This window comes from Peromyscus maniculatus, chromosome 15 (assembly GCF_049852395.1).
Source record: "Peromyscus maniculatus bairdii isolate BWxNUB_F1_BW_parent chromosome 15, HU_Pman_BW_mat_3.1, whole genome shotgun sequence".
NCBI classification, from domain to species: Eukaryota; Metazoa; Chordata; class Mammalia; order Rodentia; family Cricetidae; genus Peromyscus; species Peromyscus maniculatus.
Window position 1 is genome coordinate 80,105,169 of NC_134866.1, and position 1,153,433 is coordinate 81,258,601.

The following is a 1,153,433-nucleotide window of genomic DNA, read 5'->3' on the forward strand; positions in this document are numbered from 1 at the left end:
ATATAATTAAAGATAAGGCTTAACAATTTAAATCAGCCTTGGGGAGATAGCATTTCATTCACACTAATGAGTAAATTGCTGGTATTAGTTATTTCCCCAGGAACAGGTTTTACTAGGAGGAACAGCCAGTGGGAAGCACTTTTCTTCTGTTTGAGAGAAGAAAGTGATGGGTGATGGGTTTGAGACACCTAAAATAGGTATATTAGAATTTTGCCTAGGGCCAGCCTTGTACTTTTAAAACCTGGGCTGTTAATGCTATAACTAACCACAGACTTAGAACTTGTAAGACAGACGCACAGAATCTGTATTTTAAAATGTATGGAATGCTTTTGTAGCCTGCTGTGGTTTCTGACTAGTCTATTTAATGTGGGCTGAGGCTACCAATTCACAGAACTCAGCTCTGATGTTGTTGCTACTGAGGGATCGATTTTTGAACTCCCATCCCCATAGATAGAAGATGGTGTGAGATCTGTATATAACCCTTACACATCCTCCTGAATATTTCAAATTGTCTCTGAATTACTTATAATACCTAATACAGTGTAAATATTGTATAATTAGTTGTTGTGCTGTGTTGTTTGGGGGAATAACATAAATATCTGTACACATTTAGTACAGATACATTTTTTCCCCAAATGTTTTTGGCCTAGGATTAGTTGAACCCACAAAGGTGGAACTGAGAAATATGAAAGGCTTACTGAGTACTGAGTTCTATTACTCCTTGTTAGTAGGGAGCCAGGGTACATGTATTCTTTCCCAGAATTCTTCACTAAGTCAGAGCCTGACATACGGAGAAAGGAATGTGGGGGGTAACTGATTCTCTAAGTTTGCCTGGGGTTCTTCTAGTTACATACAGGGATTTCTGTGTTATGAGAATACCCCAGTCCCGTGCAGCCAGGGTAGAGGCAATTGGTTACCCATTCCAGGAACTGAAAGTAGTCCTGCTATAGACTTTGTGAATTAGGCAATGCAGCTCCAGTGGCCAGGACCTCTCCCAGTGTTCCAACCAGGGTGCTCTGTGGAGGTAAAGTGAGATTTTTTTTCCTCCCTGCTTCCTCTCCTGGAAATATCAACACTGTATGGTGTGATCCAGAAGAGTCTGTGCCAGAGAATTCTGTACAGAGACTTCTTTTATGAGCTTTCAACATGGGCAAGAAACTTTGAGAACGGAAATAATTATTTCAAGAAAATTGTCTTTAAATACCAGTGCCACGGTAGATGGACTCATTAATATTCTATTCCTATTTGCTTGACTATGTTTACCAAGCTGACACTGAGAGCTGTGTTCTTGGATAAGCGGACAGCAGAGCAAGGTGCTGATATGGGCCAGAGCAGTAAGTCTGTGTCTGGGAGTGGGGGGTCCACAGGCACCCCTGTGGCACATCTGTCCTGCCATGGCAGTCAGAGGGGCTGGGTGTTTCGATAGAGAGTGGAGAATGCCAATTCTCTATATTAATTCATCCATTTTTAAATGTATATATTTACATAAAAATCATATTTTTTTAATCCACTGAGGCCAATTAGAGTCAAAGTCATGGATTGATTCATTTCCCCTTGGGTTCCAGCACAGATGCTCTCACCCTACTACTGGCTTTCTCTGAACATCCACACTATACAAGCACAGAACATCTGCTCGTCACTAACCATGGATCTACCACAGCATCTGACTGTTAGACTACCACCAAGCTGAACTGCTGAAAACATCTCCTGGTAAGGATGGTATGGCTTCTCCTTGTCTTTTTTTGTTATGGATGTTCCCTCCCAAGTGTTTTTACTATCTACGGTCAGAAATCTTTCATTCACCTGATTACCATCCTTCTCTCACTGGGTTGTAAGCACATACACTCCTCCAACCTCATCAACTTATATAACACCCGCTTGGAGTCAGATGGAGGGGCAGAGATCGAAAGTGAAAAGTAAAGGCTCAGGACCTCCAATTTCTAGAGCACTTGAAAGTACTCGGGTTTTCCTTCACATGTTTTAGAAAAGTCTCCATCTGTCCTTGACCAGACTTTTCTCAGGCACAAATATTTAAAATAAATGGAAGAAAAGAATTTATTGCTTGGGCTTTCTTTTCATTTTCCTTTAAAAAAAAATTGATAGCTAACATTTTCTTAGCATCTTTTCTCATACTTTTTCCTTATAAATTTAAGGAATGTGTAATACTGTGCGCTAAATAAATCTACTTTTTTTTATTGAAGATGATTAAAAATCAGGGCTTGGAGGATGAGATTATTGTTTGGGGCAATAAAAGACACAAGCGTACCAGAATTTTGAGCAGAGGCCCTTTATTTATTAGGGGAAGGGCTCAGAAATAAAATAGAAAATATGGGTTGAAATGAAACAGAGGGTCCCAATATGTTCTGGCAAGTTCTATGCTAGCCTGGCAAGTTCTGGCCTGAGACCTATACTGAGGCTGAGGCTCAGAAGACAAAAACCCAGTGTGAGTGAGCGGGAGGGCTGTGATGTGTCCATGCAAGGGCTAAGTGCAGACAGGGAATGAGGGTGTGTTTATGCAGCTCTTCTAGACGATGGACTTCCTGTGCCTGAGCCCTGAGCCAGAGGAGCAAGCTCTGGGCCTTCTCACCTCATAAACAGGACTTAACTTGCTTTCATATCCCAGAGACAATTAACCTAGAGAACACAGCTATTATCACTGGTTCACAGATGCTAGATCATTTCCCAAAGATAATAGTCGATTTGACTCATTGCTTTCCCTCAGCTCCAAAGAATCAAAGCCCTGTTGATTTTTTTCATCCACAGTCACCCACCCAGTTCCAGGTCTGATCATTTCCTGCCTCCTTCTCTGCAGTGGGTTCTGTCTTCAGCCTGTCCCTGCTTCAGTGTGCCTGTATACACATGTGGTTGGTAGGATTCAATGTAGATGCATTGTCAAAAACAAGCATTATTAGTTAGCTTCTTCTTGGTGATGATTGACATCCTCCCAACCCCTAAAAGGTCGATGTGCTAAAGACTTGCTTCCCAGGGTGGTGCTATTGAGAAAAAAAAAATGGGACTTATAGTCCTTGGGTTGCTGGGGGCCATGTCCTTGAAGGAGATTATGTGATTATGAGGTTATTTCTTTATCTCCGTGCTTCCTTGCCACAAGACAAGCAGTTTGCTCTCATACACACAACTCACCTTTGGATCTGACCCCTCAATAGAGGCTTGAAGCAACAACTGGTCCACCTGATCTTAAACTGGAAGCTTCTACAACCATGAGCTAACTGTGGGAGCCTGTTCTGGGGTTCCTTGTGGCTTTACCCAGCAGGTCCGAATAGAGGATGATCAGGACCACGGGCCTGAGTGCAGGTGTCTGAGATGGCCTGCACTTGGCTGTGCTGGGGGAGGAGGTCTTTTGCTCCACCCCTTGGCATCTCTATAAAAACCCTGGACCAGAGACAGTCCGGGCCCATTGGAATAGGTTCCAGGCCCTCTCGAGGCTATCCTTTATTTTCTATCTGTTTATCTCCACTATAAATCCTTCTATCTAATATTTCCTGCTGCTCGCACTCAAGAAAACTCTGGGAAGCTGTGGGGGTGGTGGGTAAATGCCCCACAGCTAACATAACCTTTTCTCTTTATAATCACCTCAGGCATTTTGTTATAGTCACGGGAAGCTGATTTAAATACTTAGTCAAATAATGCAACCATATCTTCTCCCCCCCCCCCCGCCCTTCTTTGCCCCTACAGTGTAGTAAATGTTTCCTTTTGATGGTCAAAGTCTTCCCTGATATTTCTTCAGCCTTATATCTGATCCTCACCAGCCTCTTTGCACTGTAAACAGCACTTATACTTCACCTGCATGCTTGGCCCTATCTTTCCCTGCTTGAGCCCCTCCCCCTTTTCTCTGCTTTATGTCCATTTCGGTGTACACATGTTGCTCAGTCATCATCTTTCTGGGAGAAGCCACACAGGGGTCCCCAGAGGCCCTTGCCTACTCATTATGTGGAGCCAGGTGATTCTTCCCTTTCTGCTTATGTGAATGCTTCACTCTAACTTTTCATAAAGTTTCCTGTTTTTCACTTTTGCCCATTTTTGTGGTCAGCTGAGAGGCAAAACCATGTTTTCCCCTATCTGAGGCAGCAGAATAATATCTTGAAATATTAATCTTTATGCTTTTGTTTTCTTCTTGCCCTTGAAAATGACTTTTCCTCTGCCAGAGGCATCCACATTGCCTTAAGCAGAAAAATGGGAATGAGAGACATACCAGAAATTGTCAATATTTCAGATTTATTTTAACCTATAAAACAGTTCTTAAAAACCCAAAGGGGGCTGGCAAGATGGCTTAGTGGGTTCAGGCACTTGCTGCCAAGCCCAGTGACTTAGGTTTGATCCTCAGGATCCACAAGACAGAAGGAGAGAACCAGTTCCACCAAGTTGTCTTATTATTTCCAAATATGGCACACAAGAACTACCCAAAATATCTACACATGAATTCAATTAAAAAAGAATCTATAAAAAACAACAAAATAAAAATCAAAGGAAGGTTGTGGCATGAATCCTAATTGGTCTTAATAAAGACCTGGAGCCAGATATTGGGGTAAATGCTGAAAGATCAGAGAAGCAGAGCAGCCAGCCACTAGTTCTTACCGCTACTGAATCCTCAGCGGAAAGGGACCTGTGTGGTGGTATTGTGTTCCCCAAAATATTGTGCATGCTAATAAACTTATCTGGGGTCAGAGAACAGAACAGTCACAAAATTAAACATAGAGGATAGGCAGTGGTAGCACATGCCTTTAATCCTAGCATTCTAGAGGCAGAAATCTACCTGGATCTCTGTGTGTTCAAGGATACAGCCAAGCATGGTGACTCACACCTTTAATCCCAGAAAGTGAGCCTTTAATCCAAGGGAGTGATGGCAGAAAGCAGAAAGGTATATAAGGCATGAGGACCAGAAACTAGAAGCAGTTGGCTGGTTAAGCATTCAGGCTTTTGAGAAGCAGTTCAGCTGAGATTCATTTGGATAAGACTCAGAGGCTTCCAGTCTGAGGAAACAGAATCAGCGGAGGAACTGGCAAGGTGAGGTAGCTGTGGCTTGTTCTGCTTCTCTGACCTTCCAGCATTCACCCCAATAACTGGCCTCAGGTTTGATTTTATTAATAAGACATTTTAAGATTCCTGCTACAGACCTGAGCTCCTGTCTCCTCCTGCCTTATATTCCTCTCTCTGCCCAGCCATATCACTTCCTGTCTCTACCTTTCTAGTGCTGGGATTAAAGACATGAGATCCCAAATTCTGGGATCAAAGGTGTGTGCCACCACTGCCTGGCTCTCTTTCTCTTTTAGACTGGATCAATCTTGTGTAGCCCAGGCTGGCCTTGAACTCACAGAGATCCTTTTGCCTCTGCCTCCCAAGTGCTGGGATTAAAGGCATGCACCACAACTGCCCCGCCTCTGTGGCTAACTAGTGGCTTAGCTCCACACTCTGATCTTCAGGCAAGCTTTATGTGTTAGATCACAAACAAAATATCACCACAGAAGGTCTAAGAGTTTTGTGACACTGTATACAATATAATGATGGAAGTGGAAAGAGAATGTGGCCTTGCTGAGTTTTGCCTGTTGTCTGAGGTCTAATCTCCAGAGGAGATGGTGTCTGCCTCTAGATCCTCCCCAAATCTATCAAAACCTGAACATATAGATACAACCTGTGAACACCATAGCCAGAATGCTTCGAAAACCTACTCAAAACCATCCATATAGACATCTCCTGTGATTGGGCCATGATCCCTAATCAAAACAATCCACATAGACAGGGTCTGTGATTACTGTGGACCAGGACACACAGGACAGCACCCATCCTCAAGGAGGAAGAGACTTCACTACCCACAGAAGTAGAAAAGGCCCAGACCGAAGACTTGGGAAGATCTTTTCCCTTGCATTTTTTTTGCTGTTCCATAAGGTAGCCATCAGCCTCATGTGGATCTTGAGCATTCAACTTGGGGGGAGTGTGATAAGAAACTGAATGTCAATAGCCACATGTGGCTGGTGGCTCCTGTCGTGGACAGGCCAGGTCTTGTGTGACTGTGATGTTCAGCACAGTTGCTGACACACAGTGAGCACTCATAAACGTTTGATGACTGGAGGTACAGAAGCAATGACTCCATGCTGACTACTGTTTCAAGATACACCCAAAGCCTTTGCTCGTATTCTCTAGTCTGCTGAGTGGAAGATCCTGTAGTGGCCACCATGTAAAACAGCTGTAGAAGAACTGATTTTTTTCCTAGTGTGAGTAATTTTCAAGTCATCCACACCACTAAATACCTATCGGTTGGGCGTGACAACCACTATACTACCTGAATCTGATACCTACACCAGTTGCCAGCACTTATTATTCTCTCTAATAACACTTGGAACAGAACTTGAGTAACATACTTTTTCACTGCTGTTTAGCTTGGTGTTGTTTCATATGATGGGAACTGGATTGGCCCGGATGCCACTAACCTGTAGATAAGGAGCACAGGCCATATTGATAGAAGCTCTTTGTGATGTTCTACCCAGTATTTCTACTGCTGCTTCCTCTAGGAGCTGCCCCAACCCTCTGAGAGCTCCAAACCTGGGTTTTCATGAATCTAGGAATGGCCAGCCAGACCCCAGGGCTGAGAGACCAGGTAGGGCTCAGTCCTGCAGCAGATGCTATGTGCCAGGTCTCATTATAGAACATTTGTTTGGTTCATTCCATTTAATTTTGTTTTAATGAACCACTTTGCTTCTGGCCCACCTCTTCCTTTGGGGATCGAAACTGTTCATTAAGTCAAAAGACTAGAGTGAATCAAATTATCAACAAATCCTTGTAGATTCCATTAGGTGTAACTTTCATTTCTTTTTACATCAGCAGATTTAGAATCCACTCCATCACGATTAATATCTAGACATCTCACCGTGCCCCCATCTTCCATGTCCCTCCCCTTCACCTTGGCAGCTTGACACCCTCTACATTCCAGCTCATGGAGGAAGAGACCAGTAAGGACCCCCAGTTACAGACCAGCCAGAACTGAGGCCAAGGTCTGGCACAGTTGGGGATAATTACAAATTCCTTTCCTCCAGAGGCTGTCTAGCCCTAGGACCGATGAGAATCACCTGGGCTGGTTATAACACAGTCTGCTGGCCCATCCCCAGAGTTGTTGATGATCCACAGATCTTGGGAAGGACCCAAGATTCTGCAGTTCCAGCAAGTTCCCAGGTGATGGTGATTCTGGCCTGGGAAACATGTGGAAAACCATTGCCTTAATCATTCTGTGATGAGCCTTCAGGGAGAGTAGCTTTGGATGTGTGTCAGCCCCTTTCACGTCACTACATCTTCGCGTTCACATGCCCCCAAACACTAGTCAGCAAAGCTCTTTCTTGCTTGGATCCAAGAAAGCAACAAGTTTGAAATAGGAAAATTCTCAAAGTGTTCATTTTCAGTTCCAAACACTGGAATGAGTTTATTTGGGGTTTCTGTGAGAATTTGGGTAACCTGGTTTATACATGGTAGAAATCAGTGAGTCATGGGGAGTCAGGACATTGAGCAATTTAAGCAAATCTCACTACAGCCTTGCTGTAAAGATGGCTAATTAGGCGGAGCCCTGAGGAATGAACGAGCCCACTGTCATGGAGATTGTTGTTTTAGTTATATAATATAAATCATTCCAAAACATGTGTGGCAAAGTAGACTCCTTTGCTTTTCATTATTTAGATAAAAAATTTCCCCAAAGCCACAAAACATTTACTCAGTTCAATTAATCTATTTAAAAGCCCCACTTATCATCCAGATGTTTCAAACACAGGTCTCTGAACCGTCAGCTGGATGAAGTGTTTGCCATCACCAGATGTTTAGCTGTCAGGAGTGCACAGCTCTGCTTAAAATGTTCTGGGAACCTGGATTTTTCTCTGTGCTTAATCAGTCTTCTGGTCAATAAATCCCACTCTCAGTGTAACTAAATGTCACAGTTGCAATTTCAACTCCTTTCCTCTTGTTTCTGTCCCCTGTGTAGGGAATGAGCAATACTGTTCATTATCTGTTGGTAATTATTCTTAATTTATTCGAAGACAGCTAGTCACTCTTTATCTTATTCTTTCTTCATGCAAAATTACCTCCAACTCTTTTTTAAAACTCCGCTCTCCCAGATCCGAATTCCAGCCCCTCTAATTTGTTTTTAACTGTGCTCTTGCTATGTAGTCCAAGCTTGCCTCTAAACCTTGATCCTCCTGCCTCAGCCTCCTGAGTGTTGGGGCTGCAGGCATGTCCCGGTAACCCTGGGCTTGCAGGCCCATCTTTGAAAGCTCAGGCCTAGATCATGGCTCCTGCCTTAGCTGCTCTTTCAATGTGGGTCCTGAGTCGGAGCTCCTTCCTCGGACTCCCCAAGACCAAGCTCGGAATCTTGGGTCCTCGGTCCTCCTTCTGCTAATTCTCCATGTTATGAAGTCACCAGACATCATCTCCACTTCTCATTAAGGATTTGGTGATGTGGCATGGGTTTGTTACTCTTAATCACATTTAAAATTTTTTTTATTACATTTATTTGTTGGAGATGGGCGCAAGAATAGCATGGCATGTGTCTGGAGATCAGGCAGCAACTTGGGGTACCAGTTCTCTCCTTCTACCAGATGATCCCAGGTCATCAGGTTTGGCAGCAAGTGCCCTAACCTACCGAACCTCCTTGCTGGCCCCTTCTTAATTAAATTTTCAAAATATATCAATTCCAAGATCCTATCAGATGCATGCAAATGGATTCAGTTATAGTTAAATAAAATAATGTTGGGTTCAATGAGTGAATGCAAATTTGTTTATCTTTACTTGTGGTTCACTTTTTTTTTTTAAAGATATGCTATATAAAAAACAGAAGATGCAACAGTTATGGGATTTGTGATGGAAGTAAAAGTTACTTTTTAATTGTGAGAAGCTGCTGCTGCCCTAGACTATTCCTAGGGGAAACTCAGGATATCGCTAACAACCAAGTGGAGTCCTTCACCCCAATCTTTACCCACTCCACAGACCCTGATGTCGGGCTGTCTAGTCTCTTTCTTCTGATGATAGCAGTTATCCTTTTCTTTTTATTGATTTATTAGAGAGGGTCTTGTGCAGCACAGGCTGTCCGTGAACTTGGTATGCAGCCAAGGATGTCCTTTCACAGCTCTGATTATCCTGCTTCACATTCTGGGATTACAGACATGTAGCACCGTGCTTGGGGTATGTAGTGCTGGGGATCGAACCCAGGGCTTAATGCATATTAGGTAAGTGCTGTGCCAGCTGAATCTCATCCCCAGCATTTTAAAATATTTATTTCTTCTTGGAAATTTTCGTACATGTATACAGTGTATCTTGATCATATCCAAGCCCCCCCCCTCTCTCCAGCTCCCTCTGGGTCATCCTAACACACCTCCCTCCCACCTCTTGCCCCCCCTTTTTCTTTTTGTTTTTTAAAGAATAACCCACTGAGTCCAGTTAGTGCAGCCCATAAGCACGTGGGTCTGAGGTCATTCACTGAGTCCTTGGCAACCTCGCAAGCAGTGGCCACCCCCCAAAAAAACAAGTGATTCTCTTTCCCTAGTACCTCTCAGCTGCTCTCAGCTCTTCAGCTAGGGTTGGAGCCTTGGGACCTTTCTCCCGGTTGTGGGAGAACAAGATCTTCACCAGCTGCCCTTAGATCAGCAGTTATCGATCCTGACTGGTGTCTTTTTCAGCAATTGCTGTGTAACACATTTTCCCCAAACACAAGGGCATGTAAACATGTCCTACCTCACAGGTTTTGAGGGCTAAGAAGGGAGTCTGTCTTGGTGGGGGCCCCCCTAGCTTGGAGTCTTACGCAAGGCTTCAATTGCTTTAGCTTCTCATTGGAAAGATCCACATCCAAGCTCACGACTGCTGGCAGGATTTCGTTTTTCCAGGGTCACTGCTCTGAGGTCTCAGCTCCTCTGTACCGGCTGGCTGGAGGTCCCACTTGGTTCCTCCCACAGGACCTCTCCATGAGTATCTTGCCACATGCTCATGTAGTGAGCCAGCAAGAGGCAAGGGGGCATGTCAGTGAGACATCGTTGTAGCCATCAGGAGGCAGCCAACTTCGATTAAGTGGCAGAAATGCTGTCCCATTATGTGTTTGTTTCTACTTGTTAGAGGCAAGTCAGTAGGTCCCGCCCTCATTCAGAGGCAGGATTACACAAGAGCCAGAGTGACTCTTGGGGATCAGTGGGTCCTCCCCCACTGCTTCATGCTGGAATCCTCTGGGGAGCTCTTAAAACCACACTGCCCTGCACTAACCCCAGGGCATTTAATTTTAATCAACCAATGAGGTACACATTACAGACAATAATGAAGGTAGACAATTGCTTACCATCACAATCATACTTCAGGTATTTTCAGTAGCCCAGGAGGTTCCTAGGAAGACTCTTCTGTAATCAGCTCCCTTCCTCTATTGCAGTCCATGGACCATTGGCCAACTTCCCTTCTTTCCTTCTTAATTTTTGGCGTGTATTTGTGCGTGTTTATGTATGTACATGTGTGTGCAGGTGCATGTGTCTGTGTGTGTACACGTGGAGACCAGAGGTTGACACTGAGTGTCTTCTATCACCTTCTGCCTTATTTTGGCAGACAGGATTTCTAGTGACATCCTTTTTGTTATAATTTTGTCTTTTCTAGAGTTTCATGTAAAGAGAACCATATCATCTATAGTCCATATAGTTTATAGTCCCCATCATCTCTCTTCCCTATTGTCTATCATCCACCATCCATATTGTCCATAGTTCATATCATCTATAGTACATATGGTCAATAGTCCATATAATCTATGATGCATATTGTCTATGTCTACATCGTCTGTTGTCTGAGTCCAGCTCCGACCTGTTGAAGAAGTGGGAGAAGAGAGGAATGAGGAAGCATTAGATAGAAATATAGGTGGAGACGACAAGAAAGCCAGACACAGGATAGCTTTGGAAGGGCCCTGGGTCAATACCCAGCTGCCCAGAATTGAATCATGATGGGCTTTTCATACATCAGCAAGGAAAGGGGCAAAAGACCTCCCTCTTCCAAGGTCAAGGTATAAAGTACCAACAAGTGTAGACCCTTCAAAACACCTAGTAACCATGCCCTTGGCCAAATCATTCCATTACGCAGCCCTGCTGGGTAAAACGAGCTCAGACTTTCTGACCTTGAATAAGGCTTACTAGGGAGCCTCTGTGGGCCCCCACAGTCTGTAGCCCATATAGTCCATAATCCATGTCATTTTCAGTTCATATCATCTATAGTACACACTGTCCATAGTTTATATAATCTATAGTCCATATGGTCTATAGTCCATATAGTTTATACTCCATAGCATCCATAGTCCATACAACTATAGTGCACATCATCTATAGTACTCACTGTCTACAGTCTATAGTCATTTTTGCTTGTTCTTTATTTAACAGAACACTTTTGAGATTAATTTGTGGTACATGTCTGTGGTGGTAATCTAATTGTACTGAATTATTATTTTGATTGTATGTTAATAAATAAAGTTGTCTGGGAGTCAGAGCTATTAGAGCCATAGCAAGAGTGTGGCGGTGGTGGCACACGCCTTTAATCCCATAGATATCTGTGTGTTCAGGGTCAGAGCTATTAGAGCCATAGCAAGAGTGTGGCGGTGGTGGCACACGCCTTTAATCCCATAAGATCTCTGTGTGTTCAGGGATACAGTCAGCATTGGAGACATATGCCTTTAAGACCTAGGGGGCTGTACATTCAGACAGTGACGAGGCAGTCATGTGTTTGGGTTTACAACCAATGAGAAGGCAGAACAACATACTATAAAAAAACGAACCGACAGGAAGTAGGTCTCTTTTCGCGAAGCTGGGACAGCAGGAGGAAGGGTGAGATTTTAGCTCTGAGCTCTGACTTCTCGGCTCTCTCTTTTACATTGTTTCTGTGTTTCTTATTTAATAAGACGGTTGGTTACATCTACACATGTCTCACTGTGTTCCTTTTTATTGTTGAATAATATTCCATTTTATGAGTATGTGATAATTTACCTGCTTGTAAGTCTACTGATGGATATTTGGCTAACATGAATAGTGCCTATGAACACATAAGTACAAGTCTTTAAGGCACCAGACGTTTTCTTTATCTTGAACAAATACATAAGGGACCAGATGGTAAGTGTATGTTTAATTTTAAACAAAATCACCAAGCTGTTTCCAAAGTAGCGACAGACAATATCTTGCATTTTGGCAGTGATGCACTGGAGTTCCTTTGGACCATATCTTGCCATCACTCATAGGTCTTTTTAAATTTAGCCATTCACACAAATGTGCAATGGCCCATCATTTGCATTTCTGTGACCATATTGGGCATTTTCATGTCCTTTTTGTCATTTGAGCCTCTTGGTTGGTGGTATAGCATTTATCCAGATATTAGCTCTTTCTTTAGACTGTTCTATTGCATTGTGAGAATTCTCTCCATCATCCAGGTGCAGTGCATCCCTCAAAGGTCTGTTTTATAGCCACATTTCCAAGTATAGGCCTGCTTTCACTTGACTAACAGTCTTTCAAAGGTTAGTTTTAATTTTGATGAAGTTGCATTTACTATTTTTTTTAATACTTTGTGCTTTCTGAGTTCTAAGACATTACAGTCTAACCCGAGGTCATAAATATTTAAGATTTCTTTGAGAAATATTATTGCTTAATGCTTATATTAAGGTCTGTGGTCTATTTTTAGCTAATTTTTATGGGTGCTGGGGTAAGGGTAAAGGTCCATTTCTTTGTTATGAATGTTCATCTATTACACTTTTCCCCCCACAGATTGCTTGGATACTTTATTGAACATCAGCTGACCACATAGTTGTGAGTGTGTATTGACTATTTTCTGCTCCATTGACTTAATTGCCTGTTATTGCTTAAATAACACACCTGCTTGATTACCAGAGCTTTACAGTATGTCTGAAAATAAGCAATATGAACTCTCCAACTTGGGTCAATTATTTAATATTTTACAAATTGGGGAGTGTCTGCATTTCCTCACAAATTTTAGGGAAAGCCCGTAGATTACAGAATCACTGCTGAGATTTTGTTTGGACTTGGGTACAACCTATAGAGCAATTTGAGAATAACTGATGTGTTAATTGGCTATTCCAATGTGCAGGCATGGTATCTCTTCATTTTGCATGTCCTTGGAGTTCTTAATATTAAGTTATTGCTGTTGTTGTGTGTATGTGATGTGTATGTTGGAAGGACACTTCAGGGAGTTGGTTCAATTGTTGCACCTTTATGGAGGCTCCAGGATGTGAATTCAGGTTATTATGCTTATGTAGCAAGTGCCTTTACCCACTGAGCCATCTTGCCTCTCCTATCTCCTTAGTTTCCTTCCTGTGGCATTTTCCAGTTTTCAGTGTTCAATATTATACATATTTCATCAAATCCATCCCTACACCTTTCTGATTTCACTGCTATTATAAATGGAATTAGTTGACTTTTTAAGTTAATTTCTGATTATTACTTGATAGTGTGTAGAATTACAATTGATTTTTTTACATTTTTTTGTATTTCTTTACTTTTTTGTGTGTTTTTACATCCTGACTTCAATTTCCTCCCCCTCCTCTCTTCCCAGCTCCCCCTCCCCACAATGTCCTCTCCACCATCCACTCATTCTCCTCCATTTCTCTTCAGAAAAGGTCAGGTCTCCCATGGATGTCAACCAACCATGGTATATCAAGTTGCAGTGACACTAGGCCCTCCTGCCTCTCCTGTTAAGGCTGGAAGAGGCCATCCAGTAGGCTAAGATAAAAAAACACAAGTGACAGTTCATGCTGCCGAGGATGTGGAGCAAGGGGAACACTCCTCCATGGCTGGTGGGAGTGCAAACTTGTACAGCCACTTTGGAAATCAGTATGTGGGTTTCTCAGAAAATTGGGAATCAGTACAATTGATTTTTACATGTTGGTTTTTATATTCTAGGCTTTCAATACTTAAGTGTTATGTTTGGCCTCTTTTGGATTCTTTTGAAATTTCCACGTAGGCTTTTGCTCTTCCCTGTGTCTGAAGTACAGACTTTGCTTTCTTTCTGTCTCCTATAGCAGTTTGAGACTTCTTTCTTGCAATCATTGTGCCCTTGAAATGTTCCCTTGATTTTTGCCATGATTTTAATTTCAGCACATGCTCTTTATGCAGGCTGAGGAGGTTCCTTCTGCTCCTGACTGGCTGAGAACTGCCTTTGGACAGATTTGGAGGTTTGTCAATTCTCTCCCGAATTGAGATCATCATTTTTTTTTTACCTTCTTCGTGGAATGCTAAAATTGCCAATTACATTGATTTTCAAATATTCAACCAACCCTGCATTCCTGGAATGGTATCCAAGTATAATAGAGCATAGTTGGTTTTAGTTTTATTGAAATCTTAGGATTTTTGCATCTTGGAAGGGTTAAGACTACGGTTTTTCTTTTGAGGTTTGTTCTGATGTTAAAACAGGAAGATGCTGACTCTTTAAAGAATCGGTATCTTTTAAAGGAAATTTTTGAAGGAGAGAAAAGGGAGCATTTTCCTGTCTACCCACATATTTCCTGTTTCTGGCCACCACCATCCTTTGTGGGCTTCTGATGTCTCTGGGCTTCCTTCCTCTTTGCTGATATTGCCATGTTGGCTGGTGGTAGATGATGTTTGGCTAAAGTATTGGTTTCACTTCCAGCATGGGAAGGGTTCCTTTGTTCCTGTCATAGTTCAGGCACAGCTCTCCAACACCCACTAAGTGAAATCTCTTTTCTAAGTTAGAGTTGTATCCTTCTTGTGACTATTCCTCTGCCTGCTTTAAAATGTCATCACTTGTCATTGGCTTTCAATAATTCAGTTTTAATTGTGCCTTGATGTTTCTTTATGTTTATTCTACTCAAATTCATTGAGATATTGAATCTCCAAATTTATGGATTCCATCAAATATGAGCATTTAAAAATTATCTTTGTTCCTTATTCTCTGTCTCTGTCTCTCTCTGTCTCTCTGTCTCTGTCTCTCTCTGTCTCTCTGTCTCTCTGTCTCTCTCTCTCTCTCTCTCTCTCTCTCTCTCTCTCTCTCTCTCTCTCTCGATCATTTACTATTCTCTGGATGAGCTGTAGAATTGTTCTGCCCAAATGTCCTCTGGGTAATTCCTTGATCTGGAGGAGTTTCTCCTCCAACATGCACAGCTCAGTAACAGCCAGAGATCCAGGGGTGCCCTCTGGATTACCTGAACTTTCTCTGTGAAGCTAGTTTGTCAATGAAGAGATCTTCCTACCGGGGCCCCGTGAATACCCCCCTCTGCAGCCTCACTGTGTAGAGGTGTAGAGCCATGGGACTTTGACTTCCCTCTTTCTGCACTGAAGCCCAGACAGTGTGCTAGCTATGAGGTAGTGCAGTTGTTCAATTGAAATTCTAGTCTTCCTTCTGTCAGGAATCATGCTGCGACATCTGTTACACAGTATCTGTGATAAGAAGTTTCTTGATGGTTCCCAAAGATTTACAGTGTAATAGACCTTTTTGTTTTTGTTGTTACTATAAGCAAATACTGGAGGAGATTAATTTTATAAAGAAATTAGGTTTCTTTTGCTCATAGTTCTAGAGACTCAAGGGCATGGTGATGGTGTTGGGTCAACTCTGGTAAAAACCCTTTTGCTGTGTCATATGGAGAGAACCTGAAGCCAGAGAGGTATCCCATAATCCCTTCCTCAGGCACCCCCAATGGTTTAACCCTCCTGCTAGGTCCTATATTTGTAAGCTTACATTGCAATGCTTAAGGACCAATCTCCCAGTACATGAGCTTTGTGGGGCAAACAATACCTAAACCACAATACCTGCCTTCTGCTATTCATATTTTGTGTGATGTCCTCTTCTGGAATTGATCTCATGACTAAACGAACAGAGTATGGTAAAGTATAGGTTAGCATTTCTGTAACTGGGGTGCCAAAGATGAAACAAGCAGCCATGTTGTAATTCTCTATTTGGGGGAAATAGAGGGTAGCCTCTGGACAGCAGCCAACAAGTAACTCGGGTCCTCAGTTCAACTCTCTACAAACACTTATCTTGCCAGCAACCACGTGAGCGAGCTGAGAAGTGCTCTTCTCCAAGTTTAGCATCAGGTGGGCCAGCCCCTTCCCTGCAGCTATGGGAGAGCCCGAGTCAGAGGATGCACCTGAACTGGAACTACAGAACACTGCAGAGAACTGGGTTGTCTTTTTGTGTTGCTAAGCTTCGCAGTTGAAGCAATTTGAATGTGGTTGTTTTCTGTGCTCTGCCCGGCTTTGTTTCTGTTGTTTAAGGCAGGCTGCTCACTAGCTTCTTGCCACTCCATCTTGGCCCTAGAGAGGTCCTGGACATTCAGATGAAAATCTCCAAGGGTAGAACCCAAATATCAGTATCTTCTAAAAACCTCCCAGGTGATTCCAGCCTGCAGTCGTACACGAGCGCTGCCCACTTAGATCAGCTCTTCTTTACTTTCAATGGATATGGAAATAACATGGGAATCTTAGAACATGAGGACTCTGACCCATGGGGTCTGGAACTTTGAGTTCTTAACCTTCTCCCAGTCCTTCTCAGCTTGCTGCCTCGCTCACCACACTTTGAACAGCAAGGACTCAGTGCTCAGTACCCTCTGTTTATCCCATCTCTTGAGAAACACGAGAGAAGTGCCTATGCATTTCATGGAGGATGTTTGAGTGGCTCTATCTCTAGCCTAAAAAAAATTATTTTTATTCTTTGACAACTCCATACCTGTGCCTAATATATTTTGATCATATCTAGACCCCCTTACTCTCTTGTCTTCCCACTTGCTCTGGACTCTTCCCACTAAATTCCTGTACTGTTTTCATGTCCTTTTAAAATATTTGTTTCTCTCTCTCTCTCTCTCTCTCTCTCTCTCTCTCTCTCTCTCTCTCTCTCTCTCTCTCTCTCTCTCTCTGTGTGTGTGTGTGTGTGTGTGGCCACAGAGGCCAGAAGAGGGTATTGGATCTCCTAGAGCTGGAGTTACAGGTAGACATGTGAGTGTCTAAGTTGGGTGCTGGGAAATGAACTTGGGTCCTCTGGAAGAGCAGCAAGTGCTCTTACCTGCTGAGTTCTCTCTCCAGCCCCCTGTCTCTTTTATTTCTTCTTCTTCTTTTTAATGGCACACCTAGTTTAATTAGTGTTGCCTTCATGAGCATGGGTGTGGAATTACTTACTGGAAAATGGGAAAGTTACCAGTGGCTACATCACTCAAGAAAAATGACTCTGCCCACCCTACCAGCTGTTAACTGCCAATAGCTTCTCATGAGCCCCTCCCCTATCCATCTCATGCAGGTTGTATGCAGGCAACCTCAGCGGCTGTGATTTCTTGGATATAATGGTCACACCATGTTTGGAAGACTGTGTCTCTCAGCACTCCTTCCCCTCCTCCAGCTCTTGCAGTCCCTTCTGTCTTACCTTCTTGGACATCTCTATGTTCCCTTGAAGGCCAGCACTCAACTGCCACTTTTTATTACGTTGATGAGCTTTTCCACTCTACCTTATTAAAAAGCATCACTCTTCATTACTTAGAATTTTGTGTACTAATTTATTGATTCAACAACTGTTTTTTTTTTTAAAATCTATTGCTTGAGAGGGGAAGGTGATGCACCTCCACCACCCCCATCCCTTGCCACCTTAAGCCATTTTCAGTCTCTTGGATGAACAGATGGGTAAGGAAATATGCAATAATGCAGGCTGACTGATGCAGAACACGAAAGTAATTATGAGCTCATTTATATGGTGCAATAGTTAGGATGTCTTTTAGAAGAGGTGAGGGTTAAGTTCAGGATATGAATGGTCTTCCCAGAGTATGAATTAAAGAGCTGGGTTCCAAGAGAGTGAATCTTGGCTTCTGCCTTTGTGTCTGCTCTTTGGTGGGGGCCTTGCTCAGTCTTCACCTGTAGACCCCAACTTTGACAATGGGGATCACACTATTGTTTCTGTCCTGTAGCCATCCCTGAAGCCTCTGAACTCTGAGATCTGTCTACTACAGGTTAGGATGCTCCTCTAGCCCACTGTCTACACTGTCTGGGTTTAAGCAAAAAAAAAAAAAAAAAAAAAAAAAATTTAAGGAATGTATCTTACTTTTTAAACTTGTTAGTTTTATTATACAAGTTTTACCGGCCAAAAATGAACAAGTCTCATTTTTTATCTCTGCTCATTTCTCAGAAGTGGGGCAGAGGGAGTGGAGAAGGGACAAGGACAGGCCTCACATTTATTTTTTCCATAGCTTCACTCCAGACTCTCCCCAACCCCGCAGAGATTGCACACTGCGAAAACCCTTTCAACATCCTTCCCACATTTTTCAGATTAGCTAATGACAGGAACAGATGGATTCAGCAGTGTGGAAACAAGGCGGAAAAGCTCAGACTTTCCTCAGTTGGCATCACTGTGGACAAAGGGCTCACATCTTTTGTAGAATAATGATTGCAGTACAGGTATGCGGACTGCCTATAAGCCAGGGTGGTGGCTGGAGAGATGGCTCAGAGGTTATGGGCCATTGCTGCTCTTGCAAAAGACCCACATGGCAGCCCAACACTGTCTGTAACTTCAGCTCCAGGAGATCCAATGCTCTCATTGACCTCCATAGTTATTACACTCATCTGGTGCACATACATACATGCAGGCAAAACACTCATACATATAAAAAAATTAAAAATAATAAATAACCCAGGTTGTTTCTCCTTAAAGTAGAAAAAAAATCAGCCCCCCACTGTCTCTCTACAATTCCTCTATAAGACAGAAAGGAAGAAAAAGATAACAGGATGGACAGAATGAGATGGGACCCTCCCCACAGTCAGAACGGGAGGCTTCTTCGCTGTTATTACATCTGAGCCTAACTGTGGCCTCAGCAAAGGTATGTTAGAATCACAGAGCTTAGAAGTAGCTCTGCAGAGTCCCAATACTGCTCACAAGTACTAAGGGCACTGGAGTCCTTCGGCCTGCCACCATTGCTTGGGGGATTAATTTCTTCTATTTACTCCCCTGCCCCTCACCAAACTCCAGGGAAACAACCAAAATGAGTAAGCACTCCTGAATATGCATAACCCTGTTTATAATATGGTGAAGTGAGTAAACAGGGCCATGTATCAGTTAGTTTTTGCTGCATAACAAACCAACACAAACTTCAGTGCTTAAAGCAATAACCGTTATTTTCACCTCTCTGCTGGGCCGTTTTTTAAATGGACATTTTAAGAATTTTAGGCCACATTATTTGAAGCCAAGTGATTTGAATTACTCATCTCTTATCTGGATGATTTAGAAATGACTTGGATGAGGCCTCTGTCTTTAATCTCCAGGGGATAAAAGGCCTATTTCACAGTGGTGGAAGAGGTTCCAGATTGCTGTGGAAATGGGTGACCTCAGTGAATGCTATTGGTTTTCAAGCCTCTGCTTGTCTCTTGTTTGTTCATGACCCATGTGCTAAAGCTCATTCATGGCCAAAGACAGATTCAAGAGATGAAGAAAGAGAAGGCAAGACACATGGGATGGGCGTGCGTCCAAGGAATCACAGAATGCCTTACGTAGCCCATTTCAGGTTAAACATCAGTTTTTCCAAACCAGCCGAGTAAGTATGGGGTGGTGGCTAATAGAAACTTTCAGAGTCATTTGTTATTCATGGCCAGCCACATCCCACTAGGTGGCTGGTGTGTTTAATCTTAGCTCATCCTATTTACTCTTCCTCTCATGTTTATCAGAAACACCTGTAAGCATCTGTGGCCTCTGTGTGTGTAGTTTCTTCAGAAGGGAGCTGTCTATGAGCTCCTATTCACGTGCCCATCTCCAGCTGAAGGATGGCTACTTCCACAATCAGCTCTCACCCCGTGACCCAGGTCACAACAGTAAGAACACCAAGGCTGTCCTTCGCTGTCACACCCAATCCCTTTGTTACTCCCACTGACTGTGACAACTCTCAGGTCAAGTAACTGATTTAATGTTTTTCTTTCTATTCCTGTTGCCCGGTTCACAGCCTGGTTCACGGTAGATACTCAGCAAATGCTGCTTCATTGTATGGCCTCTGATCCACCCGAAATTCTTCATCTTTCTTCATCCATCAAACATCATTTTGTTTTTCTATTTTGTTTCTCTACCCCCGAGTCTAATCTCTCATCATTTTCCCATAGCACACCATTTGAGTTTAGGCGGCTGTCACTCACCTTGTACGAGGTGTGTATAATGTCTAGAAGTCCCCATTTCCCTTCCTGCTTTCTGGGGGTCTGTGAGGATGAAATAACTGAAGACTCCTAAAACATTTGGCAGCACAGCACTTGGCTTGTGGGCAGACTCCATTAGTGCTGGTTTTTATTGTTGTTCATGTTGTTGTTATGCTATTACTACCACAGGACAAGCCTGCATTTTCTAGGCAACCTCAGGGGTCATCCTCAGGGTCTCCTCCTGGCCTGGAGCTCATCAATTAGGCTATGTTACCAGGTTACGAAGCCCTAGAGATCCCCCTATATCACCTCAGCTTTGAGGCTACAATAAGCACCATACCCAGCATTTCACATGGGTTCTCGGGGAGTGAGCTCAGGTCCTCACACTTGTGAGGCCCGCACTTCACAGACTACAGTCTCTTCCCACCCCCAGCCTACTGTTTTTGTGGCTTTGGTCATTTCTATAATCACTTTCTCAGACCTAACTCATCCAACAGCTTTCACTCAGTTGTCTTCTTTTTTCATTCTTTCTTTCCTTTTCTTTTTTCTTTTCCTTTCTTTCCTCCCTCCCTCCTTCCCTCCCTCCCTCCCTCCCTTCCTTCCTTCTTTTTTCTTCTTCCTTCTTCTTTCTTCCTTCTTCTTCTTCTTCTTCTTCTTCTTCTTCTTCTTCTTCTTCTTCTTCTTCTTCTTCTTCTTCTTCTTCTTCTTCTTCTCTTCCTCCTCCTCCTATGCTGTTTTGAGCCCATTACATTACAAACACTGAGCAAGTGTTCTACTACGAAGCTCTACTTCAGTCCTTCCCACTTGCCCTTGTTAATGTACTAACCCTTTCTAAGTATGACGCCCTTTCTTACATGCTCCAACAGCCTCCCTTGGCTTCCCATTGCTTGTTCAAACCTCTCAGCACTCACTGAGCAATGCCAGGCAACCTGCCCTTGTCCTGAATACGCCTGGCCACTTTAACCCGGCTTACTTTGCACACACCAGATTTACAATGATGCTGTGAGGTTTGTAGTCAAGGGCCCTGCATCTTCAGAGGTCCCCACAAGGCTGAGCATGTGCTTCAGGACTCCAGAGGAAGTGGAAGATGGGTGAGAAGCCCAGGAGCACTGTTGTAACCTACCATATAGTGTTCAACCTGGAGCTGCAGGAGAGGCTGGCTGGCTGCCACCACCATCTCCCCAACTGTCTGAACCTCGGTGACAGTCTGTTCCTGGTCATGATTATAAGCAGCTGGACTCAACCTCCAGGAAAAGGGAAGAAACAGTAACAATTCTATCCTCTTGAAGCTACTATAACTCAGACTGCAGGGCCACCTCAAAGTCATGACCCCTCCTTCCAGACCCCAATTCGCAGGATTTCCTCTGGACAGGAAACATTGTCTGAGTGAGAAACTGCAGAGGAAGTTAAAAAGCAAGAACTGCTGTAGACGGTGTGAAATAGGAAGGAACTTCCAGCACAGCAGCAGGCCACAGATTTCTCTCACACGGGCCAGAGGAGAGACTTCAGTGAGTGCTCAGCAGAAAATCACATTATAGAATCATAGAGTCAGAAGCCAGGAGCTGGGGAGATGGCTCGGTTGCTAACGTGTTCTCTATGCAAGCCTGAGGACTTGAGTTTGGATCCCCTGCACCCACGTAAAGTCTGGATACAGCAGCACACATCTGTAATCCCAGTACTGGGAGAATGGAGGTTGGGAACAGATAGGTCCCAGGGGCTGGCTTGCTGGCCAGCCAGGCTAGCCAGTCAGTGAGCTCCAGGTACAGCGAGAGACCCTGTCTCAAAACACAGTGAAGAAAGAGCAACTGAAGAAGGCACCTGACATTGACAGACAGACAAACAGACAGACAGACAGACAGACACACACACACACACACACACACACACACACACACACACACACACACACACACACACACACAGAGGTAGGTATCAAAGAGGAGGTAGTGCCCTTGACAGCATCACTCACAACATCATATGCTATCCTAGAATTCATAATGCTGATGATATTTATCAGCTTTTGATCATTTATAACTCTACCTACTTTTTAAATTGCTATATTTCATTCTTTCTAATAAGGATCCTAAAAGGGGGCACATCAGTCAGCCATCATGGCCCTGTTCTGGTTAGACAACGGCCCTCCAGAGAGCCCCCATTGAAGGGCTCACTGTGTTGGAGGCACCAGCCAAGACTGGTCCTGTTTTGTCTGTCCTCCTGTCTTCTCAGTAATCCTGTGACGTCAATGTTATTGCTACACTCATTTTTTTTTTTTTTTTTGAGACAGGGTTTCTCTGTGTAGCTTTGTGCCTTTCCTGGGACTCACTTGGTAGTCCAGGCTGGCCTCGAACTCACAGAGATCCGCCTGGCTCTGCCTCCCGAGTGCTGGGATTAAAGGTGTGCGCCACCACCGCCCGGCACTACACTCATTTTATAAAAAAGAAAGCTGAGACTTCCAGGGGATAAGTACTTTGTTTGAGGCCATAGTGTTAGAAATCTCCAGCTGGGGCCTCAGTCCAAACCCCACCCAGATGTTCATCTGGGAACCCGCCCTCAGAAAGTGCATCAAGCAGAGGCTCCTCCCCTGGAGCTCCTCAGGACAGTGCCTACAGGGCATTTAAGGTCCAGTCCATAGACCTTCCACATGATTTCTCCTTTTCCCCTGAGACCACTGGGAGATGCTTGGCTCATTAAGTCTGGACTTTTAATTCAGTTTGATTTGCTTATTGTAGCAGCAAAGAAACCCACTACTAGGGATTTTTCAAAATACTTATCAGTTAGGTAAAGGAGAGTCTAGGGCTCCACCCACTCCCTTTTAACAGAGTTTCACTGTACAGCCCTGAATGGCGTGGAACTCAGTTTGTAAACCAAGCTGGCTTTGAACTCACAAATATCCACCTGCCTCAGTCAGAACATTCTATCACCTCTTCAAAGCATTTTAGAGGCTATTTACCTTAAGATGTGATTGACAAAAATTGCTTGAAATAATATTCCATGTGTAAGCAATCAGTTTTCACCAAGATGGCCAAGGGTTTCATTCTGTTACTTCATTTGGTAGATGTAATAGGCTGTTGTGCTGTTTTTTCAGGCTGGTTCTTTGTGTTCGGTAGAGGCTTTCCCCAAAGCACCAAGTTAACTTTACAACTTTACAAGGAGGGAGGATGCCCTTACACAGGAGTGTCCTGTGACTGCTCTGGGGATGGGTAGGATTACACAGGCTTCTTCCCAGTCATGCTATGCTTGCCCATAGTTACGTTCTGTCTGGCTTCACTGCTGTCTGGGGCTCACTGTCCTCCCCTAAGCGAGGGACGAGTGGAGCAGTGAGTCACAGGTAGATCATCACTGTCTTTTCAACACTTGACAGCGGGACCCACAGATGCTTACCAGTTTCCCCCATTTTAATTGGTCTGTCTTACATAATAGATCAGAGTAAGGGCTGTGAATCACTTGGAAATGATGAACCACTGCCTCAGGCAGGGAAAGGGCTATGCCAGGTGTGTGGTTTTTCCAAACCTGAAGGATTTGCTTCAACTACACTCCCAGGGGTATAATCACAGGGTGTTACACTTTCCAAAGTGCCATGCCTACCCAGCACTTCACTTGGTGATCATTTAAAAAAAATACAGCTTTATTAAAATGTGATTTACATATTTGCATATCATTTACATTTTAACAGGTTAGTGCTACCATCAGCACTCACTTATTTCAGAACATATCACATCCCTGTGTGAAGATCTCTACTCAGCACCTGTCTTTCCATCCTCTTCCACCAGTGCCAGTAACCATCACTCTACCTTCTGTCTCTATGAATTGGCTTATTCTGAACATTTCCCATTAATGGAATCATAAAACATATGGCGTATTCTTTCATGTTTTCAAAAATCACAGCATGTACTATGTACTATAACGTATTATTTTTCATTACAAATGAATAGTCCATTTTGTGGACATATTACATGGCTAATGATGTTGGGTATTTTATTCATATACTGTTGACCATTTGAATATCTTCTCTGGAGAGATATCTATTCTTTGTCTCTTACAAATAGGGTTACTTGGCCCTTTACAACTAATATATAAGATCTCTGTACATTCTGGATAATGTTTGTACTATCTTGTTTGATTGCATGGATTTGCCTTTTCTGGTGAAGAAGGAACAAGTTTGTAATATCACTGAAGTCCCATTTATATTTTTCTTTTGTTGTTTGTGGTTTTTATTTGCACATCTGTGACATTATTGCTTAATTCAAGATCAAAGATTTACTTTTTTTAAAAAAAGTTTTATAATTTTGCCTCTTCCATTTAGGTCTTTGGATTATTTTTTGTGTGTGATATGATATAAAGACTCCACTTATTCTTGCATGTGAATATCTACTTATTCCAACACCCTTTATTGAAATTACCATTCTTTCCTCCATCAAATTATCAGGCATCAGCCTTTAAGGCTATAAATGAACTTTCACACCATTCTACAGGCCCATATATCTGTAAATACCATAGCACCACATTGTTTTGATTACTGTGGCTTTGTAATATGTTTTAACAGAGGGAAATGGGAGCCCCCAACAGGGTTGGTGTGTGTATTTCTGTGAAAAAATGAAGCTATTTGTAACTTTATAGGTCAATGGATACATAGCTTAGTCTGGGTAGCACCTATCATCTCAATAATTCAATGACATATCCATGAATATGGTACACCTGACATTTATTCAGGTCTCCTTCAGTTTCCTCTGCGTTGCTTTATAGTTTTCAGTATAAGTCTTGTATTTTGTGTGTGTGTGTGTGTGTGTGTGTGTGTGTGTGTGTGTGTGTGAAATTTATTTCTAAATGTTCTTCTGATGCTCTCACAACTATTTCTTCAACTTCATTTTGAGTTGTTGACTCCTGACATGTGAAAATATAGCTGATATCTATCATTGCTCTTGTATACTGATGTCCTTGATGTCCTGAGGTCTCACTTAGTTTTTTTTTTTCCACTCCAATTATGGTTTGCAGCCAAAGTTTTCAGAATTTTTTTAATTCAAGGTCATGCCATCTGCAACAGCCTATTTTTACTTCTTTGATAGACTGAATGCTTTTTTATTTCCTTTTCTTACCCAGTTGTCCTGGCTTGATAAGAATTTTCAGTGTATCTTATTGGAGCAAAATGAATTTGGAGTTTCTTTTCTCACAAGAGAAAAAGTCAAGGCTACCTCATTCATGGTGGAAGGAAAGAACCAGTTCCTGAAAGCTGTCTTTTGAGCACCACACATGCCCCATGAGACATCCCCCATGACATATGCCCCATGACACATACCCTTATGCACAGAAGGCCAAGAATGTCAGGGTCCTCAACATCTTGCAAATAAATCTGTTTGTTGATATTCTCATTTCCTCATCCCCAGTGAAGGCATATGTGTCCTAAAGGAAGAGGCTTTAAAAAAGAGGAATCCATTCTTAGGTGTTTCCTAGGGTCCTGTCAACCAGACATCATATAGTATTCTCTCGCCCCCATCACCCTTAACAATATAGTGGATATAAAGGTCAGGGAAACATGGAAGTTAAATAATTGAAACAAATGATCTTGGGTTGCTTTTCATTTATATTCTCCATCTGCTGGTGTCCTGGTTAGTTTTATGTCAACTTGACACATGCTAGAATACTTTGGGAAGAGATAATCTCAATAGAGGAAATAATCCCCTAAGATCTGTCTGTAGGCAAGTCTGTTGTGTGTTTTCTTGACTAGTCGTTGATATGGGAGGGCTCAGCTCACTGGGGTGGTGCCACCCTTGGACAGGTGGCCCTGGATGGTATGAAAAAGCAGGCTGAACAAGGCATGGACAGCAATCCAGTAAGTAGAACGCCTCCATGGCCTCTGCCTCAGTCCTGACCTTTAGGTTCTTGCCTTGACTTCCTCCAGTGATGGACTGTGATCTGGAAATGTAACCCAAACAATCCCTGTCCTCCTCTGGTTGATTTTGGTCATGATGTTTTATCACAGCAATAGGAATGCCAACTAAGACAGCTGGGCTATAACTATGAGATTTTTTTTCCTCTTCATCCTCTTCACTCTGGTTTGGAATATCTGATAACTTTTCCTCTTGTGTCTTCATCGGTGTCACTTTGGGAAATAAATGTCCCAAGTTTGAAGGCCTCATTTGCTGTCAGATCTTGGCTGCATCTGGGTTTGCCTCGTCTCTTTATTACCTGCCCAGGGTAGAGAATTTCAAGTGTCAACATAAATCTAATTTTAATTTTTCTCTCAAAAAGAACGGAAAGATATGTCTAATTATAAATGATGCTGCAGACTACATTAGGAGACTGTTCTATTCCTGATAAAAACCACAACAAGTCTGGAACGGTGTGTTATTTTTGGAATTCCTCTACCATAGGGACACAGCTGTATAACAATGGGAAGAAAAGAAGCATGCTGAAAAGCACAACCCTAGGTTCTGGTTCTTCTTCTACAGTTTGCTGATTGTGTGGCCTTGACAAGTGGTCCCTTGAGCTCTCTGGTCCTGAAAGGCCGGGAACCACATCATCATGAGCTTTGATGTTCTGTAACGCAATAAATGGAAACTGCTGCATTGGGACAGGCAAAGTGGTCCACACCTTTAATTCCAGCAGCACTCAGGAGGCAGAGGCAGGCATACACTTGGGAGGTCAAGGATAGCCTGGTCTACATAGCATCTTCCAGGCCATCCAGAGAGATATAGTGGGGTCCTGTCCATAAAATGGATGGAGGAGAAAAGAAAGAAAAATGCAGTATGCAAGCCAACGAATGTGGAAGCTGTCAGGAAGCAGGCTGCAAGGGCAACATCAGCAACGAGGGCAGCAGCAGCTCTTCAAGGAAGATATGCATTGCAGTGTTGATGTCCCAGCTGCCAGCTGGTGTAGGCTTTCCTTCAAGGAACACAGCAGAAGGGGATTTATATGAAGAAGTTAATATTATGGTGTGTGTTCTGGACAAGGATTGGTTTTCCTAGATAATTCTCAAAATCTTCTTTTGTCAATTTATTTTATTTTGAATAATGTGTATATGGAGTACATGTGTGAGTATGTGCATGTGAGTACAGGTGCCCTTGGACACCAGAAGAAGTCATGAGATGCTCTGGAGCTAGAGTTACAGGTAGTTTGAGCCACCCCAACATGGGTGCTGGGAACCGAACTTATGTCCTCTGGAAGGGCAGCAAGCACTTTTAACTGTGGAGCCATCTCTCCAGTATCCCCTCCCCAGAAAATTCTTAAGAGTTATAATGCCCCTGAACAGAAGACGGCACAAATGTACAATCTCCTGAAGACTGTAACTACATTGACTAACGTATTTGCCCATTTTGTTTTGCTTTCCTTGCAGTGCAAGGGATCAAAGCCGCCTTTTCTCATGCAAGGCAAAGCCCTTTCCTACTGAGTTACCCTCCTCCGGTCCATGTATTTGCTTTTCATTGCTTTGAGAGTCATACATGGAATGGACTAAGACCTGTCCAGTGAAGGTCTAGAAAGGGTCTCCTAGCTGTGGGCACCCAACCACTGTTAATGTGTGGCAGCTTGTGCTCACTTGCCTAGTTCAGTCCTTTTCTGTCCGTCTGTCATGTCAGCATGATCATTTGAGGACTTTTTCTTTTCTGGAATCTTCTAGACGGTCACTCCCACAATCATGAAAGCATACTTGTTTCCAGGTCTGCTCAATCTAAGTGTGTTCTAAAGTAGTGAAATCATTTTAACCCTTCTTCAGGCCAATCTCTTGGTTCATCTTCTTGCCTTAGAAAATATATCTGCTCTCACTCATGCCAAGGCCACTTTCATGATGCTCTGGGTGATGGTGAATGTGTGGAGTCTGATTCTCGGTGCCTTGGCAGTGGCTCCTTAGGCTTCTTCACAGATGTGGAAACTGATGTGGCAAGAGAAAAGCAACAAAAAGTCAGGGTTAGAACCTAGGTCTGTTGTCATCTGCAGGCTGCTGCCATTATGCCAGGTGCGTGCGTGCGTGCGTGCGTGCGTGCGTGCGTGCGTGCGTGTGTGTGTGTGTGTGTGTGTGTGTGTGTGTGTAATATGTGTTTAATCTACAAGAGAGGCAATCTGTCTGGTTTGCATTTGAGATTGAAAATGTTGCTGATAATAAAATAAACGAAGCACTTTGAATCTTGGCATTGGCATGGCATAGTCTCTCCATTCTTTGACCTTTTCTTCAGGAAAACAGTTCAAAGGGGAGTTCACGTCCATGGGGGCACAGTGAGGGTTAGGAGTGGTGCCTCTTGCACATTGTCCTCTTCAGGGTTAGTGTCATGGTCATCATCATTGACCTCATCACACACCACCAACACCCACAGAGAAGTGCCTCATGGAGCTTCTGGCCTCTACCATCTCAGTACCTCTCAGTGGCCACAACTTGTCCTGCCTTCCAGCTTCCACTTATCTTGTGGTCTAGGTCTCCAAAACATATTTTTGCTTTATAATTTCAATAAGCACAATATCTGTGTGGTGATATTGTGTCCCCAATATATTGTGCACCCTAATAAACTTATTTGGGGTCAGAAAACAGAACAGCCACTAGACAGACATAGAGGCCAGAAAATGGTGGCACATACGCCTTTAATCCTATCACTTGGGAGGCAGAGATCCATCCAGAGCTCTGTGAGTTTAAGGCCACACTGGAAGCCACCAGGCATGGTGACACACACCTGTAATCTGAGGAAGTGATGGCAGAAAGTGGAAAAGTATATAAGGCGTGAGTACCAGGAACTAAGTTTGTTAAGCTTTTAGGCTTTTAGCAGCAGTTTAGCTGAGATCCATTTGGATGAAGACTCAGAAGATTTCAGTCCCAATACCTGGCTCCAGGCTTGTTTTTATTAATAAGACTCTTTAAGATTCATGTTTGATATCTGCAAGAATTTTGTTTTGGCTGTGGACATGTGTCATTTTTCTTTTATCTACCAATGGACGCACTCAGCTTTGGAAGACCGAAGAGCTGTGTGGTCACATTTGAAACACGTCAACGTGGAAAAGGAAGCCATGGGAGGAATCGGTGACTGGGTCTTGGTTTTGCAGAAATTTACAGAATGCAGTCTCCTCTCAGCCCTTTTACCTCTAAAGTGGATGGAACGATAAGATTTTGAGAGTCTTATGCAGAAGTTAGACATGTTTAAACACTTGCTAACCAACTATGACTTGGCTTATATGTCATAATAGTTGGAAACCCTGATATATTGAGAATTGTGTAGAAAACAAAAAAGATAATATTCTGTCTTTCCCCAGCTCTTTTGGCAGCAGAACAAATTTTCTAAGAAGAACCAGGTCACATATAACCTATAAACATATAACATATAACCTATAACATATAAACATATAACCTATAAACATATAACATATAACCTATAGCATATAACATTGAAGCTGAGGTTAAGACAGGCATGTAGAAGCCCGGCATACCCCAAGTTCCCATCCCTCTGGCCCCTCTATTTCCCTTTTTCCCACTCCACACACAGTGATTGCTGAGATATAAGATCATAAAACACCATGTCATAATATGTTTTAGAGCAGTCCCTTGTCATTTAGATCATTCCTAAAATTTTCTTCTTTTAAATGGCTCTGCTACAAACACCTTGTGGCTGATTTTTTTGGCTCTGTATAAATATGTACTTATTTCCTTAGAACAACTCCAAAGAAATAGAATTTCAACATTAGATATATGTCTCTTTAAGGCTTTTAAGTATCAAGTTTGTGAAAACAAAAACAATTTCTTTTAGAAAGTCTGTACAAATGGACCTAATTCTGAGCATTTTCATTACAAATAAAATCTTAGACAAAAGTCTTGGTAAATGGCAAAAGTAGAAAATTTAAAATAAACACCAGGAATCATCAGTAGAGGAAGAGAGATAAGGCTGCCAGGCAACTTCTCCTTTTGTCTTCGCCTCCTCTAACCCCTCCTCTCTCTCTCCTTCTCTTCCCCCATCTCCATTCTTCCCTCCCCAAAGCATTTGATTCTTTAATGCTCGCACAGAACTTGAAAACAAAGGCCCCACCCTCGAAGCGCTTATATTTGAGATCAACAACGTGGTGAAATGTGGAGAAAGTCGTGATAATTTCTGGGTACCAGGTTCCGGCTGCAGTCTAACATAGCAAACACTCTGGAAACAGGCCCGGGTCAAGGATGAAGCTTGCTCGGAGGATAGCACCACTTCTCAGAGCCCTGAGTACAGATACAATGTATCCCAGAAGCAGTAAAGGCTACATTAAGGAAAACGACTTCCCTGTAGTCAAGAAGACGAAATCTGTGGCCTGGGTAGAGATCTAACCTTCCAGTTGGGCAAAGTCAATGATGTGGCAAAGGAACCAAGTCCCTTCTCCACAAGAAGGCAGGGCCATCCCTAGGAAGGTGGACCCACTGTAAGTCATGCTTAAGAGACAGGCAGAGTAATTATCCTGTCAATGATATACTGTTCTTTTCCTCCCCAGAATTCTCACTCCCTAGTGCAGTCTCTTAAGAACGTGACTATGATGCTTTTGAAGTCTGCCCAGTTATTCAGAAAAGTGTAACTTCATTTTCTTCTATCCTTTTCCTAAGCATGTCTTTCTTAACTCTTTGGGCTTCATTCTTTCTCTCCACCCAACTGACGTCATGTGGCAACCTCCACGCCAGCTTAGCAAGTGTCGTCGTCCCCCCCCCCCCCCCCCCCCCGCCCTTCTCCATTCTCTTCTTAGAGCAGCTGCTGCGATGTACAGCTTATTTTCTCTGGGATGTTTCTTTTGAACACTGATAAAATTGTCCTTAAACTTCTGTCCATTCTTTTTTTTTTTTTTTTTTTGGTTTTTTGAGGCAGGGTTGCTCTGTGTTGCTTTGCGCCTTGTGCCTTTCCTGGAACTCACTCTGTAGCCCAGGCTGGCCTCAAACTCATAGAGATCCACCTGCCTCTGCCTCCCGAGTACTGGGATTAAAGGTGTGCGCCACCACTGCCCGGCTTCTTCTGTCCATTCTTAAATTATTTTATGGTTGAGACTGAGAACCTGAAGAAGGGACCCAAATTTCCCCAATGTCATCTGGCAACCATGAAGGGACTCTCCAAAGTTTCTGGTAACAATCTGACCACAGAATATAGGCGTACCTGCCACCCTGACCTACAAACGTGTGTCTACTAGGTACATGGCCCACTGCTGTGCCACATCAGTGAAACAGGAAGTCCCTGAGGGCATCATCCAGGAGACCGGTCTCCATGTCACCTCTGCTGTCCTGCTCCTGGTCATTTGCACCATCACTAGTCCTTGAACTCTGAGGTTCTACAGTGTCAGTCATGTCACATGGGTAGAGTAGCCATGAGTGATATGGCTGCGGAATCAGTGTCGCCTTCAATTTGTGTAGAATATAGTTTTAAATCAGTGAGATCTCTCTCTACAGAAAGCAACTAATGAGGAGAGTAGGTAGTGGAAATTGTGAGTACATAGCAATACTGTCATTTTTATTTGATCTGCCCCTCTTTAGTAGGTCTCTGAGGGCCTTTAAGTTAGCATTGTGGATAAATCTGAAAGGTCTTTTAAATGAAATTAAATTTTTTTCTGTAGATAATTTCCTCAAATGTAAGTCATCCTTCAGAGTCTTTTTTTACCACAGGTCAGAGCCACTTAAATTCCTGAGGAATATTTACATGACCCTGGGTATGTCAGTATGTAAAACAGATATAAATCATCTACTGATAATAAATCATAAAGAAATTTGTTTTTTAAATAATTATTTTATACCCAAGTTTGCCATTTATGAAAGATGACAACAAAGTCATGTGGTAATGAGCTGGCTACCCTTTCTTATCTCTTCATAAAGAATTAAATCTTGGCTGAATATTTTATACTGCAGGACACAGAGCTTCTTCACTGGTTTTCAGAGTTGGTTGATATTTTGGTTTTATAATTATCAATTCTGAAGGTGCCAATTTGCATAATTATGATGAGAGAAGTTTGTTGAGGTCATTTCAGAAATGGTTGGAATCTCTGTCATAAATCAAGCCAAAATTTACTTAGTGATCTTTTAAAAATTGAAACTCAAGCCATCAACTTAAACAGCAATTTTTAAGAGAGAGAGAGAGTGTGTGTGTGTGTGTGTATTTACTGAGGCCAAATAGTACTGCTCATATATGCATGAGTGAAGGGCCACCCATCTGAAACCATGATCAATCAGCAAAGGACCACATGACTCAAGAGGGCTGACTCTTCCCTAGCTCAGCAGTCATCAACTGTTATTAGTGCCCCAGCTATGAGTTGGGACTCCTCTGTCTACCCCCTTCACATTGGCCAGTCAAGCAGTAACTTCTGAAATGAAACATTCTGGGACTGGGGAGGTGACTCCAGCACAGTGAAGGTTGGAACAAAATGCAAATTCTTTATGTGTTTGATTCTGAATTGCATTTTAGTTGCTATACATTCAAAAACCTTTTACCATTGCCCAATTTCTCACAACATTCATATTCAGTTAGGTGACCCCATTGGATTGTGACTCACAGTTGAAGAAGCTGTTCATAGTTGACCAGGGACTCCCATCCACAGCCCAGTGCTGAACTTGGCAAGGCTACAGATTTTTTTTTTTAATCTACAGAGTTTTGAAATCTTGAACCATAGTCCCCAACTTAAATCTACTCTCCTAAGATTCTGAGTGCTGTGTGCATCCTTAGGGACAGATGCTCCATCCTCCCGGGTCTCTGACATGGGATGGGAGCTAGATATTGGGAGGTTTCTAGCATTTAATAGTGTGCAGATAAGACTGAAAAAATTGTAGTCTGAAACCAGTGCCTCTCTGGGGTCAGATTTTTGCCCAAGAATTGGGCCAAATGTAAAATAATCACGAAAAAGGAAGTTAGGAAAAATAGAGATTGGAGTAGAAATATTTTCTCTATTGTAAGCATGAATAAGCAAGGTGTTGTGGCTCATACCTGAAATTCCAGCACTCAGGAGGATTGCCAGGAGTACTAGGCCAGCCTGAGCTCCGTAGAGTTCCAGGTTAGCCTAGACAGCAGAATGGGAACCTATTAAAATAAACACACAAGCTAACAAACAAATGGATTCTTGTTTCACTCTTGTAAAACAAAGTCTAAATAGTGGGGCAACATCAGGCCTTTTAATATTAACTTACCTGAAAGAAATATGAACACCAGGGCAAGGTGGTGGGCGGTGGGGGGAAGAGATGCTCTGAAGTTCAGATCAGTCCATCTCAAGCAACACTCCCTTACCACTCCATTGCTAAGTAGCAGGAATGCTTAAGAGCAATCATGCCAAGCTAAGTTGTTGATGCTATAGAAAGAGGTCACTCTTTTTTCCTGTGGATCAAACACTTAATTACTTCATTTGTCTGGGATCTCATTGTAGAACTCATTACTAAATCTATCAGGACCTAGAGGGTGTCGGGATGATTTAGCTGCCTTATAAATGTCTCTACATTCTCTAGTAATTTCCATTGTACGTTAAATGCTTCAGTATGACAGAAAGATGTAACTTATCAACGTGACTGAGAATGACTTTGAAAACATCTTTTTCTCCCCTTCTTCTTTTAAGAGGAGAAAAGAGCTGCGGAGGGAGCCTTAAACCCCACAATTAATATTTTACTCTGTGAGCACTAAACCTGCTCTCATTCAAGCCGTTGATTGCTTTATTAGAAGTAATTGCTTATCTCAGTTTAAGAAAATTGGCTGAGACAGGCTACCTGCTTGTGTGTCTCACTCATCGAAACCTTGTATAAAGTATTTTCAATGCATTTTTAACTCTTAAGGTTGAGCAGGCTAGATGGGAGTCTATAGAAGGAAGAGGTATGCTCTTTTAACGTCAATCCATTACTCCTATTAAAAATATCATTCCGTCCAATGTCAAATGGTCTTTTGGTACCTAATGATCTTGACAAGAACAAATATAACCATGCGGATTTGAAATCAGGAGAGAATAGGGTCATTTGTCTGTGGTGCTGTGGGAGAGACATTTTCCTTTTCAATTTTCTTCCTCGGTTTTCTTATTACAATTACTGTTTGGTTCATTATGACAGCCCTCATCATTATGACTTTTCAGGCTCACAAGCTGGGAAAAGATTAATGGTAGAAGAAAATACAGTGTTTGGCATTAGAGCTACATCTGGCTGTTAATATAACTGAGTGGAAATACATGAAATCCATTTATAAGATTTATGCTTGTTCTGGAGAGGGTGGTATAGGCATAAAATGTTAAGATGTACAACCTGAGGTGTTGGCAGGTACCATGTGCATGTCAATTACTCATTCATTCTTTCAGTCAACAAGCCTTGAGCATCAGTTATGTGTGCATGTTGTGTACGAAGTTTGAACTAAACCCTAATAATAAGATCCAGCCTGCTAAGGACATGGGGTGAGAAGGATATAAGGGGTGGCCTTTGTGGGTGGAGAACTAGTTACCAGGTTTTGTCTACCCAGAAAACTAGAATGTAGTTGGAGTTTTCTCCAGTCCTGCCTGGCCTGTGGTCAAGACAAATCTCTCTCACCTGCTGGTCCTGCAGCTGCTCAGACCCAAATAAACACACACAGGCTAATATTATTTAAATCTTCTTGGCCATTAGCTCAGGCCTATCACTGACTAGCTCTTACACTTAAACTCAGCCCATTTCTGTTAATCTATATGTTGCCACGTGTTCCGAGGCTTTACCTGTGTGCCCGTTACATGCTGCTCCCTGGATGGCAGGCTGGCATCTCCTCACTCAGCCTTCCTGTTCCCAGAATTCTCCTCTCTCTTTGTCCCACCTATACTTCCTGCCTGGCTACTGGCCAACTGGCACTTTATTAACCAATAAGAGCAACACATTCACAGCATACAGATATTCACAGCACTAGAATTTTAATTCTTGTCACCTAGAAGAACCTATGTCCATGAGAATGATGAACAGAGGTTCTTTTTCTCTGTCTCTGTCCCTATGTCTTTGTCCTTCTCCCTTATCTTGTGTGGTGGTGGTGGTGGTGGTGGTGGTGGTGGTGTGTGTGTGTATCAACTTCTGGCATGCCCGTGCACACACACACACACACACACACACACACACACACACACACACACACACACACACGCACATGCCAGAAGTTGACATTGGATGTCTTTCTCAACACCTTGTCCATTTCAGGGTATATCACTGAATCTAGAGCTGGCTGATTTGGCTAGACTTTCTGTCCTGTAAGTCCCAGGGATCCTTCTGCCTCTGTCTCCCAGGACTGAGATTGTAGGCATGTACAACTGTCATGCCCAGCTTTTCATATGGGTGCTGGCCATCTAAAGTGAGGGCCTCATCCTTGCACAGCAAACACTTTGCTTGCTGAGCTGTCTCCCCAGCCCCTTCCTAATCAGAGGTTCCTTTTTAAAAATTTATTTATTTTATTTCATGTGCATTGGCGTTTTGCCTGCATGTATGTCTGTATGAGGATATCAGGCCCCTTGGAACTGGAGTTACAGGCAGCTATGAGCTGCCATGTGGGTGCTGGGAATTGAATCCGGGTCCTTTGGAAGAGCAGTCAGTACTCTTAACTGCTGAGCCATCTCTTCAGTCCCCAGAGGTTCCTTTACACAGGGCTTTGCTGAGGATAACTGAATCAACATAGGTGAGAAATGCAGATTCTTTGACCCATTCTGTAGTAAACAAATGATGAAGACTCCACATTATGCCTTTATTTCTTCTTATGAGAGAATGGTTTGTTGTAACTAAGAGCAAAGTTCTGGTCACTCTGCCTCTTTTCTTCCATGCTACTGAGCATCCATGTAGTGGCTGCTCCTATGGCGTGTTTGGGGATTTCCCCTTGCTGCTGTGGGGGCCCTGCTCCAGAACTCTAGAGAGTGAAGCTTTGTTCCTGTACCCTGGAGGACTGCTCCACGTCTTGTGTATGAGAGTTCTCCAAGTGTTCTTTCTGTGAAATTTTCTTCTTAGCCCCGCGGCTTTGGGCGGGGTCTTTTACAAGACCTTTGACACCCAAGAGTCATTTCCTGCTCAGATGTCTAAGAGTTTTGTCATTGCTCAGAATGAGGAGTCCACTGCAGTTTTGCAGCACTACTTAACACATGGATGGGGAGGGACTCAGAGGCGTGGTTCTTTAGTCACCCATTGTCCACTAGGTTACAGTCAGTAGAGGATGCAGAAGATGCCAAGGCAGAGGATGCAAAGACTTATGACAGAATCCCAGTCTCCAAGGAATCTGCAGTCTGATGAAGAAAGTCAGAGAGTTATGGAAGCATGTGATCACAGCTTTGCTAGCAGTATGCGGGCTGAAGATGAAGGCACTATGGGATCAGAGAAAGGCTACTTAATCCAGGAAGGTTGAAAGCATACGACATTTTGCTAGATAGTATAATTCTTCAGAAAGTTGATTATACCCTAAGATGTTCACGTCTCTGTATTAAGAAACTGGGAAATACTGTACTATGTTTGCCAAGGGAGCATCCTGTTGTTCTATTTCATTAGCCTTTAAAGTATGAAATATCCTAGGGGATGTTTAGGGAATATTCCCTACAAAGATCTTAACAGAGCTGATGCTGGCTGCAAGCCAGAGAAGTGGGAAAAAGAGCCAAAACAGTATGTACCAAGGCAGGGAGACAAAAGGCAGAGGTGCAGGGCATTGTGCATATGAAAGGGGTGGAGCTGGAAGGGAAAGGGGTGAAGCAGGAGGAGGGGGTGGCTGGGGGCGACCATGGAGAACCTCATGTCCTGAGTGAGCAGCCTAGATATTGTCTGGAAGGCATGAAAGAAGATGAGATAATATTGGTCTTTGAACGGGAACAAGACAAGATTAGATTTCCAGGGGAAGACAAGGCTGGAGGCAGGAAGAGCAGGGGAAGACTGATGGAACCAGGGCTGTGAACATGGTCGCACAGGCTTAGACGAGAGTGATGGAGGGTTGGGAAAGGAAGGAATGGTTCATTAGACAGATAGTTGATTAGATGGGATTTGGTGACTGGACAACAGAGGGATGAGGAAGAGGTAAAAACCCCCTTTCCTTGGCCATCAGCCATGCATGAATCTAAGTTGACTTTTATGAGAAAATGGGTTTTTTGGTATATATGATACTGGATATTGATTGAACTCAGGGCCTCACAAAGAATAGGTCAAAGTTCTATTGCCATGATATATCCTTAACCCAATAATTACTTTTAGGTAAATATGATTGTGACGTTTAGTTTTGATTGTCATATTGACACACTATAAAACCACCTGGGAAAGGCATCTCAGTGAGGGACTGTCTAGATTAGATTGGCCTGTGAGCTTGTTCGTGGGGGATTTCCTTAATTTGGGCTAACTGAGGAGGGAGGACCCACCTTGCATGTGAGCAATACTGTTTTTATGGCTGGACCCTGAGCTGAATGAAAATGAGAGGATGAACTGATGACTGGCATGATGTATTATTAACTCATTGAGCACTAACATCACACAACAGTTCATTGCTCTCTGCTCTCGACTGTGAATGGAATATGACTGTTTGCTCAGGCTCCTGCCGCTGCGACCCTCCTGCTATGACAGTCTGCAACCTGGAACTGTGAACAAACATAAACCTTTTCTCACATAAGTTGTTTTTGTCAGGGTATCTTATCATAGCAACAGGAAAGAAAACTATGAAAAAGTCCAAATACAAAATGATGTAGGGACAAGATAGACTTTCCCTTCAAATCCCCACAGTGTGGAATAACTTCTAACTTAGAAGTCTCATGGGGCAAATTCTTTGAGACTTTCTATTCCAAGGAGATACACGGACTTGTCTATCAACTGATGTGGGGCTCGGGCCCTGTCATCCTTTAGAACAGGTCCCTTGCCAGCTGGGAGCAGCCCACACCTAGGATTGGCAGTATTGGAGTCAAGGAGCTCTGTCTATTCCCACCCCACTCTGCAGTGAGAGACCCGAGCTGTCTAGGCACTATTGGCTTTTGCTGTCTCATTCGTAGGAAATCTGAGTGCATGCTGAACCTCAGTAAATTCTCAGAAGCAGGATGTGTGGACTATGACCTCCTCCAACAAGAGAAGACAATGTGCTGCTGTGGCTGGAGGATGGGAGCTGTTTCCAGTTCTTCCCTGGGTCTAGCTTGTTGGTTTTTGTTTTGTTTTCTTCTTCTTCTTCTTCCTCCTCTTCTTCTTCTTCTTCTTCTTCTTCTTCTTCTTCTTCTTCTTCTTCTTCTTCTTCTTCTTCTTCTTCTTCTTCATAGAACAACTCGGCCAAAATAAAATTCTAGTTTATTATTGGACATTGTTTCATAATACATCAATCAGGCTAATAAGTAAATACACAGCAACCTTGTGGACAGAAAGAAAGAACCCTGTTATCTTTGGCCTTTTAAACCGTCTCTCTCTCTCTCTCTCTCTCTCTCTCTCTCTCTCTCTCTCTCTCTCTCTCTCTCTCACACACACACACACACACACACACACTGCCTGAAATAAGATTGTTTTGTTTTTGTTATTGAGTTTTTTTTGGGGGGGGGGCAAGGTCTTTTTCTCCTATGAGATTGTAATAAACATGGTCACACCATAAGCAAAGTCAGAGTAGGACAGAGAAATCCTTGAAGTATGGTTTGGCTACCCATCATCGTTAAAAATGACCAAGACCAGCCGGGCGGTGGTGGCGCACGCCTTTAATCCCAGCACTCGGGAGGCAGAGCCAGGCGGATCTCTGTGAGTTCGAGGCCAGCCTGGGCTACCAAGTGAGTTCCAGGAAAGGCGCAAAGCTACACAGAGAAACCCTGTCTCGAAAAACTAAAAAAAAAAAAAAAAATGACCAAGACCGAACAATATGTACAAAACTATAAGATATAGATTAAAAAGTACAAGTTTTCCTTTTGAAGTACTTTTAAGACAAATAAAGTAGGGCCTTGGAAGTCTGGCTTCTCCTCTCCTCCCTGTGTCAAATTCACATCGTGGTTTTAGTGGCATGGTGTAGAGTGCACGTCATCTGTGGTGGCACTGCCCGTTCTGGCCTTGTGGGCTGCTTCTCTACTTGAAGGTGACCACGTTTAGATTCTGCAACAAGAAGTAGAGTGACAGGTCATGGCAGCGTTGACTTTAGCCTTTCCTCTGCTGCTGTGGACTCACCCTCATGGGGCCTCTGCTTCTCTGTGTCCACACCATCATGCTCATCATCTCCAGCTGTCTCCGTCTCATCTTCACCTCCATCTTCTTCCTCGCCATCCCCTTCCTCCTCCTCTTCCTCACCATCCCCTTCCTCCTCCTCTTCCCCTCCAACTTCTCCCTCTTGTTCACCTGCCTCACTGTCTGCCCCCTGCTCCCCTTTTTCCTCATCATCCTTCCCATTGGCAGGTGCGTCTCCTCCACAACTTCCTCCTTCTTCAAGTCCTGGGTAGTGATCTCCCACAGCTGAGTATGACACGGTGGGACACACCAGTCACCAGTTACATTGAGTGGGAAGAAAGTGAGAGTCTGAGACTCTGGTCAGCAAGCTACTGGAATCTACAAGGCCACGAAGGAGGCAGCAGCAGACAGCCAGACCTGGGAATAATGCAAAGATGGATTTTTGGAGCAGGCCAGTCAGTAGACTCCGGCCTGTTTTTACCATTGGCTTCCTTCTACACATAATGCAAACTAACTCATCATCTGGTATCACACCCAAGCCATCTTACCCATCCTCTTCTGCAGAATTTCAGATTTTCCTCTCAACGTTGAGCTGCGTCTATCTCTCCCTTGAGGCACTTCTGCACTGTTATATTCCATTCTCCAGACAAGGATGCCACCTACTCTACTTCTAAACCTTACTGAGCCTCAGTATCCTTGGAGCTGCTGGTTAAGTTCCTGGCTCACCCATCCTGTATTTCTGAGTCAAGAGAACAGAGCCACAACCTAGGAATCAGCATTTTAACAGCAGCCCCCTCCTTCAGAACCCCAGTGGCTCTGGCTTGTTGAGGAGACCATGCTTTGAGCAGCCCCATATTCGGCTACTGCAGAATAGTACTGTTCTCCAACCATAAGACCTGGGCTGAGTTGATTCACACACACACACACACACACACACACACACACACACACACACACACCACTCTACCAGGTCTGTGCTGTAGAATAATCCTATGAATATGTATTACTCTCATTGGTTAATAAAGAACTGATTGGCCTGTAGCTGGGCAGGAAGAGATTGTGCAGGAGAGCCAGAGTAGGAGGATGCTGGGAAGAAGGGCAGAGTCAGGAGTCTTGAGCAGATGCAGAGAGGAGCAAGATGGGCATGCTGTACTGAGAAAAGGTACCAAGCCACATGGCAAAACACAGATAAGAAATATGTGTTAATTTAAATGTAAGAGTTAGCTAGTAACAAGCCTTAGCTATTGGTCAATCATCTATAATTAATATTGAGTCTTTGTGTCGGTTATTTGGGAACTGGTGGGTGGAAAAGAAAAGTCCGCCTATAGGTCTGTGCCTTGGGACAAGTCTCTTCAACTCCCTGGATTTGGCTTAACTTTTCCCTTTTTTCTCTTCTCTTCTCTCTTCTCTTCAGAGGGAGTCTCATTATATACCCCACATCCGGCCTACCTTGAACACATTTGTGACTTCCTGTTTCAGCTTACACTGGAATTGCAGGCATATACAACCAAGTCTGTCTTTTTTTTTTGTCTGAGAATTTTATACATGCATATAATGCACTGTGATCAAATCCCCTCTTTTATCCTCCCCTCCAGTTTCTCACCATCCACCCACTACCGTTCCCTTTCAACTTCATATATGCCCTTATTTTTCAAACCCACTGAATCCACTTAGTGAATATGGCTGTAGAATAACCTATTGAAGCATGGATTACCTTTCAGAAACTGCAACTCAGGGTCTTATATATGCTACCACTAATACCCTGACCCCTGTTTCTTCCTTCCAAGTGTGGAGGAACAGGGAACAAACCTGGAGAGATACTGCCCTTGACTTCCTAAACTTCCTTGCACAAAAACCTCTCTCTCTTACCTTCTGCATGCCCGAATACTAACTGCCCTCTCTCTTTCTCGGGTACCCAAGCTCTTGAAGATACTTAGTAAGGACAGCAGGCGCAGGCAGATGGCTGCTGCCCCCTCTCATCCCCCTGAGCTGCGTCTTACCAGTAAGTCTCCCCCACCTCTCCAGCTCTCACCCATTCTTTGTAAGGAGTGTCCCTAGGGCTCTTCTGTCTCCCCAGTTGTCAGGCCTAGCCAATTCTCCCACATTTGAACATGTGAACTCATTTCCAGCTCACAGAGAAACCTAAATCCACAAAAAAGTAATTATCTGTCTCTACCTCCAAGCCTCCAGGCTCAGCTGCGGCCATGCACTGCCTTTTCTGTTCTTTCTGCTCCATCGTCTTGTCTCCTGGCTGGCTGAGTTATCTCTTTTTGGATGCTCCGAATTCTCTCTTTCATGACTTACTCCTTAAAGGCCCCATCTTTTCTGTTCCTTTACCTCTTCCTCTCTACGATGCATTTCTGTGGCCGAGCGGTTAGTACTAATAGCAGACTGATACAAGACTTTCAGTGCTTTGCACATGTATCAACATAATTTGATATATCACTGATATGTATGCGTTTGAAAAGAAATGTGGAAGTTGTCAGGATCAAAATGGAGTCACTCGTATCAATGCCAGCAAGCAAACAAAAACAAACAACAACGATAAAAACCCCATCAGTAAATAAGCTGAGTAGTTATAAAACAGGACCACACACATGGACACCTAATGGAAACCGTCCCAAAGACTCTTCTCAAACCTCAACCTTGCTCAAAGGGCACCGTAACCTTATCAGAAAGTATGTTGACAAGGATATCTGCCCACATCTGTCTTACCTCAGACTGACACTACTCATGGCTTCAAGATAGCTGATGTCATCCTCCTCAGCTTTATCTGTAAATCTTGCTCTTGCTTCACCCCTTTGGAGGCACTCACAGATTTTGTGGGTGTGTATTCCCACTGCAACCCTCTGCTACTTCCAAATAAGCACCAATATTGGGGGAAATCTGTCAGCTTGTATATGTGTGTGTGTGTATGTATATATGTATATATATATATGTGTGTGTGTGTGTATGTATGTATATATATGTATGTATGTATATATATGTGTGTGTGTGTGTGTGTGTGTGTGTGTGTGTGTGTATGAAGGGGGCAGAGTTGCTATTTTATTTGATTTATTCTAGGAACTGGGCATTAGGTGATGGTAGGAGAAAAGTCAAGGCCGGCTGTGTGGGCGGCATGGGGAAGGGAGGAATCAACTGAGAAGGTGGCTATACCACCTGGCTTACTCACATGGGCCAAGGTGATCACAAGTGTCCTTTCAAAGAGAGACAGGGGGAGACATAACTATGGTAGCAGGCAATGTGGTGATGATTAGAATGACATGAAGAAAGGGTCATGGGCCAAAGCATGCAGGGTGGCCTCCAGATGTTAGACAAAAGACAAGGAAATGAATTCCACCCCCAGAGCCTCCAGGAGATAGGAGCCTTGCAGATGGTGTTTTGTCGATTGGCAAAGATGATCTTGGGCATCTGGCCTCGAACTGTAAGAGGGTAAGTGCATCCTATTTGCAGCCTCTGTAATTTGTCACAGGAGCAAGAAGGAACACATACAGTCATCCAGCCACAAAGTGAGGATGTGGCGCTGTATCCCTGGAGAAGTCTGGGAGCACTGCTGTCCCTGAAAGGTGGTCTTTGTAGAGCTCTAGCTAAGCATCAATGCTGGGCTGAGGTCTGAGCTGCTGGGTCAGCAGGCCAGAAGCAAGAAGTGCCAGAGTGTGTGGAAGGCAGCTGCGGCTCACTACCTGCCTCTCCAGATGAACTTACTCTTCCTGTCACGGAGACTAGCAGATATTAAGAAATGGCATTGTTGATTTTCACTTTCTGAATCTCATTCAGAGAATTAGACCAGTGTGGGGAAGAGTACCCCTGGAACCCACTGTTTCCAGCTTAACTGACTTGGCCAGCACATTCCAACCAGGGGTCCCCTGGGCTTTTATGTGGTCTTGCTGGCTTCTTCTCACTTAACATTGCTACAAAGCATTCACCTATATCACCAGACATTCTTCCCAACTAATTTACAACCCCTGGTAAGCCGTTACCTATTTAACCTTCGTCCATTATGTTTTCTAGTTTTCTGTATCACTGAGAGTGCTGAAGTAGCTCTGTGAATACGAATTCTTGTCAGTGCCTGTGACACTTCCTGGGAATGGATTCCTAGAAAGGGGATTACTCGGTTAAAGGAAATGATCTTGATACTTCCTGCCAAACTGCTTTCCTGGCTGGCTGTATCCACTTTCATTCTTAATAACTCTGGGTGCAGCCAGCCAGAGTTAGGCATTATGTTTTCGGTCTTTCAAAGGAGCACTTCTTGATAGTTTCTGGTTTTCTTTGCTACCGTGGAATTGGGGATGAGGTGAGCTTGCACACTGGTCTCCAGCTGGATGTCTCCTCTGGAAGCACTCTTGTCCCTCCCTGGACTTTCCTGAGGCACCTTCAGAAGCCACATTTTAGAGGAGGGTGTTCTGATGGGGAATATAGCTTTCATTCAGTTGGTATTATGGAGAACAGTGTTGCTTGACAATTAAATACATTCTCAATGAATATTTTGCATACAAGTTAGACTTCTGTTTTAGGTCAGATATTGACAAGAGAGAGAGAGAGAGAGCAAGCAAATGACTATTTTCAGATATAGCTAGCAGGTCTCTGGCAGAATTACAATTAGCATTCACTCTGCTAGAACTTTCTGCCATGGTTAAGACATTTCAAAGTGCCAGATTCAGCAACTTAAGCATGGGGAGTGTGCAATCTTGGCTTATTGCTGAAACACATTAAGTGGCTGCTCACCATCATGGATATCTTAATTAATAAGAATCATTTTTATCACTTGGAACTTTAAAAATCATCTTTTTGATTCTCAGTTTTACTGCAACAGAGATAAAAATAAAACACAGTTCTGCAAAGCTGATGCAACCTAAGGGGGATACCTCTCATGTCTCAGAGGTCCATGCAGGGAGTGATTAAGCAGTCTGTGCTGCATGTATTCCCAAATTTATATTTCTGTTGAAACGGAATGGTTAGATGGATAAGCAGTAATTGCTACACTGAGAACAGAAATTAATACTGACTTATCTCCTCTCCAAACGGCAAGGTGTATTTTTATGTATAATCTCAGAATGCTAATAAAACAATCTAGTTTCCATTTCTCAAAATTAGAGAAGCCTGCATTTCTGATGACTATTCTGCTTTTTTTAAAAAAAAAAACATTTTAGAGTTATCAGGCTGTCTGAGCTCTTTAGTGAACTTCTGCATTAGATAAGCCAGCATGCAAACAAATATCCATGTAGCACATAGAAGGAGTAGTAAGGGGGGTGGGGTGACAGAAATAACCAGAGGGGCTCCAAAATCAGTTGCATCAGCATCATCTTGCAACTGATCAGAAATTCAAATTTCTTTTAAGACCTAAGGGTTAGGAACTCAGGGGACAGGGCAGGGCAGTGTGTGTTTTAATAAATCCTCTGATGCACCTTCAGTGTATTTAAGGACTGCATGCCTTCTTTCACAAATGGGGAGGTGAAGCCCAGAGAGGTTAATTATCATCACCCAAAGCAACGGAGAAGTCTGTGGCACTACAGAACCAGAATGCCTGGTTGCTAGACAACTTCAGTAGTCTTGCTACAACAAGCTGCCTCCCTGAGATGCCAAACAAGGATGGCAGTATGTTTAGCATGCTCTGGCCTCAGAGAGGCAAGACATCAGGTAACATATTGTTGAAAGGAATGCTTAATGCTTCAAGAAGCCACTTAGGCGACGCTTATCCACCAGCTCCTCCATGATCTGGATGAACTAAATCCCTGGACTCTATAGTTTAATCTGAAGCATTTGGGAGAGTTCTTGATTGTGATTATAAAAACATGCAGGAAGGTCTGTGCAAACGCCACCTGGATAGCTGTTATGGAAAACCTAAGGCTGTAACTTTATACCTTTGAGAGGATTGTCATGTTCAAATGGCTGTAATCCCTGACAGCAGGGACAAATGTCAGGAAACATTACCTAATTGGACCTGCACAGTCTACCTCTATGATCTATAAAGAGAAACTTCTTCAGTTCAAATGGGAAACTTATCATAACTGCAATTGGAAAATAATTTTTTGAAACTCGTTTTTATGTCATGTGAAGAATCTCAAGGATGATAAAGAAAAAACTGAAGTAGTTTCTAGCTCATGATGACCTTATTAAGCAATTAAGTATCTCTGTATTTAATCAAGTTATATTGAACAGGATGGAAGGAGGCATTTGGACATTTATTTGACTGAATCCTTTTCAAAGTCAGCAAGGACACCAAATCTTGTCAAGATCAAGGCAGTGATATCCCACTTTTCACAGTAGTTCCTGGTCCAGCAAGGAACAAATGAGCCGTATGGCACTGTCTTTGCTAAAATAGAGGTCTATGTGCACAATGTAAACATACATCAAAAGTGTGCAAGGCACCGGGACTCCTCAGCCATAGAGGAGTCATTTCTGTCTGCTTGCATCTCTCATAGCAGCATTGGTCATGATAGAGACACTCTATACCTGTTCATTAGCGTATTAGTTGATAAGTAAATCGTGGTGCATCCACACAACGGGACACTGATTAGTGCTGGAAAGGAATGACAGATGTGTGCCACAGGACCCCAGACATGCCAAGTGAAAGAAGCCAGAGGCCAGAGGCCCCATGCTTTTTGCTTCCATTTATAGAAAACTTATAGAAAGTGTAGATTATAGTTGAATGGGGAAAGAAGACATTGGCTTGTAGCAAATAATCACAGAATTCTCATAGATTCAAGTGCCCATCTTGGAGACCCCAGTATGCCACTGGAAGATCAGGATGAGATTGAGAGAACATTGTACCAGCTTGTACCAGCACTGGTTAAAGGACATACAGTGTGAGCCTCTCATTCAATGTCAGATTTTCTAATGATTACATTTGAAAAATGTGGTGGCCCTCAGAGGCTTCCTAGTAAGACCTTACTCAGGATCAGAGAATCTCAGCTTGTTTTACCCAGCAGGGCTGCCATAAGGAGATGATTTGGCCATGGGCATGTTTACCAGGTGTTTGGAAGGGTCTACACTTGGCTGTACGGTGTGCTTTGATCTTGCAAGGGGGAGGTCTTTTGCCTCTCCCCTTAGCATATTATAAAAAGCCCTTTTAAATAATACTCTTGGAGGCTAGGTATTGAGCCAGGACCCTCCCAAAGCTATCATGTGTCTCTGTTTTCTTATTATCTCTTTCTTTCTACCTAGTATTTCCTAATTCCTCTTTCCTCCACCCAAGAACACTTCAAAAGGTAGGAGCAGGTCAGAGCTGGACTCCAACAGACTCCCACAGAAAAGTAAAATGAGACCAGTGAATTTTAATTTTACTGTTAGTTTTGTTTAATCTGGTATATATACAAAATGTTATTTCAACAAGTAACCAATATTTTTTAAAACTGAGATTTTATATTTTTTATACTGTCTTCAACAGCCAAGCATATATTTTATATGTAGATACTCATCTTGACAATACACTTTTCAGCATTCCCTTAGCTACATGTGGCTAGTGACTTCAGCATCACATACTGCAGGGATGGATTCACCTTCTCCTGGATGTGATTTTAGATGTCTGCCTTGTCTACCTCCACTCCAATCCCACTTCCTAGTTATCACACTTCCCCTCTGATCTCCACAAACAACTCTTACAGAATGCCATGCTGTTTTGTGTTGCTCCACTCCCATCCCCCCTCCTTTCTCTCCCTGGAGCCCAGGGCCTTAAATGCCAGCTGACGATGATGACTCTTAGATTCCCACTTCCACTGAGACTGCTCTTCTGAGTCTTTATATCCAATTACACAATCAGCTTCTGTCTTGTCTATCTAATAGGTGCTGAAAGTGTATACTACCATTGAAATGAGCACTGATTGTGAAACCTAATGACACTATCCTATTTTCCTTTAATAAGCCCTACTCATGGCAGCAAGTGGCAATAGCACTTACCTGGATATTCAGCTAAATGTCTCTCTTCTCCCCAGTCCACATCTAATCCACCAGCTGACTTTGTGACCCAATGTATGGATAGTCTTCTCCACCACCACAGTTATAACCCACCCACAAGACCATCACCTCCCTGGTGCTTCACAATGATAGTCTAACCAGTTCCTTTTGCCTGTCATGTATCTGCCCTCTAGAAAGAGATGAGATTTGAAATCATAAATCACATCTTTCTTCTGCTCATGGCTCCTCCATTAGTGAAAAGGACAAGAAGAGTGTGTTCATTATCATTAGTTATGAGGAAATGCAGACTAAGTCCACAGATATGCAGTTGGATGGCTGTCAGCAATAAGACAGACAACAGCCAATGTTGTGACTGTAACATAGCACAGTTGCCTTCAGAAATAACTTGGCAGTTTCTGAATTGTTAGACATAAAACTACCTTACAATTCAGCAATTCCACTTCTTGATATCCATCTGAGAGAAAAGGTGGAAAACATGTCTACATAAAGACTTGCCCACAGCTCTCATAGCAGCATTGGTCAGGATAGAGACACTCTACGTGTTCATTAGCATACTAGCTGATAATTAAATCACGGTGTATCCACCTGGCGGGATACTACTTAGTGCTGGAAAGGAATGACAGATGCGTGCCCCTAGACCTCAGACATGCCAAGTGAAAGAAGCCAGAGGCCAGAGGCCCCATGCTTTTTGCTGCCATTTATAGACATTTCCAGAAAGGGAAAACTTACAGAGACAAGTGTAGATTACAGTTGAATGGGGAAAGAAAACATGATATTGGGAGGAGAGGAATGTTCTCACGTGGGCTTATGGTAATAGTTGCACTCTTCATATTATACAAACCATTGAGCTGCACACTTGAAGTGGTTGCATTGTTGGATTGTACATGCATAATATATCCCAATAAAGTCTTAAACACCCTAAACTTCATTACACACAGTAAAACTCAAATTTCTTAGCATGACCCATCACATGATTTATGATTGACCCTCTTTCCTACTAACCTGTTTTTCATTCCAAATGCAGCGACCTTCCAACACACCAGGGTCTGTTCCTGAGGTGAGAGACTTCCTCCTTAGCTGAGGTCTCTCCTCTCCTACATCCTCAGATGCCCGCCTTCTTCTTAGCATTCAGGTTGTAGTTAACCAACTTGGTCCAAATCCCTCCCAGCCAAGACCAAGTCATCCTCTGCAACTTCCTAGCTTTTGTCCTCTTCATTAACCACTTTCTGAAGATCATTCAAAGCTGCTTCTCTGCTTACATGTTCACCATTGATCCCCCTAGCCTGCCCCATGTTCCCAGTTGAGGGTCTTGCCAGAGTTTGAAACATCATGTTCTGAACAGTGAGTCTTATAACCCAGGAAGATCTTAGGAACCAGGCTGACTGACTAACTTGTTGAATGTTCTTGGACGTTTTATTTAATTTTTCAAATCTTAAATCATTCTTCTGTTAGAAAAATGGATTAAATTATGTCTCTCATCCCATAGGACTGTTTGTGAGGCTGGGATCATCCTTGTGTGAGAGCTCTTTGTATACCAAGCTGACTGTGACTATTTTATGAGGTGACCCTGGGATTCCCGCAGAAGACCCTTCTTTTTACATATTTCAGGGTCAAGAGAATACTGCAAGTGAATGATTGAGCTGTACACTATGTACCAAGGTGAGGGAGGCCAAGTGTGCATCAGCAGCTGCTATTACATGGCGATGTGAAGAAGCCAGTGTTCTGCCCACAGGTTGGATGAGCAACATCTGGTCCCATCCCCTAATTCCTCAAGTAATGAAAGCCTCATAAAACCTCACAGGAGCCTGGACTCTGCTTCCAGATCCATGTTCTCCATTTCAGTTTGTTGGATTCTGTGGACTTTACTTCTCTAGAGACAGGATGTGCAGGAATGAGTTTCTCTGCCCTTGGTCTTTCCTGGTGAGAGGGAGAAAGGATGGAACACTTACTTGATTTGCTGAGAGCATGAAACCCCAAATTCCAAGCAGAGGAAACTATTTCACTTCATAGAAGGTATTAATGGATAGTAATTTTACTACATGGCATCCCTCCAGTTGCTAAATCCAAACACATGCCCAACTTTCCACTTTTCTCTTTCTTCTTTCCTTCCTGTTTGTCTTTTTCTCTCCTCTCTCCTTTAAATCTAAGTCTTGAGAAACTTCATCAAATATTCTGCTAAGAATTCTTTCAAGAGCAACCAAAACTCTCATTCAAACTAAAATGATTTCCCAAGTGGCTCAGTCTTTTAAACTGTAGTTCCTTGTAAATTCTCTAAAAGTAATGTATTTTCCCCCCTGGCTCTTAAAATTGACCTGCAAATTGAATATTGGCACTTCTAGGAATGCAATATACTATTCAATATATTTTTCCCCTTAAAAATGTGAAGAAGGAACAAGAAGATGGTTCAGAAGGTAAAGTGATTGCTGCGGACCTGAGTGTGAATCTCCAGAATTTCCCATAAGGCCAGGCGTGGTAGCATCTGCCTGCTGTCCCAGTGTTCTCCTAGCAAGATAGGAGGTGTAGACAGGAGACGCCCATGAAGCTGATAGCACAGCTGGCCTGTCATACACAGCAGCCAACAACCAAGAGACCCTGTCTCAAACAAGGAAGGAGGCGAAGACCAGTACCCGAGGCTGCCCTTTGGCCGCCACACACTCACTGTGGCAAGCCTACACCCAGAGTCACACTGCAAACGGGCACACATGTGCGTGTACATCACACACACAGTACATTTTTTCCCCCAATTTATTTGTGAAGAGGTTCCTAAGTATTTGTTATCATCTCGGTATTTCTAAGGCTAGGCCCAAATCAATTCTCATTCTCTTTTATGTTCTCTCTCCTTCACTCTCTTGGTTCTTGGTGTCTAAAATTGTACTAAGATGTGTCGATTCCAAGCTGCCTAGCAGTTTACGGGTCCTCACCACCTGAAAAACACACATCTGGGAGCTTTCTTATATTGTTGCTGTTGTTTTAACGTTTGGCTTTTGCATTTTAGTGTTCTCCCACTCACTGTAGAATTCTCCCTATGCCATTCTTTCTTCCTTAGTAATAAGTAACAAGGAGTTTCTTTCTTTCTTTCTTTTTTTCTTCAGAGTTATGGGTGGAAGGGGAAGGAAAGAGGATCAAGAGAACAGGTGTGAGGTTCTTCCTCTGGATTTGATTCCTAACTGTCACGCACGTGTAGCACAGCCCCTGTTTGGGATTTCAAAGTATTTTCCTTAGACGAATGTTGAAATGAACCATGTTTAGTTCTGGATGTGGAACTCAAACATCGTTCCTCTACCACTCTGCCTCCAGCTCCGAGTTCTCCATTTCAGTTTGCTGTATTCCATTAGGACTTTACTTTCTGTGAATATTTATGACTGTACTTTCAATTCCATTATTCTATCCTAATATCCTATTATTTTGCAGTAGGAAAGTAAGTGCAGTTATCAAAAGCAGGATGAGGTCTAAATTTCTGTCTCATGGGTTTTTGAAAATGTTGGTTCCCTTATTTAGTTCAGGACTGCAGGTAGGGAACATTTTTCTTATTTATTTATTGATTAATTTTTTCAATAATTAATTCAATTTAAATTTTATATAATTTAAATTTGATTAAATGCACCCTCTTCATTATCCACCCTTGTGTCTCTTTCCCTCCCACAGACCCTCATCCTTCAAATAGGCCTGTTTTATATATATTATATGTAATATATAAAAACAGGGCTATAGATACATATATGTGTATATAGAGATATTTATACTTAAAGATGAGGAAACATGCTGTATGTCCCTTCTCCCAGTGCCTTCTATCATTGCCTCCTTATTTTCTCTCTAGAGGTAGGTAACCTTCAAAACATGGTGTTAGGCTCCTAAAATTTAGCTTCATGTGAGGGACGCTTATATACACTAAACGTTTAAATGGAAAGAGAGACTTTGAAAGAAAGTGGTTGCATTCCTTGACTTCATAGTTGTGGGAACCAGTCAAAGAAATAATAATGTCCCAGCCAGTGTAATCAGAGCAGATATGGCTAATAGATTCAACTTGAAACAAATGATTGATAGGGGCTGCCTGAGACAGCTGTGTTGGAAAGGATTTTAAGGCCACATCTGGGTTCACTGGACAAAATGTGATTAATGATGTCTGCCCTGGTTGTGAGAGGAGCTGGTGGTGGCAGTCCTGCCACACATTTCTAATCCCTGAATAAGATCCTCCGATGAATAGAACCATTCATCCATGAGGTTTCCAGATTGTAGTAAAAAAGATTACAGCATAGCCCAACAGCATGGAGATAGGATGCTAATGTTGTTGGGCCCGATTTTATTCTGCTTCAAGCCAGAATAATTTTCAGACTTGCCAGAGCCAATAAGTTGGAAAATAAAGTATGCCATATCTGCACTCCCACTGCTTGGTTTAAACTTAAACACATGACTGTAATACATCCCAGTGCAGACACAAATAGGATGTTACATAGAAGACGGTATGTCAGCTGTCCGAATTATCATTCCAAGATAAATCTACTTCTGTCCTAGAAGGTAAAGATAGGTTCTTTTTCACTTGCTTTTTTTTTATGCATTGTTCAGTCAACAGAGAAGGATATAAAGATGAGAGCGATGTTTACTAATATTACCTCTACCAAAGATAAATAATTGAGAAAACCCCCTCCATAAAACCAAGCTGCAGACAAGCCTGTAGGGCATTTTCCTAATGAGTGAACGAAGCGGGAGGGCTCATTATGTCCATTATGGCTGGGGCCACCCCTAGGCTGGTGGTCCTGCATTCTATTAGAAAGCAAGCTGAGTAAGCTGTGGAGAGCAAGCCGGTAAGCAGTATCCCTCCATTGGGATACGATGCATCGGCTGCTTCCTCCAGGTTCCTGCGTTATTTGAGTTTCTGTCCCGACTTTCTTCAATAATGAGCAGTGGTAAGGAAATAAAAGTAAAAATAAACCCTTTCCTCCCCAAGGTGCTTTGGTCATGGTATTTCATCATAACAGTGGTAACTCTAATCAAGACAATATTGCTAGTACTTTAGTGTGGAACTTTCTAGAATGTTTTCTGTGTATACATGGGAACTAAGGCATACTGTTCGCCATTGGTTTTAGCTACATTTATTTCATGTGATGATATTTAGACACTAATAAATATAATTCCACAATAACATTACATGGATAATATTCCATTGTGTGCATTTACCAGCATTGATATAATCAAGTCTCATAAGCTTTTATGCTTTGGGATTATAAATAACATTTTTAAGGATATGTTTTTATTGTTTATTATTATTTTAAATTTTTGCACGTATTGTCTGGGTCTCTGTGTGGATTTTCAAATGTGAATGCAGTGCCTATGAAGACCTCCAAACAGTATCAGATCCCCATTGGCTGGACTTACACACAGTTGTAACTGGGTGTAAAGAGGTGTAAGCCACCTGTCAGATGACTACTGGGAAAGGAACTAGTTCTCTGGAAGAGCAATGTGCACTTTTAACTGCTGAGCCATCTGTCCAGTCCCTACTTTTATCATTTTTTATTATGTATTTGTGTGTCCATCTGTGTGAGTTACAAGCAGTTGTGAGCCACCTGATGTGGGTGCTGGGTACTGAACTCTGGCCCTCTAAAAGAGCAAAACATGCCTTTAACTTCTGAACCGTCTATCCAGCATCCTAGAAACATTTCCACGAATCCTTATTAAAATCTGTGTGTGTGGTGTGGGTGTGTGTGTGTGTGTGTGTGTGTGTGTGTGTGAGAGAGAGAGAGAGAGAGAGAGAGAGAGAGAGAGAGAGAGAGAAAGAGAGAGAGAGAGAAAGAGAGAGAGAGAGAAAGAGAGAGAGAGAATGCGTGTTTGTGTATGTGTACATGTACATGCTAGGGTCCATGCACATGGATGTGAGCAAATGTGGAGGCCAGAGTCTGATGTTGGGTGTCATTTTCGATTGTTTCCTTATCTTTCAGAACAGGCTCTTCCTGGGGTAGCAAGCTCTGCACATCCATTTGTCCCCTTTCCAGCCCCTAAGCTCCGCACTAGGGTTATGGATGCTTGCCACCATGCCTGGCTTTTACCTGATGCTAGAGATCCAAACCTCGGTCCTTATGCTTTTGTGCAGGCACTTTACTGGGTGAGCCATTTTCACAGTCCCTAGTGAATATCTTTGTACCAGCGTACTTGTGCACTGATTACTTCCTTAGAACACTGTTCTTAAAATACATTTGATGGGTCAAATATATGATTAAAAATTTTTTTTTTTTTTTTTTTTTTTTAAAGATTTATTTATTTATTATGTATACAGAAGAGGGCGCCAGATCTCATTACAGATGGTTGTGAGCCACCATGTGGTTGCTGGGAATTGAACTCAGGACCTTTGGAAGAGCAGTCGGTGCTCTTAACCTCTGAGCCATCTCTCCAGCCCATGATTAAAAATTTTATCTTAAGTTTTTTTTTGTTGTTTGTTTGTTTGTTTGTTTTGCTTCCATGTTTGAAAAAAACTACTACTAATATGCCCAATGGCTCATCAGGAGAGTAATAGGGGCCACTTTTCTGAGTGAAGAGGCTGGACTGTACCCAATCACCACCCACACAAGCTCTCCCCTACTTCCTAATATCATAGATTTTGATTGTTGTGACCACTGTTAGAAACTGCAGGAGCCAGTTCAGAAGCAGGCGTTTCACGTGGAGCTTCTGGAGCAGAGCTAAAGGATAATCCTGGGACTTGCTTGACTCTGAGGACCTCACAGGATTCCAGCTCTCCCAGGGGACCAACCACTCTGCTTTGTACCTTCTAGGACCTGGTCTCATGTTGGCAGATCATGCAGACCCTGCAGTTAATTTGACCGACTTGTCTGTGCGTTCACTTGCAGGCCTATAGGGTTTGGGGGGTGGACAGGAAGGCTGAAGGAGTTTGGAGGAAGACTGGGTTGTTATTCCCTTCCTGAGTGAAAGTTATCAGGAGCTCTGAGTCAGTGACCTCTTTGTAGGGGTAGCTCAAGCTGTTGATGGATCAGAGCCGTGGTATTTTGTCTAAACACCGTTCCTCTATTTCTCCTTGGACATATTCATTTTTATTCCAGCCAATCTTTTTCTTTTTTCATTGGATTTTGCCTGAAAACAAAAAATCCTCTTTGTCATTTCTGACACGTGTGCAAGTGTTCAGTGTAGGGTGAAAATAGCAAAATAAATGACTCATAAATTATAATTAACAGCAGCTATCCAAAGTAGAAGCTTAAACCATAAAGTAATCTATACCTATACATTTATGAGTGAAAAGTTGACTCTACATTTTATTTGGTGATTCCACTCTTAAAGATTTCATTTTCTTCATATGCAGCTATAAAGGCCTCTGTACTACAATAGAGGGAAAGTTGGTTCAAATAATCTATAGGTGAGTTTCCAAATAAGCACTGCCTGGGAGGAATGGTCATCATCAGTGGGGACTGAGCTTAGTTTCATACCTAGAAAATGCTGTGAGGCAAACACACACACACACACACACACACACACACACACAAATACACAAATGTATACACACACACTCACCAACATATACACATACACTCACCAACATATATACATACACGTAGATACATATACACACCTAAACATACACACACACACACACATACCCAAATATACATACACACATAAATACACACACCACCACCACCACCACCACCACCACTTACAGGAGAATGGAGAAAATGTAATTTTTCAAATTTTGTTTTCGAAAAACAACAATGGTAGGATCTTCTCCTTAAAATGGCCAAACCATTTAAAAGAGAAAACAAAACAACACCAAACACCAATTGGGGAATTAGACTTGGGAATTTATTCCTGGGACTGTCCCGCCTGTAGTTCTGCATTTGATGGATGTGATTTAGAGAAAGGTGTGCCTATTAAGGAAAAAAACACTCCTCACTTAATGAGCATTCACACTGAGAACGCTGGTGTGGCCTCAGGAATCAGGCTCTAACTTAGTGGTAGAGTCTGCTGTTCATGGCGACTGAGTTTTGGGCGTCTTCGAAGTAGAATGCCAAAGGTCCCACACTAGACAAATACAAAGACAGGGTGGAATTTATGGCAAGGGTGGCCCTCCAGCCACTGAACATGTGGATCTCTTTCCTTCATTCCACATAGCCAGGGGAAGAACAGGTCCACACGAGAACATCCCCCAGTTCTGCGCAGAGGAGGACTTGAGTGTGTTGAGTCCCATGGTCCTGTGACTCTTCTGTCAGTGTTGGAGATAAAGTGGGGCAGTCATCTGATATGACTGGAACAATCACAGAATGCAGTGAGCATCTGAAGCATTTAGAATTGGTCACCAAAGCAAAAACCAAGAGACTTTCACCAAGGACCACTGAAAGGGCGTAAGGAGTGTGGCTGGAAGATTTTGTCTGCCATAGTGACCAGGAAAGATTTTTGTTTCACAGCCTGGATCAGAAAGGAGAATTTGGTTGGTCTTACATGATTTAAAACATAACTTTGAATCAGTGGGAAGGAAGGAAGTTTTCATATGTGATTTAATCATCCCCCGAGGATAGTTACATCCTAGGCAATTACCAGCAACTTCAATTATTGGCCCCTGCACTTAAAAATTGAAAATTCCATATAAATATATCTGAGTCCTTTCCAATAAGCATGGGCTATGCTATATAGAGTTTGGAATCATGACCCAGGCACCACTTCATAGCCATTTTCTAGTTTAATTAAATGCTCTTCAAAAGTGCAAATTTAAATGGCTATTGTCCACTAGCTAGATATGCCATATTTGTTTGACCAATTTCTAAACTATTTCTGATTTTTATTATACCAAACTCTATAATGAGCATGTGTATATATCATTTTAATGATAAATTTTTGGTTATTTTTAGGATAAAAATTGTACTGTAGCCAACCTGGAGAATTTTATCCCAATCATTTATATTTTAATTCATTTTACAAATTGATATTATACTGTACATATGGATTGCCACTGAGATTTTATACTTAGTAAATTGTAGGCATTATTTCAGGGCATTAAATATTCATTGAAAAATATGATGAGTTTTTTTTTAGGGGCTACAAGATAACTTACCTTTGAATATGCCATCATTTCTTCTCCCTCCCTCCCTCCCTCCCTCCCTCCCTCCCTCCCTCCCTCCCTTCCCCCTCCCTCCCTCCCTCCCTCCCTCCCTCCCTATCATTCTTCTCTTATTGACTGTTGCAGTTCCTACTCTTTTTACTGTTACAAATATCCTCTGCCACCATGAATATCCTCATGCATATATTTCATTTAATTAAGATCACAGAACAGAGCAATGAACTTCCACATTCATCACTCAGCCCCAGCAATTAACACCAGCACATGGGCAATCGTGTTTGCCTATAACCTGCAAGTCTTAGAGGGTTGTGAGGCACAATGTCCAGGATGTTTTCTGTTTCAGGAGACGCACGAGGAAAATGGCCACTTGAAGCAGATAGCATTATGACCTCTTTATGTCAGACACATCTGATACTCAGTGATTTATTAGGAAAGTGTTCGAAGATTCACAGGAAGTAGAAAATACTGTTAGGAAAGGCGGTTTTCAAGGGAACATGATGCTTACTTTCATCTTAGTAAATTTAGATTATTCCTGATTGAGAGGAAAAGCGTCATTCCTGATGCCATAGCCAATGAAAGGCATTTGAGAAGGACGAACCGCTCTGCTTTGAGAAAAGTCTTTCCTGAATCTCCAAAAATCATTCAAGAAAGTGCCAAAAATCACTAGAAGATGTATTTGCTTAACGCACAGTCTCCCGTTCCCTGTGGTTGTGTGTTGTGATTTTAGTGTCAGGAGCAGGTAGAGAGGGAAGGGGTAGTTGGGAGAAGGGAAAATATTCATTATGATTCTCTAGAAATGCAGTAACAAGTTGGGTTTCCGTGTGGTATATACCACATACCTACCCAGTTGGAGCCATGTGAGGGACATCAAAACTATCAACACATCCCTTAGAGAGCTGAGTAGGTCATAGAGGGGGTATCAGCACAGCCACTCGCCTTTCATATAGTCTAGCTCAATTATGTCTGCATAGGCTACTGGGCTGGTGAGATGGCATTGTGGGTAAAAACACTTGTCACTCACCAAGATTGACCAGAGTTCAATCCCCAGGACTCAAGATAGAAGGCGAGAACAAACTCCTGCAAATTGTACTCTTATCCCCATACATGTGTCATGGTATGCTACACCTGTACACACACACACACACACACACACACACACAGACTTAAGAACACACCCACATATATGTTTTTGTTTATTATATATATAATAAAAAATTGCCAGTTTTTTCTTCATCCACACAGTCCAGTTTCTTTATAGAGTCCCAGCTGTAGCTTTGGTTACTCAGTGACTAGTGATTCTTCAGGATGATCTTCTGAGATATTGGGCAATTGATGTTTAATCCTTTCACTCATCCTAACAGTACAACAAAAGTCATGTTTCCAATCACAACACAAATCTTTCCTTACTTCTCTGGTTTTGAGGTGTGTGTGTGTGTGTGTGTGTGTGTGTGTGTGTGTGTGTGTGTGTTTGTGTTTGTGTGTAATAAGAATATATATGTGTGTGTGTTTGTGAGTATGTGTGTATGTTTGTGTGTGTGTGTATGGGTTTGTGTGTGTGTGTGTGTGTGTGTGTGTGTGTGTGTGCTTTGCTTTCTCCTTGCAGTGCTAGGGATCAACACATTCATCATGTGCTCTACTCCTGGGCTACTGGCTCTACTCAGTCCTGTTGCTGAGTCCATGTGTGTGCTTCCTCTTTTCTTCCCCATTAATTGAGCCCATTGGCCTCTTTGGAACAGCCAGATTTAGCTCTCTTTTTGTGTGTGCATGTGTGTGTGTGTGTGTGCGTGTGTTTAAGTAGATTTTGTTTCTCGTTTATGTCTCAAGCTTTGCTTTCATTTTCAGCACTCTTTTCCCAACCTTGCTGTACCGCCAGGCCGGTTCTCTCATCAGCCTCCCCACCTCCTGTTCTTTGCAGAAAGTCCAAGCAAAAGATGATGGTGAGTGGGGGGGGGGGGCGACGGGACGGGGGACGGGGGACGGGGATGGGGGGGGGACGACACACGCATCTCACCCTTAAACGACTGTCTTCTTCTGAAAATGGACTGTTAGCCGAAGTACGGTGACAATACTCTCCCTTCTCAGAAAGTCACCAGCTCTAACCTGGGTGGGTAACTTTCCATAAGCTTTGCTCTGTTGACCCAGCCCATTTTGGATGTCATTTTACATGTGAAAATCAGAGTTCAGGATTGACTGCTTCAAGATCAGGGGGGAGTGAGATCTTCCCAAAACAGAAGAAGATATGAAGTGAGGCCGATGGAGGATAGCTGTCCTCTAATTTGGGGGGAGAGATCATCCCCAGAGTACTTAGTCTACAGTTGCAGAGTGGCCTGCTTTTCTCTCATTTTTTTGCTAAGGCTTTTCAGGGGAGATGAAAAGGGAATAAGAATGAACTCCAAAGAGAAGGGAGCTTGTGGAGAACCAACAGTAACAAAGAAGGAGCAATAGGAATTTTCCTTAATGAGAAATAGCCAACGATGTGTCAAGGGGAGAGTGACCTAGAAACTTGAGCTTTGATCTTGGGACGATAAAGGGCATATCCATTCAATTTAAACTCAGGATGAAGACAGGATTGAATTAAACAGTGTTTAACAACAAAGAGAACTAGAAAGGAGGACATGGAATTATCAACTGACTTCTCTTTCATTCATACACAACCACATCTTTTCTTCAAAACCGCAGTTTGTGGTTCAATGAGCATCTGTATTTGGCTATTTTAATGAAGAGCTTTAGTTTCACATAGAGTAGCATTAATATGGGCAAAACATACAAATGTTTTGTTTCTCATTTAATGATCCTTGTGGAGCATCATTTTTTGGACAGCAAAGCTATAACCAACAATGACAGCATGACAGCTAATGCAATTTATAATTTAAATACTTACAGCCCAAGTTTCTGCTGTGGAATATTCCTTTATACTGTGTGACTATATGTTGCTGTGATTGGTCTAATAAAGAAACGGATTGGCCAATAGCTGTACAGGATAAGGTTAGGTGGAAAAACTAAACTAAGGACAGGGAAGAAGAAGGGTGGAGTCTGGGGAGATGCCAGCCAGCCTCCAAGGGAGCAAGAGATGCTAGAGGACAGGTAAAGTCATGAGCCATGTGATGATACATAGATGAACAGAAATGGGTTCGTTTAAATGTAAGATTTAGCTAGTAACAAGCCTGAGGTATTGGCTGAGCATTTACAATTAATATAAGCCTCTGTGTGGTGATTTGGAAGTGGCTCCTGGGATGGGAAAACTCCACCTACAGTTTCAATAAGGGCACAAAGAGTCCTTTAAGGATCTACCTTCAAAAATACAAATTCCTTAAACGATAGCAAATCTCAAGTCAGCCAAGACAGACTTCCAAAAGTGTCTTTGTCCTAACAAAACATCAGCAGCAGACAGTTTTAAAGCCATGACTTGCTCACTTCCAGTTGCATGAGAAGCACATGATATGTTTGAAACATCATTTTTGTTCTCCCAAAGTTTTTGTTGTTCTGTTTTCTCTCCATTGTATCAATGGTGTTTATTAGCCAAGAATTGGTGAATACAGTCTAGAAAAAGGCAAATCTCACATTTAAAGACATCTTCAAAGTTCAGTGCAGAGAAAATAGTCTTCAAGCCAAAACCACTTTGGTTAAGAGCCAGGCCTTTAAGGGATGAGTTTGGGGAGAGTTCCTGAAAACTTGACTTTGTGTATCAGGATCCAAGGCTGGAATTGACGTAATTTTAGAGAATTTATGTCATAAACACTAAAGGCGGCCCATGTTGAATATGGACTCCAAGAGGAGATGTCCAGATCCCCGGGATTCTGTCCACCATGTTAGAAGATAAGGAAAGCATCTAATAAAACAAGAGAGGGTTAATAGGCAGGTATGAGAAAAAGAACAGCAACAACTCAGCCTATTCCTATCAACAACTAGGGATTGTGATAGGACCTTTAATGTGTATAGTAGATTTGGTGATAACAGATGCTGTCACTCAAGGCCTGGAGGAATGAGCTATAGCTAGCAGAGTTCAGCCAGAACATTAATCTCATGTCACAACAATACATCAGTATCAGGAGAGCCCAGAACATTCACATTGAAGGTGAGACAGTATGGGATGAGTAGATTTTGAATTTGGATAGTCCTCCCCCAACTAGAAATGTGTGTGCTTTGAAGCAGAGGAACTGAATTCCATGCACAATGGCAAGTTTTGATCTGTTATAAAAAGTAGGACCAGGTTTTTATTTTCAGTAAAGAAAAACATTTTCAATTTGTACATCTGAGGTCCAGTGAAATTCAAATTTGTAACATAAACAATCTGTTGCTATGACAAACATAACTTTAGTGAGCACATACTCACTTTTAAATTTATTTTAAAAATAAAAGCCCAAGACTCCAATAAGAAGATGTTAGAAACACTTGTCAACATGCAGTTCAGGCTTGACTTTCCTTCAAGTACTTGGCATAGCTTATCTCCCCAGTTCCTGGAAACGTTGAGATTTTGATTTCCTCTTTCTTCCTGGCTCTTCTTCACATTTGAAGGGCATTCTTACTTTCATGTGCCTTAGCATTCTTGTCTAGGATCCCTGCCTTCCCTAATCTAGTCCCTGGGAAATTCAGGCAGATCACAAGTTTCATTATCACTGAAGTTCTGCTGACTTCAGATCTAACCCTCTAATCCACTTCCATCCAGAGCTCCAGACTCACAGAGTCAGCTCTCTCTAGGAGGGTTCTACATTGATGTCCTACAGTCTATCAACCAGGATTTTCAGTTCATTTTGCTAGGGTGCAGTGCCTGTCACAAAATGGGTACTCAGCTATGTATTATGAATGCAATTAATCATGTGCCACAATGGCCTGAGCTTGGTTGTTGTTCACCTATAGCAGGACTATAAAGATTTTGACAACAAGGTGCTATGGTTTGAATACCATTTGTTTCCATTAGAACTCCTGTGGAGGTATTGGTCCTTAAGGTCACAGTATTTTTTTTATCTGTTTGATTGTTTGTTTATTTCTCTCTCACACAATACATCCCCACCACAACCTCCCCTCCCCCAACTCCTCCTGGGTCCTCCCCTACCTCCCCTCTCCCCTGGATTCATTTCTCCTTGGTTTCCCTTTGGGAAGAACAGGCCTCCCAGTGATATCAACTGAACACGGCTTAACTAGATGCAGTAAGACTAGATGCAAACCCTCATATCAAAGCTGGACAAGGCAACCCAGGAGGAGGAAAAAAGGGCCCAGGTGCAGGCAAAAGAGTTACCAACATAAGGTGACAGTCTTGAGAAGTGGGGTTTCATGAGGCAGAGCCCTTGGGGGTGACTGCTTTTCCTGTGAGAATGGTTGAGCTGTTCACAAGTGAGGCCCCCATGTCTCTCTCCCTCAGGTGCCAGCTTGCCTTTCTGTGTTTTGTCACAAGACCCTTAGTGGATGTGGCTAGCCACTCTTGAACTTGGCTCCTTCACTGAAGTGTAACCCACACAAACTCCTTCACAGATTACTCAGTTCCAGTGTTCTGCTATGCCAGTAGAAAACCCACCAAGACACAGGATTAGTGTTCTTAAAACCTGCTGTTCTCCCAGCATCCGGCACAGTGTCTGTTACTGACGGTAATACCTGTTTCAGGTGATGTCCTTTGAAGGAGTGGGGCTAGAGAAGAACGGCTTTGGAATTTAGAGGCGTGAGAGACAGTCTCCAACTCAGAAGCCAAGGAGAGAATTTGTGGGGTGCACCTAATAACAAATGGCTTTAGGACCTAGTAGCTTACAACAGTCCTGTCTTTTGCCTGTTTTCCGGAGTCAGGAACTGAGGAAGGGCTTGGTGCCAGGGTCCTGTGTAACTGATGGGGTGTTGCTGCCATCTCTCAAATGTCTCCCTCCTTTCCTGGGAGTTACGTAGGAGCTGGACTTTCTACCATATTGCGTCTCTGTGGTCTCTCCTGCAGGGTTGTCTCAGAGTATATGTACTTCAATGGTGCTTACCTTTCCCTAGCACAAGCCTCCAAGAAAAGCAGATGGAAGCTACATGGCCATTTCTGGCAGATCTTTAGAATTTACATAACAGCCCTTCTGCTGCATTCTGCTGGTAGAAAGGGAATCCTCACAGCCCACCCAGACTTAAGAAGAGACCTTTCAGTGTGAGGCATGTCAAAGAATTGGATAACACGGACTTGGGTTAAGTTCCTTCAGATTTGTGGGCTTTGGATAGCTGTTGAATTTTAATGGGTAGAGAGATTGACTAAACAGGATTCTGGTTGAATAAACATTTATGGTATATGGGGCTGGAGCAGAATCTGAGTCACAAACAATGAATAATCCAGTTGGCAAGAACATACACTTTGCAGCGGGTGGGCTGGGAAACCATGCTGGGAAAACAGCAGGGTCTTGCATGCTAGGCTAATAAGTCAGGACTTTCTTCTCCTTGTCATTAGGGATGGAACTCATCCTGGGCTATAGTAGAGAAGTGCTCTACTGCTGGCATCCCAGCTTAGGGTCTTTCATGGCAGCAGTGGGTAACTCTTGACATGTAGAAGAGGAGCACAGTCAAAGGACTATTTTTAGATTAATCTAGCCCGGGGGTTCAGCAGAAACTGAACAGGTTAGACTATATGCAATGAACTCATTGATAAGACTGTCACAGTGATCTTGGAGAAATTGGGGCCCTGCCTGAGTCAAAAGGGTGGAATTGATTATGAAAAAAAAGGAATGGGATAATGCTGTGAAGACAAAACAGCAAGACTGGGGGGCTCTTGCAAGCTGGAGGGAGCACATGTTGGCTGGAGGGATCTCTTGCCAGCTAGAGGGGACTCTTGCTGGCTGGAGGCGTGGCTCTTGACAGCTGGAGAGTCATCTGCTTTCTCAGGGCAGCACCAAGCAGCTCAGTGTTCCCATGGGGATCTGAACAATCCTTCATCTGGGGAGGGAGCTCCTGTTCCTACTTTAGGCATCTGATGGAATAGTGACAATTACTCTTCATTTAAGCAATATACTCTGTAAGGTTGTGCTTGAAAATTCAGAATCCAACAGTTGAGATATGACATCAAGGGAAACCTGTTTCCAGTTTTTGGAAAAAAAAACTTGGAAAATCTGTTTTCCAAATTCTCCTTTGTCTCTCCTTCCTTCCTACCACCTGCTTAATATACATCATATGTTGGACCCATCTATTTGCTATCACCGTAATGTAAATTTCTTTATATAAAATAACACATAAGAAAACAGACTATAATGATAACATGAAGAATATTTCCTATTCTCTCTTTTACCTTGTTCAAGATGCTTTGGTTCGGCCTCTTGGTAATCCACATCCTGTGGGTCTGAGCTGGCGGAGCCCTGGAAATCACTCACTGTTTTTATTTATGGTCCATTCCACTGCTTTGAAATTAAGTTGACATCCAGTGTTAGTAGATATTCATTACCTTTCTAAAATGCCATTTAGAAAACTGATTGCTTGGGGACTAGATGGCAAAGAAGGGGACATTTTACACTCAGAGGATCGACTCTGTTCATGAAATGGTACACTGAGAAGTTCTCCTAGGTAGGCTTTTATGGTGTAGCTTTCAACCAATGAGTGGGACTCTCCTGGGCTTTTTTGCATCTTTCTATTTTAAAATAATCTTAACCTTGTTTTAGAGTAAAGCTTTTGTGTTCTATAAAGTATTATGCATATTGACATCTAGACATAAATAATGAACCCCATCTAAAGCAACATTTCAGCAAAGTAAAACAATTTGAGAGGTTTATTTATGCTAGAATTAAAAAAAAAAACATGACAAATGAGAAGAGAAGAAACGATCCAGAAGGAGGGGAGAAAAGAGAAACACGCCTTGCTTCATAAAGAATATCCCACACATGGATGCCTGTGAGGCTCCGAAATCACTCAGTCCTGGAAGTTGTGAACCAAGACTTCTCCAAAGTGCTTTTCTTTCCCCCAAAGAAGTCATAACAGGAATATATATAGATCTATAATGCCTTTCTGTTGGGGAAATGAAAGTACTTTCAAAACAATCTCATAACACTCTGATGGAGGAAATGATGGCGGGTTTTATATTACCCCTATCACACAGGTGATGGAGGCCCTGATAAATGGAGTTGGTGGCAAAGTCACAAATAGATGCCAGGCTTTCTGATGTACAGCCAGGACTTCAGTAGTTAAATGAAAAATATGTTCCCTGGTTGCTCAGCCGTTCCTCATCTGTCAGAAAGAACCTTTCACATCAGGATTAACCCCTGCTCATTCCTGCACAAGAAATGGAGATCCTACCCTAAAATTTAAATTTGCAAAACAATGTCACCAGAATAAATGCTCAGATAAAAAAAACAAAAAAAATTTACTTGGATAGCTAAACTCAGAGCTGCTCAAAGTAATCTGTTGGTTGCCGGTGTCTGGGAGGAAAGGGAGGCAGAGTTGCTGTTCAGTGAACATAAAGTTTGAGTCCTAGAAAATGAGGAAAGTCGAGAGAGCTGTTGTATGGCACTATGCCCTTAGTAGCAGAAATATACCAAACCCTTAATTTTTGGTTAATAGGACTCGTGTTATATGATTGCTTTTTTGGCAGAATGAAAGAATTTGATTTGGAGTGTACCCATGCCCCAGAGACTGCCGTGTGAACATCAACCGACCTCCTATAAGTTTGGGGGGCACAATGGTTCATCAAAATGGGGGACCATATGTCTCTTTTGAGACCTGATAGCTATAAATGACCTCCTCCAAGCACCCATAATTTCATGCTCTCTAAAGTCATTACCACCTCAACATTTCCATTTTTTTTCTTAAAAACTCAATCTATTAGGAAGACTATGGACACAAAACTTGGATTAAATCCTAACCCTACCATACCATGTGACTTTGAGAAGAATGGCATGATTTCTCAGCTCAGGTTTATCTGTAAAATGAGAACTATACCCTTGAATTGGGGTTATCAAGGAGTTTGAATACATAATATATACAGAACATTTTAGCTCAGAATCTGGGATGGAGATTATGTTCGATACATGACCACTCTTTTCCTGTATGAGACATTTAGTGAGTTGTTGGGAGCAGCCCTCCTGAAGCTGATGCTCAGGCCCACATCTACCTGCCGGCTAAAGACACACTGCTGGGAGCTGGCCCGCACCATGAATCCAGGACTGGAGCTCTATAAAACCTAAATTCTTCTGGTTCTTCCTGTTAGCCAAATCTTTTGACACTCTCGCATCGTGATGGTCCCCCATGGTGTGAATCTGTCTTCCCAAGATAGAATGTGAAACCCCCACATTTCTCAGCTTCCTTTGCCTCTGGGATATAGTCATCTGACTTAGTTCTGCTAATCAGATGCACATGCAGAGACGGAGCTGGAGAGGCGATTACATGCAGAGGCAGAAGGGGTGCAGGGCCTCCATGCTGCAGGCACAGATGGCGGAGGGGCAGCATGGTTCTGGAGTCATCAGAAGCAGCATCTCCCTGTTTTGCCAGCTCTGCAGTGAGGTTCTGAGGCCTGTTTCTGCAAACTCACTCCAGAGCCTCTATCTTTGGTTCTTCCGGAGACCCCAACTTTCATGATGCTAAGTATCCTACCATTTCATTTTTCTTCTTACCTGCCACAGGCCCTTGCATGGATTTTATGACACAGCTAAATGTAAACAAACAAACAAACAACTACTATAATATTCCCATACATGAGTGGACTCTAATATGAATCAGACTTTCTATATAAAAAGGGCATAACCCCATTGCAGCCCAATGTTAGTGGTTTCTTGGTGCCCAGCAGGGAGTTCTTATAGCCTTGTCTCAAGAGCTCCTCAAGGATTCCATCCTATTCTTAACCACCTGCAAGCCACACTCAGAAGGCTGTTTAAAGAGGCAAACAGTGAAAGGAAACTTCCACACTAGCGGGTTGGGCTTACTGAATAAACAGAAGTTTTCCCTTCCAAAAAAAAACTGTGGGTTCTTTGCACCAACCTAGACTTGTAGGCAAGTTTTATATTGATTGATCTAACAGTTTCAATAAACACACATTTTCAGTAAAGCTGTTAAATGTCATATGGCAGCAATAATATCAATTCATTCACAAGTATTTCTTATGAACTATCGTGTGCCAGGCATTGCTTTATGGCTTAGCACACATGTGATGCTAGATAAGTAAGAGCCACTATCGATTATCCTTCAAGACTCTCACCACTGAGTAGGAACACAGACAGACAGTTCCAACATCATGTTGTACTAGGATCTGCTTCTCCCAGGACTTTTCTTTTGCCAGTAGATGATCTTAATATTTCCACCAGGAAAAAGGATTCTGTCTCATATCTGACATACTGTTCCCTAACATTTATATAGAATCAGCACCTGAATTTAGGCCAACGATGCATCTGTAACTTTAGTATCATAATACACACTGCATTGTTTATACAGGGTCTATTCACAGCTGGAGGGGTAACCAGTGGATTTGGGTCAGTATAGCCATATTTCTTAGGATCCCTTGCTTATTAGTGGCAGTACTTTAGCTAGTAGGAGTGTTTCCATTGGTGTCTGACAAGATTAGAAACAAAACTGGAGAAAAGGTCTCAGCAAAGAATTGAGGGTGAGCCATCTCTAGAGGGAGATAGCAAAAGTACTGTCACCGAGTTATACTTGTCAAGATTCAAAATCCAAGAATAGCTCACTCCCGGATTAACAAAGCCATGACTGTCCAAGTAGATGTAGGTAATTGCTTAAGAATAGATTGGGATGCTGTTATGGTTTCGCTATGGTACCGCCTCCCCACCAAATGCTCTTATGTGTGAAGGTTTGGTCTCCAAGGCAGTGTTCAGAGGTAGGGCTTTAAGGAGGTGATGGGGTCACAGTGCCTTTCTTAATGCTTTAATCTACTGGTGGATTTAAAATTTGAATACACAGGAGGTAGTGAAATTATGGAAGGCAGGACATCACTGGGGAAAGTGGGCTCTTCTGGTTGCTCTGTCTATCTATCTATCTATCTATCTATCTATCTATCTATCTATCTATCTATCTATCATCTATCTATCTATCTCTATGCTTTCCAATTTCTCTGAGCTGCAAATATTGCTTTGCAAAATTCTCTTGCATCCATGCTATTCTGCCTTACCACAGGAGCACAGCAGCAATGCTAGCCAATCATGAACCAAGTCCTCTGAGACCTTGAACCAAAACAAACCCGCTTGTTTATATTTGGTTTTGCCCAGATGTTTGTCACAGCAGCAAAACATCATAGTAACACAGATACTCTTACAAAGAAAGCAGAATGGCCATGGCCCAGTTCCAAAGACATCTGCTATTATGTTGATGCTCCAGTGGTGTTCCCACAGCACCTGTACAGATGTTGGCCAGTATAATTGATACTGCTTCTTATATAATTATTCCTGCCCCCCCCCCAAAAGGCCTCTTGATGAAAACAAGACAGGAAAATGTACAGAGTTCCTGATATCCCTAACCCTGCTTCCTCTAAGGACATAATTACAACCATAAGTATCAAGAATAAGAAACTAAATCTCCCCAATATCATTTACTCAAACTTGTATTTGATTAAAATGTCACCACTGATGTCATTTTCTACTGTTCCAGGATCTCCCATTTCTTTGTAGCTTCTGAGTTTGTGTGACAGCACCTCACACATTTCTTCTCTTCCATGACCTGGATACTTTTGAAGTAGTTCTCTCTAATGCCCTCATTTTGGTTCGCCATGTGTTCTCATGATGAAGTGAGGCTGTGCATATTTGTTACGTGCATGAGAGAGATGATGTTGTCTATCCTAGCAATGGGGTTGGGTGTTTGCATGTCTTATGATTAGTGATGCTCATTTACATGGTTAAATTGGTGTCTGCTGGCTTCCCCTGCTGTGAAGTCACTATCCTTCATTTTGTATTGATGACTATCTTGCTGCAGAACACTGGGTCTATGCGAATCCTATTGTCCTCAAACTTCGGCCTGAACAGCCTAGCAGATTATTTATTTATTTATTTATTTATTTATTTATTTATTTATTTATTTATTTATTTATTTGAGTCTTGCCATCCCTGCACCCTTACACATCATTGCTGTATTATCTCTATTTCTCTCATTGCTCATTTCCCAGTAAAATTTATTAGAATTCTGTTTTAAGAAGTTTCGGTTTCTCTCAATACATTAAAAAAAAAATACAGGTATTGTGCATCTTAGGCTGACCTTAAACTTGTTACATAGCTAAATACATTTTTGAAGTATGAATTCTCCTGCCTCTACTTCTCAAGTACTGAGATTACAGGCATATACCACAGACCTGAGATCAAATGTAGGTCTCATACACCCTAGGTAAGAACAGTTCTCACTGAACAATATCCTATGCAGTTACTTTGGGGTTCATTCATTATTTAGACTTGAGACTCATAGATATTTATTTTATCCTGTGATTTAAAACACAGCAGCAGGCCGGGCGGTGGTGGCGCACGCCTTTAATCCCAGCACTCGGGAGGCAGAGCCAGGCGGATCTCTGTGAGTTCGAGGCCAGCCTGGGCTACCAAGTGAGTTCCAGGAAAGGCGCAAAGCTACACAGAGGAACCCTGTCTCGAAAAACCAAAAAAAAAAATAAATAAAAATAAAACACAGCAGCATCATTGTTTGGAGTTCAAATTCTCCCAGACTTAAAACCAAAAAAAAAAAAAACACAGCAGCATCATTGTTTGGAGTTCAAATTCTCCCAGACTTGGCCACAAAGATTTCCTTTAGGCTGGTACCTCCACCTTCTGATGCCATCTTTCTTTGGGCAGCTCTTGAACTTGGACACCATGAATTGTTCCAGGCTCACCTTTTATTTCCATGACCTCAGCCCTAAAAACCAATCAGTTCCCATTTAGGGAACTTGTTAAACCCTGAGGTCACATCCCAAGCCAACTAAACATCTCTGGGGTGGCACTCAGTATCAGGATTTGGTAAAGGTCCCAAGTGAATCTAATGTGCAGTTTCGATGAGAACCAGTGGACCCGATCAGTGTTTGCTAACTTTCCTATGTCTTTAAAACCTCTGGGAATCTTGTCTGCTTCTGCAGATTTGGACGAGAGACTGGATTCTGCTTCTTCTGTCATGGTTATTTGGCAGACTACGCTCCCTGAAAGAAAAGAGGGCAAGATCTCATATCCTCCAGGAGCAAACACCTTAAAAATCACTCGTGGGTTTGCACATGCCTTGTGGCTTTGAGGAAGCAAATGTTTGCCATGTTACTGCTCCCAACATTTCTTTTCCAATTAGCTGGAGTTCGTGGCAAAAGGGTCTTCTTGCTACATACACAGTGTGGACAAAGTCAAGGAGATTGATCGAAGAAGCGAAAATGGAAAATGGAAGCGTTTGACTCTGAAAGCAAACCGCCACAATGAACCAAACGGAGTGGCTACGTTTTGTTTTTTCCCTTGTCTTCTATTACCCAACAGGTAAAGGGTCTTGGATACATCCTTTTGAAACATGGAGAGTGATAATAAAAGAGCGTTTTCATGCTGAAAGCATAACAAAAATCGCAGATGTGACTATTCATCTTAGGAAAGACTGATACAAAAGGTGGGAGTCTTCTGTGGGAAGTAGGTCATTATGCTGGACTTTGTTTGAACAGAATCCTCTGGGGATGCTGTCTCCTTTTTAATTTTTTTTTAGCTCAGTTTTCCCAGCTGTTTTTCAGCTTGTGCATAGTCTAGTCCAGCCGCTAAGTTGCTCCAAGGTGGCTCTTCTCCAGGAGAGTAACACAAGGTCCAGAGAGACCCGATTGCAGTTAGTCACATTTATCTGGGTTCTGTGGAGCCATGCCGTTTGCCGCTTACAAAGTCTCTTTGATTTTCCAAAAGAAGGTCATCTGTAGCACTCCCTCAGCTTCCAGATACCCAAAGTATCTGGGGGGGGGGGGGCTCTTATAAAAATGCAGAATCCCACATCTTTGGTGGGAATGAGCATCCTTGCCTCCTTAGTATCTCTGGCACACACTCTACCTATAACAGACAATTTAAATGCAATAGATAAGATTATGCACAATTGGTTCAGCAAAGGCGTGTTTTCATTTGCTAACAGAGCTGGGTTTCCCACCCTTCTCGCCTTCTAGGTGAGAGACCCTGATGGCTGTCATACATGTCACCCTTCCTCCCAGGCCGTTTCCACCGAGATTTAGAAATTCTTCGACTTGCCTTCTGGGACTTTGTACTGTAACCCTTGCTTCCACAAAATAAAGGAGAAGAGGAGTTGAGGACTCCCTCACCGGCACCCACACCCACAGATGGTTGCGCAGAAACTGTCCTATCTGTGCCATGCTGTAGTCAGGTATCTGTCAGAGAAGCCTCAGCAGCCACCTTCTGGTCAGTGCTTACTCTGTCTCAGGACTGCACATTCTTGGTCCTGACGGAGGAGGCAAAGCCCAGCACTAACAGCACGTATAAAACTAACCCAGCGAAGGCAGATAATCCATCACCTTTCATAAGACAAGCTGATAGTTAACGGTTTCAGTGCATTAAGTAGTTAGGAACATATTAACTGTGATTTTGGAAAAAAAAAAGGTTCATTCTGAGTTTATGATGATCTCATTTTATAGAAGGAAGAAAAAGGACGGATTTCTGTTTTATTGAGCCCTAAACCTAATGCTTGGAAGAAAGGCCACACAGTTCTGGGAATTGATGAAGCGGGTGAAGCCTTGTACTAGAACATCATTCATCTGCCAGTCAGAGTTGACATTGTCATCCAAACCTGCCCACACAGCAGAGACAGGCAGAGACCATATATACAGGTCCAGAGGTCATGGTTTCATCACTTAGGAGCACAGCACAGAAATCTGAGGCAAGTGCTCAACCACAAACAAAGGACACATCTGGTGTGCTGGCTGCTCCGACCCTCTTCTCTAGTGCCTGCTCTGGTTCTTCACCTGAAGATGTGTTATCGCCTCACAGGAGTCAGAGCTATGTCTTTAACCCACCCACCCTCATACCTGCAACGTAAATGCAGAGCTGGGGGTTGGGGATACTCCTTTCCCTCTCATCTCAGGCCTCAAAGTCTCCAAGGTTTCGGACATTTTTGAAACTTCGTCTCAGAGGAGACACTCGTGGGGACCCCGGGAAAGGGATTTATTTGTACTTTTAATAAGACAGGAACGTTGAATTGCAGGAGTTTGATGTGTAAACGGACTTGGACCTAGTGGTTTAGGCATATCCCAGGATATGCCCATGTGTCTACTTGGGATAACTTCAGGGGACTATCCCGACTTTCTGACCACCTTCTATTTCTAGCCATGCTTTGAGTTGGCCCTGTGCTGGACTGGAAACTCTTAGCCTTGACTCTGGTCACTCTTTTCAGGCGGGTGCTGTCAAGGGCGATGGCCAAGCAGGCTTTGAAACTTAACTGCAAGTTTTAAAGCAGAGTGTGAAACCCACTTAAGAAATCACAACTAGCACGCTTATTTTCAGAAAAAAAAATTAATAAAAGTTTCAGGCTGCATTGTTTACAGAAAAAGCATTAAATGGTGGACTATTATTTACATCTCTGTGTATACATGTGTGCCATGATTTGCAATGTAAAATGTATTTTTTTATTTGGGATCAGTGTCTGAAATGTTTAATACTTACTATTTAGTTCTTGACTTTGAATAGCACAGGTTAAGAGCATGGATACTGTTGGATTTTGAATCTTGGCTCTAACCCTTGCTAGCTGTGTGACATTAGGTAAACTGCTTAACTTCTCTGTTTTATATTTCAGTATTTCACATATGTGAAAGAAGATTTAAAAAAAAATGTAGCTACCTGACTGGATCAACATGAGGATTAAGTATAACAGCTTTGTACAGTGCTTAAAACCTTGCCTGGCAGTGTCTTATGAATGTTTGTGGGTTAAAAAATTGTGACCAAAGGGAAATTTTTTTTTTGCATAATGAACCAAGGCAACAGTATTCCTTTTCTATGGCTATTTATAGTCTAGTATGCACATATGTGTATCCTCGATTAAAAAACTGCCTGTTCTGAGTGGCATTCTCCCAAGCAGACCTCAGGATACCAACCACAGCGCCATTGCTCACTTGTTGTATGACCTTTGACCAGTTCTTTGGCTTGACAGACACGGTGTCTTCATCCCTAAACAGTTACCAACAGAATGTGTCCCACCCGGTGCCCGCCGGGACTTGGTGAGGCCATTCCCAGAAGGAGCTCCGGCTCTGGCTCTAGGAACTGCTGCTGTTTCTGCTGTTAGGATTCAGACCATGTCCTTCCGGCACCCTTCCCGAACCGAGAGCCAATCCCTCCTCTTTGATGTGAATGGCTTGCTTAAATCTTTATTTCAGTCCCCTGTGCTGAATCAACCACATAGGGGCTCAGATAAAGGCCAGGACTCTATGAAGGGAAGTCATTGTGAGGCCCAGGGGGTGGATTCAGACCGCCCCACTGCGCGCTCTTCAGCCTCTCCATCACCACTTAGCTAAGTCTCTTGAATGTCCTTTTACCTCAGCGGGTTTTCCCATCCCCTTGGATCATTCTCAAGTGTCACAATGCAGCTCTGACAGCTGTCTGCAGCCAGAGGGTCACATCCTACTGCTTTTCCCTTCAGAGGCAGTACAAAAAGTGTTCAGGACAAAGCCGCCTGTCCAGACTAGATAGGTACCCCCCCACGCCACTCCCCCCCCCCCGTTATCACTTGTAAATACTTGGGTAGCATAAAAGGGCTCATTAGCCAATGGGGCTTTCAACTCCAGTCCTTTTCTTAAGGACCCTTGGCAAACCTGTTGTGACAGAAATGTAAAATTCTGGAGGACTCCTGGGCTTGAAGATCTGCAATGGCTTCGCTGTAATTGGCCCCCTCTTCTCCCACGGCACACAGTATAGCACTTACCAGAGCTTTTAAACGTGAATAATGGGGCGATATTATGCAGTATCAATCTTTCCCCCGACCACAAGCTCCTCAAGGGCAGGGGACCTGCCGTATTCATCTTTGTATCCCCTGCAACCAACTGGCACACATCTCAATCAACGTCTACAGAATGGAAGCTGGCTGAATTTATACCCCGGGTCACAGTGTGGAGCTCAGATGACTCGGGAGCTGAAGGCAAATAGAAATCATTTATTTCTCACTGCCTAACTCCGCCCTGGCTTCCCAGGGATTCAAGACACTACAAAGGTTAAGGTGATGGTGTTGGTGCCTTTGGTGGAAGATCTCCTTGTTCTTAGAAGGGAGGAAAATGAAGCCAGGTCCAGCGTGCTGCGGTTTTGCTATCTAGGGCTAGAGAAAGCGGGTCAGAAGGAATGTGTCTTTACCCAGCCAGCAGAACCGCAGACAGCTGCTAGGGCCGTTCTTAACAAGCTTGGTCCTAAACACAAGGCATCAGCTGTTTTCTTCCTTTGCTACAGGCGCGTGTCTTTGACTTAACTTGAGTTTCTCAGCAGAAATACATAAAATCATCTTTGGAGACCTTGGCTTGTGTTCAAGCTAAGCACTCTGCTGACTATTTTGCTCTAGTCTTATTGCCAGACAACATTGTCATTAATGTTTCCCTTTACAATCCAGGAAACTGAGGTCCCAAGAAGTTTAACCAGAAAGCCGGTTGGAGATCAGCTCCGTTCGGACGCCCTCGCTCCATCACCGACTTCACTCTGCACACTGGTGGGAGCGTGAGCGCGCGCGTGAGTGGCCGTGCGCTTCTGTTTCTCCGCGAAGCCCCCTCCGGCTCAGTTTCCCCCGATTTCACTTTTTGGAGACCAAGTCCGGTTCTCCAAGGTTTGACCTCACTCGGCCATCTCCCTCCCGCGTCCCAAGGACGGACGGCCACTCCCTCGACCACTTCGGAGTCCTAGCCCGGGCTGAGCCTGCGTGCTCCACGCCCGCCCCACCGAGTCCCGCGCCGTGGGGCTGCCCCGCGCACCCAGAGCTCCCGTGGGATCGGGTGGCCCCGCGCCTGGCCCCACCTCCCCTACCTGACGCCCGCGCGGCCAGCGGCTCCGTAGCCTCCGCCCACCGGCGCGCCTGCGCTGCCATTGGTTCCGCGGGCTGCCCGTCTCCTCCGCTCCGTCCCGGAGGCAGGTTTAGCCAGAGAAGCCGCAGTCCCGGCGGCTCGGGCGCAGCGCCGAGCGCGGATCGCGGCGGGCATGGCCCTGCGCGCGCGAGTCCCTGTCAGCAGCCGAGCCACGGCGGCCGTGAACTTGGGGACGCGTTCCTGCGGCCCGGCCTCGGTCATGTAGTCGCCGGCGGCGCTCCCCGCAGCCCGGGAGCCGCAGCGTGATCCAGACGCAGCCCAGCAGCCCGGGCTTCCCCGGGAGGCGCCGAGCGCCCCGCCACCCATCGGGTGGCACTTCGGGCCGGAGAGGGACATGGGGGAGAAAGTTTCCGAGGCGCCCGAGCCGGTGCCCCGCGGCTGCAGCAGCCACGGCGCCCGGACTCTCGTCCCTCCGGCGGCAGCCGTGTCCTCCGAGGGAGCTTCCTCGGCGGAGTCGTCCTCGGGCTCGGAAACTCTGTCGGAGGAAGGGGAACCCGGCCGCTTCTCCTGCAGGTCTCAGCCGCCGCGGCCGCCGGGCGGCGCCCTGGGAACCCGGCTGCCCGCCGCGTGGGCTCCCGCGCGCGTGGCGCTGGAGCGTGGAGTTCCTGCCCTGCCGCTGCCGCCCCCCGGAGGAGCGGTACTGCCGGTACCTCGGGTCAGCAGCGCATCCCAGGAGGAGCAGGACGAGGAGGTGGGCACCGCCTATCCCATCTCGAACCCTCCAGGTCTCCTTTGCAGGGGCACCTCAGATTCCATTGCGTGCGCGCCGGTGTTTTGGAGAGGGGAAGGGGAACTAAAGGCGTTCTGTCACCAGCCCGGGATAGTCACGGTCAGGAGATTCTTTGGGTCCTTGACTTCTTGTGGTTGGCCCCGCGCGCTTTTCTACAGGGGCTACCCGACGGCGTGCTTTGGAAATGTCGCGGAGCCAGTCCCTTCCTATCTGTATCTGCTTGGGTTGTCAGCGTCAGGACGTGATCTGAAAGCTTGGCTCGTCCCCACAAACTCAGATCCGATTTCTAGAAGTGGGAGTGCTAACTCCTGAAGTCTTGGGTGGAGCAGGAGACCTGGAACGTAGGACGCGGGTGGGAGTGGCGGCTGTGGAATTGCACTATTGGGATGTCGGAGAGGAGGGTTCCCTGGGGCTGCCGGTGGATGGTTTTGGTGGTCGCTTTACCTTCCATCCTCGGGCAGAGGGAGATTCCCCACGCTAAGCCTTTCGTCGCGAAGGCATGAGCGCCTACTGCTCCCACTTGGACTCAGTGTCCAGAGGAACGCTGTAGGACACTGTGTAGAATGCATCTTTCCTTCTTCAGAGGACTTTGTCCAACCTCATTTCCTGGAAGGCTGTGCATCCAAAACTTGTGGTTCTCTTCCTGACACACCGAGTTTCGTGATCCCCTAGGTTGCTATATCTGGCTTGCTTTTTCTCTCTTCCTTCCTGCTTTGGAAGACAGGGAAGGAACATTCTCCACGTCTTTTAAGATTGTTTGCTTTGAATGTTTCTTGTGGGAGAAATCATCTTGATCAGACAAGGCCATAAATAAAACATAACCCTAGCATAGTCTCCTTTGTGAAATTAATTCCGCAGTGCCAGACTGGTATTTTTCCGTCTCTGCTGGGGTTAGCGCTGGGAAACAATTGCCTTTGTCCCTAGAAGGAAACAGAGCCTAGGGTCCTGGTACTAGCCCCCTGAGTACCCTGCTTGGAAGCAGGGGCCAGGTCTGGCTACAGCTAGCAGAGGCAAGTCCCAGCCTGGCGAAGATGGAAGGAACCTTGGCTGGTGGTTGGCCAAGGCTCTGGTGGTAACCATGACCCATTCCTGGATGCCTGTGGGATTGCAGGGATCTCAGACAGGTGTCTGGAGATCTGCTTTCTAGAACTCTTTTGCTTCTCAATTGTGAGATCTGGGTGCATTTCATTCCTTAGAAGCTCAGTTCTGCAGGCAGAAGTGGAGACTTTCAAGGTAAAGTTCACTCTGGCAAGAATGCTGTTTCTGACCTGGAATTTTGGATAGCTCTAAATTCCAGACTGAGCTTAGTCATTCCAGGGGTTTGTTGAGTGACACACCCACCCTAGATGCTGCCAGAGAACAGTGCAGATGGGTACATCTCTCTTTGATGTAGCGTGTTGCCTCTGGGTAACTGGCTATAAATGATTCTGTTTAGCTAATGTGGTATGCACAAGGTCTTGAAGATGTGGGGCTTGGGGGCTGGTAAGGTCTCATTTTTGATCCTGATCGTACAGTTGGTTCATCGTCTCCACTCCGAGTGACAGTGGTTTTCTTTCTCTGAAGTGGATATAACGATATCTTATTTCCTTGGCAAGGCACTGGAGATTGGTTGAGTGAAACATATTTTGTGCTTCCGAGTAGGATGGCCCAACGATTTTGGTCGCTGTTTGTGAAAGTTCTGAATCGGATGGAAAGAGAAAGCGCTGTGACAGTCTGTGGCATGCCTTAGCCTACCAGGGGATGGTGGGGGTGAAATCTTGATTTGCCCTGAGAATTTTGAAACAAAACCAAAGTCATGTGGCTCCCCTACTGCAGCAGCAGAGAAGTCATAAAACTTGGGGAGGGGCGTGAAAGCTTGTATATACACACTGGTGCTGGTGTGGTACACTGGGTGGAACTGTGGAATTGGGCCTTTTGTGGAATGGTGACTTTGGGAAATTAACAAAAACCCTTTGGCCTTTCCTTAGGAAAAGCACACATTTTAAATTACTGTTCTAGAAGGTTCAGGAATGGCAACTAAAAATGCCACCTTTCCCCATTTCCTGGGCACACCTGTGTTTGACTTCTTGATTCTGTCAGCTTGAGGAAGCATGTGTTTATGGACCATTGGACTCTGTCAGCCTCAGTTTTCTCACCTCTTAAATGGGAGCAATAGCAATAGCACTCTTGAGACATTTTATACACACCCATACGCATCATCTGATTTAGTCTCTGCAGAGTAGTTGATATTTAGCACCAAGTAAATATCAGTGAGCATTGACTTTTGAGTTTATTGCTTATAAAATTTTGTGAAATCAAACTTCAAAGTTGGGCTGACTTGTTATTTCGTTATTGCATAATTTATGTACTATCTACTTTGAGAGATTTTATTCCCGTTTTAAACAGATTTATTATTTTCAAATGATGTGCATGCTGTGTGTGTACATGGGTGCAAGTGTTAAAGTTGGAGTTACAAGTAGTTGTAAGCCCCCAACCCCCATGAGCTAGGAAGTGACCCCTGACCCTCTACAAGAGCAGAACTTGCTCTTGATTGCTGAGCGGTTTCTCCAGCTCCCAGCTTATCCCCCTTTACTGTTACAAGTGGGCAGCAGGACTCTTTCTGTTTATTTCAGGCTGCTGTTTTGACAAGCACCTGGGGCTGGTAGTGTTGTGCTATACTGTAGCAAGGCCCAGGCTAGAAAACGTTAAGAGGCTTAAGAGCAATTCCTAGAATGGAAAGGCATTCATTTCGGTTTAAAAACTGCTGTGTAGCTTGGGAGATTCATTTTTTCCCCCAGATAATTTTTAAAAATACTCACTCACTGTATTTGTTTTTAAAATACAAGGAAATTCTGGTTCCTAGCATGTTCCTACAATGCTGCTTTTTTTTTTTTTTTTTTTGACAGGCTTGTTAAAGCTGTTTTGAATATCTCTAGTAAGGGTCACAGTGTCTCACGGTCTAACTCACAACTAATACATGTGTACATGTACCAAGTCTCATACCTGTACATGTACCAGGTCTCATATGCTTCAGTCAGACCTGCCGGCTTTGGTGTCTTAAAAACTAGTTGAATGTTGGCATTGATAGACTCCTAAAATTTTAATTTGCTTCTATTATACTGTGCTGTTGGGATAAAATCTACAGTCTTACATGCGCTGGGCAAGCACTTAACACTGAGCTACAAACACAACCATTTTTATACTTAATATTAAACACATGAGAGTCAGAGCAGATGGGTGACTTAGTTTTGTTGAAAACAAAAAACACACAAACCGATGTGGCATCTGCCTTATGTCCTGGCTGCAAACCTGTGGATGTGGGGTTCTGTATGTTGATGGGCTATATGCTGCATTTCTGATCAACAATCTAGGTTGGAGGACTGACCCTTTCGCAGGGGTTGCCTAAGACCATCTGTGTATCAGATATTTACATTATGATTCATAACAGTAGAAAGATTACAGTTATGAAGTAGCAATGAAAATAATTTTATGGTTGGGGGTCACCACAACATGAGGAGCTGTATCAAAGGGTCACAGCATTAGGAAGGTTAAGAACCATGGTTCAAAAAAAAAAAAAAAAAAAAAAGACCAAAGGGGTTGGGATTTAGCTCACTGGTAGAGTGCTTACCCAGGTACAAGGCCCTGGGGGCCTTAGTTGAGGCTGGTGGTGGGGGGGTTTGGAGGACCACATGACTCTAAGACATTGTACCTTATATTTTTCCCACAGTACCTTATGGTCCCAATAAGGTATCATTTGGTAGCTGTTGATGGCAAACTCACTGAGGGCAGGAATTTTACCTGGATGCCTAGCACCTGCCTCTAATAAATGATCGGGAACTTAGTAAACATATGTTGAATGACGTCTCTGAAACTAGCGGTCTGTTTGATTGAAGGGTGACTGTGTGTATCCATTTATTTTGTCTGTTGTGAATTCAGATGCATCAACCTCGTGGCTCCTCCTTACTCACTAAAATAAACAAGCAAACACCTTGTAGCTCACAGGAGAGGTATTGGGTATCAGGAATCAGGACTTTGTGTTTTTCAATAAATGGGAACAAAGTCAAGTCAGGCACACCTGCTTTTCAGTCTGTGTATTAGAATTTGAAGCGTCCAGAGCCACCCAGAATGGCTCGAGGGGTCTGTGTAGTTGAAGGACTAGCCAACTTACTATGTGTCAGCTGGTCATAGTCTGCTGTACCAAGGGACGTATTTAGTGACAAAAAGTTGGGAAAGTGTCCCTTATTAACCATAGGCACTATTGGGGAGTGTCTCTAATATGTTCAATTAAATGGTGTCTAAATGGGAGGACTGCCTTTAACATCATTTGGGGGATGATTGTGTTTTGGAGTTCCCCGAATGACAGTAATATAATCTGAATTGGGCTTCAGATTTTTATGGGTTATGAGAATAACTAGCAAAAAGAAACCATGAATTCAGACATGCTTTTTCATAGACTTTATATTTTATTAACCACAGAAGCTACATAATTTGAAAAGAGAAGTGCATGAATCTTGGCATATTTATTATTTAGTCTACTTTCTGACTCGATTCCTCAGTGCGAGCCATGAGATTAAAACAGCAGTCAGCCTACAAATGTATATGTAATCCCGCCCTGAGGTGTCGTCCCGGGCAGGGCTGGGTTTGACATCATGCAGCTTCTCATGCACTGAGGGAGTGAGACGTAAACACCCGGTGGTTATTTATTAACCAGTGACAGAGGTGACATCTGAGGCAGCAGGCTCTGAGGGAGTGTGTGACCAAATTGCACAAATCCATGAGCTGAAACCTGGAAGACGAGCAGAAGTTAGATGGAGGAGAAGAACGGAATGAGCCGGAGTGAGGCAGGTCACCGATGGCCGCCGAGTTAGACAGCTCAGCTCCTGCGGAGACTGTGGGCCTCCTGCTTGGCATGGAGGAAAGGAGAGCATGGAGCCGGTGACTGAGAGCTGAGACACAGCCGAGGAGTATGGTAGCCCCCGGGAGACTTCATGCTATCAGGGCACTGGGAGCCACGGGAAGAATTGAAGCAAGGAAGTGTGGCCTGGCGAGATTTGTATTTGAAGGAAATCAGGCATCTCAAAGCCCATGTGTTGAGAACTGAAGGTCCAGCCTGTTTACGTGCTCCTGAGTTGGAAGTGATAATGTGAGAGAGTGGCCTGGTAATGATTAGTGTGTGGATGAAATGGGGAAGGGAGGAGGGAGGAGGTAGTTCAGGGACTCCAGGTAAATTCACATGAAAGTTGGCCAGCAAAGAATTTAGATCGATTCCAGAGAACATCATGCTGCTGTTCTCTGTATTATGTCTTAGAGGGTTTTGAGAAGAAAAGTTTCAGAGGAGGGTCTTACCTTACAAGTGCTCATTTCCATAGTAAGTGTAGAGACAGATTTACTGGAAGATAACCTGGGGGAGGGTGCTCCGAGATTGTGTCCCTGTGGGCAGGAATCATGGTGCTAGCATGCCAACATATACTTGTAGACAGAAGGTTTCTCCGGTCCCACCCAGCCCTGGGGTCCTGCAGCCTCTTATAAAATAATCACTCAGAGGCTTAATATTATTTACAGACTATATGGCCTATGGCAGGCCTCTTGTTAGCTAGCTCTTATATCTTAAATTAATCCATTTCTATTAATCTATGTTTTGCCACGTGTTCCATGGCTTTCCTGGTCAGCTGGCATGTTGCTCCTTGTACGGCAAATGGTGTCTGTCTAGACTCCACCTTTCTCTTTCCTGTCTCTCTCCTTGGATTTCCCTCCTGCCTCTAAGCTGCCTTGCCATAGGCCAAAGCAGCTTATTTATTAACCAGTTGGGAACAACATATATTCACAGCATACAGAAAGACATCCCCCAGCATATACTACCAGAGTCTGGCTTGTTGGAGTGGATTTTTCTATTGGAGTGGAGTTTTCCTTTGCCACATCTGGTATTCCAGGACATGGCAAATATTTACACCTTGCTAATATTTTTGAGCAGGGGGAGAATCTATCTGATGACTCAGATTTAGTGGGTACAGTGTGTAAGTTCAATGGGTTTTGTTTTGATCCATTTGTTCTTGTTATTTAGTTTGGCCTTCTGGGGGAGGGTATGGACGTGGGGATACAGATATGAAAAACTGGAGAGCTAATAGGAAGGGTCCATAGTCATGTGGCCCGGACTAGGAGAGAGCTTAGCAGAGGTGACAGTATGTTCTCAGAAAAGAAGATTGTGTTTTCAGATAAAAGACAGCCCTGTCACTTCTCATCATGCTCATGGACTCTGTGGCTTTGCCTGGAAAGGGCTTGTGCTCACTTCTTTCATCCCTTTAGAGCAAGCCGCTAGTGTTTCCCTGCTCTGGAGTCATGGTCCCATCCTAATCCAGTCACTTAGAAAAGACAACTTCATCTAGGTTTATTAATACTGAGTCCATTTACCTCTTGCAGAGGTTCACTGAAAGAATGTGATGCTGCGTGTTCATCTCCAGCATGATGTATGGCATCTATTAAGCATTCCAGAGGATGTTTGCTCTATTCCTGAGCATGGGGATAGCTGGTTTATGAAGAATGTCGGTGTCATCGCTACCATAGAAAGGGATAAGCAGAGACCCAAAGTTGCTCCCTGGGTGGACTGTGCTGTTAGGACATCTTGATGGTAGCCTGGAAGGCTCTTTCCTTTCCATGTAGGTAGATATGTAACACGTATCACCATTAATTTCATGGGTGGAACATTTTTATGAGATAGTACCAGCAAACTTTATGGTGCATGATTCATTAGCCCTTCTGTGAAGACGCTAACTCTCTTTTCCATGTGGAACCTGTTCTTAGTGATCAGTTATCAATTAGTATCCAGGTTGTTAGACAGAGGGGTGATGTCAGCTGTGCGGTGAGGCAGGAAAGATGACTCGAACTTCATCCGATTTTCCAACTGAAGGTGCGTGAGCTGAGAAGGGAGTAAGATGGAGGTCGGGCGACGCTTTGGAAGTCAAATCCAGTTCATATAAGTATTAGGGTGAAGAGGTGAGAACTGTAGTCCAGAAGCCACCCCAACTTCCCAGAAGGGAAATCTGGACATTCAGTGGAACTTTAGAAAATTCAAGAACTCATCTATGCCAAGTCCCTCCCTGTGCGACAGTATACACATTGGAGCTTACAGTAACCCAGGAGCCCTTGGCTCTATGTGAAGACGGCTGGATCGGCTGGCAGTGCTCTGCTCTCGCCTAGTGACTGGGCTCCTGCCCTTGCACTGGTTCAGGCTGACACCTGCACAGCTTTGCATCTTTGGCTTCAAAGGTTTCTGCAGTCTTCTGTGTGCCCCTGCTTCTCCGTGACGCAGTATGCTAGTGTTAGTTACTATAGGCTAAAGCGTAGTGTGAAACACAAGATTAAGCAAGGGGCCGCTGTTCCTGTAGCTCTGGACACTTGTTTCTCTGCCCATATTTGGGCTCCTTCACCTGTCTCAGAATTCCTGGGAAGGACTGCACAGTAGTGACATGTCTCCAGGCTCATTAGAAATCATCCTTTAAATGTAGCAAATATGTAGGTTCAGGACTGAGGTCAGCATTTTCTACACAGTGTTGCCTCCTGGTGATGGAAGGTGTAGAACCTGTCTGAAGTCCCCTGCCCAACCCCCGGGGATTTGTGTAGCTTCTCTCACGGTGGAGTTTTCCTGCTTATTTAATGAGTTATATTCCTAACTAGACATGTGTCTAAGACAGCTTAGACATTTGTATCCCAGGCCCATAGTCTTTTGCTCGCCCATCAATTCTCTGCCCAGACACAGTCAATATAATTTTGATTATGGTACTTACTTCCATTGAACCTTTCAGCCCAAATGCTTTGTGATGATATTAGAGGTTGCAGGGAGAAGGTGGGCGTGCCAGAAGGAAGACAGAGACACCGGCACATTTGGCTCCTTTTCCTTACTGATTTCATAGGCTGTCATGTGGAAAATGAAATTTTAATTCTAACATTTGGAACTTGGTCACTTAACACTTTTTGGCACAGAGCAACTTCCCAAGTGAGCCCAATTTGATTTGGGTGGATGAGCATGAATTAACTAGCTCTGTCAGATGTGGATCTTTGGGCTTTGGCCTTAGAACTCAGTTTCCTCTTTAACCTGGTGGGAAGTCACGGGTGGCATTCTTTCCTGGGTGGTGATTTTGTGTGTTTCTGTGTGGGTGGGAAACTACCATTACATCTTGGCCTTCTGATTGATCCCTTGCCACTGCAGGCATTTCTGTACCCAGGGCTAGCCAGGCCGTGCAGGGAGGGCCTCTGTGCGGCAGCAACAGCAGGACAGGAACTCAAGTTGGGGTTCGTGTTGCCAATCTCGCGTCGCTCTATTATTGAGACTTAACATTCTGAGAAGCCATCCTTCCAAAATTGTCCCACAACGATGGCAGCAGGACTCCCACTCATGGTTGAAGTGGTGTGCAGATGTAGTGAACGCCATTCTGAGCATAAAGATTGGATGTTACATGTCACGAGTTCTTGTGGATCTGGTGGTTTGGTTCCATAGAGACACACAGAGCAGTAACTCAGGGAATCCACCTTTCCACTCACACAGTGTTAACTCGACTGGCTTCATTGAAACAATCTGAGCCCTCACCCAGGTTTTGGGTTTTAGGAAGCCCCTCTGGGGCTCCTCACAGGAGTTTCTGCAGAGAGCTCAACAGTCCCAGACACTAGTCTTGAGAAAGATGTGCAGAAGGTCCACTTTTAGGAAGAGGAACATGGCATGCCTCAGAAGAGTCCAGTTACATGGTTAAGGAACCCAAGGAGACATGGACCTTCATGTCCTTATGGCCCCTATCAGACCAATAAGTTGAAGCACCTCATTAAGTTAGAGAAGAAAAAAATATACTGTATGCTGGTGAATGAGAGTCACTTACTATGTATCGGGAGCCTGTCCTCTCATTGTACTAAATTACAGTACCTTGAATTATTTATCTACTGTTTGAAAAATAGCCTCGATAATGGCATTTAAGGTAACATTGTGTTTCTTGGAAAATCTTTTTTTTTTCTTTCTTTTTTTTTTTTCAGCAGTAACTTGCCCTCAGAAACTATCCCCTTTCTTTATTGACTAGTAAGGAGATCATCCCCAAGGTGCCTGTAAGACCTTTCAGGATGAGCTTGAATTCATGGTGATGCATAGGTCTTTGCTATAACACAAATTCTGTGTGTAGAGGACAAGAGAGTCACCGGAAATGACAGCTCTGGGAGCTCCTGATTTTCTTTATCAAAACGTTCTTAACACCTCGGTTTTACACATTACCACTTCTGAAATCGAAAATAGTCCTGTTGGGAGGAACTTGGCTTAGATATGTGAGCTGCCTGAAGGTAAGACAATCAGAGTGAGCTGGCTGTGGGGAGTCATTCCAGTAGGGGACTGGAACCAGTTATGGGTCGCTCCGCTGGGAGAGCAGAGCTGGCTATGGGGTGTTAGACCACGAGTAATGCTTCTGCACTTCTGGAACCTGCAAAATTCTTGCTGTCTTGTATTCTATTTAAATTATTTCTGGTGTCTTATGGATTTGCAGCCGCTGTAGTGACATGCACAAGACCTACATGGGATGCACTCAGTACAAATCCCCCAAACTGCAGCAGGAATAAGACAGGGTCCCAGGAAGGCCTACTCCTGCCTGAGGAGCAATGGGTAGTTGAGAGCTGCTGGGGTGTGAAAGTCTTTTTTCTTGGGAGTGGGGTCACTGGTGTGTCGCCATGCTCCATGGATGGCCCCACTCACGTATGCATTATGGGCAGCACTGATCGTAATCTGTGGGATTTTTAAAAAAGCATGGTGTTGGGAGGAGGAATATTTTGGGGGTGGGGACTCTGAAGGACCCGGAAGCAGAACATGTGTGGGTCCAGGGAGAGTTGGAAGTGGAAAATGGGGCATGAATATGATCAAAATACACTGTATACGTGTATGAAATTCTCAAGGAATGAGTGTAAAATTTCTTAGTCATCATTTTCTGTGAATTAGGTTACCTGTCACTCATCTGATTCTTCCCTTTCTTTCACATCTCTGGCTTGATCATAAGAATTCTCTCTAGAACATGGTCTCCTCCGTGACAAGGAACTTGACTGTAAGACACTAGTACAACCCTTGTCAAACAGAATATTCTGGCAGGAAAGCCCTTTTTGGTTGCTGACTCCAGTGAGTCATTACAGATGAGTTTGAGGGCTCTGTTTGCGCTTCCCTTTTTCCTTCTCTGTGGTGGCGCTGTGCATTTTCCTGCCTTATCATTCTGTGCTGAACAAGCCTTTTTGTTGTTGTGGTTGTTGTTTGTTTGTTTAATGATTGGACATCTTATGGTGCTTTGGAGCATTTGCTCTGGGTGTCAATCATCTCCGAGAACTGTCGAAGATGTGAGCACAGAATAAAATTATACATGCCATTCATAAAACTAGAGCTCTTCCTTTCTTCCTTTCTGACGTTCTGTGTCTCCGTTCTGCTTTCTGAAGGTTGTTCCCGCGTTATCTGGGTATTGGATGATACAGAGTACTTACAGTTTGCACAGATCCTCTTTGCATTGTTTCTACCGCGATCTCTCTCCTGCTATGTACAGATTCTGCCACATAGGTTAAGAGTTGACCTCTCTTCCCTCCTGTAAATCCTGAGATCTTCAGGATGGGAACAATATCATATCAACTCACATTCCTGTAGTGAGGAGAGCCCATGGCGTCTAATGGATAATGATAATAACACATTGTACAAATTGCAGTCAGTACCATTCTGAACTAATTGATTGGTTGATTAATTTAAGGCAGGGTTTCTCAGCCTGGGTTTGAACTTGTGATCCTCCTACCTCAGTCTCTCGAGCTCTGGGATTATTTATATGCACCACCAAATTGGACCTATTCTGACAGTTTCTCACGTATTTCCCCATTTAGTTTTGGCAGAAGTCTTTGAAATTCAATGTATAATGAAACTGGTTCACTTTCTACCCTGTAGCCAAGTGACCTCCTGGATGTCATACAAGTGAGGAGGACATGGATAGTGGAGGGCAGAGGTGGGAGAGGAGCAGGTACGAGGAGACCATAGAGGAATACTACAGTCCCTGAGGTCTCACCATCATGGCTAGCTCTGTGGCCTGGATGTATGAGGAGGTACATGAACGATGGCTGAATGGTCCAATGGCAGCTGTAGTTGGCTGGTGTGAGTGAATGCTTATTGAGGAAAATGAATGCTTGTGTTAATGAACTATTAAGCCGGTGTAGGTCCCTGCGAAGTGACAGAAGAGTGTGCAGTGTGAAGAATCTTCCTTAGATGCCAGGAATAAAAGCTGCATTCCTGGCGGTTAGGTCATCCGTGAATGGCCTGAGTGTGTATCTACAAATGAAGGAAGTTGACTAGAAACCAGTTCTCCTCTGGTTGGCTTTGGGAGGCTGTCTTTTGGGAGGCTAATTCTTGGCTATTATTTGAAATTACATGTAGTTAAAAAAAAACACATTTTCAGCCATAATCTTAAACACTTTAACTTCGGATGGCATTTCTAGCTAGCAGGGATCCTCAGCTGTGCTCACTAGTCTGGGGATAAGTGGACATGTTTGCAGGAATTCTGGGTGTTCTGTCCACACTGTATGGGTGCCTTTTGCCTTGGCTCCTTGCTGGGCAGGTGGTTGGGCTCTTCATCCTCACCTACGAGGAAACCAGCATCCTTTTTAGCTCTGTTCCTTTCTTTGGGTGCGTGTGTAAATTTCACAGTTTCATCTGCATGTGATTAGTTTTAGAACTGATTGGTAACGTTTTTCTTTTGATAATCAGTTCTTGCATTTCCTGGTCTGTGAATGCCAGCATATGATCTTTCACCACAAACGTTGTCAGGATGTAATGGGTAAGTTGAGAACATGTTTTTATGGTGTGCTGCATGATGTTCTGACCCCTGCATACATTGTGACACGATTTACACTAATTAGCTGTAGTGTGTGTGTGTGTGTGTGTGTGTGTGTGTGTGTGTGTAGACATTGAAGATTTGTGCATCTATTGTAGCAGAAATTCTAGTCAGCATATGTATTCATGAGTCCTTCAGGTTAAGTTGATTTAAACCCAGAGAAGCATGGTTTGTAAAGCTTCCCATTGATTCATCATATCTAATAAATGGGAGGGGTCTGCCTCTTCCTTCCCAATGCCTGCCAGTTTTCGCTGTCTGAGGCAGGACTGTCCTTAGACATGTGATGTTGAGACACCTTTAACATAGAGGACATATGTCTTGTCATACTATTGTATGACATATTGAGGACATACTATTGTCAGTGGGATTGCCAAGGGTAGTTTTTGGTGATAGCTCCAAGAACTTGGAATTGAAGAGTTGCCTCTTTCTATGGCATTTTTTCTGCAGATTCTTGGATCAATGGCAGGATCTTCAGGTCCAACCCAAAAAAACCCAATGTGGACTTTGCCTTCTTCCTACAGCTCTTCTTCTCAGGCTCCATGTCACAAGGCCATCAGGCCTAAATCCTATAGTTAATAGCTCCTGATCACTCATGTTTAAAAGATTTGTGTGTCCTCCATCTCCTAGGTAACTAGGGCCTCTCTGTACTTTGCAGGACCTCAGCACTTTCCTACCCTCAACATGGACACATTTGTTTGCCAAGATACATGAGAAGACACGGGTCTTGGCCTTTTACTGAAATGCAAGCCAGAGGCTGGCTGTTCGTGCCTACACTATCAATGGGCTCTTTTTTATAATTCACTTGTGGGGAACCTGGGCAGTGCATTTCCACAGTCTGGCTTTTGTTCTTAACATGAGTGGTGAGTTCTTTTTGGGGCGCTGCAGTGTGGGGCTCTTTCAGTGACTTCAAGGGTCAGTCTGTGTCACAGGTAGATCTCAACCTTTGCACCCCTCTGGGAGAACAGCCCTGTGTTCCAGGTGCTCTGAGATGAGGAACCAGTGAGCTGGGACCAAGAGTCCACACAGTCAACCTCCACTCTCAGTATGTGGTGACCCTGTCTGTGCTGGATAGTGTTATGTCGACTTGACACAAGCTAAAGTCATCTGAGAGGATGGATCCTCAATTAGAAAAGGACTCCATAAGATTGGACTTTATGCAAGCCTGTAATGCATTTTCTTAATTAGTGATTGATGGGGAAGGCCCAGCCCATTGTGGGTGGTGCCATCCATGGTGGTCCTGGGTTCTATAAGAAAGCAGGCTGAGCAAAGCCATGAGGAGCAAGCCAGTAAGCATCATCCTTCGTAGCCTCTCCTCCAGGTTCGGGCCCTGTTTGAGTTCCTGTCCTGACTTCCTTGAGTGATGGACCATAGTGGAAGTGTAAGCCAAACTAACCCTTTCTTTCCCGGCTTGCTTTTGGTGTTTCATCATAGCAATAGTGACCCCAACGAAGACAGGCCCTAAGGAGCCTTCTGGAGATGTGGCAATGACTTCCCTCTGTCCTTGGGTCATCTTTATGAATGCTTAAGAACTGGCAGCATATATGGAAGAGGCATAATTTTAACACAAAGCAAAATATTTTCTGCCACAGAGGCACTTCTAAGAAGGCAAGCCAACAGAGGCTGCATGTCGGAGGGATGGGGTTGTCCCTTTAGGAACCCCTTCTGAATTCCTTTTTAATAAGCCAGCTACCGTTACTAGAAATAAAACTAAGGGATATTAGTAGCCAACATTTTCTTTGTGAATGAAATGACTTTATACAACCAATATTCCAATTTGTATGCCTGACTCTCCAGCACCAGCAACCATTAAATTCTCCCAGGCCCTTACCTCTAGTTGAACCTAGATAGCAGGATGTAGTTCCCACAGAGGATGCTTAAAATAACTGCCCAAGAGCTTCATTCCAGAGGGGACCAAGCATTTAAATGCGTTTAGGGGCCTTTTTGTGCTTAGAACCATACTCAGTTTTCCAAGTATGGCTGGCTAGTCTCTGTCCTTCTCTCATGAGAAGGTTACAAATGGGTTGTGGAATTAGTACATTTGTTCTCTTGAAAGTAATGGCAAGACTGTCAAAATTGCTTTAGTCAGGCTGTAGTGAGTGATCCTGTAACCTCTCCCTTGTGTCCCTTGGAGATCTTTGGTAGTAATTAAGAGCAAAGTGAAACACAGATTTTTTAAATGATGAATACAGGTTTACCAAATGAAGCATAATGATAGGTATGAGCCCTGCTGGGAAGTTGGATGTTCACCGTGTCCTGAAAAACCTATAATCAGATGGAGACTGTTGCAGATGGCTAAGATACCACTATCTATGGTTTTGAGACACTTATTTGAATATTTAAGGACATCTGATGATGTACATTTAGTGACTGCTGCATTTTTGTTGGCTTGGGCATGAACTAGGAGATTATATAAGGAAATAGCCAGTTAAATTTTGTTCCACTTTTAAGTTACACAGGTGTTCAGACTTTTGTTCGAGCCCTGCTGTATGGGTGAGTGACTCTTCAAGTATTGCTCACTGGTCTCAGTCAAAAGAATCTGAATTTTTTTTTTCATGTAACTCTAAGTTTGGTATGGTTCAAATAGTTGCTTAAGAGCCGAGAAAATGGTGTCTTGATTGGAGTGGGATTTTGAGCATAGGGTTCATTTTAACCCTGACTCAATGGTGGCAGTTCCTGCTGCTGTGTTCAGTGTTGGCTTGGTGAGTCGGCTGGGGCCAGGCAACTGCTTGGGCTCAAGTCTAGTTTGGGGAACTCCTTTTCCTCTCTTTGCCTGTTGATTTTCCCTTGTTACACCCCCCCATGTGCACGTGTTTGTGTGTCTGTTTATGTATATGCCATGTTTGCAGGTGGGTGACTGAGGAGGCCAGAAGAGGGCACTGGATGCTCCAAATTTGGAGTTCTAGGCAGTTGTGAGTTGCCTGACATGGGTCTTGGGACCTGCACTCAGGTCCTGCATAAGAGCAACAGGAACTGTTAACAGACAAGCCATTTCTTAGCCCAGTGGTTCTCAACCTTCTTAATGCTGAGACCTTTTAGTCTCTCATGTTGGGGTGACCTCTCACCATAGAATTTTGTTGCTACTTCCTAACTGTAATGTTGGTACTGTCACGAATTGTAATGTAAATATCTGGTATGCAAAATATCTGATATGTCACCCCCAAAGGGGTCAAGATCCACAGGTTGAGAACAACTGCTCCAGCTCCTGGCTTACACCTTTGAGGGCAGAAAGGGAGGAAGCATTGGCGTTATGGCTGGACTCTCACAGAGAATCTTGCAGAACAAGGATGCTCTCACTCACAGTGTTTCACATAACAGATGCTGGTGAAGAGCCCATTGATTAGAGGGCACGAAGTTTGGTATTCCCCCCAATACCTCCTTGGCTGTGAACTGTTCTTGGGGGTAGAGTTGGTGTGAAAAGTCTCTCTCTCTCTCTCTCTCTCTCTCTCTCTCTCTCTCTCTCTCTCTCTCTCTCTCTCTCTCTGTGTGTGTGTGTGTGTGTGTGTGTGTGTGTGTGTGTGTATGTGTATGTGTGTGTGTCTCAGGTCAGAAAGGCTTTATTGGATTGCACTGCTTGCATAGCACTGTAGAAGTCAGGGGCTGGGGAAGGAAGGAAGGGAGCAAGAAGCGCAGGAATAAAGGGATCTGTTGTGGGCCTGAAGCACACAGAGGCAGGTTAGGAAACAGTGCCTGTGGAGTGACTTGGTCCCAGTGTGCATAGGGCATGATCTGGTCTGCAGGTAACAATGTGGTACACATCCAGGATAGCTATGGGGAAGAGGGCCAGGAGTGGGAGAGGACCATGAGGAGGAAGAGGAGGACATAGGGAAGGGGAGGATGAGAAGAGTAGGTTGAGGAAGAGGGCTGGGGGTAGAGGGTGATTGGGGGACCTGGAGGACTATGGGAGGAGGACTAGAAGGGGGAGCAGGAGGACTGGGAAGAGGACTGGGAGGAAGAGGAAGAGGTGAGGAATGGGAAGGAGGGCTAAGGAGAAGTAGGGCTGTAGAGGGAAGGATGGGGGGAGGAAGATGAGGAAGAGCATGGGATGGGGTGGGTAAGGGGAGGAGAGGTAGCTGTAGGAGGAAGGCCAGAGGTAGGAGGAAGGCCAGGGGGAAGAGGTGGACCATAATGGGGAGAGAGTCAGGAGGAGGAGGCGAGCCAGGGTGAGGAGCCTCTGGGCAGGAGGCAGACACAGAATAACAGCTTCATCTAGAAGCGACTGTCCACGGTGATTGGCCATTTTAAGCATTAGAAAGATGAAAGGAGGTTGTATGTAGCTAAATCATTTGGTCTATGAGATGTGCTTCTGAGAAAAGCCCATCAAAAGAGCTCATAGATGAGTTCTAGTAAAAGAAAGACTCCCTGAAGCCTCCCCAAGTGTTCCTTCAGGGTCTTGAGGTTATTTTCCAGTTTTCTCTATAAGCCTAGTCATTGGCAGTTTGGTTTGCCCATGTTTCTGGGTGATTCTTTGTGCCTGTGCAATTTAAAATTCCTGATATAAAATTAACCAGCTGCTTATTTATGGCTTCATAATTTCCTAATCAAACGTACTATGTGTGTTTTCGGCAAGGATCTACATGTCCTAAGGTAATTAAGCAGTCTTTGCACCAATACTTTTTAAATCATTATCTTAAGGGACTTTTTGTTTTTGTTTATTATAGGGCCAGAGTTGAGTTGGTATGAATTTATCGGATGATCTATCTTTTGAAGTATTTATTGGGATTCATTTTCTACTCTTGCTTTGAAGAGAAATTTTCTCAGGGTTTCCAGTTCCTCTCAGTTTAGAGTAATGCTTTTTTTTTCCAAGTTGGAATTCCAGAGACCACCTTATTCCCCCAATACCCCCACTCCCACCACAGCTCCTTAAGGAGCCTCTCACCGACACCCCCCATTAGTCTTTGGTAGGAATAAGCCCTGACAGGTGGAGACCCCACATGGATTCTGTCTTGATGTAGTTGTGGCTGTGGTAGTCTGTGGCCCTAAACTAACCGAGGTTCCTGAGACTACAGATTCTTATGACTTTATATCCAGTCCTCCAGCCTCAGACCTCTCATGATGCAAACTCCTTGCATTTGCAGATGGGGAGGGAGATGAGCCTTTTGGGGGGAGCACTGAGGAGAAGTCTAATCCCCAAGAAACTCTCCCTAATCTGTCTGCAGTTATAGTTTACTGTGTGGTGGTCACATGTGACCTGGTGACTGCTGTGCTCATGGTTGAAACTTGGGTTCCAGAGATGCCTAGATGACTTGGAATCTGGTCTGGCTCCCCTGTGGGGTTTTATTACTAATTAAATTATTGAAATCCAGGCATTGGAGAGAGTGCCCAGAGCTCGATGTGTCTTATCTGAAAGGTCAGCTGTTTGCTTCCCCTTTGCCTACCCCAGCACAGGAGCGGCTCCTTACACTGGGCATAACCATGGACACTTGGACCCACAAACACTTATATCAGTGGGTTGAGATGTGTACTCCCCTGTCCACACTGGGCCGAGAGAGAGCAGAGCCCTCTTATTCATCTTCATACACACATCAGTGACTTCTCACTGTGCCACACATGTCTGTTGAGAGTATACTTTGTAGGGACATAGTAGTCCAAAAGGAGCACCGGCCACCAAAAGACAATAGGAGACTTAACGAGGACAGTGTCCCCTCATTGGGCCTTGTGGAATGTGAATAGGTATGGAGAACAAGTTTTTTCACAGTTTAGTCAATGTCTCCAGGTCAACATGAGCACCTCAGAGTCAGATACGAAAGAGAGATTATTTTATACCCCCAGAGGTCTGGAATTATCGTTGCCCAATGGTCACCTATTAGGGACGACTTCCTGGAATTGGATCAGCTGGACTGGGCTCTTCTCAATACAGTCTGGGGGCGGGGTCAAACAGATGTCTGAAGGATTTGGGTTGTCCTGGTAGAGAGGATGAAAGCCGCATGATGGCCCCCCATCATGATGGAGGGGAGATGTTTCTTCTCTGTATTCTAGAAAGCCCACTGCATCAGGGCTTTACCTTCTCAAGCTCCCAGTGACCTCTGTGTGTAGGGGAAGTTCTGCAGAGGGCGTGGACACTGGGCACGCAAACCTCTAAACAGATAGGCATTTCGACATGTTTGCAAAATCCTGGGCAAGAAGACGGACTCTGTCTTGAATACATAGTTAAGAACTGCCCTCTCTTCCCCCAGACTAATTAATTTCCCTGACAGCAATGCTTACTGGCAGCGCCTTTCCACAACTGGCTGCTGAATTGCAGTGCTCAATAATCTGTGTAATAACATACTATAAAAACATATAAAGCCAGGAGAAAAAAAAAAAAAAAAGAAAAGGTTCTTTTACCAAAGTGGCTGAGCCTTTGGAAATGCTCACTCACATATGGATGGAAAGGAGGACCTTAAATCTGTCAGCCAAGGACCAGTGAGGTGGCTCAGCAGCTCAAAGTGATTGCCTCCCAGATCTGGGAAAGCCTGACCCACCGGGAGCGGTGGCTCTCAGCTTGGCTCTTCCTGCTTCTCCCGGGAGCTTGTTCACGCTCCTGCCTCAGTCTGTCCCTTCCCACGGTGTGCCTGGTTTGAGCTCCCCTGTAACACAGACACAATAAGGTCAATGGCCATTCATGGACCAAAACTCCAAGGCAAACCAATCAAGACAGGTTTAGAACACAATGAGCCACACATGGAGCTTGTGTTTTTGGTGGTGAGAGTTGGACAGGTGCTGGGGGGGGGGTGGCTCTGGGCCCTTTGGCTACATTGATGTTGCCCGTGGCCTTGGGTTGTGTCAGGATTTAGGTGAGTGACCCCGATGCTGCATGTCTGCACATATTCAAGGCATGCTGGAGTTGTTTGAAGGGCCAGGTTGTGGACATCGCAGACTTGCTCTCTGTTGTGTGGAGGGAGATGTTCACCCCCCCAGTGCCATGGACTAGGGCCCCCGAGAGGCGCAGGTGCTGTGCTAGGTGCTGATGTGCATCTATCATTTTCTTCCTCATAGGAGGTGTGTGTGAGGGTGGGGTTGTTCTGCTTCACAGATGAGGATTTGGGAGCTTCCAGAGAACTCAAGTCACTGTTACTGCATCTCTTGGTTAGAGAGGGGATGGGCTTTGAACTTGAGTGTTTGGCTTTCCAACATTTGGCTTTGTTTCCCAGTTACCCTTACCTTCAGCCAACGACACTTCCCTAAGTGCAACCACAGATTCTGGTTCCGTGGTTCTGCTTACATTGTTTTTCCTGTTTCTGTATGTTGTAGCACACACTAAGTTCTCTTGCGTGTGAAAGCATACTTCCTTGCATATTTATACTCTCACCCCAGCCTAGCTTTTAGAGGAGTAAGCCCATCTCATCATAGAGGGAAGCACCTTTTCCTGTGGTGATGGGTGACCGACACTGCTTTAAAAGGTCACCGATTAACGGGAGACCGTTTTTTGGATGTCGACCCTGATCATTTGTGAGTGAATTGTCAGAAGGCAAGATGACCATCAAGAAGTATCATTCTTATCAGGAGTACAGTGCTTTTTATTTCCTTGAGCATCCTAAGAATTCCAAGTTCACATTTTGTAAAAGGAGGGTTTTGTTACTCAGGTTTAATTTCGCTGAACCCGTGGTTGTTTGCTGATGTGAGGAGAGAAAAAACCAGAAACCTGTCAAGGTGTCCTTGTCTAAACCAGCAGAAGGGGACCTTGGGCTGGGCACAAATGCAATGTTTTTTTTCAGAGCTAACTCTCATGCCGGCCTGTCACCCCAGGGCAGAGGGTGTACCCCTTGTGGAGGACGATAGGGGAATGAAAACTAAGCAAGAAGCGTGCTGTTGAAGAGACAGTCGCTCCCACAATTCTTTGCATATTGTTAGCATGTTGATTTGCAGAAGGTCTGAGCTTTATCATCTACAGTTTAGTATCTGGGCTTGATAGGCTTCCCACTCCCAAGCCTCTGGGTCCTAAACACAACAAAGAGCAGCTAGGCATCGGATTACACCTGTGCCAGCCATGAGGCAGGGCCATGGTGAGTACGAGCCCCAGGGTGTATGTTCCATTTGCTGGAAGCTGTCAGGTCTTATTAGCCTTTCGTTAGGGCATGTGTTTTTTTCCTCCTTGAAAACTCATAAAAATTCATGTTGTGGTATTAATGCCCGCAGGGTCCTGTAGAATTCTGCTGGTTGCTTCTACCCTTCCCTCATCATGGATACATTGTCCTCAGACATGTGGGCACAGATGTGTGCTGTGACTCTCTACTGGAGGCTCATGTATCTGCCTAAGTGAGTTTGCCAAGAGGAATGAAATAAACTAATTTCCCTCCCAGTGGTTCAGTGTAACCAAGATATTCCTGTGCATATTCTCAGAAGGCTTCATTCTGGGGGAATATTTTATATTTCAATAAGCTTGTGCATGTGTTCCTAGGTGACTGCTTTGCATACCTGTTTATTACCACAGCGATAGCCTGCTTATCTGTATATTTTGAAAGAAAATATCTAGTGGATCTGTTTGCTGTGTGTGTGTGTAGGCACACATGTATGTGTGAGTGTAGTTGTATGGGTGGGGTGTGCCTGTAGAGGCCTGGGATGTCATCTTATCTACCTGTTAGAGACATGGTCCCTCAGCGGTCTAGCAGTCACAAATCATGAGAGACTGTTTTGCCAGTGAGCCTCCAGTATTCTCCCATCCCTGTCCCCCCCCTCCCCAAGAGTGTGGCTACAAGTCTGTGCTACCACATCTGGCTGTCTACCTAGGTGCTAGGGATTGAACTTGGGCCCACATGCATTCAATGAAAGCATTTTACTGACTGAGCTGACTCCTAGATTCATTAGTTAAAAACAACAACAACAAAAACAAACTAGTGATGTTACTCTTTGTGTTGTTAGAGACAACAAATGTATGGACTCTTTATGTGTTGTGTATGTAGTATATGTGTATTTTATGTGTATACGTGTAGTGTGTGGGGTGCACATGTCTTTGCGTGCATGAGTGTAGAGGACAGAGGCTAATGTCAGGTGTCTTTCTAGGTCTCTGTCCACCTTTTATTTTTGAGACAAGGTTTGTCCTTGAACCTGGCAATCAATGATTGGTTAGATTGATGACTGACCAGCAAGCTCTGGGGGATCCACATGTCTCTCTCGCTCACCAAATTCAGGGGTTCCAGACACCTGTAGCCAGGCTAGGTTTGTTTCTATGTGTACTGCTTATGTCCTTATCTGAACTCAGGCAGCCATCACTTTGCCATGGAGCCATTTTCCCAGGCCGCGCCCCCCCCCCCCCCCCCCGCCCTGTAAATCTACCCCTGTAGCATATGCTCTTATGCCTTTAAAAATAATAATAAAAAAGTGTATGAGGTCAGCATGAGGTCAGGCAACTGTGTTACAGTAGACTTCAAGGTGTTGACTTGAGTGAAAGGTTTAAGGTTTTTTTTCTTCTTTCTGATAAACTGAACACAGGAGTAATATTTAAAAATGATTATGATCCAGTAATTATAGTACAGTGTTATCAAAATGTTCCGTAGGACAAATCATGCCCCATTATCCTTAGATGAAACCTCATGCAGTAGGAGAGGGGGGCCTTTGGCCCTCTGTAGCATTTTTATAGTAAAGCCATTACACCGTGTTGCGGTGCGTCTTTGTGAGCCAGCGGAATACATGGAACTCAGCGATGCTAGCTGCTGAGCCTCCACATTGAAACCATTTGGAATCGTGCCTGCAAATTAATATATCATAAAAGCTCAGCACAGTGATGAATTCTGAACAAAGTTCTGTAGTGTTTGCCTCTTATTATGAATGGGGAAATTACGACTGTGTGAAATTGGTGTGAGCCGATCGCCTGTAACACTGGGTGTTGTGGCAGCCAACCTTAACTGATGGCCTTGAGTGAAACAACTCCCAGGGAGCATTTCTGAGGGAGCAGACTTGAGCTCCATGGGCACTAGCCTCCTGGATGGAGTGCTAATTGTCTGTGGCTTGCATCTTCACATGCCTGTGAATTTCTATAGGGAATATTGGCTGGAAGTTGTTGTCTGGTCTCCTATCCCTGCCTCTTGTCTGCCCCCATCTTTTCCATCCTGTATCCAGGCAGTTCTGTTCTTCACACTTCCTGATTTTTTTTTTCAGGTCTCACAGAAGTGATAACTCATTTCGTTAGAATGGTGGCGATTTTAAAAGTGGAGGATTATGACTTCAGTTGGAGCTTAATCAGCTTGAGCAGGTGCATTCTGAGTAAGAGAGATACTGTTTTAATGCAGATGTCTCCCCTAATTCAGAGCAGGGGAGACATGGATGGGAGATGGCACTGCAGTTAGGTTAGAATTGTCTCTAAATAGATTGTTTCCCCCCCCCCCACCTTGAATTCTCTGGTACTGCCTACAGTGTCCTGTTAATAAAATCGGAGAGATGTAAAGGAGGAGCTGAGGGTGACTGTCTTAATTTTGTGCTCCAAGAGTTCAGGAATGCTTAAGGAAAATGAGATCAGGTGTACACAGAACTTTGAGGGGTGGAGTTCGGTCTGGGGGATCTCAAGTGATAGGAGATGGTTATGCAGTTGTAAGACAATTTCATTTAAATGGCATTCATCTCCACATAGTGGCTTCATGGTGAGGTTCTGGAGTTGAGCTTTGGCTTTGAAATACTTTAGTATATGAGAAAAAGAGAAAAGATGGCCAAGTGTTATGTCCAGAAAACCAGGGCCTTTTTAAGGTACATAACATCTTTCTGCAGATATAACTCCGTTTTGCATTTTGGATCATTTCCCCAGTGAGAGCAACACAATAAATAACCTGACCAGAAAGACATCGGCCATATACTAGGTAGTTATGCAGCAGTTAATGTTTATATTTATTTCTTTCCCTTACTTTTTATAGTTGAGCATTTTTATATGTTTCATGATAAAAGGTCAATAGCCCATGTCTTCAAATTCATTATTCATTTATTTCTCCACTAAAACAATTTTTTAAACACCTATTATGCACAAGGCACTGAGGATAATGGTACGAAAAAACAAAGAAAAAAAAACCCCAACAACAAAAAGAAAAAACAAGAAAAAGAACAACAAAAGAACTCCAAGATGCTCAGATTATGACCTCCAGGGAGCATACATGCAGAAATTCTCATCTAAACACCATCAATCTGGATTTATAGCACATCAAAAGGATTATGTAATATGGCCAACTTGGGTTTATCCCTGGAATGAAAAGATGAGACCACACATGTAAATCAATCAATTTATATACCCCATGAACAGAATAGACAAAATGGCATGTTTATTTCAACAGACGGAGAGAAAACATTCAAAAAATATTCAGCATTCTTCATGAATAAAAGGCAACAAAGTAAGTATAGAAGGCACTTACTTCAAATCAGTAAAGACCATATATGAAGAAACCAAAAACTAAGATTATATTTACTGGGATTAACGTTAAAAAAAAAAAAAGAACTGAGATGTTGTCTTCTTAAGATGTGGAATAAGGCAAGGATGCTCCTTCTTAGAGTTCTATTAAGCAGAGCAATCAGGCAAGGAAAAAAAAAAGCAATGTAGATGTAACCAACCCTCTTATTAAATAAGAAACACAGAACCAATGTAAAGAAGAAAGCCAAGAGGTCAGAGCTCAGAGCTAAAACCTTACCCTTCCTCCTGCGGTGGTCCTACCTCTCCGAAAGAGACCTGCTTCCTGTGTTTGTCTTTATATAGTCTTTCTGTTTTGCCTTCTCATTGGTTGTAAACCCAAACACATGACTGCCTCGTCACTGCCTGTATGTACAGCCCTCCAGGTCTTCTATGGTATTGAGATTAAAGGCGTATGTCTCCAATGCTGGCTGTATCCTTGACCACACAGAGATCTACCTAGCTCTTCTACCAAGTGCTGGGATTAAAGGCGTGCGCCACGAACACCCAGCTCTGCTATGGCTTGCTATTAGCTCTGACCTCCAAGCAACTTTATTCATTAACATACAATTAAAATCACATTTCAGTACAAATAAAATACCACCATAAAGCAAAATTTTCATTACTTGCTGATACTATATCATGATCATGTGGAAAGTCCTAAAGACTATACAAAAACTATTGTAACCCAACTGATGTTATTTTTTAAGAGAATTCATTGTATTTTTGTATGGTAATATTGTATTTATACATCAACAACGAACAGTATGAAAGGGAAGTTAAGAAAATTGAGTTGTATTAGCAACAAAAAGAATGAACACTTAGGAATTTAAGAGGTAAAGATGTACACATTAAACATTTATAAGATATGGGAGGAAATGTACAATGCAAGGAAAAGATGTCTCAGGTTCCTGGATTACACAGTAATCCCAACTCTCAGGAGGCAGAGGCAAGAGAATCTCTGTGAGTTTGAGGCCAGTCTGGACGACAAAATGAGTTCTAGGACAGCCAGGCCTCTACAGAGAAACCGTGTCTCAAAAACAAACAAACAAACAAAAAAACAAAACAAGCTGGATTAAAAACATGCAAGATTGGAAACTCTGAGACCTATTGGAAAGCCATTATTGAAATCTAAAAAAGAGACAGAGATGGTAATGGCTTGGAAAATGACAGGATGAATATCGTTAAAATGTCCATACTGCTCAAAGCAAACCAAATTCTGTTGCCATACTATTTAGTTCTTATCAAAGTAATGTTTTCTTTACATAAATATAAAAATCCTAAAATTCAGATTGAACCACAAAAGGCCCCAAATAGCCAAAGCATTTGGTCCACACTGGAGACCTCATGCTTTCTGACTTTAAATTACGTTATTGTTACAACTGTTTGGTAATGCCATAAAGCATTCAGACTGGTTTGTCAGAATAGAGGACCTGGAATAAATCTCTACATTTGTCATGAACTCATCCTGAACATAGGTCCTGAGAACATGAAGGGAAAGAGAAGTCTCCAGCAAATGGTGCTTGGAATGCCATCTATGTGCAAAACAATGTAATCGGTCCAGGTTTGGTGGACCGATTTGTGGGTGGTGTGTGACAGGTGTCCAGAATCTTAAATGTGAGACTCAAAATTGTAAAACTCCAGAAGAAAATATAAGGAAAAGCTTCTCAACTTTGGTCACATGTGTTTTGAAAATGACACCAGAAGCACAGGCAGGAAAAAGCACAGAGAGATAGTCAAGGGAGATTATATCGGACTAAATATTTCCTGTGCAGTTGAGGAAACATGAAAATGAAAGTATCACTGGGGCTTATCGTACAAGCATGGCAACCAGAACACTCCCTTCACACAGAAACCATGCCACGAATCTTTGTATTTTCTCCAGTAATTCTGGACTCTCAGAGTACACTGTGACGTTTGGTCTTACTGTGGCTTCTGTTCATGGGTGTATAGTTGGTTTTTACCTCCTTTACGAAACCACATCCTGTAATACTTGATTGATTGTGACAAGTGGGAAGGATCCAGACTATGGAATGATCTGGCTCTTGAGTTTCCACTTTACCCTTTAAAGCGTCTGTGTTTCTGTGTTTAAGTCAGCAAAAATACATTTACAACAAGTGCTCCATTTGTAAATATAGGGTGTTGTCATAGGAACACTCTTAGGTACTAGCTTGTTACCCTCAAGGCAGGATTATAACCTTTCTAGAATACAGTATGGCCAGTGAGAATACTGGTGAATATCAGTTTTACAAAGGGCAAAGGATCTGAAAAGACCCTGTGAAAGAAATCCAAACAGTTAACAAGTAGAGAAGAAGGTGGCCAGGATCACCAGTCATCAGGCAAAATCAAATGAAATTCCTGAAACAATGAAAGATAACAGGTATGGGCAAAGATGTGGAGAAAGGGAGCATCATATGTTACTAATGGGAATAGAAGTCAGTGCAAATTACAAGGAGACCTATCCTATGATCAATAATCCTGCCTCTGGAGGGAGAGAGAGAGAGAGAGAGAGAGAGAGAGAGAGAGAGAGAGAGAGAGAGTGTGTGTGTGTGTGTGTGTGTGTGTGTGTGTGTGTGTGCGCGCGCGCGCTCGCATGTGTGCTCGTCCACAAACCCACAGACACATACAGATATATACATCTACATACAAAGGAAGCAAAATTAGAATGGTGAAGAGATAACTGCCTCCCATGTTCGTTGTGTAACAACATCATGCACACGGGCTAAGATATGGAAACAATCTAAATGTTGTTCAGCGGGTGATTGGGTAGAGAGAGTGTGTATGTGGATAATGGGATACTGCTTTCAGGATTAACAAAGGAAGTCCTATTTGTAGCAACAGCTAGAGCTAGAGGACAGTTTGTTCAGTGAAATGAGGCACAGAAAAACTGTCATCTCATGGGTGTGTGGAATCCAACACAGAGTTTGATTACCAGGGTTTGGGGGAGAGGGATGTTGGTTAAAGGGTCTAAATTTTGACTCATGCATAATGGCTAAGTTCTGAAGATTTGACAACAGCTTGCTGAGAATTTCCAGTAATGTACTGTATGCTTGAAATCTGCTAATTTAGCTCATCACACACACATGATAACACTATGTGAATGATAATAATAGACATATTGATTGGCTAAACTTGGTAATCATTTTACTGTGTGTGTGTATGTATGTATATAAATTCCAAGTGGTACAGCTCCTAAATATATATAATATTTAGGTTGTCGGTGATATTTAGGTTGAGATTAGTGTGTGAGAATGTTCAAAAACAGTTCTATGTGCTTGTTTGAAGAGGGCCCACACTTGGTTCTGAATTTCAGAGCATTTGAATAGCCTGGGCAGTTTTTTTTTAGTGCTACAACACAGCACCTACTGTAAAGAGAAAGGTATTTTTTTTGGGGGGGGGGATTCATAGTTAGAGATTTCAGTCCAAGGTCCGTTGGCTCTATTACTTCTTGGGTTCATGGTTTGGCAGACCATCATGGCAGGAAGCAGGTGATGGGAGCAGAGCTGTTCACCTATTGGCGGGCAGAGGCGGAGACAGACAGGATGCTTGAGCCAGCTGCTCCCTCCTCCAACCTTTATCGTGCCTGGGCCTGCAGCCTACAGAATCATGCTGCACATACGCAGGATATAGTTTATGTCCTTCGTTCATCCTCTCTGGAAACATCCTCACAGACACAGCCAGAGGTGTGCTGGACCAATCTCCCAGTTACTTCTCAGTGCCATCCAGTTGACAAGATGAATCATCATAGTAAGCCAGAGAAGAAAATAGGATTTTTATATGATTCAGTGTTTTGAAGGCAGAGTGAAGCAATTGCTTGGGAGAAGCTTTTCTTGTTATTGAGGACTGAGAGATTTTCCACAATGACCAATGGGAATGCTTTGAGATTCCATCTCATCCCAGCATGACTATCATCAAGAATGGAAATAACAAATGCAGATGAGGACATAGAGATGGAAGAGCCCCTACTCACTGCTGGTGGGAATGTAAACTTGGGCGGCCATTATCGGAGTCAGTGGGACGGTTCCTCAAAAAGGTAAAAATAGCCAGGCGGCGGCGGCGGCGGTGGTGGTGGTGGTGGTGGTGGTGGTGGTGGTGGTGGTGGTGGTGGTTGTGGTGGTGGCGGCGGCTGCTGCTGCTGCGGCACACAGGCCTTTAATCTCAGCACTTGGGAGTCAGAGGCAGGCAGATCTCTGTGAGTTCGAGGACAGCTAGGGCAACACAGAGAAATCCTATCTTGAAAAGCCAAAAACTAAAACAAAAGCCCAAAGAACTCAAAACAAAAAAAACAACTTGCAAGAAGCAAGGATGGAGTAGTGGACTTTAGGGTGGGGTGGGGCCTTCAACAGTCATTTAAAGCCTATTAGGCTTCACCTTTCGTAATGAGAAAGGACCACATCAGAGTCATAGTTTTCAGCCCTGGTTACATATTAAAGTCATTTGAGAATTTTAGGAAAAACAAAATATCACTACCACCATTACCAAAAATAGGGCCTAACTCCAGACTAAATAAATGTGACGTGACTTCTGTGTGGCTTTGCACTCCTTGGAGACATGCTGATTTCAACAGCATTGGGAACAGCTGCTCAAGAATGTTGGAAAAAAAAAAAAAAAGCCTGCAGGATGCAGGGAGACCAAACTCAATCCATAGTTCTTCCTGTAAAGAGTTGCAAAGTCCTTCAAACTCGACCACTTATGTTGTCCAGCAGCATCCTGGTAAGTCTGAGTCTTGGCTTCAGAGTGCCTAGAGACAGAGAAGCCACGCAGGCAGACAGATGGGCAGAGCTGTGATGGGGATCTCATTGTGGGGAGTGGCTTCTCCACCGAAGTTGGTCCCTGCTCTTGCTTTCAAGCTGTCTTGTAACCATTGGCATAAACAAAGCCAGGGCAACTCCATAAAGTGATAAAACAAATTGAGAAGCTTTTTAGAGCAAATGTTGAAAATTTTCATGTATTAATTAGGGCATTGTCTCCAAAGGTTCTTTAAGATTCGGTCTTCACTGGTTTTGGTAATCACAGTGTGTGTAGTTAAACTTGGACTATCTGGAGCTATTTGAGGAAAGATTATCTTAGTACCAGTTTTCTCGTAAGCCAGGGTTTATCCCGGTAGAGAATACCGGAACTTTGAAGTATTTACATGGTGTGTCTCAGTCTGTGCTGCCATACGGGTTTCTGGGTAACTGAGCTGGTTCATACTAGTACTCCGCTGGCACTGGAGAAGCTGGTCGCCTGGCCCTTCAGATGCTGCACTTGGGAGCATTATACATGGATGCTTTGTCCCATGGCTGTCCTCTGACTTGGATGCCTTCAATCTTGTAGCTTTAAAAATAGCTTTCCCACGGTAGTTTATTCTTTTTTTTTTTTTGTCTCAGTCTGTCAATGGAGTTAAAAAGTAGGTAATCAAATTAGTTGGATTATGGGTCTAATAGTAAAAATGTTCTTGCTAAACTTTAAGTCTTAGGAATGAGGTCAGGGAATTGCAGTAAATGGACTTGAGAATTTCATTTATGTTCTAGAAAGGTGGGCTGGGTGGAGATGTCTAAACTGAGGTCAGGAATTGCATGTGAAGCTGTGATGCAGGGCCTTACGTAAAAAGCATCCTGGGATTTGGAGTTTTCGTGTCGAGTATGTCCACTTTGATCTCTCAACTTGAATATTACATTTTACTTACTAAGTTTGCCTGAGATAATGTAAGACACCTGTGTAAAAGAGAGGAATCCCAGTAGGTTCATTGTGGCAGTGAGCTGTGAGTGAGAAGGGGGTGATTTATTTAGGACCTTTTGTGTGCTAGGTAATGCTGTAGGGGCTTTGTCTAGTAACACACCTACAAATTATGTAAATTTGAATGCAAAGCCATTATTGACCTTTGGGCATTGTGGAGCTGATAACAGAAGTTTGCTCCCATGTAACTTGACAATAGCAAGATCTATATTTTGCGTAACTTAATGCTTGGGCCCCTTGTATAATTATCGTAGTGAGATTCTGTTTAATCCTTGATATAACCCCATGAGGAAAGGGTTTTACCTCCCTAGGTTACAGATAAGGAAACTCAACCAAGAGCATTTAAGTAGTTTGGCAAGGGCTGTTTAGCTAACCAGGGCAGATCCAGGTTTGAACTACATGCAGGAAGTAAGACTTGAGACCCTCAATTCTCACAGGCTGTGTGTGCTCTGTTGTCTAGAGGGATGTTCCAGAAGCTTTACTGGCTACTGGCTTCTGGGTGGTCATTATCAAAAATGGCTTACTAAACCTTTCCATTTGTAAAATGTTCTTCTTTGGATTATTTTCCTGTCAAAATATCCATAAGAAGAATGTGGGCATCATGGGTTGTAATTGCTTAGAATTTACAGTTTAAAGTCCTAACCGCCAGGATCTCAGCATGTAACCTTATTTGGAGAGAGACATTGCTGATAGAATTAAGATGTGCTCATGCTGGTGTAGGGCACGACTCTGATCTGATGGGCAAGTGTCTCTGCAAGAAGCAGAGAGTTGAATGCACACAGCCCACGTGACTTCCTGACTGGCAGACAAGGGCTCTAAAGCTGCTGGTACCTTGTTGTGTCAGCGCTCAGATAGATGCCTGGAGAATGCTCTCATAAGCAGAATCCTAGGTCAAAGAGTCGGAAAGACGGCACTGCTATGTTATTCAGTGTTTACCAGGAACTGAGGTTAGCTAGCAGATTCTTCCTGTGGCTTTTGCAAGGGCTCAGGAGCCTTACTTTTGCACATTGCCTCGAAGCTCAGGCTGAGGAGCAGCACTCAGAGTTCACATGTTCCCCTGGAGCAGCATGGCTCAGCCACCCAGAGCACTGCAGGGTCCATTCTTTCCCTTCCTAATTATGGTTTGTCTTCCCTGCTGCTATCCAGAGGTAGAGGGGAGGACTGGCTGGCTCACATATCATTAGCCCGGGACAAGAGTCCAAATCAGAGTGTGGCTTCTGACAACCGTCTTGCTGTGGTGCTTTGAAACGCTGAAACCAAACTGTCGGCAAGGACTCTATTTGGAATTGGAATTGTGGGGGGTTGGGGGGAGAGCTTGGTTGAGAGGTCATAGTCACTTGGTATTAAGGCCACCTTTTGGGGCCAGCCTCAGAGGGTCACTTTCAAGCAGTTGAGTGAGCAGAGTTGGCTAGATTGGGGAGCCAAGGAGACTCTGAAGAGGGGGAAGTCTAGATGGGCTCTTGAGTGTGCGGGAGGAACCACAGAGCTGATGTCATGATTCTTCCAGCGTACTGTTTGTGGTTTGAATTCCTCCCAGGGCCCACTTGTGCTTCCTGTGTTTGGACATCGAGATGCCTCTATTTATGAGTTGCTCCCCACGGAGGCCTGTGTGGTTACAGTTCTCATATCCAAATGAACTCAAATGGGAGGGAAGTGCTGTATGGAGCCTTGCCTGAATGACAAGTACAGATGTCTCTCCAAAATCGTGAACGTTGGTTTCACAGGCTCAGTCTCCACAAGCTGTACCTGAACCACATCATACGAGACCATTGAGAACTTTATCCTTGGCTTGGTCTTGTTGCTTGTGCCACCAGTATACAAGAATCCCACTCTTTTGGTACACACACACACACACACACACACACACACACACACACACACACACACACAGAGCCAAGCGGATTTTCAAAAAAAGATTCTACCCGTCCATTCTAGAAAAGTTCAACAGTGAACTCTATTATGGTAACTTACCAGCAATGTGTTACACCACTTTTAAAAGCTGTTGACAGTTTTAAGGGTAGCATGGAGTTCATTTTCAATATATATATATATTAGTACAGGCACTTCCTTTTCCTTTCTGTTTAGTCACCAGTAATTTGTATTAATTTTTCTTTGTAGTCCACTAACCACTTCTTATTGTTTGGTATTTATCTTCCCCGAATTGTGGGGTTGACTTCGTACAGCTACAGAATCGTTCCCCCAATGCTATGATCTCATCTGTTGAGAGGACACAGAACTTTTGTCTATCTCGTATGACAGATTGTTCTAAGAAGGTGTGGCCTCTCTCACCATCACTGTAGGCTAAGGGAGCTGCAGCTTGGGGCTCGCATTCATCTTGCATGGGACTCTTCCTCCACATCACCAGGTGGTCTCGGAGATGATGGGGTGGGGTGGAGAAATCCCCTGGTCTAGGCTTTTAGAGAATTTCACTTCTCTTTTCCTGCTCAGGGGAGTCTTTGGTCGGCATGGTGACCTTCTCCTGCGTCTGAGCTTTCTTCAGCCTGGCCTTATGGAAGCTGGAGATTTCCTTCATGTCCAGCTTGTCTGCCATCTTACCGGACCTTTCCCCTCTGGTTAGAGTTCCTTTTGTTCACCTCTGGCTGTGTGTGACAGCTGGGGAGCCAGGGCTTGGCTCCTTTATTTGTAGAATTCAGGTGCTCTTCTGAATTGTTTTCTAAGGCTGTTGGGCGGATTTTCCAAACAGGTCGCCTGCCTTGAGTTCATTTGTTTCTGGTAGATGCCCATCATCTAGTTGTGTAGGTATCCTAAATCTGCAGGATTGCTTCCGCCCCTGGCCACTGAGCTCTGACCCCTACTCTTAGCCCTTTGCTCAGGGTTCTTTTAGAAGATGATTTGGTGCCCAGAAGCTAGCAGCTCCTGGGGAGGTGCACACTGAAGGAAAACCCCTGTGAGACCCTAATTCACAGGAGGCTCATGTTACAGGGCCCCTTGGGTGCGCCCAGGCTCCTGGGGAGCCTCTGGGCTGGCTCAGTGAGGAGTGAAGTCTGTTCTGGAGTTATTTGCTTTCTGTTACTGGCTCTTTGTTTCTTTATGAACCTTGTTTTCCATATAATGGATCTTGTTTCTTCCTCATGCTATCTACAATCATGCTTAAAAGCCCTGTTTGTGGCTTAACTGTTGTGTGTGGAACCTCAAACCATGTGATTGGCTTTTTGCTGCTGCTGTTTGATTTTTTTTTTTAAGAATTAAATTCAGTCTTGATTCCATCATTTTTTAAATTTTGAAAAATTCAGGTTGGTTTTCTCCCTGATTTTTTTTACTCACGAGGGGAAGAAGTGGTCACATTTTCATGTGCTGCTGCTCTCTGTGACACTTGAGGGAAAGATAATCTCCATAGTACCCGAGGAAGCAAAGCACTGGTGACCTTCTCCAAGACAAACCATGGTGGGTTTAGGGCAAGAATGGGGCTTATGATCCAAGTAGGTTATATACGTGCATGAAGATGCCAGAGTGAAATCCATCATTTTGTACAATTAATATATGCTAACAAAAACGAATGAAGACAAAACAAAACAAAACAGAAACCATGAAGCCCAAATTGCTCCTCCACTGGCCTAATTAGACTACAGAAGGAAAGTGTGTGTGGGGGGTTTCATGTCCTATCAGCCACAGTTTCTCAACCCAGATTGGTGAGCCATTAGTGAGGGGACACTGGGCTTGTCTGCCTGTACACAAACAAAAGGACACCCCATGTGCGTGCGTGGCACACACGGTCAAGTTGAGTCCTGAAGAGAAGGCCGTGCTGCTTCTGCTTTCCTGAGGTGAGGAGCTGAGTAGGCCTGTGGGAAGCACTCTTTGCCCTTGGGTTCTCTTCTGTTATTCTCCTTGTCCTAGAATATTCTGAACATGGAAATTATATCTTTTTAAATATTATAAAATATACATTATTAATATTCCAGATGATTCAGACACACCCCTGACCAAGAGGTAACACTGCTGTGAACACGTTGCTACCTACTTTATGTGCATACATGTACCTTTTATAAAGCCAAGATATGATTCATGAAAAGCATATGATTTTGTAATCTAGTTTTTTTCTCACTTTAGATATAAGTGTTTTTCCATATGAGAAAAAAACCAGACTGTTAAAAAGTGATTTCATGTTGTATAGATACATCAAAATTTCATTTCCTATTGGACATAAGATTATTTCTGTTCACTCTTTCAGGCTGCTATTGCAGAGCACACTTCGATTTTACTTTCAAATCAACTCTTTGCATACTTGTTGGAGTTTCCTCCTGGGGTAAATTCCTAGAAATCCAATTGATGGGACAAAGAATGGGTACCTCTGTAAGATGTTGGATCTGTATTTCCATATTGTCCTCCAGAAAACAAATGTCATACGTATTACTACTTTTCTCATACTGTTCAATTCAGAGGTTTTGTTTTTTGTTTTTTTGTTTTTTTTTAAACACACTGTTAATCTGAAATATGGTTGCGTGACAAATCAAAGTATTTACCCATTTAATTGTGGATAGAAAGGAAATATCGTATTATTTCCGGTGGATGACTGGTTGAGTTGGAAAGTATGTTTGTGGCACTTTCTCCTTGCCCGACTTGCCGTGGCTTTGCACATTTTTCTGCTGGGCAACCAGTTCTTCTCTCACGGACTGGCAAGAGCTCCGGGTATTTTTAGAATATTGATCCCTTCCTAGCAAACTTAGCAATATACTGTGGAAGAAATTTTCCATTTTATTGTAGCTTAAAAAGTTTTGTTTGTTTTTCTTTCTTATTTTAAAACATTATCTTTTAGAAATAACACGTTAGTCATATTTCTTTGTTTTCTTTTAGTTTTGATGGTTTGTTTCTGTATCTCTCTCCCTCTCTCCCTCTCCCTCCCCCCCCCCCTCTCTCTCACACACACACACACATACACACACACACACACTGTTAGAAGATGTTCAGTGCTCCCTGCTCTTAAATTTGCTATAAGCTCAGGCGCTCCCCAGCTTCCCCAGGCTGTCACGACCTCTGGCAGTGTGGGTGCAGTGTGTTCCCAGGAAAGAGCTGTGGGGTTCTTCATTTCAGTGAAGGCAGAACAAGGTGTTTGGCTGGGAGAAAATAGAAGGCCAACATTAAAATTAGCGAAAAGGTGGTTTCCTTTTCTGCGTGGCCATATTCTGGTGAGTTGCAGCAAGTCAAAGCTAGGATTCTTCTCCCTGCCGTGGGTCTCTTCTGCTGCTCATGTTCCACTTTACCATTAGCATGTGGTACTAGGCAAAATTTGGAATGCAGAAAATAAACAAAGGTTCTGAAGGGAGCTAATTAGGACTGGCAGTGTGGCTCAGTGGTGGAGTGTATGTCTAGCATGTGTGAGGTACTTGGTTGGATACCCAGCCCTGCAGAAACCAAAATGCTTGTTGTGGAATATTATTTTAAGATGTGTTACCTTTGTTTATGCTGTGGATCATTTATTTAATGATGCAAAGATGTGTTGTGTGCTTTTATGTTGCATTTGTATAACTCTATGAAGCTGTGTTACTTCGCCTGTCTAAAACATCTGATTGGTCTAATAAAGAGCTGAACAGCCAATAGTAAGGCAGGAGAAAGGATTGGCGGGGTTGGCAGGCAGAGAGAATAAATAGGAGGAGAAATCTGGGAAGAAAGGATCAAGGAGAGAGAAAAGGAGGAGGGGAGGACTCTGGGGGCCAGCTACACAGCAAAGCCACAGAGTAAGAAGAAAGGTGTACAAAAATAGAGAAAGGTAAAAGCCCAGAGGCATAAGGTAGACAGGATAATTTAAGTTAGGAAAATCTGGCTAGAAATAAGCCAAGCTAAGGCTGGGCATTTATAAGTAAGAATAAGCCTCTGCGTGATTTATTTGGGAGCTGGGTGGCGGGCCCCCCAGAGAGTAAGGAGTAGAACAACCAACAACAAATGCCCCCGACACAAAAATTATGCCCCAAAGAAACCGATTATATTGAAATACAGTTATCATCAAAATGCTGAAAATCTACTAGAAATGTAAAGATCTAATGCCTATCCTTTTCACATTCTTCCCAAGAAAAAACTATCAAAGAAGAAATACTTTGAAACTCAGTCTGTGAAATACAGTTATCAAAATATTTAAAAAAAAAACTCTGTCTAGAAAAAGATCTGCTCTTAGATTAAAGCACTGGCTGACAAGCACTGGCAGCAGTTCTAATAATTACTGTCGTTTCTGAGTTGTCATCGGGTCTCAGATAGCCAAACTATAGTGGGACGTGGAAGCATCAGGTTTGCGTGCACTTGTCGCCTGCCCTTGGGAGTGGAGACGCTAGACGTCAGGTCGTGGAGAACAAAGGTGCCATTGCTGTCCCAGCTCACGCCCCCTGAATTCACTCTTGCTCTTGCTTGGTCTTCCCTCTGCTAATTCATCTCTTTCTACTAGTAAATAGAATAGTCATGTGGCCTTCATTTAGGGACTGCAAAGTAAAATCAGGTCTTTGGATGGATATTTCTTTTCTTCTAGAGGAAATAAAAAGAGTCAGTTACCATTATAAACTGGAAAGAGAGTGCCAATGAATCTGGACAGCGGCTGGGATTGATATTTTGTGAGTAATTTCTGTGAGATTGATTACTAGTGAGTAACATACTGTGTCTGGTTTATTTTCCAGGAAGCAGGAGAGGACACAGGACCCTTTCTATAAAACAAGGTAGTATGGTAGATGGGTTATAACTACACGAAAGTCAAAATAATGGAGGTGAATTCAGTTAGCAGAGTCTTTGGGGAAAGATTCTTGGTGGAGGTGTTGCTGATGCACACAGACCTGAAAGGATGAGGGGCCGGGAGGGGTCAGGATGGGAGCAGAGATCTGTAAAGCAGTCAGTCACAGGTCAAGGCGAGCCATGTGAATTGAGGTTGGGAGAAAAAGAGTTGGGGCATATTTGATGGCCGAGTGGCAGCCACTAAGAATTAGTTTAGAGAGCAGGGAATTTAGTGGCCTCATAAAAGAGCCAGAGAAGAGGCAGGAAAGAAAACTGTGCATATTGGCAAGGGTTTGGAACTCATTCAGTGTGCAAGAGAAAGGCTTTAGGCTTGAGGATGATAGGATCCAATTAGTGCCTACAAGGACCACATAAAAGGATGCTGAGTGAGGAGTCAGGCAGAATGAGGCATGTGAGGAGGCCATTGAAGCTGCTAGAGTGCTTGGTACAAGAAATGGAGATGAGAGGTCTGAAGGTAAGGGACAACCAGGACTTACTTCTCTCTCTCTCTCTCTCTCTCTCTCTCTCTCTCTCTCTCTCTCTCTCTCTCTCTCTCTCTCTCTCTCTCTCTCTCTCCCTCTCTCTCCCTCCCTCCCTCCCTCCCTCCCTTCCTTTCTTTCTTTTTTTTTGAAACAGGTTTTCTCTGTGTAGCTTTGCGCCTTTCCTGGAACTCACTTTGTAGCCCAGGCTGGCCTCGAATTCACAGAGATCTGCCTGCCTCTGCCTCCCAAGTGCTGGGATTAAAGGCGTGCGCCACCACCGCCCGGCCAACCAGGACTTTGTGACAACAGAACTGCAGGATTGAGTAGAGGCAGAGGCCAAGAACAACACTTAGCTTTTGTTTTGAGTAACAGTGACATTTACCAACATGGGGTGGAGGCAAAGAGGGAAGATTTGTATCATCATTTCACACGTAAGGATTCTTTGACTATGTTAAGTTTGGGATGCCTATTAGACTCTCAAATATCAAAATTGTATATTTCATTGGGTAGCTGAGTCAAGAGCTTGGAAACTTTTGCACTGGACATCCAATTGTGGCCACCCACATGAAGATAATTAGTGGTATAGTCATTGATGGGTTGCTTAGAAGCACCTCCAAACAAACAAAAAGAATTCAAATCAAAAGCAGATTAAAACAAATATACAATATACCATCAAGGAAATGGAATAACCTTGCAAATGGAGCTGTGTTCAGGGACTTTAAGCACAGCATTGTGAATTCCTAGGGACCCAAACTATTCCCTCTTATCCTCAAAGTTTCAAACGATCTTAATAACAATATTGTTAATACTGATAGTACCCTGGTTCTGAAACTGTGAACTTGAGGCAAAGCAAGTTAATAACTATTTTGGGTGCCATTCTGAACTGGGACTTTTGGGATGCCTATGAAAAGGAATATAGATGTAATATTTTACATTGATGAAGAACCCAGGAGTCTTAAATTTCAGTCCGTATTAGTAGGAATTCATGATAAAAAAAAAACCTACGTATTGAAGGTATACAATGTGATTTGATAGAATGTGCGCCTGGAAAGACCAGTGCGGTACAGCTGATCAGCATAGCAACCATCTCAAGCGCTCTTTGTCATTAGACACGTGAAATCCACTCTCGGCAAAGCTCCGTTCCCAGTGCGAACTGCTGTCCTCCTCTTGTGCCTTTGCTCTCGATCTATTTATAAGTCCATAGCTACAGGTTTGCATTCTTTGACCTACATCTTCCCATCAACTCTCCTTTCGTTTCCTATGTCTTCTTTTTTAGATTCTACACGTAAGAGAAATTATGCAGTTTTTTTTTAAATTCTGTGCCTGTCTTATTTCGCTTTAATGTATAATGTCTTCCCGTTTTAGTCATATTGTCAAAAATGGTCACACAACAATCTCCTTTTTTAATTATTTTTTTTTTCAGATGGGATCTTGTGTAGTCTGTACTGGCCTCAGTCTCACCGTGTAGCCAAGCAGCATCTTAACTATGGGGATTATGGGTATGAAGCCATCACATCTGGCTCATGTAGTAATGGAGATTGAATACAGGTCTCCATCTGTCCTTGGCAAGTGTTCTACTTTCTGAGTCACATCTCCAGCCTAGGGTTTCCTATTTAAAGGCTTAATAGTATTAACATTGTTTGTATCTTTGTATTTCTTTATAAATACATATATAGAAATATAACATATAGCTATATAACAATTGTATATAAAATAATTATATTTATAAATTATATGTAATTTATAAATAAAGAAAATATATGTTATGTAATACACACACACACACACACACACACACACACAACTTTGCCATTTGGTAATTCAGTAGTGGTCTTTTAGGTTTCTTGGCTATGATGGGTAAACTGAGTAAACATGATGTGCACATATCTCTATGGTTGGTTTGTTGGTTTGGCTGTTGGTTTCATGTCTTTACATACTCAGTACCTGGGTTTCTAGATTGTAGAACAATTTCATTGTCGGTGTTTTGAGGAATCTCCACACTGTTTTCCATTGTAACTGTACTAATTTACATTCCTGCCAGCAGTACGCTGAAGTTCCCTTTTCTCTCCACACTCACTCACACTAGGTCCTTGTTGTTCTGATAAGAGACATCTTGACAGATGGGAGATGATATCACATAAAGGGTTGGATTTGCATGTCCCTGATGGCTAGAGACACTGAGCACCTTTCATGTGTTCTTGCTATTTGAATTTCTTCCATATATATACGATTTTCAAGACAAGGTCTTTGTGTGTAGCTTTGGCTGTCCTTGAACTCACTTTGTAGACCAGATTGGCCTCGAAAACACAGAGATCCACCTGCCTCTGCCTCCAGAGTGCTGGGATTAAAGGTGTGCGCCACCACCACACAGGTATTTTAAGTGTTGCTCTTTTTTTTTTTTTTTTTGGTGTTGAGTTTGACGAGCTGACTATATGTTTTAAATAATAGCCCTTTATGAGATATAGAGTGTAGTTTACCCATTAGGTATTTTAAAGATATGTTTGTTTGCTCACCCACTAAAAATGCTTGGAAATGCCAATCTAGTTTCAATGAGCATTTCTGTAGCCAGATTGCCTCTAATTACTACTTCCTACTAAAGGAGTTAGGGCTGCTGGGAAGCACAGCAGACTCCAAGTCGGGGGAGGGGGGGTTGAAAATGGGAATCATGAATGAGAAACAACTTGTTAGCTCTGGAAAGCAAGGAGGCAATCCCAGGCTACAAGGAGCTGTCAGAAGGACTCAGGAGTCTTGCACTGCTGCCCATGTGCAAGTTTGAGGGTCGATAAGAATAATCCCACCAAACTGAAATACGTCAAATGTGTTTAAATCTGTGACTTCATAATGATATAAAAAGAACTATTAGTCAACCTTTGAAGGAGGAAATTAACTCGTTACTTTGAAAGTGATAAATAGGGGCATAAGGGAATCATTTATCCCGCCTTTCCAATTGGATTTGCCCCTCAATATGATGACATAATTGATCAGAAGTTTCTGTGTGCAGGACTGTTTGGTTAACAAATGAAGAACTGATGGATAGAATATTACAGTTTTATAAATGCTAATGAAATAATGGACCTTTAATAGCCACTAACACCACACACAAACAACATGTAGGCATAATATGCCTATTAATGGAAATATACAACACCAATTGGGATCTGTTATCTTTGTTTTCTTTGACATTGTGTGCATGTGTGTACATGTATACATGCACTACTGTGTAAAGGTCAGAGGACAACTTGCTGGAGTCAGTTCTCTCCTTCCATCATGCAGGTTCTGGAGAGCAAACTCAAGCTGTCTGGTTTGATGGCAAGTGCCCTTACCCACTGATCCATCTCACTGGCCTGATTTATTCTATTTTACAAATGAGAAAGAGCCAGATGCTGTTCAAATCTTGGATCTAACTACCGTGTAGTCATGGAGGTTCTGTCAGCAAAATCTGAACCAAGGATAAGTAAATAAATTACAGGGAATAAGAACATGGAAGAGGAACCTCAGAATTAAAAAAAAAAAGACTTAGAAATATTCCCATCAGCTGTAGCATGTAGGCATTATTTTTGTCTTAGTCCAAGTAGACCAAAACTGTTTTGAAGCAACTGGGAAAATTTCGTGGTTGGATACTTGCTCTGAAGGAATTACTTTTCAAATTTTAGATGTGATAACCATATTGCAGTTACATTTGAAAAGACTTGTCATCTTGGAGAGACATATCCTGGAATTTATTGGTGTAGTGAAATGATGTCTGTGAAGGTGGGCAAGTGGGCGGGGCAGAGAAGGAACAAGAATGATAACAAATGATGAGCAGAAGCAGCTCCGCTTCTCTGCTTGTCTAGATATGACATCTTTCACATCTTGTCAACTTATTCCTATTCTTCTTTCCACTGAGGATTACTAGAGACAATTATGTTACTATCCATAATTATACATCCTGAGAATTCTCGATTCTGGGAACATTCAAACAAAATCGGGCACTCAGCACTTTGTTACTTACTGGTCCTGAGTTGGGCTACATTGCCTATACTGTCGGGTGGTATTCTTCCTGGGGGTGGAGGTTGGGCACAGCATGGATTGCGCCTTCCAGTGTGGCATGCTGTGGTTGGTGTCATGCTCCTGGGCAGCGAGCTGGAATGCTGGCAAGAAGACACACCAGGCACTTACTCCATGTTGCAGTCATAACCTTTGCTACAAAAATCATTCAGTGTGAATGTCAGAATATGGAGCATTTGAGTTTTCTTTCAGCGGCCTGAATGATTCTTTAAACAGATAGATGGCTGACGTGTGTTCAAATCTGAATCCCAGGACAGAAATGGTTTGTTCTCCTTTCTTTTCTTTTCTTTTCTTTTCTTTTCTTTTCTTTTCTTTTCTTTTCTTTTCTTTTCTTTTCTTTTCTTTTCTTTTCTTTTCTTTTCTTCTCTTCTCTTCTCTTCTCTTCTCTTCTCTTCTCTTCTCTTCTCTTTTCTTCTTCCTTCCTTCCTTCCTTCCTTCCTTCCTTCTCTCTCCCTCCCTTCCTTCCTTTCTCCCTCCCTCTTTTCCTCCCTTCCCCTCTCCTCCTTCTCCTCCTCCTCCTCCTCCTCCTCCTCCTCCTCCTCCTCCTCCTTCTCTCTCTCTCTCTCTCTCTCTCTCTCTCTCTCTCTCTCTCTCTCTCCCTCCCCCCCCCTTGTGGTTGAGTGATTATCTAATGTTATAGAATTAAATATAAAGTCATGCAGAGTAGACTTGGAAGATACTCAGTTAACCTGTTTCTGTTGTTTCTGAAGCATAGTTCTGAGGAAGGATTTGCGGGAGTGCTGACAGAGGGGGAAGCCTGTGTGGAGCTTCCCTTTTTATGGGGATCATCTTGAAGCTGCTACTGTGTGCTGTGATCTCTGGCATTATGATGCCTGCACAGATCCATACTTCCAGTACCACAGCCCCACGTGTGGAGTTCAAGGAAGCGATTGAAACTACATGGCGTGAGACTCTAAAGCAAGCTGATGATGAATCAGTAGGGAAGGGCACTTGCCGTTAACCTTGGCAGTTGGAGTGTGATCCTGGAACCTGCATGATGGAAGGAGAAAACCCACCGCTGTAAGCTTTCTTCTGACCCTCACATATACATATGTAACATGATATGCATGCATGTGAATGTTCACATACCCATGTATGCATACACACACACACACACACACACACACACACACACACACACACACACACAGGCATGCACACACACCTAAATAAGTGTAAAACAAACCAAACACAGTGAACAGTTAAGGTGATCTTCGTAGGAATTGTGGTGCTGAGTATAACATACCCATGTCTCATCACCTTCACACCAGGGCTTAGGCTGCACTTTTAAATTTTCTTTCGGCTTCAGCTGCTTTTTCTATGCCAAATTTTCCCCCATTGACATCTTTTTCTTTTGCTAGTCAAAAATTAATATTTTTTTGAGCAACATAATTCCTGTGAGTTCAGTCTACCTCCATATATTAAATTGTTTTCTTTCAGTTTAAGCCATGATTAAGTTTAAATACAAATGGAAAATTCATTTGCTCTCTCATTGTTGCTGATGGTCCTGATTGTAAGGGACTTATTTGGAAAGAGGATCCTGACATGATTTTTATCACTTCCAAGTGACCCAGAAAGCTTTCAGAGGAGAAGATGAGAAAATGAGTTTTGATCAAAAGCTGTAGTAGTGACTATTGGCTCCTTGAATTACTGAGTCCTCTAATCCTGAGTCTTCAGTTTTAAGTAAATGTTCATTTTTTAAGTAGAATTTTTTTTCAAACCATGCCTTTGGATGTTGACTACAGCATTTAAGCAGTGGAGGGGAAGTTCAGCTTGACTGGGTTTTTCTTCTTTTCTTCAGACTGAATGGAAACTTTAGATTCTTTTAGGTGGATGTATGAATAATACCCGTAGCTTGCCAAATCTCCAGTTCTTGGAATCTAGCAACCAGCTTTATGTAAAAGAGATTACTGATCAGACCTTCATTTCCCCAGAGTTTGGATCTGAGGACTATCTAGCACATTGCTGGCGTTGGGGCCAGTTTGCAGCAGACAGGGCAAAGGGTGAAAGGATGTATTACAAACTCACTGAATGAACCAGAGCCTTCTCTCAGGGCAGCACTCTAAGCTCTTACATTCCCACCGTCTTAACGGAGTTACTTTGTTGATTCAAATTATTGAGAGAGAAGTCCTTTTGGTTCACCTCAGCTTATATGGAGGTCTAGGAGAGAAGCAACCCCAGCTTTAGGAATTCTACTCCATGGGGGTAGAATTCTACTCCATGTGCTGGCTCGTTTTATGTCAACTTGACACAAGCTAGAGTCATTGGAGAGTAGTGAGCCTCAGTTGAGAAAATTCCTCCATAAGATGGGGCTTTGGCAAGCCTGTAGGGCATTTTCTTAGGACCCGGTCCATTGTGGGTGGGGCCACTCTAGGGCTAGTGTTCCTGGTTCTATAAGAAAGCAAGTTGAGCAAGCCCATGTGGAACATGCCAGTAAACAATGCTCCTCCATGGCCTTATGTCAGCTCTTGCCTCCAGGATCCTGCCCCAAGTTGCTTTGATCATAGTGTTTCATCTCAGCAACAGTCACCCTGACCAGGACACCATTCCTTTACACTGGCTCCCAAGGGCTACAGAGAGGAATGGCCAGGCCCAAAGGAGCAGGAGTTCACAATGATGCTGCCATTTCACAGACAGTGCTATGGAGGCCACAAGCGCAGGCCACCTTTCTAACGAATAGCATTCTTTGTTTCAAACAGCTGTGTTACAAGTAGTAGATTTCCCCTGGTGTGGTGGTCCACACCTGCACATACCTGCAGTCCTAGCAGCTGGAAAGCTGGAGCAGGAACATAATGAGCTCATGGCCAGCTAGGGCTACCCAGTGAGACCCTGTTTCAAAAAGAAAGAAAGAAAGAAAGAGAGAGAGAGAGAGAGAGAGAGAGAGAGAGAGAGAGAGAGAGAGAGAAAGAAAGAAAGAAAGAAAAGTCAAAAAACAAAAATAACCCCCCAAAAAACCATAATCAAGACTGAAATAGCTGATTTTTAAAATTGAAATTGGACATGATGTTGTCTGAAGTGTATTTGACCATAATTGTAGCCATGTTGTGACCTTGGTGGGGATGGCAGTCTTCTAATTTTGGGAAGGAGTGTGGAGGTGACAGTGCATGATATTAGACTTGGGTGGGATCTTAGAAACCTCTCAGTACAGAATTAGAAGTGAGGTTGGTAAAGGCTTCAGGGAGTGAGTGGTATCTGCCTCCCTAGAGCCACAGAGAAAGCATTGGGCAAACTTCTGTTTTGAGGATTTATGGTAGGACAGGAATCATAAGACCTTGTACCAAGTGTCCCAGAGCATGTGAGCAGGAGGGATTTGAACCACCATCACTCCAGCTCTGTTACCTTACATCCGATGAATCTAAGACACAAAGACTCAGGGCTATGGAGAACTGTACTTTGAGTCATTTCTTAGAAGTTATCATGGGAAAATGTGTTAGGATTAAGCTATATTTTCCATTTTTGGAATTTTTGCCTATTATTTTGTATTTGCAATGCTTTTATAGACAGCTATTTAAAATACAGCATCCTAAATTTAGTTTCTCCCCCCCCCCAGACTGAAGGGGATAGAGAATTTTATCCTAGTTAATTTGTTAAAATGATGAGGCAGATAGATGGTGGCCAGGTTTAGTAGTATAAGAACTCTGTTGTGGTGGTGGATTTGATGATTCAGTCACAGAATACTTAGTTTCAGTTTGGTTTTAAGCACATGCTGCTGACCCCTGAGTGGATCGAGGTTAGTGTTTTCCACTGTGGTTAATGGAGCAGATGTCTGCACGTAGAGAAACTTTTGAGTGTGTATGTGTGCACACGTGGCGTGGTGTCTTTGTGTATTACTTAGGCAGGTGTGTGTGTGTACATGTATACATGCACGTGGAGGCCACAAGTTCAATGTCACGCGTCTTCCAGTCTCTCTGCCTTATTCTTTTGAGGCAGAGTCTCTCCCTGGTATGGAGCTCACTTATTTGACTAGACTGGCTGGCCAGCAAGCTCCAGGCACCTGCCTGCCTCCATCACCTCCGCAGTGGGCTGACCTTCACATGGGCCTCCTGGCTATTCAGACTGAAGGACTTATGTTTGGGTAGCAGATACTTTAACAGTTAAGCCATTCCCCCAGCCCTGAGAAAAACTTTTTTACACATTTTCTCCAAACAGAATAGTGTTTGAAATCTCTCAAGGTTGTTCCACTGTCCTTGCTGGCTCACCCTCATAAAGCCAGAAGGTTCAATGGAGGTTACTTGAGGAGAATCTGCATCAGTAATCTTACTCAGCTGGGGACCCTGACCACTCCTAGCTAGTCAGCGGAGACAAGAGCCTGAGCACCTTACCAGTGGCTACAGCACTGAAGAAAACGTCTCTCCTTCCCTCATCCAGCATTGATTTCAAATAAATTCTCAGGGAAAGATGGGGCCTTGTGAGCACCCCTCCCTCCATGATGGGATTGTGTGTATCTGTTGGGCAGGTGGTCATGGGTGCTGTGTATCCGTGCACAGTGGCAAGTCTGCTGTTGGGGTGACCAACAGATTTCTGACTGGATTTAAAATGTGTTTCACAGAGGGAACTGATGTCGGACACTATAAACCCAGCCCAACAGCTGTGGCTGGGGAAGCAATGGATAATGTCTTGCTAAATGGACATGGTGTGCCAGTCAAATCGATTCTAAATAACTGTTCATGTTCACAGATTAGCACTGCTCTCTGCTTTGGGCGCAGATGCCTCTTACTTTTGGACAGTGCTAACTACAGAGAATCCTAGATGGTTAAAGGGGTGAGAATAAATGATGGCCTCATGCTGAGCTATGAACGGAACATCTGTATCACCCTCTCCAAGGCTCAGGGAGGTGTTTTTTTTTTTTTTTTTTAGAAGGGTAGAAAGAATGCAGGAGCTAGAGTGAGTGGGAGAGTGGTGTGTGGAAAGCTGGCTTCTGGGCATGACAGGGCTGTTGCTCTCCTGAAATCACGGCTCCTGCACAATCCCACCAGGGAGGGAGGAGGTGCTACTGTACACAACCCCTCACACATGATTCTGTAGCAGTTGTGATTCAACTCATTGGCTCACTAAAAGATGGCATAAGGGAAGACTAGTGGGGAAGAGGAAGAGAGTCCGTGAGCGTGGAGAAGGGGACGAGAGTAGGCAATGGGGACAGTGACCATGAACAAACTGCATCATAAGCATGGGTGAGCACGTCATAATGAAGCCCAAACCCAACGGGCGCAATAATAAAAAGCATTTGAGACCAAAGAGATGTTAAATATAAAGCTATATGCTTTTATAACGAGCTGCTTTGGATTGCCTGGGTTCTCTTGCACCATTTAGAATTGCACTTTGAGTTTTGACTCTTCACATGTTAAAACTTTGGGGAGGCGGCTCGTTGGCACTTGCTGCACAAGTTTGATGATCTGAGTTTGGACCCTCAGATCTCACAGTAAAGCCTGGAACAGTAATGTTTTCAATCCCAGTGTCCCCCTAAAGACAGATAGAAGGAAAGACAAACCCCAGAAGCCCGGAGCCAGCTGACAGAAGACCATGTCTCAATCAAGGTGGAAAGGCGAGGACCGACCCCTGAAGGTTGTCCCTCTGTCTCTATGCCTGCATCACGGTGTGGTATGTATGTGCTTGCGCTCGCATGTGCTAACACAGACCCCACACCCACATTTTTTGTTTTTTCCTTCAAAATTTAGTCCCTTCCACCTTTCTCTCCTTTCACAAGCTGTTTCTCTCAGTTCATCCCCCTCCTCCACCCCTTGGCTCATAAAGCATTTCAGAGGGAAAAAAAAACATTTTCTTTATTCACATATGATTTAGGTGGTCATCTCTACATTGCGTGTGTCCTGACTTTACTATAACATATTGACATGCTCTGGAATGGAGGTTGATAGCACAGGAAACGGCAGAATTGAGATGGCAGTTGAGACGATGTCCTGGGTTAAGTTTCCCCTTCCCTTCCTGCTTGCTCCACTGCCCATCTGTCCTGGCTTGAACTACCACCCTCTCTTCCTGCCATTCAGCCAGCCGCATGGAAGAGAGAGACGCTTCTGATCGTTAATCACTATTCAGGGTTATGCTTTAGAAATCGTTTGTGCTAAATTGTTTTGATTGGCTTTAGGGAAGGGATGCCACTGGTTACAGGCAGACATCAGCCACTGAATTGTGACAGCAACGTGGATCTTGAATGCCAGTTATAGACTCTGATTTGAATGCTTCTTGCGGAAGCCTTGCACTTCTTCAAGTGCTAAAAATGATCTTCAATTGCTAGCTTTAAAAAGTGACATTCTGTCACTTCTTAACTTGTCATTTTAGCTTATGTAGGAATAACAAAAACATGGTCTAAGGTAGAAGTCTAATGTAATTTTCCCAGAAAGCTAGTGTTATTATGGTGGGCAAGAAGAGAACCCTCGTCATCTACGTTCCTAGGGACGTTATTAATTTTCTAGTGTCTTAACACCAAGCGTTTGAAGATCCATGCGCCCTTTATTTTCTGTTTAGCTCCAGTTTGTGCCTCTCTTATTCTTCAGCTCTATGGATGATGTCAGACGTGTCACAAGTACTTTATGAAACCATTTATCACAATTGTAAGAGTAGGTCTAGTAAGTCAGGAGACTAGAGCCCTAAGTGGCGGCTCTAGTGATGAAGGAGACCATACCATGCTTCTTAGGAATGCCTAGGCTCAAAGGCTATAATCTGTAAAAGCTTATTGTCAGTGTGATTGAGAACTCAAGAGACCTTTAAAAATGATTATTTTAACATTTTATGTGTATGGATATTTTGCCTGTGTGTATGTCTGTGTACTACATGTGTGCCTGATACCCAAGGGAGCCAGAAGAGGGCATCTGATCCCGTGGAACTGGAGTTACAGATGGCTGTGTGGGTGCTGGGAATCAAACTCAAGATCTTTGGAATAACAGCCAGTGCTCTGGACTGACTTTTAAAGCCACTTTAAACTAAGCTATTGCTGTGTTTTCAAGCCGTTCATGTTGGTTTCCAACTGGAGATCTTCTCTCTGCTTCTAAATATAATGTATCGAAGATTGGTTTTCCCAGTCTACTTAACTGCTGAAGTTAAGGGATTAGGAATGTCCCTGCCTTAGAAGCAAGCTCTAGTGACCTTAACCTCCTGAGTCTTGAGCCAAGTGAATAGCCTTTTCATAAACAGTGTCCTCGTCCTCTTTGGAGAAACTTGGCATGCTTTTCAACAGCTTGGCTCTGGGACCATCAACTGGGACATCACTTAAATGTTCTGTACTAACCCAGCAACTCTTCAGATGTCTAAAGAAATGCCTAGTTGGAAAAGCCCTTTCCAGGAGAATGTTACTTCAACCTCTGAGACCCCCTCTCTCATGCTCCCCTGTGGCTGCCCTGTGTCCTTAAGCACAGCATCTAAATATGTCTTCTCTGTAGTTTTAAAATATCCAGGAAGCTGTTTTTAGCAAGTGACATTGGTGTTGAATACAATCAGAGGAAAGGTATACGTGTTTGCTGGATATGGGAAGTGGAAAGGTAACTTACGTAATGCTTTATATAGCAAAACAAAGAATTCTCTAGGATGAATGTATTTCCGTGAATGATTAAATAATTGCATCTAACTGTGGCCCAAGTGCTTGTATCGTAACCTAAGATGATCTTTAGAACCAAGGTTCCTTTGACAGGGGAGTGATGTGCACGCAGCCTGGGGAAAAAAGCCTTGATTACCCTCTGGCTGGCTCCGCCCTCTCTTGGCCTGTGTTGCCATAATTGCTTTGTGAGAGTCACTGCCCCATTCTGCTGTATGCCTTCACCTTTTCTGTCTTTCACAAGTAAGACAAAGTGTGTGTTTTTTTTTTTTAGCTGAACTTTAGAATGGGAGCAACATGGGAATTAGATCTAGCCCTAATAACCTGTACTTTAATTACATCTGATAAGTAATTTATATTATTGATATTCTATAAGTTGAGGGAAATGACTTCATTTGCATGGTTAAAGAGAGAGGGAGAGGAAGGAGAGGGAGAGAGAGGAGAGGGAGAGGGAGAGAGAGAGAGAGGGAGGGAGAGAGAGAGGGAGAGAGAGAGGGAGTTTTGTCTTCAGTATTTCCATGCTATTTCAGGTTCTGTGGCAATGTGGTAAACTGTGGACATAACATGAAAAAAAAAAACTTAGTTCTGAACTTCTTTTTTGCTATAGTCATTTTGGGGAAGCTTTACTCGGTTATTTTTACTGGATTCTCTGTGCTATGATTAGAACAAGAAGACTTAGAGTTTAACTTGGCATAGAAGAGAGGCGACTGAGCAGAAAAATGTTTGCTGGGAAAAGAATCAAATATTCAGGGTACTCAAGATGGATATCCAGTAGAAGCAGGGAAATAAAGCTGGACACTGAGTTATGTTACCGTCACAGTTTGCATTTTGGGTTCCATATCGAAAATGCCTTAGGTGTATATTTAATGGTAGCAGAGAAAGACAGTAATGACTTGATAATGTAACTTACTTTTCTCTTTGTTAAATTAAACTCTTCTGTCTTCTCTGTGGCATCTCTATTGAGTTTTTACCCATGTCTCCTAAGAAAATGGCCTTATTAATTTTAATATTTCATTGCAGGCTAACAATCTCAGAAGAATAGATTTGCGCCTGATTGAACTGGATCCTGAGATGTTTCTAAATGAAAGCCTTGTCAAATATTCTATTTTCCTTGCGTGTTTCAATATTTGAATTGTCATCTAGCAGAATGGCTTTGCTTGGCCTGGTTTACCCATGTGGCTAAAATGAAGGTGGTTTTTTATTTTTTTTTTTACATTATTTGCAGAGTAGTCATACTTGCTAAATTAATTTTTGAAGCAAAATTCTTACTGTAGGAGTTGCTGCTTTGGGATGACTGCCATCCGATATGAATTGAAGCTGTTTAAATAAGGTGAAGTTTAAGAGAAAGCTTCAGGTTGAGTTTTTTTTTTTTCTATTTAAAATTACTCATTTTCGCTTAGTGGTTTGGACATTGTGCTTATAGGATAAGTAAAAGGTTTGTGCTTTCGAAACTTAAAAAGACCTATAAAAAGTGGATGATGTTTCCCATGTCTACCTTCTCCCTGTGGCTGGAGCACAGCGCCCGCCTCCTTTTGTGGTGTAGCATTTCCTACAATCCATGGGCAAATGCTGGATCTATTAGTGTGGAGGTCTTGCCACTTACAAGCAGGGCTGGTGTCTAGCTGTTCATACGAAATGCTGATCCAATTCGAACTGCTGAGTCTTGTTCCGAGGATGTGTTTAGGGTTGTGTGGCAGGAAAATGGATAAAACTTCAAGTATGCTGAGCAAGAGTGGACTATGATGAACAAGAGTGGCCGTCCATGCCTGAGGGTGTGTACACCTCTGAGGTTATGTGGACGAATGGGACCTCTTCCAGCCGCTAACCCTGGCAGCGGTCCAAAGCCATCTGTGCGCCATTTCCACCAAATCTCTTGTCACATCTTGCCTAATTTCCTCGAGGAATCTCTACCCCTTTCCACTCCAGGGACGTTCTGCACATTTAGCCTCTATTTCTGACCATGCTGCTAGCACATGCTCAGCACAGGGATCTCTTCCACGGGAGAAGTCTTTCCTGGGCCCATGAAGCTTCTCCAGGAATACAGGAGTGTACATCCATGTTCACCTGCCTTTGCCCTGTCACCTGCCTCTGCCTCCTGGGTTATCATTGCCTTCACACGTACTTCCTCTCCGTTCTCAGTAAGCCTTTCATTGACTCCTGCAACCCCTTCCCAGCCTAAGGCAGGCTTCACACTCTTTCTCCTGCTACAGCAGGCCAAGTACAGGGACAACAGGCATGCATCACAACGCTCAGCCTGCTTCACTCTTGGAATGCACAGTACCTAGTATTGAGTGTAGCAGCATATGGTGGGGCTGAATCGGTCCTTTTAAAATTCCCATCGTAGGTCATGTTTCTTAAACACCCAGTTCTATCCTTCATGCTGTGTATCCACTTATCTGTTTATAATACTTGTGAAAGTATATAGCTGGGTCTGGGATGTAGTTCACTGGTGTAGAGCTGTGTGGGTACCCACATGGCCCTTGGTTCAAGCCCCAGCATGATGAACAGAAGAGTAGTCACATATCGGTTATGCTATTTCGGCTTTTTATTGCTCTTTCAGTGTGTGTGGGGTGGGGCATCAGGTTCTCACTTTTAGGGCCTGTGTCGGATCCTCTTTTGGTTTCTTCTTGAAATGGGACTCTCTTTACCTTTTCAGAGAGCCCAACTGACTAAGACTAGTTTGTCATGGCTTTCAAATGTTGCCGTGATTGTTTTTGTTGTTGTTGTTGCTGCTGCTGCTGTTTTATTTTAAGTGATGAGGATGGAATTCAGGACCATGTGCATGCTAGCCAAGTCCTCTACCACTGAGGTAACCACTGTGTCTACCATATTGAATAACACACTTGCTTCCAATCCAGCATACTAAGCAGGCCGTTCTTCTTAGACGGAAGGTTCTGCTGGCTGATCCAGACCGGGGTCCCCTGGTGATGCTGTTTCAAGCTTTTGCCGGTCTTGACTTTTGTTGCTATGCATTATGCATATGCGATGCTATGCATCCCATGTGATCCTTCTGGGGTCCCAGGAGAAAGAGCAGAGATGATGAAGAAGCATTTCTTATGCAAATGAGTCCCCTTGATTCTGTGGGAGAAAGGAGAGCTTTATTTGTAGGATATGCCTCTGTGTGGCATGAGTACTCCCTTCAAGGGTGACTTCGGGCTAACCTACATGGCATCAGTATAAGAGTTGACAGTTACACGGCATTGTTTTGTATATTTTATTTTACAAATGAATAGGCCATCTCAGAAGCATGAGTAATAGTAAAATGTAGATGAACTAAAAGTTATATATTTTGAGCACTTTCTTATATTTAATTAGAGACTTATATAATTTAAGTCTTACTCATTGTTTGTCATGTTTAACTGTTGATTATAAATTCTTGAAATTTTATCAGTAAGCTCCTATGAGCTGGTACAAGTTGGCTCCAGTATGAACTAGCCAACCCAATTACACCTTGGACAAAAAGGCCTGGGCTCAGAACATTGTCATTTCTGTTCACATCCTTTTGGTCAAAGGAAGTCTTCCAGCAGAGCTGAAATGAAGGAATGGGCAAGCCCACTCAGCCAGCAGAGGGAGGAGCTGCAGAGTCACATGGGAAGGGGGTGGCCATACAGAGAGGAGAACATGGGCAGTGGCTTACTCTGTTGTGTGTGTGTGTGTGTGTGTGTGTGTGTGTGTGTGTGTGTGTGTGTCTGCTAAGTTACATATTGGACTCATGTCTGAGTTATGTTTGAAATGCCCATTCATACAGCTTATGAGGAAACCCATGATTATACATCTGTGAGCGGATTTGATGAAGGTGATCTTTCCTTAAGACCTGTAGCTGTTGTTTAGGACAGATGGAGTGAGTTTGGGTCTTGTATGTGTGTGGACGTTGCTTCGTAGAGAATTGCTCTTTTGCTATCCATTTTTTCCTGTTTATCATCATTTTTTTTTTCTCTCTTGAACACCTTTGCATGCCACTCCTCAGCTTTTCTCTCATATTATGTCTTAGATCTGAGTGGTCTGCATACCATGGATCCTTTCATAGAATTTGTCAAAATTCCCTCTGTTTTTAATATGGTTGATGATTAGCTCCTGACTATCGTTATCACCATTGGGAAGTTCATTTTTAGATATACTGGATGACAGTGGTCTAAAAGATTGTTCTTGGTTTTCTCTAGTAAAAGTGTAGCTCTGGTGAGTGGGTGACACACCAGTCGAAGGCCACACGTCCAAGAATATTTGGGCAGTACAACTTGGCCTTGATGGGGAACTGGGCAAAGGACACAGAATTGGGTGGGTAGGGAAGAGGGGATTAATCTGGGAAAATTTGGAGGAAAGTGAATATGACCAAAACACATATGAAAGTCTTAAAGAAATACTAAAAACTAGATGAAAGTAGATTGCTTTGGTTCAAGGAAAGGAAGGCCCTAAAAGCACTGTTATTGTTTTTTAATAATACAGGCCAGCTTGATTCTACAGAGCAAATTCTAGAATAGCCAAGCTCAGGCAGTGAAGGAAATAATCTAAAACGGAAAGCTGGTGAAGATGTAATTGAAAAATATCTGAGTTCAGGACCAGCCTGGTCTACAGATCAAGTTTCAGGACAGCCAGGCATAGGCAGTGAAGGAAACCATCAAAAACAGAAAGCTGGTGAATATGTAATTGAAAGATCTCTGAATTCATGAAGGGCTAGCCTGGTCTACAGATCAAGTTTCAGGACAGCCAAGCATAGGCAGTGAAGGAAACAAAGCTGGTGAAGATGTATTGAACCAGGAGGACATGTTCTAAGCAGTAGAAATTGGCAGCTTCGGCCATGTGGTTCTGGATTCAAGGTTAGAAGAAAGGCATTACGGAACCTTCCTCTGTGACTAAGAAAAGCCACTGAGGCCAGGCTTGTGTCTGGGGTGTCTATGAATGGAAAGGCCATTGTGTGAAGCTGAGAAGTTGAAACTTGGATTATCTTGGAGATCCCAAGATGTTGGAGATGCCTGAGTCATGAAATACTTGCTGAGGAAAGCTGCTATCGGAGTGGAACCAGCCAGAGAGAGAGAGAAGTGTGTTGCAGTCAATAAAGCTGAAAGGTGTTGGAGATTTGAAGAGTGCTTTGACATCAGACATGGAGACACAGCGTTTTGAGTTTGCCTGACTGCTTTTCTGTCTTGCTTTGGTCCAATATTTCTCACTATGCTCCCTTTCCTGTGTTTTGGAACAGTAGTGTATATCCTGTGCCATTGTATGTTGGAAGTATGTGATCTGTTTTTTGATTTTGATTTTACAAGGGATTACAGTTAAGAGATTGCATAAATCTCAGAAGAGACTTTGAACTTTAGATTTTTAAATAAGTTTAAGACTATTATAGACTATGGGGGCTTTTGAAGTTAGATTGGGTGCATTTTTTTATTTTTATATGGCTTCAAGCCTTTGGGGGCCAGGGTGTGGAATGTGGCAATTTGAAAGAAAATGGCCTCCAAAGGGAGTGGCACTGTTAGGAGGGGTGACCTTGTTGGAGTAGGTGTAGTCATGTTGGAGGAAGTGTGTCACTGTGGGGGCGGCCTTTGAGGTCTCATATTTGCTCAAGATACTGCCCATTGTCTCAGTTCACTTCTTGTTGCCTGCAAGATGTAGGACTCTCAGCTACTTCTCCAGCACCATGTCTGCCTGCATGCTGCCATGTCCCACCATGATGAAAATCTACTAAATCACTGAAAATGTAAACTACCTCATTAACCTCATTAAATGTTTTCCTTTATAAGAAAAAAATCTTAGTTATACTATTTCTCTAGATACAAGTTTTTTAAATGTATTTTTTAAATACAGGTTTTCACATAGCCTAAGACGACCTCAAACTTACTGTGTGTCTGAGGATGTCCTTCAGATATTCCTCCTGTCTTTATCTCCCAAGGGCTTGGATGAATTACAGGGCACTTGGGTTTATGTGGTGCTGGGGCTCATACCCTGGGATTTGTGAATCAAGGCAAGTATTCTATCCATGGAGCTACATCCTTAGCTTCTGAGTTTAAAAAAATACATATAGTGCATTATATTTCACAGGATGCATTTACATCATTGCATTAATTACCCATTGCTGTGTCTGATACCTTTAAAAGCTGACTGCTTAAAATAGCAATATCCACTAGTTTCTGGTGGTAGGGAATGTAATGAGTCTTTTTCTGTCCCACCAGCCAGCTTCAAAATAATGACACAGAGACTTTTATTAATTATGAAATCTTTACCTATAGCTTAGGCTTGTTCCTAACTAGCTCTTATAACTTAAATTAACCCATTTATATTAATCTGCATTCTATCATGTGGCTCATTACCTCTCTCCCATCTTGCACCTCATTTCCTCTCTATGCCTCCTCCCATCTCCTCAATTCCTCCTCTTCCTTCCTCTGCCCAGAAATCCCACCTATACCTTCTATCTAGCTATTGACTGTTCAACTTTTTATTACACCAGTCCCAGCAATATATCTTCACACAGTGTATAAATATCCCACAACAAAGGAATGTGAGCATGGCTTGGCTGAGTGATTCTGCTTTGATCTTTCTTAAGTCTGTTCTCTGAACCAGGCCTGTAATCTTATTGGAAGTCTCACCTGGGGAGTGCTGTGGTGGTTTCAATGATAATGACCCCCCATAGGCTCATAAATTTGAATACTTGATCATGGGGGAGTGGCATTATTTGAAAGGATTAGGAGGTGTGGCCTTGTTGGAGGAAGTGTGTCACTGGGGTTGGGCTTTGAGGTTTCCCTGTCATTGATGACAATGGACTAAACCACTGAAACTGTGAGCCAGCCCCAATGAAATGTTTTCTTTTATAAGAGTTGTGTGATCATGGTATCTCTGCACAGCGATAGAAGACTGACCAAAGCGAGAACCTACTACCCCGCTCACTGATGTTCCATCGGCAGTTGGAGCTGCCATATGCAATCCGATGCTGCACAGCTTGCAGTTCTTTGCAGATATTGTGCGGAGGGCCTCGGTTCTTTATTGTCTGGGAGCCTGAGAACTCCCTCAGCTGCCTGTGCCCTCACCACAGGGTGATCAAGATGAGAGTCACATTTTCTTAGTAACTTAACCTTGAAAGGGATGATCCCATAGACTTCACTCTGTTTTTGTTATTGGTAGCACATCACTAAGCTCAGTGTGTGTTTAAGGGGAGGCGATTACATAAGGATCTGAAAACAAGGAGGATGTAATTACTGGGCTCTCTTAGTGATTGCCCAGCACAGTTACATGGTTATGTGCTAGCACCCTGTACAGTTATTATTGCTATTGTTATTATTATCTTGTAGATTAGAAAATGAAGACCTGGAGAGACTAACTTGTTTCAAGGCCAGTGTGCTAGAATACAATGTAGTGCGTTCTTCAACTGGAATCTGCTTCATCAGAATTGGAAATGTTGGGGATCTGAGAGAGAGCCAAAGGTCAAGCTATTCCAGAGGGGTTCACTGTGACTCCACCAGCTCATGCTGGCAAGGATGGCCCTTGGCATCTGCAAGTTCTGCATCAGCAGATTTGACCAGTTGCAGGCAGAGAAATATTGTTAAAAAAGAAAATCGCGTCTGTGCTGAACATGTACAGTTGTTTATCTTGTTATCACCCCCTAAACAGTACAGTGTAACTATGTTTATGTAGCATTTACACTTTATTCATTATTGTAAGTAATCTCGAGGTGATTTAAAGTATACAGGAGGGGGGATGTAGCCCAGTGGTACTTGGATAGTATGTGTGAAGTTCTAGGTTGGATCCTCAGCACTGCCACAACGAATAAACCGTGTAAGAGGCCATGTGGAGGCTAGATAAACTTCTTCATTTTATCAAAGAACAGGTGCACATTTTGGGATCTAAGTGAGATCCTGGAACCAATCCCCTATTGATAACCCTGCAGGATTAATTGCATTCCATATGTGCTTGTAGAGAATAAATAACTAAATGCCAATGGTAGTATGCCTTTGTTGGTTATACCTACCCCTCTGGCTTTCTTTGTGTTTATTTCCTTGGCAACAAAGAGGTAGCCAAGCACAATATAACAAACATGTAAATGCTTTTTAAGCTGAAAAAAGATCATCAACTCGGATTATTTATATTATTCCAACCTGTTTAAAATGATTGCTTTCTATTGCCTACATCTTAAGACTGCAGTAATATAGTTTGTCAACAAAGCAGCCATAATTAGAATCTTTCTTTTACTTCAGGAAACATTGGAAAGAGCAGTATGATAACATCCATTTATCTCCCTAAATGGTGTGGTGCCTAACAATCAGACTTCAACCCTTAATGCAAGCTGAGAGATAACCAACACAGTTTTCCTTCATTATTATTATTTTTAACGATAGTGATATTAGCCATGTTGCTTGCTTTTCTTTTAACAATATGCTTGGCTTTGGGAATTACCGTTGGAAATTTGGGCATGAAGAAATACTCTCTTGAACTTTTTTTTTTTTTGTGGGGTGTGTGGGGATGGATGTTTATTCTTCTGAGGCAAACACTGCCATTGCTTCTCCCTGCTAAATCTTCCCTAGATCATTTAAATTAGTGGGATTTTCGGCTTTGTTACCTAATGTGGATCCTGTTGCCTCTGAAGAATTATGCAACTTCGTTCTGCTGACTTCCTGGAGTGGTTCACATAGTAACCTGTGATGTCCTGGCTTGTCCAAGGGCACTGGATTGTGCCAGATCCCCCCATAGGTGTGGATAGTATATGCTTGTCGTCTGTTTCACTTTTTTCTTTTTTAAAGACAAAGTGTCTCCGTCTGTAGGCCAAGCTGGCCTCGAAGTCATCATGGTAATCCTCCTGCCTTAGCCTCCTGAAGTGCTGGGATTACAGCCACAGACCACTGTGCCGGTATAGTTACTACTCACTGTGTTATTACTATTATCACTCACTTGTTCTGATAGTGCTGTGCGGTAGTGTAGTAATACACATTGACGTGACATCAGGAATACACGTTGATTCTCATTGCCACTGAAATCATGCCATTTCCTTTCTGCTTTTCCTCGTTTTACCTAATCAAGAGGTGCAAGTTGAAGGAACTTCGAGCTGTGAGTTCTCATTACTTCTCCATGTCTATTACTGTTACCTGAGTGACTGCCGCACTCCTATGAATCTGCCTGTTTCCAGGTGTTTGTTTGTTTGTTTGTTACCTGGTTGTACTTGTCACCACTTAGGTGGGTTCTCTCAAGTGTGAACCCAATTTTCTCTGCCAAACTTGCAGAAGCCTTAGACAGTGGTGCCAGGTCTAAATACTTTCTTTGCAAGTTCTCAGCCTTGATCCCAAGGCTCTCCCTAATTTGCCCTTTATCATGTGTTATCCAGGAAGCTCTCTGTCCTGTACCATGAATTGGGCTCATATTCCTTCTGTTTTGGCCAGAGTATTCACATGTCTATCCTTAACATATGCTCTGGCCAGCTTCCTGGCATTGTGAAAGGCCATCCCGAGTCCTTTCCAGCGGTGATTTAATTCATCTCCCACAGTGCACTTTGCCGCATCTGTCTTCAGATGGCTACAGAGCCCTTCCTCAAATTCGTTCTGGGTGCCTAGAACCTAGAATATAACCTTCTGTATTGTATATTTTTCTAATAGTGTGCCTTACTTGTGTGTGTGTGTGTGCGCGTGCGTGCGTGCGTGCACACACGTGCATAGATGCATGTATATGTGGGGACCAGAGGACAACTTTGATTGTCATCCTCAAAAAGTGCTATTTATCTTTTTAGGGACAGTATCTCTTATCAGCCTGAAAGCCCACCAGTTAGTCCAGGCTAGCTGGCCACTGAGCTCCAAGGAGCTACCTGTCTTTGTTTCCCCAGTGTTGGGGTTATAAGCACACAATCCCACACCAAGCTCTTTTCTGGGAGTTAAGAGGACTGAACTCAGGTCCCCATCCTTGCAAAGCTTATAGATTGAGCCATCCCTCCTGCACTAGTATGGCTTATTGACCTCAACCTTTTAAGCTCCATACAGAAGCTTTCCCCACCCCCATACTGCGAGGAACACCAATAAGATTTCTTTGACTTAGCCAATTGTGTTGCCTGTTTGCTTTGTGTTTTTGAGACACTAGATGTGATATTTGGTTTCTCCTGTTGAAGGAATCCAGATCCCTGCCTGCATGAATCTTACACATTGGTTAAAGAAACAAATCTGAAATACTGGCCATGAAGGAAACCGGGATGGAATAAACTGGGTTTTAGATGAGATGGTGCTGTCTTAGAATTTTTATTGTTGTGAAGAGACACCATGACCATGGCAACTCTTTTAAAAGGGAAGCGTTATTTGGGGCTGGCTTACAGTTCAGAGGTTTAGTCTGTTATTGTCACGGCAGGAAGCATGGCAACATGCAGGCAGACATGGTGCTGGAGAGGTAGCTGAGAGTTCTACATCTGGATCCTCAGGTAACAGGAAGAGAGAGTGACACTGGGCCTGGCTTGAGCTTCTGAAACCTCAAAGCCCTCCCCTAGTGACATACTTCATCCAACAAGGCTACATCTCCTAATAGAGCCACTCCTTATGGGCCTACCACCACAGATGGGTTTCAGGGCCCATGTGAGAAGTCATGTTTAAGAAAGTCCTATACTGGAAGTTTGGATGTAGAAAATGGAAGTAGTACTGGGTGATTCTCTCTGCTGGGCATGTAGAGGGTAGAGTCATGCCTGTCAAACAGCTCATACCCTTGATCTTTCTCAAGAGCTTAGCCAAGGATTTGAAGGGCTATGGTTGTTGTGGAGTAGAGAGGAATTTGTCTTCCAGCTTTATGAAAGGAAATTTAGAGGCTGAGGAGATGGCTTAGTTGACATGTTAACATGAGTACCTGAGTTCAAATCCCCAGAACTCAAGTAAGATAGATGGGCATGGTGGTGCACATCTGTATCAAAGAGATGGGAAAACCACTTAGGCTTACTAGCCAGCAGTTCTAGGTGAGTATTAAGCTATGTGAGAGACTATGTCTTAAGAAATAAGATGGAGGGCTGGAGAGATGGTACAGCGGTTAAGAGTACTGGCTGCTCTTCCAGAGGTCCTGAGTTCAATTCCCAGCAACCACATAGTGGCTCACAACCATCTATGATGGGATCTGAAGGCATATGTGCAGACAGAGCACTCATACATTAAAAAAAAAAGAAAAAAGAGAAAGAAAGAAAGAAAGAAAGAAAGAAAGAAAGAAAGAAAGAAAGAAAGAAAGAAAGAAAGAAAGAAAGAAAGAAAGGAGAAAGAAAGAAAGAAGATGGAAAATGATTGAGGGAGACATCTGATGTAAGCCTCTGGCCTCTACAGTGCACTTGCACACAATGCACACACATATCCACAAACATGTGCACACACCTACACACAAAATTAAAATTTAGGTACATAGAATTTTCACAGAATAGGTTAAGCATTTTGTAACTGACTATTTCTGAAAACAGGAAAATAAAGTAAATCTACTCCTTAGGTGGGTGCTGCCAGAGCCACAAGCAGAATCTGGGTGTTTGGTTCCCAGACAGTAATAAAAGGAGGCAAAGGTCGATTGTAAAACATGGGAGTTATCAGCATGATATTCGGGAAGTTACGATATAGTCCAGTTTGGGGAGTGAATTTGCCAGAGTTTGGTGGTCTTGATGCAAGGCAGTCTTTTGTCCGAGGTTGTCTTTCCTTTCTCTCCCCTGCCTATCTCTCCCTCTTCCTTCCTCCCTCCCTCTCTCCCTCCCTCCTTCCTTCCTTCCTTCTTCCTCCCTTCCTTCCTTTCTTCTTTTCCTCCTTCCCATCTTCCTTCCCTTCTTCCCCTCCCCTCTCTCCAACTCCCCTCCCCTCCCTCTCAATCCCCTCCCCTCCTTTTTTTTTTCTTTCCAAAAACCAATCATTGAGCCAGCTTGCCCTGTAACATCAATACCTGAGAGAGACTAGAAAAGGTAACGTTCTGCCAGGAGGAACACTCAGATTAGCTTCTCTCTGAAGGGGTTTGCAGTCTAATTTGGGAAGCAAGAAACATCACTCCAGAGTTATTTTGCACTTTCTCATACATTGCGAGGTGCATCTGTGCTAACATTCATGCTGAGAGAATTGGCTCATTAATAAACAGGCCAATCCAGCTGAAAGTGTGGTAGGCAGTACCTGTTCTGAGTGTGAAGAATGACACAATGCAGAGCTTTTAATGTGTTAATGTGAAAATGAAACCCACAAGCCATTAACAATGAGCCCCCTCTTGATTCATCCTTCCTTCCTTCCTTCCTTCCTTCCTTCCTTCCTTCCTTCCTTCCTTCCTTCCTTCCTTCCTTCCTTCCTTCCTTCCTTCCTCCTCCCTCCCTCCCTCCCTCCCTCCCTCCCTTCCTTCCTTCCTTTTATAACTTGGAAAGTATTAAATGTTTAATGACTTCAAAAATCCAACAGCGGTGTCTAAAAGTTAGGGATGGATTCTCAAAGGAGAAGAACCAAGATGCTAGTAATGAAGAAAGTGAGGCATGTGACATCACAGAGGACGGGCAATTGCACTGGGGCTTAAGGCATTGCTGGGGTTTCTGCAGAGGGGCTATGTACCCAAAAGACCCTTTGGGTGTGTGCTTCTCTGGGTACTGGACTGACCACTGCCTATCAAATTTCACTTTAGATTTCTGCTTTAAATAACTCTGAGCTAATGTGAATGTGTTCTCTGCCTCAGATCTGCCTCCTCTAGCATATTTTCCTTAGAAATTGCCTGTTTGCCTGCTGATGAAGTTGGGGATGTTATTCAATTCGGTCCCATTAAACTCCACATTTAACCCTTTTCCATTTATTCAGTAATTGCAACAGCTTCCCTGGGTATGTTAACTCCGCTTAGCAGTGAAAATAAGTTGCGGTGCATCACCCATCTGTCTCAGGGTTATCTTTGTGTGTGTGTGTGTGTGTGTGTGTGTGTGTGTGTGTGTGTGTGTGTGTGTGTGTGTGTGTGTAACTGCGAAAGAAGCAGCAGCACTGAGCATATTGATCAGAAGACAGTGTGGGTGGGACTCTAGATTCAATTAAAGAAACTCTGATAACCCCATTTGATTAGGTTCGCTGGCTTTTCTCTTCAATCAGAGAGACCATTCTAAGGCCGTTCTTTGCATGGCAAACACACCTCCCTCATCTTACCTGACCTTCTGGAAAAAGAAAACCCTCCTGTTTTAAAGTACACTAAATGTTGGGTTCACATATATTTTATGAATTACAAAATGAAATATTTTCCTTCTCATGTGCCTTGGGAAAGAAAAAAATGCCTTTGTTTTTATCTGTGAGACAAAATTCTTGGGTATATAATGCATGTAAGTTCAAATATTGAGTATATTGGTTTCATTTTTCCCAAGCAAAATTGTATTTTGAGAGCCCATATGTCTTACTTTGCCTTGTAGTATCAAATCTCTATTTCATCTATTTATTTATTTTTGCAGTTATAGAGCAAATATTATTCACTGCATTTCTGAGAAGATTCAATAAAAATATAAGAAACACAAAAGAAATGTTTAGAGGTTGTGTAAATTATTTTTACTTCATAGACTGAGTGTTGATCAGGTGAATGAAAAATCTGTCTTGGCCTTCTAGTAATGACCAAATGCAGGCAGCATCTATCGTTGTTTGGGTATTTGGATGTCTAACCTAAATCAATAGCCCATCTAGTTCACTGGGTGACAAGTATAGATAAAAATTATCATTGTTTTAACAGAGGACACTGCCTTATCATCAAAGAGAATATCTCCAGAGCCTTGCATCTTTTAGCCATCTGCAAACCGATCACAATTGGACAATGCCCAGGGACCCTTTAACATTCTAATTGTACCCTCATAGAATAAACATCACACTGCCTCATCTCACTGGGAGAAGAAATTGCATATTCCTCATTAATATGCTGATATCCCATTTCCTCCTGATCGAGTAGCAATATTTTTCTTCAGCCTTTTACGATGGAAAGTGAAATCAGTATTTGCGGTATAATTCCCTGTATGCATTTTCAGTTAATCGGATTTTGCTTCCATAACTGTGTGGTCCTGAGTGGAAGATGTGTGTGCAGGCACCGTCATCGAGGGCAGTGGAATTCCCATGCAGTGGTGGGGCCTGCTGCTTTCTCTAGGCCTTTCCTTTCTGCTTGGCTGCCTGTCTTTTCTTTTTAACCATTGGGATGGCTGGGAATCGCACCCTGGTTACTGATAGCATCTGGGTTCTTCAGTTCGAATCCAGAGTGATATCACTTAAAAAATGATTTAGAAAATGGAACGCGCTTACAAAGCATGGGAGGGGGGTGGCAAAGCAGAAATTAAAAGAATGTACAGTGCTGAGAGTCCCTTAAAGTCCCCATGGTGCTTTTCTAGGGGGACATGTGTTTATGTTGGACACGAGGATGGCTGTCCACAGAGTTTGTTCGGTAGCCAGGTGACTTGCTAATGCCTCTTCAGCAGGAGCTGGTGATCGCCATAGAGAACGTGGCATGAGATGTCTTTCTAGGGCACCAAATAGTAGCAGAGGATTTGGTGCTTCGTGACTCTGCTTTTTGAAGTTTCCGTCCCAAAGCTATATACATAGGCTATATGCTATGTGTGATTTCAGGCACTGTTGTGAACATACCCTCAGTTGTCAAGCTGAGCCCTTCTGATTAGCCTGTCTAGACTAAAAGGGACTGCAGCTCTCACTTGGGAAAAACAGTGTCACAAAGACCAGCCTATTTCCAACCAAGTTTTATGTAAGCCCAACTGTTAATTATAGAACCGCTATGGGGTTCCCCTCCCATTCGTTCCTTTCAAATCAATATCAAATTAAAGCTAAGCAAGTGGAATTGCCAAGGCAACAGCTGGCATATAGTCTTTCAAGTGAAACGCCGTACCGAGAGGAGAGTGAGTTACCTGGATTGTTGAACTGAGTGCCTATTTTCTAAGCTGCATTTTGTAAGATAGGCATCCTGAATCCACAGGGTGTGGTGGGAAAGGCCCTGCCTTTCAGTGTGGTCCCTTCGAAGGTGTATTCACTCCATGCCTTTGAAATGCCCGACAAGTGCTGGGCACTGTGCCCTGGTGTTGGGATGCTGCAGAATAAGGAAGTTGGTCTTCACCACAGCAGGAAGATGCTTCTGAATGACAGCTGGCAAGTCAACAGTATCAAGACCCAAAGTTGCAGTTTGGAATCTGTCAGCTGTGAGTTGCTGTAGGTACCCACCCATCTATCTAACGAGACAGGAGTATGCAACCACAAGTTCTGAAGTGGTCTGCAATATGGAAAGTCGTGTGGGTGTTCAAGGTTAGATGATTTTTTAGGCCAAAAGGCAAGCTGAGCAACTTTTTCTTTAAGGATTCTGTGTTAAGGCACCTGGGATTTAAGTATCCTCAATAAGTGGTAACTTAGAATTCAATGCATTTTTTCTGATGTTGGCAGTAGGGAATATCATAATTAAAATCATTCGGTCATTTGGAAAACATCATTTGAGGGTTTTCTTTTCATAGAATCTAGAGATGCAAAGAAGACATGCTCATGAGGAGTGTCTAGCCCAACAAGAGGACAAGAGCTATATTAACACAGTCGCTGCTGTCCAACACACTCCACTAAAGGTGTCAGGTACTGAGCCAATGAATGTCCGAGAGCACAAGGCATTTCTTCTGGGTCTTCTAGGATAAGTCACTTTCTGGTGGGAGTGTTGGTGGGGACCCCCTTGGCATGTAGAAGAGTGTCTATGTGTATCACAGAGGTGGGGTACATTCTCCACATGACTCATGTATAGTAGTCACCAAGAGATGGGCTGTCCTGGGCATGAGCCTCTTTACCCTACACGTGGGATTGCAGAGAGACGTTTCACCTTGCCTCCAGGCTGGCCACGACTCACTCAAAGAACATGTGTAACTACTTAGTAAGTGGCACTGTCCTGTCTGCGGTGGTTCCTTTATGTTAATGATAAATATGGGAAGGCTAGAAGAACTCCTGATTGCGCACTAGAAACACTTTCTATTGCAAAGTCAAATGTTTTTGTGGCTTTTGGGTGAGATTTTAATTTTTGTAATTAAACTTTTTGGGAGTGGTAGCACATATTTTAGAAGCATTACTTATGCACATATAATTACCTTGCTAATGTGAAAATAAAGGTAGAACAATTAAATACTATAATTCAGACTTTTCATTAATGGGGGTTGGATTTCCCAACCCCCATGTGATTTTTCTTTTCTAGTTAATTTTATTTAATTAAAGACTGCGTCTTCTTAAATGCTTAATTTCCCTTAGCACCAGAGAAGTATAGCCAGGCTCCCAATACATTTGCCCTGCTTAAATGAGAAAAATCCTATACTACCACCCAGTGCATCTTTATTTTTGAAAATACGGTGAGTTATAAACTTTAGGGAGAGTGCTATCAAAGGGGATCATTTCCTCTAGTCCATCGGTTATCAGTAATATGCAGGTTGAGGAGGATCAGATTCAGTGGTGATCTGAACACCGTGGGAAGAGAAAGGATGTCGCAGTTCTTGGCTGGTATGGCACCTGCCCGTGCCGTGTGGTGTCTGGGTCTGCCAGGCATTCTCAGTGTGTTGTCTCCTCATCACGTTATGATGGCTATTACCTTTCTGGTGTTGCCTCTGCATTCTAGGAGCCACCGGTGAAGCCAGAAAGTCAAAGACGTGTATGTGTCTCTGCTCTGTGCTTGCCCTAAATCTTTTTAACCCACATCACTGGCCCAAGAATATTTTGTAGACACAATGTGGAGATGTTGTCTTTTTTTTTTTTTTTTTTTTTTTTGGCCTGGGCATGTTATTTTACGATATATCTGGACTCTGCTAGTGAGATAAGAAAAAGACATTTGGTAGTCAGCTCCAGGGTCTGCTGTAACGTTTGGGCTGAGGACTTTCCAGGAAGCCTGTGAGAGGGTTTGCCACATCAGCTTTGAGATGATGCAATGAACTTTCCATCCAGTGAGAAGACGACTCCAAAGTAAAATAAAACCAAAGCAGACACTTGGATTTGCCCTTAATAACTAAGAAAAAATAGCCTACAGAAGAAATTTCTTAATATTTCTAAATGTAGGGTGCATTCCGACATAGTTAGCAATGATTTAGTTGTAGGAGATGAGGTGAATTTGTGACCTAAATTTTTATTTTGAAAGAAAGAGAAGAAAATGAAGTAGCACTTTGTTATATGCTTGCTTTTTTTTTTGTATGTACCTAACATACACATTATAGATGCTCATAAAGCCAGAGAGAACCATGGATTCTAGGTGATTGCTTTTCTAGTGGTGATGGTAGTTAAGACATATAGGTCTGCAGTATGTCCCTGTTCCCAGTATCTAGTGCACTAGTTAGCACACGCCTGCTTTTGTTTGCTTTTGCTTTTGTTTCTGAGTCAGGGTCTCACTTCATAGGACACACTGATCTCAAGCTTGAGCGCATCCTGCCTCAGCCTCCTGAGTATTGGGATTATATATACACATGAGGTTAACACTTACTATGTTTTAGTGGTATTTTTACTTTGTTGTATTTAAAAATACTCATTATCTTTTATTCTGCTTCACGGAGTTATCTGATTTATACTTTTCCTTAAACAATTTTTTATTTTTGAGATTAATATAATTGTGTCATTTCCCCCTCCCTTTCCTCCCTCCAAACACTCCACATACCCACCCCTTGCTCTCTTTCAAATGTATAGTCTCTTTTTCCTTGATTGTTGATCTATTTCTCTCTATATATATCTATATATCTCAACATTCCTAAATGCATAAATACAGCCTGCTCAGTCTGTATCATGTTACTTATACATATGTGCTTTCAAGGCAGACCATTTGGTATTGAATAACTAGTTGGTGTGCCCTTCCTGGGGAAGGCTATTTCTCCTGTTGTCAGCATTCTTTAAGGTCGAGGTCTCCTGACCTTTTCCCTTTCCACATTAGCATGTCTAGTGGCGTCATCACAGGCTGTGAATAGGCAGCCATTTGGTGAGATTTCATGGGTGTCTCTTCTGATATTTCCTGGAGATGCAGTCTCAGAACAAATCCCCTGTTCCTCTGGCTCTTGCAATCGTTCTCTCTTCTAAAATCACCCCTGAGCCTTAGGTATGGGAATTGTGTTATAGATGTATGTATCCATTGGGACTGGGCCCTATAACTCTGTGTTTTGATCAGTTGTGGCTTTTTGGTTTTGTTTTGTTTTGTTTTGTTTTGTTTTGTTTTGTAAGTCTTTGTCTATCACAAAGAGAAGCTTCCTTGATGAAGGTGTGAAAACAACACTTAGCTGTGGACATCAGGACACATTTAGAATGTAGTTGAGGATGATGTTGTTTAGTAAAGTGGTGGTTGTAGGTTCTCCTCCAAGATCCATGACTTGGATAGCCCTGAGTGTTGGCTAGGTTTCTGCACTAGGCATGGCTTCCCTCCTGTTGAGAAGAGCTTAAGTTCAATCAGACATTATGAGCATGTATTATGGAACAAACATTCCTCTAGATTCTGGATATAAAGTAGTGAAAACGAGAACTCTACACTCAGAATATCCACTCTAGAGCACTATCTATGCTCTATGCTCTGATCACTGGGATTATTTACATAAAAATACAGTTTTCATTATTCTTACTCCCTTTCCAATTTACGTTTCTGTCTTAGAGAGTTCTGTGATCTGTACATTGGACATAATAATTAAGCAGTAGTCTTCAATTTCTCATGCAAAACATAGACAATCAAAATGTTAGGAGAGCAAAGACTTCTCTTCAAGAGTCTGTCACATCATTTGATTTTAAGCTCTTTATTTCACATTTCCATCATGTAAAGTCCCATAATTACAGAGTCCCTTTCTTTTCTAATTAAATATTATAATACAGTGAAGGATTTTCGTTTACTTAGGTGCTTCTTAATATGCTCAAGAGCTCTTAATATGCTACACTTAGGGCATGTAAGGAGCTTAGTGTAAAGTCAAAGGGGTGGTGTCATTTTAAAAGAGCTATAGCCTAGTAATTAGAACGCTGAGCATGCTGGATGCTTTTTATTACTTCCATCTGTTTAAAGATAATGAAAAGAAGAAATTAAGAACAAGTCTATGTGGCGACCATAGATGATTTAGCTACAGAATGTGCTTTAAAAAGAAAAAAATGGGGTGCTTCAATAGAGATATTTATTTAGTTGTGGAGTATTTGGTGATTTGGATGTTTCTTTGCCGAATTCTGTCTATTGTATTCTCATGTGTGTACTGTGTGCTCCTGTGTATGCTCTGTGCACATGTTTTAGTACCTCAAGAGTAAGTCATAATAGAAACAGTCCTGTCAAAGTATTCTGTTCATGGAAGTCAGACAGGTTCAGGTTAATTAGTATTTCTTTTTTTTTCCCCTCAGGACTTAATCTTATGCCTCCTTGATTTCTCTGTAACTGAACAGGACAGATTAGAATTTCTGCCGCCAAAAAGCTTGAAATCTAGAATTTGATTTTGAGGTAGGCTCTTAATTCATAGGACACACTGATCTCAAACTTGAGATTATCTTGCTTCTGTAGCTGAAGTTTTCCTGTGTCTCTCCTGGCCCGTGGTCAGGACAAATCTCTCTCACCCGCCATTCCTGCAGCTGCTTGGACCCAAGTAAACACACAGAGGCTTATATTAATTAAAACTGCTTGGCTGTTAGCTAAGGCCTACCACTGACTAGCTCTTACATTTAAACTAACCCATAATTCTTATTTATGTTTAGCCACATGGCTTGGTACCTTTTCTCAGTTCTGCCTTCACATCTTGCTTCCTTTGTGTCTGGCTGGTGATTCCTGACTCAGCCTTCCTCTGCCCACAATTCTCCTCTCTGCTTATCCCATACTTTCTGCCTGGCTTCTGGCCAATCAGCATTTTATTTATCAACCAAATCAGAGCAACACACATTCACAGCATCCAGAAAGACATCCCCAGCATGTCTCAGCATCCTGAGTGTTGGAATTACAGACCTGCACCAGCACATAAGGTTAGCATGTTATAATTTTTTATCGTCACCTAATTAATATGTATCAGGCACTTCTCTAGACTCTGACTATAAAATAGTGACAATAGGAACTCTGCACTCAGAATATGCACTCTAGAACATCAACTGTGTTCTTCATAATATGATCACTGGGATTATTTACAGAAAAATAGTTTGGATATACAGTCCATCATGGCAGCAAAGGTGTGACATCCATAGCATGATACCTACTCATAGAGAGTCAAGAAGCAGAGAGAGGTGTATGTTGGTGCTCAGCTTGCTTTCTCTGTTTTTCTTTTTAAAGGACGTTATGAATACATATGTGTCTGTGTATGTGAAGGCACACATGTGTGCACATGCTCATGGAGGCCAGAAGAGGGCATCAGATCACCTGGAACTGAAGTTCTAGGTGGTTGTGAGCTGCCAGATATGGTTGCTGGTAATCAAGCTCTGTTTTTCTGCAAGAGCAGCAAGTACTTGTAAATGCTGACTTGCCACTCCAGCTCCCATTTCTTCTTCTTCTCCTCTTCCTCCTCTTCCTCCTTCTTTCATTCTTGGTTGTTCATTCATGGGATGGTGCTGTCCATAGTCAGGTTGGGTCTTCTCTGCTCATTTAGTGTCCTCTGGAATCACCCTCACAGAAACACCCCAAAATGGGTGACCTAGGTGATGATGAATCCAGTCAAATTGATAGTAAGAATGAACCACCGTAGGAGACATCTAAACCCATGAGAGTGGATGAGTTTATGAAGGTAGTGTGATTGTACATGGAGAAGAACAAGGTGGAAGATGAGGCTTGTTCAAAATTACAGAATCCAAAGTAAAAACAGATGAACATGGAATTCAGAAAATGAATACAAACTTTATCAGTATGTATAAAAAATGAAAAGATGCAGTTGAGAATTTTGTTAGAGAGCTAGAAACTATAAAAACAAATGACATTGTTACAGTCAGAAATGGAAATAACAAAAATACAGTCCTGAAAGGATAGTTTGGAAAATAAGTCACTTGAAAATAGAGTAACTTAGCTGGAAGATAAGTCAGTCACTTTTTTCCTGAAGTGTAGAACAGAGCTGAAGATCTCTGTCTGTCCGTCCATCCATCCATCCATCCATCCATCCATCCATCCATCCATCCATCCATCAGATAAGGTAGGAGGGCTTAACAATCATGTTGGAGTCCAAAGCAAGAGAAAGGGGGAAATAGAACAGGAGCAATGTTTGAAGAGACAGTAGCTGAGAAAATTTTCAAAACTCAGAAAATAAGAGTAGAATGAATATATATATGTGTGTGTGTGTGTGTGTGTGTGTGTGTGTGTATGGAGAGAGGGGAGAGAGAGAGAGAGAGAGAGAGAGAGAGAGAGCGCTTTTAAAGAATTTTTGTGGAAAAGGGAAGAAATGAGATAATAGCTTGTGAGACCCGTGGAAAAACAAGTTTTTTCTTCTCTTGCCAATGCTAGACATGTTATACACTGTAGGAAAAGTGCTGGAGCCGTCTGGAATAGAAGTGGTGAGGACATTTGCTTGTCCTGCTTCATATTATTTTTCTTGCCTGCTCAATATCTTCATTTGTCTCTTAGAAGCATGCTGTCATGGTTGGCATGGCCTTTCCTAGGCAACATTAGCTGGTATCTAGTGGCCAGGATGATGGTAACATTCTGCTAAGTGCCCTGGGATCTCTATTTAGCTCTAAATTATGTAATTAATTAATGAGGAAATTAGACCTACTAGTAAGAAAGTGATTCCTTAGAAGGGTACTATTATTTAGATAGAGCCTCAAATATGTACCCCAGACTGGCCTATGGAACTCACTCTATACTGCCCTCAAACTTGAGGCAATCCCTATGCCTCTGTGTTTCAGGTTCCGGGCTTATAGTCACATGCTACCAGGCTCAGGAAGAGTACTATTTTAAGTTGTACTTCTCACCTTCACTGATTTATTCTGTTACTTGTACCTTCAAGCAACATTTCTCTCCTATACTTTCTTTAATAATCCTTCTGACTCCACTCCACACTCAGTCCACCCCACCCCACCCCCAGAGAGTTATTAAATATGGATAAACCTGCTTGGTGCTTACAGAGATGTTTCTAGTGCCAGCATTTAGCTACACAGTCATTGCTAAGAGAGCCACCTTGGGAGACAAAGTATGGGAGGTTTAAATCACATTTTTGTCACTGATTGGATATGGAATTTATTTAGCCTCTCGGAGTGGCAGTTCCCTTACTGGTGAAATGTGGCAGGGGCTCTTAGTACCTACAGGCTAGTGCATTTAGGTGCATTCGTTTTTTCCATTGCTGTAAGAAGATGCCTGGGAAAAATGACTTGAAGGAGGTCTTAGTCTATGGTTGCTTAGCTGTGTTGTTTCTAGTTCATAGTGCAGAGCATCGTCACAAGGAACATGAGTTAGAGCAAAGCTGACACTCCGAGGTGGCCTGGAGTGAGGGAGAGGGAAGAAGGGAGGAAGAAGGGTTAGATAAACTTTCAAAGGCACTCCTCTAGTGATCTCTTTCCTCCAACTAGGCCTAATAATCCGCTTAGCTGTGGGCTTATCAGTTGATTAATGCACTGATAAAGTTAGCTGCCTAATGCGTCATTCACCTCTTAGCGGAGCCACCAGCTATGGACCAAGTCTTCCATATATGAGGCTTTTAGAGGAACCTTTCTATTCTTAAAAAAAATGTGTGTGTGCGTGTGTGTGTCTGCGTCTGTCTGTCTGTGTATGTCTGTGTGTCTGTGTGTGGATATGTGCATGTAAGTGTAGTACCCATGGAGACCAGATGAGGGCATCAGGTCTCCTGTAGCTGGAGTTACAGGCAGTTGTGAGCTGCTGGATGTGGATGCTGGAAACAGCACTTGGTCCCTCCAAGAGCAGTACCTGCTCCAAACTGCTGACCTATTTCTACATAGTGGTGGGTAAATGGGGTCCTTTCGTATCTGAACCATAAGAAATACTGGAACTAGAAAATAGGCTCAATGTTGAGAGCCCTTGTGCTCTTGCAGAGGACCCCTGTTGTAGTCCCAGAACCCACCTGTCCACTCTCAACCTTTTGTAACTCCAGGCGCGGGGGAGTTTTTCCTGACCTCTGCAGGCACCAGGCAAATATGTAGCACGTAAACATGCAGGCAGGTAAAACACACACACATAAAACACACAAATCAAGTCTTTAAAAACATTTAAAAGAAGTAGGGAGTCAACACATGTTCCTAGCGTAGCATTTTGCACCAAGAAAATATTCCATAAAAGTTTCTTCCCACTCTCTCTGGTAGAAGAGTAATTTTTACATTGTGTGTTCGATTCCCATTAGGGATTTAAATACTAGTCCTGGGCTTCTGCTGCATGAAATTTTCTTTTAATTTTTCTAGGGTCAGGTCCCTAGACTATTAGCGACATGGCAGGTCTAGTTTGTCATTGAGGTTACAGTGGTCCAAGAAGGTGATTAACTCAATCATCTAACATCCTGCCCTCCTGCATCTCTGAGCTTTTTTTAAAGTTGCCAAGTCTATGTTTACAAATGTCCTTTGGAGCCTTCCAAACTTGACCACACTTTTATTGTGGATGACTCTGAAGTGTGTGTGTGTGTGTGTGTGTGTGTGTGATGGTGCTGATGTTTACACAGCCCTGGACAGCTGGAAAAAAAAGTGTATCACTCTTTTTAAAATGTCATATCTGATCATCTGTGTTTGCTGTATGATTCCCTCCTATATGGAATCTCCAGTGTGGGAAAGATTGCACAAATCACACCAAATGAATTGTGTGGTGTGCCAAAACCAAAATGGAATGTTCATTCCCGCGCATTTGATTTTCACGTGACTTAAAATGCATAGCCTTTGGGACCGCTGTCATCCACTGGCTGCAGTATGGCAAGGAAAGCTAATTTAGTAGAGAAATTGGCTCGAGTGTCTCATCTAATAGAAATAAACATGAAACCACTTTAGTGACTCTTCTTTTCAAGGGCTGCTGTTTTTCCATAAAATTTACAAGCTCCTAGATTGATGCAGAAGTCCCTATAACTCATATGGCTGTGACTTTATAATTTTCAATAGTATTTCCCCCATAAATTAACAGCACGGAGAAATGTGAGGCCATGTGAAAACCACAGCTTGGGAATGAAATTTCAGAATCCACCTTTGGCAGAGCTGGTAACAGGGCCAGGGCTAAATTTTGAACATTCATAAAGACATGCAGCAAAAGCTAGTGTGAGCTAAGCATTGGGTTGTATGAACACACCTAGCAGGATAGCTCATCGGGACTTGTGGGAAGGAGGCCGTATGTAGGGTGAGAGCAGCAAACACAGATGTGTATATCCAGATGTCAGGCAGCAGAGTCAGAGGGCAAGGGCCAGAACTTTGTTTTGGGCTTCAGGGAAGGGTATAATCTGGGCTTGTGAAAACACGAGGACCCAGGAGGTCTGTTTGGCGCGCCTGTTTTTGCTTATCTTGTATTCAGAGCACCCATTTTGCTCCGAAAACATGAGCTAGTTTGGGAGCAGGTTTTGTATGCTGGGTTCTATCCCATGGTTGGGGCATGACAAAAGGCTAAGGGGTGATATAAGAAGGTCTTTGATTTATTCCTTGTTCTCTCTTCAGATGACTTAGCCTCCATCCCCAGTTCACTGCTTCGTTGGGAAAGACATTTGGCCCTCCACAGCAATGGGCTCCATGTGTTTAGACTAAACTGATTATGCATTGAAAAATGCCTGAAAGCCTCATGTCTATACTGAATAGCCTCAACTCTTCCCTTATCATTCCCTAAATAATCCAGTATAAACACTGTTTAGACAGCATGTACTACACTGTATTCAGTGTTATAAGAAATCCAGAGTTGAGCATGGAAAACATTTTTGGCATAGCTGGTAAAAGGGGGGCCAGATGAGTGAACATTTATAATGAAGTACCATGGAGTCTAGAGTGAGAACCAGTGTTGGGCTGTGTGCATGTGTCTCAGGATAACTAGCAGGGAAGGTGGTGTGGATGTTCTATGCAAATACCACATCGATTTATATAAAGGACTTCAGTGCATCTGCTTGCCCTGTGGGGGGTCCCGGAACCGACCCCCCCACAGACCTAGAAGGACTATAAGGGTTTACAAGGTATCTGGCTCCCTGAGGGGAACAGCTTTTGCTTTTGTTTTGAATTCTTTTTCATGAGATCCAGTCTGATTTGAGCTGTGCGATGATCTCTGATTCTCCCATTTCTGTTGGCCCTTGTCCTCTCCTCGTCTCGCATCTTTTGTGACCTCTACGAAACCCTCAAATGCTTCATGGTGGCAGTATCTAAGTGACTCCTTGACACCCAACTATAAGTTCTGAGCTGTGATTTAACTACCTGTTTCTTCCTTGATGCTCTCAGTTCATACCTCACTGCTGACCACTGCTCGTGACATCATCGATCACTTTGCTCCATACCTCAGTCCTTGGAATGGACCCGCTGTGACTAATAGTAGTGCCAAAAAGAATCTATCGATCAATTGATCTGTCTGTCTGTCTGTCCATCTGTCTGTCTATCCATCCATCTTTCTCTCTCCTTCCTTCTTTCTCTCCCTCCTTCCATCACCCTCCCTCTCTCCCTCCCTCCCTCCCTCCCTCCCTTCCTTCCTTCCTTTCTATGACAATTGTATTTGCTATTGATGCTCTGAAAATGGAACTACTTTTCACTTACTTGTCACAGATTAAAAGCCTTAAGGGCAAGCTCCATCCTTTGTCAAACAGTGGGATGAGTTTGAAAAGAACCACATCACAACTGGTGGTTTACTTTTTAACTCATGCTTTGAATCTTGCATTGCATATTTTATTAAATCCTTTCCTGATTGCCAAATATTAAGGGAACTCTTCCCCTGGAGTGCCACGGAGGAAGTGACCCCATGGGACCAGAGACTTGGCCCGTGGCTCTAGACCACAAGCCAGACCACAGGTTGCAATCAAGTTTGTGATTTAAGGAATTGCAAACAAGGAATTAGAATTATAAATTCTACACTTGGCATGCATTCTTCACTTAGGCAAAAATATCCATGGTCAGAAAACTTCATGTAATAGTTATCTCTAATTTTTAGTGGAGTTTTGTACAGAATTTTTCGTTGAGAAAGTCTTGCTTGCAAACTTCTTGGGTGCTAGTATTTCTTCTGCTTAATTATCAGTGGACACGTTTTGGTCTCCTTGCTTGAAGCAAGTCTGCAAGCTGTGTGCAACCTCATCTCCCAGCTTATCTCTCTGCCTTCTGAGAACGTGTTAGGAGTGGGGCTTTTGTGCCTGGGTTGGTAACTTGTGCCCAGTCAGTGGTCAGCAGGAAGCAAAACACACACACACACACACACACACACACACACACACACACACACACACACACTCCAGGACTCGAGGAAGGAGGAGTTTAGTAACAGTGAAAACACAGCATCCACAATGCGTGTTCCTCGTTCTAACCCCCAGGCTAGTGTGTGAGTAACAATTCCGCTGGAGACAGACCATTGAACAGCCCGAGATGCACTGCATCTGTGATGTCTTAGACTTTGATTTCAGAGAAGCCAGTCTTCGAGAGACACAGGTTACCCTTCCGCCTTCTCAGAATATCTGGCTGGGAGGCTACCTGACAACTTGCTAGGGGAGGGCTTTAGGTCATTGGGGGATTATGGAACCCTGGCCCCTCCCTGTTTTTTGCTTCCTGCTGACCACTGACTGGGTGGTTTTATTCTGCCAGATGCTCCTTTACAGGATATGTTGCCTATTACCAGCCCCAAGCCAGTGGAGCCGATTGATCCCGGACTGTTCTCTAGAAAACTGAGGCAAAATGATTGTCACAGATGTTTTCTCACGTGATGGGAAAAGGCGGATAGCACAAGCTTCTTGGTTAAAGCATGCCTAGGACTGTTTGGAGATGATCAGAGTTGGGATGGTGGCTGTGGGAGGGGGTCGTGTGGGGGCGACCTACAAGGAATGGAACATTGTTGCAGCCGTGTGTGTGTGTGTGTGTGTGTGTGTGTGTGTGTGTGTGTGTGTGTGTGTGTGTGTGTGTAAGCTCCCCTGGACTCAGCAGATGAAGGGCGAGGCAAGCAGAACAGAGTGGAAGCTGGCTAGCATCTGGGAAGGGTGAGATGACCACAAATCGGAGCCTCAGCTGGAGTGGATATTTGCAGTGCAGCTCTTTGGTCCCTTCCCCAGGGAAGAGGAAACTTCTGGGGACCTGTGAACAAGGGGAACTATTTCTAGGATGAGAGAGTTAACAGTGGAAGGCACAGAAGGAGAAACTTGGCTTTCGACTTGGGTCACTTGATTCGGCATTTGAAAGGTGACATTTGATTCGAGCCTTGAATGAAGAAAGGGATTATGCCAGGAGAAACTGGGCCGGAGTTGATCTTCCAGATGCCAGCCTGGATGTCAGTTCAGCGTTGAGGGTAAGGGAATGAGTGCTGGGTCCGGGAAGCCAGGTTGCTGAGGGGCTGGCCAGGGATTCCTGATGCCGTTGCTCAAGGTTTGGTGGCTTACGCTATAGAACTGGGGGTGAATCCCAGGGAAGGTGTGATAATTAAGCTCTTGTACTACGTGAGTCTGTTATAGAGCGTGGCAGTCTCATGTGTCCTCATCTTATTTAACAGGAAATAACGTTCCAAGGTTGAATAGAAATGACTTCTAGTTGCTGATCTTCTGGGTTAGTCGTAGCTCTTTTTCCCTTTGGTCATGCATGGGTCTGAGTTTTAAGGAACATAATTCAAATGCTATTTATCATATTCAGGATAATTTTCTGCAATTTTTTTTTTACATCTAATCCTTGATTTACTTCTCTCATGGGGAGATCATTTGGTCCAAGTTTCTTATAACTCAGGATTTTGAAAGCCATTTAATTATGTTACCTGATAAGCATGAACTATATTCTCATGTTTCAGATAAAAATATGTTAGTCTACATGACAATTTTGTCTGGAGAATTTCTCTGAATAGATAGTTTTAATTGATGGCAGATAGGCGACTATTTGGAAGAGATCTTCATTTCATTGAGGGTTCCAGCCTCACGTCTCATGGCTGATTTGCACTAACTCCCTTATAAAGACTAGGGCAGTGCATACTCTAAAGACAGCGAAGAGCTGATGTTACATGGTTAATGAGAGGAAGGGAATAGTTTTATAATTAAGTAGTGAGATAAAGATGGTGCTTGAGAGCTTTTTAGGAAATTAAAATACTATTCTTACACTGTAGTTTGCCTGGGATGTTCTCCATTTGTTCTTGAAGCATTGATTAATAGTGTTCCCTTCCACTGAAAAGTGTGTTGATTTGCAAAGAAATTATTTTTTTTTCACTTTACCCATTCACAGGTCTACACCCTTGATGCAACTTCTTTTACTTCCCGTGTTGCTGTTTAATCTTGGAGCAGATGTATTTTTATAAATTTGTGATCATAGTAGTCTCTCTTGCTTGGTGCTTAAAATGTTTTTTTTTTACATCATTTACATAGTTTTTGTATTTTCAATTGCTGCTGTATTCATTAGCAATGCATTCAGCTAAAACCCAACAATAATGGCTTCAACTGTAAGGAATTTACCTGTTGCTCTGAACAAGAAATCTTGAGCCAGCTGTCTTGGGCTGGTGGACTGTTTCTCACGGGAGACCTTGGGTGCCCTTTCCACCACCCTTGCTCACCTTTTTATCTCCCTGGTGGACTTCTGGGCCTTTCCTCTGTGTTTCAATAGGAAGGCAAAGGAGGGGTGAAGGCAACGGGTCCCTTGGCAGCTCAATCTGCCCTTTTGTACAAAAATGTCCCCAAGGCTCAAGTAGTAACTTTCCTGAGCATTCCATCGGTCAGAACCGGGTCCCACGTTTACTCCTCTCTGCCAGAAAGGCGGTGTTAGTGTGTTGAAGGAACAAGGTGTGTAAATGGGTTTTTGGTAGGTGTTCATTGTGTCTATAAAATACTGGTTTTTTTTTTTTTGTTTTTTTGTTTTTTGTTTTTTTGCTATAGATGTAAGGTTTTAGCCTCTTTCTTTGAAGGATTAACCTCTGGCATACCACAGAAGTACAACGCTTTAACATCGAAATATTCTAACAGTTCTTCTAGCATTCATAGCTGAGAGGGAACTATGAGAAGTTAAACTGAGCTCCATCCAGCAGCAAGCAGTGACCTCACACACGTCCAAGTTAATTTTTCCCTTAATTTAATCCTGAAAATGAAGCTAATTGATTCACCAACTGTTTCAAGAATGTGTGTTCCATTAACCTAGATTGTGTTAAGAACATCCAACTCTTTTAAGGTATTTATGTAATTAAAATTTGGAAAAAGTGCTGTTTGGTTTATACAAACACCTTGTCAGACATCTTACATCGGCAAGCTTTAATCTCTCCCATTCTAGCACAATTACATACTGACCAAAACATGCACAGATATTCTAATTCTTTCACATAGTGCATGATATGTAATATCGGGGCTGCTCTGAGTCCAAATCATGTTCAACAAATGAGAACATGAAATAAAAAGCAACTGACTTTCACACATGTACATAAGTTTTGGTGTGTGAGGCTTGCCCTAATCAAATTGCATCCATGCACAGCCTCCCTCACTCCCAAGGAAAATCTTCCCCAAAGTACTGACTGAGAGCAGGGAGTAGTGCCATTGCTTTGCGAGTTGAAAGGTTTGTTAAATGTTGTTCCCTTCCTTCCCCCTCTTAGGCCTTAGCCAATTTTTATTCTCTCTCCATTTCCCATGGGCAGTTACTTTAACGTGCATCTTTTTATTTGAACGAGCTGCATGGACAGTGTTGTTTGAACGTTATTTATATATCACATTCTATATTTCATATTGCTTTTTTGCATTATTGCATGGCTTTTGTATTCGTTGTTTATTAGCACAAACAAGTGGTCATCTGTAGAATATCTTGAGTTTTTATGAGCAAACACTTAAAAATTATGTTTCCAACATTGCACAGTACATGCAATGTTTGAAACTTGAAGTCGAGTCTATCTGTTTAACTTTGTCTCTGCAGAGAAGGCTTTTGAATTATAATGTGAAAGTTAAAACTTGCCAGTGTGGTTATTCCTTGAGTCATAGACGCTGATGTTTTCCATAAAAATAAGACGCTGATGTTTTCCTTAAAAATAAGAATAAAAACATTGTATGGGAATTCTGAGAATCTAATCTTGGGCAGGATGGCGTGGGAATTAAAAACGTCGTATTGACTTATAATAGACCAAAGTCTAGTGACTAAGTTTTTTCGGGGAGAGGAGGCAGAAAGTCTTGAGAAGGGCACTGTTTTCCTTTGTACCTACTTGGGTTGTTGTGAGAGTGTCTGGGATCCCACGAACAAAACCTGCTTACTCATTGAAAGGAACAAGCCTGGGAATATAAGGCTCCTTCTTGGAGTATCTACAGTTTGTAGAGAAGAAAAAATTCTGTTTGTGATTTGCCTTTTCTGTTTTGTTAAAGAGAATGGGTGATAAGCTGGGTGGGGATTTGGGGGAAACCTTGGAAAGATGGATTAGAAACGTAAGACTAGTGAAAAGATTCAGTAAATGCACCTTTGGTCTCGGTGAGTTCAGATTCTTTGTTTTAGATGGATTGTGTCCCAGTGTCCTGAGAAAACCTGTAGATGGAATTGCTAAACTTACAGCCGGCAGTCCTTGAGGACTGGAGAGTGAGCATTAGTCATGTCTCGTTTTCAAAAAGGCTGAGATATGGGTTCTGCTATGTTGATAAGGACTCTGGGCAGACTTCTAAACCAAGTCAGTTGTGAGACTGTTATCAGAGTCCTTGGTTGTCAAAAACAGAAACTCTGTGGGTGTTATTAGGTGGATACTGGATATTTTGACTAGAAATCCACAGAGCCGGTCACAGGCTCTCAGAGAGACTGTGCAGCTTAGAAGAAGCCATCCCATGCCCAGGGAATGGACTGAGCACTCGCTGCTGCGTGCTGTTTTTGACTCTGCATGTCAATAGCATGGATGCATGCCAAATTACCTATGCTCTTCCCTCTAAACCCAGAGGTCTTGATAGACATGACTGTTTGCTGAGCCTCTCCATGCTCAAGCTGCCTGGCCTTGGAAAGGCCATGTGTATATTTAGTTTCCTTATTTCTTCCCTAATAGAAGGTGAAGAGCTCCCATCCTCATGAGATCAATCCCATGGGTAGAAGCTCAGGTGTAGGAAGGACATGCAAACACTGGACAGTTGTTAAGGAATGATAGATAGTCATTGCAGTGGATATAAGGAAGGCAGACTTTTCCACTGGGAGCCGTTGTAGTTAACTATAGGTATTCATTCATACCAGATGAAACTCTTTTTTTTTTTTAACTTTCTTCTCCCCCCACCCCCCCAGACAGGGTTTCTCTGTGTAGTTTTGCGCCTTTCCTAGAACTCACTTTGTAGCCCAGGCTGGCCTTGAACTCAGAGAGATCCGCCTGGCTCCGCCTCCTGAGTGCTGGGATTAAAGGTGTGTGCCACCATCACCCGGCTCAGATGAAACTCATACTTTGTTACAAGATGATATAAAATGATTATTTTTAGTAGTAGAAACACGTACAAATCTCACGTACAAGTCATAACTGATTGAAGCTGGATACTGGTACTGTGTGTGATACCTTTAGGCATTTTAAGGGAGGAAAACTGGCTCCTTAATGAACTGGCCAGAAACATCAGGGGGAGGGTTCATCAAATCGACTTTTGAAGAGTTAGGGAGTATCCTGATGAACAGAATTAGGATCCAACAAGATTCCTGGGAGATGAAACAAAGATCTAAATTTAACAGGGTGGAACTTAATAGGATATAAATATTACATTTTGTTCTAATGTTCAAACATCTAGATGCTTCTATAAAATGAATAAAGAGATGCTCACTTAGAGATATGATAGCGTATGTGAAAATCCCTTTAACATTTCAATCATTTCGGTTGAATGAGAGCATGGTGTAAGAGCCAATAGCCTGAAATGCTAATGGTCATCATATATGCTAGTGGAAATAAAGTGACCATCACAAGAAAAGCACCTGCCCTACTCTACTTTGGATAGCTCAGATGACATGCAAAATGTTCATGAATTTGAACACACTCAGGAATTCGAGTTGGGACAGAGTGACCTAGGTACAAGTGCGTCTAAAAGCTTGATGTGCAAGGGCTGTTAAAACAAAGAGTTATTGCCCTTGAAAACTGGGAGATGTGGCAGCTGTCTGTAAAGATAGGTGGGGATCTAGAGGAAGAAGTGTGGGTAGTGGTATAACCATGGAGTGAACGAATAGCTAGAAGCAGTGGATGGATGTGAGAAGCAAAGAAAGGGCATTATAGTACCAAGAGCTGACTGCACATGAAGGGAAGTAGAAACCTATATGTCACTTGTGACCACTAACTAGTGCGACCAACTAGTCCATCAGGGAGACTTAAACATTTCACAAGCATTTTTGCTCCTATTAATTTCACGGGTCTTCAGAGTCCCTGATAGGCAGACGATGTTCCCCAAGGCTCTTTTTCCTCAGCAGGCTATTGAAAATTTTAATATGTGCACGATGCTTGTGGAACACTCAGAAGGGTTTTCAGACCTGGGAATATTAATTCATCATAAAGCTGCACTGGAATGCCTTAATAAAGAGCAACATGAGACAATAAATATTTGATTTGAAGAGATGGGATCGTAAACCCATCATCCAGGCACTTGCTGCAGAGAAAGACTTTTCCTAATTGGCTCTAGGCTCTAGGTGGCTACTCACCTCCTAAGGAGCCATCACACAAGAGGTGTCTCCTTAGGAGGTGAGTAGCCACCCCCCCCCCAACACACACACTGAAAGTATTTTATTTTAAGCTTATATTTAACCTTAAGGTGTTAAAATTTCCTGGCTTATCAAATAAATTATAAAGGTAATTGTTAGGGGAATTTAGCTTGCCAGAGCTCTAGAGAAGTCTCTTTCACACTTTAGAAAATATAAAGAAGTTGTAAAATAATGGTTCTGTCAAGAAAATTACATATTGATTTGTCATTCCATGCTGGGATTTGGGCTACCAGGTCCAATGTTGGGTTTTGTTTGTTCATAAAACATATCCCTTTGGAAGGTCATCTAGGAGAGGGCTTTGTACACTTCCAGCATGCATCATCACAACCCTGGGTATTGGACGTTTATAGAGTGCCTTCTGTGGCCGTTATTCCAACCGAGGCAAGTACTGACCAAACACCCAGGATGGAAATTAAAAGTTTAGGAAGTGGTGCTTTCAAGGTTTTTGGCCTTTACGATTACAAACAAGCGTGTGTGTCTTCCCCAGCAATCACATTTATTGAGAGAAATTAGCATAAAAGTAGTTAGCTGGCAGCATGATTTGAAAATTACAGCCTTGTAAAGGATCCCCAAGTTACAACTGGAGGCACGCAGTCACCAGAAACTGCATTGTAAAAGTCCATGCTGGTCTCGGGACTAATTTCATTCCTTTGGCATTTCTCTTCCTCACTCTCTGGTGTGCCTTTGAGCTTATTGTTCTGGGATAATGAAAGACCATCTGAGGGTAAACACTGCCGTTCAGCCATTTTGGTTTTGCTCAAAGTTTACTCACTCATTCATTCATTTATTTTTTTTTTCAAAAGCAGCTGATCAGGTACATTTGTTGAGTGCCCTACTCATTTGTAGGGTAGCAGTGATGATTTAAAAAAAAAAAAAGGGGGATATCATGCTCACAGTCCTGGGACTGGTTGGAGAGACGGAGAATACAATAAGGTATGTCATACTAGCCATGCAAAGCTTGGGGTGTCCAGAGCAAAAGTGTTTGAGGAGATGCTCTCATAGAATTGATACTTGAGCCCAGTCTGGACAGTGTCTAGAAAATAGCGAGACGCATGGCGGAGAGAATCCTGCAGAGACTGTGGGTGGGAGGGGGTGTTGGCCATGCACTTGGGAAACCTGTGTTTGAAACCCGAGGGAAGGATTCTTGTCGTGCTCTGTCGGAGGTAGCTGAAGAATCATTAACAATGCAGATTGTGGGAGCCAACTGTGCAATATCCCCTGATAGGATTTTTCTGGTGGTGTGTATTAGCCAGCGTTTGTTGCTTTAATAAGTAAAACACCTCAGGCAGGGTATTTCATAAATGAAAAGGTTAACTATCTTCTCCTGAGGTCCAAAGAACAAGGTGGAGGTTCTGGGTAAGGGTCCCTGACGTCTGCATCCTATCATAGCAGGAATACTAGTCGCCTGTCTGTCCTGCTCTCCCTTTCCTTATAAAACTTTGTGAGTTCAGTCACAGGGGGCTCTCTCCTACTGTTCTGATCATCATTTCCCAGAGATTCCACCTCTAAACACCAAGTTTCCACTGACATGAGACTTGGGAGATGAAACTTTTGCTTGAGTTAAGGGAATATCTGAGCCAGACAGAGCAAGGTGGGTCCAGATGTACCTGATTGTGAAGCCTGGCGCTTTCAGAATCTGCTTCCATCGGAACTGGGGATTAGGAGGTGAGATTTTTAGAGTGTGCTTTCTGTCCCATCATGGAAAGGCTTGGAGTATATTTTTCTGAGTGAATGAACTGGGCTGTAGAAAAGACAGACACTAATGTGTGGGACCTAGAAAGCAGTGCTGAGAAGCAGAGAGCAGAGTGATGGTTGTCAAGGACCAGGTCTGAGAGGGATGAGTCACGCAGTTCTGTGGGCTGTGGTAGAGCAAAGTGACTACAGTTAATTATGTAAAAAATGGAAATTAATAAATAGGTCCTGAGTGGATGTTTTCACCACAAAACATAACAAGTATGTGAGGTGACAGGCTCATTTGCATGATTAAATCATTGTAAAATAGATAACGCCTACAGAATGTTTGAGCTATAAATGCAGTTTTGTGTTTTGCCAGCACATACTCATGATGGGTTTCATCATAACTTCCTTTTGATCCTGAGTATTGAGCCCAGGGCCTCATTACGACAATATATGCCAACTATGCTTTGGCTCATATTCATCCAATGTCTCCATCTTGTCCAACTCTTCTGCTGGTCCTGTTCCTCTTTCCAAATCCTGCCCCTTCTATTTCATGTCTGTTGTGTTTGCTTTTAGAAAGTCTAGATCACAAATATGAGTATTTGTCTACTAATCCTGGGGTGGTGCGAACAAACTTGTATTTACTCCAGATAAGTCACTGACAACAGGTGAAAGTAATCATGCCACCCAGGTTTAGCTTGGTGAATCAGGTAGTTAAATTGGGGTTACATAGAACAGCCTTGGTGAAGGACTAGATTACTTACCACAACATGGGTGACCTATGGGGATAGACATCACCTAAGGAGAGTCTCCTTTCCCCAGGATTATGAACTGATACTTACATGTCACTGGCGAAGGCCTATCACACCTGCCCTGGGCATGTATTACCCATCTTTTTCATGGGGGATTATTAGTGGCCCCAATCTTGGCAGATTGATGCAGGTTATCACAGTTGCTCCCATTTCAAGCCATACTGAGCTTGGAGGAAAGTGTTCTGCAACAGAGAGAATGTATTTGCCTCTTTGTATCTGGCTTCTTTCTCTTAATATGATCTCTAGTTTTACCCATTTTTTCTGTAAAAGGCATTATGATATAATTTTATTCTCTGTGGCTGAATAAAACATTGTATACATGTACTGTGTTTTGTTTTCTTATTACCTTTTTCTGTCTTTTTTGAGACTCACTATGTAGCCCTGCCTGGCCTGGGAGTCCCTATGGAGACCAGGCTGGCTCTGAACTTAGAGACGTGCATCACTTATGCCTAGCATATGGCACTTTCCTTACCCATTAATTTGTTGATGAGCATCCAGGTGGTTATGACTAGCATTGCAACAACCCAGATGTACAGGCATCTCTGTTCGTAGCTGACCTAGGTTCCCTGGTGGCCAGGAGTCAGTCATTCTGATTTCTATGGTGGCTCTACTGAATTCTGGTCTCACCAGCAGAGTAAAGGATCCCATCCCCACCCTTTCTCCCCAGCAGTTACAGTTTTTCTTGACAAAAAAAAAATATGTGATAGAATCTCACTAGAGTTTTGGTTTGCACTTCCCTGCAAAGAACATGGGAACACTTTTTAAAATACACTCATTGGCTATCGTACTGTCTCTGAAAGTTCTCTCCATTCACATTTACTGATTGATGATTGGTGGATTTTTTGTTTTTGCTTTAGTTTTTGATGTATTCCAGAAATTAATTTCTGTGTCTGATATGTAGTGGGCAGAGATTCAGTTATACCATAATAAAGCCTGGGAGAAGAAAGGCTTACCTTGACCTTGAAGTGAGGGGAAAATGCTGTGGGACTAGAGTCGGGGATCTTGTGATAGTTCAGGGGAGAGATAAAGACAAATTAAAGCTGTAGTGGGGGTTGGCAAGGAGGGAGCAGAGCTATAAGCCGTGTTTTAAAGACAGCATCGATCAAATGGAGCAATCAATTGGATAACTCCTTGCTTCTGGTAGGCATCGAGGGCGCCTTGTGTTTAGGGAGATGTTTCGGAGTTGTTGTTGTGGAGGTGGCCCTGGAGGCAGGTGTGGGTTCCCAGAGGATTCTCTGCATGTTTTGCCTTCTCTGGTTTTGTTCCTTAGCAGAGGACTGGAAGTTGCGACCTGCCTGTTGCAGATTTTGGTGGGTCTGCTCTTCTTAGTTGCCAACCCCTCATTCCTTTACCACTATTTACATCCTGTAGATGAGGCATCCCTGCAGCAGCCTGATGCAGAGAACTGCCTGGTTTTCTATCCCCTCCTAAGATGCTGAGAGGAAGACAGGCTTCTCTGTGGGATACAGGCTGAGGCCCTCCAGTGTAAGGATGGGGATTAACTGTGCTTCTGAGCTCACTGACTTCCTGCGTGTCCTCTGCAGCAGGCACGGATGTGGAGGCCTGGCATCTTCCCTAACTTTGACCCAGACCATGAGATTGACAGAATTCATCATCGTCCATAGCACATCACACTCCTAAGCTCAGCATAGAAATATTCTTCATTCTAAATTTAACATCAATACTACTTAACATATTACTTATCCATTATACCGGAATTCACCAACTCTCATATAAATTGGCTTCTTACCTCTCCTTCCAATAAATATGGACCATGTGCACCTTAAGGAAGAAAGGAGAACTCGCATCCTAGCTTTAATGGAATGAGGCTTCTGTTACAAGCCTAGCTAGCATGCCTAAGGTGGAGGGTGAGCTGGGGAGAGTCTGGGAACGTCCTTGTTCTGAACCCATGTTCCTGGCAGTTTATGAGCCCCCAGCTCCTCTCCTGCTGGAAGTACCTACTTAATCGAGGTCGCGTTCTGTTGACTGTTGTTTTCTTAGAGGACTCACTGGTTTGCAGTCTAGTTTATTTGGTTGTCTTGGAAGAAACTCAGGGAAGAGGGAGGCAGCACTTGGCAAACCTCCGTCTGTGCTGTCAATCATCATCTCCCTGACTCCCTTTGTCCTCCAGGGTCCCCCCTAACTCATTGACAGTGCCCTCCATTCCTTCCGCTGGTGCTCCCTCCCCCAGTAATTAGAGAGGGAATGAGGATGTCAATTTAACTTCTCCCTGAGACCGGGAGCTAACCACAGATCTTCTTTGAGGGCTTGGCCTTTCCCCTCCAGCTCCTTTAAATCCCCTATTAATTCAGATGCTGTATTTCCTGAACCAATGGACCCCGATTTCAGAGAGAGCAGTGAACAGCACCACACTTCCATGGGGGAGGGAAAAGGCCCTTTGCATGGTACTTCTCCATCTGAAGCATTCGCTCATTTTTTTTGAGGGGGGGAGGGGTGTCACCTGCCCCCCCCCCCAAAGGGCAAGCCTGGTGTAGAGAAAAGGCAGGACCACTGTAGCAATGTGCTGGTGGTTTTGCCAAAAGTTCTTTTCACCAGGCTCCTTCTCTTGACTCAGAGTAAAGACACGGGAAGGCCGGCCACCCTATCTGCAGAGCCCAAAGGAACAGGCCTCCTGCCGTGGAGGGAGGGTAGTGGGGTTTGGTTGGGGACACCCTTCTGGGCAGCCTCGTGCAGCTCTGGTCCCCCAACCATGGTGGTTTGTGCCTTTGGCTCCCATGTCACTGAGGTATAGAATGTATATGATGCCATGAGGTACTGAGTCTCCAACTCTGTCTTACCTTGCCCTTTGTATCTGGCCCATAAATGTGCAGATTAAAGGTGCTTATTCCGTGGGTCTCTGAAATGGAACTAAATCTTCTGAGGGGTTCATTCGAAAAAGCCTGCTTCCCAGGGCAGTGTTTCTTAGTGGCCCTTCATGATTTCTACTCTCCTCGTTTGGTAGGAATAGACCTAGAAAGACGAAATGACCCACCCCAGGCCCTGTAATTTCTGAGCAGCTGAATTACCACTTAAATTCAGGCCTCTCAGCCAGTGCAGACCCGCTGTCCTAGATGCTGGGAAAGGTGACTTAGTCAGTTTGACCTGGGATGGCCACCTGCCTCAGATCACCTGGGGCCTACCCCAGAACAGAGGGTAGGTGGGGGTGATCAGTGGCCTGCATTTCCAGCCAGCTCCTCGGGTGTCCTGTCACCACACTGATGTTTGAGATCTGCTAACGGAAATCCACGGGATTAACGCATGTTCTGCCCTTGTTCCATTACAGACATCCTCAGTGTGCTTCCTCGGCCCTAATTGCTCCCTGTTTGTGCTTCTCATACTAAAAGGAGGCACAACCTGGCTGAAAAGTCAGGGCTGGAGGCTCTGTGACAGTGACGGTAGAGACGGTTAGTGACAAACACGGACGGACGTCTTCTCTCTCATCCCACACTGCCTCTTCATGGAAGGAGAGCATCAAAAACGTGTTTTCAACTGTCACCGCTTTCTCAAGTGGCGTTCTTCCCACTGCCATTTATTCTTCCCAATTGCTTTACTTGTTGTTAGCGCAACTTGGAGATAGTTGGGGTAACTGAGTGGCATTGATGATTAGTTACTAGTGACTCAGAAGTAACAGGAAAACTGGATGGCTGGACAGTATGTCGTGAGAGTGTGAGTGTGTGTGTGTGTGTGTGTGTGTGTGTGTGTGTGTGTGTGTGTGACCTACTTGTGTTAACAGGTGTCCAGGCTTCAGATAATAAACATACTTCACATTTGTCCTCTGACCCATTTCCTATTGAAAGGTGTCTGATTCACAGGTCAGCCACCACTCCCTGTGGGATGGAGGAGGAGTGGGTCTTGGGGAGAGGTGAGGCTTGTGGGCAGGGGACTGGGAAGAGAGGAGGGAGAGGAACCTGTGGTCAGGATGTAATATATGAGAGAAGAACAAACAAACAAATAAGGCCAACCTTTCCTTAGGTCAGGATTCCCAGAAATGGGTTAGAGTGTGTCAGGACTTCCACGTCTTCCTGCTGGGCCCCTCAGCTCTGGGGACACTGAGGTTGGTTTCATCTGTGTTTCTCCAAGTCCAAGCTGCAGTTTAAGTGGCTTCTCTGGTTGTGTGTTCTTGAAGGACAGTGCAAGGAATGGTGTAGATTGTGAACGCGTTCACGAGTGAGATGTGGTCCTGGTGCTGATCTCAGCGGTCTTAGCTTGTGATCAAAGACAAGCTAAAAATAAAGGTAGGTTCAGATTTGTGAGGGTTGTGGCGGCAGACCTGCTTTGAACTAGACTTTCATGTGACCCGTGTTGTAACTGGAATAGGAACACAATGGTGGACTATCTTCAAGGATTGTTGAATTAGATAATAATGCCGGAACACTTTTTAGGCTAGGTAGTACTGATAGTTAGGGGGTAATGAGTGGGATGAATTACTATTGTTCAAGAGAAGGTGCCACTACCAGCCACCTGGTTACCTGAAGGGGTAGGACGGGGTGGGGACAAATCACTGTGTGAGCCAGATAAGGCCATCTGCTTCTAATTCCACAAAGGCCAATCTTTGAAGAGGTTGCTCGGTATAGTCTAGATTGTCCTTTGGCTATTCTTTTGGCAGGTAATAATAGGGAATCCTAGGTAGAGCAGAGTGTGGAAGAGGGGATAGTGGAGTCTGGGAGGAATGGGAACTAGGAGAAGAGGTGAGGCCCCTTCCTTCTCAGGGTTTACCTTGACCAGTAAACAAGACCGTGAGCTCAGAAAGCAGGGGCAGGCTCAGTTCTGACCCATCTGCAGCTCCCCCACTGGCTCTAAACACAAGATACTCTTTTGCTACGGCCTTCTCAGTATCATTTTGGCTACTACTTAAAGAGTGAATTATTTCATCTACTCCTACTCCTAGATATGAAAGTGAACCTACTGATTTGGCTAATGGTTAAGCAAGAATGCTGGTGAGAACATTTGAAGTCCTCTTTACAGAGGCCATCATGGCTTTGACAACTGCTCTGGTCTTTCAGATGATTGAATGTTTCTGTTGGCAATGGCCACTTATATTTATAAGGTACCCATTGTTATATGCATTTCCCAGGCTAGCCCAGCATCTGCTGCCTGTTGTCATAAACATCTGTCTCCAAACTGCTGTCCCTAAGTGAACTACCCCATAAACTATCACTTGACTACCTTCAGTGCCTTTAACTGGGAGGGTGGCTAATGGATCACCGTGAGTTATGTTAGATGAGCGTCTTAGAGGTGACTTACCAGGTACCCTGAAACGTTTGGAGCAGCTCTCTATGAGCAGCTGTGTACAACTAAAAAAAAATCACATTCCAGGCATCCTTAATGGTTTTGTGTCCTGGCATGAGATTCGGTTTTCGCCCCCGTAAGCTAGACCTTGGAGGCTCTTCTTTTCAGCACTCCTTTCTAGCTCTCGAGGCCACCAGTAGACCAGGGCTAAATATGTGTTCCCCTTGGCACGGTGAAATGGTCTGAGATATTCTGCAGAGCTTCACGTTGGCTTGACACACAGGTAATAGCTTCAGGATGAAAGAAGAACCGTGGTGGACGATGGGGGATGGAGCTGAGAAGGAGGACACCGTGCCTCCGGAGTGGCACACAGTGTCAGCTCCTGGGTCTTAGAGAGACTTTACCCTCATCTCTTAGACGTTTGCTTTTGTTGCTATAACAAACACCAGTGGCTGAGTAATTGATAAAGAATAGGAGGTCTGGAGGCTGGAAAGTTCAAGAGCGTGGTGTGACATGTGGTTGAAACCTGTTGACGGCCTCCTTGCTGTGCCCTAATGTGGCAAAGGACATCATATGATGTGGCAGACCAGGTGTGCTGCCCTGGGCCTCTTTTCCTCTATATAAAGCCATCCATGCCATCCTGGGGCCACCACCCCGATGACCTCAGCTAAATCCTAATAGCTTCCCAAGGCTCCACTTTCAAACTATTAAGATACAAATTTGGGGGTTAATTTACCAACACATGGATTGGGGCACACATATCAACACCTCAGCAGTGCTGGAGTAGAGGTGTTCTGATGAATGTTACGTGTTTTGTTTTCAGTGTTAGGAACCCATCCTACTTTATTAATGTAGCAGCCTGTTTGAAAAGACACGGAGGGCGAAGACATGTTTCAGCAATGTCGGGGGGTTATTCATCATATTCTGGCAGAAGGTGGGGTAGCGCTGGTTCTGCGGAGACGTTGCGCGTCTTTCCATCAGAAGAGGATGCAGATCCAAAGTGGTCCTCCTGCTTCAAGGCTATTCAGACCACCTCTCCAGAGCACATGGAGCCTGACTACAAAACTGGAAGACAGGGAAAGGATCTGTTGTACAACCATGGGGGTGGGGAGATGTCACTTGTCTTCCAACTGTACCAGGAGCTTTTCTATCACTCTTTTTTCATGTTCTAAGTCTCAAGGAGCACTAGTTAATAATTCACACCCAGTAACCAATTAAGTAGAAATTTCATTGACGCAACAGTGGGTTCAATTAAATGTGTTTGGAAATCAGGTGCATACATTGCCTTGGAAGGAATTTAAATATTTACATATATGCATTGTGAATGCAGTTGTAGGTGTGTATATATGTTTTATACATACATATTTGCCTGCGAATCAGGCTTTAAAAATGCCTAAAGAACTATGTGCCAGTCACATGTCTAATTAGTCACGCATAGAAAATGTAGCAGTTACTTTGTCAGTGAGAAGCAAGGGGATTTTTAATGGCATCCCAGGGTTCCTGGGAAGAGTAAGGCTAATAACTCTTAGGGTTTACAGTAGAAGAATTGGGGGAAAGAGTTTAAAGGAAAAGTTACTTTCTTGGTTTAGAAATATTACAGTCTGGCAGAATGGCACATGCCTCTAATCAGCGTTTGAAGGAATGCTTCATCCAGGACCAGCCTGGGTTACACAGAAAGACCATCTCCAGAAATAAACTGCCGATGATAAATAAGAAGAAATGTAGCAAGAATTGACTTAGCATGTGCTTCTCGATAGCTCCCGTGAACTCTTGCAGGAGGTGAAAAGGTGTGAGGCTGCCCACTAAGGTTCTAGTGAGGATGAGAATAAGAAAGAGCGGGTGTCGGCTCTTACCAGAGGAATAGCTGCCTGCAGGGTCAGAAGAGTCTACAAAGATGGTGGGGGGAACGGCAAGGATCAGAGGACTTGGAAGAGCACTGGAAGGAGGCCGCCAGTATTAAGAAGTAAAACATTTGAATTGTTGCTTTCATGGAGACAAATATAACTGCTGGCTTTACTTTCTAGGGTTTTTTTTTTTTACCTCCCTAAAAGAAAAAAGTCTGTAAAAGAAGAAAGTACACCTGAGAGAGTGTTCCTCTACGGTGACTCCAAATGGGTCATGACCCGAGGTTGAGAACCACTGCTCTGCAGAGTAGTGGTGGTGGGCCAGGGTCATAGAAGGAACTAGAGGAGCTGTACCTTTGCCCTTTGATTTGTCCTGGGGAGCTATGGTTGGGAGAGAGAGCTTACCTGGTGTCCTGTGCTCAAAAGAGAGATACATTTTCTAATGAAGTTCACTTCTAAGGAAAGAGTCTTACTGGTTCCATCACATGGCAGAGGTTAAAATGAAAGACTCAGGGGTCAGGTCGTCGCCCAGCTGAAACTCCTGTGTGTAATAATCAATTGGTGCCCTTCATAGGGCTAACCTCTCTGAGCCTCAGTTTCTCTATCTGTAAAATGAGCATAGTATCATTATTTGCCTCATGGTTATAAGACGTATACCGGTTGCCGATTACCACCTGGCGTAGTCATCTGTGTTCCGTCAGTGTTAACAGTTAGCGGTTAATATTGTCGTTACTGTTGTGGCTCTGTATGCTTTGGGTACTGAAGATGCTCACAGGCATGGGCAAGACTTTCCGAGTAAACAAATCAGAGCTCTAACATTTACTAATTTGGAGATTTAAATCTTGAGTAAACACCATCACGGAACTGAAGGTATTTTAATAAGACTTAAAGGAGGACCCCTTGTTTATGTTTCTCAGCTAGCCCCATGCCAAGGAGGGCGGCTTGTCCTAGGTAGCTCTCTGGCGCTTTTGTGCTTTTAGAAGAAGCACATATCACAGTTGTAAAAATCCCACTTGGATTGCTTCCATAAGCAACTCTTCCCCTTTGCTTCTCTCCTGACCTCAACTCCACTTTGCATACTTTTTATACTGTTTTTTTTTTCTTTCTTTTTCATTCTGTTCCTGTCTGCCTTACCCCTCTCCATGACATGTTCATGAGCTCTGTGGGTAGGCATTAGAGTTTGTTTATACATGTTTGATATCACCACATATCTGATTTGTTGAATTATGTATTTAAAGAAAATTAAAAAAAAATAAAGTATAGACATTACATTTTGGCCTTACCTGGTTAAGTTTTTCCCTTTATTTCTAAAGATTTTGCATTGTTTGCTATTTGTAAAACCAAATACCAGGAATGCAAAGTTTTAAAGATTCAATTTTGAATGCTGAAGTAGAAACCCTATTTCAGTGAGTTCTTGGGCTTCATAACCTTTCTGTTGACAGTAGCTATCTTTTTCAAAGGACAGACCAGGTTTGTAAAAAGATGCTCTTTCTTTTCTCTGGCCTTCCTTGGCCTCTGGCTCTCACTGTCTTCCACCCTTCTTCCTCAAGGGTCGCTGAGAGTCCTGGGGAGAGTATGACATAGACGTCCACTTGTGGCTCAACACTCCCCGTGACACTCACTCTCTGCGCTTTGGCCAGTTGTGAGTTTCTGGGTTAACTGCCATCTATGTCACGAGAAACTTCTCCGATGAGGTCTGACAGCTGCCGCGATCTCTGGATACAGAGATATGAATTTAGAGGGCAGCTTGAAACTATGTGCATTTAGCAAAATAATAGTAGTAGGTTCACCCCGGGGAGCTCTGAGCTCCCCAATTATGAGTTCTTGGCCAGATTTACAGTACCAGGCACGCATTTCCTCCTGTGGAACAGACCTTAAAGCCAGTCAGAAGGTAGTTTGTTGCCTCCCCAACGTTCACACCACTATTGCCCCCAACGGCATGTCTTGCTATATCTGTCACTATTGTAGCGCATCTGGTTCACGGCTGGGCGAGACTGTTGTGGACTTTCTTCCAGCAGCCTGCATAGCACTTTCTGGTACTCTGATAGCGTGCCGGCAGAGAAGACGCGTCCTGTTTAGTACTCACTTTGTTTTTCTATGTCCTGTGGCCAAAATATGTGGTGACCTCAGCAGTAGGGTCTTCCCATCAAGTTCTGGTGGGTAAGCAAGAGCAACAACAATAGCCTGTATTGTTTTGGAGGTGTCTGGGACACCTGTAACCAACAACATGAGGGGAGGTATCCGACATCTGGCACTTGGCTTTTTCTTGGTTTTCACTTGTGTAGGGTAACTCCAGTTAAGGAGTGTAGGGTACCATTGTCTTGTGGGCTTGACAGGACAACTGGACTCATGAACTTGCTGCAGCAGCTTTGGTTGCGTGCACAGTATCAAGCCATCAACATGCCAGCATGGAATGGGGAGAGGCTCACAAGTCCCACCCCTAGCTCAGAAGCTATTGACAGTTGGTGGCTTCTGAGGGAGGACAGTCGGTTTTCTTTAAGGGTGGCACCTGGTAGATCAGCCATGGTTCATTGGGTAAGCCCTGCACTTATAAATATATTGGCAATGCAGATTGAAATGGGTGGGTTACTAAAGAAAAGGGGAGGACATGAAGTTGGGAGGGTGTGGCAAAGTAGGGGGTCAGTCTAGGAGGAGTTGGGGTGAATTTGATCCAAATGCATTGTATATATGTATGAAGTTCTTAAGTTTTAAGATATCGTATTTAAAGAACTGTACAGCGGAGGCCAGCAAGATGACTCGGTGGGCAAATGTACTTTTCACCAGGTCTGATAACCTGAGTTCAGTCCCTGCAAACTATGTTGTGGAAGGAGAGAACTGATTCCCACAAGCTGTTCTCTGACCTTCACAGAGGTACCATGGAGTGAGTGTGTGTGTGTGTGTGTGTGTGTGTGTGTGTATACAAAATTTTAAAAAGTAAAAAGCAAGTAACCCAGACATTGATCCTAAGTTTAGCTGACGTTCTGCTTGAAGATGCTGTGTCAGTTTTCTGGGTGCATAGGAGCAGCACAGAGTGTCACCTTGTGGTTATGTGGTTGTATGAGTAGCTGGAGTATCTCTATACCAATATAGTGCATATATCTCATAATATATGCATCATAAATATTCAACAACAACATATTCTCTGTTGAGTAAACCTTTTGCTTGTTGTGTACACAAATGCAACATGACTCAGAGTTCAGGTAAGGTCATACAAGCTTTCAGATTCTTCTTAGCTCTTTTCCACTGTGTTCAGATACTTGTTGCCTTGACATCTGGGCCTTTTGACCGAAGGGGATGATGTCCTTTCCAAGATGGCTGTCTGATGCTGGTGGCTTGGCAGTGGTTAAACATGTCTACACATATGGGTTGATACCAGTCCTAGAAATGTTCTGGAAGCCATGCCTCTACCAGTCCTGTCTCGTTTGAGTTATGTTCAAGGAATCAGGTTGAGTTCTGGTGATCTGAGCCTTACTTTAGCGAGCTAGCTTCCGCCACTTCCAATGTGGAGCTTTGACTTGTGTGGAGACTGAACAAGTGAGACTGCCTGGGAGCCTAGGCTGTCGGAGAGGGAAGAATGGTTGCGTGGTACCCCTTGCTCTGTCTTCTTGGATTACAAAGCTTCCCAGAAGCTTTCTGGTTGTAGGTAGAACATATCTTTTGTAATTCTAGAATAAGAGGAGGTACACAGTGCACATGACTGCTGTGTTGGGGAGGACTCACTTGTAGGGAACAGTCGTCAGGTAAGTTGTAATTCTGGAATACTAGGAGGAAATGCACATGACTGCTGTGTTGGGGAGGACTCACTCATAGGAATGGTTGTCAGGAAAGTTAGGTGGTTTCAGGACAGAGAATGGGGGTGATACCTGGATACTTACCCTAGGCTGTGGGAGAGTACAGAAGGCTGCTGCTTGGACTATGACTGACCACTAGGTGAGATCATCTCATGATGACTTTTACAGTATGACAAAGTCAGGGAATGAATTCATGAGTTAATTCCCCAAGATCATCTGATGGAGGAAAGCCCTCGAGGCCTCAACCACACATAGTAAACTAAAGACAACCGAGGAAAGCTGGGAGCAGGAGAGGTGGCCTTCCCCGGGGAAGAGTATGGCAATTGGTTGTCCCGTGCCAAATAGTCAGCCCTGATAACATACATACAAGTAACAGTATATGGACTGAGTAGGTTTTATTTAGGGATATATATGTGTATTAGGAACATACATGTGAATATACATATGTGCATATATATAATATATGTGTATACAATAACAACTAGGTTTTTTAAAGAGCCCATGAATTTGAAGAGGAGCAGGGAGGAGGTATATGGGAGAATTTGGAGGGAGGAAAGGGAAGGAGAAAATGTAATTGGTAGGTAGGTAGGTAGGTGGATGGATGGATGGATGGATGGATGGATGGATGGATGGATGGATGGATGGATGGTAGATGACTAGAACTACAAAATGACCTTTCCCTAAGCATTTCAGTGTGTACTGTGTCCTTGGAAAAAGCTTGAAAAGCTGCATCTTCAGGTCCTGTAGTAACTGTCTTATACACTGGGAACTGTTCTGCTTACACAGTTGCTTGTTTTGTGTTTTAAGCTTTAGTGAAAGTGAAAACATTTGGTTACTTTGGCCTCTGTGAAAATCCATTATAATTGTGAAAACTACTAACTGTCACTCGGCACTCTTTCCTTCATGATATCTGACCTCACATTGCATTATCATCCTGACTTTGGTCTCTTGGGAAATATCTCTCGAGTCTTTAAGAGGGCAAGTGATCACCCTAGGCAGGCTCCATTCCTTGAGGAGCTGGGAGGGGTCTGACTTCTGTGGCATCCTCTCTGGAACTGAGCCCTGTGGACAACTCCATGTTTTCATCTCCTCTTGCTACCTGGGGTCCCTGGCTCTTTATCTCTTGTTAGTTGAACCTTTTCTTTCCAGATGGTCAATTTCTCTCATTTTGTTTCCTTTCCTAAACCAACACCAGCTCTGTGTTCCCTGCTCAATTCAGTGCAGCACCTGTCTGTTGTCCGACTCACCTTGATCTCTACACATCCAGTGTCTCCTGAGCTATTTGAACTTCTGAGCCTGCCCTTGCCCAGGGAATGTTGGGTAACCTTGGGGTGGTAGTCTGCTCCTGAGGTTGATGAATAACATTTTCAGTGACCCCATAACTTTAGTTCTTCATTTCTGACTGCATTCAACAAGCATGAATGTGTACTAAGCTGTATGGAACTATGCATATGGAAAATGTATGTACTGCAAGGCGGTAATGGGCTTCTCTGACCATGTTTTCTAAAGCCCTCTGAGGAGAACCATAGATCCTTTGGACTTTAGCTCTCTCGCAGGAGATTTGGTTTACCTGGAATTGACTTCCTCTACGGGAAAGCAGCGTGTGCATTACAGGCATGTGATGTGGATAGCTAGGAGCTTTTCCAATGCATTAACCACCATTAGTAATAATTAATCTGGTGAGGTGAGAAAATACTCTGGCTGATGGAAACTCCAGTTTTGATGTCCCCAACTTGCTGGACATGTGACCTTGTAGAAATCATTTTGCTTTTTTTATGTTTTCTGACTCGTTTTTTTTTTTTTTTTTTTTCCCTCACAGAATCTCCAGTTTAAGTAAGGGTCAGTTAATGACCGTAGAAATATTTGGATACTGGAAAATTTAGTGCTACTGTGTCTTAAGTATTTATACAACTCTGAGATCTTGGAAGGAGACTCATTTTTGTGTTTATCTTACAGAAAACTTTGTAACCCTTACTGAGGAATTTTATGTTTCCTTTTTTTTTTCAACTTGTTAATTTCTAGCGTTGAGCAATAACCACCTTTTTCTTTCCTTTCTTCCCTTCTCTTTGTGGACAGGGTCTGTATGGCCTGAGCCGGCCCCTGGCCTTGGACTATCCAGCCTCCTGCCTAAGTCTCCCACGACCCCTGGCTGATCATCAACTTACGAAACCATTAGCTATCGATTTTCAGATGATTGCAACTCCCTTTTCTTTCCTCCAGCTAATAAAATGCTCCGAATGAAACTTACGCTATCTTCTCTTTGCCTAGTTATGGTCACTTCGTCCAAGCCATTGACAGTTTTGTGGGCTCTGTGTGGTTTTTCTGTGTTCTGAAAGAAGATATAACAACTTAAAGCAGTTATCTGAGGACCTTAGTCTCTAACTGTCTGGAAGTTCTAGGATGTGACCAGGAGAGCCAGAGCAGTGAGATCTTGGGTGGAGGTACTATCCCTGCTTCAGTACTTTCTCCTGTAGGTCAAGAAGTATGAACGTGGTTCTTTTGGTGGTACCCTGTGAGGAACTAGGCTTGTCTCAGCACTGGGGAGCCTGTAGGACATCTTGGAGTGGATTCTGATTGCCGCTTTCGGTCAAGCCTGACAAACAGGAACTGGGCACTTTCATGTCAGTATGGTTATTCTGTGACTGTTGAGTGCATTTTGCTAACACCATATCACGGTGTCCCACAGAACTTTAGTTCACCCTCCTAATAACGTCCTTAGATCGACAACACCTTAAAGCACCTGGCCCAGGGTTCCAAACCCAAGTAAGTGGTGGAACAGACATTCCTAAGGATCCTCATTAGTACTGATTAAGTTTCTTTCTGAAAATTTGGTACAGCAAAAACTTTGAATACAGGAAAGGAATTCTCTCATGAAAAATAGGAAATTCTGGATGCCTTGGAGATGATTTGTTAAGGATACAGTGCCTTTCTGTATGATTGGCTATGATATAATTTTAAGTTCCTAGTTTCCCAAGTGCCTTAACTTTTGTATTCTTGCTAAGTCCACAGAAGTATCTCTTATGGCCCTGCTGACTGCCCAAGGGAAACCTTGTCTTGGAGGAGGTAGGAATGGGGGAAGGGTTGGGGGGAGCAGAGGAGGATCTGTGGTTGGGTATGTAAAATGAATAGAAAATTTCTTAATAATAAAAATACAGAGAAGAAAATGGCATAAACATGGAATCAGAATAATTCTGTTGGAGACCCAATGAAGTAGACACTATACTTTGAGGGACCTCAGCCTGGAGTTGGTGTATTGCTCAGAGTAGCAAGCAGTTGGATTGGGTTAAATAGACTGAATTATTGCAAAGTACAACTTGTAGGTCTTTGACTAGGAGCTCTTATAGATAGTTCTTACATTATTGCTTGGGCTTTTTGTTTGTTTGCAAAATTTGAAATAAAAATGAGGAACATAAAAGAAATATCTCTTATGATATTAAGGCCATGTTTAGTATGCACAGATGTAATTGAGTTAAACAAATTCAGAACAGGTGTTTAAAAATAAAGGTTTCATTTTACAGTCTTATCAGAGTTCTGTAACCAAACACACAGTTGAGGGGAAATCCAAAATCAAATCAAACTGTGAGCAACTTGATGTCTTGGCAGGGCCTACTTTCTGATTCATAGATGGTTGAGTTCTTGTTGTCCTCATCTGCCAGAAAAGGAGAGGAAATTCTTTGGAGTCTCTTTTAGAAGAACATTATTCTACCTGTCATGTAACAAAATACCTGAGATAATCAACTATCAAAGAGAAAAGTTTGTTTTAACTTAAATTACAACAATTCATACATGGTTACTGTATTTACATTACTTCTACCTCTCCCACCTGCAGATCCTCCCATACCACTCACTCCTTCTCAAATTTATGACCTCTTCTTTTGAAATTGTGTGTGTGTGTGTGTGTGTGCGCGTGCGCGCGCGCACGCGCGCGCACACACACACACACACTTTATTGAGTCTATTAGCACTGCTCATATGTATCTCATTTGTATCTCATATGTATATGTATTTAGGCTGACCCTTGGGATTGGATGGCCTCTTAGGGGACTAGACCCTGAATAAAACTGATTCTCCCTTTCACAACAGCCATTGATTACAATATTGGCTTGTTGTGCCGGGCGGTGGTGGCGCACACCTTTAATCCCAGCACTCGGGAGGCAGAGGCAGGCGGATCTTTGTGAGTTCGAGGCCAGCCTGGTCTACAGCGCAAGATCCAGGAAAGGCGCAAGGCTACACAGAGAAACCCTGTCTCGAAAAACCAAAAAAAAAAAAAAAAAAAAAAATTGGCTTGTCAACGGATATCATTTTTTATATTTGGTCAGGCAACCATATTATGAGATTTCATGGGTGTAGCTTCCACATTATGTAGAGAGGACACTATCTTGGAGCAGACATCTTGGTCCTCTGGCTCTTAGAATTTTTTTGACTCATCCTTTAGATTTTTTTCCTGAGTTTTAGGAAAAGGGGTTACATTAAAGGTTTATTTTGATTCCTAGATTTGGAGATTGTGGTCTGTGACTGGTTGACTACCTTGTTTTGGGGACTGGATCAAGGAATCACATCATGGTACAAATGATGTGGCACTTCAACCCCACTGATCTCATTACAATCCAGGGAGTACAGAGGAAGAAGAGGCAGGACCTCACTGTCTCCTTCAGGAATGCATCTCCCAGGTTCTAAACATCTCTCTCTCTTTGAGGTTCCTCTTGCCAACAGTGCAGTCCCAGAGACCGAGGCTTTAGTACACAGGTCTTCGTGGGACATTCAAGATCTAAATTATAGCACATACCAGTCCCACTCATGAAAGCTGTATTCTCACAACCCAATGCCTGACATAGCCTTGCTTGTTCACACCCTTGAATTGGAGTCAGGGTTCATCCCAGTAAGTTTTAGAGACAGCGTGTTTATTCTATTGCACTAATAGTGGCTATCTCACATTTGTTTGAACTCATTTGCCCTTATTTATGGTAATAATCATGAATGTCTAAGCAGATAATTTTAATTTTATTGATTTATATAGTTTGGTAAATGATGCCCTTTGACTCACAGCCCTGAAAGCATTGTGTGTATGTATAAACTAAAGGCATCTAAAGCCACACATAGGATTTATTTTGTGAAAAGCTGACCTGTGCACACTTATGCGTCTCATTACCATTCCTACCCCTGGACTCCCTGTGTCATCTCTGTTGGGCTCACATCTGTTCAAACTCTTTTGATAGGTCTGTTTCTAATAGCTTTATTTTATACCTCTTTTGAGCCATGAAGGTTAGACCTGTTTTGCAGAACAACCCATCCCCTGCTGCCATCCCTGCTGTTTCTTTGTGTAGTAGAGGTGCATCATGGGACACACAGGTGGATCTTTGCTCTCAGGCAGTGGTCTGGTTAAGCTCTTTGCATAGACATTCTAATGTAACAGTGAGCTTGCTTGTATTCCACTCATCGCCCATTGACTCTCCCGTCCTTCTGTGGTAAGTACTCCAGTCTGCTTTGTAGGTAGTTTGGTGGCAGCAGTCCAGCAGCTAAGAAGAGAAGTGGTGTTGTTAGACAGCCATGTGTATAAAAGGAGGAATGGAAGACCAGTACACAAAACCACATGAATGAATGTAAAGCTTTCTTCTGGGTGTTACTTCATCAGAAACTTTCAGATGAACTCCAACAATGAATGACCATATAGTATAGAGATTACTGTAAGACTTCTTAAGATTTTTTTGTTCTACATTGTTTTTTGGAAACGTGAGTTTGAAGGACTCTGTTTTGAGTTGAGGAGCTCCCAGGCCAAGCCCATCAGTTATCTTTGCCATCTTTAGTCACTGTTCTATTGCTATGAAGAGACACTGTGACCAAGGCAAGTCTTGTAGAAGAAAGCATTTGACTAGGGGCTTGCTCATGGTTTCACACAGTCTATTGTCATCATGGTGTGAAGCAGGCAGGCATGGTGCTGGAGCAGTAGCCTAGAGTTACATCCTGATCCACAGGCAGCAGAGAGAGAGAGAGAGAGAGAGAGAGAGAGAGAGAGAGAGAGAGAGAGAGAGAGAGAGAGAGGGAGGGAGGGAGGGAGGGAGGGAGGGAGGGAGGGAGGGAAGAGGAGGAGGAGGAGAAGGAGAAGGAGAAGGAGAAGGAGAAGGAGAAGGAGAAGGAGAAGGAGAAGGAGAAGGAGAAGGAGAAGGAGAAGGAGAAGGAGAAGGAGAAGGAGAAGAGAGAGACTGAGAGACTGAGCCTGGGCCTGTCATGGGCTTTTGAAACCTCCATGCCCACCCCAGTTGACACACTTCCTCCAACAAGGACACACCTACTCTATCAAGGTGGCCACACTTCCTAATTCTTCCCAAACAGTTTATCAGCTGGGGACTTAGCATGCAAATATATGAGCCTTTTGGGTCCATTCTCATTCAAACCCTCACACTTGCCAGTCATTTTTACTTACATTGTAGCTTGCTTTCAATAAGCAATTAAGGATTGATTGTAATCATCAGAATCATAAAGGCTTTATAAACATTGACAGCATATAATCCTTCAATTGTAGGGCAAATAAACACCACAAGTCAAAAATAGCTTTGTATGTGTGAAAATTTTATGTGTAATGAAAGTTACAAAATAAAGGCTTTATTGTCCACATTCTTTTTCATAAATTTAGTCCTTTCAAGAAAGCCTAGATTTGAAAATGAAAATATTGAACAAGCAAGTGGGTTTGATTTTTCACTCTACTAGAAAAATGTGAGAGAAATATGCTTGCCATAATCAGTAATAAGATGTTCACACTGTGATTTTCGGGAGTTATTTAATGCTATCTCTTATAAAACCTCTGTGCTGGCCCTGGTTCTAGAGTTCTCAATCAAGATGACATTAGAAGGAGCTGTGAGCAAAGCAACAGTCTGGAAAGTTCTTCAGGAGCTAGAGCATCCTTACCCTAGGCTGTGGTGGTCACCAAAAAGCAAACAACACAATTTGAAGCCAAACAATGCCAAGAAATACAACATGGGGAATTTGCCTGTATTCTGAAGTGTGGATGGCTAAGGGTTATAAGGAGAATAAGGTATTTTAGGTAAGGGAGATTATATGTGCACATATATGGAGGTGGTGGGTCAAGGTTTATTTAAGTTGACTTAGAGGGGAAACCTTATAGAGATTTCACCAAGTTCAACTTGAAAGGTGTTTAGGAGTTTGACCTTTTTAACTACCTGCTGGTGCTTATTTTTTTTTTCTTGGTACTGGAGATTGACCCGAACCGAGAATCACCTGCATACTAGCCATGTGCTCCATCACTGATCTACCCCTCTGCCCCTGCTGTTGGTTTTTGATATAGGCCAAACAGCAGAGACCTCAGGAGTTGAGGCCCAGGGCTCACTTGGGCATCTTGAACGTAAAGTTCTGGGACTGGAGCAGTGTGCTTGGCTGTGCTGAGGAAGTTTTCAGGTGATTTCAGGTCATCACTGTGATCGGCTTGAGAGCCGGCCATGTGCTAGGAAGTGTGCTGGGAGCCCCTCCCTCCCTGGTTCCTGTAGGCAGCAATCCCTTTCTCTTCCCTCTTCTATGTCAGGGCCTGGGGGGCGCTCTTCCCTGCTCTTCTTGTCAGTCATCATGCTCTTCCTTCCGTCCTTTCTAAGACCCCATTGGTCTTGGAAGCACCGACCATCAGGCCATAACACCCCTGTGGGCATCAGGGAGCTTCAGACTCCTGTCACACCCAGCATTCACTAACACATTGTCTCTAAGCCGCCTTTCTTTATCTCAAGGTTCCTGTGCGTCCACAGAAGTTGAGCCTCCCCGTGAGAATCAAATCAGCAGTCTTGCCTCGGACTTCCTCCATCCAGCTGTGCTCTTTCCCTGACCTCAACCCTACCCCCATACTTGGTCACACCTCAGGCTAGTACAGTTCCGAGTGTGTTCCTTTGGTATCTTGGCATCTACTAGTTTTTTTTTTTTTTTTTAAATGAGTGTTCAAGCTCAATCACAACAATACAATGACATTGTTTTCCTTCTCATGCCATTTGGGCATTTGCACTGATGGGCCACAGCGCTGGTGAGGGTCACTGCTGGGACCTCAGCACCTCTTAGTGTGGCTATGACTGTCCTCATCCCTGTCACTCACATGCACTGAGTCATGCCAGTTTCACCTGGTGAAGTTGTAGGAAAGACATCATTACTTCTATTGCATCTCCACCCTCTAGAGCACATCTCTTTCATATTTGTCATGGTTAAATGAGAACTATTTGTAATATTTCTGCCTAGTGAAAAACGGTAGCCAACTCAAGGAAAAGTGGGCATGTGATTATGCTAATTGTGAGCCACCTAGCCATGTTCTTCTCATTGAGGAACACAGTTCTTAAAGGCAGGCATAATTAGGTTAGCCAACCGAAGCATTTGGTGCACACACTTTCTTAAAAGTAAAAGAGCAAGCTTCTCACTTCAAGGAAAAACAATCATTATATTTTCGGTTGCCTATAATGGATTTTAAGCCTCACATGAAAATTAAAAGTTTAGGAACCTTCTGTCTATTGTCCAGAGCTTCCAAACTTCTCTGCTTGGAATGTTTTCTTCTGAGATATGAGCTTCTGGAAGGTCTGAATAACTCCAAATGGTATCACATGATGTCACCGAGTCCTGGATAGACAGAAGAGCCATTCAAGTGTAGTACCAACCAACAGATTCAAGGGCATAGAAATTTCGTCCACGTGGTTTCAAATTCCAGCTGTGACCAAATTTTAAGAAACTCTCACTTGTTGAGTTTTAGTGTAGTATTGAAACGTATCTGTAAGTATCATAGGGTTACTGTGAATTTCCTCATCAACTCAACAAACTAGTGTAAAATGACTTGTTTTCATTATACGTCAGCCTACTACACTGGACAAAGTCAGAAGTATATTTGAGAATATAAATGCCTTCTTCTAAGCCAGATATCAAAGAGATTTGAAAAAAACATGAAACCATGCCTTTTTTAAAAAAATTTAAACATAGAATTTTTGTTTATTATTGTATTATAATATTATGATATTATGGTCACAGGTGATGAATTTGGTGCTATTTTAAAATGTCTGTCTTAATTTCTAATATGGCAAATACTGAACATATTACTACAAGCTTTATGATAGACAGTGTCAGTTGATAACCTTTAAGGTGCCCAAAGCACAGGAAGCTAAAATGTCCAAGATCTGCTGTTCCAAAGCAACGCCACCAAGAGGACACACACACCTCCCCCATCTGAGCATCACAATCTCCATGGTCTGGACACCTCTTCGTAGTCCTTTACTCATGTGTTCTGTAAAACATCCAGTCCCCTGGTTCTCCCTCTCTTTTTCTGTCCATTACTCTTCTGATGGCCTGGCTTGCCTCCTGACCCAGCAAATTTAAAAAAGAATATATGTCTTTGTTAATTAAATAGAAGAAAAAAATAACTTCCATTTCTTACTCTCCCAGTGGGTTAGGTTTAGCCCCACCTTGCCTTGGTACAATCCACACAGCCTTGTTTTCAGTACCCAGAGCTGAGTGTCCTGCAGATAGGAGCACACTCAGGATCACTGGTTCAAACTCAGCACTGCCGCGCCATTTCAGCCATTCACTGACATGACTGTCCACCTCCACTCTCTCTTCTTGATGCTTCTCTGCTGTCTCGTCCACCCCTGTCCACCCCACTTCCCTGCTTAGGATACATACAGTCTGTGGCTCTGCATCCTTGCTTGCCTTTTCCTTCACTGGCTGATATAACCGTTTCATAGGTACCTCTCATTCTGGCCATCTGGCCAGGGCTGGAATAGTATATGGATTGTCTTTAATTCTCTTCTTCATCTAGACACTTTCTTTAAGAAATCTAGATACGTGGCCCCATTTTCTTCATGAAATTTAGCTATCCAGCTCTTGGCCTTATGCTTCATTTGGGAGTCAATGCTCTATCCCCTCTCGTCTTTCATTCCAGCCTGGACTTTTCCTGTGTGTTCAGGTTTGAGGCCCACTTTGGGTAGACATCTTAATAAGTAAACTAGAGTTCACAGTTGGCCACAAGTACCACTGCCACGAACCCTCAGATCCCAAACTCCAAGTCATCTGTTTCTTTTCTGTTCTTCCTTCCTACCTCAGTTCTGCAGTTAATTCTGTGGTCTCTGCCTTTGAAACCTTCCTTCACTGCTAACCCCCAATCTAGGACACCCTCTTTGAACTTCTGTACTTTTGTGGTTGGTCTGTCTTTCAGATCCCCTTCCTTCCGGTCTGATCTCCATCAGTTATCTCCTGTCTTGCTTACTGCACAACCCAGGCTGTTGTCTCCTTTACTCAAAGTCTGCAGGACATCTTAGTACAGTTAGGATCAGGTCATCTTTTCACCACATCCTGACTCTGGGTGACCGAGCGCTTCCACCTTGTACTTGGAACTGCCTCTGCCATAGTCTCCACAGCCACACCGCTCTGCTGCTTCCCTCATGAACACCCACTTCCAGTATCAGAGCCATTGTGTTGCTGGCTCTTCTGCTCCGGGCCTTGGATCTTGCAGTTGGACCTCCTCATTGTTTCTCAGTCAAGTGTTCACTCTTCCAAAAATGTCCTGGCTGGCTTGGCTAAAGCAACACCCTCACTGTAACTGGTTGCCTTGCTTCCTGATCCTCAAGGACCTTGCGCCCTGAGCTGTAGCAGCCCTTGTCTAAGTCACCATTCCATGAAAGCAGTGGTTTCAGCGTAGGTACACATACTTCTTTTTCATGAGTGAATGATCAGTATAGCTTGGATCGCGAACCTACAGCTATGATGGAGGCTTCAGTGGCTCGGGCAGTCATTTACAGTGTCCCTTTCATAGCCTGGCTCCTTTGGCCCCTCTGGCCTGAGAGGTATTTCCTTCCTTGCGGTTGACAGGCATTAGGACCACAGTGGAGGCTCCTAATTGTATTTTCTCCTTGAGCATCAAAGAGAATAAATAATGGCAGTTTGAGAGTAGAATAATAACAGCTTTGAGTTTCTTAGATTCCATATCTACTTATAGAGATGTGTGCTGTATATTATGAAGAAACATTCTGGTACTTTACCCCTCTCAATGGGAACCCCATATGAATGTTTGTTCTCTTTTTAGTATTCAAATTGTCTATAATCTTGAAAAATCCTTAAAGTCTTAAATTTTGATATGATCTGAGTGAATGTTTTGAATTGAAATTGTTAGAATTTGTTAAGCTTGAGTAGCCTATTGGAATTTTATAAGGTAGAATGTCACAGAAGCAGAAAGAACATGCTCAGTGAAGGCTTCATTCATCATTAAGGAACATAACTTTTTCTTTGCCAATGTGTCCATACAATGCTTGTAGGCAGGTTTAGCCTTTGGGAGTGTCAGCTTTTCCCAGAGTAGAGGTGCTGCGAGACACATTTCTCCTCATGGCCCTTTAACTCTCTGAGCAAATGAAACCGAGGAATAAAACAGAAAAAAATAAAGCATGTATCACTTCATTCAAATTTCTAGATACATTTCAAAACATTTGTCCACTTGTTAAATAGGATCTTACACTGTAGTTCAGGCTAGTCTGGAACTTGCTATAAAGTCCAGGTTGGCCTCAAACTTGTGGCAATTCTCAGCCTCCAAAGTTCTAGGATTACAAGTATGAGACTTCATATCTTGCTTTAAATATTCTTTGACTTGTATAAGATAAATTGCTCAATATATAGTCCAATATATCTTTAAATATTAATAGACTGAGAAGTAGAATGTGGGCATGATTTATGATGTGATGATCAAGTGTTTTAAATATTTGTGTTATAAATGTGGTTTATAGTTATTGATAATATAATTTATATCCTATTAATCATGAATAAAGTCATTACTATAATTTAACAATGACTAAAACAGATATTGATTATCATTACTCATGACTAACATTGAAGTCACCACTAGTATATATTCTGAACGTATTTCAGCAAATGGTAAGTAACTTAATTCAGAATTTTATTAACTGACCAAGCTGAGCCTGAGTAGGTTGGGTGTGTGTATGGTGATTCTCATGACCTTGGAGGTAAATTATGCAACTTGTTGTTCTAAAATTTATTCTAGGTATATTCCAAGAGGTTTTGGCACTGATGTGTGACCTCTGGCAGCATCTGGCAATTTTTTTTTCTGATGGTATCCTGCCTCTGGCCCTTCATCATTAGTGAGGCACACACTAGAATCTGTCTCTTGGAGAAATTTGTGCATGCTATGTCCAGCTCACTGTGTGGCTTTCCCGCTGTTCTGGATCTCATACTAGACAGCACTAGGTGGGTTGGCCTCTTTACTGTCTGCAGCATGTGAAGCTTTGATTTTGTGATCTAGCACCAGGGAGTTTTGCAAGAGTTCAAGTACACCACTAAAGTTTAGGCTTATGCTTTTGTATCTAAGGCTGTATTTACAAGCTGATTTTTCCCATTTTTAAAAACTTCGATTACTATGAATACAACATGAATAATGGAAAATGTCATGATGAATCTAAAAAAGAAGGAATGAAGGTCAAGTCTTGACCTTTAACCTCTGTCTGCCGTTTTTCCAAATGGAAGTAGTGATTACAATAACCAACCTTGTAAGCTTATTGTTTCTTTCTTTTTTTAAATGAAAATGCCCACAAACATGAATTTTCACCTGTCGAGGACCTGAAACATCATGGACTTTTCAGGTTAAAACTTTAAAAAGTGAAATTCTAGTATAGATCATCAGTGTAATACCCATGTACATGACATCTGAAAGAAATATGATCATTCTTATAAAATTGCTTTATGCCTTAAGCAGTATCTGAGATTAAAAGTTGAATCAGTGGTGGGAATGAGACTGGAGGGTTAAGGCGTTGGGACCAGCAAGACCAGAATTTTTTTCACTAGACTGTAGCTCCGCGGTGGCAGGGTGAACTCTGTGCTTGTCTGTGCTCCAGTGTGAACTCTTTAGGCAATCAGAAAATGTGAGGTGCCTTGGGACTCATAGATCATACCACTTTGAGTTAAAACTCTTATGAGAACCTTAAATATTAGCACATGCAGATACCTTCAGCTTGTTGGCATTTTATGCAAAATGTTTGGGAGTTGCAGGCAGATCCGGTTGTCGGTATGTTGCTAGTGATTAGTAGGGAGAGAGGAGGCCAAATAGCTGTGTTTTTATCAGCATTATAGTTTTGTTCCTGGGCTTGAATTGCTCCAGTGCTGGATGAGAACAGGGGCTTTCTGGGTTTATCCTTCTTTCCTATACTCGTTTCTGTCTCCGAGTTTGACCGGGATGCTCAGTTGGTTGACTCGCTCATCAGAACTGCAGCCCATCGCAGATCACACTTCCTCCTGCTCCTCTTTTTTCTCTCCTGTCTTCTCATGAGAAGAAGCCTCCGCTCACTCTCTTCCAGGGCAGTAGAGAAATCGTGTGTATCACAGTGTGCTGTGAGCTCTGGAGGACCTGTCAGTCAGTCCAGCATGACGGCTTTGGACTCTGCTGGCCTGGATCAGCCTAGGGATGTTGGTATCTACTAAGCCACAGGACTTGCTAGCTGCCCCTTAGTCATCTCGGGTTCATGTAGTGACCTAGTTCCTGGAGGAGAGTCTAGAAAAGCCTCAGAAGCCGTCAGAGGTCAGAGGGGGCAGGTTTCCTGCTTTATTTATGTGTAGTTAATTTAGAATTCTGCTTGCACAAATTCGTTTGAGATCATGTAAAGATTAAACTTACTGTGCGCTGTCTGCATTTCCCTATAGCTTCCTTTTTATTTTTTTCCTTCCTGTTTTTAATGGGGAGAGCGTGAGCATGTTCAGAATGATAATGGCGGAAACCTCACCGTAATTAAATCCATGTGCAGCTTCAGGCTTCCAGGGGTCTCAGGTGTGTTTCTCATCTCTGCTTTACTAGTACATCGGGATTTTTTTTTTAAAAAAAGAAAAAAAAAGATGAAAACAAAAGATATAAATGATTATTTAAGAAAAAAAAAAACGAGACAAATACATAATTATCCAAACGAATGCTGTGATGTTACACTGGGCAGTAAAGCCAAATCATGTTTCACAGGCATGACTGCAAGGTCCCCGGAGCCAGCAGTGACACCTCCATTTAAGAGGCAGCGAGAGGCAACCCTAGTTGACTGCAAAACTGGATTTGTGTGTTCCTGCAGCCATGCGCCTGCATCTGCGGTTAAATTTTAGTTAAAGACTGAGCGTCCAGAGATTCGTGAGCTGTCGCCAGCCAACATGTTCCCCTGGCTTCCTTCATGTTCCTGTAATAAAGGGCTAATCACTCAGCTAACATTAATACATTGAAAGTCCCTCTGCATATCATAACAATCGCTCACAGTATGTCTGAATGCTTTGTCCTAGGCAGTGTGTTGAAGGCATTATGTGGGCTATTTTTCTTTTTTTTTCTTTTTTTGTCATCTTTCAGTACTTCTCTAGAGGAAATTCCATTGCTTTTTCTCACGAAGAGGGAGATCAAGGCTTGGAGAGCAGTAGCTTGTCCTTGGTCACAATATGGTCAATACTGTCAGATCCTGAAGCTGATCTTACCAGTTCCTCCCTGCTGTTGTCAGAGTCAGTTAGGGAGTTGGATTAATAGGAAGTTTCTGGAGTCTTAACCTGAAGTTGAAGTCTAGGTGCAGCCCGGGAATCTGCATGTTAATAAGCCTAGTGAGTAACCCGATCCAGGAAGTTACCTTCGAGAAATACTAATGTACTAGTCTCCAGAGTCTAGTTCATCCTCGGCAGTACAAAGGACTCGGGAACACATAGAACTGAGGTGAGCTAATCCATGCACTTGATAATGACTATAATCTACACCTGGGAGGAGAGGCCTGATGACTCTTCCAAGGTGAATTGGAGGACAGAGCCAAGCGCCAGATGTTCCCCATTCATAATAGCATGTGAAATGGAATGTAACTCAGTATTGACATTGAAATTCATGGGAAGAAGCAAGCAGAGTATGAGCTTAATAAGTATTATTCCTTATGTTTCTGTTTTTGAGATAGGGTCTCATTGTGTATGCCACCACCATGTATTCTTTGAAGGAATATTTACTGCTTCTTACAATGAATATTGTTCAGAACTTTTTTGTTGGAAGATGTGTTATGTAGGTGTAAGCCTAGAAGAGAAAAATAGTGATTTGGGTATTTTCTTAAAATAATCAGTCAAAAATCAGAGTAGCAGCAATTCATAGGAGTTTTTCATCATCAGTTAGCTCACTTCATTCTTTGGCGCTTGTGGTTTTGAATCACTGCCATTATGTGCGGGGGGAGGGGGGGATGATTTACCTCTCTAGTGACAATCAAGAGGGTTCAATTTAGGCTTTTAAATAGTGATACTGAATTACTCATTGTTTATTAAATTTTTTGATTGAGTATAAAAACTTTGTCCTTAAGGGACATATGAATGTTTATTAGTAAATTTAGTAAAAATAAAATCCCTTCATACCATTCATATTGATAGGAAACTGTAGTGCTGTGGTGCTTAACTGTATAAACTCTGGTGTTCTTGGCTTTCAGATGATGAGGCCACAACTTTTGTGTGTTAATTTGCTTCTAAAAAAAAATACCTGAGGACTGCCCCCACCCTGTCTTTTTTCAGAAGATGTCAGCCTGAGACCAGCAGCCCCTTCCTGTTCCTGGTTTCCAGGGCTTCTTTGTGGAGGCCTGTGAACTACGTAGTCTCATTGCAAATGCTGGGAGATGCTGGTCCTTGACTGTTGGCCCAGCCAGTCTTTGAGTACCAGGTTCAGTGATGTGGAGCCCTAGCTATGAGTTGAGTTCCCAGCCTGCAAGTGGGAGGAGAGGCGTCTCTGGTAGATGTAGGCAGCTTTCTGGGGACTATCAGAGCAAAGTTCTACAAACTGTAGCTTAAACACCGGAAACTTGATTGCCTTATTCCTTGTGGAGGCTGCAAGTCCAAAATCGAGGTCCGAACAGGATTGACTTTATTCTGGAGTCTTATTCCTAGCTTATAGTTGGCTATTTCTTGTTGATGGCTTTTCTTGGTCTTTCCTTTGTGTTTGTCTCCTAATCGCCTCTTATCAGGACAGTGAGTCATGTGGTAGTTTAGGACCCAACCCAATGAATTCATTTAACCTCAATCACTTCTTTAAAGCTCCTGTCTCCAATTACAGCCCGTCTGAGGTCCTGGGGATTAGAACTTCAGCATGCAAAGTTTTAAGTATTTGGAGGACACATTTCAGTGCACAGTGAGGGAATATATTAGAGAGAGAGAGACACTGTGGTAGAGTGGTGGTGTTCACACTCTGGGTCCCTTTTATGCTGATTTCCTATGTATACATATAAACTTCATTGATAAAATGAAATACTCGACAAATCAAGGTGTAGGGATTTCTGAATTCATGGTTCGAGTATGGTCCATCAGGACAGGAAAGGCATGATGGAGTTCATGGTGATAGAGCGTGTGGCTGGGACTCCTCATGCCATAGTGGGCCAGAAACACTAAGCAGCAGAAAACCTGGGCTAGAAGCTAGATCTGGCTAATAACTCCCACAACTTTCCTGGTGATCTACTTGTTCCATTAAAGGTCCACCTCCTGAAGGTCCCATAACCTCCCCCAAATTTCCACGAGCTGGGGACAAAGTGTTCAAACACATGCAGAGACATTTCACATTGAAATGATGATACCACATAAGGTTGGTTTCCTGTGGGAGTGTACACTCGATCACGTTTTGTTAGAAGGTTCTTATGAGAACAGAGACTGTGCTATCATCACTAATAACAACAGCTCCCATTTGAGGCTCCACACATGTCAGATCTTTTACACGTGCACTCCGATCTTCACAAGAATGAGGATGGTAGTAGTAGATCCATATTATACATAAGCAATGGGTATGGGTGTGGTATGGCACAGTGGCAAAGTACTTGCCTAGCACATACAGGGTTCTAGGTTCAGTCCCCAACACTGAAAGAAAATAATAGGAAAAGACATTGTGGAAAGGAAGAGTACAGGGCTTGATGTCAGACGATAAGGTTATGTCTTGGCTTACTCACCAAGTCTGGCTACCTCGATGTAAACATTGACTGCCCAAACTTGAGTTTCTTAATCAGTTGCATGGCATTGCTGTTCAGTCTCCATCACTAGGTGGTGGAACAATTAAATGAGGGTGTGGATAGACCCTGTTGGATTTTGTTGTTAAAAGTGGCATCCCATGATGACCAAGACAACCCAGTCACACATCCGACTCTAGACAAACCACAAAAACGTCCAGTGCCTGGCATGGAGTAACCATTGTAGAATGCTCTGACCCCTTTCCTCAGGATGGAGTTTATAGTTGGAGTTCTGTGGTAGTTTGGCCTTCCAATTTCTGGTATTAGGTCATCTCCCTGGGGACAGTGTGCAGCAGCACATTTGGCTGGCACTGAGGTTTGAGAGGGATGTGCTGCTGTGAACCCATTTAGTAGCTATTGTCTTTTTTTTTTTTCTCCTAAAAAAGTCTAATGTGGCCCAGGATCCCGTTGAACTCATTGTGTAGCAAAGGCTAGTCTTGAGCTCCTCACCCTCCTGCCTCTGTCTTGGGATTTTAAGTATGCACCCGAATACTTAAATATCCGAATACCCAGCTAGCCATTGACCTTTTAAAACAACAAGAAGACCATTGAAACTGTGGTTTTGGGTTTCCATGTACTACTCTGGACCATAAATAGGTTAATTTCCTAGAGTGGTTGGCAGTATTTTCAAAGATATGTGATAAGGGGAAACATCACACTAGAGAATACTAAAATTCCAAAATAATGAGAAAACGTGTTTAGTATCAACAGGAATTTTACATTGGAAGGTAATGTTGATCTGTGCAGATAGAAAGTATATGACTTTTTTATTTGTTGTTTGTTTTTTGGAGACAGGGTTTCTCTGTGGAGTTTTGGAGCCTGTCCTGGATCTTGCTTTGTAGACCAGGCTGGCCTTGACCTCCCAGAGATCCACCTGGCTCTCTGCTGGGATTAAAGGTGTGTGCCACCACTGCCTGGTTGTCCATGGGTTTTGATTAGGCCTTCAAGTGGTTTCAAGCTTGGGGTTCTTTTTCCACATTTGCTACTTCTTTATTCAATGGTGTCCAGAATGTTTGTTGTTGTTTTTAAACCAGGAGCATCTCCAACACTCCCTACACTTTACTCATATTGCAGTTTTCTTCATTTCCATTGATACATTTTTTTTGGTCTTTGAAGCTTGAGGTCTTCAGTATTGTACCTTCTAAGGCATCAGAGAAAGTATGTTGGGGCTTTTGATTGTTACATTTAGGAATATTGAAACATCAAAATAATTTTATGGCCAAACTGATATTCTAGCTAAGTAGCTTTCTTTCTTTCTTTTTTTTTTTTTTAATAATTATAATAATACTTATCTTATATTTGGTTACACAGTTACAATTGAATTTGGTTACATATAGTAGTCTTTTTACATCCACATATTTTGTTTGTAAGCATGAGGTCAAGTTCCAGATCTACCTGTTAATCCTGACACTGCTTCACCAGTGGCAAGGTGATGCTCCCAGATGCATGGTCAGACTTAAGCCGCACCTCGAGGTTCAGTAGCTTTGTGACTCCTGGTCTCTCTGAGTTTCATACAGCAGTGTGGATTTTGAAGAAAGATTTCTGTGTTTCAGAAAATGAAGGGTCCTGTCAGAATTTGTTGCCCTATATGCAAGTGTATTATGTACCCTTCTAACTTCAGGATAGACTGCCTCACAAACCTGCATGTACTAGCTGACAACCGTGATCACTGGCCTCTTGTAATGAAGGGAAAGAACGCATCGCTGGCCTTCGATACCTCCTGCCACTCTGCTGAAGTGTTTCCTGTGTGGGTTGGTGTGACCCGGCCTTGTTTTGAGCTCCTTCGGCTTGCTACGGATTAGTAATGCGTGGCTATCAAAGTAGCAAGCGTGGTCACATGATGATTCAGTCTCTTGTGATTCGCCAAGAGAAGCCAAGTTTGTTGTTTTTAGAGGGAGAACTAGACTTTGTCTTGAGCTCTGCTGGTGATTTGTGCTGTGTGTCTCATCTCTCACACACACGCACACGCACCATGTCAAGGTGAAAGTATAGAGGCTTTTACTCAGTTATTGACAAGATTTCTAAAGAGGAACTCATAGTAGCAACACTCTGACCCTCGAGGACTGATGTTTACCCTCTTCCCCATCATCCGGTTCCTTAGATACGGGTCTGCACACATGCCTGCTTCTTCCTTAGCCCAAATTTCACTGCCTTTTTCCTACTATGTTCTTAGCTCATTTTTATTCGTATAAAATTTGATTTTTTTTTGAAAAATAGAATTCTGGATTAAATTTTTTTTTCCTTTTTAGTTGTGAAGGGTTTTTTTTTTTTTTTTTTTGTTTTTGTTTTTTTTTTTTTTTTGTCTTCCTTATGTTAAAATCATTGGCTGATTTTGGCTTGCCAGAGATCTCATTATCCCCTTTCCTGTTGGAAAGGCGCTTTGGGATGTCAGAGGACAGAACAACTTTGTTTCTTTCCCTCGGTGTGTGAGAACGGTCCAACTTGGGATTGCTTCCAGGCATGACTTTCCCAAGAGGAACTTATTTTATGAATTACTCAGATGTAATGATTAAAACACCAAAGTCAACAAAGTGTGGGAAAAGACAAGACAACTTTTACTAGGATATATATTAATATAGATAATATACATGTATACATACACACATATATATATATGTAATGTATGTATATAATCTGAATGTTTGTGGAATCCATGTAAAGAGAACCTGTGTTAAACAGAAGCTCCTGTTCTAGTGTCCCCTGGACCTCTTTCAAGTCAGCACATCTTCCAAGAGGTAACCACTGTGGTCTCTGGTTCTGTGAATTAATTTGGCTTGCCACAGAACTTGATATGAATTGCCTTCATTTAGTTTGCTCAACTGTCTGGTTTCCTTGGGAGAATTCTTGTGGCATGGAGCAGTAGTCTGTCTTTCTTGTGTCTATATTGTTATCACCCCTTTCCATTGTAACAAATGCTCCTGAATCCAGTGGTTTAAAACAATACATATTTTTTTTCCAAGCTCTTGAGTTCAGAAGTACAAAGTAAGCTGCACTGAGCTTCAATCCAGATGTTTCTCGGGCTTACTCCCTTGAGACCTGCTAGGGGAGGAGAATCTGTTTTCTTCCTTTCTCTGGCTTCTAGTGGCCAGAGAAAGTATTCATCCACTTGTGGCCCTCTGTTCTCAAGGTACAGCAGTCCACTACCCGCTAATGTTTCTCATCCCCTCGGTGGTCATTGGATCTTGTTGCTTCACTGTGGGAACACTTGTGATCACACTGAGGGGCTACATGGGTGATCCAGGTTATTCTCACCAGCAAAGAATAGATGTTAATATTCACAGGTTGAGGAGATAGGGTTGTGGATATTTTGGTGGGGTGGGAATGGGGTGGGGTACCAGTTTCCATGCCCCTATATTCACCATGTGACTAGACTATACTTTACCTGTTTTGACAATGGACTTTGTGCTGTCCACCAAGCATTATCACAAACAGTGCTGTTCTTCTTTGTGATTGTTTATCCATGTTGCCCTGGTGCTGACTGCTGCTGCTGAAGCTCAGCATAGAGAGAGAAAATGGGGCTGTCTGTCAACATTTAGAATATAGCTTTTCCTGGATGCACACCACATTTGACTATCAATAAGCTGAAAACCTGGATTGGATCACTGAAATGACTCATGTGGTCAGGAACCATTAGTATATAAAGAGATAGGTGGTAAGTTTAAGCTCAACCCTTGAACACAGGGGGGAAATAGTTTTCCAAAGTGGTCCTACCAACTAGAACCTTTCCTGACAGTGTGAATGCCAGATTCTTATAAAAATTAAGAACATAGCATATTTGGACCTGGAAGTTTTTTCACACAATTGAACTCACTGATAGCCCCCATTTTAGACATTTTGCCTCCAGTCTAGGATTTTCACTATGTGTTTATATGGAGTCCTGAGAAGTATGGCGGGAGAAAGGGCTTCTTTTATCAAGTGAGTTAGGGGATTGGAGTCTTGCTGGGAGACTCACACTAAGGAAATGTTAACAGTTCTGAGTCCCTTTGGCTTTTCCCATGCTTGAGTTCAGGCTTCCAAATAGATTTAACTTTGACTTGATTTCAGTCCTTTGTGGTCTCCAATAAATAAATAAATAATAAAGTTCCAAGGAACAGCTTTGAGACCCCTAGCATACATCATCACTCCAAATAATTGCCGCTAAAAAGGTATTGAGAGTTGTGGTTTTCTTTTAAGAGGAAAATCATTAGCCTGCCTTTGAATGCTCTTTCCATAATGTACCCCTGAGATGTAAAGACTGTGATTAAATGAGTCAATTCTGCTTGTCTCTAGTCTTTCTTTACTGAAGCCTGTACTTTGGGGGATATTAATTTGCATCATTGTATTCTTAAATTTTGCACCCTGGAACACAATATAAAGATACTTCCTATTAACTTGGAACAACATTAGTGATCCATCCAAAAATGTTCACCCTTGATGTAGTCTTTTTTTTTCTATATCTTTACCCATTCCCTCACTCCTATGCCTTTTATTTCTCCAAACAAACATGTAATGGTTAGAGCATTTCACTTCTTACCTCTTCTTTCTCTTAGTCTATTGTCTTTATGTATGTGTATAAAGCCAGGACTCCTGGTGGAAGCAGCCCACCTGGGAGCTACCCTGATCTCCTACTTAACAGACTCATATCTTGTCAGGCTACCTATTGATCTGCCGCTATTGGTCTAGCAGGGAGATGCTGGGATGATGAGAGACCTCTGGTAGTGGCTAGAGTTGTTTGGAAGGAAACCAGTGTGTGTGTGCTCCTGAGTACTCTTCACATGATTGCTTCATCATCCTGCCTTGATATTGAGCATTTATCTAGACATGACATAGAATACATTCCTCAGTGGTATTTTCACTGAGGTTTGCAGTAAATTGCTTACCCCCTTCTATTTCCTTTGCATTTCTTCTTTTTCGGTTGCATCAGGATCTTCACTAGGAGGAGAAAGGAGGTTTTTGCATGCTTATGGGCACATATCTATGAGTGTGCATGCACATGGATGTTTGTTCATTTGGGGGCCTAAGGTTGATTTCAGAAATCATCCTAGATGCTCTTCCACATTATTCACCGAGGCAGCGTCTCTCAATCAAGTCCAAGGCTTGCTGGTAGAGCTAGTCTTAACTAGCCAAATTGCTGTCCTGGAATTACAGAGGGGCCTCCATGCCCATCTAGAATTGACATGGTTTTCCAGAGTTCTGAACTCTGGTCTTTATACTTGCACAGAAAGTGGTTTAACTACTTGGCCCTCTCCCCAGCTCCATTGCTCTTTTATTGATGTCCTAATTCTCTCTTGTAGTGTTTGATAATCCCGGTACGGAAACACGTTTCCATGTGCTTGAAGCTCTTAGAAATCCCCAGTTTACCTATCAGCACATCAGTACTCACAGTAATCTCCTAAGGAAGGTACTCTTGGATCCTCATTCTGTAGACAGAATAGTTAGAAACTGCAAAGCTGGTTCTGAGGAGGAGTCAGCGTCCACACTCAACCCATCTAGAGAAAGCCATTTTCTTAATCCTTTTGCTAGACGGCCTCTCTAGCTACATAGCTGATTCTCCTTATTCTTCACTGTGGTCTCCTTTCTAAGCTCTCTGTTTCTGTCTCCCCTTTATTTTATCACTCCCCTTTCCCTTCCTTTCTCGCCCACTCACTCACTTCTCCCCTTCTGTCCTTCCCTCCCTCTGTTCATGTGACTGGTGTCATGATCTCTCTGACTCAGCCTCATAAATATTAGGATTATAGGTACCTAATTATAGGGAGCAGCTGGCTTTTCTTATGCAACAACTTAATGTAGAAGGAACACATCCTGGTTACCCTAATATGTGCAAATCGTATTGTTTGTCTTCGATGCCTGAATCACTCTCTGAACATCCAGGCCCTGCCTGTGCATAATATTGGCTGTGTGATTGGAACCAATCTACCAGGTTTGGGTGTTTTTCCTGGAAAACCCAAGAATGGAGTTTTTTGGCTCTAGAAACCCCAGAACTGAGAAGGATATTATGCTGGAAGAAGAAGCTAGCAGGAAGGAACCCTGTGTGTGTGTTAGCACCTGGCTCAGGCCTCGGGTCACCCTACAACATGACTTATAGACTCGCTCTTCTTTCTCCTGGTTCTGCATCGTGCCTCACCCTGTGCTCATCTTCCAGGTGGCGTTTATCTGATCTGCTGGCAGTCCCTACTGGTGTGACTTCTCGGTACTTTCTTAACTCCCAAACCCAAAGATGATGAAATGGAACTTCTCTCCATCACCCTCCTTGTTGCTCTTAGCCTCTTCTCTGAAGTCTCACCCGAGACTATGCAGTCTTGTCCCCTGGCACACCTGCCCTGATTGTCACTAGGGGGTCATTGCTTTGTGGTTGGGATCCTACCTGTGTCTACTGGGCTTGTTCTGTATTCTGCTCCAGTACAGGCGGGTTGACTTCTCTGTCATCATTCTGTCTCTGTCTGTCTGTCTCTGTCTCTGTCTCTCTGTCTCTGTCTCTCTGTCTCTGTCTCTGTCTCTGTCTCTGTCTCTCTCTCTCTCTCTCTCTCTCTCTCTCTCTCTGTCTCTCTCTCTCTCTCTGTCTCTCTCTCTGTTTTATTTTTTGAGACAGGGTTTTTTTGTGTAAGTGCCCTGTCTATCCTGGAACTCGCTCTATAGACCAGGCTGGTCTCCTATTTTGTCTTGTTGCTGATTATGCAAATCTGTGTCTTTCATCTAGAGACAGGCCTCTGGCATCCTGGTCCCTGAAGTCAACAAATATGACTGTGTGTTAACCCCTGGAGTGCATGATGACTTTCCAAGTAGTACTGGGCCCTTGAGTAGTGCTGTGGAAATATTTTGAGTCCTGTAACTTCTCTGTGCATTCTTCCTTTTTAGTTATAATTTTGAGCATTTCATGAATATGTACATTGTGTTTCGATCATATCTGCTTGTTCTTCCCCCAATTTCTCCTCAACACCCACAAGTCCCCTTCCCAACTTCATGTTTCCTTTTTTAAAAAAAATAAAATCACCTCCTTGTAAGGAATTTAAAACCAAAAGAGTTGTATAGTGAGATTAACAAAGCCACTCAGACAAGCACATGGTCAGATCCAAAGTGTGTATATGTTACTCAACTTCTATACAGTGAGAAGAACCATTCTAAAGCAGTGGTGCTCTAATATGGAGCTTACATTTTCACTATTAATTATATTTTTATGTGCTTATCTACATTTCAAAAAATTAGGTCCAGTTAGTACTGCTCCTATGTATATGGATGTGAGGCCATCCACTCAACCTCCTAGGAGCCCAACTCTTGAAAACAATAACTCCTCCCTCCCCTGGCAGCCATCAGTTACTAGTAACTCCTTAGGTAGAGGTGGGGGGTCCTGTGTACTCCTCTCCCATCCATGCACATTATTCCTTAATATAGGTCTGCCTAGGAACAGACACTTCTGTGTCACTACTGTAGTAATATGTTGTGTGCCTTTACCTTGCCCAAATCAAAGTATGTGTGTGTGTGTGTGTGTGTGTGTGTGTGTGTGTGTGTGTGTGTGTGTGTAGTGGATTGAACCTACAACTAAAGTGGCAATTAACGAGGCAATTCCACGTAGTTTATCTGGTAGTTAAAAGAGGTTTGTTTTGGGGTGACTTACAACCAGTAGGAGTCGGTTACAGGATGCGGGAGAGGTGAGGTGCAGTCCAACATGGTTCTCTGGAGAGCTCTGACTTGGTCTGCACTCCAGCATCCAGGATCATGAGGAGCCAAGAGAGGGCCAGCATATACGCATCCTAGGTCTTAAGGGTCCAAAGAGGCCACACCCAAGGGCAGGTCATAGGCAGGTATAGCAGTCACCTGCTGCCTCACTAGGGGCAGTGCTTCAAGGTCAAAGCTGGAACAGCTGCCCACTACATAGGACATCTCAAATACTAAGAAACAGTCTACTCCAGAACTGTAATCTGGAGCTCTCAATCATCCCCACATCACTTTCTCTCTTTGTTGTTGCTGACATTTTTTTTTTTGAGACAGGGTTTCTCTGTTTAATGGTCCTAGAACTCACTCTGTAGACCAGGGTAGCCTCGAACTCACTGATATCTACCTGCCTCTGCCTCCCAAGTGCTTAGATTAAAGGTGTGTGCCACCACCACCTGGCTGACATTGTATTTTGTAAGAGGACCTCACTAAGTTGCTCTGTAGCCCAGGCAGGCTTTGAACCTTTGAACCTTATTCCTTTCTGTTCCAGTCTCCCAAGTAGCTGGGATTACAGACCTATGCTGCCATGCCCAGCTCTACTCTGCTCAAACTGTATGGCAGATTGCTACTGGAAGTCGAGCCTTTTTCCTGGAGGGAGGCTAGAAGATGCAAGGACAATCAGAATATCCTTGCAGTGTTGAGGAAGGGGATGAATATATTAATGTGGAAATCAATCTTTTTGCAAATCAAGTGACTTTTAAAAATAAAGTTAAAGGTGACTCTGACAAGTTTGTCAACAAATACTAATGAAAATGTAAGATTTTACTTAATCATGGTAATTGGAGGGGCAGAAACGGAAGGAGCACAAAGCATTAAATACTAGTCATACAATAAGTTTTTTGCCTGTCAATTTATTTATATGAGTAAGGTTTTTTAATACCAAAAAAAAAAAAACCAAAAAGAATAGGATTACTGTGGGAACATTCCTCATTCTAGTAGTAAAAACACTATCAAGTAAAAAACACTATCATGGATAGTTGAGCCAATTAGAGAAAAAAATAACATCCTTATTTAGCACATTGAAAAAAAATATAGATTGCCAGAAAATTATGTTCATACTTGAAGTTTTGATTATTCCAAGGTCTGCTAAGTTGCGCTGTATAAGAGTTGTAGTGATACAACTCCTGGTTTGCAACACTTAGATCCATTTGACCAGAGGAAATAAAATTAATTTCTCTAACTTTTTTGTCACAGAGAAACCTGATAGCAGCATGATCAACAAAACAAAGCATAAAATTATTGCATCAGGGTAAAAGTCTGTAGTAGAAATCATTTGAGAGGAAACTAAAAGTATGAGAGCGAAAGAAAAGGTTTTTTTCATGTATTTTTAAATATGGATCATAGATATGAAGTCACCAGTGATATTTAAATAACAATGGGCATGTTTAAAGACTCAAGTAGAAGCAGTTTCCTCTTAAAATGTCAGTATGTACACGATGACTGAAACCACATTCCACACCACTGTTGACGCCTAAGATGAGCAGTACTGGATATTAGACCAGAATTTCATTAGGGCACAGCTGGCATTCATAATTCTTTGCGTGAGGGTGAGGCACACACTTCCATAGACCAGCCTTTGGGGCTTTCTCATGTCATCTCTTTTTCTGTTTTGGGCCATCACCTTGATGTCATTAATGAGTGCAGGAGAGTAGCATGATCAGAACTCAGGTCACCTTTATTGGTTGTATTGTATTTTGAGGCAATGCAAAATGGTCCAGTTCTCAGTCAGTGAACAGTTGGTTCTTAGTGTAGTAAAGGGATGTCACAAATGAAGAGGACAGCATTGTCCCTCTGGGAAAGCTACCTGCAGGCCGTTCCCTGACAGGAGCGCTAACTCTGAGCCAAGCAGAGGTTTCCAGAGCTCACTGGGCCCCTGAAGAGAAGGGATCTTCCTGGATGAGCTTGGACTGGACTTGGAAGGCTTATGCTGTTGTGGGCAATACAGCCAGGCACTAGACATCTTCCCTGTGTCCTGGGTTTAGAAGCTTGAGAGAAAGAATTCACGTCTGTACAGATGACTGACACTTGGATGGAAATCTGCTTCCTATACTATGGGAGGGTGTGTGTGTGTGTGTGTGTGTGTGTGTGTGTGTGTGTGTGTGTGTGTGTTGCTTCCTTCTATAGTTGTTCAAATGTTTCTCTAAATGATTTTCTTACTCAGCCAAGGACAAAGTGGATATTTTAATATCTCATAGAAAGGAAAGGCTCCTTTGGTTGTTTTTATTCTTTTCTAGCGAGTTGGGAGTGAGTAGCATATCTGATGTATTAATTTTGACACATGCTTACACCCGCTGCAGCCTCAGCCGGATAGTCTCCTGGGAAGACAGAAGCATAGAGCTAAATTTCCCAAGTTGGAAAGCAGCCTTCAGAAACGAATTTCTCTCTCCACTCTGAGTGACTGCGCTGTGCTCTCCCTGGGGAGGTTGTGAGGCACTTAATAGATCTCCCCAGAGCTCCAGTCTGACGTGTCCCCCTGCCTGGGCCTCCGTGTAATACTGTGGAGGCTGATACCTCTGTCGTGTTCGTGTTTATGAAATGTTCCTAGATGCTTCCCTCCTTCTGCTACGATTTGAATCATCCTCACGTTTTCCTTTGTCAGTCACTTCCTGTTGAGCAGGGTGCTGCTTCCTTGCCCGAGGGAAGCCAGGAAGCCATGAGACTGTGTGTGTATAGGCTCGGTTCCCACCACCTCCCCACAGCTGTTCACCTCCCCTGTCCCGAGCCCTTCCTGGGACACAAGGAACCACATTTCAGCTGGGGCAGTGTTTTGTTGCTCTTGGCCATTGCACAGTAAGTAGCTCACATCCTGGATGGCTTTTCAAAGTCCTTTCGGAGACTCGTGTCCGAAGGGTTTATGTGGGTTTATGTGGTGTGAGAAACACACAGGGTGCGTGCATTTAAAAAATCAGAGCACCTGGGGAGGAAGCTGTAGAAGGAAAGGGGGCACAATTTGAGGGATCAGTTTTTAAAAACCCTGCCTGGAGCTTGCCTCTAAGTTCCCATTATTATATTCCTGTGTTCACATAGTTTTCGAGGTCACTACCAAGGTCATTAAAACTGGTTCCTGTTCTCTCATCCATCCGCTGCATTTTGCTAGTTGATTGTTCTTCCTTCCAATTATATTTTCCTTATAAAAACAAGGTCTCACTAGATCACCCAGCCTGGCCTTTAACTTGGTATCCCTCTTCCTCAGCCTTAGCATGCTGGCTTAACAGACATGTGCCACCATGTCTGGCCTCATAGTAGTGGCCTTTTTAGTTAAGGTTCTTTTAGTGTTTACTGAGTCTGAGCCCCCATTAGGGCCTGAGACCAGTTCAGGTGCATAGTTAATGCTGAGGCAAAAGAGTTAGATTGACTTAGTGTGAGGAGGGGGGCTCCGTCGTGACTGCTCACTCTGGCATGCCTATATGACACTATCATGGCTACTCTGTCTTCTAGTGAATGCTCCTCCAAGAAAGGACCTAAGGACTTGACAGACTACATGCAAGCTATCTCTTCCAGAGTTGTTCAGTGTTTGGAAATAATAGCATGAATTGTTTTGCAAAATATTTGATTGTGGGATTTTAGCTAGTTCTAAATCTTGTCAAATTTGTCTGGATATGCCATCCCTGGTGTTTCAGTTTCATTTATGTGGCTGTTACAACATACCCTGGCAGAATGTGTCTTAGGGAGGAAAGAAGTCATCTGACTTACAATTCCAGGTTGTAGTCCATCATAGGAAGGATGTCACAGTGCCAGGAGCTGAAGAAACCAATCACATTCATAGTCAAAAGCAGAAGGAAATGAATATGTTTATGCTTGCTTGCTTGTGCTCAGGTGGGTTTTTCCACTCTCACATAGTTCAAGACCCTCTGCCTAAGTAATGGCAGCACCCACAGTGGCCTGAGTCTTCCCACTTCAACCAACTGCATTAAGACAATCGTCCACAGACATGTCCCTAGGCCAAGCCAGTGTAGATAATTCTTCATTCAGACCGCCTTCCCAGGTGGTTCTAGGTTGTGTGGAGTTGACAGTGCTCACCATCACAATTGGTCTTCCTCAACGGTACCCCGTATCTGAGATCTTGTTTCTTCTTTGTTACACTCTGTGCTTTATAGTGTCTCTTCTGTGCTTCTTGCTTGACTTCCAGTCCTGTTTTTTTTTTTCAGTGCTTCTTTGGATTTCAAAATAATAACCTGGTGTGATTCTCAATAATGTCTGCATGTGCTTATCTGCCTTTTGCTGGGTATCACCAGTGGAGTTACAGTAGCCAGTGCTGGAGGGGAAGCAAGAGGCTTTTCAAATGTAGAATAGTAGGGTGGGTAATGGAAGTGAGCTGCTGCTGGTGACAGTATTCTTGGGAGATATAAACAGATGGACTCACTCCAAATAGGGAACCAACGACAGACCAAAGGACAGATACAAGTCCCAACAAAAGTCCAACTTGGTGAACAATAATTTTTATTAGGATTACTTGCAGCTATATGGGTGAGTAGTTCTGTACAAGGGCAGAAAGGACTTAGACACCTGCACCCCCAAAGATCACCCCAGCATGGGTGACAGCTCATAAAAGCTGGGAACCTGGAGCTCACATCACAGTCTTCGGGCACATGGCTGGTTGGAGAGTGTCCCTTTCTGGAGGCTCAGCTTGTCTGAGAGTCTTCTTCAAGGCAGCTCTGCTGCTCTCTCCTCCTAGGCAACTGGGCTTGTCTGCAAGTCTTCTTTGCAGGTTGGCTGGTCTGAGAGTGATTCTCAGCAGTTACTAATGAGACATTCTTGGGGAAGGAGGTGCCTAGAGAATCTGGTCAGTTTCAGGAACTTCCTGAAGCTATTCTGAGTTGTTGATTTCCTTTCTTAATGAGCCTCTTCCCTGTAGGATTTCAGCCTGTGCAATAGCTGCATTTATTGGGGAATTACTTCCCTTTAGAAAGCTATGGTTTACAGTGTGGGCTTGCCTTGTATAGGAATAACCATCTCCAGAAAGTTACTGCCTTGGACATTTCCTTCTGCTTGGCATTTCTCAAACCTGAAGAGTCCTAAAGAACTGAAAGTTAATCTTGGTTGCCTATTTGTTTGTATTGGGAAGCACCAAGCAGATTATTAAAGGTTATTAAAGTGAGAGTGTTTCCACAGAAAATTAACTAATGGGAAAGACCCACCCTGAAGTAGATGGTGCCATCCATTAGACTAGGGACTGAGGTGAAATCAAAAGGGAAGAAGAAAGAAGCCTTAGGGCACAGGACTTCTCTTCCTGCTTTCTAATTATGTCTTGCTCCTTATACCTTTCCCACATAAGCTGAAACCTCTGAGACCATAGGACAGAATAATTCTTTATTCTGTTAAGCCATTTTGCCTAGGCATTTTTCCAAGAAAACAAAACCAAAACCAAAAAAAAAACAAAAAACAAAAAACAAACAAACAAAAAAAAAAAACCAAAACCATTTACACACCAGGGATTTAGCTAACACTTTTTGGAGACCACTAATTTATTTCCAATGAGGCCTCAGTGAATAGGAAAGCATGGGAAAATAAAGCTGGGTTGTAGGAAAGCTTTAAAAGTTGCCATTTCTTTTCTGAGCTGAAGATTTCCTAATTTTTAAACTGTCAGCTAATGTGGACGCTAAGAACAAATGTTCAATATTCCCCCCAAAAAACTGTTTACAAAATGAAATGAAATATTATTGCCTCACTGTTCAGTCGTTGTATGGGTATTATTTTCTTGACCCTATTGAAATTGGAGCAAACACCAACATATGCAATATAGTTAAAATTCAGTCAGACTAGAATTTTCTTCTTAAAGCTTTTGGTGCTATATTTCAGAAAGATTTATAATCGACTTGCCTTGAATTAACACTCCAGAATTTTCATGAGTAGTCATGATCATTGTGCCATCATCTGCCTTGAGAACTGAAGTCACTATTTCTAGAGGGCTAAATATCCATAGTAGGAGCAAATAATCTTGTTTGAATATAACCATAGTTATAAGGCAACAGCTAACATTAATGGGCACTTGGAAATTATCTTTTACACTTCTTTGCTTACATCATGCATGTTTGTGTGTGGAGGGGCTGGGCATATGTCACAGGACAGCATGCAGGTATCAGGTATCAGTTCTTTTCCTTCACCCTATGAGCTGCACGGACTGAACTCAGTTGTCAGGCTTGGTGGGAAGGGCCTTTACTCGCCTGCCCCAGTGAGCTCCTTCTCTGTGTTTCTGCAGTGTGGGTCTTGGAGAAATAGGATCTCAGATGTTGTTAAGTAATCAACATGGATTAGTGTGAATTTGTCAAATTTTTTTTATCAATAATGATTAACTTTTTTTTCAAATGCAACTTTGACATCTCTGTGATCCCATTTTACTGCATATGATTTGGCAGTTCTAGTATTTTTTTATTTCTACTTATAAATATGATTGATTCTTATTTCTTGTACTCTTTTTTCAAGTTGTGATATCACGATTATCCTGAGTTATACCAAGTGAAATGACAAATTCCTTGAGTTTTCTATACTTTGTAAAATTTTAAAAATATTTATTGTTTGAGAATTTCATATATACATGTAATGTTTTGATCAGTCTACCCCCAGCCCCTCTCTTCCAAACTCTATTAACCCCTCCTATCCACTCTCAACTTCATGGACCCTTTTTTACGGCTGCCAAGTTCACTTAGTGCTACCAATGTATGCATGCAGTAGGGTTACCTGCTGGAATGTGGGCAGCCTATCAGGGGCTACACTGCTTAAGAAAAACCTGACTCCTCCTCTCAAATTTTCAATAACATAATAATTGTTCATTTCGAAATATCAGGACTTGTTTAGGCAGCCGTAATACTGAGATTTCGTGGGTGGCTTCACTGTCCTAAAGAATGTCATTGACAGCATTGCATTTATTGTTAACATTATAGTTACTTAAATATTCAGAGCCTACCTGAGTCACTTTTGATAATTTATATTTCCTCATGACTCATCTCTCTTCTGAGACTTTCTGTGACTTTTTGATGACTGTGTGACTTTGTATGTATCCCTTCGTCCACATGTTAAGTCTCTTTTGTTTCACTGACTCTGTTCATTTTCTTATTTCTGGCATTGTGAAATTCTTTTTTCTCTCTTTAATGAGCTTTGCAAGAGATTTGCGTAGTTTATTGATCTTTCCCAGGAACAGCTGTTCTCCTGTTTATAGTCTAAGCCTTAAATTTCTTTTATCTTTTTTAATGATTCTTTCACTTCTCTTAAGTTTATTTGGCAGTGGTTCTTTTCTTCAGTCTGTTAAGGAGAATAATTTAACTTTTTCTTATTTAGTAAGTTTAAGGTGACTAAAAAATACTTTATTTACCTTTGTGTATGTGTATGCATCCTTGTGTGTGTGTGTGTGTGTGTATGTATGTATGTGTGCATCTGTGTATGTGTGTGTGTGCATCTGTGTATGTGTAGGGGGGAATATGTGGAGGTCAGAGGTCAAACTCAGGTGTGGTTTCTAAGGAGCAGTATGCAAGCTCACGAAGTAGGTGAGGCTGGCTGGCCAGCAAACCCCAGGGTCCAGCTAGTTTCATCTTCATAGCATTGAGATTATAAGCCTACACCACTATGGTTTCTTTATGTAGCTTCTGGGGATCACACTGAAACCCTCATGCTCATGGAGCACACAGTTACTGACTGAGGCATCTCCTCTCTGCTCCTATTTACCCCTTTTCATTTTATTATCATTTATTGATTATACAAACTAATGGGTTGCATTATGACACCTCAAACATGTCTACAATATGCTTTGATCATCTACATCCTCTATTATCAATTTCTGCCCCCTCATTCTCCTTCCTCTACCTTCAAAACCTACTTACATTTTCATATATTATCTCCATTGTTTTCTTTTTTCTTTAATTGTTATTGTTTTATATATATAATGTATATACAATGCATATATATACACACACAACCTGCTAACCCCATTTAATGTTGCTCCTATGTCTCTGATTTTAGGACTCACCATTTGGTATTGGATAACTAAATATGGGGCTCATCCCCGGGGAAGATCAATTCTTCCTCCCTCAGCAATCATTAATTTCCAAAAGCTCTTCATCTGGGAGTGGGGCCTTGTGAGATCCACCCCTGACTCGCACCAGCATCTCAACTGGTATTGTCATTGTTCAGGGTCTTGTTTAGGCAGCCATTTTGTTTGTATCTCATAGCCACAGCTTCCCTGTCCTGTATAGAAGACAGCATCTCACAGCAGAGCCTGTGATCTTCTAGCCCTTCTTTCTGTGATGGTCCAGCCACCTTTCTGTGATGGTCCCTAAGACTCAGCTGCAGGGATTGTATTGTAGATGTATCCACCGGGGCTGGCCACTCCCCTGGCAGTTATTCTCTGCATTGTGACCAGATTTGACTTCCTATTATGACAGTGCTTCTCAACCTTCCTAATGGGACTCTCTAATTCAGTCCCTCCTGTTGTGGTGACCCCCAACCATACAATTACTTTCCTTGCTACTTCATAACTGTAATTTTGCTACTGTTATGAATCATAAATATCTGTATTTTTTGATGGTCCTTGTTGACCCCAGTGAAAGGGTTGTGCCCCCACCTCAAGGGGTCATTCAAGTCCAGACTTTGTCTTCCATCCTCCTTCTCTATAGAGACTATTTTATCAGACCTGTGCCAACCTGCCTCCAGTGCCAAGAAAGACAGTTAGTTCTCAGATAAAATTTTACATGGCATAGTTGGTGTTGGCCCTTTTTTCCTGTGTGGCTTTCCCTCAGTCTCCGGAAATCTCAGACTCCTGGTGTCTTATTCCCACCTTCCTTTCCTCCTTGATCTCAAAATGCTGGAGAGGTCTGGCGTATAGTGTTGTATATCTCCACCCCATCCTTGTGATCTCATCTAGTACAATGGTCATACCTACTTACTCCTGCACTTCAAGTTTGTATCTTTAGCCTTGACCTGTCCAAGACTCCAGACAACTCTATACAACTATTTACACAATAGTTTTTGCTTGAATGCCTCAGACTTGGAGTATCCCGATCTGAACTTCCTACTCACCGCCCAGTGCTGTCCCACTGGTCTCTTCTAGCCCAGTGGCAGCTGCTTCCTTTGTCCAGTTTCTCAGACAATGTTGAAATACTCGCTGGCTGTTCTTTTATATTTCAGATCCAAGCCATTACACAATTCTCTTGTTTCTTTACCCCCAAATACAGCCAGAATCTGGTGACTACTACTGCTGTGGTTTAAATCACAACTACCTTTTGGGGAAAGTATAGATTGAGTATTAACATATGAGAGAAATAATGCAGAAAGGCTCCAGCCTATTGGATGGTGCTCCCTATCAAGGTGAGTCTATTGGATGGTGCTCCCTATCAAGGTGAGTCTTTCTTTATTGGCTCTCCATATGTTAACACTCTCTGAAAAAGCCACACATCCAGAAGGACACATCTGAACGTGTACTTTAGTAATCCCCTAAGTGTCTCTCCATCCAGTAAAGGTCACAATCAAAACCAGAAGTATGTTGCTTTTAGATTTTGGAAAGCTTACATACATAACGAGATATTTGCATAAGGAAACACGATTGTCTTAGGGGAGTCATAGCCTTCAGGTAAAGTCAAACAATGTTTTTAGTGTACTTGGGTTTGACTGTGATCTGTCACATAGGCCAAGGGTGGGATTTTCCGCATGTGCTATGTCGGTGACTAAGAAGACAAGGCTTTTGCAGCATTTTATGGATTGGGGGTTTTCTAATTAGTCATCCTCTACTCTTGCAGTCTCTTCCCAATCCCATCGCTCTCCCTCATGTTCCCACCATGGTCTGTGCTAAACAGACCTGCCTCAAGGAGCTTTTCAAAATGGCAGCCAGGTGGACTTGGTAAGCACCAATGACCTCACACAAAACTGTCATTTCTCAGACATGACGCATTTCACTCCTTCACTCCACTACAGCCAGGCTTTTCCTGCTTTTTTGCTCTGCTGAGGATGGGGTGCCTTATGGATGTTTGAAGTCTTTCTTGGAAGCTCTTCCTCAGATATCCAAGAGGTTCACTCCCCCAGCCACTCTGAGACGTCATTGGATGTTGTCTTCTCCTGGGCCTTACATGGACCATCTGACACACTAGCCCCCCTTCAGTACCCAGCCCCATTTGCCTCTGTCTAGGTGGCTTTTGGTTTGTGAGTTTGTATCTTCATCTTAATTGTCTATGAAATTATAAGATTTATTAATTTGTTTATTATCTGCCTCCTTCATTAGAATGTAAATCCCAGGGATCCCTGACTCTGTTTTGTTTTATTTTGAAGCCAATATTTCCTAAGCATGAAGACTGGTTCCAGTAGAGGGGACTCAATGAGTACGTGTCAAATAAATGAGTGAATTAAGGCCCTGGCTTTGTTGTGAGAAATACTGGCTGCAGCTCATAAAATTTGATGTTCAGCATCCTCATTGTGCTCTGCTTCTAACTAGCTTTCTGGGATTAGTAGAGTCTTAGGGTGGATAGAGACGGCCATTTAGGGAGGCACTCATCATTGCTCAGGGAGGGGGCTGCATTGTGGGAAGCAGTACCCAGGTCAGCATCTTAGGCAGAGAATGGGACAGCTGCCAAATATGTAGTTGGAAAGGGTTGTGTCTGAATCAGGGCAGTGGTGGAATTATGAAACAGCTTTCCACCGCCTTCAACGAAACCCACTAAGAAGATAGAGCAGGGGTGCATTGTGAGTAGGTCGTGGCGATTTTTCTTTTCCTTTCCCTTCCTCCTTTTTTCCCCCTTCTCCCACTGGGGAGACATCACACACTATATACCACACCATACCACACTTCACACACACACACACACACACACACACACACACACACACACACACACACACGAGTGTGCATCTCACCCCAGAAAGGGAACACACAGCAGACAAAAGTTACAACTGCACCAAAGACCAACTTGGTGAGCCATGATGTTTTAGGGGGGAGGGGTCCCTGGCAGGAATGTGGGTGTGGTGTTACTTTCCAGAACAGGAATGACTTAAAAGCAGATGTGGTACTGAAAGACCCACCCCAGCATGGTGACTCCTTACAAAGGCTGCAGAAGCGTGGGACTCTCTGCACAGGTTGAAGACAGCTCTCCAGTCTGATGAGAAATCTCTTCTCTCTGCATCTCTCGGGATTGGTCTTCCAAGCTTTCACTTTTCCGGGCCCCTTGTGGGAACCTCCTGTGTCTCTTGATCCTCCTCCCTCTGGGAGCAAATGTTTCAGTTCCACGGAAACGGCTATACAACGGGCTAAAACGTGAGGTAGTCAAGGATGACCTTCACCTTCTGATTTCCTCTGCCTTCACCTTGCAGGTGCTAGGCTTGCAGGCATGCGCTACCATGCCTGGTTGGCAGTGCTGGAAATCAAACTCGGGGCTTTGTGCATGCGAGAGAAGCACCCTAGCAATGGAGTTGCCTTCCCGGCTCCTGTGGGTACATTTTTGCCTTTTCATCCCATTAGACGTTTTTGAGAATGTAGCAAGAACTTGTGTTTGCAGCAGCCTTGGCTCTGGGATGTATAATAATTTGAAGATGCTCACCTTCCTAAATATTTTGTGATAAATTGGGAAAAAGAGCACCAAGAACATAATTAAGTAGATAGCATTAAAAATATCAGAACTTTTCATTTGTATAGTGCCGGGGATCAGACCTAGGCCTTACTTCATGACAAGGAAGCACTTTCTCACTGAGCTATGACCTCTAACCCAAGAGACACTGTTTATGATGTGAGTTCTTGAAAGTTCTGTCCAAAATAATGGTTGGCTCTTTGTTTGTGTATATGTATGTATGTGCTCACATTTGTGTGGGGGTGCATGTACCTATAAACTCCTGCAGAGGCCAGAAAAGAGTGCCCTTTGTCATCCTGTGCCTTATTCCTTTGAGGTAGGGTCTCTTCCTGAACTTGGAGTTTGCATTTTTAGGCGCAGGGAAGCCCTAGACATCTTCCTGTGTCTGCTGCCCTCCTCAGTGCTGTGGTTATGAGCCTTGCAAAACCATCCTTGTCTTGTTATGCTGGATCCTGGCTTCTAGGCCCCAGTGGTTACAGTGCATCATGACAAATGTTCTTACTCACTAAACTCCCCCCCCCAATCCCCCACCTTTATGCCGCCTCCCCCAAACCTCTGAAAAACTCAGTACATTTTCGTCTTTTCGCATTGTTTTTTTTTCCCCATTTAACCAGTGCATTTAAGAGGAAGTAATACAATTTACTGTGCCTCTTGAAGCTGACTTCTTTAGACGAAGTCCTCACCTCTTTCCTTTTAATGGAACTATTTTAGACAGAACATTTGGTAATGGTGAAACTTACAGCATGCAGATTCTCCCCAAAGCAGTTGCATCCCCACAACCTACCTCTGTTGCCAATACGTGGCTTGGTTATTTCTGGGCATGGTGGGATGAAAGGAAACAGGAGAGCGATTATGGAAGTTTGACTCAAAGATATAAAATTAAAAAAAAAAAGTCATTTCTGGGCAGTTATTTTATTTTTCAGCAAATACAGAGCTTATGTATTTCCCAGGTTGGTAAGTAACACGTTAACAGTAACCTTCTATACTGGTAGAGGAAATACCCCTGTTTTCTTCATTCTTCCTGCTTTGCAAGGTATACCAGTGTTAGATTGTTGATACTTTAGGTACAGTTATTGATTTTAAAATATACCTACAAGGCGTGGTGCCCAGAAGCAAGGTTTTGTGTATTGCCCTATCAGTACTGGTTAACCGACATGTTACTGTGAGGTCAAGTTTTAATTCAAAGCACACTCAGGAAATTGCCCAGGAGCAATGTGGTTGCCAGTGGGGGCACTCCAGAGCTGGTTTGGGTTTCCCTTGCTTTACCTAGGTAGTGGGAGAGTGTGTTTGGGCATTATGAAATGTACACCCCTTCACCCAGTGTATGGATGGTGACATAGAGAGGTCATTTACCTGGGGTGTCTTTTCAAGTTTTTCTGAATAAAGAGGCATGCTAGTCGATGTATTTTAAGTGTAAAGTCCTATTGTAGACCATCTCTGTCTATCTCTTCAGAGGTTTCATTCTTTTCTGTTTGAAGTTAGTACAAATTCGTGTCCTCAGTTGCTCACCCAACAATGCCTTTTTCTTGCTGAAATATTGTGTTGTTTTAAAGAAATGCCAATTTCTTTTTATAATAGTTTCCTGATTGTGTGATTTCTCTGGTTTTATAGTTTTCTTTCCTGCCAGTTTTGTTTGAAGGACAAAGGGGTGTACTTTTTATTATAATGTCTATATAAGTCTTTTGTTTGCTCATAGGAAACTTTAAAAAGGGTGTGACATTTATTTTTCAGTTGCAAGTAGGATTCACAAATTTGCGTTTTGGGAGAAATTACTTAAATACATGTGTGAGATTTAGTTTTAAACTTCAAGAGCATATGCATATTTTATCATTCTCCTTACAGTCTTAATTTGATTTTTTAAATGGTTATACATATTTGATGTGCTCATGGCTTATTGTTAAGCAAGACCTTTCTTCCCCCTCAGAATTAAGATGCTCGAGCGCTCATATGCTTGAGCCATCTTTGGTTTATGGCCCTGGAATCAACAACAAACAATGAATGTTGAAAAATGGAGATATTAACAGCTCTTGCCTTTTACACCTTCATGCCAAGAAGGAATTTTTCAAAAGAATAGTATTTAATTTAGAATTTTCTTCGGGGGGGGAGGGCTAGAGAGGAGAATAGCAGGATCCAGGCCATATGAAGGGGAAAGTAGGAAAGGTGGGGGGGGGGACTCTAATGAGGGAGGAGGGAGGGAGCCCAGTACAGGGGAGGAAGGGGGCGGGGACAAATTACACCAAGGATGTTTGATAAAGACTCAAGGAATCATATTGTTTTATATCTACCTGAAATTATACACTGTGTGTGTATGTGTGTGTGTGTGTGTGTGTGTGTGTGTGTGTGTGTGTAGGTTTTATGCCACTTGGGCTGACATTGCTCCCCCCCGCAAGAGCCATAAACTATCTAACAAAACCTTGGTACCAGGCATGAGGATCGGCTGTTCGAGTCACTGGTCAGGGTTGTCCATGTGATTTCCCTACTGTTGCCCTTGGTTGCTCTCAGAGGGTGAAGGTGAGTCTCTATTGGTACCTCACACTTAAGACACAGGACCCAGACGATTCTAGCTGAATCTGATCTGAAGGTCTAGTCTCCTTCCTGCAGTCTAGCTTTGATAGTACCGCATAAGCTGCCCAGGTAGAAAAGCAATCGATAGTCTTATTTAGGTATGATGCTTATGAACTATAACAATGACCAGCATGGCAAGATATCTCTAAAAGTGAAATAGTGACACTCATATCTTGGCAGTAGCCGACAGCTGGCTAACTGGACTCAAGGCCCACGCAACAGCAGGGAAATCACGCCTGGTACTAGAAACCTAGCCGATTTCCTGGAGCTAGTGAGGTCATGGATCTTTTAGAAGAGAACCTACTATCACCACTTCACTGAAAACCATCCTTGTACCCCCAGGTAAGTGCACCTCTCACCCTTCATCAAAGACTGTTAACTTTACAGTAAGTGGAGGGCGTTTCAGAAAACCACAGCTAGTCATGAAAGAGATCAGTGGATTGTGGGAAGCTCAACCCCAATAGATACAACTACAGCATGACTCCTTCGCCCAAGACTCTGCAAACATCGAGGAAGAGGGGGCAGAAGAATTTCAAGAGCCAGAGGACTGGAAAGGCTGCTGTGATATCATGTCTTCTGAAATGACAGTGAGGCTGAGCCCATGATATTTCAATTATATGACTGCCTCAACAAGAACTGAGCAAAGGCAACAGCAGTCGACATGCTAATGTGGACCAGGGGAAGTCTCACAGGATCTCACCCCTAGGTGAAGAACCCACAGGCAACTAATGACTGCTGAGGGAGGGAAACAGCCTCGCCCAGGGATGGAACCCCTAATTGGTTATGCATTTCCAAGTGGTCAGTCCAGAAATCATATGCAGATACACCTAAGCCACACTAAACGGGCTCACTTTATTTATATTTATATCATATTTACATATTTATGCATATCTATATAACAATAATCAAAGAAAAGTATTGATTTGAGAGGGAATGGGGGTAGGGGAGGGGTTGGAGGGAGAAAAGGGAAGGGGTGAAGTGAAATATTATTTGTTGAAAATCTGAAAAATTTTCAACAAATAATAAAAAAAAAGTTAGATGGTTAATCCACATCATAGATAAGGTGATTTCTAAAATTTCTGCTTTATTTTTCAGCTACATGACTGAACTATTTATAGCACTCTATTATTCTACCCAAAGGACAAGAGTATGAGATGAAAACTTCCATTTATCACATTGTTTCTATTTTCACTTTTTAAGAAATGCAAACATTTATTACATACTAACTAAACAGCAGGCACTAAGATAAGTGCTACAGACTTAGAGTTGAATTAATACTGACCTCTGATCTTGATAGTACCTAATCATTTATTCATTAAGGAAATATTTTTTTTTACTTTCTCTCATGTGCTAGTCATTGAGATATGGCTGTAATAAAACTGACAGAAATTAAGCTAACATTCTTGATTGTGGAGATAGAAAGTAAGCAGGAAAGTTAAACACACACACACACACACACACACACACACACACACACAAAAAAAAAAATATACCCCTAAATATAAATACAACCTGCATTTAGTGTAAGTTGTATGGATATGATTTTAGGGATGACCACTTGGTATTGGATTACCAATCAGTAGGCGTATCCTAGGGGAAGACTGTTTCTCTCACTCTTAGCACTAGTTGCCTGTAGTTCTTTGTCTATGGTTGGGGTATCCATGAGATTTCCCTTATCATATTATCATGTCTATCGGTATTGTCTTTGTTTTGATCTTGTTTAAACAGGGAAGCTTCATCCAGAAACTGGAAGTCTGAGATGAAATCTAAGTGAAGACCTGGAATGTCATTTCATTTGGGCAGTGACGGGGTCAGGTCTACATTTAGAATGTATCATTCCGGCCATGGGAAGTATGCACTATAACAGGGTGACTCGAGGCTGTTCTGATGGGTCTGTGAGAGATCGTGATATTCCTAGCATTTGGTGTGCATCGGGGAGGGACAGAGAGGTCAGGAGAGACCTGTAAAGCACACCCAGGAGAACCCCCTTGCATAAGAGACTGGGAGGTAAGAGGAGTCAAGTAGCTTTTAGCCTGTAGTTAAAAAAAAAATGTATATATAGGCTCCACTGCATTTCACACTTGCTGTGAAACCATTTACTATATCAGTATTTTACAGCTAGGTGTTGCCCACTCATACTTCTACTCCATTCTGTTTCAAGTTTCTTCTAAGTGCTGACACTGACTCACCAAGTTCCCTTCCACGCGGTGGAAAACACCTGGTAGTCTCCTCTCTGGTGGGTGAGCTGTCTCCTCCCCATGGAGTGTCTCTGTGGTCAGTCACAAGGCACAAGCCAGTGGAGAGGAGAGGAGGAGGACGGGACACAATCCTGTCATATCCAGATTCAGTGCATGATAGAAATACCTAGCTGAGGACATACTGTGCTGACTGTTTGAGCCAACCTATGTCTACATAAAATGGTGGAAACAGTAGCGTGAAAGAGGTGCACAGGGCATGTGTCCCAGCTAGCTGTCTAGAGACTGTCTCTGCTGAGAGGTGGTTAGTTGTGCTGGGAATAGGTTGCCTTGGCTAGTTGCAAGGGGCAGGAAGAGAGTTCTGTTTTTTCTTTTTTGTATTCCTTTGTTTACTAAAACACCCCCCACCCCACCCCACCAAATACAGAATGGTGGGTTTCAGGTGCTAGGAAGGTCTCAGTGTCGCGAGTCCACAGCAAATTATCCAGACTAGTGACTTTGTACTGTTGACTCTGCTGTCACCAATTGCTGTTGAGTTTCTGTTTCTCATGGAGTGGGATTGGGGGTGGTGGGTGGGATGCTCTTTTTAGAGTTGTTTGTGGAAAGCTGCATGACAAAACATTGCCTAAAGCTCTGGTGTTTGCCTGCAGGCCCTAGTTGGGGCCATGGTGGGAACGAACCATTGTTGGTTTCCTCCAAGTAAATGACTTAGTTTTTTCACCTCTGAAACAGGAGCTGATGCCATCTCCTTGGTCTGGCTGTTTAACGGGGGATTAAATGGTACTTTGTGCACAAAGTACAATGTCTAAGTGCTGTCTACCATGACTTGCCTTGTATTGCTAAATTACCGACATCAAGTCTCTTTGTTTCTTCTTATTTAGCAGTAGGAGAGATGTGGAAACTTTCTGAGTCTCAGATATAGAAGGAACTAAAATTAAAGTTCCTTTCTTGGTGTGTGCTGGAATTTTTAACAGTATAAATTTCCATGAAAAATAAAGCTGCATTTGAGGTAAAGAAAAAAGATGTTCAAGTACATCCAAGTTGAGAGAGTTCCGTGGGTGGCTTCCAAGGGACATCGGTTCCCTGCAATAACACATGAATCTGCTCACAGTGAACGGAACTGCTCAGCAATGCTGGCTTCCTGCCCCTTCCACGATAGTTAAGTATAAAAATCTTGACTCATTGAGCTTATCTTCACTATTGTTGTTTTCATGGTGGGTTTCTAGTGCATTTCAGATGACTAAGTTTGGTGTTATGAACATGAATTTTTTTTTGAATGATGGAGAAATCATGATTGTACAGGGCTGGCTCCTTTAGAATAGTGAGCACTAGAAGGTGGCTCAAAAAAAAAAAAAAACAAACCAAAAAAAAAAAAAAAAACAATGTCTGGAATCACACACAAACAAAGGCTATTTCCATCAGGAAATTTTTTATTTAGACACATTTTCCCATTCACTCTCATGTAAAATGTAGGAGACAAGATGACGTGGCATTATTTTTCCTTTGAGAGAACATGCCAAATGCTCCCCAGTGAAACTGGTGATGCCTTCCGTTTTCTCTCTCCAGTAACTTCCAGTAAGCAGTAAATACAACTTTAGGAAGAAATAACATTCAAAGATCAGTCCCTTCTAGAAGGATCCAGTGGAAGGAGAATATTTGTTCCCCTCCCACCCTAGAGAACATCATCCATTGGAAGTTTCTACTCTTTTGTAAACATGATCCTCTGGTTTCAAGGAAGTGAATTGGATAAAAAACTCACATATTTAGCTCTTTTGGTGGGGGTGAGCGAGAGGGAGAGAGATGGCACAGCATTTAATTTGATCCACTTAAAAGGAAAGGCTAGGGTAAGTGTGTGTTTTATTCCAGTGAGTGCAATGATTGTACAATTAGGGGTATTTAGATATGGATTTTGCGCTATAGTCAGTAGGAATCCTATGGCTTTTATTGATGCTGGGCTTTGAAGTGGGCCTCTCTGATAAATGGTGGACTGTCAGAAATCAGGTGCTTTGGGTGTGTGCGGGAGCTTGTGTGTGTGTGATGTGGACATTTGAATAGCAAATGAGTATGTGAAGGGACTTTACTGAGCCAAATGAAAGACGTGATGGGCTTGATTAGCTCCATCCCTTAAAATCCTATGTATTCCAACAGTTTGGGACAGGCTTTTCTTCCATTGCTCTGCATGCCCAAGCATGTGGTGTGACTGCCACATTCTTTTTTCATAATGGGATGTATATTAACTATGCACCCCTTTCAGAGAGCAGTGTTTTAATCATTCTCTATTGATTTATACATCACTTCAGTGTTGCATATTGAAGGCCTCTTATTCTAAGTCTGCTTTAGCCACATTCTCATTCTGTCTACCTGACTTGCATAATGTTCTGGGACTCCCTTAGTTCCCCTCACCCCCACGGGAAGCAGTGAGGATTAGGAAACCACCAAAGGTCAGACACACTGTTACCTTCTCTCTGCTTTCTGAGGTGCAAAGATGAAATTAATGAGCTTAGAGAAATATTGTCGTTGTCCATAACTGATAATAGGTATCAGAAGTAAGTTAAAGTTAATAAATGCTGAGCTTGAGCTTTGGCGTGAATCTGAATGATTTATTGCAAGCTGGGGATGCCAAGAGAATGTTTTGCATTAGCTGAAGGAGTAGGGTAATGATGAGAGGAATCTGTCAATCAGGGCCCGGATTTCCTGCAAGAGGAATATTGTAGGCAGGGCTCTGAGCAGCCTCATGAACAGTGGTTGTTCCTTGAACCCAGGGTTGTTGCTCCAAGGTGGCCAATACAAATGGGACTATATATGTATTTTCTTCTTTTGTCTTAATGTTAATTTGAGTGAGAGGAAGTGAAGATATGGTTATGAGCATGAAGGGTGCTTCCATGGACTGGAATAAATAAGCTGGGTCCCCCCCCCCCATCCCGGCCCCACAACTTAGAATCTCATTTGTGTTGAAAGGCCAGAGCTAGGATTTACATAGGAAGAAAGTCTGCTTACTTCATTATTATTCATGGTCGAATCCCCAAATCACCTCCCTGAAGAGATGTATTCTTCCCAGCAAATTAAAACATCTTTTTTTTTAGAGGACCAAATGATGATGGCGTCAACTATTGATGAAGATGAATAGGTAATTCTTTTCTCAATTTCTATATTCCTTCTCCCCCTACTGTTCAGGGTAGGGCTTGTTCATTTAAACCAAGATCCAATATTTCATTTACTCTCCTCTCTGCAGGGTGTGTGCATTGTGCAAACCTCTTGGTTAGGTACTGGAAGAAAATGTTTGAAAATGTGATAGCTTATTATAAGGACATTTGACAACAGAGAATTTGCTGGTGACGGATTGCCGATAGCTGGTAATTTAAAGGGATTCTGAGCAGTAGTTAAGGTCCAGAGTTTTCTTCACATTAATCAGCTCAGATCACGAAAGCCTACACTCCAAATTTCTTTCAAAACCTTTGTAAAATATAGGCTTTGGGAGGCCACCATGCAATACATAAGGTGACTGTGCATACACCTTATCCTTACTCTAGTTTTATCTCTACTTAATTCAACTATCATAAGTGGAGATGCAGACTGATACCATGCCATTTTACTTTATGGACTTACTTATAAGTACCAAAAAGAGAAAAGAGCATTATAAAGCAAATCGTGGGAATAAAGCAAATACATTGGAATGAAACAGGATTATTGACTAAAAATTATAGATAACAGAAACAGTTGTAAAAATTTAATCTAAGTAGGGTTTGGAATTGGTACTCTCTTCTGTCATCAGCTACACTATCGTTTAATCTCTTATGCGTGTGTGTGTGTGTGTGTGTGTGTGTGTGTGTGTGTGTGTGTGTGTAGGCGATGCCATGATGTGCTCCCAGAGATGAGAGATCAACTTACAGGAGTCAGTTTTGTCCACCGTGTGGGTTCCAGGGTGACAAGAACCCTTACCCACTGAACCATCCTCCTAGCCCCATTATCATTTCAGATAAGCACTCACTGTGTGTGTGTTGGGGGTGGGTGGTGGGTGGCACATGTCCGTAATCTGAGTACTTGCGAGACTGAGGCAGGAGGATCATGCCTTCAAGGCCAGTGTGAACAAATTAGCAGGAACTCTGCTTCAACAAAACAAAACAAAGCAAACACTAAACTGCGTCTTGAAAATATTGGAGCTGTGGTTTATAGAAGCCATCCTGGATGGACCACAGATGAGTGATAGATGAGAGAGGGATTTTTGACCTCTAAGGAGAGCCACAATTACATGCAAACGCCTGCGTTTCATCATGGCATGTATTATGACAAAGTGGCATTGGGTACAACTTAGCAATATCCAACCTTCAGAACAGCTGTTACCCTGGGGTCACTGGGGTATATCTGTCAGACATGAGCACAGAGAATAAGGTATGCTGTGAACAAGTCATGATAGCTTAATCGAGTCATCTTCACGGGGATGCTGCTTGATTCTTCTTTGAAGAGCATCTAACACCACGGCAGCCTATCAACTTTTCTTGCCTTAACAGTCTTCACTTGCTACTTAGGTTACATCTGTTCATTTCTAAAATGTAGCAGCGGAAGAAAACAAAACCAAAAAACCCTGTGTGGTCCCCATTCAGCTCTGGCTTCCCTTGGGTGTTTAATCTTTAAACTTCCTCTTTAAAAAGCTCTTTAAAACCTGCGTGTCTTCACTCGCGGCTCTCCTACAGAAGAAAAGTCTGCCTTCCTGCAGCTAAACTCTGGTGCCTGTTCCTCCTCTTCCCTAAAGCTGGTGGCCTCTCTTGGCTTGCAGGCTTCTTTCATTGACCATTCTCTTATTTACAGGCAGGCTGCTTCTGCCCTGGTTTCTCTTCTGTGCCTCTTCCCAGCTAGAGGAGCTACCTTTGCTGAATCTGCTGATGCAACTTAGCTCACTTGTTTACCAACACCTTTTCCAGCATGGATCAGATCTGTAATCCCAACAACGTGGGACCGGGAATTCAAGGCTTGCTTAGGCCACATAATGAGATACAAGCAAAGAAACAAACACTACTGCCAACAAAAACCCCCAAATATTCAAGATCTAAAACTAACAACAAACCAGGTTGTATCTTTGCTCCTCAAATCCAAGTCACCCCTGCTCTCCCAGTTAATGACCTCCTAGGGAACTTGGCTTTATTCTGTTCTTCTGTGGGCCCTCTCCAGTCAGGCACAAAGACAGCTTTCTTCCACCTTCTCTGGTAGCTACTGTCCCACCTCCTGACCCTGCAGGGACCAACTTCCTTTAGTAGCTTCTCTCCACTGTCCAGTTCACTCTAGACCTTGACTTAAGTGGCCTTGCTAGAGTATACGTCTAACTTGCCTGTCAGTCTTTCAGACGTTGACACCTGATTTGTTCGATGTCTTGGATGAACACTGTGTGTTTTGAGATGCAACTTGCCCTTGGAACACTGTTTGCAGTATCCTTTATAAATTGGTCTCGTCCTCCTCTTCACACATTGTCTCTCTTCTTTCTTTCTCCTATGGCTCAATCTCTCCACAAATGCCCTTTCCTGGATCCACTGTAAGTTCCCTACATACCATGCTCATTTAGGCTTCATTGGTCTGTGTAGGCCTTAGCTCTGATAGAAAGGCTGTCTTACAACGCCACATCTTTCTGGAAGCCTTTGCTGCCCCAGGCAGGGCATCTCAGGTCCTTCTCCATTCCAGGACACTGCACTTTCCTATTCTAATGCTGATCACTTGGTGCTATGGTTGTTATTTACTTAGCAGGCTAGGTTTTTTTTTTTTTTAGAACCAAGATTTCTTAAGGGTAGAGGCACCCTTGGTGGTATTTGTACATCTGCCACTTGGTAGGAAGTCAACACAGGGTTCATTGGATGGAAGATGAGTGACTACATCATCCGTCTGCAGATGGCTTGGCATCTGTATGTATTGGGATCTAGACACAGGGATTTTCCCTTTGTGCATGGGATGGCCAGGCAGTCTGTTCCAGCTGTGCAGAAAAAGGAATGGATCTGATGAGACAAGGGTAGTTTGTGGAGTTGATCAGCTTTCTTCTGTCCTTTACCCAGCTAACTTGTTCCTTTCATTATCTGCCTTTGGGATGATACTGTTCCATTTCTATACCTTTTCTTGTCTCTGACCCCCATCCCCAACCACCATGCTCATGCATACACGTAGTTTCCTAATTGTACCTCTACAATTATGTTTCAGGTAGACCATTTAACAATTCCTAATATAGCAAAAATTATCCTTAATCAGTAGTTGGCTAGAACCTATAATTTGGTCATATACTTAGTTTAATGGGTCATAACTTATATTTGCCTGATGAAATTATCATAGGGACTGTCAAAAGAGTTGCATTAGAATAACATTATAGTTAAATTTTTGGAAATGTTTGCTTCAGTGGGATGCATACCAGACAATAAAATATTTTTCTTGTTTTTTTTTTTGTTATTGTTGTTGTTAAATAAGTTTTAAAGTTACGTGAGACCACGTTTCTTTAAGTTGCCTGCGATTTACCTCCTTCATGATCCCTTCTGTGACAAGATAATAAGTGATACCTAACCTTGTCATCAGGCTTTCCTAACACCTTCCTCTTTTTCAGAAATGTAAAAAAAACAACAGTTCAGACTTTGCTTGGCCTGTCTTTTGTGCTGCCACCTTTTCATTTTTGCTTTTTATACACAGTTGTTGCCCTGTTAACCTCATGTTTAGATGCATTCAACTTACCGGTTGGTTCCTGGGTGGGGCATTTTTGAAGTTCCCAACTGGATTGCAGTCTCTTGAGGCTACAGAGCAGTCTGGGGATGGGCGTCAACGAGCACACAGTACAGAACCAAAGTGACAGGCAGACTTGGGTGATTTGTCTAGTTCCTTAATTTTTCAGGTGAAAAAGTGAGGATTTCCAGAAAGATCCTGTTTTTTTTTCTTCCTCCCTTCCCTTTCTTTCCTGACCAACATTTGTTCATTCGTTCGTTTGTTCATTCATTGATTCATTTGTTTAGAGGTGGGGGGAATCTTGCATGGTCCAGGCTAGCCTCAAACTATGCACAGTGGAGGCTGACCCTGAACATTTGCCTTCACCTCCCTCTCCTCAGTGCTAGGATTATAAAAAAGATCCTATTTTCAAGCAGACTTTATCCTCAGAAGCAACAGAGGAATGAAGAGACATGTTAGAAAATTATTCTCTGGAGAAGATCATCTGTGAATGAAAATCCAAGTTCAATGGGTTAGGGACACTGTCAGGCATTTCTGTGTAACAGTTACCTCTTACATTAAAACGTTGTATCCTGTGGGAAGCACCTTAAGCCGGAAGGTAAACAACTCAAAATAGCTTGAGGAAGTCCCTGAAACTGATCAGATTCACTAGGCCCCTCCCAGCTAGAGTAAGCAAGGAAAGTTGAGAGCTCCCGCTCTCACAGGAGCAAAGCCAAGCTGCAAAAAAGACTCTGGAAGAAGCAGAAACCAGCCTGAGGCATCTGGAAAGGACACTCTCCAACCTGTTGAGCTACCTGAAGGCTGTGCAGCGTGCTCCAGGTTCACAGCTTTTACCCATGCTGGGGTGGCTTTGCTGATGCAGCTGTCTTTGAGTCATTTCTGCTCCTGTAAATGACCCCTCACCCATATTTCTATAAGTAACCCCAATAAAACTCACTGGGTCACCAAGTTGAGCTTTGATGGGATCTGTACTTTGTTCTGTCCTGGGTTCTCTATCTGAGGTGAGTAGACGTCCATATTGCATCTCCCCAGGAAAAATTGTGTCATACAATGCCCTCCGGTGCTTATGTAAACACATCATGACTTTAGTATGTGGCCATGGAAAACAGGAGGACTTATTTAGAAATAAAGTAAGTCTCGTGTCTATATTTTCTTCCTCTCTCCATCCTTCTTTCCTCTCATCCCTTTTCACTCCTTCCCTGCTTGCTTCTTGAATATTGAAACATGTCTTCTTATTTTGAAACTTCCTTTCTCTGCAGGGTGTGCTATTAGACACCCAGAAAAGATTGTTACTGTCTGGCAGGGAAGAATAATCCTCAAATGGGAAATACTGCCTCTCGGATGAGACGCAGGGCATCATGGGCAGCACCATGGGCCATTTCTTCATTGCACTCAGAAGTTTTACTCTGAACTATTCCCTATTGCCTTTGTCTTAATTCAGCTTTCTCTATGAATAGTAGAACTTAAACAAAGGTGATTTATCTCTAAATCTCTGGACTTTCTGATCGAGACTGAGTGGGTTCCAAATTTCTAGGTTCCCCTTATTTGGAGGAGAACTGCAATAGAGCTTCTTGAGATGGTGGGGATATTGTATTTTGTAGCAGGCTCCAGACAACAGCCACTGGCTATATGTGGCTTTGTGTCCTTGAAATGAGATTGGCACAACTGAGAACTGATATTTGAATTTCGAGGTAACCAGTCACACATGGCTCAGGCTCCTGCACTGGATAGAGAGTTTGGAGAGCTTGAAGATGTGTTGATTTGTGTCTTCATCCATTCCTATTTTCTGTGGGTCCTGGCTCTGCCCACCAGCGTCACTGCCATCCTTTGCCCCTTTGTTTGGGCCATTCCATGGGTGGTCATTTCAGACCTGTCAACCTTCCCTGCCTCACCCTTAGGACAGCCTTTACACTGCACCTGAGAATTGTTTCATGGAAGAAGACAGTTCGGAACCGTGAGAAAGGATTTGTTGTTAAATCCCTGATGCCCAATTCACTTGTCATTCATGTTTTCTTTCTGACAGCATAAATACAGTTTATCTAGAGCAATTGAGCCTTTTAAAAAATGAAAAATTGAAGTGATTTTTTTCCCCTATTGATATTATAACTCAAAATTACTGATGCCATTGAAACTACTGAGAGGTCTCAACTTGCTGTCTTGAGACTGCAGAATTTTTTATATTCAGAAAGAATCAGACAAAGTAATGTGTATAAGCAGCGATGCCAGAAAAATTGGTAGATATAACTTTTACTTGATACTAGTGTTGTACAAATGTATAATTTGTCCCCATGATTTTTAGTTTTGGATGAAGCTGAAGACAGTGTTTGCATGTGCTCTCAAGAGAGGCTAGCCTACTGTCTAATATTTCACATTAAATGATGTACTTATTAAATACAATTCTCCATTTTTTCTCTTTCTGTATAACCAAGGAATTATTTGTCCTAAGAGCCATGGACCTTGGCCACTTACCGATGATATGTAAAGTTTTGTATCTCTATGTGCATGTGTCTGTTTGAGTAGCGGGACTATGACTGTATAGGGTTTACTGGAGTCCCCGAGACCTGCCCACAGTTAAGTCACTTACTAGATTGAGACCGTGCTGACTGTGGCCATTTTTGTTTGTCACACTTGGCTAGTTTAGTGTCTTCCTACTGAACAAGGACTCGATACATGAGTTTAGAATGGAATTGGAAACAGTTCTTCTGCAGGTGGCACACATCACCTTTCTTTTTGTCTAAACAAAAAGGATCTCTGATGACCTTTCTCTCCTTTCAAGCTTCTGATGTTCGGTTTCCATTATTGCTTCAAGACAGGGTGAAGGGGAATGCTTCATCTTAGAACAGACAGCTGGAGACAGAGGGTCTGGAGAAGTTACTTTTGCTTGCTCATTTTCACGTGTCCTGTTCTCTACTGAAACATACTTTCCTATAGGCCTTGACATTGCTTGAAAGGATGTCACTGTCTCCTAGTTTTGTTTTCCCGCCCAGAACAGGCTGGTGACTCCACCACCAATGTCACAGAAGTTAAACCTTGGACCAGTTGCTAATCATCTCCCTTCTATTCCACATACCCCACTTGGGAAAGCCGGAGATGGCACACAACACTGGGAGAAGTGTGGTACCCAGTACAGTGGCTTTTGTTCCCCTGTGTATGCCTTGGCTTATGTGCAGCTCCCTATCTGCTCACGTACAATTGAAGATACAGTTTTGCTCTTGACAGGCACCAAAATACTGTTGGTGAATAGCAAATTACATAGAGACTGACGTACAGATTCTGATGAATTGAAACAAACTGATAACAACCAGTTTGCCAGTGATGGAGAAAGTGGTCCCTGCTAGGGCTATTACAAACCTTTTTGGGAAAAGGAATAGAAATGAATAAAGATTAAAGTAGTATTCTTTATTCTTTCATCAGGTATAAATAATGCTTGTTATTTTCTTTGCTATCATTTTGGTTCTTTGAGCTTTTTTTTTTTTGTGTGTGTGTGTGTGTGTGTGTGTGTGTGTGTGTGTGTGTGTGAGTCATGACGATCTACAGGCTCACTTAGAGGGTGTGATAAAAGAAATGAAACTGGTTTCCATGTGTGGTACGTGGAAAGCAGACTTCAAAAGATGGAGGCTGACAGGGGCTGTGTTGTGGTAACGCCCGCGTTACCGATACCCGTTCACCATGTCTGAGCGAGGGGCTGCGGATTAAAAATAGAGACAAGAGACAGCAAGTCATTTGCCATGGCTGAAATGCCGAATGCCGTTTATTGAAAGAGGGAAGAAACCTTAAATACAGGCTTACAGCACAATAGAGGATCCCCGGAGGGCAGAAGTTTGCTACCCAATGTTCTACATTTTTGTATCTAAGTTGTTTACACCAAATGCAGGATACAGGAACAGAGAACCTTCGGTGATCTCTCAGGTGATGTTAGGTGAGAAGGAAACCGGCAGGGAATCTGAATAGGGAGGACATCTGGTCAAGGTGGGCAAGCAAGGTGGCGGCCATTCACAGTGGGGGGCCGGGGCCCACAGGGCTGCTCTTCTGCCCGTAAACACGATGAATGAGAAACCGTGATAAGAAGCAGGGGATGCTCTAGTTGGTGGGACATGTTGGCAGAGCTGGTGTGTGGTTGGTCACACGACGTCACCATGAACACGTGACGTATGTGACATGTATATACTTAGACCAGAGGGCTCTTGACATATTAGTTACCCTTTGCTGTATAGGGAAATTATCTTCCAAATTTAAGCGGCTTCAGAAACCAAAACCAAAATGTTAGAATCCAAAGTTTTCTGAGGTAGTAACTCTGGAGTAGATTAGATTAGCTGAGCTGTCCTGCTCCAGGTCAGTTCTTGAGGTTGTGGCCAGGAATGCAGCCAACTGATGGCGTGACAGGGGCTGGAGAGGGTACTTTCAAGATGGCTTCCTCACAGTGCAGACACATTGCTGCACGCTTCTGTCCAGAAGCCTTGATTCCTGAGTCGTCCCAGGTAGACCTCTCGACAGGGCTGATTGGCTGCATGAATTACGATAGCAGTTTCTTCTGTGTGAACATGAGGCAGGAGGAGCTCAAGTGTGAGTCCACAGATCTGAGTGGAAATATAGGCAGGGAAGGAGTTCACCTTTTGTAGCCAGGCCTCAGAAGTCACACATCCTTTGTGTGGTGCTCTGTTCCTTAGAAGCAAGCCCCAGACTCCGGTCTGCACTCAAGAAGAGGCTGTTCATGTCGTTCATGAAGGGAGAAGTGCCACAGAGAGGGATGATGTTATTGGAGCACTACCCCTGACCAGCAGAGAATCTCCGCTTAGTGTGGCATCCCTTTGGGCACCTTGATCCCTTCATCGTTGGCTTCTGGGCCCTTTCTGTGTCTAGATCATCCTGATTGGGTTTTGTCCTTGGGAGACTGTGCTTCTGTGGGAGGACTTTTAAGCCTGTTCGAGGATTCTGAGCGAAACATCTGCACGGGCAGCCTTTCTTTGGCTGGTATTGATTACTTCTCACAGCCTAACTTCTAAGTCACTCTCTTGGCTTTGATCAGTCAAACACGTCTTCAGAAAGGCTTGAGGCAGGGGGCAGTGTAGCTGATAGAAACTCTGTCCTGCTGTAGACTCTACCCTGTCATTTGCATTCTGTAAGAACGTAGATTTGGCTTAGTTAATACCTGGAAAGAAAGAGCTGCCTCTCCTGTAAGCAGATGCCCCCAGAGCACATGTTGCAGGAGCCCCGGCAGCTCGGAGTAGACTCACCTAGCCACAGATTGTGTCATGTGGCCGCTCCATAAACCAAGAGGGGCAGTTAACAGCCTTGGATTCTGGGTGGCTTCATGTGTATATATTTCAGTTATTTCTGGTTCATGTTTCATAACTAGGGCTCTGCTTGGTTTTGGCCTCAGTCTGGGACGTGCTGATGGAGCTGCCCCTGTCCAGAGCAAGCAGTCAATGAAACGGGAGTGAGGAAGGGCTTGTGAGCATGTGGTTGTGCACCTTAGCCCGGGCATGGTGCACATCCACTTTTCTCATGCTTACTGGGCAGAGTCCATGAGAATTTTTTATCTTCAAGGTGGAACACTCAAAATGGTCTCTTCCACACTCAATGGCTTCAGCATCTACTATGTGAAAGCATCTTCCAACCTTTGAAGATTTACCAGAGAATGACACACACTCAAGTTTCTGACTTTGGGAATAAAACAGGAATGGGGAGAGTGGGAGTCGGGGAGGGGGGAGTGGAAGAAATCCCTATTCTGAGCATATTTTCCTGTAGATCAGATTAGGTGATCTTAACATGTTCTCTTCCACAGTGAAAGTGTTGTGACTCAGGTCTGTCTTCTGAAGTGTGTGTGTGTGTGTGTGTGTGTGTGTGTGTGTGTGTGTGTGTGTGTTCAGGTGTTTGGGGTGCACTGTGTATACAAGAACATGGAGGTAAGACATCAAACTCAGGTATAGTTCCTTAGGCGCATCCATTTCAATTTTGAGACAGGGCCACTTCATTGCCCTGGAGTTTGTTGATTAGCCTGAGCTCCTGTCCAGCAAGCCTCAGAGATCCCCCTGTGGCTGTTCCCGCCCCCAGTGCCATGTTTACGAGCATTCTCCCACACTCCAGAGTTATACTGTGCGTTCTGGGGGTTGAACATGGATCCCCCTGCTTGTGTGGCAGGCATTTTTCTGAAGGAGCCGTCTCCGCAGCCTGACTTCTGGGGTTTGGTTGTACTGAATACTTGGACTGCTCGTATTCCTTTCCGCTAACATCTTTGACCTTTTATTTTCAAACTTGATTAAGTACCATTGTTGTTGATTAAATTTTGAGCATGAGGTATTATGACTGCCTAAGATTTTGAATTACACAAATCTCTAAAAGGTTTCAGGTGGCTTCCCTCTTGGAGAGCGGTTATTGAAGTCTTGAATTATTGACGCCTGCCTCCATTGTCATCTTCCTATAGATCTTCCCTTTTCTTTAATTAGCTACAGTGCCTTATTAACTCATGAAAAATGCCGCCACTTAATGGTGTTTCTGTGATTTGTGTACTAACCGTTTCCAAGTTTTCAGAAATGATTCTCAAGGTTGACTTTCTCACTTTTTCCTCTTCTCCTCACTGGAGAAGAAAGGACCCATATTTACATATGGTACATTTATTTCACATCTTAGTGAAATGTCATTTATGTAACGCAGATGTAAAATGATCTCATACTCTCAGATAGATAATCCTGCTGTTCCCTCCTTGAGGACACTGGGATATTTAGCTCCAGCCTGCTTGAGCTCTGGGTGGGGTGGGGAACAGTCAGCTTGGCTTGACCTCCGGGGGCAGGGGTTCTTGTGGGAGGGGAAGGAGATGAGTGTCAGTGTGGCTCTTCAAAGGTGATGGGGACTGGGCTCTACACGAAGGAAGTCCGACATAGCCAGCGGTATCATTTCCTGTGGGGAAGGGCATCTCAACTTAATTTCAGTCTTTTCTTTCTGCCTCCGGGGTGCATCTCTTTGCCGCGTGGAGAATCTGCTGTCTTGAGAGGCTCATATCCCAAGCTGACTGTACCTACCATTTTGCTGAGTGTTGGGGCTGTAGATGAGAGATGAGGCCGAAGACTTGGTAGTGATGCATTGACCAAGGGACAGTATTGTGCTTTTCTGCACCAAGTGCCTGGACCCAGTCATCAGTGTAGTAGTTCGTGATTTTTCCTGCCACACAGGCTGAGTCTTTTTCCTCAGTACGCCCACTTTTTGACACTTCTGGTTTTTGTAGGTGACATCCTTGGCGCTCTCTGTCCCCTGGTACCTGCGGCTGTGTAACTTGACTGTGAAGGATTTGGGGGTTTCTTGGTATTATGAAGTTGGGGGTTGTGCTGTGACTTCATCCTCTGGTCCTTCTGGGTAGGCAAAGGAAATTGTGAAGAACCATCGGTAGGAGTCTCAGCAGGTTGCTGGGTGTGTCTCTGGGTAGGTCTTCCTTTTGGTTTAAGCTTCAGGGCTCTGGTCACGTGTGAACACTTTGGGAAGAAAGCATCAGAGCTGCGGTTCTCAACATGGGGGTCATGACCTGATTGTGGGTCACATATCAGACATCTGCATCATGATTCATAACTGTATTCAAAAATTACAGTTATGAAGTAGCAACTAAATCATCTTGTGGTTGGAGGTCGCCACAACATGAAGAGCTATATTAAAGGGTCGCAGCGTTAAGAAGCTTGAGAACCACTGCATCAGGCTATTGTAAACTCTAAAGAGAGACCAGGAGGAGAGGGCAGTGGAACACCGGCGAACACATTCTAGACCAGGAAGACTGGGAATCTGCCGTGTTTCTCGGCTCAGCCCCTTGGGGGGTGGCTGATCTGGAGTTCCACAGTGCAGGACTATGTGCAGTCTCGTCCGTCTAAATCCTGCCCACCGTGGGGTTGCGTCAGCACGTTCTGCACTGTGCCCTGCAGAGAGGCGCATGGTAGATCATTTCTCTACTTCGGTATTTTCTCTGGACATCATCTCCCTATGTCAGTCTTTGCTCACAGGCGTGCTGCAGATACACGTTCCTCCCTCCCTTTTGTGTGTGGTTTGCTTGGGGTGAGTTTTTAGTTCTGCTAGTTTGTTTCTTTTGGAGGTAGTCTTAGGGGCTTGGAGAACGGTGGAGTGGAAATGGTCCAGAAGTACAGTAAGAGCCTCATTAAAAAAAAAAAAAAAAAAAAAAAAAAAAAAAAGCACACAATAAGAATTGAAAAGAAAGTGGGCCCAGGGGACCCTCTTTCGTGTCTTAATTGGCCTGTGTTAGTGTGGACCACACTCAGCAGTAACTTGGAGCTCTGAGTCTGTGACAGTAACCCACAGGTACTGGGCTGTGTGTACGAATGGGAGAGAGGCAGGAAAGGCAGGAGTCAGCAGCTTTGATACCTTTGTTAAGTTACTTAAATTCCCTGATGAAAACACCCGTCAGAGGGTTTTCCTGCTTAAGTGAGATGACCTGCAGAGAGCAGTTGGGATGGTATTTGGTCTGGATTGGGGAGGCTCAGGCATTGAGACCACAGATAAAGGACTCTTCCTAGTCACCTTGCTTGCTTTTCCCCCCCAGACATGTCAAACTCATTCTCATGTCTGGGCCTGGTACTCCACATTCCCTTGGTCTGGAAACCTCCCCTTCCCCTTCCTGAACAGCGTCCTTCCATCTCACACGTCTCTAGCAGGTGTCTCTACCCACCCCAACCTCATCAGAGCCATCACCGCTAACTACCAGTATTCAAATGTCCTCACTCAAAGCCATATTCTCCTTTCTTCTGGATAGCCAGGGTTACCATGTGAAGAAAGAAATGGTGTTAGTCATCACCTTATCCAACAATGTTTGGAGCACAGCCAATGCTTGGTGAATTTGTTAAATGAACCAGGCACCTGCAAACTTGTTGTATAAACATCTGGACAGTTAGTATTTTAAGTTTCTTGGGCTATATTCCTGTCATACTACTCAACTCCACTTTTATACACTGCATATGTAAGACATAAGTGTACCAGTGGTCCATCAGCGTTTTATTTGGTGCATGTCTGTGCTTTGCCAATGCCTGGAATTGCATTAATGATGAAGGTCGGAGATAGAGGTTAGTGGTTGTCATGGCTTATATAGCTAGGTTGTACCTAGGCTCCTTAGTGATAGGAAGGATGGTTTAGCTTTTTTTTTTTAAATTTTTTTATTCATTTTTATATACCAACCACAGATCCCCCTCTCATCCCTCCTCCCACTCCCCACCCCATCTCCCCCTGCCCCTAACCCGTTCCTCATCCCCCCTCCAAAAGGGTAAATTCTCACATGGGGGGACAGCTAAGCCTGGTACATTTAGTTGAGGCAGGACCAAGCCCCTCCCTCCTGCATCAAGGGTGAGCAAAGTGTCGACCATAGGTAATGGGATCCAGAAAGCCAGCTCATGCACCAGGGATAGATCCTGATCCTACTGCCAGGGGGCCACTCAAACAGACCAAGCTACACAACTGTCTCCCATATGCAGAGGGACTAGTCTGGTCCCATGCAGGTGCCACAGCTGTCGGTCTAAAGTTCATGAGTTCCTCTGAGCTTGGTTCAGCTGTCTCTGTGGATTTTCCCATCATGATCTTGATGTCCTTGCTCATAGGATCCCTCTTCCTTCTCTTTGACTGTGCTTTTGGAGCTCGACCTGGTGCTTGGCTGTGGATCTCTGCATCTGCTTCCATCGGTTACTGGATGAAGGCTCTATGATGACAGTTAGGGTATTCACCAATCTGATTACAGGGTAGGCCACTTCGGGTACCTTCTCCACTGATGCTCGTCGTCTAAGCTGGGGTCGCCCTTGTGGATCCCTGGGGATTTCCCTAGCACCAGGTTTCTCCCTGTCCCCATGATGTCTCCCTCTATCAAGGTATCTCTTTCATTGCTCTCCCACTCCATCCCTCCCCCAGCTCGACTGTCCCGGTCCCTCATGTTCTCATCTCCTATCCCCTCCCCTCTGTTGCCCTGTTTAGCTTTTAGAGAAATGTGGAATTGGAGGCCAAAGACCATGGTGCTGGTGAGGCAGCAGCCTGGCTTCTGACATCCACGATGCTATGCATGTATAGCGAGGGACAGGCTTCCCCAGCTGGACCAGCCACATAGGTGTGGCTTCATCAGTCAAAGCTGTGCATCCCGTGGTATGCGCTGGGTTTTGTTCATCTTTAAACAGACACATGACAGAGAAAAGGATCACTTAAAATCCTCATATAAGAAAAAAAAAATAGCGATCCATTGTAAATTTGGGTTCTTAAAATTACATTTAGTTAGCTCATCATAATTGTACATCTATTTACATTGTGATATTGTTGAAATACATGTATACAGTGTATAAAGATCGGGTTACAGCAAAGTGGCAGAACGATCGCCTCCAACTATCATCATTCCTCTGTGTGGAAAGCATTCAGATTCCTCTACTGGCTAATTAAAAATGTAAAGTTAAATATATTGATTATAAATAAAGTAAATGAACATTAGAAATCATTCCACCCATCAACTGCATCCGTTTGCCACCCTCCGTCCGTTCTCCCGACATCCCCACCCGCTCCCACCCCCAGGAAGCGTATTGAGGAGCACACTCCCCTGTCTGCAGAGCGGAGTTCTGTGCTCCCGGGCAGACTGGAAGTTCAGACCTGCAACTTTCTCTTAGTGTGTCTTTGGATTTCGGCCTTCGGATGCACACGGGTTCAGCACAGAAATCCTCTCCCCAGTGAGATGTGAGCAAGAGGGAAAAGGATGGACCCCAGGGCATGGAAGACCGAGTCAGGTCAGAGGCTGAGCGTAAGGTGGCTTTGTGGCTCATCTGCCTGAGTCTGTTTTCAGCCCTCTGTCAGGAGACAGCATGTTCACACTTTCTGAGGTAGAACTGGTTGACACAGCAGCTGGCCAGGTTTCCTCTTGGAGGTTCTTGTGCCATCATGCATTTTTTGTTTTGTTCTTTGGGAGGAAGGGAAATAAAGAATTCTCACTCTTATTGGCTAAAATTGGGTATGATTTTATTTTTTTCTTTTCCTTTTAAAAAATTTTTGATTTTTGTGTGCATTGATGTTTTTGCCATAGATGTTGGGTCCCCTGGAGCTGGAGTTACAGATAGTGGTGAGCTACCATGTGGGTACTGGGAATCGAACCCAGGTCCTCTGGAAGAGCAGCCAGTGCTCTTAACTACTGAGCCATCTCTCCAGTCCTGGGGGTGGTTTTAAATAATAGTTCCAGACTTACTGTTTGTGTACATGTGAGGGGGAGAAAGCCCTTGATAAAGCTCTTTAGCCCTTCCCCAGAAACCCTGTTGGACTTATTTATACAGGTCTACCTGGTCTTGAGGGGACACTCGGAGGACTCAGGAGACTCTCGTCAGTGAACCGTTTTCTCTTTTTACCACCCTGTAGCTCTGGTGAATGCTTCTTTTTTGTGGAGTTAAGAGCTTGTACCAAAGGCAAAAAAAAAAAAAAATCTTTTCCTGGCCTGATTGTATGTGGATGCTGACGACATTTCAATCCACCCTGTGCTCTTGTAGCCTGGAGCAGAGTGTTCTTTCTGGCAGAGAGAGAATTAGTCCTGCACAGAGCTCTACCTTCCATGGAGAAGACACATGTGTGAGGAAGTTGGCTTCATGGTTGACCAACAAAGCGGGTATTTGGGGTGCAGTCAAATCTCCCCCCATACTCATAACCCAAATGAAGAGTAGAATATGAAGATACAGTTGGATGATTTCGTCTTCTCCAGTGTCAACCAAGCTATTTCCCCTTATCTATTTCCCCATTTTCTTATCCATGTCCTCTTTTCTTTCTTTTGTGTGCCTTTCTGTCACTTGCTTCTCTCTGATTCTCCAGTTCATGTCGGTCTGACTCTTAGGGACTGGGAGTCCAGATGGGGGAGGGTGACTTGGAGTTCAGCTCTAAGGTGCTGTGAACTACACACAGGAAAGCTAGACATCAGCATTATTAAGCAGAGTTCCACTGCAAGCCTTAAGTCCAGAGTGCAGCTTTCGTAGAGGCAGGGCAGACACTTGACACTACCTAGGCCAGGATGCCAGGATGGCAATTTTCCATCCTGGTGAGGCGGGTCCCCAGCTGTGACTGCATTTTAGAGGCAAGAGAAGTCAGTCGGGACCCCTGTAACCTGCAGACCTCAAGTTCTGAGAACAAAGGACATGAAGAGCATTAATTGTGAAGCAGAGAATGAACTCCAGGAAACAAAGTATTCAGCAGCAGGGTGGGAGCCTGGTCTGCTGGAAATTAGGCGTCAGACCATACCAGGTTCTAAGCTCTGAGGAGCTGCCGATGCAAGGCTGTGGAATTCAAAACATTATTATCTGAAAATTTAAAAATTATTTTAAAACTTACTGTGAAATATATTTATAATTGTTTATTTCATAATTAGCATTTCCTGTCTTAGTTTCTTTTCCTGCTGCTGTTATAACATACTGTGACAAAAGCGCTTAAGGGCTTATTTCAGTTTGTAGTGAAAGGTTACCGTTCACTTTCTGCAGGAGAACTCACAGTGACTGGTCCTCAAGGGTGCAGGCCACCGTGCACCTGCAGTCAAGAAGCAGAACAGAGTGAGGCTTGTGCTCCGCTGGCTCTCCTTTTCATGCAGTCCAGGACTCAGCCTTGAAATGATGCCACCCACAGTGGGAGGGGCATCTCACCTCAACTGAAGTAGTCAAGACAGTCTACTGTGGACATGCCTGGAAGGCTCACTCTCCAGATAATTGTCGATTGTATCATGCTGACAAAATTATCCGTCACAATAATACATTTGTTAAACCAGATAATAAAAGTGTATTAACATTACTTTATTATTTTCACTAAGAGAGAAGCTGGGTCTTCTTTGCTTCTATCACAGACAGCCAAGAGAGGAAGGTGAGGGTGTCTGGGGGACTCGCAGGCTGGGAGCACACAGGACATTTGCTGTGTTTTCCGAATTCCTCTTACTGATCTCTTTTTCTCTTCCTCATCCCCCAGTCCTTTCTCTTGCTTCTACTCTCCTGTCAGATTCTCTGGTTATTTTCCTCCCCTTACGGAGAAAGTGAGCTGATAAAGGCAGCCCTCATTGTCTCGTCCCTGGCGCCATTCCTTCACCATTCCCGTCTGCCGTAGTTTTAGTCGTCTCCATTTGTCTCTCTTAACTATGTCTGTTTTAACCTGATGATGCCCCTGGGTGCCTAAACACTTGTGACAGGTGATTCTTTTTTTTTTTTTTTTTTTTTGTTTTGTTTTGTTTTGTTTTTTCGAGACCAGGTTTCGCTGCGTAGCTTTGCGCCTTTCTTGGAGCTCACTTGGTAGCCCAGGCTGGCCTCGAACTCACAGAGATCCACCTGGCTCTGCCTCCCGAGTGCTGGGATTAAAGGAGTGCGCCACCACCGCCCGGCGTGACAGGTGATTCTTAAGAACATTCATTCTGCCTTTTGGGTCAGAGTTCAATCTTCAACTCTGTCCACTGCAGACTTACCCCAAAAGCCTGTTTCCTCTTAATGGAAAATCAGAAAATGAATATTTATTTATAGGTTTGTTTAAAAAGCATTTACAAGAGGAGCTATCTTTGCCCCCTACCAAAAATAGAAATAAACAAAACTCCATGGTTTTTACTTTTAGTTTTGCAAATGTAGTGGAAGAAGAATCCCAAATCTCTCTCTCTCTCTCTCTCTCTCTCTCTCTCTCTCTCTCTCTCACACACACACACACACACACACACACACACACACACACACACGATAGATAGATAGATAGATAGATAGATAGATAGATAGATAGATAGATAGATAGATAGATAGATAAATAGATAAAAAGATGAGCCTGAGAAGGGGTAGGAAGAATGGGAAAGGAAGAGCCAACACTTCATTGTCTTACTGTATTACACTCAGGGTTGAATATTGATCCACAAGAATCCTGTGAGGAAGATACTGTTACCTTTATTTTATCGATGAAATTAAAAATGGTTTGCTTTTGGACTGGAGAGATGGTGCAGTGGGTAGGAGTCCTCTTCCGGAGGACCTGAGTTCAGTTCTCCTACCCACACGGGTGACCTGTCACTCCAGCTCCAAGGAGATTCAGCGCCCTCTGCTGGCCTCCGTGGGTACCTGCACATACGTACACACAGGCCGCATTTACCCACATACATGAAAATAAGATAGCTCTTGAAAATTGTTTCACGCTTAGATACTTGCTTCGGAGTGCTGACCTTTTCTTTGCCACATTTCTGGTTCCTTCAGGAAATAGGATGTGGCATGTTGGCAGCTCCTGAGAACCAGCCCCCCCCCCCCCCCCGGTGGACCAATTGATGGCTAAAAAATGATAGGAAAACCCCAAAGAAGAATTAAAACGTACATGTCTAGATACTCCATGTCCCTTCCTGGTCTAGCTTCCAAGTTGCTGACCATAATCTATTTGAGCAATTGTGAGCGAAGGCTATGTGTGAGTAATGCAATATTGCTCTGACAACACAGTAAGGAACATGAATTCATGAGCTGCCAGACCACCGCTGTACTTAAAGCTCCACAGTCCCGAAAACCTCTCAGAGTCTACTGTGTTGTTTTTGTGGTAGCGGTTTTGTTTGTAGACGTGATCCCTTTGTTTTATATCTTTATTTCTTAGCCATTGTCTATCTATAGTGAGCATTTGGATCATCTTTTAGTACAACTTTGGATTGATGGAATGCGTATGATGTGTATGATTAGAAAACTACCAGGAATCATTTAAGCTGGTTACAATAGCAGCAGCATGCTGGGTGTGTTGGGGCTTCTGGAGGCAAAGTACCCAAGGACGCACAGTGAGATCTACAGTGGCTCAGGTCTGGACATTTGGGTTCTGGACTGGATTTGTGCACCAACTATCTTTGTATCTTGTGTGGGCCCCAGTCTTCCAGTAATATCAAGAAATGTTGGATTGTATACATTTTTTGGCTGCTCTACACTGCTAATGTATTGTGATTCTTGAACACTGAGCTAAGGGAACCACCTGCTAGGCCACCACATAGGATTTAGTTTGATCATTTGGACTTGTTGACACCAGAATTTCAGCATAAGATTTTTGACTCCCCAGAGTCTTCTGCTTTGCCATGGCCTGTCAGGGAGATGGATGGGAACAATGGGAGGAACGGGACTTTGAAGTCAGGGAAAGGGGCTTGATCCACAAGGTTATCTTCTATGGTTCTGAAGATGTTGAATCCTTGCGTATCTGTTCCCTCATTTGGTAAGTTAGCCATAGTAATACAACCCAATGCTGAGAAAAGGGGAAGTGGGCATATGATGCCAGCTTCTGTGGTAGCATGTGAGACTTTTCCATTCTGGCTTATACTGAAGGGAAATAACCCGGGGGAAGTGTTTTCTCTTCCTGCTTATTAACCAGGGTCAGACTCTTTAGTTATATTGCTGGTGGGGACAGGAGCGTATCGAGGGAGTTTAATGACTTCAGATATGTAAACAACTGCAGGCATAGATTAGATCCCCAAATAAAGGTCAGGGAGACATCTGGAATATTAAAGCGACAGGAAAACAGCTGATCCATATATGCAAAGTCAAGTTGTACGCTTCCATGTGTTTCCCCAGTGTCCTATTTCTAAACCAAACATTGAGTGCCAATTAATATTCTGAGAAGTGTATGGGAAAATGCCATTTTTTTTAAGGCTGTCAAATAATGTTAGCTCTGTTTTTCCTATCTTTCAGCGGTTGAACTTGCTGCTTAACGTACATGTAATAAATACTCAGTTGCAATTAAGTGCCTGTGTATAGCACCTTTCCTTGGATGGTAACCATGTTCTCTTACTGGTGGTTGATGTGTGTGTGTGTGTGTGTGTGTGTGTGTGTGTGTGTGTGTGTGTGTAGATGTTCATGAGCAAAGGGATTGACCTTCTTGATGTTGAGTTGACAGGCAAGTGAGATAATGTTATCCAAGTGCTAATGTACATGTTTCACTCAGAAGGGCGGAAAGAAGATCAGTGGTCTGAAAGCAGCGAACCTGTCATGGCTCTGTTTAGGCTATTGTAGTTTGGTCTAACAATGCATGTTAGGATGTTTCTGAAACTTACTTCCATATTGCTAATTAAAGTTTGTGATGCCAGGAATTCATTATGAAATAAAAGATGGAAGCCGGGCATGGAGGCACATGCTTGTAATCCCGGGATTTGGAAGACGAGGCAGGTGAATCTCAAATGTCTGAACTTTGTCTCCCTGCCAGATATCGAAGAGAGAAAAGGATATTACTGTCCAGTACACTTTCCAGTTTAAATATGTTCTATTGAAGAGTTTTGTTCTGTTTTTTTAAATATGGCCATTCAATGAGAAGGTGATCGCAGTAAGCAATTAAATCATTTGAGTGAGTTAGTATTGGGGGAATTGTTGACTTATCAGACCTTGTAAACACAAACATTCTTTTCTACCATTCTCATTTTGTTCTCAAAAGCTTTTTTTTAAGACAAGTTGTAGCCCAGGATGGCTTCAAATACTGTGTAGCAGTGACTGACTGGCCTTGCACTCTGATTCTTCTGTTTCCACCTACTGAGTGCTGGGATCACAGGCATGTGTCACTACCTTCAGTGTCTTAGGGTTTTTATTGCTATGAAGAGACACCTTGACCACAGCAACTCTTATAAAGGAAGACATTTAACTGGGGTGGCTTACAGTTTCAGAGGTTCAGTCCATTGTCATCATGGAGAGGAGCATGGCAGCGTGCAGGCAGACATGGTGCTGGCTATGTCTTGATTAGAAGGCAACAGGAAGTGGACTGTGTAACACTGGGTGGTATCTTGAGCATAGAAACCTCAAAGCTCACCCCCACAGTGACACACTTCCTCCAAAAGGCCATACCTACTCCAACAAAGCCACACCTCCTAACAGTGCCACTTCTTATGAGTTTATGGGAGCCAATTACATCCAAACTACCACATCCAGCTTGTTCTCAAAGGCTTTAAGGTGACCTACTATAACACATAACTTAGTAGGGGAATAATTTAAAAATAGATGAAGACAGACAAGAAGAAAGCAAGCACGGAACAAGAGAACTCAACAGTGGCATCTTGACATATGGCTCCAATAAGTCTTTGTTGTTGGGGCTGCCCTGTGCTTTGTAAGATAAATTTAGTAGCATCTCTAGACTCAGCTACTACACTTATCCCAAGTCCAAGGATGACTCCAAGCACTGCCAATGATCGTGTGTGTGTGTGTGTGTGTGTGTGTGTGTGTGTGTAGAGAGAGAGAGAGAGAGAGAGAGAGAGAGAGAGAGAGAAACTGTGGTTATATGTATGTTTGCCTATGTGTATTCATGTGTGTGTGTGTGGTTATATGTATGTTCATGTATGTATGTGTGACAGTGTATCTGTGTGTGTATATGTCTGTGAGAGTGTGTATGTGTGTGTTTGTGCATGTCTCCACAAACTGACCATCCTACTTCGTAGCATAAAGTGAGGTGTGTCTGCATAAAGTTTTGATTGGAGATGGGGCACATTCCACTTCCTGGTGAGGAGTCAGAGACTGCCAAAGGTGTCTGGAAACTGTGTTAGGTATGTAGTTCCCAGGAGAAAGCCCACCCGCTGCCCAGCAGCGACAACACCGGTTCTGGAGCTGAGACCTGAGACATCTTTGCGGTGTCTCTATCCTGGTCTTGAATGCAGCTCCTAGTGAGTCTGTATCATTTACTGTTTGTTTGCCTCCTTGGGTGCCTCACACTAAGCCTGGCATAATGCTGCTGGGTAAACTGGGGCGAGTGGTGCACACCTGTATTAACTCCAGTACTCAGGAAGCTGAGGCAGGTGGATCTTGAATTGAGGCCACCCTGGAATAGAGATTGTTTCATACAAGAGAACAATGTAAATGGAGATGAGTGTTGACCGGGGTCCAGTGGTATGCACCTCTTCCTTGCCCGTTATGGATTTGAGCAGCTAGATTGGCAGGGCTGTTGCTTACAGCATCACTAAGTGGAAGCCTGTGTTCTGGGGGATGTAATCCAGAATGACTGTCAGCAAAATCAATTAACAGACCCAATACAGTATGGTCAGGATTGCCACTCTCTTGGTGGTCTGACAGGTCAATACTTAGACATTAGGATGCAGTGAGGGGACATAGCATATTCTTTAGGCAGTGCCAAGAATAAGAAGTATTTTTTTTAATGTACTCTTGAGTAGTGCAGAGCAGAGGTAAGGGGCCGTGAGAGGTGTGCCTCTGAAGGGCAGGTGAATAAGGAGCCAGGTCTTGTCAGCTGTCTAGGAGAAGGATCAAATGAACTGAGCCTGGGAAGACACAGAGAGTGAGCACCAATATTTTAGGTTATGGATTGCTTGATGTGCTCACCCCTTTCATCCACCATCTTTGTGTCCTCAGCACTGCTGAGATCCATTCTTCAGACAGAAATAGCTTACCTGGGATGTGCCTTAAGAACTCTGTCACTGAGCATTTGGAGGGATTCAGGACCCCTCCTAAATGTGATAACACGGCTGATGATACATACAAGGACAAGAAAATGTGACTTTTCATTCTGTGTTCCAGCATGGAAGCATTTGGCCTGGGATAACTGTACAGGAATTTCAACCAAATTTTCACTTAAGCTATACAAACAAACAAACAAACAAACAAACACAGAGTCCTGGGTAAAGTTATAGCAGATTTAATTTCCATGTAGAAACATTCACCTAGGCAATGGAAGAGGAAAAACAGAAAGTAACTCCAGCCAACACAAATGGTGCGCCTTCTGTTTACAGGTGTTCAGGTACTTACGCGTGTGAGACCTGTTGGTCCGCCCAGCCAGCTCAGAAGATAAGTATGATAGTTAGTCATGTTCTGAGGTGAGGAAATGGTGCATTAAGGGGTAACCAGCTTAATGGGGTCACGTAAGTGCCAGCTCTGATCATCTAGCCACCGTGGAATTAGTGTGAATCCTGCAATGACTAACTTAGCTATAGAAGGCTATTCTATCAGGTTTAAAATACTGATTGTAGGCTTTGCCTTACAAGTCAAATCTAATTCTGAAATACAGTAAAGTCATGCCAGGTTGCCTTTTTGAGTCTTTATTGGATGGTAAAGAAAAGAAAAAGAGTAAGTACTTAATTAGAGTTATAAGCAAGTAGCTTCATAATTCAGGTATTTTTGTATCTTTGGTTTTGATTTTTTTTAGACTATTCAATATCAAGAAACAGAACAACTGAGCAATGTTTTCATAAACTACATTACTAGTCAATCCCTTTCTCTGTTTTAAACACAAAAAGGACTTCAGCAGTGAGGTTCCATTATGAATGCAGATGACATTGGTGATCCCTTTGAACTCATGAACTTTGGCCTTAGGGCACATGCATTCTGGATGGGTCTTTAAAATGCATGTGCCACATCTTGGGAAAGAATGCAGAATTACAGAAAAGAGGAATGAAGCTGATAGACATTGGATTGATGGACACAAGTGCATATGCCAGTAGGGATACAGTTAAAAGGTCGAATAATTCATTATTTAGGAATCACCTTCAGAGATAGCCCTGTTCAAAAATTAGCATTCTAGTTTAGTATAGATAAAAGGCTCTTTTAAAGGATGCCATTTGATATAACCCAAGGCTCTTCCTATTCATGAAGAGCTCAATTTGTGAAAGTATGTAGCATTTCACCTTGATTACATTTGGTGTAATTTTCATATTTTTTCAACAATAAGGGCTCTTTATGGCATGTGTTCTCTATTTTTACTATTGTTATATTTTGACTAAATGCCTCTCTATGTACCAGGCATTAGCAACTCATTTATTCATACTAAAAATATCTGTCTGTCTGTCTTTCTCTCTCTTTCTTTTTCATCTTTTTTTTTTTTTTTTTTGGTTTTTTGAGACAGGGTTTCTCTGTGTACCTTTGTGCCTTTCCTGGAACTTGCTTTGGAGACCAGGATGGCCTCGAACTCACAGAGATCCATCTGGCTCTGCCTCCCGAGTGCTGTGATTAAAGGCGTGCTATTTTAGGGACAAAGCGGCAGGAGAAACAGACGTGTAACATTTCTTGTTACTCACACCATAGCAGAGGAAGAATGACAAAAATCAAGCATGAAAGGTCTCATCTGTGACCCAGCAGTAAATGCTAGGAAGAAAAGGAAGGGAGAAGACTCAAGTGAGGAGGAGGGTGTTCCACATCGTCAGCACCGAAGCCTCCCAGGGAGACTGTCATTCCAGTGGAGCCCTGGAAAATGGGGGAGGCAGACCCCCTAAGATGCCCAGGGAGGTGTTTGGGGTCATTGCAGTTCTGCAGAAGAACGAGGGGTGCTGAGAGCAGTGGAGAGTGTTGGCTGGGGTCAGGCAGATGCGAGGACCTACCAGGCCAGTGTGTCGACACTGAGTTGGCTCTGGTTAAAGGAGAAACCGAGGAAGGACGCCAGCAGACCAGGCGGGGGCATCTGGCATATGCTTGCAAAGGGTCACGGGTGACTGTCCTGAGATTAGGGAGGAGGCAGAAGGAACCTTTGGGAGGTTGTTAGAAGGGAGGTCACCGTGGCAGGGACAAGGTGGCTAGTAGGAGAAATGAAGTGATTTGGGTTGGGAGATGTGTTTTGCAGGGTGAGTTAGCAGACATGCTGTTGGAGTGTGGGATGAGGAAGAGAAGTTAGGAATATCCGTAAGCTTTGTGTCCTGAGCAGTGAGAAGAAATGAGTTTGGTTCCTTGGTGTCTGAAATGTCTCCTCCTCTTCATAAGATCCCTGTAAATACTTAGCGACCGTGAGGGGGGGATTGGTGTGCATGGCAGTGCAAGGTCTGAAGTTCAAGTGGAAGAGAGTAGTTAAGCTGGAAGCACGATGTTTGTGCACAGTTGTAGTGTACACTATAGAAGCAGGTAGGTGGCACCGTGGTGGGGGTGTTCAGCAGAGGAAGATGTACCCATGGTCCATAGCTGCAGATAGTGAGTGATGGGAAAGGCAGAGGAACTGAAGATTAGATGCTCTCATAAATGCCCTGACTGACTTGCATCCATCTTCATTGGAGACAGAAGCCACAGGTAATCATGATAGATTCTATTTTTCTCAGGTTTTTATCAGACAGCAAGCCATGAGGGAGACAATTACAGAAAACATAGATAGGAGTCTGTTCTACGAATGAATTGTGTGTCACCAGCAGTCACAGGACCAATCATTTTGTGAACTTTTCTTCACATCTGGACGAGAGTTCTCTTTGTCATGCACCTTTGGTTCCCTAAGATGCTTCTGTGGTTCCTGGAACAGGCTTCTAGGAAGAGCAGTTGTCTGTCTTTGGCATGTAGTGACCTGCTACACCTCTGTCTGAATTCTAAATTTAGTCATGGGTAAATGGACCTTTTCCTAGTATGCTTTGTCTCTTCCTTGAAGTAAATGACTTTGTGAAAACCAACATAGGGATTTTTGAGGAAGTCCGGACGTGAGAAATCTCGATTTGCTGTTACGTCCGGTCATGGGAAATCACGATTTGCTATTGGTGGATAAAAGAAAGGCATCTCATCAGAGATCTCTTTCAGTACAGTGTGTTGATGGGTGGTAGCATGCTAGGTGACAAAGGACTGGGCTGGGCTCTGTAGCAGCCTGCGGCCTGCTGAAGGAGGGAGACTGGAAATGTTTGAGTGAGTAGAACAAGGCCATGCATGCTTCAGTGCCCATGCGCCTCAGTGAGAGTTTCAGGACATCCTCTGCTTAAACTGGTAGAGTGCGACTTTGGGGTATGGAAAAGTTGGAAGACATTAAATGGAAATCAGTTAAATGGCAATGTTCAAAGTGACAAGTTCGATATGTATGGTCAGCTCTAGGGTGTGATGAAGTGGTTTTTAAGGGATCGTGAGTGTTGGAATCCCAGCCAAAATAAATAAATAAATAAATAAATAAATGGGAAATGAAGTGCCAGGCTGCAGTGGGCCATTTTGAGGAGCTTTGATTAATTGTCATAGAAAGACTAAAGCCACTGACAGTGCAGAAAATTTGGAAAAATGATATGTTTAGAGGGAGCCCTATTGGGAGTGTGGATTGATAGAGGAGGGAAATGGGATCTTGGAGCGTGGTTCTGCTCATAGGTTTTCCTCCTGTTTTTGAGGCATTTTCAGGCCTCACTGTTCGCTGCCTCCATTTTCCCCTGGTTTAAAATAGTAGTCTCCTCTTGAGGCTATGATTCTGATGAAAAACCCCGGGCCTGTGGACTTCATTTCTGTGATGGAAAAGGGAGCTGTTTCTCTCTCTCTCTCTCTCTCTCTCTCTCTCTCTCTCTCTCTCTCTCTCTCTCTCTCTCTCTCTCTCTCTCTCTCTCTCGCACACGCACACGCACATTCTCTTTAATTTCCTTCTCTTCCCTCCACATGCCTGTGTCCTTTGTGACTGTTGAAAATATGTAAAGAGGTCACATAATTCCTACTTGGGAGAGGCCTCCTTTTCTTTTTCTTCTTCTACTTCTTTTCAACCCTCTGTTGTTTTGTGATACAGCACTCTTCCCCAGAGTAATTAAGTGTAATTCTGCAAGCGAATGAAAAACGGGTAGCAGAAGCTGACGGACCTTAAACAATAAATATTTGTGTTTTACGCAGCTGCCACTAGTAATTAAGAAAAAATAACTAAGTAGAGTGGACCTGAACCCGCTCAATGGCTTTGAGGGGGGTGGCCACTCATTCTCCGCGCACTGACTAGGAGGAGCCAGCATGGACCATTTTGCTGAATGTCTGTGGTACATTGCCACCTTGTGGCCGCAATTTTCCTAGACATGGAAAAGAGCAACTTGATAATATTAAGTTATCCCTGGCTTTCCCTTTTGACCTTAATTCAAAAGATTGGAGATATTGTATAAGAATCTATAGATTATAGAGTGGATGAGTTTAAGAGATTATCTGTGCTTTTAGAAGAGGCATGATAAAGTGTTAATGAGGAAGAACCATGTCTGCAGCTGATACTATAAGGGGATCAGGGGGTGCACTCTGCATGTGTCTAGGGGAGGGGTGAAAGCTGATTGGGGGAAAGGATAGCATTTCCTCCCTGGCACATAGACAGAGTATGTTCATTCTCTCACTTAATTCCATCCCATGCTTACTCTGAAAAATTTCAATGAAAAGTAATAATAATAACAATTATTATATAAAAATAATAATAATAAGCAGTTTTTAAAAAGAAAAATGGGTAAGGATATACAGTGGTACCAACAATACAGCACTAATAACCTCTGTGTTGCTTGATAGAGTGACCGCAATCAGACAGACTACAGATGGAGAACTGCATTTTTCTAGTCGCTCATGAGTAACTGTTCAGGCACTTCATTGTCTATAAGATTTAAGGGCAAACCGTCTAAGGCTAGACAGGAATCTCTCCTTGGAGGCCCCCTTAAGTGGACACTTACGTCATGAACAGCAGTCTGGGCTGACACCTTCAGATGAATACAGCTCCTCCTTCAGAAGGGCTGTTTCTTTGAGAAGCGCCCTCTGGGGTCCCTTCTCCTCCTGATTTGGCTTTGATCCTGGAGTGGATGGAGTGCTCATTCTTCAGGGTCCTCTCACCTACATACCAGCTGGCAATGAAATACAGTAAGGGCCCAAATATCTGGGAGTTGTAGGTGGTTCTTATTAAGAAGTGCTCAAAATCCATTGCATGCTGCCAGCAGACACAGGCGAGGCTGGGAGAAAGTTCACAGCTTGTGGAGCTTGTGAGGCCAACGAAGGCTCAGTCTCAGCTCTGTAGGGAGGGGAGACCCACTAGCAGGCACTGTTTTCTTTATGCAGTGATTTTGCATGTGCTGTAGCACATGGACAGACAAATGGATGGCTTAATCTTTGACCTTCTTCCTCCTATAAGAACATCTATGATAGTCTTAAAAACAAACCAGATAATTACACCCAAGTGCCCGTCTTTTCCCATGAAAACAAAACAGACTTTGGTGAAACCTCCCTTAAAATGGCATTAAGCTGTGCTGTCCAAGTTTTTCCTGCTTTTAAAATTGTCTGAAGTTGGCCCTTTTCTGGGACAACTGGAACTTCTGTGACTCGCTGTACATATTTTGGGGGCCCTTAATTGTGATAAGGACACATGTATATGCACAGGAATATTTTCGTCCTTAATAACTGTCTCAGAGCACACAGAGGTATTCTGACTTGCAGTGAACATTTAGACAGTACCGCTCTCCTCAGGTCTGGAAGGTGTTCTCATGAAAGTGGAACGGATCTTGACATGAGTGCTTTAACCCAGGGGATCCTTTTGTAGAAAGCCATCTATTGAAGTGACTTTGGTTTCTCTGATTCTTGTGACAGGCTTTCTTTTTAAGAGCCAGCAAGTGATAGAAAGATGTATTGATTTCCATTAAGGGCTGTGGTGCTTAGAAATTCCTCTCCTGTGTGTGTATGTGTGTGAGCAATATATGAGATTTGATCTGTTTTTATATAGCAATGTTTCATATGGGGGGTCCACAGAAGGACATATTTTCTATAAGGGTTCAGGATACACATGTTTACATGTGGAATTCATTCATGAAATGGTACCTTCCTGTTTGCAGTGTGTGTGTGTGGTGGGGGAGTATTTGTAGGGGGTTGGGTGCACCTGTGTGTGCATGTGGGTGCCAGAGGTCAACCTCAGGTAACATTCTTCAGGTACTGTCCACCTTGATGGAGGGGTTCTTCACTGGCTCAGAACTCTCCAGTTAGGCTAGGCTAGCTTGCCAGCAAGCCCAGGAACCAATCTCACCAATACAGGGCCGCAATAAGAAGCATGTGCCACCATGCCAGGCTTTTTTTGGGGGGGGGGTATGGATTCTGGGGGAGGGGCAAACTTGGATATTCATGCTCTCATGGTAAACACTTTGCTGACAGAGCCATCTTTCCAGTCCTCGTGGAATTTGATGATAACCATTAGCCTGCGTTAAAAATTGTGGTCATAATCTATTAAACTTAATCTCATGACCTTCTCATGTGTTGTGACCTGCCTTCAAAACCTGGTGCTGTGATTTTGCAATGAGCAACACTGACTCTCAGAAAGAAGGCACAAGAATGAAACCTAGAACTTTCCGAACTAGGAAAATTAAAAACAAGGTTGGACGGAATGTGTTTAGAAAAGGAGGTGCAAAGATGAGAGCCTGAGAATCCATTGTGTTGAGTGTCCCCAAGAATGATGCCACTGTCCTTCTCTTCACAGCTCGACCACATACTATCTCCACCACCCATGCCGTTTCGGAAATGCAGCAACCCAGATGTGGCTTGTGGCCTTGGAAAGTCGCTGAAGTATAAGAGACAGCTGAGTGGGGACGGGAAGCAGCTGCGGCGAGGGAGCCTGGGAGGAGCCCTCACTGGTGAGTCGGGGCAAGTGGGTCAGAGAAGGAATTGTACGTTTCTTACAGGATCCTGAACAGCCTTGGAGTTCTGCGTGTGAAAGCCTGCCTGCAGACCCTTCTGTGGAGTCTCGTTTAGTCCAGAAAGCAGTTTAAATTAAGGACTTGAGCAGTAAACGTTTGTGGAATATAGTTTATATACAATGACCTGGTCATATTTTCTATATACACAAGTGCATTTAGTGAAATTTATATTTTGGTGTAACTACCAGCATGATCAAAATATAAAATAATATAAAATGTTTCTGTCCCCAGTATATGTACACACACACACACACACACACACACACACACACACACACACGCACGCACACACACATGCACAATTCCTTATCCCAAGGTTACTGTGGATCTGTTGCCTGTTCCTGCAGATGAGATTCATCCTACCTAAGTGTTTTGTGTTAACTGGGCCACACAGTCTGTGTGTTGGGTCTGCCTTCTGTTGCCCAGCATACCATTTTACAGATATGTATGCATTATTGTATCAGTCATCACTGTTCATAACAAACTGTCAAGATGCCCAAATCCAACCACTTTGCACTCTCACCAACAATAGGTGAGCAAAGTAATTGGTGTGCCTGCTCACCAACCTGTCAATTTTTTTTGTGGTCCTATGATATTGTGGTTTTTCTTTTGTATTTTCTGTCAGCTTCCTGTTACTCTAACTGGAGCCTGCGATAATTGAATTATAAAAAGACCGGGTCTCTTTGGGCTTTGTTGCTTTGGGGCTGTGCAGATCAACACGTCATGACAGGAAGCACACAGTGGGATAAGACTGATCATCTTATGGTGGGGAGTAGAGAGAGAAAGAGGGGGAGCTGGCTCCCACAAGACACTTCAAGAGCATGGCCCCAATGACCCGAAGACCTCCTGCTGGACCCCAGCTCTTCAAGCTTCACCATCTTCCAGTAGCAACATATAGGGTCCAGCCTTAGCTCTTTCAACATTTTGATGTTCAGAAATCACTTATGACACAAGCGGTAGCCTGTAGGTGATGCAGAGCATGTTCTGTTGGATGCTTGTGTATCTTCATTTGTGAGATAGCTATCAGATCTTCCCCTGTGTTTAACCACAGAGTTACAGGTAAGTCACGTAAATGTTTCCGTCAACACAGAAGCAGATATTGCCTGTTATTTATGAGTGAGCTATGAAAGCTACTGTCTATGAGAAGAGAGTGAGTGTGAGAGCCTCGGAAAGGGAGTTTGCAGAGAGAACAGTTGGCGGGCTAGACAGAAAAAAATAATATTGTTCTCTAACACAGTTGGGTAACTGATTGGCAGCAATTCTATTTTTAAGAATCCCATTTTTAAACTGCAGGTAGGGAGGGATCTAGAATGTCCTCAGCATGAATGCTGTGTGCTGGAGGTGAGAAATTTGCCAGTCACCCTGATCTAGTCATTCTGCATGCGTTGAAAACAACTCCAGGGCTGGAGTGTGGCTCAGTGATAGACACTTGCCTAAGCATTCATGGGCCCTAGATTTGAATCCGGTACCACAAAAATAGAAAATGAGAGAAAGATAAGAATGAAACAGAAAAGAATATTGTAGTCTGTGAGTCTGTATAATTGTATCCATCGAAAATAAAAATATATATTAAAGACAGAAAGGGGAGATGAAAATGTTCCATCTAAAACTGAAGTTTTCTCAAATCTAAGAAGCTCCGTGAATAACTTCTATTTATATTTATACCTTATATAAATATTTACATAAATATATCTATTTATATTTAAATACTTTTATTTTTACTTGTAACTTTTATTCTAGTTTGAACAAAAGCAAAAGTTAAAGCATAACTTACAAAAGACTTATATTTAATCTCTCATGATGAACTCAACTTTAACACATTACAGATTAGATTTTTTTCTATTTCTTCTTTGTGATCTTTTCCTCTAAACATAAATATTTTGAAGGAACACCATTAGTTTTAAGCCCTGAAGGAAGTTTTGTCTACATACAACAGTCTTGCCTGCCAGTTCATAAATGGTCTGGAAAATATTTTGAATTATTTTTTTTTCATTTAGAATTATGGGCTTTGACTTTCTGGAAATGGAATTTCTGAGGAATGGAAATACTCCTGCCACATGGTCAGTAGAGGTGGAGCAGTTGGCCCAGAGAGTCACACTGCTGGAGTGGAGGAAGGGTGACCAGGCCCAGGGAAGAACAGAAGAAAAAAAAAAAGCCTGCAGAGCTGGGGCCATGTCAGTCAGTCCAGCGCTGCTATGCAAGCATGAGGTACTGGGTCTGAATTCCACCGATGTGGAAGCATTCATCCGTATTCCCAGCACCGAGGGAGCGGAGATAGCACAGTCCCGGGGCTTTCTCCCCAACTTGTCTAGCAGAATTGGTGAACTTCTGGTTCACTGAGAGTCCTTATCTCAAAAGAAGGTAGAGAGCAAAACAGAAGACATTACTGTCAACCCCTAACCCCTTACATGTACATGTGTGAGCATATGCATGCACGTGCACACACACATATACCACACATGTATATGTGTTTACACTCACATACGTTTGCATACATCCACATGACACATATCACACACACACACACACACACACACACACACCCCCACACACACACACAAAAGCAAAACAAAACAAGACAAGACAAAAAACTATACTCTGCATGCATGGTGGTGCATGCACAGGCTGGCCTTGAACTCAAAACCTTCTTGCCTCTATCTCCCAGAACTTTTATGACATTCATGCACCACCATGCATGCAGAGTATAGTTGTGTGTGTGTGTGTGTGTGTGTGTGTGTGTGTGTGTGTGTGTGATATGCATGTGTCATGTGGATGTGTGCAAATGTATATGTGAGTATAAACACATACACGCATATGTATGCATGTGTTTGTGTGTGTGTGTGTGTACATAAACACACACACATAAGGCTGTTCTTCCTTGAGTACATGGTGCTTTCACTAGAGTTCTGCTGATTCTTTTCGGCTGCTTGTTAGGACCATTCTTGCTTCCCCCTCATAGATGCAGATCGCCTTTGTAAGCGGTCCAGCCTCAGTCTAACCTCCGTCTAACCCTGAACTGATTGGAAGAGCAATGAAATTCTGATGGTTCCGATTCACCCATTTATTCATTTTAATTAGAAAGTTTATTTTAATTGCACAGCCTTTGACAGCTGGGTAGTAATTATTCTCACCTTTTTTTTCACAAGTAGTTTATTAAAAGCTTTGGAACAATTCAAAATCTTGCAGCAATATGACTTGGAGCTTGGAATTTGGCCTTTAGCTTTATGAGAATGAATACTTGCACCTGGTTCCCATTTCTTATTCTTAGCAGCTCTATCAAGTCTAGCCTCATACAGTTTGGATGCTGTACAGCTATTTTTGGGTGCTTAAATCTTAGGTGAGATAATTAAAAAAAAAGTTTCACCATCCTTAGAAGAGCTTTAAAGAGCCATTGAACATAAGTCTATTGTGGAAAATAGGACCTTGAAAGTTGGGATATTGGGGCAGGAGAGAGCATTGGTAACTGGTCCTCCAGGTAGCTTAGCTGAGGTTTGAATAAAGAAACCTGTGAGAAGCACTTAGCCCAGCCACTGGCAGCTGTTTCTGTGAGTAATTTAATTGGGGGCTTTGGAGTTGGTGGAGAAGGTAAACTCACCAAGGGCAGCTTGATATCCTGATTGATTCAATTTTTGCTTTTGAAAATCTGCTTGCTTGGTTTTGAGGCAGAGTCTCACATTGTAGCCTGGGCTGGCCTGGAACATATTGAATAGCCCAAATTAGCCTGGAAGTCATGGAAGTCTTCTCGCCTCAGTCTCCCTAGTGCTGGGATTGTAGGGCTTGTCATAAGATTGTGGGATTACAAGACTAGATCAGCTCGATGTCCTACCTGCCCAGGTAGAAGGTATGGGGCTCAGGGAAGAGGGCATGAGCTTTGATTCTCAAAATCAACGTGTCTACTAGTTTTAGGCATCAATAATCATGGGACCTCACCTTGGACCATACCCCGTTGTTCAGCATACAATAAGAAAGCTGGTTTTGCCACCAGAACCCTGTGCCTGATCTGGCATCTTACTTCCAAGACCAGCCACATTCCCATTACTTGGTCTTGTTTCAGCTCCTTTGGTTTGGTAGTACTGTACTTACAACGGTGAGTTGCCAGGTGTGAGGTGAGACAGGAGGACCCAAACTTCAGGGTCTCTTAGGGGCATAGCAAGTTTGAGGCCAGCCTGGACTCTTTCTTGCTAAAAACTAAACTATTCTGTGAAGGCTCAGCTTCTGGTTTGAAGATGTTTACTGCCTAATTATAACTGAAAAAATTCACTGAGCTTTTAGCTTTTCAAGAGGAAAATGTGTGACCTAGTCATTTATTTGTCCATAATGATACCACGTATTGAAATCTTCTTGTAGGGCAGGGTTACTTTTAGTGAATTACAGTTATTGTCTAACTTAACCCACGAGACAGGGAAGCACTCAGCCCTGTTCCACAGGTGGGGACACTGAGGCACAGGCATGGTGCTTGTAAACAAGAGTCAGGAATTAGGTCCAGGCAGGCACACAGTCACTCTGAAGCTCTTTAGCAGAGCAGGTACCCAGTAGATTTTAAATAAACTTTAAATTCCAGCAGGATTAATTAGAGTGAATTTTAGATAGGGGAATCTTTGCTTAGTTGGAATCTGGGACTGTGACTCAATCTGTAGGGCTCCCAGTTCTTTAATTAAAGTAAATTAAAACTAAGCAATTAATGCATATTAAAAAAAAACCTTTAAATTTATACATTCGTTAGCCCAGCAATTCTATTTCTGGGAATTCATTGCAAGCAAACAGTCATGAATATGTGTGGAAAATTAGCACTACTGATGTTGTAGTGGTACTATTTATAATAATTAAAATTACATGTCATCTAAATATATGCCAAGAGGATATTGATTAAACATATTATAGACTATATACAGAGTGGAAAACAATTGTAAACATTGAAAGTCATGTTGTAAAAAATAAATTTGAACACTGAAAAGAGGTTCATAATTTTTAATGTGAAATCCTGTTGCTGAATGTTCTCAAACTATTACATGCTTCGTAAGACTTTCTATAATTAAAATTAAACAATTGAATATTTGATAAGGGAGAAGAAAACTACTATGCTAGGGTTTTTTTTTTTCAAACTGGCTTGATGATTAAGCAGGCTCCCTTTTTATATAGGGGTGTGAAGGGGGTGCTAATCTTTTTTATACCCTGCAATTCAATCCACAGGGAAATTTTTTTCTCTCCAAGGTTTTTATTATTGTTATTGTTCATTTGCATCATTCAGTGGCCTATGTCAGCAATATTAATGCTATATACTCTCAGAATGCTCATTGGCAGACAACTCTAAGTTTTTAGTTACATGGCTGAGGTTCATCTGCAATGTGGAACACTATTTTAGCTCTAATAGGCTTGGTCACAGGATTCACTTTGAGTCCAATCTGCTCTTGGTCCACTGTTTCTCAGATCAGCTGCTACACAAAGTGAAAGAGTCAGGGTGAAGTCCATCCGTACAGACAGGTTCTAAACATTTGTAAGCATTGTGCTGCTAGTTTTCCATTGGCCAGAATGAGTCACGTTGTGGCAGCATACTCTACCACAGTTGTTGGGCAAGGATGCAGAATATTATGCTAAGAACTTAGACAGTCAGGACCAGTGATTCAGTCCACCATAATTAGCTCCTGTCTTTTAAAGCGTTCCCTTATGATAAACATATATATTTCTGAATTATAAAAGTATGTGTTCAATGTAGATAATTCAGAAAACACAAAGCCTCACAAAGAGTAAATCAGAAGGCCCATAGTTGTATACCATGTTTTGAATTAATGATATCCATGTTTGAAATTGTGAAATTCTTCTTCCTGAACTAAAGATCTGAATCACCAAGAGTATTAGGTTAAAAAGAGGGAAACAAACATTGCTTGCTTGCTGATTTTATTTTTTTTTCAGGGTTGACATTTAAACAATAGACCCAGAGCTTACTATGCCCATCATGTTCTGATTTTTTTTAAGCTAATGTTTTCTGTCTTCATGGCCCGCTGCTTGCTAAATAGATAGAAGCAGCGTGCAAACAGTGACTGAGCTTTGGAGCCCCTGATGAGGAAGGGAAGCGCTATTCTAATCATTAGACAGACCCTTTAGTCTGGGCAGAGACACACAGTGTTGTGCCTGACAGTTCACAGCCAGGAGGCTGCAGACGTGAGGGTCTTTGAATCCTGCTTTCTGAGTACCCAAATGAGTGCCCTCCCCCACTCCATAGCCTGTATTCCCTGGTGGTCATGTGTGTTGTAGCTTCAACAGTTAGAACAAAAGCTCCTTTTCCTGAGAGGGTCACTTCTGTTTTCTAAAGGATATTTGGGTTATTTAGAACATAAAGAAAAGCAGAATCACTATCTTCCCATAGATTGCATAGGAATGCAATGTGGACATGGCACTAACGGATTAACCTGTAGACGGTATTGGCTGGGATTTCTAAAACTTGTTACGATGTTCTTTTTTCACCAAGGAAAATGGACAAGTTTTGCTTTTCTGGGAAATGAAACCTGTCTGTCTTTCTGTCTGTCTTATTTTTGTAGTGCTTCAAGCATACTATGCAAGTGCTGTCCCCCCAAGTTAAACTTCCAGCCTAGCTCTACAACATTTTAAGCATCTTAACCTGAAGAGAGAAGAGAAAAACAGCACAATTTCTAAGAAACCTTCTTTCCTTTTAGGGTTAGCTTGGAGGCCATCATGTTGGAGTGAGTGAGTCTTTCTTTGCTCACTTAATGGGTTGCTTAGCTTAGTTGATAAATCTGAGAATACTCAAATTAAAGCTCCCATAGTATTTAGTAACTCTTCACTGGGACACAATGTCTCTGTCCTAAGCTAAGGCAAAAGTAACAGTATCTCAAGACAATAGCAGTTTATTTCTTACATGTGTAATTGTTGAGGGGAGATATTTGGGGGTAGGTTGCTCTCCTCATGGCCATTTACATGTCCACACTCCACCTTCTGGATAGGCTCTGACAGGCCTTTAGCAACTGTTTCCAATTGGTCAAGGTGGAAAGAGAGGAAAAACCCAGGCTGGCAGACTCATTTCTCTCTACATACTTTTGTCAGGATCCATCATATAATCACAGGTCACCCTAAGGTGGGTGCTGGTGTTGTAGCATGCTGGGAAATGAGTTCCTGTTGTCCTATAGCTTAGAGTCCAGATCCATGTAGGCAATGGAGGGTGGCACTTACCAAGTAGAAGAGTCTGTGGAGTAGATTTCAGTAAGGCCATAGGACATGAATTTGCTTTGAAGTACCCGTGAAACATAAGCCCAGCAGGATTGTGAAGTCACAGAAACAAGGGAATCATCATTTTGAGGAAAGCATATCAGACTGTGTCATGTAAGCAAATAAAGATGAAGATATGAAGAGGCTGATGGAATTAACAGTATGGTCACTGGGTAACCTTGGGGAGAGCAGTGTAGGGCAGGCATACACTAGGGTGGGGTAGGGGAAGGGGAAACAAAGAACTAGAGACCGCAAATATTTGGGTAAAAAGTAGTATTCATTGATCTTTGAGAACTTGAGCTGGGATGGTATTGGGTAAGAAAGAGGAGCCTGTTGGGAAGCAGAGAAGATGACTTTTTTTTCTTGATTTCTTTTTTGTCCCATTCATCATTCAGTAATGAATTGTTTAATCTCTGTGAGTTTATGTGCTTGCTCGAGATTTGTTTGCTGACTATCTTAAGTTTGGTTGCATTATGGTCAGAAAGAATGCATAGAGTTACTTCTGTCTTTCTGATTTTGTTAAGGTTCGTTTTGTGTCCCAGAATATAATATGGTCTATGTATGGTGACGCTTCAATGGGCTGCTGAGTAGAATGTGTATTCTTTGGTGTTTGTGTAGAACATACTGTAGATAACTGTGAAGGCCATTTTATGTGGGATGCCATTGAGTTCTGATGTTTCTCTACTTATTTTTTGTCCAGATGATCGATCTGTTGAAGAAAGTGGGGTATGGAAATCACCTGTCATTACTGGATTGTTGTTAGTCTGTGTCTGTCATACCAGTGGTACACTTTTTATGAAGTTGAGCACATCAGGGATTGGTACACATATGTTTCGGATCATAATGCCTTCTTGGTTAATTTTTCCTTTCATTAGAATGAAGTGTCCTTTTAAATCTTCTCTGATTAGTTTTAGTTTGAAGTCTGTTTTGTCAGATGTAGAATAACAACGCCTGCTTGCTTCCTGATCCCATTTGACCAGTTACTTTTGTCCTTTTAAGGTAGTGCCTATCTTTAAAAGCTGAGTTTCTTGTGGACAACAGATAATGGATTTTGTTTCTTGATCCATTCAGGCAACCTGTACCATTTGATTGGAGAATTGAGGCCATTAATATTTATAGTTATTTTTTGAAAGGTGTGTGTTGATTGAAGTCACTGTGTTGTTGTCTTGTTGTTTATGTTGTTGGAGGTACTTTGTGTTTTAGTAATTAAAGCTTCATTTGTTTATTTTCTACAGTCTCTTGGCCATGTTTGTTCTTGTCAACCTGAAGTATCCCTTCCTGTATTTTGTTAAAGGTTGGTCTGCTGGATATACATTTTTTAATGTTCAGATCAGGGAAAGTTTTTTTTTTCCTTCTTCTTTGGAAGATAGTTTTTCTGGGTACGTTAGTCTAGGTTGTTATTCATGGTCTTTCTGGGCTTTAATATATTGCTCCAATCTTGTTTTCAAAGTATCTGTTAAGAAATCAGTTTTGATTCTGGTTGATTTTTCTTTATATGTGACCTGTGTTTTTTTTCTCATGTAGCTTTCATACTCTTTGTTTGTTCTGTATACTTAGTGTTTTAACCTTGTTGTGGGGAGTTTTTGTTTATTTATTTGTTTTTTATTGTTTTCTCTATTTGGTGTTCTGTGTGCATCTTGTATCTGTATGGGCATGTCTATCCTTAGTTTGGGGAAGTTTTTTTTCTATGATCTTGTTGAAGATTTGGTCTATGCCATTGACCTGGGAATCTTCTCCTTCACTTATTCCTATAATTTGAAGTTTGATCTTTTCACAGTGTCCACATTTCTTGCATATTATTTTACTGTGTTCTTAAAGTTCTCATATGTTTTGTGTATTTTGTCTAGTTCCTCTATTTTATTTTTGTGTCTTGATAGTCTATCTTCTGCTTGATCCATTCTACTTGTAAAGCTTTCCCTTGAGTTTTCTGTTGAGTTATTGAGTTTTTCAGTTTCATCTAAAGTTCTTATCGGTGTTTCTATCTTTATTAAATTCTGTCTTCAAATCCTGGATCGTCTTTGTCATTTTCATCATTTGTTTCCTCGAACATCGCTCAGGCCTTTATTCTTTTTAAGTTTATTCTCTTTCTGTTCATTGAGCTGGTGTGTGTGTGTGTGTGTGTGTGTGTGTATGTATGTTTACTAAACTCCTTGAATTCTTTGAAGTTTATGATTGTTCTTTTAAAATTCTGTGTTCTGGAGTTTATCTAGGTTATTCTCATCGGCAAGCATTTCTGTAGGACCAATAGATTTCAGGGGAATGCTGCCTTGATCTTTCATATTGTTTGTATTTTTATTTTGATATCTGGATCTGTGGACTTCTTTTGTTCTGTGTCTGATGTAATCACAACAGGCTATGACAGAGCACAGATATTTGGCCATGTTCAGCCTAAGATTGGGTGTGGCTTAGGTAGAATGAAGTCAGGTAGATTCGGGAGATGGGTTAGCATGCAACATATGTGTCTTGGTACTATCCTTCAGTTTGGGCATAGATCTGGAAGTTGAGAAAGGTGCATGGAGGGGAGGATTGGTTAGTTTTCTACAGCTAGACCCTGGTGCAAGAAATGCAGTACTTGGATGGGGAAATGTTGGACATGGAGCCTGAGGGGGCTTTAGGTTGTTTATGTTTGAGTCCATGCAAGCAGGCAGAGCTATAGTAAGACAAGGAACTGGTTGTGGGACCCAGGTAGACCTGGAAATAGGGAAGGGTATGAGAATGGAAAGATCAGGTAGGATCATCCAGCTAGACCAGTGGTTCTCAACCTTCTTAATGCTGTGACCCTTTAATGCAGTTCCTCATGTTGTGGTGACCCCCAACCATAAAATTATTTCATCATAACTGTAATTTTGTTATAGTTTTGAATCGTAATATAAATATCTGATAGACACGGTATCTGATATGAGGCCCCTGTGAAAGGTTCGTTTGACCTAAAGGGGTTGTGACCCATAGGTTGAGAACCACTGAGCTAGACTCTGGCATAAGATGTTCCAGACCAGCTGGACAGAGAAGTGGGATGTGGTGCTCAAGGGGCCTGTAGGTTGTCAGAAAGTTTAATTTTTAATGTCTATTTCCTTATTGTTGATTTTAATAAGTTTACTTTTTAATAGCAGGAATATTAAAGAGTCTTATTAATAAAATCAAATCTGTGGCCAGTTATTTGGGGTGAACACTGGAAGATCAGAGAGACAGAACAAGCCACAGCTAACCTCACCTGGCCAACTTCTCAGCTGATCTTGTTTCCTCAGACTGGAAGCCTCTGTGTCCTCATATCCGAATGACTCTCAGCTGAATTGTGCTGCTCAAAACCTAAAAGCTTAACTAGCCAAATGCTTAACCAGCCAAATGCTGCTAGTTCCTGGTCCTCACACCTTATATACCTTTCTGCTTTCAGTCACCACTCCCTGGGATTAAAGGCTGGCTTTCTGGGATTAAAGGCGTGAGTCACCATGCCTGGCTCTTTCCAATGTGGTCTTGAACTCCCAGAGATCCCAGATGGATTTCTGCCTCTGGAATGCTAGGATTAAAGGTGTGTGTGCCACCATTTTCTAGCCTTTGTATCTAATGGCTGTTCTGTCTCTGACCCCAGATAACTTTATAAGTTTATTAGGGTACACAATATTTTGGGGAACACAATACCACCACAACTTACTATTTTTTAAAAAAAAAAAATAATCAAGGAAGTTTAAAAAGTTTCATGGTTCATTGTATTGAGACCTGAGAGGATGTTAGAAGGGTTCTCTGGGAGTTGGGGAGGGAGGATTATGAAATGGTTGGTAGGAAATAGGAAGGAATTCTGAATTTAGGATTTCTTGGAGCATTGAGAACTCTCTTACAGTCTAAGGCATGATGGAAAGTGAATCCTGACTTTGTGCTGGACAAGGGTCCAGACTCCAGGGGGATGAGTCTCTTGGGAGCATTAGTCTCACTGAAGGTAGTTAAAAGCCCTGGACAAGGGTTATTCAAGAGCATGCTAGGAAGGGTAAAGCTGAGCTATATAGAAATGGGAAGACGTTTTGGCATCAATGGTGATATTCTGCAGTGATTGACCCACAGCTGGTGGAATCTTGGAAAGTAGCCTGAAACATGGGACTTTGGCATTGTTGGGCAATGGGTAGGTAATAGGTAGGCGGAGTTGCACTTAAGCAGTCTTTGGAATGTGATTATTTTGAAGTTTGGTATATCTTAAAACTTTTAAGGGGCAAAGAAATCTTTGTGGTGCTCTTTAGATACTCTCAATTTGGGCTCTTTCCCTTTTGGCCAGTGGTGATTGTGGGAGAGATAGACAAAGCCAGATCTACACATGATTCACATTTACAATCCTACTGACTTAATGCACTTGCTTCTATTTGCTTTTCTGTTTCTCAGTACTTCCAGAGTCTCTGCTGAAGGCGCATGGCCAAGGGTGGGAATTTTTCTAAGTTGGTCTGTTTCTCCTTTGTAGAGATAACAAGATTCTGTAGCCCATCAGCAAGAGATTAGGAAGCTGGGGAATGTCTGTGGTCATTTGGGAAATCACTGGGTAACCTAGAGGTGATTGTATTGGCGTCTTTGTCTTGGCAAGAGCACACAGTTTTAAGAAGCCTATGGAACCATTCATAGTCTTTACAGAGTGGGTGTCACTTTCTGTCCTGGGTGTTTTCTATGCTATCCAGGCATTTACCATCTAGGGTAAATATTTTTGATGCATTTGTGGAAGTGTCTGTAGTTTTTCCTTGTCAGAGTGAAGCTCTCCTGAGACCTAGACTTAATGGGACACACAGCTGTCAGCTGGTTCTTCTGACAGATGCTGCCTCCCAGCGACACTGTCAGAGAGACTTCTGCTACCGTTCATCGCCTTTGCAGATGGCCTAGTGTGGAGTAATTGCTTCTCTAACTTGCATGCCCACACCACAATTCCCAGCCCTTAGCTGCCAAGTGGCTGCACCGTGTTCCCAAACAGGTGACACAGTTCTCATGGAAGCTCACATCTCTCATTCAGATGTGTTGCACCAGTGATGTAGAAGGTGAGAAATCAGGCATGATGGGATGGGAGGATTAATTTAGAAAAGAGATTGATGAGGGCTTGAAGAACTGCATGCATTTCCCTTATACCAAGAGATAGACAAAAGCCAGAGCTATTTCCTTTGATATGTGAAGGAACTCCAAAGACCAGTTCAGCTCCCTCAGAAATCAGTTTTACAGTTCTGTACCTGATAAACCTTGAAAGATGTAAAACTTACGATGTAGTCCTGAGGCTGATTCAGATGATGTTTTACGTAGAAAGCCTGATATCTCAGCAGGTCCTTGAAGTGCTCTTTGTAGAGGAAATGGTTAGATTGGGCCCCAGGTTGTGGTTAGTGTGGCATTTAAGTTCCACTGGGACAGAAATGCTTTCTGGGGCAGCTAAACCATGTTCCTGGACAAGTTTGCTCCCTTGGCCTTCGACTGGATATATTGGATAAGGCTGAGTAAATCTAGTAGCTGAGAATCTTCAAAGGCCACCAAACAAGAAAATGTCTACTGGCTGTTTAAGCTGGGCGGTGGTGGCACACGCCTTTAATCTCAGTACTTGGGAGGCAGAGGCAGGTGGATCTCTGTGAGTTCAAGGCCAGCCTGGTCTACAGAGCAAGTTCCAGGAAAGGCTCCAAAGCTACACAGAGAAATCCTGTCTCAAAAGGAAGGAAGGAAGGAAGGAAGGAAGGAAGGAAGGAAGGAAGGAAGGAAGGAAGGAAGGAAGGAAGGAAGGAAGGAGGGAAGGAAGGAGAGAAAGGAAGGAAGGAAGAAAGGAAGGAAGGAAGGAAGGAGAGAAAGGAAGGAAGGAAGAAAGGAAGGAAGGAAGAAGAAAGAAAGAGAAAGGAAGGAAGGAAGGAAGAAAGGAAATGTCGACTGGCTGTTTAAAGTTTGTTCTGGTGTGATTTTCCAGATGGTAAAGCATCTAAATATTTCTATAAGGGCCTGCCTACACCAGTTAGGTTAATAAGTCTAACAGAAAGAAACTAAAAATCTGTAGAATGTTAAGTCTAGGCACTTGAGATTCCTATATTTCACCCTCTTGCTATTTTTTGTGTTCTAGGTGTTTCTCGTGTTCTAGGTGATTCTGCACATGATAGACTTTGGTTCTTTCCAAGGAGAGAAAGCAATCTGCTGAATCCATTCATCAAAAAGTCAAGTTATTTGTTCATGAAATTTCTTTTAGGATAAGACACCAATTGCAGTTGAACACTTTAGAAAGGTGTTTTTATGAGACAAGGTCTTAGTGTAGCATACATTGGCCTTGAACTGACTGGAATTACAGGTATAAAAGTGTGCATTACCCAGCCTGGCTAAAGGCATTGATAGTTTCTGGAGAAGCACAATTATGTTCCATTGGTTGTTGTTTACTATCCATTGTTTTGCACCTCCCTCCCATATTCTCATGAAAATATGTTTCTGGGACAAGGGACTCGAGTGGTATTGGACAATGAATAGTAATGGGATGAGTCGCACATAAGCCGACTCTGAAATGTTGATATTTTGAAGTTTGGTTTATTTAGAAACTCAGAAGGGGCAAAGAAATCCTTGTGGTGTTCTTTTGATATTTTCAATTTGGGCTCGTTCCCTTTTGGTCAGCGGTGGTGGCAGGGAAAATGGACAAAGCCAGATTACAGGTAATTCACATCCACAGCTTTACTGACTCCATGCATCTGCTTCCATTTTCTTGTCTGTTTCTTAGTACTTACAAAGTGTCTATGCTGAAGAACTTGACTATGGCCTGGCTGGGATGGCAGAGCCCTTTTTTTGACCCTTCATAAATTATTCACTTTCAGCTTTGAAAAGCAAGCCAATGACATCATCTTCCCTATCAGAGATACAGCTGTGAGCTCCTTTTGATAGTATAAAATGGGGGGAATTGGGAAAGTTAAGTTGATAATATCATGGCTAAGGGTGTGACGCCTGGGGCTGGTCAGGTGGCTGAGCAGGTAAAGGCATTTGTCACGAAACCTGACCCACCCCAGTTCCATCCCCGTATCCCACGTGGTAGAAGAAGAGAACTTATCCCATCTGTTGTCCTCTGACCTCCACATGTGTGCCATATCATGTTTGTTCATATGCATACATGTACACAAACACACAAAACATACGAATATTTTTAAAAATTGTTTTATAAAGCCTTCCTCAACAGGTGAATATCCCAGTCTGGAGGGAGTTGGCTTCCATAATACCCAACTGTTGCTAAACTTCCCTCTTAAGGCCCCACCCCTTGAGAACGTTACATTGGCTTTGAGCTTCAGCAAATGTCTTGTGGGGTGAAGCCATCTAGGCCCTATTTTTGTCAAGCTCCTTTTGTGCTTAAGAAGTGAATTTCATCTCCCATGGAGAGACAGTAAGGAAACCCCATGCTAAGAATGGTGTCCCTTCATTTTCTCTCCCTCTCTACACCCCTCCCTCCTCTCTTCTGTCTCCTTCACAGCACACTTACCCCATGGCTGTGGAAAGACCGCGGCTGTCATCTCCTCTAGCAGAACATGCCCTGACACTGAACTTGCTAGGCCATCCATCTCTCTCATAAAACTTGTTTTCATGGGCCGGTCAAAGCCCTTGGGGGTGTCCCAGTGATTTTGACTTCATGGAAACGATGCCAACTCGCAGTCAGCTCCCCAGGAGAAGGGGAAGGCTAAGAGATGCAAATGCCACCAGTGGGAACGTTTAAAGATTTATAAAAATTAGTGCTTCTGATGCATTAAGGACTCCGGTGGTGGCTGCCTGCATCTGTCATTGTCGTGTTCCGTTGTCTCCTCTCGGGTACTTAATCAGTACACATTGCCGGGGCTAAATTTGTTTTCGTGTGTCTGCCTAGACAGATAATCTCTCTCTTCTCTGATGGTTCCGTCTCAGGTACCTGTCTTGGACCCGAGTCTGAAGGGAGGAGGGGAGGGGTCAGGCCCCTCCTCGCTTTCCCCTCATTCTTCGTTTGCTCACAGGAAGAGGGTTGTATGAGAGAGAACAGTAGTATTTCAGTATCTGTTTTCTTCTTCCTGGTAGGGACACAGGGAAAGTCATACTTAGCTTGACAATTTCCACCCAAAATTCTAGAATTGCCCATCTGATAGCAGCTTTCGGGATGACTATGTCTTGGGGACTATTGTCTCACCAGTGGGCTTAAGACCCTTGTAAGTGGGTTGTTAGTTGTGCCAGGGGAGACAATAACAAGTAGGCCCTTAACAGACCACACACCAGCTAACCCTTCACGGGCTTCCTGGCCCCTGAAATTAGGAGAAAGAAACATTTTATTTTTATAAATTACCTAGTTTTAGGTTCTGAGTAAGAGCTCCTGACCAGTGTAAATTTTCAGTACTGCATCATGTTGAGCTTTGAGAAGGATTCCATGTAAGGGCAGGCAACTTCTCTGTCTGCTAAGGAGAGCCATGTACAAATGTTAAGTCTGGATGTGGATGTGTTGCATGTGTGTATACAAACACTCCATTAATACTTGGTTTTTATTTGGTCCTCTTTAAGGGAAGGAATCCCCCAATTTTTGCTCTAAGTTATTCTGAAGGACGGGGACCCTTTTATTAAAGTATCTAAAGCATTTCTCTGAAGTCAGCTTAAGGAAAAGGTTTAGACTGGTCTGATATTAAATAATGAGAGCTAGGTAGCCCACTGGGTTCCTCTCTGTGCTCTGGTTGCTGGGAATCTTAATGCATAGGTGTTTGGTTGGTTGGTTTTGATCCTTGGCTTGTTCTTTACTATACTGGTATATAGAAATAGCATTTTGTAAAAGAAAAGTAATAAGTTATGCGTGTGCCCAGAGTGGTAAGTGTTGCCTCTCTACCCCATGGTGTATAAAAGGGAAATGAAGTGATCTTTCCTTGATTCACATTCCGTTCCAAGACTGGAGTGTAGCTCAGTGGTCAGTGTAGATCAGTCCTGATGCTCATGTGCATGACCGGAGGTTGAATCTGGCCAACACTAACCAAACAAAAAAGAGTTCTGTTCCAAACAGCTCCTTATTGCCTCTGCTGATTTTGCCACTTGGCTCTGGCTCCCCTGGTGCCCATCTTCTTATATTGTCCCTGTTTTTGTTGGATAAATTGCTTCTCCACATCATCAAGCTTTTGTGCCTATCAGGTCTCTTTTTTTTAAGTTCCTTGAAGACTTTTCTTTGTAGCCTCCAAGCAAAGCCTCACATATTTCAAGTACTAAGTCTCAGTAACAGAGATTCTGGGTAGCTTAAAGGGTACCCAGTACATCTTCACTCAGATAAGAAATGATGATTTAGTATATGTACATTCAATGCAGTGTTTGGGACATACATATAGAAGTGTATTTGAATTCAGATTTCCTTTGGCTTTCTATCTTTGTATTTAAATTTGGCCATGTTTTCATTAAACATTGGAATGATTCTGTATTTAGGCATTGTCAGACATGTTGTCTCATGGGTCTTAGTGGACTGTGAGTGACAGTGGACTGTGAGGCATGACACACAGACATTAATATAGTGTCCTTTTCACATTTCGTTTCCCCCGCCAGCTACTTTATTACATGGGAATCAGGACCATCTTTGTGAATGACAGATGACAGACTCCGGGCAGATCTGATGTGTGACACACTTCTCAGTGTGAACGTTGGTGTGCATATGCCCTGTTACGATGCAATTCAGAACCCTCAGGGCTCTCTGTGGATTCAAATAACTGAAGAATAAATGCATTTAAAGGAATGGCTAGCAGGAGATAATCAAGCTTTCAAGCTTGAGAGATGACCATTCGGAGGCTGATTGGAATGGCCAAATGGCAACCTTCCCCTGTCTCAGCCCACTGATTTCCCCATAAGCATGGCTGAATTCTCTCTAAAATAAGGGGTGGGGGATGTCAAAGAGTCTGGTGGTGCTGTTACTGTAAAATACAAGGCAGTGACCTTGGAGTTCACAGCTACTTAATGTCCTGTGAGATTTCCGAAGTAGTCAGTCGCTAAGTAATAGCTCAGAAATGGAAAGGCTGGATTCCTGCACCACACCTGCCATTCATTTTCAGACAGTGCTGGGATAATCATGATGCTAATCTGGGCTTTGAGTTGTCTTTCCTTAAATATAAGGGCATACTCATGATGTGCTTCAGAAAGCACTTAGGAATTTGTGAAGATTTAATTCAAGACACAGGATTGCAGCTTGGATATCAACCACCCCCCACCCCCACCCCTCAGATCCTGTTGTTTTTAACCAGGTGGAATTTGGCAGTTACTAACTTTGGAGAACAGTTTCTAGAGCTCTGACAGAGACCTCTCGAAGCAGACACAGGGACCTCGGAGAGAGGAGATCTGTGTGGTATTTTGAAACAATGTTAACTTTATAACCATAAAACATAAACCATATAACAATCGCTCTAGATTTCTTGCTTAATCCACTAATCAACGTTAGCAAGTATTTCTTAAAACAAAAATATAACGGCAGTTAGGGGTTATACATAGGCATCATTATTGAGAAGAAAGAACTTGAAATATGTTTAGAGTAGAACCAGCATGGAATTGTTAACTGTTCCAAGAAAATACACATAGTAACACATGATTATGTGAACAGAACTATGTATAGAATTTTCCTTTAACTAGGAAGCCTGTTAAGGAATTCCTGACCTGCCTGGAAATTTCTGCATATTTGGTGTTACAGAGTTTATTTTATCCTCTCTAAGGCTGAATTTGTCCTTTTTTGTTTATCTTGTAAGGCTCCTCGTCCCCGAATTCTCCTTGGCTTTTATAATAACTGTTGAGATGTAGGGCAACTGTCAGCAGTGTTTAGTGTCACAGGGCTCTGTGGGTGACATTTGGCGACATCAATCAAAGCGTCTGGTCATAGAGAGGAGTGTTATTGAGTAGGCTTCATAACTTCTTTGAAAAGTAAGATAGTAAGCCAACTCGTTTTCTAGTCTATTGAGGGTAGGCAGCTCCCACTGGAATCTACGGTATATGGTGGAGGTGGTGGACTCTCAGGCATACTTCTTAAGAGATAAAAATCAAAGCCAAAGAAGTGGCGCGGCACCTTCCCTATCACGTTTAAGGCCTTTGAGGGTTTTTGTTGTTGTCGTGAAACAAAGAAAGTAACCAAATTTTAGTATTCTAGATGGTGTGGAGCCGTAAAACGATGAGAGCCATCCTGCAGAGAGACATGAGTGACAGAGAGGAGGTGTAAGCGCAGTTCTGCAAAAGTCCACCTGGTTCTCGGTATGGGCTGTGGAGTTCGACTAAGTGTGATGTGGGCTGCAATCTTAGAGGACACTGCGTTCGCGGGGTGTCTGGTACCTAGCATAAGCATCATTCTACTTGTGTGCCCACATGGAGAACACGGTGTGATGGGGGAGACTGAGAAGCATCTCTGGTTTACAAGTACCGCTGCTTTCCTAAGGATGCCCCCAAAGGGTGAGGTGTCCAGAGAGGACCTCAGCCGCTCCTGAGCACAGTTTGTGTGTTCACCAAGTATTTATGCATTTTGTATGTGTCGCCTACTTTCATCGTTATTAGATGTAAGGAAAAGCGAGCTCAGAGGGGAAAGCCGTTTACCCAAGGCTCCCTAGCTAGTGATGGCGAGCCAGGATGCAAGCCCATGCCTGACCGCTTGCCCACCTGCACTCCTGAGCCCACCTGGCAACTGGAATGAGAACCAGTGATCCCGAAGTGTCCAGTTCTAGGGAGGGCTTATTCTCTCCTGGGCATGATGTGGGAGGATCCTTACAAGAGCAGTTACTTAAGAGAGCGGAGGGGATGATAAGCTATGGTTTATTGTGGGCTTTGGGTTTGCCACACAGAGCGATGGTTCCTCTCTGTTTACATCTCCAGGTAGTTCTTGCCATCACCGTGTGAAATTACCATCTCCATTCTGTAGAACATTTGCAGAAAATTGAAGCTTAAAAGTCAAAAAGCCTGGGCAAGGTCAAACAGCTATTTGCAGGGTTAGGGTTTAAATTTAGCACGTGAAGCTCATCACTGGGGACACATCAACAGTTGGGAACTGGGATCCACAATTTGACTCCAGGAGTTAAAAAACTGGGTGTGTCTCCAGGGTCTGGAGGAGCCAAGGCACACATTCAGATGGGAGGAAATCATGTCAGGAATGCCAGGCACTAGGCTGAGAACAAGCCTGGTGGGTAGCAAAGAGATGGCTCTTGGGCATTTAGTGTTCATCTTGGGGAGGGGCAGATACTGGTCCTTGGGGATTTCAGACAGGGGGGACGTGACGGCAGCAGACATGGAGGAGGAGGAGGATGGGAGAAGCAGGCTGACGAGTGCTTTCACAGCTGTTCCACACATCCACAAAATGACTCCGAGGGGAAAAAAATTGTTCTATTTATTTGCCTTTCCCCCTTCCATATATCTTGCCAGCAGCATTCATCAATATCTGTCATTTCCCAGGGGGCTTAGACATGTCTAGCAATTCATTCTAGTGAATTATATTTCAATGCCCGGACGGAGGGAGGCCAGATTGCAGGCGTTAACTCTGACCTCTGCCCACTGTCACTTAGCTGCCGCCATCGCAGCTCCACCGCCCGCCCACCTCCTCCAGGCCCTTGCTCACACCATCATCCCCGGCGACACTGCCTGGTGTCTGTGGCCTGTTAGAATGTTCTCACTAAAGAGGGCTCTATTCAGCACGCTTTAAAAATCCATTTCCAGTTGCCCCTTGACCTTTGATCTATGCAAGCAGAGCTCAGGGCAAAACTAGTATTTATTTATTTATTTTTTTTAAATAAGAATTTTAAATTCAGACAAGCACCACCCCAAGGGGAGACTGCCCTGGTGATCTAGGTCCAGTTGGGGAGTTGCTGGCCACGGTTGGGTGCTTTTACAGAGTGGAAGAATTTGCTGGGTGTTACTACAGCCAAGGGCTGTAATGGAGTTGAATCGGAGGGACGTAGCTTACCTTGCTCTGCTGTACGCATTAACTGATTTGATCCTAAAGTCTGCACTTAGTAGAATTAGATTGAGTGGTAATCGTGGTAGATTACACAGCTTTAAGTACAAGTTAAGGGAGAACAAGCAGAAGGCCAAAAAGATTTCCATGTAAGTACCATTTTGTGTTGTTCCCTTTAAAACTGTACTGTGTGTTGACATTTTTGCTCTTTCATCATAAAATGGCACGAGTCACAGGCTGGGTATATTAGATTGAGTGTGCAGGACCGCTGTATCTTTGAACTGCCTTACCAAAGCACCTGTACCAAAAGTGAGTTTTGATTTAGAGCTAAAGCTGTGATTGACAGTGGCAGTGGCAGCCGCAGACTGACCTCCAGAGCCTCATGGTTTATCCAAAGGCTTTGATTTTCATGTTGTAGGTCCATGTGTTCTGCTGTTTTCCCATAGTTCCTAGCACTCGGCCAGCATGGTCCTGGGCTTTCGTTGACACTGACCCAGTCTCTCTAGGTATGTGAAATTGTTAACTTCCAAAGAAATGGCTGGCCTCCGATGCCTGCCTCCTGCGCTCTAAGCTTCCTTCAAAGCACTTCTCTTAATTTGGTCATTGGATCCTTGTATTTATTAGTGTTGCCTATCCATCCCATGTTAAAGACAGTAGGCTGTGGATAGTATGCCAGAAAGTGAAAGGAGGTGCTTCTGGTGAATCGGAGTCACAAGCTAATGAGGAGAGAACCTCAGTGCCCTATTAGGCCCAAGTCAGCTGTAACACCATCATCCAAAGCTGCGTGTGTGCACTCTTGTATTCAGCTTCCAATTTCTGTGTCAGCTGGAGTTTGCTGGTGAGTGGGCCGTGATATCAAGGACTGAGGGTCAAGGCTGTGCTCCGGACTCCTCTCGTGTCAAAGAACACACTGCATGCTTTTTAAAAGGCTTGAAAAGCCGCCCGATATAGAAGTCAACGAAATTTAGCATGTGTGGTCAGTTGTCCGCTGGCCTCTCAACTTGTTTTTATTTACGCCGCTAAGAAGAATGACTGATCAGACTTGTCGATGCTCTCTAGTCATTCCTCTGCACTGGGGACCAGAAATTGGAAGGCAGTCACCCGTGTGAGTGGGAAGATGGAGGGAACCATGTCTCCATGTTGTTGTCGCACTGCTGGAGATGAATAAAGGGAGCTGTAATTGCTGTGGGGACGAGAGTCATGATGGCAAGGGAGCAAATGTTTAGGAGTGAGCAATGGGGCATAGAAGAAGGATCTCTGGGTGATGATGGAAGATTCCCAGGGCATTGGCTGCTGAGTCATCGATTCTGCCCAGAACCAGCCAGTGACTTAGCGTGGGCCTTGATCTTCCCATGTCTGGAGTTTGGAGGGCACTTAAAAGATTCACTCCCCTGCTTATGACAGGAAGGGTGTGGGTTATTAAGTATAATTTGCGATAGGAGGAGTTCATGTGGATTGTGTAGCTATATGCTTTGAGAAAATCTGAGTATTCCATTGTGATTTTCTTCTTCTTCTTTTTTTTTTTTTTAACTAAAAGATGCAGGGATTTTAGTTAAGCAAAGGAGACTTTTTTATGTGTAGTGAAAGATACATAATACACTTTAACATTTTAAACGTTTTAAGTGCATAATTTCATCACATTAAATGCATTTCTGTCATTGTACAACCACTGTCACTATCCATCTCTGGCACAATTTCATCATCCCACACTGAGACTATATAATGCATTAAGCAGGGGCTTCTCTCTCTTCCTTCAAACTCAAAAGCCATAGTTACACTGTCTCTGTGAACTGACTATTGGAGGTACTTTATGGAAAGGGAATCATATAACATCTGACCCCGTGTGGCTAGCTTATTTCATTTAGCATGATATCTTCATGGTTCATTCATGTCTGTGGTCCTCAACCTGTGGGTCACAACCTCTTTGGCAGGGGTCGAACAACCCTTTCTCAGGGGGCACCTAAGGCCATCAGAAAGCATAGATATTGGCATTACAGGTCATAACAGTAGCAAGATTACAGTTATGAAGTAGCAGCGAAAATAGTTTTATGGTTGGGGGGGGGTCACCACAACACAAGGAACTGTATTAAAGGGTCGCAGAATTGGAAGGTCAAGAACCACTGGCCAGTATCAGAATTTCATTCCGTTTATAGGTTAGTATTCCGTTGCATTGCTAAGTGATGCTCATCTATTAGTGGGCGTGTGGCTTCCCCCTTTTAGCTCCTGTGAAGAGAGCTGCTGGAGAGATGGGTGTGCAAACATTCGCTCTCACGGCCTTTGTATATGTGCCTAAAGAGCCGCGAAGCAAGGGCTATTTTACTAGGCCATGTGAGGGGTTGAGTGGCGGGACTCCAGCTTCTTCCAGTGTGGCGGTGAGTGTGAGGTTTTAGGGGACCGCGGTGAGAGCTCCAGGAGATGGTAAGGGGAGCCACAGGCTGCTCTCCGAAACCTAGAAACCTATATACGTCTTAAGGTACTGGCTGAGAGACTCTTCTCCCCAGAGAACATGGCCCTGTTTACCTACGCATAGCCAATGCCATCTTGTCCTTCATGTTTGTTTTCTTCTTGCCCCTTAGTCTCTGTCACGGCCCCTCCATTCTCACTGTACCCCAATATGGTCCTCCCGCCTCCTCAAAACCACCAAGAGCAAGGCATTGGCCATCCTGCCCAGCTTCTGACTGTTCTTGGTAGGTGCCTTAGAGAGAGATAAACACACTTTTCAGAGCTCTTAGCTCTGAATCACGGAAGCCAGACTGGAGCAGTACTTTTTCAATGTAGTTGTTCAGCCTTCTCTTTCCTTTTATATCCTGGTTATAATCCAAAAGAAATAACCCCAAATGTAAGGCTGTGGACTGATGGCTAAATCTATGAGGCCCTTCAGGTGATAAGGAACATTTTTAATGGAAGCTCTCACATCTAGTCAGGTACCATGATTCCCTGATGATAAAGGAGATCTCTAGAGGCTATATTTAATTCTTTATATGGCCATTCTGCTAAAATTATTGCTGACTTGGTGTTTTCCTGTTTCCGGGGGATAGTCCCACCTGTGGGACAGTTTGAAAGCGCGTATCTCATGTCTGAAAGCATGCATCTATAAAGTTGCTGCCTCTCTATTGTCTTGGAATTCAGGGTAGAAACAAAGAAAAGCACATTCCCAGAGAGGCTAATAGGCAGTTTACCTAGAACCAAGATGTGGTTGGCATCTCTGCTCAGTAATGTTTATTTTAGTGTGTAACAATAGATGAATGCAAGGCTCTGGCTTTCTCAGTTAAGTGGAGTCCCCATGGCCAATACAGCCACAGTAGCCCCTGTGAGTAGTCTAAAGGGCATAGATAGATCTCAATGCTTGAAACCTGTCAGTTTCTGGGATTGATCGGAGTCAACTGATTCCAGCTTTAAAATGGACCTCTGTTTCATGCCTCTGTATCTAGTTCTATCAGTAGAGAATATTTAAGGAGAGTTTTAATGAACACGGTGAGATTTTTAGAAGCATGCTTTCAAAGAGCCTGATGCTAATCAATGTTCCAGTTGTGACAGCAAGCTCCATTTGGTATTAAAATGAGCAGCCAGATTGCTAAGCAAGCTCACCTCTCATACAACACATTGGAAGTGGTATTATCCATTAATTTCCACCCTGTGCAGCTGAACAATGCTGTTGACAGATGCTGATTTTCTTAAATCGTAGGCAGCAAATGATGCATGAATGTAACAGCAACACACTTTTTAGAAGCCCTTGGTAGTCATCAGAAAGTACATTTCTATGAAGTTGGATGTGGTCGCTACCAGATACAGCACTGTTAGTACCCTCTAATGATCGCCTTAGATCCATCTGTTACTCTTTTCTCGATTCACACTAAGGGGGGTGGCAGGCAGGAAGGATGCGTCCCATGTGTTGTATTAACAGACCGTCTAATTTGTAGCGTTTGTATGATTTTGTAGGATAAGACCATTGCAAAAATAATGACGTCTGAGATCCAACCTATTGCATGATTTATAAACATTTCATCGTGTACATGTCTGTGCACTTACTAATTAATTTTCCTAGTGTCATAACTTGTTCCTCTTGCTCACTAGAGTGTATATTGTATTCCTTGGATGTTCAGCTGATTGGATTGAGTGTTGAACTCTGTAATGTATTTTCTGTTGTAGATTTACAACAGCGCTTTTAGTTTTCCTTCACTCTACAAATGAGGAGCCTGAGGTTTGGAGAAGGTTATGAAATAAGTAGAAGAATCAGTTTGAGGGTTTTAGCCATGAGACTCAGAGGTCTGACCTTAGAGTCCCCCACAGCTAAAGTAGTTATTATTTACCCCGGATGCCAGTGGCCTTTATATCCTGTTAGGTTTAAAGACAGTCTAAGATGCATGCACAGGCCATGGCTAGTTAGTTATTAAATCTAAGTGTCATTTTCTGGGTTAGGCTCTGTTGAGGTAACAAAGAAATTGAAGGCATACCTTTGTTCTTCATAATGAGATAGAATCGATGTATGGGAGCAGCGAATAAGATATGGAATTAGCTTTAAAAGTGATGTCAGTGAAAGGTGAGGTAGCACTCAGGTCTTATTACCAGAGGCCGCTCCCTATTTTTAAAACTCCTGGGAGCTTTAACAAGAGGCAGATTTTCAAAAGGAAGGTCAGCATTGTAAAAAAGAAAGAGGGCCCTGGCTTTGATCCCGTCTGCTGGTGCTGGCTTCTGCCCAGAGTCTGGCTTTGCCTCAGCCCAGTGATCTGGGATCTTCACAGATTAGCATCCTGTACAGAGGGTTAGCCAGGAGTGTTGGCTCTGATGAGGAGGCTCCTCGTGGTTCCCCTTTGCTCTCATTGGCCATCAAACCTCTTCCTGACTCTAGACGTCCTCATCTGTAACCATTGAAAGTATCTACTTTCACTTAGGAACTATCATTTGGAGGGGTGGAAGGAATGTGTTTGGGGCTAGTTTTCTGGGTTAGAATATGGAACACATTTTTGATAAAACATCCAAAGCAAAATTATAAAATTTTATGTACAGAAACAGAGGATCATTCACTCCAACCCCATACCCCTCCCAGTCAGTGTAACCTAAGCTTAATATTTGGCCTGCTTTCCAGGTTCACTTCTAAAGTGGAAATATTTACAGCCACAAGTCAAACTCTTATTTCTTTGTTTAGACTCTTGAGTTGAACTAGCAAAACTTACTGCCTGGCAGAAAAGTTTCAAGTTCTACATTCTTCTTAAAACTATTATTATTGCTGTTATTGTTATTGTGTGTGTGCACGCACACATGCCACAGCATACATGTAGAGATCAGAGAATAACTTTGTGGAATAAGTTCTCTCCTCCCACCTTTATGTGGGTGCAGGGGACCAAACTCATGTTTTCCAGCTTCCGAGGCAACCATTTCCTCCTCCGGAGAGAATGCTGATTTTGTTATTTCCATGAAGTCATATTACTTATTTTAATATTACTCAGTATTGTACCTCTGTCTTAAGTGACACAGCCAATAGAGGGTATTTTATCACTACTGTGGTGGAGGAGGACCAGGCTTTGTGACGTGTGAGGCTCAACAATTTGATTGACACACAACTGGTAAGAACTGGACTTGAAACCGAGTGTGCGTGCGTGATCGCAAGCCTTTTGTTTGAACAACTTTGTTCCCATTTTTCCAAGTGATGCATCCTTACACACACACACACACACACACACACACACACACTCACTCACTCACGCACACATGCACATACACAGACACGCACACTTTCTTACAAGTAGAACTCATTTCCTCAATTTATAGCGTGTTCCCACCTAAGCATGTGTGATAACTATTTTCTTGCTTGAGAATTGGGGCTCGGGGGCCGGAACAGTGGGTTTGGCAGCTTGCTTCATTGGCTGTGAGTCCTTTCCTGGCTACAGAACCTGTCTGCATTGACAGTGACAATGACAGTCTCTGCCCACAAGGCTGTCTACAATGTTGTGGGGCCTGGTGTGCGCCAAAGCCTTGTTGGATTGTAGATGTTCCACTGTGCTTACAGATAAAAGTGAAGGAAATGATCTGCTCACTGATACTCTTCCTGTTTAGACCAGATCAGCTGTTGCTTAGCCAGTATAGTTAGGTTGCGTTCAGTCAATCAGCAGTTATTAAATTTGTACCAAGGGCCATCCCCTTTCCCAGGAACTGTAGGGACACAAATGTATAACCCTGTTTCCTATATCTGAGATCTTAACAACATACTTTAATAATTCCTTCCTACTAAATGAAAAAGAAAAACTAATTTGTAGATTTTTTTAAGTGAACTAAAATATCTTTCTGTTGTTAACAGTTGGGTTTTCTAAGTGTCTTGTAGTCTTAGATTTAAATACAAAGTGTATCTTTGGAGAATGGCACAGTAAGGATTCCCTGCATCACAGGAGCCTTGCTGTCTAGTACTCCTTGGCTTCAGTAGCTCCTCTCTCCAAACATAAAGGAAATGGTGATAAGGTACAGGAAAAGACTTGCTAGTACCCGTCCCCAAGCCCCATTCAGATTGCTCAGTTAGCTGGTTTGTTTTTAGAGGGTTATATCTTTCAGAGTTGTGTCTGGGTTATAAAGAAACTGTGTTTTCATACTGTATGAATGCCGTTTTCCTAAGTGTAGCCTGTGGCCTTCCTGTCGTTTCTCAGTGGCATCCTGCTTCTGGACCTACAGCGGTAGGTCCTAAAGCCCGTCCTAGTCCAGGTTCTAGCTTGTGTTTCAAGATAAGGCAAGAGAAAAAATTCAAGTTCCATGCTTCTGACTTTAAATGTAACATTCCTCCACAAAACTGATCCGGTTCACAGAGGTAATTAATTATGTGTGAGTTTTCACTGGCAGCCTTCATCGTCTAGTTGATAGTGCTATGTGTGTGTGGTTGAGAAAAGTCAAATTCTAGTGCCAGCAAAATGGCGCCATGGATAAAGTGCTTTTTGTGCAAGCTCAATGACCAGAGTCCACATAAACTTGGGAAGAGAGAATGACCCCAGAGTAGTTGTCCTCTGACTCCCACACATGTGCCATGGCAGGCATGTACCTGTTCTCACACACACACACACACACACACACACACACACACACACACACACACACACACAAATAAGTACTTTAAAAAAGTTATATTCTATTGTGTGGAGCTGATGGGGAGCAACTGACAAAAATCAGTGTGATTCCTCATTTTCAAGAAAATGTATTTCCTAGAAAGAGAATGTGGAAGGAAAGATATGCATGTGTCCAGGATGGTTTATTCTGCTGTGGTCCCAGTGTTTTTTCCCCACATATGTACATTTTCTAGTTCTGAGTGATAAGAAGTAAAAACAAACCTGAAATTGTCTTTTCCCATTGTACTACTTAATGCCATAGCCAAACAGGCAATATATATTGAATACTTTACTCAAAACTCCCTCAGTAACTCTATGTGGTTGATTCGAGCAGGTCCATTTTAGAGATAGAGAAACCAATGTCAAGAGAGGGTGACTAAATTCCTTTCCCCAGTATCTTTTAGATCCAGAGCAAGGTCATGGCAGCAAGTCTAGTTCATCCTTAGCTTCCGTACTTACACCAGGCAATGAATAAATGATCAGTTTTGCAAAATAAGAAGCCATTTTCCCTTCTGTAATTATTAATATACAAAATTCTGAAAGCACTTTAGTTAAATACAGCATTACATCTTCTAATCTGATGGTTGATGGACGATACCCATAATGCTTAGTGTCTGTGGTGCCAGGGACCAGCGTGCATCATGGTGATGAACTACATAATATGGCGCAGCCGTAATTAACTAGTCAGATATGCTTGTCAGGTGCATGCTTGAGGGAGGCTCTAGCCTGTGTCCCTTCGGAGACAGGGCGAGCAGATGTGTGCACTGCAGATCCTGCCGGAGTGTCCACACATGAGAGTCTCTCTTTCTATTCTCCTGTGTTGCTGGCAAGGAAATGCCCACCCCTCTTTGCACCATTCAGTAATAGTCCCGCACTAGGAGTGAGGCGAAACAGATAAAATCAGACATTGTGTTTATTAAGCCTCGTTACCGTGTGAATAGTTATAGGCATTCTCACTTTGCCGATGCAAAGAATCAAACTCCCTTGTGTGGAGAGCATGCTAGTCCTGAGGAACTACAGTGTGGATCTATCAGATGGCAGACTTCTAGAAGCCTGTGTGTGTGTGTGTGTGTGTGTGTGTGTGTGTGTGTGTGTGTGTGTGTGTGTTGGAGTTCAAGGTTGAGGGGCATTGCGGAGTGAACTTGACTGACACTGATGTCTTGATTTATGCAAACGGATACCATTATGTATTCTATGGATATGGTTGGACAGCCGCCTGGGCTTCACCGAGAGAAGCTGGGGAAAGGGACTCCAGCCCATTTCACCTCGAGAGAACAAACGCCACCTCTTCTTTTGTTGGTCACGACCTTCACTTTGTAGCCCCTTCTTGCTCATTTCTAGACTGTTTCCCATATTAGATTTGCATCAAATAGCATCACAGACACACCACATTTATTTTTGTGATGATGAGAGAGCACATTGTGTGTTTACATATATTCTCAAAACATTCTCTTTAGGATAGGCAGGAAGATTAAAACGAACAAAAAAAAAAAAAAAACTTCATCCTAACCCAATGAAGCCCCCCGCCATCCCAACATATGAAGTGATTTGCTTGGGTTGCAGTGGGAAGTCAGGGTCAGAACCCACCACTGTATCTCCTGATTTAATTAAAACATTTTTCTCTGCTTGCTAGTAATCAGCATAACTACTGAGCATGGCCGGAGGGATGAAGAAAGACGACTTGGAATTGCCCACTCTTTCTACAGAACTCCGTCATTGACCTGCTGCTCACTCCTTTTTTTTTTTTTTTTTCTACTCCAACAGGGAGGTACCTCCTTCCAAACCCGGTGGCAGGACAGGCGTGGCCTGCCTCGGCTGAGACGTCCAACCTCGTGCGCATGCGCAGCCAGGCACTGGGACAGTCGGCTCCCTCGCTCACGGCCAGTTTGGTGAGTGTCTTATACATGGTCGGAGTTGCCCTGGCCATTATGTCTGTGGGAATCTGTCTAGCTGCTTCAGCTGTAACTGGGTTTGCACTTCTATCCATGTAGCATTGACCATAGGATGGGCAGTGGGCATGTCTGTCTCTCTCTATGCCAATTTCTTCCTGCCCACCCCCAAGTGTGGAGTATTTCTATTTGGTTCTATGTCGGTTCCTTTTCTAGCCTTTAAAAAACTCCAAACAAACAACAAAAGCATTTCTAAATAAAATAGAAGGCTATACTAAAGTCCAATGGTAAGAAAAACACAGATGGCACCTGTCTGTTCCTTATCGGAGCCTCCTGCCCAGATGGCTTATCATGGTTTTTTGTGTATACATGTGTGCGTGGTGCGAGTGCATATTTATGTAGACATGCGTTGAGTCATCTGAGAGTAAGATGTGTGCCCATCACAGCCCTTGCTTTGATAATTGTCGTCTTGAGTAATGTTCTCACTGATACAACCCCGTGTCTGCGTAGCAGTCTGGCTCGGTTTTACCACCACCCGGCCTGTGTCCTTTCTAACGTGTGGCCGCCACGGTGGCAGGGTAGCACCAGGTCTGTGGAGGTCTGGTCTCTAGCATTTCTTTCTCTGCTCTGTTTGGATCTGGTGTGCTCCCACAGCCTGGCTTTGTCTTTTCTGACACCAGTGTTGTTGAATAAAAATTTCTAGATAGCGGGGCGGTGGTGGCGCACGCCTTTAATCCCAGCCCTCAGGAGGCAGAGTCAGGCGGATCTCTGTGGGTTCGAGGCCAGCCTGGGTTACCAAGTGAGTTCCAGGAAAGGCGCAAGGCTACACAGAGAAACCCTGTCTCGAAAAAAGAAAAAAGAAAAAAAAAAAAAAAAAAGAGAAAAAAAAATTCTAGATAATTTTTCATATGGTGCTTGCCTCCTGTTTTCCCATGGGGAGAGTCTGGCTTGTGCATTCCTGTTCCAAACTGAGAAGTCTGGATGTGTCCTCGGGACATGCTCTAGACAGGTGCACGATGCCTCTCTGCCCCGCACTGTGGTGTTAATTTGGATAACCCAGGCAAGGTGCTGCCTGGTTGCTCTGTGGTAGTCACCACCAACTTTCTCTCTTGCCATGTAGGAGCTGTCTGGATAGACAGCCTAGGCTCTGCAAACAAGCTGCTCGCCAAAACCTTCCCCTGAATTCAGCATCTGTTGGCAATTCTTGGAAGGATCATTCTTTTTTTCATGTTAATTAAAAATGTTGGAGGTTAGGAATGTAGCTCTGTGTTAGAGTACTAGCCTAGCATGGAGGAAATCTTGGATTTGATCCCCTGCCCAGAAAAAAAAAAAATGACCTTCCATTATTAGTACTCTCATATTTATCACCTGGAACATATTTATGTGTCTGTTGCTAGCATAGATTTGGACTTTTTTTCTTTCTTTCCCAGTATAACCTTGATTTTTAGCCATTATGCTTACTAGATTTTTTTGTTGTTGTTTTTTTTTTTTTTTTGGTTTTTTTGTTTGTTTGTTTGTTTTTGTTTTTCGAGACAGGGTTTCTCTTGTGTAGCTTTGCGCCTTTCCTGGAACTCACTTGATAGCCCAGGCTGGCCTTGAACTCACAGAGATCCGCCTGCCTCTACCTCCCGAGTGCTGGGATTAAAGGCGTGTGCCACCACCGCCCGGCTGCTGGACACCTTTTTAAAATGTATGTGTGTGTAGGCATGTGTGTGTGGTTTCACAGGTATGTGGGTGTAGATGTGTATGCACATGTTTGGAGGCCCAGACTTGACATCATTATCTTTCTTGGTCACTCTCCACTTTATTTATTATTCAAAGTCTCTTGATGAACATGGAGCTTCACAGGTTCCAGCTATCATAGCTAGCCGACTTACCCAGGAACCCCTGTCTCTGCCTGCCAACTGCTGGGATGACAGGCAACTGCCATGCTGGCTTCTGGACGTTTGAACTTCAGTTCTCATGTTTGAGTGACAACCAGTGTATCTACCGAGCCCATCCCCCCGCTCCGTAGCAGAATACTGATCTGTTCCACCTCTTGTTAAAATCTTTACAACTTGGTCTGGGGATCTTGCTCGATGGTAGAGTGCCCCCTTCGCATGTGTGAGGCACTGGGTTTATTTCTCGGCACCCAAACAAACCGAAACAAAACCAAGAAACTGAACAACAAAACAAAAAGTCTATACAAGTTAGTTTGGGGTCAGTGGTAAAGTTGCGTGGCATGCTAGTTGGTTTTTAAATATTTCTTATTGACAAAAATGTAAATTATATATGTATATATAAATCAGTGTGTTATGGTGTTTTGTAATTTTATACACTGGTGGGAACTTATGTTGGCTATTTGCGCATGATACAGTGCACGGAGATTTGGTTTTCATCTAGCCTCAGTTCCTGCTTTGGCATTAAAGAGACAAATAAACTTGGGCAAGTCTTAATTCCTCCAATGTCTTCAGCCTGCTCTGAGCTGCAGAATGCAAAGACATTTAGTGAAAACAGTCCAGGAAGCCCATTTTGGCTCTGAAACTTTCTGACCCTTCTTTCCGAAAAATGAACAATCTGCATGTGTGGAATGCTGATCTCCAGAGGGGATATTGAAGCCGTAGTGGGGAGTCTTGCCCTCCCCTGGCACCCTCTTCCACCCTCTCCTAACTGAATTGTTTTCCTTGAGGAATTTTTTAAAGCATTGTCTCCCTGTAAGCATTTACTTTTTAAGACAAAAATACTTCACAATTTATGATTTTTGACAGTGTAATTCAAACACTGCCATCCTAACATTCAAATAGTAATATTATATATATGCTTGTTAGAAAGTAAATCATTCTGATAAAAGCAGCTCTGCCCCAAATACTCTTATTACCTAATACCGGGATCATGTACCCTGACACAAACTGATGTTTTCATTGTTCAAAAGCATACCAAACAACCTATTTGGGAATAGGATACAAAAGAAATATTAAAAGATAACATCAGAAGAATACTCCATAAAGTGTGCCAGATAACATTCTTAGCAAGGAATCATTTACATTATCAGCTGGTCTACCCACAAACTTGATGAAGCTTCAAGTTGTGGTGACTGAACTGTGGCTAAATTTGGACACAGAGACCAGAGTATGTTTAAGCCGTTTACTTCGGGGTTGTCAAGGTGTCCCCCTAGGCAGAGCCCCATCTTGACCTCCTGGGTCTGTTGGAGTATGTCCAGACTCTTACCTCAGCATGTCGCTGGGACACACTCTCATGTCTGTTTCATGGCCGGTACCATTTGTGTGACTACACAGCTAACTGGACCTTCAAGATCAGCCCGTTCCATGTTCCCGTCGTATTCGGAGTATTTTCATTGAGTAAAAATAACCCGTTGACTAGAGAATGATGCTGAGGAGGTGGGAGTGGACAGCTGATAGAGCCCCTTGTTTTCTTTACTTTTTTCCTTTTTCTGTCACTTAATCCTTTTCCAAACAAGCTGAATTTGTGGGGTTGCTCTGTGCAGTAGAACATGCCTCCCCACTCACTGATCCCCCCTTATTTCTGGGGTCCCCTTGGAGCTGTGAGCTAATTTCCCAACCCATTTAGTGTCAATCGTGGTATACCTGTGAACGCTTAATCTCGCCGTGTGAGCGTCTTGAGGGCAGACTTATTAGATGACTTCATTGTCTGCTCCCTCCTGCCCTTAGCACAGTGCCTTCCATGTAGGAGGCACTCAATAAATAGTAATGAAGTAATGGATAATTATTCATGAAAAAAATGACAGCTTTCTCTAGCCTCAAGGTAAAGTGATGGCATGACTGTGTGCTCTGATTGGTGGCCTAATGATATCATCCGTCTAAAACCTCTGGTTTGGTTGTTCTGTGTACAGCTTACAATTGTGACTATCTTTAAAATCCACTTCACAAGCCAAATCCCAATTAGTGTATGTCAGCCACTCAAAAAATATGATGACAAAATTGTAACGTGATTATCATTGTCCACAATCAAGGAATGTTCATGAATCGGCTTTCATGTAGCTTTGTAGTCATGGTGGTTTAACTTGTGTATTGATTTTTTTTTCCTAATCACTAAGTTGAAGAGATATTTGTCCAGGTGTAGGAGAATCAGAAAAAAAAAATATCCAAAGTGGTTGTGTCCAAGTGACAGCATCACATTTGATGCAACAAAATTCAGTTCCATCAAAACAACTCACATTTCAGTATGGACTTCTTACCTGAGGATTGAGAATATGCTGGCAGGATATTAATGAAGACCGTGTGACTTGGTGGGTATGAATTTTAGGAAGCGCATGACCTGCAGTGTTCTGAAAGGCCATTGGCACATTTGAAGGTTCTGCCGACTACCTTCTCAGGGAGGAGATTAATTCCTAGCCTCAAGTATCTAGTTTTCCTTGGCAATGCTAAATGTAGCTGTGGTACCTCTCCCAGACACTTTGGGCATTTCAGATCAATGGCACGTTGCCAGTTCCTCCTAAGTAGCCTGGTGGCTGCAGAATGCATGCTCAGCCAGCGTCCGCCCGCTGGGACACCAGCCGGGAGCACTGATGAAGTGTCAGATGTACACTTCATATACATTCATCTGAAAGGGGAAAACTCATTTCCCCATTTGATGTCTCCATCTTCCTGTCCCTCCCCCCACACTCGGGTAGTTTATCAAAGGAGTCGTCATCGTCGTCAGGAGCTGAGGAGGGATTTGTGCAGATGCCGCTCTCCGCTCTCCGGCAGGAGAGATGGGAATTCCAGGAGGCAGAAGCAAGACCGGTGGTGACTTATTTCTTGGTGGGGGAATTATGGTTGTAGGCCACGATGACTGACGTTTAGAAATGGTGGATGTGGCCAATCATGAGAAATGTTTATTGCTTTTGTACTTTGCTGTAACAGATGGAGGAGGGACTCTGAAAATCAGGCACCCATATATCTCTCTAGTTGTATTTGACCTGAATTTCCTGCCTTATCTGTTGTGTTCATCTAAAGATTCTACTCCCCGTCTTTCTCGCCAAGGTCTTCCTTGACCATCTGTCTGCAGGTGGGCCCTGTTTTGCAAGATATACACCCCACGGCCTCCATTTTACTCTCTAGCTTCACCACCTTCAAATATCTGTGTTGTTTATTACTTTATTTGCAGCCATGTGTCCGTGTGTGTGTGTGTGTGTGTGTGTGTGTGTGTGTGTGTGTGTGTGTGTGTGTGTCTGGGGATACTTGTGTTACTTATTGAAAATGGCCTACTATTTATATGGATTCTGTGAATATCCCCCATATGCTTTAGCTCAGCTCACTTACAGCAGTTAATACTTTGTAAGTGCCCTGTAGATACACTGCACAGCTTCAGGAATGACGGCAAGAAAATAGTCTGTTCATGCGCGGTGTGGACATGTTTTCGTCTGTCGTTGGTTGAATGCATGCAGGACCCCTGGATGAGGAAGGCTCACCCTGTAATTCCTGCTACTCTGATGCAGCTTTCCTGAAGGCAAAAATAGTTTTTCCTATGTCCCCAGGGCCAAGGGTAGTACAGGACTCGTCCTGGGAACTCAGTGAACTTGCCAAACTCCACAAAGTGTGGTGATACTGTGTTCCCCAAAATATTGTGCACCCTAATAAACTTACCTGGGGTCAGAGAACAGAACCGCCACTAGATATAGAGGCCAGACAATGGTGGCACACACACCTTTAATCCTAGCATTCCAAAGGCAGAGATCCATTTGGATCTCTATGAGTTCAAAGCCACACTGGAAACAGCCAGGCATGGTGATTTGCGCCTTTAATCCCAGGAAGTGATGGCAGGGAGCAGAAAGGTATATAAGGCGTGAGGACCAGGAACTACCTGGTTAAGCTTTTAGGCTTTGAGCAGCAGTTCATCTGAGACCCATTCGGATAAGGACACAGAGGCTTCCAGTCTGAGGAAACAGGATCAGCAGAAGAATTGGCAAGGTGAGGTTAGCTGTGGGTTGTTCTGTTTCTCTGATCATCCAGCATTCACCCCAATACCCAGCTCCAGGTTTGTTTTTATTAATAAGACCATTTAAGACTCATGCTACAACAAAGAAATCCCCTTCCTGTGCATTTTGGTGCCCCAGACCTGACTCTCCCATATACTTACTGTTTTTGGTTTGTGTTTGTGTCGGCTAGCCAAGCCTTTGCCCTTCGAGCCAGAGAGAAGCCCCTCGTGAACGTGCATTCAGGAACTAAGCTGTAACTGTTCACTTGGAAATGACATGAGAGGGAGAACAGAGCAGTTATGAGCATGTACTGTCCTAAACTCACTCCATATCCTACCTTTTATTAGCTCCATGTAGATTTGTGTGTGTGGGCCTCAGGTTTTCCATCTGTGGAATGGGCCTCAGAGTTGTCCTAACTTTATACAGTTACCGTAAGAGTTAAATGAGTACTCTTGGGCAGAACTCTGTACTGTGCCTGTCACTCAAGAAGTCTTCCCTCTTCCATGCTCCTGGGGCTGCTGGGAAGAACGGGTGGGTCTTGGAGATGGGAACTAGGCTTAGCTGGAGTGACATGATTAGAAAGGACAAACACAAACTCCTCAAGATGATTAGGTATATTCCTTCTGTCTGTGCTGCTGGGTTATCTTATTGTTTATGTGTTTTTCACCTGTGCTCAAAACCAAATTAACAAACAGAGTTTTCCAGGTTACAAGACATTTTTAAACAAGGAAGGTGTTTCCAAGTGCTGTTTTTCAACTTTGAGCTTTTGGTTAAGTGGTGAAATTCTGTTTCTTTGGTGATTATCTTTTTATATCATATCCATTTCCCTTAATGGAAAAATTATATTTCATGATGTACTATAAATATTAAAACCAAACTATTTAAACGGTAATATATTCCAAGAGCCTTAATGAATATTCATCTTTTACATTTGCAAAAATGTATTGTGAGAAGTCTGGGAAAATTCACTAACGTATGCAGAAATGTATTTTTCCTTTTTTATTCATTCACAATGTAGAGACATGATGCCAGCATCTATTTAGGGTGCAGTCTTTATTTACAGCCATTTAATATTATATCAATACTTCATTAGCCTTATAGCTCAAAAACAAAACCCTGATCTGAAGTCTAATTAGTTAACTCTAAGAGAGTGCCTATTAAATATTGATGCAGGCACGGTTTGAATGCCCTTGGATAAATTGCTTAACAAAAGTTGTGGAATACATCTCTGAATTAGCATTTCTCCTTAGCCATTATGACTCAATTTAAAGGCTGCATAATATTCCAGTGCTTGGGTTTATCACAGTAAATCTTATTTAGATTATTTCCAAGTTTTTCCTGCTGTTAATAATGGTGATATATCCACTACATGTCTTTGTTCACCCCAAAGCATCTCTTGGGGGTAGATTCTTGCAGTGGGATTATTAGGGCAAACCAGATAAGATTGTGAGGGTCTAAGTTCTGTCACATTGTTTATATATTAAGACAGTGTATTGCATATACTCCTACCAGCAGTTACTATGTTCTTCTGAAAATTAAAACAAAATAAACTTTTCTGCCTTGTTTAGCAAAGAATAATGATTCTTTTAAATCTATGCATTTGCAAAGTAAATGAAACTGTTAGGCACACCGAGTTCTTACACGAAGCCAGCAGAAGTAGCAAGTGTGAAATAAGCATTGTTAGTACTTCCTTCCTTACCATTTCCCTTGCATTCCCTAAATCAGCTTACCAGACCCACTGTGGGGGACCTGGATCGCTCCTGGGATCCAGGAATTGCTGAGTGTGATTACAGTATGTGTAGCTAAAGGCATTATATTCCACAGTTCAAATTTTTTTTTTTCATCTGGAAAGTAGTAATCTCAATTGTGAAATAGTGCCTTCAGCTGTGGACATTATAATCAGAGTCTCAGGAGTGCCTGTATTCCAAGAGTAATACATCTCATAGTCATTACCCTCTGAGCTAGATTCTGTTTATAGTGAAGGGATGAATTTTCATAACTCAGTGCTGAAGTAGCAATAGGGGGCCCTGAGCAGATTATTATAGGTCAGGCCTAATCCACAAAGATAAATCTCATTATGGGCTCACCTGGGCCCATCCACAGAGGAGCCAGTTTAACATGAGTCTGTAAATCAAAATTCAGCTTAAACGTGGACTATCAAATCCTTACAATGCCTCATAGTGATCCACCTCCTGCCTCTGTGAAGCGATACTCTAGTGTGCTCAGATGCCCACAGGATAATCATCACCCTCCATGGGAAAGAGCATTGTAATTCTGCCTGTGAAAGAAGAAAGAATGCCATGTGTTGAGAAGACATTATTTTTTAGGCTGAAATTGAACCTGGAGTAGTCACTTAAAACTTCCCACGTCTCAAGTCTCTCCTCCTGTTCATTCTGAAAAAGATTCGAAAGCGTTTCCTACTTGGTACAGGCGCTGTCCTTCCCTGCTAGGACAGGGCACCTGCTGGAGCAGCTGGCTGGCTGTGTGGGTGTACCTGAAGAGGCCAACCAGCTGTGGACTTCTGCTGTCAAGGGCAGCGGAGAATTCTGAGGGGGTGGTGCCCATGTGCACACCATCATTGTCGGCTAAGGACAAGAAGGGCATGCCCTCTTTGAATTGCCTGCCTTTGTGGAGGGAAGCAAAAAAGCATCTAGAACAGCAACGATACAAATGTGGGTGGGTGTGGGGAACTGAGCTAGTGTCCTCTGGAGGAACAGAAAATGCTCTCCAGTCTCTCCAGTCCCATTCATTCATTCATTCATTCATTCAGTCAGTCAGTCAGTCAGTCTGTCTGTCTGTCTGTCTGTCTCTCTCTCTCTCTCTCTGTTTTGTTTGTTTTTGTTTTGGTTGCTTGTGTTTATTTGGTTTTTGTTTGTTTTTAGTATTTTCAATTCAGGGTTTCTCTGTGTAGCCCTGGCTGTCTTGGAACTCACTCTGTAGACCAGGCTGACCTCTACCTCAGAGATCTGCCTTCCCCTGCCTCCCGAGTGCTGGAGTTAAGGGCATGCGCCGCTGTGTCCAGCCTTTGTTATTTTTCTACAAACACTTCTATGGCCCGTGTAACGAGAAAAGTCAATAACTATGTTTGTCCTTGGTTAGTTGGCACCTGAAGTGTCCATCTGGTTCTGGATTCTGAATGGGTGTATTTCTTGTCATGTTCATTTCTCACTAAATTGACTATTATTGGAGGCCCTACTAGTCAACTGCTGTTAAAGTCTTTATAGAAATGAAGTAGCATTGTTCATGTTTCTGAAGAACTATAAGGCCAGTTGAAAGAAGAATTCTGGGAAATTGGAGCTGTGGCAGCATCAGTTCCAGCTGTGAGAATTCGTGGAAGGAGAGAATGACTCAGGCTGCAGGTTCAGGAAATGCTTTGTAACCTCAACTGAGTTCAAAGTCTGTATGAGTTTTAGGCAGGCAAGCCTCAGATCATAGTGGACCCATGGATACCACAGGATGGGATAGGTAGAAAGGCTGGAAGGGGTCAAGGGCAATGGTGTTTCTTCTTATATCATGGTTGCAGTCAGGAGACAGAGGGCTGTGTGAAATCTCCAAGGCTCCTTGGGTCATGGCAATGGGATGGCCTTCCCTGGAAGGCTAGAACACCATCCACTTCCCTCCTCCCAGTGTGAAGGATGCTCCTGTGAGGGGGCTCAAGCATCTTTAACCATCCAATGGAGTGAGTTCTTTCTTATTTAGAAAACCTCCAAGGTGGAGAGAGTGCTTTGTCTATGATTCAGATACCCTTCAGGGATTTTTGTCCAAAGGAAATTAAGTCTGTTTTGTTAGCAATGGCCTCTTAGATCTGCTGAGGTCTCTCCTTTGTAATCAGATACTATGTTAATTTGCTTTCATGTGAAGAACAGCAGTGTGGTCCAGTCCAGCTTAGTTGTTTGTGGTCCTTTATTGGTCAGGGCACATCAGCCTCTATCTTTCACAACAATCCCAAATTAAACCTCAGGTGTGAGGCTGTGGAGGTCGCTTTTATAAATGCTGTGCAGAAGCATAAAGCCCTGTCTCGAGTTGGGGGAACTCTGACCTCATGCTGGGGATGATCTTTGCTCCAAGCCCTATTGCTTCTCCTGTCTGTATCCTCAGAACTCTGGCTTTTGTTCCTTCTATCGTTTGTCTATGTTACTTTGGATACCTTCCTTTCTTTCTATCTGACCTACCATTAAAATTTGAATGGCTGTCTTGCTGGCATATCCTAAAGAGACTGAGAATTGAAGATGCTTACACTGTTCTCACTGTATAATTCAATATTCAGTAAATAATGCCTAGACTCTACAGTGTAAAGTGCTATGGATAAATATCAAGACACACACACACACACACACACACACACACACACACACACACGTATAAATGTCCTGCAAGTCACTCTTTTTGCAGGAATTAGTGGAAATGGAAGCATTATCCTGGCCATTCCATCCTTTAATTGGCTTCTGAGGACCGCCTATGGTTTGAATGTGAAATGTCCCCCAGAGTCTCTTGTGTTTGAACTCATGGTCCTCAGTTGGTGATTCTGTTTGGGGAAATTGAAGAACCTAGGAGGTGGCGCTTAGCTGGGAGATGTGGGTCACTGGGCAGGCATTGAGAAGTGTAGCCTGGTTCCGTTTCCACTTGAATTCTGTCAGTTTTCTAATCTCCCATAGTGTAAGGAGTAAGCCATGTCATAGGCTCCCACAGCCAGGGATGCAGCCACCTGCAGGCAGCCATGCCTTCTTCGTGATCAACTGTATCCCCTGACCTGCGATCAAACAAACAAATGAAAACCAAATGATAGAAGCGCCCCCTCTCCTCACTTCAGTCGCTTTTGTCAGGTCATGAGAACAGTAGCTAACACAAAGACCTGGCTTTCAAGAATAAGTCCTGAGCCGGGTGGTGGTGGCGCACGCCTTTAATCCCAGCACTCAAGAGGCAGAGGCAGGTGGATCTCTGTGAGTTCGAGGCCAGCCTGGTCTACAGAGCGAGATCCAGGAAAGGCGCAAAGCTACACAGAGAAACCCTGTCTTGAAAAAACAAAACAGAAAGAAAGAAAGAAAGAAAGAAAGAAAGAAAGAAAGAAAGAAAGAAAGAAAGAAAGAAAGAAAGAGTAAGTCCTGAAGTTGGAGAGTGTCATGGCTGGATCAGACAATGGGTATCCCTCTTGTCGTCCTCAGAGAGACCATGATTGGCAGCGACCTTATCTCAGTTGTGATGTTTTCAAGGCACCCAACTTAGAATTTAATTATTAAATGCTGAGTGGAGTGGTACAGGTCTCTAGGTAACCCTAGCCCTTGGAGAGGTGGGCAGTGGAGGCAGGTTTATTCCAGGGGCTAACCAACCAGCCAGCCTAACTGAGAGGGCAAGTTCCAGGCTCAATGATAGGTCCTGTTTCAGAAATATAAGGCAGAGAGCAATAGAGAACAGCACCAACATGTACACACAGGTACACAAGGGGAAAATAAATGAGAAGGATACCTGGGAGCTTGGGCTCCGAGGCCTGGCTCCCTGTGTTGGAAGCTTATTGCCCCATGTGCCAAATGCATGACCTTAACCAAGGAGTTAACTCCATGCCTCTCAACAACAGGAATATTAATGGCTCTTTTTTTGTGCTTTTCTGGCATCAAGTATTGCCGTACATGTAAAAGCATCCACTTGGAACACATAAAAGCACAGTCTTAGGGGTGGACAGGTGGTTCAGTGGTTAAGAGCATTAGCTGCTCTTTCAGAGGACCTGGATTCAGTTCCCAGTACCCAGAGGGTAGTTCCAGCTGTCAGTAACTCCATTCTCAGGAGATCTGATGCCCTTTTCTGGCTTCCATGTATATGGCACACACGTGGTACACAGTCATACATGCAGGCAAAACACCCATACACATAAAATAAATAAAGGAAAAAAATAAAACATAATCACCGTTGACTATTACTATCTTCTTGGACAAAATGAGTTATTAATTTATTAAATCAGAATTTTGTTTTATTTTATTAAGTGCGTGCTTCGGGTTTACACTTAAATATATTTACATGCTGACATGGAATGGTTTGCCCCTCTACAATCTGTTTCGGAGAGCTCTGTGTCTTCCATGTTTTCTGCAGGGGAATTTGCAAAGCTTAAAGCTTGCTTGAGATCAGAAGTCCTGGAGAAGGGAGAGTGTGACATTTTCAACATTAAGTAAACCTCAAGGGATGGTACCATTAAACAATAAAAAGTTGGCTAGGAGTTAAATACAAAAAAGAAAAGAAAAGAAACCCTTTTTATTCTTTTCATTCTTTTTAATGGGTGGCAGAAAAGAGTTACCCAGAAACCCAGAACCACTTTTAATTTGTTTAAATAAAAGAATATGACTTCTGCAGAATCCTGCTGTCTTGGGAACTGACATCTTGCATAGCACTGCGTGGTGCCTGTGGACTTGGGTCTTTGAAATAGTAGCATCTCTCTTACCAAAGATACTGCTAATATTTCTGTCTTTCCTTGTCCCTTGCCACACTTTGCTGGTACTTGCCAGATATAGCATAACGAGAGGGTATTTATGGGGCCTCCAGTATTTTTTCTGGCCCACCCCATTGATGAAACATTCTTGAGTATGAATTCCTAATATATGAATGTATTTTTTAAATGATTTTCATGGAGCCGGCAAGATGGCCCAGCATAATAGAAGGCAAAAACTGACTCCTGTAAGTTGTCCTTTGACCTCCACATATGTGGTATGGCATGTACACATGTACACATATGTGTACACACACAATAAATGAAAAATGTGAGCCAATGATTTTCGTGCACTTACAGATGGAATTCAAAATAATTTGCCACACCTGAGACTCCCCACTAGCAACTTATCAGGGAAGACATTGACTGGAGGCTTTCGGAAGTGATGTGAGGGCAGGAGTTTGCCAGGTGGTAACCATGTTGTTGCCAGGTCAAGGAGAGGGCTGAGTGTCCTGGGCAAGGAGGGAGCTAGGATATCTGTGGTTGGCTTTTTACGTGCCTGGAAGGAACTATATTAGCCCTCATCTCTGATGCATGTCAGCCAAGTTTCAACCTGAATACCAATAAGAAATGTCTAAAATCAGTAACAAGAAATGAAGAGATTAAAAGTTAGGAACTGGGGCCAGAGAGATGGGTTGGTGGGTGAAGCCCCTTCCCAGTAACCCGACAGCCTGAGTTCTTACCCTCTTCATGTCTGGCTTAGTTGTTGAAAAGAGGTTTGAGCCGGGCGGTGGTGGTGCACGCCTTTAATCCCAGCACTCGGGAGGCAGAGGCAGGCGGATCTCTGTGAGTTCGAGGCCAGCCTGGGCTACCAAGTGAGTTCCAGGAAAGGCGCAAAGCTACACAGAGAAACCATGTCTCGAAAAACCAAAAAAAGAAAAAAAAGAAAAGAGGTTTGAATAGTGTGAGGCCGAACCTATCTATTCTTTTGAAGAGGTGAATTTAATTTCATATTTAAGTAGAAAGGAAAACATTTTTGTTACACATGTCATTAAGCTGCCACAAGTGTCAACTGTTATTGTGAGAACTGCTTCATAGCATAATTATGCTAATTAGAATGTAACACACCCACAATCGAGTGTATTCAAACATCATGCCATCGCTTTTTCGTTTTTCTTCTCCAGATGTAAGACAGTCATTTGTTGTTTGAAAAGCCGCAGAATTATAGCTAAGATAACAAATAATTGCCAGCAAATAAAACTGGTTCTTCGGAAATACGCTTGTAATTGGTTAGCCGTGTAAAAGTAAGTAAAAAAAATATTGGCGTTAGGCATGGAAGTCAGGACCATTGCTTATGAAAAGCCTCAGTTTTGGCCTTTTCATTTAAATAAATTTTCTTATTGCAATTAATATTATTGTTTGGTTTATGGCCCTCTAAAGTATATCCCCCTTCAGCATTTCCTGGCATTCCAACTTTGCTTTCTTATACATGTTACACAATTTGCAATTTAGATTTTAATTTGATTTCCATTCTTTAAAACGCCATTTTTCTTGTATTTCATTTTTATTTAAAGCATGTTTCTTTTGGTATTCATGGATGCTAGGCATAAACAAACTACCAGAAAAAAAATCAAGCTATTAACTGAGCTCAGAACATAAAGCATTTTAATAGGAATTTCACATAACTAAACTAAGTATTTGAGAGCCCAGCCACAGAATTACAGCTCTGTGGAAACAGACTTTATGGGACAAGGTGTACCTGATTTACCTTCTGCTCGAGTGATTTTAAAATATAGCATTTGTGTGGTCGACTTTAAATCCTCACCCTGTCTTGTATGCATGAAGTGTTAACTATGGCTCTGAAGATTTAGGGTTAACAGCTGTACAAATGCAGAGTTTGGTCTCTTTGGTGTTTTAGAGTTCTGGGTATTCCCCCCCCCCCATGGAAGATGTCAGTGTGAGTGTCTGTCTTCTAATTTGAGTGTATGTCAGGGGGTGGGGGTGGGGTTCTTTGGATCTCCAGCTGCGACCCACATACATCAGCCCAGCACCTTGTCTGTCATGGTCAGACTCTATGACTCACAGTTTCCCTTCCTCAGTTACATGGACTCGTGGCCTGGCTTGAGTAGGGTCTTCTCTGAAGAGAAGACCATTTCTTCTTATCTTTATTCTGTACATTTCAGAGGATGATCTACAATAGCCCTCCTTTTTGTTTTGAACGAGGGGGTTTATTAATACATATAACAAGCCAAGGAAAAGAAGAAATAGAAAATGATCAACAGCTGTAAAAACATCCAGTCAGGCACAGCATCCAGCAGAAACCAACTTGGGAAGTTGAGGCAGCCAGCTGTTGCTCCCAACTGAGCTTTCTCGCCATGGATGGGCTTCCTACAACCCAGCTTCCTACTGCAGATAACTTTATATCCCAGGCTGGAAACAGGAACTCCTGTTGGAACTGGTTCACCTTTGGGCAGTTCTCAGGGGCACGGTGTTTTTACTAGTGAATGTTCTGCTGTTCTCTTTCCTCCCTGTTGCAGGATTGGTGGTGGAGGTTGGTGGGGGGGATCAGCCTGTCCCCAGAAAATGAGCCTTAGGGGACACATTGGCTTAATGCTTGGGTCTGAAATAAGTGGAGCAATCCCACTTCCAGAGCCAGATCCTCTGTGAGCTGAAAGCACACATGGCAGTTTATCAGGATAGCCCATGTTACACCCTCCTTTGCACTTCAGATGATTGCCTAGAACATCACCACTAGCTAATTTTCATGCATTTGCTAGGTTCTACCGAATTTCCTGCTAAGGTCTTTTTCAGGACCTACTGTCATCCTAAATATACAGGCTCTTTGTCTTGCTTTATTTGGTAGCTGTACTTTGAAACAATGCAACTGTTGAAGGTTGGCCTGTTTGGGGTTGGGGAGTTTCACCCAAGATGCTGGTAATGACATTTCTTGGCTATGTAAATTTGGAGAATTACCACTTAACCTCATGGAGTCCTGGTATCGATTGTGGATAATCTTGGTACCATCCTTGTCCATTGCAGAATAAATCATCAAAACACACTGCCAAGTACTGGTGTTCCTTGCGTAGTTCCCAGTACACAGGACTATTTTCTGGTCTCTCTGTCTCTGTGTCACACTTTTTTAATTACCTGGATCTTATGATGTCTTTTTTTAAATTTATTTTATGTGCATTGGTGTTTTTGTCTGCATGTCTGTCTGTGTGAGGGTGTCAGATCTTGGAGTTACAGACAGTTGTGAGCTGCCATGTGGGTGCTGGGAATTGAACCTGGAATTCCTCTGAAGAGCAGTCAGTGCTCTTAACTGCTGAGCCATCTCTCCAGCCTCTCATGACAAGTCTTAGTTACTGTTTAAGCAAGTTCCCCTAGGTCACAGTAGCTCCCTGTCGTGTAGGACCTTATGGCACTTTTATTTTCTGTATAAATTTACTCGTGAAATTTTGCACGCTGATTGAGATTTTGATTAAAATTACATTAAATCTGTAGATCAATTTGGGGAAATTGACATTTTTATGTTGTTGGTTTTACTATTCTAGAACATGGTATATTGCTCTATTAACTTAGGACTTCTTTAGTGTTTTTCAATAAGGTTTTTTTTTTTCCCTAGAATTTGTATAGTCTTTGTTAGGCTTGCCTTTGGGGACTTTAAATAATATCCTTTACAAATAAATATTTTCACCTGTTTGCTAAAGTATGAGGGTTATTTAATCATCTTAGAGATGCTGCTTTTGAAGTTAATTAAGCCTCATAACTCTTAGTCTTACATGTGGGTTTGCCTTGGAGTCATAGACAATTATAACCCACAAAAGGTTACATGTTTTCTTTTGTACTTTCCAGTCTTTATATAGATACTTCTTTTCTTAATTAGGACCCGCTGGACTCAGTTGAACAGGAGATGTGGTAGAACATGTCCTTGTCTTTGTCATAAACCGAATACCTTCATCCTTTCGTGCCAGCAATGGTAAACGCTGTGGTCTGTGGGAGAGCTCTTTACCATGTGGAGAATACCCCTTTCCCTGTTTACTTTGGTTTTTAAAAATATACCAAGTTCTAGACTGAGGATGCAGCTCAGTTGTGGACACTTGTTTAGTATGCTTAGGACCCTAGGTTTGGTGCCCTATATGATAATAAAATTCTTTGAAGCCACCAAATGCTTCATTTAAAAAAATGTTAAAAGTTATTAATTTCACATTCTTGAGGAAAAATATTACATTATCATGACAAAATACTTTAAAACAAGCCTTTTGTTTAGGATTTTTTCCATCTGTTTGCAGATGATATTACCTTTCACTCTTTTTGGTTTTAATATTAAGGCAAACTGGCTACACAGAGAACATTAGGAGTGTCGATCATCCAGCTGTCTCAGCCAAAATGCTGTGTAACAAATCAGTTTCTCAGAGGCAGGCTGTGGCTGGGCATAATGGCTGTAGTGGCTGTGTTTTGAGCTCCCTGCCTATGGCCTGTGGTGGCTGGTGTCCATATTTGAGGTTAGTCCTGGCTGTGTGTGCATCTCACTCTGGGATCCTGGTTGAAGGATAGTACTGACCTATCTATATATGCTCATCATATGCAGGAGACAGACACTCTTACCTGGCTACTAGGAGTTGACACAATGCCACTTTGCCTAATGACCAAAGCAGGGCCTATAGTCAGGGATATGGAGGGAGGGGGCATGAATATTTATGAACAATAATTTTATCTTTTATAGCGTAAGTCCCCTCATTTTTATGTTTGGTAGAGTTTATATTATGAATGGAACCACCTTATTCTTGTCTTCCGAATGTTGTCTAGAGTTGTCAGATTTGGTATTTTATTTGTGGAGGAACTTTGACAAATCCACATTTTAAATAATAAGACTGTTTGGATTTTAACATTTTTTGATTAAGTTTACTGTGTGATTCTGTGGATATTTAATAGCTTATCTTATTTTCGTATGTATATTCTGGGTAGTATCTGATAATTTGAGGCCTTTTTCATTCTTTTGTTTTGTTTAAGACAGGGTCTTACTGTGTAGACCTGGAACTTGATGTGTAGATCAGGCTGGCCTCAAAGTCACAGAGCTCTGTCTGTCTGCCTCTTCCTCCAGAGTACTGGAGTTAACAGCATGCGCCACAGGAGGCCAGGCTCTTTTTCCATTCCTGATGTTCTTAACATCATCTTTTTCGTTGTGTTTTTGCTAGTTCTACTAGAGGTTTTTCTTTTCATTTCCAATGGTTGATGTGATACTTAAAATGGAATTCTTCTTCCTTCATTTTAAGAATTTTCTTATTTTTCTGATATCCTTACATGTTGGTTTTTAGTATCTAGGGACTTCTTTAATTATTTGGGGGTGGGGTGGGGATAAAGAGCATTTCCACTTCTCATTCTTCCTCCAGGTGGCCAGCCAATTATTCCAGCCTAATTATTCCACAGTTCTTTGTCTTTGTAGTCTCTCACACCACTTTTAGCCTATACTAAATTCCCAACTATATGTTTTTCCTTTGATTTGGATGTCTTCCTGTATTTGGACCACATCATCCAATGCCTCTTGGCTCCTGTTACATGCACCATCTAGTATATTTGGTAGGGGAGCCTCAGAAGTTTTGGAGTTGAATTTATTTTGGGCCTTCAGTTTAAACCGTTTCTATCCCTATAAAAAACATCGTCATCTTCTTTAAAAGCCAGTGAGGGTTGGGGGGAGAAAAAGAATCCCTTATGAAACTATTGAGCAGCAGCTTCTTTCATGGATCCAGAGTCCTCTGGATTGTTGAGAGGGGACCGGTATCTTCTGTTCACCTCCTAAGCTCTGCATCGTGCTGGGCCAGGGTGCTTGTGTAACTGGTTCTCATGGAGTTTGTGACTCCTGGGGTGGTACCCACTGATGCCTGCTGATACCAGGCTGTGGCCTTGGGTTCTAAAGGGGCAGATCTCCAAAGGCTGAGACTTCTGGGAATCAGAGTTGGGCCTGTGAGGCCAGGCTGCCCTCCAGGTGCAGAGACTCTTGTCTTTTGCCGGTTGCAGAGGCTTCTCTGGGCTCTGATGAAGGGAGAGTTCAGACTTCTTTGTAGTTAGTAGTTATGAACTCGCTCACTTGGTTTCCTCTATGGAAACTTATATGGCTGCAGTGTCTCAAGAGCCAACCAATGCGGAAGTATGAAGGGTAGGATTGTACTACTTTGCTGTGACTAAACTGCCTCCATCCTGAGTTGTCCACAACGTCTCTGGGCTGTAGTGCCCATGAGAAGGCTGCCTCAGAGGGGGATGGGCACCGACAGCTCACCAGGAGTAATTCCCCTCATCCATCATATTGACAGCCCTTGGATTTCTCATCCCATGAGAACAGGGAGGGGCTTGGCCATCACCGAATGGTCCCCACTTATCTGGCATTTTAAAGCAATCTGCATTTGATGCGGAATGAAGTAGATGCCGCCAAAGTTGCTCTGGGCTCATGTTCTCACTGCAGCGGGTAGCTGATCACCTGTCCCACAAGGCTGACGGGTGGCACAGACTGGCACTGGGCTTACGACCATGGTTTGAGCACCATCAACACAGCAAGCTTTTCATTAAGAGTGACAGATTGGGAACCTGTTTATCAGAGCAAATAAAAGCATGGTCTTTGATCAGGTAGAACTCTTTTTTAGTTTCCTGTCTCAGGGTCTTAGATCAAGTTTGTCAGCTGGGAAACTCAGGGTTAGATCATTGTATCATTTTTCATCTTTAAAAAATTACAGTTTAGCTATTTCCTATTATAATACAATCAGTTCCAACAGGAGATTGTGAGAATTTTCTTTAAAAAGAAGGCTGAAAATCATGTAGATATATAGTCATTTGGGGCCTCTTTTCCTTAAGTACAGGATTTCCCTTATCATTTTGTGGGCTTTGTTACCCTGTGATAGCAAATACATACTTTCTCATTACTCACATCCCTTGTTTTCCCCCAAGATGCCAGTCACGGGCTGGGTTTCATATTGCCTTATTTTCTTGCCTGTGTGATTTTAATTCTTCCCCGTGGCTTCCACTCTAACCTCATTTTCCTTTTCTGTAGTTCATAACTCTGGAAGTCCAGTGGTTTCCTGAGGTGCTAACCCTCGCTCCCTGGTGACACGTCTCACCACGGCTGCCCATCTTCCTCTGTTCTTCATTAAAACAAAACAAAATCTCATCCATTTGACTTCTTTCTCATTCTCCGTTCCCCACTTTCCTCTTCCAGGCCAATTTGCATTCATGCACTCATGGGAGTCGTGGGCTTCTTGCTGTTTCTTCAAGCAGGGCAAAAATCATCTTGAAAGAATGCCATCCTCAGGCTGAGGTCTGCCACTTCCACCCCCCAGCTTCCCTGTTAGCTACACTGCTATCAAAGCTACATCCTTAGGTATCTCTAGATGGCAGCATCTACCTCATTCTGCCTAGAGGCAACATAAGGAAGACAGAGCTGACTGTCGCCTTGGGTCTCTACCACGAACATCCCCCTGGCCCTTTCTTTTGTTTCCAGGTGCATTTTACACTACGCAGACCATCTCCAAGGGGGCTATCCATCCCTTCCCCGGTGTCCCTGCCCGTGTCTTTAGTTTGCCAAGCCAGAGCTGGGAATCTTTTTCAGTTTTCTTCGGTCCAGAGGAGCTTTATTGTGAAAAGCAGTGCTTTAAAGTGTAGTCTGAGGGCTTGGGCTGGTGATTTTCAAAGGACTGCTTGCTACAGCTTGTGCAGAGTGCTTCTGGAGCGACACAGTGGTTGAGATGGTAGCATGGTCTGTCCCTGAGCCACATCCAGTGCTGGCTACTTAGGCCCTGTGGGGTATGCAGCTGTTTATTATTTCTTGAGCATCTCCACTTAAAATTGATGGGGGCTATGCATTTGCACATTGTGTGTGTGTGTGTGTGTGTAAAATGTTATACAAATGTATGAAAATGCCACAATGAAATCCACTATTAAGTCTAATTAATACATACTAATAAAAACATAAAATGATATCAAATATCTCTAGCCACAAATAAAATAATCAAATATATATTTGGGCTCAGAAAGATGTGGGGATACTTGCCTGGAATCCTAGCACTTGGAAGGTGGAGGCAGGAGAATCCAAAGTTTAAGGTCATTCTTCACTACATAGGAAATCTGAAACCAGCCTGAGATACTTAAGACCCTATCTCAAAATAAAATAAAATATAAGTAAGTAAATCAAGTGTATAAGAATGTTCAGCTCTTTAAGTACTGTTTATTTTGTTGCAATATTTGTACTAGATAACTCATTTCTTTATTTGCTCATTCATTAATTTATTCATTCATTGGGTGTAGAAGATTAAACCCAGGGTCTTGAGCTTGTCTGTCAAGCTTTAACACTGGACTGTATCTCGAGTCCTTTCATTTGTTTAGCATGCCTGTTCCCCAATGAAACATCACACTCCTTGAAGCCTGACTTTATCTTTCTTTGCTGTGAGATCCAGGCTATGCATGGGAAAGTGCTGGTACCCTCACTCACATCACAGATGACTGGTCTTCACTTGGTGTCTCATACTGTCTCACAAACACACATCTCATAGTATTTAAGCAAATGCCTTTTGTGCCTTAAAATGTGTGAGCCAGTGGAATAGTGTTCTCTTGATTTAAACACGGAGTGGCTCTATGGGTACCACTATTCTAGGTATGTGGCCATGCCCTGGATCAGCCTTTGCTCTTCTTCTATAGAATTGAAACCCAAGCAAAAGAGGTGAGCCAGACTCCTAATTCTAAGAAGCACTTTGTGAGTGAGTGTGTGTGTGTGTGTGTGTGTGTGTGTGTGTGTGTAGATATAGATAGATAAAGATATATGTTTTTAATTGAAATAGAATTACATCACTCCCCCCCCTTTCTTCCCTTTGGCCCCTTCCAGTTACCCTCTCTTGAACCTCTTCCATGCCCTGCCCCCACTCTCAAGTTGATAGCCTCTTTTTTTTTATTATATTTGTTACTCACTCACATTTATGTGTGTATGCATAAATATATAAAAATAGAACCTTCTGAGTCTATTTTGAATGTCTGGGTGTATATGGTATCAAGGCTAACCATTCTACATTGGACCACAAATAAATGCAGGGCTCATCCCTGGCAGAGGCTAATTCTGCCTCTCCTAGCACTCAGTTCTTTGGCTGGGGTGGATTCCCAGGAAACTTTCCCCTTTCCACATTAACATGTCCATTGATATTACTATTGTTCCAGTCTTGTTTGTACAGCTATTTCTAAGTAAGACTGTTTCACAGTAGACTTCCTGGCATTCTGGCTCTTATAACCCACCTCCCCTTTCTGTGATGCTCCCTGAGCCATAGATGCAAGAGCTGTGATACCGATCTGTTCGGACTGAGGTCCCCCCAATCCTCTGATCTCTGCATTGTGTCCATTTGTGGTTTTCTGTGACAGTCCCCATTTGCTATGAAGAGAAGGTTCTCCATTGAGGTCTGGTAGCTGCATTCATCTGTGGGTATAAGGTTAAATTTTAGATGCAGTAGAGAATTCTTCTGGTCTAGCAAGGTGGCAGTGGTGGATTCTTTTCTAAGGCTCAGGACCTCACTAGCCCTGGGAAGCTGACTAGGTTTCTACTAGCAGGCATGATTTCCCTCCTGTGGAGTCCAATTAGACAGCCGCTGGTTGCCACTAACCCACTAATGCGGGTGACGCTTGTTGAACCTTTATGCATATAGTAATAGTTATTGTCATCTTTCATAGGTGTCATAGCTGGGTAGGACTGTCTATTTGCTTCCCTCCCTTGGCAGCGTGCATATTTTCTGGAACCAAGAAGGCTAGATCACAGTATAAAGAGGCTCTCAGGTCAAATCCAACTTGAGCCTGAGCCATTCAGGCTGTGTGGCCTAAGTGTGTGCTGTCTTTAAGAATGGGAGAAGGGGACATCCTTCACCCCTGAGAGGCAACCAGGGGCCACATCTATAATCTATGTTGTTTGAGGGGTCACTTGGATGACCCTGCCCAACCCTTTGTAAGGGAGTTTCTTGTGTCTGGTACTGTGGTTTTTGTTAATCTGTGGTTCTTGTGGGAAACATTGTCAGCTGAACTTCTTTCTTTTAAGATGCACATACATACACACACACACACACACACACACACACACACACACACACACGATACACATACATGCATGCATACATATGTGTGTATATGTGTACACATATACTTATGTGTATACACGTACACATCTATGTGATGTGTGTAATATTAGGGAAATATAAGATGGCATAATTCCCGTGGCTTTATCAAACATCCTTGGTGTCACTTGTCCCTTGTCCCCCCTTCTGCTGTATTGACCACTCTTCCCATCTGCAGTGGCAGCTCTCGCCCTGCTATTCTGTTTCCCACCACACATCACCCGTGCCCTGTGTCCTCTCTCCAAGTCTCCCCGCCACACCTATCATCTCTTTGTACTTTCCTTATTTCTGCGGTTACTCTGTCCACTCACATCTGAGGGTGAGGACCGAGGAGCCGCAGATGGGAGAGAGCACGCAGCGTTTGCCTTTCTTGGCCTGGGCTACCTCACTCAGTACCGTATTTTCTAGGTCTGTCCACTTACCTGCAAATGTAGTGACTTCATTTTCTAAGAAGCACTTGGGTGCATTGTTAGGAGCTGTGCAGGTTGAGAAGTTATATATCTGTGTTGAAGGATGTTTTTTAATGAGACCCTGAATTTTCCCCAAATTGAGGTTTTTTTTCACTCACTACAAACTCACTAAATTGCTTCTGTGCCAGCATCTCAAAGTCCCCATTCGCTCCACATTTCTTTTATCGATTCCTTTTTCATCGTTTGAAACTGAAGTGCCGCCCACAAAGTATATGTATAGACTAAGTGATGCCTTTGAACTTGGAGGTGAGACTTGCAGTTGATCTTAAAGAGAGCACCCTGAGTCGGCTTTAAGACATTTCCCCAGACCACAGTCAGCAGACACGCCCTCGCCTCCGGTCACCTTTCTCCCAAACAGCGGGGGAAGAGGGGGCGGGGCGCGGGGCGGGGCGAGCCTTTGTTCCTATGGAAATACCATCCCCTGGATTGGTGGACCAGTCCCCAGGGGCTGGATTCCCAAGCTACAGCTTTGAAGCCTTGTGATTGTGGCTTGTGTGGTGTAAGCCTGTGTGGGAGCCAGGACTTTTAGTTGAAGTTGTCAGGGGTGACCCTGATACCAGACAGACTCGGGCTTGTAGTTTTGATTGGCAGTTGATCTGCAGCCTCCTCGGGTCCTCATTTGAGTCAGTCTCTTTGGGAGAAGACCGGGAAGTACCACCGTTTTGTTGCTATGACTCCTCCTTGCTGCTGATTTATATTTGGACAGTAATTTGTTTTTAATATGGAGATGTATGAACAAGAGACTGCAGTGCTCCTATTCCTGATGACCTTTTGATAAAAAGTAATATAAATACAATACGGGAAATCCCAAGAATACTGAAGGGTCGAAAAGAAAAAGCAATTGACTTATCCCCCTCAACCTTCTCCTCACAGGTATCATTGCTGTTCGTTTCTCGTTGTTTGGTCCAGAAAAACAACAACAATGAAAACAAAAACCATCCATGACTGATAAGGTTCATTCATTCATTCACTCATTCATTCATTCATTCATTCATTCTGTGGGCAGGTATGTGCCAGTGAGTATAGGTGCCCTTGGGGGAAGCCAGCGGAGTTAGATCTCCTGGAGCTGGATTACAGCAGTTGTAGGCAATCCACTGTGGCTGCTGGGAACAGAACTTGGGTCCTCTGCAAGAACTCTCCTCCCCTCCTCGGAACCACCTCTGCAACCCCTAATTCTAATGTTTCAGTGCAGCGTTTCCTCTTTTCCTTTCTGTCTCAATGGGAAGTGCATTCAGAGTAGCAGGTACAGTTCTACAGTGTCCTTTTGAATACCAGCATGATAGGCCTTCAAATCGCCAGCCAGCTGCCAGCAGTTTGGACTCGAAAACCATAGCTTTGAAGCCTTGTGGTTATGACTTCTCTTGTGTCTGATGTCAGACTGTGTGGGAAATACTTCTTTTTAGTTGGAGTGTGAGTGTGGCTGCTGGTGAGGTAAATCTTCTCCCAGGTTTTAGTCGGAATACCTTAGCATGCTCTGGGTTGTATTGACTCAGACTGGAAAACATGCAGGGTTCTCTCTGGTCTCATACAAGGGTTTGTTCCTCACTTGCCTCCAGTTTTGGTTGGCCATGCTCTGCTCCACTCAATCATTCAGACACTCAGGCTGACAGAAGAGCTATCAACTTTATGTCACTGTGTGGGTCATGATGGGCTTTGTGTTGGGGTATCCAGAGGATGAATGGGGAATATAAAAGTCAGGTCTATGGGTCAGATCATAAGGATTGGCACATGTTGATCAGATCTTATTGTCTCAGCACATCCGAGGGCACAGGGGTCTAAGAAATGTGTCCTACCCAGAAATAACAGGAAATGAGTTTGATGAATATATAAGTGGCCGGTTGCCGTGGTCAAAGACATGAATCTGAGTGACATCCAAACAAGAGATATCAGCAGACTTGGTGCCCCGGGGCTGCTTGCCTTCTCCTTTAGGGTTGCTAATGTTGTGTCTGGAAGGGGTGCTCTCCTCTGAATGACATTTCCTTCTGTACTTTTCCTCTCCAAATGCAGAGTTCTGTGGTGATGGTGGTAGGAGACCAGCCGCATGCAGAGGTCTTCATAGAAACGTGTGGCTGAGCCTGAGGAGGGAAGGGAGGCCGCTGACTGGGTGGAGAGACTTTCTGCTGATGACCCTGCTGTACAAACATTGGTTATGGCAATTTTACTCTTACTCCGTAGAAGGTCCAAGGGCCCGTTCCCTCTGCTGCTCTGTCTATCACTGTTTTCAGGAAGAACATTCCTGGGGCCTTTCCAGGTGGTGACTTTCTGGACTTGTGGAGGGCCAAGTCTGTGCAAGTCCTGGCCAGAGGCCCAGAGAATCTGCCAGGCTTTGGGACTTGTGTTGGCCTCTCTGAGCCACCACCTGGGCTCCTGCATGGTTGGTCCCTGAGCTTTAGAGAGAGATGTCAGTAACGCTCTGCTGCCCTTGGCTCTGCTGCAGAGGAATCCCAGCCTGGCTGTGGCACCGGATAAATGGCTTATGGACACATGCAGCTTATTCGTTTAAGAATTAGTGAAGATTATATATCACCTTGCATCAGTACTCTGACTTTTGTTTTTCAATAACACCATTGGGAGTGCAAAACTTTGAAACTAGCTGTATTCTTGATCCATGGATGTGTTTTCAACTGGAGAAATAAATGCCTAAGAGACAAGCTAAACTAAAACATAAAATTTTGCAGAAATAATCCTGAAAACTTTGGAAAATAGGTCCTTTGTCTTTTGCTTACACACACACACACACACACACACACACACACACACACACATACACACACACACATACACTCACCCCTCTGTGCCACTCCCTGGGTTTAGTCAGATAAATCGGATGTGTTTCAGAGCTGGGGAAAGGCATAGAGTGTTCCTACTGTCTTGATAGAAAATCTAATGCATCCAGATAGGTTAACATCTGTTATCTTAAGCATTTTAGTGACTGGTCATGTCAGAAAGTGTAATCTGGTGAGCATCATGATGTAGCCATCTGTTGGGGCTCATTGTTGTCAGTTTGTGCACAGGGGCAAGTGAGTGCAGACTAAAAGGAGCCTCACAGACTCGAGACTCCTGAGTGACGGAGGGAGTCGCTGCCCGTTCTTTAAGTAATGGTACCTGCCAGGTTTTTGGACACTTCCCTCAGGAAGGAGACAAGATATTGAGAAGATAGCCGCAAACGCGGCGGGGACTGACAGAGGGACCTGGTGGCTTTAGGAATCAATACTGCAGTGTGTATCTCAGCCATAATTTATCGGAGCATCTCAATGTGCTGGACAGAGGAGTTCATGGCTACCGTGATTTACAAAGCAAGCAGTTGGTGGCTGGCTGTACACTCGGCCTTTTATCCACTATCCGGGGCCTTGGTTGGGCCAGGAAGCATAGAACAGCGCCCTGCATCATGAAAGACTGGCAGGAGAGCAGTGGGTACGGTGTGTAAGATGGCACGATGCATAAAGCACGTGTTACCAAGCCTGAGGACATGAGTTCAATATCTGGGACTCAGGTGGGGGGAGGAGAGATTGACTGCAAGTTCTCCTTTGACCAGACATGCATGAGAACACACTCACAATTAACATAATAATAATAATAATAATAACAACAGCAACAACTTTTTTTAAAGTCTGATATGGCCGAATGGAAACTGTGTGGTCTTACGTATTAGAATACCATGGCTTAGGTGTTCTTACAACAGAGCCAGTGGATACTGAGCTGATTGCTGGGCACTCTGGGTCAGGGACACAGTTGGTGCATGATGTGTTACTAAACAATGATATTCTACTGCTCTTTGTAAGGAGATTGGAAATGTCTGTTTCCTGCTGTATTGAGGTTGAACCTAAGACAATTCCTGTAGGTTAGGTAAGTCTCTTTCTCTGAGCTGCCTCCACATCCCTCTTTTTATGTAGGTATTTATTTTTTTCTGAGACAGGGTCTCAGTGAGTTCCTAGACTAAAACTGTAATCTTTCTCCTTAGCATCCTGTATCATTGGGATTGTAGAGCTTGCCACCAGGCCAATTTTTTTTTTTTTTTTTTGTAAAAGCCATTCCATTACTGGAATGGGACCAAACTAACAGAAGATGAGACCTAAGTAGGCATGGTAGCTCATGTCTATAATGCTAACCGTTGGGTGATAGGAGCAGGGAGATCAGGAGTTTGAGTCCATCATCAGCCACACAGCAAGCAGGCTGGTGGCCAGCCTGGGCCACTGTGACCCTGTCACAACAGTAAATACCTTAAGAGATGGTTTGTGAAATGCAGAACTTGCATATATATTCTCAGCAGCGCCTGCTTGAGTTTGCTAAAGAGTTACCTTGCAAAGCCTTACACCACCATAGGTAAGAAGTCTTTGGTCAGATCTTTGCAAGTCCTCAGAAGATGAAGAGCATAAGTTATAAAGAGGAATACAGAAATGCTTGCAACACAGGAGTCAAGTCATGCCTTTGAAGGAGGGGGGTGAGGGAGGGTAGGAGGGGGATTCTGAGATCTTGCCTTGGATGGTTTGCTATGGAGGGCAGCTTTTCTGTGTTACCCTCAAGTGGAGCTCAGAAGGCCGTCGGCTGTGGAATTTATTGACCACGCTTGGCTGCTTCCTGGTCCTCCCTCCAGGCCCTGCCTTTGCTGTTCTCTCGTCTTTCTCTCATGGTAAAGAAGTAAGTGCATCATCTGGACAGAGTTAGGGCCGGTGAGGCATGGCGAGGGCTAAACTGAAGCATCTCTGGATGAAGGGCTGGAAGTGCCTGACTCAAAGCTCGGAAATGGAAGGATGCTGGAGTTCAGCTGGGACAGGCATGATCGAAGAAGCATTTTCTGGAGATTTTACATATTTATTTATTTATTTATTTTTGATTTTTGAAGTTTTTTGGATTTTTTTTTGTTTGGTTTTTTTTTTTTTTTGAAGTGTGATTCCTAAAGGATTATAGGAAAAATTCTAGGATATCTCTCAGTATGTATTTATTGAGCTTTTAGCACCTTGTGGGGGAACTTTTTAATCTCAATATGTTTTATAAAGTTAAAAAACTATTTCTGTTTAGAATGTATTTTCTCAAGTATCTATAGTGTTACAGAGAAACGTACACAATTGGTGGATATCTGGGGGGGGTGGAATTCTATTCTTACACTCTGTAGATTTGGAAAAAACATAGGCACTAAAATGTTGGACGTGAAAACAGGCAAATGTGTTTCCCTTAAGGAAACTAAGAGAAATCAAAGGAAGCAATTAATTAGTGTGTCTTCCCAAGGGCACAGAGGGGTGTGGGGAAGAACTGGCGACAGATTTCATTTGCTCAAGTGCCCTTCTCATGTGCTGTGTGTGCTTGCTCCCCCGCCCCCCCCCATCTCCTTCTCATTGATTGTGTGCATGCACCAACACTCACAGAGGCCAGAGGTGGACATCTGTGTCTTTCTTAGTCACTGTCTGCCCTAGTGTTTGAGACGGGGCCTCTCTCTGAACCTGGAGTTAGCTGGCCCGCAAGGTCCTGGGATTGCAGATGTGAGTTATGTGCCTGGGGATGTGAACTCAGGTTCTTAGGCCTACACAGTAAGCCCTTTACAGACTAAACTGCCCCCAGACTCCATCTTGTACTGTTTATGCCATTTTCCCCACTAAAGGAACGGCAGGGAAAGAAGGGAGTTCCTTTCAGTCCTGCTGCTGACTAAATTTCCAAAGTAAAAGACATAGGAGATCAGTGCTTAAGTATGCCTTGTATGACACTGTTAATTTGAGCAGTGTGGCTCAGGGTTAGAATTCCTTCCTTGCCTGTACCAAGTCCTGACACACACACACACACACACACACACACACCTTAAATCCATCCAGCCAACTGAACAAACAACCTCTGCTAATTGAGTAGAACTGGGGATGGGGGTGGGGTGTAAATATTTCACCCATTGGTAAGAAATGAGTAGTCGGGGGTCTGAACATTGCTTTCTCTTAGCTCGAAACAAAACTGAGTTCATGATATACAGTGTTTAGAAGGAATGCCAGGCACACACACACACACACACACACACACACACACACACACACCTGATGATCTGATGGGCAGATAAATAAGCACTGAATACCCTACTCTTGCATGGCTTCTGGAATCAAGTGTTTTGTTAGAAGGTGAGCACTAGAAGATTCTGAGAGGGTCTTCATTTGCCCTCGTGGCCTGTTACCACTGTAAATAAATCTCTACATCTGGTCCCAGACCCGTGGGTTAAGATGGGTATACAGGGGCAATTTTACAGTGACAGACAGTGGTGTTTCCCTGCCACACTTTACCATCTCTCTCTCTCCTGGAACCTCAGACAAGATCATTCCCAGAGAGATAACCTGATCTACAAACAAATTATGCAGTCATAGAACCTGTTCCTGACAGTCTGGCACCTCACTGATGGTATAGCCCTTGGGAAAAGCAAAGAAGTGATTACTATGTCACAATGTTATGAGGTTTGTGCGCCATAAGTAGGTAAAGAGGTGAGTTAAGTCACTTCTGTCCTGACTTCAAGATCTGTGCCCTCTTGAGGGTCTTTCAGGACCTGGAAGATATTTTCACCTCTCCTCATCTCCGTTAACTCATTTAGCCAAGAGTTTTTAAAAGCTGGGGGGAGAAGAGCCACAGTGAAGTCAACCGATGCAGTTACTCCTCTTGTCCACGAGGTGGCACATCGGCAAATGGTCTCTGCCGTGGATACAGCCAAACTGTTGATTTCTCTTTCAAAGGATGCATCCATAATGGATGTGAAAGAAAGGTGTACCCTGTCCGCAGGGTGACTCACCAAGGCCCTGTGACTCACACACCCTCTGAGGAGAAACAGAGCGCATGAAACTATTCATTTGAAAGTGAATGGATAATCCGAGATTAAAACGCTTTATGACGTCACATGGAGATTTTCCCCACAGGCGTTGGCTTCAGAGCTTTGCTGCAAAGAAGAGATTTTGTTCCTCTTGATCGTATTTGGAGCTTTAGGGAATAATGTGTGGACAATGCTTTTGTACCCTCAGTGTCCATATTTGAATTGTGGCTGGAAGACGGTATACACTTGAGCTGGAGAAATTCCTTCCAGTAACTTAAAAGGAATTAGTAGAACATGTGAGGCATACATTTTGTTTTTGTTTTTGTGAAGGAGTAGACTTCATGTTGCAGGATGCATCATCAATAACTCATTGCATGTATAACTAAATACCACAGCTAAATGAATAACTCCATGCCGAGAGTGTGTTAGTTGTGGTTTTTATATAAAAATGGCCAAAGGTGCTTCTTCGTTAGAAGTAAGCAAAGGCAGTAGATATTTACATTTCTTCATGCAGATATCCCTTCTGCAATGAAATAGTAAAATTAGTGACATGCACTGTGAAACTTGTGCTTCAGACCGAATAAGGATTTTTTCCCCTTCTAGTGTCTCTTCTAGTCAAATTTTATATTTCATTATATTTTCCCCAGAAAGAAACCTGTATTTTTCTTGACGATACAGGGTAAAGAATCTACCGTAGAGGCCGATTTAATCTGTTAGTTTTATCTGCAGGTAAAACAGCCAAGATAGCTACATCCTGTTGTGTCCTGTTTTCTGCAGAGGACAGTTAAAGAATACAATTAACAGGCGGCTCACAGACGTCCTTACCCGCCGTCTCAAGAGGAGAGCCGTGACAGGTTTTCAAGGTTGTCAGGTGAGGTATGAAATTGTCACCAGAGTTTGGTGGCACTGGAGGGACCCGGAGAAAGGAAAGATGAAGGATCCTGTTTACTTTTAATAATCGAGCTATGTAGTGTGGGTAGGAAGGTCACAGAGGGCGGGGCGGCCCCACTCCGATGACCTTGGGTCTTAGAGGAAGAGCATTCAGAGAGAACCTTGCCTTCCTGTGGCAATGCTAGTCTTTCATAAAAGGAGATTAAAGCCACGTTCTTCTGTGGCCGCAGGACCCCAGACTTCTCTTCCTTTCTGCTTCCCTCAGTCACCCCGCCTCTTCCTGCCCTTCTTTCAACTTTTCTCTTCATTCCTGGAGAAGGGGATTGAGAGAGAAAGTAGTGAACTAAATCTGTAGGAGTATAAAAAGTAGAAGAAAGTTACCCTTTCCAAATTTAGATAGGAGGAAAAGGGCAGAGTGTGTGAGATTTCGTTCTGTGGCCCTTATAAATATCCAAGTTCATGGTGACCTGTAGTTAGAGAGAATGACCCATTGTGTCTCAGCTGCTGTCACGTTTTATACCTACGCTCCACTGGTCCACTGTTCTCCTGGCCTGACATGCTTCCAGAACCTCCTTCCTGCCCACATCCTCTCTGCCTCAGCAAGAATTTTCCACTTCTTTTTCCTATGGTTCCTGACATATCTACACTCTATACTCTCCTGGGGTCTGTCAGAAACTCCAAATGCCTGGTCCTGCCCTAGAAGATGGTGATTCCTTTGTCCTAGGTATGGCCTCAACTTTTCAGATTTATGAAAGGTGTTTCAGTGGTTCTAATATACAGATAAGTCTGGGAATCACGGATGTTGACTGTATTGACCTCCAATGCCAAAACCATCCTTGCTCTCCCAACAACCTAACCTCTTCAGACATCAGCAGCACACTGCCACACTGTATCGTCCTGTCTCTCTCTGTTCATTTCCTCTCTTCTGTTTATTTATTCATGTGTCTTAGAACCAGAGTCCGAGTCTTTTCCCTTCCCTGTTCTCAAAATCCAATATGCTATCTGATGTTTAGTGATTGGTTTCTGAATTGAGGGGATAAAAAATACTAATACTGCGATTTCAACAAATCGATTCATTCACTTCTGACTTAGGAATAGATAGATACTTCTCCTTTACTTGAAGAGCACAGATTCCCTAATCTCCCGTCTTTCCTTAAAGCAATGATAAGTACATAAAATTAAAGAGGAATATGGTGTTGAGCCGGGTGGTATTAGTTTGAGTCACAAAAGCCAGCTTTAGATAAGGGGTCCAGAAGGGCTAAGCTTGGACTCAATAAAGATCAAGGAATTGAGTGGAAAATGCTGTAGATCTCTAGCAGTCATTCCTCAATGCTTTACCTGGAGAATATTAATTTACCTAATTGATGATAATCTGGCCAATTTATTGTAGCATTAAAAATGCAAATCAGTTACCATATCAAGATATTCACTGGTGTGCCTGAGACATTTTACATTTTATTTTATTTTATTAGGTGATAATGGGAGGCATAATTGTTAATGTTTGATTCTGGCAAAATACGATTAGTTTCTGTGAAACACATTGTGCATTAATGATATCATTAAGATTAATGAATATAAATGAATGAGCTGGGGATTTCAAATAGAACATAGTGACTTTGCATCAGTGAGTAAAACCAGAGAGATAGATTCCTTGATCTTTAAGGACAGCGTGTTAGCACTCCGCCCAAATTCATGGATACACTAGAGAGAAAATAAATGTAAGAAATTGAAGTGCCCACCCCAGTGATTAAATTTTTTTAAACGTTTGTTGTCATTATTTGAGAAGATCTTTGTGAATTGACTAGAGAAAGCCACCCTTTAGTTAAATTTTAAGAACACTTTCTAGAAGGACTTTTAATATGAATTTCTAGGTCCTGTGTATCAAAAAGTACATCCATATTTTAGTATATTAAAAATAAAGGTCATAAATCATTGCTCTTTCAAAGTAGATATGGCTTAATTGCATCCTTATATACTGTAGATGTTTACAATAGACATCTTAACTTTAAAATTTTTAAAACATTTAAAAAATCTACACAAGTGTTTGTTTTCCTTGAGCTAAAAAGAGTGAGACCCCTCATCAGGGTCTCCGGCAGAGCCAAGGATGAAATGGACAGCACCACCCCACAGGGTATTTCCCATTGCGACGACTGTGTGTTTACAGTGTAGAGACACACTAACAATGAAAACCAGAGCCGAGACTTAGCTGTGTTCTGCTCACTTAGGATTTAAACACTGTGTTTTCTCCATCTTCTCCCTGACAAGACGGATTTACATGTTGTGTCCTTGGGTGGTCTTACTGTGACTTCTTCCTGTCTGGTTGTCACCTGAGGCCAGCTGGCTTCTTCCTCTCTCCGCACCAGTGTGTGTGGGGGTGGGGTGGGGGGGGGCTTGCATACATTTGGTTTTCCATTTGTTTGTATGACTGCTTGAGAGTTTTACAGGGCTGTTTTTGCCCTTGAGTGGCCTTTGTTATCCTAGTGGGTGAAAGGGAAAAGTGGAGGAGGACAAGGGCATCATTTCGGAGCCAGTTTGCTGCATGGACCCTGGTCATGGCTAGAAGAACCTGGATATTCCCTGTTAACTGTCCTTTTTTTTTTTTTTTAAAAAAAACTATTTTCATGACCTTGGCTTTTCTTCGACCCCCTTTGTCTCACTTTCCACATTGAACCAGCTTCTTCTCTTTCCAGCAGCATGCAGGAAGCCGCCAATGAGGATTGATGAGGTAGATTCCGGAGCCCATTGTGTCTCTTCAAAGAGTTCATTTAGGTGATGCTGGGAGACAGAGCTAACGTGGTGGAGAAGTGGGGTACACAGTACTCACTGGGCAACAGGAGACGGTCCCAAAGAGGACTTGTCTTCCGGCCGCAAACTGGTTGGCAGGGGGAAGCCCTGTTCCTCCTAGCATCTGAATTGTATGACATGTTCTTGCAGGTTGAAAGGAAGTCCAAGAAAGTGTGAGATACGGTGGAATGAGGACGAATATCCGCGGGGAGCTTCTAAACTTTTGTATTCTTGCCTGAAAAAAAAATCCTAGATTAAATGTGTGTCCGTCTGTGTGCATCTGTGTGTGTGTGTGTGTGTGTGTGTGTGTGTGTGTACTTATGAATGAAGTACGTGTGTGAGTGTATTGCCACACCACATGGATGGATGGATGTCAGAGAACAACTTTGTGGGATTGCTTCTCTTTCTACCCTTTGGCGGATGGCAGAGAGTCAACACAGGTTACCTGGTTTGTATGGTAAGCACCTTTACCCACTGGACCATCCTACTAACCCACTTGGCTTTTAAATTCCAAGGTAAAAAAACAAAACAAAACAAAACTTTTGAATTTTTTTTCTGTATATTTTATTTTTTCACACTTAGATATTTTCCAAGAAGTTCAGCTAGGTAGCAGTTCATTGAACTTATAATTTAGCATCTTGTCACTATAGCATTAAAAAAATAAAACAGATATGGGGCTGGAGAGATTGCTCAGTGGTTGAGTGCTCTTCCAGAGGCCCCAGGTTCAGTTCCCAGCACCCATATCTGGTGGCTCAAATTACCTCTAACTTCAAATCCAGAGGATCTGATGCCTCTGGCCTCTGCAGGTACCAGCACTTCTACACATTCCCATCTATACACAGACATACACACATATACATAATAAGTTGAATATATATACCCTGACAGGGCTTTTATAATCTCTACTTTTATAATATCTACTATGATAGATATACTGTTCAGAAGTTTAGAAACAACGCAGCCTTTATATTTTATCTCTTGGTCTGTCTTATTCATGGTGGTCATTTTAGGAATATCTGTTTTTATCAGCTTGGTAAACTACTTAGTTGATTCAGGGACCTTTAGAATCAGTATCGTATCAACATCGGAGGGTGTAAAGTTTGTGTGGTTGATAGGTATTTCATAGTGACACCACACCCCCATTCCCATTATGTGTTAATATGAAACATGGAGTTTTGATGAGTGCCAGTTCATAGTCCCACAGTTGGCTGTGCATCATTTAGAGATGTAGGGGCATAATTGAAAAAATATATTGGTGCTCTTTCCAATTGTCAGATCTCCATAAATGTCGTATGAAAAAAAATGAAGTTGTATTACCCAGTTTTATTAGAAATGCTGCATTTTGTTGGATTCGTGTGTTCGCAAAGTAGAGAATATTTTCTTGCTGTGATTGATGTTAGGGCATTTATGAGGATAGTCTGCTATATTTCATATGTATATGAGGGTGTCATTGTTAAAATGTTCAAAAGAAAATTATGTATGTGATTTATATTTTATTATTTCCTCCTAGGATGTAATTTTTTCAATCCCGTGATTCCTATCATGTTGTCAGTAGTGATTTGATGGCTAATATGCCAGAAATAATTAGATAAAAAACGATGATGCAGACGTCAAGACAATGTAGCTTTCTTGTGAAAAGCCTTAAGCGAAATCATGCATGCTTCCTAGTAGGAATCACAGGTTGCATACATTGGAGCAGTCTTCAGATTGCAGGCGGGATAGAAAGGGAGCTCAGTGCTGAAGTGTGGGCTGTAGCATGTGTCATAGACATGCTTGCGCCTGACCCCACCTGCGGTGTGAGCTAAATTCAATGTATTTAGACTCCAGGAGTAAATGCGACTCTGGGAGTTTTGTCAGTGGGAAGGTGTTAGGTCCTTACATCCTGTTTGAGTGAGACAGATTATGCCTAACTCTAGAAGGCATCCTACCCTTTGTTTGAGTCTTCTTGATGGATTCCAAATCATTTTGGAGAGCAGGTTCACATGCTATGCTTGGTGTGTGTGTGTGTGTGTGTGTGTGTGTGTGTGTGTGTGTATTGTGTGTGTAAACAACCTAATCTTACCCAAGAGATTAGAATTGTACCATTTCACATGACTAGTCTCAAATATAAAAGATCACATGTGACTCCCCTGCTTGTCCCTGAGTGGAATCTGCTGGAACTTGAGATAGAGTGGATCCATTTGTAGGGCTCTGTTCACTTCTGAGTATCAATGACACTGGCAGTTAATGCCTGGTTCATTTGACTGTTCTTTTAATAAGTGGCGAATATTCCCAGGGATTCAACACTGGTAGCATTCATATCACCATAACTCAGTATGCATTTTGGGCAGTAATAAGTGTGAGTGTTCAACTTTGTTAAGAGAGCAATCTGCTCTCCTCACAGAGTAACATCAGAGTGTGCCTCAAGGCATGCACACTCCAGTCCCAACCCCTAGTGTTTCCTACCCTTAACTTTCCCACAGGTGAGCTCGAGGCCATGGGCATGTGCTAATGGGATGCCTTGGTGGCCCTCTCTTATCCTCAAGTGGATTCCTAGACAGAATTGAAGAGCCTGGGAGCCAGGACTGTGGCTCAAGAAGAGCCTTGAGAAGCAGATGCTCTGTGAGCTGATCATGAGTGGAAGGAAGAAGTGTGAATCCTGCTTGTATGCCACTTGGGAAGGCTGAGACTTCCCACACAGGGCTGGGTTGGGCTTCCCCTGAGGACAAGGGTTGCTAGCGTCCACATTTCCCATCAGGTCACTTCTCTTCCTTTTCCCCTTGCCCAAGACCATGATACCTTGACAGCTGAGAAAGGGAAGCTCCAGGGAGTGGGTATTTGCCACAGGGCCTGTAGGCTTGTTCAAGCAGAGCCTGGATCGGGCTGGCCGGCTGGCGATGCAGGGCAGCTTCTGGAAAACCAAGTGACGTCACAACTGGGATTTCCCCTCTTCTTCCCAGCACTGCTCAGAGTAGAACAGCCTTACTCTGAGTCATTTGCTGAAAAGGAAAGGGAGATTTAAGGAGCGTTCTCCTGGTGGTAGATTCCAAAAAAAGTGACTGGACTAGGAAATAAAGAGCTGCCGGTGCTGTCCCACCCCCGGGACATATGCTGAGCCGGGCACAGCCGCTGAGGGAATGCCCTTGGCTGTGTGTAGGTAGTGTGATTGTGACTAAGTGCTGGTGGTGTTGAGAGGTACGCAATTGAGAAGTCGGAGACCCAAGGCTCGTCCAGACTAAGAAGAGACCCAGAGCCACTCCTCCAGGCTTGTCTCTAGATGCTCTCTCTCTTCCTCTGCCAGTCCTGCTCAAGGGCTTTCGTTCCTCCTCCAGCGCTCCTGCTCCTTTTCTCTTAGACGCCCAGGCCACCTAGGGATCACTTGGGATTCCGTGCCCTTGCTGGTATGTTCTGATCACCGATCTCCTCTGGGGTAAAGGACCCAGGGCCTTTCACAGCTCTGTCTTACTTGGAAAGCTCTTTCCCTCCCTGGCTTAAACACTGTGGAGGAGGAAAGGATGGAGGTGGGGATGCGAACTCCAGCCTCATCTGAGTTGGTGGCTCGATTCTGCCTTTCCTTGGCTGTATAATCTAAGGAGGTTACAAAACCTCTGTGAGTACCACTTTCCTCATCTCTTGTGTGTGTGTGTGTGTGTGTGTGTGTGTATGTGTGTGTGTGTGTGTATGTGTGTGTGTGATGTGTGTGTATGTGTGTGCGTGTGTGCGTGCGTGCGTGCGTGCGTGTGTGTGTGTGTGTGTGTGTGTGTGTGTGTGTGTTGAGTGGGGACTTGCCTGATTTGTAGGGCCCTGGTGAGGATTCGCTGAAGTAACTGATTGGCACATAGTAGCTCATCAATAAATGCCAATCGTTATTATTTATAAGTAAAAGAGGTGCAAATAAAATATAAAAATTAAGAAGGAATTGAAGTACAAGCACAGAAATATGCATTTGAAAGAAGCTCTTGAAGGAAGTTCATGGCCATGTTCCTACTACTGTTCAAGGTTCTCTGTCCCATTCAGATTGACACAGGAGCATGATTGTTACCACAGTAGATCTTCGTATGCCTTCTCATGAATGATCTTCTCCTTTGTGTCCCATATTACCCATAGCTTTTTAATTAAAAAGGCAGCAAACACATTCATTGGCTACCAGTAGGATTTTTATGAATGGAAAACACGATTACTGGTTTAATGGGGAATGGATTCATTTGGCAATATTGACTTCCCTGAGGAATGAACAGATAAGACATTGAAGCCTCCTCTCTCTTTTAAGTGCCTCACAGGATGTGACGCTTGGGATATTTTTGGTTATCTGTATCCCTAGTTGAGAAGTAGCTGGTCACCACCACACTTAGGCATGAACACATTTGGGAGCATCCCCTTGAAGCTGTGATGAATACTTGAAAGCTTACAGAGCACTCTTTAAGTTCTGGGGTGCAGGGTGGGGCTGGAGGGCAGCCAACACACTGGCACTCCAATATCTTTGTGCTCCTGGCTCAGGTAGAAAGTAGGAGGGAGAACCAGCATCCTTTTGGTGGGGTGGGGTGGGGGGGTGAGACCCTCCCCCTCCCCCAACACTGGGCCTCTAGGTATACAGATATTCAGAAGCCAAGGCTCAGTTTGCATGGAGGGGTGGATGGAGCCAGTGGAGTATAGAGAGTGGGTCTGGAAGCCTCGCACATCTTTGTTTTAAAGATGCATTCAAACAAACTCAGGGAGCATCTGACCGCCAGAGGATAGATACATTCCAAAGAAACCTTGACTCAGGGTAACCGACATAGATCTACTGAAGACAGATTTGCAAATGCGTCGTAGACAGACACTTCACAGGAGACAGATCTGAATCCTTAGGCCACATGTCAACACTGTGCCCGTGGCTAAGAATCTCCATTGCCCTCTTTGTGAAGAGCATCCTTTTCCTGGTTGGAATTTTGAGACGTTGAGCTGCAATAATTATTGAAATACGATTTTGACCTTTGTCGTGGTGACCAAGGATTCTGAGTATCTCATGAGGTAAACGATGCCAATAATAGCTTGTGATGCATCCATATAGATACTTTTAAATCAAGTATTACAAAGACTCTTGGTTTTGCATGACAAAGCCCACTGGGTTTTCTTATTTGAACACAATGGTAAAGGTGGTGCAGACTGAGGTTGGTGCTTTGTGAAGTAACTCTCAGTATTGTGAACGTGTTCTGCAAAGGTATAAAATCAAAGGGAAAAAATGAGTTTATTAATGGAAATTAGTCTGGATCCCAATTATTACCTGTGAATGGTGTCCTCATTTGAGGTTTTTATTACGTTTTAACACATGGCTTATCTTGATGAGAAAATATATAGGAAAGGGTAAATGTAGCAATTTCCCTTCACTATTCCCTCCACCAAGCCATTATTGCCTGATGTTATTTTTCAGCAGCCTTTCATTTTTGTCCCAAATGTTTTTGCCTCTGGCTTGTTTTGTTTCTTTAAAATGTATGTGTATCACTTCTCAAAGTGATTCATTTTGACAGGTAATCGATATTTTTTCATACTAGATTTGATGGTTATAATCTTCATCTTAGGCTTAGTTAAGGGTGGAATGCTAACCTAGATTTTTATCTCAAAATATCCCGTTGTTAAGAGACAGACTTTTTGTCCTCAGCCACAGTCCTTTTAATCCTGTGCATCAGGCGGATCTACCTTCAAGGTGCCTGCTGCCTGGGCTCCGCTTATCAGGGACACACATCAGCTGACATCATGACAGGGTGCCCTCGGAGCATCTTCTGGTAGTACTTCCAACTACCCTCCACCACTGGCTACAGAAAAGACACTTCTGGCCACCACCACCCTCAGAAATTGTGATCTTTAATTACAGAGCAAAAGTGTTTTCCATTTTTTTTCTTTTTGGTGGGAGCTTTGTTCCTTCCCTCAGACTTTACTTTTTCTAGAAGCACCAGCACGCTGAAGATCATAGTCTTCAAAGCCAAAGTGTATATAAGAGGCATGATTTGTGTGTGGTGGGGGTCTTGTGAGGAGGCTCAGCGGGTAGAGATGCTTGCGTCCAAGCCTGTGGACCTGAGTTCAATCCCCAGAACCGACACAGTAGAAGGAGAGAAGCCATCAAAAGTCTTCTGCTCTCCATGCTTGCACTGTGGCATGCACAAATAAATGCAATAGTTTGTTAAGTGAAAGAACCTTGATGGGCTTTTGCTTTTGAAAGTTGAGCTTTTTTTTTTTTTTTTTTTTTTTTTTTTTTTTTTTTTTTTTTAAGTGTTTTTCCCCTCGAACCTGTATGCCTTCCTTCTTAGTCTATGGGCAGAGAGCAAGGACTTTCAAAGGCATAGACAGCAGCTGTCCTGCTGCCCAGGCTTTGTCTGAGAGGGCTCTTGTCATTCAGGGAGATTTGGGGGCTTCTCTGAGGTCTGCTTGAAAGTGAATGGGCCACTGGTACTGCTTCTGTGGTTGCCATTGAAAAGGCCTCCTGGTCTTCATTTTCCAGGAAGAGTTCAGAGTGCTGGTGGGGAGGAGGCAGGGGGAACAGGAGCTGTTTCCCTGGGCACCTTCCCAAGCCTGTTTGGCTGTCTTTAACTTGGGCTTTTCTCTCTCTACTGGAAAGAAAGAAAGGACAGACTATTTTTACACCTTCAATTTTAAACATGTATTTACAGCTTTAAATGAATCTTTTTCAAACCGTGGCTTATGCTCAAGTTTATTGGTGTGATTTTGATTTGCGAGATGACTGGTTTTGTGTGCCCCCACCCCCCATACTTCTTGTATCGGTGGTATCATTTCTCTACATATAAGCGAGAGCTAAAAACCCCCCGGGGCTTTCCGCCTTAAGTGGTATTAGATGAACACCTCTAAGTGGAGAACACTCTGACACCCTTGTAGGCTGAGCCCCCGCGAGGGGACACCCGCCTGGACTTCTTTTGTATGTCTGAAGATATATGCAAGGGCTGGCCATGTAAGATGCAATCAATTTTGCTCAGTGCTTAGATTCATAAATCCCAGAGCTATTTTTAATGACATAATCTAATCAATTGATAGCAAGGCTACCAGCATGCTGACAGCCAGAAAGTAAGCAAAAAGTGAAGCAGGGGCATCGGTAAGAACCCACCAGATATTGCTCCCCCCCCCCAACATTTAGAAATCTCTAGATCTCTGGATTGGGTAGAAATGCAAGAATTGCCGATATTTTAAATAATTGTATGGCTGCTTTCCTGTGGTTTTCCAGAAGACAAATCTGTAAATGCACAGAGCAAATGAGGAGGTGGGTCTCAGACATCCCGCTGAGTGCCTGTCTCCCCCGAGGACCAAACAATTCCCCCAATTTAAATATCTTTAGAGTAGACACAGGAGGAATCATTTATTATAAATTGATAGTATCGTATATTGTTACTCCTGTGCCACGCCAGTAATGAAAACCTAATATCCATCTCGTAGTTGCTCTGAATTGCAATAAGATGGGGATGATGGGGAGTAAACAGGCCGAAACAAACTGTGAAATTGCACATGATGGAAATCCCCCCCCCTCAACCCCCCCCCCCCAGCAGCTATAAGACTCTGAATAGGTTAATATCCCGGCTAATGACAGGTCTTAGAATTTCTTCCTCCTTTTTTACATGTTGGTCAGGTATCATCAGAACTAAGTTCTGGATGAAGGAAATTAAAACCTGCTCTCTGTGTGTCTTAGGGCTGGGGACTGACCTGGAGAGATGTTTGTGTAAAGGAATGGAGATCCGGGTAGGTGGGGTGGGGGTGTTCCTTAGAGACTGGCTGGGGAGCAGCCGCGCCCTGAGCTCTCCGGTTTGGTTTCAGGCAGCAGCATATATATATATATATATATATATATATATATATATATATATATATATATATTTTTTTTTTTTTTCTGCTACATTTTATTTTCTGTAATACCGGTTGAAAAGACGAGCGCCAGGTGTGGTGGTGCCGCTGGACTGACCAGCTGTGCTGTCTTGGTTTTTTTGTTCGTTCGTTTGGTGTTTTTTTTTTTCCCCCCTGCACCTTCCCAATCAGCGGCTGCTGTGACAGAGGTCTAAGTCAGCGTTGATTGACTTGGCCACTTTGGCCTCGGAAGGGGGCTTGACCCAAAGCGGCTCTGAAAGCCATTTACCTGCTTGCCTGGAATAATACCCCCAGTCAGCGTTTGGAAGAACAAAACAGGGATCCCGCGATGATTTCCCGTCTGATAGCGAGAGCTCCTCTGCCTGCTGGGGAAACGCATTAGGTGCCTGTCGGAGCCCACTTGCTGCGCTCTCCCTGCGAACTGCGAGCATCCGTGATCGCCCGAAGTTGGTGGAGTGAATAACTGAGCGCGGACCAGCTGACTTCAGGCTCCAATCAGCTAGAGCGTGATGTAAGTGTTTAGCAGCTGCAAGGCTCTGAATTAGCGTGGCCAAGTCGAGGTAGTACAGCATGGCCAGACTCAGACTGTGGCGACAGGCTCAGAGAAAGCAAAGAGGGAGATGGATGAGTCCAGCATTCTGAGACGGAGAGGGCTCCAGGTAGGCGAACCTTCCATTCTTGACGTGCAGCCTTGTCAGTGGCCAGCCATTGAGGATTTCAAAGTTCCTCTGTCATTCCTGTACTGGGCATGGCTGTGTGCTCAGTTCTTAAGATCTACTTGGTACAGAGGTCTGCAGGGGCTCTAGTTCCAGGACTGACACATGACGGGGTCCAGTGAGGGAGGGTCTTTTTGTCAGAGACAATAGACCGGACTTTTAGTTCGGCACTTTGGTATGGATGTTCAGGAATAGTTCAGTCTTGGCTGCTGGTGACAGCTGATAAGCAGCCCGGGCGTTTGTTTTATCAAGTGTCAGAGAAGTCTGTGGCAGAAGCAACTCCGTCTAGTTCTGGGAACACAGGACTCAGTGTTGCACCAGGGTCACCTCCTCCTGGTGGCCTCTGTGTGGCTGCTGGGCCGTGGTCTGCAGCTGTTAAGCGTCTACCTGTCAGTGAAATGAAAGTTTCTGCTGGCAACTGGGTCAAAGTTGTCTGCGATTCAGAGGCTGGGAAAGATGTGTGTTTCCTGCCTTGCTTTTCCGTGTCCAAGTTTGTCTCAATTACCCTGTCTCTTAGCGTGCAAGGGTATGCCAAGTGAAAACTTAGCAAATATAAAAACTTAAAAGGAAAAAAAAAAATAACACGTCTGCTTGGCAGTTGTTGAGTTTAAGGGAAGCCACAGCTTAAATGTGTTCAAAATTCGTATGTTTACCTCCTGATGGCTCTCTTTCCTGTGTAAAAGTTTTATTTTTTTCCTCCTTTAGGGAAGGATCTAACCGTCATAGAACTCTTATTCATTATTTTTGAAATTAAGAAAATATGCCTGCTTGAGGGTCCGGATTAGACAACATGTTTAGAAAGGCTCCCTCGCTGACCTTTTGAGCCTCCGGATGCCGTCAGTTACTAATACTGACATTCTTTACGTTGAGTTAACATTATAGTGTTGTGGGCAAGCCAAAGGATTATTTGTGGGTAAACAAAGGAGGGATTGAAGACATTTGGGGTTCAATGCTGTCTATTGTTCCGGACCTAAGTAAACAGATGACCTCCTTGGAGAGTCCTGTGGTCATTGTTTGTGAATGTACAGTGTGGTTAGTCACTGCTGGGGTTTCCTTCCCTTTGTTTTCTTCATCCCCATAAAGTTCTGGGAAGGCCCAGCTGTTTGTCTCTCTTCCGGCCCTCTTCAGAGTCACTGGTTAAATATGGAAAGGCTCTTTGTTAAAACAGTGATATGCTACTGAACTTCCAGCAGTGCCGATTATTATTAATTGATAGCAATTTGCGGGTGTTTTCTTTCCTGGAGTTCACTTGGTTTTAAGATATACTTCAGAGAAGTAATTTTTTTTTTGGTAGTTTTTTTATTTTTTTCCTGTTGCATTATAACATTGTCCTAAGAGATGGTTGGAAGCTGGGGTGCTTTGCAGGGCTGTGGGTTTCATTGACTTTTAATGTTAGACACAGAGGAGTCATTTTTTGGAATTTAAAGTACTAGAGCTGTGCCTTTCTAAAAAGATGTGTAACAAAACAAAGGAACTTTACTTGCTAATGGGGTATTAGAATGCTAGATCTTGGTTGTAGTGAGCCTGCTCTTGGGATACCTGATGTCCTCTAGTGTACCCTGGCTCCAGAGCCTCTACTTTTCTATTATGAGTGAGAAGCTGAGTCTTCACATTATGAGAAATAACACCGTGGAAGTGTCTAAAAGTTCTCCCGTTCCCACTCTCCACCCGCTTAAACAGAGCTTGTTTGCTTCACTGGCCTTGTATACAAGGGCAATTAGTGTTTTAAAAAGCCGTCTCACACACACACAGAGCAGCTGTTTCAAGAAATTCCAGCGTAAGTAAGGAACACAATAAGAAAGTCCACATTTGCATCACAACAGATGTTACTGTAGAACTTGTAAGAGCAACGCCACCTAGTGAGATTAACCTTCAGTTCATTTACAAATGGAGCTGTGTGGAGCCTTCAGGTTGCTGGGGAGATATGTCTGAAGGAGTAGAGGCAAGAGCAAACCTGCCTGGCTTTACCCCGCCTCTGACCCTCCGTGTATAGGAAATCCTGAGCAAGCCACGTCTCTTGTGGGCTCTACTTACCATTCTGTAATATGGCATACCATCACACACGACTCTTGAGGTTTTTTTTTTAATCTATATATAAATATGTGGGTATATTTGAGGTTTTAAAATTAAAGGCCACCTAATACAATAAATATTAGATAATATATTATCTTTAAGTTAGAACAATTATCAGGAAGCCAGTAAACATTGATTAGAGAGATTATGATGATTATAAATACTTAGGGTTTTATGCAGTATGGAGAATAAGACTTTAATGCATTGCATAAATGAACAGTGTGTGGAACCAGCCAGCTCTTTAAATAACTTAAAGCTTAGTGTCAGAAATCTGAAGTACACAATATTCTAATTTCCTAAAATCTAATTTTATAATAATGCAATATGTGTTCAGTGCAGAATCCTGCAGTGTGTGTTTGAAACTTATTTTAAGATCTCAATACCTCTAGCTCTTCAGAACAGGCATCCTGGTAATGTCTCTCAAGTTTGGGTTTTGAAAAACTATTTTGGTCAGAACACAGACTTTCTCCCAGCACGGCAGCTTCGTCAGTGGCGGCCTCACTGAGTGGCTCATCTTAAGTGGCTGCACCTTTCCATCCCGTGTGGGGACCGTTAGTGTTGCCAGTGCCACGTGTGGGACTTCAGTCCCTGCTTTTGAAATGAGAGCACAAGAGGGAGGCCCCAGTGGTTTTCACTAATAGATTCTGGAAACTTCTCAGATAGCATCTCAAAACAGGAGGAAAAACTGGCAGATGGATGGACTTGGGCAGACCTTGGACTTTGGGCAATTTGAATTTCTAGACAGGTCTAATTCGTCAAAGGGTAACTGGCTCCTTTCAGGCCTAATATCCCTCATCTGTGGGTCATATTTTTTAACTGTCAGGGAAATTAATTGTTTTAGTGGTTTCCGTTATATGTTTCCCTCTTACTTGTTTTAATGAGAGTGTCCGCACCTCCGGTGTGATGGACTCCAAGGCTGGAGAGCAGTGAGTACCCAGCATCATTAAGGCAGGCGCAAGTCTCTGAGAGCACTCAGGTGTCTAAGGAAGGCTTCCCACAGTTCCCTTCCTGCCCTGTCGAGCTGTGCCCTGCAAGAAGGGCATGATCTTCTCATGCCCTTCTTGCCTCCATTAGATATTCCCATTGGAAGTCTACTTCACCGGCAGCAGGTGCGGTTAGGATGTGGAAACAGTGTTGCCGCGGTTCGTGATGCAGATCAAGATAACTAGATGTTCATACTTCAGACTCCTAGTATGCTTGAGTTTTGTTTGATTTTCTTTCTTTATTTCCTCTCGCTGCCACACCCTCCCCCAACACACACCTCATGAAAAAAATAATCAGGAGCTCATTTGTGCCTCGTGTCTTATTTTCCTCTGATGTTCGTCTGGAATTCAAGTTTAGCAAGCAGGGAGGCAGACAGAATCTTTCTGTTTTCACCGAGTATCGGCTCCCCTCTGCTTTGTGCTTGAGCGGAGGTCATTCCAGTCATAACGTCTCAATGACCCTTCCGTGGCAACTTCAATGTAATTAAAGGTGTGTTTACACCTTCCCTGAGATCCAACAGCACTCTCATTATGTGGGAGTGCCAGTCTGTCCCGATTCATTTGAGGACTCTGGGTGGCTGTTTGGAGTCATCTAGTTAGAAGGGCACAGTAGACACACTCAGGGTAACATTAGGCCCTCATCGGGATGAGGTACTTTTCTTCTCTAGAAATTCTATACAAGGAATCTATAGGTTTCATTGGGACCGGAAGAATGAAGGTCATAAATGAACTTTCGATATGAATGGCCACCTAATTCGTTAGACAGATTAGAAGCACACATGAGTAGTACTTTTCACGCATTGGAGCAGTTCACTTTCTGCTTGGAGATAGACGTGGTTCTGTAGCTTCTTGATCCATAGAGGGTGATGCTGATGTATCCTTGAATTCAGGAAAAAGTTAGCTTCTTCTCTAAGGATCATTAATCTTAGTAATCAAAATATTAATGATGTAATAGTAAATAGATTTGTAGCCAGGCCTTGTAGCACGTGCCTTTAATGCCAGCACTCGAGGCAGAGACAGGTGGATCTCTGAGTTTGAGGCCAGACTGCTCTTCAGAGCAAGTTTTGGGACAACTGGGGCTATACAGAGAAAAATCCATCAATTTGGATACTAGATCCTGGTTTTTCATAGGTAAGGACTTAGCACATTGTCATCTTTGTTAGTCTGTGAATGATAGAATAATTCTCTGTGTTACCCTGGTTCCCAAGTTTGATTTCTCCATCACTTGCATCCTCTTACCAAGCCATGTTGATTTCTATGAACATATGTAGAGTCTAGGCCCACTATTCTTCACACTTTGATTGCCAAGGTGTCTGGTACCCTCAGTGTTCAGGGCCCTGTCCTGTCCAGCCTGCTTCCCAACCCTGTTCCCAAAATCCCTCCCAGACTTCCCTTCTTCTGCTCTAGGATAGAATAAAAATGAGTATGCCTTCTTTCGTCTGGTCTCTGTCTACTTTTCTAGTGTTATCTCTTGCCTGCCAAGACTCTGTTCCCACCTCTCCCATCATGCTTTAGGATATCTAATGCACATGCATCCTGTTTTTACTACAATTACTTTTTCCTTCTTTTTTCCTTCTTTCCTTCCTTTTTTCTTCCTTTCCTTCTTTCCTTCTTTCCTTCCTTCCTTCCTTCCTTCCTTCCTTCCTTCCTTCCTTCCTTCCTTCCTTCCTTCCTTCCTTCCTTTTTCTTGGATACAGGGTCTCTCTATATAACCTAGGCTGTCCTGAAACTCACTATGTAGACCAGGTTGTCCTTAAACTCACAGAGATCTGCAGGACCCTGCCTCTTGAGTGACAGGATCAAAGGTGTACACAATCATGCCTTGCTCACCTTTGTTTTACTCAAATTCTTCCTGCTCATTAGAGACAAAGGTAATTCTCATGCTTTCATAGAATAATTTTTCATAATTAATGCATTCTGTCTTAATGTTTTCATTATCTCATTGTTTTATTTACATACATAGCCCTGTATCATATTGATTTTATTATATATGTAAATGATTACATTGCTTTTATTTCATTTGTGAGTAGCATATGCTAAAACCGTAGTCTTACTGAGGGTTAAAGGCTTTCGAATCAGGTTTTTGTGCAGTGACGTGGAATATCTCTGCACCCAGGGTGCATTCATCATTCTGAATCTTGGTGCTTGCATCTACAAAGCAGAGATGGAAGTTTGAAGGGGATGGCCAGTCTCTTAGCACAGTGTTAGGACATGGGACCTTCCCTGTTAACTTCAGCTCTCTTCCTTATTACCACAAAGACTTGTAGAGTGCAATTTTAAGTAATTAGATAAGGGTGTCATCAGCATCCAGGCAATAGCATCATGGCATGCATACATTAGTTTAAGATGTTTAATGAAGTGATGTGGGAAGCATGAGAAAGCTTAGGTGATTGTGCAGGAACAAGAAACAGCAAGGGGTACTCGATCTCGTGAACAAAAGGGGACAGCAGTTACTAGAACCCAGCGGTTGAGAAGACATAGTCAGCCATGTGACTCCTCGGGTGCTTCATTCTTATTTCCTCTGTCCTTTTGCAGTGGAGCCTATGAATAAAGCATGGGCAGAAGCTAGCAGGGCAAAGGGACTCAGGGACCCAGCACTGTGTGAGGCAATGAGCCCAGGAGAACTCTTCTGGTACGTCTGCCGGATTGCCTTCCAGCAGGTCCCAGCACAGAATCTCCAACACCTACCTCATCCATTTGGTTGCCCATAGAAGCCTTTTTACAGAATTACTGTCTAACACTAAGTCCTTTTCTTGAGGGCTGATGAAGAAAATGACTGAGAAATACCTCTCACTTCTTATAACCCACACTCCCATCCATTAGGCTGGGCATTGTCCCTGTGTTAGGCCCATATGATAAACTGGCCCATGAGTAGGCCTGCCCTCCTTCCTTAGGAGAGCCAGTTTGTATCTTTTAATCCAGATGAAAGCCCAGTTTGTATCTTTTAATCCAGACGAAAACCCTGTGACCACCATCCAGTCTTCTCATTCTTACCTTAGCCGCTCAGAACTGACCACATGTGTAGCAGACAGAACTTTATTCTTTAGCTCTTGCTTGCTTCTTTGAAGTGTCTTGTGGTTTTATTTATTATTCCTTTTAAAAATTGTGAAAAATGCCTTAGAATAGATAGGTCCTAAAACTTTGATAATGCACTCAAAACAATGAAATTACTTAAAAGAATATGAGAAGACTATAGGAGATAATAGACAAATGGATCAATAAACTATAAAAATTGAGAATCACATGAACTTAGAAGGATCGATATGCATGAAGCAACCAATCATTTTATTGTTGGCACTAGAATCTAAGAAAAGCAAATAGGCTGTTTGAATTTACTGGGAGCATATTTCAAATAAATTATGAAATACAAGGAGAGATTACTAACGTATCTTCGAATTATGTTTTTCTTGGCATCAACCATAAGCCGGGAGATTGGCAGATAACATGAGGGACACATGTTAGAGGGCAGGACTGTCATTAAAATCGTGTTTTTGAAATGTGTTTGGTGACATGGGGAGGCTGACAATGCATCCAGTGATTGAGAGAGCAGGTTATTAGCTATGTAATACATGTAAGCTTCTTTAAAATGTGGACCACCCACACGTGCAGACACACACATGTTTACAAGGCAGGGGTAAGTGTGTGTGTATATGCTTACTCAAGTGTGCATGCGTGCATGTGTGTGTGTGTGTGTGTGTGTGTGTGTGTGTGTGTGTGTGTGTGTGTGTGTGAATGGGTGTGCTGCCTAATGGGACAGAAAGCAAGAGCCTGCCTGTGTTTTGGAGTGTTAAAGTCATGTCATTTTCACCACGTATTAACTGTGTGATCTCAGCAGCACACTTATTTGCAGAGTTCTTAATGGTGGATCACAATCAGGTATCGAAAGGATGCAAACCACCCATCATAACTAACATCTAAAATTTGTTTTGTTTTCCTTCACCATTATCATCCAAGTAAGAAGAAAATGCATTGACCGATTAACTCATTCGTGTCTGGGTGGTATGAGAAAAGTGTGTTTGTGTTCATACCCTTTATAGGAAGCATATGGCATGTTTTGTTATGATCAATATGAAGGGGGTTTCTAAGGATTGTTTTTATTTCTTCATTGTTTAAGAGAAACTTTGGTAGTCCCCATTGCTGTCAGGGAGCTTCCTGTTGCCTGTGCTCTGGACATGGTACATAGGGATTTGGTTACCATCAGGCAGGAGTGGACAGCTTTGGTTGAGATGCACTGTTACTAGGGCATTAGGTATCCATGTAACCCTCAAGTCACCAACTTCTGTATCCCTGGAAGTACCTTGTTTGACCTCCTTTCTTTCAGGGATGTAGGATGTGTTTTCTTAATGGACAGGTAGTGGGGAGGACATACAAACTTGTGTGTTTCTTGAGTTCCCAGATAACATCAGTAATAGTAAGGAGAGAGCACAAACCATTCAGTGACCCACTGGGGGGGGGCATGCTTATTATGGTGGGGGTGCTAGAGGCAGCACAGGATCATTACCCCCAAGTGTGCAGATGCACTTTCACATTTTTACAATTGTTGCCCCATGCTCCATGGTGTACATCAGCAAACCACCTCAAGGGCACACGGGGACAATTGCCTTGCTTCTGGAAGTATCCTCCAAATGCCAGAGATAACAAATGCCCATAATTTTGAATGAGACCCTTCTCATGGATGCTCCTGAGGAGCATACCTATTTTAGTTCTCATATTTATAATTTTACATGGATTGTGACTGTGTCTGCTTTCCCTTCAGGCAGCGAGTAACAGCCCCTATCATTTGCCTCCCTTTCCAGAGACGTTTAACAACAAAAACAACAATAATGACGGTGATGATAGTTCTGTTGAGCAGGTCTGTTTCAGAGAACTGTGTTTTATCTTCAGTATATACTTTTGTGTTTTCCTGGTAGACTCTAGCAGTGCAAAATGAGTTTAATGTGGAACTGACACAGGAGAAACTTACAGAACGGTGGGGGTGGCAGCAATTTTCAGGCAACATGACTTCCGGCCAAATGGCAGTCATGACTTTAAGGGTGGTTGAATCTCTCTGTCACGTAGCAGAAGCCAGACAAGTATTGAGTAGGCAAAAAGGGCACCAAAGGCAGTTGCATGCAGTGTGTGCACGGCATGGCTGATAGACAGGAACACCATTACGAGGAGCTTCCATCAGTGTACAGAAAAAAGTGAAGAGCCGGGTTCCGATCACAATGTCACACCGAGGGACTAGACTCTATATTAGGAGGCCGTGGCAGGATTTTGAGTGGAGCACAAAGATATCTTAGCAGCTATCAACCGTTCGTGGAAAATGCTTGGAAGAGCCCAGTACTGCAAGGATGGTGAGCAGCTGTCGGCTTGGAAGTGTGGAGGTGAGTAGCACTGCCAGACTGAGGTGCTAGCAGAGGACGCGCAAAAAGGCAGTTTAGGGTGATGTCGACAGGATGCAGTAACCTGTCACTGGTCAGCAAAGAAAGGATGGAGGAGACTGAAGGTGACTCCTGGGCCTTCGGGGTTAGTGAGCAGAGACAAATAAAAACAATAAGAAGTGGTTTGGATGTTGAGAAGATGCATGGCACCCGTGGAAGCCACCTGGAGGCCGTGTGCAGGGACCAGTTCTGTGTGTCATTGTAGTTTTCTTAGAGAGCAGTCTAGATGAGAGTCTGACATCATCAGCCCTAATAAATAATTGACCTGGAGTACTCGTAAGGAGGGAACACAGACTCTCCTGGATTAGCAGATTTATGTTAGAATAGTTTTGAGAATTACACCACAATGAGTATCTTCAGGCTTATTTTGCAGGAATGGTTAAAATTAGAGTGCACAGAGTAGGTTGATGGTTTTAGTGTCACACCTTGAAAATAATATATCTGGTTTTGAAGATGTATGTTTTTTTTTCTTTTTCTTTCTTTTTGAAAATTGCTTCCAACTTTGACAACTTGCCTACAAGTCTCATTCCAATACAATTTTGAAAAGCAGAATGAAGCATCTCAGATGAGAGAGGCTGTAATGGAAAAAAGCAATTCGTTCTTAAATGAAGATGATGAGGTTGGTACCATATTGCTTGAAACAGTGAGTGAATTTAAAACCTAAGTGAGATTACATCAAATTCCGCTGAAATTTTTGTTCCATTTGAATGGAATATCTGTAATTGAAGATAAAGGGTTCAACTTAGAAAGGCATGTGATGAAAGGGACCATTTTATCAGTTTTCTGACACTCTTTCCAATTTCTTTTTGCACCTGTGAATGTGTACACAAAGCCATTAAGTCATATTGATAATAAAAATACTAAACTTTTTTTTGAGAGGCTAATCCATGAGAATACTGGCTTTATTTTATTAGTAGTACTTCCTGAGTTTCATATGTTGAGAACATGCAAATCCTTAGGGAAGCTGTGGGAACTCAGCTAGATTATGCCACCAGTTCAAAATGATTGTAGGAAGCACTAGTGACTAGTAGACTTTTAAAACTTGATGCTCAAAGTTAGAAGTCGGAAAGGGCTGGGTAGCTCAGCACTAGAGTGCTTGCCTAGCATGCAAAATGTTGTGGGTTCAAATCCTCAGCATTTGAGAACAATAACAACAAAAAAGATAGATGCATCAAATTTGAAGTAGGCCGGGAGAGTTGACTAGTGCTAAAGAGAGCCTGCTGTTCTTGAACAGGGCCCCGGTTTGGTTCCCAGCACCTACATTGGGTGGCTTACAACCACCGGCTCCAGGAAATCTGGCGCCCTCTTCTGACCTCCACAAGCACCTGCATTCATGTGCACAGACCCTCACAGAGACACGTAATTAAAAATAAAATATTTTTAAAAAGAAATGGGCCTTGATCTCTTCCATTTTGTGATTATTACCATATATTGTTAGTGATGAGACAATAATTCATACTTTTGTATGTCATATCCTCTCAGTTTTAGCATTACTGTGAAGATAAACTAAATAATATTGTTGATGACACTGTTCACAAGTTCTTTTGTTTGTTGTTTGTTTGTTTTGAGATGGTGTTTGCAGTTTTCTATTAAAACTTTGTTCCTTATATTAGTGGTGACGTTCGCTGATTGATTTTCCATGATGTATAGTAATCCAACTATGAGGCATTGATGTAAGATGAGTCAAATTTGATGATGTGCAAGAATCCCTAATCCCCTGTATTAGAACTCTATCCCTTCACATGGCCTCACGGTCAGCAAAGGTCCCCTTTCCTGGCTGGGTGCTCAGCTCACCTGTGTTACTTCCAGCCATCTATGTGTCACAGCTGAAGTCTTGAAACATGCTTGCTTGTGCAGCCTCACAGAGTTTCCTCTGGTGACCCATCCTGAGAGCAGCGTGGTCAGAGCATCCCCCACCCCTTAAGTCTGGGCCCAAGAGCCTGGCGTCCAAGACTCGCGTTCTCCTTGCAGCCCTGAAAACATAAGTACTGACTTCTGCAGTCTGGTATGTGGTGTATGATAACAGTCGAGACCAACACACAGGGCAGGCTTCTGTGTGGCTGAGAGCAGTGGCTGCAAGCTCTACCAGGCTTGGCTGAGGGTTGACCTGCCGTGTATTGGCTCTGTTTCCTTAGGCATGGCGCTCCTTTTAAGCTTTGCTCTTGTTATCAGCAAGATATAATCCTTAACTCAGAGGAGCGTTGTAAAAATAAGTATGACGTGTGCATGTAAATTACCTTGGCCGACATCAAGGAGATAGAGAGGACATCCCAGGTTCTTGAGCAGCAGCTGTGGCTCCTGTTGTGGGTGCAGGCTTCCTTGTCTGCTTCCAGCGCTTGCCTCGCAGGGCTCTGCCACAGGTGACTCTGGAACTCTGCTCTCATTTGTTTGAGGTTCTGTTTCCGCTGCTGGATGGAAACACTGCCATTTACTCGGCGGCGGGATTATCATGAGGATTTAAAGCGGGCAACTTTCCGGGCTAACACTCGGGGCTGCTGTAACAAAAGGATGCTTGAGGGCCTCCACCAGGACAGTCGTTTCTCACAGGCGGCTGAAGAGTCCAGGATGAAGGTGCCTGCAGATTTTGTGCCTGCCCTCTCTTTCTAATGACCTGGCTGAATGCTTAAGAAAAGAAGTGTTATGTCTTTCATTTCAGTAAAGGCGCTGGTCTCATCCTGAACACCCCACCCCTTTATCTATGACAACCTTAATTACCGCTCAAAGGCCCACCTGTAAACACCACCCTAGGAGTAAGGGATTTGACATGTGAATGTCTGGAAGGGGACACGTACATTTAGACCACAGCACTAACCATGGCATATGAGTGGACACTTAGCAAATGTGGGTTTGTCATACATTTCCTTGTTCCTTATGTAGTCTCATTTCTTTCAACTCTTTTTTTTAGTTCCTAGGTACCAGCTTTGAGCCTTACCTCATCCTTTGGGCTTCCCAGTACCTGACAACCCCGTTTTTATTAAAAGGAAGTAAAAAGACCTGGTGAAGGCAGGCAGGAGAGAACAACAGTGCGAACTTGGAAGGGCCCGGCACTGAGAAGGTTATTCAGATACCTAGTACTGTGCTCTCTGGGCTTTCAAAGGTTAGCGCTTTGGAATAAGGGACGGTCCAGGAAGACCAAAGGGGCGGGGCGCTAGGATTGCAGAATTTATATCAGGATCCGCTCAACCTCACCACATGCCACAAGGTAACTTGGGCAGGGTTGAGGGCTGAGTCCCAAGGTACTCCTGTGTGCAACGCACCTGTATTAACCTGCTATATGTCATGGAGATGGCCTTGGAATTGGTTTAGTTTTAAATAGACAACAATGGACAAGCTTACCTTTCTGCCGGAAGACTGGCCCTCAGTCTTCTTATTTTAATGTTTTGCCCATTTTTGTATGTATTGCTGTTTCTTCCTTGTCTGTCCCTTTTGTGTGTGTGTGTGTGTGTGTGTGTGTGTGTGTGTGTGTGTGTGTGTGTGTGTGGTGTGTTTGTGTGTTGATTTCCTGGCCAGGCCAGCTGTGCCTACACTTTGTGCCTCCATTCTGGAGTTGGTTCTATTGAAAACCTGTGTTCTCGGCACACTTTCTTTGAGATGACTTTGGTGCATCTGTGGGGACTGGGTTTTGAGCTCCTGGATATTACCTCCACTATGCCATGTCTCGAGAAACTAATTGGCTGATTTGGATTGGAGGCGAGATGCGAGCCTATACATTTGGCCAATTTCACAGAGCTTACCTTGAAGCTATTGAAATGCAAATCCAGGCTATGCTTAGAGACTCCAAGAAGTCAGACGTTTGGTTCTTTGTTTTCTTCTGAAAAATAAGCATTCAAAATTCATGCACATTCTTTATTCATGTGCTTTATAGTTAAGTTCTGCTTGTGTGTCTAGATGAATCCTATTACTATTATTTAAAATTTCATGAATGAAACTTTACATCTCTAACACCGCACTAGCCAAGGCAAGTTTAACCAGTCAAAACAACTTGAGATGGAGGAGTTTAAACGTGCTCTTACGTGTGTCTGCGTGTGGTATTTGCATACCCACCCAGGTCTGTGCCTAACCAAGGCTACTGTTGAACCCTCTCCATGTGAAATGGGTGAAGAATCAGAACAACTTGTGCTCTTTCACCCTTTTGTGTGTGTAACTTAAAAGGCTTTTGTGAGATGAGGCCTCCATGTCAAAGCTCCTTTTCTGTGTATAAGAGTTGTTACATCAGTGGACCTGAAAGGGAATATTCTTTCCGGCACTGTCCATTCACCTGTGTGTTCAAGTCATCTGTGACTTCATTTGTCAAGTTCTTTGGAGAGAATATTGTATGTCGGTAACATAGCTCCTCTGTCATTTGATCTGCTTTACAATTACACTGTCACCCCCAAACAGTCGCTGTCCCCCCCCAGGGGGGGGACCTTTTCCCCTAAGCTATGATCACTTCATTCACTCACGAGAAGGGAGGATGGTTTTCTTACCTGATCCAAGACTACTCCCTCACACCTGGTTTGGTAGAGGGAACACAGACTTAAGTGGAGTTCTTGGTTAAGCTTTGCGTCCCTGGGGAGGAATGTTTGCAGTCCTTTGAATTAAGCGGCCTGTCACTGGGTGAGAGCCATGTCAAAAAGGACTTGATCAGCTCTTTGTGTACCCTGAGAGATTCTGTCATTTCTAGGGAAGGGCTGATTGCTTAGAGAAAATAGCAAATGTTCGTGGGAATTTTGATGTGTGGGCCAGGATGTGCAAGTGTCCCGGTCTAGAGCACAGGGGATTTTAGAAATTACAGGGATTGGACTCTCTTACTAACTTTCCCGAGTTCCCTCTGTTCGTCTCCTTCCCCTCGGGTTTGTTCAGTAGACTGAATAGCAGCAGCCACACCGTGAACAGCGGCTGCATAGCATCATTTCCTGCCCCCTCACTAGGAGGGTGTCTTTCATTATATTAGTCCTTCCTGCCATTGTGAGACACCTTCCTTAGGTTGTTCTGAACTGGAAGCTGGTGTGAAGTCTGGCATTCATCTCCAACAGCTGGTCTCAGCCAGTCCAGACTGTGTGCGTGCACATGTGTGCATGTTGGCACTCGGGTTGTGGATGGTTGGTTTCTGACTTCTGCACATCTCCCGCCCACACTGGGCTCCCTCACTCCTGGACTCTCGTTACCGCTTAAACTTTCAGACACAGACATATACTGACTTATTGTTACCTCCATCTGTATTAAGAAACAATGTCCTTCCTTTAGGGACACATCGCGTTGATTTGAGGAAGTATGTTTGGATTTTGGAGCTTTGCCAAAAATGAATGAATGAACAAAATGGATCAGTTACGTTCTTCTTGGCATCTCATTTCTTCCTGGAATTAACCTGTGATCTGTGGGGACTGCTTTAGTTCTGTGGCATCATTCTTGGGTCAGTCTTACAGGAACATCCAGTCATTCACCTAACAGGCATTTTGGGCTTTGCTAGGCTTGGGGATACGAGGTCATGCAAGACTGTATTCCCGTTGCCTGCTGGGAGCTTATGGCCAGAAATGGATAAGAAAGAGTAATTAAACACACAGTGGTTAGTAGGATGATTTGTCAACCACACAATAGATGGATGGACATGCCAGGATGCTGGGACAGCACTAAAGAAGATGCTTGTCCAGTGTTGGGGTTATGAGAAGCAGGACCACAAAGGTAGAGATTAGCATTGATTTCTAGCCTGTTCTTGTTAAACTTTGGATCTCAATGAAAAATTTGAGAGGAGATGTGTGGTAGGCAAGAAGGATACGTCTAAGTCTGGAGAGATGAGTCTAAGACCAGCCTGGAGGCAGAGATACAGGTGGCATAATCACACAGGTACTAATTAAAACTACATCAGAAGTGACCTTATCTGCTCTTTTTACATTTTGGGAGATTTTGTTATTTCCAGGAAGGGATGGTTGCTCAGAGGAAAAAAACAAACAACCAACCAAACCATAAAACAAGTATTCATGGGAATTTTGATATGTAGATGAGAATACACTAGTGCCCATGTTTAGAGCACAGAATGTGTATAAATTCTTGTGGTTGGACTCACTTCCTAATGTCATTGGAATGGATGAAGTCCCCCAGTAGACATGAGAGGCAGGAGAAGTAAGGTGGGGAACCTCCCTGCGTTCCTGCCCCCTGATCTCTACGATGTGCTCAGTGGAGACACAAGACTGAAGAAGGTATTTCTTTGGAAGCTTATGGCCACAAGCCGAGACTAGCTCCACTGTCCAGTGACACTTCATGAAGGGATAGATAAGTTAGCAAATAGAGAGTTATGCACTGGATAGTGTATATTTGGTCTTCCTCTTCCTGGGACCTCAGAGATACTCTGGAAAAATGAACATCCTGTGTAATCATCTTAAATGTTACATTTATTGAGCTACTAAGTGCATGGTAACATCTCAATGTTTCGTGAGTGTCATGTCATTTCATTTTTACAGCAGCCCCTCAGGGCAATGCTTTTCTCTGTCTTCAGAGGAGGAGGTAGCAGAGTTATCTAGCCTTTCATTAACTCATGGAATTAGTAAGTGACAGCAACTAGCTACAGACCAAGATGTCTGGATTCAAACTACAGTGGGCTGGCCTATTCTCGAGGACCTTGTACTTCCTGCCTCTCTGAGGTCAGAATAGCCCACTGTGACAAGCTCACTAGAAGTTGCATGCAGAATAATGTGTGCTATGATTCAAATGTATCCAAGGGTCCATGTGCCTGGGGCTTTGGTCTCAGTTACGGAGATGTGGGGGCTGATGGGATCTTCTAGAGCTAGAGCCCCATGGGAAGTCCTTGGGATCATATCATTGAGGGATGCCCTGGAAGGGATTAAGGCATTTCTATGTTCGTTTTGAGTTACCTGACTCTGGTCCTTCCTCTTCCTCTTGGAGTTTCCCACCTTGCCTAAAGCTCCTCATTGTCGCAAAAGGGCTCTCACCGGAGCCTGTCTGATGCCAACACCCTGCCCTTAAAGTCCCTAGAGCCTCTAGCTAAATAAACCCCCTTTGCCATAACTCACCTGCCTCAAGTATTCCATTATAGTGACAAAACCGACTAGTGCAACATGGAAAGCCAGAGAGAAAAGTGGCACAGTATGGCACAGTGTCCGTGTGTAGCAGTTTGAGAAACAGTGGTGAGTTCACTCACCTTTACTTTTCCCAATGGCCTTGAAAAATCTAAGTCACTTCACAACTTTCCAGGTGTGGGCTTACAGGGAGAGTGTGGACTGTGGACATTTATTCATGAGGGGGATGAAGTGGACCTCAGTCAGTTGAACGGAGCAAGCTCTTTTAGTCTTTTAGTGGGAGGGAAGTCAGTTTTCCTCTAGGACTGTGAATAACTTGGGGCCTGGAGAAAAGAGGCCTAATTCACAATTTAAATAACTCATGTGATGATAACGGAAAAAAAGTATACTGTGGTGTAAAATTCCTAGAACGTTTTCTTGGAGTCTGGAATATTTTCAGCAGCAGTTGGTAGATGGGAGCCATCCGGGTAAAGGGAAATGACTAAGGCAAAAAGGATAAGACTTAAAATTGTCACTGCTGTTTGAACTAACTTCAGCGCCTGTAAACCAACCGCCATCTGAGGGGCTCGCGCAAGGCAGTCGATTAATTCCATTATGGAAAATTATGGAATTAGAGTTATGCCTTTGCATGGCTCTACCTACCACATCAAGAGAATGCATTAACAGATGTGTTCCCCTGGTGCTAAAAACCCCCTGGGCACCCAGTCTCCTAGGCATCCCCTTACACCCCGGCTTCTAGCTGGGAAAGATACGTTTTCTAGCTGGATTTCGACAAGGAAATCCCGAGCTGCGCGGTAACACAGAGCTGCTCATAGGAAGAAAGTTTGCTCGAGGAAGCTGACAAGTGCAGAGGAAAAGAAGCAGGCCTCAGAGTCAGCCCAAGGCTGCTGTGTGTTACACGGGCCTAATGCACACACTCACTGGGCTCTTTAGTTACACCAGTGTGTAAGTCTTTTCCAGTCTAGGAAAGCAAGTCCATGGTCAGCCTTTCTTCAATGCCACTCAAGACATTTTGTCACTTGAGCAGGATGCACTCTCAACGTTTGATGTTTTTATTTCCCTTCTATTCGCTTACAATAGAAAATTTCCCCTTTCAGTATTCAGTCCTTATTTATGGTTACGTATTTAGTGTGGCCACCATGGCCGCCTGAACATGAAACGTCTTGCATTTTTCTTGGTTAACCTGTCTACTTCTATTGGTGATTGCACAATGTACATATGTCTTTACACAAGATGCTTGCTCTCCGAATGGGTTAGAAGAGATCAGAAAAAGGGCGCCATGTAGGATATAGGAAGCGGATCAATTACGTTTGTCTCGAGACTTTTTCCCTGGAAGAATCAGTGTACTTGTGTTGTTAACTCGGCTTGCCTTTTAAATGCCAGCAGGTTTCTGTTTGCCTGGCAAGTAAAGGTTTACCAGGCCTGGCATCATCGGTGTTCAGCCAGCCCAAGTTACTATAATGTTTAACTTAAGTTATTCGTCAGTGATAAATGGTAGAAGTCATGAGGCAGCCTGCAGCATTATTTCTTTATTACCACTTAACCTGGACTATTCTGCATGATCATGTTCATCCCGCAGCTATCATACTTCCGCATGAGGATTAGAACAAGTGGCGAAGGAAATCCTGCCTGGATGGTTTGTTGCCGTTTTTTGTGTGTGTTTCCATGTTTGTTTGTTTTTCTCATTTTACTTCTCTCCCCCCCCCCCCCGCCCCCGGGTTTCCTCTCCTGTCCAGCACATTCACTTTATGAGATGTTCTCAGAATTATGGTCTGTCACTCACTTTCTATAACCACACTTGCAGACCACATGCATGTCTGAGGCTGGGCCTTTACATGTGGCCACTGTGCCTCTGTGAGTGTCCAATGCGCAGGACTTGCTTTTCATGAGGCATGCCCAGCAGCGTCCTGTTCTCATGCCCTCACGGATGAGATGGAACTTAACATTAAGAGCCTTGCCGGGCTCAGTAAGAACTAATTACATGCATAATCCCAATGATGGTTAATTGAGGGTGCCCTTGTTATAGGCTTTCTCGGTTCTTTGGGGGCATCTTTGATTTATGACGAGGGCATCACCAGCTGAATAGGCTCAATGACCTAGAGGCCGAATCTGAGATGGGTGTTGCAGAGCTGGTGGAGGTCTGAGGCTTCTGCCTAGTTTCACACACTTTGTTTCCTTCTGCTTTGTATCCTGGCAGGAGAAGAAGGGACTGGCAATAACCTGAATCTATCAACACTGTGCCCAGGAACATCTCTGCTCTCCTCCTGGGACAGCCTCCTTCTCCCTCCTCAGCCATCCTCTCTCCTTTCTCCTCTCTTTCTCTTCCCTCTTTTCTGCCCTCATCTCTGTGCTCTTACTTTTCTCTCTCTCTCTTGCATTAGCCCCTCCCTGCTGTCTCATCTCCCTTTTCTATATCTCAATTCTTTATCTCCCCCCCACACCTGTCCTTTTTCTCCCAGAATTCACTCCCAGAGTGCATTTTGCCCAAAGGAACACTGCCCCATCTGACACCCTCACCCCAAGCTGGGGGCAGCGCTCTCCCTGATGGTCCAGCCCCTTGCCTGTCCTCATCAGATTCTATTGTAACGTCTTAGTCTCCCTTTCTCCCTTCTGCCTGTCTGCTTCTGGAGATGAGAAAACTGGCCTTTCCTGTAGTGTGACCACAGTGTGTGAGAAATGATCAGATAATGTTCGTTATTTCCAAGGGCTAGGATTTGAGGGGATCTATATTCTCTCTGTGTTGTTGGGCCATTCTGTTGTGATACTATATCATAGGTTATTTTATAACCAGTGCAGAAAGTTCCAGAAGAATTTTAATTTGATAAAAGGTGTGTATGAAACAGAGGAGAGTCTCAAGGACTGCTCACAGGGTAATGGGGTCCTTGGCCAAGTACATTACCTCACAGGCATGAGGCAATCGTTTGTGGTGGTTACATCAGCCAGAATAAAGATGATAAATTCTGGAGTCTTGTCTCAGCACATCCTGGCTCCCTAAAGAATCCCAGCTGAAGAATTTGCCGCATCTGTCTTCCATTGCTTCTGTTGTCCTTCCAGGGTGCAGTTTACGATCTTTACTATAAAAACCAACAAAAATCCACATACAGAAGGGAAAAAAGTATTTTTCCTCACCAGAGGAGTTAGAGAATCATAGAATTTTAAGGCTCAGAGCAAATCTCAGTCTAGTTTAATTACTTCGTCTTTTGGCGAAGAATACTGACTTTCAGAGAAGTGGTGTGATGGAGCCCAGGTTGTGGAGATAGTGAAGGCCAGGACTGATGCTGTCATTCAGGTTCCTTGTGTGGTCCTGCAGCTGGCTACCTGGGCTTCCTGCGCAGGGCTGGTCCTTGTCCTTTATGGTCACACTAAGAAATTACTTTTTTATTTGATCGTATTTGTTTTGAGGCAGGACCTTGGTCTGTAGTTCTGGTTGGCCTGGAATTCCCACTGTGTAGCCCAGGCTGGTCTCAGACTCGTGGCAATACTCCTGTCTCAGCTTCCCAGGGGCTGTGTTGACAAGCATGAGCCATGTTGCCTGGTTGTGATTACGTTTTGAAAAGGAGACTAGTCCTTAACAGACATTATCCTGTTTCAGAAAGTTCATTCATATCCTGAGTTTTCATATTTAGCAAACTTGTCATGAGTCCAGCTCCGACTTGTCAAAGGGTTCTTGGGGGGAGGAGAGAGGAATGAAGAAGTATTAGATAGAAATATAGGCGGAGATGATAAGAAAGACAGACACAGGATAGCTTCGGGAGGGCCCTGGGTCAATACCTAGTCACCCCCAAGGTTTAGTCCAAAGGGCTTTTTATACAATGCCTAGGGCAAAGCAAAAGGCCTCCCCCTTTCAGATCAAAGCATAATGTATAGCCAAGTGTAGACCCTTCAGAACACCTGATAACCAGGCTTGTGGCCAAATCATCTCATTATGCAGCCCTGCTGGGTAAAGCAAACCCAGATTCTCGACCCCAAGTCAAGTCTCACTAGAGAGCCTCTATGGGCTCTCACACAAATTCTAGAAGCCTGTCCCAAGTTATTGCTTCTATTCATTTTCTAGAATTTGAATTCATCTGTATTTCTAAACTGTTCCACTTTATATTATAGAGACTGATGGTAACCCAAAATACCCCCAGGACTAGGCCTAAAACAGACATGGGGGTAAAGCAGAAGGGGATAGGGTTTGTGGGCAAACTGGAGAGCTTATACTCTGCCTGAAGGCATTCAGATTCCATTTCTATCTGGAAAACTCACGCCATAATAAAACAGTGTGTGTGTGTGTGTGTGTGTGTGTGTGTGTGTGTGTGTCTGTCTGTCTGTCTGTCTATGTGTGTGTCATTGTGTTTGCAATTCTTGTCAGCAATTTTGTGGGGTCCTGGGATTTAGCTGAGGGTCTATGCAAACTAAACATTTGTACCTTAGCTCTCTTAATTTTTTTTTAAATGTTGAAGCAACTTTAAGGTTTAAAAAAAAAAGCAATTGTACATGAGTGGGAGTGATCTTTTGGAGCAGAGAATGGGGTTTTCCACTGATGCTGATGCTCAGTGTTTATTGCATTGGTACATGGACACTGCCATTCCCCATAAATGGTAATCTCATTCTTCATGTTTAAGGCAGCTTTACATCATCCCACAAACAAATGGAACTTTAGCACACTATTTCAACTTGGTATTGAGTTTTTGTGTGTAAGAACTATTATCCAATCCTGTCTGTCTTTCTGCCTGGCTATGTATGTATGTATGTATGTAACTATCTATATCTATCTACCTACCCCTCTGATATTTATGTCCTTCAAGCAAAGACACAGTATGGCCACTCCTTAAGGAGGTTTAATAGGAAAGTGGGCAGGAGCGGCCTTCTAATTGATGAGGCCACCAGGCAATTTGAGTCAACCTGTTAGTTACCAGTTTTTGTTACGGAAAATTTAACACCCATAGCAAGAGCCACGAGGATGCAAGTAGCCTCGGATGCATTCTTTGCACGCTGGCCATTGCTCTTACAGGACAGTTTAATTTGTGTGAGCTACTGTTGCTGCTTATTGTCTTTTTCATTCCTTAGGAAATGACTCTTCAGAGTTACCATTTCCTTAATGTTTTAAAAACCTGTGCTACATATCTAAAGCGGTTTTCGTTTTAATAGCGGTTACATATCACTGGGTTATTACAGTGTATGTGGTTTCTTCGTTGAGTCTCCCATTTGTAGCAGTGTTTCCTGGGTGCAGTTTTGCTTCTGAAGATGAGCAGGAGCTAATTGTGGAGTAATTCTTTTTGAGAGCAGTTTCTATCTATACCCTTCCTCCTGACTGCTCTCAGACTTGCTAAGTGGTGACTGGTTTCATTGTGGTATTTATTTTAGAGCCAGAAAGGCTCTGGAAGTTTGTTTAGTTGGAATCTTCTTCTATAACCCAAGGAAGCTAACTCCCTGGTATTTTTAATGAATAGTAATTTCCCTTGAGTTATAGTATTGGGATAAGGGTGATAAAGTATTTTGAAAATAGACAATAGCTTTATATATTGATGGACGGCTTTGAAATATTAGGATCTTTGCTAGGAACTGTGTGCATTGGCCCTAACATTCAAAATGATCTTGTTAGACATTATTAATCCCGTTTTCAAGAATGGAGAGCTGAGAATCAGAGACAGCAAATTCCCTGGGCATCATGGGTTACAGCTGTTTGAATACATACCTGTTAGTGTGTTATGGTTGTCCTTACTGCTCATACCCAGGTCTGGTCCCAGTGATTCTGAGAGAGGGGTTGATATGAAAGACATTTATTTCATACAACTAAGATCCATGTAGATTATGTTTTGAACTAGATCTGCCCCCTCCATATCAGAAACAAAAATAGGTCTTATACATAGAAGTTATAACTGCAGTACAAACTGAAAGCTCAGTGTGTATATTGAGAAGAAAATCTGCAGCGATCTCTGTCAGTCACTTCAAAGGGCACCCCAATAAAGTATAAACACTTTCCTCTCTAAGGAGAGTTCTCATTATCTGTATTTTTCATGAGTGAAGATAGGGGGCATGCAGAAGATGTGAGATGAGTTGGAAGAATGTAACTCTACATAGTGACAATGCAGATGTTGTGCTATTTTAAGAGCGGCTGGAGTCCTTTGCTTGAAACTTGACATGAGACCGAGAGGTTAAAGGTTAAGCAGGTTAGGCTCAATGCAGTGGTGTGCACATGTATCCTCAGTTCTCACAAGGGTAGAGCAGAAGCATTCAAGGCCAGCCTGGGAAGTGAAGTACAACTTCACAAATAAGTAAACAGACAAATAAATAGGTAATGTAAAGATTACTCTCAAGGCTTTTTATGATTCAGCACTCCACTCATTTTGGTGTCTGTATTCCCGGATTTGTGGCTTTGTGTCACGAGTGAGAGAGTCAAGGTGTTGCTTCCTATGCGTGTGCCCTTTTGCTCATGGCATGTTAGTTAAAGTGGATTTTTCTAGGGGAAGACTAAGAGAGAGGGATTTTCAGAGAGCCTGCTTGCCGAGCTTGTAGCATATATATCATATGCCTTGGTTACACTTACCTATTCTAGTCTTAATGGTATGTGTGGTGTGTGTGTGTGTGTGGGTGTGTGTGTGTGTGTGTGTGTGTGTGGTGTGTGGTGGTGTGTGTGTGATGTTTAAATTCCTCACTGAAGAGCTGTTTCTCATTACTCCTTACCTGTCTTTGTTCATTTATTTTAAATGGCCATGGTTATTTTTTTTTAATTCTTTGAGAATTTGGTACAGTGAACTTTCATCACATTCAACACCACCCCAAACTCTTCTCAGATCTGCCCCTTCCTTCCTTGCTCAGCTTTTGTCTTTTTTCTTCCCCCATCAAAATGGCCATGGTTCTCTGCATTGTCCAAAGGCTACTGATGGTGCTGTAGGATATTTTAAAATTGACTGGTGTTTGAATATGGCTCATTTTGTCGTGGAATTTTTTTTCTTTTGGAATTTTTATATAGTAAAGTTTTCAAAATAAAATGGGTAAGAACCAAAGAGTATTTGCTGAAGAAGAGAAAAGAGCTCTCTCCTGTCCACAGTGTGTCCTTCCTACTCTGTACCCTGGGGACACCACAAAGGGCAGAAGTAATCTCACTCAGCCACATCTAGGTGCTTGTCCTAGATCTTATCGAGTTTGGACAGAGGAAAATGTAAACTTCCATGTAGATGATTTGGAAACTATGACAGAATGTTTGGAGATGACGTCCTCCAGTTCACTGCTGCATGCATTTTCTGCCTGTGGGAATAGTTCACTGAATGAATAAAAGGAAAGGCCTGATTCCTGTGAGACATTTCGTGGAGAAGAAAATCAGAATTCTTTTCTAAATATACACTTGTGTCCTGAGCAGATGGAATAAACCTTAAAATATCTTACATTGAGCATAAAGTGTGTGTATCAGTAAAGTGATTTTAATTGTACTTTTAATAATTACTTACAGGGTCAGTATAAATTAAGCATCTATAATTAGTCATAATTTAAAAATTACTGTGAAGTTATGTAAATGTGTTTGCTACCAAACTTACATTTTCCACAAAAGCTAGAACCATGCATATTTTATTTATTATTTATTACTTGTTTGTTCGTTTTTTGAGACAGGTCTTACTATGTACTTCTGGCTATCCTAGAACTCACTCTGTAGACCAGGCTGGCCTCAAACCCAGAGATCCACCTGCCTCCGCCTCCCGAGTGCTGGAATTAAAGGTTTGTGCACCTCTATACCCAGTCTATTTTATTTTTTTTTCTTTTATGTGTATGTGTGTGTTCCATGGGTGTGGAGGTGCCTGTGAAGACCAGCAGAGGGCATTGGCATTGACATCGATGCTTTGGAACAAGTTACAAACAGGTGTAAGCTGCTTTTCAGGCATGCTGGAAAAGGACCAGGTCCTCTGCAAGAGCAGCAAGTGCTTTGAACCACTGAACCCGCTCTTCAGCCCAACTGTGCCTTTTTTTTTAAGGTGGTTTTTTTTTTTGGTTTGTGTGTGTGTGTGTGTGTGTGTTTGTGTGTTTTAGGTAAGAGCATGATAGAACAAGACCAGACTTCTGACACACTCCATATAGTCTCTATTCATATTGTTGTTGATTTTTTTTTTTTTTTGAGCTAAGTGGTGTAGCCCAGAGCCTCTCATCTAGCTAACATGAGATACTGGCTGGGGATGCCATCATCCTGGCTAGATGGAAGACCCAGTTCAAGCAAGCACCTTTGAGTGCTGTTGCTGGACTAAGGACCTCAGTTCCAGTCAAGGGGTTGACTAACAGCCTCCTACTTCTTATATTACTGGCTTCTCCCAAAAGAGGTTCATGTAAGACAACTTTGTGAGAGAACCAGTGGTACAAGGGTCCCAGGCTTTTCTAAACTAACCCCAGACAGGACACCTCGTCAGTTTCGATTCTTAGAAGTTGTCTTAGTCAGGATTTCTATTGCTGTGAAGCGACACGATGACCATGGAAACTCTTATAAAGGAAAGCATTTAACTGGGCTTGCTTACAGTTCAGAGGTTTAGTCCATTATCATCACAGCCAATGGGAAGCATGGTGGCATGCAGGCAGGCATGGATGGCGCTGGAGCGGTAGCTGAGAGTTCTACATGTGGAAAGTGGCAACAGGAAGAGGGGGGACACTGGGCCTGGCTTGATCATCTGAGACCTCCAAGCCCACCCCCTGTGACACACTTCCTCCAACAAGGCCTTACCTCCAATAATGCCACTCCCTATGAGTCTGTGGGGGCCATTTTTATCCAAACCACTACAGAAGTGAATCACTAAATCCCACACTCAAGGAGAGGTTTACAAAAGAGGTCGATACCAGGTTTTTGAACAGGCTTCTACCACAGTGGCACTGGAATCAAACAGCTTACAACCTGGGAGATCTCCACAGGCAGAAGCCATTGTCTCTCCCTCATGGCATTTCTGTTTCATCTGCATGTGCTGGTACTAGCTGGCACCACAGAATCTGTGTGTGTGCATGTTTGTGTTTGCATGGATGTGTGTGTTTGTTTGTGTGTACATGCACATGTGAGTGTGTGTGTGTGTGTGTGTGTGTGTGTGTGTGTGTGTGTGTGTGTGACTTCTTGGGCTGTAAGGTCAGACTTGACTCTCTGTGTTTATCTGTCCAAGTTGCACATGCCAGATTGTGTTTTCTTCATTTTTTATGTCTAAAGTCCACTTGCTCTTTGGTAATGAAATATGTAGAGAAATTTTAATTTGATGAATTAAAAAAAGGTAACTTTGAGACCTAAACTAGGTGAAATTCATTCTCCTCAATAGAATTCTGAAAGCAGATCTGAGTTGAGGATTTGAGGGTCTGTGTTATGGAGGGGTTCCCACATAGTAGGTTCAGGGAGAGAGACAAGGAAGAAGAGGAGGATGAAGGAGACAATATAAGGTCACTACTGTGAACAGTGACGGATGCCTTTGCTCTAGGGCCTCCTGAAACATTGAAGGAACCTTCCCAGATGGTCCATCAAAAGACTTCTCAGAAAGCTGAAATGTTAATCCCACCTCTGGCTCCTGTACCCCGCTTGATGGCTGTCCCATAGGAATACGCGTCTCACTGTGGGCCTAGCAGGCTCCCATGATTTTGGAGAACCTCCAGCAGACCAGGTTAATCTGGGTCTCTGTTGAGGCCCACACATCTCAGGGAGGCAAAAGGGAGACCCCAGGATGACATGGAGGCTGCCTGCTGTCTATTGCAGGTTCAGGGAGGGACAAGAAGGCTGAGTCTCAGGTAGAACCATCGTCTGTGATAGCATGGGAGAGGGAGGTACATAGAAGACCTAGAGTGGAAACAACTCCTTTACATAGGAGTGCCCGGAAGTTTTCTGTTGTTTTATTTTACTATTTGCACTTGAACAAGAAGAAAAGTGAGATATGGATCTCGGCTTGGAGGAATTATTAATTGCCCTCACACATGCCAGTCAATGTCAGTACTGTTTGGAGGAAAAGATTAGAGAGCCCGTGTGTTGTCTGGATCAGGAAGAAACAGGCTGACTGATGGCCTTCCTGATTTTGATTCTGATTTTGTTGTTATCTGACTGGAGTCAAATGCTGTGCGTTTGCACAAAGACAGCTCCAGTGTGTTACGGTGAGGCAATCTTTTGATCGTGCTGTTTATTAACCTGGAATGTCCTGTTTAAAATATCGACCTAGATAAAAGAGTTATAGCTGCCCCGAGTTACCTGACTAGTTACAAAGGTGGCCTTATAAAACAATTTTTGAAAAGTTCACAAAAGGCTGGCAACTTGAGAATGACGTAACAACGACGTCTACAACTGATACCTAAATGTAAGGAATGTTGATAGTTGGTCGTTTTTCTTTGGCTGGCATTTTACATGAATGCAGTTAGATGCACACAACAGGGATGAAGATGACCGAGAACCTGCCCCTGTATTTTATTCTTTTCTCTGCCCTTCTGTTGAGAACCAACCACCGTTGTGTACATCATTTGATCTGTATGTATATGTCTCGTCTGTAGTCTGATTTTTTTTCACACATATTGTGCAGCTTGTTCACATATGTGTACATATACAGATCTACACATATGTGTGCATATATGTGTATATATTCATGTTCATATAGACCTAGTACATTCATTTTTAAGTACTGCTTTGTTTTCCTTCATATGAATATACCCTGATTTCTTCTTACCCTTTCTCACAACAAAAACTGTCAAGTGTTTCTTGGGTTCCTTATTTGTTGCTGACCATTGCAAGTATTGCTTCAGAGGGAATTCCTGAGGGGGGCTTCTTGCTGTCCATCTTTCAAGTCTTGATAACAGAATGTCTAACAGGACCAGCCTGCAGAAGGAAAGGTTTCTTTTGGCATATAGCTTAGAAGGTAGAGGCCCAGGAGCATCTAGCCTGTGGCCCATTTGGATTTCTATGAAGGTAGTTCAGCACGAAATCTAAAACTTACCTAAAACCTGGTGAGGTTTTGTTGTGATGTCTTGTGGGGAGGGGGTAGTAGTAATTCAGTTACACGGTTCCATCCATGGGCTTTGTGGATGACAGAGTAGTGTTGTGGTATCGAAGGGTTGGACATGCCTGGTAGTCCATTATGGTTGGAAAAGCATGGAGACTGGAGGAGCTTGTTCCATGGTGGAAGGAGCAAGTGACCACAGGAAGTAGAAAGCTTGAGCCCAAAGTGGGCCAGGCTGTGACTCCTAAAGCCTGCTCCCCACTGACCCACTTCCTGAAGCCAAGCCCTACCTAGAGACTCTACAGTCTCCCCAAACAGTGGCTCCAGCTGGGGCTTATGGGAGATGGGTCAAAATATAGCAAGACACAGGGAGTATGGCCAGGATATGGGCCAAGAAGCAAGGTTACTGAATTCTCTGGCTTGTACGTTTTGTTTGGTTGGTTTTGTTTGCTTTCTTTTGTTTCTGAACAGTCTTGCTGTGTAACCTTGACTGGCCATGAAGACCAGGCTGGCCTTGGACTCAGAGATCCACCTAACAGTGCCTCCCGAGTACTGGCATGGAAGTCCTTTACCACCACTTCTGGCCCTGGCATATACATTTTCCACCCTAATCAATATGGCCAATAAACTTAGCAAAGTTCCTGAGCCAGTGTATTCTGCCAGCAAATCACAGTTTTCTTTTAGAGTTGCTAGTCTACGGTATTTCGATTCTCCTTCATTTTCACTCTTGTACTAGGCATGAAATTATTTTGTTGTTCACCTTGGCCTATATACATTTTATTTCGTGTTGGGGATTCACCCTAGGACCTTGTGTCTGCTAAGCACCTGTAGTACCATTAAGCTGTATACCCAACTCAAGATTTTGTTTGGAAATTCGTTTTTATTTATCTGATTTTTTTTTTTTGGTAGTGGAACATGTTAAGAAATGTGAATCAAAATTATCTTTCCAGGATCGAAGTGAATTTCTTGCTGTATCATTCCCCGGCTAAACATGTCTATTCTTCACGTATGATGTCCTGCCTCTGTGCCATGCTGCATTCCCACAAATGTGGAGGGCCGGTTTGGGTTCCCCCAGCTTCCCAGTCTGTTTTTCATGAGTGAGTTCCTTTTTGTTCCTTCCTTGTCTCCCAGCTCCCTCAACCTCCTGGTACTCTTCCCATTTGAAAATCTCTTCATGCATGTGTTATTTTTTCCTCTGAAATGAGCTTAACAATAGTGCCCATGTCATAGGGTTGTTACAAATATTAGTTAATATGTAGATGGTACTTCCGATCCTAGCACATGGTAATGGTGCATATGTGTTGTCTGTTTGTGTGTCTGTTTCTGTGTATGTGTGTGTGTGTGGATGTCTGTGTTTGTGTGTCTATGTTCCTATGTGTTTGTGTGTATTTGTGTGTGTGTGTTCCTTTGTATGTGTTTGTGTGTGTCTGTGTGTTCCTATGTGTGTGTCTGTGTTCCTTATATATGTGTGTGTGTTTGTGTATTCGTGTGTGTCTGTGTTCCTTTGTATATGTGTGTTTGTGTGTGTGTTAGTTCCTAGGTGTATGTGTATGTGTGTTCACATATCTGCAAGAACCTTTACTTTCTCTCAAGGAACTTGCAATTTGACTGAAGCAACAAAATACATCATCCTGATCTTTTTTGACTGTTCCCTAAATACGAGGTTCGCGTTGAGCCAAGTGATGCTCAGAGCACTGAGTCGTGGGTTACATTTTATTGCTCTAGGGATGTTTCAGGATTAAGTGTGCCTTCGGGATTAAGAATTAAGGAGTTAAAGACAAAAGTCCTACAATGTTTCTTTAAATATCTCATTCAGCTGCATAAGATTAGCACGTTTTTCTTGGCAAGGACCACCTTTTCCTTTTTAGCTGGAGTCTTGTTCGTCAGCAGCCTTTCTTGTTTTTCTTTCCAAACACTTCCTGTGCCTCTCTCTCTGTCATCTGCCCTCACTTGATTCCCAGGCGGCCGCGTTTCCCTCCTACCGCCTCCCACCCTCTGACTTCTAAAAAGAACAACAAGGTTGTGTTCGTGGTTGTATAGCATGTTTCCTTCCTATTCTGCAGGCCGGGGGGTGTCTGGGACAATCAGAGTGGGAAGGCTCTGGCAGCCTGAGAAAGATGCTGTGGTCTTTCACGCTGTGGCCAGGATACAAGGCTGGAAGAGAACAGAACACCTTGCTTTCTGTCAGGTGTTCGCAGGTAGCTCTGGGCCATCTGCTTCCTGCAGTCTGCTCATCTGTTTGCAAAGGCCGGCCTAGTTTTTTTCTGCAGTGAGTGATGGGGAATACTTGTTGAATGCTTCTGCCTTAAGTGGTTCCTTAGGTGAAGACAGGGCATCTGAGATGTTGGTGGTCCCCACAAGGCCTGGAACTGAAGCCCCGTGTAGGATCTGCTGCTGTTTATATAGTAATGTAGGAAGTGTTCAAAACTTCATAGAACAGTTATGTGGCATTTATAAAGGGAAGTGAACTGATCCAGTGTGAGAGTAACATAAATCAGAAGTTATCGACTGCTCGCTGCCTCTATACCACTAACAACCAGCACGAGCCACAGGTTGAGTCAAGCCAGGTATGTGCTGAACAGGATGCGTGTTGTATTTCTGCCTCATAACCCTTTAGAGGTAGCTGTCCTAGCCCCAGTTTACACATAGAGAAACTGGGACTCTGCTAGGCACACACAGTCAGTATGGAACTCACCATGGATCTCCCAGACATTCTCGACTCTGCCTTGGTACCTCCCGCATGTACTGAGTCTGCTCCTAAAGAACTCTTTCAAGGAAGCTGAAATACTTTTTTTTTCCCATTCTAAAGACTAAAGAATGAAATGATAACAGTGTGATCTGAACCTGAGTCTAATTCTCTTTGTATTTGTTTAAAGTGTGTGATGTTTGCATCTTCTAAATACTGGGGCCTTGTTTGTAAGTGGGAGAGGCAGATTGACACTTCATGTACCCCGTGTAAGTGCAAACACTGCTCACACTCATGGTAGAGGATCTGATGGCCAGGACGTTATACCTCAGCATCAGTATGTCAGGTACTCAGTGCTGTAATTCTGATGGGTGTATGCGTGGTGGGGGTGTGGGGGTGTGGGAGTGTGGGGGTGGGCAATCTCTTTTATAAATAAACCCATGTGATGAGCACCTGCCAGATGGGAGGCCATTTAAACAGCAGCATCTTCTAGTCTGCCAGGCTGGGCTGCTACTCTTCCCTGGGACCCTGGTCATTCACCTCATGCCTGCTAAACTGATGAACTCCATCAAAACAGCCCTGAAGAGTCTGCTGTATCTCCTGCTTAATTTCAACCCTAATCAGGTCTCATTATCAGAGCCTTATTGCTTGCTGGCAGTAATTTGCTTTGGGTACAACTCAGAGCGGTGTTGAAATTTTTATTTTGCCTTCAGAAAATTGGTTTACCTAAAACATTTTCCCCCCAGATTTCCCTGTGGAAGATTGGTTCTTTTAATTTGGGTATCTTGTAATTTTTCTCATTAAAAATGTGTGGCATGTGATTTCATTAGATTTTTTTTTTCTTCCTAAATTGAAGTGACTTAAGTGGGTTGACATATGTGCTGCAGTGTAATTGTGCTGGTTGTGGAGCCCCAGTCAGTAATTACATCCATAAACTTATTGTCTATGGTAAAATATGTTAACCGGCCTTTGACATCAGATTCATTAATTTGAATCAATATATAATGTTCCGAAATGCTCTAACAGAGGATCATTGACTGATGGGTAGAATGTGGTGCAAGCCATGCTTCTCTATGGACAACTAACTGTAAGCAGTAATATTTTCTAAATGGTCGTCAATACCACGAATCCCCAAACACACGTATTTTGAAGCTGGTAAGAAAATTGAACTATGACGTGAACTCAATAATTGAATTTGCTCATTTAGAAACTTTGCATGATTGTGCTGGCTTTTAGACGAGGTCTTGGAATTCCAGACCTCCTCATCCTCAAGCCTGGATGTGCAGCCCAGGTCGAATGGCCAGGGAGACTCTCCATCACCAGCTGGTGGTCAGGCGAAACTGTTGACAGTGGGCTTGCTCTTCTTCTCCTTCAGAGGAGACCAGGGCTCCTGGCTTCCTCAGACATGAGTGGATTCCGTGGCTTTTCTCTTTTCTTAACGTGGAATAACTTGAAAAGGCAAATTGAAGTACGGCAGCACTGCGAAGCAACTTTGCATTCAAAGTAAGGGTTTCATCAGGAATCCAATCCCGGGGTTTTCTTTGGGCTCGAGACTGCAGACCCTATGAGAATCACGTTATCGTGAAACCTTGACAAAAGAGAAATCCCGTGATTAGATGTGGGCTTCATGCATAATCTCTAGTTTGCATCCTCAGCATTTTTTTTTTGGAACGTGAAAGCCATGGGAGAAGAAAGCACTAGGTGGCTCTTCTACTCAAATTGTTTCCCTCTCCTCTCAGCAGATGCACAGTCTACAGCTTTTCTGAGACAGCAGGACAGTTTGAACTCGAAGCCAGCTCTGAGGGTTAAGAAGCAGTGACCGGGCAGAGGGGGGAAGCAGCCGAGCCTGTGTTGGTGCCAACTGTGACTCAGAGATGCAGGACGCCCCTGTCTTCCCTCTGGCTCCCGCTCCACCGTCCCTTTTCTCTTCTCTCCCTCCTCTGAGCCAGTTTCACTCCCCATTTCCCCCATTTCTCATCCTTCCGTCTCTTCCTGTCTCTTCTCTCTTCCTACCTCAGCGACTGTCTACTAAGGCGTCCTCATCCTGGCCTTTGGCGCCTGGTTGGGTTTGGCCCGGTATGGAGATGCCAGCAGGAGCCTGGAGGGAAGAAAAGAGAGGAAGTCATTGTCCCTTTCCCTCCTTGAGGCTCTGACACAGACCAACTGAATGCTGCCCTACAAAAATCCCTCCTTCCTGGCTCTTTGCTTCAGGTTTGGAAGCGACGCTGTCTCTCTTTTTTTTTTCCCCCTCACGCCTAAGAGCAGACAGGTTCTCAGTATTCCTGTGTAAGCACTTTGTAAACTGTTGTTCAGACCACCCCACCCCCACCCCCAACCCAACAGTGCCTTCTATATCCTGCAAAATCCTGACTGGAACCCTGAGTATGGGTTAGTTCATAGCATGTAACTCTGTACTGTATATATAAAATTTTGCTTCACTCACTGATTTAAAAAGTATTTATGGGCATCAACTGGACCAGGTAGAGAAGAAATGGGACATACATTCTGGTCTTGTGATGCAGAGAGAGAGAGAGAGAGAGAGACAGACAGACAGACAGACAGACAGACAGACAGACAGACAGACACTGACTGACTATATTGCAGGGCTTCCCAATCTTCCTAAAGCTACGACCCTTTAATACCCTTCCTCATGTTGTGGTGACACCCAACCATAAAATTATTTTTGTTGCTACTTCATAACTGTAATTTTGCTACGGTTTTGAATTGTAGTGTAAATATCTGTGTCTTCTGCTGGTCTTAGGAGACCCCTGTGAAAGAGTCATTTGACCCTCAAAGGGGGTGTGACCCAGGGGTGGAGAACTGCTACTATATTGTGTCGTGTATGTTACGAAGTAAAGAGAGCAGGAAAGATGGGCTGCTCTTCTTTTAGGAGCTGTACATACGAGTCTCCCTGACTTAAACAAAACACGGAAGGGGAGACTTTTCCAGTGAGTACCACCCTATACAAATCCTGAGCTAGAAGCAGCGGGAGAGCCCTGGGAACAACACATAGGGCCAAGATGGCCAGGACAAAGTATGTAATTTTCAAGACAAGGTGGGAAAACCTGCCCTTTAAATGTGGGCTGGGATCCTGCACTAAAGAAGTAGGAGAATTCAAGGTGACCTCCAACATTCATTATTCACTATGAATGTGATGAGACCAGCTGCCTCACATTCCTGCCACCACGCCTTTGGTGGCTTGTACTGGCCAACTCTGAGCTAGCTATAAACCATTTCTTCCTTAAATTGTTTTTTTCTCCCAGATACTTTGTCACAGAATAAGAAAAGTAACTAATATATTTAATAAACACAAAGTACAGTGAACCGATTTCAATAGATACTATTAAAGTGACTTTATTTAGCACACAGGGGATGCACCAGTCAGTGCACAGATGTTTTTAATTTTGTACTTATTATACATCCTTAATATGCATTAGGAGCTAAATGTGACTAGTATAACAAAGCCATGATTTCAAGATGTTACCATGAAGCTCCTTGTCACAGTTTAGAATGTTGGTTTATTTGTGTGTGAATTTGGTTTTGGTTTAGTTTTTGTTTTTTGAGACAGGTTTCTCTGTGTAGCCCTGGCCGTCCTGGAACTTACTCTGTAGACCAGGCTGGCCTCGAACTCAGAGATCCAATTGCTTCTGCCTTCCAGTGCTGGGATTAAAGGAGTATGTTACCACCACCGGGCACAATGTTGGTAGAAATGGTTTATTGATAATGCTTTAGGTTATGTCTAAGTCTCTGGTCATTTATTGTTTTTTTCCTTCCCCAGGTTCCTATACTTCTTATGCTATTAAATCCTCTACATACACTCTTATTTTGAAAATAGTGTTATTTCAGAAAAATGATTCTTTTTGAAATAAACCAATGTGACCCCTGTTTCACAATACCATATGAACCACTGCTTTTGTGAGGGTTTTTATGGTCTTTGGTTTTGTGCTTTTATGCTGGGGACTGACCCAGGGCATCTGTGTTCAGTAGGCATTCTCCCAGGAAGCTGATTTCAACTGGCCATCACTTCATCAATTTAGCTGATAGAGGCCCACATTTGTTTTAAAAAGAATAAGAGTAGGCAAGGAAAAATAGCGCTTGCACTGGAAAATTAATTCATAATCCACAGAATGAGGATAGTGGTGGGAAGACCCCAGATGGCCTCAGTCCTATGTTCTTGTGATGTGTGTAGCCTTTTCCTTGGCCTGGTTTTTTGTCTTGCCTCTTGACCTAATTTGGAAACTTGACTTTGAAAGAATGTGAAAGAATTGATCTCTTCTTCATAGTATTACTAATGTGTTAGGAGTTTTAATAAATTATTATGTGATAAGTCCCATGTGGCTTAGAAAACTATGATGCCACGACAGAAAACGTGCTCTGTCTTTTAAGTGACGCATTCCTTCCGTGTTCTGGCTTCCTGATCCCTGTTTGATATGCTTAATAATTGTTCAGTCTCCCTGGCTTATGAGTTTTATCAATCAATTTATTTTCATGGAGTATTTTTACTTTGTGAGGTCCTATCTAGATTGCTTTACTGATGTTCAAGAGTCTCTTTAGTGGTGTCTATGAAATAAGCTGTGTTGTACTTAAGCATAGTGTTTAATAAGAACTTTGTTTGGGGATAGAGTGTTTCTATGACAGACAAAGACCATCTCCGACGTGGGTGGAGAAGTGTACCTCCCTCTGAGAATGCACATGATTAGTTTTAGAATGAAAACTACTTTGAATAGACTTCTAAGTAGTGGTCTAGGAGTCCTTGAACAATTTATGATCCATTATGTGTTTTTCTGCCCCCTCCCTTCCTTGTTTTAAAATCTGGAGACTGGAAATATTTAAGGATAGATTTTTGATTTTTTTTTTTTGAAAAATGAGACTCACACCAGAAATTATAGGTACACTTAATTTTAAATTTTCCTTGAGGCTCTTATTTTGAGCAAGAGTAACTTACATGTGATTTAAAGAATTAGACTTTTATAAATAGTTGGCTGTAAGCAACTAAATTCACTAGGCACCCATTTTTCTACACCTGATGTATTATTTTCCACAAAGCGTTCTTGTAAATATGTTTATGTGTTGCACATTAGGCTAAAGTACTAAGCTATCAGACCTGCGATGTCAAGGGAACAATAATTTCTTTAAAAAGTATGATCTGTAGTGTTAAGGGATGTTCATAATTTCTAAGACAATTTATCGAATGGGTGAAGGCTTGGTGGGAGCATTTACCATCAAGTGAAATATGTCTCATTAAATTTCTGCATTATGCACATACCAACTCTCTTTCTTTTGTCGTTTTAATGGTTTATTTACATAATTGAGGATTGCTACTTTTGTTACTAGTGGTTATCATAGCAGAATTATTTTGGTTGAGCCTACCTAAGCAAATTTGGAATGTGCTTGTTTCTTGAAACTAATGGCGAAGCATTCTACTCCCCAAGCCCCCCTCCTTCCCAGCTCTTTGCAGGGAAGACCTTTGATTTGCATATGTAAATAAGCCATTTAATTCGGAACCCTGTGGGACCCACCCAGGTCCAATCTGTTATTTTGCTGATGTTGATGTCATTAGGCAGGAGGTAAATGGTATCAGGAGATTGATGTCTCAGTCTGGAGTGACAGATACCAGGACTCTGAGGGCTGCTGTTTAGGAGGAGAAGCCAGTTCTTGGGATGTGGCAAATGAGGGAAAAAATGAAGACGCAGATTTTGCCTTTAGTCTTGGCATGAGTGAAAGAGTTTAATGTTTTTCTTGAATAGAGGAAACCATTCAAGCAAATACGTTTGTTTGCTATTGCTATAAGAAAATGGCTGAGATGAGATAATTTATAGAGAATACACAGGTTTTGCTTGTCTGTCTATGTATCTGTCTATCTATCTATCTACCTACCTATCTGTCTGTCTGTCTACCTATCACCTATCATCTATTCATCTGTCTGTCTGCCTATCATCTATCTATTATCTATCCATCATCTATCTATCTACTATCTATCTATCTGTTTGTCTATCATCTATCCATCTGTCTATTATCTATCTATCTATCTATCTATCTATCTATCTATCTATCTATCTATCTAGTCTGCTCATCATCGGGAAGCTGGGAAGTCAGAGCATGGCCCTGCCCTTTGCTCCTTAGCTTCTGAGGTCTTTGTTGCTGTCCCATTGCTTGGTGAACCCATCCATGGTGAGACAGGCAAACACGCCAGCTGGGATCTCTCTTCCTCTTATATAAAGTCGCCAGTGCTGTCATGGGGGCTCAGCCCAGATAACTCCATCTGATCATAAGTCCTTCCTGAGGGCTGCACTCTGAAATAATCATGGGTATATGAATTCAAGGATGAGGTTTCCAACTCCCAAACTTCTTGGTATTTAAGCCATAGTATATAGGAAGTTGATTTTCTGAGAAACTGTTTAAGCTTTATTTGTTTTTAAAAAACGATGTGTGGCATACAGGCTGGTGATGTAGTTTAGTGATAAAATGCTTGGCTTACATAGTGCAACCCTTAGTTTCATCCTCAGCAACACACACACACATACACACACACACACACACACACACACACACACACACACACACGTGCGTGTTAATGCATAACTGAAGTGATACTATCATGTTTACGTGACTAAGTAAGTTAGGCAGTACATTGTTTAAGCCCACCCCACCCCTGAAAATGAAGAAGTAGGCCCTACCCCTTCCTGTTGAACAAAGTCCTTCTCAAGGATTTCCACCTAGATCCTAGGGTCTAATGTCTGCAGATCCTATGGGATCTCAAGATCACCAGGCTAACTCTGCAGCCTAGGGGCACCTTAGCTCCCCACCGCCAAAGAAAGCACGGTGTGACTCTTGATGGGAAATTAACAGTAAAGTTTAAGAAGCATGTGGAGGAAAACTCGCTGTGAGCAGTTCACGACTCCTTTATTTTCACTCTATATGCAATTCATTAAAATGTCATTAATCCTGCAGGCTCTTCCTCGGCTTCCATTAAGATGTATGACTGAGATCTCTGTGTAACTACATTGATTATTTCATACATCTATTTGTTCATCGCAAGCTGTCCGTTGTTACAGATTCATTGTCTTGATGATAAATGGAGGAGCGAAGCCACAAACCCTCACCTCCCAAAGGATGTGTGCGCTCATCCTACGCCAGGCTTCTACCAAGCTGGAGTTTAAGGATTCAGATCTCAGGTTTAATATCAATGCCTGCCTCCTGCTGAGTTCATGGTACAATTAGCTAATTAAAAAAAGATAACATTTTCACCTCAGAGTCAGAACAAGAGCAATAAACTACAGGCTCAGGATTTAGTTAATTTGCACATTGACTGTAATTGTATATTTAAGGCTGAGATTAATTTTTCCCCCTGATGTCAGGGAGCCAGACACTGTGCATTGGAATCTTAAATCAGCTATAATCACTCCTTGGGGAGGTCAGTCAGGGTGGGGGTTCTCTAGATGTATTAGTACAAACAACTATTTATTTGATAACGTCTTCTGTTGAGAGAGAAGAGAAAAAGCATTGAAACTCCATTCTGATAAACTGCTAAATATCATTCTAAATAATCTACTATTCTTTTTAAAAAAAACAAACAAACTTTTTTTTCTCTAAAAACAGTACTAATACTGTTGCGAGGAGAAGCCATTTTTAGCTTCTTGTGCCAAATGGTGAGTATTTGTGAGTATCAGTTCTGCTTTGGAAGCTTTGGGAGGCATTCTGGGCCATCTGGGTCCAAGACTAGTTCATCACTTTTTTTTTTTTTTTTTTTTTTAAGAAAAGGATAAAGAAAGGATATATTTTGGTAGGCTCTAGAAATCAAAAATAATAATCCTGACCTGTATGCCTCCTTTTTGAATGGTAAGTGCTATGCTTTGGACATGATGGCAAGGATTGCTGGCAATTCAAGAGGGTGTGACTGATGCATGCCTGCAAAGTAATAGAAGGAAATTATTGCTAGAAGGAAAAAACGTTTAAAAAGGAATTCTTGAAAAACCAAAAAAAAAAAAAAAAAAAAAAAAGGAATTGTAAGTGCTACACAACCGATTACATCTTCACATCCATAGGTCTTTAACCTTCCTTTAAAGAAAAAATTTTTGAGACAGTCCTGCTCTGTGGTCCTGGTTGGCCTGGGGCTCACTGTGTAAACCTGGTTAGCCTTTAACTCACAGAGCTCTACCTGCCTCTTCCTCCTGAGTGCTGGACTAAAGGCTTGTGCCAGTACACCCAGCTTCTTTCTCTTCCTCCATCTCTCTTTTTAAAATAGAGTTGAGTAAATATTATTTTTCATCTCAGAGTCATTTTGCTGCCTGTTTGTTGTGTCCTACAAACTGGGTCTTTGAAGCCCAGAGCTATTTTCTTTGTTTTTGATTGGCAGTACTGGGGATTGAACCGAGGGTTTTAGCATATGGCAGGCAAGCACCTTTACCATGGTGCCACTTCCCAGCCCAGAGGATTTGTGAAGCCATCTCTCTCTTTCCATCTTGCCATCTTTGGAGTTGATCCTCATGTGTGGGTAGCATTCCCTTTTTAAATTGTTATTCACTATTTATTGTACAGCTTTGAAAGATGTAAGTGGGCTCTATATCATTTTGGGGGATCTCTGTTCCCAATTTTGTCTTTTAAATATAGAACCGTGGGTTGTTTGTTTGTGTGTTTGTTATATAACGAGGGGTGGTAAGTGTTAAGCTTTCTGTGTGTTCCATCTGTACTTCCTTTCTTTCTTTCTCTTTCTAAATGGCCATTAACAGAGTTGGTTCACAGAGAGACCACACTTCAATGTACATAGTAAACTTAATGTAAGTCCCTCTTTAAACCAGTAATGTATGGTACACATTTAGGGGAAGTTTTTGATGGCTGTCAGAAAAGATGAATCTACTGGGATGATGGAGAGAGATGTTTCTCAGACAGATTGGAAGACTGTGATCTCTACGACATTTAGGTGATATCCACTAGGTATGAAGTCTGACTGTAAGCAAGCTTTATAATGCTGTTTTCTTAGGAAGGTGGACTTTGGGTTCAGGAATATAGTATTCCAGTTTTCCTTAGTATAATTACCTAAGAGAATAACAAAGTTTTGCCGTGAAATGTCTGAATCCTGGGCTGGGCCTGTGGCGTTATTACACAAATGTATATATTGGCTATTTTTAACGTAATGACTTGCATGGGTTTTGTGGGGGTGAACATGGTGTGTGTGTGTGTGTGTGTGTGTGTGTGTGTGTGTGTTGTGTATGTGTGTGCACACGTGCATGCTTATTGGATATTCAGCTTAAACAAAGTACAGTACGGTTAAACACTGTCCCTCTCCTTTTCTGGCCATTCTCCCATCATCCCATGCTCACTTTCCCCCTTCCCACCTCTCGTTCATTTCCCATCTTCCATTCACTGTCAGGAAGGGCAGCCTCCGAAGAGCCATTTCAACTCAGCTCGACATCGCCAGAGACTAGTGGACCCAGCTGCTCCAAAAGTGAGTGTGTCCTGTCGCCTTGGGCGGCCAATGTGCATGACAGTGTGGTCCCTCTGGGGTGGTGGGGTTGTCAAGTGTTACGTGTAGAGGAGGCAAAGTCTTCTCTATTCAAGATCATACACACCAGTGTCGTTCTAATGAACACTTAACAGCCTGCCCTGAACTCAAACAAACCATGGCTTGTAGCGTGAGCTGTTTTTACCTGCCATGTGTCCTCCCAACCATGACCAGTGTCAAGGACTTGTGTGATGTCACTGAACTCAGAGCTGGGAAGAGATGCCCAGTTAAGAGTACCACCATGTGGCCAGTCATGTTAGTTTCCCCACATCAGACAGAACTGCCCAAAGCTTAGGAAGTGAGTGACTTCTGAGTGTCAGCTGCCCCTGTTTCCTACTTGTTGTCTTAGCCACTTTCCCCCACCTTTAATAAAACATACTCAGCTTATGCCATTCATGGGGAGAAAGATTTGTTTTGCCTTATGACTCCAGGGCATGGACTTTGTCTAAGTTTCTATTCTTGTTGCTGTGATGAAACCACTTAATGGAAAAGGATTTATTTTAGCTGAGACTCCAAAGTACAGTCCAATACAGCAGGGATGCAATGGCAGCTGGAACTCCAAGCAGCCTGTCTTAGTTGGGGTTTCTTTTGCTGTGAAGAGACACCATGACCGCAGCAGCTCTTAAGAAGGAACACATTTCATTGGGGGCTGGCTTACAGTTTCAGAGGTTCAGTCCATTATTTTCATGGTGACACGTGGGCAGATACGTGTTGCAGAATATCCCTTTACACTGTGTGACGATGTGTCACTGTGATTGGTTTAATAAAGGGCTAAATGACCAATAACCAGGCAGAAAGAGGCTAGGCGGTACTTCTGGGGACAGAGAGGACTCGGAGAGGAAGAAAGGTGGGGTTGCCAGTGAGACACAGAGAGGAAGCAGGAGGTGTGGGATGGAAGAGAGGTAACGCCACGTGGCAGAACATAGATGAATATAAATGGGTTCATTGAAGTTATAAGAGCTAGTTGAGAATAAGCCTGCACTAAGGCTGAGCTATCATAATTAATAATAAGTTTCAGTGTCATTATTTGTGAGCTGGTGGTCCTGATAAAAAAAAAAGTTCTACTGCAGATATGGTGCTGGAGAAGGAGCTGAGAGTCCTCCATAGTGATCTGCAGGCAGCAGAAGCAACTGTGTCCCACACTGGGCAGGGCTTGAGCATCTGAGACCTCAAAGCCCACCTCCACAGTGACACACTTCCTCCGACAAGGCCACACCTACTCCAACAAGGCCACACTTCCGAATACTGCCACTCCCTATGGGCCATGCATTCAAACACATGAATGTATGGGGCCATACCTGTTCACACCACCACACAGCCTATCACACTGCTCCGCAGACCATACTGCCTCGAAGAAAACAATGAATTTCTATATGATAGTGCTCAACTTGCCTTCTCTACTCCTCTACAGGCCAGGATACCCAGCCTAGGGAGTTATGTCACCCATAGTGGCCCAGACATGCTCATAGGTCCATTTCTCTGGTGATGCTTATTGCTGTCAAGTTGGCCATTAATGCCAATCACAATCCATGGTAGCAGGAGCATCTCAGAGCTGTGTTTGTGAGAGCTGCTAACATCTGGGCAGGTCAGAAAACAGACAGCGATGAACCTCCCTCCCGGTTCCCTTTCTCCTTTCCACTTTGTGTTCAGTCTGCTGTCAACCCATGGAATGGGGCTGGACACATTCAACATTGGCTGCCTTCCCTCGGTGAAAACTATCTGGAAATGCCGTCACAGACACACCCGCAAGTGCGCCTCACTAACATCCTCCATGTTTATTAACCCAGCCAAGATGACAGCCCAAATTAATTGTCACAAGTGTGCTTTCTTGTAAGTTTGGACATCTTAAATTTGTAAGTGTCTGTCAGAACTTGTTTGCAGGAGGCTAAGGTTGTGGGTCACCAGTGGAGGCCTTGCCCGGCATTGACATGGACCTAGGCTTGATCTCCATCGCTGCAGACAAACACACGGACAGACAAAAGCAGCTGACTTGTGAAAACCCTGAACGTTTACTGAGAGTGGGTGGGGTGGCTTCAGCACTGTAGTTATAATGTGTATAGTGAGATCTGAAGCCCATCTGTTAGCACAAACTGGATGTGAGGTCCTCCACTCCTCACCATTCCAAAAGAAAAGTAGGAGATGGGTATTGGAAAATGGAGATGGGTTTATTTACAAGTCTGTCCAGAGCTGGGGAGAGAAAAAAAACGTTAGCATTTCTTTTTTTCTTGTCGGTTGGTCTTACAAAGTTATAGAAAAGTGGGAACAAAAGCCAGGGGCTGGGCATATTGAGGTCTCTGATGTGAGCTAAGTTGTCAGAACTCTGTGAATTCTCCACCTGGTAGGTGGATTTCCCTTTGGGGGGCCACCAGGGCTTCAGCCCGCCCTGGCTCTCAGCATGGCTCTCTTGGGGTTTTACAATTCTCTAGACACCATTGCTTCAGGTCCCTGCTGTTTCTGCTCATCCTGAGCTCTCTGACAGATAGCAGGGACCACAGAAAGTAGCTGAGGTTTGGGGTGAGGATTTGCTAAAGTCAGCAGTTTAAAGGGCCCAAGTTCTTCTGCACATAGCCTCTTATTAAACTCACATTCACTGGCCAGTAGGAGAAGGCATTCTCAGACTGCCTCCGTGACCCATTGAAATTTCAGCTGGCCTTTTAAAGCACTCCACTCACATCTATTTTTGTAAAGTTTTGCTCGGGTCAACATGACAACTTTCTAGGACCAGATTCCCTTACCTGTGTAGTGGAGTCACACCCAGGGCTCTGTAGTGATGTCACACACAGGGCTCTGTAGTGGAGTCACACCCAGGACTCTGTAGTGGATGTCACACCCAGGTCTCTGTAGTGGATGTCACACCCAGGACTCTGTAGTGGAGTCACACCCAGGACTCTGTAGTGGAGTCACACCCAGGACTCTGTAGTGATGTCACACCCAGGACTCTGTAGTGGAGTCACACCCAGGACTCTGTAGTGATGTCACACCCAGGGCTCTGTAGTGATGTCACACACAGGGCTCTGTAGTGGAGTCACACCCAGGACTCTGTAGTGGATGTCACACCCAGGACTCTGTAGTGGAGTCACACCCAGGACTCTGTAGTGAAGTCACACCCAGGGCTCTGTAGTGATGTCACACACAGGACTCTGTAGTGGAGTCACACCCAAGACTCTGTAGTAATGTCACACCCAGGACTCTGTAGTGGATGTCACACCCAGGACTCTGTAGTGGAGTCACACCCAGGGCTCTGTAGTGGTGTCATACCCAGGTCTCTGTAGTGATGTCACACCCAGGTCTCTGTAGTGATGTCACACCCAGGACTCTGTAGTGGATGTCACACCCAGGTCTCTGTAGTGATGTCACACCCAGGGCTCTGTAGTGGAGTCACACCCAGGACTCTGTAGTGATGTCACAACCAGGTCTCTGTAGTGGAGTCACACCCAGGTCTCTGTAGTGGAGTCACACCCAGGTCTCTGTAGTGGATGTCACACCCAGGACTCTGTAGTGGAGTCACACCCAGGACTCTGTAGTGGAGTCACACCCAGGACTCTGTAGTGGATGTCACACCCAGGACTCTGTAGTGGAGTCACACCCAGAACTCTGTAGTGATGTCACACCCAGGACTCTGTAGTGGATGTCACACACAGGACTCTGTAGTGGATGTCACACCCAGGACTCTAGTGGAGTCACACCCAGGACTCTGTAGTGGATGTCACACCCAGGACTCTGTAGTGATGTCACACCCAGGGCTCTGTAGTGGAGTCACACCCAGGACTCTGTAGTGATGTCACAACCAGGTCTCTGTAGTGGAGTCACACCCAGGTCTCTGTAGTGGAGTCACACCCAGGTCTCTGTAGTGGATGTCACACCCAGGACTCTGTAGTGGAGTCACACCCAGGACTCTGTAGTGGAGTCACACCCAGGACTCTGTAGTGGATGTCACACCCAGGACTCTGTAGTGGAGTCACACCCAGAACTCTGTAGTGATGTCACACCCAGGACTCTGTAGTGGATGTCACACACAGGACTCTGTAGTGGATGTCACACCCAGGACTCTAGTGGAGTCACACCCAGGACTCTGTAGTGGATGTCACACCCAGGACTCTGTAGTGGAGTCACACCCAGGACTCTGTAGTGGATGTCACACCCAGGACTCTGTAGTGGATGTCACACACAGGACTCTGTAGTGGAGTCACACCCAGGTCTCTGTAGTGATGTCACACCCAGGTCTCTGTAGTGATGTCACACCCAGGACTCTGTAGTGGATGTCACACCCAGGACTCTGTAGTGGATGTCACACCCAGGACTCTGTAGTGGATGTCACACTCAGGACTCTGTAGTGGATGTCACACACAGGGCTCTGTAGTGGATGTCACACCCAGGACTCTGTAGTGGAGTCACACCCAGGACTCTGTAGTGGAGTCACACCCAGGACTCTGTAGTGGATGTCACACCCAGAACTCTGTAGTGATGTCACACCCAGGTCTCTGTAGTGATGTCACACCCAGGACTCTGTAGTGGATGTCACACCCAGGACTCTGTAGTGGATGTCACACCCAGGACTCTGTAGTGGATGTCACACACAGGACTCTGTAGTGGATGTCACACACAGGTCTCTGTAGTGGATGTCACACACAGGACTCTGTAGTGGATGTCATACTCAGAGCTCCATAGTGGTGTCACACACAGGGCTATCTGTAGGGAGTGTCAGTTTCAGGGCTCTGTAGTGAGTGTCACATGGGCTCTTCTCCCTCACTTGCTGGACTGAAGGCCATTTACAACAGAACCTCAGGTGTCTCCTCTGAGGGGAAAAGTTACACAGAGTTCCTGGAGTCTTATGCCTTCTATAATAAATCTGCCAGTCGCGCGGTGGTGGCGCACGCCTTTAATCCCAGCACTTGGGAGGCAGAGCCAGGCGAGTCTTTGTGAGTTCGAGTCCAGCCTGGTCTACAAAGTGAGATCCAGGACAGGCTCCAAAAGCTACACAGAGAAACCCTGTCTCGACAAAAAACAAAAAACAAACAAACAAACAAACAAAAAAAGCATCCACCTTTTTTACTTTTATTTTACCAGTGAAACCCCTTTCAGTATGCCAGACTTTGTGGTATTGACTAAGACGCGGGCATCTTCCACATAATGCTGGCCAACCACGCTGAGCAAGAAAACTCTGATTAGAGCTACTGACTTTGTATAAGTTATCATTTTAGTCCATCAGTAACACTACATTGCTTATGCTAAAATTTCTTCAAAGTGGACACAGATGCCATGGCCCTTTGCCATATTATTAAGGGTCTAGAATGTCCCGCAAGTCCCACACAACTCACCAGCCTGTTGATATGTATAAGAAAAACTAAAGTAGCTTTAAGGAAGAAGTGTATTATCATGGCTGGATAGATGGCTCAGCGATGAAAAGCCTTTGATGCTCTTCCAAAGGACGGTTCCTAGGACCCACATCCAAGACCCCAAACAGCCTGTCACTCCAGCTCCAGCACCAGGGATCTGACACCATCAGGGCCTCCCAGGACACCAGCACACACATGCATGTGAACACACACATGCACACACACACTAAAATAATTTAAAAAAAAAAAAACCCAATAGTGTTTTGTCCTAATGTAGATGACAGGTTAGAATACAGCAGCCTCTTCTTTTACCCACTTTTGAGCTATAATTAATGTAGCTAAAATACTGTGTGAATTAAGCACATCCTGTTACACACACTTCTTGGTCCTTGGTGTTTTAAGTACACAACTTGGTATGTGCCTTTGTTTTTTGTTTTTTGATTTTTGTTTTTGTTTTTTTTTGTTTTTTGGTCTGGTATCCATTTCTGTCTCTTAGCATTTTGAGAGATACCATGTCTCACATGCCGTGTGTGTTATGAACTCAACTAGGAATCAGCTAATTTTCTATTTGTGGCAAAAAAAAAAAAAGGGCTTTTTGTTATTCCATTGAGAGTAAGAATCATGGCTTCTTATCTACAGAAACTTTCAGAGGACCTCATTAAACTGTAGTGAAGATGTCTGGTGCCTCAATGTGCTGTGTGAATTGGTTCGTCCATGTTACCAACTAGATTTGAAAGGTCAAGTCCTTCCCTTTCCAAAACACTGCAGAAACGGAAACCTGAGAAGCGCCTGCATTTCCCCCCTGATTATTAAGGAGATTTGGGGAAAGCTACTGTTTGCTCGGTGGCTGAATTACTTGGACAATAAAAGGGAAACAGAAATGTGCATCCATGTAACCAGTGACCTTTCATAGTAAGCCTACTCGATTCTAATCTGCACTGTGTCATTTTAACTGGGTGACCTGAGTTGTTACAAAGAATTCTTAGAAATTGTGGACTTCCATGTTCTATGGGTCAGGAACAATGTGTGGTAAGCCCACTGCCAGAGAATACCGATTCTCTTTTGAGAATACTGATTTTATTGTGAGTGTCTGCTTGCACAGTTTGGGAAGAAATGTAGCCAGGTTGAACAGTTTCCCATTCACAGAGAGGCGTGGTACAAAAAACCACACTAGACTTGGTTCTGCTGTAAGCTTTACCATGAGCCAGCTCTGTGGCCTTGGATAGTCATTGAACTCTGAGCTCCTTTGTCCTAAGTGTTCTCTTTGACACAATGAGAGCATGTAAAATGTTCTCTTAATCAGTGTAGGAGATTGCTTTTCTTCTCCATCAAGCTCTCTCCATTTTACCATTTGCTGGGATTTTTTGAATGGCAGGTCTCAATTCTAAAATATCCCTCTTCTCGAATCACTTCATTCTTTGCTCCTCCCAGCATCTTGCAGTCTTATTGTTAGGTGGACTTCTATCAGAGTCTCCAGTGGAAGCTAATTCTTTTAAAAAAAAAAAAAGAAAAAAGAAAGAAATGACTTCCGTATTATTGGGGGAAATACAGACTAGAAATTAGGAAGCTCGCTTTCTGCTCAAAGAGCCCCCCCCCCCACCATCACTACTACCCAGCCTAGATTTTTACATTGCCTGAGAAACTTAGAAAGCCCTTTGTGCTTTGGGCATAGGAAAACAAGCTTTCAAATCTGTTTTTATTTGAATAAAAATAAAGAATGCAAGGGAGATCAAAGACAAGCGAAGCTCCTCATATTGGCTAAGGCTGTCCACCGGGACCACAAGATGTATCTCCCACTTTGAGAATGTGCTTACCTGTCCGTCCCCCAGTTGGAAGGCTGTTAACACAGCAAATGAGCAAAGAATACAGCAAAAACGGCCAGTAGGAATAATAGTTCAAAGACTACAGAGCTGTTATTTGTGGGAGCTGCTAAAGGCTTCTGTTAAATAAAAATCAATTTGATACGGGAGCATCGGGGACACGATCCGGTGGGCACAAGAGGACGGGAGGCCCGCAGGGGATTAGCTTTCAAATCTCCTGGCATTTCAGCACAAAAGGATGATGAAGATTTATTCTCCATGCGCTGTCATTTTACATCGGAGGCTTTGCTGATCCAGAATAAATAGGTTCATAAAGACTGTATTGAAAATTTGAGCAGGTGAGAGCAAATGGTGGGAGGCAGAGAGCATTGAATACATTTCAAGACCAGAAAGTGTTGAAACTTCCTATCCTTCCCTATAAAACAAACACCAAACTACCCCAGGACACAGATAATCCAGCAACCAAAACCTGCCCGTAAAGATTCATCATTTGAACCTGCTGTAGGGCTTGGAAATCTTTTATATGAATTCTTAGCAATTTCTCTCCTTTTCTCTAATGAGAATGAGGTTTATAAAACTTGGGCTCCCCTGCTGGGAAAATGAGCCCCGAGCGATCTCAGAGCAGATGGTCTTCTCTTCTTACTTAGTGTAAACCTTTTAGGATTGATCCTTTTTCATCCCTACCTACCTGAAGAGTAAACATCTCTGAGACCTTACGAACGCGCTGTTCAGAAGGAACCGGAATTCAGAGTTACAGAGATGGTGTAAATAGCTGGTAGGAAATGGTAGGATTGCATTTCTTTCTGTCATATCAAAAGAAAATAGGTTGCTTTTTTTTTTTTTTTTTTTTTTTTACACGCATCGAGGGGATAGGCTTTAAATTATCTACATTTTGGAGCCTTATTATGCATGGAGCTTCTAGATGGTAATTAACACCTTCCTAGTCCCAGGAATTTCAAGTGTTAAAGAATATTTTTTTTCTTTTTTGGAGGATGTAATTCTTATTACTATATTTAAGGACATAGAGAGATGGGGAGAGGATAGGAAATTGGTTTCCATAATTATTCTGAGAAGATTCTTTAAAAAAAAAAAACATAAAATGTTGCACTATGGGAACTTTTTTTTTTTAAATAAAGGACTTTAGGGCTCATAAATTTCTAATAGAAATCTTTGAGGGAGTTTATAGTTTCTGTTTGTGTGCTTCTATATCAGCCATCTATCAGTGATCTTTGGTACCCACTAAAATGAGCATGAATCTCATGTCTGAGACTTATTAACTGTGACCTGGAGCCAATTACCTAATCGCTCCGAGTTAGCTTTAGTTTTCTCATTCACAAAATAGAGACCAAAACAGTGTCCATCTCATCTCGTCAGAGTTTGGTCAAACTCATTGAGAGTTTGGTGAGATAATGGCCATGTGGTCAAAGCAGTGAATCAATACTGAATTGTAATAATCCCTTAAACTAGGATCACTATTATCATAGTTATGAGGTGTATTAGTTATGAAGTATTCTTATTGCTGTGACAGAATACAGACAGAAGGGACTTAAGGAGGGAAGGACTTTATTCTGGCTCATAGTTTGAGGGGACATAGTCCCTCACGGTGGAGAAGTGGTGTTGGGCCTGTAAGGTGGTTGATCATTCTGCATCTGCAATCAGGGAGCAGAAAGCAATGAATGCTCACTTTCTCATTCTAATGCAGTTTAAGACTCCAGCCCATAAAGTGCATCTCTCCACATCTAGGGTGGGTCATCTCACTTCAATTAGTGAAATGTAGACAGTGATATGCTTGGAGGCTCATCTCATTATAATTTTAGATCCTGGCAAGTTGATAAACAGTATTAACCATCGCATGAGGTAAACATTGTTTGTTTTCTTCGACTTTTGTCCCTATTCTGTAAAATAGGGGTTTAAGATATTACGATCTTTGAGGACTAATATATAGTACAGTAGACTTTTAATAGTCTATTTTTGTATGCCCACCCATATGTTAGGCATGAAATGATATGTTTGCAGGATTTAACTCTACACCTTCAGTTAGTTTAATTGGCAGATAAGTAAATGAAGCAGAGACAATAATAAACTGTGTGGTCGTCAGTACCACCATGACTCTGATCCTGAGCAGGGACAGATCCATGAGTTCCGGTCGGAAAGACTTTGCAGGCTAGGAAATTTTAAACAGCATCAGAGTGAGGCGTGCGTGTTCTGTGTGTACCTTCAGTAGTTTTCAGTCACAGTGTAGGGGGCAAAGTCAACCTGTGAGCCCCACCTGCCCAAGGACCAGGTAACTTCCTGGCATGCTGGGAGTTGTAGTTCTTGGGAAAACAACAAAGCCACATGAGAAACACAGTGGCTGTATGGTTTTGTTCTTAAAAAGCACCCGTGGACCTGGGTCCTCTGCAAATGCGTTTAACCACTGAGCCATCTCCGCAGCCCCGAGTCCCTGTTCTTACCCACCGTGGTGCCTTCTAATGGCCACTGCTAGCCAGTGAAGAGAGGCTCTGAGAATTTGCATACAAGGTGTCCTCTTGGAATGTCTGGCAGTAACAACTATAAACCCCCCCCCCCTTTTTGTAAAGACTGACCTTTTTCTTCTCCAGAGCATATATATGTATACAGAACTCCTGACTAAAATATAATGCAGTTTCCTAAGGATACAGCTTGAGGAATTTTGACAAACTGAACCATCGTAGGCTAACAGCATCCAGGTCATGAGACAAGGTGGCAGACTCCCCCTGGAAAGCACAGGAACCCACACCCCTGGTCTTTTCTCTGGACAGTAGCTTATTATGCTGAGAAGCAGCACCCTGTGAAAGACGGGGCTTTAAAAGTGAAAACAAAACAACTGGAGACTGCGCCATGATTGCCTTTTCTTTCCTTTTACCTCGGTCTGCCGCTTCCCTTCTGAGAGCTGAGAACCCAGGAGGGAAACCAGAGCATCTTGGTGAGCTGAGAGGCCCCTGTTATCAGAGGGCCAGTTGGTGCTGCCAGCATTAGTTAGATACAAACAACCCAGATCAAAAAATGCCCACCATGGTTTAGATCGTCAGGAAGACCTCCCAGTGGCCAACTAGATAGAACTTTCCTCTCTCCTCTGGCCGTTCTTCAAATTTATGGGACAGCTGTCTCTGACGTTCCCTTTCAACTCATGGGACATCTTTGGCAGTTTACATAACAAAGCCACACTACTAGGAGAATGTTTCCCTACTTCCCAGGCGATTACATCCCTCTGTGTCCAAGTATTATGTTCCACTTTGAATGTCTCCTGTCTGCCTCAGAAACCTGTAATGTAACCAATGATTCAGCAAAGATTCACTGCATAAATTCAGTAACCTGCCCTGGATACCCAAGAGGTCCAGGTATTCAAGGAGAGGGAACAGAGGCCAGGCTCAGAGTGGGTGCTTTCTGTCTTCAGCCATCATGCCATGTCTGGACACTTTCCCGGGCATGCCATATACAGAGAGAAGCAGACTGCTCAGCATTCAAAGGCAAGCACTTGCTGCTCCTCCCTTTCATTTCATGTGCCACAGAAATCCTTTGGCATAGATAGAGCTCTTCTGATGCAGACCTAGGTAAAGCTACAAGGCTTCCAGAAAAATCTTTATTGCTCTTACAGTTCCCATGTACGTCTGTCCCAGCTTATAAAATTTGTCTCTGATGGCTTTAAAAGGAACTTCATACTTCATAACAGTTGTGCTGTTGAAGGGACAGTTAGCATAGGTAGATGACTCCCAGAAAAGCAAATATGGAGTTTGGCGATAAACAAGCATGAAGATTGAATTTGATCCCCAGCACCAATGTCAGAAGCCAGATGTGGGGTTGGGGAGATGGCTGTACAGGTAAGGGTACCTGCTAGACCAGCATGAGGATCTGAGTTGAAGCCACATGAATGAAAATCTGGCATGGATGTATGCCCCTGTGATCCCAGCTCTATGTGGGGCAGAGACAGGAGAATCACTGGTATTGATTGTAGTATTAAGGCAACTAACTCCACGTAGTTAAAAGGGAGGTTTATTTTGTGGGATAACTTACAAGTGAAGGGATAGGAAACAGGGTCCGGGAAAGGTGTAGCACAGTCCAGCAGTGTTCTCTGGAGAACTCTGCTCAATCTACCTCCAGCATCCAGGATCCAGGAACTAAGAGAGCAGGCACATCTGGATCTCAGGTCTTAAGGACTCCTGTCTTGGCCCTGCCTTGTAGGCGTGACAGTTACCGAAGCCTCAGTGGGGGTGGTAATTTCAGGTCAAAGCTGGAACAGCTACCCACTACACACTGGGGCTTGCCAGAACCATCCTAACCAGGGCCAGTGAGAGACACTGTCTCAACGGAATGAAGTCAAGAGTAATAGAACAAGACACTGGCTACCTTCTGCAGGCCTCTGTGTACAGACACAGACATGTGTACCCATGCACGAGTATGAATACACCATATACACATGTCACACACAAACTTGCACACACTAGAAACAACAACAGCATCTAATTAAAAAAAAAAAAAGCCAAGCATGGTGACACACATTTGTAATCTCAGTGTTGGGGAGAGGGAGACACTTGCCAATCAGCCTAGACTAATCAATAGGCCCCAGGTCCCAATAAGAGACCTTAGTCACATACACACACACACACACACACACACACACACACACACACACACACACACACACGGTGGGCAGCTCCTGAGGAACACCTGATCTTTGGCTGCTACACATACAATCCCCCTTCACAGATACATATGTGTACCTGCATATACACATGTTCACATATACACATACAAAATAAGGAAAAGCCAAGATCAAAAACTGACTTTATGCATAAGAAGTAAGTCTCAACTGAAGTAAATTAAAATATGTTCTAAGATTTTCTAAGAATTCTAAAAGTTGAATGTTTCCCAGGGAAATTGCTTCCCCCCCCCACACACACTAACATTGCTGATGGAAGTAAGTTAGTACAAGCTCTTCAGAAAGATATTTAGCAGAACTAACCAGTACCACTGGACACACAGGTATTTTGAAGAAGGAGGGTAGCCATCAGATTACACCCGCATACCTGTGAAATAAGCCTCCCCCAAAAGATTATTAATTACAGTATAAATCTTAATATAAAAATATTAGGCCGGGCGGTGGTGGTGCACGCCTTTAATCCCAGCACTCGGGAGGCAGAGGCAGGCGGATCTCTGTGAGTTCGAGGCCAGCCTGGGCTACCAAGTGAGTTCCAGGAAAGGCGCAAAGCTACACAGAGAAACCCTGTCTCGAAAAACCAAAAAAAAAAAAAAAAAAACCAAAAAAAAAAAAAAAAAAAAAAAAAAAAACCCAAAAAAAAAAAAACCAAAAATATTAGAAACAGGGCCTGGAGAGATGGCTCAGAGGTTAAAAGCACTGACTACTGTTCCAGAGGACCTCAGTTCAATTCCCAGCATGTGATTCACAACTACCTATAATGGGATCTGGTGCCCTCTTCTGGCAAGCAGGCACACATGCAGGCAGAACACTGTATACATAACTAAATTAATTTAAAAAATATTAGAAATAACCCAAATGACTTTCAGAAGTTAACAAGTGGACAAACTGTAGTTCACTTGGGCCATGGAAGCCACGGAGCTATGAAAGAAAGCAGATGCTCTTTCCATGAGGAAAATCTGATCAAAGAAGAATCAGAGGGGAGAGGTTTAATATGTCTCCTTTAACATTAGTTTTGTCTGGGAGAGGAACACAGAAAATGGATCAAATGGATTTAAAAAATCAAGCATCTCTTTATACATGTGAACATATTACATATTCAAAGCAGAGTTTAAGTTTACAGTGTATGGTTAAGGTATACAACATGACACACACACACACACACACACACACACACACACACACACGTGTGGTTTACATCTGTGATGCTATAGGTGTATGTACCTATCTCCATGGAGAAAAATGTGTTACTATTGTGTCACAAAGGGACATACCCATTATCTGTGTTTTTTTAAATGTAACATTAAGAAGTCCAAATCCGTGCCTGGTGTCACATGTCTCTATAATTCCAGAACTCAAAAGGTAGAGACAAGAGAATTAAAAGATGGAGGTCAGCCTGTGCTACATAGCAAGATGCTGTCCAAGGGGAAAAAATGGAAGAGAGAGAAGAGAAAAACCCTAGGGCTGCAGAGATGGCTCAATGATTAAGAGTACTTGAGACTCGAAGAAGACCTGGGTTTGGTTCCCAGAATCCTTTTTTTTTTTTTTTTTTTTGGTTTTTCGAGACAGGGTTTCTCTGTGTAGCTTTGCGCCTCTCCTGGAACTCACTTGGTAGCCCAGGCTGGCCTCGAACTCACAGAGATCCACCTGTCTCTGCCTCCCAAGTGCTGGGATTAAAGGCGTGCGCCACCACCGCCCAGCTGGTTCCCAGAATCCTTATCCATAGACTCAGTCACCTGTAACTCCAGTTCCAGGGGATCTGATGCCCTCTTCTGGCCTCCATGGGCACATACATAGTATACATACAAAAAGAAGCATGTGTGCATGTGCTTGTGTACACACACACACACACACACACACACACACACACACACAAATGGGTAATTTATTTTAAGAGGAAAAAAAAATGCAGAATCTTCTAACCCAGCATTTCTTCTTTTCCTAAGTTATTTCTAAATACCCCATAGACACCTGGTAACTTCTGACTCCTAACTGGATCCTTCTAACAATGGACTATTAAAGCTCATCCACTTTAAATTTTAATTCCTTCCTTTATTATTGTTGTGAGAGGGCATAACCAGCGTGGTGCGTGTGTGAGGTCAGAGGACAGTTTCTCAGGAGTCAGTTCTCACTTCCACCTTGTAAAAAGGTGTCTCTTGAGTCTGCTGTGTTTCATGCTGTGCGCTAACTAGCCCAGGAGCTCCCAGGCCATTTCCCTCACTCTACCTCTTATCTCAGCTTGGGAGTCCTGGGATTACAGATATGTGCCATGGCATCTGGCTTTTTTATGTACATTCTGGCAATCAAACTCAGGTCATCAGGCTTATATGACAACCAGTTTTACCCATTGAAACATCTTGCTGGCCCACATTCACCAAGTTATTATAACAAAGGGCAGGATACGCTAGAAGATCGGGAAGGGAAGGGCCGTGAATTTATCCCAGTGTTTGCTAACTTCATGTCCCCCTTAACTCATTCGGATAATTCTCTGGGAAGTAGATTCCACTTGCTTGCCAGGAGATACATATAAACACAGTACTAGAGCCCTTCAAAATGACAACCTGAGAAGTATCTTTGGAATTCAGTTCCGCTCATGTGTGCTAAGCATCCTTTTTGTAGCTGGGTCTGGGGACTTAGTAGCTGCACTTGAAGGTGAGTATGGTCAGCTTTCTCTTAAGTCACCTCCTAGTCATTGTCATTGTCTTCTTTCTCTTCCTCTTCCTCCTCCTACTGTTCTCTCTCCCTCTCCCCCTTCCCCCTTCCCTTTCTTTCCCCTTCCTTTCTCCTTCTCATACACACACACATACACAGATATTTCAAGTCAGATATTATCCTGTAGGTGTGAGACGCTGCTATTTCAAGTCAGATATTATCCTATAGGTACTTACGCTGCCGAGTAAGATGCACCCAGAAGAACACAAAGGTCAGGGAACCTTCATGGACCAATGATAACTCTGTAACCAACACCCAGAGAAAAGGAGTAGAATTTCCAGTCCCCAGAGCTTCCCCTTGGGATATCCTTAGCGGGTTTTCAGGATGCTTTGAATTTCTCCTGTCTTTCTCAAAGTCTTTGTGTTTCATGCTGGGGCTTGTAGATAATGGCTACCATAATGATGTTAGATAGGAGGCATAAGTTCTAATGTTCAACAACACAGTAAGTTAGCCGGAGTTTATGAGAATTTATTACTTGTTTCACAAAGAAATCAGAAAAAGGCCTCTCAACATAAGCAGAATGAGAAATGTTTAAGGGGGAGATGCTAATTACCCGGGTTTGACCACCACACATTATATATGTGCATGAGATCATCACACAGTGTCCAATAAATACATATAATTAGGAATGTAAGTAGCCTCATCCCAATTTATTATCTAATAAAATGGCAGGGTTTTCCCCCCCTTTGTGTTTAAGGAAAGGCTGTAATTGGGTTACAAGTTACATTAAAGAACAAGTATAAAGATGATAATTGTGGCTTTCAATATTTCAATCACTGGAATTTCTGCATTGAATTCACTGGAATGCTGTGATTAAAATCAGAGAGGAAAGATTTCCTTCACTGGGGGTGTTTCATTCCTAATGCAAGACTGCTGTGTGTTCTCTCTTGTTGACACTCATTCTCTCTCACACTCCTTCTTGCAGCATCCAGTGTTCCCAAACCAGTTGCCACCTAGTCACTAACTCACCCTGCCATGCTCGTCATCGTTGGGTATCTATTGAGGTTGGGTACTTTCAAGAGCTATAGCTGTACTGAGTCCTTTCTTTATTTATGTGGCTGATAAAGGTCTAGTATACATGGGTAAACTGTTACTGCCCAACTGTTCTTAGGGGAATTTTTTTTCTAGGTCTTAAAAAAAAACAATGGTGACTTGCAGATGTTGACTTTTCTCAGGGTCGTCAGAATTAGATTCACCAAAGACCTGTGTTCCAGGAAAATCGCCAAGATGAGAGTAAGAAAAATCTTATCTCAGAGGTGAAAATATCATAGACTAGGTTAAGTACAGTGGTTACTCATTATGGCTTCTGGATGTATGAAAAAATGACTCCAAGGATCCCCTTGCCTTCAAGGGCTTCTGGGTCCTGTGTGTCTCTGTGTCCACCCATCCTACAGGCAAAAGGGCTCTTCAGAACATGACAGACAGCTTTGAAAAGGAACTCAGATGTGTGACCAGGCGAGTCTGGTCGGGTTTTGTCTTGCTTCTGTGGATTCTGATGGAGTCCTGGAAGGAGCATTTCCCAGCAGTGCTCTGGGAGAGGAGCTGGTCAGCTCAGAGGCATTTGCTTGGCCACTGCTCAGAGGCCAGCCTGCTGATCTTTCTCTAATTGATGCAGTGTCTTGACACATCCTCTGCCAGATCATTCATTTAGTATTGTTGACACCAGATCTCATCGTGTATGTCAGTGGACCTGGCACTACATGTAACCCAGGTTACCCAGGTTAGTCTCAAACTCAAAGTCCTCCTGCCTCTGCTTCCCAAGGACTGAGATGATAGGTACACAACAGCCTACTCCACATTTTTTTCAAGTGTGTGTGTGTATGTGTGTGTGTATTCGCATGCACGCATGTTGGGGATGTGTGTGCAAATGCATGTGTGTAACCTTGATAAACACCCAGTCCCCATTACCTCCCACATTTTGACACACCTCCTACCTGAAAAAGCAATTTGACTAAAATGGCTGAATATGGTTTTCTTCGGGTTCTGCCCGGGCTTCCCTGTGCCTCTTGAGTGTGGACTGGTCACCTTTACTGAGTTTTAGAACACGTTGGCCATGGTCTACTGGCTTGTTTTTCTTTTGGGGATTCCACCTAGGCATAGAATGCACAATATGACTTGTCCTACAGACCCTCGAAACTCCTGTCTCGGTTTTTCTTTTTTCTCTTGTCAATTAGTTTGCGTGATTTCGACTGTTTTAATTTCAGCATCAACCCTTCATTTTGCTCTTCCAATGAATAAGCCCATTTCCTTCTGATGTATTTTGAATTATAGCTTTCCCCTTTTTGTTCATATGTTTAGTTCTATCTGCAGAAATTGTCTGTCTTCATTCATGTTGTCATGTGTTTGCCCCTGTATCTTGGAGCATAATTGTTTTTCAGACTCATAAGATAATACCAAGACCCTGGGCATCGCAGTGAGACCCCATGTTAAAACAAAACAACAGCATTGAAGCTAGGGGCATAAAAGCTTTTGAGTAGTAATAAACCTCTTTAAAGGACAGAAAAGGCCCAGGGCCACTCTCGACCCTGGTAGAGTGACAAGAGGGAGAATTGGCCATGGGTGGAGCCGGGAGGAACCAGGCAAGCATGTATGTTTCCTTTTGAACTTTGCTTCTGATCTTTGGACATATTGCTATGAGTAATGGCCGGCTGTAATTGTCCACATTACAATAGAAGTCTTAGAAAGAGGAAATGGGCTGGTAGAGAAAGGGGAACAAAGACAAGCCTTGGCCATTGATAACTAGAACACAGTTCTGTTTCCTGTCACTGGTAGAGCACACTGGAGTGGTAGTAGTCCGTGTTCACATTCAGTGAGTTTTTTTTCAAATGAACTGTGGACCCATCATGGTGGTCATGGATTTGTGTGTCTGAGTTGATTTCTTTAGAGACTTGATCACTGTGGTTGCACAAGCCTTTGTTTCTGTGGCCCTTGTTTTCCGTCTTTGTTTGCATTTGTGGCTGCAGTCTTGTGAGTTGTATATAAACACCTTGTTGAATTCAGCATAGGCCACCTCCCTCTTTCCTCATTGTGAAATTCAAGACAGATTTCAAGTTACTACACACCGGGGAGTACATAGTGTGGCATTAATCTGGCTTGTCTTCTTTTTTTAAAAAAATTTTATTAATTAATTTTTTCTTTTATTTTACATCCTGACCAAAGTTTTCCCCTCTCTTGTTCCCTCCCCCTGCCTCCCTTCTGCCCGGATTCCCCTCCTTCATCCACTCCTCTGTTTCCGTTAAAGAAGGGGCAGGCCTCCCATGGGTATCAACGAAGCATGGCATATCAAGTTGAGGCAGGACTAAGCTCCTCCCTTTGTATGAAGGCTGAGTGAGGCAACCCAGTATGGGGGAGAGGCTCCCAAAAGCCAGCTCAAGCATTAGGGACAGGCCCTGATCCCACTGCTAGGAGCCCCATAAATTCTGACTAAGTTACACATTGTCACACACATGTGGAGAGCCTAGGTCTGTCCCATGCAGGCTCCCTATCTGTCAGTCCAGAGTCTGTGAGCTCCTGTGAGCCTAGATTAGTTGTTTCTGTGCTGCGTCCCTCCCCCCGCCCCAGGCTCATACAGTCCTTCTTCCCTCTCTTCAGAGCTCGGCCCAGTGCTTGGCTGTGGATCTCTGCATTTGCTTCCATCAGTTACTGTTTGAAGGCTCTCTGATGGCAATTCGGGTAGTCACCAATCTGATTACAGGAGATGTTCAGGCGCCCTCTCCACTATTGCTAGGAGTCTTAGCTGAGGTCATCCTCGTGGACTCCTGGGAGTTTCTCCGGCACCAGTTTACTCCTAACCCTGAAATGCATCCCCCCATCAAGACATCTCTTTCATTGCTCTCCCCCTCTGTTCTACCCCCAACCTGCCCAACCTGATCCCCATTCCCCTAGCCCTAGTTTACCCAGGAGATCTCCTTCTATTTCCCCTTCCCAGGGAAATCCATGTATCCCTCCTTGGGCCCTCTTGTTACCTAGCTTCTCTGGCTGTGGATTGTAGTCTGGTTCTCCTTTACTTTACAGCTAATATCCACTTAGGAATGAGTACATACCATGTGTGTCTTTCTGGGACTGGTTTACTTTACTCAGGATGATCTTTTCTAGTTCCATCCATTTGCCTGAAAATTTCATGATATCACTGGGTGTGTGTTTGTTTGTTTGTTTGTTTTGAGACAGGGTTTCTCTGTGTAGCTTTGGAGCCTGTCCTGGAACTCATTCTATAGCCCAGGCTGGCCTTGGACCCACAGAGATCTACCTGCCTCTGCTTCCCGAGTGCTGGGATTAAAGGCATGCGCCACCACCGCCCGGCGATATCATTGTTTTTTACAGCTGAGTAGTACTCCATTGTGTATATGTACCACATTTTCTTTATCCATTCTAGGGGCATCTAGGTTGTTTCCAGGTTCTGGCTATAACAAATAATGCTGCTATGAACATAGTTGAGCTTGTGTCCTTGTGGTGTATAATTGAGCATACTTTGGATATATGCCCAAGAGTGGTATAGATGGGTCTGGAGGTAGGTTGATTCCCAATTTTCTGAGAAACGCCATATCAACTTCCAAAGTGGCTGTACAAGTTTGCACTCTCACCAGCAGTGGAGGAGTGTGCCCCTTGCTCCACATCCTCTTCAACATAAGCTGTCATCAGTGTTTTTGCTCTTACTGGCTTGTCTTCTCTGTGGTTATTCTAGCGTTATAGTAAAAGTAGGACTCAGTTAAACCTGTGTGTCAGAGAGAGAGAGAGAGAGAGAGAGAGAGAGAGAGAGAGAGAGAGAGAGAGAGAAGGAGGAGGAGGAGGAGGAGGAGGAGGAGGAGGAGGAGGAGGAGGAGGAGAAGGAGAAGGAAAAGAAGCAGAAGCATTTGTCCCCAGCCTGATGTTTCATGGTTCCAGTTAATGGAGAGCCTTGCAGATTATGTCCTTGCTCCTAAAAGGTCAAGACTGATGATAATAGTCTTGGGGAGATCTTACTTGGACACAATGTTTTCACAAGAGACGTTAAATGTTTCTCATCGGACAATAATAACAATGGGAGTTCCAAACATGGTTTGTAGAAATGTGAAATCCAATGCATTCTGTGCCTCTTTGTTTGGGGGAACATGAAGAATTCCCAGTTAGGTGGCCATTCCATGAACCTGAAATGCATCTTTCTCACTGCATCCAGGGAAGACCAGGAAGCGTGGGCATGGGGGAAGTGCTCGAACCTGGAAGCCTCTCTGGTTACAACAGCATTACTTAGGTATTCCTGCTTGATGAGTTCATACTCTTTGTTGTAGCCTACTGTTCTCAGCTGCTTAACCTATTCAAGGACTGTCCTAGTTTAGTAGTCCAGGAAATAAGCTGATCAGCTATCATATCCCCCCAATAAAAAAAGACAGCAAACTGCCTAGACCACAGAGCAAAGGAAAATTCAAGCAGCATGTTACCTTCCTTCCTGTGTGTACTGAGGCTGTAGTACCGTGTACTGTGTCTCATCACTATCCGTGATGATCTCGTCTACATTCTGTCTTAACCTTGAGTTAAAGAAGGGCACAGTTACCAATGTCTTCTGTTATCACCGCTGGGTGTATCACTGGGGCTGAGTCTTCCTCTCCCTCCCCTCTCTCACTGCAAGCCTTGGGTAGTCTGGCTTCGGCTCTGTGTTCTGCAAGTACACAGCTGCTTTTATTTATTTATCTTAGAGCTCTGTCATGCTTTCACACAGACAGAATGCAACCATGTTTGTGATTTTTGACAGTAGCTGGGATCTATGTGGAGTAGGGGATTTTTTAAAATATTCTGCAGCCAATATGTTTACTGTCCTTTGGCAGCCTTGCGGGGCGACACGGTGTATCACTGCTCCTCGAAATGGGCTGCAACGGGAGGTCAGCATGGAGCATAGATTTTCTAACACAGCATGTTAGATGAAATGATTTTGTGTACTTTGAAGTGGAAAATTCAATCAGAATTTTCCACACTTTTTAGTTAAAGCAACACTGTTACTTATTGATGAAAGGTGGACTCGGAAAAATGCAGCATCAAACACAAAGAATCTAGCATATAGTTCCTGGTCATAGTAAGCAGTAACCTTTTCCTCTTATAATTTAATGAAAGCTACACAAGATTTTTAAAAAACATAAGGGCTGCTTGAAATATATGGCTATAGAATGCTTGGGATATATGCTGGTATATGTAGTGTTTGTTTGGATACTATTGGAGCCCTTTAAGAAGTTTGCTTTTCATTAAGAGTTGGTCTTCATGCTTGATAAATGGCAATTTCAAGTGCCTAGATAATCCATTTGGGCTTAAATAGAGCTATTTGGAAAGCACCTGAGAGTCCTATCGATAACACAAGAATAGAATAGATTCTCTAAGCTTTCATTCAAGTGGGCTTAGCGTGTATTTAAATTTGTTACTAGTTTTTAATCTGTCTTTTGGTGCGCTGAACATATATATCAGCATAATAACTTATTATGTGGCATTCTGCAAAGGCAAAACCCTGGGGTTGCAGTGTCAGGTGTGTGCATACATATTTAAGATAGAATAATAACAATGGGAGAGGGCTCACTGTGTGCTAGATCCATTACTCGGTGTTTTATGTGAATTCTTTTATCGAATCCTCCTAACAACAGAGAACTGTAATTTCCATTGATGAAAGAAAGTCACAGACAGGACACAGAAGTTGCCCAAAGCCATCAGCAAAAAGAGGCTGGCATTCACCTTGCAGTGTAGACTCCTGAGTCTTCTGGTCCACGGTGCCTTGCTGCTGCTTTGAGGTTCTACCCCTTCAACACATTCATCTTGATGACCCTAAGGATGCATGGATTGACATAAAGGACTTAACATTTAGGATATATATATATATTTCTCAAGGCCATGTGAGTCTCTTGCAGTTCAATTTAGCCACAATTCTTGGTTTTTGATTGATACACAATTAAACTTAATGTAATTTAGCTTGCTTTTTCTTTTTCTATTCTAAAGCTAGTATTAAAATGACAAGAACTTTTTAAAAAAAAATGGGTACAAATTCATCAACTTATCTAAATAATGAGATGTTTTGTGTGACCTTGTAGGATCCCCAGCCTCAGCATGGCTCAGTGTGGTGGTATTGTGTTCACCAAAATATTGTGTACCTTAATAAACTTACCTGGGGTCAGAGAACAGACAAGCCACTAGTTAGTCAGTGATAGCACACGCCTTTAATCCTAGTATTCCAGAGACAGAAATCCCTCTGGATCTCTGTGAGTTCAAGGCCACATTGGAAACAGCCAAGCACGGTGACACACCTTTAATCCCAAAAAGCCAGCCTTTAATCCCAGGGAGTGGTGGTAGAAAGTAGAAAGATATATAAGGCGTGAGGACCAGAAACTAGAGGCATTTGGCTTGTTAGGCATTTGGCTGGTTAGGCATTTGGCTGGTTAGGCATTTGGCTGGTTAAGCATGTGGCCTGGTTAAGCTTTCAGGCTATGGAGCAACACAGTACAGCTGAGATTCATTCAGGATGAGGACACAGAAGCTTCCAGTCTGAGGAAACAGGACCAGCTGAGGGTCCGGCGAGGTGAGATAGCTGTGGTTTGTTCTGTCTCTCTGATCTACCAGCATGGACCCCAATAACTCGCCTCAGGTTTGATTTTATTAATAAGAACTTTTAAGATTCCTGCTACAGCTCAGAGTTGTCTTGCTCCTAAGTTTGCCCCCCAACCCCCCACATTATTTACATTTTTATACAGTTTCATTGTGTTTTCAGCTGTGTTCTGTAGGGGAAAGATCTATACTCAGTGATCCATTTCATACTTCCGAGGCAGTCCAGAGAATTCAGCGCAAGGACACACACCTTTTCTTCAGGGCAATGCACATATCAGTCCAGTGTTGTCAAGTGTGCTTGTTCATTTTTTGAAAGAACCTCATAGGTGTAGTTCTGTGGGAAGCAGAGCAAACACCTCCATTCACCAGTGTTGCAGGTGGCTGGCTGCGTTTGTGTGTCGTAAGCATAAGGATCTAGTGCTTTGAATTCTTTAAAGTTTGGAGAACAACAATAATCTATGTTACGAAAATCTTCTTAGAGCTCAAATTTAAATGTCCACCCCAGTCAGGGTCCTTGTGATCAAAGAAGTCACAAGGGACCATTTTGACTTTGAAGGGAGGATTGTGTCTTTGCAGGGAGAGGACCAGAAGTCAGTCTTTGGGAAGAAGCAATTAAAACCCCAGAGCCTTTTATTGCTTTTGATGCTTAAAAAAAAAAGCCCAAACCTCCCTGCACTGAAATATTTTCTGCTAATTAACTGTCACAAATGCAATGCCATTAAGCTTAGAGTCTCTTTGGTTAACTTCAAAGTCATTAGTACACACTGTGAAGCTCCCCCAAATTTATTTTAGGAAAGGGAAACAAATTGACAGGTCTGTAATCAATGTTTCCACGACTTGTTTCTGATAGAACCTAGACCCAGTTTACAGATTCCTTGGTAATATTTTCTGGGAAACATGGAGCCGCCCTCACTCGAGGCATCTGGGTTATCTTGACACATGCTGTGTGTTAGGATCCACAGTTTCGAAGCTGACTTGTGGAAGTCGGTGGGAAGGACTTTTGGAAGATGTCCAACCGGGAATGTACTTATCTGCAAAGAACAGAAAATGTTTGTGACCGAATGTGCAGAGTGAGTGTGTTGCATTCAAACAGCATCTTCAAGGACAGAGGCTACTTGTGTCTCCTCTCTACCGTCCTTGATGTAATGTTGTGGGCACTGGGCACATCATCATATAGTTTGCTAGACTCAGCCTCCCTATTTGGAAAATACTGGTAATCTTACCATAGTCCAGGGTAGTGGTAAGGCTTCCAGCAAGCCAGTGAGAACGCACAGCACAGCCTGGCCTTGCAGCAGCGGCCATGATAGCACCGTTTTTGCTAGTGCTGTTGGGATAAAGGTGTGAAGTAGGAGACAGGGCGTCCATCTTTCTCACAGGTCCCAGTTCCAGCATGCTTCCAGCTGTACATGGAGAAAATACTAAAAATAAAGAAAAGGAAAGGGGGGAAAAAAGTCAAATTCTGAATGCTGGTGAGAAGGCTCAGCAGTTAAGGGTACATACTGCTTTTCTATAGGATCTGAGTTCACTTTTCAGCACCCACATGAAGGGCGGGGTGGAGGGCAGAGGGCTTGCAGCTGCCTGAAATCCAAGAGGATCTGTTACTTCTGGCTTCTGAGTGCATCTGCACTCACATGTACATAACCACACACATACACACTTCACACACGCACACACACACACACACACATACATCACACACATACCCCACATACATATATCACATACACACACACACACACACACACACACACACACACACACACTTAAAAATAAAATAAACCTTTAAAAAATATTTTTGAAAATGTCAGATTCTGTCCTCTATCACAAGTAGGATCTATTACTTCCTAAGTGAAATACATCCAAATCAATTGTTTATGTTACTGGGCCATCTCTTTACAATAAATTTCAGCACTGTTAGAGGCTTACGTTCACATTATCGATTATTTGAATATGTGAGCCATTAATCTCCATGGCCTGCATCCATTTTGCATGTATATTTTGTGTCGTCTTTTGCATTTAGATAGAGAGGAATAGCCTGAAGAAAGTAGGCTTGTGGATATTAGCTTCATATAGTTTTTCAAGCGCTCCCTTGAGCTCATCTACCAATAAATTTCTACACTAAAACAGGCCTTCAGAACTGTGACTGCTGGGTAAACCGAGAGGTCCCCTTAGTAAATAAAAATGATTCATCTCACCAGAGTAAACCCTCTGTCCCTGGTCTGGTCAGACAGTCTCATCCTGCCTTGCTTCCGAGTTCCATAAAAAGCCTTTTTCTCTTTGTATTACGGTTGTCTGTAATTTTAATGGAATCTCTGAATTACTATCTGATTTTTAAAAATCAGTTCATAAAAGGATATTGATTCTTTATATTAGGAGCAGTTGAAGTGTTGTTTATTAAAAACACTACCGGCAAGCTGGTCTTCCCCGATGGGGCTTGGAATCCAGTGTCAGCAAAACTGGTCTGAAGTCTCACTTGAGATATAGCCGTTTAAAAAGTGACCCCGGCGATGAGTACTCCACTGTGGGTGGGGCCGTGATTTGGGTGTGGATAAATGAGAGAGACCCGAAGGTGAAAGGGAGGTTCTGCCTGGCAGGGTTCTTTCTAATTGCTTCTATTTTCATTCCCTGGCATTGATATTCACTTCTTTCCCAGGGCATTTTCCTGGGTAATGAGAAGACTTTGAAATCAAATAAGGCTTTTGAACGCTGAAGATGCTTGCCACAGTGCTGATGTAGAATCCTATAGATTTATAATGATTCTAAAAGGTGTCTCATATCCACTATATTAACTCTCTTTTTAGAAGCTTATGAACATTGTAGCTTTTATTGATTCCAGAGAATTGGACCCAACAGTAAGCAATAAAAGTCGATGGTAACTTTCTTCCCATATAGGGGTTTGCAGATCAATATTTTGACTTGACTGTAATTTGCTGGTAATGGATGGAAGACCTGAAAGCATTGTGGGACCTTGTGGAGCACAGCTGTGTAGTGTGGCCTTTTTATCTCCGCTCACTGTGGGTCAGAGGCTTGCCCCAGGAGCAAGAAACACAGTTAAGTGGCAGGGTTGATACGCTTGTTTATCAGAAAGGCTTCATAAGTCTGTTGTAACGACAGAAAGAAGGCAGACCTTGTTCACAGTGACCTTAATTTTATACAGATGCTGAAGGAACTTCCAATATGCATTGTCTTTAAAGCAATTACGTTCAGCATCTTGCATTGGTGTTTTGATGTCCAGGCAGAGGGGTGTCCCTCTTAATGGAATAACTGGGTGTGTCTTTGCTGGAGCCTTCACTAAATCCTGGCCAGGTTCAAGTCTCCGGACCAACTGTTGCTCATGACCTTGACCCATGTTATCTAGGCCCTTTGTGCCCTGCCTGCCTCCCTCAGCGAGTCCGAGCATATATTTAGGTGGGATGGGCTGGGGTCTAGGGTGTTGGAAGCATGAGAACACTGCTGTGGTTCTGAATGTGCCCTGGGATAAGTTGTACGAACCTTGTTTTGTAGTTCAGGAAACTGGGCTGTAAAGGAGGCAGAGGAGGTTGAGGTTCTTCAGGGCCCTGTGTAGCATTGCCTTGGGTTGGACTAAAGCTGTTTCTTTAAGTTTGTCTTTTTATATATGATCAGTTTCCTTTGCTTGTGTGATGTGGGCATGTCTCTCTCTCCTCCCCCACCTCTCTCTCTCTCTCTCTCTCTCTCTCTCTCTCTCTCTCTCTGTGTGTGTGTGTGTGTGTGTGTGTGTGTGTGTGTGTGTGTGTGTAAGCCAGAGATATCCTCAGATGATGTCCCTTAGATACCATCCACTTTTTCTTTTTAAGAAAGGACCTCACAGTTCCAATGGGCCAGTCTGGTTGGTCAGTAAGCCCTGTCTACCTCCTCAGGGATTATAAGTATATCAATCACATCTGGGGCTTTTTTACATGAGTTCTGAGGACTGAACTCAGGTCCTTGTGCTCCAGTGGGCCATCACCCCAACAGGATCAATACGTCTTTAAAGCATTAACTTCGATGGGTCTAATTTTTTTCTATTGTAGCTTCTTTTATTTCAAAAGCTGGATTTTCCAAAATGACCCAAACTAGTTTTCGTAACTTTTAAAGTTGATGTGAACATTTTCCCCAGAAAGAGTTCTTTTGTTCTTGGGGAAATTGAGCACACCATGTAGGCAATGAGTGCGGGTTCGAAGCTGTTAACTGAGAGGTGGTGTGTGCACATTGCCTGGCACATGGTAAACACTCAGTGAAGTGCAGCTGCTAATCACATATGTGTCCGTTATTGTCAGCCAAGCCCCGCAGAGACGCCTGTGAACTGAACCCTCCAGTGGACGTCTCTTTGGTAATACTGAGAGCACACGTGCCTGATTCCCAAGCTTGATGTTTTGACATCAAGGCCATAATCCGCTAGGAAGTATCCCAAACCACAGTAAGTGATTGGAAAGGAAGCTTGTTTCGCTTGCTCATTTACTTAGGGTTAGCTGATGATTTGGTGTGTTACGTACGCCTTTTCTGCTGGAGAAAAGTCAGCGTTAAAAGTAACATGCTTGCAGGACTGTGCTTCAGATAAAATCAGAGTCTGTAAAAGCAATTTAAGTGTGAAATTTGCTTAGAAGAAGAAGCTGCCCAAGTCAGTTGTGCCTCTCATTTCAGACAGATACTGGCAGGGTGCTAGCCACTCTGAAGCCCCTTAGAAGGTGACATGAGGGGAGACTGGTACAAATACACCCAGCTGTGCCCTAGTTAAAGAAGGACACTTTCTGTTCCCTGGACTAGGCAGGTGTGGATTTAAGGACACACTGAGACATTTGCCACCATCCCTTCATTGGTGAAGCAGGAATTATGGCGATGATTAAACGGGCCAGTGTTTGTCCACTTGCAGTAAGTCAGAGGCCACCGTTACATTTGTGATGTAGCTGAGTTTAGTATAGACACACAGTACCTACCGTTTACATGAAACTGTAGAGTGGAAAAGGAATTTGTCATGATGGATGCTAACTTTTCATCCAAGCCCGGGATACTGGCTTTGCTGGTTTCCTCCTTTGCAGCTCTATCCCTGTTCCTGTGCTCTGGAACCCTGTTGATAATTTACATGTTTTACTGTTCCCTCATCCATTTCAGATTTCCAGTTTTTCTCTTCTGAAAGCCCTCTGTGCTTTTACATCAGAAGCCCCGTCTCCTCTTCTCTGGGTAGCACCCCGTCCTTATCCATCATGGCTCTTCTGACTTTCCCCGAAGCCAAGCATGTCTTCTCACATCCCTGCGATGCTGTGTGCTCAGTCCTGTCTTTAACCTGCCTCCCTACTGCCTGCCTTTCTCTTCCTCATCCTTGGTCCTGGTGCTCAGCCTTGCTCCCAGGATCCTAGAACAAGCCTCTAGGATGTCCCCGCTCGTTTGCCATCTGTGAGCCATGCAACACCCTAATGCTGGAGTGGAGCTGTCTTGGTTTTTTGAGACAGGGTTTCTCTGTGTAGTTTGGTGCCTTTCCTGGAACTCACTCTGTATCCCAGGTTGGCCTTGAACTCACAGAGATCCGCCTGGCTCTGCCTCCAGGGTATTGGGATTAAAGGCGTGTGCCACCACCGCTCAGCCGGAGTGGAGCTTTTTTAACATGTCACCTGGCCATCTTTTCCTGTTGAAGTGCTCCATGGAGTCCTCCTTGCATACAGGATAAATGCAAGCCCTTTGAACACAGTCCCCAATGTGGCTACACCCCTGCCTTTGCACTCTGTCCTATTGAGTTTTCTTTCCTCTCTACTTCCCAAGCATTCTAAGGGTTCACCCCTACCCATCCTGCACTGGACCTTGCCTCCCTGCAGTACTTCATCAGCCAGTCCTGGCCCTGCCTAGCCAGTGCCCAGACCTTACAGTAGAAGGAGCAGGTGAAGCAGACACAAGCAGAGTATTGTGTCACTTGGAAATTTTTGAATCATCAAAACAAAACACAACTGGTTTAAGCAACAATAGACTTCTTTGGTTCATGTATCCAGAAAATATGCAAGACTAGATGTTTCACAAGGGTCACCTGGTGCCTTATTTCTCCCCATCTTCCCCATGCACCTTTGATGCCCATCACGAGCTCCCTACCTCTCCTGCTCACTCTCTTGGATAAGGCTCGTGAACTTCTTTCCGGGCTCCCTGAGCAAACATCGTTTTATATCTACTTTACCCAGGTTGGGCCACATGTTACCTCTCAACTCATTACTTTGGTCAAGGAAAATGAGCTTTGCTACTTATTTAATTTAGTCAGAGCTTCTAAAGCAGTGGTTCTCAACCTTCCAAATGCTGCGACCCTTTAAATAAAGTTCCTCAAGCTACGGTGACCCCCAACCATAAAAGTATTTTCATTGCTACTTCATAACTGTAATTTTGCTACTGTTGTGAATCGTAATGTAAATGTCTGTGTTTTCCAATGGTCTTAGGCGACCCCTGTGAAAGGTCGTTCAACCCCCAGATTGAGAACCATTTAGAGGCTAAGGGCTGTGTTGGTTCCATCAGAAGTTGCCGTCATTTATAACAGGGGAGCCGTGCTGACCCTCCTCAGAGGAAACCCAGCATCCCACCCTTTGCTGTTGCATACATTGAAGAGCCCTCCTGTATCCCACGCCTTTTCACACTGCATTTTACACCGAGTGAAGTCCTTTATCCCCAGAGCTGGCATGGCCTCTGCCATGTCAACCTTTACTAAAGTGTGTGTGATTGAATAAAAGAAACCCATTTCGTGTGCTTTAATCCCCAAATGTGCCCTTGTCTTCACCCTTGGCAGAAGATTTTTTGCCTTCACAGTAACCGAATTTATAGAGCCACAGTGAATAACTTCAGTTATACTTTTTAAAAATGTCCCTTTCACTTGTACTAGGGGCAGGTCTTCCTCCTCCTTCTCTTCCTTCTCCTCCTCACCATCATTGCAACATCCCCTTGCTTGTATTTTCATTCGTCACCCTTCTCTCAACCTCTCACGTCACCTCTCTGGCATACTTACTGTGGTTTGAGATATGGTTTCTTGGTGTGTTCCCCAAAGGTTCATGTCTTGAAAGCTAGGTCCTTGGCATGTCAGTATGTAGAGAAGAGGAGACCTTTAAAAGGTAGAACCGCCTGGGAAGTCATTAGGTCATCATCAGGGATGCTGTGCTCACAGAGATAACGTGTGTTCAGGGTGGTGTGGTCATACGCAGGATGCCATCTGCAAGAGGGGTTACTTCCCCTCTTATGGGATCTTGGGTCCTACATGAGCGGGTTATTATAAAGAGTTATCCTGGCCCCGAGTCCCTCTGGCTTTCTGTCTCACCATGCATTCTATTCTGCACATGCTCTAGCCACTGTTAGCATCCATGAGGCCAGAGGTGTTCTCACTTGGATCCCCAGCCTCCCAAACTGTGAGCTACACAAACCCCTATGGTTAAGAATTACTCCACCAAACGTATTTTGTTGTACCAATGGAAAGTGTTCTAACATCCTCTTTTTTTTTTTTGTCACAATGGATATAGGTGGAGAAATGGTACTGGATGGTGTGTGTGTGTGTGTGTGTGTGTGTGTGTGTGTGTGTGTGTGTGTGTGTGTGTGTGTTAGTTATGTGTGTTATGTGGAGGTGTGTGTGTAAGCCTGTGCATGTGAGTTGAGGCCAGAGAGGACATTGGGTATCCTGCTCTATCACCACGTTTACCCCTTGAAACAGGGTCTCTCATTGAGCCTGGAGCTGGGTTGGCAGCTAGCAAGTCCTAGTGATTCTGCTGTCTCCACCCCCAACTGTGTTGGGGTTAGGGGGTGTGTGCCTACACCTGGCTCCTTAGGTGAATACTGGGAATCCACACTCAGGTTCTTGTGCTTACGTAGCAAGTACTGATACCCCAGTGCACAGGCCCTCAGTTTAGTTTTTCAGCTGTTATCTGATGGCCTTACTCCTCTGGCCAGTTGCTGGTCTCCTGTGGACTTTTTTGACAGCAATGTTTGGCATCCTGTCCAGACAGCCAGTTGGCTTTATAACTGTAGACAGAAAAAGAGAAATAGATCCTTCAAGAAGTGAGGGGCTGCTTTGGGACCCTGTGCTTGCCTCCGTTCCCTTTGGATTTCACAGGTGTGCTCTAGGTCAACGTGTGTACGCGTTTAAACTTCTACGAAGATCTCCTACTTTTTCCAGCTTTACTTTCTTCAAGCAGAAAACTGTTGGCTTCCGGGGCAGTTTCCTGAAGCTTTCAAGGGTCAGGAACCAATTTTGCCTTCTGCTCAGGTTCAGAAGGAAGTACTGTGTGAGATGCAGTTAGTTCTATGACACAAGCCTTTCTGTCCTCTGCCTTCAAGACCTTGGTGACAGAGTCAAGAAAGTGACCCAAGCATTCCTTTAGGAGAGCTGACCTCTGGGTGACCCCACCCCGGCCTGCTGTGCCACTGTGTTTGGCAGTGAGCATCCTGCTGGAGAATGGTGCCACAGTGACCATTAGAGTGACAGAGGTCTTTCTCCTGTGCCACTTCCTGCCCACACAGGAAACAACATCACAGCTTAGTTCTCACTACCGCAACGACAGCCTAGGAGATTAATGTTCCCTAAAGGAAAAGAAAATCTCCTAAGGTAAAAGGCTTATGTAAACTAGTAGTCTTTAAAGGGATTTAAAATAACTAACCTCTAATAAACAATTGCTACAAACAGTTTTTCCCCTCTCTCTGGCTCTCCAGGGGTGGTGCTTAGGCACCGGCAGTTTTAAAAGCTCCCCGGGTGACATTAATGTGTAGTCAGGTTTCAGAATCCCTGCTTCAGCCAAGTCAACCAGTGCTCAGAACTTCCCCTTGAGCAGAATGACTTCATCCCTGTCACTTTCTCTCCCCGTTAGCATGCGCACATCCAGGTTAGACTGCGCAATCCTGCACCTGCTGAGACCTCTTTGTTCATTGTGAGTCTGGGTCTGTTTCCCTGAGTAGCTTTTAAATAGATTGTATTTTGTTTTGTCCTCCACCTCATATGGCCCCATGTATGGCCTGGCATGGTCGCTGCTGTGCACATCCTGGCTTTTGGGACTCTCCCTAAATGCACAGGGAGAGAGAGAGAGAGAGGGAGAGAGAGAAGAGAGAGAGAGAGAGAGAGAGAGAGAGAGAGAGAGAGAGAGAGAGAGAGAGAGAGAGAGGAGCCAGCACAGGTCATAACCCTCAGTGACAAGATGAAAATGCTAGGACCAAGGGAAGAGAGTAGCAGGGACCACAGGGACATGGGACCTCCTCCTTTCTGGAAGGTTCTGGGAGGTAGTTTGTTCCGGTCATTGCCGTTTTGTTTGTTTTCAGGGTTTGGGAGAAGCAAGCTGCACAGTCTTCAATTCCCCACCTCCGTCTTGGAGGAGTTCCCTGGACATGAATTTGTTGGCTTTGGCCCTGCTTCTCTTTGTGATGGTGACAGAAGCTCATATTCCTCTTTACTGCCCACTTGCCCGCTGGAGCAAGAGGCCCCGAGGCAGCCTTACAACGTAGGAAGCTGCCACAAGCTGTGAGATAAAGGTGTGGGACAGTTAAAGGTGCAACCTGCAGGAGGCGCTGTCTGACACGTTTCCCTTCCAGGTGCATTACCCATCGTCTTCTCGGACTTGAACTTCCAGGTTCTGACACTGTCTGCTCGGTCATCTTGTTGCGATAGAAAGTGTTGTCTGTGACCCACCGAATCCTTACATGTCAGCTCCCTTCAGTTTCTGTTGCTTTGAAGAGACCCAGCTTCTGCTAGTGTGGGACCTCCTTCATGCTTCTCCATGGGACTGTGTCCTGTCCATCTCACCTGCTTCTTCCGACTCTTCTCTCTTACCGGCCCTCTCCACCCCAGGCTTATTGCTCTCTGTACCATCGTATGTGCTGAGGATTCCGCAGCCTGTCTCTAGTTCCAGCCCCTTTCTTGAACCCAGATTCATCCATCCATCTTCCTCTGCAGACACTTCAGTGTGATAGCCCCACATGGACAGTCTTGATCACACATTGATGCCGAGCTTCTCTTCCATCAAACACTGTGTACCTAGGGCTCCTAATTTTGACTCCTCTGTATGTTTCCTTTTATGGCCCACATCCAGCTCTTTCGTACAGTGTAGACACCTTCTTCATATGTAAGTACCTCATGCCTCTTCATTGCCAGTTCTACACAGTCTTCTCTCACTTAGACCATGTCTGTAGCTTTATAAATCATAGGATTAAATAAAGCCTTCAAACAAGCTTGAGCATTTTAATAATTACTTGTTCATCCTTTCCTCTACCATCCCCATTATCCCCCATCTAATTTACGTGTATATGGGGGGCGGATAATTTTAGAATTATAGAAGATGACAGTTCAGAGAATTCCTGTCTGTCCTTTTTCCAGCTCTCTCAAATGCCAACATAGCATGGTACATAACCTTAATATAGTTGTCAGGACTAGGAAAGTTACACTGGTGCTTTGCTAAAAACTCAACCACGAGCCGGGAGGTGGTGGCACATGGCCTTTAATCCCAGCACTTGGGAGGCGGATCTCTGTGGGTTTGAGGCCAGCCTGGTCTACAGAGCAAGATCCAAGACAGACACCAAAACTACACAGAGAAACTCTGTCTCAAAAAACCAAACCAAACCAAAAAAAAAAGTCAACTACAGACGTAAGTTTGTTGGTTGGTTTTTGAAGTCAGGGTCTCACTGCATAGCTCTGACTGGCCTGGAACTCATATTCACCTGCCTCTGGCTCCTAAGTGCTGGGATTAAATCCTTGGTGACTTCATCCTGCACCCTGCTCAACTGTGTTTTTATCACTGGGCTGTGAACTAACATTCTTGATCCAGGATCCAAGCCAAGAGTCTACAATACATGTAGCCATCCTGCTTCATTAGTGTTCTCTGATCTCTGGGGGTTTCTTTTCCATTCCCTTACATTTTTCTGAGCTTTGTTTTACAGGCATTGGGATAGCTCTCTTTATGAGTGCATGATGCTTTTTCAAAAGGACAATGGAGTTGAGTTATGGAATTTTAGGAAGACAACCAAAGTGTGAAGTGATCTTATCCTCAATCAGAGGGTATTTGATGTCAGCAAGGCCTGCCCCTGTGATGCTGAATGATTGTTTGGTCAAGGAGGTGTCTGCCAGATGCTCCTGGGAGGGAGTCACTAGAGTCATTAAATCTAGCCCCCCCACCAAGAGAAGGTGAATTGAGTGCTGACACTTGGTGGAGGGGGTAGTCTACAATACCACTTGGATCCCTGCATATCTCCATTTACTAGCATGGCATCAATTTACTGATCTCTTAAAAGAATAGTTCAGAAATTTTCTAAATACATGTGGGGTGTTTAGTGGTGTTACTTTGTGTATAGATAGCTGCCCAAAACTTTAACGCTATAAATGTTTTTTTTTTAAATTACACCTATGAGAACTTCTTAGACATATATAACATTGCAGTTTGCTGTCTTCATGAGCATAGCAAGCCATTCCCCTCCCCCCCTCCCCCATTAGAGGCCACAGTTGGCTGGTACGGGCTTTACACTCACTCACTGGACTTCTCCTGTCATCCTGAATTCTGCATGGCTTCTCTTCTTAAATTTGAGGACATTTTGGTATACTCAGTCTGTCAGCCTTTTCTCTGTCTCTGCCTCTGTCTCTCTCTGTCCTCTCTCTCTCTTTGAAGTAGGGGTTTTGCTGTAGCCCAGTGTGGATCAAGACATCCTCATTCCCCATCCTCCCATCCTTCTTAGTCCTGGGGTTATGTGTATGCACATTGTGCATTCCCACTCTCCATCTTATCAAGAGATCTCAAGACAAGTCAAGTCTCAGAAAAGATTATTTGTACTTCATACTCATTTTCACCATATCTATTTAACATTCTTAGAAAGGGAATAAGGAACGGATGAAAAAAATAGTGATAACTAGCATTCTAAAATATGCTAAGCCCCCGAGAACAAGTGTGGTGGCTCATGGCCTATAATCCCAGCGCTTGAGAGGCTGAGCAGGAGGATTGCCAGCCTGGGCTACAACCCCAGACCCTATCTCAAAACAAACCAACCAAATAAACAAACAAAAACAAGCCTAAACAAAGTCACTGAGTAATCGGTATCCACAAAAATAATTTTTTAGAACTTTAATCTTTTAAAATATGTTCTTAATCTGGAATAATTAATAAACATATTTAGTTGAGATAGATGCTTCTTGCCCCTTCATTTCCTTTATATCCCACTTTCTCCCACTTCCAGTTCTTACTTAATACAGCTTTTAACACATATTCCCTATATACCAAATTCTAGCTTTGGTTTATGGCCTGGGCCAATACCACGCATCTTATCTAATTTTCTAAGTATGTGTTAGTGACCTTATGCTGACATTAAGGAAATCAAATGAAGACACATACATGGAGGACCATGGGGGCTTAGGCAGTAAAATGCCTTGATGCTGTTCGTTTATGTCCGACCTGTGCTGATTTATTAGCACGTAGGCTCCGTACATTAGGGCAGTAGCTGCTCCCTGCTCAGCCTGCAATTGCTGACCCCCCTGGTATTTGCAGACTCGGGCAGCCACTGTTCACAAGGTCTTGGCCAAGGCACATCCATTTCTCTCACTTTATTACCATCACATCTGATTCCAATTTGCTACCAAATTGAGTTTCCCATCCCGAGCCTGACATTCAAGCCGACAGGTGGATTAGCTCCTTCAGTTCAGTTAGCATGGTGGCTTCAGGTCAGCTGACAGTGGCCTGTGTGAAATGTCCCCCGTTCCTCATGTTGGAAGCTCAGGCTCCATCCTGTGGGGCAGGGGAGCTGTGTGGGCCACTATAACCTTTCTGCTTATTTAGAACTCGTAATTCCAGGCCCATTGGCAAGGCTTCTGATTAAAAACAGGGTCGGCTTTTATCCCCTTATCTTGCTATTTCAGCAGCTTTTTCCAAGAGCCAAAACAGCCAGTTTATGATCGGGTCATTTCAGGGAATATGGTTGATTGAACCATGGTTACCCACTTGGCCCTTTTCCTCTTCCGTCTTCCAGGTCTTCTATTGCATATGTAGTTGATGTACCATCTGATTTATTACTTGCTTGCTCTTACTAATAACGCCTCTGGTATCATCTATGCCCTCTAAGTTTCTGCCACAACAATGGTGACTTGCTGCACTCTAGGCCTTTTGCTGTGTGAGGAATCTCAGTTCTTTCCTAAGAGACACAATCTGATGAAGTATGACTTTTAGAGAGTCCTGTGAGGCAGGGGGAGCCCAAATACAAAACTCATTTCTAGTGTTTGCTTAATCAACGATTCATATACAGAAAGTTGCTCATTGGTTTTCTGTGTGCATTTCAGCCCCTGAGGAGACTATCCTGGTTAAAGACACTTGTGGTCATCGGTTAATGAAGGGGCATTTCCCTTTCAGAAACAAGAAGTCAGCGTTAGCAAACACTATAATTTCTTGGGGGGACAATCAAGGATTTAATGGGGGAAAATGTAAAAACAAACAGAAATTGTTGGTTGTGTGGGAGGAGGGTGCTTCCTTTCTCAAAATACCAGAGATATGGATGGTAATTCCATAGGGACACACCTTCATGTCTAAAGCCCATGTCACACATCTTCCCTGGCCTCTCCTCTGCCCTCAAGGCCGTTTTCTGTAGGCTGTGCTACAGTAAATTGCACTATTTAGAAGTGATGTCTGAGGCCCTTGTCCTGGACAAACATCCAGGAGCCAATAGAAATAGAGGACAGACAAGGTGGGTGTGAAGCCGGAGGAAATACCTTTGCAAAGAGAATGCTGAGCTTCTGGAGGACGCCAAATAAATGAGAATTCTGAGGATGAATGACCAAATTTAGACTCTTCTAAATTTGTAGTGTAGTGAATTTTGAGTTTAAGTCAGTTGCTGACTCACGGCTTCCTATTCTTTAATTATTGCTATCAAGTAATCCTCCTTCAAAAGTGGGGCCTCTAGACCTCCTGTAGTGGGTGGAAGTACTTCTGAGTCAGGATTTTGTGTGTGGTTGTGTGGTTTCCTTGCTTACTTGCCTGGTTCTTTTTTTTTTTTTTTTTTCTTTGCCTCTCTATGATTCTGTAGATAATGATCTTAATTTGAGATAAATGTGAGAGCATACTTTAGAAGTATCAACACTCTGGTAATTGTGGCTGTCTGGCTACCTTTTAGAGGTTCATTAACCTACTTTTCAATACCTAAGTAATAAATGCCATTTGTTTTGAGAAGTAATTCCGGAAGAAAACCCTTTGCAGGCTCCCTTTAAAATAACAAAGTGTAATATTTGGTATGCATAGTATTTTGCCGGAATTTGTTTCCTTGGAGGGTAAGTTGGCCTGATTTAATAATCTGATTTAATTGCCCTTTTCACTTCACCTTTCATTTAATTATAATCCTCTGAACTTTCTCCTGCTTCTATATATTTCTTGTCTTGGTAGGTCCCCCGGTTCTTCCGACTTTGCTCAGTTACAGGACAATAGTACTCACCTCAGTATTTTACTCAAGTTGCTTTTTGAAGGTCCAATGGTTTTATGCTTCAAAATCAGATAAACTGTTTATAGTCTAAACTGCCCCTTCAGACCTCTTTTCTTGTGTAACAAGAGCAGTGTTGGGAGGGATCTGACATAAAATTATGTCATCAAAGTCTTTAGTGTCTTAACAGAGCCAAGTCAAGTCTGATAAAGAATGTCCAAACGTGTGACTTGGTGTCCTGATGATTTCAGCTGGTGCGGCATCTCCCATGTGTGTTTTCTCTTTTCTTTTGCAGAAGGAGCTGAGCCTCCCCCGAAGAGGAAGCCTGTAAGTAGAAGGACTCACTTTCCTCACTCTCTTTTTCCCTGGTTTGTAATGTGATCACTATCTGAATTGTTGGGCTTTGATGGCGATTAAAAAATTAATGATGAGCTACCCAATCAACAAAACAAAACAACATGAATTTATTTATAAAAGTTAAAGAGTAATGTAATGATCTCATTATAATTTGCTGGATCTGTTTGTGGGCATTATAAATTCAAATGCTTACTAAATCCTAGGAGAATCTTAAGTTTTAAAAATGCCATTATATAGCCAAGGAAAAAAAAAAGTGATTTAATCTGCAGATAATGCAAGGTAACCTTAACCAGGAGTTAATAATTGTCAATCTATGGTTGTTCTTTATATTATGGAATTTTTGCACTTGAATGGATGAAGTCTTTGAGTCAGTTACACTTCCTGCTGTTAGAGCCAGGTCTTATTGAAAGGGTACATGTAACCGGGCAGTGGTGGAGCACGCCTTTAATCCCAGCACTCGGGAGGCAGAGGCTGACGGATCTCTGTGAGTTCGAGGCCAGCCTGGTCTACAGAGCGAGATCCAGGAAAGGCACAAAGCTACACAAAGAAACCCTGTCTTGAAAAACCAAAGGGAAAAAAAAAAAAAAAAAAAAAGAAAGAAAGGGTACATGTAATATTCTTGTATTCGGGCTGGAGAGATGGCTCAGAGGTTAAGAGCACTGACTGCTCTTCCAGAGGTCCTGAGTTCAATTCCCAGCACCCACATGGTGGCTCACAACCATCTGTAATGAGATCTGGCACCCTCTTCCATATACATAATAAATAAATAAACCTTTAAAAAAATATTCTTGTATTCAAATAATAGATGTGCAGACCTTGACTTGATTTCTTGGTAGTGTGTCTCCACTTTAAGTCAATTATATACTTGCACAAAAAAAAATAATTGTATTCACTTGCCATTTCTGGAGTGAAATTGTCCTATAATACTCCATTCACTACCTCTAGCGTAGCTCTCGTACCGTGAGCAGCACTATGTAAGGGCTGAATTTGAACTCTTTGGATTTTTCTGGTTGGTGTGTGTTGAAGAAGTCTATGGTACAGTTCCTCTTAAATTTTTTTTAATTTTTAAGATATTTAGTAATATAAGATACAAGGAATATTTAAAATAAGATTCGCTAATTCCACTATGGAGTAATAAAAAATTATAGGGGGACTACTGTCACCTTCTGGGTGAAAATTTTTTTTTTATGTGCCAGTCTTTGTATCTAGGAACCTAAACAGCATCATGTGCAAACATTTTATTTGCTTTTTAATGAAATCAATTTCACTAATTTGTTTATCTATTTTGAGCCAGGGTTTCTCTGTGTAGCCCTGGCTGTCTTAGAACTCGCTCTGTAGCCCTGGCTGTCCTAGAACTTGCTCTGTAGACCAGGCTGTCCTAGAACTTGCTCTGTAGACCAGGCTGACCTAGAACTTGCTCTGTAGACCAGGCTGGCCTAGAACTCGCTCTGTAGCCCTGGCTGTCCCACAACTCGCTCTGTAGACCAGACTGTCCTAGAACTCGCTCTGTAGCCCTGGCTGTCCTAGAACTCGCTCTGTAGACCAGGCTGTCCTAGAACTCACTCTGGAGACCAGTCTGGCCTAGAACTCGCTCTGGAGACCAGGCTGTCCTAGACCTCACTCTGGAGACCAGGCTGTCCTAGAACTCGCTCTGGAGACCACTTTGTTTCCATTTTTTTCTTTTCCTTTTTCTTTTTGAAACAAGTTTAGACTGCCAGGTGGACAACCAGTCATTTTTCCTGCAAACTTTTCCTCAGCTGTCTCTGCTCCTCGCCTCACTTCCTGGCTGGAGGTTAATGGCTTGGGTCCTTCCTTAGGAAGTGCCCTTGGGATTAAATGCTTTCTTTTTCTGTGTCATGGTCACATGCCTGTTCCCCAAACTCCAACTTTCGCTATTTCTCTTCATAATGAGAAACCAGAGGTAAGAAAAGTAGAAAAACTATGTGAGATCTCTTCGTAGGCAAACCATCTTATTTTCTCTATAATTTTTTTTTTTTTAGTTCTTAAACACCCTGGATTTTTCTCCTGTACTTTATTTGAAAATCCTTAGAACTTTGGTCAGATTTCCTTTGGGGCTTTGTAGTAATTCTCCTTAGATTTGTTAGTCTATATTCCCAGTGACTACCAGAAGCCCATACAAATTATGAAATTAAATCCATTCTGTCTATGTAAGATTCATATATTACTTTCACAGTGAAGTCTCAGTTCTGTTAATGTTTAGCTCATGGCCCTGAATGATGTGAAAACACATGATAGAGAAAGAAAATATGTTTTTCTTCACTTGAGAAAACGGAATCATTAATAATAAAAAAGAGATAGTGAAATAAGTGTATTTGGAGCCTGTTCTGGGAATTATCTAGAAGTCCCCTCTGTAATAAAAATCGGTTGATTTATTGGTGGTAGAATGAAGCACAGCAGACCAGTCAACACAAAGCGACCTATTTCAGTGAATTTTGTGAAAATCAATATTTCCAAATGAATCAACCCCCCAAATAAACATAATTTTATATTTGCTACAGTTACCCTCAAAGAATTAACAATGCCTGATGTGGCTGTTCAGAAGCCCATGGCCCTCAGTGTCCTCGGTGGATGCCACACCGAAGGCCAGTAATTAATGCCTCTGTGCGTGCATGGTCCTTCATGACACCGAGAAAAAGAGATGCTTTTAAAAAAAAATAGTGCCAGGTTCATTTTCGGAGGAAGCTCATGAAGGAGGACAGCGTAGCCTTGTTAGGTGCTGGCCTCAGTCTTGTCACAGGCCGTGACTGTTCTACCAGCGCCTGTCACCCTGTTTACTGCAGAAATGCCTCCTAGGGATGCTTTCAACTCCTTTGCTCTTCTGCAGGAAGACTGGGTCTCCCCAGCCCCCGCCCCTCCTGCTGCTGGGGTGAGTCCCTCACTTTCCATGTTAGCAAACTGCTCAGGCCTCAGCATAGGCCTTAGGGTCCCTGCTCCCAAAGCCACTGACTGAACCTGTCAGAGGGGCTGTGCCCTCAGAAGAGGTCACTTTAGTCTGAAGTGTCTGCTGCTTCTAATTTGTGTTATCTTGAAGGTGTTTGTTACTTTAAAATTGCATTACCATCACTTTGAAACTGATAGGATTTGTTAGCTTTGTTTGTAATTTTTGAGTGTTGTTGTGAATAAGCTAAAAAATAACTTTTATCTATGCAGTCCTAGAAGCACACATATGCTACATTTAAAAATAAAATTTTCATAAATAAAAGATAATATGCTTCCTCATGATTGGGAGATCATAAAAGCAAATGGTATTTTCTAGAAAATATAATTCCCATCTCCTCTAATATTTTGCTTGCAATCATTTCGATGAGAGCCAACATGAAGACTATGTGGCCTTATATAAAGTTTTAAAGGTGGAAGAGATGATTAAGACCTTTATTCTCTAGTGCAAAGAGCAAGAGGCAGGAAAAGCAGGGAGCTACCTTCTAGGCAAGATGTTACTAGATAAAAAGTGACCTCTGCTAAGTTTCCCCTGAGGCTTTCCAGTACTCTAATCTTCTTTAAGGCCTCAAATCTTATCTCTGCTCCAGACTGCTGTATTAGGTGGATTTGAGTTTCTCTTTTCAATTCAATGGAGGCTTTGGTTCCCTGATTCTCAGAGCCATTCTTTCCTCCCATTTCCTTGGAACTTAAGTTACCACACTCTATTTCCTTCTCACCCAGCAGTCTATCAAAATCATGCTGTTGGAAGAACTATGCAGAGGAGTACTATATAACAGGTTAGATATTGAGACTAATACTGTGATGGACAAGTCCCAGAGAGAAGGCAGCATTTACATTATAAAATGTAAAAGTATACAACAGATTTCTGCTCTTTTTGTTAACCCTGAAATTTGCCAGAGACAAACCAGTTCCACCATTTTGGCCAAATTAAAGCAGGCTTTTATTAAAATGTGAAATATTGACCAAGATGGACTTTGGTCAGGACTATCACTTGGAAACTTTCCAGCTGAATGGCTTTGAGGCATGTGTTTTGTGTGTGTGTGTGTGTGTGTGTGTGTGTGTGTGTGTGTGTGTGTGTGTAGGTAGGTGGGGCGGGGGAACTTATATTGATAAAACCCATAGGCCATGGTACTTTCTCATGAGGCTTTGTTGTTATTTTCCAAGAACTCCCAGCATTTCAGAAAGTTACCTGGTCTTTGGGCAGATGGGGCTTATAGGTTACATAAGGTCTAACATTGAACTACAACTCCTAGCATTCCAGAAAGTTACCTGGTCTTTGGGCAGGTGGGGCTTATAGGTTACATAAGGTCTAATATTGAACTATAACTCCTAGCATTCCAGGAAGTTAGCTGGTCTTTGGGCAGGTGGGGCTTATAGGTTACATAAGGTCTAATATTGAACTACAACTCCTAGCATTCCAGGAAGTTAGCTGGTCTTTGGGCAGGTGGGGCTTATAGGTTACATAGGGTCTAACATTGAACTACAACTCATAGCATTCCAGGAAGTTAGCTGGTCTTTGGGCAGGTGGGGCTTATAGGTTACATAGGGTCTAGCATTTCTAAATACACTTAACCATAGAAGTGTAAGGCATGCATGGGAAGCAGCTCTGTATGAAAATTTGCTACTATAGGAAATGACAGAGATGGAGTTCATGTGGCTCTCAGAGGGAGCTTCATGCACCACTAATGTGGCTGTGCTGGTGAGTGTGTAGGTGCTTATATTACATCTTCTATGACAACAGTCTTGATTGGGTGAAAGTACACTTCAAACATTTAATCAAGCCTTTCCCCAGGGTTAGAAATAACTTATGTAGATATTATATTTAAAAAATCTTTTTCAAATATGAGAATGTGGCATAACTGTTTTTTTTGTTTCTTGGTGGTATTTTGATCTCTTGCTGAAGATCACCCCAAATGAGTCCAGTTTCATAATACTTGTAAGTTCCCTATGTTGGACACTATTGGCTAATGCCAGCACATACACTGAATTGTGTGGATAGGTTTCAGGGCTCTTAAAATCGCTTTTGATACGCTGCCTGAAGGCAGGCAGGGAGAAAAATGAGATCATTGCATTTATGGTGATGGATTATAACTCTGAGCTTCAGAACTTGACTCTGGCTGTTCTTCCTGCCCAGAGAATGCCTGATTCAGTAATGTTTCCAATATTGCTGTTTGTGGAATAGACACACGCCTACCTCCCACTAGTCAGGCAGCCTTCTGCTGGGGGTCTGTAGACCCTGTCACCAAACCTGTCTGCTAGGACAGAGATCCTCTGGCTGAATGGCAGATTCCCTGTCCTTTGTGTCATAAATTCAGCCTGGGACACACAGACTCTCTTGACGTGATTTTTATTTGGCTGGTCACCATCTCTGCATTAGTATTGCTGGTCTCCTATTGAGGCCTTGCCTGACATTTTTAAATAGGACGCTGTCCCAGAGGAGTTTGTTTCCAGACAAAGAAAGTGGAAAAAGTGAAAAAGGCAAAGATGTGAACTGATGGGTAGTTAGGAACAAAAGCCAGGCATCCCTGGCAGTTGCTGCTGATTTTTAAAGGCTCCCTTTGTGTTTTGTTAATTGCCTAAATAAAGCTCCCTAGGATAGAGGCTTTTTTTTTTTTTTCCTCTCTCTCTCTTGGAGTTCCCTAGAGTGCCTCTGTAGTGTTTAAGCCCTGGAGAGAGGAGCAGGAAATTGGCTGGAGCCAGTTCTTCCTACCTCCTCCCCTCCAGCTTTTTTTTTAAACAGGCTTTCAGAATTCTCCACAAAGCCAAAGAAATTGTGCTCTCTATTCCTCGCCGTAGAGTCTCCCTGCTATTTGCCATGGCCTTCTCCACCTTGTCTAATTATGAGCTCTGCCATGTTCATGCATGGAACCCTGTGGGCCTGGGAATCTGTGAAGTCATGGCAGTTGCCAGTTTATTTTTGTAGAAACAATGAATGATACTTGGATGGTTTCTCAGCTTCATAGTCTTTGGCCACAAAAGCGTTAGCGATGCCTTTTAGGGGTACCCAGCAGTAGGATCCTGAAGTAGGAGCAGCTCCTAATGTGCGTGGCAGCTCTAGAAAGGTTGTGTACATGCTGAGGAATGGCTCCTGGGAGTCGGTTGTGGGGCCTTGTCCCGTTTTCATCACTGGGTCTAGCGGCAACACTGGCGTCTTCATCGACTTCCGTTTCTTCTCCGTTCACCTTGTCCTTTCCCTTTCCTGAAAGTAGCTGTGGCCCGCTAATGCTGGCCATGCTAGACGTACATATATCAGGATCTAAATGGTCCTGTAGGAAGCCCAGCTCCTAACCTATATGTAAATCAGTGCCCATCTCCCTCACAGCTACTGTGATGCTATACTTCCTAGAACCAGAAATTCATTCATGTGAACCTTGAAGATATTTTCCCTGTGATACTTTACTTACATGTACCTGCCTTTGACTGTAGCAGAAGTCTCATTAATGGGAGCCTTCTGGTGAGCTGGCCATGTGACTGATGTTTTAGATTAAAAACTTGGGACTCTGGCTGCCTCAACATGCTAGGTTTGGCCACCCATCCCCATCTGCCAGTTGAAGAGGCAAGTAATTGTAAGAAGTAGAAAGGATGTTTTCAAGGTAGCCATATTGGAAACATAAGCAAAAAAGGGACCCATTGACCCCCACCCCCAGTGAAGCACGATCCTAATTAGTCTTAACAATAAAAACCCAGAGTCAGATATCTAAGGTGAAGGCTGAAAGATCAGAGAAGCAGAGCAGCCAGCCACCAGTAACTTCTTACCTCTAAAGAAATCTCAGACCAAATGGCATGGGGTGATCCTGTCTCTAGGAATTCTCAGACTGAATGGGCATTGAGATCCTGTCTCCACCTCCGTGGTGCTGGGACTAAAGGTTCTGTTTCTCTTTTAGACTGGTTCAATCTAGTGTAGCCCAGGGTGGCTTTGAACTCCTGATCTTCCAGCTTCCTCCTCCCAAGTGCTGGGATTAAAGTTGTGTGCCACCACTGCCTGGCCCCTATGGTTAACTAGTGGTTAACTCTGGCCTCTGATCTTCAGGCAAGCTTTATTTGTCAAAACACAAACAAAATATCATACAACTCCCAAGTTATTCCTAGAAGTCAAGTTCATTGTTCTTTTCGTGTAAATCTATCTGAACATGCTACACATCATGGCATCCTACACCTCTGATACCTCTATTAAGGTCCTAGTCACCTAGAAACACCCAGAGTGGGCCAAAGGGAGCCTCTTTCTCTTGAGAGTCCAGAAATCCCTCCTGTTAGTAAACCTCTAAGGGAGTGTTGCTACATCAGATTTTTCAGCCTTCATCACTTCAGCCTTGATAGACAAATATGCTAATGCATAATATGGCATATGAGAACACACTGATTTAAGATGTATCCTCAGATAGTCAACATACATTTACAGAGGAAGAGTCAGCTAGAATTCTCACTAGTGAGCCCCAAGACAGTACAAACTTAGTATTCCCATGATTATATAATTTATAGTATAGATCGTATAGACACACTTGTTTTTCTGTGAACCTAAGCATCCCTTGGTAATTTCTAACACACAAATTACACAATTCAAGGTCTCTTGTCACATCAAGAGATTCCTACATAAGTCAGAAGAGCTCTTGATTTGCTCAACTGACCTAAAGACAAGGAACCCAGCTTGCAGTCAGATAACTAGCAAATTCAGATGGTTGAAAAAGAGTCCCAACAGCTCCAAAGAACCCCTAAACGGACTAAGAAAGGGAAGGGCAAGAATGGGGATCCACAGGCTGGAGAGAGCAGCTCCTGGTCTACCTCTCAAAGCGTGGTCAGCTTGGACATAGTCTCACTTCCCCTCTGCCAGGCGGCCTCACAACCTCCAACTCTTGAGGGAAGCAGTCTTCCTCCTACAAGATGAGCGCTTCTTCCCCAGTGTGTGCCCTCACCTGTGGGTGAGGTATTGCCCTGTGCCCTCAGCCGTAGTGAAGGAGACAGACACAAAACGAAGCACACCTGTCAGACTTTTCCTACACACTTAGTTACCCTATCACTTACCTTTTAGCAAAAGTGGCCAGAGGCCAGTCTACCAGAGGTCTGAGGTGTTGAAAAAACAGTTGCTATATGAACAAATGAATAAAAGGCAATGCACTTATTCCATTTCTTCCTGGCTGTTTGCCGTCCGTAGGCAGAGCCAAGGGTATCCAGGGATGGAGTGGGAAATGAGAGTGATCCCCAGAGAGATTGCTGTCAAAGATGCTTAGGACCTTCACAGCAGAGAGAAGCCAGGGCGGAGCTGAGATGTTGGACTTGAGACTACAGTGTGTCTTACAGCAGTTGCATTTGGGTTGCCTGCACTGGATCAGGACGTTTCTGAGCTTGGAATTCCTCACCCTGAGACAAGTGAGGCAGTGACCTTCTAAGTCATTGAATAGGTCTGGGTGAATGCAATTGGTATGTATAGGTCTGTGTACTTTTTAAAAAGGACTTAAACTCAGAACATAATGCCTTGCCTGGCTGTTTCGCAAAGTAGTTTAGGTAAAAATGAGGTTATTTCCAGGATGGAGGGAGAAGGAATCTCCTTGGTTTTGTAATAGATTTGAAACAGATTTGTGAGATTTTCAGCAAGATGAAGGTAACATTTCCGGAAAGAGAAGAAAGGGGCTTAATTCAAGCAAAATAAGGGACATATAAACCATATTTGGCTATGTGTTAAAACACATTTATTTTCTCCGTTGCACTCTCTAGCCCTCCCTCCCCAACAAATATTGAATTCAGAGTATCTACTGTCAGAGCCAAATAGAAGTCCAATGTCATGTTGAATGTTAGAAATCCAAAAACAAAACGAAGAAAAAATTGAGTGTTGCATCTGAATTAGCATTTAAAGTGGCATGTTTATATAAAAAGGGAGCGGGTGGTGTAATATATCCTAGAGTAAAGAGAGGAATTCGGGCTGTGGAGAATGTCAGTTGCGTTTATATATTCATCGAGCAGCCAGCGTGGCATTTGGCATGCATCTGCAGCCTTCCTTCTCAGGCTTGAGCTTGACTGCAGTGGTGGGGGAGGAGGCTGGGAGAACAGAGCGGTGGGGGGGGGGCAGGGATGGGAGGGTGCTTCCCAGTGGGTGGGTGCTTCCCTGTGGAAATTTGAGGAAGACCTTCCTTCTGCTCCAGGGGAGAGGATTGGGTTATCCTGGGAAGGTTTAGGATCCCCCAAAATCTACGTGTACTTCTAAACATGGAGATTAGAATGTGTGTGTGTGTGTGTGTGTGTGTGTGTGTGTGTGTGTGTGTGTGTGTGTGTGTGTGTTGTGGGGGAGCGGGAGACCAGTGCTTACAGGGGATTCAGAACACCCATTTCCAGCTGAGAACTACCTTTTAGCATGAAAGCGGAGTTAGAAATGTCATACTTACTAGAATAACTTCAGCAAATTGGAGTCCAACAATTGTTTTCCATAGGTGATTCATATCAGCTCATACAGTGTGGCCACAGGGGCTGGGAACCGACAGATACCTCCTCTGGCCTGCTGATCTGTAGGAAATCTCGGGATAAGGCTTTGGAGCACTGCCTGGATTTGAATTCCGTCTCTGCCATTAACCAGCTCCGGGATCTCCAAACGTTACTTAACTTCTGCGCATCTTAGTTTCTCATCCATAAGATGGAAATATTACTCTATCCTGGAATTGTCCAGAGGGTTAAATTAATAATTGTAAACTGTTTGTGATTGTGCCTGGCACACGTACGTACTGTGTATCTGTTAAGTATTAGGAAATAGGACATACCTGGTGCCATTTGTTTGTAGCCTGATGGATTAGCCAAAAATCCACCAAACAGGCAACAGAAGTAATCTTTTTTCCTTCTTTTAAAAGATTTACTTATTTTATTTTGTTAATGGACGTGAGTGTTTTGCCTGCATGCATGTGTGACATCATGTACATGTCTGGTGTCCATGGAGGACAGAAGAGGGCATCAGATATCAGATCCCCTGGCACAGGAGTTACAGATGGTTGTGAACATCTGTGTGAGTGCTGGGAACTGAGCCCAGGGCCTCTCTAAGAGCACTGAGTGCTCTTAACCAACTCTCCAGCCCTGAGGAAGTACTCCTAAAGCCAAATGATTTTAGTAGCATTTTCTAGTGTTATTTTGTTGCATTTTCTGAGGGGTGTTGAAGGGGCAGGTGGCCTTGTGGCTCTGGGTAGGACTTAACACTGTGCACTGAGCACAGCAATGGCCAACCCTGATAACTGGAGGGTTCTGCCTCTACAGTGGAGACAGACACAGATAGTCATTATATCACCATGACTTGCGTGTACGAGATCCCCATGCCCCTTTCCCAGAAAAATCCATTCTCCTTCAGCATAGTGGAAGGTCAGTTTTTGGAATGGTGATTTGGGACAAGTAAGTGTTGAGGAACATGGGAAAATGTAGTCAAAGTAGGGGGAATCGTTAAAGAAAGCTTTATTTAAACTTGCTTTCTTTGATCAGTGAGGAACTGGCAACTAAGAAGGGATGAGACCTATTGGGCTCAACTAGTACATTGTGAAACAGGAGCAGAATTTGGGGTTGCCAACCACTCGGGGCTGGAGTGTGATCTTTCCATCTTGAGGCCATTATGCTCGAGTGTTAGCAAGCCCATGGATCTTTGTTCCGTAGATGTAAAGCTTCTTCTCGTGGACCTCCGTAGTGTGGAGCGAGGCGTAGGCTTCACGGAGTACGCCTTCCTTCACCGTGTTCATCAAAGCTTCTTTTAATATTCTGCAAAGTCGGGCGAGTTCTTAAAAGTTTCCACTGGCCATTGCAGCTGAGGGCAGACAAACTATTCCAAACCCAAGCACCACCAGGAACACAGTGTACCCCAGGATGATAAAGGGACCAGTGAGAGCTGCCCAAGTCAGGGGGCTATCGTGCCCAGCTGTGCTAACTAGCCACTCCTGTATATATTCATCATCCAACGGGACATGTGAGCCAGCCTCTGAATTCAGTATTGTTCTCTCTGTACCCCATTGTGTAGAAGCCAGTCGGGCCCTCCGATGCGCAGACAGGAGCCAGGCAGAAATGGGATTCACTTGTGTCTGTGAGTGTCTCCTTAGGAGGCTTCAAGTCCCTTTTCCTTGCTCTCTGGAGCGGCGACAGTCAGACTTAAGGAACTGGGAAAATCAAAAGTGCTTTGGGGGTTTCTCTCTCTCCTCTCCTTAAAGGGGACCTCACCCTCTATGACTTGGCTGGGACATTTTTTTCCCCTAAGACTAGACCTGCTTTGTCTTTTAACCTATTGTTATGTAAAGGAGGCACCTCTTCCAGGTGGAACTGAGGATGCCCTGTACTAACACATTAGAAGGTGAGGCATGCCCTGGAGCCTTTTAGTTATTCCACACTCCTTCCCAAGGGCATCTGAGCCCTGCTTCTTCTCATAGACTACCCAGAAGACAATGCTTTCCTCTCTGTCATTAGGAAATTCTACACAGATAGTCCACTTGACACAAATGATTGAGCAGAAACAGTTTGATCGACTATATAAATTTGATTGTCATGTAGCTATAAATAGCGTCTCTCATAGGAAGCTATATTTTAATATTTTAGATGGAAAAGTCTGTGTGTATGTGTATATATGTGCATGCATGCCTTTGTGTATGGGGGTTGCTCACTCATTTTGAGGGGTATATGTAAATGTTGAGAGTCTTCTATCATTCTTTTCCTTATTTTTTTGGAGAGAAGGTCTCACTGGGAACCTGGTGCTCACAGTGCTTGTGCTGTGGGCTGGCTAGGCAGGAAAGCTCTGGGATCCAATAACTAGTCCCAGGGTTCAGACATGCGGTGCTGCTTTAGGCTTTTATGTGGATGCTGGTGACCTAAACTCAGGTTTTCATGCTTACATAGCAAACACTTAACCTGCTGAGTAATCTCTCCAGTCCCTAGAAAGCAAATCCTACTAATACATTTAAATGTGTAATAGAATTTCAGGAAATGTTTGAAATGCCTATAATATAATCTCTTAAGAAGCATTTGGGAATTTTGTACTTGTTTTCATGAAAGTGCTCTTGCTTTATTAAAACACGCATGTACACACTTGTGCACTTTCACACATACACACACACACACAGAAAAACAAAGCAAAAAACCCTGTTGTGTTGGGCTCTGGAGATTGCCCATTTGGTAGAGTACTTGGCCAACAGCATTGGCTATGTTCAGTCTCCAGCACTGTATAATTTCAACCCTTAGAAAGGTGGAGCCAAGAGGATCAGAAGTTCAGGGCCTCCTCTGCTGAGTTCAAGGACATCCTGGGCTATGTGAGACCCTATCTAAGAAAAGAAGAAGAAAAAATAATGTAGGATGGCCTTTGTACCCTTTTTGCACAAGAAGAACTGGTTTTTAACTTTTGTTATGTCATCGAGATCCATAGGATTAACCTTGCTGAGACACAGGTGCTATGCCCCAGCTCCCCCTACACATGGATTTTCCATGGTGGTAGCCTTCAGTGTGGTGGTAGTGGATAAGTTTTTAATGAGACAAGTCAGCTTAGAGGCAGGGGTTAGCGTTGAGGTATATTTTTTTAAGCAGCTGAAGAGGGCATTTTCTTCAAGCACTATGTGACTTTCACAAGTGTAGCTGCTGTAAAGAAATGATAATGTTTATGTTCAGGGAATGGTGACTTACCCTCTGGGTAGGTACAGGTTGGTGGGGGATGGATTCCTCTTTTCTCTGCCTCCCTTGGTCTCCTTGCTGAAGCTACAAGTACTTGTCTGTGTTTAGCAGGGGCACACGAACGTGTTCACCAGGGGTTTGTAGTTTAGGATACAAAGCACAGTGTTTAGTATGTTAAATCAAGAGTCAATCATCTGAAAGAAGCAAAGGCTTTTTTATTTTATTTTTTCCTGTGTCTAGGGTACATTAGTTTAAATGTTAAAAGCAATCCTTGTGGGCTACAGAAGCACTTGGAAGAGCTGAAGGGTGTTTGAAAACTGCACTTGACCTCACGTGCTGAGATGAATGAATTAGCTCGGTGTGCAGGTTTCACATCTTAGGGGAGCAGTGTTGGTTTTTAAGGTGGCATGCTAAGGTATTGATTTGTATGTTAATGTAAGGTGGCTCTGGTAAAATCGTGGACACATATTGTCATAAACATTGGGTAAAGCATATAACGGAATTATTATCTTTGAGATGTCAGGCTCCTTAGTTTTAAACCAGCTCTGTTTTGGTTTGGCCTGTTCCCATCTTTCCCTCTTCTTCTCCTGTGTGATTTGCTCCAGGTGGTTGCATTTATACATCACGAGGAACATAGAATAGTGATGGCAGTGGTTGTCCTGCAGATTTTAAGAGGCGAATCACAGCAAAGATCTTCTGCTCACCACTTCCTAGACTCCGCCTAGTCACTCCTCAGGCTAATGTACACCACATCTCCTACCACACTACCTAGGTGCCTAGGCTACACTGCATTAACGTACCAAAGCATCAGGAATTCTGTTGCTCTGAAGCCATGGCAGAATTTTAAAACAGCAGAATCACACACAGCCATTCCTCCAGCTGCTTCCGCCCCTGGAACCCCATGTAGCATGAACTCACTTCAGCTGTCCCCAAGAACATGGGGACCTCACGTGCTCTGCCAGTTGAGATCACATTTCTATTCCCACTGAGAAGACAGATTTATTGAAGCCTCTTCGGCATTGAGGAAAGTGCACACAGTCTCCAGTCCACAGTTGGGATTTGTGCATGCTCGGTGATAGAGTTCATGAGATTCCATATCTGTCCTTGGTGCTGCAGAATAAAAATGAAGGAAATGAAGTGTGCACATGCAGTCACCAGCAACAGCAGCAGTGTGTACTGCCTATCTCCCCTGCGAGGTCCCTTCTGTCCCTTGGAGTACTCACTCCACCCTGTACCCAGCCAGGCAACTGTCAATGCTTTCCACCCCCCACCCACCACCCAGAAATTAGATTGCACTTTTAAAATGTTCTGAAATGCTACTGGAAATAACATCCCCCCACCCCCCTTTCGTTCTGGCTTGTTTCACTGAATATACCTATTTTGAAGTCTATCCACGTTCTAACCGATATTGCATATGTTACTACTAATTCTTTCCATTGCTAGGTAATATTCTGTTGCATGGCAATGTCACTGTCTGATTATACATTCACTTCTTGATGACACTTTGGGAAATTGATAATTTTTGGCCTTTATAAATAAATCTGCTACAGACTGAGCATCCCTAATCCAGAAACCCCAAATCTAAAATATTCAGCAATCTGGAACATCTCAAGTTGCAAACATTTTGGATAAGAGATGTTGAATCTGTAAATGAGGACTCCTAGCCTGTGAGTTTTTAATTCTCTTTATAATCAGAAGAGCAAATGTTTTGAATTCTGATGGCCTTTTAATTTGTTCTTTAAGGCTTTGGTGCTAAATCTAAGAAATGTACACAATTACAAATTTTCCTCCTCTGTTTTCCAGAAGTTTCATATGTTTAGGTCTGTGCTTAATTTTGAGTTAATTTTTACCCATCAAGAGAGATGTGAATGAAAGTTCCTGTTTTTCTATATAAATATCGAATACTGGTATCTTTTGTTGAACAGAGTATCCTTTGGCTTGAAATTCTGTGTGTGTTTGTCAAAGCTCACTTGTTCCCACATGTGAGTGTCTGTTGAAGGCTTTCTCTTTTGTTTCATTGATCTGTCTTTATGCCAATGCCACGACATCTTGATCATGGCTTGAGAGTGAATCCTATTGATGCTGTTGATCATCCTTCAACTTCATACATTTCCAAGCTGTTTTTTTAGCTGCTTGGGATTTTTAAACTCTAGAGGAAGTTTGTGCACTTGTACAAGAAAATCCAAGAGGTTTTTTTTTTTTTTTCTTTTCTCCTGCCATTGCATGGCGTCTATAGGTCAATTTGTGGAGCTGTGATAGATCTGCAGTAATTACAATTAAGTATAGTCCTAGAGATGGATTAGAGGGGATGACGGGCCAGTATGGAGAGGCTGGGATGGAAATGCCTTCAGATGGTGCATAAAGATGAACCCAGTGGCCCAGGATCCAGGACCTCAACTGGGGAGTGAGTGACAGAAATGAACACATACTTCCTCAGGAAATCCCTTTCAGAGAAGTCCAAGAGGAAGGCCTGGGAGGGCAGTTCTTGGAACAGCTCAGGCAATGATTGGAATCTACGATTGGAAGGAAGAAGCAGTAATTTTTTTTTCCAGAAAGAAGGACAGCAGTTGAGAGCTCAGGCTCCATGCTAAGGGACAGTGAGAAAGGAAAATTGGCTAGAGTGAATTCAGTGGCCTAGGAGAGGCCCAGAAAGGTTGTGCTCCAGGGCACACCTGAGGGATGTTCACACTCCAAGAATTGTTCCTATAGCACAGCAAGGTCTATTGTACAATTAAATTGATCATTGGTCTAGGACAGGAGGAAATCCAAAGTAATTTTGCTGTCTTCCCTTCCCCAGAGACATTTGACCATGTCTAGAGATATCTTTGGTTGTCCTAATTCCTGAGGGTAGACAAGGCTTTCCCTTTCTAGTAAAAAGAGGCCGAGAATAATGTTGAATGTCCTGCAGTGTACATGGAAACCGCTATCTCCAGCTCCCAGCAGTTACCTCCCCAACATGTCGAAAACATGATCCAGAGAGGAAGGATGAGAAGTAGAGGTAGATGAGAGGTGACAGCTGAGAATCCATGGATCCGATGCATTTAGGAGAATCACTCTTGTGTGGTCACTAGAAACTTGTCCTGGGTCATCAAGTATTAGCCTGAGGATCTCCACTGAGGATTTTTTAGAAAATTCTCCCAAATGTTACCAAATCAAGGTAATTGAACACAAGGATACCTTGAGTAAATAGTAGAAATTTGAAAGAACTCAGTAAGTTCCTTTCAGAAAACAATTCTGCATGGACATGGCAATATCCATTGAGAAATTTATTGATTGGTCAGGTTAAAATTGCAGCTAGTAGAAAACCTAACCCAAAGTGTCTGAATAACATAAAGAAAGCTACCTGGCACAGAAGACTGAAAAGCCTAGGCTTTATACCAAAATAGCCAGGGTGTGTTGTTCATACAGACCTGGGTTGATACAACTGCTGTGTGCCAACTGTTCCCAGGACACTTTCTTTCCTTTTTCATTTTCACCCAATGGATAACCTTTATTTTCCTGTCATGATAGTTTCCCTTTGATTGGTCCACTTTAAATTTTGAACCTAACTATGGATATGTTGAGCTCTTGCCATTAGGCTAGTTGAGTTGAAGTATGAAAGAATGTGGGTTTTCTTATTCATAGTTCTTAAATGCCATATTGAAATAAAAGAATTTGGGGGCATCTATCTGATTAGAACAAGGATATTAAAATTGAATTGACTAAGCTATGAGGATGTCTCAAGTCTGTAAAGTGCTGACTACACAAGATGTGGGCCTGAATTCAAATGCCTAGCGTCCATGTAGAAAGGAGGGTACCTAGAATGATAGTCATGGAGGGATAAAGATAGGAGAATTCTTAGGGCTCAAATGCCTGTCAGTCTAGCCAATCATTGAACACAAGATTCAGTGAGAGATTTCTTCTCAAAAATATAGATAGTGTCTTAGAGATTCTATTACTGTGATGAAACATTGTGACCAACAAACAAGCTGAGGAGGAAAAGGTTTATTCAGCTTACACTTTCAAAGCACGGTTTATCATTGAAGGAAGTCAAGACAGGAACTCAAACAGGGCAGGAACCTGGAGGCAGGAGCTGATGGAGGGTGTGCTGCTTAATGGCTTGCTCCTCATGGCTTGCTCAGTCTGCTTTCCTATAGAACCTAGGACCACCAGCCCAGGCATGGCACCACCCACAGTGGTCTGGGCCCCCCCCCCCTTTATTCACTAATTAAGAAAATGCCTTACAGATGGGTCTTATGGAGGAAGTTTCTCAAATGAGACTCCTTCCTATCTTAAGACTCTAGCTTGTGTCAAGTTGACCCAAAACCAGCCAGTACAGGTGGAGAGCCATTGAAGAAGACACCCAAAATTGCCTGTGGCCTCCACATGCTGTGTACACATTTGTTCCTTCCTATCCACATGAGAAATACACAGAAAGCCAATGCCTTTAGAATGCAGTTTGGGACCTGCCATATATATATATACACACACACATAATCTTAAGAATTATTAAGAAATCACATTCACATTTTATTTTTTTAAAAATTTGAAAAACATGACAACTAGAAGATCTACAACTGTGTAAGTGACAATGGAAAAGTTAGAAACAGGTTAGGAGTCCCTGGAAATGGAGTGTAGTCTGCGTTGCCCAAACTATATGGTAAACACACATAGAGGAAACAGACAAAAATGTACATGTGGGCAAGCCACCAAGAATGAACACGGGGTAGATGAGCGTGAACCAACAAAAAGCCGTTTGTCCCTTCGGTGCTAGTTCATGAAGCACGAATGTCCTGGGGTGCTTCTACTAACGGAGGCTGACATTCATCGTCAAACATAACTGTGAAAGTTATAGAGGTCACAACTGTGCTCATCCTAACTAGAGGGCCAGCCCGAACATAAACGCTGTCTCCATTTATCACTCATGTGGCACTTGTTGGGTTATTCTGCGCTTGCATTCTTGGCTTTATACCCAAGTGTGTTCACGTACATTGCTACCCCACCTTAGCAGAAATGCTAGGCGTTTATTCTTCTAGGCAATATGCTAGGCATATTGTCTCTAATGATTGAGTTTCTCACCTCACCAGTCTTCCAACTTGATGGAGACAACTCTGTCCCAGTCATTTGAACGATGACGTAATATTTGGCATGAGAGATGATTGGCAGTTTCGTTTCTTATGGGTGGACATTCATGTATTCAGTACCACCCTTGCCGCCCTAATGCCCAACAGCAGTGGTGCTGCAGATGTCGCTGTGCTTACATACTTACATACTGGTCCTTTTTCCCCTATAGGGTAGATTCCCAGAAGTGGAATTGCTTGGTCAAACGGTATGTGTGTTTTTAATTTTCATAGACATTGCTACATTACCCGAAGGAATAGCAAGCCACCTCCCATTTCCTGCATTTTCTCCAGCCCTGGGATGCCCCTTTTAAGTTCTTGCCAGCCTTATTGTCTCTAATGATTGATTTTTCATTTTCTCTCCTGCCGCTAAGGCCAAGTCTGCTTTTGTGTGTCAAATGTCTGGGTTCCTTTTTTCTTCATCTCATTTTCATAGCCCATCTTTCCATTTTCAAGTTCTAGGAGCCCAGTTTTTAACGGTGTTAATCGTTTGTTATATGTGTGAAAACATCTCTGTGGTATTTTTTCCCTCTCTGTATAATGTCTCCTGTCAAGTGGAAATTGTTAATTGTTTAATCAAAAATATCTTTCCATTTATGACTTCTGAGATGTCTTCTGTGCTTCACATGGTTTGATTACCTCCAGATCATGAGAAATTGTCTTAAATATTTTTGCCTCATTTAAAAAAAAATGCAAAACATTTGAATGTTAATCCAATTTTCAATGTAGGATGTGATATGAGGCACGGTCCTGTTTCTTTTTGTTTCTCAGATGCATAAGCTGTAACCCAAGTTCTAGCTATTACAAGACCCTTGATTTGCCCTGGGCAGTGGTGGCACATGCTTTTAATCCCAGCACTTGTGAGGCAGAGGAAGGCAGATGTCAGTGAGTTCAAGGCCAGCTTAATCTACAGAGCAAGTTTCAGGACAGCCAGGACTATATAGAGAAACCGTGTCTCAAAAAAGAAACAAAAAACAAAACAAACAACAACAACAACAACAAAAAACCCAAAACCCAAACCAAAACAAAACAAAATCCAAAAAAACCAAGACCCTTGGTTTTTCATGGGGCTGAAATGTTAACACTTGTCATATGGAAAAATGGCATGTGTATGTTTGGGTTTACCTCTGACCTGCCTTTTCTAATTACTCTGTGTCTGTCTGTACCAACCTAATTCTATTCTGTGACTCTCCAGGGACTTGAAATATATGGTAAGTTATCTCTAGCCTTGTTTTTCTGTGTATCACAGCTGTTTTTAGTTTTCTATATTCTGATTTACAGTTTAATGTTGGAGACATTTTATCATAAATGTTTGTTTTTGTTTCTCTTATTTATTTTTTATTTTTTAAGTTGTATTTATTTGTTTACTTACTTAGTTATCTTTTTGAGACATGTTCTCACTCTGTTACCCTGGCCCTCCTGGAACTCACTATGTAGACCAGGTTGTCCTGAACCTACAGAGACTCAAGAGTGCTGGGATTAGAGGAGTGTGCCACCATGCCCAGCTTACAAATGTTCTAAATCCAAAAGATAATAAAACAGTAGATAGAACCAAAAAGGAGTATTTCTCAGTGTGGAGGGTCCTTTTACCTGATGCTAATAATTAGAATAATACCTTCCAATAAACTGCAAGTTATTTCTTCTGTCCATTCTAATTCTTTCAGTGTGATTTTGTTTTCTCAATCCTTCCAAATTGCAGAAACTAGGGAAACAGACAGGACATTGTAATGCATCAGAGAATTACGCCATTGCATTAATCTTCATGTGCTTTAAGCTTTGGGTGACTGTGGTGTTATAAATGATTGGCATTTCTGTTTCTGTACAAACCATGAAGCCCCCTGGACCTGACCTGGTTGCAGAGTGTAGATTCAATGATGAGGATTATGAGCTACCTCTGAAGTGCCTCATAAAACAGTTTGCTTAGAATATTTTATGATTTTGTTCTTTTTAAGCTTAATATGAAACATTTCATGGATTTTGAACTGTTTTGGGGAAAATTATCTAATATTTGAGTTGGTTAAGACAATTATTGACTTTTAATTTATATTTACAGGGCATTGGCTTAACTCCATTCACTAACATTCTTAAATGCTTTTTGAAAACTTTTATTGTCATAGTGTTAAAGTAATAACTTCTTGTTTTTAAGAAGTTGAGGAGCAGAAGAGATAGCTCAGTGGTTAAGTGGTGGCGTACGCCTTTAATCCTAGCACTTGGGAGGCAGAGGCAGGGGGATCTCTAAGTTCAAGGCCAGCCTGGTCTACAGAATAAGTTCGAGGACAGCCAGGGCTACACAAAGAAACCCTGTCTCAAAAAAAACCAAAACAAAACAAAACAAAAAAGAACATTTGCTGCTTCAAGCTGAGGACTGGATTCAGATCCCAGCACCTAAGTCAGGTGACTTCAGACACACGTAACTCAGGTTTCAAAAGCCTGATGTTCTCTTCTTACCTCTCTGTGCACCCACATATATATATACACATTTATACACACATGCACATAAAAATATAAAATTAAATCTTAGAAGTATTTCAGATACTAAGGTTAAACATTAATATTACCTGTTGTTTCTAAGTATGATGGCATGTACTTTTTAATCTTGGCATTTGGGAGGCAGAGGCAGATAAATATCTGTGAGTTTGATGCCAGTGTGATCTACACAGTGAGTTCTAGGTCAAAAAGGACTTTATAGTGAGACCTTGTCTAAGGAGAACACACACACACACACACTTGCCTGTTATTAAAATAATGCTAATATTAGCTCACACATTAATACATATGCAAATAAAGCTGAGGTCTGTATTGTTCTTATGAAAATAGAGGGACATCCCCAGGTAGGTTCTACGTGGGCTTATTTGATTAAAGGAAAAACATCATTAGCTTTGCTATAGCCATTATTAAAATGATGAAAGAATTCGTGTATTGTGAGCACTGAGTTTTATACTTGGATATAAGTATGAATGAAAAGGAAGAGCCCTCCTAATTTTAATGGTAGTTTAGTTTTAAGAAATGGATTGGGAAGGCACTTCTGTGTGTACATATAATAAAGATGGTAATTTAGAAAAAAGAGGAGCATTAAGTTATGCAGAAGACCCAAATGGATGGTAACAGTTGAAGTTTTCTCTATATGATCTTTGATTGTAACCATTTATTCTAAAGAAGGTGATCAAGTTATTTCCTCCCTTCTGTGAATTCCTATGTGCCCATTCATATCATGGTTCTTTTCTCCAATTCATTCCTCTAATTTGACTCTCCACTAATGAGCAATAAGCAGTGGACTTCCTTTCTTAAACATAGCTGTGTGTCGTGGTTGAGATAAGCAGAATGTTGTTGTTTTCAGAACAGTTTTGTTGTTGTTTGTTTTGTTCTGTTCTGTTTTTGCTAAAGAACAAGAACGCTTTCAGTGATATGTGGCAGTTGAGATTTTAAGGACAGATGGAGTGAAATGAACGATTTTCTGCTGGCCAGTGTCGAAATCAGAACCAGCATCGAGGAAGTGGTAATTAGAAGACAAGAAAGTGAGGCGAGCTGAAAGCCAAGAGTTAGTCATGAAATATGCAACAATTGACAAATGATGTTAAATAAAAGGCTTATCACGTTTCCTGGTTTCCAAATAAGCTGTTTTCTCCAACCTAAAAGTGTTTCCTGCACCCAAGTTCTAATCATCATTACAACTGACACAGACGATAATCATAAATATAAAAAGATATAATTAGAGGAGATGTCAGATGTAATTACGTGTATCTGAGGAAACACACATTGTTATCTTAAAGTAAAATCCTGCTTAGAATGTAGACAAAACCTCAGAAATTGAAAAGCTTAATTTAAAACAAAAAAGAGACACTAAAGGACACATCATAAGATTAACCATAATGAAGGAACCAAAATTCCTAACAATTTAAGTATGTAAGTCTTCGGTTTGTTCCAGGGGTACCCCGTCACTGAGAGAGAGGAATGTTTAAACTAGGGCAGAATATGTATATATATATATATATATATATATATATATATATATATATAATTTTTTTTTCTGAGACAGGGTTTCTCTGTGTAGTTTTGGTGCCTGTCTTGGATCTGTCTCTGTAGACCAGGCTGACCTTGAACTCACAGAGATCCGCCTGGCTTTGCCTCCCAAGTGCTGGGATTAAAGGCGTGTGCCACCACAGCCCGGCTGAAAATGCCGTTTTTAAACAGATAAGCCTGGAAAACCACCTGTGACCACAGCTTGGCAGGACTGTGAGAGGCTATGGGCATTGCTATGGCCATGGCACGATGCTGTATTCCTGAAGGGACAAAACTGTAGTTGTTGTGATGGCACGAAGTGTCCCAAGTTACTTATGATGGCCACATATGAACTGATTGATCGGAAAAAGGAAAACAACAGTCATAGAAATAAATAATGCTCATGGGAATTAAGAAAAAATTCAGTGATCTGAAACTGCAGCATGGAGTTAAAAAAAATCATGCACGCTGATCTGTTTCTTTTATTTGACTTCACTTTAAAATGTTTTTTATCAGTATGTGTGTGCACGTGCAAATGCCCCATTTTGCCCACGCGTGTGTGTGTGTGTGTGTGTGTGTGTGTGTGTGTGTGTGTGTGTGTGTGTGCAGGCATGTAAGTGGGTTTGCAAATGCCATTGTGTGTATGCATGTCTGTGTGCAAATACCATTTTGTGAGTGTGTGTGTGTGTGTGTGTCTCAGAGGACATCTTCATGGAGTCCATTCTAGCTCTCCATTTTTATATAGGTTCTCAGATTGGCTTGAGGTGGCTAGGCTGAATCAGCAAACATGTTTATCTGCTGCACCATCTGGCTGGCTGGCCCTTTGCTTTTGACAAGGTCTCATGTAGTACACGTTGACCCCAGACTTGCTATTATGTAACTGAGGATGACCCTGAACTTTTGATCCCTCTGCCTCCATCATCTGAGTGCAGGGATTACAGGCAACAGCGTCCTTGCCCTTTGTCTTCGTACACAGGCTTTGTGTATGCTAGGCAAGCGCTCTGCCCATTGAGTTACGCCCCAGCCCTACATGTTTATTTAAGTAAGTCAGCTACAGTTCTATTACAGCCCCAGAAGTTAGGATACAGATACTAAACAAACGCAAGTGTTGACCAGAAAATGATACTGTCCTTCCAGAGCCTCTTAGGTGTTGTGTTCAAAGCAATACCCTAAGGTCAGGGCGATCTTTCTGAATTGAAGAGTGAAGAGCCTTCATTCATAGTCTTTTTTTTTTTTTTTTTTTTTTTTGGTTTTTCGAGACAGGGTTTCTCTGTGTAGCTTTGCGCCTTTCCTGGAGCTCACTTGGTAGCCCAGGCTGGCCTCGAACTCACAGAGATCCACCTGGCTCTGCCTCACGAGTGCTGGGATTAAAGGCGTGGGCCATTGTATGTGCAGTGGTGTCTTGCTTGCACGTGTACCTGTGTACCACCATGTGTGTGCAGTGTTTGCAGAGGACAGAAGGAGAAACTGACTTATAGACTGCAGGAGCTGCTGTGTGGTTTGCTGGCACTTGAACCCTCGAGCCTTCTCTCCTGCCCCCATTCATAAGCGTTTTTTAACCCAGCTCTGACTGAATGGAAACAACCCTTGTGGCTTGTTGTACTTTCAATATAAATAAAATAAAAATGAATGAAAACTAAGAAGGCGGCTTACATGCATTAGTTATCCATTTATGATTTGCAAAGGTTGCCTATAACTGTGACTTCACTCAGCGTGGTTTTAATCAAATCCAGCTGCCCTGTTCTTGTTCTAAAATGCTTCTCTTGTTAAGTATTGCTTTCTTGTGTTTGGCATCATCCTAAATTGCTTAGCAATGAAATGCCACCGCCCTCCTATTTTCTTTTGTCTTAGTCCACTACAAGAAAATGCTAAGCCTCCTCCACACAGGAGGTCACAAAATACTGATGCAACAGTGTTGACTTCCGTACTGCCTAGAGTTTAAACGTCTGTGTTTCGGCTGATGTGTGATGGCATTCCCCCAGAGGGATCAGTTCTTTCAGAGCAGGGACCTACCCTGTCCCTTGGCTCAATGGAGAAATTGTAAATCAGTTATCATTGTCATCTGAGTGCTTGGCTTGCCTGCTGCCTGGTCTTCTGGCCACTAAAAATACGAGTCCAGACTGCTCCGTTTATTCGGAGAAAGCTACTGGGTCAGTAGTTGCTGACCCTTCTTCTCTGTGCCTTAAAGCAGAATAGCTACCTCCATCATCTGGGAAACCTATTGTGAGCTGGTGACATGTGTCTCCAGCTGCATTCAGCTTCTAGGTTAAGCCATGTCAAAGGACCACCTTTTAAAATGACACTTCAAATTTGATCCCTCACTATTAATTGTCACAGTCTCTTTATCCATATGAATGTTTAAATGTCAGTCCCCTCTGTTTTCTCCTGTCCTTTCTGCTAGCATTCAAATTCTAATGAGTGAAAGAACTACTCGCAAAGAAAAAAATAGAGCCAGAGAGAGAGAGAGAGAGAGAGCTCCCATCTCAGTGATGCATTTGTTAAAGGCCAATATACTATCACCAAGAAAGAGATAGGGCTATTGAAATGTATGAATAGGAAACTTCAAAAGTGGATGTGTCAAAGAGATAGAAAGTAAAGATATTTTAAATATAATTGCAGTTGTATTCAGTGGCGAACAAAAAAAAAGTCAAAGTATTTCTGTTTAATGCCATCCTGAAGTGTGGAAAAATGTGTAAGAATGAGTGGAATATTCACAGGAAGGCGGGTACCTCAGCATCCTCCAATTTAGGATGGCACATGTCCCCAACCTCCCATTTATCTGACCAGGTCCTCACCACATCTGTTAAGGCCCCACATTTTCATCTTCCCAGGCTTCCAGCTGTGGAGCGTAAGATCCCATTTGTAGGGATACTCTGAGTGAACAAATATTTTCTTTCACAAGGAGCTTTCAGAAGTGTCCTTTTATCTCCTAGATGGCCAGGTCTCCTGGAAGCCTGAACAATGAAGACTCTGAGCAAGCTATTCTGGGCACCAGAACCATGGGAGCTGAACACACTTTGAAGTGCACTGCTCCCCATTGAGGGCCACAGTAAAAAAAAAAAAATGGGGTTTTCATAGTCTTTGCATTGATGTCTGCAAAGCCAGATGGCTGTGTAAAATGATCCCCAAAGCAGGATGGCTGATTAAAAGAAATGCCAGGTAGCTGAAGGCTCCCATACTCAACATGAGCCTGGCACAAAAAAAAAAAAAAAAAAAAATGTTCTCTTGGGGTGCGTTAATGTTAGGGAATCTCACTCTTGCCTCTTTGGGGGTCAGTCAGAGACAATATGGCCAGGTACTGGCAGCAGGAGCCTTAGAAATGCAGGCTGTCACTCTGTAGCAGTCATTGGAGGAAGGGGGGTTCCTAGAGGAAAAGAATGATCTGGGGGCGTTGCTCGGGGGGGGGGGGGGCAGTAGGTTCTTTCTGAAGTATCGAGTTACATCAACCTGCTGGCCCTTTAGCTTCTTATTGAGGTCCTGGATCAGTGTCACCCTGGAACCCCAAAAGTTCCATGCGATACCCCTAAGGGTACCTGATGCTCGTGCATTCCTTTGTGGTGTGAATGATGAGAGTGGGCACAGGTGCTGTTACATGTGTGTGGCTGCTGTAGAAATCACTCTGTCTGGATGTGTGACCTTGCACACTGGCCTACGCCTAAGGACAGTCATATATTTCAAGTGGTTCAGTGGGGGCTAGTGAAACGTGGCCTTGGAGACAGAGGAGTTCATAGGTGCGACAAATTATTCTTTGGCTCCCCAACCCACCAGCAGCCAAAGGAAGAAAAAGCCTATCATAAAAAGAGTTAGCTGTTTTTCCATCAAGAAGCCCTTTAATCCTGAGATGAACAGCGTGTGACAGGGGTTTAAAAACCAAGCCACCTGGTCCTCCTGCTGTCTCCCTGTGGCCACCTCTCCCCTTGCCTCATCAGATGTGAGGCTGATGAACAGACACAGCAGAAGTGGCTGAGGACCTGGCACCAGGCTATTTTGTTGAAATAGCTAATTTCAGAAGAGTTTGTATGTTTTGACCTCTTTGAACTTTTATGATCCTTTCAAAGAGGAAAGTAATTTCAACATGGAAGCATTTCTAAGAATCGAATTGGAGAATGAATTGATGTGTATATACTTGTTATTGTGGCCCATCTTTGGAGTGGAAATAGAGCATCAGTGCTATTTTAATGGGGGCAAATTGTTCTTGTAGAAATATTTAATTTAAATAATATTAATTTAAACAAAATTCTATCAGTCTTACAGGTGATTGTGTAGGGAATCTACAGAAAACAGGCAGACAGAAATGCATTCAGAATCCTCTGATATTATCACGGGTGGGGGTGGAGAGCAGTAAAGCAGACCACTGGCTGCTCTTTCAGAGGACCGGGGTTCAATGTCCAGCACCCACATGGCAGTGCACAACTGTCTGTGACTTTTGGCCTCTGTGGGCACCGGGCATATACATGGTATGCAGACAAAACTCATACATATAAAATAATAAATTAATAAAAATTAAAGCAAAGGTGTTAACTTTCACTGCTGTATTTTGTACATTAAGTGAGGTTTTCTTTAGGTTCTTTGAATGCTAATAGTCTTAAATTTGAGAAATAAGGTAGCAATTTATTTTACAGTACATATTTTTCATGGTAAATTCTCACAGATAAGAAGGCATTGATGAATTTTCTCTGATTGCTTCCATCATAGAAAAAGATAGTAATATATGGAGTCAAATGGTTCTTCCACACTCATTTTAAGACATTTTCCAGGTGTTTGTGTTCTCTATGCTCCTTTATTGACAATTGTTGATTCTTGCTATGCATTTTCTTTCCAGCTGGCAGGTACTTTCTGGGTTGACCAGTTGTCAATGAGTCAAATGCTCCATTTGGCCATGAATTTGCTAACTTCAGACAGAAATAGACAACAGAGCTATGTGTTGGATGCTTCTAAAAATCATGTCCACCTGTTGAGGGCACTGTGGACAGTACTTATGTTTAGTGTTGCATTTCATCAAATATCAAGTGATGATGTTTCCCCTAAGCCATTGATACGTGCTTAGGTTCCAAAAAGGATTTCCATCTTATGCACTGGAAATCACTCTGAGCAACACATTTTACTAGATTCTAGGAGTCAACAGAGACTCTGTGTTCTTTCAGAGAATAGAACCAATTGTCTGTGACACTTTGGCTCCATGAGAGCTCCCAGGAACAGCACAGAAGCCCTTCTTAAACAAATCGTGATTTGTGGTGTGACTTATTGATCATGGAAGGAGCCTCAGAGTTGTTCACTTGGTATTACTCATGTTAGAGTGTGTATATACTGTCCTGCTAGAGTGGAGGGTCCCCAAGAGCAGGGTCTTTGCAGTGTTGTTCATGCAATAATGGTGCCTACGAGCTAACAGGTGTCCCACAAAACCTGTAGAATATAGTTGTGTGCGATTTGAAGTCATATATTTCCTTTACCTCTTGGTGGTTTCATGGCGAAAGCCCATCCCTCACTTAATTCATAACTGGAATTCCTACTTGTTTCATGGAAAATGTGTGGTGTTCCAAATGCACTGCTGGACTTTGGGTTTTCTAGTTAATGCATTTCCAGGCCGGTATACTTTAGTTTTTTTTTTTTTTTTATCTCAAATCTTTTCTGAGAACAGAGAAGCTTGGTGGATTTTCTTTGAAAGATTTTAAAGTGAGGACTGAAGTGACAGCTTAGTGGTTAAGAGCACTGACTGCTCCTCAGAAGGAGCCGGGTTCAATTCCCAGCACCCACATGACAGTTCACAACGGTCTATACCCCTAGTTCTAGGGGCTCCTACACCTTCTTCTGGCATTTCTAGGTACTGGGCACATACATGATGCATAGATAGACATACATGCAGGCAAAACACCCATACATATAAAATACAATTTTAACTAAAAAGTAGGGAAGGCATACAATGAGATGCTTCAGTGTGTAAAAGAGCTTGCTTTCAGGCCTCACTGATGACTTGTTTGACACCCTGATACTACATAATAGAATGAGAGAACTCACTCCAGCAAAGTGCTCTCTGTCTTCCACATGCTCACTTGCGCATGCACGCGCGCGCGTGCGTGCGCGCGCAGACACACACACACACACACACACTAAATCAATCCACCAACCAATCAATCAATCTATAAAGGTTTAGAAAAATAGTGATGTATTCATTATTGATTATTCTTCTAGGCATCTATATAAAAGAGACTAATTTCCTTGTCATCTTACATTCAATTTATACATGCTGAGGTTTGTGGTCAACATTCTCAGCATAGGAAATATAGGTACAAATTGAATAGTGTAGAACTAAATGCCATGCAAAACTTATTTCCTGTTCAACAGCCTTGAACTTCCTGCATCACCACTTTATTGGCGGTGAGGATCATACAGCTGAAAATAGCTATTAGCTGATGCAATCTGATTTGATTTTCTAAATAAGAGAAAGAAACAGGATTGAAGGGGTGGAGGAGTAGCTGATGGGGTTGTGGCATCTCAGCACCATCATTTGAGGTGGATTGTTTTTCTAGGGAAAGTATAAAAACATACTTGTGAACAGGAAGCACCAAATTCTCTGGGGTAAGAGAGGGGAGCTGAGGAGAGGGAAGCTTTCAACTCTTTGGGTATTTGATTTGTTAAGCTGGGTTATTGATGTACAGGAAGGCTTTCGTCATGCTAGTCTCTTCTTAGGGTTTTTATTAAGCAAACAATAAAAGAGAATGGATATACATGGAAGTGGTATGTCCCCAGTCAACTGATAAGGATCATTAAAGAATACTGATTGCATCTCCAGATCCTTCAGCTTCTGCCAGGCATCTCACAGGACAGTGAGCAGAAGGAATGAATGGGGTGTTATAGAAGCAGAAAATTACCTTCAGGAAACATTGCTGCATAGAATGCTTGTGCATATATGAGCTTGTTCAATCATCATAAGTGAGCAGTTACTGTATGCCTAATGCGTAATCATTTGCATTTAATTTTTCCTTCATCCATATAGTTTGTTTCTATATATGCTGTTGATACCTATATATCTGGCCAGGCAATGATAGTGCATGCCTTCAATCTCAGCACTTGGGAGGCAGAGCCAAGTGGCTATCTGAGTTCAAGGCCAGCCTGGTCTACAGAACGAGATCCAGAACAGGCATCAAAGCTACATAGAGAAACCCTGTCTCTAAAAACCAAAATACATATATACGTGTGTGTGTGTGTGTGTGTGTGTGTGTGTGTGTGTGTGTGAGAGAGAGAGAGAGAGAGAGAGAGAGAGAGAGAGAGAGAGAGAGAGAGAGAGAGAGGAGAGAGAGCATGTGTATAGTCTTTGAAACATGGGTTAACATTAGCATCTGGCTTATCATCTTGATTATAGAAAAGGAACATCGTTGTCAGGGTAGAAAGCTCCATACCTTCCTCTTACTATTGGCCTTCCAATCAGTGATTTTCTTGGGAGACACCCCTGACACTATATAGTCCTATGTATATAATGGTGGGCAAGAATTATATAATCCAAGGAGTAGATTGAGAATGAGATAGAGATGCGCAGGGAGATACATGGAAAGATTTGGTGAAAAAGAAGCATTGTGCTGGACCTAGAGAGAGGATGAAGATGCCCCATCCACACCCTTTGTTGTTTACTTGGGTCCTGGAACAATGCAGTGCACACCAGGTGACTTAAGCAGCAGAAGTTTATTGTCTTTATTCGGACAGGTAGACATCTGAACTCATGGGCGCCCCGGGGCAATTGCCTCTGAGGATAGTGACAGAAAATCTCTTCCACATCTCTCGGACCATCACTGTGGAACTCATCGCAAAGAATGTATTAATAATAGGAGGGATATCATATAACTTGGCCTCTGTTGGCTTGCTGGCAGCCTCTGGCTCTCCTTGGCTCTACCTGTGCATAGCTTTTCTCGTGGTGCATCCCACTCAGTGATACTGACTTAGAGTCGCCCTAATGACTCCATTCTAAGTCCATCTGTAAAGCCTAGCTTCAGATAAAGTCTCAACCAGAGTTCTCGAGTGTTATAAATTTTCCAGTTTTTAAGGAATGCAGTTTAACGGTGACACCCTCCTTTCTCCTTTCTCCGCTTGAGTCTGGAAGGCAGATTCCACCTGCCAGTACACATTCCCAATGTGAGTCTGTCCTTGCCGTTAGAGTGTCCTTGCTTCTTCTTACTGAGTGCTCCAGGATGGTCTCCACTGTCCCACGGCTAGTCAGTCCAAAGGATGTGAAGTACATGAATAACCAAGCTGCCTGGGGAGACAAGACAGTTGGAAGGGCATTTGCCAGGTAACAAAACAAACATGAGTTGGTCCTCCATGCACTTTCGTTTTCCTTCTCTTCAGGCCCTCTCTACACCTCATTAGAGCAAAGACTAATCTATGGAAATCCAGTCAGTCCCACTTTAAATGATGGCAAATGAATATTATTTCTACTACATTACCTGTGCAGTAGTGCTGTGTGGAGATGCCTGAAGTCTCCATGTTTATGCTTGGAGAATGGGATCTAAGTCTTCAGCTTAGACCTGCCCTTTGAGAGCACAGCTGTGTGGGTTGCTGAGAAGAGATGGGGAGTTGGAGTGGATCAGTGGAGCGGTTTTAACAGTCTGAACATTCCTCCCATGTTGGGGTACACTGGGAAAGCAATATTGGAACCCTCTAAGCATGTGTTCTTTTCCCTGCTAGGATGTAGTCACCTTAATCACCTGTCACATCTCCTTGGTGAATGAGTCAAGATGCTCTCCTGTTTCAAATTTTTCCAAGGCAGAGGGGACTGCTCACTGGTAGATACACCCAATTATATACTGAGGTTTAGTCTTCCCTTCAGTCTTACTGATAAACTCTGAGGTTTCATATATACCACAGCACTTAGCCAAGGAGCTGTACCCATCAGGCTCCAGTCTCAGCCATACAAGTGTATTCAGTAGTCAGAATGTATATCCTATATTCTGGCCCTTGACATCCAGGCAGAAGCTGTTGGAGGGAGAACCAGCTAGCAAGACCCTTTACTTCCCCGCCCCCACTCCTTCCTGTCAGGGAATACGTTTGTGTTGGCCGAGCCCCAGCAGCCAGGTTGACCCATGAAGTGCACATGATTGGACTGTTAAGGATGGTTGACTGAAAAGTGGAAGTCTTTTCAGTGGGATGATTTGATAGCCACCAATGTGTCCCTGGACTGGCTAGCTGCTCCTGAATCTCTCTTACATTAGAAAGCAATAAGCTATTTTAAATCATTTATTATGGTTATCAATTAATTCCATATAGTTAAACCTACTCCATAGGGAGATCCACACCACAGGGTCTCCAGTCACTACCTTGCAGAGGATGGGTACAGAAGAAGTCCAAGAAAAACGGAAAGAAAACTTCTTCGTAGGACTGAAAGAAGGCCTGGGTGGCTGGGCCACTTGGCATCTCTTCCCCAAGGCATCTTTTGTGTGAGCTGGAGGAGAGCACTCTGAAGCGCTGTCCTTCTTAGCTGCTCATGTTTTTATATTCTAACTCTGTTTCTTGCCACCATAAATGGTGTTGGCATGGCCACTTCCTGCCAGAAAACATCGAGTTGTGACAGTGGCAGCCCGTTGGCAGGGAAAGCCGTGCTGAGAACACGCCACTGTTTTCTGTCATCATCTCACAGAGCTGAGAGGAAGATGGAGACTCTGACTGGATGATAATCAGCCAAGAAGGGCAGTTGTCATGAGCTCCGTGCAGCTGACCCCATGGGGAAGTTATTTTGCTTAGCAAAAAACACTGGCCTTTATCTTCAGTCACACATTCATAGTATTGAGGTCAGTATAGTGTGTGTGTGTGTGTGTGTGTGTGTGTGTGTGTGTGTGTGTGTGTGTGGTGTGTGTGTGTGTGTGTGTGTGTGTGTGTGTGTGTGTGAGAGAGAGAGAGAGAGAGAGAGAGAGAGAGAGAGAGAGAGAGAGAGAGAGAGAGAGAGAGAGAATAAGAGGAGAGAGACTAAGATAGACTCTGAATAGAAAAACAAAGGCCGCACCAGATTGGACATGTATCAGTCCAGAGTAAATGAGGAATAATTGGGAAGCTTGAAATAATTCAAAGAACAAAAACTCTTCTGATAATAAACATTTGCCTCTTTTTTTTTTTTTTTTTTTTTTTTTTAGTGTGTTTAGAATGTCTAAGGCAGGGAAGCCCTGCCTCTGTGTAGCTGCATCTGGGCCTGGGCCCCTTCCCTTTTATTGCCAGAGTGATATTCTCTAAGGCAGTAGGACCCCGAGAGGAAAGCAGGAGAGGCAGGCCTGTTATGCAGTTGTGCTGTGGAGGTCTGTAAGGGGGGTGTTGTGTCAGGACCAATGTCACATTCTGGGTCCTGTGGAGGGGACCCACTCCATACAGCTGCATAGGGTAAATAAAGGTTCCTCGAAAACATCCTTATCCATCTTGAATTATTCATGCTTTTCTGTGTCTTTGGATTTGCAGCTAGTCCCTAGAGATGAACAATTTCATGAGTACAAGATTTAGGGGAAATGGAGCTTCATAGAACCTATTTTATCTGTAACAAGGCAGTCAGTTCCTAAGTGCGTCAATGAGAGTCACAATTATGTGATCCCCTAACCAGTATCTCCTGCTTAGGTAACTGATGTAGCAATTAATGTCTGCTATTCATACTCACCTGTGTTATAAAGAGTATCATATTCCTTACTGTGTTTGACCTTATATGCACAAAGACTTTTCAAAATTTATCCCAACCGCCATTCCTCTTCCCTAGTTTTTCTCCCAGACTGTCAACTTTGGCAATGGTAAGTTAACTAACTTTCTTGTTACCTACTGGGAAGCTAGATTCTCTGTGCTGAGGGCAGAGTCTTTGTGCTGGTTTGCTAGAAGTGTTTTATTTTCTCTGTACTGTATTTCTTGGTGGCGAGGACACAGATATGAGCAAGAGATTCCTAGCCAGCTTGGTTTCAAACAGTCTGCTTAACACATTGCTGACAAAGCTATTTGTGTTGTCACTTGTCAGTAAGACGGGACTGAGCTCACCATTACATTGGCTTTCGTTTATTAATTACTGCTTCCGATTTTGAACCAGTCTAGACAACCCCAAAGGTCGTTTGGGTTTTATTGCCCATGTTCATCACCTGCATCACTCTTTATTTACAGAGCATATCGGAAAAAGGGGCTGCCTCCAGGAAGCCAGGGTGTTTATTACACAGGCTGTAGAAGATAAAAAGTCAAGTGCAGGGCCGTGAGCTCTTCCCAATGAAGTCACAATCAGAATGGGAATATTGTGCCCTGATGATCCCTTTGGACTGTCCCACTGAAGTTTTTAAAGTGTGTAGAGGGGGCTCTGAAGCCATGTTATCTGCAGGAAATTGTGGAAGTGCTTTAAAACAGGGATCATGTCCATCGTTTTATTTCCAGGGGAACAGTGGAGTGGTACAAGGACATCTTTAATACCCTTGTGTGTAAGATATGTAACATGTGAATCCTTCAATTAAACTGTCCCTATGACATCTTAACCAAGGAAGGCTTCTCAGAGATGAGCCTCTGTCACCCTGCGAGGTGAATTACTTGAGGTGGGAGGTCTCCATCAAGAGGAAAAACTCTTCCACATTCATCAGAAAGATCCAGAAACTTCATCAGTTTCTATGATGTCAGCCTTTTCATTGGGAAAATTGGAGCACGGAGAGGAGCGTTCAGCTCTAGAAATAAATGTCTCAATTTTTTCCCCTTATTTGCTTAATCAGGTAGCAATTTTCATAAGGTCTCTTTTCTGTAAAGGACTTCCGGAGCACTCTCTGCTTCCAGGTAAGGGGTGAAAACTCAGGTGGCCACCCTACAGGCCATGGCTGTCAGTGAAGAACACTGTTTTCTCTTGAACATTAAGAAGGTTAAAGTAGAGAAAGGCAGAGTGTAATGAACTTGTTTCAGGACTACACTTGGAGCTAAATGCTCTGCATGGCAGGTTCTTGTTTACAATAGAAATAATGAAGCCCTGATCAGCATGCTGCTCCGGTGGTTTTCTCCACCTTGGGCTGGCTAATTAGCTATGCATGGGTCACAGGCTGGTGATTAGTTCTGTTTCTCAGAGCATGTCTGTAATCTTTGATATCTACTTAGGCTATGTAAATAATTTGCCCAGGTTTTTTTTTTTCTGATTTTTCTATTAATCTTGGATAGAGTGAAATTTGCTATTTTCTCTGTGACAAACCATGAAATTTAGCAATTAAATCCTTACACTTATTCAGGGTCTGCATTTGGTTTAAGTAAGTCTCAACAAAACATTGTGTTGAGGGATTCAAAATATTACTCCATGGTTCTTCATCAGCCAGTAAACACAGCGCATAACACTTATTTCCAGTCTCCTGGTAGTTGTTGTCTTTAATTCTCCTCCAAACAAGAATCATATTTTATAACCAATAGATCCTGGGAAGCCAGGGGGTTTCTGGCTCTTTCAAATGTAATATGACTGGCCTTTTATATATCTCATTCATCATTTATTGCTATAACCAGCTATGCACACATTCTGTCTATGTCTCTTTAGTGGGAATAAACTAAATGCTTACATCTCTCATAACTACCTGAGTCTATATTGTACTGCTTTGGGCCTATTACATAAAACATTTTATATAAATAAAAATATTCGCTGGTGGCTAGGGATGTAACCTAGCCGGTAGAGTGCTCCTCTAGCATGCATGAGGTTTGATCCTGAGCCTCATGTGAACTGTTTGTACTGCAGACCTGCAATCATAACATTTGGGAGGTGGAAGCAGGAAGGTCACCCGTTCAAGGCTGGCATCTTCTATATAGAGAGTTCAAAGACAGCCCAGGGTTTGTGAGACCCTGTCTTAAAAAGAAAATATTCCTTGATAACAAGGAATTGGTTTAATTTGACTCAATGGGATCCAGAGATTTAGAGTCATGTGTATAAGTTTTCATCAGCCCTATCGTTCTTCAGTCCCTTCCTGATGCAGCACGCTATTTCCGGTTGTTTGACCCAGCTGCTGTCTGTCCTGGTCACATGTCGTCATCTCTTCTCTATTTATTAATTGAATAAAATCATCCACTTCATCATATCACTGTTCTGATTCTCTCATTGCTTAGGTATTTTCTTCCCAGACTTGGTGGGCCACATTCTAGTATCTGGATATTTTGTCTTTCAATAGCTGTCACATAAATCTGTGTCCTTGGCTGTAGGCAGTTAAGGATCATTGAGTTCCCCTTTTGTGGATCTTTTTCTTTGCCTGGATTTTAAGTCCCTTGGGGTTCAACACTGGCTCAGACTTGCACTTTTTTAATTAGCATAAAATATTAATTGTACAAAGGGTGGCTTTATTATGACAGCCTCGTACATGCATGGTCTTTGCTCATATTCACCTTCCTCCATTACCTTCTCAGCACTGGTCCCTGGTCTCCTTCCTCATCCCCAGGATCCCCCTTTCTCTTCTCATGTCTTACTTAGACACTTTAAACCGAGATTCCACATATCAGTGTGGCATTTGTCTTTCTATGTCTGGATTATTTTGCTTAGCTTGGTGGTCCCCGGAATATCCACTTTCCAAAAAATGACGTGGTTTCTTTTCATTATGACTGAATAATGCTGTTGTTTATAGGTAACATTTTCTGTATCCATTCATCAGTTGTAGAATATCTAGACTGACATGTGGGTTTCTTCCCTTTTCAGTTTGGTTTTGTTTTAAGGATTTTTGTTGTTGTTTTGGTTTGTGGCTTTTTGTTGTTGTTTATTTTGCTTGCTGTCGGGCTTTGTCTCTTGCACTTCTGCATTCTAAACCCGAAACAGCTGGTGGAGACATCTGCCGACTGCTGGCTGGATTCAGTACTTGCCAAACCAAGCGACTAGTCATACTTGCTCTCTAAACCCTAAGACTTGGAGGTTGTTCCTCAAGTTTGAATAATATATGATTTTTAAAAACTTTGAAAAAAGATTTCTTCATTTATTTTAGTACTGTCTTACATACAAAAAAGGTCAGGCATAAACTTCTGTGTCTAACTGTGCACTGTGGAAACAGATTAAAACAAGTGTAACACAACTTTTAAAAGAGCAGAATTTAAAGCAATGCCAACTTAGTATTCCTTATTACTGCTACTCTGCAGAAGCGGTCACAGCATGGGTTTTGCTGTTGGCTGCTTGTTGCTTTTAGTCGGTGTTTTTCTCCTACTCAATGTGGGGCTCATTCTTCTTATAGCATTGCCGATGGAAAGCCCTGGGTGACGACTCTACCGTGCCCCATGATATTGTTCAGTCTTCGTGATGTATCGGGCCTCTGGTCTCTTCTCATTAGCTCAGGGCAATTGAAGTCGTCACCCTTGGCCAGCTTGCCCGTTAGTATGTATGCAAGTGCAGCAATGAGATTATGTGGCTGTCTGAAATTAAAGGGTAGTCATCACATGGTTCCTATTTGTTGAGACTTGCAGAGAAATGGCAACAAAATTTGTTAAGCCCATGCTCTTCATATTCCTGTAAAAATTCCCTTCAGACTCTGGTTTGAAGAAAACTGGTATGGAATAAACTAAGGGTCAGAATCAATATAAATTTACTTTTAATGGGTTTTACAAAAATGGATATAATGTGACTTATACACAGGCTGTTTAATATTTATACTTTAGGTTAGCCTGTGTTTGGTTAATATTTGTCTTCTCGCTCTCCATTGAAACAATTATTTGAATCAAAGCTGTACATCTTTTTTAATGGTATTCAGCTTTTTCGGTTTTCTGTTAGGAAACGAGCCTAGCTTAGACCTGTATCATCTGCTTCAAGTGAGCTAACCTGGAAGCAGAGGTAGAACCCAAAGGCTGCACTGAGGAGTCCAGAACCGCCCCACCCCAGGAAAAGTAAACTGGGGGAGAGTCTCCAGGCAGCCGACACATAGCACTCTTTGACTCATACATTCCATTCTGTCTGGAAGATATTTCCAGGAGACTCCATATTTGTGAGATCACATCCTTTTTTTTTTCCTCAAAAGGTAAGGCCAGCTTTCATTCCGGTTCTGCCGCTTGTCTGCTGTGTGACTTCCTGTCTGCTGAAATGAGAATGACCTAAGTCACTGTGAGTCATGAGCGGTGGTGTGGTCGCTGTGCATGGCGCAGGGCACATGCTAGGTGCCAGTGAGTGTGGGTTGCGAGGATTGCAAGAAAAACGTTCACAATCATTAGCCTCTCCATTCGTTTCGTGTGCAGAGAGGCCACTCAAGTGTCTGACACAGCCAACTCCGTTTCTCAACCTGTCGTTAGTCATTAGATTGTGATGCTATGTGGCATGATGTCTGTAACATACACCTTGGTACACTCCTGTTACTGGATTTTTCATGAAGCCGATTACAGTCTTCCAAGGAGCTGATGGAGGTCAATTGTATTGTAATCTTGTAAGTCATTGCTACCCACTGAATCTGTACTTTTGCCCTTTTCTGTCCTACCTGTCCTCCATCCCCTTCAACCTCTCTGAGCCACCTTCTAGGTTTGCCTTTCTTCTGTTTCTGTCATGGAGTTCCTAGGTCAAGCTTCGCCAGCTAGTGAGCCGATGATGCTAATGTCCTAGCTCCTCATTCTGCAGACGCCAGGTGCTTCTCCTCCTGCACACTTTTCTCTGATTCTGAGGTTAGGGCCCATTATCTCTGCAGAGTGGAAACCAAGGCCCAGGAGTGTCATTAAACTTCTCCGTGTGTCTCACAGCTAGTCACCGAAAGAAGATGATTCCAGCTCCAGTCTTCATCACTCCTGGGTTCCCTTGTTGTCTTATCCTTCCGCTAGTCTGGTTTCAAAGTTGAAAGTGTTTATTTGGGGAGGGGAATGATGCTGAGGATGAAGGGAGTCAAGCAGAAGGCATTGGCACCAACATGGGTTTAAAGCCACCTGTTTGCAACCTGAAGATGCATGAAACCCGGCTGTAAAGGTTTTCTCGAGCACTTCCTGGTATGTGTTAAGCATTGTGTAGGTTCATTAAACACATAAAACAAGCTGACTCTAAGCTGTAAGGCAATGGTAAAGTCTCTATTTCTTTTCTTGGAAATACGGTTTTTGTTAGGATATTTTCCACTCCGAGATCCAAGCTGCCAATCCTTGCTTTCAGAAAGTCACAAAACTTCTGAAATGTGTTTGGGTTCTTAGTTTTATGCCCCCAGTCCTGGCTACTTAGAAGCCGTACTCATCCCATTTCCTAACTACTCCATTGTGGGTCTGCAGTGTCCTCTCCTCTGCCCATTACTGATTACCCAGGCATTGTGCCTGCACCCTCCCTTTTCTCCTCCTCGGTTCTTCTTGAATGAAAAGGCCCTCATGCTTACCCTCCAGTCCAGCAAATGACAGATCACAGGGAATTTCCACTCACTGGAGGTGGAAAGACAAGAACCCAGCCTATTTGTACAGGAAACACAGCAATCATGTTATTTCTAAATTCTTACTGTAATTTGTTATAAATAGCTGAGATTCTTCTAGCTAGCAGGTGCTTTACATTTTGGTGTGAAGGCATTAAAGAGGCGCAGTGAACTGGACCCACATGGCCCTTTCTAAATTGCCTATCAGCTCCTTCATTCATACTGGACCATAGCATCACTTACCAGCAGGGGTTGAGTGGGTGCCTCGGTTACTCTCCCATGTACTACTTGATTTATTACTACTGGATTGATCTTCATAGTTGAATCTGTGGTACTTCATGGAGTCTGGTACCCAATAAGCACAAAATAAATATCTGTTGTCTGATGCATTTGTAATTTATGTCAGTGCATAATTGGATAAAGTTTTATTTCCTTTTTGTTAACCAGTGGCTTTCTTTTCCCAGTTCCAGACAATCCTCCTTTACCTGCTGATTGATTTTGTCTCATTATATTTAAAGTGTGGCCCGTTTTGTGATCTGTATTTCCCTTAGCAAATGCTACCCTGCTTGGTATGATTGTAGACTTCTGTTTTTATAATTGCTCCTGATTTTCAGATTCACCTCTTTTGAAAGCTGTTTTCCTTGGATAAATGCAGCAGTCATAGTTGAGGTTCTCCCACCATGCTGCATTTCCCTAAGTGACATATTAACGCATGTGTCTGTGGACGTAGCTCGGTGGTAGCGTGCTTGCTTAGTTGATGTAAGTCCCTTGTTTAGTCCCCACACTTCTAAACAAGCAAACCTGCTTGTTGCATTAGGAAGAAGAGTTCCATCCTCTGGCAGCCAGTGCTTCTGTCTAGGGATTTTGTTTTTGTTTTTTTTTTTTGGTTTTCTGAGACAGGGTTTTTCTATGTAGCTCCTGGCTGTCCTGGCTCTCGCTCTGTAGACCAGGCTGGCCTCGAACTCACAGAGATCTGCCTGCCTCTGCCTCCTGAGTGCTGGGGTTAAAGGCGTGCGCCACCACTGCCTGGCTTGTCTATGGATATTTTACGTTTACTTTAATGATACTGATTTTAGATTTTCTTCGATAAATGATTTTGTTCTCATCTCTTGTAGGTAACACACACTCCTTGTTAAGGTTTTACCATAGTACATCAAGCAAAATAAGCCAGACCCCCCCTCCAGAAATATAATTTTCCTTTCATATGTGGAACCTACATTGTATTGTGTGTGTGCACACATGCACACATAATGATCATACATATGACATGAAAATAGAATGGCGCCTGCTTGGAAGGACAGGGGAGAGGTGAAGAGAGGACAGAAGAGGGTGACAGGAGCAGACATGGTAAAAGTGTGTGATAGACTCGTAGAAAACTGTCACTGTGAAAACTTCCACTTTGTTCAGTAAGTGCACGCTGCTAAAATTTTACTTACAATTATTTTCCACATTATGTTTTATTCTTGTTTTCACATAGGGATGGGCTTATGGCTGCCACATCTTTTGTTACTGGTAGCAAATCTCTTGAGGTTTACATATATAGTGGGTAATTAACACATCAATTCCAGGGACCAAGTTTTGGTTGACTCCAATTGACTTTCCAGATATAAAATTGCATAATGTACAAATGAGGATTTTTTTTTATTTTCTCCTGTTTCTTCCCACTGAACTTCCCAATATGTCATGTCATACTGAAGGCCATTCTCAAATCACCACTCAGAACAAAGATGGTAGGTGACATGTTCCTAAACACTTCTGGTGCCCAGGTAAGATGAGTGTAGTCTGTTGGTATAAAATGTACTCAGTGTAAGAAATATATATATATTTTGGTTTTTCGAGACAGGGTTTCTCTGTGTAGCTTTGTGCCTTTCCTGGAACTCACTTGGCAGTCCAGGCTGGCCTCGAACTCACAGAGATCCGCCTGGCTCTGCCTCCCAAGTGCTGGGATTAAAGGCGTGCGCCACCACTGCCCGGCAAGAAATATTTTAAAAGCCCATATAACTGAACAGATTTTTTTAAATTATGTAATAATTTTGTCACATAGTTCCTCATTCATATTTAAATGAAAGTTGTTTGCTGTGTAGAAAAAGAAAAATGCATTCAAAATTGCCTGAATTGAAAGAGCCTGTCTCTGCCAGGCAGTGGTGGCGCACGCCTTTAATCCCAGCACTTGGGAGGCAGAGGCAGGTGGATCTCTGTGAGTTTGAGGTTAGCCTGGTCTACAAAGCGAGTTTCCGGACAGCCAAGGCTACACAGAAAAACTCTGTCTCAAAAAACAAAAAACAAAAAAAAAAGAAAGAAAGAAAAGAAAAGAAAGAACAGAAGAAAGAGAAAGAGCGAGCTTGTCTCTTTCCATCATTACACTATTGTCCTGGTTGGTTATTCAGTGAGAAAATAAGTGACCATGTTCTAGTCCTAAACTTAGGAGACTGAGTAAAGTCTCATCAAAGAGAATGTCACTGTGAGTAAGAACAGTGTTTCAAAACAATAACATGGAGGTCACTGAGGAAGACATCTGCCATTGTCCTTTGAGCTCCATATGCATTTACACACACACACACACACACACACACAGATGATTAAGCATGCATGCTCAGAGACAGGATCATATTACCAGATCATAGGAGAGGTGGCTTATAGTTTGCTTCAGAGGTAGGAGGACATGCAGCTTAAAAATCATGTACTTGATACATTAAAGACAAATAGATGAAAAATTAGAAAAATCTCATCATGAGTTGGGTCTTATGAAACAAAGAAGCAAATATAAACATTTATACATGAAGAACTCTGTATTCATGTGTGTAACAGCTAGTTACATGATGAACTCTGTGGATATATGTGACAGTTGGGTAGATGAAGAACTCTGTGGACATGGGTAACAGTGGTTATGTATAACACTTATAGATGTGGCAGAAAACAGGACTAGTAAGCTAGAGTATGGACTGGGAGAAAGTGGGCAAGTGAACAGGTAGAATAAAGGACACATAGCTACATTGCACTAACGACTTCTTGAGAAGTGCCCTTGTCTACATCCCTGCCAACAACAAGTATTTTAGAAATTCTTGTGATGTGCCAGTTTTCAGTGTAGAATGATGGCTCATTATTAACATAAAGTTTATATCATTCTACCAAAACATGGTAGAAGCTCTTCATCTTGCTCTTTAGATGTTATTTTCTGAGAATTATATAATCATATTTACACACACACACATACACACATTTATCACAATATTCTCTGGGGTCATTTGTATTTTTCCATATCCAGTTGTAGAAATTATGTGTATGCATAGTCATAGATATCACAATAACATTTTATCATATCTATTATAAGTGTATTTTCTAGATCTATATATAAAACATTGATGATAATTTTTATTTTATAGTGAAAAATGTCTGGATCTATTTATATGCTGAAAATTGTGCTGAAGGAATATATAAAGAAAAGGGCTGGCTTTCGTATCACATTCTAAACCACATTCATAAATATGTAGTTGTTCTTTTCTTTTTAAAAAAAGATTTTGTGTTGTAAGGGTCTTGGCTGCATGAATAGATGTATGCCACATGCATGCAGTGTCCATGGAGACCAGAAGAGAGTGTTGGTTCTCCATGAAACTGTAGTTATAGTTGGTTGTGAGATACCATGTAGGTACTGGGGATCGCACTTAAGTCTTCAAGAAGAGCAGCCAGTGCTTTTAACTTCAAGCCATCTCTCCATAGTCATTTTCAGTACTCCAGTCACGTGGATGTACATATACTATTAACCATTGGTAATGGTAAAAGCTTGGGTTAGGGATTTGTCATAAGGTTAGACCATGGTACTGACCATCCCACTTCTGTCCCCTTCCTTATGTCCTCACTTAACTTTAGACAAGTTAAATAAGCTCTCTAGATTCTAATTTCATTGCCAGTGAGATGAGGTGGAGGATAGCATCCACTCACAGAATTAAATGTGAGTATGTGAAGTGCTAGTTAGAGCAAGGGGAAGTGAGAGGTAGCGTCTCTGGAAAGGCAGCCTGCTCACGCTGGAGACTGCTGAATACCAGATACCAATAGCAGACTCTGACGTGAGAAGATAGTTAAAGGTTCTTGCTTATTTCTGTTTTTTAGAAACAAACATTGACTGAGGGGAAGTTCCAAGTGCCAAGTAGTACTTGTTGTTATGTATCTTATTATCTGTAGCAAGACAGATGAAATGTCTCTATCAAATTATGATCATTCCAAGAGCTTCATTTGTTTCATGGAATTACATGGCCAATACATTTCCTCCAGTCTTGTCTTTAAGCAGAAAGTATTATAACAGTACTTAAAACTTTGTAGTACTTATTTGAATATGTTCATTCTATCTCCAAGAGCATCAGGCTGTCCATTGCAGTGCTAAGAAGCAGGTACTTATGGAAAGTAGGGGTTGATTTGCCCTGTGGTGGCATTCTGAAATGTTTGGAGGAAATGACGGGTGCATGTGGCTGCCTTTAAAGAACCAGAGTTAGAACAGAACATGATAAATGGTGGAAATTACAGGGTAACTGAAGTGGCCAATGTGTGTTTTACAGTCATTGGTCTTCTCTGAAAAGTCAAGGCCAGCTTTTAGGGACCCCCCCTGGGGTTGCTATAATGTTAGTGGGTCTTGAGGTGAGGTCAGGAGCTTTTAGATTCTAGGGAGACCCCTCACTTTTTGCTTTTGTTGGTTTTTTTTTTGGGGGGAGGCAGGTTTCGAGGCAGAGTTTCTCTATTTAGCTTTGGAGCTTGTCCTAGATCTCACTCTGTAAACCAGGCTGGCCTTGAACACCTGCCTCTGCCTCCTGAGCGCTGGGATTAAAGGCGTGCACCACCACCACTGCCTGGCTATGCTTTATTGGTTTTTTTCTTTTTAAATGTACAACTGCTTTTTTTTTTAAGTTCCTAATTTTGCTTTTTTTTTTCTTCAGCTAGCTCACTATTCACATTTCTTCTGAGTATCTTTGGTGTTGCTAATAGCTTCCTTTGATGTGACATGAATTATGTGGTATGTGTTTCTAAAATAATGCATATGTTTTCTCTCCAGTAGAGAAAATTGGTCCTGAATGCCCTGTGCGACAAACCAACACGCTTGAATAGTTCTTCGAAATCACAGTTCCTTACCCTTGGCTGTTTGTGCTTTGAAAATTCAAATCTTCCAGGCCGGCTTTGGATGCTATTCTTTGGCTCACTACAAGGCTCCTGTCATGATAAGGGGGTTAAAGTTCCATTGAAAGAGTGCAAAACCTGTAAATTGGTTATTTTAATCAATTGAAATTCTGCGTTAGCGCCATTGAGGGCGCTTCCACCTCTTGCAGACAAAGTTCCCTTCATGACAGATAATATTTGGCAAGCTGCTGCCCGAGTGTCTCATGCGGTAAACACCTCACCTCTGGCCCGCCCTCTTCTTTCTCTTGCTAGTGTGTATATTCCGAATTTCTTCTGAGATCGCGCACCCCTGAGGCCGTGTGAGCACATCAGTATATGCTGCAGTCTGTTTCAGTATTTCATTTCACTGTACCAAATTACCATATATTCCAAGGCTTAAAAATAGCAGCCGCATCTAGTCTCCCAGCTAGGCCCGTCAGAAGTCTGGACAGGGCTCTCCGCAGGAACGTCTCTCAAGCCCGCCCAGTAGCTAGCAGGATTCAGTCTCTTGCAAGTGTGGAACTTGTGGTAGCTTGCCTGGTCTTTGAAGCTGGCAGAAGTAGGTTCCTGATGCTTCATATTGATTAAAAGGACCCATCCAAGATAAGCTGCTTTTGGGTTAAGTGGGTGTTTATAGACTCATAACTTCTTCCTGGAAGCCATAACTTACTTTTTTGTCTCATAGTTTCTGTCCACGGAACTCAGGATCAGCAGCCTGATCCCAGAATGCTGGACATTAGAAGTCTTCTGAGAATTCCACCTACTATACCCTTGACTTTCAAAATAAAATAAATACATCGTCTGTTGGTTATTTGCTGTTGATGATGTTATAAACATTTACTGTGTGGATGAATAAAGGTAGGGCTGGAGAGATGGCTCAGTGGTAAAGAGCGTTGGTTACTTTTCTAGAAGACCTGAGTTTGGTTCCCAGCACTCAGCAGTTCACAACTGTTTGTAACTCCAGTTCCCGTGGATCTGACCCCCTCTTCTGGCTTCTACGGGCACTGCCGGCACACGGTACACAGACATACATGCAGGGAAAATACCCATACACATTAAACTTAAAAATAAATAAGGTATTTTTGAAATATAATGAAGGAATAAAAGTTAGACGTAGAAAAAGTCAGAGATTTTGTCTCAAAGACTAAATGTCCTAAAGTCTCAACAACATAAAAGGCCAAGCAAAAAAATAAGAGGGACAAAAAAAAACGTCAATTAAGCTGGGTGGTGGTGGTGCACACCTTTCATCCCAGCACTTGGGAGGCAGAGCCAGGTGGATCTCTGTGAGTTTGAGGCCACCCTGGTCTACAGAACGATATCCAGGACAGGCACCAATACTACACAAAGACACCCTGTCTCCAAAAACCACAAGAAAAAAAAAGTCAATTAAATAAAGTTCTCATTTTTAGTTTAGGGTTTGTTTTTAGTTTAGTTTAATTTGTTTGTTTTTCATGGGCAGTTACAGATTTCAAATGAGTTCTTTTGAAGCAGTTTCCAATTCAAGTGGTTATGGAAAAACTATGAATTCATTTCCTCCAGAGAAGCTAGGTAACACAAGATGGGCAAGTTCTCATTCTCTTCAACAAATCTAACTTTGGGCACTTAGTGAAGATAAAGGCTGGATCTGGCTGCCTTCTGCAGGACAGCTCCTAGAAGGTGGAAATCACAAGCCTTTGCTTAGCCAGGGAGCGGTCAGAGCAGATGCCGCCCACACCCTTCAGCTCCCTGTTTCAGTAGCAGAGCATTTCTGCACTGAGCATGGGAATCAGGTTCATTCCTTACTTGGTAACAATAGTCCACTGAGCATACTGTTAGCTGCTTGGAGAATGCTTTCAAGTCATACTTGTTGTACTTGGGCATAGGTTATGTGTTGCTCTACTAGACTAGCTCTTCCCTCTTCGGGTCTCTTTAAATACTTCCTCCAGAACATCACTTATCGGCTCACACAAAACCACCATCTACATTTTAGGCAGAAGGGTGTCGAGGTAGCCCACTCTCTTCTCTGCTTGTTGTCGTGAGTTCTGCCACATTCTTCCCATCTTTAAAATGGTCCCGGGAAAAGGGCAATCAACTCAGGGAGTCCCCACAGAAAGTGTACCCCTCAACCAGAAATGAGAGAGTCCCCCATCCCATCCCTAACCAGGAAGCTATTTGCAACTGATACCTACCAGGAAAGGGAAAATCTGTTTGTCTGTTTTTATTTTTATTTTTGTGGATTTTCCCCCTGTGTTTGATTATTTATTTGAGAGAAGGACCATAAAGTTTGATGGGTATGGAGGTGAGGAGACCCTAGGAGGGGCCGGAGGAGGGGGAAATGTATTATCACAATATAGTGTACCAAAAAAAAAAGTAGGATTAAAAAAGAAAGAGAGAAATGAGAGAATCCTTCTTCTGTGTCTGCCCTGCATACAGGAGGAGCTGTAAGGAAGGGCAGGTGACGGGTGACCTTGAAGGCAGACAGCCAAGGGAAAGGATACCCGCCTTTTTTACCCTTTACCTACCACCATTGCTTCGGCCTGCTTTGTGATCTCACTGTTGGATTTCTTTATGGACCCTATGGATAAGGTGTCGATGTTTGTTTTCTTAAATTTAGACCCCCTCTCTCCTTTTTTTTTTCTCTTCAATCCTCAATTTTACTTTCTTCTCATCCGCCGCCTCGGGTAAAATAAATAAATAAATAAATTCACTTCCCTTTTGATCTTCATTTCAGGTTATTCAAAATGTATAGCTAGCTGGCAGCCTTCAAAGGAATCATGTAGGCCGCCGGATGTTTTATTCAGTGTCTCTCTCTGGGCTGTCCTTTCTGTGTAGCTATTCAGATGGCTGTGGAGGAGCCTGAAAGGTTGTCATGGATTTTGCCAGCGGTAAATGACAAGTGGTAATATATGGTGAAGGCTATAGGTGTCCTGGAAATATCTGTTGCAGCCTCTATTTCATGCGCGTTTGTTTCTCATGTAACGCTGGAAGTTCAGCGTAAATTCTTTAGTCAGAGATGCAGGTCTTACCTCACGTGTAATGTGGAGGGGGAAAATTATTTAGAATGCAATTACTAGTCAGGGATGTATTTGGGGGAAAAAAGGCACGTAGTAACGTTTAAAACAGATTGTTTTTAATAATTCTGTGCCTTTGGGACAAAACGACATTCTCTTTTTATGCCCATCCCTTTGGAGGTCCACTTCGTTTTTCATTGGCTGCAGTGAAATCTTTTGGAGATCATTACCTTAGTGCCCCCTAATGAAATGTAAATAAAATGAATGATTACAGCTTGATTATGGGTCCAGTATTTATGAGGCTTCTGGTAACTCGCTGCATAAATTTAAGTGTGTGAGTAAATTCTCTTAGGGGCAGTCAATGCAGAGTGTTGTTTTTTTTTTTTCTTTTCTATTTTTTATGATGCACTAATTCTTTTCACCTCTACATTGTTTATTGTTGCTTCTGCCCCAGAAGAAGTAGGACTCTGGAAAAGGAATATATATATATATATATATATATATATATATATATATATATATATATGTATTATATTTCTAGATGATGTTTATGGTCCCTATAGAGTTCAAATCAGACCCGAGTAGCTGCCAGAGTTTGACCTTGGAAACGTGGACCATGGAAAGAAAGGAGTCCTGCTTTCCTGTTTTCTTTGTACATCTTTGTACAAGGAAAACATGTCAGCATCTCTCCCTTTCTCTTCTAAAGCCAGCTGGATTCTGAGTCCATACTCTGATGACATCAACCACAATGCAGTGGGTTACTCATATTTCTTTGACTAGTTAGAGTTCAAGAGATTTGTTTTTGATTTGTCTTCTACTCAAAGAAAGTTAGGCTCCATCTCAGTTGAACTACTCAGCCCTGTGTGCCCCTGCTGACTCTTCCTTCTAGGATTGTTGCTATTGTGAATTGTCAGAGTTCAGATCCTAATCCTTGCTCAGCCTGCAAAGCATTTCCAGTATCAAGATGTAGACTAACCCATGAAGCGGGATAGGCATGACAAATCCTAGTTGGACAGTGCCATAGCTGATCTTGACTGTCAACTTAACATGGGGAAAAGGGAACCTCACGTGAAGAATTGCCTCCATGAGATTGCCCTTTGGATATATTTAGGAGCATGTTTTTCGTTGCTAACTGCTGTAGGAGGGCCCAGTCCACCACGGGCAATACCACCCCTCTGTAGGGGTGAAGAGCCCCGAAGGAATTGATAGCAGAGGGTAAGTGCTAGAGCAAGCCAGTAAGCAGTATTTCTCCATGGTTTCTGCTTGAAATTTCTGCCCTAACTTCCTTCAGCTACAGATTGTAACTTACGAGATGAAATAAACCACTTCTTCCCCAAATTGCTTTTGGCCATGCTGTTTCTTACAGCAAATAAAAGCAAATGAACAATTAGTATGCCCAGACTCCATCTGAAAGAATGTCCAGTTGTAATTTAGATATTTTAGATCATGGATAGGTTTCAGTTCTTAATGTTAGATCTCCAGAATGCATGTCTATAATCCCTGCACTTGAGAGATTAAAGCAGTAGAATCAAGAATTCAAGACTCGCCTCGACTGCCTAGAAAACTCCAATACAGCTTCAGGATTCTTAGAGCTAGTAGTGTGTGATGTGTGACGTGAGGATACAACATGTAAATTTGGTAAAAATATATTTTAATATTCATTCAACTCTCTCATGTAATCTAGAAACTTTTAAAACTCTAGTGTACTTCCCATCTGAAAATACAAAGAAAATAAAACGTCAAAATGACAAAGTTCTCTTGTAGAGAAGGCCATTCCTCTATGCAATAGCCAAGTGCCACAGGCCTGTTCCATCCCTACTCTGTTGGTAAAGAAGGCACTGGGTAATAAAAGAGTCTGATGGCTCATACGATGTAAGTCGAAGCAAGCTTAGGAATGACTTCCCAAACTTCCTGGGCAGTTGGAGAGGAAAGCAGAAAGCGAGAATGAGGATGAGAACCTGTGGCTGATGCTGAATTGGGTTCCCTGTATGGGACCAAAGTCTGAGTAGTATTGGATCACATAAAGATATATGACCTGATTTCAAGTTTGAGGTGAACTGAGGATGAGTAGAGTATTAATTACTATTGACATACACAAATTCTGGATGATGAGGCCAGGTCATTTTGAGTCGATGGCTGCTATTTGTTTATAGGAGCATCAAAATCTGTCTTATAATTCTGCCTCTGCCTTTTCTTCACCCCCACAGTAACAACAAAGCATCCCATCCCTTCTCAACACAGTGCATCCTTTTCCTCCAGAGTAGTTTATAAGCTGGACTGCTATTGTTGGTGCTCACAGAGGATGCCCACTGGACTTTAGAGTGCCACCCGTCACTAGCCTGCATGGCAAGCTGGACTTCACAAGATAGTCAAGAGTAATTCTGGGCTCTGCTTTCTATAGCCAAAAGGAGTAACTAAGCTTTCTTAAAATAATCTCCCAAACTGACTAAACGTTTTTGCAAGCTTTAATAATTAGTTAACTGTTGACTTTGCCAAGTTATTATTATTTTTTTGTCTACTGTATGTGTCTACTGTATGTATAAAATGGTGATGGAAGTATGTGGCCGCCAACCTCATGGAAATTTTGTGATCATATATTTATTACCTTAAATTACTCCTAAGTTTGATGGATATTCCAAAGGGAAAATTGAAGGCTGCTGCATTGAAAGACTATGTGGGTCTCTGGCTTAGATTAGGTCAAGGAAAATGTGTTTAAGCAAGTGGTAATATCATACTGAAGTAATATGATGAAGGAGAAGGCATTTTTTTTCTAAGATAAAATTTAGGGAGTATTTTTCATCACAAAGTATTTCAAATCATAGGTATTTAACATGTATATGTTATATGTGGTATTTACGCTATTTAACATATATGCTGTATATTATGTTATATACTCTGTGATATAACACACACACACACACACACACACACACATATATATATATGATTAAACAACAAATATTAATGAGTGAAATGTGTAAAAATTTTGTATATCATAATCCCCCACAAAGGGAAGGACATTGAGGATTCTCAGTAAGTCTGATGGTCGAATAGTTGAAAAAGGAAATGTAAGGCTTGGAAAGAACTGCACCCATAAAGAGTGAAGGTATTCCTGAACTAGAATAATAATATCTGAATTCAGATTCTCAGTGTTAGAGAACATGAGTCGGTGTAGTGTCAGATCTCCACATGTATGCTGTTTACTCTCAGAACAGAAGTAGCAAAGCCATGAATGGGAGTGGATCTGTCCTTGGTGTGCTAGACTGCGGATATGGCCTATATATTCCTACCACACCTTCTATACTTAAGGCGATTCATCAAATTGGTCCTCGCTTAGACTACAGAAAGCAATTTCAATAATCTGTCCAAGGCATACCTTTTCCAGTCTGTTGCTGATTGTAAGGAATATTATAGAGGCATAGATTTAAGTGAGTGAGGAGGGTTCGATCCCTAAAAGTGTCATTCCCCAAGAATAATGGCACTCACGCATGCTTTTAAAAGTTCTCATCTAGAAACCATGTGTGGTGCTATGCACCTGTAATCCAACATTCAGGAGGTGGAGACAAGAGAATCAGAAGTTTAGGGTCATCTTATACAGCATAGAAAGTGTGAGACCAGCCTGGGATCCAGGAGACCATGACGCAAAACAAAACAAAACAAAAACTCTTCCTGGTTGATTGAGCCTATCATTTCTTCATCTTTAAAACAGAGATAATGCTGTTGAGTTGAAGTAGCTGAAGTTGAGGTATAAAAACTAAAGGGAAGACTTATTCTAGAACATTCTTAGAAATTATAGATATTAGGATAGCATCCACAAAACACAGATTTTACAAGTAACATTTTCCTGAATAAATGTTGGCTAAAAATATTTTAAAATGTAATTAGAAGTTAATCAACCTCCCAAACACTATAAAAATATTTGGTATTCTACTTGGAGAAACTGATAAACTGACATGTAGTTTTCAGCATCCCTGTACAGAGTTAAATTTAATTTTCCGTTCCTATGTCTGTCCGTGATGGCTTGATGACTGACTGACGACATCTACTTCCTGTAGGTTTGGCAAGATGGTTATATCAGTGCTTCCTGCTGTTCCCAAGAAGGTGGTACACTTGCGTGGGAAGTTTATAATTACATTTTGCTGTTCCTGGAGAAATGGGCATTGAGTGTCCACTCATGAGAAAGTGATCTTTGTGGCTATGTTTTCTTAGGAACCTTCTTTCTTTGAGTTTGTGGTACCAAACAGGCCCAGCCTGTCTCTGTACTTGCAAAGCAGCTGTTGCAGGCTGTTTGACTAATCAGGAAAATGGAGGAATAAATGGCACATTCTTCTCAAAAACTTTAAATTGTGTGCAGACGAAGATGGGAAAATAGCACATTTAGAATCCATGTCATTGTGTTGTATCGCCTGGCCGTTGTCTGAATACAGCATTATTTGCTCGTTGCTATCATAGAGTACACAAAGTCTAAGCATCAATCTTTCCTATCTTCTGGTTAATCTGTTCAGTAGAACTCGGAAGAAAAGGATAAAAGCCTCACCAAAAATTGTTCTTATAGCAAATGAGTGTGGGCCAACTTTCCCTTGACTTTTTGACTTTTTTTTCCCCTTTCCTTTCCTTTCCTTTCCCCAGAATGTAGCAAGTAAAACCTTTTTTTGGGGGGGGGGGGGTTGAGACAAGGTTTCTCCATGTAGCTTTGTACTTTTCCTGGAACTCACTCTGTAGCCCAGGCTGGCCTCGAACTCACAGAGATCCGCCTGTCTCTGCCTCCCGAGTGCTGGGATTAAATGCGTATGCCACCACCACCCGGCATAAAACCTTTTTAAACTAGGAAATGCTACACTGTATCATTTTAGTAGTTGGCGTGGAGGGGTACCCACAGTCTTTGCTAAAGGAATAATGGTTAGCCAGCATGCAATATAAAACAGTAACATTTGGGTTTTTCCATTACTCTACTAGTCTCTGTGGCACGGATGGCATCTAGTCAGAGAAACCTTGCATTTTTATTCCCATGGCTTCAAACAAAAACACACAAGGGTATGTTACTTAATATAGGTTGTCAGGTCACTGTGGTATTTATAATTGACAAGCTGTGGTTGGTTTGGAATTATGTGGAATATTAAGGGGAAGAATTGCAGGAAGATGACTTTTAGAGTGACACTCTTCGGGAGTGATGTCCCTTCTTACATGCTATTCGTCCCCAGCTTTCAAAATCCAGGGTCCATAAATGCTACAGATGACATTTCCTTCTCATTGCTAAATCAATGCCATGCATGTCTCTAAAGTGAAACGTTCACAATGTGCCTTGACCATGAAGAACAGTCATGGCGCACTTGGAGAACAGGGTGGGGTAGGGAGAAAGGAATGCCTTTGGCACTCAACCAGAGCCCTAGAGGCTAAGCAGTTATTTCTGACAAATTCTCACTGATTATCAGACTTTAAAAAATGCCCTTATATGATTCTAAACCTGAAAACATAAAATAATCAACAGATGTTATGAGAATAACCTGTTCCAGGGACCCCCTTTCCCAACGAAGGTTGCTCTGCTAATATCAGCTGGGTTCTTTAACAGTCACTCAGTGGTTCATAATGGATGGAACTGTGTGTAGCAAGACATTCAACAAAAATAGAAAATAGCCACCATGGCTCTGCTAACCTGTGAGAACAAGAGTTGACCATCATGTTACAAAGTATGGAGAAGAAACACTTCTTTATTGGCTCTAACCTCTAAACGGTGGTTGGCATTTTTTTTTGAAGACTTTCAAAAGTCTCATGTCTTTTATGTGACATTCCGAGTTCTTCAACACATGCACTGTTTACCCCCTGGATCATATATCTAATCCATACTGAACTCCATACAATTCTAAGTGTTACTAAAAATAAATTATCTTGGCTTAGATTCAATATATGACATGTATTACCAAGAAGAATTCTCCTGGAGTCATTTTGTCAAATGTGACCTGTCCATACTGTGATCTGGAAAACTATAGCTTTTAGCAGGAAGACTGCAGCATTTAATGTGATAAAATCTCATTTCAAGTTCATGCACTCACTATGTGATGTTGGGCAAGTATACCTATGTTGACCACAGACAGCTCATTCAATGTACCGCTTTGGGCATCTATGTTTTCTGTATATCTAATTTTGTGTTTTTTTCCTATGTTGTATTTCTGTTTTAGTGTTGTTGGTAGTAATTTACTTCCCCGTTCTATGTTGCTTCTTAAGTTGATTCAACAAGTAGTTCCTCAGTAGCTATGTATATGTTCCTATATCATACCTGGTTCGGGACAGGATGATGTTGAATACAAATATTATAAGGAGAGAAGCATGTAAGGGGAGCCTAGAGGCTTGGAAAGCTCACAAGTAGATTATCTGCTCTTAGGAGAGAAGTAGCTTGAGACTTTAGAAATCCCCAAATTCACAAGCTTGGGGGATTTTCGCAAATGGGGCATGCCCATACAACTAGCACTTAGAAGGAAAAAAAATTAAGATACAGTGTAGATTCGTGGCTTCCGTTATTATCTCTCCCTCTCCACCCCCGCCTTACTGTCAATCCTAACTTACAAGAGCAGTAGGATGATAGACAAGTACACTTTCTTTTTCCTTGAGTATTTTTTTTTTAATTTGGGGCAAAATACGTGTACCATGAAATTTCCACTTGATCCATTTCTTTATAAGAATATAAACCTGTGATATTTATATTCACCTTGTTGTACAACCATCAACACCATCCATTCCCAGAATATTCTCATGTTCTCTAACTATTAAACACTAACTTACCATTCTTGCTGCTGGCCTTTAAAAGTGGCCATTTATTTTATTTTATTTTTCTATCAGTCTGATGACTCTGTATCCCTCAGATAAATGGTAGGAGTCTTTTCATATCAGACAGCAATACTTGTGGTCTTATTTTCATTTCTTTTGGGTGTATACCCACCCAGCGGTTGGACAGTTTGCTCATAGGTATTTCTGTGTTTGTTTTTGAGGAATCATTTAGCCTTTTCATAGTGGAAGTACCATTTTATTTCCCCATGGGATAGTATTTCTATTAGTTATTTTTCTTACTGACGTGATAAACTATCTAAAAGAAGTGAATTACGGGAGGATAGATTTATTTTGTTTCAGTATTTTGAAATGTACAGTTCACTATGGTGGGGAAGGCATGGTGTAGCTAATGGGGGTTTTCAGCTCAGTCTCAGCAGGTCATGCAACAGAGAGACAAGAGCTAGCGCTGGGCTGCAGAATAACCATCAAGGTCTGCCTCCTGGCGACCCACTTTTTCAAGCTAACCCTACCTCCTAAAGATCATCCAGCCTCTTAACTCAGTGCCACACACTGGGGTTCCTGTGGGGGACATTTCACATCCAACAGTAATTGTGTTTACAGCGTTACATATAACTATAGCTCATTCTGTTCTGTAACCATGTCTCCATGTACCCTTTTACTATTGATGGGTATATGTGTGAATTCTAGTTTGGGGCTATTTTAAACCGGACTGCTATTGTATTAAATCTTTATCATTAGATATTATCTTTCTGTAGCTTTTTGTTTTTTTAATATCTTAAAATGGAGATAGTTATGTGCTCACAAAGCTTCCTGATTACTTCATTTGATAATCTTCATGTGACAGGTAACAATATAGCCAGTCAACATTGGCCTAAGAGAAGTTGTATCACAGAATCAGAAAGTTTGGGTATACGAACTTCAGACATGACTTAATTCATGACTAATTAACACCTAATGCTGTTCTTTTCTCTGTTCATTCTGCCTAGCTGTTATGGATACCAGATTCATGATTGCAAGACAGACAACGGCATTTAACACCCCCCCCCATCTTGAGATGTAGCAGGAAAATAATCTCTTATCTCTTGTCCCTAACCTAACTTGAATCATATACATATCCCTGAAGCAATCATTGTGTTCAGAGAATGGATGTTGCTGCCTGGTTTAGCCTACAATTTGCACATAGAGTGTTTACCAAAGCCAAAGCTAGGAGGATGGAGAGAGCCAGGGAGAATCTACCAAATTTAGAATACAGTTGCCACAAAAATGAAGAGAAAGCATTACACATTTTAGTTGAGAGTGTGGGAGCATGGGTCAGCATGATGTGTGCATTTGATACTGTTAGTCTGCAGCTGGCAAGAAAAAAGAGAAATTGTAGCTACAGTAGACTATGTAAAGTTTTACTGGAGAATAAAAGTTGAAATCAAAGTGCATCCTAATGGTAGGTGGGAACTTCAGGTTTAAAAAAAATCATACTTGCTTGCTCTGGGAAGCTATCATTTCCCACTTTGTAATATCATGTCTTAGCGTGTTCCTTTTTGTTTTGAAATAGGATCTCATAGTGTAGCCGGGCTGTCATGGAACTCACTATTAGACCACACTATCTTAGAACTCATCCACCTTGCCGGGCGGTGGTGGCGCACGCCTTTAATCCCAGCACTCGGGAGGCAGAGCCAGGTGGATCTCTGTGAGTTCGAGGCCAGCCTGGGCTACCAAGTGAGTTCCAGGAAAGGCGCAAAGCTACACAGAGAAACCCTGTCTCGAAAAACCAAAAAAAAAAAAAAAAAAAAAAAAAAGAACTCATCCACCTACCTCTCCTTCCCGAGTTCTGGGATTAAAGACCTGTGCCACGATATCAGGCATCTTGGTGGTTTTATCACATGAAGAAGGGCATGGGATTTTATTTTGTTTGGAGTTTTGGTGGGGACTTGAACATGTGAGACAGGTGTTCAACAACTCCATCTCTTGATATTACAAGACCAAATCTTACTCTACTCCTTGCTGGCCTTGAACTTACGGTCTTCCTGCATCAGCCTTCCAAATGTTGGGATTATGCATGTGAACCACTATTATCAGTGCTGAGTATGGAGAGTATTAATTTCTCTTCATTTCTGAGTACTGCTTTGCATTTTATTTGCTTGCTTTCATTCTCTTTCTGTTTACAAAGGCTTTATTCACATCGATTAGGAAAGAGATACCATTGTGAGGGAGAAGAATTACTAAGTCTTAGGGATGGAAAGGTTTGCTTTTCTCCCATTCAAAAAAATACCATTGTGTCTGGCTGAATATGGTAGATAAAAAGTGTAAGGAAATTAGATGATATTTCAATAAAAGCTAATACAGTAGAGTGCAGAGATACGGCAGGGAATTACTATCATCTCTGGCGGCTAATCTTTCTTCTTAACATTAATTTTATTCTTATCAAAATACAATATATAGAGAGAATTTTAAAAATTAAATAATGGTACTAGCTTTATGAAAAACAGAGTCCGCGCCTCACCCGTCCCCACCCTCCTGTCCTCCCTCCCTTGGAGTTCCCTAATAATATTCTCCACATTCCTCAGTAATGTATTTAGGATGCTCCTAGTATCAGTTAGTTTCAGTCTTTACATATTGACTTCACTTAGGATACAGCAAAGTGCCTCATCCCCCATCACCTTGGTGTTGTTTGTTTGTTTGTTTGTTTTCTTCTCCAGCTTCCCAGTCTAAAGACATCACGGTTAGGGTAAAATTTTGTTGTTGTTAAATCACTTTTCAGTATTTCTATTATTCCAGGTATGCCCATGTTGGTTTCTTATTGCTATAGTGACAAATTAGTTTAAATTCAGTGTCTTAAAATAGCACAAAGTTATCATCTTACAATTCTAGGGACCAGAACTCTGAAATGGGCTTTATTGGGCAGAGTCAAGGGCTCTCTTCCTTCCAGAAGCAGTCCCTCCCATTTAGAAGCTTCTAGAATTGCTTAGCCTTGGCTGTATTACTTGAATGTCTGCATCTACCATGTCTCTAACTCTGGCACCTCCCTCTTCTGCATTATAAGGACTCTGGGGTTTATGCTGAATGCATGTCAAAAGTGCAAGATCATCTTCCTGCCTCAGGACCCTGAATCTGAAGAACAAAACATCCCATTTGCAGTATAAGATGATTTATTCACAGGTTGATGTAGTAATATATTTAGAGGGCCAGTATTCTGTACATAATGTGTTATATATCACCCCACTAATCACATTTCTATTTTCCTGTGTGTTTTTCATGGAGCCATTCATTGGGCTGTTTTTGCTCTGCCTGGATTTTATTTGGCTATCATGAATCCTTTCCATATTCTCCTACGGAGCAATGAAGCCTTCCTTTGTGCTTTCTGCAGTGTGAATGGCGTCAGATAACCTGTCACCATGTTTTGTATTGAAGCTGTTTCCTCAGCCCTCTGCTCTCTGGCCCAAGTCACCTTCTATGTCCTTGTGACAGCAGCAACTTCCTGTAGGGATTTCCTTTTGGTGGTCATTGCCAACATCCTGGTAATCCCCTTTGTCTTTCTCTGTGTTCTGCCTTTTCCTTGCTCTGATGCATTTCTCCTGAATGGTTTATGTCAGTATATCCTTAGTAGCTTCTCGAGAAGAGATACATTGATAGTAAATCTCTGATGCCTTAGACTCCTTAATATCTCTTTAATCAGCAGTGTAGATGGCAAGGACAAGCTTTGTCTGACTTGGAGAAAGGCCTTAAGAGCAAGGGCTGAATGCTCTGTTCTGAGCTGTCTGGCTCCTGCACGGATCTTAGGGATGGTGTTTCTCTAAAGTCTTAGCACACATGAAACATTTCATCAGTGTCCTGCACAGAGATCACACATACTCAACCTCACATTAGTTGCCCAATGAAGTTGTAAAGAGTCCTGTAAAGAATCTGTTTGAAGAGTTAACTCCAGCTATTACAAGGTACCTGGTCCCTAATAAAACCTGTTTCTGATAGCCTAGCTATGGAGAATGTGAAGCATGAATTTTCCCTGTATACTTCCTCCTCCTTCTCCAACTGATAATAATCCTCAGGACCTGCAGGTATGCACTATTTATTTTTGCATCCCCCCCCCCCAGGAAGCTCTGTCCCTCTTATGTATGATCTTTTTGAAAATCATCAAATGAGCCAGTCTTGGTCCAGTGTCAGAACACCTGCGGTGGGTGCCTCCACCCTGCTGTACCATTCTTTCCCAATGTTTGGGAGTTGACAACTTTTACCTGCCAGTGACCTTTACACATCACTGAGTCCTCTAGTCTCTGAGCCAAAGGCACCATCTAACCCTTGACTCTGTGTCATCCAAGATGTCAATAACTCATAGCTATCAGAAATCATCTTGTGTATATCATTATTAAGCTTCCCCGGTTAATGACCCTAGAGACGGGCCTTTTGATCTCATCCATTGCTGCATCTCTTGCATCTGAACAGATATAGCAGAATAGAAGCTTATTAAATTGTGGGGCGTTTACCCACCAACCCCACAGCTCCCCAGAGTTTTCTTGAGTGTGAGCAGCAGGAAATATTAGATAGAAGGATGTATTGCGGAGATAAACAGATAGAAAATAAAGGATAGCCTCGAGAGGGCCTGGAACCTATTCCAACGGGTCCCGACTCTCTCTGGCCCAGGGTATTTATAGAGACGCCAAGGAGTGGAGCAAAAGACCTCCTCCCCCAGTACAGCCAAGTGCAGACCATCTCAGACACCTGCACTCAGGCCTGTTGTCCTAATCATCCTCTATTCGGACCTGCTGAGTAAAGCCACGAGGAACCCGAAAACGGGCTCCCACATTAAGTGAATGATGATACTGGCTATTGAGAGTTCATGTTAAGACCTTTATCCAACCCTTACTGTATTATGTGGATATAAAGGGGAAAGAACCTATCGTATATGCCTTTGAAAGTTTTCTTCGCCTGTGCTCTCCTTGGAGGAGTCTGCAGATGGTTGAGCATTCATCAGGAGTGGTGGTCCCTTTCAGTCTTGACTTTTGCATCTTGTGTGTTCCTGTAGAATCCTGAACCTCAGGAAGAAAGAAAAAACATATTTGATTTTGGAGATCTGTCTCAGGAATTTCACTGAAGAAGTCACACTGCTTAGATTGAGCTCCTCTTGGCCATGTACCTCAGATGCATGTATCTGGAATCACTGCTGGGTGGGCCTCTTCAGCTTTGCCCTCTGAGCAGCTGTGGAGCCTCTTTTTACACAGCCTAGGGTCAGTCTCCTTGCTCAGCCGAGTTTCTTATCTGGGTTGCTGTTTGGGAATGGCATGGATTCCTTGGTAATTAGGTTTCTGTGACTCAGAAGTACTCTGGGGCTCTGGCTATAAAAAGCCGTTCCCCTTGAACAGGACTAAAGTCTCAGACCATCCACTTTCAGGTTAGTGAGATTGCTGAGAATCAGAAATGTGAAATGAGTATGAAACAAGACGGTCACCCCCAACTCCACCTATGCTGAGTGATGGGTACCCAGCATCTAAATGCTCACAACGGGTCTTTGATGCTAAGCGTTTTGAAGACGCCCCTTGTCTCTTCTTCAGGATTTCCAGAACTACACTGTTGTTTGGTTGTTGGGGGCTGGCTAGTTCCTTGCTGTGGGAGTGATGTCATCTCTGTTTTGTAGGATGCTTAGCAGCATCCTGGCCTCCATCTACCAGATGCCAGTGACTGCAGTCCTCCTTCATATCCCGGGACGTCAAACCAGAATTGTCCCCAGACATGGCAAAACTTGGTTGACGGCTATTATTCCGGACATTATTTAGAAAAATCTAAATGTAAGCCATGGCACTGGATTTGTTTAAAATGTATAATGCCAGGGCACACCATTCCTATAACAAAAGAAGACTCCTATTTTACGCCTCCTGAGTCCCTCCCCCACAGTGTAAACCAGTGTCCTCTCCACTTAGCCCATCACAATCATGTCACACTGCTCTAGGGTGAACTTTAATCTATGGCTTCTGCCACACAGAGAGAGTCATTCTTTTTTTGGTAGCTTGTTCTGGGGGAATACTTGGGTGGCTGCCCTTGGCACTGGAGGTCTACACAGCCATAACACACATCATGCCTATGTTCTAGGCATCTCCAATCATTCAGGTAGACAGTCAAATACAGGAAAGATCGAGAGGCTGCAAGTGCTAAGGAGAAAAAGATGTCCAGATAAGGAACAGGAAGCACTAGGCACGGGAGTATGGCATATCCAAATAGGATGGCTAGGCAGGATGTGAAGGAAGCTCAGAGAGTCCAGAGAGCAAGGGACCTGTTCATCATCCTGCCATGAGGAAATAACCTTCACGTGAGGAAGGATCTGTTTTCTTCATCATTTCAGAGACTTCAATCCAGAGCGTAGTAATCTAGATCTGATGTTCTGTGACCTTGGTGGTGCTCTTATTATGGCGGAGCAAGGTCAGTATCTCATGGCATCCAGGAAGCAAAGGAGGAAAAAGAGCCAGGGTATCACTGTTCTGGTCAAGACCATACAGCCTATGCCCTAACTTCTTTCCACTAGGCTTAACCTCAAAGGTTCCACTCCACCTCAAGTAGTACCACAGGCTGGGGACTGACAGGCCATCGGGTAGCTTTAAGATCCAAACAGTGGTGCAGGAAGGAGGGAGGGGCTTGGGCCTGCCTCAACTGAATGTACCAGGCTCTGCTGACTCCCCATGGGAGGAGACCTTGCCTTGGAGGAGGTGGGAATGGGGGATGGGTTGGTGGGGAAGGCTGGGGAGCGGGAGGAGGGAGGGCAGGGGATTCTGTGGTTGGTATGTAAAATGAATAGAAAATCTCTTAATAAAAAAAAATTATTAAAAAAAGATCCAAACAGTAGCAGAAGAGTAAATACAAAGGGAGTGAGGTAGATGTGAGCCAGGCATTAGCAAGAAATAGTGAAGTGTTGGGGGAGGAGCAGGCGGGGGTGGAGCTTTGGATACCAGCTAGAATTATGGGAGTCCTGATCTACTCCATCGCCCAGGCTTAAACAACAGCAGGAAACCACAGCTGATTTTATGTCCTCTATTATTTCGTTTTTTTTTCCCCCAGTTTATTTTGAACTGAACCCTTGTGTATGTTATTTCATCTGTGGATATTTTTATATGCATCTCTGAAAGATAAGGACTTAAAGGTGATCGTGTAATATTATACTGAAAAGTAATTGCCTTTCTCCAGGTGTCCAGGCTGCGTGTATTTGTTTTCGTATATACACATTTACAAACTCTGATGGTGATTGTTAATTGGCAAACTTGATAGATCCTCAAATCACTTAGGAGCTGAGCTTCGGGGCAGGCCTGGGCAGGGGGCATTATCTTGGTTGTGTTCATTGAGGTGGACGGACCTGTCCACTGTGGGTGGCTCCATTCCCTGGCTGGAATCCTGGATTGTATAAGTAGAGAAAGGAAGCTGAACAGCAGCATCTACTCCTAGGTCTCTGCGTTCTGATTGTGGGTGTGGTATAACCAGCTGATTCAAGCCCTTTCCACCTGAATGTCTCTGCCAAGATCCTTGAAGTGTGCATCTGAATAAAGCCTTTCTGCCTTAAGAAGTTGCTTTTGTCAAGGTGTTCTACCACGGAAGCAGAAAAGTAACTAAAATGCAAATGTACATTTATGCATATGTTTCATGTGTGTATATAAGATCTATATCATATCGATTATTCTTGAAATGTCTGATTAATTGCTTATAGTCTGTGACATCAGGGCCCACAAAAGGTTCATGGGTTATAGTTAGTCACTATGTATCTTAAGGATTTTTTTTAGTCTTATAAATTCAACTTTCAATTTCTTTCCCCATTATTAAAAATAATTGTAAAAATAATTACATACAATATTTGTGTAGAACATATTTTTATTGTTTTAGGAAATCTTGGATATGTTTTGACTTTTACCTCTAGCTTTTGCTGGTCACGTCTCTGACACTATTTAATATTATTTACTTCCTACACATTGATATTTTGATAGAGAAGCTTCTGTGACATTTTTGGTCAGAATGCATCTCATTGTTGCCTCAGGAGACATATAATGTCCAGTGTAAATCTCTCCGTGGTGTCAACAGTCATCCGTGCCCACAGCCTAGATCCACTGATTCATGAGGCCTTGGAAAACGGTGTTGTTCTGGGCCTGCCATCTCTTCTTTGTCAGTATAAAAGAGTCATTTTCCTATCTGTGAGGTACAGTACATAGGAAAAGCAAGGTGTTTGATTCTTCCCCTCTTTTCTAAACTCTGAGGGGTCATTCTCTGGCATCCCCCAAGGTGGCCCTGGCTGCCTGCCTTCCATCCTCCTCTTCTGTCTCCTTCCTTATGCTCCTGACTTCAGACATTTGTTATGTAGTTGTTTCTACTGATGCTTGACTATCTCATCTGGACCCAAGTGTGCTTGCTGTTGGGCTCCTCATGAGAATGACAGGGAAGTTATTGGAGGTTTTGCGCAGAAAGGTGACCTATTCCAGAAAGGACCACTTTGGATTTGTCTGTGCTCCCTACGACAAAGAGGTGCTAGGAAGAACACTGGAGAGGTCAGTTGAAGAAATTAATCCAGCTAAGGAACCATGTGCCTTGGATCTGGGTCGCTTCAGAAGAAAGAACAGTGAGAGGCTACACATTGGACATTGAAAGGACATTGAAAGGAGGGCTTCCTTAGGGGCTGGGAGGCATGAGAGTGAGTTCAGTTTTGAATATATTAAATTAGAAGTATTAAAAGGAAATGCAGGTGAAAATGTCCTCTGGCCCATTGGCATATGGAACTAAAAGTCACTTGAAAAGATCTGTGTATTGAATTAGATTAGAATGTATTTTATAAAGAGGAAATCTCCCATAAGAAATAAAGAATTCCAGACTTACATATTTTTGCTATAGGTAACTGATTTTTAAAAATCTTTTTGAAACCTCATAACACTGATAATTTCAAATCAGCATGTGTAAGTAAAATTGGTCTCTTTGTGGTCTGTAATTCTTTATTATTTCTTCTTACTCTTTTCTCTTACTAAATTGTAACTATTTATGCCCTTCCATTGCTCTCCCCGTGGAGACAACGATGATCGGAGAAGGTACTTCCAAGAGGGATTTGGTACTTCTAAAAGGTGAGGGGGTTGGCTACAGACACTGAAGGAAGAGATGGCAACTAGTTAAAAAATCAACCATTTTCACAGAGGAAATTGGCAAGTAAGGGATTCCGTGTGGTTCTGGGACTGTATATAGATCTCTATTCACCTGGACAAAGCAATGGAGAGTGACGAACAGTTGCTGCCAAAAGGTAATGCTAGGAGACGTGTGAAAAATGGGTAGAAGCCAAATGCAGTCAGATGTACTGGGGACCATTCAGCCCCTGCCTCCCTTCTTGGCCCTTGGTATGGGACACAGTCTGAAGCACAGGACCATGGCAAGAGTAAAGACACCCGCGCATGGCATGGCCACGACCACTGTCTGCGCGTCTTAGCTGCTGCTCCAGCGAAAAGATGGAGTATAGTCTCAAACACGCCACATCACCTAGGGTGGCGTGTGTGTGTGTGTGTGTGTGTGTGTGTGTGTGTGTGTGTGTGTGTGTGTGTCTCTGTGTGTGCATGTATGGGGCCTTGTAGTACTTAAAAAAATTGATAAAAGAAAGTTATGGATTTTTTTTCTAATGTTTCTTTTCAACCAACCAGTAGTTGCCAAACTTGAAAACGTTTTAAAATTCAGCAAAGGAAGTGACTCAGATGAGTTCTTCAAGCCACGACAATGGGAGTACAGTTAGTTCCAAGTTTTGAACACTGTGAAAAAAATAAAACCGTGTTCCTTGAATAACTACGGGATGAAACTTTCTGGCTTGTACAATATATGCTGTCTCTTTCCTTCCTAACTCCTATCAGATTGCTGTTGTAAAGTCCGGATATATTGAGATGTTCTTAAAAGCCCAGCTTCTCAAAACCAAGAATTCGGGCTCCTGCCTCTCACATTGCTAGTTGGTACTTCCCAACCACCGCGCTGTGCCTGGTCACAGAAGTCTCTACTTTAAAACGGCATTCGGCTTCCCCCAGATTGGCACAGCTAGTTTATCCCTCTTTCTGGTGATTGCCATATATAGAAGAAAGGTCGAATTATTTTCACCAGGCACCATCCCTCATCTCTTGTGGACTCTGGAGGGATGCTGCTAACTCCAAGGGGAGGGTAGGCACAGCTTCCCCAGGGAGGCAAATTCAGGGTTGCTGTGGGGGGTGGGGGGCGGTGAGGGGGTAGTTGACATCTTGCTTAGATGAACCCTTTTACGCATGATACTGTTTCTTTATATTTTTCCCCCAGTCTGCACTGTGAAAGGGACTTTTCATTTCACTGAGGTAAAAAGTGGGTCTGTGAGTGGAGCGACTTTCTTTAAAAAAAAAAAAAAAATCAGAAACCAATTACTTGATATGCAGAGCTGCGAGCCTCGTTCCTTTAACGAAATCAGTGCAGAGCGCACCACAGTTAACCTGAGGGAAGCCGCTGACGGCTCTTGATTCTGCTGGAGGTGGAAGGACCCAAACTTACCGGATCCCCCTCCCCCTTGAGAGGTTGTTAGTCCAGTCCTTCAGAGAGGTTCCTTTTGGCTCTCTGTCATCACCGGGATGCTGGCAGAGTGTGTGTGTCATGGTTACAATAGAGCGTGGTAACATATAACAACCATGAAAGCCCAGCGGGAAAGGCTACAGATTCCGGGGCTGACCTTGGAGTAAGTATTGTCTGTCTTTAATATTTTAATGCTTTCTGCATGGCACTCGCTGTTCCCTTTCCGGGGACCAATAGCTATTTAGCATCTGTTTGTACTGACGGCCTCAGAGCACTGCAGCAGTGTGAGGTAGAGGAACATGTTTTAAATGCATGGCATTTGGTTCCAGCTGATGTGCAAACCCAGACCCAGCGTTTTGCATTGCAGTCGGAGGGAAGGTGCCGCTGCATATTTAAAGTTGCTGAGCCTCAGTTCTGGAAACATCTTAACAGCTCATTGTGAAAGAATGCATCAGTAGGCCATGGTATATCTGTCTTTTTCTCTCCTCTTACTGTTTGTTTATGCTCATGACGCCTGCCTCTGAAGAAAGGCCCCTGTCTGCAGTGAATAATAGAAAACATCAGGATGGATGAGCTTGCAGGAGAAGGGTTATTTGTGACAGTCATTAGATGTGATCCATGTTTCATCAGTGCAGCAGAATATTAATGAACTGAAGAACATTTAGAATCCTCTCTGCATCCTCCAGCCCCGGCATGCAATGTGTTTACCTAGTTGGGGTCTGTGTTTGCTTAGCTAGTTTTTTTTTCTTTCTCCTTTTCTTCTTCTTCATTTTTTTTTAACCCATTAACACATCTTACTGTCTTCTGATTTGATGCAGCTACGTGAACATGTCCACATCAGATTTGTGGCGCAGAAGTTAGACATCTGTGATGCAGGACGTGTCAGCAAATTTTTATTTTAAATCTGTTAGTCAAAAATGCAGAAGCTGTGAGTGAGTCTGCGCTGACACACTTCAAAGAATAAACAGTGAAATAGGAATCTGGTAGGCAAATATAAATATCTCTGTCATTTACAGCACAGATAGGGGATTATATTTTTATGAAATCTGTGTATAACCTATAATATCGTACTGGACTAGGTCCGCCTCTTAAGTGTCCATCATTCCCCTTGAGTTCTGTAGGTGCACCATGCAGGAGAAATTATCTTCTGAATTAATACATAATGAATGTACAGCATCCTAGTGAGTGCTTTTTTAAATCAGCCCTCCCTTTAAATCCTATGCTTATTTTATTCAAATGAAATGATGCTCACTTATAAAAAGTTGGGATGCTCTCCCAACCTTCTTGCTAGATGTAGCATTTGTCAGAATGGACACAGGAATACTACTTGCCCATTGCCATGGTTATTTTCCCACCTGACGCCACAGCAGCATTAAGCTTCATGATCTTGTTGGAATGTTTTAGTAATAAGCATGCATCCTTCTACCTTTCCATCCATTCCCTGTCTACAGCTGTGGGCATAGGACCCAGGAGCACTACCCTTCTGTGAGAGATGCACTTCTGGTTTTGAGTCATGCACCCTTATGCCCTTTGGATTTCAAAGAAATATCATTTCACATTAAGCATTTTCTTTTCTTCTTTCATTTTTGAACAACTTGTCCATTACACAAGGAGACATTTAAAGTAACTTTAAAAATTGCAATTGTTTGTTGTATTTGTTTCATTTTATACTTGAAAGGCTGAGAGGTTGTCATAGTTCTTATGAAGTTGCTTACAATGACAGGATACAGGAGTCAGCTGAGTATGGGGTTCCCTGGATTTTGATTGGGTATCAGATGGCCCCTCTTTGGTCTGGCCTCTGGGAGGTAAATGTTACTGTACATCTAGATTACTGTTGTCACCCAAGGAACATGGATAGCAGAATACAGGATTGTGCTTACATGTCATTGAAGTATTCTCATGTCGTTCACTTTTATTATTTTGTGTGCCTGGGAATATAAAATTATAATGTACATAGCTAGTTTTGCATTCATTCATAGGGAAAACCATCCTTTGAGTAAATTCAGCTTCTAAGCACTGTAGAGAAATATTAGAAATGTTAGAATGAAGTCTTAACTGCTACTATTAACACACACACACACACACACACACACACACACACACACACACACACGATGTAATTATTTGGAGACCACATGACATGATCTCAACTTACAAACCAAATAAGCTTTGGAATGCTGTCTCCTGAGATAATGTGATTTCCTTTCAGGAGAGTTTGTTCCCTAGGCACTGCAGCTCTGGAACAGTACATGAGCATCCTTCATACCTTGTAGATCCAGTCCAGAATCTTCCAACGACACAGGGCCAGTTTCTGATTCCTAGTTCTTAAATGTAAGTTCTAGACATGAGATATTAAATAAACAAATATTTTAGAAATTAACAAGTTGTCAGTTTATTCAGAATTTGTGGCAACTTTCTACTTCCTATGACATCATTTTGTTTTTATGAATGTAACATCTGCTTCATAACATTTCACAGCGCACATCATCCGTGTTTCTGTCTGGAGACAGCATGGCATGAGGGCCCATGCATGGCTATTTTAGGACAGGAAAGGATAGATAAGACTCCATGGGACATAGATAAAATGAGTGATGTATGTGAGCGTTCCCAAGAGGTTTCCAATGAGCTGCTAAGTTCAAGTATAGCACATTTCGAAAACAGCAGCTTCTGAAGTGCTCTGAAGGCAGAAGGGGTCCAACGCCTTAGTTTGCTGGGCACTGGCACCAACCTGGACAGTGGTTTTAGGAGCTATCAAACTTCACTGGAATGCCTTAGTAAATAAATGGAAGTGTTTTGAGTGTGCAATAGCACACTTCAGTGTGTGACACATGGAGCCAACTCTCAATTATACACACAGTGGGAGACAAAGATGGTATTAGAAATTTCCTAATAATAATGAACTTATATTTTATTTTGGCCACTGTTTCCAGTTCTCTGTGCCACCCAAATGAAGGGTACAGCAGACTTGAAACATGCACTATGTCTCTTCATGCCCAGACCCTTTTCTCTAAGGTAAGAACATATTAGGTGATATAGAACCATGATCTAACAGTTAGGAGGTTGTCAGTGTGTTCTTTAAGAGACACATGATACTAAAACAGGAATCACTGTTGCTCTCTTCCACCTAAGAATTAGTAGCAGCATAACTAATGTTCTGTCTGATTTTTGCCATGTAAAAATAATTGGGAATTGATAAGGATCAGCTACCTTTTTTTTTTTTTATAAGATCTATTGGTAAAATCATTAACGTATAGTATCCAGGGCTAGCTAGGAACATGGTCCAGGAGGCAAAGTATTTGCTGTATAAGCGTGGGGACCTGAATTCTGATCCCTAGCATCCATATAAATGTCAAGCCTGGAGATATATGCCTAGAACCCCAAAATTGTGGGGGTGCAAGCAAGTGATCCAACTCCAGGGCCTGAAATGGCCAGCCCTAGGTTCAGTAGGAGAGACCAACTCAGAGAAATACAACGGAGAGCTGTGGAGGAATACATCCTGAGGACAACCTCTAGCTTCCCCATGTGCAACCACACAGGCAAGCAAACCTGCATACTCATGTGCACACATGCATATGACACACACACACACACATGCACACATATGCATGCACACAAGAAAAAAAATAACACAGTATATGTTTTACAGGCTTGGGGCCCAAATCACAAAGGGTAAATGCATCTATTGGACCACTGTGACAACTATTTGAGACTTGGCTGCTGAAAATGTTTGGTGGTTTTGGATGATTTTGGGGAGCAAGTACTACAATGGCCCAGTGATTGCTGAATTGGAAAAAGGGAAAGGAAAACATCTCCAATGTATAAAATAGTCTAAAGATACATGTGAGATTTTTTTAAAAAGTTTTTCACAGTTATAAATATAAGCACGAGAAGCCTTGGTATCATTGCCCTTGAGGCTTAGAAAAAAAACCAATCCTGGGTCATTGCCATGAGGAAGATTTGCTTTCCCCTGAGTACTTAAGAAGACATCTGTCTTACATGAAAATGTGAATGTCTGCTTGTTAAAAACTTCGGATTGTCTGATCGCTGCTTCCCTCCAGTTCTGCTCTAGATTTGCCAGTGAGTTCAATCTAGAAAAGCCTTCTCCTCAATGTTCATTCCGTATAAAACAACATTAGATTATCTTCGATGCAAAATTCGCTATGGCAATAACCAAGTTGCTTTGTGACAAAGAAAAGGCTCGAATACAAATGGCAGCTGCAGTTTTTAAAATGTAATTTTCCACCGAAAGTCGCCTTCTTGTTCTGTATTCTAGAGCGGAAAAGGGCAAGTGATTTGATGATTACTTGGCGCTATTGGTAATCAGGCCCTGGTGATTCGGGCCCAAGGGGAGCATGGTCCCTCCAGTGCGCTACTGCTATTTGTACTGCAATCATTTCTCCCACTCGGAATGATGTTATTTTAACTTTCAGTCTCACTCCGAGGAGCCTGAGTCCAACCCCATCCAGCCCGGGCAGCCCTTCTAGCCCTCTGTCAGCCTTTCGCTTCTGGAGGTAAGCAAGCGTACCTAGGGCCTGCCAGGACTGCTTTCTCTGTGATTCCCCAGGACCCACCCAGTCCTGGTACCAGATGCAGTGAGGGAACTGGTGGACTTTGCCCACTTTGTAGTGCGTCTCAGGAACATCCCGTGGTCTTGGGTTCCTGTCACTTGGCTTGTGTATGTCTTATAGGTTTTCATGGGAGATAACTTGGGCCAGGAGTCAGGGAGAAGAGTGGGCCACAGATATGATCAAAGTACATTGTATGAAATTCTCACAGAATTGGTTTTTTAAAGAAAGGAAATGGTTATAAGTTAATTTTTTAAGTTTTGATCTATCTCTTAGGATGATACAGCTTATTACAGTTTCTACAAAATTTCCTAATATATGTTATAATATCATACTGTCTGTTCCCACAGACTATTTGATACACTATGATTTATGGGATAAAGTATTTATTTAAAGGGTTTGGTTGTTTTTTAATCTTCTTTTCAGACTCTGACTTAAATACCCCCCCAGCCCATAGACTGATTTCAGCTCATTCTCCTCTGTTCATCAGAGACAACATCTAAAGAAACCCATGTTTGTGAGCTCTGTCACTGTGACAGATCCCTGAGCTAAAAGAACTGAGAGGAAAGACGTGCTCTGGCTCCTGGTTTCAGGCCATTCCCGTGGAATCTGAGAGAAAGAATTAATTAACTCTGGAGGTGAATGGATGACTTTGAACTTTGGTGCATCTTCAGCTGATAGGATTAGACTTATTATTATGAAAGTGACATTCAGCAAGAGAGATGAGGCCGAATACGGTGGGGGAAGCGATGCTGTTCATGCCCCGACAGCAAAGAAGCAGAGACAGTAAGAGGTGGGGGGCCCAGCAGGCCCTCTGTTCCCATCAATTGGTCCCCACCTCCTACTTCCCTGTAGTGCCATCAGCAGTTGACCAAACTCAACGTATACACTTTGGGGGGATGTCTTGACTGCTCGTTATGAGGCTGCAGATAGAAGATACTAACGTTGCTGTATTATGATATATGATATATATTCTAATGGACTTTCTTGAATTTAGTATCTTTGAATCTCCATGTGTCTAATCAGAATATTTACCCCAAGAACTCAATATAGCTATTCGTTTTTAATCTTAAGGAAAAATGTAGAATCAATCTTTCGGTGAAAGTTGACTTTCAGTTAGGAAAGGCAGCTTAACTTACACTGATAAGTATTCTATTTTGTATAAGCAAATGAATACAAATTTTGCCGTTCATGACTAGTGCCTTGAAAATACTAACTTATAATCTTTGGATGGTATTTATTTAGTTTCACGCATTTGTTTCTGTCATATTTATAAGGTAAGATTGAATGGAAATATATGAGAAAGTTGATTAGGGAGATGAATTAATGATGCTGAACTTTGGTTCTAGTCTTCTGCTGATAGGATTATATTAATATAAAAGTAAATTTTAACTTGAAAGTTGTCTGTAATCATTTTTACAAAGCCTCATCTAGATGTAATAGATCCTATAACATAGGAAAACATTCTTCTTTCCCTGGAGAATTCCATTGCTCTTGTAATTTGTGCATATGTGGTGATTTTAGCATGAGATATTGGAGTTTCTTCTAAGTACCCATACTTCCCTGTGTCTTTCCTAAGCCAGTATTCCTAAGCTGCTATTCAAAGTGCAAGCAGACAGAATGCTATGGTAGCCGAGGAAGGTGAAGGTCTTAAGTGTTGTGGAGAAAAGGTGTATAGAACTAGCTGGACCACAAGATATCCTGGGGGTTCAGCGTTGTAGGAGTGGGATAGGAAGAAAACAAAACAGAAAAGAGCCAATCTAGGAGACAAGGAAGTGTATTAGAAAAATATTGTGTCTGCACTGGGCTGAGGAGAAAAGTCTGCAGATAAAGGAGCTTGTTGTCAAGCCCAGTGACCTGAATTTGATCCCCAGGACCCATATGATAGAAAGAGAGAATCGAGTCTTATGAATTGTCCTTTGACTTCCGAATGTGTGCTATGACTTGCGTGCACACACACACACACACACACACACACACACACACACACACTTGCATGTACATGCACTCTTACACAGACACACGCACACACATACCAGCATACATACACTCAAGCAAACGTAATAACAAATTTTTTGAAAATCATGAGCTGATAGGACTATTAGGAGGGCGGAATGGAAGAGAAACGTAGAGTTGTTACTAGAGAAATTGTTAGGATTTGCTGAGGAAGTACCTCAGTTGGTAGCATGCTTAATTAATTAGAGCATGTGTGAAGCCCTGGATCTGACTCCCAGCACCAGTTAATGTGAGCATGATGATGCAGCATGGAATCCCTGTACTCTGGTAGTGGAGACAGGGGGATCAGAAATTCAACATTGTTCTCAGCTCCATAGCAAGCTTGAGGACAGCCTGGGATACACGAGACCATCTCAAAAAATAAGAATATAATCAGTTTGATTTCGGGCCACGTTATGTAGAACCTTGACTACTCAAACTAACATTTCTGCCTGCTGTCAGCCACAAAGGAGGATTGCATCTGTTTACAGAGAGCAGTGCTAACTCAGAGAGGGGATGCATAGCTTCAAGTCAAACTGAAGTCTCCACATCTCTCGATGGTGAGTGACTTGTGACTTCAGACGTCCACACTGCTATGAAATCATCTAAATAGAATTTTAATTGTCTGGTTTAGGTAGACCTTGTGACCTCCATTTAGATTCTTTTATTTCCTAGGAGCCTTGCTCAGCAAATGGAATGCAGTAAACATTTGAGAAATGTTTATTAAAGGATAGATGAATGGGTGAGAACTAGGGATGTATTAACTTGTATGCTGCTAACAAATCAACCACCCAATTAAAGTGCAGCAGCTTAAATATAAAAAATTGTGTTTATCACTCACCAACCTAAGATTTTGGAAAGGATCTGCTCCATCCAGGGACCAACAGTGTCTGTAACACATGCCTTCAAGGCTGTCTTAGGCACAGAAACATAACTGGTGGATTGGAAGTTCATAGAGAACAGAGCACAGTCATGCTGTTGCATAGTCCATTACTAGGAACATGGTGTTCTGGTCACACCTAACGAAATAGGGCTTACTTGGATTTAGAGAAAGGAACAACTGGGTTTGGTAAATGTCAGTCTCTGTCACAGAAGTTCATGAAAGAGAGGTGTATATTGTAGGTATTCAGTAGGTAATTTTCAATGATTGATAGAAGCTGAGGTTTCCAGCATGGATGCCTGGACTGGAGTCCAAGAGAGCAGAGTTTGGAGGAGGGACCATGTAATAGTGATGAGTCTATCCTAGAACACATAAAGACTCCTCTAGAAAGGGTTATAGGATTGGCAGCTTGGACATATGCTTTTCTGATAGCGTGCTCTAAAATGTGTGCTCTAAGGTGATGGTCTGATATTATAAATTGTAGGAATATAAGTATGTTTATGACATTGAAAAAGATATGTTTTACCACCGATGCCTTTCTTCTCTCTTGGGCTGCAGCAGGGTCACCTTTCTTCTTCCCTGTGCCTTTCTTGTGAGTGGGTGTGAAGGTGTAGGGAGAGTGACAGCCTTGCCCTTTGAGCTGCTGACATAGGCTTTCTAAATATGGTGGTGGAAGCGTCTGCTCCTTTCATGGTAAAGCCCTGGAGGCAGGCTGTGCTGACGGCTGAGTCAGCTCTCCATCTCCTGCAGGCCCCTATGGGCTTCTCCAGGTCAGCTTTCCAGGCGGCTGGCCAGAAATGAGGGCTGGAAGCTCCGAGACAGCTCTCTTGCCCAGTCAACTTTCTGTCTGGGAAATGAGGCCTGGGAGTGTGGGCCCAGAGGCCAGCAAAGCAACTTTGGGCCCCATGTGAGAGGAAGACTTTCTTAGGAAGCTTTCTGAAGATGTGATAACACACACACACACACACACACACACACACACACACACACACACACACACACACACCAGAATGTCAGTTTCCGGGAGAGGGGGTGGGGAGCCGTAGTACACGGAGCATGAGGCTATATTTCAGAGGCCCTCTGTCTTCAAATTCTGAACTGTTTTGAAGTCCTCCAGCCATCCTGAGAAAAGAGGTAATACCAACACATATCTTAGTTCACAAACAAATCAGGTGTGAATTTAATTCTGAACATCAAATTATCAGCCACCATGCCTGCCCTCTCCACTTCTGAGACAGCCATGACAATCCAGAATTTCTCATGCTCCCAGTGCTTATGGTGTTCACTTCCTTCTCCTTGCTCCTCCCAGGTCCCTCGTCTCTCTCAGCTGTGGTTAAAAACACACGTGCTGCATTTCCTGTTTAATGCAATGCTCGTTCCAGAGAAGCGCAGTATCATTGTGCTGTGGCTCTACCAGGAGAACATACTTTGTCTACTTTTTCACACACACACACACACACATTCATCAGTCCTCAATAGTTTTGATACATTTCGAGAGAGGCTCCATGAACAGGTGTTGGTTGAATGGGTGGCTGGGGTGAGTGTTGTGGCCTAGGACTTGAGCCTGGCCCAATTTTTTTTTTTTTTTTTTAACCTGTGCTCAAGGCATAACATACAGTTCTGTGCCAGAACTGTGTGTCTGAAACTGGTCCTGACATCTTGAGATAGCTCAACTTGCGATTCTTCCATCAATTGTAAGTGCCAGCTGTCAAAATGTGGACACTGACCAGGGAGCAGCAATCATTAATACAGAGAGGACAATTTAAAGAGGTCTGACTGATGAAAGGTATACTCCAGAATATGTTAGAGGTTATGAGAGGCTAGGGTGAAGGGCAGAAAAGGTGGTCTAGAAATCAAGGTATGACACACGGAGGAAGAGAATGAGCTTATACACTCTGGAGGGAAGGACCAGTCTGCCTCACGTTTTACCATCTCTCTAGTCCCCAGGACAGTGCCTAGCAGGTACTGAGAGTCCCCGACTTACAATGGCTTAGGGGGATATTGACTTTTCCATGGCACAAAAGTGGATGTGTTCAGTAAAAGCCATACTTCAAGTTTAGAATGTTGTTCTCTTCCCAGGCTTGTGGTGTGAAGTAGGATCTTGTCTTTAGGGCTGGCCAGCAGTCGTGAGCTCTAGCTCCCAGCCAGCCTGGTGACCAAGAAGGAGAAAAGTCAAACTGATGCCTTTTACTAGGCCATGAGGATAGTTGATTCTGGCCATTAAGTGTGGTTTTACTGAGACAGAGCCTTATCATAAGCTGAGGGGCATCAATACTAGATACTAAATAAAGACCTTGTTGTTGATTGTGGTTTGAAGAAAGTAGAGAAGGGCCCAAGAGATGGGTCAGTGGGTAAAAGTGTATGCCATGGAAGTGTGAGGCCTGGACTTGAATGCTCTAAACCCATATAAGAACTGGGCATGGTGTGTACACGTCTATAATCCCAGCCTCCTTGTAAGGGGATGGAAGAGGGCAGAAGCCCCGGAAGCTTACCAGCCGGATAGAGTGGTGGAAGATGTAGGAAAGCTGCACAGAGACCCTGTCCCAGACAAGGTGGGAGGCAAGGATTGACACCTGAGGTGTCCTGTGACCTCTATGCACGCACCACACACCTCTGACCTCTACACAAGTGCACCCATATTCACACACACACAATTGCCTGCATATGCAAATACACACAAAAAGAAAAAAAAGAGAGAGAGCTGTGAGTGGAGGGTCTGGAGCTCCTTGTAAGAAATGGAAGCCCTTCCGTGAGTTTGTCTCTGGGTGGGTCACTACTGCCCTTGGTCTGTGGGCTCCTTTTCTTTAGTCCTTTGCAGATGTTCACTTCATGCATTCGAGTCTAATGTGTCTGAGTTTTTGACTGGAGAGACTAGGACAGGGCTCGAGTCTTGGTCAGTATCTCAAAGCCTACAAGCTTTGTGACCTTGAGTCCATTGTGAACTTCTTGGACCTGTTTGTAGAGTCTCCACCTACAAATCACTGACCTCAGCGGCAACTTAAGAACAGTAGCGTCTCCCTTTTGAGTGTAATTCATGGTAGCAAGAATGTGACACGTGCTGTTTCTGGGAGTGGTGGGCAACAAAGGCAGACGGTGCCTTAGCAGGGAGGGCGTTAAGAACAATGTCAGCTAATGCAATCCTTCCGAGAGCATTTGTCTTGCTGCTGGAAATGTTACTGGGTATCCATGGCTGCCTGGATTCCCTTCCCTTCACTTGTTGCCATGGTGAGGGGCAGACATAGTGTTTACCAAGCGTGTAGCAATATGTTCTGATTCTGTGTCTCCTTCTCTCTGGGAACTTCACTGTGTCCCTTTCTTACTAGAATGTCACCTGACTGCAGAACCACTGCACCCTTTTAGTTCCATTCGCCGTTAGGATGAAGGCAGCCACTTGTCTTTTTAGCGTCCCCTCCCCTTTCCCTTTGGAGAGCACATTGTAAAAATCTGGGAAAGCTGGCAGCAGATGGTAGGTTTCTCTGAACTCTAAGATACAAGTTCCTGTGCTTTTGTGAATGTGATGGTTTAATGAATTGCCTTATATGTTCCTGGGATTTATTTCTGAATTATTCTGTGGCACTAAATCTGTGTCATGCATTCACTCTGCGTAGAGTGGCCCTGCCAGCCAGAGATGATCCCTGTGGTATACACTGTGCCGACCTTGTGGGTGTGGCTCAAGCCCAGGTGGGAAGGTTGGCGGTCTCAGATGTCGCTGAAGAGGTGGCAGAGGCAGTGTGGACAAGCCTGTTAGCATTTCTGCTGCTCCCCTCCCCCCGGCTGCCACATTTCTACAGATGTAACCATTGGGAGACAGCTGTTGTAAGAATGCAAAGGAGGACTGAGATGCTCTCTGTGGTTCCCTGGGAGGGATAATGCAGGCTAGTAGATTTCACATGGCATATACAATGCCTGAGGATGCATAAAACACACTTGGTTTCCTTTGGTTTTACTGGAACATAGTCATGCCATGGAGACAAGTTCTTGCTATGGAGTCCAGGTTGTCCTTGAACTTGAAGTCTTAAGCTTTAGAGTCCTGAGTGGTGGGATTAAAGATGTGTGCCACCACACCTAGCTTAACTATGTATATATATATGCACATACTTATATATTATATATTGATGGACATCGTAACTTCATAAGCTCATTTGCTACACAGAAATACAATCTAATTAGGGGACAAAGTCTTATAAGATTAGGTGGGAAGCAAGGCTTTTGAGGGCCATGGAGTCTCCGGAATATGTCAGACTTTGCAGACCCTCTCTGTATGCATACATCACTGTAGGCACGTACCTGACCCGTGGGACAGCAACCGGTCCTTTGTCCCGGTGATTACGTTTACCTGTCACTTGCTTACGTCTTCACATTCATGTTTCTGTTTACTGACATGGCTTAAACACCAACACCAGTAATCTAGGTGTCTGCGTGTGCAGGGGCTTAATCTCCAGCGTTGTAGAGAGAGCTTACCCCATGTCCTGTGCTACTCTTGGCGTTTCACACATGGGCACTGTGTCGAGGAGGTGGGGACTGTCTTGGTTTGACAATTGTGGCACTGGAGGCCCAGAGAGAACTTGTCTGTAGACAGCATTTCCCACTTTGCCCAGGTCCAGACCTTGTTTGCCTTTGTAGCAGCTGGATTGTAGTGTTCTTCTTACACTTTGACTCCCTCCAAATTCAGACTACAGACTGTTCCTCTTTCCCGGTGTGTAGAGTCACTTCTGCTGTGGTCCTCGCTTCAGCAGCTGGCTGCAGAGCCTGCTTGTTCTTCTGTGGCCTATGCATGGTCTGCCGCCCCTCCCCCCAGCAGCCACCTGCAGTCACTGCAATTATGTTTTCAGAATAGACTATTCCATTTAGAGAGAGGGAGTTTGTCAGAACCAACCCCTGCTTGGTTCTGTACGCATGATTCCATCTTCTGCCCCCTTTACCCTTTTAAGATTATTTTTAGAGAGTCTAGATGTTGTAGTGTGGGTCAAATTGGGTTCATTTGGCAGCCAGGCCATGGGTCCTGGTCCCAGAAGCTCCCAAGATCTGTGCCGTTGCCAGCTGAGCGGGATGAACCAGCTCCTTCAGCTGGGCTGACCTGCTGCCTGAGGTACCAGTGTCCTCACCACTGCCATGACCTTTGGAGGATCCTCTGAGCCCTATTAGGAGGGTGTCCTCTTCGTGACTGAAGAGAGAGTGCCATTCCATTTGCAAGGGGCCAGACCCCTCCCCTGTGCCAGGCCCTCCTAGCCTTTCCTTTGGCCATAGCAGCTCTCAGTGTCCATCATTGAGCTGTTTGATGGCCCAAATATTCGGACGACTCCACTGAACTCACTTTTTGAATTTGGATTTTATGTTGAAATTAACTGTGTGGAGTTTTCACCATTGTCTCTTACTAGTTGCTCTTATGGTAAGTGGAAAAAAAATAAAAGAAGAAGAAAAATAAACCAATATCCACTCTGTCAAATGTGTGTATGTGTATGTCTTCCATCCAAGTGTGTGTGCGTGTGTGTGTGTGTGTGTGTGTGTGTGTGTGTGTGTGTGTGTGTTTCAGTGTGTGTTTGACTCGAGGCTCTGTCTCGTGTTCCATTTTTTTGACTAGAAAACAAAATGGCATTCTACATCTTAAAAAAAAAAAAAGCAACCCTCTTTCTTACATTAAAAAATGTGGATCCAGCCATTACCACCCACCGTGCTGATGAGAGGATGAAGTTGTGATATTCTTTGGAAGCATAGGTTGGTGATACCATCGAGCACAGAGGTTTCTCAGCTAGAGGAATCCTCCAAATGCAAAACCGAAGGCCTCTCAGGGTTCCCTTGCAGCAGCATGGATAATAATACCTCGTGGGGGTGTGGTGAGAATTAATGAGGGAACATTTGTGAACTCTCCCCAGATGAGTGCTCTGTGTTTCTCAGCTATGTATTGTTCTTGGAAACCCAGCATTCAAAATGAACTACCAAGTCCAGCCTTGCTGCCGAAGACACTCCATATTCTAATTGCATGTGACAGAGGATGATGAGGGCTGATGAGGTTGGTGTAGTTGTGCTGATGACCCCACGTAGAAAGGGAGATGAGCTGCATTCCATGGAGTCTTCTGCTTTTCCACATTCTTTTCCGTGACATTCACTCAGCAGAACCGTTACTGTTTATAGGCAAGAAGACATTATAGAGATACCTCAAAAAGGAGAGGAGCATTTATTTTCTCACTGTGGTATTGAAATTTATTTTATGTAAAATACAGATTTGCCTATACCCCCCTTAGACCAGACTCTGAGTCCTAAACTCATTACTTTTATCAGTTTTGTTTTATTTATTTATTTACTTACTTGTTTGTTTGATTTGAGACAGGGTCTTACTGTATAGCTTTGGCTGGCCCACTACTCACTATATAGACCAGGCTAGCCTTGAACTCACAGTAATTCTCTTGCCCCTGTGCTTGACTCAAAAGTTATCTTTTGATAATTTCTAAAGTTAATTTCTTGCCTTTGGAATGTCCTCTTAGTGTGCACATGCATGTCAGTGAGGGTCTGTATGTGTGACCGGTTGGGAAGTCCTGTTAACAGTATGTAGTTAGCTTTGACAACATTGCACAGCCTAGAATCACCACCTGGGGTTTGTGTAGTGAAACTGAACTTACATGTGACTGTGGGAGAATCATCTTGATTAGTGGGAAGCTTACCCACTATGGATAGCACCTTTTCCCTGGGCAGGGGTCCTGAACAGTATAAGAATGGAGAATGGGACCAGTATGCATTAGTTCATTGTCCTTTGTTCCTTCTTGACTGTGGATATGATATGACCAGCTTCTTCGGGTTCCTAACTGCCCTGACTTCCCTGCAGTGATGGACTCTAAGAGGAATTGGGAGCCTAACAAGCCCTTTCCCCCATAGGCCACTTTTTGTCAGGGTAGCTTAGCACCTAACAGGAAACGACGACAGTCCACCCTGCTTCTGTGATGGACTTCACTCCCCTTCTCTTCTGGTTAGGAAGGCAAAGACACTTGCTCATAGGAAATACATGTTAAAGTATTCGCAGGTTCTGTGTCTGGATGCTTGAAAATTCCACTCAGATACACAGAAGACTTGGAAGGGGCAGGAAGGGTGGAGTCGACAAGCTTAGCCTAAGCTACGGTCACTCCTGCATAGATGTTTGCAGGAGCCTCAGCCAGCTCGCTGCCTAGTCAGCCTTGGTCCTCTGTCTGTGTCTCCCTCCCGTCCTCTGCTCAGAACCTCCCAGTGACTCCCACCCTGGCTCGTGTCCTGTTTCCCACCACGCCTCATTCATCTTCTTGGGCCACTTTGGTTGTTCTTGACTATTCTAAGCAGGGTTCAGTGTTGGAGCTTAATGGGTTTCTACTTCTGGAATGTTCTCTTATTTCTTCAATTAAAAAAAAAATCCAAACCTCCAAAAATTTTGGAAGCGTAGTAAAGTCCACAGCCTTGATCACCTTGCTTCGCTGGCTAGCACTCACCATGCTGTCTACTACCCCCTTCCTTCCCGCTCGACTCCTGTGTGTATTTGGGAGTAATTTTCAGACATCCAAAGTATAGCCTTTGAGTTTTTAGCATGTATTTCCTATGAACAAGTGTTTTCCTTCCTGACCGCAGTGTGATTGTGTTACCCCCAAACAATGGTGGCATCAAAGGCCTTTATCTGTGCCTTTTGGTGGGGGAAGAGGGCACAGCTGTGCAGTGGTAAGATAGAAATCCCTGTTACCCATTAAATAGATTCACGTGGATTGATCATAATACAACTGTCTGTAAAAGTCTTACTTGTGTTTGTTTTTATTTCTAGTGGTCCTAGGCACCAAATCTGGAGTGTTACGCATACTAGACAAATGCTCTGTCCCTGAGGCCTGAAAATTGCTTTTGTTTGTTTGTTTGGTTGGTTGGTTTTTTTTTTTTTTTTTGCTTTTCTATTTGTATCATTTTGCCTTAATTCAGGACCCAATTAAAACCCAAAATTTCCCTTTAATTGTCACACACCTTTACCTCTTTTAGCTGATAAACTTATCCATTTTCCATTTCCCTTCTTTTCTGAACATTGACGGTTTTGTAGGGGGCCCCCACTCGGTAGTGGGGCACTAAACTAGCCACAATCTACACTGTGCCACAGTTCCCTCCTGCTCAGCACCAGGTTCAAGACACTTGGCGAGGGTGGGTGGAGATATCCTTACTAGGGAGCCTGAAGTCCAGTCCCTGGCAAGAACAGATGGGGATGTTCTTACATGGCCTCATCAGGAGGCCTAAAGCTCGGTGCCTAAAGTTCCCTCCACTCCTGTCCCTCTTGCTTCCCTCAACACCCCCTAGGGAGATATTTGGAGTTTATGTGAATATTTTTCAAAACAAAATTAGCTACACTGGATTTGACATTCATTGATGACCTTGTTTGGATGAGTTATTGTACTGAAATTTGTCACAGTTTTTTCCAATTCTGCCTCTAATTCATCAGCTGAGGAACTTTCTCTCCTTCCTTTCCCCTCAACTTAGGGCATGTTCCTCTTAACTCATATATTTTCTAAACAAGAAAATAGAAAACAAAACTCTATTTGGAATATAATACTTCACAATCTCTGTTGGGCCTCCATGCTGTCCTAAGATTCATCAGTGGGAAGCCTTTTAAGCTGCCTCTGGATCCTTTTGACATGACCCCATTAGTCTTTGAGTGTGTCCTCATTTTCTAGCACAACAAGATGTTCTAGCTGTCCAGAACAGCGAAGGGAACACCCACACAATGCCCACGTGGTTCTCTCCCCTGCTGTCGGTACTAAATGTTACTGCGACAGAACAGCATTCCCCTGCCGCAGCCTGAACACAGTCTTTGTCCCCTTTCATTGCCTCATGACACTTCCTCCAGTGCGTGTTCTCACCTGACATAGATCATTGGCTGCTCTTGGCGTTGATTGTTTCTGACCACAATAAGACCTCCAGGTTAGCCGGAACTTGCCCATTTTGTTTACTATCTGGTCCCCAGTATGGGATGCATACTACACTCTTAACAAAGGCCCGCTGGAGAGATGAGTGAGTTGATCCATATTGCCAGCCCACATCAAGCTCGTCTGGATTATCTGTTGATGAGATGAATCAGACAGCCTGCAAGAGGCTCCCAGCCATTTGGGAGGCGTCCATTGCAAATTTTGAGCAGTTCCCTGACTTTGTCTTGGGGGTTACTCGGAACTGTTACCGACCACACATTACAAATGCTGCTCACTGAAGCACTTGGCAGTTGACAGTGGAGCATTAATGATGCAATTCTCCCTCTCCAGCTTCTCTGAACAGAAGGTCTGGCTATTTTAATGTAACACTTGACAATGTTAGGGTTTTTTTTTTCTTTTTTTGCATGAGATCTAACGTTGGTAACTAAAAATTGAATACAATGAGGGTTTTCTAAACTGGGGTGGTGGTGTTCTGTCTATATCTAATGCAATAAAGCCTTCATGAGACTTTTCCAGTCTGAGCTGTGCGTTGACTTGAGAGAGTTTCTGTGGTGGTATTATGTTCCCCAAAATATTGTGTACCTTAATAAACTTACCTGGGGTCAGAGAACAGACAAGCCACTAGTTAGTCAGTGATAGCACACGCCTTTAATCCTAGCATTCCAGAGATAGAAATCCCTCTGGATCTCTGTGAGTTCAAGGCCACATTGGAAATAGCCAAGCATGGTGACACACACCTTTAATCCCAGAAAGCCAGCCTTTAATCCCAGGGAGTGGTGGTAGAAAGTAGAAAGATATATAAGGCGTGAGGACCAGAAATTAGAGGATTTGGCTGGTTAAGCATTTGACCTGGTTAAGCATTCAGGCTATGGAGCAACATAGTTCAGCTGAGATTCATTCCGGATGAGGACTCAGAGGCCTCCAGTCTGAGGAGACAAGACCAGCTGAGGATCTGGCGAGGTGAGATAGCTGTGGTTTGTTCTGTCTCTCTGATCTACCAGCATGGACCCCAATAACTGGCCTCGGGTTTGCTTTTATTAATAAGAACTTTTAAGATTCATGCTACAAGTTTCTGTCCTCCTGAGATGGTAGGAATGAAGAGAAGGATGAGGAGCAGGAATCACATGGTCCATTTAATGTAGGCAATTTCATGTCACAGTTGACTGGGGACCCCAAAGATACCAGATCCTAACTGACTGAACTATAAATATTACCTTACATAAAAAAAAAAAAAAAAAGAGCCTTGGCAGATGTGGTTAGTGAAGGACTCTGGGAGGAAGAGATTTCTCCTACAGTATCCTGTAGGCCTTCAATCCAGTCCCAGAGTTCTGATGGGAGGACAAAGCGGGGGGTGAGGAGACAGCACCGTGGGTAAAGCGTTTGGTGGACAAGCATGAGGACCTGGGATCGAATGCCTCACAATTAGGTAAAAAGCTGAATGTGGTAGCATATTGAATCCCAGGGTTGGAGGGACTGAGGAGAATCCCAAGGGCTTGTCTAGTGCAATCAGTGTGCTCCAGATTCAGTGAGACACCTGCCTATAAATAAATGAATAAAGTGGAGTTCAATTGAAGGGACACCCAGCATTGACGTGCACACGTACACACATTTGTGCACGCATGCATACGCACCTGCAGTACGAGAAGCAGAGAGATTTAACACATAGAGAAACTAGTAGAGGCAAGGAATAGGTTCTGTCTTAGGGCCTCCAGTGACCATGGCCTGCTGTGACCTTGATTTGGGCTTTCTTGATACTACTTTCTGGCCTCCAGAATGTCCAAATTTTTTTTATGTTTTTTTTTTTTCTTTCTTCAGTCTCCTGAGTTGTCAGGATTGTGTTAGAGAAGCCTCGGGGGTGCAGGGGTGCTGGTGCCGGGACCTTTCCTCAAGGGGACCCATTGAAGGCGGCAGAGTGAATTGTGGGGAAAAGAGCAAGGGCTGAGGGAGTCCTGCGACCATGTGACGTGCACCAGCTTCTCTATTCTTAGCCTGGAATTCCTTTCACTAGAATACCCAGCCTTTTTCTAGAAACATGAACCAGCAGAGAATGACCATAGTGATGTTTCACAGATGTTCCACAGACCACTGTGGCGCAGGGACAGACGTGGTAGGAACTGTGGATTCTTTGGAGGAAAAAAAAAACAACAGCACATAAATATTGAAAGAATGAGAACATGACCAGTGTGGCAGGGGCTTATACCCTGTTTTCCCATTGGCCTTTTATAAACTTTCAGAGTTTAGATGCTGTTCATCCTGAATATCTGAGTGGAGAGATGCAACCCTTCTTATCTCAAGGACAGTACAGTGGTGCTTCTCTCAAGGAGTCACGGTTTCCATGTGTAAGGTAGGGCCGCCTGACTTGTTACATGCAAAAGGATACATGGATGAGGTAAACACAGCCTCCCAGCCCTCTTCTGCTGCAGGCCTATGCTGTAGGCATCATGGTCCATGCCATATGGGCTGCTACCACCTTCTCACCCCACTGATGGGCCCTTGGTGTGCCCTAATTAACTCAGCAGTCCCTCTGCTTCTGAGAGCTAGGCACAGTACTAGCTGGGTGAATATTGGAAGGGTCCCATCGATCTCTCGGGGATCTCTCAGATGTATCTGAAATATAGCCAGAGAGTCAGCATGGCTGGAATGTGATGGCCAGCTATGGCAATGACAGTCACATGCTGTGCCTTGTGTCTGCACAGTGGAAGAAGAGAACGTAGTGTTTAATACATAGGACAGATTTCTCCCTTCCGGTGGCATCTTGAGGAACAGACTGCATTTGAACTCAGAACCCTCTGATGTTCCTGTCTCCAAGGGCAGTTTGTTTCTATTTCCTGCCTTTTGGAAACTTCACAGTAGCTTTAGTTTGTGTTTTCTGAATATGCTCAGTTAATGCAATGTGACTCTAAAAATCATACATCTATAAATTTTTACATTGCTTCCTTATTTTTGAGGCACTGTTTTACTCTACCACTTTGTAAATTTGATCATGAATGAAAATGAGCATTATATCTTGATGTTGTTGTGATCTGTTTAATGTAGTGCTAGAATCAGAAACAATCCTTCCAGTTAAATAAAATGAACCCCTCTATTCTCTTCCTCTCTCTAGAAGTCACACAGTTGCTTAAACAGAAGCCCTCATGTGAGTTGTAGAAGGGAGTCTCATGTCGACTAAAAGAAGTTAGCCCCTAAAATGTGCCTTTCTAGTGGCCCAGAACTGTGCCTTGGAACGTTTTGTAAAACTTTATAAGCTGAAGCGTATTAGTCTGTGGGCCAGAAAATATGTTGAAGAATGTTCTTAGTGAGGAAAAAGTTCAGCCACTGAGTTGTGTTGTGAATGTCACATGGGTGGCGTCACCAAAGGACACCCTATTCAGGAGCAGGACTTGAACCTGACTATGAAGGATGTCTGGGGAATAAGTTAAAGGGTAGAGAGAACATCCTTGGGGACGGACAGAAGAACAGACAGGAAAGGACTGCCGGTGGCATGTTCAGGGCTGAGAACAAGCTACGTCCTGAGGAGTTGGTGTAATGCTACAAGGAAATAGAGGTGGCCTTCGTGGAAAAGGGAGATTAGGACTGGACTGCAGACTGTCTCTTTTATTAAGCATTTTTTAATTCATTTTAAATACCAACCACGATCCCCCTGTCATCCCTCCTCTCACCCCCTCCCCAGCCTTCATCCCCAGCCCAGCCCTATCCCCTCCTTTGAAAAGGGAAGGCCTCCCATGGGGAGTCAGCAAAGCCTGGTGCATTCAGTTGAGGTAGGACCAAGCTCCTCCCCACTGCATCAAGGGTGCTTAAGGCATCCCGCCACAGGGAATGGGCTCCAAAAAGCCTGATCGTGCACCAGGAATAGATCCTATTCCCACTGCCAGGGGCCCCTCAAACAGACCAAGCTCCACAACTGTCTCCTGTATGCAGAGGGCCTAGTCCAGTCCCATGCAGATATGCCCGTCTTAGTGGTGTTTGTTTGTTTGTTTGTTTGTAGCTTAGGAAGGGTCTGGAGGTTTTCTATCTGGGTAGTAGAGTGGTGAGCATGATAGCTCAACAGGACTTTCACACTGGAGAAGCTAGGTATGGATGGAGTGGAAGAAGGGATACCCTACTTAAAAAAAAAAAAAAAAAAAAAAAAAAAAAAAAACCCAAAGAACAGAAAAGGCAAGGTGGCATGAGAATAGGAAGGAGGGCCATGAAGAGGATTAGGAAGAGTTAATGGGACCCCCCTGGAAGATGGCATTACAGCCCAGAAGAACTGGGACATCCAGACAGAAGAGAGCAGAATCAGTTTTGAAGATGGATGACTGTTTTCTGTTGAGTGATGTCAGCCCTACTCCTGGTAGCCAGGCCAAGTAGAAATGTTGCAGCCTGAGCTGGGGATGGTGTTCTAAGATGAATAAAGGGCGGGAGGCCTCAACAGAGATCTGTTGGCCCATTCCAAATGGTGAGTCAAGAGGCAGATGCTCTGCAAAACCTGTGCCGCTCCATTCTTCCATGGTTTAGATTTGGAGTCAGGAGAGACAGGTGCTTGGGCCAGGTATTAGCTGCAGGATCAGCACAAGTATGTTCAGTTGCGGCTTGCATTAAGAATGCATGGGTCCAGTTACAAGGAAGTAAATGCAGAGCCCTGACCGAAAGGAGCATGCAGATGGCCAGAGCTCTGACTGGGTCCTCTACCATCTAGATCCCCCTGGACACATCCCAGAGCTAGAGAGGGGTCCCTGGTTGTGGGTGCAGGGACCTAGTTATTTTTATTTTCTACTACTAAGATAGAGCTGTTGAACTACTACTATGGATATTGTGGGTTTGAGGGTCGTTAACCACATCAGTTTGACTTGCTTTCAAAAGATCCTTTCCATATCTAAGATATTGGATTTCCTGGCAATAACTTTATCACTTAGTTGATGCTCTGTAGACAGTGCTAAAGAGTGTCTTTGGGCTTTGTGAGAAACAGTTGTTAAAACTCAGCTAACTCGGCAGCATGCGAAGCCATTAAGAGTGTGAGGATGTGTATATTTAGACTGCTTTCAGTTCAGGACAGCCTGCAGATTATGAACATAGGCAGTTGTTATGCATTGTACAGCATACTTTGGAGTGTTGTCCTCTTTAATTTGTTAATAGTAAGTCATTGTCATGCACTGTGATGGTAGATTTTTTTGTGTGTGTATAGAAGTCATTTGAGGAGAAAAATGCCTCCCTGACTTCAAGATACTTGGCTGGGTATGAACTTCTATTTAGATACAAAAAAAAAAAAAAAAAACAAAAAAAAAACCAAAAAAAAACGTTTCATCCCTTCTGAATCACATCTGGACCCAGATGTAAATGACTAGCTTTGGCAGCACTTTGGATAGACACATCTGGCAGAGGTCAGTGCCCTTTGTGCCAAGGCTGGCCTGGTAGCTATAACCAGCTGCAGCAAAACAATAGATGATTGAGTTATAGTTAAAACTTAGACTCACAGAGTTTATAACAAAAAAAAAAATACACATATCATATCAACTTGGTTAAAATGAAGTTGAGCAAGAACTTGAATTTTTATCCAGGATATTTTTACATTTGACCCTTGAGTATGATTCCTATTGTCAGTTTTTCACTGAGAGTCTGTGATGTTCAGGGCCACAGTGGCACATAATTGATCTCTCTTGATGAAAGAAAAGAAAAATCTGTTTTGGAGCCCTGTTATTTTCTCCGTTTTAAAGATAAGGTCTCAGTATGTAGCTCTAAATGGACTAGAACTCACTATGTAGGCCAGGCGGGCCTTGGACTTCTCCCTGCCTCTGTTCCCCCAAGTACTGGAATTAAAGGCATGTACCACCACACCAGACTGTCTGTGTCTTTTCCTAACATGGAATTTATAAGAAATGCTTAAGTTTGATTGACCTTAGCCAGTCATCAGAAAACACGACAGTGTCATAACATAGCCCTTGTTATGGTAGCACATTAAAGAGTGTAAGTTCTATATTCATGTCTGAAATCATTGCTTTTATCGGTGAACTGATAGAGGGCTAGAACATAGAGAATGCCTCGTCTTCCATGTTTCACTCTTCTCAGCATGCCTTTTCAAAGCTTGAAGTAGTCCACAGTTCCAGAACAAAGGCGCTGGCAGTCCTCCACTGATCTGTTCAGGTGAGTTGAGGAGAAACCTCTGCTGTTGATATTATGAGCAACCCAAGGAATTCCAGCAGATAAGAGTGTTTCTCATACAAGGAGGTGGATTGCAAGGTGTCCTTTGACCAGGCTGTTGGTTGGTTGTTAACTGTTTTGTAGTTTCTCAAGAAATGAGAGACTGCAGCAGAGAGCACTGAGATGATACTCCAAAGGCAGTGCACATGAGTGTGAGGAAGCTTATTTGGTTATGAGATTCTTTAAGGCAAATGTTGGAATCCATCGCTGTTCCCATACACCTTATAGAATGTGTGGCTTGGGTAAAGACTGCTTATTTTTAAGCTTCTTAATTTGAGTTACTAATAAAATGTAAGAGAATAGTGGGATAGATTGATTTGGGAGGTAAAATTATGTGATAGTGTTGCGTTTATCTTCTGAAAGTAGAAGAAAAGGTTGAGAACGACACTTGAATAATGCATAAGGAATACAAATGAATAAATAAGTTGCTCATTATCCTAAGGACTGCTAATGCTAGATGTTTACTTTTGATTGCCATTTTGATGGATCCACTGAGAACTCTGTTGAGAAGGGTTTTGTGTAAATGGACACTTCCTGCTCCAATCGCCTGGTCCCAAATAACCGACTCAGAGGCTGAATATGAATTATAAATGCTTGCCAATAGCTCAGGCTTATTACTGGCTAGCTCTTACATTTAAATCAACCAATTTCTGTTAATCTATGTATTGCCACATGGCTCATGGCTCATTACCTCATTTCTACACATCCTGCTCACTCAGCAGCTGGCTGGTGTCTCTCACGACTGCCCTAACTCTGCCCTTCTCTCCCAGGATCCTCCCTGTGTCAGGCTTTCCTGCCCAATCTCTTTTTGCTCTGCTATCAGCCAAGCAGTTTTATTAACAATCAGCATCATCCCCAGCAGTTCTGAGGCCTCTATAAAGGACTCTGTAGCTAAAATCTAGGATTTTCACTCAGCGGTACTTACTGTGGTAATGGCAGGGAGAGGGCGACTCTTCACACCCTTTGTGCGGCACCTGCTCAGTACATTGTCTTCCCAAATCAGGACCAAATCGGGACCCAGGGAATTATATCAGTGACAAAATTCCCATTGTATTTCCACAGACGTCCAGAGCATGGCCTAGAAATCATTCCCACTTCACTGTGCATAAAGGACATATGTCCATCATTCCATGAATTAATTTCTGTGGTTAAGAGGACATGCGGAGTAGGACCAGGCTCATTTCCCCCCATTGAAACCCGAGGTTTCAGTTCTCTAGAGAGACTCTCTGACCCACTTAGATTCTGAGGACTGCTGAATGGCGCAGCTCCCAGAGACACATGAAGCACTCCAAGGCTCTGCCAGAATCAATTTGGCTCCATAATTGTGAAGTACTCTCCAGCGCAGAGACTCTTCCCAGATACTCCTCTGCTGCAAACCCCAGGAAAGCCCAATAAGGTTGTTCTTCACTCTGTTTACTTGAACTCTGCCCCATCATTTGGTTATCGAGTTTGAGGCAGCTCTAAAGTGACTTGAGGTCTCAACTTGGAGAGGATAGCCTAGGTAGAGTGATGGTGGTGGTGGCATCCCCATCATCAAGATGAGGAAGCTGCTTTTTCAAGGGGGAAATAACATGCGAAAAGAGCTTCATAGACTGGTAGGTGGCAAGGCCAGGGTCTGATCTCTTCTTCTATGACCCTGCGTGTCTTAGCTTCTGGTTGGTGAGACAATCTTTCTCCATCAGCCATATCCCATTCTGAACTATGGGTGCACATTTGTGAAAGCATGTGCTGGCCTTTATCGTCTCCATCGTCTCTTCTGTCAGGAGGCCTGAAACTGATTCTACTGAGGACTTGGTGAAGGATCTCCCTTGCCTGATGAAAGGTTGCTTAGCAATGCACTTGAGTGATATGAATTGGTCCGGACACGGTTACCTGTATTATGTGGTCATGAAAGAGTAGTTGAGGGTGACAGGAAATTTCTATTATTTATCAAGGAGAGTGCATCTGAAGCCATCACGACAAGCAAGTGGAATCTCCTGTTGGTAGTCGGGGATAACTAGTGAGTCCTAAAGAAAAAAAAATGACATCAATAAAAATCACTTAAAGAGCTGACATTTAGGAAGAAAACCTGCGCTCCCCTTGAGAATGTCGTGTTGCAGTGAAGCCTGTCCCCAGGCTGCCTTGGCACAGAAGCGGCGTCTGTCTTTGACAGCCTCTTGTGCTCCCTGGCTGGTATTTGGGTGGCTGATATCATCACATCAGTTAATGCGCTTTGCCTCCTGTAGGAACTGATTTAACTGCAGTTATGTTAGCTCGTATTTTCTCCCTCATTAAAGCGCCTATCTGCAATTTGTTCAAAGGAGGTGGCTTGTCTGCAACCACTGCTGGGACCCTGTGCCCTTTCACTGGCGATTAATTTGCCCAAACTGCGCCGAGCTCACGGTCGAGTTGGATTTCATTTTAATGTCAATCCAAAGTACAGTAAAATATGAGTTGTTGAGGAATGCTATCCCATTCACCAGACACTTAGGGCTTTTATTTAGCACACAACATTTCTATAGCATCTTTCTTTAATGTGCTCAGTGGTGAGTTTTGCTTTGATCATGAGATCATTGCAGGGGGAAGGATACACAGTCCAGTAGTAGTCCAGTTCTTTGGCTACCAGTGGATTTTCATGTGCTCTGCATAGCTGTATGCAGCTGCTTCCGTAAAAGGCTTTGGAAGATGTCTGTGGTTAATGTCTTGTGGATAAGATCCCTGGTTAAAAGAAAGAAAGAGAAAGAGAGAGAGAGAGGGAAAGGAAGGAAGGAAGGAAGGAAGGAAGGAAGGAAGGAAGGAAGGAAGGAAGGAAGGAAGAAAGAAAGAAAGAAAGAAAGAAAGAAAGAAAGAAAGAAAGAAAGAAAGAAAGAAAGAAAGAAAGAAAGAAAGAAAGAAAGAAAGAGGAAACAAAAAACCAAGCAAACAAACAAACAAACAAACAAGGTGTAGATTTTGCTTAGGAGTCATTACTCAATGTCAGTTACCTCTGAAGTCTTTTTTCTCCATGTTTACAGATGGTCATATGTGACGGGATCTTGCTGTCCTGGTTTTGACAGCAGCTAGAATTTAATGGCCTGTGATTTGAAGGTTATTCAGCAATCCATGTATCTATGCCTCCTCATTTAGACCTTTTGAATAACCTTCCCTTTGCAAGAAACTTTTTTTTTTTTGAGACAGGCTATATGCAGGTTTCTTAAAGGTGCTTTTTATCATAATCGTTGTTCTTCAGACAGACATGGGCAGTCAGTCATTAACTTTCACGCTCCCTATTTGTATGGCCTATGAAAATCAAAAAGCTTCTATAAAACCCAGTGACATATATGTGTGATGCTTTGAACAGGCGATGTTTAGAGCGAGGGCCGATATGTCATGTTGAGGATGTTGTTTAACAGCTTTCCACAAGCCGACCCTGCCTTTCAGGAAGTGAAATAAAAATGGCAGAATGATCAGTTTGAAGAGCCATGGTCTTTTAGAAAAGGGAGCCCTGCTCTTGTGAGGGATGCCATCTCAAGAGATGTCACTGTAAAGACCAGGTCACCTGACACCCCAGCAGGATTGGTTTCAGAGGAGTGAGTTCCAGCAGGTAATGACATGAAAGTGAAGCTTGCCTTTTCTCACATACAAGGCATTTTGTGCCACGGTGGCCTTGTGTGTCGGCGTCAGGGAGTCCTTCCCTGGGAGTAAGGAAGAGTCTCCAAACTAGCAGAGAAAGATGTTTTTCCTGCATCCATCCAGTTCGGGCGATAGTCTGTTAGTGAGATGTGTTCCTTCACTTAGGAACACTGAAGTATTCTACATACTAACAATGTAGCATTAAAGAAAGTGAAAGCAAATGCTACATTTTTGATAAAACCTGATTAAAATTGGGATCTCAAACTCTACATATCCCAGACATCAACGGTCATCAAAAAACACAAATGTTCCCGTTGTTCCCTTCAGTTCCTTCGGTTCTCTGTGACTGGTCTGTTCGGCCTGGCTGTTTACCTTTTTAATTTCATTTTTATTTTATGTGTATGGCTGTTTTGCCTGCGTGTCTATCTGTGTACCACAAAGTGCCCGTGGATCTCCCAGAACCAGAATTACAGACCACCATGTGAGTCACCAGACTGGTGCCGGGAATCGAACCTGGGTCCTCTGGAAGAGCAGCCAGAGCTCCTAACTGGTGAGCCGTTGCCCCAGCCCAAGCATCACTGTTTCTACAGGGTTGTTCCCCTCCTTGACAGCATCAGTTTTCCCCTTTCCCTTTGGGGGCCTTCTCTCCCGTCTTAACCTGGGCTTTAGCTTTGGGGGAGCACGATTATCGGACAACCCTGCAGATTTTTCTATGTAGTTTCTCCTGTACCTTGGCGTTATTCGCTTTAGCATCACCTTCAGTCTTTTTTTTTTTTTTGCCACAGTAGTAGCATTGGAGGACTGTAGCTAGAGTTTTCCTGCCTTGCCCACAGTCAGGACAAATCTTTATCACCTGCCAGTCCCACAGCCGCTCAGACCCAACCAAGTAAACACAGAGACTTATATTGCTTACAAACTGTATGGCCGTGGCAGGCTTCTTGCTAACTGTTCTTTTATCTTAAATTAATCCATTTCCATAAATCTATACCTTGCCACGTGGCTGGTGGCTTACTGGCGTCTTCACATGCTGCTGGTCATGGCGGCGGCTGCAGTGTCTCTCCCCTCAGCCTTCCACTTCCCAGAATTCTCCTCTCTCCTTGTCCCACCTACTTCTTGCCTGGCCACCTACTTCCTGCCTGGTCACTGGCCATCAGTGTTTTATTTATATAGAATGATATCCACAGCAGAGGACCATAAACACAAGGCACAAGGATGCAGCCCCACCTGGCTTCAGCCCATCAGCAGCATCTTCGTTTCTTCTGCATGTGTGGTTTGGTCACTTGCTGCTTTATTATTTATTTTGAAGAAACTTGTGGGGCCATTTACATAGTCCCTCTGAGTCCTGGCTTTTTCAGTGTGTGTGTGTGTGTGTGTGTGTGTGTGTGTGTGTGTGTGAGAGAGAGAGAGAGAGCGAGAGCGAGAGCGAGAGCGAGAGAGAGAGAGAGAGAGAAAGAGAGAGAGAGAGAGAGAGAGAGAGAGAGAGAGAGAGAGAGAGAGAGAGAGAACAACTTGCAGAAGTCAGCTCTCTTCACCTTGTGTGACCCTGGGATTGAACAGACTTTGTGGCAGTTACCCTCACCTTGTGAGCTATCTTGCCAGCCCATGAGCCCCAATTTTTGTATCAACTTAATAGAGAAGTGTCAGGGACAGAGAAGATAATGAGTAAATAGTTGCTATGACGCCTTGAAAAGGGCAGGAAAGGCTTCTAATATTTCTCTTATAACATATTGTGATTTCTTGGCAGAGGGATATTTGTATTGCATGCCTACTGTGAAATATTGTGCAAGATGGGAATCTCAGGGAAATACAAGGTAGGCTAAGCTATCTCCTATAATATAAGCTAATGGAGGTTTTAATATAAAATATCCTGTGTTTATGTGCATGCATGCATTCATGCATGCGTGTGTGTGTGTGTGTGTGTGTGTGTGTGTGTGTGTGTGTGTGCATGCGAACAGAGAAGCCAGAGAGGAGCCCTGGGCTATAACACGAAGAAGCAGTAGCATGTACCCTGACAGTCATACAACCTTCATTTCCAGAAGTGATTTCGATTATCTACTATCAAGGGTCCAGTAACAGATGGAATAGAGAAGGTCTCTGCTCTCACGGACCTTACATCTTAGTAGTACAGAGACTGAGGTTCATTATGTACCATAAATATGTTCGTGACAAGTCATCTGAGGAAAAATACAGAGAGAAGCTGGAGAGGTGATTTCCCTTTCTGAGAATGAGAGAGATGTGTGAGCTAGAACTGGATGATGGGAAGACTAACAGAGAGCTGCATGGTATAAACAACCCGGAGATGGATGTGGCGGGTGCAGCTTGCTAGGAGGGTGGAGCAGACAGTCCTGTATGGCCAGTTTGAGGAAGCCAGTTGAGTTTTCCTTTATGTTTGGTAGGAAGCGCCTGACTTCATTAAGTAGGGAATAACAGCTTTGCCTTGACTTTGGAAAGTTTCCTCTGCCTGCTGTGCGGAGGGCAGGTGGGTGAGGGAAGTGCTCCAGGAGGGAGTTCACACTCCTTAGATGAAGTGGGAGATGCAGATGGACCCAGGCTGTGTTCTGAAGAGAATGGGAAGGACTCACCTACTTGTATGTTGGAAGAGGCCATTGAGGAAACTAGCGAAATGAAGGCTAATTCCCAGCTTGTCTGATAGAGGTCTTGCAGAGGTCAGAAAATCTGGTGGGGAAGGAAACTGGGGCGTGGCTTTGTTGGTGTTAAATGTGAGCTTTAGTAAGGGACACCTTCACAGGCTTGGGTTCTTGGGAAAGGTTAGGGCCAGAGAAGTAGAGTTGCGACTTGTAGCCCAGGGGACTGAATGAAGTGGCTTCCAGGACAGAGTTCTGCAGATGGATAAATCCTACAAAAGAGCTGGAAAATGCGTAGCCAGGGGGGCAAGGAAGACCGGAATGGAGATGGGGTTTTGAACATGAGTGTGGTGCCAGAGAACTCAAAGGTACAGTACCCCTGAAGGCTGATGGATGCCAGTCTGCACGTAGGCATTTTGCATTTGAGGACCTTTTAGAGGGCAGAGAGGGGAATGATTAAAAAATGTGCAGAGAAAGGCTTCTATCAGAAGGGCAGTGGGGCTTATGATATCAGCATCCTGGGGGGAGGTTAATTTGCCCCCTCCCCGGGGAAAATTGAAGTGCTCTTGTCCATCGAAGATCCCTGAGGCCTGTGTTTCCTTTCCCTTCCAAGTTACCTAACCCCTAGGCTTCTGTGCCAGCCTTAGGTGAGCGGTAGGTCGGGAATGGTTTTGCAGTTGATTTCTTGGCCTTTATAATCGCCCTGTATATAATGTCTGTGTAGTTAAAAGGGGCCTTTAGAATAGACCAGAGAGCTGGCCCAACTTGGTGAAGACGTGGACAGATGAAATAAGACAGTAATGTGTGAAATAAGAGACTGGGGGATGTTGGAACTAAGGCAGAACAGGTTTCTAAGTGTGGAGCTACTTTTTCTATATTATTGAGGTGGAGGTGGAGGTGGAAAAAATATCAGCCACAAGTTCAAACAGACTCTAAGTAGTAAGTAATTACAATAAGTAATATAGCAGCTGTGAAAGCCTTTGATCCCTTTATTTTTTGCATCCTTCCTGCTTCTGAAAAAGATCTGAAGTCACCTATCTGTAGACCTGCAATGCAGAACTGTTTCTTCATTCTACCAACACATTGCTTGCCAATAATGTCCCAACAGAAGATCCTGGGCTGCCCAGGACCTTCTCTCGGGGAAGACACACAGGAAAGCAGTTAGCTCTAATATAATAACAGCCCCAGAGAGGAGAATGAATTCCATCTGATTCCATTTCCACAGGAGGGATAAGGGTGAAAGTTGCTGATGAGGAAGAGGAGAGGTACTAGAGGGAAAGCAGAGGGCAGAGCAAGGACAGATGTGAGCACAGCTGTGGACACAGCCTAGAAAGCCAGTGCTCTTGGGAGCACGCAGTGGGGTGAGGACATGCTTCTAGCTTAGGCTAGGGAGGGAGACAGACTGGGCAGGGCTTTATGTTGCAGGCTTTAGATAAGTACATAATTGATCTTTATTGTTGAAGGAAAAGTATAACCTTGCTGATCAGTCTGACTTTCCCATTTAATTTTTCTACTGTGTGTCCAAATACTGAAGTTCATTGTCCCTGACATGAATTGTCGCCACTTCAAATAAATTGCTTCTAGAACTCATGTTCTTCACTCTCTAATACTGTCAACATTTTGTTCCCCAAAAATATGTCTGTGAAGATGTGTACTCTCTTATGCATTTTACAGTGTCTTAAAGGAATATGAAATGCTTTGGAGTTACTGTATTTTTCATGGCACTGTGTGAGAGCAAATTTTGTTAAATAGTGTAAGAAAATAAAATATTCTCTTTAATGGGCATATTTTAGCTCAGAAAATTTGGGGGTTGCCCTTTTTAAAAGGAAAAGGTGCACATGTGTTTATGAGAAATTTATGTGAAAGAAACCAGAGAGCCTTGTTTAGGGAGATCTTCTTTGCCCTGAAGGTGGCATGAATTGCCTCTGTGTGATTTTGTGAGTGGGCAGTGAGTTGTACTTTTACAGTGGAACTGGTGGCCCCTCCTTCCTCCTTGGGTAGCAAATGATGCTCCCTGATGAGTCACGTACAATGTGCTTTTTCTTTTTTTTTCTTTCTTTTTTTTTTTTTCCGGTTTTTCGAGACAGGGTTTCTCTGTGTAGCTTTGCGCCTTTCCTGGAACTCACTTGGTAGCCCAGGCTGGCCTCAAACTCACAGAGATCCGCCTGGCTCTGCCTCCCGAGTGCTGGGATTAAAGGTGTGCGCCACCACCGCCCAGCCAATGTGCTTTTTCGATCAGGACCTTCTAGAGTAGTCAGACGCTGGTTTGGCTGGAATGGCTTAGGACATAAACTGTTAACAAATAATTTCAGTAACTCTTAAAGAAAACCCAACTCCCTTTGTAATATCCTCCTTACGTAACAAAACTGTAGTGAAAAATGCGAGCTGACTTTATTCTTCTTTGTTCGCCACCGCATACCTCGAGAAAGTTAATGGTTGAAGGAAAATGCTCAGGCCCGGCAGAGGATGTCAAATATTTGGCTTGGTAGGATTAATATTTTACTGCAGAGTGGCAGTAGGAGATCTGTCCTAGTTTTAGGGATGATTATGTAAACTAATGAGCCTCATCCATTACAAAAACTTAGGGAAGCAAAAAGCTATTTATCATGTGGATTGCTGTGCCTGTGCTTGGAGGACACTGAAGTCAGTATTAAGCACTTGCAATGAGGTTGCATTTAATTAAGGTTTGCTCTCCCGGTGACGCTGAGGTTCATAAAACGTGACACTGTGGAAATGCTTAATACTGCTTTATTTTTCAAAAACTCGGTGCTTTGTTTTTCTTTGCCTTCCTCCCACTGGCTTGATGTTGACTTTCATTTAAGTTTACCATCCTCTCTGAGTTTTTCCATGACTACAAATCTGAAGAAGCAGGATGATGGCGATGTAATTGCATGCCTCTGCCACTAGAGGGAAGTGACTCTAGTATTTCTTCTGGGGAAGGATAAGATGCTAAGTAGCTCTGACCCTGCCTCTCCTCATTGTAGACCTTGTTCGAAGCCTTTGTGGGCACCTCATTATCTCTCCTGAGGAGAATCAAGAGGGGAAGGTGTAGAATTAAAGATGTTGCTCTAGGATGTGAAATTGTAGGTCCATCTATTTCCTTCAAGACAGCTCCTAATGGGCTCCTTTCTTCCTTTCTTCTTTTCTTTCCTATGATAAGACCATGACCAAGGTAACATACAGAAGGAAGAGTTTATTGGGGCTTATGCTTCCAGAGGGTTAGAGTCCGTAACCATTACAGTGGGGTGCATGACAGCAGACAGGCAGGCATAGTGCTGTAGTAATAGCTAAGCACTTACATCGTTATTTGAAAATAGGACTCAGGAATCAGAAGCAGGAGGAGGTGATAGCTAACTGGGAATGGGAAATGGGGAATGGGGAATGGGGAAAGGGGAGGGCATTTGAGTCTGCCAGTGACACACCTCTTCCAACAAGGCCACACCTCCCAGTCCTTCCCAAAGGGTTCTACCAACTGTAGACCAAGCATTCAAATATATGAGTCAGTGGGGGCCATTCTTATTCATACCACCACAGTGACCTTTGCTGGCAATCCTCTGTCTGCTAGGCATGTTATGACTCCCACTTCTAGAGTGTTAAGCACTAGTCTAAATGCGTAAACTTTTAACATAACCCTAGTTGCAGCCTGTGAGGTAAATACTGTTACTCCTATTTTATGAACTAGGAAAGTAGAGTACTTAGGGGTGAAGCAATTTCCCCAAGGTCACTGAGCTCCTGAGTTCTGCTACTATCAGTCTGTTGTTATGAACCCAAGCAAGGGCTCCCACGTCTATGTCCTTCACTAGGATAAGATTCAACACTGCCTCTCCTCACACCAGTTCCTCAAGCATGAAGAGACATTAACATCCTCAGAAGTGTTACATTTGCAAACAGTTTTCATCTTACATCTTTGCAGTCTTCCAAGTATGTGTGAGGATTGCTGAGATATAAAGCAAAAATATTAAATAGAACATGTTTTATGGGGTTAACCAAAACTGTTTGATGTAGGATGCTGGTGGTCATGATATGTTTGACAGGATGTCAGATGAAGCTGCCTGGGGGTCAGAATTGTAGGAAGTCGGTCTTTTTAAATGGCTCCATGCTCTTATCTTCTCTCAGGGTCTCTGGAACATTCTACTGAACCTGCCTCTCCTTACAGCTGCCTGCTCCTTATTGTCCTTGTAGGAAGTCAGTTCTCATCTTCACACCTGTAGATAGTATTGAGCATGAGGGAGACCCTCGGGTCACCGATCGGTTGGAAGTCTCACTGTTTCATGGATGTATAAGGCGACCCAGAATGTATGTCAGCAGTTGGGTAGCTTGTGCTCTGTGGGACCAGATACACAACCTCAGCACTGGTGTCACAGCCTGTGGTATCTGGGAATGCATGTGTAGCCTCCGTGCAGGAGTGGGATTTGATCAAAGTCTCCATCAGCACAGAGGTCCAGTCCCGAGAACATCTTATTTCATATGGTGAAGCACTATTTGCTTTCCTTACCAGTCTTCTAAGACCAGTTTCCTTAATAAAAGAAATCCAGTTTTTGATAAGCTTTTTCAGGGACTTCCCAAATATATACTAAAAAACACTAAACCAATTTTTTTTCAACCAAGGGGGCAAACGTATTTTTTATAAATAAATTGACGTGGTAGTTTTATTTTAGTTAAGACAAAAGTATTTCTAGGCTCTCTTAAATCTCTATTTTAAATATTTTTTTATGTCTTACTTTTATCGATTAAAAACAATCTTTGCTCTGTGCCAGGATATTTGGACAGCACATACATGTGAAACCAGCTAAGAATTTTGCCTTTGGAGTTTGAATCTCACTACCGTCAGCCCTGCTGAGAAACACAGAAAGTAAAATTGAGACCCATGGTTTGCTGATTGTTGACAACCCTTGGGGGATTCCATGTGGCCAGGGTTAAGATTGTTTAATTTTTGAACTGAAATTTATGGATGGTAGGTAGATTTTTATTCAAACTTTACTTTTTCACTTTGAGCAAAGAAATAACATAATGATCTCATTTAAAACAATCATATATGCCCTTAGAAACTATCAAGGTTTTTGGAAGTCTGTTTATTTCTGTTTATTATGTCAGTTTCATATTTAGATTTCAGGAGCCATATGGCCATTCTATATCACTTCATCTCAGTTGATGATAAATGTGACTGGCCATACTTATGTTATTTTTTAAAAATATCTATTTTATGTGTGTGTTTTGTCTGCCTGTATTTTATGTGTACCACATGCATGCCTAAGGATGGTTGTAGCCACCGTGTGGGTGCTAGAAACTGAACCTGGATCCTCTGAAGAACAAATGCTCCTCACTGCGAAGCCACCTCTCCAGCACCCTGGCTGCATATCTTTGTGAGACTGTCTCACAAGTCACTAAGCTAGAATCGGAGACTTTTAAATATATTCGACAACTTTTTTTTTTTAAATCTAATAAATGGATTACATGTCATATGGGAACGAGAATAGCATTTTATGAATTTAGTTCCATCCTGAAGTGTTGATCCTTTGGATAAAAAAGGAAGATAAGAAAGGTTGAGATTTGTTTCAGTGACAGCACAATGTGGCTGTCAGATGCAGGGACTGAGTTTGCCTCCTTACTCAAGCAACTGTGGCCTTGTTTGTCCCAAGGTACCTGTGGTTTGGGAGAAGGGGTGTTACCAAGACCTGAGGACTGACACACTTTTCTGGTGCACATTGTACAGTTGTTAACATCTGTGGGGACTGTAGAAATGGTTCAGTGATGAAGAGCCCATCCATGCTGCTCTTGTAGAGGATACTGGTTTGGTTTCCAGCCTCCAGACATCCCACAGCCAACTCTAACACATGCCAGGCAGCTCACAACCACTCCAGCTTCAGGGGCTCTGACACTGCCTTCTGGCCTCCAAGGGCATCTGCACTCACTTGCACAAACCTACATATAGACCCCTGTACACACGCAATTGCAATTAATTTTTTTAAGGAGAAAAAGACAAAATTAGCTGTCTTTTTTTTTTTTTTTTTTTTTTTGCCTTGTGTCCTCTTTTTTGTTCATGTGTTCATTGTTTCTACATTTTTTGTTCTTTGTATCCCATGTTGAAAAGAGTCAGGGATTTATACCGCAAAACCTGCTTTGACCCTTCTCAAAATTGTCCTTATTTGCATATTGACATATGAAGCGATGGGTGCAACCCCTTGGTGACATGCAGATGGGGTGGTAATCAGATCCGTCAGAAATTCTTGTCATTCTCTTTGAAGCCCATCTGAGAGATTTTGTGATTTGAGGGCGGGGCCAGGCCTCTGTTACACATAGCTTGCCTTGCTCTCTAGTATAACTACAGGTAACCAATAGTCCCTCCTTTTAGGTTTGCAGTGGTTTGGTTTGAGTTTGTCCCCAAAGATTCACATGTGGGGAGCTTGGGCCTCATGGTGGTGATGCTGAGAGATGGTGGGACTCGTCAGAGTACAGCAGAAAGTGTTAATATGGTTCTCACATTGGTGTGTGTGAGAATGTGTTGTTACGACAAGAGCAAGCTCAGCCTGCCTTTCTGTTCCATCTTATAGTCTCTCTCTTGCTCATATTAATACTACGATACCTTGAGCTGGTATGATGCAACAAGATTACATCAGCAGAACTGAGCAGAAGCTAATGCCCATGCTCTGCAGCCTCCAGACCTGTGGGCCAACCAAACTTCTTTTCTTCATAAAGTGTCTACTTGTCAGTGTTTTGTTATAGCAACAGAAAATGGACTAATACAGTACTTTGCAGGTTCCTGGCAGCTCACTGAAGTAGCTCAAGGCTGTTTCTGTGACAACCACCAGATAGATCTTTGGAAGCCAGGTGTTCTAAAAGCTGTACTACTAGACACTCACTAGCGTAAACAAATCAAAGGATTCTTTGGAAATGGACAGAAGGGACTTTGACAGTCATATCTAATACCATTCAAGATGGTAAATGATGATTATCCTTTAGTTTCTAGCAAATTAAAGCTTAGCTCCTGGAATAGGTGAATATTGCCCACACACACCTGGAGAGAGCCTGGACCTGCTTGGTTTTCTGTCAAGCAGTATTATTTGAAAGCAGTTGTAATGGCTTCCAGAAAGATGAGTTGGTATTTAGGATAACTGATGCCATTACTTGCTAAACACCAGAAAACAACTTTTTTTTTCCTTTTGAAATAGTCTAACGATGTAGCCCTGGCTATCCTAGAACTTACTATTTTCAGACCAGGTTGGTCTTAAACTCACAGAGATCCACCTGCCTCTGCCTCCAGAGTGCCAAGATTAAAGGAGTGTGCCACCACACCCAGCTAGGAAACAACTTCTTAAAAATGGTTTAAGATCCATGAAAACCGTGTCAAGAATAAAATAATTAAATTTCCTAGTTTTTTTTTTTTTTTTTTTTTTTTTTTTGTGAATCCCACAGATCTTTTCCTGTGTGTACATAGGATTATGACTGCAAGCAAACCACAGTCCTTTTCCATTGGGTTTTTCATGGAGCAGATTGCCATGCTGCAGTATTACTTCACAGGAGCTCTTTATTTTGGAGGCTGCATAGTTAGCATACAGGTAATCTACCCTTGATGACTGAGAAAAATAAAAAGTAGTCACCTCAGTGACAAGCAACCTCTCTGTGTGCTGCATCTTTCTGTCTTTGCTCCAGAGAAGAGGGCTGGGAAGATGGGGTGAAGGCCAACACCTGTTGGGAAGCTTGCCTGCAGATGCCAAAGCATTTCTCACCGAATTCAGACTCTGCAGTAGTGAATGGGCTTTCCACATCACCAACACCTCGTACTTGTCTCCCAAACTCCCAACTCTAAAATGTAACCCCAGGGAATGGTTCACATCTTCAGCATGATCAACTCAAACATTACTTGTTAGTTAAAACTTTAGGTAAAGATAGCTAATTTTAGAGTAAGAACAAGAAGATGGAGGAATGGCCATTCTCAGGAGGAGGTGGTGTGACAGAAGAGGATGCCTGCAAAAGTGTCTGAGGGTCAGATTGCACTCAGGCCAGGCGACTAGACGGCTTCCCCTTGCAGCTTCTCCTAAATGGGATGGAAGAATTTTTAATGGAAATTGACCTATGTGAGCCAGAAGGCCTGGGCTGTGATGTAGCAGCCAGCAGGTTGTAACCTTGAGCACTATTGATATACCACCTTGAATTCTCATCTGTTCTCTTTTGGAGTTGTGGGTGTTGATTGTGTTCCCAGCAAGATTGAGTTTCCAACCTTGGAAAAAGGTCACCCTGCCCGAGCTCCTGTTTTTAGCCATCCTTTCAGGAGACAAAAGAAAACTATACTTCAGCCATTCTTATTGCAGAGGAGAGTTAAAAAGCTAACAGAAGTTTGGAGTTCTTATTTTTAATAAGCCATTAATATCTACCTAAGTGTCATGGGCTTAACTTTGTATTGCTATTTTTGTTGCTCGTTATGAAGATTGTATATAATGACAGTACTTAAAAGAAGATTATCCATGAGGACTGGAGAGATAGCTTAGTGGTTAAGAGCACTTGCTGCCCTTGCAGAAGACCTGGGTTTGATTCCCAGCACCCACATAGTATCTCACACCATCTCTAACTCCAGTTCTAGGGGATCCAGTGCCCTCTTCTTGCTTCCCTAGGTACTGCATGCACATGATGCATGAACATACATTCAGGCACTCAATACACATAAAAAAATTAAAATAGGGGTATCTCAAAATGGTTAAGAGTACTGACTATTCTCTTGAATTGAACCCAGGTTCAATTTCTACCACCCATGTTGGTGACTCACAACCATCCAGTTCCAGTTATCAGGCACCCTCTTCTGGCCTTCTCAGACACTAGGCATACATGTGGTGTATAGACATATATTATAGGCACCCAGACACTTGGAAAATACTTTTTTTCAAAGTGCTATTTTAAAAAATGTAAACACAAATCCAGCCCTGGTGGTGCATGCCTTTAATCCCAGCCCTCAGGAGGGAGAGATAGGCAGATCTCTATGAGTTCGTGGTCAGCCTGGTCTACATAGTGATTTCCAGGACAAGCTGGGCTACACAGAGAAAACCTGTCTCAACAACCCAAAATAAATTATTTATTTATTTAAAACTTATTTATTTATTTATTTATTTATTTAAGAAAGACAAACCATCCAGCCAGCTGACAAAAGGCACCATGGGTTTGGAAGTGTCTCCTTATGGCTTGTATGGCAGTTGGAGAATTAGAAAGCTAACAGGTTTGGGTTTTTTCTCTCCCAGAACCTTAGAAAATAATCTATGTGTATCCATTCATCCTGAGTATTCACTTTGTACTTGAGGCATACCCTGGCGAATAGAATCTGTCCTTGTACTTGGAAAGCACAAAGCCTAGTGGGGAATTAGACCTGTAAACACATCTTGCTGCAGAAGAATGATTGCTATACAAGAGGCATGCGATGCATAAATTCATCGGGGAGCCTGCAGGAGAACTACTTATGTGTACAGGAGAAAGTCAAACAAACTTTGCTGGAGGGTGACCTTCCAGCTCTCCCTTGAAAGATGAGCAGAACGTTCCCAAACAGAGGAGATGGGAATTCTAGAAACAGGGAACAGGATGTGTAAAATGTGTGGCAGGGTTTACTGTGTCTGGGAGCTGAAAGTAATATGGTAGTTCGGACAAGTGCATATTTTTATTATTGAAATGTAAACCACAAGAAGACCCATGTCCAGGAACTACACAGGAGAGTTAACGACAGAGGACATAATAAAATAGCCCACCAGAAGAGATCTTAATCTTCATGAGATGTGCTTCCCAAACTGTACAGAAGTCACCTATATTTCAGTGTGATACAGATTCCTGAGCTCCATTCTCAAAATCCATGAATCATTTGGTGCAAAGAAGAGCCCCAAATCTGCATTTCTTACTTAGTCTGGAGTGAGTCAGTGTTGGGAGATAGAAACCACCCTGGAGAAATGTTACGGGAAGCTGTTGAATGTTGTTTCTGGGGTAAGTGACAGGACCACAGGCAGATGTGAGGGCTGGACGTGTTGGGAGGAACGGTGGCCTCACACTGGTAATAGGAAGGGGACTGAGTTCAGCCAGGCCAAAAACGATGACCATTACCAGATGAGAGCAAAGACGCAATGTCCTGTTTTACTTGAGAGGCAGAGGCAGGCAGCTCTCTTGAGTTTGAGGCCAGCCTTGTCTACAGAGTAAGTGCCAGGACAGCCAGGACTACACAGAGAAAGCCTGTCTCAAATAAATAAATAAATAAATAAATAAATAAATAAATAAATAAATAAATAAATAAATAAATAAATAATCTTGTTTTATTCTTTTATCATTTTATATACTGTGAAAACTTTTTACTCTCCCACCCCCACCCCCACCCCTATTTTCCTGTTACTTTTAAGTAGCATTTTCTCTTCAACTTTCTAGTGTCTTTCATGTACATGTCAACTGGCTTTTCTACATTTTCCCCCCATGCTGTATTAGCATTCTTTATAATTTTGGATGTTCCTGATCTCCTAAGGGTCATTAATTGGGACAGTCCTTACTTCACAGTAATTAAATACCCACCCTTCATCCACTTGCTCTCTTATTAGTTGCTTTTTAGTGTCTCTTGCTACAGTTCTTATTAACTAAAATATCTCTTTGAAAACCATTTTGTGATCATATTGGTACTTATTATGAGTGTCTTTTATAAAATCTAGGACAATATATTAGATATTATATTGCCAACATATCAGATGTAGGACAATATATCTACTCAAGGGACATTTATATTCTTGGTACCCAACGTTTGTGCTGTTTCTTTCGTCACAGCTTAACTAATGAAAGACAGTGAAGTCTGAAATGTTTAGGCTCATAGAAGGTAACAAACTTATGTGTGCTGGATTATAGCCACTCAGTAATTCCAGTGAGGACCATCAGATTTTGCTTATACTTTCCTGGATGATTTTCAAAGCGGCTTCCTTTCATTTATGAGCAGTGAAAGAAGAAAGTGTGTAGGGTGATATGGAGAAGTAGGCTTAGAATTCAAAACAGTTTGCATAAATGCGCGGCTCCAGTCTGCAGATACCCAATGCATATATCCAATGTAAAACAAAGCATCAGATAGATTTATAACCCTTTTGGCTTCAAAAAATACCCATTTGCCCAGTTGCCACAGACAGGTAAGGATTTATGCCTGGAAGACAGCAAGATTTTTCATTTTTTATATTACTAAATTCCTGGGAGTGGGAATGGCTTCTTTTTAAAAGCAATTTTAGTATGTATTTTCAAGGCTCATAGAGCTTTTACACGTTCATCTTATGTCATGTGTCCAAAACATCAATCACATTTTATGGAAAACGTCACTGAATGTGTGTTGTTTCTTAATCTGGTAAATTCTTTAGAGTTGCCTCGTATTCTGGGCAGCTTGAGCCTTCACAGTCATGAGAACAAAACTGTCCAATGTGTGTTTGGGAAATTAAAATTTGACTTTTTTTTTTTAATTAAAAATAATTAACTTGTGGACTGGAGCCATTTAGTGGGTAGTGTGCTTAATTATCATATAGGAACTTCTGGGTTTGATCTCCTGAACCTCATAAACCAAGTCTGATGACTCATGCCTGTGATTGCGGCACTTGGGTGGTAGAGGCAGGAGGATTAGAAGTTCTGGTCACTTGCATGAAACCAGATAATAATATTGATGAAAATGTAAACCATTTAGATAATAAAAATGTCATCTCATACAGATGTTTACAGAAATGCTTTATTTTTATTTTTGATATAACATTTTAAACAATCATAGAGTTCCTGTCTTGCATTATTTCAGGAGATATTCTCATTTTAACCGTATTGTAAAAACATTGTTTTAGCTTCCTCTGGCTACTGTAACCACCTATGACCAGGTAGGTAAATGCTTGGGGCTTTATACCTTCACAGTTTTAGAGGTCAGAAGCCCGAAGTCACTTTCCCTGGACTGAGCTGAAAGTGCTGGGCTGGAATCATAACCCTCCCTCCCCCCACCCCTTCCCCACTCCCTCCTAGCTGCATTCTTCGCATTCCTGGGCTTTTGTCCCCATCCCCTTTCTGACTGCATCAGCCTCTGACATACACCTCTCTTCCACTCTCCCTCAGCCCCTTTTTTAGAGAGATTGCTGGGATTGCACCTAAGGGCCCCTGTGAATAACCCTGGAACCCCTTACATTAATCAAATCCCCAGAATGTCTTTTGCCATGCAGGTACCATATTCACAGGTTCTCCAGAGTTTAGCCTGGACAACTCTGGAATCCATTATCCAGGCTATTGTCCTGGTATGTTTCTTAAGTTCCAGTTTCTGATCATTTTAGGACTGAAGAAGAATTGCCCTTCTTTTGAATCTTCAGAACCTGCCCCCCCAAACACACGCACACACTAATATTATGCAATTATAAGCAGTTCTGAATTGATTACCATACCTGAAAATCTTGTACATATGATGTAATATATAGTATAGCATTCGGAGATATATTTATCATATGTAAGTATTGTTAATCCCAAAGGTGTGAGGAGAAAGACCACCAACCCAGATCATCATGGCTAAATTAAAGCAAGAATTTTTTTATTTGTGTATACGGGCTGCCACCCCCTAAGGCAGGGTTCAAGAGGTCAGCATTGGACTTGAGCAAGATGAGACTTTTTATAGCTCAGGGGTAGGGGATTTCCAAATGGGGCATTTGGCAGGCAAACAGGCAGGGTTAGAGAAGCAGAAAATAACAAGCTGGTCATAACAACCTCTTGTGAAACAAAGACATGTTTGCAAGGCGGTCGTAACAAGGTAGTCTTAATAAGGTGGGCAAAGCAAGGTAGTCATAACAGCATCTTTGAAACAAGGGCATGGTTGGCATTTCCTGGAACAAGCAGTACAGAACCATTTATAGTTAGTTAAGTTATAGGTGGGGCATAGCCCAATCCTAGTTTGTCTTAACTATAAGATGGCTTTCAAGCCTAGGATGGGGGGGTGGGGGAGCTGGTTGATCAATATATGTTTGTGTTTATGTATACATATGTGTGTGTTCATCCTCCAAATTGCTTTTAAAAATATTGGTACAGAGTACTTGTCTCCCTCTGCCTTCACTGACATTGAATATTATCATTTTTTTAAATCTCTGCCAGTTAGGTAAAAATGATATCTGATATTTTCAATCACATTTCTCTCATAGCTATTCATGGCTGACATTCTGTTTACCCCCCTGTGAATTAATATTTCTTCAGAAACTTCTATCAGTATAAAAATGATGTGACTTAATAGAAACTCCGCTGAACCTTGCTTGCAAACTGCTTGGCTAACATCCCTGTCCTTGGTGACATGTCTTCCTGCTTGGTGACAGTTTGAATCAGCTTTAACAATAGAGTAACATTCTTGTCATTGCAGAAACGCTGTCTCTACCTCTGTCTGCATGCTTCTCTGGGGGACATTCATCTCAACTCCTCCCTCTCATTTAATAGGATAATTCTCTATAACCATGGTTATCTGACCTGGAAAAATACTGAAGGAAAGATGAACTGATAAATTAACCATAGTCTTACATTACAGAAAGGTCTTGGTGTCAGCTCTAAAGGGCTAAATATAACCACACTGACCCACTTCAACCCAATTGTCACTTCTTATAATTGCACTGTAATTCATGCTCCGGAGCTGAATGAGAAATGATGTACCTTGGACCCAGGCTTCTGGATCAAGTAGCACCATGTCCTTGAAGTTAACTCCATCCTGAGATGTACTCCTTGCTGACTGGGATTCAAAGCGACCACCAAAAAAGCACTTAGCATTTCATCTGTAACCAATCATATAACTACACCTTCTCACAATTAAGTGCATGTCCATAGGTCCCTAATTCGTGGCATTTCAGAGTCTGAGATAATAAATGTTCTTAGTGGATACAGCACATATAAATAATGGAATGGACTTAGGGATCTGTGACACTCAAACAGGAATAGTCAGGAAAAGCTTTTTAAAACATGAACAGGGTTGGTCTTCAGAGTATCAGGCTTCTGGCAGTAACTGTGCTGTTATTGCCCCCCCTCTTTAAACCTGTGAGCAAGCTCACCCTCACTCTCTTCTTACCCTCACTGACCCCCACCCCTCTCATTGTTCAATCCCTTGGTCATTTCTCTGTCTCGGCTTCTCCTTCTCCTTTGTTTTAGCATTCAGCTCACTGATGGTCTTAAGGATTTAAAGATGAAGGAAAGACAGCCCTAGCCTGGAAGGAGCTCTTCTCTAAGGAGAACTGATCCGAAGCAACTCTGGGTGTTGATAGTGACTGAACTCTTTTTTGCAGGCACTGTCTGGCATAGAGCCCAGTAGAGAGATGTATCTCACCCACTGGGGGGGGGGGGGGCGGGGGCAGGCTTACCCAAAGACTACCTGGAACAAATGGCCACAGAGTTCAGACTCAAGGAAAGGAAGACCTAGTCTTGCTCTGTATGTGAGGCTTTCCTATATGTGAGAAGAGGGCTTTGACCTCTAAGAGTTGCCCTCCCTCTGTTCCATGATTATCTTGGTATCCCATTAGAGGCCCATGCTCTGTGTAATTGCAATTTACTGATATGTAGTGTTTAATCTAATGCTTTTTATTAATAAAAAATAGGGAGTCAGATATCTGGGTAAGAACATGAATGATCAGAAAAGAGATGGAGAAGCAACCAATGACCTCCTGTCTCATTCATTCTGCCAATCAAAAGGACTGAGATCCTCTCTAAACCCCACCTTACTACTTCCTGTCTCTCTATCTGTCCTCAGTCCTTCAAAACCTCTGTGGTTAATTTTGGTCAGCTAATATCTGGCTCTGCCCTCTGACTCAAAGCAAACTTTATTGTCAGAATGTGATCAAAATATCAAAATATCACACAACACTGATATATATATATATATATATATATATATATATATATATATATATATATATACACACATTCCAGACAGCTGTTTTAGAATCAAGAATCCCACTTATCTTACTGTTCTGTTGCTGTGAAGAGACATCATGGCCAAGGCAACTTATAAAAGGAAGCATTTAATTTGGGTGCTCATGGTTATAGAGGGTTAGAGAGTCCGTGGCCATCATGGTGGGGAGCATGACAGCAGACAGACAGGCAAATTGTGTTGGAGCGCTAGAGAGAACTTATATCTTATCCACAAGCAAGAGACAGGGAGAAGAGAGAGCTAAATGGGAATAGGTGGGCTCTTGGAACCTCAAAGCCTGCTGCCAGTGACACATCTCCTCCAATAAAGGCCACACCTCCTAATCCTTCCCAAACAGTTTTACCAATTAGGTACCAAGCATTCAAATATGTGAGCCTATGGAAGCCATTCTCATTCAATCAGCACACTACTTAGCTGGGATCTCCCCGGAACCTCCTTCCTGTGGCCTCTTCTGGAAGCATGCCTTGTTCTCCTCTGGGGGTGTGGGTGCTCTGTCCAACCCACTTCTCACGGGGCCTTCCCCTGCTTGACAGAGTAGAGAATCACAGGGGTGTCCTTCCTAGACATGCTTCCCTGCCTGCTTCTCAGGCATATCCCACCTAGACAGAGCGTTAGAGAGTCCATGGCCATCCATGACCATCCCATCATGCTTAGCCATCATACGTCTCAAGGAGCTACTTTGGGTAGAAAAGTCCTCATTTCCCACATCTGCCCACTCTGTTCTCTTAGATTTACTGACGTTATTGGCTTCCTGATACCTTTGTGAACCTCTGCTTCTCCTGGGATCAGAATGCCTGAGGAACACACTGCATTCTCTTCCCATTTTGTCCTCCTTTTATTCTGTCCTGTTACTATTTACAACGTATCTTTCATGAAAACAATGAGGATTATGTAGTTCTCTGATAGACTATTAGGAAAGAGAAATCAACTGTTCTTATTAAATGTTTTACTCAACAACTTTAAGTCTGAATCTTACCTTATGATGCTACTTTTTAAAAATCTTTTCTTAGAATGATACAACATGATTATTATTTGTCATGGGTTTTAGCATTCAGTTGTATCCCTGCCAGTTCATTATCATTTATCTTTTTTATATATACATTTGAGTATCGTAGGTGCCCAGAAGTTTAATAACACTAGGAGAGTCTTCCTTGACCTGCTGTTCTTCAGTGTATTCTATGTTCTTTCTCCCCGGCTACAGCATCCTTTCTGTGTACCATATTTTATACACTTACTTCAGTTCTATTTCTTGTAGGCTTTCCTCATTTAGAGAAATTAGTGTGCTCCTCAGACCTCCATCTTGATGTTCAGGAGAGCATCTAGAAGCTGATCTGGTGGACGTGTAAATGTGGACAGCCATGGGAGATGGTCATTTCTAGGTCCTGAGCATATGGCTGGGGATCAAGTCAAGAGAGTTTCCCACAGACTCGCTGTTAGGCCAGGCTCAGGTGGAACCTTCCTGGACACTCGGCATCAATCCCACTATTCCTAGGGTCCTCCCATTGGATGTAGACCCACAGACGCAGGGGCTTGCACAGGAAGTTGAAAGCTCCCCGGTCCTAACACCTTGTCCCAGAAAACTTAGTCCCCTCATAGTATGCAAAAAAGAGTCTGTAAATGTAAGCTTTTTAACACCATTCTGTGTGGCATTCTTCTGCAGGCAGTCAAAAGTCTGTAAAGAGGACATTTATCTTTAACATTGGAGGGGACTTAATCGTGAAGGAGTAGACCCTTTATTTTATACCCATTTCTTCCAGAGCTAGCTTCCCAGTAGGATGACAAGCTTATTTTCCCATCTCATTTCCTCTTCTTGGAAAAGCAGTGGCTGATAGTGCCATTCTGATAAATGAATGAGCTGTCTGGATCCCAAACGCTATCACCCAATGCTGTCTTGGTTTAGTGGTTGTCCAATGAGTGGAAAGTCTTTCTGAGTGTCTCTGTGTTGGCTTAGTCCAGCTGTGTGCTTAAGAACTTTCTTCTTGGTTCAGCAGCCACGGCTTTATTGCAATCGCAACTCAACTCTGCTTCCTTTTCTGTGTATGTGATTATTTCGTCTGTAGCAAAACGTCAGTAGTTCTGACAAATTTAATCCTGTGTTTTCCGACTGCCTTGTCTTCTGAATCATAGGTTCCTAAATCAAGTCAAACAGGTTAGAAGACAGGTTACACTTGAGTGTCACGCCTACTCTTATCATCAGCGAGTGTGGGAATCTATCAAGTACTTGCTCTGTATTAGGAAATTCATCACTAGCTGTGTGTGTACTTTACCTAGTGTGGATAAATCCAAATCTTCCCAGGCCTTTTCATTAAAAATATTATACTGTATATCATTAAAACGACTAGGGTCGGAGCTGGAGAGATGGCCCAGCACTTAAAAGCATAGACCACTGGTGCAGAGGACCAGAATTTGGTTCCCAGCACCCATGTTGTGTTGCTCACAACCACCTGTGACTTTAGATTAGGAAGGTCCAGTGCCCTCTTCTGGACTCTTTGGGCACCTGCGCATATATATGCACATCCCATACTTAAACTCATCATAAGAAAAAAAATCTTAACAGTAGCTACTAGTATCTGAGAGTTTCAGCTATTCCTCAAAATGGAGAGCAGAGGAAAAATAAAGGTTTGATTTTATCTGTGCACTCACTTGAGTTGCCGCCACCTTCATAGGCAATGCCAAATGCATGTATGTTTCCAGAAGGACTATGAAGAATATGAGAGTTGGGAAGTACAGACATCAGGTCTTAAATCCATCCAGAGCTGAATTCTCACCCTACCTATATCCTCCAAGTTGTGACTGACTAAACACTGCTCTAGGAAACTTGACTCCCCCACCCCCCCTTTTTTCCTGTCAATGCAAACCTAGCTCCATGCAGTCCTTTATTATTCATGGTCAGCTGGCCTAATATTTCTTAGCCCTCAAATGTTGTCTCTCTCAGCAGAGATCCTTGGATTCGCGATTTTTGTAGCACAGTTTCAGATCCTCTCTCGCCCTCTTGATTGCTTTCCTGTGGCAGCCCGTGATATGCCATTACCCCTTTTCATCAAAAGAATCTTTGCTTTCTCTGTAGAATGTGGAGATGCTACCCAAAGGGGAGTTTTCCTTGTGTTTGGCTGTGATATTTCCCGAAGCCACGCTAGGAGCTGAGGAATGTTAACACTAATATCCTTCCATCTCTTGGTAGCAAGGAGTCAATAAGAACGTAACAACATTCTTGTAGAGTCACTGAGAATTTGGGATGCTGTGAGAGCATCAGTGAACCTATTCATACTGGTCATTTTTTGTGTATCAGAGGAGAAATAATAGACACTTGGAATCTGGAACTGTCTATTCAAAAAGTATCTTTGAAAATGTCTGTGTGAGTTAGGGGCTGTCCGGTGTCGGGAAATACAGAGATCAGGGAAACATGGCCTTAGCCTTGAGAAACTCACATGTTACAAGGAAGGCAGCAGCGAGCAGTCAGTTCAAGTACAGTGTGACTACTGTCTGGGGAGACCCACTTTCAGGGCACTGAAGAGGACAGAGCATGCTGTAGTGCCCGTAGCTCCAGGTTACAATGAAGGAAGCATTTTTTTCCGTTCTTTCTCCTGTCAGCACTGACTCAGACATTACATGGAGGGGGTTATATGTGTCATCTTATTTTCATTTATGCCAACTCCCAGAGGTTGGTCCTGTTAGGGATCTATATTATAATTAGGGGAAATAGGCAGTGATTGAGTAACATGCTTAAGGTTACATTAAGCATTGAGTCCAGAATCAAAGACGACATGACATCTTACTCATAGGGAGACATTATCTAGAACACTGGCTCCCAACAAAAAGGAATTGGCGGTGTCTGCAGAGACTTTTGATGGGCATTTCTGCTATCTAGCGGAAAGAGTTCAGGATGCTGCCCAACATTTTCCAAAGTACAAGAAAGCCTCCAAAGCAAAGAATGGTCCTGGCTACAGTGTCACCAGTGAGAAACCCTACTGGAGTTTGGGAACTACTTTATATTTACCTCTGAACAATCATGTAGAGCGGTCAGTCACCTCTAGGTATCCATGAGGTCTAAGTTCTAGAGATCTCGAAGGAGACCAGAGACCAGTGATGGCCAAGCCTCCTACACATGGGACCACAGAGATGGCTCAGCAGTTTGTAACACTTGCTGCTCTTGCAGATTGAGTTCCCAGCATCCACATGTAGTGGCTCACAACTGTCTGCAATCCCAGTTCCAGGGGATGCGATGCCCTTCTTTGACCACTGTAGGGTACCTGTATGCACATGGAGCACATATAAACCAACAGGCATACACATACATACACACAACATGTAAACATTTTAACACAATTTTCATAAGACTGAATATTTGCGTGTGAACACCACATCCTCCCTCATATAGTAAATCAACTCTAGATAACGGTCAATATAAAATGAAATATGTGTGCTCAGTAAATAGATGCTGGAACATATTGTTTTGGGAATAAAAGAACAAGAAAAGAGCCCACACGTGTTCACTAGTCACATAGTTTTATTTGCAAGGTTTGTAAGGTTTGTTGTTGTTACTGCTGTTTCTTTGTTTGTTTGTTTTTGGGGTTTTATTTTATTTATTTATTTATTTATTTATTTATTTATTTATTTATTTATTTATTGGTTTTTTGAGACAGGGTTTCTCCATGTAGTTTTGGTGCCTGTCCTGGATCTCGCTGGCTCAGCGGTTGAGAGCGCTGACTGATGTTTCAGAGGTTTTCTATTCTTGAGACAGGGTCTTGCTACGTCGAGCAGACTGCCCTAGAACCCAGACAGTGGTTTGTGTCAGCCTCCACTGAGTGCCAAGGATCCACATGTGCACCACCACTCCTGGCTATTTTTTTAAAAATTATTTTTAGTGTGAGTGTGCTTGAACCTCTCAGTGCAGAAGGGTGGCTGTACTTCACAACATTAAAAAACCAACAAGGGATGGCCTTGGAGAGGGCAAAGACACCGAACCAAAGCTCTTAGGAATTTGGAAAATAGGTCTATGTCATTACTGTTCACAGCCTGTTTCTCCTGTGTACAACTGAACAGATTTGGTGATTTTTCTTTCATTTTTAAGAGTCTCAAAGATCTGTGGGGACTCTAGAAGAAGGTAGTTTTGTGGGTATGAATGTGCTTCATAAAAGTTATCAGCAGGGCAGTGGTGGCGCACGCTTTTAATCTTAGCACATGGGAGGCAGAGGCAGGCAGATCTCTGAGTTCCAGGCCAGCCTGGTCTACAGAGTGAGTTCCAGGACAGCCAGAGCTACACAGAGAAACCCTATCTCCAAAAAAAAAAACCAAAAACAAATAAACAAAAATAATCATCAAACCGTTTTGGCGTCTTTGGGTGAGAAAATATTTCTATGTACCACAAGACTTAATAATACATAATATTAAATTAAAAGTAAATGATTTAAATTGTATTTTTTCTTTATATACTTTTGAACATTTGTGGTTTGGGGAGTTATTTAAATAGTGTCTTTTTCCTCAAAATGAGTAACAACCATATTCATCCCTTCCCTGTGGTGTTTTCCATCAGACTCTAACTTCCTGGGAGGGAAAAGAATTCAGGTTGTTAAATCAGTTCCAGGTAGTATATTTACATGCGATAAAATGGTCACCAGCCAGATCCATCTTTAGAGTCCGTGAGGCCGAACAGGTGTGCACTGTAGTCATCCATCAAAAGGATGTGAACTCGTGAATTTCGTGTCACTGAGGTTTTTGGTTGAGTGGGGTGGCTTGGCGTGTGCGTGCGTGCTTCTCCCAGACAACAGGTAGCGTCACCTCCGGCGTCATCAGGGACTTCCCTCCCCGAGTGCCACAATTGTGCCAGGTCCTGTGGTGAATCACCCAAGCCGTCAGGTGTGCAGAGCACACACACTCGTGTTCCGGCGCCGCCGCTGGAATTATTTATTTATTTTGAGGGATGATCCATTTCAGACCCTGGGATAGGGGAGCTGCGAGGATGCTCCCTGAGCCTGCTCCCGGGCAGAGTACACCCGGGGGGGGGGGGGGGGGGGCTCGCTTTCCTCGGGAGGCCCAGCTGGGGACTGAGCCAGGGCCGGGCCACCCTCCTTCCAGCTGGACCCTACATAAAGGTGTCAGATTCAAGTCCTCCCATAGGCCAATTTTCTAAAAGTGCTTTCAAGTTTCCATGGTGTTGGTTTTTTTTTTTTTTTTTTTTTTTTTTTTTTTTCTTCCCCAGAAGGGGAGGGCAAGAGAAGCTTTTGCTGTTCAAATTCTTTTCCTTGTATGTAGACGCTAAAAGGAAGCTTCGCACTGGGCATGTTCGGATGTGAATGGGTTTGCTGATAAGCAACAGTCTCCCGGAACCATAGACTTAAAATAGTCCTCCTCCTACGGCCTCCCCCCAACGGGAGCTGCAAATGGTATCTGCCAAACAGATGACAAAGTACCTTGGACTGAATCACACCGAGACAGCATTTTGAGCAGAACGCAGGGCTAAACTCTTGTAATTACTGTTTATAGCTGGCCGAGGCTTCCTAGGAGAGGGCAAACACAAGAGGAAATAAGTTTCCTGAACCTTTCAGATGGCTGTGCATTAATTAAGGCCAGCACGGGACGGGGACTTCTCAGACAGGCTCAGAGTGGCTCCTGAGACCACAGTTCACCGCACGTTTTCTCTGGAGGGAGTTGATAATTGGGATTCTCCCCCACGCCCCCGCCTTTATTTTTTTCCCCCCATCTCCGTTTTGAACCCATGGCCTCGGACTCACAGTGAATTGAAGAAAGAAGGAAATGGATATGTCTGACCCCAATTTCTGGACTGTGCTCTCAAACTTTACTTTGCCTCATTTGAGGAGTGGGAACAGACTTCGGCGCACACAAAGGTAAAAAAGGCGGGATCTTCCCCTTGGCGTAGGGAATGCTTTCTTGTCCAGAGGCTGGGGGCTGCCGCAGCCCCATTGCGTCTGGCATTTTGTTTGTTGGTGACAGTTTGAAAAGTTTGTGCCTTGCTAGTGGGGGGTCTCTGTTTCAGTGGTTCCCCTCTTCTGTGGGGCTTCCTGGGGGTTCCGTGAGTGCGCTGCTCAGAATTCTTTCGCAGTGTGGGCAACCAGACATTGCCTTGCTGTGGGGTGCTTTGTCTCTGTCCATTTATCTACTTGTGTTTTTATCATTTCATTCACTCAGACCTGGGCCTACTGGCATTCCTTATAGAGCCTTCCATCACCCCACCTTCCCAACATGCACACCATGTTAGATATTCCATTTATCAGATATTCCATTTATCATTTGTAAGATGTGAATCTGTGTTGCAAAGATAACCCAGTGAGCCTATTTCACACTGACTGCTTTTAAAGAAGGTCTGTACAACTTTAGCATTTTGACTTTTTATTGTTTGCTGTCATTTATTACTTATAGAGGGCTGGCCTTCCAGTTGTAGTATAGATTTGACAGAGTGGATGTGGGTAGGGTAGAGCTTGTTGAGAATCAAATGGGACTGAAGTAAAAGGGAGGTCAGAGCATGTTTGCAGACAGCTGGAGTGAGATTATGATTTAAAGGAGGCAATGTCTCATCCCCATGTCTGTCCAGAACAAAAAGTAGCACGAATGTTGTTTTAGAGGGCTACACCCCCTGCACGGTACACATACAGGTTCTTTTGTAAAATCAAACTTTGGCTTGGCATGTACATGCGATCATGCTTGAAACAGTCCGGGCAAATAAACAGGATGCGGACGATCAGATTTGGAACCTGGTACTCTCTGTGCTTAGCTGTTTAGAGAACACACGAAAAATGGTTCTTTTGCTGGAGTGATACCTGTAGCTATATATAGTATAAATGCAAATGTGAAGTACTTTCAAAAAGTTAGTCGTTTTTCCTTTGGAGTTTCTATGATATTTGTTGCAGCTTAGAGTATTCCTACATAGATGTACATCCACAAATCACATGCTAATCCCCCCCCCCCGGGTGTGTGTGTGTGTGTGTGTGTGTGTGTGTGTGTGTGTGTGTGTGAGAGAGAGAGAGAGAGAGAGAGAGAGAGAGAGAGAGAGAGAGAGAGAAAGAGAGAGAGAGATATCTGGAAGGCTTTGAAATCATATTAATGCAACTTGAACAATGCTGATACCCCTAAATCACATAGGATTCCTCGACTGTTATTTCTTGTTTTGTGATATACTTGTGTTCGGATAATCTCTTAGGATTGGCCATCCCCCACCCCTTACACTGTGTCCTCCACGCTCCCAAGTTTTCAACATAACAAGTAAAGTTGAGGAGAAATACAGACTCTCCATGAACGGGTCATTGTGTCTTGCCATGCTAAATGCCAATGTCCTCACCTGTTTAGTCTGATTAGAGCATTGTTTCCCAGCGGGGCAGTCCTGACTGTGGCACAACCTTACCCTTACCTGGAGCCAGTTCTTGAAGAGATAAGGAGGCCCTGGCATTATACCTGGGTGTCTGGTCCTGAAAAGCAGGCAGAACCTTTCTACTCATCCCTGCCCACCTGTTGATGGTCCTATTCCAAGAGTCTGCTGTGTGAGGAATTCTCAGGCTGGACAGACCTGAGTCTTAGGGTAGTACCTGGTCCAGCCTGATCACTCCAATTAAGTCTGATGTAACTTGGGTCAGGAGAGCTGGGGAGAACTGTTTCCACTCTCTAAGTCATGGACCTATGTCTTCAGTTCAGAAAAACAGAAAGATGGATTTTCTTTTTCCTTTCTAGGAGTCTGGAGTTTGGAAGTATGACCCTCAGACCATCTCAGCGGCCATCCATCTACTTATTGTCTGTCTAGCAAGCTAGTCTCGCTTTGTACTTACTGATCTAGTAGCCCTGATCCAGAGTGCTTAGGAGCAATGTATTTTTGATTTCAGGTATTTTTGGAGTTTGGGATATGAGCATAGATATCACTGACAGAACATCCCTAATTAGAAACTGCTCTAAAGCCCAAAACTTGTGAACATACTCAGTTTATGATTTTCTGGCAGTTTGGATTTGGAGTTCTCCGATGAGGGAGCTCAATTTAGATGTAGATTTGGAAGATTAAAGGACAGAGACCCTCCTCTGGTGTGTGGGGCTGTACATTTTAGCTGTGTCTTTCCCTAAGGATGTGAGAAGTGTGCCTTTACACTGTGGTCTTCCCTTCCTGGGATGTCTCTTAAGTGATCTAAATCCTGATTTTTCCAAGTCTAGCTTTACCTGGAAAGGCTATCCTTTCCAAAGGATCTCTTTATTCCTAAGCTGCGCTGTCCTTTCTGCCGGGCTAATGTCTGTCCTGACCGCACACGTGCTGACGTGTATCGTAGGTCGCTTGCTGTGACTGTTGGATCCCAGCTTCACATTGAACGTAATGGTAACCTGTTAGTAAATATCAACTCCTAGCAGTACAGTTTAGCTCTAAGCCTGTGGATGAGCATCCTAGAGCTCCCTGGGATAGGCAGGATGTACCACTTAAGCCAAAGATGAGATGCTTCTTTGTTCCACCTTAAAACCCTGAACTATGACAGATGCTGTCACCAAGCAAGTCCTTGGCTTGCTTCATCACAGTTGCCCTACTGGTCCAGCGTGGCACTGTCTTATTAATTTCTCCTCTCACACCAACTCAGTGTCCTGCCTGGCCTGTAACTCCTGGAGTTCTTGGGGAACGGGGCTCACAGATTTACTTTTGCACGTAGAGATTTAGGGTTGCACCGTAACCCATGTCCACCAAACGTGGTGCAGCCGTGGGAGGCGTGAGTTGTCTGGATATATGCTGACTAGTTGCTGCTTTGCCTGGAAGACCAGAGAGTCCCTTGGAAATGGTTCCTTGTGTAGCCAACTAGCTGCCCGCCCGTACCCTTCTTTCTTCCCCCACTTCCTCCAGGGGATCTCAGTACCACGGTTCTGCCTCACTGAGGGACACAGGTCTGACACGGGCTCTTCCCAGCTTCTCTGGTCATAATGGAGAAAGCCCCAAGCTGCGCAAGCAACTTTAACTTCATATACGTGCAGATACGCCGTCCAGTGAGACTTCCCTTAAGATGGAGAGGAGCTGGCTGCGTCCCTGTCCGTTCTAGTGCATTTTCTTTCCCCATTGGATTAAGAACTGGGATGGGGAGTGGGGGGCGGTGCTGAGGCCTCCTGCAGGTATGTCTCCTCTGGGTCACATGTGCTGAGTTTCCGGGTTGGCCTTTGCTTATCCTGACATGCTTTAGAGCTTCTGGAGGTGCTTGATTTTTAACTTCCTTCCTTCCTTCCTTCCTTCTTTCCTTCCTTCCTTCTTTCCTTCCTTCCTTCCTTCCTTCCTCCCTCCCTCCCTCCCTCCCTCCCTCCCTCCCTCCCTCCCTCCCTCCCTCCCTCCCTCCCTCCCTCCCTCTCTCTCTCTCTCTCTCTCTCTCTCTCTCTCTCTCTCTCGTTTGCTTTTGCTTTTGCTTTTTTCAAGGCAGAGTTTTTCTGTGTAACAGCCCTGGGGTCCTGGAACTCACTTTGTCGACCAGGCCAGTCTCAAATTCACAGAGATTTGCCTGCCTCTGCCTCCCAAGTGCTGAGATTAAAGGTGTGTGCCGCCACTGCCCAGCAATTTGTAACTTTCATGTTCCAAAATCTGGCATGTTGTCATTGGCTTAGGTGCTAATCTCCAAACCCTAATGATAGCCCCTCCCTAGCTAAAAACAAAACAACAAAAAAATCTTTATCCATGCCAACACACAGTCTGGTTCACTTGATCACTTCAAGCAATTTTTCCGATTATATTTTCTGAAGACTCCAATTTGTTAAGAACCAAGGAATAAAAGAAGTTTTATTGCTATTGTTTTGTTTTCCTTAATTTGTTTTCTGAGTTTGTATTACTTAAGATAGTTCTGTGCAGCAGGTATGTGCAAAGATTTTTAACTGTCATAATTGTCAAAATATATTGAGTCTTTATGAACACCACACTTTCCCATCAGGAACATCTGTAGGATTTGGTGAGTTCTTCTGTTTGGTTCGGTCATGCATAGGTGAGAACAATGAAAAATGGACTTTTGTTCTGCCCTGACATCCAGGGTGTTGGTAAATTTACACTTACCCTTTTTATTGATAATCCAGTTGAGTCGCCATCTCCTGAGCCCCTCCTGTGTATCTGGTTATGTGACTCAGAGCTGAAATCCTGATGCATGCCTTCTGTGAAACATGCAAGGAAATCCTTGTACACCAGAGCTGTGGAGTATTTCCAAGGCACGATAAGCCACAGACACACTCAGTACAAATGAGAGACTTGGATCCAGGGAGCCGGGAGAGGAGGGTCTGAAAGAGAAGTTGACAGTTTGCAGACAGGATAGTGCCCTCTCCACGTGGGTAGAAATGGTGTGAACAGAGGCTCGGTGACTGTGGCGGCACAGAGATCAGAGAAGACCACAGAGCTGAGGATTGTGGGAGCAGGAAGAGCCAGAGCATCGATGGCTGTGGCTAGAGCTCCAGCGAGAAAAGGCAGTGATGAGGAGGATGGATCTGAATTTAGTATGCTCGAGTTTGACTCTGGACCCTGGGATGTTGGGCAAGTTCGCTTTCTTGAACTTCAGTTACTCCGTCTTTGAAAGAGGGACAAGTAACTTGCTTATTGAGTTATTATGTGTGTAAGCTTCATTACTGTCTCCTTTCATCCTTAACAGGGCTTGGCCTGCTGCTCTCTCATCTCTCATCAGCTTCAGCTTGGCTAATGTGCCTTTTATTTTCCTAATGCAATTACTGGTGAATAAAAACTCCGAATAAATCTTAGCTGTTGACATCACCGCTGTCATTACCGCATGGGGATGAGTAGTCAGGAATGGGGCTGAGGAGAGCTGGGGAGTGGTGTATCTTCAATCCGGTGAAGAAAAGGGGGCATGTCGAGTGGTTCTGGGGAGCTCTGGTCTGAGAGTAGGGTAAGATCTACCCACCAGTCAGCCGGTAAGCCAGTTGCGTTAGCCTCGCTGACATGTTTTTCTAAGTTTAAAACCCAGGATCTGCTGCTGCCTTTAAGAGAAGTTATGGATGTGAAGTGGATGGGAGTCAGTGAGCCATTGGCTCTGAGGGACAAAGAAGGATTCCATGATGCCTCTGGAAAGTGTTTTTGGCTTGAGGGCCATCTGGGTAATAGTCTGGAACCACCAAACCTGTGACGGTGGGAGATGGCATAAGAGTTGCTCCTTATATCCCCCCAGACAGTGAAAAGCATATTTATAAAGTTTTGATCATGTTTTAAGGACCATAGAGAATTTGTTCCTGCATTCAGTTCATGCTAAGGCAAGGGATGCAGTATTGGATAAGACAGGCACTGTGCATCAACCTCACCAGTAAACAGATATCTAAAAAAAGCCCATTGCCAAATTGGTCAGTGTTCCAACAGCTGTAAGCAAGAACTCAGAAGAGGGAGTAAACTTGTGGGCGTGGAGTGGGGGCTGCTTTAGTGTGGCCAGGGAAGGTCTTTAAAAAGGTGATGTTTAAAAGGGAGACCGAAGGCTGTGGGAAACATCTGGGGGCAACTGTCTGGGGACATCAAAGACTCTGAGGTAGAGGCAGGACAAAAAGAAAGTCCCCAGGCAGGAAGTTGAAATTTAGATAATAGGGCATTGACCTGGAAGTCATCATTTACACCATGGGAGGTGTAAATTAGCTTAATCTGAGAGAGGACCGGAGCCTCATTGAAGGAATGGGCAGAAATGAGACTGGGGACAGCAAAGGGCACAGCGAAGACGACTTTTGAGGGGGACAGTCCCCTACGAATGAAGGGTGCCTGCATGGGAGTGTACCATCCCTGGCACATGGGAGGGCATCAGTGCCCACAGCATCAACAGTTGTCCAGTGATGCGCTGAGTAGACGCTGGACAAGCAGGAACGGGGCGAAGGAAGGAAATCCAGATTGGGCGGTGACCACTTTCTATGGGCAGCTAAATCCAGTAGTCATCCATCACGATACCGAGCCTTATACGTTCAGGCAGCCCAGCAGCCTTCTTGAATCACATCCCTTTACTCACTGTTGCTCACTCTGTGGCTGCCTCATCCCCAGAATTGGCAGTGACGGAAGTTTCCTTTTGCCCTCCTCCCTGGAAGCTCCAGTTCCTCCCACAGCCTGTGAGTCTCTCCTTCCCTCCCTGCCTGCAGTTGGGGCTTCTCTTTAAAGCCTTGACTCAGCTGGGTGTGGTGGCCTACTCAGGAGGAAGAGGCAGGAGGATTGCTGCAAGTTCAGGGCTAGTTTGGTCTATATGGTGAGTTTCAGGCCAGCCAGGGATAAAGAGTGAGGTTCTGTCCCCAGACAGACATGCATACATACCCACATAAAGCTCCAGATCTCCGTGTCCCTAATTCCCCTCACCGCCTGTTAGTCTGAGCCCTGGCACCAGGCCTTTCCCCTGCAGCTGGTTCCACAGGTGGCTGAAACCTGGCCCCACGTGTTGCTCCTCCTTGCCTCTCCACGCCTGACCTGCAGGCTAGGCCCCTCCCTGAGTCCCTGTGCCCATTTCCTCCCACTCCTTGCCTTGCCCAGGCCTGTTTCGTAACAGCTGCCTTTCATCCTCTGTCTTCATGATCTCCATTCTACCTTGTCTGTTGCTGCAGGACTCACCCTGCCATTCTCTCATCCACCGTCAGCGCCAACTTGGCTAATGTGCCCTGAAGCTGTCTTGGAGTCAATCCCTTGCCCATGCCACACCCTGCCCAACCATTTCATGCATACTATATCCAGGGAAGCGAGGGCTCTCCTCCGAGACCTTGGCGTTTATGTTTATGGTTTTTAATGCTACCAGCTGAGGGCCTGGGCTTCCTAATGGGACAGAGAGTTCTTCCAGACTCTGCAGTTCCCCTTCAGGTTGACCAGGTCTCCAGCCACCAGGAGACAGAGGCAGGTGGATCTCTGTGGGTTCAAGGGCAGCCCGGCTTATAACAGGAGCTCTCAGATTGTCTGTGCTGCCCTGGAATGCTCAGGTGTATTGTGATGGGAGAAGGGGAGAGAGAGGAAGAAGAGCATCTTAGAGAAGGATGTGGGAAAGTGGAGAGAGTAGGTTTCAAAAGAAACTGCTCGAAAATAAACCATGAGGATGTGAAGGTGTGCTTTGAGGGAGGTGTAATTGGGTAGCACTGGGTACTGTGTGTGTGCTTCTCTGTCTGGCTGTTTTAACTCTCAGGGTACTGGGATAGGGAGGTAGTATATTAGAAGGTCAAAGGCAGGGGACTAGAATGTGTTCATCTTTTATGGTTTTGCTTTGTTTTCTTTACAAATACATCTTGGCGTCAGGAGCTTATTGGTTTCTTTAAAGCGAGGGAGCCATAACCTTTGAGATAGAGACTAAAAAGCAGATAGATACTGGTATCAAGAAATCCCGAGTCCTGTGTGGAGATACCCACAGAGAAAGAAGCCTGGAATTACACTGGTACTACATAACTCTGTGGATAGTCTCCTTTGTAGTGGTTAGACTAAAAGTAACTCATCTCTTAGGAAGATTCACATTGGAGGCCCTGAACCCCCTCAGCATAGTCCTGTGCACACCCAGCTCTAGTGTGAGCATGCACAAGGCTATTTTAACCTGACCTGTCTTCACTAGTTGTCATCCAGTCATTTGAATATGACATCATGGTAACCGAATAATCTCTTTGAAAGTTAAGTAGGAGAGCCAAGATATTTAAAAAAGGGCCTGGGGCTACCAGGACGAAAGCAGATGAGTGGTGTGTATAACCCCATCTATTAAAACCAGTCACTCTCTGTCAGTAGAAACCGGCTATATATCAGTAGTCACAAATGTGTTTTTCATGACACGTGGGTACATTTTGTAACTAGAGAAATCTCTAAATAAAAGCTCACATGGGCTGTTAATATTTGTAGTTCGGGTACTTTCTGTTTTCTTTCTCCTCTGTCTGCCTGGAAAGTGAGGACGTTCCATCAAGAACTTGGCTGTAGATTCTAAAAATGTTGACCTTAATCCTTCTTATAGAATAGGACGACCTGAGGGAGTTTTAGCTAGACTTAATGGCTATTGGGCATGCTTATTAGAGAAGGTAATTACACTGATATCAAACTGAACAGTCATATTGTTTTGCCTTAAAGAAAAAAGAACTTAGCGCAAACTTTAGGCTTTGATCAGCCCTTGAAGGTAAAATGGATTGCTAGGAATAGGCAGCATTAATGTTTATCTCCTTTCTTAAGCACCCTGCTGTTTGCTTTATTATAGAACCCTGGGGATTTCTCCATTCTCTTCCTGTTTTGGTCTTCAATTTATCAGTGACTCTGGTTTTATTAGCGTAGTATCTTTTATCCACTATAATTGCAGGCAAAAAGCACATTTCAACATAACATCTCAACCCCTTCAGAGCTGAGAACCAGCTCCCCATGACTCTGGAAAGTTTCTAACCCGACACGGAAGTTCACAGTGCAAGCATCTTTTGAAATAATGAATTAGATTCCAGGCAAATCACCAGGGTGGAGAAAGCCACCTGATGGATCACATTGCTGAACCTCCTGTGGTCATGGGATTCGAGGGAAGAAAACTGAACTCAGCAGGCCCATTCTTCACTCTGAGTATTGTAGACGCTTGTTTGGCCATGCTTCATTCTGCCTAATTTTAAATGTTACAGCATATGTGTATGGCTCAGAATTGACTGTGTCACCTCCTCAAGAGTCACTCTTAGGGGATTACCCACCCACTGCCGAGTTTCTTGGCTGTTAAATCTGAAGGAAGTCACTGTACCCATAGCTTACATAAAAGTATCTATGCCCCATTCACATTCAACATGTGTGTCTTGTAGAATGCACTACGCTAGATGTCTCTACATTGAGAATTACAGTTCTTAAATGTTTGATTTTACCGATTCATGGAGAGCGAGGGTAGGGAGAGTATGTTTGTCGTGGGAAAAGCTACCAACTGAGTAAAACTCTCTAGGAAATGCCAAATGAACCCTTTGTACTGTAAAACAATAGCCATGAAGTGGTTATTATGTAATGTTTCCTAAGTCTGAGTTTGATGGCTTGTTGATCTTGGACCTTGAGAAAGAATTCCTGTAAAAGTATTACTTTTACTTGGCAAAATTCTAGACTTTTGGTGCAAAAATCAAAAGCATCTTCCAAATAGGTTACCTAGACAAAACACTGGGCACCAGAGTTAATGATAGACAGAGTCGACTTGATTTGCATGTGAGGATCAGTTATCCACTTATTTCCCTCACCCTGATGCCCATCCACATAAACAGATAACCCATTCACCCCAGACTAGTTTTGCTGTACTGCTCTAGAGGGCAGGCCAGGTGGCCAGTCACCTGGATGTCACCTACCTTGGCAAATTGAACAACAAATGGTTGTTGCGAATTTACATTTCCCGTATACGGTAGTTCCCTGAATGGGGAGTGAGCTCATTGTCTCAGGTGGCCAGAGTGGCAGATGGGCATACGGGAAGTTCAGACTGCTCTGGGTGGAAGTTCGTATGACAGAGTCTGTGAAAGAAGCTGTTGTGCTTGTGAATCATCATTCTCTGTGTGTTTGGGGGAGGGGGGTTCTGTGTCTGGGGTTAGATGTTTAGGCCACACCTTTAGTAAGCACCGGTTGCCATATTTTCACTGTGTAGCATTACTTCTCAGTAGATGTATCTTGGGTAAATTAGCCTCAGAAGTCAAGACATTTTAAGCTGAGAAAACAGTGTCGCTTCCCTTTTTTAAAAATTTTAATTAATTAATTGGTTTAGTATGTGCACATGCATGTGTATGTGGTGTGTGTGTGTGTGTGTGTGAGTGGACATGGCAGAGGACAACTTTCTCTCCTTCCAACATGTGGGTCCCAGGAATTGAACTCAGATCTACAGTGTGTTTACCCGCTAAGCTGTCTCACCAGCCGGGTGGCACCTTCTTCAGAATATAGGCTCAGACTGGAGACGTGCTCCCTTTAGCCCATTTCTTAGATCTGATGGCTTTGATGCCAACTCCTATCAGGCAGGCTTTCTGTTTTTTTTTTTTTTTTTTTTTTTTTTTTTTAAGATTGCTTATCACTTTATGCCTTCTTACAGGAGCTCTCTATGAGCAGTCTGAGCAGTTCTTCCCTCTTGAGAAGTTACCTGAAATACTAGTCTACCATCCTACATCACACTTGGGGTAAACTGGGGGTTACCATACAGGTACTTAACTTATTACACATTAGCGTGACACCACGTTTTCAAGACATTCCTAGGCTCTGTGCACATCTGTGGAATGGAACCCAGGTTGGGAGTCCATGAGGGAAAAGGGTTCTGACTCTTGGCACCGAGAGACATTCAGAAGTATTGAATCGGAGCCAGAGTAAATATATGTGCCCTTTACACTCTCTTTCAGTTAGCAGAAATCACTTCTAAACACTTACTCTGGCATTAAGGAAGCTCGTCATGACCTATTGTTCCAGAGAGATTGGAGCCCTGTTGTAAGCCAGTTCTTTAGTTCCCGTGTGAGTGACATACTCAGCCAGGAGCTGAAGAAAGAGCCTTCGCTTTGCAAACCTTCCATTCTTATAGGTGTGCCCAGCAGGCAGTGGCTTGTAGCTGTTCCTTCAGCCACTTAACAGGTTTGATTTCAAATCTATTTCATAGAGAAACTAATATGGTTGGAGGGTATTCATGGCCCAGCATGTATGGACTTCGTTGGGAAGTCCCAGGTGTGTATGCGTCTTAAATGCTACGTTAAAGTCATTAGACCTAAGTGCTTTTGGATTTGCTGTTGCTTTGTTGTTCGTCTTCTAGCCACAGATGAGGTTTTCAAGATGTAATAGGAATTAGATCAAGGAGGGTGGGAACTCCAATCCCGAGGCTAGGTAACTCCTTTTGCTGCCTTACAAGCTCTAAAGAGAAGCCAAGTGTTTGTAAACTGGGCCAGAAGACAGGGAAGCCAAGCTCAGGAGGAGTTACTCGGAAACATGGGAAGTTAATTACAGTTAAAAATACTTAGAGGGGGTGACTTATGAGTCACGCATCTCTGTGTGACCCTTTTCCTGCTCTGGGAGGTTGCAGATGAGCTTGAATCACCCTCTGAAACCTGATAACCTAATAACCTAATTGCACTGTTTGACTTCTGCAGATGAGGTCCAGGGCTTGCTATATTGCCACAGCTTTTTGTTTCTGTCCTAGTACTCATCCAGTACCTTTTTATATGACAAGGGTTATGATAACCGTCTGGGAAGTAAAGATAGTATATGACATGATCCTTTTAATTAAGTAGCCCAGTTCAGTGGGGTTATAAAGAAATGTAGACAAATAATTATAGCAGGGTACAATAATCAGCAGCCTCAGCTAAGGGGGAGGGATAGGGAGAGTATCTGCTGAGGGAATCTGATATGAATTGTGCTAAATCCTCAAAATGGTGCTGTAAAGGTGACAGTATTATAGTGATGACCCAGATGACGAGTGGAGACTCAGAGAAAAGATGCCCTGGTCCCCACATCTCACCAGTATCAAGTGGTGAATACTGATGGGTGCTTTGCCATCCTGAGTCCTATGGAAGTAGGCTGCAGCAGTAGTCTAATTAGTGAAAGTAATGTTTGTAAAGCAAGGCTATAGTGTGTTAATTTTACAGAACAAGCAATCCCCTCTTGGCGACTGGGGAGATATTTGTGGCACAGAGAGCTCTGATAATTTTGAACTTGGCTATAGAAATGCCACCTGCTGTCTGAGGGGAGGGAGTGAAAAGCAGAAGTAGGGTGTACTTTGTTTTAAAATTGCCACCTGCTGCTTCTCCTTCCCCATTAGGGGAAATTGTATATGTATGCTCCAGCAATTTCCCCGTCTTCAGGCATCACAGCTTATAATGGTGTTTGAGTGGGCTTGTGCATTTCAAGAGAAGTGTTGCTTGGGATGTGGTTCTGAACAGCTGCTATTGTACAGCCTTTGAGGAACTCCCCACTGCAGTCAGGCTGGTTTTTCTGAGATTCCCCTCTAGTACAAAGGCCTGTGCATTCCCTTGAGCGAGGGTGTTCTGAACCTATCTAAAACCTCCGCTGATGGGATGGTGCGTGTAGTTAGTTCATGGCCTAAACAGACAAAAGTTATTGCATCTTATTTGGAAGCACCAGGAGAATACCAGGAAAAAAAAACCTTCTAGGGGGGTTTTAGAAATGAATTCTTTATAGACTTCTTTAAAAAAAAAAATACAGTAATTTCATTTGATTATACTAAGGTAATTTCTTAAAGGGCCATGGTTGATGGCACTTATTTAAATACACCTTTTCCTCTGAGAAAATTACTATATTGAGAGATTGAAGAAGTAACTGCTTAGAAATGTATAAAATAACTCTATCAGAATAAACTATAAATAGTCTACAACATACAGAAGACACAGATACTGTGTCCAGAATTCTCTAAAGCAGCGGAACCCCTTCTCTCGGATTCCTGTGTTATGATATTTGAGACCTTTCTAAGGAATTACTGTCCTTTTCTGAAGACAGTAGAAGACAAATCTTCCTTAGGGGTACTTTTTTAACTGCTAAAGGTGTTAGTTAAAGTAGTCCATGACTACTGACCCAAGTCCAAGACTGCTTCGGATCACTTTACATAAGGAGGTAACAGTAGAACTCACTCACCGTAGAAAGTCCAGACAAGAAAAGGTGTTTCGTTTTCTTCTGAAATCATGTTAATTAATGTAGATAGTTTATAGATGGCCAAGTTTGCTTTTTAGATATGGTGTTAACTAAATTTTAACAATTGACTGTCATATCACTAATTCCAAAAGGAATATATAGAATGTTTCTGTTACTTCAGTAAGTTTTAAAGTTTTCATGGTGTGATCATGTTAATATGAGATTAGAATGAGATTTTTACTTTTCCCTTGTACCCTTGTTTCAACGAAGATCTGCTTTATTAAACTTTTAGTGCCTAGTGCTGTGGCTCATGCCTATAATGCTAGCACTCAAGGGCTAAAGCAGAAGGATTGAAAAACTGGCCAGCCTGGGCTACATAGTGAGTACCAGGACATCTTGGGCTACAAACTGGAACCCTGTCTCTGAAACAGTAACAACAACAACAGTAATAGTTTCTCCACAAGGTCCTTTCCTCCTGTCTCCAGATCTCATCCAGAGTACCCTGCTCTATTGATCATCCATTTTAAACTTAATTGTTATGGGGAAATAATAATATATGGCTGTTATCACATGGTTGGTAATGTCAAGTCAAGTAGCAGGAAATTGCATAAACAATATTTGAAAGAAAAGGCTAGACATGGGTTTGTGTGGTTCATATTAATATGTAATAGCCCCTTTGATACTGCATAGATGAAATTATTAGAAACCTAAAGATAACCAATTTGACAAGTGAGAAATGGTTAAAAATAATTTAAGATTGTTGTTTGGGATGGAAACAGGACCAGGAAGGAGAAATTTTACTAACAGTGTGTGCAGGTGTAGGGCCCGAGGTTTGAAGTGTAGACTGTGGGTATTGGTAAGTTCTTAAAGCCTGGAATTTTTGTAGTAAAAGAAGAATGAACAAAACATGCATCTTACAAAGGATGAACTTTGGGTGGCTTATTTGCTTTGCAAACAACCAAGTCTTTCCAAATATTTTAGTGTGTTTCAAGTTCAGGGAAGTTTGTGTAGCATTTAAGTGTTAATTCGACACCTGCAATGGGTGAAGAATGGGGAAGATAAAAATGACCCTACGGAGGAAAATTACCCCCAAAGCCAATGCTCAGACCAAACCATGGTTTAAGACCATGCAGGTTCTGTTTTTTCTCTGACTATTTGCATAAATGAATACACAAACCATAAGATGAGTATCTTTTTCTACCTCCTGTTTTATTATCTGCTTCCCTTCTTTGAGATTCTTTTTAAATACTCAGATTTACAGTGGTTAGATTTATAGAAAATTTGAAAAATATCTGGAGTATACAAGAAAGACTGTTAGAACCGGGCCTGGTTGTCACGGCTGTAATCCCAGCTCCCTGGGAGGCCTAGGTAGGAGGATCACAAGTTCATTGCCTGCATGGGCTGTATTCAAAACCAGTGAGTTCAAAACCACTGATTGACTCAGTGAGGCCTTATGTCAAACTAAAACGTCAAAATATGGCGAGGGTTAGAGCTTGTTGGTAGATAATTGTCTGGCATGTGCAAAATCTGGGTTCAATCAGAAGGACTTGGAAACCAAACCAAACCAAAACAGGGGATCTAGGAAAGGGAGGGAGGGAGGGAGGGAGGGTGTTGAGAAAAGAAGGGAGGGAAAGAGAGAGGGAGGGAGATACTATACTGAGTCCCTGCACATCTGCAGCCCCTGTCTTGGTATCCAGCTGTGGTGAGGCTGGCCATCCTGTCACTGTAGAAGGTCTCATATCTTAGGTCCTGCTCTTCTTTCTTGCACTTGGGTCTCATGAAACGCTTTCTTAAGATTACTAATGCTGACTCCAGTCTCAGCTGCCACCTCCCCACAGGCTTAAATGCTAAGTTTCAGGAGCTCCACCCTCTCCCTTGTGCATGTGAGCAGGCTAACCAGGTGGCAGGCCGGTTAATACAGTTTTGTAAGGTGCAGAAGTGTTTCTTCTTCCTAGGGAACAATGAATCCATCTGCTCCCTGTCTTTCTTTCCCTCCTGTCCTTGATGGAAAAAAAAAATCATCATTTAATTTTCAGAAATAAATTATGCAACTGTAAATGATATTTTCTGTTGTTTTTTTTTAAAGGAAAGTAGTTTTAATCATGGAAATTTCTTTTGAATTATTACTCCCATGCTATATTTTAAAATTTATGGACATCTAAGTTCATACAGGGCATTACTTTTTTTTTTTTTGAAAGTTGAGCAGATTGCATGTTATGTTAAAAATGAGCCTGCCAAGAACATAGAGCTGATGCCTCTCCTACTGTAAGATGAGAAAATTAATGTTTAACTACCAAAACAAGTGACAGAGATGGACTTGAACCTTGTCTTCGGGTTTCAGATAGCACAAGCATGGTGAAAACAGAATCTTGAACCTCTCAAGGAGTACGGGAAAAGGGGGAGGACTAGGTTCAGGTGCATGAGGGCTGTCATCTGCTACCGTCGGTCTCCCTTGAGTTCCAGGCACTAACCTGTGTGCATGGAGTTCACGGTTTCTTTTTGCTCTGCCGTGGAAGTTCAGAGCAGTGGCCAGTGCTGGTTTCTTCTCTTGTCTGCCCTTCCTCCAGTCCGTCACAGAGTCCAAAGACCAAGCACCACATCCCTTTCTCACACATTCATGTGGTTCAATCCACTGGACATGTGAAGCTCAGTGGAGTTATTTTGCAACATTTTGGAGTGTTAAAGCTCCCAAGAAGCTGACCACATTTTGGGGTTGTCATAATCTGCCACAGGATGGCAAAGAAATTGATGCCTTTCCCCTATAATGTAAGAATTTAGTACTGAATATTCCAGAAACTTGGAAGGAAGTTTTGCTTGTCACCCTACCCCCGTTCACTTTTTTTTAATTTCTGTATTTCTTTTCTTCCTTCCTTCCTTTTTTCCTTCCTTCCGTTTTTCCTTCCTTCCTTTTTTCCTTCCTTCTTTCTTTCTTAGTTTCTTTCTTTCTTTCTTAGTTTCTTGGTTTCTCCCTTCCTTCCTTCCTTCCTTCCTTCCTTCCTTCCTTCCTTCCTTCCTTCCTTCCTTCCTTCCTTCCTTCCTTTCTTTCTTTCCATTTACTTAGAGTGTGTGCCTGCCCACATGTGCTTGCATGCTCACAGGCACACGTGGCATGAGGCACACGTGGAGATCGGGGTTTGCTCCTCCGACCACGTGGACTCTAATGACTGAAGTCAGGTTGTCAGGCGTGGCTGCATGCTCCTCTCCCTGCTGAGCCATCTCACTAACACATATTAGCATTTTTTTGTGTCCTCTCTTTTTCATGATAGGTGGGCTTTGCTCAAGTGATGTTACCTGGAACAGATTTTGAATTGAGGTCCTTTTCATCACACGACAGACCTCTCTTCATCTGGAGTCAGCCAAAGATGCCCTGCTCTTTGGGTAGAAAGACTTAAGACCTTGGGTTTGGACAGACCTCTGTTGGAACCTGACTCCTCATCATCTTAGGCACATGACCTTGGCAGGTCACCTCACCTCTGAGGAAAACAACATTTTCTGGACCTTAGACAAAACAGATTGTGAAGCCTCTAGGCAAGAGTGGGCAAGCTCCAGCTTGCATGCCTGGTGTGGTTTGTAGGTTGTGTTTATTAGAATGCAGCTTCAGCCATTCACTTAGAGATACCTGTGGCTACTTGGGCAAAAGAGCAGAACTGAACTGCTCCAGTGCAGATCCGGCCTGTGGTGCCAGAAACACTTAGTGTGAGCCTTTCCTGAAAGCTTAGCACACTGCTTGCCTAGGAGAGTTATGCACTCAGTAGATGACTGTTACCCCCTCTTCCCATCGCCCATCATGTGTTCTATTCTCTGCAGCAAGTTCTATTTTCTTTAGCCGCTGAGTTCAGAAGAAAGAAAGCTGAGGCAGGGCCTTCCCTGGGGATCCTCCTAGAACACCATCACCTTCCTGGAACAGGGCTGGAGCCTGAGCCATTGCACAGGACAGAGCTTGTCAAAGGACACATCTCCACGTCTCCCCTACACTACGAGTGGCATGTGATGGCTTGAACTGGATGCCACGCTGGCTAAAGGAATGGAGTCTTTGCTAATCCAACTGTCAGTGCAGGCAGGTAGTGTAGATTGCAACATGCCCAAATTAGTTGAGATTATTTCTCTTTATAGATGACTGGGTGTGTCTAATCCCTCTTTCTTCAAAGGCTTTTAAGCGCCCCCCCCCCAAAAAAAAAGAACTGAAATTGTCTCATCTCCGAACACACTATAGTCTTTAGAAATTACAAAGACCATATTTCACAAAAGACTTTCAGCACAACAGCGCTCCGAAAGCGACATTGAAAAGAGTTCTCAAAGGAACAATGAGGGCTTTTCCTGTGCTTATTTTGTTTTGCCTTTTAAGCAAAGTGAACTCAGAATTCCTCAGCAGATTTAATTAGGGATACCCTCGTGGCTAGTAGAAAACTCAGGCTGGGAAGTGAGTGTGGTGGAATGTGCTGGGAGAGAGTGTGTGATTGATCGCTATCTCCTCCATGAAGCAAAGGAAAGATGGGGGCTTTGGAGCTGCTTAGGTCCTTGTGATCGCAATATGCTCTCTCTCTCTCTCTCTCTCTCTCTCTCTCTCTCTCTCTCTCTCTCTCTCTTTCTCTCTCTCTCTTCTTTTGGCTTTGGAGTAATTGGCGAGATGGCTCAGTGCTTGGCACAAAAGCCCAGCGACCTGGGTTCAATCCCCAGAACCCACACAAAGGTGGTAAAAGGACATTGTCTTCACCGAGTTCTTCTCCAGTCTCCACATGCATGCCATGGCACATGCGCCCTATACATGTATCACACACACACACACACACACACACACACACACACACACACACACACACGCTAATAATAGTTTTGCTTTTAAGGATTTGGAAGACATTGAGGAGGTATAGCTCCCTAGACAGCCAGTATAGACGACTTATTGAGATCCAGGCCAGTAAGAGACCCTGTCTCAAACTACAGAAAACGTAGACTGCGCCTTGGTAGTGACACCTGAGGTCCTCTGGCCTTCATACGCATGTGTACCCTCACATGTGAGCACAAACACACACACACACACACACACACACACACACACACACACACACCATGGGATAATGAGTTTTCAGAAACAAAACATGTAGTTTGCCCTGGGGCGTGTACCACAGAGCACTTGTGGAGGTCAAAGGACAATTTATAGCCAGGCATTATGGTTTACAACTTTAATCCCAGTACTCAAGAGACAGAGGTAGGTGGATATCTCTGAGTTTAAGACAACCCTGATCTACATAGTGAGTTCCCGGCCAGCCAGAGTCACACAATGAGACCTCTATCAAAACAAAACAAAAACAAACAAGAAAAAGAAACAAAGAAAGAAGAAAAATGAGAATGATTCGTGGGAGTTGGTTCTTTTTTCCACCGTGTCAGCCCCAGGGATCTAACAGGTCATCCTGCTTGGAAGTAAGTGCCTTTACGCACTGAGCCGTCTCACTGATCTTTGTTCAGTATTTGAACATGAACTTGTGCCTTAAAATACTGTGAAGATGGGATAAGACCAAGACCTCAAATTTTGCCAAGACTCTGCCACCCACCATGTCCCTGCCTCCCTCCAGCCTATCACAGCGTTTCTGTGCTCCTGGGAGATCAGTTCCCTGTTCGCCTTAGTCCCAGCACATTTCAATGCCGCATATGTTTATCTGAATTCTCGTCTGATCTTGAGTGTCTTGAGATGCTGTCTTCATGCCAGCCAAGTGCCTGGCACATAATAGACACTTAATAAAGCTTTATTGACTGAAAGCACTCCTCAGTGAACATACTCAGGCATATCGCTTTTTCTGTCTTTTTGGGCTGTTTCCTTAGGATAAATTCCCAGAATAGAGATTTCTAGGCCAAAGTGACGTGAACATGTTTATGAATCTTAATACATAACGCCACGGAGTTTTTATGTCTCCTTGAGGTGCTTCCAAGTTTGTGATTCTATCTTGCAGTGATACACTATTGCTAGGTTGGCAGTCTGGTGCCCCATATTTTCTCAAGTCAGAAGTGACAGTGGGTCTGTCGTCGCCAAATTCGAGTCTGGAATGAACATTGCATCTGCTTTAAGATGCAGCCCTTCTATAAAATGCAAATTCCTCATGAAGAACTTGAGACGTAGAGGGAGGTGCTTAGCAAAGGCAAGGTATTGGAGAAAAGATATTGTCTTAGCGACTAACCCCCCACCCCCACCCCTGGAGTTTCATGGCTGCTCTGAACTTTTCTCGAACTGCTGTCAATATTTCAATAAAGCAATTGCATGTGTGGTTTTTTTAAATTTGCTTTTCTCTCCCAACACATTTCATGTTCAAATATGAAACATTACTAAATGCAAATTGCTGCTAATGCCCATTCCAAGGTCTGCTTTTGTCAAAGTTTGGAACTGTTTGTCTAATGTATAATGTATTTCTATCTTCAATTGATCTGATTTGTGTGTGTGAAATAAGATTGAGCCTCCATGCTGAGACCTTGGGAAACACTTAGCTTTTTTTTTCCCCTGTGTTGTTTTCTGGTTTGATAGTTCTGCTTCCCTCATCTCTTAGTATTTGGCAGCCTCATAAATTACTCATGATAAATAGCCATAGCCATCTTTTGGTGCAAGTGTGTTACTGAGAACCACAGTTACTCACATGACATAAGACACCATGCAGTGTTGGTGGGGTCTCATTAGAACAGAGTGGAGCACTATTGTGTTCAAACTATGTACTGGAGGTTTAAGATCCTGGTGGATAAAGAGGTTGAACACATATTCTGAAGAGTTATGACCTATGATTGCCCTAAGTTATATATTCCATTGTGTGTATATTCTCTGCCAGCTGCTTCAGTCCAGTTTCAAGGTTAAAATTTAAATTTCTGGAGAGAGGGCCAGATAAAGGAGTTAGCAAATGCTTGTACATGCTAGACTTGGCTGTAGCTTTCAGATAATTTTGTTTTTCTTTTGGAAAACTCAACCCTGTGGGCCATAACCTGGTTAAGTATATCTAGGAGACTCTCTAAGAAATCAGACAGTAACATACTAACACATGCCCACACATGTTGGACATCCCAAGCTGTCAGCTATTAGGATTCTGTGAGCTATGAAATCAGTGTTTGTGTCTCTGTCCCTTGAAAGCCTTAAAGACCTAAGTGGCTGCTGGAGAATCAAAATGAGGATGCTTCGCCATGAGTCCTGCATTCTGTTACCTAGGCACGGCCAAGTGCTTCTCCTAGGTGGGTGCTGTGAGGGAAGGATCATGGGGACAGGAACAGATCCGCCCAACAACCCAGCCTACTTAGAACTCATCTGAGAGGGAGAGTTATTTACAGATGGATGGGAGTGGGGGAGGTGCTGGGAAATGGGGTTGTGCTATCTATCGGGGTGTTTGGAAGACACTTCGGGATGAGGCTGTGTCCCAGGCTGTGTCCCAGGCTGTGGTGTCCCAGGCTGCACTCATCCCGTTTTACTTTTCTCGTCACTGCTCACCTTGGTGTTGAGCACATTCACTTTGTCCTACCGCAAAACAGAAACCCCAAACTTATTGAATAACACCTTCTTATACTACCTCTCAGCAACTACCTTTTCTGCATCTGTGGCTTTGACTCCTCTGGGTGCTTCATGTGAGTGAAATTATTCAATATTTGTCTTTTGGTGGCTGGCGTTTTGTTTTGTTTTATTTTTCTTACAATGTCATCAAGGTTCATTTATGTTGGTGCATATGTCAAGAGCTCCTTTTCAAGGTTGCATAATATTCCGTTGCATGTGTATATGCCACAGTTCCCTTCTTTGTAAGTACCCCTGCATGGGCAGTTGGCTTTGTTCCACCTTTGACTGTGATGAAAATTGTACTGCTGTGAACACGAGTGTGCAAATACCTCTACAGGATTCTGTTTTCGGTGTTTTAGGCTGTGTAGCCCAGAGATGAATTGCTGGAGCACATGAAGGTTCTCTTTGTGACTTTTGAAGAATCTCTGTGCCGTTTTCCACCTCAGCTTTTTTACATTTCCGCCAATGGTACCTCACAGTTCCTGTTCCTCCAAATCACCACCAACATACATTGTTCATTTTTTCTTTTCTTTTTTATGGTAGCCACTGTTGAATGCATAATTCATTCGAAGTTTTAAATTTTTGTATGAACATGTTGTCTTTCTTAGCTCCTTGTGGCAAAATGAAAAAGACTTTTGAGTACATTTTCTAGAAAGGATTGTAGAACCTTAAAATATTACTCAGTGTCGTTCCATTACTATTTTGAGATCGTCGGGAGTATTTCTCTTTGATGGAGAATAAGTGGACTGGGTTATTGTTTCTCAGATTTTTCACTCTGTGGTGCGTGTGTCAGGACCAAAACTTGTTTGGGAAACCTGGAAAGGAGGGGGTTCCTGTTGCACGTGTTTGAGAGGGGAGAGAGAAGGGGGGATATGAAAAAAGAACAGGCAGCGGCTGTGGCAGGGAGGGCGGCTGCGGCAGGCAGGGCTGGAGAGCCCAGTGCCTCTCATGGTGCCGGAGTACACTTCTGTGTGGTCTTTTTCTGCAACTCCTGGTTGAGTTTGCTGCCTCGCTGGGGTTCACTGGTGGAAAAGACATGAAGTGTGACTTAAAGAAGCTTGTTTTTAGCAGTATTTCTGTAGTTCGCTGGCTGTATGATACTGGTTCTTAATGTGCCCTCTAGAGCTTACTTTATACGTTGGTTTTCTGTTTTGTTGTTGTTGTTGTTTATTTTGTTGTTGTTTAGATTGTGACATCTACTGGCTGGCTGTACGGGCGTCTTTTCGGAATAGTACTTTTTGGAAGATTTATCTCTTCTCATTTTCCATGTCTGTGTGAGTGTCTGCATGTATGTATGGGCAGCAACTGTGGGTCTCCTGCCCACGGAGGCCAAAGGAAGTTGTTGGGGCCCCTGGAATCTGGGGTTTCAGGTGGTTGTGAGATATTGGATGTGGCTAACAGGAACTGACTTCAGGTCCTCTACAAGAGCAGCAGGTGGTCTTAACCATTGAGCCATTTCTCCAGCCCCCTAGCGTAATATTTTTAATGCACAAAATAAAATAACACTGTACTATGAAGAAAATGAGACAGTTTTAAAACCATCACAGCCACACCAAAATACTGTGGTATGTGTGGTTTTTTGATTATTTGGTTGGTTGGTTTGGCTCTGGTTTTTCAAAACAGAGTTTCTCTGTGTAACAGTCTTGCCTGTCCTGGATCTCACTCTGTAGACCAGGCTGGCCTCGAACTCAGAGGTCCTCCTGCCTCTGCCTCCCAAGTGATGGGATTAAAGGTGTGTGCCACCCCCGTCCGGCTGTGAGATTCTTGAGGAGCATCCAAATGAGGATCTGGAGGCAGGTCTGGGAGTGACTATACCTTTGAAGTGATGGTAAGTGGATGTGATTTTCCATGTATCAGCAGCAGCTGTAGCATATGAAAACATGCATGATTTATCTTGGTGATGAGAGCATACTACTTCCAACACAGGGGATTTATAGGCATTTGTAAGTGGAAAAAGTGTCAGGATTCTAAGTTAGTTACAGTTTGGCTAGTAACAATATAGTTTTTAATTTGTTTGATTTTTTTTTTTTCATTTGTTTTTATTGTCGCAGTCCCAAGTTCGTGGGCTCAATGAATTCTACTAGTATGTGTCTTTCCGAGGCTCTAGATTAGGAATAGCTGGATTCAAAGCTTCTTGATGGCACTGGGTATTTTGAGGCTATAACAGGAAAGGCTTGGTGTAGATGGCCTCTGGGGTGTCCCGACACTAGCCCTGGGAGCTGGCAGAGCGGAGGGACGCTATGCCAGCCAAGTAACCCGAGACTCATCTGACCTGGAAGTGAGCAGTCAGAAGCACACAGCCTTGCACCTATCACATGGCTAGGAAAGTTTGGAACAAACACAACACAAGAGCAGTAGAGACAACAGTAACCCTCTTCGTTTGACTTTGGAGAGACCCAAAGGCCAGGGCATGTGGGGATACATGTGCAGTAACTCATGTCTTTGAATCCTTTCATCAAAGGAGCCTGTGTCTCTCAATAGCTTCCGATGTGTTTGTTATAACTCCACAGTTGCGTGGAGCTGTATAAATACCATGTACTGTACTTACCTCTTTTCTAAGATACACAGCAAACTTTAAAGCAAGGACTAATGACAAAGCACTTTTTGTTGTTGTTTGAAACAAGGTGTAGCTTGGTAGCTCAGGCTAGACTCCAACTCCAGCTCCCCCTACATCGCTTTGCCAGTGCTGGGATTATAGGTATGCATCACCAAACCCAGTGCTTCTGTTAGTCTTAAAGTAGATGGCTTTCCCAGAATTTATGAGTATTTGAATGATCAAGGTCCCAATTTGAATAAAGCAAGTAGCATGTACCATGCAGCCTAACCCTTTCAGACAGGAAAGGCATGTCTTCCCATTTTCCACTCACCAGCTTTGCACTTGGGAGATGGAAAAATACGAGAAATGGGCAAGTTATAAATTCTTCTGAATATCATGCCACATACTTACTACAGGAACATCTCACGTGCCTTTCTTCCAGAGTGGGGTGTGCATTTGGACTGTGCGTTTAACCGCCTGGGTTAGCCTGGATACATGCTCCCCGATAGGCAGGGCAGTAGAGTGTTGACATGCTATTTGTTCCTGTGCATTACAAGGAATGCTTTGTAAGCACAGAATTATTTCAGGTTCAAAGGCCCTCTATGAAATTAGATGGGCGGCTTGAAGCATGGAGTACAAGCAGTTTCTCCCTCTCAGCTCCTCCCGTGGATCCATGTCTTCTATTGGCACGTCCCTTGCTTGCCTACAGTTTTCCCTCATGGTCGTTTACGTTACTCGTCATGAAACAGAATAATTGCACATCATATTCCCTTAGGCAAAATTTGCCCCCCGTAATACTTGAGACTACAAAATTCTACTCATAGGAGATAGAAAAAAAATCCATTATTTTTAGTGACCTGAGGGTGACACAGAGGTGGAGGGCAAAGATCCCAACCCTCCTTATCTCTGTGTCACCGTCTGTTTTAATCATGATGCAAATGCATGTGACATTCTCTGGGGGGAAAAAAAAAGACTTACAAAGACCAGTTATTTGTAATCTTTATTTGTGGAAATCTAAATATGTCATGATAACTATAGTGTATCTTACTTTCAATGTTTTTTTTTAAACAGAAGATTATTAAAAGTTACCTTAATCAGAAAGGCATGTCTATAGAATTACTGTAAATTAGCAGAATGGTTGCTAAAAGTTGTATACGGATATTTGCTATGTATATTTTTAATGATACAGTTTAGATAATTAGCATAGAAAACAGCAATTTTTCGCCTTAATGTGCTAAAATAGATGATTTGACCGCCACTTACATTTATTTGTATTGTAGAACTTGGTGAAATATACAGTTATTAAGTATACAAAGTAAACTATATCCATGTTGACCAGTAGTTCCTTCAGATGTGCTTTGCCATCTTCAGAGTCCCAACTATGCTATGGAAGCCAGGTGGACTTTATCTGTACATAAATCCCCGTTTATGCCCACAGGTGCATGTAAACTTGAGGTATATATACAGCCTAGGAAGGGATAATGGTACCCTACTATACAAATGCAGAAAGAAGCATCATTTAGTGATGAGGTCTAAGACATGACCCCTGGTCCTTGAAAATATATCACAGATGTTAAGAGCATCCTTTGAGCTTTATTCCAATAATCGTAAGTAGAAACTTTCCTTGTGTAATGAAAAGTTGGCCTGCGTTTCATAAGAGTGACAAGCCTTTTTGCTCAGAGGATTTTTAGTCTATAAACAGGTTATAGGTTGCCAATAAAAAGGAAGCTGCGGGGAAGAGTTGTTGGGCATCTTGTTTCCTTTAAGCGATTCAGAAGAAAATATCTTACCTCTAAGTTTAAGAAAATATGTCTGTAGCAGGAGAGATCTCTCTGGGAAAAAAAGAGATTCAGGGTGTGGGACTGTGTGTTTGGCTCTCTGTCTCCTGAGTTTACTTGTCACTAATTGACTAATCTCACGTGGGCACCTTCTGGGTGCTGGGCATTTTGCTATGGAGATTGTGAGGGGACAGATGGCTCCTAAGTCCATGAAAGCAGAGAGCTTTGAGGTGAATATATTGAGGGTGGCAGAGGTCACAAGAGTTGACAGCATTGACACACACACACACACACACACACACACACACACACACACAGACGACAGAGACACACACAGAGAAAGGCGCACACACATGCACACACACACACACACACACACACACACAGACAGAGACACACACAGAGAAAGGCGCACACACATGCACACACACACACACAGAGACAGACAGAGACACACACAGAGAAAGGCGCACACACATGCACACACATACACTATGCTTCCTCTTGCCAGCTCTGTTGTGATGGGGTGATATAGAGGGCTCTGAGAACACCCGACAGACACATAAGCCCGAAGTAGGCTCTCTACTATGATGACATCAGCAAAGTCAGCAAAACTGGTAGAGAATATTGCAGGCCGAGAGAACACAGAGCTGTGCAAGGATGCTTTGGCTTATAACTTGCGATTCTAGTAAAACTATAAAGGGTGGCCTGCAGTATGCTCCGAAAGCAAGGGAACCACCTGAGAGTTTATACTGGGCCCACAGACAGATTCTTGGCAGGAGGGATGGCTAGGGTTGGGCAATGGAGAGGCCCAGTTAAAGCACACAGCACACCCTTCTGAGCAGACAATGGATGAGGTCATGGGCAGAATGGTGGCCTTAGAAGTAAAGGCAGATGTTCAGGAAGTCCAATCCATAGCACTAGGTGACTAACTGGTTGAGTTAAATGGGGAGGAAACACAGTGGCATTTCAAGCAACAGGCTATTGCGAATGCAGCATCTGAACTTGGGAAGCAGGACAGGTTGGGTGGAGGTGGTAACTTCAGTTTGAGTGTCATTGAGCTGAAGGTTTTGCTGACATCTGAGTGGAGGTGCTGGCTGTGTGGGTCCAGGTGGAGCACAGCAGAGAGTTCCAGGTTGGGGCTTGAGTCATCCTCATAAAGATGAGTGAGGCACTCTGCAGGTAATTAGTGTGACTGTTCCTTTTCCAGGAGCTGCTGAGACCTAGAACGGAATCTAATCTTTCTAGCCCTCTTTGATTCCAGAAGTGGAGATGGGCATGAGAGTCAACTTTTCCTGGGTCTAAATAGTCTGTTCTAGAGGGACAGCCACAGACATAGAGCTGTATAGTCATGCTCCCATAGGCATGTGTGTTTGTGTTTTGTTTTGTTTTGTTTATTTTGTTTGGCATACTATTTGATATTTAAACAGCTTTGATCATAGGAAGATATGATAGGAACTGCTACATTGTTTGTTTGCCCTGGCTGTCTTAGACGAATTCTCTATGTAGGCCAGGCTGGCCTTGAACACTCACAGTAATCCATCAAGTGCTAGAATTAAAGGCATGCACCACCACCACATCTGGCTCCCATCTCAAATTTAATTTAACACTCACATTTTCCTTGGTTAGAAGCATATGAGGAAACTCTTCATCCTACACATTCAGTCTCTAAGAAACATGAGGTGAAGGTAGAGATGATAGGAATTGAAGGCACACACTTCTATGGCAAAGTGATAAATGCTTGTTGTTGGCTGGGTCTTGTTGATGCTTATGGGCTTTTTGTTTGTTTGAATTGATATGAGTTTTTTTGTTTTGGGTCAGACTCTCACACTGTATAGCCCAAGGATTCCATGGTACCCCAGGTTGGGCTTGAAGTCCCATAATTTCTTCTGCTTCAAGCTTCCAAGTGCAGGGATTATGGACATTAGCAACCTTATATTTATTTTGTTTTTCTACTTTTCTTGACAAGGACAAAAGGCATTTCCTGTTTAAAAGCCTCAGTTGGCTATATGTTTTCTGTGTCCTTGTAAAGGGAAAATGAAGTGGGTAGAATGGTGGGATTTGACAAGGTAGTCCTGTTTCCTCATGGGAAACAAGAGAAGGGGCAAGACGAAGAGTGATCGCTCATTCCCATTGAGCATTTAATCTACTAACATCACTGAAGTGGCTGTCGGTAGACTCGAAGGTTGTGCTGCATACAGCCTGTGCTAATTAATAAAAAAAAAGATTCATTCATTATTCTTATACAGTCTAATCCGCTCTGAATTTACCTACTGCAGACTTTCATGTGATGAACTATTTTCATTTACATTAAAACCCATACATATTTGAGAACATCTCTAGAACCATAAAACTCAATTCCAAGTCAAATAACTATTTGATTAGATTACATGGGAACCTCTAGTTCATGCTCTTGCTGGTGTAGACTTGGTTTCTGTTTAAACTTTGGCTTGAACCAGGTTAGCCGTGGCAAGAGTTCCAAGATGAGCGTTTGGTGGTTATTAGATAGCTTCTGGAAAATGACACAGTCATCATTTTGGTTTCTGAGGAGGTAACCATAGCACTGGAGGCTAAAATAGATCATCTGGTGACATTTTAGCTAGGAAAACAAACACTTACTCATTTCTGTAAAATGTTATTCCAGAGCATTCTTTAGGCAAATCACAGCTCCGGGGATGGTGCTTTCAATAAGATCTGTTTTGTATCAGAAATGAGAGCAAGATCGGAAGTTGTTTGCTTTTCTGTCGCAGTGATTAAACACTCAGACCAGAAACAGCTCGGGGAGGAGAGGGCTTCCACTTTGAGGTCACCATCCATCACTGGAGGAAGGCAGGGCAGGAACTCAAGCAGAACCCATAGAGAGGTGCTGCCTGCCAGCTCACTCGCTGGTTCAGGCCTAGCTAGCTTCCTTATGCACCTTGGCTACCTGCCCAGAGATCGGGCTGCCGACAGTGGATCCTTCAGTGGGCTCATGTCATTGCCAGTCAAAAAGTCTCTCCCAGATATGAGCACAGGTCAGCCTGATAGAGGCAGCTCCTCAATTGTGGTTCCCTCGTCCCAAGTGACTCTAGGCTGTGTCAAGTTGACATTTCTCTCTCTCTCTCTCTCTCTCTCTCTCTCTCTCTCTCTCTCTCTCTCTCTCTCTCTCTCTCTCTCGCACACACACACACACACACACACACACACACACACACACACGAAGTTTTATTTTAAAGGAAGTTTAGTCTGAAGCCTAACACTGTGTGAGCAACATATATTGGGGTGTCTACTGCCTTCTAAATGTTTTGTACCCCACTTTTCCTGTCTTGGATATTTATGTCACTCTTCATAACAATGTCTCATTTTTATAAAGCCTGAGGTATCTCAAAAACTATATTTTTATTTAGAATCTTAGTTCAATAGAGCATTGTGCTAAAGAGGCCAGGGCCATGGGTGTTGGTCTTGTGCCAGTCAACTATGACAATGAAAAGAAATTTCCCTCTTTTCTATAGCTTCAGGGATTGTTTTAGAACTTGCTGATAATACTTGGCGTCCCCTTTCAAAGTATGAACGGTACTTCATAGCTCATTACCTGTGCTGGCAAAAGCAAAGTGGTGTCAGTTGGGTACAGTGGTGCCACGTAAGGTCTGTGTTTTCTCTCACGTGAAGGAAGGGCACTGTAAGGACTTCTGTGTGGGGTGGTTCTACCCGAGCTAAGCACATGTTTCTACAACAGAACCATGTCATACAAGTTCCTGGTGGGCCATAGCCATTCCTCTGCATATAACCTAGGCCTGTGTCCTCAACAGACAGACATTGTCAGCATTCTGGCCACTCCAGCACGAGACACCAGGAATTGCCCAGGGTTTATGACATCTCTTGTCATTTCTTTGATCTGATTTATTGCCCTTCGAAGTTTTAATAAGGACATCTTGTGGGTTCTGTCTGGTGACTGGGGGCTCTGATCATTCATGCGCTGAACTTTTAAGTAGGAAAGGTTGGCATGGCCTTATTTTCATAATGGATAGTGAGTACTTGACATTTACAGTGGTATGTTCTATTTGTGCTAAAATAAACACATTTGTGTTTAGAAATAGCATGACAGGTTTTTCTCCCTATCAAACTAAAAGTAGAGGGTTGTTTGTTTGCTTGTTTGTTTGTCTTGCATTCAAAATGAGATGCTGAAAAATTGCTTACCCAGATTCCTCAGATGAGTGTGAACTGGTCCACCTGATCCAGCCTGACCCTGGCAGTGATCTGCCTGCTGAAGAAAGCAAGAGTCACTTCCCCTCTCTGTCCCTCCTGTTGGTCACACCTGTTGATTTGCTAAACCAAGAGGTTCCTGTTGGGCTGTTGTTTGTCACAGTTTGCAGTCTGGTTGCTTTCCTTGGAGACCCGATTTGCATAGCTCTTCCAGGTGAGGAGCTAGATCCCCAGTGTCCCTGGCTGCACTTAACATGTGGGAATGAGTCAGTGGAAAGTCACTTACTCATCCTGACCTACTTCTGTCTCTTGCGCTGAAGGTGTGCTTATTTCTCAAAAGCAATCTGTCCCCCTTCCAAAACCCCGAGCTCTGTGGTTGGGTCAACACTTGAGCCCACAGATTGTTTGTAGAAGACATGGTTGTCTACATTGTTCTAGAAATAATACTGCTTTACCTGTAATCCATTTTAAAGTGAGCCCCTGGGAGTCGGGAGAATCTGGTTAATTCTCAGAACTCTTCCTAAGGAAGAGTCTATGGGAACTTTGATCAATTTAAGCAGGGAGGGACCAGGAAGGGTCAAAGTCCATTATATCAAACACTATCATCCCCACATTCAGGAAACAAAACAAAACCCTCTTCCCACCCTTATTTTTATTTGCTTAATTCTTCAAACTTTTAAGTGTGCAGTTAAATCCATGTATTGCCTCAGGTGGTATTCAAGCACCAAAAGGGTGCTACCTAACGGGGGCCTTACAGTCTCTCCTGGGACAGCAAGGAGGATACATTCTATAGCAAGAGTGTCTTGAAACGCCATTTTGAGTTTGTGGGAGGGCAGAGGACTCCACAGCAAGGCCAACATGGACTGGTCACTGCTTTGCTAGCTTGTTTTTTTTGTTGTTGTTTTTTTAAGATCAAAGTTCTGTCCATCTCAGAGTTTAGTCCATGTGATCACGTGAGTCGTGACATGGGAATAGTGATTTGCCTTCTTTGGGAAGAACAGAGTTTGAATCCAGAAAAAAAGAAAATGATGTGTATGACACATTTCAAGCAGAAACACACGGCCATGTTCAGAGTAACGCCAGACAGCTGGATTTATAGCCCTTTATGTCGCGTGTAGCATTACACAGACAGCAGCGTATTGGGAGTAATAGTTTCCTTCGTATACATCTCCAAGATCATTTGCTAGCTTGGAATAATCAGTAAATATTTTTGCACTAGTCTAATTATCCTTACAAAGACTCTCAGCTTAAGGATGAGTAGTCTTGCTAGAAGGAAATATATGGGAGTGAATGAAACCCCCATCTGAAAAGTGGAATAGTATTCTTTTGAAACACCAGCTCACTCTTGGCAGCTAATTAGTTCTTACTGTGCACAACTCACCCTTAAAAAGAAGCACCAGCCCCTGCTGACTTGATAGTGCTGTTTAAAAGGTGGCAGCCACCAATATTAAAGTGACAGAGAAGAATTCCCGTATCAGCGACTGCTAGCCTTGTAAGTGTTCCTTCATCTGGATCCCGATGTCTCTGGGTCTGTCTGCCACCCCTCCCAGGATTGTTACAGATACATCTCCTTTCTGAGGAGGCTGTCAATGAAAACTCAGGGTCAGGCTGAGCCACCTCCAAGGAGGTAGTACATTGCAACAGGGACATGGTTTATGGGTTTGGAAATGGTCTGTGCTTTCCCACCAAGAGGCAGAGGCCTCTCTGGTCAAAGTCAGAAGTGGAGGGGTGGCCTTCGTTGAGGCAGGGTGGTGCTGTGGAAGTAGTGAGGTGTAGAACTATGATGATCTAGTTTTTGCAACAAAAAGAAACGGGTGAACCTGGGCTCTGCTGTGGGGAGACAGCATTTGATAAAATAAATTGATTTCAGAGAAAAGCAACCAGTTTATTGACACACACACGGTACTGTGTTATGAGCTCATATCTGCATTCGATGTCCATATGGAGATGCATGTATGTTCCACAGTGACATTTCCCTCTAAGTATGTAGCCCTGCTCATCTATTTGGTCTTCATTGAGGGAGGCCCTTGACGGCAGCTTTCCCTTCATAGCAGATCTCATTTCAAGCATGAGATTAGAATATAAGCCAGTTGGCTAGTGACTTAAATATGAAATGCCTTATCTGGCTTCGTACAATCTCTTCTATTGAAAGAACCCTCCTAAATAGGCTTAGGGCTTTTGTTGTGGTGGCCTCAGAAGCCAGACCCAGAGAATTCAGAGCTGTGCCTTAGATTTTATGCAGATGTAGGTGCTGAAAGCCAGCATGCCATTTCCGGGCCTTGAACTCCAAACATGATTCAAGCACATGCTCTCTGTCACCACAGAAGCATGGCATTTCAGCAGCCCTTGGAAAAGGCTCAGGCGGGAAGTGGATGGGGCCCATGCCAAGGACACTGCATGGGGCGCATGCCAGGATACTGCAGGCCCTGGGGTGGGTGGAAGTTGCAGGGCCGGGATTCCAAAGCCTCAAGGTTTTGCCATTCCTTTTCTGGTGCTAGATTCCTAATTTATGGCTTTTGCCACGAAATCTCTAGCCCTGAGTTTTTCAGTGAGAGCTGGGTGGCCTTCTGCAATGCAGATGCTGCAGGGGCAGACAATGCACAGTCCACATTCCAGCCCCAGGCCTGGGAGCTTTGTCTCTCCTTACCACGGGAGAATGTGAGTTTCGTTACATCCCATATTGTAGCTTCGACTCTGTTCGTTTTCTGTAAATTGAATGTGAGACACTTTTTATTCTAGTGCAGTATGGTAATCACAACCCAAATATAAATTCAGTAATTAAGGCTCCAAACGGATGAATATATTTAACAATAAAACTGGGAAAAGATGACGTCTATAGAGTTCTTCATTTTACAGGAGCAGGTTAACTGGAGCACCAGAGCAATCGCATATGAGGTGTGAACATTCTAAAGGGATAGTGTTTTCATTGTGAATGCCCTCATATAAGATGCATTAATTTGTAAAGCACAAACAAAAAATCCATCGGAAGGTCTGTTGGCTCTGAGTGAAGCCTAAAAGTCACCCACATTCAAACTCTGTAACCCACCTCTGTGTGTGTGTGTGTGTGTGTGTGTGTGTGTGTGTGTGTGTGTGTGTGTATGCATGTGTATGTGTTTGGGGGGTGGGGTGGCAGGAGCTGTTGTCTTCTTTGGCTTTGGGAGTTTTTTTGTCTTTAACTTTGAATAATGGAGACATTTTTTCCTTTTGGCTTCATTCTCTCTGGAGTCCAGTCTGGCTGTTTCTCTCCGTATATCATTAATAACGGTTAGAATGGGCCTGTCTCAGCTCCGATTCCCACCTCTGTCGCTGTGCAGGCGCATCTATTGGACGGTAACTAAAGGGTGCAAACAGCTCCCTCCAGGAGCACACTGCAGGCTCACCTCCCTGTGTCGTTTCTGTCTTCAGATTTTAGGTCAGGTCCTCCAGGAGGACCAGCTTTGTCAAAATAAAATGACAGATATGGAGGGTTTCTTGGGCCGGGCCGTTAGTTCCCTCATATTTCCAGTAGCTGTTGAGTAAGTTAGGACTCACTACTCAGCTAAAAAGAGATTGAGCCATTTTTTCTTCTGTAGCTACTTGATGTAGCCTTTTTGGCGTGGTCAGGTGATGTGGACCCCAGGAATTGCCACCTACTCAAAGACCCCTACAGTCATCCGTAGCCCAAGCCTTCACGCAGTGACGTGTCCTGTCTAAACTGGGATGTGGAGCTCCATGGTAACGGTCATGGGCAGGCTCAGCGATAACTGGCTCTTTCACAATGAGTGTGACTCCTGTTCTTAGTCTGTGCCCTGCTCTACGCTCTCCAAGCCACACACTCGTGACCACAGGGCCTGCCATCTTCTGCGTCTTGGGACTCAGCATTAGAAAGTCTTGGTCACTCACACAGTCAACTGCACAGGCAGACCTCACTGCCTCCCCCTGTAGCTCCCACACCCTAGGGAAGCTGCTGCTGTCTTCTGGCTTGGCTGCTCTGCCCATTAGCTTTCCTACAGCTGTAGCTCTGGGCAGGTCGCTCTCCCCTTAGGGAAGGACCCGGGGCTTTGCCTTTGGGCTGCTTCCCAGTTGCTGTGTCTGTTCCTGAAAGTGAAACCCTCTGAGGATTTTCCAAGGCCTAGGAACCTGGACATGAAGCACAAAGGCTTCTTGGAATATGAGAAGGAAAAAAAAAATTACTCTCATTCTCCTCCAGTGTATGGATGACCACAAATGAACAGCTTAGTAAATGAGCTAGTTACAGAACACATCACTGTCTGTCTCTGTCTCTCTCCCTTTCTTCAGAGGAATTACAGCCAGTAATCTTCAAAACGATGTCTTTCTTCTCTTATTAGACACACATTTTCCAGATTAAGAGGTTGTAATAATCATCAGACTTTTTGAAAACTAAAGCACATGTGTACATGTCTCCCTATTCCCATGTTCTCCGTGTGTTTTAAACCGGCATGAGGTGATGCTTTGTAGTCTCCGCTTTCAGCCATGTTTTTCTGTGTGTTGTGATTCATTACCCTTGTTGTTGTAGCTTCTTCTCACAGTATTTGGAAGACTCATTTTTTTTTCTACCTGATCCTTTGCTCTGTGTCATCTCAGAAAAAAGGGGTTAAAGGGGCGGGGGTATATATAAAAGGAGGTAGATGGGAAGCTGGTTTGGCTAGAAACAAAACCTGGAGGTGACCATTATTTCTAGGGAGGGAGCTGAGTGTTCAGAGGAATACTGGTCTGGGGAAAAGCAGACATGGGCTCTGCCTCTCAATCCTCGGGGTTCTCAGGACACCAGCCTGAACACCTCTAACTGGTCTTCTCTCCACAATTCTTGGTACTGTCATCACTTAATTTTGGATAGTGAATAATTCAGAGACAACTAGGTCTTTAGTATGGGGTAGTTTCTAGTTTTTATAACCACGTAGTCCATTTTGCATGCAAAGCCTTTGGTGGCCAGACTAACTCAATCATGCACTATGCCAAAGAAGAGTCATCAGCCTCCCTTTCATTCCTGGGTCTTCCCATTACGAAACAATATATAAAGATTACAGAAGCAGCTTTCCTCATTTCTGTAGGAGCAGGCTAACCCTTCCTCTTTGATGAGGTCAGCTTTAGGGTTTTCTGAGATAAAAATCATATCTTAGAAGAGGGAGGGGGCATGAATCTAAGTTGTTTCTCTAAGAGGAAGTTCTGACAGTTGAAAAATGACTAATTTGTGAAGTAAGGCGGTGACCTCGAGGGCCAGGAGGATTGCAGGTGAAGTTAGCTTTTATAATTAATTATTAACACACAAACATTAATTTTTGGTTCTTCTGAGGTTTAATGGAATCATCAAGTTTTAAAGGTTACATTAAAGAAAGATTGTATATTGTGTTTAACAATATATTTAAGGCACAATCTTCCTGGGAACGTCTGCAACACCCCTACCCTACCCTTTTTCATCTCTCAGTGTTAAAAACTTTCTCTTTAGCCAGGCTGTGGTGGGGCACACCTTTAATCCCAGCACTTAGGAGGCAGAGACACGTGGATCTCTGTGAGTTCCAGAACAGGCTCCAAAGCTACACAGAGAAACCCTGTTTTGAAAAACAACAACAAAAAAAAGTTCTTCGTTAATCATCTCTCCTTTCTGTACTACTTCAAAAGGTGTATTACCCTAAAACAGGAACACGGTTTAGCCTACTACCTACATAGTGAAATCTCTCTCTACTTTAGATGACTTTCCTGGATTTATTTTCTTTTTGTCTTTGGTCACTTTTTAAAACAGTGACTACCTAGTATCTATGAAAACTGGGGTAGACCAATTTTTGTTTTATTCATCTATTTTTTCCCCCTCCTATTACACAAAGTCTCCTAACCAAACAATAGAGCCCTTTTTAAAATGCAGGGAAATGTCTCCCTCCCCAGATTTCCGGAGTTGGTTTCTCAAATCCTGGTACCAGCCCTCCTCAGCCTCAGGCAAGACACCCTTCAAAAAAATGGTCGGGGATTTCTGGTGAAGTAACAAAAGCTACGCACATGACTGAAAAACAAGTTGAGCTAAAACAACAGCACTCGATTGGTGGCTGTGTTGTGGAGGTGGACGGGAGTCAGCTCTGCCTACAGGGCTGCTGATCGCCGTTGTTACTGTCTGAAAGTCAGAATTGCCTATTGCTGGCTACTCATCGGTTCCCCTTTCCTGCATTTAAAAATTACTATTTCTTTCTCTTTTTCAGTATTGCTAAAGATTGAATCCAGGCCCTTGCCCATTCCAAGGCAAGTGTCCTATTACTGAGCTATATCCTCTAGCCCAAATATTGAATCTTTTACATGCAAAAAAAAATAACTGCTAAGGTGCTTGTAATTCACTTTTCAGTACAGTTGGATTTCTTTAATGGTTTCTACTAGGGTTGAATGTGTGGCCACATGCTTGCTGGGTAAACACCTGACCTTTGACTGCATAGTCAGTCCTCTTTTTAACCTTTTATTTTGAGACATTATCTCACTAGACTGCCCAGGCTAACCCTGAACTTAGAGCTCAGTCAGGCCTTGAAACTTTCATGGTATAGTAGAGTAACTGAGATTACAGGCCTGTGCCATCAGGCCTGGCTAAGAAACAATGTATGTCATTTGATACATATAGCATCAAGTGTTTGTTGTACTGTTCACGAGGCAGAATTATACTTATGTATGTTCTTGCCCCATACTGTAAGAAACAAGACCTTTACTCAGTAATAATAAATTCAAGAGATGGGCAGAAGTAAAACAGTTTTGAATGTACAATTCCACAGAATGGGACACCAGCATGAAGGAAAAGCAGAAATGGCTGGTGTGGCATGTTGGTTTGTGGGATTGATTAAGGCAGTGGTCTCTAAAGCTGCCGGTAGTGAGAAATTCCAGCCTCTTTTTCCCATAGGGTGGTGTTCCCCAGAATTACAGGCTTTGCACTATTGGTTCGTGTTGCAAACCTTTATCTGATCGTTGGGCTGGAGCTTGCCTCTCTTTCCTTGGGCTCAGTCATGGAGCAGACTGACCACAACTTTCCACCTCTCAGAGTTGTGAGCAGGGCAAGCACCAGCTGCCAGCTGGTGAGAAGGGTCCTGAGTCGCCTGCTTATCTGACTCTTCGATGAGTTCCAAACACGCTGGAACAACTTACTGCTTGCCTTAACAAGTCATTTTCCATGTTCATAAACGTGGCTTCTTAGTGTAACTGGCAATCATGGTCACTGCTTCTGAAAACCAGGCATGTGAAGAGAGACCCTCAATTTAAGGACACAGAAAATGTTTTTTGTTACATGAATGTGCCCTACCATTTTATGATTATACTATGAATGAAAATACGGTGTTACCACAAAGTCTAAGGAACGGCTTACCTGGTAGATCTTGAGAGGTTTAAATTTCAAGATGGCTTTAACAATGTTTTCATTGTTTCTTGTTTCAATGTTTCAATGTTTTCTTGTTTTCATATGCATTTTGATCTTCCGGTAGGATTTAAGGTTGATTTAGGAAAATAATGGGCAAAAATAGGCAGGGGCAGATTTCACATTCATTTTCTTAATGGGATCAAGGGCTTGTTCTCATTCTGTTGGGGAATCATAATTCCAGGCTTGGCATCGTGGCACCCAGTTTAATTTCACTTCAGGGGTTATTCAAGAGCCCTTTCATTATGGAAACCGTACATGGTAGGACACCACCACTCTGCACCATACACTTTCAACGTAGACTGTTTCCATGGCGAGGTCAGGATTCCATAACTTTTCATAAACAGGAATCCAGGGACACAATGAACAGGAACTCCTGAGTCACTGCAGGGAATACAGAGTGAGTTTAGGTTGGGTGTCTGCTGAAAACAGTGAAGAGGGGGAGTCAGCCTGGTTTTCTGGCACTCAAGGTACTTACTAATAAGGACCAAAGCTGAAAGTAGGGATGAATGAGGTCAGCTCATTACACCCAAGGCTGGGCCCTGGAGAACAGGTGGCCATGCCTGTAAGAGGCCAGGCAGATATCTGAAGGAGACTGCACCAGAGGTTAACTTTTCCTTAGTAACCCAAGCACACTGTCTCATGTGAATTCCTCCCAACCTTTATCCGAATCACAGGATTTTCTTATACAGATTCTTCACATTCATGCTCTCTTAGAGTAGAGGCAAGAATTGGGGAAGATAAGAGATAGAAGGAATTACATCTTGTATGTATGTTTGTAGGATTGGTTTATATGTATTTATGTGTTGAATTTGAGACATATTAAGCTGAAGCTCACAGTCCCCCATGCTTCTGCCTCCAAGTACTGGGACCCCAGGTGTATGCCACCATTCCTAACCAGAGTGCCACCTTGAAAGAATGTACAAGAAAGGTTGGAGAATTTGGGTAAGGCTGTAAGAGTTGTAGAGACATTTATTTTATATTGTTTACTTATTTCATTTTGACCTACCTTATGTATGAATACTTCACCACTACAAAACCTCACCACATTTAGCATAGTTAGTGTAAGTTACGCTCTGCTTCTGGTCTCTATTGCAAATTTATTTATGAATGTGGCCTTTAATCTTTTCTCCAAAGCCACTGCATAGATGGATACTTTGTGTAGTTCGGCACATTGGATTCACCTGTAACCCCAACAACACTCAAGAGGCCAAGGCAGGATGATCTTTAGTTTATGGCCAGCCTGGGCTACATAGCAAGGTCCTGTATCAAAAAGAGAAGGGGTTAGCAATCACAAACTGGATTTCTGTGTTCTCTTGAATATCCAGAGTTAGTTATTTGGAAATGAAGAAGCAAACAAGCCCTTCTAAAGAGAATGAGATCCAGAAGTGTAGATTGGGTAACTCCCTCAGAAGCAGTGGGACAAGGTGTCTGGCACACACTGTATAAACACAGTTGTCTCCCTGGTTGTGTCTAGACCAGCTGGTTTGGGCAGGGAAAAGGATGACCCATGTGTTGAGTCATCTACCTGTGGACCTGTGGAAATGTACTGTGGAGGAATGAGTACCCAATGGTGCACAGTCCTGTTGTGTGTCCACCACAGGCCTGAAAACATGTGCAACATGGGACAACAAGCACCCTGCTTAGTGACAGTGGAGTGTCTGTCTCATGCTGATGGTCAGGCTTACTACCTCTTAGAAAGCATGGACTGATGGGCTATGGACCGATGTGATCCTCGGTAGCTTGGCCCACCTCCTGCAACTGATCTTCACGCTTTAGGCTCAAGACTGATTGATTTGATGTTTTCTGGATTCAGAGTTACTGAGGACACATGATTTATGGCCCAGCAGAATGCTGGCATATTCATTTATAAGAGCAGACATCATTGGTATTAACCTTAGGCTCATCAAAGTATTCCTTCTCCTATAGAGACAAGGAGCAAAGACAACTCAAAACACAGGCTCAAGAGACAAATGTGGAGCATAGATGCCCATTTGCTGTGTGGTCTTGGACAGGTTTTGGACGTTCTTAGTTCTTCAGTTTTTGTATTCATAAAGTTGTGAATGAAAATAAGTCCGATTTATAAGACGCTCCAGAAAATGAAGTCTTTGGAGTATACTGAGCACTCGGTCAGTGTAAAGTTGTTTTTATTATTGTTTTTGCTGTCCATCTGCAGGGAGAGGGTCTCTGTGGGCTTGCTCAAGGTTGTTTGGAGGTGTATGGTAACAGAAGATGTTAGGTGCCTTGAACGGGCCAAGGCTTTGGGCTAAGCTGGGCTGATACTCATGGTTTGGACAGTTGGTCTGAAACATGGGTGCAAATGCTCGCCCTACCTACATTCTGACAGTTGGAAGCCTTTGGCCGGTGCTTGGGTGGATTCTCCATACTACTGCTTCCGAACCTTTGGTTTTCCTGTTTCTTTAGGCAGCCTCTTTGTACTTATATTCCGCCTATGACCGAGTTAATATTTACATTTACTAAAGCATTGCTGCCCTGGAGTTGACCTTTTTCCTTCTTACATAATCCATTGTTTTGATTCAGAAAGGTAATTCTGTGGGCCAAGGTACACTTCGTGTTCCAAGATCCTTGAAGGAAAAACTTGAGTGTAAAATTCAAAGTAGGAAAGCATGGATGTACGAGAGAATATGTACAAGAGAGAAAGGCCAAATGCTTAATTTATTTACTCTCCCCCCCCCTGTGTGTGTGTGTGTGTGTGTGTGTGTGTGTGTGTGTTGAGATAGGCTCACTATGTAGCCCAGGCTGGCATGGCTTATAAATACCTTATTTTTTTTATAGCTAATATTTGTAAGGCACTTGATATAATTTCTTTATATGTATTATTTTTATTTAATCTCTGTGTTAGCTGATACTATTTCTTCTTCCTCCTCCTCTTCTTCTTCTGCTTTGAGATAGAATCTTATCCTGTAGCCCAGGCTGACCTCAGACCAATAGTAATCTTGCCTCAGCCTTTGTGAGCTACCATACCCAGCTGAGAGTTGATAACCATATCACCATTCTACAGATCCATAGGGGATGAGGTTGTAAAGGGCTTAGAATTAGCAAATATCTGCTGGTTGTAAACCTTGTTTTGTGAATTTCTTCTTCTAAGAACTCTATTATGTCAAAAATAGAGCTCTGTCTTGGGCCCCTGTGAAAAGAGAATTACACATTTACATGTGAAGGCACCAAATGTGCCCCTGTGTCTGAGGCCCCCCAGTTAGAGGAGCCATGTGGCTTCTTTCTTGGGCTGTGTTTCACACTAATGGGTAGCACTATCTTCATCCATCACTGGTCCTCTTTTAGACCCCCGATTCTTTCACTGGGCTTGCAGTTGACAGCCCAGAGGAGCATCCATCACCCCGGCGGGATAAGGAGCAGTTTGCAGGCCAGCCTCTTCTGCTATCTCACCAGCCCTCCTGTCTCCAGCAACAGACTGGCTTCCTCATGGCCAATCCCTTCTTGGCCAAGGAAAAGAATGACTAAGAAAACACCATTGGATTCAAATGAGAAAAAGAAAAGACAGCTGTCAAGTTAATTAAGAGAAAACATTCCCTTGACCCCTTGTTTTTACTGTTGTTTGTTTGTTTTCTGTACGCTCACCAAGGTGAGGCGTTCCTCTCCCCTTAGGGTGCCGCTTCCCTTTCATGTTGCAAACAAGTGGGAAGGGACGGGGTGCAGAAGCGTGGGGCAAGCACACAACTCATTTTAATACCCACTTGGCAGTTTTCCCACTGCCTCTCCATTTAGGAAACGTTTTTCTTTTACTTCTGCCCATTATCACAGCTTTGACATCCATGTCATTAACAGAATGTCATTTTGCAAGATACTGAATTAGGAGCAGCCAGCAACAAAACCCACCGAACAGAAGCAACCCAGCGGCGGCGGCATGCTGCCACGTGACTTGGCCTGGCAGAAGGCACCAAGTGGAGCTCTGATAGGGCCTTTGCATGTTTGTGTTTGTGTTCCAATGGCAGCAGCACATGGGATCAGGGGCAGTTCACTGGTGGGCAGAGCATTATGCCAAACTGCTAGAGAAAAGCAAAATGCCTTTGAGCTAGCTGGGGCGTGTTAAGCCTCCAGGCTGTTCATTCTGGATGGTAGTAAACTTCTGCTGAGTGCCATGCAAAAGCCCTTCGGTGATTCCAGAACTAAAGTCCTCTCCCTTCAGTGGTTAGTCCCAGGAACTAAACACAGAGAGTGCTTTTTATCTGGAGAAGTGGTATTTAGTTGTTCGTCTAAAGAATATTAACGGGCTAAGAATTGAATAGCTTTAGTGACAACAGATGAACTAGGTATTTGTTTATAGTACAGGAAATGAACCTAAGGCCTCACACATCCTGGACATGTGCTCTGCTTGGACATGAGCTATAGTCTCAGCCTGAAATTTAATTTCCATGTGAAGAAGGCTAGGATGGATTAAATCAGTATTATGCTCCTTGATCTGTGACACACACATATGAATTACATGTATTATATTTATGAATTACATATATATGAAATATACCTATGTTTACTTGAATAGAGACTATATATAATATAATAAAAAATTGAATATGAGAACACCTTCCAAGGTAGCTCTCTAATGTTAATGACCATTTCTTAAAACCAGTGTAAGTAAAGCTAAGGAGTAGTGCACGCTTTTAATCCCAGCACTGGTGGATCTCCGAGTTCCAGGTCAGCCTCATCTACAGAGCCAGTTCCGGGACAGCCAGGGCTACCCAGAGAAACCCTGTCTCAAAGAAACAAAAACATAGATGACATACAGCAGGAGAAGATTAATGAAGGAAGATTGGAACATTAAATTATTGGAGCTATTATGTTTTTTTTTTTTTACCTACTACTTTCTAAAGATTAATTTTTCAAAGATTTATTTCTTATCATGTCTATTTTACTAATTGGGATAATTCAGTGCCACTAAACTGACTACAGTCATTTTTATATTAAGATTTGGATGGGCTTTTCGGCTACTTAGGAAAAGATACATTACATTTTAGACTGATATTCCCATATTGTGTACAAAACATGGAGTTAAAAAACAAAACAAAACTGGGTCTGGTGCATGGACCTGGAATCCCAGTACCTGGGAGGGTGAGGCAGAAGGATTGGGACTCTGAGGCCAGCTCTTCTCCCTGCCACACACACAGGCTGGGGAACGGTGAGAAGTGGTCATTAATGATGCCTCTAGTTTTTCTCAATTCCCAGTGTGTCCCCTAGCAATTGAATCCTGACCTTTCCTCCAGTTAGGAAACTGGCTCCTCTAGGTGTGCCTCTCCCTCAAATCTTACTCCTTGTCACTTCGATGGCCCTGAGGCCAGTAGGCCTAGCCAGGTGATAACATCTCTTTGCCTTGGCAGAAAGGATTAGACCTTCGGAGTCAGGAATGAGCCCTTGCAACCTTTGGGCAACAGTCGGCCCTCTGAGCAGTTTCCCAAGATGCAGGACCAGTCCTCCATCTCTTGTCCCCGAGACACTAATTATCTGCCTTTGTAGTCCCCTCTTCCCACCCTCCACCAACACTCCTGATTTGAGGTCTTTCATCTCTACATTACATCATAACCTTAATCCAAAAGTCTTGTCAATCATTGACTCTCCTAGCCTTTAAAGACCCCTATGGAAATAGATGCCTGACCTAATGATATGAGTCCTCCCCCTGGAGAGGGCATGCAGACTAGATAGGTACCTCTTATGATGCCTGTTACAAATACACTGTACTAAACATCTGAAGGGTGTTGAGACTTAGGCCTGCTTACTTTAATGCATGACTCTTAACACCCACCATTGAATCTGCCCAGCTCTAAATCCATCCTATCATTCACATTCCTCCTTGATATTGGTACTGTGCTGACCCTCTCTCAATTCATCTGCGGACTCCATTGTAATGCTTCTTAGAATGATGGGTGTTCCAGTAAGAAGCCTCCAGATTTGTGTGTTTTTAGTGCATGCTTAGCCTGGCTCTATCCAGTAGGAATGTACATTATTACATCAGTTTGGTATTATACATTCAACTGGTACTTGAAGTTAAATTAAAAACTTCTTCAAGGCAGGAACTGTATTTAACGACTCCCTCAAAATACCTCATAGCCAGGCATGGTAGCTCATGTGTTTAATGAGGCAGACATCTACCCAGGAGGGAGAGGCAGGCAGATCTCTGAGAGTTTTAGACTTGGTCTAAATAGCAAGTTCCAGGCCAGCTCATCATGTCAGCCATATCTCAGTAGCTGTACTGGTCTGTCCATCTTTGAAGTAGCTACAAAATGGAAAGTAATTTAGAGGATATAAACCTTTATTAATTTTTACTTTTATTATTATTATTATGAGAGGCTACACATATGGAAGTCAGGGGACAACTTTGTGAAACTGCTCTTCTCTGTTTACCTTTATGTGAGTTCCAGAAACCGAACTCAGGGTAGGAGGCTTGCATTGTTGGGCAGCAGGGGTCTTTACCCACTGAGCATCTCACTGGTCCTAGAAGACATAAACTTTAAAAAGTACATTTCTGTCAAGTAAATCATTAAGAGATTATGAAGGAAATCTTATTAACCATTGGATATCTTACAATGCATAATATACTATATGCTACAAAGGATTCTAGTGTTTGTTATGAAAATATGTTTAAGAGCTGATTGGTAGGTAATTCATATTACTTCAGATTGCCACACCTACCTGTTTATACTTCTTTTCTGTGTTCTGCCCTAGAACACCAGTATCAGTGGGACAGTCGTATGCTTGAGGCCATAGGAAGGATTTTTCTTTTCTTCCTTGCAGTATTTTATACACAGGAAAGACACATTCCACAGATACTTGTTTCATTGGATAGTGCCTTCCTAATATCTGTATGTTCATCTTTCTCTCTTTTCCTTGGTGAAGACAGAGAATTGGGCCCAACCTCAGTATGGGCTTATCTTAATGGATTAGTTTTTCCAAGAAGCACTGAATATGGTCATATATATATATGACCATAAATATATATATATATATATGTGTGTGTGTATCTATCTATATATATCTATCTATAGATATACATATATATACATACACATATATGTATGATTTTTTCCTCAGAACTTTTGAAAGCTTAAACACTCATACTTTCTTATAGCTGTTGGACTCTGTTTACACATTTTGCTCATAAATGAAGACTGTGATTTGTGCCTCTAGGAAGAATGTCTCTGATAATGGAGAAGCTTAGTTCATGTTTCAAGCTGGTCAGTAGGGACATCTTCCTCATAACTTTTCATGGTGCTAGTGTTAAAAAAAAAAAAAAGTCTAAAGCCCCCAGGTTGGTCTTGTCACAGCATCCACACTGGCCATCTCTCCAGCATCCTGGAGGTAGGGGCTCATATATAGTGCCCTCATTGAATCTGGGGAGGTCTTGCTCAGTTTTTTTTTTTTTAAGATTTATTTGTTTATTTTATGTGTATAAGTACTCTACACTGTATGTATGCTTGCAAGCAGACCAGAAGAGGGTATCAGATCCCACTACAGATGATTGTGAGCCACCATGTGATTGCTAGGAATTGAACTTAGGACCTCTGGAAGAACAGCCAGTGCTCTTAACCACTGAGCCATCTCTCCGGCCCCATCTTGCTCAGTTTTAAAAAGGGAAATGTTGTATTTTAAACCAGAGTCATGAGACATGGCGTGTATCCAGGATGCACATCAACCTTGCTTCCTAAATGCTCACCCTGCTTCCTTTTTCTACTGCTTCAGCTTGGCATCCAGAATGATTTTCTTCAAACATCAGATTATGGTCAGAAACTTCAACAGTTTCCCTTTCTCTGACTGAATTCAGACTCCCTATGCTCCTGTGGTGTGCAACCTGGTCTCCACATGGTTTTCCTTCTACTGTCCAGCGGTCTAGGCCACTCCTCTGCTCACCCCCATCTTGGCATACTGGCACGCTTTGCTTCTGTTCCTGGAACCCACTTGCCCCAGGGCCTTTGCTCATTCTGAGGGCTTACTCTCTCACTTCCTGGTCTTAGCAATCCCCGCCCCCCCCCCCCCCCCCCCCCCCCCCCCCCGTGAGGCCTTTCCCGAACAGCTGTTTAAAATCACTGCTTCCCAAACCTGCTCCCTTCTCCCCAGCTCCTGCCTTGTTTCTCCTCCATCATCGGTCCACATGTGATGAATGTTACTGTACATTTATTGTCTGCCTTCTTTACTTCCAGTCTAGAAGGAAGCCATGGATTTGTTCAGAACAGTGTCCACCTAAATATATCCACACACTCGGCAAATAGTTTCTTGAGTGAATGAACAAAAGCCTAAGAAGAGGCTTGTTTTGACCTCAGCAGGTAGATTATCTCGAAATGAGTGACAGCCTGAGGAAGAGATCACGGAAGCTTGCTTTCTGCTTCCTTTAGGCAGGAATCACGCTTACTCGGCCAGCTACTCCATGTGACTTTGTTCTATTGAATTAAAGTGCTGGCGATGTCAACTGGGGATGCCCAGAAAGGGGATTGCTTGGTCCTCAGGAGACAGACAAAGTGTTTGGGAGAGAAGTCAGCAGGAAGAAGGGAGAGATAGGGTGGGGGTTGGGAGGGGGGCAGGAGGGAGAGCAATACCAGGACGTGGGGAAAGTGTCCAGAGGTTTTAAGGTACACTGTCTTGGTTTTGCACAATATTTTTTCTTCAAATACATTCTTGAGAATTTTGCAATCAGATTTTCAAAAGCACGGAGTCCTACATACTCAGTGTTGTAAGGAGAAGAAAGAAATGTCCACAGTCTGTAATTTTAGTGCATTTAAGAATCCTAAAATTTTCTTCAAATGGATAATCTCAAAAATAAATGAATTAGACCCATATTTATGTTGCCATGGTTAAAGCCCAAAATTACAATGTTGAGTAGAAAAAAACTATGTTACAAAATATATAGAGTGCATATTGCATGCTAAGCTATAGCTTATCCCAAAGTTAAAAACAAGACTGTCACATGAAGTGAACATATTCAGAGATGTTTATTTAACTTATCAATTAATTAGAGCAATGGTGACATACCGAGACACACACAAATGAGTTTTTAAATGGGCATGTGTGTGTGTATGCATCCAGAAACTATGAATGAACTTTCTTATAGATGTGAAACCAACCGCTTTCTGTCTTATAGGACATTGAATGTCTGAGGTCACCTTTCTATGGAGGGGCTCAGTTGGACTTCAGCAGACTCATTCAGGGACAGGAACAATTGTATTGCTTGAACTGCAATGGCATTTTACTCTAGCACAGCCAGCAGAAAGACTGAGATGTGGAGGTCTTTAAAGGAACCTGTTCATTCCCTTCGTGTGCAATTCCAAATCTTTATCAGTGCTTTTTCCCTCGATATAGGAAAGCAATAGTCAAAATGTAAAAATGTAAGTTAATTATGTTAATGATACATATATTTATTTATATTTATACATATATGTTGCACTATTCAAAATGAATGGCAGCTGGGGATGTAAGTCAGTTTATAGAGTACTGACACATTGCACAGGAAGCCCTCCCTGGGTTTGGTTCCCAGCAACACGTTAAACCGGAAGTGGTGTTTCAAGCCTGTCCTCTCAGCAATTCATACTTGAGAGGTAGAGGGTCAGAAATTCAAGGCCAGCTTGGGGACATGAGGCCAAAGATGTTTAGGAAGAGGAAAATTCTCCTTTTAAAAATGATTTGAAACAGATACAACAAATACTACCATTTTTCATCCCAGAGTGGTTGGAACTACTGGATTCTTTTTTCTCTTATAAAAAACACTTCTTGGATCTAGAAACTAGTTTCTTACAGTTTCTCTCACGTGGGCAAACCCCTTGATTTTGAAACTATGGAGGCGGAAGCCTCTCTTGTGTATACAGCAGCATTTACCTGGCAGTTCATTAGACCGTGTTCGCCTCCTGGTGATGGCCGGTCTGCACCCCCTCAGCCTTCCTCTGTGTCGAAGGAAGATTCAGATGCTCAGATTCAACGGTTGTGTGAGGAAATAGCTAACAGATGTTCTGGAATAGTTCAGCTTTGGTCTGTAATTGGTCTCCTGTGTGAATTTATCAAAATCTTCATCAAGGTAAAGCAATAAGCTGGAGCCAACTCCTCTGCTCTCTTCCTGGTGGTCATTAACAGGTTGTACTCAATGTTGACCTTTCCAGTCAGCTGCAGATGAAAAAATTACAGCCAGTGGGGCTTTGTCTGCTCAGTTTCTTACCATGATCAGACATGTTAAGAACTCGTGTCTCAATGTAATTGTAATTTAAAATTAAACTATATTTTTAGCTACTTGGAATAATTGAAAAAAGCCAAGGCCTTCCAGAGACCTGGTAGGTGATGAGTAATAGGTTCTTCTACCAGGAGACAAGTGACCCCATCCAGGTGCCAAACCTTCACTGAGCCCCCAAGCCTTTCTGAGGGAAAACTGAGCTTCGAGACAATTTAGGCAGAAATGGGGTGTGGGTGCCCTGGACCAAAATTGTCTTCCTTTCCCAACATGAGCCAGATACCCAGATGTCCATGTCCTCACAGAGTCTGGTCTGACTTAGATAATGAAACCTGTGCGCATTTTCTTTGTCATCCAAACAAGTGGAAGGCCTCCGAGCAGCCATTAGGATGCAGAAAAGCTTTGTGACCGGTCTTGGTGATGGCAGTGAGCAGAGGTGGTACCCTGTTCAGTCTTCATGTCATATACCAGCACCAAAATCATGCAGCCCATCACAGGGCTCCCTTGTATTTATTGGCGTCACATCAGTCCAAAGTTTGCCCTCCACTACTATCCAAAAGAGTAATGTCCTTTCTTAGACACGGGTTTCTGTCTTGCTTGTGTGCCTCCCAGTCTTCAGTGGATCTTTTCAGGGAGGAGCCAGGGGGTGAGTAATCCGAGTGCTGACTGTGGGTGATCTGCCCCAGTCCTAATCCAGTTTAGCTCTGCCTTTGTCTCAAGTTGTATGCAGCTGTCTTCTTGCTAAATCCTGGCTTTACAAGGAAGGAATACTGGTTGCTATTGTGTGCCTAGAACAAGGACAGTCACCACCTAAAACCTGTTGGGTAAACAGAGCATACTGTGTATGGATGAGTAAGTTTCCTTTTGGGTTACTTCCACTGGAGATCTGCGATGGAGGTACTTTTGGCGGGGTGAACACTGGTTAGACTATTAGGAACTTGAATAGGGTAGGAAGAGGGAGTTATCTTAGAATCAGATAGGAAGAATGCATTTCAGGGTAGAGTATGAGTGTGTAAGTCTCTTCAGGGTTTTTTGTTTTGTTTTGTTTTTTGTTTTTGTTTTGTTTTTGACCTGTGCCCATGAGGATCCAAACTAGAGAAAACATTTGACAAGGTCCAGTTTTGGGATCAGGATGAATTATGAGAGATTTGTGTGAGGTGGCATTACTGTTCGACTTGGTTGGGCATCCCTGTTCTTCCCATGGATGACTGCCTGGGGAGAAGTGAGAGGAACTTAAGTCACTCTGATGAAAGGGAAGGAGCTCTGTGTGTGTGTGTGTGTGTGTGTGTGTGTGTGTGTGTGTGTGTGTGTGTGTGCTGGAAAGGGGCAAACACATATGTTCCAGATATTTCACTATTCAATGTACAATAAAATGCCCCTTTGCCTTTAAGAATCTTAGCAATAAATTCACTGTGAGGCCAAAATCCTATGTCCTAAATATAGAGATTTGTCTCATGTACCTGAGGGGCTCTGTTGTGGCCTGTATTTCCTCACTCTGGTTTTACCACATCGAAGCAGCTTACGTTTGAAGGCTTCCTCTTGGATTGTTGAGAGAGTTTAGAAAGTTCCCAGTGCGTTACAATTTTAATAATATCTCCAGCTTCCTGTGGAATGTGTCAAAGGTTATAGACACTTAAATTATGTTGTGTGCCATGAGATAGGCCTCTCATGATTTCAATAAAACCCACGTTCAGGATTTACTTATGTGTTGCTTTTTAAAGATTATTTAAATCACCCTTTTAGTGCTTGCTAATAGACTTTAAATAACTGATGTAATCATGAGGGTTTTTTTATTTTACTTTTCCATTTTGCTTTCTGTAATAGTAATATACAGATCAGTCTACATTGATTCTTAGGAAAACTCATTTTTTAAGTTTTCTTTACAAATGGCCCTTCTTAATTTTAGTTTTAGGGCAGTCATATTAATGAGTGACACTAATATTAGTTAATATTGATATCCATAAGTAACATATTTACTAGGTTACTGTTTGTGTTGACACACATTCCTCATTCATTTTATTTACATATAGGAACACTAATAATTAAATATGCTGAGAAAGTATTTATAAATTACAGATTAAATATTAAATGTAAAAATGCAAATGCCTATTTTTGTAATAACTAATCTGAATTTTAGCTAATTTGCTCAAGTAAGTGTGCTGAAATTTCCAGGATATGAATTTATCATTTCTAATTCCTTTGATGAACATTGACAAACTAGTATATTTAATGGTCCCTTCCTGAAGTGAAAGGAGGCATTAATTTGAATTAACACTAAATGTATTCTGCAGTAGCTTTTAAAAACAATCATACTATCTGACTTAATGATTATGAATTTAATAGCTTGAGAATACAGTTCTTGATAGATGAGTTGATAATATCGTAGTCTACCTTCCTAATTAACTATCAGGGGTTTATCATTATTCAACAGCTTCTTTAAGGCTAAGTAAACATGATGTTAATTAAACTCACAGATAATGCTAGGGGATGTTGATTGCTGCACAAGGAAAAGAAAACCATGCAGCCTGACCTTAAGAAATGCTAAGTATGGGAAGGTTGGCAATGATAACACCCAGCAGACATCAAGTGAACCAGCTCCCCAGTCAGTGTTCCTGAGAGAGATTGGTACAGGTTTGAAATGTGTTTTTTTGAAGATTAGGAAATAACCCTTTCAAATAGTCTATTTTATTTTTCTATTGCTGAAGATTTGAATCTAAGGTTCTCTTACAGGCTAGACAAGCACCTGATTACTGAACTATTTCCCAAGCCCTTTTTGTATTTTTTTTTTTCTCTTTATTTGAGAAAGAGTCTCACTGCATTGCACATGCCGGTCTTGAACTTGCTCTGGGCTCCAGGTCAGCCTCCCGTTTGTGATCTTTTGGCTTTAGTCTTCTGCATAGTTGTGATGTCACCAGCATCCACAGACCTGGTTGAAGACACTTTATATGAACCCTGAGGTGTCAATTCCTGCATCTCTTTTAGAGGCTTTCAGGAGGCTGGCCTCATTGGGGCCTCCTGTGAATTAAGACTCTGCTAGTTTACGAAGGGGCAAGGTGGTGCCTGTGTAGACTCAGGGTGCCCTGCACACTTCTGCCAAGTACAGTCAAGGCTTACGAAGGGGAACGGTGTGCCCGTGTGGACTCGGAGTGCCCTGAGCACTTTTTGGTGAAGTTGAGGAGGTGTCGCTTTGGATTCATTACTCTTTCTGGATACTTCCCTGGTCAAGGAGAACAAGTGGGCTAGTGTACATGGAAAGAAAGCAAACAAATGCAAGAAAATATCCACTTCACTATCACCATCACCAGGGTTTGTTTTCGCTATAGTCTTTGATGTTGTGCATGTTACCCTGAAATCCAACTATTCATCTGATAACTCTCTTCTGATAGAAATGGGAAAAGTAGGTGCCTTGTATCCATATATATTAATCCATTTACTGGATGTTCAAGTTCCAGCCAGTAGTTAAGTGTGCTAATGAGAAGATGCCATCACTGTGGTTTTAAAACACTGGAGGGCATTTTTCTGTTTTCAAACATGTACCTTATAAGGAATTTGAATGTATTATACAAGATGAAAAATGAGTGAGGGGTGAGCTACATTTATGGTAGGTATCACCTGTTTTATTGACAGAAGATGCAAATATGAAATTTGTCTAAATAATTAGATTGTTAATTAGTGCATCATTGTAAGATGAGTGGCATTCCACTTCATTGCACAGGGTTTCATATTAGAAATTTCGTGTCAACAAAGATGCTACCTGCGGTTTGCTAATCCGAATCCTTAATTTATCACTTGTGTGTGTGCCCTGGCACATACTTGTAGATGCAGACATGAGCTGAGAGAAGACATTTGATTATGGCTCTGTGCTGTGGTGAGGAATATTGATGGTGCTATGCTGTATGAATACATTACAGTTTTTCACATTCAGGGGACAGGTTTCAATCACGTGTTAGAGAGCAGACGATCACTGTCCATGCTGTTAGCAACGGCATGAGGAGGTCCTGGAGGGTGTGCATTGTCGGTGTCAGCTTTGAATGAACATGCTCAAATTTGATTGGTGTTTTTCTTCACCTGGTTTTCCTTTTCCTTGACAGTTGCCGAACAAGCAACCGGAAAAGTCTGATAGGCAATGGACAGTCACCAGCATTGCCTCGGCCACACTCGCCTCTCTCTGCTCATGCAGGTAACTGATGGCTCGGTCTGGAGTCTTGTCTTGTTTCTTTTGTTACCTTTAAAAAAGCAACCCAGGGCTTTTGAGACCTGCACGTGTCTTTTATATCTCCCCAGGTTTTCTCCTTATTTTACTACTCAGTTGTTCCTTCTGAGATAGCAGGTTGGAATTCCTTTGTATATCAAGCACTTTGTAATTAAGTTTTCTCTGTTGCTAAGATGTGTAACACTGTCGGACCTGTACATCCATTTAGCAATATCATTAGAGGTTGCAAACGTGACAGTTTGAGGAAGAAAAGTGTGCAGAAAGGTTCAGCCTGGTCCCCCTAAAACTGAGCTTCATGTGTGGATTGAAATGGCTAGTTATTGTCAGTCCAGTGGTCCTCTACCTCCCTAATGCTGCTACCCTTGAGGACAGTTCCTCATACTGTGGTGACCCCCGGCCATAGAATTATTTTCATTGCTACAGCATGACTGTAATTTTGCTACTGTTAAGAATCATCATGTAGCCGGGTGTGGGGGTGGGTGGGGGGATGGCGTATGCCTTTAATCCCAGCACTCGGGAGGCAGAAGCAGGTGGATCTCTGTGAGTTCGAGGCCAGCCTGGTCTACAAAGCTAGTTCCAGGAAAGGCGCAAAGCTACACAGAGAAACCCTGTCTCAAAAAAGAAAGAAAGAAGGAAAGAAGGAAAGAAGGAAAGAAGGAAAGAAAGAAAGAAAGAAAGAAAGAAAGAAAGAAAGAAAGAAAGAAAGAAAGAAAGAAAGAAAGAAAGAAAGAAAGAAAGAAAGGAAGAAAGAAAGAATTAATCATCATGTAAATATCTGATATGCAGGATATCTGATATGCTACCCCCAAAAGGGTCTCCACCCACTGCTTGAGAACCGATGCTCTAGACCACGAAGATGTGGGAGAGGCCGGAGGTCTCAAGTCCTTATAGAATTGTAAGGAAGGTGGAAGTGTACCTCTAAAACCATTCAGTGAAAACTTCTTTCTGTGCTTTTTATTTCAAACCTGTCTGACGTGGTGCCAGGAGGAGAAGGCTAATTCTAATCGAGAAGTCAGGACGAGTTTGAAGAAACCACTGGCGAAGATGTTAAAGATGGCTAGGATTTTGGCAGGGCGGATAGGGAAGGGATGAAAGAAAGGATTCTCAGGAGGTAGCTGGCATTTGGAATGGTCATGCTTGATATATACTAAAGAAACAGGAAAAGTGGGCACCTTGTGCCCACACCTAGTAATTGGTTTGTACTTATAATGCACTTTTAAGATTTATAGAAATGGCTCGGTATGCTTGTGAGAAGATGCCATTAGCTGTTATTTTAATACACCGACACCTTTCTATTAATCTGGTGCATATACTTAATGAGGAATGAAATTAGTATGCAAGATGAGAAATGAATGCTTGGTGAGTCACAGAAGGATGGAAAAGCAGGCAAGAATGTTGAGGAGTGCAAAGGCTTTGGGCTTTGACTGTGTTTTTAGGATGTAGGTCTGGGCTGTAGGAGTATGTTCCAATGGGTTCCTGAATGAGGTAGTAGCCCTGTTTCCACAGCACCCGCTGGAAATTCTAATTTGATGTGGATGGGGCCTCAGGCGATCTTGGTTTCAAGACTAAATGTCTGGCTGGCCGGCAGGCAGTCTTTGGCCACAGAGATCTTTGCAATGCAAGATGAAGCTGCCTCTATGGGTAGAAGAAGAGAAAGACAGGCAGGTACTCCTTTGGAATGACATTTTTTTCCTTAATCATTACTAGAACTAGAAGGTGTCAAAGGGTCTGTAGGCAGTAATGGTGCTTGCCACCAAGCCTGATGACCTGGGCTTGAACCCTAGAACACACATGGCAGAAGGAGAGAGCCACTCGTCACTGTTTGCCCTCTGACCTCCCAAAATGCTTGGTTGCACCCATGTGCTTGTGCACATGCATGCATGAACACACTAAATAAATAAATGTGAAAACTGAAAACAACTTTAAAGGTGACGAGGTGAAAAGAAAAAGAAAATTGTTAACATTATGATGTAGTAAAATGACTAGTGTCCAGAAAGGTCTCGTCCAGACAGAACTCTAGAGAAGGAGCTTGTACTCAGGGAGGCCGCTAAACCCCAGCAGTGGCATCCTTCATCATTGCCCAACATCTCAAGCAGCCGCAGCCTAAAGTTTAATCAGTTGGGAAATGGGTAAATGAACTATGATCCAGTCACACGGAGAAAACAAATTAACCAGCCCTGCACATGTCTACATGGATGAAACTCAAATATAGTATTGGGCAACAAAAGCAAATTGCAAAAGAATATTGCTTAACCATTCAACCATTCACATGAAATTAATGTGATGCTATGGGTATTGTTTTGTTTAGGAATATATAACACATGCATATACATACATATATATGATGTTTAATATGTAACAGTTGTAGTCTATATATAGTATATATATACATATACGTATATAAGCTTATACATATGTAAGCTTATAGTGACAGATGAGAGAAGTAAGATATATATTTTTAGTTGAAAAATACATTTTTTTTCTGTACAATAATTACGGTTTCCCTTCCCCCATCTCCTCCTAGATCCTCCCCACTCTTTCAACTCCTAGCTTTCATTCTCTCTCTCTCTCTTTAGAAAATAAGCAGGCAAATAAAGAAATAAACAAACCAGAATAAACAAACAAAAAGGAAGGAAGGAAGAAAAAAAATGAGAAGTGAATATACACATACGCATGTACACACACCCCATAAAGTCACAAAATGAGAAACCATAGTATACAAACAAAACACTAGTAAAGTTAAAAAAATAATGACCAAACAAAGCAAAATGAGACGAAAAAATTTCCAAAAATACTATTGAATTTATTTTGTGTACTGCCGAGCATAGAGCATACATATACAAACCCTTGCGTGCGGTTTGTATACCCAGTGAGACTTCACTGGAGAAACGAATTGTTCCTGTGTCGGTAGATGTCAGTTTGAGATAGCCTGTTGGTTATGAGTGGGAGAAAGTGTCCACTTCTCCCTCTCAGGGCTGGGACTCGAGCTGGCGAGGACGTGTCTCGCAGGCCCTGTGCATACAGCCAGTCAGTATTTGTGTCAGTCCTGTGGAGTCTGGAAGACACTGTCTCCTGGTGCAGGCCTCCATCCCTTCTGACTTCCACCGTCTTTCCGCCTCCTCTTCCACATAGTTCTCTGAGCTCTGAGGGGAGGGGTCTGATGAAGACCTCCCATTTAGTACTGAAAGTTTTACTTGGTGGTGAGGTGTCTAGTCGGAGGTTGGTCTCTGCCATTATTTGGTGACTCCCTTTAGAGGAAAAGAGACCATTTTAAGGACCAGTTTTACGATAGTTACTTTAGAGAGCTGTGAGGGAGACATGTAAAGAAAGAGGGTGAGGCAGTGGGCAGTTTTACATATTTCCAAAGCTATGTAGTGAGTAAGTATGCAGCTATTTAAATTATGACTGTTCATAATTGTGACGCTTTTCCTTTTGTGAGACAGGATCTCACTAGGAGGTACTGGCTGGCCTGAAACCTGCTTTGCAGACCAGGCTGGCCTTAAACTCTCAGAGATCTACCTGCTTCTCTCTCCAGAGTGCTGGAATTAAAAGCGTGTGCCACAAAACCAGCTGGCTTTTAATGTTTTTGTTACATGATTGGCGTTAATAGTTGAAGCCTCCAGAGAGTCAGACAAGGACAGATCCCTGGGGCCTGGAATTGTGTGCAGTAACCATTCTTTTCCTCTAGCATCCACCCTAGGACCTGGTAGTCTCACTAGGCGCAAAGTGAAGGATAGCTCCTGTTTCTTAAGTATAACTCAACAGTGATTGTGAGTGTGTGATCTTCCTCCTCTTTGTGGTGTTTGGGTCTCATTTCCCCACCTTCCGGTGTCTGCTCATTAGTCTTTTATTGCTTTGATTTTCTTTAGCTCTAGTAGTGAGAAGGGAGAATACATGGTTAAGACCTTAATGGTCCTTTGTTTTGTTTTCCTATATTGCCTTAGCTTGAATTTTTTTTTTTTGACTCAGCATTGGTTTTAGAGTATGATCTGAGGGGTTTGAGCAGGGAGAGGTGTGCTGCTCAGGGTCTGAGTGTTTTTCTTTGTTATAGAGCCAACAGGTTGCTACTCAGAGGCAGAAGACATCTGTCAGATGTTTTGCGAGAAGTGGCATTTATTGCAATCTGCCAGATCCCTATTTCTGTGTAGTAAAAAGGAAGAAGATGTAAATGAATAGAAGGCCAGTCCTGGCATCTTGCTAGTGTGTGCCTTGCTACCTCCCATGGCTTACCTCTTCTCTCCTGGTACCTGTGTTGGTCCAGGGTGCTTGGTGAGGGGGGCTGGCTAGAAGCCCCCATGAAAACAACAGAAAGAAAACCTGCCATCTCTCAGGTGACATTAGCCTGTCATCCAGACCCCCACCCCCCCACTTGTTTTTCTAAGGGAGGGAAATGTGGGCTGACCACTGGCGCCTGCATCTTACGTACACATCCTGTGCGATTATCTGCATTAATGATTTGTGTCAGGAGTGTTCAGCAAGAGAGAGGCATTCGTATGATGTTCCAAGGAACCAGAGGACAGTCATTTAAAAAAGAAGAAAAGTAGAAAAATGCCAGGCTCCCAGTTCTAGGAAGACTCTTAAGCATTCAGTATCATTCAGAACACCCAATGGAAGACACTCATGTATGTTTCCTGAAATGGAAGATTATGTGTAATAAGAAAAGTGAAAAGAAAAACAAGTGTGGAATGTATGTTCGTCTGTAAGTAATTGCCCTCCTGATGGCTTTAATGTACAAAGAGCTGGTATAGATGGGTAGTGAGTGGTGCACGGGCTAATAGAAAATGGTGTAAATTGCCTCTCATGGGAGAGGAGGAGACCAAAAAAAAAATTTTTTTTGACAGGTAATGTCACTGCTATCCTGAAACAAACTTGAGCCAAGAGAGTGAGATGGTGATATTTCCCTAAGTAGGCTACAGTTTTTCATTTGTTAAATCCAATAACAACAGTAAAGATGGGAAGAAAACAATCCAGCTTTCCTGCTGCGAGTGTTGATGTGAATCAGTACAGTTGTTATGTTAGTTGTCTGTAGTTTTGTTTAAAATGTGACATGTGTTCACCCTTTGACCCAATAAATCTATAGATGGGACTATTTCTTACCTATATCCCCCTAGGACAGTAAGAAATTATACATGTTAACATTGCTTATGACTAATAAGCAGAAAGGCAAGTTATTAGTTTTCTGTTTAACCTATCATCCGGTGATGAGATGGTATATAATCAGGTCTATAAGCCAGCAGATATTGTAATAAAGGAAAAAAGATACCCAAATAAGTGGGAAAAAATTGCATGTTGTAATTTCATCTGTATATGCATTTTAGTGTACACGTGCCCATGTATCCACTCTTGTATATCCATGCATATTCATAAGGAATCTGCTAAAAGAGAGAAATTGTGAGCAGTGTTTATTTGCAGGGAATAAGGAGGTTGGGAAATTAGCATATATTAATTTATGATTAAAAAAACAAAGCTTTAAAACTAAACCAAAAAGGAAATCAAAAACCTGCACTCATTTTTCTGTTGCCATGTAACAGATCACCAAAAAATTCACTTGCTCCAAACAGGATGCATTTCTTAATCTTGTGGTTTTGTGGAGACAGCTGTCTGGGCAGGCTTGCCTATGCTCAGGGTATTATAAAACCAAAATCAGGTGTTGGCTGGGCAGGGCTGTGACCTGAAGTCTGGGAAAGTGCCCACTTCAAGCTCATACAGGTTGCAGTGAGATTTAGATCGCGGTTGTCCCCAAGGTGGCTTTCCGCTAGAGCCTGCCCTTCTCAGCTGTGGGGCCAGCCACGGCCCATCCAGTCAAATCTGACTTCTTTTTCTATCAACCACAGAAAATTCTTTCCTTGTAGAGGGCCCATCCAGATAATCTCTGTATTTTAGGATCAGCTGATTTGGGGCTTCAATTACAACTGCAAAATCCCTTAGGAGTGGTACCAGCCTGTGTTCACATCTGATTGGATAAGGAAGGGATAGAAATCTTGAGGAGACCGTCTTGAAAATTCGGCCTATTACAACATCTCTCCCATTTACATTTTAATTCAAATGTGTAACACATGGACCCAGAGAGTGACTCTTAACCCTCAGACTAGATGGAAGCAAATAGGAGAGACCCAGGACCCTGGCTTTTAACATACCGGGGTGATAGATCTACCCCTGTTGGCCAAAATACTTATTCCTTTGTCTCTTCTGTTTGTTTTAGTGAATTTGCCAGTGGCTGTAATTCACTTACACGAGAGTTTCTGGAGTTTCTAGAGTTTCTGGGCACGTGTACACTAAAACGAGAGTTTCTAATTGGGCAGCTCGAAGAATTGTTAGTACTATAACTGCCATTATGGTTCTGAGAATGGAACCTTGAGCCTCACAGGTACTAGACTGGTACCTTCCCACTGTATTCCATCTCTAGCCCTCCAAGCATTCCTAAGGCCAGGGAAATCCTAAAGTCTCAATTAAATTATAAATATGTCATGACATGTTTTATATATGTACTTTTATGTGTGGAATATGTACATATATGTTGTTTATGAAGGGATATCATTTCTCAAAGATCAGTCACCACTGTGTCAGTCAGCTCTGCTTGCCAGACACCACTTCAGAGTTGTAACTGAGATAAAAGAGGGGAAGTCAGAGAAAGTGTGCCCTCAGCACGCAGGGGTAGACGTGAAACCTCCTGACTCCATGTATTCCATTCGGATCACTCTGGACATTGTGACGTACGTACCTTGGACACTGTCATTTCCATGTTCACGAAATCGGGGTGAGAAAACCTCTTAAGACATTATGTAAATACCTCAAGTTAAGATTTTCATTGTTGCAGAAAAACCACGAAGGCTTTCCTCGTTTGGACTTGTTTTTATATCTCCTTTTGATCCATACATGAAAATCGGCCTCAGCCTTCCGTGGTTCAGCTCTGATTCCGGCTTTATCGCTTCTCACTTTGACCACACAAGTCATTCATCAGATGTTACACTAAATGGCTAGAGGTGAGGCCGTGGTTACGGAGACAGCTGTGTAAGAGATGGAAACTCACTCCTCTGACACAGAGGTTAAGGATGGGATGCATGACTTCCAGGATAGGCCAGGACAGAAGAGGATAAAGGAAGAATTCGGTGTGCCAGAGCCGTCTCTGAGACCATCACTGTGTTATAATCACTGCTGCCCTCGATGGCCGCAACCAACTTCGTATTAATCTGCTGCCCCCAAACCTGGAAGATGGGTAGTTAGAGACTTAGTAGAATATTAAATCTAGGCCTTCAATGGCAACCAAGTACTTGGCAGCCATCCCCTTTTCCTTATATGTATTTTTTTCCTTCTGGTCTTTTGAGACAGGGTTTCTCTGTGTAGTTTTGCTGTCTGTCCTAGAACTCGCTCTGCAGACCAGGCTGGCCTCTAACTCAGAGATCCACCTGCCTCTGCCTCCTGAGTGCTCGGATTAAAGGCGTGAGGCACCACTGTCTGGCTTTTATGTGTATTTTTTTTTTTTATCTGTGGTCTCTATTTTTAACTTTTTTCATAGTTTGATTAACTGTTACTCTGTGAGAAGACCCCCAGAATGATCCCTTGAAATCTTTTTTATTCATCTGGTGCAATGACTCAGAGGGCAAGGGGTCCTGCCGCCGAGCCTGACCCCCACGTGGTGGAAGGAGGGACCCAGGTCCTAAAAACGGTCTTCTCACTTCTGTGTCCATGCACATACGACAAATAAATAAAATAAATGTAAATATTGAAAAATAAAATTTCTTCTTACTGATTTGTAAGAAACGAGACAGCAGTACTGATCTTTTGTAGTCTCATCGATGTTTTCTTCAATTTGCCATTTGTCTTCTTCCACAGTGCTTTTGACTACTAGAAATTGTCTCATTCCCTAATTTCAGTTTTTAATTGCCCAATCTGTTAGGTTTTTACATTTTTTTCTTGACTTCTTCCATTTCTGTTATTACGTACATTTTTTTTTTTTTAAACAAAGTCTCATGTATTCATGTAGCACAGGCTGGCTTGAAACTCACTATGTAGCTGAGGCTGGCCCTGAGCTCCTGATCCCCCTGCCTTCACTTTCTACTTGCTATTACAGCCATGTGCCCACACACCCACTGCTTATTCACACTCAATGCTTATTCACACCCACTGCTTATTCACACTCACTGCCTCCCTCCCTCTGTGTGCTAGACACAGTCTCAGGCTGTCAGTCTTACGGAACAAGGTGATAGTCTTCCCAAGTGATGGGCAGGTTTTTTGTTCACAAGAGAGTTTTTCTGACTCTCTGCTGGGCTTGGTGGATTAGCCCAGGAAGAAGGGAAGATTGAATTAGACATTGAAGCAATTCCTTTCTCTCTCTCTCTCTCTCTCTCTCTCTCTCTCTCTCTCTCTCTCTCTCTCTCTCTCTCTCTCTCTCTCTCTTCCCCAGCCTTCTGGGGGTGCCTGAGGGCTTCCATGCAGTCCACAGAGGGGAGGCTAGCACTTGTAAATGATAGTCCGCTGGTGGGAAAGACTTGGTCGGTAATGGTGGGTGCGCATCGCGTACCTGTGGAGAGACGATGCTATCAGGGTTATAGCCTTGAAGCCGCGGTACCTGCCTGCCCTCTATTTTGTGACTCTCTCGAAGGCCCGCAGCAGGTTTCCCGGGCATGAAATATTATTTACCAAACTTTTTGAACCTATTTTCTAGATCCTTATTAAAGTGTTCACTCAGCAAGGCAGTGACCTCCTTTGGCTGCGTAGAAGTGCTTTGCCGTGACAAAATGCTGAGGTGCCTGTACCCCTGTGCATTTGGGGAAAAGGCAGTGTGAGATCCCGTGCCCTCAGAGGCAAATTGATTATCACTCGTGATAAGAAGACGGTTCTTGGTGCCCTATATAACCGCTTTTAAAAAAATAGTCTGTATTTAATTCTTGGGCTCCAGAGGGGTATTTATGTATGTATTTATGCCATCTGTGTATGAGTGTGGGCACATTCATTCCATGGTGCACTTGTGGAAATCAGAGGACTGTTAGAGAGTTGGTGTTCTACTTCACCTTTGTGTGGGTCCTTGGGATCAAATTCAAGTAGTCAGGCTCACACTGCAAATGTTTTTATCCACTGAGCCATCTCCGAAACCCTCCAGAGACATTTGTAATATGTTCATCCATTGTTAGTAAATTGTAAAACTCCAGTCCAGGGTACCTTGAAGTCCTTCTTATACCATTTCCCTAAATGTTGGTTAAAATAGGCAGATTGTATGATTTTTGCCAGTTGGTTCTGCTTTTTTAATTTATTTTTTATTTTGTAAGTGTTTGCCTTCATACATGTATGTGCACTGTGAGTGTATGCCTAGTTCCCTAAGAGGCCAGAAGAGGGCGTCAGATTCCCAAGATCAAGAGGTACCAATGTTTGTGAGTCTCATGAGTGTGGGGGAACTTAACCCAGGTCCCCTAAGAGCAGCAAGTGCTCTCAGTCCCTAAAGCTCTCCAGTGGATTCTCTTAATTAAGGTATTAGGGACCGACTTTGGACTTGTCTGATATTATTAAACATTCAGCAGGCCCCCAAACAAGACTCCTTAATTTGGTTCTTATCTGAAGGTTGTATTGCTTTACAATGAAACCCTTCTTCAAAGATTTCATAAATCCATTTCCCTGACTTATGGAAAATGCCACCTTTCTAGTCCAGGCTGCCCTCGTAGCTTTTTGGTTTGTTTTGTTAATCTTAGCCTTTGTGCAGTGGCATTCGTTGGCTTGAGCCATGACACATCTTGCCCTTCCTGCTTAAGGAAAAAAAAATGATAAAATCAGATGGACTGACGTCAGTCAGGCTGTTCTCCCTGTTTTACACATATATATTTCTTTGTGTTGAATCACTACTTGGGCGTACAAACCAATACCAGTATTCTTTGCTAATTCCTGTAAGCAGGTCCATCTGCCCCGTGACCTGCATTTGTCATTTTGGTCCTTGGAGCAAACTGCAATGTTTACTTGGAATCTACCCCTGATAATAATTTAATGGGTAACGTTTTTCAGATTCCCTTAATCTGAGTACAGGAATAAAATGTGACTGTGATGGCCTTTGTTTTGGCTTTTTCTTCTCTCCTAAATTATAAATTAAAGCTATGTGAAGGTGACTGCTACTGTTTGTTTGCAGCTTTCCTATGCCAGCAGAAGTGGTTTGTTGGTTTGTGTTAAGAGCCGAGCCTAAGACTCTGGGCAGCCACTTGAGGAGACTTTTTTCTCTCATCTGTCAGCTCGTCTTTCTGTTTGGTGGTAGTCGTTGTCGGGTGTTTTTTTTGTTTTTAATCAGAATTTCAGTCTCTGTCTCTCCCTCCCTCCCTGCCCTCCCCCGGCCCGTGTGTGTGTGTGTGTGTGTGTGTGTGTGTGTGTGTGTGTGTGTGTGTATAGTCTTACATGCAGGGATGTGTTTATCAGCTGTGACCCGTCTTTAAGTTTGCTTGCTGAAGCCCCAGTTGGGTCTTAATTACATACTTTTCAAGTCAGAATTGACAGTCCTCCATGAAAGAGGGGGAGAGGGAGCTGATCAGAGAGGTGGCTGCCAGATGTCTTGCTGAGTGCATGAAGGGGTCTAAAAGTGGTTCCCATGATGAAGGAAGCAAGGAAACAGACTGGAGGTAATAAGTAAGCATTTGGTTTGCTCATACTGAGTTGAAAGGCCCGCGAGACATCTGAGTGTTGTGTAGATCTGTGCCTGAGAGTCTGAGTCTTTGCCATGGGCATCGGCTTGGAAGTTATTTTCTTAGATGCTAGGGAAAACCTTGAGAGGCCAGGAAATCACTGAAAGGAGAGAGTTGGAAATGAGAAAACAGAACCTGGCTGGGCCTCCAGGGCAGAGGTCCTGAGAGACAACCAGTCATGGGGAGGCTGAAAGACGGGGAACAAAAGGAAAATGTAGTGATTCCGAATCTAAGAGAAGGCAGGGAAAGGAGGTGAAGAAAATTGGACCAGGTCAGGCGCTTCGCAGATGTTTGCTGAACAAACATCTGTATGTATAAAAATGCTTTTAAAGTCTTTTAAAGTCTTAAGACCAAAACATGTCGCACTTGCCCTGATATAAGGTGAAGTCTGACTTCCTCCCAAACAGGATGTGCTCCTAGAAGTTGACTTCCATACCAAGCCCCACATAACACCCTATCTTAAATATTTAGTTTTTTTTTAATTTGATTTTTTGAGACAGGGTTTGTCTGTGTTGCTCTGGTTGTCCTGGAACTCATTTTGAAAGAGGTTTTAGCAAGCTTTCCCTTTGCTCAGAATGTTAACGCCTTACCCTTGTTAACAGGCTATTGCCTTTCAAAGGCTTTAATAATTGAGTTGCTAAGGTGATACCCAGCTCCTCCCTCCCAAACCCAAAGAGAGAGGTCAGGCAGGGCAAGGCAGCACTTCCCCTAATGATATCTCAAACTGTGTTTTTGTAAATTTTATAAATTTTCGTGGGGAAGGGTTCTTTTTTCTTTTTTTGAGACAGAGTCTTACTATATAGATGTATAGTGCAAGCTAACTTGGAGCTCACTCTGTAACACAGGCTGACTTTGAACTCATGATGATCCTCCTGCTTCAGCCTCTAGGTACTAAGTTTAGGCATGCATCAGTAGGCCAAGCTTAGGGAAGAATTCTTCAAAATGCCCAGTTTGGGCAAGGGAGATGGCTTAGCAGGTCAAAGCCCTTGCTTGCCTCACAAGCCTGGGAAATGCCACTGTGGTGTGCCTTTGTAACCCCAGAAGTCCTCCTGCAAGTAGAAGGCCCAAACAAAAGAAAGCTCCTGAGCAAGTGAGCTGGAGTGTGCAGTGCAGGGACAGATGAGAAACCCTCCCTGCCTCACCAAAGTGGAAGGCAAAAACGGACTCACCGAAAGTGGTCCTCTGACCTCCATACAAACACTGTGGCATGCACTTACACACACACACACACACACACACACACACACACACACACACACCACATGGGTGGGGTAGGGATGGAGGAAGGGAGGGGGAGAGACAAGAGAAAAAGTTTTTTTTTTAAAAAAAGGTCAATTTGCTTGAAAGAAAAGAATGTTTTCAAATTTTGTAGAATATTATTATAATTGGAAATTAAAATGATCTAGTAAGTGACCGTAATGGATTCAATTCAGCACATTTAGTAGTATAACAGACAGACATGTTTATATCTTCTAAATCCCTGCAAGTTGAGATAGTCAAATTGGGGGAAATAAGCTCTTCTGATCTACCAGTGTGTCACGAGACGCTGGTCGGGCTGCGTCTCTTCTACATGATAAACGATACACTTGCAATCCCTGCTGGACGGTCTTTCTCCTCACTCCCACAGTTTTCAGACATAACGGCTGTGGAGCAGAGAGCTTTGCAGCTGTCGCAGTGACCCTCTGTGGCTTTGGCGCTGGGGTTCCTACCTCACCCTTATCTGAACCTCAAGTCCTCCCAGAAGTTGAGTGAGGAATCTGCAGCTGTATGCAAATGCAGACTGCCTTCAGTAAGGCCATTAGTCGGGTGAGAATCTGTGGACATGTGTCAACACCCAACTAACTGTTCCATAGAGATCAAGTTCATAGAGATCAAAGAACTTGGAGACCCCAATTATTGAGGGCCATGGCCAGCTGTCTTTACTGTTTCCAGAAAGCTACATGCTCAGGCTAACCAAAGTGCCCACACCTGTACTTGCCGGACCCTCTGTGAAAACGTGTGAAAATCTGTACTTTAAATTCAAGCGCATGTGTTAACAAACCCTTTTCGTTTTCTGGCATATTAAAGTATCATATACAGCAATGTCATCTCTGACTTTGAACTCCCTCACTCTGGCATAATTACAATTCCAGCTTTAAAGATGCTTTAAGGCAGGTTTTTGCGTTTACCACAGCGGCATGTGAATACCACTCTACAAAAGCCATGTAAATTGCAGGCTTTTCAAGGTCTCAGCTTTTATGTTTAGAGTAACACTGGGTAATTACAGAGCTGGTGATGAAACGCTCAAGTATCTAAGCTCAGAGGTGGGAACCATGTGCAGTTTAGAGGTCAAGTGTGGACAGGAGGAGCCAGACACACCCCTCCATGGGAGTTGGGAGCAGGCTTTGGCTTCCCCCACTAGAGAGGAAACAGGTGAAGACAGGTGTACAGTTTCAGAAGGAAGAGTTAGCCTTTGCTTGAAAAATACCTAAAATATTTAGGTATTTTTCAATGAACTTTAAAAAAAACCAACCCTTTTTTTGTTTCTAAAAGCTGTCCATGCTCATTGTAGAAAATTAACAAAATTTGTGAAAATATACAGAGTATAAAACTCAGCAAAGCCGGGCGGTGGTGGCGCATGCCTTTAATCCCAGCACTCGGGAGGCAGAGCCAGGCGGATCTCTGTGAGTTCGAGGCCAGCCTGGGCTACCAAGTGAGTTCCAGGAAAGGCGCACAGCTACACAGAGAAACCCTGTCTCGAAAAACCAAAAAAAAAAAAAAAAAAAAAAATAATAATAATAAAATAAAACTCAGCAAAAGACTTAATTACCACTCAAATCAACTACTTAACATTTGGGGCATATACTGAAATACATATATTTTTGTATATATACCTATTATTTATAACATGTATGTATATATACATATATCAATATATAAATATTTACATATAACATATGTATAATACATATATTATACATATAAGTGTGAGATCATAGATATAATTTTGTATCTATATTGTTATTTTTGGAATATTTTTCCATATCATTAAATCTCCTTAAGACTCCATTATATGAATGTGCCATAACAGTTCAACTCTTTCCAGAAATTTTGTTCCTATAGATAGCGTAATACATAAATGTTTATGATCAACAGCTAACTAGTTTGTTGCCTTGATCTGGGAAGCTGTCGTTGGAAGTGCAGGCCTTGGCCATGCTACCAGTGGGTAAATACACTTGCTGCCAAGTTTTACAACCTGAATTTGATCCTTAGGACCTGCAAGTTCTCCTCTGACATCCACAGTATGCCCTGGCTTGTGGTCCCCTCTGCCCCCAAATAAATACAAATGTAATAAAAGAGTAAAAACCATACACTTATAACCTTATATTATCTTGTACTTGTGACGTTGGGTCTGTCGTTATTGTCCTGAATTTTTGAGGCTCTAGAAGCTAGAGATTGTCTTCACAGGAAGTGTTCCTTGAGCCTTGCTGCAAATAACGTTTAAGAAATGTCAGGAATGTGTTATAGGAACACCAAAATAACTTGCCACCCATATGAGCACCCCCTAAGTGTGTTCTCTGTAACTAAAGCAGTAGCTGCTTGTACTAAACTTCCAGGAATCAGGTGCCTAGTGACATCAGAGTGTCCTGGCGTCGTTGGAGGGATGAATTAGTGTTTCATGAGGCCACAGAGCTGTCTTCCTCCCAGGCACTGAGGACTGCACCAACCTGTAGAAACCTCCAGTTTACAGAAACCTCCATGTAACTAAAGTAGGTACTACCAGCTGTCCTCTCACTCGAGGGTCACTGGTCACTGCCAGTGGACTAAGGATGGAGGTGACAGGTGGTGGACCTGGGGTAAGGACCCTGCATCTTTCTCCATCCCTTCATGTATCAGCAGGACTACACTGGGTCTGTCATACAGGCTGTTCTGAAGGCCTCTTCATCTACTCGTTGGGAATGGGGAAGCTCGCCCTTGCACCTCACTGTGTAAAGGCGACTGCTCTAAAAGTATTATGAAGCACAGCAGAATGAGGGTGGAAGGCACTTCTGAAGTATTACCATGATCCACTTGGACTTGTGAGCCAGAAACATACGTAAGCCTGAGGCAAATCAGAGCAGGTTTGTTGGAGTCTGCATTGCCGGGGGGATGTGGTCCCTATGTGCTGGTTTCTGGAGGGACACTGACGCAGTCATCTGTCATAGGTTCACGTTTTCATGCTACCTTTGGTGGTGCTTTGGCCAGTGTACGTGCTCTGGCCTGGAGCGGATTGGGAATTGGTGGTATTAAAAGGTTTAGCTCCACTGGGCACAACCTCTCTAGTTTCTCATGGGCTGCCTTTGTGTTAGAGTCTGGCCTCACTGCCCCTTACCCCAGACTTGTTTTCTCTCAGAGAGGCTCAATCTGTCAGATTTTATACTTGAAATTTTCTTTTTCCTGAATGGCCGCGCACGTGCGCGCGTGCGTACGTGAAGACACACACACACACACACACACACACACACACACACACACACACACACACACACACACACACACGTTTGAAAACCAGGTTCTAGAAAAACAAGATCTACTGCATCCAAGTATTCTGGTCTGCTTAGAGTTGGAGCCAGGACTGAACCATGTTCCCCAAGTCTCTGCCTTTTGCAGTGGAAGGCCCTGGAGGTGCCCTGAAGATGCTTTCCTGAGGAGGCAGGGGAGAGCTCAGGAGATCGCCACAGAAGCTTTCGTTCACTCGCCATCTCCTTTTGTGGCGTCTGTCCTCCTCTCAAAGAATTGCAAGTGAGGTGGGGATAGCAGACTTCACTTTTCCAGAAAGAAACACACAAGATTATATTTGATGCTATCCATGACTTTATAATAGTTATAAGGACAGCATCATTTTTATTAAATGAGCTCTCTTTTTATGACATGTAAAAGATGAGTCAAGGGATGAACAGGGTAAAGCTGTCATGTCCCTGAATGACTAACCAACTCCAGGATGGTCTTAGGGTATGGCGTCTACCTAGGAAACCCTGGGTTGAAAGGAGAAAATTCCGGGCCTGGAGAGATGGCTCAGTGGTTAAGAGCACCGACTGCTCTTCCAGAGGTCCTGAGTTCAATTCCCAGCAACCACATGGTGGCTTACAACCATCTGTAATGAGATCTGGTGCCCTCTTCTGTATATATAATAAATAAATAAATCTTTAAAAAAAAAGAAAAGAAAAGAAAAGAGAAAATTCCTGTTCTAAGGAAAACCATGAATCCTCTCCTGGCAACATCCTCCCAACTGGTGGACAACCTCCCATACAGATGCACCTAAGGATGTCTCTAGAGGACTGACATTTTGAAGTGCTTCAACTGTTCAGAGCTGTGAACATACAGCCTCACTCACATTTATGGTCTAGGCTTACTTTCCCCCTTGGCTATAAAAATGATATATTAACATTGTTAGAGTCTTTATCATGGTCTTTCCACAATCAAATATGATTTTGAAGTCTCTCTTGTCTTCAGATTTAGCCTTAATTTGTTTTTCTATTAAATGAGAATTATTTACATTTTTCTAATATTGTTTAAAATATTCTAATCTGCATTTTCACTTTCAATAGTTTTTATCAGCTTTATTATTTAAAAAAAAACCTTGAGAATAAATAAAAAAAATCACACACCAAAATGAACCAGGCCAAAATTCTATACAATTTCATGAATTTATGTACAGTTAGAATTGGCATTTGAAACGGAAGCTGGGAAGCTTCACATTGAATTTTACCCTTTCAGAAAAAAATTTACATTTTCAATATCAAATGTGTTTTATACACTTATTCACCACCAATAACTTTTTAAAACTCTGTGTTCTCAGCATTGATTTATGTTAGCTTTGTGTTCTTTACTGAAGACATGATTTTTGCATTTTAGGGTCTGCTGACAAATGACACTCTCAACTTCTAAAATAAAAAGCAAGTTGGGCATGGTGCTGCACACCTTCATGGCCAGCACTCAGGAGGCAGAGGCAGGCAGTTCTCCTAGTTTGAGGCCAGCCTCCTCTACAGAGTGAGTTCCAGGACAGCCAGTTCCAAAGAACTCATAGTGTGTTGTTCTCATTCAACTCATGATTTCAGTAAAATAAGTGACCAGATGGACTTTGTAAACATTTTAAGGTAGTAATTTTCCAGGATGAAAAGCAGCAGTAATTTCCTCATATGTCATAAATGAAAATTAAAAAAAAATACTTGCACAGGACAGAGTAGGAAAATTACAGACTTACTACATTTTGAAAGATAAATGTTAAAATTTAGTGGAACAGTATAAGAATAACTAGGCTCTATTTCAAGAATGTTGGTTAATTATGAACAATATTAAAACAAAGCAATGGGCCAAATGCTTGTCTAAGTAGACGTTGCAAAAGCATCTGATAAAATTCTACATTTATTTATACAAAAAATCCTTAGAAAATGAGAAGGAATGGAGAATATCATAATCCAATAAGCCATCTCATTTAGACTAATGGTCATTATCTTATTCTAGTGAAATACTAGAAATGTTTCATTAAAATCTCTCATTAATGGCTAACTTTATTCTAGAAGCTCTTCACAGTCAAGTGATACATAAAATTGAAATGAAATGTTTAAGTCCAAAACTGTTAAATTTTATTATGTTTATGTGGTATGAATAATCTAGATAATCTAAGAGAACTAAGTGAATGTCTTAAACTTGGAAGTGGATGAGGTCAACTATTATAAGACAGATAATCTATAACCAGTTCAAAATAATTATAGAAGAAATGAATGAATTTGACAACACTTCCTGTTCTTTCCCATACCTTCTACCACCCCCCACCAAGAGCGGGAAGTATGCATCATAAAACTTTGAAGGAGCCTTGAAAGGGATTGTTATGAATACAAAAAACAGAAGTGTGTTTGAAAACCGAATTATCTTAGATAATGGAAAGATATGTTGTTCTCATAGAAGAAAAGGCTAAATGTTGTGAGACTTCCCATCAGAGTTGCATGAGTGTGTGTGTGTGTGTCTAATTCTATTTCCACCACTGAAAACATAAAATGGACTCTTCAGTTGAAGAAGAGGCAGAGTGTGATAGAGCTTAGAATATACAGGAATATCAGAGTGATCACTGGAGACCATGCAACCAGGGAAAACACCCAGACCGTGAGATAGCAGTGTGCAGAGGGAGTCACAGATATTGCTGCTCAGGGTTCTGGGTTTTAAAAACTCTGACACTGAAGTTCTGCAAGAGGGAAACTTCTATCACCCTTCTGCCACCAAAGCAGATTCCTTTGGTAGACCCTCATACTGGTTTCTTTGAATCCAAAGTCAAGTTTAGACTTAGCCGGACACAGCTGTGCCTATCTTCTAGCCACAAGAACATCTGGAAGAGTGGGTGGTGGCGTCAACCGCAGAAAAGACAGGCCACAAGCAAGCTGGGGGAACTCCTCCAACAGAAGGAAGCTGCTAGAATATAATAATAGGTATCCATGATGACAGTGCTTACTGAGATGCCTTGACAACGCTCACTCCAGGGTACACTTCGGAAACTTGAGTAGAGAGAGTTAGCCAAATAAACTCAATGAGTCTGACCTGACTTGCCTGAAATGCACAGATATCACAAAGTGACAATAGCCAAGGGATCGTTCAGATGTAACATGAACAGTGACAGGAATGGATGATGATGGGGGAACAGAAACCTCAGAACCATGAGAAAGAAGTAGCAGTGTCCCCAAGATCATTTGCTGATTAAGGGGAGGAGGAATGTTTAAAGGGAGCTGCCTACACACACTGCGTACCAAAACAACTTTCATGTAACTTGAATTTACCCCCAGAATATAAAAATTAATATATAAACATTTAACAACAATAATCCTTTACTATGGAATATAAATTATAAAGTTGCATACTTTCTCTTATATGAGAGAAATAATTCCAGAGCACGATAAAGTAGAGAAGAAAAAAAATCCCTGGAAGGAAAGATTGACTATGTTAATATATTAAGAATTTAGGGGCTAGAGCAGTGGTTCTCAACCTTCCTAATGCTGTGACCCCTTAATACAGTTCCTCATGTTGTGGTGCCCCCCCAAACCACCATAAAATTATTTTCATTGCTACTTCACAACTGTAATTTTGCTACTGTTATGAATCATAATGTAGATATCTTTGTTTTCCAATGGTCTTAGGAGATACTGTGAAAGGGTTGTTCTGACCCCCATGGCGTTACAAACCCACAGGTTGAGAACCACTGGCCTAGAGAGATGACTCAGCCTTTAAGAATGCATACTGCTATTGCAGAGGACCCGAGTTCAATTCCCAGAACCCAAGGTAGTGCCTTGCAGCTGCAGGGGATCTGGAGCTTCTGGTCTCCATGGTTACTGGCACTCATGTTCCCAGTGACCCATCACACATATCTGCTCATGTATAATTTATAAAGAATAAAACATACATCTTAACTAAGAATTAGAATGCTGTAAGTTTAAGAACACCACAAATCAATTCAGAGCATTAACCCGAGGGTGGGAAGACATTACTGGTAACTTCTAAGAAGACTCTTTAAAACGAAGGTAGGACAAACTCCCGTGCCCCACGAAGTAAATGCACAGAGGGCCTGCGCAGGGAGACCAGCGAAGAGCAAAGAGAAACAGGACATGGAAACAACAGGTGAGCAAATGAACAGTTTAGTGTCACTAAACAAATAAATGCAAGTCCAAATGATGAGATAGCATCCTCACTCACAAATATGAAAAGATAAACGTGGTAATACTCACTTTTAATGACAGTAGAGTGAAATGGATTTTTTTTTCATGCACTGATATAAATTGGGTCATTCCACAGAGAACCATGACCTAATCCTAAAATGAGTTCATATCACTTAAACTATTATTTGCATTTTAGGAAGTATGATAGAAGGAAATGATACTGAAGTACTAAAAAATGCACATTTCAGGATCTTGGTTACAGCATTATTTATAATAGTACAAAGCTAAACCTAACCTAAGCATCGAACAGTAAGAGGAGGATTAATTTGTTGCCCTGTACAGTAGGACAGTATGTACCTGTGTAATTCATCACTTGGGCCTGAGGATGTAGCTCAGGGGTAGAAAGTACCCTTAGCATGTGTTAAGTCCTGAACTAAATCCATACCACCAAGAAAAAAATTTGAGAAATAGCTTATGGCGTGTAGGAGAATTGCAATTGTATCCTAGTCATAAAAAGCAGAACACAAAAAATATGGCTTATAACCTAATTTAAATATGTTTGTCTATGCATATTTACACTATCAAAAATAGGTTAATGAAAAATATCACAAAAATACGTTAAAAGGATAAGGTTTTTCACTGTTGTTAGCTAATGCATTTTCCAAGTCTCCCACCATGATTGTGTGTTACCTTTCGTATCACATTTTAAAAGGTTCTTTTAGAAGTGAGCAGTTCCTTCATACCGGTTTTAAATGTTTTAGCAGAAAAGTCCCATGTGAGCTCGCTCGTCCTCTCACCATCTGCCTCCTGTTTAACAGTTAAACAGTTTTATGGGCGGCATTTCCCAGGACCAGTAACAGTGCGGAGCTTCCTCCTCAGTTCCATTTCACTTTAGTCAGCCCCATGGTGGTGATGGACAGATGCCAGGGGCTTCCTCCTAACGTCCACTCTTAGCACGCATCTGCTACAGCATAGTGCAGTGTCTTACCCAGGCCTGGAATGGTGTCGATGACATCCAGGGCTGAGTAAAATCGTCTTTTTGTTTTATGCGAGTTACTCGCTCTTGAGAGCATTATGAAAGGAATGAAACCATTTCCTTCTTTATTTTTACTTTTATAGTCACAAAGGTTCTAAAAATTTCCTTCAATTCATGCTGTATGCATGTATTGGAATATCACATAGAACCACATTAATATATACATACACACACACACATATAAAATTTTAATCTGAAGGCAGTAGCCCCAGCACTTGAGAAGTGGGGGCAGGAAGATTTCTAGTGTAAGGTAGTGAAGGTACATAGAAAAATCATGTCATTAAGTACATGCACACATGTATTCAGGTATTTATATATGTTACTCAAAAATAAAATGCTTGAACATTCCTGATTAAGCTTGTCCTTTGTGAAGATTACGAGCTTGTAAATCCTTTGAACTACAGGAGCAAGGTTGAGATTTCATTTTTCAGAAGGTGGGTATCATAAAATGTAAAAGCTAACCCTTCACTTAGGAATTATCCAGTTTACAGCTGATAGCACATTTTTAATACAGGGTTTTAAAGTCATGCCATGATATTATTAACTAATGGAACATTTGAAGTGTCTTATTTTGAAATTGCAGCTTAATTAATAGCCAAATGCAGATGTGGTTATTCATTATCTTTATTATCTGTCTTTGAAAAACAGTCATCAAGTCCTTTTCGAACACCCTGGGAAGCTCGTTCAGATTGAACATTGCTCTAGATTAACTGGTGGTGGCTGTCACTGGGGCTTCACACCTGGTGTCTTAGTGTTCTCCTGGAGGAGATCTACCATCACCTCCCAGGGGACAAGTCCATTGACTACACACACACACACACACACACACACACACACACACACACACACACACACCTGGTGTTCTACTGTATGAGATCCACCATTACCCCATTACCTCCCTGTGGACAAGTCTACTGACTACACACACACACACACACACACACACACACACACACACACACACACACACCTGGTGTTCTCCTGTAGGAGATCTACCATCACCTCCCAGGGGACAAGTCCACTGACTACACACACACACACACACACACACACACACACACACACACACCTGGTGTTCTCCTGTAGGAGATCTACCATCACCTCCCAGGGGACAAGTCCACTGACTACACACACACACACACACACACACACACACACACACACACACACACACACCTGGTGTTCTCCTATAGGAGATCTACCATCACCTCCCTGTGGACAAGTCCACTGACTACACACACACACACACACACACACACACACACACACACACACACCTGGTGTCCTACTGTATGAGATCCACCATTACATCCCTGTGGACAAGTCCACTGACTACACACACACACACACACACACACACACACACCTGGTGTTCTCCTGTAGGAGATCTACCATCACCTCCATTGACTACACACACACACACATACACACACACACACACATACACACACCCCTGGTGTCCTACCATATGAGATCCACCATTACATCCCTGTGGACAAGTCCACTAACTACACACCCACCCACCCACACACACACCCATCTCAGCCTGCACAGTCAACCGTGGGAACTTATCTTTCCCCACACTGTATCTCCATGCTGCCACCCTTCTGTCCTCTCCCTGGAGTCACGTGCTCTGTCAGTACACGTTCTCACACGTGGGTGGGCACCCATCTTCCCCATAGCTTAGTCTTTTGCCGAGACCTTTCTCCTCAACACAGATGCTTGTTTCTGTTTCGTGGCACTCTCCAGCATCCGTGTCCCACCAGCATCTCAGTCCCAGGGGTTGCCCAGTACCAAATTTGTCACCAAGCCTGCCTAGTCTGTTTCTCTCACTTTTTCAACAGCGTCTCAGGTAGCCCAGGCTGACCTTGAACTCCCGATTCCTCTGCCTCCATCTACCAAGCGCTAGGATTACTCATATGTGCCACCATACCTACCTCTTATTACATCCGTCCTACCTCTAAAGTATGTTTTAGACCTAGACTCCCTGTCCCGAGCCAAAGCCACTGTTGCAGGACTTCTGGAAGAAATAAACTGGGATTCCTCTTCTGCGTGTTCTCATTCCCTAAGCTCCACCTACATTGACCCTCTCTCCTACACTGAAGCCATTTTAGGACCCAAACCAAACCTAATGAGGAACTTTATTACGTCTTTTTTTTTTAAAAAAGATATATTTATTTATTATGTACACAGAAGAGGGTGCCAGATCTCATTACAAATGGTTGTGAGCCACCATGTGGGTGCTGGGAATTGAACTCAGGACCTCTGGAAGAGCAGTCAGTGCTCTTAACCTCTGAGCCATCTCTCCAGTCCACTTTATTATGTCTTAACTAAAGCAGAGCACTCATGAGTATGACACACAGCAGAATGGTCCCCATAGGGGTCCTCAGGACAGCGGCTGCAGCAGGGGCTGGCTACTTAAAAATCTAGATTGCCTAGGTTCCACCCCAGAAGCTAGGACAGGGGTCCGAGGGTGCCCGTCTATCTGGGTGGCTGTGCTGCGTTGACAGTGAGAGAATTCCTGCGTTTGTGGGGCCTAAAACCTGGCGTACATCAGAATCAGCAGTGGAGCTTAAAGACCCAGGCCCCAGACCAATTAAATGAGAAACTTCAGGTGTCTGACCTGGCATCGGTGTGTATCTTTTAAAAAGCTCCCTGGAGATTTATTGTAAGGCTGGAGGACAACTTAAGCTGTAAAATTTACCTTTTTCTTAAAGCAGAATCTGAAGCAGCTATCTGAAACTTGAATGCACACCGAGGTCACCTGGGAAGCCTTAAAAAATGACTGATGGTCACGCTCACCTCCTCCCCATTCTCACTTAATTGGTTTGCAGTACGGCTTTGGGCTTTGGGGTATCCCAATTTCCCCAGGCTATTTTAATGCGAAGCCAAGGTTAAGATCACCGTTCAAAGGCTAAGATTCCGGAGGTCTAGTGTACCTAAGAACCACCTGGAGTACTTGATGAAATAGCTTCAGCCAGGTGAAGAATCACCTGGAATTTGGCCCCGAGGACCTATCCAGCTGGCCCCAGTCTTCATCCATCATCTTCTTCTCACCCTCCCTTGCCTTAATGTTCTACAACTGTGACATCCAACCACTTCACATTCCCCAGTTCATCCTGTTGGAATCTGAGGGAAAGCTGGAGATTCCACAGTCACTATGTCCCTTCATTAACCATTTGGGAACAGGTAACTTGGGCTACTACCCTAGTCCTTATACCGGGTAACCTTCATATAGATTTTTAAGTGGTTTTCTTGAGTGTTTGTGACAGGGTCTTACTATGTAGCCCTGGCCAGCCTGGAACTCACTATGTAGACCAGGCTTCCAGCTGCCTTTCTCCCAGGTGCTGGGAATAACAGCATGTGCCACCATGCCTGGCTTTTTTTTTTTTCTTAATGTGTTTTTATAGGAACCATAAAAATATAAGGAGACAGTATGGGTGCATTTAGGAAGTAATTTTCAAATAAGGAAAGTCTTTCCAAGTGATGTTCAAAACCTAATAGTCATAAAGGAAGAATGCATAAGCCTGGAAAGGTTTTCTCCAGGGAAGTTATCATGAACACCCAAAAGGACAAGAGAAATGAGAAATACAGCTTCAGTGATGGACAGAATTGCTTCAGTGTGGGAAACCATGAGAAGAGGTAAGAGCTCCAGCAGAATAAAGAATGGACCAGGTACTTTGTACTACAAGGAAAAAGGAAAAAAAAAAAAACCACAGAAGGAGGCTGGAGAGATGGCTCAGCAGTTAGGAGCACTGGCTGCTCCTCCAGAGGACCCGGGTTCAATCCCCAGCCACCACATGCAGTTTACAACCATCTGTGACTACAGTTCCAGACCCTCTGATACCCACTTCTAACCTTTGTAGACACGAGACATATGAGTAGTGCATAAACATGCAGACAAAATATCCATATACATAAAGTAAAATAATAAAAAGAAATAGAAAAGGTCAGCATATTAAAAGGTGATTAACCTCACTCAGAATCACTTAAACAATGCTAAAGATATGATGCACATGCTAGTAACTTTAATGGTGGCAATCACATGATAGATTTGTACAGCAAAACATATATATCATAAATATAATTTTATTACTCTGTCTTAGCAAATCTGAAAAAAAATATAGAGATGCTTGTCAAATAGTGTGAGTCCCCTCTACTGTCTGACAAAATCTGAAAATGTAGTAATTGGCTAGCTCAGGGGAAGACTGTCCTTGTGTCAAGTAAGACTGAAAATCAGTATGCTGTTCTTGAAGAGGAATGGGCTATAGAGACCAAAGTGGATGGCACACCTACCAGTGACCCAGTATTTCTGCTTCTAAGAACTTAGCTCTAGGATATAGTCACATAAACATTCAGCAGATACTCAATCATCAAAACATCAAAAACAGTGCAGATATCCACTAATAGACTGTGGTATGTATCTATTATAATTTTATTTGCTACTAAAAAATGATAGGCTAAAGATTTAGTAGTGTTAACACAAAAAACTATTGCTAGATTACTGAAATCAGCCATTAGTATAGACCCTTCAAGTTATAAATACATAAAGCATTATATATGACACTATACTCTTTTTTCATGGGGATATTTCATGACAGCACATACATATGTCTTTCTAGTCAGTGCATATTCTCTGGAAAGAGGCTGTATCTGAATAATAGAGGAATGGCTAGGCCCAAAGCCTAGAAAAGAGCCTGAGGTGTCTGAATGAGCAGTTGGGCTGGGAGACTGGTTTAGGGGATTCTGGGTTCCATTCCTAGAACCATAATTTTTTTTAAAAAAAGATATTTGTGTGAATCAAAGAATAAATGTCAGAGGTTGTGAGACGTTTTATAGAAAAACAATCTTTTTGTTTAACTACTTGAATTATTTGCATTTTCTTTGCTGTGTGCATGCAATTGCTTTCATAGTATAATTCAGACCTATAGAAATGTTCCTTTTGTGACTGTCCTTTTGCTTGCTCAGTTCCCCCTCACCCCTGTGGCCCTTACCTTTCAACTTCTTTTCTTACCACTCTCCTTCAGGGCCCAGAAGGAAGGCCATACCTGTGAGGTGGCCCAAGAGCCTCCCTTTAGAATTCAGGGCTTTGCACTGCTTGCCATGAACAGTCTATCATGTTCTCTTGGGTTGTCTTTCCTGGCCAGTGTGGGAAAGTCCTGGGGTCAGTGTTTGCCACATTACAGCCCCAAAGGTAAAAATGTGGCAGTATTTCCATTGGCTTATCCTACAGCCATAAATATGGGTCGTTTCTTTTTAATTTAAAAATCATTTTATTAACATTAATTCTTTATATGGTAAGTTTTATAATGACATTTTCACTCAGCTATATCATGCATTGTGACCTCATTGACTCTCCGTAGTCCTCTCATCCCCATGTCAGGCCCCTTCCCCTTTCCAGAGTGTCCCCTCCCACCTTTATGTCTCCTTACACATGTAATATATGTCCTACATATGATATAAAACATGCAATATTTATTTCTTGAAGTCTTACATATTTTGCTGATCAGAACAATTTCTATTTCTCTCCATTTTCTGTCGAGATTATATAATTTTTCCTCTTTATGACTGAATAGAACTTCACTGTATGTATAACCATATTTTTATTTGTGTGTGTGTGTGTGTGCATGTGTGTGCATCACATGTGTGCAAGTGTTCACAGAGTACAGGGGTCTTTGCACCCCCTGGGACTGGAGTTACAGGCAGTTCTGAGCCATGTGATCCGGATGCTGGGAACTGAACTTGGGTCCTCTGCAAGAGCAGTAAAACCGCTGAGCCATTTTTCCACCCCCAGCCATATTTTCCTTATCCACTCATCAGTGAACACAAAGGCTGATTCCATATCTTGGCTACTATAAACTACGCTGACAATAAGTGGATATGCAGGTATCTCCAGTGTGTGCTGACTTAGACTCCTATGGGTATATTCCATGTGGAATAGAGCCAGGCCATATGTAGTTCTACTTTAGTTTTACTAGGAACCTCCATACTGATTTTCATAGTGGATGGAGTAATTTACATTCACACCACTAGTCTATCATTGCCCCTCCTGGCCTCATCCTTGCCAACATTTGTTGTTTATTTTCTTAGTGACACCCATTATGACTGAGCGAGATAGAATCATGGTGTACTTTCAATTTGCATTTCCATGATAGCTAAGGATATTGAACACTTGTTCATATGTTTTATTGATCCGAACATGGGCCATTTTTGGTCTCTTCATTATTTTCAGAATACAAAGCTCTGGCTTAAACCTCGTCTCCTGAGTTGTTAGCATTCCATTTGCCCACTGTCTCTGCCAGTACCACTTCAAGGGAGCATTGGGAACCATTGGTCTTTGGCTCTCTGAATTTAGCAGTGGCCAGATTAGATTGACTCCTGATAAAAGCTGTCAGCTCGTTTAGATGCCAAAATATGCACCTTGTGTGTTCTCTTCATTCAAAGGTTTTTCGGGATTCTAGTATGCCTTTTATTTTTATTTTGAGATTATAATTACAACATTTCCCCCCTTTCCTCCCATCCGCCCTTCATGGCCTTCAATTCATGCCCTCCCCCTACTAATTGTTATTGCCTATATACATTCCCAACTATAACCTGCTCAGTTCCTACAATGTGACTGGTATGTATGTTTCCGGGCTTGCCATTTCGCGTTGGACAACCCGTTGGTCTGCTCGTCCCTGGGGGAAGATCCCCTCTGTCACTATGCCTATCTATAGTCCTTTAGATAGGGCTGAGACCTTGCGGACTTTACGCCATCCACTTTGGCATGTGCATTGGGTCTTGTCCTTGTCCAGTTCACGTTTGGGCCACCACATGGGTGAGAATTCATGGGGGTAGCTTCTGACATTACTAGGAGACACAGTCCCACAGCAAACTCTCTTCTCTGGTTCTTCAAGTCCGTCTCCTCTTCTGCAGTGCTCCCCGACTAGCTTTCAGGGTACCAGAGGCCCTATGCAGGCTTCCAGAAGAGGGAGGCCACCCAAGTCCCACCCCAGCCCTGCTGTCTGCGAACCACATCAAAGACATGCATAGCAGGAGAACTCTAAGGGTGAAGTAGTGGAATGCGAAAGTTGGTGGTAACCAACAGCTCCCTAATTGGAGTTAAGACCTGCTCCACAAGAGGGCAATGGTACCTGGTACTGGAAACGGAGCTAACTACTCGGTGCTAGTGGAGTCATGATTATCGGTAGTCACAACTTCTTCCCTGGCTTGTTACAGGGAAGAAGACCCGAAAAGGCTCAACATGTAATTAGTATCTGTGAATTCATAAGATAGTACTCTCGGAAGATTTGTATTTGTGCATGAAGAGCCTCACAGTTGTGTATGTTTTGAAACCAAGCTCCCTGTACCACACTCATCAATTATTTTAAAGTGCTTTACTGAAGCCATCATGGGCAAATAGTAACGTATGGAACATAACAGAATGTGGAGCTAAATGGGCACATTCCTATGGGGCATATTTTCTACAAGAAATAATTTGATTAATGGATTAAGTGACCTTAGTTTGGCTTCTGATAGTTGTTTGTTGAAACCAAGCTGAATGGATGGTTTTAGCTGTCTTAATAACTGTAATTTTTAATATCACATGACTAAAGGAATAGGCCATGGAAGATGAGAAACATGGACTGCAAACATTTGAAGTCAAATGTGGCTCATGACTTGTTAGGCTCTGTTTATAATGAAAAATGGACTAAAATGATTAAAGTCAATAGTAAAAGTACAAACAACATGGTTAGTGAGCATTTTTTTTTCTCCCTATATTTTGCTTTTAAAAATATTTTAGGTCTTAACCCAGGAACGCATGAATTACACACAGTTTAAATGAGTTAATTCACTCATGTAGGGCAAATGACCTTGTTGTAGAGCAGTGGTTCTCAACCTTCCTAATGCTTCGACCCTTCAATACAGTTCCTCATGTTGTGGTGACACCCAGCATAAAGTTATTTTGTTGCTACTTCATGTATAACTGTAATGAATCATAATGTAAACATCTGGTATGCAGGGTATCTGATATGCGACCCCTGTGAAAGGGTCCTTTTAACCCCCAACAGGTCGCGGCCCATAGGTTGGGAGCCGCTGTTTTAGAGGAAGGAAGAAATTATAGATATGTGTGGGCATGCGTAGAAGAGAACTGCGATTACAAATATGTGGGGATCGATCCCCTTCCTTGCGGCTTTGCTTGTGGTGGCTTCAGTTATCCATGTTGAACTTTAAATATTAAATTGAAATATAAGCTTTAAGTATGAAATATTAACTGGGAATCTCAGAGGTAAACTGTCTATAACTTCTTCACTGGCCCTTGGAGGGGGGTGATAAAACTGATGCTGTTCTGCCATAGCCTTCCGAAGACATCAGTATGTACATCCTGTCCATTAATCTCTTACTGGTCATGTCCCTTGGCAGATGTCTGAAGCATCTCAGGGAATATGTTAAGTATCTTTTCTTTTCCTGAATTAAGGCCCCAGTCTAGATAAGCCAAAGAAAAGCTGAAAAGTGTTGTCTCTAAGTGAGAAGGCAAAAGTTCTCCCGTTAGTAAGGAAACAACAGCAGAAAAGCCCTACACTACAGTAGGTGTGATTGTGTTTATGTTAGTCATCTTTTTCTGTTAGTTATCTTTCTTCGACTGTGGCAAAATACCTGGGAAGATCACTGTAAAGGAGGGATGTTTTGTCTGGTCTCAACATTGCAGAGATGTCAGACCGTGGTCACTGGACCTCATCACCAAGGGCAGCATCTTGGCAGAATCATGGCAGAAGTATATGGCAGAGGAAAGCTGCTCAATTCATGGTGGAATGATGACAGAGAGGAAGAAGAGAGGGGGAGAGTGGGAGAAAGGGAGAGAGAATATGAATGAGAGACAGGGACAACAACATACTCCCTTCAAAGTCACACCTCAAATGACCTACTGTTGGTAATAGGCCCTAACTCTGAATAGCCCACTAATCTATGAACTCATCAATGAATGAATCTACTGATTAGATCCAGGCCTTTATGATCCAGTCATTTCTCAGGAGTGCTACTGTAGCTAGAGTTTTCCTGCCTTGCCCACAGTCAGGACAAATCTCTGTCACCCGCCAGTCCCACAGCCACTCAGAGCCAACCAAGTAAACACAGAGACTTACATTGCTTACAAACTGTATGGCTGTGGCAGGCTTCTTGCTAACTGTTCTTATAGCTTAAATTAATCCATTTCCATAAATCTATACCTTCCACATGGCTCGTGGCTTACCGGCATCTTCACATGCGGCTTGTCCTGGCGGCAGCTGGCAGTGACTCTTTCTGCCTTCCTGTTCTTTCTTTTCTCCTCTCTGTTAGTCCCACCTATACTTCCTGCCTAGCCACTGGCCAATTAGTGTTTTATTTATTGACCAATCAGAGCAACACATTTGCCATACAGAACATCCCACAGCATGCTACCAGTTTGGAACTATGTCTGTAACACATGAATCTTTTTCAGGGATGCTTCATATGTTAACCATAACATTGGTAATCTCTTCTGGTACCTAACATATTTTAAACTATAACATAATGAATGTATGAATAGGAAAAAAACATAGTATTTGTTCTATTTGTTGTTTCTGGAACCCATTGGGAACTTGGGATCCTTTGTTATACAGGAGCACTGCCCTATCTTATTAACCCACGAGAGCCCCATGTGGGCAAGTGGGATTGAAGTGCTGACGTGGCAAGATAGTGTTTGTTTGTGTTGATAGGGAAGGTATTTCAGGTCGAATGGCCCTTTTGAGAATACTTAGAGGTCAGAGGGAGCACAATGTGTGAAAGGGACATTGAGTTAATATACCCAGGAGTGGGAGAGTGAGTTTCAGAGGGAAGTGGGTAAAGGAACAGAAACCTAAGTGTGTCCTTGTTAAGAACTCCAAAGGACAAGTGACCTGCAGGACATGAACAGAGCCTAAGGTATGCTTCTCAAGCCCAGCTATCTATTACTATTATTCTTGTTCAAAGGGAGTAGTACAGCAAGGTCTGGACATAGCCTTTTTAGGCTTCTCTGTTGGTTTTAGTATGCAGCCTGCATTGAGAATCCTTCCTTCATTGATCTAAGGGAGCACAAAGGAGATGTGTGAGAAACATGTGGAAGGAGGAAGAGGCTCCTTGCCTGGGGATTTCCAGGATCCGTGTGATTTCTAAGAACTGACACTAAGAATTCTGACTTATTAGGCTCCCAGCTCATTCCGTATTATTTTATTATGAAGGAATAGGTTAGTGAAAATTTTCAGCCCAAACAATAATTATTTCAAAGAACAACCCTGGCACATCTCTTGCTGTGTTAGATAACATTCCTACCCACTGGATTCCACAGGATCATTTAGAATTTGTTAAATAGGACCAGCTTCACTTTAGTATTCATTCTTTAAAAGGAGCTAAAAGGAAAAGGTTTATAATAAGAATCACCTTTACAGTACATTTAGGAAGTCATATGAATGTACAGCCTTTCATTAAAATGCCTCTGTTGTGGCTAGAAATTACTTAGCAGTAGAAGCAAACAGCCTAAGAACCAATTTCCTGATAACATCCCCCCTCTTCTAGGATAAAAGGGAAGTTCTTTGTATCTAATTATGTTAAGGAATTGAAATCCCTTCCTGTCAGATAGGAAAAATAATAACATGCACACACTGCTGCTGTATTTTTTAACTTAGTTTTACCCAGATTCAGGGACTAATTAGTTATCTAAGATTAATAGCACTAATCAAGTTCCATGTAATTGCATGGAAGTTAGGGATATCTGTTACAGTGGCTGTGTTCTGGCCTCCCCTTCCTTGACCTTACAAACACAACTCAGGAACTTTAAACAAAGGGTGAAAGCCATCTCTCGGCCTGAGCTGGGAAGACGAATTGCTGTAGAAAGGAGAAAAACATGCAGCCCCCAATCAACTGCCTTCATCACTCTTACTGTTCAGCGGTCTGTACTTGGGATCACCTTGAGATGTGACATCAATTCGGAGTAAGAAGGAAGGGTCAATGAAAAGGTAAAATATTCTCAAGAACCCATTACAGCATATCTCCAAGGGATGTGTGTCGGTGCCACCGCATTTCAAACACAGGACACACATTCCAGAGGAATGGCTTCATGGAACAGAGACAATAGACATCTGTGAGACTTGTGACACAGGAGTTGACCTCTTACCCGGTCGCTCTTCTATTCCCTACATGTCTTCCACCCTGTAACCTCATCACTCACTCCTTAGAAAACATTCCATATCTGAGTATCATGAGTGTTGTGAAGCAGCATGTTTACTATAATTTACCATCATTGAGAGATTTTTTTTTTAAGAAGTAATTTTGATGCATTTAAAGGCTTTGATTTAGGTAAATGTCTTCTTCAAATAAGTAAAGCTCCAGAATGGGTTTTGCAAGATGAGCTAGAATGGGTCGTATGCATTCAATGCTTCTGTCAGTAGGTTGTTGGCTATCGTGTCTTATTCACCTGTTATCTGTTCTCTCAGGGAGCTCGGTGCACTGTGCACAATAAGAACTTGAAACTAGCTGAATTTGAAAATGAAAGCAATGTGTCTCAAGTTCACTGTGTTAGGCACTGAGAATTCAAAGCATAACCTCTGTGCATCTGTGTATTTATCCAGACCTTATCATTGGCCCTTAGGACTGTAAATGTGTGAGAAGACAGAGGTGGAGTAGAATATGCAATTCATTGTGCTCCCTTCAATAGACATGACTACAGCTATTGCCTGAATAGGTAATAGTTTCCCCTATGAAAATTTTCTTTTCTAGATCCCTTTTCTGTCAACTGGTTTGAGTGTCTGAAAACAAATCGGAGACATGAAGTCATTAGGCATTAAGTAACTGAAATGGAGAAGTTATTCGTTCTTGGGTGTAATAAGAAAACGCTAACATAGTTATTAAACATTTAGGCAACACTAAAGCTATCATTAGCTTTGAGAGCAATGCTGCTGTTGAGACCTGTCATCTATAGTTGCATGCATATGAATATGAGCGCATTTCAATGAATTTCCGGGCATCTGAAGTATTGCCTCTGTAGGTCAATCAATGAGACAGAAATTGCCCAAACAAAGCAAAAAATCTACAAAAATATTATCGAGTTCATTTTGTGTTCGTCTACTACTCCTAGGCATGGGCCTGCCCTGTGGTTAGTAGAACCACTGAGACTCCATCGGAGAGAAGTGATTTTTTTTTTCCAAGCAAGTATTGGTTGCAGGTGCTTCTTGATTCGTGGTGGGAGCTGGTGTCCACTTCCCACTCTCAGTGCTGGGACCCTGTCTGGCTTGTACCAGTACCAGCCTTGTGCACACTGCCACAGTCTTTTTGAATTTGTATGTGCATCAGTTACGTCTGGAAGAAACTCTTTGCTTAGAGTTACCCATCGCCTCTGGCTTTTAAAATCTCTCCCCTTTCTTTCCCACATAGATCCCTGAGCCTTGAGGGGAGGGATTTGATGGAGTCATCCCACTGAGGTCCGAGCGCTCCAAAGTCTCTCAGTCTCTGCACATTGTCTAATTGTAGGTCTCGTGTTCGTTCCCATCTCATGTAAGAAGAAGCTTCTGATGATGACTGAGGCGTTGATCCGCGGTCAGATGTGAAACAAGCCATTCTTGATTGCTCCCTTCCCAGCTCTATTGAATCCCACTTTGCAGCAAACCCCACTGGTTTTCTTGCCAGTACCCCACCCCCCAAGATCTGCAGCCCTGCATCCAAACTATTGTCTTTCCCTTATCTATCCTAGCAGCTTCCTGACAGTTATCCCTGCTCTTGCCCCAGCCTGCTTGCAGCTCATTGGCCACAGAACAGCTAGAAACATCTTTATCATATCCTTCCCTTCTGTGAAGTAGAAGATGAATAAACGTTTCTTGCCTGACTTCGTCAAGCAGTGGGCAGAGGTTCTGGCTATGTTGGGCTTAGGCAGAGAAAGCCCACGTTATAAGAAAACCTTAACACATTGTGAGTAATCGGCTCTTGACTTGAACACCCAAGTACACTGGTGTCCTTTATTCACTGGCCTGCAGTGAGCACCGTACAGTTTTTGCCAGGGACACCACCACTGTCAGCTAATCAAAGAGAGTCCTTGGTTATTTAGGGCCTAAACAGCTGCCCAGGTTTAATTAATATTCCACAATTATATCTGGAGAAGAGCCAATTTCAGAGACAGGTGTCTAAGTGACAGGAAGATCTCTGACTTTCCTTCACACGTCACCTGTTAAGTCCAGTGGGATCCACTCAAAGTTCGCTGGCAACTTGAACTGTGATTTCCCGTGCCTTATTCTGTTGGAGGTTCCTGTATAAATCTTACCAATGCCCACCATGCTGGCTTTCGTCTTGCAAGGAGGTCCTAGATTTGGTTCTGTGCAATCTGTCCTTAAGGTTGTGAAGAAGTGGCCATGTGTTGCGGAGGACCCTTGAAGCCTTCGGAAAACACCACACTGATTGTTATGGCGCGAAACGTCACAGCTCATTTAAGGGATCATCAAGTAATGAGAACTGAGGATTCAAAATGGGGGGCTCACTCTTTGATCCACCAGGAGTTTCAAATGGCAGTGGTCATTAATTCTTGGATTCCCTCTGTTCATATAGAAAATTGAGGCATCAGAAACTGTCATTTTGTGAACGGATGGCTATTAAAAGCACATTAATAATCTATAGTGGGTAAAGCATATGCCTTTTAAAAAGATTTGCAGCTTGCTTCTCTGTGGCGAAGACGCAGGACTTCTCCAGCCTAATTACAAGGCAATCAAACAATTTAATTAATCTGGAAATCGCTTTCTTCACAATAACTGCCTCTAAAATGAGGCTCCCTGTGTAGAGCCGTTAGGTAAAGCATGGCTCCGACACACTGCACGCATCCTAGCTGTGCCTCTCTGCCTTTGGGGGATCTTGGTGTTAATTACCTACCCAATGCCTGGCCACTGCTAAGGCTTCCTTCATCCGGTCAGAGCATCAGCGGGAATACTGGCAGTCCGTAAAGTGTCCGAGCACTCGAACATCCAAGAGCCGGCAAATCCCCGGAGCAGCAGGATGTGAGTTACAAGCGAGGGCTGCACATATGGGCAGAGAATTAACTGGCACCAGTGTCTGTTCGAGAGTCTCTCAGGTATTGCTTTGCAGATGGGTGGATGAATTCGGAGATCCGTGCTGCGAGGAGTGAAGGTCATGTGTAGGACTCCAGTTTCAATCCATCCTGCTCTCTCTTCACAGCCAGCGCCATCCACGTGTTCAGCGGAGAGCACTTCCTAGAGCATAGATGGCGTGAATTCTAACCCATCTACCCCAGATCTGCAGCATCGTGGGCACTGTCTAACAAAATAGTATTGCTAAATCTTGGGGGACCAAAAAGAAGTCCGTTTTTATTTCAAATAAAAATAAAACCTTTCACGATTGACTTCTATAACTCTAATATGCTAATCTTATCATTTCTCCCCAAGGGAAATTGAAATTTTGTTCAGTACAGGACATATACATCTATACAGTGCTTATTTCCTTTTTCCTATGTTAGTGCCAGAACTGCACCTACCTCTCAAGATTCTTTATTAGTGAGTTATTCTGCCATGTCATCCCACTGATCTATCCACAGTGGCGACATCAGTCACTTTCTGTATTCTCTCTTTTTCTGGCCTTGTTTTTAACACAGCACCAATCACTCTTAATTTGCCCGCAGAAATTCTTTCTCTTGACCTTGTATGTGCTGGTCTAGCTCTGTCTCCTTTGGTCCATCCAAGCATCTCTAAAGCCTCCCACTACCTAATACCAATAAATATAGTTCAAAGGGCATTGGCTGTACCGCTCTGTATTTTCTCCACCTAGAGAGCTCGTCTCTGGGACTGCTTTAATGTGTACAGCGTTTCTGCCTGAGTTGTTTCTGGTTCTCTGAAGTTCCCGTCTGCTGACTTCCCTGACGCTTGCTGAACTGCCCTGCACTCGAGTCCCTGTCCTTCTCTGGTATCTTATGGCACTTTATAGAACTTCAGTGATAGTACAGTTGCAACAGCAGCCCATGGAGGGTTCTACACAACCCTCAATTCCCCACCCCCCCAGCAAACCTCGTCAGTGTTGTCAGATGTGGATGGATTCTGCGTATAGTGGGGGTAAAACATTACACCACTTACTGATGCTCCTGTTGCCTTGGTTTGTTGAAGTTTCACTCTGTGATGTTCACACGTTGACAAAAATGCCTGGCAACTCCACTCCGAACAGTCTAGTTCCTAAGCGACCCATGACTTCTGTGGATGTTACATACATTGCAGTTCAGCTTCTCGGCCCACACTTAAGAAAGTAGATCTGCAGAATTAGGAAGATATGCAGATGGCCCTTGAGGTGGAAGATAAAAAGAACCCAGACTTTGGATTTATGGCAGTGAAAGGTGAGAAAGAAAATGAAGTTTCAGTCGTACCTGGAAAGGCAGCCTTGGATGCGAGGCCACGTCTAGGGCTGGTTAGTGGAAGCTTTGGTATTGGCAGCTTTGATTTCTTTTAAGGGCAGTTTTACTCAGCCCTCTGTGTCTGTCTGTCTGTCTGTCTGTCTCTGTTTGTCCTCAAGCTGGAAGATCACCATGTGCTAGAAAATGTTTTATAAAATGGTACCTGGCTTCCTAGGGGTCAGTCATTTTAAGTTCCTTCCTCAGATCTTCCCCTTCCCCGTTTTGTAAAAATGGGTTCTTGGTTTTCGCTCACCATGTTTGGACCCCCAGCTTTAGTGGTTTCTCCCCGCCGAGAAGACAGGCAGGGGATCGGGCCAGATTCCCTTGGTCTTATTTTATTCTTGTGAATGAGTCAGGAAGAATTGTTGTCAGAATGTCTCGGCTTCAAGTAAGCAATTGTTTTTGTGGCAACTAATAATTTACTGGTAGTTTGTTCTCCATGGTGTACAAGCAACATGAATATAGTCCCCAAACTTCAAAAAAAAAAAAAAGCAGAGAAGAATAACCCCTATACAATGATTCCAAGCATTAGATTATCCCCCTTAGGAAGCAAGGGCTTTTAGCTATCTTGAAGTTATTGAGCTCTTTTGCAGAATGCGGAGAGTGGTACACAAGCTAAATTAGGAGTGGGAACATGAATGCTGTTGAGAGAAATCAAAATAAGTTCATTTGCTGTGTAGATAAACAGACAAAATGAATCCTGGATTACTGGACAGCCAAAGCAAAATCCATTCCTCCAGGGGCCCCCGGGAACAGCAGATGCAAAGACATGATAAATTTCCCCGTGGCAGGGGAACCGCTCCTTGCTTGGCTCTCTATAAAGAAACGGCTTCTCAGCGCTTCCCCGTTGAATGGCTTTGACTGTGCTGTCATAAAGTTAATAGCATCTGTTGAAGACAACACTATAAAATTTGCAACCTTAAGTTAATTGAAAAATTTCAGTGGAGATGTAGCCAGTCAAAGAAGTCCTCAAGGTAACACTAAACCTGCCTCCTTGAGGTGTTCCGCTGTTTTTTTAGCACACTAATAACAAATTGTTTACCTTTCCAGCTGGGTGTGACTTGGAAGTGGAAGTCGGTATTCCTTACAGCTGGCTACAGTGGTCACTCATCACTGAGGAGCCAGTGATGTGGCCTTGGCTTTGCTTTTGGGGGGATGAAGGGCGTCTCTCCCTGATCTATTTTTCCACTTTTCAGGAAACCATAGAGCTACTTTGCAGGCTTTTCTCGCCTCCTTACAGAAACCAGCTCCATTCCCAAGTGGTCCTCAGACAATGCTGGGCATCTAATTAAACATGCAGGGGGGAAGCAGCATGGTCTGGAGTGTCCTGAACTTGCCCCCGCCAGCTGCCTGCCAAGCTTTGTCAATGATCAGCAGCAGGTTGAGCCGGCTAATGGAGAAAGTAACAAGCCCCAGGGGTGCTGCCCTCCTTCCGGTGAGCAATCAGTGCTCTTCTCAGGCTGTGGAGGACTGGAGAGACCAGCGCTGCCATCTCCTTGTGGCCAGGGCTTTTAGTGTCCGCCTGGCCAGTCACATTCCAGCTGCTTAGAGACCCAGAGATTGCTGAAGAAAATATTGACAAGGAGTAATCCTGCCAGGTTCTCCCAGCAATGCTAAAATAGAGTCTGGGACATTTTAGACAGAGGTCCAGATGGCTGGATTCTCCCTCCTATTTTATGACTGGTTTTGACACATCTATCATTTAAATGTATCCTTTGGAGTCCAAGCCCTTTATTTTCAAGACTTTTTTTTCCCCCATACTGAGGCTGCCTCCCCCAAATAAAAAGCACCTCTAATAAAAGCATGAGCTCACCATCCAAGTGTTAGCATCTGAAGGCACAATACAAAACATATATGCACTCATTATTCTACAGACTGAAATGCTTAGGTTATTAAAGATTCGGAGGGCTGGGGGTTGGTGATAGTGCTGAATGAATGTATTCGTATGTCTTGCCCACTTGGAAAGCTGTACTGGAACTCAGTGCCGTCCCACCCCCACCCCCACCCCACCCCACCCCACCTCTCCTGCTTCCCAGATCCCTGCTGGAGGCAAAGCTAAAACATTATTAGAGGAAATGACATTTTGTGGAACTGTAAAGAAGCTGATTACTGAGAAGATTCTGGATGTGGATAATGGTACGAAAACAAAATGAGGTTGTTCATTTCTCCTTTTCTCTCCACAGGAAATAGCCCTCAAGACAGCCCAAGGAATTTCTCCCCCAGTGCCTCAGCCCATTTCTCATTTGCACGGAGGTAAGGCCTGTCCATGAGTGGGGCAATGAAGTGGTTCCCAGGGAATCCCATTTCTACCCTCTCCCCCCAACACTCGTCCCTGCGACTCTCCCAGGGTTCTGTCTTGGGGGATCCTTTTCATTCTCACATAAAACTTTCTCCAACCAAAGGACCTTGTTAGATAGAACATACCTGCTTTAACAGTTGTCTTGAAGACTTCTGCTGTGTGTTACAGTTGGAGGGTACCTCTTGGTCCTTTGCTAAATGTGAGCCCCAGTGAAGATGTGGAGATGCTTCTCTGTGTTTTCTTCCATCTGGAGAGCATGCCTTGTACACAATTCAGCCTTAACAGATTTTTACTGAAATTCTTGAGTTGTTGCTATACAGGCTTTATTTATCTATGTCCTGGTACAAGCTTTTGTTGTTATCATATGTTGTACATTTTGTAAAAATGAGACTCTGGTTACAAGATATGAATTTGGGAGCATTAACCAGCAATTAAATTAAGTGACAGATCTTAGATAAAGCAATGCTTGGATCGTTAGGAGGTTTTCTGTGTTCTTTTCTCTTTTTGGGGGGGTGGGAGTGAGTGGGCTAAGACAGGGTTTCTCTGTGTAGCCCTGGCTATCCTGGAACTTGCTCTGTAGACCAGCCTGGCCTCGAACTCAGAGATCCACTTGCCTCTGCTTCCTGAGTGCTGCTGGGGTTAAAGGTATGCGCCATCACCACGCCCAGCACTCTTCTCCCATTAATATTGCATTTAGAATTAGGCAGCAAATATTCAAGAGCTATGCCTCTGCTCTTTGGAAACTGAGTCAAGAGGAAGTGTTCTTACTTAGAAGTATCTAAAGAACAAGCTTTCTGAGACTGGTCCCCCTGCTGCGGCCTCAGGCATCTCTTCTGGATTCCAAAGCAGTGTTTTTCTCAGTCAGACATCCTGTGTTCCCTTTCCCTTCACCCCCTCACATGTGTGTCTTGCCTCCTCCACACAGGAAAGAGAATGCAAAATGCCCCTTCAGGTCTCCAAATATTCAGAACAAATTTAGTTTATGGTCTGGGTGTCCCATCTACTTGTACGAATTTCTCAGAGACTTAATTATACCCTAAAGTGAATTCAAATAGTATTTACACTATTACACATCATATAGGTATATCTTTTAAAATGCATTTGTTCTTCCACACATTACTAATGAGCAGTGTGCACACTCGTCAGCATGTGATACATTTTATATTCTGAAATCCTAAGAAAAAGATTTTTCCGAACTCTCTATTATAATTAAGATTTCAGTAGCGTTTTCAGAATTCTATATGATTAAGATTCTACTTAATTAAGGTCCCAACCCAAGAAGAAATGTTTGTTCTTTCATTACCATAGTCATTTCCCATCATGCTCAAGGCCTCTGTGAACCCCACAGTGGGGAGGATACAAGAATGATTAAGACACCATCTCAAGGAGCTTGCTGGGACCCATACCTGGATCTTCTTTAAGATCCAACTTTTTTTGTTTTTAATTAAGATTTTCTTTTACCTATTATACTACAAGAGAAATGCAAAAGCTAACTGGCCCTCGAAAGTCTATCTGCCCAGTGAGTATTAATTCATGATGGTTCACTCTTCCAAGTGGGGAAGAACGCTATGAAGTCAATAAACAAGTGCCCTCTGTACTCTAAAATGGAGGGTGGGTGCATTCAATTACCCCGAGCAATAAGTAAATGCAAATCTCATTGCAGTGTGTATTAAAACATGACAGAAGCCACGGTCTCTTAATCCTGCCAGATTTATAAAAATGAAGAGCATCTAATAATTAAGTGGGAGACCGAAGGACAGATGAATCTGGCTTCTGTGCTATAAAAAAAAAATGCACACACACACACCCGAAGCATGTTAATTTTTGACAAATGCACCATAAACCGTGACAGGAGATTACCACTGGAGACCTCCAGTTCGTGTCGCATGATCTACCAGCTGGGACTCCTTCCACACTCTTCAAAAAGTATTAATTTCGATTAGGATATGAGTGATCGATGTCTTACACTTTTATTCAAGTAAATAGAGCCTGTGTTCTTCACGAGAATTCAGACCTAACATCTGCCCACTCCTGCTGTTTGGAGACAGTTTTCACTCAGGAGAAGTAGACCTTCTGCCTGGGGTCTCTACTGCCTCCCACTGGCTGGGTGTCACCCAACCTTTAAGAAGTAATGCTGGTTTGAGATTCTCACATTAATTGCTTTATAATTTAGCCCAACAGAGGATATGTGGCCCTGTCTTTGAAATCATTCTGGGGTGAAGACACAAAGGGTAGGCTTACTAATCTTCTCTGACCTTACTGGTTCAACCTTCTTCCTGTTACAGCCCTGGTAACATAATAGTTCAATTACAGACTGTAAAGTATGATGGCACACACTGTTGCTTTAGAAAACAGAGCCAAGAGTAAACCTATCAACGCAGTTTTTAATATGAAAGAGAAAAATAATCATCACAGTATTGTGTTTTATTTGGAAATAGGAAATATTACACACACACACACACACACACACACACACACACACACACACCTGTTTTGTTCAAGACAGGGTGTCTCCGTGTATCTCTGATTGCCCTGGAACTGGTTCTGTAGCCCAGGCTGGCCTTGAACTCACAGAGATCTACCTGCCTCTGCCTCCCAAGTGCTGGGATTGAAAGTCTGTGCCACCACCACCTGGCTCATACTGTTAATAATAGTATATGTAAAACCTAATCTGAAAATCCAAGGTCCAAAATATTCCAAAATTCTAAATCCCTAAATTTAATTTTGTTGTCTGTTTCTCTCACTCTCTCTTTCTCTTTATATCTCTGCCTCTGCCTCTGCCTCTCTCTCTCTCTCTCTCTCTCTCTCTCTCTCTCTCTCTCTCTCTCTCTCTCTCTGTGTGTGTGTGTGTGTGTGTGTGTGTGTGTACGTGTGTACAAGTTTACTTACAAGTGTGCCACAGCATGTGTGGCTTCTAGGGATCATACTTAGGTGTTCAGGTTTGCATGGCAAGTGCTTCTATTACTAAGCCATCTCATTGGTCTCTGGATCTGAAACTGAGAAACTTGTTGAAATGTTCTGAGTAGCAATGGAATGCTCAGAAAAGCCTCAGGGTTAGGATTAAGGACGTCCACCCAATTTGGAAATATCTTCAAAGAAAAAAAATCAAAAATTTTAAACCTAAAATGTTTCTGGTCCAAAGAACCATGGAGGAAGGATTCTCAGTCCATAGAATCTAGGGCCTGTCTAGCTGTGGATCGCCTAACATTCTTGTTGAATGTAAGATAAAGGTAATAATGTCATCCGTTTGCCAGAAGCTGGGGCATTGGCACATTATAAATTGCCTTTGCTTTCACTGGCAATGTGGTTCCCTTCAGTCGGTGTCTTCATAGTCTCCTAGTCGCCCAGTTCTTATTTACCTGAATAAACCTCAGAACGTATTTCTACAAGCAAATTACTAGAAAAAGTTTGCCTCTGACTTCAGGTCTTCAGACCCCTGAAGACCAGTGACTCACTAGGGTGACCTCCCGTTAGTCTTAGAATTCTCTCTGGAGCATATTTTAGTTGGTGATTGTAGAGTTGAATTTGACCCAACATTATCTAGACTAGTGTATTGCCCCAGATGACTATAATTACTAAGCATATTAGCATGTTTTCTCTTCACACAGTTAAATTGTCAGGCTGGCATCCGAGCGCTCCACTCCTTCTTTATTAGCACTACCTGAGTCTAAATGTTTTGTGAGTTGACCCCTCACCACCACACACACACCAGTCTCTTCTGTCCTGTGTTCTCATCAGATGTTGTCCTCTCTTCTTTCACTCGATGTAACACTGAGATTTCCACCCACCACGAAAAAGATTCTTTTCAAAAGAGCCTTGTTGATCTGGGAAGATGAGGATGTTGTCTTTGGATGTTGCTTTATGGGGAGCTACTGAGCAGAAAAGACAGCATTGTTAGTCAGGTCTGAATTGTGCCTGTGTGATAGCTTCCTTGGAAAGGGGGCACTTTCTCCCCTCAGTACTGCATAGAGCATATATAGTAACTTCTGGTGTGCGGTTGTCATGGCAATGTAAAATGCAATGGTCCTTTTGCTCCATTTGAGTAAACAGACACAGGCAACTTGGGGGAACTTTATGAGACATGAATTATTTCTGGTCCGTGGCAGTACCAAGAACTGAGCACATTCTTGTTTAAACATCTTCCTAGTTGTGTGTTTTCTGGACTAAGCAAATGTAATTTATGCTTCAGAACTAATAAGAACATGTCTCCTCTTGGAACTGCTCATCCATCTGAAATATGTCTGTGGATACCTGAGGGAAAGGGGAGTTAATGAATCAAAAAACAAAACCATGGTGGGGGAATTTTGTCCCTCATTCTTTCCAGAGACTAGTTTCTGATAATTGCTATTAAATGGACTGAATAATTCTTTTAAAATCATATCCTTTTCTCTTCTAAATTAAAAGTGGTTAAAATATAAAATCCAGGCATTGCTTTTTAAAGATTTTAATAGGTAGCTGAATATAAGATCTGCCTATGTCCCATTTAACTGGTGGTTGTATCTTTTATGTACATACTATAATTATTTTCCTCAGGAATATGAAACATTTTCATTTGTATAAAAGTATACTTAAATAAATATGTGTTTTAATCCCCCCAGTTCCCTTTCTCTGGTACTATTTATAAACATCTCATTTTGCTTCTTCTTCTTTTTTAAATACTTGTTTCAATTGTACTCCAATCATGGCCACAGAAATGACAGGTAAACTTCACTGAAATCTTAGTATTGTAGTCACTCTGTGATGTGTTCACTCGACTGCCATCTTGTTTCTGTGGACCATTTGCATTTACTGGAGGTAGCATCCATGGTAGCCTATAAGACCTTCTGTTGACTCTGAGGCTACAGTGGCAGTTTTCCATATCAGCATCTAATTGAGGTTTCTCAAATTCAAGTCTGATGCTATGGAATTCCCTGACTTCAACTTCCTGTGAATGTGTCTGTGTCAGACTTTGCCTGCTGTTGTCTTTCGATTGGTAAATCAACAAAATTGTGAATTACAGAACATCTCTATATGATCCTGAATCTAAGAATGGAGTAGTGCTGCTGTCTAATAAAATGTTTTTCCTTGTTTGCCCCTTGGGAAATTTGCATGTATTTGTTTTTCCCATAGTTTATGATACAGTATGGATCTTACTTGAAATTTTGAATAAACTTCTAGAATAACAGAAATCCCTGAGAATTTGCTCTATGTCAGCCCCTTACCCTACCAGCAGTATTGCCAGGAATAACTACTCCATCAATTCATTTTCGCCCCCTGTGGTGACCCTGACTCATACCTACAGTCCAGCTCAGAAAGCCACCATGTAGTCAACATTCCAGGAGGAGAGCCAATCTCTTTAAGGAGCCTGAGAGTTTGGTCTCTGGGACTGGAGCAGGAGACTTTGCTCTTAGGGTTAGTTTCCATTAGGAGTAGAGAATTTTTCCTCCAGCCCTTCGGGTGACTTGCCAGAGTCTGCTACATGCTCAGACACTCTGCAGGTGGCCTTTGCTCCCACACTTTATGAAGCCAGGACATGTCAGAAAGCAGTAATTTTCCAAAACCGGAGCTTCAAGCTTTCTGAGTGTAAAGTTATTTGAAAGTGGGAAGTAACCAGGAGCCCAGGGCTCCCTCCACCCCTGTTTACCAGAAGGAAAGCCATACCCTTAGAAGTAAGAGGTGGAAAGTCTGCTGGAGGCCCTCAGCCTGCCCCAGGGTCTTGCACCCTGATGGAGTCCAGGCCCTTGTGAAGATGATTGGCCGATTGTCAGTTCCCTCATAGAACATGTCCCCTCCCCTGTTTCTGCTTGCATTGCATTGAATCTGCTGAGTGTGACCACTGTAATTATCCCTGGTATTCATTTTGTCAAAGTGTATTAGTGAGAGATCAATACTATGGATCCACCCATTCACTTTCTACTTGTTTGGGTGTATTGATTCCATTTAAATAAAAAGGCAACCTGCTGTATAATGTTTGTTTACCCTAACCCTGGCCAAGCATCCCCACATCCTCCTAGACTATGTTCATGTCATTTGTTTGATTAAAGATACCCTAGTTCCCTGGGGTTCTCTGGGACTCTCTGGTATCAGTAACTCCACAGTGTGCCTCACTGAACTCTCTTTGTCCTACAGGACGGACGGGCGCCGCTGGTCTCTGGCTTCTCTCCCCTCCTCAGGCTATGGGACAAATACACCAAGCTCCACGGTCTCTGTAAGTGCCTGGTTTTTCTTTTCATCTCCAAACCACAGAATTGATCTGCAGTCTGTGTTTTTCTCCGAGTGTTTCACGTTCCTACCTCTCTATATAAGCGGTGTGTCAAATGATGGGCTAACACATGTGAACAGTTGCTACAAGCTTCCCAACTATGGGGCATACATTGCTCAAGGCCCAGGATGACAAGTTTGGAGGGGAGTGAGAGCCTTCATTTTAATGCCATTTGGTGTAGTTTGGGGGAAACAACACAATCTGGTTTTATTGCTTTCATCCCATGCCAGTTGTGTTCGTGCTGAAGATGCCATTACACTTAGCTGGACTTGATCTTCTTGTGTGTGCTTCAGATGGAAGCTTGTTTTGTTTTCTCTGTCCTCACAGGATGTCCCCCCACCCTCCCACACACAAAGTCATCCATTTGTCAGTGCCCTAACAACTTTTAAAAAGGCAGGTAAAGAACTTAGTAAACCCATGGAAAAGGGTAGAGAAATAGGAGACTCTCGCCTGAAACAATAACATTTCAAACCCAGGCCTTGCAATTACTGGATACTGTTCAGTAGATGAGATACAAGCATTTCTAGCTTGAGTTAAGAGAGTGTCTGTAACTGCAGGGCCTTGGGAACCAGGTGGTCATTTAGAAAGGCCCAGGAGGTCACACAGAAGTCAATGAATGCCTAATAAGGTGTTCTAAACGCCCTGTATCCACCAGCTCAAACTGTGGACCTGCATCTATAGAAGCATTTCTGATTCAGTTCCTGCCTCATTTTGTCAAAATCCCCCGTTTATTGTTTAGGAATTCCACCCACAGCATTGTGCTAGGGACGCAGCCGCTGACTAATGCTCAAATTATAAGAAACTAAAACTCATTAGATGAACTAACGAGTGTCGTCCCGTTCCCCCACCACCACCACCACATTTGTGTTTCCAGGAGCCTGAGTGTAGCGTGGGATTTTGGGGGCACCTCTAAAACCAAATTGTTAACATCTGTTGTGCTCACTGTACATCTCTTTAGAGTAGTGCACTGCAGATAGGTCATTTATTTTCCTGTCTTCTTTCTCACTTTGTTGTGCTAGGTGAGTTTCCTGTCCATTTGGATCATTTTTTTTTAGCACACCCCTAACAGTTCTGAGTAGCGTCCATGGCACTCCAGCTTAGATCAGTAAAATCCTGGGTGTTATCAGTGGATAAAATTGTTACTAAGTACCGGTGAGGTTTGACTTGACTATTATGGCAGCAGCCATCACTGGCCATTTCAGATGTGAAAATGTGGGACCATACTGCAAAAATGCATGAGAAAACCGACTCCACAAGAGCAATTTCAGATGTTTTAAGTGCTGTCTCTCTCTAGACCCTTGGGTGCCTTTAATTATAACCAGGCCACGAGTAAACAGAGTGCTGATTCCTTGCTCTGTGACTTCCTTATCCACACTCCCATTAAGTTTGAGCTTTTATTAAATTATAATCACTTAATAATAAAAGCTAAACTTAATGGTTTTTGACTGTAGGTTCCTTTATTTTCAACCTTATCAACTTGCATTGCCCTCAGTCAGTGTTAATGACAGTTCAGGTGACAAATCTGTCTTCTGCATGAAACATGGGAGAGTACACGATGCACCTTCTTTTTCTAATAATCGCATATCATTTTCTTAAAGTGAATGAGGAAAGGGTGAGAGTACATTGAATCAGACCATTGGATCTAAATAATTTTTTAATGATGTTTTTATAAGTGTTATAAAAATAGGCACTGGTCTGGCTCCCTAAAGTGTTTGGGCTCATTGCATGCTGGCAATAGAGTCTGGGATATTGCTGCTGTTTTTTTTCCCCTTGTTTTATGGATCAGAAATCTAAAGCAGAGAAAATATTTGAGGGGCTGTTTTCCCATCCCTTTATTTTATCCATGCAAATATAGCAAGTGGTCTAGACCCTAATATCATGGTTCTTTTTAGGCCATGTGAGTGGCATTTCTTTAGCTTTGTGGGTGAGCTACATGAAGACTAATGTTTCTAAAGTTAACATGTCTAAAAGAAACCCTGAGACCATTTTTACACACACACACACACACACACACACACACACACACACACACACACACACCATTTCTAATAGCTTTCTCGCATTTATGATTTATTCATTGATTGAGGTGGTAGGCAATTATAGGTCTCAAATTCCCATTTCTTCCCTTCAAAATGAAATTTTAGTTTCCATAATTTCTCTTTTTGCCAAATGCAGGGACTGTTGGGTCTGGACTGTGCACACTGCTGCGTAGGTCAGCCAGCTCTTCTCTTTGTTCATTTATAGAGTGGACAATGGGAAGCTGCAAAGCTTCTGTTTAGGTTTCTGTCCTTGTCCTTCAAATATCAGGCACAGTTGTGTCACCCGGCAACCCAAGTTTTTCTGCTTTCCTACTCCTAATCTGAATCACTTGTAAAATTCTCATTAACTATTATTAGTCATTTAGCCAATCAAAAATGTCCTTTCTTTTTTCCTGGTTTTTCGAGACAGGGTTTCTCTGTGTAGTTTTGCACCTTTCCTGGAACTCACTCTATAGCCCAGGCAGGCCTCGAACTCACAGAGATCCACCTGCCTCCCGAGTGTGGGGATTAAAGGCATGTGCCACCACTGCCTGGCTCTAAAATGTACTTTTTTTTTTTTTTTTTTTTTTTTTTTTGGTTTTTTCGAGACAGGGTTTCTCTGCGTAGCTTTGCGCCTTTCCTGGAGCTCACTTGGTAGCCCAGGCTGGCCTCGAACTCACAAAGATCCGCCTGGCTCTGCCTCCCGAGTGCTGGGATTAAAGGCGTGCGCCACCACGCCCGGCTTAAAATGTACTTTTTAAAAAAGAAAAAAAAATAATGGTTATATACAGATAAAGCTAGAAGCCTTTTCAAACACAATTTAAAAGTTCACAAATAATTGTGGTGTTAGCTCCAGACCCACTTATGTTGAAATGTAAATGTTATTATATCTTTTGGCTATTATAGAGACTTCAAAATTGCCAAGTGTTAAAAATGTTATGTTCCAAAATTGGACAGATTGTGTCATATACAGTTAGTCTGTTCTCACAAAGAATATTTAGTATTACCAGTCCTTTTAGTGTGAAATTTTGCAGTGAGAATTAGTTTGTGGAACTTCTGTAAGGTAATATTCACATCATAATTTTTAATTTTGAAATAAGCAATATGGAATTGCAGTATTGGGGAGATATTCCTCCACATATTTCTCACCAGATAAATTATTTTCCAATCAGGGAAGGAAAGGAAATAAGAATTTAAATACCCATAAATATGAGGTATGGCTGTTAAATCATATTACTTTTAATAATAGCACGTAGGAATTTATGCATGCATATAAGGACTATCCTTTGCAACATGGTTATCTTGAGAGATGAGATGTTTGAATGATATCATTATGTAGAAAATGTTTTTGAAGTCTAATTGCTTGGAAAAGGAGCAGCAGTTTTTAGTGTAAATCTTCATTCTGTGAGAGTGGATTTGATTTATGGTGTGGTCAAAAGTCATATGCAAGCTAGTTAGATAATGAGACATACTACCCCCACACTTGGAGGAATAGGAAGTAATGAGACTGAGTATATTGGAAAACTCCCATATTGTCTCGAAATTCTTCTAAAATGCTGATCCAAGGAGGCTTTGCTCAACAGAGGTGTCTTTGCAGTAAGCACATGGGAGCCAGATGTGGTGCTGCTCATCAGTAGTTCTAACTGCTTCCGAGGCTGAGGCAGGAGGATCACTCGAAACCAGGGAAGCCAGCAAAAAACTGCCTGAGGGCTGGAGAGATGGCTCTGTTCTCCCAGAGGTCATGAGTTCAATTCCCAGCAACCACATGGTGGCTCACAACCATCTGTAGTGAGATCTGGCGCTCTCTTCTGGCCTGCAGGCAGAACACTGTACACATAGTTAAAAAAAATAAATCTTAAAAAAAAAAAAAAAAGACTGCCTGAAAAACACACACACACACACACACACACACGCACGCACGCACGCACGCACGCACGCACGCACAGAAGTGAGTCTGCAGGGATGGCCCTTGTTCCTGAGGATCCCACTAGTGCCCTCGCAACTCCTCCAAGGCCCCTTCTCTGAGGTTTTTGGTATAAGTCCCATGCAGGTAACCATCCCTCATCTCGCGTGAGAAACCCTGTGCCTGCTGCATTTGAAAATCAACCTTCACTTTTAGAAAGACAGTATGATCGCTGTCCCATACACAGTAGCCCATCAGCCACAGAAGCAGCAAGTCATAATCCAGGATATTAGTATTTCCATAGCAACCCACATCAACATTCACACTAAGTGGACTGAGTAGTCTGCATAATCCTCTCTCAGCTCAGACTTTGCCACCCAAAGTGATGACTGTAAACTTATATATAAAATGAGTTTGTAGACAGAAATAAGTATGGACGTGGATTTACCTGTGAAGAGACAGATAAGGGGGGTGCGTGTGTGTATGTGTGTTTGTGTTGGGTTTGTGCTTTTCCTGTGCTAGGGATCAGGTCTGGGGCCTGGAGTAAGTGAAGTAAGTATTCTACCATTGAGCTGTGTCCTCAGCTCTCTATATACATTTCTTCTGTTTTTCTACTTGTTAATTTGTCTTTGCCATTACCACCTCTTCTTCTCTCCTGCTCAATGTTTAGGATTCTTTGCCAGATTTTCTGAATTGATTTAGTTCATGTGTTTTATTTCCTTTTTTCATAGTGGAAGTATTTTAGGAGTGCCTGTTTACCCCAATATAGCTTTGGTTTATCTCATAATTCTTTCTAGTGTTCTCATTTTTATGGTTTATAAAATAATCTCATTACATTATAAAAATCCCTTGTCTATCTTACTGTGTACTTAGCAAGGCGTTTTATAATTTCAAGGTATAGGGATATTTCCAGCTCTGGTCATTAATTTCTAAGGCCACTGCACTATACTGCTTGAGTATTTACAAAGGCTATTCTCTTGTAAAGACAGTTTTTTATTTTTGTTTCTGTGTTTGTTTTTAAACTCGGCTTGAACTGACATTTTCAAATGACTAGTATCTTTCAAACAAAAAAAAAAATGTGCTTATTCTAGCTGTGTTTTCCCTGTATCCAAAAATTCTCAACCTCTTTTATTAGCATTGATTTATGGAGTTTACCACTCCCTAAGACCCAAGGCCAACAGTTCCTTCCTTGCACAGTTTCCGAAGTCAGGTTGTTTAAAAATCACTTGTTGCCTGGCGGTGGTGGCGCACGCCTTTAACCCCAGCACTCGGGAGGCAGAGCCAGGTGGATCTCTGTGAGTTCAAGGCCAGCCTGGGCTACAGAGTGAGTTATAGGAAAGGCGCAAAGCTACACAGAGAAACCCTGTCTTGAAAAACCAAAAATAAATAAATAAATAAATAAAAAATCACTTGTTTTTAGCTGCTTGCCTTCTCTAACCCATTCCAGATGTGGAGGGATGGTTTTTTTAAGAAGTAAATCTACAGCAAGGGGTAAAGCTTCAGGACTGCCTAGGCTGTTCAGTAGAGAAGGGATATTTTCACCCCCATAACCACCCACCCCCAAAATCAGTAAAGAAAAGAAATACTCCAGATCCAAATAAAAAATAAAATAAATAAAAAAGTGGTGTCACTCCAAATAATGTCCACTTCTCTGTCCCTCCCTCCAGTTCTCTGTCCTTTTCTTGTGCTCATAGCACACCCGGGGGGCATTTGCGTCAAAGAACAGCATGCATTTGTTGAGGGGGCTTTCATTACCTTATTTATGGTCTCACAGCATATAATCATGTTATTGACTTACAAATCGGAGTGTTGGCTGGGAACAGCAGCAGGAGTCTCTTCAGCAAGAACTAATCCATCTTGGCCGTCTCACTCCAGGGTTTGTCTTCTTCCCTAGGCTTTTGCTGGCTCTTGTCCATCTCACAGGTTTGGTTTTTTACCCAGAAAGGAAACTGTCATTGGAAAGCTGTAGGCAGATGGGGGCCATCTAGAAGGCATGTTGGACTCTCAAAGAGAAGTCACTTGGTGCCTCTAGGTTATAGTTGCTCTCATGGAACCACGGCAAAATGGTAGCATTGCCCAATGTCGATGCTCCAACTCATCTCCAGAATTTTGTCTGGAGGTAGTCTCCTCACTTGACTTTCATTTCTTTCAGTCATCCTGTTCCTCCCAGGAGAAGCTGCACCAGTTACCATACCAGCCAACACCAGATGAACTACACTTCCTGTCCAAACATTTTTGCACCACCGAAAGCATTGCCACTGAGAACCGCTGCAGGAACACGCCCATGCGGCCCCGCTCCCGAAGTCTCAGGTGGGTAGACCTGGCCCAAACTGGTATTTACTGGACTTGTTTGTTTTTAACCATTTCTCCAATTTGTATGTGTGTTCACTGATTTGTGAATTGTCACAAATACAAGTGTGATATTCCATCGATAGGTGACATTAATTACCATAGAAAGGCATTATATTTCTTTCAAGTTTTCACAATCTGCTAATTGCTGCAAAAGCCTTAGGTACTATCTATAAAAAAAAAAATGTCTAGCCATGGAAAGTTTAAGGTCAACTAATGTTGGTGCAAAGAGCAGTGCGTATTATCATCTGAAGTGGGAGAAGTTTGTTGAAAAGGGAGGAGAGAATAGACGGAAAGATATTTTCTCCAGATTCTATATTATAAAACCCATCTTAGTCTTATTATTCTGTATTCCCATCTAAGTCTTACTTTCTCCAGGATGATGAACACATTCTTAGGACGTGGTGGTTTCTGAGTTTTGTGCTTGTCAAATGCAGTCCTCTGAGTATTGAATAGGGCTGGTTTCTTGCCTTTCTTTGAACAGTAAGTTTCACAGTTATGTCTCCAGGTGGTAGTATCTCCAACCAGGAGGCCTGTTCAGAATATTTATGAAAGTGCTGTGGGAATTTTCACTGGTGGAATGAAAGTAGGGAAGCAGGCATGGGCAGAAGGAGAAGTCACAGTATGGTACAGACCCATCAGCTTCAGCCCACCTTGGGCTGGGATCCCTGTTGAGGAAGTGGCCCTCCATTTGTACCCTTGCTCCAGCTTTCCAGTCATTGGCCTTGTTATAGCAGCATCCTGGGAGGCCCTGTCACCCTGGGGCATTCCTTCCTACAGCTGAGGCTATCCTGGGAGAGAGATAGCCAGCTCTAGCCTTCTGCTGATGGCACACCCAGCACCTGGGCAGCAGGTCTTTCTTAGAAGATGGAATCAGGCATTGGGTCTCCTTGTCAACAACACGAAATCTTGATGGGCCAGAATTGATACATGTTAATCTGTCAAAGTTTTATTGTTTTAAAAAAATTAGCTTGCTAGGTACTTAGTTCAGCATGGAGGTTTACTAAGAAGGGGTTTCCCTCTGTATCTTACCTCTTCATATAGTATCATAAACTAGTACCAAAGTAACCCACACTGGATAATGGCGGGATATGTGAAATTATTTTGAGATCTAGAATAAACAAAAAAAAAAAATTTGCCATTGTATCTAGAGTCACCATAGTTTATTGCAGGGGTTTCACTTTGAATTTTCTTGAAGCAGTGCCCAGGGCATCTAGCCTAATCTATATCTATCCAAGAATATAGGTGCCCCCAAACTGTGCAGCCCTCTTGCCAGAAAGGACACAAAGCGGCAGACCTACAGAAGAACACAGCAGTTGTGTTTCTTCTTGCACGTAATGCCTACCTGAGCATCCCAACTAAATATTTGTTAGAGTAGAAAATGGATTTCACCACAACACCTGTGCCATGGAAGCCTCTCCGCCTCTCTGGTTGTCGGTGGCAGAGCGCAGGTGTATGATAGACGTGTGAAATTGCACTGTTAAATGGGTCTCGGATGTTGTCGTTAGTAGCCACCCCATTTTGTTCGATACTTTGCTTGGCACTTCATTGACTGGTTGCCACAACTACACAAGCCCATGCCATGGGTATGACACAACCCCACTGCAAGGCCATCTTCTGACAGAGTACCGTGACTGTGATTCTTCTGTGACATTGCACTCCTGAGCCTATATCTGAATCCTATTCATTGGGTCTGTGTGTTTTCAGGGATGTATGTATATGTGTGTGCTAATGACTGATCTTGTAATTTATTATCTGAGACGGCTACTCTTCACATGAGGGTTGCCTAGTACTTTCCGATGCAGCTGACTGTTTTTATAAATAAAAGGCTTATGTTCATCTCATGCTGTGGCAGGTTTAAAAGGGTAATTTGCTTTGCTTGCAGCCCTGGACGTTCCCCCGCCTGCTGTGACCATGAAATAATTATGATGAACCATGTCTACAAAGAAAGGTTCCCAAAGGTAAATGGATGGAATTGAAGATGCCTGGCATCTCAGTGATGGGGCCACATAGGCTTAGCCTCTGTAAGGTGGTTTTTGTTACACAAGTGAGGGTCCAGCCCAGGAATGACTGGAATTAAACAGCACCACAGCCTCCTTAGAGAAAGAGAAAACAATAAACAAATGTGACTCCAACACCTGCTGAGAACACAGCACTCTGTGTGGTGAATGTTGCCAGTGTATACCTACAGCAGGGGCCCTGGCCGGTGCAGGAAGAGGCTCTGCCTTCAGAGGCCGTACATCCTTTCCACTCTTCGGACTCATGTTCCTCATCTACTTCGCAATGATTTTTCTCTCAGAAGCCATGGCTTGCTGTGTCCTGAACACTGTTTTCCTTTTTAAACTTCCTTTTCTTTCCCCATCTCCCATGCTAAACCTATTACCATGGAAGTAGAGATACGTTGGCGTGCTCTATGGCTCAACTGGTAAAAGGAATTCTGGAATTAAGCCAGAGTGCAGGGTGCGGGGCCTTGTTGCCGGGCCCCTTGGTTACCAGTAGCACTTCTCTGAGGGACCCCTTCACTCACCTCAGTTCCATGCCTTCTCACCCACATGGTTCTGTGTAACGGGGCAGAGGCCACCTCGCCACAGCCTTCCGACCATCACCTCTGCTTTCGTTGCTGGAAGCATGAGAACAAAGGGAGATCTGAGGGTTCATAAACAAGGAGCAGAGTACTTATTATTTGTAATGAACCTAACATTGATGGCATCGATTAGCACTCTTTTGCCTATTCATCACATGCCGCTTGCCCACCAGGAAAGCAGATATTGACTCTGCCTGGTTAATGAGGTTCAATGTTGAGAGGGGAGCAGGGGGAAGAGGGAATCTCCCCGCCTATGTAGCTCTTATAAACCAGGAATATTGATTAGCCAGTAGGCAATCACAGGGAAGAAAATGACGGTTGGCAAGGAAATTGTAGATCTGTTTTGTAAGGGGTATCCCCTTGGCCATGCGCTAAGGGTACAGTGTTTACAGTTAGGGAGAAAGTTGCTATGTGTATACTTCTGGCACACTGAAACCTTGCCAAGAAAACAAACTTTTGGCTCATACTGAGGCACTCTGGCATAATCCTGAGTTTTGAATAACAACTAAAGAAATACTTCATGTTTTTGATAACCCATCTGAAGGAGTCTATGAGCCTAGCCCTCCACAGACACCCTTAGAGTTATTTCAAGTTTACATGGATGGCTTACGTTCAATGAGACATCAGAAAAGGGCCAGAAAGACACCTTTTCATTTGATACCTCACATGTTTATAATCTGCATTCTACACAGTGGATGGTATCTCTCACTTCTCCATCTCCCCTTCTCTTTGTTTTCTAGAGCAGGGTTAGCGTGTCCTAGTGGAAGGCACAGGAGTTTTCTTTATCACTCCCGCCCCCGGTGTGCACACTTTCCTGTAGTGTCATTGTCCTCGCCAGAGTGCTGCATTTGTCAGTGGTTGACGAGGTTCAGAGAGGCAGCATGAATACCAACAGCCAACATTTACACTCATGCTTGGTGTTGTTCAGTCAGTGAGCTCAAACTAACACATAATGACATGTGTGCACCATGATCATATCATGCCGAAATGAAGGTTCTTTGTTCGTGTGTGTGTGTGTGTGTGTGTGTGTGTGTGTGTGTGTGTGTGTGTGTTGTGGTTAGAAATTGAGTACAGGGCCTCATTCATGCTAGCCAAGAGCTGTACCAGCGAGCTATACCTCAGCCCCCAAATGAGGCTTCTATCAAATGTAGTTCTCTGGATTCTATTTAAGGACTCATAGAGGTCTGGGACATGAAAGAGTGCTCTCGGCATGGTCCACGCGTGTCGCCTTGTGTTACACCTCTGTGTGTGTGTGTCTCCTCCCAACAGGCTACGGCTCAGATGGAAGAACGTCTAAGGGAAATCATCACCAGCTACTCCCCCGACAACGTGCTCCCCTTGGCGGATGGAGTGCTTAGCTTCACTCACCATCAGATCATCGAGCTGGCTCGCGACTGTCTAGATAAATCCCGCCAGGGTCTCATCACATCGAGATACTTTCTTGAGTTACAACACAAGTTAGACAAGTTGCTACAGGAGGTAAGAACAAGGTGCCGTGCATGTGGTTTTCCTTCTCATTCGGTTTGCCTTTCTCTTGGCAAAATATTTTCTCGTGAAACCATTTGCTTCTAAGTAATTAGCTAAATGAAGGAGTTCCCATTCCAGGAAAGTGTGCAGGGTGGAAAGGGGGAGGGGGACACACACACACACACACACACACACACACACATACACACGAGCACACACACACACACACACACACACACGGGCACACACAGCAATTGTGCAAGCAAACCTAAACTGATTGCTACTTGTTATGAGTTGGTTCTGGCCATTATGTGTAGTAATAGAAAGTTAATGTAATCACCTTTACAGGGACCTTGGGACCCAACTATCTATGACTCTAGGATAAGTGGATTGTGAAGGATTTTTAAGCAGTGACTCCCCCCCCCACCCCAAATTTACCTATAAAATTATAAATTGCCTGAGAGTATGTATGTTACTTGATGGAGCTATCTAATTTTAGTATCTAGAAAAGCTAAATGGAAAATTGCTGGCTTTTACTAGGCTGTGTGTCCTATTAATTAACCTGCTTGTGGTATTGGATAGTAAATGGCAACTTCTATTTTCCTGAGTATCAGTTCTTCTTCTAACAAAATATCCAATTTCCAAAATGACAGATAAACACAGGATCCCATCTGTCTAAAACTCTCATGCCTGGCTCCTGATAACACCTGGGACGGGAAGGGAATGTGTATGGTAGAATAGAATTAGTGTATGATACAGCTCTTCTGACTGAAATTGATTGGCAGTCTACACGGGAAACCTATTTAACCTATATGTGGATTTATAATATTTATGTGTCTCATAGGGCATAAATTATATCCATGTAAATATAATCACGGTGGGGGTTTTTTCCCCTCTGAATGAATATATAAGTAATCTGCCTAAACTGGAGGAAAATACTAACATCCTACTTTGGAGAAATCCATCTGTCCTTTCCCCTACATGACGGAGTTCTGGCAGGATAAGAAGGTGCCTCTCTGGCTGGCAGCTGCCCTCTCCCTTCCCTTTTTCATCCAAGCCTCCCGACAGCACTTTCTCCGTGGTTCCCATTTCTCACACATCACTAGTAAAGCGGTGCTCCTTAGATTGGTAGGGAGGGTGAACGGACAGCTTGTGGGATTGGTGGAGAGCTTCTGGGTTTGGTGGTTACTAATTTACCATTTCACATAGACCACCAGTTCTGCTACCAATTAGAGTGAAAAGGAACGTGCATGGCAATGGCCATGCTGGGAGAACTTGCTGAGGCTTCCTTGTACTGAGCCTGCCATGCACCGAGCGAGGCACTGATATGCAGTGCGTGGACCGGCCCTTGTTCATGGACTGTACTTCATCTGGAACACAAGGACTCTGCAAGGCCATGCATTTTTTTTTCATACCTACAATGGTATACAACATCTAGAGGTTCCCAAATATTTTGTCCCGTGAGTGGCTTCTGAACACCTCCCGAGATACTCCCCGATGTCCTGCCGATGGAGTCCGTTTTCAGTTTCCTGGAACAGGCTCATTTTACTGCATGGCCTGCATTCCTCTGTGTCTATCCCTTACCTGTGTGACTTTGATCTTTGTCCCTCTCCGTCCATTTCTTCCCTGTTTCTTACAAGGATTTCCTTTCCTGTTCGCGTTTTTCTGTGAGTGAGTTTTCTCCAATCTCATAGTGTTCCCCTGCTTCTCTTCCCACTGCTGGTGATCTTGTTGTCTGTCTCGAAGGGCAGTCCTTTGGGCTTCAGTGGCTTTCAGTGCATATCTCAGACCAGCAGCTTGTGGTCAAACTTGAGATTCCTGTGTCTGTCTGCCTCTCGGATAGTTTTGTACTTGGGTAGCCTTCGGAGCAATGCTGGGTAACCCCAACATACCTCCGGTAGACTTAGCACCTTCTTAACTGGAGCTGTGAATCCTGAGGACTTTGCCTCTGTCCTGGTTAGGGTGTGTGTGCTGCTGGGAAGAGACACCATGACTATGGCAACTCTTATAAAGTAAAGCATTTCATTGAGGTGGTAGCTTACAATGTCAGAGGTTCAGTCCATTGTAGGGTCACCCAGGCTAGCATCATCAGGACCACCTCAGGCCTGTGGTTTTTCACTTCTAGGCACTCCTGAAGGAGGCAGATTTGGTACCCAGAGTTACTTATATGAAAATCTCCCCTTTGTCTTTGTTGATGTATGGCAGACATGGCAGATTGCTTCCTGGCAATTAAAAATAAACCTTAGCATTTCGAGGATCTTCTGAGTGGGCGGTATGACAGATGAGAAAGGTTGATTTTTAGAGAAATTTCTCTCTGAGCCGGGGAAGCACGCATACCCGTGGCCTAAAGGTCGTTGTTGGGAAGGAGAAAGCATGTTTTCTTATGCTTCCTCACAGACCCACTTTCCTTCAATCATTTGCAACGATCCAGTCTCCCTTGAGAGGCACACTGCCAGTATCTGCCCAGAGCCTGGAGCAAACCTGTCTGAGAGGAGCATGTCCATTCTAGGGAGAGCAGAGCCGTGGGAACATGCTGCGGATTCTCTTGGCGAGCCATTGTCCATTCCCAGATGTGATGCTCTGGGGCCAGCACGCCTGTCTCCTCACCACATTTCCATTGTCAATCTTTTGAGTAACCCCAGGCGCAGATCCTCCTAGGGTTTGAACAGCTTGATTTAACAGATGCCTTTTAAAGTCCCGGGGTCGAGGTCAATTTCAGATGAATGCTTTTATGTCCGCAGTCTCTCTTTCACTGAGGTGTATTTAGCCAAAGAAGACAAAACACAAAGGAACCCCTAACTCTCAAATCTGGGTCACAGTCTTTTTCAATGGTGGCCAACACTTACAATACAGACTCGGGGACTCCACTAGTGACTTTGGAACGTGCCGCAAGAGAGCAGGAAGCCATGTCCTTCTCATGCTATGCTGATACACTGGTTGTTGCTTTAGCGAGGCCGGTCTTCGTGCCCCAGTTTGTAAATAAAATGTCATTTGAGCTAATAGAACTCGTGTGCCTTGGAGGAAGACATAGCTGATAATTGTTAGAAGTTGGGACATGTCATCATGTTTATGGTCTTTGAAATGAAATTTTTGCCATTTGAATTGACCATTTCCCCTTTGCGGGGAGAGACAACAAAGTGTACCTCCATATTTTAGATTTTCATTATATTTGTGAATTCATAAAACAGCAATTATGATAGGAACATCCAGCTCAAAGTGTGGCCAAGAAGTTAGCCTTTTTGTTTGTTTTTTCAATTTCTCTTCAGAGATTTGTGTTTAAGCTAATGATGAACTACAAAAAGAATATAAGTCATATTTCTTAGCATTAATGGTATTTTCCAAAATTTATTTTTCTTGCAAAACAAATGTTAGAAAGAAAATTTAAAGTTAGCTTGTGTGTAAGAGGTGGGCTATTTTTTTCCCTAAAGATGCAGAACATATTCAAACAATTATTTCCTCATTTTTCTTTTCAAGCAAGCTTTGTGTTGGCATATTAGCTTAAATACAGTGGATATGTTATAATCATTTTTCATAAGTTTTGTCTGGAAGCTCTTCTGAAGATGGGGCTTGTGATGAACACCCCTAAGAATGATAAAAAAAATGTTTCTTAATGTTTCTGAAATTATAACCTATGGCACCAGCAATGCATTGGTTTTTTCCCTAAATCCTTAGAAAAGTGTGTCATAAAACCTTAAAAATTTTGAAAGCCTTAAAAAATGAACATGAATAGTTTCCATTCAAATTTCTATCCTATTCCAGTCTTAATATTGTATTGTCAGACTTCTTCAAGTAACTATTAAAAATGTCAGTGACTGTTAACAAGCTGAACCTTGCTGTTGGAATATTTACTGTGGTTAGGCAACATGTAAAATAAAATTTAACACGCTCTTAAGCCAATCAGTGTTGCTGAGCTAAGTGCCTGGGTGTTATTTATTCTGTGAGTGTCACTGAATCTGCATGTGTATCAGAATATGAGCACTATCTGGTTAATGCATGCAGTGGTACCACACACGTCCCACGTGATGAAATGACTCTCAGGCTAATCATACCATGTACACAAACCACACGTCATGAGTGTGTTAGACGCCCATGTAGATACCCAGGATAACAAAAGTAGTCCATCTCTACCCTAGACGTGTACATCTACAATGTCTCATTGGCCAAGTCCAAGTTCTTGTCCAGCTGCCGCAGCTGGCATCCTGTTCTTAGTGGATCATAAGGTTAATATCTCCTTCATTCATGGCTCATGTTAACAGTCCTTATCCCTACATTAGATTTCTAAAACATAATAAATCAAAGTTTTACCATTAAACTTTAGCTAATAGAGCTATTTTGTTGATGTCTGATAGTGTCCATTTATGTTAGAGATAATGCCTGTTAAGAGTGTTTTCTAAGTCACTTAATTTCTGATTTAAAAAAAAAATCACCTCATTAGCATGCTTTGCTGATTTTCTTTTCCATTTAGTGGAGCCTCTATATCATCTTTCTGTTCATTGCTTTTCCATAGGCTCATGACCGCTCCGAGAGTGGAGAACTGGCATTTATTAAACAGCTAGTCCGAAAGATCTTAATTGTTATTGCCCGCCCCGCTCGGCTACTGGAGTGCCTGGTAAGTTGCCTGTAGATGCGACTATATTATTTATGGTTAACTGTGGAAAGTAGCGACCAGCAGAAGGCTCCAGTTTCATTTCACTTCAATCCCAGGTGCTAAATAGAAAGAGTCAGGAGGGACTCCACCATATGAATGCTTATGATGGCGTCCATCTGTGGCCTGTCTTCTCTGATTTTGAGAAGGAAGTCTGGCGCTGGTGCTGCTATTAAGCAGTAGTCATATTGTATTCTGGTCAAAGCTGAAGGATGATCATGCAATAATATGCTTGACCTTATTCCAGCATGATAACCTTACGCCACAGCTCATTTAAAATGCTTACTGTACCTCATGTTTCTGGAGTTGCTAAGTTGCAGACAGAGGGCAGTCAGGGATATGGTGACCTGTGGCTGCAGTTACTGTTTTTAAAATGGGCTGTGTTAGAAATCCATGCTAGTTGACAACCCATGGGAAAGACTATATAGCAAGGTGTCATCCAGATCTGGAGGGAGAGCTGTTTTAGTGTTTCTATCTTTTTGGTCAATGATCATTTTCTTTTCCCCCGGTTTTCTGATACTTTGAGATTTCAGTCAAAATTGTAAATAAAGTTGGTGCTTTGAGAGGAAGAATTCTTTCAGGGCCTATTAATAGAGTATGAAAATTCACTTTTAACTTCCGCTGACTACTAATGTCCCCCCATGTGTAACAGCTTTCGGCATCAACTCACGAGACGTGTACAGTCGCAGGTGCTTTGGTTGCATCCTCACTTTAATTAGCATTCATAATGTTTTATGAAATGGAAATATTCACAGCTCCATAAATACATCCGAGTGGCTGGTGAGACACGGCAGGGGAGACTTTGGGGAGAAAGTACACCAACCTGGGCATGGGGGCACACACCTCAGTGGTCTCAGTTACTCAGGAGACAGGTGGAAGGTTGGACCTCTGAAGTTGAGGAATCTGAGGCTAGCCTAGGCAACACACTGAGACCTCAGCTCAAAAGAGAGCACCAATACAGCCTTTGTCTGTCAGTGGGCTCCTGATCTTCGGGAGGATACATTACCTTCGAGGTTACATCACAAAGAAACTGGAAAACTGGAAGTACTCATTTCCTTCAGGTTACCAGTTGTATAGATGCATCGCCCTGGACTAGGACTAGGCTGCAGATACGCAGTGAGAATTTCGCACTGTGTAAAGGCCTCTGCCTCCTCTCTTCATATATAACGTTCAGCCATGTCAGCTTTGTTGTGAATAAGATGTATGTAATAAAACCTCCAACCTTTTCAAAATGTTATTCTGTGCTTGTCATCTGCCAGGAATTTGATCCTGAAGAATTTTACTACCTACTGGAAGCTGCAGAAGGCCATGCCAAAGAAGGCCAGGGAATCAAAACTGACATTCCCAGGTACATCATCAGTCAACTGGGGCTCAATAAGGACCCTTTGGAAGGTGAGTGCTGGTCCAGTTGCCCTGCCCTCTCTCTGACCATGGCATCTAGAACTTCATAATGAGCCTTTACTCTTCCTGTGTTGGAGATCTCTATGAAAAAGCCCCCTTTGGGGAGACCAGTTAGTATCTGAAAGAAAGTAGTTGAGTACAAAGGATGAAACGAACATGCCCAAAGCGTGGCAGCTAGAGAACGGGGTGGGCCGTGCTGGACTAGAGGCCTGCAGTCACGAAAGTGCGTGATGTCTGCTGAAGCACGTGGATTCCATCTTCCCTGAGCCCTTCTTTTGCAAAGCTCAGTGGGGTCCCTCTGGAGAGCACTTTTAATTTTCAGAGTGTTGCTAAAAATCATCGTTCATTTAAAATTGACATTTAAATTTAATTTAGGGGTAATGCAGCTACAGTGGATGACTTTAAATTGAGAGCAGCCACGGTAGGTACATTTTTAGCTTACTTGTTTCAAGTAAGCATGAAAAATAGTAATACATACGAGAGAGCCAGGGGTCAAAAGGGGTGCTTCTTTTAAAGCTCATTAGAGGATGCATGGTTGGTTCACATGAAGAAAGATATAATTCTATTAAATATAGGAAATAAGAAACATTCTGTAGTAATTTTTCAAAATATCTAATATTGGTATCCCCTCCCATCCTTTTCTGGCTCACTGATATATTATTGTTATATCTAACACTTGATTTTTGTTACATACAACACTTAGTCTGCATACCAGCCCAAAGGACTCACAATCATTGACACCCTCATTCCAAAGCGTCTTCTTGATTTATGAAATTGAATCTGCAGACAGTGTTTAACCTGATCAACTGTCTGTGATAGAGGTGAATGTTGGTGCAGAGATTTTTTTTTCTGCCCTAAGCTAGGGCATCCTCTGCTCTGTCTGCTCTTGTGGACATTGTATCTTTGCCTCTAGTGAAATGATGCATGCATTCCTGGGCGATAATGCCAGATAAATTCACACTGTACTGAAAACAATACCACAGCAGATTCATCACTTACGGAGACTGGTGGCTGCCTTTCTGAAAAGTTCTCTGGGGAGAGATTTTTCTCCCATGGCTTTTCAATTACCATCTTTACCTTTTTGAATCATGAGTCTTCAGAAATGGTTTAAATCAATGAAATAAAAAGGGCAGATGTTTAATGGTATTTAGATGAGTTTTAAAAAATCTCTTCAGGCATTACAAAATGATGGCTTAGCTTCCCGCCTCAAAAGCTGACTCTTGGCTCCAGCCCATTACTACCCACTGCTTAGAAATAATATGGATTTCCCAGATAATAGTTATTTAGCTGAAATTCTATTTAAAACAGAACCATCTTTTAATTTTTTTTTTTTTTATGAAAATAATTGGAGAGGGGAGGCTGTCAGAGCATGTTAGAGTGACTCTTCACGCCGATATAGTTAAGGTGCATCAGCCCATGACTTGTCAACCAGTGAGCCCTGTACGGCTCTCTTCTCTGGCAGTCAATGTCACTGTAGGCAGAACTTTGGCACATGAATAATGCGATGTCCTCTTATGTATGTGAATAGATTTTTTTTTAAATAGTAGTGATCTTTGACACATGTGAGTTGTGTAAAATTATCATTAGGAATTTTTCTTTGCTCTTGATAATTTTCTTGATTCATTCTGAGAATGCCTTTCCAATATATATATATATATATTTTAATACTTAAAATGTGACATCTCCGGGTAATTTGATTACAAACCCAGAGATACTGCTGCTTCCCTTTCTTGATAACCTCAAAACAGACAAACGGAAGACTGTCCTTTGGTACGCAGGAGTGGGATCTAGGCTGGGCTATGACCTTCTCTGTGCAAATACAGAAGCCACTTTGTGTCTCCATAAAATTAGATAAGTAATATCCGGGGAGGAGTTCCCATTCATAGGCGCAGTCTGTGTGATGGGACAGCACAGTCCCGAGTATCAGATAGAAATCCCTACAGCTGTTTTTGCCACACAGTATCAGGTCTTGTCTCATTCCTTGAAAGCCCCTCCAACCAAGCACCCCCCATTTGTCCAGGCCTCTGTATCTAAGGTGCTGTCACACTGAGGTCCGACTCATTTCTATGACACTATACGAGAAAGCGTTTGTTCTCAGCTCAGTTTTTCTCAGCAATGTCCCCTGTGTCTAAAGTGGGGAAGTTAGTGCCATTTCAGAATCTGGAGTTGGTACATTTTCACCTAAAGACAGCCCTCCCGTGTGGTTCTGCTTCCTCTCTCATGTGAATAATCACTGCCCCCCCCCCCAAAAAAAAAACAGTTGTGCTTGTAAGAACACAAACATGAAATAAAGACCCAGGGAGCAATTTTAAATGCTTACAAAATGGCTAAGGACGATAACTTTTTGGCAACACATTCAATTTTGAAAAACTAGAAATGCTTTTGGAGAAAATTCTTTTAAAATTTCCTATTAATAAAACATGTCGTAAAGATAGTATAAAGATGAGCATTAAATGAATTAGGCTTTCTCATTTACTTATATAAACTCAAGGATGTTCTCCAAGCCATGGGCTGAGCCTCAATTAGACATGAGATGCCTTTGTCACTTTTAACTAGACCACCAGGGAAGGACTTACACTGGTGTCAGGCTTGTGGCATCCAGCCAAGAATTGACAGCTCTGAACAATGTAATTAATAAATAACAACCAGCACTGAATGCGCACTTAATTCTTATCAGTGAATATGCTAAGAGCTGTACACGCATTTTGGCACACGTTAGTACTCACAAAAGCTCTAAGACCTAGTATTAGTCACATCTCTCAAAAGAACCTGGAGTTACAAAGTCGCTCAGCTAGGAAGTGACGGCCCAAGTATTTTTGTCCCCATCCCCTGGTCCCCGCCACCAGAACTGCCTCTGGAGAACTGCACACTCTTCGTGTCCCTGCAACCGAGAATCACTTCCAAACCGCAGCCAATGCGTCTCTGCTGTGTGTCCAGCCCTGGGAAGGCTTGCCTCTCTTGTATTATAGACAGAGCTGTTAGCTCACCCAAGGTTTTGCAAGCTAGACGGCAAGCACAAACCAGTGGCCCAGCTTCCCACGTTCCCAGGTCTGGCTCCTCATGAAACTGGAGGTCCAGAGAAAGTGTCAAGAGGACACGTGCACAATGTCAGCTGCCCTTCTTGACTTTGGGGCTATACTATGTGCCTATTGGTATATAAACTGTAATCTTCTTTCTCTTTTTAAATAATGAGAACTTATCTCTCTTGTGTTTTGGCTTTGTCTTCTTATAGAATATTTTTTCTTTTTCCTTTTTTCTTTTTTTTAAACTCAGAAATGGCTCAGTTGGGGAATTACGACAGCGGCTCTGCAGAGACGCCCGAGACGGATGAGTCACTGAGTGTGAGTATTCTTCTGCCTGGTAAAATACGATGCCGGTTCTTCTGTTCCTTAGCATCTGGAGAGTTTTTGATTGTGTTAATTACTTTATTCCATAAATGTTTATTGTCTTTCTGTGGGCAAGGCACGAGGCATACAATTTCAGTGCCTCCTTCCTAAGAGAAGCAGAAATGTACAAAACCATATCACACACACCAGAATAGCAACTCTGAGCATGAAGAATATCGACGAAGAAAAGATGACCATGAGCTGGTAAATCACTCCAGAAATAGATTTTTCTGAGCTGGCCAGTCCCGGAAGACTTTCCAAGGGTGTGGCCATTGAGTTGAAGTGGGACAAATGAGCAGGACGTGAAGGGACAGAGGAACACTCCAGATGCAAGGTGTACCTGAAGGCTGAAAGCATAGAAGCCTCCAGAGCTGGAGAGCTTGAAGGAAACTAGACAGTAGGATCCCGCTCACATTTATCAGGTTGCCTTCTTTTTGGGGGGCGGGGTGGAAATTCCAGAGCAATGGAGGAGAGTGTGAGTGTGAGAGAGGAGGGAGCAAACAGGAAGATGGCCTCGTCAGAGTCATGGCTTGACAGCAGCGAGGATACAGGGAGCAGGCTGGCTGGCCACAGGGATGTCCGTTAAGAGGCAGCTTCAGTGGTACTGGTGAAACATCCTGCTGACTGGGGACATTCTCCTAAGAGGTGAGAACCATTAGAGAAGCCAGGATGAAGCCACGTGGTTAGGAAAGCAGGAGCATGTTCTATAGTCTGCGGTTTGAGAGCCCAGACTCTAGATCCAGATTGCCTGGATTTGAAAACTAACCCTACCTTTTACACAGTGTGCATACTAGTCAGGAAAGGGGTTCTCTGAGCCTCAGTTTCTCCATCTGGATAAAAGCTAAATAAAATGTTTCATGTACAGTGGTTAGGGAAGTGTCCCATAGTTAAGTGCTAATTGACAGTCAATGTGCTTATCTCATTATCACAACTGTTGTAGTTGAGATGTGTTGAAACTGCAGTTCCTTTGAAATATCCAAGAACCAGTAAACTAGTGATGGTAATCTGCAATGCTCAGGCTCTTGAAGGGAGAGTTTCCAGTGGAAGTCGGAGTGATTTCATCATCAGGGATGTGGAAGAAGAGTCCATGAGACAAGGGCCTGTGCAGAGCAATCAAGTAGTCCCTGAGATGATGCCATGGAAGTAATGAAGTCATGATAAGATTCAGGTCCGACAACCAGAGGCCAAGGGGAAGTGGAAGAGATAGGTGGCTGTGTGAACCGAGAAGGTCAAGCAGCTCTAAGGCCAGGGACTGGTTGTGTTTCCCAGTAGAGATGGTAGGATGAGGGAAGACCCAAAGTAGAGAAGAAGGGAAAGAGCTGGTTTGCAAGCCTTTGAAAGATGAGCCAAAAAGTGGGCATAGAGATGGCTGTCCTGACAGGAGAGACCTGTGCATACCTCAGCATCATGGGGTCTTCCAACATGATGGAGAGGGAGTTCTGGACTCCGTGGAGGGAGCAGAGCAGCTGCTGAGATGAATGGGCACAAGAGACTGTTACTCACAGCATTAAGGTTATTCCTGTTCGTTGAGCTCAACTTCTTAGAGAGCTGTCATTTAGAATTGCGACGTTTAGGACATAGTAAGATTTCTGGTATAGAGGCATCCCACTTCTAAGAAATTTGTCACCTACATCTGTACAGTGGCCTCAGGATGAAAAAGATACGCCCTGGTCAGGAGTGGAGAGTCCATATTCTCCCCCAATACCAGTGTCAGTTGTGCTGGCCTAATTCTTTCCTGACTGAAAGCAGAGGGACAGGTTGGCATTTTAGACTTCAAGTATTAAAATGTCAGATGAAGCTTAAGTTTCCAAAACCTTCACACTTATTCTCCTGGCAACACAGGCTTGCTTAAATGCAGCTGATAGGAACCGGCTAGGAGCAGCATCTCAGGGCTGTTGGGGCTACCAGATCCTTGGGGCTGGTCCCAGATCCTCACACCATGCCTCTGCAGGTTGAACAGTGCATTATGATCATTGTCTCCAAATTGGCACTGTGTTTTAACCATTCACATTCTGTTCCCCAGAGCTCAAATACTTCCCTGAGACTTCGAAGGAAACCTCGAGAGAGTGATTTTGAAACAATTAAATTGATCAGCAATGGAGCCTATGGGTGAGTTATCAAAGCAGTGCTCTCTAAACTATTGTAACCACTTGAGTACGGCATTTGGTTTTCACTCTTACCTTATGCCAAGTAGATGCTGTTCAGGGACTGGCATTTTAGAAGGATGCGTCTTCCCCCTTGGGTGTAATATGAAGCCAGAGTTACTTCTAAAGACCCAACCAAAGACACAGCTGGTGACCCTGAGCTTATTTTAGAAGATCGGGAAGATTTTATGAAGTAGAAGAAAAATGTTTTTCTATGTTCCTGTTTCTATGACTAAATCTGTGCTTGGGGTTGGAAGGCATTTGGCTCTTGGTTGAGATCATATAAGTTACATATTGTGTGAAACACACCACACACTTGACTTCATACACTAGCATGCTTATTAAATTGAATGAAACACTATAATCTAACTAATCTTGCTAGCGTTCCTTCCTTGATCCATTTTATTCCTGGAGGAAGAGAGTTATGTTCTAGATTCATACCAACGTCTTCAAAGAACGTGTTTTCAGTCTCTAGTGGGCACTAAATTCCATCATTTTTCTGTCTTTTCCATTTCTTAGTGTCTGTTTTCGTAATGGATAAAATGGGTTTTCTTTTCTCAAAAATTTTGAGACAAGGTCTCATGGAGCCCAGGCTGACCTTGAACTTACTGTGTAGCCGAGAATGACCTTGAATTCCTGATTCTTCTGCTTCTACCTTCTGAATGCCAGAATTAGAGTCCTGTGTCACTACAGGTTTTTCAAATTTAATTTAATTTAAAATTTTTTTTTGGTGTTTTATCTGTTGACATGCACTGCACACACACGGTACACTTCAGTACCCTGTTTCACAGTAGTGTTTCAATATCTGAGTAATGGTGACATCAGAGTTAGTGTTTTCGTTTCTTTAAACATTGCTTGTTTCTTTGTGCTGGCTGGGAACCGTTGAAATCCTCTTGTTGAATTCCTTGATCCATTTCTATAGACCAGGAGTTCTCAACCCATGAGTCGTGGCTCACTGGGGATCGAATGACCCTTTTGCAGGGGTTGAAGATCAGATGTCCTGCCTATCAGATATTTACATTATGATTCATAACAGTAGCAAAACTGCAGTTATAAAGTAGCAACGAAATATTTTTATGGTTGGGGTCAACACAACATGAAGAACTTTATTAAAGGATGGCAGACTTAGGGAGGTTGAGGACCACTGCTGTAGACATAGTTTCCTTCCCAGGGTGTAGAGTAAATAGTGACAATTGCAAATTGCAAATTGAAAGTTCTAGGTTACCAATAAGTAGTGTGGAAGGACAATTAACATGCAAACTATGACCTAATCCATTTTAGATTGCCCACGAATTCTGTCTTAATTATTAATCCCAATTCCATCTGTATACAGAGAGTAATAAATAATCCCCGAGACATTTATTGCCATTTATCCACATAGGAGCAGATGAGACGGTGATTTTTGATGTGCCACAAGGGATGTTTCTCCTTACTGGTTTTTCATTTCTAATATTTTCCACTCCATTAACTTAGCAAAGAACTTAAATGTTTGCGAGCCCTCTCTATGCCTCACTGGCTTTCAGGATTTTGTCAAATGACATGTTTCCTGATGTGGCCCATAAATGCTTTTACATGTTATCTTTTAGCAATATTTGCTTTCCTCATTGAAAGTTCTCTAGCATGCAATTATTCGTGCCTTTTGTTTATTACCACTTGTTTTGTGGGTTTTATTCTTCTTCTTGAGATGACCCCCAGGCATTCTTAATAGGAAGAAGCCAGCAGGTTAATCTCACAGGCACAGGGTTGGAGCACTGTTCAGCTCTTTTTCAGCAGTGGAATGAATTCTGGAGTAAGATGTTTTAGGAATCAAGACTTTTGTAAATCTTGGGCATGTATCTTAGCAGTATTTGGAGTTCTAATTGGTTGAGTAAACTCATTTGTAGTGCAATTAAACCAGTGTCTAGTAGATGAGGTATATCACACTTTGGGGAATGGTCGGGAATATACAAGAAGTTAAACAAGCTGTGAATTAGTAAACACTCAGGATGCAGGCCAAGTCATTAATGGGCTCACAAGCTGCCTGCCGGAGCCTCTGCTGATCAGCCAGAACCAGTTCCCCCTCTTCCCTTTCAGATGTAATATCTCATTACATTTCTGACAGATTTCCTTTCTATCTGAATTATTTTTAATTTACAATTGGAATGGAGCTACCCCTGTCAGTTCAACCAGCCATGATGCTGTCTTCAGGCTAGCTGAACAAATAGACCCTTAGATGAGTAGAGGATCTGGGCTCTTCCCGCTGTCTTGAGTGTCGGTGTGACAGGGTATCACTACTTACACCAGTGGCTCAGAGAAACACAGATTCTGTGTCTCCGCAAATGGCTGCTGGTGCTAGGAGCTTACCCTCTCCTTAGAAAAGCGTGGTAAGACACAGCACTGCGTCCTGTTGTGCTTGCTGACCATACGTGTGATAATGCCAGTCTGGTCTCTGGCTAGAAGTGGAACTTCTCACGGTACTCTTAGAATGAGGCTGGAAAAGCCACCATTGTCCTGGCCTCTTTGTGTTCTCCGCTTACGAGCCTGGTGTGGTAGCTGATAACCGTTTCCACGTGTCCGTGAAAGAGGATCTCAGATACACAGGGCCTCTGGTTCCAGGCAGAGTTCTCCTCTCCTTCCAAGCATCCTTTGATTAAAACTTTCTGTTATCCCAGTAGAGGACAAAAATGTAACTTCTTCTATTGAATATTGGTTGGATTTTTAAGCCGTAACCTCAAATGTTTTTTTGTTTTTTGGTTTTTTGGTTTTTCGAGACAGGGTTTCTCTGTGCAGTTTTGCGCCTTTCCTGGAACTCACTTGGTAGACCAGGCTGGCCTCGAACTCACAGATATCCACCTGCCTCTGCCTCCCGAGTGCTCAAATGTTTGTAAAGAGATTTTTTTTCCCTCTTTGGATTATGTGGGTCAATATGGGGTCTCCCGTAGTCCAGGCTGGCCTCAAATTTGCTATGTAAACCAAATTTGCTTTGAACCCCTCCTGATCTTCTTATTACAGGTATGTAACACTACACACAGCTAAAAGAATAATGTTGGCTAGGCGGTGGTAATGCACGCCTTTAATCCCAGCACTCGGGAGACAGAGCCAGACAGATCTCCATGAGTTCTAGGCCAGCCTGGTCTACAGAGCAAGATCCAGGACAGGCACCAAAACTACACTAAGAAACAGTCTTGAAAAACCAAAAAAAAAAAAAAAAAAGAATAACATTGACTCAGTTAAAAAGCTTGAAAGAGCCGGGCGTGGTGGCGCACGCCTTTAATCCCAGCACTTGGGAGGCAGAGGCAGGCGGATCTTTGTGAGTTCGAGGCCAGCCTGGGCTACCAAGTGAGCTCCAGGAAAGGCGCAAAGCTACACAGAGAAACCCTGTCTCGTAAAAACCAAAAAAAAAAAAAAAAAAAAAAAAAAAAAAAAAAAAAAAAAAATGCTTGAAAGTTACAACATTTCTCCCCCTATTTTACTTTTCTCTTTGACCTTGATACACACTATTCTCTCACCCCTCAAGGGCTCAGAGACATTTAATAGTAAGACCGGTGAGGGCAAGCTGACACACACCCATTCACACATGCTGTGATCATCTTTCCTTTCTGTAGTGCATTGACCCTCCCCCACTCCCACCTGTGGATCTGCTGGCTCACATCTGTGCACTGGGCTTTCACAGTCTCATAACTGCATATGCACTAGAACCACACTTCTAATGGGGCAGGGGTTCACTGGGCTTCAGAAGCCCTTCCACGTGCCTTCCTTTACTTGTCCTGCATAGGCAAAGAGACACCGGCTCCTGGAGGGCAAGGGTCTCCAGCTGCCTTTCCACCACGTCATGTCCCATTCTTGGGCTTCCCTGTGCAGGAAGAGGCAGAATAGCCTTCTCCAGCAAAGCAATGCTGGGGGCCAGGAAACAGACATTGGGAGCCTTAGAGGACAGTGCAGTGCTGGGTCATTAAGACATTCATAGTGTTTTCAGCGGTGTTCATTGTCCATCAGCTGGTCACTTTCTCAATGCCTTGCTCTCTGCTGATGTAAGGAGATCTATAACATTGTCGTAGAGCAAAAGATGAAAGATGTATGTGGCAGATAACAGTTATTAACAAATATGTTTTAGCATGAAGAGTAATACGCCAAAAGCCAAATAGAAATGGAAGAACATAAACTGGAGACTGAGGATGTCGCCCAGTGGTAGATCTCTTGCCTAAAATGTTCAAGGCCCCATGTTCAGTGCCCAACACTGCAGAAATGTCCAACAAGCCCTCACCCACAAAGCTTTCAGCACCAGCAAATGCTAATGAAGAAATCTAGTCCTTCAGCAGCTTGATCAGCACTTGGTTGAAAAGCAAAGTGTGATCGTTTCAGTGTGAAATTCAGAATACAGGTCTGAGGGGCCTCAGTACTGAACTTACTGTGAAATACTGAAGGAAAAGCTGGGAGGTGAGTTACCATCCAGTTGACTTTTGAGACGAGGCAAGCAATTATAAAAAGGTATCATTTTCATGTTAATATTTTGAGTTCTTGATTTTATTTAAAAATAGATTCCCTCATTTCAGAAATGCATTTTAATAATTTGGGTTGTTTACCAATGTGTATCATATTTGGGAGGTGGCCAAGTATTGTACTGTAGCTGTATCCTTTGTGACTATCTCCATATCCTGTCAATATCATGATTAGACACAGCTGCCAATATCTGCAGACTTTTTATTTTATCCCAGCCAGTCATTTTAAAAAGGCAAATACAATAAAAGCTTATCACCAGATATAAAACTATCTACTAGCTGGTTAATGAATTTAATAGTAGAAAATATTTCGAAAAACGTGTATGGTAAACATTTAAGTTGAACCTACATATGTATATTGTCTTTAGGTTTGAGGCCTTTGAAGACAGTTGATACGAGCCATACTTAATAACGCATGCTTTCTGCTTCCCAAGTTCAAAGGTGAAGCTGAAATTTGGAGCAGTCTGAATGTTGGCCTCTGAGTGTCTTGTCGGCCTTTGGAAAGTTCACTGCCACTAAATTTTATTGAGTCACCTGCATCCACTGAAACCTTCCAAAACACGTATTAGCAACAGAGCTTCTCGTTGTCATGGTTACATTTCATCTTAGTTACTTAGTTACTAGTTACTTTTCTCTTTACACCATCAAAGACATAAGGCACCACCTAAGGGAGGAAGGATTTGTTCCTGTTCCTGAGAGGCTCAGTCCATCGTGGCAGGGGAGATATGGGGAACTGGAACTCCTTCCACATTGGGGTGGCAGTTTGCAGCACCCATGTTACATCTTGCTGAAATCAGCAAGCAGACACCACCCCCCACACACACACCCAGCCACCTTCTTTTCTCCCTGCTAGCTAGGTCTTTCCAAAGGCTCTATAACCTCCCCACACACTGCCATCTTCTGGGGGCCAGGTGTCCAAACACTTGAATCTGGGGGGAACATTGACCATTCAGATCATAACAATTGGTTTAACTATCTATCTGCATTAGCTAATCTTTTGAAACAGAGTCCTATGTAGCCCAGACTGGCCTTCAATTTGCTATTTAACCAAGGATGACTGTGAAGGTCTGATCTTGGAGCTTCTTCCCATGTGCTTGAATTGATTTTGATATCAACTCTAACCAACAGAACAGGTGAAGGAATCAATGCAGCCTATAGGAGCCCAGCATTGAGGCCTCCCATAGAAGACCCCTAACGTAGCATGTACAAAATATCTTAGCATGTACAAAACGTCCAACTGGCTGACTCTCATGTGGTATTGTTTTACAGTGTGAATCAAAGTGCTAGGCCACTCAGCAAGTTATTTTGAGGGGAGACATAAAGAGACCTTCCTTTGTAATATAGTGAACGGAAAACTAGAAAACCAAATAAATGAAGACAGGGTGCAAAAGCCAAAGACAGAGAGAGAAGTACAAATGTGTGACATTGTGAACAAAGAAAAGGCAGAGACATGATGGAAATATAAAAACGGGTTGGAAAGAAGAGGCAATCCCTAGTTGAATACTTTAGTGCAAACATTGATATGGATTAAATCAGGTTTGAATATCCTGAGACTTAGGTCAGTGCCCTGAGCTAGTAGTTCAGAAGGGAATGAATTGTCTCAGTCTTCCTTGCAGCCAGCCTTTCATTGTTCAGAGATACTGTACTGAGCTGGCTAGTGGGAAACACATCTAAGTTCACATAACTCCTTGCTTTAGAAGGCCTATCAATTATATATATTTACCAAGACTTTTTAGATAAATTATTACTTATTTGATCAATGCCTTTTATTGGTTGAAGTATTAAGGCAACTCCACGTAGGTAAAAGGGAGGTTTATTTCGTGGGGTAACTTACAAGTGAAGGGATAGGTTACAAGGTCCGGGAAGGGTGTAGTACAGTCCAGCAGTGTTCTCTGGAGAACTCTGTTTAGTCTACCTCCAGGGTCCAGGAACCAAGAGAGCAGGCACATCCGGATCTCGGGTCTTAAGGGCTCCTGTCTCGGCCCCGCCTTGTAGGCGTGACAGTTACCGGAAGCCTCAATGGGGGTGGTACTTCCAGGGCAAAGCTGGAACAACTACCCACTGCAGCCGTTGGTCTTAGAACAGCATATACAACCTGTTACAGGCTGAATGGCTCTTTAAGGGATCGCTTATTTGATCATTGCCTGCTTGGAAGCTCAAACCTGTCTTTCTATGAAAACAAGTGCAGTGACTTGTGGGGGGCCATCGTTGGCCTTTTCCCTGCTGCTCATTTCCTATTGGGGATTTTAGGACTCCCGCCCCCAAGGACTGCTTTCTCCAGGTCGTCCCGGGCCTTAGGGGCCTCAGTGTCCTTCTAGAGAGTGTCTGGGCAAGGCTATAGCAGAGACTGAGTTTGGCCAGGGGGTTGGGGGACCAGACGTACAGCTCCATGGCTGTCCCTCACCTGTTATGTTGGGACATGTACTTGCTGCTAGAGTCCATAGAGGATGTGCATGTGGAGGCCGGAGTGAGGAAATAATGTACCCTTTGTTGCTGAACAATCTCATACATCCTCACACACACTTCTCCATTTATCTGGAGATTCCATGGGAAGTAATTACTCTCAATTGGAAACTAGAGACTCTGAGAAGCTGTGGTCCTCTTCTCGGATCCCAAGGGTATCATTTAGAAAATTATTGCTTTAGTCAGTCTGGAAAACGTGCCTAACATATGTCTAACGCTAGGAAGGATGTCGCTCGTGACCTGTATGCAATTTTGTTAATTCTTCCCAGTTCTGTTTTATATATCAGATTTTGTTTTGTTTGTGGAAGAACGGAAAGCATCATCTAGCTCTTGGGAAATAGCTCACTCTTGGGACTCTCTGCCCCCTTTTTGGGGCACCAAAGGCAAATGTGATGCTTTATGCATGATCTTTACTAAAAAGGTTTTTTAGAAAGTCAATTTAGCCAAAGGACTTTGGCCTGGAATGGGATGTTTCTAAGTCACCAGCACAGCTGTGAGAACTTAGCTTGAGCTGTTATGAACCCCCAAAGCATGGGGCTTACGTGGTTTGTATATGTTTGTATATCCGCTGAGCATCCTTACCTTCTGTCTTCTGTCCTCCATTTCAGGGCGGTTTACTTTGTTCGGCATAAAGAATCCCGGCAGAGGTTTGCCATGAAGAAAATCAATAAACAGAACCTCATCCTTCGGAACCAGATCCAGCAGGCCTTCGTGGAACGTGACATCCTCACTTTCGCAGAAAACCCCTTTGTGGTCAGCATGTATTGCTCCTTTGAAACAAGGCGTCACCTATGCATGGTCATGGAGTATGTGGAAGGTAAATGGGTCTTGCCTGCGCGTGCGCGCGCGCACGCGCGCGCACGCACACACACACACACACACACACACACACACACACACACACACACACACACACAGAGCACAGTTCCTACACCCAGACATTCTTTTAGCTAAAGCTGCATTTGTGCCACAGAACAACTATAGCCACCTAGGAACCAAAGCCAGCAATGAGATGCCTGAATTCCCAGTCATTATCTTCTGATAATTGCTTATAAAATGCCTGCTACTATAACAAAGGGGAAATTAGTGTTGTTTGGGAAAAGGTTGTTTTCTTTTTTAATAGCTTTTAATCCTAACTGCCTCCCTTCAACTGGTCATTAAAGTTGGAATATAGGTGATAAGATTTTTTTTCCTGCTTCCTTTTATCACATATCATAAAACGGGTTCATTGTAATTAGTCTTCTTAAAAAGTGAATTTAAAATGTATCCTTTTTAGCTTATGGTAGGAAATTAAAAATCCAGCCAGTCTTCTCAATATTCATCCTATCCTCCTTTTTTCTTTTTAAACAGATAGTCTTCTTTATGGCCAAGCAGGTCTCAAACTTGATAATTTTTCTGTCTCAGTCTCTTGAATGCTTGGGTTATTAGCATGTCCGACCTACCATGCCCAGCCTCCTCCTCAACAGTTTGTGGTATGCATTTTAAATGTTCAAAGAAATCTTATTTCTTTCTCCATTAAATTTCTGAGACTTTCCATCCAGCATCATCACTGTTGACATAAAGTTAGTAAAATAAATAGGTCAGCAGACGCGCAAACCTTCTTCTCTGAGTGTGGTTTAGGCTCTTTTCTTTATTTGGAGAGAATGTCCTCACTGTAAATCTCCAAGAAACAGTAGAGATTTTTACTTAAACCCTTTCTGCTTTGCAGATAAGTAGATTGGCAGCCAAGAAAGGGAGCCTTAGTGGGTCCTGAGGGGTAGATAGAGCCCCAAACAATTTGCCTGAGCTCTGTCCATTGTTCTTTCCACCACACCTGTAGTTTGTTTCTGAACTATTGTGTGGTTATTCTTATAGTGACTCTTTATCACACTGGTATGTGTGAGGCTATGTCCTCGTTCCTTTACATAGAATGAACCTCAAATAATCCTATAAAGCAGTGGTTCTCAACCTTCCTCATGCTGTGACCCTTTAATACGGTGCTTCAGGTTGTGGTGACCCCCTCAACCATAAAATTACCTTATTGCCACTTCACAACTATAATTTTTCTACTGTTATGAATCATAATGTAAGTATCTGATATGCAGGATATCTGATATGCAACCTCTGTGAAGGGATGGTTTGACCCTCAAAGGGATTGCGACCCACAGGCTGAAAACCTCTGCTATCAAGGATGACATGTCTCACCTGATAATGCATCGAAGTAACCAAGGCCACCAAACTGATTCACCTAAGAGCCCTCGGCTGCTCAGAAACAGTAGGGCTCCACCTCTGTAATCTAATTCTAGCATCTGTGTTCTATACTGCTCCATTATAAATTAGTGCTATCATCCTGAATTATGCTTAGAGGTTCCTCAGAACACAGTTCACTTCAGAGTCAAGCTGCTTTCTTCCCTCCACAACTTAATTAGGAACATGACGACTTAACAGGGCCTCCTCCACTTACGAATGCGACTCTTCTGCTCTGGAGTTCTGTGATCCGCACTGCTGGTGTTCACTAAGCCTGCTCGACACCGTTCTGACCAAGTTTGTTTCCTGTGTCTTACAGGGGGAGACTGTGCGACCTTAATGAAAAACATGGGTCCTCTCCCAGTCGATATGGCCAGGATGTACTTCGCTGAGACGGTCTTGGCCTTGGAGTATCTGCATAATTATGGAATTGTACACAGGGATTTGAAGCCAGACAAGTATGTGCACATTGATGAAACCAATGCCCTCTTTTCCATAACACTGAACATTTTCCTCTGTCTGAAATGTTTTTAAGGCTATTTGCACAGTTCCAAAATTCTCCTTAATATAAAAAAATGAGTTATTTTAATAGTAACTTAATGGTAATTTTTATACATTTTTTGAAAGACTACAATGCTTACAATGAGAACTTATGAGAAACAGAGAAAAGTGACTCTAAATAAAGCTAGAGTTAATTTCCTTTTTATCATGTGAACCTTTGAACAGTGACATGGAATGGTGCTGTTTTCTGAAGCATTTGCTATTGGGCATCGTACTGAGATGAACTTTACCTTTCCCGTGGTCATATCCATGATGCGGTATTCTATTTCACTCATACTTTGTTAGTGTGGAGTTTATTGTAGCCTCAGATTTGAGATGCAGCTAGAATTTTTCCCAAGCTATTCATCTTGATATCTTGTGTGGGATGTTCCATGCTTTCTTCACTAGGGAGAGATGCTGCTCAGTGTGTTGAAAGGTGACAGTCTAAGTCCCTGCACATCAGAAAGCTTGGAAAACCCAGGGAAACGGAAGAACAATTTCATATACAACTCTTAGAATCTTGGCATAACTACTGCTCGTAGCCTTTTTGTTTGTTTGTTTGTTTGTTTGTTTGTTTGAGATACGACCTCTGTACATATCCATGGCTGTCCTGGAACTCGCTATGTGCGCCAGGCTGTCCCCAAACTCACAGAGATCCACCTGCCTCTGCTCCCCGAGTGCTGGGATTAAAGGCGTGCGCCACCACTACCTGGCCCTCCTGCTAGGAGCTCTTTAAAACTCCTCTATCACTTTAACATTTTAATTGATAGAATGGTATTTTTTTTACTTACAATGAAATATTTTAATATATTGAAATGTAAATTCTTTGCATGAGATAATAAATCCAAGCTCATGCTTAGTAAGTTCAAATCAAAGCTGGAAGTTGAAATATGAAAAACTGTTTCTCTGTCCAGATTCTTTTTATCTGTGTCTCATTTTATTCATGAATGGATTACTTGCCTGAATTCCTAGTATATGTTATAGGACTGTTGGATTATTTCTTCTCTGTTTTCTTATTCTGAAAATGGAAAGGTGGCTCGGTGGTTAAGAGAACTGCTTTTACAGAGGACCTGAGTTTGGTTCCCAGCATCCTCATTAGATGACTCACCCTCACCTTTATCTCTAGCTTTACAGGCTCTTGTGCCCTCTTTTGGACTCCACAGGCACCCTTATTCACATACCACCCCCCATACACACACGTATACACATAACTTTAAGAATAAAATACATCTGAGATCAGTCACAGTCAGGGTGGTTATGGCCATAGACTGAAATAAGTATGACTATGGAAAGGAATCAGTGCCCCATGCCTAAGTTTTTAGAGTCTCTAAGTGTTGCAGAAATGATAATATTGTACATCATTGCTCCAAACAAAGACAGTGGAGCCTTAGCTCTGACCCTGAGTTCCGAATCATACTCCGCTCCCAAAGGCTAGTACTCTATGGCTTTGCACGACTCCCTGTCTTACCAGGCTTCATTCTGCAGTGTGGTTGATGTATTACCAACTGAAGGGGGGAGGAGGGAGACCTGAAACAGCAGCATTTGCTTTCAAGTGATTGTTGTGCTCTTTGTCCTTCTGTCCTTAGCCTGTTGGTCACCTCCATGGGGCACATAAAGCTGACCGACTTTGGGTTATCTAAGGTGGGACTGATGAGCATGACTACCAATCTCTATGAAGGTCATATTGAGAAGGATGCCCGAGAGTTCCTAGATAAACAGGTACGCTTGGAGGCTGCTCTCTCTCCGTGGAGAGATAGAAAGCTCACTGCAGCCAGTGAATTCCGAATCCACCTGCGCAGGCCAGCTCCACATTAGTGCTGGTGTTTGGATGTCTGTATCAGCCTTGCGTTTAATAAAGTGCAAACTGCTCCCATTTGTCTCCCAGGGCCTCTCCGAACTGTCCGCTTCCCTCACATTCCTCCCCTAGCATTAAGGTCTATTAGCAAGATGAACGGTCTAATTGCACACGCGTGAGAGGGTGAGAGAGACAAATGGAAAACTGTTTTTGTAAGGAGTTCAGGAGTCTCAATAGAGTACTCGTGAAACTCACGATGCATTGCACAATCTCAGCTGCTCAAATCCGAGCTATGGCCCATTTCCTTTTAAGCATGCCTCATTACCATGTTCCCACAATCTGTTCATTGTGAAGTTACTTAAGGTAAACCCATCTCAACTGGCATGCCTTCCTGATAGAGCCACGGTGAGAATCAGTTTGATTATATAAATAATTGAACTACCTTTAATAGTGACAGATTAAACATGTACTATTATTTCTCAAAAAACTCTAGTTTTTAGTATTGCATAAAGCTACACACAGGTTAGGTTTGCAATTTGAAACTAAGCATCATAAATGTAAGTTCTTTGTTATTCGAATGTCTTGAGGTCTCTGTCCATGTCTTTCCTGGTAGGTGAACAAATGTAGTTGAGGCAGAATAATGGTTTAGTCATTTTGTTCATTTTAATTCATGTCTAATACTCCAGCTATTCTAATATTGCAATTTCATTTTAGGTCTGTGGTACACCTGAATACATTGCCCCTGAGGTGATTCTGAGACAGGGCTATGGGAAGCCCGTGGATTGGTGGGCCATGGGCATTATCCTCTATGAATTTCTGGTTGGGTGTGTGCCTTTCTTTGGGGACACCCCAGAAGAGCTATTTGGACAAGTCATCAGTGGTAAATATCATCCAGAGTTATCTTTAAGCCACTATTGGGAAACAGCTACTCAATGTAAATCTGTTGTGTGTCACTAAAATGTTAACCTTTATCAAACATTTGAGCCAACAAATTAAAAGAACTCACTTATCGTAACACGCAACTGACTCTCGAGCGTTCTCAAGAGAGTGATATGTGCTAAAATGGATCTGAGGAAGTTTTGTTAACATGGAATTTAGAAATGGGCTCGTGGTGTGTCCAACTTTCAATTGTCTACCTTTTCCAAAAGAAATTGGTATGGGATTTATAAATGCTTCATTGTTAGCTGGTCCTGCATTTTCATAATAGGAAAGTTGCACCAGGGAAGAAAAGGTTAATGTGGGTAACATTTACATAAATGGGGAACATGGCTAATGGCACAATGAAGAAATTAACAAAAATGTAATAAACCCTACAACAAATGTCTACCAAATAATAAATAATGAGAATGGGAAGGCAGCAAATTGAATCCGCAGATTGCTAATGCTTTCATTGGTAGTTGTGGTGTGTAATGTTATTTCTATAGCAGCTGTTCATCTTTCATTTAAAATTCAATAACCTTTAGATCTCAACCTGCAAGCTGACCCTAACTATTGTCATGCAGCATGTGGCATACCTAAATGATAATTAAATAGGGGCCACTGCTCCCCTCCCTGCTGATGTTATAAATTCCCCCAAAGCACAGATGACAGAAAAGGCTTCTCTACCTGAAAGGTTGTCAGGCCTCTCCGAAATCCCCATCGGCCACCTCTGGTCCATCCTGGACTGCACTTCTGCCAGCCAGCAATGGAAATAGGGGAAAATTTATGTCGCTCATGAAGAGCCACTAATCGTACTGTTATTTTTCTGACGTTGGCTCTGCAAGCCAGGCATATTTGTAAACTTTAACAAAGTAGGGTTGTGGAATTGCCTGCAGTGTCAGAGCCCTTTCTACAATATCTGAGCTGTTTATGGATTTATAACTAGGCTGTTTTCTGACAGACCAAGGCCCTGAATGGCAAGGGGAATCAACTCTTTAATTAACACAAGCAGCAAGGGCTGGCTTTGTTCGTGATGCCTCACGGCTCTGATGCATATTCATGTTGTATTTTCCAAATCAGATTTCAACTGCAGCAGAGGAAGCTAGAGGCAGGCACACACGAAAATAACTCATGTTTTTATTGCATTTCCATACGCACGAGCACGCATACCTATCTCCAGGCAAACTCTTTTAGAGCAAGAACATTGTCTAATATCTTGGACAGATTTTAAATACTCCCATTACTACAATTTCCTTGGGTTTTTCTCTGCCTCAGCCTTAACATTTTGGACTTTACCTTTATCTCTAGAAATAATTACTTTTTATAAAATAGCCTTTTACTCCTTGGAGCTAAAGAACTGGGTGGCCAGGACCAAATTCTCTGTTTAGGCTAGTGAAAAAACTCTTACACTTGGATGGTCCCCAGTGGGTAGGCCCTTGACATGCAGCTGTTCAGTTTCTGTCTTGTTAAATCCTCCTAATGGGCAGGAGGAGTGACTTGTTAGGAGACATTTCTACCATTGGAAAAAGTGAATAATAGGTTCTATTTTGCTGAAATAGTCTAATCTTAAGCCTGAAGAAAACGGTGCTGTTTGTGCCTTGTAAAATAATACCGTCCAAACTTGGCCATGTAGAAGTCAACTGAAGATCTTAAAATGTAGGTTAGGTTTCCAGGATGGAGCCCAGGATTCTGCATTTCTAACAGTCCTCCTGGGGATGTCTGGGCTATGGGGAACTAGACTGCCCTTTGAGTAATAAAGCTATAGACAACTTTTCTTTCTTTCAGATGAAATCAACTGGCCTGAAAAGGATGAGGCCCCTCCTCCAGATGCCCAGGATCTGATTACCTTGCTTCTCAGGCAGAATCCACTGGAGAGGCTGGGAACAGGTTAGAGAGCGTGTGTGTTGCTTTTGCCAATATACAAGAAATAATGTTCTCTGGAGCAGTCTGAGGCTTTTGCTAATGTTTTCTGTGTGGGCAACATCTGTTAGTTGATGTAGGACATAGCTACAACACATTAGAGCAATATTCTTTGGGGTGTGTGTGTGTATGTGTGTGTGTGTGTGAGAGAGAGAGAGAGAGAGAGAGAGAGAGAGAGAGAGAGAGAGAGAGAGAGAGAGAGAGAGAGAGAGATTTACAATAATATATACACTAGAATGGGTAGGTCGTGTTCGTTTTTTGTGTTTTGCAAAGCTGAAGCTCTTAATTTGTTTCAGTAAATGCATCACCAGGGCATGTGCCAATCTTCTCCTGAAAAACGTGCAACATAAATAATTGGAAACAGGAAATCAGATATGTAGTGCTCTTTTGGGTTATGTTTATAGCCTATATCCCATGAGGATTTGACCCAGCAGGCTTCTTTATTATAGGTCTTCAGTTCTCCACCTGATGACTAGAAGTGAGGGCCTGGGGCTTAGCCATGCTGTCCCTATGGTGGTGCTCAGTACCATGACCCAAGGGAGGGGATTGAGTAAACCATTGCCTTGGAAGACAGGCAAGGTGGTCCGTTTGTTTCTTGCCGATATGGTCCCCCTAGCTTTACAGCCAGAAGTTACATGCTTCCTCCCCTCCCCCCTCCCCCCTCGATATTCTGGATAGACACACTTAGATCACGGGATAGCATCAGGTCTGCCTAGGTGAATTTGTCTTAGACAAAAATGTTAAATATAAATGCATATACTCTAGACAGTGACTAGTGGCTTTATCAGTGAAAATTGTTGGTTTGATGGGGTCATTTATTCCGGAGTTTCATTCTATTCCATTATAATAGAAATATCAGTAAAGACTGAAGCAATCATTTCCTCCCCCATTTTCCCCATGACAGTCATTTGTGATGATTCCAAATATGTCCCGTATTCTCCACTTGAGCCACGGATTCCTCTGCATCTGTTCTTGTTTATGTGTGGACTACTGAAGGCCAGGCCCAGTGGCACAAGCCTGTAATCACGGCATTTAGGATGTAGTGGCAAAAGGATCAGGAGATCAAGATCATCCTTGGCTACATGGTGCATTCAGGGCCAGCCTGGGCTACATGAGACCCTGTTTCATTAAAAAAAAAAAAAGTACTCATTACATTACACTAGAGCTTTAATGATAATACATTAAATCAGGGGCCAGAAAACTATGGCCTGTAGGCCAAATCTGTCCAGTTCCCTGTTTTTTTATAAATAATTTTTTTTAAAGCAGAAACACAGCAATGTCTTCTTATGAGACATATCATCTGTGATTGCTTTCATGCTACAACACCAGAGCTGGGTAGTCATGACAAACTATATAGCCCATGTAGACTAAATATGGACTGTTCTGCCTGTTCCACAGAAATTTTACAGACCCCTTGTTAGAGAACTCAGGAAGACTTAAATCTGGACTGACCTTGGAAATAACTATTGAGCTGAGCTGCCTACTGGAGTCCCATGTCCCTTACTGCCCCTTTCAGGGAATGAGTGTGCTTTACCCTGGAAAAAGGCCTTGAAGATCTAGGTTGAGGGCACACACTGGGGCAAGATGGCTAGAATCCAAATCCTGGCTGTGTGGCCAAGAGCGGGTTTTCTTCACTCATGCTCCCTCAAGGCATCATTGTGAGGGATGAGGGTGTCACCTGGAAGTAATTCTTAGAGCCAGATGTGACGCTTCTGGTACTACATTCAGTCTTCCGCTTGTGGAGCCCCATACCTTCCTTTTGGGTAGGGGCCATGGCGTGGTGGTGGTGTGACTACCTTGGAACCCACTTTACTCCTTGATAGGAGTTTGTTTCTTCCCATCCTGTCTGCCTTTCCACTTGTCCGAACTGTCAAACAAACTCATTATTTCCCTCCTCCTGTGACCTGCCCTCGGATAGATCTGTGTTATGGTTCAAGAAATAAGAGTAGCTGTCAAAGAAATGGTGTCACGACTGCGTAGGGGCAGATTCTTCAGGGGAGGTTTTGACTCGGTGTTGCCAACTGTGAGAACCAGCTGCTTTTCGAGGTTGCCCTGTGATAGCACAGATACCTATTTGGATTCCCCATTCAACTGACCCAGAAGAAGGGCTTCTATGAATTGACTGAAAAATGCATTTGAATGGGTACACCCCTCCAAAGGAGGCTCAACAGTCCCCTCCCCTGCAGTCCCCAAGGGCCAGTTTGGAGGTTTTCCACTTGATAGTCTGCCCTCTGCCTTCTCTAAGAATACTAGGATCTTTGATTAGACTTAACCTAACCAGACAGGCCAGAGACTGCGGCCAGCAGGTCCCTGCGTATATATCATATGCTGCAGGTTATCTCTCTGCACATTTTCTCATTGACTGCTACTGTCAGTCTCTGACAGTTTGAAGAGCAAATTCCCTAGGAGAAACCCAAAAGAGACATTTAAAGGTCCTACTCAAGCTCTCAGAACAGCTGAGAAGTGATTGCCAAACCGCCAGGGCTGATGTGATGGGTCCCAGTAGGGCCTTGAGAAGGATGTTGCGGATCCTGCAGGCCTGCCATGCTGCTTCCAATGACAGCATCTTGTGTACGACGAATATTTAGCAGGCAAAATAATGCACCGTGAAAATGTGTGGATGCACATTTGCCTGAGACACTGGAGAGGCCGAGGGGGAAAAAAAAAAAGGCTGTAAAGAGCATAATGAATGTTTAAGAAGCTTCCAGGAAAGAAGAGGAACTCGAGGGAGTGCTGGAGTGCCAAGCTAGAAATTGTAGTGTAGGATCTTGTGCTGTGCTGGAACTATACAGACTCTTGAACTTGGAGAGAGTTGAGTGGCAGCCTGGCTTGCTGGCTGACCTTAGAGCCGTTCAGATAGGACTGCCAACTGTAGATCAGCTGGGAGCTCTTAGGGCTGTCTCTTTCTTGTCATCAGCCTCAGTTTCCCAGTTCCCTAGGGTATGAGAATGGGCATATTGAACATCTCAGGATTATCGCGGGGACTATATACAGTGATGTCCATGTCGGGGTCTTGTACATGGAACTAGCTGGTTACCAGGAGATCAAGACAGCCTCTTTCCCTCCATCTCCCTCCTTCCAGCATGCATGAGCAATCTGCACGTAGTTCACAATGCCGGCCCCTATGCCTTTGCCAGCAGTTAAGCCCAGAGATCATCTCCCCATGTTTATTCTCCCTTCATCTTTTCTTCTTCATCCTTCCACGAGTACACGAAAAACAGGGCCTGCTCATAACTTGCCTCTTGCTGGTTAAGGCAGAAAGGTCAGTGTGAAGAAATTGGGAGCTACATCCTCTGTGGTTGTGACCCATTGGGGAAGACCCCCTTGTCATTGTCCAGAGGAAGGAAGCAGAGTTCTCCTCAGCTTGAGTTCCATAGAGAAGTAGATGGTGGCAGTATCATGTGAGTCAATGACCTTAGAAGAATTGCTTCTCCGGGTATAAATGCCCAGAATTTCAGAGCAGTGTTATGGACAGGGCTTCGTGAGCAGCAGCAGCTGCTTTGATGGTTATGGTCATGGAGCCATGGCTGGGCTGAGAATCCCGGGATGCCTGTCATGGACCACTCATCGGGACTTGGCACTGGATCTCAGTATCAGCACCATGGAGAGGCAGTGGGATGGGGAAATGTGCAATCCCTCTTGGCCTTTGTGCTTTGCTCCTCCAAATAAAGAAACGCTAGAAGAAAAATGACCCCGATAGGAGTTTAAGAGGGCATTCATTGGGAGCTGAAAGGGAAGCAGGGCTCAGTGGGCTGGACTGGGATATGGGGGTGCCATAGAACAGGCTTGCCAACTGGCTCAGCTACCCAGCCTGGGCAACAGTGGATGCATTTCACACTAGCAGGAGAAAGAATGAAGTGGGGAGCAACTAAAACATGGGGTCCCTGTGTAGAGGTGACACTGTGGCCCCGCGTCTGGGCCTGCGTAGTTTTAGGCAGACCTAGGTGCAGCCTTCTTATTCTTCTTGTCTGGAGGAACTAGCCCAGGCTAGCTCTGTTGCTTTTCTTTGGTTTCCCCATCTAAAACTGGGGTCGATAATGCCGACCCTCTCCAGGGGTATTTTCCGTGATTTGAGTAGACGAAACACAGTAACTATGGCATTGACAACAGTACGGTCAGGACAGGATGTCACCTCAGGGGTCCCCACAGAAGCTCAGTGCCTAGATGGACGTGGAACCCTCGCTTGCACTGCAGCCAAGAATTTCAGGGTAAGATAGCATGAAGCAAAGTTGGGGTTCACTAAGGAACGAACAGTGCCCACTCAAAGGCAGAACCAGGGTGCAGGCATTAAGAAAAAGGGATACAAGTGTTCTAACAATAGCTATGTGATTTTGTGGCTCAGCAAGTAACAGGCTCAAAGGCTATAATTTATAAGCAGATTCAAAAGATTAAGTAAAGTTCTAAAACTACGAGCTGGTTTGCTTATTTTTTTTTCTATACGAATTACCTTTTATGAATAAAATTACAGGGTGGCTTATTAGAGGCATTATTTGGGTTTAGGGATGAGAAAGGAGTACAATAAGGTTCAAATCATAGGGTGCAAGTATTTAAGACATGCATTTGGGCCTTAAGCATGATTTGTTAGCTGCTATAACACTTTATTATTATTTTTTTCTTTTTTGAGCTATATATGGCAAAGGAAGTATTTCTCTTTGCAGGGAGTCTTTAACAGAAATTTGGATTTTGTCAGTCAAATAGAAATTTTTTACCCTCAGCCAGTAAGAAACATAAAGCAGATACTTGGGGTTGAGGGGATTCTCTTCCTTTCTCACACCTGCTTCGTTTTCCCTGTCTTTCTATCTACCTCAATACTCAGCACAAAAATGACCTGCAGATTATAGCAGGGAAGCCCCTGGTGCTGTGGTTTCTCAGTTTGGAATTGATCTGGAAGCTGAGAAAAGTACTTGCAGAGAATCTTGGAAGTGTCTCATCCATGTGCTTCGTAAAAAACAGTTGCTTGGCCCCTCTTGGCACGATTTATCTTTTTTCCTTCCCCGCCATTCCAGTGCCTTCAGAACTCCTGAAATGTGCACAGAGCAGTGTCTCTGGACCACAAATAGCATCCCTGCCCCAGCCGATGTCTTGCCTTTTCCATTCTGACCCTTTTGTACCCACAGATGAGATGAGAGGCATGGGTGACAATCACTGAGAGAAGTGTCTACATCCTCCCCTAAAAGAAAGCTGGACAGAGGCAGATCGGACAGACTCTGTGCTGGTCTTTTTGTTTGTCTGTTTGTTTTTGTTTTTTTTTGAGACAGGGTTTCTCTGTGTAGCTTTGCGCCTTTCCTGGAACTCACTCTTTAGACCAGGCTGGCCTTGAACTCACAGAGATCCACCTGGCTCTGGCTCTGGCTCTGCCTCCCAAGTGCTGGGATTAAAGGCGTGCACCACCACCGCCCAGCTGGTCTTTTGCTAGCTTTCTTCATGGTGCTTTTTCAGGCTCCTGTCTTTGTCCTCTCCCATCTATAGTATGTGTGCTGGGGTAGTGCAGGGTCCTGCCCTTACCATGTGACCCTCTTCTTCTTCTTTTTTTTTTTTTTTTTTTTTTTCAGTATTCAGGGTCTTTATTTAACTGTAACAGCAGCGGTTGGTGGGAATTTTTCCCCAGTTCCAAACACCTGCTAGCTTGGAAGGACAGAAGAAAACAAACTGGCCATGGACTCCCACAGGACTGTCTTAGGGTTGCATGGAACCTCCCACTAACCATTGTTGACAGTGAATGAAGGGAGGGGAGGGAGGGGAGAACACACCAGGGGGACAAAGTGAAGGACCAAGGAAAGACCTTCTTCTCTTTTAATGGGATGCTGTAAATACATTTTTGATGGGCCTTGCCCTTCAAAGCCACTGTCTAAAATCATCCAATAAATAAAAACCTCTCAACAAATTGTGCTGCGACCATTATCTGGAAACCAGAAGGCTCAACTTTAGCCATTGTGACTGGTTTCTGTTAGCTAAATTATAAATCTGTCAGTTCCTTACTCAAAGATCCAAACCACAGAATCTAATTCCTACCTATGTTAATGAGCAATCCGATAAAACTGAAAAGTAACCATTATATAATATTTAGGAAAAATTCATCACTGTTAACCTTCTCTCCAGGAAAAAAAAAATCTTGCTGTAAGCACATTTTTGCACCTTGTTAGAATTTTCTGGGTTTGTAATGAGCCATTCTGCTTTGGGCCAACATGCATCCATGTCCCCAGGTTCAGTATAATGTGATTTTAAGTGGCCATGTCATTAACCTTTGAAAAATGGAAGAAGCTGTAGAAAAACTAACAGAGAAATGCTGTGCTACAGCAATTGCTCTTAGCAAAATCAGATTTCCTGCTGATAAATTACAGGAATTTTTCCCCCCAAGTTTTGGTTGTAGAAGTGGGTGGGAAGTATGGATTCCATGGCTTCTTCGTTTCTCTGCTAATAAATGCTTTAAGTGCTTTGTAAGACTCGGGGCTTCCTTTGGCTCCGAGGACGGCTCGGCCGCTCACGTCTGCCTTGCTTTGCTCCCTCCCAGGTGGTGCCTATGAAGTGAAGCAGCATCGGTTCTTCCGTTCCTTGGATTGGAACAGTTTGCTGAGACAGAAGGCGGAATTTATTCCCCAACTGGAATCGGAGGATGACACAAGTTATTTTGATAGTATGTGCATCATCTGACATCCTTTGGCCTTTACTCACTTTAAAAACATTCCATCTCCAACTTCGAGCTTGCCGATCTCATACCCACAGATTCTAGGAAGCACAGTGCTTTCCTCTAGGTATACATAGTGAAGTTGTCCCTGTTAAAAACTGAAACTCTCTGAGTAACCCAGACTGTTACATTCCTCTGCAGCTCGGTCAGAGAAGTATCATCACATGGAAACGGAGGAGGAAGAGGACACCAACGATGAGGACTTCACTGTGGAGATACGGCAGTTTTCCTCCTGTTCACACAGGTTTTCAAAAGTAAGTGAGGCGGGGCATCAGCAGGCAGAATCTGGAAAGGTCTCCAGTAGCTGGTGTCCAGCCCCACTGGACTGGACCAAGAAAACATCTACCCTCTGTGGGGTGTGAGGTCTCCAGCACATAAAACTCCTGGTCCGTTTGGGCAAATGGCCTCATTTTCTTGAGGACCAGGAGTTTCTACCCTGTAGACATATCCGCTTGTCTCTGGAAATTAAGGCCTGACTTTGGGAGTTTGTTGTTACTGTTTGCTTTGTTTTGAGGCAAAGACTCGAAAAGACTGCCATCTTTTCATGATGGTTGTCACCTGATGGACGTGCTGACCGTGACAGGTGTCACCGGATGGACTTGCTTGCCTGCCCTAAGAGCTAGGCTGTGGAGGCCTCACACCACTTCCCCTGTCATCTAAGAAAGAGCAGAGGCTTCGTTCGTGGGGTGGGGAGATCTCCCGCAGTGTGACACCGAGCGTGACACAGGGGTAAAGCTCAGCTCTAGGCATGAGCCAGGGCACCTGGAGACAGTTGACTGTGGGATGAGAAAGTATTGGGGGGGGGGCGTAATTAATAAAGATTGTCAGTTACTTTGAAAAGGTGGTAGGAAGCCACTCTAGAATTTTAGAAATGGCAGAAGATAATATAATTGATTCTTAAGAAAATGCCTTTCTATAAATTCAGGTAAGATGTAAAAACAAACAAAACGGGTGTTTTCGGGTAGGGTGGGAGCCCAGGGAAGATGGAAATAAACCCAGAGGGCACCCTTCCTTTCTTCTGCTGTTTTCACTTGCTACACATTTGTGGTTGCCATGGCATTTCCCATGATTGTTATTTAGGAAGTCTATAGCAATTTGTGATTTGTAAAGTGCTCTGTACATTTTCCTAAGTGATTACCCAGAATGCATCTGCAAGTCAGCCGTTTACAGGAACAACATAGGGGTAGGGATTTCCCTGGGGACCTGTGGCGAGTGTGTCCTGAAGCAAGTGTAACTACCATTCGATGGGTACTTACAGTGTAACCCACCGTCCAGCCTCTCAGTCTGCTCACCTCAACAGTTTGCTTCTTTACTTTGGAAGGTATTTTACTTTCCCCAGCTCCTGTTCTTTAACCTGATGCTTTTCTAACTCTACAGATCGTGGTAAGCCCAAGGCCCATTTCCATGAGAACAGTGGGTAGCTGTAGGGTAACAGTTGGGTGCGCTTGTCATACTGGGCTCTCCATACTCCCAGTTTCCTCCTGTGTTTCCCGTGAGAGAGTGGAGATTCAGAAATGGACTAAAAGAGACCAGTCTGCCTGAGCTCCGGCCTCCCGCACCAGCAGCTGCCTGACTGACTCACAGGCCAAGCCGCACGCCTGGTGGTGCCCCCTTTCTCCTTCCACAGAACCCCACCACTCCAAGTACTGACAAGGCTGTCACTCACTCTTCTACTCACACTCAATTTCAATTTGTTTTTCTCCTTTCTGCTCGGGACTGGTGGCCATCAGATACTTTTTGTCTTTGTTGTTTTCTCTTTCTGGTTACTTTTTGAACATGAAACCAGACTCTCCGATTTTTCTTTGCAGATACAGAGTCCATGAGGTATGGTGAAAATGGGGTTCTCTCTTGTGGCATGCGCACAGCGTTGCCAGGGTTCCCACATACATGTTTCCCCAGTTCACACTAATTGTATACTCAGGGTGGCGGTATTTTTTCCAAGACTTGGACTCTTTCTGACAGGCTCTTTTTAGATGTGATTTGTAAGCAATGTGCTATGGATATTGCTCTGTAGGCTGAAAATATGTTGCTCTGATTGGTTGATAAATAAAGCTGTTTGGCCAATGGTGAGGCAGAATAGGGTTAGGCAGGACATTCTAACTAGAGAGGGAGAAGGAAAAAGGCAGAACGGAGGAGATGCTGCCAGCCTCCGCCATGAGAAGCAAGATGTAAAGATAACTGGTAAGCCACGAGCCACGTGGCAAAGTATAGATTTATAGAAATGGGTTATTTTAAGATGTAAGATCTAGCTCACAAGAAGCCTGAGCCATTAGGCCATTCAGCTTTAATTAATAATATAAGCCTCTGTGTGTTTATTTGGGTCTGAGCAGCTGCGGGCCCCGGTGGGACTGGAGAAAACTCCAGCTACAGCAATGATCATTTGCCTCCCAGGTTTTCAGCAGTATAGACCGAATAACTCCGAATTCAGGAGAGGACAAAGAAGACACAGAGGACAAAACCAAAAGCACAACTCTGCCATCAACGGAGACGCTCAGCTGGAGCTCCGAATACTCAGAAGTGTACGTGAGATGCCTCCCCAGGGCCCTCATAAGCGGTGGCTACTAATGTAGTGCACCCCAGACCCGCCTCCAGAGTTCTCAGTACAGTAGACCACAGACTGCTGCTGAAAGCCTGTACTCCGCTTGTGTCCCCTGCTTGAGCTGACACCTGGTACCATACCGTCAGAACCATTGCCCTAGGCATACACTGCTTTACCAGGTTTTTTGAGACAGGGTTTCTCTGTGTAGTTTTGGTGCCTGTCCTGGATCTCACTCTATAGATCAGGCTGGCCTCGAATTCACAGAGATCCACCTGGCTCTGCCTCCCGAGTGCTGGGATTAAAGGCGTGCGCCACCACCGCTGCCTGGCTCACCAGGTTTCCTCAAGCCTTCGCCCTTAATGGTTTCCCTGGGGGCATATGTGTGACTTGTTCTTGTCTCTCATTAAGGCAACAGTTATCGACCTCCAACTCTTCAGACACCGAAAGCAACAGATGCAAGCTCAGTTCCGGACTGCTTCCCAAACTGGCTATCTCAACAGAGGGAGAACACGATGACGCTGCCCCGTGCTCTGGAGACCCCAGAGAGGAGCCAGAAAAGCCAGTCCTCCCCGCTGAGGAGTGTCCCCAGGAGGAGCCCGAGGTCACCACCCCGGCCAGCACCATCAGCAGTTCCACACTGTCCGGTAAGTGGTGGCCATGGCCGCTCTGCTCGGGGGCCATGCTGGGAAGTGGCCCTAAGCACGCTGAGTCCCAGGCCTTACCCAACCAGACCGTCAGGGTGAGCGTCTCTCTCCTCCTAGCTTTCTCCCGTGGCCCCCCTTCTTTAGGGACAAGCTCCTAAGAACTCGGGTCCGCTGTTTCAGCTCTGCCCAGCCATGCAGCAGGCGGACTTGGCTTCAGCTGGACCTTGGGGGCCACTTACACTGCCAGCTTCAGTGGGGTCCTCTGGTGGCAGGCCGGACCTGCCAAAGGAGCATGTTCATGGCTGCTGATGAAACAGCAGAGCGTGTAGCACAAATCCGACTTAGAGTGAGGTCCATTGTCACACACACACCCACCATCACAGTTCACTTTGAAAATGGCTCCAGTCACCTATAAGATGAAGTATGAAGCCAGCTTTGCCTCCAGCGCCGAGCTCCATGGGAGCGTCTTTGAGGGATTCAGATCCTGTTATTGGGTCGTGTTGTACCAGACACACCTTGTTCTACCAGTCCCTGGCCACGAACCTCACTGACTGTAGCAAAGTGCTTAGACTGTGGAGTTCACAGGCCACCTGAGAGGGGAGTGAGAAATCCCACTGTGTCTCCGCTGGTGTCGGATTGCATCTGAAACAGCACCTCTGTGTGTAGTTGATGCTTCTCAGTCTCGGGCAAATGGAGTCTGACATCCCTGAAGCTTCTCTGCTTGCTGGGGTGAAGACAAGTATCTGGGCTGCTCTCTGACAGCCCTTGTGTCCCTTTGTGTGGAATAAGCTTCCTGTCAACAGGAGCATTGTCTTCAGAAGCTTTTAAAGCCCTTCATATCTCATTACCGCTTCCTGGCTCTTAACCGAGGAGGTGTTTTCCTTAAAGGACCAGACTTCAACTTACTTCCCTCAAACATGCCACTTAGGTGCGTTTATGACATCATTTGATTTATTAAGGCTGTCTAATAGCACATCCTTCTGCAAAGTAGGGTGGGTTTATACTTAAAAAAAAAAAAAGCAAGAGATGGCTTTGACTTATAGTTGCTGTAATAAATGTTTTCATTACGCCATATTTAATATGCTATACTAATAAGCATAAATTATTCCAAGAGTTTCCATCAACATTTTTAAACTGAATGTTCATAGTGAAAGGTTTTTTTTTTAAATCATATTTCTAAAAATCTTTCAGGGAGATTTCAGTATCCCTAAAATGGTTGGGTCTGTGGATCATACATGCTTATAGTTGACCTGTGAAACTAATACTGAGTTTTCTTTTTCTCTTTTTACACATCAATTCTGTTTCCATGCTGGGTAATCCCATTTAGTCTTAACTATGAAGCCAAGATAATACCATTGTAAAAATAGTACAGGTACATCTTATTATTCTAAGGTTCCTGGCCATGCTTACCTTACTCTTCATATCAAATGTAGGGGCTCAGTATTTTATATTTCTGGTTATAGGGGTCTCTGTCTGGTTCTCTGTTGCCTTACCCTGAATATGAAGTGTACTCACCTCCATTGAAAAGTTCTTGTTTACCATATCTCAGTATCCTGAGCCTCCTCACGATCAGAAAGGTAGCAGGTGAAGGGGAGAGGAAGAGTAATGTCTAAGTACTTGATGGATTACTTTCATAATTAAAAATATCTGCTGAGGTCCTGCCATGCGTTTTGATTAATAGTGTCAACCCACCTTTCCTCACCCTGTCTCCCCCATACACACACTAAAAATAATCAAAGACCTTGGGGGCTGCACAGAAGAGGAAGACGAGCGTTGATTTGCTTACAGCCAAGGGTAATTAAGGAACCTGAGAAGCGTGGCTGCAGTAAAATTAAATTTGTGGAATTTTATATTGCTCCACCATCAAAAAGAAGGAACCCTTGACATTTAGAGAACATTAAGGTGACATTACCTGCCATTGGCAGAAAGAGGCACTTGCTTATGCACAGCGCTGTAAAGTGAGGTTGGGGAAGGAAGCGGGAGGGACGGGAGAAGGAGATAGTGTGCATCCATGCTGACATTTGGGAAAGCACACGTTGGTGTCTGTTTCGCTTTTCTCCTTGACTACATTGTTCTTGAACCCCGGAGAAGTCACAGTTGTGAAATGAGAGCCGCGATGCGCCCAACAAATTATTCATTGTGAGGAGAGGCAGCCCTTTGTTTGCGTTTTTACATGTCACTCCACCCACCTGAACCCACTCAGAAAGGAAGTGACTCATCCGAAGCGCAGCTTCAGTGTAGAGGGGAGACGTTTCTGGCTGGTGAAACAGTTTTCATCAGGTCCTCCAAGCAACAGACTTCTTTGAGGGAGCAGGCTAGTTGCACTAGTAGATGAGAAGATATTGCCAAAGAAGGGGAAGGCTGGTGATATCTGCCTTAAGATTCCCATATTCCGTTGGCCCTAGTGGGCGTTATTGTAGAAGTCCAGGAAACTTTCCTGTTTGCACAGCACCGTGGATGGCCATGAAGCGTGCCGTAGCCACATCTGCCAGTTTCACATGCTGGGCTTCCCCTTAGACCCAAAAGGTGTATGCCCCTCCACAAACTCGGCCAGACAAGAGCTGTGCAGTTGAGTGGGATGTGTGTCGTGTAGGCCAGCTCTTTTCCACACAGAGAATCCTGTGTGGCCAGCATTTTAAGATGAGCTGGCTAGTCATTCAGAAAATCCTTTGCAATGGTATCACATACCAGACATGCTTTATAGATCTATGACAGTAGCATTAATGAGTTTGTGCACAGGAATCCTAGAATATAGAATTTTATGTTGTATCTCAAAAGCATAGAATTTGAGATATTTATGAGATCTGGACAGGAAAAAAAAAGTATTATCAGTGATTTTTAAACCAGAAGATGTTTAGCTTGGTGAATAAAGAAAAGGAATACAGACAGACTGCTCAGTTTGTCTCTGTGGGACGAATCACATCTCTCTACCTGAGAATTACCTTACGCTCGGACTCTGTGATTATCCATCTCACCACACTCCTACATGTTTCTATTCTTAGGGAAAGTCCTAATGTTTTAACTTAGAAGTAACCCCACTGTACATTAGGGGTTAGTAAACTTACAGAGAAAGGTGTGTCTCAGAGGAGATGGAGGGGGATGTTCGGGGACCAGTACAAGTCACAGTCTAGATTGAAAGCTGGGAAGACGGAGTTTGCTACTAAGTGATATGGGGAATGGTATCTTGTATCATGTCCTTTGAAACTTACAAAGAGCTTGGAGTGAAAACAGGCATGGAAGGAACTGATTCTTTCTGTGACTTACAGACCCGGGCCCATGTTATCTTGGGAAGTTGAGAGGAAGGGACAAACAGACATAGCCTTCGGCGTGATTAAATGGTGTCCCTCTGTCCAGATGATTAGCAGCAGTCCTGATAATCACTAGTATCAGTCTGAGGGGGAGGTTGGTGGGTTTATGAGATGACCTCCATGAAGGCCCATGGGAGGACACTCTCCGAGGGTTCTGAAATGATAGATTGTAGGAAGTATTCTCCTAGTTAAATGCAGTCATTAAGAGCGTACCTAACCGTGTACAGGAGAATGAAGCCTCATAGATAGCGCCTCTATCCTCCAGAGCATCGTTCTCAAGCCCATTGCTTTTCACACTCAGCCTGGCACATTTGCCCAGGAGCCAGGGTGCAAGTACCCAGTGCTGGGCCGTCCTTTTCTCTCTCTGTTCCCATCTCCACCTCTCCTATCCTAACTTTCCCTGAATGTGTTTATTCCTTCTTCTTCTTCTTTGTACAGTTGGCAGTTTTTCAGAGCACTTGGATCAGATAAATGGGCGAAGCGAGTGTGTGGACAGTACAGATAACACCTCAAAGCCATCCAGTGAACCCACCTCTCACATGGCTCGGCAGCGATTAGAAAGCACAGAGAAAAAGAAAATGTCGGGCAAAGTCACAAAGTCCCTCTCTGCCAGTGCTCTGTCCCTCATGATCCCAGGAGGTAGAGAGACATCAACTCGCATGAGACTGTGTGATTTGTGCATGCGCTCCTCTCCCTCCTCCCCCCAGCCCGGAATGCTGATTGAAATGCAAGATTGCATGAGGCAATCATGGGTGGGACCGCAGGACAGTTCTCCAGGGCCTTCGCCTAACACGCCATGAATTTCCCCCTCCAGGACCTCGGGGCACCCAGAGAGCATGTGCATGTCTGTCTCAGTTTCCGTTCTGTTTCTGTGGATGAGACGAGAGCTGTTTCCTTCCCACGAAGGCAGATTTCATTTGTTTTTCTTAAAGCCCCTTTCCTCCCCCACCAGCTAAATAATGAATTTCCCTCCCTGGGATAGCTCTTCAGTAGACCACGTACTGTGTGTGTACGTTCCAGAGCTGTCTACAGCTCAGGTGTTGGAAAGCTAGGTGTGTTTTACATCATCTAATTAATGAGGAAACAGACACAGAATGGAAGCTTCACGTTTCTGGAGATGGCAGAGAATTTCTTCACAGGAAGCACTAAAATAAGATGTTTCCCCAATCTTGTGGACTGAGCTTTGCTTTGTCCAGCTAGTAGGCAAATTAACCTCTGCCCTGTTTTGGGAAACCAAACCGGACTTAACTGTGGTTTTGGTGGATTGTGGTGTTTTTCTATGACTCGGTTTTGCATCTACTGATGAGTAAGTCTGGCATAGATGAAATATACAGTGATGGTCATGCCATCTCTCTGTGAGAGAGATTGTAGACCTGGCACCTGAATCCTTTTAGAGGTGATATGTATTGGGAATAATACAAACTCGGTGTCCAAGAGATTACTTTTTTACATTTCATATTTGTACAAAAATGGATATAAACAAATGTTCTTAAAAGCATAGTGCAAATTCCTTTGCTAGGAAACATTCCATTGAGCCCACTAGGGCAAACGCCTATCTCTGTTGTCAGTCTGGCCATGCATATTTCAAATGTGGCCCCACTGTCCCTGTGCCACAAGGAAGGGCAGTTCACTGCAGTCTAGTCCATCTGGACAAGCAGGTGGCGTAGCCTGCACGTTGGAAAAAGAGGGAAGTAACACCATTTGTAGAGGAAAGGAAGACCACCATGTAGTAAAGAAGAGGGGTCCTGGCCTTCCCACAGTTTGAGTCTTGAGTGTCTGCTCTGTTCTCCACTCACCTATCATGAAGGTCCCCATCCACCAATGACCTCTTTTTATCTGGCCTTTGGATTAGACAGACAAGTATCAGTAAGGAGACTCTATGTGGCAAATGAAGTCAGCGTCAAAGGACAAACACTTGCAGTAATACACTTAGCTTTACTCTTGTTTGGACTTTAGAGCGATGTGTTTAGAGCACGTGACTGTGCACCTTACTGGGACCACATTAGGTCTTGCCATGTCCCTCTGAGTCTCCAGCAGCACCTTGTTGCCTTGTTCTAACCAAGTTCACATTTAACCTCAGCACGCTCTGTAGATGACTATGTCTTCTCAGAACACACACACACACACACACACACACACTTCCATGACTAGTTAAGATCCATATACATTCACATAGAACAGTGAGCTTGCATTGTATTTGCTCTGGCTGCTATAATACCTTATGTTCAGATAAGTTATAGAGAGTAGAATCTATTGTTCATGGCTGTACAGGCAGAAATGCCCAGTCAAGGCCTCTGGTGTCTTGTTTCACACACATGGCATCTCCTAAAGGCTCTCAGGCCTCTTCCAGAAACACACTAACCCCATCACCAGAAACAGAGTCCTCATGATCTAATTATTTTCCAAATACCATTACCTTGGGGATTAGGTTTCTTTCAGTTTCTGAGTCTTGGAGAATAGAAATACTCAAAAACAGAAGTTTGCTTCTGAAATGGAGTAGAGATGGCATTTGGGGATGTGAGCTGATTCGCTCTCAGCATGTATCTGGCCTTCTTTATCCTTGAAGAGACACTATTCTTTGAAGCTGCTGTGTAAAGGGGAGCACTTGTAACCGCAGTCATTCTCTTATGGCTAAGTTTCTCAATTGAAATGTGTTAATAAGTACTAGCTCAGTAACATTGCAAAAAGCAGCTGGTAATTGATCCTTGTTTCCTGCCATGTGTATTTGGAGAATCACGTTAGATTGTTTAGTATAAGATTTGGAGAAGAGTACATCTCATTGTACAACACATAGTCTGCTCTTGTGAAGATATACTATAAATACATGCATCTATAAATGATTTATTTCACTGAAATAATTTAAAGACACCACAACCAGCAAACTCTGTGTAGAAAAACCAAAAATTCTCACTTTTAGAGTATTGATTGAAACATTAAACAAGAAAAACCCTGTTGATGTTCCTTCAGTAGGCTTGAGTTTCACATCCAAGCTAGTTACCGATACAAGCTTTTTTGATATGCGTTGTTCTTTTCCCATTAAAAACAAGGGATTTTTTTCAGGACCGCTCTTTGTTCTCCTGAGTGTGGTGGGGCTCCCCATGGGGAGGGTGGCTGTGCCCTGGATGCCCTTTGACGCCGGCTTCTTTGTGGCAGATATGTTTGCTGTGTCTCCATTGGGAAGTCCAATGTCCCCACACTCCTTGTCCTCCGACCCTTCCTCCTCACGGGATTCCTCTCCCAGCCGAGACTCTTCAGCAGCCTCTGCCAGTCCCCACCAGCCCATTGTGATCCACAGTTCAGGGAAGAACTATGGATTTACCATCCGCGCCATCCGTGTGTACGTGGGAGACAGCGACATCTACACCGTGCACCACATCGTCTGGGTGAGAGCAAAGCTTCGTTCTTGCCAGTTTGCCTTTCCAACCGGGCCTAGAGTGTGCACCTATTGACCAAAGCATAGTGGATGCTGACATGATTCCTGTTTCTGTGGCCTGTGGGACCCATTGTCCTTTCTTTTTAGCGTTCTTTTCTCTATTTCTATCTTTTTCAAGACAAGATTCCTTTGTGTAACAGCCCTGGATGTCCTGGAACTCACTCTGTAGACCAGGCTGGCCTCGAACTCACGGTGCTGGGATTAAAGTTGTGCACCACCACCACCCGGCTCTTTTCTTTATTTCTATGGTAGAATTAGGAATGTCCCCAACTAGTCAATTTTGCTAACTCAGCCCAGTTTCTGTGATTGCCTGCCTGCCCATTCTTATGTACCAATCTGGTGAACATAAAAACAATCTTCTTCATGTCCCTTTATTGTCCTTTAAAGGGGGAGGTTATTCTATTTTTAATTACATGTATGTCTGAGTGCAAATGCCCATAGAGGCCAGAGGCATTTGATACCCCAGAGCTGGAGTTAAGAGGCACTTGTGAACCATCTACCATGGGTTCTGGAAGAACTGAATTCAGATCCCCTGCAAGTGTGGTACCCTTAACTGTGGGGCCATCTCTCCAGCCCCTGTCCTTTACATTTCTTTTTTTTCTTTTTTCTAGCTTTGTTTTTCAAAATATCACATTCTTGCTCACATGGGAGTTATCCTGTTTTAGAACAGTATTGGAACAGGGGCCATGCCTTTTTGAGTTCCTGTTAGGAGCGTGGGATCACTCACAAGGTGACAGACTATCCTGACAGAAGAAACAGTAGGTGTCGGGGCTGTCGTGTGTTTGCTCACAAATATGCACTCTCCTCTTGGACTGTAGAATGTAGAAGAAGGGAGCCCTGCCTGCCACGCGGGACTAAAGGCTGGGGATCTGATCACACACATCAACGGAGAGCCAGTCCATGGACTCGTCCACACCGAAGTCATCGAGCTGCTGTTGAAGGTACTGTGTTTCCTGTGTCCTGGTCATGGAGAGGCAGTAGGTAACCCTCGGAATCGTCACCGTGAGGTCAGGTTCTCTGTGGCATGGCCCTGCTGTCAGTGTCACGAGTGGAAGGGACAAAGTACCCGGAAGTCCGATAGGAGCCAAAGCCGTTATGAGCTCTCTGGTTTCATGCTGTGAAAAGGTGCCCTTGAACCTGCACTCTGACTACCTTGCTTTGCTTCTCACTACCCGTCTTTCCAGTCTTACATGAATTCTCTGTTTATGGTCACTGAGGAGATTCCATGGGGGACCCACCAGTCCTGAGGGTGAACCTCAGAAGGTGTTAGTCTAATACAGGAGGAAACAGTGCTGTCCGACCGGGAAGGCAGCTCTGAAGGTTTTGTTTAGGAGCTGGCACTCCTTTTAAAGACAGAACTTTCGATGTATTTACATGCGCTCTAAATGTTAAGTAGAAGAATGGCCCTAGCAGTTTCGAGGCTCCTCCCCGTCTCATGCACATGTCTAAGTTCAGTTTCCATGGGGGTCCGTTCTTAACTTAAAAGGAGCATCGAATGGAGCCTGTGGCTTCAGGTCCCAGAGAGCAGGAATAGAAACAGAGAGTGGTGTGCACATTCATCCTCTGCGACGGTCTTCGGAGAGTCTTGATTCGAGACCCGCTAACTCCGGAATGCAAAGTCAAAGATATAAAATTAGCTGAACTTGAATTTGATTTTTAAATTTGCTCAGGAAAAGGCTGCTTTATCTGAGATGAGAATCACAGTCCCTTCCTTACACATTTTTTTTGGGCAACCTCTTACTTCGTAACCAGCCAGAGAGATTTGAGTGTCAAAAAAACCCATTAGGGAGATAGAGGATGAATTTGTACAACTGTAAACCCCTATGCATGTTTTAAAAAGCAATTGAGGCCTCATAAATATTGTTGAATCAGAGACTAAGGGATGCTCTCTGCTCTCAGAGAGTACAAGACATGTATATGAGAAAAACAACTGAATTATCCCAGGCTGGGGCGTAGAGAGGAGCATTGTGATTCTGGAGAGAACATTCTAGGAGTAAGGAAAGGCGTGCCAGGGGAGACACACTGATGTGGACCGTGAAGGCAGAAGAGTGGGTGTGCAAGGCTTTCAAAGACAGACACATTCAATGCCTTCCCTCCTCCTCCCTTCCCTGTCAGCCTGCTCCAGGCTCCAGAAGCAATAGTCTCTGCATCCTAAGGTCCAGGGTGAGCTAGTAGATAGAGGTCTGTTAGTGCTCTTGCTTAACTCACGGTACTAATTAAAAAATTGGCCTTGGGTGTAGGGGTCAGTAAGTTTATAGTTAAAAGGAGGACGCTGCGGTTCATTTTATGTTCAAACATGCCCACGGGAAGACAGGACCACATAGCTACTTCTGGTCCAAGTATTTCAGTTCCATGCAACAATCCATCCTTTTAAGTTCTCCAGCAAGGGTGGGATAACCTTCCCAGTTAAGCATCCCAGAGATGGGAGGCTGCGCGGAACTGCTGACTTCGAGATCCGGGTTGTGAAAGCCACCTGAAGCTGTCTTAGACCACCTAGGACAAAGGCAAGAGGAAGCAATAGGTCTCAGTAGCCTCTTCACCCACAGTCTTTGATCCTGAGGTCCTGAGGTGATGAGAGCCTGGAATGACGGTCAAGCGTTTGTCTCCTAGATCCAGAGTGTGAGTCTTTCAGTTTTGTGGAGACTGTTGAGAGCGGCTGATGAAGCAGCTTACTACCTCCAGGCTTCTTTGGCCCTGAAGAATAATTCTCTCAGTTGCCATCCCAACCAATGGGTGCCTGAGAGCAGTGATTTTTTTTTTTTAAGCAAAAGGAATTTAAATTAGTTTGCTTTCCTATTGCTGTGATAAAGACCATGATCAAAAGCTACTTGGGGTGAAAGGGTTTCTTTCAGCTTAGAGAGCTTACAGTCCATCGTGAGGAGATGTAAGGGTGGGAACCTGGAAGCAGGGCCTGCAGCTGAGGCCATGGAGGAACACTGCTCACTGACTTGCGCTTCAGGGTTTCCTTGGCCTTCATTTGTATATACCCCAAGATCCTCTGCCCACGGGTGGTACTGCCCCACCAGGTTCTGCTCCCCATCATCATTTAGTGACCAAGAAAATCTCCCACACACCAATCTGATGGGGGCATTTCCTCAGTTGAGGGTTCCTCTTCTTAGATTGTCCGAGTTTTTGTCAAATTGATAAGGAAAAAAATTAACCAGAATAGTAACATATAATAAACACACAAATATACACACCTTGCATTCTTCATAACAGTAGTATGCTATGTGCAAAATAGCTCCTACCTCAGCCTGTGTTTATTTCATAGCATACAGATGTTTATGGAAGAAGAAAAAAATAAGCTGAATTGATTTTGTATCTTAAGATGATTCTGAATTTCCAAATCTCTCTTCTTGCTTCTGTGAAATTGGATATGTAGCCCCCCCACCAAAGGATTTTGGAAATGTCTTTACCAAATCAGCTGGTCCCCTGTGTGAAATTTTACCTCACCTAGTGTCTGTGGTCACCTTCTGTAACCTACAGCTCCATCACTGGGTACAGTCACTGTGGACCACTGAAGGAATGCAAGCATGCTGGAGTGTACCATGCCTTGGCATCCTCTGAAGCCATAGCATGCTCTGTCACCCATCCAGGCAGTAGAGCCTGCCTCTGTTCATAAAGGAAGCACTCAAGAGCAGTAACTAGTGTAATGAAACAAAGAGGATACAGGGGATTTAATTACCGTCCCAGTGAACTGTGTAATCATGCAGCTTTCTTCCAAATTTAACCAGCAATTCTTGAACAAAGAGCGTGAAGTGACTAGTCTCGGCAGTGGGCTTCAACGGGCAATGGCTGGCTTCACGTCAGGGTGGCAGCTCTGTTGGATTCTTGGCTGCCATTTCCATGGTCCTTTATACGTACTAAGTATTTACAGCATCTTGTGGCAGCCTTATGGAAAGATCACTCATAGGGCTGTGTAGAATCACAAGAACTATGTATATTTTTGCAGAGGACACAGAAAGCATTTTCTACATTCCACCGCTGCACGTTTGGTCTCATTTTCTCTTACAGCTTCAAAGGAGACCCACTGTGGAAGCTCCAGCATACATGTATGGGGAGGCTGATCCACAGCCGTCAGCAGAGTAGACTGATGGGGTAGGATAGGTGGATGATCATGGCCTCTGCTCAGTTCCCTTTTACCTCCCCTTCCAGAAGAACTCGATCACGGGATAGCTTCAATCTTTCTGGGAGAAGGTCATGGTCTTGCTTTACCCTCCAGTCATAGATGGAGACCATACTGTCCTAGTTCCAGCCCTTGCTCAAAGGATAACATGTCAGGCTTACCCCCTGCAATTAGGAAACGTGCCATTCGGCCAGATTGCTTTGTTTAAATTCCTGATGCATCGGAGAATCTCTAGGTAGGCCTTGCCACCACGTGGTTCAGTAACTTCCTTTCCAGGATCTCTAGGGAGCTACCGGAACAACCAAATAGCATGACCGTCATCCTCCCGTATTTGTTAAGACGCTGATAGATCCAGAGCTTTGGGCTAAAGAATGAGTCATGTGAAAACAGTAGCAACACAGAAAAATAGGTAACAGGGAGCTGAGGTTATAGTTCAGTTGGTAAAGTACTTCCCTTGGGAGCGTGGGGACTTGAGTTTGAGCCTCTAGAACAGTGGTTCTCAACCTTCCCCAATGCTGCCATTCTCCGACCATAAAATTATTCCGTTGCTACTCCATAACTGGAATTTTGCTGCTGTTAGGAATATGAATGTAACTATCTGATATGCAAGATATCTGTGACCCCCAAATGGGTCACGACCCACAGGTTGAGAACCATTGATCTGGAGCCATGGGGTTGGGAGGAACATCTGGGTACAGTGGCACTTGTGATCTCACCACTGGGGAAGCAGAGACAGAAAGAGCTCTGGTTTGGGGGGGGGGGGCAGCCAGGTTAGCCTTGTTAGTGAATTTCCAGATCTTGTATCAAAAAACAAGGTACACAGTAGCTGAGAAAAGCCATCCAAGGTGTCTTCTGACCTTACATGTTACACACACACACACACACACACACACACACACACACACGATCCTGCGCAGCATTAGCACACATACAACATACATAGCTAATGAAGCACGAGTACCTGGCCCCCAACCAGGCTCTGCTGTTTTAGACACACTCATGTCATCCTTGTTTATTCTCTGAGGTAGATGCCATAGAAAGAAGTGTTCCCACGTTCCAGACACAAAAACCAAAGTAGAGAGACATGAACAAGGCAGCCACGCCCATCTGCTCGGAGGACGGGTTCTATCCAGGCAGTGTGATTCAGGGGCTGTGCTTTCCGCGTCTGCCACACACGGCTCCAACACATGCATCTAATTACCAGTACCTCACAGTCTAGTGCTCACAGCAGGAAGCAGTGGCAACACCAGCCTTGAATCAAAGCAGGAAACATAAGGAACAGACTGTAAACATGGCAGAAGCTCAGAAGAAAGCAAGATGGCTCTCTACCGGCATGCACGGGAAGAGCATTGAGAACTGGGAGGTCAGTCTGTGCAGGCCTTGAAAGAGGGTCGGAGATTTAGTGCGTGGACAAGTAGAGTCAGGATAGTCTAGACTGCATGAGTAGACGTGCAGATGTGAAGTGGGTGGGTGGGTGGGTCTCAAGTCTTTAGGACACAGTGAGCCTAGTGGGTTGAAGCCTTGGTTCATAGGGAGGTGTGCAAGCAGGCTGGACCTAGGATGGAAGAGGAGAGTCAGGGCCCCAGACACAAAGGATGCTGCAGGAAGATCCTGCCCCCTAGCTGAGCTTTACCAAGAACATCAGACAGAAACAGTGGTCCTCAGTGAATTACCCTAAGGCCAATGAGTAAACTGACAAAGCCCGAAGGAGACCTTGATAGCCTGACTTCAGCTACTGTACTCAGTTCACCCAACTTCAAATCACTTCCCTCCCACTGGGCACTATGTGCAAAAAGAGTTTCAGGCAAAAGTGAATTAACTGGGCATGTAGCAGTTTGCTTTCTTTCTTTCTGTTGTTGTTGTTACTGGTTTTTCATTCATCAGGTTGCAGTAGCTCCTGCAGCTCTTGCTGTAGCTAGGTGGATCCACCAGGTGGCAGGCTTCACAAATAGCACCCAATTTTTTTTTTTCCCATTTACCATTTCTCCTGATGTTTTTAATATTTGCATGGTATATCTTGTGTATTTCTTATGAGAGGGGCCGTCTGTGCTGTATGCACATCAGTCAAATGAATTGCTTTTTGAAAAGCCATATGTGGAAACAAAAAGTAGGTTTAGTTTTGTCAAAGAGGTATTTATTCAGACCCTGGCAATGTGCTGAGTCAGCAAGCCGTGCATATCTCTCTCTATTTTCTATTCATAAACATTCATATTTATCTTATACAATTTTATCATGCTTCTGTCTCCATTTCTCAGTGATCTAGTACTCTGAGCATGCCCCACATGTCATGTGACTGTTTTGCCAACTACCACTAGGGTGAACACAAGCCATGCTCTGTGCCAGACACTGGAGAGGACCAAGCACCTGCTGCCCACATGGAGCAGGGTGGGAAGGAGGAGCACTTGGGAATGAGGGACAGAGTAGCCAGGCTTTAACTGTTCCACTTACCATGATGACGCTGAGAACAAGAATCTCGGGGTCCTTGGAACTGTTGTCATTATCTACTATCCCAGGGTGACAGTCCTTTCTCACCTCGTGAGTGGTGACCCAACCCTTGGGTATAAAAATAGAGATATGTGGAAATGGCTTAAAACCTAAATTGTGTTTTTAAAACACCAGATGGCATTGTTTGACTCTTACAAAGATATGAAAGTCCCAGCCCCCTGGAGGCTGAAGAGGAAGGACCGCCACAAGTTTGAGGCCAACTTGGGCTACACTGTGAGTTCTGGGCCAGTCTGGACTACAGTGTGAGACTCCGCTTTAAAAAAAAAAAAAAAAGGCAATGCTGAAATGCACTTGAATACAGGCCCAGTGGCTCATGGGTAAGACAGCCCTAGTGACCCTAACACCTAACACCAGTGAAAGATGCTTCCCAGCTGCTTTGCTTCCCTTTCATCCATCATGGAAGTCTGATGTCATCATAGGTTCATTCAGTAGACCTCCTTCCAAAAATCTCCAATAGTGAATTTTCCATTTCAAAAACTAGAAGGCCAGTCTCTACCATTAAAGTAAGTGTAAACTTTGAAAAGTTTTGCATTTGCATGTAAGACACATAACATCTTTCTGTGGGAATTCAAACTCCATCTGCCTAAAATATTTTCTGCAAATCTATTATTAGGTGTGAGATTATATTTCTAAAATGATATGTAAAGAACTATGAAGGCAATAATAAAATGCCGTCTTTTCAATACTAGACTGAAGCATGAACAAAGCGGTCTGTAAGGCAATGGTTCTCAACCTGTGGGTTGCAACCCCCAGGGTCACCTGGCCCTTTCACTGGGTCACATATCAGATATTTACATTGTGATTCATAACAGTAGCAAATTTACAGTTATGAAGTAACAACGAAACAATTTTATGGCTGGGGGTCACCATGATATGAGGGACTGTATTAAAAGGTCAAAGCATTAGGAAGGTTGAGAACCACTGCCCTAAAGAACTATAAATAACGAATGGACCATCAACTCATAGAACTAAAAACCAGGAAAGAATAACAGTGGGGAGATACCAGCAGGCAACCGATACAAAGCATGTCCTTAGAGAATATTTAACGATGAGAGGTTTTCAGACATGTGAACTGGAAAAGAGAAAGCTACAAATCTAACATGAAAATAGTTTATAAGATGTGCATAGATGTATCATGCCCGAAGAGAGACTAGGATGGGCTAGGAATGACAGCTTTGTAGTTTAATGACAGAGTGCTTGCTTATTCTGCATGCACTGAGGCCCTAGGTCTGATTCCCGCCCTTCCTCCTCAAAAACAATTAAAACCCAGCAGGAGATGGATTGAAATATTACCAATGGTAGCTCAGTGGAGATTTCAGTGTTTTCTTTTAATTTTCGCTTTATCATTTTCTTCCTATAATAGCACAGGATATTTCCCAATCAGGGGGAAAGATGGTAGATTCTCGGTGAAGCAGAGATTTGCTTTCCCAGTCTCCTATTCCCACAGCACTTGTCTTCCCGTGGTTTGGTATGACTTAGAGCTTAGCTTTCAGCATCTTCCTGGCAAGGACCTGTAAAAAAAGCCCTTGTTCTTAGATTACTTCTCCCTTCAAGTTTATCACAGCCACCTCTGACTTTGAAATAATGTGGTTGTCCTCTGGCTATGGTGACATTCAAGGAGAGACTGTAGGAGCCAGAGCCTCTGCCCACCAGACCTATGCCTAGCTTCAGACTCTGTGCTCACCTTCATCCCTCTGGCCTGCCTAGCAAGCCCCATCCCAAGATGAAGAGAAAGGACACAGAGACCCGCCAGGAATCATGTTGCTGCGCCTGCCCTGGTTAAAGAGAGCCTTCCCTATGGCCTGGCACATACTTCCCCGCTCTGCAAGCTGCCAGGCTTTATGACAATAAGAAAAGGAACCTTCGAACATCATTACAAATAAAAGTCTCATTCAGTTTTGTCGCCCTATGATTTCTAGGTCAAAGAAAAACATGAAATAGAGAAAGGAGGAAAATATATCAAGCAAGACCAGACAGCTACTGGGCACATTGCTATTTAATACATATGGATGAAGATAGCTGTTATTTATAGAGCCCTTTCCATGTGTCACACTCGGTGTTAAAGGCTTTGCAAACTCTCCCTGACTCCTCTGCTGAGCTCCAGGAGATGGCGGGTTCTGCTGGTAGCTAGTACAGTGTAGGGCAAGCAGCCGGCTAATATTTGGAGCTTGGATTTGACTCGGATATGTGGACTATGTGGACTCCCACCACAGCCCACTCACTAAAGAGACTTGTCACTTTGCCTTCCACCCCATTTGGGTTGTCAGGACTTTGCTGACCGTGACGTTATTTGACAGTGGAAGGCCCTGTTACATGACGCACTTATCTTGTTACTTGTCTTTGAATCTCTTAGTTCCGATCTTGCTTCTTCACAGTACTTCTTTTTAATACCGCCTCATCTCTTTATTTATAGAGTGGGAATAAGGTGTCCATCACCACCACCCCGTTTGAAAACACGTCCATCAAAACAGGACCAGCCAGAAGGAACAGTTACAAGAGCCGGATGGTGAGAAGGAGCAAGAAGTCAAAGAAGAAGGAAAGTCTAGAAAGGTAAGTTGGGTCAGCCTTCTTGAAAGGTTCATAGCCACCTGTGCTGGATAAACCGTATTCCTTACCAAGTATGTATGAGAAAGGCGCAGTTTTCTATGAGAAATGTTGGACCACAGTTCACAGTAGACATTGAAGTTTAATGCATCCCATGTATAGCAGAGAGAATTACTAACTCTTACTGTAAAAAGTTTGTTTTCTTTAGCATGTGTGGACACCATGAAAAGTCCTTTCCTGCTTGTCAGGGGTCTCTAGACTCTAGGCTAATAGAACTTACAGAATGAACCTAGAAAGGGGATTTATTAGAATGTCTTGCAGGCTGCAGTCCAGCTAATCCAACAATGGGTGGCTGTGATTGGAAGTCTAAGAATCCAGTGTTTCCTCAGTCCACAAGGCTGGAAATTTGCTCAGCTGGTCTTCAGTTTATGCTGGAATCCAGAAGAACTAGGCTCTAATGTCAGTGAAGGAAAGGATGTGCTAGCAAGGCGAGGACAAGCAGGCAAAGAGCAAAAGCTTCCTTCTTCTGTGTCCTTCTGTAGGCTTCCAGCAGACGGTATGGCCCAGATTAAAGGCCTGTGTTCCTAATCCAAAGATCCAGATTAGAAATGGATTCAAACTAAGCAAAAAAAACAAAAGAAAGAAAGAAAAGCCTCACAAGTTTGCCCTCCATTTTGGGGTTTAAGTTCCAGATGTGGTCAAGTTGATAATCAAGAATAACCATCACACTGGTTTTAAAAATATATATTTATTGCTTTGTGTGTCTGTACATAGGCACCCACATAGCACCGTGCATCAGAGGGCAACTTTTGGGGAGCCAGTCTTCTCCTCCCACCATAGGCTGGAGGGATCGGCCACAGCTGGTCATGTTGTGTGGCGAGCACCGTTACCTGCTGAACCATCTCATCAGCTCGGCTGTCTTTTTATTCCCTTTGTTTTGTCATTGATTGTTTGCTTAAGCCTTTAGATGTCATTTCAGGATAGTTGGATTTGATACACTTGACCAGCAGGCAGTTTTGTACACGGAATCTGCAGTTAACCTGTCCTTTATGTGATTAAGGAGGCTTTTTTTTTTTTTTTTTTTTTTTTGCTTGTCTGTTTTTAAACGTCCTATATCACAAAATAACTGCATCTTTAAACCTTTCAAATAAGTCTGGGAGTAACAGAGCTTTGTCTAACTGAAATCTAATGAAGTGACGCACAGTGGCGGATAGGCAGGTGTGGGAAAGTCTACACACAGACTAAAGCATGGTGTGAACCTGTGCGCTGGGAAGGGTTGTTTCTTTCTGGTCTGGGTATGGCTCCTTTGAGCTGCCGTAGCCATGATCCTTTGTTCACTTGAACCTGAGAGTCTCATCACGCCAAGACCTTTGGATAGAAATGTAAAAGAAGTGATCTAATAAAAGTGCTTTATTAATGCCAGGAAAAGTTACATGTATAGAAGCCATTTAAGTAATCAAATTTCAGACAGGTTCTAGGATCACTCTAGGTTTTTTGACTTTGTATTTCCATTTTCTTCAGGTTACATGGGAAAAATGTTTTAATGTTTAGCATTGTAACAACTACCAGGGCTGTCCTAGGCCTCTTTGGAAAAAGAACCATGTACAGTTACTGCACTGATAAGCCATGAGCATTCATACATTTTCCTTATAATGAACTCTTTTAACACTGAATGCACATTTGTATCTGTTGCCCACTGATACGATAGCCTCCGCTTCTCCTCGTTCCATGCTTCCCATGTAAAAACAGAGCATATATTGTATTGGGCATATTTACAAGTCCTCAATGGAACAAGCCCAGCAAATAGTCCTTCACAAATGAAAAACGCTGCTCAAAACCTCCTACCTTAAAGTAAGTCTACACCCAAGACAATAGTCACTGGAAGAAAAGCGCTCATCTTAATTGAGCCGTGCCAGTATAAGACATGAGCATACTCAGAGTGAAGGATTTTAATACTTTATAACTGTCTTACTTTACTATTTCTTGCTGTTTGGAATTAAGAGATCCTTCCTGCATACTGTCAGTCTCCTAAGCCACGAGGAAGTTGTCAGTACAGAAGTGGCATTTTGTAGGTCGGCTGTCATGTCCGTGGTGGGACTGAAGACGTGGCTGTCATGAGGGTTGTTGTTGAACATACATTCTGATCATATGCTCCCGTCTCCACTCAGGAGGAGATCTCTCTTCAAGAAGTTAGCCAAGCAGCCTTCTCCTTTACTCCACACCAGCCGTAGTTTCTCCTGCTTGAACCGATCCCTGTCATCTGGAGAGAGCCTCCCGGGTTCCCCTACTCACAGCTTGTCCCCACGATCTCCAACACCCAGCTATCGCTCAACCCCTGATTTCCCATCAGGTGAGTAGATCTAGCCTAGACAGCCTTAGAGAGTGGAAAGGAGGGTATGTCCTGGAAAGCATAAGCCAGGCAAGGATGATGAAAACAGGCTGAATCTGGCATGTGACAGACAGCACTCAGGACACAATTGGGGACCATTCTGACCATTAGATAAAGTGGGTTGTGGGGAAGCATGTGTGAGATGCCTTCCCTGAACTTCTGAGACAGAAGTGTAGGAAGAAAAGGAAAAACATCTAGTTTCTCACAGTCCCATGTTTTCTACCCACAGGTACAAATTCTTCCCAGAGCAGCTCACCAAGTTCAAGTGCCCCCAATTCTCCAGCAGGTTCGGGGCACATCCGGCCCAGCACCCTCCATGGCCTGGCCCCCAAACTCAGTGGCCAGCGATACCGCTCTGGAAGGCGGAAGTCGGCTGGCAGCATCCCACTCTCCCCTCTGGCCAGGACACCCTCTCCAACTCCCCAGCCTACCTCCCCTCAGCGTTCACCATCCCCGCTGTTGGGGCACTCACTGGGCAACGCCAAGATCACCCAGGCCTTTCCTGGCAAGATGCACTCTCCCCCCACAATCGTCAGACACATTGTGAGGCCCAAGAGTGCCGAGCCGCCCCGCTCCCCGCTGCTGAAGCGGGTCCAGTCTGAGGAAAAGCTGTCGCCCTCCTATGGCAGCGACAAGAAGCACCTGTGTTCCCGCAAGCACAGCCTGGAGGTGACGCAGGAGGAGGTACAGAGGGAGCAGTGTCAGCGGGAGGCGACACTGCAGAGCCTGGAGGAGAACGTGTGTGACGCGCCTTCCCTCAGTCGGGCCCGGCCTGTGGAACAAGGCTGTCTGAAACGCCCCGTGTCCCGGAAGCTTGGCAGGCAGGAGTCTGTGGACGACCTGGACCGGGACAAGCTGAAGGCCAAGGTCATAGTGAAGAAACCAGAGGAGAAACATGAATCCCACCAGAAACCTCACGGCCTTGGTGGTGATTCTGAAAACTATGCTCTCTTCAGACTGGAGGAGAGAGAGAAGAAAGTGTACCCCAAGGGGTTGGAGAGGTCAGGTCACTTTGAGAGCACAACGTCAGAGCCTCTTTCGGGGGGCAGCCTGCTGAAGGACACACTTCACAAGCAGGCCAGCGTGCGGGCCATTGAAGGGGTGACCTCAGACGGGGCGGCGTGCAGCCTGGCACCTGGGGAGCACAGCCAGTCTCTAGGTGACTTTAAACGGGCCTCGGCTTCTGGCGCCCTCCAGGATGGTATGTATCACATCCCTGACAGGCCCACTCCTGGAAAGGGTGAATACACAGAGAAGGCCTCCCAGGCCAAAGAGCTCCTCCGAAGTGAGAAAACAGACAGCAAGCTGGCTAATATCGATTACCTCCGAAAGAAAATGTCCCTGGACGACAAAGATGACAGTCACTGTGCCATCTTGAAACCCAAGATGACATCGAGCGCCCATGAGTGCTTGCCAGGGAACCCTATACGGCCCATGGCTGGGCAGCAGGAGACCATGCCAGCCTCTGAGAGCCGGGCATTCATCAACAGTACCCACACATCTCAGATGAGTGCTGTCTCCTTTGTCCCCCTCAAAGCCTTAGCTGGCCGGGTAGAGAATGGAGGGGAGAAACCAGGGTTCACTGCTCCCGAGTCCCCCGTGAGGAAGAGCCCCTCTGAGTATAAGCTGGAGGGCAGGTCAGTTTCATGCCTGAAGCCAATTGAAGGCACACTGGACATTGCTCTCCTGTCCGGACCTCATGCCTCCAAAACAGAGTTGCCTTCCCCGGAGGCTGCACAGAGCCCCAGCCCAGGTGTCAACACAGGGTCCTTGGGGCCACCCGCCCTCCTCAGTAGCAGTGGGAAAAAGAGCGACCCCGCCAGCCTGCGAGAGCCTTCCTCCACCAGCCTGAAGGTGAGTAAATCTTACCTGCTGGAGCCTCGGTTCCTGCCTCCAAGCCGGGGTCTCCAGGACCCCCTAGCAGCTCCTGGGCCAGAACCAAAGTCAAAGCACGACAGGAAGGTTATTCATCCTGCTGCCAGGAACACAGCAGCTGTCACAGAGAGCCATCTCCAGCAGAAAGAGGGCAGTCCCACCAAACACCAAGACCGCTCTGGTGACACCAAGGTCCTCCCTGCCCCTGGGCAGACCCTACACAACGTTGACCCGGCAAAGCTGGGTATACGTGCCCAGCTCCCACCGGAAGGGATCTCCTCAAAGGAGAAGCCGCATCTGAAGGAACCATCTGAAAAGGTGAGGAGTGAGTGCTCTGCCATGAGGGATGATGTATGCAGAGACCCCCGTGTGAAGCTGTGTCCTGCAGAGACTGGGAAAGCCAGTGACAGTTCCAGAAGCCTCCCTTCTGGGGGAAAGACCCACCCTGATTTCTACATGCAGACCCAGACTACGGAGAAAACATGGGCATGCGCAAAAACCCACTACAGAGATGGCCAAGACGAGGTAAAGCCCCTGGCCAGGGAGGACTCCTTGCGCTCAGCCGGGCTTCTGTATGAAAAGGAGGTAGGCAGGGCAAGAAAAGGCACAGAATCCAAACCGGAAGTTCCGGCTGCCAGGCACCCTCCTCAGCCACCAGGAACTGAGGGCGAGAAGAGTGAGAAGCTCTCCACCACCCCCTCTTTGCAGAAACAGGCGCCCAGAGAGCCCGACAGGAAGGAACAGGCCCTGCAAAGGCCCGGAGGCAACGGCCCCCAGCAACCCCTGACCACCAAAGAGCTGGCCAACCCAGCAGCTTGGCAGCACCACAGTACTCCAAGCCACACTTTGACCAAGGAGCTGGGGACCAACCCTGCCTCCGCTGCCACCGCCGCTGCTGCAGAACTGAACACCAGCCTCCAGGACACTCCCCGATCTGCTACTGCCGCCACCACTGCCACCGCCACCGCCAGTGCCGGGCACAGTGACTGCCATAGTCCGAAGTCCCGACCTGGCCCTGACCCCAGCCCTTCAAAGTCTAAGCACCCAGACAGGTCCCTCTCCTCACAGAAGCTGAGTGCCGCCGCCGGGTCTGCAAAAGGCAAAGAGACTGTCGCTCCAGCCCTCGGTGGCGGCGGCTCCAGCAGAGAGGGGAAGGGGGGCAGCAAGGGTCCCTTGGACATGTTCCCTGCCATCCTGGCCACCCAGGGCAAAGCGATCGACGTGTTCGGGCAGGGAGAAGGTAGGGTCACCATCGCACTCCACACGGAAGAGAGTCCTCTGGACGCTAAACTGAAAGCCGCCCATGGAGGCGGTCCCCAAGAGATGCAGGAGAAGCACCCACCCAGACAAGGACATCCAGGGTGCAGTGACGCAGTAGACCAGAAACTTCTCACGGCCGGCGAAAAACAAAGCCTGTCTCCAAAGCATCCCAAACCACCCACTGTGAAAGACTGCCCCACTCTGTGTAGACAGACAGACAAAAGCCCAAGTCAGCAAGCTTCCGTGGGGGACAGGAAGTCAGACGGGAAGAAATGCACAGAAGCACTTTACGCTCCAGCCCCACAGGGCTACAAGCCGGAGGCCAGCCCTTCCCCCCACCACGGTGAGACCCGACTCAAAGGCCCAGAGAGGCCAGCCGTGGGCATGGGGAAGGGCTTCTCAGAGTCCAAGGGGAAAGGGCCTGGTCCTCAGAAGCCACCGGCTGAAATAGGCAAGCCCAGCGGCATGAAACGGTCACCCTCTGCCACTGCACAGAGTTCTCTCCGCTCAGCTGGCCCCCCAGAAAAGTCTCTGAGCTATTCAGCCAGCTTTCCTGAGGCCCAGCCTGCAGTACGAGAGGTCACCGCAGCCACCAGCGGCCCCTCACCCGCCAAGGCAATCGCAGGGACCTCAGAATCCCCAGCCCCCAGCAGCAGGGACCACAGGAAGTCCCAGTCTGGGGGAGATGGCCGAAGCCAAATGACAAAGAGTGACTCTCTGCCCTCCTTCCGCCTCTCCAACTCTGCCCTGGAGTCACACCCCCCAGATCCACAGGTGCCCAACACAGCCGGCCACAGGGACAGGGCGCTGTCAGTGACTGCTGCCACGGGAGAACCCAGAGGGAGAGAGCTTACCCAGCCTCCCCCAGCCAGGAAACAGAACGTGGGCAGGGAGGTGACCAGAGCGCCCCCGGCCCAAAGCATGGACCGTTCCCTCCCTCTCTCCTCGGAGAAGGACTTCGTGGTGCGGCAGAGGAGGGGCAAGGAGAGCTTACGTGGCAGTCCTCACAAGAAGGCCTCCTAACATGCAGCCTTGGTGACAGGCAGGGCTGTGAGACCCCGCCTGAGCATTCGTGTAACTGGGTCTTTGCCGCCTCACAAACCAGCACCGTATGGGAATGTCCTCCCAGCAGAGCTCGGAGGCTCACTGAGGAGGGGGAAGAGGAGGAGGAGAGATGGAAAAAGGGAACTTTCTTCCAGATGCCTTCCCAGTTGTAACCGGTAAAACTGTTGCCAGATAGTGTTTGTACAAAACCTGCCTCTCCAGCAGTGTGTTGTTGGGGAGGAAGTCTCTCTGTACATACCTAGCAATGCGTTTGGTTCGGGATGTGGAGTGTGGACCTCGCTGCTGACCACCGCGTTGACCGAAGCTTTTCTAAATGAAGGCACTTGTTTTACCACCTAACCATAACATAGTAATGAAGCCAAGTGGTCAGAGCTGGGTATGTGTGAAAATAGAAACCCACCCATGATTGCGTATGTACACATCCACCCACGTGTTTTGGTCTGTGGTTCGAGACTAGTTTCAAGGCTCCATTTGTATAGTTAAGGATGAAAGAAAGCCCTAGAGACAGTAGATGGTGAGTTTTTGTGTGTGTATTTAACCAGGATCTCTGATCTCATACTGAGTCTGGCTACCTGTCTTTCTGAGCTGCCGCGTTTGGACCCCTTTACTAGGAGTGGCCAGGTCAGGTGGAGTCAGGCATCTATTTGACAGTCCTTGTAGGGGACATTTTGACCCTCGGGTCCAAGTGGCCAGAAGGGCAATTGTCCCCGTCTCTGGGTTACGTGTCTGCTCTTCACCTGAGGGCACACAGGGACTAGAAACACACTGCAGGTCAGCCCTTTCTTCCCCTCCTCCCAAGCTCCCACCCTCAGGCCTTTATGCTGTGAGTCCAGGAAGCACATTTTATGGTAGGCGCTGTACCAGCCCTGCCAGTGAGGACACAGGAAAACCACTGGTTACACACACATCTGCCAGTACTTAGATGGAGTGATATGTATTAGGCATTGGAAGAGGTTTTAAGTTTGCTTTTGTTAAGGAAAAATGGGGGGTGGATTTTGGCATCATAGCATATATATTAAAGAATAATCAGGACATCAGATACATTTTAATACATAGCTGGGGCCTTATGTTGTAGATGAAGCTTGCTGTTTTTAGCAAGTTCCTGGGTTTCACATTCATTTCTGATGCATCGAGTAGCTCCATACATTTCATAACACGATCTCTTTATTTGTATGCAAAAAATTACTGTATTAATAAAGAGCAGCATTTTGTAACAAAGAGACTGGAGCTATTTGGTGCTTGAATGTGACCATCCTTTTTACTTTTGCTAAGCCTTATTTAAATTTTGTATACCATGAAATATGTAGAGTCTGTCAGATCATTTTAGTGCTGAGGGTTTTTCTGATTTGTTTCCGTTGTCGCGGTTTTTTGATGGCTTGTTTTGGACTGTAAGGTGCCACTTGCTGAAGTATGGACTAAGGCACAATGCAGATATGTTTTTATAAGATGCTTGGGATCCATAGCAAGACTTTGTTCTGTAAGAGGAAGAATAAAATTACAAATGAATAATGAATCTAGCACCAGACCCCTTGGGGGTGTGTCTTGGCATTTTCCACCAGAAGCTTGTTTACGTGAGCACACTCTGTGGATGGTAAATCACCTAGTCAGGCTGTAAGCACTCCAGAAACAAAGGCATCATTGCATCACTGACTGCTTGGTCGCCTGTTGTTGCAAAGCCGGTTGGTGAAAGGAAAAAGAAGTGTCTTTTTCACACCTGTCTCCCCACCCCCATACAGTTCTAGCCGCTCCCCCCCTACCATCACTACATTTGTGAAACTGTAGAACCAACAAATATTTTTTACAAGAACTCAAATGGGTCTCAAAAAAAAAAAAAAGGTCTCAAAGCTTATAATGCATATCTGGTTGGTAGATCTAATAGCCCAATCCTTCTCCACTCAGACATCAGGACAGGTCTGTCCGGGAGGTAGTTCATGGTTTACAGCCTTTGCTTTTTAACTGTCCGGTTTTCTTTAAAGCACAACCAGCTGCTTTGTTTACAAAGGATATTTTTATGTATATTTTGTATAGTGTATTATCATTTCGCCAGATGTGTTTTTGCATTTTGGATGAGTACGGAGGATGTAAGGTTGCTCACATGTGACACCAGTCTGCTGTTGTGAATCTCCCCACCCAGCTGGTAGACTTCCTCCTGTGTTCTACTCGGTCAGTCTCTGTGTGGTTGTAAAATGTGCCCCTCGGTAGGACCCCGAGCTGTAGATTTGCCAGCTTCGATTTGTTAGGATCTGTGCAATAATGTGTTTGCAGTCTCATTTTCTCCAAGACATCCCCCCCCCATGAATGTCATCACTGTTGTATATTGAACAAATATTTATACTTATGCAGTTGCATAACATTGAATAAAAATTTAGCATGAAAGACGACTGATACGTTTTCGATGTTCTTTTTCCATGTACTTATACATGCCACCTTCCAGCATATTACAGATGATCACTCAGGTTCTTCATGAATGCTTTCTGGTGAGTGGGATGGTTTGCCTGTTGTTGTCTGTTTACACAAATAGTTTGTTCTTGAAGGGAAATCCAGCTTATTCCAGTTTTGTTCTGCCCCCAACCCTCTGTTTATGGACTGTACCAGCGTATACACCCCTGCTCACCACTTTCCCAGGAAAGAGGTCTCATCTCCCATGATGCCTCATATTCTACGATCTCACTGTAACCATGACCCCCAATTTCAGAAACCCCCCTCTCCCTACTTTCTCCCTTACTGGCCTCCAGAAGAATCTACACTGGATAGTTTTCCATCTTCCTTTCGCCTTACCACCAGGGTGTAGCTTCCACATCCTACCAACATTGGTTTGAGGGGCACCAGTGCTACTTGGCTAAGTGCAAAGACTACTTCCCAACATCATTTATGTGGACCATTGCCCACCCCCATGACCAGTATCCCCCAACACTACTCCCTTTTAGTTCAAATCAGACTACTTTCCATGCTTATTTCCCTACCCACACATGGATACCCATGTCAACACACATATACTGGTACTTGATACCAACTATGAAGAAAAGCTTGGCCTCCCCATGAAGGACAAACCTAGAGAGGATATTAAGCACATGCATTTTCAGAACTGATAGCAGCCATAGCAACAGTGGTTACTCAACCAGTGAGTATATAACTCTATAGAGGAACAAGTGAAAGACTGAAAGATTGAGGCTCCAGAGCTATCTACCCTGATCCAGAGTGAGCAAAACTAAAGAGCTCAGTAGAAGGCAGACTGTGGACTGTCATGCTCCTGTGAGTCTAGCCACTGGGATGGAATTTCCTGTGTTACCTACACAGTACTATTTGGGATTTTTAAAGATGTATTCATTTTTATTTTATGTATAGTACACACACACACACACACACACACACACACACACACACACACACACACACACACAGAGTTGTGCCCACTTTGTATACATGGTACCCCTGGAGGCCAGACATAGGTATCAGGTCCCCTGGAAATGGAGGTTCAGACAGATTTGAGAATACCATGTGGGTGCTAGGAACTGAACCCAGGTCCCCTAGCAAGAGCAGCCAGTGCTCTTAACCACTGAGCCACCTCTCCAGCCCCCATTTTTTTTTATTTTAAAATGTAAAGTATAGTTAAATAATTGAAGTGATAGTATTTCTCTTAACAAACTGAGGACTACATCCTTTCTTGAGTCCAAGGCATTGTTCTTAGTGAATCTCTGATGATGGGGACATTAGCTTTCAGAAATTATAAACTGTCTGTAGCTAGAGTTTTCCTGCCTTGCCTACAGTCAGGACAAATCTTTGTCACCCGCCAGTCCCATAGCCACTCAGACCCAACCAAGTAAACACAGAGACTTATATTGCTTACAAACTGTATGGCCGTGGCAGGCTTCTTGTTAACTGTTCTTACAGCTTAAATTAATCCATTTCCATAAATCTATACCTTGCCACGTGGCTTACCGGTGTCTTCACATGCTTCTTGTCATGGCAGTGGCTGGCAGTGACTCTTTCTGCCTTCCTGTTCCTCTTTTCTCCTCTCTGTTAGTCCTACTTATACTTCCTGCCTACCCACTGGCCAATCAGTGTTTTATTTATTGACCAATCAGAGCAATTTGACATATAGACCATCCCACAGCAACTGTCTTTTGGTGTAGGAATGGAAATTGGCTAGGGACAGGAGTGTAAGAATATTTTGCTTAGATAAATAAAAGAGAAGGAGAAATCACTTCCAAAAAAGCAAAAAACAAGCAAACAAAAAACCCCACTAATGTACTCATGAGAGGTTGCAAAAATATTGGCCACCCAACAGTCAATTCCAGCATGCACATGAGCCTCAAGGGGATCTTGCCTGTTCTGCCTCAGAAGGCTGAGTAGATGAAAATTCTGAAAACTTAATAAGCTCTTCAATGAGTCAAATGCTACTTACTGTTTGACTACACCAAGGAGTTACCAGACCCACATGTATATCTCCTTGGGTGTTCTGATGTACAGCCAAGGTAAAAGAGCAAAGACTACAAGTTCCCCATCCATAGGTCGACACTGCTCGAATCACCTCCCCACTCCCTGAGAAATCACCAACAGAGCTTTAAGATATTTCCCATAGAACTGCTAGTGCAATTACCTTGAGTTTAAGGACCCTTCCCATTCAAAGTGTACCCGAGAATGCCTGTATCCCAGAACTTCAAAGCAAGCTAGAAACAGATTTCAGGTCCTACTCCTGGCCCACTGCTTCTTCTACGTCTTAACACAACAGCCCACTTGTTTGCCCATTAGAATTTGACATGCTCTGTTAGCATTGCTTTCCAGACTTCCTAGAAGATAGTTACTTTGGATCTTAATCAAACATACAGAGTCTGAGGATCCCATCTCAAAGCCACTGACTGAAAAATCTCCAGAAAGGTGTGGGAGAGATGACTCGGCACTTAAGAGCACTGGGTGCTCTTCCAGGAGAAATGTCCCAAGTCTCACCACACAGGTGGTGGCTCACAACCATTGGTAACTCCAGTCTCAGGGGTTCTGATGCCCTCTTGTGGCTTCCATGGGCACTGCCCACAAGTGGTGCACAGACATACATGCATACATGTACATTAAATACCCACACACATTAAATACATTTTAAAGTTTTTTTTTTTATTTCCACCAAGAAGCCTGGAAAAATGGTTTATAAACAGTGGATGGGAGGGCAGGTGATTCTTCTGATTAGGGCATGGGCAATGCTGGCATAGAGTGTGTTAGCCATGTGTTCAAGCTTACCTCCATCTAATGTGTCACAACTACTGCTTTAGATCCTTTGATGTAGGATACTTCCTTCTTGCTAATCATGAGTAATTTACATGTTTGCTTACCTGCTTCATATGCTTAGCAATGTCTCTTCAACTAGCATGTGCATTTCCAGTTTTCCAGGTGAGGAAATAGCCCACACAGGCGGACAACCTTACCATGTGGCCTGTAATGCTCAGTGGGCTAAACTACTGTTCTTTTAACACAGAAAAACCATACAGTACTAAATTACACATTTTATAATTGGTGGAAAAATCATAAGCAAAGGAAGCTAATTGTTTTCTGTAACGGGACTCCTTTATTAGTTCCAATTAACTTTCCACCTAGCAGTTTTGGTTCACAGCACAAATGCAACATGAAGACATCTAGCTGTATCAACTACAGACACTTGCTTCCTTCAATACAGGTCAAATAGTAGGAACTTGATGGTAAAGTAATACTCAAAATGTATTTCCCTCCTACTAGTTTGTGATGATATTTTATTTGTGTACCCCAATAAAGCTTATCTAGGGATCAGAGGAAAAAGCCAAGCACTTTATTAAACATAGAGATCAGGCAGTGGTGGCACATGCCTTTAATCCTAGCATTTGGGAGGCAGAGATCCATCTGGATCTCTGTGAGTTCAAGGCCATACTGGGAGACAGAGCCAGGTGTGGTGGCACACGCCTTTAATCCCAGTGCTAGTTAACTATAGAGGTCTGGACAGACAGACAGGAAGTGATAGAGCTGTGAAGAAATAGGAAGTGATATAGCTGGGCAGAGAGAGGAAGTAAGATCGCAGGGCACAGAAAGGTATATAAAGGCATGGGTATACAGGAAGTAGCCCTCTCTGGAGGCTGAGGAGTTGTTAAGGTGAGGTTGGCCATGACTTGTTCTATTCTTCTGATCTCTCAGTTTTCACCCCAATATCTGGCCCTGTGTTTTTTATTAACAAGACTGTTTAGCAATTCATCTTACACTAGTTATTATGGTTAGTTCATTCCTCAAGATAATACACTTGTGTCCTTCCTCTCTACCCTCTACTCTAGTTAATATTACACACACCTCAGACAGTAACAACTAGATGTGACCAAGGCTTTGGAAAATCTCTTGTTTCATTACATTTTCATATTTGAAAGCCAGTCACCCTAATTCAGGGTCAGAGTCTGAAGAGTTCAGACACTGCAGATTCCTGACTACAATCATTAGCCCCTGCCCTCACACAGAATGCACTGCAGCATCTCACTGAATTCTGAAATTACAAATTACAAGTAGCCAGGTTATTTTCTCTTATCTGCAGTTGAGGATGGACTCTTTGTCGAAGCAGAGAAAGACTCACTGGTGCTGTGGGATAACACTTTTGTACACTGGTTTAATAAAACACTGATTGGCCAGTAGCCAGGCAGGAAGTATAGGTGGGATAAGCAGACAAAGAGAATTCTGGGAACAGGAAGGCTGAGTCAGGAGACACCAACCAGCCATCCATCCAGGGAGCAGCATGTAATGGCACACAGGTAAAGCCATAGAACACATGGCAACACATAGATTAACAGAAATGGGCTGAGTTTGACTGTAAGAGCTAGTCAGTGGTAGGCCTGAGCTAATGGCAGAGAGCAGTTTTAACTAATATAAGCCTCTGTGTGTTTGCTTGGGTCTGAGTGGCTGTGGACCAGGTGGGACATAGAAAACCTTCAGTTACACATTGGCCACAACTTAGTCAATTGGTTATAGAATAAGTTGTTGTAGCTTAAGCAATTAGCTGGCTACAGGGCCTCTTTTACTAGCCAAGCTCAGCTACTATGATTAAACTATAGTGTTTTGGGTTCATTGGCTTCAGTTTTCAATGTGCCAAGTCTAAATCCATGCCCTCCCACAAATCCTATTCAGCAATTCCTCTTTGGCCATGTTCCTGCCGTGTGAGAATCAGACCAGGATCTAGGCCAGCGCCTCCACTCTCAGGAGACATCATCTCTAGATTATGGTGTTTTCATACAAACATTTGAGTTGTCCTTCCAGGCTAGAGACCAGTGAGATTTTGGGGGAACACAGTGCTCAGGAAGAATGATAAAACCATTAGGACAGTCTCTGGGAGCATGCTTCCTTGTCAGGGTCTTTCAGAAGAATCAAAAGTAAGACAACCCAAGCCGGGGAGGGGGTGGGAGGGTGGGGGGGGTGGGGGGTGGTGGGGGGTGGTGGGGGTGGTGGTGGTGGTGGCGCACGCCTTTAATCCTAGCACTTGGGAGGCAGAGGCAGGCAGATCTCCGTGAGTTCAAGGCCAGTCTGGACTACAGAGTGAGTTCCAGGAAAGACTCCAAAGCTACACATAGAAACCCTGTCTCAATAAACAAACAAACAAAAAAAAGTAAGACAACCCAAGAACAGACTAGACAAGGAGTCTACTCATTTTTCCCAGACTGTTTAATTCTCTTGTAACTCAATCTCCCCAGTCCCACTGTGCTTGTGCACACACAGCACAAATCACTGTGATACAGTCTCCTAGCCTCCCTGTTCGCCTGATAAGTTATCTGGCATAGGGATAATGTAGATCTAGATGTTGAATTGCTCGCCTAGTCTTGAGTTAGAAGCACAGGGACACACAATTAAGCCAGTAACTGCCTCATTGTAAGAGTCTTGTTCTGTATCTTGGGGGAAGGTGTCCATGTCTAAAGCCTCTGGGAAGCTTTTTCCTGTCAGTGTTACATGAAAGTGCCAACAGGTACACCAGTGGAGGAGTCTAGGGAACTCCCTGAAGGTGGAAGATACAGACTCAAAGCTCTGTGCTTTCCTTCAACCTATGTTGTAAGGGCTTAAAATAGACACAACCTCCACCGCTCCCCAGCATTAGTAATTATTCTGACCACTCCAGGTTGGAGTGCAGAGCCTTAGCAGTGGTAATTAAGGCTCAAAGACTGAGAGGCCTTGAAGCCCCCTCTGGGTTCACATTTAACATGGAATTTCTTTTCCAACAGGCCACTGTAAGCAATCTGACTTGATCAATCTTGAGGCATTTACTTGAATTGCATATCTCACCTGTATTAGCAGAACCTGGCTTAAAATGAAGGCAGACAAAACATTCCCTAGATCTCAGTCAACATCTCTTCTCCCTGATGTAGGATTGGCTTTCTTAGGAAGAGTTTCTCCACTAGTGTTATAGGAATTCTTGACCCTGTCCATGAATAAGACCTTCTTCACACTGTCAGAAACCTATAGCAAGGTCCTTTCAGTGAGCTTACTTGGAGATAATAACACGTCAAGCCAGAGAAACCACCACCTCAGAGATGATCTTGCTAGAGGTGGCTGTATGTGTTAGTGTCTTAGTTAGGGTTTCTATGGCTGTGAAGAGACACCATGACCACAGCAACTGTTATAAGGAAAACATTTCATGGGAGGGGGGCTCACTTAAAGTTTCAGAGGCATGATGGCATGCAGGTAGATCTTGTGCTGGCTACATCTTGATCAGAAGGTAACAGGAAGTCAACTGAGACACTGGGTACTTTCCTGAGCATAGAAAACCTCAAAGCCCACCCCTACAGTGACACACTTCCTTCAACAAGGCCATACCTGCTCCAACAAAGCTACACCTCCTAATAGTGCCACTCCCTATGAGACGGTGGGGGCCGTTTACATTCAAACTGCTACAGTTAGTTACTTCTGTACCACGGTGTGATAGAACACGGGGACCAATGCCACTTACAGAAGGGAGGAGTCCTTCAAATCACCACAATGTAGTCAGAGACCAGATGAGGTTTCACTAGAAGAGTCACAGATTTGACAAGAAAACCCAGCGTCTAGTTTCCAGTCTTTTAAAACCATTAATTAGGATTAGATCAGGAATGTCAGGTTTCTATTTGAGTTCCATATATTTTAAATTTATTTTTATTTATGTGTATGAGTTTGCGTGAACGTGTGTGCAACGCATGCCTCTAGGGAACCACAGAGGGCACCAGGTTCCCAGAGTTAGAGTTGCAGGCAATTGCAAGCCAGCATGTAGGTGCTGAGAATCGAACCAGTTTCCTTTCCAAGAGCAGCAAACATTCTCAACACCTGAGCCACCGCTCCAGCTCCTCATTTTTTTTTTTGGGGGGGGGCGGGGACACATTAACATATGAGCACAAATGTAGTTCAGTTATGTTCCAGGACCATTTAATTGAGTATGCTAAATTCTGTGGAAGTCAAGTAGGTCTAATGTTCATCTCCATTAAATAGTTTCAAAAAAGTTCATGTAAAGACTTACTTTGTCAAGTCCTAGAATAAAACTCTTCATGGAGTAAGAATATGAGTTAGCAAATTACTGTCCTGCGGACTTGTACCTTTGATATGGATGCTCAAGTCTCAGAGGCACTTTAACTACTTGATAAGTTTAACCAGCTTAATCACAAAGCTTTTTCATAAGATTCATCTTCCACAAATCTACAACCTTACTATCCATTTCAATTATTTGTCCTAGAATGGTTTTCTTCCTCTTTCTTTGGAATAACCAGTCGATCTACTTTAGACCAACAAAATCACTTTCAAGAAAATAAGAATATGTCTTTCATACTTTTAAAAAGAGTTATTTTAAATTATGTGTATGTTTGTGTTGATATGAACACATGACTGCAGGTGCCTATGAATACCAGAAGAGGGCACTGGATCCCCAGAGTTGGAGTTACAAGCAGTTGGGAGCTACCTGATGTGGGTGTTAGAATCCACCAGTGTCACTTTACTATAAAATAGCAGTAAGCCCCCAACCACTGAGGCATCACTCAAGCCCATCCATCCCCTGGATCTGAAGTTACAGACATATAGATGAATTTGCAGCATATGATATGGGTGCTGGGAAATGAACTTGGGTCCTTTGTAACAGCAGCAAGTGCTCTTAACCAATGAACCATCTCTCCATCCCTAACAGTGTAGAATTTCAAAATACTACCTACCCCACACTTGACAAGAGATTGATGCTTACTTATTTTTGTCTTAATAATCTAATAATCTTCTAAACTAAATTATAGGCTGAATGGATTTGAAAACTATTTAGAGAACATCCCATCCAACAGCCACATTCTTATGCATACAAAAGAAAGATGAAGAAATAGACAATGTATCTGGGCTGTGGAGATGGTTCAGTGGCTAAGAACCCTTACTTCTCTTCCATAGGACCCAAGTTCAGTTCCCAGCACCCATACTGGGTGGCTCATAACCACCTGTAACTCCCACTCAAGGGAATATGACACCTTTTTCTGAGCTCAGTGGCACCTGCACACATGTTAAACACATACACTTAAACATTTTTAGTCATTCTGAGATAGGGGCTCATTATGTACCCCTGGTTGGCCTGCAACTCCCTATGTACATTAATCTGGCCTTGAACTCACAGGTTTTCACCTGCCTCCCCAGTGCTTGGATTCAAGGTATATCCCCCAAATCCAGCCAAACTGAATGTAGAAAAGTGAAACTAGATCCTTTTTCCCTGCACAAAACTCAAATCCCAATGAATCAAAGAGTGAAACATAAACCTCATGCCCTGATTCTCATAGACAGAAAACAGGAAAAATGTTTGAACCCATAGGAACAGGAAAACAGTTTTGAACAGGACCCCAATAACATGGGCTTTAAGGACCACCACTGACAGCTGGGTCCTCATGACACTGAAAGTTTCTGTAGAGCACAGGACACCAAGAGACAGCACACAGGATGGGGTGGGGGGTCCTTACCCGCTATGTAGATGACATGGGGTCAAGGTTTTGAATATACAAAGATCTGATCGTCTAAACAAGAACGCAAAAAGCCAATAGAAACTGAGGCATGGGACACTATCCACCATGCCACTCTGAATCTATGTAGAGTCCTGAGGCCTAGAAGGCCCAATAGGGAACAGCAGAGCTAATCCCTCCACCTGCTTGCTTACCACACACCAGTAGACACAGCTCGGCCTTGAGAAGGCATGGTGATGGTGTCCTGTGACCATACCACATGTAGGGCCCCTCCCTCCAGACCAGCCCACCACCTCATCCACCAAGATGCACCAGAACTGCATGATATCTTGCACCCTGACTCCTCGGCTGGGCCGCTATACCATACCCCTTCATGTAAGGAAGGTGTGGAATCCTGCCCCCTACCCCAAAGGAACACTGTCCACTCCCACAGTGATCCCAGCCCCTGGTACCCAAAGAAAAGACCACCTGTAGAAACCAAAGAACCCTCCACAGACTTCTGAAGATCAGCTGCAACAATCTTCTAAGCCTGCAGAAGTTCGCTCCTGACCTCAGAAATTACAAACCATTCCTATCTGATCTCGGACCCTTCTGACCCCTCATGCGCATATTAACGTAGAGTCACCCCAAGACTGAACCCAAGCTCCATTCATCTGGTCCATAACCTGATGGAATGGGACATAACAGCAAACAAAGATCCAGTCACCCTCCTAACAAAAGTTAGATCAGGTGTCCATAGCAACAAACTCCACCAATGACCTAACTTCAGATGCCGAGGTCCCATCACAAAATACAAACACCACAAAGAATCAAGATAATGTCTCCTCCAGAAATTAGCAACGCCCCCCATCATAATGTTCCCTGAGAAAAACAATTTATCTGAATTAAAAGTATGTCAAGGAAGTAAAAGATGACATGAATAAATTCCTGAATGAAGAGTGTAAAATGAAATAATGAAAACATTCAAGATATGAAAATAGAATTTGGTAAAGAGACTCCCTGAAGAAAAGCTGAGCTAAAATAAAATTATAAATGAAGAGATTCTTTTCCCTCAGAATACCCTATGCCGGCCGTAGTGTCAGCCCAAGGACCCTGGGAGAAATCCTCTCAGGGCAGGCCCCTGGGAAAATTCCGATATCCCTCTTACTCCAGTAAGGATAGCTAGGATAAAACAACACAAATGACAGCAAGTTTCTGCACAGATGTGGGGAAAAGGAGAACACTTATTTGTGGTCCATAAGAGTGCTAACCAGGATAGCGTCTGTGGACATCAATGAGGAGACTCCTCCAAAAGTCAGATCTGCCACATGATCTAGTTATATCACTTGAGCATATACCCAACAGGCTCTGTATCTTACAAGGAGATACTTGTTCATTCATGTTCCTTGCTGTTCTCATAGCCAAGATGACAGAAACACCTCAATGACCATCAGCTGAAGAATGGATAATGAAAATGTGATACATTTACAGACTGGAATGTTATCCAACTGTTCAGAAAAAAACGAACTTATGAGATTCACAGGTAAATGGATGGATCTAGAAACAACCATCCTGAGTGAAGCAGCCCATATGTAGAAAAACAAAGATGCGTGTTTTCTCTCATATGTGTATGTTAGCTCTGTGTGTGTGTGTGTGTGTGTGTGTGTGTGTGTGTGTGTGTGTGTGTGTTTGTTGTGTATGTGATCTGTAGGTGTGTGTAGTAAGGGGTTGTATGAGCCGGGTGTGTGTGTGTGTGTGTGTGTGTGTGTGTGTGTTGTGTATGTGATCTGTAGGTGTGTGTAGTAAGGGGTTGTATGAGCCGGGGAAATCTTGCGAATGAATGGCAATAGAATACAGTGTTGTAAAGGAGAACCAAGAAATAATGAAACAGGATTAAATGGGCTGGGGGATGGGAGGACAGGGTAGAGGAGTGGTATGGGTAGTGAAAACTAACACTAATAACTTTTGAAACTGTTTTATAGAAACCCACTATTGTGTTTTACTTCCTAAAACATGTACATATACACATACAAAAGTAGTTCAAGTGTGGTGCCCTATTCTGGCATGGGCAGAAGTGGGGGGGGCAACAACAATGCCTCCTCCAGACATCCAGACATGATAGATCACCAAATAGCCCAATGCCAGGGACCTCCTTTTGTGTTTTTGATCAATGAGATCTCACAGGACTCCCCCAAAGATTACAGGCTGTTGTTACTGCTCTTGGTTACCCTTCAGAACTGATGGCAAGACCATGGTCCAGAATCACAGAAGATGGAGAAATCAAGCTGGTACAGGCCCGGAACCTTCACCTCCACTCACTAACTTTCATAGGGATCGAAGGCGCTATGAATGCTACAGGGGGAGAAAATTGGCCAACAGTCACACCCCACTGTTAACCCTAGGAGCTACAATAAAAACTGTCCTGGCAAGAGATGCCCATTGGTATAATAGTGACATAAATGTTGTAGAGGTATTTGACTGACTTTCAGACTGGACTTAAGGCTCGTCACACAAGATGGAACTCATGCCTGATACCATTAACTGGTAAAAGTCTCATGGCTTTCTAAGTTATAGGCCCTGGGGGGGGGCAAACCTAATACTATTATTCTGCTAAATGGGCACAGCAATAAACTGTCCCATAAATTTTTATCTTTGTAAATTAATGCATTTCCCAATCCTCATCAGAGAAGCTTCTTTTTATGCTAGATACTCTGTATTTATGCTTATACTCTGTATTAAATTATACAGAGTCCTACACCTGGTCAAATACAGAGAATAAGAAAATTGTGGACTGTTCATCTCCAAATGACATGTCTATATCATACCTCCTCCCCGCAAGGCTCAGAGACCATCTTAGAGGGGGCAGAAAGAGCCAGAGGTAGTGGATGTCTGCAGCAAAACTGTGTGTTTGCCTCCCATGGCGGGGCTATTGCACACATGAACCCACAGTGGCTGTGGCTGTGGGCACGAGAGCTGCAGGTTCAAGCCTTACAAAATCCCATCGGAGTCAGGAAATGATCGTGAAATCACAACTATTGGTGACTGATGGCTGCTGGGACAGGGGGAATCTGTTTTCTTCAATGATGGATGCCCAGAGGGCTACTCTTTATCTAAAAGATGTATGGGTGTCTCTATACCCATGCGCATATAGGCAATGCTGTGTGGACTCAGTGAGGTCTTTTTTTTTTTTTTTTTTTTTGTTTCAAGTACACAGAGTTTGGAGGTGAAAGTGGTGGGGGGAAGGGGAGTAATTGGAAGGAAGGGAAAGGGGATCGATTTGATTAAAACACATTACATGCATATGTGCAATTCTCAAACTATAAATAAAAAATTGTAAACATTAATAGACCATATATCAAGTCAAAAAAGAAAGTTTAACATGTTTAACATATGAAACGGTATCCTGCATAATTACTGATTAGAGAGGAATGAAACTATACATCAATAGCAAGAGAAACTTTAAAAATTACCCAAAGGCATGGAATACCAAGTGAACTTTAAGGAACAATGGGTTATTGAGGCAGTCAGAAGGGAAATTTAAAAATTCTTCAAATCAATCATTAGTTGAAACACGATCAATAACCCTGTTACCATTTTTTTACCTCTTAGTAAGATTCATTTCCACCGAAAGCTTATGGAACAGCTGAGAATACTTGGCATCCGCATTTTCCAGATACATGCCATTTGAAAGCCTAGAGTTTTCCTCATAAAACAATTGTTTTCATGATTACAAGTAGACCTGAGGACACTGGCTTCTCTCTACTTTATGATTCCAAGATGTTCCACTGTCAGAACTTGTTCATTATCAACCACTAACAGACCAGCACATTGCATTATATTAAATACAGGGGCAGAAGAAAGAAATTAGTGAATTTAGTCCACTGACTCATCAGTTTGCAGATACCAACATAGAGGACTGTGAATGGACAGTCCTCTTTCCTCATAGCAGTTCACATAGTTACTAATTTTCTGTATTCTATTGCTTACTTTGTATAAGATATATATATATATATATATATATATATATATATATATATATATATATATATCTTCCATGACACGCCATGACGGTGGAATTGTATTTATCCCATTTGTCATCTATCCTTGGTGCTAGTGCAATGTGTTGAATGGACAGTCAGGTACTGTTAAATGAATAGGTTCCATTATTCAATATTTTCCAGTTAGTCAGACACTTTACATACTTTCTTCCAGTGAAAACCATAAATAGGTGTCTTTCCTTCAAAACAATTTCTAGTATTCTATTCCAGTCAGAGGGAATCAGAGTATCTCCCAAAGCTAGGGTCGAATTTATCCTGCCAGACTCCCTCCTTAAACACACAGTAAAATCAGAATTAATAATTCTGATCTAGTATTCTGTTTTAGTATCTAATACTTGGGAAAAAACCTGATAGTTCATAAACTTTCAGCATATAATTCACTATATCTAGACTCTAAGACTTCAAGAAGATTCTAGAAACTAGGAAAAGTTCCATTTATAAATTTCTATCCATCTACAGCCACATGAGTACCAAAGCAAAGGGGTTTCTAAGTTCTCCAGCATATCTCTCTCTCTCTCTCTCTCTCTCTCTCTCTCTCTCTCTCTCTCCTTTGCTGTGGGATGGTCTGTATGTCAAATGTGTTGCTCTGATTGGTCAATAAATAAAACACTGATTGGCCAGTGGCTAGGCAGGAAGTATAGGTGGGACTAACAGAGAGGGAAAAAAGAAAGAACAGGAAGGCAGAAGGAGTCACTGCCAGCTGCTGCCATGACAAGCAGCATGTGAAGATGCCGATAAGCCACGAGCCACATGGCAAGGTATAGATTTATGGAAATGGATTAATTTAAGCTATAAGAACAGTTAGCAAGAAGCCTGCCATGGCCATACAGTTTGTAAGCAATATAAGTCTCTGTGTTTACTTGGTTGGGTCTGAGCGGCTGTGGGACGGGCAGGTGAGAGAGATTTGTCCTGACTGTGGACCAGGCAGGAAAACTCCAGCTACACTCCTTCCTTCCTTCTTTCCTTTCCTTCCGCCCCCCCTCCCTTTTCTTTGGTCTGGTTTTTTGAGACAGGGTTTCTCTGTGTAGCCCTGGCTGTCCTGGAACTCACTCTGTAGACTAGGGTGGCCTTGAACTCACAGAGACCCGCCTGCCTCTGCCTCCTGAGTGCTGGGATTAAGGGTGTGTGCCACCACCGCCCAGCTCAGTTCTTAGTTTCTTAAAGACAGAGCCTCCAAAGGGACTCAGCTCTTGCAGTCCTCTGAAGGGCTCTTTCATCTTTTTTTTTTTTTTAAAAAAAAAAAAAACTAGCCCTCTCTGAGGATATTTTCTTTGCCTCTTCTCCATTTTACTCATTTTAGCAAGGGGTTGAGTCCCCCTTTTGTGACTGATCTCCCTCATTATTCTCTAAGGTTGCAGGTTGGAATCAGATTTCAAGGCCCACAGACCAGCATCTGCCGAGATGAACACATACAGGAAACCCACTTAGTTGATTGGGTCTGAGGTACACTGAGCTACAGAAAATATCCAGAAATGTGGTCTTCCCTCTCCTTCCCTGCATGGAGAGGATGATCCCTTTATGAGTAGAAATGCCCCTTACACATACAGAGTTCCTTCACTGAAGATAGGTCTAAAAGGATAACCAAACACTGGCAGCTTCACAAACCAGTCTTTGCTACAGTTGAGGTCAACACAAACCCTGTTAGTAGAAAGGGCAGGAAAGCATCCCCCTTGCTGAACCAAGATGTCTTACCTCATAAAGCTGCACAACAAAACAGAGCTGGCTGATCTGAGGGTGCGATTCTCTTTCCCCTTTATTTGGCCATTTAAAAGTTTCTGTGTGCCAGCTGAAAATGAACCTGAGGGCTGGAGGGGTATGGCTCAGTGGGAGAGATCTTTTTTAGCCTAAGAGAGGCTCTGGTTTCCATGCCCAACCATAGCAGCAGCATACACAGTCTCATTATTTCTGTGATGTCTTTGATCCTTGTCTAAGCTACCCCACAAATAAACAATTCCATCTATATTAAAACTTCCTTCTTCTAGTCTCTACGTTTCTAAGACAGTTGTAGAAAACAAAGTAAAACATAAGAAAGAGTAAAACAACCTTCACAAGTAAAAATCAAGCAAGCAATGACAAACACGTGCTGGGAGTTCTCATACAATAAAATTAGCCAGAGTTCCAGACCCTGGACCTCGCCTACTACAAACCCCACAGCAGTCTTACTGTCTTCCCACACACAAACTGACCCTTGGCACTCACCCCTAAGGTCATGTCTGTTATCATTCCCAACACCCTAACAGCTTCCAGATTCCCAGGGCCGCGCATGCGCTCTCAGCATTCAGGCAAAATGCTTAGTCCCTCCTGTGCCATACACCCTACATAATCCATGCACAGCGTGGCCACGTAGTCTATGCGCATGTGTGGTATGGCTATTTAAGCCCCTAAATGCATGCACAGGTGATCCTTAAAAGCAGACTCCACCTGTTCCCTCCCCCTTCCACACATTTCTCTCCAGCAGGCCTGCCCACTCACCCTCCTTTTCTATCCCCCTAATAAAACTCTTAAAGTGGGCTTTGGTGTATCTCATGGTCTGTTCTCGGGCGCGATAAATAACAATGTCGTCTCTCACAGCATCAATCAACCTAGGATGATTCCATAACCTAGCCATTCTGCTGATCTAGGGATCTCAGTTCAGTTTTCTTGTCTGAGCAAATGAGACTCTGGATCTCTCCTCAGGGCCCAGTCCTGTTCTAGCTGACACCAGTTTAGCATCTAGCTGACCCAGTCACACACTGGAGATTCTTCAAGAGGATCTGGTCTTGTTTCTGGTTAAAACTTCCAACCCCAGTTTTGATTTTACAAAGTTTGCTCAACCGAGTTCAGGTAACACAAAACACAAATCCATGGAGCTTCAGAAGCCAAGAGAAAACATACCTTTTGACTCCCAGATAGAGAGCAAGGACTCAGTGGCCACAGTATGTCCACCAGGGTCAAGTAGTGAAGACCTGGAGCTTCCAGGGTCTGTAGCCTCCACTTCGGATCCACTGACTTTGTCAAGACTGTTAAAAAGTCCTCCAACCAATCAGAAGCAGATGAATCCAAGTGACACACACTGATTGGGCAGCTCCCAGAACAGGCTCTGAGAAGCCCCAGCAACTGAGCAACAAGGGATTAAGGTCTAATTGGTTACAGCCTAGTCAACTAATCAGCCAGCTGGTTACAACTTAACTAGTCGGTTGTTTTCAGCCTAATTATCTGACTACAGGGCCTTGTGAAGCCAGCCGAAGTTCATTGACTATGATTAAACACAATATTGCTTTGGTGTGTTAGACTCATCGTGGGTTCTCAGCCCAAATCTTTGCAGCTTGCAAAATTTTATTTAATAACACGATACTACTCTGTAGGTGAGCCCTGCAAGAAGTGGGGGAGGGGAGCAGAATCTGTCTCAAGAGCCCAGTTCTCTGTGTGGTCAATGACATCTGGGCCCAGCCTACTCAGATGTGGGAAGAAGAAAGAGCTGTTGGCCATGGTACCCAGCTCTACAGCAAGTCTATTAATAGGGTGAAGCCGATGTTAGGACTATGCATCCTCTGTTTCATTAAGCTCTGCCTGGAGGTGGCTGTCAGCAGCAGGGAGGTGAAGGATGAAGAGGTTTGCAGGGCCTGCTGCAAGCATGCTGCAGCTAGAATTTATGGATCAGCCTGGCTTTACCATATCCTTAAGCACTAACTTTTCGAAACAAATGCCTTTGCCCCGTTGTTCTGTCACTTTGGAATACATTCGCTCTGCTAAGTGGTGCTGTGCTAAAGTAGTTTCCCCAAGCTGGAACATACCTCCTCCTGTTGGACCCCAGTGATTCTTGTGGATGACCCACTCTGATGCATGTCCTTCCTCATTCCAGCAGTGACCCTTGGCACAGCTCTGGTGCCCTCCGTCTTCCGTAGGAAGGCAACAGAGTGATTCACAAAGGTTGGGTGCAATCATTGCATTTGAAAATACACATATTAATAAAAATGGTGTCTTTCAGCTAGTCCCGCTCCTGTCTGAGGAGCTGTAGACAGGTGAGGACTTCTGGGAGAGGCAGAGTCCACTTTCTTTAAGGGTGGGGTCCCCAGTAAGCCAACCATGCTCCAGAGGACTGCCCCACATCCAGGAAAATATGAGCAGCACCAACTGTACTTTATGGTTTATTTAAAAATAAAAGAAAGGGGGCACAAAGCTGGAGGGGTTCAGGGAGGTGAGGTGGATCTGTGAGGAGTTAGGAGGAGAAGCAGGGGTGAATATGGCCAAACTACATTGTATGCAATTCTCACAGAATGATTAAGGATAACCTAAACAGGGTCCTTTTTCCGGTATGTGCCCTTCTCATAACCCGGTGTTCCCAGTCTTCACCCTCGCAGAAACAGAAGTCTTAGGAAAATCCAGCCAGCTCCCTTTATCTCTTTATATGTGGATTTCTAGAGGAGCTGACTAGGAAGCCCCATCAACACCATCCCAAGGACTCAAATCCCAGACTGAATGAGAGGCAGGAAAAGGAGGAAGCCCTCCAGGTCCCAGTATTCATCTTTCCGTGTTTCCTGACCATGACGGCTTTCCCACACCTCCCTTGCAAAATGGATGCTATTCCCCTCAAACCATGAGCTAAAACAATCCTTCTTTAAGTTGCACTTGTCATGTATTTTTGTCTTGACAATGAGAAAATGCAATCCCTTTTGCTGAATAATGAAGTAATAGTGGATGTGCCATTGATACCCCGTTCTTTTGCTTGAATTTTAAAACACAAATATATTCTGCAGTTATTTATGAAAGCATATGTTTCATTTCATGTTTGCCATATTGTGTGTGTGTGAGAGAGAGACAGACACAGAGAGATAGAGAGAGAGAGTGAGAGAGAGAGATAATGTAACAGGTACACAGGGTGGAGGCTGTCTTACTCCTTAGTTCTGGATACATCAACCTTACCCTACACTAAAGTCTGCCTAATTTATCCTGACATCCCCATCTATGCCCCTCCCCCAGAAAATAAGTAACCATTCTGGTGTTTTATCTTTTGGGTTGTTTGCAAAATATGTATCATTTTATACACATGCCTTCTAAATTTATGTGCATTAGCACATTCATCTGGCTTTCCTCGAATGTGGACAAGACAGGGGGCTCTGAGGGAATAAGAAAAGGCATACAAATGGACACCTGCACAGAAAAGCTGGGGTCAGGTGGTCTGGGATCTCTGTTGGAGAAGGCACACCCCCTTGGAATCTCGGTGCATTTATTGTAAACAACTGAATGGAGTGTGTGCATGTGTGTGTGTGGGGTTATTGCACAGAGGTATACACGGAGGCAGGGTTTATGGTGTACAGTTGGGTCAAGGAAGCAGGTTTAGCTTATCTCTGTAGGGCCGTTCTCTGTAGGGAACAATCTTCAGGCCGTAAACATCCAGGAGGAGAAAGCTAGAGTGGACATTTTCTGCACACACTATCAACACCACACATGGTCCAGTGGAATGCTTTGCCATTTTCCTCTGAGCTCCACCCTGGGTATGAAGAGGGATAGGCTTTGGCATTCCTCCCTAGGTCTGAGGCTTTGGAGTCGTTGGTATGACTGTGCCCATGTCCACAGCACACCTTCACTTGGGACTTTACTAACCTGGGGCTTTCTCCATCCCTGCACAGAGCTGCCTCCGAAAAGAAACTAAAACAAAGTTCAAAGGTAAACTATAGCCTGACCTAAGAACACACTCATGTGAGGTATCTACAGCCTGACCTAGGAACACACTCATGTGAGGAATCTACAGCCTGACCTAAGAACACACTCATGTGAGGTATCTACAGCCTGAACTAAGAACACACTCATGTGAGGTATCTGCAGTCTGACCTAGGAACACACTCATGTGAGTTATCTGCAGTTTGACCTAGGAACACACTCATGCGAGGTATCTACAGCCTGAACTAAGAACACACTCATGTGAGGTACCACAGCCTGACCTAAGAACACACTCATGTGAGGTACCCACAGCCTGACCTAAGAACACACTCATGTGAGGTACCCACAGCCTGACCTAAGAACACACTCATGTGAGGTACCCACAGCCTGACCTAAGAACACACTCATGTGAGGTACCCACAGCCTGACCTAAGAACATACTCATGTGAGGTATCTACAGCCTCTCCTAAAAACACACTCATGTGAGTTATCTGCAGTCTGACCTAGGAACACACTCATGTAAGGTAACTACATTTTGACCTAAGAACACACTCATGTGAGGTATCTACAGCCTGACCTAAGAACACACTCATGTGAGTTATTTGCAGTTTGACCTAGGAACACACTCATGTAAGGTATCCACAGTCTGACATAAGAACACACTCATGTGAGGTAACTGAGTTGGAGTCAATCAGAGCAGCTGAGCACTAGCCAGTCACAAGCTTTTGGTTGGACTAGTTCACACTGGGCAAATTCTTCAATGCACCTTGCCTAAATAAGGCAAAGACAGCTGTGAAAATCAAGCTGTTTCTGTATGTCACTGCTTGTAAATCTCACGTTGTTGGGTGGGGTGCTCTGAGCCACCACAGGTTAAACAAAGTATATCCAACTCATGAATCCTTCTTTGCTCAAATATACTCTGCCAAATTCAATTTGTCTAAACTTAATTTGTCTAAAGGTATTTACAATAAAATTCTGCTGTGGTTGTGTCTAACCCATCACTTCTAACTACTGTACAATGTCTTCTATGACATGTCCACCCTGTTTAACTTTTATACTTTCCTAGTGATGAATTCTCAAACTGCTGTGGATCCCCCCTCTATAAATAATGCTGGGAGGGAGTCTTTGCAGACATATGAAGCTTTCTTGGGATATAACTCCAGAGGAGAATTTTCAGGCCACATATTTGATTACTGCCAGATGGTTCTAGAAGAACTGCACCAAGTTATTTATAACCCCACAAGTACGGCAGGTAGTGCCTCAACCTCCTTACCTCTCCAGCCTTTTCCTTTTGTTAAAAAAGCTTCATCTTATTTTTATTTTATTTTTTTTTTGTGTGTGTGTGTGTGTGTGTGTGTGTGTGTGTGTGTGTGTGTGTGCGCACCTTTGTGTGCAAGTGCCTGCCTGCCAATGCCAGAGCACACATCGGATCCCTTGGAGCTGGAGTTATGGGTACTTGTGAGGCACCTGATGTGGGTGCTAGATCCAAACTCCAGTCCCCATGATAGAACAGCAAGCTCTCTTAACACACAAGGCCTCTCTCCAGCCCCACTTTTTCAGGATATTTTGTTGTTGTTAGTCTGAAAGTCATGTTCATCTCATTTTGATTAAGTATTTCTCTGATTTCCATCTGACGGACATTCTTCCTTCTAGGAACACAGACTATCTCCCCATTTATTCAAAACATCCCCTAATTTACTTAATCACTTATCTCTTACTGTGGTTAGATTATTCATTAAGGTTTTTTATAGGAGAAAAAAAAAAAGAGGGAGACCCAAGCTATTTATAGAGCTCATGGACCAAACCAGATGTGGTAGTGTACATTATATTTCCCAAATCAGGAGCTGGGCAGGCGGATAACGAGTTTGAGGTCAGTCTAGACCACATAGGAAGAGACCCTACCAACAACAGAGGGGAGGGGAAAGGGACAGAGGAAGGCAGGAAGACCTGTGGACCAGAGGAAAGGAAGAGGAGGAAATGAATACTTGGATGCTCTGAGGGCCACTTTGCCCTCTGATGCCCTTTGCCAGACTTAGACCCCAGCCAGGTGCTCGGAGAACGTTAAGTAGAAAGAGCCGAGGATCTCCATGATCCCCCCTGCTTAATCTGTCGTGAGCAACAATAGACTTTACGTCTAATCCACAGATTCTTTCCAAGTTCCATAATATTCAATTCACGATTTCACTTTCAAGTCGTTAGCAAGTGGCAGGGGTGAGTAGGGAAGAGATGAGAGACAGCATGGCTGCAGGGCAGTGTCTTGTGGCCCCGCTGTGATGGCGAGAGACACTGTCTAGTTGCCTGGCAAGATGGCACCCCTTGGAATTGAGGGCTTTGCCAAGCATCTCTGTCCAATTTTTGGAAAGAAACTTCCTTTCCTTTCCTGGGATAAGAAGACAGTCTCTAGCTTCTACGCAACGTGGAGCCTGCCATGCTTCCGCCGTTGGTTGATAAAACAGAGACTAGAAATGATTTTTATATGAAATCCCTTGGTGGAAAGTGGAGGCCAACATCTAGAGGTAGGCTGAAGATTTCTGTTTTGTCAAGCATTCTCCTGGTGATTCTGGTGCTGTTCCACTAGGCTTGGGAGCTGCAATAGGCTAGGCTATTCCTCTATGCCACAGGCTACCCCCCACTGTGCTAGACAGTTGTACTCTTAACATGTCCCACAGCTGCCTCCCTGCTTCGAGATAACCACCTTCTATTTCTGTAACTCGGGTGCCTCTTCTCCATTCCAAGAGGAAAAACACAGTTGGAAACCTCCACTCACACCCTGTACTGATATTACACCAGCCAGCCAGTTATTTCGTTTGTAAACCTCAAAATTACACTCGAGTCTTCTCAGACAGTGGGACAAATCAGAGCGATATAAAGCATCCTGTCTTAGGCTCTTTCAGATAATGTCTGTGTTTGGGAGTGTGCTGTTCCCAGTTAATAGCAATGGCGGCCGGGACAGGGAAGGGTATAATTCTTTCCTGGATTATAGGAGCTGCAGCTCACGCAGAGAGTCCTTTGTGATGGAGGCCAGTCAGTTTTTATGGACTTCAATGCTATTTGCTTCAGTACACTTTGAAATGCAGGGTCAGCTCGCTGGGCTATATCATGCAATAATAACACATTTTTATAGGTGTAGCCTGTCCGAGCAGCAGCAACATGAAATACATAAAACCAATAAACACACGATGTCTACACCGCCTATCCGAGTAACCAGATAAAGCAATGAAACTGACAGCAGCCATCAAAGAGCTTTTTTCCTGACTCTGTGGGGTGAATTTACTGTTGCTTAACACGGAGGCGCTGTCACTGAGCCTGGGGTCAGTGTGGTGCTTTGGCCTAGCAAGTCACAGGGTGTGAAGTGGGGTGGGCCCGACAAAGGAGAGCAAGATGGGCAGTTAGGTCTCACCAAGGCTTGAGACCCTGGGGCCTTTAGTGTACTGCATCCAGAGCCGAGGTTTTCTATGGAATGTTTTACAAGTTGTAGATGAAGTATTAAGGAAAACGGCGTGGCTGTAGAGTGGTGGATTCGTAATTCGTCTCTTCCCTCTTCAGTTCATATCTTCAGCTGATATCTGACAGACTAGACAGGGAGGCCAAGGGGTTGGCGTTTTCTAAGACAGCATTCTGAATGTGGAATCCATCTACCCTTTGAGATGGGGGAAGTAGGAGGAGAAGGTGAGGAGTAGGGAAGCGATGTTACAGGGACTCAGTCATTGACTAGGGATCCAGAGTTAACCTCATTGCAACAATATCCTAATTACTGGAGGCTTGGCATAGGTAGGCATCCTTTATTACCAGATTGCTCTGGGTGTTTCCGGTGAGAAGTAGATGGAAGGTGCCTTGCAGGAAGCATTGGAGATGTGACCAGAGCTAAGGGTAAGTGGGTATGGGAGTGGCCACTGTAGTAACCACTGCTGAGGGCTCAGGGAGCAGAGGCCTACAAAATCTCAGCAATTATTCAAAATATAAAACATGAGGGCTGTGGGGGGAGCCTCAGTGGGTAAAGGGCTTTCTGCATGAGCCTGCAGACTGAGTTCAGCCCCCTAGCACTCAAGCAAAAAGATGGTCAGAACAGTGTGCATTTGTAACTCCAGAACTGGGAGCAGAGCATGGAGATGTACCCCAGGGATTGATCCCAGGGGCTGGGGTGAGCTCCACAGTCAGTGAGGGATCATGTCTCAAAACAGTGAAATGGTGAAGCAGTCACCTGGTGTCAACATCTGGCCTCCCCGTGAACATTTACCAGTGAGCATGAGCACACACACCCTGAAACCATATCATGTCCCAGCCATGATCCTGGACGCTGAAGAGCCATAAAGACAATAAAGGAGCTGGAGAGTTCACTGGTTGGGGCATCATTCGTCATTGGCTTTGGATTAGCTATATAGGAAAAAGCCACTCTCAGAAGAGGAAACCACGCCCGCAAGTCTCAGGGATGTGAGGACTGACTGCAGGAACCTCCTGGAGGAAGGATGGACCATGTGAGAAATGCAGCTGAAGTCTCTAGGTAGGAAAGAGGTTCATCCCAGCTGCCACCAGCCTAAGCAGCTTTTCCAGGGGTGAAAAAAAGACATGGCTGCTCTTATCATTCTGACTGGACATTACCATTGGTCAACCATTCTTTGATATTTGACCAGCTCTTCACAATTAGGTAGCATCTCTAATCTAAAATTGGTTGTGAAATTTAATCAAGGCCTTATGTAGCAGTCCCTTGGTTTTCATGGGGAAATTGGGTCCAGGAGTCCTCACAGATACCAGCATACCTTAAATGTTCAAGTCCTTTATAAAAAAAATAGAGTAGGACAGTATTTTCATATGAATTACATAATCTTTCCATATTCTTGGTATTGTCTGCTAATAATACATAACATGGTATATTTGCTATGTAAATAGTTATGTTGTTCAGGGAATGATGAAATAAAGAAGTATATTTAGTATTTGTGCAATATTTTTAAAAATATTATCAATCTATTGTTGCTTAAATCTCTGGATTCAGGGAACAGTAATTGTAAACATTACAGTAACTGAGTTTTAACTAGCAATTCAGACTTCAGAAGATTCAGCCTGCATCAGAAGGATTTTGAGACATGGGAGGGACAAAGTTGTGACATTGTCAACTACTGTGTCCTCTCTGTCTATCAGCATTCAATGGCCGCATGTTGTCTATCACTGCCACAACCTTTGGGAATATCCCTGGACTGAACAGAAATCTCTTCTCCCGAAACTGGCCTTATCATGTTCCCGACAGCTAGTGTGCAGGGACACATCAATCCACAAGGTTCCATTGTGAAGGTGTTCTTCAATATTCTCCAAGGGGGATAGGCTTCGGAAGGCCAGCCTGGGAACCAGGCGTGATTCATCTCCCTGTTCCTGTGGGAGAGAGGTCCAAGGACCAGAAACCTGGATGATAAAAAGAGCAGTTTGGACCACAGCCCACCTCCAAGTTTGCAACCCAAGAGCCAGAACACCAGATAGGGGGAGGGAAACCCCCACATTGTGAAATAGACGAAATCCTACCTGCAGGGGTGGGTGCGGAGATGCTGCAAAAGTTTTGTACTGTTGGCCCCCTAGGGGCTTCTCAAAATCGTAGAAAGCAAATAATTGAGGTAACTAACAGAATCTCGTTGAGAGTGGAATTTATTACTTTGTCTTTTCTTTTCAATTCATTGTACATTTTACCTTTTGTCATTTAAAATGAGCATGGAGACTTTGCTGGGGCCCAACTTTCCCAAATGGCTCAATTACAGAGAGCTGAGCCTCAAGCAAAATGTCAGAAGTACGAGAGAAGGAGAGTGGAGGGACAGGGTTGGCCCCAGCATAGCCAGGTTGGGCAGGCGGAGGGGTGATGCACGGTGCTCTCCTTTCTCAGATGGGTGGGCTCGCTATTGCGGGGTCAGTGAATATGGGTCACGTTTCACAGGAGGAAGTGGTTCTGTCTTACAACAGTGCCTAGTCCTTTAGCCCCAGCCCCATGGGAGACTCCTACCAGTAAGACATGTTCAGAAAAGCTCAATGAACCCCAGCCCAACATTAGGAACCAACTGAAAGGTCTGGTCACTTGTGGATGACAGTTTTTTTGTTTGTTTGTTTTTTGTTTTTGTTTTTTTTACTAAGGACAATTTTGCTAAACACATTTATCTGCCTTCTCTGGAAACCTTGAGCTAAATATGTTGATATTTCCACCTGAGGAAATATTTCACTGCAAAAATCAAGGCAACAGCGAACAAAAGCAAGAATACAATAAGAAAGAAAATGCCCACAGCCGTGATCCCACACGATAGCGTGACATCAGATACCTTGACTCCCCTCAGCAATGGCGGATTTGCACAAAGAGTGTCCTCTGTGTCCTCAAGTTTTTGCCTGTTTTCTTTGTACCAGTCTAAAAAGTAAATATTTGAGCAAGTGCAGTCTAGGGGATTTCCTCTTAAATTAATGGTCCTTTGCTGGGACAAGATGGGGAGGAGACCAGGTGGGATGCTGCTAATGCTATTGGAAGCTAGATTGAGATAGATCCCCTTAAGATGACTAAGAGCCTCAATGCTACTGGATGTCAGCCTGTTGTGACTCAGGTCTACATGATTCATTATCTTTAGACCCATGAAGGCTCCCTGGTCTATGAAGGAGAGATCACAGAATGATAAAATTAAGATTTCTAGGCTTTCCAGTATCTGGAGAGGGTTGGTGTTTTGGATATGCCCATTTGGAAAGTGGTTTCCCTGTAAGTTCAGATGCTGGAGCGCTGGCAGGCCGTCGAGGAGATGCTGATTGCTGGTGTCAAGGAGGCAGTGGGAGAGATTTAGAACCTTCAGAAGATGGAGGTTCTGGAAGGGACTTTGTGCAGCTTGAACACGTAATCGGGTAAATGCCAAATCCAGGAGTTCTAGCTGAGGACATTCTTGGAATGCCTCAGTCTTTAGACCCAGGGGTTCATTGTAGCTCAAGTTTAGACTTTGTAAATGAGATAGATTTTTGAGTTGCAGATTGCAACAATCAGAAGTTTCGATGTCATCGTGGCTTAGGTCAAGCAGATGAAGATTTTCTAGGTTTGCTAAGCAGCCAGTACCAAGGACAAGTCTCTTCATGTTGCCTTTAATGTAAAGGTGTGTAAGGGAGGGGAAATTGGCCGCATGGATTTGACACAAATTATCAAACTTATTTGCACTGAGAACCAGTTTCTTGAGGTTGTTTAGGCCCGTAACCCCAGAGGGTAATTCTTTCAGGTGAGTGGCTGAAAGGTCCAGTTCCTGGAGGTTAGTGAAGCAGTGGAATGTATTGGATGAGATGTCAAGGAAATGATGCTTCTGTAGGGAGATGCTCTCAACAGACATTTCACAGAGCCCCTCAAACGCAGAGGAACTAAGTTCTTCATCATCAATGTCCTCAAATGTCCCCAGCCAGAGAGACTGGATAGTAGAGTTCTGCAAACCCTTGAATATAACCAGGGAGCTGAGAGTCCCTCCAAAGTCCAAACTTTGGAAGACAGTTGACTTGAAAGCCCCAGGCTCTATCTCTGTAATGCCATTTCCCCTTAAGTTAAGGCTCAGGTTAGTGGCCGGCCGTAGAGATTGTATATCTTCTTTAGACAGGCGATGGATAGCATTATTCTGAAAATCCAGAACTTTCAGCTTCTCTGTTGGGAACTCTTTGGGGAGCTTAATGGAGGAGATATGGTTGCTTCCAAGATGTAGACTTTCTAAGTTTTTCAGATTGTGCACTGGGATAAACTCAAGACTGGACATTCCTGTTTGGATGAAGAACAGATGTTTCAGTGACCTGGGTCCATTAAGTGCTGTTTCTGCCATAAATATCAGGGGATTTGCAGTTAGCACAAGTGTGTCTAACTGATGTTGGCTTTGGAAGGTGTCTTCATGTATCCAGTAAATCTGGCACCTCAAAGAGATAAGAGTATTTAGCAATCATTTATACAAGGACAAAGAACAAACACCAGCACAAACATGGATTAAGAAATCCATTGTGTGCAATAGCAAAGTAGCCCAAGTTACTGAAAAGCAAAGTCGAACTTTCTTCCATACCCACAGAGCAGTTTATTGGGTTGGTGAACGGCCTTAGTTCTAAACACTCTGATTTAGTATTTATTCTATAGTCCTTGTCCCTTTAGAATGAACACTCAGGGATTGTTTTTGCGGGCAGTGGCGGGGGTGGGGGTGGGGTGGGATTAAGAAAAAAGCCCAGTGATTTACTTGATTGTAAAAATTAAACTATGATTTACTATAGGAGACTATATATATATCACACCACGGGCAAGTTAAAATCTTTATTAATTTTTTTTTGGGGGGGGGTTGATTAGTAAAGATTGAATCCAGGATTGAGCACATGCTAAGCACACAGTTTACCACTGGGCTATAGTCTTACCCACTTTTTTCATCAGTTAAATATGAAAGGGATTTATGAAGAACTATTGCATGTCAAATGACATCTGGGAAAATGCTCCTTGAGCTGGAGAACAGTAAAGACTCAGAAAACACCATCCTGATTTCACATCTAAAAACACTGGATTGATTACACACATGTGCACACGAATACACGTCCCTTTGCTGGCACATATGCACACTAACGGTTCCCTCCACTACCCACAAGTGGGTAGTGACATTGGCCATAGTATCTCACAATGGTGCCTGTCAACATGAAAGATGACTACAGTCGCTTGCTCTCCCACTCTGCAGGGGTGGGAAGCCCGGCATGGAGAGCTGCTAAGGGATGCAGATGTCATGAAAGCATCAGCCTCCTTCCCCTCCTTTCCACATAAACCAGTTGTATGCCCTCACTCGCTCCTGATACTTCTGGCCCTTTGTTCTCAAACATGGGTTCAGCATTCAGATACAGCTTTCAGGCTATATTTCTGCAACTGGAGTCACGATTCCGCCTTTAGAACGAATGATGGGATTTATCCAATTTGTGTAAAACAAACATAAAGTTAATAGAAGCCAGATGTAAGGGTGCTTGCTTGAATCCTAGCCCTCAGGAGGCAGAGGCAGGTAAATATCTGTGAGTTCAAGGCCAGCCTGGTCTACATAGTGAATTTGTACTACATAGAGAGATCATGTCTCAAAAATAAACAAACAAAACAGAAAAAACCAAAACAAACAAATCATCACCACCACCAACAACAAAATAAAATTAATAGAAGGATCTATGAGTTTCTTCTAAAATGTCATTGCCCAGTAATAGCCAACAATGTTAACATGCAGCATAATATGGCATCTGATTTGGCTAAGATTTGTTTTCATTTTGGCCATCAATACTCCTTAGAACAGCGAGTGATTCTCAACCTTCCTGCAACCCCTTAATACAGTTCCTCAGGTTGTGGGACTCCCAACCATAAAATTATTTTCATTACTACTTCTTAACTGCAATTTTGCTACTGTTATGATGTAACGTAAATATCTGACATGCTGAATATCTGATATGTGAGCCCTGTGAAAAGGTCATTCAACCCCCAAAGGGGTCATGACCCACAGGATGAGATCCACTGCTTTAGACCTTCCTAAACAGCACTGCTGTTGCAGAGCTGGAGAGCAGAATACTTTCCTCCTAGTTGACCCAATTTACAATACATCTTAGTACCAGAAATGTGTTCCTTGGGGAAGGACAGATAGACGAGCAGCTTATCTGTGGCCCTGTAGGAGGTATCGGAGATGCTTCAGATGTATAATGTGGTTTTGCTTAAGTAAAATGTCAAGAGCAGGCAAGGAGCTGAATTACCTACCGGGTTAAATCCAGAAAGGTGAGATTTACGAGTCTGCTGAAGGTCGTATTTTGAATTGTAGGCAAGAAATTAAAGCTGAACTCCAAACATTCTGTTGAATTTGGTAGAGTGCCAGGAATTTCACTGAGACCTAAATTTTCACAGCTGTATGTTTTGTTGGTTTCTTTCTGATGGGAGAAGCAATATAAATTAATTTTGGATTTAGTAATTTGATATACTATCTAGCAAAATTATTTATGATTTACCTTTTGAGAATCAGTCCCACATCTAGTAATCTTCCCCAAAAATATACTTGCAAAGACACAAAATGCTTATGCACAATCTTATTCACTACAGGTTTTTAGTAAGCTACCACCAAGAATAACAACAAAGCACTCGCTCTTGATTAGATTATGATTCAAATAAGTAAGTTGGTAAAAGACATTTGTAGTCCATCAGAGAACTTTGAATCATGGAATTAGATAATATTAAGAAAATTACATGCTTTGTTAGGAATGTATTGGCTGTAAGCCAAAATGCGGAGGGTACACCTCTAATCCAAGCACGTTGGAGAGAGTCAGGAAGATTATGAATTCAAGGATGATATGAGCTACACAGCAAGACCCTGTCTGGAAAAACAAACACCCCCCCAAACAAACAAACAAACAAAAACCAAGGGTATTTTCTATCATGCACAAGCCTGAGTTTAATCCTCAGTACTGGGAGAGAAAAGGATTGTCAATAGCCACACTATTATCAATATGAGTCTAGCTGAACAAAATGTGGTACTCCCTAGAGGAACCCTGCAGAAGTATTCTTGCCGAAAAGAAGCTTCCAAATGAAGGAATGAAGGAATTGGAATGTAGTCTAGACTTTAGGCCTAGCTTCATGTCTGTAAGTGAGTGACACAGCGAATTTAAGTTAAAACATCATAAAGTAGCAGTCACCCAAATACAGAAAGTGGAACGTTCTATATTGTAAGCAACCGGGGAAGGTAGGGGGCAGAGGAAGGGAGGAAGAGGAGGAGGTCAGAAGAGCTTTTTAGATAAAGGGGGGTTGGTGATATGTCTCAGTGGGCACTTGCCACCAACCCTGTCAACCTGAGTTTGCTCCCTGGGAACCCACAGGATAGAAAGAACCAACTCTTGCACTTGGTTCTTGCAAGTTGACTCCACCCACACACATGTCATGGTGTGTCCTCACATGCTTGCATATGCACAGAAAATAACTGTTTAAAAGCTATTTTATAAGAAAAAATATCCATAATTACTTATATAAGCAAATAATAGATTAGCCCTTGTTTAGATTATGTTTTTTAAAAAGCTAGGAAAAGACATTTTATAAACAATTGGAGAATTTTGAAGACAGGATTTGATGATATTGAGAAATAATGAATTTGAGAGAGAGAAAGAATATGAATTTTTTAACATTAATGGCTAATATGATTATATAAAAGAAATGGTCTTAGATTTTTTTTTTCTAGATGCGGATTAAAGTAGCTAAAAATAAAGTGACAGGTTTGATATTTGCTTTAACATACTCTGGCAAAAATAAAAAAAAAAGAAAGAAAGGAAAAGAGACAAATCATTCCATAGTCCCAGCCCTTGGGAGGTAAAGACAGGAGGATTGCTGCAAATTCTAAGCCAGTCTGAGATAGTAAGACCCTGACTCAACAAACAAACAAACAAACAAACAATGCAAAGGAACAGAGCGGGAGGGAAGAGACAGAGTTGGGTGGACAAGTTTGAAGACAAACGCTGACCGTCCTTGAATAGTGAGCGATGGCTATTTGGAAGTTCTGCTAACTATTTTGTAACAAATTTTCTTAATACAATATTAAAAGGAAAACTAAGTAACACAGATCTTGGGTGTTTCAACCTTGAAATGTGAATTATTTCCCCTTCTAGGATCTCTAGGTTGTGACTACCAGGCTGTGGGTCTTTGGACCCACCCTGTGTCCAACTTAGTTGACGATCCTGAAATCTGACAGGCATTGCCTCTTAAATCCCTAATCCAAGATACAGATCTTGAACTAAGTAGAAATGGGAAGATATTCATCAGAAGTCCACAGAACTGTAGAGTCATGGTTTATCTGGTGTTGTTGTAGGGTCATGCATGGCTGGTGTGTGTGTGCATGTGTGTGTGTGTATGTGTGTGTGTGTGTGTGTGTGTGTGTGTGTGTGTGTGATTGGGGGTGGGGCAGGTAAGAAGGTCTGGTGATGTGTATCCTGCCGAGGGAGGCTCCTAGCTAAGAAAAGTATCATTGGAGATACAAGAAGATGAGCAACAGGGGCCACCAGTGCTCATCTCATCTCACATCTTAGGTGAACTCATGTAACCACCGGTCTCCTGGTCTTTCCTTATCACACACCTGCTCTCCAGTGGCCCATGAGGCTGTCCCACCACACTCTAGTTCAGTTGCCTTCCTACTGTTGACTACAAACAGATTTTCCAGCAGGAAACAGAAGTACACACACCTTCCTTTTCTCCTGAACGGCACCATTTTAATCATTTTTTTGCTTAACTCCATTTCCTGCTCAATGATGTACTTTTTCCTAGCTCCACTAAGCATGCGCATCTACAGGAAACCACTGGTTTCCTTCTATTCTGTGAGGCTATTACAACTGCCGATGATGAAAATGCCGTATTTATACTTCCCTGTAATTTATCCTCCATATTTATAGGCCCAAAGTCCTCTCTGCACTGTCACAAATCCATCCACATAATGTCCTTGAAATGCACACATTGCATTTAAAACCTAGATTAAGCTGACTGGTGAGGAAGAGCATGTTACAAGACTCTGTGCCTGGTGCCCATGAATGTGGCTCACCCAGAGAGAACCTGTGCGGACGGCTGTGGGCTCAGTGTTGCTGTGGTTCTTGTTAGCTTGGAGGAGACATTTTTCTCTTCTAGTCCCTATTGGCATATCTGACTTCATGTACATATGGATAAAGGGGAGCCCGCCAGTCTGTCTGGCTCTATTATAGTTACACAGTGAAAGGCCTAAGGCTACCGATTCCCCCTTCTGAATATACACGCCTAGGACGCTGAAATTATTCCCTCTTTCAGCCTCTCCTGGGCCTTCTAAGCACTTTACGGCACAAATGGGATTAGAAAGTGGAGGCTGCAAAAAAAAAAAAAAAAAAAACCAAAAAACTCTGCTGAGCCAGGGGCCAAGGGAGCTTCTAGATGGAGGAAAGGCAAAGAAGTGAAGTAGTTCTTTCACCACAGAAAAAAAGGCGAGGCAGGCAGGCAGATCACCAGAGCATGTTCCACAAATCTCCGCGAAGACGGAAATAGCGATGGCCCTGCTGCCCCTGATTTCGAGGAGGACGGGGGATGACAAGAGTTAGTTAGAATTTCAAACCAAACATGTCTTGGGCTCCACACACAGCCGCCCCTACCGTTTCTTGCAGTCAGAGTTTTACAATAAGAATTGTTATGACCATGAGAGTTAGCAACATAAAGAAGCACTGGACAGTTTTTTTCCCAGTTGATTTTACTTATTTATTTTTAATTAATCTATTTTTACATCCTAGCCTCAGTTTCCCCTCCCTCCTCTCTTCCCATTCCCTCCTTCCACCACCCCTGTCCACCCCCAACCCACTCTTCCTCTGTTTTTGTTCAGAAAGGGGCAGGTCTCCCATGGGTACCAACAAAGCATGGCACATCAAGTTACAGTAAGACTAAGTTCCTCCCCTTGTATTTAGGCTGGACAAGGCAATCCAGTATGAGGAACAGGTTCCCAAGAGCCAGCCAAAGCTTTAGGGACAGCCCCTGTTCCCGTTGTTAGGAGTCCTGCAAGTAGACCAAGCTGCACAACTGTCACACATGTGTAGAGGGCTTAGGTCAGTTCTCTGGTGGTTGGTTCAGACTCTGTGAGTTCCTATGAGCCAGGTTAGTTGTTTCTGTGGGCTTTCTTGTGATGTTTTTGACCTCTCTGGCTCCTACGATCCTTCCTTCCTCTCTTCAGCAGGATTCCTTGAGCTCGGCCTAATGTTGGCTGTGGGTCTCTGTATCTGTGTCCATCAATTACTGGATAAAGCCCTGTTATAGAATATTTTAAGGTGTGTTACTGTTGTTTATGTTGCATTTAACTCTGTGAAGCTGTATTACTGTGTCTATCTAAAATACCCGATGGTCTAATAAAGAACTCAACGGCCAATCGCAAGTCAGGAGAAAGGATAGATGGGCTGGCAGGCAGAGAGAAGAAATAGAAGGAGAAATCTAGGAGGTTGGAGGAAGAGAGATCAAGTAGCCAGAGGAGGAGGAGGAGGAAGGACTCCAGGGGACAACCACCCAGCTACACAGCCACACAGCTACACAGCAAGCCATGGAGTAAAAGTAAGAATTACAGAAGTAAGAGAATGGGAAAAGCCCAGTGGCGAAAGGTAGATGGGATAATTTAAAGAAAGCTGGCAAGAAACAAGCCAAGCCAAGGCCAGGCATTCATAATTAAGAATAAGACTCTGTGTGTGATTTATTTGGGAACTGGGTGGTAGGCCCCCAAAAAGAGTAAAAACAAAACAAAACAAACAAACAAAAAACCACCAACAGCCAGGTGTTGGTGGTGCACGCCTTTAATCCCAGCACTCGGGAGGTAGAGCCAGGCGGATCTCTGTGAGTTCGAGGCCAGCCTGGGCGACCAAGTGAGCTCCAGGAAAGGCGCAAAGCTACACAGAGAAACCCTGTCTCGAAAAACCAAAAAAAAAAAAAAAAAAAAAAACACCAACAAAGTCTCTTTGATGACAATTGGGGTAGTCACCAACATGATCACAGGAGATGGCGAGTTCAGTCTATATATCCACTATGTACTACTAGGCGGCTTAGCTGGGGTCATCCTTGTAGATTTGTGGGCATTTCTCTTGTATCAGGATTCTACCTGACCTCGAAATGCCTCATTTTTTCCAGTTATCTTTCAGTACTCTTACCCTCCATCCACTCCCCAACCAGATTCCTCAAGTTCCCATCCCTACTCACCCCCACCACACCCAGGACATCTCTTCTGTTTCCCCTTCCCTGGGAGATCCACCTATTCCCCACCGTGGTCCTTCCTTGTTACCTAGCCTCTTTAGGTATACCCAAAGGATGCTCAATCATACCACAAGGGCACTTTCTCAACTATGTTCATAGCAGCATTATTCATAATAGCCAGAACCTGAAAACAACCTAGATGCCCCTCAACTGAAGAATAGATAAAGAAAATGGGGTACATTTATACAATGAGGTATTACTCAGTTGTAAAAAAAATAATGGCATCATGAAATTTGCAGGCAAATGGATGCAGCTAGAAAAGATCATCCTGAGTGAGGTAACCCAGACCAAGAAAGACAAACATGGTATGCACTCACTCATAAGTGGATATTAACTGTAAAGTAAAGGAGAACCTTGATTTTATTTTTTAAGGCTGGAAGTGTGAACATGTGCGTGCTCACACACACACACACACACACATACACACACACACACTCACTCTCATTTAGTCCTTTTGAATGTAAGGTTTTGTAAGTTACATATATTCAGTTTATATCTCCTTAAGAACAAGGACATATGAGCAACACCTCCACCCCACCCAACGCAGCTGGGGTTCGTCAAGTTCAACGAATTGCAGTCTGGGAGTTCTAGCCCAGGCTCTAGAGAGGTCTCCAGCCCAGGTAGTTGGGCACTACTATGATCTCTTTGTGATGAGGAAGCATGGTCCTGCCCAGGGCCATGGCACTCTAAGTGGGGCAAGGAGACCCACATGCAGGCCTTGGGCAGTCCACCCCAGCATCTTGCAGCATCAGGCAGATAGGCACTGCTATGGTGAGCAATGTGTGGAGTGAGATGGGAGAGAGACAGAGACAATAGTTTATGTCCTGTGGGTGGCTTCGTGGCCACCCAGGGCCATGGTGATGTCTAGGCCTGGGCTTCTGCTGGGGATCCTGTCTGGGTTCATAGCTCTGATGGAGCCATGGTCTGTGTTGATGCTCATGGATCCTTCCTGATACCCCCAAAGGCAGAGAGGACAGGGCTGTGCAGAGTTGGCCCTGCCCCTCCCTGACTGCAACACTGAGGAGAACTGGTCCTGCCCCTCACTGGCTGAAGCACCCAGGAGAGAGAGCCCTACACCTCACCTGGGCTGCACAATAGCGCTGACTCTGTTAGCAGGGGCCTGGGCAAACTGGCCCTGAAGGCATGAGAATGGGAGAGCAGGCCACGCCCCTATTTTTGCCAATGGTGGCATGGGTGAGGGAAAGATTCCCTCCTCTCCTTGCCTCTCACCACCTGCAGCCGGTGGGGGACCAGACCCAACCCCTCACCAGCTGCAGCACTCGGGAGAGCAGGCCCTGCACCTCACCTGGGCAGCACAATAGAGCCAACCCTGTCGGTGGAGGTGTGGTTGAGCCAGCCTGAGGTTGTGAACACGGGAGAGCCATTCCCACTACTCATTTGTCTAGTGGCAGCATGGGTGGGGGGAAAATATGTCTCCCCCCACCACCACCCATCAATGCCTGAGGTAGATGGGAGAACTGTCCCTGTCCCACAGCAGCTGCAGTACTCGGGAGAACGGGCCCTGGACTTCAACTGGGCAACACAATAGAGCTGACACTGTTGATGGAGGTGTGGGTGAGCCAGCCCCGATGTTGAGAGCATGGGAGAGTGATCTCCATTACTCATCTGTCTTGTGGCAGATGGGTGGCAGAGAGATGTTCCCCCCCCCCCATCAATGCCCAAGGTCATAAAAACAGGAGAGCTGTCCCTGCCCCTCATCAGCAGCAGCACTCTGGAGAGTGGCCCCTACACCTCAGCTGGGCAACACAGTAGAGCTGGCCCTGAAGGTGTGGGTGTGGGAGAACCGACCCTGAGGGTGTGAAAACCAGAGACAGAGAACTGGCTCCCCACCGCTTGCTTTTTGCTGCAAGGGATGAACCAGCCAGGGCAATGCTGGAGAACCCATCCTGATGAAGACAGGGGCAAGCTGGCAGGCCCACCAACCCTGCAACCTACCCAGGCCCAGAACCAGAATTATAGGTTGGCCCACCCCAACATCTAACTACCCCATCTGTGATCTGCTGGAGCATGGAGGGTGGTCAGTCCTATGCCCTAGGGTTGCAGGATCTCCACAACACAGGGCAGCAATGGGGTGTCCAGGAAGAGTTCCAGTGAGGGCCCATCATGGATGGTGCAGCAGAGACCAGGGGCCTGGAACCAGACCAGTGATTCTTTGCGATGAATGCCTGCTTGTAAAGAGGTATGGGTAAAGGGGTTTACTGTGTGACTCACTGTGACACACTGCAGCTTCCATGACAATATATTCCCCTTCTTTTTTTCCCTTTTTCTCTTAAATTTTATTTTGTTTTATTTGTGGTAAGGCGAGAGATAGGTGGAATTGGGAGACATGATGTGAAAGACACAAAGAATTAAAAAAAAAAAAAAGAACAGGGACATATAATCACAGCACCATTATCAAATTCAGAATGTTTAACATCGATTCTGGTTATTATTCAACAGTCCATAATTTTGCTAGCCGCTGCCTTGCTGGCCTCCAAGATAATTTTCTGGTTTTTTCAATCTGGAATCATACCTTGCATTTGTTGTCAAATTTCCACAGATTCCTCTACTCTGAGGCAATTCTTCAGCCTCTTTATGACACTGGTTTCTCTCTCTCTCTCTCTCTCTCTCTCTCTCTCTCTCTCTCTCTCTCTCTCTCTCTCTCTCTCTCCCTCCTGCCTTCCTTTCTTTTTGAAAGAAAAAAATGTAGGCTCACGTGTGCCAGAGGAACATCTTTTATCGTGGTTCTATGTGTTTCCTGATCTTGGATTCAGGTAGAAGCTACATTTTGGTAGAAGCTCTTTCTCACCACCATAACCAGGGGCAGCATTTCGGGTGGGTTTTACCAGCAGGGCATGGGGTCATAGAGTAGAGGAATGAGCAACCTTCAGAGGATGCTGCAAAGCAACAGACAGCTCCACCAATGCCAGGACCACGTGCCTTGGGTGAATTTTCTCCACCATGCCACAGCTCCCTGGTCCCCACGTGATTATTCTTTCTGGAGGTGGACAGTTTCCAAAGTTGCTTTTCCCCTTTTCTGCCTCGGCTGGCTGCACTGCCGACAGGGCCCATCCTTCTTAATGTGAACGTCTGTGCCAGCAGAGCGGCGGCGGCAAAGCCACTCAGAGGGATGCAACCACACACACCCTGCTCTGTGTCAAGAAGCATTTGTTTAGGAGCCACACTGCAGTGCACCGGGACCCAGGCCAGCCACTTTGTCTTCAGCTTGGGCTCAGATCCCGGCCTTTTTCACCTAGAGCAGGGCTCCTTTGTGTTTGCAATCCCCTCTCCCTCCAGGCATTCCTTTGCATTTTTTCAATCAGGATGTTATTTTGTTTCTGCTGTACCTCAACTGCCTCCCACCCCACTGTATTTTCTGTCCTTGCAAGCATTGAGAAAGTTTTTTCTAATTTGGAAGCCTTTGCATTTCACTCGAATGCTTATTCCCTGCTTTTCAGACGTCTAGTGCACTTGACACATGCATGCATGAGGATTTGGAAACACTGACCCGCCACCCCCACACCTCCCTTTAATCACACCTTGATCCAAAGGAGCAGTTTGACTGGTAAGCTAAATTCCAGAGCAAAGATTACTCTCTGAAAACAAAACAGCCAATGAAGGGAACACTCCCAGGGAGGCACATCCCTAAAATGGTGTTGTCAAGCTGACTCCTCCAGGTGAAGGACATTCCAATTAAACCTGCTTTGTTTTCTGTTCCTCTACAGCAGTGGTTCTCAACCTGTGGGTCAAGATCCCTTTTGGGGTGTGTGTGGAACGATCCTTTCACAGGGGTCACATATCAGACATCCTGAATATCAGGTATTTACATTACGATTCATGACAGTGGCAAAATTACAGTTATGAAGGAGTAACGAAAATAATTTTGTGGTTGGGGGTCACCACAGTATGAGGAACTCTATCAAAGGGTCGCAGCGTTAGGAAGGTTGAGAACCACTGCTCTACAGAATTAGCCTGCTTGTCTCCAAGCTCACAGCACTAACTCTGTGTTGCCTGGGCTTCCCTTTTTCCCAGCGGTAGCTTGGGGATAAGAAACTCACCCTGCAGGTGTGCTGTGAGAAGGGGCCTCAGTCCTGAGCAATAGGAGAGCCCACTACAGGGGTCATCTCACTCCCCCATCATCTAAAGCTCCCGGGGGAGCTGGTGCATCTGTGAACTTGGAGTTCTTCCAAAGAGGGCACCGCCAAGTAAAGCCCACCCCATTCCTAGACACAGAAGGACTTGGTCTTACCCTGGTTTTGAGTGGCTGTCCGTCAAGACCAAGATGAGCCCATTCGAAATGGGTGTGGGGGAGTAAGTCTGCAGGCCCAGGGCACTATTTCAGGGTGCATTGAAAATGTTACAACAGTAGCAATTACAGAGCACTGGATTCCAGCTACTCTGCACATTTGCCAGTCTCTAAAGGCCTGGTCATGGTTGTAATTTTGTTACACGCATACAAATAACATGGGGCATTTAGCAACAGATAGATTCTCTGTGGAGTATTCATGAGTTTTTATTATAATTTTCTCAGAATTTGGTGTAGGTTGGAACTTAAGCCAAAACATTTATTAAAATATTAATTCTGACTTCTACTCAACATGCATATATATATATGTGCACGTATGTATATATCAGTTTTTGAGCTGTGAAGGTTAGAAATATGAAACAATTAATCTTCCAGAAGAAAATGTGGGATAATATCATCATAGCTTTGGGGTAGACAAAGATTTCTTAAAATGGACAGAAATGTACTGAAAATTAAGGGAAGAAATGTTAAATCAAGTTATAATAATATGAAGAACTTCCAGTTGACACAAGATACCTTTAGGAAAGTTGAAAGGGAAGTCTCAGAGTAGAGGAACATATTGGCTATCAAATCAAGAAAACAAAGGGAAAATGGGCCAAAGACTTAAGCATTTCTCACACACAAATGTAGCTGTAGAGTGCTGGGGGTGTATCAGTGTCACAATGCTCGTCTAGAATGAGAGCGACACTGGGTTTGATTCTCAGCAGTACAAGAAGACAGGAAGTGTGTAAACAACTGTGAACATTCATCAGAGAAATCGAAACCGAATCCCAATGAAATACTACTTCCCAACCATCAGGATGGCTCACATTTAATATCAAATGTTAACAAGACTCTGGAGCAATGAGCAGTCACACATACTGCCAATGACTGCTAATTAGTAGCAATGTTTTATAACGCTGGCAATGTCACACACACACACACACACACACACACACACACACACACTTTATGGGAAAATATATCTACTCAGGTACTCATATAACATACATTTGTATATTTGTTTACTAAAGAAAGGCATAATCAAGAAAGCCCAAAACCAGTATCATACATAACTCTCAGAAAATTATAAACAATACAGTTTTCTATTAACAGTAGAGTAATAAATAAATGGTGGGGTCTTCTACCAAACAGTGTCATTCAACAGTAGGAGTCAACAAATGACGATTGTGCATGTCATCAGAAAGTGTCACCAATTTAATATCAAGAAAAAGGAGGCAGGTAAAAAGAATTCTAACATTATGCCCCCTCCCCCCACTGTGTAAAGTTATTTTTTTGGCAGGCATAAAAGCAGCCATGATGACAGAAGTTAGAAAATTGGATATCTTAGAGGAACTAATGACCTGGAGGAGGCTTGAGGGCTTCTGAGGTATGGAGTACACACTGTGTCTTGAGTTGTATTGGGAATACCTGGATGTGTTTATTGGGGAAACTGCAATTAACTGCATATGGAGGGCTTTGTGAATGTTCTGTGTGTTTTGCTTCGGCAAAAGTTGAATAAGCTGAAAAGGAAGCAAAACCAAACAAAACCCTTATTATCACACTAGATGAGCTCATGACGGTGAGTCATAGGAACAGACAGGCAGCAAGAGCCTAACTATGCTTGAAGTGGGACGAGGAAGAAGAGAAAGCTGGGAGAAGGGTGGGTAGAACCAAGGTGATTTGAACGCAGGAAAGGACCTTTGTGAAAAATCAAAGGCACATGTTTCTCCTAACCCACCCTGCTTGCTCCCACTTATCTGTGGCTAAGAGGTCTGGAACCCTCAGGAACACGTTCCCATCATGTTTATGTATTAAACAGCCTTAGAATCCTGCTGCTTAGAAGGAAAAATGAGAGAATGAGGGAGACCAGCTCCCTCTTATTCTTCCAGGGTACTCTTGAGCAGGGGGGAAATAAGGAATATATAGATAGAAGGACAGAGAGACAAAGAGAGACAGAGAGACAGAGAAAGAGACACAGAGAGAGAGAGACAGAGAGAGAGACAGATAGAAAACAGGATAACCTCAGAAGGGCCTGGGTCTGAACACACCAGCCCCTCCTGGCTCTACTAAAGGGCTTTTTAAAGGAATGCCAAGAGGCGAGGCAAAAGACCTCCCCCAACACAGCCAAGTGCAGACCATTTCAAACACCTGGTGACCTTGCACGTGGACAGGCCATCCCCTAATGCAGCCCTGCTGTGTAAAACAAGCTCCGATCTCACTAAAAAACCCTTGTGGACTCCCACAAGAGAAGAGGGAAGAGAAAATAGAGGTCTAATATTAATGGAATGTGTTGCAAGGCTACTTAAAATGAGGCACGTGTCAGAAGGCAGCCACGGGGTAGAGATGGGGACTGTTGTGTTACACTTCCAAAACGGAAATCTTCACGCTAATGCAGGGCCTTTAGTGATCTGGGACACCGAGCTCTACTCCCATCAACTGAAAGGCATGATACTGAAGGTCTACCACAGGCAATTTCCCTCTTTCTGCCTCATTCTTTTTTTCTCTGCCAAAGCAGGGGCCATGTACAAAAGGGAACTGGCAACTCCAGAGCCTGGTGACCTGCGTGAGTGGCTGAGGACTTCACTAGCTCTGCTGGAAGTTTCCCAGCAGAGCTGGCCCTTCCTGGACTTCTTGTGGTCTCAGAAGGGTTGCACAGGCCCTTAGGTGCAGGGTTTTTTTTTTTTTTTTTTTTTTTTTTGGTTTTTCGAGACAGGGTTTCTCTGTGTAGCTTTGCGCCTTTCCTGGAACTCACTTTGGAGACCAGGCTGGCCTCGAACTCACAGAGATCCGCCTGGCTCTGCCTCCCGAGTGCTGGGATTAAAGGCGTGCGCCACCACCGCCCGGCAGGTGCAGGGTTTTGAGAGTTGAACTACTAAGTTAAGAACAGAGCGCTGCAAATAGCCTAGTTTTGAAGAATGAATGGGAGGATTATCCCAGCTAGGGAGGCTGTCAGCAAGTGACTGGCATTGGTCCTTGGTCACTGAGAAGGGGATGCCCCCATCTCTATCTCTTTAAGCCATCTACCTGGTGTGTGAATTTGACCTCCCAATTTGCATGAGTTGAAGCTGGGGCTGATGAAGGCCCTTTCTCCTTTTATTTCTTTTATAGACTGAGTTGTCTCCCCTCCTCCCAACTCCGAACTTCTTACATTGAAGCCTTAACTCCCAGAACCTTGTGTCTCATGTGGCTATGACTGGAGACAAGGCTTTTCAAGATAAATTACAGTAAAATAGGGAAATCTAGGTAGGTCCTAATCCAACACAACTAACCCTCAACAAGAGAAAACTAAACACAGCTAAGCATGGGGGGTGGTACACGGTAGATACACAAGAAGACAGCCATTTACAAGCCAAGACAAAAGGAAGATGACCTTGCTACTACCTTCCAGCCTCCAGACATGACAGCAGCCACCTACAAGCCAAGAAGAAAGTGCTCAGAGGAAGGTGACCTTGCCACTATCTTGATCCTGGATTTCCAGCCTCCAGAAAGGGCAAACAGCAGATTCCTATCATGTATTTCCCCCACTCTTCAGCACTGGTTCTGGAAGCCTGAGGAAACTAATATACCATCCCTGCCTTGATTGTTCTAGGTATCCTATCTCTGCTTGGTCTGAGGACAGCCTGAGTCCACTCAAATACACAGCTAACAAGCTTCTGTTTGTTTCTGTTCCAGACTTCATTCAAGTCCTGGCTTTGGCTTTGATTTATACCCTTGTCTGGAAAGTCTTTGCCTTGAGTTTTAGATCATTGGTCTGCCTATGGTCTCAGATTCATTTTGCCCCCAGCTATCCCTGGCTTATATTCTCTTTTCAGTCCCAAAGTAGGAAAGGAACTTACTAAGCCACCCCTTTCTGTGTGTACCCTTTGTCAAGCATGCCCATGTGGGACTGGCCCCTTGCCAGAGTCAAGGACAGTATGAGAAAGGTTGAATCATTTTAAGATGGCAAAGGACTGAGCTCTCTCTCTCTCTCTCTCTCTCTCTCTCTCTCTCTCTCTCTCTCTCTCTCTCTCTCTCTCTCTCCTCTCTCTCTCTCTCTCCATTTTTCTCTACAACTTCCCACTGGTTGATAAATATTGTTACAGTTCAAAACAGAAGGTTGGAGTTGGCTTGGTTCTCAGATTTACTCCTGTGGGTTAGTTTAACAGATGGAAGGGTGTCCACCTGGAGGAGAAAACCAATCTTATTCAGAGTGATCCTGTAAATGTTCTGAAACCTGGTATGGGCCTCTCCTTACTAGTCTTCACTACAACAGCCGAGAAACCAAAGGGCTGTGTGGAAAGTGGCCATGTGCTGGGATGCTGCACACACAGCTCTCATGGCTTAGGTGTCAGGGTTGAGAAGGTCTGCTCTTTGCATGGAAAGTCTGTTGATATCCCCCATTGTCCTCTTTAGGACTGTAGAAACTTAAAGCCAAGGCTCAGATGAGTCTGTGTGCCATATCTCAAATTTTTCAGCAAGAGTCAGCTGGGTAGAGACAAATAGTTTGGACTCACCTCAATGCACATCTGATCCAAGGAGGTGATAGTTTCACAGCTGGCTGAAAAGAGTGCCACTAAGAGGAAGCAGCTGATGTCCAGAGCCATCCCAGGTCCAGAGCAAGCCCAGCTGGGCAGGATTATCTAATGCTCAGAGCCAAGCAGTATAATCACAGTCTAATAGCCCTGGCAATTTGGCAGGCATAGAGTTACTCAGAAGGTTGATCTTAGAACTGAAATGCTGTGAACTACTCAGCAGTTGTAGATCTGTGCTGCAAAAGAGGAAAAAAAAAAAGGGGAAGTTCTTTCTGCATACCAACCATCTTGGCCAAAAATAACTTAGAGCTCTGCCCCAGGATGGCCCAGTGCATTTCCTGACCAATGTGGACCAGTGGAGCAGTCCTCTAGAGTCTCACTGTGATGCTTCCCATTGGCTTGAAGCCAGTTTCAAGGGTGTGGTCCACTGGACCAGCTTCTCGTCTCTTTCCTCGTGAGAGGCTGGAAGTGCCGGAATCTGGACTCACACTGGATGCCACTTCGCTAGCTGTTCTTGGGGGTGACTAAGAGAAGTGCCGGAGCACGCTGGCAGGGGCAGAGAGCTCTGCTCCAGCGGATGGGAGGGCTGTAAAACTGGGAACCAGGGCAGGAGATGACAGGCTCCACTGTCCTGCTAGCTGACCCTCAGCTGCTGCCTGGACCACTCCTGATCTTCCTATAGAAGGAGCTTACTTTCTCACTCACTCTGATAACTTGGGGCTGCAGTTTTAACAGTTTGGGTGGAAGCCCCTCACAACTGGTTCAGTTAAACAAGGCAGCTTTAAAAGACATAAGCAGCCTGGCCGAGGGAGAAGAACTAAGCGCCCCTGCCTGGGGTCCCTTTTGCCTTAGAAATAATTCTGAAGCCTTGGGATGTACCTCAATTGGTAGAGTGATTTCTTAGCATGCTTGGAACCCTGAGTTTGGTCCCTCGGCACCCCATAAAACAGTTATGGGTATACCCCCATAATTTCAGGAGTAGGGAGATAGAGAGCCAAGAGGATGGGCAGTTCAAGGTCATAAGGAGTTTGAGGCCAGCCCAGGCTACAGGAAACCCCGTTTAAGTGAAGGGTTGGGGGAGGAGGGAGATAAAAAGAAACAGAGAAAACCCTCTGGGAGGGTGGTACTTATTAGGATGGTCAAGGTGTGGCAGAAATAGAGAAAAGGTTCAAGCATTTACCCAGTAAACTGAGCTACCCCAGTCTTTTTCTATTCTTGAACCAGTTGATATATGGGGGATAATTGGGGTGGCTGTTCTTCCATTCCACTTCCAAGAGCCCAGTTCCTAGTTCAGATTCCAGTGACCTTAGATCTACTCACCTGTGTTACTACCACTGATAAAGGGATCAAAGTAGCCACCACTTACTAAGTATTTATTAGCCAGCAGGCCAGACTTTATTTTGGTTTAGGTGCATTTCTTTAGACTACAATATTCTCTCTCTCTCTCTCTCTCTCTCTCTCTCTCTCTCTCTCTCTCTCTCTCTCTCATTTTATACTTGTAGAAACTGATGACTTGGAGAGATTAAATTACTTCCTCAAGACTCCACCACCAGAGCATGGTGGAGCTGGGCTTCAGATCCAGGTGGCCTCACAGAAGAGACACACTTCCACTCTCCGTGGTAAGAAGAAAGCGGCCCCCCCTAAAACAGCGGAATAGTAGGCAGAACAGAGAAGGGTTCACCTGTCAGTCTTAGCAGAGGCTGAAAATGGGCCTGAAAAGCTTCTCACTTGGGCTATACTTGGGCTGTCCTCAGTACCTGGGCATTGCCAGAAAGTGCCATCCTCGTCAACAAGTGTACCGCTGAAGATGCTACTTGCAAAAGGTGGTCTAAGCCAGTAAAGGTGATCGGTAGACCACTTTACTTCAAAGAAGGCACCCATCCCGGTATGGACCCAAAGGGGTCTGGTTCTAAGCCTCAGATCCACTGCTTATCAACCAAATGACCTCCGACACTGCACTTCTGAAAGCAGTTTCTCATCTGAAAAGCCAGAACTGCCCCGCTTACATCACAGGGTAATTATGAGGATCAAATGGGGTCATATGTAGGAAAATGCTTTCTTAACCTTAAAGCCCTGCATAAACATAAAGAATGTAGAGTGAAGTCTGCTCTAAGCCACCAATTCCAATGTCATGTAAATATCACTCTTAGGAAATTGTCTCCTACCCCCAGAGACACTGAGAAGGCATATTACTTTCTGTCTTAAAGAAAGGTTTGATGGCTCCGTTAAGACCATAAGATTTTGTCATTTTCTGAGGCCACATCATTTGCATATGATTTGCGTGCGTTTGCATAATGGATTCAAAAGACTCACTGCCAGTGTATAAGAGTAAAAGAAAATAAATGAATATGAGTGACCTTCTGCCACAGCATTCAAATCAAATATTCAGGGCATAATACCCTGAAATATGAAATAGATTAAAATTTAAACTATTGCAAACAGATAGGAAGATAGGTTTTAGAGTTCAGAGGCAAGAATGAAACCCTTATTTGGTTCCAGATTGTAAAGAGTCACATTCTCCTAAAGGTCACCCCATTCAAATGATTTCCATGCCTCAATTCTCCCCTCCACAGCCCTTTGCTCCACTGCTGTGCTTAGACCAAAACATACCGCACTATTTTCCAGTCTGCCCCCAAATACCTCAGTGACAGAAAACTCACTATTTCATAAGAAATGGTTCTGGCCAATTTCAGTTGTTTATATATAAGATAGGGTCTTCTATTTAACTGTAAGAACTTCCCTATATTGTACCCATAGTGTTCCTGATTTCCTCAAGCTAATAGGTGAGCAAATTCCAGCCCTTTCCTATCAATCAGTCCTATGGGCATTTAAAATGATAATGTCCCCAATCTTTCCTCTTTGTAGGTTAAAAATGTCTAGTTCCTCTGTGTCACAATATCACACCTGCCAGTCCACTTATGAACACTGCCCAAATACCACAGGAAATACAGCGACGAGTTAGAATGCTATCGTTGTCACTTACTGGTTCTGCATCATTGAGGATGTCAATGATGGTTTAGACTAGTTTTTCTTTTCTTCAAATGTTTTACTTTTTATTTTATTTATTATTGATGTATGTATGTGTTCGGTGTGTTTGGGCTCAGAGGAAAATTTTGTGGAGTCAGTTCTTTCTTCTCATCTTTATGTGGATTCTGGGGGATTGAACTCATAGTATCAGGTTCATGCAGCAAGCACCTTTAGCCACAGAGCAACTGCCCTGGCCCTGGACTACTTTTTCTATAAGGAACTTCTTCATTTCAAACTCCATTCCTCTATTTCAAAATTATAGTTTCCATCTTACTCATGTAACAAAAGTTGGCTTCAGCCAATAAGATGGAGTTACACTTGCTGTGTGTTGACAATCTGCTCTCTCCTTCCTCCAGATGGTATTGCTTCTTCTTGGCAAACAAAAACTAGAAAGGGCTAGCTGAAGCAGGGGGATGGGGCTATCACATTCTAGTGTCAATCCACTCACAGTGCTATGATGAGCTGGGATGGCCAGGGGGAAGTGGAGCAACCATGATCCATACTGAGAACCATTTCTTTCATAGAGAAAGAGGATAAATTGAGAAAAGGCACTGGGAACATTTATTACTATTGAACACTTACCATATCAATAAGGATACAGCACCATAGAAACCATTAGTTTTCATGAAATTCAGGTGTCCTTATATGAACTATTAACATGGATTTACATAAAAATTCCATCTATCTTATTATTCCACTGAGATTTCTGTGGACTTCATCCTTTATGGTCAGTAGTCACTTAAAGGACAACTCCAGAGATCATTTTCATATTTGGTAAGGTCTCTGTGGTCATTTTGTGCTTCCAAGTCAGTGGTTCTCAACCCATGGGTCATAACCCCTTTTGTGGGGACGTGAAGAACCCTTCACAGGGGTCACCTAAGACCATCAGAAAACACAGATATTTGCATTATGATTCATAACAGTGGCAAAATTACAGTTATGAAGTAGCAACAAAAATAATTTTATGGCTGGGGGGGGTGTCACCACGACATGAGGAACTGTATTAAAGGGTTGCAGCTTTAGGAAGGTTGAGAACCACTGCTCTCAGTCATTAGCATCTATGAGTGACTTAGGATCCTAGAGACCTACACCCTCTGAGCCCTTTCCAGGTGGTTATCCACAGGGCAATTTATTTTCAGAAGTATACAAGCTAAACTATGCTTTGTGATCCACATTTGAAGGACAGCGTGTGAGTCATTTCTAGTCTATCATGTGAGCAGCAGTAGATGTTACAATGGCTTTCTGGTCCCCCTGTAAGTCTAGTTTTGCTTCTGCTTTTGACTCAAGCCTGCTTCCTCATCCCATCGCACCCCCCCACCAGAAGGCTTACCGTACCTGGTTTTCTAAAAGTATTCTTGAATATTTGACTATGCTTTATGGTCAAGTTTACTTTGGGTCATTATATTTCCTAATAACTTTTCTAAATTGTTGAGCCAATTGTTAGGATACAAGGTGCAGAGTCGTAAAGACCCAAAGCAGAGCTCCCCTCAAAGTGACTCCCTCTCTCTGAGGGTTGTATGGTGGCCTGCCTCCCGACTAAACATCTCCTGCCCCTTTGCAGATGGTGACACTGTGGGGCTATCAGGTTGCACAGAGCCAGTAACAGGGCTCACTTCTTGAGAGGTGACACACACAGCTTCCCTGAAGTCCTGCTTGATTTTGTAGGGAGGAAAGGAAAAAAAAAAAAAAAAAACCTCTCCCTTCTCAGCTTCTGTAGGTGGAGCCTAGGAACTGAACTAATAGAAGACAGATATAAAGTGCTGAAATCTAATTTGATGTTGATATTTTTATGTGGTACATGGAGATCAACAGAAAGAAAAAAAAAATCCTCCAAATCCCAAAGAAGCTATTAGACACAGAGGGTCATATACCATTGAAATGAAGCTTCATAAATTATGGAAATGTAGTGAGGGAAAGGAAAAAGCTGTTTGGGACAGCAGGATAAGGTGTGGGAAAGCAGCGAAGAGTCTGGGTCGCTCTACTGGGAGATGACAGTGTTCTGGTGTTCTGACTCTACGCTGACGAGAATGCTGTCTGGTTGGTGGCAAGAGGAAACCTGCCCTCTGGGAAACGAGGACTCCAGAGTCATCTCCCACCCTGCTATTTCTCGGTCACCAGTAGCTCAAAACAATCAATAAATGGCATATTCAGAGAGGGATGTTCTGTATGTCGTTGGCAACATGGCTGCCAGCAGGATGCACGGTGTTTCCTATGGCAGGACAGCTTGCTTGCCTCTCAGAAATACCCCGGGTCTTTCTGTGCCTCCAAGACCAAGTCTTCCTGGCCTACGTACTCAGGGGAAGGAGTTCTTCCTGCTTTGATGCAAGGACAGTTTGTGTTTCTTGTCTGGGGTTTCATCTTTTCCCAAGATGACTATTATTGGATGTTAGTGAAAATATTAGTTCCCTCTGGCTTCATTATGGCCATTAAAAGTTTGTCTAGTGGTGGCACACGCCTTTAATCCCAGCACTCAGGACACAGAGGCAGGTAGCTCTTTGAGTTTGAGGCCAGCCTGGTCTACAGAGTGAGTTCTAGGACAGCCAGGGCTACACAGAGAAACCCTGTCTTGAAAAACCATAAGTAAACAAACAAACAACCAAATTAATTAATTAATGTTTAATGTTGGAACATCTCCCCAAATCCAGATTTCATTATTTTTCTGCTTACCTAGTTACACACACATGTCTACCATACAGTTAAACATACAGTCATTTGCTAAGCCCTAACACTCAATTAACCAAAATATCAGTGAAAAGATCAGAATCGGCACAAGACATCCTAAAACCAAGCTCTCTGCACAAAGGAGACTTATTTGCCCCAGAGGGACAAAGGTCAGGGAATAAGAGACAAAGATGGTAGATAGAGGATGAGGGAGAGGAGAAAAGAGGAAAGGGAGAGGAGGAAGGGATATTTGCCCCAAGGAACAAAGGACTGTCTCTGGATAGAGAGGAGACAGACCAGGTCCATAGGCGAATGGCAGTTTATAAAGGTAAAAAGGAATGACTAGGTGTGTTAATTAGGTGAGCCAAAGGTGCTTTTGATTGCTGGACTTTGATACTTTGATAGCTGGACCTTGGTGGTCAGCCTCAGGAGGAGAAAGTGGTAGGAAGCGTGGCAGCACGCAGACAGACATGGTGCTGGAGAGGGGCTGAGAGGTCTACATCCTGATCTGCAGCCAGCAGGAAGGCAGAGTGCCACTGGGCCTGGCTTGGGCTTCTGAATCCCAAAACCCACACCCAGTGACACACTTCCTCCAACAAGGCCACACCTACTCCAACAAGGCCACACCTCCCGATAGTGCCACCCCCTATGAGCCTATGGGGGCCATCTTCCTTCAAATCACCACAGTGGTCTTAAGAGTGGTACATTGAAAACAGAAAACTTAAAGCTAAAAATAAGTTTAAAAAGAACCTAATCCACCCCTGTCATTTCTCTAATTAAGACTATATATAAAGGAGGCAGGGTATGGTATAAATGAAGCAGGTGTACCTCTTAAAAGCAGCTAGTGGCAACACCAAAATACATGGAGGAAACAATTACTAGGTACCAGGTACTCTTATAGGCTTCTGGCGTGGTGGCACCTGCCTCCCAGCATTCGGGAGCTGGGAGGCAGAGAGAGGTGGATCTCTGCAAGTTCCAGGACAGCCAGGGCTGTTGCACAGAGAAACCCTGTCTCAAAAAAAACCAAAAAGCAAGCAAACAAACAAAACAAAACAAAAAACAAAAACAAAACCCAACTAAACAAAAAGACTATAAATGAACAACCTAATGGTCCCAAGAGTTAAGAGTTTTCATAATCCATTCCTTTACTTTCAGCCTTTCTGAAATATTTTTTACATTCTGTGTGTTGTCAGGCTTTTAGCCCCAACAGCGAACACTGGAAGAAAAGATTTCCTGAACCGGCAAACGGTAGGCAACAACTTCCACAGCAGCGACATGATATCCTTGCTTCATTCTCTCTTTTATTTTTTCTTCCAGAAACAGCCCATCCACACGACTCAAAGCATTTTGGGGTGGTTGAGCAGATGAACAAAATTGCTGGGCTAACCACAATTTTCCTCTTGTCGATGGGATTATCAGCAGAGTTCAACAGCCTTCAAGGTTTCAATCTTCAGACACCGGCCCTCCCGTGACCTTGGGCACATCATTAGCTCCTAAGTGTCTCAGTGTCTTCTGTGAGAGAGAAGTGACTCCTTCTGTGCTCCCCTCTCAAGAATGCTTATGAAAAGAGAGCAACCCGTGAAAGCTGATGATGTCCACAGAGAGAAAGCTCGGGATGTCCAGGTTCTTTTCCGGTCCCCATTCAAGATAGAGCCTGAAAAAACAGCTTCCTAAAAGTAGCTGATGGCCACATCAAAATACATGGAGGAAACAGTTACTAGGTGCCAGGTGCCCCTGTCGGCTTCTGGCGTGCCATACCCTTTATATTTTCAGAACTTGTTGGCATGGGTTCTAATGGACAGATAAGTAAACTAAGACCAGAGTGGCTCAGGGCTATGAGCAAGGTCAAGGTAGGGAAGTAGAGAACAGAGAACTCCTAAGTGGCTGTGTCTGCTTCTAGAATCACCTTCTTGCTCCCACCATACTGCCCTCAAGAAACACCTTGTTTGTAACGGAAATAATCCCCTAACCTTAGCCATGTGGCATAAGATGCACTGGATGTGAGAGTCCCAGGAGCTCAGGGCCTACATTCGGAAACTTCCACTTTTCAATCTTGTACAGTGATTCCTCCTCTTACCTTGTAGATGACCACATTTCCCCAGGATGGCGAGAGCATTTGGAAGTGTGATCAGCCTTAGAAAGTTAATCAGTTGGGTGGAATGCAATCAAGATGCCATCTGGGCAGGCTCTGACTTGCCCAGAAATAAAGACATCTGGACTTGGTAAATGCCAAGGACATACTGACTTGATCCCTGGGCCTGTGGGCTTCTCTGGGATTCACACAGACATATTTTGTAATTGTTCAGAACCTACAGTTTTGAGCTAGGCGAGGCCACCAAGTGTTTGCTGCTGTTTCCCGCCATTTCGTGTCTGCCTTCCACCGGTCAGTACCTGGGATGTGACTTCTGAGCGTCTGTGAAGGATCGTCTGCAGAGGCCACTCTAAATAGGCTGCCCTAGGCCTAAATTACCATTGATTCAGAGCCTCTGAATTAGGACACATAATGACTGCTGGTCTTTAAGTAGGCCTGAGACTAACTTTGTGCACACAGGAAGAAGCTGAGGGAGGGGCTGACTAGATTTGCAACTCAGTGTCTCTTATCACTCCGTTTCTGTTCCCTGAAGAAAGCTCTTCACTGTGGGTGAGATGTCAGGCTGCTTGTAGGTCACAGAGGCCAGGGAAGAGCTGAGAAATGAACGGCGAAGTCAGGATTCTTCAGCTAGAGCTTTGATGGTTATAACATACAAACATTTGCAGATGTTTTCTGAGCAGCTGTTCAGTGGCACCTTCAATCTCACCAATTTCTCTTTTAAAGCAGAATTCAAATCCTTTCAAAAAAAATTCAAATCAACCAAAATTTTCTGGCCTAGAACCCAGCTCTCATCCCCTTATGACCCCACGGAAACACATTGTTTTGCTTCACTAAATCCCCCTTTCTGTAAACATGACTGATAAGACACAGTCCACATAATCCTCTGTTAGCTCCTGTGTGGTTGCGATATATTAAAGATATTTAGAATTTTTTTGTGGTGGGGTAGGGGTTAAGGTCACCTTTTTGGAGCAATTCACGTTTCTTAGTTTTAATTTCAAAATAACAAAAACTATATGTGGAAATGCTTATAGTTTCTAATTTTAGTCTAATGTGTTGAGCGACTATGATTTCTGACTTCAAAACAACAACAGCAACAACACCCAAAGCAGACCTAATGGTAGGAATTGCCTCACTGGAGCTACAAGTTGATGGGGAGTTGGCAGAAGTCTTGTGATCCCATTGGCCCCTATGCTCAGGAAGCAGTGTGTTCGTTCTTCTTTGATTTTCTTCGGGACTATGGGTATTTCTTTACTAGTTATCCACTTCATTTCTACTGCATTTTGTTCCTGAAGATCATTTCCTTGTAAGGCCTGACTGTGTGTAAGCATTCACTCCTGGCTCCCGTGAGGTCTATCTCTTTAAAGTGTCTCCCTTTTAGACTTTCAATTGTTATGTTTTATTTATTTACTATTATTTTTTATTATATGCATGTGTAGGGGTATGCAAATGGGGTGCAGGTGCTTGAGGAGGCCAGAGCCCACAGATTCCCCTGGAGTTGGGTTATAGGTGATTCTGAATGACTGATGTGGGTACTGGGAACTCAGTTCAGGTTCTCTGTAGGGGCAGCAAGTGCTGTAAATGGCGGAGCCATCTCTCCAGCTCAACTGGTGTATTTTTCATTGTGGATCTTCATCATGTGCTCTTTGTTCTCCAGAACTTGATTTCTGTGGGACCATTATACCTCTTGGTATCCAGAAGGCTCAGTATTGCTGTTTGTTTTTGCTCTTTCTCTTTTTTGGGGGGCCCATCACCCAACTCCCAAATAAATAACACACAGAGGCTTATTATTACTTAATAATGCCTGGTCTTAGCTTGGCTTGTTTCTTGCTGTCTTTTCTTAATTTAAATTATCCCACCTACCTCTTGCCTCTGGTCTTTTTCTTTTTCTTACCTCTGTATATTTTACTTTCACTCTTACTCCATGGCTGGTTGTGTGGCTGGGTGGCTGGCCCCTAGCATCCTCCTCTCCTTGTTCTCTTGCTCTTTTTCTTCTCCTCCCAGATTTCTCCTATTAATTCTTTCTGCCTGCCAGCCCTGCCCATCCCTTCTCCTGCCTCGCTGTGGGCCATTCAGCTCTTTATTAGACCGTCAGGTATCTTAGGCAAAGTAACACAGCTTCCCAGAGTCAAACAAATGCAACATAAAAGAATGCAACACATCTTTGCATCATTAAACAAATGTGCCACAGTATAAACAAATGTAACACATCTAAAAATACTGTTCTACAACAGCCCAGGAGTCTCATCTTGGTTTTCCATCTTTTGAACATTGTCTCACATGAGTTTGCTCCGAGCTCCGATGTCTGGTTGGGTCAGTAGTCACAGTGTCAGCATTGGAGTTTGCCACAGGTTCCAACTTTACACTTCCTCTTTGGAAGAGCCTGGGAACCCAATGGTCAGCTGAATCTAGCCAAGAAGATGCACCTGATTAGCAGTAAGTTAGGAGTGGTAGGTGGCTCCCACCTCCTGCCATGTGTCAAGGCCGGTTACCCTGGCATTGGTAAGCACAGGCACAAGTCTACCAGCTCTCTCTCTCTCTCTCTCTCTCTCTCTCTCTCTCTCTCTCTCTCTCTCTCTCTCTCTCTCACATTCTCGCTCTCTCTCTCGCTCTCTCTTTCTCTGTTTAAAGAGAGAAGTATGTAGAGACTGCAGACTAAAAATAGGAAGCTAAGAAGTGTTGTAGCTTGGGACTTATCAACAAGAGGAAAATACTTTTCCTTGGTAACATTTGTATACTTGATATTTCTCATTTTGTATTGCTGAATAAGCATGTGTCCTGATAGACCAGGAATAACTGAATGTCAATATATGAAGAAAGTCCTTGCACAGACATGCAATCAGCAGTTCCCAGGTTTGAAGAAAATTGTAAAACTCTAGCATAGTTTTCTTTTTATGGAACACCGATAAGTTTCTGTTGCAGTCTATTATTAACAAACCAAGAAGAAAAGAAAGAAGAAATTCTGAAAGCCTACTTTCACTTTCTCATCTAATTGAGTTTATGCTAAATGAATCTACCATAAAAACAAATTTATAGAACAGATATAGTCTGTTTTTGTTGTTGCTATTGCTGGCTTTTATATTGATTTTGCTTTTTGACTTTGCCATACACGTATGTAACACATCCTGATCACTCTCTCCAGTACTCTTTCTTATTGTCTTCTGTTCTTATCAACACCCCCTCCTCCATACCTGTTCCTTTTCCAGATTCACAACTTTTGGTTTTGTTTGGTGGCCCATTTAGAGCAACCATGGCCATTTCTGTGATCCCTGGATTAGAATTATCCTTTGGAGTCTGTCCAAAGGATAGTGGGCAGATAATGGAAGGTAGTGGGGCCACCAGTGGGTAGATGATGGGAGACAAAGACTGCCCCATCTCTTTGAAGCTATCAATGGCAAATGTTAGCAAACAGTTCATCAGTGAGAAGCAGGGCCCTCCGAATTCCTCCCTGACTCATGTTTGACTGCTGGCTGCCTGACCTAGTCTTGCGTAGATTTAGTGGATGCATCCCTAGCTGTGAGGAGCTTGTGCTTGCAATGGCGGTGTCTAGCCTGGAAAGTGGGATTCCTCAGCCCTTTTTGATCTCTTCTAGATATTATACTCTTTCTGTCTCCTCTTATTCGGTGTTCTCTGAGCCTTTGAAGGGCAAGTATAGATATCTCGTTTAGGAATCAGTGCTCATCATGTATTCTCAGTACCTTGAGAAGCTATGAGTCTCTGCGTTTACCATTGTTCACTGAAGAGGTTTCTTTGATTAGGGCTAAGAGTAGCTTTTGTTATAGGTAAAGGCAAACGTTTAGAAGGCAGTTTGAAGCTATACCAATTTAGCTCAGCAACAGTATTCAGTTACTCATCTCCAGCACCTATGACTTCCACAGCTATTGGTTTTTGATTAGGTCTTTAGGACCTGGTGTGTACTTTTCCTTTCTGTGGCACAGGCCTTAGTTCTAGTAAGAGAGCTGTTGGTTACGCCATACCAGTAATGCCACTATTGCACAAGTGGGCACATTTTGCCTGGTGGATGGTCTTATAATTCACAGCGTTCATAGGTGGATAAGGCCACTGATACTCTCCCCCTCAGCAGCCTACACAGCATCTTCTGGAACCATGGAAGTTAGCTGGCAGAGAGGAAGCTTCCAGCTCAGGTCTAGCTTGATTTCTCTATATCATACAAGAACAGTGCATGGCGTCTTCAGCAATAGGGTCTCTTATCATCTAGTTCTGGTGGTCAATCACTAGGGATGGCAAACACCTGCATAGTTCTGGGGATTTTGGGGCCCCTAGACCAAGAGCCCATAAGGATGTATCTAGCCTTGCTACTGGAAATTTTCTCAAGTAACCCACAAAGCCTAGGAGCAGCTTTTTCCAGTTATTCAGGGTATTTGCCTTGAAACTCTTTTAAAAAATTATATGCTCTCAAAATCTAAGCATGTTTATCTCTGAGTAAAGTGAAAATGACTTGTAGCTTCCACATAATTATTTTAGTCAAGAAAAATGACACCCCCCCAACCCAAAGGACCATCTGTTTGGGAACTGGTGGAATTTGGATTGGGATAGATTGTCTTCTACCCATTCTGATTTTTCCTATAGGTGGGTAGCAGGCAGACACCAAATGCTCAGCCTCCTACTTCATTATTTACAGAACCAGAGAGCCGAGGCCAGAGGCCAACCACAAGTCACAGGTCCTGACTGATGCTGGATTAGAACAGCATCCTGACCCATCCAATCACTAAGGAGCTGTACCCCTTGCTCAGCTGTGATTCTCACTCAAAAGAAAAATCTAACATCACTGACTCCCATGAAGCGAACATTCCGGGTCATTTATGGAGTTTCTGAAGGGTTCTTGACTAAAGAAACAAGGAAGGTGGTAGGAAAGCCTAGGTGGGGGATGGGAAGTGGGGTGGGGTCCACCAAAACAATAACATTTGTTCAGCGCTTTCCAGAAAGCCTAGACCGGAGTCAGCGTCTTGAAGACAAGTACAGCAAGGTGGGAGAATTCGATCTCTAGTCTGTCCCTTTGTGGCTTTGCTCCCAGAGTCCCTTTCTAGTGCTGTATTTGCCTGGTCACCGTTAACCCTATTGTTTCCTTAGAGACCTTGTGCTTGGCCAGGGGCACACACGAGCCTGCTGCCCACATTGAACATAGAAAAGGAGAGAACAGCGTTATTAAAAAAAGAAAAATCTCTCATGGCTTCCACTGTCTACATATTTTTCTTTTTAATACTTGCATTTCTAATTTTTTTTTCTTTTTAATCCTGAGAAGTAAGAGCTTCTGGAAGAAGCTAGAACCTGCCCTATCAGCTCTGGGATTAGCACAAAGCTGGGTGAGTGGATAGGAAGGTCCCTTCTGCAGTCACTATGGAAGCCTGCTGCTGGAGGGAGGCAGGTGGAGGAGGAGAAGAGGGAAGAGGCGGACCAGAGAAGCTCACCATTGTTTGAATCCAGAGGGAAACATGCCTGGGTGGGTAAGAAGGGAAGTGTCTCTCTGTGGAGAGGCATGGACTGGAGGGCCCAGGGCCAGGTAGAGAAAGGACCAGAGTCTGCAGGAGGCTGGAGAGGGCTGTCCTGCCCCCGTGTGTCTCCACTCCCATGTTTTGTTTTCTTTTAGTAAATGACACAGCACCTCCCAAACCAAACCAAGCAGTAAACAGAAAGAAGGTGAAATTTTATTTCAGTAATATACTTTACTTTCTACTAAGTAATACCTTCATATTAAGTCTTACTTTATATTCAGCAATATGCTTTACTTAATAGAGCACATCAATATAAGATCTGCATAACTAATAAAAGATAGGAATACTTTTTAAAAAAAACATTGTATATGTCAAGTTTATTAGGACGGTAGATCTTTCCAAATACATACAAAATGGTAACTCTATGAGGTGACAGAGGTTACTTAATTTTATTGAGGTAGTTATTTTATAATGCATTTTTATGCCAAAGCAGTATGTTGGCTGAAATCTGTGGAAAAACATGAATATTTACTTGTGGCAGTCATACAATGTCTTCAAAACTCAGTGGGTGACATTGTCAAGCTTAATTTCAGTATTTTCATTGCAACTGCCTAGTCATAAAATTCACAGATGAGGAAGTAGATTGTCATACTACCATTTCCATACCCAGGTTGACTTAAAAGTTTTTTTTTCTTTAATAACTGAGCTGAACATCTGTTTTCATATTTAAATTAATCCATATGAATTAAGATCCAACTTTTAGAATACAGTCACTCATTTCATCCGTATGTGGGCTAGTGGGTGAGGTCATATTCAATAACAACCTGCCGCCATCCTGTGCCCAGGCTTCTCCCTCTAGCTGGCACAGGAGTCTGCTGAAATTTGGCTTTTGAGCGCCAAGTAGAGTCCGGTTTGTTTCTTCACGGCACGCAGCTGCCACCTAGTGGCCACTTTCTGAATGTCACACGGAGATTACCGGATGAAAATCCCTGATGGTGACAAGACCTCAACCTTGCAGCCTATCCCAAGAACTAGGAGCCCATCCTCTCTGGGGAACTGGTGTGACACTGTACTGCTGATGTGTCCTTGTGGTTTGAGGACTGTATTAACTACCTCTGGAGACTAAGAGATGGCCATTATCTCCCCTATCCCTAAAGTATTTAGAGAACAACGAATTTAGAGAATGGCATGCCCCACACCAGCGGTACAACTCTGGGTCCCGCACAGTTACAGTCCCCATTCTTTCCTGTGCCTAATGCTCTTACAGCTTCTGAATCTTGCTCTTTCTGGAGCATCTGCTTCTATTTAATTGTGAAATTGGTGACATTACAGGTATTAGGAGTCTGTCCAATCATAGCGGGGTGAATGGATGGACAGTCTAGCTACCAGTTCTTGGTTATTTCTAGAACTAGTGGTACATTTCTTCTACACATCTTCCATTTTCTGCTCAGCATGATGGCACTATTACTTCTTCACTACCAGCCCTCAGTGCTTTTCTTTGATCACATGCTTAGCATATACCTGACCTTGCTTTGAATTTTCATAATACAAAGTCCAGAATGGGCAATTATAGTGGTTTGGATAAAAATAGTCCCCATAGGCTCATGGGAGTGGCACTATTAGGAGGTGTGACCTTGTTGGAGTAGGTGTGGCCTTGTTGGAGGAAGTACGTCACTGGGAGTGCTTCAGAAGCTCAAATCAGGCCTAGTGGCTCACTCTCTCTTCCTGCTGCCTGTAGATCCAGATGCAGAACTCTCAGCTACCTCTCTGGCACCATGTCTGCCTGTATGCTGCCATGCTTCCTGCCATGATGGCAATGGACCAAACTTCTGAACTGTAAGCTAGCCCCAATGAAATGTTTTCCTTTATAAGAGTTGCCATGGTCGTGGTGTCTCTTCACAGCAATAGAAAACCTAATTAAGACAGGAATAAATGTTCTAATGTACATCTATGAATTACCTATGCCTGATCCCCTTTGGACATAATACCATACTTATCAGGTGTGCTGTGAGTCTCCTGGGACATGCATTGAAACTACTTGACTAGCCTTAACAAAACCCCCAAACGACTGATGTCTGGAGTTCAACTTATTCTGTGGAGTGTTTGTGAGATTTTAAATGTCTCCAGGGATCATAACTGCCATCAGGAGAGAGAGAGCTCTGTTCTCTGCATCTTCTATTGACTGCTCTCTCAGTCTCCAGGAGTTAATAACATCCCGAATCTGCATTTCCTACCATTCTCCTTACTGGGTCATTTCTTCTTCTTCTTCTTCTTCTTCTTCTTCTTCTTCTTCTTCTTCTTCTTCTTCTTCTTCTTCTTCTTCTTCTTCTTCTTCTTCTTCCTTTTTCTTCTTCTTCTTCTTCTTCTTCTTCTTCTTCTTCTTCTTCTTCTTCTTCTTCTTCTTCTTCTTCCTCCTCCTCCTCCTCCTCCTCCTCCTCCTCCTCCTCCTTCTTTTTCTTCTCCTCCTCTTTCTCCTCCTCCTCCTCCTCCTCCTCCTCCTCCTCCTCCTCCTCCTCCTCCTCCCCCTCTCTCTTTTTCTTTTTTCTTTTTGGTTTTTCGAGACAGGGTTTCTCTGTGTAGCTTTGGAGCCTGTCCTGGAACTTACTCTATAGACCAGACTGGCCTTGAACTCACAGAGATCCACCTGCCTCTGCCTTGGGAGTGCTGGGATTAAAGGCATGCATCACCACTGCCTGGCTCTATTGGGTCATTTTCTAAAGCAGCAGACTCAATGCTCTAAATGTTTCCATTGGAGAACAAGAATGAAGGAGCTTTCCTGTATCCAACATCCATAGTAACTGCCTATGGTCTATGCATGTTCCCAGGCAAACTTCAAGAATCAATGGCCCATGTAGCAGGTCTCAGCTGCTTTATCCCCATTCACTTCACAATGTACAGCACTGCCATCCAAAATTCTCATCTTTCACTGCTCCAAGTCTCCATGCCTCCTTGTTTTTCCCTAAGACTTCTCTTCTGCCCTGTCTTCTAATGTCAAGAAGTCTAGACATCGGGCCTAGCATAGCAGTCTTCTCTACTTCCCAGGGCTCTCTAGTTGTGGTGTCCTTGGAGCATAATGCTTGCTAGAGCACTCTGTGAGTCACATGTGGCACATCTAAGTTGAGAGATGGCTGGCTTTTCAACCAGCATGTGACTGGAATCTTGGTTCATGTTTCAAAAATAATATCGATGCCTGTCTTACAGTATTTCCCATCTTACAAATTTCCCATGGCCTCTGAGACATACCATTACAAACTGATTGGCTCAACAGTGCACATATTTCTTTTCAAAATTCTGCAGGGGAGAAATCTGTAATAGAGTCCACTGATTGGCCTTTGGCTGCTGAGTGGGCTACCCTCTCTATGCGGGCTTTAGCGATGAGTTCGTCTTTTCCTGCTCTTGGTGGCTGCTAGCATTTTTGGATACATTAATCTGATTTCCTGAGGAACAGAACTTATGATTTATCTGTATATCCTCTCTATCTGTGTCTGTATATCTATCTATTCATCCACTCATCCATCCATTCATCCACTCATCTATCCATCCATCCATCCATCCATCCATCCATCCATCCACTCATCCATCCATCCATCCATCCATCCATCCATCCATCCATCCATCCATCCATCCATCCACTCATCCATCCATCCATCCACTCATCCATCCATCCATCCACTCATCTATCCATCCACTCATCCATCCATCCACTCATCCATCCATCCATCCACTCATCCATCCATCCACTCATCCATCCATCCACTCATCCATCCATCCACTTATCCATCCATCCACTCATCCATCCATCCATCCATCCATCCATCCATCCACTCATCCATCCATCCACTCATCCATCCATCCACTTATCCATCCATCCACTCATCCATCCATCCATCCATCCATCCACTCATCCATCCATCCACTCATCCATCCATCCACTCATCCATCCATCCACTCATCCATCCATCCATCCATCTATCCATCCATCAAAGAGGCTGACATGTCTCATGTCCTACAGTCACCAAGCTGCAACAAGCACTCTAAGTTCCAGGGTGAGGGGAGGAAAAGACTGGTACCCCAGTTCAGAAGTCCGAGAGGAAAAATGGCTTCCTCCTTAGCCTTTTTGTTATTTTCAGCCGATTGAGTGAGGTTCAGAGCAGGAGGGCAATTGCTTCAGGAGCCCCCAGGAACAACCCCACAGGCACGCAGAACTCTATTTGAACAAACCTCTGGAAACCCGTGCACGGTCAGGGTAATATGTAAAATTAACTTTCAAGCTTGCCTACGGCCACATCTTTCCATCTATCTTTAAGGCAGCACCATCATTTCTCTCTCTGTTGACCCTCTATTCTGTGTGCATGCGCTTAAGCATTCCTGTGACCCCAATTCTTTGTAAGGTTGACACGAGGTCACTTTATTTAGTCCAGCCAGACACCCGCTTTGCAGTCTGTCCAGCTCAGCCCCTTGAGGTCTGTGACTATAGTCATGTCACCCCATTCCCACCATCAGCTCCTCATCGCTATGTACATGATTACATGTGCACCTACTCAGAGAATTCTGATAATTTGCCCATTTAACAACCTCAATTAAATTACACCTGCAAAAACTATTTTCCCCCAATAAGGTGGGATTCGCAGGTCTTAGGGCTTAAGAGTACTCTACCAGGCTTTTTGTTTTAGGCCACCAACCAGCTCTCAAATCATGACCGGGAGACTTATTATTAGTTGTAAATGCTTCGCCTAGGTTAGGCTCATTGCTGGCTAGCTCTTTTAACTTAACCTGTTTCTCTTTACCTTTTGCCTCTGGGCTTTTTACTTTTCTTTCCTTCTCTATATCTTCCTTTCACTGCTTCTCATGTCTGGCTGTCTGGCAGCTGCCTGCCTTCTGGCCCTGGGTGTTTCCCTCATTCTCTTCTCCTCCTTCTCTTGTTCCTCTCTCAAGCTTAGAGTTTCCTCCTATTTATTCTTGCCCCCTGCCAGGCCAACCTATCCTTTCTCTGCCTAGCTATGGGCCATTCAGCTCTTTATTAGACCAATCAGGTGCTTAGGTAGGCAAAGTGAAACAAATGCAACCCATCTTTACACAATCAAACAAATGCAGCACACACAAAAGTAACACACCTTTACACAGCTAAAGTAATATTCTGCAGCATAAACCAATATAACACATCTCTGCCTTAGTTAAAATAATATTCCACAACAGAGTACAAATATCTTTTGGAAAACCATTATTTAGCCTTCTCTACCAATTAAAGTGTTAGTAATTACCACCAAGTTTCTTGAATCAGAAAGTTTGGACCCACTACTGTCATAAGAGTTCTCCTCAATTCATTCATAATGTGCATACTCCCCATCTTCTAAGTGAACCTTAAATCTTATCAGTAATTTTCACTCACCTACCACCTATTTAACTACAAACACATGTCCTTCCTGGACGATTTTAACAGTTTTCTTATGTCAATTTTATTCCCTTGTTTGTGAAATATCCATCTCCATGCACTAGGCCAAGAGCTGCAGGGAGACAGGTTTTGCACACCTTTGTATTTTAGGTCCCAGGACAGTGTAAGACAAATTGCTAAACAGTCTTATTAATATCAAAAAACAAAAAACAAAAAACTGGAGCCAGATATTGGGGTGAAAGCCGAGAGATTAGAGGAACAGAACAAGCCACAGCCACAAGTTCTTACTGCTAGGAAATTCTCAGCCCAAGAGAGAGCCACTTCCTGTATTCTCACTCTTATATCCTTTCTGTGCCCTGCTACATCACTTCCTCTTTCTGTCCAGCTCTATCACTTCCTGTCTGGCTGTACAGACCTCGAGACCTCTATGGTTAACTAGTACTGGGAATTAAAGGTGTGTGCCACCATACCTGGTTCTGTTCCCAGTGTGGCCTTGAACTCACAGAGATCTGGATCCACTGCCTGGCCTCTGTGTTTAATATAGTGGCTGGCTTTTTCCTCTGATCTCCACACAAGATTTATTTATTAGAGCACAAATAAAATATCACCACAGGACAGTGCCTAGTATTGTGTGGGTATATTCAATAAATGACTTCAACACATGTATTGAAGGATGGATGGTGTAGCAATGGAGGGGTTTCCCCTTCTAGTCAACAGCCATCTAACTCCTTGTTCTCATGGTGTTTTACATTTTAACAGAGAGAGATGCACAATAAACACACAGTAACTTCATCATACATACTTACATATTCATGTGCATCAAATGATGTTTCACTCAGCAATGGATTGCACGTGGGACAGTGGAGTGAGTTCCTTACTCTCTAGTGAGTGCACCACAGCAAAGTCACCCACAGACTCCTTTACTAGAATTATCTCTGTTCGTAACTGACACATGTTATTCATGACATTAGAATGTGGAACGCGGTTTAAAAAAAAAAATAGGGCACCCCAAAAGGGGCAGTTCTGGATGAGGTGGAGTCCCCTAGGTGGACAGATGAGGAAAGGCCTCAAGGAGCTGAGGGGATGAGTTATGACCTCTGTGAAAGAGGTCCCCCCAAGACCCAGAGACAACATTTCAGGAAGTCCCTGAGGTAGGAGCGGTCTTGACCAAGAGGAAGATGAGCCTGGCTGGAGAAAGCGAGGGAAATGAGGAGTGGTGGGAGGTAGAGACTGAGCAGCCACAGGGTCAGCAGGCAGAGGGTCTTCCAGGGTGATGAGAGGGCCGTAGCCTCTCCCTTCTCCTGAGTTAGACGGGGGAGTGGCTGGGGGGTTTCCAGAAGGGAGAAGAAGAGCACCATCTGACTTCGATTTTAAAGGTACCTCTGCCGCATGAGCCGTTGCAGACACAGAGATGGACGTCAAAGATAATGGTGGTTTGCATGGCGTGCACACCAGTGGGAATGGCCAGGAAGGGCCGGATTTTGTTTGCAGGTTGGAAATAGGAGCGATAGGTCTTCCAGACAGATTAGATGAGGAGAGAGAAGGAGGGAGGGAGAGGGCGAGGGAGAACAGCAGAGGTCTCACTACATCACAGAGCTTCTCCATGTAAGCAACTGGAAGCCAGACTGTATTAAGTGTTTTGTCTCACTTAATTCCCTAAAGCCACTGGAACAGCACAGCCCCTTGCAACAGCTGCATCGCCTTGTCATCCATCCTTCCCTGGAGGGAGTCTGACCCCTTCCCCAAACTCATGCCCAACCGTGGGCCTCTCCTCCATCTGTGTGCACTGGCCTTACACCAATCCCTTGCTCGGGATAAGGCACAGCCTACGTCGGCCTCAGTCCTTGCATGAAGAGAAGTGACAGGGTGGCCCGAACTCTTCTCTGGTCTGAGCCCTGGCACACTGTTTGTGCATGCTGCTGTCCCCTGGCTTTTCGTTCTCACCCAGGGTTCTCAAGGGCTGGCTTGATCACTTCTTGCAGCCATACCGTATCTCTTTTCCCTGGTATGGAACATTGACGAGCGATCAGCAATCAAACTGACCAAGTGCTGATATGGTAAAAGTAGGGTGCCTTTAGGTTTGAGGGAGGCTTTATCTCTTGCCTCAGGTGGGCATTAGGGAATTATGGTGACAGATGTTCATGGTCACACAGCGCTTCTGTGAAGTCATTGGCCTCTGGTGAGAGCAGAACCAAGGACCTCCAGGTCCTGGCCGAGGACACAAATCTTCTGAGGTCTCGTCCCTCAACTGCCTGGGCTCATTTTCATCTCTTTGTTCTTATCAGTGCCACTCGCAACCGCGTTGACTCAGATTCCTCCTGGACTGACATCTTCTCCTTGTCAGGCCCTTGGAGGTGTTTGGCACGGCATGCCGAGCTGCGAAGGGGCTGCAGCTGTTTGGGCACTGGCTTGTTCCCCGCGCCCGGGGTCGGTCTGTGTAGTTATGTGGGTCACGTGTATCGGGCGCTGCAGGGCTTTGAGATCCTGTGGCATAAAACAGTTGTCTGCCGTAGTTGGCTTTATTTTGACCCGGTCCCCACCCCGCAGAAGCCTCTCAGTGGGGTAGAGCATGGGGTCAGGCATCTCTTGTTTCCTTCTTGATAGTATTGGGAGGGCTACCATTTGGCATTTCTCCTAACTTTTGGTTGGGGAGTGTGCGCACAGACCCATGAACACACAAATGATGCCCGTTGAAAACAGGACGCCCTGGCAGGGAGGGGGGGGTGATGAATTTAAATCAGCTCAATTATATTTGTTCTGGAACGGTCCATGTTTATTTAAGTCACCAGCCTCCCTCCCAAGTGCAGTCACAAGTTCTCTCGAATTCCCCAGACACCCAAATAACCCCATATTTCAAAACTGTTGCCCTTCCCCGCATCCTACCCCCAGGCTACCTTGGTTGCTGAGTGTGACAGGTGCATTGTGGGTCAGATGGCCTGGGCAAGTGAAAGGCCTCTGTCACGTTCTACATCAGGGAATGAAAAGGTGTCTCTGGGGAACTGAAAATTGTGTGGCCAGAGCACATAGTCTTCATGCCATTAGGCAAGGGAGTCTGAACCAAAGACTGCATGGGAGAGGACAGACCTCTCTGGTCTCCTCTCCAGGCCTGCCCTTGCCCCTGCTTTGATTAACCTCGGAATTTCCAGCTGCCACAAGTTCTGCTTTCATTAGGGGATCCCAGTGGGGAGATTTGGAACCAGAACCAAATGCAAGAGTCTCTCCCCATTCATCACCTTTCAGGAACATTCCGACCTGGTGTGGAGCTGAGCCATCTTTAGCCAGACTGAGGGCTTAATGTCATTCATTCTTCTTAGTTGAGTTTAACATTGCTACTGTGATGTGATGAATGAAAGAGCAGAAGGCATTTCTCAGTTTTCTGATAATAGCTGCAGCAAAATCTGCCATGAAGCCGCATTTCCCCATGCGTAGTTTAGATGTATCTGTACCGGAGGGAGAGACACGGAATTATTTTGAGGCAGTGTGACCTCTGATGGCAACATCTTTTCCAAATGCCACCCAGGCGCCAGGGGAGGTAATAGTATAGTCTTCAGAGGCTTGTTTCTGGGGAAGCATCCCTGGGGCCCCTGTCCAGTGGAACCATGTTGGTCTTGGTGCTCTGAGAGACTGGAATGCCGAAGCCTGTTCTTTGACCCCACCCCATGTGAAGGGACATTGATTTAGCATTTACTAGGGCTCAAGCAATGTTCTAAGGGATTTAGATCTATTAAGTTAGTTTCATAAACCACTGACTGCTCTTAATGAAAGGACCCAAGACACATAAGACATGTGTGCATTGTGTTCCTTTGCTTTTATGAAAAGCAACAAATACATGTAACATAAATCTTTATGTCTCTGCTTTCACCTGTCTGCCTGCCTGGCTCTGTCTGTCTGTCTTTCTCTGTCTCTCCGTGTATGTGTGTAAGTGTATTTGCAAGAAGAGGAAACGTATAGAAAGATGACCAGGAAAATGGTGCATAAGTTATTTCTGAGTTGATGAACTGAGGGACTATGATGTAAACAGGAGAATTTTCTCATGTAATTTGCTCTCTTTGAATTATGGTGCGTGTGTGGTATATGTATGTATATATTTGTGTAGGTGAGTGCGCATGCTCCTGTTGGTGTGCATGCACGTGTATGGAGGTGGAGGTCAGTACTGGGGTCTTCTTCCATCACTCCCCACCTTCGCTTCTGAGGCAGGCTTTCTCACTACAGCTGAGGCTCACTGATTTGGGAGGAACAGACTGGACAATGAGCTCCAGGGATCTACCCATCCCTGCCCATCATCCCACAGTGCATGCCACTAGGCTCAGCTTTTGTGGGGGTGCTGCAGATCCACATCAGGTCCTCATACCTGTGCGACAGGTATTGTATTGACTGAGCCTTGGCTCCTGGAATTATTTTTCACCAAGTGGGAACTGTTTCTGTTTCAATAAAAAGTCACTACATTTGTTTTGGAATGGAACAGGCTGAAAGCTCTATAGGCCAAGATGACTTAATGGTTGGGACTTGGGTTGAATCCCAAAGAGCAAGCCGGTGTAATCTTATACATAGAACACCATGGGAAGGAGACGGAGTGGGAGGGAAGTTGAAAAGGAGGGTGAGGGAAGAGGAGGGGGTAAAGAGAGAGAAAAACCATTGCTGGAAATAGCAGTTAAAGTCTGCCAGTGTCAACTGAAAACGAGAAGCGAAATTGAACCTGTAACTCACCCTGTCTGTGCGATTTTAATCCTAAACTTCGCCACCTAATGAGACAGGTAGGTCTCACTTTCTCATGCCCCCACACTCAAACCCTATTGATAAAAACATGTAAGATAGTCATTACTGTCTTCTGTTGGGATATTGGCTGATTACACACTCCTCAAATATATGTAGCAGGAAATGGCTGGGCTGGGAATGTGGGAGTCAAGCCTAGGAAAAGCACACTCTCATTAAAGATAGGACATGCACTCAAAACTCCACCAAGTGCACCCAATCTGTTGACATTTTGATACAACATTGCCATCTATAAAGCTGACATTTGAGGACTAACGATCCAGTCTGAAAATCGGAAAAGTATCTCATCATGTTTTAAGTAAGTCTATGGTTTTGTATTAGAAAGAGTTTATAGCTACCCTTCACCACAGGCTGCCACATGCAGCCCATGGTCATAGGTTGAGTGTGCTTGCAGGTACAAAGACGGCAGGGTGATGGGGTTTCAGAGTAGAACCGGACTCTTAGTCAGGAGCAGTTAGGACATTTAGAAAGGGTTCTGTTGCAATGTGGTTTGGGGTGAGGGAAAGAAGACTACCCTGAGCAGAGAGTGGATTAAACATGAGACAAGGTGGTGGTTAGGGATCCAATAGTTATTTCTAACACAGGGTTCTGGGATGGGAGTGCAGGAAGGCAGGCTGTGAGGATGGATGGGAGAGTCAGTGTACAGAGTTTGGGGTTCCATTTCATGTGAGCCGAGGGAAGCTACTTATCCCAAGCTGCAATGGAGTAGAGTGAGAGAGGACAACGGAGAGCATGGAAAGGCTTTGGAGGTTTGGGGGCCAGAGTCTAGCTGATAAAGATCGTCAGAACTTGGGAAAGAATGAAGCAGGCAGCTATTCAAGACACCTGGTCAAGGGGTACCGAGAAGTGGCTGGGCGTCAGGAGACAGAAAGCAGCTGGGGCCATTGGAGCCTGGTTGTTCAGGAGGCCAGGGCTGGAATGAACACATCTAGCGGGAATGGAGTAAAGGAAGAAGATGAGGCAACATGGGTTTGGGCCTCGTACACTGTCTACACAAGTTTGAAGCTGGGGTGGGAGAGACGTGGGAAGGGGTGGTGGGGTAAACTGGGTCAGGGAGAGCTGAAATCCAGAGAAGAGATTTTGTTTTTAAACAGTTAGAGGGTTTTTTTTTTTGTTTTTTTTTTTTTTTTAAGAAAGATGATCAAACCAGGTAAGGTAGAGGAGCTGAGGAGATGGCTCAGTTGATAAAATGTTTGCTACATCATCATGAGTACCTGAGTTTTCATCCCCTGGAAGCCTTCCAGGGGGCTCTATAACCTCAGCATGGAGAACGGTGATGAGGAACATTTGTTTACACTGTAAAGATGTGTCTCTGCCTAAGGCGCCGTCTGATTGGTCTGATAAAGAGCTAAACGGCCAATAGCTAGGCAGGAGTGAGTAGGTGGGACTTCCAAGGAGAGAGAGAGAGAGAGAGAGAGAGAGAGAGAGAGAGAGAGAGAGAGAGAGAGAGAAAGAAACTGGGAGGAGGAAATCTAGGCACTAGATACACAGTTTTGCCAGCAGACTCAGAGCAATCAGATGTGCTGTACTAAGAAGAGGTAACCGAGCCACATGGCAGGATGTAGATTAAAAAATATGAGTTAGTTGAGTTGTAAGAGCCAGTCTGGAAAAAGTCTAAGCTAAAGCCAAGCTTTCAGAGTTGATACTAAGCCTCTGTATCATTGTTGGGGAGCTAGCAGTCCCACAGAAGAAAGACCGACTACATCTGATAAGACTTGCTAAGGAGCGGTGCGGGGTGATGTTGGGGAGCAGAGACAGGCAGCTCTCCCAGGTCACTGGCTGGCTAGCCTAGCTAAGTCAGTGAGCTCCAGAGAGGCCTTTCCTCCAAAAAGATAAAGAACAATAACAAAAAAATTAACCTTTGGTCTCCACATGTGTATGAGCTCATACAACCACTCACCCATACATACCCACCCCCTTCCACACACATACACACCCCCCACAAATTAGAAAAAAAATAGTGGTGTTAGAGAAAGCAAGGCAGTGGGAAGATGAGGGAGGGGCAGTTACGTAACCCCAATTGTGCTAGTTTAATGAGGGGTCTGGCATACCCAGGAGGTGGTGGAGAGCTGAGGTAAGAGGGACTTTGGAAGGGTGCTGGAAGGTCTGGAGTACCTACTTGAGAGATTGTTAACTGAAGGGAATACAGTTTGCAAATATCGGGACCATAGGACAAGGCCAAACCAGAAGAGCTATCCTATTTGAACCTCAGTATTAAAAAATAAATCAATTTATAGTACTTTAAAATTGGTAGTTTTTTTTTTTTTAACATAAAAACCCTTTATTCTGACCCCAGGCTATCTTGCCCCTCAGGGCCTGCTTCCTCTGGAGACTGGGGTTGTGTTGGGGGTGAAAGGAGTAGCCTGTGGTGCCCAGCCTGCCCGCAGCCTGTCCTTCCTCCTCATTTTGAGTTGAAGCTGGGGAGATGGTCTGGCGGCATCGGGGACATACACTTAGGGCTCCTTCAAAAGCTGGAGGTAATGTTCAAAAGCAAACAAGGCTGGGAACTCAGGGTGTGGGGACAAGAAGAGGGTGTGTGCTTGGGTCAGGCAGGCTCAGGGGGGCCCCGTTCAAGGGGAACAAGCAAGGTAAAGGTACAGGACTTGAGTGCTGAGAGGGGAAGTGAGCAGTGAAACCGAAAAGGGGATGTGGGAGCTGAGAAGAGGAAAAGGAACCTGCATCTGAAATAGGAAAAAGGGAGGACGCCAGACATGGCCAGCATGGGGCTGCTTTGGGCTGGAGAGGCAGGGTTGCTGGGGCAGAGCCTGGAACTGTGCCACTGGCTGGGCTTGGACATCAAATGGAGCAGAGGGCAGCAGAGGGCATGTGTGAGTGAGTGAGTGAGTGAGTGAGTGAGTGAGTGAGTGAGTGAGTGAGTGTGTTGTATCCTGGGGTAGGGCAGCAATTTGATGCTTTTGAAGTAGACTTTCTTTACTTCTTCCTTAGAGTTTTACATATCTTTGTTTGAAAATAGAATTTATTCATACATCAAATATATTGTTTATGCTTAGCTGAGATTGCCTTTTACCTCATGCATCTTCTGTGCTGTTTATTATTGATTTCTTGGTTCTCTCTCTCTCTCTCTCTCTCTCTCTCTCTCTCTCTCTCTCTCTCTCTCTCACACACACACACACACACACACTCTCTCTCTCTCTCTCTCTCACACACACACACACACACACACACACACACTGTGTGTGTCTGTATGTGTGTGTCTTATATTTGCTCCCCTCCCCCCTTTTGAGATTTGTTTCATGAATCAAACAACTTCATAGGAGACATCTTAGAGTATAAAATGAGTCAATTAAAAAATACCCTCCCCCCCACATTGGCAAATTGGGCAACGCCCTGCATTGTGCAGGGTCTGTATCACCTTGTTCCTCAGGTGTGTCTGGAGCTCAAGATCTGGTCTCAAGATGGGGATTCAGGCTGTGGACCCATCTGACTCCTTAGCACCCCCATAGGACCGGTGGTACTTGCGGTGACGGCTAGCAATGTGCTTCCTTCCACCTGGACAATTGTATGTAGACTATCTCATGGAAGGCCGAGAACACTGGCAACCCAGTGTAGATTTATTCCCCATTTGATTTGGGGATGCTTTCATAAACTGACACCTGTCATGGCTAACCCACCCCTTTGGGTAATGTTTGGGTTGCGTCACAATATTACTGGCTAGCAAACGAGCCTTAGTCAAGTCAGATAAAAGTACCAGAGAGTCTCGGGGAGGGGCTGGCAGGTCAAAGTGGGGGTTCTAGCAGGGTGAACACTTGAACTGATAGATCTCATAAATCCCTGGAAGGTACCAGGACCAGAGTAAGTATGGTATTGATAGTCTCCCTTTAGTTTTGTTAGGACAACTTATGATTTTTGTTTCCTCCCCTTGTTTGGTTTCCTAGAGAATTTTCAGTTTTCATTTGCTGGCTGCTCTTTCATAGGTTAGAGTTGGGCTAGTTATAATTTCGTTTGCGTGTTAGTGCTCTCCAAATGGTGTCAGGAGAATACAAGCACTAGTAGTGATGACTAAGAGTTAACAATAATAACCTATTTTTAACTCCCCAGTGGGCAAGGTGCTGCAGCCTGCTCTCTAACAGGTTATGTCTAATCTTCCATGCAGTATTGCCATTGGAGATTTCCAAAGGCCAGTCACCTTGCCTAGGGCCACACAACTGCCGGTGGCTTACGGAGACTTTGGAGTCGTGTGCTTTCCAGGAAGGAGGCCATATTACCTCTCAATCGGGCCCAGAAGATTCTCAGCTCAGCTGATGGACTTGAATTCTGTTGTCCCCAGGTTGTGTGTAGACTTCTGGTATCACTCACTCATGAGCTCATCAGACAGAGTGTCCTCCTGTCTCTGGCAGAGGACATCGCTTCTAATTCAAACCTCTGTCAAACACTAAGCCTTTCTCAAGAGTGATCACATACGAATCTTACATGGTTTCAGTGCAGAGATAAGACCCGAGCGCATGCTTTCCTTCTTAAAGATAATCAGGTAGTTTACAAGCACTTAATCACTATGTAAACAAAGAGTTTTATTCTAATGATTTATACGTGTCTAATTCCAAAAAGCACACCAGGCAAGCATAAAACAGCATACATAATACTGTGCTATGTACATCATACACACCAGCCTGTCTTTGTGAAAAAAGAAATCATGAGCTGAAAGTTATTATTCTTTTCCAAATTCAAAGATGAGAGCAAGAGCAGGCTCAAATTCATGACCTCTTTCTCCAGTAGCCAAGTCTTCTCACCGCACTGGCCTATGTCGTTATTATTTATACTACGGATCAAGGAAAAGAATCTATGGGCCGGTGAAATAGTTCTGTGGGTAAAGGCACATCTGTGCAACCCTGGTGACCTGAGTTCTGTCCCCAGAGCCCACATGAAGGTGGAGAGAACTGACGCTGCAAAGTTGTCCGACAATCTTCATATAAATGTTGTGGTATGTGCGCCTACACAGACGCATATACACTCCCCTCTCCCCCACCACATTCTAAATGCATTTTAAAAAAATTGGAAAAGAATTCAAAATATAAGTCCTGCAAAACTTGTTTATAATACCAATGTATCGGGCTGGAGAGATGGCTCAGAGGTTAAGAGCACTGGCTGCTCTTCCAAAGGTCCTGAGTTCAATTCCCAGCAACCACATGGTAGCTCACAGCCATCTATCATGAGATCTGGTGCCCTCTTCTGGCCTGCAGGGATACATGCAGGCAGAACATTGTACACATAATTAATAAATAAATCTTAAAAAAAACAAACAAAAAAAACCCAATGTATCAGTCACCAAATTCCTCTGTTATATTCATTAAAAAATAGGTATTGAAAGTTGCTCTGAGCTTTCTGGTATAAAACACAGACTTATAGGGGCTGGAGAGATGGCTCAGTGGTTAAGAGCACTGACTGCTCTTCCAGACAACAGGAGTTCAATTCCCAGCACCCACATGGCAGCTCACAACCGTCTGTAACTCCATTTCCTGGGGGCCCGACACCCACGGCAAAATAACAATGCACATAAAATAAAAATAAGTAAATAAAATAAAAAAAGATGTGTTAAAAAGGAGACAAACTTAAGCCGGGCAGTGGTGGCACACGCCTTTAATCCCAGCACTCGGGAGGCAGAGCCAGGCGGATCTCTGTGAGTTCGAGGCCAGCCTGGACTACCAAGTGAGTTCCAGGAAAAGGCGCAAAGCTACACAGAGAAACCCTGTCTCGGAAAAAAAAAAAAAAAAAAAAAAAGGAGACAAACTTATAATGGCAAGCTTGATGAGTAATTTTTCATTAGATAACTATGTCAGATTCTAAGTCACTAAGAATGATTAATTCAATTTCAAAATGTTTTAAAAGTGGGTTGTGTAAAGTAGGAACAGGGATGCCCTGGCTACAAGGGAACCCAGTCCCACCTAACTCTGTTGCCCTGATGGACAAGCCATACTTAACTCTCTGAAGACCATCTCAGCAGCTCATAGAAAAACCTGTCAATCAAAAGGCCCATGTTGCACATGTATGCACTACAACAGCCACACACCCGACACTCATTTTGTGGTTGTGGCTTTTTGTCTCCATGCAGGATTGTAAGGTTTTTGCAAATGTAAACCCCTCTTCCATTTCTCTATGATCTTCGCAGGGAACTTGGTGGGATCAAGCCCATTGACTAGCAACTAAATAGCAGTCGACAGCTAAAAGTGCTTTGAGGCTACAAGGAGAGACGTCCCATAGTAAACATGGGAGAAACCGAAGATGATACAGGCGTCTGGCAGGGGACATTGGTTGTGTAAGAGGGAAGTAAACTGGGCAGCCTGGCTGCCTGCTTGCAGGACTCAGATGCTCAGCTAGAGAATGGTAGCACATCCCACCATTCAGGGTGCCCTCCTCCCTCATGCACAGGGCACAAGGGGTATTAGGAAGGCTCTAAAGCGACGGTGACCTACCTTCACTGCAGGTTGGGATGGATGTTCTGGAAGATATTTGTTTCTGGAACCACCAGACAGGCTGTCTCCTGAGATCTGCCCCCAAAATGGAACTTGGAGGAGAATCAGCTGGCCTCGGTTCAAACCAGACAAACTGAAACAATGCTATGATCTGGAGGAGGACCTCAAGAGCCACAAGAAATGCTCACTTCCCTTCAGTCTGTGGCACACAAGCATTTAGCTGAATCAGCCAGCTGTGTGAGACCGTATGGACCCCTGGCTACTTAGAACATGAACATAATGTCTTTTATGGGGATGAGGAAGAGGTAAAACATCTAAAAAGAATGAAGTCATGTGTTGTGACAAGCCATATGGACATGTCACAGACTGCAGATAAACATGATGGAAGTATATTTACAAGTTCTCAGGTTTTAGCAAATTTGTCATGCTCTTTAAAAAAATCCCAAGGCTGATGGCATTGGCTATCCTCTGCACTAAGTAGATGGGAAGATGTTTCCTAAGGTGGAAATACTGGAGGTGAGCGTTGACAAGGATGAGGCTCACGCTGGTGGACTTTTTGGAATCAGGTATGCTAAGGCTGATGGCCGTCACTGTGGTCCTTTGGACTTGGTCCCTAGGCCTATGGTTCAGCCTTCTGTCTGGGGGTGGGCAATAAGCATTCACTTTTCCTTAGTGAAAAGCAAACAGCACAACCTGGACGCGGGGTCAGCGTGCTCTGGAATGCAGGTCATTTGTCACCAGACAGTCACCTGATGCTGGGTGTGCAAGGTGTTTAACCAAACCAAAACAATGAGTATGTTTGCCATTAACTCTAGGCTCTCGCCGTAAAGCCAGAAGGGGATGATCAGGGTTATCAGTTTGATACTGAATGCCTTCAGCAAATAGCTCTGCTTAGGACAAAATGGTTCCTCAGATCAAATCACCTCAATTCATTCAATACGTGGTAATTTGTCACATTTTTTTGTGGATACAAAATTGGAAAGATTCAAACCCCTTAGTGTTTTCCAGAATCATGTTAAAAGCTAGCTGAAGACAAAAACAAAACAAAATAACACAAACAAACAAACAAAAAAATAAAAAAACAGAACAAACAAACAAAAAAACCCAAATGATATATATTAAAAAAAACAAACAAACTGACTTTCCTTTTAAACCAAATCTCTCTGTGGGTAGAAGGGAGCTAAGGTTTTTTTCCAAGGGAAGAAGGAAGCATAGATGTTTGCCAAGATGGCAAGCTGGAAATGCTGGGGGTGGGAGCAAAGGTCTGTGGGAGATAGGCGTGAGAGACTGAAGAGCAGGGCCTTCCAGAGTACGTGCTATGGTTTGGGCCAGCTGACGGGGAAGATGGCAGAGGGTGGAGACCAGGAGCATGGGCCTGAGCTCAGGAGGCCTCACACATGCCTCAGTGGAGGAAGGGAAGCCAGGGAAGAGTGCTGAGCAGGTGGGGGTGTGGTCATGTTTGCTACCTGGGAAGATCCGTGCAGTGACCTCAGACAGACAGGTGAGGTGGAAAGGTTGTTACTACATCCTGTGGAGTGGTTCTGGGTGAGGAGGGCGGGCTATGAAGGGAGCAGCCTCTACCACGTCCTCCTGCTGACATGAAAGTCTCTCCTCAGGCCCTGAAGGATGGAGCTAGCTGACTGCAGACTAAAACCTCTGCAGAGAAACATGAAGCAAAATGTCTCTTCCTTCCTTTAGCTGATGTACGCTGGTATTTTGTCTCAGTGCTGAAAGCTAGTGAATGTGACTGTTTTGTTCCTGTCCCCCAAGGAGACACACCTCCAGAGATCATCATTTACTCCCTCTTGTAGTTTCCAATGAGCCTTATCATTCCCTGATAGCCCAGCTGCACAACAAAAGACTCCCCCCACCCCTTTACAAAGCCTGCAAACAGCCAGACCTTTGGAGAATTCCTTATCTATTGCAGCCTCCATTCTTCTGTTCCCTGAGATCAAAAACATCCCTCCCCCCTCCCCTCCCCTCTCCCCTCCCCCCGGGTTATTTTTACGTTTCTCTCTTATTTGCTCGGGAGAGGATCTGCACGTCTACAACTGTGCACATCTACCCAGAAGCTGGATTCCCATCAGGAGACCCGAAGGTGCAAAGCCCAACTTTCTTTTTCTTGATTCCTGTCTCCACTAGGAGAATATGGTGTGGAATTGATGGGACCTGGGCACAGCGCACTGGGTTTTTCCTCACCTTCACAGGCACATCCGCTCCTGGATTAAATTTGGGATTTGATACGCCACAACCCAATGTCTTGTCCCTGCCTGGTAACTGATGGGCTGAATGAACATAGGCTTTCTGTGAACGTGGAGTTTCTGAATCACATTACCCTTTTGTCAAATCACATGGCAGGTAAACAGTGGACTAATTCAGACCTTCCACACCACGGAAAAGCACACACTGGGGGGAGGAGTTAACGTCTCCAAGACTGTTTGTTTTCTTCGCCTTTTCTCTTGCCCTGGCAATATCTTTTGAAGTTTCAAAGCACTTCTGTGGTCCTCTGACTTACTCCCTCCTTCTTTAAAGGCCCGCTGCCCCCCAAAATGCCACCTATCCACCCCCACCTGAATCCCTGCACTCAGAGGCCCCTGAATCTTCTGAGATGAGCATTTCTGATTGGGAATCAATCAATGGCCTAGCCTGTCGACCAGCACAGTATCTGCAGGAAAAAAAAAAAATAACTGCAACCAAAAGCAAACATCAAAACAAAACAAAAACCAGACGATAGCCTAGATGGAGTTCCCCAGCTTTTTCATAACAGATTATTCTCAAGTTGAGCTAGTGAGGCGGCTCAGCTGTGTAGTGGGTAGCCATTCCTTAATAATTTCACCAATACAGCTGGTAAAGGGGCTTTGCTGCCAAGTCCAAGGACCTGAGTTTGATCCTAGGTGGCAGAAAGAAAGAATCGATTGCTTCAGATCTCCTTGGGTCCTCCACACACATGTCACGGCATGAATGTGATAACACACGCCCAAAATAGGTCAAGAGAATGGAGGTTGATAGACTAGTATAACAAATATATAAACCAACCACCTAGACACAGTGTTTATTCATATTTTGGCATTTTGTGCCTTTTCTATCTACGTGCCCATTTGAGTGCGTATGCAACCTCATAACGATCCATCCTACAATATTTCAGCACCTGTATTCACAAAATAACATTGCTCTCCCACATAGCCTCAGACTGCTGTCACTCCTGAGCGAATTTAGAATAATTCCACAATATCATCTAACAGTCTGCATTCCAATCTCCCTGAATATCCCAAGAAGTCAAGTAACATGTTTGATTGCTAACAGTTTTATATCTTTTAGTAAAGATTAGTCCTCCTACCTTCAATTTTGATGCACACGTCCATGCTGAAGTGACTTAGAGACTGTCCCATAGTGACCATCAATGAGCAGTGTCTGGAAGGGGCGATGCTTACTATTGCATAACAGAGAAAATAAACGACTGTGTCTCACTCAGAACAGAGGATCACATCTCCCTGGGCTATCACAACATGTCTCCAGCCTCTGCTGGGCCCCTAGGGACATCCCCACAGCTGTGTCAACATTCTTGCTGCTCCTCAAATGCTGGGGACATGGCCAGCCTGTGGTCTCTGCTGTCCTTCCTGGGATACTTTCCTCCCTGTGTGGGATAGCTGGCCCTCCCCTCCAGCAGGAAGTTGTTCACTAACCACCTCTCCTTCCTTGAGCACCCTGTGTGGAGTTGCAAAGCACCTTCCAGTGTGTATTTCACCCCAACTTTCTTCTTTTTAAAGATATGTATGTATGTATGTATGTATGTATGTATGTATGTATGTATGTATACTTGTGTGTACCTGAATGAGTTCATATGTACCACATGCATGTAGGAGTCCCCAGAGGCCAGAAGAGAGCATTGGAGCCACTGGAACTTGAATTACAGGCAGTTATGAGCCACCATAAGGGTACTGAGAACTGAACTCACATCCTCTGCGAGAGCACCAAGCACTTTTAACCACTAAGTTATTTCTATAGTCCTTAAGCCCCGACTTTCTATACATTTCTTTTCTTTTACTGATTTTTGTTGCATTCCCTAGAAGATACATATTCCTAAGATAGGGCTTTGGTGTGACTGATTCACTGCCACACCGTTAGCTATAATTACCTGTGTCTGACTCCATCCAATTAACCAATATTTATTAAAAGCCATAACTGAGCTCCAAACACTGCAGAGAAGCAGTGTTAGATAGATCTCCCAATGCTCTTGTGGCCTAGTCATCCATCCATTCCCCGCTGCTCCTGGCCTGAGGTAAGGCCTAACGCCAACATTGTAACTCCCAGTGCTAACCAATTTCATTTCTGAATTTAAAACAGTTTCTCAGTGACTCACAATAAAAATTTATTTTGGAAAACAGAAGTAAGTTACACACGTATTTGGAATAAAAGTTTCTGGCTGGGTGGTTGGTGGTGGCTCAAGCCTTTAATCCCAACACTCGGGAGGCAGAGGGAGGCAGACCTCTGTGAGTTCGAGACCAACCTGGTCTATAGAGTGAGTTCCAGGACAGTCAGAGCTACACAAAGAAGCCGTGTCTTGAAAAACCAAACCAAACCAAAACAAAACAAAAAGTAAACCAAAAAAGTTTCACTAAGTAAGCAATACCCTTTGCCATATACGGTTTCTACTCTGTCCTCTTTTGTTTTTTTCAAAGGCTGGTCCTGAGATGCTAGGTGATTTTGAACTCTTCTAAGCAGCTGTGATCTGTAGTTGAGAAGAGAAAAACCACTTTTTTGCTGGGCAGTGGTGGTGCACACCCTTAATCCCAGCACTCGGGAGGCAGAGGCAGGCGGATCTGAGTTCGAGTGAAGGTGAGTTCAAGGCCAGCCTGGGCTACCAAGTGAGTTCCAGGAAAGGTGCAAAGCTACATAGAGAAACCCTGTCTCAAAAAACCAAAAAAAAAAAAACAAAACCAAAAAAAAAAAAAACCAAAAACAAAACACTTTTTTGGCTCATTTCACTTCTACAGAAATCTAATGTAGTCAATATTATTTTAAAGTACATTTTACAAAAAGAGGAAATCGAGTTATTCAGGGTCATGCAGATGAATTATAGTTTGTACTGCATTAAACATCCCTTTTCAAGACAGAGAGTCAGTTATTTAAAAAAGTAAAACGGCTTTCCAAAATCTTTTGTGCTTAGTAGGTTGTCTGTGGATAGGAAAATGATAAGATCTTACACACATGCATTGGGACACTGTTTTAGGCCAAATATAGGTGACAATGTTGTATTAATGAAAATAAAGTATTTCTAAGTACCTCTATAGTCATTGTGGCATTTAGTTACACATGCTCTCAATGTAATAATTTAAAAAGGACAACGGCTATTGTAGGAGATCCAAAGAATTCTTTGATATTGACACTCCACCCCCCTAGAACACACAGACCACACCTTTAGAAGCATGGCTGGCAGGCTTACCTGGCAATCTATAAAGTACATCTTCAGCTTTATATGTGTCAGTTATTTAACTATTTTGTGGTGTTGTGTTTTGAACTCAAGGCCTCATGTAAACTGTGCATCCCTGGACCCTATACGCATGGATTATTAGTTAATAACCACTACAGGAGTGTCAACAATATGCTGAATTTGTCACCAGCATAAATATTAATATTTTTGTAACACTCTACAATGTTGCAGGTATTTCAAGATATTATTCATGTTCATCACTATGTTAAAATGATGTTAATTATCATCTCCCTAATCAGATCTTGATATTTAACACACTGAAAAGGAAAGCTGTTCATTAGTACAGTACACAATTTATTTTGGAATATTTTTGACTGATAGTCATAGTTCCATATGGGTTTTATGTATTCAAGTACATTCTTTTAAGAAATAATAATAAAAAAGAAATCCCCACAAATGATCTGAATAATCATTTCTCAAAAGACAACACCTAACATACCACCAAGCATTTAAAAAGCGATCACGGAAGGAACACACACACACACACACACACACACACACACACACACACACACACACACAAGCACAAAGAGATATCACCTCTTCTCCACTTACAATGGCTTTTACCCAGAAGAAGTTGGGAATGCTGGTCAGGATGTGGAGAAAGGGAACTTTCAGATACTGCTGATAGAATTGTAAACCAGTGCAGCCAGTGTGGAAAACAAGATAGACAATACTCAAAAACAAAAACAAAAACAAAAACAACAAAAAACCACCACCAACAACAGAAAAACAAAATCCAGAGACAGAACCACTCTCTAGCCCAGCGGTCTTCCTGTTTTGAAAGAATTATCCATTACTATTTTAGGGTAGGAGTGTTTACCTGCAAGTGGGCAAATGCACCATGCCCATGCCTGGTGTGCCTGAAAGCCAAAAGAAGGATCCAGAGCCTACTGGAACTGGAATTACAGGCAGTTGTGAGGTGCTATGTGGGTGCTGGGAACAGAACCCAGGTCCTCTCAGAGCAGTGCTTCTACCCGTTGAGTGATCTCTGCCGTCCCATGATCCAGCTGTCTTACTCCCAGGTACATACTTAATGGCACTGACATCAGCATCCCTAGGACACATCTGCTCTTGGGTGCTTACTGTTGGACTACTGAGAAGTGGGTGGCCTTCCTGGCTGTTCATCGCCAACAGCAGTCTTGTGGCTAGTGGAGGTGGGAGGGAGGGCATTTTCCAGGAATCATGGAGATGGAGGTCCAGCGAGTTCAGTGATTGGTACTTGAAGCCTCACTTTGTCTCTGTGTCTGCTGTCACTATATCATATGACATAGTTGTCACATCCTTGTCCTACCCCTCCACTGACATGTCTGTCTCTTGTTTGTTGACTTACATTTTGGGAAGATCTTTGAATTCGCTTGTTTTGCCAGATGTAAGCTGAGGAAGCCAGTTTTGCTTATTACACACCCATTACTCATGTTCTCAGGATACTAGGATGATTGATTTTCCTCTCAACAGAGAGGGGAAAGTCTAAATTTCTGGGCTGAGTTCTGGGGTTAATCTTCTTGAATTATCACACTGCCTCACAGAACCAAAGGGCCATGGCGGTGGCCAATGGTTTAAATTATTTCTAGCTAGCATTGTAATGCATGGTGAATACAAAATAATAAATAACAGACCCATGCATGCACAAAAGTCTCTGGTGGGTGAAGCCTTGCTGTGGTTTTCGCTTAGCCTTGTGTTAAAGTTAGTCATATTTTCTCTGTATGTTTACAGAAATTCAGGTTGTTGTACGTTGTGTGAATTGAAATGTTTGACAGACTTGACCTACTTTCATCTTGGGATCATCAGCATACACAAACTTGAGCTGGGGAGACGGCTCTGTTGGTACAGTACTTGCTGTGCAAGCATTAGGACCTGAGTTCGGATCCCCAGCACCTACACAGAAGCCAGGCTTGTTGGTGTACACCTGCAATGCAAGAACTGGGTGTCGGAGGAAACAGAAACAGGTACACCGTAAGGGCTTGCTGGACAAGCTAATCTACCTGAAGCAGAGAGCTTCAAGTTCAATAAGAGACCTGTATAGACAATTAAGGTGGAGGGCAGAGAAGGAGATACCTGAAGCCAACCTCTGACCTCTACAAACTCAGGCACAGGTGAGCACACCTGCAAATACACATGCATTATATATGACACACACACACACACACACACACACACACACACACACACACGCACGCACGCACATGCACATGCACATGCAAATGCACGTACACCATTAACACCAAACAAAACACAAACAACAAAGAAAGATGAATGAACTTGAGTTTACTTCTAAAATTCCTCTGAGATGATTTAAACTCCATGATGTTATCTTTTTAAAAAGTGAAACAAGTTGGTCGGCGGTGGCGCATGCCTTTAATCCCAGCACTTGGGAGACAGAGCCAGGCGGATCTCTGTGAGTTCGAGGCCAGCCTGGTCTACAGAGCGAGATCCAGGACAGGCACCAAAACTACACAGAGAAATCCTGTCTCAAAAAACCAAAAAAAAAAAAAAAAAAAAAGTGAAACAATAACTCTTACTTCTTTTCAACTCTCCCTGGACCTCTGATGTCAATGGATGGAGCACAATGTGCTTAAGATAGGATTCAGAGTCCTGTCTTCCTCATCAACCTCATTGGCTACACCCTTCCCCACATATACCTATTTAAACCTTTCTAAAATCTTTTCATTTTCTCACATGAGCTCCAATCGTTGTGCAAAGGTGATTCACTTTTCCTTCTTGTTATTTCCTTGAAAGCTCCGATTGGTCTATGGAAACACCTCGATGTCACTGCTCAGTTTTTGGAGAAGTATTTTACACTAGCCTCCATTCATTGCTTTCTCTGCAATGGAAGAGAAGCCGTGTTCTCATTTTCATCAAAAGTGTTGATCTGAATGCATTAAAGTGTTCTGCTTAAGCCAGTAAACAAAGGGAATTTATTAGCATGTGTCAGAGGCATCTTGGCTAGTAAAGGCCAGCTGTAGCCATACCACTCTAAGTGATGGTGTCTGGGGAAGGTGCCATAGTAAGGACTGAGCGTCACCTATGGGATGGGTCACTTTTGTGTCCTTCTTGATGTTCTCCCAGCCTGCTCTTTGACTGTGGTCTTCACTATGACTGCTGCATGCAATTCTTACACATGGGCTTCCTCCTTCAGGTGTAGCACAGAATTCATGGTTTCTGATGTGGAGTTTCTTTGAGGCTGCAGCTGATCTGACCTCTGCACAAACGGGAAGTGTGAGTAGCTTAGATCCACATAGGGCAGTAATGGGAGTAAGTGGATAAATATGTCCACTCTGCATCCTTCAGGAAGATATGCCAGAAGGAAGCTCAAGGTATCCCAGGAGGAAGGAGCCTCAGTTGTCTGTATCCAGCGACCAGCTCAGTTAAGAACCCCGTGATTGGCTCTCCCCTGTTCCCTATTTGAATTTTTCTAGTTCTCCACTTGTTTCTTCAAACCAGTTCCCAAAATAAATCATCTTGTTTCAGGCTCTGCTTCTGGGAAGAACCCAGACTAAGCTAATTTAAATCAGCTCCACTCAGTTGCATTTTTTCCCTTAAATTTAGAGATGTTTGGAAACTATTTGCAAGTCTTATAAAGTAGACACTAAATAAAGATGGTCTGAAAACCAAGTAAACAGGACAGCACCCAGTGTGTTGTGTATAAATGCACTATAAAGTATGAATTGTTCTGTGAATTAGACTTTCCCCTCTCTTCAGTTGGGAGATAGATTCAGACAATTGCTTGGTTTTGTAAAAAACGCGTCTCCATAATTCTACAGCTGTGCTTAGATGGTAACTGAATAGTAATGTTTTGATCACAGCTCCACAGATGGTGAGGCCCCAGAAGACACATGCCTCTTCTGTAGAGGGGCAATGCATGAAGCATGGGTGCATCAGTAGGCTCTGAGTACTTTGCTGTGTGTCTGTGTGGATGTGTATAAGAGTGTCTCTAGACCTATGTGTGTGGACATAGCTTTCCTTTTTAAAAAATATTTATGTGTATATATGTGTGTCTATATGTCACTTGTGTGCATGTTCCTGTAAAGATCAGAGGAAGTATCAGATCTCCTGGAGCTGTAGTTAGAGATTGTTGTAGGCTACCCTACATGGATGGATGCTTGTGTTTTCTGAAAGAGCAGATAGTGCTCTTAACCAAGGAACTGTATCTCCATCCCTCCACATTTATTTAAGTTTTACAAGTACAAGGTATCAATCCCAGAGTGATTATTTTAAATATCACAACCTTTGAGTCACAATAGGAAAAGGAATTTTTAAAAATGAAAATTATTGGGCAATCAATTTGGCATTGGAAACTGAAATCACAGAATTTTTTGTATCATATGCCACTGAAAGAGACATTTGGTCATTGGCAAGCTAGTTTCTGATGGAGGCAGAGCCAGAATTCAGGCCTTTGAGCCCCTTCTCAGGGTCCTTCAGGACACCACACTGCCTTTCCTGAATGGCCTTCCTGTTGAACTCGAGATCAGCATGCTTTTCCTGTGAAGGCCCATGAAATTAACAATGTAGGCTTTGCAGGCCCAGAGGTTCTGATGCAGTTACTCATCTCTGCCATTGAGTGAAATCAGAGCACAGGAAACTAAAGTGAATGAGCCTGGACACACTCCTGAAGAGACTCAGACGTAAACACAGGTGAGGGCCTGGTTTTGGCCAGTGGGTCACCCTTTGAGGACCCAAGTTTCATAGGAACATATGGCAGATTCTGCTTGGTGATCAGTCTGAGGCTCTTGCATCTTCAAGAATTAAAATCTCCATCCAGCCTGGTGGTGAGAGCTGCTGTTGCAGGGCAGACTCCACAGGACCGGGCTTCCTTCCAGGCCTGAGCATGCTCAGACTCCATCCCAGCCGGCATCCAGGAGAGTGGGCCTGGCACTCCCCAGTCTTCAGAAGGAATCACAAATTCCCTTCCTGTGCAGATAAAAGAACAATTGTACCACGGGGACTTACTGGAAAGTAAAGCACGGTCACCAGGAAGAAACAGGAATTTGCTTCTAAGTCATAGTTCTCCCAGTCTGGCCAGGAGTCTGTCAGACCCGGAAAGCCCAGCTGGGATAGTTGGCAGACTTGGAAAACTTCCCGAACCTTCACTCATGGGATGACACATGTTTTTTTTTGGGGGGGGGGCAATGTCTATGGCCCACTCAAGACTTCCTGTGGCTCATCTAGCGATCTCATCCTTCTCATGTTCAAGCATGAGTCTCCACAGGATTTTACCCTCCACTGTGCTCTGTCAAAGCCATGCTGATGCCTCTGTTAAACAACGTCTGAGTCCTTTATCCTTTGCCCTCCTTGTGGAGATTTTGTCGAGGTTTGAGACAATAAAAAGCAATTTTTTTTTTCCCAGAGAAGGTCAAGTCTAGGGGTTTAGGCAAAACCCAATGTGTATGCCAACAGGCTAGATGTTTGCCCCTGTGTTTGTGTGTACGCATGCATGCACACAATTATGTGTGTATCTCAGCTCACCCTTTAAAGTAGGTCACCTTCTCCAAGGCCTACACTCAGGGGAGGTCCTTCAGCAGCCCGGGTGCTCCTGGGTAGAGGAGTGTCTGGACACTCTCTTGTCGCTGCCGACCCCAGGCATTTTCTCCACTTCTCATTCATTTCTACCATGTGAATTCACCTCATGGTCTGTTTCAAATTTCTAAGAGCCAAGGGCTGACAAAGGCTGGATAGAGCTTTCAGTGGATTTAATTATCTCAAAAAAGATATATAAGACTATCTGTCTCAATGCTTGACTGTCCACACCCTTTCCGGACATGAGTTTCTGGTGAATAAGGAAGCCTTTGGAATTGAAGTGACTTGTGGCAGGAGAGAAGACTTCACATCATTATCTTTCCCAAGAAGCACTCGTTTCCCCAGAGAAAGGAGGGCTGGGAGTTTGTGTGAGGCTGCAGAAACGAGCAGGGGAGAAGGGAAGAATATTTGATTATTTCTTCATAAACAACCAATTCCGTTAGCACCTGGCTGTGGTTCCTGCTGCTGTGAGGAGAATATCAATGGCTTTACTCTTCCCTCCTTTGGGCCTTGGAATCAGTTGCCTGCCATTCTGAGCTTGCTGGCTTTCAGACCAGCGCCAGCCTAGAAAACCATGGCAGATGAAAAAGGGAACTTGAGCCAGAATGCTTTCAACTGAAGCCCGCCTCGGTGGTCCTCCTCAACCCCATGGTGTCTCTTCACACATCTCTAACCTTACCTTCACCCCAGTCCCTTGACGAGGGACATGTCCCTAAGTGTGCAGATGCTACTGTCCGTATAGTAGGACTATTTTGCTAGTCCTTTAAAAAAAAATGGTCTATTTTGTAGAATGAAATAATTTATCCTCAGTAGCACTAATGACAAAGAATGACTCTTGAATATTAATCGGAAGAAAAGAGGCAACAACAATAACAAAGTCAAAACAAAACTTCAAAGAACCAGACTCTGGAGAAGGAAGCTATGCTGGCTGCATAAAGTTGAAATGGCTCTCAATACCACAAGGTGGCGCTGTTAAAACACCTCATTTTAAAGCCCCCCAAAAGATGCAAATAAAAGACAGAAAATAAAAGAGGCTTTTTACGGAGAAAATACTTTGTGTCAAGCGCTGAGCCAGCGTAGTGCACGCACCAGAAGTGCCTGGGAGCCTCTGTTAGTGTGATGTGCGCATGTGGAGTGTGGCTGTAACCATTTTAAGGAGAAATGTAAGAGGGAGTGGTAGTTTTTTGGGGGTGGGGAGGGGGCAGAAGTTTCATAATTGATACTTTTGTAATTCAAACAGGAACTTTAACACTTGTTAAAAATTTACATTGACTATAAAATGCATTTCATCTTCCTGTCATCCTTTAAAGTGTGACATTCTAGACGTTAGAGTGATAGGCTAGGCTTACTATTCCCCAACCCTCTTCTATTCTCCATCGAGAGCTTGCACACAGGGGGCATTTATTTGAAGACAATTAGTACCCCATTAAGGGAAACATGAAGCCTGTGGGTCACAGATGTTCTTGGCTGCTTTGAGGAATTGGCGTGTAGGAAGTTGGTAAATTAATACTCTGGAAAATACTTCTGTCTTTGGAGCATGTCGTCTATTACGTGAGTCCCTGATGTCAGTGCCACTGTTGTTACAAGTGACCATGTTCCTTCATGTTTGAGTGTTCGGTACGTGCACGAGGTACCCATTTCCTGACAGGGAGATGAAAAGCTGGTATTTCACAAGTTCCTTCGTTGAAGATGGGGTGCTGATAGAATGGCTCAGACAGTCTTGTTCTTGAAGGCAGGAGTAAGAAGTCACCCAGTGAGACAAGCTGAGATGCCCAGGACTTTTGCATTGCTGACCTCATCCCTAGAGCAGCTTTTCTAGATCAGGAGCTACGAGAGTGTCCATCTCCATTCCTACCGGGGGGGGGGGGGTCCCAAGAACTGAAACAACTACTTCCACTTTGATCCTGCATAGTAGGATGTGGGAACCTAGAAGTTACTCTAGACAGAAAAATTCAGGGACATTAAAGGGAAATGCCTATACTTTGCAATCTGTATTTAGATAAAATCTACAAAGTCTGGCATACTAAATTGAGGCAGGACCAAGCCTCTTCCCCCTGTGTCAAGGCTGAGCAAGGTATCCTACCCTAGGGAATGTGTTCTGAAAAGCTGGAATGTGTTTCATGCACTCGGGATAAGTCCTGGTCCCACTGCTAGGGGCTCCCCAAACAGATCTAGCCACATAACTGCCACCCACATTAAGAGGGCCTAGTTCAGTCCCGTGCATATTCCCCAGCCGACAGGCCAGAGGCCATGAGCTCCAAGGGAGGCTGTACCCTCTCTAAGGAGTGAATGGGGGTGGTGGGGGGAGGCGGGGGGATGAGAGAAGGGGAGGAAGAGGGAACTGGGATTGGTGTGTAAAATGAATAAAACTTATTTAAAGATAAAAAAAAATCTAAAAGTAAAAATCTAATAAAATATTGTGAATTACTTTGAGGAAGAAAAGTAAAGAGACCTGGGCCATATATAGAGCAATGTGAGTACACACACACACACACACACACACACACACACACACACACACACATATATATATATATATACATACATACATATACCTGTGTGTGTGTGTGTGTGTGTGTGTGTGTGTGTGTGTGTGTGTGTGTAAGCTGGAAGTATTTTGTTGTTGTTGTTATTGAGATTCTGTTTTCCAGGCTGGTCTTGAGTTCATGGATTCAAATGATCCTCAGGATTGAGCCTGCCAAGTAGCTGGGACTCCAGGCCAGCATCCCTGTATCTGATTCTGAGCTGGGATTGAACCCAGGGCTTCCAGCACAATGTGCTCTGTCACTGCGTTATACCCCGAGGGCATGTATATCCCTTTTGTCCTCTTACATAATTCCCATCGTTTGTATCTCACGCAGCAGGAGAGCTGGGGAAGGCCCCTGGTTTTCCCTGTAAGTGGGGAAAACCGTACAGGTTGCTGACGAAAGCTGTGGCTGGGATGACTCCTGGATGACTCAATTATAAAGACATTGCTCCAGCTGTAAATACAACTCATGATATAAAAATTAACCGGTCCTTACTTGGGGAAAAAAAGATGCTAATTAAAATATGAATCTCCAAGGAATGTGCCTTGTTTAGATACACAACATATTAGCCAAGTCTGAGCCTACAGCAATATAAACAGCTACTACTACTATGGATTGTTTTGAAGTAGTCAACAGAACTGTGTATTTATTATTAGACTTTTTAAACTGAATCATATGTCTATTAGCCTGTAGAGATCCCTCCGTGTCTGACTGGGAAGGTACATGGAGGGAAAGGTGTGTGTGTGTGTGTGTGTGTGTGTGTGTGTGTGTGAAATATGAGGGTGTGTGAAGGACGTAAGGTTTGCAATCTACCCTGATTTACACTGGGACAAGGTAGCAGCTCTTCCTAATACACATATTTCTTTAGTATATGCCAACTCCCACGGTCCATTGGGGGATATAAATAATTTGTTTGGACAATTCATCACATTATACTTAAACTATCCAGATACTTTGATGATGTTTAAAAAAAATTAAGATCCCATGTGTCCTATGGTGACTAGAATTTAAAAAATGATCGGCTATTTGAAAAGATGAATTATTCTAGATCCTTAACAACCCATCATGAAAGGACCAAATTCCTAACTTGATTTGAGAAAAATACAAGTAATCTGATTCTCTCCTGATGAATCTTGAAATCACTTGGAGGCTGATTAATATAGAAGTAATAAAGTTAGGCATAACCCCAGCTCTTATGAGGCTGAGGCAGGAAGACCTGGGCTACAGAGCAGGGCCTGGTCTCAAAAAACAGATAACAAAACCCCCCAAATCCAAACCAAAGCCCAAATTCCCCTCACACAAACAAAAAGTAGAAAACAACCAACAGTCTTTTAACTATTACTTATAGTCATGTTTCTATGTAGCCCAGGTTAGCCTCAAACTCCTGGTCCTCCTGCCTCAGCCTCCTCAGTGCTTGGATTCCAGGTATGCACAATCACACTTGGCACAGCAGGGGACCTCGGGTTTATGCTGAAGTTTCCAGCTCTGTCCTTTAATGGTTCTGAAGCATGGATGGAGATGGCATCTATTACTGTGCGCTGATATTTATTCATTAGTTCTCTTGCCACTCAAAGGGATTGTGAATACTGATTGTGCAGATCTGACCTGGAAGACTTGGTCTTGGTCTTACAGTGAGCCTCAAGACTCCTTTGCTTTAGTAATGCAAGGCTGTTTTTGTTTGTTTGTTTGTTTGTTTTGGTTTTTCGAGACAGGGTTTCTCTGTGTAGCTTTGCACCTTTCCTGGAACTCACTTGGTAGCCCAGGCTGGCCTTGAACTCACAGAGATCCACCTGCCTCTGCCTCCCGAGTGCTGGGATTAAAGGCGTGCACCACCACCGCCCGGCGCAAGGCTGTTTGTTCTTAATAGCCTATGCTGTTCATCCCATTTGCATTATCTTTGGTGTGCTACCTGCCTGTATCAAAGGCACCGTTGACTTTTGCCTATTTGGCTAATGATCTGCTGCCATTGAGACTTGGGGTGGCTGGCTTGAGTTCCCAGCTCCAAGATACCACAGGAGGCATGGACAGGTACCTGCTTGATTCTCTGAGGCCACAGACACTCCTCTGTGTGGGCTCTGCAGCACACACTATTTTCCGTGTCAGGCCCACATCCGGCTGTCAGGCCTTGAACCCCACAGGACTTGACTTGAGAGGTGGGGGCTACAAGAGAGGACTTTGTTGATTTGGGCTCAGGCTCAAACAATCTATTTTGGAAACCTTAGAAGCCTCCGTTTAAGGAACATTAAAGGGGCTGTAAAAGTGCAGTGCAGAACTGGCTAGGAGTTGGTTTGTTAGAGAGATTGAAATATCGTGCACCTTATCTTGGTGTTTAATCAGTTGGTAAGTTATTTTCTCTTTTAAAAAAGGTCCCCCCCCCTCCGACAGTGAGGGGTTGCCAAGATTCTGCAGTCTTTGATAATCCCTCGTGGAGTGTGCCTTTTCCATTTCCTTTTAGGAGGTTCAATCCTTCTCCAGTATGGAGAATAACAAAGAAAAAAGGGAAGTGTCGGGTAACAAGGCAGGACCCAGCAGCGAACCGAGAATTTAAGACCTCAGGCGCTAGTACACATTTTTGGCATTATAAATAAGCAGGTAGGTGCTTGCTAGGTGACCAATATGAAGTTAAGATGAGGGTTCGAGGCTACCCTCGGAGTTCATACACCACACAAACTTCTTTCTCTACAAGTTTATTCCATAAAGAAAACGAATCTGTCTGCTCGGATAACATGCTCAAAACAGTGAAGGTCAAATACATAATGGGAGAGCGAGCCAGCGAGGAGGTATAGGTTGGGACGGAAGCCTGATGGGAGCTTACTCAAAGGACTACTTCAGATGTGTCATAGGGTTCACAGCTGTCACAGTTCCGACTTTGTTGGTTTGGATCCAGGAACAAGCTAGCCAACTCCAAGTGTAAAACTGACCTCAGACAAAAAGTCAGGGATGTGCATATTTTCTCAAAAATACCATCTCCGATTGCTCAGAATTTACACCGCTCCTTCGTTTTGCTCCATACTAGATATTTGAAATATTTAATAAGGTCAGTTTGTGTGTGTTCTAAATCATGATTTCTTATTAGAAAATGGGACCAGAAGTCGGTATGTTTTGCTGGTCAAAGAATGGCAGGCTAGGAGCCCAGCACCCCAAAGTTGAGATCAGAGGAACTTTGGAACCCGAGTAGAGAGACAACAGGGTAGAGCTGGGGTCTCTGGTGACAATGTCATCACCAAGGTTTTTATCCACTAGGGTTGGTTTTAGCACTGCAGAGTAGGGAATTACAGGGAGGGAGGAAGGGATTTGGTATTGCTAGGTAGAGGAATATGTAAGTTTCCTTCTAAGAGAGGAAGGAATGTCAGCGGAAGGTAAACTGTCTTACCTGAAGTTAGCTATCACACCGTTATTCTGGTGAGGCTGTGTTGTGCTAAGACTCAGGGAAGCAGAGAATCCACATGAGCACAGCTTCATTTCCAGCCTTTCATGTGTTCACATGACATATTGAAATGCAGGGAGCAGGTGTGTGCAAACGACCTTAGGGCCCTCCTCCCAGTTGCTTTGACTATGTGACACCAGGTACTGGTGGTCGCCCAGGCTCAGCTTCTCTCACCCGATGTTTAAGGTAGGGCTTTCCTGGGACACAGGAGCTTCTATGGCCAGTTTCATGGCCACCATCTCAAAAGGCCTTAAAAAGGAATGTAGGGAGGGCTAGCTGGAGTGTTAGCTACTCTCTAAGTCCAGCAACAGTGCCCTGGTCCTCCTCTCTATGGGGACAATGCTTAGTCTCTGAATGGTTCGAGGGACTTGGACCTGACCGGCGCGTTGAAGGAATGAAGAAACACGCATGCACGCACGCACGCACGCACGCACGCACGCACAAGTGGGATTTGGGTGGACTAGGCATTCTGATAGGTAATTGCAGCACTGTGGAAGCTCAATATGTTTATTACATATAGATGAGAGGCAGGGGTAACCGCAGAGAAGCTATGGTGGACGTTTTCTACACACACTGTCAACATTTGCACTTGGACCATGAGAGAAGGATTTGCCATTTCCCTCTGAGCCTCACCGGGGTGGGGGTGCGGGTGGGGGTGCGGGTGGGGGTGCGGGTGAGGCTTTGCCATTCTCCCCATGGGTCTGATGCTAGGGTCCTTGATATGGCTGTGCGCATGTCAACAACACACATTCACTCAGGACTTGACTTACTCGGGGCTTCCTCCACTCCCTACAGTACAAGTCTTCATTTTTCCCCAAGAAACCCTTGTCCTTAACTCATCATCCTCTGAAGTGGTAGGGAGTTTCCTCTAAGCTTCCTGGCTGTCAGCTGCAACCCACAAGAGACTCACCTTTGAAAATTATTCTGGAGATGAACCAGGTTTAAGTTGTGACCCCCCGAGGGCCCATGAATAACATATAGCCAAGTGGCACTGGCTGCCTTAAGAAAATTCTCCTGTCTGCAGAGTTAACTCTTGTCCTGGGATAGACTGACTCTTCCCAGGCTCCATTAGAGGAGCCTTGCTCACGGGGCAAGGGTCTGTCACTACTTATAATCCCGTCCCATCACCATCAATGTGTTGTTCTGAATAGATAAGCGCCAAGGAGCCTACAGAAAGATGTGCTCACGGTGAAATTTCATAGGGAACTCGAGTGAACAACACAGACACAGTAGAAGGCCTTGTCAACCCAATCACTGTCACTAATGATTATTTACCCAGCTTGGACAAGGTGCTCCGCTCTGCTGACTGCATGCTGAGTGAGTCCCAGCAATGGTAACAAATACGAGTTCTAATGTCAGGAAAACATCAGGGCCTTACGCTAGCATAAGTCATCACTTGGTTATTATTCTTTTTATTGGGGCTGGAACACTGGTTAATTCAATTCTGTCTTCTGAATTGAGCTTTAACCAGGATTAGATTTTTTTTTTTTATGCCAACTCAGGACATTGCTCATAAATGCGGGAAAATAAGGCCTTGAATTGGTTTTCTGAACTTTTCAGCTTTGCGTCTGCATACAGATGTACCCTGTGGTACAGTGTGTTGGTTTTGAACATAATTTGCTATGTCAATCACAAAGGGTGAGTCCACAATGTACCCTAAAGTAGAATATGCTGAAAGTCTAAGCCTCACATTGTATATTTATTTTTTCATTAACAATAATTATTTAATTAAAGCAATTTAATATTTATTAACCCTACCTATAGAAATTAATGTATATATTTCTATACATTAATTTATAACCTTAAATATTAACAAAAGTTTTTAGTAAATTTTAGACAAAAAAATTAAATCATGAAATTAAGTCTGCAATAGTGCAATTTAAGTTGAAGTGCTGTATAAATGTAGATATTATGATAGATCAGGGGTTATTTACATGGCCTGGACATTGCTGGGTGTTAAGGATGAATGAGGGAAAGTCCTCCATCCCCAGAGGAGACAGAGTAATATGACACTGAACAAAGTCACTTCATGGGAGCACAGATTGTCTCCCTTTCCTTCTTGAAGAGCCTTGAGTATTGAGCACACTTAACTGGTACTGAACTCTGTATTCTGTCAGGAGGTTCCCATCTGCCAGTAGTCAGAAAACAAAAAGGCACAGAATTATAGGAGTCCTGCCTGAAGAGTATTTTGTGCAGATGAACAGTCTTGAAAAACAAATCTCAGAACGTACAGCACGCAGATACAGTAGGCAACCAACAATGATGGTGATGAACAATTACAGTTCCAACATCTTTCCTAAACTCAAAGCTGAAAAAACATACTCTGAGGGCTGTGTTCTAAGGTGACTCCAGAAGAGGTAGCCGTCCTTTGCTATATGGGCTGCAGGCTTATCTTCTGTCTAGTGAAGCCCAAACACATTAGGGCATGCCTTCCACACACCAGCTGCCGTTCTGGAAGCCAATGGAATTCCATGTCCAGCAAGATCCCCATGCCCAGTACTTGCTGGAGGTAATGGGGGAGGGGAACTAATTAGAGATGAGGAAAGCATTTAGGGGCCATGCAGCTTACATAACTATGGGTCACAATAATTGTTTCTTGTGGTAATAGAGTCAAAGGCATCTGATGATAAGATGCCGTAGTCAGGGCATACAGTGGGTTTTTGTGGACTTTACTCCCTCAATTAGATTTCTGTGGCTCAGCCACAGGAAGCCATGAGAAGTTAAAGACAATTCTTCTCAATAGTGTATCTGGAAGAAAAATGTTCAGTATGCATTTTTCCTTTTTCGACATGTAAAACTTTATTTCCTACACTCTGCATGCCATTGTCTCCTGGTTCTTCATTTTGATGGTTGTGGTGAATGGGCTGGAAATGTCTTTCTTCTCCCTTGCTGGAGTTACGCTCTCAGAGGAGGAGACTTTGCCCTGGGTACCGGGAGAGCCATGTTCACTGTGATTTCCTCGGAGGGCTCTTTAGTGCTCTCCTTGGAGTTAGGTTCACAAACTGCAATTTCTCTTTCTCTTGTCAGCCTTAGTTTTATTTAGTCAACAACAACAACAACAACAACAACAACAACACCATAGTTTAAAAATTATCCCGAGTCACTGTAAAAGAAGACAGTCAAAGGTTGTTTCATTTCCCTCACCGCTGAGTGTCTATCTGGGTTCTCATGGGGTATATCAAAACTTGTTTTCAAAATGTGCCCCTGCCTCAGGACTGGGTTGTGATGCTGTAATGCTGTTAGTTAAGGGATGATAACTGTATAGCATTAAAGTTAACTGCAGTTCTGTATCACTTAAGAGATGATGACATGGAAGGAAAATGCCTGAATATGTTTGAGTGCTGAAACATTTATTTCCTTGCTATTTTTGGCTCGTGTTTGGTCTAATCTACAGACATGGAACCTGTGGGAAAGAATAGCTGTTTTTCTGTCTGTCTGTCTGTCTGTCTCCAGTTCTATTAATTCTTTTTCTCTGGAGGATCCTGATAAGTATTCTCAATGCCTATGTTTTTTATTGAGAAATGTGAGTGGATGCCTCAGATTCTTCTACTTCATCAGATAAGACATAAAAGGTTCTTATCCATCACCCCCCCCACTGAGAGTAGAGGGTGAGGTTAATCTCATCCCTTCATACTTAGGACAGAAGTTCAGAAAACAAAAACATTGGCACTCTTCCTTGAATTATCACTGAGGTATATAAAAGCTTTATTAAGCTTCCTGAATCTGGTTCAAATCTCAACACACTGATCCCCATGACAAGCCTAGGATGGAGGAGCTGTTCTTTGCTGTGCTCTGCAGGGCTCCAGGGATTGACCTTACGGAAAATCTGCCATTGGGTTGCCTGGACTCATGGATGGAGAAGCCATAGCACCCTAGAAGATCAGCATATTTATTATATACAACTGAACATGGAGGTGGGGTTGTTGTCTACAGCTGAACAAGGAGACAGGTTTAGCTAATCTATGGAGGGCAGACTCTGTAGGTGCAACAGTCTTCAGGCTGTAGACTTCTGGAGGGGGGAAACTGTGGTAGACATTTTCTGCATAAACTATTAACATTTGCACTTGGATCTAAGGAAGGCTTTGCTACCCTCTGAGCACCACTTGGGGGAAGGCTTTGCCACTCTTGTGGGGCACTGGGGTCCTTAACATTGGCTGTGCTCATGTCAACAGCACACACTCACTCGGTATTTTACTTGTTCCCTATAGTTATTACCATTCCCAGTTTCTAGACAAGAAGACTGAAGAACAGAAGGGTAATATCACTTTCCCAAGTTCACACAACTAGTCAAGTGGGGAAGAGATTCAGATTACAGTCTACTCCTGATACCTCATCTCACTGTTTGCACAGTTACTACTGATATCCATTCTCACTCTCTACACAGTCTACTCCTGATACCCCACTCTTAGCCTCTGCCCTTGCTTGGTATTAATTACACCTGGGATGGGCTGGTTCTCCTGCACTGCCTCTCTGTGCTTCTCTGTGCCTGTCTGTGCATATCTGTTCCTATTTTGTGCCTATCTGTGCCTGTTTGTGCCTGTATGAGCCTATTTGTGCCTGTATGAACCTCTGTGCCTGTCTGTGCATATCTGTGCATATCTGTGCCTGTCTGTGCATATCTGTGCCTATTTGTGCCTATATGAGCCTATTTGTGCCTGTATGAGCCTCTGTGCCTGTCTGTGCATATCTGTGCCTGTCTGTGCCTGTCTGTGCCTATCTGTCTGAAAAATAAGAAGCAGATGGTTGTGCATCTGCACCTTCTTTGTGAGAGAGGTGACTGTGATTTTGTGTCCACTGCTTTCCAGGTAGTATTCAAGCAGAGTGAACACTAATCCCAACTTGGACCACCTATGATTCTGAGAGTTGTATGTCAAGTTTGCTAGTCTTTTAGTGACTAGTCTGTCTCTCTTAAAATGTAGGAAAAAGTTGCATCTATGAACTTTATATGCATTGCTAATAGAAATTTAAAATGAGATGGCATTGCAATTGTGTACTTGAAAAAAAGTGTAGAAGAATCAATAGTATTGTTTTGATAGTCAAGGTCAAAATATTCATTTCATTCATTTTATTTAAAAGGTCTAGACCACTTTACTGGGCTTTGAAGACTTACATATAATTCAGGCTTTGTAGAATTCCCCTGATGTAGGCATGTTCATGGAAATCAGGTGGGGTTGCTTTATGATCCCACAACCATTGATTTATTTGAATTTCACATCTTCCTCTAGGGATTAATCTTAATGCTCCTTTATAATTTCAATGAGTCATGTGACAATGACTATTTCCCCTAATGCAATGTGAAGATCACAGACCCATACTGAGTTCGTTTGTGGCGTCATGGCAGTTATTTGTTGACTTGTTCAATTGTCCTTGTCTTAGACTTTGTGTTTGGAGAATAGCTTGCTTGAAATGTTTATGCTGTCCATTGGTATTACCTCCTGCTTTGCACCTAATCTGGACCTTTTTTTTAAATGTGTATTTATGTGTGGTGTGCATGCTGGTATGTGTATTCACTTCTATGTTCTAGTTTGCCTTTGGGTGCTGTGATGAAACACTGGCTGGGGGAGGAAAGGGTTTATCAGGAAGCAAAGTCAGGAATCTAGAGGAAGGAGCTGCAGCACAGACCATGGAGGAAACATTGCTTCCTGGCTGGCTCCTAGGCATATGCTCAGCTACCTTTTTTTACAGAGCCCAGGTCCGCCTGCCTAGAGATCTACCATCTATGATGGTGTGGGCTTGCCCACTTAGCAATCAAGAAAATGCCTCACAGACATGCCCACAGGCCAAGCCTGTTGAGGTAATTTCTTAACTGGGCGCTTTTCTTCCCTAGGTGTGTCAAGTTGACATACAAGATTAGTGGTTACAGCAGTGGTTCTCAACCTTTGGGTCATGACCCCCTTAGGGGTCAAATGACTCTTTCACAGGGCCACATACCAGACATCCTGCATAGCAGAGATTTACAATTCATAACAGTAGAAAAATTATAGTTATGAAGTAGTGATGACGTAATTTTATGGTTGGGGGGTCCCCACAGCATGCGGAACTGTATTAAAGGGTTGAAGCATTAGGAAGGTTGGGAACCGCTTCGGTACAACATGTACGAGGGTGCACTTACGTGTGTTTCTGCATGTGGGCATGCGGGCTTGCGGGCGTGGGGGTATTATGTGGGTGTGCGTGTCAGAAGCTGACATTTGGTGTCTGTCTTGACTACTCCCCACATTACGTATTGAGGCAATCTCTTACTTGAACCCAGAGCTCACCAATTTAGTTAATCTAGCTAGCCAGTTTGCTCTGGGGGCTCCTGTCTCTCCCCGCCTCCAGAGTTGGGATTATAGGTGGCCGTTATGCCTGCTTGGCATTTAGGTGGGTGCTGGGAATTTGACCTTGGGTCCTCATACTTGTTAAGCAAGTCCTCGACCCGCTGAGCCACCCCCACAATCCCTTAACTTTAACTTTCAATTTAATCTAATAATAAGGTTTTCTGGAGACTGAATTCCAAGCTCTCCAGCTGTAAAGGTGACATAGGTAAAGATGGTTAGTGAGCAAAACCAGCTCAAGGCTGGGATAAGAACCTTGAGTGAGGACCCCAATAACGACCGGGGCCGAGATGCAAACATGGCTCGGCCCAACTGTAATGTCACTGCGCCCACCAAACAATGCACATGGACAGTCCGTGGAGAAGAGTTTTTGTGCTGATTTCTTTACTCTGCAGCTTTTAATTGTGTACCTGCTACAATGTCAGTTACTCCAAAAGCATTCAGAGTGCAATTCAATGTTGTTCAAGTTAGAAACTTTCCTGTTTTGAAATTTTGCCTTTAAGGTAAGGGTGAGAGAAGATAGGTTTAGGAAAGGTGCCATACAAATCAGCACATGGATAAATAAATAAATTTCATGGTAAATATTTTAATAAAATATGGAGGTCAGGAATGACCTCTCTGAACAGATAACCTTGAATGTGAGCTTGGAATGGTAAAAAGGATCCGTGACCTCTAAGAGTCTCTATGTGTAGGGTGCAATTTATGCAAAAGCTATAAGGAGAAAATGATTGCGTGGAAAATGAGAAAAGGCAGGGTGGGTGAGCCTACACAGTATGGGGGGAGACAGGAAGGAGGTGGCTACAAAGATAGGGTGAGCTGGATCTTACAGAGCCTTGTTAGCCAGGGTATCATGGGGGAGCCCTGGAGAGTTTTAAGTAGGGGATTGATATGATTTGATCACTTGTGAAATTCACATAATGGACTAAAAGGGTAAATGTGGAGTTGGGAGGATCCTTTAGGAAGCTACAAGAAAGGTAGTCAGGGCAGAAGGTGCTGGTGCCTGCAGCAGGGTGGTGTTGGGGAGGATAATGAAGCTGTGCAGGGAAGAGACAGAATCTGTAGGTCCACTTCAGCACAAATGAAGTGAGCAGCTTCCCAATGCCTTGGAAAGCAAGATGCTGTCTTCTATACATCTAAGTTTCAGATCAACATAGCAAGAAGATTCATTCATGTAGTGGCAGACATCACAACACACACAAAGAGAGAGAGAATTCAAGTAAAACCAGGATACATAGACACACCTTATTTTTCCTGGAAGTAAACCATAGAACCCAGTCAATGCTTTCAATTGTTCTAATGGTACAACACAATTCTAAACATGATACCATTTGGAAGGTGTGTGTGTGTGTGGGGGGGGAATAATTCTGAAATGCATTCACATACATACACAGTTGATAATAATTAAGGGAAAATTTCCCTCTGAGATATTAATATGACTTATAAAATTGTAGAGCTTGAAACTGACCATAATCACATTGAACTCAGAAGAAAAGGCCATGGAATAGAGCAGCAAGAAGTCCAGGAGCAAACACAAGCATATTCACAGCTTTCCTATACGATGGAGATGGTTTTTAATGAGTTGTGCATTGACAGAATGTTTTGCAAATATGACATTTAGTAGTTGTGACAGGTGGCTTAATAAGCTGTAAGAAATAAAGTATACCTTATGTTGAGAAAAATATAAAGTGAAGAGAGCTTGTTTTTAAATATGGTGTCAGTACCCAGAATCAATAAAGGAAAGTTTAAATTATCTGCAATTAAAAAGTTAAATGCCAATGAAAATAATGGGAGAAACATATGACATCATGTTGTGGAAAATAATTACTGTATGATAAATCCTGAGAGGAAAATGAGCGGTGGTGCTGGGTGAGGTGGCACCTGCCTGTCATCCCCTGCACTTGAGAGGTTGAGGGATGACAGTTTTGAGTTTGACATCCTGGGCTACATAGCGTCCACTGGTAGCGATTTATGATAAGTATTCTGTCTGCATAATAAATAAGGAAGAACAGATAAAACACTGATGAGATCATTATGTCTCCATTAATGTGTATTGTTCACATGTGTGTGTGTGACATGTCAAAATAGCCTTGAGTGTCACACTGTTGCTGGAGATTTCGCCAGTCCTGTTGGGGCCCGTAGCCACTCAGATCCAAGTAAACACACAGAGACTTATATTACTTATAAACTGTATGGCTGTGGCAGGATTCTTGCTATCTAGTTCTTACATCTTAAATTAACCCATTTCTGTTCATCTATAAGTTGCCATGTGGCTTGTGGCTTACAGGTATTTTACATCTTATTTCTCATGGCGGCAGCAGCTGGCAGGATCTCTTGACTCAGCCTTCCACTTCCCAGAATTCTCCTCTCTGCTTATACCGCCTATACTTCCTGCCTGGCTACTGGCCAATCAGCATTTTATTTATCAGTCAATCAGAGCAACTCATTCACAGCATACAGAAAGATATCCCCAGCAGTCACACCTCATATGAGTTATCCACCTTCTTTTTAGAGACAGGGCCTCTGATTGGTTCATGGCTTGCTAGTTCAGTTATGCTGGCCAATGACTTCCAGGGGTCCACAGCTTTTTTTTTTTTTTTTTTTTTTTTTTTTTTTGTAGTACCATGAGTTTTGGGGATCAAACTCAGGCCCCATGCTTGCAGGACAAGCCCTTTAAGGACTGAGGTATCTGCCCCGCCACATCATCAGAATCTTGTTAATTTCTCTTTTCAGTGGACAAACTTGATAAAATGCTAATAGCCAAATGGTATGGCAAAAGGACATTATTTTTGATGTGTGTATTTATTTATTTATTTATTTATTTATTTATTTATTTATTTATTTATTTATTTATTTATTTATTTATTTATTTATTTATTTATTTATCTTACGCCCCAGGCAGGCACAGTTTCTCCTCCCTTCTCTTCTTTCAGTCTCCCCTGCTCCCGCCTGTTGTGTTTTTGCTCTTTTGGCTCTTTGTTCTTTTAGGAGGGGCCCACCACCCAGCTCCCAAACAAACACACACAGAGGCCTTTTCTTACTTATAATTGCCCGGACTTAGCTTGGCTTGTTTCTTGCCAGCTTTTCTTAACCTAGATTAGCCTGTCTACCTTTTGCCTCTGAGCCTTTCTTTTCCTTACTTCTGTGTATCTTACTTTCACTTGTACTCTATGGCTGGCTGTGTGGCTGGATGGATGGCCTCCTCTAGCATCCTCCTCTTCTTGTTCTCTTGCTCTTTTATTTTTCTCCTCCAAGATTTCTCCTTCTATTTAATCTCTCTGCCTGACAGCCCCATCTATTCTTTCTCCTGCTTTGCTATTGGCCATTCAGCTCTTTATTAGACCATTAGGTGTTTTCAACAGGCACAGTAACACAGCTTCACAGAGTTAAACAAATGCAACATAAAAGAATGCAACACATCTTTGCATCATTAAACAATGTTCCAGAGCATAAATAAATGTAACACCACATCTTAAAATAATATACTACAACAACTCTTCCTTCCTTTCTGTTTAGGAAAGGGCAGGTCTCTCATGAGTATCAACAAAACATTGCACATCAAATTGCAGTAAAACTAAACACCTCTCATGTATTAAGTCTGGGCAAGGGGACCCAGTATGAGGAGTAGGGTCCCAAAAGCCAGTAAAAGACTCAGAGACAGCCCTTGCTCCCACTGTTAGGAGTCTCACAAGAGGACCAAGCTACACAACTACAACATATATGCAGAGTGCCTAGGTCAGTTCCATGCAAGCTCTCTGGTTGTTGGTTCAGTCTCTGCGAGTTCCTATGAGCCCAGATTAGTTGATTCTGTGATTTTTCTTGTGGTGTCCTTGACCCCTCTGGCTCCTACAGTTCTTTCTCTCCCTCTTAAGTAGGTTTCCCCAAGCTTCGCCTAGTGTTTGGCTGTGGGTTTGCATCTGTTTCCATTAGCTGCTGGATGAAACCACTGTGATGACAATTGGACTAGGCACCAATCTATGAGTATAGCAGAATATCATTAGGCATTATTACATTGACATTTTTTTCCTCCAGTCATGTTTGGTTATATCCTAGGTCTCTGGGTCATCCATTCTGTGGGTCCTGGTGCTCCAGGCAGTGTCAGGGGTGGACTTACTCACCTGGCATAGGTTTTAGGCTAGACTGATCATTGATTGGCCATTCCATCAATTTTTAGGCCACCCTTACCCCAGTACATCCCATAAGCAGGACAGACTGCAGGTTGAAGGTTGTGTGACTGGGTTGGTTTCTCACTCTCTCCACTTAAAGTCTTGCCTGGTCATGGGAGATGGCCAGTTCAGGATATATATTTGCTATTGCTAGGAATCTTAGTGGGCGTCATCCTTGTAGATTCCTGGGAGATTCCATTGTGCCAGGATTTTACCTGGCCCCTAAATGCCATCCTCCTTCCAGTAATCTCTTTAAGTACTCTCTCCCTGCATCTCCCTACCAACCTGATTACTCCCATTTTCAGTGCCAACTGCCTGAGTCCAATCATGAAATCTTTTCTATTTCCCTTTCCCAGGATAGAGCCGGGTTTCCCATATTGGACTCTCCTTGGTATCTAGTCTCTCTGGGTCTGTTGAGTATTCTTCTTTCAAGGTCTATAAAGAATTGTGCTGGGATTTTAATGGAGATTGCATTGAATATGTAGACTGTTTTTGGTGAGGTGGGCATTTTTACTATGTTAATCCTACCTGTGAGCATAGGAGATTTTTTATCTTCTGATATCTTCTCCAATTTCTTTCTTCAAAGGCTTTTGAAGTTCTTGTCATACAGATCTTTCACTTGCTTGGTTAGATTTACACCAAGGTATTTTATATTATTTGAGGTTATTGTAAAGGGTATTGATTCCCTGATTTCTCTCTCAGCCCATTTATCATTGGTATATAGGACAGCTGCTAATTTTTTGAGTTAATCTTGTATCTTGACTAAAGGTGTTTTCTAGCTGTAGAAGTTACCTGGTGGAGTTTTTGCATATGTATACTATCATATCATCTGGGAATAATGATACTTTGACTTTTTACTTTCCAGTCTGTATCCCCTTGATTTCCTTTAGTTGTCTTATTGATCTGGCTATAACTTCAAGTACTATAATTGAATTGGTAGAGAGAGAGAGTGGACAACCTTGTCTTATTCCTGATTTTAGTGGAATTGCTTTGAGTTTCTCTCCATTTAATTTGATGTTGGCAATTAGCTTACTGTAAATTGCTTTTATTATGTTTAGGTATGTTCCTTGTATCCCTGATGTGTCCAAGACTGTTATCATGAACAGGTGTTGGATTTTTTCAAAGGCTTTTTCAGCACCTAATGAGATGATCATGTGTTTCTTTTTTTCTTTCAATTTTTTTATATGGTGGATTGCATTGACAGAATTTTGTATGTTGAATTATTCCTGCATCTCTGGGATAAAGCCTACTTGATCATGGTGGATGATCTTTTTGATGTGTTCTTGAATTTGGTTTGCCAATATTTTATTGAGTATTTTTATATCAATGTTCATGAGTGAAATTGGTCTGTAATTGTCTTTCTTTCTTGAGTCTTTGTGTGGTTTGGGTATCAGGGTGATTCATAGAAAGAATTTGGCAATGTTCCTTCTGTTTCAATTTTGTAGAATAATTTGAGGAGTATTAGCTCTTCTTTGAGGGTCTGGTAGAATTCTGCTCTAAAACTATTTGTCTCTAGGCTTTTTTGGTTGGGAGACTTTTAATAACTTTTCTATTTCCTTATGGGTTATTGGCCCATTTAAATTGTTTAGCTGATCTTGATTTAACTTTGGTAAGTGATATCTATCAAGACATTTGTCCATTTTTTTTTTTTTTTAGATTTTCTAATTTTGTGGAGTGCAGGTTTTTGGAGTATGACCTAATTATTCTTCTGGATTTCCTCAGAGTCTGTTGTTATGTCTGGGAGGCAGAGATCTGTCTGTATCTCTGTGACTTCAAGGCCACACTGGAAACAAAGCCAGGTATGGTGGCACATGCCTTTAATCCCTGCACTTGAGATCTCAATCCTTTGCTATCAAGTATTTGGGAAGCACACATGCCTTTAATCCCAGCACTAGGAAGGAAGTAAGATGGTAGGGCATAGAAAGGTATATAAGGCATGAGTAAACAGGAAGTCTCCCTCTGGAGGCTCAGAATTTCAGTCAGAGGAGTCGTGGAGTTGGTGAGGTAATAGCTCATGGCTGTGGCTTGTTCTGTTTCTCTAATCTTTCAGCATTCGCCCCAATATCTGGCTCTGGGTTTTTTCCACTAATAAGACCATTTAGCAATTCATGTTACAGTCATGTCCCTCTTTTCATCTCTTATTTGGTTGATTTGGATATTCTTTCTCTGCCTCCAAAAGGACATTCTAATCCAAAGAAAATTTATGTTTATACCTCAATGGCAATGTGTGAGAAATGTCTACCTTGCTTTCAAAAATTTATCTGAGAGAGATAAAAACTGTGTCTAAAGCCGGGCGGTGGTGGTGCACGCCTTTAATCCCAGCACTTGGGAGGCAGAGCCAGGTGGATCTCTGTGAGTTCAAGGCCAGCCTGGGCTACCAAGTGAGTTCCAGGAAAGGCGCAAAGCTACACAGAGAAACCCTGTCTCGAAAAACCAAACAAACAAACAAACAAAAAAACAAAAACAAAAACAAACAAAAAAAAAAACTGTGTCTAAGAATTCAGCCTTTAATGTACATATTATCCTAGCATTCTGTTTAAGATCCATGTGGTGGTTTGAAAGAAAATGACCTCCAACGGAATGGCACTATTAGGAGGTTTTATTGGAGTAGGTGTGGCCTTGTTGGAGGAAGCGTGTCACTGTGGGGTGGGCTTTCAGTTTTCCTTTGCACAAGCTCCACTCAGTGTGGTAGACAGTTCACTTCTTGTTGCCTGTGGACCAAGATGTAGACCTTTCAGTTCCTTCTCCAGCACCGTGTCTGCCTGCAGGCTGCCATGTCCCGCCATGATGATAACAGACTAAACCTCTGAAGCTGTAAGCCACTCCAATGAAATGTTTTCCTTCATAAGAGTTGTTGTCATGGTGACTCTTCACAGTAGTAGAAACCCTAACTAAGACGGACCATAGTCTTTAAGGACGGCTTACAAGCATTCTGGTTTAGGAATCACCACAAAAATTTTAAATATATGGATGGAAAATATTAATTGTTGTAATGAGATTGGCAAAGCACATTTCAAAGGGAAATACAATGTTTACACAGTAGCATCATAAGCAGTCCACATCCTTCTTCTTAGGCTGTGGATGTATGTGGAATGTATGTCTGGAGATGTTTTACTGTTTTCTCTGACTGAGTATGGATATAGTTGTTTTGATGTCCATTTTTCTGTGTCTAATTGAGAAAATCTGATGAAACTTAAAGTGTAGTCTTTTATTGGTGGAAGTATTAAGGCAACTCCTTGTAGCTAAAAGGGAGATTTATTTTGTGGGGTGACTTACAAGTGAAGGGATAAGTTATAGGGTCCAGGAAAGGTGTAGTGCAGTCCAGCGGTGTTCTCCAGAGAACTCTGCTTAGTCTACACCCAGCCTCCAGGATCCAAGAACCAAGAAAGCGGGCACATCTGGATCTTGGGTCTTAAGGGCTCCTCTTTTGGTCCTGACTCGTAGGTATGACAGTTACCAGAAGCCTTAATGGGGGTAGTACTTCCAGAGCAAAGCCCTTGTATTGAGGTTGACCTGTTTCTGTTCTGGCCTTCTTAGATGTTCTAGCATCAGATAGGTTATTCATGCCAACAAAGGCTTTCACCTATAAATGTATGCAGCAATGATAACCACTTGCCAGATGGTTATCTACACACACACACACACACACACACACACACACACACACACACACACACACATTCTGAAACAGGGTTTCTCTGTATAATAGACCTGGCTGTCTTGGAACTCACTCTGTAGACCAGGCTAGCCTTGAACTCACAGAGATCTGCCTGTCTCTGTCCCCCAAATGCTGGGATTAAAGGTGGGCTTCACCATCACTTGGTTGGTTATATTTTAATGTTGATATTTTATTGATAATGAAAACTCTATTTGAATGGATTGAATAAAAAAAAAACTCAGTAAGGATTGGAAAAATAACTTCCATTTTTCCTTTGTCAGGAGTCACAAACTAGTAGACCCTTTCTTCTCCCGAGTCAGATGATGTTTCTAGCTCACACAGCAGTCATCACTTTGGTGGAGTTATAAAACCACCCTGACATGAGCACTTTGGAGGTGATCCTGGAGAGCCTCACATGCTGCCTGCCCACTTTCAGCTGGACAGCTGTGAAATGGCTTGATTTTGAGGCAAAAGAGAGGCTAGGACTAACACTTGAGAATACTTCTCAGTGGTCCAAATGTTCCCTATGGGACAGATAAGCAAGCTCCAGCAAACCAAAGCAACTCTGAGATCCTTTAAGAGCTTGGCTTCAGCCAGGCGGTGGTGGCGCATGTCTTTAATCCCAGCACTTGGGAGGCAGAGCCAGGTGGATCTCTGTGAGTTCAAGGCCAGCCTGGTCTACAGATCGAGATCCAAGACAGGCACCAAAACTACACAGAGAAACCCTGTCTTGAAAAAAAAAAAGATAAAAACAAAAACAACCCCCACTCCCCAAAACCCAACAACAACAAAAAACAAAAAGCCTTTGTGAAACACAGTATATGTGATTCTTTCTCAAACATGCCCTGGAATGGATGGGTATAAGCCTGTTACTTACCCAGAATAGCATCTTTGTTAGACTTCTGGTCATGCTACACATGTATGAAGAAAAAATATTTTCTAAAGTGGTGCCTTTTAATCTTTCCAGTCACACATGTAGTTAGTTCTCTAGGGATGAAGGCAAAGAGGGAGGAAGGCTCTTGATTGCTTGCATTCCTTCTCTTGCTCAATTTCTTCTTCTGTCTTATCCACAATACCTATTTATCCATTGTTATCAGATTTCACTGAAGAATGGGTATACTTAGTGGTCATAGAGGAGGGGCTCAGTTGCATGTTTTTCATATTTGATGTCTTTAAAGGCACTCTTCCATTTGAAGGTTGCTGAGAACAGGGTAGCAGTGAGTTATGACACTTCTTTGTCTAGCTAAAGAACACCAGCAAATTTTTCCAAGAAGTTTTCCATCTAGTCCACAAGCTGAGAAAGTGGATGAGTCCCTGGGATTAGCCTGGGGATTTTTTTTCCCCATCAGGCACTCATTTTGAGTCACAATAGAAGAGCTGGAGCCAATAAGATAAATGCAGGCTAACAAGTGGCTTATTTGACTTAATATGGAAAAATATAAAATAATGGGAACTAGGTCAAAAGTGGTAAGAAGGATTAGGGCTTAAGTGGAGACAGGCTTCTAGACAATGAAGGGAAGAGAATCTGGCAGTAATAGTGTCTATAAACTCAACCCATCAGCTCCATGTGTGGTAGTCAGGAGGCCAAAGGAATAGTAGGATGAGTCAATAAATAGTACAAGAATGGAAAGGAGAAGGGGTCTGCAGGCCCTGTGGAGCTGACAGCCTTGGAGGACAGGAGGGTGTGCAGGAGACAAGGCTTCGAGGTGACGAGAGAGCAGAGAGCCTCTTCTCCATCTCTGTGATGGCCTTGATGTTGGCATGTAGAAAGCAGCTGGACACAGGGTAGTAAATAGGAACATCGAGAGAGAGGGTGGGCATGAGACGTGTTGTCACGAGGATCCAATTGGAGGTTTGGGTACCATCACCCATGAGTTCTTTGGGTACTCTGACTTGACTCCAGTAAGCTTTGTGGCCTGCACATCATTGCTAATTTATATTGATCTCTTTGAAACCAGAGTCCAGGAAGGGGCCAGCTATTTAGTATTGGAGCCCTATATGCCCCTTAATACCTTACTAAGTCCCAGACAACCAAGAAATGCTCAAATGTGACTGTCTCTTGGACTGCACTGGTTCTCCAAAGCTTGCCAGGCTTTTCTATCATTTAACCAGGACACACACCACCTGGGTTTTAGAGGGCAGCTGAATGCCATTCAAGGTTCTCTGAACTTCAGTGGTAGTGCCCCCCCCCTCTTCCCTCCCCTATCCATCCATTCCTCCCTCCATCCCTCCCTCTACTTCCCCTTTCTCCCTCCCTCCCTTCCTTCTTTCCTTCCTTCCTTCTTTTTCTTTCTCCTCTCTCTTTCTTTCTTTTTGAATTGTGTGTGTGTGTGTGTGTGTGTGTGTGTGTGTGTGTGTGTGTGTGTGTTTACTTGCAGGCATATATGCTTGTCTATATTATAGACACATGTCCATGCTTGGAATCTGGATGGGCTCTTTTCCTGGCTACTTGCAGGAACAGGGCCCTGGACAGCACAAAGACAACCGTGGGCTTGCATTAGACATGCTGAGCTCTGGCATTTGAATTTAGATGTAGTTGTTCCTAAGCATATGAAGCCAGCATGATATCCTAGGGGGACCTGAAAAGCAGAGTCTTGAGGGTGCCTCTGACCAGTTGGTTCTCAGTAGGGTTGAGTCAAAGTTCTGAGTCCTCTTTATGACATTAATCAGTTACACTCAGACAGGTCCATATGAATGGTGAGAAACTAACTCTCATGGGCCATCAGAGCTGCCCAGTGTGTCCTTTGCCATTGTCTTAGTGTGGGGACTGTCAGATTCACATGAACATTTCACATGAACAGATACATCTCTATTGCAGCTTGAAGTCCAGTTATAAGACATTGTAAGATTTTTTTCCCACATTTAGTATTCTTAGATTTGCATAGCATGTTGTACATTTCAAGGCATCTTCATATATATTATTTCCACAAACTGCTTCCACCAGGTTCATGTAGATAGGTAGTTCGCTTCATTCAGGCATGCATTCAAGTTGCATCAAAATTGGGCTTTACAATGCTTTGAGACAATTTATCGAGAAAGCAGACTGCCCTACATTAGGAATGTTTTATAGTGAACTACCTTATGCATTCCCTCACAATGAGCAAGGTGTGTCTACGATGCATGGTGGACTTCAGGAATGGGGAGCTGTTGATGGACCTATCAGTGCACCTGTATCTTACACACTGTGGGGATATTGGGAAGAGTAGCACCCCTCCTTTAAGTATGTAGGACGTGTGCATGACAGCAAGCCCTGCAGGCCATGGCATCACATATGTGGGTGAATTCAGTCAGGCCCAGGCTCTGGCACCCCGTCTTCTCTGTTTTGTTATATCTTTCTCCTTGGTGACCATACATTCATATCAAATTCAACTTGGCTAAATAAAACACAGCTTCTTTTGATTGCTCTTTCCAAACTTGCTTTTTTCCCCCCTTAACTTGTCGAGGAGTCTTTGATCTTAGCACCCTTTAAAAACATTTTTCCCAATTGCCTCTAGACCAGCTTGGGCTTGAAGGATGCTTGGAAGAACCAGGGACTGGATCTTTGTTACTGGAGAGAGAAAAATGTGCAAAAGACCAGATGAGCCAGGGATGCGGAATAATCAGGAAATTTAAAGTTAACTCTTGCTGGGAGGTGGGAAGCCATGTACAAGTTTTACAGAACATAGTAGTGGTCTGTCTGGAGATTCTGTTGCTGAACATTTATGAGAACACCCCTGAAGTCAGTTAGGAAAGTGTACAAAAACTAAATCCCAAAGATTTTTCTGGTCATGCCAAGGGGCTGACCTTTGCCCTCGAAGTTGTAGAGGCGTGTGAGCCCCTTCAGAATAGTGACATGTTCGTATTTAAATTTAGAAAGACACCTCAGGGAAACAATCTAGTGTGACAAGATTGACAGCAGAGGGACCAACTGGGAGCTGGGTCACCAGCTGCATTGATTCTGGCTGGGCACACTGAGGGTGGGAGTTGAAGTTGGGGACAGCCCCATGAAGAGGGGCTAAGGGCACAATAGAATCCAGTGGCTACGTTGGATGAGCAGGTGATGAAGGAGGAGACATGCAGGTTTCTGGCTTGGGATGTGAGACACTCACACTCATCAGGACAGGAAGATCAGAGCCCGAGGACATCCGTCTAGACTTGTTTTATTTCCTAACTGGTGTGCACTATATTTTGTGCTGTATTTTATAACTCATCTTCTTTTTATTGGCTCTGTTCTCTCCCCAGATGGACTCTGATTCTTCTGAGGCTCTGGATCGCAGTAACCAATAGGGTTAAGCCCTAGCATCTTTAAGTCATTATCACATCTGGAGAGGTCACACTACGAAAGACACGAGACCCCAAGCTAAACCTGATGAGCAGCTGTAAGCTGTATCATTTGTACTGTGGACTGTGACAGGACCTTTGAACTGGGACATGACTTCACCCTGAAACTTGTCCTCTGAGAGGAGCTAAGCCCTCAGGGTGACCTGGCCCTTCTGGGAGGCAGGCTCACACCTCATGTTGGACAGCAAGAGGCTGAAGGGCAGTGAGGTGATAACCCAGGATTTGGAGACCTGCTCTCTCGCTCTTCCTCTGCAGAACCCCATAAATCCTTCAAAGACAGTAAGGAAGGCCTTTCGGATAAAGAGAGACTTCTGCATTCTTGAAATAAATGAAGGCGAAATGTACAGAGATTTCTGAGAAAAGCCAGTGTGGTGTGAGCATGACCCCTGGGTGTTACTATGCAGTGGAGTGGCCTTTTGTCCCCACCCCCACCCCCTGAATGGGCTCTTTGCTCTCAAGTTAACTCATGCGCTGGATTCAGTCCAAGTACATTTTGTTTCTTGACGTGCAGCCAGACTTCTCAAAGTTAGAGAGCATTCTCTTCCCTGCTCCAGTCTTTCCCCAGGCCCTGTCTCTCATCTGATGATCATTTCCACTTTTCCATGGGGTTGGACTGATAGTGAGGAGAACCCACTGGCTTAGGTAGGTCTTCCACTTAGAGCGAGACCCCAGAGACTCCTCTGGGACCAGCCAGCCCTACACTCCCCATCAGTCTGCTTGGCCAGCCGGCTCTGAAGGCAGCTGAGGTAGAGCACTTCTGAACTCTGCCCCTTGCAAATGCTTCCCAGATGTGTGAACCCCTGCCTCCCGATCCCCTCTGACTGTAGCCCTGCCAACATACATCTGCAGATTCTGAGCACACAGGAACTTGAAAGAGGATCTTTGACAACATCTGCTGCCTTTCCCCAGCTCTGTCTCTCGGCTTTCTCAGACATTGCCTTGTATTTCATCTCCTCCCCTTAACAAACCCATTAAAGATTGGCTGTATGACACTTCTTTGTTCACAGAAGCTGTCTCACCCCAGAGCCCATCTTTGGTCCTTGGGACAGTTGACTGGAAACATCACCAGAAACGTTAAGGGAAATTCTGGACTTGCCAGAGGAGGAAGAGCTGAGCTTCCTCTGCTGTCCTCTGTCCTCAAACTGTGAAAGGAGGCTTGGCCATGAGGAGGCCAGCACAGAGCCTGAAAGAAAGAGACCCCGAGTCTTCATGAAGAGCTGGCCTGCTGTGCCCCCTTGAGAGGAGGCGGGGATACTGGTGAAGAGATGGGAGAGGCACCCCTTCTCCACAGATAAAAAGTTTGACTTCTGGAAGTACTGTGTGCAGAATGAGTTCTTTGCTTCCCTCAACCCCGTGGCATGACAGCCATTGAACTGAGAGGCCAGAAGAGGACCTTTTCTGAATCTAATTCCGAGGGGGAGAAAATAGCCAGGGACCCTTTCTGTAGAATAACAGATGTTTCCTGGTGCCTCCACTCTCCCTAGGGAGTCATGGGATTGCTGGGTAAAAAGTAGATGCTTGACCTTAATTTTGCCTTTGATCTTTGAATTTTTTAAATTATTTTTATTCTTCTCTCATATATTAAATCTCGACTGCAGTTTTCCCTCCCTCCCCGCACCCTAGTCTCTCCCCTGACACCTCCCTTCTCCCCCAGATCCACCCTCCTCCACTTCCCCTCAGAAAAGAGCGGGCCTCTCAGGGGCCATCAGCTGAACACAGCATAACATGCTACAATAAGACCAGACAGATGACTGAATGAGGCAACCCAGTAGGAGGAAAAGGGTCCCACAGGCAGACAAAAGACACCCCCACTCGCACTGTTAGGAATCCCCCAAGAACACCAAGCTTCTCAGCCATAACATATATGCAGAGGATCTGGGTCAAACCCCTACAGGCTTCCTGATGTCTGCAAGCCCCCATGAGTCCCAGTCAATTGAGTCCCTTGGTGTCCCTGCCCCCTCCTCCGAAGGACTCCTTGAGCTCCACCTAATGTGTGCTGTGGGACTCTACATCTGTTCCCATCAGTTGCTGCATGAAGTCTCTCTGATGAGGCTTCTGCTAGGCTCCAGTCCCAGTCTCTCTGTCCACTCTGCGGGCAGGACAAACTGTAGGCTGAGGGTTTTGTGGCTGGGTTGGTGTCCCGATCCCTTCACTTGAGGCCTCGCCTGGTCACAGGAGCTTGCCCTTTGATCTTTCCAGACCTACACTGTCCTGCTCCATTGGAGGCAGGCATGAACTCCAAGAGAAGAAAAGTTGATAAAGTGTGAAAAGGGACAGAGAGAAGATGGGCCCTCAGGCTTAGTATTTGAGAGGGAAATAGTTATAAAGGGGAAGTTTCCACCTACCTGGGACCTTTATCTCAGCCAGAGAGGCCTACCTGAGTCTACAAAGCTAGCTACCTTAAAGATGCCACTATCCTAACAACAGGGTCAGTGTGGCCTGACAGGTGACCTTTTGCTTCACCCTCTGATCTGCAGGGTACTTTAAATGGGTAACAGTTAGGCTCTGCCTTAGTGGTCCTGGGCACCTTGTTCCCCAGGGTATTGCTTCAGAAATCGATTGTTTAAAACAAACAAAGAAACAAGCTACAAACAAAACCAAAAAGCAAAAACAACATCAGCTTCATCCTTCAAGCTTTGGAAATACAAGGGGATGGGCTGAAGCTAGGTTTGAAGTTTTCCTCTTCTTCCACTGCTTCCCTGGGAGCTAACCCATGGCCTAGGGGGCAGTCTTGCCATCATGCCTGCAACGTTCTGGAGAAGGGAAGAATCTACTCTGTGGAAGGAAGGATGGGCCCAGGGTAAGACAATCTTTACTGCTGCGGGATGATTTAAGCATTGCTTGCCTTGCGAGCTCAGTTAACCTCAAGCATCTTAAGTGTAGAATCCAAACTGATTTCCAAGCTGCATGGGTGATGATTAAAAATAATCCTGGGCTGGTGAGTTGTTTCTGGACTGGGAGGAAATACAAGTGAACCACAAGGGGCTGGAGATGTGGCTTAGTGGTTAAGACTCCTGGCTGCTCTTGCTGAGGACTTGGGTTCGATTCCCAGGACCTGCATGGTGGGCTGATGCCATCTTTAACTGTAGTTTTAGGTGATCATAGGCTCTCTTCTGGCCTCCTTGCACACCAGACACAAACATGGTGAACAGACATAGATGTAGGAATGCCCCCATCCAAGTGAACCATGCATTTCTCCTGAAGATGTCATGCCTTGAACTTCCCTGAACGTGAACATTTTAGGAGGGTGTCCCTGGCCATGGAAGCTATGTTTAGAGAGTTATCCCAAGAAGGATTGTCTCCCTTGAGCAGGTTAGCCTTTGTTCTGGAGCTTTTTCTGGGGAGAAGCTGGTGGTAGATGGCTGTGGGTTGAGAGGATGTGAATTGCTGGATGAAGATGTATCAGAGTCTGAGCTTATTCCAGATGTTCCAGATGTTGATCTCTAGGCCCTGGCATTGTATATTACCAATGCTTTGGTCCTTGTCTGGCAGCCAGTCTTCTTGTAGTGAGAATGAGTTCTTTTCTTCACTCTAGTCCTTTCGATCAATACAATATGGCGGCATTGATGGTGTGCCACGCTTCTGCTCAAGTTATCAAACATTGTGACCCCTGTCTTTTACACAATGATATTGTCGTTTCATTGGAGCAAGTTGCTATGGGAAGAAACTGAGGGCAGCTTTGGTCAGCAAATGACAGAAGCTTCTGTTCAAATGGTCCCATAGCCTATGGCAGACCAAGTCTTGCAAGCAAGCTCATGAGTGGACTAGGAAACCATCTTCATCCATTGGCTGAGAATTCAGCCTTCTCTGACACCTTAGCTGCTACTTTGGGGGTGGTGGCAGCGGTGTGGGATAGAGGTCTGCCTAAGCTATATCCAGATTCCTGACTCAGAGAGACAGAGATAACAATGATATATCAATTCAAGGTGATTGGATTTAGGATTATTTGCTACCAGTCAACAACATTCCTCGTTTGCCAGGTATTGTTTCAGTTTCAGCACCAAAACTCTTAAGTTTCAGTAAACTCAGTTGTGGGCGAACCGAAGCAGCCATCACCACATTTGTGAAAACTAATAGGGTATATATTATGTGCCATTTCTTCTTTAAATTTAAAATTTTTAAGTGTGTGTGTGTGTGTGTGTGTGTGTGTGTGTGTGTGTATGTGTGTGAATGTACATGAGTGCAGGTATCCCCAGAGGCTGAGAGAGGGTGTCAGATCCCCTGGAGCTTCCTGATGTGGGTGCTGGGACCTGAAGTCTGTTAGTCTGTTTCTCTGTAAGAGCAGGAAACATTTTTAAGTGCTGAACCATCTCTCCTGCTCTTCAAATATCATATATGTGTGTGTGTGTGTGTGTGTGTGTGTGTGTGTGTGTGTGTGTGTGTGTGTGTGTAGTGGGTGTTTTGTGTCTACGTGGAAAAGTTTTCTATGATTCTTCTAGTTATTCCTCTCTATAGATTGCTGTGTCTTTGCACCATTTCCATTTCCAGGAGCGGGCCTGACTGGGGCAACAAGGGGATGAAGAAATGGTAGACCCACGGACATACAGAAAGGGCAGGATCAATAGACAGGGCTTTCTGGTGGAGAAACTGCAGACCTTGGAAGATCAGTGTGTTTATAATACATAGTTGAGCAGAGAGGTGGGGTTATTGCCTATAGCTGAATCAAGTGAGGGTTTGTGGTATACAGCTGAATAGGGAGGCAGGTTTAGCTAATCTTTGTAGGAACAGTCTTTGTAGGGGAGGAGTCTTCAGGCTCTAAATATAGGGGTGGGAGGGAGGCTGATAGACGATTTCGGCACGCACTGTCAACATCTGCATAAGGACCAGAAGGAAGGCTTAGGGTCCTTGACACAGCTGTGGCCATGTTAACAACACACATTCACTCAGGACTTCACACACCCAGGGTTTCCTCTGATCCCCACAGTAGATGCTGGAGCATTTTGCTCTCCCATCTGCACTATCAGCATGCCTGTCTCTTGGTGGTCTCCTAATGTTGGTATTCATTTCCTATTTATTTGATAACTAAAGCAATTGCATCTTTTATCATATGTGTGTAAATGTAAGCTGACTCAAATTCTCATAGAAGTTGAGAAATATGTTTAATTATTAACATATTTTATGTTTGTAGACTAGAGTGGCACTATTTTTTCTTGTTAATTATTCTGCTGACTACATTTAGGGAAAGAATTGAGCCTAAGTATAATCAGACTCTCATGGTGGTAGGAGGTGTGTGTATGTACAGTCTCTGCCTTTCTACCTCATATATTGGCTCATGTAAATGAGGTAACCATTGTTCTCTTGTGAGCAGAACTACCCTCCAGTGATCTGGTACTGGCTTAGAGCATCAAAGGCGCAAATGAACAGACAGAGAAAAATGATGTTGGCTTGGACCCTTGTTGACTGCTGTCAGGACTCGTCAAATTCAGATGTTTACATTATCAAGCAGGTAACTGAAAGATATGCACATGTTCAGGCTATTGGGGATACTGAATGTGAAATATCAGCCATAGGCCCATATGTACTCTCTCCATGTGACTCAGAGCATATAGAGAGGCGTGACGTATGAATGATCTGACTGCCTGTTTTCAGTCTAACTGAAAAAGAAAACAGAGATTAGCAAATTAAAATGAAAGACATCTCCTATGAGATCAGCAAATTTGTTCTCTGGAAAGCTAACCCAGAGGAAAACTGATGCTATCAGCAACTTCTCATTCTTAACTTTCTCTAGTTTCAGTATCATTTTTATAAAGTTAATTAGATCTTGGAGTAAGCTGGGAATTGCTTTTGGTTACGGGTCTACAGAAATGTAATATAAAGTTGGATTCACAACACAAGGCTTGCTTTTTTATGCATGCAAAACAGGCAAGGAGGCCAGGACTGTTCCTGCGACTCCATGTTACTTCTATCTTTTTTGCTCTCCCATCCTTAATGCATGCCCTCTGGGTCCAAGGATGCTCATTGCAGAGAAGTGACAGCTGGAACAGTAGCTCTCCCTTCTATCGCTGAAGATAACTGGATAACAGATGGGAGATGGCTACAGACATCTTCAAGCCATTAAAACAATCAAGTTATTTGGAGAGCCTGTGACCGAAACATTTGCCAACCACTTTAGCTTTGATCTCAGTCGTTGCCTTATCTGTAAGGATGGCTTAAGTTACGGTTCTAGAGCAGGGTGGGATGCAGGATCCTTTACTAATGAGGGACACGGACTGGTGCTTAGGTGGGTAGGTAATGACATCTGCTGCCATCTCCGTGGCTGTTAGCAGTCTCAGGCTGGTGGCTGCATCATTCTTACAGAAACATGTCTCTATGTCACCTGCCTCCTCTGTGTCCTCAGACAACCTCCCTTATAATAAGTATTATGTTTTCAAGCCCCTCCTCTCCAGATACTAAGTTTAATCCCATCCTCTGCTATCTGGAGCACACTTACCACACTTCTGCTATATAACCTAATACTCATAGCCTCCAAATGAGAAGACCCAAGCATGTCTTCATGGAATCACTGTTCAGCTCACTGCCTGTGGGAAGTAACTTGTCTCTTGAGTTACGTTGACTGGCATCTATAGTACATCTTTTTCTTGTTGACAATCCTTAAGGCTAATTGTTTTTTCTTACAAACATGAAAAATAATTATATAAATCTTATTGATGTCCAATAACCCTAAATTTAATCTTCGCTTATATGTTACAGACATCAGGTGGCAAGCTCCTCTGACTTGATAGTTTTTTTTCTGGCTTTCATTGTCATTTTTTCCTATAAGTTATTTTCTCCCATATATATATGGCTCATGGGGTAATGAGCCACATGCAATTAATGTTCTCATTTGTGGTATAGAGTTCTACAAATATATGAGAGGAATTTATGGTCATGCATCCCAGCACATTCCTGTCGCCACAAGTGTTTCTCTATGTCCTTCCTAATTAATCTTTTCCCTCCACCAAGTGTCCAGAGCCCACTGACCTGACTCGACTCCTTTGAGAGGCAAATGCTTCAGCTGCTTTAGTAACGTCACAAACCAGGATCACACACAGAGACCCTGTTTGCTTCTTTCTCTGGATGCTTTTGGGGTTCATCTGTGCACTGTGTGTGCAGTAATCGGTTTGTTCCCGTCTCTGCTGAGCCATCTTCCTCGTTACGTGTGGCCTGCAGTTGATTTCCCAGTTTGTGCATTCACATGGGTTGTTTCTAATTCCTGACCGTGCTGCAAGCATTCAGATGCAGTTTCTATGTGGACATGCATTTTGACTTCTTTTTCATGAATGTCTAGGAATTCTTGTTTCTTGACTGTCCTTAGCTCTCTTGAGTCCATGTATCTGTTGGCCAGAATCACACTGTTTGACCGTAGTTGCTTTATATAAAGTCTTGATATTGCATAGTCATGTTCCTCCACCTTTTTAAAATTTCTTTTTCCAAGGGTTTGACTATTTCAGATCCACCTCTCGTCTCTCTCCTTCTTTTCTTTTCTTTTCTTTTTTCTTTTCTTTTCTTTTCTTTTCTTTTCTTTTCTTTTCTTTTCTTTTCTTTTCTTTTCTTTTCTTTTCTTTTCTTTCTTTTCTCTCTCTCTCTCTCTCTCTCTCTCTCTCTCTCTCTCTCTCCCTCTCTCTCTCTCTTCCTTCCTTCCTTCTTTCCTTTCTTTTGTTTCCTTTTTTCTTTGTTTCTTTCTTTCTTTGTTTGTTTGTTTCTTTTTTTGAAGAGGGCAACTTTACTTGGAACATCTGAAACATCCCAGAGGTCAGGGAAAGAGGTCAAAGGTGGGGAGGCCCAAACTGGCAGAATCAGGGGGATACGTGTGAAGGGGACGTTATAGGGAATCTCGTTGACGGCAGGGAGAGATGCATATGGGTCCAGGCTGCTGGAACATGGGTGAGGCTAGTACAGTATCTCCTGGGCACGGGTTTGCAGCTGGCGCAGCAGATGCGAATTGCAGCCGAAGCCGCACTGCATGCGGGAGTAAGGCCCCGCGGGCACCTGCATACACTAGTAGGCGGCACAGCTGGTCGCAATTGCTCTTGCCACACTCCAGATACTTTTGGGGGGCCTTCCATCTCTTCCCTATCCTGCGGTGTGTGACCAGGTAGCGCAGCAGATTGGGCAGCTGTAGGGACACTTGCCAAAGCCGCTACAGCAGTGGTGAGCCAAGTTGGAGCTGGCTGTTGCGGATGCGGGGACCACAGGTGTCACAGGGACCGGGGATGCGTTGGTGAACGGCGGTGTGGGCACTCTGGCAGAAGCCCTCACTGCCAAAACTGCATTTGTAGCCCCACCCCATCCCATCCCCACCCCCACGGCTGCGCAGGTGATGGGCCAGGCCTTGCATTTGGCGGAAGCTTTTGCTACATTGAGCACAATGGTAAGGTCAGCAGATGGCGAGCAGGGACGTTGCATCCCCCTAAGAGTTTGCTGCACTGGGGACAGGCATGGGGCTTCTCACCTGTGGGCACCTACTGGTGCTGACATGCTTGGAACTTTGGATGAAGTAGCCCCCAGAGGCCTGGCAGGAAAGGGGTCATTAGCTAGTACGGACTCAGTTGTGGGTCACCGGATGTTTGCTGCATCAGAAGGTCTTGCCACAGTCACGGCGCACTTAAGGCTTGCTTTCCTAGAGAGAGCTAAGGTTGCCAGGGTCTTCTGAGGACTGATAATCCTTGCCCTTGTCCTATATGCTCAGGGGATGCTTTAAGCTGGAGCGCTGTTGGAAGGTCTGTCCTCAGTGAGAGCAGAGGACAACTGCCATCCCTGGCACTTCCGTCTTGTCTTCTGGATCTGGCATTTGATTTTGTTCCAGGGCGTGTGCCAGCAGGTGTTGCAGGAGGCTGGAGCGACACTGGAAGCCCTGGTCACAGTCAGCGCGTTGGAAGGAGGGCTCAGAGGACAGCATTAGCAAGTGCTTCGCTAACTGTGATCTCTGGTCAACGCGGTGGTTGCCGAGATGACAGGTGTGTGGTCACTCGTCCGAGTGTGCGCACAGGTGCAACTTGAAGATGGAGCTACAGTGGTCTTCCTGAACCACACACCAGAAGGAATAAACCTGGGAGAAATCATAGCTGGGGGGCCCGTAGGTGGGACAGCTGGGGGATGTTCACACTGTGCACAAATGAACTGCACCTCTGCGTCCGACTCTGGGGTTACCCTGACCTCCACACCTTTACTGCCCTAGTGCCTGGGTGAGAAGAGATTCTCCCGAGAATCCAGGACTCTCTGTCTGGGACTCCGCTGAGATGATGGGCCAAGTAGTCACTTTAGACTCTTCAACTTTACGTTCTTCTTTGTCTGGCATTCCGCTCCCAAATCCAAGAGGGTTTGCCTACCAAGCCTTTTGTGAAATATCCTCAAGGGTAAGGGACTCCAATATGCTCTCACTTCTTGGTTTCTGGAATTCTCCTCCACCATAAGGGACACTGGGAAGGATGGATTTCTTGAAGGCACTGGTGTATCTATCTTCTGGGGTTCTGGGTTCACTGGCCTCTTAGAACTTGAGGCAAATCTCCACTCCTCAGGTTCAGTCGTAGTGATGGGCACTGGCTGAGATAGGGGGTAATTCAATTAATGGATGCAGGGCTGGAGTCTCCTCTAAGGGAAGCTCCCTTTAGGGGCTTTGTCTGGGGACCTGGGAAAGGCTACCTTGTTCGTCCGAGGTGATGTCTGTAAGGGGACAATTCTTGCTAGCATTGAAGCTAAAATCCAGTGGCCCCACAAGTGGTGGTTCTGGGCATACACTCCAGCTGTGTACTGCCTCCTCTCCATCCCTGAGCAGCTGGCCCCATAGGGGGCTCAGCACATTGGGGCAGCCCTACAGGAACTGCTCTATCACCAACAGCTCCAGACTCTTGTTTCCTGGAGCTCAGAGCCAGCTTCAGCCAGTGGTGGCAGAGTTCCCGAAGCTCTCTCAGGGACGCCCATGGCCCATGTCCTCCGGATAGTGGGAGCATCTGAGGAGCTTGTGGGCCACCTCCGGGAGGCCTGGCCTTTGCTCACCTGGAATCCTCCTGGTCAACCTCCTCATCTTCTTCCATTTCCACTTCTCTGAGCTGCTCTTGTTCCAGGGCATCTGGGACTGGTTCTGCCAGCATTTTTCACATCTCCTGCAGCTGGACCAATTCTCAGGTCCCTTTGCTCAAGTCCCTATGGAGTCCTGAGGCTGAGATGTCTGGGGGTCCTTGGAGGGATCCAGAACAAGAGCCAGCACAGGCCAGCCAGGGGACAGACTGCAGGAAAATGCAGTGGGAGGATCTTTGCTTTTCCATGTACCTTTCAGAATTGGTTTGCCAGTTTCTTCCCAATAGCCATCTGGAATTTTTATTGGTTTATAATGAAATTATAGGTGAATAAATGGAAAGAGTCAGTATCCTAACAATATTGAGTCTTCTAATTTCTAAACATGCTGTAGATTGCCATTCATTTAGGTATTTCTGTAAATCTTTAAAAATTAATTGTAATAATTTTCACTGTTTGTACATGGAGATTATGATAAAGTATTAATTTTGTAAACCTCATCAAATTCACTTGTTAGTTGTAGGCGATAGAAAAATTTTTCGAGACTTTTAGAAAAGATTGTCTACGTAGGTAAAATCACTTTCTGGCTATATAAGTAGACTTATCTCTAGCTTTCCATTATAAATACTTCCTATTTCTTTTATCACCTTACCCACACTGGCTGGATCATCTAGTTAGGCTTGGAATACTGGAGGTGACAGGACCCACATTCTCTGTGCCCAGCTTCAGGAAGAAAGTCTTGTCCCTTCAATATTGAGTAGGCTAACAGCTGTAGATTTCTATAAATAGCATCTACTAGAATGTTCTTTCCGAGTTTACCTAGGGGTTAAGATAAATAAATGTGGAACTCTATTAGTTCTGTCTCTCCAGCTGTTGAGATGATGGAGTCATCTCTGATTGCTGTTGATTTGGATTATTACATCGATTGATTTTTTTTTTCAGGTTGGACCACTCTGTGTTTCTGGGATTTGTCTCACAGGGTGATGACACACTGAATTCCTACATGGCTAGTTCAGTCTGTTAAGGATTTTTGCATTTACACAACAGTATCATGAGGGTATTGCTCTGTAGTTTTCTTGTAATACCTAATAATCTGATAATAATATGGTGTTTAGCATCAGAATGCTGTGGGGTTTTCTTCTTTATGTTGTTGATTCTACTTGTTTCTGGTTTATATATAATATAGTTATATATAACTTGACTTGTTAAAAATCTGCTTTCTTTTCCAGTTTGTATTTACATCATCAATTTCCTCTTTTTCCTTCTTTACGGCTGATTTTCAATCAACTAAACATAGAGGGGTGCCTTGTTTCAAATGTTTCTTCCCTGTTTCCTCTTTCCTCATCTTTACCCCTCCTCCTGTCTTAACCCCCTCACCCCCCTCACCTTCATTCACCCCTCTGACCCCCACCCCTCTGACCCTCATCCCTCACGCCCTCACTCCCACCCCCTTCGAACCCCCCCCCCCCCCAGTCAGTTTCTTTCTCTTTCCCTATTTCCAGAAACATGGTCAGGTCAAGTGATAATCTTTTTGTCTCTGAAGTTTGCTTTCAAACTGATATTATTTTTTAGACTTATTCAGAAAGGGAGAAAGTTTTTCTTTTGTTTTGTTTCTGTTTTTTTTTTTTTTCTGATGATGAAGGTTTCATAGGAAAGCACTTTCATAAAAGAAATAAATCCAAAGCAGGGCAGCGGTGGCGCACACCTTTAATCCCAGCACTCGGGAGGCAGAGGCAGGAAGATCTCTGTGAGTTAGAGGCCAGCCTGGTCTATAGAGCGAGTTCCAGGACAGCCAAGGCTGTTACAGAGAAACCCTGTCTCGAAAAACTAAACAAACAAATAAACAATAAAAGAAAGGAAAAAGAAAAAAAATCTCATTTTACGTTGCTGAGACAGCAAGGTCAGCCCACTGATGTCCATTCCAGTAGGCTCCCTGAAGGAGGACCAGGGCTCTTCATAGTTACTCCATCAACTGTGATTCTGTGCTTGCTCTGATACCCAATATCAAGGGTTGCTGACTCGGATGGAGAGTTTGTGTGCTGTTACCGTTTCCTACGTATACTTGTAAATGGGTTCCCATTTTAAAAAGTCTGTTTCCGTCAGAACTTCTCTTTTGTCTTTTCTGAAGTTAAAAGCACAACCCTCCTCAGTTACAGCTGTGAAGTTCCTCACGTTGATTTCATTGTCTGTACTTGACATTCGCTTCCACCAGCCCAAACCCAGAGGACCTTCTCCTCAGATACCACCACAAGGATTTTGACTTTTCCTGGAAGGAAGTCCTGGAACTCAATGAGGAGGCAGAAATGAACTGGATTCTTCCTCATTTCTGTCTTTCTTTCTTCTTTCATAGTTCACTGCTACTCCTGCTGGGTGGGGCCCTGTTTTTTTCTTTGGGATCCTGAACATCTGGATGGTTTTGAAGGCCAGATGATCCTAAGACATATTCTATCATGCACAACTGTACTTCCTCTAGCTTTACTCCTAGGTCAGGTGAAAGTGGGGGAGGGGGATCCAGGTAATTTCAACATAGAAGAAAATGTTTCCATAGATGATTTCCTGAGCAGATAACACAAGGTGTATGCAAAGTCACGGATAGACAATGCTTTAATCTCTGCCCAGGTGTGGAGGTAAGAATTTGTGTTAACTCAAGATGTGGTGGCATCTCTTGCTGGGTTTACTCCTTTCATTCCCAAATCATCACTGTTTGGGCTGCCAAGTCCAGAAGCACTGAATATGTAGATACAAAACCAGAGATCCAACCACAGGCACTGTGGAGAATGACTTCAATGTGCAACCTCCCCCACCCATGCACATGGGGCAGCCACAACAAAGGGGCTCTGAACAATGCCCATTGTGCTGACTTCTTAGCCCACAGATATGTGGTTCCTCAGAGGCATGTCAACAAAGGGATGAATCGAACTGGGTGTTGGCAAACAGGCCTGCATTGTCTTCCCTCTTCCAAAAATATTCCCTAAACTCTCCAAAGCCCTGAGCACTAGGGTATAAACCCTGCCCGGCAAGTCAGTAGATAAATACTAATGCCCCCCCTCCCCCAACATCTAGACTCGCCCAGCCCTTGATCTGAACATTACCCAAACAAGCAGCATTTAAACGTTTAATACAAGTAATTTTCATCCAGGAACGGTCTTGCCAGCAAGGGGAGTCTAGAGGTCTGCTCTGAGAGGCGTGTGGAATGTCTGACATATTACCCAGCCGAGTGCCATGAGAACGGCCCATTTTTCTTTTTCCTGCCTTACCATTTAGCTGATGTAATTACACACTTGTGTGATGACAGTCTGTTATTTACCATGAGATAATAGGGTGGCCCAAGCAACCGGGGCGCAGTGACTGCAGGGGCACAGATCACTGAGTTTAATGGCTGCATGACCTTGGAAATTATAAGGGGTCAGAACTGCATGACAAGACCACTTATCTCAGGTCTGAGCATCCAAGAGCAGCAGGGCCACACGGTGCTTTGCCTTCCCAATCTCTTCTGGAGGAAAACACTGTAGCCCTGGGAGATGCATCAAAAATGGTCCTTGTACTTGTCTTTTTTCTTTATGGTGTACAGGGGAGTCCACCTCCGGGCCTGCTCACTGCTCACGCCAGGAAGGCACTGTACTCCCAAGCAGTATCCCTGGCCCTCCTTTTTTTTTTTTTTTTTTTTTTTTAAATTTGAGACAGGGACTCGTTTAGGTCATCAGGCTGGCCTTGAACTTATGATCTACCTACCCTGCCTGCCAATATTCTTAGCACTTGGGATGAGAGGCCTCTGTCACCAGGCCTGAAATCCCCTCTTCTCAATTCTTTCATCCTATACTCTTGGAGAGGGAGGAACCATTTTTTAAACTTAGGCTTTGCAGGGTCTCTCAAATATTCAATTCTTCCAACGTAGCACGCACATGTCAGTAGGGCTGTGCTCCAATCTGATTTTATTTCTGGGCACAGAACTATTTGAATTTCTTGTAGTTTCTAAATGTGATAAAATATTATTTTACTATTCTTGTCATTAATATGTATAAATTAATGACATACTATACTATATATCTATCTCTACTTATCTCTGTCTCTATCTATAATCTATATCTCTATCATTCTTAGCTCATAGGCCAGTCTGGAATAAGCTGCAGGCTGTACTTACCTATGGTTTGCAGGACCTTGCTGTGGAGTACCTGAGTGTGCCACCCAGAATTTGGAAATAAAGTGCCTTCAGGCTTCCTTCCAGGTGTGTGAGGGTCAGGTGTGGAACAGCAGCCAAGCTTTTGGCAGAGACTAGGGTTGCATCGGCAGCCGGGCCCCCTCTGTGATTTTCCTTGGTGAAGGAAGACAGAAGACAAGAGCGTGGTTAATGCACCGAGGTTCCCCCTCCATCTTGGTTTTCTCGTCCTCTCCAGGCCTGTTTTTGTGTGCTAGAGCTCAGCCCAGGAACAAAGCAAGGACGACCCAACTCCGTGAAGAAACAGTCTTGCCTCTGTTCTCGTCTACGTTCTGGTTTTGAAATATTCTGTTCCTCCTTAGCCACCTGTTCTGGGAGTCCTCTTGGTTTGGAGGTTTGTAGTGGTTTTGAAGGAGAGAGAGAAACTTGAGGGTGTGATGAGTCACTGAGTGTCAGCTTGCTAAAGGACATTGTACATTGGGCTGAGCAGCCAAATCAAAGCTTTGTCTTGCCCATTTCTCTACATTGCGTCTGCTTTGAAAAAACAAACAAACAAACAAACAAAAAACAAAAAAAACCTCTTCCTCTCTATCTTTTGGTGTCATCAGAGACATTATGCTTTTGTGAATTGTACAACAAAAGAAATCCTTTTGGACATCTGTGTGCCAGGCATGGCTCTACACATGAGAATATAATGTGCTCTTTGAATTAGACCCTTGTAATACTTGAACCACAACTCAAGATCTATTTATTTATTTTTGGCTAGGGCTGGATGACTTTAATTCTTTTATCTCTGCTCTGAAGGTTTCAGGCCCTGTGACCTCAAATAAAAGAGTAGTAGGCAGGAACAAGGAAAAGTGAGAACAGTTCACAAATGATCCCCTTCTGTCGCTGCCTGTCCTTTCTAAGGCTGCATAACATGCTACCAGCCTTTGGCAGAGACCATGGCTTCGCCAGCAGCCAGGTTCCATCTCTGATGTTTCTTTGGTGAGCAGAGACAGAAAACAACAGTTCTGCTCTGTTTGATGCACAGAGGTTTGGAAAGGATCCTGGAGTGCAACCTCTTGTCTGATTAGATTGAATGCCTTCATGTCAGTCTTCATCAAAGTGTCACGTGGCTCCTGGAAAGGCTCAATAGTTTTATTGGTCATGGGCAGCACTTTAGTAAGCAAGTAAACACAGCCTTATCCTCAGCCTGCACTGTACAGATGCACAAAAGGGCCCAGGGCCAAGGCCCCAACGACAGTCTAGCCTGCTAATATTCCCTGTTTGTGTTTATCCAATGGTAAGCTGCTTTTCTATGGCCTGCCTACTCAGAGGTGGGTGGAGACAGCACAGCATTATAGAGGTTTTCCAGGCTATAGGGAGGCAGTGTATGTGGGTTCTGGAGTTTCTAACAGTGACCGAGAATTGTCTTTTCTGACATCATGTTTACCTGCTGCTGTGACACAGTGTTCCCTGACACAGAGTCACTTGGAAACACAGGAGCTGCAGCGACAGCTGCTTTTGGTCTCTGTGACATCTTGTCTCTAGCTTTTAGGGTTTTGCCTCTGTCCCTGTTTCTTCTTCCTCAGTCCACATGGGCAAACACACATGCATGTGCATGCATACCTGTACTTATACACAGTTTCCCACGTAAGACCAAGAACTAGTCAGGACTGTCACATCAGATTACACGAAGTGTGACTGTATGAAACAGACAGGTGATCAGAAGAAGGACAATCCATTTTTGAGTCCTGGGTGTTGTCCTTCTTGCTAGCTTTCTTCATTAATCCCGACAATGGTTTGCATTTCTACATCCTGTGCCGATTTTTAAACCAGAAATACAGTGGTTGGTTCTACGTAGAAACCACCCAAACCATTCATTTAGTATATCAACTACTATCTGGTTCCTATATGCACCCATGCCACTGAGCTCAAGGTAGTGGATTGGGTGATGAGTGAGAGAAGAAGAGAGAAAGACTTACTACTTACTGTGCCACTAACTAGGCAAATGGTCTTGGACACATCAGTGGACTTCTCTGGGACCTGCCTACTGTCTACTGTTGTGTCTTGTTTAGAAGCTAAGAAGGAGACGTGGAGATTATGTGTGAAGGATAACTTTCGTGAGTAGCAGACATGATTCCTGGAGGGATGTTCTAGCTGTGGCAATATTATCAGAGGGCTGAGTGAGGCAGGAGTAGATGGGATGCCATTCACATGACATGAGGAGAAAGCATCCCTGGGCCACCCTGGGCAAATGGTTGAATCTTTGAGGGTTGGGTTCCTCATTTCTTTTCAAACAAAGGGTTATTTGGAATTCTTACTGTTTGGGTAATAATTTCTCAGTTTTTCAAAGTCACTTCATTTGCATGCATATTTAACTCTATGTGGGAGGCCTGTGGAAAGGTCAACATATGCTAATTTGCATAAGTCCTTGGGTAGTTGGCTGCCCTGTGAACAGCCATCAGTGAGGAGATTTGGACCAGGGCCCAAGTCTATTTGGATAAGCTTTAGAATGGATCCTTTGGGACCATTTCCACACTAGGACAGCACACTGATAGGTACTACAATGATGGCCTTTCTAAATGTCTTTGTTCGCACATAAGAATCCTATTGTAAACATAACAGGAGCTGCATTACCTTACAAACTATATCACTGAAAAAGAAAAGAAATATATCGAGGCCAGCCTGGTCTACAGAGCAAGATCCAGGAAAGGCGCAAAGCTACACAGAGAAACCCTGTCTCGAAAAACAAAAACAAAAAACAAAAAAAAAAAGAAAGAAAGAAAGAAAAAAGAAATATATCACAGTATTTCTTACAGTGGGTACAATAAACCCTTAGAAGCATTGTGACAAGGAGACAGAGGGTGTTCTTGACACACTGAGGCAGTCCATGGCATAAGAGGCTGCTTCTTCAATGGAGCTTGTCTCTAATCCTTCTGGATGAACTCTAGTATGAAACAGCAATTTCTTTATTCCTCATGCCAGTAGGACTTTGCAGGGTTCTTGCTGTATTGTGCATTGAATGCCTTCATTAGCAATGCAAGCCCTTCAGAAGGTAATGAATGACTCACGCAAGATCTAGAAATAGCACTGTGGAAAATTGCTTTTATGTAATCTTTCTCAGAGTGTCATTCTGTGAATGCTTATCATCCCAGCAGAAACAAGTGGGAAAGATCACATCTTGTGGGGACTCTCAGGACACGCTGTGTCTCAGAGTCACCCCATTGCCTCACAGGCCTCTATAAACCACTAGAAATCTGAGAGCATTTTACACACGGCAGGGGAGAGAGTAAGCAAGGGGCCAAGCTGTGAAGTGAGATCAAGCTCTGGTTTCAGAACGGGCATTTAGCACATGGGCTCCAATCAGGAGATGCTTTGTGTGTTTGTTGTTGGTTTTTGTTTGGTTTTGGTCCCAAATTTAATCTTAAATGTTTCTAAGTTGTGGTAAAGTATACCTAACCTAAAACTAATCAGTTCAGTTAGATCAAGTATACATACATTATTGTGAGACCATCACCACCATTCAGCCATCCATCTCCAGATCTTTCTGTCTTAAAACTTTTTACCTATTAGCCAGTAACTCCCCTCCTACTTCTGCTTTCCTGGAAACCACCATTCTGCTTTCTGTTTGTTGGATTTTGACTCTTCCAGGCATCTCAGGTAAGTGAAGTCATGTAGTTTTTGTCCTTTTGTGATTAGCTTGCTTTACTTTGAAAACCATGTCCAAGGTGTAACCATCTTATATTGGATATTGTTCTAAGGGTGGAAAGCATTCCATTGTATATATGGACCATATATTGTTTATTCATTCATCCATTTCATGGACATTTGAGTTGTTTCTGCATTTCAGATATTTATGAAAAATGATGCTGGGAATATGAGTGTAATGCCTTTTTAATTGTTTCCCATTCTTTTAGGTATATGCATAACAGAATTGTGAACAATAAATTCTTTCTTTTTTTCTGAGACAGGGTTTCTCTGTGTAGCTTTGCACCTTTCCTGGAACTCACTCTGAACAATAAATTCTTAAAATTAAAAGGGATGGCTCTGAGGTAAGTGTATCAACAATTTGAAAGGAGAAAGGACAGAGACAGGTGATCATCTCCAAATCTAGGTAGTTACCCAAGCAAGGTTGGGACGAGAAAAGAATAGGCCTATTGTAAACAAAGGCATATAATTGATGAGTTGTTAAAGTAGGTTTTTGCGCACTCATTGGAGGGGTTACAGCCAGCTTGGAAGGGACTTTCCAAAGGTAGGACAGGGGCCTATGGAGGTGGCTCATAGTAAGAGTGCTTTCTCTGAAAGCATGGGGAGCTGAGTGTGAATCTCCAGGAACTGCACAAAAAGTTGGACATAATTGCGTATGCCTGTCACCCCAGCATTGAGGTGGAGACAGAAAGATCCTGAGAACTCTCTGGCCAGCCAGCTTCACCCACACTGGTGAGCTTCTAGTTCACTGAAAGACCCCATGTCAGGCAATAAGGTGGAGAACAGTAAAGGAAGATATCTAATGCCTTGCTCTGGCCAATGCATACAATGGGCACATGTGCACTGGCACACTATGGGATGATACCATCTCTCTCTCTCTCTTTCTTTCTCTCTCTCTCTCTCTCTCTCTCTCTCTCTCTCTCTCGAGTGCGCGCACGCATGCACGCACACACGCACACACGCACGCACACTCGAGCCAGGGTCATGCTTCTGGGGAATATTTAAAGAGATCATGCAGAGGAAGCATACTGTCTGTCCCCCCACTGCTAGATGAGCTCCTGCTATACCAAATTCTGCTCCTTGCCTGGATATGGTCCAGTTACAACGCGAGTGTAAGTATGAGAGACATTTGTGTGACATTAGAGAGTTCTGGGCGTGGAGCTGTTCTGAGATGGTGAAGAGGAATACCTTCCTTTTAGCTTTCTGGATTCTATTGGCACTTGGGAACCAAATCAGACACTGGAACATAACTAGTGCCTTCCATAGGGTTCCCAGAGGTGATCCTCAAAAGATACTGTATACAACCCTTCTGGCTGTGAGCAACTAGGGGTGAGAGGTCAGATGAAGTGAGAATGGACCTGAGAGCCATAATTGTAGCTTCTGATGGTTACTTTACATGCTTTGAAGTTGTCTGATGGGCACAGGCCCAGCTAACACTCCAAGGATCTGACTCCTCTTCCACGTTGCCACTGGCGCTGAGCAATGACCAAAGCATGCTAGCTAGATAATGATTAGTCTTGGAACGATTAACATCCTATGTACTTGGGTCTTAAAAGACTTATGTAACTGGTGTTCTACTTTTTCCTAGAATCTTTGCCTCTAAGGACTCGGTATTGCAAAGTGAAGAAGAAAAGGGATCCAAATGTAATGGTACACCCTAATATTTGATTAGCACCCCTAGCCAACTGATAAACGCATATTCCATGCTCTGAAATCCTACAGGAGCACACCCAAATGCTTCTAGGGGCCCTTTGCAACCTAATGGTTGACCCTTTGAGCCTGGATTTCAAGAGGACACATTAGTTAGTGGCAGGGGGATGGTGTGTGTGGCCAGGGATGGGGCTTGGCCCCATGACAACTTGGAAGGCTTGCCACTGATTTAGAAAGAACAGCAACCCGTGTTCTGAACAGAGAGGGGGTGGGAGGATAGAGCTCTCTTTGGAACACTAATGAGAAGAAGATGAAACCACTTCAAAAAGAGGCCCAGTCAGTGGTAGAGGAGGGTGGATGGACATGTGGCTGGCTGATGGTTGAAATCTCCATAGGGTCATGTCTCATATCTAGAGCAGACTGACAGGGATCAGTGGGGGGATCACTTTGAGTGTCCAGGCTGCTGTCTGTCATCAGAACCTGTGTGCAAACACAAATGTGTTTTTGTTTAGTGGTCCAGATTTCTCAACATTTTGATCTCTGGCTCCTTTAGGCTTGAGTGGCCGTGGAAGACGGTAGATTTTCGTATATGTTGGATGCGAGACATAAGCAAGAAGAGCAGAAATTTCTTTTAATGATTTGCAAACCTGTGGAAAGAAAGTGGCTTTAGGAATGGCGTGGGGGGGGCAGCAATGGAGCTAACCTTGGCTATGTCTCAATGTGAGCAATTTGAAGTGATGATGTATTATTGTAACTGTCAGGCTTTCCACTTCCTCATTTCAAAATGGGGTAAAAGTGAGGTGGAGGCCACTAGGTTAAATGACCTTTTCTCAGGATCCAGAGAACTTACTAGATTTTGCAAAGCCACTCAAGTAGATTGGACTATGTCATATCTTATGTATAAAGACTTTCCACCTCAGAAGAGGTTTGCCATTTTATCACCTATCCAGAAATGGCCAGTGGCTGCCCAACTATCGAGAGCTCCTGGGTTAGGTTGACAAATATCTTCCCCTTTCACAAAGCTGACTATGTGTTACTCGGGTTATCCTGATGTATTCTGAGTGGTGAGCTCTGCTGATGATTGCCTACCTCTGCCCTGTTTTCATTGTAACGTGAGAACTGTGGCAGGTATGTGAACTTCCCTGCCTCGCTCTGCTCTCATTGTCTGAATCAGTTGGCCTCTCTCAGAGCAAAACAACTGAGAAACAGGAAATATGAGTCTTGAGCCTCCTTAGTGTCTGCTGGCCCTGACTCTGTCTGGTTATCTACCCCTGCAGGATCTCAGGTTGTGAGGCCCAAGGAGGCTTTTCCTCCTAGCTTGTCACTGACAGAACCTCTAAACATAAAAAAAAAAAAAATTATTGTATGTATGCTCTGTGTGGGAGTGTGTGTGTTCATGTGAGTGCGTGCGTGCATGGGTGTGCACATGCCAATGCAAACTTGGAGAGGCAAGAGAACAACGTTGGAGAGTCAGTTCTTTCTCCAATATGGGGTCCAGGGAGTGAATGAAGGCTGCCAGGCTTGAATGGTAAGCCCTTTTACCTACTGAGTCACCTTGCCAGCCCAGGGAACCATTTTTGGCTTCCACCACGACTCTAGCCCTTTACTACAACGTGCCCATTCTAAAGCCTGTCCTTTAGGCAACTGGTTGATGGGGAGTGAACTTTGGGCAGACAAAACCCTGTTTGGGGGACAGCTGAGGAATATATCCCCTATGCAGGGTCAGATGGGACCAAGCTAGAGGTTTGGAGTCCTTTGGCAAAGAGAGTTTCTGGTGCAGATTTCCCAGCGGGTGAACTTGCCGTGGGGACACCCACAGAAGCGGCTCATGGGACCCTTCTGCCCACAAGCATTTTAAAAGCAAAACACAATCAAATAATCCTCTGTTCAACATACACAAAATTCACTGTTTCAAAAATCACTTCCAGCGTGACTTTTGTTCCTTTAAGTTGCTTGTTCCAAGGATTTTTGCTGGACCCAGCAAGGGAATTACTGAATATTCTGAGAACCATGTCTTCTGCCCTATGAGTGACCTTCTCAGTGTGGCGCCATGCCTGGGGGGGGGGTTAGTTAGAGACAGACAGGAGTCTTCTCAGTAGCGGGGAGTGTGTGTATTTTAGGGTGTTGTGGGGTGAGCAGTCTGGCTATATTCTCCAACTCCATTCATTAGACTCCACAGGCAGTATGGCTTTCCTTCAATTGTGGGGCATCGTTTCTCTGAAGTGCCACCTGGATTGACTGTCCAGTTCTGAGGTTCAGGGTGAAGCAAGCTGGCAGAGGAGTTGGCACCATGCTGCTGTTAAAGGTTAGCTTATATCTGTTTTGAAAAAAAATTGCTAAAGCCTGAGTCAGGTGATCTAATAGCAAATTCTTCTTCTGTTCTCCCATAGATTATTTTTTTTTCAAAGAATAAATTTCAGTGGCAGCTATTTGGAATTCTGGCAGCCATGAAATCTCACCTACCCTTTCTTCCTTCTCCTCTCTGCTCCTCTTCTCTTCCTCCTCCTTCATTGGATGCTCTTTTGCATCCAAAACATAGTAAATTTTCTTTTATTAAGAAATGAGTTTGTGGCTACAAATTCATGTGTTCAATTTTCCTTTTTTACCCTTCATGTTCTGTACTCATCATCAAACTGACTTGACAATTCTGTTCATCACGCTTTTCAATCTTCTCCAAAGCCAAGACATTAACCTTTTCCTTCCACTTTCCAGTTCTCTTTTTACCTGCTCTTGCCATTTTTTTCCCCAGAATATGGTGAAGAAAAAAAAAAATCCAAGAAACATTTCTCTTCGCGTCATGTTATCAAGGCCCTCTTGTGGGATGAGGTTCAGCTCCTTCACAGTGGCCCTTTGATAGCTAAAAATCTGGTGTTCAGCAATTACTTTTTTTTTTTTTTTGAGAACTCCAAGTACATCCAGCCTTGCAGTTTTTGAAACAATCGGCTCTTTTCTTTGGGTCCGTTCCTCATCTCACTCGGCTCCCCATAGAGATGGAAGACAGACCCTCTGTTTCTGCTGAAGGAGGACAGCTGACATTTATGGCCCAGCTGGAAGCAGAGGGCTGGACTGACTGAGGCAGGCTTTCGGTTTTCGTTCAGTTGGAATTGAGATATGGATTTGTTAGATGTTTGTTTAGCCTTATTTCAGGCTCTTCTATACAAATCCTGGTGGGAGATAGAAAGGAAAGCTGCAGCTTGTGTATTGAACTTGGAATAAGAAACTTTAATCCTTGAAAAATGGCATTGTGTAAATTCCAGACTGCAACTAATCACGGTGGATTCAGACAGTGGCAGGAACGTTTCACTTTCCCTTTTAATATTCAGTGTGCACAGCCATGCAGTAACGCGACCTTCCAAATGCATATTTCCCCTGGATTTCCTTCAGGCCTGTATTTATTTTATTTGCTGAAACCCCAGTGGCTTATATGAAGTGCGCCAGATGTTTTTCATCTGCAGACAGTGCACCTGACAGTCGGGGGCCAAGCAGGTTTGCCGTGGCCGGCTGTTCACTTGTGCCCTCCACGTCAGTATACATTTTAACTGCATGCAGCATGTAAAAGGCTCCGTTTATTGGACACTTATGTTCTGGGCCCTCTGCTACAGGCATTAGCATTATTAGCGCCTTTATGACTTCTATGATCCTATGAAGTAGATCTACATCCTTGCTCAGCACTTTATTGATGAGAAAACCAGAGATCCCAAAAGATAAATAGCTTCTCCAAGGTCACAGAGATAGAAGTCAGAGGGCAAACCTGAGGTCTGGGTATAAATCATTACTGTGTTATATGGGTGCCATTTCTAAACTAGCCCTCCTGCTTCTGTTAGAATGGTCTCGTCTGTAGGTACCTGGGTCTCACCAATGCCAACTCAGTAGACAAATCCTACATAAGAATGCTCTCATCCTTGGACTTCTGGGTACTACTTTGTGTCAATGTAACAAAAGGCTCAGCCATTTTGATTTCCATCAAAGAATTTTTTTTTTCTTCTCCAAGAGTATCTCTATGTGTGCACTTTCAATCATGCTTGAGTTTCAGCAGGTTTTGCCAAGGATATGGAAAATCTTTACACATCATGTAAACTCAGCTGAAATGATCTGCATTTCATGAGTCCATATTGTTTGTGTCCTGTTTGTTGCCACTCTGTCTCCTGAGAACCCTGTGATCATGCTCTGCCTCCTGTAGATGTTTCCAGAAAGACAGTTTCCTAAGAGGAATGCTGGAGCTATTTCCTAAGGTAGTTTCTTTGCAAATTCTGCCTCTGACTTCAAAGAAGGGAAGACTCCTGTTACCGCTGTTCCTCCCTCCCTCCCCCCTTTCTCTTTCTTTTTCCCTCTCTCTCTCCCTCCCCTTTCCCTCACCCATTTCCCAAAGTATAGTAAAAGTGGAAAGTATTAAATTAACTGATTATTTTCCAGTATCAACAAAAATATTTCTATTACATTTTCAGAGAGTCCTTTTCTCCCAAGCTGCTCGTTGGAATAGTGTATTTACCACATTAACCCCCTCGTTCCACCACAAATGGATGAAGCAGTCACTACGGAGACATTACCTGCAGCAAACCGGTTGTTCCCCCTCCCAGGACCCAGGTAGGTGCTTGTGGTCTGTAGATCCCGGTTCAGTGGCCACCAGGGCAGGACAATTGACTGGGGACAAGGGACTGTCTCTAGACTGCCTTCTTCCCCTCGAAATGGGAGTCACCACTTGAGAGAAGAGAAGCAGAGAACAAGAGGAAAGGAGGCGCGTGCCTTAAAGAGCAGAGAAGAGAGCCCGTGAGAGCAGACAATTGGCTGGAAGCAGGGAAGACAGAGCAGAAATTTGGCAAGCAGGAAACTCCAAATGTACACACATCACCATCATTTTGGGAATTATTTTTCTAATTATAAAACGGATGTACATAAAATCATTTTGAAAATAAAATTAGAAAATGCATAAAAGCTATAAATAAATGTGTAATTTCATCATCCAGAGAAATCTCTGCTGAAGCATATTTCTTTATGGTTTTTTTCTTTGTTTCTTTTGTTATGGTTGTGTGTGTCCATAGTGCTCTTGCTAATGTATACACACACACACACACACACACACACACACACACACACACACACACATACACACTCATACATGCACCCAAAATGACAATACACCTACCCTTTAATAGACAAAGTAGAATACATAGGGTTTTGCCTACCCAAGGGACCTATGCATGGTCTTTATTTCTCTCATCTTTGTGCCTTTCCAGTGAAGCTGGCACTTGTCCAGTTGGTTCAGCTCAGCCTTACAGATTCCTGCCCATCCTCTCAGGATGATCCCCGACTCTTCAGTTGAGTCTACATAACCTCCCTTCTCAGCCCTCCTCTGGCTCCATCTGACACACCACAGGTAGAAATATTAATTTACACATAGTTTCTACCTGGAGGAAGACAGTTGCTAGAGACAACTGTGGATTCTTCTTGATCTTTCCCTGTGTCTATGAGCTGCATCATCCACGGCACATTCAATAGCACAGCAGAGTAATATCGGGCATGGCTTGGAGGTATAATCTTTGAAGGCTGGCAGGCCTAGGTTCAGATCCATTCTTTAACCAAAGCTTTACCATCTATGAAATGGGATATTAAAAGTGGCCATCCTTCTCTCAGGAATTACTGTATTTATAGAGATAACCTGGGGAAAGTGCTCAGGGCAGTATGTGGTAAGAACTCCAAACTATGAATTCAGTAGTTGGGCAGCTCAGGGGTCGGACAACAAAGTCATGTGAAATGTGTGCAGAACCGTTTCCCCAGGTGAATTGCACAAGATAGAATGTGTCACTTCTAGCTATCTGCAAGTGGACAGCAGGGATGAATTGAAGAGGTAGTGTTCGTACGACCTAACCATGGCGCCGGCTACTTGAGTGGTCTCTTTATTCCAAGCCCTTCACAGAATCTCAACTTGCGTTATAATCCTACAAAGGGGCTCCCACCACCTTGTCAGCTAAGGCATTCTTCAGAGGAAGCTGGATTAAATGATAGGAAAGCTTATTCTCTTTCATGATACTATAAAATCAGACAGTGTGCAGGATTGAAGCAGCTCTCCGATATATCAAGTGCGGTCCAGAGTCTCTGCCTTCTATCCCTGGCCATATCTCCAATCGAAAGCCAGAAGCAAGACTTCCACAGTTGCTTCAGGATCGTAGCCATGCAGAGCAATGTCTAGGGTGGGCTCATCTTGTTTGTAGCTGTGTCCTAGGAGTCAGAGGATTTCTCCAAATAGTTGCAGCCTGTTTCTGAATAAGTCATTGTAAAAGCACCCAGAATTACTCTTAGGCTTCTCAGATCCACCCCTGAGGCTAAAAGTGGGAGCAGTTGCCCTGTGGATCATTGCTGCAGTCTCTCTGCGTGCGTGTGTATATGTGTGCGTGCGTGTATGTGTGCGTGTGTAGATACCAGAAAAAAAACAAACACAACAGTTCTGTATTGCTAAGAAAGTAAAATGGGAGCAGTTTTGGTACTCCATAGCTTCTAATTCGTGGGCTAACTCAGATGAGCAAATAGGCAACAAAAAGTTTAATCATCTGATGCCCTGTGGTTAGCAAGGGGTGGAGACCAAATCCAAATCTACCTGACTCCTGTGATGACGAATTTCTCAGACAGGTAAGAGCAGAGTGTCCTGTGTCTTCCTCGTTATGCAAACCACAAACGTCCATTGCAAGGGAGATTCTTTGAGGAGATTACAGAAGTTTTCAGAGCAGCTGAAGCTTGATACTTTGCAATGTGGCATGCTGAGAACATTGTGTGCAGCCAGCGTGATCTGGCTCAGAGCCAAACCCAGGGTGGCACCCCTAGAGAAACAGTGGAGGTGAGAGGCACACCACTGTACACCAGTAGGCTGTATAAAGCACACAGTCATCAGTCAGAGATGAATTCTGGGGAAAGGGGAGGGAGGGGGGGAAGTACTGGTCAGCCAAGCATCTGAGGATGCCAATACCAGTTCTCACATGCTTTAAATGTTTACTTACCTGTTTATCATGAGGCCAAATGAGGAGTCTGTTCATTTTTTCAAACATATAGATGAGGAATGTTAAGGAGTCAAAGTTTAGTCTGAGGTTCCGAGTTAGAGTTCAGCTCTTTGCTGGGTTCTCTGATCACGTTTCTCCCCCCTCAAGACTTCTCTTTTCCTCTGTGTGGCTCCCTTCCAACCCATCCCCCACACTACTACCAACAGTGCCTTTTAAAAACAATTTTATAATTAATTTAATTTTACATGTCAGCCAGGGATCCCCCTGTCCTCTCTCCCCGCCCTCTCCCACCTTCCCCCCATTCCCAGCTCCTCCAAAGCAAGGACTCCCCTGAGCATTCAACTAGCCTGGTAGATTCAGTTGAGGCAGGTCCAGTCCCCTCCTCCCTTCACCTAGGCTGAGCTAAGTGTTCCAGCATACGCCCTAGGTTCCAGAAAGCCAGGTCATGCACTAAGGACAGATCCCGTTCCTACTGCCTGGGGGTCTCCTAAATAGTTCAAGCTAATAGTCAACTGTCTCACTTATCCAGAGGGCCTGATCCAGTTCCATGGGAGCTCCTCAGCTATTGGTTCACAGTTCATGTGTTTCCACTAGTTTGGCTATTTGTCCCTGTGCTTTTTCCAATCATGGTTTCAATATCTCTTGCTCATATAATCCTGCCTCTCTCTCGCCAATTGGACTCCTAGAGCTCCACCTGGGGCTTGGCCGTGGATCTCTGCATCTGCTTCCATCAGTCACTGGATGAGAGTTCTATCACAACAGTTAGGGTGTTCGGCCATCCGATCACCAGAGTAGGTCAGTTCGGGCTTTCTCTCGACCATTGCCAGTAGTCTATTGTGGAGGAATCTTTGTGGATTTCTGGGGACCTCTCTAGCACTTTGCTTCTTCCTATTCCCATGGGGTCTTCATTTATCATGGTATCTCTTTCCTTGTTCTCTCTCTGTTCTTCATCCAGCTGGGATCTCCCGCTCCCCTAAGCTTAGGACAGTGCCTTTTTGAAACAGACACAGCTCCATCCCTTCACTCAGTGAACTCTGCAAGGATTCTCTGGTGTCTACAGTGTGGCTTTCACCCTCGTAGTGATCCCAGATAAGGCCTTTTCACAAATGTATCTCAGTTTATCTGGAAAGAATAGTAGGGTTGCTTAGAGAACTCATTCATATCCTTCATAACCCATCGCCAACCTCCTTCCTGATTCCCCTGGTGAAATTATTAAACCTTAATGTGCATGGTTTTCTTTAATTTCTATCTACTGATAGCTAATAATGCATAGAATAGAAATTCTGTTGAAAATGAAATACTTTCAGCTGTGGATGAGGAAAGACAGTGGTTGAATATTAAACGAACAAATGCCTGTCTTCCAATCATTCCATTATATTTTACTTTCTGAGGCCTTCTTGGGTCACCACACACCCTTTGTGACAACTTATTTTTGGTGGTGATCTCAGTCCTCAGAAAACAGTTTGGGTACTCTTTCATACTTATTGCTGTATGAGGCCCCAGGGGCAGGTCCTAGGCAGGTGTGGCAGTTACCTGCCGTCACTCTAGGGACAGTGTTTCAAGGTCAAAGCTGGAACAGCTCCCCGCTACACATATTCCTTTCTTTTCCCCAGAGCATCCCTGCTCTACCTTATTATGGTAGAATGAGAGTGAGCTGTTTGAAGTTTACATTACATGCCAGACCTGATCCTACACTGGTGTGTGTGTGTGTGTGTGTGTGTGTGTGTGTGTGTGCACATGTGCGCGTGCAGATTGACATATTTTAATTGATCCAACAACTCCAGGGTCTTGGTTTCACTGCCACCAGACAAGAGCTTGGGAATTAAAGCATAGAGAGCTGGAGAAAGTCACCCAAGGTCATAAAATGAAGGTCATATGTAAAGAAGCAGGGACAGAGACCCAGGCTATCTTGTCACGGTGCCAATGATCTTGACCACTAATATTTTTGGAAAGCACGAGTGAGGACTCACTTGTGTCTAAGAGTCACACCTAATCATTTGTTTTCCTAAAGGATGTTATAACTCAGATACATTTTTTAGCAATTGGGAGCAGATAGGAATGTGCTTGATTTTTGTGCGTCTGGCACAGTGTAGTTGTGACTCACTTCTGATGGACACATTCCTCAACTGATACTTAGAAACAAGACATTTATCCCACACTCACTTAAGTTAACAAATGCTTACTCCTCACAAGTGATCCAAGTCACAAATTTGCTGACACGCTTTCCCCATTGTGCACATCGGATTTTTTCTCCTGTGCTTGTGTACTGACACACACATTTCATCCCTAACTATCCTGATAAAACAGTCACAGAGCGTCTTGCTGATGACCAGACTTTCTGACTTGAACTTCAAGAAAGGCAGTAAATGGAATATGAGCCCATGCAGCAAGTAGGGCTATGGAGGGTGGGAGAAAGGCAGGGTGGGGGAGTCCTCCAGTGATTCTGATAGAATCCAAATACAGATACCAGGAAGTCTGAGCAGGTGAAATACTCAGACTGAAAAAAGAAGCCACTGAACTTGTGCATGTATGTGTGTGTCAATACATGTGCGTGCTCATCTGTGAGGGGCTGGGTTGTACAGAAGGCAAGGAATAAAATTAAGCACACGGGCGTTGGTGGCGCACGCCTTTAATCCCAGCACTCGGGAGGCAGAGGCAGGCGGATCTCTGTGAGTTCGAGGCCAGCCTGGGCTACTGAGTGAGCTCCAGGAAAGGCGCAAAGCTACACAGAGAAACCCTGTCTCGAAAAACCAAAAAAAAAAAAAAAAAAAAAAAATTAAGCACAATTTCAAACTCAGGGTTAATCACCATTTCTTACACTTTGAAGAGAAGAGAATGATCCCATCACTTCAAATGTAGCCCAGATTCAATCACAGACATTTCTTATTTTCTTTCCTTTCATATCTTCTTCCTTCCCTCTCTCAATTTCCCACCTTCTCTGTGTCTTAGCTCATAGTATTGGCTCGCCTGTGGAAGAATTCCCAGGCTGTGAGGACCATACAGTAAGGATCCCAAGGATGCTGTGCTCTCAGTCTTGGCTCAGGGACAGGCTTTCTTTGAAGGAGAGATGGAGCTTGTCCTGGGCAGGTGCTTGAAGAGTTCTCCCTCCATGGCACGTACTGTGGCTTGGGTGCTGATGCTCTTTCTCAGTCCTTCGTCTTCACCGTTGCCTTTGATTGAGTCTTAGCTAAGATCAGCAGCATTACCCAAAGGCTGCTGCTGAGAATGAGAACCTGATAGGATAGAATAGGTCATTTGCTGATAAGCCTGGGCCAGTCCTAGGCCTGATCTTCTTAAATGAGGGGAGAATATCCCCAGCATCCCTTAGGAAAGCATTTGGTGTGCCCAGACAACAACTGATGTTCCACCTCTGCTTTTCATTGTTCATTTATTGTTCTTCATGAACACGTAGAGTTGCCCAGGTGACCTAGGTTGTTTGAGGGTTGTGTGGGAGGGAGCTATAGAACAGAATATGTAGACACAAGTTCATTATAATTCACTAATGATAGCTTGTTGGGTTATGTGCAGGCAAGTTCTTGCTTTTTTACTGCGCATCATGGTTGGTACTGGGATGTTAAATCTTGGGCTTTCTATGTGGGCAGTGGGAGCAACAGGAAACATAAATATGTTCACAGAAGATTTCTGATAATTTCCTGTTCTGGGAAGCGTAATGTTTAAAAATTCCAGCCTGGTGGACATGAATTTTTATGTGCCAAGTCTCCTTAGCCTTTCCAAGGTGCATGAGGTCAATTATGACATTCTAAGTATTGGGAAGCAGTTCAGTGCCTCCCTGAGGTGAGAAAGAAAGCCTTTAGTGGGGTAACTCCCTGAAATTGGAAAAGGGAGCTCCCCAGGATGGGCCATCTAAAGCAGGGGGTGATTCATATCCTGTCATTAACACAGCAAGGAAGATGGCCTTCTTACTCATGACATGTTTGAGCTGGAAAAACACATTATGTTAAATTCCTAATTTCCTGATGGGCCATATGAGCTCCCCTAATGATCTGTCAGTGGCAGCCTGACATCAGAACATTCCAGGCTCTGTACTGCGGGGCACAATGTGGCTCAGGCATTGATGTGCTGTGTTTGTAACCTCTGTTTGTCCTGAGCACTGTGTATTGACATTAATTCTCAAGTTCCTATAGATTTTTTAATAAATATTTCCAGATTGAATTTCAGGTTATAACCTTAATGTTCAGGCTTGTCAGAGAATTTTTTTTAAAAAAGCCTAAGACAAAACAAGCAAATAATCCCTGTTGCCAAACCAAATTTGATCTCCTGTTTAAAATTACAGAGAATATTGTTTATGTAACCTCTTCTTGGGAAGCAAAACTTTCCCCTAGACAAACATGTTTTCATCTAAAATTCATTTTTCTACGCTATGGAATTATATAACCATAGGGTTTAAATGTAAAGAATATTGCTCTTTAAGGAACTAGAGGGATTTAATTTTTTTCAAATAGGTATAGTTCATTATGCAGAAACATATAGAAGAAATATGATGGTAACCACTTTATTCTGACAGGAGGCAAATGGACCAGAATTACAGAAAGGTTAAATATGCTCCTGGGATCACTCAGCTTGAATCTGCTATTTAAAACAAAATATCTGTTGGTGTAAGCTGTTGGGATCAATCCCATCCAGGTGACTACCCATCTTTGTGTATGGGGCACACACTCCCTCTGCCACACTTCTCCGCATAAAACAAGAGTTTCATAAGCTCAGCTTTGCTCACCCCACTTCACAGGTGAGAAAACTGAGTTTCCAAGTCACAGGGCTGGCAAAGGCAGTGCTAGTGCCCGAACATAAGTTTGACTCTGCTGTACCAGGTACCTCTGGGACACCCAGGAGCAAAGGTTCAAATGCACTAGGCAAGTGTTCATTGACATCTGGGGAGTCAGTTTTCTGGAACTAGAAGTGTCAACATTTCAGAGAACATTCGATTGGTTAATTCCTGGGCACAGTGAAATTGTCAGGACGTGACTCCTCCTGGCCAGAGCACACATCTAAGAGGAAGTGAAAGGGTGTTGCAAATAGGGTGTGGGTGCCAGCGGGACGAGGGAAGGACAGTGGAGATGCCCACCCCTTGGTGTGGCCTTAACCAGTTCTTCAAGGTCTTCAGAGAGACGATTTGATGCCACGGCCTACATACAGAGAAAAAGAAGCTACATGATTATTGTTAGTAAAATGCGCTCAGCCTTGGAGAACCTGGCACCCTCCTCTCTTTTGCCAGGAAGGTGGCAACAGTACTTCAATACCAGAGCCTGGAGGAGCAAAATCAGAACCCGAGACCAGTACAGAACAGTGCCTTGGAAGTGCTGAACAGAGGGGAGAGAGAATTCAAACCAATTCGGCTTGATTCAACAAGCCAGGAAAACCAAATTAAGACTCACCATGGATTCTGGTAGGATTTTGGTGTCAGAGATTTGGGACATCTTAGAAATCAGTGCTAAAGCCTCAGACCAGACCAACCAAACCAACAAGGCTGGTATACGGCTTGGTTTCCCTCAGTGTGACAAGTACCTGAGAAAAACAGTGAGAAACAGTCTCAAGGAGGGAAGATGGTATCTGACGTTTCTCTCCACGGTTCCCTTTTCCATTGCAACAGTCCTGTGGCCAGGCAGAACATACTGGCAATGGGCACATGTGACAATAAGATCCACTCATTTCTGGAAACACAGAGAACTTACAGAAGCAGCTGAGGACAATATCTACTCCTCAAAATAGTGCCCTTCGTGACCAGTTTCCTCCATGCAGGGTTTCACCTCCCTCCTTCATTCCCTTCCAGTGAGGACATCAAATTATGGATGTGTCAATGAATTTGATCTGTTTCCTTCCTATGAGAGATGGATGGGGCCAGTCTATCCAATGGTGAATTCTTGACTTTCTTTGGCTTTTTGAATCTTTTTTTTGTTGTTTATTGAAATGTGGAGCTCTTTTCTAAACAATTTTGAATATACCCATAAATACAGGGATGTAGTTTGGGGGATTCATATTCCCTTTGATCTCTACCTCTAGGAATGAAGTAAAAGGAAGAGGAAAGTCATTTCTGTGAGTGGCTAAATCTTTGCCTTTGAGCCAAGAAGAAAGGTGGCCCACAGAACCCAAGATGTGGATGGGACCTGCAGCATCTGTAGCTACCGTGGTATTTCACTTTTTTCCAGGTCATCTCGGTGTGTGGTGAATAGTGGTGCAAACTCCCAACAGAACAGAAAAGGGCTCTACATAGAAGTGAGTGAGTGTTCAAGTCACAGCGTGTAAATTGAGTTTGACTTCCATGGCAGGCTGGGGTATGAAATGCGCTGTCCATAGGGCCCCTTCTCTGTCTCAGTGTTGTCTGTGAAATGCCTGTTTATTTGAACACCCACCATAAGGGTAATGCTCCTTTTCTCCAACTGGATATGAAAACTCTTGAATGGTGAAATACTTCAGATCTGAAGAGAAGAGTTTCTGGCTGGTGGGTGGCTGAATGACTCACTTCGTCCTGTTAGTGCAATGAGAAAAATCTCATTCACAAATGTCCTCTCACTTCTAGCAACCTTAGCTTAAGTGGGTTTTCATTTCTGGATCACTCAGGACTCTGATGAGCCTTTGACATGGTCCAGAAAGATGTGCACATACTTCTTAATCCACAGAGGCATCTTCATGGGATGAACCCTTGGCTAAGTGCTGTGGATATTGCTCTGTATAAATAAAATGCTGATTGGCCAGTAGACAGGCAGGAAATATAGGTGGGACAAGCAGAGAAGAAAATTCTGGGAACAGGAAGGTTGAGACAAGAGATGCTGCCAGCCGCTGCCATGAGATGTTCAGGTACCGGTAAGCCACGAGTCATGTGGCAACTTATAGATGAATAGAAATGTGTTAGTTTAAGATATAAGAACTAGATAACAAGAAGTGTGCCATGGCCATATAGTTTGTAAGCAATACAAGTCTCTGTGTGTTTACTTGGTTGGGTCTGAGCGGCTGTGGGACTGGTGGGTGAGAGAGGTTTGTCCTGACCATGGGCCAGGCAGGACTAGAGAAAACTTCAGCTACAACTAAGACTAGAAGTAAGCAACTATCATTAATCAGAGGTCAAGGATGTACCAGAAAAGATTATTTTGTCCATTGCTAGGGATGGATCACTCAAGAATTTGGCATGCTATGTACTGATCTACCACAAAGTCACATCCCCAGCCCCCCAAAAAAACCAAAAACCAAAAACAAAACAAAAAAACAAAAAACAAACAAACAAACAAAAAAAACTACTTGTAGGTGATGTAGGCTAAAAATCCAAATTCCACCAAGGTTAAAAAGAGTGTTCTGCTGCCTAAGTTAGTTACTGTCAACAAAACCTCAATTTCTCTCAACTATATTTTAAGAAAGAGACTCTGGAGAACTGTAATTGATAGATGAATGTGAACTCTGAGGAGGTAAAGAGGTTTGCCCAAGGTCAGTGGCTGTAGGGGAGGTGGCAATGCCTCCTTTTGGCAGAGACGAGGTTTGGTACAGGGCGTAGTGAGAGTAAAGGCCAGACTTGGCCAATGGAAAGGGCTGGGATGGGTTTGGAGAACTTGCAACTAATTCCACGAGCCATAAAATGTTACTCAAGGTCTCAGAGTGTGCCTGAGGGACCAGTGCCAGGATTTGTCCAGGGAATAAGCCATGAGTGAGGCAGATTGGGTACATGTGGTGGGTGTATGGAGACACATTACCTACTTAGTAATTTTGCCTTGGCACAGACACAAGTGTGGGCCCCGACATAGGGCAGTCCTCACTCTCACACCCTAGGGGCTGTGAGGCTGAGCCAAGGGCAGGGGTAATCAGGGACGGAGTGCTGGGTGCCAGGAGAGAGTGGGGTGAAGTGGAGGTCAGGGGTGAGGAAATACCCAGTGCCAACCAGGGAGGGTGTGGAAGCTTCTGGGATTCTGACCACTTGGGAGATGAGGTGCTGTGGGATTTTGAGATCCTTGTCGTATCGTTCACTGAGGCAAGGAATGAGGGAGGGCAGATTGCCGTCTCCAGAGAGACTCCAAACATGCAGGGTGTGTGTGATAGAGGCTGCATTCTGTGCCCACTGATATATCACCACAGAACTGAATTCCAGAGAGGTCTTGACTCTGTAAACATGGAGATCTGGACATGTTGGTCTAGTTAGTGGCTTTCCCATCCCTCACAGAGGGCGTTTTAGGCCTCATACTGGCATAATAGGACACGGTGGTTATTTCCTTCAGGAGAAGTGTCTTCAGGGCAAGTGAATACAGACATGCTCATGGAAGGTACCAGCAGGTTCCAGAGGGCATAAGACTGTGCTTGCCTTCTTTGCATGCAATAGTCTGGTTTGGAGTCTGATAAAGAGACTTCTGTGCTGGATGGAGGGTGAACTACTTGCTTTCTCACTTAAGTTCCCACCATTGTACTTCATTGGGAGAGTTCTTTTGTCCCACAGGAGAAAAGAAAACAGGTAGGTCAACAGTCAATAGAGCATCCTTCTCTGAGGTCATTTAGAAAGTTGTCCATTAGGAGATACCTCTGGAGACAGGCCCAGATATTTTTTTTCCTGCTTCTATCTCTAATAGGCACACAATCTCAGGTAAGTTGTTACTTCCCTGTGGTCCTTTGTGACCCCATCTCTAAAATAGGATTAATAGTAGCCATCCCATTCTGTATTTGGGTTCAGGAAGAGCTAACTGCTTGGCATGAGGCCTCTGATGCCTTGGACAGATAAACCTTTGTGATAATGTTGACACAGTCAATACCGCCAACCAGGGCTCCCCATGTTCTCATTAGCAAAGAGGATTGCACTGTGCAGGGATGTCTTTGAGGTTGCACTTGCAGAGAGGATTTTGAGGGGCTTCCTGGAGTAGCACATGGCTTTGAGCAATTGATTCAGAGGTGAGAAGATAGATACTCTCGGATGACTTAGTGGAGGAAGCGAGCTGCCAGGAGATAATGGTGAAAAGTTTCCTTTTCAGCTGTGGCCTGGGGAAGCTGCAATCCCATGGCTATGGTGAAGAACCTAAAGGGTGAGGTGGGGGTGGGCAAGAGGGTGCAGGGCTGATCTGGTGGATAAGCAGCAGCCAGCAGCAGAACTGAATCTCCATCCCAAACAGGAGGCATTTCATGAGTCAGCACATGGCCATACGTGGGGCCCAGTGGGAAAGTTTATCACTCACATGGGACATTTTAATAGGATTAAAACAACCCTGACCAAGTGGAACCAGATGGGGGTAAGGGGTCGTGGGGTAGGGATGGCCTCTGAGCTCTGACTCCTTTGAGAGGTGGAGAAAATGCATATGGAGTCTCTAAACAGCCTCCCTAGACCAGTAATGGCAGATTGTGTGGCGTTTTAATGAGAAAGCATTTCACTCTGGCAGACACATCGGTACTGCGTGTCTCCAAAGCCCAGCGGTATTTGGCTGCTTAGCTGTTGAACTCTGAGAGGTGGCATAGCAATCTCCAGTAATCACAGGAGACCTCAGCTCTCCGATGGGTTCAGACAAGAAACATCTTAGCACATGGCTTATGAAAAACTCACACTTCAATTATGTGCTGGAAAAGGTCATTGGGTGGAACTTGTTTAAGAAGGATTCCAGTGTTTCATACAGAGGGACCAGAGGGCTGGGGCTGCTTAGACATCTTGCTGTACAGCCTTTCCCCCCCCCCCCCAATTTCCTTGAAAAAGTGGTGAAACATTCTATAGCCATTAAGTCCGTGTGGTCCGTGTGAGTTTGGGATACTTCTTCAAGCAGGGGAGTGTGGGTAAAGAAGACCCTAAAGGACCGATAAATGTGGGAAAAGTGGGGAGATTTTGAAGATTTAAAAATAGCCAACACATTCCTGGAGTTCATGTGACCAGATCACTGCTGTGTGGTTTCTTTGAAGTGCTTGGACTGAGTTTCTAAACTCATCTCACTGTGGCCTTTGGAGACAGTACTGTCCCTCTGCCATGCGTGGTCCCGCTGGGAAAAGAGAGGAGAGAAGGTCACTTGGTCTTTCAATAGTCACATGAGTTTGGGGTTCAGAGGTGGTGCTATGGCTTGGAAGCATGTGTGTTTTTGTTGCTTCTCTAAAAATTCCACCAGATACAGCAATCCTGCTGCACAGGACCATGAAGACCAAGAGAAGGAGGCAATGAAAGCTTTGGATGGACTGTAGATGGCTGAGGTGTCTGCAGTATGTATGTTCCCATTTCTAAGGCAAAGGCTAAGTTGGGGTCTATATGTCAGGGGGTTAAGTAGGTCCTACTGAAGTGTTCTTAGGAGATGTGTAAGGCTGAATTCACCTGTTCTACCAGGCAGGGAAATGGCTTTAGAAGGTTTGAAGTGAGAAGATTATCTCCTAGAGATAAGACCTTCACTGAAGTCATCACTTTTGAACTTGTCTTCCAAAACAACATAAAGCTTTTCACTTTCTGCACTTCAAGACACCTTTGAGAATTCCTTTCTGGGTGGTGGCAGTGGCAGCAGTGCACACCTTTAGTCCCAGCACTTGGGAGGCAGAGGCAGATGGATCTCTGAGTTCAAGGTCAGCCTGGTCTACAGAGCAAGTTCCAGGACAGCCAGGGCTACAGAGAGAAACTCTGTCTCGAAAACAAAACCAAAACCAAACCAACCAACCAACCAACCAACCAACCAAACAACCAAACAACCAACCAACCAAACAAACAAAAAGACCCTATTCCTACTAGGACAGGGCTATTTAGAGCTAGGATTTAAAGTTCTGGCAATGGGCTCTCAGCTTTTTTAATGTATGGTTCCTCTTTAGTTAGCCCGTGTCTTCCCTTCCTTCCACCATTATTGAAACAATTACCAATGATGTCTTGGATAGCCCTCATTATGTTCTCTGGTTGCTTTATTCCTGGATGTCCTTCAGCTTTTCTAGGACTGTCTCTTGGTCCTATGGAGGGGTTTCCCACTTCTGGGCTTAGCCTGTATATCGTAGAACACACTGTATAGTTTTGGGTGTTACTAGTACTAGCAAGTTGGCTATTTGCTACTAGCATTTTAGCTTTCTCTTGTGGGTTCATGAGTGGCCTGCATATTTTAGAGCCCTTAAGGTTGAGAAGGACCATGCAAACAAATCTGGACAATGAATTTTGAACAAAGTGACATGTGTCAGCCCCAGGTTGTCATAATTCTGGCCCGTGGGAGACCCTGCAGAGTTGTTCCTTTCCTCTGGAGGACATTTCAAATGGGGATTTGACTCTTAACAGAACTGCTTTATTGGCTGATGATAAGAAATAAGAATTGTTAGAAGTCAGTATGATTTGGGGTTGTTAATGCAGCAAAATTTACTTAATCGAGAGCAATTTATATTAGCTTCTGTGAAAACTCAGTTTTTCTTAGTTGTGGAACACATTGTTCTACAAGTTTCAGAAAGGCTAGTCTGTGCCAGAATATTTGCCAGATCCTCATGATCTCCACCCTGCCTACTGCACTTGCCATCATTACCTGAAGGCACATGGCTGAGATAAAATCATGCTGTGTTTCTGAGCTTTTGTGTTCTAACTATGACATGAGAGGCTGGATGAGATGCTCTACAGGGCTACAGTTGGCTTTCCATCATGTGTTCCAAAGGTAAGTTTGTCTCTTAGACCAACTCTGCTGCACCCTGACAGCCTGAGATAGGTTTTACAGAATTAATGGAAACTTGTCTATAGCCACAAATGATTTGCCCTCTGCCCACTCTAACGTGGAGGCCATTCAATGTTTTGTTTCTTCGGCCTTCGTTGCTCTTCTTTAGGAAACTCAACTGTCAAATCCCTCGGCACCTGGTATAACATAAGTTGCTTTCACATCACCCGCTTTTGTTTTTTAATAAAGCCCGTAACAGGACTTTCAGTTGGCATGACTTGATTTTCTGTTGTCCTCATTTATTGTCATTCTCTCTTAGGAAAGAAGGTGAATCTGAGCAAGGTGGTTGCCTTTTTCATTCTTGGGCTACCTGACTGACATTTAAAAATGATTCTGGGGCATATGGGCAACCAGTTAATATGGATTATATTAATTCCTCTCATAGGAGGTGGGGGGAGCGGCTGAGTTAAGGAAAGCAGCAGCCAAAGCCACGGGTTAGCAGCCTTGAATGTCTAAGCAAGTAATCAAGCAAGCAAACAAGCAAGCAAGCTGCATTACCCATATACCTGCCCTTCTGGAAACAGTGCTCAAACAGAGTTGGATTGTTGGGAGCCTAAGGGAAACCACAACATTCCCCTTGATTGTTCTTGCAAGTGGGGGAACCAAGATCCTAGAATGTATGCCTGTTGGGGTAGAGGTTAGGTTGTTTTCTGGCAACAAATGCAGTCTATAGCCAATGGGAGATAGGGAGAACTGCCTAGGATCCAGTAGGGGCTTTCCATGCTGTCTTGGGCTGCAGAGGAGGTGAGGGTGAATGCTGCTGTGCTTGGAATGATTGGAACACTTCAAATCAAGAGCTTCTAAAGGAGTTCCATTCCCAAGACTTGTACTGTATACACTTTTCTGTGAATTTCCAAGTAGACACATGAAAACTAGTGCTCTAAAATCTTGGCTTTGTTTTCACAGCGGACAGACCTCCTGTCCAAGGACAGTCCTTGGCTTGTGTTTTTTTTTTTTTTTTTTTTTTTTTTTTTTTAAGAATATTCCTGGGAATTCATTGTCCAGTTCTTGGTCTCATGGGTATCATTAGTACAGCCCAAAACCTACATGGATATTATGTCAAAAGTACGTTAAGTAACTTGAGACTAACTATGTCACCAGGTGTGCTGACATTGCTTATAAGCCTCCAGAGAGTCCAAATGCATGATTCAGAAGTAAAAGTTACTTTGCTCTCAGGAAAAGGCTTTCTGCATGGTATGTTTCCATCTTCTTCTAGAACATTGCCTGAATGGCTGACCTACTGACTTCCCCTTCCACTGGCAAGCCATGCATTAGAGGACTGCCCACCAACCAGGCAATTGAGTTGTTGTGGCCTGGCCATCCTGTCAGGGTGCTCTCAGCTTGGAGCGGAGCATGGTGACCAGCAGACTTTCAGCACAAGGCTGGGTTTATTCAGATCCCACTGTTGGCCGTGCGGCAAACTGCTCTTTTGAGGGAGTTGGGGAGTCACAATTGGCTTTCTGTTCCTTGATGGACACAATAAAGAGGCAGGGTGGCCTCTTTCGCCCTGTCCAGGAAAAGGATTCAGGATCTCTGCCTTCTGTCTCCAGCTCTCCCACTAAGGGACTTTCCCCAGCCAGCTAGCCAAGCTCCTGTGACTCAGCACCTTCCTTTGTGAACTGGGGATGGTCTGATATATTCAAGAGCTGTGAGGCATGCTTGAAAAGGCCTTTGAAAATGCAGCTTGTGTAGAATGGCTGGCCATCTTCTATGGTTTGGAAACTGGCACAGAGGTTGGGGAATTTCCCTTTCTTGTGCTGAGGTCTGTGGTTTTCTGTGCAGAAAGTGGGGCTGGCTTGGTGTCACAGTCCCCTGATCCCTCCCTCCCACTTCCTCTTGGGACCTGTGCCCTGTGACAGGAGCCTGTGCTATTGGCTGTCAGAAGCCATATGCTCTACCACGCTAGGCTGTTGCTGCTCTTATTTTTCAGAAAAAGTTGCTTCTAACACTGAGAATTAGAACAATGTTTTAGACAGATGGAAATACAGTAAGTGAAATATCACATGGAAGAAGCACTCCCTCGAACGTAACTGAGGAAGCAAAAGTGAAAATAACTGAGTTAGCACGAAGATCAATGCTGATGGGCTAAAGGGACACAGGCCCATCACTTGTTTGATTGTTGGCCTTTAATTGTCTTAGTCTTTCTGGCAGGATCTGCCACAATGGAACTAAAGATACATTTTTATTCTGAGGAATATGTTTGAGAAAAAAGAAAGACCACGATACTTAGATGCTGTGGGATGTTCTGTATGTGCTGTGGGTGCCCGTTCCTGGGTTCCTCGTGGCTTTACCCAGCAAGTCCACATAGAGGATGATTAGGACCACGGGCCTGAGTGCAGGTGTCTGAGATGGTCTGCACTTGGCTGTGCTGTGGGATGGTCTGTATGGCAAATGTGTTGCTCTGATTGGTCAACAAATAAAACCTGATTGGCCGTAGCTAGGCAGGAAGTATAGGTGGGACTAACAGAGAGGAGACATAAAAGATCAGGAAGGCAGAAGGAGTCACTGCCAGCCTCCTGCTAGGATAAGCAGCATGTAAAGTACCGGTAAGCCACGAGCCACATGGCAGGTATAGATTTATGGAAATGGATTAATTTAAGATATAAGAACAGTTGGCAAAAATCCTGCCATGGCCATACAGTATGTAAGCAAAATATGTCTCTGTGTTTACTTGGTTGGGTCTGAGCGGCTGTGGGATTGGTGGGAGACAAAGATTTGTCCTGACTGTGGGCAAGGCAGGAAAACTCAAGCTACACTTAGAGATTGTCTGTAATAGTGAGACAGTCACCTAACTAATGACCCGTGCTGCTCACATAAATTCTGGCTTCTTATTTATGTGAGGTACTATCTACTGTGGAGTCTCAGCACAGAAGCAGAATGAAGGTGGTAGTTAAATAAATCTGTGACAAACTCATGTCACAGATAAGAAATTGTCATGTTCCTGAGGTATGCTGGAGCCAAAAGACAAATAAAATTACTACTATATATAATTATTGAAGTATTACACTTAAGTTCATGGAAAGAGATATTCATGTTGCATATGGTATAATATTTATTGAATCTATTTTGTACATAGTAAAAAACTTTATAAAAGTTATTTAGATGTCCTAAAATGTACCCAGAGTGAGGTACAATGATGTTTGTGATCATATTAAAACCCATAAAGTTTTATAATAAAATTTACCATGAAAAAGGAAACAAAACCAGCCATGATAATGTCCCAGTGTGTATCTACAGGTAGAGGCATAGCATTTTGCTCTCTTTTTTTCCCATCAGTAGGCACAGTAACCTGTGTGTACCAAGTGTTGAGTGTTCATCAGTTGGTGGTGGTTGAGTCATATCCAATTACATTAAGAACAGGCTTTCTGCCAATGAATCTATGCCAATGTAATGACTAGATAATATACAATCATTTCTGTCCTTGGCTTTCCTACCTGATGGCCTGATCCAGGTTAGGTTCATGTGTATCTAGAGGTTTCTTAATGGAATACAGTGCCAGGAATTGAAAATAAAATATCTGGAAGGAGGAGACTGGATGGTTCTGGTGAGAGAGAGTCCTTTATTTGGCATTCTTATTATACAGTGGAGACAGCTTGATAGACATCTCTCAGTAGAGGTCTTATCCTGGCAAAAGAATGATAAAGGTAGAATGGTTTCTTCTTATCACAACTGTTTTGTGATATTGGGAACAGAGAGACACTCAGGAGTTGGTTGAATAATTGAAACAGACTTCTAAATGGTGATAATTTTCTCATCTCTAAATTATGGTAAGTTGTGGAATATTAATTTAAGGTGTGTTACATTTGTTTAGGCTGTGGAATATTTATTTTAATCATGCAAAGATGCATTGCATTTTTTTATGCTGCATTTGTTTAACTCTGTGAAGCTGTGTCACTTGCCTGTCTAAAACACCTGATTTGTCTAATAAAGAGCTGAACAGCCAATAGCAAAGCAGGAGAAAGCATAGGTGTGGCTGGCAGGCAGAGAGAATAAATAGGAGGAGAAATCTGGGAGGAGAGGATCAAGGAATGAGAAGAGAGGAGAATTCCAGGGGCCAGCCACCCAGCCAGACAAAGAATAAGAAATAAAGAAAGGTATATAGGAATAGAGAAAGTAAAAACCCAGAGGCAAAAGGTAGATGAGATAATTTAAGTTAAGAAAAGAAATAGAAATAAGTCAAGCTAAGGCCGGGCATTCATGAGAAAGAATAAGCCTCTGTGTGTTTATTTGGGAGTTGGGCTGTGCACCCGCCAAAAAAGAGCAAAGAGTAAAAGCCAAAAAAAGGAAAACAAAACAAAACAAAGCAAAAAAAAAAAAACCCCAAAAGGAAACCAAACCAAACCAAACCAAACCATCAACAGTAAGTTTAAGTTTTTCACAGTATAAGTTTTATACAGTAAGTATGATGAATGGAATGTCATTTCTTCTTGGGGCAGGAAACACAGAGGCTCTAAGGAGGTATTTTCTTCAATACTCTAAGAGGACACCAATGTCATGGGGCTAAAGGGGGAGTGGATTCTGGATTCAACATATTTAAGGACTGAAGTTTCTCTGTCCTAACTCTTCTGGTTCTGGTGATGGGGTGCTGTTTTCTCGGGGACCATACAACTGTGTATGTGTGCCTGCATGCCTACATGCTGAAGGTACAAAGTATCTAACTGCAGCAATATTGGAATGTACATCATAGAAATATAATATAAGCATAGCTGAGCATGACATAAAGAATTTCCACTCCGTGGAAACATGGAGCTCTTCATTGTTGATCAGCAGAGCTCAAGTTGCAGCCTAGGCTCACTGGAAAACAACTCAAGGCCAAAGCTTACGGGTGCTTTTCACTTTATGGAGAAGATGTGATCCATGGGAAGCATGAGTATGAAGATTTAAAAATGGGAGAGGAAGGAAGAGGGGCAGATGATATAAAGAGACTGGCAATGAGTTACTGAAGCCTCAGGGCAAGCTCACTCAGCATCTGCAGCCCTTGACATTACTGGTATCCCTGGGAAACAGCTGGGTCCATCCAGCCAGGATGTGGGCTTCTTCTTGTAGAATAGGGGTTTGCAGGTCTACGGTGGTAGTGCCAGTGCCAGTGACTCCAGCAGCAGCAGAGGTCTCAGCTTTTCAGCTTCATCTTGCGCTGCTTTTGGGCTTCTGAGGCTAGGAGACACAGTATGAGGGAAGCATCTAACGACTAAGAGGGTAAAGGTGGGGTAAGCATTGTACTCTTTGTCTAGCACCTCTGGCTTTTCCTGAAGCCAATAGGAACAGAAAACTGTTAGGTTTGACTCTCTAGTGTCATTGGGAGGGAGGGAATAGAACTTCCACCACAAGTTGACAAGGACTGGGCTAAGCTGACAAAGTTTTAACAATACTAAATAACTTCTACTGTGACAACCGCAGATAAGATGGCTTTTCCTGGTAGATGCTAAGACTGACCGCATGTTTCTTTCTAAGAAGTATCTCCAGTCCCTGCAAGATCAATATTAATATGACTGAAAAACAAAGGAGAATGTCACTTATTCTTGATAAGGAACATTAGAATCATTCAATTAGGACAGCTAAAGAAATGGCCTAATTTTCGTATCGCAACTTAGTGAAAAGAGACCTACCTAAGATCTATAATCATGCATCGACTTGTTGAAGTTGTTGAAATTTTTAGTCTGAACGAATTATTTTGACAAAGTAAAAGAGGGAACCCAGAAGGTGGAAGAATTAAAAGAAAGAGGACTTAGCATTTAAAGGTCCTTCAGCAGTGATTTTATTAGGGGTAAAGGAAATGACACAATGTTGTAACGTAGTAGGGCTGAGGCACTTGCATTCCAAGTGTTCAGCTTTTAGCAGCAGGTACAACAGTCAAGAACGTCATGCCATTGGGGGAGTGAATAATAATTGGTTGTTGGAAAGTCTAAGCCATAGAATGTTATATTACATGCAGAGGGAATTTTCCTCTCTCATTCACTGATAAATACTTATTACATGCCAAATTGAGTTTCAAATGGTCTTTGATTTAGACACAGACTAGTGTATTTATCTTCATGTTATACATTTTTCAACATTGAGGCTAGATTCAATCAATGAATTTTCCATTTAGAGCACCTGGCATTTCACTCATGGATGTTGTCAACCACATATAAGACAGCAAGATTAAAATCTTATAATGTTGAATGCCTTTTGTCTTGAGGTCTTGGTTTGTCTTCTGAGTTTGTAATGCCACCAGAGTATCTCATTCATAATCTGTTTAAGTGGCCTACTTACGTTGGTCAAGTCATAGCTGTGGCTATTTGACAAGGTGCTAGAATTAAGCCAGAAAATGAGTTATTGATTGAAGTGTATATTGATCAGGAACCAATCAATAAAGAACACAAAATGTTTTTGTGTATGTGGAAAAGGTTCAGCGTTACTTAGAGATGAAAGAGCAGGTGTCTGGATTTGTTTGATTTTTTTTTGCTTTGCTACCACTGCTGCTGGTTTCTTTTGGCTCCTGTGGAATCTGTCACACACTGTACCTTGTCGAGGCTATTGTTTTATGTATTCACATTTTTTTCACCTAGATTTTAATCTGTTTTAGGTCAATGCCTTATTGTTCTATCCCCCACGAGGTTTTGAAGTTAATAACTCATGTCTTAAGTTCGCAAGAGATGAAATTGCTGGTAAATTACTCAGCATTAGCTAATGGTATACTGTAATCACCTCAGAACTCAAAAGCCTTATAGAAGCATTCTGGTACCTTGCCTTGTATCATACTTCAATAAAGGTTAGTAGAAATGAAATAGCTTCCAATCAGATAACTTTTGGAACGTCACGTGTGAGGAACTAACTGGAAGTACCATGGTCATACCACTTCTCAGTGACTCCAAAGACTTCTTACTACTTTGTTCATGGTTCCCATTATTTATGTCAGCAGATGTCAGATCTTTGAGGAAATCGGGACAATTACCACACCTGTGTCCCTTAAGTACATTCCTTTATTTGCTTGACAAATATTGGTTTATGTGGCACTCTGAGAGCATGGCTGAGCTCTCATGGGTCCATCCAGCTAGGACACGGGAGTCTTCTGGTTGTAATATAGGAGTTTGTTGGTCTGTGGTGGTGGTGACAGTTCCAGTAGCTCCATCAGCAGCAGAGGTCCCAGCTTTTCAACTGTGGGTCCATCTTGAGCCATTGCCAGAGCTTCTGAGGCTAGGAGGGACAGTATGAGGGAAACATCTCAAGACTAAGGGTGGGCTAAGCATCGTACTTGTAATCTAGCATGTGTGTGGTTTGCTCCAGCCCCTTTGGCTTTTCATGAAGCCAATAAGAAGCACGACAAGATGTTGGGATGTCCAGTGTCATTGGGAGGGAGGGAACAAAACCTTCATCCCTCATGGAAGTATTCAGGGAAGCATGAATTATCCTGTGAGGGGCCTGACAGGAAAACACAGAGATGCTCTGGGGAGGAAAACTGGACGTTCAAATGCTCATGACACCAGCTTCAGCTTGAAAGGTCCCACTCTCTTTTTGACCTTGCACATTTAGTGCCCAACTTTCTGCTCCAAGATCAAATTTACAGGAATTGCTCATGCTGGTGACTGTCCAGAGACCTGAAAAGAAACTAGCCTTAGATGCAGACATGCTCTATGCAGTTCAAGTGACACTGAAGGAGCCATTTTCATTGATTCTGTTTTGCCTTGTACCCATCAGTCACCAGATATTTGGCTGAACCTTGAAGATGGTGATGTTTGAACCCAAGTAAGGTAAACACCACTGGCCATTGTCTTAGCTCAGCATTGTCAAGATAGTAAAGCAGAAGGGGGGTTGCATTTTCAATAAGTAAAACTTTAGTTTTGTTTGTCCCTTGTTTGTAGTTATACTCTTTTTGGTCACTTGTAAGCACTGTATTCGAATGTCATGTGTTTACTTTCATGCTTTCTGAGTGGTGGTACAGGGACATTTGACCACCTGGCACTGATTTCCTTCTCTGAATCTCTCTCCCCTTCCCTCTGTGTGTGTGTGTGTGTGTGTGTGTGTGTGTGTGTGTGTGTATGCATAATGTATGCAGATACATGTGTACATGTGTGTGTGTGTGCTTGTGGAGGCTCAAGATGGGTGATAGATGAATTCCTCAATTACTCTATTTTCTTTTTTAAATTAAAAGTATGTTTTTTCAAACACTATATTCTGATTATAGTTTCCCCTCCCTCAACTCCTCCCAAATCCTCCTCACTCCCCCTCCCACCCAAATCTACACCCTTTCATTCTCTCTCTAGTTAGAATATAAACATACATATAAAAAATAATAATAAAATAAAACCAAAACAGAATAGGGCAAAACAAATGAATAGAAAACAAAAGAGCCAAAGTGTGTGTGGGGGAAACCACAAGAAACATAGACACTGAGACACACACACATAGAAACAAAATCATAAAATATGATCTGTAAGATTTAAAAAAAAAAAGGAGCCTAGACAAAGTATTGTGAGATAAAACTCCTCCAACATCCATCTTGTTTTCTGAGACAGAGACTCTCAATGAAATCAGAGCTCACTAACTTGGCTAGTACGATTACCCTGTCAGCTCCAGGGATCTTCTCTCAATACCTCCAGCACCAGGATTAGAACAACCTACTACCACATTGGCTTTTAAATGGGTGTTTAAAACTCAGGTCTTCATTCTTTCAAGACAAGTACTCAACCATCCAGGTCGTCTCTCCAGCCCTCTATTTTGAATTGTGAATCTCTCAGTCTTAGCAAGAGTGTCCTAATGAATCAAGGGTGTTGCATACTCTACCCTGAATCCTCTGCAGGGTGTGAGCAATGTGTCCCTAGGAGAACTGTGTGGTCCCATCATGGCTGAAGAGATGATAGAAAAGTGTGCCCTTGGGCTATTTCAGGGAGTACCCAAACCATCACAGCCTTTGTATTAGTCTTGTTTCACACTTCCCTCAAGAGGAACCTACCCATGCAGGCTGTCTCTTAATGTCTTACGGGCACCACTTCACTCCTACCTCACACAGGCTAGATATGAATATGAAAAATCAGACTATAATTAGGTCACAGAACACATGCTATTAATCATATCATTACCATGGGAGAATGAGCTATGGTATAGCATACAGTGGGCGCGAGACTGAATCCACATTTGGATCCTCTGCTGTCATTAGTGAAGAGCTTATAAAGAGAGGTCTAGCAGAAGGATGTAGTACCTGCCTTTGCAAATGGGCTCTCTCGGGCCTAGACTTTGTCTAGGATGGGGAGTCTTGCTTTCTTATGCCAAAGATAATTTAACAACAGGGAGCAGCAAATAGCCTTGGTACACAGTGCCCACTGCCATTTCTTATTACTGTCAGGATGTCTTAAATTGCCCAAGGGTGCTTTTTTCGTTGTTGTTATGGGTTTAATTATGGCAATGCTATCCTATGGGAGAGAACTAATTAACCTTCTGTCAAGAAATCAACTCTGATATATTGCATGTGACATTAATGGCTTTTGGTACTTGGAGGCAAGTTTTTAAAGGTGATTTTGGTTTCATTATCGTGGTTGACATCTTGAGAGGAAACAGGTGTTTTTGTGTTTTTCTTTTTGTTTTAAGCAAATATCATATGTAACTGAGGTGGATATGGACATTGTACTGTTGCTAATAACTATAAATAAAATGAAGATTAAATTGAGGGTAATTTGGTAGCTTAAAAAAGAGCTTCTCAGGTTGGGGATTTAGCTCAGTGGTAGAACGCTTGCCTAGCAAGCACAAGGCCCTGGGTTTTGTCCTCAGCTCTGAAAAAAAAAAAAGAGCTTCTCATGGGCCTCTTCACCACCTGAGGCATGTGGAAAGGAGATGTTGAAGTGAGGCAGGAAAGAGAGGAATTGAGTGGAAAGGATCCAGCCATGTGCCGGATACTTCTCTCCGCCAGCTTGCAAGGCAGGGTTTATTTTCTTGATTGTATACACTTTTCTGATTCTAAATGTGTAGAACAGAGAACCAGTGGCCATGCAGTGATCCCACAATTTCAAAGCCCAGGCTTCTGCAAGGGTAGGAAACACAGGTGTACAAAGAAAGGCTCATGTCTTACTAGGCACAAGTCTGTCTATCTTGCCACTTACCATGGACAACTGTCACCCTTGTGGGTTACTTGTAGCAAACATCTAGGTGTTTAGTCAATGACCTAAACTTTAGGTCATTCCTAAGCTGCATTAACTTTGTTCCCAATTCCTTTTTATGTCTCAAATTTGGTTCTGTATAGGTCCCACTTTCTATTTTTATATATTGATATCAGTTGTCTTAACTCCTTTCTGGTAAAGTATAAATATGTAAATTAATGACTGTTTTTTCACAATGACCCTGTAGTCCCATGTAAGCACTATCCTTATTTTATATTGGAGAACTTACGTGCCTAGGTCATGCATCTAGTGAGTAGATGCACTGGGGCCACACTCTGCCCTTCAATCCTGTTTTTGTTTCATAACCTGCAGCTGAAGTGATGGTGGATCCCATGCTGGGGAAACACAGTCACTGACTCTCTGAAGAAGAAGGAAATGAGCAAACAGAACTGTTCTCACATATGTGATAGCAAAGAGCTAAGTCAGACACAGAGGAATGTTAGAGCATCACTCTGCAAACTCAAGCTCACTTACTTTTCAAGTTCATGTCTATAAATTGTCACAAGTGTAAAGATGGTTTACATGCTTGATTGTGGTGACCAAGTCTTACTTCTTAACTGGACACTTAAGTCAGAATTACTATTTCCCAGTAAGCATTGCTACTAAATACTTATTAATATTTAACTTAAGAACTTAAGACCTTCTGAATGTAAGATGTTGGCTATCATTTTAAAGCATAGTGGAGTCTAAAAATGAATACATTTTATATGCTCTCTCTCAATGTTAAGCAATACAGTAGACAAAAAAGTGTTGCTCTTGCTTTGTTGCTTTTTAACAACATCAGAATTCATGTGTGTTATACATGGGCATTGGTGTGTGTGTGTGTGTGTGTGTGTGTGTGTGTGTGTGTGTGTGTGTGTATTGCTTTTTCTATTGCTATGGCCATGTACCAGACAAAGGCAACTTATTCTGGAAGGGTGTTTTGAGAGGGTACAATGAATTATGATAAGGCAGGCATGATGGATTGATGGCAGCACATGCATGAGGCTGGGACCACTCTCATCTCAGCTTACCAGGAAAAGAGGAATGCCAACCCTCATCTGATTTTTCCCTTCTTATTCAGTTATGATTTCTAGCTCAGGGGATGAAGCTAGCTATATTCAAGATGATTTTTCTCTCCTTAGACCACTCTAGAAACTCTCAAGGACACTCAGAGGTGTGTCTCCTAGGTGATTCCAAATCCAGTCAAGTTGACAATGAAGTATTTTGTCTCTCTTTCCTCCAATTAATCTCACTAAAAAGAATTTTAGAGATGGCCAACCTTACTATCCCAATGTGGAGGTGATAAAACTGAGGCAGAAGGAAGAAAGGTATTTTCTTGAGAGTTATGTAGTTGGCAAAAACCTCTGAACACCAAGTGATTTGTGTGTGAGAGACCAGATTTATTTTGGAGGTATTTTTCAACAAACATCCGTATCATAAATCAAAATGGAATGTGGTAGTTATTTTTCTGTAGAAAAATCCAATACAGTTTACCTGTTACTTAAGGTCATATTTCCCCAAAATGGTGATGTAAAGCCAAACCCCTGGACAGTAGTTATGTTTTTCCGGTCCTAAGGGTACCATAAAGAAGCATCTCTCATTTCACCTAAGAGAGTCAGAGAGCTCTTTTTAGGGAGAAATAGCTTTCTTGTCCCGGAGGCTACGTTAGTCAGATTTTTGTCAGTGTGATAAATACCTAAAGTAATTGAAAGGAGGATAAACTTATTCATGCTCACAGTTTCAGAGTTTCCATTCCATAATCACTTGGTCACTTGTTTTTAGGCCACTGACAAGGCAATGCATCATGACAAAGGGAAGCTATGCACCACAAGGAAACAGAAAGAGAAGAATAGGGCTGTCCTGGCAGGCTTCTTCCTTCTAACTGTGGTTCCTTCTGGGTCCCCAGCCTACTAGATGCTGTTGTCCACACCTACTGGGTCTTCATCCATCAGTTCTTGTCCCATGTGCCAATGATCTCTGGAATTATCTTTATGGACACTGCCCAAAATGTGTTTCATTAACCTCTTAACCTTTCCCATCCAACCAAGTTGACATTTCAGATGAACCATCTGGAGGCAGTCTCTCATTTCCCTTTCTGAGAGGAAATTGTATTGAAATGACTTGTTTAGACTTCAGGTTCCCAATGGAGATACGTTATTCTTGTGAGAGTATCACTAATGGGCACGGCTTTCTCTGCTGCTTCCTCTCTCTGGACAATGAGAAGAACAAGAAGGTGGACCTAGGCCCACTTCCTGTTTCCCTGTACCAGAGAGGTTCCCTTTCCCTACAGAAACATGAGCTCTTATCACTTGAACTTGATGCAGGAAAGGAAAGACCATATTGATTGAGGTCTTCAGGATGTTTGTCCAATTTGCCAGAGAACTCTACTTCATGGACAGCGCATAGCCGGCATGAGGTAGGATGGTGTCTGTCTTCCTATTCCCCTTTGTCCCATATTGTGTGCATATACCTGCAGGGACCCATGGGTTGGGGGGTGAGGGGGGATGGCGGTGGTCAGGAGAGATGTGGCAGTGCTTACTGTGGGTAGAATCTGAACTCTTCCAGATTATTCTGTCTGTAGTACCAGCTCGGTACCTCACTTCAATGTCTTCATTTCTAATGGCATATGGGTGGCAGTGACTCCTTCTTGAAATTTATTTTTGTTGCTTAGTTTTTGAGATTATAATTTAATTACAACATTTCTTCTTTCCTTTTCCTCCTTTCAGACCCTCACATATCCTCTCCCCACTCTCCTTCAAATTTGTGGTCTTTTTCTCCCACTAATTGTTTCATGCACATATTTTATGTATATACACACATATTCTCAATAGAACCTACTCAATCCATATAATGTCACTTGTATATATAATATATTTTCAGAGATGACCATTTAGTACTGGACAACCAGCTGGTGTGCTCTTCCCTAGGGAGGACCATTTCTCCCATCCCCAGCTTTCCTCAGTTACCTATAGATGTTTGGGTAGGGTTGAAGCCTCATAGGCCTTTCCCCATCCAGACTGGTATGTTCATTGGTGTCCTCCTTGTTCAGCTCACATCTGGACAGTCATGTTCGTAAGACTGAATGGGAGTAGCTTCTGATATTACTAGGAGCCATAATCTTACAGCAAACATCCTGACTCTCTGGTTCATACAGTCTTTTCTGCTCTTCCTCTGCAGTGTTCCTGGGCCTTAGGTATGGAAGTATTGTAGATGTAGCCCTTAGGGCTAGGCTCTACAACTCTGCATTTTGATTGGTGGGGGTTTTCTATAGTGGTCTTTGCTTCTTGCAAAGAAAGGTTTCCTTGATGAGTGGTGACAACTATGTTTATCTGTGAACAGAAAGACGAATGTCTGTAGATTATTATTAAGGATTAATGCTGGTTTACTAAAGTGGGTGTAGATTCTCTTCCAATACTACGTAGTTGGCTAGGTTTCCGGTGCTACATATGGTTTCCCTCTTGAGTCCAATTGGAGAGTTGATGGTTACTGCCAGAGTATGCATACTGCTCTTGCACCCACAGGGTTATCATAGCATGTTGTTTGCTGATGTGGTTCATAGATGTCACAGCTGGATAGGACTGTTGGTTGCCTCACTTTGTGGCAACCAATATGGCTCCTTTTGGTACCACAAAAGGTAGTCCTAAGGGAGCAGAGGCTTGGTCAGTTCCAGGTCATAGGTCTCTGAAGCCTGTTTCTGAAGTGCATGATGTCTGTGGACTTACCTTCTACGTGTGTGTGTGTGTGTGTGTGTGTGTGTGTGTGTGTGTGTGTGTGTGGTCTGGTATAAGCAAGAGGAATTGCACTAGGCTGTATATTTTGAGAGTATCTTGGATAGATCCTCTAGCCAACAACTCAAAGGATCGCTTCTCACTCCTAGTATTGGGGATTTTGTTAAGGGGTTTTTGGCTTTTGGAGAGAAGGAATACCATCCACATGAGGAAGGTTGATTAAGACTATATACGTATACCTATACATGGAGTTATGTGTGTCACAGGTTTTTAAGGTAAATTGTTAATGGTACAATTCCATGTGGCTTTCCCCCATATCCTCATTGCTATTTTACCTTCTCCTGCACTGACTGTCCTGTCTCTTCCCTAAGAAGCTCTCCCTTTCCGTTTCCCTGATCAGATCTCATCTCTTGTATTTCGCTGTTCCTGTTTAACCCTTCTCCCACCTTCTTCTGTACTAACCCCTCCCTGCCCCAAGGAGTGCCTCTTCTCCCATCCAATAGGGGAAATGGGAAAACGGCAGTGTGTGTGTGTGTGTGTGTGTGTGTGAAGACCAGTAGTATTTTTTTTTTTACCTTAGGTCTCTGGACTATCTAGTCTATGGTTTTTGTTCACCCAAGCAGCATTGGATATTGGTTCCATCTCATGGAATGGGCCTTAAGTCAAATCAGTTACTAGTTGGTGACTCCCACAAGCTTTGTGCCACCAGTGTTCTAGCATATTTTTGCAGGCAGGGTACCATTGTAGATCAGAGTGTTTGTAGTTGGCTTGGGATATATAGATATGTTTCTACTATATTAGGTTTCATACTACCTCTCAAATGCCCCTTAATTTTGGCTGTGTTTTCCAATATTTGCTCTCTCAGTGACCCCCAAATAGTGATAAAATGACTCCTAATGACATCGTGCTATGCTCATAGATCAGTGCCTCCTCACTCAGACATCATCAGAGATGATTCCCTCTGCAGCAGCTTCCTTCTGCATTGGGAACAAATGCAGAGACCCACAGCCAGACATTATATAGAAGGGGAGAGGGGAGGAGAGAGGGAGGGAAGGCAGGGTAGGTGGGAAGGAGGGGGAGAGGGAGGGAGGGAGATTGAGAGACTTTGGAGCACTGAGCCCTAAATGGCACTTCTCCGTTTAATCCCCTCAAAGTTCAGGAAGCTAGCAGAAGAGGAGGAAGGGTGTAGAGCCAGAGGGGATGGAGGGGACCAGGAGAACAAGGCCCTTTAAGTCAGCATGAGCAAAGCTCATATGAATGCCCAGTCATTGAAGCAACATGCACAGGGTCTGCACCAGGTCCTCCGAGTATAGAGTATGGATTTAGGGTTTTTATGGGATTCTTGGATGTGTGAACAAGTGGGTCTCTGATTCCTGTGCCTTCTCTTGAGCCCTATTCCTCCTGTTGGTTAGTCTTGGCCAACTTTGATGTACCGTAAAAAATGGTTTTTGTTTTATTGTATTTTTATTTTGTTATGTTTTGTTGTTATCACTTAGAAGCCTGTTCTTTTCTAATAAGAGACAGAAAGGGAGTGGATCCAGATGAGAGGTGAGATGAGGAGGAACTTGCAGGAGTAGAGAGAAGGGAAATTGGAATCAGGATATATTATGTGAGAAAATAATCTATTTTCAATAAAAAGGGAAATGGAAAAAAAGAAAATTATATATATATAATATATAACTATATAAATAATATATAAATATATATATTTGTGGATTCTATGTGATTCTTACAAAATAGAATCATGCCAAATAACATTCATTTTATTGACCCTCTAGCTGTTCTTTGTGATTACAACATTTAAGTTCCTCTCTTCTACTTTGAAATACACTGCACATTACTAATAAATATAGTCACCATAACATGCACTGAAGAGCATTTACTCCTCCCATAATGCAAAGCTGAAATACTGTATCTTTTCAGCAAGGTTTCCTGTCCTTTTCCCACCTCCAGCCTCAGGTAACCATCATTCCACTTTGCACTTCCATAAATTTGATTTGTTAAAACTATAGATAAGTAAGTTTACTTAATTTTTTGTTTCACAATGCCTGACTCATTTCACTTAACACTGTGTCTGCTAGCTTCAGTAATATTGTAGATGACAATATTTCCTCCCCTCCAAAGGCTGAATAGTATTTCATCATGTGTATGTGAAATAGCTTAAAATCCATTTATCCACTGATGGGTACTGCAATGGCTTCTACCTCAGGCTCTTTTGAACAATGATGTATAGGACATAGGAGTGCAGATGTCTCTTCTCCAGCGCCTGATTCCTTTGCCTTTTGTTAGGACTGGGATTTGGTTTGTCCCCTACAGGCTCATGTCGTTGAAGCTTGATTTTTGTGTACTAGGGTTGAGGAGGAGGAAACTGAAAAGTTGAGCCCAGTAGAAGGCAATGAGGTCACTAGGGTGCTCCCTTTGGAAGGAGTAAATGGTAGTTTTCTCTCATGGACTGATTCACTTCTCACAATGGAGAGCCTGCTGCCTGTCATACCATGTGGTTTCTGCCCCTCCATGGACTTCCATCATGATACCATCGTCCAACAGCACCACAGGAAGGCTGAAGAGCTGGGATTGCCTGTTTGGTAATGAAATTTCATTATCTGAAAATGGAAGCTTAATAAACCTATTTTGCCTAAAATCTGTGCAAAATGCAAGCATCGGGCATTTTGATGAAGCAATGCAAAGTTGAGACAGGTAGATACCAAGAAGTAGGATTGCTGAATTGTATGGTAATTCTGTTTTTAAGTATTTTGGGAAGAAACTCTGTACTGTTTTCCGTATTGGCTGTGCTCACTTACAACACCACCCACAGTGTACAGGTGGTTTTTTTTTTTTCCCTCTACATCCTTGCCAACCCTTATTATCTCTCATCATCTTTATACTAACCAACCTAAGGTGTTGTGGGTGACAGGTCATCATGGCTGGGCATTTGTATATCTTCCTTTGAGAAGTGCTTATTCAGGTGCTTTGCCCATTTGTATATAAATATGTTTATTTGTTTTCCTGTTGTTGAGTAACTTGAGTTCCTTGTACATATTGAGTTCTTTGTCATAGGTATGACTGAGTATTATCGTGGTCTCTATAGCTGCTTTGGTGCTGTTAATAATCTCCTTTTCTATGGAGAAAACTTTCAGTTTGAAAGCTTGTGTGTGTGTGTGTGTGTGTGTGTGTGTGTGTGTATACTCTTTCATTGCCTGTGCTTTGACAATCTTACTTAAATAACTACTTCTGAGACAAACACGATGAAGCTTTGTCCTTTTTTCTTTTAGTTACTTCATAGTCCCAGATCTCACATTCAAGTCTTTAATCTTCTCTGAGTCATTCTTCTGTGTGCGGCCATAAGCCTTCCACTGTCTTAGAAACTGAGAAGACTAAGAAACGTTCATATGCCAGTGGCTAAGGAGACATGAAAACTGAATGCAATGTGCACCCCGGAGTCAGTGCTGGTGTAGATCAAGGACACAGATGTGGAAAAGGATGTGCACACAGAATCTGGAGTTAGTAGGACTGTATAATGATGTTGGTTTGTTGGCTTTCACAATTGTACCGTAGTACTGTTAACAAGTTAAAAGGTAGGTTAAGAGTGTATAGAGATTCTACTTTTTGCAACTTTTCTGTAAATCTAACACTTTTCTTTTTTGTTTTGTTTTGTTTTGTTTTGTTTTTTTCGAGACAGGGTTTCTTTGTGTAGCTTTGCGCCTTTCCTGGAACTCACTTGGTAGACCAGGCTGGCCTCGAACTCACAGAGATCCGCCTGCCTCTGCCTCCCAAGTGCTGGGATTAAAGGCGTGTGCCACCACCGCCCGGCTCAACACTTTTCTAAATTAGAAACTTATTACAATCATCATATTCAATATTCATCATCCAGTTCCACCTTGGTCCACATTCATCTGATAAAATGATGGCTTGGCACTGTCTAGGTACAGAATAGTAAACTAGAATTCTTTCTCAGGAGATCACAAAGAGGCCAGTTATCATGGTCAAAATCAGGCAGATTCCAGAGAGGCAACTAAGCCATGGCTCCTTGGTACATCAAGATGTGTCTGCATGTGTTTCAAAGAAAATAAATAAGGCTTAGAAGAGGAGAAAGAGAAAGTACTTGTGGTAAGTTTACAATCTGAAATGGCATAAAACAGGAAAAATATGGAATACATAAAACTCATGGAACAAACTGAAGAAGAAGTCTCAGGCAGAACACAGAGACAGCCATGCTCTGGGGTGGAGTGTCTATCTATCTGGCCCCCCTAGCAGACATACTGTATACATTCAACAATGGTGGCCCCAAATTAAATGATTTGTAAATCCATGCTATCACTTGAAGCCACTCATAGAGGGGACATAAGAAGGTTACATTAAACTCAACAGATGAGATATTTTAACAAAAACTCTTGGCTATTGAAAGAAAAGAGGGTAAACCAGGGTTGGTTTTTGTAGATGCCACATTCTGATGTCACATTCTGGGGCAAATTTCAGCTTAGAATCTCAACTTCCAGATAATGAGAAGGCCTATTTGTTAATATGGGGGAAGAGAACATATTTTATTGACTAGTGGCTTGTTTGGTTTACGATTTAGGCATATGGTCTGTGGGTTTCCATTTGTACACTTAGGCCCTGAAAATGTTGAAATAGGGAATTTTTTTCCCCCACAAACTAAACTGGCTATCACATATCTGTCCTCACCTGCGGCACTCTGGAATGTTATACCATTAATGTTAATGTTAAGACAGCAGCTATCGCTGTTTTGTGGGGACTTGGCACACACCTGTCATCCCTCCTTGAAGGCTGCATGGAGGGCTTCTCTGCTGGCTTCTGGAAGGCCTGTCACGGCCCTTGACTACTGGACACCCCTTTCACCCTGGAAACACCATTTTCAACACTCCTGCCCGCTCAGCCTTCCATCATCTGGGATTCTCTTTCTTCTGTGACAGTCTTCTTAATGCGACACGTCTTTTCTGCACAAGTGTCGCAGAGTGATTCACAGTTGTGGTTTTCCACACGTGGCAGCCTCTTTCCGGTAAGGATTTTGTGTGAAGTTCTGGTTTGTGTGAAACCATAGGTTTACAGTGGCCCCTGAAGTAGGTGGTTGAGTGATTCTAACCTTCCGGGGTTTCCTCAGGTACACAGCTGAGCACTAGAATTGGGGGAGGCACACATTTGTATATCTAAGCATTTTATTTTTATTTTGGGTATGGGGGGGGAGGTAGAGGTGCCAAGTGTGTGTAGATGCCTGTGGAAGCTACAAGAAGGAATAAGATTCTCTGGAGTTACAGGCTGTTGTGAGCCACCTAACATTAGTGCTGGAAATGAACTCAGGTTCTCTGGAAAAGCAACAATTGAACCATCTCCTCAGCCCTAGAAAAATGCATCCAAATAAGATGTAGGGTAGAGCAAGACTGAAAGATATATATCCTTAAGAATAGGTATAAATAGGGGCTGGATGTGGGGACACACACCAGGAGCTCCAGCACTTGAGCTACAGAAGTAGGAATATTGCTGCAATTTCCAGGCCAGCCTGGTCTATGTCAAAATTCCAGGCCATGTAGAGATATACAGCAATGCCCTGTCTCCAATCAATCAGTCAATCAATCAACCAACCAAGCAACCAATCAATTGGCATAGAAGGTTACTGACTACTTTTTGTTGATTTATGATTCTGAGCATGCTTTTCTGCCAGACTTATAGAATTCCTTTCTATAGATAATTTACAATCACTTATATGCATCAAAAGCTCTTTTGGGGGGAAATATGAAGCTCAAGGATGCTAAGAACTGCTAGGAGAGCCAAAATCCTGTGGTTGTACCCTAATAAAAGAGACTTATAGGCCCTGGAGGGCCATTTTTCTTTCCCAGTCATGTGTGAGATCTCAACTCTCTTCATTCCTAATTTGGAGTTTTGTTAAAAGTAATATGGGAACTGTCTTTTCATCCTTAGATGGAGTCAGAATCCACAGAGAGCAATGCTCAGGTTGTATGAAGTACCTCCTCTTTCTTGCTTCTCCCAACAAAGTCTTTATTCATTCATTAAAGTGTAAAGATGTATTGTTTTTACTAATGTTTCCACAGCTTTGCTTCTGTAAAGCAAACATATTTACCTTCTTCCACAACAGCTTTATAGTGATTTAGTTGATAAACCAAAGGTTGCACAAATTCAATGTATGTACTTTAATGAGCTTGAAGATGTACAAATGTCTGTGTTACTCTTACCAAAATTAAGGCAACAGATCTATCAAATATCTCTGGTTGAGACACACAAACAGGTGTCCCTTTGAGTGACCTCTTAATATGAGATCTTCCTTCTTAATAGACTGACATTCCAAATGTCATATTGTTAACTATAGGGACTATAGTGTGCAGCAGTTACCTAAAACTCATGGCTCTATCAGAATGAGATGTTATACACTATACATGTGAGCATTCAATACATTCCTCTTTTATAATTATGGACCTTTGACAAGAAAAGAGCATTTCTAAGGGGCAGCCTGTATAAACTCAGATGTTTGAACATGTGATCCCCAGCTGGTGGCTCTGTTTGGGGAGTTTTAGAAGGTGGCTTCCTGCTGGAGGAAGTAAGTTACTAGGGACAGGCTTTGAGTATTTATTGTCCTGCTCCACTTCCTGTTTACTTTCTCTGTTTCCGGGCTGCTGATCTAGATGTGAGCTCCCAGCTTCCTGTTCCTGCTGCCATACCTGCTGCTTGCTGCTAGGCTGCCCTGCCATGATGGACCCTTAGCCCTCTGCAACCATAAACCCAAATAAACAATTGCTTCTCTAAGTTACCTTGCTCATGATGTTTTAGCGTAGGAACAGAAAGAAAGACAGTAAAATGTATCCAGGTGTTATATTTTTTAAAATTTACTTTATTTTTAAGTGTGTGTGTGTGTGTATGTATGTGCCCATGAATATGGGTGTCCACAGAAAGAAGCAGAAGCTGTCAGATTTTCTGAAGCCAGAGACACAGATTTTTTGCTGGCAATCGAACCCAGGTCCTCTATAAAAGCATTATGAGTTCTTAACCACTGAACCACCTTACCTGCCCGGTATTTAGCTCAGAAACTTATTCTTTATAAATCTTTCATTGTATATATTTTGACTTGATATAACTTAATTTTCAATTATATTCTATCTTGCTATTTCCTTGATGGCTTGATTCATCCAGGAATAACAGATATATATATATATCATCTAGTATATTAGGCTGTGCTGTAGGTGTGTAGGTGCTAAAGACTAGCAGTGAATGGAGAGATAAAAAAATATGGTGGACATGAGAGTTCCATTTTAGTGAACCCACACAATAAAAAGAAAGAAGTAAAATACACACTCTGTCAGAGGGTTCCCAGTGTTATGAAGAAAACTGAAACAGGAAATAAGGCTGGGGCAGGTGGGGATGCAGTGCCGGGCGACAGTTCACAAGAGAAGGCTGTGGAAGACCTAACAGCAAGGATGCTCTCTGAGCAACCACTGACGAATAGGAAGGTGCAAGGCGCTTGGATCTGAGAGAGAAGCGTGGGCAAGAGCAAGTGCAAAGGCCCCGAGGAAGCAGGCCTGGTGTGTGTGAGGAGCAATGAGAAGCAGGGCCAGAGGCTAGGAGAGTGGAGGCGAGGCTGGGGTACTAAGGAGATGCATGTGCAGGCTCGTGTGGACTTTAAAGCGTCATTTCTGACTATTTTACCAGATGCCAGAAGTAGCCATCACTAGCTCGGTAGAGTAACATGTGCCTCTGGGGAAAATCCCCACACTAGAGAATCACTGCCGAAGAGAAGATGTGGTAACTGAACAGCAGACCTTCCCGGTCTGCAGTCACGTGTCTGGGTGTCTGTTTGAAGTGCTCCTCCACTCCTGTATCAGCACAACCTTCAACTCCCTTTCACTTCAGGACAGTCACTGGCCTTGCAGCTGCGTTCAATTTTCTTCTTTTCTCTTTCTCTCTCTAATCGTCTCATTTCTTTTCCCTCTCTCTTCTTATATTACTTGTGAACCACAGAATGATTATATCTGCGGAAAACATTCCTTGTGTTTTTTAGGATAAAAAAAAAAAACTAGAAGTCTTAATTGGAAAAATCACCATGAAGAAACTGTCATTCACCTTTAAAGTTCTTTAATGGACACACAACTCAGAGTGTGTATTATCATCCATTCGATTCAAACCCTTCCCTAAGAACCAGCTTAGGCTGACTAAAAACCCATTTGGATTAATTTAATTTGGCCATAGTTAGTGAGTGGTCTGATAAGAAAATAACTTCCCATTCTTGGGATCTAGCTTGAGAACCACTGAAGGCATTGTTTTGTACTAATACACTCAAAGTTCCAATAAACGTCTTTGGAGCAAACTCTAAACATGACTTCTGAGCTGGTGATGGTGCAGAATCTGCCGCTTGTGCCTGGATTACAGTGCAGGATGAATGCAGGACGAAGGCACGTGATCTCTGTGTAATTGAGGGGATTCCAACGTGGCTTTAGAACAATTTTGTTTCTAGGTCGCAAGATAGCCAATTGAGATCCACAATGCTAGGAATAGTTCAAGGCAACACCCATCCGTGTAAGCATGTCCTTGGCTGGTATTGCGAGGAGCAGGCGTACTCTGTCTCTAAGAAGGGTGAGAAAAATGGGAAACAGGAAGGCACAAAGAAAGAGCACATGTGTACAGCAACGTCTACATTTCCATCATCTTGAGAACTAAATAATCATCACCAGTGGGAACAGATTGAAACACAGGAGCCAAGTCGGGTCAGTCAATACCTATCTCCCCAGAATAAATTGCTAATCAGACGCCGAGCCAGCCCAGGCTGATAAATAACAAGGTTACTTGACCTGAAGAAAGGAGCTGCTTTCCCTCATGTTGGTAATTATATCAATTCAGAGGAAGACAAGTTGGCTTTCACCGGGTGAGAGCCAGATGATGCTGTAAATCAATTCCGTGTTCTCAGATCCCCCTCCTTCGGTCACAGGGCCCGAGTACATGCAGCAGTTGGTTCCGGTTTGTGTTTCCTGAGTGGCTTGGTGACTGCCCCTGTGTCCTGTGTGTATTTGTCCAGAAGGCTTGGGCTCTGTGTGCAGCTGTGCTTCTGGGCTTCATCGTGCATACCAACTACCTGAGGATCTTGCTGAAATGCAAATTCGTATTCGATAGGTGTGTGTGTGTGTGTGTGTGTGTGTGTGTGTGTGTGTGTGTGTGTGTAAGAGAGAGAGATTCTGAGTTGTTAATTAGCTCCCAGGTGACACCAGTGCCACTGAACCATGGAACATGTTTGCTTAGAAGAACATTGGGCAAAAAAAGGGTCCACAGGAACGTGAAAAGACTGGAATCTGGAAGACGTGGGGGTGGGAGAGCCTTGTGGATGGTCAACAGGAGGTGTCTAAGCCCCACCTTCCCACATAGAAAGAGACCTAAGCAACAAGGGAACAATTACATTTTGACCACAATGACTGAAGGAGAGAGAACTGCACGGGACACAGAAAGCCAGACTGGCCGCAGAAAGAAAAAAACACACCTTGCTGTGGCTACCCCATTTCCAAGTGGGGCAGCTCAAACAGAGGCAGATTTCTGAATGGAAAAAGCTAAGCAATGCGACCCCCCCACCGTCATCACTTCCACAGCTCCCTACAGCCACCATAACTGATCATCTCATTGTTCTCCCTTACTCTGGGCCAAGCTCAGGAAGCTGCTTAGAGTTCCCAAGGTGGCACTACTCCAGAAGAGGATCCTCCATTGTGCCCCAATCTCCTGAGGCTTCTATTTTATGTCTTGTCTTAAATGGGAGCCACAGTAGATCATGTCGTGCTCCAGAGGCCACGGGCTACTCTGTGCCTTCATTACTGAGGCTCTGCCCTCTCCTTTACACACACGGTAATACTCTCCCCTTGGGCCTGAGGGGTAGCTTAGCCGAAGAGTGTATTCCTAGAATGTAAAAGGTCCTGCCTTTGACCCCAGCAACGCAAAAAGAAGTAAATTAGCCTCCCTCAAGCCCCAAACCAAGTAGATAAAACAAAATATGACACCGGGCCAGAGACTCTTCATTTGGGCTCCAAGGATGCATGCAGGTAGAAAGTTGGTGGGTTCGAGAAGGCATCTGAAGCACATAGGAGAGAAGAACAGGGATGCCTAGACATACATTTGATAAAGCAGACTTCGAGTGAAAACTAGGCAGAAGAGTTAAAGGAGTTGATTAGTTAGTGATAAAAGGATCAAAAGGACGTAACTGTCAGTGTGTATGTACCCAATACCAGGCACCCAAAATGTAAAGCATTAATGGGCATGAGGCAAAATAGATAGCAATACAACCATAAAAGGAGAAATAACTACTTTCAACTTACTGATGGACAGATCAGAGAGACTGGACTTGGCCTCCTCTTAGACTTCTGAACAGGCGTTTGTAGACCTTTCCCCATAAGAGCAGTGGAATGGGCAGTCCCTTTCTGCACACATCAGACCTTCTCTAGGATGGACCATATGTTTGACAGCAAGGTGAGGTGTAGAGGTTGAAGCAGATTAAAATCACATGAAATATACTTTCTAACCACAGTGGGGATGCTGCTGTAAAGTGGGGACATAGGGAAGTGGTAGACGAAGCTCCTTGACTCGGATGGGTAAGTTCAGTGCCAGCATTGGAAGGAAAGGATCTCCTCATAACCACACAGTAAAAAAACAAGGACTCGCCAGCAGAAGAGAATCATGGAAAATTCACAAATATTGTAAAATTAAAAAGTATGTTCCCCAAATACCAACACTCTAAAGAAAAATCAAGAGAGGAATAAAAAAAAAAGTTATTCTGAGACAATTGGCAATAGAAATAAAACATATCAAAACTTATGACATGCAACAAAAGCAATTCTGAGGTGATTTCATTGTACACCTATCTTTAAAATAATAAAGAGCCCAGATACAGAGCCTATCATTTAATCTGAAAGGCATAGAAAAAGAAAACCCATTAAGTTCAAAGTTAGCAGAAATAAGGAAATAATAAATTTTAGAACAAACAATGTAAAAAAATATTAAAAAGTAAAAATCAAGAGGTTTTTTTTTTTCCTTCAGATAACGAGACTAGCAAACCCCAAGCCAGGCAAACTAAGAAATAAAGAGAAGATTCAGATAGAAAAACCAGAAAGGGAAGGAAAGGCATCACAATAGATGCTTCCAAACTAAAAGGAGTCATAAAGAGTATTACAAATAATTATATGCCAACAAATTGGATAAGTTAGAGGAAATGGATGGAGTCCCAGAAATCATAACCTACCTAGATTGAATCAGGAAGAAACAGAAAGCTTGAGTGAAATAATAACAATAAAGAGTTTGAAGATATAATTAAATATCTTCCAAAAAAAAAACAAAACAAAAAAAACCCAGGACCAGCTGGCATCATGGCTGACTTCTGCCAGCTATTTCAAAGAATTACCAATACTTAGAAAAAAATTAAATAAAATAAAGCTAGAGGGAATGCTTCCAATGTGTCATACAAGGCCAGCATTAGCGTGGATTCTCAAGCCAGACAATGACATCACAAGAAAAGAAAACTACAGATCAGTATCTCTAATAAGCAGTGATGTCAAAATCCTCAGCAAAATACTAGCAAGCCAAGTTCAAGAACACGTCAAAAAACAGCATATACCATAACCAGTGAGAATTATCTCTGGTGGGAAAGGCTGGTTTTAACTCACATAAATCAATGCAATGCAATGCATATTATTAGCAGATAAAAACCAAAAGCCAGATAGTCACCTCAGATGATACTGGAAAAAAAATTGATCAAGTTCAGAATATTTTCTTGCTAACATTTCTTAACAAAGTAGGTGTATAAGGAACATAATAAGGTCCATTTATGAAAATCCCACAGCTAACCTCATAATCAATGAACAACTAAACATTTACAGCATTTTTTCACATTAAGTATATGAAAATAATCTAGAGCAGTGGTTCTCAACCTGTGGGTCATGACCCCCTTCAAGGTCACATGTCAGATATCCTGAATATCAGATATTAACATTACAATTCATAGCAGCAGCAAAATTATAGTTATGAAGTAGCAACTAAATAATTTTATGGTTGGGGATCACCATGACATGAGGAGCTGTATTAAAGGGTCACAGCATTAGGAAGGTTGAGAACCACTAAAGCAATTTACAGATTTAACATACTCTCTATGATAATTCCAGTAGCATCCTTCAAAGAAACAGGAAAAGTAAACTGAAATTTTGTATGAGCCATACATTAAAAACAACAATAACAAACCCCAAATAACTGAAGCAGTACTGAGGAAGCAAGGCAAAGCTGGAGGCATCATCCTTCCTGGAATAAAGTTTTATTATAAAGCAATAGTGAACAAAGCAACATGTACTAATACAAATGCAGACCAATGGAACAGAACAGAGAGACCAGAAATAAATCCAAATGGACATGGTTGATCCAACAAGGCAAAGGAGACACATGGGAGAAAGGATAGATGGCAATGGCTAGTGCTGGGAAGACTGGCTTTCCACATGCAGGGGCATGAAATTCGTTCTTCTTGCACAATATCCAAAAATCAGCTAAAAATGGAAAAAAGACTATCGTAAGCCTTGGAAACAAAATATTCCTAGAATAGACCATTGTAGAAAATCTCCACATTAGCTCTAGCAATGATTTTTTTTATTACACCAATAACTCATACTACAAAAGAGAAAAAAAGAACTACATCAAACTAAACATAGTTTTCACGACAAACCAACAAAATGAAAGGAGAATGGGCAAAACACAGCTCATGTAGCTAATGCAGACCAAACATCCCATGTAATAAAGGGCTCTTACAATTCAGTAGCACACCACACCAAATACACCAAACACGCCAAATAACCCGATTAAAACCTGGGCAAAACACCTGGACAGGCACTTCTCCAACACATACAGGCGTACAAATGGCTAGTGTGTGAAAGTTCTTCAACAGCACACATCAATGGGGCATGCACTTTGAGTTAGCATATCTCTTTCTTGTACATAGACTAAACACACTCTGACCACGTTGGGCAGAATGGGAAAGGAACCAGGATGCACTCTTGGTGAGAATGTAAATTGATAGAGTCATTTTTGAAAACTGTATGGCACTTTCAAATGAAATAAAAAATTCAGTTCCTACACGACCCAGGGATTGCTCTCATGGGGTATAGCAAAGGATATTAAATTATCAACCATTGACAATACTTCAACTCTTATGTTCATATTTTTTAATAACAGCCAAGTTATGGAAACAACTTTAGTGACTGTTAACAAATTAATAAATAAATAAAACTGACAGAAATAAACTGCCCCCAAGACCATACCCATATACTCATTGATTAGGGACTATTACAACCCTCATTAGAGAAATTTCTTTTTTCAGTAGCTGATGATTAACACCGAGACTCATAAAAAACCAATGTGCAAAGAATAAGAGACTGTGGAAGATTCATCTCTAAATGGGATATCTGTATCACCCCCCCAACACACACACATATACACACACACAAACACACATAGACACACTTATACACTACAGATATACACACATACAAATATACGTAAACACACACACATACACATATGCACACAGATACACACAGCAACACACAGACACAGAAATACACACACACACACACACACACACACACACACACACACACACACACACACACACCTCAGTGGTCATTGCTAAGGGGTTGCAGTGATTGAAAAAGCCTAAGGTAGTAGAGATCCGTAACGGTAAGACAATATTTCCCAGACAAGGCAGGAATGATGCATGAATGAATTCACAGTGGCTGTGACTCCCTGCTCAGGACCAACATGAGATCAAACCAGCCAAAATTCCAGCGTGGAAGCGGGAAGGGCTGGTGAATCTCCACCCCTGACCGAGGAGCTATTGGCAATCCATGGCTGCTGGAGGATCAAGAATCAGTTTTATTCAGGGGTGTTTTCCCAAAGTGACTACTGGTGCTCCAGTCCATGTGCCTCAATCCATGACCATACAGGCGGCACTAAGTGAATTTAGCGGCTAAGTGGGAAGGAAAAGTAAAAAGAGGGTAGAGGAAGAATTGAAGAGGAAGGATTTGGTGTGTGTGTGTGTGTGTGTGTGTGTTGTTAGATTAAAACACATATGCATGTTTGAAATTCCCAAACAAGAAAATAATTGAAAAATAAAGTATTTTGATGACAAAGAAAAGGTGATTTATGTGTAAATATACATTCATGTAATAGAGTATTACTCATTCTTAAAAAGTAAGAGATCCTGCCATTTAATTACGATGTGATAGACCTGAATTAATGGATCCAAGATGCTCTGATACTACCACCAGCCAGACACTAAGAGATGATAGGAGCTTCTACTTATTCATGGAATCATGAAATAAAGGGTAAAATATACAGACATAAAGAATGGAATTGGCTTTGAGAAAAAGGGGTAGATAATAGGAAGATGTATGTGTCAGAGGTTTCAGAGTGTATGTGAGATGAATGTGTCCAGTGATCTCAGGTACTAAACAAAGGCAAAGGTGTATAGAATTGTGGGGTACTGGGGTTTTTATTAAGTAGGAGTATTCTACCCTTTTTGATGATAAACAGCATATAATACACAACATAGTTTATCTCTGGCTGTCTTCTAATATTCCTCAGAAGCAGAGGGCATGTGTGTAGTGTGGATTGTGACACAGAATCCTGAGTTCTGAGCAGGATTCTTCCTCAATACCCCCATCACTGGTCCTCCTCTTTTCTGGCTTCTGGGGTCTGTGATACTGGTCTCACTCTGAGCTTCTTTGTGATGTGGAATCTTAGCTCCTGTCCAGGTCTACTGAACCAGAACCTGCATTTTGACAAGGGGCCTACTTCCATGCATAGGATTAGATATTCCTTGGCTCTTCTCTGAGGACCACTCCATCTGCTTCCCCTAACTCCTGATGCCCAGGTGTCCATTGAGGATAAGGAGGAATCCCCCACCCTCTGCTCTCTACTCCTCAGAGGGTGGAGTATCATCCTTCATCTTGTGAAAGCATGCACTGTTGGGTGGAAAATTTTTTGCATTAGAAGGAAAGTCCTTGTGGTGAGGTCACTGACACCTGCCTGTCAGGATGGGTGGTGGAGGCAGGGATGGCCCTAAAATCCTCTCAGTGTCTGGCTATTCCTCAGAGAAACCTGGATCCATCCTCCGAGACCACCTCAGCCTGACAACGCTGAAGCCACAGAAGACCTCTGCTGAGCTTTTCTAGAACATCTTCCCGGCAGCCCCGATTTCATAAACGTTCTCATTGATGAATGGAAGTATCTGTATTCACAAAGAAACATGCCACAGGCAGCCGGGACTATTTTCCCCTCGCAGCTTCCTGTCATTTGTGGTGTTCTCTTGGAAAACCGCAGGGCTCGGCAGTAACAAGCGGCTGTTTACAGAGCTCCAGCCGTAATTAAGTCAGATTGGATCTGCTCTCTAGTATGGTGAGGAAACACACCGCCATCCATCATGTCCAAACTGGATGGGGGGTGGGGGTGGGGTGGGGATAAAAGCATTCTTCAGTTTGTGCATGTTCAAGCTGGAGAACATGTGAAGGAAAAGACGCTTTTGTGGATTAGAATGGGGGAGGGCAGGGGATGGGGGAGCTGAGCTTCAAGGAGCCCATGGTATGGAAGGAGGAAGGGGGAGACAAAGCCTTGTCTCAGATCTGACAGTCTCCAACACGATAGGGCTCGACTGAAGGGAGAGTTATTGAAGGGAGAATTAGGGGAGGTTTGACGACTGCCTAGGATGTGAGGTGACTCTGCTCCACCTCCAATGTTCATTTTCCCAGAATTCAGGCTACCCCCCCCCCCCCCGCCACGCTTATCGAATTGATCGATTTCGGAAGAAGACGTTTATTTATTTTGCTATGCGTTCGTCTTCTCCGTGAGAGCTACGAGCTACGGCAACAAGAGCTCTTGCTCGTTGACCCTGTTACGTTGGAAGCTCTGACCGGAGAATATGGGGAATTACGTGAGCTTCCTGTGGCCACCAAACCAGATCGGCACAAACTGGGTGGCTTCAATGAGCAGAAATTTTACTCTTACTGTTCAGGTGGCCACAAACCCAAACACTGGGCCGCCACCAAGGCTTGCTTCCTTCCATAGGCTTGTGCCCAGGCTGCCCCATATCTTTTCTCTGTGCACTGGCTTTCTCTGAGAGCAGGTGCGTGAATTCTTCGGCTTGTAGCTCTGTCATGCCAATCATTGTTACTGGCAACGCCCCCTTCATCTTCCTCTTTTTTATAAAATGACATCAGTTATTGAATTTAGGACCTAGTCGATTTCAATATGGCCTCATTTTAACTAATTACATCTGCAGAGACCATATTTCTGAGAAATGTCACATTCTGAGGTTCCCAGGGAACTTGAATTTTAGGGACACACTGTTCAAGCCACTACAGATGCTCAGCGCTGCTGGATAAATGAGTGAGGTGAGATTTCATTTTGCCTCCGGTTTTAATCGAGGGAGAAAAAAGAACACAGAAGAAGGAAGGAGCTGGAATTTGTTCTAAAGTAACTGAGGTGGAGCAAAAATCTTGTTTACTGAGTGAAAAAACAAAAGCAAAAGAATCCATTGCCCTCAGGAATGTTCCAGTAGGATTATATTAGGATATAGACATTGTCTCTGGATGTGGGAACGTTAGTAGGTCTGTAAGCAGACTCAATCTTAACGTTTGCAAGGCTCTCAGACGTAGCCACCCAAGAGGCATTGAGGCTTCTGACACTAGACCCAATATGGGGCTTCTCTGTAAGCTGATTGTGCTTGGAAACATGATAGAGAAGTAAAGCCTGAAAATGCAAACATTTTATGAAAGTGTTTGAATTGAAAATTTGTTAAAAGAACCTAAATCCTCATCAAGAAAAAAAAAAAGACAATTTAGTTGAACTCTTTCGTGTTATACTTATATGTTGAAACTGTTTTAATTTTGAATTCTGTGTGAGCAGAGGGCACTGTTAGATAGATTCTCATGGATCTCCCATGATTTTGTCCTAAATTTTACTCCTTCCCAGTATTTCTGAAACTTTAATTAGAATAAAAGGGATGGGGGTTGAGGCAGATAGCTGCTCTCTGGAAACTGCATATAGCTTCTGTTTAGCTCAGGCTTTGATTACTAACTTTATATGTTACTGTGCACAAGATAACGCTTACTCAGATCTAGGACAATGAGGCACATTGCCTGACAATGTGGACATAACCCTTGGTCAAAGTTGGATCCCTAAGTGATATGGACCAGGATATCCAACTAATGGTGAATGAAAAAGAGGAAGTTGTATTCTAATGGAGATGCTCAGGGACCCTGAGCTCCCTAAAGTCTAGTTAGAATAAAATAAGGTCTCCTTTCCTTCATCTACGGAAACTTGGTGGCATGGAAGTCTGAGGCATAAGCTATTCTTGTCATTTGAGGAGTGGATTGGTCTGGAGCCCCTTGAATGGCTAAGGAGCAGTAGCCAGTTGATTTTCCTCATGTCTATTCCTGTAACTATGCCCTCATATACCACCATTAGTCCTTGTGAACTTGTGTCCGTTCTTGAGGATAAGAAGTAGGCAGGGGAAAAGACATCATTGTCATTCCTAGGCAACTAGCTATGAGCTGACCAGAAGTAACCCCACTGGAGAGGAACAGTTGCTAAGTGTGGTGGTATTGTGTTCCCCAAAATATTGTACATGCTAATAAACTTATCTGGGGTCAGAGAGCAGAACAGCCACAATATTAAACATAGAGGATAGGCACTGGTAGCACATGCCTTTAATCCTAGCATTCCAGAGGCAGAGATCTGCTTGGATCTCTGCATGTTCAAGGATACAGCCAAGCATAGTGACTCATGCCTTTAATCCCAGGGAGTGATGGCAGAAAGCAGAAAGGTATATAAGGCATGAAGACCAGAAACTAGAAGCTTTTGGCTGGTTAGGCTTTTAGGCTTTGAGCAGCACAGTTCAGCTGAGATCCATTTGGATGAGGACTCAGAAGCTTCCAGTCCGAGGAAACAGAATCAGCTGAGGAATTGGCAAGGTGAGATGGCTGTGGCTTGTTCTGGTTCTCTGATCTTCCAGCATTCACCCCAATACCTGGCTTCAGGTTTGATTTTATTAATAAGAACCTTTAAGATTCATGCTACAGCTAAGAACAAGAAAGACGGCTGATTGAGGTGGCAGGGGGTTAGCCAGGATGGATGGACTTGTTTGATGTGTAAGTATCTTCAGAGTAATCAAGAGCTAACAAGAAAGGGAAATAGGTGAAAATCTCAGATTAAGTTTCTTGAAGTTCTACAGAGTGAGCGCTCTGACTAATGCTGCTCACAAGAATGACTTACAGGGGCTTAGAGATATAGAGCTGGTAGAGTGTTTGCCTACAATGCATGGATTCCTGTATAAATGGAGTAGTGGGACCTCCAGGCAATCCCAGACTTGGGGGCTGGAAATAGGAGGATCAGAAGTTCAAGGTCATCCTCAGCTACATAGGGAGTTTGAGGCCAGCCTAGACTACAAGAGACCCCGTCTAAAATAAGTAATGCAAACTACTTATGACAGCTGAAGTGATGGGAAATTGGATCAAATATTGAAATGTATTCTTCCTAAGTTGCTGGCTTTTAACTTGTGGTGTGCTCTGACTCAAATGGTTTGCTGTCTCCCTTTCCCCTCACTTAACCATCACTCACTGACCACGGCTAATTTACTCCCCCATTGATCTGTGTGTCACTTCTGAAATGCCACATCAACAATCATTGCACCAGGAAAGTGCGGTTTAGCTGTGGAGGTCTGACTGCCAGCCTGAGAGCACTGTGTGTGGGACTCCTGTGGGACTGGGGCTCTGCCAAGCCCTGGAAGGCAGGCAGTGGTGTTTACTAACAGAAGAGCTGGCTGTGGGAAGGTATTGCATGGAACAGTAATTAGCATATGGGTTTCTTAATTCTGAGGAACTGCATTTGTTTTTATGTAAATAACAGGCAACGTCCTGTTCAGGGGAATCGGGAAATGAATGCTTCAAAGGATGTGACCTCTCAGAAGATACTGGAAATTGGCACACATTTGTAATGTATGGCTTGTTAGCCTTGTGAGGAAAGTGGAGTGTTGAAACTACAGTGGCTAGCCAGTAAAGGCTCCATCTTCTTCATAGGAAGAGGTTGGCTCTGATCTAAGCTTGACAGGGATTTTTGCACGTGCAGAGGCCCCTCATGGACCACTGCTTAATCCTGAGAACCCTCTGCTTTTGAGTGACTGACATCCTTGGCCCCTTGCAGGAGGCTGAGCTCGAATCTTTTGTGGGCTCTGATAAGAGCTGGGATTCTTCCCACCTCCTCTTTTTCTGCCACCCACAGCCTCCCAAGAGGCTGGATGAGAGAGAATGGCTGTGTTTCCTTTCTTCCTGGACTTTGATTTCCTCCTCTTCTTTTGTGTTTCTGAACACTTTAAAACAAGCAGACATAAAATCTAGCTCTCCTTGCTATCTTGGCTGGTGCGTGGCTTCCCCGGTCTTCTTCTGATTTCCTGATTTTCTTCTGTTCCTAAGTTCTTTTCACTTCCTTTGTATGAGTTAAGATTTGGGCTTGGCTGCTTCACAGGAGAACTAGTAAAACTAGTTTAAACTAGATAGAAATTTAATTCTAAAGTGAAAATATGTGACCATAGCCAATCAGAGGGGCTGAAGACCCGGCAGAGGTTCAGGAACCTTGTAGCCTGTCTTGTTATCCTTTGGGGGTGCTGTGTCTTCTCATTGTCAACGTGCTGTGACCCCTCCTCCATCTGAAGGCTATCCCAAAGCCAGGCAGAAGGGAGGTGTGAGATAATCACAATCTGCCAGGTCCTGGGAATTTCACTTCCACTCACCTCTATTAGCCATATAGGAGCAAGAGAGACCGCAGGAAGAAATTTCTAGGTAGAAGTGGCCAAGGGCTCAGCTAAATCTCAGCGGGGTGGGCTCAGTATTATAGGGAGGATGTGGAGAGTAACTCCATGATGGCTTAGATGTCAACCTCTGAAATACTACTTATGCTATTAAATTACCTGTTGAAAACGGGGCCAAGGAGGAACAGACTGTTAAACTGCTGATGGGAAACGAGTGAAAAATCATAATTATTTCCCGAAGTATAACTTTGGTGGTTGCCTGATGTATGGCCTATGATGTCCAGTTGCCAGCAGGTTATCTGGGCAGCAGGAGAACTTGAACTCCATCAGTGCCACTGCCAAACTTAGATGGGAACCAGAGCAATCCGATCACACAACTAGCTCTTCTTCCAAACGAGCACCTTGACTCTGGCATGTGGCTTGAGTGTCTTGAACTCAGGGGTCCATGTTTGTTATTAGTAGTCGATAATGATACCCACTTTACAGGGATGGAGAGAGTCCTGAGGTGCATGTTGAAAGCGAGAGCTCAAGAAATGTTGGCTAGAGCTATTTTTGCCAGAACGGACATTGCTTTGGAATCTGTATATAATATTCCTTGACAGAAAATCTACCAAGGGAGATGTGTAACTGTTGTGATCCCTGCAAAATATAGTGATATTGTCGGGGTAAGGATAGGACTTTTGTGGAATGAGGACATGGGACTCCTTGTGGAATCAGAAGCAAAGGACTTTTTTTGGGGGGGGGGTGGCCTGTGAGTATTTCTAGAAGGTGGTCCAGTACAAAATCCTTTTCTCCAAGGCATAGAGACCCTTCAGAAGAGGGAGTGAAAAGGTTGTAAGAACTAGAGGTAATGGACAACTTCAAGGAAACAGTAATTCCTGGACATACTCGGATAGTTGCACACATGAATTCATAGCACTTGAGACAGCATGTGTAAGACCTACACAAGCTCCTGCCAAACAAAATGCCACCATGGAGGGGATACGGGGAGGACAAAATCCGATCACTAGATGAGGAACTACTGGCATTTGATAGCTGACAGCGGAGTCGGTTTCTTTGAAGATGTGACCCCTAGTAGTTTGACTATATTCCAAGGCACGCTCCACTCCCCAGAGTAGTCAGGCAATATAAACTGGCCTCTGTGGAGGGGAGGGGAGGGGAGGGGAGGGGAGGGGAGGGGGAGAAGAAAACTTACCTTTGATGGGCAGTGAGGTAAGTGTGTGGAGGGGTGGATGGGGGAGGAGTTGGAGGAGAGAGGTCATTAAATGTGACCAACTTAACATAATTCTGCCTCAAATTTCTCAGAAGAAAAGATGTCATTCCCCCACATGGAGGGCTCCATGTCATTATGCCAGCCCTCTAATTTGCCGCATCACCTCATTCTTTTTGTATGTTTCTCTTGTGCTTCTCAGATCTTTTAGATCTACAGAAGAACATAAGTGGAGGTGGGAATGAATATGAAAAGAAACACTAGGGATTCCTTAAGGGAGGCCTAAGTAACAAACAAAAACCCTGATCTCAGTGCTATCATCAGGCAACTTCTACAATTTATGCTGGAAGGGTCCAGAGTGGAAGACCAGCCTACCCGTTTCCTCTTAGAACATTTGGTGACGCTTCTGAAAGCCTTCCTGCTGAGTGAAGTCAGAGGTCATGGGTTAGCCTGCCCTAACTGAGCCTGAGCTGGCCACACCTAGAGATGCACTCAATGAAGGGTGAGTTTAGAAAGTCTCAGCTCCCTTTCTGGGCTGCTGTTCTCAGTGACTGTGAGGGAGCACATCCAGGTACATGTTTCCAATTTGTCAGCTCAATAGTTAACTCCTGACTGACAAACAGTCCTCAGGTGAAAGTGGAATATAGTTGCAACTAAGGAGGATTAAGACCACAGATTCAGTAAGCTAGAGGCATAAAGGTCAGAGAGCACTGTGCCAGGCAGCTCTGGTGGGTGAGTGCATGGCTAAAACTCTGCTGCCGCTCCCAGAGATGCGCTTTAGCAACTGGCTGCTAAACTCCTGGAATTTTCTCTCTTATGACTGTGCACAGCACATCGGCATGAAGAATGTCATATTTTTTTGAGGTGTGAAACTTCATTAAAAAGTGCTATTATTTTAAAGTATGCCTAACATTAAGGTGTAGTGTCGTGTGAAAATAAATATACATGGGTGGTTCTTCATTGTCAAGAGCTTTTTGCAGCCTGTTCATTTCTCTCACTTGTAAATTGCTGCACCCAGGATTTGAAGATATTTGCATGCATGACATTAGTGGACTACGTCAGCCCTGTGACCAAAGCGTGTGCTACCTTCAACAATAGGATCTTCCCATCAAGTTTTGGTGGGTAACAAAGAACAATGGAAATAGTCTACATTGTTTTGGGGTCTCTAGGACAAGTTGGTACCCAGGATGCTTCCTCCATGCTAGCTAGTTTTCATAATACCAGAAAGTCCTATTGGGAAAAAGTCATCAACAATCAACAGCGTTCTGTGAACCCTGTGAACTACAACAATAACTGTTAACTAGTGTGGCATGCTATCCATGGATACATTAGTGGCATGAATGTTACGATGTTATGAGGATGACAAGCCCCTCCCCCTTTCTGATTGGATTTAAGACCTAATAATGCCCAGGAGGAAACACACCCCTGGTTCTGTAAATCTGTCTGAGAACAAGTGGTTGCGGAGCTCATGAGCCCCAGGTGTGAACCTACTACTATTATTTTGCTACATGGATGCAGTGTGAAGCGGCCCTCCACATTTGTATCTCTATATCCACTGATTAGTGTACTCTCAGACCTCATCAGAGAAGTTGCTTTTGTAGTAGGTGGTGGTCAACACAAAATCTTGCAACTGGTCAAAGCACAGAGAAGAAATATTAATAGAGTGCTCAGCCACATATGGGACCTCTACATCATAACCCTTTCTCACAAGGCTTCGGGGACATCTTAGAAGAGGATGCTGAAGGACTGTAAGAGCCAGAGGTAGGAAGGACAGAGTGAAATAGTATCTTCTAGACATGTCTGGACCAGCAGGAGTCAACGTTCTAGCCTGGGTCAGGGAAGGGCTCATGAGTTCCCACCCCCTACCTGAGGATCTATTAACAGTTGACAGCTTCTGAAGGAGGGTCAGTTTCTTTAAGGGTGTGGCCTCTAGTATGTTGGCCATGTTTCAGTGGATGGCCCCATTCCTAGAAATGTATGGACAGTTGAACTTGAATTTGTTAGTTTTTTTTTTTTTTTTTTTTTTTTTTTTAGAAAAAAGGACACAAAAGTGGGGGTATGGGGTGGAAAGGGATCAGGGAAGAGTTGGGGGAGGAGTAGGGCGTGAATATGATCAAAATACATCATATGAAATTATCAAAAAATTAATTAACTATTATATTAAAATGGCACCCTTATCAAAGTGGTGTAGAGAATGCCTACTTCACACTATGTGCTTAATTAAAAAAAATGAAAGAGGACATAAAGTTGTGAAGGGGCATATCTGGGAGGAATTGGGGGGGTAGAGAGGGTACATATCAAAATACACTGCAAAGAAGTCTAAAAGAATAAAAAATTTAATATTTAATAAATGAATCATGTGTTTATTTGATTTTAACTAAAAATATATTTAAGCTGGACAGTGGTGACACATGCCTTGAAACCCAGCACTTGGGAGGCAGAGGCAGGTGGATCTTTGTGAGTTTGATGCCAGCCTGGTCTACAGAGCTAGTTCTAGGACAGCCAGAGTTACACAGAGAAACTCTGTCTCAAAAAAACAACACATACACACACACACACACACACACACACACACACACACAATATGTCATGAGTCTATACAGAATCATGGGCTAAAGTAAATAAAAACAAGACATAAGCCCTGCTCTTAAGAAACTCATAACATTACCAGTAAGATTAATTGAGGTTTGCATGGCTTCTTGGGTGTAATAAAGAGAAATTAAAATTCACACACCTCCAGATATGAAGAATCTTTAGAAGCACTAATTGTACATATGATATTTATAGCCATACATATTTTCTTTGCATGAGGAAGATATTAATGGAAGAATATGCTTCTTTTTAATCATAGGTATAAATTTCTAAACTCTGATTTGCTCCAGGCTTGCCACATAGGATTTGATTTTCATTGCACATAGGAAGATTGAGAAGCCTAAGTTACTTTCCAGGGATATGGACCACCTTCATTGCCTGTGGTCTTTCTTTTAACATTCTTTTTGCAGGCTGAGAAGTATTTTCCCCCTCCCCATGGTTAATTCCTATTTTCTCCTTTCTGCATTCCTTGTAGCTCCTCCAAGATGCCTGTTGCAAGCCCTTGCCTTTCTTGCCCATCACACAGACGCTGTCTTCATGAAGGGCTGGGGTCTATCCAGATGGGAGTGTTCTGAGAACTCTCTCCATGACAAATCCCCCTCATCAATGCCACGCATCCTTAGAACTGCCCCATTTTGCTACCACATCAAAAAATTTTTGGATTCCCTCCTATTATTGCCCTTATTTCACTGTAACTTCCCACAAATTCCGCCCCATCACTCCACGGAGACAACTTGCATCAACCCATAGATGACCTCACTGGTGCCAAAGCTAATGAATTTGTTTCATTTTTTATTTTACTTCATTGCTTTGTGTCATTGACAACTTGGATAGCTCCTCCTTTTAATGAACTTAAAATATGTAAATGCCATACCCACTCTACGAAAAGTATCAATGCCAGAGGGGAACTGAATGGAGCTTTGTAGTCTCTGTCTCCTCCTTCTCCGTAGACCTTTCTAGTCTTACCTTCCCTAAGACCTCTTCTTGACAGTTTCTTGTGTATTTTCTTGCAGAAAGAGTCCTTTTAACTGGTCATGGTGGAACATGCCTCAGTGTTTGGAAGGCTGAAGTGGATTATCTAGAGTTTGAGGCTAGCAGCAACATAGTCTTGAAAAACAAAAACGGTGACATGATTGGAAAATTCAAAGTTGCAGTTGGCAGAAACAGTCCATTCGATTCAACCAAAGTGGCAGCGACACCATAGCTCAGGCATCAGCCTCCAATCTGCTCTTTTCACCGGTGTGCTCTCAACACCTGCATATATCCACATCCACAGACCCTGCTTTGGCTGACTCAGCACAGTATGAGGACTTCCTTCTGGAAAGAGTCGGCATGCCAGACCACAGCCGTTCCCTTCCTAGGAGGACGAGTTTTTCTGTCTTCACTGTCTCAGCCCTTTTACCTCCCCCCTTCTCTGGGGTAGACACCACCCACTCCCATAGTCAGAGTTTCTGTTATTACAGTATGGACCATCACCTTTGCCTCCTTTCCAGATCTCTTCTTTATACTTAACTGACTATTGTGCATTCCCTCTTGAATACATTTCTAAAGTCTAGAATCCAACACGCCACAATCTCATGCACTCTTCTGTTCCCATTCCCCAAACATGGATTCTAATCACAATGAATACTAGGCTTGCTCAACAAATTTCTCACTTTATATCACCTCTTATTTATCTTCTGGTCTCAACCATCATGTCCTTCAGCAAGATAGTCTTTACTTTTCCCTAAGCTGTCTCCCTATATAAACACTTTGTCACTCTCTATTGTCACACTACCTGATGAAGTTGCTTTGTAATTCCTTCTCATTGTCCTCATCTATCTCTGTGCGCTAATGTTTCTGAAGATAACATCATGGTGTGCCTGTTTGTCCATACTACATAGGTGTAGTAGATTGTCATTAAACTAATGCATTTACTACCACACACTGGTGTTTAATACCATTGAAAACTGCCAGCATTTCTTAGCTGTTGGGCAGGGTGGGGTTGACCTATGCCACATCTTACCTTCTGTCCAGCCCTTATTTAATTAGATTCCAAGGTCCTTAAAAATAATAGGAAATACCCAATAACTCCCAGTTTTGCCTTACTTGATATGAATATCATTTTTAAATTAGGGCAACAAGATAATTGGTTCTCAATTATTTCTACAACTGGTAATTCAGGAAACAGTCTCCCATTCAATGCTGCTACTCCCTCTTTGAAACTCTGAAACCCTTATATATTTCTTATTTACCTGTTGGTCTCTGGGACTTGCTTCCAAATAATAGGGGAAATAAACATCCGGGCTCATCTCTAAAGGAAGGAGTTCAGGGTTAGAGTTAAGGCTATGGAAGGTAGGTCAAAGTCAGCAATGTCTGCTTGCCATATCACTTTAAAAATATTTTAGAAAGTTGCTTTCTCATTTTGACCAGTGCTTCTTTCATGAAGCTATGTCCTAATATAGTTTCCAAATAAATAACAAAGGCAAGATACTTTGTTTGGGCCCAAGCAATCTCTCAAGTACATTTTCCTTCAGGTTGGAGAGGTTCTGGAAGGTGGAGCTGGCATGGGGCAGGTACCATGGAGTTTTCAGAGTGTGGGACAGTCCTTTGAGCTCCTCAGATCCATCTTCATTTTAAGGGCAATAGAGAGACAGGGTACTGTTGGACAGGAGTGTTCACTAGTGCTTCCCACTCACATATTGTTGTATAGGTAAAATGATTTCTATTTTACCCAGGAGGGGACTAATAATCAGAGAGATAAGCCTGTCCAAGGCCACACTGTGTAGCTTACAAACATTCGTGACTCACACAGGTCCCCACTGCAGGGAGATTTCTTAAGAAAAAGATGAGGCACACACTTGATTTGGGGAACACAATGCTTTTATCATAGCGTGATTCTTGTTGTCGTGCCAATAACCACAATATTTTTCCAGTGGGATACTGCTGTTTTGTCTTTTTTCTCACTTGCTGGAATGAGTCACAGACTTTTAAAAGCTTAAGGAGGCAAGTGAATAAACTGGTTCCAGCACTCTGGGCTAAAGGAGGTTTGGCTGTTCCAGGTTATGTTAAAGATAGAGTTTTATTTTAGAGATAATTACATGTTTTCTTTTTTGATAGAGCAAAAATATTGAAAAGACACACACACACACACACACACACACACACACACACACACACACACACACACCACAACACCACACCACACCACATTATACAACAAAACAAACTAAACACAGGCAGAGTTTGAAATTGCTCAGCCCAGCCAGTGGGTGACTGTGAATAGTTTAGGGTAATGCCCTTTCTATTCTGTGAGAAGAGGGTACTGCAGGGTCTTAGTGGATGGTGAGAGAACAGAGCATTTCAGTGGGTCACCCTTCACATGAAGCTCAACGTTGCCTTTGAAATCCTGTAGCTCAGTTGAGAAGGTCAGGAGTGTGGGCACTATGCCAGGAGTTGACAGGTGAGAAAGGACATATTGGTGACAGTAGGAGGGCCAGCAAAATGGCTCAGTGGGAAAAAGCACTTGACTCCAAGCCTGGAGACACGAGTGCATCTCCCCTTCCAAATACATTTAAAAAAAATAAGTAATGCAGTTTTTAAGGGGCAGTAGAAAACAAGGCTTCTGAAGTCCGATTTTGTAAGGCATCATTTCTTCTCTCCTCCAGCACACATGGTTAACTCATAGTCCTTGACTGCTCCCCTTTCAATGTCCTTTGCAATTTAAAAACTTTATTAGTTCTATGAAAATTTCATATGATGTATTTTGATCATGTTCACCCATTACCTCCCTCCTCCCAGATTTCACCCCTCTCCATTTCTCTACCTATTGAACTTTGTGCATTTTTTTTTGATGCATCAATTACAGTTGGTGCTGCCCACACATTCTTGGATGCATGACCTTCCACTGGAGTGTGGTCAGCACACTGGAGAACATATTCTTAAAGAAAACCTACTCTTTCTTCCCTAGCAGCCACAGCTCCTCAGCTAGGGTGAGAACTTCATGCCCGCATCCCTTCTGCACACTGGGATTCCGTCTGAGCTTCCATAGGTCTGGTGCATGCTGTCTGGACTGCTGTGAATTCCCACTTGCAGCCGCTCTGCTGTGTCTAGAAAGCACTATTTCCACTGTTTCTTTGTGGTTATCTACTGCCTCTGACTCTTTACAGTCTTTCCACTCCACTTTCTGCAATGATCCCCAAGCCTCAGGAAGAGAGGGTAGGATATAAATGTCTCATTGAGGGCTGAGTATTCCACAGTCTCTGAGTCCCTGCACCCTGATCATTTGTGGCGGTCTCTGTGTTGATTGCTATGAACTGCAAAAAGCGTCTTCTCTGATGAGGCTTGAGAGATGCACTAATCTATGGGTATAATGATAAGTCATTAGGGGCTGGTTTAATTTCATGTCCATTTAATAGAATAATAGTAGTAGGATCTTCCCTAGGGCCTATAATGTGTCTAGCCACAGATTCCTGGCTCTGATATCAGTGCCAGATATAAGTTTTGACTTGTGGAGCAAGCCTTTAACACAATCAGAAAGTGGTTAGTCCCATGATATTTGTGCTGGTATTATACCAATGGGTATGTCTTGCCAGGTTGGTCAATGCTGTAGCTTGCTCTGCTGACTTTTCTGTCTTCTTGATGTCTACACTTTCTGGAACTGGAACCTCTCTCTCTCTCCAGTTTTGTTCACTTACTCAGCTGTCTTATCCCAATTCACCAAGTGCCATTTGAACACTTTTGACTTCCAAATGCAATTTTAAGTCCTGCCTCTTCCCTAAATCCCAAGCTCATATTAAGTGGCCCCGGTGACATTTATTCATGTCCAATCAATTGCTCAAATTCACAATGTTCCACGTGGTGTGACTGTCTAATCACCAACCATTCACTTATTAGCCCATTTCCCCCTATTATAGCTTAATAAAAAATCTGCCTTTCTGTATTCTCAGGGAATGATTCATCTCTGATTCTCCTCTTTTTCTTATTCTCCACATTTAAACCAGGAACAAATCATGGGAACACTCTTTGAATTGTCTTTGGACTCCCCCACTTCTCACCATGGACATCTCCATCATCCTGGCCTGAGGCAACCTTTATCTATTTGCAACACACCAATGAGGTCCTAGTACATAGATGTAAATGGCATTTATACACTTAGCGCTTTGAATCCAAGTCAAAATTCCTACACTTCTTTGCAGTGGTCCCTGCAACTTGCTTCCTACACCCACTCCATCATCTCTTTGATTGTATCCCTTAGCATAATCCCTCTGACTCGCTTTACTTCAAACTTTAATCTCCTTGCTAGTCATTGAACAAGTCAACCACAGTCTCCTTTAACTGGCTTCATTAAAAGACAGTTTTTTGAGTTCTATTCTCAGAGTTTCTGGTCCAGCAGGCTGTGGGTATGACTGGTTAATTTGTATCTTTGAAAGACTGGAAGGGGTGCTCTTGCTGTTTTAGGGATCATACTAAGAGCAGCTGGATGTGCTGATAAATCGACTTGCATTGTGGCCTATCTCAGGCTACCAATGTAGCAGCAACTGATTCAGCTGACTTTTGAAAATCTAATAATTGTCTCTGCAGAGAGCATATCATTGTAAACAGCAGCCTAGAATGAGGGTTGGGGCAAAGAATGGAGAAAGCATTTATTGCGCACTTACTATATGCTAGTAGTTCTAATGTGTCAAATAAAAGGTTTCATTTGGTCCTAAAACCACCTATACAAGACTATGTCACACATTAGTGAAATTACTTTTCTGAGTCACACAACTGAGACTTGAATCTATGGCCTGAATTGATCCTGAAGTCCCTCCTATCCAAAAACAAAACAGAGCAAAAATAACAACAACAAAACAAAACAAAACAAAAAAACAAAACAAAACAAAAAAACCCAAAACAACAATAAGAAAAACTGCTTTGGATGGCATCACTTGTTACCAGGGCCACCACTGCAGGGTTAGGAGATGAAATACAAGAGCAACTGAAGGTGACTTATGGCATAGATACAGTCTGACGTTAGAGGAGATTAACTTCTGTCTAGTGGAGTTTGAAAGGGGAGCCCTGATGAGCAAGCCCGTAAACACACTAGGCTAGCCATGTGGGGGACGCAGTCTCAGAGTGGATCACAACCTGTGGGCCAAGTGCAGCAGAGAACATGTTCCTTCCCCTGGTTTCCACCTGATAATCCAGGAACCAGTAAACGCAGATCAAAGGAGACTAAAAAGCTCATAGACTGCGCTTTCGGGTGCCAGGTGCCGAAATAGCTTTCCTTTGAGGGCAAGTCAATTCCCTCCATTGATGGACCAGAAGCGGCTGCAGGCAAAGGTCCCGCTTGCTCCCTCCTTTAATTGTCTTGCTCCCCTCCTTCTGGACGAAGCTTCAATCACTGTACTTTCTACGCTTGGAACCTCTGGGACAGGTTTCCACTGGCAAGCTTCGGGAACTCCAGGGGTGATTATCCAGGCATCAAAATTGCTTTCCTCAGGTCTTTTGAACGCCAACCTCTGAATTGCCTGGAATGCTGCCCTTTGTCTTGCCATCCTCTGCCAGTGACGGGAGCTGAGCTACCTGGCCTGAAGGAAAACACTAAGCCTCAAGCATCCAGACCTTTCAGTGAGTTTCAACCTTCCTATAGCTGTGGTGACCCCCCAACCATAAAATTATTTTGGTGCTACTTCATAACTATAATTTTGCTACTGTTATGAATTATATTGTATATTTCTGATATTAGGATAAGCAATATGTGGCTTCAGGGATTGTGATCCCTAGGTTGAGAACCACTGCTTCATGCCAACCCTAAAATCCACAGCAACGTAAAGAAATTCCCAGGGCAATGAAGGTCAAGTTGCACCATCTGAGATGCTTTACTCTTCACATTTTCTACTGGGACCTTCGATGGAGACTTCTGGACATACACGGTCTGGGAAGCACTTGGACTAGAAATGGCAGAGGAAAGGTGACTCTGAATCAGTGGCCCTGTCTTCCACAGATGAGGAAGCACAGGAGCTTCTGATCCTTCTATCACATGTGTGCATTGCTACAATTCCCTGAGTGAGGACTGTGAAAGAGACAAGAGGGAGACATGCTCTGTAGTGAGGGAAGCTGTTAGTGCAGCTGCTGGGCTGCTGCTTCCTCTTCCTCTTCTTCCTCCTCCCCCTCCTCCTCATCAGCATCCTTCTTCCCCTCCTCTTCCTTCCCCCCTCCACTTCCTCCTCTTCCTCCATAGCATCCTTCTCCTCCTTCTTTCTTTTTGAGACAGGGTCTTCCTGTGTAGCCTTTGGCTGTCCTGGAACTCAGTAGGTAGACCAGGTAGACCTTAATCTCACAGAGATCTGCCTGTCTCTGCCACCCAACACTGGGATAAAAGGTGTGCTTCACCATGCCCAGTATGGGGAGGCTTCCTGGGCGCTTTAGGAGGGGGTTTGGTGCTGTAGTCATGAGGATGTGCTTGCCGGGAAGAGGTAGGAGACCCAAAGCACTTAAACATTCAGAACCCCCAAGTGCCATTATGATTTTGTGGGTTTTTTTCTTCCTTCCTTAGAGGTCAAGTTAAAATCATCAAAAAGAAGAGGTTCTTATAATTAAACATTCCATATATCAAGTCTTTATTATTTTGTTTCTTGGTTTTGTGGTGCTGAGGGATGGAACCCAGGGTCTCATGCATACTAAGTAAGCACTTTACACTGGGGTATGTCCGAGATTCCTACAGCCCTCTTACCATATTCAGGATGGATTGAAAGTGTTATCTCCTTGCTCTGAGTGAGGTCTTCTATACATCCAAGTCAATAATAAGAAGGGACATGACATGGTGTGTGTGTGTGTGTGTGTGTGTGTGTGTGTGTGTGTGTGTGTCTGTCTGTCTGTCTGTCTGTCTGTCTGTCTATCTTTGGGCACCTGCAAAGGCCAGAAGACAGTGTCAGGTTTCCTGGCAATGGAGTCAAAGTCAGTTGTGATCCAGCAGGCATGGATTCTGGGGACTGAACTATAGTCCTTTGCAAGAGCAGAAAGCACTCTTAATGGCTGAGCCATCTATCTAGTCCCAAAGACACAGTGTTTTCTACCTGCTGTGAATATTCTCAGGGAGGGCAGTCTATGCCTTAGCCCTCATATGACTACTTCTTACTCACCAGTGGTCCTGGAGGGTACCCCAAAACAGAGGAACAGAGTGCTACATTTTCTATAAACCTTGGTTCCGAAGTTAGTTAGGGAAATACAAACAAGGCGACCAGATTATATTGAAGGTAACATAAGCAGGTTCACATACTTATCACTGACACAAGGAACAGTAGTAACATGGTTCCCACTGGGGTTTGGGTAAGTATTCCCCAAAGACCCATTTGTTAAAGATTTGATCACCAGCCTGGGACCTTGTTGGGAGGTGGCAGAAGCTTTAAGAGGTGAATCCTAGTGGGGGGAAGTTAGGTCACTGGAGGATGTGCCTTAGAGGCATACTGGGGCCCCAGTTCCTTCCTTTCTCCATTTGCTTGCAGACTGCCACGTGATGAGCATGCTCTACCACATGCCCCCACCATGAGGTACTGTGACTACACTGGTCCGAAGCAACATGGCATGAAGAAAATTTCTATTTCTTCAACATCAGAAATAGAAAATAAACTTTTACTTGAGTTGTGGATCTCAGGTATTTTGTTGTAACACTGGGAAGTTGACTGACGAAGGCCCTGGTGCAAACAAAACAAGGTGCTGGGATCATCAGCAAGCTCCTCTAAGACCATTTCACTTGGGGGTGAAGGAACAGCTGGATTGATAGTGTGCCCATTGAGGCTCTCTAATAGGACAGTAAGAAGCATTTATTCCTTAAAAAAAAAAAGTTCTGTTTAGGGAGGACATCCTCCTCAAAAGAGACAGGGTGAACTTCTGCAAAGCAGGCTATTGTTTCCAGGAGAGCATTTTTTTTTCTTCCTCTTCCATGAGGTGCAGGTGTACCACAGAAAGTTTAGTCGTGGGAGGCAGATACTGAGTGTCTTCCTTGGACCGTCATGCCTGGTAGTCAGAGGAAAAGAGAGGTAAGAAAGGAAGGGCCAGACTCAGCAAGAGCCAGCCCATTGGACTTTTGGCACTTTGGGAATAAAGCAGATTTCCTTTGCCTCTACCTCTTGCACCTCATTGAAAGAGTAAAAGATACTGGGGATTTTGTAAGGCAAGAATCAAATAAATCTCAGGGTTTGTTCTCTTCTGCATTCAAAGGAGAGAGAAGGAAAGGCCCAAATATGGAATGGACTTCACTTCTGAGTGTGAACCTTCTCCACTTTCATCAGTGGCCATCTGGCATTCAGTGCTCCATGGCATTTCTTTCAAATGACTGGCAACTTCCAACAGTTTCCTTGGCGCTACCGCTGGGAAGGCTCTGTCCCTAGGAATGTTCTAGAAACAGTCAAAGCTCAACTCCAGCAGGTAATAATACTTATGCAATCACCACCTTCCACAGTTTCACCATGAAGGAGTCCCCATCTCTCTGCGCTAACTCTAAACGCAGAGACATCTCTGCTTTGCCTACTAGTCATGAAGAATCTTGACAGAGATGGCAGTTAGGGGAAGATTAACAACATGCACAGGCTTGGAAAAGATCCGCCCCTTGGAGTTTCCACATCAGTGTGTTCACATGTCTGTATGGCACTTCTTATAGGGTGCTATAATTATCTGTTTATATGTCTGTTGCTTCCAGTAGATTTTAGCACTTAGAGGTGAGAAGACACACCCATTTCATATGCATCCTACACCACTGAGCACAGAAACTCAGGGAGATTTGGATGGAACATTATATATTCATAGCACAACTGGTTTACAACAGGTAAACTAATGACCCATTTTTAGAATACAGACATTTCTTAACTTCTTCAGAAATTGATGAAGCTGAAGGGTATTTCCCCCTAAGAAGTGGGGCCTTTCTCAAGGAGTTATCAGGAAAAAAGCTGATACACAAAGCAGACCTGACCAATCACCGCAGTGCACCTTTCACAAGGACAGAATGGTTTGTTCTGAAAATTCAGCCAACATTTAGAACTGGCAATTGATCTGACTGTCTTAATCCAAGAATTTATGCAGGCTTTTAAGACATCAAGTTGTATCTCTCAGTATTTGGGGAAAGGAAAATTAATATATACATGAACAAAATTACACACAGAGAGAGAGGGGGAGAGGGAGAGAGAGAGGGAGAGGGAGAGGGAGGGAAGGAAGGCTTCAGTTGGGATTGAAAAAAAACCCACATAGATCCAAATAGGCTAATGTTAAGTTCTTTGATAAATAAAACTCACAGATTTTTGTGTCCCTGAACATATTATGAAAGAAATCTGACGGAGAAAATACACACACCCCAATTCATTTTTGCATGTTCAAATAAAACTCTAGCCTGGCACAGTGGTGCATGCCCTTGATCCCAGAACTTGGAAGGAAAGTAGGTATCTGTGAGTTCAAGGCCAGCCTGGCCTACATAGTGAGTTTCAGAACAGCTGGGGCCACATAGAAGGAGGAGAGGAGAGGAAGAGGAACAAGAAGGAGGAAGAGAAGCAAAAGAAATGAGGAAAGAAATGAAGGACAAGAAGAGAGAAAGAGAGGGAGGGAGGAGGGAGGAAAAAGAAAGAAAGAAAAAAGAAAAAAATAAAGGGGGAAAGAAAGAAAAAAAAACAAGTCTCTATTCGTTTTCTGTAATCTGCATGTACAGGCATTTTGCTGTCCTATGTTTATCTTTGAGGACACGTGTATTATCACCCACTCGCTAATATCCAATGCTACGCTGCTTAATAAGATGGGTACATCTCGAAGCCTCAGCTAATGGCTAAATTATGTGGAATAAAGCTTGGTAGGACAACATTTCTGGGCAAGGGCAGTACTTAGGAGTTGAGAATGTATTTAAAATCGTCATAAAATGAAGTACAAATGGCTAATAAACATATGAAAAGATGTTCCATATCCCTAGTCCTCAGATGTGCTAATTAGAACTACAGTGACATTGTATCTCACCCCAGTCAGAAAGATAGTCACCCAGAAATGAATACCAAATGCTGGTGAGACAATAGGAATTCCTACATGTTGCTTTATTTGTCACAGTTCTCTACAGGATCAGAATTAGTTAAATAAATCTATATTACAAAAGGAACTTATTATATCGGCTCACATGATTATAGTTGGGTAGCTCGGTAATGGTTATCAGCATGCTGTAGAGATTAAGAACAATGTATCTCCTCAGCCCACAAAGGTTCTACAGTCCCAAACTGGTTATGAAGGCCTGTAGAATTTTTGAAGCACCACAGGACTTCAGTGACTGGTTGTGGTGGTAATCTAATTGTATTGAAATATTATTTTGATTTGTACTGAAATATTAATTTGATTGTATGTTAATAAATAAAGTTGTCTGGGGGTCAGAGCTATTAGAGCCATAGCAAGAGTGTGGCGGTGGTGGCACACGCCTTTAATCCCATAGATATCTGTGTGTTCAGGGTCAGAGCTATTAGAGCCATAGCAAGAGTGTGGCAGTGGTGGCACACGCCTTTAATCCCATAAGATCTCTGTGTGTTCAGGGATACAGCCAGCATTGGAGACATATGCCTTTAAGACCTAGGGGGCTGTACATTCAGACAGTGACGAGGCAGTCATGTGTTTGGGTTTACAACCAATGAGAAGGCAGAACAACATACTTTAAAAATACGAACCGACAGGAAGTAGGTCTCTTTTCGTGAAGCTGGGACAGCAGGAGGAAGGGTGAGATTTTAGCTCTGAGCTCTGACTTCTCGGCTTTCTCTTTTACATTGTTTCTGTGTTTCTTATTTAATAAGACGGTTGGTTACATCAACATCTGGCGCCCAACGTGACAAGAATCCATTAAAAACTGCTTGGCTTGGCGGCAGGTCCGCTTTCCCGCAAGGGCGGCAGGCGGCCCGCGGCGGCAGCGGCGGCGGCGGCGGCAGCGGCGGCACACGGCGGCCGGCGGCGATCGGCTTCTTAGTCCGAGCTGCTGGCGTCCTAGTCCGGGTAGCAACTTCTAGCCCGGGCCTAGGTCTGTGAGCAGCTTGCCTAAAGCCGGTGCTACAAACAACTCAGACCTGCCCTGCCGAACAGGGCCCTGCCTGTAAAGCCAACGCACGTGGTCGGAGCTTAAGGAAGCCAGACCCAAGCCTTGACTCGGCACAAGAGGGAACACGTGGCTGCATTTAAGCTTTAGCCGGCTACGCTTTCTTGTGCGTTCTCTCTTTCCTCTCTCTCTCTCTCTCTCTCTCTCTCTCTGGATTTACACCTGGGACACTAGGTGGCTGCTTTGAAAATCCCCTCGGATTTCTACTGTTCTACGCAGATTTGGTAAGTCATAATATATCAAATATTTTAAAGGAAACTATCTAAAAGAGAATTTTTTTCCACATTAAAAAACAAATGGGTTTTATGTGTACATTGGAAGAAAATTGGTTTTTGTTCGAAATTTTAGGCAGTCTAGCAATGGAACAACTATATAATATTAGTATTGGTGGAATTATGCACCTTATCACTATAATAATCCACATTTTAATATTTAAAAAGATAGTCAATTTAAGTGCCAGGATAACAGCTTTAGAAGAACTTGTTAAACCTGTAAAAATTCAGACAGAAGAAATTAACAGTGAAGTTGTTTCAAGTCGGGATCATAAGGTTGCAGAAAGAAAGCCTGTTTTCACACAGTCACCCTTAATTTATCCTGTAACAGTACAGCAGATGCCTGATCAAATGGCTACACAAAATACTTGGGCTCCAATTGAAATGTTGGATTTAAAAAGGTTTAAGGAGGCAATAGTATCTTATGGCATGCATTCCCCATATGTAAAGCAAATGTTAAACACTTGGTCAACATATAATAGGATAGTACCACAGGACTGGCGGGACCTCGCACAAGGTGTTCTGGAACCCAGCCAGAGACTTCAATTTCTGACTTGGTTTAAGGAGGAGGCTAAAAACATAGAAAAACAATGGAGGGATAAAGGAGTACAAGTTTGCCAGGATCAGCTTATGGGCGAAGGCCAATATGCTTCAGCACAAGCACAATGTTTATATGATGTCCAAACCCTAATTTTATGTCGAACGGCAGCCTTGAATGCATGGGACAAAGTTGAGGAACCAGGAAAAAAATCTGAGTCATTTACAAAGGTGAAGCAAGGCCCAAAAGAGTCTTTTACAGATTTTTTACAAAGACTGGCTTCAGCAGTAAAGAGAACGGTCTCGGATTCAGAAGCTGGTAAGGCAATAATTGAATCTTTGGCCTTTGAGAATGCGAATGCAGCATGCAAAAGAATAATCAGGCCATTAAGGGCAAGATCTGCACCTATGGAAGATTGGATTAGAGAAACAATTAATGTTGAAGCTGATGAGCATGATGATACATGGGTAGGAGAAGTAATTTCAAAAGGTTTGAGGAGTGTTAGATGTTTTGGATGTGGAAAGCAAGGACATTTGAAAAGGGACTGTAGACAGGTCATTTCCAGAAACAATGTTTCTTCAAGGAACAATGGCAACAGAATGCCCCTTCCTTCTGGAGTATGCAGAAGGTGTGGTAAGGGAAAACACTGGACCAACGAATGTAGATCAACAAAGGACAGACAGGGTAATCCTTTGCCTCAGTCTTCGGGAAACTCCCAGAGGGGCCTCAGGCAGGCCCCCAGTGCAAATCCAATTCAAACCTTTCCGGCAGCCATAGAGGAAATGCCTGCTCTGGAGAGCGATTAAATAACCAAATGCCTATTGGAATAAATCATGCTGGTCAGAATGATGAAACAGAGAGAATAGAAAATTCAGGAGAAAACATAAAGAAAATTTTTTGGCAAACTTCTATTAATGAACAAAGACCAAAATTAACGATAAAAATAAATGGTGGCCGGGCGGTGGTGGCGCACGCCTTTAATCCCAGCACTTGGGAGGCAGAGGCAGGCGGATCTCTGTGAGTTCGAGGCCATCCTGGTCTCCAAAGTGAAGTTCCAGGAAAGGCGCAAAGCTACACAGAGAAACCCTGTCTCGAAAAAACCAAAAAAAAAAAAAAAAAAAAAAAAAAAAAAAAAAAAAATGGTGTTTTGTTGTCTGGTCTGGTAGACACAGGTGCGGACGTTACCATAATTGCACCAGAATTTTGGCATCCAACTTGGCCTCTTCAGGAGGTAAACGTTCAACTGTTAGGAATTGGGACATTATCTCAGGTGAAACAGAGTACAAGATGGCTCGAATGTATAGGTCCAGAAGGACAGATAGGAAAATTAAAGCCATATGTGGCTAACATAACTATGAACCTGTGGGGTCGAGACTTGTTGCAACAATGGAATACTCAGATTAACATCCCTCCAATCTCAGAAACAAATCATAAACTAGCACATGTTACTGAGAGAAATATTAGAAGATATTGTTCTAATGAGTGGTCACCAGCCATCCATATTATACAAGAACAGGGCACAATAACTGATGATCTTCCAAAGACACCAACAGCTCTACCTTTAAAATGGTTAACAGACAAGCCTATATGGGTCCAGCAATGGCCTTTAACAACAGAGAAACTCCAGGCTTTAGAAGAGCTGGTAGAAGAACAGTTAAATGCTCAGCATATTGAAGAATCAACCAGCCCTTGGAATTCTCCTGTATTTGTTATTAAAAAGAAATCTGGTAAATGGAGAATGGTAACAGACCTTAGGGCAATTAACAAAGTAATTCAGCCAATGGGTTCTCTACAATCTGGGATGCCTTTGCCTACTCTGTTACCAAAAGGATGGCCTCTCATAGTTATTGATTTAAAAGACTGTTTCTTTTCAATACCCTTACAAGAAAAAGACAGAGAAAGATTTGCTTTTACAGTGCCTACTTATAATAATTCTCAACCGGTTAAAAGATTTCAATGGAGGGTCCTCCCACAGGGAATGTTGAATAGCCCAACTCTGTGCCAATATTTTGTACAACAGCCATTGGAAGTGATACATAAAAAATTTCCTAAATCTATAATTTATCATTATATGGACGATATTTTACTAGCTGACTCAAATGCAGATACTTTAGAAATAATGTTTGAAGAAGTAAAGAAAATTTTGCCTCGCTGGGGATTACAAATTGCTCCTGAAAAGATACAAAGAGGAGATTCTATTAATTATTTAGGATATAAAATAGAGCTACAAAAAATTAGACCCCAAAAGGTGCAAATTCGGAGAGATAGACTACAGACTCTTAATGACTTTCAAAGATTATTTGGAGATATTTCTCATCTACGAACTATTGTTGGGGTAAAAAATGATGAACTGACTAATTTGTTCAAAACCTTAGAAGGTGACAAGGACTTAAATAGTCCAAGAGAATTATCACCTGAAGCTGAGAAAGAATTAGCCTTGGTAGAAAAGAAAGTGCATGAAGGACACGTGAATCGTATTGATCCAAAGCTGGATTGCATTTTGGTTATCTTACCTTCTAGGCGTTCTCCTACTGGAATATTAATGCAGAGGGAAGATATTATATTGGAATGGATATTTTTACCAAATAAACCAAATAAAAAATTAAAAACTTATGTGGAAAAAATCTCTGACTTGATTTACAAAGGAAAAATGAGACTTCGTCAATTAGCAGGCATAGACCCAGCAGAAATTGTCGTACCATTAACTAAGGAGGATATTGAAAAATTATGGACAGAAAGTGAACCTTGGCAAAGAGCTTGCAGTAATTTTTTGGGAGAAATTAACAGCAAATATCCCAAAAGCAATAGAATTGATCTTATAAAGAGAGCTGATTGGATCTTGCCTCGAATTGTACGGCAAAAACCCATATCTGGAGTTCGTACATTTTATACAGATGCCAACAAAGAAGGAAAGGCAGGTTACAAATCAGAAAATTTAAGTAAAGTGGTTCAAAGTCCGTATAATTCAGTTCAAAAATCAGAATTTTATGCTATTCTGTTGGTATTAATGGATTTTTCAGAACCTCTCAACATAGTAACTGACTCTCAGTATGCTGAAAGAGTGGTGTTACATATTGAGACTGCAGAATTTATCCCTGATGCTTCAGAATTAACTTCACTATTTATTCAATTACAAGATACAATCAGGAAAAGGAATCATCCTTTATATATAACTCACATTCGATCCCATACTGGTCTACCAGGCCCTCTAGCACAAGGCAATGATGAGATTGATAAATTATTGATAGGAAATGTGCTGGAGGCCTCAGAATTTCATAAAAAACATCACGTTAATAGTAAAGGTTTAAAAAAGGATTTTTCCATAACCTGGCAACAAGCCAAAGAAATAATAAAGAAATGTCCTACTTGTTCCTTCTACAATCAGACGCCATTACCAGCAGGATGTAACCCAAAGGGTACTCAGAGAAATGAAATCTGGCAGATGGACGTGTTTCACTTTGCAGAATTTGGAAAATTGAAATATGTACACCACACTATCGATACTTATTCAGGATTTCAATGGGCAACTGCTTTGAGTTCTGAAAAAGCTGATTCTGTAATCACTCATTTGCTAGAAGTTATGGCCATCCTGGGTATACCTGCACAAATCAAAACTGACAATGCTCCATCATATGTCTCTGTTAAAATGAAACAGTTTTTTGCTTATTACAATATAAAGCATATTACAGGCATACCACATAATCCTACAGGTCAAGCAGTTATAGAAAGATCAAACAGAACTCTAAAGGATATGCTAAATAAACAGAAATGGGTAACAAAAACCCCCAGAAATAGACTGCATAATGCTCTTCTAACTTTGAATTTTCTGAATGCCAATGAGAAAGGAACAACAGCTGCAGAGAGACATTGGATAATAGAAAAAACTACAGAATTAAATCAGCCTATATACTTTAAGGATGTGCTGACCTCAGAATGGAAACCAGGGTATGTATTACATTGGGGACGTGGTTTTGCTTTTGTTTCTACAGGAGAAGATAAGCTGTGGGTACCATCAAAATTGATAAAGGTTCGATTTGAACAAGAGAGACCTCTTAATTAGAGGAGGTGATAGTTCATCAACCAGCATGAACATCCAATTTAAACTAACTTGTATCAATAAAACATGCCTTTTCATTTCATCAGATAATAACTTGCCAAAAAGGAACATCCCCAAAATTAGTCTTGGGGAAAGGTTTTTGTTTTTGTCTTTTAGGAGAATGAAGGTTAAGGAATCTGAAGAACACTGGACAAATGAGACAACTGAAGAAAAGGGACAAATCATCTATCCCAAGAAACAGAGTGAAATGGTGTATGGGTATATATTATCTAAAAAAAAAAATTTTATGTCTTCCTAAATGTTTGTTTCTGCTTTTCTCTAAAGATTTAACACTATTGGTCTTCTAACAGTCCCAGTTCAATTAAAATTTAAAGCTGACTTTGGAGTTGGAGAATGGCTCTCTCCTTCTTTAAAATCAAGCATGTTGTTAAAAGGAAAATGCAAACTCCCTGTATCATGCCAGAATAAGAGCCATCTTCTGCTATGGTACAGGACAAAAGCAAAATTAATTAAGGGACTATTCTATTACTAATCTCAACTCTTTGATTCTATTCTGATTCTTTAAACTTTTCTCAAAGTATAAATTTTATATCAAAATTTACAAGATTAATATATATATATATACATTTTAAACTTTGTTAAGATATGAATGGTCACATGGAGTACTAACTAATTCTAGAAAAAAGGCTAGCTGCATATATATGTTTTTGTGTTCGAGTCTCTTATCAGTTTTCTGCAGGAAATCATGGCCAGGCCTAACATCAACTGAAGTCTCCAGAAAGAAGATGGGGCCCCACAACAACAACAATTCCACGTGGACAATAATAATATCATTAAGCTGACAAACATCATCCATAGATCAGCTTTGAACTACAAGGTGCTCAGAGCAAATTTGAGATGACTAGCTGAGATGATCCAGTCTCAAAGACTACTTGAATAAGAACTTGAGATAAACCCTCAACTTTGGCATTATACACAGACTGGATAATGAAGGATATAGTTACCTCTCCTAGAATTTGACAATTAACCTAAAATTTTTCTTTCAGGATAAAGAAAACTTCGCCCATACCCAGCAGGAAGCAATTTTAAGAATACGACGCCCACATTCCCAAAGAGGTGGTGTGGGGCGGGTGGTTTTTTGGTCTTTTTAATGGGTTCTGGGTCTGGGATAATTTTCAGTATTTAGGGGGGTTGGTTACAAGTTATTGTCAAGGGTTAGGAAAAAGGCTAAGCAAAGGAGATTAGATTTAAGGTTCTTGTTTAAAAAAAAAAGAGAAAGAAAGAAAAGAAAAAGACAATTACTAGTTTTAAATACTTTACATTGGATTGAATTGTTTTATATTGTACACAAATTTGAAACTGATATTGTTAGAAAATGCTATATGTATATTTCTAATTGTATTTATTCCATCCATTTAACAATGTAATGCAAATTTCTGATCCTTGAATGTTATTATTATCAACTATTAGGATATAAAGAAATGAAAGCTAGTAGTTAGACATTATCATAGAACTTGTAGTCATATTAGATATGTTTTAAAAATTGAGCAGAGATGTTTTAGACAGGTCATCTTCAAACCCTTCAGAGATCTACAGAATATGGCATTTAAAATGTTTTAATAACTTAGAAAATTTTTCTTTTTTGAGACATGTCGGCTCCTGGCAGTACCAATCTACTTTAGAGAAAATATGGGCATTGAAGAAACTGCATATGGAGTCAACTTTCATTCTGGCAAAAGTTAGCCACTGGACAACAAAGTATCCTCGAATCAACAGGACAAAATGGACAGACAGATCACGAAACAAGGGACTACTGATTCTTGCCAAAACAAGTGTGGTTATGGCTTTATCAAAAGGCATCTTCTGAGGCCAGGACAATATGGCCCCATCCCTGAAGTGGCCTTCGCATCCGGAAAAGGTACGGTGCCCTTTTCTTCGAAGGCAGCTTAACAGGCAGAGGGCCGATGGATTCTGTTGTACAATGGAACAGCAGCTGAAAGCTCATGCCTCTCAAAAGTAGACTGGCATTTAATAGAGGGATGTGGAGAAGAAGGGGATGCTGAGATGAAGCCATATATACACAGCCAAGAAGAATGGACAGCTGAATTAAAAAACTGTCAACAATTTCCAGAATTTAAAATCCTGAATCATGACAGGACACTAGTGGAATTCAGGTGTTTCTGGTACGTGGACTGCTCTCACCCAATGTGAGGTTGAACTGTTGACCTTGTGTACATCCTACTTCACAAATGAGTCTGTCAGATACACTAAGCCTATAGGCTGAAGATGATGCCCCAACACTGCGGAGAAACCTCAGGTGACTGCCCAGGCAGCTGGCTGTTTCTGTCAACTCACAAAATTTTTTTGGAAGTTGCTTGCATGCACTTCCTGTTTTTATTTTTGTTAGCTACTATTATTCCCTTCTTGGGTCTCTGAGGGAGTTGAAGATTAGTTAGTTATGGTTGAAGATTAGTTAGTTATAGTTGAAAATTAATTAGGATAGAAAGTACATTAGATACATCTTGGAATTATCAAAATAGGATAGATAATGGAATTATTTTCTCTGATTTGTCAAATACCTGTTTAGGTATTTATTACTTGTATATATTGTATATAGTTATTGTACTTTTGTATATAGTTTTTCTTTTGTTAGTCATAACCTTTTGCTTTTTTTCTTTTTATTAAAATAGAAAAGGGGAAATGTGGTGGTAATCTAATTGTATTGAAATATTATTTTGATTTGTACTGAAATATTAATTTGATTGTATGTTAATAAATAAAGTTGTCTGGGGGTCAGAGCTATTAGAGCCATAGCAAGAGTGTGGCGGTGGTGGCACACGCCTTTAATCCCATAGATATCTGTGTGTTCAGGGTCAGAGCTATTAGAGCCATAGCAAGAGTGTGGCGGTGGTGGCACACGCCTTTAATCCCATAAGATCTCTGTGTGTTCAGGGATACAGCCAGCATTGGAGACATATGCCTTTAAGACCTAGGGGGCTGTACATTCAGACAGTGACGAGGCAGTCATGTGTTTGGGTTTACAACCAATGAGAAGGCAGAACAACATACTTTAAAAATACGAACCGACAGGAAGTAGGTCTCTTTTCGTGAAGCTGGGACAGCAGGAGGAAGGGTGAGATTTTAGCTCTGAGCTCTGACTTCTCGGCTTTCTCTTTTACATTGTTTCTGTGTTTCTTATTTAATAAGACGGTTGGTTACATCTACAACTGGTGGAAGGCTGAAGTTGAGTTCTGATGTCAGTAAAGGACAGCAGCAACAGCAGCAACAAAGTAGATGCACTGACCAGCAGTCAGTAGAAGAGGAAAGGCAAAAGCACTATCTTTCCTTCAGGACCTCTTTATAGCTGGGCCATGACCAGAAGGTGCCACCAACTCATAAGATGATCTTCCTGGAAATACTGTCCCAGAAAATAGCCTTAGGAACCTGGCCAAGGGTGTAGCTCTTAGTTGATTACAGAGAAGAGCAGGTTGACAACAAGGATTAGCAAAGACACTGCTGGTTGAATTGTCAACTATTCTGGTCACAATGGAAATCACTCTTGATGGTCCTCACAAAACTAAACTTAGGTTTACCATGTGAGCCAGGTAATTATTTCTGAGCATTTATACAGAAGTTCTTAAGTCAACAATCACACAGGCATTTGCCCTTCACCATTTCTTGAAGCACTTTTCATAATAGCTAATTTATGGCACTACCATAGGTGTCCATCAACAGAGGAATAGATGAGAAAAATGTGATTTATGTAAACGATGAAATTATTTTCCAGCCATAAAGAAGAATAAAGTTATGTCATTTTTGAGGAAATTGAATGTAGCTTGAGATAATCATTAATGAATTTAGAGTCTCAGAATGACACGGAGATATTGTATTTTCTCTCATTTATGGCTCCTAGATGTTACATAGATACATAAGGTCATGTAAATATATGTGATAAAAGAGTAATAGCAAAACTGTTTAGGGCAGTGGTTCTCAACCTTCCTAATGCTGTGACACATTAATACAGTCCTTTATGTTTCATTGCTACTTTGTAACTGTAATGTTGCTACTGTTATAAATCATAATGTAAATGTCATACACGGAATATCTGATATGCAACCCTGGTGAAAGGTTTGTTTGACCCCAGAGGGGTCGTGATCCACAAGTTGAGAACTACTGGTTTTGGGGAACAAAGAGAAATAGCAGGAGTTGGTAGGGTGAGAAGAGGGAGAACATAGAGTATGCAGGAAGGGAACAGGGTCAATGTATACCATTTCCACGAAAATGTTGTTTTGAAGTCCAGTATTATGTCCATTGAATATATGGTAATACAAAGAAGAAAATATTGTTGTCACGGTTTTGGACTTAAAATGCAATTTTCAAGAATGTTTTCTGATGCATTAGGTCTGCTGTGGAGTATCTAGCCTAGTTGACATTATTTTTGAAACTTGAGGCTCTAGTGATACTTATGTTGTCATTTGGATGGCTTCCTCCTGCAGAAATGACACCATTAAAATATACATGCAAATACCATGGGCATTTGGAATTGTTGTGCACGGCATGGCTCTCCGTTTTACTGCTGCCCATCTCATCCCCAACAATAAGGGCAACTGGTTCTTTCAACTCTCCTCAGGAAAGCAATCTCTCTCAAGGACAGAAAGCATTTATGTTCCTTTTAGAGGCAAAAGATGTTCCTTATGAGTCCCTGGTGTCCATTTGATTGACACTGACTTAAGAGATTGTGTTTTAACTTATGAAGGCATTTTAGAAAGGGAATGTGAAGATCCATAGTCCCTCCAATAACCAACTCTTGGCTAGATTTTTACATTTATAAATAAAGCAATGAATAAAATGTGCTCCTAAAACTGAATCCTGTAGAAATGTGGGTATTTTCAGTTTTCATTAAATTAACAATGAGAAATAGTAGGTGGCTTCTCACCTTGAAAACCTGAAGTCTAAAGAGAAGCAAGCCTTTGAAATGTGTATAGTCATTTTTAACTTCATTTCAACATGGTTTACAGAAATAAAAATTATAATACATAACACAGTTCTTGTAATAAATACTTAGGAAATAGTTATGATCTATTTAATATCTGTAATAACTTTTTTCTCTTTTTTTGACCTACTTCAATTCAGATACTCTTACCTTTACTAATATATCAAGATGCTAAGACTAAGAGCAGGAAACTAGTTTAATAAGGTAAGTGAATGAAAGAAACAAAGAATAAATGAATGAATGAATGAATGAATGTCACAAGAAACTAAAGTTGATTCAATTCTTGAGTCTTTAGCTTTTAAAGTAATTCTCAGGTCCATTCTCTCCCTCTCTCCCTCCCTTCCCCCTTTCTTTTTCTCTTCTGTCTCTCTTTTTCTCTCCTTTCCTGATAATCAGGTAATTCTATCCATCAAACTCTGATGCTAAAGAACCTGAGACCTCTCCAAATGAAAGTGATTTTTATATCTCCATGCCTCTAAAATCAACCTCAGCATTATTGGAAATGTTAGTTATAGCTCTTCTGGTGATTTGAAAGAGAAGAAGAGGTGGAAGGAGAGAGGAAGAGATGGCTAGAAGGTATAAGGGAGAGGGAGAGAGAGCAGTTACTCTTATAAATAATTAATAATCATGCATGCTTTTCCCACTAAAAGAGACATTATAGATGACAGGAAACCTGGAAAATGGATGGATTAGGGTCAGAGGCTATAGCATTATAACTGATGACTCCTGAATCTCGGTCCATTTTATTGGGTGACTTGTCTGGGAGAGTTAGTTTTATTCCTCAACTGTTGTGTCATAAGACTTTTCCTGGGGAGATGCAAAACACATGTCTACTCACCGTAGATAGGGATCCCATGACAGACCAAAGTACTGCTACACCACTGCCCTACTGGTGAGCCAATGAGTTTTACTAGTGTTACTTACAGGAATATGGGTCAGTGGTTATGTACAACAGCAGAAATGACTCAAAGGCAGCTGCATCACTAAAACCCAGACCAGCCTGGGTGACAGCTCACAAAAGCTGGAAACTTGAAGCACACTGCACAGCCTGCAGGCAGCTCAACAGATTGGAGAGTGTCCTTTCCAAGTAACTCAGTTGTTCCAAACCTCTTCCAGGCAGCTGAGCTGATTTCTGCTTCTTCCAGGCAGCTGGTCTGGTCTCCACGTCTTCTTTGCAGTTTGGCTGGTCTGAGAGTGGCTCTCAGCAGTCTTTATTGTTTACCATTGGGAAGGAGGGGCCTCCTGGATCTGGTCAGTTTTAGGGACTTCCTGAAACTATTTTGAGTTCTTTCCTTCCTGTCTTAGGGAGCTTCCCTACAGGATAGAATATTTCAATCTTGGAGGAAACTGCCGTATAACAGCAACTTGTCTGGGTCTTGGTACCCAGATCAAGCCGTATTTTGGATAATTCCTGAGAGTGTGTTTGGTGAGGCTGACATTTAAAGAGTGGACTCCTAATAAAGCAGAGCTTCCTCACAATGTGGGTGAACGTCTTCCAATAAAATGAAGGCTTAAATAATTAAAGGGTGATTGCCCCATCGACAGTGGAATTGTCTAGCAGATGGTCTTCTAGCTAATTGGCTGTCTTGTTCAACAGCAGACTGCCCTTGTACTTAACTCTGCCTCTTTCCGGAGCATCCGAGTCTCCAGTCTGCTGGCATACTCCCTCAGACTGAATTCAACAGTCTCCACAATCATCTAATTGATTTTGTTTCTCTGGAGAACTCTGACTAATACAATAACCTATACGAGCTATAATTATGCAGATTGATGATTGTTAGGTTACTTTTCTTTTGTAGTATAAAGAAAATGCAGCTCACCTTTTTTTCCCCTGTGATTTCCAGAGTGTCTCCCAAGGAGTCTTAGCCCACTGGGTTCTGTGCTTGCCCAAAGGACCAACTGCATCTGAGTCAACTGGAAGACTTGCTAAAATCCGTATTTCCAGGCTCCATCTCAGAGACACTGAATCAGAGTCTCTCATAGTGTGGTTTGGTGATCTGCACTTCTGACATGTCATTGTCTGGATTTTGTGATCATAAAATTTTGAGAACTTCTATTCTCTTTGTATTTGTCTCATTCCTGTGACAAAATACCAATAAAAGTGATTTAAAGAAGCCACTCAAGGGCACTGTCCATTGTGTCAGAGATGGCATGGTGGCAGGGGCTTGAGGTAGCTGGCTCCATTGGGTCTGCAGTCAGGAAGCAGAAAGCAATAAACTGTCATGCTCAGCTCCCATTCTCCTTCTTGTGTGGTCCCAGACATCAGCCTACAGAATAGCATCATCTATAGTCAAGGTGTGTACTCCCACATAGATTAGCCTAACCTAACCCCACAGGCATGCTTAAAGGCAGGTCTCATAGGTGACTCTTGATCCTATCAAGATTGAAAATATTATCCCTTTCAGTATATGTTTCTGATTTTGTATGGACAGTGAAATTATGTGGAAGAGACCTTTGGAATTAAGACCAAAGTAGTAGGTGAGGAATGATCCAATAGGAGAGATAATAGACATTTAGACAATAAATTCTATATGATTTAGATGTTTCCTTTCACATATGGGATATAGATAGATTATAAACTTCTTTTAAAAATAAGATGTAGTTACTGTTATTGGCTGGGATTATATGACAGATCCAAATTTGAAATATTATAGAGATGGCCTAAGGTATACACTTTTATTTAAAAGAAAATGGTGGAAAAATTTTAAGAATGTATAATGAGAATGGCAATGAAGTCCCCAAGGAAGAAAGAGGTGGCTGGGGAGAATGACAGTGCCTGGGGCCACATTCAGGAATGAACCTAAGTGTTGGGATTGCGGAGTAGTCTAAGGCACCAGACTTAAGGAATGAACCTATGGGAACTGATGAGGAACACACAGTATTCAGCTGCTGGCTGCAGCCAACCCTTCATCCCCTACAGGAAGGTTAGGGAGAAGAGGAGAGGGAGGACCCTGGCTCTATTGTGTGGATGCCAAGTGTATAATGTACAACATATGGGGTGTGTTTTCCATCAACATTATACTGAGGAGATTTTGACCCACCTGGTAAGAGAAATGAATGGGTTTGCAAAAGCAATTAGCACATGGAATCAATTATGAAGAAGGTCATATCAGCATCTGGCTTAGTGAAAACCCACATTTCCTCTAACTCCAGGATATAAGAACAGCAATTCTCACAACAGGTTGAGGCCAATAGTGTATAAAGAATGACTTATGTCTACCCAGGCCCACCCCGTGTTTATGAGCATGGTATTGATTTCCTGTTTGCTTTTTCAGAATTGACATAGAAAATGTTCTTTAACCCCTAAGAAGGTCATGAAGACTCTGGTGGGACACATGAACGTTGACAGAAGAACTCAGTTCTTTACCGTCACTTTTTTTTCCCAGTGTGTTGATTAAATTTTTAGAGACTTGCTGGTTAAGTCAAAAGTGATGACATGAAATGAAGTTCTTCTTTAAGCAGCTCATGGGGCCCGTTTCCTTCTCAACTTACACACAGAAAATTTAGGAAATAAGAACATCATGAAGAATCCTCAGCTTTTAAAGCTACACAAGACAGAGTTTCAGTTAAAAGAATTAGACTGATATTTTTTCCTCACAAAAATATAATAAAAGTGGTTCACTATTTTAGCAAGACCTGCTAGTTTACAGACATATGACTTCTAAGTTTATTTTGAAAATTATTGGGAAGAGAATTAACTATGAAAATAAGAATCCAAGGATCCTGAAATTACTATTTTAAAAAAAACCCAACAGTACCCATTACAAAGATAAACAAAATCTAGTTATAAAATTTGAAGGCATCTTGAATTTTGTGAGGCCATGGGGCAGAGTGAAAATGAAATGCAAGCAGGATGTTGGCAGAGTCATTGAATGCAGAAGTTGGGATATTATTGACTAATTGTCCAAATCAGCTCATGCCCTGTTTGTAGTATGGCCCCAAAGCCAAGACTTATTTTTAAATCATTAAAGGTTTATAATAATAAAGAATAGGCAGGAGTAGACACATGTGGCTGTCAAAGCTCCACAGTATTTACCTCCAATCCCTTTCCAGAAAGCATTTGTTGCCTTCAATCTAATCTAAATAAGAAGGGGTTTAGAATCTTTCTGTCCTTTCTCTGATGGCCGCCAGACTGCGTGCCTGCTCTGAGCCCGCTCCCTTATCTGTCACTCTGAGACGTGTAAACTGGACCAGCTGCACACAGCCAGCGGTCCCCTCCTTATCCACAGCGCCCTGCAGCCAACCATGCTTTAAAGACATCGTGTGAAAAGTTGCAGAAGTAAAAACTTCTTGCATTTTAAACATTTATTATCACATATCATTATAATTGTTCTGTTTTGACATTATTGTTGCTATCTTATTATGCTTAATGTGTAACTTAGATTTCATTATAGGGATAAACTATGGAAAGCAGAGTTTGCATGACAATGGTGTTCTGTGAGGTGTCAAGGAACCCCAGAACATCTTGGAACAGTCTCCCTAGGGATAAAGGAAGACTGTTATAAAAGAGGATGGGGAGTTTAGTGGGGACTGGGAATTTTTGCAGCAATGCATTATTTATTTCACTCTAATAATAACTCTATGAGGAATGTTTCTTATTACAGATGAAGAAACGAAAAAGGCTCAGAGAGCTTAAGCAATTGCAGAAAGTCACAGATGTGGCAGAAAACAAAGCTGTAATTCAGAACCACGATTTGCTCAACTTCTGAGTCTAGATTTCCTACCTCGAGGAGCCTCTGAGGGAGAGAGAGATGTGAAGCTGTCATTGTCTCAGGCCAGCTCCTTTGTCCACTCAGATGAACTAAATAGTCGCCTCTTTAAGTTCTAACTAGTGAATTTGTCATTGGTTGCCTCCAATGATATGACCATAGAGTACTGCCTGTCTTGGTAATGAATCTGGCAAACCTGGCATCACATGCCAATGCTATCACGAGGAATCTTAAAACTATTGCCTGCAATGATTCAATGAGACATTGTTACTGATCTTCCTTTTTTTTTTTTTTTAAATGTGGTGCTGCGGGTGATGGGATCTAAGACCTGTGAATGCTAAGCAAGTAATCTGCTACCGATTTATACACAGAGCCCCTTGGGATTGTTTTTAAATTAGCACAGGGAGATTGTATTGCAAGCTTATTCCAGTGAAAATTTTGGTCAGATAACATGCTTTGAGCACACATTGTACATTGACCCCTTTCCCAAACAGACTTCAGTAATTTGAGCAAAATTGAAAATACGTCTTATCTTTATCAAGCAAAGTCTTTTCATAGTGTATGGTGTTTGTCATATGAAAGGGGCGTGTGTGTGTGTGTGTGTGTGTGCGCGCGCGCGCGCGCACGCGCACGTGGGAAGGACAGAAGAATATTGAGCGTACTTGACATGAAAACCCTTTCAAGCATCCTGACCTTGAAGATGGACAGATGACACAGGGTCCCAATATGGAAGATAAAGGAAGCAGAGACCTAGATGAAATGCCTCCTTCTGGAACAGGGTACAATGAATCATTAGCCAACTGTTCAAAATGGAGATACATAGGGGATCCAAAGCCTGGGCAAATGAATCTGGCTTTCTATTGGGCTGGAGGAAGCAGAGAAAGACAATAAAATGATTAACAAATAAGAGAATGAAATGACCATAGGGTGAGCACCCTGGACCCTAGGCTAGCTGATCATGGTTTGTACACCATCTCACTTACTCTTCCAAGCCACATGGTGAGGTAGGGACAACTGTCTCCATTTTATGGGCAATGAAGCAGAAGCCACAGAGAAAGTACTGGGCTCATGTAAGGGCAAATAAAACATAACTGGACTGTCTCAGGAAGAGTAGAAGGAGAGAAAAGTATGGTCACAAGAGAGAAGGCTGGCCAACACCCTAGAACTCCACAGCTGCTCAGTAAACATCTGGATTATTATTGCATTGGTCAGTCACCTCTGTGTCTCCAGTGATCCCTGGTACTAAAAAAATTAATTTAATATGAAAGCCATGATGGTGGTGATTACAAAGCTGATTCAAGAATGAATTTGAGACTTGAGGCAAGGCAAGGAGGAGATGTTTAGAAGTGCTCCCACTTTTTTCTAAACAACCCACTCATGACAGTTAGTGGGTAAAAACTTACTTCTTTTTCTTGACCAAATAGATTCTTTACTGGGCAGTCAATTGTCAGACTAATTTGTGTAATAGAGTCATACTTGAACATAACAAAACTTTATTTCAGATATTTCATGATTTGAACTGCTGTGAGCTTCTGTTGATCCAGAACACAACAGTAATTCAAGTTGTTAAGGTGAGGGCTCACTGTGTGTCTGCCCAGGATTCCAGGAACATCACATCCCCATCCAATGACATCTTGGGGTTTGGAGTTAGGGTATCTTATGATGCTGGAAGCAGAAGGAATTCTTGGGGACATTTAGTCTAAGCCACTTCATTGTTCATAAAAGGGAACCATGTCATGAAAAAGATCATGGGATTTGCCAAGGGTGATGCATGTGTATTGATAAAGCAAATGGTTGAAGTGTGCATTTTGAGTGACCTATCATCTGCTCCAGAACTGGGTCCATGCCTGGGTTGCATATTATTAGAGGACTCCAGTGACTCAGAGTCACTCTGGAAAGGTTGATGGCTTGGTCTCAGCAGATGGAGCCCACCCCAGTTACCTGTTTGCCTCTCCTGATTATAGAACCTCATCTAGCACTACTTTTTTGGGTCTTACACTATCCCCGAAGGCCACACTTTCCTGTCTGACCCACAACACATATCTAATTTCTTAACTAAGGACTGAGAATGAGATGGTGATCTGGGACTCATTGATATTAGTACAGACTGCATATTAGTCCACCCTTTAAAATAGCTGGCCTCAACAAGCCTTCAAGTGGCCATCTAAAGACAATGTTGAAGTACAAACTCGGGGGCAATTTTCTTTTTTTAAAAAAAGGGGTGCTGTCCTTCAAGCTGTAAGATATGCAAGAAGTTGAAACTCTCTCTAGGACACCACATCCTCAAGAGGCAGGTTATGTGAGCCTGCGAACTAAGGTGTGCAAAACAAAGATGCCCCATTTATCATCCCGCAGGAGATTTTGTGCTTCCTATATGTAAACCTCTGGGTTCTCGGAATTGGAAGACCAGATTTCAAATAGCATAACCTTCTGCTGGTGAACACAGGAACTGTTGAGGTCCAGGCTTCCTCTGCTGTCAATGTGCATCAGACAACATTGTTGACAACTAGCAGGAAGGGGAATCAGCATCCTGGCAGTGTAATTGGTCCTGGGCAACGTGAACAACGAGGCTGCTGTTTCCAAGATGGGGTAGGAAGGGATGCAAGTGTGGCCCTTTGGTAGACTTTGACATTTACTGCCATTCCTTGGCCTATAATGTGAATGGGAATGTGCAGCAGCTCTGAGAAGTATAGGCTTAGTCCCTTCAAGAATGAAAGACTGGATAAAAGCAGCTGGTGAGCCACCACAGCCCACTGAGGTAGCAACAGATGGTAATGGAATTTAGAATGGATAGCAGAAGCAGAAGAGGAGAACCAGTTGTGGCCATGAGCCTGGGTGAACAAGAGGTAAAAATGAACTCTCAGACATTGGGTTACCTGAATGCTACCAACTGATGGCCTCATCTGCTGTCCTTCTGGATCTACTCCATGTTCCTTCTGGAGACCATCTTTGTCATACATAGCTTCTTGGGCTCCACAACTGAGCACCACCTGGGACTAATAAAGCCCTTCCTTACAAGACTCACAGGATCAGGGACTCCTCTGATGGTGATTTTTGCCTTGAACACTTCTTGGCATGACCGTGACATTCTTGGACCTACACTGCAGTCTGGGACCCCATCCGCCCAACCCTCTTTTTTCCCCTCTCTTTTTGACACACTTGCACCACAGCAGATAGCATGGTGTTGTTTGGATCCTGTCCCCAGCTTGTGCAGTACCTCTGCCATCTCCAGCTCTCTTGGTTTTCCCTCTGTCAGTGCATCCCCCACGTCCTTTGTATTGGATTCTTATGAACCTGGTTTCTGTCATGTTTTCTTCCACTTCTCACCCACCAAGTCTTCTGTCAGGCTTTTCAGAGCTCTTCTTTCTCAGTATTTCCCCTACACACCTGCCCCCTCCCCAGACTGGACACCCCTGAGGGCTCCTTCATTTCTCCTTGTTTTATACTTCACTTGCTCAGATTTCATGTCCAAACCTGTCAGTTCAAGTCTCTCCTCACTAGTGTATAAGCTACCATTAGCCTTGTTTTTCTTGGAAAGCTTCCCTAGAACTTTGATTCTTTGCCAGTTCTTAATGAGGAGCATCCTGTCCTAAAGACCCAACTGGTCATGGTCTCTCGTGACCCTCCATTGGTTGAACACTGTTAAGTTTTGAGTTAATATTGGCAATAGTTTCATGAGTTCTGCTTTGTTGTTGTTCCCTTATACAAGTGATGAAAACTGAGGCAGAGGAGTTCTGTGATTGGCCCATGAATGTAAAACAAGTGGATTCTGTGAAGCTGGATGTGAACTAAGGGGATGTAAAGAAGAGAGAAACAGGATGAGTAGAGGAGAAGGATAAGTTATAGAAGGTCTTTCTTTTTTAATGAGGACACTGGAGATCTTCTATCCTCTCCACCAGTTCTGTACCTAACTTTAATTAATTCTATTTTATTTTTGTGTATGTATTCATGGTGTGAGGGTATGTGTGTGCAGGTGCATAGTCATGTGTGTGTGTGTGTGTGTGTGTGTGTGTGTGTGTGTGTGTGTAGGCCAATGGTCAGCCTTGGGTGTTGTTTCTCAGGCATCTTCCCTTGCCCCTCTTTTTTGAGACAAGGTCTTTCATTGGTCTGGATCCTGATTAGGCTAGTCTAGGCTGACTGGTTGCTGAGGCTCATGGACTCAGATTACAAGCACATGCCATCACATCTGGCTTTTTAAAAACCTAGGTTCTGGGAATTGAACTCACGGCCTCATGCTTGCAAGACAATCATTTTATTGATCGAGCCATGTTCCCAAGACCTCAGTTTTATTTGTATTCAGCAAAACGAGCGTGTTGGAGAAAATGATTTTTCATTTACTAACATGCTTCCTTGTTGGTTGACAGTCTATGAGCTGCAGAATGCTCCATAGTGGTCAGTCTCTTGCCTTTTCTGTTCTTGGCTTGTTTTGTATTAACATTAGAAGCACCATGGCTCCTGGACAGTCTCAGCTTGCAGGTGTCCCAGCCACAACCACTAAAGCCCCAATCAAGCAAGACTCGGCTCTCTTTTTCTTTCTTATTCTTTTTCTCTTAACAAAAGTCTACGCTGTGCTTAATGCAAAGCTGCAGCAGATGGAGAATGTTCTTTCATGAGTTTCTGAACACCGTACCTGACCTCGGGCAGTGCCACTGTGTGCACAGCGGGGATGGTGACAGAACATTCTCGGTCCCTGTGGGTCACCAGCCTGGGGCCCTCTGAGACCCAGCACATTAGAGCAGAGTTGTTGGAGCCCTCGAGCATCTGTGCAGGTGGAGTGGAAGAAAAGGACAGAAACAGCTGATCAGCTTAAATGTCTAGGCGGCTAAATCAGGATTAACCTTCCTGGCTTTTGTGCTGATGAGATTTGGAAGAGCTCTGCACGTTTCCCAGCTTAAAAGCAGACATTTTGCTAAATAAGATTTGTTCTGTTTCATGACTAGTAGCCCCAATTTACACCACTAGATAAAATATAGTAATGCCATTGAATCATAATCCACGTACTAAGTTCCTATTCTGTTTAAATTAATTGGATTAATGTGAGGATGTAAATCTTTATCAGTTTATGTTTCAAGCTGTGTGTTACGGGAAAAGGTAAATCAACACAGATGTTTTCTATAGCCTCGTTTTTCAATCTGTCTGTGGATGATGTCACTTTTCTTCCAGCACAGTAATTACTGGATGACTCTTGCTCCTTCATTGTCTAGCATGTAGCAAGTGCTTAAAACTATGTCAGTAACTGGGTACCTGAAGGATAAGAGGAAGACTTTTTATCAGAAAAACTACAGTGATGTGATTGTAATTTATTAAAAAAAAAATAAGTGAAACAGAAAATTTTAAAATCCCATCAAGAACTGGGAGAGTGATAATGTACCCTTGTAATCCTGGCACTTAGTAGGCATAGGAGGACCCTAAGGGCAAGTTTGAAGCTAGTGTGAGCTATATAGTGAGTTGCCATCTCAGAAAATAAGAGAAACCTCAAGTGTGTGTGTGTGTGTGTGTGTGTGTGTGTGTGTGTGTGTGTGTTTTGCATCCTTTCAATTCTCAGTGGCTAGAAATGGACATCCTATCAGAGGAGACAATATTAATAAAGTTTTGCTACATGAGATATGCATCATTTTTCAAGCATCTGCTTGAATTCTTCAAGTACTCTGTGCTAAAATGAAGACTTGAACTTTCCAAGACTTTAGGGGAAGTCATTTGCCTGCGGTAGGTTGCCGAGCCAGCTTTCGAGTCCTTTTGCTCCACTTCTGTATCCAGTGCTTTGTAACTATCACCTTTACAATCCCCAGTGGAGCCATGGAAAGGTGTAGAGGTCCACGATCTCCAGAGGCAGAAATAAATACCCGTGATGAGAGGGCATGTCTGCTACTGCAACAACTGTGTGACACTTAGAAGTCACCAGAGCATGAGAATGGCCTCATACTGTATTGCCAGCAAAGGGGGAGGGGCTCCGGGGGTAGTCTAGCCACCACTGCAACAGCTGCATGAATTGCACATTCAATTTTATTATTTATTAAATTTTTCACTAACGGGGCTTGAAACGAGGGCCTCATACATGGTAGGCAAATGTCTCCAACCTTTTTACTTTTAAATCAGGGACACGATCTCAATAGATAGTCTAGGCAAGCTTAAAGTCACTCTTTAATCCAGGGAGTAGTCACACTTTCAACCCTCCTTCCATGGCCTCTTAAGGAACTGGGGTACAGGCCTGTGCCACCCACCAGACCCACCTTCTGTTTAGAGTGCTTTATGTTCAAGTTTTGTCTGCAGACTCAGCCAGAAGGCATTGATCAAAGCTGAAAACTCCACATTGTCGGGCTTTGTAGACCTGAAGAGCTTTAGGAGATGAGAGTTCCTCTGTCCTTTAAAGCTGCTGAGTTTACATTCGGACTCAGTGGCTTATGCTGGGGGGCTGTGCCACGAAGAAGGACATTGCACTGCTTGGCTGATCTACACTTCAGAAGGTACCTGTTTGAACCCATCAGATTTCTGTCTGTAAGAGGGTACAGCCAGTGCTCTGGGCATTTGCAAACACTACACAAGCTAATCCGAGTGTGTTCTGTACAACAGGTGTATTGTGGTAGTTCCTGAGTAAGTGTTGACCCACACGAAGGAAGGAAGTCATCTATCATGAAAGGCAGCACGTGCATAATTCATTATATACCTTTCCTTTTATTACTAAATGCCAATCATTATTTTATTACATCTGATTTTGACTATTCTGATCGCCCTTTGATTTAGTATACATTATATTTTTTTCATTTCTTACAGAATAGTTACTTTCTTAATTTATACAATTGCCTTAAAATGCGTAAGTCATGTTCAAGGAAACATGCCTATAATAACCATTTTCTGTTTTTGTAACATTGCCACTTGACTTGAGTGTCAATCATGTATATAACATCTCTAGTCCTGTGAAAATCAAGCCGTCACCGTGACTGTGGCCTGACAGTAAGCAGGTTCTTGGAAATATTTGGTTCCACTCATATCACATTCGGATTGTCATATTGTTACAAGGCCAGAGCCCTCATCATCTGAGGATTTAGTCTGCCCCTTCATTCGTCATTATCGTATTACTTGGTGGTTGGTATGTACACACAGGCGGCTATGAAAATGTCTGTTCGCCCTGTGAGAAGATGAGAAACGGCTTGGGCAGATGTAGACAGCTGGCGGTGAGTTGAGCTAACAGCTTCTTTATATCAAAATCCCCACTCTGGAGTGCTCTGTGATGTCATTCCTGGGGTGATGTGAACAATTACCTTCTCACCTGAGATAGAGAATGTAAGAATGATAAGCAGTGCTGGTTACCAGCACTGGTTACTGCAAAACCCAGTACAAGTATCAGAGCTTGATTAGGAGGAAGAGGGGTTGGGGTTGGGGGTAACAAGAGAACCAGGCCCTGGGAAGTAGCACATGCAGAGAGAGAGATGGTGGGGGAAGAGAGAACAGAACAGAGAGAGGAGGTAGGGTCTGTGTCTGACTCTTTAAGGCACAGGTGGTCTTACAGAGCTACGCCGTGCATGCACAGATTGCGGGGCCACACCACGCATACGTAATCGCCAGCACACACAATGACACAAGACCCCTTGTCAAGCTCCTGAACTGCGCATGTGCGATGATGCAGCTGGAGCGTGGCAGAATCCCAACAGAGAATCGATCACAGGCCAAAGTGAGGACACCATCAAAGTTCACCTTGGTGAACCTGTGAGTTCTGTTGGAGTTGCTTACAGGAATATAGGTGAGGGGTTGCTTTAAAGACCTGAAATGTCACAAAAATAGTTGCATTTTTGCTGGAAACCCGAGCACACTGGCCAGCCTGCAGGCAGGTTGGAGAGTGTCCTTTATTGGGAGTCAATTGGCCTGAGCCTCTGCCAGGCTGGGTGGCTAGTCTTTGTTTCTTTCAGCCAGCTTAGTTTGTTTGAGTGTATCTTTCAACAGTCCTTTCTGCTTCTGTGTGGTTGGGGAGGGAGGAGCCTAGTGAATCTGGTCCATTTCAGGGACTTCTTAAAGTTATTTTGAGCTGTTTCCTTTTGAGCGGCAGGATGGAGTATTGCACTTCCTGGAAGAACATCCTGTTTTACCTCACTGTAAACATCCTGGGTCTTAATCGCTTCCCTCCAAGATGGAAGATTTTCATCTTGGAGGAAACTGCTACTCAACATGGGGCTGACTGAAGTAAGATTGTTGGACTACCCAGAACTTATCAGCTATGTGAATATCTATTTTTTTTGTGTGTGTATATACATGAATGTGGAAAAACAAAACATACATTCAACAGTGATTGTTGGTTAAGACGGGTGACTAGAAAGAGTGATTGCTAAAAGATGTACTTTTATATTGTTTGAATTGTTACATTAGACGCATAGTGTTTGTAAAATATAAATTTCCTTTAAAATGAATATTGCTACACATAGATATATGTAATGATAAGACCAGGCAATTGTGTATTTATTATTTCTTTGTGCTGATAATATTTGAATTCCTCTTTCACTGCTTTGAAAGCTTTATTCTTGATCAGTGATGATCATCTTCCTGTGTTATGCCAAACAATATTAATTATTTCTTCTATGCATCACACCCCTGTACCTATCAACCTTTATTTTTTCTTTTCCTCCTCTCTCATACCCATGCTCCAGCAACCACTGTTTTCTAGTTCTTTGCAATCAACTGTTTAGCTTCCATAAAAAAATGAGAACAGGGGTGTTTGACTTTACATGTCTGACTCTCATTTAACACAATATTCTTCAGTTGCATCCATGATGATATAAATGGAAGAATTAAATAATTTTATGGAAGAATGATATCCATTATATATGCATACCACATTTTCTTTATTCACTCAGCCATCAGATGTCACCTAGACTACTTCTGATTGTGAACGTTTTGAATAAGCACATGAGAGCAGATGTCTCTTCTACATCCAGATTTACATTTCTTAGGATATATGCCGAGTAGTGGAAGTTATATTTCCAGTTTTATGAGACACAGCCATACTATTTCCATATGTGTACTAATTTACATTTCCACAAGCAGTGTCTGAGAATTATATTTTCTTTAATCCTTACCAGCATTATACATGTGGTACTTGAAAAAAAGCTCAATGCAGTGTTCAAAAAGACAAAGCATAATGCTATAAAGAAAAACAAGCCAAGAGTGAAATCAGTGTTCTGAAGAGTGTGCACACACATCTGAGTTAGTAGTGGTGAATCATCTCTTGTGGCCTTTCTCACAATCATCTCAGTGATATCAATGCCACAGACTAATCTATGGACCATCTTCTCCATAGCAAGGGATTGAATGCAGGATGAGATAACAAGGCTTGGTTCCCATTAAAAACAAGAGCAGCACTGTCAAGTGTTTCCTTATTTCTGTATCTGGTCCTCTTCCAAAAGCAATTTTTTCTATATCATATTGAGTGACATAATCCAAACTTAGAAAGACAAATGCCCCATGTACTCATTCATCTGTGGTTGAAGCTCCTAGTCTTCAGGTGTGAATATATAGCCTGGAATAAACACAAAAACCAGGAAAGTTAAAAAAAAAAAAAAAAAAAAACAGGACCATGGAGGGCATTAGAGATGGAAATAGAAGGATATAAGTAATTTTTAAGGGGGAAATGCATAAAATTGGGGGCAGGAGTAGTTGAAGTAGGGGGAGGGAGGGCAATATAGAAGAAGAGAGGGGAGATAAATAAAAGGAGGTTTGAAAATGCCAGAGAAAGTCACATTATTGTTTATTTATCTAAATTTTATACAATGCATATAAGTCTATGTACACACACACACACACACACCCCACACACACACAATTTCAAATGAAATGCTGCACTTGGGCTGACAACACCTACCTACCCTCTAAAAGCCATAGACTATTTAACCAAACCAAAACAACAATAACAACAACAAAACCCAAAAACATAATGTGAGGCATGAAAAATTCCTCTTTAAGTTGTTGGTCAGGAGAGCTCAAGAGACTGCTAAAACAATAGAGGCTGTTGCTGCTGCCCTTGGTTGCCTCTGAGGGGTTGAATGTGGAAGGCATATTCTGGATGATCTAAACTGGATCTGACCTGAAAGCCTCCTCCCTGAGGACAAGCTTTCATACTACCATGATGGGCTATGGAGGCTTCCAAGGCAGGGGACATCCAGATGTGATGCCTATGAACCACAATGACAACCAGCACTGCAGGATAAGCCTATGGGCACAACAGTGGCACTCATGTATTAACAGTAACCAACCACTCTCTAATTATACTTAAGACCCATTCAACAGGAGAGAGATCACAACTAGTTCTGAAAAACAAGCTAACCACTAAGGACTAGTAAGGTCATGGATCTTAGAGGTGAACTTTTTACTGCAACTTTACTAAGCCAGCTAATTCTTAACCACATTACAAATGTTTAGGTTTATACCCACAGATAAGCGTCGCTCACTCCTCATTAAAGAAACTTCTCTTTGTAATGGATCATTATAAATAAATAAATAAATAAATAAATAAATAAATAAATAAATAAAAAACCCACAACTGGTCAAAATACAGAGCACAATTGATCATAATGTGTCCAACCCCAACAGATAAATCAACAGCACAACTTTGGTACTTAAGCTCAGAAGACGTCAAGGGGCAGAAAGACTGTAATAGTCAGAGGACCAGGAAGTCTGCTGTGAGGTTGTATCTCTTAGAAATGGCAGGGGAGCTTTACCCATGATACCTCAACAATATGGCTGTCTAAACAAGCCTTGGAGAAGTAGAATACCAACAGATACACTAACGTGGAAGGAGGGAATCTCATGGGGCTCCAAACCTCCATCAAATATCTATAGGCAACTAAGATATTTGGTATGCTGGGATAATGTTGAGAGCAGGAGAAACAGTCCACCTCAGGGATGAGCCCCTAATAGACTACCCAACATCAAATGGTTATTCTCTTAAAATAATAGACATACAAATAGCACTAAAGGGACTGAGCAGGGTGTGTGTGTGTGTGTGTGTGTGTGTGTGTGTGTGTGTGTGTATCTAAAAAAAGAAGCTATGATTTCAAAAGGATGCTGGGGTGGTGGGTACGTGAGAGAAGTTAGAGGGAGGAATGGAGAGGGGACAATAATGTAATTATATTTAAATTTAAAATTTTAAAAATATTTTAGTAATTTTTCAAATTTAGAATACATTGAAAGTGCTTCTTTAGATGAGACTATAAAATGGCTCAGCAGGCAGTTGATTTCTGCAGCGCTCCAGCAGAGGAAGTACACCACATAAACAGTTACACTTAAACCAGTCAAGCATGCATTCGATTTAAGAGCATTTGTTGAACAAAAATTAGATGAAGACTCTTTCCCTCTCCCTAGCCCCCAAGAATATTTATGCCCTCAACTACCAAAGTAAGATTTAGAATTCATTCTTGCCCACTAGGAAATAGTGTTGTTTATTGAAAGATTAGAGCTGGAACAGCTGGAAGTCAATATGAGGTGAGTGCAAGGGGCACACAGTCTGAATTGTCCAGGAGGCTGGCAGACCTCAGACTGCTCTCCAGGCCCAGGAGGATGAATGGAGTACAGAGCCCAGTCTACTACTTCAGATAAAGTCATTGTTTCTGGAAGGTGACTCCTGGGTTCTTGAGAAAGCCTAGGGATTTTTTTCCCCCTAGCTTCAGGTTTCATGCAGCTGAAGTGGGATTAGCTGCTGATTAGCCAGGAATTGCTGACTTGGGTCAACCCTGTTTAGCACAGCGGCCGTCTCCCCATCACATCCTCCGATTCGATTATTCTGACTGCAACACGTGCTCTGGTTGTGTCTGCCAGATGGTCAGCTTGCTTCTCTCTAAAGAGTTGTTCATTAGAGAAGATTAGTGAGGAAAGGACTTGGTAGGAATTGTATAAATAAATGAATTACTTACTTTATCTTTGTGCTCTTCACTTGAAGATCCCACAAGGGAAACAGAAAAGCACGGAAACACCACAGAGTCTGAATCCCTGCTGCCCCCAAAGCAGGTCAGACAGGGGCCTGCCAGACGCCTGTATCATCTGATGCCACATGCTGGCTTATGGTGTGTTACATTCTTAACTTATTTGCTGGATGGACTCGTTCCTGATATTTTATCCATTGTCATTCAAATGTTTTGCTTTCAAAAACGTATTACCATTCTCATTTGATTTGTGAGTGTGTGTTTTGTTTGTATCCCACATCATTTTATTTAGAGACTCCATTTTTTTTTTCCAGTGTGAAACAAAAAGAAATTTGTGTGAAATCCAAAGAGGAAAGCAGAACTCTGACAGAATTCAGATTTAATTCATCTTTTCTGAAGTGTGCCTACGGAATTGGGTGGAGGCTGTTTGCGTCCCTACTTGCAGTTAAAACATAGATACTTGTCCAGCACAGAAAGACGGCTTTTCTTTATTTCCCAATAGACCAGATCTAATTGCACTAATTACATTAAATGATCCAGTCATTGCTATGTGTAACTCATTATATGACCATGTTCAAATTAATCCCAATCTTATAAGAGCAGTGAGTTTGAAGTTGCTTGTATTCCCTTTGCATAAAGAACTTGATTGGCTGTCTTTACTGATCCTGCTCTCAGATATCAGAAGCCTTTTAAGTTAAATGAAGGTGCAAACATTGGAAACCTGGACGGATGACTCTGGATAGAGGCATAAGCCCCAACTGGGAGCAGAATTGTCCAAAAAGTAGGGAGGATCTCTGAAGATGGAAAGGGTTGATTTCTGTATTCTTTACCTTTCTGTTGCTATGACAAAACACCACTAACCAAACACCTTATAGAAGAGAGTTTACCTGGGCTCACAGTTCCAGAGGGGGAAGAGTCCACAATGACTGGGAAACACAGAAACAAATGGCATGCACGGTGGCAGGAACAAGAAGCTGTGAGTTCATATCTCAACTATGGACATGACGCGGAGAGCACCAGCTGGAAGTGGCATGGGTTTTTCTCAAAGCCTGTCCCCAGTGACGGACTTCTGCCAGCAAGACTGCCATCTAGCCGTCCCCACACAGCAGTGCCAACTGGGGACCAAGTGTTCAAATGTCTGAGACTGTGGGAGACATTTCTCACTCAGACCTCCACATTCTACTCCTCGGCCCTTCTCAGGCTCTTGGCCACATAATAATGTAAAACGCACTTAGACCAACTTCAAAAGTCCTTAACGCAAACTTCACAGCCTCAACACTGCTTAAAAGTTCAAAGTCCAAAATCCTTCTGAGACACAAGGCAATCTCTTAATTGTAACCTCTCGTAAAAATCAAAAGGTAAATTATATACTTTCAACATATAATGGTACAGAATATACATTACCATTCCAAAAGGGGGAAAAGTGGGGATAGTGAGGTAATTCTGGCCCAAAGCAAAACCCAAACCCCAAAGAACAAACACCAAATGCTGCAGGTCCATGTCTGGTGTCGAAGGGCTTAGAAAGCCTCTTTAGCTCTGTTGCCTGCCACATACTTATCCTGGCTGAACCCCCTGTCTGCAGCTCTCCTGGGCAGATATCCCACAGCTCTGGAACTTCCAACATCTTGGGGGCTATACACTGCAATCCAGGCTTCAGTTTCACGGCTTCACTCAATGGCCTCTCAGAGTCTGATGCAGGGACTCACCTGCCACACAATGCAGGCCTCAGCAGCTCTCTAAAACCATGGAGGAAGAATCCACGACACCGTATGTTGGCATCCTTCATGCCTCTAAAGCCAGCACTATGTGAATGTCATTGACTAGTGTGCCTGCCAGCTTGGAATGGATCCTCCCCACATTGGAATCAAACTAGAATCTGAGCTTTTATTCGGTTGCTTTTCCGGAGCAGAAACCTTCTTAGGTGTCCTTTCACAAGCTGGAAGCTTAGTTGGATGAGGTTTTTCCCTAAGAGCATCCTTCCCTTTATTCCAGTGCTGAGTAAGAGGACGCTCCTTAAGGGTGCTAATCTTGTCTCTTACACCACCAGCCTTGGCTGCAACAGTAGGTTTCCTCTCTGTCTCTTCAGACTGAACATTTTGTATTTCTTTCTGTCCCTTTGCCTTCTTTCACTGTAGACCTGCATAAGAGTTGTTAATACTAACTATGCCACATAGTTAATACCATGTTGCTTTGAAATTGCCTCAGCCCATTGGTTCTCAACTATTCCTAATGCTGCAACCCATTAACATAGTTCCTCATGGTGTGTTAACCCCAACCATAAAATTATTTCATTGATACTTCCTAACTATAGTTTTTCAACTGTTGTAAACCATAATGTAAATATCTGAGATGCATGATATTTAATATGGAATCCCTAAAGGGGTCACACCCTCAGGTTGAGAAACACTTTCTCAGTCAAAGTAAATATCACAGGAATGACCTCTATCCCAATTGCTAATAGTCTTTCCTTCTGAACTCCCTGGAGCTGGACCTGTGTGATTTGTACTGCTCTTAACACCGTTCTTCCAAGCACCTATTAAATTGGTCCAATAAGCCCTGCTTAAAGCATTCAGTTGATTTTCTAGTCCAAAGTTCCAAAGTCTTCCACATTCCTCTAAGGAGCAACATGGTCATATCCATCACAGCTACAGGCGACTCTCTGTTATCAAATTCTCTGTTAGCTACTTTCTGTTGCTGTAGTAAAACACCGTGACCAAGGCAGTGTAAACAAGAGTAGATTTGGGCTTTGGTACCAGAGGGAGAAGCTTGCCCCGTGATGTGCTTCCTCCAGCAAGACTATACCACCTAAACCTCCCCGAACAGTACCGCCAACTCAGGGCCAAATGTTCAAACACTGAGACTATAGGAGGTATAGCTCATTCAAACTACTGCATTTTCAAAATCCATTTCACCACACAATGTCTGTGTGGTCTTGCCCTTATCTCTAAGGTGATGATCAAGAGTAATAAATGATTAGGTGTAAGATAGAGTTGTTGGCATTTTACATGGACTTTTTGGACATTTTACATGACATTTTACTTGTTCTTTTTAATAGAAACTTCCTCAGAGCTGTGCCAGTGGTTTGAGGGGGATGATAGAGTAACATAGCAACCCCATAAATGATAGCATCTTCCAGTTAAGATTAGAAGCTGATCTTGATGCATGTCTGTAATCTTAGCACTCAGGAAGCCAAGGCGAGAATGTAGTTTGGTCTGTATTTGGACCCCAGTTTCCAAATAATGACACAGAGACTTCTTATTAATTACGAAAGCTTAGCTTTAGCTTAGACTTATTCCCAACTAGTTCTTAAAACTTTAAATTAAATCCTGTATATTAATCTATGTTCTGTCATATGGCTTGTTACCTCTCCTTCATACTGTATTCCCCACTTCGTCTGTATCTGGCTGTCGAATCTATCCTCTCTTCTTCCCAGAGTCCCTATCTCTTCCTGGAAGTCTTGCCTATCCTCTCCTACCTAGCGATTGGCTGTTCAGTTCTTTATTATACCAATAAGAAGGTGCCTTGGCAGAGACATATCTCCACAGTGTACAAAAAGATTATCCTACAACACAAGGGGATCCTGTGTTCAGGACCCACTTGGGCCACACAGTGCAATTTTCATTTTTAAAATAACAATGAACAAAAAAGGCAGAAGATATGTAAAGAACCTACAAAGTCCCTAGCATTGTGAACACATGCTTTACCCAATGAGAGAAGTCATCCAGAGCTGTCAGCAGCATTGGGATTCCATCCACACTCTCCTTGTTAGATGTGTGCTGGTGAACATTTTCCTGCAAGATTTTGGTATTGAATGTTTAGGTTTTAAAACCAGAAGGAGAAATTTTGACTACTGTGGACTTTCATCAGTTCAGAAATAAAAAAAATAATAATTTTAGTTCTCCTACTGTAGATAAAAGTCCTAAGAATAAAGTACATCTAATTTAGGACAGACAAAGGGGTTGAGAGGGGAGGTTTGCAGATTCCTTCTATCACGAGGGACCTTGGAAATAACCCCATCATTAGTGGTCTTTCGTCTTGTGACCAAGACCCTTCTCAAGGTGTTAAAGTTCTACACATACAAGAGAGATAGAGTAGAGGTGGGCAGGGTAGAGAAACACATACACGCATACACACACACATGGACACACACCACCATCAGCACACCCCACCACTCTTTTCAGTTGCTTAAAACAGAAAATCATTGACAGTATCTCTGAAATATTTTCTTAGATGGAAAACCCAGTATGTACAGAAAGATAAAAATGAGCAACACAGAATGTTTTATATGCAGAGTCCAAAATATGTTTTCTGAAAAGTAGAAAACAAACAAGACATGTTAGATACTCTTTAAAAAGTGCTTTTAGCTGGACAGTGGTGGCACATACTGTAGAAGTAACCATCTTATTAAATAAGAAACCCAGAGCCAATGTAAAGATAAAAGCCCAAGAGGTCAGAGCTAAGAGCCTTACCCTTTCTGCTTCAGTGATCCTCTTCAGCCAAGAAAGACCTACTTCCTGTGTGTTTGTCTTTATATAGACTTTCTGTTATGCCTTCTCATTGGTTGTAAACCCAACCACATGACCGCCTCATCACTGCCTGTCTGTACAGACCTCCAGGTCTTCTATGGTTGGTATTGAGACTAAAGGCATATGTCTCCAATGCTGGCTGTATCCTTGACCACACAGATATCTACCCAGCTCTGTCTACCAAGTGCTGGGATTAAAGGCGTGCACCACGAACGCCCAGCTCTGCTATGGCTTACTATTAGCTCTGACCCCCAGGCAACTTTATTTATTAACATACAAATAAAATCACATTTCAGTACAAATAAAGTATCACTATAATACACAACTTTAATCCCAGCACTCAGGAGGCAGAGGCAGGTGGGTCTTTGTGAGTTCAAGGCCAGCCTGGTCTACAGAGAGAGTTCCAGGAAAGCCAGGGCTGTTACACAGAGAAACCTTGTCTCGAAAAACAAACACAAACACAAACAAACAAACAAACAAACAAATAAGCACTTTGACCAAACAAGCACTTTGACCAGCCATTTACCATTTCAGAATGTGTGTGTGTGTGTGTGTGTGTGTGTGTGTGTGTGTGTGTGTGTGTATGTGTGTTTAAACTGTAGTCACCTTAGAAGGACTTCTCAATTTAACTGTACAAATAGTTTCTTGTCTCCTTTATGTTCATTCTGTCTCCTTCCTGTTCAAAGTTCGACTAGCAGGATCTATTTGCAGCTACTTTTCAATGTAAGGTTGTGGGATCCTAAATATTCTCACCTGGATGAAAACAACAAATCCATGCTTCTTTTACAAGGGATCCCCTCATCTTGTGGCCATCACCTTTGTGCAGATAACTAACACACCAGCTCTGCTGTTTCTGGATGGGCTTTCTCTTGACGGGGAGGTCTCCTCCTTCTCCTCCTCCTCCTCCTTCTGGATACCTTGGCAGTCCTACCCCCACTCCAACTCAGTAGGCTGCAAACTGATGTCAGACCTAGAGCATAACACAATGTTAAGAAAAACAAAAAATGTTGTTTTTCTTAACATTGTGTTATGCTCTAGGTCTCCATGTTTGTTTTGAACATGTCCTCAACCTCACAGTTTGAATTTTTATGCTATGACATTTCTTTCTTTTCTATTCCTAACAAAGATGTCTGTCATTCAGGGTCCCATCCCACTGGCTCTTTCATTTCACATCTCTCCCTCTTTTCATTAGTCATTCCCCCCCCCCATGCCCTGATTCCTCTAGTGCCTAGATTATCTCAAAGATTATCAAAGGTTATTTACATCAACTCCCTACTGTTAATCCTGAAATTCGCCAGAAAAGCCAGTCCCCTCATTTTGACTGAACTAAAGCAAGCTTTTATTAAAATTTTAAATACTGGCCAAGATAGAATTTGATCAGGACCACCATCTGGAAACCTTCCAGCTCTGTGGCCTAGAGACAAGTGTTGGAGGGGCTTATATGGAAAAAAAAAATCCATAGGCCACCGTACTTTCCCATGAAGCTTTGTTGTTAATTTCTAAGAACCAAAATTTCCAAAATCCCAAGAAGTTATCTGGTCCTTGGGCAGATGGGGCTTACAGGTTAATTTAGTGTATAAAGTAAAACTACAACTCCCAGTATTCCAGGAAGTCACCTGGTCTTTGGGTATGAGGGAATTACATGTTAATTTAGGGTTAACTACTTGCCCTTCCTCATTTCCTATCTGCTTGCATCAAGGATGGTATTATGCCTTAGAACTCCTATAGTCCTAGAAGTGACAGTTCCACAGGAATCAAATCTTGGTTTTTACAAAGGACAAGAGGTCATTTCCCAGCATCCACTGTATGTCTCCAGTTAGAAACTGGAAACTGAATGGAAGCAGACTTCAGAAAAAGTGGTGTGCAGATCAGTTACTTTTCTTTGATTAATACTTGAGGTTCAGGAAAGACTTACCTATTTCCCCCTCAACTTCTAACTTACTTAATTCTGAGCTTCCATGATAATGGTAGTGACAGCATGGTCTATGTGTGCAGTACAACGAGGAAAAACATATTGTTTCATCTGCTAATGTGTATTTTTCTTTGAAAAATATTGTAAAGGACATCTTCTTGTTTCATCTCACCATTGTTAAGAGTTTTATATATAGTGGTTCATCCAACTGTCCAGAGAGGATTCCAGTCTATGAGGTATTTATCTATGGAAATATTATCTATGGAAATATTGAAAATCAAGAAGAAAAAGCTTGGTCCACCAAAGGCTCCTTTAAGAGAAATCGGAGAAGGAATACCTAAGGTTGATACATAGTGCGCCTGGGTCATAGTGGGAAGCAAATACTTTACTCTAGGACAGAATCATCATTTATTGAACCTCTTTTCTTCAGGGAGAAGAATGGAAGGACAAAGCCTGCAAAGCTCTTGAAGCATGCTAGACATGTGGTACCTATACTTTGGATGGGAACACTGTACCTTTGCCCTGCCAGTTACAGCAAAAAAGCGGTATCATTATCCCCAATCCAGGGGACAAGAAACCATGTCTTGCTCATGTGGATTCCGATCTCATGCTCTCTAGTGCAGCTGGACAGGTAAAGTCAGTATTTTTTTTTTCAGTACCAAATCTTACATGCACAGGTCATTTGCTGTGGACAGAGCTGTGTGAAGCTGGCTGGATATGCATTTTCAGTGATCATTCATCATTTATTTTTGTACCATGTGTGAGTTATAATTGCACCTCATTGCCAGCATGTGTGATTCTCCTGAGATTGCAGACACTCCAAGATGGTGGATCCCTGTGTGACGGTGGGTGTCACACACAACCTCTTGGGTGACCAGCAGAGAACTTCTCATACAATTCAGACCATTGCAGTAGTTTGAATTCACAGTCCAAAGCAGAGGAGTCACATGCTATGATTGTGCTTACAAGCCACTGGTGCCTGGATAGGACCTGTGTCCCAAATCAGAAACAGTTTTCACTCATTATCAATAACATTTCAAAAGCAAGATCCATTGCTGTTTTAGTCATCAGAACTATTTTTCAGGGGTTTGACTACTCTCTGTCTTTGTAATTTTTTCTTTTAATGTCACCCCCCCCCCTTACACACACTTTAAAATCCTTTATTTTTTTCTTACAATTATTCTGTGTTGTGTTCTCCTCTCCCAGACTGCAATTGTTGGAGCTACAGGCTCAGCCTTGGGTCCTTGGTTCACTTTACACTATATCCATCCTATACACATTTTCATCTGAATCAGGATTTCAACCACAATATTTATAGTCAAAATTTAGACACAGACAAAAATCAACTAGACAGTGTGCTTTGAGTAAACATGTTGGTGAGGAAGCATCAGCTGGGAGCCAGTTCCACAGGGCTGACAATCCAGATATTAGAAATCAACTCTTGGATTCAAGTCTGGCTGAGGAGTTGGAGCAATTGATTTAGCTTGCTCTGTTAGTGACGAGAATGGCTGAGGGATCTCAGGGTAGAGTCGTGCATGGGAAGCATAAACATCTTTGGTTAATGAGGCCAGCGACAAAACAAGTGATAGGAAGTAAGCTTCCCCCTCTCCAGTGTGACAGCTGGAGTCTTACTCTAAGGATTAGTTGTAAGTGGAAAAAAAAGGCAAAGGATGGAATGAGTTTTTTCTGTGTCTATAACAGATAAACACAAAAGGAGAAGAGATAAATGCTCTTAGGTAGTCAGGGGTCTTGATCCTAAGTTTAAGGGAGATGCCTTGCACTACAGACTTTAGCAAAAGCATTTAAACAAATGTGAGATCAAGTATTTGTATTTGGGATAGTTCTTGTGGACATACCAATATAAATATACGGACCTTGCTGACCAAGAAGTTAGCTCCATGGTTCTTCTCCTCTTGCTCCGTCCAGTCTCTCTAGCTCATCTTTCCAGTTTTCTCGGTGAAGATTTTCTTGAGAAATCAGGGTGAAATATTAACTTATATGCAGTGATGCCTCTGTTGGTAGAAAACTGCTTGTTTGCTAGTGTGACTTTTCTTATGCTGACCCACAAAAAGCTTATTAAAGATATTTTATGCTACTGGTTGTAAAAGTGAGTACTTTAAGCTAGAATACCTACCCTCTGTGTGTAGGCTTTTGAATTTTCAGTGTTTTAACATTGTTGAACATCTGCCTTAGTGACTACTGAATGTGTCCAGTTTTCGAAGATACTCTTTGTGGTCTGAGACCGTGAGATTCCCACCTGATCCTCACAACCTTCCATTACTATGATTTTCTATTGTGGCTTATGGAAACGCTAGCTTTCATTGTTAAATAGTCATTTGTGAGCTACCCTGGAGTTATAACTACTACTTCAAGCATTATATGAAGTGGAAAAATTGGCCTAACTTTCAAGTTCAAGGTTATGGATAAAATGTTGGAACACGAATCCTTTTAAAACTGGATTGTAAAAGGAAGGAAGGGAAAGGAGGAAGAATGGGTAGAGAACTCTGTATTCACTCTAAACTGAACACCTATGAAAGGCAAGTTATATCAGGAGGGAATGAAATACCTACCCTACGGGAACATGCACTCTGTCAAAGACTGATAATTTAGCGAAACCCTTAATAAGAGACAACAATGTATGTCTGAGTGCTAAATGGGTAGCATCAAACATACATGTTATTAAAAGTCAAGACCATAAACTTTTTCAGCTAACAGAATATAGTGCGGTCTGTCCAGACATGCTTCTGCTCCGGCCGCTTGTCAGGCCCTCTCCTGTAGCAGGGAGGAGCTGTATGTGGGAAATGTACGCAGACAAATTTCTCATATTCAAATTATGTAAAGCTGAGGAGGTTAAATAGTGAGGGACCATTCTTGGTTGCTCGTAATATTACAGTTTTATATGTTCTTGTCTTACATGCCATAGGTGTCAATTGGAAAGGATTATCAGCTATATTCTTCTTGGCAATGGTTTTTCTAAGTCATTTGGACCAGAAATGATGATTTTCAGTATGGTCTTACAGATTCTAAGCACAGGTGTTCAGATATTTCCTCCCAAGACTTTTCCCCGGGACAACTGCATGCTTGGTTTTCTTTCCCTTATTGTTACATGCTAAGGTGGCTGACGACTTACACTTTTGTAATAGGTCTATACAACAACGAGTCATTATTTTGGATTCTGGAATGGATCAGTATAGAAAACTTCAGCATGGATAACATGGACCCCTCAACCATTCTTCTCTGGAGGACTCTTCATAACTCTTGGAATCTTTTCAGCTAACATCCACTCTGCCCCCATGAAAACAGAGGGAGAGGGTCAGTTCTTTCCCTGTTCTTTGCTCATCCCTTTCACCAGTCAGCTTCACTCCTTCTCCCCTTTCCCCATTCTAAGAAGTCATGATCTGCTGTAACCATTAAACTCTTCTCCTTGCCGAGTACTTTAGGAAAGGCTAATGTCCCCAACCTCAGGGATTCATATCAGGTTGGCTTAGCAATCATCTGTAACTCCAGTTCCAGAGGCCATGATGCTTTCTTCTGAGCCCCTGCAGGCACCAAGAATGCATGTGGTGCGCATATATCCATGCAGGCAAATCATTCACACACACGCAATAAAAATAAATGCATCTTGGAAAAAATCCTGCTCATCTTTCTCATTTGACCAGTTAAGTGTGTTTGGCTTGGCATAGCCCCAGGCTGGTGCTCTGATGCTGCTGACCAGCCCAGATGTGTTGCTATTCCTTTCCTCATGGCAGATCAACTATAACAGCTTCACCCCCCAGCCCCACCCACAACCCGCCCATTGGTATCTCTCTGTGTCCATTGCCGGGCCTTTGGAACAGTTACTGTAAAAGCTACCCAGAAGTGCTGAAAGATGCCTCTGTGAGAGGCCTCCAGTGGTTCCTTGTGAGAGCCATCAAGATGTACTGTGTGACTAAGTCCCGGCTTGGTGACTTCTTGCCTCTGGTGTTGGTGTAAGTCTTCATGATGCAACTATAAAGTTTATAATGAAATTCTTGTGACCTCTTTGGAGTACACTAGGAATAGTATAATTACTTTTTATGGGTTATTGTTACACTTCCTCAGGGTGGGGGGTGCCTCTTTTGAGTCATTCCATTCTTTTGGATTGCATGTTGTGATTCTTAAAATAGCTGTTATTCTAGACTTAAACTTGTCTGTCTCCTTGCATTTTTAACTGAGTGTAGAGTCCCTTTGAGGAGCATTGTGTAGGAGGTCCAAGTCCTGTGAAGGCTTCAGAAGTAGATGAAAGCTTGCAGTAAGGCCAGAGAACCATAAGAAAGAAACTCAATAGGAGAGACAATAAAAATAAAAACCACCAGAGCTTTCAAAACTCAAGAAGAAGCCTGCCTCATTAAGAATCTGAAAAGCACACTATTTTGAGTTGCTAGCTGATCTTCAGTTTCCCAGATCCTTCACTCATCACTTCTGTCCTCTGGGGAACCTATGCCTATCAATTTATTTCTGCTCTTTTATTCTACCTTTGTCCTGGAGCTACGCAGTTACACTATTTTCTTGGTCTTCGTCTACCTCCAATGATTAGGAATGAAGTGGATGATATTAGTGTGTGCTTGTATCACATGTCAGACAAGCAATGCATTCCTTTATGAGAATGAAGATTTTATCATGCCATCTTTTCTCTGATGAGTTGTAAAATCACAGTCAACAGCTAAGGTAAGTCTGGAGACAATGAAGAGGGATTCCTAGAGAGTCAAGAGTTTATCTTCCTATGGCCAAGCAAAGCAGCAGGTGCATTGAAGTGTACCCTACTGTGTAGAATTGTGCACTGAAAGCACCATTGTTTTCCCATTTTGGCTATTCGAAGCATCATCATTGTTTCTTCCTTCTCCACCCTGGAAAGACACGTATGTCTGAATTAACAGCTTTATTCAGGGGTGTGACTCAATAAAAAAGCCTCAGGTACTTCCAGATGCCTGACTCTGCGGAGCATCTATTTGATAAATGGACACTCAGGAAACTCAGTCTGAGACCCTTTCCAATGGTGCCTGGTTGTTGTGATTCCTATATGGCATATTTTTCATCCTCACCTTTGTCTGTAGTCTTTAAAAGTTCTGTTTCTAGTCTATAAAATGTCTTTGGCATGGTGAGTGTGTCCTCTACTTCCTCAGTGTTCGGATATCTGGAATAAAGGCTTTAATTTAAATATCCTTCATGAATTCTGTCATTGTTCTTCCCTCTGATCTGTTGATATTGGTTCATTTTACTCCTCATTGCAGACTGGATCTTTGTCCTATTGTCCTGGAACATTCTCCCCTAGACAGACTTTGGACGACTGCCTATTGTCAGTCTCTGAAAACCTTGACTCCTGTACTTTATCTAGATTGTTCTCTAGAGTTGTTTTGAACAGAAAGTTAGACCTGGTCCCATTACTCCATCAGAATTCAAAGCTAAAGTTTCTTTATAATTCATTTTTGAGCCATTGTCTGAATTATTGGCTGCAGTTCTTCAATCGTTTAAGTCTTTGGTGATAACTATTTACGCTCGAGTTGCTCCAGTCTTCTGTGAGATTGTAAGGCCTTTACAACATTCCTTGTCCCCTCCCATCCCTCTCCGTCCTACTCTGCCTCCTAGACACAGAACCATCTACAGTCAAGCAGCTGGGGGACAGCAAACCTCGAGATCTACCACCCTACTATTTGAACAGAGGTTATCCTTCCTTTCTTTATCCCACTTTGTCTTTTGAGACTGATGAACTCTAACCACCCCATAAATCCTTGTTCTAATATAACTACATATGTTGCACTTCCTCCACTGTCCTTACCCGGTCATTCCTTCCTTTATAGAGTGAGGACATATGGAACTTATTCTTAAAAAACTACCTAGTAAATGCTATAGATTTTGCATACCTTTACCAGTCTTTCTTATATATTCTTTGTTTTTCTTTATAATCCTTCAAAAACATGTTATTATTAATTTGGGGCCTGTGGTGGATAGTTTTTATTTATTTATTTATTTATTTATTTATTTATTTACTTATTTATTTTTGTCAACTTGACACAAGTTAAAGTCATCTGAAAAGAACCTCATTCAAGAAAATGTCTCCATAAGATTGGGCTGTAGGAAGGCATGTAGGTCATTTTCTTAATTAGTAATTAATGGGGGAGATCCAAGCCCATTGTGGATAGTGCCATTTCTGGGTTGGTGATCCTGGGTTCTATAAGAACAGCCTAAGAAAGTTGTGAGGAGCAAGCTGGTAAGCAGCACTCCTCCATGGCCTCTCCATTTGCTCTTGCCTCCAGGATCCTTCTCTGCATGAGTTCCTATCCCGACCTCCTTTGCTGATGAACTGTGATGTGAAAGTGTAAGCTAAATAAACCCTTTCCTCCCCATGCTGCTTTTTGATCATGGTGTTTCATCTCAGCAACGGAAAACCTGACTAAGACAGGGCCCAAGTGAAAACAGCAATGTGCTGACCTCGGCTTTAGAGGGTAGGTGTTGTATTTTATTCTCACCCAGCAAAGTATTTGGTCCTGAGGAGATGTTTAGTAAGTACATACAATCCACGGATAATGCTCTGAGATAGTCTATACCAGTGGTTCTCAACCTCCCTAATGCTGCAACCCTTTAATACAGTTCCTCATGTTGTGGTGACATACATGCCCCAACTATAAAATTATTTTTGTTGCTACTTCATAACTGTAATCTGGCTACTGTTATGAATTGTAATGCAAATACCTGTGCTTTCTGATGGTCTTAAGAAAGACCATTTGATGGTTCACCAATCCCGTGAAAGGGTCGGTTGATTCTCAGAGGGGTCATGACCCACAGGTTGAGAGACACTGGTCTATACTGTTTGCATGCTTAATATATGCGGACGTCTCTTCTGAAACCTTAAAGTAGGTTTTCACAAGATCAGGTTATACTGTCAGCATAATTTCATGGACGTGGCAGTTGTCTGGAGAGTGGAATTAAGGGGCAGGTGTTTGGAGAGTGGAATCATGGGGCTTGCCAATAGTCGTGCAGCTGAATTCCCTTAAGTAGTTAAAAGGGGAGTAGTTAACAGAGACAATGTTAGCTGTTCAGGCTCTGTAGGAATTGGCTCGCAAAGAGGATGGAGTGCCTCTGAGATTACTGTGCTCAACATCCTTGTCTCAGAGGGAAACACGTGTCCCTCAGCAAGTACCTGCATCCTGCCACCTACACACTGGGCAAGACCGAGAGTGTCTACATCTGATCATTTCATGTTTGTCACGTGTTCTGGAGTTCTAAGAGAGGTCCATTCCTCCCTAAGGTGCGATATGTCTGGGATATATTATCTCAGATTTTATTATTTAAAATCTGGAGAATACCTATTCTTTAAATACAATAATATTCTTCAAAGGAAATATTTTGTCTAGATTAATTGTCTTCAAAGATTATCTGGCTTTGAGCAAGAAGTGGGGAAATCTTATTTAAAGCCATACAGAACTGCTTTGTTTAGGTTTTTGTATTTTTTAACCTCCAAAATGTTCCTGTGTAGCCAGCTCATGCCGCAGTGAGCTAATGTGAGTTCATACTAAAGATTTTGATGGTGTCATTTTCAAATCCCAGTGGAACAGAATCCTCAGTATAGTGACATGGGAACTCCAGTAATCAATCAAGCCATTGTCATGAATGAACATGCATTCCAAACAGCTGCCATTCACAATTAACTGATAATGATCTTTACAGGAAAAAATTACAGTGGCACAAAAAAATCACCTGCTGTCAAGATTAGCTTTTCAAAATGCAGACACTGTTTCATTACCATAATTTTAGCAACAATAATTATTAGGTCAATTCAAAACAAATTAGTAGATATTTAGAATTAAGCGTACAATATATTTACACGAAGAGCAATATTGTGAAGATAGCTAATTTTCCCCGTTAGGAATTGAAAGTATCCCATCAAAGGACAATGATGCTCTTTGCTGCACAGCATTTCACGGGCTGGAACATAGGTGCAAGAGAGCTAGAGAGCAGGGCAAGTCACTGGAGGCAGGCTGCTGCTAGGGCAATGGCTTGCGTTTTGAAATTTAGGTAGCTAGCATTTATTTCAACTTCTGGTGATGGAGACGGTTGGATTTTAATCAGTTGGTGCATTTCTCCTTTGTTCCATCATTTCCTGTCGTTTTTGTCATTGTATTCCTGGGTAGTAACAAAATGCAATAAAATCCATGAGAAAGAAAATGATGTGGTGGCTGTGTAAATCTAGACTACTTGATGTGTTCTTCCACAGTGGAATTGCTTGTTTCTTCAAGTCTTAGCTCTGAGAAGTAGGGGAGGTTAGAGTGGAAGATAAACCCCATATCCGTCTGAAACAGGTTCCTATGGCATGCCCGTTTGCAGGGATGCTGTATTCCTTGTCCCTGGTTCTGCGTAAGTTGGGCCTTATGCTACAGAGGTGGAGAGGAAGGTCTGTGAGCCAGTTTCACTGGTAGAGAGAAACTTGGGAGAGATGTTTATGGACATCTTTAACTTATGTGGTATAAAGGTAAGAAAGCCACATACCATCCCCCACACAGGGCAGAATTAGTCATTACACAATGGGGTTAGGGGTGAGAACTCTTTTCCCTAATAGAATTCACACAGGAACTCCTCATTCATGCAGGTGAGTGAGGGCAAATGCTCTCTGAACAGTGGGGCTCATTATTTACCAATGAATATATGAAGATATGAGCGCATGCTCTGGGTAAGCTTGGAGGTGTTTATTTTTATCAGTTATGTATCCTCTTTACCCACAGTATCAGTCAGTTTTATTTCTGCTGTGATGGAATACCTGAAACAACTGAAGGGAAGCAGAATTCATGTTTGTTCACGGTTTCATAGGGTTCTGCCCTTGGCTCTGAGTTTCTGGGGCTGTGCGTGGTTGTGGGATCTTATGGAAGGGACTTCTCTACCTGACAGCAGCCAGGAAACAGAGAAAGGGGAGTACAAAAAGGGTTTAGAGAAAGATAGAACCCCCAAGCTTGCATCCCAGGGACTTTCTCCTTCCAAAGATCCTGCCTCTCATCTTTTATCACTTGTCAAAAGTATCATTATATTGCTAATGAATTATCAATGAATAATATTCAATGAATATTCAGTGAATTATCACAGCCTTTGTAATCAATTGTTTCTGGAAATGCCCTCCCAGTAACACCAGAGGTGAGGCTTGCTAATCTCCCAGGCAACTTCCCATCCAGTCAAAGTGGACATTTAAGCTGGATGATCATACAGATTTATAATTTTTACTAATTCTGGCACAAGTTGTGGTTCTCAGAGGGTCCTCGATCAGCAGGCCTGTGATATCAATCTTCTTTCTGAAGAGAAGCTGTGCGCTAGAATGCATCAGCAAGGTGGCTCTAGAAACATTGGCTTGATTTCTAAGTGGGGGAACTTACGGAATCTTTTAAAAACTTTTCTTTGCCTTGGTTTCTATATATGCAAAACCGAAGCCATAAATCTTCCCTTTTTGGATTGTTTGTGAAGTTTAAGTGAGCTATTCACATCCCAGTGCAGTACAGAGCAAACACACACTGGATGTTAGTGGACATTGTGATTATCACCACTTCTTACATCTGCCCGACTTTTGTCATTGTGACTGTAATGGTACTAGGCTGGGTTCTTGTTAGTTCTTGGTGGGTCTTGGAAGCAATTCTGATTCTCCTCCTTATTCCCAGCATCTTCTTTGCCCAATTTACCTGACATCCTGTTAATACTTAATCTGGAAGGTGGCTGAATTTTGTTTTCCTTTTAAAAAACATTGAATGTAAAAAAATAAAACTCCTAACTCCTTTGTCTACCACTATTCCCTCCCAGGACCTGTTAGCACATCCCAAACAAACCTTTCTTTTTTATTACATTACACACTTTCCAATCTCTGAGCTTTGCTAATGGTGGGTCATCCTGCACCACCTCCTTTCTGTTCATTCTCTCCTGTCTCCAATCATGACTTGCTTTTAAAGGCCAGCTCACATGCTTTGCTGCATGGAGACTACTCAGACTACCTTCACAGTCCCACAAGAAGTAACATGCCTTCCTTACCATCCACAGAAATGTATCTGGATAGCTTTTAGGAGTATTGTCACATGGTGCCATATATTTAACTTAGGCACTGTCATTATTCAGAAATGTGGAGCAGACTCACGCTTGATAGATACAATTTTAAATAACTCTCTTTCCCTTGTCAGCGTTTGGCATGTGAACAGCGAGTGCATGGATGCCTGTCTTTGGGTCGCTGGTTCTAACCAAGGTTTTCAGGTAGCAGGAGGTAAACAAGTTCTAAAATGTTTCTCATGATTTGGGAAAATAAAGACAGAGGAAAGATTTATTCTCTGTTTCCTGCCAGCATTAGCTGTTGTTAGGGTTAGTGAAGTAAAGCCTTCTTGACTTTTTCTACTAAGAGTAAATTTTGAACTTGGAAAAACCACAGCTATTGTGGGTCCAACTTTCTGTGGTGGAAGCAGAGGCCCAGAGGGAGAGTACTACTAAGCCAAGATGCAGGTCCAGATACCAACAGAGCTGCTAATGAGTCCTGTCCTTCTGGGTGAGTGCATTTTCTTCTCTGGTGCTCTAAAATAACCTTAGTTCAGGAAGAGCAATGAGAGAATTTGAGTAAAGTCTCTTTCAGATTTCATAATAATTTGCAAAAGGAAAGCATCTTTTAAAGCTCACCTTGAAGAAAGATAATTTAGAATCCAGAGTGTACATCACACCCAAGAGTGAGGGACACTAGATGTACTGGACGCAGTGGAATGTGAGGATATTGACTACCCAGGTCCTTCCTGAGTGACAGGCACTAATTCACACACTTTTCCTGTACATAAATGGTCACTGCACACTAGTGCCTTCTCTTTCCTGTGTCTTGGTTATGACTCCCTCCCCTCTTTTAATAAGTGGCAACCAGATATTTGTTCAAAGAAATGTTTTCTTTATCTCCAAAATAAAGCTTCTGGTTTTGACCTCAATGGGATTCCTGACTATTCAATAAGAGAGGGTGTGTGAAGCCTGGGATTCACAGCAGGGTCTCAGGAGCTGTTTATTTCTTTCTTTTGTCCTTCAGCCAATAGCTAGAAATACCTGATGTTTGGCTCACCTTCCTGCTTTCTGTCCTGTGAGATATAAACATCCTTGTAATGCCCTGTCTCTGAGTTCAAAGAGAAGAGGGTCCCCGGGCAGCTACTGTTAACCTGAGGGAATTTACCCAGAAGATAAAACTTGTCCTTCTTTCTAGGTCACAAGCCATTTGAGACATGGAGATGAGTCCCCCTCACTTTTAAGTGTGTCCAGCTATGCCTGTTGACTCAGTTTCCACACCACCCCAGTCTAGAATTTCTCAGTTTTCATACTGCCCCAGTCTAGAATTTCTGTTTCCATACTGCCCCAGGCTAGACCTTCTTAGTTTCCATACCATCCCAGTCTAGAACCTCTCGGTTCCCATGCCACCCCAACCTAAAATTTCTCAGTTCCTATACCAGCCCAGTCTAGAAGTCTAGAATGTCTCAGTTTCTATAATTCCCCAGTCTAGAACGTCTCAGTTCCCACACCACCCCAGTCTAGAACCTTTCAGTTTCTATACCAGCTCAATCTAGAACCTCTCAGCTCCCATACTGCCCCTGTCTTCTGACTGCTGCCTCGGTTCCAATGTTAGGAAAGCTCTTGATGTCTATCTCATCTCTTATGTTCAAAAATGGCTCCAGGAGACCAGGGTGGGCACAGAGTATCGTGATCTGATGTGTTTCCTTAGGCAACTTTCTTACTGTGGTTATTCTTCTATGTTCTAACATGAAAAAATGGAGGGAAGAAGAAAGGAAGGCAAGAAGGAAGGGAGAAAGGAAACTAGTAATTTTCATTTATTTTAGGAAAAAAAAAGTTTTCTTAACTGGTCATGGTGGCACATGCCTAGAAAGCTAGCATTTGGGAGGCTGTGGCTGGAGCCAGCTTGGGCTATGTAGGAAGAACATTTGCACTAAAATAAATAAATCTTCAATAAAAGAATCTCTGTGTGTTGTATATGTATATGTTTTGGATTCTTATATATATGTATGTATATGTATACACATGCATATTATATATAATATATGCTTTATATTTAATATGTAATACATATAACTTAATCTTTATTCATTTTTTGTAGAACTTGGCTTAGATCTAGGACTTTGCCTATGCTAGACAAGCATTAACTTAGCATTTTCCTCCTTTTTGTTTGACATGGGGTCTTAGCTGTCTGACTGGCTATGTGGTTTAGGCAGGCCTTGAACTTGTACTATCCTTGCCTTTACCTCCCACTTACAGGCCTGTACATCCAGAAGGAACTAAAGCATAGTTAGTGAAAGTATGGGAAATGTTCAAAAAACAGTTAGAATTGGAAGTGGTGTTATGAAGACACTTCTTTAAATTAGAGAAATAATTGATTGGATTTTCTGAGTTTTGGAAATTCCTTCTCAGCAAACTCTAGTTCTTATTTTGAGTCTGAAGACATTATTTAGTGTTGTTGAAAATGAGGGGGAGGGGGTTGGTAGCTAGCATTCATTGACTTGAACCCTGTTCTGGCTGACTCCAGGTTCCCAGGCTGCTAAAGACCGCATGGCACTGTTCCTCAGGCCAAGCTGCTTCCTCTAGTGCTGCCCTGCCCTGTGTGCCCCAGGGGTGAGAGTTCAGATCCTCAGTCCTCACATTTCTTATCTGTAAACCCCTCCGCTTATTTGGAGGGCTTTCAGGAAACAATTCATGGCCTGTGGATACCGAGCACAGTGCCCATCGGGAAGCAAGGATTTCAACAATCTCAGATCTTAGCAGTCATTTTTCCTCCTGTGGTTTAAATGTCAAAACAAACAAAACCTAGGAAAATCCTTATGCAAATTCCTATTTGGGAAGGAGCATCTTGTTTCTTCCTATGGAAGAATGTAGGGACCTTGACAGCAATCTCAGACTGAAGCAAAGAGAAAAACCTTGTTCAGTAAGCATGTTAGTACGTATGCATGACTTAGAGACATAATCAGAGATCATATTTTTTTTCCTTTTAAGTAGAATGTTCACATTCAAATATTCTACAGAAATCTACAATTAGTTTTTGATAAATAGCCTTAACCCAAATAAAGAATGGAATGGAGTCTAAAGCTTAATTCTTTTTCCACTGGAGTCTGTTTTAAATTGAACTAAGGTTCAGCAGAAGCATATTATATATACCAAACTATAAAATCATGTGTTTTGGGAAGGGAAGGCAATGGTTTCTTTAAGAAAAAAAAAGCTTTGTTATAAAAAATTTGAAAATAAGTGAAAAAAAATTATGTATTGAATTGCTGCAATAAAATATGCTATTATTTTTATGTTGAATTTTTAAATGGCTATTAAATTTTTAATATGAATCATTTTTAGTTTGGGCCCTTCATGAAAGTATGTTTCAGCTAAAGTTTGTAGTTTTTATTGTGTAAGATTTTTATTCTTTCTTCTCTTTTTACTGCTATTTATCTGCATAAGTTTATTAGCAAGAAGAGAAGTTCACATACTTATAAATATAAAAAAAATTCCAGTAATATATGTTTTTGTTAATCAACAAAAATTAAAGTTATATGGTCTTGCTTGAGTTTCTATTATCTATCAGTGAGAATGAGACAGTCACATGGAAGAGAGGAAGACCTTTTGATCTCATTTAAGCCCCATCACCCTCTAAATACAAGGAGTACCTTATTCTGACCTGTATATTGTGAGTATAATGTGGAGTCTGCACCACCTGCCGGGATGACACTGGGGGTCAGCTGTCAGTTGATATAAGTCATGCATCCGAGTCCAGAGATTTAGCTCTGGTTTCTTCATCTTTAAGAACAGGAAATAGCCGGATGTTGGTGGCACCTTTAATCCCAGCACTTGGGAGGCAGAGCCAGGCAGATCTCTGTGAGTTTGAGGCCAGCCTGGTCTACAGAGTGAGACTCAGGACAGGCACCAAAACTACACAGAAACCCTGTCTCGAAAAACCAAAAAAAAAAAAAAAAAAAAAAAAGAAAGAAAAGAAAGAAAAAAAAAAGAAAAACGAAAAGAACAGGAAACGAAACAAACAAAAACATTGCAGAATTTTAAAGAGATCTACATTGGATTTAAAATGCTTGCTCCAGATGTTGGGTTGAGCCTTGGCTGTAGAGAAGGAAAAAAATTGCAAACAGGCTAATGTAGGAATTTGCTGAGAAGATGGCACATGGATAGTGGCACCAATGGTACTCATAAGAACTGCCTAGATTCCAGATATAGTTGAAGCAATAGGATTTCCTGAGATTGACTAGTGATGCCAGGCTTGAAGCAACTCAAGGGATGAAACTGCCCTTGGCTGGCACTGAATCTCAACAACAAAATTGTTTTAGAAGGGGTTAAAAGGCATTATCTGTGCTCTTTCATCTCCTGATTCTGAGAAATTCTTCCTTTCCTTCCAATTTGCATCTGATTTAAGTTTAAAATTTTTTTTCTCCTGTCAAGATTAAAAGTCTGAGGACAGTTTATTACTCTTTTTAGTTGGTCAAAGTTGAAAATTTAAATACAGGATCTTCACAAACTGTTTACTAAGGCTTTAGTGATTGATATTATGAGTAGCATTTATGTATCCGTGTGGTCTCTGGTGTCTGTGCTGAAGCAGGTGTTTGCAGCAGAACTCTGGGGCCATGGGCCTGCTGCTCTTATACTGCCATGCGTTTATATTTGTGTTAGTTCATATTTTGTCAGATTGATACAGTTAGTGTTGTTTAGGAAGAGGAATCTCAATTGAGAAAATGCCTCTATAAGACAGGCCTATAGGCAAGTCCATCAAGCCTCTTCTTAATAAATGATTGATGTGGGAAGGCCCAGTCTACTGTGGGTGGTGTCAACCATATGCAGAATGGTCCTAAGTTGTATAGGAGAGTAAGCTGAGGAAGCCAGAGCAAGCAAGCCAGTTAGCAGCTTTCCTTCATGGCCTGTGTTTCGGTTCCTGACTCCAGGTACCTGCCTTGAGTGCCTGATCTGACTTCCTCTAGTGACCTGAGAATTGTAAGCTGAGATAAAACCTTTCTGCACTATCTTGCTTTTGGTCATGGTGTTTCACCCCAGCAACAGAAACCCTAACTAAGAAAGTACTGCATCTCTAGACCCCACCCATTTGGCCCAAACAGCACCCATGATTTTTCTTTAATTACCATCTGACAATTTACACAAAGATGACATCAATCAGTCCTGCAAGCCACCCTAAGAAATTATTTATCATTATTTACTTATATCACTGATTTAAATGAACACCATCTGCTTTTTCTCCATTGGATTAGGAAGAAAGGATAGAGAAGTTCCTTTCTCCTTTAAAAAATGTTTCCTATCTGGCCATGGCTATAGAACAAATAAAATTGAAACATTCCAAGAGCATAATTATACTTTCTCCTTGAAACTCCAAGCAAGAGAACATTGTGTGATCATATTTTCTCAGCTCAGGCAGGGAAATCAATGCAAACTACTGAATGGCTATAAAATGTTCTGGAACAACTGTTAAGTAGAATCAGGGGACCAAGGCAAGGGAACTGGGGTGCCCTAAGTTGCAAACCTTTCTAATGCAGGATATGCATAAAGTCTAGCGTAAACTGTCTCCTTTAGAAAGTACTGCTTTTAGTCCTCAAGTGAACTTCATTTCGTTGTCTTCTTGAGCTGTTAGTATTCATATTAATTACAACCAATTGCACAACCTTTAATGTTTTTGCTTTGATCTATCACACAAGAGCCCTTAATGAGTCACTGCAACGTAACAAATCATGCAATTGGCCAAAGCAGGGTCTGAAAGCCATATCTTCCATGTTCCAAGGAAAGGATGGAATCAGTCCTATGATGCCTATCCAGATGAAAGTCTCCTTCTCACCCTCTCTTCATCCTCCCTGCCTCTATTCTTAGGCTTCAAAACCAAAGTGCATGCACAACAATAATCCCTGAGTGCAAAGTGAAGTGGTGTTCGAAAACATCAGAACTATGGCCATAAAGAAATGCTTGTGTGGGGCTGGAGAGATGGCTCAATGGTTAAGAGCACTCATTGCTCTTCCAGAGGACCTGGGTTCAGGTCCTGGCAGCTCATAACTTTCTGTGATGCCCTCTTCTGGCATGTAGGCATACATGCAGGCAGATCACTCATACACTAAAAAAAATACATAAATTGATAAAATTTTAAAAAATAGCTGAGTGGTGGTGGCACATGCCTTTAATCCCAGCACTCACAAGGAAGAGGCAGGCAAATCTCTGTGAGTTCAAGGCCAGCTTGGTATACAGAGTGAGTTCCAGGACAGGCTATACAGAGAAACCCTGTCTTGAAAAACAAAAACAAAAAAAAAGATAAAAAAGAAAAAGAAAGAAAGAAAGAAATGCTTGTCTGGAACGGGGGCTGGAGAAATGTTCAGCAGTTAATAGCACTGATTGCTCTTCCTGAGGACCTGGGTTCAATTCCCAGAACCCACAACTGTCAACTCTAGGTTCAGCGGATTTGACACCCTCACACAGACACCAATGCACATAAAATAAAAATAAATCATTGAAAAAACTGCTTGTCTGTTTCATGGGGTGAAGTGAGTGTTAACTTAATCATGATGGGAATTAAGTAACACCTCAAAATTCAGACTCTGCAGAACTTTGGTACTTTCTGTCACAGGACTATTAAAGTGAATGAGTGTGTGTTTATTCCTTCCATCTGAGATAATAGTTTATAACTGCTATTAAACAATATCACCTAGAAATTCATATCTGAATGAAGTTGTATGCATACAATGCCAGAAAAAAAACTTTTAGATAAATATATAAAAAAACGGCATCTCTTACTGTGTTTAAAAGACAAATAATTGAAATAAAATATGAACGAATTTTAAACTTACAACATGTATAGGTGCTTTATGATGATAGCTGTATAAACAATACAACCCACACATATGCTTATATGATTTGAACAAAACTACACATCTTAAACAAATGGACATTTATAAAGTGCATATTGATAATCATTCTTTGCAATATTACATAGAACATTTAGCAACTTTCATGTGCTGAGCTGTAAAATAAGTGATGCAGCTCAGCCTTGTTCTCTCCCACCTTTCATAAGGCCACCGATGCTATCATGGGCACTCGACCCTCGGGAATTTAGTTAATCCTCACCCCCTCCTCAAGGTCCCACTCCAAACACCCACAGAGTGTGACCTCTGGGGTTGTTTCTGTTGTATGGCAGTTTCCTTTAATTGAAACATCCCTTCCAGGAGGAATGAAGATGCTCAGGGGACTCAGGAGATAAACAAAAGCTCACAGAAATGGGAAAGCTTCCCAAGGACCTTTCCCCAGCCGGAAAAAGGAGGAAAGAACTAGTAGAAGAGGGACCGAGCAGCCAAGCTGCAGTGAGGAGAGTCTCCTACTGGTGAGCGTGCTGCAAGTTGAAAGGAGAGTTCCTGTGATGCAGCTGTCTTGAGTGAGTCATCACTCAGGTTGGGACAGAGTTCTCAGTGATGCAACTGCTTTTTAAGTCCTCCTGGCTGCTTGTAGGTAACCCCTTGCCCATCCATACTCCTGTTAATACCCCAATAAAACCTTACAGGCTCACCAAGATAAACAAGCAAACAAATAAATGATGCAAAAATGTAAAACAATTTGACTCTTACTATGATAGAATTGCATTAATAATCACCAAATGAATCTTGAGAGCTACTTTTCTCTGCTAAGCATAGCTCTGGCCCTTTGTCAAGGAAACTTCTCTTTGCAGCCGATGGAAACCATCACAGAAAATCGCAACCTGGTCAAAAATACAGGGAGTAAGTGATCATGGGTGTCCAACCCCAACTGATAAAACACAATAGAACTAACTCCTGCACATAAGGTTCAGGGCACATCTCAGAGGTGGGGCAGAAAGATTTTAAGACCTAGGAGACCAGGACATCTGCTATGAGATAGTGTCTCTTAGAAATGACAGGAAAGCTACACCCAGAATACTACAACAATATGGTTGCCTAAATAAGACTCAGACAATAACAACACTAATAGATATGCAAATGTGGAAGGGGTAAACTCACACGGGGCTCCACTTCTAGACAAAGAACTACAGGCAACTAGTGACTACTGAGAGAGGGAGAATTAGTCTTCCTCAGGGAGGAGCCCACTGATGGACTATGCAATACCAGCGGTCAGCCCTGAAATCATATATATATATATGTGTATATATATATACCACTAACACTAAATGATCTCAGCAGGATATATTTATATATGTGTGTATATTCATATACACACATGTATAAATAAAACAAAAATAATAAAAGAAAAAGAGATCATGAATTTGAGGAGTGAGAGGGTGCAGGGTTGAGGTTAAAAGGAAGAAGGATGGGAAATGATAAAATATTTGAATTAATGTTTTTTAAACTATTAAGGGAAAAAAAAGAAATCAATGAGTGAGAGATGCTTAGAAAAGCCCAAAGTGGTTTAGAATTAAGTAGCATTGTAAATTGGACAAATAAGAACTCAGAAGGGAAATTAAAAATAATTTCCTAAATATATAAAAACAAACAGTAATAAAATTTGTGGGATGCAGATACAAACTAGAGATTAGAGTAAAAATATGTTTACTTGTAATATTGTTTAATTATTTAATTCATTTTACATACCAACCATAGATCCCCCTCTCATCCCTCTCACTGCTTCCCCCTCTCCTCGACTTCCTCCCTGACCCACCCTCCATCCCCTCCTCCAAAAGGGTAAGTACTTCCATGGGGGCACAGCAAAGCCTGGTACATTCCGTTGAGGCAGGACCAAGCCCCTTCCCCCTGCATCAACGGCGAGCAAGGTGTCCAACCACAGGTAATGGGATCCAGAAAGCCAGCTCGTGAACCAGGAATAGATCCTGACCACACTACCAGAGGCTCCTCAAAGAGACCCAGCTACGCAACTGTCTCCTGTTTGCAGAGGGTCTAGTCCGATCTCATGCAGATTCTACAGCTGTTGGTCTGAAGTTCGTGAGTTCCTATGAGTTTGGTTCAGTTGTCTCTGCAGATTTCCCCATCATGATCTTGACACCCCCCCCCCCCTTGCTCATAGAGTCCCTCTTCCCTCTCTTTGACTGGACTCCCAGAGCTCAGCCTGGCGCTTGGCTGTGGATCTCTGCATTTGCTTTCATCAATTCCTAGACGAAGGCTCTGTGATGACAGGGTATTCATCAATCTGATTACTGGGGAAGGCCAGTTCAGGCACCTTCTCTACTATTGCTGGTGATCTAATCTGTGGTCATCCTTGTTAATTCCTGGGAACTTCCCTAGCACCAGGTTTCTCCCTTACCCTATAATGTCTCCCTCTATCAAGATATCTCTTTCACTGCTCTCCTACTCCATCCCTCTCCCAGCTCGACCATCCTGTACCCTCATGTTCTCATCCCCCCCCTCTCCCCTCTATAGCCTCCTCCACCCCCAGTTTACTCATGGGGATCTCCTCTGTTTCCCCTTCCCAAGGTGATCTGTACATCCCTCTTAGGGTCCTCCTTGTTTTCTAGCTTCTCTGGGGCTGTGGTTTGTAGTCTGGTTATCCTTTGCTTTACATCTAGTATCCACTTATAAAATGAGTACATATCATGTTTGTCTTTCTGAGTCTGGGTTACCTCACTCAGGATGATATTTTCTAGTTCCATCCATTTGCCTTTAATTTCATGATGTCATTTTTTTTTTTTACGGCTGAGTAATACTCCATTGTGTATATGTACCATGTTTTCTTTATCCATTGAGGGGCATCTAGGTTGTTTCCAGGTTCTGGCTATTATGAAGAATGCTGCTATGAATATAATTGAGCAAGTGTCCTTGTGGTATGGTTGAACATTCCTTGGGTATATGCCCAAGAGTTGTATGGCTGGGCCTTGAGCTGGATGTGTGTATATGATTGGTATTCTATATCCTTGGATCCCACTAATTGTGGATCAAAAACATTTGCAAAAGAAATTTTGTCTGTGATGAGCATGTTTACCCTTTGTCCTTGTTATTATCTGCTAAGTAATACAGCACGATTATCTGCATGATGCAGATTGTATTTGGGATGAGAATGATCTAGAGAAGATTTAAAGGGAAATACAGGTTGTACATAGGTTATTCACACTCACAAATATTTTGCCACTTATATAGAAGGATGTTTAGTATCCTAGTGAGACTGGAAATCCATCCCTCATGGATAATGAGGGACATTTGTATGCCTATTGGTCAAAGTTCTACAGAGGGCTAGAACTGGTGAGAAGACTCTCTCTCTCTCTTTTCTCTTCCTCTCTTTCTTTTCTCCTTTCGATAGGTAATTGGGAGATGACTGATTAGGAAAATTGACTCCTGTGATGATGTAATGTGATATCTTTTTCTCCCACAATCCAAAAATAATATTGGTTAAAAATCAGTATTATTTATATACAATTAACAACCTGATTCTAACATTTATGTAAAAGGTGCAAAGCATCCAGAATAGAACAAAGTTAGAAAATGTGGCTTATCCAACTTTTAGGCTCTACCACAGTGATAAAGGAAGCAGAACAATAAGAATTATGGTTAGAAAACTGTGCCAACAGAATAAAGAAAGTTCAGCAATCATCTCAGAGTTCTGTAATTGATTTGAGACAAATGTTTCAAGTAATTCAATAACGAAAATATTTTCAACATATAGATAAAATAATGAGACATTGTATGGAAAAATACTAAACAAACCTTCTCTCTCATTTCATTAAGAGAAGATCCACTAAAAACTAAATAGACAGGCTGAGGTTTGGCAGGCAGCCTTTACAAAATGTCTAACCGACAAAGGTCTTATATTCAGAACAGAGAATAAACAATAAAGAATCCCTACAAATCGATAATAAAAAGACAGTCTAAAACTGGCTGAACGATTTTAACAGATACTTTACAAAGGAAACTAACGGGATAGCCTACATGAGTGTGAAAACTCATCAATTCAGTTAGTTACTAGGGAGCTGTAGTGGGAAACTGCAGTGAGACATGACTCTAACTCCCAGGTTGGATACAATTAAAATGGATTTACAGCAAGTTTTGCTGACAATATGAAGCAACTACAGTTCTCATACATCATTAATGGGAGGCTAAATGCTGCAAAGTCCAAAGGAAATATTGCTTTGACTTTTAAATAATTTTATTAAGTTGAACATCTGCCTATTTGATGACCCTTTTCAATACTGGCTCAAGAGAAATGTACATACTTGTCCCCCACAAAGAATTAGTCAGATATATTTGTAGCAGTTATATTCTTGCTAGTATAGAGCTAGAAACAACCTAACAGGGTGTGTAAATCACCTTGGTGTTTATACAGTGTATACAGTGGTGTTTATACAGTGGTATACACTGTATACAGTGTAATACAGTCCCCAAAAGGGAACAAAGCATGAACATTCCCAGTAACACTGATGAATATAAGCAGTATGGGAATTTAAGAGAAGCTAGATATAGAAAGTATGCATTATATTACTTAAAGCCATAAAGTCCTACCGATTCACACATTCTATGGTTATAGAAATCTTTGCTGCCTCACCTTTGTGGGTGTGAACTGAGTGGGAGAGACAGCAGGGAGAGGTCTCGGGGCATGAAGAACAAGAGAATGCTCTGTGGCTCTGATAGGGTAGTAGTTTTATAAAATCATGTGTTTCAAAATTTACCCAAATGTACAATTAGGAGTTAAAAATAAGTTAATAGGAACTAATAATAAAAAGTTAGTTGCCATGAACAAAAAGCCCTCTGTCTTCCTAGACAGTGCAGTAGAAGACATCCTGGTGATATGGGGTGGGGACAGAGGAGAGGACTTCTCAGTAGCTCTAGAAAGTCACTGGTTCTGTACAACATTCATGAGACCTATGAGATTCCTTGGCTGTTGGTCTCTCCAAGTTGGAGGAGTGGTGGCACTGACTTGGAGCATCTTGGATCTGCTTCAAGGTGACTCAGAGTTCATTTCCTCTCTGACTCACAGCTCATTTAGGAAAACATCATTCAGGAATAGCTCAAATGCCAAATAGTTGATTGAGCACTGGTCATAGAGCAAACATCATCCCCCCTTGCCCTGAGTTCAGGCCATTCTTTACCCTTTTGACTTCAGCTCTAGGGTAAGAAAAGCCCATCAGATCATTCATGTCAAGGATACTGGCCTGGGGACAGAAAGGTGCGGAATGAGAAGCATGCTCATTATCTCATGGCTGAAAGTGAATGCTGTCTCTCTTTGTCACAATGGGACGAAGCATACCAAGTCACCAGGTCATATTTTGTGTCCACACAACAAATGCCTAGTTTGAGGCCATTCAGGGATATCTGTGCAGCAGAATGGCTAATTACTCTCCTTCTGGCTCTTCATATATATACATATATATATATGTCTGTATATATATATATGTATATATATGTGTGTGTGTGTATATATATGTGTGTGTGTATGTATATATATGTGTATATATATATGTGTGTGTGTATTGTGTGTGTATATACATACATGTATATATATGTATATATGTGTATATATATATATATATATATATATATATATATATATATATGCTTTCAGGATTTATTAAGAATTGGCCTTTCCATTCAGAAAAGACAAGAATGTTTTCACACAAACCTTGGAACACAGCCTGGAGATGAGACTTCTAGGATGCTTAGATCCTACATTTTTTAGTGTTCTCTATTTTTAGCCTTTCCTCAGAAACCAACACACTCAGCATAAAACTTGCTGGGGAGGGGAGGAGTGTTGCTTTCTTCTGTGCTGTAGTTGCAGATAGGAATTCCTTGTTCCATTGAATTCCTTCCCACCTACATGAGGGCAAGTAACTCCAATTAAACTCAGTAGGCCACATAGAGACTTTTTGAAAAGAGGGGTGCCAGTAGAGAGAGAGAGAGGGAGATGAGGAAGGGGAATAGGGGCTGAAACTACTAAAATGTGTTAAACAAATGTGTGGTGGTTTGAAAGAAAATGGCCCCAAATGGCTCCTAGGGAGTGGTATTATTAGGAGGCCTGGCCTTTTTGGAGTAGGTGTGGTCTTGTTGGAGGAAGTGTGTCTCAGTCACTTCCTGCTGCCTGTGGATCCAGATATAGGACTCTCAGCTACCTCTCCAGCACCATGTCTGTCTGCATGCCACTGTGCCTCCTGCCATGACAATAATGGACTAAACCTCTGAACTGTAAGCCAGCCCCAATCAAATGTTTTCCTTATTAAGAGTTGCCATGGCCATGGTGTCTCTTCATAGCAATAAAACTCTAACTAAGACAAGATGTATGAAACTGTCAAACAATGAATAAAGGAAAAAAGTAATAAAATGCTAGGAAAAAAGTTATTATTAAATTAATGTGTAATTTAACCAAGCCATAAACATGTAAATTTCTTAATTGTTCTTCTCATAAGCCTCTGGGCTTTTCTACTTTATCTGTTATCAAGCCCTCATACACTCATGGCCAAGATGGGTGATATTGTCTTTCTTTCCCATTTCCACTTGGGCTACTTGGTAAAGTCCTGTGTGATAATTGTTCTTGAAGGCAGAGACTATGCTTTTTTTTTTTTATCCTGCCTTTGAAAGTAGTGTTTAGCACATCATAATAAATTTTAGCTGAAGGAATGAAAAAGTAAGAAAATCAATCAATCAACAGATTAAGCAACACGTTTGGTTTATTTGTGTGTATATGTTTAGGTGTAAGTGAGTGCCGGGCATAGATGTTATAGTACATGTGTAGATCTCAATCCATTCTCTCTTGCTGCCTTGTGGGTCCTAGGGATCAAACTTGGGTCTTCAGGTTTATATGCAAGAGCCTCCAATGATATACAAGGAATCATATCATTGGCCCAGTCACATTAATTTTTTTTAATTTATTTAGGCTATAGGAAAAGATGGATTTAAAAAAATAATCACTACATAATAATTATACAACCACAGAAGTTTTATTTTTTAAAGAAAAAGTGCTGTGATTATTTTATAAAAAATTTCCACTTTGTGAAGAGGCCCACCCAGCACATTTAAAACTATTTATCAATGAATTTGTTCTTGATAACTGAGGTGAATGAATTAAAAGGTATGGATATGATACTTCTGCCTATATGACATAATTAGAGAGTTATCCTTTATTATGTGCAACCTTGAGTCTGGGCCCATCTCAAAGATCTTAAAAACTGTACATTGGGGTTTATCAGTCAAGGGGCTTAGGGACTTAAGGTGGACACATCATATGTTTGTCTGGCTTTTGTAAAGAGGATTATCATGTCTTATAAGATACATTATCTAGTGTTTAGTTTGAGGCCATGTTCGTGGCCAGCAGAATTGTCAGTGTATGTTCAGCTACCCCAGGTTTTTTTCCCCTCTGTAGAGATAGGGTCCTGATAACTTAAACACCAATATTGTCGTTGACTAAGAAATGGGTCTTATTTTGTTGTTTTCGTAATTCGTGAAAACCTCATAGTCACATCCTAGGGCTTCCTGCTTAGGAAAATGAAAGCTTGTGGGGCAGAGGCAGATGCTAGTCTTCCCAAATATGGCCAAGTTACACCTCCCAGTGCACTGTCTTCAATTTCTCGCACTTTTCTGGCTTTCGAGATGGGACTCAGAACCGCAGAGGCACTTACTTGGTCTCCATGTGTTTTGTCAGTGTCGTATCTCCCACATCTTGTACTCCCACATTGGCCAATGAGTGAATGAATGAGTTAGAAAAAACAATGGACATAATACGCTATTTTGTCCCCTAATATCGCCTCACTTCCGTGGCCTGCTACTCCCAGGCATTAAAAGTAATCCTTCTGTACGGACACCTGAAAACCTGTAATGGAGCGTTTCTTTTGTACAGTTCTTGCGTCGTTTACTGTCCATGTATCTTGTAGTCATTTAAGAGCGTGTTTAAGTATAACTGTCAATTTCTTGTCTATAGAAAGTATTTCTAATTTACATTTTCTTGTGGTATTATCAGCATTCAATTAGTGTGGCAGTTTGAATGATAACTGTCCCCTTAGTCTTGGGCATTTGAATACTTAGTCTTCAGTTGGTGGCACTGTTGGGGTAGGGTTAGCAGGGAGGGCCTTCTGGAGGAAGTATGTCACTAGGAACAGGCTTTTAAAGTTCAAAGACTCACACTACTTCTAACTCACTCTCTCTGCTTTATGTTTATGGTTCAAGAGGTGAGCCTTCAGCTTCCTGTTCCCACTGCCATGCCTGCCACTAGATGCCATGTCTCCCCGTCGTAATGGACTCGTACCACTCTGGAGCCAAAAGCCCGAATAAACCATTTCTTCTATAAATTGCCTTGGTTGTGATGTTTCATCACAGCACTAGAAAAGTAACTAATATGATTAATTTATCTTGCTGTATAAATGAGTCATAAAGAGACCCATATGCTAAGGGCTGCTCATTAACTTCCAATGAGTATTTTATTGAGAAAGCAATAATTTTACCTCTACTTTTGTCAGATCAGTGAAGCATATAATCAGTAATGGCTGTTTTTCTTCCTGGCCAGGGAACCTGGCTCTGGGGGTAATCCTGCTGAAGTGGGATGCCCTGTAGATAAGTATATTCTTCTTTGAGGTCCTAATACCATTATTCAAAAAATTATTAGTTATGTTGCCCTTCTGTGAGAAAAACATGCTGATCTTCACAGAGTACCAACAGACAAAATATGTTTTTAATTCTGAATCTATCTAGCTTTTGGCTGATCAGCAATATGAGTCTGGTTATAAGACGGTCAAATCAAGTATGTGGTTCTATGGACCTTGAGCCATTCATATTTGGCCATCAACGACAGAGTTAAAAAGTTCCAGTATTTGCTCCATCCCTAGGGAAGATTTTGGCAACGAGTGTGTGAGTTTTCACTGATTCCTTTGACATCCTCATTAAGCATGAAAATATACATGCTTCTCCCCAAAGAAAATTCCTGCTGACCCCTGCCTTGCTCCCATGTATTTTCGGAGATAAATACTGGAAACATATTTGCAAGTAGGAGCAAGTGGCTTATCTCTCAGATAGGGCTGCTGGAGATAACTCCTGGGTTGTAAATCTCTTTGTTATTGTTGTCGCCCTGGGTGGAGAAAAGAACTAAACACACAGTGAGCAGATCCTGTAAGTAGATCAAGAGGAAAAAGACTAGGAAGAGGACGGTGAAGCAGGAACCAGATCTGGATGTGTCCTGCAGGCCACAGGCCTGGAGGTTTCAGAAAGAGGGCAATAAAGTAAGAGGGCCACAGTCTCAGTCTGCTTGGACATCTGTCATGATGTACCACAAACACAGTGACTTATGAAGACCAATTCTTGCTTCTCACAGTTGTAAACGATGGGAACTCTAAGATCTGGACACTGGTAGACTCAGTATCTGGTTAGGGTGTGTATTTTGGTTTGCACATGGTACATTGTCACATGGTGGAGGAGTAAGGTAACTCTCCAGGGTGTTCTTTACTAATGCACAAATCCCATCATGAAAGTTCTCTTCTCATGATCTAATCACCTCCCAAGGCCGCAGCAGCTAACACCAACATCTTGGGGGTGAAAATTTTAATATGTGAACTGTGGGGAGACAAATATTCAGACCATAGCAGCTAGCCAGGGAAGCCTGAGAATAAGGATAGAGAAAAAGAATAAATATTATTTGCTAACGGGCTTATTGGAGGTCCTCAATACGCCGTTAATAGAGCAGGAAGGAGGGACGAGGACTGTAGAAGAATATGAAAGCATTGATAGAGACACAGGAGCTGGCTATGACCTCTGTTGGAGAAATGGGCCTGTGTTCTCTGGAAATCATTTCCATATCTGTCACCTTTCCTTTTCCGTTCTCTTGACCCAGACGGAATCTAAGGACTTTTTCCTCTGAGTCATGGATAGGAAATAGCTTCCTGTAGGTGGAGGATTTGGGAAAAATTGGCATGGCTGCCCCCTGGGCCCTCTTCACATTCAGCTTCATTATTTTGATAGGATTTGACAGCGATGAGCGCTTCTGCTTTGACTTTAGAAATATGTTCATGGCTTCCATATGTAGTGGAATATGACGAGAGTCTCTAAAAGATCACCTTCTTTAAAATACTAAAATGTCGATGAAGACGCAAAAAGAGGAGAAATCTTGAAAAGCCAGAAAGTGACAATTTTGGTAATGTGGAGGGCAAGGACAGTGTCTTTGTTTTAGACACCGAGCATTAATTTTGGAAGCTTTCTCTTTGCATTGGGATGGGCTCATTTGTTGACGCTCAGTACAAGTCAGGAGAAAGATTGTGTTTGTGCTTCTTCTGTGTGCCTCCAGTGTGTGATTTAGCCATGGAGCAGCCACCCTGCCTACCCACCTACCCCCACCCAGTGTAGCTTTCATGATAAACTGGAGTTAATGTGTGCTGTGAGGGGAGGGTGCTTGGCTTCTGCCTCTTCCACTGCTTCAAGGGATGCAGTAGGGGAAATGTCACCGAGGGAGAGGGTAGAAAGCCTGGTCTCATATGACCATTCTGTACTCTTTGCCATGTGACTTACACTGACACCCAACATTTCTGAATCTTTTCCAGTCTATAAAATGGTCTTAATAACATGTGCTTATCAGATGAAATACGTTGAAAAGCACTTTAAGCTAGAGGATGCTTACTAATAAAATATAATGTCACCAAGCCAGCAAAGATGGGAAGGGGAAGCCAACTGGGAGTCAAGACAGGGAAAACAACCTCTCTTTTTCATTATCTCTGTCCCTGTGCCCATAGCTGTGACCTAATGAACCCGTCTTTGGTGAAACCTAAGCACAGGCTGAACTAACTCCACCCAAAGCCAGGGATGGAGAAGAAAGAGTTCTCTGGAAATTGAAAGTCTGGGATTCTCTTCAGCTTTTCAATTGCTTTTTTATTTGGCCTAGCATGTATTTAACACCCAGTGAATGCACACAATTTCTAATCTCTCCTTCCAGCCATATATTATTACTGCTGCTTATGGCCTAAATCATAAACAATATCAGAAAATCTCTTTAAAAAATACAAGTTTTATCAAAAAATATGGTCAAATGAGCATATTTCTAAGGACCACCAAGGACCCTAGAAATAGACTATGCCAGCAAAGTTTTTGAGGCTTAAATATCTTTGAGATGACAGAATAATCATGTCTCTATTATGTCCACTGCTGAATTCTGCAATTGCTGTTTGTTTTGTGTATGCAGGCATATATCTGTGAATTGCTGACCAGATGATCAGTCCATTCATTTACACACATACACACACACACACACACACAAAAAAAAAAAACCTTTTTAAAGAAATGTATGATACACATATAATTTCACACAAAAAAGTTAAACTGACTTAAAAATAATTTGAATCATTAATTTGATTACTAATTTAAATCAACTTGGCTTGTGTTTTAGGTTATATTTTGAAGTTATTTGAGAATCTTTGAATTTGTGATACATCAAATCACTTTTCCAGATTACTCTCAACTCAAAGCTGCCTGTGGGAGTCATGTGATCAGATGTGTTATTCAAATCACAGACTACTTTACTCTCTCATCTATAGTGACAGAGCTGCGCTGAGTCCAGTCCCCTGCCCTGAACTGGCTGCATGGACATCATCTCAAATGGGTTAAAAACTGCCCCCAAGTTAAAGGTCTACAGAAATCAGCTCCTGTCACCTGGCTTTGCAGACCACCAACCCTGTTAGCCAGGATTAACCTAAAATCTCCAATAAGCTCCCGGGAGAGTCTTAAAAATTCAGAAAGCTATCTAGAAAGCATTTGCTAGCTTCACTGATTGCTTTACACCTTTTGGAAATTTGTGCTTATTTTGCTTTTAGTAAAACTGAACCTTCCAGCCTGAGCTAAATGTCTGCCATATCCTACTTAGTGGGTACTCTGTGCCTCATCAACTACACACAACCTCCTTGCTCAACATTCACAACAGAAAGGCCACTGGGAATGGATGATGACAGACTGTGCAGTGGGTGCGAGAACCTTATAACCTTTTTTTCACCTGTATTGTAGAAAATATGGGAAATTTATATAGTGTATACATATAGAGAGTATACATATCGAGAAAATAGAAGTCAATATTTTAGAATGCACATGTAGTTATTATCATTTGATGTATTTCCCTCTATTTTCTCCATTTAGTAAAAAAAAAATGATTATTTTCTTATAGCACTGAATTTCCTTCAGAAGATTAATCAGTTTTGAAATTTTATGAACTTTATTTTAAAAAGCCTGCAAATAAAAAAAAATCACACACAGAAAACAACCATATCTGATATTTGTACCTCTCATTGAATGTCTATGCAATTAGAGTAGCCATTTCAGATGGAGGTTTTATGGCTTTGCAGTGAATTTCACAATAAAGTATATTTTTATGGACATATCCACTACCAAAATTGAAAAATCCATGACAGAATTAGAATTAGAAAAACAATTAGCTTTCTATCCTCTCTCATAACTTGTGTACATTACCTGTGTCCAGTCCTTCCTCACCCCCTTTACTTAGCAACTCTTGTCTCCCTTCTATATGTCATAATGTACCTACAGGTACATTTATCTACATATGAATACATTACCAGTTAGAGTCCACATATGAGGAAGAACATGCAGTTCTTTTTTTTTTCTTTCTGAGATTGTGTGGCTTTGCTTAATATTATATATTTTTTTAAACACCACCTAAGAGAACAAATGGTAGAAAATAATGTGGGGGATCCTCAAAAATTAGGAGAACTTTCCTATAATCTGGTGGTGCTTTCTCTGGGTATTGTCCAAAGGAAATGAAGTCACTATGTAAAAGAACTATTTGTACTCTGTGTTCACTGTAGCTTTATTCCCAATAGCCAAGATGTGAAATCAACCAAACTTTTCATCAGTGGAAGAATGAATGGATAAAGAAAATGTGGAAGATAAGCAATAGCATGCCATTCAGTGTGGAAAAAAAAAGACTTTGTTACTTGCAACCACATGGATAAATCTGGAAGAGATTGAAATAAGCCAGATATAGAAAGATAAATATCCCATAATCTTCAAATTCTTCTGTAGTTGGACGTTTCCTGTGTCCCACAGCCACTCAGAACCAATTAAACACACAGAGGTTTATATTATTTTATAACTGCTCAGCCATTAGCTCAGGCTTATTACTGACTAGCTCTTACACTTAAATTAACCCAGAATTCTTATTTATGTTTAGCCATGTGTCTTTGGTACCTTTTCTCAGTTCTGCCTTGTCATCTTGCTTCCTCTGTGTCTGGCTGGAGACTACGGACTCAGCTCTTTCTCTTCCCAGAATTCTCCTTGTCTGCTCACCCCGCCTATACTTCCTGCCTGGCTACTGGGTAATCATCGTTTTGTTTATCAACCAATCAGAGCAACACATATTCACAGCATACAGAACGATATCCCACGGCATTCTTCAAGAGTGGTACTCATAAAAACATGGAGTAGGATGGTGGTCCCTAGCAGCATGGGAAGCTAGGAAGATGTTGACAGTGCCCAGAGGCTCCAACGTGTCCGCTAGACAACACGAACAAGCTCTGGGCTTTCAGCCTACAGTGTGAAGACGACTGTTAGTAACAAGATATACTTGAAAAGTGCTAAGAAAGTGGATCTGATTTTTTTGTTTGTTTGTTTTACTTTATTACTATGTGACTGACATAGCTTGAGTGCATGCAGTGGGTATCACGTGAGGTTCTGATGTACATGTTATGAAATGATCGTCACAAACCAAAGCCATATAGGTTCATTTGTTTTGTTGTCATCATTGAACTGTGCATGCGTGTATCAAAGCATCACACCGTATGCTGCAAATATGAGTAACTTAAGCTTGTCAAGCATGCCGGAATAGAGAAAGAAAGAGGGAAAGCCAAGGGGAAAAGAAACTTCAGAGCTCCAGAGAAGTTCCCCAGAGTCTTCATGCTGCGTAACTGAAAGACAGAAGCAGTCAGGCTTCTGTGCCCAAGTCCACACTCAGTGCTCTCCCTGGGAGTTTGGACCAGCAGCCTCCAAACCCTCCAGTGCTCTGGCTTCCAATGTCCACAGAGAAGGAAGTGGAAAGAAGCGAACACACACAGAGCATCCATTGTGCTTGACTCTGAACTTTGCTTCCTCCTGTCCACCTGTCCCTTCCACCTTGTCAGCATCTCCAACAAAAGCCACTGCTCTTGTCTCTCTGCTACTGTGTATACTTCATTGCCATACCTGTGCTCTCAAGATCATTCCCTTGGTCTCCCGAGTGAACTCCCTGATTCTGCCATCAGCTTTCATATTGAAGAAGCCAGTGTTGCCTTTCCAACATAAGTCTCACCAGGCCTGATTCTGTAAACCTGAGGCTCCAACATACAAAGCTAGCCCCTAAGTCCCTACAGTGGCGTCCAAGGCCTAGAATGTCTTCACCTCGATTTCAGTGACTTGAACTTGGTACTTATTTTCTTGCCCACTCTGCGCTAGCCACCTGGCTGGTGTTTTCATTAATTTTATAGGAAATGCAAGTGTGTTCTTATCTCAGAGCTTCTGTAAGTGACTCTCCTGCCAGTATGGCCGTTCCATCAAATATCTTCCTATTCAGAAGCCATTGTTAATTTATGTAAAGATCCGATGGCTTAAAGCTGTTGCCACCTGGTGACTACTTATTGTCTCTAATCTTAATTCCTGCTTTCTTGCTGTCCTCTGCTCCAGGAGGGTGGGGATGGTGCCTATTTTGTGTACTGCTGTGTGAGGCCCCAAGAAGGTCTCAATAAATGTTTGTTCAATGGGTGAATGAATGTGCACAACAGTCTAGGGCAGTACAGATTACTCCCTCTTTTCTGAAATGAGGTCACCATCACTCAGAAGGATATAATGTTTTGTGTACACATAGTTACTAATGAAAAAAATAAAAGCAAACCCCAGACAGCTTTTCCAGTCTGGGTAGTAGGGAGCTTGGAATAGAATTTCAAAATGGTTTTCCAGACAAAGCGTGTATTATAACCTTATCTTTCCTAACATTTGGATTACTTTAAAAAGAGGTTATTTAGGAACAAGTACTGTCTTACCCTGAAGAAATGTTCTTTTGATGGGATTTTCGGATACCCTGGCAGGTTGTGCTTGGGGCAGAGATCAGTCATGCTGCTCATCCTTGGATTGGGCCTTCTGTTGGCTCCCTCCTGTGAACTCTGGAGGAACAGATTATTGGCCAAGCTCACTTTAATATGAAATGTGCTTATGTGGCATTCTAGCTCTGTCTCCCTTAAATCCCCTTTTAGTCTACATTATAAAAAACGATCAGTGGGGGCATCAAATAGACATCCTGTTGTTGTGTCTGGCCTGCTACTCAAAAGGCTCCCACAGGAGTGTGGGGGGGCAGTAGGCTGCTTAATGTTTCTTCCTACAAGTGTGAGAGTTGGTGACAAGGTAGTCAATGAAGGGACAGGTCCTTCAAAATGAGAAAGTACTAACACAGTGGTCCTCAACCTTCCTAATGCTGTGGCCCTTTAATATAGTTCCTTATGTTGTGGTGACCCTTAACTGTACAATTATTTTCATTGCTACGTCATGACTGTAATTTTGCTGCTATTATGAATTGTAATATAAATATCTGTGTTTCCCAATGTTCTTAGATGACCCCTGTGAAAGGGTCATTCAGCCTCCCCAAAAGAGGCAAGACTCATAAGTTGAGAACAGCTGCTCTAAAAGGAAGCAAAAGGAGGTCAAAGCTAAAAGAGAATTTTGACTTTTGAATGCAGGTTTACTTGTAAGGAAAGTGTGCATACATTCTCTTCGGATATGGTATCTTCTCTTCTCTCAAGAAAAATTACATTTGGTGTGCTATTTTTCCTGGCTGTTTTATGCTGTTTCATTATTTCCTGTAGGTGGAAATAAATGAGGACAGCCTGACGAACACCATTTGGCCTGTATTTGGGTGTTTCAAGAACTTCCAGGTCATGAAATCTGTAGCCAAATGTAACTGGCTGGCAGATCCCACAAGGAAGTTCTTCTGTTCACCTTTGAGGATGCCTCTCAGAGGCAGTTGCATTCGATTTGCAAACAGGAGCTGCCACTGTTTCCTTACACGTAATACCGGACCGCCATGGATGCACTTGAGAGGCATACACTGAGAGCGAACTTCATATGGTCTATCCGCATGACACAGCGTGGGCATGAGGACCGGGTGGAATAGGTAGAGACATCTTAGAGGAAAGACGTATGTATTTGTTAGCTTCAAGGTCCATCACAAATAAACTGGTGAGGACTGAAAAGAGATGGGAGGCCAAATACAAACCTGAGGCCAAAGCCTGCAAGAGGTCACCTGGGAATGGGTCTAGGGATCTTTGTCTTTGAAGATCCTTTCGGGCTGCTGAGTGGTGAGTGTTACATGGTTGCTGAAGGCAGATGGGCATCCCTCTGTTCCTCACTGTATCTTATAATCACAGCTTACTTGTAAATAAATATTGCTCTATTAGAAAGTCTGTCTCTAGATCATTCTATTTCCTGTTTGCCTTTCTGTATTTTCTCCTGCACCTGATCACGAGAAGGTTAAATAATGGGGCATTATTTTACATAAGTTATCTAACTATAAATTTTCTCACAAATATGTTAAATTTACTAAAAGTAGCATAATTGATGACCACACTCTTCTGTTTAATAGCAACCAATTAGTAACCTCTCCCTCTGGTTTCTTGCCTGTGGACACATCTTCCATTAAAAGCTGTAAGATCAATAGGAGTGCCAGCCAGCAAGCACCCGTGAGGAGGCTGCACAGGTTGTCTAGTACACTATAGGAAAGACGTACAGAAGAACAGAGATACGCTCAGGCAAATGGATTCTACAGGCGCTGATCACTTGAAACAGTGCTTAATCCTCCCTAAAGCTTTATTGTTGTAAAAAATAGAGAATGTGAAACCGTAGCATCTTCTCTTAAATGCAGCTATAAACAATATAAACCCATCTGCCATTCTTTTTTCTTTTCTTTTCTTTTTTTTTTTTGGTTTTTCGAGACAGGGTTTCTCTGTGTAGCTTTGCGCTTTTCCTGGGACTCACTTGTTAGCCCAGGCTGGCCTCGAACTCACAGAGATCCGCCTGGCTCTGCCTCCCGAGTGCTGGGATTAAAGGCGTGCGCCACCGCCGCCCGGCCCAGGTTTTATTTATTGACCAATCAAAGCAACTTGACATACAGACCATCCCCCAGTACAGCCAAGTGCAGACCATCTCAGACACCTGCACTCAGGCCCATGGTCCTAATCATCCTCTATGCAAACCTGCTGGGTAACGCCACAAGGAACCCAAGAAGGGCTCCCATAGGACATACATTAACATCCCACAGCACAGGGCCATAGACAGAAACATCTAAAATTATTAGGAAAAGAACCTTCCCACAGGTGCATTGTTTTTTACATATTTTACCACAGTGGTAGACAGCTGATTAATAGAGTAAATAAATGAATTTAAATTATGATAATGCCCTGCGATTTTAGCGGTGGGCAGAGGTAAAATTCTGTTTCAAAATGATGCTGACCAGGAGAACACAGCTCAGTGTCAGCCAAGGGAGGGAATTGATCCTGAACATCACCCGTATACGTCAGATGTAGTTTTGGTCGATCGTGTTAGTCAGGATTCTCCATTGTGGGTGGTGCCAGTCCTGTGTAAATGCTCGTGGGGTACATAAGAAGACAACCTGAGCAAGCTATGAGGGGAAGGCCAGTAAACACTCTTCCAGGGCCTCTGCACCAGCTTCTGCCTCCAGGATCCTGACCCTGTCTAAGTTTCTGCCCCGACTTCCTTCCATGATGAGCAGTGATGAGGAAGTGTAAGCAAAACAAACCCTCTCCTCCTCAAGTTGCTTTTGGTCACAGGGTTTCATCACAGCAATGGAAACCCCTGACTAAGACAGAAACCAAAACAAGGATTTTAGCAGACACTCTGATGTATTATTTTCATATTTATCATATGTGACTTTCCTCCCATTTTGGGATCACAGTTGCACTTCTAGTTGCTGTTTAACAATCAAATAATTAAACTATTAACAAGATTAAGAAAATAAAACTCCTGTTTCTCATCTTTCATTTTAAGTGAATGTTCAAATTCCACCCTGTTTGCTGTGATTGTCTTCTTTGTGAAGAGCATCGTGTCGAGTACCAATATTCCTCACATCTTGGCTACAGCATCTTGACAGTTATTTAGAAAAATACGTTTAAAATGATGCTTATCCTACCCCAAATAGCATTACCTGAGAATTGCAAAGGACCTTAGTGGCTTCGCACTCTGATTTCCTTGAAGAAGTCAGTGGATATTAGAAAGCAGGCTGGGTTTGGAGGAAATATGGTAGTTGGCTACATAACCATGCAGGCTTTCTTGCAGCTGATTGACCTCTGAACTCTATGAAGACAGCATGAGTGCCAGGAAGGGGATGACTCACAATGTTCATGTGCAGAGTCTGTGGTATCTTCAGGCCCCGTCTGCCGATCTTCATTCCTGTAGCAGTCGGGTGAATCCAAGCCCCTGTGGACACTGGGTATTCGCCAGTGGCTGCCTTGTAGGCCAGCCCTCCCTTTTAACTTACTCAGCCCTCAATCACAACACACATCACACCTCCGAGGGGCATCAGATCTCTCCTGGGCGCCCTGCTGTACTCACCTCCAAGTGAGTTTGGGTGAGAGAGTCAGTCATAAGAGAGGAAGACCTTCTGGTTTCTAAGGTCATAACTGTTGTCAGAATCCTTAACACATTTGTCCAAGTTTTCTTTCCTCCGTTTGGTTCTATGAGGTTTACATGAAACGAGTTACTAAACTTCCATAGCATCCCTATGACAGGGTGTCATAGTCATTCAGACCGTAGCAAACAAAGTGCAAGTGTCAAAAAAAATCCAGATGACTTGCTCTGGGTTTTATGTTTTGTTTTGTTTTTGTAGCTATTACATGTCAAAACTAAAGTTTGGTCTTGGGTCACCTCTCTCCAAATTCAGCATGTCACCACCCCCACCCCACTTTCAGTGTGGCCTTTGATGACAAGAAATAGACAATCAAACTCACTTGGCAACTTGGTATTTTCTTTAATTCTTAATGCGCAGGACACTGATATTCTGTCAGGTTCGTTAGCAGTCAGTTTGGGCCTCTTTGTAACATATTTTATTCAGAAGTTATTTTGAAATTGAATTATCTGTAACACAAATACATTTCTCCACAATAGCCACGTCCAGAAAAAAATCTCTACTGTTTAAGCCACAATAGAAATAATCTTATTTGCCATAAGATATAAAGAGAAAAAGCAATAATAATAATCAAAAAAATTCAGTAAAAAAAAGCCAAATTTTATTACATTTTAATTTGAAATGATTGAACTTGCAAGAAAAGAAAATGAGGAAGCTCATAGAAAAAACATGTCAAGAGGGTTTTTGAAGTGGGAATGCTTCCCAGGGTTTTGGAAGCAGACATTTATGCCATACCATCTAATTTCATTTCAAGTTTAAAGGCTTTCATTGAAGGCCGTGTAGCAGGTTGGGTAGTTGTGCTCTGTGCTTTTATACCTTTAGCATTGCAAAGCAGCACAAATGCTTTATGTATCATTTAGTAATTCATTTTCTTCTGTAAGTCAACAGTAGCACCATTGACTCAAACCAAGCTGGTGGAAGCCGGCAGGCAGGCAGCTAGAAGAAGCTGGTTTTCCCATGGTTTTTTTTTTTTTTTTTTCTTTACACAATTTAGCAAGTATTTTACCTTCCTCTGAGGTAAAGTGTATTTTTTTTTCAGCTTGCAAATGGATTAGGCATGCTTTTGCGAAAATGACATTAAAATCCTTTCATAGAATACAAAAGTGAAGGTACTGGGTAATTATTATGTTGTTTTAAGTAGTACTGTTGTCCTTTCTGTTCTTTAATTTTCCTGCCGATGCTGAGACCTCTGTAGGGCCTCTTTTTAAGTCTGTTGTTCCTGGGTGTTATTACAGGGCATGTGAGCATGGCTTCAGAGGATCCGCTGGGCGTTAGGACTGCGACAAGCTTGCCTAGTTATTAGGTTCTGACCTGTGCCTGTTCCACATTCTTGCTTCACGGCACAGTTAGTCACTGGGGTGGAAAACCATGTTTTAGTCCCCATAACAGAACGCTTCTTTACGATTCTTGGAACTGGAGTCTAAACTGACCCTTGCTGGCAGAGAGGAGGAAGTCCCGGATTTGACGTTAAGGGAGTGGGAGACGCTGCTATTTTCAAAACATGTCACAAGGTCATTAATTAAACCACAAAGCAAGTAATATGAAGTGAATCAGGACCGGTTCACGTGAACTCTCCTCACCCCTGCCCCAGGCTCCCACTTTGGCCCGAGTTAAATGCACCCAAAACTTCTGAGGTTCCGATCTCAGCACTCAACACTGCAGATAATAACGTAATTTTTCCCTGCTTGGAAGAGAAGGAACAATGGAACTCCGCAAATTGGATTATTTTCACTTTTATTACCTAGCTAGTGATATCGGCATAATTGACTTAAGATACCTACTGATGTGGAGCGTTCATGGCATAATGCTTTGCAAGTTCTGCTTATGTGGATCCCTTTGAAGTTAGTCCTGGAATGACTTTGTTCTCTGGGGGTGCTGGGTTGAGCTCCTAAACAGACATTAATTCCTCAGAGGGTATGAAATCGGACTTCCATGAAGTTCCCAGTGAAGCAATGCATACCACGAGGTCCTACTTATTTTTTACCTTCTACTCAGAACTGCAGCCCTGAAATATTTCAGTGAAATTGTTCCATTGCATCATTGGGTTCAAATCAGTGGCTTCAAAGCCTTTGCTCCCGATTTCAAGATTTTTAGGTCCCAAGTGAATCAGACTACTGATTTCTTTCTGCTGAGTTGCAGTTCGGAGAGATGCTTTTGAAATTTTATAAAGTAACATTTCAGAGAAGTTCTTTCTGATTTTTTTTCCCCTGGGATATGGCAAGCAAGTAGAGGAAAGGTGGCTGGGATTCATGATATTTTTACTGTATAAATATTGATACTTAATTTCCAACTGATATTCTTGAAAGTTTTTAGGTATGTGCCATGAAAAACACTATATAAGCATACACTATTGTTTCTCTACCAATAACCGTGTGTGTGTGTGTGTGTGTGTGTGTGTGTGTGTGTGTGTGTGTGTGTGTGTGTAGTTACAGGCACCCTCAGCCATGCCTGGATTTTTTTACCTGCTGGAGATTTGAACCTGGGCCCTCATGCTGGCATAAATTCACACAGGAGACAAGGCTTTGTGTGTGTGTGTCTGTGAGGAAATGTGCGTATTAAACTGAAGTGAGGCGATCCACACAGACACAGGCAGCAGCATCATTCCTAAGCTGAAGTCTCCTCCGCCTATGTATAACAGAGAGCTGGGCACCAGCACTTCCCTGTCTCTGTCCTTGCTGTGTATATCACATGGTTGCTTCACGCCACGACTGCCTTGTCATTATGGAACTTGCTCTCAAACTGTGAGCCTCAAGGAACTCTTCCTCCCTTCCTGCTCTTGCCTGCTCTTTTTATCATAACAAGGAGACCCATAACACACCAACCTATCCTAAACACAAGGGTTTTGATTACTACAGGCTCTAAAGGTCTGATTTTTGTCTAATGGAACACATATGCCTCTCATATTCACAATATCATAAATTCTTCACAAAGCTCTTGCAAAATTTGTCTTAAAACACCAGTTTCGAATGGCATGTGTGGTAGTATTAGACAAGACAAAGTAGATTCACTATGTATGTATACAGTACTCATACATATGTTCATATATATATATGGTGAAAAGCAAACATATTTGATCAGATTAACTACCAATACATGCTTCTTTTTGCATATTTTAATTATCTATTTTTCTGATAATTTCTCTGATGCCATACAGTGTAGTTTTATAGTAAAAGTTACCCTAGCAAATGCTTTTGTGTTTTTGCAAAAGTAAATTGGCATTAGAAAACCTTACTTGTTGTGTGATTTTAAGGAAGCCCCATCAAGTTTTTTTGTTATTATTTGTTTGTTTTGGGTTTATTTATTTATTTATTTATGGTGAGGCTCATATTTTAATTTGCAGAATAGGAGACACAATACTGGTTGTGTCTACAGTAAGAATCATAGGTGAGCTGCTAATGCATAGTTAAGCACTGATGTGTAAATTTTCTCATTGTGGAGGGCTTTCTGAATGGTCCAGATCATTATTAGTGTTGGGGAGCTCCAGGTTTCCATGTGATGGCTCGTTACAGTGCCTAGAGAGCTGGGATGTGAAATCTCCCATTTCTCAATCAGAGACCTTGGCCAATTACCCAGGATATCACCCCACTGGGGATACATAGGGTGTAGACCACATTGCTTAATTGATTCCCATAGGCAGGATCAGCTCCTCAAGGGACACGGTTTCTATGAATCAGATAAGGGCTGGCCCCATTCACCTCCAGGCTCCTAATTCTCAGAATGTAGAATTCTAAAATTAGAACAGGGGAAACTCTTCTGGAACAGAGCTGAGACTGCAAATGAAAGCATCAAGATTATTTAGCATTAGCATCTTGCAGCCGAGCATTTGTAAGGAAAAACAAACGCAATCACAACCAGTGTTTTGAGTAGGCTCCAATTTTCCACAGGAAATGGAGAACTCTGTTCGCTTCAGCTATAGAAATTGCTATTATTTATTTCCTCATCCATATGCTTTGTGTTTGGTAACGTTCCAAGAGTCTTGGGCCCTTAGGTCATCCATTTCCCTGAGGTCTGTGTTCCTTCCCTTTTTTCCCCCCTATTGTTCCCACAGGTTCCTAATGATTCCCTTCCTCTTCATTAGTTTTCTTTCTCATAGTCTCTGGTCCTATCTCCTAGCCTGCCTTTGGTTCCTTATGTGTTTAATTGAAAGTCCCGTGAATTAAAATCGCCAATCGCTAATTCTACTACCCTTCCCTCCAGGACCAATGATTTCTACTTGGGGAGGGTGAGGGACGGAAGAGCCATGAGTAGTGATGAAGGCATGATCTGTTACCAGAGACCAACCATTTTGGATAGAATACTACTTCTCCAAAACAAGGCCTGACACTTGTTCTTTTCAGTCTTTCCCTGAAAAGTCCTTTCCCATCATGCCTTATGCTTTTCTCCCAGAGTACCTGGGCTGGCTTCTCCTTATGGACCCGTTGTGGTTGTTTTCTGGCTGCCTGCCAAGGCTTTCTACTCCCTCTTTTCTGATGGCTGCATGATGGCCGCATAGCTCTCTCGTGCCTCTCAAAGTCTATATACTTTTGCTGCCAGGTTAGGGATGATTCATGATTTCTGTATCCAAAATATTAGTTGGAAAAAGATGGCTCTGGTTTTCCTGGTCCCATTTGGCTTATGCCTTCTTTGTTCCAAGCCAGAGAAAAGTGGAGATTCTTGCGAGCTCTCACCTGGTTCTGTTTGCTGATGGGCTGCCTTTTCCTAAGGCTTCAAGGCATGCTATAGAATCATGATCGGAAACATCAATATTTCCTATTGGTTATTCTCCTCATTTACACTGGAAATCAGATAAATGTATGATTTTTTTTCAATGCTCTTGCCTTTAGCCAAAAAATGCATTAACGATGTGTGTGGAATTGAAACTCTTCCTGTAGTCTCATCAAATTATTTTGCATCTCTGATGTCATTTATTTGCTTTTAGACCCTATCACATCCTATCTTCGCATAGTTAGAAATGTTGTTTCTGTTTTCAGATTAGAGCCTGCTTTTCCTGTCTTTTGCTATGTCATTTCTAATTGTATCTCCCGACCCCTGCAAGACCACCCAGAAGAACTTTTTCCTTTCTGGAGTGTTTACAACCTTCCAAATCTTGTACATCATAAATGAAAAATGGCTGGGTATCTGAACTTTGCAAGCATAAATCTTCAGTGGGGGAGTGAATATGATGTATGACTTTCACAAATGAAATGACATTTTTGACATGACTGCTTGTTCTTATAAATTCAAGTGGTTCTTGACCCGGTATATCATAGCCTGAACCAACAGAAAACCCCTCAATATTTTAAGTGTGACAAGTTACTTTCTGCCATATTCTCTATAGGATTTCATAATATCCTTGATAGTAACAATGTGTTGTATCTTTCATTCAAATTTATGACTGATTCTCTGCTTACATTTGAGGAAATGGAAAAAGTACTTTGACTGGTAATGTTTAGGTTAAATATTCAGACCGAAATTTCTCATTTAAGCAGAGAACTTGGCAAACTCAATTTCAAACATCATCATAAGCTGTTCAGGTATATTATAATGGGTATATAATTTTATTACAAAGGAGAAAAACAATTAAAAATAATACACGTTTAATGACCTGAATACAGTCTTAACATTAGTTTTGTTAATGAACACCCCCAATGCATTAGTTTTTTATTAGTTCTTTGAGAATGTTGTTCAATGTGTTTTGATCATATTTACTTTCTCCTTCCTCCTCCCAGGTTCACTCCCTTCCCATCAAATCCGATTTGTGCCTTCCAATGTATTATTGGACACGTGACTTTCCTGGTCAACTTACCAGTGGTAATGTTCTTTGAGCAAGCTGACACTCCCTCTCCCAGGAGCTACAAAGAAATAGCTCCTTGCCTGGGGGTGTGGCTTCATTCCCATTCCTTCTCCCCATGGTGGTATTGGTAGGGCCTGAGCTTTCATGGGGCTTGTGCATGCCATACCAATTGCTCTGAGTTCATATGAGCAGTTGCCCTGTTGTGTTCAGAGGGCACTGTTTCCCTGTAGCCATCCATTGCCTCTGGCTCTTACAGTCTTTCCACCTCTTCTTTCATAATGATTACTGAACCTTGGGATGAAGGGGTGTGATACAGGTGTTCCATTCTGGGTTGAACATTCTGAAGTCTCTTATTCATGGCACCTTGGCCACTTGTGGGTTTCTGTGCTAATCACTGTTTGCTGCAAATAGAAGAGTCTTCTAGTTTTTGGTGACGGTTGTGAGATAATTATATACATATAAATATATGAATTTTATATGAAATCTATTAATATAATATGTATTATAATTGATATGAATCTCTCCTTCTCTCTCTCCCTGATTATATATATATAATATCATTAGGAGTCAGTTTAATACTATGCCCATTTAGCAGCGTAATAGTAGTAGGTTCTACCATAGGGCCTATTAATTTGTGTAGCCACAGGTTCTTGGCCCAACAGTGGTGTCAGATATAAGTTTCATCATGTAGAGTGGGACTTAAATCCAATTTTTAAAAATGTTGGTTATTCCATAATATTCATGTACTATTTCACCATTGGGCATGTCTTGACAGGCCAGAAATTATAGTAACTCTCAGGGTTCACATCTAGGTAAAATTGATGATTGCTTTCCCCCTATGGTAACATGCATAGCACCTTTTCACACTATGGAAGTTAGCCAGTAGGGATGAAGTTTCCAGGGCAACCAACTTGGTATCTTCATGTTGTGAGCCTCAAGTCTATGGTATCTTCAGCAACAGAGTATTACTATTAAATCTGTCAAACAGTGGTGGGTAAACCAGTAGCATTGACAATAGCCTCTAGTGGTTGGGGGCAGAATGTCTATGGCCTTCAGTGGTCATCTGCTCCAAAAGAGGCAACCCATTCCTTGTACTGGGCACTATATTTGTTATCCTGTGGTTAGGGTAACAACTATGGAAATTGTTATCACATTATAAGGTAACTCTCTCTGTGTCTCTGTTTCTCTGTGCCTTTGTGTCTCTGTGTCTTTGTGTCTCTGTCTCTGTCTTTGTGTCTCTGTCTGTCTGTCTGTCTGTCTGTCTGTCTGTCTGTCTCTCTCTCTCTCGTGTGTGTGTGTGTGTGTGTGTGTGTGTGTGTGTGTGTGTGTGTGTGTATTTGAATCTTCTACAGCAGTAGGCAGCTTTCCAACATGACTCTTTGGAAAGGTCATTAATGTTATTCATCCCTCCCTCTGGACTGTCCTCTACCCTGCCCTCCCATCCTCCACCCCAATTTAACCCTTTCTGTTCCATTAATCTCCTTTAGGTCTTTATACGCTGTGCTCATTTCTTGGCACTAGGGTTTCATATAAAAACAATGAACTATATTTAAAGAACTAATTACTTATGCTTGGCCCTGTATTAAACAGCAAGCCATGGTACCTGACTTTATTCTCAGAATAACTGTAGTAGATATGGTTATTGTCATCTTTGTTTTACATATCTGAGACTGAGATGTAAAAGAGCAGGAGAACAGCTTGAACTATAGAGGCTGAGAAGATAGACTACTCCAGGGTTAATGTCTTGCCTTCAGCATCTTGTCTACATGGAGGAAATCTTGCCTAAAAAGAGACTGGGAGCTCCCCACACTGGCTGCTGAATTAGCCCGTGAGATGTGGGCTTCATTTCCCTTTCTTTCCCTTCTTAGTGGAGCCCACTGACCAGGCTATTGGGGTAGGGATGGAAGATCCTTTACAGGTTGGTCTTGAGTATACCTTTTTGTCTTGTAAAAGAAAAAAAAAACCTAGAATGTGATGTTTTTCTCTTTTATTGTATGGTCTTCATGATTAATAATAGACAATCATTTAGCAGCGAGTTCTAGTCCAATTTTCTTTGTAGGAAGACTGAAGTAAGCAATAGGCATCACTTTCTTGGGTGGCAGTTAATGGCACAAGTCAGAGGAAGGAAACTGAAGCTCTGTGAGGAGGATGCTGGTGTCTGCTCAATACGCTTATTCCAGCACATGAAAGACAAGATGATGGTTGAGGGCTTTACCTTTATTCTTTAAAAAAAAATAATAATAAATTTACTTTACATACCAACCACCGTTTCGCCTCCCCCTCTCCTCTCATTCCCTCCCCCCACCTCCTTTCTACCCCTCCCCCATGTCCTCCTCAGAAAGGGTAAGGTCTCCCTTGAGAGTCAACAAAGCATGGCATATCAAGTTAAGGCAGGACCAAGCTCCTCCCTCCTGCATCAAGGCTGAGCAAGACATCTCACCATAGGGAGTAGGTTCTATAAAGCCAGCTCATGTACCAGGGACAGATCCTGGTCCCACTGCTAGGGGTCCCCCAAACAGACCAAGCTACACAACTGTCACCCATATGCAGAGGGCCTATGTTGGTCCCTAGCTGTAGGTCCAGAGTCTGTGAGCTCTCATGAGCTCAGGTCAGCTGCCTCTGTGAGTTTCCCCATCATGATCTTGACCCACCTTGCTTATATAATCCCTGTTCACTCTCTTCAACTGGACTCTTGGAGTTTGGCCCAATGTTTGCCTGTGGATCTCTGCATCTGCTTCCATCAGTTATTGAATGATGGTTCTATGATGATAATTAGGGCAGTCACCAATTTTATTATAGGAGAAGGCAGTTCAGGCACCCTCTCCACTATTGCTAAGAATCATAGCTGGAGTCATCCTTGTGGATTCCTGGAAGTTTCCCTAGCACCAGGTTTCTCCCTTACTCCATAATGGCCCCCTCTATCAAGGTATCTCTTTCATTGCTCCCCCTCTCCATCCTTCTCCCAACTCGACCCTCCCAACCCCTCACATTCCCACCCCCTCTCCCCTCCCCTCTACTCCCTCCTCCTCTACCCAATTGACCCAGGAGATCTCATCTATTTCCCCTTCCCAGGGCAATCCATGTGTCACTCTTAGGGTCTTCCTTACTACATAGTTTTTCTAGGGCTATGGATTGTAGCCTGATGATCCTTTGCTTTGTATCTACTATCCACATATTAGTGAGTATATACCGTGTTTGTCTTTCTGGGTCTGGATTATCTGACTCAGGATGATTTTTCTAGTTACATCCATTTGCCTGCAAATTTCATGATGTCATGTAATATATTTTCTTTATCTATTCTTCAGTTGAGGGATATCTAGGTTGTTTCCAGGTTCTGGCTATTACAAATAAAGCTGCTATGAACATAGTTGAGCAAGTGTCCTTGTGGTATGATTGAACATCCTTTGGGTATATGCCCAAGAGTGGTATCACTGGTTTTTAAGGTAGATTGATTCCCAATTATCTGAAAAACTACCATACTGATTTCCAAAGTGGCTGTACAAGTTTGCACTCCTACCAGCAGTGGAGGAGAGTTCCCCTTACTACACATCCTCTCCAACATAAGATGTCATCAGTGTCTTTGATCTTAGCCATTCTGATATGTATAAGATGGTATCTCAGAGTCATTTTGATTTGCATTCCTCTAATGACTAAGGATGTTGAGCAATTCCTTAAATGTCTTTTGGCCATTTGAGATTCTTCTGTTGAGAGTTCTCTGTTTAGATATATACCCCATTTTTAAATTAGATTATTTGGTATTTTGATGTCTAATTTCTTGAGTTCTTTATATATTTTGGAGATCAGTCCTCTGTTGGATGTGGAGTTGGTGAAGATCTTTTCCCATTCTGTAGGCTGCTGTTTTGTCTTACTGATCATGTCCTTTTCCTTACAGAAGCTTTTCAGTTTCAAAAAGTCCCATTTATTAATTGTTGCTCTTAGTGTCTGTGCTACTGATGTTATATTCAAGAAGTAGTCTTCTGTGACAATGCATTCAACGCTACTTTCCACTTTCTCTTGTCAGGGTTAGTGTAAGTGGATTTATGTTGAGGTCTTTGATCCACTTGCACTTGAGTTTTGTGCAAAGCGATAGATATAGATCTATTTGCATTCTTCTACATGTTGACATCCTGTTATGCCAACAACATTTGTTGAAGATGCTTTCTTTTTTTCTATTGTACAATTTTGGATTTTTTTTTTGGTCAAAAATCAGGTGTTCATAAGTGTGTGGTTATATCTCAGGGTCTTTGATTTGATTGCTCCACGTGTCTGTTTTTATGTCAATACTAAGCTAATTTTATTACTATAGTTCTATAGTAGAGCTTGAAGTGAGAGATGGTGATGCCTCCAAAAGTTCCTTTATTGTACAGGATTGTTTTGGCTATCCTGGGTTTTTCATTTTTCCATATGAATTTGAGTATTGTTCTTTTGAGGCCGGTGAAGAAATGAGTTGGGATTTTGATGGGAATTGCATTGAATCTGTAGATTGTTTTTGGTAAGATTGCCATTTTTACTGTGTTAATCCTACCTCTCCAAGAGCATGGAGGATCTTTCCATTTTCTGCTATCTTCTTCAATTTCTTTCTTCAAAGACTTAAAGTTCTTGTCATATAGGTCTTTCACTTGTTTAGTTAGAGTTACCCCAAGATATTGTATATTATTTTTAACTATTATAAAGGGTGTTATTTCTCTGATTTCTTTCCCAGACCATTGTATTTAAGAGGGCTATTGATTTTTTGAGGCAATCTTGTATACTGCCACATTACTGAAGCTGTTTATCATCTGTAGGAGTTCCCTGGTAGAATTTTGGAGTCACTTAAATATACTACTATACCATCTGCAAATAGCAAACGTTTGACTTTTTCCTTTCGAATTTGTATCCTCTTGATCTCCTTTTGTTGTCTTATAGCTCTAGCTAAAACTTTGAGTACTATATTGAATAGATATGGAAAGAGTGGAGAGCCTTGTCTTGTTTCTGATCTTAGTGGAATTGCTTTGAGTTTCTTTCCATTTAATTTGATGTTAGCTGTTGGCTTGCTGTATATTGCTTTTATTATGTTTAGGTATGTTCCTTGTATTCCTGGTCTCTCCAAGACCTTTATCATGATGGGGTATTGGATTTTGTCAAAGGCTTTTCCAGCATCTAATGAGATGATCATGTATTTTTTTTTTCTTTTAGTTTATTATATGGTGGATTACACTGACAGATTTTCATATGTTAAGTCTCTCCTGCATCTCTGGGATGTAGCCTACTTGATCATGGTGGATTATTTTATTTTGATGTATTCTTGCATTCAGTTTGTCAGTATTTTATTGAGTATTTTTGCATCAATGTTCATGAGGGAGATTGGTCTATATTCTCTTTCTTTGTTGCATCTATGTGTGGTTTAGGTATCAGGGTAACTGTAGCCTCATAAAAAGAGTTTGGCGGCCGGGCGGTGGTGGCTCACGCCTTTAATCCCAGCACTCAGGAGGCAGAGGCAGGCGGATCTCTGTGAGTTCAAGGCCAGCCTGGACTACAGAGTGAGTTCCAGGAAAGGCGCAAAGCTACACAGAGAAACCCTGTCTCGAAAAACAAACAAACAAACAAACACAAACAAACAAACAAAAAGAGTTTGGCAATGTTCCTTCTGTTTCTAGTCTGCTGAACAATTTGAGGAGTATTGATATTAGCTATTCTTTGGAATTCTGGTAGAATTCTGTGTGGAAAACATCTTGCCCTGGGCTTTTTTTGGTTGGGAATCTTTTAATGATTGCTTCTATTTCCTTAGGGGTAATAGGTCTATTTAAATTCTTTATTTGTTCTTGATTTAATTTTGGTATGTAGTACCTATCCAGAAAATTGTACATTTCTTTTAGATTTTTCCAATTTTGTGGAATATATGTTTTTGAAGTATGACCAAATGGTTCTCTGTGTTTGTTATTATGTCTCCCTTTCATTTCTGATTTTGTTAATTTGGATATTCTTGCTGCCTTTAGTTAGGTTGGATAAGGGTTTGTCTATCTTGATGATTTTCTCAAAGAATCAACTCTTTGTTTTATTGATTCTTTCTATTGTTCTCTTTGTTTCTATTTTATTGATTTCAGCCCTCAGTTTGATTATCTCCTGTCATCTCCTTCTCCTGGGTGAGTTCGCTTCTTTTTGTTCTAGAGCTTTCAGGTGTGCTGTTAAGTCGATAGTCTGAGATTTCTCCAGATTCTCCATAGCACTTAGTGCTATGAACTTTCCTCTTAGCACTGCTTTCATAGTGTCCCATAAGTTTGGGTATGTTGTTTTACCTTTATTTTTATTGGAGAAGCTACAGCTTATGACAATTTGGAAATAATTTGAAAATAATATGATTCTCAGATGGAATTTTGCAGGCCCTCCAGATACAGTCAGTTGGCACTGGAGAACCATCGTGGAATTTTAAAGACCTGGTAGTGAGTTATTGCATCAGATCAACCAACACTTTCTGATTGATTTGAGTCAGGGCAATAGTTGTCCATCTCTGTTGATTATCATGAAGAAATCCACATTAACAATGTTCCCTGGTTAATTTCTAATGTTTTATATTATTCCTGAGAGATGAAGTCTGAGGATACTTACACATGATGAAAAAAAGTTAATTTACCTTCAGAAATTCTGATGACTTACATATTGATTTAATAAGCCCAGGGAATATTTTGCAAAAAAAGAACAAACTTTATGCCACATTACATTATTTAACATATATAGGAAAAATTCAAATATTGTTTCCTTCTTTTAATAAAATATAGAATTTTAATGTGGAAACAATGGCAGTCCATTTCCTCAGAAAAGAATTGAAGGATTCAGGATTGAAGTCGAGGACACACACTGGAGTCATGAGGTAAAAGTATGGAGGAGAATTTATTACTATTGAATGTCATGTCAAAAGCTCTGAGTTCTTAATACCAACCACATGTTGCTTAAGACGTCTCAACGTTCTAACATCCTGGAGGAGCAGGAAGTTAGAGAGGCCTTTAATTGGAGTCTCTTTAATGCTAATCTGTTTTACATATGCTGTAAGAATAAAAACATTTGTATTGGTCCATTTAGGGAATGTCATTAATAAATTTAGAAGTTTTAGGTTTGGGAGGCTAAAAATCCTGATTTAAATTGTGGCTTTTTCACTCATCAGTTTGGGTTCATAAGTAAATTGTCTGAATTATTATTTTCACTGTGTAGTCTTAAGTTTTTGTAGCTGTATGATAGACTCAATGGTAAGTCTACTCTTGTGGACTGATTGTGAAAACTAGCAAGTATAATACTAAGGGAGTGACTCAAACTCAGAAGGAACAACCCACATATGCAGAATTTAGCCTGTAAGGTATACATATATATTAAATATATACATACATACATACATACATACAGGTATAAATGTGGGTGTAGTGTGCCATTTCCAGAGAAGACCAAAAGAGGGTAATATTGGGTGGTAAGGAAGGGCAGATGTAGGAAAAAGAATATATAAGAAATTAAATAGAACATAAAACTAATTTTTTGTAGTTTCAACTGCCTCATAGTTTGTTTTTGGTGGTGGATTAATAATTTTATTCAAAACTAACAAATAAGGTAAAACGCTTGAGAAATCACTCTTAATGCAGAACTGGTACGTTTTTAAAGGTTACACCATTCCCCATAGTTATCAACATTAATAAACTTAAATTTTATTACAAAAATACTTAACTATCATATGTTATTTTCTCATATTTGTACAGGAAATTTGACATTTGCTAAGTAACTTTAACCTCAAGTTAGTACATTTTTAATTTTAACTTCTAGGTATATGAAGAGAGACAGGTCTCAACTGATACAATCCAAACCATCCTGGCTGTTCTTGAGGTTGAATAGATGTGAAAATGATTGACGTCCAATGTAGAGAAGAGCTTGGAGTGATGGACGTCACCCAGATGCATGGGCCAGCTTGCCATCAATTATTCCAAAGAGGCACCTATTTGCTTTGCTTTGCTATGGCATCACTTCTTGGTGTCCCTTTGAGTTTCAGCTTCATATTCAGCTGGTTTATTTGTTTGTTTATATTTGTAGGCTCAATACTCTACTGGCCCTGAGAAATTCTTGGGGACCAAATGTTCCTCAGCTGTACAAGTCTAAAGGCTGGAGTCAGAATTCTTATCTGTGTCACGGTGCCCCTCAAGTACATGTCTTAACAGGAGAAGGGACAGCAGATCTGGTCAGAAATAGGCAAAGCATGCAGGAAGTCTTTAGAACCATCTCCTAAAGAGTTCAGCAGGGTAATGAGCTTAAAACTTCAGCATTCACATGCCTTTTTAATACACTTAATGAAAGTACCCAAATTTGAGTACTGAGAAAATCCTTCCCAGGGTAGGTGGTCTAGGGGATTCCATTCAGGATGAGAAACTTACAAGTCTATATTTCTATCAGAAATTCCCTTTGTTCCCTACTCTCCCTAATTGACCTGAACTCTGTTTTTTTCTGTGGCTTCAGTGGGAGACGGGAGGGAGAACTAACAAAATGACATAGGGTTGTCATATTGTAGTGTAAGCTGACCGCCCAAATGGCCACTATTGAATCTTTCTGTTAGCTGACATGAAGCCATAATCTAATCTAATGATTTCAAGCCCTCCGTGGTTCTTCGGGTCCATGTGCTATTTTACTGTATGCACTTGTAACACATGGGCCTTTCCTTCCTGTTGAGCAGATGCAATCAAGTGAAACAAACTTCAGTGGTGCAGAGAAGATAACAGAAGAACTGTCTAAATTCAATCTCTCCCTATCTCTACGTGGCCATTTCACCATGAGTTTAATGAGCTAAGCAGTTCCTTGATTGACTGATGCTGATTTCCTGGCCATCACTATTAGTAGCTTTATAATCTCATGTCAAAAGTCAGTAGATGCTGAAGGACATTCCAAATACCTTTGAAATTCAACCCTCTCCTGTAAAAAATCCCTTTCCTGTAAAAAAAAAATGGCAAAAGACAAGAGAACTGGGGTTTTTGCCTTAGAGAGTGGAGGTCACTTTGAACATAAGCCCATATATTACAATTAATCAATATATATGTCCTAGTACTGATAATTATTAGTAGTGTTCTTCTCAAAAGTACTTGGCTTTGTGCCAAATATCGATAATGAGGCATATGGAAATTTCGAGCCTAAACATGTCTGAGCCACTTTTATATCAGTGTTAAAGAATGTACAAGATACAAACCTGGTAGCATGTGTGACTTCTAGAAACATTAGTGTACTTAAAAACACTGTTGTAGTCAGTGTTCGTTCTCCAGTGTCTGGTACCTGGGTACTTATGTATGTTCTTTGTGTGAAGCTTGAAGTAATCACTGATTAAAATGCTTTATATTTAGGGTTTTTATTTATTTATTTATTTATTTATTTATTTATTTATTTATTTATTTATTTATTTATTTGAGACAGGGTTTCTCTGTGTGGTTTTGGTGCCTGTCCTGGAGCTCACTCTGTAGACCAGGCTGGCCTTGAACTCACAGAGATCTGCCTAAAAAAAAAAAAAGAATCATTAAAAATTTAAACACAATTTCCTTTTAAACAGAGTGGACTGGATGGATCTTTAAAAACAGTCCTAATGGGGGGAATTAAGTAAGGAAAATTAATGATTGGAGGCAGAAAGATCACACTAAAGGTTAGGTTGGAATCTAGGATGTATTTATTTTCCCAAACATATGGATGGTTTGAAGGGTGGTAGAAGCAGACGAAAGTTGTGTTTTTGAGCTTTTGAGCAGCCAAGGAAAATAAACAAGCACAAACACACTCATGTAACCCACTGTCCCCTAGGGCAGAATGGTAGAGATATATGAGAAACAGCCACGGCATTTGACTGCAATGTATGAGGAAGCAGAAGGAGGCTCCGGAAAAGCCATGCCCCCTCCCTGCACCTCTCCTTACTTTGGAACCCTTACGGCACCCATTCTTCTCAGTTCTGACCCAAACTCCTACTTCCATGTTTCTTTTCATTGCATTTCCATTCATCTGCCAGCTGGGTGGAGGGTGACGGCCAAGTTCTTTAGGGAAGCCTTAGCAGTTGTTGGGGTACCTCGTGAGGGACCAGCTCCCACCTTTTCCAGGGTTCCTACGAGGAGGAGAGAGGAATAAGGAACTTGCAGATAGAATGATAGGCCTAGCCAAAAAGAAAAAAGACAGAAACACAGGATAGCTTTGGGAGGATCTGGATCAAAATCCACCAGCCCAGAACTTTATTCAAAGGGTCTTTTATATCAATGCCAAGGGGTGGAGCAAAAGACCTCCCCCTTGGTACAGCCAAGTGTAGACCCTTCCAAACACCTGGTACCCAGGCCCGTGGTCCAGTCATCCTCTTATGCAGTCCTGCTGGGTAAAGCAAGCTCAGATCTCACTAGGAAACCTCTCTGGGCTCCCACAGTAACTGCCCATGAGAGTTCCTGCTGCATCTTCTCACTCTGCCTCCTTCATCCCTGGCACCATCTCCAAACATCAGCTTCTCCACAAGTCCATTCTATGGGCTCCTTGCCCTTACTTCCCGCCATTTGCTCCACCCTCATCCCTGTTTCCAGTTGTTTTTCAATCCCATCATCCTCACTAACATTCCCTCCCCCTTTTTTTGAGACAGGGTTTCTCTGTGTAGCTTTGTGCATTTCCTAGACCTCACTTTGGAGACCAGGCTGGCTTCGAACTCACAGAGATCCACCTGCCTCTGCATCACAAGTGCTGGGATTAAAGGCATGCACCACCACCGCCTGGCCATTCCCTTTTTTGTATTCCCAATATTACTTTTCATGAATGTTTTCCTGCTTATTTCAATGATTGAAATCTTTTAGATCTCTGTGGTAATATATTGTGTACCCTAATAAACTTGCCTGAGGATCAGAGGACAGAGCAAGCCACTAGATTAGACATAGAGGTCAGGCACAAAGGTGGCACAAACCTTTAATAGCAGTACTTGAGATCTCATGCCTTTGCTTGGGAAGCACACAAGCCTTTAATCCCAGCAAGTAAGATGGCAGGGCAGAGGAAGATACCTTAGGCGGAAGGAAACAGGAACTCACTCTCTTTAGGCTGAGGATTTCATAGAGGTAAGAACTAGTGGTGGGCTGTTCTGTTTCTCTGATCTTTCAGCTTTCACTCTGATATCTGGCTCTGGGTTTTTTATTAAAAGACCATGTAAGAGTCGAACAACAGATCTCTAAAAATCCCCATTTACTTTCTACTGAGATGTTATTCTCTCTCTTCCATGTGCCACATACCATCGGCACCAAATTAATTGTGTCCTCTTAAATACTTGCTCCTACTTCCAGGCCACTGCATGACCAAGCTTCTGTAAAAGTATTTATGCTTCCAAGTCCATGCCATTAAGACATCATTCATTTCTCGACTCAACTCCTCACATGAGTTACAGTCTTGCTTATCACATCAACATCCACGTAGATCTTAGCCTCGAAGATTCTTAATTTACTAATTACTTTTGCCTCTATTTCAGTAGCTCATTTCTATGGACACATTCCAGAACTATTTTATCCTCTGAAATAGTAGATATCTCACTTTGAAAAAAAATTGATGAAAAAACAAACTAATTAAACTTACCTCATCTCTTTAGGTCAACTTATATTCTCCAAAATGAAATTAAAAATTCTTAAGATAGGTAAGGCTCTTGTTTATGTGATTAGTACCCTTTTTCTAAATCATTATCTCACCGTTGCCAATTTGCACACTTGGTTTTGCTCTCATTGTACAAATGTCTTTTTCTTTCTCTCTGTCTCTCTCTCTTCTATTGACCCCACCCCTCCCCTTTCCTCTTCTCCTGTCTTCCACCCTCTCTCTTATCTCCCCTTCTCTTCCCTTCTCTCCTCTGTCACTCAGCACAAACTCTCCATGCTCACCTACTTACTTTTAGTCTCCGACGCAGATCATTTTTTCTTTTTTTTTTTTTTAGAAAACCTTTTCCAAAATTTCCACCACATGGCAGGCCCTTCATGCACATAATCATAGTGTATCTCCATATCCTACTCATTTTATCTCTCTACTATCAAACTAGTCACATCAAATAAAAGCTGGTTTTTTCTTATTTGTGCATGTGTCTGTGGTGCCCCCACTTTCTTCTTCTTTTGTTGAAAACAGATTTTTTTTGTACTCAATAACTAGATTCTGGAGACAAGTTTAAATTTTATTCAATGAAAGTATAATCTCAGGACATTGGCACTACTGTACATTAATTAATGTTCAAAGAAGGACTTGGCGAAAGAAAAGCCCTCATCAGTGTAATATCTAGAACCATTATTAATTCAGAATCCCTCTGTAATCTGTGACCTCTTGGTATGTATTGATAGCAGATAATGAAAAAAACATTTAGGCATAGCCAAATATATCTAACTTCATACAGTAAAGTGTGCATTGTATGTAGAAAGATAAAATATATAGAGCTAGAAAAATGTTACATTTGATCATGTTTTCTTTCGTTTAATGGAGGTGGGAATTGTCTGTAGCAACATAGACTCGACTGTCCATGCATTATTGTCCAGCAGTCTCACGGTTTGCTATTATACAATGGAGTTTAACTCGGTGTCTTGCTTCCTGGTGCCTTGTATGCTGTCCAGGTGCTGGTTGTGTTTCCTCAGCCCTTCGCTGTTTACACAGCCTCCCTATCATGAGGGAATTTGACCTCACCTGGTTAAAATCTCACTTGCGTGTCTACCACAGGCCACACCTACTCCGTTTAACCTCGAACCTGTGCACTTCTGCTATGGGACTCAGAGGACTGTGATTTGTATGGACTCTTACAAATTCCAACCAGTTGGAAGCCCACAGTCACATAATCTTGGGAAACAGGAGGTTAGCAGCATACTACTTGTTCTTGTACAATGTACCTTTAGTGCCTGAGTGGCTCCAGCATTTTTTCGCCTTTTCTTCTTTATTTCAAAGTGTGCTTCCTGTTTATATAAACTGGGGTGATCCAAAAGCCTCCACAGGCAATAAATCTTACCATGTAAAGGCAGATCAAGATAGGAAAACATTCTCTCCCCCACTGTAATTGACAAGGCATTTCTGGAGGCTGGAGTATACTTTTTATATTTTTAATTTTTTCCAGTAATGGGTTGAGCACCAAGAAGTGCTCAGAGCTGCAGACCATTTTTCTCTATTCCAGTTTTTAGTGGTAAAAACTCTCAGAAGCAGACTTCAGATTGTGGCCAGGAAAAAAGTGTAGTGATCTGATGCATGTGTATAATTATGAACAGAATCAGAAAGACAATTGTTTTCTCACACCTCTCCTTGAAACTTTTATTTGAGTTCTCTATGATAAAATAGAAAAAAAGAAACCCTAACCAGCTGACTTACAAAATGAGCTACTATCAGAGGAATAAATTCTCTCCAGCTCATGGGCTATTTGTAGAATTTAGTAGAGTGTTACAAATAACAGGGAAATTAGAGTCATCGAGCCTTCCAAGCAAAAGTTTTCTTTATAGATGAAAAACTGAGACAAAGATTGTTTTTCCTTACCCCTCAGGACTCCAGTCTTTTCCAAATCATTCTTATGTGCGTCCTCATCTCTCATCTGCTCCCATTCCCACCCCTAAACACACTACCATGCTTTCAGCCTAGCGTTTGCTCATGGTTCATCTCAACAGGAGGCTGAGCAAAAACTGGGGTCCTGACAGGGGCTCACAGTTATTGAGCATACAAAACTCAACTCTTACTTCATTTAATTATTTTAGAAGAGAGGGAGGTGAGCAGACACACACTCCTGGAACTCTCCCAGGGCAAGAGAATGGGCCAGAAATATATATCAAATCTCTGACCCAACCCATGGTTCTCAGTGAAGGCTGTGCAAAGTCCAACTTCTGGAGGAAAAATCCATCAACTACCCACAAGTGTTTGGTGGGTTTTATCAAGTAAAGGAGGAAAGAAGAGAAGAACATGTTGAGAAGAAATGGAAAGTGTGCATGGAGAAGACGTAAAGGAAAGAAACCCTCTCAAGGGGCCCAGTGGCCCCAGACTGGGCCATAAATCTCATGACAGCTTTTCAGAGTTTGAAGGGTTTGTGCTTAGAAGACAGCCCCAACACCTGCTCCAATTTCACCATGTGGGTGTTTCGCTTTTGTATCATTTAGCTTGAGTTTTAAAGGGTGGTGAGTGACTAGGGAAGCTGACTGTGATCCCTACTGACTTTTTCAAGTTAAGTCTTCTCACCCCAGTCAGAATCACTATTATCAAGATGTCTGACTAGTGTTGGCGAGAATGCAGAGAAAGAAGGAAATTTATTCACTGCTGGTGGACGTTGCACATTAATACATCCATCGTGGAAGTCAGTTTGGAGGTTCCTCAAAAAATAAAAAATGGAACTAGCTTATGACTCAGCTGTTCCACTTCTAGGCACATGGCCACAGAATTCTATGTCCTGTTATAGAGATGTTTGTGCATGTGTGTTGATTGCTGCTCTATTTATGATAGCAAGGATATGGAACCAATCTCAATGTCCATCAGCATTTGAATGGATATGAAAATGTGGTACATATACAAAAATAGAACATCATCCAGCCTTAAATAAAGATGCAATCATGAAACTTGCAGGAAAATGGATGGACTTGGAAAGTATATTAAGTGAAGTGACCCAAAACTTAGAAAGAAAAAAAATGAAACACATTCTTCATATGTTGATCCTCACCTCTGATATACACTATATATGTGTGTATGTCTATACATACATATATATATAAACACATAATGTATATCCTCACCTCTGATATACACTATATATGTGTGTGTGTATGTATATACATATATATATATAAACATATTATGTATACATGTATATATGCAAACAGGTATAAGTGTAGATGTAGCTCAACATTTAGAAAGGTGACCAAGCAAGGACTGTTGTTGTTTTAACTCTTTTTGGTGGCCTGCCACCCAGGTCCCAAATAAATCACACATAGAGGCTTATTCTTAATTATGAGATGGCCGGCCTTATCTTGGCTTGTTTCTAGCCAGTTTTTCTTAAATTATCCCACTTACCTTTTGCCTCTTGGCTTTTCTTTTTCTATTCCTGTATACCTGTCTTTGTTTCTTACTCTGTGGCTTGCTGTGTAGCTGGGTGGCTGGCCCCTGGAGTCCTTCTCCTTCTCTGGCTACTTCTTTCTCTCAATCTCCCCTTCCAGATTTCTCCTTCTATATAGTCTCTCTGCCTGCCAACCTTGCCTATCCTTTCTCCTGCCTCGCTGTTGGCCATTCTTTATTAGACCATCAGCTGTTTTAGACAGACACAGTAACACAGCTTCACAGAGTTAAACAAATGCAACATAAACAAAAGTAACACGACTTAAAATAATATTCTACAACAAAGGACAATGAATAAATAAATAAATATTTATCAAGTAAACATTCTACAGCAGAGGCATTTGCCATTGGTTTATCCCAAGAGAGTCAAATTATCAAATGAACTCAAACCTTTCCATTAACTTTTTATTTTGAAGTAGCTATAGACTCACAAGTTGTGAAAATAATGTTGGGGGAGGGGAGCAGTACTCTCCAGCCAGCTTGCCACCTGATCCCTATTCTCCATGGTATCACCTTATGTAACTAGAATTCATTACCAAGCCCAGAAATCCATGTTTTTGTATAATACAATTAATCAGTTTTTGTGAGTATTCTGTTCTTATGCACTTAGTTCTAAGGAGATTCATTCCATATGTGGAGCCCCATAATCACCACTCTGCACACAATGCACAGCTCTTCCCTCGGCACGAAGGAGTCCCTCCTCCTACCCATCTGCAGTCACCTCTCATGAGCTTTATCTGTAAAGGTGTGCAGCACATAGCCCCTTTTCTTTATTACACTTCGTGCAGCACCAAATGATTTTTTTCTTAGTAAAATGATGAGAATTTTAAAAATCATTAACTAATATTATAAAAGATGAATCTTTCCATTAGAGTTCATGACATAGGTAACGTATGTAATAGGATGTGTAGTTCTAATAAATAACACCATTCTTTCACAGTAGCAGAGAAACAATTGGACAGGTTGTGAAGACCCACTGTTGATAGACACGGGTGATGGGACTGTGGTAGGGTGGTAAGATGCTCTACCAAATATGAAGCTCCTCTGGTCTTGTGAGTGAGGATTTTGACCAAAGCATGTAGTCATCTTCCTGCTTGTAGAGTTAACTTGGATGTTCTAATGTCCAATATTCTTCACTGCATGTCTCTCACAACATAAAGGAATGTTTTACCTAGTCTTAGTGCTGCATACTTTTTGCAGGGCAGAGTGAAGACATTTTTGTAAAGTTCTTTAAATAAAGGTTAATAACAAGGTGGCATTTAAAGAGGGAATTTCATGAGCACACGCTCCAGTATAGATGGGTAATATGTAGTCATGAAAAGGAAGATTAAGCGTTGGCAAAGGAACTTATGCTGTAGATGTTCTCATGGCCAAACCTGGTGGAAAGAACATGCCACTTGTATGCTAGAGGGTTGGAGGTTCTCTCTGAGGTAGCACCAAGGTGTAAAAAAATGAGAATTGCTTTTAGAAAAGTGATGACTTCCCTACAGGAGAACTTCCTATGACCTGATAGATCTGCCTCTTGCTTCCTAAGGGCTAATGTGTTCTCTAGTGATGAAATGAAAAGGTTAAACCAAGACAAAAATGGCCAAAGAGCAGACAAATTCTGAACAAAAGAAAGGAAATACACACTGAAGTCCTCTTACAGCACCAGACTTGGTAGGGGGTTGCCACCACCATGGGAAGGCAGCCCCTGAGGAGCAAGTCTTGAATTGTGAGCAAAGACTCTCTTAGTACCTGGGGGATTTCTCCCAATAGGCTTGGCAAACAGACCACCCTGGTCTCTATGGGGGACTTGGTGAGAATGTTGATTATGACAGAAACCAGGACTATGGTTCCAGTTCAAGGTGGGGTTGGAAATGCAAAGGCAGACGTTCCTGTGCAAGCTCGCCTCCCCATCTGACCTGTCTCAATAGGACTTAATAGGTGAAAGGATACAGCACATAGGACCCAATTGAGTTTTTCAATCTTCCTTTTGAGCAGTGCTGCTTATTTGTAAGACTTGATAGAAGATGTGTTTCTTGACTGTAACAGAAGAGTGGATCCTGTTTTAGAATCTATTCTGTTAGTCTGTTTGTTATTAATTAGGGAATTGAGACCATTGGTGTTGAGGGTTATTGATGAGCAAGAAGTGTTTATTGATTCCTGTTATTTTGTTGTGGTGATATAGGTCCCCCCCCTTCATTTGATTTGATGGTTTAATATTATTTATTCCTTGTATTTTCATGGGTGTGGTTGACCTCTTTGGTTGAAATTTTCCTTCTAGTGTATTCTGTAGGGCTGGATCTGTAGATACAAACAACTTAAATTTGGTCTTATTAGAATGTCTTTCTGTTTCCATATCTTGTGTTTGGAAGTTTAGCTGGGCATAATAGTGGGCTGGCATCTGTTTTCTCTTTGAGTTTGTAGAACATATATCTAGGCCCTTCTAGCCTTTAGAGTCTCCATTGGAAAAGTCAGGCGTTATTCTAATAGGCCTGCTTTATATGTTTTTTTGGTGGTTTCCCCTCATAGTTTTCAATATTCTTTCTTTGTTCTGCATATTTAGTGTTTTACTGTTGTGTGACATGGGGACTTCCTTTTCTGGTCCAGTCTATTTGATGTTCTGTATGCTTTTGTATCTTGATAGGCAGGTTCTTCTTTATGTTGGGGAAATTTCTTTGACTTTGTTGGAAACATTTTCTGTGCCTTGGCCTGAGTTTCTTCTGCATCCTCTATTCATATTACTTGTGAACTTGGATTTTTCATAGTATATCAGATTTCCTGGCTGTTTTGTGCCTGAACTTGTTTAGATTTAACATTTCCTTTGGCCACGGTACCCATTTCTTTCATCTTGTCTTCAGTGCCTGAGATTCTCTCCTCCATCTCTTGTATTCTGTTGGTGAAGCTTGCCTGACCATTTCCTGTTTGGGTTCCTAAATTATTCATTTCCAGATTTCCCTCAGTTTGGGTTTTCTTTGTTGATTCTATTTCTATTTTCAGGTCTTGAATTGTTTTATTCATTTCTTTCCACTGTTTGTTTGTGTCTTCATAGATTTCTTTAAGGAATTTATTTATTTATTTTCAAAGGACCTTAATCATAGTCATCAACACTATTTTAAATCCTTTGTCTTGAGCTACAGTTTGTTGCAATCTTTGGGGACTACTGTCGTGGAGTCACTAGGCTCTAGTGGAGACATATTACCCAGGCTGTTGTTGATTGTAGTTTTATTCTGGTGTCTGGACATCTGGGTTTGGGAAGATTTTAATTCTAGGTGCTGATATCTGGTCTGGTCTTGGTTGGCTAGGCATTTTGTTCCTTGGTTTCTGTTGCCCTCTCTGGTTCTTAGGCTGGTATGGAGGTGGTGTGCTACCTAGTAGAGAATTCTTCTGGGATCCTGACAGGAGGGGTCACTGGAGGTTCTGGGTAAAATGGATTTCTAGATATTGGGAACTGACACTTAGGAATGTGGATGCGCTGGGGAGGAGGTGTCCACAGGAGGGGGAAAATCAAGGTATTCCACCAGGATCTGCTTAATTTCCTCAGACTGGGGGCAGAGAATGAGGAGAGGCCACAACAGTCTGCTACAGAGCTGGAAGTGAGACTGGAGGATTTGATTTAGAGGAGAGAGAGAGAGAGAGAGAGAGAGAGAGAGAGAGAGAGAGAGAGAGAGAGAGAGAGAGAGAGAGGAGATCCACAATTGGACTACCTGCTTCCCTGGTGAAAGTTGCGCTTACAGTTTCCCAAGGAATGCTTGATGGGCTGGGGACTAGGTAAAGCAATGACAGCGGGGTTGGGCGGGGGAGGCGATGGGGGTGGGAGCAAAGTTGGAGGAAAAGACCTATGTGATCCATTGGAGGTGGAGGCGGGGAGAGGGCGAGACCACAGCAGAAGGTCTGCTGCAGATCTGGGAATGAGACTAGGGCGTTGGATTTGGAGGAGAGGAAAAGGAGGTAAGACCTGCATTTTACCCTACCCGTTTCCCTGGCTGGAAGCATAAATACTTTCTAAGAAATTAAAAATATATGTATTTGTTAAACATTTAATTGGGTTATTTTGCTTTACAAATCACGCCTCTAAACAATGAATCTATTTTTAAAGAGAATGATGTTCTTACTGCTGTCTGTATGTGGCAAGCCAGCCGTTCGTCCATCGACAGGAGGAGCCTGGCTTTATCCTTCCTTCTCAATTCTGTCTTTGTTACATGTGAACTCTTATTACAGATTTGGCATAACTGACTGCTTTCATATTTTACCCCTTGGCTGAGTGTATGGAAAGAAATTGTTGCCGGGCGGTGGTGGCGCATGCCTTGAATCCCAGCACTCGGGAGGCAGAGGCAGGTGGATCTCTGTGAGTTCGAGGCCAGCCTGGGCTACAGAGTGAGTTCCAGGAATGGCGCAAAGTTACACAGGGTTTAAGAAAATGTTGAGAGAACTTTTAAAAGTTTCAGTTAATAAGGTTAATTTTGGAAAACGATTCTGGCTGTTCAGTTTCAAGTTTGTAAAATCATTTACTCTTGACATGATAGTCACAGACTGGCGTAGCGACTTAGGATGTTCTGGAGAGTTTTAGAGAAGTGAATCTTGAGGGGAAAGCAAGGTAGAGACGCTGTCTCTGGGAGTATGCTTTTTAAGTTGGAAATGAAAAATCATTTCTTTGGGGGAAATACATGCATTATCGTGTTTTCAAATACTAGATACGGTCATTTATGGCATAGGCCCAATTTTTAAAATTTCACCTGTCAAATTTCTCTAACCAAAAATTGTGTTTTACTTCAGATACTCTGCCTTTTTAAAAATTAAATAATAGCTGGTATTGCTAATATTTGAAACAAATATACAAAAGCTATCATATGTAAAAGGCTGACTTTAACTGACCTCTTTTACAAAGCTTCCAGGTGCTTGCTCCTCATGCAGGAGTCTGATGTACACCAACAGTTGATTCATTTACCCCATCCTTTTGCAGTACTCTGCATGGGCCAGCCTGTTGTACAATTGCATTTAACATACCTTAACTTTATATTTAACCTTAGGTTCTATTGACTCCTGTTAATCTTGATTGTGGCACGAATCTTAACAGGTCTTATTAATAAAATCAAACCTGAAGCCGGGTATTGGGGTGAAAGCTGGAAGATGAGAGAAGCAGAACAAGCCACAGCCACCTCACCTCGCCAATTCCTCAAGCTGATCCTGTTTCCTCAGACTGGAAGCTTCTGTGTCCTCATCCCATTGGCTCTCAGCTGGACTGCTGCTCAAAAGCCTTGTCACGGCTAATCGTGACTCATTAAAATTATTCAAACGAAAAACAAAGATGGATCAGGTGACTAAAGCTGGAGAGGCCACCTGATCCATTCTCATCAAGTCCTTTCTTGATGCAGATGACTTTCTCGGAATTCATATTTAGAAAAGTACACCCCAAGATTTTATAGTTGGTCACCCCCAGACAGTCTAGAGCAATGACCAAATGCCATACTCAAAAACAGTGTCTGCCTGGAAATTGACTCTCCTGGTTTTCAAATCTATAGCATTAAAATGGCAGCCAAGAACCTTACTCCTTTAAAGAAACAGAAAAATGAGTAATGTTTTATACCATCCCTCAAGATTGTTTGGCTAGATATCATAAACCCTTAGGTTAGGATGTAGGAAAATCTTGTCCTTGTGGGAAGTGTGGGCAAGCAATATGGGTCCTAGAACAGCGATTCCAACAAGCACAAGGTCTCAGAATAGAAACGACAAGCCATGTTTACACTGTTGCCTGGGAAATCAAAGTACTTACGGGACAGTTTCTGACACTGATATCATTACTATTGGATCTATCTTATTACCATGGAGACAGACATTCAAAGAAAAGTGTCAGGTTTCTGGTAACAAAGACTACAGTGCACACATCTGAGGGGCTGGGAAGGTGTCTTCAAATAGAAGCTGAGCCACATTCAGCAATGAACCCAGAGATTTATTCACGTCTCCCTTTGGTATCAGACAGCACCCTTTGCATAGGCTTTGAAGAGAAACCTTCTCAGTAGAGATTGGAGATTGCTCAATTAGGTATAATGTTCACAGTCCTGTTCTTCCCATCTCTCTACGGTTATGTGCAGATAGCTGTAACAGTCTGATACTTGAGCAGATTGAAGACAGATTTAAATAACCAGGGGGCACTGAACACATTGGGAATAGAACAGAGGGGGAGTAGTCGTTCAGATCACACGTTGGCTCTGCCCAGTGATCTAGTGTGTGAACTACACCAATAACGACTCACAGGTCATGCAGACACACCCAGGGAGCCCACCATCTCAGTGTGTAAGTTGTTGCCCCGTTTAAAGGACTCATTCTCAGGTTTGATTTGAAAATTAGAGCATGAGTCTTACATTCCTATGTTCACTTTTGGTATTCAGATAAAAACAAAACTACTTTACAGGGCAAGGACAAAGACTAAATTGGAATACCTGAAAACAGTTTTAAAGTAAGCTGCATACTTTGTCAAGGTGAGCTATATGTTTCTCTTATTTATTTACTTTTTATATCTTATAATGATTCCATTGCTTAGCATTTACTTCTCCAAACATTCTATTAAGCACCTGACATTGTGCTTAATATATTTAATGTGCCTAATATATTTAGGCACAATGTAATATACTTACTTAATATACTACTATTATGCTAGGAGATTAGAAAAACAGCAGTAATATTCCTCAAAATAAGTAACTTGTAAATGTTATATAACATATTTACTTTGTATATATAGTATTTTATATATAATATATGCAATTAATAAAATTTTATCTTATAGAATCAGGACAACGGTCTTATCTGAAGGACGGGCTAAGCCACTATAAGGATTTGAAAACAGAAAACAGTTGTTAAGTGAACTAAAAATGAGAATATTACCCTAAAAAATATTTTTGCTCTAAGAAATGAATCTTGGGACTGGAGAATTGTCTCAGTCAGTAGAGTGACAGTTATGTTAGCAAATGGAGCCCGGTTCAATACCCAGCGCCCACAGAAAAGGCTATTGTTCTTGTCAGGCTAGTTCTGAGAAGGCCCAAACAGGAGTATCTCTGGGGCTTGCTGACTCAGCTAGAAGTCCTTCTACAAAGAGTAAAGTGGGAGCAATTGAGGAAATCACTAATGGCTAGCTTCTGGCCTCCTCTGCATACACACACACACACACACACACACACACACAGGAACACACACACAGGAACATAGACACATACAAAAAGAATTTAAATTTTTGTATTTTGCAATAAATGTTCTCTTCCAGTCATGTGTTTTTGTAAGCCTGGTATTTAATATTAAACTCAATTATCCAGCTACATGGCGCTTCTTTGCATAATTTTATTGCTATCTGAAAATCCATAGACATTGTATTTGCCAGGTAGAAGTGAGAATGACTGATGGCTCTTGTTTTTCTTAAAAATTGGAAGAATTTAGTGCCATGTTGGCTTCTTTCTTCAGCATTAACTCTTCCATCTAGTGTCCCTGGAGGAAATTTGTGTGGCGACAATTGTATCACATTGTAAAATTGTTATCCTGCTGTCTTCTGGATGGGACATGGCCAATGCAATCATGAACACTGTGACTATGGCCGTCTGCAGAAGACCTGTACATGAAAATGACATGAACATAGGAGAGGAGCTAGTTAGGAAGAAAAAGGGCAGGGGGTGGAGGGGTAGACATGAAGATAAGGAGGGTGGATATCTTCATAATGCTTTTTTAACATGAATATAATAGTCAGAAAATCAAATAAAATGTCTGATGCACTATGAAGCTTAAATATGAAATAGTTTTCAGATGATATTGAAAATTGTTCATTTTACTTTGTATAACAAATGTCCCTTTTTAAAGAAAAATAAATAGTTTCCCTTCATCACACATGGGACATTCCCTTTCCCAGAACTGTCTTCTGTTTTTCCTTCTTTCTACCAACTTGTTGGATAGTTTGCATGATGAAATCAATTTAGAAACAGACTCAAGTCTATGGAGGCATTAAATCATGTTCTCGAGCTAGTGCATGCAATGTGTGTGGGCTCAGTTGTGACCAGAATAGATGGTGATTTTTTTTCTTTTTAGCCAGTCATATAATCATCTAGTATGGGAGATATAAAATATTCATGATACCAAAATGTTCTCTCAGTTATATAATAATTAATGTACAAGGTTAATGTCTTTGAGAATTATGCTACATGATGTTTGTCCTGGTAGACAAATATCTGTATGCATCTATAATTAGTCATAAAATCTTAGATGTTGGGATTACCTTGGAGTGAATAAGGCACATTTTCTTCTCGATGTCCTGACTCTCTCTGCAGATTTATGGCCTGGAACACATTCAGTTGTATATTGCAACATCTGCCAGTCCCGTTGGTATCTTATTAAAATAGAAAATCTAAGTATAAAATAGTATCGTTGGATGTCACCCCTGGGTTAGGCAAGTTTAATTGGGCAAAGGTTACGTTGAAACATATGACATTCACTTTCTTTATAGGTTTTGATTTACTAACAGCTGTTTTGATTAACTGCTATTGGGAGTTTGGTAGGGATTTCACTGGACTACTAATACTAATAACATTGGGGACGGCAGTGAAGGGCATTGTTATTTTCAAAGGACCTTAGCAGATATTAACACATCTAAGGAGTAGATATACAATGTTAATTAGGAGGACAATGTATACTGGCAATCTGTGCGGAGACTGACTTAACTTGAATACATTCAGGGTCAGGCTTTGGTGATTTCTCCACTGGAGACAGCTGGACTATTTGAAAGGCATTCTTCACTTGAAAGTTCTTGCGTAAGGCTGCCTTCACATGCTTAGCTTATCACAGTACTACACCTTTAAAGGGCTTACTAAGTAAGTACCCTTGTTTTTTCCAGTCCATTCCCCTTACCTCTCATTTCTATTATCTGAACTGGCTGCATTGTCTTTATAATTGAACACAGACACCACTATTAGGGATTGTTCATGAAAGCATGGCTGGTTTGTAAAGGTTATCAGAAACAAATGTACATGGACTGTAAAAGTCCTTTCTTTGAAGGACACATGGCTGACTTAGATTTTTTTATTATTGTGAAGAGACACCATGACCATGGCAACTCTGACAAGGAAAACATTTAATTGGGTTCGCTTACAGTTTCAGAGGTTCAGTCCATTATCATGGTGGGGAGCATAGCAGTGTGCAGGCAGATGTGGTGCTGGAGCTGTGAATTCAACATCTTATAGGCAACAAGAACTCCACTGAGACACTGGACGGTATCCTGAGCATAGGAAACCTCCAAGCCCACCCCACAGTGACATACTTCTTCTAACAAGGCTGTACCCACTCCAACAAAGCCATTTCTCCTAATAGTGCCACTCGCTGTGAGTATGAGGGCCAGTTACGTTCAAACTGCCTCAATGGCCACCATTTTCTTTTTGCCTGTACTCACACAACAAATTGCTCTCTTCTCAGTAACCCCTTACAACCAAGAGTTAGATGCAAGAAAGTAATTCTTCTGGACAAATATGCTTTGGGTCACAGAGGTCACTTCTTGTCCAGTGTAAATAAGTAGAAATCTGGAAAAATCAAAGCACCTGCTTTCAGATACAAGCCACAAGCCAGATGATATCTTGTTACAGGAGAAAAACCAAGCCGAGCCTTCGGGCAGATGGGGTTTTCCATCTGAAAGTGTTCTCCCTCACCCAGAGGGGCAGAAGCAGAGCAGGGCATCTGAACTGAGGTGACAGATCAGATTGGAAACTGAGGCAGCTAGAGGTAGTGGGCCAAGGTCCAAAAGAAGGGAAGCTGCTTGGGGGAAAGAAGAGGGTCCCTTGAGTTTGGGATTAAAACTAAACTGGGTTCCTATGCAGGGTGATGCTTGAAGACAGGAAGAGATCTGGCATCTGCCAGCAGAACAATTACAAAAGGTCATGTGGGACTAGGAAACCAGTCTAGTGTTTGCCAGTCAGTGTGGAGACATCATTGGACACAGGGAGACTTCAACAGAGGCTCCCTGTGCTCAGACTTCAGTAGTGCCCACCCAATGTTAGACTCCTGCAAAGAAAACTGAGAAACAAGTTTCAAAGGATTAAGTCCATCCTTTAATACTAAATATTAAAAAACCATATGCTTTAAAGCAATGGTTCTCAACTTTCCTAATGATGTGACCCTTTAATACAGTTCATGTTAGGGTGAAGCCCCCGCCATAAAATTATTTACGTGCCACCTCATAACTGTCATTTTATTACTGTTATGAATCGTAGCATAAATAAATATGTTTTCCAATGGTCTTAGGCGACCCCTGTGAAGGGGTCATTCGACCCCACAAAAGAGGGCATGACCCCACAGGTTGAGAACCACAGCTTTAAAGAATGATAGCGCAACTCAGATCATCAGAAAAGTGGGATTCAGAATGTAGCACCCACAGTTAGAGATTAAACGAAGCAAATTCAGGCACGATAACCAGACCCAGAAGGGGCAGAAATGATGGAAACGACAAAGGTGTTCAAAGAGCTTTTCCAAGGTTTCATTAACTACGTCATAATTCAGTGTAACCTGGAAACATGATGTGCAGAAGAACAGAAGATATAAAAATGTGGAATTCAGGAGCTGAAAAAGTAAACACATGTGTTTTCAAGTTTACAGAGTGGGCTTACCATAATGGGCACTGAAGAAGTGATCACAGAAACTTAAGAGATGAGGAAAACACTGCTTCAGAAGGAAGCCTTGTGTCCAGCATACAGAAAAATCCCTTAGAGAGGCAAATGAATTTAAAATGAACATTTTTAGCATGCATTCCACAAAAAAATTTGTGAATGGCCAATGGACATGGAAAAACATTAGCCATTAGTAAGTGACTAGAAAACATATAGGTTAAAACTATAGGGAGATGCTAGTACAATACGTCATTAGAATATCAGGAACAGACAGACACAAGCATTCCTGTGGCTGTGGGACCATAAGAATTCTTATTTCTTACTGCTGGTGCCAGCAAATAGAATAGTCAGTTTAGAAAATAATTAGAAGTTTCTGAAAAGTTTATCAGATGACCAAGAAATTTCACTACTAGATGCTAATTTTTCATAAAACATATATCCCTCAATAGCATATAAGCACAAATATTCATAGCAGTTTTGTTTAAATTAGTCAAAAACTAGAAACATATCAATCAATACATGGGTAAAGAATTAAATTATGAAATATTTATGCTTTAATTTTTTGTGTTGAGTATTTAACTCCATGTACCATACATTATCGTTGACAGTAGGTACAGTGTTGTACAGCATGTGTCTAGAATTTATTCATCTTGCTGAACTGGAACTCTGTGTGTATTTATTGGTGTAGTAGTCAGGGTTCTCTAGAGGAACAGAACTGACAGAATGAATACATCTTATAAGGAGGTTCATATTAGACCCACTTATGTATTGTAGTGTGGCTAGTCCAACAATGGCTGTCTTTAAACTGAGAAGGCTAGACCCTGAAAGCTGCTCAGTCTATGAGGCCAGATGCTTCAGCAGGCTCCATCTGATGTCAATGGCCCCGAGAATTCCTTGGGAGCCACTGGACTTCAGTCCACATTAGAAGGCTGGATTCTGATGTCAGCAAAGGATGACATGCTCCTCCTCCTGCTCATCATCATCAACAACAATAACAAAACCAGATTCATCAAAAGGCAGATTCATCAGCAGATTCATCAGCAGATGTGAAGGCAAGCAGGTAAAAAGCAAGAGGCTTTCCTTGGAGAATTTCCATGAGCCATCCCCGGAAGGTGGTCTTTCCATTTTAATTAACCTAAGCAAGAATATCCCTCACAGATGTGTCCAGAGGCTGGACCCATGTGGACTTCTAGATCAAGTTGACAGTCAATATTAACCAACATAATTAACAGTCCTTCACTTTTCTGTTTCACATTTCAACCTAGGAAACCACCATTTCACCCTTAGATTCTACGATTTTGACTATTCTTTTTTAATTAAGAATTTTTTTACTCATTTTACATACCAATCACAGAGCTCTTCCCTCCTCCTGACTCACTTCTCCAACCCTCCCCCCATTCCCTCCTACAAGAAGGCAAGGTCTCCCATGGGGAGTCAGCAGAGCCTGATACATTCAGTAGAGACAGATCCAAGCCCCTCCCCTTGTGTCAAGGCTGTGCAAGGTGTCGCACCATAGGTACTGAGCTCTCCAAAAAGCTAGCTCATGCCCCAGGGATGGATCCTGATCATACTGCCTGGGGGTCCCTTAAGCAGATCAAGCTACACAATTGTCTCACTTATGCAGAGGGCCTAGTCCAGTCCTGTGCAGACTCCACAGGTATTGGTCTAAATTTCATGAGATTCCCACTGGCTTGAATCAGTTGTATCTGGAAGTTTTCCCATCATGATCTCGATGCCCCTTGCTCATAGAATCCCTCTTCTCTCCCCATCAACTGGGCTCCTGGAGCTCGACCTGGTGTTGGACTGTGGATCTCTGCATGCGCTTCCATCAGTTACTGGAGACAGGCTCTATGATGACAGTTCTGAAGACCTCGTATTGATGAAGCCTGGCAAGTTTCTCCCTGTGAACGAGCAGTCTCACTTGTTTGAGTACAATGTGCTCAAGTTTTAGCTGTGTTGTCACATGCTACAGCATCCCCTGCCTACGAAGGCCAAATGACTGTTTGGACTGTGCATACTTGTAGTTGTTTGTCTGTTGGCGGACATGTAACTTATTTTCTGTCTGGGTAGGATGATGGCTAGGGCTGTGGTGGGTGGGGCAGTGCTGGCATCCATGGCCCCATCTCCACTCCTTTGCCCGATACTACTTAGCAGAGAAAATGAGTGTGCTCCAGCGGGCAAGGGAGAGTTAGTTTCGCTGGATTAAAATGAAACGACTCATCCTACAGCTAGACTTCTTCCAGATGTGCTGCAGTTACTTCCCTCATTATTTTTTATTATTAGACAGTTACAGTTATTTATAATAAATGCTATTTAGGTTAGGATCAAAAGGAATGAATTTGAAGACACCCAAAACCCCAGCTGAATCTCAAAAACATCATGGTAAATGATAAAAGACAAGCCAAAAAAAGATGAAATGCTTTATGAGTCCACTTATATGAAATTTGAAAATAAGAAAAACTAATCATCAACAACAGACAACACATCAGTGATTACCCGGGACTAACACTGTCAGTGGCTTGGGAGGTTGCTGTAGGCTGGCTGAAGTGTTTCCTATCACACTTGAGCTGTGTTGTCATAGATATACACATTTGTCAATACTCATTCAACTGTATACTTGAAATGAAACTAATTGTATTTAAACCATGAGCTTCTACAAAATGGATTATAAAATGAATATTAAGAAGAAAAATACTTTTTAGCCTTTGCTGCTGCCTTTCACTTGTCATATTGAACTTTCATCCTCTTGCTTACCCTGATTCTCTGCTGTGAAAATCCAAGGATTCTGTGGCTAAGCAGGAGAATCCAATATGTGGGTGGACGGCAGGCAGCTCACAGAAGCGAAAGGTGACCTCCAGCTCTAAGAGCATGCCGGGAAAACGTGAGTATGATCATGCCACGACTGGAAAGTTCCAACTGATTACAAAGTTTATGAATCAAACAGCTTCTTTTTCAATGACCTTTTAACTTCATCATCATCATCAACAATAACAACAAAGTCATATGGAAACCACCACCGTGACAGAACTATAGAATGCTACTTGAGTACATGTATATTTCCAAAAGAACTTTTAATATTCAATTTGCTCACTGTTAATCACATTTCTCAAAATAAGGTTTAAGACAGAAGGCAACAATGGCCTCAGTTTCTTCTACAGAACTGTATGTCATAGTCCAAGACATGTACAATACTCGAAGTCTGATGACTTATTGGCCAACATTAGTGCTGACAAAATTTTTTGAACAGAAAACCTAAACAACTATGATGTGAATATAGTTTTCTGGGCCTGGGGGGATAGCTCAGCACATGCTGAGCTGCATGAACATGAGGATCCAAGTTCAGATCCTCAGCATCTATGTAAAATCCTGTTACACATCAACAACCCCAGTGTGGAGGGCAGTGGGAACAGGGACTTTGATAGGAAGCCAGTCTAGCTGAAACAGCAAATTCTAGATTCAGTGGGAGATCCTGTCTCAAAAAATAAGGTGGAGAGCAATAGAGGAAGAAACCCAACGTCGACCTCTGGTCTCTGAAAGAGCATGCATTGGCATGTGCATCTACACACAATGTGCACAAACATGCATAACACACACACACACACACACACACACACACACACACACACACACACACAAACACACCATAATTTTCTTTTTTTTTCCCTATGAGAGATCTAGAGATCGAAAACTTAGGGCTACAAAGTTGGAGCCATAGTACTTGTGGGCCCGATTTCCTCTTAATCTGCATTTTCATCATGGGCATATGTGCAAGGTGTGATGGACATGGCTACAAACAAGCATCCCTCCTCCTGGGGGAGGCAGCTCCCTCTTAAGCACTTCCTCTTTCATCTACCGGTCTCTATGAGTTCCAGAAAGACTAGGAAATATAATCTTTTAACTGCACATTGGCTGCATGGATAAAAATCAGATTTTCTGAGTCACAACCAGGAGAGGCATGCAAACTAGCACTTAACTAGCAGTACTTTCATCTGGTTTTCAATGATCGCAGCTGGTGAATGCTAATATGTGCATTGTCAACCACAGCAGCTGGTCACGGCTTACCTCTTGCCTAGCCCATGTGGAGAAATCATCAATTCATCTATTAGATCCCCATCTGGTCACATCAAGAAAGATCCTGCTCATGTGAAGCTGCCAAAAGAGTGGTCATGTTTCTCAAGAGTTTGCCTCTTTATTAGGTTCCTATTAATTGGATAGTTCTCTTATCAGGTTTCGAATTATTACCAAATGATATGTCTTCCATAGTGCAAAATAATCCTATTTATATTGGCAAATGCTGGAGTTGTCTCATGTGTTGAGATATTTTTCTTAGTACAACTGATATATATTATATATATATATATATATATATATGTAATCAAATATAGAATATTATGGGTGTCATAAATATCAGCCTTCAGAATCATGACAAATGGTCACTATAAAGGGAGAGTGTTAGGAATGCCTGGAGATGTGTGAGAGCAGTGTGTGTAAGTCAGAGCAATCAGACATGTCCTCTGTCCAAATGTCAGAATGGGATAATTACCATACAAAACAAGACAGATGTACCTACCTTATTGTAATTTAAAAACATTAATTCCACTGCTACCCAGTGGCTAGCAATGGTAATTAATATTATCTCTCACGGTCCCAAAAACACAGAAAAATGGAATGATGACTTTATTGGCCTTTCAAATAGGATGATAGGACATTTTTCTAAATCTCTTTGATCTGCGGCAGGAGAAACACTGTTCCATCGGAAAGCACTGCTGTTATCCAGAATGATAGGACGGTAAGTGGCACCCAGACCTAGGGCATCTCGTCATGATACAATTTGTCACTACATCAGCTCTGTAGCAGGTGCTCTGCTGAATGAAGTTAAAGTATGGCTTCTGCCCTGTGGCCCAGATCCATTTGGCAGCCATTATTATGTTTTTCAGGGCTAAATGGCCAATTGTGCAGTTAGGTTCTTGCCAATGCATTTGTCTGCAGCCGCAGCGTTCATTTTTTTTGTGATGAGTGGTAAGTACAAAATTGAGCAGGAAGAGGGAAAATAAATGAATCCCACAGCCTGTGAGAGGCCCTTGAAAGTTCCACCCAAGTGCAGGTAAATGCTATAGGTGACGTATTTATGGTGGCAGAGACAGAGTAAATGGGCTGAATTGGCAGATAATTGAGAGGGTATGTGGGAAAACTGAATGAGTCTAATGGGTAAACACAGAGCACAAATGGAACAAGTTTCTGATGTCTAAATTGGGTACAGCCAAGGCCAGTGCTAATGTCATGTCAATAGAGAGCACAGTTTTCTGGGCCAGGATGTTTTAGTCTATTGCAAAGATGTGATTTGAAGCATTTTAAATTTAACGATGCCTTTTAGAAGAAATGTTATAATCGGCCAGAGGAACATGGTCCAGGTGAAGGTAATGTATCTCTGAGAGAGCCTAGAGGCCATGAATACACTTGCTCATTGCAGGGAAGAGGAACAGGGTGAGTCTGAGTCAACCCTTTGCTCTGTGGGATCTGTTTGTCAACTATCCATCTCTGTGACAGAGCATTGGAGAAAACAACCCATGAGGATGAAGCATCTGTTTGGGCTCATGGTTTCAGAGCTGTGAGTCCATGGTTGTTTGGCTTTGTGGCTTTGGGGCCAGTGACAAGGTGGAACTTCATGTTGTAAGTGCTTGGAATCTTAGAGGAGAACCTACAATTGTGGTGGTATTGTGTTCCCCAACATATTGTGTACTCTAATAAATTTATCTGGGGTCAGAGAATAGACAGCCACTAGATACAAAGGCTAGAAAATGGTGGCACTCACACCTTTAATCCTAGCATTCCAGAGATAGAAATCCCTCTGGATCTCTGTGAGTTCAAGGCCACACTGGAAATAGCCAAGCATGGTGACACATGCCTTTAATCCCAGAAAGCCAGCCTTTAATCCCAGGGAGTGGTGGTAGAAAGCAGAAAGATATATAAGGCGTGAGGACCAGAAACTAGAAGAATTTGGCTGGTTAAGCATTCAGGCTTTGAGCAGCAGTTCAGCTGAGAGCCATTGGGATGAGGACACAGAAGCTTCCAGTCTGAGGAAACAGGACCAGCTGAGGAATTGGCAAGGTGAGATAGCTGTGGCTTGTTCTGTCTCTCTGATCTACCAGCATGGACCCCAATAACTGGCCTCGGGTTTGATTTTATTAATAAGAACTTTTAAGATTCATGCAACATACAATCCTTTTTTGTTTTTAAAAATAACACACCCTGGAGCTCGGTCTGGCAGCCTGCTGTGGATCTCTGCATCTGCTTCCATCAGTCGCTGGATGAGGGCTCTATGATGACAGTTAGGCCAAGCTCCAGGAGTCCAATTGATGAGAGAGAGGAGGGATTCTATGAGCAAGAGACATCGAGATCATGATGGGAAAATGTAGAGATGACCAGCCAAACTAGTGGAAACATATGAACTGTGGACCAATAGATGAGGAGCCCCCATGGTACTGGACTAGGCCCTCTGGATAGGTGAGACAGTTGTTTAGCTTGAACTGTTAGGGGGCCCCCAGGCAGTGGGATTGGACCTTTCCCTGGTGCATGAGCTGGCTTTTGGGAGCCTAGTGCTTATGGTGGGACACTTTGTGCAGCCTTGGTGCAGGAAGGAGGGGCTTGGACCTGCCTCAACTGAATGTACCAGACTCTGCTGACTCCCCATGGGAGACCTTGCTTTGGAGGAGGTGGAAATGGGGGGCGGGTTGGGGAGGAGGCTTGGGGGTGGAAGGAAGGAGGAGAGGGGAATCTGTGGTTGGTGTGTAAAATGAATAGAAAAATCTCTTAATAATAAAAAAAGAAAAGAATAACACACCCTGTCTAGTCTATACTACTCATGTACTCTAGGGTATGGACCATTCACTAGAGCATGGTTGACCTAGAAGGGACCAGATCCTTATATAAAGCAACTCTCCATGCCCCAAAAGCCCTCAACTGCCAATAATTCCTCAATAAGAGGGCTCATTAGTTCCTTCCACTCTATGCTACGATGTTGACTGGCTTGATCTTGTACAACTCTTCTGAGAGATGTCTTTAAAACATCTTTTCAGAAATAAAACAAAGTGCAAGACATGGAGACTGGGATTATAATCAACAGCCTTCCTTCTTTATGGTCCACAAACAACTAATTAAATACATTTCCCAATTATGTGGCTGATAAATTAATGATAACTTCATGATATATTCCTTATGGGTTAGCACTATTGGACATTTCTCATTTTTAAAAGGTAATTCATCTCCAGTGAGACTGACTTTTAGCTGAATGATTATTTTGGTTTATAAATCTGAATTTAATATAATACACTTAACCATAAAAATCAATCAGAGAAATGATTTAATTAGATGTGAATCTGTAGACCCTTCAGAAATTTCCATAATAAAACACAAAAACCAAAATGACTAAAGTCAGCTGATATTTTTTATTCTTTACAATTTCTAGGAATATGTCCCAGGTTTAGTACACACATAGTTCTACTTCTTACAACTTCCTTGGAACTCAGGGTTACCCATCAGAAATGGTGTATGTGTAAATGCTTATGGATACCAGAGAGTGAAGAAAGCCTTCGTCTTTGTTATATTAATTTACACCATTTTACAATCATGGTAATCCCTCAAGCTTTTGTCTTGTGAATTTGTCCTCTTTTTTTTTTTTTTTATAAAATTAGGATACAGAATATGGGACAAGAAAGCAAAGCAAAGCAACAAGAACAAAATCCAAAATAATGTAAGAAGCCGAGGGTGATATATAGGCAATAGAAATACCTGGAGAAAGGAGGATGGAAGATATGTTAATTACTTTCATCCTCATGGGATGAAATACCCAACAGAAGCAACTTAAAGAAAGAAGGGCTTGCTTTGGCTCCTGGTTTTGGAGTCCTGTCCATCACTGCATGGAAATTATGGCAACAAGAGTGTGAGGATGCTGGTCACATCCTCTCTACACTCTAGAGAAAAAGAGAGATCAATGTTGGTGCTCAGGCCACTTTCTCCTTTTTATGTAGTTTTGGACTCCAGCCAATGGCATGGGATGGCTCACATTTTTGAAGAATCTTCCCACCTTGATGGATCTAATTTAAAAACCCAGAGATTTGCATGGTAAGTATTAATCCCATCAACTGGATAAGATTACCCATCACAGATTACACACACACACACACACACACACACACACACACACACACAGCATAGGAAGACTAGAGAGTGAGGGAGCCATTTGTCTCTAGTTTTCTATTAACTTACATCACTTTACAATCATGCTAACGCCCCAAACTCTTATCCTGAGCTATAATATTATCATGGCTCATGGTCCATGAAATGGCTCCTTCTGTCTTCTAGTTTTGTTGATTATGGCAGGATAATCATTTTTTCTTTCTTTTCTCCTGTGTTGATAATACAGCTACTGGTCCAAGAATCCATACATAATAATGAAATAAGCTAGTGATCTCTGTCTCTCTCTGTCTCTCTCTGTCTCTCTGTCTCTGTCTGTTTGTCTGTCTCTGTGTGTGTGTGTGTGTGTGTACACGCATATATCATGGTACGTGTGCTAGGGCATGTATGTGTGGGACAGTGGAAAACTTGTAGAAGACGTTTCTTTCCTTCCGGTATGGGGTTCCCTAGGATTCTACACAGGCTGTCGGGTTGGCAGCCAGCTGCATTTCCTGCTGAGCCATCTACCTACCTCATGGCCTCCCATTACACTTGTAAATATCGTATTGCCTCTAATTCATCTCACAACCACTGGTCTCCACTAATTCAACTTTGTCTTCTCTGAGTATATCATAGAAATAAAATCTAACAACATGTAGAATTTTGAGGCGGGCTTCTTACAGGCCACACAGTGTGTTTGAGATTCATCAATCTTGTTTCCTACGTTGGTAGCTCATCCTTTTTCATTCTGGAAAGTTCTGTGGAAGGCATTCAGATGGCTTCCAAATTACATATGACAACTTGTAGTGATTACAAATAAGTATGCCACCAACAATTATGTATAAGCTTTTGTGTAAACACCGTTTTCATTTTTCCTAAGGTCTACTCAGGAGTGAGATTTCTATGTTATGTAAGATTATATATTTAACTATCAATCGTTTTTCCAGAGTGAGTATTCTAAGATGCATAAGCAAGGTCTGACATTTCCAGTTGCCCACATCATTGTCAGCACCTGGTGTTATTGATATCTTTTATTTTAGCCACTTTAATAAATGTGTAGTGGCAACTTTTTGGGATTTTAATGTTGTCAATCCAATCAGGGGATTAATTACCATCTTGAATACTCTTTGGTCCACTGAACATTTAAGTTTTTCATTATTTATTTATTTACACCTTGATAAGTAATTGTTAATGTATTCATGGGATGCAATGTAATGTTACACAGTAGAATGCATATATGGTAAAACGATTAAGTCATGTTAACTGATCCAGCGGCACCTGCCATGCTTGTCTTTGCTATGTGGTGAAAACATTTGAAATGTACGCTTTTGAGACATGGACTTTTCAGTCATTGTTACTATGGTCATTTTTGCACCCTGGATCACCAATCCTCTTCCCTCCCATGTGCCTGAAACTTTGTACCTGTGACTAACACCGCTTCTTTCCCTGTCAGGTCCACACCCCTACTTTCTAGTAACTGTAATTCTATTTTCCCTGCTTAGAGTCTACATAGAAGGGATATATTTGTTGAAAATTAGGTGGTGTTTGTCAAATTCTGAGTGGGACCTTTGTCAGGTTTATGCTTGCAAGTATTTTCTCTTAGACCACATTTCGTGTTTCTTGTCTTGATAATATTTTTCACAGAACAACAGTTTGTAATTTTGATGAGGTCTAACTTATCAACTTATACTCTTACAAACTGGTTTTCATGTTATTTCTAAGAACTCTTTGCTTGACAACATCTTACAACACTTTCCTGTTTGCATCCTGAAGGCTTATAATAAACATTGCATTGACAATTCTGTCCATTTGAAGCTAATTTGTGTTTAGCATAGAGGAATAGGCTTAGCTTCAATTTTTGTACATGTAAAATTGATTATTAGAATACATCTAAACTCTGCTTCATCTTTAGGTTGCTTTTTAAATTTTTGTAAAATCATATGGTCATTATTTTTTGGATCCATTCCTGGACAAGTCACTGTTACCTGAATTGATCTTTGTATGGTCCCTCCACTGATACCACACTCTCTTCATACCATAGCTTTATATCATGTCCTCTTTGATAGTGTGATTTTTACAGCTTTGTTCTTTTAAAATAATTTTCACCACTTAGTTCATTATATGTCTCCCATTTTGTTTTTTAGAATCAGATTGTATATGCTTATAAAATTCTTCTGGGACTTTGCTAAGAATTGCATTAAATCTTATCAGCATCTTGTGGTTCTTAATGCATAGGCTGGCAGTTTTACAAAGATATATTGTAGATAATTTTTAAATAATCTTATTAAATAAGGAACACAGGGCCAAATACAGAGGTGAAAGCTGTAGAGATCAGAGAAATAAGAATAGCCACCAACTAACCTTCTCAAGAGAATGAGCTTCTTCCTGTCTAACCTATACCTTTATTACCTTGCTGTTCTGTCTTCTCATTGGCTCTTAGCCCAGTCACCTCATTTCCTCATTACTGCCTGTCTTTACAGACCTCCAGGTCTCTATGGTTGGTACTGGGATTAAAGGCATGTGTCACCACACTTGGCTGTGTCCTTGAACACACAGAGACTCTGCTTGCCATGTGATCGGATTAAGGGTGTGTGCTACCACTGCCTGACTTCTGTTTATGGCTGGCTATCTATGTCTTCTGATTTCCAGGCAAAATTTATTTATTAATATACAAATAAAATATCACCACATTTCAGCACAAATAAAATATCACCACAATGTATACCTAAGTATGTCATACTTGAGTGTTTAGTTGGTAATAAAGTTTGATTTTCAATTGTTCACTGTATGAATAGAGAAATACAATTGATTCCTGTGTCTCAGCTTCATCACCTGTGGCCTTGCTGGATGCACTTAGTAATAGTGCATGAAGATTTGGTAAAGGTATGCCATGAATCAACCGCAAAGGTATTCTTAGAAATGAAGCAAAGACGAATTTGCTCCTTGGAGTCAAGCTGCCAGTGAAATATCTAACACGTTTTAAGATTGATAATCTCAAGAGAAAGAATGCTATGAACAGTGACTCTCCTTCCAACTATTTTCAAAATTCTCCTCCCTTCCCCTGTGACATGGCACTTACTAATTTGAACCATCATTTATTTGTACATGAAAATTTTAATCATATAAAGAGTGTTTTTATCTTCTTTTGCCAAAGAACATATTCTAAGAACTAGCTTCATCTTGATAGTATCCTCTTCCATTTATAAAAGGAGTATGGTTCAAAGACATTACTGGCTTACCATGCCCTCTGCCTCTTGGCTCCCCTCCCCCCGCACCAGTCTTTATACTATGTTTATTGCCTACTTTTATTTCATAAACAAAAGGGTTTAGCCTAATAATAACACAATTATTTGGGTATATAAGGCAGGGTTTTAGAAGGAACTAGAAAATAATCTTGTGAAGGTGAAGGGCAGGTTGTCAGAGCAGGCTGGGTTTCTCATAGTCACAGAATTAATGAAACTCATAGTAGCAGTCTTCTCATGAGACACAAGGCTTTGCTTTGTATGAACTGAAAGAGATACCTGGCTACAATAATAATTTTTCAGAAAATGTTTTAATGGACTATCCTGTTGAGAAGGCAGAGATTGCAATTTTTCTCCCACATTATCAAAATAGTGGGGTGATTTTATGGAAGATGGAAGCGTCTTTTCTGGGAGGTGCTGGGTTGTTTAGGACAAAACAAACTCTAATTATCACTCCCACCTTCCAGGCCAATACTGTACCTATTTCCCATCTCCCTTTACTACCTTCCTCTCAATCTCAACCAGTTATTCATTGTTTCAGAAGTTTGGTGTTTTTCGAGACCATTGGGCAGACCCACATTCCATCAAGAATGCTGAGTCAACACACTCTCTTGTGGTAGGAAGAGAAAGCAAGAAGAAAAGCAGGTGTTTGTGGGGAGAATGGATCTGCCTAAGGAAGTTCTAGTCCCAGAGTCAATTTACAATGTCGTCTGAGAACCAGCACTGATTGTATCCAGCGGTACAACACAGGCTTAACAGGTCTCCAACGTTCTGCATGGTCAGGGCTGGGGTTCCTGTGAATAGAAGCAGGACTTGTCTGAAGATTCTGAACAGGATGGTCTGTAAAGTGTGGCTGACAGAATATAGCCAGCCAATGTTTTTCTGTAACAAATATGAAGAAAACGAGTGGCCTAGAATAAAGGAAACCCCTAATTAGACATATCATATATTGGGGGGTGGGGGGACAATATAAACTATAAGGAAGCACAGAATTAGTGCCAATTGAGAAAATAAATGGCTCATAATTAGAAGCAGCTAACCTCAGACAATATTGGATTTCTTCAGGGGCTGATTTATATTGTATTTGTTTAAGGAGGCCTGAATGCAATCTAAGTGATTATTATCAGAATTCTGTTTAATGGTTTGCTATCTTGCAAAGCTTCCCTGGTGTCTGCATAATAGAAGCTGTCCAGCCCTGGCCAATGCCTCCTTCTTACCACTAGTTTGCAGTGATTATACTTTTAACACTTGGAGCAGCTTCCAAATGTAGCCTTCTGCCTTGATGGGTGCAGAAGCTCAGAGGTAAATCAAGTTGACCTGCTAACTCAGTCTCCACACACGCTGGACCAAAGCTGTCTCACACAGAACGCAATGTTCCCTTCTGTCCGATAAGTGGACATTTGAAGCATTTGAAGCGGACCAACTGTTAATGAGCTGAGAAGTTTATTTATTAAATATGAATCCTGTTTTAGCCATGGAGCTAGATCTAAGAGGCTTAGGTTTCCAGTATTAATATCTTGTGCACATATTTGCATGAGACTGTTTCTAGGTCAAATTAGCAAACGCAGGCTAAGATCCGTGCTGGGGTGTTCCAAGCTCCAGCTTAAATGGCAATAGGCAAAGCAGCAGAAAGCTGAGATGCAACACTGTGATGCTTCCACAGTGTCCAGACCAGCTGGTGTGTGCTTATAATGTCTTTTTCATCCAAATCCCCAGGGTAATGTGAAGCCCTAACCACATCAAAGGCCCCCTAGATGTGTGCTCTTTTCCTATCCCAGTAAGAGAAATCTCACTTCAGTCTAAGCCAGTGAGTCTCAATATGCCTTAAATTTACATACATCACAAACTCAGTAAAAATAAAGACAATGCTGTACGATCTTATAATTCGTAATTTAGCCGGGTCATAGCTCTGTGGTAAAATTATGTCTTTGTTTATACAGTCAGATTATTTTTTTCTACTTTTGAGGAATTAAAAATTACCTTAAGATGAGAGATATAGCTGGGAAATTTTAAATGTGCTGACACAGGGTAAAAATGATGTTTTATGTGGCTCTTATGATGAATTTTCTAAATTTCCAGGATTGTGAAATTCCAAACCCTGGGAATCATTGTCTAAAATCCTTCTTGGGAAGTCAGGGCAGTTATTTCAGAGAAAAAGAGAGATTTTTTAAGTCTACAATGAGCATATTCCAAACTTCTCTATGGGATGTTAAAAGGTATCTAATAAATAAAATATACTTGATTTCAATTATTCAGGATGTTTCTTAGCCCCTTCATGATCTCTGTGTCAGCTGTGTACAAACTTAAAAAAGAGGTAGATAAATGGGCCTCAACAGAGTATAGAATATAGCAAGGCAATTAGATCTTGAGATGAATCGGGGCTATGTCATTTCCAGGGCAGTACAGAGCTGCAAACATTGAAATAACTGTCCTCAGGGACATTTCTTGAGATGTTTATAATATGGGAAAATGACTCTGATGTGATTCAGCTTGCTTTGTGAGAAGTACATGTAAGATTTGAAACACTGTTCCATGTCCCCAAACTTATTCCCTCGAGGAAAATGACATCAAAGTTCTTAAGATGAAATGAGGACAAATCCATCCTAATGTTTATCTTTCCAAAGGCAAATTCAGTAGAAATGAGTGGAAACACATCAAGCCCAGGATGTGCATACACATTCTAGTTTGGTTTCTGTTGCTATGATCAACACCCTGATAGGAAGCAACTTAGGGTAGAAAGGGTTTGCTGGTATTACATTTGCACGTCATAGTTTACCTTCTAGGGAATCTACTGAATCAGAGACAATGGAAGAATGCTCTGGCTTGCTCAGTACAGAGAGAGAGAGAGAGAGAGAGAGAAAGAGAGAGAGAGAGAGAGAGAGAGAGAGAGAGAGAGAGAGAGAGAAGGGAGAGATAAATAATCAAGGTCAATCTCTCTAGGGATGATACAATCCAGAGTGCATTGATCTCTCCTACATCAATCAGCAATAAAGAAAATGTTCCACTGACATGCCACAATCCAGTCTGATAGAGGCAGTTTCTCTACTGAGCACCTGTCCTCTTCTCACGCCACTCTAGTGTGTGTCATACTGTTGTGCAGCAGTTTTGTGTAGGACGGATCTTAACAGTTCTTATTCATAAAAACAAACCTGGTGCCAGGTATTGGGGTGAATGCTGGAAGATTAGAGAAGCAGAACAAGCTACAGCTTCCTTACCTCGCCAATTGTTCAGGTGATCCTGTTTCATCAGACTGGACACCTCTCAGCTGAACTGTGCTGCTCAAAACCTAAAAGCTTAACCAGCCTAGTTCCTGGTTTTCACGCCATATATATCTTTCTGTTTCTGCCATCACTTCCTGAGATTAAAGGCTCATTTCCTGGGATTAAAGGCGTGAGTCACCATCCCTGGCTGTTTCCAGTGTGGCTTTAAACTCACAGAGATCCAGATGGATCTCTGCCTCCCAAGTGATAGGATTAAAGGTGTACGTGCTACCATTTTCTGGCCTCTATATCTAGTGGCTGTTCTGTTCTCTGACCCCAGATAAGTTTATTAGAATGCACAATATTTTGGGGAACACAATACCACCACAGTTTTGAGACTGAAACATTTCACCCTGCAAGGAAGCTCATTAATACAGGAAGTAAACAAAATAGCTTCAGGAAGTCCTTGAACTTGACCAGAATCATTAGGCTCCTCTCTCCCTAAGAGTAAATAGTAAGGAGTGCTGAAAAGAGGCCTCTCGGGACAGGCTCAGCCACCCGGAGGAAGCAGAAACCAGCCAAACTGCCAAGAAGAAACAAAGACAAACCGAACTTCCTGGAAGAGGCTCAGACTAACTGAACCACCACGGAAGGGCACGTTCCAACCTGGTGAGGTCCTACAAGTTGTGCAGGTGTGCCCCAGGCTTCCAGCTTTCGTGAGCTGTCACCCATGCTGGGGGAGGCTTTGGTGCGAAAGCTGTCTTTGAGTCACTTATGTGCCTCCTCCTCCTCATCCTCACTCATATTCCTCTAAGTAACCCTGGTGAAACTCGTTGATTGGTTCACCAAGTTACATTTTGGTGGTGTCTATACTTTGGTCTATTGTAGGTGAGGGGACACCGGTCCACTTGAGCACATGGTTCTGGCAGGCCTTTCCCTTCTCCCCATTCCCTTTGCCTTGAGCAAAAAACAAAACAAAACAAACCCATTAGATCACATTCCTAAAGCTAGCCCCCAAGGTCTATTCCTTTATCTGGCCACTTCCTCCTCCTGAGGTTGACTATCAAGGTCCAGTATCAAAGTATTGAAGTCCAGCAATCAAAAGCCCCTTTTGGCTCTCCTAATTAAAATGCCCAATTAAAAACAGGGTTCCCCTTTTATCTTTATAAACTGCCACTTTCCTATGAGCCATATCCGTCTCCTCTATGCAGAGTCAGTCCTTCCTTAGTTCCCATCTGGGACAAATACCCCTCTCCCCCTCTCCCCCTCTCCCCCTCTCCCCCTCTCCCCCTCTCCCCCTCTCCCCCTCTCCCCCTCTCCCCCTCTCCCCCTCTCCCCCTCTCCCCCTCTCCCCCTCTCCCCCTCTCCTCCTCTTCCCCCTGCCTTGTTCCCATCCCCTTCTCCCTCATCCTCTATCTCCTGTCTTTGTCTCTTATTCCCCACCCTCTGCCACTCCGGGGCAAATAAATCTCCTTTGTGCTAAGAACTTGGTCTTGGGGACTGAGCCTATACCGACTCTTTCAGTAGGTTCCCTATCTGAGGTGAGTATATGTGTTCATGCTGAATCACCTCAGGAAAAGCCTGTCTCACAACACACATTTTCAAAAGCTAACACACAAAATACATGTGTACATGTGCGTGTTTTCTCTTGCATTGATAGAATCCTCCAACCAGTTGTGATAAATAATAATAACAACAATAGCAATGGCAATAACAATAATAATAAACATGTCAGTCGGCACTGGTGGCTGTTGGGGCTTTGTGAGTTCGCTGGTCACTGGTCAGGTTTTGTGCAAGTAGTAATGCCTTGCCTTCCAGTGAAGATGTGATGCCTGGAGCTTTCTAAGTCAACGTTTCAAGCTGCAGGTCCTAATCTTGATTATTTTTCATTTTGCTCATATTCTTTGTATGTCACAGGTTTATATATTGGATATACACCAGATAGTACTGAATAGTTTGAAAAAGACAGCTTTTTTAACAAGATAGCATTCTCCCCCTATCCCTGTCTTTTTTCCTTCTCTCCTTGTTCTTGTCCAATTCCCCTTCCTCTTCCTCCTTTTCTTCTTCCTCTTCTTCTTCCTCTTCTTCTTCTTCTTCTTCTTCTTCTTCTTCTTCTTCTTCTTCTTCTTCTTCTTCTTCTCTCTCTCTCTCTCTCTCTCTCTCTCTCTCTCTCTCTCTCTCTCTCTCTGTCTTTCTGTCTCTCTCTGTGTGTATTTGTCTTTCTCTCTGTCTCTCTCTCCACGAACTTTCTACTAGTAGATCAAACTAGCCTGGAACTCACTGTGTAGTTAAGACTGGCTTTATTATAGCAATCCTCCTGCCCTAGCCTCCCAAGTGCTGGAATCACCGGAATGAATCTGCACACCTGGCTATAGATAGCGTTCACACATGGTGCCCAGTGCCAGGTGGACCTTCCCATGCCTTCTCAAACAGCATTTGGATCCCCAGCTGCACTAGGAATCTGTTTCCCTTCACTGTGCTTCCTCTATTGATTCTCAAGTCTGAGGTCAAGAAGGTCTCAGGCTTTCTGGTTTTTTAAGAACTGATGTCATCATTACCAGATACATTCTTTTTAAAGGCAATTCCTTGAGCATTCACGACTCCTCCATTAACCCCAGGACCTTTAATTGCTATCTACATTGACTGCATTGAATGTTACCCCATGGGTTGTTTGTTTTAGACGCGGAGATCTTTATGAGCCCCCTGGGGACTAATATTTATTTGCCATTGGAATTTGAGAAAGGAAAGACCATGGTGAAAGGCTTCTGAAAACCTTTTCTCTGGGAAACAAAAGCCCCCCTTCACATTGTGAGGGAGGGAGGGCAGCTTCATGTATTGGAGCTTTATGGCACACAGCTGCTCGGCAGGAGCTGTGACTTCAGTTTGAATTCCACAGTTCTCCGAGAAAGACCTTCTGCCATAACCTTAACTTTTTACTGCTGTTCTAAGAATGACATCTACAAAATCTCAGAAGAGATTCTTCACAAAAGAGGCCCTGAGAGTCGGCGAGTGTCTCCCTACAGCTGATCGTAGGGACATTGCTTAGAGACCTTTGGGCCTCTGTGTGTGTGTGTGTGTGTGTGGTGTGCATGTGCACACATGTTTAAGGAATAGACTCTGTAACATTAGGATGGCCTTAAAGCAGGCTTTCGGATGAATCTGTCAGAGCCTGCCACACTTCATCATTTTACTTTTTAAAAATATCTTCTGTTACTTACTGTGCTGACTTGTAGGGGCAAAACAGTGAATTCATCATGGTCTCTGTGCCAAAGAAAACGTATTGCAGCCTCTAAATCTTCGGAGAATAACCATTATTTAAACATGGGACCAAGATATAGTCAAACCTGGGTGGTTACTATTGCTTCTGTAGGAGTCATAGAAAGGGCCGTTGAGTACGATTCCCTCTCCTTTTTGCCTACCTGCATGAAAAGCGGTTGCTCTGACAACTTTGACTGGTGGTTGGTCAGAAATTATGAAGCTAATGAAAAAGCTCAATTACTGGTTCTTGCTTTTTTACCTCAGAGCTACTTCAATTTGTGCTCTTTGGGCTATTGTTTCGGTGTAGAAGTACTGAGGAAACTCCTGTGAACTTCTCTGGTTTACACCTGCGCCTGGCTGTCACCCTGCAATCAGCCAGGAGGAGTGCTAATACCGGGAGGGGGGTTGGGGCAGTGGGAGAGGCTCAGCATTGATGACCCCAATGTCAAGGCCGCAGGAGAGAGGAACCATGGGTTTGGACCCACTCCACATAGGTCCTGCAAGCAGCTGGGGAAACAAAGCCAAGTGACACAGATCACCCTGGGCTTCTAGGATGCCAGGAGGCCCCCCCAAACTGTAACCCAGCTCTGTTTCTAAACTCCCATTTTGGTCAACTTGACAGGTTCTCCAGATCTTTATTTGTTTTGTTTAGGATAAGAGCTAGGCAATGAGGAGAGGCCTATTCTGACAAATGATACCCAGGGCTGATGAATGCCTGGGAGCTTCCATCCATTAATGCTCAAGGCCATCCCTTGTCAGTTGGAAGTGTCACAAATGTGATAGCAATTGGCAGGAATTTTCCTCACAGGAATGTGACACCTTTTATTGTGGAAAGCCTGGTCTCTCAGGAAAGATGGAAGATTTATTTATGAATACAAATGATGAAGAAAGCATTTAATTTGGGGCCCACAGTTCCAGAGGGCTAGAGTCTATGACCATTATGGCAGAAAGAACTCAAGCAGGCAGGTAGGCATGGTGCTAGGGCAGTAGCTGGAAGCCCACACCATGGTCCACAAGCATGAGGCAAAAAGTGCTGCTGAAGGCATGGGATTTTTGAAACCTCAAAGCCCCTAGTGACACACCTCCCCCAACATCTCCTAATCCTTCCCAAACAATTCCACTAACTGGGTACCAAAAATCCAAACATTTGAGCCTATGGGGGCCATCCTTTTTCAAAACACTGCAGATGTTTATTATTATGTTTAAGTTGTAGATGTATACATAGACATACACGTATACAAAGTGTACTGGATATTTGTAAATAAGTCAGAATTACAGTGTATGTAACAAGGCTTTACAGGCAGGGCTTTCAAATGTGTGGCCACTGGCGGAAAATAAAACTCACCCTTAAGTAAGGGATATCATTGATGGTTTGGAACCTCAGAGACAAGAACTGACCCTAATCCTTTGGATGCACAGAGCAGATACATCAGGCTCTGCTTTTCTTCCTCTTAGTCATGGTCTGTCCCAGCATGCTGGGGACTCATGGGTTCCTGTCTGTACAAAGTGAGTGCTCCTCACAGAGGGAACATCAAGCCGTGATTTTATGGTCAGAATACATGCCACTGTTAGAGAACTCAACATAGTACTCTGGTTATGGGGATGGCTTTGTACACAAACGGTAAGACTGGATAGAAACATCAGAGTAAGAGACTCTTTGCAAGGTAAATAGGCTTACTAGAAAGAATCCCTCCGTTAGCAGAATGTTGGCAAAGACCTTGTCTTTTCACAGCTTCCTCACTTATTGCAACAAAGAGAGTGTAGAATCCCCAGCAAGAAAATTAATTTTAGAGAGCATTCAGAAACTGTCTCTAAAGTGCCTGTGGAGATGGTTGGAAAGCTACACCGAGTGAAACGTGATGACTACAGAGTCAATGTGGTCCCCACATCTTGATTTTTAGATTGGACTATAAAATACATTATGCAGATCCATGTCATTCATTATCTAATACTTGTCTAGATTTGGTCAGAGTGAGCAGAAAATATTCCATATCTTCTGAACATTTTATTCATTCGGACAACGATCACACACATTATTATCTTACTAAGAGGAACATGGAGTGGTGCCAGAGCTGTGTCTGTCAGGGCCTGGCTGACTAGAGTCCCTTCAAAGGGTATGGTTTGTGTGTCAAGATGATGAGGAGCCAATTGTGCCAGTTACTTTTTGGCAATGTGACAAAAACCAGAGTCACCTGAGAAGCAGGAAGCTCAAGGAACTGCATTCATCAAAGTGGAGTTGGGCATGGCAGTGAGGCATTTTTTTTTTTTAACTTTCAAAAATGTTATTGTATTCCTAATGTGTGTAGATGTTTTACCTGTATGTGTGTAAGTATGTATGTAAGAATGTATGTGTGTAAGTGTACCCCACATGTGTGAAGAGGTTGAGGAGACCAGGAGAGGGCATTAGATCCCATGGAACTAAAGTCACAGGTGGCCATGCGCTGTATATGGTGCTGGGAGTTAAACCTGGACCCTCTGGAAGAGGATTACTGATTTGCTGCGTTGCTGATGGATGTGAGAGGGTACCACACATTGTGGGTGGTACCATCCCTGGACAGATGGGCCTGACTTGTGTATGGACGGTAACTGAATAAACCTAGAGAAGCAAACAAGTCTGCTCTAAGGCTGGAGCTAAGATGAGCGACCCTGACCGGCTTGTTCAAATTGCAATGTGAGTAACACAAACCCAAACTCTAGCTGGGATAAGTAATGCAAACACCCTGCTTCAAAGATTAAAGACAAGATGCGCTCAAAATTTTCTGAGCATCCTAGTGATTACTCTGGAACAAAAGTGTTCTTATTCCACATCCTTTCTGATGTCTTCTTCCTGTATAATTAAAATTAGATACGAATTTCCTTTCAAGTTTTGCTTCTTTCACCAAAGTGCATTCTATTTCTCTTTTCTAAAGTGCATCCTTGTGATAGACTGTGGACTCAACAAAGGTAAGGTGATCATCTGTAGCTACTAATTCTAGATAGTATGAAAGGATTGGTATCAGCTCAGGACCTCCAAGTTCTCAGCACAAAGGAGATTTAATTGCCCCAGAGGGACAGAGTTCAGGGAATAAGAGACAAAGATGGGAAATAGAGGATGAGGGAGAAGGGGATAGGAACAACAGAGACCGGGGGGGGGGGGGGACGGCATTTGTCCAGGAGTGGACTAAAGGACTGCCTCTGGATAGATAAGAGACATACATGGCCCATAGGAAAATGACAGTTTATAAAGGTAAAATGGGAAACCCCATGTTAGGACGAGGTGTTTGATTTTAATTGGGCATGATAATTAGGTGAGTCAAAGTGAGCTTTTGATGGCTGGACTTCAATACTTTGATACTGGACCTTGGTAGTCAGCCTCAGGAGGAGGAAGTGGCCAAATAGGGGAACAGACCTTGGAGGCTAGCTTTAGGAATGTCATCTCATGGTTTTCAGCAAGGCAGAGGGAATGGGAGAGAAGGGCAAGGCCTGCCAGAGCCATATTTCCATGTTCAGGCTCGCTAGAGTTCCTTCAATGTGTGCCTCAAAATTCTTTACCTCTATTCTCTAAGCTATTTAAATTTCTAGATGAGATCATCTCAAAGTCTATTTTCAATGCGTGATAATGACAGCATATTCTTCTTACACCAGCATCAGAGGATTCTGGGATTTCATGGATTTGGTGGTGGCAGTGTGAGTACATTGTCATGATCACACCCCATAGAGTCTGTATCAGGTGGCAGTGTAATGAAAAATTAATTAGGTCTCGATTTCTTTTATGTAGAGTTCCGTCATCTCCAGCTAGTCTCCTGGTAACTCAGAAGACATTGGAATACAGTTTTTGCTTTTAAATGTTACTGTGTTGGTTAATCATCCAAAGTGTTTGGATGAGAGTTGGAATTCTCACCTTTCAGAGGTAATGAGTGATAAACAGCAGTGAACATGTCTACAAATTCACTCTGAAAGAAATGATTTTAGATAGATGCTGGCCATAGTTTTTAAAAAATTATTTTCCCTTGTAAGTAGATCTTCAAAATCCCAAATCAGGACCTAACAAGCATGCTGTTTCCCAAACCAGCCTCTAGCGTTCTTTAGAATCTTGACATCATGCACAAGAATAAGACATTGACTACTGTGATCCAGGCTGATTTCTCCACTGTGTGGTCCAGCAAAGCCCATGAACTCACATTTTAAAAGTGCAGTTGGCCCAACGACCACACTTTGAGAACCAGGGGTCCAAGAAAGAAGATTAAGGCCTATTGTGTGGTGCCTTTGCTAATCACTGATCTCTGAGCTATACTTTAAATTTAAAGCACCCTTCAAGTCATCACATGACAAAGCAGTTTCTGTTCAGGTAGAGCTTAGTTAGGCATTTTCCTTAGACTCATTCCATGACATACTGGGGCAGAGTGCAGAAGGAAATAGGTTAGTTCATTAAGCCTGAATGTTGTCAAGTTCTAAATGGGTTCTAAAACTGAGTATGTATCCTGAGAGAGTGGTGAGAAGCTTGTCTCACCAACAAACAGCTAGAAAATTTGGTTAGCACTGCCAATTTGGTTAGAAAACAGTCAGAAATTTGTCCCAAATGTTACAGCCTCGAAAGGCACTATAAGCCATGTTACATTATTCTTGGGGCCTCAAAGACCAACTTTGTTCTGGCTTAGACACTGGACGTGATTCTCAGGAAAAGAATGAAAGGGCCTCTCTGATGAACTCCTAACAGACAGACTGAGCACCTGAAGACTTCTTTCAGTTTTCTAGATATTTCCAACTCACTGAACCTAAAGGATAGGCCCAGTGAGCAGTGCTGCAGACCTAGCTTGGAATTTCTGAGGTCGGCTCACATTTTTTTTTTTTAAATTGAGCCTTTCTGTTCTTAGTGTAGTATTGCTTTCTAATTCAACTGTTTCACACTTGGGGACTCATTTTTTTTTTCTTTTTAAAACTCCATTACATATTTATTTACTTCCTACATGTCCATGTGTGTGTGTATTCATGTACATGAACCCATGACAGGACACCTATGAAGGCCAGATGACAACCTACAGGAATTGTTTCTCTTTTTCTACTGCTTGGGTCCCAGGGATAGAATGCAAGTTGTCAGGCTTGGTAGCAAGCATTTTCACCCCTGAGCTAGCTTGCCAGCCCAGAATTGTATTTTCTGCTTTCCTGTGTGGACCCACTTGGATTATCTTACTGTAAGGCATGTTTATGAACATATACTTCACATTAAATACTGTATTTCTTTCACAATCTATGAGACTCAACATATTCACAAAAGAAATCAAAAAGTAGTTGGAAACTGAAGAAAAGGGGAGTATGTTAAACACAAAGTAAACTAAAGGAAGAAGTAGTACAGGTCAAAGCAGAAATCAGTGAACTAGATGGAAAAACCAGTGGGGAATGGTGACCTTCCCATGTTCGTTCTCAGGGAGGGAAGCAGTTGCTTGTCTTGGCTCTTGGCCCACCCCAGAAAAACTCCTCTCTAGAACTTAATTTCTTCTTCTTCTTCTTCTTCTTCTTCTTCTTCTTCTTCTTCTTCTTCTTCTTCTTCTTCTTCTTCTTCTTCTTCTTCTTCTTCTTCTCCTCCTCCTCCTCCTCCTCCTCCTCCTCCTCCTCCTCCTCCTCCTCCTCCTCCTCCTCCTCTCCTTCTCCTTCTTCCTCTTCTCCTTCTCCTCTTTTTCCATCTCTTTCTCTTTCCTTCTCCTTCTTCCTCCTCCTCTTCCCCCCTCCTCCCTCTCCTCTACCCCTCCTTTTGTAAAAGGTCAAGTGTGCACAGAAATTAACGATCTTGTTCTAATACCCTGTTCTCCCTGTTCTTACTCTTTCCCCTTCCTGACTGCTGCCTCCCCTTTCCTCAGACCCTCAATGCTGTTCCCCTTTCCTCCCCAGGAGTTCCCCTTCTGCTTCCATACTACATATATTGCTTTACTCACCCGTCTCCATTCAACATTTCGTATTGAGGAATAAAAATCGCTGCCATTCCATTTCATGACCGTTATATATATGCCATGTATATGTCAAGATCATTTATGTCTATCAAAAATTATATCTGTATTTTACATGAGATTTTGTCTTTCTGAGTTTGGCTGATTTTACTTAACTTAGTGATTGGGACCTAGTTTCTTTAAGTTGCTTTCTGTTCATGTTTCCTGACTTCATTCATATGCATCCTGGAAAACTACCCAACAAAAGCAGAAAGAATTGAAATATACAACATAGCTGAGTCTCAATAATTTTAGAAGTAATCAGCTACAACACATTATCACCTGTGTGTTTCCATTCATAAAAAGTTTAGGACACCAATCAGTCTTCAGTGTCAAGACAGATCAACTGTTTCCTAGGAAAATGGGGAATTCAGGGGCCAGAGCATGGATTATAAAAGAGCACCAGAGTTCTTTGGGGTCTGTGCGAGCATAAACATGTGCCATATTGCAGTAAATAGTTGAAGCACTTTGACGTCAATTGTACCTTGGGAAAGCTGTCAAACCCTGCATGCCTTCTGCCTGTGATGTATCCCCTACGTCCAAGGCTCAGGGAAGATCAGACAAGAGACGTCAGAAAGATTGTAAGAGCAAGACTCTTGCTACTAGATAATGTCTTCTAGACATCATCTGGAAGCTGCACACACGAAATCTCAACAATTTGCTTGCCTAAACAAGACCCCCATATTGGCAACACCTGTCAACATGCCAAAGTGAATAGAAGGAATTTCACAAGCCCCACTCCTAGTGAACGGCTACTGGAAGTCAGTGGCTGCTGAGAAAGCTAGATTCAGTCTTCTCCAGGAACAAGCCCCTCAGTTGTCCAATCCCAAGTGGCCAGTCATAGATACATGTGAGTAGGGGCAACACTAAATGGGCTCAGTAGGGTGTGTGTGTGCGTGCGTGTGTGTGTGTGTGTGTGTGTGTGTGTGTGTGTGTGTGTGTGTGTGTGTCAGAGAAAGAGAGAGACAGAGACAGAGACAGGGTGACAGAGAGACAGAGAGACAGACACAAACAGACACAGAGACACACAGACACATAGAGACACACAGAGAAAATAATGATTATAGAAGAGCTCATGAACTTGAAGGGGCAACAGGAGAAGTTGGAGGGGAGAGAAGACTGTAAAATGATATAAATATAGTGTTCATGTGTTTAATTTTCAAAATGATCTAAATAAAGAAGAAAGCTGCTATTTCTTGTTAAAGGACACTCAAACATGTTTTACACACATTGTGGAACATGAGTTGTTACTACGTGCATCATGAGTTAAGGAATGTACTGTTTTAGAAGCACAGATAGAGAACGACAAGACACATGGCTAAGGATGCAATTATTCATACCTGCTCGTTATGGAGGCTCAGTGGAGGAGAGACAGGAGGCTTCAGACCATTGAAATAACTCGGGGCCTGTACTGTTTCATTTCCTTGACTTGCTTTGTGTTCATCAAACCCATGTCTTCTTCAGACACTTGCTGATATCCTTTTATAAAGAGAGAGTTCTTCCATGCTTTAGTATTTGTGGAGAAAATCAAATTTCATTTTCCCCACAGCAGGGGTCCACTAACAACCTGGAGTTGTTGCCTTTTAGGGGGTTCTTCCCCCTACATGCTGCATCCTCACTGGTGAGGCAAGACACAGTAATAATAGAGGGTGGGAATTGACTAAAGACTGATAAAGTGGCCTTGGAGGTGGTTCTAAATTTTTCTTCAACAAACATCTATTTGCTACCTATTATCCATAGTTGTGCCCTTTAATGTATCGATGGAATATATATGACAGACAGACACAAAAGACAAGCTTCTACTTTTCCACTTAGAGCTCAGATACATTTAAAAATAGGTTCTTATAACTAATGTGAGACTCAAGACCTCTCAGAACACAGCCCTGTTAGACATGGAGCAGAAGAGAGGTATCTACTCTCAGTAAACTAGGAAACATTAGCAAGTTTGTGGGTGGTCCAAAGGGACTTTAAGATAAATATATGTATTCTTGTTATTTATCCATTTCTATTTCTACTGGGTCCTATTTTCCCAAAAGTTTTTCTTTAGTGAGTATCACACTTACCTCAACAGAAATAATGATTTTGGATTTTTTTTCACTTTAATAAAAATTGTCTTAGGAAACCCTTGAAACTTTAATTCCAGAAAGCGTATGTCATGGCAACTGTTTACTCTTCTATCAACTCAGCCAGCAAGTATTTGCCAGGCTTTTATTAAATGGCATTTGTTATGTAACCAATCTTTTATTGATGGTCATTTAAATTGTTTCCAAGCTTTTGCTATTACAAACAAACTACAGAGGACATTTGTGTGTGTATAGTCTTTGTTTGTCTGCAGTTTTTACAGTAAACTTGCTGGCTGAATGAATATAAATATTTTAAATTTGTATAGGTGTTGCCAGAGTTTGGTTTTGCATTGTATAGCTTTAGCTGTGGTTGTTGTCTTGCTCTTAGCTAGAGCATTCCCAGTCAGTGGAGACACAGTTGGAGTCCAGGTTACAGGGGTTTGGGGACGGGATGAAGAAAAGGAAGTTGTTGAAATAAGTCTGCAGAAGTTCAGAAATGATAGCGGGGGTTGGAAAGGCTCTTTTACTGAGACATGATGACTGTGTTACCGATCAAGTACTCCTCAGGGCCCCGCCCACTGAAAAGTGTAGACAGGAGGGGATAAACTCTCTGCATGCTAATCTCCATCTCATTGCCTCTTTTCCAGTGAATCTGACTGCAAACATCTCAGTTCCATCTGAAGCACTTCCCGTAAGAAAGCACAGACTCCTTTTCAAAGGTCGAGGCAATTCATCACTGTTAGCTCTATGCTACAGGGACATGCAAAGAAATCCATCCGATAAAGGTGCATGATTTATACTGTCCACTTTCTATTGAGATAACAACATACACTATGCTGGGTACTTTGTAGAAAGAAAAGGGGTGTATATATTGACTTACTCTGCAGTTTGATAGGCTGATATTTCAATATCAAGTGATCCCATTGCTTCAGATGTTGGGGAGACCCCCTCCTGGCTATATCATGATATCATGGCAGGAACAGGTAAAGGAGAAAGTGAGATCCCAGAATGAGGGGCAGGAAGCCAGAGATGGAGAAATTCGGGAAGCAGGCTTGCTCTCTCAAAGCAATTCAACCCTCCTAGGAATTAACCCCAGAGTCAAGGTCTCAAGAGACCTGATTGCAGCTTCCAATGACCTGATCACCTAGCCACAATGACCTAGGCTCCATCTTTTCAAGTTTCATTTACCTCAGCACCACCATGCTGAGATCCCGATTCCAGGATGATGATTCCTGGGGGTAAAGCCACATCCAAACTAACCATGATGTTATCAGAGCACAGGTCAGCTAGGAGGAAGAGAGGGTACCAGAAAGGAGGAGCACGAATATCCATGTTTTTAAAAGGCAAACAGCAAAGGGAATGCTGATTTTAGGGTTAAACATGTAGAGATGTAATATATAACAATGAGAACAGAAGGCAGAGGGAATGAGAGAAACTCCTAAACAATAGGTTTTGAGTGATCATTTTCATGTACAGAATAACCATTAAAAACCATACAAAAAATATATCTAAAAAGCCAGTAAGGGGAATGTAACAGATAAGAAAAGTATGTGCTTTATTCAAAAGTGAATAAGGAACAGAAGAATAAATGACCAAAGAACAGATCATGCAAAGAAAAAAAGAAAGACAAGTTGGTTGAAATGGCGTCAGCTGTAACACTAATCACATTTAATGTAAATGGGGTGAACACTCAAGTTAAAAGACAGTATCAAAATGAATTAGCAAACACACACACACACACACACACACACACACACACACACACACACACACAGTGTAACACTTAAGGCAGAACAGAACATTTTTACTATGTAAATAAGTTAATGGGCCTGGAGGGAGAGTTCATTGGTTAAGAGCACTTGTTTTTCTTCCAGAAGACTTGAGTTTGGTACCCAGCACCCATGTTAGGTGACTCACAGTCACTTGTAACTTCATCTCCATTGGATTCAATACCCTCTTCAGTCCAGCTACTCTTGGTCAAGCCAGTACCCAGATTCACAATATTTCTCCACTACCTCCAGCATTCCAGAGGTTGTTGACTTAGTTATCTCATTTTTTTAAAAAACAGAATCTTGTACATTCCGTAAATTTTCACCCTTTGTGGCTTAGCCTTTGCCTTCCTTAACATCTACCACATGAGGCTGGAAGCCCCATCCCAGAAACCCTCTCCAGCCAGCTTTGTTAGCACCACTGTCAGAACCAATGTGCCAACTCAGGGTTATTCACAGCTAGGCTAAGCACCTGAGCCTTAACTCTGGTAACTGACAAGGAACCTAGGAGTGGAATCTAGTTTCATGAGCCAGAGTCATGCCTGTGATGTGAGATGCCAGATTTGTGCCTAGCACCCTTGGTAACTCATCGCTTTGTACTATGCTGTTTGGGTCTTGTTTTACTAAGCATCACTTAGAGCTTTGCTGTTAGAGCTTATTGCCTCCAATTGAACCATATGATACGTCTAAGGATCTCTTATCCAAGCATGCCACGGCCTCTCTTCATTGAGGCAACAAACCTTTTACATTTCAATAACTTCCCCACTGGTAAAACACAGCCCTTCGGAAGGGCCAGTGTCCATAGAGTGCAGAGTCACACTGTTCTGTGAACTACACAGGCTTTATTGAGCCCATTCAGGGGATAAATAGGAGTGAAGCAGTATTGTTCTGGCCTTGGCACAAACCTTTCCTGTAATGTGATAATCCCAGCAGGCCAGTGCTGAGGTGGAGACCAGCAGGAAACCCTCAGGAATCAACTTTCAACCCCCTGATTTTCCTTCTCTCCCCAAAATGATTTTGTTTAAAATGCTCGCTGCTCTGTTATAAATTATTCTTCAGTTAGGGGGTTTGGCTCCTGTGTGGGTCACTGTGGTTTGAAAAGAAAAAGGGAAAAAACAAAAAGCAAGGACATCTCATTTTAGCCAAGACACAAAATCTAACCAAGGTGAGGAGGAAATGGGCCAGAAAAAGGGGTGCAAACCCAGGAAAAGGAGTGCTGTTTGAGGCTGTGAAGCTCATCATTTGTTGCTAAGATAATTCTAGAAGTGTCCCTATACCTTCTCTCCTCTGGGGAGTGGGATACTAAGCCCATGCCTTTGACAACCATTAACCTTGCATTCCTTGGAAGCTGAGAGTGGCTAGAAGGATTCCTGTGAACCCTGGTTTTCTGACATGTACCCCAACTGTCCAGAAAGAGGCCAGACATCAGAATCCTCAGACAGAGGTTTCCTGAGATCCATGGAGATGCAGTTGATAAACAGCACAGGGGAAAGTAGCCTGGCCCCAGCAGTGTCCAGCAGGGGTTCCCAGGCTCTCAGGCTCCTCCCCTTGGCTTCCCAGCAAGATTCGAGATTTAGTCATTGTGCCATCATTGGTGGTTTAGCAGGAAAACAAAAATTAACTCAATGTACAAGCCAGCATCATGTTGTACTTCTATTGCAAATCATTTTGACCTCCCACTTAGGCATGGATACAGTCTCTTAAGTCAATCCCACAATCCTTCCTGAGTGTCCTCCTCTCCACTTTTCTAGCTTTTTCAGCCTCTGGCTGTGCCGGACATTGGGTGAAAGAGCCCAGTCTCAGCCTGGAGGAAGGAGCTCCCAGCAACTGTTCTGGGCCCCTGGGCTGTGCCTCTGAGTCTGCTGACTTAGCTCATTACTTGCAGCAGGTAAAGATCACTCTCATCTCTTGGTCCAGAATGCTCCCACATAGCCTCTACCACCTTATCATGGCTGGCTTGGCATTCCATAGCTCCCATTCAATGTCTAAAAACATTCCGCGGGGCTGGAGAGATGGCTCAGTAGTTAAGAGCACTGGCTGCTCTTCCAGAGGACCTGAGTTCAGTTCCCAGCAATCATATGGTGGCTCACAACCATCTCTAGTGGGGTCAGATGCTCTCTTCTGGCATAAAGGCATACATACAGATGGAGCACTAACATACATTAAATAAACAAACAAACAAACAAATAGAGTTTTAGGAAAACAACAACAACAACAACACACAAAAACAAAAGAAAACAAAATTCTCTTTGCTTCAACCTCTCCACTGGCTACGTAATGTCCCATGGCCTGGCTTTGGCAGGGCTATCCTTCCCTATCCAGTATGTGAGCCACATAAGACCCAGGGTCAGCTTGGGAGTAAAGTTTAGGCTCTTTGTTTTAAACAAATGTGATGTATCTTATGTATGGGTTCCCTGGTAGCCTCTTTTAGAGACCAGAGTGGGTAAACAGGCAACACTCCGTTCCTATTTCCTCTTTGGGCTGTCTCCTGAGACAGCCCAAGGCAGCAAGGAGAGGCACAAACCATTGCTGCTCTTGTGTAGGAAAAGAGATTCAGAAAGGGCGTTCCATACGGTCTTCTTTCTCCCTCTTTCACTTTAGTTAAGCCTTGAACAAGGGTTTCTGGGGCAGCGGCGGGTGTGTGTGTGTGTGTGGGGCTGTCTCTGCCACAGAATTCATCTGTCATAGGCCCTCCAGGATTGCACCCCACGTGCTACACAAGTGGACCAGAGAAACTAGATACGGCTGGCTTCTTCCACTGAGCCTGCTTTTCACAGTCTGGTTTCTCACTTCCTGAGGGGGACGTCCACCCACACCTGCCGTGTGGCCTTAGTTCTCACTTCTGGACCTCCACCACAAGGGATGGCAGTGAACTATCTAGGCAAGGAGAAAGTCAAAGTGATTGTTTAGTATTAGTTGAAGTTCTCAGATGATTTTAATCTCTGGAGGCCAGAACTGCCCTCTCCTTATCTCTGGAAGAAGAGCTCCTGGAACTGTGCCGCTGTGTGTCGTGGTGATCTGCTCCAGCTGGTAAATACATGCCCTTCTGGGGTTAGAGATGGAAGGACAGGATGCCAGGATGCAGAAACCATTTGAACGAGCTGGGAATCAAGTTCTGAGCCCTGTCGTGTCTTGGGATATTTGTTCAGAAAATGGGAGTGTTCCCTTCAAGTTGAGCAGCAAGACACCGCTGTGGGAAATACAGTACATTTGCCCAGCTTTTTTACCTCTTTCCTGGAGCATGTCTCTGCATGGTGTCCATAACCACAGACATCCAGGGTCCATCTCACATGGCCTGTGCTCACAGGGTAAGAGTCCAAGGCCTCTGAGCCTCCCTCTTGTGCATGAAGAGACAGATTTTTGGTGCCCTAGGCTTCTGCGGGTAGTTTCCCATGAGAGTATAAAAAATGATTGTTAAAATAAATGGCATGCTGAATCATGTGCTTTGAAAAGACAAATTATGTCAATAAAGCCGCTATTTTTAAAAACATGCAATCATCTACACACTTATTTTTTTCTTCTTCTTTATTAAAAGGGGCTCCATCCCATGAGTTCTCTGAGTCTTGGCTTCCTTGCTAAACCATAAGCGGTTTAATTGATTAGTTCACATCATCTAGCACATCCTTTTTAATGTAGCCAAATACAGTTTTTGAGGCTTAGTGACACATACTCAAATATTTCGCCTTTGATAAATACTAATTTTTCCACTGGAATGACTTTAAACACATTGTAAATACATCTTTTTTGCATATTGTTGCTATTATTTCTCTGAAATAAATTTATAAAAGTGAAATTGTGGGGAGTATAGAATATCTTCACTTTTATAGATGTTACCAGATTGTTTTGCAACCAAGACTCACACTTCCCATTTACAGGAGCAATATATTCAAATTTTTCTTGTATCTCTGCCAAAAGTAGCTATTGTGACTCTTATTTGACAATCTCAGGGACATACATTATGTTGTTGTTGCTTTGGCTGGATTGAACACTTTTTGATAGCTTTCTGCCGACTCTATTTACTCTCACGGCATCTATGGAGTCGTCAACCTTATTGTTGCTCATTTGTAATAGCTCTTAATATCATAAACTTAGTAACCACTTATCTGTCACATGTCTGGTAAATATTTTTCCTAGTGTGATTCCTTTTCCCAACACATTTTAATTTTTTAGATATTTAAATATACTTACACTTTCTTTGGTGTGTCTGGATTTCCATAACTGGTTAAGGCAGTCCCCCCTACTGATAAGGCATTTTAAAAAGATTTTTTTATTATTTTAAATTTTTGTGCATAAGTCTTTAATCCATGTGGAACTCATTTTTACATTTGGTGGTAACTAAAGGGCCAACTTAATCCTTCCCCTCCCCCCAACGGATAACCAGATATTCAAGCTCTGTTGGAGAACTAAAGCATCTTTTCTTTTGGCTGCCACCATACCATCCAGACTGAGAGAGGCCCAGAAACTCTGGTGCCAAGAAGCTGGGGCTATGTGAACTACAATCTAGAGGTAAACACTGCAAGTGTGTGTGTGTGTGTGTGTGTGTGTGTGTGTGTGCGTGCGCGCACACTGGATCAGCCCTGACAAATATAATCCAGGTGACCTTTGGAAGGCTGGTCTGAGGCGTTGTCACTTAAGGGGGAACCAGAACTTCTGTTTGACTGTCAACCTAGATAAACTGTAGAAGCTCATCAGTGAACAGACACAGGAAAATGCCGCCACAAACAAGACGGAAGCAGTCCCCATCACCGATGTGGTACAACGGGCACCTACACAGTTCTGGGAAAGGGAAGGCTCCCTAAGCACCCTGTCATCATGCATCATGAAGGACAAATTGTTCAGCAGAAGAGCAGAGGAGATGAAAGGTGTTGGGGGTGCCCATGTCCCACTGCTTGACATATCCCCTTCATCATATACTAAGTCCAAGTTTATGCTGTGTGTTATTTTGACTCATTTGCTTTATTTTAGTAACTTGTCTGTTCTCATGCTAAGACTGTAGCCTCTTGTTTTCAGTGTTTTCCAAAATATTTTCATTTCTATTAGGGCAACTTCCCTTTGTTATCCTTCAGGGGTCAGGGAGAAATGTAGGGAAGAAAATCTACTCTGATTATTTTAATCTAGGTGCACTGGGAGAAGGCTTGAGAGCAGTGGAAGACAGAGAAGGTAACAATTAGAAAGAAAGGAAAGGACTGTCGAATAAAAGCTGTGTAGGAAAAAAGTCTGTCAAAAAATTCCAGTTCTTGTCTTCCCAAACTCCATAGAAGACCACAGTGTGAATGCCAGCCATGGGATACATTTTCAGCATCACGGTCATTTACAAATGAGCCCCATCATGGTGGTTGGTAAGACCCATGGAAAAGTGGCTGTGATCTTGGCCACTGGAAAGGAGATTAAGCTATGAATCCAGAAATGAATTAGTTGGTAAACTCTAACCTCTGAAAATAGAACCAACCTTTTCTTCAAAATGAGCAACCATTCTAAATTATTAACATCAGAGCTGGACAGTGTTTTGGAAGCTAAAACTCCTGATGGGCCCAGCTCATGATTGCACATTTGTGTTGTTTTATGAAAATTGCTAATAACACAAAGAGGAGACTGTTTCAGGGAAGAGCCTGGAACATCCCCCTTGTGTGCAGGGTTCCTTCTGGTCTCAGAGGTTTTCATTTACGGCAGCTCTCCCACAGTCCTCTCCATCTGCCCGCTCTTTCTCACGGCCATGGTTAGCATACTATGTTAAGAGTACAGATTTACATAATTGGCTATTCTCTGTTAGAATAGATGTATTTTAACTCACTTTGGAAAGGAGTGGTAAAAAAAAAATACAATGTAGATATTTAGAAGCCTGATTGTTTATTTTTCTTTTATATTCTTCTTCAACCCTCTGCTCCTGATGCTGATTCAGTCTTTAGGTTTCCCATGTTTAGTTAGTTTAATTATATTCTCTCTGCAATCTTTATAGACCTACCCTTTGTCCTATTGCTAAGGAGAATGTATAATGACAAACTTTTACATAGTACATAAGTTTTGTGCTAAAGAAGTAAGATGGGTCATTTTAATGGAGGTGTTTTGTACATGAAGCTTAATTGGGTAATTGAAGGAGACTTGAGGAACACATCTGGTGTTCCAACATGGGGCAAGAATTTCCACCCAAGACCTGAGGAAGCTTAAAAGGGGGTTCTAAAATGGAGCCAAGAGCAGCTTCCTAGTTTGTGGCTCTCACGCATCGAGTGACAGAGACAATGTGGCATCTGAGCTTGAGCACAGCAGGGTGGATTCCACTGTACACAGAGGTGTCTTCAAGCCTGGCAACACTCTGTGTGGTGGATTTAGCTTTTGCTAGTACAGACAAAAAAAAAAAAAAAAAAAAAAAAAGGATTCTGGTCTGGGCTACATGCTGCTTGATGGAGTCATAGACCCACTGCTTCCCAGAGTTGGTGGTGAGCATGGCAGTCAACTTAACTCTGCCAAAGCCACCGCATAGTTTAACAGTTTAAAATCTCTCCTGGTCAGAAAAGGTTTAAGAACAATAAGAACAGATTCAGATGGAAAAAAACTCTAAACAGGTTACAATATGTTTAAAAATATATGTAGCTTGGGAGAATAAAGAGAAGGTATAGACAGTCAAAATAATATGGTTGGAAAATAATGAAATAAAACTCTTAGAAAGGGAAATAAAGCAATATGAAGAAAATGAGCCACGTGAGGATGGAAAATGCACAGAAAGTGTAGATTATGTGTATTATAGTGTTGTCTTTAAAATTTTATGAGACATTTGATTGTAAAATATCTGCTGCTGGATTAAACCAATCTACGTATTTTAAAAGTACCTTGACTCCCAAATTTAAGTCAAAGGTATGCCACTTTGGGGGAGAGGATAATTTTTTTTGTTTCCACAGGAAATGAAAGTCTATGTATTCATTCAAAATGAAAGATGATCAGATTTGTTTGAGGAAGACCCTCTGAAATCATGACTACAGACATAAAAACATAAACCCGAAAGAACTTCAAGATATGTGATGTATATTTTACCTGCTCAAACACATAATAAGAAATTATCTTTAGCTGACTTGTGTGCAATACACAGTCTGTACTTGTATTAATGCAGATATATATGTTACCTTTAAAAGTTTTATGTATTTTCAGGATGAGGAGACTAGGCACCAATAAAAACAAATGGCCCAGATGATCCAGCATCTCAGAATTCCTCTGTTGCAGTTTCCTCTGAGTTCTGCATCCAGAATAGGTTCAAGGCTGCTGGCTGAGATGATCCAGCCTCATAGACTACATAGACCATAATCTTAAATTTTCTCAGGGTCCCCATAAGATTAATATCACCCCCAATCAGCAGGAAGCAGCCTAGACCACTATGCCTACATTCCCCAAAAATAGATTATGGATGTTTGTCTTTTTTAGGGGTTGGTTACAAATTGTTATTGGTCATAGTCAATCTCTTTCTAAAAGAAGAAAGGGGTATATGGTACAGAAATATATGATATAGAAATATATACACTTATATATATACATAAATACATGCATTTATATATAAATATATATATTTATACTCTTGTTTAAGGTTTTATGTTTATGCAACTCATTTAAAATTGTAATATATAATTAAAATATATAATTAAAATACAGAATAATTAGTCATCTACGATAATCAAATTTATAGTCATATCATTAAGTTTTCTAGGTATACATAGATATATTTCAATTAGGTAGATAATCTTCAAACACTTCAAAGACCTACAGAATACAGTATTTAAAATGTTTTAAGACATTTAGAGTTTTCTGGACAGTGAGACATGTCTGCTTCTGGCAGCACCAATTACTTCAAAGAAGATGATGGACATTGAAGAAACTCATTATGGAGTTTGCTTTCTTATGGTAAAAGTTAGCCACTGGACAAAAAAGTGCCCTTGCCTTGACTGCTTGATAGAAGAATGCTATATAAACTGGATATGCATGACCCATAGGAAGATGACCACTGAACTTTGTAAGGTGAGATGGTCCTAAAGGTTCCTGCTGCTCAGAGGAGACTGCCAGGCATTCTGCAGGACACAGGGAGTAGTAGCTGATGAACTGTGGCATTAGGTGAGAATCCTTCAAATTTCCTGTTTTACTAAAAAGTCTGCCAGAGACTCTAGGCCTGTAGACTGAAGATGGATGACTCAATGTTGCAGAGGAACTTTGGGTGACTGTCCAGACAGCCAGCTGTCTCTGTCATTTCTAGAATTTTGAAAGTTGCTTACAATACTCTTCCTGTTTACTTAGGTAAAATTATATCCTTCTGGGATCTTTGATGTAGTTGAAGACCAGATAGTTATAATTATAGTTTTCCTTAGTTATGATAAAAAGGTAAATTAAATATAAAACTTTAGACTCATAAATATAGGATAGGTGGTAGAACATTTTCTAATTTTGCCAAATATAAGTAGACTAGATATTGTAACTGTAATTCTTGCTTGATAACTGCTTTGTTATATATAATTTTACTATGTTAAAGTTAAAACCTTCCTTTTTGATTAGACAGAAAAGGGGAAATGCTGTAGGATGGTCTTTCTGCCCTAAGGGTGCAGCAGTGGCATGCATATCTTTGTAGTAACCAACACATCTATAATTAGACTTAAGATTTGCTTAACAAGAGGGAAATCATGCCTAGTACTGGAAACCTCCAACTTCCCAGGGCTACTGAAGTCATAGATCTTGTAGGAGAATCTACAACTACCACTTCACTAAACCAGCACTGTCCCTAACTACATTCTAAATATTTGTCCCTATACCCACAGGTAAGTGTAACTATCACTCCTCATCAATGAAACTTCTCTTTGCAACAGACCCAGAGACCAGGGTAGAAAACTACAATCAACCAAAATGCAGAGTTGTAGAGCGGGATCCCAATGGATACATTAACGGTACATCATGGATACATGGACAGAATAGCTCCTAAACCTAAGGCTTAGGGAATACTGTAGAAAACAGTGCAGAAGGATTATAAGAGACAGAGGATCAGAGAGCGTTCTGTAAGATTGTGTTTCCTATCAATGTAAGAAGCTACACACATAAATTCTCACTGATATGACCTCCTGAGCATGAGCTGAACAAGGACCACAATAATAGAAATAATAATTAGTTTTGAATGTTTAAATTGAAATCATCAAAAAGATTTCCATGACCTAAAGTTTGGGATTGTTTATTTGAAAAAAAGATCATCAGGGCTATGGTATGAGTTGATGGTTTCAAATGTTAAGCATTCAGATTTTAATTGGGGCTTCTGTGGCCCTCTGAAACAACAAAAAATGTTCCAAGTCTCTTGGGCCAGTTTTTCTCAGGAGGTCAATCACAAAAGTTTCTTAATTGCTTGTCAGTGAATAACACCTAATTCTTTTATATTCTTAAGATGTGGGGGAAACAGAAGAAGCATAAACTCAGCAACATGACATTGTTGGAAGTTATCTGATGGACACAGTTTTGATTTCACATCTGTAGACTTGGTACTGGAGGAAAAGCTTCCCCGCCCCATCCGCTCACCATTATTCTAATGTGGTCTCAATTCAAGATAAAAAGAAAGTTGTAAAATGTAAGATTATTTAATATCAAAGGGATGTAACAAAAACCACATTTTCATCAAAACTATAAACTTATGCTTTCTTTTAAAATTAAACACATTTGGAAAGTTACCCCCATAAATTCTCACACAGAAGCTCAGAATTGGCAAAGGCCATCATTATTAAGCTGTAGATAGTCAGAATTAAGTATTGTGACAATCTCATCTTGTTGGTATCTTAAGTCAAAAGGACGACAAAAGAGAAATACTGTTTTTTAAAGTGTTAAAAATAAGAATAAAGAGGAATCCTTTGAATTTGGATTTGAGATTCATAAAGTGCGGTGGTGGTGGTGGTGGTGGTGAGAAGAACTGTGAACTAGACACAGATTTCTAAGACCCTTACTCAAGGTTTGGTATCCACCACCTCACTGCTGTTTTGTTGTGCTAGCTTCAAGTTTACTTGTGTGCATAATTTCCTAAATACTTTTTGGTCTTGAATTCCAAAGACTTAAGTTTTAGGAAAGTTGATGTGTGATATGAGGAAAGGTAAATGTCTTTGAGAAGCACATTTACTGCAAAGTAAACAGAGGATAACTACTGGAAGAAGGAACCAGGTACTGGCTTCCTGGAGACTCTGCAATACCAGGAGAGAGCTTGCGATTCATTATGCACTCATTTCAATAGTTCCTAGATGACCACTTCCACACTGATGCCTCCAAATGGATCCCTTACTCTGGAGTAGAGATTCTTGGAAGCAGCAGAGGAGCCACAGTCCTGAAAAGGCAAGCACACAGCAAAGAAGGATGTCCATAGTACTGCAAGGATCAAATCAAGGCCCCATTTTAATAAGGAACATATTGCATTGAACCTCAATGCTGACATGGATAAATGAAGAAAACAAATGGCAAATTAATCTAACTTACAGGTACTGATATGGAGTTTTAAATAAAAGCAAATGCCATCTAACAGACTCCATTGGTACTTAAAGAAGTATGAACCAGTGAGGTTTACACCAGAAATATGAAGATGGTTTAGTATTAGGAAAACACAATAAATGTCTATTATATGAACAAAGCTACAATAAAAGGTCTTGGTTTCTTTTCCCATACGCAAAAGAGGCCAAACAGAATCCAAAAACCCTGATGTTAAGAACAGTTCCTAAAATAGAATTGAGGTATGCTGTGGGATATCTTTCTGAATGCTGTGAATATGTGTTGCTCTGATTGGTTGATAAATAGAGCTGTATAGGCCTATGTCAAGGCAGCTTAGAGACAGGCAGAAAATCCAAGCAGAGAGACAGGAAGAAGGTGGAGAGAGACGTGAGCCAGCTGCCCAAGGAGAAACATGTAATAGGATGCAGGTAAAGCCACAGAACATGTAATACATAGATTAATAGCTGTGGGTTAATTTAAGATATAAGAGCTAGCTAGAAAGAGGTCTGCCATAAACTATATGGTTCATAAATAATATAAGCCTCCATGTGTTTACTTGGGTCTGAGAGGCTGCAGGACTGGGCAGGACACAGGAAAACTTCCAGCTACAGAGGTATTTTCCTCAATATGGTAGCATATGTGTAGCAAGAATCTTAACAGGTCTTATTAATAAAATCAAACCTGGAGCCAGGTATTGGGGTGAACGCTGAAAGATCAGAGAAGCAGAACAAGCCACAGCTACATCACCTCACCAGTTCCTCAGCTTATCCTATTTCCTCAGACTAGAAGACTCTGAGTCCTTATCCAAATGAATCTCAGCTGAACTGCTTCTCAAAAGCCTGAATGCTTAACCAGCTCTAGTTCCTAGTCTTCACGCCTTATGTACCTTTCTGCTTCCTGCCATCACTCCCTGGGATTAAAGGCTCACTTCCTGGGATTAAAGGTGTGAGTCACCATGACTAGCTGTTTCCAGTGTGGCCTTAAAGTCACAGAGATCTGGATGGATCTCTGCCTCTGGAATGCCAGGATTAAAGGCATGTGTGCCACCATTTTCTGGCCTCTATATCTAGTGACTGTTCTGTTCTCTGACCCCAGATAAGTTTATTAGGGTGCACAATATTTTGGGGAACATGATATCACCACACATATGTCTATAAGATAACTGTCACTCATATCCATAAACTTCACTCTAGCAACCTCTCACATATGGATTAAAAAGTATGCTCTATAGTATTGTTTATGAAAGAGTAAAAACTAGAAATAAGCTAAATAATTATTAAGGTGTTTCAAAGCATTTACTCAATAGAGCATGGATACTAATTATGTGGCCTTAAATATATTGTTCATGGACTTATTTGCTCATTTCAATCAACTCTGTGAATTTGATAAATTTACTTAAATTCCATGAGTTTTTTAGTGGTTCTAGCTGTAATGTGGGCCTCATGCTATCTAGCCTGTGCTGTGGCAGTAAGAATTAGCATACATACAAAGCTCTTTGTAGAGCGTAATGGTGGCCCTTAGAGATGGTCATATCAGAAGTACAGGAAGGAACAGTGCCAAGATTGAAAACTAGGTTATCACCAGGAAACTAAGCAGCACCTTAGTACTCAGGTGCAAGTGGCTAGCTGCTTTATACCATGTCACCCTTGCTGAGGACCACATCACATTCTTAAATTATTATACCAGCCCACATCTCACCTTCTCGAACCCAGTCTGTGTCAATGTGTTACCTATCATACAAGTGAGGGATGTTATGAGAAGCTATTGTAACTACTATCCACATGTATGGGTGTGGGTGCCCACATGTGGGGTGACAAGAGCATTTACTCTGGATGGCAAAGTTTGATAGTCTCTGATTGTGGTACCAGTACTTTCTCTATGAATAAAATGGAGTGATCTACCAAGATACGAATCTGTTTATGTCCACTTTTTGATTTCTTCTTTAATGCGTTTCAATAGCATTCATGAAGTGTAGCTTCTTTAGCACACAAGGTTGTGCATGATGTTAAGCTGTCCTCTAGTTTCTCTCCCCTTCTATGGATCCCGAATTACTTATTCATTCTGTGCCCCGCTGGGCAAGTTATACTGTTGGCTATGCTGCCATTGGGCATACAGTCCTGGCAGCAGTTTGTCTAGCGGTGATTAGTGTCTCCTTTCCATGCTCCAAAGTCAGGTTATGTGGCCTCTTCCTCTAGGAAGCCTTCTTTGATACTCTGTTTCTTCAGGGCTTCACATGTGCCATGTCATTAGTTGTCATGCCTGGTAGAATATAAGTTCCTTGAAAGAGGGTGCTGTGATTTATTTTTAAAAAAACAAACAATTTGCATCAGAGAAATTGGCATGTCCCAAAACGTTGATATGCATTTATTTATACATTTATTAGCTGTGTTTACTTGGGCGACATACAAAGGTACCAGCATACATGATGAAGACATTTTTATATGGTGCTGATGGAAAAGCAGATCTAAATGTAGCCACTTTTGATGTTCTTTTGTATATTAATTTAAACTATAAAACTATACTTAGTAAACTAAAATGTGTAACCAAGGCTTTTAAGTGCTATCTATCTATCTATCTATCTATCTATCTATCTATCTATCTATCTATCTATCTATCTATCTATCTATCTGTATCTCTCTTGGTTTTTCAAGACAGGATATCTCTGTGTAGCCCAGGTTGTCCTGGAACTCACTATGTAGACCAGGCTGATCTTGAACTCAGAGATCTGCCTGCCTCTGCCTCCAGTGTTCGCCTTCATGTAGATGTAGAGACCCACTATTTGCGTATGTGTGTATGAATCATAGTGCTGCAGTGTTGGAAAGCAGATAATAAAGAAAGCACCAGGCATGCTAGATGTGGTGGTTTGTGAGAATGTCCTCCCTAGGCTCTTGTATTTAAACACTTGGTTCCAAGTTGGTACACTGTTTAGAGATGTGGTACAGCCTTGCTGGAGGAAGAAAGTCATTTCAGGTGGGCTTTGAGAGTTCATGGCATCACCGTACTTCCAGTTGGCTCTCTGTTTCATGCTTGCAGTTGAAGATGTAATCTCTCAGCTTCCTTCTCTGGGCCCATGCTGCCAGACCTCTCTTAGATGTTACAGACTCTCCCTCTGGAACTGTAAACGTAAATAAATGTTTCCTTCTCTAAGTTGCTTCTGATCATGGTGGATGATCACAGCCATAGAAAAGCACCTAAAATACTGGACAAATACCCTACATTTGAGCTGTATCTGAGTATGAGAGTATGATGAAGATTTTAAGAATGAATTTGTTTTGCTGTTCCTGAGATACAAAATTGACCTTTTATTGATACTGACATTATAATTTTTATGTCAAGGCAGAAATAAAGGAGCAGTTGGATCACTAATAGAAAAGCTCATGTAAACGTGACCACTTTTTGATAGTCTTTTGCCTATTAATTTTAATGAGAAAACTATACTTGTGAAACTAAGCACATAGCCAAAGTCTTAAGCATTCTCTCCCTCATGGAGATGTGCAGATACAATGCCTGTATAGGCGTGTGTATGAACAACATGTGCTAATGCTGGAAAACTGCTAGAAGGCTTATCTTCCAAGCTGCTTTTGTGGCAGGCTGCCCCAGACATTCCTTATTAGGGTGATAAGTCTTTTCAGCTTCGAGATATGTCAGACCATTAGTTTTCAAAGAAGTGACATATTGTGAGTAATGAAGACTCTTCTGGAAGGGCTGCATGTGGATCTGATAGAAATCAAATATATCAGTGATCTTCAAAGATGAATTTTCTGGTTTTAGGCCACTTTTCTTTCACGATTTCCCTCTCATTTCCTGCCTTCTGATGATTTCTTTATAGTTAACAGCTTTGTAAGAACAGAGATAGAGGGATAACAGTGAAAAAAATCAAACTGCAATGTCAGCTTTGCAATGCCCTTAAAAATGGCAGATAAGTACCATTTGACACTTACTTAGTGTTGGGCATTATAAAATATACTGCCATGTGCACTGTTCAATATCCTTGGAAGTTGGCAAACCAAGCCTACAAGCCTCATTTGGGAGAATTAAAGTTAGGCAAAGTAAAGGTGTGAGACCAAAATGAGCCATCTTAGAAATAAGACCAAAATGCTTTCACCCTAAAACTAAGGCCTAAGATTTCTCCTTTTAGGAATAGGCCATTAGTTACTGAAACCAGTCAGTTCAGATTCCAGAAACCGGGAAGTGTAAAAGTACAGAGTCACAAGATAGTCACGAGGTAATGCCTGCTGGACTATGGAATGTCCTCTCCCTGGTTTCCAGGGCAACTGACCACAGAAATGCCCCCACCTGAGGGCAGCCAATGAGAAATGGTGGCGGGCAACCACTTCCTTAGAAGTAATTTCTAGAAGTCTCTAGAAGCGAGCCAATCAGAATTGTATCCATACTAGCACCCCTAAATGATGTAACCTTGTGACTTTTCCCTTTAAAAACTGAGCTTGCAGACAGGTGGGCCTCCACTGCGTTGGATGTATTGGACGAAGTCCCTGCCTAGCCTTGTATTGCTTTTGGATATCCAGAATTAAACCTTGCTTTTGCATTCCGGCATGCTCGTCTTTGGTGGTCTCTCTGGGGGTCATGATCTGGGCACAACAAAGGAAGCTTGCACATTCATACAATTTAAGCTGGTTTCTTATACTTCAAATGGTAAAAACATGACTGGAAAGATGATAGAAATGATGGACCAAATTGAGAGCTTGAATTTATTATTGCACTTGATTTCTACTCCCGTAAATTAGTACCATCACTAGGTTATAAACCATTGGTAGATTATAAAGAGCACCTAGGCCAATGGCTATCACACCATGTAGAATTAATGCTGTTGGTGTACTTCACTGAACTATTAAGAAATTAATAAACACTAAGAAATAAATATCATTTGTTCATTTATTCAAGGAGCATCGAATTACCTGCCAGCCTAAAATAGTCAAAGAGCAAAGTCATAGTCAATTAATCATTTAGGCTTGTAGATAAAATTATGCCTTATGGTTGGAAACGCATTATTTATGAACATTTAACAATAAAAGGGAAAGCGATGGGCTATTGAAGTGCTTGACTCTTCCTGGTGACATCAGTGAAGGCTTTATGAAGAGGTGGTACTTAAACTGACTTTTGAAAAATGAAAAGGAGACTAGCAGTTGAATTAGACGTAAGGGCATGTTAGAATGCTAAGAGCCTGTGTCAGCCAGTGATGGTCTCAGAAATCAGCTGCAAAAACCCAACATCTAGAAATCAGCGAGAAAGCATTAGCAGAGGATCAGGGTCAGCACTGTGACTTCTGGATGCTTCCCATTCTTTGGACTTTTAAATTTACTAAAGGGACCAAAAATGAACTCGCTTTATGAATATGTGATGGAAGTTTGATGGCGTAGAATGAAGGGGTCTCATGAGTAAAGTTTGGTAACCACTGTTCTAAGACACTCTGCTTTGTCATTGTCATTTTTTCCTCTATTGAGGAGAACACTTCCATTACCTTGAGCATTGACAATTCCTTACAGATAGTATGATAAGGATCATGCTCTGGCCTCCACCCCCTACTCAACTGCTTTTGAGTTCTTGACAATAGCATTAATCAGAAGACTAAAGGGGTATCAGGACTCACTCTTGAACTTCTGGGAAGTACTCATTTCGGAGACTAATTTGAGAGGACAGCTTAAGGATCTTTCTGATATTGTTTGGGTATACACAGAGTACTGGAAGACAGTAAAATCAAGCATAGGGTGTGTTTTCGTTTTCCAGATCTGCTTGGCACAAGTGCAAAGGAAACCACAGATGGAAGCTCAAAGACTGAAGCCTGTTGCTCATACAGCTGTTTCTTTGTTGGTACAGAAAACCAATTGTGGGTGGGAGCAAGGGAGGGAGAGACAATATTAGAATGCAATGGCATTTTAATTATACCTACTGTAATTCTAATGGTCTGTTCTGTGGTGAATTGTTTGGGGAGTCGTCTTGAAATTAGAATCCAATCCTGCAAACTTCAATCAATTAAAGTAGCACTGTTTGGAAATATACAGAGAAACGGTTTGAAAAAGATTTTCCAGTGATCTTGCTTTGTGATGCTGAGACTGCCTCTGAGGACTCTTGGGCTGGTTAGAAGGATGGGAAAAGGCCAAGAGATTAAGTGCCACACTGCTGTCCCCTGGGGATGCTCCACTGGCAATCAGCCTTAGCTCCCCGAACTATTTAAAGTGCCTCTGGACACTCCCACACAAGCCAGCCAGACACGAATCCTTACTCGCCTGAAAACTGTAATATGACTCTAAGCTTGTGCTAGCATCCCTATTTTCCAGGAATGAAAACTTGAGAGTCCCCTAAGTAGGTTACTTACTAAAAGTCATACTGAGTTTCCTTTCCTGAGTATTTATGAATCTGCTATGTTCTAGGCACAGGAGTCATCGAGAGGGACACTGTTCATGCCTTCCTGGGTATTTTTGTCTGGTAGAAAAAAAATACACATTTTATTGAAATTGGTACATCATGATAAATATAAAATATGCAAAGTAACCCAAAACGCGAAAGCACGTAAGAGGTGGGACTAGAAATATCTTGTGGTGTTGACATGGGCTCTGAGCCACGAACTCATGAGTTCATGAATTATGAGCAGAATCATGTGGAATAATATGGAAGATAAAAGAGTTCCAAAAAGTAGGGACAGCGGGAGAAGGCTCAGTGACAGAATGGAGTGGTGACTGATTGAGAACAGAGAGAAAGCTAGTGTGAGTGTAGTGCACAGTGTTAGCATAAAAGGTCACAGGGACTGGACAGAGAACCATGTGAGCCATATGAACAGCATTTCAGCTTATTCTTAGATGAATGATAAGTGAATATCTAAAGAGCAGAATGCTGCCATCTGGCATGTGCCCTTTTGAATGTTGTGTTTGGTGAATGCGTGTTGCCATTGTATAATAGACAGCTTTTCTCACTGCTCTGACAAAATACCTGAGGGAAAAAAACGTAAGGAAGGAAGGGTTTGTCTTAGTCAGGGTTTCTATTGCTCTGAAGAAACACTGTGACCAAAGCAACTAGGGGAGGAAAGGGTTTATTTGGCTTACACTTCCATATCATTATTTACCATCAAAGGGAGTCAGGACAGGAACTTGAACAGGGCAGGAACCTAGAGGCAGGAGCTGATGCAGAGACCATGGAGGGGTGCTGCTTACTGACTTTCTCTTCATGGCTTGCTCAGCCTGCTTTCTTATAGACCCCAGGACCACCAGTCCAGGGATGACCCCGCCCACAATGGGCTGAGCCCTTCTCCACCAATCACTAATTGAGAAAATGCCCTAGAGGCTTGCCTACAAGCTTGATCTTATGGAGGCATTTTCTTAGTTGAGGTTCCTTTCCGTCAGATGACTTCAGCTTGTGTCACGCTGACATAAAACTATCCAGCACATGGTTCTTTTTGGCTCGTGGCTAGAAGGAACAGTGCACAATGGCTGGAAATCCACTCAGCAAGTACATGAAGAGGCCTGGCCTTTTGCATCCTCGGTCAGGGAACAGTTAGAGATGAATGCCGGTGCTCGGGTCGCTTTCTTTTTATTCAGTCTGGGACATGAGCTCATGGAATAGTGGTGGTCATATTTTGGTTGGGTCTTTCCACCTCAGTTAGTCCCTCTACCAACTCCCCCCCGCCCCAGGTATGCTCAGAAATTCATTTCCATGGTGATCCTAAATCCCATCAAGCTGATAATCAAGATCGAGCATCACAAGTTGATTCGGTGGGTGACACATGTGGAAACAGATGCTGTGGCCTGCTGAGGGGGATTTAATGGTCACACAGGCAAGATTTGGGGGCCGATTAGATGCCAATCATGAAAGATGAAGTGGTGTTTAGGGTGATCCCATGTTTCATTTTTGTAGCCATTAAAAATACCAACATGTATATAAGCAGCTCTGATTTGACTCAGGGGTTATTAGTAAAAAACACAAGGAGGACATGAAGTTGAGAGGGAGATAGGGCTCTAGGAGGAGTTAGAGAGATGCAGTGGTATACAGATATAATCAGTATGCAACATATAAATATATGGGACATTCAGATAATTTGACAAATCTAAGCAGCTATAATTGGTTGCATGGTTCAGCAGTTAAGAACATTGAATATTCTAGGTTTAATTCTCAGAAACAGTATGGTGATTCAAGATTATCCATAACTCTGGGCCGGGTGGTGGTGGCGCACGCCTTTAATCCCAGCACTCGGGAGGCAGAGGCAGGCGGATCTCTGTGAGTTTGAAGCCAGCCTGGGCTACCAAATGAGTTCCAGGAAAGGCACAAAGCTACACAGAGAAACCCTGTCTCGAAAAAACCAAAAAAAAAAAAAAAAAAGATTATCCATAACTCATGGAAACCAGGCATGCACATGGGACATATACATTCATGAAGGCTGAGCATTCAAAGACTTAAAAAAATTAAAAAAAAAATACGTAACCTTCTCCACAAATTTCAAATAATCCTGAAGCAAAGCAATAAAATCAACCAGCCAATCAAATGACCAAATAGACAATAAATAAATAAATAAATGGGGGGAGGAACCACACTTCGTGAACAGTGAATGGGTGTGGGCCAAGAAAATTGTGAGCTCAGGTTCTTGGTAACTGAACTTGGGATTCTTCCAAGAGATATGCAGGACTGTGGCAAAAGAAAAACAAAATGGAGGTGCTGATGTAAAACCGACCTAAGCATTTTAAAATTCCCACCTTTTCTACCGAAGGTACCCTAGACAGAGTTTTCCATATCCATGCACAGCAATCCCCTCTGTGAAGAGGGTCAGCAGCATGAGCATATTACCAGGCTATTGTGAAATTTAAGTAAGGACACCAGATTGGTAAGACTGGGTACTTTTCTTGAAGATGCGATGTGAGAAATGAGGTAGTGAAGGAGGAAGAAGTGGAAGAAAGCTGAAATGATTCTATGTTATATTTGTAGCAGCTTTGTAAGAATTTATGTTATTACTTGTATACCAGAATATAAAAATAAATAAATAAAAGCCACCCGTAGATAGGCCCCAATGTAGTACAGAGCAAACAGACTATAAATGTTAGCGTAGAGACCCAGCATTCAGAGATAGGTCTGCTCTGGATGCATGTGCTGAAGAGTCATTGGGATTTCAGTAGTAGAAAAGGAGAGCCAATGGAATGATCTGGAGGGTGAGTGTCCGGTAAAATCTGTTGGTGAGATGAGCTTTGAGTGAGGCCAAGTATTAATGCTCAAGCGGAGAAGAGTGAGTCATTCGAGTCTCTGCTGGCATGGCATAGGGAGCAGGAGGGAAGCCCCGCCCATGTGGTCCAGCTGAGCCTTGTTGGAGGAAAAGAGAAGCGGTGTGGCATGCTGTTCTAAGCTCCGAGTGGAGAACCACAGAGCCAGCTTTGGAAACACAAAGCTGGAGTCTTTAGATACTCAGGCAGCAAGCTTGGGACTCAGTTGTCTTGCTTTTGCATTAACCAAGTCATTAGTTTTGTTTTAGAACCTGAGCTACTCTGTTGGCCATGTAGAAAGAAAACCCACGCTTATTATGGATTCTCCTTCTTTGAGAAGTGCCATTTAATACTAAGCTGATTTAAACAGAATTGAAAGATTGCTGATGCCATGAAAGAAATGACAACAACAAGCTCATCTTGTCCACTTCTTTTCAGTGATGAGTTATTTAAAAATCTTTAATTTTTTTTCAGTGAAGATATTCCCCCAAATTATCATCTTGCAGACAGTCAAGTCTCACCCTTACTTTCTTTTCCTTTTCCAAAAACTTGACACACTTGGTTCCCTTTATTGCTGAAAAACTTACGACTTGTGACCCGAATATAAAAGAGATGATTCCTGTTCATAGTTTTACAATGAAATGTAAAGAGATACTTCATAGGTAAGGCATTGGATTTGAGGTGTACAAGGAAAAGTGCAGTGGTATCATGGGAGTTGTGTCTCCTTGTGGTTGTTAGAATGCAGCTTTAGAGCTAAAGATCCTCCAAGCAGCAGTTGGGTGCTCTCACTGTATCAGAAACTAGGGCACTGGGATACTTTCCCAACTGCCAAAAATTATACCAATAAAAGATCTGCATCCTCAAAAGACCCTAGCTTTATTATAATATCACTCATGCTGTGGGCTGACCACCCCTTTCTGTGGCCTTCCCTAAAAGATCATGGAAAGAAATACCCTAAATGGGAGCTCAGGTCCACCATGATTTTAGAAGGAGAAAGGGTCAGGTTACTCCACAAATATGCCACCCACTTCATAAGTATTCATCAAAATGTCTTTAAAGTTTACCATGTAGAATCTAGACTGTTCCCTCTCTTTGGAGCAGCCCACTCCCAACTCTCTTTGGAGTCTACACTTTGTATTGCTCAATAAACTTCTCATTAAACCACCTCTCCACTAAATTATTTCTCTTGAGAAGACAAGAATCAAGAGCTTCCCCATAAAAAAAAAATCTGTTTCATTTCATATTATTAGAAAACTCTTAAAAGCAGAGAGGGTTTTTGATCTGAACTCTGTTTTTCAGTTACATAGGATTTTATTTGAATTCCCTTAAAAGTGCTAGATTGTATCAAGAAATAAAATAATCAACCCTAATCAAACCACAAGGAGACTTGAGAATGAAAGAAATGGTGATGTGTGTGGCCTGTGCTGCCGCCTGAGGCCATGTTGACATCTATGGTCCATGCTGCTACAGGAGGTCATGTTGATGTCCATGGTCCATACTGCTGCAGGAGTCCATGTTGATGTCCATGGTCCATACTGCTGCAGGAGTCCATGCTGGTGTCCATGGTCCATGCTACCAGCAAAGGTCATGTTGATGTCCTGTGCTGCCACCAGAGACCATGCTGAGGTCCGTGGTGGTCTGTGCTGATGCCTGAGGCGTGGTGGATGTCAGTGATCCATGCTGTCACCAGAAACCATGTGGAAGTCCATGATCCACACTGCTGCTGACTATAAAGGGCAAGGAAGCTTCTTTTGCAGTGGTATTGATGACTGCAGACTCTCAGTTGAGAATGAGAGATATAGAAGGCTTCTGTGATGACCGCTCTCCCTTTCCCCACTCCACCACCCCTTCACCCCCACCAAACCCCACCAAAAAAAATCTTGACAGGAAGCCATTGAAGATAACTCCTAAAAATTGTGATAAGGGATTCTGAAATGTGGTTGATGGCTTCTGGTGGAAAAGGACTCAGTTTTCTTTGATGGGTTGGCCACTGGGAGGTTGACCATGCTCCACTGAGTATATGGGCAACACAAATTGGACTTCGTATTGTCTTTCTTTTTTCATCTTTTCTTTTCTTCTTCTTTGGGGCGATGTCATAAGGACTAGGGGGAAGTGGGCCTGGGAAGACTAGGAAGTGAATGTAATTAAGGTGCATTATGGGAAACTCCCAAATAATCAATAAAAATATGTTGGGGAAAAAGAAAGGAGGAAAGACAGAAAGAAGGGAAGGAAGAAGTGAGTGCATCACAATGAATTTGAGATTTATGTCTGTATTCTGAAAGGCAAGACTTGAAGCTCCAAACTCTGTTTAGAAACTGAAGTGCAGTGACAGAGGGAGAGAGGCCAGGATGCTTTGGGAGCTATGACCTGCCGCGAACAAGCTCAAGTTTGCAAGTAGATTTTTAATTTCCCTCAAGGTCATTTTGATTTACATTTGGAGACCCTATTTGTCCTGAGAAGACAGGAACTCGACCACTATCAAGTCGGATGCCCCTCTTCTGCCTTTCCTCCCTCCTTTCCCTGGGTTACAAGACTATGGGTTCAGCTTTAGTGGATGAGTACTCGCCTACTATGTGAGAGCTCTTGGCTTCACTCTCCTGTGTTCTAAGTATAAATAATTAAGTAAACAAATAAATAATAAATAGGAGGTGCATTTGCCCTTAAACATGCAAGGAGTGGCTTCAAGGTCCATATTCTGATCTAGTCTTGATTATCCTCCATCGACAGTCCTAGGGGGAAGCCATGATTCTTTTCTGTCCAGTCCCATCTTGTCTGATATTTCTGGAATGGCAAAGTCAGAACTTAGGAGTCCTTTCTTTTTGGTAGAGAAGCCATGTTTTCTTGCCACCTTGTCCAAGTTGTTTATCTTCTGAGGCTCTGGAATCTCTGGTGACTTGAGGGACTTGGAATAGAAATCCTGAGTGTCTACACATTATTTCTGCTGTCTCATTTCCCTTATCTCTCCTTTGGAGCAGTGATTGCAAATCCAGTGACCTACTTGGTGAAGGAAAAAGAGAGGGGAGCTGCAAGACACGGGACAACCAAGGCCAGAGTCTCAGCTGACTGCCCTGCCCTTCCAGTTTGCATATATATTATTGACGTTGACGTTCGCCACTGTGGCATGTACAGAGGTCATATGTAGTAAATGAAATGTCTATCCAACTCAGCAGAATGAAACTTGAAAAGTGTGAGTATTGTTTTTCTTGGAATTGACCAGGGCTGTATTTATTGACTTCATGAATTTTAAAATCTCACCAAAGTAATAAAAGAAAGCTCATTACACAGCGCAGCTAGGGGAAACCCCAAGTTAAAATTGACACGCCTCTCTCGGAGAGATGCGCAAGACCCAAACATCATGCATCTTTGGAAAAATAAACCCTCTGGTGTTTATGCTTTGTCTGAAGACCCAACCCATACTTCAACATTATATTTTCTTTATTTTTTTTTCTGGACAAAATAATTCTGGATCCAGGATTTAGGAAGAGAGGAAAAATGTTTACCTTCATCCCTATGGTCTGCTCTTATAAAATGTGGCTTTCCAGTTTCCTGTTTACTTTCTGCATTAACAGTAACTGGGGGGAAAAGAATTCAGAATCTGGTTTACAGAGGGGACGAGAGGGCCAAGAAGCATTATTTACCTACTCAACTGAAGCAGACCTTGGGGGCCATCTGGTGCACCATGTTTTTGGGTAATTAGCATGCAGCCGCATTTCTATTTAGTTTTCCTTCCGAAGGGCTTCTGAAAATGTGTGCTAACAGACTGCCTGTTACACAAAGGAGCCAATGTTCAAAAATGATTATACTCATCCCCTTTCAAAAAACAATGAAAAATAAAAACCCAAACTTTGTTTTGCCACCAATGACAGAAGCTCCCTTGAGAGCTGCCAGGGCCTCTGGGTCCCAGACAAAATCGCTTGTTCTCTTCAGTCACCACATTTGGTGTGCAATGTTGTCTGGCCCCAGCTACCCACTTCCTTCCCATCAGGCTTGTCAAGCACAGCCTTTGGGGGGAACATTTACATGATCAAATATTCACAGCAACCATGGCACAGCCCAATCACGGACTGACTTGAATATGGGATTAATTGTCAGTTCTAGACAGCTTGAATTTGTTTTTCCAAATGACTTTATCGTAAGTATAAATTCCAGTGAGTCAGCCTATTGGATGATGGGTATGAGTATCTGCGTATTGGCAATGTATATTTGATTTATTCTGTAGAGAGGAGAAATTATTCTTCCTGTCATAAGGTCTTATAGGAAAAATCAGCAAATAGTTCATATAAACAACCTTAAACATTTCTTGATGGAAATTTTTACTTTACAATATGTTAGTACAGTCGCTTCATCCACAAGCTATCTGGATGTATTTTAAGTCAACCTGAACAAACTGATAGGAAAATGCAGGCTGTCATGTTAAGTTTAAGTGAAAATACGTGTTACATGAATCTAGATTTGCAGATGAAAAAATGGTAAAAGAGTAAGGGTGGGAACTAAATGAAATCTCATGATAGAACATTAATTTCATAGCATGAAGCTTGAAAATGAAATCAGTGGCTTCTAATAGAAATTGATCATTAATAGTTTTATTTTTGAAAATGTAGAAAGGCTTGTTTTGGTTGAACACATTTTTGTTTTACTTAAAAGCAATTGTTCATTTAGATTTTATACAGAGTTCTATGGAGTGGAAAATAAATATTCTAAAGGCATTATTGAAAAGCTCTCTTTACCTATAAGAAAACTGATACTTAGAAACACCGACTTACTTCTTTCTACTTCTTTGTCTAGTCAAACCTGAACCAAAATGGAAAGAGACAATCGTATCCCTTCCTCCCTCTTCTTTTTTCCTTGAATTATTTCACACATGTCACGATGCTGCTGTGAAGATGGGTGCCTGAACACAAAGATGCCTAGGGGCAAGAACAAGCTATGATTTCAGTAACCTGGGAGAGAGAGATTAAAAAAACACAAAACCACAAAGCTGTGGGTAAGGAGACCATTGGGGTAGAGAATAATAAGGAAGAGTGGTCCTATACTTATGTGGGAGGTTGGGATAATTCACAAAACAAAGTAAGGTTAAGAATTTTCACTGTGCACATCTTCCTCCCTTTATCAACTTACTCCACTCCAGTGGAATCAGAGAAAATGCCACAGTTGGAACGAATGCTTAAAATAACAGTTCTCTACCAGACCTCGATGAGATCTTTAAATAAAAGAAAGATTCCGAGTTCACATTCGGAATGCCTGTGCCACACCCCCACAACAGCTTGAATTTACATCATCTTGTAGAAAATGCTGTGAGGAAACTGTTTAATCTTTCCAGTTGCTATTTAAATCCCACAGAAGTCCAAGCTCTTCCAAAAACCATCAGGAGTGAGTTTTAGAGCCTTTTCCACAGAAGAGGTGATTCATTTGATTTGCACAGTTAATTTTCATAAGAGGAGGAAATTTCTCTGGTAGGTAGGCATTGGTATTAAGTTGCAAATTTTGATCTGTTAAAACTGTTTCATCTCTGCTTGACTTAGGAGAGAAGAAATAATATTTTTCCCTCAACCTGTAATAACTGGTCACTGTTTTTATGGCCACCTAACTGGCCCAGTTGCCTTTAACTCTATATGGTGGTCCAGTTTTCAATGATAAATATGCATGGTATAAGTATAAGCTACTAGTGTAGTATGCATTGTATATAGTATAACTATATCTATTATAAATATTATATATATCCCAGCCCTGTGTTACACACACACACACACACCTAAACCTCTTGAAATTCAGGCAGTGCTTTGTTTTTTCACACAACTGATATTAGAAAATTCTGGAAGATGGGAGCTCATGGTTAGTGATTATCCCAAAATTCATTGAAAAGCTAAGTTGTGCAAACAAATGCACTGTTAACAGCCACATGTGGTATGAAACCAGCTGTGCCATGGAGTGACACATCATGAGTCTCCTCTGTAAAATGAGGAGTTGGGGTGAGCTAAACCCCAAAGTCATTCTCTGTCACCAGTCTTGCCATTGTCTTCCAAATGTCAAGACCTGGAGTTCTGGGGTCTCATGGAGACATCTCTAGATTGGGAGAAAGGCACCCAAATAAGAGACCCAAGTAAGTCACAGCCTAGGCTTCCCAGTTTCTGCTTCAAATGCAGATTTTATCTGCTTTACATGTCAAGTCTCAATGTTTGCCATTTCTAAGCCCTTAATTTTACAAACATCTTTCCAGTAAAAGGAAGGACTTGGCTAAATCATAGGTTTATCCCAATCTAGATTATATTAGTCTCTTAAATATTCTGGAGGGAAAAAACCCCCAAACCCCTTATTTTTGGTTAGTATATATTTCAAATATCTTCAAAAAACTCCATGAGTTTCTTTTTCATGAGATAGCTCTCAATAAATAAAAACTTCAGTATCTTTCAGTTTGCCTCATTACTCAAATTTATGTTTTCTTGAAGGACTTCCTGTAGATCTTCAAAAAAATTAAAAACAAAAAGAAAGCCCCTTTGCTCATGGAGGGCATTTGTACAAACCCTTATCTAGCAGCAGATTTGATGGTGGAATACTGAATGCTTCCACTTCAGGACCAGGAAGAATGCTAACATATTTGTGTTTGCCTGGTGGAGGTTCCAGCTAAGGGATGTAGGCGAGGAATGTAAACAATGAAACAGAAAAGGCCCCTTGGTGAGCGGTTCTGCAGAGCTGTAACAAAATACCAGAGAGAAGCAACTTAAGGGGAGACAGATCGATTCTGGCTCATGGGTTCATTCTGTCACGGGGGAAAGACATGACAAAGGTCACAGTAGTGGGACCATGTGGCAGAAGCTTCCCACAGTTTGGCACATCAGAAAGCAGAGACGAGATTGGAAGCAAGACTGGGCCATTGCCCTAAACGTCCTGTACCACTGACCCACCTTTACACGTCAAGCATCACTCAAAAAGTTGCTACAAGTTGGGAAGCAGTTGGGTAAACACAAGAGCTGGTAGGAGACCTTTCACATTCAAACCACAATAGTACTGAAATTTGAAATAAACAAACAAATAAATAAAGCCATCACCTTCTGCAAATAAGACAATCTCCCATACACAAAATCAGAAGATTTCGGAAATAAACGAATACATTGGAGATTGGGAATTGGAAATAAAGACATAAATAAAGCCATCACCTTTTGCAGATAAGACAATCTCGAATATACAAAATCACAAGAATTGCTTTTAAAACCAAATGAAACGAGCTGAGATAACAAGGATTTGGAATAGAAGAGCAATATGTTAAATGATTATTTCTCAATGAGCAATCTGAAATGAGACTAAGAAAACAATCATATTACAATGGCACTGAGAGAAATAGTTCTTAGGACTTGATCTGAGGAAAACAGCGTTAGGCATGCATAACTATACAAATTTACTGAAAGACTTTTTAAAAGATATATGTAAGAGAATGGTAGCCGGGCAGTGGTGGTGCACGCCTTTGATCCCACTACTTGGGAGGTAGAGGTAGGCGGATCTCTGTAAGTTCAAAGCTAGCCTGGTATACAGAGTGAGTTCCAGGGCAGCTAAAGAATTGTTGAAAAACAAAAACAAACTAACTAACAAACAACAAACAAAACAAGCAAAAAAAGTAGAATGGTATTCCATGGTCCTAGGCTGGATGATTTAATACTGTTGAAGTGGCACTCTTTCCTGAAGTGGTCTACAGGTTGAAGGAAACTTCTAACAAAATTCAAGTTGGCTTTCCAGTAGGAGTTGGAAACCTGATTTTTCAATTTCAATAAACTCAGAATAACCAAAATAATATTGAAATTGAAGACTATCACTGAAGGTCTTGGTCTTTCCAGTTTTAAAACACTCTAGAGCCACACTAATCAAATGCTGCAATATATTACAACACAGTACTGCCATAATAATAGAATATAGCTAATAAAGAGGGATTTAGAGTACAGAGATTAATTTTAATATTTATGCCCATTTCATTTTCAAGAGTGAGTCAAAATTATTCAGTGAAGGAAATAGACTTGTCAACAAGTGACCCTGAAACCTGGGCATTCACTTCTAAAAGGACAAACATGATCCCCACCTCACACTCTATGCCAACATCAACACCAAAGCAGATGTAGTTCTCAGCGATACATCTCCAAAGCTCCCAGACATAAGTGTGGTAGGAGACCTTTGTGATCCTTGATCAAGCATTGGTTTCTTGGACACAATACAAAAAGCACCAAGGGGGAAAATCACACTTCATCAAAATTGAAAACTTCTGTGCTTCATGGAACGCAATCACAAAAAATGGCTAGACAAGGCATAGAATGGAGGGAAAATGTGAAAGGTATGTATCTAATAACAACCCTTATCTTTGGTGATCAAGATAAAAGGGCAACCAAACAGGAAAATGGAGGCAAAGGGTTTGAATAGCACTTCTGCAGAGATGATGAGCACTAAGAATCTGAAAGATGCTCTGTATCCTTAGGCATCAGAAACATGCAAATCAAAACAATGGGAGAGGACTTCATAGTCACTAAGCTAACTAAAACTTTAACAAGGTTTAAGAAGACAGACAATTTACAGATGTTGACAGGTCTATGGGGACAGTGAAAGCCTCAGATATTGTGGTAGAAAAATTGATTAACACAATTCTGCAGTTCTTCTGTGGGTCCCCTGACACAACGGTTAAAGACCCAGGTAATGAAGCCGTAACAGAAATCAAATGTTTCTGTTCAAAAGCTTGTATGTGAATGATCGCAGGAACATTGTCCACAATAACCCAAATCTCTATCAAGTGATGGATAAATAAATACACTTTACTATATTCATACAGTATAATAGTCAGTCAGAAAAAAGGAACGACTTACTGTTACGGCTTGAATTTGTTATGTCCCTCATAGACTCATGTATTGAAGGCTGAGTTTCCAACTGGTAATGACATTTTGGGAGGTGACCGAGACTTAAGAAATAAAATCCAAGGCTGGAGAGATGGGTCAGGTGTTAAGAACACTTGCTGTTCTTGAAGAGGACCCAGGTTCAGCTCCCAGCACCCACATGATGATTCACAATCATCTGTCACTCCAGTTTCAGGGTCTCTGACACCCTCTTCTGGCAGGCACACACATGGTACTCAGACAAAATACCCATACAGATAAGATAAAATAAACATTTAAAAAAAAAAAGAAGAAAACCCAGTTGGGGGCAATAGTTGATAACAGGAGGCATAACTTGGGGGTTATAGGGTGTCTGGTCTGTTTCTTCTCTGTTTCCTGGTTGCTACGAAGTGAGGAACATTCCTTCATTGCATCCTTCCATTGTGAGTCTTGCATCATCTCAAGCCTCAAAGCACAAAACCAGCAGGTCCTGGAATAAACCACTGGGAGAGTGAATTAAAGTGAGCCTTTCTCTCTCTAATTGCTTCCGTCGGTGCTTGTCACAGCCCGGAGACGTCTGACTAATACAATCACTGCTGCGTGCTGCAGAGTGGATGAGCTTCAGAAGCAGGACCAGAGGCAGGAAGGAAGTCCCGAACCACCAAATATTATATAGTTCTCCGAAATGTTCAAATGCAAGGAGATGAAAAGCCAAGAGTGGAGGGGAGGAGCCAGTGGGCACCTGGCTAAATGTGCAAGCATTTCATTGAGTTCGAGGAGCTAATCTAAAACTGAAGAGTGGCGGGGGCTGCTTCACTATGTGCAGGTCTCTGAGTCGCTCGCTTTAAAAGTTGAAATTGGGTGTCATGCTATTTATAGCTTCGTCAAGTTGTGATGTGGAAAGTGAACGTGGATTCTAAAATTGAAAAGTGACTCTCTCCATGCTCTTCCCATAAAGTTTTATAGATGGGCCTTGTATATTTACCCTTTGATCCAGCTGAAATTTGAATTTTGAAGGTGGTGTGAGGTGGCTGTTCCACTAGAATGCTTTTGCCTCATGTGGTCTTTTTGTTTTTGTGAAGGAGGTACTCCCCACTCCGCTTTGTCCCCCACCATTAGTTAAAGCAGCAGTTCTCAACCTATGGGTTGCGACTACTCAGAGATCAAAGGACCCTTTTACAGGGGTCACATATTAGATATCCTACATGTCAGATAGTTGCATGATGGTTCACAACAGTAGCAAAGTTACAGTTATGAGGTAGCAATAAAAATAATTTTATGGTTGGAGATCACCACACCACGGAGAACTGTATTAAAGAGTTGCGGTATTAGGAAGGCTGAGAATTGCTGAGTTAAAGCATTGTGAGCCAATCGCCCCTTCCCAGCACAGATTCCACTTCCCACTGAGAATGTAGCATGGGTAGAAAAACTGTTCTCTTCACTACAGTCTCCTATCTTAATCTATCATAATGTTCTAGGATTGCTACACACATTTTATAAACAAAAAACAAAGAAGATTAATGAAATTACTAAATTCTTGACACATCCCCTCCCCCTCCCCCCTCCCAACCACCCCCTTACACCCACTCCACGCCCGTCTTATAATTCAGGTTGCTGGCAGTGGCAACAGTAAGGCCCACCCTCAAAAAATTGCTGTCTAAGGCAAAACACTAAGCCGGATACATCTTTGACCTCTCTGAGAACGTCGTTGCTTTTGGTAACAGGCACTCAACCTCAAGGTTGTGTCATGTGTTTTTTATTATAGAAGAGCATTGACTTTTTGCGCACCGAATACCCTCTTGGCTACCTGGTTCGGCTCCTTCGTCCTGGCTGGCTATTTGTATTTTGTCTTTTCACGGGGTTTTCTTTGGGTATACAGAAAGCTGCTGTACCACTTGGGTACATTAAGAGAAAAGAAAATACAAAAATTTAACAAGCAGAGGTATTAATAGCTTTCAAATGGCTTGGAAATGTATCCTCTCCTTCCATCCCCCACTGCCTCACCAAGAGGCACCTGCGAACAGCAACAGTGATGACGGATGATATGGCAGTGCCTTGCAGGGCCCATCCATCACATTCAAACCCCGGTCCGCGCTGCTTCACTTGCGCTAAATGTGGCCTCGGAGACTCGGGTTTGGCTGTGCTCCAAGGCCCCTTTCTGGCTTCTGTCTTGGGGTTTTTATATATGATCTGCAGGTGTTACTGATATAATTTGTCCAGGAATTATGTCTGTTGTCATGCTTACTAGTCTAGATTTTTCTCGTGGTCAGTATGGCATAGGAGAAACCCCCTGCCCCCCTCCCCAAATGGAACCACTGGTGATTGCGTTAGTAACTACCTATAAATAGCTTCGCGTGCCTGTTGCTGAGACGCGAGCATATGGTTATCACTCATTTGGAATCGCCTTTGAGAACTAATTCGATTTGGAATAAGAGATCTAACCAGCATTTAACATCAAACATATGATTATAATTTTAGAATTATGGAGAGATGATTCAATCTCTTGTGGGTTTCAGAGAGAAATTATTTTAAAGTAGGTGGGGGAAGGGCTGGACCTAGGATAATGGACAAGTAGATGCCACAGGTTGAAATGAAGGATTTCATGTATTTATTATTTAAAATTAATGAGCTAACTAATTTAGAGCCACTATGTAGCTGAGAATCCTCCTGACTCTACCTCTCAAATGCTGGGATGACAGGCATTCATCCTCATGTCCAGCTACAGATAGACTTTAGTCATGCTCAGTGAAGTGTTCCTGGTGGCTATTGCACTGATTTGTACAAATGTACCATCTATTCCAAGCATCTCAGAATTTTCTGCTCCTTTGCCCTTCTCTCTGAAAGATGCTAGATGGTTGCTAGGCTATACCAAACACCACCGGTGAGGAAGGGTGTTTTTTGAAATATGACATGTTTCCATGGTCCTATTTCTCAAAGATAAAATAGTTTCTTTTTGTAACATGTGACTATAAAATCGCTTCTTTTCAGAATTTTAGGATATGGGGGGGGGGGGAAGGAAAATTCAAAAACTAACATCACTGATATTAAGTCCATGTGTGATAATTTTCGTGATTTGCTTATAGACCAATGAAAACAGGTGGAGAAAGGCTTTGAGAACTTTGAAGTTAATGAGAGAACCCTTGTCTCTTCCAAAGAGCCATGAGGAGCCAGGTGGAAAACTCAGCAAAGCTGAATTACATGAAATGTTCCTGAAAATGAGCCGGGACATTAGACTGGATGTGTACACTTCTGTCCCTAAAATAATTCATCGTTGTTTTCACTGCTCTTGTCTTCTAGTGTGGAAAAGAAAAAAAAAACCACATTTTAAATAATGCTTTACTAATGTTTCACTCAAATATGTTTGGATTTTCCCAGTGTGGTGATAACAATGAAGGTAATACGTAAGATGTACAAAGCACATTCTCTAGATAAGACATTATCAAATGCCTTATATACATGAGATGTCAGTCCTCAGTGCAAATCTGCAGTTGGTTGACTGTAGTCTTGCTGTTTTACAGACTGCAGAGAACAGAGCGCAGAGTGGATAAGGATTTAGCTTAGGCTCATGCAACTGGCAAGTAATAAAACAGGAATGTGAGAGCTCCGGCTGGTTCTGACTCCATTTCTGCTGTGCATGCTGCTTTCCTCCACAGTAAATAATTATCTCTTATCTCCCCATAGGAAACAAGCACACCACGCTATCTCAGTTAGCCCTAAACAGTCCTGAGGATACCGCTTCTGTTTTAGAGTTGGGGAATTAAGAATCTGAAGTCCAGTGGACTGAGCGGTACCCCAACGTTCACTCACTGAGAAAAGGCACATTTTGGCTCTGCCCTGAAATCATCTGGCTCCTTGTCCATACTGCTGCCATTGTAGAAACTATTCTGGCCAACAGACTGGAGTGAGAAAGGCAACTCTAGACAAAATACATGTGTAAATACTAAATGTGGCTGTTCCTTTAAAAGCAATCAAACCATTAGGAGAGGGAGCGCTTTACAAATAAGGCTATTGACCTCCATATTCACTTTGAAGTCAGTTGAGTTTTAGTATTTGGTTCTAATAAAAGAAGGAAAGAAAGAACGAAAGTAAAAAAGCAAGAAAGAAAGGAAGGAAGAAAGAACGAAAGAGAACTCCCACCAGCTTTTAAAGAAGAGTTTTCCTTCAAAAGCTCTGTTCCTACAGCAGGAATTAAACATGAAGCCAAAAGGAATCCACAGCTCACATTGTTTTGTTTTGTTTTTTTGTTTTTAGGGGATTTTTTGTTGAGGTTGTTTTTTGTTGTTGTTGGGTTTTATTTTATTTTATTTTATTTTATTTTATTTTATTTGTAAGCCCTGGAATGCACTGAATTAAAAAAAAAAATTAAACATGCTTGAGTTTGTCAAACGCACTCCAGAGAATAAGTGGACCATCTACACATGCCTGCATCTGCAGGGATCTGGGTTTGTGGATTGACTGGCATTGCATAGCACAGGCTGTTCTAGGGGATTAACTCTGATGATCAGCAAGCCACAGATGTTCTACTGAGAATGAATGTTTGTTGTCTGCCCAGATTCTTCGTACTACAAGTGTTGATAACTTTATAAGTATGGGCGGACTGGAGGAGGGAGAGGAGGAAATGAACAGAGTGGAAGTGTAAAGAAAGAGAAAGGGGGTAGGGGAGGACTCTCTCAAGGAAATGATACACATCATTTGCACTGTTTTCCTTCTTGTTCTTTGCCTAAGTTTGGTGAAAATGTAAGTAAGGCTGCTGTTGACTTAGGAATTGAAAGTCAGTCCTCTCTCAATTGCTTGTAGCTTTTTCAGCTTGTTTAACAACTTTTGTCTTTTATGTTTTATCCTTGGTTCCTTCATATCCTCTTTTCTTCATTCCTAATCTCCCTGACAGGCTATGCTACTCTGTCTGCTCCTCAAATGTCCCCATCCTGTGCAATAAATTATTAACACAATGATAACTTTACATTTAGCATTAGCCCAACTATTGATTGCAGTGACAAATGTGAATGATAAGAACTTTCTGGATAAAAGGCACAGGCTCTCATGTTAAAATACAGCAAAAAACTGAAAACAAAAGGAAGGCCGTATAAGAAAAATGCTAGGAACAAGCAGAAATGGTTGTCTTAGCATAAAATTTAGGGATAATTATAAAAAGCTAAGAGAGTTACATTGTTATATTGATTAAGGATCAAGTTGATGATAATTTACAGCAATCTTCACTAACAAATACATTTGGATGTATTTGCCTTCTTGCTTTACAGACTGGCTGCCTGGTTAGAAGGGATTGATTAAGGATCAAATTTATGATAATTTACAGCAATCTTCACTAACAAATATGTTTGGATGTATTTGCCTTCTTGCTTTACAGACTGGATGCCTGGTTAGAAGGGAAGAATGTTTCTACTGTTATTAGGAAACATGGGGATGATGACAAAAATCACGAATCAGAAGTGTAATAGGAGTTTTTACTTAGTCTTTGGTTGAGTGGTTAAAAACAAATAAGATACAAAGAAATGGATCGATATCATAGTTAATAAATTTGATTTCCCAGATGTGTCTTGGTGTCTCTTGCAACAGAGAATAATGGATTTGTTCTCCAGACCTATCGTGGGCACCTGCTAGCTGAAATTACAGGACACTGGTGATTCCTCCTAGGCCAGATGTTCCAGTGTGCTTCTTGTTGCTGTGATAAGGCACAGAGTAAAACAAAGTTGGGGAGGAAGGAGTTTATTATAGCTTATACTTCCAGGTAACAATCCATCACTGAGCCAAGTCAGGGCAGGAACTCAAACATGAACAGAAGCAGGAACCATGCATGATTGCTTACTTCTAAATCCTAGTTTTATGTTCAGCTACCTTTCTACTTCATGTCTAACTGCCCTAACTGCCCATGTCTACCTGCCCAGGGATAGTACCCCCTACACACAATGGGCTGGCCCCTCCTACATAAGTTAGCAGTAAAAAAAATGTTCCAGAGAATGCTTATAGGCCATTCAATGGAGGTTCCCACTTCCCAGGTGTGTCAAACTGACAACTAACATTAACCAGGACATCAGGGAGCCTAACCTAAAGTGGAAGAAAATAGAACAGTATTTGAAGGGGCTGGAGAGATGGCTCAGTGGTTAAGAGCATCGGCTGCTCTTCTAGAGCTCTTGAATTCAATTCCTAGCACCCACATGCTGGCTCACAACCATCTAATATAGGACCTGGTTCACAACCATCTATAATAGGACCTAATGCCCTGTTCTGGCATTCAGGCATACATGCAGAACACTCATATATAAAATATAAAATATATTAATAATAAAAATTAAAAAAGAATAGTATTTGAAGAAATGAGAAGTGACTTTTGACTTTTTTGAGACAGTGTCATAACTTAGCTCTGACTGTCCTGCTACTCACTATGTAGAGCAGGCTGGCCTTGAACTTACAGAGATCCACCTGCTTCTGCCTCCTGAGTGCTGAGATTAAAGACATGCATCACGACGCCTGACTTAAGAAGTAGCTTTTAATATGAGACCTGATCATTCAGCACTTAAGTAAACAGTGAGTGAAGACGTCTCCGTACATAAGGAAGAACGTGTGCACTGTGAAATAATGATAAGCACAGAGGTATATTTTTATAAACTTGGTGGTAAGATCAAAAATATTTTATATCAGATTGTCAGTACCAATTACCTTTCATTCACTCTTTTCTGTAACACATTAAGGGTAGAATTATGATGGATATAAATGTTCCAAAGCAAAAGAGAAACAAACTCCACTCAATACATATACTAGTCTCGGGGGTTAAGGGGTTAACAAAGCAGGTAAATGTTAATGGAAGGTATCAATTTCAGGAACCTGATCTATGGAGTTTCTCAAAAGGGATTCTACAAACTTAAAAGACAAGCAAGTCATCCAAACATCACAGTAAAAGACAGGTTACAACTCCATAGGTCTAGGGTTTAGCTTGAGAATCACTTTATTAACAGTCTCTCAGCTGGTGCTGGTATTGCTTGTACAAGGAGGTTAACATTGACAAGCAGCATCCCTGGTACGTAAGACAGATTTCCAGATTTGAGAAGTACTTAGCTATAAGGATCATGTTAGTGTCATCCTGTCTGTCTTTTATCCACTAACTAATCTGTTTTTCCTTTTTAATTCTCGGCTCGCAGAGGCGCTTTCAGCTCAGGAAGGTGTAGACAGATACAATACAGTAGTATTCCTCCACCGTGGTCCAATGGTGGTTTCTCAAATAGTTTGCAAATGTAGTCTGTGAGTTCATTAACTTATCTTCAGCATCCTGAACCCTCTCCAATAATTACTTATGATGGTCATTGGAAATCTGTGGTTTCCAAACACATGGATGTCCAGGATGGTCCTGATGTGGGTGGTCCTGGGACCTGAATGTATGATCTTCCCCAACACCAAGCTTGGTGCTCTGCAGAGGAGCAGCAGATAGAGAGTAAAGCAGTGTAGATTCTCTCCCCACCACTTTTCTTCTGTGTTAACAGTTACAAATGCTCTAGCTAGAAAATATGGAATACAAAATACATAGAAAAGTAAGAAAAGTCGAGGCTCATCCTTCCACAGAAAAGCAAACTTTCAAAAACTACTTCAAACCATTTTTTTTTCTGTATATATTTTCACTTGGCTTAGCCTTAGATCATATTGTGTTTCTTTACCCTAAAACTTTTTGGAGGGGAAGGAGAAGGGGGCATAGGAAGAGGAGGAAGAAGACAAGGAGGAGGAGGGAGAAGAAGAGGAAGAGGGGAGGATGAAGAAGAAGCAAGCGTGTTTTACGTAGCGTTTCTAAATTGCTATAAACATATTATGACTAGTTAGTTGGATTATCTTTCAAAGTTTCCATTCCTGCTATTAACTCATTTATTTGTAGCAGAATAATTTACCAAAAAAGAACCATTGTCGTCCATGATGGTTTAAATGTAAAACATCCTCCACAAACTGTGTTTGAACAGTTGGTCTTCAGCTGGTGGCACTGTTTGGGGCCACTTTGAAGCCTTTGTAGGCAGGATCTGGATGGTTGGAGATGACTTACTAGGGGTAGGGTAGGTCTTTGAAGTTCTAGCCCAGCTTTGCTTCTGGTTACATTCTCTGCTTCTCCATTCACAGAGTGTAAACAAGCCATGTCACCAGCTCCAGTGCTGCAGACTTCCTCCACTGTGTTACCCCAGGCACAATGGATATCTATCTGTTGATACTATCCCTTCCTTATGCTGTTTCATCCAAACATTTGGTCGCAGTGACAAGAAAAGCAGTGAATATGTTACATAGATATTTGATTTCTGCACTTCATATTATTAGTTTCTATTATTTCATTTCTCAAAAGATAGTTCCAAGTGTAAACAACTTCATATTTCCTTGACATTTCTAAAGTATTTAGAGAAGTACCAATTTCATTGTCACATAGTTAAATTATAATTACTTTTGCAAACTCCATGAGGTTAATATGCTCCCTTCTTGATCTCTTGTCAAAATGTGAAGATGTTTACATCTGCAAAGCAGAATTTTAAAGAAAGTACCTGTATATTGAACATCTAATATTATATCTTGTGTTAAAAGAAGAAGGAGGAGGAGAAGGAGAAGAGGAAGAAAAAGGAGGAGGGGGAGGAAGGGGAGGAGGGGGAGGAGGGGGAGGAGGGGGAGGAGGGGGAGGAGCGGGAAGGGAGGTGGGGGCCAGAAACATGCTCTTGCTTTTGGCTTTTGAAACCATGTTCACCTTCTGTTCCCTAGCAAAGCATAGAGGACATGTTAGAGTGAGATATGACTCTGGACCAGAAATTCTCTGTTTCATTGTGGGGATCTGATGAAGTCCTGAGTGAATGTGTATTGGTGATAAGTGCATGGCCATGACAAGGATTTCAATGCCTCAAACCCATGAGAGTGGCAAAACTTCCCTAAGCTTAAGGGATACCACAAAGCCACCTCCAGGTCCCTGTAAGGATGTGAACAATTTGACCGTAGTTTCTTCCTCCTGGATGTTTACAGCATGAAACTGCTCCTCTATCTACAGGAACATCTCACTCCCTTCTCCTTGTATAACTGTGTATAATAAACCTGCCCCCTCAATATATAAATGAATATATATAAAATGAATACTCTGCTTTTGGGGGCTGTTGCTGGTGCATCTCCATCAGATCACATAGCCCGTGCAAACTCAGTTTTTCTGTTCATGTATTGGTGTGTCTGTCTATTCGTCATTTGCTCCCTGCCCCAGTCAGGTTAACCAGAAAGCTGTGTAAATTGTGGCATTTTATACTCATCAATACTCTCTTACGTTTGATATTTAATGCTTTATAGCTTAATCTCTGTTTTTTTTTCTATGAAAAAAAATCACAATTAATCCATGGTTCTTCCTATTATGTATAGAGGATTTATGTATGGAGATTTTAAATCCATTTGAATTCTGAATTTATGAAAAAATATTAATTGGAAAAAAGTACAAGCTATTTCCCACCTCCCTCCCCCAACAAAAACCTTACTGTTTAATAATAATCAAGCAGTAAGGATCCCAGTAGAGTTTAGTAAATTTTTCATTGATTTGATTCTATTTCTAAAAAATAACTCAGATTCTCAGAAAAAATAACTCAATGACACACCAGTTTAACAAAGTATAAAAATCTATCTTCTCACTCTTGGGGAATTTGTAGGGCCTTGTAATCACAGATATTTGTTACTGTTCAACTTCAATAAATATGGAGATGTTTTCTTCTCCACCAAGGCACTAAGGAAAGAAAAGACTAAAATATAACATACATTTAGCTTTTACAGCACCTAGTCAGAAGTCTGGGTGCTTTGAAAACCTATAGTCAAATTTTATGTGGCTACAGAGCATGGAGTAATTATTAAGGGCTGTGTGGGTGGCCATGGGGATGACTCATTCCAAACTGAGGTGCAAGGGAATGGGCGTCATTCATGTTTATCAAGCCCTTCATCTTAAAAAATCATTCTTCCAGAACACTTGAGATGACTCCCAATCCTGAATGTACATCTTGACATATCTGCCACATTCAGAATTTCAATTTTCTGAACTTTATATATTTAAATTATGATAGTTGAAATCAGTTGAGGACTACGGAACAAGATAGTCTCAATTGTTTTCTTTGTTCTTTTTTTTATGCAGATAGTCATGTTAATGACATCAGTTTATAATCCAGTGGTCAGATTATACAGTTCAACAATCTCAATAAAGCCTTGAAGACAGAAAGAAGCTTAAATATTTCTAGTAACATTTGAGAAGAGTGAAAAATGATAAGTAAATTAGTTATTGGTAATATTTTATGCTTTGAAAGATTGTACTCTAAACTTAGGACTTTGGGTATCTCACTATAACAGTTCAAAGTTCATAAATATATTCAATTCTATGGTGGGGCCAATGTATTCTTGTAAGTGACATATGGCATAAGAACTATTTTCAAACCTTAAATGTGCTTATTAGCCACCTTATGCTTGAGAAGTATTTTTATTTTTAATGTTTTGAACAGTCCCAAGAGGCCACCACCCTTTGATATCTCATCTCCAATCCCTTGCAGACAGAAATTAAAGTCAAACCTTCTTAGAACCTGGGACCTCTATTTTTAGCTTCTACCAATTGATATCACATTATCTAAACAGGCATGAATTGGAACTGAATGTACCCTTCATCCTGAGCAACACTTGCAGAGCTTTCATGATACTGACAGGATTTTTTCTTGGATTTGTTCTGTTATGGTAAATTATCCCATACTCAAGTTCCCAGAGAAACGGGGTTGGGTCAAACTAGATTGGCTTTTCTTTGAATTGTGCTTTTATTTTGAGTTTTACAAAGAAATTTCAGTTAAAATTGAGCCTTGCTTCCTGAAGGAAAAAAAAAAAACACATTTGCTAAGAGAACAAAATTACTTAAGGCCAAAAAAGAGAAAATCAGGACTCATCACCTATGCTGGTGAAACAGAAATCAGTTCCAGGTCAGAGGCAAAAGGGATGCAGGGGATGAGAAGTAGGATATGGCAGATAGATGCTGAAACTGAAATGAGAGGCAAGAAATCTAGAGCTCTGTAGATGTGGGAAATAATGGGATGGAAAACAGAGCAAGAGGTCCTTGGAAAGAAAGAAAGTAAAAGCATAAACATGCCAGACAGGAGAGGGGATTACTAGTAACCTAATAATAGGATCAGAATTTGGTAAGGCAGGCTTGGAGAAACAAAAATGATCTGGGTATAAGTTCAGAACTAAGCCGGGCCTTTAAACCTAGGACATTAGGGGAAATTCGGGGGAGGGATGGCTATTGTACGTGCTGAAATAACAAGATAGAGTTTTAGGGAAGGAGAGAATGGTAGCAAAGAAGATAGCCATGCTTTCTCCAAACCAAGGCAGGTGATCCCATGTGGTAGCATCAGGAGAAGACAGGCATGGAGAGTAAGGCACTGGAGAGGACTGTGCCTGATTTCCCACATCTGTTGGCTACCTTCAATCTTATTCCTCTCTTTTCTCCGGAGACTTGACATGTTCTGTCCCGATTCTGAAGGTTCTTTAAACAATGACAACTTTAAAGACTCCAGATGGCTATGGAAAAATTGAAAGTCATCCAAGGCGCATGGTAGACCTCTGTAGATACCCCATGTGGAACTAGTCCAAAAGCTAATTTTTCTTTGGATTATGTCCTGAGAAATGAACTTCAGGGCCAATGTCTAAAACAAAACAAACAAAAAAGACTAATAGAAAAAAAAACAATAATAATGATAAATTGAACAAAATAAAAAGTGAGTCAGCACTAATCTATGTGTACTCAGAAGAAAAGATAGGCTCTTTTGCTGAGTTAGTGTGGCTCCATTGGCTTTGGTGTTAACCAATCTATACCCTACTTGGGGAAGAAGAGAGGAGACAAAGGGACCAGGTGAATAACCCACTCCTTGCTCCTCAAATACCAGTTTATAACCCTGTCCATTAATGGATTTACTGCATTTGGAAGTTTAACCCAGCCTTGCTTCATTGGGAACATAACAGACAGATTCATTCATGGTACCAATTTTTCTGAAAATTTCTCTACTATTGTTGAAAGTCTCAATTATCTTTGGATAAAAATCATCCCTAGAGAGAGTTATGTTGAAGTGAGAGGAAATATAAGATGCTTAGTCCCTTAATGATTTATGTTAATTTTCAGACTATCAAGCCTCTCTTTCATCAGGTATTGTTAGAGCATAATAGAGTGACTTTGGAAGAAGGATGGATAAAAATGTCTAGGCCCTCCTTGAGCATGGCATTGGTCATACTTAATCTTGGGGGGAAATAGCTTATTTTAACACCATCTTAACATTGGTATATCTTGTGTTCCATCCATGAAGCATGAGGGATGAATAAATACTCCAGGGAGATATTGTATTTAATGCCACTTCAACATCAGTAGATTTTGTGCCTCATCTGTGGACACGAGACTCAAGGGTTGGGCTTGTTCAGCTGATGAACTTGACCCACTTATAATACTTTTGCCTTGGGATGAATTTTCAACCCCTCCTAGGATAGAATTAACAGCACTGGGTATTCTAATCCTCGGCCTTCGGTGAAATAAAAACTGCAATAACATCTGGTCACCATGGAGGCCCCTTGAACTTAATTTACAAACATTATCAGTATTTTTGAGAGGACATCTAAGGGATACAACATATCATCAGTTGCTATTTTTTTGTTTATTTGTTTGTTTTGAGACAAGGTTTCTCTGTGTAGCTTTGCGCCTTTCCTGGCACTCACTTGGTAGCCCAGGCTGGCCTCGGACTCACAGAGATCCGCCTGGCTCTGCCTCCCGAGTGCTGGGATTAAAGGCGTGCTCCACCACCGCCTGGCCAGTTGCTATTTTTTTTTTTCCGGTAAAATTTTCAAGAGGTCAAGGGAAGCTTGAAGGTTCCGGGAGGTCTTGAACTACATATTAGCTAATAAAAGACTAGTATTACCATGAGGAAGTATGTAGTCACAGGCAGAAATATTCATCTATAGTATGGAGATAGAAACCAGAAAAGGACAGCTCTTTGGAGAAATGCATTATCTTGTGATAGTTGTATCTAAGTGGAAGAGGAAGTCTAATGTTTACCATCGACATTTTTGAGGCAAGGATCATTTCCTGTGCTCAGCAGTTCAGAGTCTACCTCAGCACATCTCACATCTAAAGTCACCTGTATTGGTGTTTGCTAAATAGTCTCTTTAAATCCCTCCGTTTGCTTGCTTTTATGTTCAACAGAATAAATACAAGGACAACAACCCGTTACTGTTAATTCCTGACTAGGTTATGATTGCCTAGGGGCCTGATGTCAGTGCTGCTCTCTGTTAGAAGCTGTCATTAAATTGAGACTTTTTCCTGGACAGACTGGGAAAGATCTAATGAGAACTAAATGACAACAGCAATGGTACTTCCAGTCGAATTCCTGCCTTTCTTTCTCTTTTGTTTTTATTAAGACTATGTTTTTATTCATTTTACAGACCAATCAAAGATCCCCTTTTCCCTTCTCCCGCCCCCCTAGCCTCCCCCGGAACCCCCCCTCCCACCTCCCCCCCCACAAGAAGGCAAGGGCCTCCCATGGGGAGGCACATCCAGTAGAGGCAAGCCCAAGCCCTTCCCCCTGCCTCAAGGCTGCACCAGGTGTCCCATCATAGGTAGTGGGCTCCACAAAGTCCGCTCATGCATCAGGGATGGATTCTGATTCCACCGCCAGGGGGCCCCCCAAGCAGATCAAGTTACACAATTGTCTCGCCATGCAGAGGGCCTACCTAGTCCAGTCCCATGCAGGCTCCACAGCCATTGAACCAACTTGCATGAGTTCCCACTAGTTTGGTTTGGCTATTTTACCAAGCACTTACACACTTATGGCCTCTAGCAGCTACGCAATAGGTGCTCACGCTGTGTGTGTGTGTGTGTGTGTGTGTGTGTGTGTGTGTGTGTGTGTATCAGTGTGACCTCAAGTGACACACTGAACTGAAGGGAAGCAAATGACCTGGCCATAGCTACCCACCCCACAGCTGCTGCTGATGCCGCCACAGGTGGATGACCAACAAAACCAATTTGGTACTGAAGCGGGGCTGAGACTGAGACCTCAGGAAGTTAATAAACAGGTGACAGAGGATTACCGTCATCTTTATTTTAACACAAAGCTTGAAGCTAACCCCAAGCCTTCCTCTCCCAACATTTAGAGAGTCATATTTAGGGTAAAGTGCTCTGAAGATTTCCTAGTTCTTTTCCCTGGTCACTTGGTTTAAAATGACATCACTGTCTCAATTCTTATCTTACTTGTGTACCTTTTAGAATTCCATAACCCTTACTGTCATCTGGAATTATCTGAATTTACACATATATGTGCACAAAATGATCTTAGGTCGCGTTGGTTTATCTGTCTGTTTATTGGCTGATTGGGTCATTGTCTTTCTACTAGCATGTAAGGCTATAGAGGCATTCATTATTTGTCTGGTGTGTTCACAGCCTCATGGAGTTCTCAGGATAGCATCTAGTAAGCAAAGGGGGCTAAATAAATACCATTTGCCAATGAATAAAAGGACTGCCTTCAGAAAGAAGTTACTCAATAGAAATTTCAGTACATTTGCAAATATTGGCTGCTCTAAGGATTAATGGAATTAGGGTTGATATAAAATAATTTGTCTTAAAAGCCCAACAGAATGTTGGCATAATACTTGAGGTAATTTCCCCTTTAAAGGGTGGGAATGGTGATCTAACACTATCATCTGGTTACAGCTTTCTGGAATGAACTTAGTGACAAGTTTTCTGTTAAGGGTCCTGTTAGATGTTTGTAAAGTGTCATGGACTTGTCATGCTTCTCAGTCACTGGTATTCCCCGTCATCTACATTGAGGTAGAAAAATGCATTAACTCACTTGCTGCTGCTGCTGCTGCTCTTACAGGTACACATAAGCAGAGAGAGCAACATCCTTTGTGGAAAGCTGGTCAAGTTAAAAAGGCGTAGAAGAAATTCCTTAGTGAAGTACTTCTTCTAGGTGTGTTCCATGGCTTACCACTCTGATGGATAATAGTGGATACGTACAAAAGAGAAAGAGAGAGAAAACTATGGTGAAATAAGCTCTAGATGCCCTGAGCTAATGAAGTTAGGCAGCCCATGTAAGACTGTAAGTGGCAAAATCCCTAGTTCTCCCTACATATTTCTTTTTCATTTTGGGTTTTCTGCTCTATCACTCAATTCTTTCAAACAGGGTCTCTCGCTGTTCCTTTATTAGCAAAAGCACTGAGGCAAAATCAAGAGCTGAGGCTACACACATCATTGGATTCAGGGAAATGTTCAGACAGACACCATCTCCATGAAAGGCTAGCCATTTTGTATATGAACTATTGGTTAATAAAGTACTGCTGTAACACGAAGAAGAATGAACTGTGTGTCAACTCTCTTTATCCATGACCTTTAACAAATAATTTTATCAGTCTCTGTTTCCTTATTTGTAAACAGAGAGCTGAGTTAAGCAGTCTTTGAAGTCCTGTCCCACTTGAACACTTAGACATTCAGTGGCCTTTGGCTGTGTATTCTGCTCTATCTGCATAGGTGGTTCATTCCAAATGCCAAACAGATAAGGCATTGGGGAAGAAAGAAGAGCCAATCACTTAAAGCTTGGAAGTCACTGGCTGAATAATGATGCTGGTGCCTAGGATACAAAGCCTTTAAGGAGACACCTTTTCCCACAAGGCTATAAATACAATAGGCCTCTGCAGGGAGCATTCAACCTCATGTGTTTTGTGTTCAGCATACCAGGGCTCTTGTTTATGGTGCTTTAATTTTTGTAGCAATCTCTGGATTCTTAGAGAAGACAAAAGCAAGGCTTTTTCTTCTTCTCATTTTAGAGTTCCTTGAAACAGTACCTTTGATCTAGTGCCAACAAGATTCCTGAATTTTAAATGGAGCTCCCAGTGACTCAGACTTTAATTGGACACATCTCTTGGCTCAGACGATTGATAATTAGTCCATTAAACATTAAGAAACTATATGCCCCCAAGCCCTCAAAATAAATACTACAGCAGCAAGAAAGAAGATGTAATATGTTATAATAACCCTCACAAGGTTGCACAAATGCCTGGATCCCAATTACAGAGCTTTTCTTTCCAGCCGCTCCATGCAGACTCTATGCTGCAAGCCGCAAAATTCCAGGCTAGTGACAGTGGTGTAAAGAGACAAATGGTTCCTGGAAGGTGGGACGGAGACAGCTCTAGGGTGAGGACAGTGTCTTCTGAGTCAGACTAGAATGAGAATTGGGACTCCTGAACAACAACCTCTTAGCACCATTGAACTTGCCCATATCTCAACTTTTCTCGTGAAAGACGTTGGAATAGAAAACATGGAGTACCATTTCCTATTTCAAAAGATCTAAAGCATCTTTTCAATGTTTAGGGAAGGGTGCTGTTATGTGGAGAAAAATTTAATTTCTATAGTGAGGCGGGACATAGAGCATGGGCTTTGGAATTGTGTCTGACTTTTTACCTTGGTCTCCGTTTCATGTACATTTGCACAGGAAGATATACAATCTTTAATAACAAAAAGGGGAATCTATGGTCTGCAAGATTGCCCAGTGGGTAGGAATACCTGCTACCAAGGCTGATGATGTAAATTTGATCCGATGGACCCACATTGTAGAAGGGAAGAGTAGACTCCTAAAAATTGTCTTCTGACCTTCATTCGTATGCCTTAGCATACATTCCTACACATATACACTAGATAAATAAGTAAAAATACAATTAAATCTTAAGAAAAAAGGGAATGGGGCCAAACATTTTGGCCCATACTGACAATCCCACTGTGGGGAAGCTTACTGTGAGAGGATAGAGAGTTCAAGGCCAGCCTCAGTTACATAGCAAATTTGAGGCCAGCTTGGGCTATCTGAGAATTTGTTTCAAAGTAATAAAATAAATAAATACTTTTAAAATATGAAACTTTATGGTCTGCAAATTACACAACAAAAAGAGATGGCCCAGGGCTAAGAACAGTCTGCACCTTTCCTCACTAAATATACATCAAGACATTTCTTGTTAATATGTGTGCCTGCCTCGTGGAAAGGCTGGTATGTCTAAAATAACAAATAGACTCTACTATATTTCCAGGCTGAATGTCTCCTGCTTTGCATAGTCCAAGATCTTCTTGTTCTGTTTGAACCCCATAGCTTGCTTTCTCCCTTGACATCCCCGAGGCTATGGAAAATATTTGTGCCCACACATTTACTTAAAATTCACTTCAAACAAGTTTGGACATCGTCCATTCCATTGCTATGGACATTTTATTGGCTTCAGTGAACTGTGCAAGAAGCTCATCTCAGGCTGTGTACAAACAGGAAAGGACTTGGTGTCTTGGCAGTGTGACCTCACACTTTTCTGGCATTCTAGTGTGAGGACATTGTGTTCTTTGCATGGCTTCTGGTTCTGACTTCATGTGTTCCCAGTATATAGTGGAGAGAAGAGGAGTTAAATTCTGTTCTATTTAATCAAGACCATAACTTTTCAGTGGGATTACATATGGAACAGGATTTCTCCACGAAGAATAAACTTGGATGTCCAATGTAAACTTGAATACTATGACCTTATCTCTTCCCTGAGCTCTGGCTGAACCCTGGAAAAGCTGTGTATTATCACTTCTGTGTCTGCCTTTCACTCTCAGACCAGTGTGCAAAGGGCTGTGCTTTCTTTACTTTATACCACCAAGGTCTTGCTGAGTAGGCACAAACTGTTTGTTAACACATTTCTTGTTAAGCTGTCATCATATAGCTGAAATATCTAATTAGCTATTTCTGCTCAGTTAGCGTTTTGTTGCTTACAAGCTTCATCTCCCTCTTGTGGATCACAATTTTCCAAAATGCTTCAAGTATTGATTCAATGCCAACAATGAATATAGATGTTCTTCTATTCTATCCCATTGAAAATTTCAAGGATCTAGCTACATGTAAAAAATGTGATTTTTAAAACTCTAATTTGGGAACATGGTATGACTGCAAACTTTCTTTTCAATAAGTGTATTTATTTATATAAGTAGATGTATTAAGCTACAAATGTTAATTTAAATCTGATTTTTTTTAACTTGGCAAATTATACTTAAATATATATGGTCTGTGCAGCCAGAGAATTATCTATGATAGCTGTACCTTCGGTTTCAAATACATGAGTTTATTTAGGATGCAACCAGGAAGCATACAAGAACAAATAGCTAGTAGCAGATGGATGAAGCAGCCGGCAGCAAATATCATCAAATAGGATGCTTGCAACGTTCAGTGGAGATGACTGGAGCACTCTTGATTGAGAGCAAGCAAACGGAAGTAACATCATCAAATCAGGGGCTGAAGACATCCAGCAGAAACCAACTAAAGAAGAAGTGGTCATGAGAAGTTCATTGACAGAGAGACCATCAATGAGGACTTGCACCTTCCTGCAAACGGAATTCAAAGCGTTTGCTCCATTTGTTATTGTTGTTCTTTGTGGATTTGCTAAAGAAAAACTATTATTTATTGAACAATGTCAATGTGTTTTACTCATCACAGATACTACGAATTATATATATATATATATATATTGATACATATATATATATATATATATTGATACATATATATATATATATATATATATTGATACGTTAATCCTTTGTTGCATTTGAGGTTTGCAAGTATTATCTTTACTGTGGGTTGCCTCTCCACTTTGTTTTCTACACTTTTTTTTTTGGTGCAGAAACTGTTCAATTTGGCAAAAAGCATTTTTTCTACTTTTGTTCTTGTTGCTTGTGCTTTTGATGTCATGGTTGAACGTTTGTCACAGCTTTCCTAAATGTTTTTATCCAGGATTTTGCAGGTTCAGGCCTTATACTTAAATTTTTAATCCATCTACATTGATTTCTTTGGTGTGAGGAAAAGGTCTGTTTTTATTCTTCTATATGTAGATATCTAGATTTCTCTTCAAAATGCATTGAAGAGGCAGGAAGAAAAAAAAACTCCCTGAAGGAAATCTTGCTGTCAATAAAGTATCTCTCTGACAAAATTTTCACCTATTATCACCTCAAAACTACCATTCTATTCCTTTCCATGTCCCATAGTTTACATTCAAGTATCAGCTGAAATCATTATGTGTCCGTGAAGATAATTTATATCTAGGAACCAAATGGAGGTACAGCCATGGCTGTAGAGTAAAAATGATTTTTCAGATCAAATTGTATTTCCTCTTGATAAGAATTTACCCCCACAGAGCACTAGAAGGATCCGACAATATCTTTCATCTCAGTGCAATAGGGAAGCTCCTGAAGAAGGGATGTTTGTGAGGGTGTGAAATGTTCTTTTACACGGTGTGAATATATGTCATGGTGATTGGTTTAATAAAGAAGCCGACTGGCCAACAGCTGGATAGGATAACATTAGAGGGAGAGTCAAATAGAGAATGCTGGGAAGAAGAAGGGTGGAGTCGGAGTTGTAAGCAGACGCAGAAGAGAAGCAAGATGGACATGCTGTACTGAGAAAAGGTGCCAAGCCAAGTGGCAAAGCATAGATGAGAAATATGGGTTAATATAAATGTAAGAAATTAGCTAGTAATAAGTCTGAGCTATTGGCCTACTATTTATAAGTAATAGTAAATATCCATGTCTATTACTTGGGAACTGGTGGGCAGGAAAGAAAAGTCCACCTGCATGTGGATAAGTTTAAATTTTTTGGATATCACAGGTGAAACCTGTATTAGCTCTCATGTTAAGCCTGTAGGACTACAGAGGCAATAAAGGCTGTGATGATCTTGGGAATAACACAACCATATAAATCCTGTTACAGAAAAGAAAGAAGATAAGTACATGAGGGAAGCACATAACCTTCACCAGGAACAATGTAGTAGAGCATTTTCTTTAATATGAGTTAAAACTGTGTAGATCCTACCTGGCACTTGGTTTCCCACAATCCTGTGATGAATGACTGAATGACATTGTTCTGACCACTGTGGAGTACACATTTTAGGAGAGAACTATTAGGATAATGACACATAAACAGTATATAGCAGACTGCAACAAGAATTGCACTTGAGTGTGAGACAATGACTGTATTTAGAAGGCTGTCATATGTTTATACTTATTCTATACGGATTCATAGGTCACAACAATGACACAGGGGTGAAATATCTAATCAGAAAGCTTTCACCTTAAGGGAACAGATTCAAAATTGCGATTTCTCTATTTGGAAGTAAACAAGCATTTGGCTGGATTATGTATTTGGCATGATACTTGGGGCTATAGCCTTCCTCTCTGAGTAAGGAGTCTCTGTTCGGTAGTCTACATTATCCCCTTCCTGCTTCCCAGTTTTTGGATTGGCAACTAGTGGAGGTAGTTGATAAAATGACTTGTGAGCTAACATAGATGCAGAAAACTGTAGATGTAGAAAGAGAAATGCTCCTTCTGGCTGAAGATTAATGGAAGAAGATAGAAGCCATCACTCGAGTAAATCACGTTAATCAAGACTTTATATCTAGATATAATAAATAATTTTAATTATAATATGTTAGGAGTTGTCAAATATAAAATTTACAAATGCTTTATATATATGCTTATATATGTAAATGCTTTATACATATATGAAAGAGAGAGAGAGAGAGAGAGAGAGAGAGAGAGAGAGAGAGAGAGAGAGAGAGAGAGAGAAACTAAGGGTCAATTTAAAGTCAGGCCACTGAGAGGTGTGAAAATCAGTACACGGGAACAGGTTTGGGTATGAGGATGGGCTGACTTTAGAATCTGTTGACTAATGATCTTCTAAATGCAGTTGGACTATGACAGAATTTAAGAGATGGTAAGACTAGAGTCATAGACTGGAGATTTATTATATTCTATAATAAGTATAAAAATAAAAGGTTAAATGAAGGAGGAAAGTAACAGGAGGACTAAAACCAATTTTTTTAGAAATACGTGAGAAGAATACAATTGATTGCTATATTCTTGGTAAAGGTGGAAAGCAATGAAAGATTCAGAATAATCTATTATCATGGAGGTCCATGTTGGGCTTTTAGATTTAAAATTCATATTAGAGAAATCAAAAGGCATACATATATAGCAAAAGTCAGATAAGCAAAGATAATATGGGGGGGGGTGTCTAAGAAGAATTACAATAATAGAATAAATGAAATGTTTCAGAGGTCAAGTGACAAGTTGATTGGTGGGCATAGGAAATGGCACGAGTAGATCCCTAATTGGGATGGTAAAGAAAGAAAGAAAGGTAATTCCACCCAGTCATAAGTCAGTTGAATAAAGAAGAGGTGAGGCATGAGAGCAATGGAAAGAAGGTAGTTTAAAATGCTGTAATTAAACATAGATTATGAGACAAACAGGAAAGGAGAGCCCCAAAGGAGGTCTGCATATTGGTACAACAGGGAGATCGATGCATTCATCTAGCACCCCAGAGCAGAGAGGCAGAGGAGAGGATGCAGAGGGACATTTATGTTAAAGGACTTTTATCCTCCTGAAGAAGATATCTCTAAGGTCATAGTTTATATTTGGTCCCGAGAATCAGCAACTTGATGGTTGATGGCTTAAAACTCAAGTACACTTCCTGTGTACTCAATACATTATCCAGAGCTAAGGGAATTCGTAATTCATTTGGTAGCTCAGAGAAAGTATCAAGTAATCGAATCAACAAATACTAGGCTCTATTTCTGCTCTGCTGTTCTTTTTTCATTGTTTTTGAGAAATTAATATATGCATGCAATGGAATATGATCATATCTACCCCCATTTTTGTTTCCAATACTCCACTCTTTTGTCTTCATGTCAATTTTTCCTGGTCACAGGTTAGCAGTTTTAACTACTAGTGTTTCATCATCATGTTGCCTTAGAATCAAGTTTCAGGGCAAAGAGCTTTTACTTTGTAGAACTTTTCTTTATTTTTTTCTTTAAGAAAGTCCTTTGCAGAATGCTACTCCACAGTTTAGAATGTTTTCTGTAAGTATCCTTAAAATTTCTCAGAGAACACACCTTATATTCAAGGACATTAAGACATGATCATCTGACTCAGAGGTAAAGATCATTCAAAGATGCAAAGGACCCTTATCCTGTGAGACTTACAGGGAATCATATCTAAGAATTAAGGACTTTCACTCTGTGTAAACCAGGGTGCTACTGCCCTGGAGACTGGAATTCTGACCATTTTCTAGTAGATGGCAAAAGCAGCCACCACTAGACTTCCCTTTGGATTATTCATTATCAATACTTTCATTCATTCATAGACATAGCCTCTCCTTACAATCTTGGCCTCATTATGATTTTGATCTGACTTAGTTAGGATTTTTTGTTTTGTTTTTGTTTGTTTGTTTTTTTGGTTTTTCGAGACAGGGTTTCTCTGTGTAGCTTTGCGCCTTTCCTGGAACTCACTTGGTAGACCAGGCTGGCCTCGAACTCACAGAGATCCACCTGGCTCTGCCTCCCGAGTGCTGGGATTAAAGGCGTGCGCCACCACCGCCCGGCTCAGGATTTTTTTTTCCTAGTTAATATATCTGCTCTTGCTCTTTTGGAAAACATTCATATCTCTTCCCTTTCAGCCCTCCAATGTCCTGAAATTCAAGTGAGTCTTTATTCACAGCATATAATTTTGTCTTTTAAAATCCACTAAACTATTCTTAGATAAGAGTCATCTACTCATACCCAGGGTCATCACTGAGAGGTGAGCTCTTGCTATTGTTATTTTGTTAATCATTCTCTTGTCTATTTTGTAATTCTTCTGTGCTACTACTTTTAAAAAAGATCTCTTGTGATTTTTCTGATTTCATTGTGATAAGCTCCTATATTTCCATTTACCTATTTTGAATCTACTAGTTTTTTATTTGTAGTTGGTGTGACAGTTACATAAAACATTTTTATAAAAATACATTCCAAAATTGCGCTGTCTCACTCCCCCTGAATACTTTATGCTATTGATGTAAAAAATTGACTTTCAGCATTGTGTGAACATTAACAATTTTTGTGATTTTAGTTATCCTTAATTCTTTGTACTGTTATAGTGGAGTTAAAAATGACTTATGCATAACACAGAAGAATTACATCACTTTGTATTTGTTTATTACCAAGATTGATACATTTTAATGCTTCATGTTGCTGTTTAATGACTTCTCGTTTTGATTCAAAGAACTCTTAGTAGCATCTATGTTAGGGTAGGATTGGTTTTCTATAGGAAATTTCTTGTGTTCTTCATTTTAAAAGCTCAACTTCCCAAGTGTAATGTTTAAGAGGTTATTTGGATTTTTTGGTGTAGAAATAAAATTACTTGGAATCAGTTTGATTCTTGGTTTGATATTTATTGGGTGAATATAGGACAGCCTTTGTGCTAGCACAAACTTCCTCAATACTAACAGACGCCTTTCTGAGGATGCTGCACAATGTCTCCTGTATCAGTCGGTCTTTAAGTTCAAGGTATTGGAAATAAAATTTCCAAGTTTTGGGAAGCTGTGGTCGTGGTAGCAACTTCCTTCTGGTGGGTGCCACTCAGTTTCTATATTTTCCCTACATGTATTACACAGCTCAGCATGCAATCATTTTCCCTATGTGAATGCATAAGTCAACACTCAAACCATTTTCCATGCATGTGCAGGTCAACCTTTAAGCATTTTCTCTACATGCATGTGCAAGTCAACCCTTAAGCATTTTCTCTACATGCATGCGCAGGTCAACTCTTAAGCAAAGACTTTACATTTACTCTCTGTAAACTTTGACATCTCTAACACAACTTTCTCTCTGATAGTAGTTTGCCCTGAAAAGTCTAACCACCTTCCTATATTCCACATTCTGTCTTCTCAGCTTAGGGAAAGTACATGGTTCTGACTGAGTTTCTCCTTCCTGGTTTGCAGGTGAGAAAATGTTGTCAATGTTGCAAAATGGCGTCTGTTAGTATTGAGGAAGTTATGTTGTGTTGCCTATTGTCCAGTGTTTGAAACTAGTCCAGTTTTCTAGTTATTTAAGTTCACTAGTTACATAAAGGCTGTAACCAGAAATAATTCCACATCTAAAGTTTTCATCCCTCCCAAGTTGCAGTAACTTCAAAATGCATGCAGTTAATGCATTCAGCAATTTGCCATTTCTGAGTTCTAACACACACACACACACACACACACACACACACACACACACACACACACCCCTTAACTGCTGAGATTTCAAGTGCATGCCATTGATGAACAGTAGTGTACCTTTCACAAATGTTTCCAAGTTGGCACACAAAGTAATGATTTTTCAATCATTATGTCATTGCATTTGTTCTTGTTTGTTCCCCTCCCCCACACCTCATCCTTCTTTCCCTTAGAGCTTCTTGCTGATCTCCTATCTTTACATGTATATAAATTGAAACCTAAGGTTCAAATAGGAGAAAAACACGTTTGTTTGTTTGTTTCCAGAATCTGGCTTATTTCTCTTAACATAATGATTTCCAGTTTCATGTAATTTCCTAAAAAGTTATAATTTCATTTTTTCTTTGTAACTGAATAAAATTCCATTGTATAGACATACCCCATCATCTTTTACAATTTTTTTCATGCATTTAAAATTTTTAATTAAATTCTCCCTTTTCTAGCAGGTATTAGTTGCCTACAGTTCTTTGTCTAGGGCTGGAACTCCATGAAATTTCCCCCATTTCACATTGCTGGCATATCTATTGATATTGTCATCATTTCCATCTTTTTTATGTAGGAAAGACTGTTTCACAGAAGACTTTCTGGTATTTAGACTCTTAAAGTCCTTACCCACCCCACCCCCTTTCAATGATGTTCCCTGAGTCATTCCTTCAGGAGCTGTGATACAGATGTATGTATCCATTGGTTTTTGGCTCCCCATGACCTATTGACCTCTGCATGGTGCAGTTGACTTATTTTTAGTACCAGACATGATATCCCTCTTTCCATCCTGTTGAGAGGGCCTTCAGACCAATTAGATAGCGGTTGGTTATCACTAGCATGTGAGTACCACTTACTGTACCTTTACAGAAAGCTTGCCATGTTGTGCATTGTTGTGATTCTTAGATATTGAGGCTGGGTATAGCAGTTGATTGCTTCCTTCCCTTGGCAGCTTCCACAGTATTTTCTGGTACCATGGAAGCCAGACTGCATCAAGGAAACTTTCAGGCTAGATCCAGCTGGAATCATTCACATTATGTGTCCTAACCATATGGTGGCTTTAGCAATCTGGGCATACCCTCACCCTCAGAGAGGCAACCAAGGGCTGTATCAATAGTCTATATTGCCTTGGAATTCACGTGGACCAACCTGACTGTATTAGTCAGGGTTCTCTAGAAAAACAGAACTGACTCTGTGTGTGTGTGTGTGTGTGTGTGTGTGTGTGTGTGTGTGTGTGTGTGATTTATTAGAATGGTTTACAGGCTGTGGTCCAGCAAATCCGACAATGGTTGTCTACCAATGGAAGGTTCAAAAATTGAGTCATTGTTCAGTCTATGAAGCTCCATGTCTCAGCGGGTCTTTGGCACATGCTGGAATCCCAAAGAAGCAGGCTCTAATGCCACTGAAGTCATGGACTTGCCCTTGAAAATGAGAGCAAATAGGCAAAGAGAGAGCTTCCTTCTTCAGTGTCCTTTATATAGGCTGCTAGCAGAAATATGGGCTAGATTAAAGGTGGATCTTCCTACCTCAAAAGATCTAGATTAACGGTGTGTCTTCTCACCTCAGTGATCTGGATTACAAGTGGGTCTTCCTACTTCAAAAGATTTAGCTAAGAAAAAAAAATCCCTCACAGGAGCACCCAGCTGCTTGGGTTTTAGTTAATTCCAGATGTAGTCAAGTTGACAAGCAAAAATAGCCATCTGACCAACCATCTGAAAGTTCTCATGCTTGGTATTTTGGGTTTAGTTAGTCTATGGTTCTTGTGGGGAGCATCATCAGCCCAAGTGGCAGAACTTCCTTTGTGTGTGTGTGTCGTATATAATTTAAGTAACTGTAAAATGGCATGATTCCTTAAGAGTTTATCAAACAACCTTGGTGTTATTTGTCCTTTTTCTGTCCTTCTCCTGCATTGATCTCCTCCCACGCTCTACAGTTGGAACCCCCTCATTTCTTTATCATCGACCTACCAAGCAAATGGAAACTGACAACCAGCTGGTGTAGCTATTCCAATGTTTGATGAAGTAGACTTCTAAACCAGTTTTAAAAAATGAAGAAGGCCATTTCATATAAATAAAAGGAACAATTGATCAAGGGGATATATCGATAGCAACTGTAAATAAATTTTCAGCAAATAAAACATTTATTTTATAAAGAAACATTTATATTATGTTCAGTTTATATTTTATTTATTTTATAAATGTTTATTTATAAAACAAAAACTAAAAATCATGAAGGTCAGACAGGTTTTCAAACTAAAGTTCAACAAAGACAGCTGAGAGCTACACTCTGCCATAAATCTATTGAATTTAATAGATGTCTATGGAACTTTGCACCCAACAGATACATAATATGTATTCTCTTCAGCAGCCAAAAGAGCCTTCTCTAAAATTCATCACAATGTAGTCCATGAGCAAGCTGTAACAAACATAAATAACTAATGTAATTCCTCATATTGTATCAGATAATAGTGCGATAAAACTAGAAATTAATAGAAAGAGAAACCACAGAAAATGAATGAGTATTTGGAGACTCAAGAATGCATTTTGGATGAATAGGGCCATTGAAGAAATCAGAAAGGAAATGAAAACATTCCTAGAGTTGAACAGAAAGTAGAGCACAGCTTGTTAGAACCCCTGGGATGTGGCTAAGGCAGTTAGAAGAGGAAAGTTTATAGCTCTCTATGCTTACATTAAAAATTTAGAGATATCAATTAAATGGCCTAGTGATATGCCTTAAGGTACCAGGAAAACAAGAACAAGCCAAATCTAACTGCATTAATTGCAAGAAATGGTAAAGAGTGGGGCATAAAATAATGAAATAGAAACTAAAGAAAAAAACACACAGACTCAATCAAAGAGTTGGTTTTTAGGAAATCTAAACAGGAACACAAATTCCCAAGTCAAACCACACAAAGGAAAGAAAAATCACAAATTAACAGAATTAGAGATGAAAAGGTAGATTTTGCAGAAAATTTCAAAGAATCATTGTAAATTTAGAATTAAAAATATCAGAAATGGGGCTGTAGAGAAGGCTCAGTTGTTAAGAGCATTGGCTGCTCTTCCAGAGGACTCAGGTTTGATTCCCAGACCCACATGGCAGCTCACAACTGTCTGTAACTACAGGGGAACCGACACCCACACATAAAATAAAGTTAAATTATTTTTAAAAAATATTAGAAATCTAGAAGCAAATTATACATTTCTAAACACATATGCCCTACCTAACTAAAATCAGGATGAGATAAACAATATAAAGAAACACATTTGACACAATGAGGCTGAAACACTTACTCAAACCATCTCCAGAGAGAAAAGCTCAGGGTTGTATGGACTCAGGGCCAAATTTTAGCAAATTTTTAAGGATGAGACAGTATTCCTCAAACAGTTCCACAAAAGGTAGATTGTATTTTGATGTGACTTCTTATGGTCTTAGAGGGAAAAACAGGAAGTTTTATTCATTTCTAGCTTTCTTAAGATAGAAGCCTAATAACAGAATTAGGCCTCTGGAAACTAAAGAAACTCTGAATCAGCTACCATGAAGAGAGTACTAGTAATAAACAGAAACATAGTAACTCATTAGTTATTACACTTATTCTAGTCACGCCTAGAAAATTGGTTAAAATACTCCTAGCTCACAGAATATAACACATTTATTCTGAATCAGAAGTTGATTAAAATACTCCAAGCTGATAGAAAATAATGCATTTATTCTGAATATATACAAAGGTATATCATTCAAGTGTCCAAGGACAGACCTCTTTTGCTTTTTTTCTTTATTTTTGAGAATTTCCTTCATGTTTACTATAAAATATAATCATATTTTCTTCTCATTTGCCTCCTCCAACTCCCTCCATATACTCCATTACACCCTCTCCTGACTCCATGTCTTTTTTTTTATATGTATATATCCCACTAAGTCTAGTTAGTGTTACCTATATATGTGTGTATGGGTATGGGACAGTCTGTTGGAACATGGGAAACCTACCAGTAGTCACATCCTCAACAAAGAATGATTCTCCTGTAACTATCCACTGCCAATAGACAGTCAGGAAGGGCAGGGATGGAGATAACATACCTCATTTTGTCTTGATTTTTGCTGGTTTCATCTTGTTCAGGGACCCCTGGCTAGTGTGAATTCATGTGTGCGCTAGCCATGTCGTGTCTAGAAGGCAACATTTCACAGTACCCTCTGGCTCTGATGTTTTTTTTCTTTTTTCATCTCCTCTTCCATGATGTTGTATGAGCCTTGGTACTGGTGGAGTTAATTTAGATGTCTCACTTAGGGCTGAGTTTCCAACCTCTTATTCCTAGTATGTTGACCATTTATGCATTTCTCCACAGACAGACGTCCACTACACAAAGAAGCTTCCTTGACAAGGATTTAGACTAGTCTATGTTTAAGGGCATAAACATAAATATTCAGAGGGCCATTTGACAGTGTGGACATTTAGCAAAATAACAATAGCAGGTTCTACCCTCGGACCCATGACCTCCCCAGCAATGGGATTTCGACAAGGGTTACAATACTAGGCATAAAATTCCTTTCCATAAAGAAGGCCTCAAATTCCATCAGAGAGTGATTATTTGCCCTATAACAACAATCAGCCATTGTTCGCACAGCTAGGCATATCTTTACTGGTAGGACAGTGTTAAGCATATAGGTTCCAGAGCTGGGTAAAGTCGTTGATATCTTTGATCCTCTAGAAGACTGCATAACACCTTTCAGCATTACTAAAATTATCCAGAAGGGAGAATGTTTCCTGGTCAGTTTGTTGTAGTCAATGTTTGTCGTGTCTCCCAAAAGAGATCTTCCCATGTAGAAAAATCTAATGTATGAAGTGATACTGCCTTGGATTATTTATGGGCCCATGACTGCTACCTAAAATATGTGAGAAAGAAAATACTTTAATTGGTGGGCAACCAAGTGGTAAGAGCCAACACTGAGTTCATAATAAACATTGCTGATTAATGGACATGATCACTATCATTAGACACAAGAGGGACTCATACCCTTGCTTCCATTAAATGCCTAAATGACCCAGCGATAGATACACAGTGCATTGACATGACTGGCTAATGAGTGGGGCAAGTCTGAAATAGACACTTACCTGTGGTTTAAAGAGGAGTCACGTGGGTGGAATTGCAGACTTGTACATGATTTTCCTGTCCACTTTTTTATCTGATGTAGAAAATATAATGATGCTTTTAATCACTCTATGGCTTTCAAGCTAGTAATTTTCAAATAATGCAGCCTGGCCTTCAAAGTAAGTGATTTCAAACTTTCAAGGGAAGAAAGTATGGATTCCAATAAACAACACTACAGGTTTGAAAAGAGCTAAGGGCCTATAGCTACAGAATCTGTTGCCCAGGCTAGCCTAGAAAAGTTGGAAAACACAAAGAGAATTTTTCAAAAGTCTGATACATCGAGAAATTAAAATGGAAGCAGAAGTCATTGAGTTTAAACCTCAGGCCCACATGGTTGTGTAATATAATCACCGCTCACATTTATTTACTTAATATTGACACACTAACACTGTTAGATTGCAGCTGTTTAGATTTTGATAAATGACAGGCAGCGTTTTCTCCTTCTAAACAGTACCAGATATCAGATCTGTACTTTAGTGACAGAGAGAGAGAGAGAGAGAGAGAGAGAGAGAGAGAGAGAGAGAGAGAGAGAGAGAGGAAGTGGTTCATTCACTTTGGAATTCTATTTATAAACAGACAAAATCAGATGGACCCTAAGCCAGAGTGGCCACATCTTCTTCTCATAAACACACACATTCTAATCACCTTTAGACAGCATCCTTTTCTACCTTTGTTTGGGTTTCTGCATAGTAAAGTGCATGAGCAATTTATATTTCTGCTAGTTGGATATGATAGGAACGGTTGTGGGTCTTTTTGCTTTTAACAAAAATGTTGACACTGATTAATCTCACCACCATCCTGCTCCGAAAAGCTGCAACCATTGATGCCCCTGGTGTATGAGGAAGATTTCAGTGGACTTATGACTGCCGCCTAAAAATAGAAAAAGAAAATACTTTCATTTCTTTATTATAAAACAATGTATAAAAACACATACACAGAATCCAGAAGATAACATCTTCTCATGTTTAAGCTATTTAATTTTTGTTTAGCTATATTTCACTTTTCTTCATTTATCACTGGAGGTGATGGGCACATGATTTCCCCCACCCCCATGGGCACATACTTTCAATCTTCTCAGGATTAACCCTTTTTGTGTTCTAGAAAGGCCTTTTAAACAGTATTCCACCTAGTTGTTCAAGAGAAGTCTTTAGTTTTGTGTTTGAGTTCACTCTCTGACTTCAGAACTTGAGACTTGAGAGGTTAAGTTGCATGTTCCAGGAACCCCATTTAAGTCAAAGACTTCTCAAGATTTCTCAGCCTGAGAAGGGGTATGGGTCAGTTTCTTTCAAGTGGTACACAACCAGAGTGCAGGTGGCAGTCATCGTCCCCACCCCTTTTGAGAGAGTGGGATCCATCCGGTAAGAATAGTCAGAGTCAACAGGCTGACCCTGAGCTACACATTTGAGACCAACTGTGTTTGGCATGGTGGATGATCAAATCGCATTATGTCCAGATTTGTCCTGTACCTCAGTTCACTTTCTGTAGTGATAACAGCATGCCTAAGATGGCAATTTATAAAGGGAATAAGTTTGATTCTGTCTTATGATTCTGGTAGCTGTGAAATCCCTGAGCATGATGCCAACAAGGGCTTTGTGCTGCCTCTGGAAGCAGAAGGACAAGGGGAGCTTGTGGAGGGCTCAAGCCACAATGGGCATTCTTTTTCATTGTTTGAGAACCTCATAATACGTATAATGTGCTTTGAGCCAATGCACCACCCCTCTTCCCTCTCCTTCAATTCCTTCCCTATTCCCGACCATTTTTCTTTTTCAACATCACATGCTCTTTGAAAAAGGAAACACATTGCTTCTACTTAATGCTTCCTGTATGTGCATGGGTGTAGGACCATCTACTGGAGCATGGGTAGCCTTTCAAGGGCCCTATCCTTGAAGAAAGCTAACTCTTCCTCCTCCAGTAGCCATCAATTGCCAACAGCTCCTCAGTTAGGGGTGGGTCTTTATGAGCCCCTCCCTAATCCATGCTAGAGGTTTTGCTGGCTCGATTTTCTGCCCATTTCCTGCCTGCCGTCAGATCACAGTTGCTGTGAGTTCACGTGCACCATGGTATGATCATGTCCAGGAAATACCGTTTTGATGCAAAGGTCTGCTACCTCTGGCTCGTACAGTTTTTCCACCACCTCCTCCATGATATCATACCTTTAGCCTTGCTGAGAGGAGGTGGGGTATGGCTGTCTCACTTAGAGCAGAACACCCCACAGTATTGTATTCTCTGAACTTGACCAGCTATAGATTTCTACATTAATCACCACTGACTGTAAAAAGAAGCATCTATGATGAGGCTGGAGAGATGCATTAATCTACAGAACTTTGGGGCAGTTTATTACTATGTCCATTTAGGAGAATAATAGTATTAAGTTCTCCCCTGGAGATCTCATCAGCCATGGAGTTCTTCCCCAGTTAAAGTTGCTAGCTTGATTTCTTCATGTCGCATGACTTAAGTATGTGACAGTAGAGTTTTACCATCAAGTTCTGGTGCTAACTAGGAGCAATGGCAATAGAGTATAATGTTTGGAATTGTTTTTGGGACCCCTAACAAATTGAAAAAGTTTACCTATACCAGTTTACTGGGCTTTTTATTTGATAGTTTATGATGTTCTTAGAGGTGTGTTTCTATAGTAGTAGATTTCCATATGCATTTCACTTTGAGTATTAGTGATCCCTCCCAATACCCTCTCCTCGACCCTGGCCTCGCATTACCTACCTCATTTAATCCTTCCTGTTTCTTTATTTCTCTTTTTCTCATTGTACCACCTGCATTGCATCCCCTCTTTTTGAAATTCACCCTGTCGTTCCTTACTAGATCTCTGACTTCTGTTGCTATCCCAATTCACACACACACACACACACACACACACACACACACACACACACACGCACATCTCGTGATTCAAAGCCAGCTTCAACCTATGAGACAGCATCTTCACATCGGTTGCAGGACAGGCTTTTGGCAAAATCCAACATTCTTCGTCATAAAAGTCATAGAGAATTTAAGGATACAGGGAACATATCCCAACCTAATAAAAGTTCTATACAACAAGCCTATAGCCTTGTGAAAAGAAGAAAAACTCAGAGTATCCACTAAAATCAAGAACAAGGTAAGGATGTCCACTCTCTACCTTCCTGCTCAATACAGTGCTCGATATCTTAGCTGGAGCAATAAGACAAGAGAAGGAGATAAACAGGATACAAATAGAACAGGAAGATGTCTAAGTGCCCCTGTTTGCAGATGATATAATTCTATTATAAAAGACCCTAAGAACTACACCAGAAAACTGGTACATCTGACAAACATATTCTGCAAAGGAACAGGATACAAAATCAGCGCACAGAATTCAGAACAGCAACAAACACTGAGAAAGAAATCAAGGTAGCAATCCTATTCACAATAGCCTAAAAAAAAATACTTGGCATTTTCTATTGTTCTCCATAGGTAAATCAATACATGTGAATGTCCTGCTGGTCATTATACCTGGAGGACCCCAAATATGTCCCCTCCCTAGTCAAGACTGCAAATTAAAAACAGATGAAAACAGAACAGAAAGTGTTCCTTCATGGAATGGTAGAGAATTCTGCAATTTGCAAGGACTTAAACTGACAGAAGACTGTCAATGCTGCTCTTTCCCTGTTTAATGGTCAGCATTGTCTCCCAGAGCGTGCGAGATATATCATACTGGTGTGAAACCAATTCAAAGGTGTGACTTCAGTCACAACACACACACACACACACACACACACACACACACACACACACACACACACACACACACACGAGAAGGACTTGTAGGAAGGTGGACCAGCAGTGCAGGCTACTAAGGGTGAGAGAGAGAAAGAGGTTAAAGACGTGGGGTTATAGTAATTAGAATATACTTTACACGGAGATGAAACTGCCAAAGAAGAAACAATAAAAGTTATTTTAAAACATCACTGAAAAAGGACCTCAACCCTGAGGGCATGAGAGCTGGAGAGCTGGAGAACTGGCCCTACCCCTCACAGGCTGCAGCACTCCAAAGAGCAGCCCCGTAGCTCACCTGGGCAACACAGTGGAGCTGGCCCTGAGGCATGGGCAAAGGAGAGATAGTATTGCCCCTCACCACAGCGGGCCCTGGTGATGTAGGTGTGGGAGAAGTGACCCCATCTCTTGCTGGGGTGGTGTGGGGAGAGCTGGCCCTGCCCCTCATTGACTGCAGCCATCAGGAGAGTGGTTACCTCATCTGGGCAGTAACGTAGAGCTGGCCCTGGTGACATGGACTTGGGAGAGCTGGTACCCAGGGTGTGAGAGTGGGAGAGATGGTCCTACATTTCACCAGCTGCCATAGGCAGGAGATCTGTCCCCACCCCTCACTTGGGCATGGTGGGAGAGCTGCCCTGGCAGCATGCGTGCAGGAGGGTTGGTGGGCTGACCAACTCAGCTGCCACCCAGGCCCAGATCCAGCTCTTTGAGTTGGCCCGCCTCAACACCTACCCTCTCCATGAACGAACGGCTAGAGTGCATAAAGGGGCCAGCCCTGCAGAAACAAAGCTGTAGGATCTCCATGATCGAGGGCAACAGCAGGACATCCAAGAGGAGTCCTGATGAGGATTCAGTATTGGCAGTGTAGCAGAGGCCTTGAACCAGACTAATGACTCACTGCAACGAACATTTGCAAGTAAAGCTGTTTGGGCAAAGGAATACTGTGTGACACACTGTGGTACACCACAGCTCCCATGGTGAGATTTTCTTTTCTTAATTTTTTTAAAAAAATTTGTTTTCTTTTGTAGGGGAGGTTGCAAGGGCAGAGAGCTGATATGGAGGGATCAGGAGGATGAGTGGGATTGAGGTGCATGATGTGAAATTCACAAAGAATCAAAAAGTTAAAAAAGAATATACCTCAAAACTATGATTCATTTAGTAGTCTGCAGCCAGGCTTTGCACTCCAGTATCATAGAACAAAAACAATGCAACTATGCAAGGAACCACTATTATAAAGAAATGCAAGTCATATGGGCTCAGGATCCTAAATTTTTCTATCAATTAAGGCCTTGTTGCTATTATTGATGAATGTCCCATCTCTTGGCAGCTGAATAATTCTGAGCCCCTGGTATGATTGTATATCGTAAAAAGAATATCCATTTGATGATGAGGTAACTAGACACTTTACACACTAGTAAAAGTCATGAATTGTTCTATGCAGGACTCATCTGAGTTCTAATTATGGGCTTGCCTTTCCTTAACATGTTCCTAAGCCAACACCACAATCGAGGCACAGGTAGTCATTTGATTAGCTGACCATATGTTACATCAAGAGAACTATTTTAGGAAAAGAAGACATGCTGTGTAATCCATGATCAACTTTCCTACTACATATAGCCCAGAAATTGTCAGTCTCGGTACACAGTTAAAGGCTTGAGGTGGGGTGGTAGTGGTGGCACGTAAGTGTGAGCTGGAGGCAGGAGGATTAGGAATTTTAGGTTAAGATGTATACATGAACAAATTGCCATTATATGGCACTGACTGTGTCTCCAACTGGTTAGAACATATAAGTCCAGAGCAATGTTGTCCAGTACAATTTTCTACAATGGTGGAAATATTCATTTTCTAATAAAATAAACACACAGCATATATGTCTATAGAACACTTGAAATGTGACTAATAAGACTAAGAAATAAAATTTTATTTTTATAAATAAAATTATATTTTTATAAACTATGCAAAATTTATAAATAATATAATAAGCATAAATCATAAATTATATTTTTTAATTAAAAATTTGAATTTTAAATGTCACTCAGTGTTGTTTATTCACTCTTAACTAGTGGCTTCCACATTAGAGTACCGCCAAGCATAGACATAGAACTTTGTTCCCAGAGGAGCAAAGGTTTTACCAGGTGCCACAATAAGAATCCTTGTAAACAGAAAACTAAAAATACTGTCTGGCCAGCCTTCCCTCCCAAATTGGATAATTTGGGATTTGCTCTGACCATTCTGCTAAGTCATAAGCAAGAAAAAAAGAATTTGGATCCTGACCAAAAAGAGGAAGTCAATTTTGTTGTTGCCTAACAGAGCAGAGATTCCAGAGGGTCCAAGGTGATTTATTGGGTCATTCGTTTTAACTGTGAATGGCATGTTTTGTCAATGATAGAATGACAATCATGAGTCCCAGAGTTCACACAAGGATAAAGCCAGATGTTACTATTAAGCAAATCACTTAGACTGATACGTGTGCTGGCTGAGAGGGAGGCAGAGCTAGACCCTAGCAGAGGGGAGAGAGGATGAACTGAGTTCACCACACATGTCATCTTTGACAGAAGTCTGTGGTTTCCCAGACTTCTCATCTTGTATTTGTCTCACAGTATCTAACCCTCTGAAGACATTGTGTCCAGTCAAGCTTTTGAAGAAATCTGTAAGCGGTAAACTTCATGGGATTCCTAATGGAGTCCTGGGAATGTTGTATCACTTGATATAGATATCGCTTACACAGGTGTGCTCACTTTATAAAAGTTTATTGATATATACATCTAGGGTATTTAAATTTTACTGTATGTATATTATATTTTAATGAAAACCATTAAAAAGCACAATTCACATAAACTTGTCACCACTATAAGTAGCAATATGTATGCCAATGTCATCGTTTATTTTGAGTTTTCCAGCTCACATAAAACATTCACTAAGGTAGACTACATGCTGGCCCATCAAACACACTGAATTTAAAAAGAATATAAATCATAGCAAATAGAGTCTCAAACTACCATTAAGTTGAACAAAGATGAAAAAGATGTTTAAGTAACCCCCAAATACTTGAGGATTAAGCAATACACATCTAACACATGTGTCAACAATCTTAAGAGAGATTTAAAACTTCTTTGAACTAAGAGAAAATTAAAATAACACTTGTCATCATGCATGTGATACACTGAAGACAGTCATTAGAGGAAAATTTTACCACCATGAAATTAACAGATAGGAGAAAGATAAAGATCTAAAAATCAGATGTCTAAGTTGCTACTTAAAAAAAAACTAAGAGAAGATCAAATTATATTTGATCTGTACAGGGAAAAAGAAATAATTAAAATTAGAGTGGGAATCAATGAAATTCAGAATAACAAATCAATAGAGAAAGTAAACCAAACCAAAGTTGGTTGTTTCAAAAGATCAATAAAGTTGATAATCTCCTAGCCTGGCCAGCTTAGATATAAAACATAAACTGCTATATCAGAAAAGGGGTATAATAAGTATTGATCACACAGACATTAAAAGACAATGAAAGAATATTACAAATGACTCTATAACAACAAATTTAATAATCTAGATGAAAGAGATCAATTTCTTGAAATTTAAAAAGAAATACAGAAACTTAGATATGAAGAAATAGATCATTTGTATAGATCAATACTTATTAAAATAAATTGAATCAATAGTTAATAAGCTTTCGATAAGAAAGCATCAAATCTGATAGGATAGCTCGTGAATTCTTGCAAATAATTAAAGAAGAAATTACATCAGTCTTTGTTATCTCTCTACAAGAAAAAGAAGTAGAAAAAAATGCCTTCTGACTTATTCTATCATCAGTCTACCACTAAAATCATGCCAAGGAATTAAAGAAAGAAAACCACAGGTGAAAATATATCTCTTGAAGACACATGCATACTATAGTCCACAAACTTTAAAAATCACTACACACAATGAGCAAGCAACATTTATCATAGGTTTGCAAGGCTAATTCAACATTAAGAAAATTAATGTCATCCATCATGACAAGAAGCTAAAGAAAAAAATCTTATGATCATTTTAATAGATTCAGAAAGTACATTTGCTAAAATCCTAGAGCCATTTGTGGTTTATAAGAGCCTGACAACATTTAAAGCCTCTTAGAAAACTGAAAACAGCCGGGCGTTGGTGGCGCACGCCTTTAATCCCAGCACTCAGGAGGCAGAGCCAGGCGGATCTCTGTGAGTTCGAGGCCAGCCTGGGCTACCAAGTGAGCTCCAGGAAAGGCACAAAGCTACACAGAGAAACCCTGTCTCGAAAAACAAACAAACAAACAAACAAACAAAAAAAAAAAAAAAAAAAAAACTGAAAACAGAGAACTTTATAATGAGTATCATTGGTTTAAAAAAAAACTATATCATACAGAAAATGGGTATTTTTCTTCCAGGATCAGGAACAGGGCAGAGAATCTGGTCTTGTTTTTCCTAGCTTTTCCTATATTTTAGACGTAGTAATTGAGGCAAAAAGATAAGAAGAGAAATGGAAGATATATAGACAGAGAAGGAAGACAGAAAGCTGTCTTTGTTTGTATATAATATGACTGCTCAGTTTTAAATTATTAAAAATCTTCCTAGAATTATTAACTGATTATAAGCTAAAATACAGAGAGCAATTACTTTTTTACATACCAGCAATAAACAGTTGGAATTAAAAAATTTTAAATTACATAGTTAGATATAAGCCTAACAAATAAGTACAGGATAAGTGTGAGAAAAACTATGACTCCTGATTTAAAAAAAAAAATGAAAATCTGAATGAATAAAGACACCTTCTGCATACATAAGGTTCAAGACTATCAAAATGCTAGGATTTGTGTTTCCAATTGATCTATAAATTTAGAAAAAAAACTCTCATCAAAACCTTATCATGTTACTTTGTGACCATTACCCATTTTATTTTGAAGTTTATAAGGAAAGACAACAGATTTAGGACACCTACATTACCTGATCTGAGTCACTTTCGTTCAGTAATCCAGAGAGTACAGTATTGGAAAACAGAGATGAATTTGTCAATGGAACTGAACAGAGAGCTGGGAAGAGACACAAGCAAGCAGACTGATCATTGAGAAGAAGCAAAGACAGTTCAGGAGAGGAAGGCTGCTGCAGTAGTGGGAGGGAATACATGTAGAGAAACAAAGACTCTCCCAGAGTGTAACTCGGGATGCATCAGAGAGCTAAATGTATAGTTTATATCTATCTATTCTCCTAAGCCCAATCAAATAAGACAGCAGAAAGTCCAGTGACCTTGGTGACTGTGGCTTAATGCTGGCTTTTTAGAGACACCACCAAAAGTATGTTCCATGAAAGTAAAAAGAAAATCTGCCAACTGCACTTGATGAAAACTCAAGCCTTTGGCTATGCAAAAGAGGGTTAATAAAAGAACGAGAAAACAAGCCAGAGAATGGGATAAATTCCTTACAAAAGACATGTCTGATAAAAGGCTAGTTTTCAATTTATATGGAACTCTTAAAACTTAACAATGAGAAAATATACCACCTAATTAAATACTGGGCCAAAGTTTTAGCTGAACCATAGAAGATAAAAGTGTCTAGTAAGCATACAAACCATGCTGAGAATCCAACAGCATTCCTGGTCTAATATCCTGAATCCACATCTCCCAAAAGTGACACCATCTACGCACAGATATGAAGTGACATGGAAAATTCCATCCTTAACCTCATGTGATAGGTTGTCCTTAAAATGTAGGTTCACTATATATATTATATTAACTTAATTGTAGGCTATGTGCACATGAGTGTGATGATTTGAATGAGAATAGACACCATAGGCTCATACATATGAATGCTTGGTTCCAGTCAGTGGAACTGTTTAGGAAGGATTAGGAGGCGTGGCCTTGCTGGAGAAGGTGTGTCACTGGGGATAGGCTTGAGGTTTCAAAAGCCCACTCCAGGCCCAGTCTCCCCCCTCTCTTTTTCTCTCTCTGCCTCCCACTTGTGGATCAGATATAAGCTCTGAGCTACTGCTCCAGTACCATGCCTGCCTGCTGCTCTGCTCCCCACTGTGGTGGTCATGGGCTAACTGTCTGAAACTATAGGCAAGCCTCTAAATAAATGATTTTTATATGTTACCTTGGTCATAGTGTTTTACCACAGCAATAGAACTGTTCACTAAGACAATGAGCAATACATGAATTTATGTGTGCACTTAGGCCCCATCTTCAAGGTACCACATTACAAATGCGCAAATATTCCAAACACAAAACAATAAATAAATAAATAAAATAAAATCCAAGGTATCAAACATTTCTTTTCAGATAAGGGATGCCCAATTGTAGATCACTAGTGAGTTGCAAATTAAACAATAAACTCCTACAAACCTATCAGCATGGCTAAAATCTAAAATACTGACAGCCTAATAAATGTTGGTAACAGACACTCCATTTACTGATGATGAGAATGCAAAATAATATATCCATTTTGGGAGACATTTTTTGTAAAATTAATATGTCTTTACCCTATGATCCAACATTTATTCTTCTTGTTTTTATCTAAATAGGCTGAAAAGTAAGCACATGAATGATTATTGCAGCTTCACTCATGATCATTAAAACTTGGAAGCAAAGAAATATCCTTAAATAGACAATGGCTAACTGTGGTATAACTATGCAATGCAGTATGTACTAGTCAGCAATAAAAACAAAGGACCAATCAAGGAACAAAACCACATGGAAGAAACATGTGTTTCTAAATGAAAGAAGTCACCCCCAAAAAGGATAGTTGTCATAGAATTATCAACTATATGACTATTGAGACAAAGCAAAACCATGGAGATAGTAAATGGGAGAAAATAAAAACAAACAAACAGAAAACAGGTCAAGGGTTGCCATCAGTCAAAGAGGCAAAGGGAGGGATGGATGAACGGGTAGAGCATAAAAGGTTTCTACAGCTGCAAAACTTCTATATGGTACTGTAGTGTAGGATATACTATACACATACTTATAAAAGCCTGTAGAATGTCTCACACAGAAAGTCAATCCTGGACTGTAGACTCTAGTCAGTAATATATCAGTGCTGTAACAAATATACTAGAAAAAAGACCCAATCAAGATGAAACCAGAATGATAGAGGTACTAAAAGGAAGGAGGGGTGTCACTCTAATTTACACCCAGTTTTCCTATAAGCACTATATTAGTCGCTTTTCTATTGCTGTGGTCAAACACCGTGACCAAGACAGTTTATAAAAGAAAGCATTCAATTTGGCTTATGGCTTCAGGGGGTTAGAGCCCATGATGGTGGAGCAAAAGTACTGTAGTAGGAACAGCTGAGAGCTCACGTCCTGAGCCACAAGCACTAGGAAGAGGGAAGAGTGCATGGGGAATGAATTAGGTCTTTGGAAACATAAAAGCCGGCACCCAGTAATACACTTTCTCCCACTAGGCCACACCATCTAACTGTTCCTAAACAGTTCCACCAACTGAAGACCAAGTATTCAGATGCTGAAGATTTATGATGAGCACCTCATCCAAACCACCATAAGCATAACACTACAATAAGCCTCCCAACTTAAACAATAAACATCCCTTAGTGAAGGAGAAAAAAGGAGAAAGGCCAATGATATTAAATATTTGCATAGGCAAATTGAAACCACAACGAAGTATTGCTATCAGTATCCCACAGTGCCCAGAATTTTTAAAGCCTTGAGTAACTGAATGCTGGCAAGGAACTTTGAAAAAATGAGTTTTCTCACATTCTTGGTGAGAGTGCAAAAATGGTACAGCTACTCTGAAAATCAGTTTGCTTCTGATAAAGCTTAGTATATACTTACCATATGTATATGCTACATATACTACCAATCCGACGCCTGAGCCATTTGCCCTTGGTAAATGAAACAAACAAAAAACTGTGCAAAAATGTTTGTAGTATCTTCGTTCCCGATTGCTTCAACCTGGATGTGCTACAAATGTTCAAATGATAAATGGATTGAAAAGTTAAAATTTATTTATACGTGGGTTAGTAACCAACAACAAACAGAAATATAGCATAAAGGAAGTTTCCAACCCACACACGAGTGAAAGTCAGAAAAAGGGGCTTAAGAAAAGTAATTTTCTTTCTTTTTTCTTTTTCTTTTTTTCTTTTCCTTTTTTTTTTTCAAATCCAATGTGTAATAGGAACAAAATATTTGGCCATTTCTTCAAAGAAGGTATATAAATGGCCAACTGGGACATAAAACATGCTCAACATCATTACTAATCATGAAGTGAATATAAATGAAACCCATGATAGAGTATGATCCTTCAAAATTCACCAGGATGGCTATAGTAAAAAGAAGGATGTCAACAACCAATTGGAGGAAATCAGGAACCTACTTTGCCGGTGGAAATACGAAGTGGCTCAGCATTTTGAAAATTTTGTCAGTTGCCCAAGAAAACAAACACATTCTAAAGAATATAGAACATTTGCTCACAACAAAATAGGCATGAGAATGTTTAGGGAAGCCCAATTTAGCCTCCAAAGTACACAGAACAAAAATGCTCATCAACTAATATATGGGTAAAATAAAATGTGTTTCCATGCAATGGGATGTCATACAGCCATTAAAGGAATGAAACACTGATTCAAACTACAATGTGGATAAACCTGAAGGCATTGTTCAAAGTGAAAGAAGATAGACATGAAAGACCATGCACTCTGTGATTCTATTTGTATGAAATGCTTAGTGTAACCAAATCCATAATGATAGAGATTAGTGGGGAAGAGGAAAATGGGGAGCGGGGTGAGTGCAAATAGTCAAAGTTTTTGTGGATCGATGGACTTGCTCTAGAAGTACATATCTGTGACACCTACACAGTCTAGTGAATGTGCCAAGTGTTGCTGCTCCGCACACATTTTTCTCTGTATTATTTTTTAATTGAGTCTCTCTCTGTAGTTCCAGCTAGCCTGGAATTCTGTAAGTAGTCTCATACTCATAATCTCTAACTCATAGATTTCCTCCTGCCGCAGCCTCCAAAGTCTTGGGATTACAGATGTGAGCAGACACACCTAGCAAAGAGTGAGTTTTATTTGGAGGCTTTACAAGGCTATATGCTATGTGATAACATTTATATAATGTTTTGGAATAGAAAATATATATTTGTTATTAATCAATTATTTTAATTATATATTAATAAGTTATTAAATTCAGAAATTAAATCCCAGAGGCAGAGTTATTGGCCTTGGGTAATGAAAGGGGGTTCTATGTTGACAAGTTCTGTGTGTTGTAGGTGGTGGTGACTACAGAAGGTTTCTACCAAACCTATTACTTTATATAATATGCTTCAATTTTGCTATATGTTACATAATTATGAAAGCACAACCAAAACAAAGGAAGAAAGGAGGGTGGAGAGAGCGAGGGAAGGAAGAATGGGAAGAGGAGAGAAGGCAGACAGGAGGTGAGACAATACACAAGAGAGCACAGAAGGCACAGCCTGAGAGAATGGGAATGTGGGAGAGATCTTGTTGTCATTCACACAGCAGCGATAACCACAGCAAGGAAGCCAGTCTCAGATAGACAGCTGACATATCTGTGCTCTCATTGGCCAATGATGCCTAGATGTTATAGAGACACATAGAGTCACGTATATGTACATACCATGAAAACAGAACTGAAACTATCCAGGGAAAAGGTCCATTTTGTGTTGTCCATATACTCACTGGAGTTTGGCCAAGTTCCTAGTGGCCAGCCCCTAAGGAGGATGAGTCTTTCTGCCTCCATTGAAGCCAGAAACCACCCACTGAGGAAAGCCCTGTGGTGGCCAGACATAGCTCTTTTGCACCCACACCCTTGCTATCACCTTCACGAACAGAGCCAGTTCTCTCCTCCCATGTCTATGCCGCTACTGGTGTCACGGGCAGGGGAGGTGTGAGGCCAGTTTCTCTGGCTGCCTGCGAGTCAGCTCTCCTGTGTCCACAGCATTGTTGGTGCCCACAGGGGTCCGCATGTGCAACGCTAAAAACAAAAAACAAAAAACAAACAAACAAACTGCTCAATTTCTGTTTTTGTTTGTAAAAGGCTAGTACAGTTCAAGCCAGGTAGAACTGACAGCATCGTTAACAGCAGATATATAACCAATTACAGAGAGCATAAGGGTGCTTCAGAAAGCATCCTTCTGGGATGCAGAGGGCGAAGGCCAGTGTCCCGTTCAGCAGCACAGAGGAACTTTCATCAGAACGTCCTTTTGCTTTCTTGTTTCTTTGTGGAAATCACAGTGAGTGTTCCGAGTCCATGTCAGTTCCCCCTTTCTTCTGGCATGGTAAGCATCTCTCTGGCTATCTTGAACACGTCTAGCCACTGGGTTTTTCACTTTACGACTACGGTGTCCTATGTTACTGTATCTGATTCTCTTTATTACAGGCTAATCTTCCCTGTAGTTGAAATGAATATTACCAGGGATAGGAAGATAACAAATACTTATTCTTTATCCCTCTCTGCACCTGGGACATTAAGTTTTAAATTACATTCTGATGTATTAACCAGATTTACTTGAACCCTTGATATGAATAATCTAGTCTCTTTCGGTTCTCTGGGATTCTTGGCATGGCTCATCATATGACCTTTTAACCAATTTTGCTGTGACAGAACTTCTGAGAGAGAGAGAGAAAGGATGGTTTTGAGCCAGTTTCTCTGAGCCTTAATTTCACACTATAAAGTGGGTGCTCAAATCAGTATCTTCTTCCTTTTTTTTTTTTTTTCAGGTTGCATTTTTAAAACACACAGCACTGTGTGTAATGATAGTGATTATTGCCCTGTGCTGGTCTATAAAGTATTGTTCACAAAGAGCTGTACCCAGAAGGGCATGTGTGACGGGAGCAGGGAAGCCGCTTCCGTGGCTGGACAGGAACCTTCCATGCAGGCTGCAGGAGGACCACGGGGTGAGCTGACTGAGGCACCCCGTGGAAGAACTGCCAAGTCTCACTGAGCAACAGCACCCTACACCGGTTCCTTTCTACTTTCTTATGACAACATACCTGGAAAGGCAACTGAGGCAGGCAGGTTCATTTCAGTCAGAGTGCAGTCCAGCACGGTGCAGAAAGCATGGTGGAAGAAGCGTGAGGCCGCTGGTCACGTTATCTTCATAGTCAGGAAGCAGAGAGGAGTGAACGCCAGGGGCTCCCATGGGCCTTCTCACTTTCATTTAGTTTGGGACCCCAGCCCATGGAATGGTACTGCCCACACGTGTGGTGAGCTGTCCCGTGTCAGTTAACCCAGTCTAGAAACTCCCATAATGCCCAGTGGTTCATCTTCTCGGTGACCCTAGAGCTACGAAGTCAACAACCACAATTAGCCACTGTAGGCCGCTGATTTGGAAATGGGATCCACACACAGTTTTTGAGGAAGTCCACAGAGCTGGATATGAAAAGGGGAACATATCTCTTTTTTGTGGGGCTCAACCTCCCCATTTGTATTTGCCGTCTCTCTGTAAGAAAAATGAAGTGTTCCCTCTAGATAAATTACAGCACCCAAGCTGGTTTTTATGAAAACTTCTGTTTGTGAAATTACTTTAAAAGTACAATCAGTTTTCAGAGTTCTTTTCCCTTCAAGTGTTAATTAATTTGATAGTTTTTGAGGTGGTCTGGCCCTGCGAAGCAAAAACAGGTGCTTCGCTTTGGAGAAGAGATGAGAATTCAGAATGAATGGCATGCAGAGACCTATTCTGTGTCTGAGAACAGCCTGTGTATCTCAAACCCTTTCAGTGTCTGGGCCACTTAAGTGCTGGCATCATGGAACACAGGATGAGGCAGAACAATCGTGTGATTGTTTTTAACATCCTCCAAGAGGATTTCAGGGTAGCATAAGCTGCTAATGAATTTCAGGAGGCAGGTGCAAGGCATGCAATTACTTTTCCATTTCCATCCCTTTTACCGTCGAGAGTACTTGCAGATTATTCACTGATTTCCATGGAAGAAGCTTTTTGTGAGAAAGAAATATTCTATCAGAAAACAGCAATTAGCCGTTGTTCAAGATGTCTCAAATTGGAAGGAAAATAATACAAACAAAAGTGACAACGGTTCACATTTGAAGAAATTCAACTCGTCCTCATTAACATTTTAAATGGTCACTTTACTTCGCTTTCCTAATATGCTTGGTCACCAGGGCTAATAATGCGGTCTTTGCCGATGTTTTCCCCGATGAGGCATTGCTTCTCCCACAGACCCATTTGAGTGACAACTTTGATTCTCACTGGATTGTTCCCATCTTCGTCCTACTCTTCATACCTTTTGCTCTGTCACACTTTCTTGATCTCAGTTCCCTGGTGTACCTTGTACTGATCGAAAGGCCTGCACTACAGTGAGTTTAGAGAGCAGTCCTGGGCTCACCCCCCACCCCCTAAGGAAGGAGAGATGATTTTCGTGGGGCCTCTTAACACCTGCCTCCCACCTTCCAGGCCACTGTCTGCTGCTTTCTCTGCCTTCCCATTTTGAAGAATTAAAGGCGATCCTGGTTTAAATGGCAACAGTCCATAAAGGCACTTTCTTCTATTTACCTGCAAATTTCTTGATTTCATTTTATTATACCGAGTGAGTTCATTCAAACGGAGAGAGACAAATGCTGCGTATTCTCTGATCTGTGGATCCCAGCTCTGAAACTTGAGGTTGAGTATATAACCTCCAGTAACCACAGAAGCCAGGAAAGTGGAAAGGGACCATGTGGTGAGGGGAAGGCAGAGAGCTCTAGAGAGGGACATAGGAAAGAGGTCATATGACAGGGAAATGGGAAAAGCTAGGGAGGGCACGCTAACTGGAGGGGAGGAAAGGAGGGTAACACAGAGGGAGAAGGAGGAAAGAGAGATAAATAACATTAAGCATGTTTGAAAAAGTCACAGGAAAACATTTTATAAGCTTACTGTATAAGATGTAATAATGTGTATGATTTACATGGAGTTAGGCTATATGAGGTGACAATGTTACCCCCAAGAGCCATAGTGTATCTAAGAAAACGGCAGTGCCAGGCATGGGCAATCTTCCTTCATGTTCTTGGTCAGGGAAGCCCCAGGGACTCCCAAAACAATACAGAGTACTGCTTTTGCCTTTGGTTGCCTCCCAGAACTCAAAGATAAGACTTGTATTGCTGATGGTACTTTAGACTTGGAGGAATGGAGCTGAACCTGACCTGATGTGGAAGCCTACTCTATAAGGACCAACTCTCAGAGTATCTGAAGGTTCTATGTAAGTTGCCAAGGGAGGAAAGCAACTGAAAGATAGTCCCACCCAACAGTGAAGTCTATGAACCACAACAACCAGCATGGCAAGATATAAATAAAACTACCGCAGTGACATTTACATCTTTGAGTAGCCAACAGCCATTTAACTAAGGGCCCACTTAGTCAGAGGGAATTCATGCCTGTAACCACGAACCTAGCCAGCTACCCATGGTTGGAGAAATCATAGGCACTATATGGGAGCTTTGTCCTTTCCCCAAAACAGTATAATTATTAACTGAATTCTAAATGCTTAGTCTTATACTCACAGATAAGTGTAGCTCGCATACAATGTAATCTCTACACATAAAGCTCAGGGAACATTGTGGATTACCAGAATGCCTGCTGCCAGAGAGTGTCTTCTAGACATGACAAGAAATCTGCACCCATGAAATTTTAATAAGAATGTTGCCTAAATAAGCCCTACATAGACTGCTGGCAATGGTCGAGAGACAGCCGGGACTGACCTACTCTGTTGATGGGATAGCCAAACCCCCTAATAGTTGTGCCAGAAACCCCATCCAAGGACTGAGGAATCTGGATGCAGACATCCACGGCTAGGCCCCAGGTAGAGTGCTTGGAGTCTAATTATCGAGAAAGAGGAGGGTTTATATGAGCGAGAATTGTTGAAACCAAGGTTGGATAAAGCACAGGAACAAATGGCCAAACGAATGGAAACACAAGAACTATGAACCAAAGGCTGAGGGGTCCCCAATTGGATCAGGTCCTCTGAATAGGTGAGATAGTTGATTGGCTTGATCTGTTTGGGAGGCATCTAGGCAGTGGTACCAGGTCCTGGGCTCATTGCATGAGTTAGCTGTTTGAAACCTGGGACTTATGCAGGGACGCTTGGCTCAATCTGGGAGGAGGGGACTGGACCTGCCTGGACTGAGTCTATCAGGTCAATCTCAGTCGTCTGGGGAGGCTTTGCCCTGAAAGAGGTGGAAATGGGGGGTAGGCTGGGGGGAAGGGGAGGGGGCAGGAAGGGGGAGAACAAGGGAATCTGTGGCTTTTATGTAGAACTGAATGGTATTGTAAAATAAAATAAAATAAAAAATAAGCCCTACATAATGACAATACCACTTGACATGCCAATGTAGTTGTGGAAACTTCACAAGGCCCTACTCTGAAATGAGCTACAGAAAATCCATGGCTACAGAGAAAGGGAGACCCAGTCTTCTCCAGGGATGAGTCCTCCATGGGTTATCTAATCCAAAGCAGTCAGGCCTAAACACATACATAAGAACGGCACTAAATGGAGTCAGTAGATTATAAGGAGAACAACACAGAGTAAGAGTCATGGACTTGAAAGGGAGTGGATGAGGCACAGGAGGAGCTAGAGGAGGCATGGGCATGATGATACATAATACTCACATATGGAATTCCAAAAAATACCTTTAAAACCTCAAATGAAAACAAAGGAGTTTTACAAAGCATTATTTTGTGTTCCTGCAGTTGTGGGTAAGGTTTAAAGAAACGTCAAGCACACCAAGACTCTGACTTGTAAAGTGAAGAAGGCTAACAGCATTTGAAGCTGTCATTCTACCCAAAAAGCTTCTTAGGAAGACCCAGAATTAGTTCTGTCAAGCCAACAACATCCCTGGTCCTTCCTGTAACATTACAGCCAGAAGGCTGGGAGGAGATAATGTAGTAATTTACACAACCAGTGTCTTGGTAGAGAATTCTGGCCAATCTTTACATGAAGGCAATAAGATAGATGCTTGAACTTCTCTGAACCAATGAAGGACAGTCTGTAGAGACTCCCGTATGGATCAGATTCTTCCATGTCATAGATCCCTCAGGCAACTACCTGGCTTATTTGCCCCAGGCTCTATGCTCCAAAGACGAACTGGAGAGTGATGGCAGAGCTGAGAGAGGTAGAGACTAGGCAGCCTGGATTTGTACCACACAGAATGGAAAGAAGGTGAGCTTCTCTTACAGATTACCTAGGCTTGCTGGCTTCTGTGCCAAGAAGCAACCTAGACAGGAGTAATCATCAGTGGGTAGAGTACTCCCAAGGGAGGTGCTAAAGGGATGTTGGTTAAGTCATTGCTGAATCTTTTCACCAGAAACCACACACCAAAAAGACTCTGGCTGTTCACTCATGGAATGTATGTGTTCCGCTTAGAAGCTCAGCAACCTGTAGATGTACATCTGCAGTGCAAAAGTCCGAGGACTCACTTTCTACTGGCAAGACAAACAGCATTCATCAACCAGAAGATCAACCATAGCAGCACCCTAAGTAAAACTGCCCCTTCATGTCCTTCCTCTGAGTGGATCTTGAGAAAGGGAGCTGGGAAGAGGAAGAAGAAGTATAGACAGAGCAACCCGATTCCCCCTTTCTTCAGGCAGGGTTTGCCAGTGTCAGCAAAAATAAACAATATGTCTCTGCATTGAGTCTAACACTTTACATTTAAAATAAAGTGGGTTAAGCAGTATATATGGAAAGCCACTCATTCATTCCACAGACATCTATTTCTTTTTTCTTTTTTTTTACTCCTCTATCTGGACACATCATGGGACTCTGTTGCTGATGTTTACTAAGACTCTTCAGTCTACCTGGCATCCTCCAATCCCTCTGCTGTACCTTAGTTCATGTGCCACATACCGTCACTTGATGTCCCATAGTGATCTTCCGTATGGGTTCCTTCACTGACATCTGCCCTTCTAGAACATTTTTTTTTTTTTACCCTAGGTCCGATGAGAGTCTATACAACACAGATCTGGTTGTTTCATTCCTTAGCTTAAAGCACTTGTTTTTATTTGCACTTGGGATAAAGCCCCAATCTGTAGTATGGCCTGCAAAGAATGGGTCCCTGCCTATCCCTCCTCACTCACTTCAAAGCACATCTCTCCTGTCTACTCCCATCACGCTGACGTTCTTCTTTGTAGCCTGTCATTATTTCTCAACATCAGGCTTTTGGCATACAGCCAGAAAACCTCTTTTTCATGTTCTGGTTGCTCAGCCCCCACTATCTTTCAAATCTTAGCTGAGGCATCTATTTCTGAAGGAAGCATTAACTCATCCTAGGCTAGGTTGAACTGGGTGGGCTAATTCATACACATCAGTACAACACTTCTCCTTTAGTACCCTAGCCAAATGAATTGAGTTCTCTGTATGAATGTAAGCCTAGAGCCCAAGCTTCCAGAGGTGAGACCATTCTCCCTACCTAAGTACCACCTACCCGGTTCTCAGTACCACTTACCTAGTTCTCAGCACCACCTACCCAGTTCTCAGCATCACCTACTCAGTTCTCAGCACTATGCCCATTACATGATGGAGTTCAATGTTTGATGAATCATGTTCCTTTAATGATTCTTCCGTCTTGTTCACCTCTCTGTCCCATTCCTGTTCTCATACTCTCCAGGAGAAAAAAAACTGTTTTATTTTTATATGCTATTTATTTTTCAGCCTTCTTCTGTGTATTGCTGCTCTGATTTTGTTAAAGTTTCTGCCTGCAAAGGTGGATTGGGGGGATAGGAAGGGAGACTTTTGAAGAGATTCAATAAGGAGATTCTCACTTAATCCAAGTATGGATGCCAAATCAAAACAAAAAAGGAATAAAAGGAACTAAAATCAAAAAGTTACCAACATCTATTGACTCTCCAGTATGACAAAAAATTATCTATTCCTCTCCCACTAATCCATCAAACTCTGGAAAATAATGCTGAGTAAAACATGTAGGATCCTTCTTCTAAGATGAAAAATAGTTTCCAGATGTGTACACTGTGTGTGTGTGTGTCTGTGTTATGTCTGTGTGCTTGATGTGTGTATGTGCATGTATGTATACATCTGTGTTGTGTGTGATGTGTTTGTTGTGTGTGCTATGTGTGTGTGCATGATATATGTGTTGTATGCATGCATATATGATGTATGCATGATGTGTGTGTGATATATGTGCACGAGCATGTGTGTTGTATGCTGTGTATGTGCTGTGTGTGTGTGTGCATGATGAATGTGTTGCACATGTGTGTGTGTGCACTGCATGTGTATGTCCATGATAGGCATGTGCTGTGTATATGTGTGTGCTGTGTGTATTGTGAAGTCAATGCAATTACAGTGGTCAAAATAGAGAGACTACCATGTTAAAATCTAGAACTAAGTGCCTGTATGACCTACTGGGGGAAACAGGAACAATCCAGTTAGAGCAGAACAGAGAAAAGTGTAAAGATTGGTGAGCTGAATAATCTGAAGTATTCATAGAGACAGGTTGTGATACTTGTCCATGGCCATTTATCTTATGGAAAAAAATTGTATCTTGGGAAGTATTTGAATAAAGGCCGGGTATTTAGCAGGATCAAGTTAGACACTGTGTAGAGATTAATTTGGAACAGTGGAAGAAAAGGTAATGAAAACAGAGGAAGCTGTAGAAAGCAATTTAATCCTGTTCCTAATATTTTCCCATCATGCTTTTCTATATATTCTTTAAACAAGAGAGTATTTGAAGCTCTGAATAGGCTTCTAACAAACCTAGGAACCAGGTTTCCAGTGTCTTAGTTAGGGTTTTTATTGCTGTGAAGAGACACCATGACCGTGGCAACTCTTATAAAGAAAAAACATTTAATTGGTGGCTTACAGTTTCAGAGGTTTAGTCCATTATCATCATGGTGGGAAGTATGGTAGCACATGGTGCTGGAGAAGGAGCTGGGCATCAGAAGGAGACTCTAAGCCATGCTAGGTGTAGTTTGAGCATATAAGACCTCAAAGCCAACCTCCACAGTGACATACTTCCTTCAACAAGGCCACACCTACTCCAACAAGGCCACACCTCCTAGTCTCACTCTCTATGGGCCAAGCATTCAAACACATGGGTCTATGGGGGCCATACCTATTTAAACCACCATACCCAGGTCAGTAGGCTATCTCAAGGACTGATGGGATTAATATCAAGGCAGTTGCCATACTTCTAGGGTATCTTCTGAATACTGATCGGGGAATCTGGAACTTAACACTTAATCTACTGTTCATGTCCTCCACTTTATAACATTAGTGTGAATGCAAACAATAATGATAGTAAGGCTTCTGCATTGAATGCACAGGTCTTCTACCACCCTGTCTACCTGGGTTTTTGTGCGTGTGTGTGTGGGGTTCTGGATAATTGTAGCTTCTAGATAGTTTTCCCCAGCTTCTTTCAACTCTGGAAGTCCACCTATCTCAGAACACAGATCCTATCATGTGCTACCACCTTAATAAGCAATGAGCAGTCATGTCTATACCTAATGACAGTGATAGCTTCATTCTAGGCTGGAGAAAGTTCCTAATATATTATTGAGATGGAGGATGGAAAAAGTTGTATTTCATCCTTGAAAATGCCTAATATGTGATGGATAAGTCCTCAGTAACCACTATGTAGCATCCAAGGATGAGAGAGACAGGGAGAGATTGGGGCAGAGAACAGAGCACATGACAGTTTTTTGTCACATTATGACAAAAATTGCTAAATTACACAAGTAAATGGTGTCCATAATAGTCTTAAAGTCTGATTCAGAATCAAAGAATTCTTTGTTTTGTTTTTTTAAAGTTTAATATCAAAATGTTACCAAAAGATATCACATACTAAAATTAAAAGAAAAACAAAGGATTCTAGAGCTTTCTGTTTCCTTAGCTCTCTCTACCTTTGTTCCATGATACTTCTCAAGATCAGAGACGCTGACCAACACTTTACCAGAGACACCTTCTTTGGATGGTGACCATACTCCTCACTGTGTGGCATGGATGGGGTTTCCAACAGACTAAGAGGTCACTTCATGGAGCATGTGCTCCCTGTCAGCCCCTTTATGTGCAGTTTTAAATGTCAATGGCTGTGAGAATTTACTTCAAATATCCCACAAGGCTTTTGAGCAGCAGAAACATTACATACTTTTATAAGAGTGAGACATGTCAGCTTTTAATCTTACTTCCACAGCCCATGCACAGGGCCAAGAAATTGCAAGATTCATGGCTTCCTTCTGGGAAGCTGGGTACACTGTGCTAATCAGGACTGCACTTATTTCTACTGAGAGCCCACATAAGAAGGAGTCAAATTGTTCTAGACTGTCAGACTGTCCCCATTTTCTTTACACCTCATATCAGGATTTATATTGGAGCTCTGATACATGTTTCTCTTTGCCTCACACGAGTTTACTTCAGTGAGATCTGAGGCTCTGGACTATGAAAGCAATTTCCTCCCCTCTATTTCTTCAACACATTGATTCTCAAGATGAACATTTTGTATCTGTTTTCCCCCAGAAGATATTTGAAAATGTCTGGAGGACTTTTTAAAATTAGACTTTCTCATACTTTCCCCTATATCCTTCCCTCTCACCCCCTTCTCCCCCCCCCATTTAAAGGCTAACCAAGGAGACGAAAGACTTGAGCAATGAAAACTAAGACACTTGTCCTTGTTCATTTTCTGTTGCCGTGATAAAGACCCCAGTGGATTTGTGTCAAATGTTACAATTAATCATCAAGGAAAGTCAAAACAGGAACTCAAGGAAGGAACTCGGTGGCAGGAACTGAAACAGAGACCATGGAGGAACCCTGCTAACCAGCTTGTTTTCCTTGGATTGCTCATTTCCTTTTCTTACACAGTGCAGGCCCTCCTGCCCAAGTATGGTTCTGCCTATAGGAGGCTGAGCTCTCCCACATCAACCAGCCATCAAGAAAATGCCCCACAGATATGTCTGCCCATAGACAAGCCTGACAGTGGCAATCACTTAACTGAAAGTCTCCATTTCCAGGTGATTCTAGTTTGTGTCCAGTTAACAAAAAAACTAACCATCACAACACTGAGAAAAGCAAATTGAAGAAGATGCCAGAAGCTAGAAAGACCTCCCACACTCATGGATCCGTAGGATTGATATTGTGAAAATGGTCATTGTACCAAAAGTAACCTGCAGATTCAATATAATCCCCATCAAAATCCCAACACTATTCTTCACAGAAATTGAAAACACAATATTAAAATTCATATGGAAACACAAAAGACCTAAGATAGCCAAAAGAAACTTTAACAATAAAAATCCTGCTTGAGATATCACCTTCCCTGATCCTAAATGTCTGGAGAATTTTGGATAGCTACAACAGGAGACCTGTTACCAGTAAGAGTAGCAAGTGAGAGCATAGAGGCCAACGACGCTTCTGCACATTCTCTATATGACAGCCCTGTATACCACAGTATTGTCTCTTCTAATGCGTCAATGGTGTCCAGGTGAAGTCTCCAAACTGTAAATAATACTCGCCTCTTGCTCTTGCCTTAAAAAAATAATGAGCTGACATTATGCTGATAAAAATTAAAAGTTTTTTTCTTTCAACAAAGTTTTCTAGCCACATGGTGTTGATAACAGCTCCCAGCATCTGATGTGTGAACACTGAATTGGCAATAGGTCTTGGGTATCAGCAGAAATCTCTTTCAACAGCATCTTTATAAATTACAACCTGCCATCCTGTTTTGGAGTCTGTTTCCTACAGCAAGATGTTAAGGTAAAGGTTTCCTGTGTCCACCTTTCTGTCTTTGACAGTCACCCTCCTTCTCCTCATACCATTGGGACATCTTGTCCCTTGGGTTGTTCAATCATTAGCACAGTATCAGATTTTACTTTTATTTGGATAAATTTTTATCCACATGCTGATCTACAGCCTTTTCTCCTACAAGTGTAGCATGCCTATTTTTTTCTGTAAGCTTGTGATTAGCTTATCTGACTAAACAAAAATGCTATGATTTCTGGGTTGTCAGGGCAGGAACAGCTAGCCTACCTACTTGATTGGATTCTGCTCAAGCTTGATGATATGGCCTTTTTAGAGTTCTTCAGTCTCTCAGATTCCTTCTTTCAACATTATCCATCTGTTGCTAGCCTTTTCCATTCTATAATCTCTGTGAACTTTATTGTCACTCATAGATCACTTCCTGAGTTTCTTCATACTCTATGAAGGCCAGGTAACCAACTGCTCTGTATCATGGCTTCCCACTCCCTTCCCAACACTACCATTTCTGTATTACACTGTGCTGTTGTCAAGCCATGGGCTGGAGTGTTCCTCTAAAGGGTTTGGGTTGCTCTTCACTGTGAGTAGAAAAATGAGGTCACACAGGCCAATATTAGTCATCCAATGCTCCTAAAATATGCCCAATCCCACTGTTTCTTTTCTGTTGTGCTTGCCTCCTGCCAGGGTCAGAGCTGTTATTGGAATGAGAAAATTGAAACCTGGACCTTTGATTTAATTTTCACATTTTTTCTGTCCTTTCCTCCACTAGCAGGTCAATAGGAAGCTTTCTTTTTGTCTGCACTAACTTGTAGAGTAAATGCAATAACCTCATACTACACAAGGCTGGCTTGATTCAGGAATCTCTGGCCCTTGGTGATTGAGTAATGTGTATGTAGTATTTCAGACTAGGTTTTTACCACTTAAAGATAATCATTATATTGTTAATTATGTTTTATACATATATCCTACCTCTAAAACTGCTGTAAGATTTAAAATGCCTAAAACTATGTCTGTGGTATCACATAAGTATATTTGGCCTTTGCTCATATATGCTAATATTCTTGAAGGTTTCCTAGTTTAGGGTGATAGAATTTTTGTTGTTGTTGTTTTAATGACATAGATCAATGTAAACCTCTAGTTGAAGCATAATGGCTAGTCACCATACAGAGTGGAAAGAGGCAAGAGAGGGCGTTAACTATCAATAGTGATTATAGAATGGCATAATCAACCATTACCAACCCACTGGTATCCAAAGAATCAGTTACTAGGAAAAACCAACAACAAAGGAACAACCCCCTCCCAACAACAAAACAAAACAACAAGCAAGCAGAACCCCCTCATTCAGGGATATTGTGGGAAAAGAAAACTTAACCATCATACTTATTTTGGTATTCATAGGCAAAGAGTACAATAGCATTTGCATAGACAATATGCTAATCTCAGATAGAGTGCTAGATATTGATGGAGAAACATTTTGATTATTTTGAGTTGGAAATCCAAATAAAAACAGAAATGGTTAGTTCCTCTTTCTTTCCACATAGAATAATTGTATTCCCTTGGTGGCAGGAGGTGGGTACCAATCTCAGTTCATCATAAATATGAGTCATGGATTCTCAGTTCACGACAGTTTATTCTGGTTCATTTTACTTATGCAAGAACCATAACGAGTGCCTGCACCTTCATCTTGGGGCTCTAATACCCTGTCAATATTATGGATGTGTTGATAAAATAAGAAGATGCAATGTATAAAATCACCCCCAAATCACAAGTTTGAGTAAAACTCTGGCATAGTAATTTAAAATGAAACACATCATTTCCAGACTATTATTGCCCAATACCCATTGTGTCTTTCCTGTTCATGGTAAACTCCTTTTAAAAGCTGGGTACTGATTCAGGAATTGTTCTCCCAGAATGCACAAAAGGGAAGGCACAGCACCCAACATCTGATGTGTGTTGAATTAATTATCAGTATGCTGGAGGTCACTCAAAATCTCTTTCCCTGGAAACCATGTGACAGACTGTTCACTTCTGCCATTCATCCATCATTTTGATGCTGCCCTAATTTTTGAAAGACTAAAGTGTGATGATAAACCATCTTATTTATTGGAGCATAGATTACTAATGCTCTTTGTTCCTTTTATTTGCTTCTGCTATCCAGCTGTGTACTCCTGGGATCCCTTCATCTAACTCACCAGCCATTTATGGATGAAAGAAAGAGAAAGGTTAGCAAGGCTTGATGTAAATAACTATACTTCAGCTTCTTCTCTGAGTCCCCCTCAGTTTGTTGGATGCAAGTTTCTTTGAATTCATTAACAATACCACATGGTAGCCACCTGTTGTAGAAACAGCAATTGGCTGGCTCAGCTCCACCCCAACCCCTTGTAGCAGTTGGAGCTATGGGTTCCAGAACAGTGGCTTGAGCACCATCTAAGAACTTGTGAGAAATTCAAATTCTTGGCCTCCTCCACACAATCTCAGAATCAGACCTTTGAACCAGCCCTTGGGTGATCTGATACACAGTCCACTCTGAGAACTCCTGCTGCCCAATTGTGTGGCTCAGTGCTGTCAGCACCCAACAGCAGAATCACCTCCGAGCTTATTGGAAAGGCAGAATCCTGGGCTCAAAGTCAGACCAGTTGAATCAGATTCTGGACTACAAATGGCCCAGATTTTTCATACACAATAGCATTGAGAAACCATGCCTTACCCATCTCTGGTTCAGTGATGGCTGTGCATTGTACTACCTGCAATGTTTAAATGCAAAAGCAAGAACAAAGCCCTCTGAATTCTCAGAGATTTCCATTTACAGAGTATTCCCAGCTTCAAATGATTTGATTTAGGGTGTCTTAAAATTCTATGTTCGTAGAAATTAACATTACCTTTCAAATCTTGAATTTGTTTCTTTCTCTGAGCTAGTGATGTATGATACAATACTTTCTCAACACGGAGTCACAACTCTGCATCCCACCATCCTGAGGGAAGACGACCCATATTCTGCACTGTACTCTACTGCTAAACTGTGATGCTAGGCAAGTATGTGGATTGAACACATTTTGACTCAGTATATTTTCAACTTATAGTGGGCTTATGGACTTGTCAGGGACCAAGGAACATCTGTATTCATTGTGGGCTTGGCTGTTGAATTCTAAAAATAGTTCTAATACTCAGCAAAATTGGGAACCACTCCCTTATGTTCTGCTAGAGAACAGGAACACACTATTGGGTTTCTCCAGCGAACTTGTCTGGCTTCCCCCAAGCAGAGTCGTCAGCATGACTTGAAAGACATGCATGATGCATGAGTGTGACTCTGGGTTGGGGCATCTTCTAGCAGAGTTCAGGGGTGTTGGTAACCATCCCTGGCTCCTCCACAGGCATTAAGAGGTAGCGTTCCCACTACAATGGGGTGGATTTCAGCCAATGTACAGTGGAAGCAGAGTCTGAGGTTGGGGCAGAAGTAAACTTCTTTCCCAAGGACTGGAGGCCATGCCGGAAGGAGAGAGCAGATTCTGCCTAGTGGCTCAGTCACCCCCACTCGATTGGACTACCTCCCTTCCACTCATTCTGTAAACATCTCATGCTTCTTCTCCTTGAAACAGCTGGAGTCATTTCATTGTTTGGTCCAGATTGGTTCATCTTTATAAGATAAATTTATAATTTATAAATCTTTATAAACACTGTTCTTGTCAACCATTGCTTGTTCATGAAGTAACAGAATCAAACTGTTTTGTATAGTATGAACCCCTTTCTTTCTGGTTAAGAATTGGATTTTTATCATCAGAAACAAAGATTACTCATAAGAAAATGACTACTTGGTCCAAACACATGACCCTAGCTAATACCAGCTCTTTTTCCAAATGCTGTCCCCACCCTTTCCATTAGCACACATCCCTCCCAAGCTTGAGTGCTCAAGTCACATTTGTGATGATTACAAAATGCTCTGTGCTGACACTTGCCCTACCCATGTCCTAAAAACACTTCCCTTTGGGGAATGTAGGAATAGTTTCTTCACTGTCTGGCTAAGAAATATCATAAAATGATTTTTCCCTCATTCCTTTTATGGGGGTCAGAACCAAGTATGAGTTTAATCCTAACATTTAATATTATCGGTATTGTATGCAATGGAAAAGGCAACCAAACTTAGTTTTGAAAATATGGTTTTATTTTCAAATGATGCTTTCTGATTACAAAAGCCTGAGAAGTCTCTAATCTTTCACAAGTACACTCTTCTCTTGAAAGGGTAGCAAAACCTTTTGATGTCAGCAGTGATGGTGTAGCCAGAGAGCAGAAAGGAAGAGCCAAATCAGGGGAAGGGAGAGAGTGATTGGATACTGAAGAGAAAGAAAGTTCTTGTGTGATCAAAGCATAACCACAGGTTTCATGCACATGTGAGATAGAAGTTACCTACAGACACATTATTCCGCACCTTAGATACAATTTTTCATTTTTGTTTTTAAAATGTCCCCTTCTGTGCTGGTTGGAGGTAGCTGGAAGCTTCTGGAAAAGATATTTGGATGGACTCTCCTGGTCAATCTCCATCAGCCTTTCTCACAATGAGTACTGGTTTAAGGAAGCAGGTCACCCCGAGCAAGATGATCTGAAATGCTCTTTGTAGATTATCTCTGCCCTTTCCCCAGTCCCTGGTAACTTCTCCCTGACCCCCTCTCGGGCAGCAGGTTTCCTTTCCAATTACTTTTGTATCCCTTCAAAAGCATCTTGAAGTCTAGCCCCACCATGTAATAACTCTCCTTCCAGACAGAGCTGGGAAAATGTGTGGCTAGACTTCTACCTATGAGGAAAGCATGAGAAGGGACTTGGTGTTTCATCTTTCATGGAGACAAATGCAATCTTATTGAAACCAAGATTCTCCCTGGATGCACGAATATGAAAGATTATCTTTGTGTACAGAGGGTTGGATCTCTAAATGGAGGTTGGCAGATACAGAGACATGGATCTACTTGAACTCTCCTATAGCATAGGTGTTTATCACATTTAATTTGTTGTTGGCTTTATGCATTTTTCTTCCACTGGTTATGGGGATTTGTGGCTTTTCCTTTTCATTTTGCAAAACTTTGGAACAAAGAAAGTTTTAGAATACCAAAACATTTTCCCAAATGATTTCAAAATGAACTGTATCCCCAACTAATTTGATTTGTAGGCAATAAAGAACAAAAGCCTGTTAACAGAGAGCTTTAAAATATAATATAATCATTCACACGTGCAGACATGTTGAAACCTTGGTTCTCAGTAAAGGCACACCATGCAATGCTTTCATGCTCTAACTGTTGCCTATTAAAAAAAATAAATTCCGCACCATATGCAGGTGTGATTATACAACCAACTGCCAATTCTGACTGGCTCAAGGATCCTTTTAAAAATGTCCAGATGGATATGAATGTCGGATTTGGCAGTTAAATTATAGAGCCCAATCTACCCCTTTTAAGTATGAAGGCATTGAAGCCGAATATTGATATCTCACGCTCCACATACACACTTCCAAAAAGATTGCAGAAGAACATGTTAGTTTTTAAACTAGGATTATATTTCCTTTGACTAGCAAAATAAACTTTCTTTTGGTTTCTGTCACTTTCCCTTGGTTCAAATTTCTTACTAACAATATAAAAGAACATATTTTGGTAGCTGAGCAAAAAATAAGCAAGAAATTAGGTTTTATAATGACCTGATATCTCTAAAGGAATGTATAGTGGAAGACAAATAAAGCATGGCATTGTAGCTACTCCAAGCATCTCCTTAGAGCTTGCTATTTGTTCTCCAGAGAGAGTGTTTACAGGAGAAGAACATTTAAACAAAACACAAGGGCAAGAAAACAACTCCTTGATCCCAGTGCTGCAATGGACAGATACACGCGTCTGTCACTCACGGGAGGAAGACAGTTAGCAGCAAACTGCCATCAGCACTGCGTGAGGAACTGTCACAAATCTCACAGTCATTATTTCTGCTGGCCTCATTGTAAAGTCCCCAGTAGTAGTCACCGTTGATCACATGACTGATCACCGTCTCATACAATTTGGATGCTGGCATTACACGAAACTTCCTTTCTAAGGACAGGAGCACTGAACCATCCACGAAATAGGACTGCTGCCTCATGGACAGGAAGCCATTAACAGCGCCACATGATGGCTCAGCTCAGCATTTATTAGGGCTTCCGTCACAAGAGAAGAAAGGAAATGGACTTAGGGATAGGGTTGGGAAGACACCATGGAGATCTTCTCTCATCATTTCTAAACATCGCACATTAGATACCGAGGGTGACAAAGGCCAAAAGTATATAAATGAAGGAAGGAAGGAACAAAAAAAATGTGTTGCTTATTTATGGAATTCACAGGTGAGATGATGAGTTATGCACAAAATATGATAGAACACACACACATACACACATACAATCTGATAGAGCTTGGAAGTGAATTTAGATATTAACAAGGAACAATTGGAAATTTGGAAAGCATCTACTTAAAATATCCCCAATCTAGGCATAGAGGCACAGGCTCATAACTCTGCTATTTATGAGGCTGAGACAGAAGAACATCATAAAGTCAAGGCCTGCCAGGACTAACTTCAAAGTGTGTTCAAGGCCAAACTGGGAAAGTTGATGAGAAACTTGTCTCTAAATACAAACCTAAACAACAACAAAACCCTGGGTTATAGAACAATTGAAGAGTACTTGCTTTAATGTGTATAAAGCTCAGGGTATAGCACCCATTATTTCAAAAATAAAGTAAAGCTAAGTTTTTAAAAAGCAACAAAATAAATACTTGTAAATAAATCCAGTAAAAGATGAGAATGTTCTGTGTGCTGAAAGAAACTGAGGCACATCTAAGTAAAGAAAGAAATTCACTGTATGACAATATTCAATTTTTATCATGTTATCAGTGTTTTTCTAATTCACCTATAGATTAATTTCCATCTCAATAAAAATGTCTATACTAAAAACCTAATTTTAAAATGAATAAGTAAATGCAAAATACATAGTATGCAAAATAATTTTGATGAAACAGCTGAAAGATTAATATGAGTTAATTTCAAGCTATAGTAATCAGGACTTTGTGATATTGTTGTAAAGCCTGACAAACACACCAATGCAACAGAATAGATAGTACAAAACATACCCACAGAAACCCAGTCAAGGGAGTTTAACAAGTCAAAAAGGCAATTTAGTATAAAAATAGCTTTCAACGGATCATACTAGATGTATCAACAATTAGATATTCATACGAACAAAAAAAAAACCTTCAATCTTCACCTCAACCTATATGTAAACGACCTCAAAACTGTTCATTGACCTAAACATAAAATTCTACATTATGAAACTTCCAAAAGAAACTGTAACTGAAGATCTTTGTAACTTTAGTTTAGCCAAAGATATTTGTTTTAGCCAGGACACCAGAGCTCAGTCTATTAAAGAATAAATTGAAAAGTTGGACTCCATTAAATTAAAAACTTATGTTCTTAGGAAACATCATTAAAAAGCTGGAGAAAAAAAAACTGAGTCTGGGGGAAAATGTGTGTAGATGATGTACCTGGTCCACAGAATGCTTGGAGAACTCAGAATTCAACAGGAAGTAAACAATGCAATCAATTAAACACCAGACTAAAAGTCTAAAAAGACAGTGAGGAAGAAAACATGTAAAAGATCATTTGTTACCAGGTAAGTTGGGTTAAAAACACAGAGATGCCACTGTCCGCTGATTAAAATTAGACAGGTTAACCATACCAGGAGCTGGTGAAGATGGGGAATAAATAGACACTCACACGCCACTAGGGGAATAGACGACAGTACCACCATTTCGGAAAATAATGAAAACAATCTCCTAAATATTTAAATAAATTTGCAGGTACACCATGGTATAGCCATGGGACTCCAAGATGCTTGCTCCAAAGAAATGAAAGTTATCAAAAATCAAGACATTAGCAGACAGGGGTTCCTGGTACAGTTGGCTTCTGTGGTTGCCACAAAACCCGTGGCACTGCATTTGCGAAAGGGATGGTGAGATTTTCCTTGGGATGCCAGCCCAGGTGGACTGCGCCCCTTTCTATTAATTACAGTGTGATTCCTGTTCTGTTGAAAACTGGCCTACTTTTAAGTTCATGTGGTGCCTAAAATGAATGATTCTCCTCTAACTTGAGCTGGTTTGTTGAACCTAGTGTAACCCAAACAACCATTAAACTGTATTTTTAAAGAATATGGTCATGTGTGGTGGCATATATATATGGAAGGCTAAGGCAGGAGGATCACCATGAGTTTGAATCCATCCTGTGCCACAGATTGAGACTTTGTCTTAGAAAATATAAAGAACATATCCTACAGAGACAGGAATATTAATGGCTATAAAAAATGGAGCACAATTCAAGCATTCATCACGAGTAGATAAATTGTAGAGTATCTACAGTGTTACTTAGCAATGAAAGAAATAAAACTACATTGAAGATTATAATGGGGTGAATCCTAAAATAATTTTTATCGATAAAGGAATCCGTATATAAGTTGTATGGTTCATGTATACAAACTTCAAGAAAATGCCAACTTATTTACAAGACACAGCAACACTTGCTTGGGCATAGAAAGGGGAGTTTTGGGAAGGAGTGATTATGAGCAGAAATGAGGAAACTTTTGATACTAATGGATATTCATGACTTTGATTGTGGTGAGGACTCCAGAAATGATGTATGTGAGAATTTGTCAAACTGTATGCTTCGAATATAATTTTTATAGGCAGTTATATTTAAAAAATACTGTTATTTTTTAGGTTATTGGGGGAAAGTCTGCTCTACTTTCCATGTATCCATGCCTCTCAATGTTAGTCAGAGTAACGAGGGGACTGTCACTATCCTTGCACGACTGTCCCTTCCTCCAGGAACTCTAGCTTAGTTTCTGCAGGTTTCAAAGCAGCCCTCATTGTCTATGTCTGCCATCTTCCTTGTGCATTTTTTTTTTTTTTGGTTTTTTCGAGACAGGGTTTCTCTGTGTAGCTTTGCGCCTTTCCTGGAACTCACTTGGTAGCCCAGGCTGGCCTCGAACTCAAAGATCCGCCTGCCTCTGCCTCCCGAGTGCTGGGATTAAAGGCGTGCACCACCACCACCCGGCTCCTTGTGCATTTCTTAACTTTGTATCCACCCTGCCACTGATGCTCTCTTGCCGAAGACAGCCTCTTGTGAGTAGCAGCATATGTCTGTAAAGTTGGCCTTTCACAGGTTCCTGTCATCTTCTGGACAGATGATGTTAGATGTGTGGGAACAAACAAAGAGAATCAGACTGTCTTCATCATGGAGCAAGCCAAGGACAAGCCCTCCGGATCTCCCTCTTGGTTTTCTCCACCCAGTTTGCTATATCCCAAGACCTTTGGGGACTTGTCCTTTGTAAAGCACACTGTCCATCATAGAGTGAGTGCCAGTCTGGGAAAGGGCCCTCCCTCCCAGTGGGAACTTTCCACTTTGAACACATGTACTGGGACAGTTGGAGAGAAATTCCTCTCCTAGTCCTCTGTAGTGAAGTTTACTTGTTAGTTTCTGTGTTATACTGTGATTAAACTACATGGGGATTTTTGCAAAAATCACCTCAAAGATGCTATCACTTCCTCACATCTTTTCTTATTAAAACATAAAAGATTTGTGGCTGGAGCAATAGCTTAGTGGTTAAGAGTGTTGTCTGCCCTTCCAGAGGACCTGAGTTCCATTCCCAGCACCTATATGGTGGTTCACAACCATCTGTTAACTCTAGTCCCAGGGAATCTGACATCCTCTCCTGACCTCCATGAGCACTACAGGCACGTGGTACACACTCATACATGCAGGCAGAACATCCATGCACATAAAACAGTTTTTAAAAAGGAAAAAGGGGAGGATTTTGTAGTTTCAAGTTTTTCCTTCATTATGGTTGTTGCTGAAGGCTTCATCAATATTACATCATGGAGCTTTGATTTCTGAATGTCACCTAGGAGAGTAAAGGGTACTGTGGTTGGAAATGGTCTCAGAAAAAAATCTTCAAAACTTCAAAAGCCACTCTGTCTTGTTCTGTTCAGTTCCTTATGGAAATAATCAGAGATAAACTCTTCCTTACTTACAAAGTCTAAATTTGAACTCTTTTGTAATACCACTTAACTAGAGAAAAGTTTATATTGGCTTTTTGTTGTTGTTATTGTTCAAGCTAAAACAATAAATATGAACACAGATCACAGCTGCTAATACCACTGAGGTACCTCTCGACCTGGAAACAGGCAGCCAGAGAATCAGAGGCTCTGAAGGTCCTTCTGGTGGACCCAGCCTTCCTTCCCCTGACCTGGGAATCAAATCGGTGTCCTGCTCAGCCAACATCAGAGAAGCTTCCTCCTACAGTAGATGGAAACAAATAGAGAGACCCAACTGGACAACACGCAGAGAGTGAAAGACCTTGGAAGATTCAGTCCTAAGTGTTCCATCAAACTTTCCTCTCAGAGCTCAGGGAACCTTGCAGAAGAGGAAACAGAAAGGTTGTAGGGGATGGAGAACACCAAGGAAAGAAGACCTTCCCAACCCAGCAGGACTGGCACACCTATGAACTTACAGAGACTGGCAGCATGCACAGGGCCGGCATGGGTCTGCACCAGAAGGGGTCCCAGCGCTAAGAGGGAAAGTGGATGCAGGCTCCCATCCCTAACCCAGAAGGTATCTCCAATCGATAACCCCTGGCAAAGGAAAGAAGAGTTTTCTTCAATGGAGTCTCACTGGATATACAAACCACACCTAAGGGCAGACCCCGGGCCCAGCAGTAGATGGCTAACACAAAAAGAGCTCCATGGCATTTTTGGAGGTTTCTTGTCTCATAATGCTTTGTCTGGGCATTTTTAAAATTTTTACATTTTATTTTTCCCTTCTAGGTCTTTTGTGTATATATTATCATTTCCAGTGCTGTGTTTTTATGGAATTTCTGTGTGTGTGTGTGTGAACCATGAGTCTCTGAGTTTACATGTGTTTCTTGTGCTCATTCTTTGGATCTTTTTTGTTTGTTTGTTTCATTCTATCCTGGTTTGTTTTTTACTTTATCTTATTATTATTTTTTAGATACCTGCTTGTATTCTAATGAAAGAGAAAAAGGAAGGGTGTGTATTTAAGTGAGTAGGGAGCTGGGGGAGGGGGTTGGGAGAGGGAAACCATAATCAGAATATATTATATGAAAAAAATCTATTTTTAATTAAAAAAAGAATATTTTTAAAAATATGCCTACATACTGTGCTTTCTGATTTTTTGGATGTTAGTTAAATAAAAAAAGATGCTATTAAATTTTATTTTAATTTATTTAATTTAAATAATTATAGTCAATATTTCGCTTAATATTTCATTTTTGAACTAACCCATGATCTGACTAATGAAGACCTTGTGGATGTTTATCTTGCCTTCTGTAGGGTAGGAGCTGGGTGCTGCAGCTACAAAAATCTACATGGCAAGACGTGAACAAAGAATCAGGTGTTGCCCTATGGTGTGATAGGGAGATTGTGGGCACGATATGCGAAATAAGCACGCGGGTTATGTATGAGTCAGAGAAGCAGCCATGGACGTGACAGTAGTGCCTCAGCAGGTGTGTCCTCTGTGTGAGCAAGGGAATCAAGACAGACGAGGCGAGAAGCACAGGGGAAATTGGTGAGACAGGACTGGACTGATGGGGCAGTCAACTTTGAAGCCACAGCCATCCAGAGTGTGGCGGGACACTGGGCTCCAGAGAGGCTGAGATTGGCAGCCTTCACTCTTCCCTTGGTCCTCGCGGGGCCATCTCCGGCTGGGAGGAGTAAAAGCTGAGTCAGCAGAGGCTTCCCAGCGCTGTGGGTTACCCTGACCCGAGATGTCTAGTGTGACCTCACAGATTAGCGTGTGCCTGGCTAGAAGCCATCTGCTTGGCTCTCATGTCACCAGTGAGTAATGAGCTATAGTCACAGCTGTCCTCACAGGGCTGTTAGAGGACATAAATGCCAGCTCAATTCTTTTGCTAACAGGCAGATAGGATGTGTAGGAACTAGAATTCCCCGAAGTGCCCTGGCGCTCACTGTCAAAGCAGCAAGTATTTCCAACAAGTTCTGATCACTTATAATTCTATCCTCTCTTCGGGAAGAAGGAGGGTGGGTGAACATTCACAAGGAAGAAGAACATGTTCATTTCCTGGATTCTGAAGAGCGTTGCATGCCTCGAAACGAGTGGAGCAGAAGTTCTCGTCTCTACTTCCGACTTTTGCCTGGGAGGGCTGCTGCCTTGTTACTGATATTTTACCCCTCCGCTCCATCCAAGTCACTCATGACTCGTGAGGAAATGTGGAATCTTACTGTGGAAGCCTGAATTCTAAGGCCTATAGAGAAAACATGAGGTGTTGATGGTCTTTCCTTTGCTCCTGTCCTTCATCAGCTCGTGTTTCTTCAGTTGATTGAGTAGTTAAGAGTCTCTGAAAGAGCATGGGTCATGAAGACGTGTTACCTTTCCTGCATTCTCTGCCAATTTTGACAGTGAAAATTCAGTATATTATCTTTAAATGGCTTGTTGGGTGTGTGTGTATAACATTGGGTATCTTCCTCTATTGCAGTGTCCCTCAATGTGTGGGGTCAGGATCATCAGAAAGCACATATTTCTCACAGTCTGGGGAAGTGAGACACTGCTCGGTAGCAAAATTACAGTTATGAAGTAGCAATGAAAACAATTTTGTGGTTCAGGGGTCACTATGACAGGAGGAACTGTATTAAAAGGTCGCAGCATGAGGAAGGTTGAAAACCACTGGCCTATTGCTTTCTACCTTATGTTTTAAGACAGAGCTTCTTACTGAGCTTGAAACTTCCCATTTCAGTTACACTGACTGACCACTGAACCCTCACCAGAAACCCATGTCTGCATCCCCTTTCTGCAGCTAGCATAGGGGTCACGTGGGACTCAAGTCACCACGGGAGCTAGAGTTCCAACTCAGATCATTACTCACACTGGTGCCACCAGTCCTTTAGCAGCCACCCAGCCTGCTCCCCACCTTCGTTCTGTGATTTCTGCTGAGGCTTCTGCAGAAGATAAGTGACTTACATTGCAGCGCTCCTTAGACAGCTTAAGGATCCCCGCAGTTACGAAACCTTTTAAGTGACTTTTCTAAAAGTTCAGTTGCTCACTTCTCTTCCTTCTGTTTGTCCTGTGCTCTGCCACGGGCTGGGCCATGCTTTGGTGGAAGCTGAGATGCCCTTCTCTGAGTTCTGCTCTGGGTTAGCAAGTGCTTTATGCAAAGGGACAAGTGGCCAACATTTCAGGCTTCATGGGAAACACATGGTCTCTGATATAGCTCCTAAATGTCATCACTGTAGTAGAAAGGAAAACTTAGGCAATATATAGTCAAGCAAGAATGGCTGTGTGCCTGTGAAACTTCCTTCAGAAGCAAAGCCACACTCTAGTTGTGACTTTTGGAATGTAGTTTGCTGACCCTGGATACAGATGGTGACATCTACTATTAGTGCTGTCCTAAAGACACCATGCTGTCTTAGACCTGGTGATAGGGACAGTATGTGACATGAGGCCAGAAGATGTGGTGAAGCCCCTTGTCCCTTGCCTCTGGGATCCCTACCTGGGATGTGGGGAAAGCGAGGCTTTTGTCACCAGGGGGCCAGAATGGCAGAATTTCTTGTTTCCTTTTTATTACGTGCAAAACTTTGTCTAAAGCTCTGAGCAGGGTATGAATGCCAATTGTTAGCTTTTCCTTCCTGGTGTCAGGGCAAAGAGAGGGAACAGTCTTCCCGAAGGAAGTGACCCTACACCCCGGGCGGGCTCTTTCTAAACCTTCGTGCGGAGCTCTGAGAAAAAGCAAAGCTTGCTCAGTGCTATCATCTCTCCTTTGGGGAGAAGGGTTGTTTGTTTTGTTTTCTGGCTTTGCTTGTTTTAATAGAGAGTTTTCTTCACCTGGGTTGGATAAGGTTAAGGTACTTGTAAAATGTTAGTTTGAGGGAAATGTGGCGTGGTTGAATCATCTAAAAGCCTCATCTCAAGGAAAACATGTAGAAAAATATCTGGTGCTTTTGAGAGGATACCCAAAGAAACAGAGAGTGCAGACGGCTTGGGAATCTCTCCAAGCATAGTGGGAACTGGGTTTGCCCTTTAGGAAGCAGTATGGTTCTGTTTCAGAAAATATGCAAAATGTAGAAAGATGTACAGAAGAAAACACAAGAAAAATGGACCAACAAGAGCTGATCCTTTCTTCCTCATGTTGACATTAGGCCCCCTTTAAAAAATTATTTTAATTATATATTATTATAATATAATCACAGCATTTCTCCCTTCCTTCCAAACCCTCCCAGACACTTCTTGATCTCTTTCAAATTCATGGCCTCTCTTTGCATTTACTGCTGCTATATACATATATGTATTCACATATACATACATACATACATACATACATACATACATACAAACATACACACTTACATACATTTTCCTAAATGCATAAATACAACTTGGTCAGTCTGTATAGTGTTACTTGTATGCATGTTTTCAGGGCTTTCAGAAGCTGCATCAGCTGCATGGCTGCCTAAACAAGAGGTGAATAAGGACAGCATTAGACATGCTGATGTACAGGAGGAAAGGCCTCAACCCTACACCAAGACTTTCAGGCAAGGAAGGAAATCTGAGAGCAGGAGAAATAGTCTTCCCCAGGGAAGAGCGCATCAGTTGGTTATCTAACCAACATTTGGCCTCTTAATTCATTTCATCTTTTCAAACAAATAGATACTTGCTGTTTTTATTGTAGTTCACAAAGTTGGTATTCCTCCTGGCGGCGTTCCATGAGCTGTATTTCAAAGTTGCTCTTTTCACAATGTTCACACGAGGGGAACACATTCCCATGTTTTTAAAAACCTTGTGTGATAGCATTGTAATAGCCACAGAGGCTTCCAGGGTCAGTGCTAATGCAGATAAAGAAGGTTGATCTTTTTGAGCCTGCCTTTGGAACTTTCATGCCTCAGAAACATTGTCAGAATTAGGGAAAGAAGGGGGGAAAAGTAAGAGAGAAGTTGAGACAATTTTTCACCCCTTCAGAAAGTGTTGGCAAGTTTGCGACAGATGATTCCTAAGATAACAGAATTGCCCTTTCCGGCCCAGCCAGGCTCAGAGTGAGGCAACTACATGGGGTCTGTGTGGCAACTGGAGATTAGGATCCCCGCATGAGCTGCCAACCTGCTCCTCGGGGCATTGGCTCATCCACAGGGCAACATGGTGCCAGCTTAGGAGTTGACAGCAGCTGCTCCCATTGCACGGTCACCACATGCATGCCCCGTCTTGATTAATTGTGTTGTTTCATGGTAGACATTCTCCTGTCACAGAACATTCTGTACTGTTCTGGTGATGATGATTAGCCCAGGGATAACCTCTCCAGAGCTCATCAGTGGGTGTCTCTTCCAGGGCTGTACACTGCAGCTTCTAAGGGCTGAAGGAGTGCAGCAGTGCATTAATAATGGGGGGCATCACAGCATCTCAGCTGGATGGAAGGGACGGCTATGCCTCAGCAGTTAGCCTTCTGTCCACGGCGTGAGTGAATGGGATTAGAGCTGGATTTACGGATTTGTTAAATGGCAAAGTCTAGTGACCTTAATTACCAGAATGCCCTCCCTAATCTCGTCTGACCAGGGTGAATGAGCTGTGTCTCTATCACATAAATGGGACGGGTTAGTATCTGGTGATGTGAAAACTGCTGTGCAGATCTCTGATGTTCCAAACAAAAGAGAGTGAGAAAGGACAGAATATGGACTAATTGGTGTATCAGTCTCCCCAAACAAAATTAAAGTTAGTGTCTTAAGACTCAAGTCTGGGCTGAATCTTCTTTCAAGGCTTTAGAATCTGTAAATCAAAATGACTTTCTTAGCCTGAGCCCCATTCCAGAAAATGTCTCCACCCACTGTGAAGACAGAGAGGATATGGAAAGTTACAAAGACAGAAAGCAAAAACATTCATAAATCTGACCACCCAGAGGCAACTAATATTCACATTTTACTCATATCCTTCTCGAAAATTCTATACATATATATTAGGAAATACGTATGCATTTTCCTAAGGAATGGGTGATGTTACACATATTGTTGAATAGCATTCTCTTTTCCACAGTGAGCAATGTGTCCTGGGCTGATATTGTCCTTCTTCCTCCCCACAGACCACAGCCACACCCTTTTGTTCCTCTCCAGAGCAGCCACCACCTCCCCACCTCCCTGAGATCTCTCCTCAGGACTCACTGCTCAAGGACATTGGCCTCTCCAAAGTCAGTTCTGCTCCCTCCCAGAAGGCCTAGTGCACTGACATTGGCCAACATTTCATCACAGATAACCAAATAGGAAACCAGAAGAACATAAAAATAAGAACCAGGTTCTGGAAGCCCATTGCCTGTCATCTTTAATCCTGGGCAGAAAGCTCACCAAAATTCCTCTCCCTTTGACCTTTTCCTGTCTCCAATCTCTTCGGAACAATGATTCTCAAGTCTCCTGTGGGGGAACCCCCACCTTTTTTGGTAGAACATTTTCTTTTTCTTTTATCACTGAAGATTGGAGTTAGAGCCTCACACATAGTAAACCTGAACTCTTCCACAAGTTGTACCCACTTGTGTGTGAATTTTAGCTCCCCCTACTTCAACCCTTTTTTTTTTTTAAAAAAAAAAAAGTCATTTTGCAAATGTTGTAATGTATATGTCATAAAATTACTCTGGAGAGGTAGGAGTAAGGCTAGAAAGTATGTGTCTCCTCACATACTCTGAAATGCCAGCACTTACACTTCAGTGTGAGGGTAGTGACAGGTAAAGCCTTTAGATGTGATTAAGTCACGAAGGCAGAACTCTCATAAAAGAGATTAGTGACTGTAAGAGGCTTGGGGGCGGGGCTCTCTTCCAGGTTGTTGCTGTCTTTAGTCTCTTTTGCCTGATGAGAATATAGCCTTCATCCCCTACCATAGGAGAATGTAGCAAGAAGGTGAGTACCAGACATGTAACACCGGGGCCTTGAGTTTGGACTTTCCAGCCTCCAGAGCTATAATAAATGAATTATTTATATTCTCATCAGTTTCCTGGCCTGTAATATTTTTGTGGTCATAGCCACAAGACTAAGACACGTGGGAAATAAAGAAGCTGAGTGATGCTATCATTTCCACTTCCTAACTAGAGGCAAAGCACATCGCTTGGGCCTCAACCTCATCCCACAGAGTGTAACTCAGTGGTCCCCACCACATAAAATAATACTGCAAAATCCAGCACGCAACAATGAAAATTCACACTCTCCTAAAAATGGACAGGTACACTAAGAACTAAGAAGCAAAGTTAAATGTAGAGAATAAAAAATGGCTAATGAAAGGGAACAAATGACAGGACACATAAGCCTTCCGTTTCTTTCAGTCATTAAATTAGTGAGCATAAAAATTAGTTTGAAATTCCTGTAAAAATGTTTAAGTACTTACTCCCGAGTTTTAGACTTGTAGCTCCATAGACTGGTAGCAATTCACAGGCAGTCACCTGATCACTGGACTGACTACATGGTGTCCAACCCTGTTTGGACCAGTCTCTGCCCAACTCACGGCCCTAGCAGACTATCTGGAAAAGGACTGACTTTGAGTGTGTGGCTATCCGAAAGTGTTAACACCTTGAGTGGATTATGTCATCTCTGGAACACAGCCTCAGGGACTCCTGTCACAGGGGTTTTCAGTACATTCCATACCCCAGGGGAACACGTGGAGTTATGACCCAAATCATTAAAGAGAAATGCTCCAAGAACGTTTATGGAGGGCTAAATTAGCAGTCATTTTATATAACTAGAGGCTTGAGATAGGAAATAAAACAGTTCTGTGACTATTCCCTGCCCCCCACCCTGGCAGGGATAGCTTAGAAAACGGCACTAAATCACTGAAAATAGGCCCACAGTTCACAAAATGCTGGGAGAGAATTCTTCAGTGAATTGAATCCTGTGTATATCGTATTTGCAAAGTATGAAGACGTGGGTAGAATTATTCCTCACCAGCTCCCTGTTCTAAACACATCCACGAACTCACTGCTCCAGAAGAAAACAGAACGTGTTGTGTCCTATAATGAAGAACAGCTCGATTGTTGCCCACTTAACCAAGTTCAAAACTGCTCCATTTGATGAAAGTGGGAAGCAAAGCAGAAAACCAGCAAACGGGACAGAAATGGGGATTTCCAAAGCTTGTTGAATGCCTTCTTCTAAGACATGCCATCTAGCCATGTCTGTCTACATTCCTTTGCTTTTCAGCTATAGAAAAAACTACAACAAAAATGTTTGTTAGTCTGCCTCTGACAGGGGATTAATATTAGAATACATAAGGAACTCAAAACACTAACAAGAAACCAAACAAATCAATTGGGGAATTGGCTGGTAAAATGGCCAGACTGTTCTCAAATGATGAAACACAAAAGGTCAGCAAGCATGGAAAACACGTGCAGCCATAATAAGAATTCAAATTAATATTATGTTAGAGATTTTCGTCATTCATCAAGGAAAAAAAACAACAAGTGATGGTAGGATATAGACAAGAAGGAATACTTATACTCTGCTGGTGGAAATGGAAACTGGTCTGACCATGTGAAAATCAATATGGAAGTTCTCAAAATGTGGAAGGAGCTCTACCATGCAATCCAGATATATCACTCCTGGGTATTTACTCAAATGATTCCAAGTCAGTATATCACAGATACTTAATTGCACATCAATGTTTTCTGTAGTGATAGTCAGTATAAATTATGGAACAAATCTAGCTTTCCAACAACCGATAAATGGGCAAAGAAAGTGTGGTGTGTGTGTATGTGTGTGTGTATGTATATATGTGTGTGTGTATAAAATGATATATTTTCAGCTATAAGGAGAATGAAGTTATATTGTTAGTAGGAAAATAGATGCAAGTGTAGATAAACATATTAAGTGAATTAAACTAGTCTCAGAAAGACAAATATCATTTGCTATTGCTAAATTTATATGTATGAATAAAACTATAGATGTATATCATCCATGAAAGTAGAAGGAAAGATGTAGAGAGGAACAAAAGGATTGATTGAATGGGAGGGGGAGGAAGAGGAGGTTACTGGAGTATGGGGAGAGTTTGCTCATTATGTAATGTACACTTGTGTGAAAGTGTCCTTATACAACACAGTCCCATGCTTAGTTAATGAAAATGAAAGGAAATGTGCTGATAAAAAAGGTTCTTGTGAAATACTGTATGATGAATACAATGAACGTATACAATGAAATTAAATAGAATACGTTCGCACAATGATAATAGAAATGGTCCCTTTCTTTAAACGTTTAAATGCGAACATGCATGAGTCAATTGGCACACACTGAGTATTCACTACATTCTAAATATGTATCTGTATATCCATATCTTTCCAGGATTATTTCCCATATGCCTCCTTTACAGGAACCGCCCTACTATTTGAAGCCTAACCAGAGCCGGAGTTGGGGGTGGGGAGAGCTGGCTGGAGACCAAAAGCCCCGTCTCTTTCATTGCCCAACCCACCACATTTTTGCTCCCAAAGATTGAATTTATTTACTTCTTCTGTCAAAAAAAAAAAAAAACATAGTTGAGAATTCTAGTATATAGGGACCAATTATGGATGAATTTAGACAGCTTGCATTATTTTTATGACAAAAGCACATCACATCTAAAGCAAGCAGATGAGCCACGAGTTGTAGGGTTATGTCTAATGTACATGGGCATCTTGACATCCCCTTCATCATCCAACAGTATTAGTATCTATGCCTTGTTGCCTATGCGGCAGAAGTACTGAGTGCTACCTGCCTTGACTGGGTATAGCAATCTTGTCAGTGTTCTGGGGAATGAGAAATCTTATGTATTCATAAGCTATGTTTTTTTTTTTAAGGGAGAAAGAGTTTTTTCCCTTTAAAATTTCAAGTCCATATTCCTTTATTTTAAGGTGCAAAATAGAATCTCATGGCCATTATTATAGAGTCAAAGAGGATGCTTTTCCAAGGCATATCAAAGAGAGTTCTTGACTTGAGCATTCATATCTGAACTCTGAAATAGTGCCTGACTGGTTACAGATAACTGCAAGCACACTGAAAACACCATTGCTTACTTTCTTTATGGATTCCGGTGAGTCCTCCCTACATAAATGGGGAGGCCAGTAAGTCATTAAGGACAAATACTCTCATTACATTGGGTGGCAGTAAATAAAACTATTTGAAATTAATGGTGCTCTAGTCTAATAGAAAAGGCTCTTAGTTATCTTCATGCTCAGCTGAATAGCATTTCTGAAATGAGAACATTATATTCACAAGAGACACTTAGGCTGAATTATCTTCATTTTCAAGATAAGCCTTTGGTGGGCAGAAATGAGCTCTTGTACTAAGCTAGAAGTGGAAGTGGGAAAAAGTCAGGCAATAGGAACGTGACTCTTGTCTTGCTACTTTCTAACTTTCCTCTTTGACATTCTCTCAACTACTATTTGACAACTTTTTAAAAAACATGTTCTTTTATTGAACTCAGCCAATATCCCAGCTATGGAAGACATCAAATCACTTTTTGCAGTGATGAGATTTCTTTTTATATGCAATAAAAATCTCTCTTATAGAAGATACTTTGCTTCAGTATTTTGTTGCTTATATCTGAAGACATCTTTATTTTATTCTCTAGTCAATAATGAGAAGTAAAATTTATCATCATCATTGTCATTATTATTATTATTAATATTATTATTGTTACTTGAGATAGGGTCTTAATATGCAGCCCTATCTTGACCTAGAACTTACACATAGACCAGGCTGGCCTTGAAATTTCAGAAATCAGCCTGTCCTACCTCATGAGTGCTGAGATTAAAGGAGTGGGCCACCATGTCCAGCTATCTTCCTTTGAGAATTTCTTGCAATGTGTTTTGATCATTTTCACCCATACTCCTTCCTCCAACCCTTCCCAGATACACGTCCTACCTCTCCAAGCTCTCCCAACCTCATACCCTCTTTAAATTAAAAAAAAAAAATCCACCTAGTCCAATTTGTGTTGCCCATGGGCTCTGGGTCATCCACTGCAGCATGTCTGAGCCACCAAGGGCCACATCCTTCAAATTGACTCTTCCCCCCACACCCAGAAGCCATCAAGTGTCAATAGCTTCTCAGGAAGGTATGGGGGCCTATAATCTCCTTCCATCATAAAAGGTTAACTTGCTTGAAATTATGCGGGTCTTATGCAGGCAACCACAGGTGTAAGTTCATGAGTGACGTGGCCATGTTGTGTCCAGAAGATACTGTTTCAGTTTTGTCGTCCCTAATTTCTGACTCTTGTAAGGGAATCTTCCACTCCCTTCTTCTGCAATTATCCCCCAACCTTGTGGGGGGGGGGATATGATATAGGTATTCTATTTGTGTCTGAGTACTCCAGTAACACTTATTTTCTGAAGTTTAATTGGTTGTGAGTTTCTGAGTTAACCACCATCTGCCACACATGGAAACTTCTCTGATGGTGTCTGAGAGCTGCACTGATGTATGGGTTTGTGCGTACCTGTGCATGTGAGTACAGGTACCTGAGGAAGCCAGAAAAGATGTTAGCTCTCCTGGAGCTGGAGGTACAGGAGATTTTTGAGCTGCCCAATATGGGTGCTAGGAACTGAACTGGAGCCCTCTGCAAAAGCAATGCACACTCTAAACCACTGTGCATCCCTCCAGCCTGATACTTTCTACATTGAGTTTTTATTTGTATTCAATAGTGAATCTTCCAAAGACTAAGATGAAAAATGAGTATCTGAGGAAGTGGTGAAAGGGGATGCTTGTATCTTATTTTGGTGAATGTAAATTAGTGTGGCCGTCATGGGAAATAGTATGGAGATTCTGCAAAAGAATTAAAAATAGAATTACTAAACTGAGTTTGGAATGCATGCCTGAAATTTCAGCCCTTGGGAGACAGGGAGAAAAACCACACGTCTAAGGCCAGCCTGGGTTACATAGCAAGTTCAGGACATCCTGTGGTACATAATGAGACAGTGTCTCAAAGTAAACTTCCCTGGGACACAGTCATAGTCCTTCTGGGCGTGCTTGCAAAGGAAACGACACCAGCGTATCAGTGAGCACGCCTTCGCTCACTGCAGCATTGTTCACAATAGCCAAGACGTGAGATCACTTGGTGTCCATCAGCACATGAATGGACTGGATAAACAAGAATGCACCACATGCACACAATGAGGTGCTATTCAATTATTAAAAATAGGAGGAAATTCTGCCACTTGCAACAACATGAGATCAATCCAGACAGCATTCTGCTATGTGATAAGCAGGATCAGGGAGACAAATACTGTGTGTTTTCACTTCCCAAAGATATCTAAGTAGCCAGAGTCACAGAAATAAAGAGTAAAATGATGGTTACCAGGGACAGGGTCCTGACAAAGGGAAAATGTTAGCCAAAAAGAAGAAAGTCCTATTAGAAGGAATCAGTGGTCATATTCTACTGCCCAGTTTAGTGACTAGTTGATATTAAAAGAGATTTTGGGTGTTTTTTTTTTTTGTTGTTGTTGTTGTTGTTGTTTTTGAGACAGGGTTTCTCCATGTAGTTTTGGTGCCTATACTGGAACTCACTCTGTAGACCAGGCTGGCCTGGAACTCACAGAGATCCATCTAGCTCTGCCTCCCGAGTGCTGGAATTAAAGGCATCTGCTGCCTGATGATTTTGGGTGTTTTAACTACAAAAAATCATAAGTATGTGAGCTGGTGGGTAACTAGTGCTAACTAGCTTTATTTAATCATTCCACAGTGTATGTGCATGTTATAACATTATATCACAATCTATAAGAACATGGAGTTGTGGTGTCAATCACAAGCAAAATAAAATAAAAATTTGAGAATACATTTATTAAACCCACCTAGTTGCCACACAATCACATTTTGGAACCACCCAGAGATATAAGCACAATAATTAGGTACTTTTAGAATGGTAGTGCCAACCATTGACATGGTCCCTTGCTACTAAAATTAGTGTTAATGACAGACCTCCACGAGCTACTGTAGCCACCAAACACAAACCACCAATACCCTCCGAGGAATTCTGTGGCTTTACAGCATATGATTGTCTTGTTTACTCATAAATGTACATGATTTTAAATGAATCCAATTGATGAAAATCCAGACTTGTCAAGCAGCAAAGCTTGAGTGTTAAAAAAGAAGAGTCTTTAGTTTGAAAACACAGATTTCCTAGCATTTCTGGATTTGCTGGAAATATGATAGACCTGTATATGCCTCAGTGTTCTAGTGATTTCTCCAGTTTCTGAGGTCAGTGTAAAGTGGAATGGACAGATGACAGTCTGTGTGATGTAGAGCTCGAGTCCAGGATGCAATGCCAAAGAATAATATAATTGAATTCTTGTCCTAGCACTGATCTGCTGGATTTGATTTGGAACCTCAAACAAATCATTTTGTTTTGCTCATAGGGAGATCATATTAAGAAGCTTATTTCGGGCTGGAGAGGTGGCTCAGAGGTTAAGAGCACTGACTGTTCTTCCAAAGGTCCTGAGTTCAATTCCCAGCAACCACATGGTGGCTCACAGCCATCTGTAAGGAGATCTGGCGCCCTCTTATGGCCTGCAATCATATATGCTATATACATAATAAATAAATCTTTAAAAAAAAAAAAAAGACATACGGAAGGAAAGAAAAGCAAAACGCCCCAAGGCAAAATGTAGATGAAGAGAAACATTAAGTTAAAAGAGCTAGTCAGAAAAAACCTAAGCTAGGCCAAGTATTCATAATTAAAAAAAAAAAAAGAAGCTTATTTCACAGAAAATGGTTTGGGTTTCTGTGAAGAAAGAAAATACGATTGGCTTTGGCAGCATAGTGGATCACATATAGAGACAATCAGATCTTCCGAGAACATGGGCGCTTTAAGTGGGGCTTAGCTTTCTCCCTGTCCAAACTTTACATATTGTAGTTGCCAGGGCTACAGTGGGCATTTTAGCTGTGATGGTCCAGCGTTTCTTCCCTCCCCCACAATCAAGATTACAGATGAGCCTGTTTCCAAGGAAGGGTGCCAAGAGTGATGACATTCTTGGCATCACAGTGCCAGGCCTTCTGAGGTGACTTCTCTGCAAGTTTTCACTTTATGTCACACTGGGTATGAGCTAATTTTTCATGTATGTTGGGTGCCAGGGTTGCTGAGTGAATTTAATGTTCCATATTTATTATATTTTTATTGTGATCAACGGAAGAACATTTGGGGTTTGCTGTTGTTGGTTCTGATTCTTTGTGCTCTGGTCCCAGGGAGGACAGAACAGGGAATGTGATTACAAAGGATGAAGCATTATGCCATGTACACAGAAACACTAACTTAAATGGAGCTTTGAGCTTGAGTTCATCTTCATGATGCCTAACAATGCTCCTCCTGCTCCTGTTCCTGCTCCTCCTGCTCCTCTTCCTCCTCTTCCTCCTCCTCCTTCTCCTACTCCTTCCCCTTCCCCTCCTCCTCCTTCTTCTTCCTGTTCCTCTTCTTCATCCTCTCCATCTCCTTCTCCTTCTCCTACTTCTCCTTCTTTTTCTTCTTGGTTTTTCTAGACAGGGTTTCTCTGTGTAGCCCTGGCTGCCATGACCTGGAACTCACTCTGTAGACCAGATTGACCTCAGACTCAGAGATCCTCCTGCTTCTGGCTCCCAAGTACTAAGATTAAAGAAGTATGCCACCATAGCTCAGCTCCTTCCTTCTTATAGCAACATAGAAAAGATAGTGTCTGGGTTGAAATCCTCCTTTATAATCTGTCTTACATCCCCATTTAGGAAGATGAAGGACTTATTTCAGAGGGTCATTGTGGTGACAGGTTGTTTTAGAAGTAAATATTTTATTTCTGTTAAAAATGATATAGAGAGCCGGGCGGTGGTGGCGCACGCCTTTAATCCCAGCACTCGGGAGGCAGAGCCAGGAGGATCTCTGTGAGTTCGAGGCCAGCCTGGGCTACCAAGTGAGTCCCAGGAAAGGCGCAAAGCTACGCAGAGAAACCCTGTCTCGAAAAACCAAAAAAAAAAAAAAATAGATATAGAGACTCATGGTGGATAAACTTATTGCATGTAGAATCTGACTTGACTTCCTTTGAGGGTGCTAGGATTCTGAGGTTTACTGACAAGTCATAGAAATAATTAGGGACTAAAGACTTCACCTGATCCAAGAAAAAATATGTCATCTTAAAGGTATTTTTAAAAACAATATTTGTATACACACACACACACACACACACACACACACACACACACACACACCTTTAAAAAAAAACAAGAACACAAATCCACTTTTATTTATTTAGTCTACATTGGGAAAGTTGTTTTGGAATTTGAAGCATGCCGTTCTTTTCTGAGGGGGAGTGTCTTTTCCCCAGATTACCCTGGCTTTGTTCTGTTTACAGCTAGTCACTATGTTGTGTTGTTTTTGTTGTTGTTTTAAACACACAAGCACATCTCCTGCTGAAATGGAATTCAGTTTTATCTTGGGCATAAACACCTTCAATGTTTTGGAGGATGCATGAGTTCTCTTTGGTTCTGGAGTCCCCACTTACAGGCAGCAAAAATGGCCTTACATCACACAGCCTTCCAGTCACTTTTGCCTTTTAGAAGTCCTGTTCCCAGCTGGCCTCCACAGGCACCAAAATGGGCAGACATAACTACTCAGCATTTTCAACCCAGAAAAGAGGAATAACTAACAGAGGCTGTACCTTCTAGACTTACATGGAAGAAGAGGGTCCAATCCCAGCAGACACTTACTACAGTAAGCAACGCAGACAGGAAGAGTGCAGGATAGTTCTTTGTGGCCATATGGATAACCAGACAGTATTGTGAGAGAACAAAGAGGCAGGATGGTCTGAGATTAAAGCCCGATCCTCCTATTCTAGAAACAGCATGGTCTATTTAGGACATTCTACCTCAGAGGGTTCCCATTCTCCAACTTAGAGAAAACTGGATTACAGTGTGAAGACAGAATTCCTACTATAAAGCAAGCTGTAAAACCATGCTGAATTGTGTGTTTGTGTTCATATGTGTACATGTCTCTATGAATGGGAAGGTATGTATACAAAAATGTGTTTGGGGGCCAGAGGTTGACAGGAGGTGTCTTCTTCCATCACTCTTATCTTTTGAGACAGGATCTGTGTCAGTCAATTGGAGTTCAAGGACCCAGGTGGATTGACTAGTTAGCAAGCAACTAGGATTTTCCTATCTTTGCCCCCCTATTGCTGGGATTACAGGCATGTGCCACTATGTCTAGGTTTACGTGGGTACAGGAGATTCAAACCTAGGTCCTCATGTTTGTGTGGTAAGCATTTTACCAACTGAGTTATCTTCCCAGCCCCAAATGATAACTTTAGAAAAATAAAACAAAAGTAAGTTGAAATCTCCACTCATACTGATAGTAGGAAGGGCTTCTTCTATGAAGAAAGGCCCATGCCTCAGAAGGGGAACTGCTTGAGTGTGCTAGGTGGGCCATTCCATCCCAGATCAGCAATTATTATTGGGCTACAATACTCACAGAGCAGGGACACTCAACAGAGATCACTGACTCACTGGGCTTGTTATCTTACTGACCCTGAAAAACTCACTGTGTTAAGCTGAGCTTTGGTTTTGTGTCTGTGAGGTAGAATGGTCAACCGAACGTTTGTGTCTCCCCCAGGCTGAGGTGTCAGTGCCCCAGTTCCCAGTGGAAGTGGTACTATCAGGAGACTGATGGAGTCAGACAGAGTCATGGAGATGGAGCAGCCATCCTGGAGTCAGGACCCTCATACAAAGAGGGTGAGGGAGAGTATGTCTGCCTCCCCAGCCCGTGAGAGAAACACGCAGTGAGAAGGCACTTGCTTGAAAGTCGGGAATGAGTTGGTGATATCTTGACCTTCGGTTTCTCATCCTCTTGAAGTGTGAGGCATCAGTGCCCCTTTTAAACAAGTTAAAACAATTATTTTGAAATTGTTTCTGAGTTGAATTTAATTAAAATAAATAAATAAATAGAGCTGGGATTAGGTTGGGACAGAATTTCCAACAACGTCTGTAATGGTTCTAACAGCTTCTTACCGGTGGATCACAATCCCACATCGAACAACCGGACATGGAGATGGTCACAAAAATTGGCAACAGTACAAGGTTTCTGAACACACAGCAGCAAAATGTAATTGTCAAACATGGGTGACAAATCCGAGGTGTTTCGACAACACTCAGCAGTGTTGAGTGGCTTCACAGCAGCCTCAGTTCTGAAAAAAACAATACTGCAACTGTACTTCCTTCTGGGACATACGCTGTCACTCATGCAACATGAACAAACACTACCTGAAATGCTGGGTCGGATTGGAGTTTGTGCTAAGGAACGAATTGCAGTGTTTTTTACTCTACACAGGAAGTTTATTGCAGCTATGAAAGCATGGTGGTTTGTGAAAACAAAGACTTTTAATATTTTTCCTACTATCATTCACCTAGTTTATCTTGGAATTATATTGTGTGAGACTCTCTGATATAGAATTGTGCTGTTTCGGGGCCTGGAAATTCAGGTTCCGGGATTACAGACGTATACCGCTCTTCCAGAATACCAGAGCTCAGTTCCCAGCACCCATGTCAAGTGGCCCCCAGCTGCCTGCGGCTCCAGTTTTAGAGAATTTGAAACCCTTTTCTGGCCTATCATGACACTGTAAGCTGATACACAAACCCACACTCACACACACACATGTAGACACAATTAATTAGAAAATCTTCTAAAATTGTTTCTGAGTTGAATTTAATTAAAAAATATTGAATAGAGCTGGGATTAGGTTGGGACAGAATTTCCAACAACTTCTGTAATGGTTCTAAACACACTTGTGTCATTTTGTACATGAAGCAGCATTCCTAGAACTGACTAAAAAAAAAATACTGATCAGCTCAAAAAACCTTTGAAGATGCTTTACATCCTGTAGTATCAAGTATGCAGCCAATAATTAATCATTTATGTAAAAATAAACAAGTATACCCATATCATTAGTATGAAATTTTGTTTTCATTTTAATAAGTGATAAATTATATGTATAACAAAGAATTACCTTAAAACAAATTTCTTTACAACTTATAAATTAATGCTTGATTTGTAAATTGTTGTATATACCTGTTATGACAGTTAATATTGACTGTCAAGATGACATGATCTAGAACCATCCATAGGACAAACCTCTGTGTATATCTGGGATGATTATCTAGCTTATATTAGTGTCTGGGCAAGCCTGTGAGGGCTTATCTTGGTTAGGTTAAATAAAGTAGGAAGACTCATGATAATATGGGTGGTATCATTTCTGCAGTCTGGGGTCCCAGATTAAATATAAGGAGGGAAACAAGCTAAGCATATTCCCGGCTGCAGATACTCACTTGGTGACCAGATAGCTCAAGCTCCTGTTGCCTTGGCTTCTAAGCCATGATTGACTGTTCCCTGAAACTACATGTAAACCGTTTCTCATTTAAATTGCTTTGGTCAAAGTACTTTACCCACTAGCAGTGGGTAAAGTAACTAAGGCACCCTACACCTGGGATATCACAAAATTTTCTTGACAAAAAAAGGGTGGGAGTTGTTAGTGGGAAGAGATTAAGAAGCCTTGGCTAAACTCCCAAGTCTGTGATCCTGCTAACTAAGGAGCACAAAAATAAAAGTTCCACCACATTTAATGCCGATGCAAGTCACAAACAAAATACTGTAGTTGGTAAAATAGCTATAGATTGGCCATCGCCAAATAAAACGTAAGTATTCGTAAGGACCTACAGAGATATCAATATGAATCAGCTACATAGACAACAACAAACTATCCAAGTCACCTGTTTTTGTAGAGCTTCTGAGTCACATAAATGATAAATAAATCTATAAATGTGACTGAAGGTGTAACTCGGTAGCAGAGGATTTGCCTGGCATATATAATGCCCCAGGTTTAACCCCAAGCACTATAAAATAAGGAAAAAACAGCAAAACAAATATATACTATTAAGTAATATGCCTAGAGGTAAGAAGCGTCTTAAAAAAAATTAGGAAAAATGTGATGAGAGGGGACAAGACTATCTTGTACAAAGCAACAAAGAAAGGTCTAGTGTCTTTACCGATAGAGATTTACCTTCCACCTCTGAGGGACAGCCAGGAGGTAAAAACCCAACAGTCCTACCTAGCTGTGCCACCTGTAAATCACAACAAAGACTAGCATAATGAAAGAACCCTCGGGGTACGGGACTAGCAAGAGCAGCTTGGCAGTAACCAGTTTCCCTCTGGTGGACTTCAGACCTGCTCACCAGAAGGGAAATCATGCCTGGTCTGGAAACCTAGCCAGCTACCCAGGGCTAGTGAAGTCATGGATCGTGTAGGAGAACCTACAACCGTCAATTTCCTAAAGTACATAATCCATCCCTGCCTTCTACGTATTTGTCCTTACACGCACAGGTGAGTGGAGTCCTTACCTCATTAATGAAACTTCCCTTTGCAACAGAGACCACAGCCAATCGATATGTAGAGTTGTAGAGCCCAGTCCAGTTGGTACATCTAAAATACTACTCCCACACCGAAGGCTCAGCTGACTTGGAGGAACAAGCGGCAGAAATACTTTAAGAGCTAGACCATAAGGGAGTTTGCCGTGACACTGTGCCTCCCAGTTGTGACAGAAGCTGTGTCATCCACAAAGTCTCACCGACATGACTGCCTGAACATGAGCTGAACAAGGACAAAAAACAATAGACATGCTAATGTGCACTGGGGTCGGGTGGGGCAGCCAGTGGGGGTTCAACTCGACCCAGAACACTACATAAAACTTAGGCAAGCTGACAGTGGGAGAAATAACCTTCCAAAGGGAAGAGCACACTGATTGGTTATCTAATACAAAATGGTCAGTCCTGAAAACATACACATGTGGAACACACAGACTGAGTAGGCTGTACTTAGGAATACATATGTATACACATATGCATATATGCATGTAACAGCAATTAATGAAAAAAGAGGCCGTGAGTTTGAAAGTGAACAAGGAGAAGTATATGGGAGAGTTTGGAAGGGGAAAAGAGAAGGAGAAATGATGTTACTACACTACAATTTCAAAGAATAAAAGAAGCAGTTTTTAAAATGGCTTTGTCTGGTCTGTCTAATAACGACATTTAAGAATACCTTTCCAGGAGTTAAGCATATAGGCTGTGAGGTTAGTTTTAATTGTCAGCCTGACACTGGCATCTTAGGGAAAAGCTATCTAGATTGTGTTGGTTGTAGGCACAGCTGGCTTGTGAGGTACTTTGGTAATTCTGTGACTTGAGTAGAAGGACCCACCCTTAACATGGGCACCACCATTACAGGAGCTGGGTAGGGCACTGGACTGAATAAAAAGAGAGATCAGCAGAGAGCAAGTGTGTATTCTCTCCCTCTCTCTCTCTCCCTCTCTCTCCTTGTTTGTTGCTCTAATGTAACCAGTTACCTCAAGGGACTTCTCTTGCTAAGGGACTGAAAAGTGTAAACTAGAAGAAATCATTTCTCCCCCAAGTAGCCTTTGTGAGTTTCTTTTATCAAACAAATAAACGAAAGTGGAAACAAAAACACAAGCTAGTCAGAATTCAGGGAGGATAATGTTCTAGGCAGAGGTGCAACCAAAAGTCCTGGAGTAAGAGACTGGGTCATAAAACAGTGCTCTTTCCAAAGGACTCTGGGAATCCAGAGTTGGGGTGATATCAGGGAGGGCTTGTGACACAGCCTTTTGGCCACTTCAGAGGAGAGAGGCCCTGTTAGCAAGGAGGATTTTAAAAAGACACCACGTTTTTACCCAATATTTTACATTTTCACTGGCTTGTTGCTTAGGTCATGTAAATTTCTGTCCACAGATACATATTTATAATTCCTGTCTAACCCTCAAAGCAAAGCCTGTGTGGTGGCTGATCTTCATTTTTAACTTGTCTGGATTTGGATCACCTAGCTGACACCCCTCGGGAGGTGTCTATTGAGGCTATTTTCAGGAGGAGTGACTGAAGAAGAAGGCACACACCCCTAGCGTAGGTGGCGTCATCCCTTAGGCTGGAGTCACAGACTGAACACGCAAGAGAAAAGGAGAAAGTGGGAGGGCTGCCATTCATCTCTCTTTGCTTCCTGGCGGGATGCAAGGGGACCTCGTGCCTGCCTCATGCTGCCTGGCATCAAGCCTGCCTGGCATGATGGATCATTTCTCTTCTTAAACTCTCAGCAAACAGAAGTCCATCTTCCCTTGGGCTGACTTGTCTGTCATTTTTTCAGAGCGAGGGGAGAGTAACAGCGGCAACCTGAAACCAGCCCATGTCAGTTTCTCATGAACATAAGTGGCCATTGCTCTTTGTCATCTTTCCATATCCCAAATTAGTGAAGTGCTCCTAAATGTCACACTTAGTGGATGGCAGTTAAGAAACTGCACTTTGAAGCTGAGTAGAGAGTAGTTCAATGAAGAGCCTCCGAGATCTCCAACCCTGGGAACACTGCACAGATCCCCAGAAGGATGGTTTCATTCATCTCATTTTATGAAAGGCCCTTCATGGATGTGTAAATGAGAAATGGTTCTCCGATACATGCTAATGTTATCTACCCTCTTTTTAACGAAACATTTAGAAACATGGGCTATACAGGAAGACATCTAAACTGGAAAATTATGCAGGAAATTCTACCTAAAGCAGAAACAAGTAAAGTTATGAGAAGCAACATAAATAGCATGTCTTTAGTATACAACAGGGGCTTCTATGGGCATTGTTCTAATCATGCTTGCATGACACACCTAGAGCTTGAATATTCTTTGTCTTCTCCATTTTCTGGACAAAAATATGGCCAAGACAAGATGAATGAGTTTAGATAAGGTTACAAAGCCTGTCTATAACAAAGCTGGAGCTTGTATTCAGCTCTTGTAATTCCCTGCAGAGGGTTTGGGTGTATTGGAACAACTTCAGCCCCTAATATCTTAGCAGAAGGGACAACGTCAAGTGATTGACCCACTGCCCACATTGTACAGTTCCCTCCTCCTTTCTGATTTTGCCTCCTTACTGGGGATTGTTAAAGGAAATTATTGAACTCTTGCCACAAAGCTTCAAGAATTTCTGATTATGTGTCCACTAATAAAGATCTATGGAAACACTTTATTCTAAGTGGATTCTGTAGTGGGTAGCCATTCCAGCTTTGAGCTGGAAGTTCCAACCCCCGTTGAGACTTCAGCAACTGTCATGCCTACAAGGCGGGGAGCCAGAGCAGGCACTCTGGGAGCAGGGAAATACCTCACTCACAGCGGTTTTTTGCTGGTCGGGGGGCTAAGCTAGGGAATTGAGATGGGACTGCTCCCTTTTTTGGGAATGGAACTGTGTAGGCATTCCCTGGTTATATGGAACTTTGCGGGTGGGTTTAGGTACCTGTCAGTCGGGGAAGAGGCTGAGGGTGGGTGCCACCCAGGCCTTTGGAATTTGCCCCACGTTGGGCGCTGGATATTGGTGAAATTATTAAGGCCACTCCATGTAGTTAAAACGAGATTTAATGACACAATTTACAAATTAAGGGATAGGTAGGTCTCAGGGTCTGGGGAAGGTGTATCGTAGTCTAGCGGTATTCTCTGGAGCTCTGCTCGGTCCACCTCCACCGTTCAGGGTCCTGGAACAGAGACAGCGCTGGCCCATCTAGCTCTCGGGTCTCCAGGTGCCTCCCTTGGCCCCGCCTTGTAGGCCTGGTAGTTGCCCAAGTCTCAATGGGGGTTGGAACTTTCAGCTCAAAGCTGGAATGACTACCCACTACAGGATTCTAGAGAGTGTAGAATTTAAACCCGAGAACAGAAAGCCTTCTGTATCCTGTAACCTCGCTCAGGAAAGAGAGGTTCCATTGCTAACTCATCTGTGAATCCAAGGATTACAACAGAGCCTGCCATGTGGGAAGCACCTGTGTGGATTTTTGAAGCATCATGCTGACAGGCCCTGTGATGACTGATACCCATTATCATCACCAGTTAAGCTCCACTTCTGCTGCAGTGAATAGACCCAGACCTCAACTGTCCTAAGAAAATACGTCTTCTGACAACTCTGTTCTTTCCATTCTAACTCCACACTGCTCACCTGGGAAATGAGAGGACAGAATCCCAAAGCCTTCCATCACCAATGAAGACTCCCTCTACTTGGCACTCCTTTCATGGGGCAACTTCTTTTGTGGATACTGTAATCTGAGCCAGAGCATCAGGCCTAGCTTACCTCCAAGGGAAAAGTAATTTTATAATACCTATTTATTTATGTATTTGTGTGTGTGTGTGTAGATTTATATGCATCGCATGTCTCTAGGTGCCCAGGGAGGCCAAAGAGAGAATCAAATCCCAAAGAGCTGAACTTTATGGTGCTTCAAGCCATCCTATGTAGGTGCTGAGACCTGGACCCCATCCTCTGCAAGTGGAGTAAGTACTCTTAACAACTGAGCCATCTCTCTAGTCCTGGAAAAGTACATTGCAAAAAGGAGATATAACCTCTCTTTCGACTCCCTGGTTGCCTTCAACCTTGCCATAGAAAACGAAGAGAAAGAGAATGACTTCCAGAACAGAGAAGTGACATCAGCACCTGCTGAGAAAGGAGCCACACTTGGTGTCAGTCTGCCTGATGGCTGAACCAACTCGTCCTTTGCTACTGGGATCACTTTACACACTCACACTTGTGTGTTAATATCGGCAAAGGATTTCTGTTCCTATTTCCATTTTCCAGAGGAGGAAACTGGAGCAGAGAGGTGGAGTCACTTGCTCTAGGTCACAGAGAGCAAGTGGCACATGTCAGAATCCACAGCTGCACTGGGACCCTTGCAGCTGTGGCCAGGTGAATGATGCTCAGCACTTCTGTTGGCTTGTAAGAGAAATGGGGTGGGGGGGACAATCACTCTCTCAGATTGTGAGGAAAGGTAATGGGGAAAGGGATGAAAACCCCTGATTTCTCTGAGCAGTTCAGCTCTTTCTGTTCTCTCTTGTCCTTCACATAACCTGGCGGGGAGTGAGGGGGGCCAATCACCTCTTAAGCAATTCTGGAGAAATCTAAAGCTGAAAAGAATATGGTTCTTGCCAGAGCCAACGATAATAAGGCCGATTTGTTCAGACTTATTATTTTGTTTCAATAAAAGATCTGTCTCTAGTTTCCCCGGCAGTTCCACGGAGCCAACCCAAACTGGAAACACACGCAGCCCAGAGAGTGCAAACTCATTGTTGAAACATGACAGATACTTCAAGAATCAGGAAATGTCTTCTATAAATGACCAGCTCCTCGGCCAACCCAGTCATGGGTGAAACAAGACAGCAGAGCAGGTGTGGCCGAGGAGGCACACAGTAGGACTTCATGGCCCCTCTAGGGAATGGATACCCGGGCGGTGTCTGCCAGCTGGCACCCACGGTCCTTGGACAAGATACGCATGGCCTGGCCTTCCAGGTTGGAGCAATTGCTGGCAGAACACTGTGAGCATGTCAAAGGAAGGGTAATTTTTTTTTTGAGGCCCATCATTGTTTTTCTTTCTTTAAATGGTAGTCACTGAAAAGTTGTGCACACACTTCAGCTGTGGAATATTTAATCTGACATTTGGCAAGGCTCCTTTGTTGATCCAAGACGTGAAGAATGCAACGCGGGTGTGCTCGTAGCTCTGTCGTCGCTTACTTAAAACAGAGCTAAACGAGAGCGGCCTCACGTTGCCCCTTGCGGCTTTGAACTGGGTCTGTAGCTGGATGTTGCCCTGACTCCCCAGAAATGGAACAATAACTACAGACCACAAGACATGAGGTGAATAGTCATTTAACCAGGTGGGCCGATGCAATGCCCTCTTGGAGGAGGGACTGATAAAAGCTTTTGGGGTCACCATGATAGTGGTATTTGTAGGAGGTGGGCAACTCTTCTTCTAGGATCTTGCGTTTCGGGGCTTTGGGAGCTCTCGTGGGAACATTATCCAAAAGAGCCCCCCTTTCCTCCCTTGTTTTTGGTGAGAAGAAACAAACAAACAAATAAAAATAAAAATGAAAAAAAATGGAAAGAAGAACCTGGTGGGAGTTCCCGTGCCCCTCCACTCCCCAACCCCCCACAGCCCCCGGGACTGGCCACACACCTGCTTGCTCCCTCTACTCTTCAATTTCATGGGGAGTTACCCATTCTGTTCCTTCTTAGTTGTCTCATTGACACCTCATTTCCTGAGAAAGTGCACCTTTACCCCATTACCTTTCATTAAGATGAAACAGGTTCTGTCTCTACACAGGTGAGGAGAACATTGCCCACCTAGGAAGTTCAGGGTTCCCAGAAAGATGAGGTAGTGGGCAGTTCTTCGTCACTGTGTGGAGGGACAGAGGAAGTCCTGACCAGCATTCCAGAGCTGAGCATGCACCTTCCCAGAGGCGTGTCCACTGGAGAATGAGAACAGTTGACTGATGTCAGAAAACACAGCTCCTAAAGTCTCATCCTGTCCACAGGCAAGCCAGTCATGCTAGAGAGTAGTGACATCACAGCCTATTCATTCTGCCCCCGATGGAATTCCCAGCAGCAACATTGCAGACCTGGAGCAGAAGCTAACACAAACCACATCAGAGCCAATAATAAGGCTCATTGATGGTATGTGCCTACAGATGATGTAATTCTGTTTCAACAAATTCCTGAAACAATATTCCATTTTTAGGGAAGGGTGGATGAAGATGGACAGGCAGAAAGAGACAATCAGGCAGAAATATTTAACAATAGAGGAAAACAAAGAAACAACCTGGCATGGCAGGGAAAACCGGAGACTGATGAATCTGGATATTTCCTTCGTTCTAGTCTGAGTTTCCAGGCCTCACTCCAAACAAACTTTATCTTTGTTTCTCATGGAAAATAAAAAGAAAAATCAAATTTGTTTTAAAAATAATGTCCAAGTTTATGCATTTATCGTTTTAGAGCTTGAATAATTCAGTTTGGTGAGAAAGAAACTTCTAGGTCTCAAAAAACTTTAGTCAATAGGCAAACCTGGGCTCCGAGCAGGAAATGCCTATAGGAACACATTTTGGAGGTTTTGACATTGAATATTTGTTTTGTATGTAGCAGGAAAAGTGACAAAAATGCATTCTTCCAAACATTCTCCAGTTGGATATGAGAAATCAGTATGTGATACAATCTGCAAATTTTACTATGCTTAAAAATGACTAGAAGAGAATTTAAGGTTCTTAATTCAAAGAAACAACATGTGTTTGAGAAGCTGGAAAGACTGACTACCGCAATTTGATGATTAATATGTGTATTAAATTATAATACTTCATAAGTCTATGCAAATACTATGCATCAATTGCAGATAGAAATCTATGCATTCTTTATCAAAGAACCGAGTAGTGTGTTTTTTCTGGCAAGGTGTTCTTAAGTCCTGGTGTGAGGTAAGTCTCTGGGTGTCCTCATGATGACAAGGTGCAGCAAATCAGAGAACTGCTGTGGAGAGTTTCCAAAAGTCCTTCTCAAAACAGCTTCAATTCATCCTTCATCATCTTTGTCAAGCATCAGTCCTTCTCAAAACAGCTTAAATGCATTCCTCATCTACCTTTGCCAAGTGTCACTCATGTGAAAAGATCTTAATGTCCTGCCTCAATAATAAGCTAGTTGTAATTAAAACTAGAGTGTGTGAAATTCCCTAAGTCAAGAACATTTCATAGAAATCACATTTCAAAAGTTCTCTAAGTGTTCTTTTTGGTCTGGTGCCCTCAAGGATGATGTCGGGGCATCCATCACTAAACAATTGGGAAGCACCATAGGGATCGATAAATCTTCTTAGCTTTCTTAACTATAACATATTGTAGGTATTGAGCAACCATTTAGGGCATAGGCTACAGAGTATTATTGTCTTCCATTCTGACTCCACTTGACTGGAAGCAATTTCTGAAATGTTCTGTTGAGAGGTAGTAAAAAGGAGTGGTCACCAACTGATTACCAATGGCTGTCACATGTACAGTGTAGTAATGTTCATAACACAATTGGTTTTAGATTACCATCTGTATCCCAGAATTGGACTGAATGGGTTTCTACTGGTTATAAACTGATCAACATAACTTTCCTCCAGTGTTCAGATGATGACTGTCTCAGATAATGACTTTCTCGGGGGCAACTGGTACTATGTCAGTTTTCATTTTCATATGACTATCTTTGCCCATGTCTTGAAGCTCCAGGATCAGTTACCAAAGTTTTAGAAAGACCTCGGTCTATGCCAGGGACTGCAATATATTGCTTAGGTTATTGTGGCACAATTACCCCTCTCTTAGATAACCATTGTTTCTATTTAAGCATTAAAAAAAAAAGTGAAAGGGAAGGGAAAAGAATGCTTTTTTTAATGGCCTGCCTTCACCTTCACCTTTTCCTAGTCCTATATCACCTACTCCATGAAAGGCATCCTTAAAGAAAGACAATATTATGACCAGAGTGTGAAAGTATCTTCCAGCATCCTCGTTACCATTCGGTTTCAATAGATTTCTTACATGCGTATACTCAATGTATGCAGTGGAAACCTTAGAGGAATGAACTCAATTCCAATGGAAAATACTAAAATTACTTCCTGCCATATTGCTGCAACAGAAATTTTATTGGCAAAGTAAGTTGCAATATTATTCCCAGCAGAAGATTTCTGCATATGTGAAAAAGTATAATTGCTTAATTCAACACAAGAAGAGGAAGAAAAAAGTGAGCAAGTTGGGAAGTGTATTGCTATAGCCGTAGTTAAGCTCCATATTTATTAAAATCTAACTTATGAAAATCTTCATTTATTAAACACATAAAAAAGTGATGAATTGTCTAAGGATATCACACCCAATAAAGTTCAGGTCCACAGAGGATTCATTAAAATAAAAAAAATGACTCATAGACTTTAATATCAAAAATACAAGAACTTGAGAGTTTGTTTGGCTCTAGCTGGGGACACAGCCACTGTTATACCCGTGATGGAAGACTGGTCCTCCATTATTAAGGAAGGTCATCCTGTTTGACCAAGTGTGAAACTTCAGGCGGGATGCACATGGAGCAGAAAGGGAGGAAGGGGAGAACTCTCTAGCCATCCAGATCAAGAGAATCAACCCTAGTGATCAACGAGATAACAGATGTTGCAGCCAGATTGCCCTCACATTCTGGAATAGGAAAATCTAAATGGGGTTGGGGATAAAAGGGCAGATTAGAGGAGGAAGTATGGGGGCGGATGACTGAAAACCTTTGAAAACACCACATGGAAACCTACTACTGTGGGATCTTCTGAAAATATGCACAGGTACACATATATAAGGACTTTAAATGGAGGTATCCTATAGTGGTGGAAAAATGCTTCCCTTAGATACCATAGCCTATCAAATAAAAAGCCCATTGCCAGGTATGGGTTACCTCTTCTTAATTGTTGTTTAGTAGGGTCCCATAGATACCCCTCCCCCTAAAAATACTATAGGCCTTTCCTATTGCTCTCAGTTATACCCCCCTGAACTTGATGGTAAGACCCCATTGCTAAAGATATCACATACTTGAGTTCTAGGCCATGGAAAATTCAAGCTGGTGTCAACCTGAAAGCTTAATTCCTACTGGCTGGCTTTCAGAGTGCTAGAAGATAATATGTACACTACTAGGAGAGCAAGGTTATCAAGAGTTTTACCCAACTGTGAACACTGTGACTACAATAATGACTAAACTAGTAAGATGTGCCCAATAGTGTAATAGTGGCACAAATATGGGAGTAAACAACCACTCATGGATTGGATATAAGGTCTGCTCCATAAGATGGAACTCATGCCTGGTACCATTAATTGAACAAAAAAAAAAAAATCTATGGCTGGCTGGGTCACAGATCCTAGGGAAAAACTTAATACTATCCTTATGATAAGTGACCATAGTTACAAATTGCCCCCTAAGTTTTTATCTTTTTATCCATAGATGAACACACGGCCCAACTCTCACCAGAGAGGCTTCTTCTTATAGTTGATGATGATTAGCACAGAGACCCACAGCTGGTCAAGTACAGAGAATAAGAGACTCTGGAGTTCTTAGCTGTAAATGGGTCAGTTACACCCACCTCCTCCTTGAAAGACCCATGGAACATCACAAAAAAGGGGGGGGGTAGAAAGATTGTAATAGCTGGAAGCAGTGGGCATCTGTGGCAAAAGAGTATGTGCCAGACATGACAGTGCCAGCACAGCATGAGCCCACAGCAGGTTGAGATGAAGTCAACCAAAATCCCAGCGTAGATGGGAGAGAGTATGAATTCCCATCTCTAGCGGAGGAGGTATTGGCGATTGACAGCTACTGGGGGAAGAAGGTCAATTTTGTTCAAGTATGTGGCCCTGTAAAGGCACCCATGTTCCAGTAGATGGCTAAACTGACACCACTAGTTAGATTCAGTGGGGATTTTAAGCACATGAAGTTGGAGGGGATTGTGGAGGGAAAGAGGAAGAATTGGAGGGAAGCATAAGTGGGTGGAATTGATTAAAACTCATTATTTGCATGTCTGAAATTCGCAAACAACAAAAATAAGATAGATTGAGACTTTAGGCGATGCTTGTGTATTTTATAGAGGGATACATGTTCATAGGAGCTACAAACATATTAATAAGCAGATATCTGATAAAATACCTAACTGACACAGCAAAAATAATTTAAACAGGAATAAAAGAGATGGAGAAAAACAACAACAAAATACAAGAATTTAACAAAGAAAAGTGAAATAATTTCAGCAGTCTTTCCCTCTTAATCATCAAAATCTATTTAAAACAGCTAAGCAGAAGCAGCAACATTTACGAAAATCACCCCAGCACTGAGTTACAGTGATGATGTTGATATTGTAATATGAAACTTCCATCATTCCTATCAGGAAAAAGAAAAGAGTTAAATCTAAGCAAAGAAAAACCTGCCACAAATTTGAGAGAACAATGATATAGCAAGTGTCCTAAGATGAATTCTGGAAAATTCTCCTAAATATAATTCAAAATTTTTAAATGACTTAGACTAAAGCACTGGGAGGGATTATTGCATTTGCTATCTGCGGAACTTAGACATCACACATATCTTGAAGAAATTCAGGGATCTTTTACTGCAATGATCTCTGCTAGGAGGGCTCTTGATGGTGATGTAAGGAAAATAATCTCTAGAAAATGGTTGCTGAAGAGATGAGACTTAACGGACATGGAAAAATGCTTGCTGCTACAATTTGACAGCCATGAATGAAATGAATATGCAAAGGGGAAGTCGTGGCATAAAAGGAAAAAAATGTACATTCTTTTACTGCATAAAAGGGAAGAATAGTGGGAGTTTTGTTCCTTTAAGTTTGAACCAATATGATGAGTCCTCAGAGCCTACTGAATACAGGAGACTATTCTCTCAACTCAAGGAACTAGAGCCTAAGGAGTAGTTCTCGAAATGTGTAGGAAAGACACATAATCATAAAGTTCCCTTTGCTTATCACACCCAAATAGTTGCCAACTGTTTCTTAACCTAAGGCTGCACAATATTTGGAATAGAGAATAGTTCAGCTCATGCTAGTCTGACTTTCAGTCTAGATTATACAGAAAGATAGGAAGCCCACCCTAGGAGAGGGAAAGGAAATGCAAGAATACTTCATCCGTGTTTTGATTTGTAATTTATATGTGGGCTGTCTTAGTTAGGGTTTCTATTGCTGTGAAGAGACAACATTACCATGACAACTCTTATAAAGGAAAGCATTTAATTAGGGATGGCTTACAATTTCAGAAATTTAGTCCATTATCATTATGGTGAAACATGGCAGTGTGTAGGCAGACTGAACTGTACACTGACACATTGAATATGGTATTGATATACTGTTACAGAGAGATCATCTAAAAATGATGCTATTCAGTGGATCAGTACTCCATTTTCCCTTAAAATTTAAAGTAAGTATTTATATAAGAAATTTAATGGCAGTTGTGTGTAATACAACACAGCTTCAAAATTAACAGCAATGAAAGAGGAGGAAGAAAGAAGGAGGGGAGGAGGAAGGGAGTGAGGAAGAAAAGGAGCAAGTGAAGGAGGGAGGGAGGAACAGAGAAATAGAGGAATTTTATTAAGGGAAAATGTAAAACAATGAACAGGCATAGAAAACAGTTAAAAAATAAAGTGATAGAAACTACTATACATGTGTCAGTCTTCACAACAAAATGTAAGTAGGTTAAATATATAATTAAAAAATAAGATGTTATAAACTTTGAGGTTAAAACCTATCCACAACCAAGATCATATTTTAAAATACTATTCTCCCATGAAAGTAATAAGTAGTCCTAAGAGAAATGGAAAGAACAAGGGAGTGCTGGGGGAAGGGAGCCAGAGGAAAGTATTGTGTGTTCCTAGAACTATTGACAGGTCTTTGATGGATCAGGTCTTTGCTCCCGTTGTGGTGGGTGTTGGGGCCTATGTGCTGAGTTTTAAGGTCAGAATGGTGCTTCTAATGTGGCATCAGTCATGCTAAGATTAGGGGACCTGTTACAGCATCATTGCTGGCTCAGTTTTCACTTTTGTCAAAGTGTTGACAAAATGTAGGCTCACATGCATACTCTGGACTCAGTTGACTAATCTTTGTTTTTCCATCCACCTTTATGAGAATAATGGGTTTAGATGCTTTTTCTTATCCTCTTCTCATTTGATTTCAATACCAAGTTTATACCACCCTTATAAATCATTTAGGTGTCCTTTTTGATTTTTCTTTAAAAAATGTCATAGAACAATTTTCATTATTACCTTAGATCACTACAAATATTTATTTACCTCATATCTCAGTATCTGTTTTGTTGTTGTTTCTATTTTAATACCCTGACAAACATAACTTAAAGGAGAAAGGACTCAATCTGATTCAGGACTCCAGGTGACAATCCATCCTGACAGGAAAGTCATGATGTCAGGAGGTTGAGAAAACTGGTGACGTTGCATTCTCCATCAACAGCAGAGAACAATAAATGCATGCATGCTAGTATTCAGCTTCCTTTCCCCATTCTTATACAGTCCAGGATGTCCTGCCTAGGGAATGGTGCCTCCCACAGTGGGCAGATTTTCTCACCCCAAGTATGTAATCAGGATAATCCCCGCAAACATGCTCAGAGACAATTTTAGATTTTTTTTCAAGCCTTGGGGAAGAGGCAAGATCTTTGGCCAGCTCTTAATGTGATCTAGTTCTCCAAGTACTAGGATCTTAGTAAAAGAAAGTAAAACACATTTAATCTCCTCTATTACACCAATCTTACAGGCACACTTCTAAGCAGGGTTCTCTCCTAAAAATCTTGTACTAAATATTTCCAGCAATCTATCTACTCAAGAACTTTGCTGAAGTTGACTGTGGTCTGTGTGCTCTATAGAGATCTATTGTGACATATTAAAAAGAAAAAAAAGCTTAGTCCCCAGGTGAGTGTGTTGAGAGCTTGTGGAACTTTTGGGAAGTGGGGTCTAAAGGGAAGCCACAGAGACCCTACCTTTGTGTGGACTGTGTGACCCCAGCCTCTCTGGAACTTTCTGTTTAATGATATAAGTCCCCCCACACACCATATATTCCTTCTACAATGTTAGTCCACCCATCCCTCTGACCAGAGGCCAAACCACTGATTTTAGAGTTGACCAGCTAAGATTGTGAACCAAGTGGACATCTTCTCTTTTTAATTTATCTGTCGCAGGTGCTTCATCATAGTACTGCAGATGTAGCATTCATATGCTTCAGATGAAAAGAAAGAGAAAATTATATAAACATAATTTTACTTCTGATAACCTTAGAAACAGGTACAGAAAAAGAAATACTTGTCTCACTGACCAAAATGACCCTGAACCTGAGCTGGTCACCTGCATCTGAGTTGGGAAGGTAGGGAACGGGCTTGGATTCTACCAGAGAGTGCACCATATGTTGAGCTAGTGACTGCACAGCACAGATGACCGCACACATCCTTCTATTAGAAAATGTCATTGAATGTGACTGAGGTAATGAGGCTGAATGTGTCAGCTTGGAGCACAGCAAAGATGCAAATCATTGACAACCGCTGTGCATCTGGTGGGGTGTCAATCACCATCCCTGCCACCGCCCACCTGGCCTTAAACTTGCTTTGCACGCCTTCAAATTCTGAGATGACCGTTGTATTGCTTTAGAAACAGCATCATGTCCGACTCTATGCTTGTTAGAATAGCTGGTTATCTGAAAAAGAACCAACTTGTTTGGCCATCATCTGTTTTGGTTTTGTTTGTTTGTTTGCTTTGTCTAACGTCACAGTCTCAGGAACCCTGTTTCTAGGTTTCTTATTCTGTCTGGCCTTGTCACTTTCCCTTGTGTGACCTTGGGCAAATCCTTCACTAATGGCGTTTGCATCTTGGATCTTCCCCAGGAGCTTTAAGACCCTACTGGGACAGCTGTGGGATCTTTAGCGGGTGAGGCCTGGCTGAGCTGGTTTACCAAGTCAGGAGGGGTTCGATGGTGCCAGCCTGTGCTTTCTGCTTCCTGTCTGCAGATCCGGGAGAACACCTTTTTCCTATGCTCCTGTGGCCATGCTCTCTCCACAGTGGAAGACTGAAATCTCTCCCCAAGCACAAGATGGAAACCCATGTCCTCCTGCAAGTTTGTTTCTGTCAGTAGTTTTTGTCAGTGACCAAAGAAAAAACTAGTATAATTGCCTTTAGATGAGCTTAATTTCCTCAGTTGCAAAACTATCCTATTGGATTGAGTTAGATGACATGCACAAAGTATTTAGAATAATATCTAGAGTTAGATAAATGCTCAATAGTGGTTCTTATTAGGCAGTAATTAATTTCTTTGGTGTTTTGTCAACATCCTCTGGGATAATTCTATTTAAAGATCTGGTTTTCCTTCAATAAATACCACCCTAAGCCCGTGAGCCTTGAATATGAAATAAGTGATACAAGCTGATCATAATTTAGGAGTTTAAAATAACATTTTAAAATAATTTTTGTTTCAGTGTCGAAGTGAAAAAAATCTTTTAATTTTGCCTGATGCCCTAAGATCTCATCCCATGGGCAGCTGTTCTGGATGATTCGACCATGGGTGGGCTCAGCAAGACCTTCCTGCCATGGAATTGTTGTTTCCCTTCTTCTAGAATGTTACAGTTCCAACTCCTCTGAAAAGGGAGAGCATCTGAGTAAAGACTTGCCCCTGTGTGGAAGACCACAGAGCCAGGCATCAGTGTTTCCCTGAACTGATCTGATGTACCTATAAATTCATTCAAACAACACCAGGGAGGTTATTGCCAAGTACTGTTGGAGTTTAAATTCAATGTGAGCCACAAGCAATACATGAGTCTTTGTTGATAAATACATGAGCATCTATAACAAAAAGGAGGCCGGGTGGTGGTGGCACAAGCCTTTAATCCCAGCACTCGGGAGGCAGAGGCAGGCAGATCTTTGTGAGTTCGAGGCCAGCCTGGGCTACAGAGTGCGATCCAGGAAAGACACAAAGCTACACAGAGAAATCCTGTCTCGAAAAAAAAAAAAAAAAAAAAGGAGAATTTAATTTTAAAATAAGATTTTTCCATAGTTAGTTCTGCTTTGTTTTCATAAGAAAATATTTTCTTCCCACAAATTCATGGGCAATTGATATATAAAATTACACAACATATAATTTATTTCTACATTATATGTTGTACAATTACTATTATAAAATATTTTCATCTGCCTGCTAAACAGAAACCACTTCATCATCATTCAGTTTTGATTACTAGTGAGGTGAGGAGTTTATTGTCCCTTCATAGGTCATCTGACAGTTTCTTCCTTGTGCCCCCTGGAACCTGCTGCCAACTGTCACTGTCATAGAGAGATTTCCTTCGTATATGTCCAGTTATTGCTGTATACATCTCATATTCTGAATCTGTATCTCTCTCTTGTCAGGCTTAATAGCAAGCAGTCCATTTGAGATATGGTTTACATACCACTAAGTCCACATACTTGACAGTTCTTTTTACTATGAATCTTTCTTGACTGTGCTGGTGGAGCTGTGAAAGCATCAAAAATCCACTTCTGAACATTTCCATCATCTCATAAGAGACTCCACACATCAGTGACCAGTCACTTCCCGTTTCCTTGGATTCCCAGCCTCAATCCTGGGTACCCAGTAATCAACTTTATGTCAATTCTAATGCCCCTCATTAGAGGGAATCATGCAACATGGGGCATTTATGCTTCCCTAAGCCTTTCTTCAATGTTGTAGTAGGTATCATTAATTCATCCATTTTTATTGCTAAATAATACTTTATTGTTTGGCTCTACCATATTCTTAAAAGTGTATTCATGCATTGATGAACATTTCAGCTGTGTCCACTCTTTTACTATTTTGAATAACCCTTTCAAATGTTTTATTAGCATATATCAATATTCATAATCACTGGTTTCATTATGACATTTTTCATACCTGTCCATATTTTGATCTTATTCATTTCCAGTTATTCTTTTGTTGCCATCCATCCCCCCCAACCTTCTTACTCTTCCCAACTAGCCTTGAATGATGCTATTATGAACATTAGTATATAACTGTTCATGTACATATATATTTTCACTTCTGACTTATGTGGCAAATCTGTGTTTAATCTCCTCGAGAACTATCAGCCTATTTTCAAAGTGAAATTGTTTTAAACTCCCAACAGTACTTCCAATTTTTCGTATCTTCACCAACTTCTTACTATCTGTAGCTTTTTTCCAATACATGTTCTAGTAAGTCTAAAATAAAATTTCATTATCATATTTATGTGTTTCTCTCTTAGGGTTTATCTTTTACTTTTTAATTTTTCATAAAGTCCTAAAGTAATTTTTTCTATGAAAATACTTCTATACCATAAACTGCCTTTTAGAAGTAGTTACATAAGTTACCTTTCATTATTGTTGGATTAGTGTATTTAAACCATGTTACATGCCATGTAATTTCTTAACACAATTCAAACTTAGCAATTGAATGAGACATTAAATGATACTGATAAGATTTATTTGGCTACTATAAGTAGTAAATTTCTAGAATGGTCAGCTTGTACAGCTATCAAAATCTGGATTCATATATGATTATATTATAGCTGGAAAAATTTAAAGAGCACTTCATGTTACAGACAAAGTTGTCAACATCTGGAAAGACTCTTCTCAAAGCTCACAAGTAGAATCCCCCCTGACACACATAACACACACACACAAATGTACAATTACTCAACTTTAAAAAATTTATTATATTTTTGAGATTATACTTATAGCATTTCCCCTTCCTTTTTCTCCCCTCAAATCCTTCCATATACCCCTCCTTGCTCTCTTTCAAATTCATGATTTTTTTCATCAATTGTTGTTGCATGCATATGTGTGTGTGTATATTCCTAAATATATAAATACAACCTGACTCACTCTGCATAAAGTTACTTGTATGTATATTTTCAGGGCTGTTTGGTATTAGACAACCGGTTGGTTTGCTCTTCCCTGGGAAGACTATTTCTCCCACCTTAGCATTCCTTAGTTGCCTGTAGTTTGTTGCATAGGGTTGAGGCTTCATGGACTTTTCCCTATCCACTGTAGCAAGTCTGGTGTTGCTGTCCTTGTTCAGCTCTTGTTTAGGAAGCAGTGTTGGTGAGACTTTATCAAAGTTACCTAAGCATTAACTCGAGCTTCTGTCGTCTTAGAAATTTCCTTAATATGAAATAAACTCAAGTCTTTATCAAGGTTATCACTTGCACTCAGATATGAAAGTACTATAAAATGTTCTTCAAATCCAATCTGCATAATATTAGCACAGTGAATCAATGTAATCTTCTGTACAATGTCCAAACCAAGTTATGATGGAGGATTAGAAAGCTGAGAGAACCCAGAAGCAGGATTGTAAATGACCTTCCTTTACACATGGAAAGTGCTTTGTCTTCACATTTTGCATATGAATAGAAAAATGATGAAATTGTCAAAGGATATTCCTGAGTCGATGTTGATTGATCAAGCAGAGGACTTACTACTGGGACTAATGTTTGGTGGGATCAGTGGAATTCATTCTCCTTTACCACAATCAGTCTTCTTTTAGTATCAGCCAAATAAGAGAGTCAAGCAAAGATGAGGGTGAGGTCTTAGGGTTTCCATTGCTGTGAAGAGACACCGGGACCATGGCAACTCTTATGAAGGAAAACATTTAATTGGGTGGATTACAGTTTCAGAGGTTTAGTTCATTATCATCATGGTGGGATATGGCCATGTGTTGGCAGACATGGTGCTGGAGAAGGAGCTGAGAAGTCTACATCTTGTAGCCAACAGGAAGTAGTCCGAGATACTGGGCAGTACCTTGAGCATATATGAGACCTCAAAGCCCACCTCCACAGTGACACACTTCCTCCACACCTACTCCAGCAAAGCCACACCTCCTAATAGTGACACTTCCTTTGGGAATCATTTTCTTTCAAACCACCACAGGTGGCCACTACCCTGTTTAGTTCATGCTAAACATCTGATGGTTTATCTAGGGTATGTAAAGCTTTGTGACTCTGTTTCTTGGACTGAAGATGGGCACTTTCATAAATTTCTACTTTTCTGAGTGGATCTCTTCAAAATATGCATTTGATGGGTGGAGAAATGATCAGCTGCCTCCCTGTGAGTTGGACTTGCTCCTGGACCCCATTTATTACCCTTCAGATATCATCACTTTTCTTGGTACCCATGAGATGCCATAAGTCCTCAGCCATCACTGTTTACAAGATCTATTGCCAAAGAATTCCCACAACATTTCATTGCAGCTCTTTTCTCTCTGTATAGGCCTTAGCAGGCTCCCATTCATTCCTATACTCTCCTTCTGTGGTGCCATGGAGCTCTTTCTTATTGCAATATGATTTCCCTTTCCACCAATGAGGTCAAATCTAAGTGACAGACCCAGATCTGGAGATTGATTTCTGTGAAAGGAAAAGTTTGGGCTGGAAATTCAACTGTATATGGTGTTCTACTCCCGTTACTATTAAGTGGTAGAATTAGTTCTTTCATTTAGTTGCAGATGACTCTCTTTATATGTTTGCAGAAAGCCTTTCACAATGTTTGCCTTCTGCTCTATGCTTTCTTGACATTTTGCCATCTATCTCTAATTCATAATAGACAAAAAGCAGCCATTCAATTCATAACACCCCTTATTATTACTTCTCTGATAGTCTTAAACTCACAGGAGATATTTACCTATCAATGCATCCATTTCAGCTGGCATCTCAATCCACTTCACCTCTAGCACCAGCATAAACAATTGCACCATTATGGCATACTAGAGGATATTAGTATTTTACCCGTAACAATTGCCAGGTTCTTTACTGCCAGCTGGTCGACAGGCAGAAAAGCTTAAAACTACAATTTACAGTGTATTTCTTAGTACCTCTCCCAACAGCAGCTATTTTTATCACTTCGCCAGAAAAATAGACACATACATGAAGATTTGTATGGAAAAAATTTGCAGAGAAACAAGAAGAGCATGGCTGGCTGCAGGAGAGAGAAACTGAACATTTGGTTACAATCGAGGCTTAGCTGGTCTCAGTGGAATCTGCAGCACATTAATGACACTTCAGAGGTGTCCTGGACTGAGCAGGAAGGCCAAGCAGTGGAGTCAGGTTACCTCTGGGGAAGATGTATAAAAGTGGATGAAGCTACTCTTTTCCATGGGCAGTTTCTGTATGAAGAGCATTACTTTCAAGGTACTGAGCACCATCCATCCTGCTAGTTGAGAAAGAACAATCTTCTTTGTTCCCAAAGAAGATTTCAGGCTAGGAAGCTTTCAGGGAAAGATAAAGATATTGGACAGAGAGAGCCAGTACTCAATATTTCTAGATTCTTGTGATTATGAGAGAAAAAAAAATCGAGTAGGAAATAGTAAGGAATTGGAAGAGAGATTTATTACAGAATGTAAGTATGTGTCAAGTGAGACAGGGTAGGAAGGCAGGAGAAATCTTGAGGACACGAGAAGACGAAACGAAGCCCTTCACTCCAGAGTCAGCAGAGCAAGAATTCTAGCATAATTAACTGTTTTCTTTCTCCCTTCCCAGCCATGAACCTACAACTTTCTTAGAACCTCACCAGAAGTCCCATGTATAAGGAAAAGACTTGTGTTAAACCCTTGTGCAACCTTGGCGGCTTCTGGTTGGACTGTAGCTGATGATAATTGCATCTAAAGCATTCCTTAAGGCGCTTCTCACATCTCTTTTATCAGAAGAGGCAGAGAGGGAAAGAGAAAACGGGTTTCCTAGCAACCCTTGAAGATGTAACTGGAGAGTCACCAGAGGTTATTATGTGGTTAATGCTAAGACAATCAATTGCTTACTCTCCCTTGGGCCTGGGCCTCAGACTCACACTTGTGTGCATCTTCTCTGGATGGCACTTACCCCCGCTTGGGTGTGTCTTCCCTTTTTTTTTTTTTTGTGCTTCCCTTTCTCTTAACCCTAGTGCTTAAGCCTATACTAAAAAAAACAATCGTCAATGAAATTTCCAACTCTGCTTCTTTATACTGAATCACTTGTCATTGAATCACTTGTCATGTCAGAGCCACACATCCTCCCTGGGCCTGAGCTGAGGTCTCTTGAGAGTCTAGGAGACCTGCCGAGGCTGCTGAGAGGGACAGAGTGAGGCCGTGTCCCTGTCACCTAAAAAGGGTGAGTACACTCATTCTCAGAGTGAGTTGTAGCAAAACCTGAGGTTTGGGACATCCGTTTCCATCTGCAGACATAGTGGATAGAACAATTTTTCATGGACTAATATGAGGAAAGGCAAATGATATCCAGAAGGGACGTGATGGGTGCTCTCGCTCTGTATGCTGTGAATGTGTTGATCTGATTGGTTGATAAACAAAATGCTGATTGGCCAGGAGCCAGGCAGGAAGTATAGGCAGGATAAGCAGATAAAGAGAATTCTGGGAAAAGGAAGGCTGAGTCAGGAGACGCCAGCCTGCCTTCCAGGGAGCAGCATGTAACAGGCACACAGATAAAGCCACCAAACACGTGGTGACATATACATTGACAGAAATGGGCTGAGTTTAAGTGTAAGAGCTAGTCAGTGGTAGGCCTGAGCTAATGGCCGAACAGTTTTAATTAATATCTTGGGTCTGAGTAGCTGCAGACAGGGCAGGACACAGGAAACTTCCAGTTACAGGGACAGATCAATTTCTTGGATTCTTCTGTCCTTAAACAAGGTTTTTGGATGCATCATCATGTCAGATGCATCAGTGCAACAGCTCAAATTACGTAGACATACATCACAATGCAGCGAAAGACAGTTGCCAGTTGCCTGAGTCAGCTGTGTTGGTCCCAGCGGGTTCTGGCAAGGTCTTGTTTTCCAGGGTTTGAGCAGTTACATGGTGTCCTGCTGTGACGTCGCTCTCTTCTTGTAACACCCATTAGCCACTTGGCCGTAAGGCTGCCTCTTCCTCTGTGTGGTGTAACTTGCCTCCCCTAGAATCTGAAGATTCTCTGTCTTTGCAGGACGATGTCCACCACAAAGAGCTCAAAAGTGAAAGATTGCAGGAATGCTCCAGCAACTCAGTGCTCTGCTGAATTTTAAAACCAGACAGTTTATTGAGAAAATAGCCTGCGCACAAGGATCCTGACACTTATTAAAATAAGAAAATACCCTCCCGAGGTAAAAATAAGCAAATCTCCTGCCCAGAGATAGATCCCATTTCTTCCTGTCTATCTAACAATTAGCACATGCCCTAAAGGGAAGTGTGCTTCTGAACATCAGGTGAGTGATCTGAAACTTGGAGTCAATTCTGACAGGAAGGCTGGAGCTTCCTCAGGTAAACATCCCTTTCTTCTGAGTGCTGTCCAGCAGTTCAGTTTACATAGTCAAATAGAAAGTGCCTGTGAAGGAGTAAATCTTTGCGGCTTCTGCCATGATTTCTGCTGACCCCATCAGTGTTTTTCTCTGTGTGCCTGCCTGTTAGGATGTCATCAGGGTCTTTGGCAGATTCTGGTTTTTTGGAGATCAGAGCGAGTGTATAGTGGCCTAGTTGGCTTCCAGTCACAGTGATAAACATCTTGACTAAAAGCAACTTTTTGAAGAAAGGGTTTATTTCATCTTTCAGCTTATGGCACATCACAAAAGAAAGTCAGGGCAGGAACTCGAAGCAGAAAGCTGAAGGCAGGAACTGAAACAAAAAAACACAGAGGAGTGCTGCTTTATAAGCTTTCCTTCATGGCTTGCCCAGCCTGCTCTCCTATACAACCCAAGACCATCTGCCCTTAAACTGGCTTACAGGCCAATCTGAAGGAGACAATTGAAGTCCCCTCTTCCCATACGATCCTAGTATCCATCAAGACAAAAACTAACATAATACTGTAGGGTCTGCGATTTTTCTCTTTTACATTTTTTTCTTCCCCTGGTGTCATCACACACAGGAATATAAAAGCCTATCTTGAAACTTCACAGAAGCAGATGACAAAGGATGCAGGGAATATTGAAAATTTAACACTCTCCAAAAGTCAGGGAAACATGTTATACCAATCACAGAGAAAACATGATCAAGTACCCAGTAAGAAACCTGGGGCCCTGTCACCCAGACTGTCAGCAGGAGGTTTCTTTGCCAATATTTTAAAGGGGGCAGAGAAAATCCTGAGGATGTCAACTCCATAGCTTTAATAATTGTGGGAGGAAAAGTCTCTGAGACATCCATCCTTACATAAAGAAACACTTAAGCCTTACAGATGCACATACGCTGTGCTAATACAAAAGTATTGGATGTGGAACTGAGAATGACCATGTTTTTCTTTGTAACACAGGTGCACATACACACAGCCATCTGTCCTCACATAGTCACATTCTCCAAAATTTATTGAAAAAGGGATAGACAACTAAAGATACTCAAAAAAAAATCTATAAAATGAATGAAAGTTGTAAGTCAGCATTGTTTGCATGAATAAATACATTCAGCCCCTGAGAGTATAGGTCTTCATGTCAGCACACATGCTCTTTATTAATTAAAGAACACATGCTACAACAGAAACCTTAGGGCAGTGAATTAGGAGTTCCTGCATTAATGCAGCATATTAATTGTTTTGTTTTGTTTTACTTCAAGTGCACATTAGTTACTTTCCTTGTGGGACAAGACAAATGACTAAAGCAAATTACTAACAGAAAGTTCTAGTTTAGCTGAGAGTTGAAGGGGAAGACCCATCTGACAAGAAAGTCTACATAGCAAGAGTGTGAGCCTGGTGGTCACGTTCTGTCTACAGTCAGGAAACAGAACACAGTGAACATTCTGCTTGGCTAGCATTTTACTTTGAATGCCACGAGGCATCACAGCCCACAAAATGCTGATACATTTAGGGTAGGTCTTCCAACCTCCATTAACATGATTCAGAAAAACCCTTACACACATACCCAGAGAATTTCTCCAAGGTGATTCTAGCTCCTATCCAGTTCACAATCAATATTAACTATCACAAAGCATTTACTTGATTAATACTCTGGAAAATCTTAAACCCTAGAAACTCTGAACTTGTATGTAACATGGCACAAGGATGCATTTTTTTTTTCTGCTCAGTCCTCTTCCTTTTGCTGACCTCTTTTCACTCCATTTGGAAATGTAAATTTATACCCTAGTATAAAATATCAAGTGAGACGATTAGTCAACTAGTAAGTGACAGTTATGGGAAGTTATAGATGTGGTGGTGAATGCCTAGCACCGAGACAGGGGACTGAAATAGGGGAACCATATGTCAGAGGCCAGCCTGTGCTCTATAGTAACACCCTTGTAAGTTAAGAAGGAAGAACAGGAGGAAATGAGGAAGGAAGGAAATAATGAAAGAAAGAAGGAGGGATAAAGGAAGGAAAGGGGGAGGGAAAATAAATTAAGGATGAATTATTTTGCTTTCTTATTGTTTTCTCCTAAACAAGAAAAATAGACTAAATAAAATCCTTTTTGTAGATGGGCTCCTTGTAAATCAAATAATTGGATCAAACACTGATATAAGTATCTGATTAATTAAGTAATATATCCATCCAAAGAAGTCCAGCACACAGTTACCATCCGTGTCGCAGAAAAATAGAAGGTAACCATGGCATAAATGAGATGTGCTCCAAAACAAACAAAAATTTATGATGCTTGAAAGCAAAACTTTAGGAGCCCAAACTCACATAAATGAATGCAGTCAAGTCTCTAAGTTGTGAGAATATTGATATGCGTATTGGCAACAAATGCTGAAAGAGCAATCACATGTAATTACATTAGGCAAATTCTTCTTAGAACAGAACCCAAGAACTAGCAAGAGAGGCCAATGCATTTAACACGAAGCTAGAGTGCTGTACTTAGTGGGATTACAGTGGGAAACCCAAGGCCTGTTGGACCATGGGGACAAAGCAACCACGGGGTTGGAACACTCCGAGTGGGTTCTTTGAAGGCCTGAGAACAGTTAAGCCACTGGTGTTGTGTGTTACAGAGGGTGGCATTTGGGTTCCTGGCAAGCTGTCCTGGAATAAAGGAAGTAATTACCTCATGACATTTGTCACACCATATGGCAGGTAGAGATTTCTCAGAATGCTACCTAATGTCACCTCAGCACAGTAACTCTCCTGGTTAGAGCCACCTGCAATGTGAAGCTTGAAAAGAGTTCAAATTCCCATAGATGTTTAGATTATCCAAAGAAAAAGACAGATCCCATGAGAATGGATGAAGAGACAAATTGAGAAAGGATTGCTAATATACAATGCAAATGGACCAGTAATTAGAGGCCAACAAACATTGTAAACACAAAGGCAATGGTCACTATTTACTGAGATTAGAAGGAAGTGGCTCAGGGGATCTAGGCCAGATTGATACTTAATGTTATTTCTGTTTCAATTATTATCCCATTACTATTTCCCCCAAATAAAGATAAGAACAATCTAGTTTGTGCTTATTATCTGTCCAGCAGTGTGCTTTAACTCTTCCAGGTATCCTGCAAGTGTTATCCTGAGAACCTGTATACCTTATTCAACATGTTACTGCTAAGAGACGGCATGGTTAAATAAAACTCAGGTCTGCCTCATTCTGAACCCATAAATTTTACATTCTGCTGCTTGTGCAGGAAGCTCAAGAAAGAGTTGGGTCATAAGCTAATAATTAGAATTATTATCCCAGTAGAATTGAAGAGAAATGGGAGGGGCAAGTAGAGCAGTTGGGTGATGGAAGATGAACAAGAGGAGGCTGAGCAATATCTAAGGCACAGAAGTCACAGCGACAGTGACACTGACAGATGGAACTTCAATAAGCTGGATAAGCTAGACATGGCTGAGACTGGCCCTCTATCCTTGGGCATTAAGAATGTAACTGCCATGAGGATGCTGGCTTGGTATCTCTTTAGAATGTCCTACCCTTGAGACCAAGAATGTCAGAGAGGATAAATGTGAGGCTCGTGCCCTATAGTTGTGGTCCCAGGCATAAAATTTTCTGATACAGAATGTCTGTGTGGTTGTGACTTCTGAAGTCTAGGTTCTGTCTGAATGTCCATATGGTTGGGACTTCCGAAGTCTAAGGTCTGAGTAACGGACTCTTTAATTTTATGCACAGAATGAACGCACAGAATGAATTGACCCAATCAGCAAGGACTTCTCATCTCTCCTACTATCCCCACAGACCTTAGTCTATAACCAACTATGAAAATTATGAGCTGGGGTGATGAGGACTCATCTGGCATCATGCTTACACCTCATTTTTCTTACCCCTTGCTTGAAGAATTTCCAAACATCCTGCCCAGAAATACTCCAAAACATTATATATTCTCCTAAACTAAGGATCCCTTTGCCCTGCTTGCCCTGTGCCAACATGGACTTCAACAGAGTATCTATATTTATCCTGCCAAGCAAGTAGGACATTAGGCCATTGGATACATGAGTTTATCTGCTACCATGTTGTTAATGTGCACTATAGGATAGATGCAAGAAGACTTTAAAACTTTGCAGGGGACTTTGTTTATAAACCCAGCTCAATTATCCTGACTAACCAGGCACAAAAACTCCCTGAGAACAATGACAAATAGGTCTCAAGATGTTTTCTGCATAACAAAGTGACAGAAAGAATATAGATATTTTACTGTTGTTGGGGGCAGTTCCTAGAATGAATTTTAATCTTACATTTCTGAGTAGTACTTATAACGTTAAAATATTGAACTGCAGCCAGAGCAGACCAACTGAACTTCAGAAAATTGAGAAGACAGCCAAGGTCCTAAGCTAACAGACTGTTGAAGCTATACAGGTAGGTCATATAGGTCTAATGTATGTTTCAGAAAAGAACATCTGGAGTGGGTGGATAGGTAGCTACCTAGATCTGAGAAATAAGTGTATTTGTCATGATTATATCTGAACATAAATCTCTGAAATACATACAGATTTCTATACACAGATTTTAGATTGATAGGTAATATATGCACAGAACATAGTGTTTCCACATCCAGTTCCTCTTCTCCCCAAACCAACTTTCATCATAGGCTGTTTATCGTCTTCTAAGTAAGACTGTCTCTAAGATCTTTCTTTGGGAGAATTCTAAGTTAGTTTGCATGACTCTGAGTTCCAATCAAGTGTTGGTGCGAGAGCCGTAGAAAAACTGTTATTTTGACTGTAGAAGAGCCACAAGGGAAAAGGCAACATGTAAGTAACAACCTTCCTGTATACAATTCCAAGCACGAGGGAAACTCACCTATATCAACAAGGAAATGTGTTGCAATGATTGCCAACGAAATCAAGTGTCTTCCATTAGTGAAGTCTGATCTTAAAAGGGCATAAGCTGTTTTCTAATTACTATGCTTTCCCTCACTCTTGGAACCGTCTAAAGCCACCCAGTAATCACCCTCTTTTGTAAATCCAGGGTAGAGCATGTTAAGTGTTGTCCTAGCATTAAGCCCAGCTTTGTCAATCTTATGGAGTAAGACGGTGGGTGGGACCAGGGAAGAAGCATGACAACATTTTCCAGATACGGTAGAAATGACCCATTTGGGCCTCTTCAAGATGCTGACTTTTACATGTTCTCAGTGCCCCTAATGAGTATCTGTACCAGGTAGCTTGTCACAAGCTTGGTGTTGATGCCCTAACCCCAGTCCCCTGAGACCCTCAGGAAGACTACATTTCAGAGCTTTACAGTTGGATATCCTGGATGCCACTGAAATGCAGTAGTTGTTTTTTTTTAAGTATGGACTGTGGCTAAAAATATGACAACAAATAGGGATGAAGGTTTTTACACCCCTTCATATATTCAGAGACCGATAGGGTTCAGGCACCAGTGAGATGGCAACAGTGTGTGCCATGGGTTGCCAGAAAGTTCCTGGCTCAGCTAAAGGCGTAAAAGGTTTGGTGTTTTAAAATTTAAAACCCACTTGTGGTGGTTTGAATAAAAATGCCCTCCATAGGCTCATAGATTTGGATGCTTGGTCCCCAGGGAGTGACACTATTAGAAGGTGTGGCCTTGTAGGAGGAAGTGTGTCACTGGGGGTAGGCCTTGAGGTTTCAAAAGCTCAAGCCAGGCCCAGTGTTGGTCTCTTCCTGCTGCCTGAAGATCTAGATGTAGAACTCTCAGCTACTTCTCCAGCACCATGTCTGCCTGTCTGCTGCCTTGCTCCCTGCCATAATGATAATGGACTAAATCTCTGAATTGTAAGCCAGTCCCAATTAAATGTTTGTTTGAGTATTTTTAAAATAAGAATTTCTGAGGCCAGGCAGTGGTGGCACACGCCTTTAATCCCAGCACTCGGGAGGCAGAGGCAGGCGGATCTCTGTGAGTTTGAGGCCAGCCTGGGCTACAGAGTGAGTTCCAGGAAAGGCACCAAAACTACACAGAGAACCCCTGTCTCGAAAAACAAAACAAAACAAAACAAAAAAAAAGAATTTCTGTGGTCATGGTGTCTCTTCAAAAAGAACACTGACTAAGACACCACTGTAAAGGATTAAGAGAACACTTCAGTATGAAAGACCCTTGCTCCCTCTGGGGCTATACCTGAATATCATTGTACCCAGGCTAGAGGCTACATGTTGTCCCTGCCTTACAGACTAGCTACTGAGCCATAAGTGACATTTTAATCTAATGATACTTAACTTTTGGCCATTTGTTTATTGACACTCTCCACAGATTCAGGTCTTGTGCCTGACAAGGAGACTTTGGTGGCTCCAGCTCCATGTATGATGTCTGACAGAGTGACAATATAATTAATAATTGAAAGAAGTAGGAATAGATCCTTTAGAAGGTATTTAAAGAGTCTCAAATTTAGTAATAGGTGGTAAAGATATAATTTTCAGAACTCATTTCATGTTTCACTAATTCAACTGAAAAAGACATTTTGAGTATCTCAAACTCTCTGCCATGCACTACACATTGAAGAGAGAAAACAGATCATGTAGTGGTGACTGCATTCATGGAGGCTGCATTCAGCCTCACTATTCCATGTGTTTTTGATTTTATTTACACCATTTAAATATTACCTAATAAGACAATTACAATGTCTGTATTTTTATGAAAAAAGGCATAGTTTCCAAAGAATTTATAAAATGTGGCAACTGGTTTGTTCTCTTTCTGGCTATCATTTTTGCACATACTACTCTCATTATGATTTTATTTTTCTTTGACATAATCTAATGGAATCTTGGAGAAAACAAGGGCAACACAATTAGAACCATGCTTGTGTCGTACCTGCCAAGTCAATAGAAAACAAAAGGCTGATTAGGAATTGTGAGAGCTTCTCCGCATTTGCATCAAGTGTGGCAGACTCTGAATGTTTTCTACCTATCAGTAAGTTCACTTGGGGATGAGTCAGTATGTGTTTTGTCTACGTATGAGATGTTATCTGGACTAGGATCAAGGTCAGAGTAGAGATGGAAGAGGACAGCTTATAGCAGTCATAAATATTCTGAGCATGACTTTTGGTGGATCCTAAGACAATTTCCAAAGCAAGAAAAGAAGAAGGAACACTGGATTCAGACCAATTTCCCTTAGCCTCAGGAATAGTGCATGCTGATAGAAGGAGTTTGATAATCCTAATCCTTTATTTTCTATAAAATGTTGGATAAGATTGCTCATAATCCAGGCTGGAGAGATGGCTCAGCAGTTAAGAGCACTGACTGCTCTTCCAGAGGTCCTGAGTTCAATTCCCAGCAATCACATGGTGGCTCACAACCACCCATAATGAGATGTCATCTGCAAGGACACATGCAGGCAGAATACTATATACATAATAAATAAATATTTAAAAAAAAAGATTGCTCATAATCCAACTCTTACTTCTCCTTTACAAAGAGAGAAGAATAACATCTATATTATAATATAGTGATGATTACACCTAATATATTTTAAATATGTAGCATATTATATATATACAGCATTAAATAAGAGCACTAATTATCATTTTATGATTTTCATAGAAGAATCATAACTTCAACTAACTTTGAGAGAATTTGGAGAACAAATTATGAAACGTATCTTGTAGTGATAGTAGGTTATTTCAGTATGCCACTATCACTAAATGTCACCCAAATGAAAACTAAATATAGAAATACTGAGCTAAACAATGTCATAAATCAAATAGACTTAACAGAACATTTCACCTAAATGCTAATGAATATGCTTTCTTCTCAGTAGCTCATGGAACTTTCTCCAAAATTCACCACATACTAGGACACAAAGTAAGTTTCGACAGATATAAAAATTTGAAGAAAAAAAAAACACCCTGAATACCACTGAATTCCATCTGATGACCATGGATTTGAAGCTGGATATCAACAACATAGAAATAGTAGAAACTTTACCAACTGATATAAGCCAAACAACTCAATAATGGGTGGAAAATGGATCAAGACAAAAATTAAGAAGGAAATAAAAAAAGTTTTAGAATTGAATGAAAATGAAAACACAACATACACTGAAGTATGAAGCATATGAAGGCAATTCTAAGAGGTAAGTTCATAGCAGGAAGTAGCTACACTTGAGAGAGAGAGAGATTTCATATTTATAATTATTCATATAGTTGGAAACTCTAGAAAAACAAGAAAAAATAATAAAATAATACCCAAAAGGAGAAAAGTGGGAAGAAATAATCAAACTGAAGGCCAAAATCAATGGAATAGAATCAAACAAACGAAAAACAATACAAATAACCAATAAAATTAATACTTTGAAAAATTCAACAAGATTGACTAAACTTAGTTAAATTAAATAAGAAAGAGAGAGAATCTAAATCAGTAAAAATGAAATATGAGGAAACATTACAACAGACACTGAAGAAACTAAGGGAACTATAAAGGCATAATTTATTTAAAATCCGTATCCCACTTGAACTGGAAAACATAAAATAAAGGACTTATTTCTTGATATACGTGATCTACCAAAGATTAATTAAGATAAAATAAAAAAAATTTAAACAGACCCATAACTCCTGTGAAATAGAAGCAGTAATTTAAAATCTCCCAAACAAGAAAAAAAAAAAAAAAAAGCTGAGGGCCACATGGAGTAAATACAAAATTCTACCAGTCAAAAAAGAACTAATGCCAATATTTTTTAATTATTCCACAAAATAGAAACAGAACGAACATTTTCTATTTTTTTAATAAAGTCACTAATACTCTATGGCAAAACTACACAAAGACCAACAAAAGGGGGGGATAGTTTATAGACCAATATCCCTTATGAATGTAGATGCAAAAATTTTGACTAAAATATTTGCAAACCAAATTCAAGAACACATCAAAAAGATTATCTGCCATCATCAAGTTGGCTTCATTGTAGAGATATGGAACACTTTAACATACATGAATCAATAAATGCAATCTTACTACATAAACAAACTAAATGACAAAGACCACATGATCATCTAATTAAATAAAGAAAAGGCCTTTGACAAAATCCAAAATCCCTTCCTGATAAAAGCTCAGGGAGATCGGGCGTTGGTGGCGCACGCCTTTAATCCCAGCACTCGGGAGGCAGAGCCAGGCGGATCTCTGTGAGTTCGAGGCCAGCCTGGGCTACCAAGTGAGTCCCAGGAAAGGCACAAAGCGACACAGAGAAACCCTGTCTCGAAAAACCAAAAAAAAAAAAAAAAAAAAAAAAAAAAAGCTCAGGGAGAGACAAGAGACAGGAGAAACATACTTCAAAACAATAAAGGCAACTCACATCAAGCCCACAGACAGCATCATGCTAAATGGAGAGAAACTCAAAGCATTTCCACTAAAATTAGGAACAAGACAAGGATGTCCACTTGTCCACTCTCTCCATGCCTAGTCTATATAGTACTTGAAATCTTAGCTAGAGCAGTAAGACAACTGAAGGAAATCAAGAGGATATAAACAGGAAAGGAAAAAGTCAAAGTATTCTTATTTGCAGAGGATGTGATTATATAAATAAAAGACCCTAAAGACTCATCAGAAAAATTCTATAGGTGATAAAAATTTTTAGCAAACTGGTAAATCAAAAAAGTTAATGCACATAAAATCAGTAGATTTCCAATACACAAATGATAAACATACTGAGAAAGAAATCAGGGAAACAATATCTTTCATGATAGCCTTTAAAAAATGTGACTCTACAAGAATGACCCCAGCTAAGAATCCTAGGAATAGTGGATATATACCCTGAATTGGCCATCTCCTGTGATCAGATTGGTGACTACTCAGTTGTCATCAGAGAGCTTTCATCCAATAACTGATGGAAACAGATGCAGAGACCCCCAGCCAAACATGAGGATGAGCTCAGGGAATCCTGCTGAAGAGGAGGAAGGATTGTGGAAGCCAGAGGGGTAAAGGACATCACAAGAAAACCCACACAAATAATTAACCTGCCTCATAGAAACTCACAGAATCTGAACCAACAAGCAGGAAGACTGCATGGGACCAACTTAAGCCCTCTACATATATGTGACAGTTGTGTAGCTTGGTCTATTTGTTGAACTCCTAACAATGGGGGCAGGGGATTTCCCTACTGCTTTGATTGGCTCTTGGGAACCTATTCCTCATACTGGATTGCCTTGTCCAGCCTTGGTACAATGGGAGATGCTTAGTGTTACCACAACTTGATATGCCATGCTTTGTTGATACTCACAGGAGGCTTGCTCCTTTCTAAGCAGAAACAAAGGAAGAGTAGATTGGAGGGGAGGCAGAAGAGAGGTGGGGAGGAAGGACTGAGTCGGGGGAGAAGAAGGAGGGGACACTGTGGTTGGGATTAAATAAATAAATACCAAAAGGAAGAGAATCTTGTAATAACTCGGACCAAGCAAGTGAAAGATTGCATAATACAATAAGAACTTTAAGTATTTGAAAAAAAATTGAAGAAGTCATTGGGAGATGGAAAAATCTCCCATTCTCATGGATCAATAGGATTAATATAGTCAAAATGTCCATCCTACCTAATCCAATCTACAGATTCAAAGCAATCCTCATGAAAACTCCAACACAGTTCCTCACAGAAATTAGAAAACAACCTTCAGCTTCACATGGAAACACAAAAACCCAGGATGGTAAAACAATCATAAATAATAAAAGAAGTGCTAGATAGAACAGTATTCTAAGTTTCAAGTTATATTGCAGAGCTATAGTCATAAACAACACCATAGAATTGGTATAAAAATGGGCATATTATTCCTTCTCTGGGGTGTAGCCCAGTAAGGCTCAGTGACCCTTTCCATCCATGCCCCCTTCCAAACCCCTAGATGCATTCCAATCCAGTGCCCTTGCCATGAACTCCACCTAACAAATAAAGACATTGAAGAGGACTCAAGCTGAGATGCAGATAGATGTGAAAAACCCACTAACTGAAATAGAAAACTCAAGGGAAAGCCATTCAAGTGTAATGAATTAAGGAGAAAATAGATATCAGGACTCAACGATAAAATAAAGGATCTAGACCAAATAAGCAAAGAATATAAAATATTAAAAAAAATACATAGGAAACAGACAGCATGACAAAAACCAAACCTTCTAATTATAGGCATAGATGAGGGAGAAGAATGTCAAGTCAATGGCACATATCAGAGCTTCAATAAGAGCATAGGAGAAAAGACACAGCCATATAGATACAAGAAGCACACAGAATACCAAACAGACAAGATCAGAAAAGAAAATACTATGGTATTTTATGCTTAAAACACTAAGTATATATAACAAAGAAAGTGTATTGAAAGCTGCAAAAGATTCATGTCACATGTAAAGAAAAACCATCATAATAAAAGCTGATTTCTCAATGGAAACTTTGAAAGTCAGAGGAGCCTAGAGTAATGAATACCAAGTCCTAAGTAACTCTGATGGCTAGCCTATACTAATAATGGACCAAGCAAAATTATTTGCCATAATTGAAAAAGAAAGAAAAAGTTTCCACAACAAAAACAGCCTGAAAATGTATACCCAACAAGCCAAACCTAAAGAAAATATAGGAAACAGTATTTTGGCTGAAGAGAGGAATTAGCAAAGCACAGAGACTATGAAAGAAATATAAAGACATATTTATTAAAACACAAAGTACCACTGAGAGTGAAATACCACCAAAAATCAATAACACAATAACAACAATTAACATAGATTTCAATTTTACCTTTAAATATCAATGGCCTCAATTCTCCAATCAAAAGACTAGGGCTGACTGAATGGATCAAGAATAAAATGCATTTATCTGTTGCCTACAAGAAACACATCTTAATTTAAAGATATGCACTGTCTTAGCAAAAAGGATAGACAAAAGTACTCCAACTAAGTGGGACCAGGAGTCAAGCAGGTATTGCCATCCTAATGTCTAACAAAACTGACTTCAAAACAAAACTAATCAGAAGAGATAGAGAGGGACATTCTGTTCTAACCAAGGGAACAATTCACCAAGTAGACATCACTATCCTAAACATACACGCACCAAACTCGGAGATGCCTCATTTTATAAAAACATATACTACTGGGTTTAAAGACAGAGATTAATATCAGTCAATTAATTGTAAGTGATTTCTATACCTTCTTTCTCCAATAGATAGATCATCTGGACACAAAATAAACAGAGAATATCAGAATTAATTGACATCGTACATGAAATGGACTTAACAGATATTCTACCTAAACACCAAAGAATATACATTCTACTCTATGGTGGTATTTTATTTGTACTGAAATGTGATTTTAACTGTATGTTAATAAATAAAGTTGCCCAGGGATCAGAGCTATTAGAGCCATAGCAAGAGCGTGGTGGTGGTGGTGGTGGTGGTGGTGGTGGTGGTGGTGGCGGCGGCGGCGGCGGTGGCGCCGGTGCACACCTTTAATCCCAGCACTTGGTAGAAGAGCTAGGTAGATCTCTGTGTGTTCAGGGATACAGCCAGCATTGGAGACATACGCCTTTAAGACCTGGAGGGTGGTACTTACAGGCAGTGACGAGTCAGTCATGTGTTGAACTTTACAACCAATGAGAAGGCAGAACAGAAAGACTATTTAAAGACAGACACACAGGAATTAGCTCTCTCTTTCGGGAAGCTAGGAGTACCGCAGGAGGTAAGATTTTAGCTCTGAGCTCAGACTTCTCGGCTTTCTCTTTTACATTGGTTCTGTGTTTCTTATTTTAATAAGACGGTTGGTTACATCTATACTACCCAGCAGCACATGGAAGATTTTCTAAAATAGATCATGTCCTGGGACAGACACAAAACAAAAAATTTACAAATTCAAAAAGTTTGAAATCACTACTTGCATTCTATCTGACCACATTGCAATAAAGCTTAAAATTGATAGTAAACAACTTTCTACTAAATCCATGAACTCGTGAAGATTCAACAATTCATTACTGAATGATGAATGGGTTAAAAATGGAATCAAAAAAGAAATAAACACTTTCCTGGAATTAAATGAAAGTGAAAACACAACACAACAAAATGTTTCAGACACATTGAAAGCAGTCCTATGAGGGAAATTTATAGTTCTAAATGACTACATTTGAAAATCAGAAAGAACACAAATAAATGACTTAATAACACAACTCAAAAATTTGGAAAAATAAGGACAAAACAAATCCAAACCCAGTCAATGGCAAGAAACAATAAAAACCAGAGTAGAAATCAATGAAGTGGAAGCCAACAAAACAGTTCAAAGAATTAATGAAAGTAAGAGCTGGTTCTTTGAGAAGATAAGCAAGATTGACAGACCCTCATTCCAACTAACCAAAAGAAAGAAAAAGAGTACCCAAATTAACACAATCAGAAATAAACAAGGAAATGTTATAAGAGACACCAAAGAAGGCATCAGAGTCAGCAACAGCCCCTGCTCCCACTGTTAGAAGTCTCACAAGAGGACCAAGTTACACAACTGCAACATATGTGCAGAGGGCCTCGGTCAGTTCCATGCAGATTCCCGGGTTGTCTGTTCACTCTCTATGAGCACCTATGAGCCCAGGTTAGTTGGATCTGTGGGTTTTCTTGTGGTGTCCTTGACCTCTCTGGCTCCTACAGTCCTTCCTCCCCTGTTGATGTAACCAACCATCTTATTAAATAAGAAACACAGAAACAATGTAAAAGAGAAAGCCGAGAGGTCAGAGCTCAGAGCTAAAATCTCACCCTTCCGCCTGCAGTGTCCCAGCTTCCCAAAAAGAGACCTATTTCCTGTCTGTTCGTCTATTTATAGTATTTTGTTCTGCCTTCTCATTGGTTGTAAACCCAAACATGTGACTGCCTCGTCACTGTCTGAATGTACAGCCCCCTAGGTCTTAAAGGTATATGTCTCCAATGCTGGCTGTATCCCTGAACACATAGAGATCTATGGGATTAAAGGCGTGTGCCACCACCGCCACACTCTGTCTATGGCTCTAATAGCTCTGACCCCCGGACAACTTTATTTATTAACATACAATCAAAATCACATTTCAGTACAATTAGATTACCACCACACTCCCCTCTTCCCCAGGATCCCCTAAGCTACGCCTGATGTTTGGCTGTGGGTATCTGCATTTGTTCTCATCAGTTACTGGGTGAAGATGCTTGGATGACAGCTGGGATAGGTACCAATCTATGAGTATAGCAGAATATCATTAGGAATCACTCCATTGATTTTTTTCCCTCTCATTCATGTTTGGCTCCATCATAGGTCTCTGGGGTATCCTACATCTGGATGCTGGCCCTTAGGTGTGAGCTCCTTTTCAGGTTATGGGTCTCTAGCTGGGCCCATCATTAGTTGGTCATTCTCACAATTTCTGTGCCATATTTGCTCCAGCATATCTCGTAGGTAGGACAAATTGAGGTTAAAGGGTTTGTGGTTGACATGGTCATCTTAATAGATGAAGAAAAGGTTTTGACAAAATCCAACATGCCTTCATGATAAAAAGTATTAGAAAATGTAGTGCTAGATGGAGCATATCTCAACACAAGAAAAGCTAGAAACCCACAGCCAATATCATCCTAGATGGAATAAAAAACAAAAAGCAACCTCCAATGGAGTGTCACTGAGTATATCAATGATACTCCAAGTCAGGCCACCTGTCCAGGAGTAACTGACGAACATGAAATAGATTAACTGTTCTTTTGCATGCTTTTTTTTTTCTTATAAGCTGTTTACTTATTTGTTTGATTTGATTTTTTAATAATTTTTGAGAGAGAGAGGCAAAACATGAAGTTGAGGGGATAGGGAAATGAGCATCTGAGAGTGGCTGGAGAAGGGAAAATAATATGATAAAAATATATAAAAATACATTGTATGAAGAATGTTTTAATTAAATTTTTCTCAAATTACTTGTAGTAATGATTGTACACAATTCTAAGTCTCCTAAAGTCATTACATTGTATATATACGAAAGTCTAAAGTCATTGTATTGTATATTTGAGGTGCATTGTAAATTACATGAATTAAATTTCAATAAAATTGTTATAAAAAACCCACATATACTTCTACTCAAAATTGTGAATGTTTATTTCAGTCAGTCACTTATGTCCATCATGAGTTGAATAGGATACAAATTTTTGTGACTTTTTAAAGTCCATCAGTAGAGAATATAAATAATTTATAGTAAATTTTTACCATGCAATCTGTCACTTTTATTAAATAATAGAATGGATCTTCCTCTATATAGAAATATATCCAACTCTGCCAAGAGAGAAAATCAAGTCATTGAAGAAAATGTATCATATTATCATATTCATAAACAGGTGACATACTCATAGTCATGTATGTGTAAATGCATTGAAAAGGGTTTGTGAATGTACATCAAACTATTAGATGAACTTTTGTTTTGGATGTAGAAGTCATTTGGAAAATAAGTAGAACTAGGAAAGATGAATAGAGAGCTTTTATATTTTACTCTGTAAACATCTAGATTATGCATTTTCAGAAAGAAAATGTTTGTATGTCACCATACAAAATAAAAACAAAGAAACTAAGTAAGAACATGTAACACACACAGTTAACTATTGCCTACTGAGCCCAATACACCACAGCATTAGTGTAGGACATGCTGTTTGAACCTTAGATGGTCTTTTAATTAAGAAAACAAAACAAAACAAAAAACCCAGTACCAAATGTTGAGGCAAAAGTTGAAAGATCAAAGAATCAGAGCAAGCTACAGCCACCACCTATTACCTGACCAATGAATTATCTCCATGAATCGTCTGACTGAAATCCTCTGAGTCCTCACCCCAAAGAGTCTCAGCTGAACTGCCTTAGTTCCTGTTTACTCACTCCGTATATACTTTTCTCCACCCTGCCATCACTTCCTGAGATTAAGGCATGTGTGCTTCCAGGTATTGGGATTAAAGGTGTGTGCCACCACTGTCTGGCCTCTATGTCTAATCTAGTGGCTGTCTCTGTCCTCTGATTCTCAAGCAAGCTTTATTGGGTTTCACAATGTATCACTACAAGAACACACATATCTGAGCCAAATTTTATTTTGGTGACATTTTTTCCTAAGAGAAGGGAGGTGGTTGGTGTTGGTAGATGATGTCTAGTACAAGCTTAGGCCTTTTTATTTGCCATTCCGATTTCTTCTGCTTAGAATACGTCCCTACAAATATCCACATCTGGTTCTGCTTTCCTCAAGAATTTCTTTACAGACATTTATTACCTGCCTACCCTGTGGCATTAAACTATCCTTCATCAATAACCCTCATGCATCATTTCTGCTTACTCTTTTGGCCTATCACTTTTACCATAGGACATCCTACAACATGCTCTTACTAGCTTATCTGAGACGGTTCTTTCCCCACTAAGAGAACTCGATGAAGCCAAGTTCATCTGCCAAATGCTTCACAGCTCTGAGTCAATAATAACACCTAGCACATAGTATGCCCTTTGTGTGTGTGTGTGTGTGTGTGTGTGTGTGTGTGTGTCGGGGGAGTTCTCATGATAGAACGGCATAGTAATGACACTTAGAGAGTTTTTAGAATAGATGAGATGTAAAAGATTTATCTCTGGATTTTCAATATTCAATCTATTCCATTAGGTGGTCAAGTGAGTAAAAACCAACCAAGCACAAGATATCCAAATTTTTTTCAGTCATCTAGAACCATTAAGCCTATTCCCCTGCCACTCAACAGACAGATCTACAGAGACAAGAAGCATGGCTGTGGAAATACCATTCTTCTTTACCCACTGTTAGTCCAGCCAGACCAATAGTTACCGCAAATAAATCAGGATTTAGTTGAAAGCAGGATAGTTCAGGGATTTTGAAGTCTAATTTTGGCTCATTAGAGTGTTTGTCTCACATCTGAGTTTGGACTTGAGGTCAACATAGCTTTACCTCTGTATTAAGCTGGATTTCCTCGTCCATTAATGTTTCCTTCTTGGGAAGAGGCACCCTGTGTAAATACATATCTCTGTTTCCCTCATCATTTCTGGTTATGTCTGAACATAAAAATGCTATCTTCAACATATAACTCTAACAACCCAATATAAGACATATCAGTGGGTGGCTTCCTATCCATGTGAGCAAATTAAGGTTGAAGACAGAAAATGTTAAAAATATTTTTGGAAGCATACGTTTTATTTTTATTTTACTTAGTTTTATGGTGTGAAGGACATATTTAGAATTAGTTGCCTGGGATCAGTTTAGATGACCCAATTTGATTATCAATCCGTAAAGAATCACAATCTGGAGCCAGCTGAACTTTGGCCTTCTGTTCCCCAACAGGTATGAACAGGGTGCTGACTTTGGCTACATTAGTGTCACATTGTGTCTTCACTGCCTATCGGACTTGGCGGAGTCTGTGAGATTTGACATCTCCAGGGATCAGTGCACTGTTTTCTATCTTCTGCAGACTCTGGCTCATGGGAAAAGTGAGATGGCACAAGTCTTCAAATTTGTTCTCCCTGATAGGTGACTTTTTCCAAGGATGTGCGCAGCCTCCAGAACTTCAGGGTCTGAGGTCAAGAGAGGCAGGGGACAAGAAGGGCTTCATTTGTGTTGTTCACCTTTTACAACTGCCTTCTTCACATTCAGACCCCTCACGGCGTCTCTGGGGCAGGCAGAGACTTCTTTCTTCAATTTTGGGACCATCTTGGTGCAAAGCTACACTAAAAACACTTCAGTCCTTTGCCCACGTGAGAACCATCTGAATAAATCTCATAGAACCAGTTTTAGAATGACAGGAAGAGAAGGATAAAGAGGATCGACAGCAAAAACAGCTGAAGGAAGAGTGCCTAGAAGTGAGCTGTGAACTCTCTGTTGATGAAAGGTTGGAAAAACTTCCCCCAAAAGAGCCACAGGGATTTCCTAATAACAGAACATAGGAACATAGAGTTCTGAAATGTGTGGTGTCGTTGTGATCGTTCACATTTTTTTTAAAAGCCTTTTAAGTTGTGCTGATTTAGGTATTCTAAAATGGATGGAGTTCTATCTTGTCATGATTCAACAGTCTCTGAAGATGCTGTTTTATCAGAAAGTCATTCCCAATTTAGAGCCCTAAGCACTTCAAATTTCATTCTAAGTATGTCTTCTTTGATGTGTCCTCAGCGGTAAAGAGACTTGAGTAAGACAAAAAAGAAAAAAAAAGAAAAAAAGAAAACCCGCCCTTCTTGGGCAAATGGAAGCTTCTTGCAGCTCAGGCAGCCCCACAAAAGGCTGGGACTGGCTGCACACAGTGTCCTTCAAGCCATTGTGCAAAACATTGTGTTCCATAAACACTGGGAAGAGCCGCCACTCTGCCAATCAGATCTTGGGTGAACTGTACACTCCTCACCCATCATGACAGAATCCATGCTGCCTGCAGGTCCAGCTAAGAAAATAACAGTTAGGTTTCTAAACCCTTGGGTGGTGAGCAAGAACTCTACGATTCATCATTCAATGATTTCCAACCAACACGCATTGGAAACAAGAATGGCTGGGGTCTCCCTGGGTAGATAGGCCACTTTGAGCTATACGATTGCTCGGGTGTCTTGAATTATGTCCTGGTGGGATGACAGTGGGGTGACTCAAATAAGTATAATCAGAAAAGGAGCCCTTTTGATCAACTGGTTCCTAAAATCAAACAACCAGGCCAAGTATGGAGAGAGCAACTGCTCTTTGAGCTGCTTTGTCGTTTGGGTTTTATAAAGATTTCAAAACAACTAAGGCGACATTAGTGCTTTTCTTTCATCTCTGTTTCATCCCATTACCTTTGTCACTGGATTCCGCTGTGTCAGCAGAATGGTAGCTCTGTACTGTCTGTGCCCCTAATTCCACAAACACACTTAAAGCCCATTACAGAAAAGTAATCACTTAAATAAAGCAATGCTGCAATATCAATAAAGATGAAACAGTGAGGTGGACACCACCTATGGCCATATAAAGGTTATTTATGACTTCTATTACTGTGTGGTTTGTGCTGTATGCCTTGTCCAAGGCCTCCGGGATAATTAAAATTCAATGACTACACAAGTGTCTCATGAAATGTGTTAATGAGATTGTTTTCTGATATGCAAAAATGTCCTGACATGGTTTTTAAATGCATGCTGCACACACCCAGGCAATTACCCAAAACACAGCTATGTCTCTTTGTCTATCACTAGCAGCTGAGTAGACAGCATTAGACTGAACCGCATAATTGCTGCTTAATTTTCGTGTCTGATACTATAGTGATGTCGTGAGGCATGCCAGTTGCAGGAGTGAATGTTTGTTTACTATGTGATTTTCTTTCTTCAGCTTCTTTGTGCATGAAGTACACTCCTTTGGTTCCCTAAGCAAAGCGAGCGTGTGGAGGCACACACAGCCCTCTGCTTGTTTCCTCCTCCAGAGAGGGTTCGGCAGGGTGGGAGTAGGGTAAGGGGGTGCGAGTTTGTGCTGGCGTACTTCCAAAGCATGAACAAATTGGGCTGCACTTCTATGAATGTGAAACTGAAAACAGTGTTAAAATATTGTGAAGAATGTCACTCGAGTCTGCCCAAGCTTTGCATTAGTCTGTTAGGGCCACTGTAACAACAGCACCACAACTTTTTATGTAGCTTGAACAGCATCATGAATTGTTCAAGAATCCAAGATCAAAGTTTCCATGCTGTGGGCACCTTCTGAAGGTTCTGGGGAGAATCTATTCTGTGTCTCTCACCTACCTTTCTCTGTATAGACAAATCTTCCTTTCAAGATTATACTGGATTTGAAGCCCACTGTCTTAGTATGGTCTAGTCCATGCACCTTATAGTCACTTAAAGTTGTGTCCAACCTCGCCTTCCAACATGATGGTGACTAACTCACTATCCAACCCATCCTCCTGTCATAATATTTTTCAATTCAAGAAGAAAATTTATAAGCACTGAGCTGAAATCTCCAAGGCAATTTCTCTTCAAGAATTAGCAAACTTCAAACAAATTATACCTGTACTCAATCTATTTCTAGTTAAGCGTCCATTCCCTTATGAGATTCTTAGGACTTGAATTTGAACCTATAAATTTTAGAAGGATGCAATTCAATGCATTAAAAGATTCAGATATATAATAGTGTATGAAACTCAATAAATATATAAGATTATAGACTCAAAATAATAATAATGTTGTTTTTCAAGATTAACACATCTACATTTTAGCTCCAAATAACGCACTCCAGGGCACATCTGTCCTTCACTTTGCCAAGGATAGGGTAAAGAAGCTGTAACTAAGAGATAGAGCCCATTGTCTGTTGAACTTCGATCTAGTCATTCTTAGTATAACATGTAAGAAAGAGCTTCTTACATATTCTCGGTGACCCCACTCATTAGTCTCATTGATTATATTAATTCTGAAAGGAAAAAAAATGAGCACCTGGACTTACTCATATAGTGAGAGCCTTTACTGTTGTTAGACCAATTCAATCATAAGCTGCATATTTTACCAAGTCTAGGGACCTTTTAAGTTTGCTAATTCTTGAAGGGAAATTGCCTTGAGGATTTCAGCTCAGTGCTTATAAATTTTCTTCTTGAATTGAAAAAATATTATGACAGGAGGATGGGTTGGATAGTGAGTTCGTGACCATCATGCTGGAAGGTGAGGTTGGACACAACTTTAAGTGACTATAAGGTGCATGGACTAGAGATGTGGTGGTAGGAAATACATATGTTTGAAGCACAGATTAAAGGTTTAACCTAGAAGGCAGAAAATAGTTTCTGGAAAGTTTGACAGTCATAGCAGGTGGGTTGCTAAACCCCTGGAGCTCTGGAGAGGCCCGATTTGAGGTCACAAGGGCCTGTAGTAGAGACTGGACAGAATGCAGGGACAGATGGTGACTAGAAACATAGGCAAAGAGGTAGAAGGTGAGAAGTCAAACTCAAGCCTTGTAGGATTTTCTCACAAATATGCTCCAAAATTCTCTGGTCACTTTAACTTTTCACTACTCAACGTGTTACATGTCTGTTCTCGGGGAGCCTGTACCTTGGCATTGCACAAGTTCTCATCCACTCTTGCCTCCAATGGGGTCACGTATTTATTTTGTACTTCAAGGAAGGAATGGTGATTGGAACAGGCAGACTCAGTAGAATGGTGGGGACAATTATCTGGTAGGAGTGGATAGAGTAGAAAAGAGAGATAAGAGATGAACCTTGCCATGATAGACACATGGGTGGTCCCTGCAATACATCAGGGTTGGATTCTAGGTCATCACTCTCCACCCACATTAATCCTGGATGTCATTTCATCTACTTCTCCTTCCCAAACCATCCATACTAGTGACTCCTCAATTGCTCTTGTCAAGCCTGACTTTGCTCCTGAACTCTACATTCAGATTTCCAAACACCTTTTTGAGCTCACTGCTTGTGTCTTCAGCACAACAGACCTCTAAAACTGCCAAGTAAATATTACCATTTCCACACTAAGACTCTCCATAGCATTCTAAAATTTTTAGAAAGAATTCAAATTCTGTATTATGGCCTTTAAGACCTTGTGTGGTGTTCCTTCCTTGACTGAGTGTTCTGCTTTCCAGTTCAGTATGGTCAAGCCATGCTCCTTGGCCATATATTTATCCACTTCCTTGTTGAGCTAGCCAAGACAGAAGGCAATTTTCTCTCCATGAATTTGCATTTCCATTACTTGGGCAATGACCAGCAAAGCTTCTCTTGGTTGCATTCTCCTCATCGCTCCAAATCAATAGGTCACATTGACATCTGATCAGATTTTCCTCCATACACAATTTAAAGAGGTAAAGTGACCTTCGTCGACCCAGCCGGTCAGCTTTCACAGGACCCTACTTGGTTTGTTTTATAGTATGTACTCTTCTGAAGGTATTTGGTCTATCTGTTTATGTCTATGCTACCTACACCTAATGCTAATTTTCCCTTTTAAAAAAAAAGACACATCAAGGAGACAAGACTGTATAGGTTGGCGAGAGGATTATTTTTTCCTCAGCATAATATTTCTAGTACCGGGATTGCACTAGTCAACAGAATAGAGACTCAACAAACACTGATTGAAGAAATTGGTGAAAATGGGGCCAGGGTCCTCTATTTCTTCCCATACCCACTATTGCTCTGTCATAAGCCTCATCTTCACTTGTCAAAATAACAGGAAAAGCTCCCTATTGGCTCCTCTTCTGATTTGGGGTTCTCAACACAGTAAGGAGAGTGACCCCATTAGAAAGGAAGTAAGCCTCCCTCTGCTCAATGTCCTCCCCTTAGAAGGAAAAGAAAGGTAGAGTCCCGGCCATATCTTTCCTTTGGTATCTCCCAGACATCTTTACCATTACTTCCCTTCCTCAGGGCACCCTGTTCACACTGACCTCTTTAGCATTTCCTGGGGATGCCAGGTCTGCACAGGCCCGAGAAGGTTTACATTTGCTGCTCCTTTATTCATTCAAGTTATGTGTAACACCACTTCAGCAGAAGCTCTTCATGGATCACATCATAATACAAACACTCCGTACAAGCCTGGAGCTTTGTGAAAGACACCTGCATGGTTTGGCCTTCATCAGAACTCCTGGTGTCACTTGCTGAGCATCAGTGTTTATGCTACTTCCTAGTTCCAGTCACGAGTTCAGTCTACTCAGGATATTGACTGTCATGGGGGTCCTGAGGAAGATTTCATAAAATCATTAACCTGGTTCTTATTGAGATCAGCCGTCATTCAAAGAAAAGCAGTTGGTCTAGCCCACAGTTTTACTGCCTGAAAATCAAAGACCAATAGGCCCCATGCATTTGACTTCTATGAAGGTCACATGGAAGATAGTGTGTCATGGAAAAAACAAACAACAACAAAAAAAAAAAAGGCAAGAAAAAGCAAGAGAAAAAGGCACATGGTGAAATGGGAGGCTCTCTAATTCTATTATCTCAGGACATAAACTTTATGATCTCATTTAACCTTCAGGGATTAAGCATGTGTATTTGAGGGGACACAAACATTCAGTCGGTACCACACTGGTCTCTCATAGAGCAGGGCCTCAGGAAAGGATTACAGACCTAACACTTTCCGACAAGTGTACGCGTGGAGCAAGAGGATCAGATAAGGGCAGAGGAAGGAAGGAACCGGGTGGGAAAGAACAAACCTGAAGGGCTCCTGCTACCTACATTTTTATAAAGGTGAAAGTTAAAGACTTTGGCATTGGAGAAAGAACAGAGAGGACAGGAAGACCACATCGAGGTGACACAGATTTGGAACACTTAAGGAGCTCAGTAGAGGGAAGACGTTCTTTTCAGCAGATAGCATTCGACCTCAGCAAGCGGGCATCCATGTGCAGAAAATCAAACCTGCTTTTGTGTATAAAAATGAACCTGGAAGCCAGGCATGGTGGCGCATGCCTGTCATCTCAATTCTTATGCGGCAGAGGCAGGGGGATTGCAAAATTGCAGCCAGCCTGGGATACATAGGAAGACCTCACCTCAAAAAGCAAAAGCAAAACGAGACCCATAACAATACAAAAACCCTAGGAACAGACTTGACACCCTTAACAAGGGCTAAGTAAACATGAATCTCAGAGATAAACAAAAACTAAAAACCGGGAAAGCATGTAGAAGTAAACTGAAGAAATGCCTGTGATTCAGTGGTGAGCTTTGAACTCCAACACTCGGAGCACAGCCAGTGAAAGAATGAAATTGATGAGTTGATCTTTATTAAGAACAACCCTGGTAAGAAAATGTAAAGGCAAGGCATTAATGGACAGATAATATTTGCAACCTCTGTATCTATATAAAGTGATAATATCTAAAACATACAAAGAACACTTGAAGCTCAGCTGTAAGAAACTAAAGAGCTCAAGTTAAAAGCAAACAAAAGATAGGAGCAAAGTCCTCACCAAAAAAGACACACAGAGAGCATCTAGAAAGACAGTGTCATAGCTCAGCAAGAAAGTGCAAATTCAAACAAGATAGCAAGGCATAACAACTAGAGCGGCTATAAGAAAAGCAATATCAATAGTAATTGGTGATGATCTGGAGCGAATAACTTGTATTCAATGCTGGCAGAAATTCCAGGCAGTAATACTGTTGGAAAGCAGCTAGGCAGATTCTTTAACATTCAATGTGCTTTGACCATAGAACAGCAATGCCTCCTAAGTATTCATCCAACATATTTTAAAAATTCACCCAAATGAAACTGCATGTGGATGTTCATAATAATGTTATTCATAATGACTCAAAATGTGAAATAACCCAAATACATTTCAATTGATGAATGACTAAACTGTAGCACAATGGAATATTATTTAGCAACAAATGAGATCAGGTGAGTGAGCAAGCAAGCAAGAGAGAGAGCTCTATGTCATGAACACACACGCAGGCTTACCAATATATTGTTAAATGAAAGAAGTCAATCATAAAGGGATTGATGCTGAACGCTTCCAATTACATGATGTTCTTAAATGAGGAAAGCGCAGAGACAATAAACTGAGGAGTGCTTGCTAAGAGTTCAGTGTATGACGGGATGTAACTAAACATACTTTCGGGGGTAGTCATGAGCTGATACATGATAGTGGTATATGCGTGTGCTCTGTCTGTAACTAAGCAATAGACGTTCACACACAAGAATAAATTGTAACACATGAAATTTGTAAAAAATCATGTAAGGGATCAAGGGGTTCTAGGGTGGCATTCAGTGAGCAATAGAACACTGTGTTCTTAGTGTATATGACACCATCATTGAAGGGACTAGGGGGTAAACAATCAAAGCTGAACAACTGGGAAAGTGACTGAAAGAAATGTATGCAACACTGTGGTCTAGTTGATAAAGTCCTGCCTTTAATCTATTAAATCAGAAAAGGCCATATCTCCAAAACAATGCTCAAGTTAGCAAAAGTTGATAATTCTTATATGAAATTTAAAAACCCACGTCAAAGTACTTTATAAATATTCACCTCATACATACTAAAAGTACAAATCCGTAGGAATGACATATCGAATTCTAAAAAAGTCTAAGCTGAGATAGAACTCTGTCTCTAAAATTACTATTTATCAAGATTTGATAAAACTTTTTAAATTATAGTGTCCACTTAACCTTGAGTTTGTTGGCCATGTTTCCTATACTTTCTTGAACTTTTTAAACTTTAAACACACGTCTTATTAATTAACATCTTTATTTTTTTAATTTTTTATAATTATTGAAACTATACTTTCTTTAACTTTTTAAACTTTAAATATACATCTTCATAGTTAACATCTTTAGGTTTAACATAGTTATTGAAACTACATCAATTCTAACTCTTCCAGCTTGAGGATCAGCACACAGCCCCTGTGAGAATGAACAATGGAAACCTTAATTTACTGTCCTGGTTCCTTCTGTTCTTGGAATATCACAGTGCACACAGGCCGGGCCCTTTCCAGTGATTTGTTTTCTCTGTGACACTTTCCATCTTTACAAAGACTTCTCTAGCTCTCCTTTCAAGTCATCACATTCTTCTCCCCGACCACAAATAAATATCATATACACAGTCACTTAACAAATCCATCAGTTTTGTGTCTAAAGGGCATTGTCCAGCGAGACTTGAGTGTCTTGCCAACTTTTATAACAAGCAGAAAAAAAAAAGATAAATTTTAGTCTAACATCAAAGATGTTCGTCAGGGAGGAATTGGGAAGGCCAGACTAATTACATGAGGAATAAATGGAAAGCTGCTGAAATGTTAGCAATGGACGCCAAGTCATACCTGAAAAAGTTTTAGCTCTAAAACAACAAAGCCCTGAAATCCAGGCAACACATTCAAAACCCACGTGAGAATGGGGCATTAAAAACTAGAGTGTACTCACTAGTTTAACCTTGGCCATAGAATTTGGAGTTAAAAGACTACATTTCCCAGGCTCCTTTTCAGCTTAGTGTAGTCACATGATCAAGTTTCCATTGACTAAGCATGAAAGAAACTATTGAATAAAATGAAACCCAACCTTTAAGAATGGAGACAGACCCTTTGTTACATTGTTCCTGGCAGGAAAGATACCACACTAGTTGAAACCAGAACAGTTTCTTTAGAAGAAGAATGAAGGATGATGGTTAGAGAGCAAAATCTCAGGGGTCTGTGTCCCAGACATCATGTTAAACTGCTCCAAGAAAGAGGAGAGCCATTCTAACCTGTCAAGCCACTATTCCCTGTGGATCTTAGTTCCAAAAGCCAAGCTTGTAGATGAAGTCATACATTCTCTGGATAGATACACTTTTACGTTATGAGAAAGAAATACATGAAGGTGGATCTCAAATGAAAACAGGTAAGGAAAGGACAGTGGCCTCTGCTTTTAGGGACAGAGTCCCATTTACTCGATTCCTTTATTTTATTTTATTTTTCCATTTCACACTGAGGCTCTTTCCAGTCATCTATAGAGACCAGTGAGAGCATCTTTCTTTCTTTTTTCTTTTTTTTTTTTTGAGAGCATCTTTCAATGGTCATATAATTTGCCCTTTTAGTGATAAGAACATTGGAAAACTGCTTTTAATTTTACCCTCCTTCCACTCAATCTTAGTGTGTGTGGGATTTTTTACTATTTTATTTTATTAAATCTGTGTGGGGGTTTTGCCTGCATGTCTCTGTGCACTGTGTGCATGTGGTGCCCAAGGAGACCAGAAAAGGGATTGGATCCCCTTGGAACTTGTTGTTTCTTATCATGTGGGTGCAGGGAATCAAATCCAGATCTACTGGAAGAGCATTAAGTATTCTGAAACTGTGAGCCATCTTTCCAATCCCTCTTAATGTGCTTTACCTGACTGTAGTACAATGGCAAATTTTATTTCTTTCAAGGTACTGGATATTATAATGTTCTTTTAATTAGTTTTTATGATGTTTTGTTTTTCTTCCTTTTTTTCTTTTTTTTCTGACATACATGTTCAATAGTGGTCAGAAATATCACCACTGATTCTACAGGTTTTTTATTTTCTCCAAAGAATGCCTTCTGCAACATGTTACCATTTTCTGTGTCTTTCTGAGTGTGAGAAGGGATTTCTTAATCTCTGGCTTGCAAAGTCTGTGATCTGTCATTGACTCCCATTTTCCATTTTCACATTAATCAAAAGATAATGATACTCTTTTTTTTTTTAATTTGCTAATGGTCCTAGATAGTTTCTGCCAGTTGGCTGCTGAGTTGAGCCAGTGGAGAATACTATCCTGTTAAAATCTGACCAGTGTCCTCAGAAGGCACAAGAGTCAAAAGGTGAGTCCCAGTAAGAAGAATGGCAACAGCCATGGATGATGCCTGTGCCCAATCCACCCCAACTTTTGCCAGCTAATGGGCATTTTGCTCTTCTCTGAGGCTTAGAAGAAAGAAAAATACTTGCCAAATGTATCAGGGTTCAGGCAACAGATTCATTAAGTATGCAAAGCCTTCCAGAGCATTCTTTCAAACTGACCCCTCCCTCTAAACTGTTTTCAGGCCAAGAGCTATGTTCATTTTGCAAACACATTAAAAGCTGTGTCTCAGGAGTTTGAGAAAATCAAACTCATCAGACTCAAATGCTGTTGCTTTTCACTCGGCAGTGATGGTGTTTTAAATGAAAGTATATATCTCTATAACTTCGATTGGAATAGCTCTCAACACTGATTACTCTATTACTGTAGGGATACCACTGGTGATATGCATGTGGCTTCTTCACCGGGAAAAGACCTCTAGGGAACAAGAATGGCAAGTTCTGAGATGAGGGATCTGAGATGGGAGGAGACTGCTTGGGCCCATACTGTATAAACCTTCATCATTTCATTCTAGACCAGCTCAAGCTGTGAAAAATCAAGCCTGACCTCTCTTCGGGATACATTTCATTATTTGCTGAATGATATACTCCTTTCTTTTCCTGATATTTTCATTATTTTTTGCTTTTTTTCCATAAAGCATGCAGTAGCACACTGGAACTCAGCATAGAATCCCATCAACATTATTTTCTTTTTCAATCTTGATGATTTTTATGTAAGAATTCACCTCCTCATGCTGGACTGGAGCTGTCAATGTCCTTTGAACATTTCTGTTTCCACTGCAGAAATGAAGACAAATGCTGTGGTGAAAATATTTTTCCTTCTGGGGCTAGCAAAAATTTACCCAGGCAACTATGAGCTGAAACCCTGTTTTGAAAAGGAAAACAACATTCAAAGGCTCAAGGATTCTTGAAATTTAATTCTCTCTTAGTCAAAGGGAGCATTTCATAATAAGCAAAAGACTTGCTTCGTGTTGAGTTCATCAACTTGTGGACTTTGTCGCTTCCATCCTGAGGAGGGATGGGGGCACCCATGTATTTGCAGCTGGAGACTGTTTCTTTCACTGTTCCCAGAACATTGTATGCCCAGTAAGAATGAAAGGGCCTCTCTGTGAGTTAGGAAGAAGGACACACGTGCAGTAAAGCCAATAATGGAGAGAATACTGGAGGCTCTGAAATAGTCTGGTGACTTTACAACAATCAACCATGTAATCGGTGGGAGTTGACTACGTGCCTTGAGCCACACTCATCTCTGCAGAGGAAAGCACACAATCCTTTGGCTATCAGGGAAGTAAGCAGGGAAAACTGACAACATGCTATAAATAGGCAGCCAAAGAGTCAAAGACCTGAACTGCCAGACTGTATTGTCTTCACTCAACTTACTTTTCCTGAAGTAGACCCTGGCTGATGCCATTGATCTGCTTTGAGGGATTTTCTAAGCATCAACTTGAATGAAATTCACTCAAGTACATAGTAGTATTGCGAAGTTGTTTAAAAAAAAAGCTACTCTTAATAAAATAATAGTTTAAACATCAAAATAATCAACAATGAAACATGGGATATGAGAAGACCGACGAAATACCAAAGGATGAAAGGAAATGGGAAATCTCAGGGAACTCTGCTCGGAGGAGTTAAGATTTACTCTGTGCCCTGGAAAGAATAGGTAAGTTGCTAATACAAATAATATTAAGTAGAGAAGTCAAGTCCATATCACTGGTCGCCAGAGACAAGTAGAACAAAAAGATAATAAGACACCATCAAAGCCCAGGGAGACTGGACAACAGCAGAACCTCACAAATCCCTAATGTTGGCAGAATGAGGAGGAAAGGGAATGTTTTTCTACTCAGTTGGAGGGAACGTAAATTATAAAGGTCCTGCAGAAAACAGTAGAGAGTCCTCAAAAACCAAAAAAGATCTACTCTGTAGCAGGCTTTTTCTTTTGGGCCACCAACCAGCTCCCAAATCATGACACTAAAATTTCTGATTAGTTTTGAATGCTCAGCCTAGTTTAGGCTCGTTTCTGGCTAGCTCATTGAACTTAAATTAACTGGTTTCTCTTTATCTACCTTTTTCCTTGGGGCTTTTTACTTTTCTTTACTTCTGTATATCTCACTTTCACTATTTCTCATGTTTGGCTGGCTAGCAGTTGCCTGGCTTCTTGCCCCAGGCGTGATCTCCTTTGTTCTCTTCTCTCGTTCCTTGATCCTAGATTTTACCTCCTATTTATTCTCTCTACCTACCAGCCCTGCCTATTCTTTCTCTGCATAGCTATTGGTCTTTCAGCTCTTTATTGGACCAATCAGGTGCCATAGGCAAGCAAGATGAAACACCTGCAACACATTGTTACATACATAAACAAATGCAGCAGAAAGAAAAGTAACACACCTATGCACAGTTAAAGTAATGTTCTGAAGCAGAAACAAATGTAACGTATCTTTGCCTAGTTAAAATAATATTCCATAACACTAGTCTATGAACCAGCCATCTAGCTTTGGGGTGTATATTCAAAGAAAACTGATTAACACTATGACAGCTGAAAAATGGCTATCTGATTGCAGCATAATGAATAATGGCAATTGGGAGTGGTAGGGGATGAAAATGTATTAGTTACTTTTTTCACTAATGTGGTAAAACACTTCAAAGGAGCAGTGGAAGGGAGGGAGGGAGAGAGGGAGGGAGGGAGGGAGGGAGGGAGGGAGGGAGGGAGGGAGGGAGGACTTACTTTGGCTCACAGTTTGAGGGCACACAGTCCATCATGGTGATGAAGGCATGGGGGTAGTGGGCAGCTCCATTGCAATGGGAGTATGGAGCAGCTGCTTATTCTGTAATATCTAATTATGTAGTAGAGATCTTGGTCCAGAATGTCTTCTCAGCCCCATTTCCTGAAGGATTCAGTCTCCTATACAACATGATTAGCTAGAGGCCGACTGTTAAAAAACATAATCCCACAAGGGAGATATGTGATTCAAAGCTTAAGAGTGGGATTTTTGTCATGAACTCTGTAAAACCTAGAAATATCTGTGGGATATGAATAATTTATCTTGAGCAGGGTATGGTGGATTATGCCTTCAATCCTAGCACTTGGGAGGAAGTGGCAGCAGATCTCTGAGTTCCAGTCAGCCCTGTCTACAGAATGAGTCCCAGCATAGCCAGGGTTACATAGAGAAACCCTGTCCCAAAGAACAAAACAAACAAACAAAATAATTATTGGTCTTTATATTTCCTTAACATTCATAATTACCAGAATGACCTGAGCAGTGATTTAAAATGCCAAATCTAAAGCCCCAATCTTGCATGGCCTAGTTTGGTAGTTTTGTTTCATATCTGGGAATCTGTGTTTTAAACCTGAAGTTTGAGAAATACTATCTCAAATGTGTTGGAAATGTTGCATACTCTCCCTCCTCCAGAATCCACCCTACATCTCCATTCCTTTGTGTTCCTTCTCTCAGCAAGCATACAGCCTCTGCCTTCTTCCTAACGTTGCTCTGGGCTGTCACTGCTCTTCTTCCTGAGTTCCCACATGAGAGAGAACAAGGCTAATCTATTGGCCCAATGCAATGTATGTGTAATAACCAGATGGTACTATGTCTGTGACTTTGACCTGTTCGTGGGAGGCATGGTTTTTCATCCCATAGCTATGCGTGTGCAGGCGAGGGATCTGCTTGTCCTGATCAGCTGACCCTCTGGCATCTGAAGACATGAGGCCTCTGAAAGTTACAACTGACAGAGTTGAAGATGTGGCTTCTTTAGAGCTATAGAAGTTTCATAAGGTGCCCATCTGTAAGGCAACAGGGGTAATTTTGAAAGACCTGGATGCTTCAGGTAACTTGTATGGATCCACACAGTTTGCAATGGGAGCCTATTAGCTCCCTAGATAGTCTTCAAGCATAAACTGGCAATTCGCTGATACTCTACTGAGGTTTGCCTAATAAGTTTTCTACAATGAGAATATTCGTGTAGGTGGTACTCATTTTCTATCTGATCTTACACATTGGTTACAGCTCAGCTTTGAGGTCAGATAGTCAGGTAGACTAATATTCCAGTTCTAGTCATCTAGTCAACCACTCTGCATCTGTCTGTATGCCCTGGGGCACACTTCTTACCGTTTTTTTTTGTTTGTTT

The 1,153,433-nt window shown here is 42.6% G+C and overlaps 2 protein-coding genes and 2 pseudogenes across 13 annotated transcripts; 1 reads left to right on the forward strand and 3 right to left on the reverse strand.

Annotated features, from left to right (window-relative positions):
- Positions 1-72,590: 72,590 nt before the first annotated feature.
- On the forward strand, positions 72,591-667,138 carry Mast4 (microtubule associated serine/threonine kinase family member 4). 11 transcript variants are annotated; one of them, XM_042261716.2, is made up of 32 exons: positions 72,591-72,636; positions 73,541-74,697; positions 241,059-241,212; positions 270,199-270,323; positions 350,689-350,763; positions 387,583-387,614; positions 405,481-405,516; positions 551,732-551,820; positions 589,791-589,860; positions 596,015-596,093; positions 602,221-602,378; positions 604,303-604,378; positions 606,271-606,480; positions 610,976-611,077; positions 612,373-612,505; positions 615,788-615,855; positions 617,924-618,009; positions 625,594-625,802; positions 627,531-627,669; positions 629,338-629,470; positions 630,261-630,426; positions 632,250-632,351; positions 638,896-639,018; positions 639,211-639,323; positions 641,461-641,588; positions 642,017-642,252; positions 645,999-646,199; positions 648,714-648,943; positions 649,812-649,934; positions 658,038-658,174; positions 660,337-660,518; positions 660,787-667,138. In XM_042261716.2, the coding sequence occupies exons 2-32, from the start codon at positions 74,341-74,343 to the stop codon at positions 664,713-664,715; spliced, it is 8,001 nt and encodes a 2,666-aa protein (XP_042117650.1). In that variant the 5' UTR covers positions 72,591-72,636; positions 73,541-74,340; the 3' UTR covers positions 664,716-667,138. The 11 variants fall into 11 exon arrangements, with proteins under 11 accessions (XP_042117650.1, XP_076408285.1, XP_076408286.1 ...); XM_076552168.1 differs by lacking the exons at positions 72,591-72,636; positions 73,541-74,697; positions 241,059-241,212; positions 270,199-270,323 and adding an exon at positions 312,032-312,173; XM_076552170.1 differs by lacking the exons at positions 72,591-72,636; positions 73,541-74,697; positions 241,059-241,212; positions 270,199-270,323; positions 350,689-350,763 and adding an exon at positions 312,029-312,173.
- Positions 106,061-106,195, reverse strand: LOC102912779 (thymosin beta-10 pseudogene; annotated as a pseudogene).
- Positions 667,139-690,980: 23,842 nt separating the features above from the next.
- Positions 690,981-709,170, reverse strand: Cd180 (CD180 molecule). Of its 2 annotated transcripts, none has more exons than XM_042261730.2 (3): positions 708,881-709,170; positions 695,087-695,253; positions 690,981-693,100 (listed from the first exon to the last, which is right to left on the reverse strand). In XM_042261730.2, the coding sequence occupies exon 3, from the start codon at positions 693,096-693,098 to the stop codon at positions 691,521-691,523; it is 1,578 nt and encodes a 525-aa protein (XP_042117664.1). In that variant the 5' UTR covers positions 693,099-693,100; positions 695,087-695,253; positions 708,881-709,170; the 3' UTR covers positions 690,981-691,520. The 2 variants fall into 2 exon arrangements, with proteins under 2 accessions (XP_042117664.1, XP_015856785.1); XM_016001299.3 differs by having other exon boundaries at positions 690,981-693,249; positions 708,881-709,168.
- A 73,088-nt stretch (positions 709,171-782,258) lies between these two features.
- Positions 782,259-784,209, reverse strand: LOC102915895 (zinc finger and SCAN domain-containing protein 10 pseudogene; annotated as a pseudogene).
- Between the last annotated feature and the right edge of the window lie 369,224 nt (positions 784,210-1,153,433).

Coding starts and splice junctions, on each gene's coding strand:
- Mast4 (XM_042261716.2), top strand. CDS start 74,341: ATGGGGGAGAAAGTTTCCGAGGCGCCCGAGCCGGTGCCCCGCGGCTGC. Junction 350,764..387,582: donor TGGACCCAGCTGCTCCAAAA/GTGAGTGTGTCC, acceptor TTTCTTTTGCAG/AAGGAGCTGAGCCTCCCCCG. Junction 615,856..617,923: donor AGACGGATGAGTCACTGAGT/GTGAGTATTCTT, acceptor TCTGTTCCCCAG/AGCTCAAATACTTCCCTGAG.
- Cd180 (XM_016001299.3), bottom strand. CDS start 708,970: ATGGCTCTGGACATCAGCTGCTTCCTCTTAGTGGCACTCTTTTCAGCC. Junction 695,254..708,880: donor TGGATCAGATGTGCATTGAG/GTGAGTCCAAAC, acceptor TTCTCCCATCAG/AAAGAAACCAACAAAACATA. Junction 693,250..695,086: donor ACCTTTCTGGATTTAACCCG/GTAGGTAATTCA, acceptor TATCTCTTTGAG/GTGCCAGATTTACTGGATAC.